The 1,153,433-nt window shown below is 40.0% G+C and overlaps 2 protein-coding genes and 2 long non-coding RNA genes across 12 annotated transcripts; 3 read left to right on the top strand and 1 right to left on the bottom strand.

Annotated features, from left to right (window-relative positions):
• The first annotated feature begins 115,030 nt into the window (after nt 1–115,030).
• On the top strand, nt 115,031–169,632 carry DHX15 (DEAH-box helicase 15). Its single transcript, XM_014855878.3, has 14 exons — nt 115,031–115,302; nt 121,593–122,028; nt 127,012–127,205; nt 140,064–140,223; nt 141,915–142,133; nt 147,113–147,280; nt 154,298–154,384; nt 155,643–155,792; nt 156,195–156,303; nt 156,817–157,008; nt 159,914–160,036; nt 165,355–165,545; nt 167,675–167,844; nt 169,066–169,632. Exons 1-14 carry the CDS (start codon nt 115,232–115,234, stop codon nt 169,181–169,183), a joined length of 2,388 nt encoding a protein of 795 aa, XP_014711364.1. The 5' UTR covers nt 115,031–115,231; the 3' UTR covers nt 169,184–169,632.
• A 29,709-nt stretch (nt 169,633–199,341) lies between these two features.
• LOC123284277 (uncharacterized) lies at nt 199,342–206,838 on the bottom strand. The gene is made up of 3 exons (XR_006525103.2): nt 206,654–206,838; nt 204,725–204,838; nt 199,342–200,985 (listed from the first exon to the last, which is right to left on the bottom strand). It is a non-coding gene; the product is annotated as an uncharacterized lncRNA (long non-coding RNA).
• Nucleotides 206,839–209,407: 2,569 nt separating this feature from the next.
• On the top strand, nt 209,408–817,919 carry PPARGC1A (PPARG coactivator 1 alpha). 9 transcript variants are annotated; one of them, XM_044767642.2, is made up of 14 exons: nt 209,408–209,945; nt 536,452–536,619; nt 728,285–728,464; nt 778,229–778,423; nt 780,470–780,592; nt 781,462–781,666; nt 785,862–785,907; nt 786,017–786,090; nt 797,504–798,419; nt 798,962–799,066; nt 799,219–799,339; nt 808,560–808,681; nt 809,014–809,165; nt 814,625–817,919. In XM_044767642.2, exons 2-14 carry the CDS (start codon nt 536,551–536,553, stop codon nt 814,726–814,728), a joined length of 2,412 nt encoding a protein of 803 aa, XP_044623577.1. In that variant the 5' UTR covers nt 209,408–209,945; nt 536,452–536,550; the 3' UTR covers nt 814,729–817,919. The 9 variants fall into 9 exon arrangements, with proteins under 9 accessions (XP_044623577.1, XP_070362232.1, XP_070362233.1 ...); XM_070506131.1 differs by lacking the exon at nt 536,452–536,619 and adding an exon at nt 383,674–383,738 and having other exon boundaries at nt 209,409–209,945; XM_070506132.1 differs by lacking the exons at nt 209,408–209,945; nt 536,452–536,619 and adding exons at nt 370,151–370,240; nt 383,674–383,738.
• An 83,410-nt stretch (nt 817,920–901,329) lies between these two features.
• LOC139044994 (uncharacterized) lies at nt 901,330–908,188 on the top strand. The gene is made up of 5 exons (XR_011502484.1): nt 901,330–901,434; nt 901,729–901,885; nt 902,546–902,615; nt 906,858–907,037; nt 908,039–908,188. It is a non-coding gene; the product is annotated as an uncharacterized lncRNA (long non-coding RNA).
• Nucleotides 908,189–1,153,433: the final 245,245 nt, after the last annotated feature.

The raw sequence follows: 1,153,433 nt of genomic DNA on the forward strand, positions 1-1,153,433 counted from the left end.
GGGGTAGAGGATAACTAGAATGAAGGAAGAGACTCAGAATGTGTGCTCGAGGACACTGAGTGAGCTGATGGTATTCCCCCCCACACACACACATTTTATTTTATCTCCTCCCCTCACCCCCTTAGAGCCTTCTGGAAGGTAATGTGACAGCCTCAGAATAATGACAATAACAACAATTTTCACAAACATGAGAGCTAACGTTATTTCTCCCACCAGCACCACTACCCCTGGTCTAGCGCCCCTCCTCCCAGTGTGCACCTCAGACGCTGGGAAGTGCTCCAGACTCCTGCTGCTCCAGAGGACCCAGAGGGGGACACATTAGACTAAGGCAGGGCAAGAACAGCCTCCACCAGTGCCTGACCTTATGCTGTAAACACTGGCAAGGCCTCAGCCTTCCTGTGCATCTGCACCGATCTGGAACATTCCATTTGTTCACCTATACCTGTGTATGGATATCTAGGTCACTAGTCAGGAACAAAGACAGAACTAGCATAGAGGAGGATCGGCTGAGGGTGGGGTAGCTTTCATTTACTGAACGTCTCAACTGGGCCAGGTGCTCTGCAGACACCTTCGCTATTTAACCTTCCTAATATCCTCAGGAGGTAGACAGGTTTATTCCCAGTTTGCAGATAAGGAAACTGAGGCTCAGAATGGGAGGTAATTTGTTCTAACTCACAGGGTAAGTGCCAAAGACAGCATTAGAGATCTCCATGCACGTTCTATTCATCTGTTCTGACTTCCAACTCTTGGACCCAGCCTACGCTTTCTTCCTCTCTTGGTCTTAGGGGCATCCATTGGCCTCAACGATTCAGCCCTGCAGGTGGTTCTCAAAATGCATAAGGTCATCAGTTAATACTTATTGAGCTCATATTATATTCCAGGAACCATGCTAATGACTTTACATACATTATATGCTGTAACATCATTTTATGTTTATTAGATTATGTATGTACCAAGTCAAACTTATGAGGCGGGTCTTTATGATCCCATTTTTTACATTTCAAAACAGAGGTTCTGAGAGATGATGTCAGACTCTAAAAGACCACACTTTCACCCACTGTGCCACATTGCCTCCATAAACCCAAATTCTTTTCCAATAAGCCTGCACGCTGCTATCTTTTTCTCCCACAACAACCCAACAAGTAGACTTTCCACAAGAGAACTTTTTTTTTCTCTCTCAGACTCTTTTGAGGATCTGACAAGTGTATGGACTCTCTTCCTCAAAAAATACTCATAAAAATGTAAGTGGGAAAAATTACAAGCAATGATCTTGTTACATTAGAAATGTATTTCCTTCATCTATGTCCAACTTTTTTTTAAAAAAATCTTCTCTCTCACTTTTATTTGATTATTCAAAAATTAATGGCTAATCCCAGGAAGAAAAAAAGTGCAATAAAAGAAAGTCAATCTTAAAATCTTCTCAAAAGTAAATTTCTATCTTAAAGACATAATGGCGTTTTTAAGACCAACTTAAAATTGAAGTTGAGATTGTAATATGCAGTTTGACATGGTCTGTGCATGTTGTCTTTGATATCTGGTCAGTTTGACTTCCTTTGGAAAATATTAAATGCTGACTCACAAAAGAATCAGTGCCCTGAAGGTTTTGCCAGATGAGGGAAGATTTGTGCCGAGGAGCATTACGATTCTCCAGGATAGGGTTTGAATCATAAATCCTATTTTTGGAGGGCAAGTAATAAAATATCTAACTAAAGTGATTTAAATCCTAAGAATGTATATTTTCCCAAGTAATCTCAAGATAGGGAGTTCCAGTGTTAGTCTGGCAGCTTAACATTGTCAGAATTCTGGGTCAGCTTCTCTGCAATTCTCTTGGCCTCCCCTTCCTGGTCACACGATGGCTGCAACAGATCCTCATAGACATAGTATTAAAAGAAATGTCAACAATTCCAGAGGAGTGTTGCCATTCAACAGAGGTATTGCTTCAATTTTCTTTATCTATTCCAAGTCTCAAATAAGCCAGGTCAAATCCACGGAACGAGGACTTGCCCAAATATCTCCAACTATATAGGGCTTCTTTTACTGAAAGGGTAAATAAGCAATTGTGTAAGATGTTTCAACAAACGGAGTTTGTGCTGAGACAACAGAAGTTTAAATACAGTTCCAGCCTTTTAAAATCAAGCCTTCTCAGGAAAAATGTCTGCCTTGTCTAATGTATTTTCGGGATAGACAGACACAATTTTGCCATACAATAAGCACTGCAGCTTTTGTGGGGGAGTGGGTCACGGGGGTTGGTCCTGATCAGGATCATTGATAAAAATCAAAACAAAGGATACGTGTAAATTTAGACATCATTTCTTTTTATTGATATCTTCCCACTTAAGCTAGGCCCGAGGTAAGAAAGACAGGAGCGCAAATTCACAAAGGTAGGGGGATTGTCATCCATTTCTATCAGTGGGACAGTCCTCTTGCCAACGGGAAGTCGGAGTAATCACTAGAGCGTCTATTACCCACCATGTACAGTAACATCCTTTCCATCCTACACATGTTTGCAGTGAAACCACTCATCAAAAATATTTTTACATTTAGAAAAAACATATTATTTTCACAAAGATAATTTACAAAGTGACACAAAAAATGATCTAAAGAAAAATATTTATCTTTCCACCAGATCATTCATGGACTGCAGGTTAAGAAACCCTGCTGTAAATAATTCCCCTCTCTTCCTAGAGGGACAGAATGGTAAGTGGTACTTTTCACGTGATCTCAGAGTTCTGCCTCTAAGAACATCACCTACGTAGGACCTGCTAAGAAACTGGGATGCAACCATTTTTAGTCCTTCACTCATCAGTCACTCAAGGGTAGATAAACAGATTGGAAGGAGAGGAGAAAGTGTGGGCTGCAGAGCGACACTGACGTGGGCCATGGGCTTGAATCCTGGCTTCCCCACTTTCTACCTCTGGGAACTTTATTAAATCAATTATTCTCTCTAAACTTTAATTTTCTTACCTGAAAAAAATGAGAGTAATCATTCCCCTCAGTGAGACTGAACATTTTTAAATTACTAAAATTGATGCCGTGTTTATGACTAAAATTGACCAAAGAATGTTTTATTATCTGTGAGTGACTAGTGAGCTAATAGGACCAACCTGAGTTTGCACACGCAGGCAGAGGAAGGATTCTCCCCTTCCCCAGGGAGCATAGTTAATGGGAAGCTGGGAGAATGACTGCCAGTTGTAAAATTCTATCCTCTATGCTTGTTCACAGTATTTTTTTCCTATCCACAGAAATCCATATGAGTTGTAAGTTGGGTCCACTTTGCCATCCTGGGTAGTCTTGTCCAGGGTGAGGGAAGGCAATCAAGGCTCACATTTGCAGGCATTCCCACCTACCCCTCAAACCCACCAGGAGAAGATGTTCTGCCACCCTTTGGTCTATAGACACGTCAACCTAGCTGTGGTAACAAAGAAGAGGGGCAGGCAATGTGGGAGACACCAACGCTTGGTTTCTTTACCTTGGTTTTGATCAGGCCAGAGGAAGAAGCAATAGTTATATGAACTCCAAGCTTACTACTCTATGTCTTGGGCAAGTCATTCACCCTCTTGTCTTCTCCCACCCTTTCCATCTACTTTATTTGCATGTGGTTTTGCTCATTATAATATCGATCGCATGAGCAGAGAAGTCTATTTACCAGGGTAACCAAGAGAGAAGCTGGGGCCATCCATCCTTAACTGATACCAGTCTCCAGCTGCATCCTTAATTTACTTCATTTTGTGAGTTTTCAGATTGTAGAATCATACGTTTTCACTATATTACTCATATGTCTTTTTAGCTAAACATACTCTTCTAATCCACTTATTGAATGTATTCATTTCCACATATATAAGCATAAGGTTCTTTGTGTGTAAAAATGATTGTATGTAGGTATACCATCTTATGTATACCAAATACATTTTGTGTACTTATTATTTAACCTAATAAATGTCCTTCCTCCTGTACAATAGATTAAGTTCTTGAACACCACAAATCCTCTCCCACTTGTTATAAGGGTTCTGATAAATGTTTATCTCCCTTCAAAAGAAACCCATTTCTTCATTTTTCCATATTCTGAATAGTACTTCATATTTCCCACCTCTCAAGATGTTAAAGAAATTGGATCACACTTCCTACATTTCCAGAGCCTGTGGAAGTCAAAAGTTGCCAAGGATTCTGTGAATTCTCAAGTGACCTTGGGTTCTTGTGGTCACCTACACTTTCCACGCTTTCTCATGCTGACTTAGACCTGCCACCTGATATGAAACTTAGTGGCTCCCTTGCATTCTCCCTCGAAGGTCATTCACATCAAATATAACAGAAAAGTATAATCCAAAAATGCAGATTCATGGCTCTTCTCCCACTCCCCCATCCTGGGTTAGCAGGGCAAATTCTGATGTGGTCTCCTCTGCATTTTCCTGTCTTCTCCTCTCCAAGCCCTCTCTTGGCCCCTGGTATGGAGATCTGGGTGCTCCCAGGGTGGGGGAGATGGAGAATCAAAGGTTGGGGATTGCATTAGAAAATGCAGACTTTTCTTAAAGAGAAAGAGTAAAAGAAAAGAGTGGAAAAGTCATGAAAACAAAAGGCAGAGAGAGGAAAACTAGAAACACCCTTTCGTGTTGAGAGTTAGAGAAAGCAGATCCTAAGATTCAGTTATTTATTTAACGAATATTTATGTAGCTCATCCCATGTGTCAGGTGCTGTGTTGAGGTCTTGACAAATAGTAACTCATTTAATTCTCATCACCACCCTAATAAGTAGATACTATAATCATCCTCCTTTTACAGATGGGGGAACTAAAGCATAGAGAAGTTTAGTGACTCACCGAAGATCTCACAGCATATGAGGGGCAGAACCAGAACTCAAACTCAAGCTGTCTGGCCCAGACCCCATGCTCTCAGCCCTGCTTTATACTCCGTCTCATGTGGTTTATTTACTACACTTCCTTTTACGTTATTACAGACATTCAAGTAAAGTTTGGAATTAGCTATTAATTTCAGCTTGTGGACTGCATTACTTTGTCCACGAGACCAGCTTGAGACTGGACCACATGGGGCCCTGGAGTCTATTTGGCTTTTTTAAAAAGCACCTGAGTTGACAGGCTTTTCTGAAGATGGAGGGGTGTGGTTCAGAGGCAAGAGTAACATAACCGTAGAGACTTCTGCCTCCTTGACTGCCTCCTCCTGCTTCTTCCTCCCCTCCCTCACCCTCTCACCTCTTCCCTCCAGGATTGCCTTGGGAACTCCAAATTCTTCTCCTTCCGTCATACCGCTTTTATCAAGCTGCTTCTCTCAAATATGCATGCCCGACCATCATCATGCTCAGATGAATAAATTTACAAGGTCTACTCTGCTTTAGACAATTTAAAAAGTTTGCCTTTGGTTGAATTCTCTCATTTCTCAAGTTTCTCAAAAGATGAATCAGAACTCAGTTTTACCAGAGTGTTCTCCACAGGGTGCTGACACAGGCAAAGGGGGCTACTCAGAATCATAAAGAAGCATTTAGAGTCACCCAGAGAGTTGCCATGGAAAATGCTCCCGCCTGACTTTTCTATGCCATCCAGTTTCCCTTCAATTCACTCTTCTGATAAGCAGAATCTAGATGCTGGTGCTTCCCAGATATAGCTGTTTATTGCTGAGTGCCTGAAAAGCCAAAGCAGAGATATTTTTCAAAAATCTGGCCACTTTGATAGCAACGGTGACTCGGGCCCAGTGGAGAATGTTCCCTCCTATTGCCACATTGCAAAAACGCCCTCTTGAGTTTCCAAAAATACCTCCTTGCTGAAAAGTCCTTTGCCTCAGAGAGGAAGGGTGATGGGTCGAAACAGCCACTGAGTAGAAGGCAGCAGGCATTAGTCACACGGGGGAGAAGTTGCAGATAAATTTTAAGAGCCACTGCAAACAAGGGACCATATGGTGTCCGGGGGCATTTTTGTTTTAGCAGATATATCTTGGGATCTTTGAAGGAATGGTTGCACTGCCAACTCGTCAATTAATCAACCCTCCCAAGGTCGCCAGGGACGCTGTGGATTGGACCCGGGCAACAGGGGCCTGGAGGAACTGGCTTTAATTAAAGGATTTGTGCAGTAATGGAATCCTCAAATCCTTTGAGCAATGTTGCATGAACTGGGCCTTTCAATCCCTGTGTGCATTTTCCATGGCTGCAAAAAAGCGACAAATATCCTGACCAAGCACTTCGAGGGAGGGTGTTGTTAACCCATTTAGAAACCCCGCTGAAGGACACATGGCTGGGAAACAAGCCCGAGCAAATGAAAAAGAAAAAGAAAACTGCACCCTGTCACAGTGGGAGGGTTATCCTCTCTCCGAACTCCTGTGACAATGTCCTGGTACGGGCGTTACTATTTTAAAGAATTGCTTTGTGGACGTTAAGTGTTTTGACGTTACCCGCCACTTCAGTACTCACCAACCATCTTCATTTGAGAGGTTAGTTATGATTTTGGATGGGATAATTGATATCTGAGATTAACAGTCCTGCAGTTTGTGAGGCCCGCAACCTGGGGGAGGGCATCTGGATGAATTCTGCCCTTCTGTGTTTTCTGACACTTAGAATATTCTTGCAGGGCATCTACTGGCTTCTGAAAAACTCAGCTACCCTCTTCTGACCCTCTGGGCCCATTCCACACACAGCCCCACCTATCTGGCTCTTGAAGGTATTTTTTTCTTTTGTGACCTTGATCAGACATTCTCTGAAGCTGTGCTCCCCCCTTTGCTGTCATTTGGCACATGTGAAATTCACTCACACACACCCCCCATACTGTCATGGGTGTTCCAACTTGTGGACTGCTGCACAGAAAATAAGGCCTGAAAGTGACGCCAATTCCTGGACACTGCCAGGAACTCCACTTCACAGCTGACTGCTACACGTCTCTCTTCCCGTCCCAGTGCCAGGAAGCTGAGAACCAGTATGCTATGACTTGGTCCCCAAACTCTCTTCAAAGAACTATGATTTAACATTCAGGCATCAGCTTTTTTTAATGAGCTGGTACAAGGTCATCTTTATGTGTTTTGAGAAACTGCTATCAAATGTTAATATATTGTTCAATGTCTCTTATCTGAGTAACCTGCAGGCTGGGTTACTCTCAGAGCTCAGAACTGGGAAAACAATTTGCTTTCTTTCTTGATAACCAGACAGGTACAGGACACATGTGAGTCAGCTCAGGCTGCCATAACAAAATACCACAGTATAGGGGGCCTAAACACCAGAACTTTTTTACTCACAGTTCTGGAGGCTGGGAAGTCCACAATCAAGTGCTAGAAGATTCGTCCTTGGGAAGGGTCCTGTTCCTGGCTTGCAGATGGTGCCTTCACACTGTATCCTCACAGGGCGGAGAGAGAGAGCTCTCTGGTATCTTTCCTGATAAGGACACTAACCCTGTAGGGTCAAAGCCCTACCCCATGACCTCGTTTAATCTTAATTACTTCTGTAAAGGTCATGTCTCCAAATACAGTCACATTGGGCTTCAACACACGAATCTGGGGGCGAGGGAGACACAGTTAGTCCATAGCAACACATGCACACAATCCATCCAATTTTCTTCCTCCCTTCACACTAGGAATCTCATAGCAAAGTTGTGGACTGAATTCCGTGAGCTTCTTTATATTTTCATCTATAATTTTTCTGTTCCTCCTTGCCCTCATTACTCAGTTCTTTCATCCTTGTCACGATATGCGGTTCTGTTTTGTTACCTTGTTTGTGTGTTAACTCTATGTGTGTAGATGTGCTTTAATGACAAATCTTCCAGATAAATTTTGGACCCTGATGGGATGTAAGAATGATAAATACAAGAAAAGATTTGTGTCTTGACACCCTGAGGAAAGATACTCTTCAGATGTGTGTGTGTGTGTTTGTCTGTCCTGGAGATCTGCTTAGCTTGTTTCTGAAAGTCCTAGCTTGCAGGGCCCGTAAAACTTCAGCTGGCTTGTTGAAAGGCCCAGTAACAATGGCTGGTCATGCTGAAAAACAGAGGAGCTGGTTTCTGTACTTTTCTCAGGAAAGTTAATTCCCAAGAAAAACATATTGGAAATTGGTAATTGGCTTCGTCATCAGCCACTGACTCAATAACTAGTCATCTTTTGCTTAAAATCATAAATATTTGACCAGTAACTGGCTTCTTCCCTCTTATTCATGCTTCACACCCAATCTGTTATGAGCTTCTGTCGATTCTGCCTCCTCACTATCTCTCAAATCCATTTTCTCCTCTTCATCTCCTCTACCCTCTCTCTGGTTTGGGCCCTCGCCTGCTTTTTCAGATACACTGTTAAACTCTGTAGTGGACATTTGTCATGCTTTTGGCCACCTAGAACCCCTTCTATATTTGGGAAATGTCCTCACCTCCATAAAACAGAAGCCAAAAACGTGTTCTCCTAGCATCCCTTGCAGCCAAGACAGACATCGAATTGGCCTCCAATCAAACATCCTCCCCCGAGACTTTGAATCAGAAGAAGTGACGCAGTGAAGCAGGTGCCACATTGAATACACCCTGGCAAAGGCGATAGCAGAATCTTCTGGTTTCCAGGGACAGTGACCCTGGAAGTCGTGTTCACCATCTGTGCCCAGTGATGGCCCAGTGAGGGTGGCAGTGGTGTCCCCACTGCAACTGCTCCCAGATGTGGTTTGGGCCTGGCTGTTGGCTTCACAACTCCTCTCTGGTTCTCTAAGAGATCCTAGGGCTTGCCTACAATCCTCTACTAAGTCGTGTTCTGCTCAAACTAGCTTGAGTGGTGATGGGGTTCGGGGCAGGCGGCCCCAAGATGCGCCACTGCGGTATGCGGAATGTTTCAAGCTAAAGACAATAGAGGCTCAGATGAATGAAGAAGAACATTTGACCTTCCCCCAAACTGCCTAAAAGAATTTAATATAGAAGGCATGTTCCAGGAAGGAGCTAATACCATAAGATAGCTATAGTATGATGTAAAGTAGGTGTGATAGAAAGGCACCAACAAGTCCATTTTGGGCCCAGCAAAACTTGTTTAACAAACATTTGCATTTCTGTCTCCATGTAAATTATCTTCCTCCCCTCTGAAGTCCCAGACCACTGCCCCCAACATCTTCCTTTTTCTTTAGCTGAAGATGGTATTTAAGCCGGCAGCTCAGCCATTTTGGCAAGCTACCCAGTTTCCCAGGTCTTTCCCGTTTATACATGTTATAAAGCTTTGTTTTATTTTCTCCTGTTATTCTGTCTCATGTCAAATTAATTAGCAGCCCAGCCAGATGGACCTAGAGGGTAGAGGATTGTCTTCCTCCCCAAGAGTGGTTTTCTGTTATTTACCACTAAGAACTCTATGTCATCAAGATCTTACTTTTAAACAACAGAATCTGACTTTGACTAAGTAGAAAAGTAGTTGATTAAAAGGATATAGAATGACTTCCATCTTCAGTAAGATTCAGTAGGCATTGTTTCCCCCATTTCTCCCACCAACTACAACTAAAAACATCAGACATTATATGGACAAATATAGGAAGTCTTGGGACCGGCCAGATGGTGTAGTGGTTAGGTTCGCACACTCTGCTTTGGTGGCCTGGGGTTCACAGGTTTTGATCCCAAATGCAGACCTAGTACCTCTTGTCAAGCTGCACTGTGGCGGCACCCCACATAAAATAGAGGAAGATTGGCACAGATGTTAGCTCAGTGACAATCTTCCTCAAGGAAAAAAAGAGGAAGATTGGGGCCAGCCTGGAGCATAGTGGTTAAGTTCACACGCTCCACTTCAGTGGCCTGGAATTTGCAGGTTTGGATCCTGGGCACAGACCTACACACCACTCATCAAGCCATTCTGTGGTGGCATCCCACATACAAAATAGAGGGAGGTTGGCCAGATGTTAGCTCAATAACAATCTTCCTCAAGCAAAAAGAGGAAGACTGGCAACAGTTATTAGCTCAGGGCTAATCGTCCTCACCAAAAAAAAAAAAATATATATATATATACACATATATATATGCATATATATGTGTATATATATATGTATGTATGTATAGGAAGTCTCTGAAAGAAGGTGGACTGGCTAGGGAAATTGAAATCAAGGGAATGACACAGTAATGAGTTCCCTGGTTTTCTTTTTGCCCCACGTATCCTGGATTGGATATTGGAGAAGTTAGAAATCCAGAAACACTAATGAATACAGGCCGAAAGTCTCTACAGAAGCCTGCTCTCTCTACCAAAATGATCAAGGTGATGAGGATTTTTAGGCTGCTTAATTTTAAAATGGCTTATGATGAGGATTTTTAGGCTGGTTAGTTTTAAAACTACAGATGAGATTCAGGCTCCAAGGAGTGGAATTTGTTTGCCCCTTTGTTGGGAAACATTTACATTTCTAAGGGAAACCTCTATCTGTGAAGATGCCTCCCTCTCTGTGCCAGGAAGAAGGGGGAATGGTCTTATCTCTAGAAGCTCTTAATGGGGAAGACAAGAACTTAAGTTGGTTGCTGTCTGGCAATCTCATGTAACTGGTTTAGGGTGGTGGCGTCTAACCTTTCTAACCTTTACTTAATCCGATTTGATTCTTGTCTAAAAGTCATGGGATCACCCAATGACCAGACCCCACCTGCACTGATACCATTTTAACTTTTTTTCATGTTCTTTCCTTTGTCTTGTAAAGAGATGAATCATATACCTGTGCCTTAAATTTAGCCCTAACCCTCAACTCGGGGCAGCAGCAGGAGCTCTGACTGCCCGTGGGTCCTGTCCCCACGCACCAGCTCTGCCTGCCCTTGGGTCCTGTCCCCATGCCAGCGGGGGCAGCAGCAGCGGCTCTGCCTGCCCATGGGCTCTGTCCCCATGCCAGCGGGGGCAGCAGAAGCGGCGGCAGCAGAAGCTCTGACTGCCCATGGGTCCTGTCCCCATGCTATTCTATACTATTCTCTAAATAAAAGAGCACTACTGCCAGATCTTGAGAGTCTAAGAAATCTTTCTTTCGACTCCTCGGCTCACCGACCCCGCATCAAAGGCAGAAGCTGCTAGCAGGACAGAAAACCTGTAGCCAATAACCAGGTTGCTCAAGCCAAACATCCCAGGAAAACTCTGCAGCCCCACCCACACCCCTGCCAGCAAAGGCTCCCACTCTTGCCAGGCTGTAGTGAGGTGCCCCAGCCTCCCTGCTGCGTGAAGTCAGAAAAGGCCTCGTAGGGAGCCATGATTTCCTCCCCAATAGGTAGAAATGTAAGGAAGAGGGGGAGATGCCATCCGTTTCCCAGCCCACTCCCTGCAAAGTCTGGCTAGGATTTCTACCCCTGAATTCTATCAAATTCCCCTCTTTTGACAAATCTCTCTTTTAATTTAAGCAGTTTTAATAGGTGTCTGAGCCTCACATGCAACCGTCCTCTGGCTCAGATGAACAAAATTCAACAGGACGCCTGGCACATGTACATACTAACAGTTGAAAAGATGATGTTGGTTGTGAACCACCTCTTAAATTACTCCCCACACCTCTGACAAGACTTCCTTGCTCTAGTTAGATGTCACTTCTTCAGGGAGGGTTTCTCTAACCTGACACTGCAAATGATGCCTCTCCAAGCCATCTGCAGTTGGCTTTCGGAGTACCAATCATATGTGTGATTGGACATTCATCTGTGGCTGTGTCGACGCTGCCTGGGGCTCCCTGGGAAAGGGCAGTATGCTGTCGTTCAACTTCACACACCCAGCAAGACACAAAGCACAAGACGAACAGTATGCTGTTGATCAAAGGCTGCCCCAGAGAGAGAAGCCCGAGGCGTCCTGGCTGCATGCTGATCTATATCTCCTTCCTGACCTGATTTGTATCTAAAGTTATACGACCCCACCTGCACTGATACCATTTTAAAGACTTTTTACATGACCTTTCCTTTGTCTAGTAAAAACTAACTCACATACCCATGCCTTATCAATTTGACCCTACCCTCAACAGGCTGCAGGTCTTCAGAGCCCATGAGTCCTGTCCCCATGCTATTCTCTGAATAAAGGAGCACTGCTACCAGACCTTGAGAGTCCAAGAAATCTTTCTTTCGACTCCTCAGCTCGCTGAGCCCTCATCATTTCTTCTCGTGGCCCATGTGGGGATCTTGCTTCACCAGCTTGTGAGCCTGAGCTCTGCTATGTGCCCTTTCTTTCGTTGTACCTTCCTCTTTTTCAAGGATGGATCTAAATTCACTTCTTCATAGGGAACCTTCTCAGATAGCTATATGAATCTATGTTTGCTACCCATGGCTGCTCTGTGGGGCAAACCATGGTATTCAGCCTGAAGAGAATCAGTACCTTAAGCCTGAGGGTGATGAAGAATTATACATGGACACAGGTCTACCATTTAAGTCATTAGGACGGTCGCCAATCTCGAAGACTCCCATAGCATGTTTCTTTTCCTTAGGTTGGATTGGAATCCCTCCCTATGGCTCCTGACCACTCTCTGAACCTTGGGGAAGTCCCAATCAGGACTCCAGTTCAAGGAAAATACCAAACTCTAACCTTTGGTTAAGTATGGGAACCCTTTCTTGGGAGAACGGCTCCAGGACATAACTGGGTAGAATGTCCCCCAGAATGGTGGAAAATTCTTCACTGTTTTTCTCCATTCTTCTTCTATCTCTGGAACCATTCACCAGGCACCTATTATTGCCAGGCATAATAGGGAAGATATACAAGGGATGCAAGGCAGGGGGATGCCCCCATCGCCCCTTGCTATATGAACCCCACAGGCAGAACAATGGGTGGGACGCTACCCTAGGTCCAGGGGGGATCTTAAGGTAATGCACTCTTTTCTTTCATCTCTTCTTTTGTCTTTTTGCTTCCTAGGACCATGGGAGCTTCTAATTGCATTCCTAAGGACTCACCTTTGGGTTGCCTTTTAAATAACTGGGCAAAATTTGATCTACAAGATCTAAAGAAAAGAAGACATTTTTTACTATAATACTCTTTGGCCTCAATATACTCTGAATGAGGACAATTGGCCCATGAATGGCACCCTAAATTTTAATGCTATTTTTCAACTAGATTTATTTTGCTGTTACCTGGGAAAACGGTCTGAATCCCTTATATTCAAGCATTCATGGCCCTAAATCAAGATCCTGAACTCAGAGTGATTTGTCACTTTTGTCTAGCTTCCCCTCCATCTGGGATCCTTCCACTTATGACAGGGCCATCTGGGGTCCAATAGGACCGTCTGGGCGCACACCCAGAGTGGGAACAGTTGTAGGACTTTATACCCTAAATCTGGGAACTAGTTCACTGATGTCTGGTTTTTCTGTGTGTCTGTGTCTGTGTCGGTAAACACCTTAAAATTGACTGTTTGGGGACTGAGTTTCTCAGAGATTGTAACAAACTCTTTTTAGAAATTACTCTGTTTGTGGTGGCCACCTTGGGAAAAGCCCCCTAAAAATCAAGATAACTGTCAACAGCTTGCAAGATAACCTGGAATAATCTAAAGTTACACTGGCCATTTTGAGCTCCTTTTGTGTTTTGCAACTGAGCAACAAAGAAATCTTTAAAGACTCAAAGGCTCCACCCCTGGGAGCCCTGCCCCCCACCCTCACTCCCGTTTTCCCAGCCTGATCACCCTGCAACCCCAAGTGGGGTGCCCTCTCTTGGCAGTTGAGCTGTTGAGTGTTTTAGGCACCTACTGAGTCAGTTACAAGGATAGGAGACGTGTGATCTATTCTGTGAACTGTCCTGCCGGTGTTGTGTGCCCCATCATGGGAACTGTTGTGTGACCCTTATCTTGATAACCCTTGGGAAGAGGCCATGAGGGCAAGGCTTGATCCCCTCTTTTCCTTTCTTTGTCTGTCTCGTTCGTCACTTCCTCTGTTGTCACCAAGTCAAGGTTAAGTTCAGGCTGGACCTGAGCAGCACCTTGACCCTCTGTAAAATCAACAACTTGATAACACTTTGCCAGGGGCTTAACTCTCAACCCCAGTGCTGGGAGCCCCAGCCCCCAGCCAGCTCCAGGCCTTTCCTGCTGCTCCCCTGGCTCACCTTGTGCTGGCTCAGGGACCAAGTGCCTAGGCTGAGCGGGACTTGACCAAATCTTATAACTATGTTGATGCCTGCTGTCAGTCAGACACTGGCTTTACAACCATGGGGAATGCCCCAAGCATCCCCAGAGACTCACCCCTCAGGTACATTTTAACTAATTGAAAACACTTTCAATTGGATGGTTTATGCCCCAGAAACTCCATCTTGGAGAAAACTTGAGTGGTTTCTCTGTGCCTTTTTGATGAAGTTGGACAGGTAGATCAACCTATAATGTCATTTGAATTACAACCCAATTTCTGAGAAATCAAAGCAACTGTCCTTGGAAAATCCTTGCAAGACTGGAAAAGCAGCTCTAGAGGTAGTTCAGATTCCACCAGTTCCTTTATCTCAAAAAAGATTATCATCTTGCCCCTCCAGGAGCTGTTATCTAGCCCATCACTAATTCCTAAGACTGAAGGGAAAAAAAAGGAAAAAGGAAAAAATTGCCATAAGCATACCGTTGCCGAAAAAACTAGCATCTTAAATGTTTTCTCCACAAATATTAGTAAAAAGGCTCAAAACAAAATTTGGATTCATAACTAGGGAGTGTTGTATTACTGTACCTGATTCATGGCAATAATTTTAAAACAATAACTGTAGAGTCTCTATGTATGTATGTCTACATGTATGTTACATATGGATGATATTTTACCTCTGAATGGTATGGCCAAAATTAAGAGCTCTGTTTAATTGGCTAAAAGCAAGCACTTACATAAATTCTAAATGGCATAGAAACTAACCCAAATGTCATTCAAGTTAACATGATAAAATCAATCTTTGGTAACTAAAAGTTGTTAGTTTGATTAAAATGGACATGTCCTTCAGAGTTATCAACATTGGATGTGATGCAGACATGCAGCCTTTTGAAGAAGATAAAAGTGTTGGGTGAACTTTTTAAAATAATTATGTATTATGGCATGTATATTTAAGATAACTTCCAAAATCTCTCTGGCAATGTGAAACTTTGAAGTTTTGCTAGGTAAAAATTATATAACCTTCCTAAAATTCTGATCTGTCCTAGATGTCAGCCATAATTCTGGTTATTTTAAAGTGTTGTATGTCATAAAATAAACCAGATTTCTTTGTCAATTTCCATTTTTGAATCTTTTGTTGTTTACAGACAGTTATTGTTTTATTCTGATGCTTTTGCAAAATATGTTTCATCTTCAGAGAAATTCATGGAAAGGACTCTGGCACTTACTCTAGAGTACAGGTTTCTGATAAACTTTCAGATGGTAAAACTGAACTGGATAAGAAATTACAGAACTCTCACAGAGAAACTGATGACCTCATAAATCTGCTGATAGAAGATTAAGATCAAGAACCGATTATACTGGACTGAATGAACTGATGAGAATGATTATAATTTTTTATGACTTTTGTGTGAAATATTGCTGATTTTTTATGTGTTGTTTTTTCAAATTTAGGGAAATCTTTTTCTCTTTTCTCTCATGCTAACTATGACGTATAGCAATTTGGTGAAATTGTACCTTCATGAGCAGAATTGAAACAATTATCTTTTTCTCCCTACCTGATCACTCCAGAATTTGGAAACTCTTTGTGAGTGAGTATTATCTTCATGGCAATATAGTTATTTGCAGAAGTTCAATGAGAATCTGTTCTCCTTATAACAGGACACATTTGGAAACATTGATTATATTTACCAAGGCTTTGACTGGAATGTCATATTTGAGAGAAACATACAGGCTCAGACATGACAAGACAGCTTTTGAGGAATAAAGGTTGAATGTCTGGAATAAAGCCACTTGGAGATATCGGCCTGGTACCTCGTTTACAGGGATTCCAGCAATCTTACCCAGTAAGTAAGGAAGGTCACTTATCTGGCAGGTGCCTGGAACCTTGAAATATTTTGGGGGACCTCAAGAAGAGAGGAATCCACCCAAATCTATAGGTATTGCAGGCAAAATCTGATGTCAAGTCCTTGCTTGGCTTTCCTGGCCTCGAGAGGCCTTTAAGATTCAATCTGAGATTCCTTATAAAAAGTTCCAGCAAAGCAGATTTAAAAGAGCCTATATAATCAATTGCTATTCTTGCTGCTCTTGTGTAAATACTTGGACCAAGTTTTATTAAAACTAGACATTTTACAAACCAGTTAATCTTAATTTGGCTATCTTTTGTAAAAAAGTGAGGGTGATTTTAGAGAGAAAAATTATGTTTCCATAGAAGCTATAGTACACATTCACCGATATTAGATTCTAGCTCTTTTCTTCTACAAGATCCATCTATTACTAATCATAATGTCTTCTTGTGGCCATCTATCTCTGATTCGGGAGCTCCTGGCCACAAACAAACCTTTTCTTTCAACTCTACTGACCATATACTAATTGGATTCACCTTATCACAGGTGGATCATAAACAACGAGTTCCTAATGAAAAGTCCCCAACCTATCAATACACACAGGATGGACTATATCAAATTTGGGATGAATATATTTGGTTCACTCCTACTAGTGGTCAACTCAGTCAAAAGGCCATTCACTCTATGTTGGGAACAAACCAACTACACTTGTGATACATGGCCTAATAGCACCCAACCTATGGGACAAATTCCCTGTTATATGTGTTCTAATATCATAGCCTTAAAAGATACTGATTGGTTTGGCACCGACTTGGATAGACAGCCCAACACACGTTGGTTAGCCCCTAATGGCACTCAGTGGTTGTGTGGCTCCAACTTATGGCCCTGGCTGCCACCTGGATGGATTCAATGATACTCCCTAGGCTTCATTGGGCTAAGAAGTAGAACTACATTTACTATATCTCCTCCTGCTAACCTAGTCAACCTACAACAATGTTGGACCCATTTTGTCTTCCACTGGTATGATCACCTTACCTCGATTTTCCTTCCCCAATTAGGAATCAAAAGTATCATCTGGCACATGGAAGCCCTAAACAAATTTATCATGAAGGCATTAAAAGATACACAACATAGCCTTTCGCTGCTCGATTTAGAAGTATCCCAAATGTGTAAGGTGGTCCTCCAAAACTGAATGACACTGGATGTCTTGACAGCAGCATAGGGAGCACTTGTGCCATTATAGAAACCGAATGTTGTGTTTATATTGCTGACTACCGTCAAAATATCTCTGGTCTCCTATCAGATATGAGTCACTAAATTAAATCCATGTCCGATCCCACCCTACTCCTAAATGATTGGTTGGACTCTCGGTAAGGTCCAGGTCTCTGGACTACTATCAAAGCTTTATTCATTGTGTTAATCATGTTGCTTGTATTTCTTATCATAATTTGTTGTCTATTTCATTGTTTGTCTTCCACATGTCAACAAAATTTCACATCCTGGATCACTTCTCGTCAAATGATTCTCTCGTCTCCAGAGGATCTGTATACCTTGTCTGCCTTGGACTCAGCGGCTGCAAACTTCCAGTCCACTGAACTTCCTGTCTGTACCCCTGTGGTCCCCATTTAGGAACAGTTCTATGACTTTGTACAGCTGGAAGTAGTTACAGAAGATTGACCATCGTCCATATCCCCAAAGGATTTTGGGGCCAAATGAGTTCAGGGGGGATTTTGTGATGTGGATCAAGGCTGCCCCAGAGAGAGAAGCCCAAGGCATCCTGGCCTACATGCCGATCTATATCACCTTCCAGGAAGTATGGGACGTCCTGACCTGATTTATATCTAAAGTTATATGACCACATGATAACCAGACCCCACCTGCACTGATGCCATTTTAATGACTTTTTAACATGACCTTTCCTTTGTCTAGTAAAGACTAACTCACATACCCATGCCTTATCAATTTAACCCTACCCTCAACACATTGCAGCTCTTCAGGGTCCATGGGTCCTGTCCCCATGCTATTCTCTGAATAAAATTGCACTACCACCAAACCTTGAAAGTCCACGAAACCTTCCTTTTGACTCCTCAGCTCGCCAAGCCTGCATCAAGTAGGTGCCCAATAAATAACACTCAAATTAACAAGCATCTGAAGCTGGATCAGCAGTCCCTCCCCCGCATCCATCTCTGCCTTTTTATGGGGGGGAGGGTGATATAGGCAAGGAATGCAAATGGGGAGGGTTAGCCTCTTCAGAATAATGTGTCTTTTACCTCCCCTTCCAGCTCCCTGCCCAGTCTGCTCCCCTCACTGGATAAACTCCCCAAAAGGAGAAGCTGCCTCTGATCTCCTCTCCCCACTTAGTCCATCTTCCAGCAGAGGGGAGGTGAGGAGGAGGAAAGGCAAGGAGACAAGGAGGCGGCATCCTCTCCATTAGACTCATTTTCCCCAGAGGAAGGACCTGGCCAAAGCTGCTGCTGCACTCAGTGACCATTCAGCAGCTCCCACCATCAGGCTGGGATGCTAGAGAATGAACTCTTTATGACCTGCATCCACGAACTTCATGCTGGTGTCGAAACAACCCCCTCAGTCTTCCAGAATTTAAAATACCAGTGTTTTTTGTCAACCTCCATCATTTTAAATTGGTCGCATAAGGAGTGCATTTCGGTGGCTGTTGTTTTTAAGTGGGTGGAAGATGCTTTTGCACTGAGACCTCTCCTTGGCCTGTTGCTGTCTCCAACAAATGTTGCAATCAAATTACCATTCCTTGGAAATAGCAGCCTAAACGGGAAATGCTGACAACTACTAACCTGAGCTGTACAAATGGCATTGATAGAAATCTCAAATAAACGAATACAGACCAAAAAAAAAAAAAAAAAAGCCTGAGATATGGTTTTCCTTAATGCAGAAGAACCATGTGGCTCTGAGCCTTCTGCGACTAGGCAGGAATGAGAGGCCACAGCACGCGGTGGGAAAGCCTTGCTGACCTTTGCATGGATTGCATTCTGCCAGCATTGTTCCAAGCTGAAAAGCTGGCTTTGTAATGAGGTCTGATAATCAGCAAGCAAGGAGCACCCCAGACCCCCAGCCCTCCCCAGCCCTGGCCGTGAGACTGCGCCTCTTGGATCACAGGAATAATGTCTTGCATTTATAGAGCTCTTTATCTTGTTCAAAGTTCTTTTTGAAAGAGACATGATAGGTATTTAACACTTCATTTTAGGTAAGGAAATTAACAACAAATGCATGGCTCATCCAGGCCTAAGCTCAAACTTTCTGATTCCTAGTCCAGTGCTCATTCCACCAAAATCATGTTTGGAAGTTTAAACAATAATAATAATCATAGTAGTAGATGATGGCTGACATTTATCAAGCACTCATGTGACAGATACTGTGGTAGGTACTTCAGTGCACATGAACCCATTCCGATGAGGTAGGCGCTGTCATTATCTACATTTTATGAACAAAGAAACTAAAGCCCAGAGAAGTTAAGTAACTTGTCCAAGGTCACACAGCTAGCAAATGGCAGAACTCTCAACCCCTATACATAAGGTTTTGCCAAGCTTAACATTAAGAGAAAGAATAACACTGTTTAATTTATGTATTTTGTTTTATGTATTCATTTCCTTATTCTGAAAGTGATTTAGTCACATGATTTAGAAATTAAGGGATATTCACTCAGTGGATTCTTCCAGCAAAATTTGGAAGATTACTTAATAGCATAGAAATATGTACGAGATAAACATCTACATATAAAATCAGGGTACAAAACTGTAAGTATTCTACAATTGCAACTATGTAAAATAAGCTAGGGGGAAAAAAAAAACTATGAGAAACACCAAAATATCATCAGTGGTTGTGTTTGAGTGCTGGGATTACGTGAGATTTTTTTCAGTGTTCTCTCTTTGTAAATTTTCTGGGTGTTTTTTTTAATTTAAAGAAATGTGAAAAGCTTCCCCAAAACACAGCTTGGCTTAGGGTTTTGAATCTCTGGCATTTTGGAAGCCACAGAGAAAAAGCAGTGCTAGAAAAACAGAGAAGGTGGGAGCAGCTCCTGTTTTTTATTTTTATTGTATCGAAACTTTAAGGAATTTGATTCCTACTTGATTCTACTAGTAAAAACTTGTCCCCACTGCCTCCCCAAAACAGAGAGAGAGAGAGAGAGAGAGTAAAGAGCGAAGGAAAGGGAGAGACTGAGAAAGAAAACAGGGTGAATTTTGTTGCACAGCAGAACCATTAAATTTCATGGCTTTGTTTGGAAACTACTTAACAAGTCCACAAACACTTATCTTGCCGGGTAATTAAAACAGTGTAAATGTCACTATTGCGATCTCTGACATTTGGTTTGGTCCTGACAGGACACCATGAGTTGCAGAGAAGGAATCTCCCTGTTGCAAACACATGTGTTAATAATCCTGGCAAGAGCCTTACTATTCCTCTAGATATTTGAAAAAATCCGTACAGCTAGATATATGCCGGTCCTTCCGCACTTCATCACACGCTGTTTCATGGCGCCGCTTCTATTGCAGCTTCGTATAGTCGTGTGGTGTCTTGAATCATTTCCACATCCATGTGTGCAAGTCTGGATTTGCCGTACATGTGGCGTCTTTCCTAAGGGCGCTGATTGTGTTTTATTTTTTAGTATCGCAATGTCATATACACTACAGAAGGTGAACCATATTTTAGTAATAACAATAATAACAACAATAATCATGGCTACCATTTATTGATCACTCACTATGCACTAGGCACTCTGCTTCATGTCTATCAGATACTTGCTAATTTAATGAGAAGCAGCGCGTGCAGTGGTTAGAGCAGGCAGCCAGCCAGACTGAATCCCAAGTCCACAATTCACTAGCTCTGCAACGTTTGACCCATTTCTCAGCCTCCCTGTTTCTTTGTTTCATCCTCAGTAAAACGAGGACATAGAGGTACCTTACTAGTCAGGATGGCTGCAGACTTACATGAGTTGTAGAGTGCTTGCACATGGCAGGCACTCAAAAAACGTTAGCCTGTACAATGCTCATTTTATCACTACTACTGTTCATTCTTACGGCCAGGGAACTCTCCCCTCTCCCTACCCTAATTTCTCCCCCTCAACTTCCCCATCTCAGTAGATGGCACCACCTGCCTTGTAATGGCCCATGTCGGAACACAAGTCTTCACCCTCGAGTTCTCTCTTTGCCTTCCTCCAAACCCAATCACTGAAGGAGTCCTGGCAGCTCACCTCCAGCATCTCCCGAATCCTCCCTCTGGATCTCGCCCAGGGAAATGGCATTCCACGGCAGCTCTGCCTGGCTCAGGAGCCACCACTTATGATGCACGAGGTATTGGGCAAAGTATTTGAACAATCGTCTGGAATAACAATAGAATTTATGTCACGGGGCTGTTGTGAGGGCGCAATCAGAGGATCCACGTAAAGCACTTGAAACAATGCCTGGGCACAGAAACCGCTCAGGCGACGGTGGTGACTGCTGTTGTCATTGTTATGTCCTCTGATTCCGGGCAGTCCAACCTACAGCCTCCTAATTAGCCTCCCCGCTTCAGTCCTTATCCTTCAACCCAGTCACCACACAGCAGCCAAAGAGATATTCTGAATATGTAAATAAACCTTCTCTCTCCATTGCTAAGAATCTTTCAATGATTTCCCATTACACTTGGATAAAAATCCAAACTCTCAACTCTGTGAGTCCCTATATGAAGTGACCCTGTCTCCTCTGACCTCAGCTTGGACTGCTATCCTCCCCTCACCAGAATCCAGCAGCGCCGGTCATTTTTTAGTTCCCTAATGTGCCAAGTTTCAGCCTGCCCCAGGGCCTTTGTACTTGCTGTTAGCTCTGTCTCCAGAACGTTTATTCTGGCCCTTTCTTATACTTGCAGGTCTCCACAGGACAAATGTCCTCTCCTCTACCAGGATTTCCATATGCTGTCTGGGCTTGCTCAGACAATGTATGGCACACTCCCCAATCACATCATTCTATTTTCAGTTATTTGTAGCCCTTTTTTTTTTTTTTTTGGTGATGAGGAAGATTGCCCTGAGCTAATATCCATTGCCAATCTTTCTCTTTTTGTTTGAGGAAAATTGTCCCTGAGCTAACACCTGTGCCAATATTCCTCTATTTTGTATATGAGATGCTCCCACAGCATGGCTTGATGAGTGGTGTGTAGGTCCATGCCTGGGATCTGAACCTGTGAACCCCAGGCTGCCAAAGTTGAGTCTGTGAACTTAACCACTATGCAACCGAGGTGGCCTGATGTTTGTAGCCATTTTTGACAATATCTTATTTGTTTCTTTATTCACTGGTTTATCTTCTGTCTGCCCAATCAGCATATTAGCTTGTTATAGTTAATAGAGTGGCAGGACAAATCACTCCAGAACGTGTGGCATGAGAAAACCATTGTTTATGATGCTCACAGATTATGAAGGTAGGGAAGGCGGATAGGGCACAGTGGGGACGGCTCATCCTCAGGGCTTGGCCAGAAGACTTGAAGTCTGGAGGCTGGAACAACTGGGGTTCTTGGGGCATCTTTCTCTGTCTCTGTGGTCTCTCCATGTGATCCCTCCAGCGCACCAGCAACAATGTAGCTGGACTTCCTGTATGTCAACCCAGGGATCCCAAGGCAGGTGTCTCATGAGAGAGGGCCAGGAGAATGCTGTCTCACCTCTCATGACATAGCCTTGAAGGTTATGCAGCATCACTTCCACCATATTCACAGGCCTGTCTTGATTCAAGAAGAGGGAATGTAGACCCCCACCTCTCCATGGAGGAGGGCCAGTGTCACAATGTAAGAAGAGAATGTGGGGGGGGGGGTGTGTGTATATATATATATACACACACAATGGAATATTATTCAGCCCTAAAAAAAGAAAGAAAGTCTGCCGTTTGTGACAACATGGTGGACCTGGAGGACATCATGCTCAGTGAAATATGCCAGACACAGAAACACAATATTATACTAGCTCTCACACGTGGAATCTAAAACAGTCGAACTCATAGAAACAGAGAGTAGAATGGTGGTTGCCAGGGGCTGAGGGAGGGGGAAATAGGGAGGCAGTTGTCAAAGGGTACGACATTTCAGTTCTGCAGGATAAATATGCTCTAGAGATCTACTATACAGCACAATGCCTACAGCTAATAACTTAAAATTTGCTAAGAGGGTAGATTTTATGTTAAATATTCTTACCACATACAATAATAATAATAATAAAATAGTAACAATAAAGAGGGTGAGAGGAAACTTTGGGAGGTGATAAATCTGTCTATGGCCTTGATGATGGTGATCATTTCACGGGTTTATACTTATCCTCAAACTCATTGAATTATATACCTTAAATATGTATCACTTTTTACATGTCAATCATACCTCAAAAGCGGTTTTTAAAAAAACAATAGGCATTTATTCGTGACTTAGTTTGTTTTCATTGTTTGCAAGGGTGTTTAGCATAGAATGTTTTTTAACAAAAGAAGAGAATGTGGGACAGAACATACTGGTACGGCCATCTTTGAAAACACAACCTGCCAGAGAACTCCATGACAGCAGTGGCGACCTTGCCTTGTTCACACTGTTCCCATAGCTCCAGAGCAGTGTCTGGCATGTTGTATATGATCAATAAACATTTGTTGAATCAAGGAATGAAATGCCCTATGATGCAAGTATATCTTCTTCATTTTGCAGATGAAAAACTTGAGACTCAGTGAACAGCTGAGGTAGAAACCCAGGTCTGACTCCAACAGCTATTTCCTAGCACATTATCGACTCCATTCCCTCCCCAGTGTTGAAGACTGAATAAATGAATAAAAGAATAAAGGATTGAATTATTCTCTTTCTTCCCTAGCGAAATTATTCTACCATCACTGATTAACATTCAGATTCTATCAAGTCTTCCAATTTCCTTCCCAGATTTTTCTTTCCCAGACGTTTTCATACTGACTCTTAACACTAATATGTACTGAGCATCCTTTTTCAATAAGATCGCATAACGTCTGGTCTCAGGATATCTAAGCTACTGCTTCCAGGTCAAAGGCCCTGGGAATGGTTAAACACAGCTCTTAGTGGACTCCAGCCAAGGACTGTCTAAGCAGCCTTCAAAACGGAAAGCATCTAAAGACTCATTTTATTGTTATTTTCTGGAGGCTCGGTTCAGGTCTTGGCTGGTGGTGGGGCGGCGTGTCTGGGTCATGGTTCAGAGGAAGAGCGCCACCTACTGATGACCTGCTCCACCTCCAACATCAATACAGCTTCCTGTTCTTGGTCAAAGGGATGTGCAGAGGTCTTCTGAGCAGAACAGTGGAATCTTGGTTTTGACGTCCAACTCTAATATTTGAAGTAACACTGAGACAGACAGAATCAGAGCACATTGAATCCAGGGCGGCCGAGTGTGGTTCTGAGAGGCAGGACGGGAACTCAGGTGGGAAAAGATTCTTTCCAAAATACAGCTTGCATTTTCCTGGCAAGCCTCTCCACTGAATGTTACTTTATTAAGGAGAGTAATCCTATAGCATATTTAACAGCATTCTAGCAAGGCGTCAACTAGGTTATTATTTCCAGTAAGGACACTCAAAGAGTTCTTGTTTCAACTAGGAGGCTCATAGCTACAAGTAACAGAAAACTGTGGCAACCTGACTAAGTAAATAGTTCATACAGTATGATTCTATGTATGTGAAGTTCTAGAAAAGGCAAAACTAACACACTGTGATAGAAATTAGAACAGTGTCTGCGTCAAGGGATGGGTAGGGGTTAATTGCAAAAAGACGTAAAGGAAGTTCTGCGGTGATGAAAATTTTTATATCTTGGGGGGTTTGGGTGACTCAGATGTCCACGTACATATTACTCAAAACTCATTGGATGGTGCGATTAAGATTTGTGCATTTCACTTATGTAAATTTTACCTGGAAAAGAAAAAAAAGACGTAAATAGATATTGAACTCTAGTTCACGACTTGCACGCTAATATTTCTAGGAATGGCGTTTACTGATGTTTGCGAGTTACTTTGAAATCCGCTAAGAAATAAGATGGATGCCCAGAGAGTGGGGTTGATACATGATAAAGCAAAAAGGGTGGATGCTAATAACTAGGATTAAAGTGCTGTGTATATGGATGTTCACCATATGATTCTTTCAACTTTTCTGAATGTTTGAAAGTTTTCAAAATGAGTTAAAGGGAAATGAAAAAATAAAGAACTGAGTCTAATGGAAATAACGCATACTCACCTTCAGGTTGAAATGAGTTAAGAAAATATCAAATTTGGGCTGGAATTATCTCAACTTGGTTATCTGAGTAGGAAGAACAGATTGGGGAGTTTAGATGTCACCAATTAATTTTTTGAATGAGAAAATTTTAAAATTTGAAGTGCCCCTGATCTTCCCTATGTAGTGGTGGGCTCCCAAATTAAGCTAATGAGGCCAGGGAAAAGGATACCACTTTACTAATTATTTGTCCCTTTTATTCTAACTGTATTGTAACCTTTAATTTACTGTAACCTCTTGACTAACAAGAATGTTTTAAAGAATGGCTGGGAGCCTGCCTTCCCCGAGTCCATCGCCTTTCTGGCTTTGTACTTATTTTTTCAATGAAAATCACCCCCTCCTCAGCATCCTGTCTCTGGAAAGCAGCTGCACAAAAAAATTCTTATTTAAGAGAGCCAACAAAGCTTTTTAAGCCATCAAATGAGTTAAGCGAAGATGCACCAGAAGTATATGAATTAAATTTCCCCTCAAGTCCTATAGAAATCCAATAAATAAATTAAATGCTTGTGGATTTAAAAATTAAAGCCCAAGAAGACTTGAGGCAAAGTGCATTTGACATTTGAAATAATAGGAACTTGAAAGGAGCCGTGTAGCAAGACGAGCACTTACCTGGTGTAATGGGGCCCTTGGTCGCCACTCCGCCTGACTCTGTGTTTACAGAGCATAATGGCATCGCAGGGAAATTCAATAAAACTCTCCGGGTGCCAGGTGTGACTGGAGTGCCATCATTTAGAAGACAATGTCAGCGGGTTCTGCTCAGCCCTCAGCCCAGGAGGGCCGTGATTCCCGCAGTTCCTTCAGAGTTACCCCTTCCTGTGGGAAGGGTCTGCCCACAACTCCAAAGCTTCCCAACCAAATGGTCTGGCAGTCTGTTCTAAGAACCTAAAAGATGTTCTGACGTTTTGACCCGGTAATTCTGCCTTAAGGAATTTAGCCTAAGCAAGGAATCCTGAGATGTGGTCAAGCTGTGTGTACACGGATATTCACCACAGTGTTATTCAACACAGTAAAGATTTTAAAACAATCCTATGACCAACAATAGGGGATTGGATAAAGAATTGTCCGGGATGCTATTGAACACAGCTGCTAAGATAGTAGGTGTGAGTTTGAGACCTGGCTTACCCACTCACTAGCTTTGGCACCTTGTGCTGGTTTCATATGGAACCTGACTGAGCCTCTGCTTTTTCATCTATAAAATCGGTTATGATAACATAACATCCTTATCAGCCTGTTGGAAGGATGAAATGAGACAATACAAGTAAAGCCCTTATGTAGTATGACTATATATATATATATATATATATATATATAGTCATGAGCCACATAAGGAAGTTTCGGCCAATGATGGAGTGCATATAGGACAGTGGTCCCATAAGATTAGTGCCATTTAGCCTAGGTGTGTAGTAGACTATATCATCTAGGCTTGTGTGAGTATACTCTATGATGTTCCCACAACAATGGAGTCACCTCAGGACACATTTCTCAGAATGTATCCCCGTTATGTCATGTTAAGTGATACATGACAGTTTTATAGTAAGTATACATATAGTGCTATTATGTAACTATTACAAATTATATTGTTTAAAGAATATTTAGAGGCTGGCCCAGTGGTGTGGCAGTTAAGGTCACACATTCCACTTTGGCGGCCTGGGGTCCGCCAGTTCGGATCCTGGATGTAGACCTACGCACCGCTTGTCAAGCCATGCTGTGGCAGGCATCCCACATATAAAGTAAAGGAAAATGGGCATGAATGTTAGCTCAGGGCCAGTCTTCCTCTGCAAAAAGAGGAGGATTGGCAGCAGATGTTAGCTCAGGGCTAATCTTCCTCACAAAAAAGAATATTTAATGGCATGAAAAACGCTCATAATGTCTTATTAAGTAAAAGAAATAGAGCACAATCTGAACACAAAATATAACTTAATTTTATTAACATAGACATTTAATGGATATAAGAAAAAAGACTGGAGGAAACCGTCAAAATGTTATGAATGACTATCATGTCTGATGGGGAGAATCTGGACGATTTAAACTTTGTTCTCTACGCTTTCCTCTATTTTCACATATTACCTTGTGAAAGTCCCTTTTAAGTAACATCTATTAGTTTGCTTTAATAAAGATGAATATAAAGAAAAGAGCAAAAAGAGATCCATTCTTATCACCCAGAAAACTGTTTGGCATTAAAAAAAAAGTAACATACAAACGTGGTTGGAACATTGAGAGCAGAGAGACCCCGAAATTCATAGGGAACTTCCTGTTTGTTTACACCCTCTGTCCATCCCCCACAATGGTAAACATTGTTAATAGTTTTCTTTAAGGGAGGAATAAAGAAACCAGTGGCGTATCAGTGCAAATAGATCCACCTCACTTTTTAATTTTTATCAAATTTTGTTTACATTCTATTCTAGGGAACTGTACTTTTAAAGCCCTTTAACTCTCCTCTCAATCCGTTCTGCCACTGGCTCCCCCCCTTCCAGCCCAGCCACAGTTAGGATGATTCCTTCACATCAATTCCAGTGCATTTACTACAGAACAACATCCTCGTCCACAACATATGGCATTGTTGTGGGGCTTTTCTTCTTCATGTAAATGGCATCACACTGTACACATAAGTGTAATCACGGCACAGTGTTCTATAATATGGACATACCATAGTGTTTTTAGCATTTCTACTGTGGATGGATATCTAACCTTGTTTCAATTTTTATTTATTATTTTTATGAGCAGGATGAAATATTACTTTTAAATTTCCTTTTCTTGAAACCTAAAATACATATACAAATTTTAAATGGGATGTTGGAAGCAGAGAATTCAAAGTTCATATGGCTTACTCGAATATTGAGTCAATGAACTCTCTCTGTGGTTTTGCAATGTTCATCCCATTCTGGACCCTTTCAGTGAACCCAGCCTGTACAATCTCACCCGCACTGGACCTCAGAAATCAGCACTTCATCCCAGGAACTGCTCCAGGCTCCCTCCAGTTTCCCCTCTGCCACCTTGAGGTTTCTCTTCTCTCTACACATCCCTTCTCCTCTGACCACTACTTAGCCCCATAGCCTAGTTCTCACTTCTACTAGCCAGGAGATGCCAAACCAGGTTTGGACTTGCTATCTCAGCTAATTTCTGACAGACACGCAGGAAGGAGGGGTCAGGAAAAAAGACTTTTTGCCTGTTTTATACCTTAACAATAGAGAAACTGATACTCTGAAGTGCAGGCTGCTGTAACATTTCCTTAACTAACATGAAAGTTTATACTTGGGGGCAGGCCCAGTGGCATACTGCATTAAGTTCACATGCTCTGCTTCAGTGGTCTGGGGTTCATGGGTTCGGATCCCAGGCATGGACCTAACACTGCTTGTCAAGCCACACTGTGGCGGTATCCCACATAAAATTGAGGAAGATTGGCAACAGATGTTAGCTCAGGGCCAATTTTCCTCACAAAAAAAAGGTCTATACTTGAAGTGGGGTGCCATCATGTCATAAACCTAAAACATGGGACACCCATCTAGTAGTTTGCCTTTCAAGCCATCACAGGTCTTTTGCCACTACGTGTCTTTCCAATCTTCCATATCAGCTTCCTTGTTGCCCACAGCCTGACTAACCAGTGATGAGTGACAAGTAGCAAGAAAAATGATTTTAGAAGCCATAAAGATGAAGACTATGTTATGCAGCAGCAAAACACTTGGAAGCAAAGAAATAAATCAGGCGTGAACATTTTTGTTTAGGAAAGAACTTTGACTACCGCTTGTGGTTACTGCTCGTGGAACTGACTAGAAGCATTCAGAACAGAAGCCCACTAAGATTTTGAGGGACAGTATTGCCAAAGAAACCATAGACCTGGACCTTGTCTGCAGATATTTTTTGGTTGTCACAACTGGGGCAGAGATGCCTCTACCCACTGGCATCTAATGGGTAGCGGCCAGGAATTTTGCCAAACATCCTCCGCTACATAGGATAGACTCCCACTCAGCAAAGAGTTATCAGGCCCAAAATGTCAATAGCATAATAAACCACAGAGAACAATAGATGAGGGAATTTTTCCCAAGGAGTTTAATTCTGGTCTAATCAAGAAAGTTCCTCTGCTGCCTGGCAGAGACTTCACCATGCCTGCTGGGCAGGATTGTACAATTGTACAATTTACGGACGATGGACCAGTGACTGCCCTGTGACTCCCATTCTGTCCTTTTCTGAATGGGAGTGCTTGTTGCCTTGTCCAGTCAGTCCCTGTTCTATCATGGCACATGGGGGACATGAAGGGTGGTGACAGATAACTTGTCCTTTTAGTTCACAGGTCAATGAGCTTGAAATATTGCATTTGGGCTTTGTGGAGATATTACATATCCCCTGGAGACTCAGAATATTGAGCTGGGTTGCCCCCCCTTGAGGGGGAGCCGGGGAATCAGTGTGTTCTAAGCATGGGAAGAAGGCTATGAAGGTTATTTGGTGACCAGAAGGGCAGACTGCAGCAGGAATCCCCAAAACCTAAGCTAGATAACTTTCTCAGTGTCCCTTGTGGTTTGGTGTGGCTATTGACTGCTAACTGACAAAGTGAGAGGACACGTTCACACTTACGACTTCCTGGCCTGGCCCATAGAAACCTTCTGCCAACCCCTCTTCTCCACTCCCGTCCCCACCAGGCTGATGCAGAGGAACATAGGAAACTCAGAAAGCAAGTGTGGAAGAGGGCAGAGCCACAATATGGAAGGAACATGAGTCCCTGAAACGCTGCTTGGCAGAGAGCTACCCACTGATCTGAAATATCTGTCTGGGGCTTTATGTGAGCAAGAAATAAACTTCTCCTGGGTTAATCACTGATAATTTAGGTCTATCTGTTACAGTGGCTAGCGTTACCTTGACTAACACAGTTATACAAGGGCATCTAGTCCAACTGACGCCTGGTGCACAGCCAAGTTCTCCCAGTAGAGCCGGTCTCATTCGATTCCACAGACACTGTGTGATCAGCACTCCGAGTAACGCTCAGGACACTCATAATTGCTTGTTCAATGTCTGTCTCCCTCGTAGACTACAAACCCCATCAGCAAATGTGTCTCTCTTCACTGCTCCATCCTCCTAAACTAAAGCATACCTGGCACACACCAGCCGGGCAGTAACTGTGTTTTGACTGAATGAGTAAAGTATCTTCGTGTTCTCTTAAACACTTTCTGAGGAATATTCTAAACCACTCATAACAACAACAGTTAGCATTGATTATGTGCTTATGCAGGCGCAGTACTAAGCACTCTGCATAGATTATTTCATTTTATTCCATAGCCAACAAATGTGTGCTGGGTGCCTGATGTAAGCCCTTGACTGTTCTAGGCTCTGGGGATTCACCAGGTGCACAGAGGAAAATTTCTGTGCTCTAGGAGCTTATATTCCGGAGGACTTAAATAGTTACAGCTCTTCCTTTTTATACTTGAAAAGCTAAGTACATTGCCTAAGGACTCGCGGTGGGGAAAAGGGGGCTATGTGACCCCAGAGCCCAAGTATTAACAGGAAGAATGATTGACAAGCCACGTGGATGCCTCTCTTGGGGAGATTTGTAACAAGAGAACAGGAGTGCGGTCTGTCTGTGCTACTTTGTTACAATGAACCCCATGCCCTGACATGAACTCTTTTAGGGGACTATCAGTCAACAGGCCCCAAGTTGGGGAAGACAACCCGGAAGAGGAGGAAGGCAGGGAGACCTTCACAGAGACTATGAAAACTCTGGGTGCTCTGCTCAGCTGTGTGTGAAGCTGGTGCTCAAGACCCACCTGCTGACCCACCCCCAAAACTGAACTGTAAAAACTCACTAGCCAACACGCATGGGCATAAGGTAATGTTGTGTCCTCCCAAAATTCATATGTTGAAATCTTAACTCCCAAGGCGATGGTATTAGTTGATGGGGTCTTTGGGAGGTGATTAGGTCAAGAGGGCAGAGACCTCATGAATAGGACTAGTGTCCTTATAAAAGAGAGCCCACAGCGCTCCCTTCCCCTTCTGCCATGTGAGGACACAACGAGAAAAACAAGGAAGCAGGCCCTCACCAGGCACCGGATCTGCTGGTGCCTGGATCTTGGACTTTCCAGCGTCTAGAACTGTGAGAAATTTCTGTCATTTATAAGCCGCTCAGTCTGTGGCAATTTGTTCTAGCAGCCTGAAGGGATGAAGACAGAGGGGCCCCTCTGAACTGGCTCAGTTGCACATGTTTCCGAGTAAACACATGGAGTGTGGGCGATCAACGGGGCCTCAGTCATGGGAGGGCAGCTGGAGTGTATGCACTGTTTAGAAACATACGGGGCTGCCTTGAAAACGAGAGAGGCTCACAGTTCAAAAGCAGTCCCAGGGGTCAATCCAGCCCCTCTGATCAGGTCAGCCCGCCCCAGGACACTTGACCCTCCTTCCTCCGGCTCAGACCCTTGTGCCCATCCCTCGGCTACCCAGGATCTGCACTCCTCCTGTCCACTCTCGTGGCCAGGTGTTTCACCGCCACACACCCATGCCTACCACTCCCTGAATTCTCTGCTTAACCCCTCTGACTGTGTTTCCAGCTCTGGATGACTGACGCTCCGTGACGCCCCACCCCCTCACACACATCCACACTCACAGATGCTCCCTCACGTCCCAACACTCACTCACTCCTGGCTCTTTTTGGACTGCTCACCTTTGTGCGTCATCACCTCACATTTGCCTCTAAACAGCCAACAGACATTGTAGAAACCACAATCCAGAGTCCTCAGTGAGGGCTACATCTTACACACACAACCCCATTCCCTCGTTCCCACAGCCAAGTTCATCCACAAGTCAGTTCTGTCAACCAAATGAGACCAATGCCATCAGGACTGAATTTTCACCCCTTTCAGTGGAAGTGTGTCATAGGCCTAGCTTGCCAGCAAATTGATCTGGGCCACAGAAGGTTCACTCAGCTTATCTCTGAACCAGGAGATGTTCCAGGAGATCTTTCTGCTTGGGGTACAAAGGGGGTTGATCTGAGAGGTTTAGGACCTCTTTTGGCAAAGGACTAGACATCCTCTTCAGGTCACAATGCCCGAAAGGGTCTGGAGAGTGAGGCTGATCACAGAGACCCCTGGCCCACTCCCTGGGAGACCTCCAGCCCAGCTGACCTCAGGCCTGGGCAGAGAACAGCCCGCTCACTCCAGATGGGAGTGCTGCTGGTCTGGAGTTCACTGGCTTGACCCTGGGCCAGGCTGGGTAAGGCTGGGGAGAGGAGGAGGCTGGCCCTGTGAGGAGGATTACATCATTTTCCATGGAGCCAGGGGTTGGCCAGGGCTCCAAGAATCCCTTTCTGGCAAAGCAGATTTCGTGTCCTCACAGAACATTCAGTTTGAAAGGAACCACAGAGAACGTCTGAGCCAGCCTCACTACCACAGCCTCCCCAACACACAGAAGTCTAATTCAACCTTGGCCATGAGGCGCCTGGGGCTGTAAGACACCACGTGACTGAGGAGGTGAAAATTTGACTGAAAAGAGTACTAATTCAACTGCTCTGCATCTTGAAACACATAGGTCGGTAAAACGACTCTGTGCTTTTTCAAGGTTGTGAGCTCTTCGAGGACAGGAAGACTATTCTGCCCACCCCTGTGTCCTTTGGGGACCAGCCACCTGCCATGTACACAGTCAGTGCTCAATATGCTTGTTGAACTGAATCTAATTGTCCTAAGTAGATGCCAAGGAACATGGAGGTTTGGGAGACGGGTGGTCTCTAAAAAGCAGATTTCTGCTAGCAAGGATTCCTCCCTCTGCTGCAATAATGATGTCTTTTCCAAATATAATAATACACTTTTCTTTCAAGACACTTTTCTATTTTTTACTACTTTTTTCTGTTTTTTGCTGGGACTTTGCACTTTGAAGACCGCACCTTGCTCCCAGTACATTAGGAAGATGCACGTGGTCCCTGGTCTGTAGTTTCAACATCCATAAAAGGAGACAACGAAGATGTCCCATTTGTCTGCCTTACCCATACGTTGTCAGATCAAAGGGGCTAATTTGCACAAGCATCTTATAAACTATAAAGCCCTGTGTGAAAGGCCTCGCTCCTCTCCTACTTCTATTTCTCTTCTTCCTAACGTTAATTGAACATTACTTTGTGACAAAAACTGTGCTTGGCACCTCACTTCCGTCTTCTCATTTAACTTCATGAAAATCCCACGTTATCTCCATTTTACAAGTACAGAAACGCAAGCTCAGACAGGCTCAGGGACCTGCCAAGCTGGGGAATGACAAAGTCTGTTTGATTCCAAAGCTGCTCTTCCACCTGCTCCTCCTCCTTGCTTTTCTCCTCCGTCTTTTCCTCTACTCTTCTTCTTCTTCCATCCCTCCACCTCCCAACCCTGAGGGAGGGGTGAGGGGTGGGGAGAGAGACACTTTTCGCGGTCTTCCTAACAGCCACGTCCCCTGCCTTCTTCCTTGAACTCAGAACCCTGATTTTGTTCAGGTCTGGGGTTTCCTGCACCTCAGGGGAGGCAGGGCCTCTCTCCAGCTCTAGGGTGAATCTGGATTGTTTGGCTATAAACCAATCAGAATAATTTCATTCCTTTGCTAGTGATTGGTTTTAAGCGTGAGTATATGACTCATTTCTGGCCAATATGACTTAAGAGGAAGTCTTTTGGGGGGCTTACTTGGAAAAAAAAGGTACACATGGAAGGAACACTGCTTTGCAAAGACATGATGCCCAGAATCATGGCAGCTATTTTGTTACAAGAGGAGAACTGGCCTGATACAAAGTGGAGAAATTAAAGGGATGTGGGTCTTTAATGATATCGGTGAGCTGATGATTTAACCATTCCTAGAGCTTCTGGAATAGCTCTGGCTTTCTTTTCACATTAGTTACATCATCCCCTTATTGTTCAAGCTGATTTGGGTTGCTTTTCACTTATTTCTGACCAAAAGCCTAATTCACATTCTTTTTCCCTCTTTTTTTCCTCCTTCGTGTACTGTTGTTTTTTTTAAGGATTCAGAAGTGCTGATCACTGACACTCTTTCTGCTGTTGAGACTGTGCCAGAAATGGCAGAGAAAAAGGCAAGGGGCCCTCTCTCCCAGGCTTATATAGGATCCATGGATGCCTCAAAGTCCACCTTAGGTTCACACCACACATTACACCAGACTTCAACTCCAACTGCTCAAGGTGGTGTCCAGAAGGAGCCAAGGTCATTCACACACCTAGACTTGAGGCCAAGAGGTTGCTGTTCATTGTCAAAGGAGAAGCAGTGCTAAAAGAGAGAACAGGAGTGACCCCTCCTCACCTGTCTCATGGGGAGTCAGAAGCCCTGAACATTGTTAGTACTGGAGGAGACCTCAGGCTCCCAGGTTCATTCCTATTTTTTTACAGATAAGGACACGAGGCTCAGAGAGGCGAAGTAATTGTCCAACATCCCACAGTTAGTTAATGCCAGAGGAGGGATGGTCTGCATCCCCAGCATTTGGGTTCCTAACTGAGGGCTTCTACATGAGTCAAATCTACCACAATCAGTTGAGATAGCTGGTCCCAGATTGCTAAGCATTTCTCACATTGTCCCTGAATGCACAAAGCTAAGATTCAAATTAGGAAGCAGAAAACTTAATCAGGGGTATGGGAGGAGGCAAGAGGAGTGTGTGTGTGTGTGTGTGTGTGTGTGTGTGTGGTACAGAGAGGATGAGATGTGAGTGTTCGAGAGGCTGCTGCCACACTGACTTGCCTCTGGTGCTCCTACCACTGGGCTTGCTGGTCACAGCAGCTGCGCTTCCCAAAGCTCATCCCTCCTGGCCTGCCACCGACAAATTGCATTGATTTAGGAAACAGACAACTCTGCAATTGCCTGAGTACATTTAATCTTTTCAAATTAAGCCAACTTCACATTCGGCATACCATATGGAATTCTTCAGGGTGTTTATAAACACGATTACACTTAAGCCCTCGTCCACTCTGCTTAAATGGTAGCAGAAATAGTACAGGGAGCCAGAACCACACAGATGGAGGGGACAATCGGCCACCAGGCCAAGCCCTTTCAGAAGCTGAAAAGTCTTTAGACATCATCTGGTCCAGAGCTGCACCCCCGAGGCCCATGGGTTGAATTCGGCACACAGATGTGTTGAGTTTGGCTCACTTTGTGTTTCTGAAAATTTTTGTGCCAACATTTAAGAATTGGAAGATTTCACATAAAAATCCAGACTTCCTGCATCTTTTGTAAAAACTAAAAATGTGGCTACACTGAGCCTTCATTCCCACACAACAACAATTGTGCTGAAGATGAGTAGTAGCTTCTCCCTCTGCCAGGGGTATCTCTCCTGTTGGCCGTGATTATCACCATTCCCTATTGTCTTGCACTGACTATATGCTTCACTCGTTTTCAGTACTTGCCTGAAATTTGAGTTTGTCACCATTTTCTAAATCAAGACGTGCATTTACAGAGGAGGAAACTGAGTCTCAGAATCCAAACACGACTTGCCTAAAGTCACATAACTGACAAGTAACCAAGTTGGGATCTGATTCATGGTACATAGTGGGAGTCACTGGGTGGACACAGGCATCCAGAGGCTGACAGAGATGATGGAAGCAAAAGGCTGTCCCTGAACCTAGGCATTTCCAGGCATTCCAGAGAGAGCTTTGGCCTTCCTCAGCCCGTGGAGTTGGGTGTGGGGAAGATGGGGGAAGGTAAGCCAATTGTAGCTATATTTTGAGAGCCTAAGAGACCACAGATGACCTCAGGATTAGAAAAGGTGAGATATTTGATCCTTGGCCTTTGGCTCATGGCAGACGTTCATTTATTCATTCATGTAACAAACATTGATTGCTTTTCACAAACTACTTTAGGCTCTGGGGAGACAAAGATATTAAATCTCGATTCTGGTCCTCAAGGAGCTTTCAGCAGAGCAGAGAAAAACAGACATGCAAGCACATGAATTCCAACTGCCTTTCCTTCACTCTCTTCCAGTCAGATCTGCAGGTGGAGGGCAAGACAGCACAGTGGTTAAATGTGAGATAATAGAAAACAGATATTGGCCTCTGCCCCCAGTTCCTGGCACAGCACTCCTCAAACCCTTGTAGTTTCCTGGGTGATAGGAGTGTCTTTTGTTCTAAAGAGGTGACTCTGGGTGGACTCCTGGGTGAGGGCTGGTCACTGGAAAGAACAAGCCATGAGTAGAAGCTTGGCATTTTCAACCCCACCCCCCATTTTCTTGAGAAGGGAGAGAGACTGACGATAAAGTTAATGATGGATCACGCCTACTTGATGAAGCCTCTATAAAAACCCCAATAGTAGGGGGTTTGGAGAGCTTTCATGGTGGTGAACAAGTGGAGGTGTGGGGAGAGTGGTGCACCCAGAGAGGACGTGGAAGCTCCGCACCCCTTCCCACACACTTTGCCCTACGCATTTCTTCCATCCAGATGTTCATCTGCATCTTTTATCATATCTTTTTATAATAAACTGATAAATATAAGTAAACATTCCCCTGAGTTCTGTGAACACTCTAGCAAATCAATCGAACCCAAAGGGGGAGGGGATCGTGGGAACCTCCTATTTGTAGCCAATCAGACAGAAGTTGCTGGTAACTTGGGGACCTACTAGTGCAATTGGTATCTGAGTAGAAGGCAGTCTCATGGGACAAAGCCCTTAACCTGTGGGATCTGACACTCTCCAGGTAGAGAGTATCACAGTTGATTTAAATTGCAGGACCCCCAGCTAGTGTCAGAGAATTGCTTGGTGGGAGAAAACCCCTCACACATTTGGTGACCGGTGTCAGGAGAGAAGTGTTCTGTGTGAGAAGTAAAGGAGAAAGACACACAGGAAATAGACAGGCCTGGGTTTGGGGGTTTTTCAAAAACGCATTAAAGCAACAGGCTGACTTGCAAACTGGATTCGAATGCTGGTCCCTTCTTAGCTTGGGCACAGTGCTTCCCAGCTAAGCCTTAATTTTCATTCAATAATTGCATTCAGTAATCGGTGAATTCAATTAGTTCTCCTTCTGCAATGCTTTTTCCTCCTCTTCCTCTGTTGCTCATTCTTTATTTCTTTTTCCCCTTTTTATTTCTCTCCAGTTTGTTCCAAACATTGTCTTAAATTTTGAGTTCTCCAAATATTTTCTGGCATCACAAGTCGCTGGGCAATGGGCAGGCCCTATAATGAAAAGTGCCAGCACTTATTAAAATAAGCCCATGTGGCCTTGACTCTCATAAGCGGTGCATTGTTTGCGTTACTTCTTTGAAGAACAGAAAATTACTAAGGAGTGAATCCTTAATTATTTGGTCTCTTATTTGCATGGAGTATCTTGGTTGCAAGAGTATCTTGTCCTGCTCTGGGGTCTTCACACAAAAAAATTCTTCTGGGCCTTGAGCATTCCAGATTCAAAAGGGAAACAAAGGACCGAGAGCTGGAAAATCTTAGATTTTAATCCCAGGACAGATGCTGGTACCCTTGTAGGCTACGGGAAAATTACCTCCCCCATCACTTTCCCCACCAGCACTGCAGAAATCAATTATTTCCTGGCCTCACTTGAGGGCTGAGAGACTTAATTAAGCTTTTGGAAGATGATCGTTAGTTAACCTAATTCTTCCGTAAACTAACAATCCTTTACTTTTCTAATCACGCCTCCCAAACTTTTCATAATTAGTCCCCTTTTTCCTAAAGTCAGAATGTAGGATGACTCTTTGAAGTAATTCACATCAATAAATGGCTTTTAAGGATATAATTTTCATTTTCTCATCAACAGGCCCAGGGTAGGAACACTCTAATGAAGAGAGAGTACTTCAGCGATGTCCAAGACGACAGAGGCTCTGGAGAGACCTATCGGCTCCAGAAGGGAAGAGTTATCTTTCTTCTTGAAAATAGAGAAGGGTCTTGGGCCCTCTGGTCCATGTGGGCGCCCTAGAGGGAACTGTGGATTAGATTAAACTTCTTATTTGGCGGTGGCGTGGACAGAGTCCCACCTGGCATGAGCAAGAGACCCTCAGACATAGGTTCAAATCCTGGCTCCACCACTCCCTAGCTGAGCGACCTTGAACATTTGCTTAACTTCATAACCTCTTTATCTGTAAAATGACAATGATACAGTCTCTTTCACAGGCTTGTCAAAAGGAGAAAGTGAAGCCACATGAGTTTCCTTCATCATATTCCCTTTTAGAAATATTTACAACTGTCCAATTTCCACAGTAGATTATAATAAACCCCTGAGAACAGGGATTGCTCGTGTTTCCAGCCTTTCTCAACAGGGGTTCCACAAGAGAATTAAGCTCCATGGAAAATTATGTGAGTGACTATTCTCTCAATTCTCCCAAGGATGATATATAACTGGTACCCTTGTAGATTCAGAGGAGAGCAGTTAATTCGTTACCTACAATGGATGCCTTAGGGCCTTAGGGCTTAATTCTTTCCTGCAACTTGGTTAAGAAGCTCTAGTAACATTAATCATTGTAAAAGATAAACTCCAAACTTTCAGTGGTTTAATATAAGAGAAGTTTATGTCTAATGGGTGTACCAAATTGTCAGGAGCAAAATAATCAGAGCTTCCAGGCACCCCACACTCATCTGCATTAAAGGGAAAGAGCAGAGAGGAGAGAGGTTTTCAGTTCACATTCCCTCAGCTAGAACACAGGCCCATGGCAACTCCCCACCACAAAGGAGGGTGGGAAATGAGCCAGAGAAAAGAAGAAAATGCTAGTGGTTCTTTGCTATGTATAAGTATTATCCCCCCGGTGTTGAGGCTATCATATCATATCATACAGTAGGGGACAGTGTTCAACGAATATTTGTTAAATTTATGAATGAATGAGTGAATTAATTACTCATTCATTCAATCAGTCCTCACAACCTGACTTTCTCTGTTCATCCTATGTCCTATTTCTGCTGAACCCTTCTTCCAGCCAGCTGCCATGGTGAGGCCCTGATAAATTGATCCATAGAGCTAAACAGAGTGTTTGGAAGGAGCACTGGGCCTCAGCTTCCGAAGTCTTGGACCTGAGTCTCCTCTGGATCAATTACTAGCTGCATGACCTGGGCCAGCCACTTCTTACCTTTCATTACAGATAGGTATTACATGCTCCTCTGTCTATGGTGGAAACAATGCTTTGCGGCTCATCTCATGGTTCTGGGGAAGACCACAGGACTTAATATAAGTTAAGGTACCTTGGGAAGTGCCACACACATGTAAGTGCTATTGATGTTCATGCTTGTTAAGTCACTAGCTGGAAAAACTCAAGGCGTTTCTCCTCAAAGCGCATTTGTATTATAGGAGAAAACTCTGAACAGATTTCCAGTGGTGAAATATCAGGCACTTCCTTGCAAAGCCATGCTTTCTGCTCAATGTTTCTGTGTCCTAGTAGCTGCATGATAATAATTCCATAAATGCTATCACAGAGGGACCAGAGTACAGGGCTATCATTTGAATCTGTGATGATGGTGGGCTCCAGGATAGGGAGGAATATGCAGACATGAGATAGTTGTGTCAATGAGATTCAAACCAATCCAGGGATAAGGAAAGAAGGAGAAGAGAGAGGGAGGAAGGGAGGCAGAGACAGGGAAGGGATGGGGTGCCACCCCACACCTGTGTGGTGTGCCTCTGGCAACACAAGCGAACATCAATGGGCCCAACTGGATTATTTCCTCCAAAGGTAAGGGTTATAGAGACTCGGGGAAATTCAAAGTTTGTAGGTTCTTCCAATGGGGTGAAAGAAAAAATGGCTTTGCCATTTGCACAGAAGCTAATCCAGATGAATTCTAAGTTCAACCATTCACCTTTTGTGTAGCAAGAGTTCGAAGGGCAACCTGTTGTCACAAAACTCTTACCTCTTAGGAAAGGATAGAATATGGTATTACAAAAAAGACACTGACTGCAGAGCCAAGTAGAGATGGGTTCAGATTTTTGCTCTGCCACTTATTTCTAGTATGATTTTAGGAATATCTTTCTAAGTTTTTGGAGACAATGCCTGTGTCAAAGGTTTGTCATAAAGACTAGATACCACAATATGTCTGTTAGCCTGCCTAGCACATAGTAGGCATTGAATAAGTTAAGTTATTGTTATCAAAATAGACCAAAGGATCCATCTCCCTTAATGATGTGATGATTGACATGCCCATTTCTGCACAGCAAAGAAAGTTTGCAAAGCTCCAATGGGGTTTAAGTACTACTGCCTCTGGGATTGGTGGGGGGATGGGGAGATCTTTCCTGACCACTCTGTCCAACATAAATGCTGCTGGTGACTTCATTAGTGGATGTGTCTTGGTATACTTGGGTTTCATCTGTCTGTTCAACCAAAACGTAAGCTCCAAGAGGGCAGAGAGCTTGTCTGCCTTGTTCATGGTGGTTCAGTGTGTGACACAGTCTGGAACGCCATGTGTTCAATAAATGGCTGTTGGAAGGAAGACTAGGAAAGGAAGCAGGGCTGCCTGAATGATTAGTAAACATTTTAACACTGACAACCCTCGCATCCCATAGAGAGAGCTGCATCCTGAAATGCAGATACCCCTGGGAAAGTTAGCAGTTGACTGAAATGCGTTCTGACGTGTAAAGGGGCTCCTAGGAAATCCCTGCACAGGAAAAAGTCTCCAGAGAAGGTGAGCTAGGAGATGGGGGCCGGGAAAGAGCTTGTCCGGCTGTCACCTGGGCACACAAATTCAGGTGTGCATGTGGGTTAGACAGAAGCCCTCCCCAACCCAACCTGCCCATGCAGAACCCAATTTACATGCATCACCCGCCCCCTCGGCGTAGCATCCATCTTCCTTTTCATCAGTGGTTGTGGGGCAAGGGAGGAAAATACCTTTCAAGACCAGACATGAATCTTGCAGTAAACAAGCTTTACCCTGCCTTGTTGTGTGGGTTTTAACCTTTCATAGTCCCCAAAGGGCAGATTGAAATGCTGAATTAACACACTGTAAAGCTTCCATGCTAGGCTGGGAAAACTCTAGCCGTGGAAAACAAACAAATAAAAAAGCGTGGAAAGCCTCATGAGCCTCTTCTCCTAAAGAGGCATGTAGACCCACATTCTTTGTTAGATCTTTCTCTTTTCTTTTAATCCCTCTTTCCCTCCCATCCCCTCTCTCCTTCTCTTTCTTCTTCCTTTTCTTATTCCCTCCTTCCTGCCTTCTTTTTTCTTTCTCTTTCTTCTTTTCTTTTCGTTCCTTCCTATCTTTCTTCCTCCTTCCCTTCCTCCCTCCCTTCTTCCTCCTCTCTCTGTCTCTCTCTCTCTCTCTCTCTCTCTACTTGTGGATAAGACTAGGCTTCATTTTAGGTGGTAACCAAGGAAGGAAAGGACCTGACATTTATGAAGCACCTACTGTATGCCAGGCACTGTGCCGGGAACACCCACATGTGTTATGTCATTGAACAGTCCCAACAAGCCACATAACAGTCCTTATTCCCTCCGCCATACACTCAGTATGACATTTAGCAGTTAACTCACCTGAGATCACACAGCTAATTGATCAGATATTGGTCAGACTTCACCAGCCATACTACTTAATTATTTTGAATTTCATTCAAACTGAGGAATATTTTCTTATAAATGTATAGGCCATACTCTGTCATCCATTAGTATCATTTCCTGTGGAAATAGTTAAAGATGTACATGAAGGACGCAAGAATGAAACTGGTGGTTACAGCATTATTTTTTATGGCAAAAAATAATTATGATAACTTAAATATCCAATAGCAGAGGTTGGTTAAATAAATTATGGAATACTCATGCAGTGGAATGCCTCATAGATATTGTGATTGTTTATCTATTGCCATGGAAACATGTTGCTGATTTATTATTATTAAGGGGGGTGAACCATATGTAAAATACTATTTAGGCAAATATATGCATATAAAATTCAAGAAGAATGTAAAAAAACTAACAGTATCTTTGAATAGTAGGGTTATAGGTTATCTTAATCTTTTTTTGCTTATCTGTATTTTTAACTATTTTTCTACAATAAGCTAGCATCTGTTGAGCAGTTAGTTCTAGTTTTTTCTTTTTAAGAGAAATTTTTAGAATGGTTAGAAAGCTGCTTTCTAACACATTTTGCTCTAGGGCCCAGAATTTGGAAACATCTCTGTTCTTTTTTAGCCACTACTGAAAGGAGAAATAAAAATCCTAGCCAAGTACTAACATTTGGCCAATACTGTTTCTTTTTATAATTACATTGTCATTCACTGATTAAAATGTAAACACCTGGGGCTGGCCTGGTGGCATAGCGGTTAAGTTCATGAGCACTCTGCTTTGGCAGCCCCGGCTTTGGGGCTTCAGACCCCAGGCGTGGACCTACATGTGGCTCATCAAGCCATGCCGTGGTGGTGTCCCACATACAAAGTAGAGGAAGCTCGGCACAGATGTTAGCTCAGGGACAATCTTCCTCACACACACACACACACAATGTAAGTGCCTGAAAACAGAAAACCTATCCTTTTTCTTCTTTAATGGTTTTCCCTTTGTGGTGTTCAATGAATATCCATAGTTATTTGATTTTTTCCCTTCACTCCTTTGGTTTTTGGTGTTGGGGTTTTTTCCCCCTATTTTACACCAGAAGCTTATTCATTTAGACCCTTTTTAATTTAGGTTTGTGAAAATTTGCAAAATTTAGACAAGACTGAAACTTACTTTTTCTCTTTAAATAAAATTAGGGTTTGTTGAGCAAAGTGTCCATGTAAGCAAATGAGGCAGGAGGAGTATATTTAACCTACCCGGGAAAATACTTTTGAACTCTTTACAACATCCTTTTGTGCCCAGTTAATTAACGGACTGATTACAAATGATTATAATTCATTGAGTGGATTTGGCAGGATTTCCTCCTGGCACCATTCTATTTCCTATTAACTGTGTTACTTGTCAGTATGGAAAGTAACACATCTCCTTTGCCTTACAAATAGCACAGATACTCTCTAATTCAGAACCTGTTCAATAATCTGAGTGGGTCTTTCATATTCTTTCATTTCATAAAATTTTCAGATTTTACTGTGTTTGGAACACAATATATCCCTCTTTAAAATAAAATCAAATCACGTTTTTTAAAAATACAAAAGTTCTGCCTTCACTAAAACATATAGCTATACAATACAGCATATGAATGGAAATATTAACCGTGCTCATGGAATAAAAAATAATGTAAACACCACCAAAGGACACAAAAGTGAAAGTCCACATTCCAACTGTCCATTCTCCACGCACAGGCCCAGAGGATGTCTGCCCCTGTACTGCCTTGTTTCTGTGGAGAACCACAGTCCACTTCTGCTTTCACAGTACAGTGTTCCAAGAGTCACGTCACCACTTGGTACCCAAATGCCAATTTGATAGAGTTGCTGATTTTCCCGTTTTGCAAGGTGGTTGTTTGTTTGTTTTGTTTTCTTTGCCAAAAGCAAACTCTTTAAGAGTCTTCCAACTAGCAACATGTCTACCAGGCAACTATTTCCTTCATTAAATAAAACAGCTTATAGAATAAAGGTAAGAATTGATGATATGAGCACATGAACCTAAAATAGTCTCATGAGAACTGTACTGTTCAATAAAGTAGCCAGTCACACATGTGGCTACCTAAATGTAAATACTTAAAAGTAAATAAAATTTAAAATCCAGTTCTTCGGGTGCACTAGCCACATTTCAAGTGCTCAATTACCACGTATGGCTGTGGCTACCATGTTGGAGAGCACAGATGGAGAATGTTCCCATCATTGTAGAAAGTTCAATTGGATGGCATTGCTCTAGAGCATAATATGAGACAAAAAATGCAAAACGATTAGTGAAATACCTCCTTTGAAATATAGATCTATGCTTCAAGTTTGGGCTACAGATATCTCACACTTTGTGCAATAGATACAGTTCAGAAAATACAGTATTACTGGAGGAAGGACAAAACTATATCCCAGGCACCTTCTCTTCTGGTTCCTATTGTTGTGGAGCAAGTCATCCCAAAACTTAGTGCCTTCAAGCAACAACAGTCACTTTCTGGGGTTCTGGGGGCTGTGCTGAGTGAGGCGGGTTTGGCTCTGGGTCCGTGTACAGTTGCAAATGGTGGCTGGGGCTGGAGTCGGCTCAAAGCCTTCCTTTCACCAGGGTCTGGAGGTTATGTGGCTGTCGGCTGGGACCTCAGCTGGGCGTGTCCTGGAGGAAGCAGTGACACCTCTCAGGACATGGCTTGGGAATTCACACCCAACATTGCACACAAAAGTCCTCACCTTCCCCGATTCAAGAGGAGGGAACACAGATGGCCACTCCGACCAGGAGGAGAGTCCTCATCATGTTTGGAGGGTGTGAGATGGACAAGCTTGGGAACTACCATCTGCCACATCTTCTCAGGACAGGCCAAGTGTCCATTTTCACTTCACTGCCTTCCTGGTCTCTGGCCTTGACTACATATGGGAGTCCCAGTTGGCAACTGATTACGTTAAAGGAAAACTAATTGCATAACTTCTGTAGTGCTTTTTTCCTGTCAAAGCACTAATTCTAAATTTTATTGTGCCATGGGTCCCTTTGGCAAATAAGGTGAAGTCTGTGGGCCCATCAGGATAATGTTTATGAGTACATAAAATAAAAACATAGAATTTCAAAAGAAACCAGTCATATAGAAACACAGCTACCAAAATAGTTAATTAAATAATAATTTAGTAATATGCAGCAAGTTCTAGCAGCAGGTCTAGTAAGTACTGTAATTTCAAAGGTCTGGTGAACCTAAATGGTATTTCGAGATATCTGTGACAGTTGTATGTGATATGGAAGAACTTTGGGAACTATAAGGTGCAGGCTGGGTGCAAGGTGGGCAGAGGGCAGGAAATCAGGAGCTAAACTGCTCAGGGCAAGAAAGTAACAGGAAACTGGATGGGGAAGGGGAAAGTTCTGGAAGGACAGAAAGCTGGAGAGGATGGTCAAAGGTGGAGCCTGAGGAAAAAATTCCCTAGTGAGGAAATTCCCTCTGGCCCAAATGGCCAAGGAAACTTTAGGCACCCCCCACTGGGGTTCCACATGCTTGATTTTGCCTTCCTACCCCCAGCCAATGATGCGGAATTACCTATTGTGGCCACACCATGAGCTACGTCCCTTTTTCTGCCAGTCTAGACTTCTAGCACATGCAAGCAGAGTTGTTGCCTCAGCGTCTTCCCTGAGCCAGTTGGTTCAGTCCCTTCTGTGGGGGTTTAAAGGAATTAATTAACTACACCGTCCTCCTCTGTGCCCAAATTCTAAGCCAAATGAGAGAGCCGGGAATGAGGAGATGGATAGCAAAACATCTGCTTTATTGCTACTAAAATCCGGATTGGAGGGTATGGCTTAGATGTGGGCCTCCGACTTCTCCCCACCACCCACACACCCCATTCTAAAGCTAGGGGAAAGTTGGAGTCTCCAGAACAGACACGCTTCTGCAGGACTGCTGCCTGGCGCTGGTCTAGGGCAGGATGGTGGAGGGGGAAGAAGGCAGAGAGAGGCAAACACACATACACACACACACACACACACACACAAAATTTACCTTTAGTATTTTTGATGGACCAGTTCCTTCCCATCAAGAAACATGGACCAACGGCTGTCACTCACCAACCAGGTAACTTACTCCATCTCCAAGGGGAGGAGTGAGGGGTGTGGCAAGAGGTAAGGAGTGCTTAGAAAAAACTCTTAATGAAACCTGAACGATGGAGAATTATCCCCCTCCAACACCCTACCCTGTGTTAGAAGATAAACTGAGGCATAATAAAATTTTAAGAATTTATTTGAGCAAAAATCAGTTTGAATTGGCCAGCATCCAATCTAGCAGATAGAAAAGAGCTCCAAGGAATGTACACGATGACAGACTTTTGTAGGCAGAAGGGAGTAAGAACAAGGAAGCAACACAAGGCAAAAAAATCAGGTTGGTTATTGCAAGGTTCCCTTCCTTGAGAGGATGGGGGAAGTCTGTCAGGCAGATTACCTAACTAGTGCCGATCAGGCGAGTCCCGATTGACTGATTTAAGATCCCATTTCTGGGAGAGCCAAAACTGTAATTAAGTTTCAATTTGGTGACACAGAGCTTAGCATAAGCGACTCCATTTTGGGCCTGTTGTCTTGTTTTATAACACCAGGTATAAATAATAATTATAATTCTATTTTTGTTTCTTATTATTACAAAAAGAAGAGGAGGATCAAGAGGGCTTCCTACCTTGTGACGGGGACTAGAAAAAAAATTTTAACGCATAATCTCATTTAATCCTCACAACAACCCTCAATCGTAGGCAGTTGAACCATATGAAATTGTTGATTTTTGACTTACAAAAATGACAATTTTGTGTCCTTCGATCTAACGGCTCCCCTACTTTAGAGGTAATGTCACTGAGACTTACAGAGGTTAAGTGACTTGCCGTGGACCACAGAGCTAGCAAGTGAGCCATCTGGAACTTAATTTAGGCCTGACTCCAGAGCCCATGGTTTGAACTGCTACGGTAAGATGGAAGTTCTCTAGGTGCTGGAATGCTTGGAGACGCACTCGGAGGATTTCAAGGCTCATTTCATAGAACAGCAACACCCAACTTTCACCTTCCAGGCCTGTGCCAGGGACCAAGATCAGAGAGACAAATAATATTACAGGTTCTGTCTCAAATGGTACCTTGCATATGGTAGGTGCTCAATAAATGTATTTTTAATAGGCTAAGTACTGAAGTTCACCTTATACATGTAGCGTGAGGAAACCCAGCTCTGCTTGGGAGAGGCCTCAACCTTCCGTCGTCCAGCCCTTTACTGTTTACAAAGCTCGTTGGCACGCATTCTCAGAGTTGGTGTGTTTCTTTAAGAGCCTGATTGATGGCTGAAACTGATGACTTAGCCCACTTCCGGAAGAGAATCTCTCCTGCTCAGAATTAAGTAGGCTTACAATAGAAATCAAGGCCAGAGCAAGAGCAGCCTCAGGCCAATTTAGAGAAATGCTAAAGATTCAGATGCAGGGAACTTTCGGATTCTTTTTTGCATTTTTTATGAGCATGAATCCACCCTGAAATGAGATCTCATCTTCATTTCAAATTGCTCCTGGGAAACAGGTCCTACATTAAGTACAATCCAATAGGAAATTCAGCTCCGTGGGGACTCTGGCGGCAGTGGGACCCTGTGGCAGTGAGACTGTGCATCCCAAGATGCATTGATGGCATTTCAGCCTTTAACACCCAATTCCTCAACAGTCGATAGAGTCTGGCTGGAGGACCACCCCAGCCTGGACATTCTGTCTCCTAAACGCCTTCGGAATGAATCCACTTCTATTGCTGCCGTCACCACCCGAGTCCAGATGGCAATAATCTCTTCCCCACATTACTGATCCATTAAAAAGAAAAATCCAATTGTATCATCATATCTCTTCAAACCCTTCAAAATGGTTCCACTGACCCTAGAATAAAGTCCAGACCCCCTCACCTGGCGCCTGCCTAACTCCACACTTCACCTCCCTCCGTCCCCTCCTCTTCTCTCACACTTGGGGCTCCAGCCAACTGGACTTCTTTTACTCCACAAATACTTCACTCTTGAGAAAGCTTTTCTCCAGGCTCTCATGCACACCGTTCCTCTGCCTGGAACATTCTCCCTGTCTCCACTCATCTTGGCCATTATTTCCTCAGATGCTTTCGCTGGTGCTCCTTTGGGCTCCTATATTACCCTGCACGTCCTCCATCCTAATACTTTTCACACTCCGTTGTATTTTCTTGCTCACTTCTCCACCTCTCTCACTACATGTGCCTGAGTCATAGTAGGGTTTCAATAAACACTTGTTGAAAGAATAGATGGATAAATAAACAAAAGATGAAATTAAAGATCCACACCCCATGGATTGAAAGGTCTTTAAAATATGTAGCCAGTTATGGACCTGAGAGAACTTTAGCTCTGCTCTGGGAGAGAGACATGGAGTCTCCGGGTTCCAAAGGCATACGTATATCTGGGAGGATCCAAAACCCCATGAAAGCTTCAGCATACACTAGTCCATAATATATAAGGGGTGGATTCCCAAAAGCCCAATACATGGCAGTGACTGTAAATTAGGATTCATTCTTCCTCCTGCAATTTTAATCCCACTCAACAACACCAGGTCTAAGTCCCATCAAAAACGCCATACAACTTGATTTGCTTTTATTATTCATCTCAAACATGACGAAAGCAAGTTTTTCCTGGATTTGAAAAGGACAAAGACCTTAATTTCTTAGCTGCCTGAATGAGCGCTGGATGGGTAGCAGACTTTTTCAAGGACAGTTTTGTTTTAACAATGTCATTGCTGCTGTCTCCTCAAGGGAAGAGGCCGGGGTTACCTGTAAACCTTACAGAGGCCAGTGCTGCCCACCCTGCAGAGACTAGGGGACAAGAAGTGGTTGTTACTCACTCCGAAGAATCTGGATGTTGGAACTTTTAAAGCAAAATCACTAAGCTATGAAAATATTTATTTATGCCTTAAGGACAACAGTTCTTTTAAAACCTCTCTCTCTCTCTTTTTTATTTTTTGAGGAAGATTAGCCCTGAGCTAACATCTGCTGCCAATCCTCCTCTTTTTGCTGAGGAAGACTGGCCCTGGGCTAACATCCGTGCCCATCTTCCTCTACTTTATATGTGGGACGCCTACCACAGCGTGGCTTGCCAAGCGGTGCCATGTCCACACCCAGGATCCAAACCAGCGAACCCTGGGCCGCCGAAGTGGAATGTGCACACTTAACTATGGTGCCACCAGGCCAGTCCCCAAACCTATATTTAATGTATAAACTAAATCCAAGAAATCTGAATCAAACTTTGCATTACATGAAAGTTCATACAACCACAGCCATCCGTCACTTAATGACAGGGACACGTTCTGAGAAATGTGTTATTAGGGGACTTTGTCATTGTGGGAGCATCATAGAGTATACTTACACAAACCTAGATGATGTAGCCTACTACACACCTAGGCTGTACGGTACTACTCTAATGGGACCACCATCATACATGCGGTCTATCGTTGACTGAAGTCATTATGTGGCACATGACTGTAGTTCTTATAAGGAATGCCTTCTACAGCCTAAAGATATAATGACTATAGCTTTGTCGAACCAAAAAATGGCATTTGCAAGGTGAGGCTATCCCACTATAGACCCAAGAATAATCTTGCTGATCTCATCCTCTAGCCTTGATGTCATAGAATGAGAGTTAACGTCAGTGAGATTGGGTCCCAAACCACTGAGTGTTATGAGGACGTAACAGACAGTATGCACGTATTCATTCTTGGCCTTGCTCCACAAAGCTTAGAGAGGCTATGGAAACACATAAATTTAAATAGTGTAGGGGAGGAGGACATTTCCTCTCCCCAAATGTGGGTTCGTCTGGCCAAACGAATTAAATTCACACGAGACAGAATAGCAAGAGAAAATTAAACAAAGCTTTATGAGGAACCATGGCCTGGGCCTTTCTTCCCGAAGGAAGAAAGGGCACCGAAAAAGTGGGGTGCACATAGTGGTTATATACCCCCAAACAGGGTGTTTCACATATGATTGAAATGTCCCTCCCACAATAGTCACAAGATTGCCCTGTCAGCACTTGATGGACACAGCAGGTAGTGGTCTGCTATCTTAGTGGGATAGCAGGAGGCAAGTCAATTGTCTGGAGCTAGGCGGTCACAGGTGAGCACAACAATCAGTTCCTAGCCTAAGGAAAGATGCTTAATCCTTAAAGAAATGCCAAAGTTGGGATTGGGAGGGAAGTCAGCTACAGGAGGTTACCAGAAACAGGCACAATAAAATGCAGATTTAAGTCCTTGCCTTTGGTATTGATTAAGAGTTTCTAGAGAGAAGGTCATCTCCTTTCTTCTTTCTGGTACAGAGAGGGAGGCACCTTTACAGATAGAGATTTACCTTACAAATGTAAATGTGTCCTAACAAAGGGCAAGTTCCATTCCTCAGAGCCTCCTTCCCTGTCCCAGTTTATCAAAAGCAATCAGCCTCAAATAATCCTGATGTCAAAGAGACATATCTTGGGGTGGCCAATTCCAGGTCCCCACAATAGTAAGACATAAATAAATGCTAAAACACAAGAATCAGGGAGGTTACGAATTAGAACGGGATGTCAAGTTTGGGGGTGGGGACAAATGGAGCAGTTTTGAAGGCCAAAAAGTTCCATGCATTATTATAGATGAGCTGCAAACGTAGCTTTGAGTTTCCTAGTGCTCAAAATGAGAAGAGAATATAACTAGTGACATTCAATTTAGTACCACAAGTTGTGTCTTGGAACTGCACGTCGTAGGGACAGCCCCTGCTTAGGAACATTGAGAAATTCCAAATACTAGTGAGACAGGTAAGATAGAGTTTTATTTTGCCTCGGGTGAACTGCTCTGTTCTCACTGTTCCTAAATTACATTGTAAAGGTGACAACACAATCTGTCCCTCTCAGATCTGTTTCGAGGCTCTGAATGGGTTCATCCATTCAACAGACATTTACTGATGGCTCACTCTGTGCCAGGCACTACCCTGGTGTGATGGGCACTGGGATGTGCTGCCCAAGACCCCTTCAGGCATGAAGGACTCTTCTTGGCTGCTGAGAGTGCTGCCAGCATCCAGCCCTCAGCTGTCAGCTTGCTTCAGGAATCACCTGAGCAGAAGGGAGTTGCCTCACCTGGATGGCCCACATCTAATGACTGATCTGTGGGGGGATACAAAGGCCCAGCCCCCTTCTTCCAGCTTAGGACAATTTTGGAGGGACATCCTGGCTTCAGAATGCCCGATAGAGTTGTCTGGGGGCTCCATGGAGACTGTATCACAGCTCAACTTCTCCTTCTGCCCAATCCCACTTCCCTCCTCTCCCTTCTACGGGCACCAATCCCAAGAGTCCCTCCTAATAAACCTCAGGAACACTACCTCATCTCAGAGCAAACTTGAAGGAGGGGAGGAAGAGAAGCTGCACCTGGTGAGCAGTTACACCCCTGCTCCCTGTCCAGGAAATGACAGCAGAAGAGAGGAGGGAGGGAGCATGCTCCAGGCTCCAGGAGCCTAGGTGGTCCAGCTTCCACATTCTTGACCTCTCTTTCCTCATTTTCCTCCCTGCTGGGCATCCAAGGCTCTTGGCTCACTCCCTCCTCTCTCTCTCATTATCAAAACTAATCTTGGGCTAAGTTTTTCTACATGTAAAATAAGGAAAATGGACTAAATGGTTTGTAAGCTGTATAATTATGATTCTTTGAACATTTTAAAACATAGTCATGTTCTTTTAAATCTCAACTACTTATTTCAGAGAACACCAATTTATGCAAATGCAAACTAAAGGACATCACAATATACTATTTATTTTTTCAATACACTATATTTTAGTAAATACATTTACGTCACCAGCATTGAAGAACATTCAATGAGTGCCCACCAGATGCATCGTACAGCACTTGAAAAATCAGCAATTGTTGAGATGTTGACATGTTTAAATTTGGCTCATATTGCATGAAGCAAATGAGAGTGCATAACTTAGACTGGGAATTACATTCATGCTACATGGCTGTTGTTTCTTCTTCCTCTTCTTCTTTTTCTTCTTTTTTCAAGCTGCCAGATGGTATGGATCAAATTATTCTAGAATTCAGAGAGCTTGGATTTCTGCAGATGAGCAAAACAGTTGGTGCAGACTTTCGCTTCCAACACACCGCTCACAGTGGTGTAATCTGCTCCCAGCAAGCACCTCCAGCCACGCATGCCGCGCAGGTGTAAGGGTGATTCCAGAAATATTTCTACATGTCGTTAGAGAATTTCCAGCACGAAACTTTCGTTTTACCTCTTTCACTTATTCTCTTAAAATCCTAAAAATATCAGTTTTATCTTTAGTTTAAAAAATGGACAAGATGACTAGGATACATTAAGACATGGTGATTAAAATTCCAACTTGAAGAGTCAGATGGACAACAAGGATATCCACATTTTGTTGAGCATTTTCTGTCTACAAATGTATCTAATCCTCACAACAATGTCTCCATTTTACAGAGGAGGAAACTGAGGCACAGAGAGGAAGGGCAACTTGCTTACCCAGCTAAAAGAAAGAGAACCAGGATTTTAAGATATACATATACATGTATATATTACATTTATATCTGTCTTAATTTGTGTTCCTCCAGAATCAAACTTTGAGAAAAGGATGTAAGTGTATATCATTTTTTGTGATCCCAGGAAACTCCAATAGGCAGTGGAGAAGGAAGGAAAGGTCATCAATTAAGGGACATTATCAAGAGTGATGACTGAGGGCAACCGGAGTGCAATCCTGCTGGGGAAGTCTGGAAAACAGTGTAGACCTACCTCCACCAAGGGGCCAGGAAGCTGGGGTATTTATCTACCCACTTTCCATCTGTCTTTGATTGTGGGCTCCTTCCAGGAACCTTCACTCTCCAGTCATTCCGGCTTGGCTAAAGTGCTCCCAGGGCCAGAACAAAAAGCCCCAGGTAGGCAGGTGGGAAACCTCAGGGTTCACAGAGAGCACCTTTGGTGTGTGCAGCTGAGCGGTGAGAGGACATCGGGTGGTGTACTGACTGGGTCTGCTCAAATAGGCACATAGGCCATCCGGAGGGAGATGCATGAGGAACGGGTGTCAGTGGCGGGGAAGCGGACGGAGAACTAGAAGCCTGGGAGAGATGCATGCTTTCACTATGAACCCTACTGGACTTTGTGCATTTTGTCATGTGTGTCTATCCTCCATGCTCAAAGTAAACAAAATGATATCTAGACATTAAATCAAGCCCCTGCAGAGATGCCCAGGAGGCCAACAAGCATGTCTCTACAGCACCTGGGACTTGTTGACATTTGGGGCCAGATAATTCTGTCCTGGGCATTGCAGGAGGTTTAGCTGCATCTCTGGCCTCTACTCAGTAGACGCTAGTAGCACCCCCTCCCCGAATTGAGATCATCAAAAATGTCTCCAGACGTTGCCAAATGTCCCCAGGTGTACCAGACCACTCCCTTCTCCTCATTGAAATCTACTGCTCTAGAGGATCTGGTGAGGTTGGATTCTCTTGGATGTCTCCAATGAACACGGGGTGGCCTCAAATGGCACATCCATATCTCTGCATGAAGCCTGTGTTCGGGATGTCAGACCACCCACTCACCCCATAAAAGGGGTGGATGGAGCTGCTTATGATTCTCCTTCCTGCCATTCCCTCTGGTCCCCCTCCCCTCCACACACACACCATGCCTCGTCTCCTACACACATTTTCCACAGAACTACACAGGACACTGGGAGTCAGGACATAGACATGATGTAAGTGTTTCCAGAAGCTGAGCTGAATCAAATGTGCCCTCTCCCTGAAGTAGAGTAGCTCACAGCTTTCAGGAGAACCGACCTGTGAAAGGGGGACCCTCAGAGCGAAGGGCTAGTCAGGCACTGAGCAGCGGGGGGGCTTCCTCCTCTCCTTTCCTTTCTCTGCTCCCCTCTCCATCTGATCTGTCCTCAGGAGCACTTCTCACTCTCTGCAGTGATCTTGTTCATCTTATTTATTTGTTTATTATCTGTCTATCTCTGCTAGAAGTAGGCTCTGTAAAAATGGGGATCCTTCCAGCCCTGTTCTCACCATTTCTCCAGCATCATGAACATTGCTTGCTACAAAAGAGGTGGTCAATAAGTGCCTATTGACTGCATGATTGAATCACTGGATGAATGCATATTGCAGAGTGTTGGAGAAAGAGAGGAAAGATGAATGGCGATAAGGGGAAAAGAGAGACCAGGAGGGAACCAGGCTGGGACACGCCGTGGAAGGCACCAGGCGCAGCTTCCACTGCTCAGAACTGCCATGGGATGAAAGCTCTTCTCCAGAAAGGAGCTGGGATTCCTTCCCACTGACTCCTCCCCACCTTCTGCCAGTCACCTCCCAGAAGCTAGAGCTGGACCACAATTTTCAGGGTGTAACACTGTCAGAGGGTGAAGACATCTCTAAAATGAACTGATTTTCAATGAGTTCGCATGGCTTTATGCCCCATTTACCAGGTCCATGCATCATTTGCAACTTTTGCATCAGGCCATGGGGAAGGAAAAAAGGAGTCTTTATGTCATCACAGCGTAGGCCAGCTTTTCCTGACACTGTGTAGCATGGTTGCCATTGTGTGGACTATTGTTGAGCAACACTCACTCTCCCTCCCACTGTGGGCCAAGGTCATGGCCCTGCTCCATCAATGTTGGGCTTGGCTTCATAACTTCTTTGGGCTGATGGAATGCTAGTTACAACATGACTAGAGGCCTTAAATGCACTGGCCCGTTTGACTTAGTTCTTAACTCTGGTGTCCCCTCAAGGGAAGAGCATACCCTGCATGGCCACTCCCCTTTCACCTGGGCCCCAGAATGAACACACATGGAATCAACCTGAACCCTGATTTCTAGCCTGGAGATAATCCCATGGGACCCACAGCCTGACATAGAGTTACCCACTGAGTCCAGCTGAGATCACCCAAACCACAGTCAACCCACAGCCTTGGAAGCATGAGAATAATGCTGGTTGTAAGCCACTGAGTTTGGGGTGGTTTGTTTGCAGCTTTACTATGGTGATTGATGGTTGATTCAGTCATAATTAGCAATGCCTGCTCCAAAGTCAGGCCTGAGCTTTAATAATGGCTCTTTCCCTGCTAGCTATATGGCCTTGGGTAAGTCAACCTTTGATCCTCAGTTTCCTCATTTATAAAATAGAAGTAATAATAGCATTCCACTCAGCATTGTTGAAAGGATTAAATGAGATAATCTATTTAAAGTGTTAAGCATCGCACCTGGCCCAGGGTTAACATTCTATAAATCAGAAATTACAAATTGGAAATGTGTTTTCAAAAACTTCAATTAACTATCTCTATTCCCCAACTGCCAGCTGGGGAATTTCACAAACAAAAAATCTAGACTTAGACTTTCTCTTGAAAAATCAGATCTGGTGGCAGGCCAGCATTCCCACATGGCAACAGTGGATAGCCCTAGAGGGCAGCGTATCACTGTGCATACAATAGAAAATCTGACCACCGGGGTTTAAACAAGCAAGGGGTTAATTTTTCTCATGCAGCAAGATGTCCAGGAGTCAGAATTCCAGGGCTGGCACTGAGGCTGAGCAATGCCATCAGGAACCTAGGTTCCTCTGTCCTGCTGCCCCGCCTTCTTTAGCATGTGGTGTTTGGTCCTCATGATCTCAAGATGGTTGCTGCACATCCAGCTATAGCATATATGTTTCAGACAAGGAAAGAGGGTAAAGGAGATAAAGGGGCAAAGGATAAAATCTCTCCGAGCAAGTCCTTGTCCTTTAACATAGGAAAGGAAGACTTTCCAGGGACTTTCACTTACCTCTTAAAGATCAGAAGTGAGTCACATTGACCACATCCTGCTGCAAATTTGGCTGAGTAATTGAGCATTTCACTCTTACCTCTATAGTCAAGAAAGAAGGGTGTTGGAAAGGTGTTGAATAACTCGGTTTAGCACAGGCTCTTCCCAGTCAGGTTTATCATTTACCTTCCCTCTATGCCCCTGCATCTGTTTGCGTTTGCAACTCCAGCCATAAATGGCACCTGTTTTCATTATTCCCAGCCAAGTGGGGGCATTGTTATGGAGAATGCTCTTGAGTTTCTCACCTCTGACCTAGGCCTTTCTAAGCTCAAGGCAGAACTGAACTTCCAAGGCCCCACCCTCTCGGACTACTTTGCCCCATTCATCGTCTTTAACTCTTTATCTGAGGCAGGGACAATATGCCATATGCTCAAAGAAGCAGTGCAAAGTTTCTGGTCTGCCTCTTAAAAGTAGCTCTGACTACATTAGCCTGTTCTTGGTGTGGCCTTGGCTAAAACTGAGAAAACATTCTTCTCCCTCTACTCCATTTGTCCTATTTTTCCTTTTGATGGACTTTGATAGTTTCATACCATTTTTCAAGGCAGGCTATTGAAGTGCCAGGAGGTGACCTCTATTTACTACAATAAAATTAGTGATTTATAGAAAGTCAGAATTCTACAATCCCCCAAACTCCCTTTTTATCCCTAACTACTGTGTCAACAAAGCACCCAGCATCCAGTATGGTTCAAAGGTCTGAATTGTGTAGCAAAATAAATCATTTTTAAAATCCCAATAGTAATGTATGGCGGAAGCATTCTGGACTTGAATTGAGTGAGGAGGAAGAGAGCAGACGCAGCCAACCTTGGCTGTAGTATATTACTCAAGTTGATGTGGGGCAGAGAAGATTGGATATTTAATGTCAATGATATCATGAGAAGGGGCGAAAAATTCCAAGTTCCACTAGAAAATAAGAAGGTAAAATTTAGGTCCCATAAGCCCTAGCCTATTTTTTATTTCCTTCCCCTCCCCCACTGTCATTCCCCTTGTTTTCTTACCTTCCTCCTTCTCACTCTCCCTCCTTTCCTGCCTGCTTGTCTATTTCCGTGTCCACTGTTGAAGGCCTAGCAAGTTTTTCACAAGGGCCCCATTTTAGGGTTAGTGTCGACATTCTAATATACGCAGAACGCTGGTCTCAAACTTGCTTTTTCACCTGCTCTTGACGTTGTGCATTACATCACAGCGTTCAAACTTAAATCTCTGGAGTGTGCAGAGCTGCCCAGAGCCTACGCAGAATTTGCTTCGTTTGGGCAAATTTGCACATTCAGGGTGGTGTCCCCTCCAGGAGACTCAGCAATCACGGAGAGAAAAGGTCTGTCTGTTAGGGAGTGGAGGAGGCTCCATGTGGCTGGCTGCTAAGTGATGCCAGCTCACTTCACCAAAGCTGTGTTGAGCTCCTACTGTATTCAGACACCGTGCTAGCTGCTAGGGATACAAAGATCCATAAGACATGATCCTGCTCACAAGAAGCCACCATCTGGAGGAGGTGGCTGACGTCCTCCCCCCCAAATTATTTACCCCTTAAGAAAAGCTCTAAATGCTTTAGCACAGTGTTTCCCACTTTAACCTGCACACACACCCTGGGGTTCTTGTGAAAATTTGATTTGGATTCAGCAGATCTGGGAGGAGCCTGAGATTCTGCACATCTGACAAGCTCCTGGGTGAGGCCCACGCTGCAGTTCTGGGGCCACACTGAGTAGGACGGTCCTTGGTTTGGGTGCCAGCTGTGAACAGGAAGCCCACAGCGGGCTGGGTCAGAAAACCCCAGGCAGCCATCAGAGGCTGCTTCTTGCACACTTCAGAAGCAGCGGCTTCCACTCAGGAAGTATAAACAGCAGTATAAACAGGCTTTGCCCAACCTGCCTTGCCCATCCTGCCAAGGTCACCTGCCACCGTGTTGCCACAAACCAAAGGAACAGTTTTCAACTGTGGGCTGAGTGATGGGGCAATTTAGGGAGGCAGATATTTGAAAACGAAGCAGCACACCACTGTTTAGGGTTTAGGGGGAGTAAGGCCTTCCTTTCTCTCTTTTCTGTCTTTCTTGGAAAAAGAAGTTTTTCAGTGCACTGTCAACTCTGCAGCTCTCCATGAAGGCTCTTTTCTCCCATATCCCCTCACCACATAAAGGTTACTGTACTTGTCAGAATTCTTATGGCACTCTGCACACAGTTGGTGTTCAATATATGCTTTAACAATCTTGAGCAGGAAACATATAGAGGTTGTATTCTGCTTTTTGCTTTTTAAAACCTCAAGCCAGACTCTAGGATCTATTTTGTATTTCTGAATCTCTAGAAAAGTTCTCCTTCTTCTTTCTTGTAAGGGATCATGTAAGGGATGCATGATGTGCAAAACCTTCGAGAGATCAGTGAGTTTCCAGTCCATGAGATTCTAAATGTGTGCTATTGTATCAGCTATCTATTTCCACAGCTAATGCTGTGTAACAAGCAACAACAAGCCCTCACAAGCAATATGCTCATTGTTCATGCATCTGGTGGTTGGCTAGCAGGCTCTGCTGGGCTGGGCTGGGCTCATTCACACATCTGGAGGTCATCCGGTTGTCAGAAGATCTAGGCTGGTCCTGACTGGACAGCTGGGGCAACTTCGCTCTGCTTCGTGTGTCTTATCTTCCAACAGGCTCTCCCAGGTGTGTTTTCATGGCAATTGTGGAGGGTGCGAGAACACAAGGAGAGACAGGCAAGTGCATTTTTTCAAGCCTATGCCTGCATTTGTCTGCTAAAATCTCTTCTGTCAAAGAAAGTCACACGGCTGGGCCAGAGTCAGGGTGGGAGGGCACTGCAAGGTTACATGGTGAGGACATGGAGTCAGGGAGGGGAGAAACCCTGGGACTATGAATGCAATCCGTCTACCACAGCTTTCACATGTAACAGAGAAACCTTACAGTTCATAGTTAAGCTGATCCAAGCAAGATCTTTGCATGCAGCAAACATCTAGCCTTCTCTGCTCCAGGAAAGACAAAACAGCTGCAGAAAGTCCAGAGAAAACAAAGGCATCTGAGAGGAGGCAGAGCAACCAAGTATTTACTGACAATGCTCTATTCATAATCCACATTTAATTCAAACTCAAAAGGATGTATTTACAATCTGCCAGGTTTTAATATCCCCACCCTAAAGTGGCATCCCGGCAGCAGCAGAAATATCAAGCTTTCTGCCTCTTTCTAAAGCAAGGGCCTGCGCTCACGAGGTAAACAAAGGGTAATGAAACAGCAAATGGCAGAGTGTCAAGTTGTTGGAAGGTGTCTAGCGGGATGCCACGGGGACGCGGCTTCATTCTGGTCTCATTTAACATCTTCATTAATGATCTGGAAGAGGGAGTAAACAGCACATTAATTATAATCACAAGTGATGCTAAACTGGGATTTGTTGCCTGCACCAAAGGAAGGGACTCTGAAAGGACCGGTCAGGAGATGGATCCAGCTTGGAAAAGGCAAATGGCACCTAAGAAAAATATCACAGCACATGGCAGGAGAGACAAGAGGGCATTTGGAAGCAAAGAGGCCAAAAGGCAAGGAAGTTGTCTGAAATCCTTTCTGGAACAAACTAAGGTATTCACAAATAAACCCAAAGGGGGAAAAAAGTTTACCTCAAAAAGGTGGCATTAAGAAATTAGATACAAACAAGCTGGAGCAGGAGAGGGGAGAAAGACAACTAAGATTTGGATTATAAATGAAGGAGCAAAGGGTGCTTGACCTCTTCTGCTTCCCAGCTTCCTTTTCCTGCTAGGCTATTAGCTCTGAGGGTGGGGATTTGTGGGGATTTATTTTCTGCTCCATTCCCAGCAGCTGGAACTATGCTCGGGAAACAGAAGCCACTTAATAAATATTTGTTAAATGAATGAATGAATGAAGAAGGGAGTGTGACTTCTGAAGAAGGAATCAAAAGAGGCTTTCCCTCCATAAGGCACAAACCACTCAGAGATTGATTTTAAAAACAAAACAAACAAACAAAACAAAACCTGGAGCTGGGGAGGAAATGAACAAAGTGAAAATCAATAAAGCTGCCCAGACAGCAGCAACTCGATGGGTTGTATGATGCAATGAAAATCATAGTCGGAGCCACTGTGGTTGGAGGTGACCGTCACCGTCACCATTCTAAGTGCTTTGCACACATTATCTCAGTCAATCATCACAACAAAACAGGGAGGTACGTTCTGTCTCCGCCCCCACTTTATATAAGAGGTACAGAAAAGTTAAGTAACTTTTCCAAGGTCCCCTCGTGATGGTGGGATTTAAATCTATGCAATCTACTATATAGTTCACTGCCTGCCACACTGGCTTAAAGGAAAGTGGAGAGATGTAAGAGAGGGAGACGGAGGGCTCAGGGGAGAAGGAGGGAAGGTGGGAGGGAGGAAGAAAATGAAAAGGAAAAAGTAAACACAGTCAAAATAGGGCAGGCAACTCCTGCCCAGCTCCCACTCAGGGAACCACACCCCCGTGTGAGCAAGGAGCCTGAAGACTGAACACAGCCTTTCTCCCTGTAGGGGTTCCATGGTCTTGGCCCTAAATATCATTCTAGTATTGAAAGATAAATTTTTTGGGGGATACAAAATGCCCCCTTACTTCTAAACTGAGTACTTTATCTGGTACTCAATTGAAGAAACCACTTATAGTCTTCTTCTTCTTTACTCTTCTAGTTCTCATCTCTCTTTTATGAAAATAAAAAGTCTGGAAATTTATATTCTGCATATGTATTCATTATTTTTCTGTATGTTATTCATTATTGTCTGTACATTACTGCACGCCTCTGTCATTTGTACATATCAAGAGCTGAGTCTATAAAACCACATAGACTGTACTTTGTAGGTGATTTACGGGATTTTCAAGGGTAATCTTTTACAGGAATTGTTTTTATCCTACACTTTTACTTTAAAACCAAACCCCATTATCCTGGGCTTTTCCTCCTTTGAAACCATTCTATGTTGTTTAACGTTTTTGTTGAAGGTTCTAATTTTAAAATTATTATCTTTTTTTCCTGATGTTTATTATGTGAATACTTGAAGGTCATGAATTTGACTTCTGTAATCGCCAGCATCTATAGAGGCCACGTGGTCCGTGGTGGGACAGATTGAAGCTCAGGCAGAGACAGGCTGTGGTTGGAGAGAGAATTCTGGAAACATCAAGAAACTGGGTCCAGCCCCCTAAGTACCCAAAGGTGCTCTCATTCCCGAAGTTTGTCCCCTGCTTTTATAAGTTTCTTCTCCAAGTTACTTTTTTTTTTTCTGCCTGTTCAAATTGAGTTTCTGTCTCTTACAACCAAACAGTCCCTTAATAATGCAATGACCTTAGGGTCTGTCCAACTTTAGACAATCTGTGCTTTGATTCTGGGATTCTAATACTAATGGGGGGGGTCAATTTCAAAGTGTTCTGGGGGACAATGGGAAACCATTGTTCCGGGTAATTCTTGTCCTGGGCTCACCTAAAGATTACTAAGAATTGACCCCAAGATTGGTGCCTGAGTAATGAAAATATGCCAGCAGAGAGGAATTCTGAAGGCTGATCTCAGGTGGGTTAATCAGTTGCTCTCCACAAATAAAGATGACCATAGAAAAGCATGTTCCTATTAGAACAGGTTGATCACATAATTTACTCTCCACATCAGTACACTTTGGGGAATGAAAGGAGATGCCTTTGCAATTACGCAAGAACAACCCGTGTAAAACAGGATTGGTCACCCTACGTAAAATATGGCTGGCCCAAAAAGTTTGGAAAGTCTGCATGCTATGGTTCCCTTCTTGAGAGTGACAACATTCACTCTATTAAAAGCTCTGAGTCCTTTAGTAAAGAAACCCGCTAAATGTCATCCAAACCTGCATTTCCCAAACTGATTTGATTATGGAATCTTTACTTGCATTAACGCTACCATCCCAGGGACTCAGTGTTCCATACTTCAGAAAATGTTGACCTTGGATATATCATGTTCAGATACAGTGTAACCTGCTACCTGCATGAATGACCTGAAGCTAGAGGCCTCCAAAACAAAAATATCTTCCCACCAAGCTCCCATTTGCCTGAAATTTCTACCATTATTTCCTCCTTTAACAATCTTTTAAAGGATGGAACATTGTAATGGGGTTAGGTATTATGTCATGTGGAAGGAATAACTCATTAGCTAGCAAAACATTAGCGATAATTAGTTTATCTGAATAGCCACTTACCACTTAGAGATTCTGAGCAGAGAATGGGTCCCCCAGGAATTGTCTTCAGGGGAGGAATGGGGAAAAGGGTCTATAGCATGGGATGCTGGCCTGCCCTGTACAGTATTTTAATGGAAAGTTCTGTATTAATATGGTTGCCAACCTTTATTCCACCAAAGATCACTTCTCTTTACCTGCTCCCCTAGTTTTCAAAGACGTTTCCTCCCAAATAAACTGAACTTACTCGGTAGTAGCATTTGTAACTTTATTGTCACCTTTATTTTTTGCCTGCCCTTTACTTTCCTTCTGAAAATTCTCCTTCCCAACTTCAACTGTGAGGTTCCTGATCTTCTGAAACTCCACCTTCCTAGACCTGACCAGACTAGTCTAGGGGTGAGCCCTTGGACCAAGCTGCACTAATCAGAGACCTCCCCTGGGACTTCTGACATTTGGATTGGAACAAGCAAATCTCAGTCCCTCTTGGGCTACCAAAGCTGTTGGATGTGGGCCTGGTTGTTGCTAGCAGCCACGTTTCCAGCCCCATAGAAGTTGGTCTTAGAGCAGAGTTTCTTACTACTATGGACATTTGGGTCAAATAATTCTTTGTTTTAGGGGGGTTGTTTGGTGCATTGTCGGATATTTAGCAGCATCCTTGGCCTCTACCCTCTAGATGCCAGTAGTACCCTCCCCCTGACATGTGACAACCAAAAACATCTCCAGATATTGCTAAATGTCCCCTGGGGGAAAAAAATCTCTCTCCACCTCTGGTGGATAAATACTGGTCTAGAGAATGAAGCTTATACTCAGAGAAGCACACAGTGAAAGCCAAGGAACGAGAGAAGGTCCTGGGGACATTTGAGGCCCCAGTCCTATCTGTCCCTGAGTCTCACACACCCTAGTTCTTCCTGTGGATTGATTTCATGAGCCAATTAATTCCATTTTTTCCCTAAGCTGGCTCAAGTTGAATTTCTCTAGCTGCACACAAGAGTACTGTGTTCATCTATAATTTCCATTTGGATTTTTGACAGACTGAAAATAGCTCACTTCCTTGCTCTCCTCCTCCTGTCCCACGCCCCCACCGCCCCCCACCCCCCAAGCAGGTCCATGACTACATTCAAAGACCCCTCTGAGGCAGTCCCCTATCCCTGTACTAGACTCAGAGGACAGAGACAGTAAAAATGAGCCCCATGCCCCATCTAATGTGCATATAACAAAAACAGTTCTGCTTTCTCCAGCAAGCAGTAGAAGTGGGTCTGCCTAAAGATAATTTTTTTTTGAGAGGGGTATGGGGGCTGTGGGGGAGGTGGAAGTAGTCTTTCTTCAGTGGTGGGAATAAGCTAAGCGAAAGTTGAAAGGATAGAAAGCTGGTCTCTTGGTGTCAGAGGAAGCCCTTCCATGGGGCTGCTATAGGCTATAAGGAACTTCTGGGCACTGTGCCTGCTGGGGCTGAGGAGAGGCTGTGGCCTGTCCTGCCTGCTCAGAGCTACACGGACTTGCCTTCTTGAGTCATCAGGCCCTAGGCCTCTTCAACAGACCCCTACACTCGTCCTAGGATTGAGTTTACTGACCCACTCATCCCCTTAAAGTGCACAGACCCAACGCAGGGGAGAGTTTTCATAGGCCCAACTGCACCACAGTGCGTTGGAGATTAGGGCAAGGTGTCTGGAAGGGGCAGCGCTTGGCGCTCAGGCAGGACACACCAGGATGGACAAAAGGCTGTTAAAATATCAGAATGCTTCCACACTGGTGGGTAAATAGATGCCATCCTGAGCCCACAGAGTGTACCTTTCTCAATGGAGTCTCTCCCTTGGAACTGACGCTGCAGGAACTAAAGCGCTAATGTCGCCGAACAGCAGGCGGCCCCAGGACCCCGCTTCTGAGCATGCCCGCCTCTATTCGGATTGGTTAGCGCTGGTGCATCGCTGGTTGTTCCATATTTCGAATGTCACACCTAAAAGGGAAAACAGAATCCTGGAGGAAAAGGATGGGAAGGCGATAGACTTCACTTATTTTCCAATTCTACTGGGAACGACCCAGCATTGTCACCTTCTTTCCAGGTGCATTTGTTCCGAAAGCATTTGGAACTTGCGCTCGGGGTTGAAGCAGCCTTGGCTCCCGCCGAAGACGCTCGCCATCCAGCCGGGGAGAGAAGACGTGCGCGGCGGCACAGTAGAGAGCGCACAGGTGATGGAAAAGGTGCTTTGGCGGGAAGGCTGCTGGGGACTCAGGTGGTGGACACCTTCATTCCCTTTGGAGGTCGCGATGAGTTCCTATGGTTTTTCTGGGAGCTGGGAAGTATGCGTCCGCTCTCTCTTTTGTCCTTCCTAATGGGCGCACATTGGCAAGTCCGCTAGTAGAAATTCAGCCTACCACTGAGGAAGCGCACCCATCATCCGGCCACGTCCAGGCTTTGCTGCCACCCGCTGAGCCACCAAGGCCACGTGTGTACCACGAGACTGAAGCATCAAACGGAGCTAATTTTAGACTGGAGGGGCCCTTCTGTTGTAGCTGTTTCCTTGGGTTACTTTTACTGTTTCTAATTTAGGCATGACAAAGTAAAGACGCTCCAGCGTTCCTCCTTAATTCAACTTATGCTCAGGGCAAAGGGCAACAAACCAACCGTTTTAACACTGCTCCTCTTGAGAAGGCAGAGGAGAGGGCTATGGATAATGGTGAGCAGAGTTCATGCTGGTCAAAATATAAGAAAGACCCCAAAATGACCCCTTCAGTATTCTCCTTCTTCCTGAATCCATTTGCCCTTCCACAGTTCCACCCCATCCCTCTGCCATTCTGGCCCCATTAGAGCAGGATCCAATGTTCATGCAACAGTCAACTATTAACTGATAAGGCTTAACAACTCCCAGTAGGTATTTGCATTTTAATAGAGAATTATTGAAGACCAAAAAGCTTTCAGAGTCCCAAAGAACAAAGCACAGAATTAGAGGCTGTGAGGTGGATATTTGGGGAAGCAGAAAATTGTCCAGGTTATTCTCTTTTACTGTGTTTATTTTGTCCCCTTCACAAGGGACACCTCTTGTCACACCCTCTTCCCATGTTCTCCTCTCCTACCCCCACTCCCATCCCATCTCTACAAACACATGAGCTGTCAGTGGCTTGTTTGCAGGCTACCTGAGAGAAAGAACAGTCTTTTATTTGGTGAAAATTCTGATGGCCAATCTGGTTATGGAAGGCTAGCCCTCAAGGTGTGGCCTCCCTGGGTTGGAGGCAATAGAGGGAGAGTGAAATACTTGGCTTAGGAAAATATCACAAAGGGAGAGTGGCTGGGTTGGGCGCTGCCTGTTAAAATGCAGGAAGTAAAAAAAAGATGAGAGAAAGAGAAGATTGGAGAATATGAGGGTAGATCATGGTTTTATATAGAAGACTGGCCAGTAAGAAGCTCATGGTACAAGAAAGGCCAATGGGCCTTTAAAATAAGGATGTTTAATTTTAAGTTGGGGTGTGTATGTGTGTGTGCATTTGCTATACTGTGTTAAAAGCAACTCCCCAATAGCCTCAACGTTTCAGGAGAAGTTTGCTTTACCTTATGTCAACATGGAATTTTAGGAAAGTTCATGTATTTGAGTAAGCAACACTAGCTGTGGTAGGAGATAAACCTCAAACAGATAAGCCTTAACTCGACTCAGGTTTATTTCTCAATCTGGTCACAGTCCAATGAAGATTGGGCAGCCATTTTGTGGCTATGCATTTGAAACACATGGCCACCAAGGTCAAAGACCTGTGTGATGTGAAGAATAAAATCAATCGGGCAATGTGGAAAAGGAACAGCATGCCCCAGAAAGACAGTGTATAATGGAGACTGAGAATCAAATGGAAGCAGGAAATTGAAGCCAGAGGTGACTAAGAGGAATTTAAAGCCACAGAGAATAGTAAAAGATGTTGGGAGGGATGCTATTCCCCACCAAAGTGAGATGGGAATTTGAGTTGATCTTTACATCTTACGGGACATAGTGATTGCAGGCTGAGAGAACTGGGGACTTCTAGATAGCTGACATTTAGTCACTCTGAAACAGGATGTTACCTGCCCCTCCCCCAATCCTACTTCCAATATGTGCCTGTTTCAAATATTTGGGTCATCCTTAATGTGGACATGGAAAGAATAAATTAATTTTCCAGGAAAAATGGAAAGCCAAGACTCAAAATTTTCAGTCTTGGATACAAGACCACAAAAGAGCACAGGCTACAAGCCACTGGGCATGAAGTGATCTTGGCAGCATCCTTGAGTGGTGATGCTAGGGTTGACTTCAGTAGCAGGTCACAGAATGTGCCGTAGCATTGTCCTAGCATTGTCCAATGGGGAACTCTGCTTTGAGACCAGGTCCCAAGGGAAAAGAGTCTCTTCCCACCAAAGACGGTTAAAACACTGCTCACATGATGACAGATGCTGTTTGGGAAACAGCACCTAGACCACAGGGAGGGTAAGTGCATGATTAGCACCCCCAGAGGTGCAGCGGCAGAGGAAACATCATCTAATTTGAATACTATGCAGGACTTCAAAGGAATCTGCTCTGACAATAGAGACCACTACTGACCCAGGTCTCTCTAGCAGGAATCATGGACAACAGAGAGACAGAGAGGGCTTAGAATAGAGAGACAGAGTCATAGGCCCAAGAAATTAGACCAAAAATTTACAAAAAAGATAGGAGAGAAGCCAAGTCTCCTTAAATGTAATATATAAAGGGGATTTTTAACATTGCAGATGCAAACACTAAGCACTATTGGCAAATAACAATATGGGCACAGGCCATCCTAAGATCCGTTTTTCACCCTTCCTCTGCTCTGCTCTGCGTCCCACAAGGTGTGTGTGTTAAGAGAGTGAGAGATGGGCTGACCCCTGCGGGCTGCACTTCCAAGGCTGCCCTGTTAGCTGGCTCCTGCTGGGTTCAGCCACTGGGAGGCAGTAGTGGGAGCCTGGAGTGGGAGGAGGGGAGAAGCAGGGACATCATTCTGCTCCTGACAGCTCCTCCAGCAGCGGCTGTGTCCGAGCTGCCAGCTCCTGCCAGACAAGCTTGTGGTGGTTCCTGCGTCCACCAAGGGACCCCAGCCCCTGGGCTCCAACAACACTTCCTTCTCCCGTCATCCTTCCAGCCTAGGGGTGGCAGTGGCTTTCTGCTGTTGCAAATCTCCAAGTCACCTCAGTGTCTCATTTGTCTTCTCAGCTCTCCCATCACTCTTGTAACCAATTCCCTGCATTAAATTCCCTCTGTTTTATATACTCAGCAGGTTTCCATTGCCCCAGTTAAAGCCTAACTGACATGGCCCTGGAGTGGGAAATACCACTATGTAGAACAATAGCAGATGAGACGTGGACATATCCATGAAGAAGTGGGGCACAGGCAGAGGACCCCACTGGTGAAGGATCCCCACCCATCCTAGAGAGGGTGCTGGGAGGCGATACTGGAAGAGTGGTCATGCTTAAGCACATATTTCGTAAAATGTTCATAATTTTCATTCTAGTGTGTGGATTCAGTTATTCTCACCCAATCTTTTTGTAGTCTTAATGAATGTAAGCTCTGTGGGGTCAGAGATATTTTTTGTATAACTTTTTGTTTGGAAATAATTTCAAACAGAAAAGCGGCAAACATAAGAACAGTACAAAGAACACCCATGAACCCTTTCCCTGATTCACCTGTTAGCATTTTACTCATCAGGTTTAAATTTACTCCTTCCCTCTCATATAGAAAACATGTGATTGTTTTAATTATGTAACCATATTCTATAATTATATACAAGTTTCCCTCATTATCCAAAGGTGGAGAGTTCTTGTGAAATCTTTCATAAAGCAAAGAAGCAATTACGTTTAATTTATATCAGAAAAATTGAGGGGGGATTCTCTGACCCAAAAAATAACCTACCAAAATAAATGGAGATAAAGCACGGGCGCTCACAGACACTTCAAAGCTGTGGCGGCTTGATGCTGAGATGCTGAGTGTAGTTCTCGGGGAAGGAGCTTGGCGGCGCCACTCCCGCTGCCTTGATAACGGCTCACTGTAAAAGGAACGCTGAATCTGTTTTTGCTTTTAACCTTTTTTGGTAGAAGCAAAAATCCTCTTTGGATTTCTTTCGGTTAGCGAAAGCAGGTACTAAGGTAGGTCTTTTGTAAAAGCAAAGAGGACTAAAATGAACTTTTGGATAGCGGGGGGAACCTGCAATACTTTTTCTGACTATTTGAGAGTAGATTGCCTACATCACGGCCCTTTACCTCTAATTATTTCAGTGTGTATTTCCTAAGAATTGGGATATTCTCCTAAATAACCACAGTTATCAACTTCAGTAAATTTAACTCTGATAAAACACTTTTATCTAACCTACTTATTGTATCTCAATTGACAATTGACCCCATAATGTCAATCAACTCAATACTGTCTTTTGTAGCATTTTCCCCCCAGCTCATCCTTTCTTTGTATTTTATGACACTGGCACTTTTGAAGACTATAGTGCTTCTCTCTCTCTCTCTGTTTCTCTCTCTTAATAGGAGGTTCCTATTTGGGGTTGGTCGGATGTGTCTTCATAGTTATGTTACCGAACCTGAAGTGAGTCGCTCACCTGTTGCACAGCAAGCCAATCTCTGACACCGGGTGTGGTGGAAGAAAATAGGAATTTTATTTTTGCACAGCACTGAGCAAGGAGAGAGGGCAGTTAACACTGAAATCCCAAACTCCCTGAGAAGCTAAAAGGAAGGGTTTTTATCTGGGGTTTTAGGTAGGGGAGGGGGAGCATATGGCCTTGCTGGTCGGAGCTTTCCCACCAGCCGGTCTTTGGCCTTGAGACACTTGCAGAGAGGAGGAAGCCTGTGACCTTGCTGGTCAGCAGCTTTCCCACCAGCCTGTATCTCTTTGTGAGGAGGAGATAATCCAGGTGCTTGTCCTTGACGGTGTCTGTCTCCATGGAGGATAGTGGATTTTGGAGCCAGGAAGCCAGAGAGTAAGCAGGGAATAAGTGTTTTGGTTTTAACCCCATATATGCTGGGTTTAATGTGGGAAAACTGATATCAGGGTCGGTATCAGATTCAGGTTATGCACTCCCAACCAGAGTTCACCATAGGTGACATGTGTCCTTCTCAATGAACAACATCTGGAAGCACACAACATCCACCTGCCCCTCATGGGTGTTGTCAGTTTTAATCATCTGGTCAAAGTGATGTCCGATTTCTGCACTCTTTAGGTACTGTTCTTTCCCTTGCAACTGATGACTAGTCTCCAGAGAGACACTTAAGGCCATACAAATCTCTACTCTTCAGGAAAATTACCTCCTAGATTTAGAATCCATTGATGATTCTTGCGTAAGCCAATCTTCACTATGATGGTGGGAAAGTGGTAATTTCCAACTTCAGCCCTCTCCGCCCACTTACCAGTGGGAGCTTGGCATTTTACTGTAAGCAAGAACTTTCACTTCTTGGTTTGTTTGTCTATCTACCTATTATCAAAATGAATGCATCAATTTCTATTTTTTAATGGTTTATAATTCACCATTGTCCTTGAATATTCGGTCCTCAAATTGTCCCAGAGTTTGCTGGTGGGAACCCTTTCAAGCAGGCTCTGGTCCTTGTGACATGCACTCATCAGTTTTTGGAGTACCTCCTTACTCTCTAGTATTCATTAAAAGATGTTCAAGGTTCGCCTTGTGCTCACTCAGGGCAAAGATTTTTGTCTGTTTGTTCATTGTTATATCTCCAGTACCTAGAACCACGCCTGAACACAACGAGTGCTGAATAAATATATGTTGATTGTATGAATAAGGTTCTTAACCAAAAACCTTTTCAGATGCTAAGAGAGATATCTGTGCTGGCAAAACCTAAATGGTAAAGTTAAGATTTCAGAGGCCAAAAGCCTGTGAAAATGTTTAAACCCTGTAACCTACTAATTCTATTTCTAGGAATCATTCCTAAAAGGAATAATCTGAAATTAACATAAAATGTGATTACACAAATATATAAATATATTATTATTTGCACAAAGAAAACTTAGACACAATGTCCAAAAGTGGGGGAATGATTAAGTAAAACCATGGTATAGTCGGGGCTGGCCAGTGGTCTAGTAAAGTTCACGTGCTCTGTTTTGGTGGCCCAGCGTCCACAGATTAGGCTCCCAGGCACAGACCTACGCACCACTCATCAAGCCATGCTGTGGCAGTGTCCCCCATACAAAATAGAGGAAGACTGACACAGACGTTAGCTTAGCAACAATCTCCCTCAAGCAAAAAAGAGGAAGATTGGCAACAGATGTTAGCTCAGGGCCAATTTTCTTCACCAAAAACAAACAAAAAAAACTATTGTATAGTCACATGATATAATCTAAGGCAGCCGTTAGAAGTTAGATTTCTGAGAATTTGTTAATAATATTATAAAATGCTTTTGATCTGATAATAAGGGGAAAAGGAGAATCCAAAATTGAATATGTAGTCTACATGAAATATATTAAAATATGCATACAAGAAAAACCAAAAGGAAACAGGAAAAAATTTTAGAAGGAGTTGCCTCTGTGTGGTAGGATTATGCATTTTTTTCCCTTATTTTTCTCTCTTTTGCATTTCCAATTTTTCTACAATGTTCCTGCATTTCTTTTTTTTTTTAAGATTTTATTTTTTTCCTTTTTCTCCCCAAAGCCCCCCGGTACATAGTTGTGTATTCTTCGTTGTGGGTCCTCCTAGTTGTGGCATGTGGGACACTGCCTCAGCGTGGTTTGATGAGCAGTGCCATGTCTGCGCCCAGGATTCGAACCAACAAAACACTGGGCCACCTGCAGCTGAGCACGCGAACTTAACCACTTGGCCACGGGGCCAGCCCCCTGCATTTCTTTTACAACTAGAAAAGTTAATTTTTTAAGAAGGAAAAAGAAAATGTTCACATGCGTGATGAGTAACTAGGTAAGCAATACCCCTCCTGTTTGCTTCATGTGTACATGTTACAAAGTCAGTCTCATGTTCTGAAAAGTACTTCTCAATAAACAGAATTGACTGGCATTGTAGGGCTTGAAGACCTGATTCAAGCGAGATCCTCTACCTGGAACACTGCACCAGCCTCCCTCTTTCTGTCAATATCTTATCCATCCTTCAAGCTTTCTTTTCTTAGTTTCATTCCCTGCAAAAACAGACCCTGAGACAAGGGCTTGGGTGCAGGTGGCTTCTTTGACAAAGGAAAACAATAAGATGTGTGTTAATGAGCATGTTACTACCAAGACTAAACTGGGGCTCAGTCCCCAGGGGTATTGTCTGAAAGACTTGGTACAATGTGCCACAGAATTGTCCCAGCATGGGATGGGGAAGCTGGGGTATTGATTCACCAGCTCCTATCCCACCTTGGTTGAGGGTGGCCCCGGGGAGCATGAACTCTGACACTTGCAGCCTGCCCTGCAAGTAGGCGAGCAAACTTCGATGGCCCTGGAGAAAGCCTCAAGCAAAAGAGCAGAGAGTCCCTTGAGATGAAAAGCTGGCAGGTGGTCCACCATAGCTGCCAGTGAACTCAGAGGTGGTCCTGGTATGAAAGGGGGCAAGGCATCAACAGCACCTGCTACAGGGCCCAGGTTCCAATTCATCCCCACAGCAAAGAAGCTTTCAAGTCATTTATAAAATCATCAATCTCTCCTTCCTAATACTTCCATAGCCCTTTTGTTATAAATGCCACTACCACCTCCTCCACCTCCTCCTCCTCCTTCTTCTTCTTTTTGTGAGGAAGATTGGCCCTGAGCTAACATCTGTGCCAATCTTCCTCTATTTTGTATGTGGGACACCACTTGATGAGCGGTGTGTAGGTCCACGCCCAGGATCCGAACCAGCAAACCCTGGCTGCCGAAGCAGAGTGCATGAACTTAACCACTACGCCACCAGGCCAGCCCTGCCACTACTTTCTGTGTGAGCTTAGGTACCTCTTTATGGCTCAGTTTCCTCATCTGTAAAATGAGGATGATAATCGCCCCTGTGGTATATTGCAAAAATGGCTACAATGTTTCACCCCTCTGGTATCCATGCTCTTTACAGTATTTCTTTGCAGCTCTTCTCATCAAGAGGTGGAGCCTACTCCCCATTCCCTGAATCTAGGTTACACTTGTAAATTTGCTTTGGCCAAGGGCAAACACAGCAGAATTGACAGTGCCAGTTTCGAGTTTCGGCCTCTAGAGGTTTATGTGCTCCTTGGAATCCTGTGTCTGCCATGAGAAGAAGCTGGAGCTAGCCTGCTGGAGGAGGAAAGATAGAGCAAAACGGAGGCAAATTGCCTCATCTGAGACCTTCTTAGACAAGCTAGCCTCCAGCTGCCCAGATGCACAAGAGAACCCAGCTGAGATGCCTCAGCCAACAGCCAGCTACCCCAGAAGGAGAAGCCCCCAGCCAATGCACAGATTTGTGAACAACAATACATGTTGTTGCATGCCACTGAGGTTTTATGGTCATTACACAGCATGATTACGGTAATAGATAACTGATAGAGCACCGATTTCACTGAGGATTAAAGAAGCATACAAACACGTGCAGCATTTAGCACAGTGCCAGGACCATGATACCCTTCCCTGAAATGTTAATTATTATTGTTATAATATTATTGCACTGTCATAGTGTGCCATGTTTTCAGATAATTTACATAAATGTCAGTTTCTCCTATGAAACAAGGGTCTCCTGGATAATAGAAAACCAGATCTATTTCATCCTTCATGACATAGCCCTATACTCGGGGGCCCATAATTCAGTAGGGAGACAGATGTGTGCATAAAGTCTGTTGTGGAAACTGGAGATAGCTAACATCCAAAAGTGCTGAACACAGAGCTTAATACAAAGAAGACGCCCAATGATGACAGAGCAAATAATAAAAAGCAAGCACCGCCCCCCCCCCCCCCCATGTCAGGGCATCTTATGGAAGGCAGAATTGATAAAGGACTGGGCTGGCCATCACCTCTACCTCACAGAAGCACAGCCGGGGGAATGAAGGGCTTATTTGGCGGTTTTATAGCCATAGCTGCTGCTCACGCTTTCAAGCTCTCTCTTCCTCCAGAGACCAACCATCACATGATAAAAAAAACTAATTAGAGCAAGCATGGTGCCCAGAATAAGCAGCCTATTAAGGAAATTTGAGTCAAATGAATGCAAAAGGACATCTATTATAAATATATCCTTAACAAGTATTTATTTTGGGTTTTTTTCCCCCAACTTTCCTAGGGGAGTTTGTTGTTTGAGAAATGCCTGGTAAAAATCAGAATATTTTCACGATGTGCCTCCAGGTCCCCATAGAGATCCTCTCTGGGGCAAGCAGGCTGCGTGGAGCCAGCTCCCAGCAGGAACACGTAGGCAGCACAGGTTAAGCCTGGACAGCAGGTTAACAGAGACTCAGATAAATTCATCTTCATTTCGTGTCTTCAGCAGCCTTTGAACTTAGGTCAAGTCCCAGACAAACAAGTGATTTTATTAGAGGCAGGGATAGGCGGTAGAGAGCAGGTGGACTAACTTGGATTCCATTCCCAACTCCTTGACCCACCAGCCGGGAGACCTTGACCTAGTTACTTAGTTGCTCTGAGTCTCAATTCCTTCGTCTGTAAAATAGGGATAGTAAGACATCACCATGCTGGGCCAGTATGAAGACCAAGGGAGAGATGCCAGATGTCTGGCTCATAATGGCAAGTGAGTAGGGGCAGGATAGCCTAGTAGCTAAGCAATTGGGCTCACGAGCCAGACGGCCTGTGTTTATATTCCAGCTTTGCCACTTGCTAATGGTCCTTAACCTCTCTGGGCTTCAGATTCTGTAAAATCTGCAAAGTAGGGAAAATTATTACTAGCTCTTAAGGTTGTCATGAGGATTAAATGAGTTCCCATATGTAAAGTCCTTAGAACAGTATCTGGACGTGCCAAGCACTCAGTAAGTGTTAGCTATTATTGTTCTTGAAATAGAATTATTAATAGAAATCTCTGATGACCAGAGACCTCCTAATCATCTCACTTTAGTCTGGATATCAGCTGCAATACATTAGCTCATACACAAATGGCAAGAGTGGATTTAAGCAAATCATAATTCAGTGAGTCACGATTCCAGTTTATAAGCAGGGAAGCACAATTCAATTTTATAGGCAGCTGGGCTGCTAATTAAGAAGAAGCCCTTAATTACAGCACCTGACATAGGAAACTTGTCTTATGCTCGCTCGCCTTGTTTTTCCTAACTTCTCCTCCTTCAATCTATCACCCATCTATTTCTCTGCATAATACTTATTTCCCTCTCTCTGTAGAGGGTATGTCAGCGGTCTAGAGACCTAAACACTGAAGCTACACCCTGATTCTAGAACTCATACATCTCTGCTTGAAGTAACAACAGTGCTTAACTCTCCAGGCAAGCGTTCTGAGGATAAGGCAGACAGACACGAGTGAGCCACAGGAGTCTAGGGGAGCCACAAAAATGATACATAGGATTTACCCAAGGGAAGTGAAAACCTATGCTCATATGAAAGTCTATATGCAGATGTTCATAGTGGCTTGATTCATAATCACCAAAAAATGGAAACAACCCAAATGTCCTACTGGTGAATGGATAAACAAACTATGGTGTGTGCATACAATGGAATACTGTTCAGCAATAACAAAGAACAAACCCCTGGTACAAGCGCATCGTGGGTGCATCTCAAATGCATTTGCTGAGGAAAAGAAGCCAGACTTGAAAGGCTACATAGTGTATCATTCCATTAATACGACTTATTGGAAAACACAAAATTATAGGGACTGAATATAAGCCAATGATTCCGAGGACCAGGGAATAGGGGAGGAAGGCTGGCTACAAAGGGCCCTAGGGAATTTGGGGAAGGAATGGAAATGTTCTATACTTTGATTGTGGTAGTTACACAACACATGTGTTTGTCAAAACTCATAGAATCTACTAAAATAGGTAAATTTTACTGCATGCAAATTCTACCTCAGTAAACCTAACTTGCTGCACCATGGTCCCTATGGACCATTTTCTTTTAAAGAAAAGGAGCTTGGACACTTTTCAAAGTCAAACAAATAACCTCTATTTTTTTCCTGTATTTTATTTTTACTTTATACATTTATTGACATCTTTGTTAGCCGTTAAAATATACATTTTTAAAAGCAGAGGACAATTAATCTCATCACACATAGTAACACTAGCATAAGAAAATATTTCTTTTTCCAAGTAAAATTAGTCTTGCAAAAGAATCAGAGAAGAATTCCATTGGGCAAAACATGTTAACAGCCATTACCCATGTCAGATGATACACAGGCTGGGATGCGTGTGTTTCTGATTCTGGAGTAGCAGGGATAAAGGCTGCTAACATGTTTTGCCGAGGTGATTCATATCTGACCTCAATGCACGATGACCTCAACACAGAGGGAAGCTGGTCCTACAAAATTAGGGCAAAGTCAAATATAGACAAACACCATGTGGGTATTTCCAGAAGAATAGCTTTGTCTGAGTGAAAGCATGCCAGCCTGGACAACAATCCAAGGATTCATACTCAGAATGCCTCCAAACTGCCCAGGGTCTAGCATTGCAGAAAGAGACCTGGTGTTCACAGTTCATCACAGAAGTGTAAAAGAATGTGGATTGATTGTTGTGAGCTTTTTCTACTATTAAGACAATTTTCTCTTAACTTAAAACACACTTTACTGATGAATCAAGTGCCAGCTTTTCAAAGAACATGACAGCTCCAAAAAAGATCTGTGGATAAATGAGTAACCCAAAGCTGGGTGGGGCGAGGTGGCAGCGTGATATGAGCCAGCAAGTGTTGAGTATTTGCTGATCTCAGACATCCGTGACCTGGTCTCTTCCCACCACAAACTACGAGGAGGATGTCATCACTGGGTTACAGACAGGAGATGAAGGCTTAGAGAGGAGAAGCCACTTGCTCTTAACCGCTTTATATTTTTGAATGCAAATGACCTGTGACTCCACAGCAAGTAGAAATGGTGATTTCCGAATTAAAATCAGACAGAGGTGGTGGGGGACAAGAGGAGGAAAAATAAAATCATAAAGAAGCAAGCAGGGGTGTGCTGGTAAATAGTTAACAACAGGATCTGGGCAGGGACTCTCCCTGGGAACTCTACCATGGCCAAGTTGAAGCTATCTACACGAAGTCAAACAGCTTGCAAACTTCCTGACAGTGCAACAGTCAGCTATCCTGAGAGTTGTTTAGTGAAAAATATCAGTTCAGAGAAAGCTTTAGGAGATCCCTAGTCAGGAATGGGAACAGGAGGGTGATAGGAAGGGAAAAGGGGACTGAAATATATGGGGGAAATAAAGAGGAAAACAGAATTCTGGGGACAGATTTGAGACCTGCTGATGGTGATGTAGGCTCTCCTGGGGGTTTAATGAAGCCGGGGAAGGCCTGGATCTGCCCATGGGTTGACTGGGGAACTGAATGGAAACCTCTGCTTGAGGAAAAGCCAGGAACATAGTAATCGCTGGTCAGGATTTAGAGAAGTGATCTGGGGTACAGAGAAGGGACTGAGTTCCTGAGCAGAGGAAATGCCAATTTCTGGTGACTACGTTGTTTGTTGTTATTGATTTGGTTTGGTTTGGTTTGGTTTGGGTTGGTTTGGTTTGGTTTGGTGAGGAAGATTGGCCCTGAGCTAACTGCTGTTGCCAATCTTCCTCTTTTTGCTTGAGGAAGATTGTCACTGAGCTAACATCTGTGCTACTCTTCCTCTATTTTTTGTATGTGGGATGCCACCACAGCATGGCTTGATGAGCAATGTGGAGATCTGCAGCCAGGATCCGAACCCATGGACCCTGGGCCACCAAAGTAGAGCGCACAAACTTAAGCACTATGCTACCAGGCTGGCCTATTCTTTTTCCTCCCTGAAGCCCTAGTACATAGTTGTATATTCTAGTTGTAGGCCCTTCTAGTTCTTCAATGTGAGACGCTGCCACAGCATGGCTACCAACAGACAAGTGGTGTGGCTCTGCACCTGGGAACTGAACCTGTGCCACTGAAGCAGAGCCTGCTGAACTTTAACCAGTAGGCCATCAGGGCTGGCTTGATGGTGACTATGTTGTTAAACTTGCTCAGATGTCCAAGCATAAAGAGGCAATTGTCCTGCCATCTGAGCTCCTCTGATGAGCAATATCACCCCATATAACACACACTAGGCATTGCACCACTTCTAAAGGGAAACTCCAGCATCTCTTGCTGTTCATAGATCTTACTTCTGAATACCTGACACCAACAGTTCCTCCTATCACATAGTTTCTGACTCTTGCTGCTTAGATTCTGACCTTATTGCTTATCCTCCCACTTGCAGCCTCACCCTGCCCTTCAGGTTTGGTGGGCATACAGTCTTTCCCCCTATAAATTTGCCTTCCTGTTCAATTCTCCCCGCCTCCACACTCGTGGCAGTTTTAAAACAAGGCTGCAAATTCTTTGACACTCCTTCCTTGGATAGGTAGGATCTACGTCCCTATTTCTTGAACCTGGGCAGACTTGGGCCAATAGAACATGGTGGAAGTGCCATTACACGATTCTGAGATTGGGTCATAAACAGCCATGAAGCCCTGGATTGACAGGCAAGAAGACAAATTACCCTGATGTCATCACGATAGAAAAGCCATGTGTAGGCACTACAGTGAACAGTCCCAGCTTTCATCCAACTCCCAAGCCACCAGACGCACGAGTAAAGCCAACTTGTACCCTCCTGAGCAGCCCAACCTCCGTCTGAATGCTGCTATGTGATCTTAGGTGATGCTACATGAAGCACTTCTGCTGCCCCTGCCTAAATCTGTTATGCACAAAATCATGAGATATAATAAAATGGTTGTTGGTTTAAGACAATAAGTTTTGGGATAGTTTGTTCAATAGCAATGGATAACAGGAACACCTCACTCCCACCCCCAGGCTTTTCATACATCCCTCTTTGAATCCCTCTTTGAAGAGCCTCTGGGCAGACAGTACCTCTACTCCTATCTCCTGAACAGTTGAGAAGATTCTTTGAATAATACCGTGAAATAAGTAATTCCATCATATGAACCAAGAATAACTTTACTAGCCCATGTACTACATGAGGATGTTTATGCAATAAAGGATCACAGCCTGCAGCACACACTTCCTTAAAAAACCAGCCTCTGGACCTAAGGACTAGCAAATATTTCCAAAACGTCCTGTTAATATTTGTTTGTTACTTGTTTATTCACCTGTTTGTGAACTGTTTGTTCCCTATGAGAGAAGTAGAAGCAGGTTCCAAAGATTCATGGACAATTTAAGTGATAAAATTCTATCCATTTATGTGACATTTTTCCTCTTGAATTTGAGAAAATCATTCTTCAAATTGAGCAATAAAACGTCTCCATCTCAATTCATGGATCAAGAAGACTAAATTGAGAACCACCCTTCAAACCTATATCAGTCCAGCTAAGTAACTGATACACAAACGTGTCATCAGTTACCTGACGAGCTTGTAGTTTGCATTTACCCACATAGTCCACAGTATTTATTGAGCACATAATACAAACCAAGCACCATACTGGACTCTATGGACACACAAATGAAGTAGAAAAAACAGCAGAACTAAAGAGCTTATAGTCCTACAAAGGAAAACAAACACATAAGTAACTATCTTAATTTTGTGATTGTAAGCACGAATATTTGCTGTTTTGATATTTCTGGGATTGAAATGTGCCTTTACAATCAATGCCAATCCTTACTTTCCTACCCGCAGCCAAGCAGAAGAGTAAGTTGTCACTGCCTGGGGTACCACAGGTGAGAAGGCCTGAATGGAGGAGTATGTAGTGAGGCACAGTGAATATATTTGCCCTTTTCTCACCTCCATGAGTTGTTTATATTGCTGACAAAATTTTAACTAAACTTTGGATTTTTCAGTTGTTGCTTAAAATGTCTTCCCAAAGATTACATTACAATGCAGCACAAAACAAAAAAAACATTGAGCACCCAGAAAAATTCGTCCCTTCAACAGGCAATGCAATTAAAGGTGGTACAAACCGCCAAGTCTCTCAGCAAGAGCTGATAGAGCTTCCAAACCTGGGAGAGACAGGCATGACCAATTCACTCACCATGAAGGATTATCACTCAGGCTCTAGAATTCTCTCTGTTCAAAGCTTCCTGTCACTTAGAAGCCATTTAACTTCCAGCAATATGTCATTCAATTAAGGAATAACCAAGACTCTGAGTTTAACCAAATAAGAAACAGAGACCAAACTCTGATAATCTTTAATATACTGCAGTACTTAATGGTTTTACCCAAAGGTGCTAAAAAGGTCACTGTCGCCTACAGATTACAAACATGGTCATGACATAAACCACGATGCTGTGCAAACTGCTGATGGTGAGATGTGATTCAGAAGGGCCCTTCAATTCTCAATATGTTGACGACTCAAACTCTAATACTAAACAAGAAAAGTAGAATGTAATTAATTATCTGGATAAATTTGGTAGTTTAAAAATTTGATATCTTTTAATAGTCTTTTAAAAAGTTATTACTAAATAAATATGCTATCTTAAAATCAATAGTGTCTCAAAACGAAGGAACTATGGTAATTATATTATACTGTCAAATGTGCCTACGGAGAGCATGATTTAGAGTATATTAATATACTGTAATTATAATATATTGTCAAATGTGCTATGGAGTCTTGATTTAAAGTATTTTATCATTGCCCTCATTAGTATAAATTGCATTTATCAGGAAATGTGTTACATTTGTTGATTAGGAAGGTAAGAACACAGGCGATAGGATAAAGGTGAAATGGGGAGTGATTCATTTCCTTTGAAACAGGAGAAGGAGGAAAGAAATTGGCTTTCTGAAATAGTGATTTTTTTTTGTTTGTCTTTAAAGATAGGTAAATTTTTTGTCATAGGAGTGAGAGGAGTTAAAATTATAGGAAAATAACACGATTGAAGCAAAAACACTTGGCTTATTCAGGAAACTCTGAGTAGTTCAGTGGCTAGAGTTTAGGCTTTATGAGAGTGGTGATGGAAAAAGCATGCTGGCCGGAGTGGCAGGGCCACAGCAGGGTCCCATGTTTCACTTTGTCCTTTATACGGAGGGAGTCACAAGACATTTTCAACAGGGAAGTCTCATGATCAAATGCATGTGTTTAAAGAAACAATAACTGTGATAGCTGTATAGAAAACCAACGGGAAGAGAACAAGGCTGGAGACAGGGACGCAAGCTGAAGGCTCTTAGAATATTCTAGGAGAGAGACGAAGAGGGTCTCAACCAGGGAAGTGGCTGAGCAAATGGATGAGGGAAGCTTCTCCCTGGGGCTTCCTCCCTTTGAATATCCATATTCTTCATGTATTCTTGGGTTCTGTGTGTGGGACCAGAGCAGACACAGGAAGGGGATATATGCACCAAAGCAGAAAATGTATATGAATCGATTTAGTCTTTGGAGAGAAAATGCCCCTTTTTAATTGACTTAATTTTCTGAGGGGGCAAAAGAGAGTTACCAGATATTGATGAGAACTTAGCAGGTGAAGCCTTTTCCTCAGGGATGGTATGGATAGAGGAGTGTCCTTTTTATTACACAATTATATTAAGTCGTATTTATTACACAGTTGTATTGGATTAGGGCCCCCTCCAAAGGCCTCATTTAAACTTAATCACCTCTTTGAAGACCCTATCTCCAAATACAGTCACATTCTGCTGTACTGGGGGTTAGGACTTCAACATATGAATTCAAGGAAGACACTATTCAGCCCATAACAAATGCTGGGGAGGATGCAGAAAAACTGGATTTCTCTGGCCTTGTTGGTGGGAATGTAAGACAGTACAGCTACTCTGGAAAACAGCTTGTCAGTTTCTTAAAAAACTGAACATACAATGACACAGCAATTCAACTCCAGGGCTCTTATTCTAGAGAAATGAAAACTGAGATCTTCCCAAAAGGCTGTATGTGATTTTTCATAGCAGCACTGTCTATAATAGTGAAAAACTGAAAACAATCAAAACGTCTCTCAACAGGTGAATGGGAGAACAAACTCTGGTACATCCACATCCTGGAATACTACTCAGCAATAAAAACGAACAAACTATTGACGCTCGCAACAATTTGGATAGATTTTAAAAGGTCACTATGCTGAGTGAAAAAAAGCCAGTCTCAAAAGGTAACGCACTGTATGATTCCGTTTATATACCGTAATTAAAATGACAACGTTATAGATGTGGAATTTAGGTTACTTTTTGCCAGAGCTTATGGAAGGGGGAGCAGAAGGGATGAGGGTGATGGTAGAGGATAGCATGAGGGAGATTTTTGAGGGGGGAATCTTATCTTGACTGGAGAGGTGATTACATGATCTACAACATGTTAGAAAATGACATACAACTATACGCACATGGCACCAATGTCAAATTCCTAGTTTTGACATTGTACTATGGTTATACAAAATGTAACTGTTGTGGGAAACTAGGTGAAGAATAACACAGGACCTCTCTGTACTATCTTAGCAATTTCCTGTGAATGCGTAATTATTTCAAAATAAGAAGCTTTTAAAAATCAATGATTAATAAGATAACAAAATTTTGAATAAAGACAGGATCCAAGGGGACTAGAATTAGGGTGAGGTAAGTGAGGCAAGCAATGCAATTGCAGGATTTCCTTTAAATTTTTGATAGTATTTTGTTCATCATAGACTTTATTTTTTGCATTAACTTTGATTTTTTAAAAAATATTGTATTAAAATATCACTTATTTTGACTACTGAGTTTTTTAGTGTCCCCTTAAATTTTGTGCCCAGGGCGAGTGCCTCTCTTGCATTACCGAGTCGCAGCCCTGTGGCCCATCATATGTTTGTCCAAAGGATTTGCTTCTAATGACTGCTATGTAAAATATGAGCATTATTTTATAATGTTTTTGAATCTAATTACAAAAAATACTTCATACTCATAAAAAATAAGAGCGTATGGGGAAAAGTAAACGTTTCTCATATCTTTCTCCTCTCAATCTCATTTCCAGAAGTAGCCATTGTTAACTGTGTATCCTCCCAGATAGGTTTTATATAAATACATGTAAAGTCTACACACCACATCTACACTTTAAGAAACAAATGGGATAGAAAACATTATGGAGATGCCTCAAAAAATTGAGAATAGAACTACTATACGATCCAGCTATTCCACTGCTGGATATTTACCCAAAGAACACAAAAACACAAATGCATAAAGATACATGCACCCCTATGCTCATTGCACATTATTCACAATAGCCAAGACTTGGAAACAACCTAAGTGTCCATTAAGGGATGAATGGATAAAGAAGATGTGGTGTATATATACACAACGGAATACTACTCAGCTATAAGAATGAAATCTTGCCATTTGCAACAACATGGATGGACCTTGAGTAACATAAGGATGGACCTTATGCTAAGAGAAATAAGTAAGACAGAGAAAGTCAAATACTGTATGATTTCACTCATAAGTAGAAGATAAAAACAACAAACCCACAGATACAGGGATTGGATTGGTGGTTACTAGAGGGGAAGGGGGCAGGAGGAGGGTGAAAGAGGTGACATGACATGTGTACCATGATGGATGGCAGTTAGTCTTTGGGTGGTAAACATGATGTAGTCTACACAGAAATCAAAATATAATGATATACACCTGAAATTTACATAATGTTATAAACCAATGTTATCTCAATTAAAAAAAAGGAAACCAGAGGGTCTCATATTCTACCACTGTTCTGAACTTGCTTTTTTCTCAATTAATGATGTAACGGGTACTTTTCCCTTTCCTTCTATTCTAGTGCATTCTATTTGAGCTGCCTAGAAATCCATTGTATAGTTATATCATAATTTAGTTAATCAATTCTCTATTGATAGTTATTCAGGTTGCATCTAGCATTTATTGTTTCAAATAAGGATACAACAAAAATCCCTAAACATATTTTTGCATGTTTGTTCTAACTTAAATTTTTAATTAATGTTGCCAAATTGCTTTCCCAAATATTTTGTGTATCTTTTCACCCTTCACCAGTCGTTTCTGGAATGTCTATTTCCCCTCTATGTGGCCGACGTTGTATGGCACCAATATTTTATAAAATAAATTTGCTAATATGATAGGTAAAAAATAGAATTTCATCACTTTATTTTGATACTCTCAACTTTTTATCTATTTGTTAGCATTTCCTGCTATCCTGTGAATTTTGTGTTCAGACCCTTTGTCTCTCTCTCTATTGGATCATTAATCTTTTCCATGTGGATTAGTGTGACTCCGCATATTAAAGAAATTAGTCCTTCATGGATTACAATCATTTTTCTTTCTGATTCTTGTTTGTCTTTTTATTTTATCTATGGAGGGGTTTTTGTTTATTTGTTTTTGTGGTTTTTTTGATGTATGGATATTTCAGGATTAAAAAATTTAAATAATCAATTTTATCATTCGTGGTTCTTGAATCTCATGTCATGCTTAGTATGGCCTTCCCCATTCAAACTTATTTTATTTACCCATATTTTCTTCTAGGGCTTTTGTTGTTGTTGTTGTTATGGCATTTCTTTGAGAGTTTAAGCTGTGGAATTTCCCTTGGAGAAAGAAGTGATGTAGAGATCCAGATGATCTTTGTCAAATGGCTTTCCATTTTTCATGACATACTTTATTGGATAGGACATTTTTCACTACTATTTTATGAGATGCTAACTTTATCTTACAATAATGTTCATACATCCTTCTGATCATTTCTGAATTTCCCTTTCTATTTATTTAATAGAATCTTTCTGTTTCCATATCAGTTCATAGCACATCAAGTACTGTAATTTAATGAAATATTTAAATATTTGATAGGGCTATTTCATTTCATTATTTCTTTTTATCTGCAGATTTTTTTTCTGGGTTTCTTCTCTCATGATTGTTTCTCTAGATGAACTTCAGAATAATTTTGTTAAGTTTTTAAAAACCCTACATTCTGACTGGTATTACACTGAATTTATCAATTAATTTTGGGATAATTTCTGTCTTTTAATATCTTTTTAATAATATTCACATATTTTTTTAATTCTCAGGCAAAAAGAACATGTCCATCAATGTATCAAAGTCTTCTTGAACAAAATAATATTGCCTTATATTGCATATCTTTTATTAAAAGCTTGAGGAAGGAGATCTCTTCTATAATTCTATAAGTACTATAAACATTTGTTTTAATGTGAACTAATTCATTCTGTAAACAATTATGAAGCACCTACTGCATGTACCACACACCATGTTAGACAATGAAAAGACAATGAAACAAAGACACAGTCCCTCCTCTGACACCTTATCAGGTGGTCATTTCTAGTATGAAGGACAGTCATATAAATAATTGCAGAATAATGTAGTGACTGCTATAACAAGGGTGGTACAATGTGTTATGGAGCACAGGATCATAGAGTTTGAAGAGCTTACTTTCCCCAGGGGTTTGCTGGGGGCTTTCGAGACATGACATGTCAACTAGATTTTGAGGAAAAGTGAATGTTCACCAATAAGAGTATTGTCCATTTATGTATTTACTACTAGAGTCTTGATGTTACTTAAAAATATTATTTTAAGTAAAAATAGCAGAAAAGAGAAAAAAGGATACAAATGTGCTCATTAAAATTGGATCTTATATATTAGCAGGTTTTCATACATGTGAGTGAATTATTTAAATAGTGTAGATATGAATTTTTACTGTTATATGTGATACAAATACTTTCCCAACCAGCTTTATTAATTTTCATGGTACAGAAATCCAAACATTTTAGACAGTTAAATCTGTCATTTCCCGTTTAATTTCTCCTATTGTTTCAATCTTTTGAAAGCTACCATCTCCACAAAGATCTGGTAAATGGGGTCCCATTTTGGCCACCACATTTCAATAATCACATGGAATTGCTGAATAGCATCCAAAAATGATGAGAAATGAAAAGTAGGTTTCCATTTTTTCATGAGTAAAAATTAAAATAGAACAGACCAAAGAGAAATCTTGTGCCTTGTCTCCAAGAATAATACAGAGGATGATGAGCAATGATTTTCCATGTCCAATAATTTTGATTAAGAGAAAATGAGTTTACAGCAAAGTAAAAAAGTTTTGGAAGAACTTGTTTACTATCAGGGTGCTGGAACAATGGAATAAACTTTAAAATAAGATGAAGGCCTCCATTCCCATAGATTTTTTAAAGATAATAGAAGCTATTTATACCAATGGTTTACAAACTGGAGTTCCTATTTGGACTATCTTGGAGAAGTTAAGGGAAAGGGATAGGACTTTATCCTTAGCAGAAGGCCAAGGGCATGAGTCTATAGGTTGAACATAAAGACCTGGAAAAACTGGTTTATCCTGTTGACAGATGGAGTGTTGACAGGTGGGGTGCTGACTCAGCTGATAGCTCAAGGTCCCTTCTCAGTATTGGCTGATGGTAGTAGTTAAAGGTCAAATCACATTCTTGAACATAATAATTTTTGCCACAGCTTTTTTATTTTGCAATCCATATTAATTCACATTTAGCCTTGGACAATGGGTTCACAGTGAACATTTCGCGCCCTTCCTCACATCTAACATAGTCATGAAATTACATAAAGGTAAAGAACCAAAAGCATTGAGAATATAAAATTATTTTTAAATAAGGGGATAAAAAGCATGTCTTTCTGTGGTTTATAAATGCTATGCTGGTGGGAAAGTTAGATAAAAATAGTTTAGCACACTCTCAAACTCCCAAATTAACCAAATTTCTTTTCGTAGGGCAGGCATATTCAGCATGTAAATCAATGGTCAAAATCTGGTCTTTAGTGACTTTGAAAACAGACATAAAAATGCATATTTTACATTTTGAAAAGTCTTTAATTGACTAGTAGAGCCATGGTAAAAGGAGATTAGAAATTTTTTCAGCTGCAGAAGATTTTCAATGAGTTCCCTAAGGATGTGGGTGGATATCTTTGATTTTAAGATTGAGTCTATTAGTAGGAAGGAAATGTGGTGTCGGGCATTAGAACCTCATTTTTATTATCTAGTATTTATGCAATTCATTTCCTCTTTGAATTGAAAAAATACTTTATAATATCTTGGTTAATGTGAGCAGTGTTACATTTTTTAAAGGGCTGGAGCACGAGATATCAGAAGAAAGCCAGCTGGTGGCCAAGCCAGGCTTCACAAGCCTACTTTGTGTTGATGGGGTCATCTGGGCCCAAAGTTCAGTAACTGAAGTTCATCAGATTCACTCAGACTTGGAGAGACTGACTCATACTAACAAACTCCCAGTTCTCTGAGGTCAAGGAAGTGGGCAGTGAGCACACACAGCTGCCTTTTCTTTCTTACCAAATCATATGAAATCACCATAGAGGTACTTTTAAAAAGAATACATCTATAACAGTGTGGGGAAACAATAAAAAGCTTCATTAATGAACCAGAAATTTGGAATTATTCCTAAAAGAGCAAAAGCAAAAGGAGTCACATTTAAGAGAAAAAAAAAAAAATCTTGTAGAACATCATAGCTCAAAACACATGCAAGAGAGGAATCGTAGCATTGGGAGGCTGGTTTTGGGGGAGCTGCATGCTCAGAGCTAATGCAATTCATCAATTCATTCTTTTTTCCACCAATCTGTTAAGCACAGCATATGTGCCAGGCACTGTCCTAGGCATTTGGTTCACATCAGTGAACAAAATAAGATTCTTGTCCTCTTGGAGCTTATGTTTTAGTGGGAAGGGACAAACAATAAAAGGTAAACTTAATAAGCATTTCAGTATGGAGAAGAGGATGAGTGCTATGGAAAATGGAAAAATAGATGGGGCAAAAGAGATTTGCTGTGTGGGGTTAGGAGGCTAGATATTGAATAAAGTAGTCAGGGTAGGCCTCTTTGAGAAGAAGAGGAGAGAATTAGTCAAGCAGTAATCTGGGGGAAGAGCATTCAAAGGGAACAGAGAGTGTGAAGGCCCCAGGGTGGGAGTGGTGTGCCTGTCATGTTCTAGGGATTTCAAGGAAGCCAGAATGGCTGCGAAGGAGTAAGCCAGGAGGAGAGTGGAAGGAGATGAGGTCAAGAGGTCACAGGGAACTGGACTGTGTAGCCCGTATATGGACCTTGGGTTTTAATCTAAATGAAATGGGGGCAGTGGCAGGGGAAAGTGTGTAGCGGGGAGAGGAGCGTGCAGGGTTTTGAGCAAAGCAGTGATGTGATCTAGTGTACATTTAAAAGGGCCTGACTCTGGAATCATGTTGCAAACAGACTGTAGAAGGGCAAGAACAGACACAGGACAGCCAGTCATCCAGGTGAGAGGACAGTGGCTCTGACTAGGATAGAGGCAGTGGAGGTGATGAAAGTGGTCAATTCTGAAGATACTTTGAAGGTAGAAGGAACAGGATTTCCTGAAGCACTGGGTGTAGAGTGTGAGAGAAAGAGAAAAGTCATAGATGACCCACGTTTTCGGGCCAGAGCAACTGGCTAGATGGGCTGGTCCTCACATGAGATAGGGATAGCTGCAGGTAGAAGAGGTCTGGTGGAATTTGGGAGATGCGCGGGTGGTCATGAGTTTCATTTTGGACTGTTGAGTTTGAGATATCAATCAGACCTTCAGGTGGAGATGTCAATAGGCAGTTATTCAGAATTAAGAGTTTGGAAGAGAAGTCTTGGGCTGGAGATATGTAATTTGTGGTTTTTTGGGATATGTGTACGGTTTAAAGCCATGAGACTGGATAAGAACACTACATGGGAGAGTATAGAAATGGAAAAGAAAAATGGCATTCATTGATTAAAGGAAAAAAACCAGATGGTCATCTCAATAGACGGCAGAAACAATTTGATAAACGTTAAACACTCATTCCTGATTAAGAAAACAATAACAACAAAATTCTCACCAGGCTAGAAATATAAAAAAACTTTATTTAAGAGAAAAAAAGAAGACTTCAATATATAATGAAAGATATCATAGTGTCTAGATGGAAGACTATATATTTTTTCTTTGTTTTCTCTCCTTGATATTTCTCCAATTACAAAGCAATACAGCCTATTGTAAGAAGAAAACAGTACAGTGATGTGTAAAGAAAAAGTTAACCATCATTTCAACCCCATCTCAACCCCCTTTGAGGTAACAAATGTTAACAACCTGGCATTTATCCCTTCGCATCTTTTTCATGGCTCATTCAGCATTACAAGCACTTATGCAGCTCACAGTTACAGAGGTTTGTTTGTATGTGCTTTGTTTTGACAAAATAGAATCATACCGTACACATTACTAGCTTTAAAAAATTTAACAACATATCATGGACATCCCTGCAAATATGTGTATACAGATTCAACTCTAGTTTTTTCCCTTAATATATAACATATATATATATACACACACATTATACATATATAGTATGTGTATATATATAATGTATATATGTATTAATGGGTATATATATATGTGTGTATATATATAATATCGTTATGCTAGTTAAAAAAACATTAAATCAGATTTTTTCTTCTACCCTTCTTCCAGCATCTACCCAAATCTCAGCCCCGACCCCAAACCTGGCATAGCCCTTGTTAACCCCATGTAGAGCATTCCATGCTTTTTCCCCAAGCTTATGCAATCATAAACAAAGAGAAGTTTGCGTACGAACATATACATTGACACACAGACACACACACTCATACATACATACTAGTTTATCACTGGGAATCAAAATATACACAATTCTCAGCATCTTGTCTTTCTCACTCATCATCTTGTAGAAATCCTTCTAATTCATGAGAAGTAGTTCCAATTCCTTCTCCCTAGTAGCTGCATAGTATTTTATGATGGAGATACACACACAATTTATTCAACCATTTCCTTATGGGTCCATATTTACTTTGTTTTTACGTTTTTGCTACTGTAATTCTGCAATAAACAAGTTTGCATGTAGCCTTCTGTACTGGTTCTTTTATTTCTACTGGCTACACTCCCAGGAGTGCAATCATTGGGTCAAAGGGTATATGGATTTTTTATTTTAATAGATGCTGCTAGATTCTTTTTTCTCAAAAGGCGATAACAATTCACATTTTCACAAGCAATACATGAGACTGCAATAGATAATATCATTCTTTTTTAGTTTTTGCCAGTCTGATGGGTGTAGAGTAATGTCTCATTATTATTTTAATTTACAGTTCCCTGACTGCTGGTGAGTTTGGGTATCTTTTAATATGTTTATTAGCCACTTAGATTTGCTATTCTGTGAATTGCCTGTTTACACCTTTTGCCCTATTTAAAAATTGGAAGAGTTTATCTTTTTCTCATCATTTTGTAATAATTTGTTGCATAGAAGAAATACTAACCCTTAGTCTTTATCTGCATTGCACATATTTTCTAAATGCAGATTTTGACTCGACTTTGTTTATGGTATCTTTCACCATACAAAAGTTTTAAATTTTTATATAATCAAATATGTCTATCTTTACACTTTCCGGGGTTTTGGTTTTAGTTAAAAAGGTGTTCCGTCCCCTAGGTTTGCATGTAGTCACCTAAATGTTCTTCTAAGATTTATTGTTTACATTTAAGTTTTTAATCCATTTGGAATTTATTTTTGGATTTGTTGTGAAATTAGAATACAAGTTCCTTTTGTTCTAGATGAATAGCCTGTTATGCCAGCACTATTTATTAAACAAACCATTCTTTCCCACAGAATTGAAACACTACCTTTGTCACATATTAAATTATGATGTATACTGAGATCTATTTTTGGATCCGCTCTTCTGTTCCACTGATTTGTCTACTCTTGTGCCAATACCACGTTGGTTGTATTACAGTGATTTTTATTACAGTGGCTTTCAGTTGAAGGTATGTCTCTCATTATTTATCTTCTTCATACTTTTCTTTGTTATTCTGGCATTTTATAGTTCCATATGGCTTTTAAAATAATTTTACCCAACTCCCTCCACCCCCCAAAAAGAAAACTGTTGAGTAATAAATGGAATTGTGTTGTATTTATTTAGGGGAAGGATTGTTATTTTTTTATCTGTAAGAATTTCAGTATTTATTTCTTTACAAAGGAAATACCAATATCATATCTTAAAAATTAACAACAATTTCTTGATATAATTAAATGTATAGTCACTGTTGAAAATTCCCCAATTGTCTCATGATTATTTAGTTTATTTGTTAGACTCAGGATCAAAATAAGGCCATAAATTGCAGTTGGTGGTGATAGGTCTTTAGACCTTTCTTAATCATAGACTCCCCCTCTGTCACACTTTTCTCTTATAATTATTGAAGGAAATGGGTTGTTTGTCCAGTAGCATTTCCTAGCCTGAATTTTAATAATTGTACCTCTGTGGTGTCATTTAATGTATTCCTCTGTCCGCTGTAGCTTCTGTATATTGGTGGTTAGATCTAGAAGTTTGATCAGACTTAGGTTCAATTTTCTGGAAAATACTCCTAATAGAAGGTGGCACAGGATGTCTGATCTCCCTTTGCTGTTCAGCAGTCCTATATCCATTGATTTGTTAGGACTTGCAGAGTGGTGATATTTTGATTCCATCATTTCTTCTTTATTGTTAACTGGAGCAGCTTTAGAAGTTTCTTCTACAAAGATACTGTGTCCTTTTCAACCACCTGGGTACCTGGAGGTACAGGTTATGCAGGAAAACAAAATAAGGGATTGATTTCAGATGAGCTGGTTTTCTAGAATCCCCTAAAGGCAACCACTAAGTTTTTGCTTTGTTTTATTTGCTTTGTTATGAACTAGTGGGCATAAACATAGTGGATGAGCTTTCACCTATTATTTTTATGTTTCAGTGGGCTGTGGGAACCTCTTCAGGTTGGCTAGTGAGTCCTTTGGACATAGCCTGAAAATCTTTGAGGTCACAGAGAGCAGGAAACTCAGAGGCTCCAGGGCAGATGGTGTATTTCCTGCCCTAGACCAGTCAGGGCTGTAATCCCAAGGGCCCTGCTGCCTTCTAGGGCAAATGGAATTAGGGGCCACCATCTGGGTGCTTGACTGGCTTAGTCACTGTTTCTAGACTTTCTCAGTGGACAGAGTAGAAAATGGTATTTTCGTATGTCATGAATTTATACTAATATTCCAATTCAAATTAAAGTCTACCAGGTTTTTACTTAACTCACTGATTTCCTTTCTGCCACAATGGAAAATTTTAGTTGTTGACAATCCCAACAGAATTACTCATTTACTTTAGGCCATTCTACACACACTACACACTACAGTCTCAAAATAACAGTCTCCACACTGCCTCTAAAACATGTGATTTCTCAGAGCGGCTTAAGATATTTTCTGCAATTCTTTTTTTGCCCTTAGTGCATATCCCACTAGGGATGGGCTGTCTTATCACTGTGCTTTGAAAGTCACTTTAAAGAGGTTCTCTCTGCATAGCTGTGCCACCTGATTCCAGTTGGGTTGGGTTTATTTGTTTTACTTTACTTTCAGTGTTTAGGGATTGCTTTTTAAAAATTTAAGTGTCATGTATAACTATTAAAATATATATGGTTTTAAAGTCAAATCTAAAAGTAAGGTACATTAGGAAAAGCGTAGCTTCTGTGTCAGCTTTTTCACTCCTTCTCCCACAGGAAGTCATTTAAAACTGTACTGTAGTTGATTAACTTTGTGTTTTTTAATTTAAGTGGTTACGGATTTATGCACATGTGTATACATACATTAGTATGTGCATATGTGTATGTATATTTCCCCTTCCTTAATGGTAGAGAACTATATATATTTCTCTCCACCTTTTTTCTCATTTAACAAACTATCCCAGAGACCACTCTATCTCCTTAACCTTAGAACATTAATGTTTTCATCCAGTGTAGTTCCTGTATCTTCCAACTTATCAGCTTCAAATTGGCCAACATGTCCTCAGTTGGGTCTTCAGATGCACAGCCCAGTTGTATCATGTATTCTCCTCTTCCAGGCCATTGACAGCATCCACCAGATGAGAAGTGTTATTTCATGATATTAACTTTTCCCATTCAAGGGCAAGGTAGATGCAAATGTAAGGATATCAGTTATATCTCATATTACTACATAAATTTAATTCAATCCCAATCCAAATCCTAACAGGACTTTTTCGGGGAATTTAGTAAACTGATTATACAATTCATATGGAAGAGAAAGGGACCTAAATGGCCGGGAAAATTCTGAAATAAAAAGAAGAATCAGGGGGCTGGCCCAGTGGCTGAGTGGTTAAGTTCGCACGCTCCACTGTATGTGGCCCAGTGTTTCGTTGGTTCGAATCCTGGGCGTGGACATGGCACTGCTCATCAAACCACGCTGAGGCAGCGTCCCACATGCCACAACTAGAAGGACCCACAACTAAGAATATACAACTATATACCAGGGGGCTTTGGGGAGAAGAAGAAAAAATAAAATCTTTAAAAAAAAAAAGAAAAATTAAGGAAGACTTTTCCTACTAGGTACTGGAGCATACTCTGAGAGTCTATAGTATTGACTTAGTTTACTAACATACTGTAAGACTTCTGCTCCTGGCCATGATGAAACAACAGGGTCCAGATTTAGCCTCCTCCCTATACAACAAAACTACTAGACAAAAGATATAAAACAACAGCTTTCAGGCATTGGACAACAGGCAGCACAGAGAAGGAAAACAAGGTGAACCCTAAGATTGCCGAAGATTCCTGCCTGGAGAGAATTTCTCAGCTGCAGTGCAGGGAAGGGGTACTCAGAGAGATCTCTGACTGGAGGACAGAGTCAGTGTCTGAGGAGGTCAAGGCAGCTAGAATTTGTGGGGCAGGCCAGAGAGCAAAGAGCCACACGGAGAGAGCTCTGAAGATCTACAGAGGGTTCCCCTTGAATAGTCAGCTTAGTACTTATCAGTACTCATGAGTAAATGTGTGTCTTAGACAGCTTGGGCTGCTGTAACAAAACATCATAGATTGGGTGGCTTAAACAACGAACATTTATTTCTCACAGTTCTGGAGGCTTGCAGTCTGAGATCAGGGTGTCTGGTCGGGTTTTTGGTGAGGGCCCTCTTCCTGGTTCCTACACTCACGTGGCCTTGCTTGGTAGAGAGGAGAGAGATTCCATGTCTCCTCTTTTACCAGGACACTAATCCCATCGTGAGGGACCCACCCTCATAATCTAATCTAAACCTAATTATCTCCCAAAGACCTCACCTCCAAATGCCATCACACTAGGGGTTAGGGTTTCAACATATGAATTTGGGTGAACACAAACATTCAGTCCATAGTAATGTATGTGAGAAAACAACATGAGGTGAAGGAAAGACCTCCAGAAAGGATCAGGCAGAACAATTCCCACAACTAGCCATAGGCTAAATGCCATTCTGGACCCAACTAACAAAGCATAAAGACAAGCTTTGAAACGATAGAATTTCTTCCAAGTAACTGCCCTAGAACAAAGCCCCAAAATATTTAAAGGAACAAAAAATATCTAGTATTGAACAAGACAAAATTCAAAGTATTTGCATGCAGAAAAATTTACCGGGGGGCCGACCTGGTGGCATAGTGGTTAAGTTCATGCGCTCCGCTTCAGTGGCCCAGGGTTTGCCAGTTTGGATCCCAGGCGTGGACCTACACACCACTTATCACTTATTATGTGGTGTCCCACATACAAAATAGAGGAAGATGGGCACAGATGTTAGCTCAGGGACAATCTTTCTCAGCAAAAAAGAGGAGGATTGGTGGCAGAAGTTAGCTCAGGGCTAAAAATTTATCAGGCATGCAAAGAAGCAGAATAATATAACTCATAATGATGAGAAAAATCAATCAATAAAACAGACCCAGAAATAACACAGATGATAAAATTAGTAGACAGTGGCATTAAAAGGGTAAACATGAATATGCTCAAGAAGGTGAAGGAAAGCATCAGGATGTTAAGGAGACAAGGAAGATACAGAAAAGACCCACATCAGACTTCTAGTGACTAGGGCTTTGGAGACTGGGCCATTTGATGAATTGGCCTTTGGTGAATTGGCCTTTAGAAAACTGGCTTTTGGAGAACTGACCAAGAACTGTATCTTAGACCTGAGGCTGAAAGTGGGGCTAATATTTCTTCCCTCTTTGAATGGAAATAGCACAACTGGGAAACAGCAGGCCTCCCTCCTTTTGTTGGGGGAACGGCGGGTGAGAAGAGTATGGGTGCTCTGCCTTGGCAAGCTTACTCTGAGGAGAAGGAGTGAAGAAGGAGTGGAGAATGGACTCCATTTGTGGGCATGCAAATCCAAGAGAACAAGAACCAAAAAGCTGGGTCACACAGTGAAATTTATCCCACTCAACTGAGAAACAAGGACCAGTGGAGGTTGGGCTCTCACTGAGTTGGTGAAAATGGTGAAATCTTCCTCCCTGGTACTTTCCCAAGATGTGCCCACAAAGTGTATAAAGCTGGGGAGGGAAAGAGAAGCTCTGTCCATACACCTAGTAAGCTCCAGGCATTGTGCTGAGGATTCAAGTTTGGGTGGGATGTGGCCACTGTTCTCAAGTCTCTCAGTCTGGTGGGCTTGCCTTCCTCACTTTTACTTCCTTTCTTTACAGGCTTCCGTTCTTACTTGTCTCTGAAATAATACAGAGCCTGTATGGGGCTGATAACAAGGCTGCCCTGAGCTTCCTACTGCTCTATTTATACAGTTATCATGATAGGGGGAGAGACTGGAACAAATTACTAGAGCCTACAGCAGGATCTCCCTTGGAACCAGGGAATCAGGGCTCCTGACCGGAGCCCTGGGCTATACAGGGCTCCTCTGGGGCTCTCCTCTGGCCAATGCTAACCCACTTGGCAAAATGTCTACAGGGCCAAGGGAATGTGGCCGCTTGAAGTCTCTGCCCCTGGTAACATGGACCAGGGCCATCACAACTGGGCTGCAGTGTCCATACAGGGAGGGGAGCGAAGGTGTGTATGCCACAGGCCAGGAGCATTTGTTTATATCCTTGCTCCAGACCCCTCAAATGTTAGCAGTAGATCTGTGTGGCAATCCAGAGATGGCCTGACTTCTTACCTGGGGAACCCAATAATATTTTTTATCAGCTTGAACCCTTTCTCTGGGGCCTGGACAGCATATCAGAACTTAGAGCTTTACCTATCACTCTGTGTCCTGTCTCTCAGCATGACCAAAAGAAAACTCTTGATTCATTCCCTCCAACCTACCCACCACAATCGTCCCCATCTTAATAAACAGTTCCACCATCCACCCAGTTGCTCAAACATCCTATATTCTTCTCCTTTCTGCTATCCTGAATTTCTGCTGAGACAACCCATTAGCATGTCCTGTTGGCTCTGTCTCTAAAATACATCCCAAATCCAACTACATCCTACCTGCTTTATTGCCACCATCCTAGGTTTAGTCACCATCTTTTCTCACCTGGGCTACTTCAATAGCTTCCACACCAGTTTCTCTGCTCCTACTTTTGCCTTTTCCCCCATAGTTGCTTCTCCAACAGCAACTAAAGTGACTTAACAAGTAAAACAGAGAATATTATCCCCTTGTTTAAAATCCTTCGATGGATTTTCATCCAGATTAAAATAAATCCCAACTCCTTACAATGACCCACAGGCCCTACACAATCTGGCCCCTGCCTACCTCAATGACCTCATCCTAGCCCACTCCCTCTTGCCCACTACCTCCATCCACTCTGGTCTTTTTCCTATTTTTTCATACACTCATACTCATTTCCTTCCTTACACATGCTCTTTTCTCTGCCTGAAATATTCTTCCCCAGCTCTTAAAAGGCTGAGTTCCTCTTACTTGGCTCAAATGCCGTGTTCTAAGAGAAGCCTTTCCTAACCACCTTATTAGTGCAGCCCCTCACGCCTTCAGCACCTCCATAGTACTATGCTGTACTATTTTCTTTATAGCACCCATCAGTATCTGAAATTATCTTACTTGTTTCATGCTTATTGTTTGTTACCCTGCACTAGAATATAAGTGCCACCAGGGCAGGAACCTTTCCTATTTTGTTCATCACTGTAGCATTCGCATTTATAATAGCACTTGATATACAGTTGGTGCCAAATAAATATTTGTTGAATGAATGTATATATGAGACTTGCAAACTTTCTGACATTTCATCCAGAAATTAGAGGTTATTCATATTGAAACTAAAAAAACCAACCCTAGTATCTTAAACTGGGTTTCCTGGGAAGCTGACTCTGACACTAAGATTGGCCTACAGGAAGTTTGTTAGGGATTAATGCCAGTGGAAGGAAAGGGAAGAAAGTAGGATTGAGCAGAGAGAAAATTTGGCTGTGATAGTCCCCAAAAAGGCCTAAGTCGATTCCAGAGAGAACTCCAAAGCTAGGACAGCCCCTCCAGTTTGGTCCAGATTGCAATGAGTGGGACCAAGACCTATACTCCCATCATTATACACAGACTACCCAGGGGAGAAGGTGTGCCACTGAGATCATCCACAGACACCACCACTGCGGTAGGTCTCAGTACTGTAATTAATACTCATTGTCTCCCTCCTCTACTAGCCGTCTGTTTTACTCTCACCCTCAGCCAGAACCTCTAGTTCTCCTGGTGGCTTACCTGGTAGTATGATGCAGATCTTTAACTTTTAAGGATCTGAGTCCCTGGTCATTATGCTATTCTCTGGCTATAGCTGCTACACTTGTTAATTACAATTAAAATTGGACAAGAGAGTACCAAGAAGTGCGCAAATGGGGGGGAAAATATATTCATTTTTGCTCCCATTGTGAAATAGCTACCTTACCTCCTCCTGGTGACAAAGGCCAATTACTTCTGCCAGGATGGTGATTCCTCTTCTTGCCTTCTGGTCCCTTGGCATAAGGAACTTAAAGAACCCAGTTGACAGCCATGGTAGAAGTATTCCCTTTTAGGAACCATGACTCTTAACTCTTCAGAATCTAGAGTTTCAAGTATGGGAAGCACAAATTCCCAAAGTGGATCATTAGAAGAGAAGGAAAGTGAGGGTATTCCTCCCACCTCTTGATTTCCAGACCCATGGATTCTACCTACTGGGGAAATAGCACCATATAAAGGTCATTTATTTAGAATGTGCGCTGCATTATGGAGAATGGCATGCCATCTCTGTAAGGTATTGTCTCTGAACTAGTTCTTCTATCAGGCCAGTGGCTTCTGGGTATTGAAGTACGTGGTATGAAAATGGTATCTCATGGTCATGTGCCTGTTCCAGCACTTCCTTTAATGGTAAGTGGGTCCTTTTGTCTGACACAGCAATATGTGGAGTCTCATGCTGGAAGATTAAACATTTTATATGCTCTTGGATAATAGCGCTGGCTAAGGCCCTGTGGGCAGAAAAAGAAAATCCATACTTAGAATATGTGTCCATTCTTGTCACAAAGAATGGCAACCCCTTCCAGGGTAGATGGTATCTGATGTAGTCAACTTGTCACCAAGTGGTTGCTTGGTCTTTTCAAGGAATTGTGTCATATTGGGTACTCAGCATTGGTTTCTGTTGCTCGTAGCTTGGAGTTTCAGTGGTGGCAGTAGCTAGATCAGCCTTGTTGATTGGGACCCGTGCTGCTGCATCCATATATAGCCTCCATCCCTGATACCATGGAAACTCTATTCATGTGACTGTTGTGCAAGCATTGGAGTGGCTAATGACAGAGGCTGGCTTGTACCAACTTGATGATATGTGGCTTTTTAGTGCCTCTTCTATGATGGATGCTCTCTGATGATCATTATCATGTGAAATAAAGATCTTTACACTCTATTCCCGCTTCCATATGTTCATCCACATGGCTTTACCCTAGTCTTCACTGTCCCCTAATCTTCCAAGCTTTCTGCTTCCAGACCCTTGACCAGATGGCCAAGCTATGCAGCACTGCTCACGAGTCCCTATGCATTCTAATTTCAGGCCACTTCTCTTTCTAGATAACGTGGCTGACCAGGTGGGAGGATTTCTCCTTACCACTGTCTTTCAAGACCATGCTGAGTGGGACAGCATTGCAGTCATCATACATTTCTAGCTTGCACCAACAAACCAAGTCAAGCTTTTTGTGAATCAAGCTCAAGCTTTTTCTCCTTACATCAACTGATAATTGAGGATCCCCTCATGCAGTAAGAAATGTGAGCTGAGCAGTGGTATACTGGTAAATACTTAATAATCAGCTTTCTGAAAAGGAGAAAAAATATCTGGTTTATACCATTAGCTAATTTTCATGGTGTAAATACTTCCAGAATGGTCAATTTCAAACTACCAATGTGATGTCAACAGGATGTCAGCATTCCTGAAAATTTAACAATGAGCTCTCATGAGCTGGTACAGACTGGCTCCAGCATACCACCAGCGGCTGTGTAACAGTGGTGGGTGATATGAGCTACTTGCATGCCACCTGATCTTGCAGCTTGCTCGTGTCCTCTGGTTTTATTGACAGTCAACCATAGAAATATCACTTCCATCTGGGCCTGTCCACCTTATGGGTTAGAGAGTGTGATAGAACCAAACTCATGAGGGGGAGCCCTGTGTCATGGTCAATTGATGCTCCATGGTGAAGCCCTTGTCTCTAGCACGCCCTGGTAGTACTCCAAGAGCTGTTTTATGAGAGGTGTATAATTCTCCATTGAAGCTGGTATGGCTTTGAATCCTATGGATCCACACTGTGATTCTCTATTGGGGCTTGATATAAAATCCACATGTCATCTTTTCCCACCACTGATACTAGTATTATAGGGTCTTCTAGATTCTGAATAACAACTTATATGGCAGGCTCCTGAATCTTTTAAGGTTTAGCTCCCTCAAGGGTGCATGTGAATTACCGAGGCCTCCAACCTCCTATCCACTTCTTGTTCATTTGGTCCAACTAGCATGATGTCATCAATTTACTGGACCAGTGTGATATTCTGTGAGATGTCCAGCTGGTCCATGTCTCTTCAGACTATGTCATGACAGAGGACAGCAGAGTTAACATAGCTCTGGGGCAAGGCTGTAAATGGATACTATTGCATGTTCCAAAGGAATGTGAATTGTTTCTGATTCTCTTTTGGATAGGGATAAAAAGAGTTGATTTGCCAGATCATTGGCCACATATCATGTACTTGAGTCCATTCTAACCTGCTCTAGCAAAGATAACACACCTGACACAGCAGCACAATTGGGGGATACTGCTTGGTTAGGTTTGTGATAGTCCACTGCCATTATCCAGAATCTGTCTGGATTTTGTACAGGTCAGACAAGAAAATTAAATGGAGGTATGATGGGGACCACCACTATCCACGTTTTAGGCCTTTAAGGGAGGCAATCAGTTTTACCTTTTTTCTCTCAGTTTTTTTTAATGTGGTAAAATATATATAACATAAAATTTACCATCTTAGCCATTTGTAAGTACATAGTTCAGTGGCATTAAGTACATTCATATTATTGTGCAACCACCACCATCATTCGCCTCCAGAACTCTCAGCAACTCATTTCACTCAGCATATCTTCAAGGCTCATCTATGTGGTACATGTGTCATATTTTCATTCCTTATTAAAGTTAAATAATATTCCATTCTACCATTCCACCTCCATCATTCACCTCCAGAACTCTCTGCATCTTATTTCACTCAGCATGTCTTCAAGGCTCAACTATGTGGTACATATGTCATATTTTCATTCCTATTAAGGTTAAATAATATTCCATTGTACATGTATATCACATTTTCTTTATCTATTCATTCGTCAATGGACATTTGGGTTGTTTCCACCTTTTGGCTATTGTGAATAATGCTGTAACAAAGTGAATAGTGCTGTTATGAATGTGGGTGTACATATGTCTGTTCAAGTCCCTGCTTTCAATTCTCTTGGGTGTATACCCAGAAGTGGAATTGCTGAATCATATGATGATTCAATGTTTAGTCTTTTCAGGAATCACAATACTGTTTTCCATAGTGGCTGCACCATTTTACATTCCCAACAGCAATGCATGCAGGTTCCAATTTCTCCACATCTCCACCAACACTTCTTATATTCTGTTTGTTTTTTATAATAGCCATCCTAATGGGGGTAAAATTGGCTTCTCTTCGCGGTCTTGATTTGCATTTTCCTAACAATTAGTGATGTTGAGCATCTTTTCACGTGTGTATTAGTCATCCGTATATCTTCTTCGTTGGAGAAATGTCTATTCAAATCCTTTACCCACTTTTTATTTTTTGTAAAGATTTTATTTTTACTTTTTCTCCCCAAAGCCCCCCAGTATACTGTTGTGTATTTTTAGTTGTGGGTCCTTCCAGTTGTGGCATGTGGGATGCTGTCTCAGCATGGCCTGATACGCGGTACCACATCGGCGTACAGGATTCGAACCAGTGAAACCCTGGGCAGCCAAAGCAGAGAGTGCAAACTTAACCACTTGGCCATGGGGCCAGCCCCTACCCACTTTTTAAGTGAGTTGCTTTTTTGTTGTTTCCCTTGGTTGATTTTTGTAATGGTTTTCTATTCATTGTATTCATTCTTTATTTCTTTTCTCACCTCTTCTTTTTCTGCCGTTTCTAGTTTTAACTACTTTATATGACTTAATCCTATCTCGTCTCTTAGCATATCAATTATACTTTTAAAAAAATTTAGTGGCTGCCTTAGAGTTTTCAGTGTACACTTTAACTTATCTAAGTCCATCTTCAAATAACACTATACTGTTTCATGCATAGTGCAGGTAACTTAGAATATCCCCAGTTCCTCCCTCCCTTAGGACATTACTATCATTCATTTCATTTCTCCATTTGCTATAATCACCCAATACATTGTTACTATCATTAGTTTAAACAAACTGTTATCTGTTAGATCAATTAAGAGTAAGAAAAATAAAAAATTTCATTTTACCTTCATTTATTCCTTCCAATACTCTTCCTTCCTTTATGTAGATCTGAGTTTCTGACCTATATCATTTCCTTTTCCCTGAAGAACTTCTGTTAATATTTTTTGCAAGGCATTCTTCACTTCTGTTGCAGTTTTTGATTTCTAACATTTCCTTTTGATTCTTTTTTCAGAGATTTCATCTCTCTACTTATATTACCCATCTGCTCTCATATCTTATCTCCTTTTTCCATTAGAACCCTTAGCATATAAATCATAGTTATTTTAAATTCCCTGTGTGGTAATTCCCAAATCTGTGTCACATCTGAGTCTGGGTCTATTACTTGCTTTGTCTTTTCAGACCATGTTTTCTCTTGCCTTTTAGCATGCCTTGTAACGTGTTGTTGAAAGCCAGCACAATGTATTGGATAATAGGAACTGAAGTAAACAGTAGGCCTTTAGTGTGAGGTTTAATGTTAATCTGGCTAGAAGTTGGGCTGTGTTTAATGTTTCCAGTGGCCGTAGGTGCTAGTGGTTTCAAATTCCTCTGGTGTCCTTGTTTAGTCTTCCCTGTCTTCTCTGGCTTTCCCTAGAAACTCTTTCTCAGAGTCTGCATCTCGCGGCTCTTTCAGCTGCAATCCACTGCTATTATACTGGAGCCCTGTTGGTGAGGTGGTAAGGAGTCGTGAGGGAAAGTGTTCTACAATCTTGTGATTGAAGCTCAGTCTTTTAATGGGCTGTGTTCCTATGCTGTGGCCTTCACAAGCATTTCTTAGGGTTTTTCCCCCCGTTAGGCGAGACAGGAAGGCTAGAAGGTGTTGAAGTGGGAGAAGTGCCCTCCCCCCAGTTGGAACAAAGCTCTGGTTATGTCTTGTCTCTTGGAAAGTAAGCCCTTGTTATGGAGGATGTACTCGGCTTATTTCACAATGATTACTCTTCCCCTATCTCTGCCAGAGCTACAAGCATATCTTTCTTGGCTTTTTATTACGAAAATTGGGTGGGATTCCTGGAGGTAAAACCTACGAAAGTGTGGGAGCCCCCCTAAGACCAAGGCCCACAGGAGTTTCTCACTCTCTAGGTAGTCCACACTCAACCTATAGCAATTGGTCAAAATGACCATTTAAGTGCTCCAACCAGTTTATGACTCCAGCGACTTCTGCTCCAGGTAAGCAGATATTTGCTGTGACCCTTTGAACCTGCCTGTCTCTCCAAACTTCAGGATGGCAGTTCATCCTGCAACCTGAGTTTTCTAATGGCTCCAAGAAGTCATTAGTTTTCAGTTTGTTCATCTTTTTCTTCTAAGAATGGAAGTGATAACTTCTACACTCTACAGGCTGGAAGTGTAAGTGGAAATCCCTCCCCAGGTTGTTTTTGATTTAGTATCTTAGCTGGGATGGGTGGGGGCAGTTTCATAAGCTTCCAATTGGATAGCTCTGACGCCTTACAGGCCAAGAATTCAACATGGGGGTTGTGCCAACTACCAAGGATGTCTATTCTAAATGTATATTTATAGATTGGGGACATGACAAATGGGTGGGTTTGAGAACCCATGAAAACTACTACGAGCTGGACCTGGGCCAGACCTCCATTCTAGACTCCCATCTGCCCCCACTAACAGAGAATCCATAACGACACTTTGAGTCTCTTAGTATCAACTTCAGTTCAGATTCTATATCCAATTGTCCCTGAAATGTTTGAGTATTCTCTTTTCCCCACTGCATGGCTATCTAAATAAATGTCTATAAATCACCTAGGGAAAGGACTCAGGGAATTATTACTGTACACATTTGTTATGGTGTTGTACAGTCCTTCTCCTGGGGACATGGCTTTTCCCTTAATCAATATATCCTAGGTCCAAAATATGGTAGTAGACCAAATGCTGGGGACAAAATGGAATTGACTAATGCACGTGCATTAAAGAAAAATGAAACTTAACCTTACCTAACATAAGTTGCAGGAATTTACAGCTCTTCTCAGAAGTCAGCAGAGGACACTAGCCAATCCCAAACGCCAAGTCTGTTCTTGCCATCTTTGTACTTCCTTGTTTCCCTGACTCAGCTACCCTAATACAAATAGGGAAGAAGACCACCAGGCAACCAATCAGCTGAAAAGGCCAAACTTCTGCATTTATCCCATAAAAACCCTTTAGTCCATGAGCAACTCGGAACTCATTGCTCCCACAGCCTTGAGTTTTCTGGCTTGCAGGTCACAACATTTGTAATAAATTCATCTTTCTTATTTGTTTTACTCAGTGTGCAGAGTTTGGTTTTTGACATGGTTCAAGTCCAGAAACTGGGTAAGTTTTCGTTGGGGCAATTCAACCTCTTGATTTCCCATTCTTGATTCATTTTGGTTGTTCAGATTGAGGACTTTCTTTGATAGATGCCCATCTATTTTGCCCTAGATCCCTTCTTCTATTAACTGTCTCTATACTCTCTGTGAGTCAAGCCCCTTTGATTGCAGTTCTACGTTGTCACATCCACCTGGCTTCTAATGTTTAAATGCCACCATATGATCTACATGTTACAGGGTCCTATTACCTCTACTGCACTCAGGGATCCCAGTTCTGAAATGGCACCTTCTACCTTCAGCCCTGGACTACAGGGAAAGCCACCACCGAACTTCTGAATGGTGTTGATGCCTCTCTTACCAGAAAATTCCTTATTGATTTGGAAAGTGGTATATCCTCTGAACTTTCCTACGGAATATTTTCATCTGTTGTTTTCCATCTTTATGTAAGTATTTTCACTCTAGCACATTCATTTCTTTGAGCTGTTCAATCTCCTCTTACACTGTCAATCACAGCAGTTCTGGCATTTCTACCTAACTTGGTGCACTGTGGGCCATTACTTTTCCCATGCTTCTACATGACATCTTAAGTGTGTTCCCACCATCAATTGGGGTTCTTGAGCGAGTGTTAAATCCTGTACCCTGGAAGAGTACTCCCAAATTGATAAATTCTCCCTTATCTAACTTTATGTTCCACCTCCCACGTCCCTTCTTTATTTAGAACCTTGAGAATTCAGTCCCATGCACACTCTCCTGACTTCTGCTGGTACCTGTTATCTGGCTCCTGCAGCTTCTTTGGGGTAGGGTCACTTTCCAATATTATCAGCACTAGGATGTCCTTGCAATATCATATGTTGTGACTTAACCCTGATTATTGCCTAGTAGTCAGCAGGAGAAGTGGGGGTGTATACTAGGGGAAGTGCTTAATATCTTGCAGAGAAGAGGCCTCTCATTATCTCACAAGGAAGGGGGACTAGCTTTTAATAGGGAGGAGTGGAGCATTTCAACAGGCTCAGCAGGTCGAAGGGAATTTAGGGATTTTAAGATTTTTTCAGTATGTTAACCTAAATGTCTCCATCCCATGTGTCAGAGTCCCACTCTTTCCCAACCAGCACTCTCACCTTGACATATCATGCCTGCCTAAGTGGAGAGTTTAATCTTCTTTGGAAGTTTCCACTTGGCTTTCTGCTACTGTTATGTTTTGAATCCTGGGACTGGTCCTCAGTTTTCTCTGCCTTCTCACTGCAGGAGATGAGAACCTCTATATATGCTCCCCAGAGGGTCTTCTGGTTTTTGCACTTAGCTTTGAATTGCAGATTAATCACTCTCAGCCTTTCAGTTACCTCTCTCCAATGTTTCAATTCCACATAGCAATAGCTGTCAAATTCCAACCTGCTTGTAGGTGACTATTTTCCCCATACTTTGAGAACAACACCTCCTCTTTTGCTGCACACCACATGCTCTTTCCCAGTACATGACAAGTCAAACTTGTAACAATTGCCCTGCTTTCTTGTGGTAGCTACATTGTACCCGCCACCACTGATTCATTGTGGGCCAGCAACTGGTAGCCAACTCCAAAATCCAATCATAGTGTCTGCTTTCTTGGACCACTTCTGGCACCAAATCTTTTAGGTTGAGTTCCATGAAAAGTACACTCTGAGGCAAAGATTAAGATTCAGGAAGTTTATTAAGGAGTCCACTTGGGGTCAACACCAGTGGAAGGGAAGAGAAGAAAGTAGGATCAGAGGGAAAAATTGTGCTGTGATGCTGTTGTATAATAAATGATTTGACTGGCCTTTGTCCCTGGTTCCTGAGAGGTAACTTTTAAGTGCCTGGAATTTCCCAAATGATAGGAGTGTCTTTGTTACTTATGGTGGGTCCTTGGACCACATCTGAGTTTATGCTAATGAAGTGATTCAGGATGAGGGCTGGTCATGTGAGAAAGACCAACCATGTGATCAAAGGGTTGAGGCTTTGAGCCTCATGATATCAGCTTAACTTCCTGACCTCTAGGGAGGGGAAGGGGGCTGGTGATTGAGTTCAGTCAAAGAGCCAATGATTCAATCAATTATGCCTAGGTAACAAAACCCCAATAAGAACTCTGGACACTGAGGCCCAATGGAGCTTCCTGGTTTGTGAACACATTGATGTGCCAGGAGGGTTCATATACTAATTCCACAGGGAGAAGTTACAAAAGCTCTGTGTTCAGGACCCTCCCAGATCTCACCCTATGTGTCTCTTCATTTGGCTGGTCCTTATTTGAATCCTTCATAATAAAACCGTAAAAATCATGAGTATAGTGCTTTCCTGAGTTCTGTGAGTCAATCTAGCAGATTAGTGAATCTGAGGGACTTGTGGGAAACCTGAATCTGTAGCCAGCAGGTCAGAGGTACAGATGACCTGAGGACCCCTGAACTTGTGGATGGCATCTGGAGTGCCAGCAGTCTTGTTGGAGACTGTACTCCTAACTTGTGGGGTATGAGATAACTCTGGGTGGTTAGCTACCAAACTGACTTGTAGTACAGAAGATGCCATTATAACAATGGCCTCAGCTGATCCCATAGGGAGCTCTGATGCTCTGAAGCTCACAGTTGTCCCAAGTTTGGGAGAGGGGCAAGGTGCTTATACTTCCACAACGTATCCAGACTGCTCTTGGGCAGCTCTCTTTAGCCAAGGAAATTCTTGAAAGGAGCTGAAGGTTGTCTGCAGGTAGCACTCCCAAAGACTGAGCAATGTTTTTCATTCTTTTTTATTATTATTATTAAGGTTATAAAAGTTAACATCCTTGCGAAATTACAGTTGTACATTATTATTAGTCATGTTGGAGGTACACCACTTCACCCCTAGTGCCCTCCCCCCACCCCCCTTTCCCCTGGCAACCACCGATCAGTTCTCTTTGTCCATATGTTAACTACCACCTATGAGTGGAGTCATACAGAGAGTTCGTCTTTCTCTGTCTGGCTTATTTCACTCAACATAATACTCTCAAGGTGTATCCATGTTGTTGTGAATGGGACGACTTTGTCCTTTTTTATGGCTGAGTAGTATTCCATTGTATATATATACCACAACTTCTTTATCCAATCATCAGTTGCTGGGCACTTAGGTTGGTTCCATGACTTAGCTGTTGTGAATAATGCTGCAATGAAGATAGGCGTGCATGGAACTTCTGGAATTGCTGATTTCAGGTTCTTAGGATATATACCCAGTAGTGGGATGGCTGGGTCATAAGGTATTTCTATTCTTAACTTTTTGAGGAATCTCCATACTGGAGATTTCCATAGTGGCTGCACCGGTTTGCATTCCCACCAACAGTGTATGAGGGTTCCCTTTTCTCCACAGCCTCTCCAACATTTGTCACTCTTGGTTTTGGATATTTTTGCCATTCTAACAGGTGTAAGGGGATAACTTAGTGTAGTTTTGATTTGCATTTCCCTGATGATTAGTGATGATGAGCATCTTTTAATGTGTCTATTGGCCATCTGTATATCTTCTTTGGAGAAATGTCTGTTCATGTCCCCTGCCCATTTTGTAGTTGGGTTATTTGATTTTTTTATTGTTGAGTTGTGTGAGTTCTTTGCATATTATGGAGATTAACCCTTTGTCGGATAAATAACTTGTGAATATTTTTTCCCAATTAGTGGGCTGTTTTTTTGTTTCAATCCTGTTTTCCTTTGCCTTGAAGAAGCTCTTTAGCCTGATGAAGTCCCATTTATTTATTCTTTCTACTGTTTCCCACATGTGAGGGGTTATGGTGTCCGAAAAGATTCTTTTGAAGCTGATGTCAAAGAGTGTGCTGCTGATATTCTCTTCTAGAAGACTTATTGTTTCAGGTCTAATCTTTAGGTCTTTGATCCATTTTGAGTTTATTTTAGTAAATGGTGAAAAAGAATGGTCGATTTTCATTCTTTTACATGTGGCTGTCCAGTTTTCCCAGCACCATTTGTTGAAGAGACTTTCTTTCCTCCATTGTATGCCCTCAGCTCCTTTGTCAAAGATTAGCTGTCCATAGATGTGTGGTTTTATTTCTAGGCTTTCAATTCTGTTCCATTGATCTGTGCATCTGTTTTTGTACCAGTACCATGCTGTTTTGATTACTGTGGCTTTGTAGTATGTTTTGAAGTCAGGGATTGTGATGCCTCCAGCTTTGTTCTTCTTTCTCAGGATTGCTTTAGCAATTCGGGGTCTTTTGTTGCCCCATGTGAATTTTTGGATTCTTTGTTCAGTTTCTGTAAAGAATGACATTGGAATTCTGATTGGGATAGCGTTGAATCTGTAGATTGCTTTAGGTAGTATGGACATTTTAACTATGTTTATTCTTCCAATCCATGTGCATGGAATGTCTTTCCATCTCTTTGTGTCGTCGTCAATTTCTTTCAAGAAGGTCTTGTAGTTTTCGTTGTATAGATCTTTCACTTCCTTAGTTAAATTTATCCCAAGGTATTTTATTCTTTTTGTTGCGATCGTGAATGGGATTGAGTTCTTGAGATCTTTTTCTGTTAGCTCATTGTCAGCATATAGAAATGCTACTGATTTATGTATGTTGAATTTAAACCCTGCAACTTTGCTGTAGTTGTTGATTGTTTCTAATAGTTTTTCTATGGATTCTTTGGGGTTTTCTATATATAAGATCATGTCATCTGCAAACAGCGAGAGTTTTACTTCTTCGTTGCCTATTTGGATTCCTTTTATTTCTTTTTCCTGCCGAATAGCTCTGGCCAACACCTCCAGTACTATGTTGAATACAAGTGGTGAAAGTGGGCACCCTTGTCTTGTTCCTGTTCTGAGAGGGATGGGTTTCAGTTTTTGTCCGTTGAGTATGATGTTGGCTGTGGGTTTGTCATATATGGCCTTTATTATGTTGAGGTACTTTCCTTCTATACCTATTTTATTGAGGGTTTTTATCATAAATGGATGTTAGATCTTGTCGAATGCTTTCTCTGCATCTATTGAGATGATCATGTGGTTTTTGTTTCTCATATTGTTAATATAGTGAATCACGTTGATTGACTTGCGGATGTTGAACCATCCCTGTGTCCCTGGTATAAATCTCACTTGATCATGGTGTATAATCTTTTTGATCTATTGCTGTATTCGGTTTGCCAAAATTTTGTTGAGGATTTTTGCATCTATGTTCATCAGTGATATTGGCCTGTAGTTTTCCTTCTTTGTGTTGTCCTTGTCAGGTTTGGGGATCAGTGTGATGGTGGCTTCATAGAATGTGTTAGGGAGTGCTGCATCTTCCTCTATTTTCTAGAACAGTTCGAGAAGGATGGGTATTAAATCTGCTTTGAATGTTTGGTAGAATTCTCCAGAGAAGCCGTCTGGTCCTGGACTCTTATTTTTGGGGAGGTTTTTGATTACTGTTTCTATTTCTTTATTTGTGATTGGTCTATTCAGATTCTCTATTTCTTCCTGATTCAGTTTGGGTAGGTTGTATGAGGCTAGGAATTTATCCATTTCTTCTAGGTTGTTCAATTTGTTGGCATATAGTTTTTCATAGTATTCTCTTATGATCCTTTGTATTTCTTCGGTATCTGTTGTGATTTCTCCTCTCTCGTTTCTAATTTTATTTATTTGAGACTTCTCTCTCTTTTTTTTAGTGAGTCTGGCTAAGGGTTTGTCGATTTTGTTAATTTTTTCGAAGAATCAACTCTTTGTTTCATTGATCCTTTCCACTGTCTTTTTTGTTTCAATATCATTTATTTCTGCTCTAATTCTTATTATTTCTCTCCTTCTACTGAGTTTGGCCTTTGTTTGTTCTTCTTTTTCTAATTCCGTTAGGTGTCGTTTGAGGTTGTTTATGTAAGATTTTTCTTGCTTATTGAGGTAAGCCTATATTGCAATGAATTTTCCCCTTAGGACTGCCTTTGCTGCGTCCCAAATAATTTGGTACGGTGTGTTTTCATTTTCATTTGTCTCCCGATAATATTTGATTTCTTCTTTAATTTCTTCAATAATCCATTGTTTGTTCAGTAGCATGTTGTTTAGTCTCCACATTTTTGGCCCTTTCCCAGCTTTATTCTTGTAGTCGATTTCTAGTTTCATAGCATTGTGATCAGAAAAGATGCTTGATATTATTTCAACCCTCTTGAACTTACTGATGCTTGCTTTGTTTCCCAAGATATGGTCTATCCTTGAGAATGTTCCATGCGCACTTGAGAAGAATGTGTAACCTGCTGTTTTTGGATGAAGTGTCCTATATATATCTATTAGGTCCATCTGATCTAATTTTTCATTTAATTCTATAATTTCCTTGTTGATTTTCTGTCTGGATGATCTGTCCATTGGTGTTAATGGGGTGTTGAGGTACCCTACTATTATTGTATTGCTGTTGATGTCTCCTTTTAGTTTTGTTAATAGTTTCTTTACGAATTTTGGTGCTCCTGTGTTAGGTGTGTATATATTTATAACTGTTATCATCTTGGTGGAGCATCTCTTTTATCATTATATACTGCCCCTCTTTGTCTGTCTTTATTTGTTTTGCTTTGAAGTCTACTTTGTCTGATATAAGTATGGCAACACCTGCTTTCTTTTGTTCATTATTGGCTTGGAGTACTGTCTTCCATCCCTTCACTCTGAGTCTGTGTTTGTCTTTGGGGCTGAGGTGTGTTTCCTGGAGGCAGCATATTGTTGGATCTTGTTCTTTGATCCATCCTGCCACTCTGTGCCTTTTGATTGGAGAGTTCAATCCATTCACATTTAGTGTGATTATTGAAATGTGGGGGCCTACTGTTGCAATTTTATCACTTGTTTTCCGGTTCTTTTGCATTTTGTCCTGATGGAGAGCTGTTACTTTGTGTTATTGTCCTTCTGCTTATCTCCTTTGTTCTGGATTTTGTAACCCCTTTCCTTTTCTTGATTTTTCAGGAATGAGTTTCTTCCTGAGCAATTCTTGAAGAGGAGGTTTTATGGTGATGAACTCCCTTAACTTTTGTTTATCTGGGAAAGTTTTTATTTCTCCATCATATTTGAAGGTTATTTTTGCTGGGTAGAGTATTCTTGGCTGCAGGTTTTTGTCCTTCAGAGTTTTGAATATTTCATTCCAATCTCTTCTAGCCTGTAAAGTCTCTCCTGAGAAATCTGCTGACAGCCTTATGGGGTTTCCTTTGTAAGTTATTTTCTTCTGCCTGGCTGCCCTTAGAATTTTCTCTTTGTCATTGACTTTTGCTAGTTTCACTACTGTATGTCTTGGGGTTGGTCTTCTTGTGTTAATAAAGTTTGAAGATCTATTGGCTTCTGTGACATGAAGTTCCATCTCTCTTCCCAAGTTTGGAAAGTTCTCAGCTATTATTTCTTTGAACAGGCCTTCTGCCCCCTTCTCCTTCTCTTCTCCCTCTGGTATACCTATAATCCTTATGTTGCATCTCCTAATTGAGTCGGATAATTCTCAGAGAGTTTCTTCATTTCTTTTTAGTCTTAATTCTCTCTCCTCCTCTGCCTGCAGCATTTCTATATTCCTATCCTCCAAATTGCTAATTCTCTCCTCCATATTATCGACCCTACTGTTCAGAGAGTCCAGATTTTTCTTAATCTCCTCCATTGTGTTCTTCATCTCCAGTATTTCTAATTGGTTCTTCTTTATAGTGTCAAGCTCTTTTGTGACATAGCTCCTGAACTCATTGAGTTGTCTATCTGAATTCTCTTTTAGGTCGTTGAGTTTTTTCATAATGGCAGTTTTGAAATCATCGTCATTTAGGTTGTAGATTTCATTGTCTTTGGGACTGTTTTCTGGGTGCTTATCATTTTCCTTCTGTTCTGGAGATTTAATATATTTTTTCATACTGCTTGATGGCATGGATTTGTCTTCTCATAGACATCGAGTTTAGCTGCGGCTTCCACTTGTTGCGTCTGGTGTGTGTGTGTGGGGGCAGCTGTTTAGACTGCCCCAACCAGGAACCCTGTCAGCTGTTACTGACTGGGCCTGGACCCCTCCTCGTAGTCACAGTGGTCCTGTGGGGTCCCTCGTTGGTTGTGGGGGCAATCGCAAGGGGGCCTCAGGCTGCTGGTGCCTACTGCTGCAGTCCACCTAGATGCGCTCCCTCCTTGTGGTCTGCAGCAGTGTTGTAGGCTTTCCCATCAGCCAGGAGCAGGATCACCTATAATCTCCGATTTGTCCCTAACAGAGCCCACCAGATCACACTTGTCCACTATAGGTCCAAACAGAGCTATGGGTAACTTCTGCAGTCTGTTGTTAACTCACCTGTGCTGCTTTTGCCCCAGGGCCTTCCTGCCTTGTGATCACCAGTCGGGATCTCTCCACTAGTGCTGTGCAGAGGCTTTTGCTGAGGCTGCTGTAAGAACCTGGAGATCCCCCCTGGGCTACGCAGCCATTTCACCAGAGCTCTACTCTGCCCCACTTCACTCTCACGGGATCTCTGGGAGCCCCTTGCCTTGTCTGGGACACGGCCAGAGTCCGTGAGCCTGGTGGTGGCTTGTAAGCTGCTGCCTTGTGGGGAATTCTGCTCTAGGGAGCTTCCTGGTGTTCTGAATGCTGGGCGGGGCCTCCCTGCCAATGGCAAGCAAAGGCCCTCCCTGCTGGGTGGGTGTGGGACCCTGGAGCGGACCCCGGGCCACAGAGCTGGGTGTTGGAGCTCCACCCAGTCCCCAAGTGTGTCCATGGGAAGTCTGGGCACCCCCTGCACCGACCCGTGTGCAGGAGACCGTGAGCCAAGTGGCAGCTTGCGGCCTGGAGCCACCCCGGGGGATCTGCCCACCAGGAGCTTCCCTTTGTCCTGGATTCTGGGCGTGGCCTCCCTGCTAGTGGCGAGCAGAGGCTTTCCCTGCCAGGGAGATGTGGGACCCCGGAGCCTTCCCCCGTGCCACAGAGCCAGGCGCTGGAGCTCCAACCGTGTCCCCAAGCATGTCTATGGGAAGTCCGAGCGCCCCCTGCACCGAGCTGTGCGCCGGAGACCGTGAGCTCAGTGGCAGCTTGCGGTCTGGTGCCGTGCCGGGCCCGCCAGGAGCTTCTCTTTGTTCTGGCTTCTGGGTGGGGCCTCCCTGCTAATGGCGAGCAGAGGCCTTCCCTGCCAGTGGGTGTGGGACCCTGGGGATTTCCCCCTGGGCTTAGGTGTGATCGCCAGGGGCTTGGGTAGGGGTGTTGTCACCTGTTTCCACTGTCGCTCCGCTGGTGAGTGCACACTCCTGCCCTTGGTGTGTGGCGATGCTATGGGGGAGTCCACTGGAAGAGAGCCTCCTGCAGGAACTAGGCTGTCCGGGGGTCAGGGGTCGGGGGTCAGAGAGTTTTCACCTATTTCCACCTCCTCCCGGGGGGAAGTCCATCCACCTTCCAATGTGTAGTAGCACGAGACTTTTAGGTGTCTTGAGATGCTATCTGGATATCCTTTGTTAATTGGTGAATGTCCAATTAGTTGTAGATTCGACGGGGGAGAGACAAAGAAGACCTCTCACTCCGCCATCTTGCAATGTTTTTCATTCTTAAAGCAGGATTTCCATGCCAAATCACAGTGCCCACCACACTTTGTAACTATTTCTATCTATTAAATGGTAGAGTGGGAATAGGGTGATTAAAAGCAGTAGTGAAGATTCTTTTGAATTTGTAAGCATTTTTCAGCTGAAGAGAATTCAAAGAGTGAGATTGGCGGGTTGATCCTGGTCAAATCCTCATGAGTGATCACATTGTTTTCCCACTTAAATCTTTTAGATGTCTTATTTGCTCTTGGGAAGGACAAAGTCAACATCCTTAGCAGGACTCCTCAAGCTCTGCATGATATGGCCCCTTCTTGCATCTGAAGGATCATGTCTTCCTCATCTCATTGTACTCATATTGTTCTGTCTATGGATTGCACCTGACATTTTAAAGTTTCAGGGCCTTTGCATAGGCTGTTCCCTCTGCTTGGAATGCTTTTCTCCCTCTTTGCCTTGCTGATTTGCACTTAGTTTTTAGGTTTTTGTTTAAATGTCCCTTTCTCAGAGAGGTCACCCCTAACCTTCACTCTGAATCAGGGCCACTTGTCATATGCTCTCACAGTACCCATCCCTCTTAGATGGTCTTTTTAGCTCTTAGCAGAGTTGTAACAATATAGTTACTTAGGTGTTTATCTGTTTAATGCCTGTCTCTCTCCCTCTGATAAGTGTCATGAAGGCAGGAACTATGGCTATTTTGTTCTTTCCTCTCTCCCCAGCTCTTAACTCAATGCCTGGCATGGGGGTTTAATAAACACTTGTTGAGTGAATAAGTAAGTGAAGTAATTAAGGCATAGATAATAGTGACACATTGTAGTGGTTAATAGTGTTGCTCTGGAGTCAGATTGGGCTCCAATCCTCCAAATCCTGACTTGTCCATCAAGAGCTCTATTAAATGAGCCCTCCCCTTGGACAATGAGGAAACTTCAGTTATCAGTTCACATTGAGTTTATTAGAGTAGGGGAACTTATCCTCTATAACCAAACCCTAGGAGAAAAATGTGGAATAAGAACATCTATTTACCAGCAGCAGCACAGCATAGCACTTAAACACACAAACTATCTGAAATGAATCCCAGAACTGTCATCTTGGTGAGAATACTTGTTCTCTTTGCACATCAGTTTTCTCACCTGTAAACAAGTCTAACTCATAGCACCTTGCTCAAAGATGCCGTAAGAAACAAGCAGGTTAAAATATATAATAAACAGTGTCTTGTAGCCAGTACGTGTTTTACATATGTTTGCCATAATCATTATTGTTTATTAATTTAGGTTGGGAGTCACCTCTGGCTTGACACCTGGAGCTGGTTAGCTGCATAAGACATTCTCTCTATTTGAATAAATTCATGCCACAGACCAACTAACAGACCAGAGGGTTGTCTAGTAGACAAAGAGTAACAGTAAAGGAAATATTCTCTGGCAACATTTCTAGGAAGCTGGAGGGGACCTTGATGAATAGCTCTTCTCTGCCATAGGGACAGTTCAGCCTGAAAATCTAGCATGAGTCATCTAGACCCAGAACTCTGCCTCTCCTCCCAGGGAGTGTTAACATCCTGGCAGATTCTGGCCCTTGGTTCCTCTTGTTGTAGATTCCAGAAAGGGCACCATCCTTTGGTGAATATGGCCGTTCTTCAGTCATTCAGGTAACAGCTTTCTTTAGATATCCCCTAAGCCCAAGGAGGAAGTCTCATCACTTTGATTCCAGTCCTCCTTTACCAAGTGTCCTTGCTAATGCCTCTTAGGGTGGGGGCACTTCTGCAGGTAGAATTCTAACCTTTTCCTTCATTATTTCTCCAAAACTTTAGAGTACTTTACGGAAGCCCTCAGACCAGGAACCTGGAGACTTGGGATTGGCATAGAGTGAAATCTGGATTTTAGTTCTGACTTTGATGGGCTGTGTGAACTTGGGCATGACCTAGGGGCTCAGGTTTCCTCATATGTAAAATGATGCAGAAAGAGAAAACCAGCTGGAAATTCTTTTCCAGGTTTACAACTCAGTGATTATGCATCAGGATCTCTGACAAAAGTCAGTACACGTACTGTTAATGTACATTTAGGGTTGAAAGTTGTACTGAATTTTCTTTTTTCTTGACGAAGATTAGCCCTGAGCTAACTGCTGCCAATCCTCCTCTTTTTGCTGAGGAAGACTGGCCCTGAGCTAACATCCGTGCCCATTTTCCTCCAGTTTATTTGTGGGACACCTACCACAGCATGGCTTCCCAAGCGGTGCCATGTCCACACCGGGAACCAGACCAGCAAACCCGGGGCCAAGGAAGCGAACTTGCGAACTTAACCGTTGTGCCACCGGGCTGGCCCCTGTACTGAATATTTTATGTGAAGGTATTCACTTTTCTTTGCACTGACTTTGGAATGTGGCTTTGGTTAAAAAATAAAAACCCTCTTTATCAGTTGCAATATTAAAGTTGTATTTAATCTTAGCGACTGCAGTTCTGAGGATGCGATAAGACCCTGAACATGGTCTTCCTGGGCATCCAAACAGCCATTTCACCAACTACATAGATCACTGAGCTTGGGTTGGTCCATAGGTCTTTTTCTTGTGCATTTCTTCCGGGAATGCGTGCAACTGAGCAAGCAGATAAGTTCTAGGGGGAGAGATCTACAAAAGTCAAGAGTCATCTTACCCCCTCACTTTGCTATGGCTTTAGAGACAGCCCTAATGGCTGTGTGGCTTCTTAACCTCCCTCAGCCTCAGCGTCCACATTGCTGGGTTACTATAAGAATGAGGACAGAGGTAGGGTCAATGCCGTGAAAGCCTATAATAGGCACACAGAAAAAAAAAAGCTTTTTATAAACTTACTGTCAATTTTTTCTATTCCAGTAAAAACCTCAATGTTGAGCGCATGTTGTCCGTGTTGGGTAAAATAAGGGCAAAAAGGATTATGGCAAATCTCGAGATTTTTCTCACCTGTTTCTTCACTGTAATTGAGAGTGTCTGGTCAGTGGCTGAAAGTTCTAAGATCTGGAGTTACAAAACAGTTGGGTTCCAATCCTGGCTCAGTCCCTTATCAGCTGTATGATCTTGATTCGTTTCTCAACCTCTCTGGGTCTCAGATTCCCCTAAAGCCAGGGTAATACAGATGGATAGGACTTCCTAACCAGGGCTAGACTTTCTCGCCTTTCAATTTCCTATATCAGACGGGTGTGAGGCCATTAGGGCTCACCCCACGAAGCAGGCGCACAGACGGCAGAAAGCGCCCGCACCCGCCGGGCGGAAGGAGGGCGAGCCAAAGAGGCCACAGGCGGGGTTGGAGTTCCCTCCTCCGATGCGTGCGCGCGCACTACGCATGCACGCAGAGCACGCTGCGGAAGCGCGCGCGCAGGCCCAGCCCTCGACGCTGCCGCCATTTTAGCTCCTGGTTCCGGCCGCACGGTGTAAGCTGTTGTAGCGGGAGGGGTAGGGGTCCTCCAGAGTTAAGTAGCTGCCCGCGACTGCGCCCACACAGTCGTCAGCTTCTCTTTGTATCTTTCTTCACAACCGCCCGCTCGAAGAGTCCGAGGATGTCCAAGCGGCACCGGTTGGACCTGGGGGAGGATTACCCCTCCGGCAAGAAGCGTGCGGGGACCGATGGGTAAGCCAGGCCGGGGGCACGCGGCAGCGGCTCGGGCTTTGTTGGGGTCCCGGGGGGGAGCGGGCCAGGACCGGCCTGGACGAGCGGGCCCCGGAGCACGACCCTTTGTTCCCTCTGGGCTCGGCTGGCTGGCGGCGGGTCGTGGGGAGAGCGGCGCCACTCCGGACGTTCGGCTCGGCAAGGGCGCGGGATGTGTGGCGCGGCCGCCGCCCGGCCCAATCGGGAGGCGGGGAGAGGCCTGCCGTGGCCACGAGGCCGCCTCTTCCCCAGGCCGAACCGAGCAGGAGTCACTTCAAGGGGAGCGGGCGGGAGGGAACCGCGGACCGCGTGGCCTGGGTTCCCGGGTAAGGCCTGGAGCCGGGGAGCAGGGTGGGGGAGGGCGCGGCGGGAGTGTTCACTTCCAAGGGCACCAGGTACTCCTCGGCCCGAGGGGGAGAGGGCCCTGGAGGGCGGCTGCGAGCCCGGTACCGGAGAGCCGGAGGGCGGAAAGTGAGAGGCGCGCGTGGATCCTCGTGTAGGCTGGCATGGGGGTGGCGGGAATTTTCGGGGGAAGGGAGAGTCGAGGGCCTGCCAGGAGAAAGGAAAACGTGGAGGACACCTAATGGGCTGGAAGCTGCTGGTTTGGAGCCACCGAGTTTATAGATTGGCGGGAGAACGCGTGCCTCGGTCCATTCAAACACTTCAAAGACGATATTAGGCAAACTTCCGCTCTCTGCCTACGCTCCCGCCATCTCCTTTATTTCCTGCTTTGGCTAAAATAGTGGTTACTGAACATCTCTGGGATAGGCATTAGAAGGCATTCATTTTTTCCAATAAGTTCTCGTTTTTTTTTTTTTACAACCCCTCCCCCCGGCCCACCTTCATAAGCAGCTTTTGAAACACGATCCTTTTCAAAACCGTTTTTAGTAGTTATGGCAAAATAGCGCCCGAGGGGGAGGTTGTTTGGGAGTTGAAATACTTACACAGACTCGTGGTGTTTCCGATTCCTTTCCCTTAGCGTTTCCTTAAAGGTACAGGGGAATTCAACAATTGGCTTTAGCAGTTGCGTCAAAATCATTTCTTCTCCGGTGTGTGTTTTCATTCCTGAGGTACAGTTTATTTGGATAAGTCAGGCAAAAACACAAAAGTCTGAATATCTAAATGCTTTGCATAATGTTATCATTTTATTGTGTGTTGTACGCGTACAGAATCACTGTGTCGAGTCATCTGTGTAACTTTATGAATTTCTCTTCACCCGAAGTCTTTCTTTTGGATTGATTTCCAGGTATCTGTTCAGTGTTAGTGGAGTATAAGTCAGGATAGGATGTACTTTTTAATACTTTCTCGTGTAGCGAGTATGGAAAGCAGCAGTATGTAACATTTTAATCTTGTAAGGTTTTTTAGTTTACAATGTTAGACGTTAGTTTTCTCTCTTTTTAGGCTGCCTCCTCTCCCTCCCCAAAACTTTAGCTCATTTGAGCTACACGTCACAGACTCGTTGGAGCTGGAAATGACTTAGAAATGGAGACCCAGAGTTGTTAAGTTGGCTTGCGCAAACTTACGCGGTTTACAGCTGGGTCTAGAACCTTGATCTTTTCATTTTCACTCTTAGCCTCTTGCTTTTTCCATTACAGCACATAGTCCATGACTGTAGTTAAGAGTCATTACAGCCTATTTTAATGACATTCATAATGGGTTGTTAAAGTAGGGAACACTTGGTTCTCGGTTCCTGTGAAGCAAAAATAAATTGCTTGTCATCTGGCTAAGATGCAACTGATGTCTCTCACAAGAGTTCAGATTGGAACAAAATATACTGGGAGGGAATGAATTTACTTACTCGTAAATGTGTGTGTGTATGTGCACCACTTAATTGCTTTTTAGAGATTAGTGGTCCCATAATATGTATATGGGGTTGCTCCCTATCTCTTGCAAAACAGATATCCTGAGTAAAAATGTGGACTTTTTAGGTCTATGACGGTGACCTTATGATTCTCTTGGATGTTATATGGCATCTATCTGTAAGTGAAGGAGAGTTCATCTTTGGAATAAAGCCCAAGTTCTGAGGTTCTGGAGGGAAGTTTCTGTATTCGTTTCTGTGTCACTTGAATGTCATTTCTCTTAGAACTGATTTTCTTTAGCACTGGGTTTACAATGTTTGTTAGTGCTTGTGTTTTTTTCCCTTCATATTTGATAATTTAAAAAGTCACTTTTGCTGACTGCCATGCAGTCTTGCAGATTTTTTTTTTAAGCCCTGCTAGTTAGCAGGTAATTTTTTTCTTAGAGAGTAGGCTTGTCAGTCTTTTGATCTCCACTGCCAAACACGGGTGTCCTGTTTCTGCGATACTGAGAGGGGAAGGTAATTCATTGGGAGATTTCACTCAATATGGCTTTATTTATTCCTGATACGTTTTAATTTGGGAGTCAGGCAGGGAAGTAAAAGGTTTCTGTTACATAATGACCATATTCCTTTTTCCATCCTCCCACAAAAATTTCTGTATAAAATTATTACCAAAAAGACAATTTACTAGCGAAGTATGGAAAAAACTTTCAAAATATACTGTGCTCCCAGAAGTGTTCTAGGTGCTTTATATATATAAGCACATTTTCACGACATTCTTGTGATGTAGGTGATGTTATGTAACTTGCCCTAGGGAACACACGAAATGTCCATACACAAAGATGAAAAGGCAAAAAATTCCCTGAAATCTTTATTCCTATCCTTAATCCCTTGAGGAACATTTTTTTAGATCTCTGCATATTTATTTATTCACAAATGTGAACAATAATAATTACTATCAGTGGATATTTCAATGTGCTTTCATTTTTATTCACTCAGAAATATGTCAAACTATAGAATAGATGTACATTACCCTTTTCATTGGCTGCATTGTATTCCACCCTGTAAAGGGGTATCATAACTTATTTAACCAATATTCTGTTCATTGATGTTTGGGTAGTTTCCCAGTTTTAGTTGTTTTGTAAGTGAAAAGTGTGATGCACATCTTTATATGTACATATTTGCACACTTATATCCTTAGAAGTTCCTGCAAGCGAGATTGCCAGATAAAAAGCAATGTTTATTTAAAATATTCTGATTTTGATGACCAGTTTACGTCTTGATTAGTAGTATCTTGTTCCTGTTATTCCATGTAGAATTTTAACAGTGTTTTAAATTTTAAAAGAACCCACTTTAATGATCGGCAATATTGGGCATTTGCTGTGTTCCAGGGACTACTTTAAGCACATTACATATAGTAACTCATTTAATGCTTGCAGTACCCCGCAAGACATATGAATAGCCACATTTTATAGAGGAGGAAAGAAATAACTGGTCATATAGTTAGCTTGAGTGCTGAGCCAGGATTGAGCCAGAGTACAGAACCATGTGCTCAACAACTGTGTCATCTTGCATCTCTCTCTCCCAGTGTTGTGGCTAAGTGATTATAAAGCACTGCTTTGGTAATCAGGTGTTTTTTTTTAGGCATTATACCTCAATTAGTAAATCTTTTTAACAAACTTCTTTATAATAAAAGTACTTGTTTAAGAAAGAAAACATGCATATGCACAGTAGTCTGTCTGTATTTATAAAGTAGTGGGTTTGAGCCCCCCTTAACTGACCTTTAATTTTTAATCTTCCCTTCTTCCATTAAAGGTAGATAGTTTGAATCATAGGCAACATTTCGAGGTGATTGAATTTGCCTTCTGTGTCCTGCCTGTTGTTTTCTTATTTTAAGCTAAGAGACTATTTCATTAATACTTTTACGCTTTGCAGAGTAGCAAATTGAGGCATATGTCCTACTAGTGGTTACACAACTGTTATTGATGTTAGTGCTCCTTTTACTCTTATATCACAGTCACCCCCTTTGTTGGTTAGCAGCTCATCATTGTCCTCAGAATGTATTTTATGCCTTCTATGCTGAAATTATTTTTGGTAATGAAGTTTCTGATGAAGCGGGTCCTTGAAAAACAAGTTGGTTAGTGTAAGTATTACTGTAACAAAGCAAAATGGTATATGATTTACTTTGTTCATCACTCTCCATTCTCCATATTTTGTTACTCTTGAAAGGTTAGGTCCGTATGTTAAGTACCTGGTACTGTGCTAGTAATGTAGAAGTTCATTAAACTTTGTTGTCTGAACCCCCACCCCCACCCCCTGCCTGCCACAGTAGAGTGAGAACTAGAAATGTGAGTCCTTTTTATTTAGACCAGATGTTTTTTAAGGGTTCTTTTATGTTCCATGATCTTTAAGGTGTTTCATCTTTGAACCATTTGTGCCTACAGTAATTGTCACTTTGCTCGGCACGTTTCTACGTACCGTGTTATAAACTGTTTCTAATTCACGTTTTGGGGCAGTATACATTTTTAATTAATGAGAACCTTCGACCAGAGGCGGAATAAGAGAGGCAAAGAAAGGATGGTTGACGGCATATTTCAAAGATAAGCCAGGAAGGTTTAGTTTTGAATTGTGAAAGCTAATCTTGTCTGTTTATTAGGTTATCCTTTGGGTTCTTTTTCTCTTTGATTTACTTTGTCTTTATGGCAGATGGGATGAGAGGCTTCAGTCTTAGCTTGTATGTCCTGTGATTCCATAGAATGTGAACATTGGGATGGGAGAAGGGAGAATCACTTTTCATGTATTTTGTGTATACATACATGAAAAGTGATTATATATTTATGAGAAGAATATATATATGAAAAGTGTATGTGTGTAATAAGACTTTTCTCTCATCTTTAAATAAATTCCTATGGAATAGAATTATACACTTTGGGAAGGACAAGATCAAATATAATTGATCACCTTACCATTTCTGTAATTGAGGAACCATTGCCAGCTCATGCTGGGGTTTTGCCTTTTAGCTGTATTCTACCAAGGAGAGTTACTGTTGCCCAGCTGATGTGCTGTTAGAGAGAATGACTGGTTTTTCCTACTCGGCTACTGATAACTGGGGCATGGGAAATTTGGATGTCGTGTTTGTTATGAATAAGGAACAGTGACATATTTAGTGGCTTGTGTCATAGCTCCATGTTCCCTCACTATTTCAAATCTGGATCCAAACATCTTGTCGCAAGTTTGTCTGCTATAGGACTTGGTCTGAAGTAAACTGGACTAGTAGAATGAATAAGTATAGATTATTTAAAATTACTATTCAATTAGAGATCATCTCTAGTAACTGGAAGTAGATATTAGAATTGACTATTTAAAATTGATATAAGTTTAATATAGTGATCACCTGGATAATTTAAATATTTTAAATGACTTAATAGTATTCAGTGACACTTGTTTTTAATTGGCTGTATTTCACTTTATGATTGCCTAAAGTGTACATAGGTTTAACAAAGTACTTCAATGTTTACTATTGTTATTAAAGCTATCATGCAAGAGTAAACAATGGAAACAAAAGAATAAAAAGTGTTTTAGTTACAGTTTTTCTTATCATAGAGCAGTATATGCTAATTGAACAAAATTGAGAAAGTGTTGGAAAATGTAACTTAAGAAAACAAACTCGGCCAGCCCGGTGACGCAGCAGTTAAGTTCGCACTTCTCGGCGGCCTGGGATTTGCTGGTTCGGATTCCGGGTGCGGACATGGCACCACTTGGCAAAAGCCATGCTGTGGCAGGCATCCCATGTATAAAATAGAGGAAGATGGGCATGGATGTTAGCTCAGGGCCAGTCTTCATCAACAAAAAGAGGAAGATTGGCAGTAGTTAGCTCAGGGTTGATCTTCCTCAAAAAAAAAAAAAAAGAAAGAAAACAAACTCACCTAAAATCCTTGAACTCATATTTATATTTGTATTATTGTAGCTAATGTGAGGTGCAGTTTTCTTTGTGTCCAGTAGCAGTGTTTTTACTAAATTTTGATTATACTTTGAGTGCAAAAAATACCTTTCATATAACTTGAAGGAGAATCTGGGAAAGATTGTGATGCTGTCCTCTTGGCCTGATTTGACCCTACCTTTTCGCCACCTGCACTCAGTCTTTAACTTTTAATGTCTAAGTAGGAAGGGATTTTACCTGCAGAAGTCTTAGTTCTTGTGTTATCTTAGCTGATGGCTAAAGGTTGTGGAAAGAGACTGTCCCCTAACAGAATTTGAGGCTTCATCAAGGAAGGGAAAGATGTTTATGGGTGAGACATGGCAAATCCTTAATTTTAAATTCTTTTTCATTATTTCTGATACTTAATATAATTCATCGAGTTTTGTATCAGTTTATTCATTTGGTTGTTGGACATTTATTTTCTTTGTGACTGTAACACTGCCATGAACATTTTGCATAAAGTTCAGAATCTGAATTCTAAATTTTTATTTTTAGGAAGGATCGAGATCGTGACCGGGATCGTGAAGATCGATCTAAAGATCGAGACCGAGAACGTGATAGAGGAGATAGAGAACGGGAGAGGGAGAAAGAAAAAGAGAAGGAATTGCGAGCTTCTACAAATGCTATGCTTATCAGTGCTGGATTACCACCTCTAAAAGCTTCTCATTCAGCTCACTCAACCCACTCGGCACATTCAACACATTCAACACATTCTGCTCATTCAACACACACTGGACATGCAGGACACACATCACTTCCACAGTGCATTAATCCATTTACCAACTTACCCCATACTCCTCGATACTATGATATTCTAAAGAAGCGGCTTCAGCTCCCTGTTTGGGAATACAAGGATAGGTTTACAGATATCCTAGTTAGACATCAGTCCTTTGTACTGGTTGGTGAGACTGGGTCTGGTAAAACAACACAGGTGAGTTATTGTATACCATGGTACATATTTTATTAATGTTTAAGTTTACTAAATGTTGCTTAATTTGATCCTGGTGATCATTGCCATTGTTTCGTAGAACATCTTAAAGAATATCTGCTTTGATCTTTAGTACTTCTAAGTGATTTAGAGAGTAGGAATACTGTAGGGAGTACATATCTTCCTGAGTCTGTATGGGGAAATAGCAGTGCTGTTTTTTCCAGTTTTATTACGGTAAGTATGGCAGGGTGGTCCTCTCTCGCTCACTTTGACTCCGGGGTAGTATAGATTTAGGGGTACAAAATTTGTTTTCCAGTGCTTGGATGGAGAGATGTGAACTATTGGAGTGGTTTTTGTCATTCTTGTTCGTTTCTTTGTTTTGCTTTTTTGATTTTTTTGCATTTGTTTTGAACCATGTGAATATTATCTTTCCTTATAAAGTTGAAAGAGCTTAAAGGCTTATAGTAAAATCTCTTTATCCCTGATCTCCATCCATCTAGTTACACCCTATACACACACACACACACACACACACACACACACACACACACACAGAACTAAATGTTCGTGTCTCGTTAGTAGTATATTTAGGATATTTTTCAAACATGGATGAGCCATTATTTACTAGGTGCTTGTTATAGATATCTAGGCTGCTTCTAATGGTTGTTTTGCATACGCAAGTATGTCTGTAGGGTAAATTCTTAGAAATAGACGTTCCTGGGTCAGAATTGTTTGTAATCATGATATACACAGCAAATAGCCTTCCACAGGGAACATAATCAGTTTACCCTTCCATGAGCAGGTATGAGAGCATATGTGGGAAACCATTAGAATCTACTGTGAACTTAAATTTTTACAAATCTGATAGATGAAAAATGGTACTTCAGTGTAATTTTTAGTTTGCATTTTCTTGTTATGAGTGAGGTTAACCATATTTTCATGTGCTTGAGCCTGACCCATCAGTTAAAAATTTCATAGAGATTACAAAAGTGGCAGTCCCTGGCCATTGTAGGAAAATTTGGAAAATTCAGGAAACTGTTGAAGTGAATTTAATGATTACTCATCTTACTGTGCAGAAATAGTATATTGTTTCACCTGTGGGCCTGTTTTCCGTGTTTATGTCCCTGTGATACATGTTTACAATTGAGCGAACTGCATATACAAGTTATCCTTTTTTTTAAGTTACGTACCCTTTTTTTGTTACTTATGCTACAAGTCTATAAATTTGAATATTTCATGGAGACATTTTGAAGGCTACAATAGCAACCAAAATAATAAACTTTTGTTAGAGACTGAGCCTTAGTACAACTTTTAGTGAGGGAAAACTTAGTGTTAATGTAGGAACTTAAACTGTTGGTTTATCATCATCTTATGGAAATTTAGAGAATTAAATACATGAAAAGATATAACTCTAAATTTCTTAATATCATAGTATTTTTAATATTTCAAATAGTTTGTCCAGTTTGTGTAATATTAACAGCACCCATTTAATTAGCAGTTGGGGAAAGCCAGGCACTGTGTACTTTGTATTATGTATTATCTCATTGAAGTTTTTTAACAACCTTGCAAGGAAGTTGCTAATCACCATTTTACTAATGAGCAAAATGAGGCTTAGATTTAATGAGAATCTTAGAGAAGTTTAGTGGGTTGCCTTAGGTTACATAGTTATGGATTTAATTGGGCTCAGTATTTAAAACTTTGTTCTTTTGTTTCATAGCCCAAGTTAGATATATTTCATACTGCTATTCTGTGGTTGTATATGGTTAACCTTATTTCAGAGATGAGTTTATTTAGTAGCACTTAGTGTAGAAGAAGGTCAAGTCACCTCAAAATAAGAGGCTCGTGATTGCTTGGATTAATATTTCGCCTTTCTTTTTTTGGATACTTAAAATACTTGGATACTTAGGATTGCTGGGCATTTCGGGGATTTAAAGGGAAACGGAACAGTTTAAATAGTGAATTTCGCTCAAATGCTTTTTGGCAGACTCTTACTAAACTTTGACTCAAAACCATTAACAGTAGTTAGCCATATTTTTGCTTATCTTTTTGTGCCTGTCAGAAAATGAAATCCCCCAAGTAAAATCTAAAGTAATGACTTTAATTTTTTTTTTCTTAAGATTGGCACCTGAGCTAACAACTGTTGCCAATCTTCTTTTTTTTTTTCCTCCCCAAATCCCCTCAGTACACAGTTGTATATTTTAGTTGTGGGTCCTTGTAGTTGTGGGATGGGGGACGCCGCCTCAGCATGGCCTAACGAGCGGTGCCATGTCGGCGCCCAGGATCTGAACCCTGAGCCAGCGAAGCGGAGCATGCGAACCCAGCCACTCGGCCACGGGGCCGGCCCCCTAATGACTTTAATTTTTGACTGAGACTCAGTAAATATATTTTACGTTGCAGCTTGGTATGCATGTGCTTACACGCATATGTGAGAAACTGAAACTAGTTCAGCCAAAAGGGACAGACAGCGTGAGCAAGGGCACAAATTTTGGAGAAGGGAAAGCATTGTATGCCCTGACCAGAGTAAAGGGTGTGTATGAAGAGTTAGGTAGGACGGGTGAGGCTGGAACAGCAGGTCTTTAATACAGACCTTTCTAATTAGATTGGGGAGTCATCAGAGCTTTTTAATTGGAGGGGAATGACAAAGAATTTTTACAGAAATGTCCTGTCTAGTGAGAATGTTGATGACAGACTAGGTGGGAGGTTGTAACAAAAGTTTGACTCTGTAGGGTGGTAAAAAGGAGGATAAAGGATAGATTGGAGTTATGATGTTATTATAACTGAGTAAGGGACATGGGGAGGAATTAAGTATTTCAAGGAAGGTGAGAAATGGTTTTGGTTTTGAACTTGTCGAATTTGAGATACCAATAAAATATTTATTCTTCAAGTAGAAATGACCACTAGGTTGGGGATGGGATCTAGAGTTAGGATTGACATTGATTTATTATAGGTAGTGTTAGAAGTCAGGAGAATAAATAAGATCACCCAGGATAATGTATAGAACAAGAAGACTAGAGGATTTAGGATCAGTTTTTGGAAGATGGTCTCAAATGGAGGAAGGGTAGAACCTGAAGGGAAGGAGTAGTTTTAGAACTTATCCCTAACTCGAACAAGCCAGGGATTAGCATGTTTCAGGACCTGTTTCCCTTAATGCTGTTCTTAGAAATGTGAATAGATGCATTGACTGAGCCATTCTCCGAATACTGTCTGGGAACCCTTGAAAGTCCCTGAAAACCTTTCAAAGGTCCTGGGATTTTCTTCGTATACTTCAAACAAAACAAATATTGTGACACATTCAAAATAGAAACAGATAAGAGAATCCAGCTATAGTCTATTAAGCTAGACATTAGAGATATGAAAAATGTAAAACAGCGTACTTTTCTTCCTGAAAATTTTTTTTATTTGGGAGATGTAGTTATTTTTCATAGAAAATGTTGTTTATGTTAACATAGAATGGGTGTTTACCGTTAGGAATTAATATTTTAACAATTTTTCAGTTTTAATTTCCTAATATAGTAAGTCTTAGTTGTTTCGCATCCTTGGTTATTTTACGAATATAAGCAGGTCCTGAGATAAAAAGTTCGAAAACTGCTGAATTAGCCAAAACTGTTTATATCTTATTTTTAAAGTGGGAGTAAGCTATCCCTTTCACTGGAGTGCATTGAAAAATCTGTGAACATTTTTGCTTTGAGAATTCTGAATTAATTTTATATAGCTTTAATTGACCAGTGAATGTTTTGAATTTCCTTTTGCTTGGTCCTTTAAATTAAGTACATTTTGCCTTTGTAAAAGCCTTGCTGAAATGAAGATATGTATAAAGCTTTGCTGGAAAACCACTTAAACTTTGTTCTCTGGGTTTATAGACCCAAGGGGATCCTGCTATTTTAGTTTAGTAATTTTGTTCATTTTGAATCCTTGTTACCTTCCTAGAGAAGCAGCATAATCACCCTTCTCCCCTTTCGGCTATTTGTGTCGGTGACAACGGTTATCCCAAAATTGCAGAAGTAACCTAACTAAAATGTAGTAATAATGCCGCAGTCAATATTCTTCATCAGATAGCATTGTACAAACAAAAATGAAAGCAAAACGCATTTTCTGTAGCATTAGAGTCTGAGAGGCTTTTGGGGGCTGTGATGGAGACCCATCATGCCTTTCTTCTAGCAGTGGATTCCCTTTTGATGTAGTGGACACTTAGATTTTTTCCCATGGTTCTTTTCCAGGTAAGTGACTGGAGAAGAACTGTGAAATTAGAGGCTCTATTAGCTTCTGTTGATAACAGAATGGGGAGAAAATGCACTGTCATCATAGCAGCCAACCAACTTGTGCTTATTGGTGTTATTTTCTTCCTTCCTACTTGGCTGCCGTCCTTTCTTCAGGGATGTGCTGCTTCTCTAGATTCTGTTGAATTTGAGATTGGCCATTACTCTAACATTGACTTTTAAGATGGTATCTAAGGTGTTGCCCTTGTGCATACCTCTCCTGAGGGGAGGAGTTAAGAGTCTCTTGTCTTACAAAGCAAATTGGAATTGAATTAAAAGATACAGCTTTATAACTACAAGGGGACATGATTTCTACTTTTACCTGCATTTTGTTAAGTCCAAGTGTATAGGAATTTATGTTATAGTTTCTTAAAATATATTTGGAGACTAACATTTGTTATAAAGTAGAATTTTTCATGAGTTGGATTTTTTTTACCCCATTGCATAGAGAAATGCTAAATGATGGAACGGTTCGCACTGTATAGCGTATTCGGCAAAGCCTCAGTGGATCTAGCCCACTCAGGAATACAATTATGTCATATCAGTGTTATCTATGACTCTTTGACTTGGAAAGCTCGTGCTGTTATAAGTTTGAGTCATAAATAATAATTTGTAGTGTGCCTAATTTAATTTTGTTTTAAATTATTGGAATGAGATAAAACACTTTATGTGACATATACTTGATGTGCAGGCAGGGTAGAATTAATTTAAATGTGAAATTATTTGATAGATTCCACAGTGGTGTGTGGAGTACATGCGATCATTACCAGGACCCAAGAGAGGAGTTGCCTGTACCCAACCCAGGAGAGTGGCTGCAATGAGTGTGGCTCAGAGAGTTGCTGATGAAATGGATGTGATGTTGGGCCAGGAAGTTGGTTACTCCATTCGATTTGAAGACTGCAGTAGTGCAAAAACCATTCTTAAGTAAGTACTTTCTTTAAAAAATGGACACTTTCTTTGCTTTTAGTTTTCTGTCCCTAGAATAGGAGACTTTGCTAATGGAGCCTCAAGTCCTCCAAATTTAGAGTAGTCTGGAGTAGACCTGAGAGTTACTGGGTGACTTTAGTATGGATTCTTTTTCTTGATATCGATATGTATAGCTATTCAGTGGAAACTGAAGTTCAAAGGTCAGCTTTCAGTTCCTTGGTGCTGTATCTTAGGTGAAATGTTCTATCATTTAAATGTGATAGGAAAGTTAAAGCGATAAAGCTTAGTAAAACGCAGTTACTTTCAGAAAAGAAGGATATGTGGGATGGCACCTGGTTTATTTGGGGGAAAGGGCTTTTACTGTTAATTATACAGCTGTTACCATGCATATGTTATGAGCTAAAAGAAGGAATCTTTTGTTCTGTAATATACTCTTAAAGAGTCTCCTCCTTGGAGTCCTTGTTCCTCTTCATTATAGTTGTGCATGTGATTGACTCCCATATTGAGCTTCTTTCTAACATTTTATTTAACTTTCCTAGTTTTTTAATCTTTGTCTTATCCTTGCATTCTGCAGAAGTAGTGCTATATGTGTTGCCTGATGGTAATTCTTTTGAAAATCTTATCCTTTTGTTGCTTCTGTTTATTCTGTATATGTGACATTTAAATCATTAAAAAAACCAATGATTTCTTTGTTGTGATGAAATCTTCTCCCTGAATTTGTTTTTAATTTTAGATGATTTTGGAACAGAATGTTACATGGGCAGTGACATGAGTCTTTGATGGCAGAGATAGATTTATACAGTGTTATGTGTGAAAGCCATGTGTTTTATAGAAATTTTCAAGTGTATTCAGAAGTAGAATAGTATAATGAACTCCCATGTATTTGTGCATCTTCAACTATGGCCAGTCTTGTTTCATCCATATCTGAACCTTTTCCTTGTCCTATATTATTTAAAGCAAATCCTGGACGTATAATTTTATCTGTAAATATTTCAAAGTCTCAAAGAGAAGTCTTCTTAAAATATAACTATGATATCACAACTTAAAAAATTTCCTTAAAATATCCAGTCACTCTCCAGGTTTCATGTCAGTTTTTTCTAGTTTTTTGATAAATATTGTATTTTATTAGAACTTTAGATAAATGAATTCAGTATCATTTTTAATAGCAGTTGGACTTAAATATTTAAGTCAGCTTGTCTTTATGACTTTATAAGACATGTTTTTGGCTTAACTCTTAATTTTCATTGAATAAATCCTTTAATGATAATCACATTATTGATCACTTATAGTTATGTTGTAATTGATAAAACAATTACATAAACAAAATCATAACTTGCCATTTTATACTACTTTAAAATGCAGATAATGTCAAGGACTTGAAGATTTAATGAAGGACAGATTTTACTCATTTAGGAGGAATAATATTCTGCCATTTGATTCATTATGCATTAAATTTTTCTTGGTAAACTACAGTTGAGCAGAGAGAACAGAATTTGGAAATTGGGAGATGAGAAAGTTATATGCACTGTTGGGGCAGAGAGAGTGTGTGTGTGTGTGTGTATGTGTATGTAGGAGGAAGTGGTAGGCTTTCAAAAGATGTTTGTGAAAGATTTTGGTTCCATTAATAGGGAGTGATAAGCAACATAAATAGATTTAGTAGCTCAAAGTGAAATTATTTTTGGCATTGTCATGTTTTCTTGTGGAATGGTTTCCAGAGGCTATAACAACTTGTTTTAAAAATCTTACTCCAGACAGGGTAAGCTTATTGGGATTTCTTCTAGAATCTTTTGAAGAGCTAGAAGCCAACCTAGTGTTATATTTAAGTGATGTTTAATCCTATTTAATACTATGAGGCTAGTGGTAGTTTTGACTAATGGGAATGCTTTATTAAACGCAGTGTTTTATGAGTCCCTAAATACGTCTTGTGTAGTCATCTATCAACTCATTTCTTGAGAACCCAGATGTTAAAAAACAGCTAAAGCCTTAACTTAATGAGGATCAGTTACACAGTTAATTGAGTAGGAAGAGTGAATACATCAGATAACTGTTGGTACCCTCCATTAGCTACTTTCACATATGGAAATAAAATGACTCCATCCATTGTGTAGCCAGAAGAAGCCTTTAATTTTCACCACAGAAGAATGATAAAGAGGACTAACTTCTGAAGATTCTGCCTCAGGGACTCAGAATTTAACCACATTGATACTTCCTGATTGATTGTTAGCTGTAAACAAATACTTGTTTACTAGTTAAATAAGTTTGAGACTACTTTAGCTAAATTAGTGTATCTTTAAATCGTCTGTATACAGATTAAGCTTTCAAATATAGTTCCATCGGTGTTTGGAACAGGTGCATAAATTCTAGTCTCTAGGTCTAATATTGTGCTGTTTTCGGAGGATTGGATCTAGCATAAATTAGTGCACACTCTGTTAGACTAGTCTTAAATAGCTACCTGGTCCGAGTACACAAGTTAGTTTTCAAAACCACCAATGCTAAATGGTTTTTATATTTCATTTGTTGTGTCTTTGCCTCCATCTTTTTTTTCCTGCAGTATCTCTTTGCAATATATTTATGTTTCTTTTGCCATCTTGGAATGGGAGTTATGAAAAAACACAGAACCAATGAGGTAGCTAAAGAGCAGACCAGTCAATGAACTAACTATGTGTTTCCAGATTTGTGGCTAGTCAGTGAAAAATATCTTAATATGTTTTAATGTAAGGAGGAAGAGATTGATATACTTTTACAGTGGATTTTAAGAAAAACGTTGGAGTTGTAACAAATTTTAAGAAATCCAATCTTCACTTTTTTTGAGAAAGCTGATAATTTTTTAAGGAGTAAAACAGTTTTATAGTTTTGAACCTTTGGGAAAATGTCCTATTTGAAGTTGTTATTTTGGTAGCCAGTTTCACTATTATTTTAGGTGATAAGCTTTCTCTTTTTTTTCCCCCCCAAGCTGCAAAATTACTGAGATTTTGATATTGAGGGAATCCAGTAATTTACACAAGTAATGCATAGTCATTCAGTCAGCTACTAGTTGAGGACTTTCTGTGTAGTGGGCAGTGTCAGGTATAGTAGTATAAAGTAAATCTAGTCCCTGTCCCCATAAAGCAAATAAAAGTGTAAATAGAAAATTTCAACTTGTGATTAGGCTTCTGAAAGAGAATGTTGGACTTTATATGAAAGCATGATTTGAGGATTCAATTTAGAATGGGAAAGAAGTGAAGTTTAAGTTAAAGTCTGAATCAAAAGTAATGGTTTGCCAGAGTAGGAATTGGGCTACAGGGAACTTAGCTTTCTAGGCAGGTTGAACAGCATTTTTTTAAAACTTGTTTTCTGGAGGGAAAAATGTTATACTTGAGAAGGCACTGTAGGCTGTGTATACTTAAGTATCCAACTGATTTGTGTAGGTCAGCATTTCCATGCCAGATCACTTTTAAGATACTACAGGACTGGTTTATGGACAAGAGTAGGGATAGTCAAAGTTTGGTTTCTCTATCTGCCTTGCCTAACTGGAGCAGAAACTCTGGGAACAGAGTTTGAATCTGTATACTTGCCGTATGCATGGAACCTTTTTTTTTTCATCTGAGAGAGGTGGAAGGGGCGACAAAGGAGTGTGAAATTTGTCACTACAATGTAGACTGTGGGTGAATCTTCAACATACTCATGGAAAAGGGGTAGATTCTTTTCATGGGAAGACATTTTCCCTGATTCGTTAGAACTTCTTTTGGTGGACAGAGTATAGTCATGGGGTGATTTGGTGCACATAGTTTGCCTTTTATTCTGAATCTTTTGCTTTTGAGTGTCAGATTCATTTCAATTTTGGAATCTGTCAAAGCTGAGGACCCAGTCTGGGGTAATGTTCATGAAGCCGAAAGTGTAGCTCTTTCTTGGAGGACATGTTTGTTAGTTATGTAAGACTGCACCATCCTGAGAGGTTTATCTTCTGTATAACTTCAGGGCAATCTACTAGCAGATCAAGAACAATTAAAGGCAGAGGATGTGGTTGAAATCTGTAATTGAGCAACAGGGAGAAATGTACAGTCTGGGTTTCAAGGTGTGATAAGCCCCTTGTAAAGCTTGAGAGAGAGAAGTTTTCAACAGACCAGCCGAAGTAATGCCACTTCTCACAATATGGATCAGAAACTTGTAGAATGTTTTAATCTCCAAAGGCAAGAAGATGAAAGAGAATCCAAAAATATTTAACAAAAGAACCCAGTACAAACACTGCTACACTAAGGAGCTGGCTGGTACTTTTCAAGTTGACACGGGATTACCAACTATTGCCATAGCAGATTCTTTGGGGCTACTGAAAACAAGTTTGAAGCACCGACTGCATAAGGACTACTTAGAGATTCCAGAGTGGGTTTCCAGCAAGGTAACCTCATTTTAAAATGGATAACTTGAGAAGAGAATCAAAAGGAACTAGGCCCTAGAGCATAGACTTGAGGATCACAGTGCCTGAGTTGTGTCCTACCTCTGCCACTTACTAGCTATGATCTTGTCTGTGATACCCTCCCCACACTTACTGCTTTTTCAGAAGATGAAGCTGACAGTAACTAACTCATAGGGTTGCTCTGAGATCAAATACATTAATTTGTATCCAACCCTTAGTGTAATTCCTGGCACCCAGCAAGTGCTAAGTCAACATTGCTACTCTTGCTGCTGCTGATAGTGCGAGAAATTATTGGATCTTATTAACCAGTTAACCAATTAAAAAGGGTCTTATAAGACTAATTTAATAAAGTTCCTTTTAACACAACAATTGAACTATAATTTGGGGGGTTTAACTTGAATTAAATCTTGACATTATTAGTGACTATGAAATGAGTGAGTGAATCCAAATATTCATTTAGGGCTGGAGGTAAGATGTGGAAAAAGGGTTTGGTACTTTAAAGATCATTAATTCTACAAACATTAATTATAAACTAATTTATTGAACATCTGTTATGTGGTAGGCTTTGTTCTAATTCAATTGTGGCACTGAAGTTAGATAAAGGTAGTTTTACTGGACCTTTAGAAAGGGGTGGGTATAAAGAATAAATGTAGTTTATTTACCACTTAAGCAGTTCATACCAGAGAGACTAAAAAATCACTGTTATTCTAGAATTAAAATTCTGTTGGTTTTTGTTAATTCTTGGAAAGCTAATTTGATTTCTTAAAGGTCAGCATATGTTATTATGTTTGACCTTTCTGTTTATACTAAAGCACTTACCCTGGATTAGTTATAGAAGGCTCTCATTGTTTACAGTGCCATCATCTTTCAAAACGTTAAATAGAACCTGCATATTCATTCCAGTTTTCTGTGAGTTCTTTTGGGAGGATGGTAGAGCATTTCCTTCAGAACTTGTGAAAATTTGAGGAATGGGCAGTATATTTTGAAAAAAGGATTTAGTGGCCTTTTTTCCCCTATTGTTAATATGTTAGGCATTTCTTTTCCTTGATTGCATATCTAACTTGTTACATATCTAAGTCTGAAACACATACCAAGTGTATTTTAGCTGTTAGCCAACATAAAGCTGTATACTTTGGCTGCTGATCTTAAAGCATTTCAGCTAGGAAGTATGAGACTATACATGTTACAAATGAGGTTTGATGTTTTCTCCTTGCTTTCTTTTTATCTGTTTTACAAAATACTGTATAGTGCCTTTCCATGTGACTTTGCATGTAGTAGTTTGTTCTCATTGTAACTAATAATCGTCCTATATATAATGCTCTTTTGATTATAGGAAGATTAGTGTTGTTCATACTTTGTAATGTTTTTGCTAAGACTATATCACTGAACTTGAGCCTATATAAATCTGTGTTTATCCCTTTACCAATGAAAGGAACATTAAGTATATAAAGGAGCTGTGCTAGTATCTCCAGCTTTTCTCTGGCTTGTTTGGGGAGGTAAGCTGTGAAGCAGTTAGGAAGGTAGATTGAGTATCACAGGAAGTGTGTGGATGTTTTCGCAGAGGAGATATTTTTCATCTGAGCTGAGAAGAATGAGGAGACCCAGATAGGTGGATTAACTAGGTAAATGAGCTAGGTTTTATGTACAGTAGAGGAAGTTGACATGCTGCCTTGATTCCTAGCATGCTTTTAATGTCTTCAGTAATTTTTTCATGGCACACTAGGCCTAAAGGAAGAAGTTAAAATTCCATTTATTTAGTAGTTCAGTCCTAACAACTTAATAAGTACTATATAAATTGAGAAATATAATTTTAGCCATTTTGGACAGACATAGAAGATGTTCTTAAGTTAGTGATGAATCCAGAAATAGCTAGATCACTTAAGAGGTAAATAACTTCATTTTAAACAGACTTATATTTACTTTGAATAGATGAACAATTCTTTTTTTTGTACATGGCATACAGAAATAACTGATATTGAAGGAAATTGTTTTAATGGAAGAAGGTAATTTGGTGACTTGTTATCTTTGGCTATTGAATATAATAGCATTCACTGTGAGCATGTTTAAAAATCACTTTTTTTTGATAATTGAGCATTTCATAGTGTTATTGTGAAGATTGGGTAGGTCTTCAGGTTCAGCATATTTAGTAATGAAAAGACTGTATTTTATAAGATCACTAATATGTATGATTCTGTCTTCTAATACAATTCCTGATAAGTGAAAACTGTTTTTGCTTTGTCATTCTTGTATTCCTTACTGTTGTTATTCAAAAAGAGTATTCTGCTGGTAGGGGCTTTAAACCAAAATAGCTTATGTGGTAGAGAAAATAAAAATTAATGAACATTTCTTTTGGTCAAAGTCTCGTTCAGAAGTCTCGATCCATTAAAACTTTAAAGAAATTAACTACACACAAACCCGTTTGTGTAGGCATTTTAATGTGGTTAGCTTTTCTTTAATAGAGGCACTCACGTGTGACTTGACCGAATTGTAGTGGGTTAGTCTAAAAACTTAGTGTAAATAGAAAATTTTTACAAACCTTAAACATTTTATTTTAACTTAACACCTATACATTCAATCTGTTAATATAGGATCAACACCATTTCCTTGAATATGGGCCCTTTGAAGTTCCATTACACAATAAAATGTCTTATTCCAAAGATGGGCTTTAAACTTTAAATATTTGCAAAATACACAGGTGTTGCTTTTCTGGAATTCAACTCCAGACCCCTTTCACTCTTTTATAGTTATCTCACACATTTGATAGGTTTTTGTGTGTGTGACTCATCTTTTCCCAAGCTTTTCTGGAGCATACAACTTAGGATACATATAAACCATTCTCTTTTCTGTGCTAAGAATTTATTATTTCATGTCAAATATAATTATGTTGACCCAACTGGCAGGGACAGAAATGTGGCTATACTACTTATAGAGGGTTAGGTTGTTTCACAGATTTGTTAGTTAAGTGGGGTTAAGAGTGTAGTTTAGAGTTCTGTATTGAATACTTAACAAGTGCCAGGCAGTTGATGTACTAGGTGCTTTATATACATTATTTTGTTTAATTGAAACAGTTGCCACTGTATTCTCATTTTACAAATTGAGCATTAGAGAAGTTGAACTTGTTCAAGTTCAGACACTAATGAGAAAGCAGGGACTTGAACCTAGGTTTGTCTTGTACGTGTTACTACTATTCTCCATCTTCATTCCACACCTCTCCATGTAATTCTTTATGTGCCTTGGTAAAGCTTTCCTAGGTAGTATGAAAACAGCGAATCTAATTACTCAGATTAGACAATGACAGTCATTTCTAATAGATACCCTTTGAAGCAGATACCAAGAATTTCTTTGGATTATGCTGAGTCAAGTTTTGGATTCTTTAGAAACACAGTTTTGGTTTATCTGTATATTTAGTTTTGCCAGGATAAAGCCTATACTTTGAAAGGTAACCAAATCCTAACAGTATTGGAATAGCACTATATAACTAGTATCTTCAGAACAGATTAACTTTTTCATTGTTTATACCAGGGCTGCTTCAAGACATGGCTACTGATTTCATTTACAGTGTATCTTGGACATAATGTTCTAGAACAGTAAACATCAAGTTGCCTCATTTCTTTTAATGGCTGCATAGTTTATCTCACTAAGTCTACTGACGGGCACTCACATTTACAGTTTTTGCTGTTAAAAACAGCTGCTGCCCTTACTACTTTTTTCCCCTTATACACGCATTTTGCACACATGCACAGGTGTATATCTGTGAAATGAGTTCCCTACAAGTGAAATTGATGGGTCGAAGAGTATGTTTGAATTTTATTAGCTGTTTCCAGGTTGCCCTTTGCAGAGTTTTTATCTACTCTGACCAGTAAGGAGGGAGCACATGTGTCTGTTTCTGTACCCTTGCCAACATTGTGTTGTGGAACTTTTTTTTATAATCTTTGTCAATATTTTAAGTGAAAAATAGAATCTCATGGTTTTAATTTGCATTTCTTTTGTAAGAAATTGGCCATCTTGCATGTGTTGGCCATTTGTATTTATTTTTGGAATATGAGACTGGTGCTTTTCTCATCTTTCCAGAAGTATTGCTCCTTGATTGACAGTCATTTGTAAGTTACTATTTTGGAATGCATCCCAATCACAGAGAAGTTAAATTTCAAAAAATGTACAGTATTATCGCATTGATGAAATTTGGTATTTGTTCTATTCTTTGCCCGTCTTTATGTGCTTGGTTCGCCTTTTTCTTACTGATTTGTAGAAGTTTTTAACAAAATTGGCACCCTGGATGTAAGTTGCAATTTTTGCTCGGTTTGTTGTTTGTTTCTTTGTATTGTTTATGACACCTCATGCCATGCAGCAACTTGAATTTTATACTATTTAAGTAACCACTTCTTTTTTAGCGTTGGATTTTGCGTCATACCCTGCCCAAGATTGTTTTAAGTAATTTAATCTGTGTATTCTAGTATTTTGGTTTTGTTTTAAACATCTTTGATCAATCTGGAATTTTTTTAGGGGAGTTTAAGGTTCAAGGTGGGGATTCAGGAAGCGTTTCTCTCTCTCTCCCCCTCTGTCACACACACACATGCATACACACCCCCACACCTTTGTCCCAAATAACATGACATTAAGTTGTTGGGGACTGCTTCCCCATAGAGACAGTTTTTCATTAGTAATAACTTGAGCATTAGTTGTTGGCATTCATTAAAGTTATAAAGTAATTTAATATATAGTATATTGCTAAAAATTTCTGGTGTTCATTTTGGAAAACATTTTTTGCCTCTCTGAATCTTTTTTCCTTCATGATTTTTCTTTGAACCATGTAACTTGAGGTATTTCAAAAAATTAGAAATGTAGGTAAACACAAAACTGTAAACAAATAATACCCTTGCAGTGTATAACGTTTTACCATGATTTGTTCACATCAGAATTGGTGACAATGGGATCAGGGTTGGTGATTGGCTTGTAGTTGTACTCTGCCATCTGTGTTGTGCCCTTTACGGGGAAAAATACCTGAGCTAAGTTGATACTGCTCAGCACTCTGAGTTTTTTGGTTTATTTTACTTAATTAAACAGTCATGGTTGGAAATATGAACTGTTTCTGACTCACCCTGAGGATGTTTTTGCTGCTTTTAGGCATCTTCTTTGCTTAATCTGCTTCTTGTTTAACTTGGTTAATTTAGCCTAGTACTTCTCACACTTTAGCGACCATCAGAATCACATGAAAGCTTGTTAGAACTGAGATTGCTGTGCCTCACCTTCAGAATTTCTGATTAAGTAGGTGTGTGGGGTGAGGCCCAAGTTTCGTATCTCTAACCAGTTCCCAGATCATGCGGATGACTTACTGTCTTTGACCCAAAACAGAAGAACACTGTTGATAATAGGCTACGCAGTAAAATGTAGAGTTTAGCTGTCATATGCAATTTTTGTTTACTAGTCCATTATTAAACCTTCAAAATTATGTCATTGCAGTTTAATTATTGTGAGGCCCTGTTCTTGTGACTCACCCCTTAGCCTGGGTAAAGGTTTTATTACTACTGAAAGGTAGTAAAACTTGGCTTAGGGTGAAGGAAAATGCTGTGGTTTTTATGGGATTATCATACCTAGTTCTGCCTTTTCTGCGCTCTGTGTCCAGTTACTTTGTCCTTTTTTAAGCGAAGGGTGTAATCTAGAAGTACAGCAAATCATCAAGGTAGCTTTTTGCTGTAATAAAGATATTATATTTATCTGGGACTTTGAGGAGAGTGTGTTAATGTAGGAGACCCCCAGGATTGGGAATCAGTACAGTGAAACCTAGTCTTGGAAGCTCTTTAACTACTTTTGAGACCCTGGAAAAGTTAACTGCTAATATTTAGTTTTTGTCACTGGAAAAAACAGTAAATTTGTATCTTTAAGAGACCTTCCAATTTTTACACTTGTTTTTCCTGAAGCTCTGTCTGTCGAATAAGGGGCGAGCTTCCCATATTAACTGGTGGTGCAGGAGGTACTTAACTGTATCATCTGGTGGAGTTTGATCACTGGGTGATAATCAAATTAATATTGAGGAACTATTGGGAATCTGTCTCTGGAATCTGAAAGTCAGAGGGTTCAGGTTTAGTTAACCATTTCACTTAGTATGTATAATATGCATAGTTGTTAATAAAACGTGGCAAATAATAGCTCCATTATCTAATTTATAATCTGTTATTTCTAACATTTCTCCTCTTAGAAAAATAGAAATGAATGAGTATTTGGGTCATCTCTGCTTTTGAATCCCTCCATGTTGTGCTTGTCTGAAGCTTGAATTTGAGGAGGAAAAAGATCAAAATAAAGAAGGTGGCTTTTTAAAGTGTTTACAGAATTTTCAAGTTAAAGTCTGATACTTTATCAGTTCTGTGACTTTCTTCTCATTTTTTTTTAAAGATTTTATTTTTTCCTTTTTCTCCCCAAAGCCCCCCAGTACATAGTTGTATATTCTTCGTTGTGGGTCCTTCTAGTTGTGGCATGTGGGATGCTGCCTCAGCGTGGTCTGACAAGCAGTGCCATGTCCACGCCCAGGATTCGAACCAACAAAACACTGGGCCGCTTGCAGCGGAGCGCGCGAACTTAACCACTCGGCCACGGGGCCAGCCCCCCTTCTCATTTTTAATATGTGAAGTTGGGATGTATCTTCCAGTCAATGAGGATCTTATAAACTGCTGGCAGTTTAGTGGTTGGCATTGCCTTTGAATGCTTGAACTTGACCTGGCTGTAGAAATTGTCACTTAATGTGCATTTTTGGAACTGTGTGTTGAGTTTATTTGCTAATTAAAATGCCTTCAAAAATATTACACTAGGATTTCATGTTGAACTGAGTAGGCTTAGAAACTGAGCAGTAGGGTATAAATTTGATAGTATTTAAGGAAATACTTGTTGGCAGAGTGATCAATTTATATTTTTTGCCTTTCAGAGCAACAGACGAGCTTTATTGAATCTAAGGAAGTTACCCACAAGTAGATGAAACTGTATTGTTTTGCTACTGAGATAATATGCAAAAGGATTGCGTATCTCAAGTCAGTAATAACATCTGAAGGCAGGAAGAATTACCAATTGTCCGCAAATAGATCAAAGATATTTCAACGCAGCTAGAGGTTATAGTGTTGCTGATTCATGCATTGTGCTGCACTGTTGTTAAGGCATTGAGTCATAGTTTAATTGGTACTGTTTTTTCTTTCGTGATCTTGATATAAAATAATCTTGCAGGTAGTTCTGTGTCATTCCAGAAATGTAAACATGACCAAAGAAGAGAGAAGCATAAAACATATAAAGGGATTTATTTGCCAAAAGTCTTGATAAGTTTAAAATTAAGTTCAAGTGAAATAACGAGAAGGATTCACTTCTCTTGTACACTGTCAGTTTGCTGAACTTATTGCTCCAACAGATGGCATTAGCTAAAAATATTAGGTTGGTCCGTGAAAGATTAGGTTAGACTAATTTGTGAAAAATAGAGCCAAATATATTTTGTGAAGGCATAAATGATGACTTCAGATTTTTGTACCGATTTTAAATCTGTAAATAAAATCACCGATTTGTATTTAACTGAATGAGCTGTGACTTCAGTATTTACCGGCAGACTTTGTTTTGTCCAGGTGCCAAACTGAGAATAATTGCTTTGTATTAGTGACAGTAGCAGCCAGAATATGGCTGATCCATGCAACCATTCTGCACCCCACTCTTTATCTGAGTGCCTGGATTCCATATTAGCTGACTTCTCTTGAGCCATACCTGATCTAGTTTCCCTCTCTTGGTTCATTGATCAAACTAATGTCATTTGCCTTTTCTCTTCCATTTGCCTTTTCTCTTCCATAAATATTTATCAGCATTTTTATAATGCTGATGCCACCCCTCATTCCATTAATGTTTTTCTTCTTGTGCTGCTTTAAGATCATTTCATTGAATTGGCTGGGGTGGGGGACAGAGATGGTAGAATGCAGTGCTCTCTTCACCCTTTTGAACCAGGAGCCTGTTAGCTTAAATGGGGACTTATTAAGGCTTTAAATAAATGTATATTTGCATGTGGTAACATTTTAGTGAAGTGATATAAAGCAATTTAAAATGATTTCTTAGTTTTATTTTACAGGTTGAATATTTGTATGTTTTAAGTTTTGTTTTTAAGAAATTCATTTATTTAAGTGATGAATTTTGCTTTGGCATTTGTGTGAAGCCATGTGATTATTATATTCCATGCACAGACTTATGTTATTTTCTCAGTGCGTTTCAGTATTAACAGTCATACTTGACAAGATTTGATAATGTGTGACTTGTTTGATATATACTCTTAAAAAGTTTTCTTGAAGCTTAATTTTGTAATTATGTATGAAATAATGGCACATTTGTTTTGGGCTAAGGTTTAATTTTGACTTACCTGATGTCTTTGTATTTCATTTTTATGTCATGAAGTTTAGTTTTAAAGTGCCCTAAATGAGCCTTGACCAACGTGTTCTTTGTGAACATAGGTATATGACTGATGGGATGTTACTTCGTGAAGCTATGAATGATCCCCTTCTGGAACGTTATGGTGTAATAATTCTTGATGAGGCTCATGAAAGGACATTGGCTACAGATATTCTCATGGGTGTTCTGAAGGAAGTTGTAAGACAGAGATCAGATTTAAAGGTGAAGTAATTTCTTTTACTCATTTAGTTCATAAAATAGATATATATGTATACATAAAAACCTGGGAACATCACTAATCAACTATAAAAAATAACCAACTGTAAAGGAAGCAACAGTGAGTACCCACATTGGTGTCTTTCTTTCTGATCTGCTTTGCTGTGTCTTTGTTTGAGACTTAAGTATACTTCCACTTTTTAGTAATGTATTTTTGAGCTGAATCTTTTCAGTTTCTAATCCACCCAGTCTTTTGTTTGTTTTTTATGATCTGTTAGCATGGTGTAACCGTGCTGCTCACCCTACCTTTTATTAAGTATCCTTTAAGGATCAAATCTTTGTCCTTGTCCCAACACAAACACACCCATTATCACTCATAATGCTGGAGGGGGAATAACTGTACCCAAAACACAAACTGTCCCTCAGAAGTGCATTCACTTAACCTAGTGTCTTGTTTTTTTTTCCTGTCTGTTATACCACTTATACCATGGCCAGTGTCACTGTATTGATGGTAAGGGCTTGAAACTGACTAAATATTCTGACATTTTTGTCTCCTAAAGTTTATGAAGTTCCCCTTTTTCATTGTGTGTGTGTGTGCTTACTGTCCTTTGAACCTTAGACTCACTATCCTGTGTTAGCATATGTGTTATAGAGGGACAGAATGATGCTGCATCTTCAAAAAAATTGATATGAGTATGTTTTTGCTTATAAAAATTAAATTTGTGTTTTTAAAGAATATATTTGAAGAACTATATGAGTACTATCATTATTGATTAAACCTTATGAGCTATTGAGGTTTTAGGGAGAAACTCAAAGTAGAAATTAAGAACTCTGTAGTAGAATGTTTTATGGGGGAACATTCTATTTCAGTAAATTTTTAATGGATTATATATGTATGATTTACATAGAGGGAGGGTGACTGCACAATCACTGCAGCCGTGTATCTGAACAACCTTTTGTAGCTGTGGCTTTTTACAACAGTACAGAAAACCCATGCTTACTTTAGGAATTTTTCTAAAGTCACACTTGTTAAAGATGGTTTGGAAGCAGGGAGAAAATTTATATTGGCCACTGATTTTTTTTTTTGCACTTCCTGTTTTTCCCTATGGGTGAAGTTGTGGTGTTCTGTTTTAATAAACTTAGTAGTAATCATGCTACCTTCTAATGTCTTTTACCAATCTCTTTTACATATTATGGAATTTTATAAACTTTGATTTTGAAGGTATTGTTTCATGAAGATATTATAGTTTATTTATTGGATGTCAGGTTTATTTCTAATTTTGTTAAATATAAATAACTTACTATAGCTCAGCCTTTTTGTAATTGATTTTTGTTGTTTTTTCTTTTTTCTTTTCTTTTTTTTTTGTTTTTTTGGTGAGGAAGATTGTCAGTGAGCTAACATCTGTGCCAGTCTTCCTCTATTTTGTATATGGGACACCATCACAGCGTGGCTTGATGAGCAGTGTGTGGTCCACACCTAGGATCCGAACCTGTGAACTCTAGGCTGCTGAAGTGGAGTGTGTGAATTTAACCACCGTGCCATTGGGCTGGCCCCCTGTATTTGGTTTTTTAATCACAATTATATGAAGATTTTTGTAGGCTTCTTTATAATTAATAAATTTAGTAATCATTACTGTATTTGTCTATTTTAAGAATCCTTGAAGATAATTTCAGATAATTTACTCTTTTCTTTTCAGGTGATAGTTATGAGCGCTACTCTAGATGCAGGAAAATTCCAGATTTACTTTGATAACTGTCCTCTCTTAACTATTCCTGGGCGTACACATCCTGTCGAGATCTTTTATACTCCCGAACCAGAGAGAGATTATCTTGAAGCAGCGATTCGAACAGTGATCCAAATTCATATGTGTGAAGAGGAGGAGGGAGATCTTCTCCTTTTCTTAACTGGTCAAGAGGTATGGTCATTACTTGCTTCATTATTTAACCTTTGGCATATTATTTTTATTATGCAACAGCTTTCAGCTTAAGAACTTGGCATGTATTAACCATATATTTCTTAGCTCAGTGTTTAAAATTTGTCTTCAACTTGATTGTATTTATATATGACCCCTTTTATGTATGTGTTTCATATAACCCCTTTTATCTGTGTACTCTAGGAATACCTTTTTTACCACTAGTGTTTGTGTTTTAGTTAATTATCTTAAGAGTGTTGAATGCTTTTAGAATGTCAAGATTTAGCAATGGTTGTCCCAACTTTGGAGAGACCTGGGTGGTAAGTGGTGTGTGGTAATTTGCAGTTTTTCTGAGGCATAAATTTGAATCACAGCTGCTGTGAAATCAGGCTGTTATAGTCAGTTATTTAGCTTGTGAGTGAACTCGGGTGCCCTTCCCCCATTGAAACATGTTTGTGTTTTGTTTTTGTCTTCTTCCATGTGCTCTCTGAGGATTGGAAGGTATCACTGAAATTCCTTATTTAGAATTTACCTTCCTTTAAGATAAGAATGTTATTCTCAGATGCAGCATTTTCTAAACTCGTTTCCAATGGGACTTTTGTAGGTGTGCTGTAAAATTTAGTGGCTAATTAAGCTCAGGAAAAGTTGTCTGGATAAAACAGTTTTAGAAAGCCATTTACCCGATTTTTTCTTAGAGCTTATTATTTGCTCTAATCAGCCTTATGAATTTTCTAGAATGTGCTTCTCAAACTAATATACATGCAGATCATTTAGACACTTTTGCAGATTCTGATTCAGTAGGTCAGGTGGGGTGTGAGATTCTGTATTTCTAACAAGCTTTCAAGTAATGCTGAAGAGCTGAAGGGTTTACTTAGCAAGGTTCTAGAGCAGGGCTGCCCCGTTAGAACTTTCTTCAATGCTGAAAATGTTCTGTCTGTCTGCTATTCAATATGGTGCCACCAACAACATACAGCTTTTGAGTATTTGAAATGTGGCTAGTGAGAGGAGGGACTAAATTTTGATTTTATGGAATTTTAATTAACTTTAAATAGCTACGTGTGCTGACCCTCCTTCTGTTTTAGTTTTTCTGTGGCTCAGTGGTTAAGAATTGTTTTTACATTTTTAAAGGATTGTAAATAAAAACAAAGAGTATGCAACTAGATGGGTATATGGATGCAAAACCTAAAATATTTTGGCCCTTTGTAGTAAAACATCTGACCCCTGCTCCAGAACATTTTTTCTCAAGTGTGGTCAGTGGATTACCTGCCTAGGGGAAGAGAGTTTGTTAAACAAAGCAGGTTCTTGGCTCTGTCCCAGACTTGCTGAAACGGGAAAATTGAGAGTGAAATATAGGAATCTGCATCTTCAACAAGCTCCTCAGGCCATTTTTATATTCCCTTAGGTTTAAAGGTCACTGCTCCAGAGGAATATTTTAGCCAGCATAATGCCTGTGGTTCATTAATGAGACCACCCTAACAGTGTTGTGGGGAATTGCCCTAGTTCTCTCAGATAGCAAAATCGGAGGTCTCCTCTGTGACCACCTGCCTCCACTAGAATGTGAACTATCTTATTTGTGTTCTTTTTCTACAAGGAGGCTTAGTATATAGTATTTGAGCAAATGCTGTTGCATTTAGAGCTATAAATGTTCAGTAATTTTTAAATTTTTAAAATTTTTTTGTGAGGAAGATTGACCCTGAGCTAATAACGTGTTGCCAATCTTCCTCTTTTTGCTTGAGGAAGATTGTCCCTGAGCTAACATAAATGTTAAGTAATGTTTTTTTAATCTTTGTATTGTATTGTCCATATAGTGTATGATTTGTGCCCCATTGGCCAAAGTTTCTTTTCGATAGAGCAGGGTTTTTCAACCTCAGCACTATTTTCATTGTAGGCCGATTAGTTCTTTGTTGTGGGTTGCTCTGTGCATTGCAGGATGTTTAGTAGTATCTCTGGCCTCTGCCCACTAGATGCAGTGACACTTCCTCTCCCAGTTATGAGAACCAAAAATGTCTGGAGATATTGCCAGATGTCCCCTGAGGGATGCAAAATCATTCCCAATAGAGAATCATACTTGTTCTTTTGGGAAATAAGATGTGTTGCAAATTCAGTTTTACAGATAAACCTTTGTTTGTACTAGTTTTCCTTTTTATGCATTTTGAATGAAGGATTTCTGTATATTTTGTAAGCAGGAGTACCAAATGCTTTTTTGATGGCGTATAGACAGTATTTATTCTGTAATACAGTGTTGAGGCCGTAGAGGTTTGCATTTTCTCCTTTTGTGTCTGGTCTTGATAGTTTCTCACTTCCTCCAAAGTGCATAGCATGTTTTCTTAAATGATTATTTAAAACAGTCATTATGTTCAAATAACCAACCATATCAGAAGTATCACATGGCCTCATGGTGAGGACCTGAAAGGCTTTCTTTTCTATGAGTTTATTTCGTGCAGTTCTTATTTTGGCAACTGTCCCGTATCTGGGGAAAGGGGAGTGGGGGGTAAGCTCCGTGGTTTTGAAATGTGTGCTGGGGGAGTTTCTTTCTTTCAGGAAAGTGTTCCTGTGGCTGTGAACTGGGTTTAAATGTGTCCTGTTAAATTTTTAAGTTCTCTTTAGATGACTAGTCTTGAATTTGAAGACCCGGAGAGAAGATAGCAGAGTACCTAAAGTGTTTTGTATCATTGATTGTGTTTAGTAGAACTGATTTAAAGATATGTAAAATATTATTCATCATGTCTGTGAACCTTTGTTATTTTTACTTGCTCAATTAAATGGTAGATTCTGGGAATTCACTACTCCTGTTGGCATATGAATAGCATCCATAAAATTTAGTTATCTCGTGAAATTTTAAAATTTTAGTATTATTGTTTTGACCATTTAAACAGTAGTCATCTGAGTTAATTTGGAAGTTGGAGAGACTAGTTTTATTTGGTGAGAGTTGGGAAAAATTTGACTTCTGGAAGGTTTTTTGTGTTATGTTAATGCGGGAACTCTGGACCTATGATTAAAATTAAATGTTGCCTAGTGGAAGTCCTTAGTAGAGCTATACTACTGAATTAGATAAGAATGATTATAATTGAAATATCAATTGTTTGTAAATAGATACTTGAAAATGTTGAAACCCTTCATTCTATAAACTGCACATTCTTTTATCTTTAATTTTGCTGAGTCAAATGACTTTTCTACATTGAGTTCAACCTCTTTAAATTATTAGGGTCCAAATTAATTTACTAACGTATTGGAGTTGAAAGTTTCTTCAAATCAGAAACTCGTGAACTCCTGTCTCACTTCTCAATATTGCTCATGACTAAGCTGATGGTTGCTTTGTGCTGATGCATGTCAGTGAGTTTCCTGGTCTTCTAAACTGACAGTGTTGATTTTATGGCAGTTTGGTAAATCTTAGGGAAAATTTTTGTTTCGGAGTTTTACAACTTAGTGTTTAGAACCTTGTTTATATGAAAACATTAGTGATGTGGAGATTTCCCCCCCTCTTTAGAGATATCTTTATATCCCATGCAGTAGTGATTTTATTTTAGCTCCATACGTGGTTAGCAGATTGGAGAGTCTAGTCCCAAGTAAAGTTGGTACCTTGTTAAAATTCTGGAGTATGCAAATGTATGATTTGGGGCACTTAGATTTTTCTAATAAGTGAAATCTGAATGTTTAGTGACTTCTGACCATACATTTTCTAGTCAGATATGTGGTTAAATTAACAAAATTGCAAATATTCTGAGTATTAGAGTTGGTTTTCCCTTATTTTTTTATTTTAGAAAAATCTAGTTTTGGATTTATATTTATGTCTTTTGGTTATTTGGAAGAGATCTCATTTTGTATTTGCATACCAGCAGGGGGCATTCTAATCTAGATACAGCATTTGAAAGCAATTTTTTTCTAAAAATATTTGTGTTAAATTTTTTTCTTTCTGTGAATAGGGTTCTTTCATTTTTTTTTTTTAAAGAAACTTTAGGTCTCAAAGGGAATTATTAAGATTGAATCCTTAATAGTAATTTTCTGTTACAATTTTTAAGACGTTATCTGTCATTGAAGAAAACTAGTATGTTTGAAATAAATGGAAAAAAATTTTTGTTCTTGAGTATCCAAGAACATTGTATTCTTTAACACGGAAACAAAGCGCTTTGACTTAACATTTCAAAGAGATTTATTCTAGTTTACCTGATAAACTTTTTCCTGTGTTTTTTTTTAATCATTCTGTCTTTTGAATAAGAGATTATTTGTATTGATAAGGGTAGTTTCTGATTGGCTCTCTCTTTGGACAGGCTGCCAAGTCATTGTTTAACATAATTCTGAGTTTAACTGAATGAATGCTTCAGTAAAATTTAAAATATGTCCCCTCTTCGTTTTTTAAGTCCCTTTGCCACACCCTAGAGCGTCCACATGCCTGTCTCTCCCACTTTCTCAATAGTCATTGTCCTCTCCTTAAACCTGGGTTTGAATGCAAATGCACTGAAGGAGTTTTCAGTGGTAGTGAAATTTTTGAAGGTGCTGTAAGATATTTGAGTCAACCTAGTTTTGAATATCTGTGTTGATAATGTAGAAGTGTTTGTCCTCAGCAGGCACAATGAAGCAAGTCTTCCATATAATTGTCTTTGTGATTTGTGACCTTAAGCCTAATTGGCTTATTTAAAATATCTGGCACATCAGTTTGTTTTAGATTCTGAAAATTGAAAAGGTTATGATTACAGTTAAATATTCCTGGGTGAGAAATTCCGATTTTAGTACACTTTAGAGAATTAATTGGGACACCCTACTCTAAAAAGAAAGATGTGGAATGCCAGTAAGGCTGTTGTATGTTTATTTGACTGCAGAAATCAAAGTTTCTTGGATTATTTTGAAAATCCAGATGAAATTTGCTAAATTAATTTTGATTACTAAATTGAAAATAAGCCACATAGAACTAGAAGTATGATAAATACTTAAAATATTTCAGTGTGTATTCGTTTTGTTTTCAGACTCAAACTTTTATTTTGTAGGAAATTGATGAAGCCTGTAAGAGAATAAAACGTGAGGTTGATGATTTGGGCCCGGAAGTTGGTGACATTAAAATCATTCCATTGTACTCTACACTCCCACCTCAGCAGCAGCAACGGATTTTTGAACCTCCGCCTCCAAAAAAGCAGAATGGAGCAATTGGAAGAAAGGTAGCATAGAAATATTCTCTGTAAACATTTCATTAATACTGAAAGAATTGTCTCTGAGATATCAAACTATATTGAATTAAAAAGGACTAAGTTAGAGGTGGTTGTGAACTGGATTGTACACTACAAAATAATCTGAATTTCAAAAGTAAATAGGAAAAAAGTGTGTTTTTGGTGGAGTTTTGTATATCTTTTGACCTTAGAGAAAGAGCAGGTGCTGCTTATGCCCCCACGGGAGGTCCCTCCTTAGCAAATGAGAGGTTGGTTTTGGTGGGTTAAGAAAAAGGAAGGATGGCTTAGTGCTGTCTGTCTTTCCATTAAATCACTTGGCAAAATCTAAGCACTTTTTTGTTCAGTGTCTTGGCGTCTGCCTAGAATTTCCTTGAAGACCCAGCAAATGTCATGTCTATTAGGTATGAAACGTTGACTGCACAAATGTCTGATTAAAAACGTGGGTTCCCAAGGGCAGGAACTGTGGATCCCTTTGTGGATCCCTTTGGTGTGCCTGGTTGCAGGGAGGGAGGAAGGGTTTTTCAACCCGGTTTCTGGGTATTGTGTTGAGGGGATAGGAAAGGAGATCTGAATTCTAGTTTGGAACAGAGCAGCTGTGCTTTTATTTTTTAAGAGATGTAGGTTCTAATAGATTCTCTGAAAGTGATTGCATTTTTTTTAAAAAGGTCTGAAAACTACTAGAACAGTGGAGTCAAACTTGACTTTTTTAAAGCCCAGCCATTTATTAGGCAGTATAATAGCTGCATGTTAATTTTGCTAAGACTCTTAATCTCTGGTTTTAAAGTTTTCATTTTTTAAAGTGGATATAATTTATTACCTATCCCTGCTGGTCTAGTGGTTAAGATGCGGTGCTCTCTCTGCTGCAGTCTGGTTTCATCTCCCAGTCAGGGAACCACACCGCCTGTCTGTTGGTTGTCATACTGTGGTGGCTGCATGTTGCTGTGATGCTGAAAGCTATGCTACCAGTATTTCAAATACCAGCAGGTTTCAGTGGAATTTCCAGACTAAGACAGACTGGAAAGAAGGGCTTGGCCACCCACTTCCAAAAAAATTGGCTATGCAAACCCTATGAATAGCAGTGGAGCAGTGTCTGGTATCGTGCCTGAAGGTGTGAAAGGGTGGTGCCAAAAAGACCTAGCAGACTTCTCCTGTGCTGTACACAGGGTCGCTAGGAGTCAGAGTCAACTTGACAGCATTAACAGCAATTTATTACCTTCGTCACCATGGGAGATGATTGTCAAGGATTAAGCTTGGTGGTGTATACAGAGTACTAACATCTAGAGCAAACTATGCTCTCATGGTAACCACCATGAATTTCTGGAGTTGATTCGTAGGAAAGAAGTCTTACCTGAAATGCTACTCACTTATGATTTGCTTGTCAAATTTGGAACCAGTTGCTTTTTTTATTTCCATATTCAAGACCAACAGATTCAAAACTTCTTTTGCTATATTTTTTTCAATCTGTATACTAATAATATTTTTGATGGTGGTTGAAAAATTACAAATTATAAAGATATTTAACTATATCATGGCTAATTATTTCTTCACATGGTTTTGTAAAAGTTAAATGAACCAGATACGTTTTTCAAATTGAAAGAATTTTTGAATGGGTATACAATACCAGCCTAGTGGAATATAAATTAACAGGAGATTGATAGGGAAAAAATCAGCTTTTTAATTTTTCATAGATCAGCAAGAATAGTGTCTGTGACTTAAAAAATAGTCTGATCATAGCTTCATTATGCTGAACTTTCCAATCATTTTTGTCATTGTGCTATCTCTAGAACATGTTAAAACATTTTTCTCTTGTTACTTTATGTACATTGTGAACTTTGGAGGAAAACTTGGAGTTTAAGTGATAACTTTAGTATATAGTTTGAAGTTGATTTATTGACTGAAAAGTACTTATTCTCTGGAGTTTTTAGCTTGATTCTGTATCAACAGATGTATAAAGTAATGTAGCTATTTCTTAAACATTTCTAAGGAGAAGTGAATGCATTTTCCAGGCAGAGTATTTAGTTTTTCTTGAAATCATGCATTTTGTTTATCTCCATTTGTTTTAATTTTAAAAGTGTTTTTATTTACCGTTGAGCAAAATTGGCATACAGCAAGATTTATCTTGTTTGTCTATCTTTTCATGTAGTTCTCTTCATTCCATTTTGAGTTACTTTGAGAAGTATTGGGCCTACATTTATTAAAACTTACTTTACATCTGAGCCCTTCTTTGTTCTGTTAACTTTTAGTGTTTTGGAAATTTGGGTTTAGTCTGGTGCCAGTCCAATACATGATACATTTTATAGAATCTACAACTTAAGCCCGTGGAGTAGAAATAGTTCTTGTTTTTAACTATTGCTTTTTGTGTTCTTGTAAATTCTAAGGATATTGAGAATTTTGTCTTACTGCAAAGAGTGGTTGAACAGCAGTTGGATGTATGTTTGATGGTGGCCACAGATTATGAGGGACCGTTGGGTTCCCCAAGGCTTGAGCTCACCTTGGGATCCCATTTTGAGCTTTTAATTCAGAATGAAAACTAAGGGCCACAATGCCTCTTCATCATCCATTGATGGTGTTTGATTTAGCTAACGCTGTAGGACCTCTTGCTGGGAACTCATGTTATCTCTTGGCATGAGTCTGCTTCATTTTAGAGGTTGAGAAGAGCACTGTAATAGTCTCCCTGGATGATCTCATTGGAAGGGAGGGAGGGTTTCCTTGGCAATTGATGCATCATTCTCATTTTGAGGAAAAACACTTTGTTGAAGCGCAGCGTATTTAAGGGAAAATGAAAAATTTTTATAGAAGCCTAGTTTATAGAGGGGGATTCGCTTATCAAATCATGTATTTTTGATTCTGGGCTAGGAAGCTGCCTAGGAGGAGGTAGGAGCTCCCTCTGAAACCCTGAGATACCTGAAACACACTCTGGCCAAGCTCTGACTGGCATGCCAGATGAGCAGGTGACCATCAGACCCAGGGCCTGGCCCGCCCAGTTAGTGTGGGAGAGAGTATTGGTGGGATTGTGGGGAAGGAGGAAGGGTGAGAATTAAGGTGCATACAGGTTATGAGGGGAAGTGAGTGGATACTGGAACAGGAACAGGAAGAACTGGTATTCACTTGCTGTTTTCCTATTCCCTGTAAAAAATGCCACAACTTTGATAAAATTCTGTTTACCTCATAAAATAAAGGTTGAGGCCAGAGCTTGGTTCTTTCTTCTGTCCTGAATTCATTAAACATTATTGTGCCAGTTACTAGAATGGGACTTTCATTCAAGAGTAACTGTCACTGATATTCACAAATAATTTAAAATTACATAGGAACACAGGGATTTACTCTCTGCTTCCAGTTATGTAAAACAAAGTACAATTTGATTCATTTTTTGTTGTTTACTTTGTTCTACTGTAAGGATAATAGCATAGAGTAGAATATAATAAGTATTGAAAGGTTTAGAACAAAGAGAATGTTTAATACAATTTTTTAAATTCCACCAAAATAATTATAGTTCTGCTTTACTCTATATTTTGGTACTTTCTGTAAGGTAGTGCTTTATTTATTATCTTAATTCTCATTGTATTTATTTATGCAAAACAATTTATAATTTCATTGTGGTAAAACTAACAAGAAAGCTTTTTGGTATTAAATTTTTTAAATGTAGGCTATATTAAAGGTAAAGATTTATGGGCACCTGGGGACTTAACTAGCATTCCTTTTACAAATAGTTACTTAGTTCCTTTTATGTGGACTTCTAACAGCGCTAATGGTGAACTATTTCAAGTTTTTAATGATCAAGAAAAGTTGCGAATGCAATCCATCTATTTATGTGAAGGTAGATATTTTTACCTGTTTTGATAATGCTTGCCGTTTGTTCAAGGGTTTGACTTTAAGCTCAAGCAGTATTTTTGTATATGCATTCGGGTTTACTCATCAGTAAATCACTTCTGTGCATCTTTTGACTAAGGCTTATAATTGCTGTTTTGTAGATTTGGTGTTACTAAAATTCAGCAACTACTCTTTGATTTTATTTATTTTTCATTAAGTTTATCCATACAAATAACTGGTTTTTCTGTAGCTTATCTTACATTTTACTAGTTAACATGGCTCAGAGCATACTTTGCTCAGTGAAAAAAGAGAAATGGTCCTCGTGGAGATAATTGTGTAGTTTTAAAGAGAGACTTAATGATCCACTGTCTGAAGATAACTTAGTGTGGTGCTGCTGGGATGTTTACAAACAAATAAGTTAATGTTCTTACTGAGTTGGAGACCCACAGAGTTCCCTTGGGACTGAAATTCCAAACTAGTTTAACCTAAATGCATTATTGTGTCCAAATAGAATTCAAGTAGAGCAAATCAAGTACTCTGAGTTCTACTACTTTGAAATGGAATTATTGCAATAAATCAAAGTGGTTTTCATTAGAAGACATAGTATTGAAGGGGGAGGGGATAAATCTAGATGAAAGTTTACTCTTAGCACACTGAATTTAAAAAAGATAAAATTGGCAGCAGTGTCAAACTTTCTATCATAGGATTTATTCTTTATAGTATTTGGGGTTACTTACCTGGAATAGTTACTTGGTCAGTTAGGTTTGAACACTTTTTAAGGCTCTGACTACTTATTGCCAAGATATAGCCTAGAAAACTTATATATATTCCCATTGGTCATATATAAGTCCCTTGACAAATTCAGGATCACTTTGTGTTCTGACCAATTGCTAATAAGATCATGTGCCACTTAATTCTGGAACATACTTAGTTAGGGCTTGTCTCATCTCCACTGCTAAGGTTCCAGGGCAGTTAGATAACTTGTTATCATCTCATTTATTTGTCTTTTCTTTTGCATTTTGTGTGTTTGTGTGTTTCATTTAGCCTTAGCTGGTATTATTTCTCCAGCTCTCGTGGTAGTCAGTAGAAGTACCTCCAGTGTTGTACAGTTGTTTACATGATTTTTAGTTTTAGAGTTTGGCTTTTAGATGGCAGTAGACTGTCAGTAATGACGTGGGACTTGCCAAATGGGCATAATCATCTGATTTTTAAACACTTGTGGAATCACAAATCCATATCTCCTTACAAGTATTGTATAATATGTCACACACACAAAACACATGTGCATCAAATCAAATTATTTTGTGGCGAAAAATTATTTTTAAATAATTATATAAGGAGCTGTAAACTTGGATCACATCAAAGTTTATCTCATTGCCTGTATTCTGTTCTAGAAGAAATATGTGAAATGTATTTTTTTCCAAAATAACTTTTTTTTTAAAGTAATTTCCTCCACTGTCCTAAATATCTATCCAGGATACAATAATTTTCACCCCAGAATTTCGGAAAACCAGGAGACCTCTTATATAATCACAGGCATGTAGTCAGTTCTGGATAGTTTATACGGCCTTTCCATATCCATTGTCTAATTTTATTTCTTAAAGCCCCCATCTTGCTAGACTAATAAGCAAGAGTTATAAAAGGAAATTGAAGTTTGGGATATTAAAACCTTTCCATCATTGCGTAACTACTTAGGTTTGATTTTTAGCTCTACCACCCACCCCCAAATGCGTGGCTTCTTTCACTACAATACACTGACTTTCTGGAAGAATATTAAACTCACGTTATATTTATTCAAGTTCACTTGTCAATCTTATATACCTTGTTTATATTTGCTTTTGTTCTGATTATTGAATGTGCGGATCATCTAAATGTCCTGAAAAATGGACTTCAGTAATGTCAAGCCACCTCTGGTTTTCTTATCCATTTGCTAGTTAGCAGTCTTTTTAACTGACCATGCAAAAAGGAAGTATTTTGGTTTTAGACATGTAAATGATTCTAAAATATTACCCTGTTAGTGATTCTCTAGTAAAGTTTTTAAATAGGAGTCCTTTCATTTCTTATCTTTGCCTGTGACCATTCTCGCCTGCATGCCCTTGTTTAAGCTGAATCTTCTCTTGCTCTTCCCTTCTCTCTTGTGGTTAGATCCCACCTTGCCTTCAGCAACTGTCCTAAATGCCATTTTCTTAGTAAGCTTTCCTTGTCTTTGCTGTGGAAGTAAACCTTTTTTAAATCTCACAGCACATCTTTGGTGTCATTTACTCTTTCTATCCATATCTAATCTTCCTTTACAAACTGTAAAAACTATAAGAGCAGACTCTGTATCTGATTCATCATCTGTGTCAACTGCTTGCATATACAGGCATCTCCCTCTTAATGGCAATAATCTGTTCCTGAAAATCAGATGTTCTGGGTAAAAACACTAATGAAGACCGCATTTTCCTGTTTAAAAAAGGAAAAATTATGTAATATGTCATTCTTGAGCCCCTAACCAATTTCCTGAAACATCCTTTAAAATACAGTAAAACACCTACATTTAAAAAAGGTATCGTATTAGTTTGTAAATGCTTTAAACATTTTTCCGTCAGTGAAAAGTTGAAATGATTCTCAACAGTTAGTTTATATGCAGTGACATAGTACATGTCATCCCCTTTGAGACTGCATACTTTCCAAAACATCTATATTTGATTCTGATGATCTGCCAATTCTTCTTGGATTATAACTTGAGAATTTTTTTCCCCATGTGTCATTTTGTTTAAATTTTTGATTTTTGGTGATAAAAAATTTTCCTTTGTAAATATTGCCTGAAAAGATTGAACAATGTACGTGTTGTGTGGAGTTTGGTTGTTAACCAAGGAGTGTTCTATTAGGGAGACATCTGTAAGGTATGCCTTATATTGCTTCATTGATATTTTTCTTTTGATGTTATCCTTCTGTTTGAGGAATCAGAATGTAATGTGGTTGAGTGATAACCTGAAGTAAATAGCTTTTGTTGAAAAAGGAAGTTATGATGAAGTAAATGAAATATTGAATTCTTAAATGTTGTGTCTGTAAGGCATTGGCCACTGAAAATCAAACCTTATTTCTAGTTTAATTACTGGTTTGAAATTTTTTAGTGAAAGTTAGTGACTAATCTGATTGTCATTTGAATTTTACTTGACTTGTAATATAATTTGTATGCTGTTTATTTCTTAACAGGTAGTTGTATCAACTAACATTGCAGAGACGTCTTTGACAATAGATGGTGTGGTATTTGTGATTGATCCTGGATTTGCGAAACAAAAGGTATATATTTTAGTAGTTTAGTTGTATATTTTATAAATTATTGTTAGCTTAACAGTACTTACTGCCTACTCACTCAATGGCTGAAATTTAGATTTTGGAATTACTTTCCTTTTTTGTTGTGGTTCATTTTCTGACTTCTGTGATATGAGCCCTTTGTGATACAGCTGGCTCTCACATATTAAGCCCACGTTTAATGTTTCAGCCTAGGCTTTTTTTCTTTTAAGCTTGCATTGGTTTCTTTGTTTCTGTGTAGTGATGGTGAGTGTTTTGGTTTGTATGTTCATTTAAAGAATATAGGGCTAGTAATAAGAGTACAAGATTGTCATCCCTGCAGATCAGTTATCCAACTAAATTAGAGTTTCTCTTACATACTAGGCATAGTATTTGAGAAAAGATAGTACATTAAGTGCTACTTTATCAATAGTGAATACCAAGCACTTTTGCCAAACGAAGTGACTACTCAATAAATACAGTACATGTTGTGTTATTCAAAGATCTTTGATTATATTTTTATAGGTATAATGGAGAGAATTTGTTATGCATAGTATTCATGTGGTTCTTTTAGTTTGTTTGCTTTCTTTTTTTTTTCCTTCCTCCTGAGGAAGATTCACCTTGAGCTAACTTCTGTTGCCAGTCTGCCTCTTTTTTCTTTTTTGTATGTGAGCTGCTGCCACAGCATGGCCGCCGACAGTTGGTGTAGGTCTATGCCCAGGAACCGAACCTGAGCCACCAAGGTGGAGCACACCAAACTTAATCACTAGGCCACCAGGGCTGACCCTAGTATTCATGATTTTTATGGCAAAATTTTCTTTAAACTGAAAGCGTGTAGCTGACTTCTGGACTAAGTTCAAAAGATTTTTGTTGTTGCCCAGTGAGAACATCAGGTGTTAAAATTGATAGGTTCTTTTCAGGCAGAAAGTCTTCAGCTCTGTCCACTATGTAAAAGCAAGATGAAGCTGGTATAACTGAAATTACTTAAAATTAGGAAGAGTAAAGATGATGTAAGCTGTCTGGATGTTGGATAAGAACTTTTTCATGTTAGCTTGAGTCTTTCAGAATGATAGAGTCAGAACACCTGAAAGAAAGTTAAGGCAAAAGGATGACGGGTTCTGTTTCTTTGGCAGCATGATTCGTAGCAGTCATCAATACCACTTTGTTTACTTGGGGATTATCTGTGAGCTTTGGCTACTTCTGTTAGATCACAGTTTTGTGTTTAGCAGAAGAAAGAATCATTCGTGTATTATTTCCATTCCAATAGGTGTACAATCCTCGAATCAGAGTTGAGTCCCTTTTGGTGACAGCTATTAGTAAAGCTTCAGCTCAACAAAGGGCTGGTCGAGCTGGACGTACCAGACCTGGGAAGTGCTTCAGACTTTACACAGAGAAAGCTTATAAAACAGAAATGCAGGTAAGAGGTTTTGCTGTACCCTTCTATGTGTTTGGAAGGTTAAGTTGAATTTGTTACCAGAAGAAAATTGCTTCATTTGCTTGATCTTGCCTTTGGCACCATAACCTCCTTAATTTTTCCCTGAGTGAGATTTACGGTGTAATCTACCAATACAATCTCTTCTTACAGTTCTCAGTTGAGGTGGACAGCAGCAGAAACACTTAGAACGCTATAAAGATAGTTCAAAGAAAGTGTCTGATTCCTTTTTAGTCCATTCCACAACTATTTTTCTCATCTGAGTCAGTGATGTAGAAGTAATGCCAAAGTAAATAGCTAAGGAGGCAGAGAACAGATATGTTTTATCCTCTGGAGCAAGAGGATTAAGGAATGTTTAACAGAACAAACAATTTTGTTTTTTCCTAGGATAACACCTATCCTGAGATTTTACGTTCTAATTTAGGATCAGTTGTGTTACAGTTGAAGAAACTTGGTATTGATGATTTGGTGCATTTTGATTTTATGGATCCACCAGGTATGAATTCTCAAAGCAGGTTTTATGAAATCTTTTAACCAAAATTGACTCTTTTTCTCTGCATCGTATTCATTTTATATATTAAGTACATTTTACCTTCTTCTTCCAGTATGCATCAAGATAAGTCCTGTGTGTTAGTGTTAAAACTAAAAGCTGACAATTATATGAGCAAATCCCCCCCCTCGAATAACTAAATTATTCTGGGAATTATTGACTGGGCATGAAAATTTCCTAATTTTGTTTTAGAAAAAAATTGTTGGTAAACACATTGTTGAGTTAACAGTTACTTAATTTACTTAGGAAGTTGACAGTTTTAACTACTATACAGGAAAATTTTGCAGTTTCATTTGATTCGTTGTTTGTTAGATCCCTGTAATTGAATTTGATGACAGTTTGAGTTCTGAGTTTAGTCTGCTGTAGCATGAAAAATGAGATTGCTAATAATAGTTTGTACTTTGTCACATTTTTGCTTGCTAAAGGCAGCTTGTCTAATAGATTGCCGTTTCCCCCCAGCTCCTGAAACTCTGATGAGAGCCCTAGAACTTTTGAATTATCTGGCTGCTTTAAATGATGATGGAGATCTGACTGAATTGGGATCCATGATGGCAGAGTTTCCTCTAGATCCACAGCTCGCTAAAATGGTTATTGCAAGTTGTGACTACAACTGTTCTAATGAGGTCCTATCTATTACTGCTATGTTGTCAGGTAATAGAGGGAAAGGAACTAAAAAAAGCCCCGCTCTTCAAAATTTGGGTGGACTTCACTTATGGTTTTGTTTTTTAGTATTTAGTATGATAGTGGATTTTATAGATGGTTTTAAGGAACTCATTTTGTTTTCTACATATCTTGTAAATAGCTTCATAATGGCATAGTATATCGAAAAGTAAAGTAAGTCATTGTGCGCAAAATAGAGTAAAAATATTGGCTCTCTTGAGTGCACACACAAATTGCGATAAGGGAAGAATAAGTCTGAACACAGTTGTAACTGAGTTCTTTGGAAGGTGCGTTGGTTTTGCAGTTTATTACTGAAAGTACGAGAAGAACTTTGTTCTAGTACTTGTCACTATTAAGTGAGCCTGAGAGAAACCCAAACTATCATTTAAAGTAGCTTTTTCTATATATATATGCATTACAGTGGCAAACAGATGAATTTCAAACTTAGTGTCAAATAAATAGAAGTAGTGTTTAATTTTAGGTTTAAAATGTAATCTGATGGTAATTCTTTTACAGTGGCAGAAAAACACTTGATAAAAGAAATAAACCTAATAGATAAAATTGCTTATTTTGAAAATTGAAAGCTAAACAAATTGAAATTAAGCTAAACAAGTAGTTCTGGTTTTAGTAGCAGTAAAATTTAATCCACAAATGAATTTTAAGTTGGAAATTAGATTTTCCAAAAAGAAGAAATATTGATAATATACAGAGGTACACTGATTATTACAGCCAAAAATAGAAGATGTCTTAAATTTTGACTGACCATCAAAGTGCTCTGTGATACCAGCTTCGGTACTGGAGAGAATTGACTTCCAATTGTAGAGTGATTTATTGGTCTTAATTATAATTTAATGCCTCAAATAATTCAGAATCTTTTGGAATTAAAGGATAAATTGAAAAAAGTTTCTAAATATAAAAATTTTGGCTTAGTTTAGATGTATGGTATATTTTAATGGTGTGAATTTTTATTTAAGAACTAGCTAAAATGTTTTTTTTGCAGAGTTATGACTGATCAGACTCAGAGCAGATGGGCAGGGCAGTAGTGAATAATTTTAATTAAATTGTAGTCTCACTTGCGGAGGTGGTGGTAGGTTGTTGTCTGCCTTTCTTATGTATTGTTTTTGTTAGATTTTCCCTGTTGTACTTATCCCAAGATTTTAGTTTTTAGAGAAAATGTAGGGCAAGAGTTAACAGATTATTTGTGTATTTAGTTGTTATCTGCCCAGTTTTTATTCTTCCAGGTTCTCTTATCAGGCATACTATATAATTACCATTGTTTGAGTTTAGAATATTAGCCCTTTAAAAAACTGGTCATTGTGATGCAGTTGAAAATCTTGCAACTACATGTCTCATTTGTAACAGGAGTTCTGCAAAACATAGGGTTTACTGGTTGTCATTCTTAGCACATTAAGAGAATGAACATTTGTATGTAGCAGTCATTAAGCCTGACATTTGTGGGGGACAATGTTAAAGGGTGAGGACGAAGGCACGGAACAAAAACAGTTTGCTGAGGTTGTAATGCTTTGTTTTTCATTTAAATAGCTTCTGAAGTTTTCAGGTCCTGATATAAATAGTGCAAATCAGGGGCCTTATGGAGTGCTACTTATTCCCACTATTAACTCTGGTAGCTAGTTCACATTAACTTTCACAGCTGTGAGAGGTTTCTGTACTTTTATAAATTGCCTTGCTTCAATTACATTAAGCAAGACTTCTAAGATTTACTGTGATCGCGTGTCATTTTCTCTGTTTGGCTTCTTTGGCATCTTTTTAAAGGGGAAACTGTATGGGAAAGAGTAATTTGGTACTGTATTTGATCTCATTGTCGATTATTCCCATTATCTTCTTTCTGAACTGATAATTTACAATTTTTTTAATTGACAAGGTTTTAACAGCTTTAAAAATGTGTTGACGAAGTCCCAAGCTGTTAAGTATTTTTGTTTTCATATTGCTTTTATGACTATGGAATTGCTAAAGTGAATTAAGGAAAGTTGTATTTCAAAAAATGTAGTGCACCCTTTGTAACAACTTAAAGTTTTATGTGAATTAATATTGAGGCTCTAAACAAATACTGTAGTTACATATTTTGATGACCCTTGAAATAATGACTGTTTCAGACTAATTGTCAACTTTTTAAATATTGGATTTTGCTTTTATGTTCAGGTTTTGATTTAAATAATTTTTTTAAACTTGGGACTTTATTAATCTTTTTATTAAAATGCTGGAAAACTAGGCTGAATATTCCCAGCCTTTTTGAATTTTCTTAATTCAGAGGCGGTTTAACCTTCCACCACTACTGCTATCTTAAAACCCAAGATTTCATGATATATTTTATGTTACATATGCTTCTGCTCACCGGTGCTAATAGTGATACCCACCAGTTGGTAATAGCCACAGTACTAGGGGAAAAATTACAGTAGAATTGTGGCAGTAGACTGGTTAGAAAGTTGTTTTTAGCCCTGCAGTGGGCAAGTACAGCTTCATATCTTTCATAGCCATTCAGTGGATTCAGTGAATGGCGTTTTGAAAAATTACGTTTAGCTAAAAGCCTATTGACACCATAATTCTGGATATTGGTAGAGCTATCAGCACTGGTTTTTGAAATAAGTTGAGCTTTCTAGTATCTTGATGGCCTTCAGAATAGCTGTTTTGATGCCTACTTTTAGATCTAGTTAACATAATCAGGTACTCTGTAGCTTTGAAATCCTCTTGTCTTACAGATGTGGTTAGGTGTTGATGTACCAAATCAAGGTAGTAAACAGTCCAAGATGCAGTTGGAGGCCATCCTGCCCTGCCCTATGCTCTGTGAACTGACCTAGCTAGGCCTTGTTCCTCTATCTGTGAATGCGTGACTCATCGATATGGGCGTTTGTGTTGGGCCCATACCAACCTTGTTTAGTCCCACAGTGTTTTGTTCGCCCCACGGAGGCCAAGAAAGCTGCAGATGAGGCCAAGATGAGATTTGCCCACATAGATGGAGATCATCTGACACTGCTGAATGTCTACCACGCTTTTAAACAAAGTAAGTGTAAATTAGATTGAAGGCACTCTTTTGTCTAAATGTCACTTGCAGCACATAAAATGTTTTTTCATCTCACTTTCATTTATTATCTGTGACAACTTTACATTAGAAACCCAGAGGTACTTTTGGAAAAACTCCTGACTAGCATTCAACATAGAAATTGCTGATCTTTTTCAAAGTTGTTTGCTTTTATAATCAGGAAGGAAGCACTGATGATAGAAAGCTGGGTAATACAGGGTGATAAAAATGAAATACTTGTATAAAATTTACCACTAACATACAGATTTTGATTTACTTTCTTCTATTTATTTCCATATATTCAGCTTTGGTTTTTTTTGCTGAGGAAGATTCACCATGAACTAACATCTGTGCTGGTCTTCCTCTACTTTTTACTATGTGGGCCACCAGCACAGCATGGCCACTAACAGCCATGTAGGTCCACTCCTGGGACCCAAACCCAGGGCTGCCGAAGCGGAGCGTGCTCAGCTTAATCACTAGGCCGTAGGGGCTGCTCCATTCTGCATTTTTAATGACTAGTTTTGTATCGCTTATAGAATCATTACTGTATTATTTTACTAATAGCTCTTACATGAAAGTAAGACTGGGAAATAGAAAAATGGGCTACAGATTTGACTGTTCTCAGTCAGGCTACAAGTGGTCTGTAAACGTGGGGGGAAAATTCAGCTCTACTTTTTCGTTCAAGAAATGCATTATTATTGAGAGGTAGCATTTTCTCACCTATAAAATGGGCAAAGGCTAAAGAAAAATAGTTCTTAGCTGTATAGGAGAGGGTTTAGGGAACAATCGTACACCAGAGGTGGGAATATAGATTCATGTTGTCTTTGTGAAAAGCAGTAGATTTTATGTTACCAAGAACCTTAAGAAATTCATACCCTTGAACCCAGAAATAATGTGTGAAATTATCTTTTAGTATTCTGTGAACACAGACATGATTAAGATTTCCTCCCAGCGTTATTTATGATTCTGAAAAACAAACAAAAAAAACCTACCTAAATGTCCACCAGTAGAAGGATGGCTCAGTGATTTATGCTACAGCCACATGATGAAATATTGTTCTAGCTTTAAATCATGTTTTCAGAGAATATTTAGTGACATGGAAAACATTTTCCAGTTACTTGAAAACAAGGAAACAAAGTAATAATCAGGTTATATGCTGTTGGAATGCACTGTTTATAAAAACAAGGCGAGAGCAAAACTTAAAAGAGAAAAAATGCAGAAATAACTGCAACAGGTTTTGAAAATGTTTGATTTCTACATGCCAGTAAATTGGATGATATGTAATCAAAGACTCATAGTCGCACATCATCACTCTTTACCAAAAATGTGGGGTTCTCAATCGTTCTGTTTGTGGTTTATGCTAAGAAGTAGTTATTTTCCTAACATCAACATTAAAATTTTTCACCCCTTGTTTTATTTGTAACTCATTTTTATTATCTTCTAGAAATTCTGTTTACATTCCTAAAACAGTCTGCTGATTTTGGCACATCTCTGTTAGGGGTGAGGGTGAATTTGTTCATCTCAAGGTCCAAAAGTACTAGAGGGCCAGTATGTAGAACAAAGCATAGCAGCCGAAGTACTGCACATGTATGTCATGCATATGAACCCTGGTATGAGTTTAGTAGAAGTGATGACTGTCAGGTAAAAAAAAAGTATGGAAGATTTCTCTGCCCAGGTCTAGCAGATTTGGGGCAGAAAAGGGAGGTAAATGAAAAGTGATTGAGAAACCAAGAGATGAAGGCCAGTACACAGTTTACTTCAGAGCATTTATTTTCTCTTTGTTTGTGGCTAACATATTGGTAATGCATGATGTTAATGACTTTATCCCTGAGAGGATAGGTCAATTCAAGAAATCTACTGTATTCCTGCTGTGTGCCAAACTGTACCATACCGGGTGGTACTGTGTGATCACCAGATGGATCACCTTTTAGCAGACTGATAACTGCTACAAAGGGAAGACCTTGAGAAGGAGCGGATTCCCATCCACCTTGGTTCTTAGAATCCTTTGTTATTATTAAGAGATCGTGGAAGTGAAAAGATTTCTAAAGGAGCAATTTTTTTTTTATTAATACTTTATTACTCTCTAAGACATTTTAATTCTTTAAAAATTAGGAGATTGTGTTATTTTGCCATTTAAGCTTTTGATAACTAAGTAGCACAGCATTGTATTTGGATTTCATAATTGTGCTGTGAAATGAAATTTAGAATTGGTATTTGAACTACGTGTTTTGATTTTAAATACAATTGTAAAATGCAATATTTGAAATTAATGGAATTTAAGATTTAAAAGTAAAATTACTAAATAATGCTTGTTCTTTATTCACATATTTGATAGTTGAGACCTTTCTGTTAAAATATTGAAGAGTAGATATCTACAAAAGGTTTAATCCTACCCCTTCTAAGTAGGACTAGCGGTTAGAGGGAGTGTTATGAGTTAGAGTGGTAGCATTCACTCACTAGTAGAGGAGCCTTTTCTACTAAATGCTCCTCACTGCCATAGGACTGGTAAGCTGTTGGTTGGTTTTAGACCTTTTGCTCTTTACATTTGTCTGAATAAGGTCAAAGGAAACAGAAGGACTGGACATTTGATAGAATTGTCCCCATTAATCAAAGGATTTAGCTTTTAATCACACACTGCCACCTTTTCAGATAAGGAGAGCCATTTAATACTAAGCTTCTAGACCTCCACATAATATTTGAACATTTCATGTCCATTTATTGAATTTAATGATTTTTAAATGATGCTGTGTTATTAATTGAGACACTAAGTATATTGAAAAAATAGCAGATGTATTTCAGATATTAGTCAAGAGAGTCTGTTTCATTAGAGAACAATGGTTGCGTGGTAAACTTATCTTAATACTTAAGTAAACTTATCTTAATACTTAATACTAAAACTTATCTTAATACTGTTTGAGAAAGAAAACTAGATTTAAATTCTTTTGCAACACCTTAATTTCTGTGTGTGTATGTGTGATTTCACTCTGAAGTGGTTTGGTTTTAGATCTTAAGAGTAGTTTACTGTATTGGTGAGAAATACATAGCTAGAATTGTTTTAATCAAATGTTACCATGTTTAGAGTCTGTCCTTCCCATTTATCAAATTATTTCTCACAAATTTAGCTATACAGTAGAACCATCATCTATCATTTATCTTGACAACTTAAAATTGCCATTTTATTACTCTGTAGTGTATGAATTCTAAAAGTTTAGAACCTCAGAAACCTACATTCCAGATCAGTGCAAATCAACAACCCTTCTCAAAATTGCCCTTTTTTATCTTGGTTTCGAAATTTCCGTTGCCTTTCAGCTTGTTACAGAGCATCACCATAAGCAAAAATACCTCTAAAGCATACTTTCTTTCTGTTTATCTCCTGAAGATATTCAGTGCTTTTTTTTTTTTGTCCCCCTTTTTTCTCCCCAAAGCCCCCCAGTATATAGTTGTGTATTTTTAGTTGTGGGTCCTTCCAGTTGTGGCATGTGGGATGCTGCCTGGGCATGGCCTGATGAGCGGTACCATGTCCTCGCCCAGGATTTGAACCAGCGAAACCCTGGGCCACCGAAGCAGAGCATGTGAACTTAATCACTTGGCCACGGGGCTGGCCCCCAGTGCTTTGTTTTAAATGTCAGTAAGTTCAGATGGTTACCTTTTATTTCTAGATAAAAATTAATTAATAAAGTAATTAATGGATATTACAACATGTTAATTTTTCAGTTTAAACATCCGTTTACTACCCCACCTACTTACCCACTGTTTCTGAGATGTGGCTGAATTTTGTAATGAGTGAATGTTTATTAATATATCTGTTGTTCCTCTGAAAAGCTATTAAGAAACTGTTATACATTTTAGTTGATAGAATCCTGAAACCAAGGGGAAAAGAATATACCAGGGGCCGGCCCCGTGGCCAAGTGGTTAAGTCCGTGCTCTCCGCTTTGGCGGCCCAGGGTTCGGATCCTGGGCGTGGACATGGCACCGCTCATTAGGCCATGTTGAGGTGGCGTCCCACATGCCACAGCTAGAAGATCCCACAACTAAAATATACAACTATGTACTGGGGGGTTTTGGGGGGGAAAGGGGCAGGAAAAAAAAAAAGATTGGCAACAGTTGTTAGCTCAGGTGCCAATCTTTAAAAAAAAAAAAATTGCAAAGAATAATGTATATCACAGCTGGAGCAGGATCAACACAGTTCGACTTTTAAGGTTTTTTTTTTTTACCCCCATTTCATGATAACCCTCTTAGGTTTATTTATCAAAAGGGGGGCCTCCTTGTGACTGTCTTTGGGATATAAAGATGTCACTATAGTGCCAGCCTCGATGGTCTACTGGTTAAAAGTTCCTCATTCTCTGCCTTGGCAGCCCGGGTTCGCTTCCTGGTCCTGGTCAAGGAACCACACCACCTCTCTGTCAATTGCCATGCTTGCGGCAGCTCACATAGAAGAACTAGGAGGACTTAGAACTGGGATATACAACTGTGCACTGGGGCTTTGGGGGAAAGGAGGAAAAAAAGAAGATTGGCAACAGATGATAGCTCAGGGTGAAGCCTTGTCTGCAAAAAAAAAAAAAGTCACTGTATAATATTTTACATTATGCTACATTTTGAGCTCTTAGATGAGCAACACTAGGTTAGTTGGAAGCTTGTCAAAGATTCATCAGTGGAGAAGTACCCCTTTGATAATAAATACGTGTAGTTCAGTTACTTGAAGTGCTTAGATATAAGCCTTGTTTATTAACATGTGGGTGGGCCTTCCTGATATCCTTGTAAAACTGTTATCACTTGTATTTTAAACCTTGATGGTCCATGGTTAAGAGACACGATCACAATAAAATTTTTAACACTTCAGGTTTAGGGTGCTCTAGCTGAGGAATAATTAAAGAAAAATACACAATAGTCATTTGAAATTCACTTTTATAACTTTTAAATTGTATTTGAAAATCTAAGCCTGTCTTTTCTTTGAAAATGAGAAAGACTTGGCATTTTACCAATTCTCTCATCCCACCCCTGTGTGTTGTTGGAAACAACCAGGTGGATGTTGAGAGGGAAAATAATTCATTAAAAATAGTTTATTCAAATCATTGTCATCCCTTTGCCAAAATCCTTAGTGCTGTTTCTGATTTTGAGCTTCACTACGTATTTTTAGGAAAATTGATAATATTGTGATTCATTTATAAAAATGATATGAGTAAATTCCCTTTCTGGATTATTTTGCTTGCTGGTTATAATGATTTTCTTTTTAATTATATAATATTCCTATTTGGATGATTCATGTCCTCCCTTTTTTCCCCCTCCTTCCAACTTTGTAGATCATGAATCAGTTCAGTGGTGTTATGACAACTTCATTAACTACAGGTCCCTGATGTCAGCAGATAATGTACGCCAGCAGCTATCACGAATTATGGACAGATTTAATTTGCCTCGTCGAAGTACTGACTTTACAAGCAGGGACTATTATATTAATATAAGAAAAGCTTTGGTTACTGGGTATTTTATGCAGGTATGTGGATAATACAGGAATGTGTAATTAAATGTTTACATGATATTGTTTGCTTTCTATGATAGCCTTTTGAATCCCCTTAAACACAGGTCATTTTAGGACTGTCTGTGAATATTGATCTTGAATGTTCTGTCCAGATTCTCAAGTGAACTAATATACTAAGAAATTTTATGTGCCTGATGAGTAACAAATTCCCTAAATATCGAAATTAGTAATCCAGTTAGGTAGAAATCAATTTTAGAATTACTTTTTTATTATTGGAGTGTTTTTTATACCAAATGGATATGGTAGCCATTTTTCCGGTGGAATTAGCAGCTGTTTCTTCAATGTAAATTTCAGCCCTTGACATTTTGATAAAATGTGTTAAAGAGTTCCTTTGAATCTAGATCTTCATTGGAGACATGTAATCGTAACAGAGTACTGAAAGAAATCAGTCGTCTGGGTGGATCCAGAAGTACAGTTTACTTTCCTCTTTATGTAGAAACCATTCACCCCAAATTCAAGTAATCAACTATATTTCATTACAGTGCTATAGGTGATCGTTGATATTTATAACTAAGACAGGTGTGCCACAAAAACCAAAAATGTCTTTTGAGTTAAGTAATAAAGATGAAAAATAATTTAAACTGTTTCATTTAGTTTTAAGTGTGTTGTATTGGAGGCTTTACAAACTGAAGTACAACTTGTCAGGTAAATTTAGTGAACATTTATTTTAAAAGGTTTAAAACAAATTATGTTTTGAAAAACTCAAATTTCTGGTGATAAAATTAGAAACAAATCATTCCATTACTTGAGATAGGGTTGATTTTAATTATCTTGTCTGTCTCTTGCTTGCTTGTTCGTTCGTTCTTCTGGCTATGTCTCCTAAGCAAGAGGTGGCCTGCCTTAAGGCCGGATGAGCTCAATAAATAGAATGGATCTAAATGCACTGAGTCAAAACACAAGTAGATTGGTGCATTGTCTGTCTTTGAAATCAAAGTAACAATAAGAATGTTTATTGTGGCATTTTATTGGAAGATCTTAAGCTTATTAGAGTTAGGTGAATAATAGAGTTAGATATGAGAATTCTTTTTCCAGAATCTTAACTGTATTCTTAATATTTATTTAGTATGTACTAGTGTACACTAGCTTCCTTTAGACGTGTTGTTAAATTTTCTTTTAATAATTCAAAAAGGATTCCCAAAAAGCCATAGTGAAGCATTATGGATTCCTGATTCTCTCTTAAGATAAAAATTTGTTAGAAACAGGGTATACAGTATGGTACCTGTCACCCAGTAGGTGCTTAGTAAATATTTATTAATTGAAATTGATTTTCTATTATTAATAATTATTCATTTCTTTTCACACATTCTTTATGCTACTGGAGTTCTAGAATTTGAAAGGACGTATAGTCATTTACTTCAGTATTTGTTAATGAAGTATTAGAGTGCCACCAAAGTGTTTGATTATAGATAGAAGAAATATAACCAAGAAGCACATGCACCTTCTCTGTCTTTTTTTCCTCATTCTTTTTCTTACTATCTTTTCTTTTTAGGTTACTTTTTGCTTCTCCTTTTTGCTCTCTTTATTTTTCTGTCTTAAAATGTGAATCTTCTCGTAGTTGTTCATCTACTACATAATTGTCCCTTGGTGCTAAAGAACCCACTCTAGTTGGTGTAAGGCAGGGGAAGGACCTGATAGTATGTATTAGGCTCTGTGGGCCCAGTAGGTCCCCATTGAAACTACCAAACTGCCAGCTCTTAGAGCGTTAAAGCAGCCATGGACAAATGGGCATGCCTTTGTTCTAATAAAACTTGACTCATGGACACTGAAATTTGAATTTCATGTGATTTTTTACGTGTCAACAAATGTTTTTCTTTAGATCCCCCCCACCCCAATCATTTAAAGATGTATAAACAATTTTTGGCTGACAGGCCTTAACAAACACAGGCAGTGAGTTGGATTTGGCCTGTAGTAGTTTGCTGATCCCTGCTTTTATCAGGCAGTGATAAATAAGTGTAGCCATGGAATAAAAAGCAAAAGGTGAGGCCTGCCTGTTCCTAATTATGTAGGTAGCTTTATATCACTCTTTTGTTTTGGTAACTAGTACATCAGAAGCATTGTATTAATTTACTGAGTTTTGGTTTCAGGTGGCACATTTAGAACGAACAGGGCATTACTTAACTGTGAAAGATAACCAGGTGGTTCAGTTGCATCCCTCTACTGTTCTTGACCACAAGCCCGAATGGGTGCTTTATAATGAGTTTGTTCTTACAACAAAGAATTACATCCGGACGTGTACAGATATCAAGCCAGAATGGTAAGCAACACCTTTTTTGTTGTAATAGTTTTTGTTAACGTTTTGCTTAGAATGGAATCTGCTTTGTTATGGAAGTCCTGTCCTTCTTTTCACTCATAGGGGAAATTGGTGTTCCCACCAGCTAGGGATATATATTCCATTGTTAGAGGGCTTTGGATATGGTTGATCTCTTACACTCTTTGCTAAGAGGACAGTGAGATTGTTGGTATGGACATGGGCAGGATTTGGAGCCAAATATAAAGTTACAGTTGACTAGTACCAACAATGTCTTTGGAGCCATTCTCTTGCTGTTGTGATTAATTCAATTTTCCTGGTTCCAGAAGTCAGTCAGTCTTTGTATTTTATCTATGCCATTATAATTAACTCTCAACTATGTATTATTTATAAGTTGGTCCTTTAGGCACTAAGCAAGCATAAAAACTACGTCTCTTTGTATCAGCATATTTAATTTACAAAATGTAATCAGAATTGATTGTGTTATTTTAAGTAAACTTACTCCACCCCCCATTTGTGTGTGTGTGTGTGTGTGTGTGTGTCTGTGGTATGTGTTTGCCAGAGTCCATTCTAAACTTGTGATGGGAAACGTCATCCAAGAATGGTGGAACTGAAAGCACTTATTTTAGTTGATGTCACTTGCTATATATTGTGAGGCTTCTTTCCTACATTGCTTGATGACTTTGACACTTAAATTCTGTAGGACATTACCATTTTATCTTAAATGCTTTGTTGAGAAAAAATTGGATGGCTAAACTTTAAAAAAGATTGCAGTCAAGTCTATTCTTTGGGGTATAAAGTTATATTTATAGTTGTTAAAACTTTGAAAATGAGAAGGTCTTCATTTGAATACTAAGATGTTTCTTATGTAGAACCTGTTTTACTGTAACCTTGCAGGAGTTGGTCAGAATAATGTTCTAGAGCGAAGAAATGAATGACCTATGTTAATATCTTTATATTAATGTAAAGAAAGGGTTTTTTAAAGAATTTATCTTTTTTTTTTCTTTTAAGTTTATGAAAAGTCCAACGTTGGAAAATTTACAGCTTACTAAAATAACACATTTCTAAAAGTGATATAAGGATTAGGCATTTGTAATTTTAACATTGATTTGGATTCGTAGATTTGCCTTTGTTCATCAGTATATTAATGAATAATGCCTATCCTATTAGCAACTCTCGTACTTTAATTAAATGTTAATTTGGTAATTTTTCCCCCCCTCTGGACAGGTTGGTGAAAATTGCCCCTCAATATTATGACATGAGCAATTTCCCACAGTGTGAAGCAAAGAGACAGTTGGACCGCATCATTGCCAAACTTCAATCCAAGGAATATTCACAGTACTGAATTCAATGCTTAGAACTGAAGTTATTCAGAGGACAGCTTTAAAAGATGAATGAACTCAAAAGTTCAAGTTGTGCTCTTCACGTTGGTTCAATAATGGCCTTTATTTGAAAGCTTTTTAATTTTTCTTTACAGTAAATATTCCATTCTGATTTCATAAATTAAACATTTATGCCTCCCTTTTGTGTTGACACTGTAGCTCATACTGGAAAAGTCGATCAATGTTTTGCAGTTTATTGAAAGTAGTTCTATATATAACAATGTTATAAGCATTTCTTTAGAAATGGTTGAAAATGCTTCTAAAATGTGATTATCGACCATGGTATGCATGATCGTTGTAATTGTTGACATTCCTTTTAGAAGTTGTGAAATGTTACAACTTGTGCTTATGTAGACACAATCTTCTGTCTCAGTACAGAGGCACTGACTTCAATAAAGTCTATTTATACTAATTTCGGCCAAAGCACTTTGATATCTTTGTTCTAGTCTCTGTAAGTATGGCTTCTCTGCGTAAGTGTGGGGTTTCTTTTTTTGTAAGTATAATGTGATTACATATTTAGCATCTTTCCACAAGGACCACTCCTCAGATAAAGTAGTCATTACAGCAGTGTTTTTAAGAACATAGCTTAGCAGTTTGTTAGGTTAATCAGGATGTGATCTAATGGGATAAAGTATATAGTTTTTATTCAAAATTGGATCCCAAAAAAACAATAATCAAAGGAGAGTTTTCTCTTCACCTTAAAGCTTATTTCATAAGGCTGATACTTTGTTATTTTGTTACCACGTTTTTAGTAGATCTTTTTGTTATACTTGGAGAAACCTTCTAAGCACTCTGGCCTCTGAAACAAATGTTTATTTGTATTAGATAGGGAATGAAATGATATTGTAGATCTTGGTCAGTTTTACTGAATTGTCAGTGTTGGATGTTTTAGGCAATGTTGAAAGTAATTAGTATGGTGTATTACAATGTGAATTTGACTTTCCATTTCCTGTAACAGGCAGTAGACAAGTTAACAACCTTTTCTTAACCACAAATGAAGTGCTTGGTGTGACTCATCAAAGGGTCTGTAATAAATCGCTTCCTTTCACTTGAAGACTAAATACTGTACTCATTTATGTCTGGACTCTCCTCTTCTCCCCCTTCCCCTTTAAAAACTAAATGTTAAAGGAAATGTGTAGGTGTGCCTAGTTGGAATTTAAGCATACTTTGAAACATATTTCTAGTATGTGGTTTAAGGGAGTTAATTGGGCAAATTGAGTTTTTCAGGCTACTGGGATACTTTTTAGTGTAGGTAGCTCTTGTTACTGAATGATGCCTAGTGGCTTGAAAGAGTTAATATACTTCTAAGTGCCTAATTTTGTTCCCATGGAATAATTTACATGCTGATATTTCAGATTACATTTAAGTTGGTTAAAATTTTATTGTACGTTAAGTATTGGCAAGGTTATCTGCTGGAATTTTTTTAGATTATGTTCAAGTCTAGGCAGTTGATCAGACTTCACTAAAAAGGCAGCTCTTGCCAAAGAAATATGCCGTCTGTCAAATTTATGCCACAAGCATACAGTTTGTAAATCAGTTGCATATCTTTATAATCTGACCATCTATCCAAGTTTAAATAGGTCTCAATCTAGTGTATGTATTGTTCAGTATTGTGCTCTTTTAAATGTGAAGATAGGCCATTAGGTTTTCTTGTAGAGAAACTTAAGTTACAGAGCTCCTGATACGTGGAACAAAGTTTGGTATTTGGCAGAGTTTCTGGGAATGACAAGTGCTCTTTCCATCTTGTAAATGTTGAATGTGCATTGAGAGTGGCTCCGTGGAAAGAGTAGAGTGAGGTGAGTTTTTATTTCCTATTATTCCTACCCTAGTGTCGACAGTTTGAGGAGGCTGGCCACATCTGATCAAAGCTGAGAGTTTCTTAGTCATTGATGTTACTGACAAAGGTAGAGTTTTTAACACTTGTGTTTTCCAACCCCTTTCTTTTATAGATTTGGCAACTGAATACCAAAGTGGTTACAATTTCCCTTGTTTACATAGGTAGTTACAACTATCAAATGAATCCTCTGTGGTATAGAGCAAGAAAATTAAAATTTAAAATTTTCTCCATAATATTCAGAAAATCTTTTTTGAAGGTTTTCTGAAGAGGTCTCCTTGTCTCTCACTTAAAGTAGTAGAGCTGCTTTTTGTTGTGAGTGTGGCATACAGAAAGAAGGCCATCAGCAAATAAGAACCTTTGAGTGTAAAAGTTGAGGAAATGAACACAACTTAGGAAGAAGAGGACAGGAAAAAATATACCCTATAATCAACCCATTTAGCCGAATCCAAAAAACCAGAAAGCATTCTGTGCTGAACTATTTTATATAGCATATAACGTAGTCCTCAAATTTTAGGTTAATAAAGTATCTACAAACACTTGGGATTCTCTTCTGAATTATTTTAATGGCCATCCCTTCTCTTCAGGTACTTTAAAGAAAGCCACTACTTTTTAAGACAGCTTAATGGATCTGTTAGAGATACTCTAATTGTTGGTAATTTTTCCTTCTAGAGCAAAGTTGGGTAAATAAGGCTGTTTGTTCTACTGCATGATGCCATGTGAGTTGACTGTCAGCTCCCTTTACTCTTATTTAGGCTATTTCCCCCTCATCCTTCCTGTTTGACATGGTTCTAGGTATCCCAAACATTCCTGATTAACTTCTGCCAGGTATGCTTTGGATTGCATTCAGTACTATGGTCTAGACTGGGCCGAGTACAGTGGAACTTGAAACTTGTATTTCCCAGGGCACCAGCCATGCCATCGCTTCTGATAATGCAACTTATGATTACATTAATCCTGTAAGCAACCCCAGCATACTTTGGGCTCTTATTAATCTTACTATAAATTTAAGGTATCTAATTATTACATGATAGTTTTGGATGTGGCTCAGGGCTGAGGAAAAACCCTTACAGACTTGGGCAGTGTTAATCTTTGGAGACTTCATTCATTTAAATGCATCCCATAGCTCATCAAATAGCATTTTAAAAATTAAAGATTTTAAAAATTGCTTCTTAAATAATTGTAATAGGAATCTTTTACTTATACATGTTTTCTAATAGTTCCAGGGTTCTTGTACTGAGAAACTAACCTAACATTGTTTTCAAATGCAGTTTTTATCAATACTGAATTTAAAAGTTGACAGGTTTGGTATTTACTTATTTAAACATTGATTTGTATTTCACAGTTTCTTTTTACGTTAGAGAAAGTAGGAGAGGGGATTATGTGCTGGTCTCGGCATTTTTAGTGGTACCCTAGTACCAAGCCTATGGATAAAATGTCCCTGTAGGGGGCTGGCCCTGTGGCGTACTGGTTAAGTTTGCGCCCTCTGCCTCAGCAGCCTGCGGTTCATGGGTCGGATCCCGGGCATGGACCTACACACTGCTCATCGAGCCGTACTGTGGCAACATCCCACATACAGAATAGGAAGATTGGCACAGATTAGTTCAGTGACAATTTTCCTCAAGCGAAAAAGAGGAAGGTTGGCAACAAATGTTAGCTCAGGGCCATCTTCCTCACCAAAAAAAAAATGTCCCTGTAGATAACCATTGCACAAGCGGTCAAGTAGTTTATCTTGCCATTGCCAAGGCAAACGTGTTTATTGAGAGTTTCTTGCTGCAGTGACTTTTAATTACTTCTATTGATAGACACTGGTGAGATTATGGGAACTTTCCTATTTTGCTTACTATGACTTCTCTAGTTTAGACTTGATAGTTGCTTGTTTCTAGGGTATTTGAACTTAACCTAGCAAAAACAGCTCTCTGTAGCCTCCTCTATTACTAGTTTAGCCCAACCGTGAGATTTACTTATGTTTGGCAGGTTTGTTATGTATATTTTTTAATATGTGGGCATATTTTATTCTGTTTGAAAGTATGCTGTTCTTTGTAGAGTCTTCATTTGTAATTAATAGTAGAGTAGTAAATGGAACTGGATTAAGAACTCAAGTCATAAATGTAGGAAAACCACATTTATAAAACCTTGGTTTTGTTTTTAACATTTCTCCCTGATAGCAGTTTTATTTTATTTGTTATAGTAGTCTTCCTTTATAGAATTTCTGTATAAATTGCTTAGTGGTACTGATCATTGTTCACTTTATTAAGCACCAATTCTGGAAGACACTGTGTGAGGCTATAAAAATATATTGATAATTCAGAGACTATCTCGATTTATGGTCTGGTTGGGGTTTAAAAATGTACAAAGATCTATATTACAAAGCAGGGTATAATGGTGTAGTAAAAAAGTTCAAAGAGCTTTTTGTATCACAAGGAAAAGATGGGTTAAAATTAGGCAAATATTGAGGAAAGTGATGTAAGTAAGTAGCCAAGTCAGTTAAATGGCTAAGTGTGAGCCATTGGAAGTAGTAAGGGCTAGGACAAGCACACATCCCTGGCTCTGGCCGGTTGTCATGTCACAGTGCCTGGTGATATTTCAAACAAAGCTGGAAATCCAATTTTCTATGTAAAATCTCCCTATTAGAAACTTTAGATTTTTTCTTAACTCTTAAATTCTGGGCAGCCATTTGTAACTTATGGGTGAAGTAATCAGAAAATTTTGTGGAGGAGCCTTAGTTGGACCTCAAACAAATATGAGGATTTCAACAGGCACTGCACGTTTCTTAGATGGTTAACAGCATTTCAGCCCAAGAGTCATGGTTCAGAGACAGTTTTTAAAGTTCTGCTTTAATTGAGGTATAATTTACACTAAACTATACCTTAAGGTTTAAGTCTATGGTTTGATGAATTTTGACAGATTTATGAAGTTGTGTAGTCATCAACACAGTTGATACACAACATTTTCCTTGCCCCAAAGAGTTCCCTCCATCCCTTGGTAACTAGTTCACTTCCCTCATTCCAAGTGCTTAGCAACCACTGAACCTTCTCTCCTTTTAGTTTTGCCTTTTCCAGAAGGTCATACATGCAGTCATACTGTGTAGTGTTTTGTGTCCGGTTTCATTCATTGGGCATAATGCTTTTAAGATTCATCCATATTGCACATATTATTATTTTCCTTTTTATTATTGAATAGTAGTTCATTATGTATGTACCATATCGTTCATGCATTCACTGGTTGCTAGAAAGTTGGGTTATTTCCAGCCTTTGGCTATTATGAGTAAAGCTATTTGCATACATGCCTTTGTGTGCATATAGGTTTTTATTTCTCTTGGAGGAATACCTAGAAATCAGATTGCTAGTTTGTATGATAAGGGCAGTTTAATTATTTTCCTTCTTCTCCCCAAAGTCCCCCAGTACACAGTTGCATGCTGTAGTTGTGAGTGCCTCTGGCTCTGCTCTGTGGGACGCCACCTCAGCATGGCCTGATGAGCGGTGCCATGTCTGCGCCCACGATCTGAACCGGCAAAACCCTGGGCCGCCAAAGCAGAGCGCGTGAACTTAACCACTCGGCCATGGGGCCAGCCCCGGGCACGTTTAATTTTATGAGAAATTGCTAAACAGTTTTTCAGAGTGCTGTCCCACTGGCAATGTACAAGTGTCTCAGTTGCTCTACATCCTTGCCGTTTTGTAATTATCCATTTTTATTTTAAATTTTAGCCATTTTATTAGGTATATAGTTGTACCTCATTGTGGTTTAAGTTTGCCTTTCACTAATGACTAGTCGTCAGTGGTGTTGAACATCTTTTCATGTGCCGATTTGCCCTTTATATCTCTTTGGTGAAGCAACTGGTCACATCCTTACTCCTTTTTATAATTAGTTTTATTGTTGAGTTTGAGTTCTTTATGTATTCTGGATCCAGTCCTTAATGAGATATATGTTTTGCAAATGTCTTCCCAGTCTGTTGGCTTTCTTGTACTTTTCTTAAGAGTATCTTTCAAATAGCAGAACTTTTAAATATTGGTGAAAGCCATTTTTTCCTTTTTCTTTCTTTGATGGGTTTATACTTCTGGTGTTCAGGGCCAGTTTTGAAGGTGTGTTAAGGGAGCACCAAGGAGTCCAGTTTGGCTGGAGCATGATGCCTAAACTGTTTAAAAACAAAAAAGCTTAAAGAAGACAGTATAAGTGATACATAACAAACTTTATTTAACACTTCATGAAGTGGCCAGTCTTCGGAGAGCTGCCAAAGGGCGCAGAAGGCAAGAAGCTTTTATAGCCTAAGAACAGAGAAACAAGAAACAGACACATAGAAAGTATCTGATTGTCTAGGGCCACATAGTCACCCTTGTTTGGTGTGAAAAGGCCCACAGTTGGCTTGGCATTTGGGGCTTCATTGACTGGATATACTGCAATTCTGGTCAAGTGGAGCATTTCCAGGGACAGGAAAGCTATCTAAGTTTCGGTTTGCTTGCATGGCACCCCAGGCAGGAGTGGCTCCATCTTGGGCATAGAGATTTATTTCAGTAGTATTTAGCGTGAGGACAGATGAGGCTGTGAGGTTAGGTTGGGATTGAGTTGTACAGGGTTTTGAAGGCTAGGTTAAGAGTGATCTGCGTTGAATATAAAAGATAGATTGTAAGTGGGGAGAACACTGAAGCAACTTAGAAAACATGTTATAATAACTCAGGTAATGGGATTGAACTTGAACAGAAGAATAAGCGTGAAGGAGCAAGAGATGAAGTAGTGATATAAAGCAAAGGAGTCATCACAGATAGCTGGTTTAGGGAATAAGTCAATAGCTTGGGGTGCCAATTTGAATCTAGGCTTCAGATCATTTTATTGAGATCCTGTTTGCTACCTAGAGCGAAAAATGGCAGACATTACAAGTGTAAAATCTTGAATAAGGGACTGAGAGGGGTGAAAGAGAAACCAAGAAATAAAACAGTTTAGATAGTGCAGTTTCATGTTACAGAAAGGTATGAAGGATGAGAATTATGAATCTAGAAAGCCGTTGGATTTGCTAGTTTGGTCTTTATCCAGCTTATGTAAGTTTAAGGTAGAGGCTGCAAGCAGCCTGCTCATTTGCTTTATGTGACCCTCATGGGTGTTTCAGATCAGTTAGAGCCTTTGTTTAGAAATGGAGAGATAATCACGTACAGTTTTCAAAATATCCACAGATCTGGCAAGGACAGGCCTACCTGATATTTAGCACGGCACTCAGTCATCTGCTGCGTTTGAGTTTTCGCTGTCCCCTGTAGTTGGGCACATACTCTTCAGTTTGCCAGAGCCCCTTGCATGCCTTCATTTACTCTTTCTACCTGGCCTTATGTAGGCATTATTGAGTGAGAAAGGGCTTTGAAGTGGAAAAAACTTGCAACGGCTGCTTTTTAGAAGTTGCATGGTTAGGAGTGAGATCAAGAGAAGCGCTGCTTTTTTAAAGAAAGGGACCACCTTAACATATTTTTCGGCAAGACTTTCACCAGTGTCTTAGGAGAGACTCTCGGAGTTGAGGCTAGACTTGGTGGTGTTAGCCTTGGAATGAGGAGAAAAATACCTTAGAAAGACCAGGGTGAGGATAGAAGGGAGGGTTAAGGGACCTCAACTCAAATGGTCTCTTTTATGGGGAGGGGGGTATCTGTTGATCTGAATGTGAGGTGGATCAAGATAAGGCTTGAGGGTGGGGAGTAATGTGCGAAAGAGACTTATCAAGTGGTTTGATTGTGAGTAAGCCTGGGCTCATCATGGGGGGGGGTGGGTTTAGATAATTTCATAGTGAATCCACTTTCCCCATGTTCCTCTTCTCTTATCTATAGCCTGGGAACTGAAAGCAGGAGGAGAAGGCTGCCTCGGGTTGAGGATGTCTGTAGAATAGGCACGGAGAAAAGTGCTGAAGTCTTTACGATCTTGCCGTTTAAAAAAATCGTTAGACAAAGCAAATGTTCTTTTTTTTATGCTTAAGGTTTAATGGATTCTGTGTATTTAGATTTGGATCACAACTAAACCCGTGAACTCGTCTAGTATCAATGAATTTTCCTTATGCTTTGTGCTCCTCTGGTTTTTGGTTAGTGGCATAGGTGAACACATTCTTCATTTGGTAATAGATATGACGTCTTTGCTGAGAGGTGTCTTCATTTCAGCACATAGTTTTGTTATTCATGTGAAGAACTGTTGGGCAATTGAAAGAAATTTTGACTTAGCCAAATCTGAGGCACGATCAGAGGGTAATGAAGCATGCTATCAATTTTAGGGAGTGACTTATTTAAAATTCATAATGAATGGAAATTTATTTTAATGCTTACAGAGGTATGTGTTGTTTTATTTTAGATTATATAAGGAAGTAAAATTGCTAAGATTAGGTGCTTGGGAATATTTCAGCTCTATGACGCTAGCACTCTTTAGTGCCTTATCAGAGAACCTAGTGTTCAATTGACAGGATTTCCCGGTGCTTACGTTCTTCTTTAAAAGGGAAACATTTTAATTTTCAAGGGATGATAAACTTGTGCAGTAAATTATAAAAGAAATGATGAGAATTTCATGTCTGAGTTGCAGTAGTGAGTGTGTGGCATTAGAGTATTTGCTTTTATTGTATAGTCAGTTCTGCTTAGTGCAAAACATACAGAAGACTATTTTCTAAAATATTTACTTAAAAATTCTTAAAGCTTTATATTTGGCTGTTTTGTGTAATCATTACTTCCCAAGATTAATTATATTAATGAATTCTTTTTTGTAATTTAAAATATAGTTTACATATTGTTTGCCTTTTTACAATTAGGGGCTGAACTGATGATGTTAGATGTATTTTTAAGCTTTGAATGTGTGAGTCTGCTTTCCTTGCCTTTTAGAGCCATTTAGTTACCTTGGAGAAACAGGAATTTGTAGGGAAAGTGATGCTGCTTTAGAGATGTCTCCTTAAAGTAATGTAATGATCTGGATTTGCTCATGTCAATTTTGGTAAAAGGTATTTTGTTTATTAGGGATAAGAACAGTCTTTGAAGCCTGAATTTCCCCCAATTTTTGTTTATTACTATAAAGAAATATAATATTGGGTATCTTGTAGTATAGAGGACATTTAAGTGAATAGATAGGCTCTTGAACAGTTACAGTCATGTTTTCACCAAGACTGAAGGCAATAGAAGTGATTGGGCATGTTGGAGGAAAAGAGAAAGCAATCAACAGCAACTTTTAAAATAATTTATAGGAACTGTTTAGAGTCCTTGATCAGAATAGAATCTCATAACTCTAGGGTAGATTGCATCATTTCCTTTTTTTCCCCCAGAAGAAGTGAGGTCCAACGTCATGTGGCCATTTATCAGCCGAGCTGGCTCTTCCCTACTCTGCCGAGCTAAGGGCCCCCTGTACTATGAGATTCATTTTCCTGAGCTGTGTACCAGGGAGCTTGAATGTATAAGGCTTGGTTGGAGTCCTTGATTTGCTGCATGATTCTAAGATTGTGATGCTCATTGTAAGTTTAGAGCAGTATCCCCATTATATATTAGGTACCTGTGTGAGCAAGGTGGGTCTAGTTTTCCAGTGGCCAATTTCCAGTGGCCATTTACTACATCCCTGGTTCTCCTCTTCCTTGAGTATACTACAAGGGTCTGATGCGGACATCTGTTTTTACTGGTGACTTGCTGCTTTATTATAGTTTGGATTTTCATTGCAACCATTTGTTGATTATGTTTTTAGAATGGATCAGTGATATTCTAGTCTGAAGTGAACATAATCCAAAAGTCACTTGTTTAGTTTTGCAATTAAAAATATTTCCAAACCAATGTTAGTCACATTCCCTCCTTATTCACACGAAACTTCTTTTCCCCATGACTTGGAGCCATCATGATTGATTGTCTTTCCCCTTTCTGTCCTTGCAGTCTTAGTATTATATATGGCTGTTTTCCTCTGCTAGGCTATGGGTTCCTTAAGGGCCGGAGCCATGTCACATGTCACTGTGTTCCTAGTACCTAACAGTAGGCCAGGTATGCAGTAACTCTTCAGCAAATATTTTAAAAATGTAATGCTGTGGCTTTCCTGTGTTTCCTTTTTTATAGCGCAGCTCCCTTCCTCACTGGTGGTGGTGGTGGAATTTCTTCTTAGACTTCTTACTGTTTTTTACTCACTAGGATAGAAACCAGCTTGTCCAAGGGTATGGAATGGAATGGGGTAGTAATATGATGTAATGAGCTTTTTGTAAACAGACTGATCGGGTTTTAAATCCCAGCTCTGCCCTTCTCTAGCTGTGAGATTGTGGATTTGTGACTTACAAACTGCTTCTGTGTTTGTAAAAGGGTTTGGTTCACTAAATGAAGTAATGGTTAACTAACACCCAGTCCAGTGGATGCCCATAGGTGGCAGCTTTTCCTCTTCCACTGTTACAAATACGGTTAAATAGGTATTTCATGAGCCTGAAGAAAGCGCCATTCTCTACATGGTCTTTGAAATAATTATTGTGACCTCCTTCTAGAGGTTGGTCCTGCTTAATCCTTGACTCTTAGTTGAAGTCACCTAAAAGAGAATCCCATTTGTAAACAATGATACTGCTGTGAATATGACAAGAAGATTTAAGTAACCTGAATGATTTCCTTCCCTGATTATATGCCAGGGGATGCTTGCAGGGAAATATCAAGAAAAAAATGTATTGAAAGGAATCACAAGCATTTCATGAATAATCCACGCGGTGTTCCTGAATTGACAGAGTGCCGTGTCTGTGACTGTTTGTAGATGCTGTGCTGTAATCTGCTAAAGTCAGTATGTGATTACAAATAAATGACCAGAAGTATTTGTCTACAAAGGAGACTCAGGGTGTTGTGCACTCAGTAAAGATCTAGTGTAAGTTTCCAGGGAAAGGGCTTGCTTGTTTGCACCTTCCGTTTTAGTCTGGTGATGGTTTAGGTGCAGCGAGGCACGCAGGGGCGGATGCTTGGACTTAAAGACCACCTTTTGAATTGTTTGGCATAAACAACCGTTGTTTTTCTTCTGCAGCATCTTTTTTTCCAGTCCCATAAGCGAAGAGGGAAAAATATTTAAATTGCATAATTAAGGAATTTAGATTGTTATATTTCATATTAAAAAGTAATACTAATAGCTTTTGTAAAGGTATATCAAGAGAATCATTTTTTAAAAACTCATTTTCATTGAGTTTTTACTAGGTGTCTTTTGCCAAATTTATCTAGTTCGTAAATATAAGCATTTGTCATATGTTAATCTTTATTATATCTGAATAATACAAAGACTTACTAATAGTGATCTAAAAGTTTTCCATGGCCATTGAATTTCCAACAATTTTTAGGCCTGCTGGATTTATTTTTTAAGTTAGTGTTTCAGTTTAAAGTTTTGCTCTTTGTTAAAAAATAGGAAACTTAGAAAAACAGGTAAGTGGCAGTTCATCATGTCCCAGGGCCCTTCACACAGCTCGCCACCCCCGCATTCCAAGTCATTATCTAGTTTCTGAATATGGCATTGCAACCCTGATTGATTTATTTTTTTTACTGTTCTGCACTAAAGCGTTTGAGATAAGTTCTTAGTGTTGAGGAAATCCTGAATCCTAGTGCCAGGGGGTTAAAAGAAATACAGCGACAGGCTATGAAATAGGGTTGTCATAACTTATCAGTGGCTAGTAAATAGGGTAGTTGCCTTCTGACACCATTTTGAGTGAAGGCAGTTTAATTGCATTGCCTCTGTTAAGATAAGCATTTGGGATCCATAGTCAAATGTGTGAATGCTGTGGTTAAAGTATTTCCATTATATAAGATCTGATTTCTTAAGTGATTTTTCTTTCTAAGTTCCACTTTACATCAAGTTATTTGGACAGTGTCTTTCACTGTGTGTGTGCATGGAGAAACGTCACCTACAAATGTATGTAAATTCAGTGACTGTGAAAAATTGGAAATTTGCAAACACATGATTGACAGTTGGAGATTTACCCCCATGTGTCACTACCTCCCTCACCCCCTAAAGCCTGTGAAAACAATTAAACAGTTCTGATTAAGAATTTGTAATTTTTTAGTTGTGTTATTTTTCCTTGAAGAAGACTCCTTCCTGTTGAATGAGTATTCTAGTTTCTGGGCATGTCACATTCATGCTTCCAACCTCATTGCTTCCTGCAGCATAAACAGTAAACACTTAAACCGCCAAGCATTTATCATGATCCTCATAGAGGACGGCTGCGGCTATTTGAGCTAATTTTTGCATGCTTTGTCAATTCAAATTTTCTACTAGGTTGAAATCCACTTTGGTTTGCAGTGGTGATCAGTTTTATCCTCTGATGATTCAACCTTTTTGATTTTTGAAAGAGAAGTGTTAACCTTAGCAGTCATGTAGCACTTTAAATTCAAAACAAGAACTTGACTCTGACTCTTAAAATGATATTGTGTTTTCTTTTTGTGGAATGGGAGAGCTAAATGGATAGTTTCTGTCGCAGTTGCAACAGCTGTCATAAAATCAGAGAAAGTGATGCAAGGGAAGCTCAGAAGTCATTGATTTCAAACCCTCATTTTCAGAGAACACCAAGGCCCTTGAGATAACCAAGTTCTCTTCAGGGTCATTTGGTTTGTTATTTTGTTTCCATTCCAGGCAAGGGCTTTTCCCCCTATGCAGTTAAATACATGGTGGCTTTTATTTATAACCCTATTTGATTTCCCACATTCCCCAAATAAACAAAAACTGTTTCTGAACTATGTTAGTGGCATTAAGAGAACTTGGATAATAGTTACCAAAACATTGTGTGTGTGGTTTTAGGGATTTAACTGTGGAGGAAGTTTTAAACCTTTGCTAATTTCAGACTGTGTGAGAGGAAGATTGGCCCTGAGCTAACATCTGTTGCCAGTCTTCTCTTTGTGCTTGAGGAAGATTGTAACTGAGCTGACATGTTGTGCTCATCTTCCTATGTTTTATGTGGGATGCTGCCACAGTGTGGCTTGACCAGCAGTGCTGGGTCCGTGCCCAGGATCCGAACCTGCGAACTCCAGGCTGCCGAAGAGGAGCTCTGGAACGTAACCCCTACGCCACTGGACTGGTCCCTCACCCTTTTCTTTTTCTAATCATTTGATTAGCATCTGATACGGCTATGAAATCTTGGTCCTTTACAACTGAAGATGAAGTTAATTTTTTTTCCTTTAAATTTTCAGATAATGCATACCATTTCTTGACTTTCTTGAGGAAAAATCTGTTGAACTCTGGAAGAAAAACACATTTCATATACATTTTGATTTGGCCTACCATTTTTTGAACACTTTTTATGTATCAGGTACTGTGCTAGTTAAGCACTTAACATGCACTAAATTTATCAATTCTTCACAACAGCCCAGCCAAGGGAAGTGAGGTGCTTTGAGGTTTTGTGACTTGCCCAAGGTCTAGGACTAGTCAGTAAGAGCTGGGCTTCAGACCTTGAAGGTGGAGGGTAGAGAGAGACAGCCCATTAACTTAGCCCTGCAGCCGTTACTTCCCTTAATCCACTTTACCCGACCCCTACCCAGTGTAAAGCTGCACTTCATTGTCATGTCTTGTGTCATGTCATTGTGTGACTTGGGACATGCTTTTTGGAAGGCCCAGGCTTTATGTAGAAATCGAAGCTCTAGTCCACCCCTTACTCCCATTCCGCCTGTCCCTGTTTTGCCAAATTTGGCAAATGTCAAAGCATATCCAGTCACATCATCCTTATTTGAATTTTCAGTTCCTTATTTCCGTGCCCGTCCAGGGGTGTTCTCCTCTTTCCTGGTATGCTCTACTGTGCATTTAATCTTGATAAATTTATTTTCTGCATCTCCAGGTGTTTTGTGGCAGGTTATCTGTCTCTAGAATTGCTGAATATAGAAGCTGGACACTCCCCCTTAATCTTTAAATCAAGAGAAAGGCTTGAGATCACATCACTGTGCCATCTAACGAATTATTTGTACAGATGTAGAAAAGATATTTATTGATGTAATCAGATGAGTGAAAGTTTAGTAAGCTTTTCCTGACATATTGACATACTTGGGCCAGCCGATTTTCTATCCTTAGCAAATCTCACTTAAGTTCTATTGGCATAATTAAGTGGGGTTGGATAAACCATCTCTTTTACTTCTCCATGAAGCCTGACACCCAGGGGTCAGGCTTTGAAACCAATACACCTCTTTCTTGGGGTTAAGTAAGAAAAGTAGAGACTGTTCTTAGGTTCCTGCGTCACATTTTCATCTTGGCTGTGGAAGAGGCAGCTGAAGAGGTAGCTGAGCCAAGGCCAGCCTGAAGAGGCGCACAGTTCTGGAGATGCATCTAAGCTGTTCCTTCTCAGGGCACCTGCCTTGAGGAGATGGGGATCTTGAGCCACTTCCTTGCTCAGTGTGCTTGCCACTGGACTGCCGAGTCTGGTCATCCCCTCACTTCAGAGAGGGGTAAAGTGGAGTCTTGTCTTCCACCCAGGGTCAGAGTAAAGTCAGTCCTTCAGGCAAAAATATGGTCCAAATTCAATCTACCCAAGAAGGTGCTGTGTTAGAGATGCATCCTGGGCTACTTCAAGAAAAAGGAAATGGCCAGTTTTTCCTCCAATGTTGAAAGATCACAGTGTTTAAGCCGAGATTCAATATAGTTGGCTTTCATTCAGAGGCCATTTACAAAAAAGGAATATCTATCAAAATGAGAATCCCACTTATTATAGAAGACACTTCAAGAGGCAGACAAGTCTTGAGATGGGCAAACAGCAGATTCATACCTCCCGTTTCATACACTCTGCTTTCACTCAGAATAGTGGGCAGAACTGCCCGAATTGTGTATATTGCGTTTTCTCTTTTGTTGGTGTTTGCTGATGACTTATAATTGAATTATCACATTTAATTAATAAGTATTTGGATATTGTGAGAATTCAGTTGGGTAATCATGACACATGCTTTGTAAACTGTAAGATCGCTGTGGTAGGCATTGATGTGATTCTCTAAATATTTCTGGTTCCAGGCATGTGGTATCTTTTCACATCCCTCTTGAAGTTAAGTATGGCCATGTGACTTGCGTAGGCCAGTGGGATGGAGCAAAAGATGGACATGATCACATCTGAGTGAAGCTGAAAGAGCACAGTCAGTGTGCAATTCCTGTGCTCCCTCTCCCTCTGCCACAGCAATGTTCCAGGTGAGGTGACACAGAGCAGAGTTCCCAACTGACCCCAGAGGGAGATGAGCAAGAAGTAATACTATGTTGTAGACGCCACTGAGGTGTGGGGACCATTTGTTATTACAATATATCTTAGCCTGTCCTGGCTCATGTACACACAACACATACAGCTCTTATGTGATATTGTGCTATTTCACACATAGGCCTAACCCAATCTACAAGGCTCTGGGAAAAGTACGGTTGTGAATTTTATTTAAAACTAAAACTTTTGAACTCTTAGCAGAAAAAGATAGCTCTAAGATCCTTCAAGGATATGTTTGAGTCGTGCCCTCTTTCCACTAACCTGACATGAACCTTCATAGATAAGGTGGAGAACTGCTGTTTAGGCAGCCCCTTCTCTGTTCCTCTGACCTACTTACACAGGTAAGTTCATTCAGTCCTAACGGCAACAATGGGAAGAACCCTGGGTATTCCTCCTTTGCTTGGTGTAGAAGGTAAGGCTGAGAGGTATTCAGTGTCCCAGGTCCCATAGCTAGCTAATAAGCAGATGAGGAAATTATTTTAGAGAGTCCAAAATGCTACTTAGATGTACAGTGACAATTTCAGCTTAATCTTAGAAATTGGCTGCGAGTACCTGCTTGCTGCAGATTAGTTGCCCAGCTTAAGGGTTAATAACTCTCGTTCTGGGTTTAAAAGGGAAAATGTAAGTCTCCCCACTGCACCTTGATCTTTCTCAATGACCTTTTTGTTTGTTTGTTTGTTTTTGGTGAGGAAGATTGGCCCTGAGCTAACATCTGTGCCAGTCTTCCTCTATTTTGTATGTGGGATACCACCACAGCATGGCTTGATGAGTAATGTGTAGGTCCATGCCCAGGATCTGAACCCTTGAACCCCAGGCCACCCAGTTGGAGCATGTGAACTTAACCACTATGTCATCAGGCCGGCCCTCAGTGACCTGGCAAAAAGTCACCCTGATGGAAACTTCAACATAACAAAGCCCTCACTCCTTAGTGGGCCACTCCTAGCCATTTGGAGGAGGTTAAGTTACTCCTGTTTGGATGAGAATGTAGACTGGACTCTTATCAGAGCTCTCTGTTTTATTACTTGATTCATTTTCCTGATTTATATTGTATCTTCTCATAAAAAAAAGAAAAAACCCTCCAGCAACCTAAACTGATGTGTTGTCAGAATGCTACACCTTTCAAATTCAGATTTTAAATTGCAAAGTCAAATATATTCATTTGCATTTAGTATAAAATAGTATTAATAACTGAGAGCAACATTTAATTGCTTGAGTATCATCATTTACCACACGTTCTTATTTTCATTTGTTCTTCAGCTGTGTTAATTCACCTTCGTGCATTTCTACGCTTGGACATGGAATAGGTGAACAGTTTGCCAGTCTTTGATGGGTGCTGCTTTATAATACAATTGAATAGAGGTTCTCAGCCTGGCCCCCACCTCAACCCAATGAAGTCAAAATTTCTACATTTAAGGGCCCAAACATCAGTATTTTTTTTTTTTCAAAACTTCCTATTTGGTTCTATTGTGAATCTAGGGTTTAGAACCATTGGGTTAGAGTCGTGGGCTCTTGTTGGTCAGACAGATTTGGATTCAAAATCTGGGTTCACTGAGGAAGTTATCTACCCTTTTAGTTTTGCCACCTGTAAAATGAGGATAGTATTAAGTATAAAAGGATGTGTAGTAGGTAAAGGAGCATCATCCCTATCTAAGATCAAGTACCCAGGAGATTATGATTACTGTGGTTTCTTTTTAAATGAATGGGGACTACGTGTCAGGGAGAGCAGGAAGGAATGTCTCCATTTGCAATGAAGCAAACCCACCTGGACAGCGTTTGAGAAGCGACTTGCCCAAGTTCTCATGATAGGATCCTGTTTCCTCCAAATCTGATTTCATTGTCGTCATTCCGTGCTGCGTCTCCTTTAAATTTCAGCTCCTTAGTTACATCAGATAGCATTCCCTTAAACCAGCCAACAGAAAGGAGTTGGGCGCCTTTAGGAAGGGAATGTGGGCTGCCAAGAACCTTGCACAGTTCTGCCTCCAGCTGCACCCAGTCTGCTTTGTTCCTTCTTAGAATATTCTGCTGGACATGGCTCAGGGCTTGGGGAAGTGCAGGCACTTTTCTAGTAAGTGGGTATGTGGGCCCTGGGGTCTCAGGGAGGCATAATGGTTGGTGCAGTGGTGAAAGGGTGGGACATTGGAGTCGTTATGCTTGAGGCCCTGGCTCCAAGACTTGGAGCTGTGTGACTTCACATCTCTTCAGTGGTGATGATAATACCTTTTAGAGTTGTAAGAAGGGCTGAATAAACGGATTTTGCCACTTCCGGATGTGTGACCCTGGATTAATTACTTAACCTTTGATATCCTCAATATTCTCATCTGTCAAATGGGGTGATAATAATAGTGCTTATCTTGTAGGGTACTTGCGGTAATTAAATAAGATTATGTGAAGTGTTTAGCATATACCTGCTACATGCTCAGCGCCTAAGCAATTGTATATATTGTACCTTGTTATGGGAAATTACCTATAGAAAACACCATCCGGCTACATGAGATGTGATGAGGTACATTACCCTCATGAAGTCTGCTCCCTCTTATGAGGCCTGGTGGACGGTGGCCACAAAGTCAGGCCCATTGCACACACCCCTGCGTGGAAAACCCCACTCTTTGCTCCTCTTGCTGAGCTTTTCCAACTTCATCCCAGCTTGCTTCCCATTTGTGGATCCCTTTGGTCTGCAGCGTGCCCTCTCTTTGTCTTGCCTTCTGGTTACTTCCTTATCATTGACTTTTCCATGGAGGATGGGCAAGGAAAATAAAGGCTAAGACACCGTTAGTAAGAAGTGTGGGGAGAAGACGTCACTGGGTTATGGGAGGATACATATTTGCAATACCATTCCCACCTCATTAGCCTGAGAATAAGAAACCTTCACATTGGAAGAGCCATTTATAATCAACAAGGCACTTACAGGTCTATTGTTTCTAAAATGGATATTACCCCATTTTAACAGTCTTCACAACTGAGGCACAAGCAGGAAAAGTGATTTCCCGAGACTGTTAGCTGGTAAGAACTCAAGCCTAGATTTTCTTACCACCTTTTTCTTTTTACCTCAGGTGCAGAGGTTTGAGTCAGTCAGTTCTTTAGTGTATGGCATATTGTCATCATTTGTGCAGATGAAGTTCCCCTGACAATATGTAAACAAATATCTGAGATTGTGTTCCAAGAAAACATTATTTATACAAATAGGGTCAGAGTGGATTTGACCTGGGAGCCATAGTTTGTTGATCTCTGCTCTTAGATAACCATTCTGCATTTCATATGAATTTTCTTGTTTATATGTGTCTTTCCAAGTGAATATTTTGTTCAGTGGGACTATATTTTGAATTTACATTTTATGTATCATTTGTTTCTTATTTTTTAATTTTTCCCTAACTGGATGCCTTTAAGGTCCCTTTTGCCATGGGTCCATCTGATCCGTTGCTTCTTACTACTCATCCTGTTACTTGGGTTGCCCTCCCCATGGTTCACCCACCATGGCTCTCCCTGTGACAGACACACAGGTTGTCTCCAGCTCTCACTGCCATCCATGAAGCTGCAGGGAACACGTCCTTGCACCTTGTCCCTGTGCACCTGTCTGAGAACCTGCTGCCTCCCAGGTCGTGGAGTGGGCTGATTTAAGCAAGTGGGCCACGTGGCTCCTCGGGATGGCTGCACTGTACACTTCCTCCATCTCTGCTGGCAGTTGGTGTTCCACTTTCTCCTGTTCGCCTATTTAATATCTCATTGTTTCAATTTGCATTTCTCTGATTACTAATGAGTTAGAACATGTCTTCATGTACAAATAAGTCTTAAGTTTTCTAATTCAAAAGCCAAGTTCTTTTTCAAACCTTAGTGGTTCCTTCTCAAAGACGTCAGATCTTTTAATGGGACTTTTCAGACGTGCAAAAAAGTTATAGATGTTTTGTAATGGACTCCCATGTATCTACCTCCTGCATCACAGTTAACATTTTGTCATCTTCCTTTCAGCTTTTATCCTGTACTTTTTTAGGTGTTGTCACTGGAAGGTTTTGAAGCCAATCCCAGATCTCGTGGCATTTCACTCATAAGTCAGTTTGCAGCTCTGCCTGATCAGGATGTTTTTAAAAACATTATCACTATGCCATTATCCCAAATAACAAAACTGACAATTCTCCCTTAATATCCATATTCAGATGTCTTGAGTTGTCTCCATCTGGCTGATTGTTTCCTCATGGTGTCACTTGTTCCTCTGCTGCCTTCCTGGCTGCTGACTTCCAGGCATATTTGCGCCTCCTCCTCCCTGTGGGAGCCCCACCTGCAGGCCGCTGATGGCCCAAAGCTGCCTTAGATCTCTCTCAGCCTGTCTGTTACCAGCCTCCTCAGTGCTCACGCTGTCACCCACGTCTGCGTCCTTCCCTGTCCACCTGCTCCAGGCCAGTGGAATATGAAGACTTGGGGTTCCAGCATCATGACCAATCGCGTGTTGGCTGTACACTAGTGTAGTAGGCTGAAAAGTGACCCCTCACCTCCAAGTTGTCCATGTCCTAACCCCTGGAACCTGTGAATATATGACTTTACGTTCCACGAGGGTCTTTGCAGCTGTGATTCACGTAAGGATTTGGAGATGAGAAGATTCTTCTGGATTGTTCAGTCGGTCCATTGTAACCGTAAGGGTCCTTATAAGAAGGATACAGGAGGGTCACAGAGTAGGAGATGTGATGACCGAAGCAGAGAGAGGTTGGAGTGATTTGAGGAAGGGGCCACGAGCCAAGGAATGCAGGCAGCTTCTGGAAACTAGAAAAGGCAAGGGAACAGGTTCTTCTCCAGAGCCTAGAGAAGGAATGCAGATCTGTTGTCACCTTGATTTTAGCCTGTATGACCCACTTTCAACCTCTGACCTCCAGAACTGTAAGATAATAAATTTGTTTTGTTTTGTGCCACTAAATTTGTGAGGATTTGTTACAGCAGCAATAGGAAATAAATACTCTCTATATCAAGTGCTTTATGCAAAAGCTATAAACCAATATGGTAATGCCTTCTGGTTCCCTCTTCCTCAAATACCCACGTGGCTTCCTCCCTCACCTCCTTCACCTTCCTAGGTTTCTCTCTACTCATATGCCACCTACTCAGAGAGGCTTATTTCAAATAACACACACACTCCCATCACCTTATTTTCCCCTTACCCTGCTTTATTTTTCTTCATAGCACTGATTACAACCACAATATCCATATGTAGATGTATGTTTCTTTTTATATATGAGAGCAGACTCTTGGTTTGAGTTGCTTTGCCTGGCACAAAGTAGGGGCTTCATTAAATATTTGTTGACTGTGTGAAGGAAGGAGAGATCTTGCTTGTGGTGCGAATCCTCTACCCTAAGGGCTCCCTAAATGACATTCCCACTTACCTGTATTCTTACTGTAGTTTGTGTATTTCTTCCTTGAGTCTTTCAATAAAACAAGGGCACTCTGCTTAAATCATGGAATGCCTCAAACACACAGCAGGTTGCCAACAAGAGATGGCATTAATTCTACACTGCAAATGAGAAAAACAAAAGCGCCTGATCCGAGGCCAGCAGCTTTTTAAAACCATAATGGTGGGGATTTGGGCTGCTGTGCCGGGCAGAGGGCAGAGGTGAGTCAGATGACTCTGATGGAATGGCTCACCTGGCTTTCCAGGGGGAGATTTATTTCATCCTAATTCACTGTCAAAGAGCAGCAGAGCTGGGAGGGAACTGAACTGGGGAGCTATCGGGCTTCACTCCCTGCCTTTGCCTTGTGACTATAGAAACATTCCCTGGGCTCCAGGGTTAAAAAAAATAGATACCCCATTCCCCAGCATCATCCCTTCTCCCATTCTTGTCTGGCCCCAAGCTTCCCAAGCTTCAGCAAGACACTTGACAGGTTTTATGATACTGTTGGGGACAGAAATCCTGGCTCAATGCGAAGGCAGTCAGGCGGACTGGTAACTGTCGCAGGCCTGGGGGACTAACACTTGTGCCTGGCTGCTCGAGGCTTTGCCTGGGTTTCCAGCAGTGCGCAGGCTTGAAGAGTCAATGGCCCCAGGAGCAGCCTTGAGCCAGTGTGGGGTGGGGAAGTTTGTGGATAAATACCTCCTTCTCCCCTTCTGCTGGGATGATTCTCCAGCACATTCTATACTGTCTCCGTCTCCTGTCATTTCCCATCAGCATGGAGCTCCAGTGCCCTCAGCAGAAGGGAGCTTGACAATGTCCCTTTCATTGGCTTCCTTTCCTTCCCTGCCCCCACTTTCCTGCCAGTATTTCCAGGGATCATCTCCCCCCAGAATGCATGCTCTGCATTGTTGTCTCAGGACCTGCTTCTGGGGGAACTCGAACTGGAAATCAGCCCCCAGCTCCACCTTAACCAGTTGGTTCACTTCCTGGATTCTCTCCATGCTGGTATCTGAGCAGCTGCTCATGCCATGCCCCTCCTCGAGAAAATCACTTCTGTTCCTTTCTGCCTAAGTCCTACCCACCTTTTAGCAGCATCTTCCCTGTCCTCCAAGTCCCACCCTTATCTTTTCAGATCCCTCTGTCTGATTCATCAGTTAATGTCCCTCTTTGCCTTTGGCACATATTCACTGCCTTGTGACAGCCTCACTCCTTCGCCACCGCACCCCTTCCAGCCTCCGTCCTGCCCCCACAGACCACATCCTGCCCTCTTTCCTCCTTGAGAGGTTCCCTTACTTCCCTGCCTGTACTGTCCTCCCCAACACCTTACGCTGGATGTTAAAAGGCCTGGTAGAGTTTGTCTTTGCTGATTTCTACCTAAATAGCCTTTGGGGACCTTGAGGACCAGACAATATTTTAAATGCATCTTTTTTTTTCCTTAGTGCCGGTTTTGATGACTTACCCTGTGCTGTCTCTTCTTCATCCTCATCTTCCAGCTCTGCACCCTCTGCAGTGACCTCTTCCTTCTCCTCTTCGTAGCTTTTGCTTTTGGGCGTTAACAATGTATCAGCCACTATGAGAGACGCGCATTATCTCATTTTATCCTCCGTAACTCTATGGAAGTAAGAGACTCTCCATTCAGAAAGGTTAAGTACCTGGCCCATGGTCACAAGGTCAGGAATGTAACAAAGACTGGGTGATTCCACAGGTCTTAATTATTCTTAACTGCTTAACTGTACATACAGTCTTTCCATCCATCCATCCGTCCATCCTTCCCACCAGCGGCACTTGCCTACTCTGCCCCAAGCACTGCACTTAGGCTCTTGGTATGCAAGAGAAGCTTCTAGACTTATGAGGGAAATATGTACAAGCCATTACAATACAAACTGTTAAGTAAGAAATCAGAAGGGAATAAATGAGCTGGGGAGAGGGGGAAACAAGGAAGGGTCACATTTTTCAATCACATAGGTGGTGTCTGATAAATATGAATTATTTGTTGATTAATTTGGCTCTCTTTGCTCCCCGGGACAAGCATCTGCTCTCCTGATGAAACGAGCATGTGCGTAAACGTAGTTTGTAAATTCAGAAGCACTTAGAAATGTAAGGAGATGTGCTGGCGGTTACTGACAGGTGCGACAGCTGTGGAGATGCCTGACACGTAGTAGGTGCTGAATCGTGAGAGCTGCTGACGATGAATGTCAAGGGCACAGTGGCTCTGCTAGCCTTGCTAATTTAAAGGAAGAAAGCTTTGCCATTGTGAAAATACCCCCTCCTTCCGTTTTCCCCTTCAGTCCTGTAGCAGTGATAGGACTGCAGCCAGAAGGGGAGCGCATTTTCATGAAAATTCTCCAGGGCCTACAACGTTTTTTTTCTTTTAGACCAGAGTCTGAGGTGCATTCTCTCACACCCACACAGACTCACCATTCACTCTACTTTCCCCCCACCTATATCATCCCTAGCATAGTTTTGTGAGTTCTTCTCCTAATGGGTCTCCTAGTCATTAAAGATATACTGTGTGACTTTGGGTGAGTTTCTTAATTTGCCCAGGTCCAAAGCCTTAATTCTCACATGTGGGCAATTAAATACCTCCTCATGGAGGCTCTTATGAAGATGATAGGAGATAACATAGCACCTCCTTTGGTGCCTGTGATATAGTAGTAGCTCAATAAAACTGTGTTCCATGTCTATTGCTCTTGAACAAATAACCTCAAATTTTAGTGGCTTAGAACAACCATCTTACTATATTCCTTGAGTGTAGGATCAGGTTATTCAGGGAGGGCTTGGCTGGATGGCTTGTTGGTATTCCGTGGCTGAGCTGGCTCCTCTGGGCTGGCAGATCCACTTCCAAGATGGCTCACTCACATGGCTGGCAAGATGGTACTGGCTGTTAGCCAGAGCGCCACGTGGCCTCTTCACAGGGCTGCTTGGTCTTCCTCAAAGAAGAGAGGCTGGGTTCCAAGAGTGTCTTCCAAGAGACAGAAGCTGCAAGGCCTCTTATGATCTAGCCTCAAAAGTCCCAGAACATTATTGCTGCCACATTTTCATGGTCAAGGGAGTCCCTAGGACCAGCTCATATTCAAGGGGAGGGAAATGAGACTACGCCTATTGACAGGAGGAGTGTCAAAGGATTTGCCCCTCTCTTGAACCCGCCAGGAGCAGCGAGTGGTGGTGTTATTCAGTGTCATCCTGAGGCACCGGGGCAGCACAGCTGCTGGGCTCCTGTGCTGAGCAGGCACTCTCAGGGGCAGTCCTGCAGCTGTTCCAGTTGTGGAGCAGCAGCTGGTTCCTTCCTTGTCTCTGCTGGCCTCTCACTGAACTGGAGAACACACATTTCAGAGCCAGCCATGGCTTTTATTTATTTTAATTTCTCTTGAATTTATTTCACTGAGTAATTCTTTAAGTACTGGTTTAAATTCTTTTTTTTTCAATTTTATTGCGATATAATTGACATACAGCCCTGTATAAGTTTAAGGTATACAGCATAATGACTTGGCTTACATATATTGTGAAATGATTACCGCAATAAGTTTAGTTAACATCCATCACCTCATACAGTTACCAAAAAACATGTCTTTTTCTTTGTGATGGAAACATTTAGGATTGTCTCTTTTAGCGACCTTCAGATAGACCATACACAGTGTTAGCTATAGTCATTATGTTGTACATTACATCCCCAGTACTTATCTGTCTTATAACTGGAAGTTTGCACCTTTAACCACCCTCACCCAACCCCCCCACCCCCAGCTCTGGTAACCACAAAACTGACCTCTTTTTTCTATCAGCTTAGGTTTTTTTAGATTCCAATTATAAGTGAGATCATAAAGTATTTGTCTTTCTCTGTCTGACTTACTTCACTTAGCACGATGCCCTCGATGTCCATCCATGTTGTTGCAGATGGCAGGATTTCCTTTTTATGGCTGAATAGTATTCCATTACATATGTATTCCATCTCTTGCCCTACTATGAATAATGCTGCATGGATTGTACTAAACCGTCAAAATGCAGAGTCATAGCAGAACCTCTGCTCATGCTGGTGAACATAGCAACTTCATGAATAAACTCTCCTTCCACACTAAGATCTTAGCTCTGAGCATGAACTAATAAAACACATTTTGTACCCCATAGTGTGAAACAACTTGGTTGCCATTTTATTTTGTCTTCTGGATTATATTTGGGAGTCACCCTGAATGCTGAAATGCTTTTTCATGTTATAAAGACTTGGTTTCTTTATGGTTCTGGTTCTGTTTTTGTTTCCTAGTTCAGACTTTCCAGAAGTGTCTTACTTGAACAAATTTTCCTCCGTCCTTGAGATATCTGTGTCAATTCATTATTCAAGTGTGTAAAGTCCTATTCTTCACTTTCATTATGTTCCTTATTTGCCAAAACCAGCATTTCTCAAAGTGAACACTAATAGGTGTCATGTGTAGATAAAAACCCTGCTGTGAAGTAGGCCGTGGAAATGCTGACTGGCTTCAACAAAGACAAGCAAACAGATTTCTTTACTGCAGGACTTCTCAGAACCTTTAACAAACTAATGTGTACTTTGTATTTCAGAGAGAACAGTGAAGGCCACATTTCACAGTCTTAGACCCCTTTTACAGAGCACCTCCCAGAACTTAAGTTCCATGGGATGCACTTTGGGACATGTAGGCCTAAAACTATGCTGCTTTTTTGGGTGAGATGCATGTGACCCCCCATTTCGTCAGTGTCTGCTTTCAAGGGTCTGCTCACCTTCCCTTCCTCCTGGCAAAGTTGAGTGCTGCTCTCCTCTCCAGGGACCCTGGGGGCAGCCCTGTGCGATAAGAGGAATCTGGGTTCCATCGCAGTTTCTCCTCTTAGCTCTCTGATCCTGGGCAGGTTAGCCTCAGATTTCTCGGGTCTAATGTGGAGTTAACACAACCACCTGAGCTAGGGCAAAGGGAGGATTATAAACGGCTGTGCACCCAGAGATGGGGCTGGAGGAGGTGCCAGGTGCCCCGTGTATGCTGGCTTTCCCTTCCGAGTTCTGGGACCGATCCACCACGGGGAACAATGAATGAACGCACTCGCCCCCTAGTGGACATTCCTGCCTCTGCCACCTGAGTCGACCCATCCTTACAGAGGACTCCCTCACTGTAAGGCTTCTATTGTTGGCTTGTTGGCAGCTGTTCTGAATTGGTGTGTATCACTTCCTTTTAGACTAACGAGTCAAGAAATTATTTACAGGAAGATGATAGGTTTGAGAACAGGGATGGTGGGTTCGTTCTCCAGTAAGAGTAACGATGTGCCATCCCCATTTTAGAGATGCTGGCCTTGAGGTTACACAGAAGTGACAAGGGGACGCTAGGACTCACGGATGGGCCATTGCCATACATCTGACTGTTTGTGTAGACAACCAGAAGTGAGCTCTTCTTATTACCTTTATCGGTTCTTCATTTTGAGAGGAGGGGAGAGGTATGATTTGCCCCATTCTATCTGCGATTCAGGATAATCTCTAATATCTAAAAGTCTTGCAAACAGTAGGTAGGTAGGCAGGGATAACAAAAGTTATATTTATTGAGAGCTTTCTGTGCCAGGAACCCTCCTGAGTGCTTTGCTTACTTAAGCCTTGCAACAAACCTTGGAAGATGGAAGGAGGAGTTTCATCCCCATTTTAGAGCTGAGGAAACTGAAGCACAGAGCATTTGAGTAACTTGCTTGAGGTCACACAGCTAATGTGGGTTAAAAGCAGCATTCAAACCCACACGATCTGATTTCATACCTATGTACTTGACCAGTCCACCTCCCCACCTTTCCAAAAATTGCTTGCTGACCACCTGGGTCAACCAACAAGTATTTATGGTGGCCCTGCTGTGTGCCCACCCTGGTGCCAGGAGCCGCAGAGGATACAAAAGATTCATGAGACTATTTGGTATCTATGATTGCTCCAAAATTGGTTTTGACTTCTTAATAAAGGGTAAAATCCCCGAGGAAAAAACTGAATGATGAAATTTAAAAGAGCAAGTTTTTCAAAGGAGGAAGAAACTGGTTAATAGCAGGCTGAAGGGCAAACATGTTTAAAAAAAGAGCCAACACCGGGAAAACCAACGCTGTGTTAGTGACACGTATGATTTGTATGCCTGTGAGCAGGAAAACGTAAAAGGGGGAGCGAGCTGTCTTCTCAAGTAAATGAGGCATGGAAGTTCATTAGGACTATAAAGGAAGTGTTAAGAGCGACCCCTGCCCGAAGAGCATGAATGGACTGTAAGAGAAACCATGTTAGGTAGGTGCAAATTAGAAACTGCAGATGCAAAGGCATGATCTGAAGAATACAGTTACAAAAATATCAGATAAATAATAAATTATTAAATATGTTAAAAGCTAAAAGGATCTTTGTGTCTGCAAGGCTCTTAAATTCAAGAGAAGAAAATACCCGGTTGGTCTGGTCCGAGAGGGTGAAGGGAGGGGATGGAGACGGTCTGGCTGGATTCGTCCTCTCTCTGAAGATGCAGGCAAACATCCCCAGTAGAGCTTTCACAGGAAATCATTAGGTCCAGGCCACGTGCAAGTCCCCTGGGGAAATGAAGGAACAAGTTAAAAACACCAGAGCGCTAGAGAGACGGGAGGTGCCCCATGCTCATTCCGCGCGGGGGAGCCTGAGGCCTGGCCAGAGATCCTGCTGCCCCGGACAGGGAGGTCTGGGCCCACCGAGGCCCCTCTCCCATCCCAGGAATTCCCTTCAGCCCCTCTGCTGCCATCTTTGTTTGCGGCTGCTCAGGACAGCAGGGCAGAGTGAAAATCTGCAGGCCCCTGGGCCCGGCGCTGGGCAAAGCCCGTGAAGATGCACCTACCTGGGGATATTTCCTCCTAGGCCTCTGCAACCCCCCTGCCACCTCTCCCACCTGGACCACAGATGGGAAGGAAAGACCTGGTGGCCAGCAGCATGGCAAAGTGGGCATAAGCAGAGGATTCGGGGCCAGTCTCAGCTGGGTGACCTTGGGCAAGCAACTCAGCTGTTGGTCTGTAAAATGCGAATGATGATCATAGTAGTACTTCAGTGAGTTCTACGGATAATTGGGGCATGCGTGCTCTGCCAGGCACAGAGCCCAGCACAGTCTGACCAGGTGGAGGTTACAGAGTAGGGGGGTCGTCCTTCTGCCCCTCCTCGCCTGTCGCGTGCTACCTGATGGGGCATTTCCCCAAGCGCATTAGCTACGTAAGTTTATTTCATCGTTGCCACCATCTTCATGTTACAGACCAGGAGACTGAGGCAGAGAGAGGCTAGGGAACTTGCCCAAACTCGCTCAGCTAGAAAGAGGTGGCACTTGCCGCAATCCCATGTGCCTGCTGTCTGAGCTGTGCTCTCAACACCTACTTTATACAGGAAGCCAATAATTGCACGGACAGCTGTGCAATTGTAGCTGTGACAGGCGGATGAAGGAGAATGCAGAGCGTGGCGAGCCCACCGTATGGGCATTTCATTGAAGAAGTGACATCACTGGGATCTGAAGATGAGGCTGGCGTTAACCAGAGAAAAATAGAAGGGGATATGGTCCCTGTGGCAGAAATCAGCCTGATGCACTGCTATGAGGACCAAGCATACAGGCGTAGAAAGGACCTGGCGCAGAGCTAGCCGCCTAACTGGCTGTGTGAACTTAGCCAAGCTCCTTAACTCCTTGGAACCTCAGTCCCCACATCTGTGAAATGGAGAGAACAGGAGGTCAGAGGATGAAGTTAGATGATGAATGTAAAGTGCTTAGCCCACTGCCTGGCACACATGGGAGCCACTGTTAATATTATTTATTGTCATGAACAAAGATTCGTGAGGAAGGATTTTTCCCTCCAAAGCCTCTACCTCAGCAGTGACACCACCTGAGAGTTGAGAGGTCAGAGGTGGCCCATTTAGCTCTCTTCCTCAGTTTACTGGAGTAAACAGATGAAATGAGCAGCCAAAAATCATTACTCAGAATTTTCTAAGCCTCCCTGGTGATGAGACTTAGCAAATGACATGCGAAGTATTATCTGGGTCTTGATCATGATACGGTGACAATGCCCAATGGGCTCATAAATACATGTCATTTGTGAGGTCTCAGGAATCTCCTTATTCTACTATTGATTAATATTGATGCCCTAATATCCCAGATTTGACCCTTCTGCAGCCAGGCCAACCAAACAGTGAGTGTCAAAGTCAACAGCAGCTGAAGCACTCCATGTCCCACATGGGCCGGTGCCCAACATGCTTATTCCATTTCATGCTCACACCAGCCCTGCCCTAAGATAAGTGTTACCAGCCCATTTGGCAGACAAGGTGACTGAGACCCTGACTAAGGCCACACAGAGGACAGCCAGGATCGCCCCCTCCAGCCTCCGGCTCCGAGGCTTGCTCTTCCCCTCTCTCACATGTTCTGTATGAGAATTTTGTAGGTAAATGATACTTCTGGGTGCCATTCCCTAGGGCTACCATTAAGCTTTTGTTTTATGTTGAGAGATTTAAATAAATCTGACTCTAGATTACTGTGTGATTACCTCCTTCTTGTCATTTGGGTATCGCTTCAAATCTTACCTCCTCAGTCTTCCTAAATGACCCCTGCCACCTCCATTCCTCATAGCACAGGTGGAAATCAAAATCTCACATCATCTTGTTTTGCATTTGCTTACTTACTTTTTGCATGGCTCAACTCACTGGACAGCAAGTTCCACAGCAGTAAGAATAGTGTCTGTCATCCATTCTCCAGCAAATACCCTGCGCACAGTAGGTGCTCAGCGTCTCTGTGTCTGAGATGGTGTTGTCAGGTGACAGAGCCGAGGTGCCCAGGTGGGTCATGGTGTTCCCCTTACTGCCCACCAATCTCATGAGCATCCAAGCCTTGCTTTCTCATCTGTAAAATGGAGGTAATCATAGGCAACAGGACACCACACAGTCCCCCAAAATCATGTGCAAAAATATGGAATGGCGTGGACTGATATTCATGATATGGTGAGTGGGAAAAAACCAGGCAATGAAACAGCGTGTCGGGATGATCTGCAAAGGATACGGAACATAGACATTCAAGGCCTAGGCTCTGCGTCCAGGCGGCCTGGTTTCCAACGTGAATTCTCCCTTTCCTCGTTGTGCGACCTTAGGTCAATTATACTCTCTGTGCCTCAGTTTCTTCAAGTCTGTAAAACGAGGACGGTAAGAGTCTGTGTCAAAGTGTCATTGTGAAAGTTAATGAGTTAAGGCACCTACTGTGTGTGAGGAGGGTGTTTGGCACACAGTGAGAGCCTAATGAAGACGCACTGTTGTTATTGTTGATGAGACAACTATCGTGTCCATTGTTCCTGTGATGTATCAAGTGAAAATAAAAGATTGAAAAATGGTACGTACACTATAATTCCACTATTTAAAATATGTGCGACTATATGACTAGAGGCACGTAGGCCACAGTGTCACATGATCTCTCTGGAGAGATGTTTTTCTTATTTTATTTTGTTCTTTCCTCCTTCTCTCCCTCTTTATCTCTCTTCCTGTCTTCCTCCCTTTCTTTCTTTCTGTAAACAAACATGTATTACTTTGCATGATGAGAAAATAAAACGAAGAAAAGTCATTTAAACTCAAAAATAATAAAACGGACAAGGCACCCTTTCTGGGGCGTGGGGGAGGTGGGTTCTGGTCTCAATTCTGAAGCAGGTAACAGAAAGCAACACTTACCAAATGCTTTTATAACGTGCCAGGCATTACACTCCACCCCTCACATGCATTACACAATCTAATCCTCTCGTCAGACACAGACAAGGAATCCAGGGCCCAGAGAGGTCAAGTAATTTGCCCAAGAGTGCCCAGCTACCAAGGATGCAGTTCCTAGCCAGGCCATTCTGACTCCGAGCCTGAGGTCTGAAGCCTTGTCTATTGAATTGTGGGGCCCTGGCCAGCAGCAGCAGCATTGCCCAGGAACTTGCTAGAAACTGCAGACTCTCATGCTCCAACCCAGCCCTACCAAGCCAGAATCTGCACTGTGACGAGATCCCCAGTGGTTCATGTGCATGGTCAAGCTGGAGAAACTCTGGCTGAACCACAGGCTGGGCCCTGTCTCTCAGGCTTCCCTACCACCTGCCTTCCGTCTTGGCTCGCCCTGACACCCTCTCACTCTCCAGACCTCAGCATGGGAAGCTGGTAGAAGCCGCCTGCAAACCATCCTCTCTAGTGACTGCTTAGCTCTGAGACAAAGGTTTGAAGAAAAACAGATGTCTGAATCCATAGACCTGATGCAGGAGTCATCTACCGAGTGTCTATATCCATGTTATCCCTTTCCAAATAGTGGACCATAAATAGGATTTTTTCGTTAAAGAAAAATAAATACTGCAGGCTTCATAAGCAGAGGCCCTTCTGCTATGCTTAAATGCGGTTCTGGAGATAGAACAGCAAAGGTAAATTATCCCGGCCTGTGGGTGTTTAGATATGATGATAGAATGCAAACAAGCGTTGTTTGGCTCTGAAAGCAGAACCAGAGAAAACTTCATCTAGGTATTTAATTATCCAGGGCAGAGTAGAAATGGTCTTTGTCTCCTTGCTGCCCCATGTTTGGAAACCCATAGGTCACTCTAAATCAAAAGGCATTACCGTGTGTAGAAGGAACTGGAACACAACATTTAGCAGAAGTTTTCTGCATTTCTGGTTGTGTTCTTCACTGCTAAGGCTGTTTGCACTGTGTAATTCATGTATGGAGCTGAATAATGTGGTTGGTGCCTGTACATGCACACACACACACAGGTCCTTTAGGGTTTATGTGAGAAAACAAAACTATCAAATATGGTAATTTGGTGTTTAATTCTGCCGAGGTAAAGGGAGGATTGGAAATGAATGGTTCTCCTGTGTTTGTGGATATATGAGTTACACACCAGATAAAGTTAAGGTATTGGGCTGTAGCTTTTGTCAGTTTCTTATGAAATATCAGGGCTATTTCACTAGTGTTAGAGCAAAGGCAGAGAACTAGAAAGATAAATGATTTAATTCGGGCTGTCAGGTTCTGTTGGTTTGGAAGCAAGGATTCAGGAGGAGAAAAGCACATTAATTGAGGTCCCAAGGTGGTCGTAGAGCACATTTGATTACTGCTTTCTGTGTAGGGGGATTGCCTTTTTTTTATTTTTAAGTTTATTTGGTCCTGTTCAGTCAACTTTCATCGAGTAGGTGCTACGTGGGGAAAATCAAAGTGAATAAGACCAGCTCGTGGGAAATGGGTCGTGGGAGTGTGGAAACAGGGGGAGGAGAGATGCAAGGAGTTTCCTCTGGGGCAGTTACAAAGGGCTTTCCCCAAAACGGTGACTTCCAAGCTAGATCTGGAGAAGGTCTCTCTGCCAGGCAGAAAGGGTAGGAAAGGCATTCCAGGCCAATGGAACAATAGGAGCCAAGCTACATGGATGTGGAAGAACCTGATGTCTCTGGAACCTCGGCGTGTGGGCAGCACCGGGGCCACGCGTGGGCCTGGAGACCTATGAGAAGGAGCAGAAGAGAAAGTTCCTTGAGATGAGATTGGAGAGGTATGCGGTAGAAATCCGATCATGGGGGTTCTTGAGGCTTCTTAGGCCACATGGGGTCATAGAAAATTGTGCCAGACTTGGGGGGCTTGGGGGCGGGCAACTAGATTGGAGGAATTGGAAGGGGCTGTTTTAAGGGTTTGAGCTTTGATCCAAAGAGCAATGGAAGCCATGGAAGGGAAGCCATGATTAGATTTGTGCTTTGAAAAGATTATTCTATTTGCAGGGTGGAGGATTGCTGGTAGAGGGCAAGAATGGACGTAAAAAGACCTGTCAGGAGTCTGCTATAAGGTCCTGGCAAGAGAGGAAAGTAGCCTTGCCTAGGGTGAGAAGTGGAAATGGAGAGAATGGAAGTATTTAAGGGATGGAAACACTGCACACGGGTGTTGACAGGGAGGGAGGTGTCAAGATTGCTCTTCATACAACATGGTCCAGACTTCCTCCTGATTGCCTCCCACAGACAAACACAACGTGCCATCATCTGTCTTCAGATGGCAGCCAGGACTTACAGGGATGGTCCAGAAGGGGTCTGAGGGTACAGGCTTCTGTGAGCGTCTTATCCCCTGGCGTCTCCATCCTCTAATTTTTGAGTAAATGTCAGAGCCAAATCAGATAGACCAGTGTGACAGGTGATCGGATCCTGAGTCCAGCCTATCAACATCTCTCCCACTGAACTCCCGTAATCTGCTCTATGGCAGATACTGTAAATTAACCCAGTATCCATTGCAACACCTCCTAATTAACCCTTTGGCACTTAGAGGCTAGAAAGCCGAAAACAACATTTCCCAGACGCCTTTGCAAGTAAGCTCATGCATTGTGACCAAGGTGCCCCCAAGCAAACACATCTGCTCCTGACTTACAGACGGAAGTAAGCAATGTATAGTGGCTGCTAAGGAGATCAGATCTTCTGGCCAATGAGATGGCAAAGTCTTCTTGTTCTTCCCGGGCAGTGGGTGTACAGTTTTTGGTGTCCAGTCCCTTCTGTCTTGCAGCTCTTTTTCTGGCTGTTTTGTTCCTATTTGTAGCATCCAAACCCAATTCTCTGGCTCTCCCAGGAATTATATGAGTTACCTGAGACTATCTCTGTAAAGCATGGAAGTGAATTCTGTTGCCTGCAAATGACAGCCTGCAATTGATGTCATTTATTATTATATATTTTCTTTGTTGTTCTACACGTAGTGTTACTCTTCTCTGAACATAGTAGGAGCTTCTTAAAGACAAGGAAGAGGCCACGTGTCCTCTGCAATGTCCATCAATGTGAATGACTGTGCTTTTTGCCTGCTTGACAGCCAATCATTTTTCCACAAACAGGAGATTACCAGATTGTGTCCCAATTTTCCTCTGGGGAACCATATTTTCACCAGTCTCAGTTCACATGCTTTGGTGGTGTTGACCCCACTAATAGAGCCAAGGAGAAGCATGTGACTAAGTCTGGTCAATCAGAGCATGGCATCCCACTGTCTACCATCATTAGTGTAAAGATGGGCACATGACCCAATCAGAGCCAATGATTAGAAATGTCAGGATTTTTGCTAGGCCTGTTGAGAGAGAGGGGCATCTATCTACTCTCTTTCTGTTGGACCACTGGTAAAAAGGAATAGGTAAGCCAAGCACTGCTGGAGACTCCAAGCAGGACTGAAAACGAGGTCAACCCAAAGGTAAGCAAAACCAAGAAACTGTGTTGTTGACATTGAGCCTCACATAGATCCAGCATTGCCTGAAGACAGCCCTACTTGTGGTCTCTTCATTTAGGTGAACCAATAAAGTTCATGTATATACAAATATTTTTTTTGCTTCAGCCAGTGAAGTGGGGCTTCTGGCACTGGCAACCAAGAGTCCTGACTAAAACAGGAGTTGTCCATAAATACCGCCTGATTGACTCATAAAAACAAAAAACCACCACCGACAAAAAACTGAAGGTCTTAATTCCCTGTTTTCTTTTTCTTTTAAAACTTTCTATCACTTCCACTCCGGCCTTTCTTCAAGTGACCATCATTAAGACATGACTGAACTTTTTTTTTATTAAGATTATGATAGTTAGCAACTTTGTAAAATTACAGTTGTACATCATTATTAGTCATGTTGTAGGTACACCACTTCACCCCTAGTGGCCTCTCCCCACCCCCACCCCTTTCCCCTGGTAACCACTGATCAGTTCTCTTTGTCTATATGTTAACCACCACCTATGAGTGGAATCATACAGAGTTCATCTCTCTCTGTCTGGCTTATTTCACTCAACATAATACCCTCAAGGTCTATCCATGTTGTTGTGAATGGGACGACTTTGTCCTTTTTTATGGCTGAGTAGTATTCCATTGTATATATATACCACAACTTCTTTATCCAATCATCACTTGCTGGGCACTTAGGTTGGTTCCATGACTTGGCTATTGTGAATAATGCTGCGATGAACATAGGGGTGCATGGGACTTTTGGAATTGCTGATTTCAGGTTCTTAGGATAGATACCCAGTAGTGGGATGGCTGGGTCATGTGGTATTTCTATTTTTAACTTTTTGAGAAATCTCCATACTGTTTTCCATAGTGGCTGCACCAGTTTGCATTCCCACCAACAGTGTATGAGGGTTCCCTTTTTCTCCACAGCCTCTCCACCATTTGTCACTCTTGGTTTTGGATATTTTTGCCATTCTAACAGGTGTAAGGTGATATCTTAGTGTAGTTTTGATTTGCATTTCCCTGATGATTAGTGATGATGAGCATCTTTTCATGTGTCTATTGGCCATCTGTATATCTTCTTTGGAGAGACACGACTGAACTTTTAATGATTTGTTGGAATAAACAATTCAAATAAAGCCGAGAGGTACCCTGATCCAGTGTCCTCTTAAATTGGGAGCTGCTTCTGGCAGGAAAGAGGCTCCAAGCAAGGGCCAGGCAATGAGCAGGATGACGTGGCTCTGAGCTCTGTCCTGTGGTAGACGTGAACTGCCACTTCAGAGTATGGTGGTTCAGAACCTGGTCCATAGTGCTGTGTGGAATTAGGGATACTCGAGGTTGAATATTATCTCCACACTCATTAGATGTGTGATCGTGGCCAAGTTGCTTAACTTCTATGAATTAAGCTCAAACTGGCTTATAATTAAAGAGGAGTTTATTGGCTTATGCACTTGGAAAGTCCAGGGAGGTGCCTAGCTTCAGGTTGGGCTGGATCCAGATGCTCAAAAGATGTAAGTCAGGAATCTGTGGTGCATATTCAGTGCTGGCTTCTCACACTGGCTTTCCTCTGGGCTGGCTTCAATCTCAAGCTGTTGGGTTCATTCTCGTGGGAGTAACATGGCTTGGAAGAGCTCCAGGCTTATATCCTCCCAGCTTTGCTCTCCTGGCAGAAAGAGCACACCTCTCGCCCTATGGCTCCAGTGAAAATCGGAGGTGGAGCTCTTATCAGGTCAGCTTGGGTCACCTGTGTATCCCTGGAGTAAGGCAGTCAGGTCAGATCACTGAGATGAGGGAGGGAATGTTTCTCAAAGGAAAAGCAGGGGGCTGTTACCAGGAGAGGGAACTGATGCTAACTGGGTAAAAACAACAGATGCCACTTCTTACTCTCCTAGACTGTGTTCTCTTGGGAAAAAGTGGAAATGTAATAGTTCCCACTTCATAAGGTTTTTGTAAAATGAAACCAGTTAATGTTTGGGTAGCAGATGCTCTTGGTGCCCCACCCATATCCCCATAGCCCTTACCATTTCCACGTACATGGCCGCAGATTCTCACATCAGCCTCTGCATCCCTTTGCCCGCGGACTTCCTCTGGCTGCCAGACCCCGCTTTGTCCATGCTTGCCACAGGCTGGGAATGCTGCAAATTAACAACACCTGGGAGCATCCTTCAGCCGAGGAGCTGGAGGATCCAAACCCCAGCCTCCTCTCCCTTGAATGGGGTAACTCTGAAGTGGGCCTTCTTCACTCCCTCCCAGAGGTTCCTTCGTAGGATTAAGCTCTGGTTGACCAGTGGTGTACCCTTTAACGTTTCCTTCACTTCTTCTCTCTTCTCCTACTTTCCTACCTGTGTTTCCTAGGATCTCCTCCCAAATAAACAACTTGCGCTCCAATCCTTGCCTCAGGGAAACCCAAAGGAACAAAGACTGTCCTGCCCTTTACATCAGGCCTGGCATATTATAAACATTCAATCCAAGTTTGTTATTATTATTGTCATGGTTATTTTGAGGCTCATTTTCTGCCTTAGCTTCTTTTTGCACTAACTGCCTCATCCTTCTTCCTGCCCTGTTCTTTCTGCTTTTCACAGCATATCTTCCTCTTTTGTACCATTCCTCTGCCCTCTCAACTTTTCCTTGTCTCACTACTACTTCTTAATTTTAATCTTTCCCCAGCATAATTATAATTTTGATGAGAGGTTGTACAATTTTTAAAGAATTACAAAGAAAAATTGGCAACTAACAAGACTGATAGACCAAACGACATTGGTTGAGACTGTAAACTTCTTGAAGGCAGGAATGATATTGGTTTTCACTTTGCCTAGAATTAACGCATAAGTTTGTATTCAGAGGGCTTTTTTCAAACAAGACAAATTAGCAGATTTTATTTTAATAAAGGAAGGAGACCGAATGAAACCTACTTCCTCTGTATATTACATCTGCTTCCCATCTGTAGTTTTAGCCAAAATGATAATTTTTTATCCACATCCACAACAGTTTGGCCTCTCGCATCTGCAGAGCCGAGCAGCCACTCACTAAATGATACCCTAGTGGTTTGAGAGTGTTAATGCACCTCATTTATAAAAAAGGAAAACACCCCAGCATCATCTGGACTATTAACCAATTCCCAATATGAGATTAATGCAAAACTTATTTCTTGGGGAGAAAGTGTTTATGAATAAAGATGGATTTTCTCATTAATGGAATGATATCACTTCAGCAAATCACACATTTTCAGTGTGACAAATCGTGACTTGGCAATATGATAGGAATGCACGCAGAAGAAAGTTTGTCTTGAGAGAACCAACCACAGTGGATTTGGAAATCAAAGCCTTTCTGTTTGGGGTTTCCATCTTCAGACTTCTGAATCTTGCACAGCGAGGAGTTGGCAAGGTGGCTGGGGTGATCTTTTCTCAATGAGCTGGCGGCTCCCTCTGCTTCCCAAGGGGCTACTTCCATCTGTTCTGGGCCCCAGTGGGGGTGGAGGGGGTGGCTTGTTTTTATGTTGTTGGGAACCAGCAAACAAACCTCGATGTTACTGTGCTCATGCTAGGTGAGCAAACCTACTGAGGAAGAATTCTTTCAGCAGCAGGGCTGCCCCTGGGAGAGGGGCAGGCTGGGCAAAGAGGGACGCGTTTTATCAGAAGTCTATCCAGGTGGCCCTCTTTGGGCCTTCCCTGTTTAAAAAAGACAGACCTGGAGTTTTGAGGGGAGCCAAATGTTTGTGGCTGGAGGCCAGACTTCATTTATACAAATGTTCCCCTGCTCGTTGCACAGAGGAGATTCTTTCCACCTGTTTCTGCCTCTCTATCCCTTGATACCTCTGCATGCCCGGGGCCTGCTCAGTGGATCCATGTACCCATCCTCCTGTGTGTGTGGAGATGGGACAGACTAACTTTCAGGGAAAGAGAAGCCACAAGCCAGAAATCTTTGGTTCAAGACCCTGCTGCGCCACTTACCAGCTGTGGGTAGGATGGGGAGTCAGGAGTCTTTCCCTTAGCCTCAGTTTTCTCATCTATAAAACAAAAATAATAATAGCTTCCTAACAGGATCCTCCTGAAGAGTGGATGAGAACACGTAATCACTTCTTAAATGAACACATCTCATAAACGTATACTTATCACCAGTTTGGGCAGTCAGAGAGTAGAACCACACCTCTGTTCTTGGAGGGAGATGTGAAACAGTCATAACAGCAGTGCTAGGATGAGGGGCTCAGTTAGATCTGGCTGACAGAGGGAGGTGGGTCACAAAGTTTGGGCTCAATTCCTACAACTTTGTACCTGGGTGACCCCGGGCAGGTTATTTACCATCTCTGAGCCTGTTTCCACATCTGTGAAATGGGGATAAAGAGTCCTGATTCTTCCAGGATCGTCATGAGAAATAAATCTGTTCATTCAACAAATAGGAAAGGGGATCACAGAGACAGAATTCACTTCCACTGTGGTAGAAGCGGGACCTGAGCTGAAACCAGGTGGCTGCAGGAACAGTGTTGACTTGAGCTAAAATAGACAGGAAAAGCAGTTTACAAACTAAGTTTCTGTAGTGCTTTATATAAACATTATCTAAAGGACTTTATTTAGACAGGAGGCCTAAGAAACTTCAGGCACTAGGCCTAATTTTATATTTTCCAGTCCCTTTATGTTGAATATCTATAGGAGTGGGACTGCAGGGGGATTAATATTGGGGACAGCATGAAGAATTCTTCCCTCTCTTCTCCTCCCCGCGTGGAGACACAGGAGACAATAGAAGTAACGATGGAGGAGAAGCCCTCTATTCAACATTGGTGAGATCACCAATAGAACTTCTGTGGGTTTAATACTTCTTAAAAACTATTGTATTTTTAAAGTCAGGTTAGTCAGCATCATTTGGGTCTGAATTTAGTACATTAAATTCCATCTCTCAGTGTTATTTTTTTTTTTAAAGATTTTATTTTTTCCTTTTTCTCCCCAAAGCCCCCCGGTACATAGTTGTGTATTCTTCGTTGTGGGTTCTTCTAGTTGTGGCATGTGGGACGCTGCCTCAGCGTGGTCTGATGAGCAGTGCCATGTCCGCGCCCAGGATTCGAACTAACGAAACACTGGGCCGCCTGCAGCGGAGCGCGCGAACTTAACCACTCGGCCACGGGGCCAGCCCCTCTCAGTGTTATTTTTGACATCATGTTTTTAGGAAAAAATCCTTTTCCCCTTTATTAAAATCCATAGTGGCCAGGGAGGTTAGGGACCACTGATTTGAAACACTATTCTTCACGAACCCAGAAAAGGGAATGGTGACCTATTTTTTTAAAAGATCATTTGACATATCTTTGAAAAATAAGTCAATCTCATAAAAAGAAAACAGGTATTTAGCCAGAAATCTGTTTTCTGAATCTCTACTAGGAGTGATGCTATTTGCAAGAAAACAGAAGCTGTCTTTCTAGAGAGATCCCTTCCTCCTGCTTTCTTTCCCCTCTGAAACGGTGAGCCAATGTTCGTGACATCACTGGGTTGCTGTGGAAATGCTTATTTCACAGAGGATTTCGACCTCAAGTGGGGAATTTACAAGAGGAAGTGTGAACTCTTGGAAAAACACAATCGGTTTAATAAAAATGGGCAACATTTGGAAAAAGGATTCAGAAAGAAAATAATATAAACTGCCTATAACAGGTTGTTTCAAGTTTTCCTGCAAGGATTGAAATACTTATGGGAGCATCTTACACAGATATGCCAATTTTGATTTGAATTTTACTCACTATAAATATCTGTATAAAGAGTTGGGGGAAGCAGGTAAGGAATGGTTTTTTGCAGGAAAAACTTTTGGTCTTTTAATTTATTTATTAGTTTATTATGATAAATTATTAAAATTGAGAGAAAGGTTTGGTCCTAAAATACCATCTTGAGGGGAAGGGAGGAATGATATCCGTTTACATTTTTACAACAGACATTAGACTTAAGAGAATAGCTCCATTTAAAGAATTGTGACTCAAGGGGCCTGAGTTTTAGTGCAGAAGCTACAAAATCCTTTTTCGTTTTAAACTGTTAAATCAACAGAATGCCAAACGAGAGCCTTTCTTCCTGCTGGGGCAGTATTGTCCCCTAAATCCACTTTCCACTTCTCTCAGCCTAGCCTAGTTTGATGTAGCACCGACTTAGCTTAACTACACCAACCGGCAGAAGGAAGTGGGTTTGCATTCGGGATGGGAGGAGGCGGCCCCGGGTGTGTGTGCCTGCGTGTGCGCGCGCGCGGAGGACGAGGGGCACCGGGAAAGAAAGAAAATCGAGATATAGCAACTGTGTGAAAATAATCTCCCCGTGGCTGGAACAGGGGTCTCTGCACGGGAAAGCAATTTTAGGAATTTAAAAAAAAAAAAATCTTCAAAGAGGATGGGAAGAAGGCTTGCCAGGAGGGTGCGGGGCGTAGTGGGGGACCTGTACGTCTCCGCGGGCATCTTTCTTTCCCCTTCCCCGGCTTCGGGGGACCCCCTCCCCACCCACCCACCTGCCCGCGGCTGCACCCGCGTCCCCTGCCGTCCCGGGGCACGCACGGCCGGGCGGGGAGAGAGGTCGGCGGCCGGGGGGGCTGCAAAGGTCTGGCGGCGCGGGCTGATTTAGTGGCCGGGGCTGTAGTACAGGCTGTCCCCGGCAGCCGGCGGAGTCAGCGCGCCCACGTGACGGCCCCGGCTCTCCGGTGAGCTCCCCAAACAGACGCACACCCAGCCACACGCTCGCACACACACACACACACACGCACGCACCCCCGCGCGCACACGCCCGCCCGCCCGCTCGCTCTGCCTCTGCGCCCTCCATCCCGGCTCGCTCATTCTCTCGCCCTCTCGCTTCCCCTGCGGTCTCTCGCTCTGCGCGCACACACCACACACACGCACACGCACACACACGCGCGCACACACGCAGCCGGCACAGGCGGCGGCGGCGGCTGCCCAAGTCAGGACGAACCTCTCTAGGTACCGTCTTGAGAAGGCGGCAGCGGCGGCGGCGGCGGCGGCGGCCGGAGCATCCCTCCTCACCCGGAGAGGGAGCACCGCCGAGAGTTTCCGTTCCCTTCCCCCTCCTTTTCTTTATTTTCGAGAGAATTTCTTCTTCGCTTATCGGTTTAATTCGATTTTGAAAATTTTGGGTTGCTTTTTTGTGTGTGCCTTTTTTTTTCTTTCCTCATTTTATTTGCATCCAGAGCATGGCGGGCTGCGGGCTGTCGGACGACACCTTCTTCTCTTCCTTCTTTTACAACTACGGCTCCTGGGAAACCCCTTCCAACCAGGTAAGGGGTGGCTCGGTGCCGGGCGGCGTCGCGCCCAGTGCCCCCAGCCGCGCGCTCACTTGGCACTCGGCGGGGAGGCAGAAGCTCGGGAGGGGGTGGGGAGGCTGGGGGGCCAAGTGGGTCGCACTGTCTGGGTCAGTGCCAACCGGCGAGAGGAGGTGTCCCCCCCTTCCCCCAGCACTAGCTCTCCAGTCTCCAGGGTCTGTCGCGTCCCTCCCGTGCTTAATCTGCCATCGACACCTCCTCCCCTCTACCACCTCCCAGCCCAGCGGGAACCCGAGAAAGAGGCAGGAGCCGGCACGTTACCCCGAACAACTCCAGGCAAAACCAGGGAACTCGAGCGCAACCTTCCCCAAGTCGCCGCGGGCGCCGCGCCCCTGTGCGCCTGGCGCCTGCCCGCCCTCCAGTTGCGCCGAGGGGCTGCGGAGCTGCGAGTCCCCCGCGACGTACTGTTCCCCCCTTCATTCCCCCGGGGCCCCGAGCCACCTCTTTCCCTAAAATGGCTGCATCTCAAGTGGAGGCGTCCGCTGACCCCGCGGAGGGGGGAGGGGGGGCAGAGTGGATGCTCCGCTGCCCATGACCCCGCGCCTCCCCCGGCGCGCACAAGCACCCCACAAACACACACACACTTAACTTTGATGACTGTGCAATGCAGTCCGGCTGCATCGTGCCCTCGACGCTCCCCGCCGCCGGCCTCTAGGTGTGCATGTCTGTGTGACTGGGGTGGGGGGTGGTTCGGGGAAGCTGGGGGTAGACGCCGGAAGGGGGGCGTGGAAGGACATGGATCTTAGCGGGCCACTGGTAACCTGGAGAGACAGGCGTGTGTTCAGGGTCTAGGAGTGCAAAAGCTATATTGGGAGGCAGAACGAGAAAGAGAGAGAGAAAAAATGCCTTTTAATTAAATAACTGTTGTAGTCTGCTGCCCCCACCGCTTGTTTGGTGAAAGTCTACAGGCATCTGTCATCTCCAAACTACACCGGGAAGTGGAGCTGGAGTCGAGGGAGGGGTGTGTGTGTGTGTGTGTGTGTGTGTGTGTGTGTGTGTGTATACACGCGCGCGCTGTGTCCAGGCTGGGGAAAGTTGGGGCCGGAGGCGAGGTGAAGGAGCATTGGTCAAAGGCAGCAGCAACTCGGTGGGCGGTCCGGGGCGCGGGGGATTCCCAGGCCTGGCGGAGCGCGCATCGCGGGGGGAGCGGGCCGGCGCGGGTGGGGTGTCGAGGAAAAGAGCTCTGCTGGGCCCGGCTCGCCCAGCCGCCGCGGCATCTCTTCTCCCCAGCCCGCCCGCCAGCCTCGGCCGCTCGCGGGGCTGCCCGCCGCACTCGCCGGCTCTGGCGCGCTCTCTCCCGGGCCCGGGGCGCAGCGCGCTCCTGCGAGCTCCCGGCAAAAAAGCCAAAGCCCCAAGCAAAACAACGGAAAAATGTGCTCCGCCTGCCCCGCATCACCCCCAGTTGGCAAGAAACTGACATCGTCTAACTAGTAGTTGCCGGGCGAAGACCTCGCCTCTCCGGCGTGGGCTCTCCAGAAAGCGCTGCGGCCATCCGAGTGGATAATACATAAGGGCGGCCCGGGAGCCTTGGAGAGGCTCCTGCCGCCGCGGCAGCAGCAGCAGCAGCAGCGGGAGACGGCGGCGAGCTCCGGCCAGACCGCCGGGCCGCCGCCGCGGGTGGGGACGTCTGGGCCGCTCCCGGGAAGCGCGCCGGCCGCTCTCAGGGCGCACAGCCCCGGGTGGGGCAGGAGGACAGCTCAGGCACGTGAAGTGCGGGTTCTGGGAGAGGCAACTGGGAAAGGGGAGGCCCCGCTGTGAGTAGAAACTTGCAGGAACTGCCGGGGTGGTCGAACTGGCTCTGGAGTTGGGGGACTCGGGGGTTCCCTGGCTGTCCGTTGCCGGCGCTGGGGGCCGTCTCCAGGCCACCCTGCCCCGTCTAGCGGGGCCCGGGTAATTTCTTTGCCTTCGCGCGTCGACTCTGAATTGCGGAGAGCCAACGACCCCTCCAGCCCGGCAAACTCCAGCTCTCCAGGAGCGGGCGTCCGCGCGCCCCTCTGTGTGTGTGTGTATGTGTGTGCGTGCGCGTGTGTGATTGTCGATGGGTCAAAAACCAACCCCAGCTCGCCTTTAAAGACCGAGACGGATAGGAAAGGCTTGAACCACACACCTGGCACAAGCCGGGCCAGGATTCGGGATTCGGGATTTCTTGGCAGCCAGGGGCCCCGCTGTCCTGGAGTCAGATGCGTTAGGATAAGTTTCCCGGCGCGCACCTCCGACCTGCACCTCGGGGCCGCGAAACTCGGGCACTGGTTTTCCTCCTGAGGAGGAGAGAAAGGAGACTTGAGTGTGAGGAAGCAGGCAGTGATACAGCTTTACAGCGATGGGAGGTCTGGCAACATCTTTAATGAGATAGGAAACAAGTCGTTTGCGTGCGTTTAAAAGCGAAGGGCTGCGGCCGGATTTTGCAAGACAGGCAATCACGTGCAAACTCCTTGGAAACCAAAGGAGGTGGGCGAGAGGGAGGGGTGCGGGGCAGGACTGGAGTAAAGGAAGAAAGAACAAGAGAGGGAGGGGTGGCGTTTTAAAAAGAGGAAAACTATCGGTTGGTTTCTTCGGGTAAAGTTAGTTTGACTTGATTTGGAAAAGCATTTTCACCAAAGGCAAGATCTTTCTTCTGGAGAGGGAGACTCATGTTGCTAAGAAAATCGGAAAGAATTTCTGATAAAGCAGCTGGCGCTGCTCTGTGGAGGGTGATTAGCTCAGAGGCTGGTATTGGGTGGCGTGCTACTCTTAGTGCAGTGGAACTGTATGGTGGTGAGAGGGAAATTATCTGGGATATGGATTTCTCCTTCCAGTGGTGCGGTATGAACTTTAAGTACAGAAACAAATGAGAGATGTACATCGTTAGAGGAAGGTGCCCTCAGGTGCTACAGAAGCCTTAACCTTTGGTGGTAGATGCAGCCGGGCGGTGCGTTTTTACCAGCATTTGTGGTTTCCAATGGGGCCATATCACCGTTTTCAGGGATGAAGACTGTATGTGCGCATGGACCTAGGTTTTTACTGATCTCCAGTTTGCGTTTTCAGCGTTTGAACATGGGCCCGTGACTGAGAAAGCTGCTCCTAACTGTTCCTACAGAGAGGAAGGATAAAAACAAAGACAACACTTTGAATCTCATCCTGGACTAGGGCACGGCTGCTTTGGGGAGGCCTGGGCCAAATTTGAAAGAGTGAGACTTATTCATGATTTTTACCTGAATGACTGCCAAAAAGCTTACAGATCCTCTGTTCCTTAAAAATAGCAATGCTCTTCAAATATAATTTGTTTACTCTACCTCAGTTAAAAATAAAACCTTCTTCCTAGTGTTATAAAGTGCTTATGAAGGTAAGCATTGACTGTACCAAAAAAAAAAAAAATCAAGCTTTTTATTTCCAGATCAATATGATGTGCTCTCAACATCTAATACCATGTAAAAGGAGCCTTTTTACAACATCAATAGGAGGCAGGCACATCTCCCTAAGAAGCTCTTTTCCTGGAATCACAAGGCATTTTGATTACTTTCATTTTCACAAGAAACATGATTATGACACCTCCGGTTATAAACAAGCAAGTGAAAAAAATAATGAAGATGGGAGTTCTTTATATAGAGACCTGGAAATTTGGAAACAACTGGGGCATTTATTCATTACTAAACACGAAAACAAAAACGAAAAACCCAACCACGAATCATTGTTGACAGGCAGGTTTTTAGTTATTCTGTGACATTTTATTATTCAAGCTGGGCGGCGGGGAGTGGGATGGGGTGAATATTTTGGAGAGATCCCAATGTGTATTAGAGCTGAAACTATATCTGTTCCCGTCTAAAAACTGGGAAATTCCATCTTATGTCTGAATAGACCATGTTGCAGATATTTTGGACCCACTTGCCAATGTGCAAAACATACCATAGAGAGAGTGTGTGTGTGGGGGAGAAGCATCTGCTTAGGTAGAATTTATTTCTTCAATTAGAATGAAAACCCCAATTAAAGTGTGTATGTGAAATGTCTCTGATTTGGCTCTGTGCAGCAGACAACAGACTATTCTTTAATTTACAGTTTCACGCCTAGGGATGGCAGTAGTGCAAGCTTCCAAAACCCAGCTTTATCTTTTTCTGTTGTGCTTTTTCAACCTGTGAGTCTCTCCTGGAGTTGTTTTAGCTTTCTGTCTCCATCATCAAGCTGATCTCGGAGTGGTCTTTACTGCCTGCCTTTTGGACCTGGGTCACTTTCTTCCTTGTCACTGTGTAAGCCCAAATCGAAGCAGGCCAGGTCTGTATGATATTGAATCAATCCATTGAGAGTGAAAAATGGAGCCAATTAGCTGACTGCTTGGGTGTCCATGAGGCCAGACATCTGCCTTTATTCACCCTATTGACCACTTCTTTGGCTACTGGATGGCTTCACCTGAGTTTTTGAAAAGACATTACCACCACACTCGACTCTGCTCTTTTACTGTTCTTTTTCTCTCCCCACCCCCACCACTCCCTCCAGTTTTCCAGACTGGAAATATAAAATGGCTTCCTTATAAGGACACACACTATCTTCTCAGAGTGGGCAGTGACTATTTGAATTCAGCCCTGTACTTTTGTTAGCCAGTACCTATAATTCTTTGTACTCCATCTTTTCAAGCAGGATAGAAGTTTCAATGCAGAATCATTAATGGATGTGGGTAAGTTGTTGAAAGCTTGTGCTGACTTTTTTTTTTTTTTTTGGCTTGGGACTACTTCCATGAGTATGGATAGCCCAAGTAGAAAGCAGCCCACTGAGGAACACTTCTTTTCCGTCCAGTCCAAGTACTATAAAGAATCCAGTATGTTTTCCCTCTTTCCTGGGTATTTCATAATTCTTAAAGTAGTAACAATGTTTGGATCCACAGAGATGAACCAAGACTTGGAAATACCCTCTATTTACCAAGTTGTTAGAAAGCCAATATCTGAAAGTTCAAAGAATATAAACTGGGCCTCTCTATGTTTTAAACATTTTTCTTTTCCTGAAGATGTTTGTATGAACTGCAAAATAGTTTTTAGGTGCATTTCTGTATATTTACCTTAAATAAGTTTTAGAAATCCAGCTCACCTAACCCCAATTTTTCCAAACATTCGGTTTCTCCTAGGCAGATAAAAAAGTAAAAGAGACTTGTAATAACTTGGCGTTGTTGGGGGTCTTCCAGTAAGACTAACTTCCTTAAGGCACCAGCTTGAAAATATTCACTTTTCTTTGTAAAGTTCTATTGACCTAAAACTTGGGAACCAAAGAGCAGGGACAATAGTTACCATTTATTAATGCTGTTCCAAACACTTTTCATGTATTTGACTCATTGAATCTCCACGACAACATGTGAGTTAGGTAGTTTTATTTTTATTCTCATTTTGTAGATGAAAAAAATGAGGCACAGAGAGTTAAGTACCTGGCCTAAGATCTCAGTGCTAGTTAGGGGCAAAACTGGGATATCCTCCAGGCAGTCTGGTCTCAGAGCCCAGAGTGCCACTTTCCTCTTCCTGGCCACACTCTGCTTGCCCTCCAGTATAGCATAAAGATGTTGTGGGGCCGCGAGTACATTCCTACCAAGTTTGTGATGATGTCGTTCATTTGCCACCTTCATGAAATAGTGACAAACTCCTTTGTTTGCCCATTTTTTTCCCTCTTTATATATATATAACCAGATATACTTCTCTTTGGTAAATGACATGAAGTCTTCTGTTTTGGTGAAATCATCCGTAACTACCTGATGCTTTTTTTTTCTTGGTGATGGACTAAATGTTTGAGTTTACCATTCTTTTTGGTTTGAATGGTTGATTCATTTTGAGAGAGAGACAAGGTTTTCAGATTGTCAGCTCCCAACATCAGATAACTATGATTTAGTAGAGGGCTCATTCCAAATGTATGTGAGTATCAGTAACATAACACTCTACAAAAGAAATGTAATTTTAAGATACATGAATAGGATAAACAATTATCATTATTATGTAATTAAATATATCACCTGTTTTATATAAATATTGTATATGTAAATCAAATATAATTGTTGTAAATAATCATTCAGATGCATCAAAACCCCATCTCATATATATATATATATATATATGTATATATTAAGGCATTAACTCATTCTCATTTTATAAGCAAACCCATATCATTTTGGGTTTGCGCTGTATATAGTTTGCGATTTAGTCCAAAATACACCTTTCTCATCATGGCCGTGTTATAACAGGTGTCTTCTGTACTGAATCATGCACCTAACATTTATGTCCGTCATGAACTAATACCTTTTAGTGGTTCGTCCCTTATATTGTGATCTTCCAAAATATAGTTGTGAGGAGGGGAGGAGAAACATTAAATGTCAGTAGTTACAGCAAGACAGTCTCTAGAAGAGGGCAAAGAGTTTCTCTCAGGTTTCACGTTCCTGTGGCCCTAGCGGAAATGCAAAAGTGCAGGGTTTGCATTGGAATGAGAATGGGGTCACCTAGCCTTTGTAGTCATCATCAAGGAAGCAGAACTTCCTTCCCCAGAGACCATAGGAAATCAATGATCACACTTTGCCAGTGAAGAGGTAAATGTGGACAGCAGACGGCATTAAATAAAAGGGCAGCAGAAAAGTGATTTACTCTAGAAGGCAGTGTGACTTTTTGGTCTCTTCAAAGAATTCACATTTTTGATATAACAATTATATTTAAATATTTATTTCTTTTGGATTATATGTTTAAAAAAAAAGGAAAAGAAAAAATGCCATTAAATGATGTTCCCATCTTTTTTGCTTGAAGATAGTTACTGAAGGAAAGCAGAGTGTCCAGGGTATGGTATTATATCCCTTCCTGCCCTTATTTTTTTGTTAATAAGAATTGACCTGATTTATTAAAGTTACTAGATTTCTGTTTGTTTATTTCGTGTCGTCCCTGACGCAGAGGAGGACCTTGTCACAGGGGAAGGCTCACCTTGACAGGAAAGTATTGCAGAGCCGTCCTCATCCAGGAGAGGCACAGGGTGGGGAGGCGGGTGATTGCTGATGTAAGGAGAAACATAGATGTGGAAGCTTAATGAATGTGCAAAAGCAAGTGTGTGGTTCTCGTATGCTTCCCCTCTTTAGCGTGCCCTTCTGATTGCCTTCTGAGCACATCTTCCTGTAGATTTGTGGTATAGAGCTGCAAAATGACCGTCTGGCTTATATCTGGGAGAACACAAAACATCCATGTAATCTCTTGCCTGAAAGCGTATTAGAAAGTGTGTTAGTTGTGTAACAGCAAAACGAAACAAGCCAAAAAGACACAAAGAGAAAGAAAGAAAACTCTAACCCAAAACCCCTACCACATTTTGCTCCAATTTATCATTTCCAGTAGCAGTTTAGTCCCTAATGTTAACAATGAATGATTATGATTCTGTAGTTTCGTTTACAGCACAAATTAGCATTTTGTTTTCTGTTACAGCTTTTGAATGAGGAATTATAATGTATAATTTGCTGAAAATAGATGTTATCATCTCTTAGGATGAGAACAACCACATAAACTTGAACAAATGATAAAAATGGAATCAATTACATTTCAAATGGAAGTAGTTTACAAACCTCCAAATACAAAGTGGCAGTAGTAGCTGGTTATTGTAACAAATAATTAGTTTTTTTAAACAACATTTATTGAATTCCATTGACAATTTGGTAATTGTTCACAGTCGACTGTCGCCCTCCCTCCAGCAGAATGAAATGTGGCGTGGAATGGCTGCATTTTATAAACTGCGGCTTCCTCATTATTTAGTGTTGCCACCAGAATGTATGTTTATTTGTGTATGTAACCCTTTCTGCGTAATAGGAAAATATTGAATTGAATAAAACGCTGTCACCAAATCTAGTTGGCGGCTTAAGATAAACATCCAAGGGCTGGTGTTTGAGAGTGTTTCAGGTTCCAAAGAAAGAAAAGAAGCAAGTCATCAGAATGAGTGGGTTTGAGTATCTGTTGAAGGGACAACATTTTAAATGATTTATCAAACAGACACATCTTATTTTTACTTCAGCAAGAGTTAATTTTTCTTTTCCACTCCCATCGCTCTCCCTCCCACAACCCTTTCCACCTGGTATTGTCATTGTTGGTGTGAGTCTCTCCTCCCATAGTGCCCAGGAAGCTCCTTGCGGGGAGGAACCATGTCTCCCTCGGTTCTGGATCCCTCATCATGCCTAGCCTGTTGTAGTGGGATGGAATAGATGTATGGAATAAATGGTGGAAATTTCAGAAAACAACTTTTATGCCATTATATGTGTCACTTTATTTCTTGTTCTTTGTTCCATCTCTCCGGATCATGAGGACAATCCTGCAATGTCATTTTTGAAAATGAGAATTTGACTTGGAGAATAAATGAATCCTGCCTTCATTTAAGCATCCCCAGGGAAGACCATGGATGGTTTACCATAGGCTCATTAGACCTTTTAATTTTTAAAATGAAAAATCATGAAGCCTATACTTAATAAGTTTAGAAAGGATAAAGGAGGAAAAGTGGGACTCTGAGGTTTTTTAATTTTTCTTTCTCTTCTTTGGTAACTGCTACATGCTGAGTGGATCATTCATTTTTGATTATTTCTAAGAGATTAATCCATTTCTTTAAAGTTAATATGCAAAGAAATATGTTCAACATCACTTTATTTTTAGATCCCACGATTTAGTCTGAAACAAATCAGTGGTGCATTATAAACACACAAGAATGTATCTAATGACAGGAGTCAGGCTGAACAGATGCTAAAAAAGATGCCTTGTGTGAAGTCGAGGGAGCTGCAGGAGGGAATGGAAAAAAGTCTCTAGAAGATGGAGGGCTTGTGAGGTGAGCACTAAGGAGAGTTTTTGCCCATCACGTAGGTGCTGGAGAGCACTTCAGAGCAGAAGGGACTCCATTTGCTCCTGCATAAAAGTAGAAATGATGACATCCATCCCCTAGAATTGTCGTAAGGATTAAATGAGACCTTGGCCCTGGAGAGACGTTTGTTATTGACTAATAAAGGGCAGAGTCCATATTAGGTCTTATCAGTCAGTCCTCAAATATTTATAGAGTCCCTACTGATGTGGCAGCCTAGGAGAGTGCCTGGCACATAGGAGATTCTCAATAAATTATATCGAGTCAATAATAATAGAATCCATGTGGTAGACACTTACTATAACACTCTAGAAGCCTTTTAAAGTGCTTTTCATGGATTAACTCATTTAGTCATCAAAATAACTCTGTGAGCTTGGTACTGTTATTAGTATTACAGGTTACCTATTACTACTGAGGGAGCCAAGGCACAGAGAGGTGAAGGGACTTACCCAAGATCATGTAGCTGGTAAGTGGTACAGCTAGGATTTGTATCTATTGTGTCTGGCTTCCAAGCCCATATATTTTAACCACCATGCTAGGCTGCCTTCAGGTGGATGAACCGATAGATGACAGAAGAGAATCAAAGAGGAGTAAAGTATGCTGCCTTTAACATGGGTGTGGGTTACAAGTGGAGCCCCACCTCTACAAAGAGGGGGTTAGGGAAAGGTTAGAGCTTTAAGAAAGCAGCGGGTAGCAGTGCTGTGGTCATCGGACAAGGGGGAGTTTACTTTTGGCTGGAAGAATCACAGAAGGTTTTAAGAAGGCGGTGGCATTTGATTAGGGCTTTGAAAAATGGAGAGGATTTGGGTAGGTGAGAATGAGGGTGGGAACGGGGCAAAATGGGCAATTCAGACAAAAGGAAAGCAGGGCAGGAATTTGTCAAGGAGTAGTTGGGAAGGCTGGTGCTTGTTGTTGTGGTTTATTTTTTTCGTTCAACAAGATTTATTGAGCACCTACAGTGTGCTTGTCCCTGCCCTCAAGGAGCTTTAATTTAGTAGGAGGGATATAAATCACATGATACATATGATGTACATATAAAGCCTTTTGTATCTATATACATAAATATATGTATACATATCAACCTGTCTATCATCTGTCTACCTTCCTTCCATCTGTCCATCCATCCGTCTATGCATCCATCCATCCATCCATCTATCCGTCCATCATCATCTCTTTTGAATTGCGTGAAGTGCCAAGAAAGAAAAAGAAAGACTGTGTATAAAGAGAAGAACCGGGGCCAGCCCCGTGGCTGAGTGGTTAAGTTTGTGCGCTCTGCTTCGGTGGCCCAGGGTTTTGCTGGTTGGGATCCTGGGCTTGGGCATGGCACCGCTCGTCAGGCCATGTTGAGATGGCATCCCCCATACCACAGCTAGAAGGACCCACAACTAAAAATACACAACTATGTACTGGGGGCTTTGGGGAGAAAAAGGAAAAATAAAATTAAAAACATTTTTTTTTTTTTAAAAAAAGAGAAGAACAGGCTAAGAGGCGAGGTCTACCCTACTCATTGTTTCAACTTTGGAAATTTACCAGTAGGGCCTTTGGAGGGTGAAGCTACCTTCTCCCTCGGAGTCATTGGTTCTCTCACGGACAGTCCTCTTTCCTCTCTCTTACTTAGCACAGGGAAGTTGCTAGCAGAGTTGGGATCATGTGAGTTAATAATCTAGGTAAGAGAGTTGCTTCACCTGTTCCTTCTGTCACAAGCCAGCAAGAAAACTTTCAAACTTAGTTGAAAGTCAAGACCTTTGCATCATTTAAAATCTGCTCTGTTGACCACAACTAGAAGGACCCACAACTAAAAATATACAACTATGTACCAGGGGGCTTTGGGGAGAAAAAGGAAAAATAAAATCTTAAAAAAAAAAATCTGCTCTGTTGAGAACGTCAAAAGAACAGTTTAATTAGTAAATCAAATAGAAGGTTTTATTTGGGATCTTATTGCTCTTTACTAGGTTACTAAACTTTTTCTGGATTACAATTAGTCACCCAAACTAAGAGTGAAATAACATCTGAAGTTGGGGATGTACTCTGAGGCCCGTGCAGCAGTGCTAATGAAATCCTGTACTTTTTTCTTTGTGTGTTGTGAAACTAAAAGGATTACATAGCTTTGTGAAAACAGCCCAAAAAACTGTAAAAGGGAATGGAATCATCTTTACGATGTTTATCAAAGGCCTGTTATTTTAGGCAGTAGGACTCCATTGCTAATTGATTTTTTGACCCTGCTAGTAACAGTTGCATCAGAAATAATTTAAAAATTATTTCTCCCAATTAAACTGGTCTTAAAGAACAAGTTGCTAGAAAACAACGGGTTGATTCTTGGTTTACAAGTATGAACTGGTTCATTTTTTCCAAAATTTTGGCCATACTCATTCTTTTACTGTGCTAGTATAATCAAATATGATGATATTTTTGGGAGTGTTTGAAAACTGTAAAGTATTCTCTTAGTCATTATCATTATCGGGGAAGGAGAATTTGCCTTCTGGAAGGAGAAACCATTTTTTCTATTATAGTAGCATTGCACAGACCCAGAAATAAAGTAAATGTTAAATAAGTATACATTATACTCATTTATGTAATTATTTTTAAAATGCTTGTTTGCAATGATATCTAACATTTGCATTGTGGAGCCTCACTCCAAAACAACGACTAAATCTGTATTAAATCTCTTTGCTTCCTCTGTAACCCATTCTGTCAAGTGACCTCTCAAAGCATCCCAAACAAGATTGACTGAGGTCATTCCAGGCTAATGAGTCTGCCCCAAGCGTTACTTAGTTGTTTAAATAAGGTAATTAGAGAATGTCCTGTAATATGAGAATGTCCTGTAATGTATCCTTTGAAAATACTTGAATATCCTTCTTTTCTGGAAAATTTTGGGAAAATGCCAAATTTGGGGCATATACAGTATGTAAGAAGCCTTCATAAATAGTAAACACTGCTTAAACGCTAGTGGTTCTTATGTGTTCTTTGGTGCCTATTGTATTTAGAGGAAATAACTACAATTTTTTTCTTAGTTGATTTATAAATGCCTTGAGTTTTTTTTTTGTTTTTCTTTTTTAACATTATTTGCAACCCCATAACATTAAATACAGTGCAGGGCTTGAAATAGATGCTAACAAAAATCTTTATTGCTCATTTGAGGAGAGAAATAACCTTTGACTCGTTCTGGGAATTTAAAGATATCAGCCCCTAATTCCAAAAAGATCCAAACAGAGAGGGGCGGGAGCATTCCTTAAAGCACCTCCTCAAAAGGACATTTGCTAAAAACGGAGTTTTTCCCCCAATTAGGACAAATACCTCTTTTATTCTGCATTTTCAGGTATAAGGAATACTTTCTTCCTTTGTATTTACCACTTAATTTAAAAAATATATTTAGATTTGATTTTCTAGGGCTTTGTTTTGAATGTCATATGCCAGGAAACTGATAAAAGCATATTATTATATTTTTCTTATTACAGAGTATAGCATTTTTGTTTTGGGAATTTTTCTTAGAAGAGTTCAGAGAAAAGAGGAAAATCAAAACCATACATAATGCAAACACCTAAAGATAATCACAGATAATATTTTAATGTCTATCCTTCCAGTCTTTCTTCTAGGCTTACATATTTCACTTTTAAATTAGTGTCACATGTAAGTATTTTTATGACCTGATTTTAGACCAATAAATCCTAACCAGCTTGCCATGTAATATTTCCTATGTCTCTATATCCCTTTTAATGGCTCTGAAGTAGTCCATTGTATGATTTTTAGGACCATTTATTTAACCCTCTCCTAGATATTGGATATTTAGGTTGTCATCAATTTTGACTAAATCTGGTGCATATCTGTGGTTATTTCTTTAGGATAATACCCAGTAGGGGAAATGCTGGGTTAAAAGCCATAAAAAATTTTAAGACTTTTGTTGTCATTGTCTCTCAGAAAAGATGCAAAAACTTACACTTCCAGCAGGTACATGTGAGCGTACCAAATGGAGCCTATTATGAAATGAATCCTCATATTACAGTATTTCCTCTGTCCATTTGAAAACTTCAAAATAAACCTTTTTAATGACCACATCAGTCAAGAGGTCATACTTAGAACAATGATGACCTTCTTTTGTTTTTCATTTTTTGCACAGTCTTAGGTCTGCTAGAACATAACGTGAGTCAGGGGATCCAAGCAAACAGTTTGTGTCAAGAGTTTAACTCTGGCTATTGGATGAGCATTTTTTTTCTTTCCAGGGCATAATATCTCTGCAGATACCTACCGGCTCACGTTCTCTTGAGATCTACACAGAGAAAAACCTTTCTTGTTCCACTCATGGGACTACTTAAACTTCAAAACAAGGAATGAGTCTGGACTCTAAGCAGCATCTCTTGTCATTCCTGAGATAATTCCAAGAGAAGAGGAATGTTGACTATATACGAATGCATCATTGTTGTTGGTCTGGTCTGGACCCAGACATGACAAATCTTAGAGATATTTGTGAAAATATAAACTCTTACACAAAAGTGATGATAATGAAGTTCCACAATGAAGGTCATTCTCATTTCTCTGGGGCTCCCCGACTTCCTTTCTCAGTTGACCCCCTCACAGCTTTTTCAGTAGTGCTTTTGGATGTTTGGTTCATTAACAATATAAATTCCCTTTCCCCAAATTTTGCCTTTACTGCAATTTGATTCCTCCCTAAGGAAGTGCATTTTTGGGGGGTAGCGGCTGTTCATCTGTCCATGCCTCTTAGGCCCAGAGGAGCTGTGATCACTGCTGCTTCCAGGACTTGACTTTACCACTATCACACAAATCTGTGTGATTCCTGTAGGCCCCAGTGAAATTTCCCTAGACTGTATCCCACCCTTCTTCCTGGCTGTCTTATCCTCTCCCTGTCACTTCCCCTTGTCTCCTGAGGGCTCAGGCAGCTGGCTCAGAAACCCTTGCATGGAAGGTGTACCCAGTGGCTTAGCTTCAGAGTTGCAACACTTTACCTCCCCCCACTACGCTTTGGCAGCCCAGTCACATCGCCTACACCCTGGCCTCATCCTTCGGAATGGCTCTGCTTCTGGAACCTTAAACTCTAGTATAATCATATATGACTATAGCCTCATAGCCTTTCTGCTCCCTCACCTACTTATTTCCAAGATCTCTGGTCCCTGTACAACTCTGTCTTTTTCCCAGTTCATACTTTGTCCCTTGCTCCTTTTTTAGCCAACCCAGAGCCCATGATACATCACTTTAACCACTCTCTTGCCAAAACCTCAAAGCCCTTAATCTCTTGCCCTTCTATATCTGTCCACTAAATCCCAGTCCTGTGGTAGTCCAACCAACGGCCTTGTTTGCTTCTGCATGTGAGCTGTTGGAAAAACACAGTCATGCTAAAGAATGTGACCATAATTTTATTGTCCCCAACATCAGTGCTATTCAGCAAGCCTTGTATGGGTCATCAAGCTCACTTACTGTCCATATCTGCAACTCCAAACTCTGCCCACTGCCCTCAACTCTCCTGCCCACCACTGGCTCCCTTCCTAGGTGAGGATTCATGGTCACCCAATGTAAATTCCCTCAACCTTTTGTCTCATGTCTGGAAATCTCCATCTTTCCACCCCCAGCTTTCCTTGCATGTGTACTGTGGATATCATTCTCGCTCTTACCACCATCCTCTCCAGGACCTTGGTCCATCAGTTATGGCTTTATGATTCCATACACTTAGGAATAAATGTACCAAAATCTCTTCCATCTTGAAAAGTTCTTCCATGAACTTCCACTTCCCTTTAGATGTTGTCTATTTCTTCTTTTATTGAACCACATGGAAGGTGTTGATATTGGAGACTATACATTTTAATGTCATGAGTCCTCATGACTGAGGTTGTTTTCTCTCAGTAGCTCACAGATTCCTGGAGCAAATTGGCAGATAGTGTTCCAAGGCAAGTGACCTATCTGCCAAGCTCAGCGAGAGACTTTTAGACACTCGTTGTTTCCATATCCTCCCCTCCCATTCACTTTTTGATAACCTCTAGGAAGGGTTCAGCCCTCACCACTTTGCTGAAACGCTTCTGGCAATGACTTCATATTCCCAAATGTGGGGGACTCTTATTAGTCTTTTTCTTTTTTTTGACATTTCTGTACTTTTGATTCTGTCAAGAAATTCCTTTGACTTCTCTGGCATCTTCCTGTCTTTCATCATTTCTCCTTCTCTCCCTCCTTGACTCTCTTGCTTTGCCTGACCTTGAATGTGATGTTCCTGGGGTCCGAACCTGGATATCCTCCTCTTTCACTCTATTCATGCTCTCCTGTGGCAATCTGCCCTTGCATTGAAATCCGTCACATGCCTGTCTTTCAGATTCATATTTTCGGGCAAAATCTCTCTCCTGAGCTCTATAGGACTATTTAACCAACTGGCTCCTTGCCAGCCCTATTGATGTTTCAAGCACAATATGTCAAAGACGGAATTGCTCATCCAGATTGTGTGGCTCTGGAATTCCTTATCTGGGTGAAAGGCAACAATGCTTATCCTGCGTATCAGTTAACTTTTGTGGAATACCAAACTACCCAAAACTTTGTAGCTTAAAACAACCAGCATTTATAAGTGCATAATTATATGGGTTAAGAATGTGGGCTGAGATCAGCTGAGTGGTTCTGCTGGATTCAGCTGGGTTCACTTATGCTGAACCAGGCAGTTGGCAGTTGATGGCCTCACTCATATATCTGACATATGGTTGGCTGTTGGCTGGGGATGTGGGGCTAACTGAGCCAAGTATCCATGTATCCAACATCCAGCAGGCTAGCTCAGGCTCATTCACAGTGCAGCAATCACAGGATTCCCAAGAAAAGCAAGAGAGAGGAAGCTGCAAGATCTCTTGAAGCCTGGACTTGGAACTTATAAAATATCACTTCTGTCTTTTTCTATTGGTCGGAGCAAGTCACAAGGCCAGCCAAGATTCAGGAGTGGAGAAATAGATTCTACCTCTTGACGGGAGGAACTGCAAGCCACATCACAAGGACACGCATGTGTCTGGTGGGGGTAGGGGGCAGGTTGAGAAGGGTGGGTGGGAGGAAATTAGTGGCCACTTTTATAATTTAGTGCACCCCTAACTCAGGTCAACCTATAGCTCTTGCTTTCCTTCTGCTTTCACTTCTCGTCAGTCATCAAGTCATATTGATTATGCCTTTATTATAACTGTCTTACTTGTTCCTGTCTTCAACCACTGGTCTATATAATTTTTAAGCCTTACTTCTGTACTAGTTTGCTGGGGCTGCTGTAACAAAGGACCACGGACTGGGTGGCTTAAACAACAGAAATTTATTTTCTCACAGTTCTAGAAGTCCAAGATCAAGATGTCAGCAGAGTTGGTTCCTTTGGAGGGCCATGACGGAAGGATCTGTTCCAGCCCTCTCTCCTTGACTTGTAGATTGTCATTTTCTCTCTATGTCTCTTCATAGTGTCTTCCCTCTGTATGAGTCTGTATCTAAATTTCCTCTTCCTATAAGGACATCAGTCATATTGGATGAGGCCTCATTTTAACTTAATCACCGCTGCAAAGATCCTCCAAATAGGGTCACATTCTGAGGTACTGATGGTTAGGATTTCAACATGAATTTTTTTGGGGGACATAATTCAGGCCAAAACAACCTCCCCACCATCCTCCACCTCATTTTAGACCAGTGTTATTGTAGTGGTAGGGCTGAAATCTCAGGCCCTTTGTTAGGGTTATTATATTTTTTGCCATTGTTTTTTATGTGACCCTACTAGACTGTGAGCTCCAAGAGAGAAGCACATCTTGTCTTTGTGTCTCCAGCACATGGAACGGTAGACCCCAAAACAGTGGTTAATTTGAATGAATGACTGCCTGCTTATGAAAAAATAGGTAAAATTAACGATCCTGGGGAGATGGTCGTCCAGAAACACTGTGATCTCAAGATCTGTAATTTGGAAAAGAATGGTGAATGTTGTGGCCTTGTGCTTTTTGGCTGACTATGAACAAGGAAGGGAGACTATTCTAGCCTTCACTGATTCAAAGTCATGTTATAACTAGTGCAGAATGATTGAAGGGACATTGTTGAGGAATTAGAACTTCTTAGACCCACCTGTACAATTAAACCATGTACTGTTAGCTCAAGAAAGAAACGGAGACTGTGTTGCAAATTATAGCAATGTTGGACTTTTCTGAAACAGTGTATATTAGGGTTTTCTAGAGGAACAGAAAAAAACAGGCTCTGTGTGTGTGTGTGTATGTATTGAGAGAGAGAGAGAGAGAGAGAGAGAGAGAATGAGAGAGAAGTTTTAAGTAATTGTAGAGGCCTGGCGAGTCCAAAATTTGCAGAATAGGTCAGCAGGCTGGAGATCCAGGGGAGAGTTGCTGTTTGAGTCCCAAGGCAGTCTGCTGGGAGAGTTCTTGCTCCGGGGTGGTCAGTCTTTGTTCTAGTAAGGCCTTCAACTGAGTGGATGAGGCCCACCCATATTACAGAGGGCAATGTGCTTTACTTGAAGTCACCAACTTAAATATTATTCTCATCCAAAAAACTCCTTTACAAAATCATTCAGAATAACGTTTGACAAAATATCTGGGCACCACGGCCAAGCCAAGTTGACACATAAAGTGAACCATCATACAGTCCAATACTCCTGGTCCTATGAGACGCTTCATGGTGTGGAACGTAATGATCATAAGGTAGGCAGAGGGTTGGACTAAAATAAAGCCACTGACCTCCGCACATATGTAGAAGAGACTTGTTGAAAACGTCATTAGGATCTGGCCTGATTTAGATGTTAGCAAGCATTTAAAAAAGATATTCTACAGTCTAAAAGGAATAGTTAGATGATTTTCTGTAGTTAGGCTAGAAAATATGATGAGCTCTGAGTGTTTAAGAAAACTTAAATCCTTATTTGGTGGTGAACTTAATTCCAGTCGATAAGATACAGCACAAATATAGATACAGTATTCATTTTTATGCAAACATGAAATCAAAGTTTATGGTGTATCCTGGGAAGAAGTATTATAGATTAAACAAAATAATGAATATCAAAGAATTATTTGATTAGGAACCCAAGCTGAAGTGCTGATTGTCACAGCTCAGTTATCTCCTTTTACTGTTACTCTCAGATCTATTTGTGATTCTAATCAAATTCCCTGTAGTTTCTTTGAGCAGACTCACAAGAGTTATGAAAAGAAATAATTGTTTTTTTAGACAGTTTTTGGATTCTGAGAAAGTCTTTCTTAACAGAAGAGGCCTTCGCAGGTGGTGATTTGAGGGGCAATAACAGACATGGAGTTATATTTCCATTAAGCCTTAAAAACATTTATGAAGGTGAGGAATTTGGAACAAGCTGTTTTTTTTCTTCAAACGGCCAAATATTCAGATGATGAGATGCTGTCTTCAAAGAGGTCTGTAAGCATCTGGCCCAGACTTGATATGCAGTGTTTATGAAATCAAGGGAAGAGAGAAAGGTTGCTTGTAATGATGAATTCAACACGGTGGTTATTAATACTGTCATTGTTTTTACTAGTGAGCATCATCCAGGCTTCAGATTCCTCCATTTTTAATGAGAAGAAAAGAATCTCTGAAACATTTATATTTTCCCAGGCAGATTTGTATAAGAATTCTACATTGCTTTAAGGTTTTGACCTCTGCAAATTGAAATCTTCTCATATAGAGTTTCTAGGAGGAAATCCAAGCACAGTGTGTTAGCCAAGGTCTGGTGTTTTACAGTCTTCTCTACAAGTTACTAACTTTTAGTTTTCTGATCTTTAAGATAGACATTGTAACATCTACCTCCTGAGGTTATTCTAAGAGTTAAATGAGGCGGTACAAGTGAAAATCTTAGAACAGTGCTTAGCATGTGAGAAGCAAATAGAAGCTACAATGATGGGGTTAGTATGAAAGGAGAGAGAGAGATGTGGTACATCTGAGCAGATGCTAACGAGGTTTATAAGAGACAATTTTAGGGAAACCATAGTATCCATTTGACCACATTTTCTATGTCCCCTTCTGGATTTGTTCCCACAGACCATGTTGGTGATGAGGTAAGTTTCAATAAAATATTTTCTAGGAACAAACACACATTCCTTTGTTGAGAAGCCTTATCCCCTAGTACAAACTAGTCAGGTCATTTCCAGAAGGTCTGTTGTCTGCTTCAGATTTTAACATTTTTTAATCTGATTTGCAAAAAAAAGGAAAAAATTGCCCATTTATTTGCATGGAATAAAAACATGTAATACCAAAGAAAATTAGAAGGTAAAACCCTGGAATAACAGGATTCTTCAGAAAATACAATCCAATGAAAGGAAACAGATACTATCCAGTTCTTTTTTGGTTGACCTATAATAAATGCAGATTCCTTAGGTATTAACATAGAGTGGTATTTCAAAACCAAATGGTGACTATTATTTCCATTATCAGTGATAAAAGTAATGTTAAGGTAGAAATTACTACTTTGGGCATATACGTGGGAAAAAAGAACCTTTTGAGCAAAACAACCTGAAAAATTGTAACTCTTTCGATCTCAAGTTAGAGGACCGTTCTTTCAACAAATATTTTTGGAGGCTCTGTCATGGTCCAGGCACTATTTTAGAACCTGGATAGACGGCTGTGAGTAAGAAAGAAAGGCCCTAGCTTTGGTGAAATTTATGATCTGGCAGGTGGAGACAGAATGAAAACAATAAAATTAAATGCAGGCACAAGATAATTTCTGAAAGCGACAAGTGCTGCGAAGATTATAAAAAAGAAGGATGTGATGAGATTGACAGTGACAGGGATGGGGTGTGTGTGAGATGAAGGGGGTGTTCAGACTGGGGGGAGTCAAGGGAAATCCCCCTGTGGAGTTTTGTTGGAGCTTCTGCAGACGGTGTTCTAGGCTGGCAGGAAGTGGCAAGCCCTTCCCACGTGGCTGCAGCTGGGTGAGTGAGGGGATGTGGCTGGAGATAAAGATCCAGGTGGTGGAGCCCAGATCCCAGGAGACTGCAGGTGTGATGTGAGGAGTCTAGAAGTCATTTTCAATGGTATGGGAATCCATTGGACTTTTAAGCAGGGAGGGACATGTCCTGATTTATGTTCTCAAAAGGTTACTCGGGCTGTTTCCAGCAGGATGGGCTCTCGCTGGGGCAAGAATGAATCAGAGGGCAAGGAGGAAGAGTTGGGGGCTCTTTAGTAAAATAGATGACACAGATGGTGGAGGCAAGGATTAAAGATGGAGAGTCATTGACCTAAACAAAGAAGAGTTGGGGCAGCTGCCTCTGTTTACCAGCGTTGTAAGGTCGTCTGAGTGTTTAGTAAGAAATGCAAATGACAGACCTGAGTGGGCTCCTCAAACATTCAACAGTGGACAAACCCTTCTGGGCCAAGACATAGCCTGCTGTTTCAGAAGGTGAGATTACTGTGAAGTGTTGAGCAATGATATATCCAGTTATGTAGGAAAATCATGTTTGTTTGGGTTAAAGGAGAGATTTAAGAAAAATTAATGCGACAAAATTAAGTTGGGTGTTCAGGGCAGATGCTCTTGGTTTTTTGTGGCGAGTTGGATTCCAGTGGTAGATGAGAATGGGGCTGTGGACACACTGTGCGTACCCTTGTGAACACCCCGGTGTTTTTAGAAATAAGTGTTTTAAAAGTTTAAATGAGCAGACCTCTGTTTTGTTTGATTATTGTAAAGAACGATTGCCCAGTTTGAAGAAGGGCTTGGTGCTGAAGTCTTTAGAAGCTACTGGTCATTGCCTCAGTCCTTCTGTGGGAAAGGACGTCTTCTGGGCTGTTTTGTGTCCATGTTTCCTTCTTTGGTTTGCAAGGAAGAAAACTCAACACGCATGCGTGGAAACACACACACACACACACACACACACACACACACACACACACAGCTTTAGTGGATAGTGGATGTATGGTGAGGATCCAGATATATCACGGGATTCAAGGTCAGAAAGTCAAGTGATGCCACGTGTCACATGAAGCTGGACCAGTTGCTGCAGAGTAGGGACAAAGGCTATAAGCCCTTGCCATTTTAGAAGCCCCTAGGAGAAACTCTGACTCATGTGGCCAACCATTCAGCCCAAACGGCTGCCATTCCTGATTCTGCATCATCACCTGTCAGCTCCAGTGCCCCATCCCAACTAATGCTGCTTCTCTGCCTTACTTTGTTCAGTTTCCCAGAGCACAATTCTGTTTGGCTCAGCCCCTGGAGTCACCTGCCTGATCCTGGTTTGTGGCAGTGGCCTGGGGCAGGTGACTGTGACTCCTCATCCTTCTGCTCAGCGGTGCTGGGCAGATCAATGACAGATGGGTCCAGGGTAGCTGTTTTGTGAAGAAAGCCATCTTCAGTTTCTCCACAGCCTTGGGGCCACTTGGCAGTGGAGGAAGGAGAGTGTTTCCAGTTGTGTCTTGGGAGGGAGGGAGGCACTGTTGGTGCTCTGCTGGATGGCCTGCCTGTGGAGAATTCTGGAGTGTCTCTAAGGGAGTGTTGGAAGAAGGTTGGGGTGGAGTAGCAGCACTCAGATAAGAGATGCTGCCAGTGGCTCAAGGGGCCTGCTCTAGAAGGAGGTGTTTCATATGCAGTGATCAGGTTTTCACTTGTAAAATAAGGCAAAGATATGATTCAGTTCTGTGGCCAATTCAGCATTTCCCACCTGTCTCCGTGAGTCTGGGCTGCTATAACAAAGTACCACACATGGTGTGGCTTATAAACAGCAGAAATTTGTTTCTTACAGTTCTGGAGGCTGGAAATCCCAGATCAGGATTCCAGCTGGTTGGGTTCTGGCGAGAGCTCTCTTCTGGGTCACAGACCACCAACGCCTCATTGTATCCTCAAGTGCCTGAAAGAGCGAGACCTCTGGCCTCTTCCTCTAGTTATCAGGTCTCTAATCCCATCTTGGCGGCTGTGACCTCATGACCTAATACCTCCCCACCTCCTAATACCGTCACATGGGGAATTATATTTCAGCATATGAATCTTGAGGGGACACAAACTTTCAGTCTATAACAGCACCTTATCTATTCTGAGAGTGTCACCTTTCATTCTGGCAACATGGGCCTCTTAGCATCCCTCTGTGTGGTTATTATGTTAAGTGTCTTTGTCTCTGCCCTCCCTTGAGGGGATTAAAATATATAAGAAACTCCTATAACTCAAAAAACTAATAACCAGATTTTTAAAAATGGGCTAAAGATTTGAAGAGACATTTCTTCAAAGAAGACATACAAATGGCCAACACATATGTTAGTGGCTCAATATCACTAATCAGGGAAATGCAAATCAAAAACATAATTAGATGTCACCTCACACCTTGTAGGATGGCTAGTATCAAAAAAGCAAAAGACTCAACTGTTGGGGAGAATGTGGAGAAGTTCAACTGTCCCTTTTCTTATCCTGGCTTTGGTGTATGGCAGGTTCCAGAACAAGATGCTGTTAGATGATAGAAAGTGTGTTGAGAAAACGCTGCTTCACCGCTGTCTTAGTCCGTTCAGGCTGCTGTGACAACAATACCACAGGCTGGGCAGCTTAAACAACACACATTTATTTCTCACAGTTCTGGAGGCTGAGAAGTCCAAGATCAAGGTGCTGGCAGACTCAGTGTCTGGTGAGAACCCACTTCCTGCTTCATAGACGGCCATCCTCTCAATGTGTCCTCATGAGGTGAAAAAAGCAAGAGAGCTCTCTGGGGGTCTTTTTATAAGGGCACTAATCCCATTCATGAGGGCTCCACCCTCTTTGACCTAATCACCTCCCAAAGGCCTCACCTCTTAATACCATCATATTAGGGGTTAGGATTTCAACATATGAATTTTAGGGAGACACAGACTTCAGACTGTAACAATATGGATTGAATCATTTCAATGATGTTGAGTGAACGTCTTTTAGCCAGCAATGTTCTCTGGATTATCAGAATATACTTGGCAAAGGTGGGCAACCTTCTTGCCTAATAAACCCAGAAATGCATAATAGTGGAATTTTCTGATAGTTTTCAAGTCCCTGTCACTCACCTAGATTTGAGGACTTTAGAAGAGCTGTGCTGTTACCTCTGAAATGCTTTAAGTTCAGAGCTTAACAAACACCAACACATTTCTTAAGAGGTTTGGAAGAATGGAATCCTCTGGAGTTATTATTTTCCAATAATAAGACTCACTGCTGGTATTCTGAAAAGGGCCCCTGTGAAACACACTAATCCAGTACTGACAATCTGCTTGTGTTATCATAGACAAAAAGGAATTGTGAAGATATTGATTTTATATCAACCCAGGCCTACTGACACATGATTTAGGAAACATTTAAATAAAAGAACAGTCAGGGAAAAGGGATTATACGAATCTTCGAGACAGAGAGACGATCGGTCTTGAGATCTTAGTTAATGTTCACACTTGTGATTGCCACTGACTGCGTAGGGTTTGGTCCTAGGTAAGCGCAGTGAACGTCTTCACATTTACGGGTATTTGTGGAGAGCTGGTCATTTAGTCATAGGGCTGTTTTCTGGAGCCTCTGAGAGGGATTTTCGGGAGATTTGCTGAGTTGACTACTTCCCTGTGAAACACTGCTCCGTGTGGTCAAGTTAGTGAGAGGCTGCCTGAGCAACTGTCCTCTCTCTTTTTTCCAAACTAACGCAGACTCAGTTGCTCACCAAATCTCACCCAGGCCACCGTCCCTTGAATCACTTCTTCCCAAGTTTAATAAGTCTGATCGTCTGTAGGGGGGCAATCTGACTTTCTAATTTACATTGATCTCACCTTCCCTAACGTCCACACAGCTAGCAATTGGTAATTGATTAGGAATGACCTTGCACTGTTCTCTGTTTTATTGCATGGGTTTCATCTTCCAATCTAGACAGTAGGCTCCTTGGGGTAGAAACAACTCTCAAAACTGACGTCTTGGCTACAACTTGAGTTTGCACTTGGATCCTTTTCGGCCTGGACAAGTGCAGTAGATTCTTAACGGAACCAACTGAAAACAAAATTTCTAAAACACAAGGGTGGCTGTGGCCATCCCTTGTTTAAAAACCCTTCAGGGAGTCCCACTGCCTTCGATTTAACTCCACAGGCCTTGGTGCAGCCCTCCAGGAGCTGGTTGGGTTGCTGCACTTTGTGTCTCCCCTCTCACGGCTTCCACACTGTCTTTCCTTGGTGCCAGAGCTATTTCTTGGTGTTCAAGTGCCATGTGATCTTTCATTCCTCTGAGCCTTCTCTTCTTCTCGTCCCTTATCCAGACCTTCCTTTCCAACTCTCACTGTTCTGTAATTTTTAGCATATTATAAAAAACAACGGACGTTTTTTGGACTAAAATGGTGACATTAAAACAGAAGGAAGAGAGGTAAAGAATGTATGTAATAATGAACATTATTTGACCAACCAGACAAATATATAATTTGTGCAGGTTAAAAAAGCATATTAATAACTTCATGAGGTTAACCAATTTAGGACTCAATTAGAAATGTGATCCCAGGAACTACATACAAATTATTATAATTATGGTGACAGGAAATGGCACTCCTAGGAAATGGTAGGAGGCAGAAATTTAAAGGGGGAATATATTATTTAAAAGTCAGGCAGCTTGTCTTTGCGGCCCTACGAGTTGAACTGGGAAAATTAAAGATCTCAGATCATAAAACTACCAGCAGAATGAAGAACTAAGCTAATCCACTCGGCTGAAAGCAGTTCCCCATCATAATTGGGAATACAGGCTTGTGGTTGCTTAATAGAAGCAACCATTTAATCATGTCAGGGCCACTGTGTGCCATAGATTTAACATACCATCTCTAACATATTTTGCAACTTGGGCAATTAATTCCACACCTGTACTGTCCCAGATCCAGCTTTATAAAACATGTCCTCCCCATAAAATAAATGTATGTGGCAAATAGCCCTCTCTCTCATTTGCCAAAAAACAGATTACTATCAGGAAGGCCGAATTAGCACCTGCTGTCAACAAACGGATTACCGAAGTTAAGGTCATTATCATTGCTGTCATTATCTTACATATTAAAGCTGTTACGTATGAACAGAGGAATGAAATGGATGATCTTGAATTTGTCTGGGGTTTCTCTTAGACCTTTCTGAACTTCATTTTGCATGCTTGTAAGATTATGAATTAAAACTATCCATGCAGACCCACATTTTTTTTTAAGAGAAACTGCCTCTTTAAATGAAGAATATTTTCCTTACTGCTAAAGGTTTTAGATTAACTCAGCGTCCCATGAACCTTTTCATGTTGTCATCTACTGACATTTTTCTTTCTGGATTTTTAGAAATATAACACAAGATAAAAATTCATTCGGAGGTGAAACAGCAAGAGGTAGAGATAACAAGAATATTTATTTAGTTTACTCTTCTGCTTTTATTTTTTCCTTATTATTTATGTAATTTATGTTTCCACTTTTTTTAATCTCTGAAGTCTGTTTCGGTTAACTTTGATTTCCCGGATTCTATTTTATTTAATTAAACTTTTTGAAGATTTTTTTTTCCACTCCATTTAAATGAAACATGGCTGAGGAGAGAGTGAATATAAACATCTTTGCATAAATGATACGTTGAAAAATGCATGACCACTTAAATGTCACAACTCGGCGAAGGATTTCTTTTTCATTCTAGTGCCACTGAATTTTAAGGACAAGCTGAATTTTGCATTTGTAGCTTTGCTAAAATCAGGTTGCACCGAACTCTTGGGCTAAGAATTAGCTCCATGATGAGCATGTTATTGAGATCTCAAAGATTTTCTCCCTCCTCTCTCCACCTCTCCCCTCTCTCTTTTCTTCCTCTCTTCCTTCCTTCCTCCCTCCCTCCCTTCTCTCCCGCTTCTCTCCTTTTCTTTGGCAAGGAGCCAGGGCTGTGGGCATGACAGATGTGAGGCCAGCCTTGGGCTGAGGCAGCAAAGTCCACATTCAGGGGCAGACGGCCGTCCCTCCTCCTACTTCCTCTGCCTCCAGGGCCTGTTACTGGTGAGGCTCCTGTGCTGCCAGGTCCAGCAAAAGCCTCAGGAATTAATTTTATTATTACCTCTTCTCTGACCGGACTGCTCATTTACTTGCTCTCCAGCAGTCAGGCTGCGGTAGCTTAGACTCCAAGAATGAGGTAAGGTCTGATTCAAATGTCCTACCAGCAGGATCCCACGGGCAGAAAGGGGCAGGGGAATACAGATCTGGAAGAGAAATAAAAGGACACAGAAACAATTAGGTTATTACAAGACCAAATAAATCAGAGCTAGAAAAAGCGAGCAGGGGCAGGGGAAGTGGGCCAGGGAATGACCATTTCAGAAACACATACTAGGGGCGGGACACGCACATGGGAGCCAGGCAGGGGTGACATGAACGACGCGCACTGGGTGGGTGGTGACTAGGGTGAGTCCTTGTCAATTTGTCACAGTCCCCACCATTCCATAGTGTCTCTCTAACAAACAAATGATTACTATTTTTAAGGAGCAGGAATTTTTATGTTGCCTCAAATCTTAACTCAATTTTGCATGAGATTGCTTGGGAGTGATGAGCATGTGTGAACCTGAAAATCTATGCTTCTCTGGAGGAGGCAACAGCTTCTCAGCTCCCATCACTTGTTCCCATGTAGGAATGCACATAGAGTGATGAGCTCTGATTTTTCAACAGGAGGTGGTGTTCCAGATTTGTTAGTGTGTGTTGTGTGGAATCTCCTGACTTTTAAATGTTGATAATGAAATGAAAACTTTAACAATTGATTAACACCATTAAATAAATATGTCTGTGAGATGAATAGGTCAGGAGCTGGTGGTTTAGGACTTGTGGCCTGTGCTGTGCATGAGCTAGCTGAGTCACACCTCAGCCCAACCCCACCGGGTCGGTATTGCTATTCTCCTTCACAGGAATGAAAGGAAGCTGACAATGAGCTTGCAAGAAAATTGAATCCAGCAAATCTCTCCTGGGTACCTACAAGGTGCCAAATGCCATGTTGTTCCCTGTGGGGAGACGTAAAAGAGTTGCTGCCCCGTAGACGCTTCTGGTCTACCTCACAACCCTGGAGGGATGTATGGAAAGTTCACCACCGCCACGGTTCACAGCAGTAATACAAGGCCACAGGATGAAGAGTGAAGTCAATCATACAGATAATCATTGTTATAGGAACTCCTAGGAGAGAGAGAGACCCCTCTTTGGACTTGATATAGGGCAAGGACTTGGAACAGGGATCAAAAGATTAGGAATATTCTCCAAAACAGGTTGGATAAGAAGAGAAAGTCAGAGTGAGAGACCGAGGCAGCTTCCCTTTTGGAAGAATTCCTTCTGGAGAAAAAGTCTCCTTGGAGGTATGGGATTTGGCCCAGAGGGTTGGGTCATTTGCCCAAGACTGGGCAGTAAATTCACGGCAAATCCAGGCCTAGAACCCCAGGGATTCTTTGTGTAAATGGGTCATTTTATTGGACTGTATCTTGGGTCTTTGATGGGAAAGACCAGAACAGTTATAGCAGGCGTCTCTACAGCGTGGCTGCGGAGTTCCTATGCCCCCTGGTTAGAAGCTATCTAATACTGTCTTGGATTTTTTTCTGTTTTCTTCTGGAAATCTTTTTTCCTGTGAAAGCAGTTATGGTATCACCTGGATGGTGGCCTTGTAGTCCCTAGGTATGAGAGTCTGCCCAAGACCACTTGAACACTTATAAACAGTCATTGGGGGCTGCTTGAATGACTTCTAGTGTTGAACCTGGAGGAAGTCAAGAAGATAATAGGAAAAAATGACAGCAAGTGCAGAGACTGGAAGGGAGCATGCAGCTAACTTCTAACTGGCGTTCATAAGGAGTCCTAGCTGCTCTGTCGAGACGTGATTTTCAAACTCAGTTTTATTAACTACAAAGCCCTTGGTTCAATGGAACTTCTCATTCAAAAATCCCCCAATTTAAAACAGATGAAAATAGTCCTCCCACAGCCTCTGCACCTAAGCCTCCCCCTAGGGTGCTGCGTTTAGCCCTAGGGGTTGGAAATCCATTATTGAACCAGTTCTCTCAAGGAATGAGAAGGACGAAGAAGAATCAGAGATGGGGGAGGGTGGACGTGGGGGGAGGACAGTGTTCTGGGCCAGTTCTTTTCAAACTGCCGGGGCATTTACCCAGGGGGTGTGCAAGGGCAAAGGTGAAAGGGAAGAAGATTTTAGAATTTCTCTGTCTTTTTGCTTTGTATCTCATCATCTTCAAGTTCTTGTTGGTTTCTATGTTGTAATGTGTATAATATATTAGTGCAGCAGAAGTAATTTATGATTGAATTATATCACGGTATATTATAAGTTAAAAAACATGCTACAGGTTTGTGCTCCGTTTTACTTTTTATTTTACTAATGAGGTACAGGGTCAAAAATGTTTGGAGACCACAGTCTATGACTATGAGTTTCTAGACTATGAGTTTCAACCTTTAGTGCATATTTCAATTCTCTTCTCCTCAAGGATCTAGTTCCTACCCGTGATAGAAACAAGAAACCTAGCTTTTCCAAAAACAGTTTAACTGCTCACTGGCATTCTGTAATTTGTCATGTATGGCAGGTTTTGAGGACATCAACATTGCAGTGGTGTTTTTGAGAGAAAATTTTTATCATTATAGCTCCAAAACACATCACAAACAGAAACAATAATTTCATTAGTCGCCGAAAATTGTAATAACGCTGTTGAATATAAATTGCACTGCTGTGGTAATTCTAAAACACGAGGATGATGAATAAAAAATTGCAGCAGTATTATTGGGAATAAACTTTATTGCGATGAGTAAGACAAAAGTGGGAGGATTGATGGAGACTGAGATTCTGGGTGATTGTTTTCCGGCAGTGGTATGGGTATTGTCAGTAGGAACGTCTTTTTTTCCCCTTACTCCAGTATCATCTCCTCACCTCTGGTGGAAAATCCCTGCTCCATCGAGAAGGGGATAATGCTCCCTTCACTTCAGCCTGAATCACATCTGTTTCTCAATCGGTCTTTTATTACCTCAGTAATTCTATCCTGTTGCTTAAACCAAAACCCAAGGATTGTCCTCTCTTTCCCTTTTCCTTCACATCAAACCCATCGGCAAGTGCTATCGGTTCTACCTCTGAGTCAGTTTGTTCCTCTCCATCTTCTCTGCCACCTCCTGTCCAATCCTGGACCACATAGCATCCTCCTACTGGATCTACCCACTCCCTGTGCTGTTTCCCTCCAACTGGTTCATCACCCAGGACCAGAGTGAGCGTTGCCGTATGGTCCTTGGATCAACTACCTTCCAGCTAAAGCCCACCTGTGGCTTTCCCTTATTTACAGATTTAAACCCAAACTCCTTACCATGGTGTTCAAAGCCCTGCAGGGTGGCCACCTCATCTCCTGCAGTTCTCTCCTTGGGCCACTATGTCTAGCTACTCACATCTTCCTTCTAATTCTTGGCTGCTGCTATCGACTGAATTGTGTCCTCCCCAAATTCACATGTTGAAGCTCTAAATTCCCCAGTGTGATGATATTTGGAGGTGGGGCCTTTGGGAGATAATTCAGTTTAGAAGAGGTCATGAGGGTGGGGCCCCATAATGGAATTAGTGTGCTTATAAAAAAAGACACCAGAGAGCTTGCTTTTCTCTCTGTCATGTGAGGACACAGCAAGAAGATGGCCTTCTGGAAGTCAGGAAGAGAGCCCTCACTAGGAACTGAATCAGCCAGCACCTTGATTTTGGACTTCTCAGCTTCCAGAATTGTGAGAAGTAAAGGCCTGTTGTTTAAGCCACCCAGTCTGAGGTATTTTGTTATGGCAGCCTGTGCTGACTAAGACAGACACCAAACTTTTGCCAACCCTAGGACATGCCTGTTCCCTCAGCTCTGGGGTGGCTCATGTCCACCCTTCAGGTTCTCAGCTACATGTCCTCATGTCCTGTCTTTGGAGAGCTCCTCCCTGACCACCCCAGCTGAATAGCCTCTCCGGGCCTCCATTACTGTCCATCTTCACTCCTCCACTCCTCCAGGGGGTGCCGTTCACACAGAATACGGGGCGAGAGGTGGCCCTTGAGGATGTGCAATGAAGCAGTCCTTCATCATCTCCTTTCTTTGCTTCACAGACACTACCCCAACCTATCCCATCACCTTCATGTTTGTTTATTATCTATCGCTTGGAGAAATAAAAGCCCAGTCTTCAAAGAAAGGGAGATTTTGTGACTTTCGGATTTGTAGTTCCACATCTGATAAGGGAGATGGATACCATGACATAATGGCGAACGAAACACCCGTGTGTCCACGTGGCTCTGCTGAGTTCTGTATAGAGCGAGTCAGACAGACACTACTCACTGGCGGACATGCTCTGGGGTGGCAAATAGGTGTCAACGTGTCTGCCACCTCTGCTCACCTGTGAGAATTGTGTGGTGCAGCGCCTTGCCGAGCCACCATGGAGCCTGAGGCAGGAGAAAAATCAGTAATATCCATCTTGTTTTGACTTAAAATTTCGACATTTTGCTCATCATCAATTTTTTTCTGTTTTTTAACATATAACATTAAAATATTATCTTGGTTCCTGAGATTTTGGTGCTTCCTTAAGTTTTGCACTCAGGGCAAGTGCCTCAGCTGCACCACCCTAGTCCTGGCCCTGGCCGGGAACCTTCTATTGATCAGGGATGTATAAGGAGTGTAAAAGGAATCAAAGGTCTTATGCTGGCTCAGTAGAACAGTGCTTTGGCTCAGTTAGTAGCATGGGCTGTTGTGTTCATGCAGTTGGGTTCGATGCAACCTAGTTGCTCACCCTGCTAAACTGCCAGACAAGGACAGGACATGTCAGGGGCTAGGAAATTTCACACGGTTACTTTCTAACAGCCCAGCATTGACTGAGGCCTGAGAGCAGGGTCCTACAAAATGGTGGGAAGAGTGGGGCTTGGGAGTCTCATGGCCTCGGGTTCAAATCTTGCTTTTTGCCAACTTATTAGCTGTGTGGTTTAGGCCAAGTGATTTATCTTCCTTGGCTTCAGCATCCTTGTTAGTAAAATGGAGATTTATAAATACCACCTCTTCATGGTGTTGTTGTGAACATCCAATGAGATCATTGATTCATTTGGCACATATCCACTGAGCACCCACAATGTGCCAACTCTGTGCTCTGCGATGGATTCAGAGGTGAGGAAAAGAAGCGAGGATGTTGTTATGCCCCTCTTGGAGTTTGCGGTCTCGGGGCGAGGTGGACATGAATGTAGTGTCCAAGTCACAAATGTAAGTACCCACGCTATAACGGAGGTAGTTGCCTTCCTCAGAGACAGTAGGGGAGAAGCAATGATCTAGGTAAGACTGGAAGAAAAACCAGGAGTTCACAATGCCTAGCAAGTAGGAAGAGCTTCCAGTGGGGGAAATGGCTTGTACAAAGACCCAGTGCGGGGAAAGTCATAACCTGCCTGCAGAAATGAACAAATGCGTTAATTTATGTTGTCATTTTTACCATCATCAGCCACTCTGCTGGCTCTGGCTGATACCGGGAAGATGGAATCCAGAAGGTTCCCTGGCTTACTCATGCCACCCACAGGAAGGACAATTCCGCCTCCAAAGGCAGGAACTGAGCTCTAGATATGAGGCTGTATTTCTGGAAAAGTTTCCAGTAAGGGGCAGGAGAAGCCCAATAGGGCAAAGAAAGAGGGCAAAGAGTTAAACCGAAAAAGCCAACCTTAGGATGGACAGTGAATAAACAAGAAGGGACATTTCTGTGTCACCTGCCATATTTCTTTGGAAATAAAAATTATTTTTCCAGAAATAACTTTAGTATTCTGCAAGAAAATGTCCTGAACTATACAGTGCCAGCGCTGAGAATATTCCCTGGTGTGTTAACATGTCTGAGCAAAATGTGAAGGCAGCTGTCATGGGCTCTGCCCATTTTCCCCATGAAGTAGCTGAGTTTTGGGGGGAATCTTAAATGTTTTAACTGCTAGCATGTTTCCATGGGCCTGTCGTGGGTGGACAAAAATTACATGAGAGGGAGAGTAAAATTGTTGGACTTTGAAAGTAACTCGAAAAACGTGTTGAAGAGGAATTTGCATTTATGAATGTTTTGATACTGGCAAAGCGCATTCCCCCTGGAGGTCACAGAACAGGTGGAAAAGAGCCGCTAATTCTGTCCCTCCGCCTCATGCTCTCCCAAGCCCGGTGTGACCTCAGAGAGCGTGCGTTTCCAAGCTCTTCCTTGAGACACTGTGCCGTGAGGCTGTCACGTGAGCGCCATTTGTGGCAGCTGATGATCCCCTGGAAACTTTCCCATGCTCCACCAGAAGATAACAGTTTTTCATGGCCTTTTGCCTTTGAACTAGTGACCCAGAGGCGAGAAATTCTATCTTCCATTACTGACTCCCTCAGCTCTCCTGGGCACCCGGACATAGCCGGGACACTCAGAGTCATGTGTGGCATGCTGCATCGGCTCATGATGAAAAGCTACACCGGACTGAAAGCAAATACCACCATGCCAGCTTAGCAATTAACAGCTCTGACTTTCCTGAGGGGGCTGCCTCAAGCTTCAGCATCGCCAAACTGTTCACAATCCCAAAAGAGGGGTGGTGTGTTCAGAGCAAAACGCCTTCTGTGGTCTGTTGTTTATGCTTCTCATTAGCTTAAGTGCCTTCTTTCCTTTTTCGGGAGAGGGAGCAGTTTTAATCAGTGCCCTGCAAGGGATCAGAGGGACTCAAGTGAAGATTCAGGGCATCTCGGAGTTCGCAAGATGTTTTGACAATGATGACAAAAATAGCAATCAACAGGTTGTCTTCCCCATCTAGGGTCTTCTGTGGGTGGGAAAAATCAGTCATTATAGAGGCCAGTGAGGCTTGGTGTCATTTTGTTAATAAAGGCTTTATAAGAACCAGGAGAACACCATCTGGTCCTGGGGCTCTGCCAGGTTGAGGAGACTTTAATAGCTTCTCGAGTTTCAGCAGTAAAAATTGGGCTATCGAGGGAACAGAACATGTGCTCAGGAATGATGAGGAGGTAGAGCTTATTTAAAAAGTGAGGGGGGCTTAAGATAACCCTTTACATTGTAGGAGAGAGAGATGGGCTGTGTAGCCAGAGGAGCTGTTCCAATGATGCAAAAAAGAATAATTGATGGCTGCAACTTAGCATCCCAGGTGACCCCATTGTCTGGGATCCATGAATTAACAAGAGGAGGAGTCTCTTTATTTAGAAGGCTGTCCAATAAGAGACCTCCTTCAAAAACTCAATGCCCGTAGAAAGGAGCGATTAAGGTGAGGGTTTACATGTCGCTTTTGCACATAGTGGTCATTAACATTGGTTATAGGAGATGCGGGTTTTTCTAGTTTGTGAAACTTGCAGGCCCAACTGCAACCTAGTGACCTATTTCACCAAGTAAACTGTCGAAGAGTTGACAGTCACCCTCCAGAGAATTGCTTGTCCCCCTAGAGCAGAGGAAGATAATATTTATTCATAGTTTTAAAAAAATTTAAATTAAGTCACCCAGTAGCAACCTCCTGAGAAAGAAATAAAAATGTACAGGGACACTGGTTAGAAATGTTGCTATAGATTAAGACTATGGAGGCAATTAATATTGAGAAAAAGTCAATCTAGCAAGCTAAGAAACTGAAATATTTATATAGAAAGTTAAAAAAAATCCCATTAGCTGTTACCCAGGTGGACATATCTCCATGCAATTATGGAGTCTACTAACAAAAGCAAATTTCTCTCTCCTTGGTTCCATCTCTAAGGCATTAGAGTTGGCAGAAGTTCTTTTCATGGGGAAGTAATTTAAATAGATACTGAATGAGTAAAGGTTTCCTCTGTAAATTGTTCTCATTCTATAGGTCAAAAATGTGACTCCCACGGGGCAAGGAGAATAGTTGGAGAGAGGGAGACTGCCAGGTTCCTATCAGGTGTTCAATAGATTATTGCTGAACTGTATTATAAAAGATGGCAGACAGCTGGTTTGGGGAAACTGTGACCTGAGTGGTACTTAGGAGTTGGCAAAAATCATTCAAGTAAGTTGTCCTATTTGAGCTCTACCACAAGCCAGTGAGACTAGTACAATAGTATGATCCACACTTGTGGGTAAGAAGCTCATAGAGGTAGGATGACACGCTCAGGATCAGACAACGTTGAAGGGATGTTGGGGCCAAAACTGGAACTAAGTGCTCTTGTTGGTAGAGAAGGAGGGTAGTCTTTCTTCCAGGACAGCTCTCCTTAGACCACACTATCGAGGCATGGGGAATCCATTCTTTTCTCTCTGCTTCTGCTCTGGGGCTGTAAGCATTCCTAAAGGGAGCTCCATGACCATGTTGATGGACACCACCATGAAGTTATGGTTTCCAGTTTTGGTTAGGTCTTTGGTGCTTCTTGGAATCTCTTTGCTTTCCCCTAGTTAGCCACTTTCCTCATCTGAAATGAGCTATTCCTCACCTTAAATTGTACAGATAATCTTGTCTCATCTTTCATAGAGAAAATAAGATTCCACCACTTGGGGATTCCCTCATTTTCCTTGCATATACCTGAACTTATTTACCCAAGGCAACCCACATCTTCTCCTCACCTTTTCTACAGCAGACAAAGCTTATTAAAGTCAACTTCTGCTTTGGTCTGAACGTTTGTGTCCTCCCCTCTCATTCATATGTTGAAATCCTAACCCCCTCATAATGATATTAGGAGGTGGGACATTTAGGAGGTGACTAGGTCGTGAGGGTGGTGCCCTCATGAATGAGATTAGTGGCCTTTAAATGAGACTCCAGAGAGATCCCTCCCTCCATCCACTATGTGAGGACACAGCTGGAAGTTACTGTCTATGATCCAGAAAGTGGCCTCTCAACAGACACCGAACCTGCTGGTGACTTGATCTTAAACGTCCCAGACTTCAGAACTGTGAGAAATGAATTTCTGTTGTTTATAAGTCACTCAGTCTATGGTATTTTATAGTAGCCAGAATGAACTAAGACAATCCATTCACATGTATCTGGACTCCCCAACCCCTTCCACCTTTCCCACTACCTTAGTCCATTTCCTTCCCCCTTTATTTAAATCTTCGCTTTCTTTCCTCTGGGTTATTTTATCTAAGTCTATGCCTGATTTCAGATTGCTTCCCTCTCTCCTCTTCCAAACTCACCTTCCCTTGACATTGCCTTCTAGTCCCTCGCAACTAGTGTCCTCACTCTCATTTTCTTTGAAGCCATAACAATTTAGCTTTTATCCCAACACTTTATTGAAATGACTCTTGCTAAGATTACCAATGACCTCATTTTCAAAACTAATGGCCTATTTTCAGTCTTCTTCTTTCTTATTCTTTCAAGCAATTGCCTTTGTTGACAACTTCCACATTTTGGAATACTTTTCTTCCTTGGCTTGCACTCCTTTCTTTATCCGTTTACTCATTCAACAAATATTTATTGAATCCTACTATGTGCTAGGGGCACTATTCAAGGTTCTGGAGGTAAAGAAGTGTATCATACTCTAGTGGAGGAGGCAGGCAGTAAATAAATATGGAAATGAATATAAAGTGTCATGCTGGATAATGATGAGGCCATGATGATGGCCAGCCCTCCATTGCTGGTCACTGCTCTCTCTTCCAGTGCCTTTGACAGTCTCTCTGGTTCTTCTGTCTGGTTCTTTAATTTGGAATTCTGAAGGTGACATGTCTGTTCTCCTCTCTGCTTTTTCCACATAACTCTGTAGGAGATGTCATCCACCCCAAGACTTCAGTGATCATATCTCCACTAACTACATCTACATCCATGTTTCCATCTCCAGACACATCTTCTGAAATCTGGAAGCATCTGTTCAGCCATTTACTGGACATTTCCATTGGAGGTGTCCTATAGTCCCCTCACATTTAACCTTCTATCACCCAAACCAGTTCCACTTTCTGTCTTCACTATCCTATCAGTCTCTCATTCTAGAAGCTTTTCCCTCATCCCTACTATAATAAGTCACCAAGGTAGTTGATTCTGTCACTACCAGAACGTTGCCCTACTTTCCACCTTCAGGGTCATTGCCTTGGTTCAGACTCATATCATGTATTTGATGGACTCTTGCTTCCAATGGGCTTCCCTAGCTCCAGGGTCCCCATTCTAGTCCATCTCTCCCTTACCACCAAAATTATCCTCCTAAATATACCTGATTTTGTCAGTTCCCAATTAAAAAAACTCTCTTGCCTCCCTGTGGCCTGTAGCAGGGTTTAAGTTACACCCACAACTGATGCGTGACTCTTGAAATCATTTTATGGGGTTTGCAACAAAAATTCAAGAATGTGAAATAGAAATTAGAATGAATTTCTAGAAATTCATTAGAAAGGGTGAGTGTTGTTTTGTAAAATGTTGTTTCAGTTATAAATCCATGTGTGCACACTAGGTTGTGTGCACACGCATGCACATGCAGTACCGGAAGATAAGCATTAATTTTAGGGCATGTACACACAGCCCACTTCTGAGTTCTTTGACTACATTTGTATCTTTACCACCTCGGCCCAGTGCCCCTGAAGCCAGGCGCTGGTCACAGATTGTGTTATGCCACTGTTCCAGGCTGAATAGATGGGAATTTGCAGTGAAATTCCACGTATATCTTGTCATATGCCAGTAGCAATATGACACTAGTTTCTGCCGTTGTGTTGGGTCCTCCCATCACTTACTGAGGGCAATCGCTTTGGTATTTTGAGGTCTCATGTCACTTATGCTCTGTCCTCATAAAGCCTGAGATTATCACATGGCCTGAGGCTCTTAAAATAAGGCATTTGTATGGCTAATGATAAGGAAGATACAGTTTCATTTTTCAGCCCTGGAATGAATTTGGCTTACAGTCAGCACAGGAAAGAGGGAGGAGATGTTGGCCTGAAGTAAAGTTTACTTCCTGTTGCATTGTACTCACTCCTCAACTATTTATGAATATTTTGGAATTTACTTTAGGACACGGGTCAGCCGCCTCCTTGTAGCATGACCAGATAATGTCCCAGGGTGTCCTTTACTGGGAGAGAACACTTGGCCTGGAACTGGACTCAGATCCGGTCTCGCCTTTACAACTTGGTAACTTGGGTGACCTTTGACCAATTACTGATATTTTGTGAGCTTTCGTTTCGCCCTGTGTACAGTGAGGATTTAATACTTCCCTTAGAGGATTGTTTTGAAGATCACACAGGTTAAACTACTTTGGAGACTATGAAGCATTCTCCGCATGTAGACTTTTGAGGGCAAAGTGAAAGGATAGAGAGTAGAAGAAGAGAGAGGGAATGAGGCATGGTGAAAGAGAGAGACAGAAAGGAGAAAATGGGAGGAAAGAGGACGATAGGAAGGAAAAGACTGGGCTGTCCCTTGGCTCTCTTGCTGTAGATTCTCTTCTGTGGCACTCCACCAGCACTGCCTGAGGGCCTTCTGTATGCCAGATGCTGGGGAGGTGCTGGGGATGCAAGCGTGAATCATAGAGACACCTGTTCTAAACAGCAAGGAATCTAGATCAGGGTTTCTCAACTTCGGCACTGTTGACATGCAGGGCTGGATAATTCTTTGTTGGCGGTGGGTGGGGGGTACTCTCCTGTGTCCTGGCCTTTACCCACATGATGCCAGTAATCGAATCACCCCTCCCTAACTCCCCCAGTTATGACAACACAAGATGTCTCCAGACATTGCCCAATGTCCCCTGGGGGGCAAAATCACCCCTGCTGAGAACCACTGTTCTAGACAGATATTTGCCCACCTACCTAAGGCAGCTCCGACGTGTTGAGCAGATCACCACTGGCGTTGTGGACCCTGAGCTCTGCACCTGGAAAGACTAAGTGAATAAAGCTTTGTAAGAAAGTTGATTTTCAGCTTCTTCACTGAAGACCTACCAAAAATCAGTTAGGTGAAGCTGTTTTCCAGATAGGCAAGGAAAGAATGAGAAAGCTAGTAGCAAGAAAACCAGGAACAAACAGGGTCCTATGCTTATTTAGTGAGCTGTTTCACAGCTTTAGGCCGTGAACTTGTGATCGAGGGGTGCCAATCTGGGTTTAACCGTGACCCAGAGGAACCTGGGCAGACATCTCCTCCGGATGACTAAGTCATTGCAGTAAATGAAGAAGAGGAGGGGGAGCTCGTGTCAATGTTTTCCTACTTTAGTGTTTCAAACAACCGAAAAAAAATTCTTGTTATGACTGATTTCATTGCGTCTGTTTTCTAGGAAATGCTCAATTTTCTGTACTCTACCTGATACTGCTTTGCCAAGAAACAACCAGTGGGCTTCTTCAGAGAGCTGGTGGTTCTTGATAAAGCGATGAAACTCTTTTCTCACGTCTTGAGATGGAATATCCGAGAAAGCTTCAGATCTACCATTGCTCCCAGGCTGTGCAGTGTCTTCTGGTTTGACCAGAGATGCATTTGCAAAGATTATTTCACATAGAAAAAATTCGTTAGCAGGAAAATTACAAAGAGGAAGATAGATGCAACATTGCCTGTGTATTTGAAGAAAAGTTTAAAAAGTATGCAAAATCCCCAGTTTACAGAATTCAGGAGAGAAATACAAATAGATTTGTGATGAATGCATTCAGAAATTGTGAGAAATTTACCTTAATGCAAGAAGTCAGGCCTGCCCAGCAAAGCTGTTAATTCTCAGAGAGTCATTACCTTGCTTCATCCCCAGCAGGTCATTGGGCCCCTGTGCCTCACTGTTTTGACCTGCAAAATGGGAATATTGCTATTATACCATTTAGCAGAGGTGATGACTGTATTAACCAAGATCCTTGCAGCTTTCCTGACAGCTGAAGCTTAAAAGGGTCAAAATGTTCTCCCCGAGTCTTTGTGTTATAGAAACATTCGCCTACATTACAGTAACCTCCTTTCTGTGTGTGTTTTCTATTACATCTGTCTGGATATTTATCTTTGCAGTATAGCACTATTACTGTGAGGTACATATTTTTCAGATCATTATAAGATTCTCGGTGTGATAACGCCAGGGAGGGAAAAATCCATGCATGCAAGCCAGCCTTGGAACGGTCTGAGCATTTATGGCAAGATTGTGTTGCTTATTTCTAAGCTAGACATCTGCAATGAGCACTAGACCATACTTAAACCATAATGTATGGTTTTAAGGTTACTGCCGGTTATTATCCGACCGGTAATGACCACAGAAGTATACATTATTGCTATTAGGAGCCATTTTTGTACTATTTTCAGTTTTCCTTTTTATTGAGTAGCTGCTGACACCCCCGCAGTTTCGTGGGGTTGCATTACGGTCGCTGAAACACTCGGGAATTTCGCTGAGTTTGGTTTTGGGGAGAAGCTGGTACATAGCTGCAGTTTTTGTTCATAAGCTGTCAAGGGGATGGAAGTTTGCTTGAAATGCTCCTTTTATTTTGAAATGGCACTTGGGACCTCCCATCCTACGAGGCCCTATTTTCTTCCCCTTTAAATTAGGTCTTAAGGTACAAGGAGGAGTTGGGGTTGTTTTCTTACCTTTTCTGAATAATTAGTTGTTGTGTCTCCGAAGTAATCACAATGTCAATATTATATATTCTGGACTCATAAAGCATTATATGATGGGCTTTACCTCTCTCGAAGAGAAAATAAGAATGGAGTCCAATGTTGACTGATTGTGTTTCCCCAGAGTTGTAATTTTAAATCATGTTTGTGATTGTTTGTGTTACTGATCTTACTGAAAAAACAGTCGTGCTGGAGTTTGAACTAGTAAGATCTTTATTTTTCCAATGCATAAGCATTCCTTTTGGAAATATTTACTGTTAGAGAAAACACCACAGAGTGGTTTTTCTGTGTGTGAAAGCTCGTTATTTTGTGGTTAGCTTCAGTCAACTGTCATTTTCTGTGGAGATTCAAATAATTATTCAGAAAGTAATACGAGGGGAAGGAATCAGGAATGTGGCACCGTGACAATTTGATCCCAGATGTGAATTCTCTCCCTGAAAGTACACAAGTGATATGAAAGATTTTATTCAGCCGAACAGTTGGATATAAAGGTCTTAATAATGAAACCTCATTTTGACAGCTTTTACTCTTGGACAGCAGGCTTCATTATATTTGCCATGTTGATTTATTATTTTTAACTTCTTTTACATATGTATGCATGCTATGTAGAAACGTCGTCTGCATCTTTTTTTTTCCCATCGCTATGTGGGCTTATGAAGAGATATATTAACATTTTTAATGGGAAATTTTATGTAGGAATAAGAAACAACAAACTAACATTAATTATTATACTTGTCTAAAGAAGAGAAGAATCTCCACCATATATCTTTGTCTATTTATGTAACTGTCTAATGGTGGATAAATTATACCCTAGTTGCTGCAGTAAATTAAAAAATAATAATAATCCAAGCTAGAGAAGCCGTTTTATAAATCTCTGGTTCTACAGAAATATTTCAGGAGATGACGAAGTTTCCCCAAGACTTTGTTATTATGTCACACACAAACCTTTGCTAATGGGTGTCATTGTGGTCCAGTTATCGAGACCATAATTACAGTCTGTGATATTTTAAGGTATCCTTTATAATCTTACCATTATAGTTTTTCTTCCATAAAAGAAGTCAGATGGGTGGAAAATTATGCTCCCTGTGATTCTTTGCCAAACTAGAGCTTTTTTGGAGTGTTTGGATGATGACAGAATGATCTCTTTTATACTCTTAAATACGTAATCCCAAGAATGTTTAAATCAATGTGTTAATTGGTAAGTGATACTGTAATTATATGCATAATCAGGGAAATTTTGAATCCAAATTATTGACTTGCTCTCAGGAAATTAATCTGCAGAGGTCATATATGAGATTGCTTGTTTATGAAGTGGAACCCCTGTAGTTACAAAGTGCCGACCGGCTCTGCCCTCCGTGAAGCATTCTTCTAGATGTTCCCACCAGGTGTCAACGGCACAGAGCCTCGAGTGCTTATTGATCCAGACTCAAACAGTTCATTAATCTAAGCACACATTATATAGATTTTTCAATGTAATTTTGAAAGGGTTGAAAAACCGTATTGAATGATGAGAGATGATACTCAAATTATGCTTTTTATAGCCCATCTCCCTCGGGGTTGTGTCTTCTAACGAGGATGGAGACTGGACCACACGGTACGTAGTTCTCTCCAGACTGAACATCTCTTCCACTCCCCTGTTATTACGTGGTTACTTAAACAGTTTGCCCAGCATTGCTTTTCCATAGTTCTTTTCCCCTTTCCTGTTGGGCATAATCAGTGAGGCTCCCCTCAAAATGCTGAAATGAAAAAATCAGCTACAGAGATATGAAGGCTGCAAAAAAAAAAAAATCACATATGGAACAAAACACTTTTTTGGATGTTTTTATCTTTCTCATGAATACAGTAAAATTTTAGACATATACTAGATAGTTTCAAATAATCTATTATTATGTTCCGAAATAAACAAAGTGACTCTAAGATCTGGAAAGGATGCTAAAAATAATCATTGCACATATTTCAATCCCTACCATCACTGCCGCCATTTTGTACATCTCTTGTTGAACAAAAATAACTTTCCATCCAAGCAGGCTTGACTTGTAGGCAGAGTTGGGTGGTGTTTGAATCTTGTTTGGCCTGTTACACATGTCGCCAATTCCTTTAATTTGGGATCATGCCTTTACAATTTCTGTTAGAACTGAGGTTGGCAGAGGTAACCAATTATCTTATTCTTACTAATGTGCAAATGACTGATACTGGCTTATTTCCTAAGAGAAAAGGAGCAGCAATAGGTAGATAATAAGAACTCAACAGGAAGAGAAAGCATACAAAAAGGGAAAGGCTAGAAGTCATTGAACCACCCCCTTCCCAACGTGACTCATTATGTATCTTGCCTTGTTGGTCATAACTTGTTAAACAAACTGGATTGCAAACAGAATGTTTCTTTGATTAGTACAGAAATATTTACTCAGTTTTGTTTTATTCTCCTAGTTTAATAGAAACTTGTGGTCATATTCTGCTTGGATCTCAGCTGGAACGACTTTGGGGGTTTCATCCTTTCTTCTAGCCAAGAAATATTAAGTCCTATCATGTGTTGGGCTTTGGAGAAAGCAAGTCAAGTGTAGGCTTTGATTTAGAGACAACCAGGTGAGCAACTTGTCACCTGCTACATGATTATGGCAAGTCGGTGACTACTGGACTTTCAAGAGCGACCAGAGTCTATAGATACTCAGAGCAGGGGCAAGAAATTTGGTCTGTGCCAGTGTGGAAACGTTTATCAAGGAGGTGATATTGAGCTGGAATTCACGTTTATGTGTATACGGTGTTTTCCAAGGCTGGGAAACGTTATAGAAATGTTCAATATCTGTAACAGCACAATAAGGGCTGTATTTTAATTTTATTTTAAAACCTAAGGTGTCCATGTCTTCTCATCTTAGTGATTTGGCTTGAGATGCTGCAATACTGCTGACCTGTTGTATTAGAATGCTATCACGCTTAAGGATGCTTAACTAGTGGGGTGCAATTATGCTTACTCAGACATTTGCAGCTGATTAAAGCTTTATTTCCAGAGCCTACCCATTGTTTCAGAAGCAATTTGTGCATGATTATGGAAGTTACTCTGTTACCTATTTATGCTACCTTTAACATATTCTGTGCTAAAGTCCTGAGTTGTTGAGTTATTAAAAAGGGTTTGCCTTATATGGCCATAGTTCTCTATAAGAACAGATGGCCTTTTAAATTTTTGTTTTGCGTTTTTAAGGAGAACGCGATAAAAGACATGCTGGTATTTCACTTACCATTACCTAGTTCAGGGTGTAGGTGGGTCTGAGTTAATAAGGGCAGGCTTACTGGAAGAAGCAGATATTATTCTGAATCTTAAGCATGAGAATGAAGGATGGAAAGCCTCGGCAGATCTAAGCATGGGAAAGAGGTTAATAAAAAAGAATCTGAAATGGGAAATGGAGGTCCATGTCAACTTTCGGCTTTATTGTGTCATATACTCACTCTGTTCCAAAATATCTCTGTCATGGGGATGTTCAAAGTTCTCTCTTCTCCTTTGACTACCTTGATGAGGGATACTTTAGGTCAGGGGTCAGCAAACTTTTTTTTTGTAAAGGGCCAAAGAGTGAATATGTTAGGCCTTGTGAGCCATATGGTCTCTTTTGCAGCTACTCAGTTCTGCTGTCGTTGCATGAAAGCAGCCATAGGCAATGCATAAATGAATGATTGTGGCTGTGTCCCAGTAAAACTTTATTTACGAAAACAATCACCGGGCTGGATTTGGCCTGTGGGCCAAAGTTTGCTGACCCCTGCTCTAGGTCATTGTTTCCCAAACTTCAGTCCTTTTGGTACCACTGTCATGATATTGCTTAATCTGAGTAGCATCTGCACTATTGTTTACTAAATTTACTCCCTTATATTGACTTACCTTTAAAAGAAAAACACAACAACTTAAATTTATTTTAAAAGGAACTCCATCTTGCGACCATCAAATGGAAAAGCAGTATTATGTTATTAATAAGGAACCACCAAAAAATTAATACCATGAAAACAAAACAGTAACAAAACCATGCAACCATGTACTGCTAACTGTATGTACACCATGTTCAGGGAACCGTTATTGACAGAAGCTATTGTCAGTAACAAACAAAACAGCTTGAACTTAGTCTCTCAGATTTGATGACTGTTCATTTAGACATTTTAGAAGAATGTAGACAGGTGGGCTTCATCAGGGAGGCACTGGCTGGAGAACTGCTGGGAGCAGGAGCTGTCGTATAGAAGACCAGGTTATTATGTGACAGATCAAATACAGAGTGCACATTAAGTCTGATCTTTAGCTAAACAACAAATAATTTTTCAGTATAAGTCTGCCCCACACAATATTTGGCACATACTTATGCTAAAAATTTATTTGTTGTTTATCCGAAATTCAACTTTAACTGAGTGTCTTACTCCCCTCCTCCCCTTTTTTTGGCTACATCTGGCAGCCCCATGGTGCTCCAACAGCATGGAGTCGGTGCAAGGACCTGCGAGCATTGTGGGGGGTGGGAAGTGCTGGTGGGTATGGAAAGGGTACAGGAAAGCAGGAACTTAGCTTACTTAAAATTTATAGGTCTCAGCAGGGGACAGTGAATAAGATGGCCTGACCAGGAGGTGTGGGTCAGAAATTAAGTCAACTTCTTATGACTTGGAGCCCCAGTCAGGAGTCTGGCCATGATCCATTTCAGCACCAGCAACCACTGGAGGGTTATAAAGAAGGGCATATGTGACAGGACATAAAATAATCTTTCAAAGAGCTTTGCTGTTAGCCTATTTATGTAGCTATATCATGCCTTCAATGCTCTGGAAAAATAATCAAAGGAGAATTTAGAACTGTTCTCGGATTGTCAGTTTTTCATCTAAAAATGTTAATGTACATTAAACTTTTAATTAAAAAGAGCATATCCCATCACAAACTATTTTTAATATGGAATATTTAGCAGTGTTGCACACATTCTGTTCTGAGCTCCACCAGGCTATTAACCAGAATAATTTGGGTTTAAAAATGAACTAAATTAGGTTGTATACCCCAGGTTAAGTCCCCAACAAATTTTTGCTATTTAAACTGCCATCCTTACAATGTACGGGCATGCCTTTGGTTTTTCTATGCAGGATAAAGTTGCAATTCACTTGTGAATTTTGATGGCATCAGAAATGTCAGCAGTTGATAGAACCATTTGTGGAAAAGAGACAAAGGGAATCTCATTATGGGTCTTTAGACCTATTTCTCGCATTCTTTTTTTGTTTTAAAATGATTTTATGTCTATAACTGCATGCCTTGAAGACTTGAAAGGCCACCAAGTTGCCTGGATTTAGCCTAAATGTTTGTGCAAGTTTGTGAGTTTGTATGAGGATGCATTTGGACATGAAAATCTAATGCTGGCAGGAATTTTCTATTCTCTTGTCTCTTCCCTGTGATTTGAATGTGATTATAATCAGGAAATAGTTTGAATACGATGGAACCCTGGTGATTCCTAATTCTAGCCATCATGTGCAGCAGCCACTTCGGTTTCTCTTTGGAAAGGATAGAGGAGCCAGCATATGGAAGTTGCTTTTTCAGGCTGATGGGAATCAGTGCGTGCCTAGCTCACCTGGCCGCTAGGTGGCGCTGTAGCCATAAGGAAGTGAGGGCGCAGTTACACAGTTTGGCTGTGACGTTAAGTTCTCCAAGGCTGGCCTTTGTATCTCTGGCTTCCCTGGGTTGTACGGCTCTTTGGATTCTGCTGCATATATTGTGTATCTAGGATGCTGCTGAACGGGGAGAGGATTATTTGATTAGGATGCAATGTTTCCTGTGTGCTGTGACACACACGTACACACATGCTAGTTGAAGACTCGCTAGGGATTGATGTTGGCTGGGGAGTGGGAAGTCAAGGGAAATCTCACACTTCCATGGTTTCTAAGCAGGATGTTCTGTTCCAACTGAGCAACAGATAGTGTCCTGACCTATGGCCCCTGAGTGAGTAGGACTGTCCATTTCTTTGGTGTTTATCTGCTGGAGGCGGCCATGGGATGTGTTCTCTTAGTAGAGACAACCAAACATCTGGACGATGGTAAGTCTCATAGCATCTCTCTTTATGCCAGCCTCCTCTTTTAGCTGTTTTCTCTCTGTTTTTAACCATTGAGAAAAAAAAAACATGATTGTCCCAAAGAATATTTTTGTTTTTCCTTTTTGAACAGAAGCCAAGTATTTGAAACGTAGACACCCCACTGTCTTCTCAAAGACGAAAAGAAACCAAGGAAGAATCTAGTAGGAGTGTCAAAGAGTGAAACTGAAACAGCAACCCAAGTTGCTTTCTAAATATAAGAATTTTGACAAAGAATTAGCAGAACTATTTCCTAAATAGATCGAAGTTGAAGTGTGCCTGGTGAAATAAAACTTGCTACCAATGACTTAATTGCCAATATACCCTCAGTAAACTTTTCTTTAAGTCAGCAAACAATGGGATTCATAATGAAATGATGATAGCTGTATTTATTGAGGTCCTACTATGTGCCAGGTCCCATGCCAGATGCTTTCGTATAATCACTTCATCTTTGGAATAGGCTTTTGAAATGGGTATTTATCTCCTTGTATGGCACATAAAGAAATGGTGGTGTAGGGGCTGGCCGGGTGGTGTAGTGGTTAAGTTCACACGCTCCACTTCAGCAGCCTGGGGTTTGCGGGTTCGGATCCTGGGCGTGGACTTATGCACCGCTCATCAATCCATGCTGCGGCAGGCGTCCCACAAGTAAAATAGAGGAAGATGGGCACAGATGTTAGCTCAGGGCCAATCTTCCTCAGCAAAAAGAGGAGGATTGATGGCGGATGTTAGCTCAGGGCTGATCTTCCTTAAAAGAAGAAGAAGAAGAAAAAAAGAAATGGTGGTATACAAAGGTTAACTTGGGCTGGATTCTAACACCTTTAAGAGCTCTATTTAGAATTAGGTCTGTTAGGTTCCGACACTGAGTCTTGGTGTTTAGGGAATGACTTGATAATGGAATATAAAGCTGGGGATAAATCTATGTCACTTCTCCTTGTTTCTCCAGGACCTGCCACACTATCGGGCTCATAATAGGACTTCAGTATACATTTGTTCAACCAGTAGATAAATGCCAGAGGACTGAAAATATTCTATGGTATCTAATTAGAAAACTAGTTATCCCTTTAAGTACAGACTGTCATAAAACCGTCATATTTGGGTTGCCCTTTATAGTTTAGGACTGTGTTGGTTTGCACCCTCAGGAGTTGCTGGGTGAACTCTGGAACCGGCCCCATACACAGAGGGCAAGGAGAGACTGAAGAAAGAGGCAGGCCACTCCAGATGAGGAGATGGAAGATTTACTAAGCAGAGGAACTTACATACGAGGCTTGTCTTGAGTGGCTGCAAGACAAGCAGATCTCCACACCTGCCAGCCAGAATCTTAAGACTTTATATAGAGGCCTGGACAGGGCTCAGTCACTTCCACCATCCAGATGGCCTCAACAACACCTCACTCTCTCAAGGCTGCCTCCCTGAAACAGCTGCTAGCATGGGAACGGTGGGCGGAACGTCCATTCCAAGACAGAGGAGGGGGGTGAGGAGCCTCTAATTGTCCAGGTCCAGCTGGAGGGTCACCCTGTGCTCATGTCCTCTTGAGGACCTCCTCCAGCAGACTGGCACATGCTTTATTTCGTTCAACCAACCTCAGACTCTGAGTTCGCTGGGGTGGGAAGTACTGAATTTTACAAAATGAAAAAGCTAGAGCTCTGGGGTCAAGAAAGCTTCTTGAGTTCAGGTTTTCTGACCGTAGGCCGAAGGATCTTTACAGCAGCCCCACAACACAAATGGCCACATAATTTTTTGTAAATTAAAATTATGTATAATGAATGACGTGCCTGATATTTTAGTTATGTATATATGGAAGCGTTCCTACAGAAAATCAAAAATAGGTAGTCTGAGGAAGAGAGGTAGGATTATAGCCCTATAGAGGTCTTTTCCCTTAAAAAGTAGCTGTTTTTTTCAACTTTTACTTATAATAAATATTTATTCTAGAAAACCTAGAAAATACAGATAAGCAAAATGAAATGTGATAAAATCACTCATCATTTCTCTACATTAGAGATAGAGACAAGTATTTATGTCATCTATACTTTTTTCTGTGCATATATGTGTTTTAAAAAAGAGATCACGTTCTTATAATTTGCTTTTAAAGTTTAATATATTGTACACATCTTTATGCGTCAATAAATTATTTCTATATCATAACCTCTCATGGCTACAAAGTGATCTGCCATATGAACATATTTATTTGTTTAACCAATCTCTTGTTGTTGGACATTTGTGTTGTTTCCAAATTTTTACTGTAGTGAAGCAATATTACAGTGAACATCCTTGAATATGTATCTTTGTGCAATTCATCTTGACCCGTCGTTTTATAGATGAACCTACAGAGACCCAGAGAGGTTATGAAATTTTTCTGAGAGACAGAACTTGGACTGGACTTCAGGGCTCTTGGGTCCCTAACTACCTCCTTTCCTGTTTCATCATTGGAGGCCACTCACCTTGTCTGGTAGGTGTGGCTGCACCCTCCCGATTCATGGCCTGTGCTTGGAGTCATTCAGCAAGAGAGCTAAGCTACCCCCAGAAAAGAAAAGTCAAGTTAAAAAGCAGACAGATACATTATTTTATGGCTATAACGCTGTTAGTACAACTCTTTCTTTAAACTCTTTCTTCCTTGTCTTCTACAACAGTATATTCCCTTAGTTTCCTTCCTTATTCTCTGACCTTCCTCCCTCCCTTCCTTCCTCTCCTCCCTTCCTTCCTTCCTCTCCTCCCTTCCTTCCTTCCTCTCCTCCCTTCCTTCCTTCCTCTCCTCCTTTCTTCCCTCCTTCTTTCCTTCCCCTATCTACCAGTTGTAGATATTGAGTTTCTATCTTCAAATTTCTTTTCTCTGTACTCTTTCCCTATTTTAATGGCTTCGTCTACCACTTCCAGACAAATGACTCCCAAATGTGAAACTTCACTCCTGATGTCTCTCCCGTAGGCCAGTTCCATACATCCTACCGACTGTTGGAACTTCGTGTTTCTGGAACCAGCACTTCTAGTGAAAGCCACTCATTTCATCAGGCTAGCACTGGAGCCGTCTGATTCCTCCCTTGCCTTCATTTAGTCTCCCACATCTTGCCAAGTCCAGTCGGTTCTATTTCTGGCACTTTGCCTTTCTCTGCATTCCCACTCCCTCTGCCCTGATTCCGACGTGCGTTACCTCTTGCCTGGATTGTTGCGCTGGCTGCTCACATGGTCTCCCTGCCTCTTTCTCTCCCTAGACAATTCATCTTGCCTTGGTTTAGCAAACTAATCTCCTGAGGTCACTGCTCAGATACTGTCTACTGAATAGATTCCAAATCTATTAGCCTCGCCTTCAAGACTATTGGTAATTTGACCCTCAACTACCTTCCTAGCCTCATCTACCCTCGTTCTCCAGCATAGACATTGTGCTTCAGTGAAACTGGATTCCTTGAAGATACCTTAACACACTGAGCTCACAACTGGCTCTGAGCCTTGATCAGGCCAGTTCCTGGGTCTGAAATTCCTGTCTTCATTGGCCTTTTGAGATCTTAAAACATGAATGCCACCTCTTCCATGAAGCCTTCCCTGGTTCCTTAAGGCAAAGGTGACCTCGTCCTTCTTTGGTTAACCACAACTCTTTGCTGGCAGTACTGAGCATCCACTGTAGCTATTCACGTAGTTGTTTCATGTCTCACTGGACTTTAAACTCCTCGTGAGTAGGAACATGTATCTTTCTCAAAACCCTGCAGTCCTGCCCCTCTCCCTGAACATAAGTGTCTCCCCCATACCAGGTTCTCAGAAAGCATTTAGTGAGGAAATAAATTACAATAATTTGGGATTTAAGGAATTTTAGCTAAATTTATCAGAAATACAACCACAGTATAAAGGAAATTTTAAGGCCTTGATATTCTTAAAGCAAAACAAACTTTACACGTATCCATAATAACTGCTACTTAGCAAATCTTCTCCTTGCTCAGTGTGCTGGCAACACATATGAATGGGATTCAGAAATAGCTGGTCAGAAGTTCAGTAGAGTTGTGTGGGAAGATCTGCTTTTGTAAGTGAGAACCCTTGTCTCTGTCCTTAAAATACACTCTGCACCATTACCTCTGGTAGAAAGGTCATAGGACTGGAGTCAGATCATTTGGCTTCTGTTACTTATCAACTGTGTAGGCCTGGGCAACTTTTCTCATGTGTAACATGGTGATGCCTACTATGTTACCTAAGAATTGCATTTGGCTTGGTAACAGACATTTGATATGGTGGCTTGAAAATAAAAAAGATTTATTTTTCTTCCTTGGAAATAAAGTCTATAGACAGTCCACAGCTCTATGGCTGTCAATGATGCCAGCTCTTACTCTCTGTCTTCCCTCTTAGTGTGTAGTTTTCATCTTCATGGTAGCCTCACAGACCAAGATGGCTGCTTGAGCTCCAACCATCATGTCCACATTCCCAGAAAGAAGGAGGAGGGGCCCAAGGTCACCTTATCCTAGCTGAGTAAGCTCCCTTTAAACAGTTTAAAAGAATTTTTCCAGAAGTTCCACTCAAGAATTTTGGCTTAGAACTGGTGGAGGGCTTCTCAACTCCAGCTGCCTATTTGAAACACATGAAGGCTTTAAAAAAGTACCTATGTTTGGGCCTCACTGCAAACAAATTAAATCAGAATTTCTATGGTTGGGGTTAGGCCTCAGTATTTTTAATTGGTCCCAGGTGATCCAATTGTATAGCTGAAGTTGAGGACCACTGAACTAGGGTGACCAGATAACTGATAATCCAAATGTGGACTCTTGAGAGAGAAAGGGGGACAACTGGCTTAAACTAGGCCTGTCTTGGGCAAAGCCAGAGGTACAGTGAGTGACCCACTGTGGGTCATCCTCTGCCCCTATGTATAAGGTGGTTGGGCACATCATTTTCTACTGCTCTGGAAGGAGGAGAAAGAAGGGGAGAAAAGATACTGGTCAGGGGCTCAGAGTTTCCTTTCATTCCTACTCAAGCTTTTGGGTAGATTAAATGAGATAAATGTACGTGAAATCACTTTGTAAGCTGCGGTGTTTCGAAGATGTGTTTATAAATAAGATTATCATAATGTGGTACAAATAAGTACCCTTGATGGCCAGAAGGAACCCAGTTGAGATTCACTTAGCACATGTTTGATTAATTTAGTGCCTTAGGGTCATTTCTTCCCCATGGCTCACTGGGAGACGGTGCCTCATGGCGGTTTGAGAGTACGGACCTGGGAGGCTGAGAAGAAAATCACTGTGGGTTCGAATCCTAGCTCCTTACCAGCTTTGTCGTTTGACTTCTCTAAATCTCTTCAAAGTCTCCATAATATTGCTTAGCTCAAAGGGTTGTTGCAAGGATTAAAGAAGTTAAAGCGTGGAAAGGATTCAATTTGGGGCCTAGCTTATACTAAACGTTCAATAATTGGCCACTCATTGTTATTCATAAGATGACTTTGGGGCATGCAGAAAAGGGTCATCTTTTTTGTCTTTCAAGAGTCTAAAGTGTCAGAGGTGTTTTCAGGCTGCCACTGGTCTGAGAGCCCTTTCTTCCTCCCCTCCAGCTGGGAAGTGAGCCGTGGAAAGAAGGAATTGCAGACTCAAAATGTCTTCCTGGTCCCAGTGGCCACCTGTCCTAGCTGACGCCCCAGCAAGGGTCTGGGTTGAAATACCAGTGGGGAACCCAGCGGCTAAAGAAGCTAATAGCCAGAATTAAATTCATTATTTCAGCGACTTGATCCACACATTGGGAGATCTGTGCATTTGAAATAACCTTTGCCTGTGGCGGTTTTGTCTTGCGGATTCTTCCTTCTGGCCACTGTGTGGGGTGTAATCTCCCTTTCCATCCACTTGATTGCCAACTTGTAAACTTCTTCCCTGGGGCTTGCTCCTCTAATCTTGCTTTCTCCGTTTTGCTGTAGTCTTGTCTTCCTTTATTCGTTCTGCATTGCTTTTATCTCCTTACCTTTCCTCCTGCTGAGTGTAAACAAACCTTTAGGCAAAAAAAATGAAGGCAGGCAGGATGCTGCCTGGCTCCCTCGAAGGGGAAAACACAGTCTAAATCTTAGAGACGGCACACTTTACTGTTGGCAGTCCAAATTCAATACTTTCTACTTGCGGCATCCCCACCTATACAATGCTAAGATATCTGGAAAAAGTAAGAAGGAGGGTTCTATGGGGAGGAGAGCCACATAAGGAAATGGCTTTTGAACAAATTTTTGAGTTTGTTGATAGAAAACCATTACAAAGTCTAAGATTGTCTTCATAGAGACGATACTTCCAACTGGGGCTGATTCTTCTGTGCAGGGGTTAGCAGGCTTTTTCTGTAAAGGACCAGATAGTAAATATTTTAGGCTTTGCCGGCCATGCTTTTTTTGACAACTACTCAGATCTGCCGGCACAGCAGAGAAGCAGCCATAGACGATGGGTAAGCAATAAGCATGGCTGTGTACCAATAAAACTTTATTTACAGCCACTGAAATTTGAATTTGATGTAATTTTCACAGGTCATGATATTTATTATTTTAATTGTTTCCCCTAACTACTTAAAAACATGAAAACCATTCTTAGCTCAAAGGTGTAGAAGAGCAGGTTTGGCCCATGGGGTTAGTTTGCTGACCGCTGCTCTAACGTCATGGAAGGAGCACACCGATCGGGTTTAGAAAACCTTGGTTCCAGTCACTTCATTCAGAGTCTAGACTCAGTTTCCTCATTGAACTAATGAGATTAGATGATAACAGCACATGCTAGAGAGGGTGTGGACCAACAGGAACTCTCATTCGTTGCTGGTGGGAATGCAAAATGGTACAGCCGTTTAGGAAGGCAGTTTGGCTGTTTCTTACAAAACTAAGTATACTCTTACCATATGATGCCACAAATCATGCTCCTTGATATTTTCTCAAATGAGTTGAAAACTTATGCCTACACAAAAACCTGTGCGTGGATGTTCATAGTAGCTTTATTCATAAGTGCCAAAACTTGGAAGCAATCAAGATGTCCTTCAGTAGGTGGATGGGTAAATAAACTGTGGTACATCCAGACAATGGAATATTCTTCAGTGCTAAAAAGAAATGAGCTATCCAGCCATGAAAAGACATGGAGGAAACTTAAATGCCTATTGTTTCATGAAAAGAGCCAATGTGAAAAGCCTACATACTGTATGATTCCAACTATATGACATTCTGGAAAAGGCAAAACTATGGAGACAGTAAAAAGATCAGTGGTTGTTAAGGATTAGAGGGAGGGAAGGATCGATAGCACAGAGCATGTTTAGGGCAGAGAAATTATTCTGTATGATGTTGCAGTGGTGGATACATGCCATTATACATTTATCAAAACCCATAGAATGGACAACCAAGAGTGATCCCTAATGTAAACTCTGGACTTTGGGTGATAATGATGTGTCAGTGTAGGTTCATTGAATGTAACAAAGGTACCATTCTGTTGTTAGTAGGGGAGGTTGTGTCTGCATGTGTGGCAGCCTATGGGAACTCTCTATGCTTTACGCTTAATTTTGCTGTGAACCTAAAACAGCTCTGAAAAATAAAGGCTATTGAAAAATAAGATTAATGATATCTGCTTAGTGTAACTCAGAGCGGGCCAGCAGATCTGATGGGTTAGTTGTAAAGCACTGAGGAAACAGGAAGTTGCTACACGAAAGTTAGTTACTGAGTAGAAGTCAGGTCCTCTTTCTCTCTGAGATGTCCCCTGTGACAAGATCTGGAGAGGGTTCTCCTGAATATAAGATTTCTGGGTACTTCTTGGATGTCCACAATGTAGGCATTCACTTCCGAGAAGGCTTGTCGTTAAAAACAACTGCCACCACATGCAAAAACCTGATTAAGGTTGTTTAATCTAGCATTTCCCAAACACACACGTGACTTCAGAGACCATTAACGAATGCAACACCATTAAAATGAAACTATTTTAGTGCGGAGGTCTGCAGATGCTCTGTGGGAAATGCTCATCTAAGGCATTTCCATTAATGCTGTAGAAAAGCTGAACACACAGGAAATTTACCTTCATGAAGCTTCAAATCTAGTAGAGAAAAGCAAGGACTTGTCTTATACTGACATTTGTTTTGTTGCTATTTGATGTTACCTAACATGGTGTCATGTTTTATTAGAAAATTAGGAGCCATTGGCAGATGTGTGGATTTAAGCCGCCTTTTTAAGTTAGATTATTTTATTAATTTTTTTCACAATTTATTTCAATAGTAACAGATCACTGAAACGGAAAGGCAAGTTAATGGAGGAATCTGCTCCAGTTACAGATATTTGGTTTTCTCTGTACTCCCTTCGTTAAGAGAGATGTACATAGAATTCTAGTTCTCGATATAGCAGCACACATATTAGTGGGTTAATTTAATTTATTAGTGAAGTTAATGACTTGTTAGTCTCTTTGGTGTTGTTTGGGAGAATAATCAACTCTCCTAAAATAGATGCATTTCTGAGCTGCTCGCCCTGCAGGGCCCTGTGTGGAGCTGCCCGCAGCAAGAAGCAGTTTGGCTGACCCCTCATTTGCAGCACACGTGGTTTTCTTGTCCGAACATAGCACCTCATTTCTGATGCCCTGGGAGATGAGTGCATCTCTTTTCAAGATGTGCCCTACCCCCAAAATGACCCTTACGTACCCTGCGTGGCTTATATTTTAACCAGGCCATTCCAAATGCGTTCTCCAGCATGAGGAAAGATCTGTCTAGCTCTTGAATGTGGTGTGATAAGAGAACAGAAATGTAATGTTATTTACACTGGTAGGCAGATGATCTAGAGTAATATAATGTTGTCAGGGCCTTGAGAGTAAGTGGTTTCTTTTCCATTGCAGCTTGCAAGAATAATATCTATAGTTTTATAGCACTTTATAGTGTATGTTGCCCCTTTAACTGTTTAAGAATTAGACAATTGCGTTGGGAAAAACGTCCTTTGCTCATGAAGCAATGAAGCCCAGAGATGTTGAGGAATGTGCCTGAGGAAGCCCAGCTAGAAGGAGGGGGAGCTGGGATTTGAACTCCACTCTCAGGTTCTTTCAGCTCTGTTTTCTGCCTTCTCAGAGGTGGATGCCCTGTGGTTGGACAGGTAATAATGAACTTGACAATACTGCACATTTAAATGACATCTGTGATGCCTACTACGTAGAATCACCTAATTACTAACATCCTTTTCCTTGTAGTCTTGAAACTTTGTGTTGCTAAATCCAGACCTCTTAAAAAAACTTTCATTAGAAAATATTTAAAAATACTCAAGAGTAGAGAGAAGAGTATAATTAATCCCTGTGACCCAGTCTCTCAGTTTTAACAATTAGCAGCCCATGGGCAAGCTTGTTTCAACCATACCTCCCACCTCAACTGGATTAATCTGAACATCCCAGCTATCATATCATTTCTCGGGTAAATACTCAAGGATATGCCTCTAAGAGAGAAAGTTTTCTGATTATTTTTTGCTGCATATCAAAGCACTTCCAAACTTCGTGTCTTAAAGCAATGTTTATTGTGATTTCTCATGGTTCTGGGCTGACTGGGCTCAGCTGGGAAGTTTTTGTTTGGGGTCACAATGCGATTTTAATCAGATTTCAGTTGGGGCTAGGGTCCTCTGCAGATATGACTGGGCTGCATATGCAAGGTGGCTCCCTCGTGTGACTATGAGCTGGGGATCAGGCGGGGCTGTAGACTCGTTAGTTCCTACAGATGGTCTTTCCATGTGGCGTGGGCTTCTTCCAGCATAGCTACTGGTTCCAAGAGGGAATGTCCTGAGAGCAAGAGCTCTAAGATGCTTGGGTAGAAGTTGTAAGGCTTCTTATGACCTAGTCTCAGAGCTCATGACCATTGTTTCCATCACACCCCACTGGAGAAGGGAGCCACCAGGGCCACCCCAGAGTAGATGGAAGGGAACTACCTCTCCATGGGAGGAACAGCTAAAAGGTTAAGAATACTTCCTTTCACAAATAGCCAGTTAGTGTTTAAATGGCCTCATTCGAACTATTGATATTTTACAATTTGACTTGTTCAAAGCAGGATCAAAATGAGGTCCACACATTGCATTTGGTGGATAGGATTTTTATCTTTCTTTTAATTTAAGATTCCCCCATTGTTTTTATTCTCTGCTTGACATTTATTTGTTGAAGAAGCAGGTCATTTGTCCTGTTGGATTTGCCACCATCTGGATTGTGCTGCTTGCATCCCTCATGCTCCTCTGTCCCTTTTATTTTTCTCTGGTAGGCTGTTAGGTCCAGAAGCTTGATCGAATTCAGGCCCACAGTGTTGGTAGAAACACTTCATAGGTGGTGACACGTACTTCTTATTGCATCACACCAGGAGGCGCAAAATCAGTTTCTCTCTCTTTGGTGATGTTAAAATTGATTTGTGGGTTCAAGTGTTGAGTCCAGAGCTCGTTACTCCAACTGAGCCTTTTTAGAAAAAACTTTTCCATTGTTGCCTCCTATTTTTCAGGCTCAGGAAATGGAATGAGTCTATATTGATATATCTGTGCTGCATTTACTGTGTGCTAGTAACCATGTGCCAGACATCATATCAGATACTTTACATGAGTCAACTGCTTTATTTTTCATAACAACCCAATAAAAGGGGCATTTGGACTATCCCTATTTTCCAGAGAAGGAAACTGAGGCAGAAGATGCCCTGTGCCTGACATCCGGACAGTGGATGCCTTCTGATTAATTCTCATTTGCAAAAGGGATTATTTCTCATTTTCAGGGATTCCTGGAGGAAACCAATTTAGGTCCATGAGAAAGGGAACAAAGTCGGTTGGTGGACAAAACAAGAGATTCACACACTTAGTTGCTTCCTCTTAAAATCCAGAGTCACTACACGGAATCCAGAGGCTTGTGAGGCAAATTCTGCCCCAGCTTCTCAAGGTAGGAGGATGACTTATTTAACAATAACATTTCCCCTCTTTGCATGATTCACTGTGCAGCAGGGTCAGCGGGGCGTGGCCTGCCGCCTCTGCCAAGGATGTGGGCATGATGCCCCATTTACATCTGTGTTGCCTGCTCCACCCACACACTGGATGCCTGCAGGAGGCTCAGAAATGACAATTTTATTTTAAACAAAATATTTTCAAATGCAATTTTCAGTTTATACATGAAGAGTAATGAGCAAAATGGATGCAGCTGTCTCTTAAATTAACCCTGCAGTGCCACCCCGCTTTGCTTTCCTGCCGGAGTGGTAATGTAAGCAGTTCTTGTTCCTCTTGTCAGGACTTTGGAGGCCTCTGGAGCTTCAGAGAGAGTAGAGTGGGCCTAAAAGATAGGCGTATGCCTGGTGGTGCCTGGTATCTAGGGCTGCCATAGCTGAAAAACAAAAGGCCTAAAAGAACAGAACCCAAGAAGCGCACAGTGAAATGGATCCTACCTGAGAATGCGCAGCAAGGGCCAGAGAGCAGAGCCCTGAGGGCGCTGGCTGGTAGCAGGAACGCTTCCCTTTCTTCCAGGGAACATTTCTGAAGGACACGGCAACATTTCTTGCATCTCTGTGGAACTCTTTAGAGCCGTCTTGGTGCTGCATGTCCTGTCTCAGGCAGTCATTAAAACAGATTGGATGCTCTGTGAACTTCAGGACACGATTCTCTGCCTTTTTGTGCAGGTATTGGGGGCTGAATGGAGCCTGCTCTGTCCTCCGTGGAGGACTCGACATTCTGGAGACTCTGACCTTCCTCTGTGGTCAGGTGTGTACCCAGCTGTGTGAGTCTCTAGGCTCATGGGCATTGCACATCGACAAAGCCAATTTCTTAATTGTGCTTGAAAGGGGGTGACTAGTTCCAATTTAGAAGATGCAATTTCTTGGCAATCCTCTTAGTGTTTGTTCTTAGTTATTTTAAAGGACAGCGAGTGACTTAAATAAGGGAAAGTACACACCCCTTTACAAAGACAGAGACACAGGCACACACACAGACACACCCACACCCACACAGTTTAATTTTTCGATATCCTGATATCCATCACTCCAAGCGGACACGATGATGGTGTGTATGACTCAGAGAAAGGAGGATGCCTCAGGTGTGACACAGGGACACAGATTCCCAAGAAGTTTCCATGGGCCAATGAAGGAGATAGGATTCACCTGAAGTCACATAATGGCTTTATTCATCTGCAGCCTAACTTCTTTTCGTGGGGTGATAGCCATGGCTGCCACGTGGAACATCTGAATTAACTTGAACGTATTAGCCACTCAGGACCGGGGCATTTTTACTGACTCAGCAGGTGCCTCATTAAGAGTGTGATGACATTTTATGTGAAGTGCCATGGTGGTTGCTTATTTCTTAAAACACTTTTCTGTAGCATCTACCTTTCCCATGGACAAAGAGCTCTAGCGTAGCATTTCCTTGCTTGGTGTCTTGTGACTTAGGAATTGAGCCTTGTATTCTGTATGAGAACAGGCTGGAGAGGAAAGGAGAGGAGAGGAGAGAAAGAAGGAAGGAGGGAGGGAAGGAAGAAAGGAAGGAAGGAATGAAAGGGGAGAGAAGAAAAGAAAACATTTGAAGCCTTCTAATAACCCTAAGACTGGGCAGATCATTAGAGTTGAGTTGAATAAATTATTGTTGAAAGATTTGTCTTTCTTCTCGGAAAGCTCAGGGTATTGGCCAGACTGGCTGGTTGGAGGCCACTGTTGGGTCCATCTTCATCTTGGAAGGATGGCGCAAAGTCTCAGGTTGGTCAGAATCCCCAGCCATGATGTAATGAGAGCTTCTACCTCATGCTTGTATGTCATTCACACAAGTGGAGCATCATGGGAGCTAGGCTGGATTGATGTCCCCTCCAAGAATAGCACTGATTATAGGACAGATTTTCCCATATACAGAGCCATTTTTAATTCACTGCCTACCACAGCTGCCAGCCTGCGGAGATAATTCCTTCTAGCAGAATAGCTCTAGATTATTATAGGGAAATCAAATTTGCATAAAAGCACTCTCTCTCTTCTCTCTTGCTCTCTCTTCCTCTCTCTCTCTGTTACTAAACAGATACTGTCAATTACTTTTGTTGGAAAAGCTTTTTTGGGGGGAGGGGAAAATACGTTGTTTTTGGGAAAATGCCACCTAAAAACTTTCTGGACAACTTGAAAAGATTTTAAGGACTTGCATTTAGTGTGACATTTCACATTTGATAAGTGCTTCACTGTTTTCAAAGTCTTTGCAGTTTAACAAGCTTTGTATATTTATTTTATTTTGATTGACACAGGCCCTGGAGATGTAAAGATGAATGGCCCTTGCTTTTGAAAAGCTTGTTTTATTTGATTCATGGAAAAGTTGTGTGAAATAAATAAGGCAGGTATCATTAGGTCCATTTTGCAGATGAGGAAACCAAAGCCCAGAGACGTTTAAGTGAGCTTTTGAGAGTGTGTGTAACTGTAAGTGAAGGATGGAGAGGTGGAAAACAGGTCTTCAAAGTCTTGCTTGGGCTTGTTGTGGGTACCATGATGTCAGCTGGGAAAGGAGGGGTTACAGTTGCAAATTGGCAGCCTGTAGTTTCTTGGCCAAACCTTTTAATCTGACATTGAAAAATCAGGATGTACACCCCAACTCCTACCCCTAAAAAGAAAGGACTTCTCGCTTCTTATGAAAAATATAAAATCTGGCAACACTGAGCCTGTATCCCATCAAGGTGAGATTGCTCCAGCAGACCAAACATAGCCAGTGGACACCCCACATCCTAATGCCCAAGTCACTCAGTTAAGTTACCAGCTTTTGGCCCAGAAGGCTTTGAGTTGTCCCTTCGGCTGAATCTGGGAGAGAATAAGGATGTGGCACCTTGTCCTGGGAGGAGCATTCTTGTGCTGTTTTTAGAATAATCTTTTGAGTTTTTCCATTGCCTCCATTTTTCAGTTTTTAAAAAAAAGATTGTCCCTTGTGATTCCCCAGTCTGATGATTCAGGATTTGGAGACTGACAAGAGAGTTCTACTTTCATAGCCACCGTAGACTGATACTCTACTTGTGTTCTTAAAAAGGCTTTTGTGGCTATTGTTTTATTTAATTGCTTTTCATTTTCTGATCTGTCTTAAGCCACCTTTTGGGCAATGCACAGAGTGAAGGTAGGCATTGATCAAGCCCTCACTTCTGCATTTGGGCTTCTGGTTGTCTGATTTGGATTGCCTCCGAATTTCTATGCTGAAGAGAGGTTCTTATTAGAAAGATGAGGAGGAGACTACTATGAGAAATAAATAGAGAGACGAGCATGATGTTGCAAACTCCTTAGATATAAGGTGTTGCTAAGTTCTAATTTACTGCAGGAGCTTAATTAAATCATTTGATTTAACCATGGAAGTTCCAGGTTAGATGGATCACCCAGGAAGCTAAAAACAGCCCTGGAGCATAAGAGACCTTCCAGGAAGGGACTGCATGCAGCGGGCTGTCTATATGCAGTGAGTTCTGAGCCCCATCTCTAGTATGCCTCTTCCTGGTGTTACACTGTCGCCTTTGTGGGCATCAGAGTTGAGGTGACAATCTGCTGAGTTTCCCACCTTGGCTGGAAGGTCGTTTTGGGTGTCATTTGCATAATCTTGCAACTCTGGGATTCCAAATCTGAGGATTCTGTTGGCCGCTCGCCTCCCCAGAAGGTTGCTGTGTGCACGCAGTATGGTTTGATTTCAAAGCTAGCGACAGCTCTCCTGCCCCCCAAATACGCCCATGTCTTCTCGGGGCTTAAAATTCCACTTAAGTTGTGCTGATTTGGCTTTAGACTTTGATTCTGTGTTAGAAATCAGTTATCAACCTTTCCAAAGGCAGAGTTTGCAAAATGCATTCATATACTGTATCTCATTTGATCTTCACAAAAGCCCTGTGAGGTAGAAGAGTGGCACTGTCTCCTTTTGGGAAAAAGAAATACAGAGGAAGGAGTATCATTTGAGAGCTAGAGATGTTGGATTTAAGTCCCATTAACTATGACCTTGAACAGGAGATATGACTTCTCCGAACTTAATTTCCTTCCCTCCATGCACAGGATTAAAATTTTATTTTACAGAGTGGTTGTAAGAATTAGAGAGAATATTTTCATTCATTCATTCATTCATTTATCATTCATCATTCATTTATTCTATAAATATTTATTCAGCCCCTACCAAAACTCGGCACTGTACTAGGCTCTGAGGAGATGTTCGTAAGTGTGACCGACTCTGTTCCTGCCCTCATGGGGCTTACAATTCAACACAGGGCACAGTGTTGAGCACGTAGTAGTTCCTCAATAAATGGTGGCTGTTACAAACAGTTGGCCCAAAGTCACTTGGTGAGCGCAGTGCAGAGGAAGAGCGGAGCTCAGATTTTGGCGTCTTTGGCTCCAAAGTCTTTGACTAGTGGGCTCTGTCCACCAGTCCTGCGGAGAAAGACAGCTCATTGTTATTGGAACCTCAGCCGTTTTGTTGCAGTCATCATCTCTGGTGGGTGCTGCCATAGGAGAGTGGCTTAGCCTGTCTGGGCTGCTGTAGCAGAATACCCCAGACTGGGTGGCTTTCTCACAGTTCTAGGGGCTGGGAAGTCCAAGACCAAGGCTCCAGCAGATTGGGTGTTTGGTCCGAACCCGCTTCCCAGTTCACAGACAGCCCTCTGGCTGTGTCCTCACATGGCAGAAGGGGTGAGGGAGCTCTCTGGGGGTCTTGTTTATAAGGGCACTAATCTCCTTCATGAGAGCTCCACGCTCATGACCTCCCAAAGGCCCCACCTTCTAATACCATCAGGTTTCAACCTAGGAATTTTGAGGGGACACAAACATTCAGTCTGTAGCAGAGAGCGGAGTTAGACGGATTACAACCGAGCTCCGGGCAGAGTCCTCGCATTCCCCCTCTGCAGAGAGGGCAAAGGGACAGCGCCTGCCTCAGCAGGTTGCCGTGGGGATCAGTTGAAGGAGCTCTTGTAAAGTGCCCCGCACTGTACCTGGCACATCGTGACGTGTTTGTTAAATGCTGGCTGCTGTTATTGCTGGCTGGTCTCTGCGACAGCGTCCATGTGGCTGGGGAAGACACAGCCACTCCTGCTTCTCAGGACTGGCTGCCTTTCTGTGGCCGAGGAGACAGGACACGGGAGCAGTTGCTGAGTCTGAGAGGCTCGTGGCTTCTCTCTCCCCACCTCTCAGCCATTAGTCCACATTCTTCATTTTGAAGCTGTGCTGGGCCACAGCAGGTCATGGAGTGGGGCAGGCCGGGAGGAGAGGCCTTTCCTTGGTGTGTTCTGGTTCCTCCTCAACCAAATAGAGTTCTATTTGGCAGTCCTGCCTTGCCTGGGTTGGGGTGGGACCACTTATGTTTGAGGAGGAGCCTTCAGAGCCGTGGTGGAGAGGGTGCGGCATGTCAAGCTTCTGCTTTACGTCAAGTGACAGACTGCTGGGGTTCAAGTTCCATTTCTGCTTCTTATGAGCCACATAATTTGACTTCTTTAAATCCTAGTTTCTTCATAGGAAAAGAAGGGATGATAGTGGCTAAGATTTATGTAACATCGACTGTGTTCCAGGCTCTTCCCATGTACCGATTCACTCATCCTCCTGTCAGCTCTACGAATCAGTGGCTATGGTCACACCATTTGTAGACTGGGAGGGTGAGGCACAGAGGGCTTTCCTGGCTCTGTTCAAGGTGAATGCGGAGCCGGGATTCAGACCCGGGCATCAGACTCCGGAGATCTCTGCTCTGCTTCTGCCCTGACAGGTGGGGTAGTGAGAATCTGCCGCAGAGGGTTTTAGTGAAGATCGGAGGAGAGAAGCAGGAAAAGCAGTGCACATCAAGCCTGGCATATAGTATGTGCTTATGTGCTTAGTAAATCGTAAATCCTTTTTTCTTTTTTAAACGAAAAATTTTAATTTTGTGTTATCAAGTATTTACTTCTTTCTGTACAGTGTCTCCCTATCATTTAAGCTCAGAAATCCATCCTTTTGGATTTCAGCTATATTTATTTACTGTTTTTTCCTAATGTTTTAATCATTTGAATTTTTATATTTAGCCACCAAAAGTATATTGTTTTAAAAAAAATGTATATATTTATTTTTTATTTCATTTTATTGTGGTAAGAACACAACATAGGATCAACCCCCTGAACAAACTACTAAGTGGACAATATGTTATTGTTGACCATGGGTACAATGCTGTCCAGCAGATCTCTAGAGCTTATTCATCTTTCTTGACTGACATGTTATGCCCGTTGATTAGTAATCCCCATTTCCCCTCCCCCAACTCCTGGTAACCGTATGTGCTCAGTGAATATTAACCGTCATTCTCATCTCTGAAGGTGGGTGTGGATCTCTCTGGAGGAGTGAGGAGCAGGGCCTTAGAACAGGTGGCATATTCTTGAGAGATCTCAGACTCATGGGCACATGTGTCCATCCTGGCTTCATGCTGGAAGTTTGAAACCTAATGCTCATGAGTTGCCCCATAATAATATTGTGATGCCCTCCTGGCAACACTAATATTTACTGTAAATATGAAATATTTATTAAGTACCTACTTAGACCTGATACATTTTCAGATGCTCCAGATCTAAGTAAACAACCCTGAATCATGCCCCTCTGGAGTTTTCAATCTCAAGCAGAGAATGCTCCATTTGTCCTGCATTGATTTTAGTTTTCAGTCACTTGGCATAGTTACTTCATATTTTTCAGAGATGCTTTTAAAAATCATCTCCATCTGCATCGTCATTATCATCATCCTCCCACCGTCACCATCAGAAGCTCTTACTATGTGCTAAGTGCTGTGTGCTTTGCCTGAACTGTCTCATTTAACTCTTACATTAGAACATAAAATGAAGAAGATTTCTGCAAATTAATCACCTACAGATTAAAGCCAATGTTGTGTAAATATCATTGCTAGCAATAGTGACGACAGAGGGAAAGGGAGAGAAGCGTATCTCAGCTCTTTGAGTATTTAAGAATTGCTCCATAGAATATCTGAAGAGATGCCTTTGGTGTAAATGTTCATATGCTTAGAAAAATAGGATATGATGAATAATTGACTAAACTCTGCTAGTACCTGTTTCCAAAATATTGCCTGGTGGACATGGGTGTTTTTATTTTATTAATATAAATACTTAGTGAGCACTTACTATGTTCTGGGTCCTTTGTGTTTTCCCACACTCCTCTTCCTCTGCTCCCCCTTGGAAGTTCTTGACTTAGGTATCATGTCCTTCCACTCTGGTAATGGATTAACAGCTGAAGGAATTTTCCTAGAGCTGCCTCTCAGTGCTGAATAATTTTTAGTGATGAAGAAAGCAACCTGTCAGGAGAGTGTTTAGGACAGACAATAGGTGAGAGTCTCCCCATTTTATAGGCATAGGTTCTTTTGTACTTAAAAACTTTCTGATTATAAAAGTAACGTCAGCCCAAACTTCCAATTCTGGCTATATGGCAGGTTGACCAGATACTCTAATAAATCTTCCTGCTCAAATGACCTCAAAATGTTGGGTAAAGTATAACTAACATCTTTTAGTGATGTCTGCAAAAAAGTGGGTGCAATTTCCAGGGGCTAAAAGTAAATAGGGAAATGGAAACTGGGTGTGAAGCATAAGCTGAGGCTCTGCTCTGAGGGTGTTTGCTGAGAGCAGAAACTTGAGCTTTGACTACTGTGCTGGAGACCAGAAACCAGGCTTTGGGCTCTTCAATGTGGGAAGTGGAAACTGAGACCATAGTGTAAAGTTGGGGCCCAAAGGCTAGACCCTCCATGAAAAAGTCAGTTAGAAAAAATATCCCCCTGTTGGCCGAGAGAATATTTTAGCATTAGCCTTCATTGGGGAAAAATGGCTTCTTTCCAAAATGTTAACAACAGCCTGCCCTCATTTGGCTCTAGGGGTGGAGTTTATACTACCTGAGTGATCTAGGTGAGAAATTAACTTTGGAGGTCCTAGATTGGTGGGGGTCTGAGTGCCTAGAAGATGGGATGCAGTTGCTCTCTGGAGAAATTCACTTTTATCCCAGACTCTATGGCATGTCCACAGTTTCAGATTAGTCTCATGTGGTCTCACAATCCAGAACTACAAACATGACAAATTTAGTTGTCATGTATTTACGAGTCAAGGGAAACCACAAATAGCAGAATGAGACCCTCAAATACTTCATATATTAGAGTTATGATGATGCAGAAAAAGACACAGGAATAAGATGAGTAAGTTAAAAATGTTCAATGAAATATAGAACTGAAAACATGAGCAAAGGAATCCACTCATCCCAAATAATTTATATCAAAAGTCTATCGAAACGACTATCAAGATTCAAAAAAGGACCAAATAGAACATCTAGAAATAAACATAGAATTATTTAAATTAAAAGTAAAGTATGCTCTTTGTAAGAAATTTGGAAAGAATAAAGGAACCCCCATAAGTTAACCGTTATTTTATCTCTCAGAGACAGGCAATGTTAATCTTTTTATAGGATTTGTCTTTTTTTTCTATGCAGTTTTGCAAAATAGACTTCATGTTCCAAAAGAGTAAAATTTTTATGCTATCATTTTCTTTCTATATGGTAAGAATTTCCCCATCATTATGCTGTATAATATATGTTAATAAACAAGTGCCATAATGTAAGTGTTCCCCTATAGTTGGATTTATTTATTCATTTATTTATTTGCAAAGAAGATCTTGGCAGAAGCTGCCACGCTTTCTTAACACTTAGGCTGGAAATCGGCACAGTGTCACCTTCTCCACATTCTACTGGTTTAAGTGAGTCATAGGGCAAGTTCAGATTCATTGTGGGAAGAGACTATATAAGGGTATGAATAGTGGGAGGCATGGCTCGTTAGGGACTTAGGTACCACACACATAGTGTTTTTGTTTTCCTTTTTTTTTTATACAATGGTAGCATATTACACAGTATTTTGCATCTTACTTTTTTCGATCAAACATTTTACAGCACATTCAGTATTAATACATATATTATTTGGGATTAGGATTGGCTGCAAGTAAAACTCCAAGTTATAGTGGCTTAAACAAAAGAGAGATTTGTCATCTGAATTTAGGAAGTCTGGAGGTAGTTGGTTTGGCTCTTTCTATTTTGTTGCTCTACTACATGTGGCTTCCATTCTCAAATCACCTCACTACCTAAGATGGCTGCTGGAGTTCTAGCCATCACATTTGCATTCCAGCCAGTAGGAAAGAAGGAGAAAGAGGAGAAGAAAGTATATCTTTAATGGTACTACCTGGAATGGTACTACCGATCATTCCTATTTACTTTCTTTAAGCTAGAACATATTTCTCAGACCATACCTATCTGGAAGTGATGCTAGGAAATATAATCTTTATTACAAATGGACATGTGCCCAGCTAGAAAACCAGGGATTCTATCACTAAAGAAGAAGAGAAGAATGGATACTGGAGGACCATGGTACATTAAGAATTTCCTTATGTTTTGTACATGAGTCCAAACATAAGACTTTTGATATATTTTGCTATATCATTTTCAAGAAGATTGTACACATAACAGTGTATTGAAATGCCAGTCTTATGTCACCCTCATAACAAATTTTATAATATTGGCAGTCAGTTAAGATTACATCACATTTTAATTTATTCTTCTTTGCTAGTGTGGATTGACATTTTACTGTATTGTTTATTAGCCATTTATATTTTATCTTTTGTGAAATTTTTGTTCATGGAGTAATTGGTTTATTTATTTATTTATTTTTGACGAAGATTAGCCCTGAGCTAACTGCTGCCAATCTTTTCCTCTTTTTGCTGAGGAAGCCTGGCCCTGAGCTAACATCTGTGCCCATCTTCCTCTACTTTATACATGGGACACCTACCACAGCATGGCATGCCAATCGGTGCCATGTGCGCACCAGGGATCTGAACCAGTGAACCCCGGGCTGCCTAAGTGGAACGTGTGCACTTAACTGCTACTCCCCCAGGCTGGCCCCAGTAATTGGTTTATTTTTATTAACTGTTTACTCATCACTTTATATTAAGTCATTGACCCTTTATCATATTAATTATAAAGCAGAAATGATGTTTCTGAGAGTCCTGGAGTAGGGGATATATGCGGGTACCATTTTGTAACTGTGGCGGCTAGTGAAGAACTCTCCTCTTCACACTGGAAGTGGACTAGGATTTGTACATGTTCCTCGTTTGAGGTAGTGGACTTATTCTGTAGTGTTTTCATTGCAGAAATTAGAGTAACTTTCTACGAAGGAATCAGAAAAACCAGAAAGGGCATGGACAGAGGGGTGCCATGGGGAGCTATACGCAGTGTGTTTGAAGCACAAGCTGTGGGGATCAATGCAGGGCTCTTTGACCTCTAAATTGATTGCCAGGGCTTCCTGAATCCTGCTTTGTCAGGTCTCAGAAGAGGGGGGAAAAAAAAAAAGACTTCAAGAAGTTTCAACATAGAGAAGGTTGTAATGATACCACCTATCTGTTAGAGGGCGCGCTACAGACAGCCGTCTCTGCTGTCTCTTCGTTGAGAGCATTTTGTAGGCGCTGTCTCATTTAATGTGCGAGGGCGTTCCCACGGGAAGAACGCTGTCAGCGCGCTTTAACGCTGGACTATAAAGGTCAGGAGTCGACAACTCTTACAGAGGGGCCTGCTCTTAGAGATTCCTAGATCAAATCTCTCACCTATCAGACAGGGGAGCAGTTTGCCTAACATTCCCCCGCTTGTTAGCTGCGGAAGCGGATCTAGAAGTCGTGCTTGTCACTCCCACATAAGCTGCCACATTCTCCGCCCAGCTGCCCCTGAGCCTTCTCCATCGTCCTGTGCCTGCCCTGAGGGTTTGGACCGCCACGTGTTCCGGAGAAGCCCGCCTTGCCGGATCTCCCAGGAACTCCACGTGCGGTGCACACTGAGCCACCCTGCCCCCTCGTGGCTCTACCTGAGAACAGCGCTCCCCGAGCTCCGTCGTGGCCTAAGACCCACTGTTTACCCCGCTCAGCCCCACAAAGTGCGGGAATAATGAGACGTGGAGTCTCCCAGAAACTTGTCTCTTCTCGAGAACACTGAAAAGAGGTCGGCAAGAGATTTAGGGCTAGTGTGAAGGCTGGGAGGACCGATGAAGAGTAAGTCACGAACCAAAGATGAGAACGTGGAATGTGGACGAAGAGCAAAGTGGTGTATATTTCATGTTGTTTAATGATGTGGACGCCTGGAGTGGATGGGAGGACCACTGCATTTGGAGCCAGATTTGGGCTTCCGTCCAGGCCCGGTTACTTAATGATGATGTGACCTCTCTGAATCTCGATTTCCTCTTCCTCCGTGGGTTGCAGCAACGCTCCTCCTATCCTAACACCCAAGCTTGGAATGAGGCTCCGATTGTGCTGCAGCTTGAAGGCACCTGGTAAAGTAAGCCCCACACTAAAGAGATGCTGCTCTGCCGGTAGGAGGAGTTCCTATTCCCACTAGGTGTGCTGGGGTAGCTCATTCCACATTTTCTCTTCAGGACAATTCATATTTATAGACTTTGAGCGTCCAGGAGGAGCCCTGGAACAGAAAGTCATAAGGAACTGGAATCTGGGGAGGTAAATTGACCAACCCAAAGGAATCCACCTAGACAGGGCCCATCTCTATTTGTGACTGACTGTTCCTCAGGTACTAGCCTATTTAAGTGAGTGTTAACAAAGCATACAATGATAATCTAAAACCAGTCAGCCCTGTGGTTCTTTGAATCTAATAAGGAAAAGAGAAAGAAAAAATTACTTTATTACCACAAATGATCATTAGCTTTCATTAAAAATCAGTTCTGACAAATCTGGGCAGGAAAATCCTCAGGGTTCTTATTTTAAGTTTTCCACTGGGAGTGTGTGTTTAAATATTGAAAAATACAAAGAGTATTTTACAGATGTACCCGCTGAAGCTGTCCGAGTTTGTTATTCACTTCATGTGCCGTGTCTAGTGAGTGGCGGAAGCCGGACTTGAACCCAGGGTCTTCCCGGCTCTGCTCTGTATCACTGTTCTGTATTGTCCTGTCTCAAAAGGACGAGAATTTATTGTTCTAGTTGCGTCAGATGGGATGTTGCACCAGATATGCTTTTTCATTGTTTTCTGAAAACCAATTAACTTCCAAGCTCTATATTATTTGCTTTTAAGCAATGGTGATTAATAATGTGTCTCATTGATTCCAAGACAAGCATTTTTTCCCCACATTTTAACATCTCTGAAATTGGATGCTTCTTACAAGTGATAGTGTATCATCATTTAATTGGCAGCATTTTTCTTTCTTAGTGGCATATAAAATAATGGTGCATCTCACAATTGATAGTGTCTTAGATTTGATGAAATGCAGTCATAATGGCGGTTCATATCAAGGATAGAGTCGTACGCAGAAACATGCAGATAACCAGGGGGTGTACTAGGGTGGAGGGACAACATTACCTATTTCCTCTCCCTTCTCCTATTCTTCTAGTTAAGACCCTTGAGCTGATATCCCAGCCTTGCATCTCTTCTCTGTCCAGTTATCTTTTGTACCACAATCTGAGTTTTCTTCTTAAAGAACTACCTACCTATAATGATTTCCCAGCTCCTCACGTGAAGACCAAACACTTGACATGAGCTTCAGGGTCCAAACCAGTCCCAGATCTGCTTTCTGCCTTGTCTCTCATTATATCTTTCTCTCAGCCAACTCCCAAGGGTCTTTGATCTATTCATTGTTTCCCAGAGTGTAGGACAATGATTCAGAATGACTTTAGGTGGAACACCAACACGCCATTGAATCACCCTGGGTCACCCCAGGAGCAGTTTATGCAGTTGAGAATTCTCTCTCAACCCTTTTGAGAACCTTGAGGAGAAAGTCTTTGTCTGAGGCCGGGAAGTCGTCAACATCTTGCCCCTGTAGCTTCTCTTTGTAACAAAGAGAGGAGAGGCTCAGACGACAATGTTTAGCTAGAATTTCATTGTTTATTTTTCATTTATTTATTTTTATAATTATCTTAGAAGTGGGGCAAGTGACACTGGGTTTTCATTTATAGTTTTTGTTAGTAACCTAAAGTGGATTCCAACTCTTAACCAAAGCCTGCTCTCTTTGCGCCATCCTCTCACCTTCGGGCGCTGTATCAGATATGCTCCGCCACTATTCATAGAGTTTTCGTGGCCAGTTTTTTCGGGAAGTGGATGACTGGATCCTTCTTCCTAGTCTGTCTTAGTCTGGAAACTGCTGAAACCTGTCCACCATGAGTGACCCTGCTGGTCTTTGAAAAACCAGTGGCATAGCTTTCAGCATCACAGCAACACGCAGCCACCACAGTATGACAACCGACAGAAGGGTGATGTGGTTCCCTGCCTGGGAAACAAACCCGGGCCACGGTGGTGAGAGCCCTGAATCTTAACCACCAGGGCTGGCTTTCCATTTATGGTAGCAACATAAAATTTCCTTTTAAAAAATGAATTTATTTTAGTGGAGTCAATTAAAAAAGAATATTAAGAAAATGCTAGTACAGATGATATGTAGATATAGCAAGAATTGTGAATGTCGTACTTGCATGACAAAAATGTGGGCAACAATGATCTGTTGCAAGTACTTCCCTTGTCTATATGTTTGTCCTTGCTGTTCCTTAACCCTAGGTGCTCTTTTCCCTGCTCACCAATAATGAGACTTCTTTGCTTTCTCCTCTTTGAAGCCTTCTCTGATTTCTCTAGTCAGAATTAATTGCCTGCTCATAGGACATTGCTTAAATTTGGTTTAGTACTTTGGTTATCCTAGTTTTCTCATGGTTAGATATTCACATGTCCAAATCTGTTGTGATTAGAAGCCTTTTATGGGCAGGGACCACTTCTCAATCCATCTCTACGAGTCCTTCAAGGCCTTATATGTGGTTATAGGAAGGAATGAATGGATGTATTTGAAATTTATGTTAGCAATTATTTTATGCAATTTTCCCCCATTCTGCAGAAACTTAGCCTGGTTTTAGACAGGCTCATTTGCTTGGCTTTCATTTCAGTTTCAGTGTAAGTAGTAGTTACTGAGGCTTTTGTAGAACCTGCATTGTTCTTCAGTATAAATATTTTGCAAGGAAGCTCATAGAATCATCTGAAACCATTCATGAGGAAGTTAACCCTAGGGTAAAGCCAAAGAAAGGCCAGAAGGAGGTGTGCCTCTGTGTGTGAGTGTGTGTGTGTGTGTGTGTGTGTGTGTATGCTCGCGTGTGCATGTGCTGACAGAGCAGTAATCCATTGGGTGTAGAGCTGTACCTTCTGGTTGACTTCGCTCTTCATTTGAAGCCCAAAAGACAAAATTCAGTGACCAAAGATAATGGTAATCTAAGCAGAAAGGAAGAGAGATAAATAAAATCCTTGCAGGTTTTATACTTGAGCAGCCCTGTTATCCTTCTCAGAGTCTTAGATAAGGAGCTTTGCTCAGACTGCAATAGCTGAGGCAGTGGGAAAGAGTGCAGAATTACAAAGGTGCTGTTTCTGGAAAGATGTCTGATTCTGCTATGAATGTCGTCTTCTGGAAAGAGAAAGCAGAAAAAGACCTGGAACCACCACACCATCAATTAAGTAGGATGAATGGTGTTCTAAACAGCTCCTAATGAAGCCCACTGTTTACTAATCTTATCTCTGCTAAGGAGGAACGATGGCAGAGTGCACCTGCGGAAGGGAGGTGATAAAAATGGGAGTCAGCTTTATGGGAACATGCCTTTTATCTTCTTAGAAGACTTTCAAAGCATATCTGATTGCATTCTCTCAAAAATAGCTCTGCTCAGTTCATAGTATATCCTTAAAGACAATGATGGGAGGGCAAGTGGCATGAGGCCTCCTGGATGGCCATCTGGTTTTCTTTTTCTCCTTTTAGGATTCAACTGCGTTAGGTGCAATCAACATGATAGTTTAATTGTACTCCAAGGAGTGCCCTAGTCCAATCATCACTGACACGTGATGGTCTATGGACTAAGAATCTTTATTTAAAAAAAAAATCTGCACCTAGTTGTCAGTCATTTACGAAAGAGTCCAATTTTAATGATTGATGGCAATTGGACACATCTTACTGTCCTTCCTGTGCTGATCTTTTTTTGGGCTTTAGTTGGCAGATCTGGGGAAGATGGGAATGGCAATAAAGCTCTTCCACTGTTGGGTTTTTCTAGGGCCTCCGTCGTGCTTTGGCAAACTGAATTGGAATAATAATTAATTTGATCAATTTTACATTAAAAACTAATTTCTGCTTGTATATGTATCCTTTGTCAGGGTACAACCCTGTGGTCTGCTGATCTTTAAAAGAATGTACAACATATCTGTTTCAGAGCCCAGAGAAAGCAATTTACTATTCACATGCTAAATATATGGGACAGTTGGTCTTACTACAGCAATACAATTATTCTGGAAAAGAATTTTCGATGATGAAAATGAAAAAAGTTAAAATCGTCATAATTTACTGCTCCGGAGGGCCGGGCAGCTGTTTTCTGCCTCGATCTGTATTCTAATAAGTCTTTTAAATGAAGAGATTTATGAGATTATTTTAATTTTGATGTCTTTTTAATGCTCCATGCATTTTAAATACAACCTTTTAATAGTTTTTGAGATTGAAGAATTTAATTTTGTTTTATACTGCAGAAATAAATGTATTCTCAGGAGACCACGCCATTATTGTAGTTCTTTCTTTCTTTCTTTCTCTTTTTAAATCAGCGTATCTACTACATACAGCTCAATTGCCAACCAGAACTGACAAAGTCTTTCTTTAGCTGGAGAGCCAGCAAAATAGAAGAAAGTGTCATCACTGTGTTACAATATAACTGGCGCTAATAGAATTTTTGTGGGTTTAGAAGTGTATTTACTCCCGGTGGGGAAGAGCTTTCTTGATGAAGATGACCCAGCGTTATTTGGTTGAGTAGTCAAAGACGTATGTGAATTGAACATATATCTGATGCATTGCTTATGAGCGAGGTATGGCCAAGTCATACTCAAACTTTAGAGAGATCATTGTTGTGTGTATGTAACATAAACTGGTTTCAAAAATATAACATTGGACAAAAATATAACATGGACAGTATTCACCTAGAAACATGTTTTAGAGAAGTCATATCTGTCTGGTACTATTAATTTTTTAAAGTACTGGAGAAGCTATAGAGATGGATTGAGAAGGGGTCCATGCTCCTAAAAGGCGTCCAGTCACGATAGCTATAGGTCTGTGAACTTCATAATAATATTTTGCTTTTGCTTTTACTCTCTAGGCAGGGAAAGCCGTCAAGCTAAGGAAAGCAGTTATAGCCAAAAGATTTGAAGTACTCAAAATAGGTTTGTTAAAATGCAAACACAAAGAATTACTCCTAACTAAAAGCTTTTCCCTGATATTTTAAGGCAAAATTAATTCCCTTCCTACGTTGCTTTAGACAACTTTACATGTGTTAATTGGAGTTATCAGGGGGGTCCCAAAACTTAGCTCTCCATATTATGACAGAGAGGTCTGAAATGCAGACAATTCTTGAATCTATGTACTGTTTTAAAAAGGGGAGATATCCAAATCTAAGAAGTCACTAAAAATCCTGTTTCAAACAACATTTAATAATACAGGAAATACTCCTGATACAAGGTTAAAGGAAAACAAGAAAGGCAAATCTGCATATATGATATCCCAAGGATAAGAGGGTGGTTTTTGCATGATGTAAAAAAAAAGTTATAAGCTGCAAGAAGTTGGATATAAAATTTTATATTGGGGGCATGTAAATAAGTGGATGTGCACATAGGCATATCATGCATATATAAAACATCATGACATCAAGAGTATACATTTCAAAGTTGTGGAATTTAGGATGATTTTTTCATTTTCTTTTTCATAATTTTCCACAATAAACACGTGTTTTTATATAGTACCAAAAACTAATAAAAATATATCTAGTTGTGTTAAGTAATGCATAAAAGGAACCAGAATTTCTTATGTGGATTGCTAAAAATTCTACCTTCTTGTTGCAAGCATAGGTATTTTCAAGTAGCCATCTTCTCTTAATTTGTATTTGAGGAAAAGAAGTGCTAACTTCCTGTCTTGTGACTGATCTCGTTCTGAAGCTGAAAACCCGGACTCGTCTGAGGCATAATCATATTCCGTGAACTTTTAGCTTATTGCTGCTAAAATATAGTTTTCATAGTGCTGCTTTTTGCAGGTCTCTCTGTCTCTCATTTTTCTGAAAAAATAAGTTACTTACATTCCTACTCTGATTAATGATTGCTCAAGTGTTACTCTACCATTTAAAACTCCAAATCCATCTAAGTTGCTTTGTCAACAAAAAGGCAGCCATAAACCCTCAACTAGTTCTTCCCCACCTGGGTCATACTGGGAGGGCTGACACTGTTTATACCCTTTCCTCTGATTTATAGCTTTAGGAGAAAACCCACTTCAGCCCTTACCTAATATCCCTATTTGTGGGAAATCCTGTCCATTGCATCATTCTCTTGGACCTCAGTTTCTTGAGCTATATAATGGGTCTAAGACCTGTCTTACAGAGTTAGAGTGAAATCAGAAGCGTTAATGCATGGAAATGACGGCCTGCTTGTGAAAGCTGTAATAATACTTACCATTATCCTTATTTGTGTCATCATCATTAATAGTAATAAATGCGGGCTCCCTCAAGGCCGGAGCTCCGATGCTTCTGTGTATCCTTGCAACATCTAATAATAATAACGCTTAACATTATCTGTGTTCTTATTATGTTCCAGGCTTATCTCTAAGCACTCTGCGTACATTAATCTCACTTAATATTCACAAGACCTGGGGAGATAGATGCTGCAATCATCCCCATTTTGTAAATGAGAAACCAATGGCACAGAGCCTTCCTATAACTCACTGAGGGTCTCCAAGCTAATAATGTCAGAGCTCAGATTCAAACCCCTCTGACTCCGGAGTCGCCCTTCTAACTATTACAGGTCTTTACTCAAAACTTTACTGAAAATATTTTTAAAATAAAATTAAGTTGATCATAAATAGTATTCAGCTAAAAATGCAGAGAAACTTGGTAACTTTAGCATTTCGCTAAAGTTTACTTATGCTGGAACTGTCTGCCCTCTTAATTTCTTTGTTTTCAGTAAAATGGGTGAAAAATATTTTTATATTTACAGACGCTGACTGTAGAGATAACAGGGTACCTGTTGATATCGTTTAGATGAGTCATCCATTTCACCTTGTCTCAGTTCTAGACAAGGCTTTGGAGTCTACAAATGAGCCATAGTCTACAGTCTGCAAATGTGTCAAGATACATTTTAGAATTCTTTTTTTCTTACTTAGGACTGTTTTCTCTCCACTGGTTTTGATCTCCAATTACTTTTTTCCGTCCCTCGCTCCCTTCCTTCCTTCCTCCCTGCCTCCCATCCCCTTTCTTCCTCCCTTCCTTTCTTTTATCTTCTGAAAGTTCTTGTAAGAACATTAAAGGAAAACTTGAAAAAATAAACAGAAACCTTTCTTATTCCTACAACCTGGCTTTTTTTTTTTTGAGTTTGTGTGTTACGTTAGCAGTAAGAATTTTTGGTTTGCACACATAATTTATAATTATATGATTGCAGTCAAAGTGAACAAATAATTTTATTCAGCTTTGTTTCACACAATTAATGACTATTCCATTAAGCAGATGTCTGTAATTTATGTAGTTTTCTCCTCCTTGTTGAGTTTTTAGGTTGTTTCCATGTTTTAGTTTGTCTAGATAAAATTCTAGTGAACATGTCTGTGCATATAGCTTATTTTCCTATTATGTCATATGATAAATTCCTAAGAGCAGAGTTATTGGGTTAAATGTAATGAATTGTTTTATGGATATTACATCTATAATGAATTTGCTATTTCTAGGTGAATTGAAGGAAAGAATGGTATGGACTTTGACTCTAAAATGGGCTGAAGTTCCTAACACTAAATTAAATAGCCCAATGAGAACCACAACAAAAATGAAGTTTCTTGAATTTTTATGGAAACTTCTTCAACTAGTTTATACTACACCAAAGGATTTTTATCTAATCAACCTCAAGTCTACTTAATGGTGAAAGAGTTATTCAGTTGATTTTAAACACCTCGGCCGTTAGTAGATAATTTTGCCAAAAATTAATTCATTCCTAGTTCCTAATTATTTATAGCTATGAATTGTATTCCTTATATTAGTCATCTCTTTAAATGACCCGAGTAACATAAAAATTTAAGGTGAGACCTTTTGAAATGAAATCTCAGGATTTTTTCACACTGACAAAAGATCTCCAGAGTGTGAATTTTAGCTGAATGATGTTGATGTTTTAAGAACGAACGTTTGGACATGTGTTATCATATCTTTGTTTTGCGGCTCTATGACTATATTTCTGTTAAGAGAACCAAGGTGACTTCATTTCCTTGGTAATCATTACTGCGCTTGCAGCCAGTCACCTATTAATAAATAATCAATGACTTTCTTTCCTACTCCTGTGTTCGTTTCCAGTTTTGACGCTCTCTTCCTGCTTCAGTTCATAGCTGGTTTTGTGGAAGGAGTTGCTGCATTCACTCTGTCCTTAAATCTCAATTATTCCTTGATCTGTTGGAAGCTTCTAACCACCCACTGAAACTACTCCAGCAATGGTCAAATCAGGAGTCTATCATTAAACCTAAATGATGCATTTTGGCCTTTTCTTGTTTGACCTCCGTAACCTTTCACCGTTTTGATTACTCCTTTTTGAAAATCTCTGCTCCTCAGCGTCCATGATCTGTTCTCTCTGACCATTCCATTTTGGTTATTTTTGTAGGCTCTGCGTGCCTGTCCTCAAATGTTTCCCCAATTTCCATGCTCCTCACTTTGCCCAGTCTTCTAGAGTGATTCCATCCATTCCTAATGTTTTAAGCATGTAGCGATCTGCTGAGCGTTCTTGTCTGTTCCTCTATCCTTCGCCTATGACTTGCATGCTAATCTATGCGGTCTACTGTTCCTTCTCATCCGGATATCCAGAGTCACCTTTAATTCGACATGTCCAAAATCAAATTTACTGGCTTTTTGCCCAGATCTACTTCATTTAGGTAATGGTACCGCTGTCCACCCAGTTATTCCATCTAGAAACCTGGGAATTACCTTGGGCACTTTTTCTCGTGTGCTGACATCTAACTGGCCACTAAGTCTTGCTGATTCTATTTCTTAACTATCCCTGGAACGCCTTCCCTCCTTTCTGTTTCCACTGTTCCTTGTAGGGATAAACTATCAGAATCTCCTGCCTGATCCACCTGACTCTAGTCTTACCTTCCTCCATCCTCTGCTTGCTGCAGCCAGTGATCTAAATAGCTGATCTATTCTTGCTACTTTCTTCATCTCATCTCTCTCCACGTCCCCTTCCCCAGTAGGCTCTTCCCATAAAGTATAAAGTTTGAAGTCAGATCCTTTCCCACAGTATTCAAGGTCTTCTGTGAGCTGGCATGTGCCATCTCCATCATCACCTTCCACGATTCTTTGCCCCAATGAAACTCTTCATTTTTCCTGTTGTTTCCTTGTGTCTCATGCTTCTGCACCTTTGCATGTGCTCTGTCTAGACTTTGCTCTCTGTTGTTCTTGAATACCTGCTTACCTTGCAAGGACCAGTTCGATGTTTTCCTCCTTCTATTCTCAACTTGTGCCTTGGGTTACTCCCATGGTATTCTATGCTCTCTCCTCTCAAAGAGATTATTACCCTTTTGATGCTTTCTGCCTGTCTAGTAGAGCATGAGTTCTTGAAGGCAAGGGTTGTGGTTTTATTTCCCTTAAATAATGTTTATGTCCCATTATTTAAAAAATATATTTTATTGTCAGAGTTTAAATAATAATGTCCAAAGAAGGAAATAAAATCACAATACCCCCGTCACTCATATTTATTTCATCCAGATTGCTTATGTACTTATATATAATTATGTCTTTTATAAAATTGGTGTGATAGGATATAGGTAATCTTGTGACCTTTTAAAAAAACTAATATCATATAGTGAAAATTTCCCTATGTATATTCTTCATAAATATAATTTTAATGGCTGTGTTATATTTGATAACATTATTATTACGTAGACATACTGTAATTTATTTAACCATTACCCATGATGAATGTTTAATTTTTTTTTCGATTTTATTATGATAAAGCTTTGTTGAACGTCCTTTTTTATTGATATTTAATTTCATGAGATAGCAGAAGGGGCCAAAGAAGATCTACTGTAATTCAAGTGTAATTTCAGGGCCGGCCCGGTGGCGCAGCAGTTAAGTGCACATATTCCGCTTCGGCGGCCCGGGGTTTGCTGGCTCAGATCCCAGGTGGGGACATGGCACCCCTTGGTACGCCATGCTGTGGTAGGCATCCCACATATAAAGTAGAGGAAGATGGGCATGGATGTTAGCTCAGGGCTAGTCTTCCTCAGCAAGAAGAGGAGGATTGGCAGCAGTTAGCTGAGGGCTAATCTTCCTCAAAAAAAAAAAAAAAAGTGTAGTTTCCTTAAACTTTGCAAGTTCAATCAGGGGGAGATTTCTATGAATGGTAACAACTCCCTGGTATAGTGAAAGCTCTGTTAATCCTTTGGATGGTTTTATTATCAGTATTGATAATTAAACATGTTTTTTAAAAAAATAACCTTTTTTGTAGCTTAAACCTATAGAATGTGTGAGAGTGACTGTTGCTAAGAGAATCTCAGCTTTCTCATTTTCTGATTTTGTGGTAATATAGCTTTTTATGTAACTAGTTCATATTTGTGAAGTGCTTTGAAGATGAAAGCTATTATGTAAGGGCAAAATCACTTCATAAAAATGTTACATATAAAATACGAAAATCCATAGACAGCCTTTAAGATTTTCAAAGTAACATCAACTCTTTCATGTAATCATTTATAACCACCATCTTTAGACTGGTAATCCAGGATTCATTTATACATTATTCTTGGAGTATTTTAGTGTTATCCGTCACAGTGAAATTGTTTTTATAGTCAAAGATAGTAGTTAGGAATGACGTTATTCTTTTTAACCATAGCTGTTGAAGTTGTAGCACAATTTATAAATAGGTGAGGGTAAATAAAAATTGGCCATAAATATAAAGCTTTCTTTTTGCCATCCAATGTTGCAAACACACATATTGGTATTTTAAAGAAATAGATTTCATCCTGTGTTGTTTAGATTTTAAAGTTATAGCAACCATAAATTACAGATCATCTGATTTCTTTTTTTGTTTTTACTTTTTGGTAAGGAAGATTGGCCCTGAGCTAACATCTGCTGCCAATCTTCCTCTTTTTTTTTTCCTCTCCCCAAAGTCCCAGTACATAGTTGCATATCCTAGTTGTAAGTTGTTCTAGTTATTTTATGAGGAATGCTGCCACATGTGGGATGCTGACAGGTGGTGTAGGTCCGTGCTTAAGATCTGAACCGATGAACCCTGTGCTGCTGAAGTGGAGCATGCGAACTTAACCACTCAGCCGTGGGGCCAGCCTCACAGATCATCTGATTTCTGCAGCATATTTAAAGGAAGAGTGTACAGACTATGTGAGTAATGACTGGGGAAGTGAGCCAGGTGTTCAAATAAGGATTTTCCCCTTGTGCATCTCTAAACAATATTCCACATGAACAATGTGTCATTCCTAAACTAAAGCTGTCCTGATGTTAACATTTGACCCTTTCTTTTACACAATGATTTTCGTTTTAAGATATTGTCTTTGAGTTTTCTATGCATCTCCCCCACCTCTTCCTACATACATATTACTAAAAATGAAGTGTGACTTCTGTGTCCTGAAACTGAAGCCACATATGTTCAGTGATTGCTTCTAATGACAGTGGCACTCTTCATACAGACACATCCCAACTGACGGACCCCAGATGCCCACCAAACCACCTTATGATCCATGCGTTCCTTGGCCAGAATTGAAACTCAAGTACAGTGAAGTTAAGAACAGGAGCCCAGAATTGTAGCAGTGAATGAAGAATTAGGCTGAACTTTGGGTACAACTGGCATGTGGTGATTGAAGTCCAGTAATTTTCTTTTGCTTTTATGCCTTTCTGTTGGGGTTGATGTATATTTATGCAATATGACTTCAACTTTGGAAATGGAAAACAAATGAAATATTTTCTATTTAACTTTTTTTTTTAACTCTTAGTTCTTACTTCCTCCTATTCCAGGCTTCTCCTTCCTACCTTTCCCCTGCATCCTCACCCCTGCCCCATTCTGGGCCTCATTGGTTTCTGGGGATATTTAAGCCCAGGCATATGTGAGGTATGAGAAAATTAAGATTGTTTCAGAAATCTTTTTTTTTTTTTTTGGCTTCTGACCTTTTTGTGCACTTGAAATTGCATTTAATATTTCATTACTACAGGTCTTTCCATTTAATTTCCTGGATTTTTTTCCACCTGAAAAAAATCTACAAATTTGGTTTCTCAGTACAGAATTATGGGGTCTAATAATTCTCCAGCCTATGACAGTTCAGTAACTGGTGCCCTCTAGCATTTTTATTGCACACACTTTTATTGCTAAAAGGTTAGACCATTTGACCATTTTTTTTAGACTTATCCATCAAACATTGCTCAGAGAGAACTAAAATCATGCACAATTTAAAATGTAACCAACATGTAGTCATTTCTTTGAAAGAGGTATCCTTATTTTCATTATGAGAAGAACCCCCAACCTAGAAACATAATGGATGAGTTTGTGAGCGTGGGAAGTTGGGTAAGGATGTAGCATAGGTATGTCTGGTACTTCATGAAGCTGAGCATGCAATAGCAAAGGTAATGAATAAGCATTTCTCTAATAGTCTTCCCCTTTTAGGCAACCATAAATATTTCTAGAACATTGACCTTTAGTCAAATGGTGAATTCTTTCATCCTGACATGACAAGGAAAGATCAGTGAGCTAGTTAGGAAAACTCTCTTGCAATCCATTTTATTTTCCAAGTGGCTTAAAAGCAATCAAGAGAACTATAAGATTGGAATTTCATCAAATTTACAACTTTTCTGGTGATTGGGAAATGGAAGGACGCTGTGTCAGACACATCCTTTCGTCTGCCTGAGGATTGACCTCTATCCGTGGGGCCGATTGGGTACATCCCAAATGTGACAAGCTTTCATGGAAAGCTGACTGCTTCTGCAGTCTCGCCTCTTCAATTCCCATAGGGCTGTGCCCAAATGCCATTTGCTCCACAGGACATGCAGGAAATACCTGATTGCTTTTGGAGTTAACCAATTTGATGGAGGGCTCCTCCGCTGTCCATGGGGCAGTTTATACGCTTATGTGTGCTAAATGCATCAAGGAACTAGGTATCACTCTTTAAAGTTCCTTAGTGAGGTTGATGATGGTATTTAATAATGATAATTTTCCAAAGGAAGGTAAAATGTGTGAGCTGTTAGATATTATTTAATGTGTGAATGGAAAGCCTTTAAAGAGAAGAAAGGCAAAAGGTGCAGTTTTCTTTGGGGTGTAACATCTCCCATTTTGCATAATCCACACAAATGATTTCTGATGGTGTTACTCTTAGTAGCACCAGAAACCATTTGGCACTGCCAGTCATAGTGGGCCTGCTCCGTCCTCTCCTCCTCACCTTCGGGGCCTCCGTCTCTCTGTGACCACGGCAGGTCCTACTTAGGGCCTGGGAGTTTACTCTTTCTTTTGCATGGGACTCTCTTCCTGGGCTCTCAATATGGCTGCTTCCATCCCATCCTTCCGTCTCAACCTAAATACCTCCCTTCAGAGAAGGCATTCCTGAAACCCTGTCTAAAGTAGGCTTTCTTTACTTTTCTCTCTCAAACACCCTTTTCAGTTCCATGATGGCTCTACTCTCAGTTTTTAATGATTTTACTAAATCTCCACCGTAATATAAGTTCTACAAGGGCAAAGACTTTGCCTTGTGATTTGCATATCCCTAGCGTTTCCTGCAGTACCTGGCATAGAACAGGTGTTCAACAAATATTTATTGAATGAATGACTAGATACACAAATGACCAATTTAAGCTCGATTCCTGCTTCAACTAGTTGATGTGACATTTTCCTTTTTAAGTGCCTCTTTGGTCTATCCCGTGTTCAACTCTTAAAGAAGCCAAGTGATTTTGATAAAACTTGGTACACTGCTCCGTGTAAGTCTCATCTTGAATTGGATTTATAACTCAGCCTGTCATCTTGAATCCAAATGGTGGCAGATAAAACTTGACAAATGGGACTTGGAGCAGATTTCAGTACAGTTTGGTACATGGGTCGATGTACCATTTAATTGAAATGTGTGGAGTCTGAATTTCACAAACCCTTAATCCTAACCTTCACCTCCCCCAATTCTACTTTCCTTTTTAATGATACTGCTTTCTTCAAAACCCAATATTTGCCACTAGATTAAAAGTGTCTTGGGGGGGGGGGGAGAAAATCCACATGGAGTTTTAATGGTGGATAGTTAGCTGTTTTCTCTAAAAGTCCTCACATCCTCTAACCTGACAGGGTTGATGATAGACAAGGTTTTCTTCATGACTTTTGGCAGCCAGGCCACGTGGGAATGTCTCTAAAGATAGAGTGACAGGGTGGATGGTCAATAACTTTCCCCAAGTGGGTCTATGCCAACAGGCCAGAGATAGATGCAGATGGAAGAAAAGAAATACTGACCTTGGGTTAGTGAAAATGGAGGCTTTCCCACATGGAAAATGTCCTCCCCAGGGGTGTTACCCATCAGAGTTTTGCCACGGGAAGCATTTTGAACCTTGTAGGAAAATTTTAACTCAGACATCTGGGCTTGCCTCTTAGAAATCCATGACATCCTGTGTGAAGTTGCACGTATTTTTAGACTGGAAAAATACAGACAAGTGATGTTTTATAAAATATAAGCACCTCCTTGGTTTTGTTTTGGTTTCTGTATGTCTGTGCTCAATGCAAGGCTCTTTTGCAGGGGAATTTGCCTAGCATTCCTCAGTGATTTATTTGTGTTTGCTATCACATAGCAATTCCCAGGTTCCAAAACACTGGAAAAGCCACTGTCAACACTGCCAGCCAAAAAGGTTAAAATATGGGCTGCAGACTTATTTGCTATTTGCAGTGGCAAATTCTGACCCCAGTCTCCTAGAAAACATAATCTCCTGAATGGTTAACCCACCAACTTTCATTTGATCTCTTCTTAAAAACACAGCTCTCTGTCTCGATATCTTAGTCTTGCATCCTCTCCCACCCCCACCACGTGCCTCTTTACTCCTTGTCCCTCTTCTCTCATTTATAAACTTGTACGGCATGCTTCATTTATTCCTTTCATTTTTTGATAATAAAAGACATTTATATTCATTATGGATCTGCAGTCTGCAAAAATGTGTATCGAAGAAACTAGAAATGACCCACAAGTTCACTACTTAGAAGGGAACCATATTAACATTTGAGCATGTTTTCTTGCTGTCTTTTTCCTGCATCTGTGCATGCACAGATAGGGTCAAGCTAATTTTTAACAGCGATCTTGCTTACAGCAGGGCTGAACATTGTTCCTGTTGCCTATTCTCAGTGGTTTGAGAAATTCATTCTGCAGCCCTGCCAAAGCTGCAAAGGGCAAATATCTTTTATTTTTCTCATCTTTCCCTCTTCCATCTGTTGCAGACGGCTCTTTGCCTCCATATCACTAGACTCCACTGTTTCCTCATTAGGTTCCTCTGACCATTTGCCTCTCTCTTCCTGCGCTTTTGGCTGCAGGAGTCCAGGACTGGCCTACTTATGTCATGGCCTGCAGTTCTGTTGGTTCACACTTGTAGCTTCTCCCTTCCAGGGTGTAGAACTGGACTGTGTTTCTGCTTCTCTGCGCTGACGAGAGGGAGGACACTGCTGCTCATAGTGGGGAGGCAGAGCTTTGAAGCTCCAGGTGTCTCTCCGGCTGGCGTTGATCTGTCTAGCCAAAGGCTGCTCTTGGGGTTCTAGAAATTCAGCCTGGCCTTCCTCCAGCTCTTTCCTCTGTGAGCGCAGAATCCCCTGTTGCCTCCAAATTGTAGGAAGGGAGTGGTAAGTAACATTTATTCAGCATTTCCATACTGTGTATTTTACATCCGTTCACTGCTCACGATGATCCATGAAATAGATATTTTCACCCCCATTTTAGAGATGAGAAAGCTGAGGCTTGGTGAGATTACGGGGCTTGCTCAAGGTTACCACACTAGAATTCAAAACCACATTTGTGAAGCTACAAAGCCTGTGTTTTTCACCAAACTACAAAGGCCCCTTTGGTAGAGGAATAAATTTCAACTGTTTGGCGTGGGCAGTTCTCCGGATAAGGCTAGGAACCGCAGCGTAGCAAAGACAGAAGTGTTTATGGATAAAGGCTGGGTAGGGCCAATGGAAGCAAGAAAAGGCTGCCAGCCCTTAAGGGAGGTTTCAGAGACTGCAAGAAGGTTAGCATTGGACTGGCCCTTAGAGCTCATCTATGCCAGGATCCTCAAACCTGGCCACATATGACGACCACCTGGGAAGCTTTAAAAATTACAAATGCCTGGCACGTGCTAACCCATTAAACAGTCTCTAGGTGTGGGGCCCGACTGGGCATGTTTATAAAGCTCTTCATGTGATTCAGTTCTGACATGGAGCCATCTTTGAGAACCACTGAGATGGGCCAGCCGCCTTATTTGGCACTTAAGTAAACCCAAAGCCAACAAGTTAAGTGTCACAAAGTCAGTTAGGAAGAGACCAGGAGGGAGGTTGTAGTGCGTGGTCCTTAGTGTAGCTACTGCCTCAGGGTCAGTGGAATGATTCTGGAGCTCTGTATTAAAACGTAATCAAATCAGAAATGCACATGTTTCTCCCAGAGTCTGGAAGCCAAGAGAGAGTTGTATCTTTCTTAGTGCCCCGTCCATAAGTTGCACCAGTGAGTTTCCGAAGAGAGGCAACCTTGCATAAAAATGAACCCATCCTACCGACTTTCCACGCTCTGTGTGTGGAAGGTGCAGTCTTCTCTGTTCACTCCTGATTCACGGATTCTCCCTCCTGCCCTCCCCTTTTCCTTTTCCTCATAGACTTCTGGGTTCCTTTTTCCAGAGATGTTCTGTCGCCCCCTCCTTTGTAGAAGGTAGTGGGTGGTGGTTAGGGACAGTGCTGGTGAGGGTAGATACCATCACTCAAAAACCCTTTTCAAGTCTCTAAGCAACTTGATTATTCTGGAGGAAGTGTATTAGGGACAGAAAAGTATGTGAGGCTTGGAGACAAGATGAAATTGCTTCTGATACATTAAAGGTGGTCTGTGTCTTTCACATGTAGTACAACATAATTTACGTACTGGAGATGAGAGACGGCGAGAGGAAGGTGGAGAGAGAGTGGGGTCGGGTGTCCTGTGGTCTTATTTCTGCCTCTGGCTGATCTGTGTATTGGACTGGAGCACGTGCTTCCCCTTTGTAGCTGGCCCTGGGCCCCAGCAAGGGCCTGTCGAAGTGAAACCAGAACACCTTTGACTGGATCAAGAGTCAAATTGTCATAGGTTAGGGGTGTTGCTATTGAAGAATGAAATTCCCACTTAATACCATGATGGTCCTAATGACGAGCCTTCTCAAATTGAAGTCATTCATCTACTATAATTTTTGAGGGGTCATATCTAAATATGTCTATGTATATGTCATATCTCTCTATATAAATTTGTCTATCTAAACTATTATTTCCTACCCATCTATCATATATCCATCTTTTAAACCAAATCATATGAAAGTGCCAATTTTTGACTATTTTTGATATTAGAAAAACCACTAGTGGTTTCACATGGTTCAACCTAATATATTTATCTCACTGTTTTTTACCTTCAGAAATTTATTCATAGAAGAAATTTTGTTACCACTTTAAATGGAAAACGAGTTTCACTTGCTATAAATTGAAGGATACCTAAAAAAGTTAAAAGGACACCAAAAAATCAATGTATTTAGCTAGACACTGTTGCCTGCTGAAGGCTATGAGCCTGAACCTTGTTTTTCTTTTGTTAAAAAGGGGTATTAACAAGTGGTGGAGGGCTAAGGGAGGTGGTAAATGTTTATTATCTCCAAATCAGGACTTTTACTTTGATGGGTGGAATCACGGTGTTTGAAAACAGGATTGAAAAGGAGCTAGCGCCTTATTGAAGGCTGCGCTTGCCCACCAGCAGCGTCTGCTTTCTGCTGGTGGGGCCATCTCACACAGTGGGCACCATGGCGCTGTAGGTCATGACCATGCCTTGCTAAGCCCCTGTTAATTCGGTGGGTGGGTGGGTGGGCATTCACGGGAGTCTCGGCTGCCTTTGTTCATTGTGATTGAGTCGAATGTGTTGACAGGGCACTTGTGCCTTCTTGAATAATTATGCAACAGCAAATATGCCAAAATTCTTGCTGCATTTATAGCTACAGCTCTGCAGGGTGTTAAAAAAGCATGATGTACTACCAGTTATGATGTTTTTAAAAAGTAAATGAGTTTGATGTTTTATATTTCTTTCTCTGTGCGAGCCTGAGCAGTTTTTCTCTTCCCTCTGAGCTTCAGTTTTCTCATGTATGACTTAGGGTCATACCACTTCTCATACCTACTGCAAAGGAGTATAATAAGGGCACACGAGATAGTGATTGGAAAGTGCATTTAGGATATGAAGTCTCACTATTATTCCAATTCAAATTAATTTACTTGTAGCTTTCACATCACTGAGACTATTGCCCTTGCCCCTTGCCCTTAGAGGGACAATGTGTCCTTTATCCCTGATCTCAGAGTTTGAACATAAGGTGGAAGCTGTTAGATTTTAATTCTGTTTTTAAAAAATAACTTTTATGGCTTTTGTCTGAGTGTAAAGTGATGTGCATGTTCAATTAAAGTATTTACAAGACAGAGGTCTGCGAAAAGAAGGAAGTAACAATCACTCGTATTCTTAGCATGCTCCTCTAGACTGTTTTCTCTGTTAATACTGATATCAACCGACATATATCTTTAAATTCAGTGGCCTCAGGAGGGGACAATAAGCTTGCCTAGACTTCAGTCCTCTTATGAAATGGTACTTGTCAGAGCCAGCTGGGGTGCTAGCGGGGGGTTGAAGACACTGCAGAGCGAGGACCGGGGATGTAAGACTTGTCTCCATTCCATTGTCAGGAGAGTTTGTGTGTTTTCTCATTTCAAAGGAGAGAATAAAACTTGTTTGAAAGAAACTGAGTTAACAGGCCACAAGAAAACTGCCATCTGCTGACGGGTCCGTCTCTGTGTCTTGTGCATCTCCCTGGTGGATATGCCTCGTTCTAGTTTTTGTTTCAAGAAAAGTTCTGCCTTTCGTTCATGTTAGGTTTCAACTACTTCCCCTTAGCATAGTGCTTAAGAAATTAATTAAACTACTAATCAGTTTAATGCACAGCTTATTGGGAACAGGACACATAAGGGTCTTTTTCACATTTCATGTGGTGTGAATTATATGATGTAAATGTATGGAGTAATATATGGATATTTTAAAAGCCCTTGCTCAGAGGATCTACCTTAAAATTACTGAGTTCCTTTGTGAAGAGAGAAACCCAAAAGTTAGATTCCATTGTTGCTGGAATCTTAGTTACCCAGCTTCAGATAAGAATATAGAAAAAAGAAAACTAGAAGTGCTATCGGGAGAAAGGAGAAAGAAGATCTTTTAAAAAAAGTGTTCCAAATTTGTATGCAGGTTACCATGACTACAAAATATCTTTATCACTTATTGAAAGTATATGTTAACCTTCTGTGGCTGTCCCATCCGTAGCTATATTTCAGGATTGCTACCCTAAAATTGTATAGTTCTTCGAAATTGCCCCGTTAACAGGTTGCTGAGTCTGAGTTGGAGGCGTCCGGTTTTTATGCATATAGAGTTCAGAACTCACTCCTTCTTACTGTGGTTTCCAGCTCACATTTGACCCAGCTGGTTAAGACAATTCACGTCTGACATCTTAACATACAGCAGAGCATTTAGGGTTCTGTGACTTGAAAGGGAATTAGAAATATCTCAGTCATTTTGGCAAGTTGTGTGAAGGTATTTTTAGAAAATCTTACTTATATAATTTTGATGTCTTTTCCTTTCTCTCTTCTCCGTGCAGCAGCCATAGGTGAGAGCTCGAAAGTATGGCATTTTGGAGAGAAACGATACGTGTGTCCCTTGAGTCAAAGGTTGACATTCTTAGTCACACTCCTGGAGGGACTGGGGTATGATTGTAGCGGCTGTCCCTGTTTATTGGAGTGTTTTACAGTTTCTGGGCAGGCCAGGTTGTTCCAAAGCCCCACCTGCCTCTTCAAGCACAAAAAGAGCCCGAAAGTGGCCAGATTGCTTTTTTTCTTTTTCTTTTCAGCAACAAAGAAATGACAAACCCTCATTAAGGCAGTATAGATATTCATAGATGTCTGCTCAATAAGAATGTTTATAAAAATTAACTTCTATTTTGAAGCAAGCAAGAGAGGAAAGACTTTTTAAGGCATTTTAAGATGCCCCGATGTCTTCCCACTGTTTCCTCTCAATTACTTACTTTTTGCCTTAATCTGGAATTACTTTCTTCTTGCATAATTGAAGCCCCTGGAGTTATTTGCAGCCATTGGTGGCTTAGCTGACCAGGTTCCTGACATAGTTGCTTATTGCAAAACTCATTTCATTTGGAATTTTCTAGTATGTAAACCTACTTTACTTAAGCTTTTAAATAGGTGCCTTTTAAGTCAAGATGGATGTTGAGGATCAGAACTTTTCTTTCTGTGTCTGCTCTTTCAAACTTGATTCTAAAACAATTGGATTCTCGTGACTCATTTGGCCCAATTATGGCTTTTCACTATACGGTTCCCTGACGATGGAAATGTGGGGTTATTCTCTTCCTTTGTGATTTTCCTGAGGACCTCCCCCCACAACCATTTTGTCCTCGGGTGCCCACTTTTTCTTCCACAGGAGTGGTTATTAACCCCTGGGCTCCTACCAGTGTTACCAACCATTAACCCAAATGCTTCTCTTGACAGCAATTGCTTTCCAAAAGGACTAAAGTCGTATTTCAACAATTTTATCCATTATGACCTATTTTGAACATACACACCAGAAGAGAGCAGGAGTCTAAAAACATACAGCCTTGTGGTTTCTCCACAAGTGTGCACATCAAATAATGATCCCTCAGGCACTTATTTCTCCCTCCTAAAATGTTCCTGGATGGAATCCCAGCATAGTTGTCATCTTGTGAGCAAGATCAGAGCTGGAAGGTAGAAAAGGGAGAAAAATACTTATTTTTATTTCAGAGAACAAAAAGTCCTACCCATGGCTGGTATCAGTGGAATTCTCCTGTGAATAACCTCTAAGAAGGGCTGCCCATGATAGGTTTTGCTGCCTCCTAATTCATCACAATGGGGTGTTGACTGAAAATAGCGTATGAATTTAGATCTTGGGCAGGGCAGAGGAGACTGCCTTGAACAGGGTCAAGTCTTTTGAGTAGCGTCTGTTTGGGTAGGCATGGCCTTTGACACTTCCAAGATATTTAATGCTGCTAGTTCAATTGGTGTGAATTTTGTGTCACCCAATTCTCCTAAAACAGGAGAAAAATATTTGCTTTTGGTCGTGGTGTGAGAGAGAGGAGGATTAAAATAGAAGATAAAGGCAGTAAGATAACCAGCGAACTCCTTTTCTTAGCTAGATCGCTAGTAGTTGAGTCAAATGTTATAGTAGCAAGTCATCGATCAATCCTTTCTGGAATAGAAAGGCTTCAGGTAAATATCAGCTCTCCCATAAATTGTACAGAGTCAATAAAAATTGGCCTAATCATTTCAATAAACATGACATGATTTCTTTTCTCATTAAAGATTTAAGGAGTAATGCTACATAAACTATAACTCTCTTCAATGAATGAAACTGAATAAAATATGTGAAAAGAATATTTTGGCTGGCTCTAAGAAGGAGAGGTTGGTGTTTTGGTTTAAATGTTGAAGAGTCATATTTTCAACTTATTATTTTGATGGTGTGAATTTCAACTGTTGGTTAGGCAGTTTCTGACCGAGGACTCTCAGGCTAGTTCAAGCCCAGTGGTTTTCATCCAGGACATCAGAGAGAAAGGAAATGTTCAGATCTTTTCTCTCCTTTACTCCCTCTGCCTCCCAAGTTGATGATTATGAGAGAAGCCAAAATTGGAAAAGTGTAGCATACTAAGTGATGTGGCTGTTCTGAATTTTTCATTGTATATTCTCTAATTTTGAACCTGTCAAGTATTATCTGTCAATCATCTGCGTATAGCTTGTTAAGATTACAGAGTCGTGAATGTGCATAGGAGACTGACTAAATCCTGTGATTAGCAACAAAACTTATAAGAAAAAACGTTGAAGCATACATTAAAAAAAAAAAAGTTAAAAAAACCTATTGCTAATAAAGACCCTGCTGTTTACTTATGAAAAACAGAAAATCAGTGATTTGGAAAAAAAGGTATTTTGGGGAATGCAGCACAACTGGAATTTATCTGATGTACATTTAATAATATAATAACAATGCTGCTGCACCCTCAATGCTTAAGAACAAGAGGGATTATTAGATTTGTGCATGGAAGGTACAATTACAGCAAAGAATTGCTTTGGGGAATATACAAGATACAGGAAATGAAATGAAATAAAATAAATACAGGGCAGATGACTGATTTTTCTGTATTGCTGGGTAGACGTAATTAATTGCTAATATAGCACTGAGCCATGAATTACTCAATCATTGCCATTGTTTCAATTTTCGAATTTTCCTCTTAAATACAGATTCATTAGAAAAGAGGGAAATGTCACTGGGCAGGGAATAAGTTTTTGATTTTGAATGTTAACTTTTCACAGTCGGCTGTAAAATATTGAGAAATCTTGTGAAGATATTTTTAAATAATTTGGAAGATTTTTTTATCTTTATTTTGATGGGAGGCTTTATTGTCTTTCGAAGTCCCACTGAAATCTGAAATAAATCAGTAAACTTTTCATCATTCAATGCCATTCTGCATTACTTTGTTGTATGTATTTGGGAATCAGTAGGATGTAGTGAAAAGGGCAAGGATTTTAGACTCAAACAGATCTGGTTCAAATCCTATAAATTTAGCATTTGTTGGAAGTGTGACCCTGGGCAAGCTACATAACTTCTCTGGGCCTTGGTCTTCTGTTGTGTAGAGGCATATTGTGAGGATTAGTAATAATTCATTTGTCTGCTATTATCATGTTGACAGTATACCAAACGCTGTGCTAAATGCTCTGGATATAATCCAATGATTGTCATCGTAGCTAATATTTATCGAGAGCTTATTAGGTATTGGATATTGCATGAATCATTTCATGCATATTATCTAATTCAACCCTCGCAGCAGCTCTATAATACATACGTGTATATAGGTATGTACACACACACACAAAATATACAAATAAATCATTACACGATAAGAGTGGAATGATTTGCTCTCTGGAAAGATCAGTTTCCTCATCAGAGGTAAGTTTAAAATTCTTCTTTGACTTTTCTTTTCTTCTTATTGTTAGAAAGAAGAAAGCCTTGGATATTGCCAACCTGAACAATTAGAGAAAAAAACATAAGCACATGTTGTCCTAAGAGTGGAGGAGAACCCCAAGACCTTCCCCTCTTGCAGAGTTGGAGGGTTCTCGAGGCAGCCTCTCTGGAAGCAACATGGAGGGACTATATGGTTTAAGTCTTTGCAACTTTTAATGTAGCACTTTGTGTCTGTTTTGCCAATTGAAATGTCATGCAAACCAAAGTTTGCCATGTATTAATTCGTAGAGAAAAGGGACGGTGTAATTGCCCACAGGAAATCCCTTCATAGACTGGGAATGTCTTTATTATAAATAAGCCTCAAACACCTTACTGGAAACACTTTATATTCATCTGAATGGCCTGCTTCTCTTTCCATTCCTGAAAGCTAGGAATGATGGCTCATCCGCCGGTGATATTTGCAAGCCATGTATTTTGCAGTTGTGGCGGTTGTTAAAAGAGGTGGACTTATTCCGGTGATCTTGGGCATCTAAAGCTTAATCTCATAAGAAAATCTTTAGCCAAGTCAGGTTTTTAATCGCTGTGTTAGTCATCCTACTGATTACATAAGGAACACTGTAGGAGCATTTCAAATGCCATCAGCTCTTGGCAGTGGAATGACAATGAGGATGAAGTATTAAAAACTAGGTATGCATAAAGGCAGACATGGAGAGAAGGCCTCTGATTCCTGCTCCTGGATATGCCTTGACATTAATTCTGCTCCTTTCTCAGAGAACTCACTGGAAGAAAAGCATAATTTGAATTAATTATTTGCACATATGGTGTGTTCCTGATGTCAGCTAATGCTACATTAAGGACAGACATGCTGGGCACCCATTAAATAATCAAGTAAATATTTGTATTGTTTATGATAAACTGGTTCCTTCTGTGGGTATTTTCTGTGTCTTTGTAAACATTCCTTTGGTAGGCAGACTTTGTTGGGGCTTCATACCAGGCTTCAGTCTGACAAAGAGCGCTGTTTAAATTCTAAATCCGACAAAGAAACCTCACACCCACTGTGTTTTTTGGAGCTAAGTGAATATTTAGTAACACTTTAATATAATAGCCGGATCATTATGGTATATTACCGAACTGAATGCTATGCTAATAACATTAATCACATGGACTCATTCTTGTCCTAGCCTGAATGTTATAAGTACTTCTATATGATTTCCACTATAATTCAATAGTAATTAGTGATACAATTACTTCAAGCTGGCACCAAATGTTTATATTGAACCAACATGAGTGTTAGGTCTCAACATACAAGTGAGCCCAGCCTCTGAATAAAAGATTGGGGCCTAGGTAAGTCAACCCCATTTTTCTTTGGTGAAATGTGTTCTATACCTGGAGTGTCCACAGGTTTATAAATGCTCTGAGTACATGAATGCGATTGACTTTTCACACTGTTCGCCAAAGGTCACGTTGTCACAGGGAAATATATAAAGGGATCATCTCTGGGTATATTTTCCGGAAAAGAATCAAGTGTTTGAGAAAAGCTTGAAGTGAGACTGGGAGAGAATGACATCAAGTTGAGGAGGCACCTTAGGATCTGTACTTTGTGGTTGTCTAAATATAAATTCCTAATGTTTGTTGGGGCCTTTTGGAACAAGGTCCTTATAATGATTCTTTTTCAGTGGGCTTTAGGACATCTTGATTTTTTTTGCAGACCTGATATTTCTAAGGGGCCTCCGTACATGCTCTCACATGCCTCTTTTTGTCTCATGGAAGGAAGATTATATGTTCGGCATTGTTCTACGTAGATCCAAGTGTGGAAGCAAGTGGTAGCGCTTAACCAGGATTCTTGGGAACAAACTGGGGCTGACTATGTCAGCTGCTGGGGATCAGCGTCACTGTCTGTGTGAACAGACTTGGAAGCAACCTCTAGACATTTCTTGAAAAGTTAGAAGCAAGCCTCTCATTCCTTTTCTGAAAGTGAGGTGAATAGGCCAATAAATACTTGTATTTACTTTAAGGCAACGTGGCTTGTAACTGGCTACTTTTTGGCTGTGGAATTTAATCTGTGGATTAAAAAAATCTAATCATTTTTTCTCCCTCTGCACCCTGCTTTTTTAAAAAAAACCTCCAGGTGAATTTATTTCTTCTGTAGCCCCAAGGGCAAGTCTCTGATCTCTGAATAAATGAATCCATTCATTCATTCACTTGTTCAACCAACTTTGATTGACTGCCTCCTAGGTCTCAGGAATTGGGGCTGGAATTGACACAAGAATTGGAGCCTTTCTTTTGGGGCAGTGAAATGAAATGGTGGGAGATACGTATTCAAAAAAAGGAAGCTGGTCACAGCTGGTATCCGAAAGGGCAGGCACCAGGGAGTGGCGACCCATGACCAGAGCCTCTTCAGAATAGGCCACCAGGGACAGGAATGTGAAGAATATCCTGGAGAAATTGCAACCCTGGAGGAATACGAGTTTTGCACAGGACTTGGTCTTGTTAGTCTTAAAGTTTTATTATGACAGAAAACTCCCTCCAGATGTCAGGAATGAGCTGAAGCCCAGTTTCTCTGTCTTTATTCCCCATGTGGGAATTCCTTCGGGACGATGCATTTGTGCTTGAAGACGCTGTTGGGCCCAAGGAAAGGAGCGTGCTCTATGTTCCCGCCTGCACCTGCCCCTTTACCTCTGCTGCGTTCTTGACTTTGTACATGACAGAATGCGGATTCTCAGCTGATCATGCCGCTCTGCCTGCTCAACAGCGGCAGCTGGGCATGGCCACGTGGATGGAGATGCTGCAGCTTTCTTTGTGTTAGGGTCCTGAGTATAAATTTCTCTAACCTTCATCTGGGTATCTTGCATTTAAAAATAACACTAGATTTTTCTCTTAGATTTATTTTTTAAGCTAAAATAGAGGCATTACAACAGATTATCAAACTCAGGTGTTACATACACAACTCATCTATAGAAAGGGATATTGAGAGAGAAAGAGAAACGAGAGAGAGACAGAGAGACAGATAGACAAAGAGATAGAGAGAGAGAGTGTGAGAGAGAATGAATTAATCTCCTTTGGGGAAAGCTCATGAAATTCTTGCTAATTCTGGTTGTGAAAGGAAGACATTCTTCATTTCAGGCCTTGTTGACTCTATGGCTGCAGGAACTTAGCCGTTCAACTCTCCGGGGAGAACAGGGGAGTTGTAGGTTCTCACCGAATCCAGATCCTGATGTATTTCCTCTGGGCTGTGTTCCCATTTGTCATTTAAACCAGATCATGTCTTTCCCTATCCCTTAGAAAACCTTTTGGGATCTGGCCCCCCCTACATCTCTCACGCCTCTTCTGCTGCCCTCCCATTTCTTCCTTCTCTTCCCTGCTGCTCCGTGGCTGCCGTGGTTCATTTGTTTTCCAGCCACACTAACCACTGGCGAGTGATTGCCTGTTTTCCTCGTGCAAGTCCCTGCCTCGTTACCTGCTCTCCTCCACCTGTAATTCCTGTTCTCCCCACTGGCTAAGAGCCAGTTCAAGGGACACCTCCTTTGTGAAGGATCTCCATTTTATTGAGTTTTTACCCTGCACCAGACACTGCACACCAGGCACTCCTTATCTAAATTTAAGCTATACATAGGATATAAATCTATATATCCATCTTTAAGCTATAAAATATGGCTGATTAAAACTATGCTGTAGTGGGGCTGGCCTGGTGATGTAGTGGTTAAATTTGTGTGCTCCACTTCAGTAGCCCAGATTTTGTGGGTTCGGGTCGCGGGTGCAGACCTACACAGTGCCCATCAAGCCAGGCTGTGGTGGTGACCCGCATACAAAATAGAGGAAGATTGGCACAGATGTTAGCTCAGGGCCCATCTTCCTCAAGCAAAAAGAGGAAGATGGGCAACAGATATTAGCTCAGGGCCAATCTTCCTCACCAACGCCCCCAACCCCCCAAAAAACCTATGCTGTAGCTAATGCTATATATAAACATTGCATTATCCTAGGGAATAGATGCTATCATTATTCCCATTTTAGAGATGAAAAGAAAAATTATGCTGTAAGGTAGAATTAGACGCTGCCCCTTCGACACCACAAGTGTGGAGTATATGCTCTCTCCAGCACTTTATTGCTTCAGCCGATGTGCTGAAGGCCTGTGACGAGCCAGGGACTGTCCTAGTGCCTGGCAAACAGTGGTACGGAAGCACCACGCTCCTATGGTCATGGCGTTCCAATGCTAGGGAGGGAGGCAGACAATACACAGGCATAGATATATGATATGCCAGGCAGTGCTGGTGGTAAGTGCTATGAAGACAAGTAAGCAGGGTGAGGGACAGAGAGGGAGGCAGGGGTGCCATACAGAGAGCCTCTGATGAGATGGGAGGGCAGTGTGGCTGGAGCAGAGTGAGGGATGGAGAGAGGCACAGGTGAGTTCAGGGAGGGGAGATGGGGCTGCAAGGAGGAGGGCTTGCCAACCATGGCGTGGAGTTTGGATTTTATTCTGGAGCCAAAGGATGATTGAGCAAGGAGTAGAATGAGCTGATCTACGTTTTAAATGTGTGTTGCAGCCGCTGTGTGGGGAACGGTCTGTGACTGGCTAAGGGGCAGCAGGGAGATCCGTCAGGAACTCTTTGCTCCAGGCCAGGGGAGAGTTGATGGTGACTTGAATGAGTGGCAGCTGTGTAGGTGGGGAGACGTTGTCAGATTTGGGATGTATTTGAATGTTCAGCTAGTGACATTTCCTGATGGATTGAATGTGAGCTGCAAGATTAAAAGAATTGAAGAATTTGCCTTCTCCCTCGGGAGGATGGATTTATCTTTTACTCAGATGGAAGGCGAGGGTTTTGGGGGTGTATTCATTTCCTAGGGCTGCTGTAACAAACTACCACAAACCGGGATGGCTTAAAACAATAGAAATGTACTGTCTCGTGGTTCTGGGGGCTCTAAGTCCAAAATTAAGATATTAGCAAGGCTCTCCTTTCCCTGAAGTCTCTAAGGAACACTCCTGCTTTGCCTCTTCTAGCTTCGAGTGGTTGCCATCCTTGGAGTTCCTTGGCTTGTAGATGCATCACTCCAATCTCTGCCTCTGTAGTCACATGACCTTCTCCCTGTGCCTGTGTCTAATTTCCCTCTTTTTCTAAGGACACCAGTCCTTGCATTAGGGCCCACCTAATCCAGTATGACCTCATCTTAACTTGATTACTTTTGCAAAGATCTTATTTCCAAATAAGGTCACATTCACAGGTACTGGGAGTTAGGACTCAAACATATTGTTTGGAGGACACGATTCAACCCACAACAGTGGGGATTAAGAGTCTGATTTTAGTCACGTTAAATTTAAGATGCCACTTAATATCCAAGGAGAGATGGTGTGCAGGCAGGTGGACACAGGGGTGTGGAGTTAGGGTACAGCCTGGACTGGAGGTCCAAATGGGGATGACATCAAGATAGAGATGGTAGTTCAAGCTATAGGACCAGATGGGATCTCTGGAGAAGAGTGTACACTCTCAAAACAGAAAATTTAAGGACTGGTCCTGGAACACTCCAGTGTTCAGAGGTCAGGAGAGGAGAAGGAGGAGCATCTGGGGGAGGTTGTTTGGTTTTGTGTTTGTCTGTCTTACAAGCTCTGAGCTCCTGGAGAGCAGCAATCATTGTCGTATTACAGCTCCCAGCACTGGCGCTGACATGGAGCGGCTCTCCAGGAATGTTTGCTAAATAAATGGACAGTGAAATTTTTCTGTTTATAAATCATAAATAAATGTACAACATCAGTGGCAAGACAATACCAACAGAAATGCAAGTGCTGGCCTTTTGTAGCCAGCCCAGTGTGTTCGCGATCGCCCCGGCTCTTCCGTGCTGTCTGTAAGGAGGGATATATGTGTGAAAACGGGGGTGGAACATGACAAGAACATCTCTTTGCTGAGCTAGGGGACCCAGATGCTAAAATAGGCCAAGCCACCCTCCTGTTTCACTAACCATCACTGACTGTATCGGGGCACAGGAAGTCATCTTCGTATTGTGCTGTGCAGTGGTCCAGCTACGTCTGGAGTACCTCCGTTCTGAGAAATTGGCAACTGGGATGGAGAGTTTCCACAGGTCCTGGATAATATGGTGAAGGGTTTTGAAGTCAAGGCATTGTTAAAGACGGGAGTAAGAAGAAACAGGATCGCCATCTTTGAGTACTTATAGTTTTATCAAGGGAAAGGAGTGGGACTAATTTTGTATTCTGGAAGCCGACACTAAGAAAATGGGGAGAAGTGACACTGAGGATATTTAAATGGAGTATAAGAATTTGTGTCAATATAGAGTTTTATGGTTAAGAAAGTTAACAAAAAGTAGTGTTTTAGAGCATGGGCTAGAAGCCAGAGTGCCTGGGTTTGAATCATGCCTCTGCCATTTTCTGTGTGACATTGAAAAATTGCTTAACCTCTCTGTGCCTCAATTATCACATCTATAAAATGGGGATAATGATAGTGTCTATTTCATAGGGTTATTTTAAAGATTAAATCTGTTAGTATTTAAAGATCTTGGGACAGTACCCACACATGTCAGCACTATTGGTTACACAGAAAGAGCTTGGACTTTGGGGTCCGAGAGACTGGATTTCAATTCTGACTCTGCCACATACTAACTGCATGGCCTTAAGCAGGTTACCAGCCTCAGTTTACTCAACTGTAAAATGGAGATAATGACTGCTTAAAAGGGCTGTTGTGGGGATTAGTGAAATAATATATATGACACCCCTGGAACATCTCCTGCTATATCATAAACACTCATAAATGTTAGCTCTCTACTAACAGGAAGGACTCAACCATCTCTAGAGGTAGCTCAAATGATAGACAGGATGGCCATATGTCAGGGATGTAGCAACAAGATGGGTCCATTTGAAGGAAGATCAGTGTTAATGCCTTTTACAGTCTTCAGCCTAGACTATTTCTTTTTCTTTTTTTTAAGATTTTATTTTTTTCCTTTTTCTCCCCAAAGCCCACCGGTACATAGTTGTATATTCTTCATTGTGGGTCCTTCTAGTTGTGGCATGTGGGACGCTGCCTCAGCGTGGTTTGATGAGCAGTGCCATGTCCACGCCCAGGACTTGAACCAACGAAACACTGGGCCGCCTGCAGCGGAGCGCGCGAACTTAACCACTCGGCCATGGGGCCAGCCCCATTCAGCCTAGACTATTTTAGCAAGTAGAGCTGCTAGAAGCAACATGGACAGGAAAAAATATAATACGAATATGGAAAAGTCTAATTCTAATTCATTACTTGAATGTATTGATTAAATGTGATGCCAGATATGGGATGGTGTATTTTTCATAAAGACACCAGGCAGCCCATGATGAAAAGTGATGGTATAATCCAGGGTGTAAGAGTATGGACTTTGGCATCAGCCAACGTAGGTTTGTTTTTGGCTGTGCCATTTGTTGGTCATATGGCCTTGGGCAAGTGTACTCAGTTGGCTTCTCCCAGAAGCTGACCCTGAGTCTTAGGCTTGCGTTGGATTTACTTATTTAGGTGCAAATTTATTTGGATGCTCTCAGGGGAGCATCTTGGGGAAGAGGGTCAGGAAGCCAGTACAAGGTGTGTTAATGAGCATGTTACTGCTGAGTAACCTGGAGCCCAGTTCTGCTGGGACCTCTGGATGACCATGTAGACCTGACTCAGCCTTGTCCCGCTCAAGGGGAGAGGAAGCTCGAGTACTATCCGTCAACTCTCATCTCTCACTATTTGAAGGCCGCTCCTGGCACAGGGAACGTCAACTCCTTGGCACTTCCATACTGCCCTACTTAATGGCCCAGATGCTCCTTTGATTGGAGAAAGCTCTCAGGCAAAGAGTCTTGACTTGTAGGAAGAAGCTAAGGATGCTGACCTGTGAGGATGGAGGGTGTCTCAGTCAGTTCAGGCTGCTATAACAAAACATCACAGTCTGAGTGTCTCATAAACAACAGAAATTTATTTCTTTCAGTTCTGGAGGCTGGAAGTCTGAGATCAAGGTGTCAGTATGATTGGGTTCTGGTGAGGGCTTTCTTCTGGGTTGTATCCTCACATCATGGAAAGAGGATGAGAGAGTTCCCTTCCCTTTTAGAAGGGTACTAATCCCATCGTGGGGACTCTACCCTCATGACCTAATTACCTCCCAAAGGCCCCACCTCCTCATATGATCATCTCGGAGATATGGATTGTGGGGGGCCACAATTGTTCAATCCATTGCAGAGGGATATGGGTGGGCACTAATAGTATCTGCTAAGACAAGTCACTTGAACTCTCCAAATCTGGTTTCCTCCTCTATAAAATGGGCATAACCATAACATATACCTCATAGGTCTTTGTGGGGATTAAGGGAGATAATGAACATACAATGTTTAGTTTACACTGCTTGGCCTATGGAAAGCCAGCCAGAGCTACTATTATTGTTATAAAAGGAAAGTGTATGAACAAGGAGACTCTGCCTTTCAAAGAGTGGTGCCCATAGACTCTACTGAGGAAATAAATTATTAGAGGGAGTTTGTGTCGATTTAATTTGCTTGGAGAAGAGCCCATAATAGAATCTTCTACACTTGGTCACTTAAAAGAATTATGTGTGGCTGACACACTGAAGTCACATTTATCCACTCGGGCAGAAGGTTCATCTTGAGTATAGAGCCTGTAATTTACTTACAGGTGTATATGGTGGGATAACTCAGGTTAATGTCCGTGAACAGAGACCAACAATTAGCAAGTTAATTAGGGTCCTGATTTTAGTAGCGAAGGATAATCATTTATTAGCTTAGGTCAGACCCTGGGCCTTCCCGTGAAGTGACTTTCTATGAAAATATTGACTGAGAGGGACTCCCCGTAGCTTCCCGCATACAATTCACACATGCTTGGGAAACTCATTGTCTCTTACAGAGAGAGCAGCGAGGACTACAGTAGTTTAGGAGGATGGCTTCAGCTGGTCTGTTTTAAGGTGTTGGCCGAAATATAAACAGGCTTCTAATATAACAGTGGAAATATGAGTCCTTCACCATCCCACCCGGGGTTCTTCAAGTGCTGCTTTGCTGGTTTCTGACTGCTCTTCGCTGGCACTTTGCTTTTTCCAGCCAATAATCTCAGATAAATTAACATTATCATTTCATTTGAGGCATTTGTTGAAAAAAAACATAAAGGGTACTATTGTGCCTTGGGGCTAAAAAGCATTAGGAAGTGGTAAGCTTTTCCTTTTTCTTGTTTTTCACTGTGGCAGCCATTGCTGTGTACCTGGGATTCTGTCTAAGGGGCTGGAGATTATAAATCCAATTTAGAGAAGGCGAGAGGGCATGGGCTGAAGGGGCATCTAGCCACGGATGAAGATAAGAATGGCAGGCAGCTCCTCTTTTTGGCAACAAAAGGCATGAGGTTCATTGTGTCGATTTTGTCTTCTCACCTGACCCTTCTTGCCTTTTTTTTGGCACTGGCACCTGCTTAGCTTGGGTGGAAAGTTACTTAGAATGTCCCTTGTCTAATCAGGCGGAGGCTTGGCCATGCCTCGTAAGCTATAGAAAGGATGATGGACAAGCCTTTTGAAATCTGTTTGGCTTCTGTTTCGTGTGCCATCATTCATGAACTGTAAGCGAGAGTTGTTTCTGTTTGTAAAATAGGAGCGGAGATGAGGTCGTGACAAATGTGGCTTTGATAAGTCACTTCAGCTTTCTGACGGAAGCTGATCCTGGATGATGAAAACATTCCTTGGTCTCTCTTTGCTGGGGGCAGGTTACCTCAACACTTTTCCCATTTTGGTGTAAGCCAAATCTGCCAAAGGAAATGCCTACCATTAAAAGTCCAAGCCAACAGGGGCTGGCCCCGTGGCCAAGTGGTTAAGTTCGTGCTCTCTGCTGCAGGCAGCCCAGTGTTTCGTTGGTTCGAATCCTGGGCGTGGACATGGCACTGCTCATCAAGCCACACTGAGGCAGCATCCCACATGCCACAACTAGAAAGACCCACAATGAAGAATATGCAACTATGTACTGGGGGGCTTTGGGGAGAAAAATGGAAAAAAAAAATTAAAAAGTCCAAGCCAACAATCAAGGGGTGATTTTAAATAATATCTCACTGTTGTTTTTTCTTAACACTCTCTGGGTAAACTTAGTTAATAAAAGAAAACTAAATGGTGGAAATTCCCCACAAATAATTTCCCGAGGGCCAGGTTCCATATTCTACATGTAAATTGGCGCACATTTCTATGAATTGTTAATATTCAAGAGCTCTTGTGTCTTAGGCAAAATAACTTCCCCCTGAATGTCTATACCCTGATCCCTCCAGAGCCTGTGAATGTTACCTGACATGGCAAAAGGCACTTGCAGATATGATTAAGGTTATGGACTTTGAGATGGAGAGATTCTCTTGGATTATCTGATTGGACCCAATCTAACCATGTGAGTCCTTAAAATCAGAGAACTTTTCCTGGCTGTGGTGAGGAGAGAGAGGACAGCATGAAAAGGATTGATGCCCCGTTGCTGGTTCTGAGGTATAGGGGCTGTGTGCAAAGAGCTAAATTCTGCCAACCACCTTAATGAGTGAGGAACCCACCCTCCCCTAGGGCCTCCAGAAGGGAAGTCAGCACTGCCAATGCCTTGATTTCAGCCTGGTGAGACCCAAGTCAGAATTCTGACTGACAGAACTGTAAGATAAATTCGTTTTGCTTTAAGCCACAGATTTTGAGCTAATTTGTTGTAGCAGCAATAGCATACCAATACATCTCAGTTTCTCTGGTCTAGAGTTTTCCTAGTGATAAAGTGGTTTCTGAATCCAGTGTGGACCCTGTGATCAGGAAGGGTTGAATCATTTCCTATCAAAATCAAAAACTCTGGCTCCAGTGTTTCAAAGAATTCCAACCGGTGGTCCTGGGTTGCTAGAATGTCAGACAACTTGGGTGATGGAGAACCAAGAGGAAATGAATGAATATGAATGGAGCATCCTCTACATTCCCAGGATATTCTTCATCTTACTTAACCCTGTAACAATCTGTGAGGTAGATATTATTGAATTTTACAGAAGGGAAACTGGTCCCGAGAGGTTCAATGACTTTCCTGAGTTTACAGAAGTAGTAAGTGACATAGTGAGGTTCTGAACCTCCAAAGGATACGTTCTTTCTATCTTCTGCCCCACTCTTGAATTCTTCTTAGCAATCCTCAGGAGTCAAGAAATCAAAAGCGTAGCGGCCGAGTCTTCTGCGGTAGAAAACAAGAAAATAGAATCACTTGCCAGTCTCTCCTTAATGTTTCTTCAGTTGATAAAATATTGATGAAGATGGAGGACATCGTCCCTGCCTTTTTTTTTTTCAAAACCCACAGCGGGAGGGGCCCCCCAGACAGATTGGCTCATCTCTCAGTCTCCGCTCAAGTTCTCTTCTACGTACTTGGCTTTCCTGATTACTAATCAGCAGTGCTTTGTGGCTTGCAGAATAAGCACCTAGTTTGTTAGCAAAGGAATCAGGTTGGCATTTAAGATGAAAGAGGATTTGAAAAAAATGATTGATTATTTTAAAGGGTCACTTGGGACCGGCTTTGCAGATCCGACTGCATTAAGCCAGATTTTGGTTCGATGGCTGGAAATGCCGGTTGGATTAGATGTGTGCAACATGCCCCTGAGATCCTGAGACCCTCTACCAGCTGTTCAGCAGTCCTACCTGTCATCCAGAGAGAACGTTGACTCTCAGCTGAGGAATCCCAGCCCCCCGCGCTGCAAGAGGGGCTTCTTAAATTCAGCTGGAGTGCTGGTGGAGACCTCCCCACGGGAATTTGTTCAATGGGTGGTTTTAAAGCACTCACTTCACAGCATTAAGTTCCACGAGAGCAGGAAAGAAGCATAAGAAGTGCTACCTGTTTCTGAGGAGCGTCTGGTCTAGAGGGAGCGAGAAGACTGTTTCAAAAGATGCACAGCTTGTGGGAAACAAACAGTCCTGTGCTCCACAGGTGGGGAGGAAACTCAGAGTCACCGGCGCGCATGCCCAGGTTTGGGGCAGGCGTTGGATGTTGGTGGCATGTGTTTGCTCCTGGGTTGGTCAGGAAGGATGCCTAGAGCAGCCTCAGCACCCTCTATGGTTTGAGAAGCAAGTCCTCAAAGCTGGGCCAGGCCCTGGTGGCTGGACCCCAGTGAGCTGCTCAAGAGCCCTGTGTCCGGCTAGACCCCACCTCTGAGATAGGCGGGGTGAACTGAGCACCTTCTGAGGACCCTCACTTACAGGATGTTGAATGTAGCTAGTCCATTAGCTCTTCCCAATTCCTTTCCCTAGAGCCAGATCATGCTTCTAGAATCTCTCTTCTGCCCACTCATGTTGGCCATTCCTGTCCAAGCTGTTCTCTCACCTAGCTTCTGGCCAGTGCCCGATAGCTCTGTGCTTTCTGTTGGGTTAATTCTGTTATTTGCTCCAGCTTGCAACTTGCTCTGCAGACTCAAAGCTCTCTCCCCCTACCTATTGCTGCCTCTGGGTCAGCTTCCATCCCCGATGTCTCTCATATCCCAGGCTTCTCCTGGCCTCTCGCCTCCCACCCTCTAGTGGCTCTGTGTTGTTAAAGTCCCAGCATGCCTCATTTGGGAGTTGGAATAGCAACAGAACGGACCCCAAATTCATCCCTGTGGGGCCTCCTTGATTTACGCCCATCAGGTTTATAACTCCCTTTCGAGTCTTTAGCTGTGACCCCAGAGCCCAACCAACATAGTACCCAGCTCTGCGACTTTGCACAGAAACTGCCACACAGGATAGAATAAAATTCTTACTGAGATTAAAAAAAAGTAAAAACCTTTCTTTTCTTTGTTGACTACAGGAGGCCTTTTTTTAGAAGACCATATTAAAAAAAAAAAACAGCTGTGACTTTTTGGTTAGAAAATAGTCACAGAGTACACTATGCCCCAAATCAGGATGCTGTATGTTTTCTGCACCATGAAATCTTTTTTTCTTCCTCAGCTCAGCTCTTAAAATAAGATAATTTTAAATACTTAAGACCAAATACTTCTTATGCTGGATAATTAGTGTCTTTTTGGAAAGAGTTTTGGGTTGTATGTGGGTTTATTTTTGTGAACTAATTTTTTATATTGAATTCTTTAATGTGCATTGTAATGGTTTTTTATAAGCTCCGGACCTCAAGAACAACGTCTATAGTGAAAATAATCTGTTGTAAATACAGCTTTCAGCATATCACGACTCTGCTCAGAAATTTTGCTCTGTTTCCTGATCTCTTTTCCATTTAACCTAAATTTGAGTGCCTAACTTTCCAGGTCTACCAGCACCTGACCGCACTGACCTTTTCTTTTCCAACTCTTTTTGTTGTCCTTTCTCCATGTTCTGCTCATAGTGAATGAGAGGCTGTGTCATAGTTAGTGACAAAGACCCTGAGCCCAGAGTTCCTGGGTTCAAGTCATGTCTATTAGCTGTGTGACTTTGGCAAATTGCCTAACTTGCCTGTTTCAGTTTCCCCATCTGTACAAAGGGATAATAATATGACTTACCTTATAGGGTTGATAGGAAGATTAAATATGTTCTGATGAAAGCATGCTTTCTAGTACACAGTAAGTGTTCAATAAGTGTGAGCTTTTATTTTACACTCTCTTGTGAGGGGATTGGTGATTTGGGTAAAAGAGCTATTTATGTCCTTTTCCTTCTTTTTTCTTTACTCCTCAGGGGTAGGTATCCTTGCACTTGGTTTAAGGGGAAATTGGCGTACCATTCAGAACATTTAATTGTTTTCTTTTTTCATTTTTTCAGATACACAGCAGCTTTGCTTGTTCAGAATATACTGACTAAAGATTTTTCCTAAAAGTACCATGCACCCCAACTCTACCCTCTACCCTAACCATTTGCATATACATACAAGATATTATCTTTAATCCAGAAAGTCAAATAGGTTCAAGGTTTGGGTCACGTTTTCTGTATTCACTGCCGTATCATTGAGACTCGCATGGGAGGTATGGATACAAGATAATTCATCTATAAATAAGGGTTTGGTTTGAATCAGGAGACTCTAGAAGGAGAGTATTTTAGTGGTGGTTTTTGCTATTTTGAAACTTTCTATTCTTGTTTCCCAGCTCCCCTCCCTCTAAATAAATCCTACAAGCCCAGTGACCTTCAGAACTTAGTTTGAAGCTCACTGACGACATCAAAAATGAGAATGCCCATAGTCGGTCAGATTTCTAGTCTCTCTAGCCCAGTTTCGTGTTACCAATATGTGGAAAAGTGTTGTTTTTCAGGAGAACATGTCAGCGATCTACCACAAAATTCCCTTCAGGAAGTCAGGGGTTTACCCTAGTGGCTAGCAAAGCAAGGCATCCCAATGGATCAAATGGGGTTGGATGTCCATGATGGAATTCAAAAAAGAAGTCAAAGGCTCAAAGTCAGAGTCTGTGAAGTTTTTGAATTGTCCCAAGACATAGTTTAAGTAAAAGAAAGTTTTACTTCACTCATTTGCTTTAAAGAATAATCCTCTTTGGTTTTACCATACCCTAATGAAGAAAATACATTTTGCATCACAAATTTAAGTCTTGGTAACATAATAAAGGAAAGACTTCTTTATATATCATCTTGTAGCATTATATATATTTCTTTCTGAGAGAGAAATCAATATGGTTCTTATCTTTATATTTGAGTTGAGGGAGGCAGCGTAGTGTAATAGATAAGAGAATAGATTCTTGGGGTAACAGATTTGGTAGTTGTCAACAACGTGATCTTGCTCAAGTTCCTAACCTCTTTAAGCCTCAGTTTTCTTATTTGTAATTCACAACAAAAATAATGAAAATCACACACACACACACATACACACATGCTTCTTGCAGATATTTTTTTAAAACTTGAATGAACCAATCCATACAAAGTACTTAGGACACTCCCTGGCCCATACTAGGGACTCAATAAACGGAAATTCAGCTGATAAGTACTCAAGTGCTTTTTATTCCATGTATGTGAAAGGCACAGGGGTCACAAAAAATGAGTAAGAAATGGCCTCTGCCTGTGAGAATCTTACAATAAAGATACAAGGTGTAGGAAGTCTGTGGGGTCAGTCAATAAAAGAGGAAACAAGTTGGTTGTAGGTTTGCTGGGTGTTGTGGTGAGATGATGGCGCTATCTCCAAAATGGCGGTAGGGCCCCCATGATGTGGCTTCTGCCTGCGTGAACAGAGTCATCTTAGGTTGCTCCCCTTCTTGCTCATTAAACTCCAGTTACATTGGCTACATTGACTCACTCAATCATTTGTAGATGTTTAGTGAGCACCCTCTATGAGCAAGATGCTTCTGTGAGCAAGATAGTATGAACAAGTGGTAAATAAAGCAGGTAGGAACCCTGCTTTTCTGGAACAGATGTGCTGCCAGTGTCTCAAACATGCTAAGCTCCTTGTTACCTCAGGACCTTTAATCATGTGTCCCCTCTACCTAGAATATTCTTTCATTGATGCTTTCTTCACAGTAGCTTCCATATGTCCCTCATGCCTTAAATTTTGCTTCCTTAGAAAAGCTTTGCTGATTTTCTGTCCCGAGCTCAATGTACCCTTAACTTTTACTTCAAAACACTTATCACAGTTTATTTGTATCATTTATTTGTTTACTGCCTCATCCACTAGACTGTATGCTCAATGAGGTCACAAACTATGTTGATTTTGTTTAATTTTTATCTACCACATCTAGGACTTAGCTGGTTCACGATAGGTTCTTTAAGATATATTTGATTTAATAAAAAATATCGACTTAGTATTAAAGTATATTTTCGTTTTACAAGCACTGATGGACAGTTTGTGTGGATTGTTGGTGGTAATGCATTTAGATCAGTAGATTTATTTTGGTTCTACTAGTTGATTGTACGTATATATGTATATATAATTTTTTAATTGCTAAATTATGATCCTGGGGAGCTATTCTTTATATTTGAAAAGCTTTCAAATAGTTTTCTTTTCCTCCCCACAGGATTAGCTTTTAGAGTGAATTTTTCTTAGGATTTTGTCATGTTCTTTAATCTTTATAATAGCACAGGTCACTTAGTATGAAAGTCCTTGGGTATTTCAGAAGCTCATTCTTCAGATGGAAAATGTAAATCTGCTTCCTTGATTGCCTGTGCTGTCAGTGTCAACTGAAATCTCTGGACATAGTGTTTAGAATGAAGAAATGGATAATGCACCAAACAAATGTTACCCTTTAGTCTGCTGGCGTGGGGAATAGATAGGAAAGGGAGTGGGGCAGTCATTGGGTTTACACATCTACAGCTGATATTAGCTTGAAGCATTGGTCAAAGAGAAGCACAGAAACCTCTTCCTCTGGCAGAGTCGACTAAGCCAGCCCACTGTGCTCCTATCCTTCTGAAAAGCATTAGTTCAAGTTTCAATACGGCTACAAAAAAAAAATCTGCCATCGCAGCAAATGATACTGTTGGATGTGGATGGAAACCCCATAAAATTGTATGGGTGATATTAATTTAGTCACCTAGGGCTTAATAGTCATTTTATGGACATTAAAAAAAAAGTTTTGTAGCCATAATGTTTTATCTATCTTTATGGTCTCTTATGCTGTGTTTAATCAGTGTAATTATGGGAGAAGATAATTAAATATAGTACTATACAGTTCTTAAGATTTTAATACTGTTATTACTAATTTAACCACAAAAAAGATATATAAAATCTAAGACATTGCAAATCTGAAAGAGAAATATCCAGTCAGAATTTTTAGTAAGCAGTGTAAATAATAGAGGTGCCGTTCTGACTTCTTTTTTGTCAGTTTATTTATGTTATTTAATATATTTTTTATTTATAACTGAGAAGGAGAATCGAGAGGAGAAGAATATTTGCACTATTCTTTGAACAAAAGTGATACCTCTCTTTAGTTCAAAGTTAGAAATAGTCCACTTCCCCAAAAGAGTATTCAGGACTATATTTTAAAATTGAGACTATACGTGCACTGTAATTTATTGTATATATGTACTCTATATACATTAGCCATATTATTATATTTTCATCTGCATAAATAAAAATATTTTTGTTTTTTTTTATTTTAACAAAAAAAGGGATTGTCAAAGAATTGATGAGTGTATTCTGAACTGTCGTGCTTCAGGGAAGGCTGCACTTGAACTTGAGCTTCTATTTGCTGTTGTGAAAGCACACATGTCACAGCCAGTCTGTCTGTAACTGAGGGGTGCCTTGTACATAGTGGCTGCTTACTAGATCTGTCTTGATCTGTGCTCCCATGGATCTCGTGGTGGAGCATGCCTTGAATTGAGCCCACAGAAAAACTAGGATTTAGACTAGAGAAAGCAGGGTGCAGAGTGTGCTGGGATGAGGAACCAGCAGGAGCATTGAAATTCCTGGACAAGAGGCAAGGAACTCCTGACTAATCTTCTCCACCCCAGGGCACGCAGAACTATGTAATGGGAAATAAGTTAGGGGAAGGAAAAAAAAAAGTCAGGTCAGAATATAGAGTTTAAAACATCATGCAAAAAGTTCTGGACTGAATACAATGGAATACTATTCAGCCTTAAAAAGGAATGGAATTATGATACAGGCACATCATTGAACCTTGAAGATGCTAAGCTCAGTTCACTTCACTTATTTCAATAGGCCAGACACAGAAGGACAAATATTGCATGATTTCACTTATGTGAGGGACCTAGAATAGTCAGTCATAGAGACAGAAACTGGGACGGAAGTTCCCAGGGACTGGGAGGAGGGGAACGGGGAGGTAATTTTTAGTGGGTACAGGATAGTTGTGATGTGAATGTCCTAATGCCACTGAACTGCACACTTAAAAATGGTTAAAATGGTAAACTTTATGTTACATGTATATTATATTACAATAAGAAATATTTTAAAAGGACTGGGCTGAATTCTATAAACAATGGGAGGCATTGAAGATTCTTCTGGAAGGGAGGATAAAATTCAAATGGTATCTCTGGAATTAAGCTTTTTTTTTTTAGCTTTGTACTTTTGTTGACAAGCTGTGTTTGAGACCGTCTTTGTTACTATCACTAGGAAGAGGCATTGTCAGTCCCTATAATTTCATGAGAAAACAGGTTGATGGACAGAGGTTTCTAATGGAGAATGTGCAGTTGAGAGGGGAATCAGGGCAACAAAACATGGCTTAAAGCCAGAGTTGGTATCCCATATTTGAAAGACTTCTTAGCAACCCCAAAGAAATTTTGATTTGCCTGCGTCCTTCTAGAAAGCCTGAGTTAGCTGAAACACTGAGGCCTAATGTTGAAAGCTATCAGCCTGGAATTCATGAAAAATGTGAGACCAGATCCTTAGGTTTTAGAGTGGTTTTGTGCACTAAATTGATGTTGTGTTCTTTCTGATTCTCCAGCAAATATATTCTTATTGTGTGCTCCAAGGAAAAGATTAAAAAACATCATTAAAATACTTCTTTTCCTTTCTTCTTCATTGGAAAAGGCCACAAGTGCCTGCTTTTTCAATTTGAACCAAACCCTCGCTTTTGCATTCTAATAGCAGCTCTCAGTGCTGATGGTGTGGTTCAGCGGCTTGCAGGATGTTGCACCATGAGACTTGCAAAGGGGCTCACACATCATCATTTCTGATCTCCTTGCTTTAGAGATAGAGAAGCTGGGGCACAGAGAGTCATTCCTGATCCTTTTATAATTCCTTCAATTTTATGGCAGTTGGAACAGATTTATACCTGAATGGCAAGGCTAGGCAACTCGAGGCACGTCAGGGGCACCAAGCTCAAGAGAAGAGGAAAGTCCACACCGGGTGATAAGAGAGCTAAGGAGTGAAGCCTCCGCTTGTGGGACAAAGCAAGGGAGGTTGCCTGGGAGGAGGTGGGTTCGAAGGGAAGGCACATCTCTCTGTCATCACAGATGGAACTAGGGAGTCACAGCTTAAGTCTCGGGGAGCTTTATTTGTGCTGATGGAGACTTTGTAGTGGGTCTGGGATGAGCTCGATGGCAGCTTCAGCGTAGGTCTGGAGTTACATTTGGCTTCACCCTTTATTAGGCTGTGATCTTGGACAATTTACTTATTTATCTAAACCTCAGTTTTCTCATTTGTGAAACAGCAATGGTATCTCCTTAATGGAGGTGTTCTGTGGATCACTGAGGCAATTCTTGTAAGCAGAGAGCAAGTGCTCAGAGAGAGTAGCTACTGTTACGTCCTTGGGGGGAAGGATCAGGCATCACCTCCACTGGGAGGTCTTTCTGACTCTCCCTCTGCTACCTGCTCCAGATGCCCTTCTAGAAGCACCTGGAGCCCCAGGACCTATCTCCACAAAGCTCTAGAGTCATGGTGGTGCTGTCGTTTATTTACATGTCTGTCTGCGCCACAGCACCATTGTTCCTCCTCCTCTTGTCTCCTCAGCACCAGCACAGGGCCTGGCAAATAACTGCTCAACGACTGTTCAACTATTGGTTGGATGAATGAATGAGACAATGGCTTTGTTTGACTTGTCTTGCAAATAGGAGGGACAAAACTTGGAGGGCATAAGCTGTTGACCTTCCACAAGTGGCGTGGAAGGGGCGGTGAGAGTCAGAGTGAAGGTGGACCTCAGTTTTTTTGGCCTTTTCACAAATGGCAAATCAGAAGGTGATTATTTGCTTTTTAAAACTTCTTTATGACATTTATAAAAATGTTCTTTGCTTGATAAGGGATTTGGAGAGAGTACAAACTTTTTGGAATGCAATTTAACAATATAAAGAACCTTCAAAGTGCTCATAATCTTTGATCCAACAATTTTATTTTTATAAAATTTATAATTACTAAGTAGACATTTTGCATAAAATTGTTCATGGTAGCATTATTTATAATAGCAAAAAATTGAAAAAATTGCCAACTATTTACCAAAAGGAATATGATTCAGTGTATTTTGGTATAATCACACATTGGAATAAGATGTGGCCATTAAAAATGATGTTGATGAGAATTGTAGTAACATAGTGTATGTCTATATGGAAAATTAGTGATATATGCAAATTTATGATATGGGTTAAAATATAGGAATAAAGTAATGCATATTTAATGGTAATCACTTTCATACTACAATAATAATGAGTACCTTCTTTGTATTTCTCTATATTTTCAGTAAATATTTATTACTTTTATAATTCAAAAAAAATCCTGAAAAAATCTATTTTCTGTAAAAAAGAGACACTGGGCCCAATTTTCAGTGTGCGTTTCAGAAGGAAATATCCTAGCTCGAGGTGCACAGGCACCATCCCTGTCTCCTCCTGGGAGCAGGAGAGGCCGATAGATCAACGCATGCGAAGTGACATAGTGACACAAAGCTCTTGCCAACAGGGAGGTGGAAACGCTGCCACTCTGATATCTCCTCTTGGAACCAGACACACAATACCAAGGAGAAGGGGCTCAGGAGACCAAGGACAAAAGAGTCTTTGAAAAGACGGACAAAAAGAGATTGAGAGGAAGGATGTGGAAAGTAGAAAAAATTAGGAGGACAGAGGTATGGAGGCATAGAAACGGGGAAAAAAATAGGAGGAGAAGAGAAAGACAACTGATGTTTTGGGGGAAATGTAAAGAAAGCCTTCAGTTAGTCCCTTTTATGGCTCTGGGCCTCCATTATATTCTGATAAAATAACAAATCAAAATGCTATACTTTTATTTATTTACTTATTTCTATTTAGCAGTGGTATCATTAGGCAATAAACAAGTGGGCATATCCACCTGACTTCTGTCTCCAGGAAGCATTTGTAATTCAAATTGGAAGCAAGACCAATTTTTCCTCCCATGTATCTCTGTCACCTTGAGCAGCTGGTTCATACTGTGCTGGGAATTTCGGCCCTGGGTGATGGACTGTCATGTGACTGTTGTCTACACACGAACACTTTGTTTCCTAAATAAAGGATTCTCTGAAATGTACCCTAGTGCTTACAGCTGAAGACTGAGGGATAGGATTCAGGAATGCATTCCATATTTTATTCCAAGACCTTTCAGGTATGGCTGCGAGGGATCACTTTTTCCTACTATGAGGGGATCCATAAAATGGGAATACCTTGCTAACATTTGTCATTAGCTGGCATTTACAAAGACTTCTGGTATCGGTGAAAGGAACTTGATAGAGGAGGGGAGACAAAAAACATAGAAGGAAAGAAGCAGGGAAGGAAACAGCCTAGTGTAGTGGAAAGAAAATTGCTTTTGGCATCAAGCACCTATGGGCTGGCATCTTAACTCTCCTACTTACCTAATGACCTGGTAAACATCACTTAACTTTTATGAGTCTCAGTCTCCTCATCTATAAATGAAGATAGTCATACCTAATTCAAGGGTTATTATGAAGGCTAAATGACATAATATGTGCTGACACCTAACACATACGAGGTGGTCATTTACATGACACCCTGTTCTGTTTATTGACTGCCTACCTTATGCCAAGAATTATGCTAAGTGATTTCCAGGGCCCCTGCCTAGTAATTTAGACAGACAACTCCCATTATTTCCTCCGAATGCAATAAAGTTGTTTTGAGTATATCCTGATAAGTAATTGCCTCCCTTAATGATACTCTAGTGGAATACAATATGGAAACCTCTGAAGGTTCTTATTCTTGAAACTAATTTTTAAGTACAAGTGCTTACAATTAGTCTTCCCTCGGCGTGATTTGTAGCATACCAAAAAGCTCTGGGTTTCTAAATATAGAAATCAAAATACCTTCAATCCTTTGAAAGCCAAATCAGAAAACCTTACACAAAAGGAGGATATAGTCACATTATTCTCCAATATAAGTATGTTTTACAACATAGGGAACATTATCTATTAAGTTACTAACTGTCTTAGAAAGGTAAGTGTCCAATTTGTTAATAACTAACCCCCCTACGTGCACCTCCCCACCAATTCCCATTATAGCACGTAAGGGAATTTCTTGGGAAAAAAACTCGGTAATTAAAAAAAGCACCCAAAACCTGTGGAGGACCATGCTTTGATGATGGTGTATTTTGCCAAGGTGGTGGTTAAAAATTTCCCATGCAAGTAGAAAAATGACAAAAATACGAACATGTGCTCAGTGAGATTCCTGGAATTCTACCTTAATTATTCTCCAGCATGTTGAGTCATGTGATAGAGGAGCTTTTGGGGCTGAACCTGCTGGCTTTTTTTTTGGAAGATTGACACCTGAGCTAGCATCTGTTGCCAATCTTCTTTCTTCTTTTTTTTTTCTTCTTCTTCTCCTCAAAGCCCTACAGTACATAGTTGCATATTCTAGTTGTAGGTCCTTCTGGTTGTGGCATGTAGGATGCTGCCTCAACATGGCCTGATGAGCGGTGCCATGTCTGCACCCAGGATCGAACCGGAGAAACCCTGGGCTGCTGAAGTGGAGCGCGCCAACCCAACCACTTGGCCCCGGGGCCGGCTCCCTGGCCGAACCTGCTTTTGGCTTTGCTAAGAACTTCTTAGACATCATGTCTTTCTAATCCTCACAAGATCTCTGGCAATATTTTTTCAGTAATTGAAAAAAATGGACCACGGAGAGGTTAGTTGACCTGAAAGCTACAGGGATTTGGTTAATCAGTAAACTGGAATTAGAGTCGAGCTTATACTTTGGGCCTCAGTTTCTTAATATATAAAAGGGGTGTAATAATATTTACCTTGTTATTGGGGGAGAATCAAAGGAGTGGGTGTATGAGAAAGTGGAATGCTTCGTTCTAAGTGTGGTCCAGCAGCATCAGCATCTGCCAGGAACTTGCTAGTATTGCCATATCCTGGGCCCCATCTGAGACGTCCTGAATGACTCTGGGAGTGAAGTGTAGCAATCTGTGATTTAAGAAGCCCTCCAGGTGATTCAGATGCCCCCAAAATTTGGGAACTATTAGGTTAGTTTCTTTTGCACTGACTTCTTCCCAGTGACTATTTTGTAGCCTCCATAGTATAATCCACATACTAGATTTTGATTTTTGTTTTGCTATTCTAGCTTATCCTCTGCGTCTAGTAAGACTGAGAAGCTCTCTATACCACAGAACCCTTTGCTGAAAAATAGGGAGAACAGAATCAAAATGTTGCTGAAGAATTATAAAATGATTAGGAAAATTTTGCAGATTGAACATTTGGAACAAACATGTAATAGTCATTCGTGAATGCATCGCGAAACTCAGAGCTAGTACAAAATATATTAAATTGATTTTTTAATAGTTTGAAGGTATTTTAAGTCTTTGAGTTGTCAGGAAGATGGGAAGATAGAAAATGTCATTAACTCATATCTCTACCATACTTGTAAGTCTTCAAAGCCTTTGCTCATCTATTATTTTATTTTAGACTCATTATGAATATTTCAAGTTGGTAGATAGGCAAGAGATTGTCTTCAGCGTACAGATGAGGAAACTGAGGCTCAGTGAACCTGAGCAAATTTCTGAAGTTTACGCTTTAGAAATTTAATTAATGTTAGGAGAGCCTCACATCTGCTACCTCCCTAGTCTGTGGCCTTTCCTCTGTAGACTTCACTGCTTGCACATTATGTATTTTGGGGAGCATAGATGTTCATTTGTATTTCAATTTTGCTTTGTGCCAGTTAGTGTAAATGATTTTAAACTCTTCAGCTACTTTTTTTTGTACGTTTCACATACACAAAATAAGAGATGTGCTCTGGGTTCTTGTACATATTGAAATATAAGTGGTGAGTGATAAGGCACAAGGCAAAGACGTTTCATTCATCCATTCAACAAATACTTGTTGAGAGTTTACTCTGTTCCAGATCCCGGGTTGAATCTCTGTGTTTACAGGGGTGAGCATGACCGACCTCCACTAGATTTAATGCTGTCATTTCATCTTCTCCCTTTATGTGGCCTTTATTAGTACATGAAGTGCTGTGAAGTATGCCTGCTCAGTTTCCCTCTTTCCTTGGGATCATTCTAGAGGTAATTCTGAGGACCAGCTTTAAAACTACTGATCTCCAGAGAAAATGGAGATCATGCATGATGCCGTTTCTGGTGTATTCTATTGGTCAAAACAGTTCCGTGCCAACTCAGATTTAAGAGAAGGGGACAAAGACCCTACCTCTCAATGGGAGGAATGTTAAAGAGTTTGTGCATCTGTGGCCCTCTTTAATCTGCCACACTATTTTATGGATTGTGGTGAGAACTGAATAGGTTAGTAGAGAACACTTAGCAATGCATATGGAACATAGAACACATTCAATAATGTCAATGATTATAAAGATGATGATAAGGGAGGGTCTTGAAAGCCAAGCAGGAGATTTGATAGGTCAACCCTAATGAGGTGGCAGGGTCCTCTGAAATCCTTGTGTTGGAATTGTGGGAGAGGAGAGATCGGAGAGAAAACTCACTCCCTAGTTTGTGCACAATTAGAATGAAGATTTTGTTCTATTGGGTTTGCTTTGTTAGATTCTCTCAATGGCAGTCAATATCTCTTGTGCACTTCATTCATTCATTCATTGACCTTGGCGAGCATTCAAACCTCAACCATTTGCATGCTCGGTGTTGCACTGAGTACTAGATGAATAGGACAGACACAGTCCCTGCCAGTGGGGGAGCAAAATTATAAACCAATAGTTATCAATAATTAAGCACTGTGAAGAATGAATACACAGGCCCCCAGGAGATCATAACGGGGGACCTAGCCAGGTCTCTACAGATGACATTCAGTCTTGAACAAGGATAAGAAGGAATTGCCAGGTAAAGAGCCCCAGGAGGGGGGCCCGGCACAAGCAAGGTTTGGAGGTGGAGAGGAGCGTAGGGCACTCAGAAACCTGAGTGGTGGCCCTTGTGGTTGAGTGCAGTAGGTTGGGGGACCAGTGGCAGGAGGTGGAGCTGGCGAGGCAGGTAAGACCCCATCATGCAGAGCGTTGAAGGCTAATTCAAGATTGCAGATTTTATCCTAAGGACAGTGTGCTTCACTGTAATGGTGGTATTTGAAGAGTTCCCCAAATTGCTAACTCTTTTTGCCTGAAGAGGAAGAAAAAAATATCTTAAAGAGATGGGAGATGGTGTTGAAGGATGAACTTGGCTGGTTTCACTTGAACAAATAAATCACCGGTTGCCATTTATCCCCAATCAGCAATAATCCCAGCATTCTCACCCTGGGTCAGTCTGGACAAAAGCTGCCCACTCTGCTCCCTTCCGCATTTGTCAGCCTGTAATAGCATCCTTATCTCAGGAAATCTCTAGATTGCTCCCCAACATAAACTGTTTGCTGGGCAGCCAGGGTCAGCCGTGCCTGCTAAGCTTGCAGACTGACCCAAGTGCCCTGTTTGAACTGCGGAGGGTTCAACGGAATTGAAGCAGCCCTTCCGAGGCGGTGGTGTTTACTGATACAGGTTTGGGTCTCCGACTGTAATTTCCTGGTGCCTGTGAAAACCACCTACACGAACTAGTCCATGGGCTGAATGGCCAAGCATTGCATGTAGCCAAAAGGATGTTGCTTCTCTCTCACTGCCTGCAAAGAATCAGACCATTTAAAACAAGCTCCATTCATGCAAGGAGTGGGTTTTCTCATAGATTGAGGTGGGTGGTGTGGAAAAAAACCCCTCAAATTACAGAACAGAACAAAACAAAACAAATACACATGGCCTTCACTTTTTTTGTGCCAACATTGAATGAAAATAGTCTTCCTTGGGAAGGGAGGCGATTTTAGTAGGTAAATGCCTATAACTGTCTGTTAGATAGGGTTTAAATGCTTTAAATATTTCAAATGAGAAGTTTGGGCTGAAAAAAAATCCTCCTTGCCCAAAGGGGTTAAAAATGTGGAACATGTTTCCTAGCACCTCTTTTCTTTTGTTAATGGGAACTGACATGCCCTACAATCAAATGGGACTGAGCCTAATCATATTCTCCATGACAGAAGAAATTAAGGTCTGTGGTAGAAGACATTATAATCCTGACAGAATTTTCGTGTTCTCCAAAAGCCCAAATTACTCTGTTTACTAAAATCACATGTTGGTGGATCTTTGTTTTAATGCTCTGATTTGGGGGCTTGCTGATTTCCATTTTGTGGGGAGAGGGTAGCCTTCAGTGTTGTCAGCAGCCTCCCATCATTTATCTGTGGATGGGCTTGAGGAGATAAGTGGCTCAATCCCACAGTCCTTTGACTAGAAAATCTCTCCCATGCTGGATGACTTCAGGATTTGGGCTGGCCAAAGGCAGCAGTGGGAACTGACTCATTTTGTTTTTCTCTAAGGCCCAGCATGGTTTCTTCCGTCCCAAATGATCTGTTTGGGATCTACCAGCAGTTGAGCTGTAGAATTTATTTCAGCAGAGTACCTGAGGTGCAACCAACCCCATGCTCTGCCCCCCCAAAATATATAGACATATATATATATTTCTGATGATGGATGATATGATAGTATGTACTGCTTTTCAAAGATTACATTTAAAGATAAAGTACACATTGCAACTACATTATTTGATTGCACATGTATGAGGGTGATATTCAAAATATTGCACTTGACCAGTCAAAGTGGACACTGCAGCCCATCAGGATGGATGCCTATGTAAACAACTGGTATAGCAGTAGCTAGTGGTGGGCTGGTACATGTTTAACAACTAACTCTCTAAAAAAAAAAAAAAAGCCATAAGCCCTGACTCATAGTGCATGCTGATTTATGTGATGTAAACACTCTCACGATAGTCAATTTCAAGCCACCAATGTGATGTCAATTGACTTGCAGAATTCCTGCAAATTTGATAATCGGCTCTTGCAAAGCCAATATAAGCCAGTGCCAGTACACTACTGTCGGTAGCAGGTACATACCAATTTAATATCATCTTTGCACACACTCACAGGCAGATACACATGCATCTAAGAGATGCTTTTCTCCCTCCAAAAAATGTGAAGTTAAAAATGACATATAGGAACAGCTCAGCTGGGAATAAAGTGTCTGAAGTGTTACCAGATGAGCCATCAGGGTTGTCAAGGGGAGAGCTACAGTTTGATTATTTTCTGCTTCTCCACTGTAGTGAAGCTACAACTCAAGCTTCGTTTTCAAAATGCATTTCTCACCAAATGTTTTTTGTTTTTTTAATACGCCTCATCTAAGGGGAGAAAATAATTCTGTACCCTGACCACCAGTGAAGTTAGCTCAAAAATTACAAATTTAAAGAACCATTTTCAGATTTGGTATGTGGACAAAATAAGTGGAGGCTGTAATCAGGAAATTCTGCATAAGAGCAAATGGATCTGAGCTGATTTTAACTCGGTGGGTAACGAATTCTACAGCATTATAGTTGGAATAATTCCTTGCAAGCCTTCTTAGGGCAGCTATGTTCTAAAAATGGTTGATGCTTCTATTAGGTCAGTGTTCTCCATTAATCCGTGATCTATTTCTGCAGGAAAAACAATCCCGTGCAGCCGGTGAGATTTTTGATTCGAGCACCTTGGGCAGAGGCCGATTATTTCTCTTTTACGGACAAGTCCAGAGTTGCTCTTTGCAAGTGCAGTTCTTACCAAGAATTCTAATAGGCATCCTGCTGGGTGTTGTCTGTTCTTAAGTCTCTTTTCATTTGAATTGGAGAGAAATAGCAGTCAGTTGAGATACTGGTCTCTTTGGCAGTGGCCTTTGCAGAGCTAACAATACAAACCAATGTCCATCATCGCACATTACGACGAAATCATCTCAGTCAAGTTGCATGAAGCAGAAAGATGGTGATTTTTGCATTGTACAGCTTCTGACAAATATTTCCCTGTCTGTCCATAAACATCTCTATTGGTGCCTCTCTGGGTTCTGGAAAAGCAGTTCCAGCAGGGTACTGATGCGAAGAAATTAATGTCAGAGAAATACTTGTGTCATTGTTTTTGCCTTGATTTCTTTACATATCAAGATTAGTTTCTGATTCCCACTTGGGAGAAAATAATACAGTCACTCCTAGTGGAAAACCTGTCTTCAGTTATATTTAGCAGGGAAATGAGTCAAACTGTTGAGGGACTGCCAGCTTCATCATTATAGGATTATGCATTTTAATGGGACACAAGTTTGAAGGCCTCTGGGTTTGATAGTTGCGTCACACACATTTTATTTTTCCAAGCAATCCGAGGCCTAGAATCTACCTAGTTTTTAAAAGCCAGGTGTTGGGTGACCTCTGTTTCTTTTTGCTTCATTTTAATCACTTGATCCTTTTTACACGGTATCATTTGGGATGAGGGAATTGACACCAGCAAATTTAATTCGAAGGGCACCTCTATTTTGGAACTTTACATGATGACTTAGCAGAGAAATAAATTTCCTCTTCTTCGGAGCTTGCTTAGATAATTCAGGCTTGCACGAAGAGGAGTCAGGCCCTGCACCTGGCAACTCTTCTTCAGTACAGCTGGGACTAGGTGAGAGAAAAATGGAGCCTGGATGTCTTCGGGGCCTTGTAACGCTGGTTTCCAGCAACTGCTGGGATGGTGGTGTAATTTCACAGGACTCAGGGCCGGCTTTCTGGGAGTCATTTTCTGGCTACTGATCTTGTTTGCACAACGGCAGTTTTTGTCAAAATAACAAACAGGTATTCAGAAGTTTATTACCTAGCTTCTGTAGTTGTCTATGTGTGTTTCTCTTGGTTGAAGTCTGTAAATCTGGGTGATCACCATGACACAGTGAGCGGCTTTCTAATGTAAAGGCTTTACACGGATTCCCAGGAGCTTCTCTGAGCTTCTTGCAAGGGAGACACCTGTTTACCGGCTTGTGCCTCAAAATCCATCTCTCTATTTTTATATAAGAATGTCCATTGTTTTCAAAGGGTGTTCATTACCTGGCAGAATATTTTAAAGTTCCTAACACTTAAATATAGTTGGGAAATGTCAAAGAGACTGAAAACCAAGTCTTCATTTTAAATGCATTTCTTTATAGCAAAAAGAAAGGGAGAAAGAGAAGGAGTCTATAGATCACGACTAATATTAAATGCTAAGGCTGTTTACTTTCCTTTGGACCTTACCAAGTAAATATAAATCTAGTAGAAAAGAATCTATGAAGCAGATTTCTAATGGTGTTATATTTATTTTTTGTGAATAAACTATATTATTTATTCTAGAATAAAAAAAGATGCAACATTTTCTTCCTTCCTTCCTTCTTATGATGTGAAACAGAAGATAGAGGATAATTTTAGAAAACATTGCTGAAACCTGCAGGAAACAAAATGCCTCCAGAAGGTTTAAGAGAGGTTGTGGCAGTGGTTCACAGCAAGTAGAAATTTTCTAAGGAAATCCACTATTTAGAAATTTAAGTTTACCAAATAAAAGAAGAGCAATCCGCTCCAATGTTCCTCTAAATGCAGCCTTCTCCTGCTGCTCTCGCAGTTCAGCATTCGTTATTCCAGGTGTCTCTCATTGGTATTTTATGGAGGCCCTGTCTTGTAAAATGTGAGACATGCCCATGTCCAGAATGACCCTTAGTGAGCAATCGTCTCTCTTTTTGATGAGCCAGAGTTTTGGGCAACAGACATGAAGAAGTAACCAAAAAAAAAAAAAAAGAATTACTATGAAATTAGAGATATCCCTGTGGATAGAAACAAGTGCTTTAGGGAAAAGTAACATATCCTTCTTATAGTGCATTCGACTCATTCTGCAACAATTTCATGGGAGGAAAACATTTCTTCTGGACCCCAGATGTCTACCTTGAGTTATGAGTATCAATAACATTAGCCATCACTGCAGATAGACTGTTACTTGGATGAACATATAATTCCATTAAATCTAAAGCTCGCTAAGCTACTTGGGAAAATCGTATCTATAGCAGTGAATCCCCAAAGCTAATTGTGTTATGTTAAAAACACTTCTTCAACCCATTTATTTTTTCTCTCTTTAATTTCATGGAGTGTTTCCTTGGTCTTGCCTTGTGGCACAAGGTAACTAAGAAGATCCATCTGGCATATTCATGAACCCTCATTTATTAATTACTTCATTCGTACTCTTTATCTTTCTTGACACTTCTCTGTTTTCACAATGAAGTAACTCTCATCTCAGGACAAACTTGGTCTTTTCTCAAATGAATGACTTCATTTCTGGTCTCTTCTTTTTATTTCTCTGCTCCCAATTGATTTTTATTGTTTTTGAATCTGAATGATCTCCCTGTTCATTTCCATCCGTAGAAATAGTATTTATCTTTGAAGGTAATGCTCACACCCTGCCTTATGTGGGAAGTTTTTCAAACTTTGTTGGTTGGGTTATAATGTGGCATACCCAGCCATACTTAGTTATCTCTTCTGTGTTTGTAAGTTTACCAACTAGATTGAAGATTCTCCGGAGAAAGGATTTAGGGGGTCCCCAAATGACACACCCTTGGCTTAGTCCGTATTTGCTGTTTGATTTAATAGAGACTATTCTGACAACATCAGAGACAGAGATAGGACGTAAGGCTGATTTAGGCCATAGCCTAATAATACTTTTCTGTATTATTCAGTGCTTTAAAAAAATGCTGTATACGATTTATTGACACTTCTGACTAAGAATAGGTGTTCTCATGAAGCTGTCCACTGAGATGCTTGCAGCTTTCTCTGAAGAAGTTATCACTTATTCTGGACCAATCAAGACACACAAAAATAGCAGGGCAAAAATGTTTCCTTTTGCTTTTTCTGATGCTCCTTTTGATCATGGCTCACTCAATTTTGTTAATTCTTTTTTTCCCTTCTGATTTTATCTTAACTTCACGTTGAAGAGTTTTAACTATTTTCACAGAAGGTCTGAGAGCCCTTAGGCCATATCTTGTGTAATCCCATCATTTCACAGATAAAGAAATTGAGGCACAGAGAAACATATTGACGTGTCCAGGCTGGGCCAGCTCCCTAATATTCTACCATTCCAATGCTTTCTCCGATGTACCGTCATTAGCTACCTGCATCTTTCTATTTACTGTACTTCATTTGACAAATCATTAAAAATAGATAGCACAACACTGGCCTCAGGACCGATCTTTGAGCAGCCCCATTATTTTTAGCTTCCCATGTGGAGAATTGGCTATTTATGCCTGCGCTTTGTTTCCTCTCTGTTAAGAAACCTTTAATCACGACAGAACTTACCTTTCACCCTGTAGTTACCGACTTGTCTGCCTGGACTTAATAGCCTCCTATGAGAGAGACCTTCTCAACAGCCTTTAGAAAGTCTAAATAAATTATGCCCACAGATTCCTTTTTATCTGCTGTTTTTAGCACACAATTTTCCCAAACAAAAAACCAGGCCAGAGTGCGCGTTCTTCTTGGTAGGTGCTTTGAAATGCCTTTCTGTGGAATTTATTCTTTTCTTGTGCCTGGGTCAAGATGGATGCTTGTCTGGGACTGGGCTGTGGAGTGCGGCAGCCAGCTCTGAAGTGAAAGCTTCAGCCAAACAACTGGTTTCTCTGTCTACAGGATGCCACGCAGCCAGTCTGCCTGCGTATCTTTTAGGGACAGCCCTTTTGGTGTTTGTTATCTCCTCTTCTTGCTTAAGTCCTGCTAAAACTGGACTTCTCGAAGTCACCTCTGCTTTGAAGCCTTTTGAGACCTCCATACTATCGTCCCTTTCCCTCCTCCAGTCCCCAAAGCAAGTAGGATCTCTCCTACCTGGGGGTCCCTGGTTGCCTCTACAAACTTCTGTCATGGAGCTGTAGCACTTTTGATGGCCCTTTATTCACTTGTTGGTTTTACACCACCAGACTGGCCAGTGTCTAGCACAGCGCCCAACAAACGGTGATGGCTCAGTCAATACCTGCTGAATGAATGACTTCTGTGTCTCCAGGGCCTAGTGTAGGGTTGGAATATAGCTCGAATTAAGTAAATGTTTGTTAATCAATGTATGAATGTGTAAATGAATAGATAGGGTTGAGTGGCCATGGTTAAAGAGCATGCTCCCCAACCAGCTGAGTGATCTTGGGTAAGCTACTTACTTAACCTTTTTATGCTTCATTTTCCTCGTCTGTATAACAAGAATAATGATATTACCTATGTCATAGCGCGATGGTAAGGATTAAGCCAGAAAGTACTTAGAACAGTCCTCACTTACGGTATTTTTATTTTTATTTCTGAATCAAAACAAAGTAACTTTCTTCTCCTCCCACATGCACACACAGCAGAAATGAATGTGGATTCTGCTGGAGGTTTGTGGGAACGATAGGGATATGTGTAGTCATAACTGTATTGAATTAGCCCAAGACGTGGTGGCTTAATGAATGCCTACCTTTTCAGTTGACTGTTAAAAATTAATTTCCATTTTCAAAGTTCTTACAACATTACCTATGTGACCTCGTTTAATTCTCAAAACAGTAGTTCAAGTGGACATTATTATTCCCATTTCACAGATGATGAAATGGAAGCTCAGGAAGACAAAGGCAAGATCTTGCGTGAGTAAATGGCAGAGCCAAGTGTGGACTTGGGGTCTTGCCACTGCCCCTGTGGGACTGTACAACCAGGTCTGCCTGATTTGAAAGGAACCATTGTAGAAACTGACATAGAGGGTTTAAAAAAGTATTCTTAGATTAGTGCTTGAGGAACAAGTTCGTTTGTAGCTAAAGTCCCTCACTTGTATAATCGTGCCTCTTTATTTTTGCTTCAAGAGGGTGGTAGGACTACAGGTTATTGAATTATAGCTTATTAAATAACCACTGAAAGTAAAGCATTTGGACTTTGTGCTAACTGGTTTAGAATCTTGACGTGGACCCTATACTGACTCAGCAGCTACAGAGATGTGGTTGATTCATTTGGCCTGGGGATCTATCTCTCCATAGCCCTGGTATAGCTGTCTCTGCCCATCCAAGAAAGAACCCGCTGTGGCAGACACATTTGCTCTTGACAAATGCAGCATCCCTTTGGCTGGCCCCTTGCATAAGGAGAAATTGTGATCTTTCAGCTAGACCAAGACAGATGAGAGCATTAATGATCCTGAAAATCATTCTGGAATCCAGGAGAAGAGACAAATTGAGCAGAGCCCCTGGCCCACAAAGGTCTGAATGAGAAGTGCTGAGTTCAGAAGCCCTTTGCTTGGCCTCTGTGGGCACTGGGTGCATCCTGGGCTGTGGCTCTTCACGTAGGCCAGAGCCCTTGGACATGAACTATACTTTCTGAAGAGCAAGTCCAGAATGGCACCTTTGCATCTGTCCCGTGTGGTCCAGTTTGGTCTGGTTTTGAATGCCCAGGAAGTCCTTGTAGTCTAACCTACACATGGTCTGAGCTTCAGGGGAGAGTTTCTCAACTGTGGCATTGTCGACATTTTGGGATAGATGATTCCTTTGAGGGCTGTCCTGTACATTGCATTGTAGGATATTTACCAGAATACCTGGCCTCTACCCACTAGATGCCTGTAACATCACCCTAGTTGTGACAACTGAAATGTCTCCAGACATTGCTAAATGTCCCCTGGGAGTACAGCAAAATTGGACCTGGTGGAGAACCACTGCTGCAGGGTCATTGGCATGTGAAGTCTTGACCTGGGCAGAGCTAGTCAGTGAAGACTTGGTCCACTGATGGCTCTCATATCCTAGGTGTACTTTTGAATGTTTAGCAGCTAACGCAGTCTACTCCTCTTGCATGGAATTCTGCAACATATTTGGAGCCTAATACCATAAAATACCATGCATTTTCAGTTTTTGCCAAGTGTACTCCAAGAAAGCCATTTTCTTCAAGTGGCTGAACCTGGATAGTAGATACGTGGCTTATAACATCCCACTCTCCTCAACTCCATGCTTATGGTGGACATTGCAAATCCGTGTTGACACTCCTTCCTACTCAGCTTAGTCGCATCAGCATCATTTCAACATAGGCTCCAGGAACTATCGTTGTTCAGAATTAGTAAGTAAGATGTAACGTGTTCAATGTCTCTGGACTTGATCCTATGAAATCAATTCAAAGAGAACTGCCAAATGTTAAGATAGTGGTGGGAAGAGGGTCGTTTTGGCATAAGAGGGTCTGAGCCCTTGATTTCTAGTTTGTATTGATTTCTTTCCTTAATATCCCAGATTATTTATTTATTCTCAGTTATTTATTCTATAAAATGGAGTCAAACTTTCTTGGCAGAAAAAGAAATGCCATAAGAGCTGTTAATTATCCCTCATGGATTCTTGGATGATGGAAAGCAGGAAGCCTTAGGGACTGAAGACATGCCATCTATATTACCAGGATCTAAGTTAGCAGACAGGGCTATTTCTGCCAGCACTCTGGGTTTCCAAGTCACATTTTGAGTTTGGATTAATAATAGCTTTTGGTACATTTAATAGTAATCAATTTAGTAAAGTTAAGCTTTGTATCCAGGTGATGGATGGAACTATATTTTTTTTCTTGAAAATTAAAAACAAATAAGAAAATAAAATACGATAGAAATTCTATTACCACTGCCCAGAATTGATAATTGCTAATATTTTGTCATATTTACCTCAAATTATTTTTTTAATTAAAGAAATAGATCTTCACCGATAAAGTGACATAGTCAATCCATCTCTAGTTCCTTGCCCTCCCAGTCTTTCCAGAGGCATCCTATATTATGAATTTGTTGCATAGCTTACTGGTGTAATTTTATTCTTTTATTTACATATATATGAATCTGTAAAAAAAAAAGTGTATTATTTTAGATATTACTTAAAAATTTTTATATAACTTTTGTCATGCTGTTTGTATCCTTCTGTTGACTTGCTTTCTTCACTTAATGTCCTGATTTTGAAGCTTATGCAAGTTGGTACACATAGATCTCGTTAATTAGGAGTTGAAAACTTCCTTTTGTATTTCATTGTATGAACGTTTTTTATGTACCCATTCATCTTTTTGTGAACATTTATGTTGTTACCAGTTTTTTACCTCTAGAAATAATCTTGCAATCAACAATCCTGTAATTTCTCCTAGAGTTCTTCTAGCATATGTACCTAGCAGTGAAGTTAGTGGTTCATTTGGCATATGCATTTTAAACTTTACTAGATATTACAAATGTTCTCTAAAGCTAGTGGTACCAGTTTATCCTCCCACTAGCAGTATATGAGAATTTCCATTTCCATACATTCTCAGATGGGCTTGATTAAAGCTACCTTCTCTTGATGACCTTTGACCAACCAGCCAGTCGGGTTATAGTATGAATGTTTTGCAGTACGGAGATCATTCTACCATAGAAACTGAGTAGATTTTCTGACCATGGTAGAATGTAACTTGCCTTCCAGTTTACTACAGTATGAAGTCTTTTAAATGGCAAATGATAAAGCTATAAGGAATCAGAGATTACAGGCATTCTGTGCTTCTGGATTCTCTGGTGAATGCATCCTGCTTTGGCTCGAATGTGGCAATCCATTCTTTCACCATTTCATTGACTCATGGTTCCCTTTGATGTCTCAATCTGAGCTGGGCCTCTCTTTCACATAATAAGATTTTTCCTCCCTTTCCTGTATTGCCTTATTCTCCAGTGTGAAAACTGATGCAAATACATTATTTAGTTTCCCTGCAATCTCCTTATCCTTTTGAATATCTCCTTTGTGCTCTGCTTGTCTAGCCGATTCACTGATCCCGTTGCAGCAGTCTTATTTCTGATGCACTTAAAGAATTTAATATTATTTGTTGTGTTATCATTGGCTGTTTGTTTTCAAACACCATTTTTAATCCTCTCTAATCTGTACTTTACATCTCACCTGCTAAAGTTTATTCTTCTGTAAGCCTCACAGTGAAATGGATTTCAATTTTTTGAAAGATGCTTTTTCTTTGGTCTCAATAAACTTCTGAACTTTGCTAGTTTTCTGAATTTTTTTTGGCCACCATTTTAATTTTTTGTTCTGATGTGGCTTGTTCTGATTATGGATTAAAATTTGAAATTTCTCTTTTGCAGGGAAGTTTTCATGATAGAATTCCTGGAAGAATGTTATATGCAGTTTCATTCAAGAAGAACAAAAAAATTCTGGGAAAGTAAATTTCTTTGTGCTTTAAATAAATGACTGCACGTCATACTACTGGTTAGGTCCCAGTACCAAAGTAGAGACATAAGTATTGATAGTTGGTCAATAAATTGCAACTTTATTTTTTAGTAGATGAAAGGCCCCCCTCCCGTTTTTTGGTGGCTAGATTTGTAGAAATAAGACAAAGAGAAAAGCAAAATATCAAAGCTGATTTTCTGATGGGTAAGAAAATTAAAGAATTTCTTATCCACCTTTTTTTGTTGATTCTTTCTTCGGTGGAACCCATAAATATTGCAGTGCCTCAGGGCATAGTTCTTGGACTCCTTCTCTTCTTTGTCCACCTAGGTGATCTTATCTAACATTTCTAATTACACATGTGTTACACCTTTTGATATTGTCTCACTGAGGCTCTGTTCCTTATTTTTTCAACTTTTTCCTCTGTTCTTCAGATTGCTTATTATCTATTGATCTATATCAAAGCTCACTGAACTATTCCTCTGGGCTGTTCAGCCCATCCAATGATTTTTTTTTTTTTTTTAAATTTCAGATTTTCTACTCTTAGTTCTAGAAATGCCATTTGGTTGTTCTTTTGGTAATATTTACTTTTCTTTGTGAGATAGCCTATCTCCTAAGTCATTACAAGCATGTTTTCTTTTACCTCATTGTGCAAATTTCTAATAGTTGCTCTAAGATCATAGTCTGTTAATTCCAACATCTGGGTCATCTTGTGGTCCATCTCCATTGATTATCTTTCATTTAATACTGGGTCACACTTGCCTAGTCTTTTTGTGTTGAGTAATTTTAGATTGTATTCCAGACATTGTGGATTTTACGTCATGGAGATTCTGTTACAGTCTTCAAAAAGTGTTGATTCTTTTTGTGTTAGTAGGCAATTAATTAGTTAAACTCAGACAGAAAACTTTATTTCTTGGGTAGCAGCAGCTGAAATCTCAGTTCAGGTATTTTATTTTTAGTTGAGCAGCTTTCAGTTGGCCCCATACAGTTGTGGTGCAGGGTCTCAAAGACTTGCTGTCCTCTCATTCTCCAGGCCAGAAAGATGGCTTTTTCTTCCTAAATAAGCCAAAAACCAGAAAAATGGGAAACTCACCTATGACTTCTTTTTCCAAGTATCAATTCTTCTCCAGAATCTGCTTACTTTTATTTACTTTTCAGAACCTTTATGTAGTTGTTTTTGGTATTTTGTCCAGAGTTTATAGTTGTTATCTATGAGATAGTCACTCTGATTGGAGCATTTTCAGCCATACTGGAAGTAGATCTCCCTAGCTCCAAGTTTTTAAATATTACCTCTGTGTTATGAATTATTTGTTTCTCTATGCAAAATATCCTCCCCCCATTCTCAATAAATGGAATACCATTCTCCTTGATGTTCCTCCTTGATGTTCAGCTAGGAGTCACTCTTGACACATTTTCTTCACTACTCCTCCCCATTCAATCCATTGACAAATCCTATTGGCTTTACATGCAACATATTCTTTGAATTCATCCACTTCTCTCCATCTCTAATATTACCACTTTTACCACTATTATCTGTTTCCTTGACTAATGCAATAGCTTCTCAATATTCGTCTTCCTTGCATTTATCCTTTATCCCCTAGAAACTAGTCATCACACACAAGCCAGAGTATTTTTCAAATATATATCAGATTATATCCCTCTGGCTAAAAATTCTTCAGTGATTTAGATTCTTTGCTCTTAGAATAAAATCCAAATTTCTTACCACAATCCATGTGGCCATGTGTGATATGGTTCCTGTCCACCTCTCCAACCTCATCTTTCTCATGTCTTCACCAGGTTCCAGGCACGTTGTTCCCTTATCTGCTTCTTGAACAGGTCTCAATCTTTCTTCTGGGATTTTGCCCTTAGAGTTCTTTTTATCTGGAATGCTCTTCCCACTTCTTTTGCATTACTGGCTCCTTCTCTTCCTCCTACTTAAATTCAAATATCACCTCCTTCAAGGGAACTTTCCTAGCCAATCTATGTAGTTACTTTCTATCTCATTACCTGGTTTATTTCCCTCATGATGTGTATCACATCTGTAATTATTTTGCTTATTTATTGATTTGAAATCTTTTTTTTTATTCCACACTGGATTGTGGGCTCCATGAAAGCAGAATCCGTTTTTATCTTGGTTGCTGTTCTTCCTCAGTTCTTGGCACAGCATCTGGTATATAGAAGGCTCTCAATAATATTTGTTGAAAAAATGAGTGAAACCAGGAGTACTGAGCTTTTCCTTCTTTCATAGACTAACTCCTTAACTCATCTAAGCCTTTTCTCTTTCTGACACCTCATGCTCAAAGGTTGAAAGAAAACACTGATATGACTATGATTTTCTCTATTTGTAGATTTGAGATTTTACCCTCGTCCTGTTACAAATTAGCTGGATGATCCTGGGTAAGTCTTCCATCTTCTTGAAGCCCCGTTTTTTTATCTGTGAAATGAGGAAGTAAAATTGCAATCAGTGGTTTACATTTTTTTTTTTTAAGCAACAGAATACCTTCCCCTCTTTAATTTCCAGTGAAGTCTTATACAGAACCTTAAATAGCTCCATTTAAAACAGGATGGCAGGGCTATAACCCTTCTTCTCACTCTCGCACTTGAGCCTGAGACACCTCTGTAGAACCTGAGGTCTTCAGAATGCAGCCTGAAAACCATTTGTCCCTTCTACTCAAGCAGCCTCTGACTCTACAGCATGATCAGTTTTTCTGAGATGAGCTCAAGGTAAATAAGTCCCATACTGTTCTCTGTGGTAAAGAGTATAATTAATCCCTCCATACTACATACATCAAAAAACATTTGCACTTGTTAAAAAATTAAGGCAAGAAAATATGACCCCAAATCCAGCAAGCTAAATAAAAGTTAACTTGATTTAAATGTACCTCAGAGAAAACATGGTTTCCAAGCTGCTTTTTTTTTTTTGTCTTTCCTCCTGAGAGAATAGCCATACTCCCTGTTAGGGAAAGACAGGGAATTTGGGCATCAAAGATCTGGAACAAAGGTCTGTGTTCCTACCCACTCTCTAAAGGATGAGGCAGGGAATATTGCTGCTGGAGTAGTGTCTTGGGTATTCATTAAAACAGGCAGGGCAGGCTAGTGGAAAGAGCCAGGACTGGACGTAGGGTGGGTTCATGAGTCAGCTGGGACTCCAGTTACTGTTAATTAATGGCTCAAGCAACTTTGTCTTCTGAACCAGCTCCTCTGCTGGTACTAAATCAAGACCTTTTTTCATCTTATATACTTGTGCTTCTCAGAGAATCTGCCTTTATCAACTCACACTATCTTTTTAGTCTCTTAAGTGCTTCCCAAATGATACTTAACTCTCCTGATTCTTTTGAACCATGTCCAGTAGCAAAATGGAATTGTTTTCAGCTTCTTCCTTGCCTCCTCTTATTTTGGGTAAAGTATAAGCTTCTTGAGGCTAAGGAGGAGTGTTAGAATTGCCTCAATTTTGCAAGAGTGGCTAGCACAATGCCAGGCATATAGCATGTGCCTTTGACATTATTGAGTTCAAACAAATGTTTGGCAAAATGTATTTTCCTCTTTATGAAAGTAATATAGATTTACTATAGAAAATTTAATGTGAGGAAAGAAAGAAGTGTATTCCAAGTGTCATCTGGGGAGAGCTGCCTCCAATGTCTTGATAGATTGGGTGAAACCCCACTCTATGACTTGTGGGAACCTGATGCCCTTTTCATGGTACCACTGCTTCTGGATCATGGAGATGCCTCGTGGATGTCTTCCTGCTTTCGCCTACGTAGACCTGGAAGTGAACCTCTTGTTCCTTGACTCAATTTTCTCTCCCCTTTTCAACAAACAAACAAACCAACCCATTTCCATGCATGCAGGATATTTGTACATAAAGCAAACTTTGCTTAAATCTTGGGAGATGGGAGAGGCTTAAGTTAGAGCAAAACAAATCACCTCAAATTGAATATCAGACATACCTGTTTTTAAGAGCTACTTGACAACCTGCCATAGTGTTTGACAATTCCCTTTTTTCTTCTCTACCCGACCCAACCCCCTTTTTCTCTTTCCACTATGCCCAAATTTCTGTTTTTTTCCCCAATACAGAGCATATTTAACTAGGTTTTTAATTTTTTTCCCTTTTTTTTGGGTTATGTTTTCTACCCCAGGTGTAATATAAAAGGGGTTTTTCAAAATGAGGGTCATGAAATAAATTTTAATTATTTTGTGAGGCAAGTAGGGCATGACTGAATAGAAAGTTTTCTTGAAACTTTTGTTTCAGGTAGGGGTGTGTGTCTGTGTGTGTGTGTGTGTGTGTGTGTGTGTGTGTGTGTACTGGGTCACTGTGTCAAGGTCCCAACAGGAAACAGAAGACACACTTAAATTAGAGTAAGTTGAGCAGGGTTTAGTGGGGAAATAGGGAAACCAGGACCCAGGATCAATGCAGACCTGGGGCTTAGCAGCAGCAGAGCTGTTATTAGCTAGTTCTTTTGATTTTTTGGATCTTGCTGGTGCATCCTCTCCATGTCTCCTGCCCCAAGAGACTTTTCTAGGCATAGTCCCTAATGAAAACAGCACCTCTTCTAAAGGGAATCTTGAAAATGTTTTTTTCTACCTTGCTACAGAAGAAAATAATAACCCTATAGAATACCACCACCAGAATAACCACTGTTAGTATTTTGTTGTAGATCTTTTTTTGTCCTTCTCTCTATATTTTTTACAGAAAAAGCAACAAAAATTTTAAGCACCTACCATGTGTAAGTCACTGAAGTGTTTGTTTTACTGTATGAAAGGTGAGCAAGCAGTGCTTAAAAGCAGCTTAACTAGGTAGAAATAACATACCATAACTTGATGATGGTTATGATCTATTACCATAAACCTGATGGCTTGGAACAAAGCAAGTTTATTATCTTACAGTTTTGGAAGTCAGAAGTCTGAAATGGGTCTCACGGGGCTAAAATCAAGGTGTTGACAGGACTGCGTTCCTTATGGAGGCCCTAGTGAAGAAGGTGTTCCCTTCCTTTGCAAACTGCTGGAGGCTGCCTGCGTTTCTTGGCTTGTGACCCCCTTCCATCTTCAAATCCAGCAACACTGAGCTGAGTTCTTCTTGCTGCCATTTCTCTGGTTCTCTCGTCTGAATCCCTCTTCCACTGTGATCAGTGATTAGGCACACTTGGGTAATCCAGGATCACCTCTCTATTTTAAGGTTAGCTGATTAGTAGCCTTAATTCTGTCTGCTACTTTAAATTTCGCTTTGCCATGGAGCCTAACATATTCACAGATTCTGGGCATTAGCATATAGACATCTTTGGGGGACCATTTTTCTGCCATCATAGCATAGTCACAGCTGTTGAGCAAGACCCAAGGGGACACGGCTTGGATGCTACAACAATCAGAAGCTACAGCATGCCAGAACCAGTGAGCCTCCGTTGGGGGAGGAGGTGGTTCTTAAAAGGAAAAGCAAAAGAACTTGAACTCTGGGCCAACCTTCTGATTTGCATAAGGATGGTGATGAGAGGATAGACTTATTGCTTGGGCCAGGTAGCGGGCAAAGAGGAAATGGGCAATCCCTTCATTTCTGTTTATTTTTGCCGTTAAAGGCAATGACCTTCAAACTGAAACTGGTTGCTCAATGATGGTGAAGTTGGGGTGGGCTGTTGATGTGATCCAGCCACTGAGCCACCATCCCCCTGCACTGCAGGGACTTGAATATATTGCAGGACCACTGTTGGTGGTTGTAGGCATATCCCATAGAAATGGAGCTAGGCCAGAGGCCTGGAAATTTATTGATGGCTTAATTTTTTAAAAAGAAGAATTAAATGGACTTTGGAAATCCTAGAAACCAGCAAATATTCTATCAATCTTCAGAAAAATTCTAGTAAAATTCTGGAGAATTAAATAGCTGGTTATTGAACATAGAGAAAAAATAGATGCCTAAAGTCAAAGAAAAAGAAGTGAAGCTAACCTCATCTGTAGTGGACAACAGACAGATAAATCAGGACATGCTGTAGATAGCGTGAATATTGATTTCATCGTTGTGCTTGACCAAGACTCCGAAGGTTATTTTTCTTTTGGTTGGAGATGACAGCTAAGGTGGAGAACTGGAGGTGACACTTAGAAGCATTTATTGCTGATCAACAACTATGTCTCAGATTTTGGTATGTCAAACTTAACATGGACACCAGGCTATCACCCCCACCCCATAACATAAGTCTTCTCTGGTTAATGTCATCATTGTCCTTCTAGAGCATAACACTTAAATCCACAGGGACGTCTTCAGTGCAAATTCCCTTGTTATTGTCTACATTCAATCCTGTCAATTCTAATTCTAAGATGTTTAGGCTTGGTACTCTTCAACATCACTGCCGCTGTCCTGGTTTAGGCCTTGTTCCTTTTTACCTAGATTAATAGTTTCCTTGTCTTAGGTTTGCTTCTCTCCTGTTTTAGACCTAAGAGTATTCTTTCGTTAATGTGATCTGATCATATCATACCCCTCCTCAAAAGCATTTGCTAGCTTCCCACTCCCTACAGTTTGGTTCATACTCACCTTTTTATTGCTAGTGCTGGACTGCTGACTCTTCTCTATTTTCCTTTCCTCCATCATTAACCTGAAAGCACCAACTGCTACTCAAAGCAGTGCTCCTGAGAGCTTCAACTTTGCTTTGTTATTCATTCATTCACTCACTGTGCATTCATTCACTCAGTGAGTTTTATTGAACACTGAGTTAGGTGTTGGAGAGATAATGATCATAAGACAAAGTTCTAGTTTTCAGAGATCCTGCAGCCATATCTTAAATTGATTGTTTTTGACTGCTTTTCTGCTACAGTGACAGATTTGAGCAGTTGCAACAGAGACTGTACCGCCTGCAAAGCCTAAACTAATTACTATCAAATTTTTTTCCAGAAGAAATTTGCCATCCTCTGGCCTAGATCATGACTCAGAATTTGCAGATGGGGGAACGAGTATCTGGAGGTTCACTATGTTGACTGAGGTCTTGGGGGATAGCTCTGACCCAGGCAGGAACCCAATGAGCATATTGACCTGGTTCCTTTCTTAGCCATTTTTTTTCCTCTAGATTCTGGTCTCTTAACTTATGGGCACTGATTGTTCCTCACTTCCTCCATTTTTGGAGTCATTCAGACTTTTTCCATAGTTTGAGGAATATTCCTGATTTCACTATGCTTATCTCTTTCAGGCCACCTTCAAATGTTGTACAATTCCAGCCAGCTAAAAATCCTTTAAATTCTGTACCCCTGTTGGATTTTGAATCTACCAAGGGTACGAGGACCCAGACTTCCCAATAATGATACTGGCCATCATCTTGTAGGCAGTGGCAAACATTGTGCTAGGCTTGTAACATACATTACCCTTCTCAGTACCACTTTACAATGAAGATATTATTATTCACATTTTATAGATAGAGAGATGGAGATTCAGAGCGGTTAGTTAATGTACCCAAAGTCACACAGATAGTAAGTGGTAAAGGCCAAATTAGAATCCAGGTCTATTTCACTCTTAGAATCATGTTCTTTCCACTATAACACCCTGCTTCTTGGTGATAGCATGACGTAGGTGTATTCCACCTTAGAATGCTCTCAAACAACCATTCTTGTGTATATTATCTCATTTAATTGATTTTGAGCCTCACAACAACCTACTAGAATATTAGCTTCAAGAGGGCAAGGACCTTGTCTGACTTATTCTCAGCCACAATCTCAGCACGTGGCACAGGGTTTGACATTAGTGGGTACTTAATAATATTTTTGTGAATGAGTGGGTCCGCTCACTATCCCTCTCCACCTTTTCTTAAAGCCAATAACGCATGACTTTTGCTCAGGTCTTCCTTTATCATTCGAACTGTCTTTACAACGTGTACACCTTCTTTACTAATAAGGGGGGCATGTTTTCCCATTTGCCAAAGACACTTCCAGTTTGCTCCTGCTGCTTTGGCACAATTATTAATAGGACCTCATTTCACTTTCAAAAGTGTCTTGATTTGGTCGATAAATCGTATGGTCATTCACATGTAACATTTAAAAAGAAGCATTGAATTTGGAAGTCTGGTGGAGAGGGAGTTGAAAGTACAGACTCTGGAGTCAGACCACCTGGGTTTAAATCCCATTTCAACCATATACTTGCTTGCAAATTGGACAAATAACCACTCCGTCCCTCCATTCTCTTATGGAGGTGAGAAGACGACCTACCTCCCAGGGTTGCTGGTGAGGATTAAATTATAATTATGCAAAGTGCTTACAGCAGTGCCTGGGTCATAGTTAGAACTCCAAGTGATAGCTATTAGGAGTACTCCTTCCTTTAACAAGTTATAATAAATTTGGGGGCCCATTGTTGGAAATCCCTATGCTTCAGCACTCACTCAAAGTCAAACAAAGTGTATGAAGCTCCCCTCCAAAAGGCTGCCCCATTGCAACACTAGCCACTAACCAGCGAGCATTTATTAGATTAAAATACCCTTGTACCGAGTGAGCAATTTACTTCAAGCTCTCCCAGTCATCCCAGATTCATCAGCTTGTCCTCTGGTTGACCGAATCTTCCAGAACAGAAACTTGTCTTTCCAGATTCTCCTTACATTTCACGGGAATTGAGATGAGGCCTTGCAGAAGGGTGTCCCCTTTCAAAGTCGGTCACTAAAACTGATTCATATTCCCTATGTACATTTCTTATTGGGACTAACCCCACAGCAGAAAGAATTGCACCTGTGCATTTTCCTCCCTTTCTGGCATTTGCTTTTCAAGGGAAAGCATCTGAGCAATACAGAGTTCACTTAAGCCGGACATGAAGACTCTCTGGTTTAAAAGGCACCAGAAACGAACGACAACTAATTTGAGCTTTCTGTACAACACTGTTTATTAGACCAGATGATGTACTCGACTCCAAACATTCATATGGAAAAAAAATTGAAGAATTGTGATTAAAATTGATTTTTTCCCTTTGGGAAGTTGGAATCAAAAATGGTTACCTGCTCATTTATGAAACAGATTTATTCTGTTGACATGGAGGCTTGTTTGAAATGTAATTGAATTTCTGTTACCTAATGGAAAGTGACAGTTAACAGTATTTATTTTCCATTTGTGTCTCAGCAGATAACATAACACAATTTTGATTTGTAGTTAGCTTCGGAATCTGGGATTGTTCTATCTCTGTAATTGAAAAGATGGGAGTGTGATGGCCCCAATACAATCCTTTTTCATTTTTATAAAACCAGTAAAGGTAGCTTTAATACAGTAAACAGCCTCTCTTCCATGCCGCTAATGGTTATATTCAGATGTACTGCGTGCAGCTTGTCTTTCTTATTAAGCTCTAACACATCTTTCTATGTTGATAATCTCCATTTAGAGTCACATTTTTTTCCTCTCTGCAACTAATTTCTGTAAATAACCTCTCCTCTGTCTTCTCCCCCTCCCTTTTGTGCAAAAATAACTTCTATTTGGGAAATAAACTGAATGTTCTCCATGAGGATTTCAAATCTTCCTGCCTAGCTGACATGTCTGGGTGCCTTGTGTATGGGACAGGAAAGTTGTGGGGGAAGAATCACTTTTGCATGTGGCAGTTGTTCAACACAGGGGTCTGGGTTTTTATGTCAGGGAAAGGAATGCTTCCTTTGACTTGATGTTAACTCTTTTCTTTATCTGAGTCTAGACCGAGAGGTACAAGAATATAATGACTAATAAAGTAGACTGAACATGGGAAAGAATGTTCATTAAAACAGTTTTCTTTTTCATTAGAGAAGTTGGAATCAGATCTGGAGGCTGCCTCCCCAGGCACTGATTCATTTGTCTTCCCATGACTTTATTCCTTGGACTCTCTGCTTTCCCAGAAACCCCTTTGGATGGATAATTCCTGACTGCCATTTGAGAAACAGTGAGTGTGCGTGACGAATGGCAGAAATGGAGGTTTCACGGCCATTGGACTTGATTATGGAATGCCCTGCCTGGCCCTTGACTTGCTAAGTGACCACGGGAAGTTCACTTCATCCACCTGCTGTAAACGAGGGCCTCAGAAGCCTTCCACAGTGGTCGGATGAAAGGTCTCCAGCGAGGCTACGGCATTTTTGATTCAATAAAACCAGCCCTCTACGTCAGGGCCAACTCTATCAAGCACCCTGTCAAAGTGCCCAAGTTTAAGACAAGTAGCCAAGATGGCCTGGAGGGCAGGGGCGAAGAAGAGATCGGCCAGATGCTGACCATTCATAACAGCCTGCAAGGGGAGAACGGACATTTTGGCTCTTACTTTAAAAGTTGTCCGTCAGTCTCTATGGGCGGGGCAGCTCTTTTCTAGAAATATAGTATTGCAGCAAGGACATTACTCAGGACATTTAAAATTTTTTTTATGTGGTGTTTTGTAAACAGTTATGCAGCCATGAAATCAAACCTTTTATACAACATCAGATATCATAACCATCAATTATTATTCTATCATCAAACCATTTCCTTGTTCATGCTGAAAAATGAATGAAGAAGGAAGATGGATTTTCGGAGGTGGCTTGAATCTCGAGTGGCGAAGGACTCAGGAGAATGCAAAGTGTATGCCTCGAGAGGTACAGTTGGGGGGGAAATGAAGAGAATAGGAAGTGGCTGCTCCAAATGCAGGAATAGTGTTGCTTCAGAGGGAATGTTGAATTTCAGAAGCAGCGTGCTCCACTGACCAATTTTAGAAAAGGACTCTTCGTTCGGTAAACGTTTGTTGGGCGCTTATCGTGCGCCCAGCACTGTGCTAAGTTAAAGGGGCAAATGATAAAAAGACCTCAGACAGGATCTGTGTTTGCCAGGGAGTCACTGGTTCTAAGCACAAGAAGCCTACGCTGCTTGCTTTAAAACACACGCGCACACTTTTTTTTTTTTGATGATGATGGGGGTGAGGAGGGTGCATTTTAAACTTTTCATTAAATGCTGACACTTAAAGAATCCCCTTTGATGATCTTAGAAGCTAACTGCAATCTCTCGCAACTGATGTTGCTATTCACTAATAGACCTCAGGCTATTTAATGACTTGATGACTCAGTTTCTCTGTCAATAAAATTATGTCAGTAATTTTACCTACCCCATAGGGCTATTTGCAATTTGCTACAAATTTTAGGCATGATAGGCTCTACATCACTACTGGTGTTATTATTTACTTAACAGCTAGAGTTCAATTCTCATCAACATGAACCTCATTAACCCTGGACTCGGATGGTTTTGCCAGATAAAATCCTTCCAAATCACAGGGTCTGAAAGAGCTTGTGCTTGTGTTTATGATAAATATTGACAAAGAAATCAACTTTTATTAAGCTAAAATCTGAATTGTATTCATTTATTCACCATTAATGGGCTCATAAATGATTATTTTAACTTTTAATGGAGTATCCTTTACACATGCTGAATTAGATAGCGAGTGAACAAATTAGGGGTTGTTTTTATTTCTTTGTGAATGAAGACCAGAAATAGGCCCTTTAGCACTGGAGTGGTAGCTCCAAAAATTTGTTAGGGACCCAGGTCTTTCCTGTCTTTGTGTTTTTTCGTTTGTAGTACATGGGCTCTCATCTTCTAGATGAGACAGTTGCTGAATCTCCAGCCATTATTTCCACATTTCAGACAGGAAGAGGAAGGGCAAGGGGCAAAAAAGGGGTGAGTTCCAGTCTTCTGTCATCTTTTAAGGAATTTCTTGGATGTCTCAGCCAAAGACCTCTGTTTGCATTTCATTGGCCAGAACTCACTCACCTCTCCATGTGTAGCTGCAAGGGAAGCTGTGAAATGCAGAATCCACTGGGCACATTGGTACTCCAAATGAAACTAGGGCTTTGTTATTAGGCAGATGAGGAGAATGAATATTAGATAGGCAGCGTACCAAACACATATTAGGTAGAAATTCTCTGTGGCATACTTGCACCTGTTTATAAGCTGATGGATCAATATAATAACAAGTTTATTGCAGATGTCAGCTTACTGCCAGATACCAAAGGAAAATAGGTTTATCTAACTGGAAATTTATGCATTTGTAGTTATGTGTGTGTGTGTATATATATATATATTTTTACACAATCATGTTTTTGATATATGCTCATGTAATGCTTCATCACACAAGTATGTATATATGCCAATATGCCTATATCAAGTAAGTTTTTAACTTATGCAAAAAATGCTATAGTTTGGAAAAATACCGTTGTCTAAAGGGGGAAAAAACCCCATAAAAGCAGTAGTAAAGCAGTTTTGCCTTATTTCTAGATAATGAGATCCTATATATCAAAATGTGGCAAATTGAACAATGATTAAAAATATGAGGAAGACACAAATAACTGATGCTGACCGTTACTGTAAAGGGAGCTGAGAGTGGATACCAAAGGCAGGAATGCCAGAGTCCTCATGTTTATTTCTTGCTGCTCCCACCTAATCAGACCTGACCTTTAGAGGGCCTTGATGCATGGGACCCTCATCAGATTGGAAATGATGAATCAAGTATAAGCCTAAATTGCAAATATGGAAATGTTTAATTTGCACATCACAAACAAAAAGCCACATGATTTTTGATGCAGACTATAATTTCAACACACATGGTTCTCATAGATGAGGTTGACTAATATACGATATATATATATATATACAAAGATTTTATATTTCTCAAAAAGGTGCTTTCTCGCCTGAAATTTCTGTCCTGGACCTTGCCTCTAGGGATGCTGTTCATATTTTGGTGTAAGATGGGCCTTTCCTGACGGATCCAAGCAGCCTGGTTAAATAGTCTTGTGATAGTCCCTAAAACTGAAGTTACTTATGTGTTAGTGTTGGGATGTCCTTAGTTTGTCGTGCTCTGTGCCATAGAGAGTTGATGGGATACCAGTCTATGTCCACATGATCATTTAAATGAGTCATATTTTGGCTTGTTTGGAGAAAGAGGACTGAACTGTAGCCTACATTTTCCAGGCTCTGAACGATGAGCTAGCTCTTCAACCCCACCAGGGCTGAGCAAGGTGGTTAACCATTTCAGCCCCTGCAAGAGGCTTTATTTTGTAAATTTCTGCTCCAGGGCCCTCTGCAACCCTGAAAAGCCCATACGCTTACTTCTGTGTGCAATCCTACACCCCAGATAGAACTAAGTTCCTTATGTTGCAGCTGCTGAGGCAATGATGCTCATGCATGAGACATAGACTTTTAACACTGCAATGAAAATATATTTTTTTATTGCACTGGAAACTATGGCTTTAGTGCATAATTTTTAATAGCAAAAGTCCTATTCATCAACTAGCTTCTGTGGTCAGCTGTGGCGATCCAGGCTGACAAATGAGGAACTCAGTGACTGAATTTAAAATCAGGTCCTTAGAGAAGTTGTGTAATAAAGAGCATAAAATTTTCACCGCAGCTGTTCTTTGTGTTCAATCTGTGTATTTGGCTGTGACTTTTGGCAGCATTTGTGCATTGGTTTTGGTATAGAATATTTTATCCGCTTCTTGGTAATGAGACCTATGGATTTAGTTGACTCAATTCTGTACTTCTTTTTACTGCTCAGTTCACTAGTGGCCTATTAGTTGTGATATTACTGTAGCGAGAGGAGTTGTTTAGGTTCTTATCATTAAACATTTAGTAAGCACATTTATTAAACACATATGTAGGATAAATGCTGTTTCACAGAAGGGAGGCATAGGTGCTTCTAGATGTTTACATTTTGAGAAGAGAAAATTTGCACGACAGACACCAGTAAAACCAAGAACTTCATAGGAACTATGCCTCTTGGACATCTGCTTCTAGGTTTTGTTTTTGGTGTGGAATTGAGCATAGTAAAAGCCATGTTTTGTAGAGACACTATATGTTTTCTACTACATTCTACTACAAGTTCAGACAGTGCCTTTTTCTATGAGCATTCAATGCCTAACCGAGAGTCTGGTATGTGTAGGGGCTTAGTATGTATTGGTTGAAATGAACTAAATTGTTATGAAGGTAAAATACCATGTTAGTCAGGAGAAGACAGGTTATGCTGCATTAAACAACAACCCTTAAATCATGGTAATCAATAGCAGTCATGTATGTTAATGATAAAAATGATGGCCAATATTTATTGAGTAGTTACAACATAGTAAACATTGTTCTAAATAGTTTACATGGATTAACTCTTTAATACTAACAACTAAATAAGATGTTTGCTATTATCATTCCCATTTTACCCACAAGGATGCAGAGGCACAGCTTATCCAAGGTTATAGATAGTCTCAGAGCCAGGATTTCAACCCTGGAAGTCTGGTTTTAGTGTCTGAGCTTGTAACTACTACACAATATTTTTGTAATCATTTAATATTTCTGTGGGCCAAGGAATCCCCCCCGCCGACTTTCTTTTTTGTAATAGCACATGAATTTTGCTTTTCCTCCAGCCAGCTACGTGACTAAGACTAGGCCAATCAGAGTTTCTCTCTCAGGAGTTGGAATATTAACTATAGTTGGAGCTAAACTATGTGTCCATGGAGCTGCTGGTAAGAAGGTCTATTAGTTCCTGTTCTCTACATCACCTGTTATCTAGGTCCCCGTTCTTTCTGAAGCCTGACTCTACAGACTTTCCTATGGGTTACCACATGCCACATGTCCATTTGTTTTCTCTTTGTAAAAAATGATTTGGGCTTACATTAGCCAAAGATGGTTTCTGTTGCTTACAACCAAAGAACCCTGATTGACCCAGAACATAGCTGACATGCGAGTGGTTCCATCTTAGTGACACAGTTCTCTTTTGTCTCCATCTCTCTGGGCATGGAGCAGTAGAGGCTTTGGACACAGGTAAACTAAGCTGTCTTGGCCACTGTTTTCCTGTGTACAAAGGGGATATGTTCTCATTTGATGGTGCCTGTATTGAATCAAAATGTGAGAGGATCTTACTCCCTCTACTTCCCTTAAAGCTCATGGTGAGCTCCAGGTATTAGTTATTTGCTGACTCTTGGGATGGAAACAAACCATTGAGGTTGGCTTTTTTTGACCTTATGATAATGAACCTTTTTTTTTTTGCAGTGATCCTTCTTTTTTAGATACAAAGATCACATATGAATGAATGAAATCTGTTCATTGGCTGTTATGGGCTATTATATAGCCCCATGATGGTCCATGGAGGTGAACTGTGTGTTTGTGTTTTGAGGCGAGCTGAAGGATGTGAGAACCTTATGGGCAAGAGTGAGATGCTTTTTAGACTGCATTTCTGAGAAGAATATATATCAGTGTTGCAGCCTAGTGGTTCAGAGTATGGGCTTTGTGGGAGAGGTATCTTGAGGGTGTGGGTTTGATTCTCCTAGTTCTATTACTTGGCATTTCTGGAAAAGCTGTTTAGTCTCTGCCTCACTTCCTTATTTGTACTAGTAAGGTTGTAGCGCTTGCGTTGTACATAGTGTATAGCAGGGGTTTATTAAATATTGCTCATTATTGGTAATATTGATTTGATGCCCAGAACCCTTTCTAGTTTCAAGTGAGAGTCACTTTGACACTTCTTTACTGTCTCTTATTTATTGCAATGATTTGTCTTGTCTTCTTAACAATATGCAAGACCCTTGTCTTTTCCTTCTCCTCGCATCATCAACCTGAATCAAGCCGCAGTATCTAACACAGTCCTCCACACCTTATACATTTGCAGTTGAAAAAAGATAATGTGTTGATTTGAATGGTGAGATAGGAGGACATAGACTTTGGGGCAGGGCAGACGTTGATATCCATCCTGGCACTTCCATTGCCAGCTGTGTGGCACTGGACAGGTTTCTGCAACTTGCTAGGTAGTAAATAATACCAGCTTCACAGAGATGTGAGGATTAGATGAGCTAGAGTTATAAAGACCTAGCACAGAGGCTGGGCACAAAAATAGAGGTGCTCTCTATGATAACATCATTTTCTGTTTGAAATGTGAATGGGTTACCACTTAAAGCATATATCACAGATACATACCGCTAGGAATGCTGGAATGGTAAAATTCAAAAAGGTGATGGCCACAGACCAGGGTTGCCATGAAGTCTAGCTCCTGAGCTTGTGAATAATTCAAGCAAATTTTCCATCAACCTAATTGATTTAGATGAAGAGTTTGGCCTTTGAGTGAGTTTGCCAATAGGACTTAACTTCTTGTCCTCTCAGGATCAACTTAAACTCTCTGGGAATTGAGTTGACAGATAAAGTACAGCACAACCAGTTAATTTAAATTCCAGACAAACAACGAAGAATTTTTAGTGTAAGTATGTCCCATGTAATATTTGGGATTATTTGTTATTTATTTGGCATTCAAATTCAACTGGACATTATATCTTTTTATTTCCTAAATCTGGCAACCCTATGAGGGGCCGTATAGCAACTACTCCTATTACTCTTGCTAGTGAAGTCAAGAACAGACCTTTCAGGATAAAGTTGGATTCCTCTCTCCGCTGTCTGTTGCCCTGGATTCTAGCACAAGGCTCTCTCTGATGCTTTTCCCACAAACTCCAATAGAACCCTGTTTTACCTTAATTTTGCGTTCATCTATTTTAATCCATTTCATCAGATGAACAGCATTAACTCATCCTATTTATATAGAATCTATTTATAAGCACTGAAAAAGAGAGGGTATATTTGGCAGGAAAAACAACTCCTATTTAGCAATTGGCAAACATCAAGATAGGTTTTGGCTTCAGTAAACATCTCTAAAAGTTGTGATGGAGAGAAGGAGATTATTACCATCCTCTTCCTTTTTTGGGTAAACTTAAAAAATGAAAACAAACACACAAAAACATCTCATGATAAGGAATAGGGAGAGACTTTGCTTTTATCCTTATAGAATATTCTTTGAGGCTGCTTCTCAGTCTCAACTCTCAAGGCACTAACTAAACAGCTTTGCATTAATTGGAGAGGCAGCTGGGTTGAAGCAGCACTCGATGCCTCTGAATGACCACAGCATGGCCAGTCGCCCATGAAACTGCCTCCTCAGAAGCCTTCCCATGGGCTTGCTAGTGCAGGCACAGCCCGGGGAGGGCAAGGGGTCTGGGCTGTGCTGTGCCACTGCACAGGCTTTGTAGTTAGAGCTGCCAGCCTCAAAAGGCCTGGTGGGCGTCATCCCAGAATTACAGGCATGCTTGGTGCCAAAGAACTGGGAGCTCCTTTTGCTTTGTCATTGCATGTTTGTGGGATCATGGGGAAAAACATAAAAGGAAATCCTTTGCCTGGTTTCTTATCTTTCAAAGGGAGAGATCAAAATCTGACTGTATAGTGATTTGGTATCTATGGATGAAGAGACCCATTTGAATGCTGACTCTTGTGAGAAATCTCCAAAGACCAATGATTCTCTACCCATGGAAAGCTTGTTTGGGGTTGTGTGCATAGAGCGGTGTGTTTTCGACTTCACTAGGCTTTCTTGAAGAAAACTCAGCTGGTTTATGATCATTCACACTTATTCCTTTTTTTTAAAGATTGGCACCTGAGCTAACAACTGTTGCCAATCTTTGTTTTTTCCCCTGCTTTTTCTCCCCAAATCCCCCCAGTACACGGTTGTATATTTTAGTTGTTGGTCCTTCTAGTTGTGACATGTGGGATGCCCCCTTACCGTGGCCTGATGAACGGTGTCATGTCCGTGCCCAGGATCCAAACCAGTGAAACCCTGGGCCGCCGAAGTGGAACGTGCAAACTTAACCACTCGGCCACGGGGCCGACCCCTCACTTATTCTTTAATTTGTGACCTCACGATGCTTCTGAATTGCTTCCTATTTATTTTACAAAAGAAAGAATTTGTAGCAATAGATATACAATATTTATTCCCAGAGAGAGACTTTAGAAACGAAAACTCATAAAAATTAAGCCTTCTATGGAGAAGCTATAACACTCATTTTAGGGACATGACCTATGTATTAATGGTCACTGAAGCATGGTTCAAGTCACATTTTCTGAGTGTCAACTATGTACCAGGCAAGTCACTGTAGATACTAAAATAATAATAATAACAACTAACTCTTATGTAGTCTTTCTACTTTCCAAGTTCTATTCTAAAAGTTTTATGCATTTATATATTTAACTATCTCCTCGTTTACACCATAAAATGGCCTCAGCTTTGGCCCAGGTCTTCTCTAAGAAATACAGTAGGGAAGAAATTGAGAAAATGTAATTTTATATTCAAAGATCTGGATCTAAGAAGGTGTTTGTACCCATAACAGTCAGAAAACATTTTAGGGGGCTTCATAATACCAGAATTGAGAGCAAGGGGAGTGTACCAGAGAAATAAGATCATTCTAGAAAGCACGGAGGGAAATCCCTGCGTTAGACCTTGAAGAAAAGCTGGGCTTTGAAGTGATAGCAAGGATGGGTGGCGCACAGGCCCCTGGGGGGGTGGGAGTGGGAAAACGTGTCTGGGTGACATTTCTGAAGCTTCTCTGGGAAAGGGCACGTCTCGGAGATGGAACATCAGGTCTTGGCTACCTGCTTATTTGTAACTGACATTTTCCAGAGAATGGTGGACAGCAGTTCTGACCTCCTATCTTTTCCTAGTCCCTCCTTTTTCGAAAGTGACTAGAATCAACACAATCAGGCCGTTCATAGCAACTCATAACAGTTCCCTCTTTCAGTGCGGGAAGTATTTATTGAATGGCTATTTTGTACCTGAAGATTTCTATGTGTTCTCCTGGGGTTCATCTGTATGTAGGGGTGAGAATAGAGGCCAAATCCTTAGGACGATCCCGCTAGGAGGAAAGTCTTAGAGAAGCCTTTGTGGTGATGTATTTGTCTAGTCATCTCAGCCCTCCGTCCTCCTTTGGTCTGTCTCCTTGCCATCTCTTTCTTCTTCTTCACCCCCTTCTTTCCATCTCTGAGGAAGCAAGTCCCCCCTCACTGGTTTTCTGTGCTGGCTGCTGCCCGACATCCAAAGTGATAAACATTTTAGTTCTGCATCCACGGGAAACCTAGTTATTTTCTTCAGCTGCTCTAACCACTTTCTCCTCAAATTCACTTATGTCTTCATTTCCCACATTCTCCAATGAATTCTCTCTCCAGCTCTTCCACTCTTCACTGGTTTCATACCAGATGTTTCTCTCTGACTTACTGCTTTCTTCCTGCTCCTTTTCTCTTTTAATTAATTAATTTATTCTTCATATCTGCTGGTCTCCTCCCCAGGCACCCTGGCCCCTGAGTTCAGCTTAAACGTTCAGGCTGGTCAAGTGCGTGGGCTTTAGATCAGCTTGACTTGGGATAGAAGCCACTTTCTCTGCTTCAGTAGTGGTGTGTTTAGGGACAAGTTGTTTGGCTCTCTGAGCCTCAGGATTCTCATACTTGGGGATAAAACTTCCTACCTCCCTAGGGTTTTGTGAGATGAAATGTAATACTGCAGGATGTGTGTGAGGCTCAGCATCACGTCTGGCAAGAAGCAAGAGCCCCGTGAGTGGCAGTCACAGCTATTAGTCACCGCTTAATGCCATCCTACTTCAAGTTCAAGGAGTACTTCTCAACATTTACATCGGACATGCATTGACATAGAATGGCTGCACATGACCTCTTGTCCACTACAAAACCAAGACGGGGGAAAGAGTGGGAAGAAGTTAATTTACTATGTCATTAAGAAATATTGAGGGAAAGAGGATTTTAAACAGGCAGCTTCATCAGGCTCAGGGGTTTGGACTTGTTATAAAAAGTGAAGGAAACCAGATTCTGAAACAGGAGTGTGATCCTGGGCACTAGTTTCCAGGGAATTCATCTGGCAATTGGGTGGAATACTTTAGGTAAATTGGAGATACAGAAACCACTAAGGAGGCCAGAGTGATGATTTGATAGTCAGAAAGTGGGATAAAGACCCAGATTAAAGGACAGCCAGAGAGGAAGGATAAATGAGGTACATGAGACATAGGGGTGGAGTGGAGGGGAGGAGAGAGTAAAATGTGAACCAAGATTTTGTCCATAGGCTATGATGAAAATGGTTATTCAAATTAATAAAAATGAAAACTTCACAAAGAGGGATCAGTGGGAAAAGAGACACTGAATTAAATTTTAGGCAGACTGTGACTGTAATGTCATATCTAATGAATCTCAAAATCAAAATCAAATAGGCTCAGAAATAAGGGGCTATATTTTGGAATCACCCGCATTGAGTCATTAATTAAAATGTTATTTCACTTCATTAGTTCAACATATACTTATAAAGTGCCTACTATGTGTAGGTATAATTCTATGAGCTAGAGATAAGGGATTGAACAAAACAGTCTCTGCACCCCCCCCCCCCACGCTTATATTCCAAGTGTGAGACCAGAATGGGTATGCAAGGAAACCATGATCATGAATCACATGGACTTTGGGATGCCACCGTGCTCGGCACTGTACTTGGATTATATTATTTGTTTCTCGAGGCAACTTAAGGAGATAGATACTACTATAACCTCCATTTAATAGGTGAGGAAATAGAGGCTTAGAGAGGCTAGTGCGTGCAGAAGGAAAAGCAGAAGGCTTAAGACTGAACTTTGCAGGATATGGACCAATGAAGCTGGTTAAGAGAAAGGGGAAGTAAGAAAGAAGGTAAAGAAAGGGTCAGAGAAGTGGGAGAGAAACCAGAAGCTGCTGGGAGCAGTGATCAGTGTCAATTGCCCTGAGAAGCTAAGCAGAATAGGAAATGAGAAAAGATCTCAGGATTTGCTCAAAAGATACTACTTAGGACTTCCCAGTGGTCACTCCCCTCAAGTAGTGCAAGTAGATGCTGAATATCAGGTTCCTTCACAGATCGAGAAATCTCTAGTGATAGAAGGGACATAGACCACTCCTCTCAGGTGTCAGAGAGAGAAAGAAGTGAAATAAAATAGCAGTTAACAAACACTACCACATGAATTTATTTTCTACAAGGAGACAACTTCCTTTGAGGGAAGGTGCAGAAGAGAGAATAAGATGTTTGTGAGATGAAGAAAAGGAACGTTCCCATGTGGTTGGAGGAGACGGGATTGAGAGCCAGCCTTGGATGGGAGGACTCATCTTGAAGAGTGCAGGGACGGATGATAAACGAGACGTAAGGCCTGGATCTGCTGAAATGGAGCTAGGTAACGGATGGGGAGACTCTTGCTTTGGACAACTAACTTTTTCTTCAAACAGTAAGATTCCATGTTACCAGGTACAAGTCTTGATCAGCAGAAACGAGTGGGGCCTAAAAAGAGGCAGGAATACTTTCTGTAGTCTCTTTGGGGAATTCATCAAATGGGATTCACTATTCAGTTGTTGTATTGTTGATGTCTACTGCAGTTTATTTATTTATTTTGCATTTCTAAAATAGCTGCTCCTCTTATCCTGTTGGTGCATGTCTTGTTCTTGTAGGAAAATGCTGGTGATATTAAAAGGAAATTTGTATTTGCACTTTCGTTAGTCTTTCACATCCTCTTCCTGTCAACTTTATTAGTGTGAAATGCCATTAATCATTACAGTGTCATAAAACACATTTTACAATAATGTTATTTCCCTCCAAGGTTTATTTCTACCATTCTAAGAGATATTTGTGTTGGAAATAGCTTTCATTTTGAGCCTTTCATCTTGAACTTCATAGTTATTCCAGGGACTACTGCCCCTTAGTTGATAATTGGTTTCGGATGCCTGTTACAGATTTTGTAATCTCCTGAGGGAGCTCTGTAAAGGGATGGGTTAGGCCAATTAAAAGACCCTTAGTTTTTGAACAAAAATCACCATATGGTCTTTCCCTAGGACCAGGTGTTCAAAGCCTAGGGGGGTGAGAAACCCAGTCAGGGTCATCATCAGGTAGAAAGGAGCTCTTTGCCCTTGGGAGGCTGTAAAGAGTGATCAGTTCCTGAAGGATCTGAAGAATGAAAACCAGGGTTGTTGGTAAATTGAATGGGCTCATATAGTTCAGGTTTGGGGTATCCCAGGAAGGTTAGCCAGGGAACTGGAATGGGTTGAGGAAGAATCCAAGAGTTGCTAGGTCTCTAAAGAGAATTTAACATGGAGGGCATCCAGAAAAGAGGGGGAGTGGTGAACAGGTATGAATATGAGAAAAGGTGCTGCAGGACCAGCTGGTTGTCATTCTCCTTTGCTATACAATCGACTCTTAAGTCTTCTGTGTGGTCGACAGCTCTTCTCTATTTCAACTCTATTCCCAGGCAGGTCAGGAGCAGTCTTTTTCTGAGCATGTGACATTTACAAAATACTTAAAGAACCCCAGCTGGTATAATATGGTCATTCCTTTTTTGAAATGGTAGCATTTTTTTAAATTGCTAGCCTTTATATTCTGACTTTTGTGTCTTCTTTATCCAGTAAAAATGCACAAGATGGAGGCAGTTGATGTCTTTCCTTTAGAAATTTGTGTGTGTGCGCATAGTGTGGCCTGTGTGAGTGAGCTTAGAAGTAGAACTTCTGAGGCCTGCCTACTGCCACACGAGTGATTTTGGAAGTAGACCCTTCCCTAGTTGAGCCTTGAGGCGACTGCAGCCCTGACCAGCACTTTGATTATAGCCTATGGAAGACCATAAGCCGGAATCACTTATCGATGCTGCTCTCAGATTCCTGATCCACTAAAGTTGTGAGATAATGGTTGTTATTTTAAGCTGCTACACTTTGGGGTAATTGGTTATGCAATAATAGATAACTAATACACAAAAAGTCTGGAGGCAAGTTGGTTCCAGAATTGGATCAGAGATTCAGTGATGTCATCCAGGCCCAGGTTCTCTCTGTGCCTCACTCACGCACCTTCTGTGCATTGGCTGGTCCTTGGGCTCTCCCTTCATGATCATAAGATGGCTGATTTAGGCATCATACACTCAAACCCCAAGGCAGGAAGGAGAGTTTCTTCTTGGGCATCTCTTTTTAATTGGAGATGAAAACTTTTCTCAGGAGCCACCTACAGGACTTTCCCCTCAAATTCTTGAGGTCGTGATGAAGACATATATGATGTCCTCGTTGTAAGGCAGGATGGGAAAGTAAATATCAGGCATTTTTGTCCTCTATGGTGGGAAGTGATCTCTCTCAGCAAAAAAAGAAGAGCGAGTCTGCAGAAGAGACAATTCCATATCTTTCCCTCTGTGAGTGGAAGCCTGTAGCTTTGGGCAACTTTCATAGGGTGGCAATAGCCATATCCTGAGTCCAGGACTCTATTTAGTCTCTGGGCACTGACTGCTTGGGCAATTATATCTCCCATTCGCCTCTTCCTTTTTCGTAGCAGATATTTTCCCACTGAGACATGCTTGCGTGCAGGGAATTGGGAGGGAGGGAGAGAGGTATGGATTGGTTCAGGTATCCAGCTCCTGGCTGCTGGGTGAATCTCAGGGGACTGCTGCTGTAATAGAAAGCATTGTTTCCTCTGAAAGTTTGGGCAGAGTTGTTGAAAAGGGATGGACTGTGGTTTAATAGTTTTGCTTTTCCTTCAGCTTCAGTGCAACCCCTGCTGCTTCTGACTATGGCTGTAGCCTTCTAGAAGAGAAATTATGGAGAGAAACAAAATCACATAGTTTGTCCTCATGACTGCTTTGGAAGTGGTGGGGAGATGAAGAATACGTATGCGGGGGCAGGGGGTGGAGTTTGAAAACACAATGACTTGCAAAGGAATGGTTGAGCACAAATTCTGGCTCAGAAATAGAGAGACTCACGGAGATATCTGAGTTGCAAGAGCAGGTAGTTTAACATAGAGAGGCGGATGGTACAGGGAAGATCAGGAGATCTGGAGATAAATGTGTTCAAACGTCAGCTCTACCCTTTATTAGCTGTACCATCTTGGCCAATTCATTTAACCTCTCTGAGGCTCAATTCTGTCATCTGTAGTATATGCAAGCACCCAACATAGAATGTAGTAAGTACCGTATTTCTTTCTTTCTTGTGAAAAGTCAAATCAAGTCACTTCTCTTTGGTAGAATCTTGACGTTTGTTTTTTTTCCCCTTCCCCCAGCTTCTTTTTCAGAGCCCCATGTCGCCATTTCATTCCTCATTCGTCTCTGAGGACGTCCATGTGCCTATGTATCTGGCCATGTGGAAGAGGCATCCGAGGCACACAGGCACCGCTGGGGGCAGGAATTTAATTTCTTACCTGTCACAGGCATATTTGCATTTTGAAAGAGGAGGACTGAATGGCTACAAGCTAATGCAAAAGCATAAATCATGAATAGTAGGACATCAGTGGATGAACAATTTTTTGGGGAGCTGTGTCTTTCTCTGGCTTCTTAAATCATCCTATTCAGGCAACCGCCTCTTCCTCCTCTGCCCAAAACCAACTTCACAAATGCAAAGTTCCCGTTAGAACAAAAGGGCTGCATACGACACGGGACTATGCCCTCTTTACCCAGAGGATGACTTGTTACTTTCTTCTTTCCTTTCTAAGGGGTGAAAACTATTCTGTTGCCTCCTGCTTCAAGGCAGGGACAGACTAGGGGGGGTTCATTCCTTCTTTGTAAAGTGTGGGAGGAGATGGAGCTGAGCTGTCCGTGATCTGTAGAGCTTTGGGGATCCCCTTCCCTGCTGGCCCTCTGGAGATAGTGGGGAGCACCTCCCTCCATTCTTGCCATGGCTTTGGGTTCCCTTGTGGGGTTTTCCCTTTCAAAATCTCCATCTTCCATTGATTTCACCGTGCTATGGAAGACTGTGGGCCCAGAAACTCACAGGTAAAACTGACTCCAGGAAGAAACTAATGGAGGGGTTTAGAACTTGGGCTTTGCAGTTAGACTGCCTGGGTAAAGTCTTTGTGCTTCCACTCAACAGTCATGACCTTGAGCATGTTATTTAATTAACCCCTCAAAGCCTTGGTTTCCTCATCTATAAAACTGGATTAATGATAGTAATAATAGACAGGGCTTACCTGAGCATGTATCACACGCACAGACCTGTTATAACAGTTTATATGCAGTGACTCATTTAATTCTCACAACAATCTTAAGAGTTGGGTATCATTATCTCCGTTCCCTGTGAGCAGAGCTGAGGCAGAATAAGGTTAAGTGATGTACCCAAGGTCACACAACTAGTCAGTGGAAGAATCAGGATTTCAGCCTGAGTAGTACAGGTCCAGAGCCCCTGATCTTAACCCCTCCACTACCCTGATTTCATGGGAAACCTTTTGGGACCGATTGAGATGACACAGGCAAAGTGATATAATGGCTCCTTGGTGGTTGTTGTTGCTAGTATTATTTTCTGTTCATTGGGTTACTTTCCAGAGAAAACCTGAAATGTATTCTTAGGTGTTGATGAGATAAGGAGTTATCTGTTACTGACCCTTAGAAGTTGCCAGAAAAAAATTTTAATGAAGTCTTTCTCCTTCTTTGGTTCCCTCTTTCAAGTTCAAATGCTACCAGCTAGAAGTAGAACTTTAATGTTTTAAATATCTGAAGGTGGATAGGTAGGTTTTCTGACCCCCATTTTAAACACAAGAAAGAGGAGGCAGTGATGGATCACATGGCTAGTTAGTGGTGCAGCAGGGTCTTACCATCCAGGGGTCCTCCTGCATGACCCCGGCAGGAGGTTGACTTAGATATGGTGGGAAAGTAACTAACAGGGAACCTCGGTGGTTGAGAACAATCATGTCTGACGTTAGATCAAATCCTTCTGGATCCAGTACCAACACCGTGTCTTTGTCACTACATAATGAGCATCACAAGAGGGTGGCTTGTGGTGGAGTCAGTCATATGTCTTGGCCTTAAAATTGTTGCAAAGGAGAAGTGAAGGCCAACGACTGAGTTGGTTTGTAAGGACCACAGGAAGTAACAGCCGTATTATTGAAGCTGACCTTCTGCTTAAACCTGTAGCCATTTCATCAATCACCCATCGGTTGGGTCTCCTGAAGGTCAGTCAAATGATTCTGTTAATCGCCTGCTCATTCTCAGGTTCTCGCTTCAGGAGTAATAAATTTTTAAAACTTTTTAAAAAATGAAAAGTTGGGTGACAGGTGTGTGTGGAAGAAAAATAATCAGATGGAAGAACAGTCATTTAGGAGCAAGCGGTCGGAGCGAGTGCTGGAAAAAGGTAAAAGTTTCCCCTGACTGAGGAAGACCGTGCTGACTCGCAGAACTGTGCCTGGATGAAAGCAAGGGATGAGGTCCTTGACTTACCCAAGGTGTGTCCTCCACACCCCTCGGTTCTGTACCTCTTGGCGTCAAGTGTTTCTACTACTGAGCGAGCAATGCACAGAGCCCAATGCCGGGAAATTCCTTACAGAATTAACCACACAGATAAGGTCCTTGTCAGTGACGAGCTCTGATGAACAGGCTCCTTTGAAATCAGAGAGCTGCCTGACCCACTTCTCACTTGTCATCTAAAATATCAGCCTTCCTTTTGTTACACAGCTTATTGGGAGAAACAAAAAACACACGCAGACCCTTAAAGAGATATATCTCCTTTGTTGTAAACAAGTTTATTTGTGTGCAAAAATAGATACTGTTATTGGTAAGATGGAGGAAATGGAGCTGCGGAATAGAAGCACTGAGCAGAGAGTTACTTGGTCATGTGGGTTAAAATACTACAGTTGTTTCAACATCATGGGCCTCCATGTCAGAAAGACCTAAGTTGAGTCCTCTTTCTGCACAATTAGCTGTGTGACCTTGGGCAAGTTACTTAGCCACTATGAGTCTCAGCCTCAGATAAGTAGATAAGTGCAGTCATGTTTACCCCTTAAGATTTTGTTAATGCTTATGTGAGAGGCTTCATTCATTCAAAGACTGTTTATTGGTACAATAAGCATCCTGCAATAGCATACAGGTTAAAAGCATAGATTCTAGAAGCAGAATATGTGTTTGAATTCTGGCTTCACCACTAACTTGGTCAAGTTACCTAAGGCCTCTGAGCCTATTTTTGCATCTATAAAAAAAATAGGGATAATAAGAGTGTCTACCTCGTAGGGTTCTCGTGAGGATTTGTTGAGTTTCTATATGTACTGCCTGGCCTTAGAAAGTGCCTGGCACCTAGTCAATACTAAGTAAGTGTTAGTCATTGTTATGTGGTAGGGACCATGGCAAAGCAAAAGAAAAACCAAAGGGAAAAATAACAGAGACAAAACCTTTGACTTCATGGAACTCCTGGTTTTGGGGGAGAAGACAAGACACATGAGGGCTGCAGCACAGAGCCTGGCATCTGTATTCAGTGGAGGGAAGCTGTAAGAATCTTCATTGTTACCAAATTTACTTGGCTTCAGTCACCAGAAGCCAGCATCTGAAAGGCGGAGTTGAGCTGTAAGTCACGTGTAGTCCATATGTCAGGCCTCCACCTCCTTCCAGGTCCTCATCTCGCCTCTGGGATGGATGCATCCTTTGAGATAGGCAGGGGAATAGAGGTGGCTGCCTGATGGCCCACTTATAAAGTATATTTTCACCCATGATGAAAAATGTTGGGTTTCTCCATCTTTGGTTGGTTGTGATTCAGTAGTGCATTACTTGTGCCCAGGAGAACACAGACTGCAACATGCCAGAGCACCTTCAGGGATTAACTCCATCATCCCTCAGCAAGGAGTTGCTGTTGAGAAACATGTCCCATGAGATTGAAGGGCCAGGAGAATAAAAAGGCCCACCCCCAGCGGTGTCATCATATATGCAGTGGATACATGCCTGAAAAGTTGGGGATCAGGTGAAATGAAACCTGTTTTCTCATTGTTTCATTGCACGATTGGCAATTAAGTCCGTTGAAAACATTGACTCTCAAATCTCTAATTTCCATAGAAATGTGTGCTCTAAGAAATAGTCAGGCTGTGCATTGTCTTCCTAGCCAATATTTTCTACTCATTAATTGGGGGACAAATAATAGGAAAGGCCATTTTTTTCTTTCCCGCCTTCTCTCCTTTTCTCAGTCCCTCCCTCCCTCATTTCTTTTTTTCTTCCTTTTGTTCTGCCTTCCTTCGGTCTACCCTCCCGCCTTCCTTCTCTCTTTTTTTCCTCTCTCCCTCTCAGAGGTAAAAGAGCATCTAAAACACAGGAGAAAAGAGACACACCTAAGCTGCCAGGATACAGCTCTGAAGCAGGTCGCAGCATATTTCTGAGAACAAAAACTGTGATCTCCTGCCCTTTTGGCTTCTTGGGAAGTTGGTTTCTTTATTTGGCATTTGTTTAGCATTTATTTACAAAGTTTAGGCAGCAGCTGCGACTTCAGCAGGTACACACAGAGAAGAGCTAGCAGGTTGCCAAATTCCACAAGTACAAATCAAATGTAATGCCACGTTCCGTGAGTTCTCGGTATTATGTGAAATTAAACTTTGGAGCGTCAAGTTGCTGTATGAGAAGGGACACTTCCACTGATCTCGGTGAGCCAGTGATCCACATTAAAGATGAGATGCGTGTCTGGATGGGATGCATCAGGGCAGTCCTATTTGACAGGGGGCGGGATGTGCGGGGCATTGTTCGGGGAAAGAGCGGATGGGCTAGATATTGGCTTTCTGGTTGAATTGGGCTGGGCCTCTCTAATAATAGCTCTCGGAGGGAAAGGCCAATTTGCTCTCCTGCTGTTTTCTAGAATGCTTAAATCCCTTTTTCTCAGTGGCCCAGTTATGTACCTTAAGCATATGGGAACTCCAGCAACTATCTGCCCCAAATCACACATCCTGAGCACATTTCTAACAATGTGCTGTTTCGATGAGGAGCAGAGAGAAGGAGAAGGGGGAGGCACAGATTGCCCCATGGCAGCTGAGAGCAGGAGCTGCCAGCCACCCTTGCAGAGGGACTGCAGAGGAAGTTTCAGTGCCCGAGGGCATTGCGCGTGTCAGTGGAGCTTTGCCACCATCTGTGGTGGGAGTTGGGAGTGAGGACACCATGTGTGAATCAAGGCGGGACAGTCTGCCTGGTTCTGGCTGGTGAATTCTTTGTTTGTTTGATTTTACCGTTTTGGGTTTAGAGAGCTAGACACAACGATCACAATTGCTTGGCCTAACTATACAGGATTCAAGATAGAAGGATTTTTTTTCTCTCTCCTCCTGGCCTCCATATTTCTTTTTCCATCGTCTTGAATACCTCCATGTCCACTTCCTCCAGCATCCAACTTCCCTCCATGTAACCCAAGAATGAGGTTGTACAAGGACCGCTCAATAGATTCATATTCTTTCTTTCTCAAGATGCCTGTGAGATCACTAAACTTTGCTTTGCTCTTTGCCCAACATTTGGTCAATTCAAGCCTTCTTATTTATCTACACCATATATCTATGGGAAAAGTGAAGCTAACAGGCTATTGGCTCACTCAAGCCAAAGCCCATTTTGTTGTTCAAGTACATTGGAAGAGAGGGGAATGTGGTTTTTACCAAGTGGTCAGATCACAGAGGTATAGACTTGGAAGGCCAGAAAGACCCAATAGCAGAAAGCAGTGGCAGATTTTGCTGGTCAGTTAAACTGCGAATGCTCATGCCGAGATTTTTCTCAGCCTTGTAAGCTCTTCTTCCTGTTCTAGGAACAAACAGTTTCCATTTGTCATTTTTTGCTGTGGGAAGGTATATCTGGAACTCAGCCCCTTAAGCTCAGGGACTGACTTTCTGGTCACTAGGAGCGACCTAGGGGAGGATGTGGATGGTGAGGCTTTCTGTTCTGAAAGCAGAGGCTCAGAGTGCAGTTCGACCACTATGTGCAGACGCTCTTCTGGTGAGGGAAGGAAGTAAGAAAGTTAACTCGACTTTGTCCCTTTTCTTACAAAGCTCACAGTATAGGGAACTGTGCGTTTGTTAAATCAAAATTGTAGCACTGTGGAAATTCAGAGACTGATCCTCACTCAGGCGCTAAGAGAACCCCAGGGAGGAGCTGGGCTGGAGATCTCTGGAGGCTTCTGAGAGGACGGACGCACTCCTTCAAGATTCATGAAGGACAATGAGGACCGAGCCTGTGCGCAGCATCTGAATTTTTGCAAAATATTATTTGCTCAGCAGTTGTTTTCTCTTGTGTGTTACCTTAAGGATTGGTACTATAACCTTTCAAAATTAGGGGTTGAGCCTGGACAACTCCCAGTACCTAGGACAAAGCCCAACATATAGTTAGTGCTCAATAAATATCAGTTGAATGAATGAAAGTGTCTTATGGGCCATTCCTTGGATTTGTGGAAAGAAAGCATAGATTTTTTTGGGGGGGGCGGGTAGCTAATTACTTTCTTTTCTTTTTTTGGTATTAAAAAGAATTTTAAATGTAGAGATGCATGTAACAGCTGCCATCTTGAGCTCCTAATGTATGCTTGATGCATTATAGTGCTAGATTGAATTTAATCTCACAGCAGCCGTGCAAGGGAGTTTATTGTGCTATTTTAGAGATGACAAAACTGAGGCTCAGAAAGGACGAGTTCCTTGCTGGTGACACATAGCTAGTGAGTGGCTTGGGCAGCGTTTTTCTCTTTTCTCTTTGACCCCCAACCAGTGCTCTGTCCCCATCCCCTTGCCATCTCCAGTTAATGTTCATAGCTGATTGGAAAGTCAGTCTTTTAAACAAGGGAATAAATGAAATGAGGGAATTTTATTTCCCATCAGATTTCATCTCTCTTAGAGAGATTTATGTCCCTGGATTGTGTTTCATGGAACCATTTTACGAGTAGCTAGATTTATAGGTAATAATCAATAGAGTGCTGAGCTGGTTTTCTGTTGCATATGTATACCTTTCACAAAGAGCAGGTAAAATGGTGCAGGCAAGAGATGGTCTTCACAGTTCCTAAGCATCCTAACTGAGCTGACACTAGTGGAGGGGGGCAATGGAGGGAGATGGAATCTACATTAGGACAGATGCTTGGAAAGTAGTGGTGGTCCTGCTCTATGTTTGGAGAAGGTGAACCATCAGAAAAGGGTCATCTGTCAGGAGACCGCATAACTCACACCAAAGTCTCCACGTGTATGTTTGTGAAAATGGATACCCATGGAGGAACGCCCACTTGGAGCGGAGTACATCCTGGAACACATCAGGAACGTGAATGTGAATTCCTTTTGATGTCAGACTCTACTCAGCAGAACTCCACGAGGATGGGTTGCCTGATCCTTGATACCCATGCATTTTGCTTAGAGGTTATCTATGATCACATGACCCATGTTTGTTTGTGTGCGGGACTCAGTCTGTTCCTGTGTCTTTGATACCTTCTTTTTGTGGGTTATTTTCTTGCCCTTTTGGGGATGCCTCATCTAATTTCTGCAGGGTTTTAGTACCTAACAAGACATCATCTGGTAAGAGGACTTAAGCTATTTCTTCTCCTAGATATATTTGAGTTTAATTTCAGTACCCTTGGAGACCAGAAAACCTTTAAAAGGCAAAAGAATGAATTGCTAATTATGGGATTTCAGGATATTGAGAGAGCAATGTTATAATAATTTCCAGGGCAAAGGGCTCTTCCCAGATGCCTTTCAAATATGATCACAGAGGTCACTGGTTCCTAAACTTTGAAGTGCATTAGAATAACCCTGGGAGCTTATTAAAAATACAGGAGTTCTAGAGAAGGGCTTGTAATCTGGACATGCAGGTCTGAAATAGGACTCAAAATCCTAAATGTTGAGAACATGTAATGTAGACAGCTGCTTATTCTGCTTTTTTCTGGTAAGGATTGGAAGTCACCAGCGTGAGCGTGGGCATGTGTGTGTTTGTGTGGGTGTGCACCTCGGTGCACGTGTGCTTCAGGACCTAGAGCCAGCGTGACTTTGGGCTGCTATCTAAGCTGTAAACATGGCTTCCATCTCAAGAAAAAGCAAGCAGTGGGCATTTCCCTTATTTACTGGAGGGATTCAGGTACTGCTGCCCTTTCTCTGAGTCTTTGCAACTCGCCTGTAAATGTACTGTTGACTCCCACTAAATGTTCATCAGATCATCCCCTGCTTCCTGGATGGCTAAGAGTGTCCACTAGTAGCATGTTATCATCACCGCATAGTGTTTTTATATTTATGCTTTCTATAGCTTCGCTTCTTCAGATGTCATAATATCTTCCTTCACTCCTTTCTTCCATCCTTCCTTCTTCTCTTCTTTCCTTTCCTCCCTCCCTCCCACTTTCCCTTCCTTCCTTCCTTTTATCTTAACATAAGGAAATCAGTATGAACTTAGTATTCCAAGAAGCATCTCTCTAGTTTTTTCCATTAGCCTCTATGTATTATATATATGCGCATCACTTGTGCATTTGTATTGGCAGTGCATCTCATAAACGCTGCCATGAACTCCGTTCTTCCATCCAGGATGGGAATGGAGTTTTTAAAGACAGTTGATGAGGTGGCATCTGTTGGCCAACAGTTTTATGCTGCAGTAGCTCTGAGCAGATAGCATTAATAGGAATCACATTTTAAAGTTGTAAATTTGATGTAAAATACTAAATTTGACAATAATTGTGTTATAAAGCCAAAATTCTATTTATTAAAGGGCTCCCGTCTCTCCTTCGTGTGAGGGGCTCTGAAATTCTTGCTTATACCTGCCCCTAGCAATTATCATGCCTTCTCTAAAATTCTGTTTTATTTTTCCATTTTCATAACAACTACATTATGATGTGACATATTTTTTTCCAGATATTTTGCTTGAATAAATAAATAGGATATTAAATTCAACTGGGGTATTAGATTATAAATTAGTTCTGTAATAGGCGTCATAATGTTATTTAGATTTTCAGTTTACACGGACCTTGTAGCAACTCCCCAGAGCTATGCTACAGAATTAGAAGTAGATAGAAGTTGATGTAAGAAAATTGGTTTTTGTAATATGCTGATGCCAGTAGAGTTGTGTTGTGTGTAAAGGTATTTAAGTGAAATCTTCCTACTTACTTCATTGTACAGACAAAAGATTGATAATGATTTCAGTGACTGATTTGTTGGTGCTGATATTGGCCATATGTGAAACTAAAATTTTTCTTTCCAAAATTAAAGCAGTATTTACATATGAAAGCTAAAAATCCATTAGTAGAATGATATCAGCTGTCCCATGGATGGATGTTTCTCTTTCATCTGATTGGTATAATAATGACATAACCTCCCAGTGGTTTCTTTGTGACCACGTTAGTCCTTTCACTTATATTTCACGTCAAGGAAGATACCCCACCCAGAAACACTGTGTGATTATTGAAGTCACTAGCAAGCAGGATATAACCTTATTGAACTAATATGTAACGCGCACCAATGGAAAACCATACACATTTGATAGAAAATGTGAATTAGCCAGGTGAGAGCTGATAGCAAGTTAAAAAGAGAGCACCTGGGTAGCAAAAGAAAGTTTTCTTTGTAGTGGGTACTTTCATAACTCTAAACCAGGGTTGGCAGACTATGGCAGGGGCAAGACAAATCCGGCTATACTTTCTGTATAGCTCACGAGTCAAGAATGGTTTTTGCATTTTTAAATGGTTGAATAGAAATCAAATGAAGAATAATGCTTCATGATGCATGAAAGTTATATGAAATTCAATTTCAACGCAGGTAAATAAAGTTTTACTGGCACACAGCCGTACTCATTTGTTTACAAAATGTCTATGGCCGCTTTTGTACTATAGCGGCAGGCTCGAGTTCAGAGACCAAATGGCCTGCAAAATGTAAAATCGTCACTCTCTGGCCCTTTACAAAAAAAGCCTGCTGACACCTGTCTTAAGCCTAAACCAGGGTAGACTGCTATGTCCTCACGTCTCTGAAAGCCCTACCCTCAAGGGGGTTGGTGAGTAGGAAGTGGGTGTCTTCTGCTTGGGATCTCTGGTCACTAGTGAGCAGAAGCACTTTGCTTAAAAGGGAGAAAATGAGTGAACAAATGAGAAAGATTGCACTCCTGGGCCTTGGTTAAAAAAATGGCCAAATGTAAAATCAATCCAACTAACTTCTGTAGCACGACTAAAAATATCCTACTGGGATAAGCTCACTTCCAAGTTTTATGGCACTTTTATCCGAATCCCAGAAGGGTGATACTCTGTGAGACTTACAAAAGTGCCCCAACAAAGTCTATTTTAGAGTCTTGCCACCCGTACAACACTTCTGGAAGGCCTTTGTAGGGTGGCCAGGCCCGACCTGGGCCACAGTGTCCCTGCACCTCACCAGCCCTGACATTTTGAAAAATCTTATTCTCTCTTGGGCCTCAGTCTTTTCATCTGTAAGCTGAAGTGGCTCATTTCAATGACCTCTAAAGCCCCATTTGCTTCTGAAATGACACAGTGTCTCTGATAATGGAGACTCTGACTAGCCTAAGAAGGTTCCCGTCCCAGGAAATGTGCCTCTTCTTTCCGGCACCTTTGTAGCTTCCTCTTGCCTCTAAAATGTTGCCTTTCATTAAGGGTTCACAAGTCTTGACATGTTTGTAAAGAAATACACGGCAAGAATTCATATGCCTCGCCTTATAACAAACATGTTGTGAATAACCTATATTTGGAATGCAATTTGTCATGGGGATGCAGGCAGAGTTTTAAATTTGAGCAGCCTCTGAAATGCGATGTTCTATTCTTCTCAAGCAGATCCCTGAGCTCCTCCACTTTACACCTTGAATGGAGTCTTTATTGGAGAAGCTGCTCTCCATTTCCGAAGAATGGGAACATTTGCACTAAACGATGTAAGAGATGCCATTGTAATTTTCATGAGAATTACCCTTTCCAATGAATGTTAGATTAAGAACCAAGTAAAATCCCTTGAAAGTGGTTGGAAGATAAATTAGAGCTGAGCTGCAGTTAGGTAGAACTAAATTTTATTCCTTCCCTTTAAAATGGGTTTTAATTGATTTGGCATACTTTTTAAGTTAATAATGAATACTGTACCTGAGTCTGCATGATCACTCCTGTGAATTAGATCTATTGCACTGGAAACAGCTTTCCCTTACAGAGGACAGTGATTTTAATGAAGAGTCTTTCCTTATTGCACCGATGGAAATGTGGTTGATGGTGGTTTCAGACAGTTCTCTAATTAGCAGTCCAGCCTGTTCCCCTGAATATTTTACCTGAAACAGGATAGGAAATCTAGAGAGGAAAGGTGCTTTCTCATAATGCTGGAGTTCTTCCTCACTTTGCAGGAGACCATGTAAATGCATGGAGATCTTGGAGCTGGGAGCATCCTGTAAAGATGTTGTGAGGCCTAGAGATCTTTAAAAGGGGTAGAAATAAGTAACTCTGAATAAACAAATGGTTTTTATGTTGGAATAACAAATTTCATTTTTTTGGGGAGGGTGGGCACAGAGGAGAGGCATTAAATCCCCAAATTGGGGGCTAGTGATCAGATTTCAGGTATGTCAAGGTGTAATGTGGTTGGAGGTGGGAGTCTCATGGCTCTTATACTCACTTGTTGGGGAATGGAGTTTCTCAGTCTCTCCAGTGGTATCACCAGAGGAGCATGGGGTGTATGCCAGGGCCATGTTTAGAGGCCATGGTTAAAGCCAACATGGAGATAGGGGCCAAGAAAGAATGAACCAAAGCCAGACATTCCCGAAAGGTGAAAATATAAAGAACAGAGTCTTCCCATTGACTCACAACACTGAGTGAGTGAAAAGGAATGGACAAAACATGGAAGGAGACGAGAAAGGAGAAAGACAAAAGTTTGAAAAATATAGTGTCCTGAGCGATAGATGCTAGCATTCAGCACATTTCTACTTTAAATAGGACATTTGGTCACTATTATTAAGACTATGATCTCAAAAATTTAGGAAAATTTTTGATCAGATTTGCATTGATATAAAATGATAGTAGCAACCACTAGTCTGTCTTGAAGACTTACTATATTCCAGATGCTAGGCTAAGCGTTACACACAGAAGGATCTAATTTAGCTGCTATTAACACCCTATGAGGTAGGTACTACTATGTTTTCCATTTTATAGATGAGAAAACTGAGGCACAGAGAAATTACCATTAGCCAAGTTCATATGGCTAGAAAGTGATAGAATAAGATTTTAAACCCTGGAAGAATGACTCCAAACTTCTCGATTACACTGATTCTGCAGAGGGAACTGGGTTCACTACCTATAAGTGGAGAAAGAATCATATTTCCTGAACTCAAACCATGGGAGTCAGAGCTAGGGCCAAAGTGAAGAGCTGCTGGTTCCCATAATGCACTTAGAGCCATAGACTGCTGCGTGCTTTCTCGCTACCCAACTGTAATTAAAATTATCATACAGTATAATGATTTCTAATACATTTCAGAACAAATCACCATCTTATATCTGACATGTTGTTAATGTTTACTACCATAATTACTAATTTGAAATATAAGGCAGCAATTTTTATTAGTGTTTGGTTATGTATAATTATGTCAAATATGAGACTGCAATTTAGATTGAACTGTACTAGCAGAGATCGTAGAAAATGATTACCCTGTATATTTGACACCCTGGGTATTTTATGTTTCTATAGATTTTTTCCCCCTTCAAACCATAAAGAATTATTTAAAGATCATCCAAAGGTTATTTATAATGCTTTTTATTTAAGGAATTTTAGAGCATGGGAATACACATAACTAAAAATGGAATGTACTGAATCATGGTTTAATAGAGAGGAATGGAAACTACGATCAGTGAATGGATCTGATGTGCCAGACCCTCTCCTGGGCACTTTGTGCATCTAATTTCTAATCCTCACAAGGAGCATATTATTTTCCTGACTGGAAACCAGGATCCAGAGAATTTAAGAGATGTTACCCATCTAGTGAATGGTGGAGCTAAAATTCAAGTTCATGATCTTTCTGGGAGTTTTTATCCTGAGTGGTTAAAAAAGAGATCGTTTTATGGTAGATTATTGTTAGAATGTGCTTTCCTATAAAATTAGTAGTGTCCTGTATTTAATGAGATGATGTATATGCTGGTCCTTCCTTATATATTATCTCATTAAATAAGTTCTTTCAGGTCCATTTTAGAACTGGCAAAACTGAGACTCAGAAGTTTCAGAGTCGTATCAGGTTTGCACAAGTTAATACGAGAAGAGCTAGGACTTTAACTAAGGACTTCTGAATTAAATTCTAGTGTTTTCTCAGGACAGGTTGTTACTAGCTTCCTTTGTAACCGGTTACTGCCAGGATGCTCTAAAGCTGCTCTTTATTGCAACAGACCTTGAGTTCTTTGATGATGATGATGATGATGATGATGACATAGTTTGATGATGAAGGTAGCTAACAGTGATCAAGGACTACATGCTAAGCTATTTACATTTATCATACTTATTTAATTCTTGTGATATGCCCCTTTTATGAATAAGGAAACTGAGATATGCAGAAGTTCTTACAACACAGTGGGAGAGTGAGGACATGAATATATAGAGCTTGTCTGATTCCAAATTTCATTCTCCTACATATTCATTTCCCACGGGGATAATAATCAAGTTATCTCTTGGGATCGGTGACCCTGATTCCTTATCCTTCCCCAAGAAGATCCATTTTCCACTCCTCAGTATGTTTTTTGTTACGTTTCCCTGAACACTCTCTTTTTTACTAACGTATTTCAAAAATCCAATGATCAAAATTTCTTTGAACGTTAACATTTCGACAAATAACACTTGAAAAAACAAAAAACAAGTACAAAAACCAGAGTCCAGAAAGATTACTTCTTGGTCCCATTGCTTAATCAAATTATTTAAAAGCAATAAATGTTTTAGATTTTAAAAGCAATAAAACTATGTTAGAGAGAACAATAAAATAGTAACATTTTAATTCAGTCACTGATATAATTTGGTGAATTTCCACTCAACTGCTCATTCACACGTACTTTTTAAAAAATACTGTAAGCACCATGAAGGCAGGGAATATATCTGTTTTGTTCACTGTACCTGAATCGTAATATAGTTCTCGGTATATGGTAGGAATCCATGAGCATGTACAAATTAAAGAATCAATCAATGAAGTATAAATGTTAGTTTGTGTTTTGCTTTTTTATTTTGTAGTTAGTATGTCATATACATTTCTAATCATAATCCTTTTAAATCTTGCTTAAAATTAAATTTACGGAGTGATTATTGGTGGAGAAATTTGCATCCTGACCAATAGTGAGATTTTTGTGTTTGATTGATTCTCTCAAAGCGCATCTTGCTCTTTTGGATTGACTCAAAGCCGAAGTAATAAACCTTTGTAAAACCAGACTGTTTTTTCTGAAGCCCTACATGGTAGCCTTAGAAACCCTTTAAACAATCTCACCCTGAACCCATGTTTTGTCATTCATCGATGATGTCTGTGCCCAACAGAAGGGCATCTATTTTGCCTTTCTATTCCATTCGTGGTGAGGGGTGTGCTGCCTCATCCCCACCCCAGCTTGACTAGCCACCACTAGGCCAGTGCCTTGTACTTGCAAAGCAAGCATTAAGAACTGGACAAGGCAGGGTTTGACCATGTGTCATAACTGAGTGAGCTGGTGGGGTGGGATCCTGATTAAACTCATAGAAGTGAATTTGGCTAATACTGGGTTCTATCTGAGCCATAGGGCACCAGATCAAATCACGCTGAAAATTAACCTGCCCTTTCGGCCAAAATGAAAAAAGAAAATATTTTGTCTATGAATGTTTTACTGGACTTTATAGTAAAGACGCATGCTGCTTGATTAAAAAATATACATGTCAAGATTCAGAACCTTACATTTTAATAAATCAAATTAAATTTCTTTGTTTGTTTGTTTCAAGTGCTTCCACCATCACAGAGACGTATGAATCAGTCCTTTTAAGGTTCCTCATGAAAAAGAGACTTGTAAATCCTTTAACCCAAATCTGAAATTGATCCCCTAAGAAAAGTTAAATATCACCATTGTTTGTACATTGCTAGATCACCATGAAGATAATTCTTTTATAAATACAGATGGTGCCCTTATGGAAATTGCATGACAGCAAGTAGATGCCAATAGAGGAAAAAAACAAAACATTAAAATGGTATTCAGTAGAATTATGCTTCTTTGTCTAATTTATGGCTTATTTGAACTTGTGATGCCCTGTTTTCACTTTGGCTTTTAATAAGTGCTCCTTTAAAAACTTTTAAAATGTAAAATAATACAAATTTGATTGTCTTGGGCATAAAATGCTAATCATCGATTAGCAGTGAATCATGGCTATAAAGCTTCCACTTTCTCACCCCTTCTCACCCCAAGCCATTCTTATGAATTGATGAAACTGAATCAATCGCCAGGAGACTGAAATCACAGCACTAGACTGATAGTTACAAAAATGAGCTAATGAATATGTTATTGGCAAGTTATTGATATAAAAATTAATACTTAGGGTATACTCAGGCAAGGGGGATGGGGAATGGGGGCAGGAACCTATATTTACTGAGTACCTAGCGTGTGTCAGATCATAGAAACAACCTCATATTGTGCCTCTGCTGACGCTTTTTTTCTTTTATGCTCTCTGAGCTGTGTTGTACCCAAATAACCACCCCCCCTGCCTTTATGATCATCAGTTAGTACAGCGGAATTTTATCATGCTATCAGGACATGGAGGGCATTTGAATATTAGCATTACATTTTCCACCTTCTCCCCTCTGTTTGTTGGTAGGTGGAATGTTGAGAAATGTTGCCCAACCTCTTTGAAATGGCACGTGAATAATCCCATAATCAGTATAATGTATTCTGTTATGGGAGTAATCAAGTCATTCAGCTTTGAAGTAAGATCCAATTTGTAGAAAGTGGCTGATGAATGCAGTTTCAGGTATTTAGAGGAGGCTGATGTTCCTGGACTATTTGGGTCTTCTGGTTGAACAGGGAAAAAAGTGCTTGAGGAAACTGAAGTGGACCATTCTAAAAATATCTAAGTTTTGGGATATATTTTCCTAGCAGGCAGAATATGCAATTTAAGATTTTAAAATTAAACACGTCTGTGTGCTTTTGAATTTAGTATTGCCGAAAGCTTAGTTGGTTGGAAGCGAGACACGATGGTGGCCTGAGCTAAGTTTGAGGGAGGATGGGCCCCTGCCTCCTCCTAGGCTGTCGTTTCCCTAGATCTTTGCTGGGTGGGGTCCTCCTTGGTATTCAAGTCTTAGTTTAAATGCTCCTTCTTCAGCCATGCCTTCCCTGAGCATGTTTTCCTGCTCCCAAACCACAGTCTTCCTCTCTCCTTCTTTCCTCTTTGATTTTCTTCATGGCTGTTATAACCAAAAGAAATTCTTATTTTCTTGTGGCTTCTGCTCCTCTGGAAGAATGTAAGCTCCTTGAAAGCAGGAACTTTGTGTTGTTCATCACGGTATCCACAAGACCCCGTATGGTTCCGGACATAATGGAGGCACTGATGAAAGATGGATTGAAAGAATGAATGCTTGATTCTAAACTAATGGCCCCAAGATTCCATGGCTCAGAGGGTCCCCCTTCACGTGCATCATTGGCGTTCCTAAAAGAGTCAAGGGAGCTGCAATTGTCCTTGCTACAACACTGCCCACCAGCTCCTCAGTGGCACACCTAGGGATTAAGGTTCACCTAGTGGGTCCTGTCCCAGGTGGGAGGCTGCTGCTAATTGGGCAGCTTTGGTTCCCAGGCAGGCCACAAGCCGGCAGCAGTCACGCAAAATACTGTGAGTGTCCCTGCTAGTTAAGCTTCATATTACTTAAGACATCCATTTCAAAAATAACTCCAGCATCTATGGTTATGTTCTGTACTTGATTTGCAGGGCTTTAGCGGTCCAAATCCCATTAATGCCAGAGCCCTTGCACAAAGCCTTTTGTATTGACTTGGGTCAACTTAATCTGTGGGCTTGTGTTTCTCTCCCCCACCTTAGGCTTCTCAACAACTCTCTTGCTGACCCCCTCTCTTGCTTTCTCTCTCTCTCTCTCTTGCTCTTTCTTGCTTGCTTTTTTTCTCTCTTGTCCTTCCTTCCTTCCTCCGTTGCTTCCTCCCTTCCTCCCTCCCTCCCCTTTTTTCTGTCTCTTCCATTGCCTCAGACATTGTGGGTGAGTCCTGTGGATTCTTTCCTCTGGAGACTGAATTCTAAGCACATGACGAACAGTCTTGGCTCTAGTTTCCTCCTTGCCTACCCCTTCCGCTTCAGATTTATTTAGTGTCCAATATTAAGTAAGATCTTCATGAAAAGCCCCATATATAAAAATCTTCATGTACACATAGGTAATTTTTGGACTAATCATTGGTGGAGCAACACATCCCTATAGAATTTCTTTTATTTTTTTCCCACCATCGAATTTCTGTTTATGAAAGTAGTACACGCTCACTGTGAAACATTTGGATAATAAACAAAACCCAGGGTGACTTTAAGCAGCAGGTTCCCCCAGTGTGGCCAGAAGAGGATTTGGCTTTCAAGAGAATAATTAACAAAACTCGTTTTAAGAGCCCATTTATTGCAGAAAATAGGGGAATTACCTGTCCAAGGGAATGAGAAGCGTTCAGATGTTGCTGACATTTCCCTCAATGCACTGTAGTCCCAGAATAATGACTTCTTTTATAGGAAAAGGAGGAGAAGTTGCTGCGGGCCAGTGGATAGGAAACAGACTGCTAGGCTTTCTTGGCTTGCAGAAAGTATACCCATGTCTGCCTTTTCAAAGAAGGCCATCAGACCACAGCAGAACCCAATAGGGTATATATTCCTTATCTTTTTTGATTTATTTGTTCTTATAGCAAACCCACATTTCCCAAAGTCTGTTCCATTGAACAAGTGTCACATATGATTTTCCATGCCAAAGGGTTCCACAGTCAAATAAGTTGGGAAACCCTCATCCCATTGTTCACATTTCTTGGAGATATGCGATGCACATTAGCATATTAAAGAATAGGAAGGCCTGAAGTAAAGGGACCTGCGTTTCATTTATTGTTTCTAAAACTTATTTGACTGTGGACTTTCTTTTTTAAGTAACGTCTGCTAACAGATAGAACTATTTGGCTATAAAAACAAAAACAAATTCGCAAAAGCAGTTATTGTAGACTTAACTCTGGGTGCATAGTCTTTATTTGGGGGCTTTTGCATTTCTGGTGTCCTTTTTTTCCTGGAGGAGAAAGTGAGTAAGGCAGGGACTCAGCTATCAATTCGCTAGTGTCAGTCACTGTGCTGGGCTCTTTCCTGGTGGTACTGCATTTGAACCCCATGGTGACCTGCATGCCTCGTTTTGCAGATGAGCATCCTGCAGCTCAAAGAGGTGATGTAACTTGCTTACGGCCACTCAGCGAGGGAAGTGGTAGAGCTGAGTGAGGGCTACGGTTGCCCACCCTATGCCAGGGCTGTCAGTGCTTCCAACACTCATGCCCTTCAGCGCAGCAGACACGGCCCCCACTGTACCCTTCCCACTGTTGGGGCCCCTTAGCGGCATTCATTGGTTGCCCTTTAAAAGAAACTGATGTCAGCAGAGTGGCATCACGCACAGACCCCTATTGGTGAAGACTGCATACCCTTCATCCTCAAACAACTGGAAATCAAGCATGTGATGTGTATGTATCCATATCCATCCATCCATATATATGTGTACACATATATGTAGACACGTGTAGACACACACACATATACATATATGTATGTATGTGCATATGTAGATGCCGGCTTCCCCAGAATCCCTTCTAGGGCCTGAAGCATAGTAGGAGTTTGGCGACAAATATTTATTGATGTGAAACAGGGAAATGAACGCTGTATGAAGTATGAACTCATGTCCTTACACTCCCTAGCTGCCTCTGCTTTGTTATTCTCCATAGCCACCACTGGACGTATATTTACCCTTTTACTTTACATTTACTTGTTGATTTGCATACAGGGTGTCTCCCCACATTTGGATGCCTCCCCTCATTTTCCTTGGGGAGGCAGTTCTTTAGCTCGTTTATTCACCACTGTGAACCTACAGCAGGTGTTCAGTAAATATTTGGTGAAAGAATAAATGGTTGAATACAAGTTTTTACCATTACTTCTACTTCCCCCAAAGTCCTCAAATTCCTTGCTTTATTTGTCTACTTCTCTCTCAGGAGTAGTTAAAATGTACTGAGGGCTGTAAATATAGAAAGTCTATATTCTTGGCTATTCCACTATAGCAAACATGGGAGGGCTCTGGGCTAATGGGCACGGGGCTGTTTGCAGGGCAGAAACAGCTACAGAGTCTAGTGTACAGGAAGGTATGTAGTCACAGGGACAGTACACAGAGTCGCCACCATATGCTTTCAACTACAGCCCATCACTGTCACAGCACAAATCTCGTCAGCAGAAATCCCAAGTTAAAAAAAAAAAAAATCCAGATAGCTCCACTTTCCATCCAGTAAAACTGCACCCTGCTGGGGTTCTTAACCTGGGATGGAAAAGTATTTCAACATAATGAATCTCCATTGCGAGCCTTTAAAAACCATTCTTCTTAGAAAGGGTCCATAGATTTCATCAGACTGCCAAAGGGATCTGGGAAGGATCAGGACTCCTGAAAAGCCCTGACTAATGTAGACCGGGTGGAATATTTTGGTTGACGCTTAGGTAAGGCAAAGGGAAAAATAAGTTTTCTTTAATCTTTGAAGTTAAAAACAATCTATGTGTTTATTCAATATTTGCCCCTGCCCTCCTCCTCTCTGCACTTGTAGGTGGGTACAGTCAGAATCAGACACACGCATGTGCATGCACACACACCTTACACACTCTCCATTCTGTGATGGCAGAAGTGCTTCTGATGAAACCCTGTGGTTTAGGAAGGTAGGTGAAGCAGAGCTCCACTGGCTCGGCAGCCTGTGGCCACCTTCCCTTCTGCGGAGCCATCAGCGATGAGCACGGGACTGACGCGGAATGCAGAGTGTGGTTGAAAGGCATTCTGCCAAAATGTTTTCCGACCGAATGGTAGAGATTGAAGCTCGCCCAGCCCTGATTGGATTACTGCAGCCCCAGAAGCACTTTAATCTCAACTGCTGCTACTCAGAGTGGGGAGGGAGCCAGGGAGGAGAGGCAATGATTGAGACGTGTTGCTTGGTGAAGGCTCTTGGAGGCTTGGGTCTCCCAGCTTTGGGGCTGGCACTGGGAATAGGAAACTGCTTGTCACAGAGATAAAGTAAGGGATTCTTAAGTATGGGTCTGTTGATAACTTCCCTTTAATTTGGATTCTGTTGTATAAAATCTTGGTCAAAACAGGCTTTTAGCACACACAGCCTGGTGGTGGCAGATTGTGTATCACTGGCTGATTGTATTCAGGGAATAAACCAAAGCTTTAAATAGCGATATACTTTCATAATGGGTGTGTGCTGGGGGTGGGGAGGCAAAGGAAAAAAAAGAGTTGGATTGTAAGAAAGAAGGGACCCTTTCGTAACCAGAAACAGCAAAGTAGAAGGAGAAAGGAGTAGAATAAACTGTGAATGAAATAGAATAACCGGAAAAATATTATAATCAAAATGAATGATGTTTATCCAATTACATACTTGTATCCAATATTAAAGTAGTTGGAAAAATGTAAAACCCCCACCTTGGAACAAATTTATTTTCTTAGGCCACACAGAATAATAGAAATCATGATAAGCTGTGATTAATTATATCTAAAGTAAAAAAGGGAAATAAACCAGGTTTTCTGCCTGACTGGGGCCCAGAGTCCATATATAAGGGCAGGTGTCCTGTAATTAGAAGTGAGTGTCTTGGACACAGGAGAGACCAGATGACCCAGGAGAAGGGCTGGGAGGGATGGGAAGGGCTGAGAGGCACATGTGGATCTGGAGCGGTCGAAGCTCTGAAGGTTGAGCCATTTGCCCTTTAGGCGGAGGGAGAAGGAGAGCCAGGGGCAGGGATTCAGGAATGTGGTCCGAGGGGAGGCAAAGATAGATTTGCCCAGCGTTGGCATTTTAGATGGATTGTAGTGATGAGAGATGAAGGCTACAAAATGGAAGGCAGGAAGAAGAACAAAGGAGTCTATTACTCAGACTTTCCCAGTAGGGTGAGAAATGCAGGGGAGTGGGTGCTGATTTCTGGAGTGATATTTATGAAAACAGGTCAGGAAAACTGACAAGGACGCAAGCATAGAGCTCGTTGGAATAGGAATGTCTGCGTCTTTCTATGTACGAGGGATGTATGAACCCGCGTGCATGCAAGCAAGTGGCAAAAGTTATTGGAGAAGCGTCAAGGTGGAAATTCATAGCTATTATTTTTGTGGCCTCTAGCTACAAGAGCTAACAGGTGAAGATAGTCTAGAGACCCAAAGTGGGAAAAGATGACATTTTAACATTTTTGTCAGGTAGGCAATTTAAAAATAAACTTGAATTCAATATATACCATTAATGCTAGAGGTTGTGTTATAACGATGCAAAAATGCCTTCTTTTCCATAGCAGTTAAAAAAAAAAAGTATGTTGTAGGGGGCTAGAAACCATATATAGAAGAGGCATATGTGACTGTGACAGCAGCCCCACAAAGCTATTGAAAACATATCACGAGTCTGCCCTCCAGAATTAACACCGTAACCTATGTCAGGGACTTACTATTATCCTAATATCTGCTTTTGGATTCTGTCCAGTCCCATTAGCGATTCCCATGTTGATTGCTCTGTTACTCGTGAATGTTAATTGCTTCTAAATCTCTTTGGATGTTCAGATGCTTGGGGAAAAAATTCTGACTGGCAAAGGTGCGAGTTTTATTAATGTGCAAGTAAACAGGAAATCTGTTTAGAGACCCCAGTGAAGTGTCTGTGACTCAAGATGTCATAAACAGTTGATGCGGCATCCTTTTTCTCATGTCTGTTGTATGTTGGTGGTGTGACAGGAGTGAGGAAAGCAGGTTTTCAGTGATATCTGTGGTGTTTGTCCAAAATCGCCATGCTTGTCGATGTGGTTGGATTATCAAATCCTTTCCTCTGGGATTCCTACTTGCTTAGTATGAAGTGATCTTGCTACCTTTGAGATAAGCTTGTACTTAGACAGTGCTATTAAATCAGAAGATGTAAAAATATGAATATAATTTGGCCCATCACTGACATGTCGATCTCCATAGTTTCTGAACCAGAAGGAACCTTGAAGGAAATAAGCTTCTTAAGCTTCCTTATTTTGCCTTTGGGAAACAAAGGCCCAAAGGGATGAAGAGGTCAGAGTCACAGAATGGATCACAGTAGAGTTGGATGGAGAGCAAGTTTACCTGACTCTTGTCCCAGCGCTTGAGCAATCAAGAGATGGGAAAATGATCAAACTGGTGTTTATTATTATATTTTTCAGAAACATTTCATTGCGTGTTTGTGGAGTTTTTTTTTCCTTAGGATGGAAAAACCTATTTTGATCCAGTATTGAATTTTATTTGTTAGTAATTATAGCAGGATCCCGGTGAGAATAAAAGCAGATAGAGGAGAAGGGCAGAACACTCAGTTCAGCATTGCGATTCATTTGTTCAACCAGTATTTATGGGGTACTTTGACCCTGGGATTTGGGAGTGAGCAAAAAAGTCCCTGCTCTATGGAGCTTATATACAAGTGGGAAGGACTCAGGAAAACAAGTAGAGATGGGCCATATACTGTTAGGTTGTGGTGAGCCTTAGGAAGAAAGAGACAGAGCAGTAAGGGGACAGAGCATGGTGAGTTGCAGCTATTTGAGATAGGTGCTCAGGGGAGAGGAGTATATGAGCAGAGATCATGGAAGTATCTCAGCAAGACTGTCCCAAGCAAAGGGACCAATTGAAAGAGAAAATGTCCTGAGATGGGAATGTGCTTGGGTATTTAAGGATGAGCCAGCCGTGGCCGTCTAGTGGTTAAGATTCGGCACTCTCACTGCTGCAGCCCAGATTCCCTTCCTGGTCAGGGAACCACATCCCCCTCCCTGCCCTCCCTAACTCTGTCTGTCGGTTGTCATGCTGTGGTGGTTGCGTGTGGTGCTGAAAGCTATGCCACCGGTATTTCAAAAACCTGCAGGGTCACCCATGGTGGACAGGTTTCAGTGGAGCTTCCAGACCAAGACAGACTAGGAAGAAGGAACTGGCCACCCACTTCCTAAAAAGTTGGCCATGAAAACCCTATGAATGGCAGCAGAGTATTGTCTAATATGATGCTGGAAGGTGAGAGGATGGCTCAAAAAGACTGGGCAGGGCTCTGCTCTGCTGTGCACAGGGTCGCTGGGAGTAGCAATCAACTTGATGGCACTAACAGCAACAAATTTGAGGATGAGCAAAGAGGTCAGTGCGGCTGCAGAAGTGAAGGTAGTGGGAGATCATGACCCTCAAATCATGGGCTTTGGGAAAACTCTGGGTCAGACATTTTATGGAGACCCATCTTTAGCAGTTCTGTAATCTCAAATAGTATGGCTCATAAACAGAGCCCAAACTCATCTTTTTTGAGAATATTCCCCAAAGGAGTCATCGTTCTGGGATTGGTGTCTACGACTCACTAGTAGAGTCCAGAAGCCTTCAGATCCTTCCAGAGAGTTTTAGATCAGAGTAGTTGTCGCTGTACTAAAAATCGTTTAACCATAACATTACGTTTCTTGATGGTAGGACCCGTGTCACACACATTTTTGTGTCCTCTGGGAAACCGCATGCAGCGTGAAACTTACATCTAGTAAGAACTCAGTAAATACTGATTATTTGGTCAATGCATGAATAAATGGCCTGAGAGTGGTAGAAAGGATGAGGTGTCCTAGAAAGGATTGTTAAAAATACACACTTCTAAAAATGTTGTTAGCGAGATTACTTCTGAAGCATTCTGACTTCCTTGAAATAATTTTTAAGACAAGTCCATATGCTGATATGTGAACATAAGTGTATAATGAACTGAACAGTAGTAACATTATTTTCAGGCCAAATTTTAGCTGGATGGTTGTATTTTGTCAATCTAATTTTTTTCCCATGTTTTAAACTGGGTATGGAAGTTTTTCCAATCTTTTCTCTAGTATTAAAGGAATATTGGTGTCTTGGCTCATATGAGCAAGGATTATATTCAGCAATGTCTTACTCTGGGTATAATGTATTTAATATATTGAGATTGTGGGGGAATTACCTGGGAAATATCAGTCCCCTAGGAAAAGATGGGTGGTCAAGTTGCATTGTGATGGGGAAGATGGAAGTTGTAATTCTTGTCCGCTGTTACTGAATTCTCTCACTATAATGGACCAATAATTTATTCTCCTATTGCATTTCAATATCCCCATCTGCAAAGTGGGGGTAACACAAACTTACCCTCTGCCTTTCAGGTTTTTTGCGAAAATCAGTGAACTAATATTGGTAAAATTGGAGCCCCATGGATGAAGGGTACTTTGTAAGTATAACACATTATTGTCATGTTATGTTCTGTTACTCCAAAGTGCAAACACCAGATGTCTGCTCTTGCCATATTAGGAAATCAGTAACACCAAGTTTCACACCCAAATATTGATAATCTGACTTCTTTTGAGGAATTTAGCATTTCTGAACTCTCTAATGTTTTGCCAATGTGTTGGATGTATGAAAAGCCTCTCTTCTCAAAAAATATTCAGGCAATGTTTACTACACAATTTGGAAGAATACATTTCTGCAGGTTGTGTAAAAATGTTGATATAAACCCTGGATATGAATGTAAGTTATCTTTATTTCTCTTTCCCCACCTCTCTCTTCCTTTCTTTTTGATTTGCATTTAACTCTGTGTTTTGAGCTGTCAGTTTGTGTATCAAAGAAATGGTTGGCTTCAGGGAAAGACTGAATGTTTCACTGAGGTGAGCGATGTTTTGTTAATGATGGAACTAAATTAGACATTCCTTAGACAAGTTGCCAAGTATTGTGTTTCAAGACTTGGTTTGGGGTAAGGAGGCCCACTAGAATGGTGAGCCAAGTGTGACTCACCCCTCCTTGACCGTGTGACAGCCCAGGTGACTTGGAAGTGGCCTCCTGTCCATGGAATGGCCAAGGGCTGGAATCCACAAAGCCAAACTGCAGGCAGAAAATGTACAACCCTTTAGCAACTGCTTTGACTGATTTTCTCGCTGAATGCCACAGCTTTTTATTTTGCTAGGTCAACCAATGCCCTGGCTTACGTAGACTGGTTGGTGACATGCCGAGTGTATAACTCATAGTATTTTTTTCAAAGGGTGGCCGTCGCCCTTTAAAAAATTTAAAAAATGTTGTGACTGCTTATTAAAGCCCATTTTAGTGAGTCCCCCTTGTATCTGGAAGGGTCCGTACATGTCTCATCTAGTCCTATTTCTCGGCCAGATCTAAGGATTCTATCTGATGGGTGCCCAAGAACCTCTGGAGGCAGATATACTACCTCAAGAGGCAACTCTTTTCAGTTACAGCGTTCTTTCTTGAACCCAAATCCACCCTCGATGTATCTTCCACCCTTGGGTCCTAATATTTACTATCCATACCTACAAAGAACAAGTCTTCCTCCTCCAAAGTGACACCCTTTCAAGTATTTGGTGGCACTTATTGGGTCCCCCTTCGATAAGCTTTGTCAGCTTCAGTTCCCTCCACAACTGGACCTTGTGTGCCATGACTTCCAAGCTCTCTACCCCTCTGGAAAGGTTCTCATTTGTCTATATCTTTCTTAACAAGCAGCACTAAGACATCTTACCTTCTCCAGGCCCCATTCTGCATCTCAGAGTCAAAAGATCTAATCAAAGGTATGGAAGAGAATGACCTCGAAGAAATCGTCTGGGATCTCTGTGCCCATGGATTGCTATGAGTAATCAGACAGCAAAGCCCACATCCCTCTGTGAGGTGCAGATGATTGACAGGGAGAAAGTTGTTTTGGTTAATAATACAATCTGCTTGCCTCCTGGAGACACAGCAGTAGCCTACTAATTCGTTAGAAGTGAATTAAGGTTGTTTACCGATGTTTTAAAGTAACTGTCAGAGTGAAAAAAAAGTTCCTACCAGATGAGACCACTCACCTACTTCAGAGTTGCTGTTTATTTTAAGCTGAGTGCATAAATAATATATTGAGATACGAAGGGTGATTTCAAGCATTAGAACACGAAGCCTCCTGTTTACTAACTGTCATTGGGCTGAAGAGAATTTAAACAGCTCTGAACCTTTTTGTCTGTGAATGCAAGGCATGAAATTAACTTTCATTTCGTAGTTAGCAGAAATCGTGATTAAGGCAGCCTTGTTGACGTGTCTTGTGCTGATCTGGGGCTCTTTTGCTATGCAAGACAAGCCTTGGCAGCAAAATGCTTCCCGTGTCTCCACTGAAACAAGACCCCCTCCCCACCCGACTCCCCCAAAAAGCACAGATCTGTCTGGGTCACTGAATCAGTTTGTTCTGGGTATAAAGAGAAGTAGTGGAAGAATACTAGACTGGGTTCCAGGGGTGCTACTCCTGACGGCCAGTAGCCCTCTCTGAATCATACTTTCTTCACTTGTAGAATGGGGAAAATAGCACCTGCTTGCACTGCTTCACAGGGAGATTGTGAGAACCCAGTGAGGTCATTGCTGTGAAATGGCTTTGAAAGGTATCAGGTGTCATATCTGGACGGGACAAGGCTGTGTTCTAAGTGACTTGCATATCTTAACTCATTTCATCTGCCTGACAATCCTTTGGGAGAGGTACTTTCATTATCTCAGTTTGACCACTACAAAAACTGAAGCCCAGGGAAGGGAAAGGACTTGCTCCATCATCTAACAGCTAATGAGGCAAATTGGGATTCCAACACCAGTCAACTGGGGTCCAGAGTTTGTGTTCTTGACTATTACTTATTTGGGAGAAGGGGCCGGGTTTTCCTACATATGATTGTGTCTCTTAGTCATGTGCAAGTAAATGAAACATCATTCCTAACAACCTGGACCCAATTTAGCTGGAAAAAATGCAGGTATGTCTTCTCCATGAGTGATTATCAGCAAAGAGGCTTCCCATTGGATAAGGATGGAGCAGACTGTATGGATTAATTATGTTTTATGTGTAAAGAGCTTGGTGATTCGTAGATGAAAAGCCCTCAGTGAAAAGGTCTATTACTTGCAATGCTTTCAGAAACAAGAAATTTGATTCCCTTTTTGTCCCTGTAAACTTGAAAGTCTGATAGCCTATTTTGGAGTATAGGGAGAGTATTAGAGAATGAATAGAAAATGTATGGAATGTTTAATTTTGCATGATTACATTTCATATTTGCTGAGGTAACTGTGGCAAATAGAAGTGCATAATAATATCACAGCACACCTATTTTAGATGTTTTGATGAAATACTCTGTGTTTTCCAGTCTGATACATGAACCCTTTGGGATAAGTCCTTATTAAGCAAATGAACAAGAATGTATTTGTGTCCGCATCATTGAAAATATGTAATTTGTACAACTGCTTTTTTAGTGATATTGACATTATATTTATTTGAATTTCAAAAGAGGAAAGAGCCTAAGTGATTAATGAAAACAAAAATGATGTGAGTTTGCCAACATTTTCCCCTGAAATATTCTCAGTCTGTAGTGGGGTCGTACTTAAAAGCTGGAGTGGGAAACATGGGGGTCTAATTTGCTTTGGATTTTTAAAGGAAGCAGCTCAAAAATAGGGTCATTTCCATAATCCCCCCAAAATAGATGGACTCATGAGAAGTAATCAGCGGAGGGAAGGAATAAATTCTGCACTTCCAAATTGCAAAAACCTCAGCCATTGCTGCTGTGCCCTAGAACTTGTTAATACAATAAGATAATTGCATAATTAAATACACTATGGAATTTCCATAATTGGAAACTTTGTTTTCTCATCACAATATGCAACTTGCTGATGCTGAAAAGCATCGCAGCATCTTACGGAGGCCCGGCTCATTCTTTCACGTCACGTCCTCTGCAGTGTTCTGCGGCAACTCTGGCAGTTCTGAGACACTTCTCTTTCGGGTTATTTTTAGTTGGTTATATTTAGACAAGGTGAAATTAAGCAGGAAGTCCCCCAAAGTCTGACTTGCCTGCCCAGGCCATGGGAGTTGAGGATCATTTTGCTAAAAGCGTCCCTGGTGCCCTCTAGATCTTTCTAGATAATAATGGGTGAAAAGTGAAGCTGAAGATGAGTGCTGTTTGGAATAGGGGAGGACCCCTCTGGACAGTGATGTAGCTTAGTGGAGTTGCTGAGAGGGCAGTCTCCAGAGCTGGCTCCTGGGTTCAGACCTTGGCGTGGCTTCTTACCTGCTGATTGGCCCCTGGAAAGATACTCCATCGCTCCTGTTTGTGGTTCTGTAAAAGGAGACTCTCGATCTCCGTGCAAGCCTTGATTGAGTTAATACACGGAAAGAGCTTAGAAAATACAGCGCAGGTTGTCAGCGCCCAGCAACTGTTAGCTAGTATTATTAGGCAATCCTGGAGGAAGTTTCAAATTCATTTGAATGTGGCAAATCTTTGAGGAAGAACAAATAAGTAGATTTATGGTTTTGTCCACTCAGGAAGTATTTATTGAACCCTTTATCTGCCATCATCCTGGGTGTCAAAAAAACAAAGATGAATATCACCCATTTCCTGCTCTGGGATGGTTCAATCTGATTGGGAAAATAGACACGTAAATAGATGATGATAAAAATAATAGTATTAAAACAGTATCTGGCAGATAGTAAGATATTTTGGCCGGGACTGGTCTGTCATCATAGTATCCCCAGCACGTAACACTTAGATGAATAAATGAATGACAGGAATTTGGTCTAAGATTATTTTGTCTGACAGTCAAAGCAGTTTACTAGCGCGGAGTAGGTCCCTAGCTGAGTAGGAGACTAGATGAGTCAATGCATTCATGGACCAAATTGACTTTAAGCTTCTTCTCTTTAGGGTTACTGTCGTCAGTGTGAGAAAGCAGATGAATTTGCTAATGTTCAATATTAGGGCCCACACTAGGGTGAAGCAAGTGAGATGTGTTAAGCTGCAAAATTAAGGAGGCGCCCACTCTCAGAGTTGTGCTGGTGCTGAGGAGGGGCTCAATTTCAGGGTCCTGCAGGGGCTTCCTTAAATTTTGCACCGTAGATGCCTTACTTTCCACGCTCTGGTCCAGGCCCTGTTGAATATGCTAGTCTTACATGTATGACTCTGCTTTATTGTTTGTGCGTTTGAACACTTCCCCAAATTTTATTTCAAAAAATTTCAACGCTGCAGAAAAGTTGAAAGAATATTCCAAGGAACACCCTGTACGCCTTTTGCCTGTATTCATTAATGGTCAATATTTGACCACACTGATGATATCCATCTCTACAGACATGACTCTGAGCCTTGTCCTAATTCACCAGAGAAATCATGTATCCTCCATACAGCGTCCTCCCCCACCTCTAGTGCACGTAATGTTAAATATACTTCCTAAATTCTGCATCTCTAATTTATAAATTTTGAAAGAAAAAGACAAAAAGACCATCAAGAGAACTTTGCTGAAATATTTTTTTCATGTTTCAAAACTGCTACTTGAAACTTATTTTTAGACTTTTAATATACTAACATATTTAGAACATGGCCAATGGAAGATGCCTAAAATTTTAAAGGTTATAGAGTTTTCCTGGATGCTTTGACATTCTCTTTCACGGAGGAGAGATTTTTTTGAAAAGGCAAATTCCCTTGACCACTGTTTTTCTGAGAGCCTTTGAAAGGGAGATGGTAGTCCAATCACTGATACAATGAGATCACCGTTTTCTGTGTTAAGAATATTTACTGTAAGAGGTGACTTGTAAATATGATAGAGGGACTATTTATAAATTGGTGATATGCTCTCAAATAAAGAGAAATACATGCTTGACTTTGGACTACACTGACAAACTTTCATGAAGAAAATCCTTTCATGGTAATCTTGAGTGTTTATAAAAAATAAGGTATCTGTCACTATAAAAGTGTGGCAAGATCTGCCAGAAAGTTGTGTTATTTCAGTGGCTTTGAAAATGCTCTCTGTGGAAGCCTAGGGGATCTGGGGAGGGGCCTCAGGGCCACCATAGGTGGCGGTGATGGGGACCAGAGGGAAGGGAGCAAGACCGGCATTGGGAATCCAGACCACTCGCTCATGTTCCATCAGAATATCTCTGATATCGTGTGCTTTATATTGGCAGCTGCCTAAGAATCAGTTTTCAGGAAAGCATTCTAACGTTAAAAAGAGAGAGTTCGGAAATCATAGCATTGGTGGCTAGAAGAAGAAATAGGAAAAATTTGTGCAGCAGTGTTGGTTGGCAGTGAGAAATGATAGCTGTCAACTTGCAGGGTGGGAGAGGTCAGAAAAACCATGAAAAACAGACGCAAGAACTATAACACAGTTGGTGTCTGGGAGTAGTAAGCACGGTCAAACGCCCATGCACAGCCTAAGGCGGTGATTCCGAGGCTCCAGTGAGTCCTGGTCCTTAACCCAGATATTCTGACTCAGCAGATCCAGGGAGGGGCTCAGGAGGCTGATTTTTAACAGTCACCCTGTACCACACACAGAAAAACTGCTCTCAAGTCACGTCTACATCATCGAACATTACAGTTTTTGGTGTTGATAAAGATGACTGGCGTTGTAAAGAATATATTCAATTCAGTCCGGTGTAGTATAACCCTTTTTCAAATGCAGGGACATTTTAGAATGACTTCTCTCCAAAATGCTTAAAATAGAGAAGATTATCCTGAATACTAGAGAGGAAAAGGCAAACCTAAATAATTATTATCGAGTTTACTAAGTCCAGTGGGAGATGTACCTACAAGGGGAGAGGAGAGGAAGCTTGTGTCTGGCTAGATGCTGAGATGGGCTCTTGGAAGAGGGAGTCTCCTGCTGGGGCCTCATGGCTTGACGGGATATGCCTGGGCTGTGGAGCTAGACGGCCCTGGATTTGAATCCTGACTCTCTTACTTGCTGGTTGTAGGACCTTAGGAAATTTACCTAATCTCTTTAAGCTTGGGTCTCCCTCATAGGGTAAGAATGAAGATTAAATTAGATGGTGTACTCAGAGTACTGAGCACAGGGCCTGCAAAATGATAGATATTCAATAAGTGGTTATGATTATTATTACACCTATTTAAGATGGACCTTAAAATGGGTAGGCTTCCAAGAGGGCAGGAATGTGAGTGTGGTGTCTGTTGGTTTTGCTTTTGGATGGGGTCGGGGAGGGGAAACAATAGAGTATCCTGAATGAGAGGAAGAGCATAGGCAAATCTTGACGTAAGAGATGGGTACACTTTCGTGCCTTCAGTGTTCTCAAAAGTGTTGTTTGTGTAGAAGGTGCTAGATGATACAAATGTTTTACAAATATTAACTAATTTAATCCTCATAGTGACACTATAAAGTAGGTGTTATTATTTAACAGACCATGAAACTGAGGCACAGAGAGGTTAAGTAACTTGCCCAAGATCACACAGCACGCAGTGGTAGAGCCAGGATTTGAACAATCAGCTTCTGTACTTCCGTCCACTGTGCTATGCTGTTTTAATAATTATGCTTGATATTAATGTGTATCAGGAAAATACAACTAGCACGGTAAAAACCATGACTTTACTGATATTATTGCCTCAAACAATAGTAAAATTTTAAAAAGTAACTTGATTTAAATGAGTCGTATAAAATGAATAATAGTAGGGGTGACATCTCATATGACAAGAATCCTGCAGGTGATCCCCAGATGATTTTAGCCTGGGAAAATCTGGGGCAAGGAGAGAATGGGACCGCCGTGGGAGACTGTTACCTCCAAATCATTGTTGTGTAAGACAATAAACAACAATAAATCCCTTCAGTTCTGGGGAAGAAGCACGTGGGAAGCCGGGGGAGGGAAGGCCTTGTAGCTTGCTGGGTTCACTCCCACGTCTTGCAGTTCCTTTGGGAAGGGGGAAAATGTCCCCGTTGGCCCAGAAGCTCTGTTGGGAGGCCAGGCTGTGATCTGGGCTATTTTGGAATTTTTCAGTTTTCGCTCCTCTTCCTCTGTCCCCCCTCCTTCCTCTTCCTTCTTCTCTCTCCTTCTGCCTCTCTCCCTTCTTCCTTCTTTTTATTGTGCATGAGGACAGATTTCAGAGAGGCCATGCCCCAAGAATGCAAGTGCCTAATGCAATTCAGTAGGAAAAAGAGTTTCATCCTCTACGTGGCATTTTAATTTACCTTCAGCTTTCCAGGATGGATGGGGGCAGAAAAATCTAGAAGCCCAGGTAATCCGAAAAGAATCTGTGCTCAGGCTTTTATATTTGCAGCAGACTTACCCTCCTAACAACCTGAGGCTAATATTAAAATGTTTGCATTCCTGGGGCAAATGAATACAGGAGTTGGTCTAGAACTTGCAGAAAACCTGAGTGTAACCAGCCACCCTTGGGCAAGGAAGTTTTGGGTAATTCCACAGTCCCCTAAACCTGGGTGAGGATGCCTGCTCCTTGGGCTCCAGATCTTCCGTGTGCTGCCTGTGCGTGGCTGGGTCTCATATTTAGAGACGATGGGTCTCCTTCTCCAGTCCTGTGCATTTCCCCTGTGTTACCCTGAGGACAAACCTCATACTCCATTCTTCCTACGTCTCTATGCCCACACTGCATGCTTGGCATATGGTAGGCATTCAGCACCTTGGCATATGGTATGTATTCAATACATAAACTTTGCCCATCGGTTAGTAAATGATATCAATAATGCACTATTTCTTGGTTCAGATTATGTTTCGACAAATATTTACTGAGCACTCACTATGTGATAGGCATTGCGCTGAGGGCTTTCATGCTATTGGATTCTCACGACAGCCCTCTTCACCTGTCAACGGTGGGGAAATCAAGGCTCAGGGAGGCTAAATAATTTGACTAAAACCACACCCTCTTGGCGCTGCATGATTCAAGCCCAGCTGTCCCGAATTTCAAGCTCAGTTTTCTGTCTTTTGTGTGCTATTCTCCTGGCCTTGCAAACGTTGAGTGGGTTTCCCCACGCCTCTTAGAGTTCCCTCGCAACCAATTCTCCAGGATCTCAATAATCAACCCACGAGTAGGAGGAAAGTTTCTCCCTTTCTGACTATAAGTAAAGAATCTGTCTTCGTGGCAGGAGACCCCGAGTGTCCTCAAAGCCCCTGCTCACAGCGAGTCCGGGAACGGAAGCTGCTTTCCGCGTTTCCAGCAGAGGCTGCCTGGGAAAGCACCTTGGGATTAGGCCTGCGGACGTGCCCCGGACGTGGTTTCCCAGATGAAAATAGTTGTTACAGCGACTAGAAAACTGGATTGGTTAAACCTTCTGGTTTTAGATTGTTTTTGGAGAGTGAGTGACTATGATTTTTACTTGTCACAGGCTAAAAGGAAAAAAAAGTAAGAGTGAAACTTCATAGCTATTTTTCTTCCCTGTATGTTCATAGTGGTTATTTATATCTGGGAAGTTTCCATTGGGATTTAGTTCAGGATATAGACTTGGCAGGGTGGCTTCTGCACTCTGCGGTGACATTTGACAGACTGCAGGCAAAGCAGGATGGATTTCTAATATCTAGATGGATGGATTTGGGGGCAAAGTGTTAGGATTGTACTGTATTATAAAATGGATTTATTGATTTGAATCTAAAAGTGGCCCATCGCCTGTCAATATCAGATCGGTGTAGATACATTTGATAAATTAGGGCTCCCGACCCTTTGCCTTGTTTGCTTTATCAACTCCACTTGGCAATAACAATAAAAGACTCCAGGTGGTGTATTGCGAATGGCTTATTGCACTCGTCATGTGCGCGACTGACCTTAGGGCCCGGTTTTGCGATCCCGCATATGTTATAACCATCCAGAAGTGTGCTGCTGTGCCTGACTTTCTCCCCTGAATTAGACATTTCCCTGCGATGTTGCGTTTCAATATCAGCTTCGTGCATTAACCTTGAAATGCTGTGCCCATGCTGTAGGCAGCATCTTCATTTTCCAGATGAAGAAATTAAGACACTGTGAGGTTAAATGCGCTGCCCAAGGCCACATGATAAATCTCTACTACAGCTGGGATCCAGGCAGAGGTGTTATGGTTCCTGGGTGAGGGTAGGACACCTTCCTTTTCTGTGGTTACAAAGTAAAAGGATCTGAATTTGCAAAAAGCTTGCCAATAACACACTTTTTGCCCAGGTGTGGTGAGGCTGCTATTCTATCTCTGAGTCTTTTGGGGAAGAAATCCATGCCCCTGTGCTGGAATCAGAAATTTCAAAGAGTGCTTTATTTGGTCTTTGTAGCCACAGACCCAGGTTGAGGACTTTCTGCATCCCACTGGGTGCCGACCCTTGTGGCGTGGTTCTTATGCCGTATGTACCTTTCCGGGGGCAACTGTATGTCCAGCCAAATGTTAGGTGATATGGGGGTCATAGAAACAGAAGACATGGTTCTTCCCCCTAAAGTGCTTACATTTTGGTTGGTGGGAATGGTAGAACGCTAGTCTGTATCCCCAGATCCTTTCATTTGTGGGCTGGTAGACATCTTTGGTAGGTGAAACAGGCCCTCTGACTCCATTCACATGACCACAGCCACAAACACAATAATAAAGAATGACTGCATGTGCTTACTGAGCTAATCCTGGCAACTATGTGGAATAAGGTTAACAATGGTGTTTGGCATTGGCAATCCCTATGTGTGCCATGTGGGGTTCAGGTATAATTCTGAAGGTATAGCTTGGTGTAAATTATGTTACTATTACTGTTTTACTTTGCTGTTGTTGTTTTTTGAGGAAGATTAGCCCTGAGCTAACATCTGCTGCCAATCCTCATCTTTTATTTTTTTTGCTGAGGAAGACTGGCCCTGAGCTAACATCCATGCCCATCTTCCTCTACTTTATATGCGGGATGCCTGCCACAGCATGGCTTGACAAGCAGTGTGTAGGTCAGCATCTGGGATCTGAACCAGCAAACCCTGGGCCACTGAAGCAGAATGTGTGAACTTAACCACTGTACCACCAGGCTGGCCCCTGTTACTGTTTTACTTTTGAGCCCCTTCTGGAACTTTGAATTACAAAGTCATTTTACTCTGTCATCACAATGATATAAGCTAGAATAGAAAACCACAGAGATAGTTACTTGGAATAATATAGCAAAACCTTTCTGAGCTGGAATATTTGGCAGGTAAATGGAGTTTTATCTAGGAAAACATTTTTTAAAAGCCTTTCTGGTTGAAAATTCGTTCTAAATTATATCATGGAAACATGCTTGTATCTCTGTTTTCATGCCTTAGTGTGCACAATATAACTAAATTTTCCTTTTTGTAGAGCCTCAGGGTTATGATTCTGAAGACCAGAATTTATTTTTCAGGTTGACAGGGTGTAGGGCATTAGCCAACTGATGACTTTTAGCATGAAATTTTTGACATTAGTTTATTTCAAATACGGTGAGTTAACGAGCACGTTTTCCACAATCTCATTTGCATCCTTTGTTCCAAGGGAGATTGTCTAATAGCATGTTTTTGCTTTCTCTCCTCTATCCCCTCAATCCATATTCCTCAAGAGTCAAAGAAAAAAGCCAATTCCACCTGAACGTATTGTCAGAAGTGCAGATTCCCCCAGAGATTCAGATCTAATGGATCTGGAATGGCATGTAGGAATCTCCATTTCTCATAGGCACTTTGTGCTCTTCTAACAAGCTTATTAGGATCTTTATTTATAACAAGCAGGTGTTCCCGGGCCCACACTTTGAGAAACAGTGTTAAGAGGCGGAGGAGTTGGCTCAGAGGAGATTCTAAGTGAAGGAGGAGAGGGGGTATTTGTTCGAGAAAGTATTCCTTATTCTGGAAGATGGTTTCATGGGTGACTTGGTGGTGGCTTTTAGTCAATGACCAACTGGTTATACAATCTTATAGAAACTCACATCATACATTTTACCCCAAATTCAAGTTTACAAACATTTATCGCAGACATCCTCTTGAGATCCCAGGATTTAAAGGAGAAACAGAATAATATTGATCACTGGGAAATATATTTATTACGGGAGCTGTTTTTTTATTGTAGGGAGAATTTATTTCATGCAAAGAATATATTATTTGATTGATATTATCAGATTATAGGAAGTCTCTGAGAAAAGAAAGAATCACGCCAGCAAATTATCACGTTAGAGTTATTCATCCAGCCGTTTGTATACCATATGAACAAGTGCTCTTCGAAATCTTTCGTTATTCTGTCAAATAGAAGAATTATTCACAGAGAACATTTTCATTACTTTCAAAGCAACAGCACTAGTATGATTGAGCGCGTGTGCGCATGCACATGGCTTGTGGGTGGATGTCAGCAAACAAGCCGTGAACTAATAATAAAACAACAAATTAGCCACAATTTAATTAAGCACAATTTATCTCAAAGTATCTGAATAGGGATATGATTACATAATTATATGTAAAAATTTGAGGGAAAGAACAGACATTTTTCTTTTCTTGTATTCAACACCGCATTCCGCCATCGTCCAGCAGCTGTTTTTGGAGCTGCCAAGCTGGGTCACAACTTGGGCCAAACCTTTTCCGAGGGAATGGTCTGTGCGAGCTGGCGGGCTGTCAAGCTGTGTGTGGTCCTCGTACCAGCAAATGAGTAAATCAGAGTTATAAGTTGCAAATGTGCCTCAAATTAACTTCTACATAGTAGGGAATGAGCTTGGCATAATTTAAAGTCCAGCTCAGTGACAACCTTCTCTCGTGGCAGCTGAATCAAGAAGATGATGGAAAATTAAGGCCTGGTGGGCCATGGAGCTTCCACAGGGCATGAACTCAGTGTACTGCACTCGAAATGTCACATTCCGAGAGGTCCTGGAATTAGCAGGCTCAGTGTCATATCGCGCTGTGGGCTCTGTTCACATGATGCAAGCCTTTGCTTATCTGACCGGGCCTAAAATAAGACACTCCGATGCTTTATTTATGAGCTCCGGGCCACCCAGCCCGGTGATGTAAGTAACCTCAGGGTACACAGCATTTGATCACTTCAATTCCCATTAACTACCTGTTTCTAAATGGGGAAAAGCATTTACCCAGCACATTGCGTTATTCATGAAGACACAAAGGCAGCCTGTTGTGCTGTCACTGGGGTTGATTTCCATGTAATGTGATCCAGCTGTTGAATGCTGCAGTGTAATGTTGGTTTTCTCCTTCTCTTTTTCATTTTCTTTTTTCTCTTCAATTTTTCCTCCTCCTCTGTTTTTTTCATTCTTAAAAAGAATTGGCCAATTCCAGCTATTTTTAAGCACATAACAGTTTATCAAGAAGTTAGGAGCTGTTCCCCTTTGTAACAAAGAAGGTCACAAGTTGGTGACAGAGAACCCATTTTACATAATAACAGGAGCATTTACTGCAGAGATTCTCACACCAGCACTATTTCTATTTGGGACCTGATAAGTTTTTGCTGTGGGGGCTGTCCTGTGAATTATGGGATGTTTAGACCATTCATGGGCTCTCTTCACTAGATGCCACTAGTGCCTATCCATTTGTGAACCAAAAATGTCCCCAGACATTCCTGAATGTCCCCTTGGGAGCGAAACTGCCCCTGGTTGATCTATGTGACAGCTTACTGGGTCTTTGTTAACGAACGATCTCACTGACTCTTCCTGAGATTGTACAGCGATGGTTATCAGATCTGGATTTGGAGGCAAAAAATCTGGGTTTGAATCCGGCTCCAACACTGTCTCACTAATTGGTGTGACTCTGGGCAAGATATTTCGCTTATCTAAGCCTTAAATTCTTCACCAATTAAATAAGGAAAATAATACTTAACTTATAAGGCAATTGAAAAATCAGTGAACTAATATGTATAAAAAATATGGCATATAATACATGCTCAAAAATTAATGATGTAATTACATGACCTGATGTATGAAATATTATGGCTGTCAACTTAGACATGCAGAGAAATCAAAGGCCGTCCTGTGCGCCCCTCTTATCATGTGTTGCTCAGTTCCGGTTTTATCCTTCTTCTATTTCCCTCTACTTCCATCCCCCAGCCGTTCTTATATTCCCGAAACTGACTAATTATAGCTGAAGATGTGAAATCGGGAGAATGGAGAGAGAAATGGTGAGGGGCATGGAGGAGAACGGTTTCCTGGTGGGATCGTTCTATTAGGAAGCCCCACGAAGAGGTGTGGGCAATTCATTTAGCTTCTTGAGTCTGAAAATATAGAAGGATTGTAAAAACAAAGAAAGCTCAACACACCATTAATCTGAACCCCACTCGGCACTCAACAAATGCCAAATCCACCTTGTGGTTTTTGCTTCAGGAGAAAGTGAAATCGCTTTCCTTATTTGGGAGTGAGGGTGATAAATGTTAAATCTGTTTTCTTAGGAAACAGCTGAGAAAACAGACAAAATGATTCCATGTGACTAGCACAGTTTTCTGCCTGGGTCTTCAAAGTCTGAGTCCCTTTTGAGCTGTATCTAAATCTAGAAATAAGGGCCACGCGAAGAATGAAGGAGTAGACATCAGACAGGAAGTTGGACTGTAGTCTTTGACATTTCTCTCTCAGCCATCACATGCGTATTTCATAGAGCCTCCACGTCTGCTACTTGCCAGCAATTAGGAAAACGTTGGCAAAAAACCTACGCTACCCATTTGTTTGGAAATACTTCTTTCTGGGTATGTTGCAATTTCACTCACGTTTTGCACATCTCTCTTTCTTACGTCCACTCGCTTTCTAGTTGTACCACAGAACACAAGGATTGGAAAGTGTCTGAGAGATTGTCAAGTCCATTGGTTGAATTGCTTCTAGACCATTCCTGACATGGACTATCTGTCCTCTCTCCTTGAATGATTCCAGAGATGGGGAGCTCACTGTTGTGAAGGAGGATGCTTAACTACTGAAGTGCTTTCTATGTTAGAGGCGTAAAATCTGCCTCTCTGGATCTGCACTCAATATTCCTTCAACAAATACATCCTGAGAACCCACTGTGTGCCAGGACCCAAATATGAATAAAATATAACTTCTGCCGTCAAGAAACAAATTGTGGTCATGGTGATATGTTACATGGATGTAAATAATTCATTTATTCATTCAACAAACATTTATGAGCAATTATGGTGAACCAGGTATCTTGCTAGGGACTGAGGATACAATAGAGCAAGAATACCATCTCTACTCTCAATGGAGCTTGCAGTCTAGTGGAAGAGAAAGGCATTAGTGGAAAGATCATCTTAATTAGTATATAATAGGATTGCACTAACTTAAGTGCAATGAGGGATAGGGACATGGTTCTGTGTGTATGTGACCATGAGAGCTGACTTATATTAGGTGGAAAGGGAGGATCGGGAACTGATTCCCACCAAACAGTCTGTTTTGTCTGAGCTGTGAAGGATGAGTGGGAATTAGCCCACTCAGGGAGGAGGGCCCTGAGTTTGGAAGGAGAAGGGAAGAGTGAGCATCCTGATTGGGGGATGGCAAGTGCTGCAACAGGAGCTGACATGAGGACCCAGGGAGCGGCGGAGGCCAGCAGGACTGGAGTCCACACAGCAGAGGTGGGTGAGGCCAGCAGGGCTGCAGGAGTTATAGATTTTGGTCTTTATCTTAAGATCAAGGCTGTCGAAGGGATTTCAAGAACTATTTAGGGGGTAAAAAGGACAGACTTGGTCATGGTGAGATATGGACCAGATCAGATCAGTGGACGGAGAGAACACACTGAGATACGTATTATGAGGGTGCCAAGGATGGAGCAGCTGGCCCTCCTGGTAAGGCTGTAGAAGGCTTTATAGAAACGGTGGCAAGTGAATCCTCGTGAAATAAGAGTGGACATCCTCCAAGCTGGTGTTCCAGGTAGGGAACTGCAACAACACAGATAGGCAGGCCTGAAGCTTTACAGAAATATTCCAGAGCACAGCAAGTTATCCTTCATAGGCTGGAGCACAGGGCCAGTATCATTGGTGAGTATCAGGACAGGAGGCTGGAAGTTGGGTGTGGCCAGCTGGCCAAGAGCCCTGCAGGCTACGCCGAGGTATTGGGCTTCGTTCTGAAGATGAAGCTTTGGGGGAGCTTTGAGAGGGAGATGGAGATCCTCAGCTGCATTTAGAACAGTCACTTGGCTGCTGTGTGGAGGCGGAGACTGAATGCTGGAACATCTGATGTAAGGTCTGTGCAGTGCTCAGGATGAGGAATAAAGAGATCTTTTGCCAGGGCAGCAGCAATGGGCTGGAGCTTTTAAAAAGAGAGAATGAACAGGACTTATTGTTGGGACTCTAGTATGCCATAGACACCTTGGCCATTGCTTCCCTAATAGCTGGGGAAATGCTGGAGAGGCTAATATGAATCTACAGAATGTGGCCTGGAAGAAAACTTTAAAGTGGAGCAAAATGATAGGAATGAAATAGTCCAACACATACAGAAGCAACAATGAGTAGTTCCCATTTTGTCTGCTCTTTTGGATTGTTCACGTACCTGTTCGTTTTCTTTGTTAAAGGCAGAATATTATTTATAAAATGCTGTTTTATCCCCCCAAACATCTGGATGTTTGGAGTTGCACAGATAAAACATCTGGATTTAGGCCTGAAGTTTTGCCCCTTCTTCCAGATGTTCGGTGTCCTGCTGACAAAGCCCATGGGATTTTGCAAAGAGCCATCTTGTAAAACCAGGTGCTAAACAAGGCTTGAGCCTGTAGATGAATTTTAAGGGGTATAAGAATGAATAACCCCCACATGCATGTGCTGTAAAATGACCAAACTAATTGTCGGCCCAAGGGAGTTGGGAATTTTTCTGGTTGACCAAAAAGGATATGAAATAGTGTATTTAGGCTTTTTAGGAATATATTTTCGGATGAATATTTGCTTCGAACAACGCTAGGTGGAAAGGTCAGGGGAGATTAGAATGTGATGCCTATGGAGGGGTTCTCCAGCTGAATTCAAGTCTATCGTTTAACTTGGCTGGCAGACAAGGAGCCAAAGAATATGAGGGTTGAGTTTATTCTTTCCTAAATAGCACTTTTTGTTAGAAAAGCATTTTCTAGGCTTTTTGATTAACCCCTTGTGATCTTTTGTAAAAGAATGATCCACAAGGGGTTTGGGCAATTATTTAAATGTAGGAATTATACACAAACTTTCGAAAAGTGCAGCTCCATTATAATATCTGGGGCAGGAGAAACACGCATGAGAGAATATGCAAACTGTGTTAATAAATTTCAAGTGAACCATCTTGGCCATTCCTGGAACTGGGCTTAAGTTAGTTCGTTTTCTCCTCCCCCTGCCACCCCTCAGCAGCATAGTTTCTCTTTTATCCTCAAATGTGTTTATCTTTGGGTGGGACGGGAATGTGACTGCAATAGGTCACGCCATAGTTGGTCCCAGAGTTCCAGGAGGCTGCTCCCATGGACTGGGGAGATACTCCACTTCTCTCGCACCCCATCTCATGTGTGTCCCTCCTGAACAGTGTCTCTGCTAAAAAACCACTTCCCCTTTCTAGATAGAGGAGACCTGCCTTAGGGCCAAGGGTGCATCTGACTAGCTACGTCCCTCTGCTAGAAATGCCTCCATCTGAACTACTGTCAAGGCAAAATTGCTTTATTTTCTAATTTTGATGATATTAGCAAATACATGTAATGGGAAGAAGTAAAATTAATCAGTTTGTGCTTGTGAAATTGCCTCCTGTTTACCTCATTCTTGTAGCGATTTTTCCCCCTCCTACAGGGGTTATTTTAATTAACAGCATGAATTTTTGGTAGTTTAATTTATTTTATGATTGTGTAAAAATACTCCTTTGTAAGGGTTTATATATAACTAGCCAGCTAATTAGCAGTAATATTTTAACAACAGCTGTAGAAGCAGGGAGTCCCATGAAACACGGCTTCTCCCTTCAGACTGCCGAGATATTTATTGGTGTCTAGCCTTATCAGCTCTAGCTGAAGGCAACAGAGGAGGGTAGTGTGAGCATCAGATAATTAAAAGAGAAGTCAGCATTCCAGTCGTCCTCTCACCTGACACACAGAACTTCCTAAGGACTTCTGTGTCTCCAAGCCTCTGATTTAAGACTCCATCTCCTTGGCTTCTTGTTCTTCCAAAGTCTATTATATATTCCTTGTGGGCCTCAGCATAAGACATACCTTTCTCGAAAATTATGAGGAGTCTTTTAACGGCATTAACTTGAACTAATAATAGTCACCGGCATTTGTATTACACTTTCCATTGATGCAAAGCATTTGAACATAGAGTGAAGTCCATCCTCAATTCCTTTAACTTATGGGAATTCAAGTATCAATCTGGGGAAAGGGTAGGGGTGCAGGGGGTGGGAGAGAGGACGGGGGGAGGTGATGCAGAGAAGCAGAGACACGGAGAGTCAGAGAGAGAAAGCAAGATAGAGAGAACTTCTCCCTCTGTAGCTAACACAAACCCACGATCCCCTTCCACGCCTCCATTGTCACCAAGCCACTGTTTTGCTGCCTTGGGTTGGGGTTCAAGGACCAGGCACAGGAGAGGCAAGAGGCCACACATGAAGAGGACTGTCGAGACAGAGATGCGTTAGGGGACCAGCAGATTCGAGAGCTCCCACTGCATCTTGTTTCAGGGTGTGCACTCATTGGCCACTCTCCGTGAGATTTCAGAGGTCAAAGAGAAGTCACTTGTTGTTTTTCACCACATGTTTTATTCCCAAAGGCAAGCCAACACTTACTCCAGAGCTCAGCGTGAACTCTGCCTACACTCTCTTTTCCCCTTACGTGTGTGGATTTCAGATCTAAGTCCCGCAGAAGCGTGTGATCCTCATCACCATGTGAGGGTAGGTATCCTCAGCCATATTTGTCCCTAACCTTATTTTAAGATAGGGACACTAAGGGCTAGAAAAGTCAAGTGACTTGCCCAAGATGTCACAGAGTTAGTGGTAGAGAGGCAACTGGAACTACAGCCGGCTCTTGGAAGGCTGTGCTCTGTGTTTTTACAGAATGCTTGGGAAGCCTAACTTTATTTTCCAAGGGAGAACATACCAGTCTTTTCTCTGTGTACCCATGGCGCTTCACCTTGATGATAGCATGACCTCAGTTTTCTCAGCATGGAGCATTTGCATGTTTGTTGCCCTCACTGGTTTGTGAGCTCCGTGACAGCGGAATCTCCTTGTGCCTGGCTTGGTGCCTGGTCCATAGTAGATGCTCAATAAACAATTATTGTGTGGATGAGAAAAATCATAGTAAGTCGAATCTGACTTTCCAGTGCAAACTTCTTTATAGTAAGGAGTCTAAATTTCTGATTAAGTGCTTGATATTCACCTACTTACACTAATAGTTGTGTTTGAAAATACTATACGTGCCATGATGGTGCAGTGCCTGAAACATAGTAAGGGCTCAAATGTTAACTATCGTTATTTCCTCAAGTTTAGTAAACTAGAGGGAAAGTCTCTATAGAAAGTACAATGTAAGTGTTTCCAAAAAGTGTTGAAATTGATAAAATATGGAGAATCAGTAATCACGTACATACGTGTATACACACACACACACACACACACACAAAACCTTGGTTTCACTGGATTCACTTAAGAGATCTTCTGGAGAGATGAAATGTCCAGTGGGGGGACGGGTAAAACTTCCTAAGCAATGGCGACCTTCTTGTACAATAGAATCACTCCAGTGACCAATGTGATGTCTCGCAGTGTGAAGCGCTTTATCTTTCGCATACCTGAGGATGAAATGTAATTGAGATCAGCAGCTTGCTTTGCCTGAGGCTGCACAGCCAGAGCTTTACCAGTGCATGACACATAGTAAGCGTTCAGTATGTATTTGATAAATGGCTGAATGATCTTATTTGGTTTTTACCGTAACCCTTTGAGGTGGGCATTGTTATTATCTCTATTTGGCAAATGAGGTGCTCTCTGAGAAGTCACGATCCCCGGGGAAAGTGCCCTGGCTGATCAATGACAGAGCCAGGAGTCAAACCCATAGCTTTGCATTCCAAAGTCTATGCTTTATTTTATTTATGTAAAATAGCTCCACTAATGATGTATTAATTATGTGGATAGACAATAACTAAGTCTAAAGTAATAAGTTAGCAAGTATAAGATAGTAACTAAGTATAAGCAGCTCATGGTAATATTGAGAGGATAGTTGGTGTAGTGGTTCAAGATAAGGCTCTGTAATTAGATAAACTTGGGCTCAAGTCTTGACTCTACTGCCTATTATCTGTGCGTCTTCGGGTAAGTTACCTAACCTCACTGTGCATCAGTTTCCTCATCTCTTAAATGACAGCAGTATTAGTGTCTAATTTACGAGGTTGTCTTGAGGATTATGGGAGATGATGGCACTGGCTGAGCGTTGGGCATAGAATCGGGGCTCAGTGGTCACTACCTAAGAAGTAAGTGACAGGTCCTGACTTCTGTCCCGAACTGCAATGGGGTCTCCCTACCGTCTTCATCTGGAAAATGACAGGTTGGATGACATAATCTATAAGACCCCTTCCAACTCTAAAATCAGTGATCTGAGCATAATTTTGTGATGTCTCACATGTGATTCCCCTCAGCATTTCTGAAACGTTTTCATTCTCTGATGAAGAGAGAAAATAATAATGTGAAGTGGAAAGAGAGAGGAGAACGGAGGAATTGTAAGAGCATCGGTAAAGGATGGCTGAAGGAGTGGGTATCATATGACAAGTAGCTAAATTGACCATTATGGGTATTGAACTCCATTTGGTGTGTAATAGTAGGTGAGCACTTGGCCATATGAAACTCATATCTATCTATCAGCTTTCCCCAAACACCATCTCAATTAATGAGCACTGAATGAGGAATGGAGATTTGGCTGGGCAGAGATAACGGTAGAAAATATGAGAAATATAAGAATAATACTGTAATTAAAGGAAAACCGATGTGGCTTATGGCCTCCATTTCAATTCCTTTTTCTTTCTTCCCCTGTTAAGCAGCATAAAGCCAGAACTATTATGGAAAGTAGATAGAGGAAGCAACATTTCTTTAAAAATCTAAAAAGAAAAAGTCCAGACTTGGGATTTCTTTTGATGGGGAAACAATGCAACGTTAGATAATCCTGAGGTTCTCACTGCAAGAAAACAATAATTGTATTTTGTATTTTATTATAATAATAGGTTCCCAGCTAAATGCACAAATCTAATAAAACCATAATACCGAGCTACAATGGGCTTCATGAATTGGAAATGGAGCGAATTTAAATGTTTTTGGCACCTGCCACCCAGTTCCCCAATAATAAGATCTATAATTTCCTGATAAGGGCGTGCACAATTCTTGTGAATTTAGCTCAACAGAAGGGCTAAGGGCTGTTTTCAGTGTGCATGTTAATTTCTCATTGGCCTTGTCAGGCCCGCTCTTCATGGCTAACCCTTTTGCCATTTAAAAACACTAAAAGTACTGAGGTAGATTTTGTGACTTTTAAAGAGATTTTTGACCATATAATTAGGAGTACAGGACAGAAAATGGTGAGTCATCCTGGGCTTATTTGAGTGTTTCAAAAGCACTGGGTGTCGCTCATACACACTTAGAGAACACTGTGTGTTTGCAAACGGAGCAGGCAATATTAGTACGTGTTTTAAGGCTCAGGGCACAGTGGAAGAAAGCTGTTGCTGCTTTGATCTGAGTGGTTAGTTCAGCAAAGTTTAGCGCAATTTTCCCTAGTGGCTGCTACAGGTATAACTAGAGATTGGTGTGGACGTGGTGAGTGGGGTGAGAGAGATGGGATTTCATTTCCCTGCTCAGGCTCTTGGGCCCTGACAAGGCCTCTAGGCCAAAAACAGGTGCCTCATTGGGCTCTCACACAAAGCATTTCCGTGTACAACTTGGGGTACTGCCTGGGGTCCTTGGAAACCCCCTTTCTTCCAAGAAAAGGGGAGTCATCATTGGTGGGAACACTTCAAGTTGGGTCCCATTTTATGACTATCCTAGTGCCAAGTCCACAGGGAATACATGAAGAAGCCACCAAGAGTGTCTTCTGCCTTTAGCTATATCTTGCTTACCCCTTCCAGACCCACATGACACCAGATGGGTGGCTGCTGATGGTGTGACCAAAGAGTCTGGGAACTGTCATCTCCTTATAAAGCTTCCAGGTGCATGGCAAAGGTTTCAAACTGTTGGCTCACCAGTAAAAACTGCTGGCAGGTACACTTCACCAGTTCTCTTTTCCTCCTGCATTTAACCTCTACGCCACCCCATAGCAAGGATTTTGTTCCTTTAGGCTCATGGTAAACCTTTGGATGTTGATGGTCACTTAACAGCCAGTGGTAAGAGTTTGAGATATTTAATACATATAGTACCAGGATGACAGAAAACACACCTCTGAAAAATTTGCACTTTCCTCCCTGTGTCCCCCACCTTCCGCCATAACACTTTCTGCTCTCCTTTCCAGCTTGGAAAACACAGTTTAATTGAGCTGAGTCACCTGCTTCTGATCACTTCCTTATCAATGGCAGAGGAGTCTACCTTGACTTTGCCCCCAGTCTCATTTAATTAGATATAAGCCTACCTCAAAGTCAATTCATTCTGTTTCTTAACATTGACCGCAGTTTCTCTTTTGGCTAACTCCTTGCCTTTCCCTGTGATTGAAGCAGTGGAGGTTGATAATTCATTTTGTTCCGCCATTATTGATTTGGTGGCTCTGGTCCAAAATTTGAAAATTTCTCTCCAGGTTGTTCTTGCCCTTGGTTTTTACAAAGACGTTGCATAAAATGAAGGGTGTAGGTCGGAAATAGAAGCTTCAGCGCTCCTTTAGGGTATGAGGGTCCACTTTCAATTGTGAAAGAGGCTTATTGTTAATTACAGAGATTTCCAAGGGCATCACACACTTCTCATGCGGTGGCTGGGAAAAAATCCTCCTTACAGAATGCTTTCTAAACTGAGAATGGATTTGAAAGACCATTGTCTGCCCTAGCTCAGAAATTATTCCCTCATAAAGGACTTGTGTAAAGGTTTTCAAGATACCTTTATGTGAAAGATAAACTATATTAAGGGCCCAAGAGCTTCTGCTCACCACATTTTTACTGAAGGTTTCCTTTCTTGATTCTTATAAATGTCAGTTTCACCGAAGAGTTTCTTAAAGTCACCGCCTCCCTTGGATTAAGAATTCTGAACCAGAAAGTGGATACTTCTCTGACATCCTTTCTTTTTGTTCCGGTACCTTGGTGGATGTCAAGTGGCCAGTTGAGTTTTTCTTGAGGGATCATGAGATTGTTGGTAGGCTCTTATATTGCCTTAGAAAATCTTCCTTAAATGAGCATTGCAGAAACCCCAGGAACCAAGAATTTGTTTTGTGGGGCTCTTGTGGAGGCTTACATTTCTCCATTATTCCTCTAGCATGTGATGTTTTATTTTCATGTTGCAAATAATTGTAATAAAGGCCTATCCTTAAAAAAAAAAAAAAAACGGAAAAAACCCTATCTTTCTTTGTTTCATTTTCCCCAACTGGTACGGCAAGCTGAGTCAGTGACCCCTGGGGTCTATTTATTGGATTTTATGAAAGAGCAGTAGAAATGAACAGAATGCATTATTTTCTTCAGGTCACTTTAATTCCATATGAAGATGGGTCCTGTGAATTAGTTCGTAACCACTGTAGTGTGTAAGCGTCTTACTTTCCTCTTCTGATTTTTATAAAAGCCGACAGAATCCATGACATTGTCTTATATCTTTAGAAAACTGGTAGTAGATGCCTTCCAGAGACACTTATTCTAAATAAAGCTAAATTCTTCCCTCTCCTTTCCATCTAATTTGATATGGGTCTCTATAAATAAAACAAGCCTGTAATGTCAGTTTATCATTGGCTTAGAGATCTACTCAGCCTTGACCTCATGCCTGTGATGAACTCGGTTTCCTACGGTCAGATAGTAAAATCACGACCAAAAAAAGTATTTTCCTGAAGCTCGACAGAAAACCCAAAGATGAAACCACCATCAAAGGACTTTTGAAATATTTCCCTTCTGTCAGTCATGACTGTTATAAAACAGGTAGTGCGAAGATGTTTATAAGCCTCGCTGGCTGTCAGCTCCCAAAGTATCCAGCCAAAATTGGGGAAAGCTCTTACTGCGTTAAGTATTCTGGCTCAGTGCAGCAAGATCCAAATCTGCCCATTGTGCTTTCATTTCAATAGGCCCTCTAGATTCTTAATTACAACATGGGCTAATTATGCAGTCAAAGTTCTAAGCTGCACTAGATGTGCACAGCACGTCTTCCCTTTCCTCTCCTTCTCTCTGGCATTCTTGGATTGGTTTTCCCGACCCTGTCAGACTGAGATGTAAATCCTTAACCTGACATTCATTGTGTCCTGTGTATCAGCCTTTCCTGCCTCTCTGAATTACGTGCCCAATAAAGTTCTCATTTCTGTCATAGGTCAGGACTTGGTCTTTTATAAATTCTTAGGCCGGGACCATTTAAATTCTGTTTTTGATTTGATCCTGCCTCTTCAAATTATTTGCCTTGTAAGCGCTTTAACTTTTTGGTCTTTAGCCTCAGCATCTTCGGCTATTAATTTTTTTTTTTCAACTCGTGTGACCGTTGAAGCAAATTTATAGAAAATCTTGTTGACAATGAGGTGGCTTCATTCAGGAAATGAAGAGAAATGTTTGGAAGGTCTTCAAATGGGAGTAATTTGCTAAACCGTGTGTGTGTGTGTGTGCGTGCCTGTCCTCAGTGCAGGTCACTGAGGGAATCTGCAGCTATTAGAGCCTCTTGAGTTTAGCACGTGTAGAATATTCTCCATCTATGTATTTCTTCTAGCCACTTCTTTGGGTGTTTGGTTACAGTTTCATTGGGACAATGCCTTAGTTTCCTCTGAATCTAGTTGAGAGAAAGAAGGAGAGTGGGAGAGAGAGAGAGAGAGAGACAGAGACAGAGATAGAGCGAGAACGAGAGCTCTTTAGTACGATGAGTGCTGTGAAAGGCTTATGACACATGAACAGGCCAACATATCACCTCATATTTGCTTGGTTATTGGGTGACTTGTCAGAATAGTTTTGTTTCTTTGTTTTGAGTTGGAGAGGAAGTTCTCTAATATTTTATTCTCATATACCTTCCAGTGAGACTTTTTGGGCTATTCCTACAAATTCCAAAGACACATTGGAGTCACATTGTTTTAGGCTTTCCTCAATAAGAGAAGGGCCCAAGGTAATATGAAAAAGCAGACAATGCTGGGCCTTTCTAGCCCCAGGGCCCTGATGCGGCCTCGGGGCACCTTTTATGGGTATTCTAGCCACTACTGACATTCTCAGTCAACTTCTGCTTGCCTTGGCCTCCCTTCTGTACATGTACTCTTTGCACTTACCTGTCTTTGACCTCTGTCCTTGAGAATTTGCTTTCTGCCAGCTAAATCAATAAACATGTTCATGCAAATATGTTGGAAGTTACTAATCACCTAATATGTTATCCCTTCTGGATAAAATATTTGCATTGCAACAGAATCCTTCTAGATACATTGCCCCAAGTCAAAAAGATGGCACTCCTGGATGGAATTTCATTTGATCCTGTGAGTATTCCCCAATCGGGCCAGGCTGAAAGCCAGCTTTCCTATACTAGCATAGGAACTAAACCGATTCTACTTGGATTAACAGCAAGTCTTTGTGAATTTTTAAAAAAAGTGTATTTATGTATTATATATAGATATAGATCTAGTATAGCTATGTATGTATTATGTATTTTTTTCCTGGTTGGAAAGCTTATTGATCCCAGCAGCTGTTGAATTTTTATATGCCATTTATGCTTGTTCCCGTGATATAGTGAAATATTCAAGGCAAATTTGATCAGTGTTTCTTAAAAAGGTCAAGTACTTCTATAATACTTTAGTCTGAAGACATCCCAAGATGTTCCCTGCCAATCCAAAGGGAGTTGGACAAGTATATGTAACTAATGGAGTCACAAATTGGAGGCTGGCAAAGTAGTGCCAGAGGAGTTTAAGCAAACCTGGTTCTGCATCGATAGTTCCACTGACCTGAGATCTCTCGGAGAAAGGAACAGTGTCATTCCACTGGGTCACTTCACCTGTACAAATAATCAGGTGTGATTCTGTTCCAGGATTTTTTCAGTGATTTTTTTTCCTCTCTCAGGGAGAACGGAGCATGGTAATGATAGCAGTTGGTCAGCTACAGCCTAATTCAGTCATGTTCCATGCTGAACTGTCTGGTAATTTCATTGTCACACTGAAAGACAGATTGAGACATATTTCAAAAAAGTGTTTTATGGTGACCTCAAAGGTTGTGTATTTGAAGACAGCTGCAGAAAAGCAGACAGTGTATACCATTTTGTGTAAATCTGAAAAGTTTTTCTCTTAAATTGAGGGGAAAACAGGAAAAAAAAAAGACCAAATGCAGGGCTATTTTCTTTGCTAGAATAGTTGTTACTTTTTTTTCCTCTGGAAAATAAATAGGTTACTATCTAGGTCTTTGTGTTTTTCTTCCTCAACTTTATTGTATGTCTTGTCAGTTTCACTCTGGCAGTATTATCTTTGACAAGAAAAGGACTGGATTTTGAGTTGGCAAAAAATAAAAAATAAAAAGCGCATGCCCCAAATACCCAAATAATGTTTAGTGGCACCCTCATTCTTTGTATTCCCTTATGGCAATATAATTTCTTCCCCAGTGGAAGTTTCTGGAAATAGGTATTTGACCTCCCCTACAAACTGCCGCTTGACAGCTAATTTGGGGAGGATTGCAGTTCCATCTTCAGAGGCCTTTGTAGTCTGGGTTAAGTCCCCAAATGTGAACTTCATCTCCTAAGATTTCTGTGATTGAGTTCTTTGGGATGGGCCACTCTTGGGCATCATGGTGAATCCTCTGTACTAGGAACTCTTAGGAGAGAGAATGGACCAGACGGGAGGATGCCTTATATCTGTTTGAAATGTTGAATATCAGGGCTCTGAATGATGAGGAATTTTTAGTGGAATTTATAGGACAAGATCCCAAGAGACAGGATGTGCAGGGAAATACAGTTGCCACCCTGGTGTCACAAAACGAGTAAATAGTGGAACCAGGTTTTCAACCCCGAGGCTTTTTCTCCAGACCACCCCTCTTCTGCCTCATTTCAGTAGTCTAGTCCATCGCTGTGGCGAGGGTTTAGGTTGTGGAGTGTCAGACCCTGAGACTAGGCAGCGAGGCAGAGCGGAGTCATAAAGGGACTTGGGACTGAGGCTATGAACTTTGGACTGTCTCTGAAACACTGCGGAGCCCTTTTTATCCTATATCTGCTCACTTACGTCTTTCTTCGGATCATTCCCTATTTGTTCTCTGCCCCTCTTCCATTTCTGATGAGAACCTTCTGATTATGAAGTTGCAGTGACATCATCCTTTGTCAAACAATAAAACCTTTCCTTCTTTTCTATAAATTTGATGATCCGTCTGGTTCCTTCCCCTGCTGTGCCTCTCCCTGGGAAGTACAGCCCTTGATCAACACTCCTCCCCTGCGTTTCTAGATCCTATTTTGAAATCCATACTGAGCGAATTTACTTGATGTGTACAGTTGGTAATGATCTGTCAAGCCTAACCACATCTGTCTCATGATATCAAGATGCAAGTGGCCCTCTTCGCTTTCTTCCCCTTTTAGATCTTTCCTAACTTCTGCCTTTAGATCCCTTTCTCTTCTTACACTACCCAGAGTCATTTTACTTTGGAACTCATTTTACTGTTCCTAGATTTCCCCCTTTCTCTTGGCGTACTCATGGACCAAATCTTGGGACAAAGGAAGGTGCTGTATGAGGTGGGTCCAAGGGTGCCAGATAGGGATTAAGAAAGAGTCTATTCTGGGGGCTGGCCCCGTGGCCGAGTGGTTAGGTTCACGCACTCCGCTGCAGGCAGCCCAGTGTTTCGTTGGTTCGAATCCTGGGCGCGGACATGGCACTGCTCGTCAAACCATGCTGAGGCAGCGTCCCACATGCCACAACTAGAAAGACCCACAACGAAGAATATACAACTATGTACCGGGGGGGCTTTGGGGAGAAAAAGGAAAAAAATAAAATCTTTAAAAAAAAAAAAAAAAAGAAAGAGTCTGTTCTGCTCCCTGCTCCACCAGTAACCAGCCGATGACTTTAAGTAAATTAATTTACAGCTCTTGTCCTTGCATCTTTCATTTTTAAAATGAAGTAGTCCATATAAGATGGGAACTGACTCCTGTTAAACTCGGTCTCAGATCCTTGGCCTACCCATGCTTCTCCCCAGAAGGAAAATCTAGAGGACCAAGAGAAGAATCCCTGAAGTTGGGGGCTTTTATGTTTTGGGTTCATTTCACAGGCAGGTTAGGGATTTCGGAGGTGATCCTTTTCACCCCCAATTGTGTGCTAGGTTAAATACCAGGGCTTGTTTATATCCATGTAGTCATGCCAGAATGACTAAGGATGATAAAATTGGAATGTGTTGCTAAGAGTGGGGCTGCAATCAATAGGATTGCAATGGTAATAACACCAATACATCTAGTTATAGAGATGTAAATTGCACTTCATTTGAAAGTAAGTTGGAACCACACTGGAGCAAGGTGGGATGAGGAGCTGGGCTGCCTTAGAGTGGGAAGTGTTTTGATGCTGGCGCTGGAACTTTGGGATTCTGGTCCACATTTCCAGAAATGCCTTCAGCTACCATGTTGTCCTCTACAGAGGAATCAGAACTCCAGAGACCAGGAGGCGTCCAGTGAACAGAAAGTGTTTCCTGCCATCAGCAACAACAAATGCTTTAAAGAAGGATTTCTTTTGAGGGGATATAGCAATAAGTCTCACCCAGGCTGCACATTAGAATCACCTGGAGAACTTTTAGAAGTCCTGATAACCAGGCTTCATCCTTAATCAATTAAATCTGAATTTCTGGGAGTGGAACTCAGGCGATCAGCATTTTTGAAAACTTTTCAGGTTATTCCAACGTGCAGCCAAGGTTGAGAACCACTTGTTCTAGACTTTCTTCCAAACTGTGGAATACTTTGGGGTGCTGTAAAAGATAGTTACTGACGCAGAATCCCAGGGGATTCTGCATTGTAAACAGATTCCTCAGATGACCGTGATTAACAGGAGTTGGAAGATAAATCCACTGGCAAACAAAGAGATGAACTGTGGTGATAAATATCAACTTTTGATGACATGAATAATTATAGCCTTAATTGGTTAGTGGTAATTCTTATTAGCTGTGATGAGTGCAGCTGGGCAGCATTAGATCGAAGACCAGGGCTGATCTTCATTGTTGGGAACTTCTGAGGGGTTCTACCTTTTCTCTGCCTGGGTTTTGGACAAACTGAGAAATAAAATGGAGGCCACATCTCATCTTTATTTCCATGAAGCTGACACGTGGCTTGGTCAAGAGAGGCAAATGGCCCGTCACTGTAACCCAGATGAGGTAGATTTATCCATTTAGTCATCACAGGATATTCCCCCACCCCCTGGCACTTGCTGGAATAACCTGGAATGCCAGCTTCCTGAGGGCAGCTCATGCCCAAGATGAGAAGGATGGGAGTAGCGCTCAGCGTACTCAGCTGTTCTTCCCAAATTCAAGCTAACGGATCATGGCACTGTACATTGTAATGGGATGGAGAAAGGCAGCTGTTTCCTAGGGAGATCTTTTCTCCATGTGGACTGGGAGAAGGGGAAAGGTGGTTCTTTCAATCATTAGGCGACTCTGTAAGTTACTTTTTGCTTCCTGCCCCCATTTTGTACTTCTATTGTTTATGTGCTCACTGTCCTCCTGTCTGGAATCTGTCCTCAGATTTTGATTCATGTCCAATTTTCTCTTCTGGGTACAGAGATCCTGGAGGGCTAGAACCAGGTTGGGGTTTGGAGGTCTGAGCTGAGGCTGCAGGTAAGGGATACTGGGCACTCTTCCATCACTGGACTAACCAACCTCTGTATTAAATGCCCCCTGTTTAAATATCTGGAGTGATCTCTGTTTCTGTGATTGGACCATGACTGATGGAGTTGGCATTTTATGTTTATCCTCTTGTTTAATATTCCCAGCATCCTGGATATCTTTGTCTTATTCTATATCCATTTTACAGATGAGCCCATGGAGATGTAAAAAGGTTAAATAATTTGCCCAAGGTTATATTTCTAGAACTGTTGAAACCAAGAATTTAAACCCAATTCTGGCTGAATGTAGTCTCTGGTTTCCTATTGTTTCATGTTCCATTACCCTGCACAGAATAAAAAGCCAAGATAAGAGTTTTCTCTTTTTGCTAAAGATCCCCTAAGAAGTTCTACTCTGAGAAGGTATGGAGGGTGACTGGGCGCATCTGTTCCCTGCACACATCTCTCAACTCCTGCTCTTGTGCATTTCACTGTTTGTAAACATCACGCGATCATAGACCTTGGAGCTGGAAGGGCCAGAGCTGATCATCTGGCCCAGCATCCTGCCTTCTGGCAGGCAACCGCTAATTATCTTTATTTTTCCAAATGAGCTGCTGAACACTGAAGGGTTACGTGACTCGCCCAAGATGACACAGTGACCAAGTGATAATGCAGGCCCAGGCCCCAGGACTTCTGGGGGTGACTTTATCTCTCTCCAAACACAGAGCCAGAGAAATTAACCCAAAACGAAAGGCTGTGAGACAGTTTTCCCAGGATCATTCCAGAGGAGCTAATTCTTTGCATTACATCAACCCTACCACTTAACTCTGAAGGCAAGAGCAGAGAAAGCTGCTGACTGGGGAGTTCCCCACCTCATCTGCCCTCCCTCTGCCCGTGTCTTCCTAATCCTCCTTATTAAGGGTGAACCCTTTCCCGACCTGCCGAAGCCAGGAGTGCAGAGGAAGGACCTTGGAACAATTCCTATTCCACGACAAGTGGGTATTAAGGAGACCCAGGCTGAGCTGACAGCCTGTGATGCAGAAGGCCGGGCGCCTCTGCTCTACCACCAGATTTGCAATTTCCAACAATCCCACCGCCCGGTCAGAATGAGCACACTTTAGACAAACGTGCTGGAAATCATCTTGTCACTGGTATTTACAGTGTCAGACAACGGCCGACTGGGACACATGCTCTTGGTTTAGCAGGAGTGGTGTGAGTGAGGCTGGAAAGGAACTCATCCTCCCCAGATGGGTGATGGGCGGTTACAGACTCTGAAAACGTGGACTCCTGGAACCAGCTCTCCCCTCCTTGCTCTCTCTCTTCCCTGGTTTTTAGGCTGTTTCCTCCTCTTTGCCTCTCTCTCTCTTATTTTATTTTTAGTGTTATTGTTTTATCTTTCTCCTTTCTTTTTGTCCCGTTGTCAGTTTTGATTTTTCGGTTTTCTGTTCTTCGATCATTTGTTCAGATATTCATCCAAACGAAACTCCTCTACTGAAATATCTAGTAATTCCCAAACTTATCACGTCCCCAAAGTGGACTTTTGATCTTTTCCACCCAAACCAACTCCTCGCACTGCCTTTCCTAGCTCAGCACACGGAAGCCCCATTTTCCATTTTTTTCAGACCAAAAAACCTGGGGTCATCCTTGACTCCTCTCTTTCTATCACACGCTATATCCAATCCATTTGCAAATCTCTTGGGATCCATCTTCAAACTATCCTCAGAATCCAATCACTTTTTAGTACATTTCAGTTATCACCTTGGACCAAGTTTCTTAGCTAGATTGCTAAAATAGGCTTCAAACTGGTCTCCTTCCTTTTTTTCTTTCTGCTATGGACTCTTCTCAACACAGCCGCGTACTCTGTTAAAACTGGTCAGATCATATCACCCTTCTGCTCTAGACTCTTCAGCGGCTCCCCATTTTACTCAGAGTAAAAGCTTTGGTCTTAAGACAGTCTCCGAGGCCCCAACCTCTCCCTCCCACTTTGCTGCATCTATATTGGCCTCCTTGCTGATCTTTGAGCATGATGTATACACTCCTCCCTCAGGGCCTTTGCACTTGCTGTTTCCTTTCCCTTCTGCTTACTCTTGTAGTTCCCTCAAATCTTTTCTTAGATGTCACCTTCTCAGTGAGGTCTTCCCTGATCAGTCTTTTTAAAGTTCAAACCTCTCTCTTACCCCCAAGCGCTCTCGTCCAGCTGAACTATTGTATTTCTTCTGTAGCACACACCAGGATCTAATGTTTTGTAGGCTTTACTTAGATGTTTATTATAGCCAGTCATCTCCATCCACCCTCCCCATCTTGCCCCCTCCCCACCAGAATGTAAGCTCCTTGAGGGCATGGATTTTTGTCTGTTTTGTTCAATGCTTTGTCTCTCTTGCCTAGATAATTGCCTAACACTTAACAGATGCTTAGTAAATATTTGTTGAATGAGTGGATGAATAAGTGATTGAATGAATTATTGAGCACCTGCTATGGGCTGGGCATGATGTTGGCATTTATGAGTATCTAAGTCATTATTTTACTTATTTATTCCTTTAACAAATACCCATTGAGGACCGATATGTCACGTTTTTGAGGATGTTCTAGTAACATTCTCTCTTTTCTCCACTTATTTCTCCTCCTAGGGACCTCTTTTTTCCCACCTCCACATCAACTTCCTGGCATCTTTCTCATTTTTGAATACCTGTCCTGTCCCCAGCACCTTATCTTCAGTCCCTTCCTCTTTCTATGGAGCGCAACTCTTTTTGGTCCCATGTGACAGTAGGTACACAGTCTGAACAGGTCCCAAAATCTACCTTAGGGGTTTGCTTTGGTTTTGGGCTTCCTCCCAACCCCCTGCAGCTTTTAGAGGTGGATATACTTCGTCATGACACTGCTACTCTCTTCCCCACCCCTGCCCCTACACAGCCTCTATTGGAAAATACGGAGGAGACAAAGATGAAAGATTCTGAAGTTTCAGGTTGTACAGTAAACAGGGCATTTAGATGGCTTTTCACTCCCATCTTGTTTATGATATTTCTGGCCAGAATTTCATGGAAATCGAATCTCAGAGAAGGCATATTTCTTTCTTAAAAAGAACAGAGAAGAAATGTTAACACATGCATAATATCGTAGTAACATTAATGGAACTCTAAGTGAAGGGAAGAAAAAATATTACTTGTAAATCAAACTCCATTTGTCTACATTCATTTCTCCTCTAGCCACCAATCATACAAAATTTAATGTGATTCTATATTTTCACGTTTTTACATAACTTCCATAGTTACTATTTTTAATGACTGCATACGACTGCATTTTCTTGATCATAAGATGCTACTGATTTTAAGATGCAGCATTGCTTTCATAACAGCTTTTTGAAGAAGAAAAAAAATATTACCACTTTATTTGTATACATTTAATGCACGATGCAGTCTAATTTCAGAAATGTTGAAAATTTACTAAAAAAGCTATCTTAAAAATAGAGAAAAATAAAATAGTTCATAGAATGTCTATTCATTTTACATTTACATTTACTTTACATTTATATTTACGTAGTTTACTTTACTACAAATAACCCTGCTGTGAAAGTCTTTGTGCTTATAGCTTATATCTTCTGAATTGTTTCCTTGGTATAAATTCACAGAGATACCAACAAATATTTTTATGGTTTTAAAGCATATTGCAATGATGTTTTTTAAAAGGGTTAAAGCATTTTAGCCTGTTACCCAAAATGTATGCTTGAGTATCTGTGCTTAGTTGCAACTCTGCCAGCATTAGGTTTTATTGTTTTTTGTTTGGTTTTGTTTTTTGCTAATTTTGTATATGTAGATGGTTTATATTTGCATTGTTTTGATTATTTGGGAAGTGGTATAAGATACATTAGTGGTAAATTTAGTGATTTGTTTAAATGGCTAGTAAAAGGTGTTGCTGTTGACAAGGTGGTATAATATTATCTTATTCAGGCGACAGACTGGAATTTGTTCTTCAAAGTTCTGGCCTTTGGCTGGGGTGGAGGAGAAGATTAAATTAATAGAATTATTGAAAAAGAAAATCAATTTTTGTTTCTGAGAACAAGTCTAATTAAACTTTTGCCATTTCCCAAGGACCTTTAAAAGAAGGCACTGCTGTCTAACCTTGGAATTTTCAAGAATATCTGTTGGGAACTTTGATGCTGCTTGTTTCTTTTACAGAATACGTAAGGAGGGATTCAATTTAGTCACTTCGAATACATGATAATAATAGCCACACACGTTCATTTATGGCATCTACCATATGCTGGACAAAGATCCAATCACTTTGTATACTCATTGAGTTCTCACAATGACCCCATGAGATCAATATTATTATTAGTAGTCCCATTGATGGATGAGGAAATTGAGACACAGAGAAGTTGATGTATCAAATAAGTTAAAACTCTTGGATACCAAGCCAAGCAGTCTGGCTTCAAGCCTATGTTGTTAACCACCTCAAGGCACTGCCGCCTATGAGCATAACACACTGCAGTGTAGACAGGAGGCTGGGGAGGTTGCTGGAGATGCTGGATCCTGGAAGACTTTCTCTATGCTGACGCGCCTGACTTTCCATGTTGAGGATGGGAAGATGACATTTATTCTCTTGCCAACTGAAATCACGTTTTCCAGCCACCTCTGCCTTTTTGACTCAAGTCCAGAGCCAAACACCGTGATGATATCTTTTGCCCTTGGAGATGGTCCCTGAATTATACCCTTCTCTCATATCCTTCACCTTCCCCCTGTGTTATCAATGTGTGACTCTCAGTGAGGCAGATGTTCAAAACACTGGGACTTGCTAAAATTAATGCAGACGTTCCAATGCTGCAGCATCTGGGATGTTTCTAGAACATTTTATCTCTCTACTGGACAGAATGGTGAACTTTGATGGAAGAAAGGTCCTATTGTTATTGGAACAAACAAATCATTTCAACTAGCTAATTTAATTACAACCATGCCATTGCTCTTCAAAACTTATCATTTTATGCATTTCTTCTGTGCTTTTGTGTCACATGCAAATATCTCCTCTGTGTTTGTTTGTCAAGAATTAGTAATATGTTTTACTTATATGAAATTTTATTCCTGTTTGGAAGATAATTTAGCCCAGTGATTAAGGGCACAGGTTTTAGAGTGACAAGGACCTGGAAAAAATCTTAGTTCTGCCGTCTCTCATTCTGTGACCTTAGCCAAGTTGTCTAATTTCCTCAGGTATGAAATGAGGATAATACCGTCCTACCTCATATGTTTGCTGTAAAAGTTAAAGAAAATTAATGAGCTAATGCTTATAAAATGCTCAGACAGTACATGGGACATGCTAAGTGTTCAATAAATTAGCTAATAATAATATAGGTAATAAAATTTTAATGAAATGTAATAAACATTTAGGTAAAGTCCAAACTCAGAACTCTTTGGGGGAAGTATTTCATCTTTTTGCTACTTTTCTTTCTCTAAATCAATGACTTCTAGCTGCTCTTACTATTTAATTTTGTGATCTCTCGCCTCTAAAAATTTCCTCTAAAAGTACAATGAACTAAGATTTATTTTGTCTGTGGAATTTTAAAAAATAATGTCACAGGTTTTTTTCGTAAGCATTGGAGACATCCTCACTTTTTTTCCCCATCTGGGGGTAAGATGTGCTATGTCCTTTAGTAGTTTCCAGGGTTGTACAAAGGAATTGTAAAACAAGTACACTTACTTTCAAGGAATGAAAATTTTAACCTTCATGTCTAAAATTGGTCCAAAGAAAGAAATAACTTCTCCTTAAGAGTGGGCACCTGTCACTGGGTGTTGTCATGAGGAAGGGCTCCTCGAAGGGGCTTCTCAACAGGAGGGATGGGATGGTGGACAGATGAATCCCAGAGTGTGGCAGTGGCCTTTGTGTTGGCTCATGTCGGAATGGCCTCCAATACCAGGTCCAAGGCACCATGTATAAAGCATCAAATATCTGAACATCATCCCCATCTCTACGTTTTTAGCTAGTCTCCAGAGCATACATATTCGGGGGAGGGGAGATGGGTCTCTGGAGCCCAGCCAGTGGCTGCAGGTGTTTAGTGAAGATAGATAAGAGTTAACAGAATAATGGAGACAACTCATTGATTGATTGATTGTTAACTGAGCGGGACCCTTCTCCTGAGGCTTTATCTTGATGGTGGCTCTCATAGGGTGGACGCAGGGATGCAGGTGTTGATAGAAAAATGACTCCATCACTGAACAATTCAGGGGAAGCCAGAGTCCAGTATGATGGAGGAGATAACCTAGTTGCAGTTGTTACGGAGATTCTGCCTGGGAATGTAACAATCCCAGCCTGCGGGCATTGGTCTGACAGCTGCTCTCAGCATTGGAGAGAGATTCTGGATGGTTGCTGCCAGATAACAAGAGTTCAGAGCATGCTGGCTCAGGTGTGACTACCCCCGGCAGTGTGCTGGCACTTGCAGAAAAGCATAGCAGTCTCCCTGGCTCCATTTCCAAGGGTTGTGAGGCCATGAAACATCTCCAGGACTTTTGGCCTGGTACCACTCGCTCACCTTGTGGGCTCACCTTTCTGCCTTCGCTACTTCTGAATCAGCTGAAAATTTGAACTCTAAGGGGGAAATACGCACCCCTCTCTTACTCCACCCAAATAGCACTACAGTTGTTTTAATTGGAAGAGGATTGTGTTTCCCCACCTCGCACTTGATGACTGCATTGGAACGTGCATCTCAGCCAAAGCAGGTTCAAGGGTGGGCAGCAGGGCAGATTCTGGGACACTAGTCTCAAAGGGACAATAAAACAGCCCTGGGAGTGAAAGGAAGACAATGTCAAATTTATCAGAACTCCACTCGGCGCAAAGACTGACACGTCTTTGGAAGGAATGCTGTGATTGTGCTGCTTGGCGAGGGGGGCGTGGTACTGATCATCTCAAGAGACACATGGAGTAACAATGGAGGTTTCCTAAAATGCCTTCTGAGGAGGATGGAAGTGGTTAACTGGTTTGCTGACTAGGATGTGGAAGTGTGGGCCAGAGCTGGATTGCTGGGGACGTTAGAGAAAAGATTGACTAGTGTCACCTCCTCCATCCTTCCTGTCTGAAGCTCTTCTAAATAAATGTGTAACTAACATTTTAGTGCCTTTTTGCAAAGATGACAAATTATAAGTCTGCTTGGTGAATCCACGTGACTTGATCCAGCCCTGCATCCTGGCATAGGTGACAGGACCCATCTCCTTCCTTCCTTCCTGGTTATCTCCTCCAGGCACTGCTCATTGACCAACCAATTTCTCTGTACCCTCCAAAGTGTGAAGAAGATTGTGTGCATGGTTTGTCCAGGGTTTTCCAAACTCATCATGGAATCTCTTTGTCCTTTGACAACTCTTACCATTTAGTCTTTTGTGTACCAGGCTTGATAAGAGTCTGTTCTAGCTGTTTTATCAGGTGCTCCATAATTCTCAGAGCAATAGTCTATGTCATTTATTTATTCTTTTGACAAGTATTCACTAAGCACAAGCTATATTTCGGTTGCTGCCATGTGCCCTACCAACATTTTAGATTCAACAGGTCTCTGGATAAATCCATCACCATTCTTCAACCCATGCCCCAGAAAACTTATCTTGAATTTCTAAGTCTGTATGAATGGCACCAGCATTCTCTCCCATACACTCAAGGTTAAAGCCTTAGAGTAATCACCAATGCCTTCCTCTTTTGAATATGTCATTTACTTTCATAATTTTTAAAAACGTTTGTTGTTTTTATATAAATGTTGCACATTTGTTGTAGAAACATTAGAGGAACACACGTTAGCTAAAAGTGGAAAAAAATGCTTGCCATTTCAAACCAGTTGCCAAGTTCTAGTGTTCTGCCTCTCTGTGTTCTTTTGTATCAGGTCCCTTCTCTTGTCTCCATGGCCACCAGCCAACACCCTCCATACACTCATATTCTTGCACCTGAACAATGGCAATAGCCTCTAATAAGCGCCTCCACTCTCCACGTTCTAGTGTCTATGGGGCCCACTTCTGTGAAGGTGTGGAATGGTCGCATGATCCAGAATGAAAGTTAGAGTCCTACGTTTTCTCAACAGGGTGTTAATACCACCTGTGCATCTCTAGTAGTAAAGCAAGGTTACAGTTCTTGAATAAATTTAAGGATCTACTGTTTCTTATGAATATGAATGTGCTACAAGCCAGCTGAAGTTTTGCTTGAGATCTCTGGCAGAAAATACCTAAGGGACAAATAAACTCTTTACTCCCTTGGATCCTTAATTTGTGCTTCTCCTTGCTTCAACATATCGCATGCGTATATTAACACATGTTACCTCCATTCCAGATTCTGTGAGATGGAGACCTAAAATTGAGGACCCACTATGTGTCAGGCACTCTGCAAGTATTATGTCTTATGTGGTCTTTGCAACACCAGTAATTATATTATTTAGTTCTGTTCTAAGATAAGGGATAGGTACAAAGAGCGTAAACAATGTACCCAAGGTCACAGTTTCAAAACCAGGTCTTGATGCTTGCTGAGCTGTCCCTTCTCAGGGAGAGTCTTGGATAATCAGAAAATCCAAGGGCTGCTTCCTAACCAAATCCCTTTCTAGGTGAGATTTTCTTTCTACCCCCTTTCAGGTAGTAAGTTTTGTTTGTAGGGAAACTGTTCCTTTAAATCCACTCAAATATTTGAACAAAAAAGAGGCTGGACTCCTGATTCTTTTTTTTAAGCTATGTTTCAGGGAAGAAACAGTTTGGGCCAGAAAAAAACTGAAGGGCAAAAAAATTCTCAGTGGATCCTTTCAACTATCGAAGAATCTCATTATCTCCTCCTGAAGAAGAGCTGATTTTGAGTAAGTCAGCTCCATGATGTACCATTTTATCAGAAGTTAGCTGCAAAATGGATAGGCCTGCACAGTGAGGTGGTTCCATATAGTAGGGAGGTCTGGTCAGACTCGATAAATTATACCCGCCTCAAAGACACCTGGTGAAAAGAACTGCTTCCGAGGTTTACAGACAGATTTCAACAGGAGCTGGGAAACAGTTGAGTGAGTTGCATTATCCACAGCACCTAGGCACATGGCTAGGATAGTCACCTCATTTTTTCTAGTCTGGGGTAGGCTACAAGAACAAGTAAGACATAGGTTTTGCCCTTTCCGTAGGCAAGCACCTTCTCACAGACATTCCAATGTGTGACAATCCAATCTGCTTAGTACAATAAATGCTCAATAGATATTTCCTATGTTAATTCACTGTGGATACTTTTCCACTATAGCCATCTTGGTCATTTCCTTTGTTCCCATAGGAGCAAGGAGAACTGTGGGTAGTCACATGGTGTTATTTCATTTTGTCTTCCACCTCTTCCCTGTCAAACCTTTCTAAGTTTGTTTGAAAACTTCTCTATTTATGTCTCCTTTTTCTTCCATAGTAAGCATAGCATTATTTTAAAGTTGCATATAAACCCCTTTGAGAAGATATCAAACCCCCATTGATAAAAATGTAAACTCAAGTACAATGAGATTAAATCACTGGTCATTAACAAAGGCAAGATTCACCACCAGGATTGTCTGATCCCAAGCACTTTTTTTCCCCTCTCTCAAGAAGGACCCTACTAAATTCTGCTAAAAATCATTTAGTGAGGCAAACGCACTGGTGATTTCATCAGTGAAATTCAGCTCGGGTCTTCCTAAACTGATCAGATACCAGCATCCTCCATGTCCCATGCAAATGTGCATGAGCCATTCTCTCTGCGTGTGGCTCTCTGGCTCTCTGTCTCTGTGTGATGTACGAGCTGACAAGATGCTGGTGAGATCACAGGAGGGTCTGAAGCCATTTGTTTATTTATAGCCTGGGCATATCCTGGGGAGACCGACCCCCTTTCTGCCCAGAATAGAGCCAGCGCCTCTGGGAAGAGAGAGCCGGGGACGTGAGTATTTCCTTACTCCTTGGCTCTCAGATTTGCTGCTAACAGAAGGTGCACTTAGAACTCTCTGTTATGGTGACTGGGTTCTTTTTTAATGCTGGACTCGGGGTTGAAGCCACAGACTTGAAGACCCATGATTCAGAGCCATTCAAATATGCTACTTACAAAGAGCAAGGGCCAGCACAGTTGGCGTGTGTCTAAATATCGTGTACCTCGACTCTCCTGGGTCATTTCCTTCAGGAGATACTTTGCCTTTTCCTCTCTTTGCTCCCAGGAAATGTTCTGCTTTTCTGCTTTCAGAGCTTTACCTTCTCTGGAGTGAGCATTTCAGTTTGGCAGAGGAATTAAGGATTAGCGTTCTGGTACTTATGTTCTCTTCCCTTAGCACTCCTGCTTCTCGTCCTACGGCACACAGAAATGGCCTCTGCTGGAGGGGCCATCCACACACAACAGACAGCCTGGAAGTTTCGGGGGCGAGATTGAGGAGGTAGCACACTATAGTCAAGAGAGCAATTGCAGAAGAACCTGGGAATCTTTGTCTTTGCCATTGTGTAGCTGTCAGTTCGGGTCCATCTTATGCTTCTCGTCTCTCACATGGTAGTAGTACCCATCTCTGAGGTTTTTATGTTCTCTACTTCCTCTTTGTTGCCAAAATCTTCCAAAGGCCTTTTTAGAAAACCCTATTCTGTAATTCTTTCTGTTCAACTTTTATACACAGGGCAGAGTTTTAAAGGCATGTATAAAAGCCCTCCACCCACTCCAGCTTTCCTAAATCCTTAGGAAAATAATGTGGAATAATGCTGTTGTTTTCGGGGAAGCTTGCCATTTGTTTTACCAGTCTGTAGTTGATTAATTTGCAAATGATATTCCCAATAAAGTGCTTAGAAGTAGATAATTACAACTATATTAACAGTTCCCGGGGAAGCAGATGGTATTCTGAGGACCTGCCATGTAGCATTAGTGCTGAAGCTCCACTGTAATGTACCGTCTACCCCAGAAAACCACAAACAACAAGCGCAAATCCTGCTGATATTCCAGATTGGGAGGAAATTGTGCTTTTGCCTCACATTCCATTCTTATCGGAATTTTTATGAGTGTTTTCTTGATCGCTCCAGTGCTCAGTGAACTGGTACATTTTATGTTAAGTCTCATAACTCCCCAACTCTGTAATTCTGAATTAGCCCCATATTAAGTCTGCACGAAGCAAGTTTTTAAACTGTTCATCAGTGTTCCTCCTACCATGCCAGATATTTTTAAGTGCAGATTATCTCCGTACAAACATATAATTTCAATTTCCTAAATTACCTGAGCCAACATGCCATGATAGATAATCAATTAAGAATTTTTGGGTGCAGAGGAATCTCTTCCTCTTTCTTTCTCTTTCTGTGTCATACACAGATACACACGTGCATGCACATACATACATCTGCATGCGTGCATGTGCATACACACACAAACACATGCCCTTGTCTAGTTAGCATCGTATTTTCTTAAGCTACCTGATAAAAAGGCATCATTTTTCAGCTTCTAGCTCTCAGGAGAAAAGCCACCACGTCATGCATTCCTGTCTGCCTACTGGGAGTTGTCCCTCTTAAGTAGGCTGGAGTTATGTAAGTGTTAACACACAACAGGGCGTGGGATTAGAGTCGAATATTCACTTGTGTTCTGGTCAGCTGAAGACTGTTGGGCTCTGGAGAAGAGCCCATGGATCACCAAGAGCGGGATGTTAGTGTGATATGGAGCCTCCTTGGTGATCATTGCTGGATCTTTGCTCTAGGTCAGGCTCGCAGTAGGCCACCAGCAAGGACTAGCCTTGTCTTGGCAGGGGTCTCCCTTCAGTTGCTGTTTTCTCTGAGTCACTGCTGGCCTGGAAGGGCTATGTACAGGCCATTGCAGTAGACCTGGAATGACCACTCTTGTACTTGCCCAAGTCCATAGTCATTTCTGCTACGAGAGTAGGAAAGGATAGTGACCATTGTTTTCTCTGCTTCCCTTAGGGGAGAATGGGCTAGGAGAATATGTGTGGGCTGCTGAGTGCTTTGTGCTTATTTAAAGCTGTCTCAGAGCATATGCTCACTGGCTCTTCTAGAAGCAGGCCTTGTGATTCTTGCTGGGGGCTTACACATTAGGGGGCTTAGTTGGATACACAAGTAGGCTCCAGGATTCCCAACAAGTTATTCAGTTATCACCATCAGCCTTTTTACTGTTGATGTACACTAGAAGCTTTTAGTGTTAGCTGCCATCTTTTGCGAGTGTACCATGCACCAGGCACTGTGAGAAATGCTTTGAATACATCGTTCCATTTAGTTTTCACAATTTTCTGTAAAACAGATAATAGCTGTATTTCACCAAAGAAGAACTAGAGACTCAGAGAGGTTAAGTAACTTGTCCAAGGTCACAGAGCTAAGAAGTGTCAGAGTTGAGGTTGAAACTCTAATCTGCCTGCTGCCAAAACCCAGACTCTTAATCGTGATGTCATCCAGTATTCAGTTATTTTATGAAGTCAATTCAGTGAACATTAGAAAAACTCACCTAGCATGTTTTTATAGTTCTTTGCAGCTATCAAAAGTGCGTAGATGGTAAAACAATGCACATCCTTGATTTTATATAGGCTGTGCTCAAGGATCAAGAAGAACATGGGAAAGGCATGGAGATGGGGTTGAATGGGAGGTTGGAGCTGGACTGGGAAAGGTCTTGATAGTGACAGGAAAGAGTTTGGAAAGCATCCTATAGGCTGTGGGGAAGCCATGGGGGTGTTCAGGCAAGTGAATTACGTGATCAGATGAGAATTTTAGAAAGAGTTTAGAAAGAGGATGCTTTGGGAAAAGGTGGGGGCAGTAGACAGGCAATCTAGTTAGGAAGGTTTTGGAACAATCAAGATAAGTAATGCTAAGGTGCTGGCTGGCATAGGTGATGAAACAAGGGGAAATTGCATCATGGAGGTAGAATATGCCAGTGCAAGAATAAAAATAGCCAGTATTTATTATCCTATGATGGTGTATACGTCATTGTTTTAAGCATTTTTTAAAAATGTATGAGCTCATTTAATCCTTACAACATCTCTATGAAGTAGCTGTATTATTTTCCCCATTTTACAGATGAAGAGATGGAGAGACAAAGAGTGCCCGAGGGGACATTGGTTATAAGTGGCTGAGCTGGATTCAACCTCAGCCTCTCTCTCTCCAGATCTTGAGATCTGGCTAGCGTGATGTCAGACCCTGGACCAAGGTGGGGCGTCAGGGTCCAACTTGTCTTTTCCTAGACATGCCAGCCATGCACGCACATAGGGACATATACCCCTCTCTACCCAGGACAAAATGCATGTAGGGCACAGAAGAAGGGAGTTGGCATTAGCCTGTATGATGATTCTGTTTGTGCCCCCTTCTGTATCCTGGCAGCCCTTTCAAGGCTGTACTCAGGGGAGCGACATTCAGCTTTCTTTCTATTTTCCTCACTTAGGTAGGAATTACCTTCGATCTTGGAGTCTCTGGTGAAATTGAGATCAGAAGACCTGGGTTCATGTCTGTCTCCGTAAATTATAAAAGCATGTTTTTGGGCACATGACTTAAGTTCTCTGAGTTTCAGGTTTCTCATGGTTAAGATGAGGATGATAATATTCATCCATCTAGTCATGCTGTCAAGGAATGGATATTGAGAGCCTACTGTGAGACCTGCAAATGTGAGGGAGGCACTGGGCAAAACAAGACATGAAAAAGTCACAGTGTGTGCTCTTAATGAGTTCAGGGTCAAGTGGCTCGCACAGGTAAGTAAATAAGCACCTGCAATTCACAGAATCAAGGAGATAATATTCATTACAGCTTTGTAAAATCTAAAGTGCTTTAAAATAGTGTGCTACTATTGTTATTAACTCTATTTGGGAGAGTGAGGAAAGAAAGTCAGAAAATGCCAGAGAAATCTAGGTTGGGGTTGAGCTCCTTGCATCTCCAAGGCTCCCACTGGGAGAGGTTACAAGAGTGCAGGGCCCTCCAATGAGGGCACCAAGGCGCCTGCCTGCTTTTGACCTTTCTGGAGAGTGCTTGCATGAACACACTTCATTTTCAAAAAAAGTTTAAAAATACGCACTTGGAATTGCCGATGATCAAGCATGAATCTCAGGCCAGAAGTGTGTGGGAGAATTGTGCTGATCTGGGAGTGTGCAGGTCCACGTGCCCCTGCAATTTGACGTCAGCACAGTCCAGGAGGCGCATGGCATCTGTGCCCCTGTGCGTGGTCAGTGTGTGATGCAATGTGTTTTCACAGCCTGTGAATCAATTCCCTCTAGGACAAGAAAAAAACAAACACCGTGCTGATTAACTGGATTTAACACTGTTGAAATTCCTGATTTTGCAATATTTAAGCACTTTCTCAGCTAAGACGGTGAAATAGGGTAAGCAGAAAACGAAACGCCACACATATTTATTAGAATCAAGCCCTTTCCTTTTTTGAATGTTGACCTTTGAGTTTCCAAATTGGGCAGAGGAGTAATTATCAGGAATACTTTGATAAAAAGTTGTATGATTGCAATTTAGGAAAATGACTTTATATTTATAAATCCTTTGTATTTTTGGTAGCACTTTAATATCTGTTATCTAATTTAATCCTTCATACCAGCTCTGTAGAGTAGATGGAACATCTATAATTAGGTTATAGATGAAGACACTCAAGACGGAGAATCTGTGACCTGTCCAAGGCTCCTACACCCAGGAAAAAGGGGAGAGGGAAGAAGCTAAAGGAAATGAATATGTATTGGGCAGCTATGTGCTCAGTGCTTAATACACAATTGAATTTGATCGCCACACAATCCTGAAGGAATAAGTATTCTTATTCCCATTTTACAGGTGGTTAAACCAAGGTTATACATTTAATGATTAGAGGCTGAGTTGGGGATTAGACCCCAGATCTCCTTAATTCCAAATCTATAGCTCTTTCTCTACATTTCCAACATCCTCTGATTATGTGCTCTTGTCAGTAAACTGTTCTGAGCATTTACCTCCAATAAATGTGTATTTGTTTATATACAAATTATTTGCATGTACTATTGCACTGTTACTTTTTGCACAGGAAATAAAAAAATAAAGATGCATAAATATGAATAGAAGACATATTATTTTCTTTCTGTACCCCATTTTGAAGACTGCCATCTAGGATATGCTCCTTTCTTAGCAAGTTAGGAGCACAAAGTTCATTCTTATGGTTCATTTTTTTAAGAAAATTCCACTAGATAGTATAGGAATACTTTAAAGCAGGGTTTCTCGACAGTGTCACCGTTGGCATTTTGGACTGGATAATTCTTTGTTGTGAGGGGCTGTGCATTGTAGGATATTTAGTGGTATCCCTGGCCTCTATCTGTTAGATGTCAGTAGCATCTCCTCCCCAATGTGACAACCAAGAATGTCTCCCGACATTGCCAAGTGTCCCATGTTGGGGGTAGAGGAGCAAAATCACCCCCAGTTGAGCACCACTGTTTTAAGGTAGTCAATAGGAATGTTCTCCTTGCTAATGCCCAGTGAAGAAGGCATCAGGCAGCACCAGTTTAGGAGACATTTTTTCTTGCCCATTGAAATTCATCCAGAGGACCCTTGGGCTCTGTTCCAACCTATATCCGGCAACTCCTGAGGTTGGCCAGCCAGAATGGAGGTCCAGCTGTTCAGTGATGATATCAGCCTTTGGATGGCTCCTGTCCCCAGGCACATCACGTCTAATTTTAACATCTTGTGCTTCACTGCCAATGGACTTTGACAAAACCACTGGGGAAGACCATGGTGGTGCAATGTGGGGTATGGTATGACATGGCAGTCAAGGGCATGGGCTCTAGAATCAGGTAGGCCTGTGTTCAAATGTGTGTTCTGCCACTATTATCTGTGACCTTGAACCATTCCCCTGACCTCCCTAAGCCGCTCTTTCCTCACCATGGTGAGACATGTAAGAGAGAAGAACACTTGTATTATAGGATTGTAATATTTAGCACAGTGACTGTTACTGGCTCTTAATAAATGGTAGTAGCTATTATTTTGATTATGATATGATTATAGAAAACATTTAGACTCTTGCCTGGCATATAGTAATCACTCAGTGAATTACACACATTATCATAATGGATGATGTAAATATGTATATTTCTGAGTTTTGTGAGTTTGATTACAGATTCCATGAAATAGGGACCAGACCTGTCTTATTCATCACTTGATTCCTGTAGTCCTGGTTCGGCCTGGCGTGTAATAGGTGGTCAATAATTGTTTGTCATGAATCCATGAATGCAAGTGTTCTTCCTTGTAAGGTGTCAGAAATTGCGATCCCACTATTTCTTTTGGTCTGCTTTAATATCGTGTACAATGGCCCCGGCTGTGCAATGCTCCTAAAAATTCTCCTGCCCACTTCACCCTGTGCAGCTTACTGTGAATGAATGCATTTGGCTCTCCCATCAAGGAAAGGGAGGGGAGGCAGCTCAAACTTTTCTTTTTTATGGCTTGAAGCTCAAGGAGAGGGAATTCTTCATAATTTTGTCTAGTCAATGGAAATGCAGAAACTTAATCATCAGGATTGTCTACTTGTTCCCTTGGATTTGACTGAGATCCTTGCTGTTATGGTATTTCCCTGAATTCCATTTCATAATGCAGGTTTCCTTATTTGGTTTCAGGTTTTTGATTTATTCTTTGTTTCCTCTGGGTAGTTTTAGAAAAATTAGGACTCTTTTGTGGCTTTAGGAAAAAAAGATAACTTATGAAGTTGAAGAAAAATTTTTTATTGGGAATACATCAAAAATCATCAATAAATCAGGCAAAACAATGCTTGATAAATTTAGGGGAAAATTGATTGCAGCAGCAATAGCTGATTTAGACTAATGCCTGGTTGCGTCATTACTCAAACAAACACGGGAGCTACATCAGTTTTAATTTCTGTCTTGTTTAAAAATGAGCAAGTTCCTTTCGGCAAATGACTGTTGATGATCTGTATCTTTACATTAAAAAGGGAGAAAATTTTCCACCATTTTCTGACTTGTTGATGTTGTATGTTCTTCAAATTTTCTGCACCTCAAACCTATAATTTTCAGAATATGTTTTATAAAAGTGGAATTAGCAGTTTGGGCTTACTTTTGTGTTTGTATGGGTATTGGGAGTGTGTGAGAGAGGTGTGTGCATAAGTATGCGTGTGGTTTTTGTCGTTTAACCTAAATGAGATATGCAGTTGGAATGTTCCTTTTGTTCGAAAAGCATGTATTCAAAAAACATATTGCCTCTCAACTTCGCTGAGTAACCTCTCTTTAGGTATTAATGGAGTGAGTGAATAGAAGCTTCCATTTTGCCTTGTCTAGTATCACTCAAAGACTGATTTTCTGTTAAATTATATGTAATTGCCTAGCCACATCAAAATATTAAAAAAAAATTGAGAGCAAGAGTAGCCAGCCCCATTATTCCCACTGTGTCTAGGAAAGGATGCTGAGATTCAAAGGAAGTAAACAGCTGAGAGACTGGAGGTTTCTAGTTTCTTTTTTTCCCTCAATTATGAAAATATGTGAAAAATGCAGAAAAATTTTTTAAAAGTCAAAAGAAAATATTTAAAAGTTCTATAAAGTTTTGCTGTCTAATTGCAACCTCTGTTAGCATTTTTAATATGGTCTCAGGCCGTTTTCTATAGATGGGTTCAAATAGAGGAATTGAGGTAAAGTCGCACATACCTTTTTGTATCCTGATTTTTCTTTCATGTAACTTATAGTCATGATTTTGTGTTATTGAAAATTTATAGCAATTTAATATCTTCATCGATCAATAAACCATAATTGACTTAACTTTTCCTCTATTATTGCATATTTAGGTTGTTTCCATTATTTTCGTTATACCAAATTTTGCACTTAATTAGGTGAGAGTGCTCTGGCCCAGATATGTATTCCACTTCTCCTCCTTTTACAATTTGCTTACATCTCCTTCTGTGGTATCTTAACTTGGCTTTTTCACTAAGCCAAATGGCCTGGTCTATTTGGCTCTCTGTATCTTTTTATTAAAATTTCCACAGCTTTACCAGGGGCTGGTCTCCAGCATAAAGGACCCAGGTGATTTACTGCAATTTACCTCTAAGTCTTGACCATAGTATGGAAACATTATCTCTCTGAGCCCAAAGAATGGAGCTATAGTTGCCTCCAGCCAAGAGAGGAACTTGGCTGGACGTGGCCTTGCATTTAAAGCTGAGTTTTAATAATTCAAGGTTTGCTTCTTCCCAAAACTACCTTAAATCTTGAATTGTCAGAAGTTTCTTATGTTTAGCCATATATTGCTCTTATTGAACATGGGTTGCTTTCCCCAGAAAGTGTATGGTTGATTAGCCATAGTAATGGACTTTCCAATATGAACCTGCCACAGAATGATTCCCAAATATCCTGGCTCTGACTTTAGTGTTCTCTACGTGAGTATTGTGTTTAGAGCAAAAACTATACCATACACTGATCCTGTTTCTGTGAAGAAAATCCTCAGTTGCTCTTGTCCAGGTTGGAAGCAAAGAATCACGTGTTTGTACTGTTCTATTGTGTAGAGAGGTCAAGGGTGAACATTTTGAACATCTGCCTCTTTAAGTCTCATCTTTTCCTAATTTCACATTACAATTTTCATGACCGATATCATTTGCTAAATGTCTGTATGTTATATTAAACCTCTCTCTGTATACCTGAAGTCTCTCCTTTTGGTTGGTAGTTCTAGGTTTTTGGCCAATGGCCTCGTCTCACTGGTTATGTCTTCCTTCTGGTCTTGCCAACTTTCTTGCTCACAATGGTGATCACCACAGCTAGTCTGGTCTGAAAGGAAGTTTTAATTCATTTAAAAGGTACCTATTGAGGTCTTGCTATATTCTAAGGGACTGCAAATAAAAGAAAAATAATTTAGCATGGGATATGAGGGGCTGAGTGATGCCTTTAAGATGCTCCAGATCAATATCACCAGATGTACTCATGGCCTGCCCCATTGGAAAATAAGAGGAGAAGGTGATGTCTGTTGCATGGACTTTTCTGCTGTTAATACTCAGTTCTGAACTTGCAATGCCCCCATGTATGTCTCTGTTAGGCCCTGTTTCTCAATGGGCAGGGTCGGGCAAACGAGCTTATAAACAACTAATAAGGTACAGAGTGGTGGTAAGTGCCAGAGAGGAGTTGTGAACGGCATTGCGAAAGAAGGGTGATGAATTTGGTGCTCCTACCCTGACATTCACAGCTCTCCTGCCAGCTCTTCTTCTCTGCTTCCATCTTTCAGGTTGTTGAGGGGTATGTGGATATGGGAAGAAATAGTTTCCAGGAAAATTATCCTAGGAAGACTGTTTACTGAGGAACACAGATGTGTCTGTCTTCTTTTCCTCAAGCCCTTCCTTCCTTCTGTCTGTCCTTCCTTTCTTCCTTCCTTTCTTCCTCTCATTTATTATTTAATTTATCCAACAACTATTTATTAAGCAGCTTCTGCTTACCAGGATGGAAATAAAGTGATGATGAATCCAGAGAAGGTTCTTGCCCTCAAAAAGCTTATATTCCAGTCAATTAGCCTACTGGCACTGCTGATTACAGGGCCAAATTACAGTGCTCCATATGCAAATGTTTTCACTGTGATTAAGTCATGCTGTCTTGGCAGAAAAGCTCCCTTTGGCCCTTTAAGTTCTTTAACTCTTTCCTGGCCCACTGTGAGTTTTATTAACATCATGTTGTGTCTATGGTAGGCTTTTATTAAGTACTCGTTGATCAGTACTTGGCTAATTCTGCAGGTTTCCTAATAGATATGCATCTTTGATTTATCTCATTTTCAGGCACAGTCTCTGCAGGAATTGACTCAATGATAGTTTCAGCTCTACATCTATAATAATCAAATCCCTTAAACATTTATTTTTAGAGGTTATGCTCTACTCCAGCAACTTAATTTCATAGTAACAATGAACAGTTTTCCAATGAACACTTCAAAGCACCCATAGGCATAGAGTCAAGTTCACTGCCTTCAAGTAATCCAGAATTTAAACCATTCTAAGACAGTTCTTTGGCACATTCCTTTTCTTTCAAAGAGCTCAGAGCAACTTGCCTGCCTTATCTCCTTGATCCTCACATTACCCATCAGACATTCACGATGGGGTTTCATCATTGCCTCGCCCTCTGTGAATCTGCAGCAAAAGGATAGATTTTTATATTCAAAGATGTTTTATGCTTTTGTATTGTGAAGCTGAACTCATAAATACTTCTTTATTTTTTCTGTTTTCTTTTTTTTTCTCTTATCTATCTTTCTCTTTAGTTTTTTCGTCCTTTACTTCCTTTGAATAGTTCATTATTTCTGTATTGAAAGGATAGATCTCAATTGTTACTCATTCTTAGTAAAAATCAGCCACAGGAGGGATTTTTGTGTTCCCACTGGCCAGCGATCCGTTTCTTCCTGTGTGTGGACCACAGGTTGGATTTTAAAAGCTGTTCCCTGTTAAATTGATAATGGCTCATTTTCAGAGCTGCCTCTGTGGTTATGGATCCCCAGTCTCTCTTGTAAGCCCCTTCTGGGGCCACAAACCTTTGTGGAGAGAGAACTTCTTCCTGACGAGGGGGCAGACACCTCCTTAGCCTCCTCCGGCTGATTGGATGACTTGGCCTCTCAAAAGGTCGTGCACACAGTGGATTCTTTAAAGCTTGTTTATCTGGGAAGGGGCTTTAGAAGAGAGATTGAATCCCTGCTGTCAATGACTCTTTTCTGAAACAGGGCCAGGGAGATAAGGAGAGTTCATGTTGCCAGGTAATGACCTTGCCTGGACCACTTGAGAGAGGAACCTGGCAGGCATCTTGTTTGGAGGGGCCTGGCAGAATGATGACTGGGCTGACTCTCTACCCAGGGGGAAGAGGGCTGTCTCCTCTCTACCCCCAAAAGGCCAAGGAAGAAGAGAGTTGACTCACATGGACAGTTTTCCAACTTTCGGGCACAATGCTTAGGTTTATTCAAGTCATTGGGGTCATTCAATATTTCTCAAAGTGTCTACTATGCATGAGATGCCAGTTGTCAGCTTTTACCCCAGCACACTCCACTCATCAGAGGACTGGAGACAGTGGGAGTACCAGGGTCAGAAATGTACTCAATTCACGAGCATCTCTTGAGTACCTTGCAAGTGCCTGGCTCTGCATTAAGTTCAGTGGAACTACAACAAAAAATATGTGACATAGTTATTCCCTCCTGAGTCTTGTTTGAATCATGTTGGGGCCCAAAGTAGAGATATATGAAGCAGCTAGAAAACAGTGCTTGGCTGTGCAGAATTGAACTTTGAAAGGAAATTAATTGCAACATTATTTAAAATTGCAATAAAATTAGAAACACTTTTGATGTCCATGAACATGGGAATGCTTAAAAACGATGCTTTAACCATACTGTAGAATATTCTGCACCTGATAAAAAGAATGCTGTAAATGGAACTATGGGCAATGGCATTGGAAGATTGCCAAGATTATTAAGTGAAAAAGAAGAGAATTTTACTTTCTCTACAAGCCATTTATATTAAAAATACCTATATATGTTTATGAATGTAGATAAATGCATTGAAGAGAGACTTCCATCATATTTACATGTGGGCTTTTGTTTTTCTGTTTCATAAGGATGATGTATTTTTATATTACTTATATAATTTAAAAAGTTAATAAGGAAGTAAGTGCTAGATTATATGAGATCAGAAGAGAGGAGGGACAGGGCAAGTGCTCCCTCTTTCTTGACTATGCATGTTGAGCCACTGTCTTATTTGAGCAAAAGCCCAGGGGCCTGGCTGGAGTTGCTTCTTCTCAATCCTGGGCCAGGGGAGTAGCCACAATAATCAATATGACTTTAAAAATGGCTGACTCTGCTTGTGAACAACACCCAGGTGGAAAGATCCACCATTTGTCTTCATTTTCTCTTTCTACCCAACGTGTTTGTGTTAATGGGGATGAAGGTTGGCAATGTAACTTGTGCCTCCTTGTCCTCAAGAAAGTCGTAGCCTGAGTGTGTAAGGTCCTTTTCTGCCATTACTTTTTTTGATATTGACAACTGCCAAGATACAAAAAAGCTGATATTGTGTTTATGGCTCTAATTTTATTTTACACTAATACCAGTCACATACTAATAAAAAAAGAAGATGCATTGTAGTGATGTAGTTTTATGGTGTGTAATTTCTACATACTTGTTTGAGAATTATTTGAATGTATATATCTTTTGTCTCGATGGATTATTTGCTCATTGAAGTTGGGGATTTTGTCTTTTGAGCTCATAGGTATCCACTAGAGTTATGTAGAACGGTAGCTTGTTACTTAATGGACATTTAATAAATGCTTGTTGATTGAATAAGTGGCTGAATTAATGAATGGAGTAAATAGTTTCTGACTTTTTGTTTAAATATAGAAAGCAGAGTCAACTCAATAAAAATGAGGCCATGGACTGAAAACTATAAAATAAGTCTGTCTTCTAAGTGAAATTCCTTTGGCCAATTAAAAAAATATGAAATCAGTAAGAAAAATACAGAACAAATATAACAAATGCCTAAGAAACACCCATGTGTCCAACATCCATATTTAACAAATGCTCTGTTTGTCACGTTTACGTTAGATTTTTTTTTTTTTGCTCAAGAAATAGCACGTTTCAGATACATTAATACTCTACCTGTCCCTTTTCCAATCCCATTAGTCTCTCTCACTTCTCAGAGATAACCACTACTCTGTGGGAAATGATACCTGTTTCTATACTTTTACTTTTTATGTAAGAGTATACCGCACAGTCTAGAGTTTTGTGAGTTTTAAAATTTGCATAATAGTATCAGAGGCATGCACCCTTCTGTGACTTGCTTTCTTTTATCAATATTATAACAGAGATTTCTCCCTGTTGATAATGTAGATATAGTTCATTAATTTTAACTCCCCTATAAATAAATTCCGTGATTTATTTACTGCCTATTGATAGATACCTATTCCCCTATGGATGGAGACCTGGCTCTCCCCTCGTTTTTCACAGTGATCAGTAGTGCTGTTGATGACACCTTTTGCTTAGGAGAACGTTCCTCTAGGCCATGTACCGAGAAGCGAAATCCCTCAACTGTGGGGGAATTATGTTTTCAACTTTACTAGACATCAATAAATTGTCCTCTGAAAAGGTTGCACTAATCGACATCCCCACTAGCAGTGTGAGAGAATGCCTGCTTCTGTCCATCTTCAGTAACACTTCATATCAGTCTTTCACTTTTGATTTTTTAAGGGAATTTATTTCTGGCTGATGAAGGCTAGGTTACAAAGTTCACCCCCTGCCAGTGTGCTTCATGCTCCAGATTTATGTAATGTCATCCAGTGAGCTAAACATCGCAAAAGTTATCCCCTTTGCCAGGAATACCTTTGATGCCTTTGAGTAGCAAACCCTTACTCATTCTTCAAGCCCCAATTAAAATGTCCCTGCCTCTCTGGCACTTTCTCTGATTCCCCCAGATCATTTGTTGCTCCCTCTCCTTGCTTTCACAGCTCTCCGTGTAGATCTCACTTGTTACCCTTACGATGTTATATCATTATTACTTTCTGTGGCTGTTTCCAACACTGGACTGTGAGATTCTCCAGGGGAGGGATGATAGGCATGGGACTCAATTCATGAGCATCTCTTGAGTACCTTTCATGTGCCTGGCTCTGTGTTAGTTTCCACAGAACCACAGCAAAAAGATACATGACATAGTCTCTCCCTCCTGAGTGTTGTTTGAATCATAGTGGGGCCCAAGGCAGAGGTTGATGAAGCAGCTGGAAAAGCCTGGCTGTGTAGAAATGAGCTTCTGTCACTTCTTTACACCCTAGCACTTAGCCCAGGTACAGCTCAGTCAATGGTTACTCCATAAATACATGAGCAAATAAATTAATAAATTAATCCACTCAGCGAAATCTGCTAAGCACTTTTCTAGGTGTTGGGGATGTGGCAGAGAACCAACCTATTAACTCTCTCTTCTCATTGAACTTATATGGGTGTGTTGGTTGGGACGGGAGTGGGCGGGGAAAAGGATAGACAAGAAATAAGTCAACAAATCAACTATGTCAGGGGATGAAAACTACAGGAAAAGAAATCTAAGTAAGGTGATGGAGAGGTAGCAGATGGTGAGATGCCCTGTACCACGTCCCTTCAGCCACCTCTGACTTCAGCTGCTGCTGAGGAGAGGTCCTTTGCTTACAACAACCTCCCACCTCTGGCACTTTCTCCAAAGCTGAGAAGCTGGCTCTCCCTGGGAGGAGCAGCCTTCCCTCCAGCAGGATTAGTTCCAATTGCCCACAGTGGTCACCAGCTCCATCTTCAGCCCTTCATTGACTTTCTCTCCTACCTTGTTTCACTCCCCCATCCTTCACTCCAGCTCCTTAGAATCACCTGTCAAATAAACATTCTGTTTCAAGTTATAACCTCAGGCTGGAGGAACCCAGACTAAGACAGAGGATACTAGAGGGGCCGCTAATCAATACAGAGTAGTTAGGAAAGGACTCTTTGAATGAGCTGCCTGAGAAAAGAGAGTAAGCTACGGTCACCTGGAGGAAAGGCGTCTCAGAAGGAACAGCAAGTCTCACCCTAACCCTGAGGTGGGTGTGTGCCTGGCGTGTTTGAGGAACAGCTGGGGGAAACAGCTGGAGCAGAGGTGAGCCAGGAAGGAAGCAGGAGATAATATCGGAATAGGAGCAGAGACCCTGTAAGCCAAGGTAAGGGGTTTACAGTTTATTCCGAATGAATGAATTGGACGTCTTTGAACAGAGGAGAGGCAGGCTGCACCTGAGGTTTTAAATGAACGAATGCATGCATGCATGTGTACTGCTTATGACCGAAACAGACCTAACAAGTAATTTGGTTATTTAGAGATTCCAATTCATGCAGATCTGAAAGGCAGTCGTATTTCATGAGACAGAGTGGAATCACAACCAATTCTTCTGGTCAGGACTGATTTGACTCTGCACTCAGATGTCTCTGAATCAGCTGCTGTCCAAAGTCACTTGACTTTGGTAAGCCTGTGCAGGAGGGAGAAGTAGGAAGGCAGGCAATAGGAATTCGAGGCCAGGCAGAATTTCCCTGGGTACTGAGGATTTTGAAAATGATGTTGAGGCTGCATAAAGGTCACAGACTGCTTGTTACTTTGTGATGGGTGGGATTAAGTCAGAGTGTCCGCTGCTTAGCAATGTTTTAGCAGGTGGGCTGCAAGTAAATTTCAGCTTCCTTCACGAAACCGAACTCCACAGCTAAAGGGGATGTTAGCTAATTCATTGGGTTTGTGAGAAACTGCTAACTGGCAGCTCAATTACTTTTGCCTTCCCTGTGGCAAAGCCATGCAGGATTGTTGGGTTCCATAGCAGTTTCTCCTTTGCAAGGTGGCACCCTCCAGCTTCATTGCTGGGATTTCTGAAAGAGGTGTTTATGGTATTTATTTATGGCTTTGCTGAAAAATGAGCACCCTGATCGGATCACAAAATGAGATGACTCAGAGAAATGATTGTGCTTCCTCTTTAAGACTTAGGAGCAAAAGGGCCTAGTGGCATAGGAATGCGGAAAGACTGGCGTGGAGTTACTCAGGCCCAAGGGTCAAGGTGTGGGCACCAAGCTAGGACCCGGAGGAAGGAAGATGATAAAAGTCCTAAGGAGAGAAATGCCCCTTTCCCTGGTGAAAACTCAGGAATGAATAATCCCACACTAATCTGACTTTTTCTGGGCCTCCCGTTCATTTGCTCCGTGTGCATTAAATTTATCATCACTGGCGTAGCTGGAAAATGGAGGTCAAATTTCATTTTGGCCTGCAACGTGATAAAAATGACCCGCAAAAGGTAGATGACAGGTTGTTATTTTATGCCCTGGAAAATAGCAAAGATCAGATAGTGCCTCCTCTGTGTCCTCTTTTTTTTTCTTCTTGGATGGCTGATACTAACTTTCCTTAGTAATGCATCATAAATGCACATCCTCATTTGTTATAAGGTGGTCAAAGTTTAAAACAAGAACGATCTTTTTCTAACTGGCAATTTCAATCAGTACAGGTTGACTAGGCACCCTTCGCTGTGTGAGTTCTTTACGGAACCACTGACAAGTCGTAAAAATATCCAGAGCACAAGCGTGACATTCAAACACACTCTCTCTTCTGCTTATAGTTCATTGACTCCCAGAAGTCATCTATTTATAGCAATTAATGATTTCTAAGCAATTAGATCCCCCTGTTTCAACAACTATCATGTCATAGGATAAATCCTTCCCCACAGAAAGGCGTGTGGCAGGCAGCTTCAGGTATGGGAATCGAGGCCAAAGTTGGGATGCATGAGGCGGGGGAAGAAATCTTTTCCTTTGGCGTTTGAGGTAGGTAGGATTCACATCAATGAGGACTATCAGGAATTGTCTCTACATCAAGATTTTGAAACTTAGGAAGTGCTCACTTACCCTCCACCTAGCTTTGCCTCCAAGGATAAGAGCGATAGCACCTGCCTGTCACTCTGCCAGGTGACAGCCTGGCTACTGCATTGCAGCCTTCTCCACTGGAGGTCCTTCATGAGTCAGTACTACTCTTGCTTTTGCTTTGCTTTGTAAAGATCATTGCAAGGGCTTATCTTGGGTAATTGTTATTACTACCATCTGCATTACGGTATAATTACCTCTCCAAAATGCTAGATCTCTTTAGCTGATGTTTAAAGATAAGTAATAGCCAAATAATTGCAAAGCCTTTGGATAGAGAGCAGGAGCTCTGCAATAAAAGGTGGGCTGTGTTTACAGCCTGCGCTTCTCTCTCCGGTTTTTATTTTTCCTTCTTTGGGAGTGGTAGATGGGGGACCGATTTTCCTCCCTAGCTCTCCCTTTATTTTTACACAGACTGATGACTAAGTCAATGTGGTAGAATTTATCCTTATCCCACTCTGATATCCATCCTATACAATTGCCCGGATGAGGATATGGCATTCAGGAAAGTTAACTTCCGTTGATGGGAAGTCGTGGTGGGTAAATTCTCTCTCTCTTCCTGAGGACTGAAGGTGGGAAAGCAGATGAGATAGATTAGAGAGAAGTCCCATGGCCTCTCTCGGATCAGGCAGGCAGGTTTGGTGTCTTCTCATCCCGACTCCTCACCTTTTAAATAAGCTGTTGATTGGAACTTCTTTCTTTGTGGCCCCTGATGCTCTGAGGTTCAGGCTACAATTTCAAGACTAAACCTTGAGCGTATTTCTTTATTAGCATGATCGATCAGCAGAACCTCAGCCACCTGTGAACCTGGTGATTTTGCTATAAATTCTGGAATACCTCAGACACAGAACCATAGACGGTGAGGCTTAAAAAGGGAGAGAATGGGGAAAATGAAGAAAACGGGGAGAAAAATATGGATTAATTGGTAATGCAGAGAGAAAAAGCATGACGGCATCATGATGGTTTGCGTAAAGAACAGTATTGAATTTATGGTTTTAAAATCACTATTTTAAATCCTGCTTGCTGTTTGACATTCTCATTTTTCTAGAAATTCATTTGAGTAAGCAAATTAGCCCAAATATTCATCTCCTTAAATTTTTAAACAAGTAAGGCAGACGGATTACTTTGAGCCTTGTGGACTCAAGGAATAGACACCACATGCCTGCAAGATTTGGGGTCAGTAGTATACTAGCTTGGAAAATACTCTCAGTCCTCAAATTTGCCCTTCTGTGAAAATTTATGGCAGATGTAATAATTAATTTTATGAAGCTACTTAAAAATTGCAATTATTTGGGAGTTACTTTGTGCCATTACCCATACGAGGCTTTTTATTAGCGTTATCTCATTTAATCAACACAATAGTCCTATGAGTAAAATTATTATTCTTTCAGTTTTATAGATGAGGAAACTAACCCTTAGAAAGTTTAAATAAGTTGTCCAAATCATATTAACAGAGCTGGGATTTGAACCCAGCTAAGTCTCTGCTGTTAAGAACTTATATATGACGTATGTACTCTGCTCATGTGGTGGAGTGGATATCTGTATCTATATCCATAACTATAGCTACATCTATACAGATATATAGTCATATATACATAAAAGTTTACCTGTGATTGTGCAATATGACTGCTGGATATCTTAGCTATGCATTTATTATAAGCCAGGATTTATATTGGGCAAACCAGGAAAGATGATAGCTATTTTGCTGAGGAAGATTCACCCTGAGCTAACATCTGTTGGCAATCTTCCTCTATTTCACATGTGGGCTGCTGCCACAGCTGGGTTTGATGAGCATTTTGTAGGTCTGTACCTGGGATCTGAACTGGTGAACCCCGGGCTGCTGAAGCGGAGTGCGCAAACTTAACCACTACGCGACGGGGTCGGCCCCCTTAAGATGCTAGTTTTTTCTCTCAACAGCTAGTTATATTCTCCATTCTGGTGGAAAACATGCTGGAAAAGATTGTGGTGGGTTGGTGTTTATTTGCTAGGCTGCTGATTAGCCTCTCCCCAGCTGAAACAGCATCCCTTCTCTTGCTCCATTCCCAACACCACCAATTAAGCAATCATTTTAAAAGCATTTCTTCTAGCACCATTTTAAGAAATATCTGCACCCGTAAGAGCTGACATTCAAACAGGCAAATCATGCAGCTTCCTGAATGTGCTTGTAAGTGTGTGTGTGTGTGTGTGTGTGTGTTTTAAGGGGGACTAGAAATGTGCCTAACTCCCTAAAATACATTCCTGGCCCACCAGTGTCTGAAATTCCTCTGGTAGATCTTGGTTCCTTTTCTTTTTTTTCTTTTGGCCAGGAAGATTGGCCCTGAGCTAACATCTGTTGCTAATCTCTTTCTTTTTGTTTGAGGAATATTGTCCCTGAGTTAACATCTGTGCCAATCTTCCTCTATTTTGTATGTGGGATGCTGCCACAGCATAGCTTGATGAGCAGCGTGTAGGTCTGCACCTGGGATCTGAACCTATGAACTTGGGCTGCTGAAGCAGAGTGTGTGACCTTAACCACTGCACCACTGGGCTGGCCCCAGATCTTGGTTCTTTTGACATAAAAGTTTATTGTATGTTCAAGGACAAAATTCTTGGAAGAAGGGCTATAGTAAACCCTGCCATGTATTGTAAGCAGTTTTTATCAGATGTTGTCTAGAGACGCAGACTTAGATGAGGGCAGGTAAAGAAAGCATGAGGAGCGTGGACAGCTCGTGGGAGGTTGTGGGGGCATTGGTTTTGAAGACTAGAAAAGGGATGCTAAGGAATATGAAGGTAAACTCCACATTCTTCTCTATTTTCCATTAAACCATTGCTAACTCTGGCTAGTTAATTGGATTAGCCAAGGAAAGAGTTGAATCAGTGCTGGCTGCTTTAATGGAAGTTTCCATACTTGGCACCAAGACAACACATTCTCCCTAGTAGAGAGTTGCCCAGTCTGTGGTCTTTCTTCTTCCTTCCTTTTGGTTAATGGTGGACTCTCGATGGAGTGTCTCTTTTGTAGGAGTCCCCACGCCTTCTTGGAGCACCCACAGAAACAAGGCACAGAACCTGCCCTCATGGAGCTCCTAGCCTAGGTGGATACACTAAGAATCAAAATGCCCGAGGCTTCATAAAGCTCAGGAAGGGATCAATCAGCTGGAGTTGTTGGGATAGATTGCATAAAAGATGATATTGAACTCTGGGTCCTGATACATGAATGGCATCTTCACGTGTGGAAAGGAGGCAGGGTGTGAAAACTTCTCAGGAAAGAATCGTTCTGGAGTCAGAATTTTCAGGTCCCAATGAAGCCTCATATAGCTTAAAATTAGTAAGGATAGAACAAATCGGTCCCCAAGGGGTCTCATTGCAGGACGTTCCCCGTCAGGATTCGCTTACCTGGAAGGCTGGGGAGAGGTGAGCCGCTGCTGATCTGAGTCCTGTGTCCCGTTCCCTTCCATGGCTGTGGCATGTCTGGAATGGATGCTAATTGAATTTCAAAGTGAAGGTACCCCTCCTGTTACTGTGGTGAATACCCCAGTCATTGAAACCTGGCATCACCTTATCCGTTCCCAGCCTTGCCTCCCACTGTTTGTTTTAGGGGACAGCTCAGGTAAAGGCAAATACATCCCAAACAGATAGATTAATGCCTTTTAAACAAAGAAAACCAGGAAGACTTCTGAAAAAATGGAAAAACCGTAGTTTGATATTTTTGAGAAAAGTTACTAAAGACTCTTAAATTTGCATTACAACTTAAATACGCTAAAGCTTTTGCAGTTATAGACTCAGTAATCGATCTAGATATCTCTTCTTGCTTTCTCTTTTCTAATGTTCTGGTGCCGAGCAAAAACAGCGTTTCTAATTTACATGTCCAAATTAGTTTCAACTTACTTATATTGAATGATAATAGATTTCTTTTCTTTATAATTAATGTTGTCTGAAAACATAATACAGATTTAACTTATCATTGTAAAGATCTTAAGATTTTAATATTTTTGCAGAGGCATAAATACAGTGTAGCTATAATTATTTCATTATGTATGTATAAAAATAGGATACGGCAAAAAGTACATGCTTTCCCTCACTGATTACTCTTAATGTCTCCCAAATTTCCTGATTTACAATATTCTCTAAGGATGTAGATTTTTCTAATTGAAGTACAGTAATTTGCATATTTTTAGACCTTGTTGACACAGTTAATTGATATGTCATTACTTATATCATGCTGAATATAATTTACACTCTTTATTCACGGCAGACTTACAATGCTGGCCTTTTGGGGAAGAATTCACAAAGTCATGTTCTTTGTCTTGCTTTTCTCTTTTGCTTAGCCAGCCTTTGCCCAAGGAAAACCAACAGGAATGGTGGCCAATTGGCAGAGTCTTCTGTTTGGCTAAATATTAACCATTAACATAATAATCTAATAAATCTTAGCATTGGTGTTAAAATGTACATTTTTCTAGCAGTCTGCTATTTTCAAAGGACAGTCACTTATTATTGTCTCAGTTAATCCTCACATAACCCTTGAGATAGGGATTGTTACATTTCCTTTACTGATGAGCAAATAGAGGCTAAGAGAGGCGTGAAGACTGATCCAAGGTCACAAAGCTAGAAGATTGCAGAGCTGGGATGGGACACAGTTCTTTCGTCTCCAGGACAATGTTTTTCCACTGCACCACGCATTCTGCCAGAGAGGTAAGGAAATAGGACTGAAGAGTGTGAAAGACAGAACAGGAAAATAAGAAAGAAATGCTAGTGGAGCCATGGACCAAACATACAAGCTTAGAGACAGGGGATACAAATTCATGTCAGTGTTGTCTATCGAGGTGTGTCTGAAAGATTTAATGCTCCCAGTACAGTTGCACATTTCTCCCTCTCTCTCAGAACTCTGAATGGGAGTGTTGTATACACCCTATGGCTTGGGCCCAAGCTTTCCACTCCTTTGTCCCTCCCACAGTGCTTTGCTATGTTCAAATGAGGCACTCAGAAATAATTGTTGAATGAGTGAATGGCATTCTTCAAAAGTTGGAGTTATGGCTTCATTGTTCTCATGATGGGCTATGATTATATCTGTGCCTGCTTCGGCCACCCACACCCATCTGAATCACACAGGCCTCCTCTGCAAGGTAGAATTACTTTTTGCCTTTCTCCTTTTCTTTCTTTCTTTCTTTTTTTAAGCCCCATTACTCAGGCTGGAGAGTTCTCGTTAAAAAGATGGCTGGAATTTGGCCTAGCGTTTACGTGGATTGCTAAAGATGTAGGATCTGCTTTTGGTGGATTTCCAAGTGTGCAATCCATCCAAGCAGCTGAAAATCACAACAAATGGAGTTCAGAAAGCATGCAAAGGCGAGACATTATTGTATAATGGAAAAAGCATCAGCTTGGGAGCGAGACAGACCCAGGCATGGATCCAAAATCTGCCGTTTGCTAGCCATGTAACTCCTTGAAAATCACCTCCCTGAGCCTCAGTTTACGTTTCTGCACAACGGGACTCTAGTTCATGCTTCCCTCTGAAGGCAGTTCAGAGATAAGGCATGTAGAGTGCCTCGTCCAGTACCTGGCACCCACTGGATCTTATGTCCTGTCCCTCATTCATGTTCAGGCTGATGTTGACCCCATTTAGATGGGTTGTAACTTCTGCTCAAAGAACACATACAGCTCAATTCTTCATTCATGGGTATTGGACCATGTGACTTTTTCATGCCTTGTTAACGTCACGGGTTTGTGTTGGGAACTGTGAAGTGCTTCCTGTTGTCCACTGTGAACACAAGTAGAGGGGCTGCTGTGTTCTTCCGCCAGCAGCTGTGGGGGCCGTTCATTTCCTGGAATCTGGGGGCTCACTGGGCTACCCTGTTTTACGGAAGGGGGCAGTGTTTGGGAGCCGGGTGGGATCCTCCTGCTCTCTTTATTGGGAAACTCTTTTTCTGATGAACGACAGGCTCATCTTCCTCTTGAGGGTGCTGCTGCTGTTGATCGCTTTCCACCAACAGTGGGAAATATGCTGAGCTTGACAAGAGAGTGAGGGCTGGCCACTGGCTGTGGTTTTCCTTTATTTCTTGAGGAATGAGCTGGTAGAATAGAAAGAGCCCAGGCTATGAAGCCCTGCAGCTGAATTCTGCCTTTGGATTTCAACTGCATGACGTGCAGAAGCCACTTCATCTGTTTGAGGCTAAGTTTCTTCCTTTGTAAAATGGGGCTAATAAAACCTAATTTATAGGGCTTGGAGAGGATTAGAACCTGGGAGTTAGTGGCGGTTCAGGAAATAAGAGAGATAATGATTTTTGTTGTGTTCATGAGACGACTTACAGGCCAGTTGTATCCATGAGTTGAGTTGGTAGCCACCTACGTGTTGTGATTGTGCCAAGGACTGGCCAGCAGTAGAGGACCCTGCTGCTGGCCAGGGGCTCACAATCCTTACAAGTCTTCTGTAACTCTGGACATTTTGATTGGGTTATGCTGTGAGGCTGCCTGGCATGGCACCTCCTTGGCTAGGTACTGTGTTAACAAGGATTTTTTGTTGGATCGACCAATTCCCTTCCCTTCTAACCTAGGAGGAAGTGGCAGGGTCTTGCAGAGTCAGGTTACAGAGCAGGTGTGCTTGGGAAGAGGATGCTGGGAAATGGTGGAAGGTGCTGCCAGGTGAAATCCTTTGGTGGGGAGCTCAAGGCAGTCTGATAGGGATGGGGCATAGGAGGCAGTGAAAGAGAGTGAGGCCTCCCCATGGCTAAAGCTATTAAACTAAATGCATGGAAAGTAAGGGTCTCCTCTGTGCCAGCCACTGCGCCAGGTGCCAGCAAGGAGAACTCTTAAGTCAGCCTCTGTTCTCAAGGTGCTGACCACCTAGTGCACAAACTGTGAATGCAAGTCAGAGTAAGGCAACACCTATGCAGGTATGATGCAAGAACTATAGGTGGTGCAAGGAGTGGTTCTCACTTGTAGTAGGGGTAATTAGAGAAGGCTTCCTGGAGGAGGTGACATTAGAAGGGCCTGGAAGTCTAAAAGAGGACAATTGCCACGTACTTCCTATTTTGTAGTCTTGCCAGAGGGTGGGCTAAAGCACTTAGCTAGGACTTTCTCAAGGGTGCAGCAGAACTTCCTGATGGGTTTACGTTTCTGTCTACACATGCAGAGTGAAATGGAGAATCCAATCAGCTATTTGGATCGTTCAGGTCGGTTTTTGAGGCAATGTTGGGGCCTTTACTTGAATTATCCTGGTGGTTTCCATTTTTTTCTTCTTTACTCTAGTTCCCCCGGGACCATCCCTGTTGGTGAAGAGAATGATACTGGTAAATGTTGTCAAAGCACTCATGGTGTCTGAGGGTTCCTTAAGAGTTAGCGCCTTAGCCTGATCCCCAAACTCACCTTCCACTTCCTTGGGGAAAGCCTGACATTGAGATGGAAGCCTCGGAGGTGGGAACAAGGAAGACTTCTCTACTGTGGCAATTATTAGAATGCTAGTGTAGCCTCAGGATACAGGACATAGATGGACAATGACACCAATGAGCTGGCCCTTGCCTGCCTTGCCAGTTCTATCCAGTACCGCTTTTCTCCCCTACTCGCCATGTCTTGGCCATATTGCCTTTTCTCAGTTCCTGGAGTACGCCATATTCTTTCCCGTCTCAGACCTTCACCTGTGCTGTTCCCTCAACCTGGAATACCTTTTCTGCCACACTTTAACCAACCTCTGCTTATCCTGCAGTCCTTGTTTTAAATATCACATTCTTAAAAGATCCTCTAATCTACATCAGGTCCTTCATGTTATTCTCTTTCATGGGACCCTGGTACTTATCCTTTAGGGCGCTTATAAAAATTTGTGATTGTATATTTACTTGTGTGCTTGTTTAACATTATGTCCTCTGCTAGACTGTGAGCACCAGAAAGGCAGGGAATATTTCGATTTTTTTACCCCTGTTGCATAAGGACCTATACAGTGTCTATAGCGTAGTAGATGCTTAATCCACAACTATTATTTACTAGGTGAGTGAATAAATCATACAGTTGTTGATCTGGAAGAGATCTTAGCAGACATCTAACATAAAGGCCTCTCTTTCTTAGAAGAAGATACTGCAACCACAGATGTGCAGTGACAAGCCAGGTTGGGTTAAACAGATAAATAGGTAGTTGGTGGCAGAACCAGGATCAGCCACTGAGTTTCCTGAATTCCAAACTGGTGATTTTTCTATTAGATGATTTTAGAGGTAGCCTAACATGGTGATTAAGAGTGAAGATTCTGGAACCAGCAGCTCCATGGGCAAAGTACCTAACTTCTCAGTACCTCGGTTTCTTCATCTATATACTGGGTGTAAAAAAGGCGACCCATCTCATAGGGTGGTCATGAGATGTAAATGAGAAAATGTAGGTAAAGCACTTAGAGAAGTGCCAGCTCATGGGGAGTGCTCAATAACTGTTAGCCATCATCATTACATCACCACGATCATCATCATCATCATCATCATCTTGAGTCAATGAGGGCATTTGCGGATGACAAGTGACACCATCCTAAGGTGCATAAGCAAAGAGGACTAGTATTCATGGCATTTTATTGCCCTAAAACCCAAAAGTCCCTAGAGAGGCAATGGGGGCTGCAGATGCACAGGTCTCTCTATAAGTGGTGCAATGTTTGGCAATGAAAAAAACAAGTGTGTTTAAAGAAAACGCACACTAACTTTTTCCACACTAGATGCTCATCTGGAAAATACCTCTGGCTGCACATGCAGAAGCCTCGGTGGTCACAGCAGGTACTCAACTTTTTGCTGGCAATTAGCTGCTGTCTTTCCTTGGCAGTCCCGCCTGTGGTTCTGTCAACCAGTGGCACTGAACGGGTTAGAAGAGCAATCATGCCCCCATGCAAAGGAGCACATGCTCCAAGTGGCTCCAACTGAGTATCAACCTCTTTGCAACCTACCTTCAGAGATGATAATGCAATAATAAGGCGCCCTGCTAAGTGCCTTACCTGCATTCACACTCATTTAATCTTCCCATCAACGCTGTGAGGTGGGTTCCATTTACAGACACTGAGGACACTGAGACACAGTGGGAATAAACTGCCCAAGGTCACATGTGGCATGAGCATGTGGCAAATACAGATCTGCACCCAGGTGGTCTGATGCAGAAGCACCCACACTTTTAATAACTGGGTGATCCTGCCTCATGAGGCACAGCTGTAGTAGGTGACAGGTGGAGTTATTGGAAGCCCAAATATTTATTCTGAGGTGGCTCGACTCTAACTTAATGTTTTCATAGAAGGGTCCTCTTTGCATTCTGAGATATTTCGCACTGTGTGTGCCTCTGTCTCTGTCTGTCTGTCTCTATTTGTATGTCCCTCTTATTTCTCTTGCTCTCCCTCTCTGTCTGCCTCCCTCCTCGTCTCCCCCACCCTCTCTCCGCTTCACACAGGGCCGAAGTTTCCAGTCCACACACAGTCTGATAATTGACATGGTCAGCACAGGTATCAACATGCCATGAATTCACGAACATTCAAATTGCACTTGCTGTATATAAGTGACCAGAGATCGGTTTAAGAATCACCCTCCCTCCAGCAATATCTGTAAATGGAATCAGACCCAGGGATGATTCTTTATACATATAATGCTTTTGCTGCTTTAAAGGAGAGGAAGAAGGTAAAAATTCCGAAGCCCTGAAAGCAAGCAATATTCTCAACTAAAAAAAAAAATCTGTTCTCTCCAGCTATAAACATGCAATAAATCACCCATACAAATAGCCTAATCTTTAAACTGAAAGTTGGCAGCTGTGCTAACTTGCTTCTTGGACCAGCAAGGGGAGAAATACAACGCCAATGGCACTACCTTCGAGAAGATGGGGCATTACGTGTTGGTTGTGTACATTGAGAATACTGCAGGTTCATAGATGAGCATTTCTGGGGTCTTGGACGCATGCTTGCTTTAGCTCTTTTGGAGAATTCCAAGGTTTGCTTTGTCAATATGAGCCTGATTTAGTCTTCAGTTTTAAGATAAGAAAATCATCCGCCTCTCAGTTTTTCTCGGTTTCTCAGGTATATGACTTAAGAATTTTAATGATTTTGGAATTACATCGTGACAGGCTGAGTTTTTTTGTGGAGGGTGGTGAAGGACATAATTACTCAAGTTTCAGGGAATATCTGGTATTTCATGAGGGAAAATGTCAACATTTGGTACATCTGATGATTTCATTTTATATGTGTGAAAACAGAGGCAAATGTCTGTATTTGAGGAGAGTAATTGTATAGATCAGTGTCTGTACTTTTCTCGAACACACTGTTAAAATAATAATTAAGGCTCCACACCTGTTAGACTGTGAACAAAATCCTTTTCTCAGAAAACAGTGCCTTTCGAGAAGCTCACAGAATCACTGAGACGAGGATGGGAATGGTGCGTAGCTTTCTTGTCTCTACTCCTTTTTCCACATCTGTCTCCATATGTCTATTGTTTTTTCTTCTTCTTCTGCCTCTTCCATCACTATCTCCTTATTCCTCCTCACTTCTCTTCTGGGGAAAGCTGTTTCTTGACCTTAGGAAATGATTTTAGCTGGGATATCTCTGGGCCACTGGTATTTTCATTACCACCATTACCATGGTGGACTGGTTTCAGTGAAGCTTCTAGACTAAGGCAGCCTAGGAAGAAGGACCTGGCCACCCACGTCCAAAAAATTGGCCATGATAACCCTATGAATAGCAGTGGAACATTGTCTGATACTGTGCTGGAAGGTGAGAGGATGGTGCAAAAAGACTGGGCAGGATTCCACTCTGCCATACGTGGGGTCACTGGGAGTCCGAATTGACTCAATGGCACTAACAACAACAAATCTCTGAGCCAGATTGGGATGCAGCACCTCCTTCTATGTTTCTTGAGCCAAGTAGAATTTCAACTGGGCTCTGAAAAAAACAGGTGGCAAATTAGGAGAGAAAACCATCACCAGCACCAAGAACAGCATCCTCACTTTGATCTACCCCGGGCTGAGGTTGGGCACAGAGGAGGAAACTAATCAACCAGGCATTTATTGAGCACCTAAGTGCAAGACACTCAGCTGGGTCCTGGGGAAGCACCGTTTCTGCCCTTGGTGACCTGATGGGATTGGTTGCTATAAAACAAAGGCACCTCCCTCAATATCAGGTCTGGATTAAGCACCTGGTAAGGACTGGCTGATTAATTTCCCAAACACCTCTTCAAAGTGAGTTTCAGAGTTCTTAAAAGACCCATGGGAGGTGGCAAAGAAAAATATAGTTAGTGTGCACCGCTGGACCATCTTTTGTCTCACTGAAAAATAGAATATTCTTTTTTTTCAGTAAATTTATGTATTCTCCTTAAGAAGTCAGTTTCCTAATTTCCAAATTGGGGATAATAAAAGTACCAAACTCTGGGTGAAATACTTAGCACTGTGCCAAACACATTATATTCAATGCTTGTTAGCTACTATTATCAGGGTGGTATAGTCCATTGGCTTCCTACAATTTGTATCACCAATTTCAGGTGGCTCAGTGATACTTTCACACCACCACACTTCATCTAATGATGTCAGAGGACAGAAGCGCAACAAAGAAAGTTGGACATGAGATGTCAAGGAAGTGCATTTTTTTTTTAAGGATTTTATTTTTTTCCCTTTTTCTCCCCAAAGCCCCCCGGTACATAGTTGTATATTCTTCATTGTGGGTTCTTCTAGTTGTGGCATGTGGGACGCTGCCTCAGCGTGGTTTGATGAGCAGTGCCATGTCCGCACCCAGGATTCGAACCAACGAAACACTGGGCCGCCTGCAGCGGAGCTCGCGAACTTAACCACTCGGCCACGGGGCCAGCCCCCAAGGAAGTGCATTTTTTTTAGCAAGGTAGCAGAGGAAGATTCAGCAGGTATTTTTTTTCGTTTTGTAGGTAAGTATTTTTCACACCAGGCCTTGTGTACATGGAGTTTTATATCTTTTCTTCAACTTGCAAACTGATCATTTCCCAGAAACTAGACTCCAGTAACATTTCATTAAAAAAACGTCTTCGCCGGGCAAGGCACTGAGTCACATCTTGCATTTTTCCTTTTATCCCTAGCAGATCCTTTTTAAGATCAGATGTTCCTGATACAGGTAACAAGGTCATTGAAGGTAGAATGAAAGATCAGAGCAAGGAACGCAAACCAGCGCGCACAATGAGATTATTTTATATCACAGGGAAGCTGCCCCCCTTGCTGCAAGTCTGTTCTGAATATAAACATTTAGTTTCACCGCAATCCAGTACCTAGCAAGGTGCTAGAAACATGCCAGGTGTCCAATGACCATTTGTTGGTTGATATTCACAAAACTCTTTTCCAGGACCTTAAAGAAACTTCCTAACTTTGGTTCCATTTCTGCCCTCTGGTCCACCTAAGGACGTAGACACTCCCTTTCGGTGAGATGATCCTTCAGTACTTGGAAGGCATAGTAGCCAAGAGCCTAGGCTTTAGAGCCAAGCTGCCTGGTCCAGAGCCTGGATCTTGCCAGCTTGTAACTAGTGCGATCATAGGCAATTACTAAGTGCCCTGTACCTCAGCATTTTCATCTGTAAAATGGGGTAATAAGGATTCCTACTTGACAGAGATGACTTTATATATGCAAGGTACTTAGAGCAGTGTCTGGCACTCAGTAACTGCTGTAGAAGTATATACTTGTGTTATTGTTGTTACTATTGCCAGCTACTGAGTCTTTTACTACACTTTGATAAATGCTTTTCATCTAGCATATCGCTTTATCCTTATTTCCATTTGATTTCTTTGCATGATTTCCACTTAGAGTCATCTCCTTAGAGAAGTGTTGTGTAAGCTATTTTATCTTCCTTGCAGCCCTTCTCAGGGCCTGAAGTCATTTGTGTTATTTCTTTGATTACGTGTTTATTGTGTCACTCTCTGCACTGGGATGTAAGCTTATTGAGGGCAGAGGTGCTGTCTGCCTTGTTCACCATGTGATTTCTGGTGCCTGGGAGCCTGGCCTGTAGTAGGTACTCATAAATATTGACTGACTGACTTGGTTCTCTTGCCCAGTGGAGATATCCCTAAGACCGTTAGCCGTTTCTCAGGTGATCTGGTTTCTACACTTTCTCCAGCCTGCTATTCATCTTATCCCTCTTAAGCTGTGGTACCAAGAACTGAGCCGATATACAGAAGTGATCTTGTCAGCCTCAAGGGCTGCGGAAGTGTTCTGTCTCGGCAAAATGGGCCTCCATATTGTTTTCTCAGGGTGAGATTTTAATAGCTTTTTTCATTTCTGTTTCAGCCAGGTAGCACCTTTAGCTACTGACCCGCTAGACTATGAAGCAAGGTTTTCCTTGCACAATTGTAGTTGACTATGCAGGACTTTACTTTTATCCTTGTTAAATTAAGTTTTCCTTGCTCTCTGCCCAAGGTTCTGTTTGTCAAGGTATCTTGGAACTTTCATTCTGACATCTATTGTATGAGCTCTCTTATCTTCATGTACCCATACGTAGTTAATCAGCATGATTTATACACCTTCCTTCAAGCAACTGGCAAAAATGTGGAGCTGTGGATATACAGCCTGTGGCAACCAAAGAGACACCCCATATTGACATAAAAAAGAAATGATCGGAATTCCTACAATAGTAATATCGAGTGTTAATTAACTACTTGGCACATGTGAGATCTTGTTCTAAGAGTTTCAAATGAATTAGCTCATCTAATCCTCACAAGAACCCTCCAAAGTAACTACCATTATCATCACCATATGTATGTGGAGAAACTAAATAACTAGTAAGAGAGAAACTAATTTACCCAAGATACTTGGTGTTGGGATTCAACCTGGGGAGGATTTGAACCTGTGTTTTTCTCTCTAACACAACTACTCTGTGATCACTCTCGTAGATACTAATCCATTAGTTAATACTTCCTGGTTACAGTGATTTTTAGCTATTAGTAATTCACCTGAGTCTACCATCTTATTCTCAAAGAAACTATGGAGCAATTTAGCCAATAATTTGATTAAGTTCAGATTTACTCTGTTTATGGCATTTCCTTGGTATTCTTTGTGGGCAGTAATTGAAGGAGCAAAAATATGTTCCCAAAGCCAGGAACTGGTTTACTTTGGACTGGCAGCTGCCTACTTAGATGAGGCAGAGGCAACCTTTCTTATCCCAGAGAGGTCATTTTTTGAGTCTTGATTTTGTAAGTGACACAGAAAAAATGGCTTTAAATGCTTCTACTTAAATGCTCATATTGAGGATCAAAAATACTAAAAAATGGCATGAGGCATTGGGAGTTGTCTGGCAGCTTTTACACATCCATCTTCTAGTCCATGTGGACAGGAGTGAACGGTTTCACAGCCTCACAGCCATCGAGGGCCTGGTGATATTTACCATGCCCTACTTCAAGTTGCTTATTCAGATCATGAGTGCTGAAAAGAGTGAAAAACTCAGTTGGGACCAATGAAATAGTGTCTGCTTGTTGGGCCCAGGGCTGGAACACTTGCACATGGTTCTTCAGATGGCAGAGTGTAGCTCACGTAAGTGACCCCTGGAATTGTCATCTCCATTAGAGTTCTCTTTGGCCTACAAAAGCCTTGTAAGTTGCCCTTCCCTTGTACCTGATATTCAAAATAAGGAATTGAAGTTTATCAAATATACGGTAATAGAGTATTTCTCAGAGTATAGCAAGTAGGATGATTTTAGGTGGTATACAGATGAACATATGCATTTTTTATTTTAACAGTTATGGAGAAAATATGTAATTAGTTTATAAAACAAGTGATCTCATGGTTATTATTGCTTAGAATTAGACAAAGCAAAAAATGTGACTCAATTTGAACTTCATTTAAAGAAAAATATTCAGTAAATAACAATATTGGTGGTTTGCAGAGTAGCAATGATTGTGAGAGTGATATGTAAATGAATGATGTTTGTAGAATATTGGGCTAATGCAATGTTAATTAAAAATGTAGTGTTATATATGTAAATGCCATTAAACGTTTTTCATGCTCATTATATTTCCAGAGCTCAAATTGGGCATGTAGTCACAGTGGATGCACTCATTCATTGCAGGAAGAAGGGCTGATGGATCGGAGAAGGGAGGCAGTAATGGTGGTAAATCCTAGAGAGACATCAGTCCTTGGTAGAATGGTGGATAGGATCTGGTAATGAGAAGCAAACACCCGAGAATTATTAACTCCTACTCGTCGTTTAAATCAAATTATTCCATATTTTTGTCTTTGAGTGTTACTTTAACCCTCTCACCCCCAACATTTGTTTTTTAATTACAAAGGAATCTAGTTTTTCAGTAACAAATGAAAAACATGCCAGCTGAGACAGCCTTGACTATCTGAACTCTGTTTTCAGTAATGCCACTGTATCAGTCAGCTCTTGCTGTGTAACACACCATCCTAAGATTTAGTGGTTAAAATAATAACCATTTTTTGGCTCATGAGTCTGTGGTTCTGCAGTTTGGGCTTGTCTTATCTGGGTTCACCCACACATTTGTGGTGAGCTGGTGGTTAGCTAGGCAGCTTTGCATTTGAGGCTTGTAAGGCTGTCACCTGGGGTGATGGGGGTGACTGGACCACATGTCTCTCATCATTCATCAGGATAGCATGGGCTTGTTCTCTTGGCAGAGGCAGGATTCTAAGAGAGAGCGCATGGAAGAGTGCAAGACCTCTTGAACCTCAGAACTGGCACATCACTGCTTCTGACACATTGGATTAGTCAAAGCAAGTCCCAAGGCCAGATCAGATTCAGTAGAGGACGAGACTCTATGTCTTGATGGGAGGAACTGCAGAGTTACATTGCAAAAGGGAATGGTTATGGAGAAGGGAAGCATTGTGGCCATTTTTTGCAGTCTATTACACCTACTTGGCAAACATGTCACCTTGGACAAGTCACTTCATTTCTGTGGTTTGTGGTATCCTTGTGTGTAAAAAGGAGATAATATACTAGCCCCTCAGCTCTTGGAGTTACAACCAGGCCCCACAAATCAGATCAGCTATATCAAAACACTTTGAAACCTACAAAGTCCCTTTAAAAGGTGTGATTTTGTGCTTACTTTGCACAGATTCCTCTTTAGAACAGGACATCATAGTAGAACTTGCCTCATAAAGAGACATGAAGAGTCTATAAGACGATGATTGAAAACTGCTCAGACCAGTCCTGGCACCAAGAAGGATTCCATAAATGGCAGTGGTTCTTTTTATTATTAATTAAAAAAAATGAACATAAGCTATAGGTGGAGAATACTCAGTAGATTGTGATTAAAAAAGAAACAAAAACAAAAGACAGAGCAAATTCATTTTAATGAAATATAAGCTTACCCCAAATCTCCAACTGTTTTACTATAAAACGTACTTGTTCATCACCAGTTGAATGGCTTTTGAAATCATCTATTTTTATTGTCTAACAAAGGGCACTTTGTTGAGTGCTTCATTATCTGTAGAAATGTTTTAGCATTCGCACCAAAACCCTGTGCTCAAATGCTGGCGTTGGCAATACCTCTTAGTGATAATTTTCGAGTTAAGTATTATGCATCAGGTAAATGATTGTGCATATAAATGGTCATTTTAGATTCTGCATTAGCAGGTAGAAATGGACAATCTTTTCCAAGAAATATTCGACTTTTTTTCCCCCTACAGTTAACTGCTTCAAGTAAGAGCATGCTGTGATGTTGTATGAAGTCAGATTAAAAAGAATAATAATAAAGATCTTAAAACTGTTAGCTATTCCAGGAAAAGACTCGGGACATTTACTGTTTACTTTTTTCTGCTGGACAGCTTCACTTATGTTTATGATGTTATTTGAGTAATGCTAATAAAAGCCACTAATAGCAATATGCCATTTAGAACTTATGGCTCTTACTCTTTACAAACATTGTTTTAAAGTACAGACACCTAGATATTATAATAGCACGTATCTCCCTTCTAGAGAAAGTGCTCCTTTGCTTGCTGTTTCCAGCACTATACTTAATGTATAGTGACTCTGGAAGACATGAGTTGGATTTTACTTAAATCTTGGTGAGTTGTACATAGTGGGTGCTAAATAAATGTATGTTAAGATGAATAATGAATGAATGAATGATTGTGGCTTATGGAGAACTCTTGTGTCTCATTTATGTAATATTCTTGAAGGCCATCTTTTAACCAAAATCTCGCATAGTTGATTAAAGACACAAGAATATGTCCCATGAAGGATGTTTTCCATTATGCTGTTTCTCCCCATGCTGTTGGCAGAAGTGTACTTCTGTAAGATAATCTGTATATGACATACAGAGAAATCAATTCCCTTACAAGATCGCCTTCGAAATTGCAGATGACTTCCTGAAAGTGGAATCTACACTATCCTATGTAAGTGGCAGTTCACTCATTACACACTTCTATCCTAAGACATTCAGATGTAATTAAAATGACCTGTCTTCCTGTTGGCCCACTACTGGACATGGTAAGCTCCTTGAAGACAGAGCAACTGTGTTTTGTCACTTTAATGCCTGTCACCTCTCAGAATGCCCAGTATCTACTAGGCACTAAGAAGTCCAAAAATTCTTTGATGGCTTGAAACACCACCCATGCCCTGCCCTCCAGGAGCTTTCCATCTGGTGTTGAGGCAGTGGAGAGGCATAAAAATTCAATTTTAAAATCCATTTTCAAAAATCATGAGGACCTTTAACTGACTCCTGTGCAGAATGTGTAAAATAGAGAAAACTGGTGCCACACCAGGGGTTTGAGTATGTTGCTTGCACTCCTCACCTTTGACCTTTCTTCCTTGGCTCTGCCTCCTTGTCCCCAGCTCTGTCTTTTCCATGTGGTTGTCTGAGTTGATATTATTATTATTATTATTATTATTACAATTTTTATTAATCTGGGGTTGTGTTTCTCTGAGGAAGTTGACAATCAGTGCAGTGGGTCCTTGGCTACGAAGTGGTAGCTCTTCCCTGTTCCTCACGGGTGTGTGTCAGCGAAGGACTTTGCACACTCCACATGTTCAGGAACTATATATGTATTTTTTAAAGATTTTATTTTTTTCCTTTTTCTCCCCAAAGCCCCCCGGTACATAGTTGTATATTCTTTGTCGTGGGTCCTTCTAGTTGTGGCATGTGGGACACTGCCTCAGCGTGGTTTGATGAGCAGTGCCATGTCCGCGCCCAGGATTCGAACCAACGAAACACTGGGCCGCCTGCAGCGGAGCGCGCGAACTTAACCACTCGGCCACGGGGCCAGCCCCTCAGGAGCTATATTTTTAAGTGACTAAATAGACTCCATCTTCTGCTTTTGGCTGTTTTCTAGTTCTACGCAATCCCTCCCTCTTGTAAATTTCAGGATCCTCTTCTGCCTTTGAATGACATCTCATTGTGCTCCTTCACCCGACTCCACGTTCAAGGATGATGCTTGTGTTACGCCCCCATTCCCTTCTCCCACTACACTTTTTTGTTGTGTGGCAGGACAATGGAGGACGATGGAGGCTCAAGAAGTAAAGGGCATTAATAAAGTAGTTGAGGCACGTTGCAAAAAGAAAAAAAATCACCAGGTAAAAAGGTAGTTCTATTCTGTGTCGGCACTGTTCTAGGTGCTGGGATAAAGCAGTGAATAAGAGTGACTGAGTTATAGCATGTTAGGGCTGGAAGAAGGGACCTTCTATGCAATACACATATATTGAATGTCATCAGAATGCCAGGAACCATGGTTGGTCCCGGGGATACAGCCACACTCTAGTCTAAGGCTCTGAAGAGTGACTTTCTGGGGAGAAGGCCAGCGAGCCTCAAGACTTGAGATGACCAGAGTGAAGGTTAAGTCCTTCTTATTCATTGTGTTTCTGGCTGGAATCCCCAGAGTGGCTGCATTTGACAATGGGTCAATTGATTCTATGCCCACGACTTCTAAGCTTCCCAGCCCTGTGAGATGCAAGGATGCCATCTGCTACGTGTTTAAGCGTTCATTACTGTAGTCATGAAATAAATGAGATTGTGGAGGATTTTGCACTCTCTTCTGCTAAATAAAGCTATGAATGGGATTACAATAAATTTTATTAATAAGATTTTATTATTTACAGTTGGCTTGGAGCCATTAGCTATATATAAAATAAAAGCAATGAAAGGATTTAAAAAAAGTCTCAGAAATCAGTAAGCTCAATGGTTATTATCACAAAATGGGATCATCTCTTTATCAAGGAGAGCAGGGATGGACCTTCAGCCCTCCCAGGCGGCATTCCATTTTCTCCAGTAAATAATACAGGGTTTCCCCCATAATTACCTGATAGATTGGAATAGCTCCTTGGGATCCATTTTGGTCTGTTGGGTAAATGATATGTTTTCTAATGGCATTTTTAGCCAACAGTGAAGCTTGTGAACTAATGATACATGTAGTGAGGGCTCTGTAGGGAACTGTGAGGAGGCAGTAGTTACTTTTATAAAGTTATACACAGGCCCCGAGCTACCAGATTCCAGGGACACAACATTTGTGTTTAGTATTACCAGAGAAAATAAACACTTTGCAAGAGCATTCTTAGGGCATTTTCACAGGATGTCTGAAGAAGCCATGCGTTGGGCAGGGTGCCATTTCCAGCCGGTGACATCCCATTTGAAATGCAGCTGCTCTTTGCTGCTATGAAGGACATGTCAGAATTAGTCTGGGACGATCCCATGACTAGTCCCACATGGCTGCCTGGATCATCGGTCATGGAGTTGTTGATAGAGGAGTGATTTAGATTACTGAGGCAACCGTGAGATCATGGAAAAAGGCCCTGAATTGCAGTCATAAGACCTGGGTTGGAACCTCAGCTCTGACATGGGCAAGTCACTTACCTCGCTGAGCTTCAGCATCTGTCTTTAGAATGAGGATCACACAGAACTTAGGAGGATTGAGAGGCATGCCTTATGTGCATTACTATAGGAAGGTTACTGGCATACACCAGGCCCTCTGTGAGTGTTTGTTACGCAATCAAACCAATAACAAATGACTTGGCACTAAGACGTTCTCCAAACTTGCCTGCTTGTTAAAACACAGATCCCCAGGCCTCCTACCTGACCTGTTAACTGAGACTCTCCAGAAGAGAGGCCTGGGAACCTACATTTAATAAACATCCCAATTGATTCTTATGGTCAGGCAAGGTTGGAAAATAGTAGTGAAGACAAAGAAGCTGCAAAGGATTCATTTGATGTTTTCTGGTCATCCATAGAGCTGAATCAGGCACGTGATCCGGTTATCCATCCCAGTCATGTGGCCCTTGATTTCTGCAATTAGCAATATAATCAACCATTATGGTCAGTTGTTTGTTGATTCAGGTGTGTGTGGAGATGTGGCCTGTGACTCTATCATGACCATCTCAGAGTGGCTTGGCTACGTTTCTATGGCACAATGAATTTTTTCTTTTTGCATAATTCCAAATTGCAAGGCATGTAAATGTATTCTAAACTTAAAATCAATGTCAGTCCAAGAAACATGATTCCCCAAAGAGATAGAAATCGAAGTGACAAGTCTGCATAGCCCTCTCAGAACTGACCCAGCCCCCTCCACGCAGTTTCAATGCTGGTTGTCTCATGGCATGGAGCTATCATTAAAAGGCTTTCCCTGGAGTGGTAATGAACCTTCCAGGGGTCCGCCCAGCCAGGCATCTTACAAGATGCCTATGAAGCAAGCTACGAGTTAGATCTATGGTCTAGCCAGCCTGGCATTTTATCTGGAGCTATACCTCTCATATAGTTTGTAGGGCATCTGCTACTTCCTTTCCACGCTGACGGTCTAGAAAATTAGACACTTCAGTAGAATAAGAATTAATAATAATGAACCACAATATCTGGGAAGCTTCTTATGTACCAGGGACTGTCTGCTTTTCCAATGTTATCTCGTTTAATCTTCGTAACAACTCTGAGTCATTATTCCCATTTTACAGATGAGGAAACTGATGTTTGGAAAGAGGTTAAGTAACTTGCATGAGGTTGCTGAGCTACCATAGTGAAGGGCAGAAGTAAACCTGGAAAGTTTCCAAGCTCCAACTCTCAACCATCGTGCTGTGGTATTATCCTCATGATGTAGCCCAGTGTTTCAGATGTTCCCAGCTGCTGTGTACAGATGTAGTCTCACTGATATTAATGCACTCAGGCTCTGCTTCTTTGGCTTCGGTTTGCCTGATCTTTGACAATCTGTCTCTCTCCAGACGTTTCTGAAAATTTCTATGGGGAGAGGGCTTATTTGTCCAGTTTAATAGTGGCCACTGCTGTTTTGCTTTTATAATGCCTTATGTATCTATCACCGCCATTTTGAATAACAGAATCTCAGAAGTACAAGGGGCTGTAATGGTTATTTAGCCCCTTGAACAATGAATGTTGACTCTGCCATCTCTGACACATCATGAACCCTTTTTCTAAATGCCTCTGAGGATGGAGAACTTGCTGCCATCCTAGGCCATCTGTGACAACTCTAGGCAGACAACACAACCTGTTTACATTTACTTCCATATACATTCTTCGGTTGGGGCTGATGGAGAAGCTCAAATGTACTCAAAGATAATGTGCAGTATGTAGTAGTTGACTGAATCCAGGACACAGGATCCCTGGGTTTCGGAATAGTCACCTTCCTTGGATAAATAACAAAGTGACTTCACCTCAGAGCAGAGGGGAATCGTAAGATGGCAAAAGCTGAAGAGGCTTTGAAGTCACCAAGGGGGCTGACGTAAAGGAAACACTGCGGTGTTTTCAGGATTGAAGGGAGAGTCTAAACCAGCAAGGGTAAAGTGCCATGTTTGCATTTTATTGATTTCCTACCTATTGATTTCAACGGATGAACTGTCTGCCTGAGAGAAAGAGACTGACAGTGAAGCAGAAACCCAGACGGCCTGGCCTTCAAGGGAGGGAGGGAATTACATATAAAACACCCCAGGCACTTACTTCTCTCACAGTCTACTCTGAGCACATTCCAGGGCTTTAATCCTTCTCTTGGAATCCTGGAGGGAGATAGATTTGTGGGCTTGCCTGAGCCTCCTCCACTATCCTCCCAGGAAATCTCAACAGTAGGGAGAAAGGATTAGGGGTTCTCATTTGGATCCTACTGACTTGAGCCACAGTATCAGAACTATTCTGAGCTTCATTGTGTCTGATGCATCTGTGTGTCGTCAACACCTAGCAAGTGGTTACACAAAGTAAGTGCTCAATAAATGTCTTGAAAAATGAAAGAATGAATGCTTGATGAATTGCTGTCTTTCTTTGGGGGCTCAGGCATTAAAATAGTCTTACGTTGGGAGTTTATCTGAACATCTCAATCCTTCCAGTTGGGAAACAGTCAGAAGGGCAGGGACCACTCTTAAACTTCTTTTTCAGTGCTCTGCTGTGATACTGTGATATATCTTGGGAGGCCTTTGTGTTCAGCATCAGCCTTTTCTCCCTTTGATAAGACTAGGGGTAGTTTTTGCCCTGGTAGAGGACCACTGTTGGAGGCTGTTTTTCCTCTGTCTTGGTCCAATGTATTGACTTGGAACACAATGGTAAGATAGTACTGGCTGGTTCCTGAATGCTTTTTTTTTTTTCATTTTAAAGTATCTTTATTGAAGTATTCTTACCATTCAATAAAGTTCACCTGTTTTAAGTGTACAACTCAATGATTCTTAGTAAACTACGTAATTGTGCAACCATTGCCACAATCCAGATTTAGAATATTTCTATTACCCTAGAAAGATTCCTCAAGTCCTTTTGCAGTCAGTCTCCAATCTCACCCTCAGCCCGAGGCAACCAGTAATTTATTTCATGTCTCTATAGAGTATGTGAGTTTTGCTTTGTTCATGTTTTAATGTTTTGAAAGTTCATCCGTGTTGCAATATGTATCGGTAGATCATTTCTTTTAATTGTGGGATAGTTTTCCATTGTATGAAGACATCACCCTTTGTTTTTCCATTTACTACTTGGTGGATATTTGCTTTTTTTTTTTTTGGTTTTGAGATTGGCCCTGAGCTAACATTTGTTGCCAGTCTTCCTCTTTTTCATGAGGAAGATTGGCCCTGAGCTAACATCTGTGCCCATCTTCCTCTACTTTGTATGTGGGACTCTGCCACAATGTGGCTTGATGAATGGTGTGTAGGTCTGCACCCAGGATCTGAACCCGTGAACCCTGGCCCGCCAAAGCACAGTGTGCGAAATTAACCACTACGCTGCTGGGCTGGCCCCATCCTACTTTTTGATTTTTATGTTGTGAACATTCTTGTACAAGTCTTTGTGTGGACATATATGAGAAGGAGTCTGCTAGGCTCTGTGTAGAAGAAAGGAGAACAGAGATGACTAGGAAATGAATTTCACATGTATTTGTGACTTTTACACCTAGTACCTAAGTAAGAAACAAAAGAAATCTGTGTCATTATTATCACTTTTAATATGTAAAGTGATTGTATTTTCTACACCAAAAGTCAGTCTCAAGACATGTTGATAAAAAGTTTATAATATCATAAAAGTGAAAGGCCATATATACACATATCATGAATTAACTTTTTTGTAGGAGTGGGGTATTGGGTTAATAGAAATATGATCTGCTCATCAAACAGAAAGAATTGCTTGAGAGTTAAGAATTTATTCATTCATGAATTTATTTGACTTTAATGACATGTGCCAACCATAGTTCTGAGTGCTGGGAGTACAGCAATGAATAAAGACTCCTGACCTCAAGGAGCCTATATTCTAGAGGAGAGACTGAGACAATAAAACAATAAATCAGTATGTTACATGGTGATAAATGCCATAGAGGAAAATTAAGCAGTTAAGGAGGTTAGAGTGTTGGGGATGGAGGTGGAATGGGACAGTTTAAAATAAGGTGGTCAGGAAAGCTTCTCTGAGACGGTGAGTCTTGGGCAAATACATGAAGAAGGTGAGGGAGCAAGTCATGTGAGTATATGGCAGAAGAGCATTCCAGGCAGAGGAAAAAGCAAGTGCAAAGGCCCTGAGGCAGGAGTGTACATGTAGCGGACAAGCAACAGTGAGGAGGTCAGATGGCTGGAGTGGAGGGTGTAAGAGTAAGAGATGACATCAGAGAAATGGGATCAAGCAGGGGCAGTGATGCCCCTGGAACATGCCTTGAAAGGTAGTGAGGTCCTTGCCACAAAGAGAAGCTGAAGCAGCGCTTGGCAGGGATCCTACTGATAGATCAGGTGTCAAATACTCAGCTGGATACAATAGCTTTTCAGGTCCCTTGCAAAACTGGGACAGCACCATGATGCTTTGAGATAGAAAATGACTGTTCTCTACTAAACAGGTGAGATGTCTGGTGGATGAGATTTGAGCCAGAGGGCCTCCACTGTCATCGAGCTGATGGGATATTGCCCGGCATTTGCTGTAGGTGGGTGATGTGAAGTGAGCAGACTCTGAGGAGCTCAGCGCAACATCTCATTTCACCGACTAGCATCTTACTGGGTCCCCTCCCTGCCATGGCCTTGCAATTTAAAAATCAAGAATTCTTTTTTTCCCTTCCGTAGAGTGTACCCTCTTGGTGTATAGGTAGGAGGGAAAATAATTTAGTTTGTGAGGCTCCAACAGGTACTTTACAGTACATTAATGTCCACTTAGCTTCCACATGGATTGCTCCGTCAATACCCAAGGCATTTAAAGTTGCAATTTTAGGATCTCTTTCACACTGGGTACAGACACACTCAAGCTGAAGTTGTTGCCTCTTACTCCCCCAACTGTGAGTGACTAACTGATTTTCACCCTTCACCACCACTCAGTAGAGGGTTGTTGGGGCTGGAATCAGACAGCACAGGTGGTACCACCTGCCACACTTTTTAATTTTTTTTTGAAAGCTTTCCATGTTTCTTTAGCAGCTGTTGCCTTTGGTCTTTTACTACTTTGTTCAATGGTGAGAAAGGCTGGCTCACAGATTATGGAGGATCTTTTAATTTTTTAATATTCATTATCAAACATTTAGGTGGTTGAAGTATTTGGGCTGCCATGATGGCCAGTGTATAGAAATCATAGTTAAGTTTCCTTGTTGACCCTGAATTAAGGCCCATCCTTTGATCATGTAAAATGGTTTATTTGTCATGTGTATGACTTTGGTGCAGAGGGGTCATCTTTTTCTTTTTTTTTAAACAAACATTTAATTTTAGAACAGTTTTAGATTTACGGAAAAATTGCAATAATAATACAGAGTTCCCATATACCCTGTACCTAGTTTCCCCTATTATTAACATCTTTCATTAGTATGGGACATTTGTTACAATTAATGAACCTATATTGATACTTTTCTAGTAACTGAAGTCCATACTTTATTTAGATTTCCTTAATTTTTTCCCTAATGTCCTTTTTTTGTTCCAGGATCCCATCCAGGACACCACATTACATTTAGTTGTCATTTCTCCTTAGATTCTTCTCGACAATTTCTCAGACTTACCTTGGTTTTGATGAACTTGACACTTTTGAGGAGGACTGGTCAGGCATTTTGTAGGATGTCCCTCAATCGGAATTTGCCCAATGTTTTTCTTGTGATTAGATTAGGCTGATGGGTTTTTGGAAGGAAGACCACAGAGGTAAAGTGCCATTTTCATCACATCAAATCGAGGGCACCTACTTTCAACATGACATCTCACTGTTGATGTTGAACTTGATCATCTGGCTGAAGTAGTGTTTGGCAGGTTTCTCTATGGTAAAGTTATTCTTTTATTTTGCTTTTTGCCATCCTGTACTCTCTGGAAGGAAGTCATGATGTGCAACCCCCACTGAAAAAGCTGGAGCTGCACTCCACCTGTTTGAGGGCAGCAGATGTGCAGAAATTATTTGGAATTTCACTGCATGGGAGATTTCTCTCTTCCCCCTCATTTACTTATTTTATTCAAATCGTTTGCTTATATCAGTATGGACTCATGGATATTTATTTTACACTTTGAGTTATAATCCAAAACTATGTTATTTTACTTCATTCCAGCTTTGGCAGTTGAGAGCTCTTTCAGTCGGCTCCTGGGTCCTTTTGACATGCTCCCACCATTGTGTATGTATGTGTGCAGGTGTGAGTTTATGTGTGTGCGTATGTGTGTATTTGAGCACTTCCTTATTTTCTGGCGCTGCAAGATGCTCCAGAGCCATTTTGTATATTACTTTTCACAGTCCAAGAATTGGCCATTTCTGCGGGGAGCCCTGGTTTCTTTTATTGGAGAATGGTATCAGAAACCAAAAACTAGGCTCTAGGAGTGCTTATCATGACTAGGATGTTATTGCTTCCATGCCAGGAGGGGTTATATTTAAATCAAACCTTTTTCCAAGTCTCCCAAGCCTTGGCTATAGTGTATAATGCTGCCATGAACATAGTGGTGCATGTACCTTCATGCCTTTGTGTTTTCAAGCTCTTTGGATAAATACCCAGCAGTGGGATAGCTGGATCACATGGTAGATCTCTCCTTAATTTTCTGAGGATATCCATACTGCTTTCCATAGTGGCTGCACCAGTTTGCACCTATTTTGCAACCTAGGTGCCCATCAAGGGACGAATGGATAAAGAAGATGTGGTATTTATACACAATGGAATACTACTCAGCCATAAGAAATGATGAAATCAGGCCATTTGTGACAACGTGGATGGTCTTTGAGCGCATTATGCTGAGTGAAATAAGTCAGAGGGAGAAAGTCAAATACCGCATGATCTCACTCATAAATAGAAGGTAAAAACAACAACAAACAAACAGATAGCAATGGAAATTGGATTGGTGGTTACCAGAGGGGCATGGGGGGAGGGCAAAAGGGGTGATTAGGCTCACATGTGAGGAGATGGACTATAATTAGTTTTTGTGGGTGGACATGATGTAACCTACACAGAATTCAAAATATATTACGAGGTACATCTGAAAGCTGTATATTGTTATAATCTAATGTTACTGCAATTAAAAAAATAATAATAAATTTTAAAAAAACCACAAATGTTTTTTGAGGAGACAAAGTTGTGATATGGGAGAATGGGTTCTGAACTCGAAGCTGCTATTTGGGGGTACTAGCTAGCTCTTGCCCATGTAACTGTGTGTGTGAATGTGAGCAAGCCACTTCGCTTGTGAGTCTGTTTCATCTGTGATATATAACATGGGGACATTGGTGTTGTGCCTGCCTCATTTACGGGGTTGCAACAAAGATCCAGAGAGTTCATATTATTTGAAAATGTTTTGTGAATTGAAAAGTTCTACACAAAGATTGGTTTTATTTTCATCATCTTAATACTTTTGCATATATTATGCCTGTCATTGTTGTAATTTTAGTTTGAACATATTTCATGCATTTTCAAGTACAGGATCCTAAATACTAGTATTCAGTTATTTTTTATTTTTTTGAGGAAGATTAGCCCTGAGCTAACTGCTGCCGGTCCTCCTCTTTTTGTGCTGAGGAAGCCTGGTCCTGAGCTAACATCGTGCCCATCTTCGTCTACTTTATACTTGGGACACCCACCACAGCATGGCGTGCCAAGTGGTGCCATGTCCGGACCTGGGATCCGAACCGGCGAACCCCGGGCCCCCGAGAAGCAGAACGTGCAAACTTAATTGCTGTGCCACCGGGCCGGCCCCTTCAGTTATTTTTTAAAATTAAAAATGTTATCATTTTTAATCTTAGAACTTACTTGGTAATATGTCCATTAGAAATTTCTGTATGAGAAAAAGTTTCTAATATTTTGCTTAAATTATTTCCCTTTCCTCCAATTCTTCCATGTTTTCAGAGGTTTAAAGAAGAGTCAAGTCAGATACTAAACAAGAGACAACTGGAGTTACTCCTAGCAGTTGTGTCAGAGTAGCTTGGAGGGATTTCGAACTTTCCTCCTAGCAGGCTTCCCTCCCACACCAAATAAATGTGCTAAGTTGAAACAGTGCATTTTCCATGCAAAATGTCACATTGAGACAGGTCCCCTCAGCCGCCATTCCAACTTGCTTGCCCACCCCCGCCCCCTTATAAGAATTCTGGGCCTGCCAACGTGTACAGCCAGAAGGTTTATTTACCCTCCAATCTGTGCACTAGAAACAAAGCATAAACTACATCATGCTTTCTCCATGCACTGCAAGCTATGAAGACTGCATTGTATGTATCGTGGAGCTCTCGGTAATTTTAAAACAGATTCTCCAAGGCAACTAATTTGAAAGGGTACAACAAAATCAAATCAGCCTCTTTCTGTTTGATGTCCCTTGTGTAAACCAACTAGATGGCATATGTGTGTGTGTATGTATATATATACATATATATATATATATATATATATATTTAGCACCATGGAGATTCAGTCAGAGTTTGAGGACGGGAGGCTCGGCTCAAAGCTGTCAGTCTCTGGGTATTGCTCCCTGGCCTGGCGACCCTGTGGAATAACCCCCAGCTGTGGGCTATAAATGATGTAGAAGGGCGGTGAACCATCTCAGCAGGAAGACAGACACATTTTGCTGGCGTTGCTGTGTTTGTGCTGCTTATTGGAATTTTAAAATGTGGTCTTATCCAGAAAAAGGATCTCCTGCTCTTTCCCCACCACCAACGAGACTGAGATTTCACTTCTGCACTGGGTGCCAGCTCAACTCTGCTCCTGCCCTAGTCAACTTGGTTTTCCTCTGCATCTCTGGCGCTCTGCTCACTCATAACACCTGTTTAAATCAGTTTGTCTTTCTTTTTAATTAAGAGCTAATGTCTGAGAGAACAAGGAAAGAAACATGCAAGGAAGAGAGTTGTTTATTGTACTAAGGACACAATACGGAGATGCTCATACTGAAAATGAGAATTATCTGGTTCAAACAGGATTTTCATTTTGCTGTAAATAAACCAGCCTAAGGTGAAATGATCACAGAAAGAGAGGGCAGGGCAGTGGAAATCCAGACTGCTTGAAAATGTGTTTATTTAAATAAACAGTTACGTTATTTCAAGTCTGATGTGGGAAGGAGGCTTTCTCATTGGTTTGGGAAAAGCTCCCTTTGGGCTGTTTGTCTTAAACACAGCCTAACAGAGTGCTACTTAATGAGAGCCATGCGGATCTCAAATTCAATTTGGTTTCTAACTGGCTATAGCACGTACTTAACTTTGATCTGTAAGTAGGAATCAGGAGCATGATTGGCTAATGTTTGACTTCCAGTTGGCCTAATGAGATTTTATGAATATCAATATTGCTACAGCATCATAATGTATTTGCTGGCTTTTTGTGGCAGTGAAAAAATATTGCTGTCTATTAGTCAAATAACTTGGTTTCCTAACACCACAGTAATTAATCCGATTTCCCTTTGGTGAGTGTGGACAACTGCTCCTTAATTTTTGGGGAAGTCAGCATATATTTTTAATTGATGCTTAGTTTGACTACATCTAATGTCAGTCAAATGTTGTTAATAGGCTCTATTATAACACAAAAGTGCTGATATTTTAAAAGCAGTTGGTGAACCCCAACAGGGCTGTGTTTTCAGGACTGCTCTGCAAGGTTGCATTACTCATTCAGCAGCAGTACCGAATTTATGTCGTTAAATTCATTTTAGCCATTGAAACTTGACAACTAATTTTGGATAAGAATGATTGGAATTGATAAACTCTTACTTTTGGAAGTGGCTGTTTTTCAAAACAAATCTTTTATCTGATATGGCATATAATTTAGTGGAAACATACCCAAATCGGCATTGCTGTTGATCATGGGGGCGGGGGAAGCATTCAAATGATTAGATCCTTTATTTTTCAGGAAGAAATAAAGAATAATGTATGAGGGCCATGATGTTCACTCAAAACAATACATATTTGGCAATAGTTTGTAAAGTGTTATTTTTTAGAGAGGGAGATGGAAAATAATACACTTGGTGTCTGTTTTCCACAAATCTTATATTATTACATTTAGAAGAAAAGAAAACTCTTGGACATTTCTGGCATGGCAGAAAACTCCAGTAAAAAGGAGATAAAGAAAATCTATTTCATGAGTGCCTTCTTGTATAGGAAGCGCTCTTTACATGTGTATCCCACTTAATCTTTGCAAGAACTCTGAGATAGCTAATATTAACCTCATTCTACAACTAAGAGAAAGCTTTGGTGAGGTCGAATCACTTGGTCAGGACCCATTGCTATAACGTGGCTGAGCTGGAATTCACACCCAGATGGGCTTGGCTCCAAAGCTCTTTTCTTTTCGTTAAAATGGAAGCTTCATGAGTGAATGGGTCACTTCATTTTTGCTCACCTCTGCCTCTCCCAGTGCCCAAAGCAGTGGCTGGCACCCAGTTTAATGATAGCTCCCGGCCATTCCCTTCCCTGACCTCCAAATATACCGTCTGAACCTGTGTAAACTACCTCTTCCCCTGAGCTACCATCTTCATATTTTACCCCAAACTAAATCAAAACCCCCTTGTAGTACTGACTTTTAGTTTGCTGCCTGTCTAGCCACCCTTCCCCTTTCTAATAGTCCTCTCATGGTATCTCACTACAACCCCGTGAATGAGATAGATCCCGTCAGCTCCGTTTTCCAGGTGAGAAAACTGAGGCTCAAGGGAGTTAAGTGGCTTCCTGTAGTGCACATCTCGTATGGGGTGGACCTGGTATCAGATTCCAAATGTGTCTTACTCCTTTTGCATGGAATCTGAGCTGTGTCTTGAAGGCGGAGATAGGACTGTTGAGTCAACATTCTAGGTGACAGCAGGGCTAGAATTAAGTTTGAGCAAAACCTCAGAGGTGTGAGTGCATGTGGGACCCTTGAATAAAGTCATCGGGATTCTGGTGTTTTAGACTTGTTTGCAAAAGGTGACCTGGTTCATTTAACAATGTCATGCTCTTCCTTCCTGACCATTGCAAACCTGAGTCATACTCTTCCTTATTTAGGACCAGCCAATAGAACCTGGGAACCATTTTGTTGGAGGGTAGCTCTTTGACAAACTCCTTTTCCAATCACTCATTCTGTAGCCAGCAGCTGCCTCCTTCATGTTTTGAGGGATCCACACCCACACCTTTCCTGTTATTGCTTCCTCTAGGCATAGAAGATTTGGCTTGGTCCTCACTTTGAGTTTTGACTCTAAAGGCACAGCAAGGTGCACTGGTTAAAGCGTTTTTGCCATCTCCCACCATGTCTTCCACAGTTACTCCCCCCAGTGAATACCTGGTTTTTGGCAGAAGGAGGGAGAACATGACAGAGCCAGAGATTCTCAAAAGCCCCTTGCTGATGAAACGGTTTTGCTTTTTCTCCTCTCATGCTGTTGTTTAAGTTTCAGGTTTCTGTCCGGGGAGCCTCTTGAAGTTAAGAAAAGAGACCACAAACAGTGTCACTGCTGAGCTCCCGTGACAAAGTGGTATGCTATGAAAGCCCAGCGATATCAAGCTTGTCAAGTGTTTATTTTAGATCATGCAACAAAGGAAAATCCTTAGCTGTTCAGGTCTTGCATTGCTAGACTCGGGGAAGCAGGAGAGCCCTGATTTCTCAAATGTTCTCATCTGATAAAGGCTTCTTGTGTTGGCCACTCTGTCCATGGTGGAAAGTTACCCACCTTCTCTCTGTCCCAGTTCTTCCTCGTTGTCACAAGAATCAGAATCGTTGACTGTTGTTCTTGGCAAACAACCCATTCTCTGCTCAGGTCTCAGGACTGAAGAAACAAGGCTGACTGTGAGCATAGTTTTAGCTCCTCCTTCTCTTCTCCAATGTCTCCACCGCCACCAGTGCCCTAATATACAATGGAAGTCATGTCTTAGCTGCCTAGTGCCTTTCCCCCTCAATTCACAAAATTAGCACCTGTGATGTGCTAGGCTCTGGTCTAGACCGGGGGATGCAGTGACAAACAAGATAGTTGAGGCCCTTTCCCTCCATAACCTTTCTAGTTACTCTCCCTAGGGGAGAGCCTACCATTTTGAGATGGTTTTCTACACTCACAAAGCTCCTCCTGTGCTATTTTTCTGAGCATCAGATAGCAATGTGAACTTTCTGCCCCTTTATTCAATCAGCTCAACATTTTGTTAACCTGAAGAGTTCGTGTTGTTCAGCCGAGCTGGAGAATTGGGTGCATGCTTCTATTTAGATCATTTATAAAAATATTAAAGAAGGCCAATATCAGGGTATCCTCTGGGCGCCCTCTTGATGTGCTCTGTGTTATCCTTAAGCCGATCTGCCTGACACAGCTTAGGTATGTAGTACATATTCAATAAATTTCTCATGATTCATTGATCCTCTTTTCTTGTCAGGCTAGTTCCCACAATCCTAGGATGACTCAGTGTTTTAATGGCCCTCGATTTGAAATATTGTTAGAAGTCTTTTTTGAGGCTAAATAAACCCTATGAATTCATTTCTCCTGGTTCCCACGCTTGCCTTCTTAGAGGAGTTACATGATCGAGCAGACCTCAATTCATTGCCTCCTGCCTCAATCCTATTCTTATTCTCCCATTGGTTTTGTTGTCTTCAGTGTTTGGTGATCTGAAAACTTGGATTCTAAATTTGCAAGTCTCAGAGTGAAATGGAGTGATTTGTCTTTCCAGGGCCTGCGAGCCAGCTTCTGTAGCCTTCTGACAACTGTGCATCCCATTGGCTGCTGGTAACGAAAGTTTGAGTGTTTTGTTCAGGAGGTCCCCAACTTTACCCTTGAGTTCAATGTGTTTATAAATTGTAGCTGATATCACTGATGCTCATTCATGCAAATATTAAGTGCTGGGTCCTGTTCTAGGTACAAAGAGCAAGGGCTCCTGTGCTGGGAGAGCTTACATTCTAGTGGAGCATAGGGCAGTGAATAAGCCAAGACATTTAAAAAATGAGAATTTCAATTTGCAGTGAGGGCTATGAAGCCAATAGCCAAGCTGCAGTGAAAGAGACATGGGGCCATGCAGGAAGGAAGAGGCTGGGTTAGGCAGCATCTCCTCTTTGAGAGGTGACGTTGGGCAGAATATGGCATGATCAGGAGGCAGACATATGATGATCTTGATGAAGAAAGCTCTTGGCAGAGCAGACCCAGGCACGAGGACCCTGAGATGGGATCAGCTTGGTGCTTTATGAAGAATTCCTGGGTGAATTTCAACTGGACATCAGTTCCAATCATAATATCTGATGTGAATACTTTTACTTAGTTTTAATAATGACTATTGTTTATGGATCATCAAATGATATGCTAGATGTTCCAGCTCCACATCCATTAGCACTAGTTGCTAAAATGTAAGCTAAAATGAGGGCAGGGATATTTATTTGTTTTGTTCAATGATGTATCCCACATACACATGGAAAGTACTCGATAAATATTTGTGAACTAAACAAATCCTTACCATAAGCCTGCAGAGGAAGTAGCACCTCCCCTAATTTGGAGATCAGAAGACGAAGGTCCAGAGATGTTAAGGAGAGTTGGGGTTTGAGTCTGAGACTGTCAGACTTGAAAACCAGTGCATTTCGCACTGTGCTCTACCTCTCATGCTTGTTCTAGTACATTCCACCCACCTGCTTCCAAAGTCTAATCTCATTAGCGTTCCTCTGAGTCAAGACTGAGGCAGGGAGTTAATTTGGCTGTTATGCTCTCCCCTGTTCATCAGGGAGTGGTCCTTCTGCAGCCTGATCATTATATGGTCCCACTGATTTCTGAGCTAACTTGCTGCCTTTGATATGGGCTCAGATCTTTTCAAAAAGCCAGACCTCAGACTCTGACTGCCAAAGCTTGCCCTCTAAGAGGTTTTACATAAATCATAGCATCAGAGCATGGTTCATGCTCTTACATTCAGGCAAATGTGGAAGAGCAGAGGAAAAGGGACCTCACATGAATTGAATACCTGCTATGTGCCTCGTTTGTGATGGGCATTTTGTATTTTATGTACAGAACCTAATTTAATTTAACAATTAATAATTACTATAGCAGAATGATGATGAGAATTGGTTTGGGGGCTCAGATAGATCTGGATTAAATTGTAGGATCAAGCATTTAGAAGCTGTATACCTTTAGAAAAGTTATTTAATCTCCCTGTTCCTTAGTTATAAAAGAGGTCTAATGTCACCTATCCTCTAGGCTTATTGTAAGGATTAATAAGAACATCTGTAAATGCTTGCCTGAAGCCAACATTCAATGAATATAACTTATAATAACTTGCTACACTTTAGTGAGTTTAAGATGCCATATATTAAGTACCATTATTTTATATGCCACTAAGAAGTGGTGCTGCCAATTTGACTATCATGCACTATCAATTGTAAGATACATTCTGATATTAGAGATGGAATGTGGGAAAATGTGCCTCTTAGAATGGATGAAGTATTGTTATAGGTTACGTAGGTTGTGTAACCCATTAACAGTGACAATAAATTAACAAATTAGTGAGCATCTAAATCTAATCATTGGGTATTGTTTGTCAAGTGCTTTAGGAATGAAATGGTGGCACCTTTCTTTATAGCCTCTTTCAATTATTTGTGACCCTCAAAAATCAAAAAGATTTTTCTTATATCAAGTCAGGCTCTCCAACAACAATTTCAGCCAGAATCTGCTTGTTTATTCCACTCTGCAGATAATAAACGAGTCATCAGTATACTCAGAACACTCATTCATCTGCTTGTTAACTTACAACTTAAATGCCTTTCTTTCAGACTAACTACAACATAATTATCTAGGCCTGCAAAACATCTCACCAATGTAATGTGGGTGAGTTCAGAGAATCAGGAGATTTTAAGTTTGCTATTCATTCATTCGACAAATATTTATGGAGAGCATAACGTGTGCCTGGTCTTTTTTAAATATTGGAAATAAGATTGTGAACTAGACAAGGTGCCTGCTGTCATGGAATCTGGGGGAAGATGGGTAATAAATGAGTAACAAAGGAATAATATTTCAGATAGTGATGAAACCTATGACAAAAATAAAGCAGGATAATGAGATAGAAAGTGACTTGATGCTGAGGCTGTTGTAGGTAGAACAGTGGGGAAACGTCTCTGGTGAGATTACTATTGAGTAGGGACCTGAATGATGGGAAGGAGGGAGAATATTCTGGTCAGAGGCAACTATTACAAAGACCTTTAAGGTAGAAATGGACTTGGGCTATTTATAAAACAGAAAGAAGTGGAGGGTCTAGGAAATGTAGGGGTGAGTATGGGAAGGAAGGTGGAGAGGTAGGCAGCGTCTAGATCATGGTGGCATTGACAAGGCAGGAGAGGGAGAGAGGAGTTTATTCTAAATGTAGAAGGAAACCAGCAGAGGAGGGCAGGCCATTAAACTGGGGAATGATAAGGTCTAATTTGCTTTTTATTTTTTTCTGAGTTCCCTTGCAGCAGAGAAGAGAAAGAATTATGGGGTGGGGAAAGGAGACAAGAATTGAAGCAGGGAGACCAGTCAGAAGGATGCCACAGAGATCCAGACCAAGTCTAAAATGGCAGGAATAAAAGTGGAAAGACGTGACTGGATTGGGACAGATTTGGGAGGTGGAGCTCTTGTGATATGGATTTGGGAGGGAGAAGGGAAGGGAAAAATCAAGGCTGACTTCTAGGCTTGGGGACTGAGCCACAGAGCGGATGGTCGTGACACTTACTGAGATAGGAAAGAGCTGGGAGGAGTGCATTTAGGGAGACATCTGTGGTCAGGTTACCATTGAGATGTCTGTCAGTCATCCAAGTGGACAGGGACGGGAGGCAGATATGTGAGTCAGGAGTTCCGAGGAAAAGTCACTGTTAAAGGTGTAAATTTAGGAATTATTTAAAACTCAGGTGATATTTTCTAGGCAAGAATGGAGATAGAGTTGAGAAGATGCTTAGAGGAAAAGGAGAAGCAGCCCACGAAGGAGCCCCCACGGCGGGTGATGCTATGAAAAGACGACAAGCTTTGCAGATCAATTGAGAGGAGAAAAATAAACAAAGGATGAAAGATGTTGAGGGGCTGGATCATAATTGCAGAGTGATGGACCCCTGTTGGGCTGGGAGTCTGGAAGAGAGAGACTTTCGCTAGGAACAATGATGCTCAAAGGAACAGCTGCCTTTGGTTTTGGGGAAATTGAAACACAGAAAGTTTAAGTGACTTGGCCAAGGTGACAGGAGTGATAGAGCTGGGATTCAAACTCAGAGATCTTGGCTCGAGCATCTGGATTCTTAACTACCACACTGTACTGTGCCTGCCTCTATGTGGATCTTTGAAGAAGTTTAAATTAAACAGAGGAAAAAATAAAATAAAAAGAATATTCTGTAACAAAGTTGCAGCAGGATGGGAACTGTGGACTGGCTTAGTGAAAAGGTATTTTGGGTCAGCTTCACCATTTGGGTGACAGTGCCATTTTCAAAGAGACCAGAAGCACTCATAATGAAAATAAATGTTGTTTGGAACGGAGAAAGCAGGCAGAGTTCATTTTCTTCCTTTCCCTTTCAGGTAGTTCTGAGCAATAAAGGCCACCAACCACTATTCATATCTGATTAAACAAAAGTAAAAAAAAAAAAAGTAGAGAAAAGACCACAAGAGCGAGTGGCAAGCTTAATCTTTGGTATTTAGAATGATGAAGAGAAGCAATATGTGAAATCCACTTAAAATATGATTTCATGTTCTAATATACATTTTGAATTTATGGGGAACTGACTTCTGCCATTTATTCAGAGAGCAAAAAAATGCATATGCTATGCAGCTGAACTTATCACACCATAATGGGACACCTAGCATTTTTCACAAGTGATTGATCTTCCCCACCCCTTAACAGTTCTTTCCTAACTGTTACAAAAAATGGAATACATTTCAAGCTTCTCTTGAGTTGAATTGAGCAGAAAACCAAAGAAGCCACTAACATTCACCAGCTATAGTAAGAAAAAAAAGAGAGAGATGGAGCTGGGGAGAGTGTATCCTTTACGAAAAAGGAAGAAAATTTCAGCTGGGAGAAACACCCTGGGGGTGGATATGTTAATTGGAATATTCCCTACTAAGGTTAAATAGAACTTAAACACTGTTTGAAGCCTATGTTATATATCCCAAAATACATACTGAACCAGGAGGTAAAGAAACTGGGTTTCATTTCCAGCTGTGTCGTTGATTTGAACAAGTTGTTTAACCTGTCTGGGGAGCTCAGTTTATCCATCTTCAAAATGAGAAAAACAGCGTTTGCCTATACCCAACAGAACCTGAAAGCCAGGTTTCATAGTCAAAGCTCAGGGTCCTATTTAAATTTGAGTTTTAAGGTGAGTGGATCTTTTTTCAAAAAAGAATCCTGAGAATAGGAAGAAAGAAAAACAGCTGGATGTAGAGGTCTAAAAAGTGCTTATTTTGCACAGATCCTTCTCCAGTTATACAGATCCTAGTCCTAGTTCCTTTCTTGGAGCTCTTGAGGAACTTTAACTTGTACTTTTCCACTAGGGTGACCAGCTCATGATGGTTTGCCCAGGACTATCCTGATTTTAGCATGGAAAGTCCCGTGTCCTGGGAACTTGCTCAGTCTGGGTCGACCCTGCACAATTGGTCACTCTAGTTTCCATTGAGCCCTGGGTCACACTTGCCTTGGTGTTTGTGTGTTTGCAACTAGACTACAAGCTTCATGAGGGTTTGGGAAGTAAAATATACTGATTGTTCCTAGTCCTTTTGTATTTTTGACGGTAAGTTTTGGGTCCACAGTATGTCCTTCTTGCAAATACTTCATTGATGGATTTGTTTGCCAAATGCACCCTAAGATCTTTAGCCTCTGCCTCCTGCAAAATATTTTGCCAAGCAATTTCAAATACGTTATTACATTTAACTTAAGGGTCCATTGAGGTTAGCAGTGACCTTCCTACCTAATAGATAAACTAACTGGGCTTCAAAGAAGAGAGCAATTCACACAAGGCCACCCATCTTATAAATGTCTGACCTCAGACTAGGGCCTAGATCTTCACTGAGCAAAGCCCAGATTCTTTCACTACGAAACGCTGGTTCTTGTTTTGTGGGCCTGGAACACCCTTGCCCCTCGCTTGATGGGTGGATATTGAACACGTTTCTCAAGGCTTAGCTCAAGACTTAGCAACCACTCCAAGGGGCTTTCCTCAATGCCCCTGCCTGTTAGAATTTCTCTTCTTTCTGAGTCCACATCATTCTTTTTTTCTTTGGAACTTAATCTTACCCTGCCTTTTATAATATTGGTTTTCATATCTGTGTCTTGCTTTATGTCTCCTGGGTGATTATGTGCTTCATGAGGGCAGAGACAAGAGCTTCACTCATTTTTGAATTCCTAGCTCCTAAGTGCCTGCTTATTCATTCATTCAAGGTTTGATGACTGTGTTTAGCAATATCTTGATTGGAGGGGAAGGGACATGCCCTTTACCTGGCTTGAAGTCAGCCAAGCTAAAAAAAAAGTAGAGAGGAAGTCCTTCCTCAGGTGGAGTGGCCATATATTTTCAGTTTTATTCAAGGGCCGGACTACCACAACTTGCAAAAATCTTCCCATAGCATTTTCTCCAAGTTTTTTTGCAACTCTTTAAGCTCGGCCAGTCAGAGAATTAAAATGTTCAGATTCTATGAATATTAGAAGAAAGTCATTTGCTTGGTTAATTTATTTGACAGGCATGTTTTTGAGCATCTGCTCTGTGCGAGATGTCGTGTCCAGGTCCTGTGGGGAATTTGAAGAGTGTAAAGTTTGGCTCCTGCCCTCTAGAAGCTCACAATCTGGCTGGAGAGCCAGGACAGACACATTAATCACTGCAGTAGAATACGGCTCATGAGTTCCCAGAATGAGGGGAGACAGCTTACGCAGTGGTGAAACTGGACGACTACCTTGAGGAGGTGGGATTCAGGTTGGGCCTTGAAGTTTGAAGACAATTAGAGATAACAGTGATTATCAATCTCAAGTGTCTTAATGGAAAGGTGGTCCTGAGTTTGGGTTTGTGGGCTCTTTTTCTTTGCTTCATGGTCGTCTATCTTTCTTTGTGAGAAAATCTGGCTTTTCTGGGGTATTTGGTCCTGTATTCGCTTCTCCCTGCTCTCCTTTCCACATTTGTTTCCTACTGTTTTTTTTTCCCCCTCTGTCATTTGGAGAAATCTGTTTTTGTTTGGCAGACCTGGTATCTCTCTGGGGCCAATGACCCATTTTGGTTTCAATTTGATCTTGTTTCTAGGCCTGTAGTGATAGAAAGCCTACAGTCCAGCCCCTAAAAGTTAGATCACACCATTTCCATTCATGAACAGAGTCACCATGCACCCTATTCACATGGCACAGGAAATAACATCATTAGGTTTTCATGTGAATGAAGAACCTGGGGAAATGTTTACAGCACTTTGTGAAATTTTTATGGACTAAGCCATGATTGACATGTTAATAAACAGCTGAAAAATATTTTGGTTTGCTTTCTACTTATCCTTGTAGTTCCTATTGGAAACCTGTTGTCAACTAGCGTATGTCTTCCGTGCCCAGCGTACATGTATCTGCTGATAATTGCTGTTTATTCTTCATTTACAAAGAAATCCTGGAGGAACACTGGAGCACCAATCTGTACCATCTAGTGTCATTTTTATTCAGATCAAATCTTCTGGTTGCTGAAAGCAGGGGAGGTGCTAATGCTTGATATTTTTTTCAAAGCATGCCATTTCTTTGAGATGTTATCTAAATTATTTTATTTCTGAGTGCTGGGAGCCTGGCAGAAATAATTGAATTGTCAGTGTTTGGTGCAAATTCTAACATCCATTGACTAGGAACTTTTGATTTACCAGTATTCCTGATTCTCTCCCATGTGACCGTATGAGTAGAGTGATGGTACAATCGTGTCTTCCGAGAACACTCCATGCTCCTCTTCAGTACCTTCTCCACATCTGAGCTCATTTTGCCTCCTGTATCCAAAGCGTCTCTCTGAAATCAGAGTCAGTGCCATTATTACTGTCGCTAACAATAGCTCATGTCCACAGCAGGGAAGAACAATTAACAAATTCATGAATTGTGTTTGTTTACATGTCTGAGCTCAAGGCTAATTATTTAATTAATGTCTTCTGTCTTGAACAGAAGTGTTAGCACATGGAAGTGTGGCCGAGTGGCAAACAAGGTGAGATTTGAGAAATTCCAACTTATTCGTGATACGTAAATAGCCATTTATTCACTGCAGACCTAGAATTAGGGTAGGAGTGTTTTAATCTCAACAGCTAACTCTGGCAATGCTTGGTAAAGAGTTCATTAATCAATTTAGTTAATGCCTTTTGCAGTCATTGGAAGGTACTTCATAGCTGAGACTAATCATTATAATAATAGTATTAAATGTCAAACTATTCAAATACGTCAACCAAAGCTTCATCATATTTCACGTTGTAGGGTTGGGCAAATGTAGCTATTGATTGTTCACAACCTCAGAGCCCTAACTCAATCTCTGACTCTTCTGTGTGCTCCCCGAACTCTTCATTTATATTTTTCATATGGTGGTACCCTTTGCATTGTGTAAAAAGCTACCCTCCCCCTCCAGTGTTGACTTATGTCTTGGTGTCCCATGGTCCCTCACGGTGTTTCACTCATTTCAGGTGCTCCATAAATGTTTGCATGAAGGGAAGGCTGATTTTCAGAGTTTCATTGATTTTAATATCAAACAAGGAAATAGTTTGCCCTTAGAGCTGCTTCTTTTTAAATATGTAAGTACAGATAGAAAAGTGAGACAGTTACCAGGCCTTTGTAGTTAATACAAAGCTTCTTTTCAAAATTATCTTTATGTTTTGGGTGGAAGTGGCTTAAAAAGAAGAAGGAAAAACCTTGTAGTATCCAGCAATTCCCTGAAGTTGGGGAGCAATGCTTTTTTTCTTCAGTTTCTTCAACAAAAGACCAGCCCTGGCACCAGGCTGTGCATTTCCACTCCCTGTGCCTTATTGTTTAAAGAAATGAATCAGATGCTTCCAGAGATCCCAAACTCCGAGTTGATTGAGTTTGATTATTCCGCTGACCCTGTAATTATTTATTTGTTTCTGCCTGTGTCTGAGACACTCTGCCGGGTGCTCTTTTGGAGGCATGGATGAATATGAGGATGTTATGGTGTCAAAGTTGAGGGTGTGACCTCTAGAACCAGAAGGCCTGGGTTCAATCATTAGCTTCATGATGTATGGGCTGTGTTACTGACGACTCTGTGCCCTTGCGTACCCATCTGTATGATAGGGATAGTCATAGTACCTGGTGATAGGGTTATTGTGGTGAATCAATCAATTAATACATCTAATCAATATAAAGAGCTTGGAACAGTGCTTGGCACAAAAATACGTGCATTTAGTAGATGTTAGTTAGGTAATATGGACTGAATGTTTGTGTTCCTCTATTCCTATGTTGAGGCCCTCATCTCTTATGTGACAGTCTTTGAAGGTGAGGCCTTGGAGGTGATTAGGCTCAGATGAGCTCATGAGGGTGGAGCCCCATGGTGGGATTGATGTCCTTATAAGAAGAGGACGAGACCAGAGTCCTCTTTCTCTGTACCATGTGAGGGTGCAGTAAGAACTCTGACATCTGCAAACCAGGAAGTGGACCTTCGTCAAGAGTGGAATCTGCCAGCACCTTGATCTTGGACTTGCCAGCCTCTAGAACTATGAGAAAGAAATTTCTGTTGTATAAGCCACCCAGTAGATGGCATTTTGTTATAGCAGCCCAAGCTAACTAAGACACTAGTTTCTGACCTAAGCACACGGTTTCTGATCTCAGGCAACATATAGTTTGGGCGCGGGTGGGGAGGTCTGGGGAGGAGAGACAAAGCAGAGAAATGAGGAAGGAGTAACTGACCGTTAGATGGCAGTAGAAATGCCTTGTTGGCAGCAAGACGAGGCAATAGGAATTTAGGGGAGCCAGCGCTTACAGCAGAAGCTTGAGGAATGGTAGACTTTAAAAGTGAAGGGAATCCCAGAACTGGGGAATTACATGTGGAGAACTGAGCAAGTGGCAAGCACAAGGCCTGTTTGGGACATGAAGGAGATATGTGAGAATAGAGAGGAGAGGCTGTGAGGCGAGGTGTGGAAAATAAGGATGGGTAGACTGTGGACAGCAGTCCCCAGCCACAGTGTAAGGCATAAGGGAATGGGCTTTGGCATCAGACTGACTTGAAGTGAGTCCCAACCTTGCCTCTTTCAGCTGTATGACCTTGGGCACGTCAATGTACCTTTCTGAGTGTCAGAGTCTCATTTATCAAATGAGCATTATTTACATAAGTCCTAATGCTCCAGGTACTCAAAATGTGGGTGCACTTAGCATATCTCCTGTGTGCAGTGCACACTGGAGATTTTGCAGTTGAGTTACGCTCCACCAACAATTTTTTAGAGTTAACTGGCACAAGAAAAGAAAGGACTTCTTGGCTATAAAATTTCAAAGGAGTTGGGCTAATTGGGGTGAGTCAAGCCCTCTAGTTTTAATGTGAAGGGTTTAGTCTGTGTTGATAAGTTTTCTTCTGAACTTCATTTAATCAAAAACTAAAGCAAGAGCTCTCATTCTTGCTCCCACAAAAAGAACAGAGGCTTCAAAGCCACCAAAATACTTGCTAAAGGAAGGTTGTAGAAGAATCATTCATTAATTGACATTTGTGTCCAGTGCCCTTTCATGTTCCACCCACTTGTCCTTTCTGCATTGCAAATCCCACAGCGTGCTGGTCTCCATTGACCTTCTTACTCAATGGTTCACAAGCACACCATCCTGGGAGCAATTTTTAACCACAAAACACAGCCGGTGTATCTCTTCAATTCGTGACTGAGGATGAAATAAGATTCTCTCATCTTGTTTGTACTGCTGATTTGTTAGCTCTTTATTGATTAAAGATCGCAATGCACGATTTGTTTTTTATCTTAAGTAAGGATATTCTGTATCTGTCCCACTGTATATGAGTTATTGATTTACTATGATCTGTAAAAACTCTTTTGTCCCAAAAGTTGGGGGCTCTCCACCTTCCTGAAGGGTTTTGGAAGGATAGTCATCCATCCTATTCTAAATCAATGAATTTCAGCTTCTCCCATGAGGTTTGCTGTAAGTTTAGGAAAAAATTGGATTTAGATTTAGATGAAAACAGTCAAGGCTAGGATGGCCCCTCTTAATTTCTTTTCTTTCATAACTGGCTTATTGGAGGAGGATCTATAAATATATGTAACTGCTGAAGAAAGCTTCCCCACTGCTCAGTGTTCTTCCTGTTTATCGCGAGTGGTAGGCATCAAGGCATTTTCATTCTATTTGCAAGTGCATCTTAAGAACATGTGCATCTATTCGACCATTAGAGAACAGCTTGTCTGAGCTCTTACGAACTGCATAGCTCATTCACATCAGGAAATGTGTGTAAATTGTAAAATGTATGAAACTCAAGCCTTTAATGGCAGCAAATTGATTCCCTAAATGAACAAAGCAAATTAGTAATAAAACTGGTAACCCAATAGGCCTCTTTGCGTTAGCCCCAGCCTAATTCAGTAGACACACGTTCTGTCTTTTCACTACCAACTTATTTTTTTTTATTAGCAGGATTGTCATAAAAGATGCTAGATATTAAAATCTTTTTAAAATTTCTAAATCCAACAACTCATTAATACTGCTTACCTTGGTTTTATCTTTTAGAAATATTGGCTTTAGGAGCAAATAGTGAATTATGGAAATAGATACAGGTGGCATATCTTCATTATTCTTGATTTACCAAGATAGATAGAGTTAATAATAACTGTACTCATATAGAAAACTCTTCATCAGAATTATTTTATCCTTTCATCCCATGCAGTTGTGAGCATTCTCTTTATAGTTTGTCAATTTTATTTTTGTCATTCATTGAAGTGTGCTTTCCCTACCATTTAAAGATAAATGCAGTAATAATTTTAATGGGCATGGTGAAAGGGAAGACCACCCAGAGATTAATATTTGGACACAGCATGATTTGAACGCAGTCTTTGATGCTCCTGAGCGCGTTAGAGTTTTGACTGATATATCAAGTATGTGTGTTTACATTGCATTTAGAGAGGCATTTAGTCTTATGTCATTAATGGGTTGTCTCAGCTACTGTTTGTGAATGTCCTTACTTATGAGGAGGAAGTATTTTTCATCCACCTTGACAAACATGTATCACGTCCATGTCTACATGACAGAAGGATTTCTAAGTACATTTTGTGTTTTTTCTGTGTTGAGCAGATACCTTTAGCTTTGATATGGTGAGCAAATAATCTTTTCCCCTGTCTTAGCCAGTTTGAACTTAGGATTCATTACAGACAAACAGGCACCAGTTCTGATCCTGAAGCTCCCCAGGAGATCTCAGGGCTCTCAGTCCATTTGTTGCTCTGTTTAGTTCTTAACATTTTGTGCTGCAATTTATATTGATGTGCTAGTTTCTTTTCATCCTGCTAGAAGCTCCTCCAGGTCACAGACTGTGTCTCCCTCCTTATCATATACCCGGAAGCTGACAGAGCATATGGTAGATACACGGCACATAGAGGAAGGAATTTCAGTAGGTGACACATGCAGGTAGAGATCATGACTAAGCTTGTAAGGGGGAGGGATCATTCTATGGGGGCTCAAAGAAGACTTTAAAAAGTAGGTAGTGTTAGAGCAGGGCCATGTAGGAAGGGTGGAAAGCAGAATTTATGGGGATAGCCTAAGAACACAGGTAAAGGAAGAAGATGTCAACCGTGAATGTCAATGCATCTTAGACCCAAAGTAGGTGTCTAGACAAGAGTATATTTGATTGTGAGATGGGAAAACCTACATAAGCTGGTTTGTAATAAAAGGAGTGTGTGATGGGGTGGGGGCAAATTCACAGATCCAGGAAATGAAACCTGGTCAGACCTCAGGTGAGTGGGAGTTAGACATCTGCCAGGAGAGGAGAGCACCTCTTGCTCTCTCTGAGAGGATGGAACCTGGCTTTTTAAGTTTCTCAACTACAGAAGCTACACAGTATCTCCTTCCTGCTTCTCTCTGGCTTCACTGTATTTTAATTGGTTTCCTTCTGCTCATTCATGGGCCGATATGGCTGCACGCACCGATTTGTTAAGACCTCATGGTTCTATTGCATATGACCACCAGATGATGATCTTTGTGGCATTTAAATATTCTCTTAGGAGAATTTGAGCTGATTGGCCACTAGTCAGGCAGTGGGTTGGCTGGCTGTGACCTTGTGGTCATTTCTCATCCAGTTGGCCAAGAGTGGGTAAGGGGGCAGGCAGACCCGACTGGGGTGTTTGAGTGATTCAGGTTCTTTGGAAGGGGCTGTGGGCAGGGCAGGCAATAAAATAATGCCAATGAATTTGGGTAGGAGAATAAGAAAAGGCACAGCGAGGGGCCCTCTCAAGTGTTTCAAGGCTTTGACATGCCCATTGTAGCCAGAGGGCTGTTACAAATGCTTGATGTTGTCCACTGTGATTCAGGAAGCTGGGAAACAACTGCTTTCTTGAAGAGCCTGACCTTCTGGAGTAAGGCTCAGTCTGAGCCCAAGGACATGGGTGACAGGCACCTCTACACCAGAGCTCTGCCTCCTTCACCCTGGCCCTCTTATTGTCTTCACTTCTCTTGCCCTGGGTTAGGTTGTGACTAATAGGAGGGTAAGGAGGAGTGACAGTTGTGTCAAGGTAGGGCAGGAAATTAAAACCCAGGACTGTCACTCCCTAAGGCAGGGTATCTGGTTGCCTGAATCAAAGTTTCCTAAAAGCAGAACGTTCATTCCATGTTTAATGAGTATTTATTAAGTGGTTTCTCTGTGGCAAGCCTTGTTCCAGGCTTGGGGGCTATGGTGATGAATGTGACAGATAGGTCCCTGACCTCATGGAACTTATATTCTAGGTGGGGGGAGACACGCAATAAAAACAGAAACTAATAAGATAATATGCGGCAATAAGTGCTATAGAAAACAACAACAGGGAAACGGGCTGGAGAGCCACCGGGGGTGCTTTTGCAGATCAGGTGGTCAGGGAAGACCTCTGATGATGGGACACTGTCAGAAGGAGGTAATTTCTGTTGTGTGAGAGTGCCCCCAGTGCCCCATTCCAACTGACCCCATTGTGAGCTGCCGTGGAGGTCCAGTGTTGGTCCTTGTGTTGATTTTCTCTCTCAGGCCTCGTTTAGGCTGTGTGCACCTTGTTTGCTAATAATGCAGTCCATCTTTGGGAAAAATGCTGATGCTGATTGGGACCTTTAATAGGTACCTCCTTTTAGGGTCTAACAATGCTTCCCTAGTCAGTGGGAGAAGGTGCCTGTGGTCCCAAGAGTAAAGACACTTGAGGTTATGTGAAACTTCTAGCTGACATTGACAGACAAAAACACTCCTGTAGAGTTTTGGAGTTCTGTGTTGAAGCTTTGATTCTAACTTTGTGAAGTGCTTTTCAATTAGGACTTCACATCTGCAGAAATGTGCACTCTCAGTAACACGTCAGTCCACAGGAACTGACACATGACACAGACACATGAGGACAGACAACTTTGCTAGGCCTGGGCATACACATGGCTAATGCTAAAGAAATGAGCCATGCATGTTCTGTTTATATTTTGGTTATGACTTAAATACTGGTTTTTGATTCAACATCCATTAGACTAGTGTTTTAATGGCCTTATAATCAGAGCGGTCCTCTTGAAGAAAATTTCTTTGGTTGATATTCAGAACATCTGACATGGTGTGTCCCATCTTGGAGCTTCAGAGGACACATGAACATCTTATACTCTGCTAGAGACTTTGAGGGAAAAAGAATCTGTTTCACTTTCCTTAACTCACAGTCCCAAACTTGTCTGACCACTTGGCTGCCGTCTAGGGCATAACACCAAATAGTTGTTCTAGGTGTAAGCATGAAAATACTCTTTGGCTTTGCATCTCCCAACATTGAGTGTAAGGCTCAGAGGAAGCCCCAGTACTTGTGGAAGTTTTAAGCACATTATCACTCACTTACAGGCACTAATGACTCCGATAATGTTGTGAAGTTTAGCATAAATAGGCTCATCATTAAAGTTGATGGCAGAAGTACAAACAAGGCCCACACTATTAAATTTGCTATTTGTTCGTTATACATCTGGAATTATCCTCCTGTCTCTAGCTGTGTCACACTGGTGTTTATAAACCTAAGTAGAATGTAGTACTATTTTGTTTTTCTGTGCAGTGAGTTGATTTTTTAACTTCTCTCCACAAATTGGATTATCAAAGCTGAGAAGGACAGATTTTGGCTTTTCCAAGGTGGCGTCTGCCATTCTGGTCATAAGGCTTTTCAGAGCATCACGATTGTACAGAAAAAACTTTGCAGTAGATTTAGGGATGAGGGTTAAGGATCTCATGTTGTGACTTTGACAAGACACTTAGCCTTGCTGAATTTTTGTGCCATTATCTGTTAGGAGAGCTGGTAAAAGCAGCATTGCCTCACAGGAAGGGTGGCACAGGCACCATACAGTCACAAGTGCAGGTGGATTCGGAGCCAGATTGGCTGGTCATGGCTGCTGGTATTGCTGAGTGCCTTTGGGCAAAGCACTTCATCCCTTCCTTACTCCGTGGAGTGGAGATGATCATAGGGGAATTGTGAGGACTAAACGTGTGAATACTTACAAAGTATTTAGGCCTGTGCCTGGCGTATATACATATGTAGTGGAATATATATGTATTAGACTATGTATATTTGAGTATATATATATATATATATTCACCAAACACTAGCTTTTATATCAAACAGATGTACTTGAAGGGGTGGCAGAGTGTGGAGTTAGGTAGGATATTAATTATTCCTGGTTCCCAAGGATCCAGAGACTAAAAGGAAAAAGAAGACCAGAGACATATTTACTGCCCTCTTAGAGCTCGGGAGTGAAAACACACATGCCCCTGGCTGAGATACAAAGAACACTACGGTTATTTTGCCAAATGTCAACCTCAGAGGAGGGCTAACATTTATTGGAAGAGTGCATCTATTTTGTAGGGATGCTGGCTCTGTGCTTCTAATGTCTGGATGAAGTGACAATGAAGGCTCAGAGGAAGACAGATAGGGAGAAGGCCCAGGGAGAGGAGAGAGGCTAGTGGGGCAAAGAGAGTGGAAGTGGGCAGCCTTTCCCAGCAGCTGTCATTCTGCGTGGGTCTCACTGCCGGAGGGAAGCTCAGGTGCCCTTCTGGGCAGTTTCCTACGGCAAGGTGCAGGCTTCCCTTAGTCTGCGCCTAAGGCCAGCAACGGTACGGAGAAGGGTCGCAGAGTGCCCGCAAGGGTCAGCTGGTAAATCTGTGATATGGAAACTCCCAGGCTCCAGTGAATTCCCACTTTCTTTTAAAACTCAGCTCCAGCATCGCTTCCCCTGGGAAGATGTCCTTCAAGCTTCCAAGCAGACCTTTCCCCATTTCTTTTTTTTTTTAAAGATTGGCACCTAGGCTAACAACTGTTGCCAATCTTTCTTTCTTTTTTTTTTTTTTAAGGAATGGCACCTGGGCTAACAACTGTTGCCAATCTTTTTTTTTTTTTTCTGCTTTATTTCCCAACCCCCCCGATACATAGTTGTATATCTTAGTTGCAGGTCCTTCTAGTTGTGGGATGTGGGACACCGCCTCACCGTGGCCTGATGAGCGGTGCCATGTCCACACCCAGGATCCGAACCCTGGGCCGCCACAGCGGAGCACGCGAACTTAACCACTCGGCCACGGAGCCGGCGCTTCCCTATTTTTTAATCACAGACCTGTGTATCCCTCCATCAGACTGTTCCTTAGGCCGCCGAGTCCCCTAATAATAATATAAACCTGTCTGAAGTTAATGTGGTAAGTCAGATATGCTGGCAGGAGTGAGGGCTTTGAACATTTGTGACTTTAACGTAATCAAAACAGTTAACATCTGTCCACCCTATTTGCTAAAATCCATGTTAATCCTCACATGACCAAGTTGTGCAGACACCTTCTTGGGACGCTCCGCAACTTGAAATTGTTTTCCTGTCTGTCTCATCAAATAGGTGCAAGCTCCTTCAGGGGAAACTTCCTTCCACCTCTCTACCTTTACGTTTGAGCTCTGAGTCAGCACAGGACATGTGGCCAATAGGGCTGGTTGAATGTGAATACGAATGTGAATAAGTGAAAAGCACACAGACTCACTGTTGAATCAAAAGCATGCAAAAGGAAGCCAGTTTAGATGCTATTTTTGCTTGAAACTTGCAGTAAGACTACCACATTCCTGAAATTCGTCACTGGCTCTTCCCCAATTTGCTATAATGCCAAGTGGGGGTTCTGAGATTCTGGTTTTGCTTCTGATTTGACTTAAGCCTTCCTGAGAGCAGGGACCACGTCTGTGTTTTTTATAACTTTATTCCTAGTACAGTTGCTTATGTATAACAGACATTCAGTAAATGCTTGTTGAATGAATGAGTGATCAAAATATTGGCACAGTCATATAACTGTGTAAGACACATACACATACACACATGTACCTTACAATATACATGTATTTTGTGTGTGTATATATATATGGCTATACATATTCATACCATCTCATGCTATTCTAATTTACATTTCTTCATGCACTATACCTTTATTTTAGTTCTTCAAACAGGCCTCTTTCCTGCCTCAGGGCCTTTGCATATGCTAGTCCCTCATTTAGAAAGCCATTCTAGCTACTCTTGCATGATCAGCTCTTTTTGATCCTTTTGGGCTCAACATAAGTCACCTCCTCACTGAGACTTTTCCTCATCACTTTCTCCCAAACCAGATATTCTTTTTTTCAGCTTTTGTGTGATTCTTCACAGCGCACATTACAACTTGCAGTAGTTTTGCCTATTTCCCATTATTTATATTGCCCCTCTCCCCTATTAAAATGTCAGCTCACAGGGGAAAGTCCTCTGTCTGTGTGTTCACCATTATGTCTCCAGAACCTGGTACACAGTACATTCTCCATAAACATTTGCTGAATGAACAATTGAAGGGATCAAAAAGAAAGGAACAGGGATCGTTCCTAATCTTCATAATTCTTTCCCTCACAAATAACCACTGTTAACATTTTTGATGTATATTCTCCCATTTTTAAAAGATACGTATTATACATATATTTTTTCATAGACAGTTTCACCCTATGCTGACAATTTTCTTACTTGCCTTTTTCCCCACTTACTAATCACTATATTTTGTCCCTTTCTCCATGTTGCTATTACTAAGCACATCAACACTTTATTACAGTCACAGTGGCCTCCTGCCATTCCTTGACCATCCCAGGTACGCTCTAGCCTCAGGACCTTTGCACATCCTACTTCATCTATCTAGGATGCTTTTCCTTTGGATAAACACAGGCCAATGCTCCAATCTCCTTTAGGTCTTGTCCAATTATCAACTTCTCTGTGTGATCTTCCCTGATTGTCCCCTCCTTCTTTTTAAATTGCAACCCTAGCACTTTTCTTTCTCTCTTCCCTGCTTTGTTTTTCTCCATAATACTTTTCGCTGTCTGATATAATCTACATTTTACTTACTTATTTATTAGTGCTCCATTTCCACCCCTTCTGAAATGTAAGCTCCAGGAGACCAGGGAGTTTTCTCTCTTTTCTTCTTTGCTGCACCCCCAGTGCCTGGAACAGTGCCTGTGATGCTTTATTGAGGTTGGTCTCAATAAATCTTTGCTGAATGAATTACGTCTCAACACCGTCAGTTTAGGTGGTTGGACTGTGTGGGCCACGACGATTTAATTTGTTGAGTGGATGTAATACTACGGGCTGACTCTCTTATAACAGAATAATATTATGAACGTTAAATAGTTCTTTGAGCGCCTCAGGAAAGGCTCATAAATTAGTTTTATGGGTGATTGTTTTTAGCACGATGCCATGGTTTTTGAGCCACGGTTTGGTAGCAGGTTTTGTGCCCTGATTAGAAGCATGCTCCCTTTTCCTGGTAGCTGTTCTTAGAACCTATCGACCTGCGGTGTCTTATTTTCACTGAAGGAAACTGAGTGTTTCTTTCTTTGCTTCAGATGGTCACATCTTTAGATCCTGAAGCAAGAGATGCAGCCCATTCTCTCAGGAGTCCAAATGCAGCAACAGATTTTGCCTCCAAGCAAGTAAGATATGCCATTAACACAAGCAACTTTCCTTCACCAGCTCGGCTCTCATTTGAATTTTTGATGCCTCGGTGGTCATTTCGAGGTGATAGTTGGTAGGGAGAAAGTCGCAGCATGGAAAGGGGGAAATCATACACCGTTTTCCCCAAGGCCTGCTGCTTTGGCTTGATAAAGTAACTTCCCGGATTCCGTGTTCTCTGCCTCTGGCCACTTAGCTGGGAGTCCCTGCCGATTCCTCTGAGAAGCGCATCATTTGGCATAGCTGGTTAGCAAACCCCAGATCCGGGGTCAAACTGTATCAGGCTAGTAATTCTTCAGCACAGGTCAACACTGAAGGTGAGGGACTTCAAAACCCTCCTGTGACAGCTGAGTAGATGTTTCTAGCAATGTATTCCCTGAGGGGCGAGCAAGCTGAGGATAGGCAGGGCACCGAACTGCGGACTCGGAGGCCCATTGGCCGTTGTCTTGCTCTCTCGGCCTCTTCAACGTGCCCGCTATCATGTGAACCATAGAAGGTGTTTGTCAGAGTGGTGGTGAAGTTCTTCTGGCGTGAGACATTTTGCCTGTTCCTTGTTTCCCCACTTCTTTCGCTAACTCGCTGCTCCAAGGATCCTGGCTCAGCATCTCCTGGCGTCTCTAATGGCTATTTGAAGCCTGCGTTTAGTGCTTAGCCTTCTCTAGGGTTCTCCCAACTCCTATTAGTCCTTTTGTTATTTGGAGAATTATTCGATATGTTTCCAAGCAGGAACACAGATAAGTCTGTGCTGCCAAGAACACCCTCCACCATTTTTGGATGGGACGGTCTCTCTCTTTGCTTTCTTTTGGGGTGGTCCCAGGTGGGAGGGGGGCAATGTCTCCTACTAGTCTGAAAGGGCTGGTGTCTCTCAGTGATTTTTGAAGATAAGTATGTTCATCAGGAACTGGGGCTTTGAAAGAATCCTCTAAGTCACGCTTCTCTCAGGTGTGTGAGCACAAAGAAAGAGATTCACCTTTCTTTGTCTCCCTTTTCATCAGCAGAATCCTATTTTTAGGCCGTTGACATATAATTCAGCTTCCCTTACAACCAGGTCCTGGCATTCCTTTTAGGAATTTCTAGAGCCATTAATGGTATGTGACTAAGTTGAGGGCAGAGTGTCTTATTACCTCAGTCCTCTTCTGGGGATACATACGTTTGAGGAGCGAGCTATTTTCAGAAAGTTTCCAATGTAGCATTGTCCGATGATCAGGCCACGACATCACAGATCTTGGCATTGTTGTGAACAAAAGAAATTCCTTGTTCCTGTCTCAAGGCAATGTGATTACAGGGCCCCGTGATCAGATAGGTGACCCAAGATGGATGCCTTTCTGAATGTGACTCGAGTTTATCTGTACCTGTCCCCACCATTATCTCTGAGCACATCCTTTGCATTTGAAGATGACATGCCTGTTGGATTTATTTCCAGTCCTGTCTGCCACCACGCCTTGTGTTTACCTTTGCTGCCGTGCTGAGGACGAATCATTCTCTCACCCCTGCCTTTGTGGTCTAGTGTCTCACACAGCCAGATGGCAGGCAGGCATCGCTGGCAGTTTTGGCTCCAGACCGAGTGACGCTCTCCACATGACCTCTGGAGTGGTCAGGCAGAAGCTGGTCTGCCTCTGCTTGGTACCTGGAGATCCCCAGCTCGTCCCCATTCTCCACTGGGAAGAAGCAAGTCTGTTTTTGTCTGTTTGTTTTTTGGAGAAGTTTCCAGTTGGGTTTTCAGATGAACTTGTTTTGGAGATGCTACCTTTTAGGTTTAATCCGGTGGGTAATTGAGCTGTAATGGACCAGAGTTTTACAGACCTCCTTTTTGGTGCACTCAGTTCCAGCATTTCAGCTCACAAATGAGCACTTCCCTTGTGAGTCACGAGTGTGTGGTTTGCCTAATGCTCGGGCTCAAATACTTATTAATATGTGGGAAGGAAGGAAATGTACCCTTGTGTGGGGCCCACACAGGAGCCTATCACGCACTGTCGAGAATCCCCAGGTTTCCTCAGGGCCATGAGAGTGGAAACACTTCAGGGTGACTGCAAACAGTGATCTTCGTTGGGATTTTGCATATTTCTCACTAAACAGGATCATTTGGATGATATTGTATCAACTAATAGCAAAGGCTGTTTTTCTCTCCACTACTCTGTAAAAAAGAAAGCGATGTTTACTCAAGCAATCTGTGTATTTCACACTTAGAGTCATTAATGTCAGTTGATTTTTTTTCAATAACCATTTAGCAAAAATTCACTAGTAAACATAAGTAATTAAAAGTTTCTGATGGTGGAGAAAAACAACTTGTTAACTTGCTTCTTTTGAAATAGCTTAACCCACTTCGCATCCGCCATCGATTCGAAGGAAGAAAAACTACACCGGAGAGCCCCACGGAGTTTATGAGGAGACATTGCTAATGGAAACAAGCTCTCCTCGGTAGATCCCAATATACGGCTCAAAACACAGAAGTTAAAAGAGGTGCTGGATAGAGGCCACAGAGTGTCTTGTAGGTTAAAGGCGCAAGTCTCAAAATCAATACTCTTGCTTAATAGACGGTGCCTGCTGGGCTTTCAGGCAGGGTGAAATGTATTCGTATGCACACACTAGGATCTTTGCATTCACGTGGATTTCTCCTGATGTTTCCAGTTGGACGGAGTGGGTAGGCTAAAGGGAGAGGTGACTATTTTAGCGGCCAAAGGCTTTTGCTGTTGTGAGAAGACAGTTCTACTCTTTTGTTTCTTAACAAGAACAAGCAGGAACTGAATTCTCATAGCCCTGGTAAGACTTCAGTGATTTGCAAAAGGGAATGCATTTCATGTGACCAAGCTGGTTATTCCCAGGCGCATACTTTGGGATTTCACCAGGAACAACCAGAGGTCCCAAAACAAACAGCCCTAAAGGATTTGTGAACAGGAAGTGTTCCCTCCCTTGTTGACCTTAACTTCTATGTTGAGTAAACAGGTCTCTGTTCTGTATACCCTGATGTGTCTAAGGCAGCTTCTAATTTCACTGCAACTGGACTGTGTCCAATTGACCCTTTGGTTCTGGATCTTAAAACTGCCAAGAATTAAAGGTTGAGAGAGACCTGACTTAACTAGAGAAACTGAATCAGAACAGGCCGTGGGTGGCTGTGCACATTTCTCAGGTCGTAGGTCAGTTACCTGACCTTCGGCGGGGTTAAGAGGGGCCCCCATGACTTAATGGCCCTGTCTGACTGCAGTTTAACTGCAAACCTGGCAGTGTGTTTGTTGTTCTAACTTTTAGATGCCTTATAGCTAGTTTAATCTGGTGAACACACAGACCAGGGGTGTGGGCAGATTGGACTCAGAATCTTGGGTTCCACGCTCACCCTGGCCTTCTGGGGCCCTGGTTTTCTCTTTGGCATGGAGCTCTTCAGATACTTACATGGCAATCTGTGGCAATGACTGAGACAGGATTTCACAATCATGTTAGATGGTTCTTTTAGGAGTGGTGGTTAGGAATTGGGCTAGTTTTTGTCATCGAATTGTCAGGTAGGTTTGTCTGTAGATGAGGGGGAAAAATGGCTTAGACGTTGCTTGATTGTTGGGATAGCACTTCAGAGAAGGGACTTTTGCAAAAGTTGCTTGCTTACACACCGTGACCTCCCACTGACCCCTTGTTTGTGGCTTAGAAACATTGAAGTTATATTGAGATAGGAATCTGCCCTTGGCTAGAAGCCAGGAGTGTCATCTAGGTCTTTTGTTTGATGGGCTTCCCTACGCCCCGTGCAGGCGGCAATGTGGTCCAGTAGACCAACCATGGACTGGGGATCTGAGTCTCTGCATTTTGGAAGGTGACTTCCTCCTTCCTCACTTACTATATCACCTTTAGGCAACTCGTCTGAATTGATCTGTTTCTATTTGAGCATCTGTATAACGGGGTTGGTGAGAGTGGAATGGGAAGTACCATCCTTGGAAGGCCCGTGCTGTGCTGAGTACCTATTGTGTCTGAATGCTCTGGAGACTCAGAATGGCCTGTAATAGTTTATAAGGGCTGCCATAGCAAAGTGCCACAGACTGGGTGGCTTAAACAACAAAATTTATTTTCTTACAGTTCTGGAAGCTGGAAGTCTGAGAGCAAGGTGCTCGCAGGGTTGACTTCGCTCTGAGGCGTCTCTCCTTGTCTTACAGATGGCTGCCTTCTCCCTTTGTCTTCACATGGTCTTTCCTCTGTGTGGATCTGTATCCGATTCTCTTCTTCTTAAAGGACACCAGTCATACTGCCTTAGGGCCACCCCTATGTCCTCATTTCACTTCATTACCTCTTTAAGGCTGTATCTCCAAAGACAATCGCCTTCTGAGGTCCTGCAGGTTAGGACTGCAACATATGAATTTGGGGGCTGCACAATTCAGCCCGTAATATGGCCCCTCTGAGATGGGTCTAATATTACAATTTTTGGGTAAGAAGACAGGCTAGAAAGGTCCGTTTAACCTCACACAGAAAGAAGCAGAGCCAAGACTTGAGACTCTCTCTGATTCTACATCTTGTGCTCTATTTTGTTTCTCTGCTTCTGCTGAAACGGACCTCCCTCCTGGGGATAGTTGGTACAATGACTTCACAAGATCAGCGTTTCCATGGCACTGTTCTCGTGATTCCTCACCTCTGATTCTGACTTTCCGGACAGGGTTGGGTAACTTAGATCTGCTTGTCTTACACTCAAACCATGAGGTCTTATTACTTGTGTTTATATGTTTCGTAACACAGCGTAACTCATAGTCTTCCCGGCCTCCATCAGAAATCCAACTGCAGACACATAGATTCTAGAATTTAAAAGATCATTCTTTGTGAAGTGGCAAATGGACTTGTTATTACTTTTGAATCACCTCTTCATAGCCTGAGTTCACAGAATAAACACTCATTGACCCGGTTGACTATACCCTTCATGATCTTGAAACAGTTCAATTAAGTGCCTGTACAGTGGCTCCATATGTTGGCTGGATGCGAGCTGCCAATATTTCGACACTGCTTTCTCATTAAAATGATCAGGGCATGAGCCTGGAAGATTCCAGTGTGTGCCTCACCTGGGACCTCCCCAAGGGAAATGCGCCTGCCAAGCAAACCAGAAATAGTGTCAGAGAGGAAGCATCCCCCTCTGCTGGCTGCCCTCCTGGATCAAGTCATTAATGAGCACTTTTTACCCTTGGCAGGACCAGGTAAGTTTGAGAAGTGTGCCTCCTGTGGTGTTGAAACACATTCCAGTTACTCCCATGATAGCGATGCATGAAAAATCAACATATTGACCCCCCCAGAGTATATATTAAATTCTGAAGGATTAATCAAAACTGCACCATGTTGTGTGCAATTAAACCCTTGAAAGGCAAAATAAATTTGCTGGAGCAGTAGCAGCTCTCGTACCACTTCTAGCCGGAATGAGGCATTTTTCAGTTCTATTACTAACAGATGAGTTTTTGCTTGGGTGCATTTTTCAGGAGGTGGGATGGGCTAGCGGAGACATCTGCAGAACATTTTACGGATGGGAGGAGAACAGGGAGTCAAGCTCTTATATTGTTACCCTTTGGAACTAGGTAAATACCAAGCAAAATCCTTCCATCCGAAGGAGCACTGGATTGTGTCATTTTTCTTATTAGAGAAGAAAATGCCAAAGGGTCACCTCAGGAAGAATGGAGGGAGTGAAACCTCGCTGTCTGCCAGGCCCTCCGTAGGGATGGGTCCCTGCAAGGAGGGCCATGGGGAAGGATTGCTCTGCTCACTTAGCCATGCTCCTACATTGATGAAGATGACGATTTGGTGTGCATTTCCAATTCAGGTGAACAGAATCCTGGAGCCAACTCTTTTCTCCCCCACATGGCTATGCCTGAAATCACCCACACAGCTCCTCACAGAGGTACCTCTACATAGCCCCTTAAATGTCCCAGTGGTGCCCAGTTGCACATTGTGTAGCCGTTTTAGTTTATTGTATTTTTTAAAGATTCAATTGGAGTCTGTTGCAGAGAGCTGGGAAGCTGTATATTCAGTTCACCAAGGAGTGAAAGAAGAAAAGTTTGGTGTCGGATTGCTCTGTAGTGACATATGGTAGCCACAGAAACTGTACTTCCGAGCTAGCCCATGAGCTAAAGGAGAATCGGATCAAAATGAGGTCTGCGGGAGGGGAGTGAAGAAGTTAAAATAGTCTTATGAAGGCAAGAATGAGACCAGAATTGCTTTTTTCTTTGTCCACTTTTGACAATAAATTTCCTCTGCTAGCCAGGATGCCAAGGCTCAAGAGAGACTCATAAGGATGGACACTGTAGTGTGCTGCTAATGGCACAAATGTGTCTCCATGTCTCCTGTTCTACTGGAAAAAGAAAAAAATTAGCGAATCAAGATGCTTAAGTAACTCTCATAAATAATCCAAGACTGTATTCATTGCAAGAAAAAATATTATGTAGAATGATGTGAAATCCTTGAATTAATAAATTCAGAAGCTCTCACTGTGTTAAATGTAGCAATTAGAAAAATAAGGATAATGTGCTTAATTTATACAAAGTACATTTTTTTTCAAAGTTCCGAAATAAATTTTATTGGGAGATGCATTGAAAACTCTCATGACATCTGGAATATGGAGATCTAATTGCTGATTCAATGGCATTGCGAACACGCAAACATATTTCCTTGGTGAAATGTCAAAAAGGCAGCAATCAAAATGAAGCGTTTAAGCATTAAAATGAAGAAATGATGACTGGGTTGATTTGTAAACATTTATCTCTAAGCTTACTTTATGAAAAAGAAGACATAAGTTTAGGAACATGTTGACAAATTCGCACATTCTAAGTCCTCGATATCGTGAGGGCGTGAAAGGATGCACGGTGGGTTCACTCAAAACTTGTGTTTTCCTAAATTCTGATAACCTGACTTGGCTTTTTATATGGCATTTCTTGCACTTTAATGAACAGCAAGAGGTTGCAAGGGGATTAGGGAAGGAATGGGTTTATTTTTCACCCCACCTTAGAGTGATGGAACATTTCTCTGCTTTTGAAACGATCATTTTTGAATGTGTTCTAGAGTCATTTACTTGTCCTGTGATGTTGATTGGTGACAATATTTACTTTCACTTGTGTTATTGAATAAGCTAGGTTAGGAGCCTCCAATCCCAGCATCATCGAACTTTGACCTGACCATGTAACCCTGACCCCTTCTGAGTGCTACTTGTTCTGTGGGCCAGTGTTCCTTCAGACTGATTAGATTCTGAAGAGGCAGATTAGATTTCAGGATACATCTCAAGTTTGCACCTCCTTCTGGTAGAAGGAGCACCTAGCAACTGTTACCCAGGATGTCAACTATAAAACCAAAATGTGTTAAGCCACTTGGCAGAGAAGGCAAATAAACCTGTTGCTGAAATAATATTCCTCTGTGCTGGCTTAGACAAATCTCTACCTTCTACAGAAGCAGTCTAGAAAGAAGTTTCCAATGAAAGGAGGGAAATTGTTAAATCAGCGAAATCCCCCATCTAGGGAGGGACTCACAATTATCATGGCCACTCAATGAATAATCTCCGTCAAATGAATATATTTTCAGGGTCCCAAATTATGCCAATCATATACCATGAAACCCCTCTTCGATGAAGACCTGATCAAGAAATAAAATCTGCTTGAGGAGTGAAGTTGCCTTCCCTGGAGGCAATGCATTTGTAAGGTCTCCACTGTATTGTGCTTGCGAATAACATTTATTTCTGTAGTGTAAATATGCAAGAGTTCATTTTAATAAAAAGTAAGTCCTAAAATAAGATAAAACCCATGACTAGACGTGCATTTGAAGATTTAGAGTGTATTCATCTGCTGGTTTTCGGTATAAATATTCATTGGTTTTGAGCTCTCAGGTGTTGGAACTTTTAATCTGTATTCAGATGGAGGTACTTTAATCAGAGAGTTCATAAAAGTCTGCAACTTTCACCCCCCAAGAAAAAAAAAACAGAGTAACAGATAGAATAGAGGGTGCTAGGGCTTCAAAATAACCCACCGAGCTGAACTGTATTGCTAGAGGGGGAGAAGAATAAACACCAAATGCCATTTTGTACCATAATATCAATATTCTATTAAAAATAAATCTCTTGCTGTTAGACGGAAAAGTCTCAAAAAGCTGTCACTTGACTGCAGTCTTCAGAGATGACTGATAATGGGTAAAAAATCCCATAGCATCTGTTTACCATGTACTCACACAAACTGTTAGGAATGTTTTTAAATGTCAGCAGTAATGTATGCATGTGTATTAGCTATCACAGCACAACGCTGCCACCGCGACAGCACCAGGGACTGCTCCAAATTAGGTAGGTCAAGTGAAGAAGATACCAGAGGAACCCTTTGAAAGGATGTAATTTGTCTGGAAAAAAAAAATCTAAACTGTAAATGTTAATATGTGAATACTGGGAAACCCCCTACACCAGATTTTGAATCAAGCTGTAAATCATAGGAAGGTTTATCAAGACCCCAGTGCTAAGGTGAGTTTGGGGAGAGCAAAGGCTGGAGGGAAAAATTTTGCGTTAGGTGTATTTTGCATTAGCAGGCTCTCAGATTTCTCTTGGTAACCTAAGCACATATCAAGAGAAGAAAGTCATTGAGGTACAATCGCTGACTAAACAATGCGATGGTGACAGCGTTGTTAGCAGCTGCCGTATTGCTTGAGAATTCTGCGCTATTTAACTACTGAGAGGGGAAACACTGCATGTTGTCCCAGCAAAGTCATCAGGACTGCGGGCAGTCTTCAAAAGGAGCTTTACAGCAGTTTTTGCTTTCTTCAAGAAAACAAAAAGAGGTTTGATAATTGATTTTGAGAGTGGATTTAATTTTTTCTGATATGGTCAAGCCCCATGAAGATAATATGGCATCTTGAGGATTAGAGGATGCAGGAGTCAGAAAGAACTGAGAATGAATTTTGGTTTCACCACTTGCAAGGGCGTAACCTTGGACACATTTAAGGTTTAACGTCTCTGCCTCAGTTTCTTTTTTTCACAATGGGGATGATAATAGCACCAGCCTCACCGGGTTGCTGGAAGGATTCCATAAGTTTATGCACGCAAAATGTCTTCGTCAGCACTCAGTAAATGCTCCAGACAAATTCAGAGGAAGGCCAGTGTGAATGAGTGAAAAATATAAACTATGCCGTGTTTTAACATAAATGTGGGGTCATTATTTTCAAATGTGCATGGGAATTACGCCATGCTGTCTAGAGAGTTCTGCCTTCATAATTCGGTGGCACGATTCATAATTCACACATCAGAGCTGCTGGCCTCTGTTTATACCATGAGAGGTGTGTTTGTATACAAAATGGTTGCTTCTCAAGTGCTTAGAAGAGTCGGCTTCCTTTTTGATCCTGTTTCCAACATTAATTGGCTTATTAAACTCTTTTTTTAAAGAATAGAACCAAGGTCACCTTTAGAATACCTCACATTCTCATTTATATTTTAAATCGTGGTGTTTTAACTAATGTGGTTTCATTTTGTTTGACTAATCATATAAATTGCAGAAGGGAAAACATATAGAATCAAAAGAAGTGGTTTCTTTCCATTTGTCCAATCTACTTAGATGGGGAAATATTCAGAAAGATGCTTACTCTTCTTTCCTCTGTGGCCCAGTATAAAATTTCTCTCTCATACCATGTGTCCGATTGCAGTATAGCTCCTGATGTTCACTGCATCCCTGCCTTCTCAGCTAGCATAAGATTTCTACCAGGGCAGGGACCATGCCTTATTTATTGGAGCAATATATATGCTCAGAACAATGCTTGGCACTTCATAGATGCTCATTTATTTTCTGTTGACTGATTATAGTTGTAAGGTTGGGCGGTAACAGAATTAGTGAAGTCAGTTCTTAATGCTTTTAGAGCAACCAATGGATTATGTTTTGTGTGCTGGACATAACCTGGGTGCTCAGATTAAAACCATTTTCAACACTTCCTCACACTACAAGATTTTCCCTTGCTCATTCAACAAACGTTTCTCCACTAAGCCCTGGGTGCCTGGCACTAGGTACTAAAGTTAGACATGGCCCCTGGGGCCAGGCCTAGTAGTGCAGTCAAGGGAAGTGGACTTATCAGTAAAGAAACACAGTGGAGTGGAAGAGGCACCCAGACAGAAGGGCGGTGAGCACCCAAGAGGAGGACATGGTGTGGTCTCTCTGAAAGAGACCGGAAACACTTCCTGCAAGCAGTGGGTGGGAAAATCTCAGCAGGGTTCCCTGGGAAAAGAGTGATGGGAGGAGAGCATTTTAGGCTGAGGGAATAAAGTGCAGACCGCCTGACTCAGCAGGAATGGAGTGGTGCTGGAGAGATGAGCCTGGAGAGATGAGTGGGGCCAGTGCCCTGTGCTGTTGGACTGTTGTGTATCTTATAGGTAGTGAGTGGCTGTGATAGATCTTGAGAAGGTTGTTGTGTGAATTGACTTTCATTTACAGAAGCATCAAATGTTAGAAGTTACAGATGACGAAATCCAGGCCTGGAGACATGAAATACTATGGAGGTGATGGTGCATAACAGAAAGTTTGGAGAGATTTTTAAGGGGACGGTTTGTGGTCAAAATTGGATCTGGTCATCTCGTTAATTGTATTTCATTGAACAAGTCACTTAATCTCTCTGAAACTCAGTTTCTCCATCTTTAAAATGGAGACAGTAATTTTACCTGCTGTCCAGGTGGGTAGGTGGGTATTGTTGTGGAGCTTAGATGAGGCAATGCGTGTGAAGGCCTTTGAAAACGTGATGTGCTGGAGAAATGTGAATGTTAGTTGTTAAAAGCCCAGTCTTTGGCCTCAGCTTGGCTGGGTTTGAACTTTAGCTCTTCCACTTTCTAAATGAACATTGCTGGGCAAACAGCCTACCCTCTCTGTTTCTGGGTTGTATGTGAAGATAATAATAGTAACTACCTCATTGGTTCTTGTGAGCATTAAATGACAATGCACGTAAAACACAGTCCCCTGTACATTATAAGCACTTATTATTAATTTAACTATTCTGTCTAGTATTCTTTCCAATATACCCTGCTGCTTTTCTTTGAACCTCTGCAAGACAGCTGCAAAGCCACAGAAATCTTGGAACTGATCAAATGTACATTCTAGACATGATAATGATGAGCCATTGCTAGGTGATGGCATGTAGACTTTGGCTGTCCAGTCCTCCCCCTGTGGAACATTGGGCACTGTGTGTAGATCTCTACCAAGCAGTTCATAGAGACTTTTGACTCTCCCTAGAGGGCTATCTAAAGTTACCCTCATCACCGAGGTACTCTCGGGTCTCAGTGATTGTATGAAGAATTGAAATCTGAAAGATTAAATCTTCCACCTGCCACCTCCATTACTGTTACTGTTTATTACCTGCAGTCTTGTCAAATATATATATATATATATGCGTCAAATGACAAGAACACCCAATAAGTTCATTTTAACCTCAGTACAAAATATAGAAGTCCTTAAAATATTGAGTCACCTTTAAAATTATTGCCATACTTACACAATACACTTCTGTCCTTTCATGGCCTGTGACTCCTTGTTCAAGTATTCTGGTCTTCCTGGTGAAGTATTCTGGGCTGCCCACCTTCTTAGAGGGTGAAGGGTCTTTTGTTGCCAGGTGAACTTCATTGGTTGTTAAAGGGGACACTCCTTCATTTTCTCAATTATGGGTGACTTTTCTCAAGTTACGGGTGAGGAGTGGAGTCCTATTTGGGGCGTAGAGAGCTCATCTAGGCTCTAACCTAGCCAGACTGGAATGATTTTAAGAGAGGATTGGGGAGAGAATCATTTTTGTTTTTCTGATTGCTATTAACCTAATAATGATACAGAGGAATAATTTGAAAACAAAGTTAGAAATCACCCATGACCCACACTCACACATATATTGATTTTGGTTTTGCTTATTCCCTCCTATCATTATCCACATGTGCACGCACGCACACACACACACACACACACACACTAATAGAGTGTGATGGGCTTGAATGTTGATTTTGACTCTGAGGGCTGAGATCAGCTTTAGTTCTTTCAGTTACTGACATGTAACTTCTCAGGACTGGATCTATGATTCACTCTTTCAACCACATCATAATAATCATCGTAATAAAATGTCACTTACCTAATACTTATGAGGCATTGGTCCAGGGCTTTATACATATATCAATTCATTTAATTTTCATAACACCCCATATGAGATACATCTTATTATTATCATCTCTGTTATAAAGAAGAAAAAACTGAGTCACAGTGAAGCTCAGGAATTTGCCCAGAACTGGTGGGTGGTAAAGCCATGATTTAGTGAGGTTCTCAATCTGAGCCTGCTTCACAGGAGACGCTCTGCTGTGGGACTGTGGCCTGGACTCTTGCTCATCTGTTCCTTCTTTCTGCAGATATATATGGGGGATGCTAAGGGAGCTCATTCCAATGAGATATGGACACAGAAATGACTTAGGTAAGAGGAAGTTCAAGAAAAGTGTTCAGAATTTACATTTGGTCTAAACATTAGTTACAGAGCTATTACAGGCATGGGGAAATCTTGGAAACTAGCCTTTGTCCGGTTCTACTTTTTGGGGACTCATTTGGTCCTTTATGGCTTCTTATTAGTCCTTCATGGTTGGACTTTTATGTGTTTCCTTTATTTTTTTTTCCTACAATAGCACCCTTCCTGATGTAGTGATGTAAGTCATGTTGATAGAACTGCTTCCACACATACTAGTGAGCTCCAAGTTCTTGATGTCTGTGGAAGGCTGTACAGTGAGGTAGGACAGGGCCATCCTTTAGGCCAATTTAGCGTTTTTGATTATGGAAATTTGGAAATTTTCTCCTGGAAGAAATGGAAAGTCATCATAGAACTTAAGGGGTTAAGTTTTTATGAAGTTGAGTCTTTATCTCGATTCATGTATGTTATATAATATTATGTGTACATATATCTACATATATGCATACATATGTGTGTACGTATATCATGCAATTCTTGACAATTATACTGGAATTCTAATAACCAAAGCATGATCCGTGCCCATCTCCATCCTTTTCCCCACCAGATAAAAATGTTTCTAAACGAAGACTTTGATGTGATAGAAAATCTTCAAATTTGGAAGCAAATTGTGGTGCTTTGGTTTATGATGTGAAAAGGCTCCTGGTCCCCCCCATCCCTGCCCCAGTTTTTATTAGCTGAATTTTCTAGGCACAGGGCACATTTGAAACTTTTCAGCTACTCTGGTCATGACAGCTAATGGTAGATAGTGCCATGGTTAGGAAGTTTCTCAAGGCTAATCATTTTTCAAAGGAGGAAAAATAAAAACAAAAAACCAAGTAGATTGATAAAAAGGGCATGGTGTTCTTGATGAGGCAGGCAAAATCTCAAGGCATGGCTCATCCCCTCTTTTAATTATCCAGTTCATTTAGTCAGCTGTGATCCAGGACTTTAGGAGGTCACCTGCAGTGTGAAAAGAAGGCTTGGCAGCCATTGACCCACGGTTTGGTTCACGGATGGAAAATGGCCACCCAGGCTGACTTGTCCTTTTATAAATGGAACCTGGAGAGAAGGGCTCCGGGTGTGATGTGTGGTGCCGAGAAGTCCTCCTCCTGCCCTGAGCTTTCTTGAACCTCATCATAAAAAAGTAATTGTATCTGAGAAATTGGCTGGTCAGCCAGCTTTTGTGATGGCTCATTCACTTGAGCAAAGAGTGCTCAAAATGGAAAGTTATAGGTAATGTAACTGGAATGCAGCCCTCGGGAAGAAATAATATCAGCATTGCTGTCACACCCCTGCATGCCCCTACCTTTTTCCCGCCTCTGCTGATTATTTGACATATATAGGACAACCTTTGGGGCTTCCTGTCATTGTGGCCAGGCAGCCTCTGAGACATCATCTTCAGGCAGAGGAAAAAAGTCAGGAAAACTCACCTTGCTCCTGCCTCACTATCTCTGAGACTCACTTATTCCAGGATGACTAAGGAGAGTACCCATCTCGTCCTGCTACCAGGCTGCTTCTCAGGCCCCTTGAGGATACACATCTCCATTAAACCGCCTGCTGTCTTGTAGCCCATTTAAAGTATGTTTCATCCAAGGAACTAGAGAAATGATTTTGTCCCTTGTATAACTTCAGACTGCAAAGGCCATTACTGATTAGTTAACTTAGAAGACCTTTTGGGTCAATTTACCCATGTGAAAAATGGTTGTGTCTGTATGTGGTGAGAAGCCAGGCCCAGTCAATGATTTAAATTACTATTTCAACACTCACTGAGGGAAGAGAAGTTCATCATTGTCAAAGCTGCATGTTGGCATCTACACTGTGTTGTAGAGTCTATGAGATTTGGACTGGAGTCTCGTTCTGTCACAATGGGTAGTCACTACCTTGGGCACGTCACTTGACCTCTGTGATCCTCAGTTTTCTTTTCCCTATCTGTAAAGTGGGGATAATGATGACTACCTCATAAGATCATTGTGAAGATTAAAGACCAACTGCATTTCATAGCCAAGGGTTTAAAAAATTACACTTTTGAGCTCACCCTCCTCTTGAGTTGGTTTTAGTCACATAAAGAAAAGGCATTCCCTAGTTTGTTCTCGGAGCCCTGGGCCACCCCTCTAGGGAGTTGGGCGGATCAGATATGTGAGCCACAGCCCTCTACCCCACCTCAAGGAACCAAAGAGCTAGTGGCCGTACTGTAGAAATAAGCCACATTTAGAAAATTTGGGATATGAGGTCTCTCTCAACTCTTCTTATACAAACCTCTAAAATTCTATAAGACTTTTCAGCAACTTTGTGGTTTTGATGCCATTGTTTGTGAATTGCTGGTCTCTCCTATAGAGATAATCACAAATGTAAGGGATTATAAAGTAGGGAAGGAGAAAGGAGGAGGGCAGGAGAGGAGTTTTCCATTGAGCTTGGTGGGGTCATGAAAGTAGACAGGTTGTGGTCCTTGCAGAACTGCTTCAGTAAGAAGAGAGGGTGGCCAACCAGGTGTCTTTGAAAGTAACAGATTCAGAGTCATTTAAAGGCAGATGCTTTGAAGGTGTGTGGGGGCTCCTCTGGAAGACTCAGAGGCCAGGGCTCTGTAGCTGCATGTTATATAATCAGAAAGGCAGTGACTACTTGCCTGGAGACCACCTTGGGGAAGGGCTTGGGGCGGAAGCCTCCTTGTGCTTGCTGTCTGTGACGGAAATGAATTTATAGGCATTTTGTTGGCACTCTAGTGGAGGGAGGACCTGGCAAGTTTCTCGAGAGCCCAGAATGATAATGATGAGTGGGAGTTAATTATGTGATCCCCATCATGATTCATTTAAGATGCGTAAAATACCATTGTTGGACTCTATATAGCAAGGGATCATTATTCTGCATGCAGTTTGTGTTGGTCATAAAACGTATTTTGAGATCTTTTCACAGTGCTGCCTCAACCCAGTATTTTCTGCGAAGCCTTAAGTTCCTAACTGTGAATTTCAGGAGTTTTCTGGGCTAACTCTCTTCCCATGTTTTCTTTCATTCAAGGAGAGAGTGTAAAGTATTTACTCTGAGAAATTGCGAAACCCAGGGAGGTTTTCTGAAATTCTTGTGCACTCCTGTGTTTATCATAAATCTGAGACAGTGATACCATCAGCAAGCTTATTTATGTCTGAATACAAAACACGAATACCATTTAAACAGAGCACTCTCCTTTCCCAGCATCTCCCGTCATAGCTTGACTATGACTCTTACAACCATGGTGGACAGTCTGCTCCACTATTAGATATTGATTAGTAATTTAGTTTGCAGTAAATTGTTCTCTGTACTAACGTTTGCATCTCCTTCCCAAAAATGTGTTTCCACCTTCGGCCCCTTCTCCAATGTCATTTGAAGACTGTATCTGGCCAGCAAGTGAAGCCTTCCTCCTCCCTGGCTTTCTAGAAAACAAGTTACTCCCGGTGAAGACCTGTAGCTTGGGGTTTCAATGCTGCTTTGAAGTGAGACTCAAATTGCAGGCCATGCCATAGACTGTCAATGTAAGGTGTCTGCTGGCACCAATCGGATGACTCTTCAGGAAGTGATAACTTTAAAAATGTATGATGAGTACCACTGAATTAAGACAGATGGGCTGATTTGTGTTATTCCTAAAATAAGTGGCAAGTAGGTGTTTATCTCATTTTACAACAGGACAAAATTGCTTTTGCAGTGATTCATTTGTGATCCCAGCTAAGCTGTCCTATTAATTTACTTTACTTCTGACTGGTGTATTTGCCTCAGTATTTATTGTGTTTCCCATCAGTGTTGTCAAACTGTGGTGCTGCTATGACACCTCGACATTTGCATTTAGATGATGGGGTTATGGGTTAGTATTGTAAGATAGTGTATCCGGCTATGGTGTAGTTATTGAAGGTGTATTCATAGCCGTTTCTGACATCTTTCCTTGAGTTCTGCATGTGGAATCGTGATGATTATTGTAACCCTCCAACAGGCTCTCCTGCTTCCAGTCTCTTGCATTCCTATCACCTATTCTGGATGCTTTTGCTTGAGTGATTTTTTTAACATGCAAATTTGATTTTGTCACGGCTCTTTTTTTTTTTTTAAAGCAAACCCAGATTCCTATAGGAAATCAGGCTTTCTAATAGCATGAGTCCAGGTAGGTGTGATGGGGCCTATAGTGCCCAGGAGAGCATCCCCCATCCAATGCAAAAAGAGCAGTTCTATCTCAGCTAATGGGAAAGTCAACCCAGCTTCTTAAGGAAAGTTAGAGATCCAGGTTTTTACAGAATGTCTTGAAAACCTTGCACAGGCCAAACACATTGCATCTGTGCACAGCCTCAACTTCGAATCCCTGGCTTACAGTCGCTTGCCAGTCCCCCTTTGGACCTTAAGATATTGTCTAAACTCTTTAGCATGGAATATGAAACTCTTAATAATTGGGCTTTGTTTCCATGCTTGTCTTCTTCTGCACTGCACTCCATTCCCACTGGTCCCTATGTTATTCACGCTGAACCAACTTCGGTAAAACCTTCCATAATGCAATGAGTGAGCTCCAAATAGTTAACTGTATAGAATGAGAGGGGCAGGGGCATTGGCTATGAGGTGGATGAAATGAATGGGGAGAATCTATGTAGCTAGGCATCTGGGTTTCAGGGACCTTGCTGCAAGATCCAAATCCATCTCAGTCCTGTCTGTAGTTTGGTACCACACGGTGGCAGGGGTCTACTCTGGCTTAGTTATCTAAGGGAGCCCCTATGGCTGGCTGGGATGTTCAGGAGAGCAGCACTGAGTCCAGGAGTCTATAGGTAGTTGTCATCTGTCTTATTGGTCCATTCTGGAGCAATTGGGATGAGTGTATACTTTGTATGTGGGACTCAGTGTCACCTCCCTTTGTATGCATGAACACCATGTGCACATGTACACACACACACGCACACCGATAGACACACGCACATGCAGAGCAAACAACTTTAGCTGTCTCCATTTGAGAACTGGGTCTGGACAGAGGGCAGGAGACAATTCTTAATTATGTCCAAATTCATATCATTGCATGTAATCCTGGGGTTTTTCTGTACTTGTAGTTCCTCAAATGCCAGCGCTAAGCTGTGTTTAGCCTCTGGGCCTTCGTAAGGACTGTTCTTTCTGGTGGCATCACTCTGGTTAACTCTTCTTAATCTTTAGGATTCAATTTCTACTTCACCACCTCCTTGAAGACCTCTCCACACCTCTAGGAGGAGTCAGGTACTTCTTTAGCATTCTTGGTACATCTCAACAACTTATCGTGTCTCTGTAATTGGTTCATTCCACTCGGGGTCCCAGGCTAGCCCTGAGTTGCTGAGGGACAAGGACCATGTCCTCGATAGACTTTTCTTTTCCCAGTACCTTGTGGTACCTAGCAAGTTCTCATTAAGTGCTTGTCGAATGACTGGAAGAATGGAGACAAAATGTTGCCAAATGCTGTAGAAAAGTTTGCCAAGTAAGAATGAAGCATTTTGTTTGAAATATATATATATTTAAAATGTATTAATATATATAACAATATAATATATCATAATATAAAATATAATAACATAATATATTAATGTATTTATATATACATACATATATATAATGTGTTCTGGCTCGTACAGAGCAGCTAAGAAGTTAGCATACCTTCCTCTCCACCCCCTCCACCAGCGACATTATTCCATGTGTTAGTTTTCTTCTAAACTTCCTGGCCCAGAACGAAGTTTTCCATGAGTGAAGACTTTCTTGCTGCTTCCTGGCTTGACCTGAAGTCAGATGCAGGAGAAAGGAACCTCACAAATAGGTCTGCTCTTGCCAGGTCATCAGCCCAATTGAGAAGACTCGATAGGCTCGTTGAAGTTCTAAGCACACTGTCACACGGAACCCATACTTCCTGCCGTCCTCGTCCCATTCCCCCATCATGAGTGTTAATGTTCTCCAGCTCGCTTCCTTCCCCCTCAACTCTTCCACTCCCTTTGAGTCAGCGTCAGTGACGTGCTCTTCCCAGTCACTTCGAGTCTTGCGGTTTGCTAAAATGAGGTTCTCAGGAACAAAGGGAACTCAAGTTCAGGGTTAAGATGCTAAAATCAGATTGTTCTCCTCTGGCAGTAAATTGGTATGCCACTCTCACCACTGCCGCAGATAAAATTAACCATGCGTTGAAATCATTGCAATAGGCAGTGTCATCAAAGCTTATTTGTAATGAAAATATGATGTTTCAAACCTAAACTCAGGAGTATAATGAATGTAGGACCATATGTTCCCCTCCCACGTAGGGCTGCAGAGAGGAGATGCTATTTAAAATATATAGCTGTGGATGGGGCTCCTGGTTTCCTCTGTATTTCTCGCTCCTGGTCACCCGTGGGTTGTCCAGAAAGAGTTGAGGGCAGATCCTAGTGCACAGGCCTGGCAGGGATGGCTGCTGGGTCTGAGGTGGTGCTGGTGGGTCTCTGGCTTAATCGGCTGCTCTCCTTCAGTGGCAGTGGTCTCAGTCCTTAGTGATTTTCCCACTGTTGCTGCTTTGTGTTGTGTTTAGGTAACTATTATAATGAGGAGGAGGAGCGAGGAAGAACAGGAGGTAAACTCTAGTGAGTGGATCCTTGAGACTTATGATCAGACTCAGAGGTTCCTGAGGGCAGAGTTGGTTGGTGTTCTAACTTGTTAAACACGGATGGAGGAAGAGGCTTAACTCCAATAGCCGGAAGCCTGTGTTTTCTGTCGCTGGCCTTTTCCTGGCCAACGCCGGCTCTCTGAAGGGGCTGATCACTGTCATTTGACAATAAGCTTCAGCCACAGAGATGCTGGGGCTTCTGATCCAAGTGCACAGGATGTCACAGATGTGGAACCCTGAAGCCTGACAGTAACCCTGACCAGCGGGTATTACTACTCCTGTTTTTCTTTCAGATGAGGAAACTGAGGACCAGAGAGATTGAGTAGCTTGCTGGAATGATGATGGGCAAGCTGAATTATTTCATGCTTGTTACTGCAGGAGAGAGTAAAGCAGAGGAGTCTAATTGCCTGGTTTGAATCCTGGCTTTGCCATTTAATAGCTATAAGACCTTGGGCAAGTTGCTTATTCTTGCTCTTTATTTTTTCTTCTTTAAAATGGGAACAACGCTTATCTCAAAAGTCTTTATGGGGATTAAATGAGAGACTGCAGGTAATGGACAGGAATCAGGACATGGTAAGGGCTCATAAATCTTGCTTATGAGTATCATGTTGTTACCTCTGTCAGGGTCCGTGGAGTTTCTCTCTGTCTGCTGTCTCTGAGCCATGCCTACCTACGTCCTTGCTGGCCACCCTACCTGGGGTGAGACCAGATGGTGGTATTAAATGTGTACTTTAAAAGAGTTTTTTTCTTGCAAAGATTAAAGGGGACAATATATGTGATGTTGCCATTACATAGCAGGCATGCCATACCCCCGTGAGGTTCTTTTTCCTCTCCTACCCTCAGTGGCCTTCCTCCAAGCTCTCGGGCCTCTTACGGTGTCATCTGCCCTAGGTATTCTTGTATCCTCAGAAGGGGACTTATGAGGCTGGACAAGCATTTAAGACTCAAGGAATATGTTTCCAATGGAGGAATTTCAGGCCCCTTTTCAAATAGAAGAAGGTGATTTCGGATGTGTTTAAGAGTTAGTGAAGAGGAGATGTGTTTTTGTGGGGTTGAGGGGCCGAGGATGGCTCATGCAGTCATTCACATCTCCTAAGCTCATCCCAGATAAATGAAAATGGATAAAAGCATCCATTTCTTCTTTTCTTCCTCTCTCCATTGAAACACACACCATATTATCCAAATTAAAATCCTCCAATCAGTTGCTATTTGTAATTTTTTTGGCCAGTGCGCATACTACATTATTGTAAAGTTAGGTAAGCCTGCAGCTTTTCATTAGGCTTGTTAAAATGAAGAGGTGCAGTTGAAGAGGTGACAGTCTTGGGTAGCTTCCTTGATGCTCCTTTGATCTCCTGACAGTTTGCTCAGTCACCTCGGAGAAGCCCCCGTGTCTTTTCTCTCTTCAGCTTTTACACCTGGAAAACTGGCAGGGCACATTGCTGCCTTCTAAGCCCAGGGCTTTTGGGTCTAGTGAAACAGTTAATTTAGGGCAGACAATCTGAGCGCTCCTGGTGAAGTGGTCGCATTGAGAGCCTAAAGGGGTGCTGCTTGGACTTGACTCTTAGCTCTTAGACTGAGAGGTTTTATCAGCCAGTGTTGTGGGCCACATCTGGGGCCGGGAGGAGGAAAATGGCCGTGTCTCATCTTGGTTTTGATCAAACGTCTTTTAGAAAGGTCTCCTGACAAAAGAGCCTGCCTCACGCCGTCAGGGAAAGCAGGATTGGCTTTCCGTTTTCTGTTGAGACAATGCAAAACAAGATCCCTCGCCAATGACTGCCTGATCAAGGTAGAAATTGACTGGACCAGGTGATGCATTTGATAGGTCACTCTCACCGATGCGCCAGAAACGCCTTCTATTAAGAACAAAATGAGGACAAATTGGTTATGCACCTTTTGTTATTTTTAGATTGCATTGACATTTTTTTTTTCCAGGTTGGAGCCTATTATCCTGAACTTCCTAATAAACAGGAGGGACGTAGAAAACGTTTCATTGTGTTTACCTTTACTTAATTTTCTATGCAAGTGCAGAAAACTGTTACGGAGGACCAATCAACACCTTAAATATCCTGTGTGTCTATGTTATGCTTATAAATAGGTGTGGGCACAGCTTTTGAGTATATTTTTATCAGCTCGTGTAAGGGTAAAGGGCTTATTTAAAAAAACATATATGTCTCTATATTTATCTGTTTCTGAGAATGGGGTAAAATGGTTCATTTAGGGCCATTGTGGTTCCAGAGATCACGTGGCTGCTAAAATGTGAAAATCGGGTAGTGTTCTAAAAATAATAATATTCCTCTGTGGCTTGCCTTTGGTGAGAGCTCTGTGTAGGGCAATTAGAAAAATGATATTTAGTTGACGATTTCCTCTTTAGCAGAAGGCAGTGGCCGGCAGTCGAGCTAAAAGTGCTTGCAAGGCCAGAGAAACTCTGCAATAAGCTGCGCACATTGGGGAGAAGCACCTTTTAACGTTTTGGGATTTTTCTTTCAATTTTCTTCAAACGTTCAAACTGCAGGAGGGTGGGTAATGCAGCTGTTCTTTGTAGCTTCTCTTCTGGCAGGCCGACAAGAAAATCAGGGAGCTGCTGGAGTCCCTGACTTGGCCCATAAATAGCGGCAAAGTGCTTGGTTTTGAAATGCCTGTGTAGCTCATTGACCGTGCGCGATGGCTGGGATGCTAATGGTTTATGTGGCCTGCAGGTGACAGGAAGATTTCTGCAGGCAGGGCTTTGTTGTAAATTCAGTCTGCCTCACCGCCTCCTCCCATCAGAGGTGGTTTCCAAGTGATCACAGGCTTTTTGAGTTACGGTGAGGGGCGCCAAGATGAATGATGGGTTGGCCTAACACAGCTGTTGCTCCCGTCGTGAGGAATTCCAGAGGACGCATAAAAAGAGATTGTGCTGCGGAGATGTGGGAATTAGAAATGAGGCCCAAGTTGTGTAACAAAGCGGGGACTTTTGTGACGACACTGTAAGAAAAGCTTAGAACTTTTAGGTTACTGTTCCAGAACTGCATCCAAGGTATATGGCTCTTCCTTATTATTACTATTTATTGTTAATAGCAATTATGTCTTGTTCCTGTAAGGGACTTTAGTTCCACAGTGTCCTCACATCTGTCATCTCATTTTATCCTCATACCAAGTGGCAGATATTTATAGAGGGGGTGGTGTCCTTTTCGAGGGAGCCACCGGCCTCCTTTTGAAGTGTTGTTGTGTGCCAGGCGCTGTTGAAAATTAATTAAAAAGACACATTCTCTATCCACTAGGCACTTATAGGCAAGAGAGACGAGAAAACTGCAAATACTAACCATGTAATAGCTGTTCTCCAAAAGGCCCTTTACAAATAAGGAAAAACGAGGTGAAGGGTTTTTGGTCTGTTTCCTGTCTTGGTGGATTTGCTCCTGGAGAAATAACATTGATAAACAACAACATAGTCCAAGGACATTAGTATGCACTTGGCCCTGTCCTAGCTGGCACCTCATGTGGATTCCCTCATTTAATGCTCACAGCAACCAGGCAATGTTGATATTACTATTAGCTCTGTTTCATCAGAGGAAAGTGCAGCACAGAATGAGCCCAAGGCCACACAGCTGGTAAAGACATTGGCAGGACTCGAATCCAGGCCATTTGGTCTTGGAAAAGTTTAAAGCTTTCTATTTATGGGAATAGTATTACTCTCTGGTTCCAGAAAGGCTTCTGGGAATCCCCTTGCTCAGTACAGATGTAATCCTTTCAGCGGAATCTAAATAATTTCTTTCCAATGATTATTTACCAACTTCACCGTGCAGGCTTCTAGTCATCCTTTGTTTTTATTTTTGTTTTTTAAAACCTGGTCAAGGCCAGAAGAGAACCCAGTGGGGAATACAGCACTGTTCCAAGGCTGGGCTCCCCAAGGGCCCTTTGGAAGTCTGTACTGAAGAATATGACAGAATCTTTTAACCTAAGAAGAGCAGAGCTGTGATGGAGGGGAGATGCAGGCTTACGAGTCAGAAGGTCTGTGTTTGAGGCTTGAGTGAGTTTTCACAAAATCCCATCTGGGTTCTAGGTTCATCCCTTATAAGATCAGGACCATCAGACTCGTCTCGCCTGTTTCTTCGTGCTTCTTGGTCCTGCCGAGCTTGTTCCCGCCTCTGAGCCTTTGCATGTGCTGTTCTGTCTGCCAGGAGTGCCCTTCCCAGATCTTTGTATTGGCTTCTTGTCTTTCATCATGCTCACAAGTCAGCTTCCAGAAAAAGTCTTCCTTGACCACATTACTAAAGTGACAACTCTCTACTTGAGCTTCTAGTGCATTATTTTCTTTCATATTTTTGTTATACTTATTCTGGTCTTTGTATATTTATTACTTTTAGAAACAGCCTTTTTATTTGCTTACTTGTTGATCGTCTGTAACCCCAAATTCACTAGAGTGTCAGCTCTTGAAAGCAGGGACCGTGACCATCTTGTTAACTACATGATCCCAGAGCCTAGAACTGTGCCTGGATGAGAGAGGGTGCTCCATCAATGTTTGCTGAAGAGTGGAGGAGCAGTGGACTAAATGAGTTATCTAGTTGGAGGGCTACTCAAGATAAAGTGAACAAAAAGCATATCTACAAATTATTGCAAATATCAAGCACAAATAGAATGAAAACAAGGGGGCAGATCTGAATAAGATACTTAGATGCAGCCATGTGCTCCACCAGAAAACTTGCTTAGGTGGCTGCATAAGGACTTTTCTCTCATCTGCTTGTGTCAGTTCCAATAACTGGTATGTAAGATAACAGGTAACTTAAAATTAAAAAGCCTGCCCCCGCCATTATCCTCATCATAATGCCGGAATTGAGTAAGTAAATTTCTTGCATATGTTCTTGATTGGGATTGAATAAAAATCAATGTAAGGGGAGCCCAAAGTCTTCCTTTAGACAAAGTTTCATGCCTCTGATCTTATCAGCAAGGACAGTCGAAGGGAGGGTGTGTTGGGTTGGTCTGCGGATAAAAAGGGAACTCAAGAATAGCCATTAATGATTTTCTCCTACTTGGTCAGCATTAAAGCCCTACATCATTGGGGTACGAGAAGGATTGTGCTCCTGATAGCTGTGCAGAGTTCATCTTACTGGGAGCTGGTCAGAGAATCTCTCAGGGACCTGCCATTTTGCATTCTGTCTTCATTGGCATAGTATGAACCCTGGTTGATAATGTTCAGAATCAGAAAACCCTCTGAAAGCATGTATGGGATACACTTTCAAAAAAGATTGAGATTGAGATGTTTGTCTCCACGTATCACATGGGCAGAATGATGTACTCCAAGATATTCTGTTGCTTTGCAAGCCACAGGATTTTCCCAAGCCTGTATGACTGTCTTTGCTACCTACCCTTTACCAGAAAAATGTTTATTTAAACATTGTGCCATCCCCACAAGCACTTTTATTATTTACCGATTTAAAAAAATGACACCATTACTTTTCTTCTGAATTTTTTAAAGCGACAATTGTGCAATTAAATTACTGAATTCATTTATATTTAATTGTGCTTTTGGTTTTAATGTGCTATTGGACGACTCTTCTTTCTGAGGCTGTTAGTTTTCCATGCAACACGGAGAATCTAAGGCCGTATCAAGGAAATATATTACATGGCAAGACAAAGTCTCATTAGTGTTATTTATAGCATGCTGAAACCTCATTAGGGGAAGGTATGCTGGATTCAAAAATGCATTACTGGGAACGCTTTAATTTTTGTACTGGAGAAATTGCTTTTATTGTGTTTCTTTGTCACAAGCATAGTGGCTACTGGACGTTTTGGTTTCTTAAAGTATGAAATAAATTAAGTTAGAAGAAAAGAGTAATTAATCCATTAGCAAGTATCACCGCATCATATTAGCAGAATGGCCTACATGTGGTTCTAAGGAATTTCTATTTACCCACACACCTTACCCTTGACCAACCATTAATTTATAACTTGTTTCACCTCAGGTAAAAAGCAATATTTTTCAGGGTAGTAGTTTGCATCTTAAACAGCAATAATGTGCTTTTAGTGCATTTCAAATCAGGGATGAGTGAAACTTGAGGTGCAAAGTCACAAATTGCCCAATTTAGGAAGTTCTATTTGTTCTAATGTGAGCCATATATCCAACTCTGCGTAAATATTGTCCAGGAGGCGTGCTGGAGAACTGTGATTTGAGGCAAATGGAAACAAAAGAATGAGTCCCTGAGTTGTCAGTCTCAGGAATGAAACTCATTTGAACTGTGTGGTTGCCTGATGAGATGGAGCAAGGAGATGCTGGACTATTACAGTTGAAACTCTCCTTTTTTCCGAGACTTCCCCTTGCTGCTGGATGGGATAGGGAAGTAATTCAGACCAAACCACTAATTTCTCTGCTCCATTATCATCCTGACTGTGGTTCTTCATTGTCATCTATGTTTGAGCGAAAGGCTGTATCAGTTAGGATTAATTTCCAGTATAAGATTCAGAAAACCCAACTAACAGTTGTTTACAATATAAGCACATTTATTCCCTACTTAACAGGAGAGATAGGTAGTCTCAAGATTTGTTCATTAGTTCAGCAATGTCATTAAGAATCCAGGTTCTTTCCATCCCTCTTCTCTTTTTTTCTCAGCCTTTTCTCTTCATGCTTATTGCCACATGGTCTCAAGATAGCTGCCACAGCTCCAAGTATCACATCCTTACACTAAGTGTTGCAAGTAGAAAGGGAAGGGCAGGGGCAAAAGTCTTGTAAGTTTGTATCTTTCTTTCCATAGAAAGGAAGCTCCTCTCTCAAACTCTGCAGGCTTCTCCTTAAGTTTCATTGGCCAGAACTGGGTCACATGACCCTCTCCCTTCCCCAAAGAAATTACTAACATGCAATAAAATTACCAGTGTTAGACTAGAGCATGGAGAGTGATCCCTGTTCCCTAAGATCAAGGGTTCTCTCTGCAAGGAGAAAGTGGGATTATGGCTATTTGGTACTGAATATGCAATATTTGTTGTCTGCCTTGTTGGCCACAAGTAATTTATAAGACAGTTTTGCTCAGTAAATATTTCTACTAGTCACACTTGCGATTTTGTTCTCTGGGCCAGGATAGAGAAGATTTTCTCATCTTTCCTTCCCCTTTCCTTCCATCTACGCATCCATCCATCCATCCACCCATCTACCCACCTACTGAGCATTTGAAGAATAGCTACCACTTACTAAGTATGAATGAATTGTTTTGTGGGATAGAGCGATAAACCAGGTATGGACTCTCCATTAAAAGGAACCCTGATATATTTTGGAAATTAGACACATGCCCAAGTAATTGTAACTCAAGATAGAAAGGATCAATTGACCTGGGAGTTCAGAAGTGGGAGAATCAGGGAAGCTTTCAGGAATAAGATGGGATTTGAGCATTTTATATCTAACACTCACATTAAACACAATAGCCCTGTCTGCAGCTTTCTCATCAGAAAAAAATTCCTCGATTTTCTCAGGAGTTATTTTTGATGGATTCTCTTGCCCCAGCTTCCTGCAGCTGCCAGTGACACCCCTAGGGGTGGCATGGTCCCTGGTTAAGAAAGGAGTGGTGATGGGGCGAGAGAGGAGTCTGGACATTCTTTTGCCTCACTTGATAATGAGTGCATTTGAATTTGTGGATGAATTAGTTGGCTGGGTTTGATGAGATTGCTATTGGAATTGTGTCATCAATGACTCCAAGTGATGCATCCAGGGCAAGATCACTACAGAAAAAACCAAGAGAAGCAATAGAAATCATCAGCCACGTTAACGGTGATGAATGATCATGGCATCGATGTGGCCTATTCTTTTTCTTCCTCTTGGAAGCAGACAGCCTATACCTGGCTACGTTTCTAAGACATAATGACATAAATAGCTCCTAGGTGTACATCTACAAATGGTCTGCCTGCCAACTTATACTTGAAGTCAGAAACCATTTAGGGCAGAGGGGAAAACTTGAGGTTTTTGGGTCAAATCCAGCCTGTGGTCAGATTTTGTTGGGTGTACGTGCTGTTTCAAAAATCATGAAATTTCAAAAAATAATAATAAAGATTTTGGACCTTTCTTTAAAAAAATGGAAAGATATAGAAATTCTGGGTTCACATCCTAAATGGCAATAATTACCTAAAACTAAGCAGCTCCAACTGCTTTGAACAGGGCATTACCACTTCCTTTTTGCTGCAATACCTACCATTCCCTGCTACCTAACACTGGATCTACTTGATTCACTTATATTCCCTGTTGGACAATGGAAACTTTGAAGTTCGGCATCTCTGACTTAGAGGTTTTAGTTCAGATTTAGGCAACACACAACAGATACACTCTACCCACTTGGAAATGACTCTTCCCATCTTTTCAAGTCCTCAGAGAAAGCTTACCACTGTCTTCTAAAGGTTTTATTGTTTTGTTTGTTTGTTTTGCCTAAAGTCGCGAAGAACTTCATATTTGAATTGCTAATAGCTTTCTTTATAATGTGTTGACATTTCAGTTAGTTTTAAATGGAGTAAAACTATTTGGGCAGAGTTAATCTAGCTAAGTGTAAATTAATATGTTTCTTCAGAGGTATACTATATATATATATAGCATGAACTCTCTCCACTGGGAGGCATTTTGGAAGGCAATGAACTCTTTTAAGAACTGTCATTGAATGATCCCAAGTGGCTTGAAAGAGTTAACCCACTTCCCAAGTATGCAATTAACTTCTTTGGGGCACTGCCAATTACAATCTTGGAAAATTTGGTTGAGTTATTGTGGTTGTTACTATTGCTGTTAAATAGTAGTAATAACGGATTTATGTAGTACCTTGACACTACAGAGCTAAAAACAATTACATTTAAATATCAATTTAATTTAATGTGAAACCATGTTTTGTCTAATCATTGTAGCTAATTGCCATCTTTTAGAAGCAGTTTCCACAACATTTTTATTAATGGTCTGGTAGCAACTTAGCTGTTTGGAAGCTTCTTGCATGAAATATTATGCAGTGTGAATTTATGTGTGTCAAAAATATCTTTTTAAATGTATTTACTAGCTGATGTGTATATAATGTATGACCTACTGAAGATTAGAAATGTCAGTCGAGTCAACATGTCTTTGAATCAAATATGTCTGGAGAATGTTCATGAGGATAAGATGAAGCCTTCATATAATGAAGTCAATATACAAAACAATGAAAAAAGAAAGTTGGCCCTTCCATTCCATCTGTCAACTAGGAATCCCTATTGACAATCAATAGATGTTCAATAAACCCCAGAGATCAAACAGTACTGGAATAAATGATGTTGGAAATAATCTCCCTGGGGGCAATGCAAGTTGTGTGATATCAGAGTAACCCCAAAGAAAGATTAAATACCTTAAATGCTTTCCCTTAAGCCCCTAAGATAACAAATGATCAAAAAGTCAAAGTCAGTGGGAAATAAAAAAAATATTTGTTTTTATATATGATGACTAGGCAGAATGATGGGCTTAAAAGTCAGAAGGCCTAGTGTTCAGATCTGGATTCTTCCACTTTTTAACTGTGGGACCTTAAGCACGTTATTAGGTATTTCTGAGCCTTTTTCAATTTCCCCTTTTTAATGAGGATAGGTATTACATATTTCTCAGGGGGATCTTGAGAAGTTTAAGTGAGATGATTTCTTTAGAGAGCTTGCATAGTGCTGGGCGCACTGGAGATACTCAGTGTGCTTGTCAAGTGTCCGTTCCCTTTACTTTTACACGAAGAAAAGATTTTTTGCACCTTGTATGTTAGGAGTTTTCCAGAAACTGTCAATATTCTTGTACCAGGTTCATGAAAATGATCTGATTGTTCTTGCCTGTGTTTCTTGCCTCATCCAAAAATGCCTATCTGGCTACCAACACCTGGATTGTCTTTCCCACTGATTATTTTCCCAGTGGTTTGGGGATTCTTGTTGCTGAGCTGGGGAAGGAGTTGGTAAGTTTGGAGCTAGACCTTAAGTCTCATAGCACTAAATTAAGTGATTTAGGCAGGTGTTTGGTTAGTATGCACAATTCAAGCAACATAACAGCATCCACTTGATTCCACTTTCAGGTCAACCTCTTCCTAAAAGCCATCAGTTCAGATATTTGGAAGTAAAGTGGGGCATCATATTGACCTCTTAGGTTAAAATCTAGTATTATTTTTACCACGCTTGGGTCATCTCCCCACAGTGTGGCCCATTGGTCTTGTTGCCTAAGGCTAAGTTATGTGGTTGAGATAGGTAGGGTAGACCAGATGGCTAGGTAAGGGTGCTGGCATCTAAACCAACTTGCTCAGGCTTGCTCTGATAGACAGCAGAGCACCAGGCAAGCAGAGAAGTGGTGCAGAAGGAAGTTCAGTCTGGGGGCCACCGGTAAAAAGGATGGAGAGCTCAGAGAGCAGAGTTGGAGACCCATGCTGGGAGATGGTTGCTGCAGGCCCTCCTCTCTTCATGCCTCACCTCTTCTCTGGGCTCCTGGGGCTTCTTCCTTCTCCTCCTCCTCTGTGGGGATGCTGAACTCATCTGTAGCAGCTGGAGAGGAGGATCTCTGGCTCTGTGTCACCACTTCTAAGGAGGCAAAGGTAGACGAGGGAATGGAATTTCAACAACAGGGGCTCCAAGTGTCCTTGCCCCTCCTCTCTTCTCCCACATCCTTGAACTTGCTCCTCCCTCCCACCCCATGGCTCACATCTGTTGTGGAGGCCTAGGAAGGAAAAGAGATGTGGGCTACACCACTTCTCAGCATCTCTTTTCAAGGTCGATTGTGGGGATCAATAATTGAACAGTGAGTTTTAAAATATGAAGTGCCATATAAATGCTAAATAGACTTGTAATTGATGGGGACTCTAACGTTTCAGATACCATAAGGTGGGATGGGAATGAATAGATATAAAGGCTTATTCCATAAATATCATGACAAAGTAACACATTCATTTGTTTGACAAATATTTATCAAGTGCCTGAGTGCCTCCTAGGAGCCAGACATTATGGTAGGTGCTAGAGATACAGAGTGAACAACCACAGAAACAACAATAAACCTGCCCTCCACCCCTGCCCAAGAACGCGCGTCCTAACAGAGAGAGAGGTGATAAGCAATGGAATACGTAAGATATATAGTATTACAAAGTGCTGGTAAATGCCGTGGAGAGAAACTAAAGCAGAGAAGGGATAAGGAGTTGGGGAGAGGTGCAATTTTAAATGGGGACAGACTAGATTATTATATTTTACTAATTTATTCTTACCAAGGAATTTAGATTTTCCAAATTAAAATCTATTTCGAGCTAGGTTAAATGATGCCTTTTCTGTTATGTAGATATCCTTTCCAGAAATGGCATTTATGGTTGCAGGGGTGTGTGTGTGTGTGTGTGATTTTTTATAGCTCCCGACTCAGGATTTCTGTTTTAACCAATACTTCCAGGTTCCACTAATTCACTAATCCTTTTTTCCAACTCTTTCCAGTTCTTTTACCATTCCTCTTCCAATCTCTTCCTCTCAACATATCCCTTAGTTCCCTAAGTTTAGTAGCATCTTCTGGCCAAAGTTAGCCCTGTTTGTGCTCCTAGAAATTAAAATTCAGAAGTCCTAGGGCAGACCTGGTGGCTTAGCGGTTAAGTTCGTGAACTCCACTTCGGCGGCCTGGGGTTTGCAGGTTTGGATCCTGAGCCCAGACATACACACAGCTCATCAAGTCTTGCTGTGGCAGTGTCCCATGTACAAAATAGAGGAACATTGGCATAGATGTTAGCCTGGTGACAATCTTCCTCAAGCAAAAAGAGGAAGATTGGCAATCGATGTTAGCTCAGGTCCAATCTTCCTCACAAAAAAAAAAAAACAGAGGTCCTTGAGAACTCAAAGATGAGCCCCAGGCACCCCTTGGTGTGCAGGAATTTGTGCCCAGCTTTGGTATAATTGTCAACAGCCCAGGCTCTGGAGTCAGGGCTGAGGTCTTGGGCAATAAGACCTTTCTGGGCCTCAATTTTCTCGTCTGCAGAATGAGGATGATTTCTCATTCAGAGAGCCATGGTGTGAGTTAAATGAGAGGATCCAGGGAAAGTGCATAGCACATTGTCTGACCTATAATATGCTCAAGAGATGTTAGCTGCTCATCTCTTGATTTTTTCCGCATTCTTAGTTTTGAATGATTATTAGTATAGTATTTTTATCTCAGAGCTAGATCAGGGAAATCATCTGGTTTAATGGTTCTCAAATTGTTTTGTTTTTTAAATCAATAGAAAGAACCCTATTTTTTCCAAATAAAATCTGGCGTGGAACCCCACTACACAAGATAATGAGGTTAAGCTTGTTGAAATGGGAGCAAGAAGTCTGGATCCTGCGCACTTGGCGTGTACCCTGTGAGACCTCACCCTTGTCTTCTCCCCCATGAAAGCATGTAAGGCACTTCTGAGAAATACTAGGGTTTCTTAGGTCTTTTAGATAAACCAAAACAACTTCTCAGAGGGAGCCTGACTCTAATCTTCCCTCAAATACTCTGCATTCTTAAATTCTCTTTGCAAACAGTCAGTCAACCTTGCTTCCTCCCTAGAAAAATTTGGGGTGGGAACTGGCAATTTGGATTTCTCATTCATCGGCTCCATCCCCTTCCTCTTTTGTATTCCTTTCCAGGCTCACTAGAGACTATCTACTTGGCAAGACCAATGCGTTTTTCATCCTGTTTTACCTCTATACAGCATTTGTAGTTGACCATCCCATCCTTTCTGAAACTCCCCTCACCCTGGGGCTCCTGTGATCCTACAGTAAGGACCTGAGGCCCCTCAATAATGCTCCTAAATGATACCTTTGATTATGTCAACCTTTTCTAAGAAGCCCTCCACGGCTCCCTCTTACCTGTAGAATCAACTACACACTCTGCAACCAATATTCAAGGCCTTTCACGATCTATCTGATATAAAGCTTCTTTTCTAACCTTATATTTTATGACTGTCCTGGACTATTGCCTGCACATGCTTTAGACCTCCCAAATTGTGTTTTTACAGTTGAGAAAGTTTACTTGTGGCTGGGGAAAGAAAAAATAAGAGCGGGATTAGGGAAGGTGTGAAAGAGAAAGCACTCTTTCATCTGGACCTGGTAAGATGGGTAAAATTTAAAATGGTATCAATCGTAGGAGGAGCATGCCATGTTCCCTGCCATGCATTGAGTCAGTATGTGCCTTTGTCAACTCTTCTAGATAGGAGTTATTTGAGATCAGGGACAAATGTGTAATTCATCTTTGGAGCTCCCAAAGTACCCAACTCGCAACTTTGCTCATCATAATTCTCAACAAATGAATGCATAAAAGAAGGAATGACCGACTGAATTTGAAGTCTAGTGAACTTAAAAAATTTGCACAAGTTAGTATAGTCTATTAATGAATAGATTAAACCCTTTGAAAAATGAAAACTAATATAGAAGTATGTTTTAATTATCTAATTCCCTAATGTGCTTTTTGTTTTATAAATGATGCAATTATGTTATTACAATGTATTTGTGTTCATTAATAATTTTGTCAGAAGAAAGCCAGTGTCCTGTTGGAATTATTTGTATACATGGACTTTTTATCATAACTTTTCCAAAGGAAGCTGTATTAGTTATTTTTTTTGCCAAATAATGCTTCCTCACAAAGGACTCCAAAATTTAGTGGCTTAAAGCAACCACTATTTATTACTTCTCTTGAGTCCGAGGGTTATCTCTGCAGTTCTGCTGGTCTAAGCCAGGGTCAGACAATCTCAGCTGGGCTCACTCTTGTGTCTGGTGGGTCAGCTGGGGGCTGGCAGGTTGGAGGATAACCTTGGCTCTGCTCTAAGTGGTCTCAGGCTAGCCCAATTGTTCTCTTGGTGAAGGCAGAGGAAAAAGAGAGTAAGCAGAAGCATTCAAGGCCACTAGGCTTAGATCACATACTCACACTGTGACTTCTACCACTTTCTACTGGCTAAAGCAAGAAACAGGGCAGCCAAGATTCAAGGGATGGAGAGAGAGACGCCACTTCTCAATAGGAGAAGCTGCAGAGTCACATGGCAAATGGTATAGATTCAGGGAGAGGCCGAGAACTGGGGACATCCATCTTTGTAATCAGTCTGCCATGGAAGATCTACATGCTTTGTCAGTTTTCCTTGCGCTTAAGAGGGAGACAAGGGAAGATGCACGTTATTCCAGCTTGAAAGACCGTGAGCTTCCTTTCGTCTTATTGATACTCAAGCTGCTACTTGAAGGTGCTCAGTGTATTACTATTCAATCTGCCCCTGAAGCTGATTTAATTCTTTAAAGGCTAATTCTATAATCTGTCCTTTTCATGCCCTCTTAGTTTCTTATCTTCTGACACAGGAAATGATAGATCAGTTGATTTGTTGCCTTTGTGTCTATAATGAGTAGAGAAAATAAAAGAGATTGGGAAGTTCATGGGAAGCGGATATGAGGAGAAATGAAAAGAGATATCTTTCATTTGCCTCTTTCTTGGCTTGCTCTTCAAAGGCAAAATCTAGAAGAAAGTGGAGTGAAGTCTCGGGGGATATTTTTTGGTTCAGGAAGGATCTAACTAGGTAAGTGAAGGCATCTGTGGGGGAGAAGTGAATGGAAGTGCTGATCTGGAGTATTGGAAGGCATGAGAAAGAAGGGACTGATCAATAGCTATTTTTCAAGAGCAGAGCATAATTTGTGTCAGGCTGCTGAAATGAGTTAGTGCTTCATAGTTAATGGCTGTGAGCACATTCCTTTATCGCAGCACTCTCCAAAATGTTTGCCATCAACAATTCTAAAAGGCTGTGAGTGACTCACAGCCCATGTGAGTAATGCACTGGAGCTTCGTGAGCTGGGGCCTCTTTTCTGGAAATCTTCCCCTTGGACATCGTGTCTCTGTATTTACATCTCTGGCTTGGCTGCCCCTCAAATCGTCCAGTACTCTTGCCATCTTGTTTGGACATTACTCTTTTTCAAGTTGCTCTTCTTTCACTTGGAGCTGTCCTGGTTTCCCCACTCAGCCCTTTCTTAAGCCCTGAGGAAACACCATTCTCTTGCTATTTAAAGTGTAGTCTATGGACCAATAGCATGGATATCACCTGGGAGCTTATGAGTTCCAGGCCCCGTTCCAGACGTACTGAATCAGAGTCTGCATTTGAACAAGATCCCCAGGGGTCTTGTGGGATTCGAAGGAACACGAAAAGTTTAGAAACACAGCGTTATTCCACAAACATTGATTTTCACCCGTTATTTCTATTCTCTCGCTGTTAACCTCCCCAAGGCCCTTTTTTCTCTTAACTTAGGTTGGAAAATGCTCCTTAACTTTTTACTAACCTCTATGTGAGTGATTCCAAAATGTGATGAGTGATTGAAATGAAGTCTTGTTAAAAGATTTTTTTTTCAAGGTTACATATTTGCTTTGGTAATTGGAAGCTGGGAGGGGTCTTCTTGCTCCATAAAGTGGTATGGATCACACAGAAGTCTGAAAACCAGGCATTTACACAAACAAAGGCCATGCTATTTTGCCTTCGTCATACCCTAATGTTAATCAAGGCTTTCTGCCGGAAGAGTGGGTGCTTCACGTGATTGGGGGCATATTAGGAATATGACCCAATTTAAATAGCTCCCACTTGACTGAATTATATCCATTTACTTAATGTTTTTTGTGAACCACGTGCCATACACTAAGCCAAATATTATATATTCCTGATACGATTTAATCAGCACATCAGCCCAAAGGAGTATGATCCCCATTTTACAGATAAAATTGAGGCTTGGGAAGGGAAGTAAATTGCCTAAAGTTATACAGCTGGTGAACTGTAGGATTCAAAAGAGGCTGCGTCCTTAATTACTATGTGATTTCTTTCTTTGGTTCTAAAAGGCTTTTTCCTCTGGGTTTACTAGGCACATCATTTCGAGAAGAGGCATTACAGTAAGCTAATTTCTGACCTTCTTCCACACCAGGGCTTGGGTATTTTGAGTTCTTCATCCCTATCCTTGTCTTCATTGCCTGTTTCGAATGCTGTCTCCATCATGCCATCCATTCTGATACCTTCCAGCAAGATGTCACCGCTCTCTTCTTTGAATTGTGCTGCCTCTGGTCCTCTGGAAGCTTTGCTTCCTTGTGGAACTACCTGGCACCTTCTCTAACAAGGACATTCCATCCTTTGCTCCCCTCTTTCTCCTTTGCCCTGCCTGGCACTGTGCCTGGCACATCACAAATAACACATATTTGTTCAGTGAATTGAATCTGAGCTGATTTCTCTCTGACAAGGACTTTGGGAGTGTTAGAACTGTAAGTGGAGGAAAGGTTGTTAACAGAGGAGAATTTCTCTACACAGACTATTTCACACTTTTTGCCAAGGGCCAGCCCGGATGTCTCTTAAAACCTAGTCCACAAAGAACTGAAACAGAGGGGATGATGACTAGGAGGCAAAGGATGTTATAAAACCCCAATAGCCACTCTGACCCACACTCCTAGGAAGGCAGAGCCCACTCGACTGCTTTTGCTCCTTAAAATTCTCAACTAGAAAGAAAGTAGAAAACATTTAAAACTTCCTCTTGGAAAGCTATTCTGCCTTTGATTTTTCAGAATGTCTTCAAGTGATTTGGGTCTATTTTTAACACCCGTGAGACATGATGTTGTAAGGAGAGCTAAATATAGGGGCCACATCCCCCTTTCTTTTATTCATTGGCCTTAATCTTCCTCGGAGGAAAAGAAAACGCACGCACTATTTCACCACGGAGTTGTGACGTTTGCCCTGATGGGGCCTGCTGAAAGGAAATTCATAAATCCTGTGTCGGAAATAAAGCTAATGAATGGCTTCTTTTTGGAGAAAACGTTAAGTGGGAGTTTATTTATGTAAAACCTCCCCTGTCTGCTGAAGACTGCGAGATAGTTCCTCTTCCTTTCCTCGGGGTCCTTTGGGGACAGCAGTCAGCCTGAGTTACTAGAGCAAGCTTCAGCACCCTACCATCAGAATCCAGAAGAGAGGACACTCAGCCAAAAATAACACAGCTTCAGAGCAGCAGCTATAATTCCGGTTCATTATATACTTACGAGGCTGCTGCTGCTTCTTTTTTTAAAGAGGGCATTAAGCACATGTTAAAAGCAAACAACTTTGTGAATACCCATCTGACCAGAAGGAGAGTCTGGGGCTTCTTGCAGTAGCCCTGAGCCCAAGGGACCCATGCGAGAGGGCTCTGCTCTCTGTCTTATGGGTTCTTCATGCCTTTGCGTTTCCCACACACCTTCAGGATCCGTCATTTCCATTTGATTTGGGTGGATCCCTATATTGTCAGCATCTGGGATGTGGCTTGGAAAAGTCCCTTGGGTGAGTCTCCGATCTGGTGTTGGTGCCATCATTGCCTTTAGTTGTTGGTGTGGAGGCTGACTAAGAAGTGAAGGCCAGTGGGAGTGTGGCTAACAGAATGGGGTCTGGAATCACCCACTTGGTCCAGGCTCTACTCCGTTAAAGCCAGGAGAACTTTGGAAAGTAATTCAGTGTTTCTATGCTTCAGTTTCCTCATCTGTAAAAGAGAGATAATAATAAGACCTTACAGAATTGTTTTAAAGATTGAAGGACAAGGGGCGAAGTAAGCATACTGTAGCCTCTAAGTTTACCATTGTAACAAAGGGTGGGGCCAGTGAGTCTTCTTGAGCAGTGACACGATTTTCAGCTCCTGGTTTGATATATTGACTATGTTTTAACAACCATCTGTAGGGTGACCTAGGCTTAATTTGGTTTCTAAATCTGTTCATGGTCCTGCTTCCCAGTGTTATTTTAAGGATGGTGGCAACCTCGGCTTCAGCTGAGAAGCTGCGTCTACAACAAGTGTTGTATCTGTGCTCCATGCGGGCTGCCTCCTGGATAAAGAAGAGCAGCCCACATCCCTGGCCGAGAGGTGGAACTGCAGCTGCAAACATTGGAGGATTTCTTCCAATGAGGTAGAAATCAAAAGGTCCTGAATAGCACTCTTCCTGCCCAGCTTCCAGAAATACAGTCCCGCCGACTCCCTAAATCTTCCAAAAGCAGCTGCCTTTTTAGACCTCTTGGCTTGTGTTGTTCCTGTTCCTCTGTCTTGAAGAAGGGCACTCTCAAAGGAGCACGTCTTTGTTGAATGCCATTCAAAAGACCCTAACATCTCTGCTGATCTCCAGCTGGTCTGTCTCTGAAGAGGACCTTTGGGGAAATAGGGCCTTGGGGCTATTAGATCAGAAGGACACTTGTCCCTAAATTTCTCTTTATGCAAATTGTTGACTGGAATCCAGCAGAGGAGAGTTTATTTGTCTGTGTGGACATCAGTGTCTTGTAGGTGTCCATGGATATTTGGATTTAGAAATAAGTCTAAAAAGAAAAAAGCATCCATAGGTCAGAGTACTGTCAAGTCTGGGTGCTGTGGTCCACATTACTATAGAGATATTTCAGAAACTATTTTATTTGAAAACACTACCACCAAAACCTTAAACTTAGCATTTATACTAAGGGTTGGGGCAGGGTCTCCATGCTGTTCTTCTCCAAGGACGCTGCAATATGTACAGGATTCTTGGAGCTGAGCTGTGATGGGCTAGGGCTTTGGGATGGGATGGACCCCCAGGGAAGTGCAAGCATGCTCCCTCTCCACAGCGCAGATATTAGTTGTGGCTGAAACGATTTGCACACCTGGCTGTCTTCCTCACGGCACAGAGAGGGCAGGGATGTATTTTCCTCTTCTCTTAATCATTAGTACCCAGTCCCATCCTTAACACATAGTAGGTGTCTAATTCATGCTTTTAGAATCCGGGAGCAGTAAAATGATGTGAAGACACGACTTTGCATCTGTTTACTTGGGAAGAAAGACATCTATCTTGATTTCTGTTACGGGACTGGATTTATCTCTGATGCCAGTGTAGGACTCAGAAAAACATTTGAATTTGAATTCCAACATCCAGTGGGATCTGTCTATAAATTTACAGTTTATTTGATGGCCCTCATAGGCACATTTAAAATCTGAAATAAAGTGAGTTAAATAAGTTGTAGAATTTGTCTCCTTCGCCCTGCCCCCACCCCCTGAAAGTGTTAAACAGCTGTGTGCTCAGTTTCATGGTTGCGAGGTTAATACACGGTCTGCATCTGCAAATTGGAGTTTATTTGTTGTAGAACCTTAAAAAATTATGGCTGTTCAGACAGAAGCTAGAAAGTATGAATTCAGCTCTTATTTTGTAGTTCCTGTCATAATGCTTTCCTGGAAAAAAAATGGATAGCCATGTTTGTTGCAAGTGGCCTTACCTCTAAATTATATTGTTTTTTGTGGTTTCAAGCCAGATCCTGACGTTACTTTAACTTGGTTTTCATGGTTTAATTTATTTTGTTTGGTAAAGATTATTCATCACTCATTTAATTCCAAGGTTATCTATTGACTCTTTTCTCCTCATTTGGTATTTTCTGACATTTTGTGGCACTCAATATTGATTTATACAAAATCAGTCATCTAAATGTCCAGAGGAGATGTCATTCACGTGTTATCAGCTGTTTTTCTGAACTAATAAGTGGAATAGTCATGTATGTGGAGGTTGGTGGGTGATTTAAGGGTGGGAGTCCTGCCCTTCGCACCTGCTGGATCATGCTTATAAGTATCCTTATATAATTTTGAAAGTGAGGTCACTCAGAAGGTTCTCCACAGGCAGCATCAAGCAGTTTCTTGGTGGGGGAGGGGGGGCTCAATTCTTCCCTATAACATCTATCAGTCATTCTATTCCTGAGCCACTCTAAAGCTACCCTCTAAAAAAATAATAATAAAGCTTGCTATGCAAATAGACCTTCAAGGTAAGTCTCCCTAGCCCATTGTTTCTTAAACTTAATGAATCAGCCTTGTTAAAATGCAAATGAAATTCTGTAGATCTGGAGTGGGCACTGAGATTCTGCATTTCTAACAAGCTCCTAGGTGATGCTGGCCTGGACCCTTTGAGTCACAAGTTGTTAGTCTACCTTCCAACCAAATTTTCATCCTAATTCCCTCCTATTTTGAAATCTTCCAACTGCATTTGAGGTTCCCTTTGCATTAAGATGTTGTTATTAGGAGTAAATGAAGAGGGAAGAGATGCGCCACTCTCCCCCTCCAACTTACATTTTATAACAGCAATGAGAACCTAGGTATTTGTTACTAGTATGTAAACCAATTGGACAGTTTTTAATAATCTTCCATCAAAAGAATTTGGTGGTTGGTAAAGTCAATTTTCGTGAGTCTTTGAATTTATATTTCCTAATTTTTTTGTGCTTGCTGGACTTTGGCAATCCCTCATCTCCTGTCCTCTGTCTTTTTCCTCTTCGAGGTGCCTCTTGTTCTGTTATTATTCCTTGCCTGGTTGCAAACAGTCGTACTCTGCAAGCTGAACTGGAAAATAACTTGTGACAAAGTGTTAAGAGAGAAAGCTTTAGGGTCCCCTTCTTAAGAGTATTTGCAATTTCATAGACAGTGACAGAAAAGTTTTTAAAACCAAAAGCCATTATTGGTGGAATTTTTAGCACCATGACCGACTACTGGAGGATTTTGAGGGGGGTGGTTGTGGAGGGGAGAAAGGGAAAGAAGTTTCTAGCCTGCTCTATAGCCATATAGCCTATTTCTCATTCATCCTACTCACAAGATCTATCTTCCCCCTCTACTCATTAGTCTATTGGTTATTATTTCTGGGTCTTGTGGCTTCAGATGGTCTTTAAAGGAAATTCTGTTAAGAGAGCTTTCTGTATGGGCTGGCCCTGTGACTGGGTAGTTAAGTTTGCGTGTTCTGCTTCAGTGACCCGGGGTTCGCTGGTTCAGATCCTGGGTGCAGACCTACACGCTGCTCATCAAGCCATGCTGAGGTGGCACCCCACATAGAAGAACTGGAAGAACCTATAACTAGGATAAACAATTATGTACTGGGGGGCTTTGGGGAGGAAAAAAAAGTATTCTGTAATTCATTTCTGCTGTTCTTAACATTTGCTAAGGCAACACTCTGTGTCTCTGGGCTTTCTTGATGTCCAAGACATCAAAAAATTGGAAATAGTATATAAACATACTGGAAGGGGAAATATTATTTTTGTATTGAACTGGGAAGGATGATGTATGGAATGTCTTCACCTGGGTTGGACTTAGATTTGATTCTTCTCAAATCAGCCACAGATTCCTATGTAGAGAAAAATTGAAGTTCTCATCTGTATGTTGTTTCTTATTACATTATTTTGCTTCGGGCTCAAACATATCAAAGTAATTCAGACACTCTGGATGAAATCATCTGATTTCTATCAATAAATGTCTACTAAATCCTTCTGATTCTAGGCAGTTGGTATTATTACATAGTTATAGGAAGACACGGTAATGCCATGCAGTAATTAATTGGAGTCTACGTGGCTCCAATTTATACAATGTTTAATGTTTATAGTTACATCCAGGCTGTTTCTTACTTAAGTGATATAAGTAGACTTAGGTATTGAAATGGATTCTGTTCCTTGGTTTGAATATTTGAGTCTATTTCTCTCTATCTCTGTTCATAATATGTAGGTTAAGAAAAGTCCTGCCTGGTTTACCATTTTATTTTTTCTCATAGAAACCTTATTATTCCATACAATGGAAAATGCTAGTTGACTGATTAATCACACAAGTTGATTAAGTTGGAGAATCATAAATCATATACCTACACAAAACATTAGATTTTGCTTAAAATCTGTAAGTGCACACTTCTTAACAACCATTTTGCTGTGGAGCTAAAGTCTTTTCTCTGGATCTACAGAGTGGAATTCTGGAGTCTTTTTATATAAGCCATATTCCAAAAGGAACCTCTATCAAGCTCAGTTTCAATTTCTTTCTTTTTTTGTGTGTGAGGAAGAATAATTCTGAGCTAACATCTGCTACCAATCCTCCTCCCCTCCTTTTTTTTTTTTGCTGAGGAAGACTGGTCCTGAGCTAACATCCATGCCCATCTTCCTTTACTTTATGTGTGGGACACCTGCCACAGCATGACTTGATAAGCAGTGCATAGGTCCACACCCAGGATCGGAAACAGCAAACCCTGGGCCACTAAAGTGGAACATGTGAACTTAACCACTGTGCCACCTGGCCGGCTCCCAGTTTCAGTTTCTTTGATGTGAATTAAGAATTTAAAGACAGTGACCAGCAAGCTGAGTAGAGGATCTGAGTAGATTTTTATGATCTCTGCTCCTATAACAGCAATTTTTCTTTCTTTCTTTTTTTTTGAGGAAGATTCGCCCTGAGCTAACATCTGCTGCCAACCCTCCTCTGTTTGCTGAGGAAGCCTGGCCCTGAACTAACATCTGTACCCATCTTCCTCTGCTTTATATGTGGGACGCCTGCCACAGCATGGCTTGACAAGCAGCGCATAGGTCCACACCAGGGATCTGAACCCTTGAACTTCGGGCTGCTGAAGCAGAACATGCGAACTTAAGCACTGTACCACCTGGCCAGCCCCTAGAACAGCAACTTTTTTAAAAGCAATTTTTCTTTATTAGATCTTTCCAAAACATTTGACTAGTTTCATGAAAGCAAAACTCCTTTTCCATTAAAACTCATATTTTATAGATATGCCATTTAATTACATTGTATCATTACATTAATGGGCACAACTGTATCAATAGGATTGGGAAGAACACAAGTGAATCTTGGGAGGCGTGTAACTCAGCTATATGGGGGCCAAAGTACGTGGGTGTGTGAGAGAATGTTCTAGCAGCTACGGCTTCTACCGGCCACAGTCCTGTGGGCATCACTGTAGTTCCGTGTAGATATTTTACGGAGCGGATGGTCAGCTTTCATTATTCCCGTGAAACAGTGAACTGCAAACTGATATTCCTTTTTTTTTTCCCTTTTCTGAAATACAACTACAATCCGGGAGTTCATCCTTTTCAGATTTGTCACTCTTATGACAGCTGTTTTTGTTTTGTTTTGTTAGAGTTAATATACAGACACCTCTGGTGTTGTGTATTTCGTACATTATTATAGTTCTTTTGTGAAGCAAATTTCTGAAGAGAAACACCTTATTATTAGCTTCTAATTAAAAAAAAGAAAAAACATAAGTAAAAGTTTGTGGGAAGATGTCTTGGAAAACTTCATTGAGAATGGATTTAAAGGGAAAGTGTATAATAAAATGGGTGATAGGAACTCTTAAAAATTCTAGCCCAGGTGTTAAGGGAAAGCATGTACGAAATCCTGTTGGTGGGTAGAAGACCATCATATTTCTTCCTTGCCTGGGGACTCCTTGGCTCTGTACTTATTTTCATCAATGTCCTGCTGCTCCCCCCACCCCAGGCTTCCTTTCATTTTCTCTTTTAGACAGAATATCTGCATCTATTAGAACAAATTAAAGTGCCATATTCCATGATCATATAACAAATGGAATACAAGGTTTAATTCACTTGGAAAACTCTTTATCTTCTAGACTTTTGATTCTTGAAATGAAGTATTAACCCATTTTTATACTATAAATTAAAGGAATTTTCCTTAAAATCAAGGGAGGCTGAATGATGCATTTTGTATAAATTTTTCCTTTTTTAATTTTTTATCATTATTATTATTTTTTTTTGGTGAGGAAGATTGTCCCTGAGCTAACATCTGTGCCAATCTTATGATATTTTTTATAGTTGGAATGCGCCACAGTGTGGCTTGATGAATGGTGTGTACGTCTGTGCCTGGGATGCGAACCTGTGAACCCCAGGCTGCCAAAGTGGAGCATATGAACCAAGCCACTACGCCACTGGGCTGGGCCCCCTTTTTTATTTTTATATATAAATTTTCCATAGGGAAAATGTTACAAATTCTAAAACTCTTTCTATTTCTTATTAGTTAGCCTATTCTTAATAAACTGCTTATCTTGAGGGAAAAATAGTGATTTGCTGGCAATCCTTGGCGTTCACTGGCTTGTATATGCATCACCCCATCTCTGCCTTCATCTTCATGTGGTGTTCTTCCTGTGTGTGTCTGTCTTTGGGTCTGCAGTTCCTCCTTTTTATAAGGACACTGGTCATATTGGATTAAGGAAGGCCCACCGTAATGACTTCATTTTAGCTTGATTACCTTTGTAAAGACCCTGTGTCCAAATAAGGTCACATTCTAAGATACTAGGTTAGGACTTCAATGTATCTTTTTAGGAGGACACAATTCAATCCATAACACAAGGCATAGTTATTAGCACTTGTATTTGAAAAACATTAAAAAAAAAAAAAAGAAGGACTCTCCCAGTGGCATCGCAGAGCAAGTTTGGGTTTGTGTCTTAAAATGTCAGTGTTGTGATCTGACCAGAGTTTTATCCGTGCTTTCCTTATAATTTATTTTCATAGTTGAATCTCCCTTTAATGCAAACATTTAACAAAGACAGAAACAAAACTGGTTCTTTTTTGATTTGATTTAAGAAGAGTGTATAAAAGCTACGCTACTTAATAAGCTCCTGTATTCATGTATGTTCTCATTATGTTTACATTTTGAAGACGTGTACTCTATCAGCAGTAAATTCATACCGAGCTACATTTATTATTTGATGCTTCATTTTGCTTTCATTAATTTCCTTGCTAAATGATAAATAGCATTAAAGTCATGCTATTCTGAGTCTGCGTTCTGAGACAGAGTGACGCTGCATTATTGAACACTTTTACCCTTTCTTTTTAAAATTCATATTTCTACATCATCTATGGAAATTGCCACACTTAATGCTACTAACACATGAGCAGGAAAAACCCAGGCTGTAAAAGAAGGAAGAAATAGGACAGCATGAGGAACGTGAATGGAACAGCCTGGGCTTGTAATGGAATCTATTTAAAATGATATTGCAGACTTACTCGATGTTTGTGATAAATGCTGTATGTAGATTATTTCATTTTATTATTGCAGCTCTGTACAGTATGGGCAGTGTATTGGTCAGAGCAGGCTAGGTTATACTGAGGGAACAAACAACCCTGGCAGTTTATTCCTTCTTCCCATGATGCCTGTTGTTGGTCCAGGTGACTCTCCAAGGTGACTGTTCTCCATGAGCCGGCTCAGCGTTCCAGTCTCCTTTGATGTTAGAGCACGTCTTATTAACCTGTGCCGTCACTGCAGTCGGGGAAGAGTTGGCTATGAATCAAGTGCTGGTGATTCAGGCCTCCCCCTGGGAAGTGATACCCATCATTTTTCTTACATCTTGTTGGCCAAAACAAGTCATATGGTTATGCCTAATTTTAAGGGGTTTAAGGAAGTGCAATCTTGTTGTGTGTCTGGAACAGAGGGAAACCAGATATTGATGAACAATACTATGGCCGAGACGATAACACTTCCCTTTTACAGACATGGAAACTAGGGTTCAGAAAGGTTCGGTGACCTACCCAGGGGTTTAGAGCTAGATAATAATGGAACTGCTAATCAGACCTAGGTCTGTCTGACTTCAAAGACTATGTTCAACCACTTCGTTTACTGTCTTCTGTAAGAACTGATTCTACTACCTTGCAGATGGTGTGATTCAAATGGGAAAACGAATTGCTCCCAGTTTTCCTTGTGGAGTCCTGTTGATAAGGATGTAGAGGAGATGAGGAAGAACCAGATGGCCAGTGAGGCTTCCACTGAGTCTGGTCTCTGGGGACATTTTCTGGACCTTTTCTCCTCTGGCCTTTCTCTCTTATACTTCAGGGTAATCTCTGAAGAAGCATCTCAGTATTTCCAATAAAAGAGAGGAGCCAAGTAAGTAAAGGAGGGATTCTGCATTTATCTGCCTTGCCAGAGATGAGGGGAAGGTATAGTCTTGTAATTATTAAAAAGATGATAACAGGAAGTTACGTCTTTATGGCAATTTATAGCCTACAAAACATTTCCTATATAATCTGAAGATGAGAGCAAATCTCAGTGTACTAATTGACTGAGATGCCATATTAGTGAGATGTGATTGTCAAAACAGCCAATGGGACCTGACACTGCCTCAGTGAAAGGGCATTGACTAGCATGGAGTAGGGATCAAGAACACAGGCCTTGGAATCAGAATGGGGCTAACTCCTGGCCCATCACCGAGGCAGATGTCTTTGTCTCTTTTAGATTCTTCATCTGAAAATTAGAAGTATAGTGATGACTTCACAGAATGTTTGTAAAGGAAAAATATGGTAAGGTTAATAAAGCAGTGAACACAGTTCCGGGTGCCCAGATCCATGCTCCATAAATGCTGGCTGCGCTTATTAGTATTATGGTGGTTGTTATTATGAGAATTTTTCAAATAAGACATATGATTGATTATTAGACTTTATATGCAATGGTAGATCATAGCGAGAATATTGTAATAGCTTCTGGAATATTACAATCACTATCATTAGAGATAGTGGAATATATTTTGAGGCCAGCAACCAAGATGGAGAAATTACCTGAAACCATCTTACTTAATTTGCTTAAGGAACTAATAAAATGTAACCCGGAAAAAGACACTTTAGTAGAGGCTTGAGAGCAGGGGCCACTACTGTCTTTAGATCTCTGAAGGGTTGTCCTCCAAAATAGGCTTTATCCTCATTCCTTATGGAATTAAGAAACAGTATAGCCATGGAAGTTGCCAGGTGAAGGATGTCAGTTCATTTTGGGACAAAGCAATCAACCATGGAACAGGAATGTCTTGGTAGTGTGTTTACCGTCCTTGGTGGTATAAGCATTGTTTCTATGGATATTTGGATATTGACAAGGGCATGGGGATTCAAGCATCAGATGAGTGATTAGATTAAAGAAACCTTAAGTGATACTCGATACTGAGTTTTGTGATTTTAATCCTGGGCACTTAATAGACTCATCTGGTGGGGTTTAAAAAAAAATACCAGTGTCTTCGCCCCCTCCCCCCCCAGACCAATTAAATCAGAATCTCTGGGAATGAGACCTCAGTAACAGTATTTTTACAGATCTTCCCAGTTGATTCTATTGTGCAGCCAAGTTTGAAAGCCACTGTTCTAAGGGAAAAGAACTAGCTTCCATTGATGGTAGCCCCAGCTCCATATCTTAAAACTACAGGTAATCAATTCTAAACAGCAGGAGAGAATATCATTCTGTGTGAGAAACAGTAATGAAGCAAGATGGAGTTTGGTTCAGTTTGGCTTGATTGAGCCCCAAGTTTTGAGGAGTCGCTCCAAACTGAAGCCTCTAGGCATTTTGAATAATGATTTGGGGAAAGGGTTGAGGTTCATGGTCAGGTTGAATGCCTGCCGTGGAACATCCTATACAGGGGAAACTGGGGACGATAGATGCTCAGGATTCAACTCTAGGAATGAGTTTATTTTCACCCAAAGGAGCTTGCTATTATTCATGTTTACTGGCTTCTGAGTGATTCATATGGTGTTGGGGGAGATGTGTTCAAATGAAATGTGTTGCTTCTATGTAAAGTAGCTTATTTCTTCCAGGATACTCCAGCCCACTGATGCAACCCTGCAGAACAATGCAAATTCTGGTGTGAGAGAGAGTGTGTGTTGAGTGAGGAGAAGACGGGGAGCACACATAGAAGTGCATATTTCTAGGGCACACAGCATGCCTTCGCAATTCCCTCCTCTGACTTTTATGCCAGAAGCATAAGAATGACCTATTGTCCCCTGGCCCTGGAGCTTGGTTGTTCCTAATCTCTGGATGCTCAGTGGCTGAGCTGGCCTCCTGCCTGGCCAGTTGGCAGCTTTCAGGGTAGTCCCATGTATCCCAAATTTGTTCCCCCGTGGCTTCTCCCTGCCTGATCCCTCATCCTCTGGCATGGCGTTTTCTCCATGACAGTCGGCCCCTGAGCTGCCCTCGCTGCTGCTTTGGTAAAGGCTTACAACGAAAGAGAGTCACAGCCACTGGCGAATCCAGTTTGTGCAAGCAGCATCAGCAATGGATGAGACCTCCCCCAGGCTGGAAGAAGACTGGAAAAAAGGACTTCAGCGAGAAGCGAGCTGGCAGGTAAGTGATGTCCTCAGCTCCAGATGGACTCAAATCTCTCGCTCAGCTCTTTTCACCCAGGTCTAGGTAATTCGCATCAGTGTGTTTGCAGAGCTGCATTATCTGCAGCCACATCCATTTGGGAAAAGTTATCATTAGTTTCCATTTCTTTATAAACCATGCAAATAAGACTCCAAATGAATTTACTCTAGATTCTTGAGCAAGCTAATAGGGTTTTACAAATCTATAGATGTTGCTAAATTTATACTTTCTTAATAAAGGCCCTTGAATTAACAAGTTGCAGGTGTATATCAAAGGAAACATGCAGATTTGGTTTGTGTGAGTACAAGTTCATTGCAACATAAAAATTTAATACAACACCTGTCATCAGACTTACTTTATGGTGTTATAGTAGCCCGGAATAAAGGGCTTGGTTTTAACCTATTTTAATGAGGTGACCATTCTTTTAATGCACCTTACGTGCCTTTCTTATTTATGCTGAACTCATAATAGGTAGGAGCTCTGTGGTATGCAGAGAGTTCAAGCTAAAGGATTCATTTTAGTGTCGAGGCAGTTTTCATTAAAATATGCAAAGCAGTAATGTTTATACGTTACAATACCTATTTCAAATTAGCAAAATTATATGCTCGTGTCTCGTAAGCTGCCAACTGAAATCCTTTCCTAAATCCTGTTGAATGGCTCAGATTACTCTTCTTCGCATTACGCATTACACACCTCTAATGCATATTTTTACGCATCCACTCCATTGCCATTTAATTAGACAACAATATTGAAGAGTGATGCCAGAGCTTTTTTTCTTTAATGCTGCTGCCTTATGGAAAAACAGCACTTCCGTGCGTGAAGCATTTCTTATGGGTGTTGGATAAAGTGAAACTGTGATTTTCCGTTTTGTCTATAGCAGAAAGTTTCATATAAAAATAATGATTCACAATGAGTTGATTTTCAACATCAATTTTTTAAAAATAATTCTCCCTTTTTATAAAAAGAGGGAAACTTCATAAGATTTCTCCTCTGCAATAGAAATTTTAGTGAAATGTAGTACTGTTATTGACAGTTCTGTTCTGTTCTAAGCAATGTGATGTTAAGTAAGAAGCTTCAGAAAAAAACATCCTCCAGCCTGTCGTGAAATTGGAGTCCTTCCATTTTGAGTGAGAGCATTATTTAGGAAGTAGGAAGAGATACAAAATACATCTCTGCGTGCTACTTTGAGTATGTCATGTGGTGGCTCTCTAGGGGTCTAAACAAGTATTCAGGTATTTTATGGTATGTTGATGTGACTTTTGGATTTTTGTCTTTTGTTTGTACCTTTCCTTTAGAAGGTTGGCATCGTATATATAGTCTTCATTTCAAAGGAGGATGAAGGGAAGAAAGATGTCAGGAGATGACTCAGAGATCACTGTGGACAAAATGTTTAAACTAGAACCTGAAATCCAAATGTCTACGTTAAAAAAGCATCTATCCTATTAATGTTAGCATCCCATGAACCTTTAGCGTAGTATTTTCCCCAAAGGCAGATAATGAAAATGTTCTGTATGCTGCTTGCCTCCATAGACGTGCTCCTGCACAGCTGGTTGACCTCTGTCACTTCCATTGTGATAACTGAAGTTCTCCCTCCAGCCGTGGAGGTAGTGGTTATGCAAAGGGCACCCCAGTGTCTCATTTGATCTCCCCAACTCTTGGTAATGCGTGGCATTTGGTGTCACAATGTGTCAGCTCCAGCCTCATCTGCTTCCGGCCCTCCCCCCCACCAGCGAGGCCTGCCTGCTGCTCTCAGTCATCTGTATTGCCATCCTGGGTCTCCACATGCATGGAGTCGCCCCTCTTCAGCTGACATTCAAGCTGTCCCTAAGGGAGGAAATTAAATCTGATGGCATGAGATGCAAGACCTTTGTCATAGAACTGACTTCTTTTGGCCATTCATGGCAGTGATGGAGTTGGGGGAAGTTTTAAAAACAAATAGTGATGATGCTGAAGCTTTAGTTTAGCCAAGTACTTCATTTCTTATTGAAACTGATCCAATACTTTCCTATCTAACTACCCTTTACCAATCACAGTGCCCAGGGTTTTGTGTGTGTGTATGTGTGCATGGATGTGTGTGCTTGTGTATGAACAAAAATACATGCACACATGCTCCAATCATCCCCAGAAGCCTATAAGGTAGATATGATTACCCTCATTTTACAGATAAAAAATTAAGACTCAAGGTTGTACAACCTCTCCAAAACCATCCAGTATATTTGTCTCCAATGCCTGTGTTCTTCCCACTTTGGTTGCTGTGCCATCTGAATTGGATTTTATTTCATTTTTTTATCCGTGGAATAATAGCTTATGGGCAGCTGTGACGTGGGCAGGCAGGAAGCAAGAGGAAGAAAGGGAAAAAGCATGACGATCTTCTAATGGAATAATCAATCTCTGAATCATTAAGACTTTAATAAAATGCTTTTTAATGGTTTATGTTTTTAACCCTTACTCTATACCAGGCACTAAGCTACACTTCTAATTCTTACAAGTACTTTGACAGACAGATATTATTTATTCCTGTTATACAGATGAGGAAACCGAGGGTCAGTGGTGTTAGGGAACATGCCCAAGGTCACACAGCTACTGAGATGCTGAAAAGGAATGTGGACCTGCTCAGACTGACCCTGAAGCCTGTACTTCTATACAAGGCTGCCTCTCAAAGTGTATTTTCAAGTTATATTTTGATCATACCTATTTTAACTCTCTCAGCTCATAATGATGTCATGGGATATGGTCCTTGAGAAGTCCCCCTGATAGTTTTTGTTTTTTTCCAAATAAATTAAGAGTTGAGCAGAAATGCCTTGTTCATTCACTTTTTCGGAATGTATTTTAATTGGATGCTGTTTGCCTTAAATGAACCAGCTTACCCATGGAGTTGGAAATGAACTAGATGCAATTTCTAGAATCAACTGTAAATCTGAAAATCCATTTAAGCATATAACCCATACTAGAAAACCAATAGCAGCTGTGTCACAGTTAATGCTGCTGTCTCGCACAGCTCACTTCAGCTCTGGGAAAAGCTTGGGTACAGAGATGCCAGTGGCTTATGCCACCAGGTAGCCATCTGACCACTGGAAAACTTACTTAAGGTGGCAGCTTTGCTTCTTCACTTGTAAACCAAGCTGATTATGCTTGAGTGAGGCCCTTAAAGGAAGATGGGAGGAGACTGGATGATGCTTCATTGTTTTGGGCAATTGTCAGTTGAAAGACATTATGGAGAGGCAAGCGACTCATTTCTGGCTAATGTTTTATGTTGGGGTAGACCCCTTTAAAATAAGCAATCTAATTATAGTGCGGCCATTGTGAACTCATCTATTGATATTGTCTATCTGTGCCTGTCTCCCCCACAAGAAGATGACTTCCTCAAGGGCAGAGATGTATCTTGTTTGTCTCTGTGTCTCTGCACTTAGCACCGAGTCTGACACACACTCAACTCTGATGATGTTTGCCTGACTGAAGGGAGTTGCAAATTTGATCTGGAAAGGAGCTAAGATGTAATGTGGACCCAAAGCCCTGATTTTACATTCGAAGAACTTAGGCTGAGGGAGGCTAAGTGACTGCCCCAACTTCTACTGCTGGTTGGTGAGGAGCAGGGATTGTGATCTCCCTGTTCTGCTTTCTTCCTTTTCCCTGAGGGGGTAGGGACAATTTCACGGAGTAGGTGGCATTTGAGCCAGATTTTTAAAGAGGAGTACAATTTGCCAGCAGTGCAATCCTGAGTTAGGATCCAGGCTCTGCTGCTTCACTGATGGCAGATTTGCTCTACGTGGGGCAGAGGACAGTTTCTTGTGCTTGTCTCTGGGTTCAGCAGGTCTCCTAAGGTTATTGGACTGACTGAACTTCTCAAAGTGGTGTAGGCCAATTCCATGGCTCCCAACAGAGGTTGCACATGGTGAAGGAAGCTTCTAGGAAGCCTGGCCCAATGCCCAGCTGGCCCGCGCCTAATAAGCCACGGTGTTTGGGAAATGGTAGGTCTGGAAACTAGAGGACCTGACTGGGGAAGGGCTACTGGTCCTAGACGTGTGACCCCAGACAGTCCCTTACCTCTGTGAGCTATTTCCTCCTTTGTAAGCTACTCACCTCCCAGGTAAAAATTTAGTGAAATAATGTGTGTTTGAAAGAATTTTGTCTGATGTAAAGCATTCTACAAGTGTAAGGTTTTATTTCTATCAGCTGAAAATAAAGCAGAATTGTACTTTTAAATAATACCAAATACAAAGATAGTTTTGGGTACTCTCTACCTTTCCTGCCAATTCCCTTACTATTTTGTGTTTCAGTTTCCATGTAGGAAGGAAAATAAGTAAGTTTGATATTGTTTTCTGCTGTCAGGAGAGGATTTGTTTGTATTTGAAGCACCTGTTGTTGAGATCGCTGGATTAGGGTTCATATTTTGAGTTTAGTTCATGTTTAGAGAAATCTGCTTCAAAGTACTAATGTCATCTATCAAATAAGAAAATCATGATGAGAGGTCAAAATCAGCACCTGAGGATGTAGACTGACCAGTTCTAACCTTATGTCAATAGAATGATGGGCCTGGCAAGAAATGGTTTGAATGTAGAAGCTATAAGAGTTTAGGTTCATCAAAAAACAAGTTCCATTTTTTTCTTCTTTTGTTACACTTCTGGCACAATGGTATGTTTGGGAAGACCTCTTTTCTTGGTTATTGTAATTTTTTGTTGTTGCTTTTAAATTATGTGGAACTTCTTCATTCATCCATTCATTCGGTCAAGGAAGGTGGAGTATTTGATATATTTCTTAGATTCAAATATTGTAGATTTATAAATGCTAGAAGAGACCTTGGGATGACATGTCATTGTTTTCACCCTACATGCTCCTCACTCTGAGCAGAAGCAAGTCTGAAAGGCTGAAGACAGATGACCTTATATAGCTTCTGTCCATAACTCATTCCTAGGTCTAACAAACAATTCTTAGGCTAAGGAAATTCTTCCTTGTGGTGGATTTAAACCGTGCCCCTTGCAGCTCAGGACCAGTTCTGCTCCTTCATCCTCCCTGGAGGTGGAGAAAAACAGCTCTGTCACTGTCCTCGGGAATCAGCCTTCCTGGCCTTGAAGATCATTATGAAAGCAGCCCTAAGCTTTTGCTTCTCAAGGCTAAGCAACCTAAATCCTTAGGTGTAATTCTTCATTTCCATCTTCTTGAATTTCTCTGAATCTTCTCCAAGTCTGCTCATTACTCTTCACTTATATAGCTGGGAACTTTTCAAGAGGAGCTAGCTGGGGCTAACCAGTAGTGATCATCTGCTCATTTATTTGATCAGCCAATATACATTTATTGAGCTCCACATTTTAAATACTGGACCTCTGGGCAAAGCACTGAGGTACAAAGATAAGTGAAAATAGCATAATGTAACACTTAAGAGCTCGGTTTGTATCATGGATCACTGCTTATCAGCTGTATGACCTTGAGCATGTTACTCAAACTCAGTCTGTCTCAGTTCTCTCATGGGCAAAATGGGAGAATAGCATCTATCTCATAGGGTGATTGTGAGGATTAAGTGGGTAATGCACTTGGAATAGTGCTGACACGTAGTTATGGCCATGTAACTGTTAAATAAAATAAATTAAATAAGATGCAGACCCTGACCTCAAGTTGTACCCACTCTGCTTGGAAGGATAAACTAATAAACAACTGATTACAATTCAGTATGTTCAGTGCTCTAGTTCAGTCTGAGCATGTGGGATGGAAGTTCAGAGGACCAAGAGGAGTGATGCCTCAGGGCGTCAGGAATGGCTTCGTGGTTCAAGGAAGGTGAACTGTTTGATATACTTCTTACATGCACATATCATTGATGTATAAGGCTGGGAGAGACCTTGGGATGACATCTCATTGTTCATTTTCACCCCCACAGATCGCTGAGTTGGATCTTAGGGGAAGAGTAAGGGCTTTCTGGCTGGTGAAGAGGGTGAAAAGGCATTCTAGACAGAGGGAGGCTTGTGAACGAAGAACTGGAAGAATAAATGTTCGGCACATGTTTGAAAAATTGTGAGTGACTGGTTGTGTCGTGGAGTGTGATGGGCAGTGAGGCTGGGAAGAGGTTCTTCCATCTGGTGGCATCAGATTGCGAATAGAGTTGGAGGCCTTGCTGTGGCATTTGTCTTATCCTTAACCTAATCCATACTCCTGGGGTTTATTTAAAAAAGCTGTAGATCAGTTAGGGAGGCTTCCAAAGCATTTGATGTTTCTCTTTTAGGAGTTTTCTTACCCTGTCTTGGATCAGAGTTATGTGTCAATCCCCAGAAGCCAGAGTCTGAATTTTATTCATTTTCCTATTTCTCTCAGGGCCTAGCATAGTACCAGGCGTGGAGAAGGCTGACATCATGTGTGCTGAAATCAAGTTTGCTGTGTATAACCAGGGCCCTCATCTGCCTGTTCTAGGACAACCAATTGTACTTAGGCATGAATGAACAAATGCAAATAAATGAATCAGGGACTTTATAGTTTTCAAATTTGACTCAATTTCAAGCACCTCTTAGGAAGGGAAGAGTTTTGTGGAAAACCCAAAAAACCAATATGAGAAACAAATTCTCCCTGTAGTGTCTTTGCCTTGTACATTCAGCTTCCTGTACTCTTATGTGCCATCTTCATGGCTGATTATTCTGATTGGGCCCCACTGAACCTTGAGAGTCTAAGACTTGTAACACACTTCCCTTCTGGAACTCTTTCTTGCGCATTGACTTAGATAGGTCACAATCCACGCTGACAACGGGTAAAGAACTTTGAGGTGTGGAGAGCAGATTTTAAAAGAAGGTTGAGGGGAAAAGGCAGCTCTTGAGTATCTAAAGAGACAAATATGTTTTACATCAAGTTCCCCTGTTGAAAAAATGTCAGAAGAAGTGAGAAATACTCAAGTTGTAGCAGCTGGTTGAACGCAGCAATTCTCTCACTTAGGGCACAAAAGCTGCAATTTTCTATCTAATTCACTACTCAATCATTCCATGGCCCCTGTCTCAAGCTCCATTTAAGCTCAGTCCCCAGTCCACAGAGCCACTGTACAGTGTATATAGAAATGACTGGCCAAAGGGACTGAGGGGACTAAGGAGCTGTGTGGTGACCCAAAGCTTGAGTTACCAAGTAGTCCTGGGATCACAGGGCACTCTTTCCAACATCTCTCATAAAGTCCATGTAAAATAGGTCACTTCTTCTCTAGCCTTTAAATTGTGATTATCTCCGCCTTATAGGATAATGTGATCGGGCATAGCTTGATGCTTCTGTTCAAATGCTCACCACATATATTGGGGGAACAGACAAATTTACTGAGTAATCAGGGGTAGTGCCTGGACTGAAAGTTCGCTGCCTCGTGGGCTTTGAATTGAAATGGAAACAGGCTGGTTCTCTGCAGAACTCCATTACTGTTGATGACTGTTTGTCTTTTTCAGAGGAGTTCGGGTGAGCAATAAATATGACTGCTCTTTAGGGAGAGCGTCCTGGAAACTGTTGGATTTTTCCTTACACATGTCAAGTGTGTTTCAGTTTTCAAAAGCACCTTTCCATTTATACTCCTTTTTCAATCTCACCAAAGCCCTATGAAGGAAATGGCAGCAGTGTTATTATTACCAATAGTCAAATGGCTAAACCGAGGGCTGGCAGGTTAAGAGCCTTGCCTGGCAGGACCAAGACTAGAACCTGGGTATGAAGGGTAAGCCTGTGCTGGTTAATTCAGATCCAGTTGCCTCTCTGTTCACTGGTCAAGGGTAAGCTTTCCTAAAGCTTGTAAAAAATTGAGTTCTTAGATGAATACCTAATTAGCCCCGATCAATTGTCCCCTTCCTAAAGAAGTGTGACACTTAAAGCAAAAAACTTTTATGTAATCGCTTCTTTGGAAGAGCTCCTCCCCCCAACAATGAAATTATCTGGTGAAAAAGCAAGACGTTCATGTTTCTCTGTGCTGATCACACTGCTTCAGGCCTGGGCTTCTTGCGGTGGTGGGAACCCAGCAGGGCTATTACACAGTCAGTAATCCGGGGATACGCTGCAGAAATACATAATTTTGTGTAACACTCTAAGAGACTTTATTTTTAGCATTGCTGGATTCCTTTTTTCACACTGGAAAAGGAGATACACTGCCTCCCGCAACTCAGCTCCTCGCCAAGATGCGACTTAAATAGCATGAATCTCCTCAATCCTACCTTCGGGTAAATCAAAGTGTCAGTGAATCAAAGATCTGAACTAATGAGGCCAAAATGTTTCCTTGAGAAATTTGTGGAAACTGAAATGGTCAAGAGGTCATATGATACAGCTTTGTTATTTGTGTGCGAATAACAATAAGCTCCCAGATGCATATCTTTGAAATATATTCTTTTCCTCAGTAATTGACCTTGGTGTTCATACATAACTTGAGGAACTATGGAGAAGCATCTTATGTTGTACTTTCTTGCATTAACGTATTCTTCCTGCCTGTGTTTCATCCTAGAATCAACTTACTTGTCTCTCTCCCATCTCCTTTCTTAACCAAAATAATCACAGCAAACCTCATAGTAGGCCTTAAAAACTCCTATCACCAATCATACTTACTTGAAATACTAAAATATAATGTTAGTTATATTACTTATGAGCGTGAACTCTGGAGTCAAACCAATGTGAGGTTGAATCCTGCTTTGCCATTGACTACTTGGGTAACCTTGGGTATATTTCTGCCTTAAAGTATCCTTTCACTACCTTTAAAATGAGATTACAATACAATAGTAACTTTCTACTAAGATGATTATAAAGATTAAAGGAAATAATATACCCAAATCCTTTGGCAAAGTGACTAGCATACAGAAAGCACTCAGTAAAAATTAGCAATTATTATTCTTATTGTAAAGGTGTTTCCATTAAGACCAGGATCATGACAATCCTGTTAATAATCTCATTCATGCAAACCTACTAATACATGAGACAGAAATAAGATATGGAAAACAGGAGACAAAAATTTCATATTAATAAGTAAAATTATTGTCTACGTAGAAAAACAAACATATTTAGAAAAATTGAAAAATTGTTAGAAAATATGAGAGTTGTTAATTGAGTCAATGTAAAATAAATATACAACAATTAGTAACTTTCTGGCATAGTAGTGATAACCAGTTAGAAATATGAAGCTCCCTCCCCAGGTAAAAGATGAGGCTGTCTTTCCAGGCTAAAAGCCCTTCAGAACGACCCAAGATATGCATTCTAGCCCTCCAGATGATCAGGAGTCCAAGACTCTACATATAGCACCTGCTCGATAAATACGTACCAAAGTCACACAGGAATGCCTTGAAGAAAGAGACAATTATGCTCCAGTGGACTATGTTTTCACTTGAGGAAAAAGATATCCACCAACTGCTCTAGAATGACTGATTCAATTCAATTCAAAATAGCACTAAAATATAAACTATCTAGGAATAAACTCATTGAGTAATAATGTAGACTCTGTATGAAGAAAACAGTAAAACTTTAACAGGAGACATAAAAGAAGACTTGGATAAGTGGAAAAATGTGTCATCTTCCTGGAAAGGAGGAATGAATACTGTCAACACTTTCATTCTTCTCAAATGAATGTACATATTTAATGTAATTCTAATCGAAATCATGTTGCTGCTGTTGTTTTCTGGAAACTTGACCAAGTATTCTAAAGTTCATTCTGAATAATAAATGCAATGAGAGAGCTAAAAAAAAATTTTTAAAAAAAGAGCAGTAAAGCAGGCTTTTCTCTAGCAGATATTGTAATGCACTATAAAGTTATGGTAATTAAAACAGGATGTTCTGGGGTAAGAATTGCAGACAAATGGGGTTGAAATAGACCAGAAACAGACTAGTAAAAATAAGAGTTTAGGATGTGGATATGGTCAAAGTTGGATTACATATTAGTTGAAGAACTGACAGTTATGCAATAAATGATGTTGGGTTACCTGGTTAACTGACCAGGAGAAAAGACAGCAAATTAAATTCCAGAGGGAAAAGAGTAAAATGAAAAAATAAAAAACATATAAATAAAAGGAGAAAATGCAGAGTAATATTTATCTGATCTTGGAATGGGGAGGCTTTGTAAGCATAAAAGAAAAGAGTGATAATTTTTATTATGTAAACATTTAAAAATTCTTTATGTCAGAAGTGTAATAAACAGACAAATAATGGAAACAACAGCAAATAATGAAGTGGAAAGATATTTTTGACAAATCTAGTGTAAAAGGCTTTATATCTTTAAGAAATTAACAGTTCACAAAAATAAGAAATAACCTAACATTCTACTAGGAAAAAAATGAGTTTGGTTCATGAGCAATTAATGGAAGATATATGTTACCAACAAATACATGAAAAAATTATAGTCATATTTGTCAGCAGAGAAGTCCAAATTAAAACAATACTGAGACACAACTGGTAAATATTTTGAGAAGCAATAATGCTGGCGATGATGTTGGTGGTGATGTTGGTGATGATGAGATGAATTCCAAACAGCAACTGCCTCTGCCTTTTGAGGGGGTATAAATTATTACCACCACTTTGGAAATCAATTAGATAACATGTATCAATATCTTAAATAATTTTTAAAACTTGACTTAATACTATTCTAGAAAGACATCTTAAGGAAGTTATCAGAGACAAAGATAAAACTTTATGTAAGAGTATGTTTATTCTGATGTTGCTTATAAAAATAAAAATTTGACTCATCTTAAATTCTCAATTATAGATTCATGGTTAGACATCCTATGATATGGCCATCAAAAATGATGTTTTCAATATGTAATGTAGGGGAGAATGCTTTTGATCTAATATTAAGTGAAAATATTGGAAAATATACTTTGGATTAAATGTGGTACCTAACACCCAACCAAAGACAATAAAGACATAAAAATGATTTGAACCCCAGAGGATGAAGAGAATGAAAAAGGGGGTGACATCGGTGAAGAAATGTCAACTACATTTTGTAATCTCACAAGAGAATAAACAATGGTAACTGACTTGGCACAGCATTAAAATAATAGTGAAATTTGACCTTGTGGGGGAGGAATCAACAAGAAGCAGGCTGTTTTGCACTGCCAAATTCTGGAAATACTCAGGAATTAGAGGTACCAGGTATCTTAGAAGGTGAGGGTGTGGGGTGGAATGGAAAATAAGTGAACAGGCTGAAATCATACAGAAAGAACAAAGAGACCGGATCCCATTAGACGAAGGCAGAAAACAGGTAGTTTGGGTCCTAATGAAGTTGAGCCAGAAAAGATCTAGATTTGAGGACAATTAGGCACCATGGAGGAACAGGTACTATGCAATAATGAAAATAAGGAAGTTTCAAGAGAAAGTCTTCAGACTGAACAGTGAGACCTCAGATCTCTTTTCACTTCCAAATGTTGGCAGCATGCCTATCCTTTGCCAGAGAGGAGAGCAAAGATTCCTTTCTGGGGAAACTGACCAGTTCAATAGAAAAGGCTTCACTCATCATGTCACACTGCAGTAAAGCCAACCACTTGTAACTCCTTCTCATGCTCCTAGACCTTCCAGTCAGCCTTGGATGTTTTACTCTTACAGGGAGCAGATGACCAGATATTACTGGAAGGACTCTAATATGAAAGAGAGACTAAAACAGAAACAAAAAATAATTGGAGAAAACTAAGGCAATGTAGAGCAGAGGAAAACATTTAAAAAAAAGTCTTCTTATTTTGAGAGGTAAGATAACATATTGCATTCATGATATAGGAACAAACTACTATGGGAAGGAACATTCAGAAAATCAGAATGAGCTCTTGGAAGTTAAAAATATGAAAGCAGAAATTAAACTTAATGGAAGAGTTGGAAAATACATTTGAGAAAAATCTCTGAGAAATTAGGTAAAAAAAAAAAACAGAGATGGAAAATAAGAGAGGAAAAAACCCCAAGAAAATGTGAAGAGCAGCCCAAGAAGTCCAATATCCAAACCATACAAATTTCAGAAAGAAATACCAGATAAAATGGAGTAAAGGGAACCGGTAAAGAAATAATACAAGAGAATTCTCTTGAACCAAAAGATATAAATTTATAGATATAACGGCCCACTCACTTAATGCCAGCCTAATGAATGAAACGCATATGTGCATGCACACACACACTCACACACACACACCTAGACACATCACTGAAAAACGTCAGAACATTTGGAACAAAGAAAACTTATGAAACTATTCCAGGAAGAAAACAAAGAAACAGGTCATATGCAAAGAATTGAGAATCACATTGGAAAACACCACTTCAAGCTAGAAAAGAATAGAGTATTGTATTAAAAATTTTGACTGATTGTCAACCTAGAAGTCAATATCCAGCTACTGCCTCTCACTGCCATGGGAGTAAAACTAGTAGGCATCTCATAGGATTAACTAAGATAGTGAATGTAAAGTTGATCAAATTTTGGAGCAGAACAAAATATTTTTATATTGCAAGGTCTTTACAAGTAGCTCAGAAAGTTACTAAAGGATGTGCTCCATAAAAACAAGAGAGTAAAACAAGAAAGAAGATATGAGTTCCAGGAAATAAGAGGTCCAAACCCAAAGAGGCAAAGGATATTCCTGAGGTGATGACAAAAGAGAGCTCTAGGATGTCAGCTAAGTGAATGCCTGAAGAGAAGCCAGTCAGAGCAAGAGGATTAAGGGCTCCTGGTGGGATGCCTCCCAGAAAGAAATGGAATGGATCAGTTGTCTGATGAGTTTGAACGTATTTAGAGGTATGTTTTAGCTCTGACAAAGAATTTCTCATTGGGTCAGGAAAAAGCAAGTAAAAACATTAAGACAATTATTAACTCTAGGGCAAACAAAAATGTATGTAAAAAAGAAAATTTAATTAGTAGACATCACAGAGCTCAGCAGTGAACAAAATCTAAAATACTTATCATAACATAGATATTATTTATTTAACAAAAAAACCCCTGTGAAATAGCTATATTGGGAGGATGAAGGGAGAGAAAGTCTATGTGTGGATTGGGGTGAGGTAAGTTGTAATTCTCCCCTTCCATTTGGAGTCAGCAGATAATATCAGATGCAACAATCTGGTTAGATAGGCCTGTTATAATTTACAAACAAGGAAATGAGCCCAGGGGTTGGATGACTTGTTCAAGATTTCACAGCAAGCCCGTGGTAGAGCCAGAACCAGAACCTAGCTGTCTGGCTCCCTAAACTTGGTGCTGAACTGTGGCAGAAAGGTCTGTCAAAACATATCCTCTGTCTTTCTCTGGCTCTTCCCACAAATTCAAATTTCAGGAAGTTCCTTTCTCCATAAACTCGTATTGAATTAAAATGGGTAGCCAGTGATTTTTATTAGGTATTCCATGTGAGTTTCATTCTAAGAGGCAGGAATTGTGCTGTTAAGAAAACTATTTTGTAAGAAGAGGTAGAATTAATATATAAATTGTGTTTGGGGGGGCTGGCTGTGTCGTTACTCAGGATCCGGGTTTGAGGGCTGACTCTTCCACTGATTAGCTGTGTGATCTTGGACAAGCTACTTCATCTATTCAAGCTTTGGTTTTCTCATCTGTAAAGAGGGAATAAAAAGAGTGGGTATCTCATAGATTAAATCAGACAATGAATTTAGAGGGATGAATACAGTGCCTGGCTCATATAAGAGCTTAATCAGGTTAAGGATTGTGGCAGCAGTGCAAACACTGTTGTGGGGTAGGGAGCAGGGGAGCAGTTGATCCCAGTAACCCACTACAAATATTATACTTTCTAAACGTATTTGTATTGTTAAAATTACATTACATGCTGTTGGGAACTATGACATAAAAGTGTAGAAGGAGGATGGAGATATGTAGAGAGAAACTAGCCAAAGTGGCATGGTACCAGTTTTAGGTCTCATGCCTTCACCAACCGCTGGCATGGGTTAGAACCTGGCCCTACCTCTGGTAGTGGTATTTAACAATGGAGCAGAACTGGTAGTAGTGATATAAGATTTGTTATTTCTTCCAGTTATCTCCAGAATACTTCATGGGACATCGGTCAATATGAAAGTCGTTTTGAGAATTATTTGAAAATTTCACAGGTGATAGTTCTGAGCAGTTAAGCAAAAGTGGGAGGCTTGGCCTTGATCCTTTGCCTTTAGAGGTGACTCCAGTGGAGACCATCACCAGTCACACATTTACACAAGGAAACAGAACGGACCACTAGGTTGCTTGCTGTATAATGTGAGGCCCGGATGCCAATTTCTTTGTTTTTAAGAAACACACCAGTGATGGTACAGAGTATTTTTAAAACATGATGTATTATTCGATGACAAGCCCTACTCTCTGATATATGAGGTGGAGATGGGTTCATATAAACCTGAGGTTTTCTGCAAAGGGGGGAGTATTTGTCTTCCCCTCTAAGGAAATGTTGCATTTCTCTCTCTCACCTGAGACTGCTACTTGGCTTCTGGGACTGGAAAAGGAGGGAGGGGATGCATAGGGCTTACCTAGGTGTCTCTGGAGCGAAAAGCTGGAATCTGTGAGGGGTACCAGGAGAATCTTCCTTCTGCTTTCAGGGAAAGCACTCTCTGCCACTTAGGAAAGGTGGGAGCTTCCCATTCGTTGTCCTCTGTTCATGCTTGTGGTTCAAAAAACTCAAACATCTGTCTGTGCAGAGTGAGGGATGTAGGAAACGCTTGGTCAGGCAGATGCTTAAGGACCAAAGCATCCAATTATTTGCCTCCCACTGCACTGGGCAAATATTTTCAGTCAGTGGGAGTTACACAGGGAGAACACTTTATCCAGAATTTCAGAGAATTCTGCAGAAGAATGGGAGAGCAAGGCTGATTTCACAGTAGAAAGATCAGGGGAGGGAATCGAGGGAAAAGGATCAAGCAGGAGAAATGACTTTCATGGAGAAAGGTGATATAAAGAAGGAAATAATTGGGAAATCAGGGAGAAGGCAGCTTAGGTAATAAGCTGCTGGTGTGTGTGTGGTGGTTTACAATCAATTCTCTTGGCAAACCTGCAAACATAATTGTATAATTATTCCCGGTGACAGATGAGGAAACTGAAGGATGGAGAAGTTGGTTCTCTGTAGGGTGTCCAAGCTCGCACAGGTAGTGGTAGGAAGTGTCTTCTCAGGTCCTTCTGGCTCCAAAGGCTATCATTTTCCTTCCCCCATGTGAGAGGAATGTTACTTCTTTTCTTTTCAAGGTGTTTCTAGTTAATGCTGGAAATCCTCTTTGCTGGGATCCTCCCTTCCCATTGTTTGCTGGCCCATCCACTGTTCCTTCTGGTAGTGATTAGCTTTTGCAAAACCCTCTACACAGATGAGGAGGAGGATCTGGGCGTCTAGGCTGAATGCTGTCTCCATGTCTCTCTGTGGGTGTGGTACTGGATACCCCCCAGTGATGTCAAGGGGTCCAAAGACATCACAGACATTCCCCGCCTTCTCTCCTCTACCCCAACATACTCACACTCCACAAACTGGGACACACAGTTGGCTAACAATTCCTTGTGATTGCCTTAAAGAGGAGAGGCCAGTTTAATGCTAGTCCTTAGCATTGTTATTTTATTTTGTGAGGAAGATTGGCCTTGAGCTAACATCTGTTGCCAATCTTCCTCTTTTTGCTTAAGGAAGATTGTTGCTGCACTAACATCTGTGCCGATGCTCCTCTATTTTATGTGAGATGCCCAGCATGGCTTGATGAGTGGTGCTAGGTCTGCACCTGGGATCCAAACCTGCAAACCCTGGGCCGCCGAAGCAGAGCACGCAAACTTAACCACTATGCCACCTGGCCAGCTCCCAGTCAGTAGCATTAAATGATCCAAATCCTGGCTCTACCTCTTAGAAGCAGTGAGAACTTGACAATTACTTAGCCTCTTTGTGCTAACCTTTGTGTTTCCTCATCTGTAAAATGATGATAATAATAGTAGCTGTCTCATAGTGCAGCCGTGAGGATTAAATAAGAAAATCACATCGTCATCATCATCATCATCGTCGTCATTATCATCTCACTGCCAGCCACAAAGAGCCTGTGCTTCGTAGGTGCTCACAGCATGTTGGCTATTTTCACCTGAGATTGGTTTCAGCTATTGGAAGTTTGGATTTGCAGGAATAGGAGTGAGTTAAGAGAGGGGTCAGGGTTCAAGAGAAGGAAAAGCAGAAATAAGAGCAATGCTTGTGAACATAAGCTCCCTGCTATGCTTGATGTTTCTCCTCTTGATTCCCGTGAACATTCCACCTACCTTGCTCACACGTAGTGTCACACACACACGCACATGCTTCTCTCTATTTTTATTGTGGACAAAGTCCACCATTCACTGGAATACCCTGAAACCTGTTTCTCAGAAAAACTAAACGTTTTCTGGATCACCTTTCTCTCTTGAATGAAAGAAGATGTCAGGGAGCATTTTAAAAGACATCTGGGCCTCTATGCTGTCCTTGGAGCTATTGTTCATCCATCTCTTTAGTACAACTCTAGCTGGACTTAAATTTGTGATTAAACGCAATTACTCATTGTGACACTGAGTGCTTTAAGGAACTTCCACCTGGTGACATTCCTTTAGCAGATCTCACTTGGCCCACAATTCCCTGTGCAGTTGCATCATGACAATGTTTCTACCTGGTTTTGTCTCCCCGGCACCCATGAGCCCGTCCAGCAGTCATTGAATTGCTCTAGCATCTCTGAGCAAGGCTGAATCACCCTCAGCCTTTTAAAATACCGGGGAACTTTCAGACAGTCATGGTTCAAAATGTTGAGGCTGCTTGCGGTTACCTGGAGAAGTTTGCACGTGCCTTTCAAGAAGGGTAGTTTAGAAATCTTTGATCAATGGGTACACAAGGCCGGTAGATTACCACTGAAGGGATGACAATGTACTGGGAAAAATGGCTAAGCCATTAAGAATCAAGTTTCTCTTTGTGTGTGTGTGTGTTTGAATTCCTGATTTTCAGATTTATAAGAGCAAGTAATTATATCACCAATTAAATGAGTGAAAAAATCTATAAAACTAAAGAAACGCTATTCTTATTGAATAATATATGTACATAAAATTAGAGCAATTCACAAATACAGAATTCTAATGTTATATTTGATGCTTGCAACTGCAAAGCCTGCATTCATATTTTCATTACAGCTCTGTTTTCTTTCAGTTTGAGAGAATGTTTCCCTTAACAAAAAACTCTAATGCTTTATTTTAGCTTAAAGGGATAAATCTCATACAAGATCTGTTTTAAATGATTTTTGGAGGTTTTGAAGAAATAAAATATTTTTATTTTAATCGGTTTTTTTCTTTTTTGTTCTAGGAGAACTCAAACATAAATGAACTTTAATGGTTGAAACTTTCCACCTGCCTAGTTTCCAGTGAGGAGGCTGCTCAGGAACTGAGAATTGTTCAGAGAGAAAATGAGAGACTTGAGAGGAGGCAGAAGCATAGAGTCTGGCATGGGAAGGGACTTTAGGGTCATTTAGCCCCACTTGCTGCTGTCAGTGACCCTTGGGAAATGTGTGTAAAATCAGTATGCATGTCTAAAATTCAATAGTATATCTAGCCTCATCAATCAAGATATGAATTGGAAGTAAAGTTCCTTCCAGCTTTACTTAAAAATTGTTTAAAATTAAGTCAAAATAATATATGCTTATGATATTTTCTTTATTTTTACTATTTACTATTTACTATTTACTATTGTTCAAAAGGACTTGTAAGGAAAAACAGTTGGCCCACCTCTCCCCACTTTGAGCCCTATTCCTTAGTGGCAAATACCATCACCCCTTCTTGCTTTTCAGGCCATAAAAAAACAAAACAAAAACTTAAATACTCTGATTCAAACTGCCGTTTAATATTTCAAATTCTTATGTGATGCTAAATAATTACTTAGAATCCATGGGTGAGTTGTCTTTCTAGAATTAGGAAATGTGGGGATGCGAAAGTTCCTCATGATCTAACGTAACTCGCTTATATGATAAATGAAGAAAACAAAATGTAAAGAGGTGCTGTGACTTGTCCAAGGTCAAACAGTTAGTTGATGACACTCGCTGAGACAAAACGTGGGTCTGATGCCCTTTCCCGTCTACCATACTGCTTCTCAAGATGTGTTTTAACACAATTCAGGCACATCCTGAAATAGTGCTCTGATAGACTAGGTCTGTTCTTCAGACAGACTATTTTAAAATACTAGTTAACAAGAATGCAATGGGAGTGGACCGTTTGTCATTTAGAGACTAGTCCAAATTATACTGTACCTACAAAGATTATAATGTATCTACAAAATTGACCCAGTTTGCCAAGTAAAAAAGAAAGAAACAGGCATTTTGGAACAGAAAAAATAAAGCATTATTCATATAGGGAACCATGTAATATTAGAATACTTGGTAGGAGCTTTCCAATGTTAATAGTAAGTTCCAGTAATATCTTTCCATACTTGATGGTTCCTTCAGTTTGTCATTGGATGAGGAAACCAAGTATTGATGGTTCAGGGAATGTGGAAGACAATGTAATAGAGGAAATCCAAGAGTATAAAGATTGAGGAAATAGAAAGCAGAATTTGGGATGTACGTGTGGGTAGGGGCTGTGTATGTACATGGAAGTGGTGATGGTAAATTAGACGCAAGAGTGAAGAGAGTGTTCTGGAGTTCTAGGAACCCTCTTTAACAGGGGCCGACCCATTTGAAACCTAGTCTTAAGGTCAGAAAGAGTTTGTTTGATCAGGTAGCAGCTAGGCCAGTTGGGTCAGTTTCACAAACTGAAAGAAAACATAATTGGCCTAGACAAGGGGTTGGCGAAATTATTCTGTAAAGGACCAGAGGGTAAATATTTGGGGCTTTGCTGACCATAAGGTCTCTGTTGCAATTACTCAGCTCTGCTGCTGTAGCACAGAAGGGGCTGCAGACCACACATAAACAAATGAGTATGGCTGTGGTTCAATAACACTTTATTTATGGCCACAGACATTTGAATTTTATATAATTTTCATACATCACAAGATACTATTCTTCTCTTAATGTTGTTTTCAACCATTTAAAAATATAAAAAGCATTCTCATGGGCTGTACAAAAACAGGTGGTCAGCTGGATTTGGCCTGTGTGCCCTGGTTTGCTGACCACTGGGCTAGACGTACAAAGGGTTAGGGTCTGTCATTTAAGAAATGATTCTGCTGTCCTAGCAAACGAGGAGGGAGGAGCTGCTACTTTTCTTTCTCCCTGATTTTGTGGTTTCCGGAATCTAAGAACTCTCTGTTTTGCTTTGTTTTCCGTAGACCAGCGGTCTTGACAGAAAACAGAGTAAGGTCTGTGTGTGATCTTTCACTCTAATACCCCATTTCCTGATCCACAAAGCAGTCCAGTGGATAAAACAAAGAGAGTTCTTTACTGCGATCTACAGACCATTTGCTGAATATGTTTGCCATTGTGACTAAGGTGTAGCACTTCTAAAGATTTTTGTTGCTCTCAAGTGCATTCTGCGTTCTGATATAGTTCTGTGTAGGGTACACACTGGTGGGAAAACCTTTCCACGTGTCCTTTGGGTTCTAATTTCCTCCCGTATGTCAGAGGGGCTCTCCTTTGCTAGCAAACCCCAGAAGGGCACTCAGTGAAGAGTGCTTGGCTACGTCCCTCACTGGTCACTGACATCCCTCATTATACTTAGTATAATTCATATCCTAATCCCTACACTGTCTGATTGGTTTCTGGCCGTTTTTATGACAGTAATACCATATACTAATGGCATGCTTTCAAGGTGACGAGTTTCTTCCATAAAAAACTCTGGATGCAGATGGCAGACTGACACTCAGGGAAATCACACAGATAGAAAGTGGTGGAACTATAACTCAAAGCCAAACTGGACTCCAGATGTATTGTTCCTTCTGCTCAGCCACACGGCCTTGACTCCAGTTTAGAGTTTATCGAGCTTGAGATCTAAAGCCACTTGTAAACTTTGATGTGATGGGGCCAATTATTCTTAAAATTTATTGCCGGTAGAGAGTGTTTATGCATTTTATTAATGTGCCAGCTTCCTCCTAAGCGAGAGTCATTGACTTGAGTGTAGGAGGGCATCTCATGCCTTAGAAAGTAAAAAATGAATACACACATTCACATTTGTTGAGCAATTAGCCCCTCTTTCCCTCTGTTGACCTGGGGATTCTTGCCTATGGACATTAAAAGAAAATAGATACTTAAGGAAACAAGAGAATTTAAATAAAAGATTAGAATATCACTGTAAGTTCCTTGGAATCTATAGGATGGGTGGAGATATGTACAAATTCTTCATATCTCAACTAATTTAAAAATTAGTTTTTTAAATTTTATTTATTTATTCCATGTGGATGCCTGTAGTATTTACTTTTTGTTTATTTTGCCAACCCATTTTGAAAACCCATGCCCTTGACAATGCCCTCGCTTCTGGGGAAGATACTGGAGAAGACATAAACCTCATTATTGGCCCAAAAAACATGCAGTGTTATTGGAAAAACCAAGAACGCTTGAAATAATTCAATAACGATACAAAACAGTATCACCAGTGCCAACACTAATGGCAGATATTCTGAGCTGGAGGGGATTTCAAAGAAGGAACATGTCAATGTAAACCTAATGTCTGGAAAAGACTTCATGAGAACGCACCAATTTGATCTGGGCTCTGAAACAGGGAGGGTTGGGACAGACAGACAAAATGAATATTTCTTGAGCGTATACTGTGCTGGGCACTGAAGTGCCTCATTTAATCCTACCAAACATCATTATTACTATATCCACTTTGACATTGAGGAAACCATGGCATCTAAGAGAGGTAGGGTAGCTGAGTGGTTAAGATTTCCTGGGGTTGGCTCTGGGAACTACCATTTTACTAGTTGGGTGACCACATGCAAGATGCTGAACCTTTCTTTGCCTTAATTTCTTTCTTTGTAAAATGGAGATCATAATAGTACCTACCTTGGTAGCATTATTGTGAGGTTTGAATGAGTTAATGCATGTCAAGTGCCTGGCATGTATTAGATGCTCAATAGATGCCAGGTATGGTGGTTTCTATCATTACCAAGCACCTTGCACAGATTGGAATGCAGATCTGACCCTAACTCCATGCTCATTTCACTGTAGCGCAGTTGTTGAAGGTGGTCCTAGTGCATCCAGCATCATCAGAAGGCGGGAGGGCAGAGTGAGGTACCATGGCAGTACCATGAGTGTCATGGGGAGAGTGCTGTGATGAAGTAGAAGATTTGAAGTGATGACTGGTGTGAGAGAAAGTTGGGTGTGTAGGGAGAGTACTAGTGTCATCCTTCAGGGCAGGATATGCTGCTCACTAGGCAGTTTGGCCAGGTTATGACTTGGTAAACATTACTACATAACTTTTCCATCGACTTCAATTCAGGCCAGGTCTGTGGGAGTCCTGTTGTAATATCACATGCCTCCCACAATATGCACACGTGTGCACATGTACACACACACACAGTGGCACTCAGGGTAAAGTCCAAATCCTAAATGTGACACAGACTAAGCCATGCATATTTCTCCAGCCTCAGCTCTTATCCCTTGTGCCCACACTGTGCTCCAGTCATACAGAATGAATTTGTAATTCCCTAAAGTCCACTGGAATGTAAGCCCTGTGAGGGCAGGGCTGGTTCTGTCACACCCCACTGCATCCCTACCCCCTAGGGTAGTGCCTAGTCCATAGTAGGTGCTCAGTAAATGATTGTTGAAAGAGTGAACGGATGAGTGACTGAGGGCTCTCTCATGCCTCTGGACTTTTGCATATACAGTTCCCTCAGACTGGAACAGTCTTCCCATCTTCTGTGAACTTGTCAGTCACCTTTTCCAGAAGGCACATCCTGCTTCTTTCTTACCCCTTTCTTAAAATCTGAATCAGATGTACGTAGAACCCATATTTATTCCTTCCTTGGCATTTATCACATCGTGCTGCAATTGCCTCTGTATTAGTTTGTTCACCTCACTAAACCGTGGCTTCCTGGAGAGCAAAGCAGAGCTTTCTTTACTCATCACCAAATGCCCTGTGCCTAGTAGAGTGTCACTTTCACAGGAGGGCCCAGGACCTATCTGTAAACACAGTGAGTGGGCACACCACGCACACGCACACACATACCCTTTCAGGAGCTGTTCTGTTCTGGCCCCTCAGAGAGAGTGAGTCACCAAGGTGAGTAACAGGTGACTCAGGACAGTGGCAGATGTCTCTCTCCTCCTTTTCTGGCAGCGGGGGAAGCCCGGCTCAGCCTCCACAGTTATGCTGGCAGTTGGAATTCAGAGAAATCAGCAGCTGACAGCAGAAGTGAAGTGCCTGAGACCCGGAGTCGGTAATCAGCCTCGGGACTTTTAATGAGCGTTCTCCAGAGCGGAGTCGCTAACAAACTGGCCTGGGCTCCCTTGATCAGTTTAATTGGAGGACAGACGGTCTTAAACATTTAAAAAAGCTGACAGAAGGATCTAATTCCCAAGGCTTCCCCTCAAGCTGAACCTGTGCCTCCGAAGCTCGCTTTCTTGGACACGTGCGATGGTACATTTGACCTTTGATAGATTCTGGATCGCTGTGTTCCCAGCTCTGTGTCTGAGCATGATCTTAGTTTCATCCTTTTGAGCACATACAGAAGGATGCTAAACTCTCCATTAATTCTGATGCCTTGCTACTGGAAAGACATTTAAGCGAGGGAATGCTTTGGGGGCGTTTTGATGCCTGTCTATGCCACAGATTTTGTTTATCTGTTTTTATAAAGCATATTTAAAGCTAACTCTCTCTTTTTGTTCCCTATTTCAGAATCACTATAGAGTTTCCTAGTAATTGAGCTGCTTCTTGGCATTAAGTGCATTTTGTTTTTCTTAGCAAATTAAAATACTTGGAAAATTGAATTTTTGTAGTGCTAATATGTATTATAGAAGCTGATAAATGTGAGATTAATGGCCAAAAAGAGACATTTCAGATGGATAATTTAGATTTTTATCATTTATTAATCATGGAAAGTAAACCTGCTGTATAAGTAATTTTAGTTTTATCAAGAAGATAAATTGTTCTGGCTAATGAACGTATAGATATTCTATGCCAAAGGCATTTGGAGTAATCTGTTAATCATTTAACTGTGTCAGGGCATATGCTATGTCTTCATAAAGCAATTAAAACACATAACTTTCTCCACTGAAATGTGTGTTGGCCTTCACCGCCTAAAGCAAATTAAAATGGCATTTATCTTAGACTAGGTTTGGGTGGCACAGTATCTAAAGGGAAAAAACATGGGAGGCGATAGATGTCACGGCAAAGAAAGACGAGTTCAATCTCTCATACTCGGGGTGAGGTTGCAAATCACTCCTAGAGTGGAGCTGGACTAATGAGGAAGGATTTTCTGGCTCCCAAGTACCTATCAGAGTGGATGGGTTCCTGGCGGAAAATCCCAGGGGACCTTTTCCCTGACCAGTGCCTGGGGATTTACATCTGTAGCTCCCATTAGCACTAATGGGTGCTCCCCGCATATAAACTATCCTCTCACTGATGGAAGAATAGACCCCTGAACGATATTCTTGCTCCATTTATCTGGTATTCGGAGACGGACGGAGGGCTGCATTAACAGGACTTTGATAGCGTTCTGGTGCCATTATGCTAATAGAGATTTGTGTTAGCTCTTTTTCAGAGGGTCATAATTCTACTTTTAAAACTCTCTTTCAGCTGAAACAAATTTTTAAATATTAATATTTTATTTTATCTTTTGCAAACAGTCACCACCACCACCACCACACAAAAAAATGGCTCTTTTACTTACTCGGCAATAGTTTGTGGAAGGTGATTTTCACTCCACATATTTTCCAGACACCCTTCCACCCAATTTTCCCCAAGCTCAGGACTGGGCTTCCGTCATCCTCCCTTGTGTGGCTCTGTCAGTACCGAGTCTTGGCGGACCCCTGTGACGGAGGTGCTCAGCAGAAAGCTTCGGTTGGCACCCGAGGAGGCCAAAGACAAAAAGAGGTGAAGCAGCAGTTTGAGATTTTGTGGAAACCGGAGGCTGAAGTCCACTTGCATTGGAAATCAGATTTCTGATTCCAGAGATGGTAGGAATCTGACAGGCAAGCTCCCCCAGAGCTTCTGGGTAGGAATGGAGGGCACTGATTTCTGTCTGGGTTTCCTTTGTCCGGCAGAGGGCACAGCACACAGTGGTCCCTCAGGAAATGTGTGACGAACTAACAGATGTACAAACGGACTCGTAAGATTGGTGTTGGCTTTTGGCCTTTTCTCTTACTGGCTTCATAACCTCCTCAGGTCTTGCTTTCCTCACCTGTAGCCAAGGGAAGGCAATTTTTTCAGACCTCATAGTGCCTTCTTGAGGAGTCAAGGAGTTCATGCACATGAAGGCCTCGGCTCAAGGCCTGACCTAGAGTAAACCCTCAATAGGTGTTTCCTGTTGGAGCAGTTCCTCCTGGTGATACTCTTTCTTCAGACCAGGGGCCATTCTCAACAGGGACTAACTATACCACTAAATTGGCCTACTAGCAGTCCAGCAGAAGAAAGGTGTGGATTCTGTTAAATGCATCCCTTTTCTTAGCTACCTTAGGCCATTGCAAAACAGAGAACAAGCTGGGCTACGTTGGGGTTTTTTGGGGATAGCTTCTCCACCTGAGTTAGGTAGGCACAGGAGGCAATTAGCTAAAGATCAGAATGTCAGGGCTATTGTTGATAAAAGTCTGAATGAAAGATATGGTATAGCTTTGTGGGGAAAAGGCTTTCTAATGCCTGCACACCAGGATTAAACTGGTCAGTGCAATACTGGCAGAGAAAGACTCCTGCATGGGGGAGCAGATGCTGGTAGGCAGGTTCTGGTGAGAAGACCCAGAAGGAACTGAGTTACCCAGTTTGTGTTCCTCTTCCAAACTTGCTAATTAAGTAAGTCCCTTCTCCTACCCTGGGGTGAAGGGAGGTCAACAGTGTTACTCTAAATGACACTTTCCCTCATGGAAACAAGACAAATGGGGAATAAACGTTCCCCCTAAGCAGGTTGTAAGATGTCCCTGAATCCATTCTTTAAAGGACTTGATGAACAGCTTTCTTAATGATACACTAGGACAAAGTCCCCAAAACCTTTTTGTTATAGAGTGATCATCTTTATTTTTGAACCCCAACATCCGCTAACCTGGATTGCATGTGAGGCCCATGAGGGGCAGTTAGGAAAGGAAAAGTGAAGATGGGCAGTCATTTCATAGTTAGCAAGGTGTACATGTTGGCACTTAAAAAATCCAGAAAGGACAATGTTTTATGTAGATGAAATTTGAAAAAAAGGAAAGTGCAGAGGGCATTTTGAAGGAGGAGGGTTGTTACGAAAGGACGAGAGGCAGTGGAGGGGCATGTGGGAGAGGACAGTTGCCTTGTGTGTATGTATATGAGCATCTCGAGTGGGCTTTTTGTCACATTTTCAGGCAGAAACTAGCTCCACGGTATCTTCTCCTAACCCCAGCTTCTGCCCTCTGCTCTCTGACAACTAGCTAGATCTGATTGTCCTGGTTTGCCAACTCTTGGGACAGCTCTGAGTCACCCACCCACGTCAAGGCAATGACTGGGAGAGTCAGTCCCATGCCTTGCTCTCCTTGACTCTTTCCCTCTCGGCCTGTGGTCCACATGCCAAGCAATGGAACTATTGCAATTAGCAAAGGACTCATTGTCACTGAGCCCTACATGGTAGCAGGCCCTGCTGGTCCCCTCCACTTCACCCAGTCTCCACAGGCTTTCTGGGCACAACAAGAATGAATGGCCACTGACTTGTTAGTGAACCAGGGCACCACACTGTAACAACCCTCTCCCCTTCTTTCTTGTTACCATTGAGTTATCTTCCCAATTCTTTGTCCTTATTGGATTCCTCTTCTAAAGTTTTTATCCCCAGATAAAATCAGCTTCTTTTCTGGTCACAGTAGTCTTCACTTCTTTTTGGTGCCTGGGGGCCTGGAAAGCCTCTCCTGGGAGGAGAGGGAGGGAGGGGAGGTGCTGCTTGGGCAGTTTGGATGTGGGCGTCTGGCCAGCTCCAGAAGGCTGGCCCACTCCAGAGTCTCGAACACAGATTCCCTGCTGAGTAGCATGTTGATGCCAGCAGACTGCCAGGCGGGCCCCCTGATGTTTGTAATACACAGATCCATATCAGTGTTATGAAGTTCCATATTAATATGATGCTAAATAGGGATTCCGACACTTGCAAGAGGGGGATGGGGAGCATTGAAAGAGGTCACCAGTAAAAATGAAAGCCTTGGGAGTGGAATAACAGCAGACTGGCAGGTGACTGTCGAGATGCATTAGCAGTAGGGGGAAGCTCAAACAGCATCTGCCTGCATTATTCTTGGTTCCAGCCCAGTGCCCCCTCTCTCCTCTTTCTCATTGAATTTGATGCTTTATGGAAGCTGCAACGTCATAAAAATAACACTCTGCTGCATCCTTCACCCCGGGATCTCAAAGCCCTCTACGGACATTAATATTTATCGCTAGGAACCTGGGATGTCGGTTGAGAAATATTATCCCAATTTTACAGATGAGGAACTTGAGATGGGGTGGTTAAGTGACTTGGCAGAAGTCACTCCCTACCTACTGAGTAGTGGGGCCATGCCCTGGGCTAGATCCCAGGAAAGTATTCTGAGCCTTGGCAGAATGGGAGAATGCCCTTTGTTTAAACGGAAGAAAACAGAGTGTGCCCTGAACAAGCTGGAGGAAGGCAGGACGAGCCGTCTCATCTCCTCTCTCTGACTTTGATTCCCCTCTTGTCAGGCTTGAGGGAGTCGACTCTCATGGCCTCTTTAGTTTTTCACTTCTCTGCCAACCTTGCCAATTAAATCTGCCAGCTCAGAATCTGTGGCTGGAACGTAGTGGGCAGTTTCAGTTACAGAACTTTCAGGAAGTATGAAAGACCTGCTTGGGAGAAGGACATCTATAATGATGAAGAAGAAGGGCGACCTGCCACAGGAAGACAGGAGAAATACTCTCAGTCTGGAAAGATGGAGGCTGAGAGGAGAATATCATCCAAATCGAAGGAGCCTTGAGGATTTTAGAGAGGTGGACCATTGGATATAAGGCAGAATTCTAGAACTATGGGCTTATTTTCTTCTTTTACCTTCAAATTGTTCAGGAGGAATAAAGGGTAGTTCTATATTTTTCATGTAAATGTGAGAAGTGAGAACTTCTATGTCTTGAAAAATACATGGATTTTAAAAAATGGTTTAAAGACTGATAGATAAGGCATCAATTTGAAGGCACATATCTGACCATTTGGGTTGATATAGGGAGACAGTGCTGCAGTTTTAGGTTTTAGCTCTGGCTACAATGGAAAACTGGAATATGGGTGGGATGGTGCTTTACTAAGCATTTGCTAAGCATTTATAAAGCTCTGACAATGGGCCATAGACTCTGTGGCACCAGGGATACAGCGCTGCACAGAATGGAGCTTCTGCCCTGCCAGTGGAGGCCCCCAGGCTAGTTGGGGGATGCAGACGTGCAAATGAATAATTATGGAGTTGTGAGATGAGTGCTGCAGAGATTGGTACACTGTGCTGTGGGAGTACAGAGGAAGAGGTGATTTATGTCAGGGAAATTCTACTTGCAGATTATATTCTTCCCAAACTGGCCTTGATGAGGCTGGCACATTTTACCTATTAGGAATTGGATGGTGACCACCTGGTTCATTTTATGGGTAAACAAAAGCTGTTCTGAAACATTTGATCTAGGTGAATGTTAGTCATATCCCATGGAGTTTTAGGAGGTGTCAAGAGTCAAGAGTCTCCTGCCAGGGTGGCAATAGTGGTGTTGTCACCTGTGGCACCCCCTGAGTACCGGTAGGGAAGGACATCAAGGTTGCTCTCTTAGGGCCAAGTCATGACATTTCCTTCTTTCTCAGGTTTTATCAGTAATGTTAGAACAACAGCCTAGAATTGAGTTTGCAAAGGGCTTTGTTTATTGCTAGAAGTACTAATAGATAGTAGGATACGTTTTGTGGTGTGGTGTATTTTGTAGGCCCCAGAGGCTTGTGTGCGAAAGCTTGACCAGACCTGTGGGAGCCATGATCACTTCTTCCCATGTAGTGCCTGAAGATTATATAGATGACGAGGTGAAATAAGCCACATTAAATTAATAATTGAGACTGTGCTCCCCCCACCTCTGTGGAACCCAAGCTCTGGTCAGCTGGCTAGGCCAAGAGAAGGTAGTTGAGGACTCCTCTACCCATATTGGGGAGACCAAAATGGCCTCCTTTGTCTTGATTTCTATTTCAGCTGTAAGCCTGTCCTAGATGCCATATGGGAGCATCAATTTAGAGCAAGCATTTCAAGGGAAAGGCCACAGACACCAGGTTGCCCAAGAGCCTGGATCCAAAGGGAGCACAACAAGCTTACTCAACAGCATGGTCTCTTCCTTCATCATATCCTCCTGTCATACCATGGCTCAGTATAGGCTCTTCCTCCTAAGCCTGACTTTTCTCTGAAGGAGAAGCAAGTGCATTGCTTCACAAATATTTATTGTGTTGAGGACAGTTCTTGGCACCAGGAGTGATTGGCACTCTAGTGATTGGTGTGAGTCCCAAGGAAGTCGAAACAGGATGGTTGCTGTCATAAGTTTTATGCAGTTTCTAAGTCAGTTGTGCAGCATTCCCTGTGGCCAAACTTGCTTAGTTCAGTGTGCAGAGTGGAGCTTCTCCCGAGTTGCCTGCATGAATGGAATCTAGTCATCGGCCAAACCTGGCTCCCAGCCAAGGTGGCTGTGCTTCCGCACTGTGAACCCAACCGCCTTTACCCATTGAAGGCTGGAACAGTGAAAACTGGGTCAGTTTGTAGAGAGAGTTTATTAGCAGTACATTAGCATGGTGGCTAAGAGTGTGGATTTGAGAAGGAGGTGGCTCTGGGCTGAATCCCTGTGTGACGTTTGGCACATCCTGTAGTTCTTTGATCCTCTTTTTCTTCATTCTTTTAGACCAAATAAAAAAAGTTTATGCCATAAGGATAATAATAAGAATTGCAAGGGTTAAAGTAATCATGTATGTAAAATATTCAACACTGTGCTTGGTGTATGGTAGATGCCTTCATGTCCTCATCTATAAAATGGGGTTAAATATTATACAGACCTCACAGGATTTTTGTTAGGATTAAATGGGTTAAATTCATGGAAAACACTGGCATGTAGTGATCACTCAATAAATGTTATTTTTACTAGTATATACTCATTGCTATTATTATGATTGTTTTGGTGAGGAAGATTGGCCCTGAGCTAACATCTGTGCCAGTCTTCCTCTGTTTTATATGTGGGCTGCTGCCATGGCATGGCTTGACGAGGGGTGTGTATGTCCATGCCTGGGATCTGAACCCGAGAACTCCGGGTCTCTGAAGCAGAGTGCACGAACTTAACCACTATGCCACCAGGCCAGCCCCTCATTGCTATTATTTTTATACATTTATATAAAGACTTGCAAGGCAGACCTCATGAAACACTGCCCTTTCCCCTTCACCTGGCAAAATGAAAGATTTGATTTGAAAAGTTCAAGTGGCCAGCACGTTGTGATCAACTGACAACCTGAAAGCATTTCCTTAAAATCCCTTTTTTAAAACTAACATCTTTCCCCAACCTTAGAAAGGCTTAAATATTAAAATGCAGTGCTTGAGTGCTTTTGTTTTTATAGAGATTTTGTTTTTCTTTTTCTTGTTCCACAAAAGTACTTTTAAGAATGGCACAACCCAGTATTAGACAAATGTTTATCCCATTACATAGGCACATCAACCAAGAGAACGTAATAAGGCAGAGTTCCTAGAAATTCTAAACGTGAAAAACAGGCATATTAAAATGAATGAAAAATTATAGGTATTACAGCAGTAAGCTGCTTGTAATATTCTGTAACAGCACATATTTCCCAAAATGTGCTCCGTAGGTTTTTGCTTGCAAAATGAAAGAAAGCTGGTTTCCCAGGTCTGCTTGTGTGGCAGAAAGCATGACTAGCAGATAACTAGCTAATATTAGCAAAAAAATTGGAAAACTTTTGTGTTTGTTTATTGTATCTTTTTTTGTTTGTTTGTTTTGTAACTTTCTGGGCTTTAGTCAGGTGGAGTTCAGTTTTTCTCCATGTGGATCTTCAGAGCTTAAAACCACGTGCTGCTGGTAAGCCCAAGAGTCTGGAAAAAATAGCTTGGTGATGATGAAGCCTTCTGGATGGCAGATGCGGAGTGCTCTGCGGTGCTGGGTGCCCGAGGCAGTCTGAGGTCTGCTGTGTGTGGTGGAGGTGGAGGTGGAGGTGCAGAGAGGCGGCTCCTAAGTTCACTCCTTCTAGAGTGGGGTCATGAGAGATGGGGACCCAAATGGCTTTGGGATTGCTGTGGCTTTGAAGGAAATGATCATTTTAGGCCATGTTGCCATAGATTTGGGGGGCTCCTGAGAATAACATGGAGAAAAGAGACCCTTGTTACAGGCGTTGAAGAAAGCTGGGGACCCCACAGGGGAGGACGGGAAGAAAATCCTCCCACAGGGTGCCAAAACCAGATTGGGAGTGCAGCTGGCACACTGGCGACATTTGGCTGTCGTTCTGCAGTGGGGATTGTCTTGAAGATGTGGTTAGACTTTTCAGGGAAGTGACCCCCATCAAGAGTGTGTGACGGCCACCGCTGTGCCCGGGATGGGGGACTAGGGGGTGATAAATATGGGTCCAGAGTCCAAAGCAGCTGGCTTTTTGGAAGAAGAAAACGACTGTGGCTGCTATTTCTTTTCTCTCTCCATACCCAAGAACACCTCATGACAGACTCAGGGTGCCCACCTAAGGAAATAATACTGTCCGTGGATTTGCATTGATACGTTGGATAAATTCTGGGGCAAGTCCTGTAATCCACGAGTCTGGTGAGGCCAGCTGCTGCTCCCCCTGAAAAGGTCAGGATGGCATTGCATTAAAAAGCCCGTTTTTATTTTTTGCTCCTGGTGCCTCATTATGCATTTTGTTTAGATTTTTTACCCCCTTGGATAGCCCAGTACTGGCATGTTCTCTTTGGTTACAATCGTGGAACTTGATGGAAATAAACATGGAACAGAGTTTAGGAAGAGATCTTTTGACGAGCTCTATTAGTAGAACAATAAAAAACCACTTCCAACCCCACTCCCCCCACCGCACACACAGACAGTTATCTTTCCTTCTTTTCTCTGGTCAACCGTGGCCTAGAAATTCATGGTCCTTAGCACATACAGTTTTATCTTTAATCCTCTCAGTTGTACTTTTCACTGTTGTCCTGAACTCATCTCTTTTGTTTCCTTTCCCAAATTTATCGTTTATCTCATAAACAGGAGGAGGGGGCCGCAAAATCAGTGTCTGCCTGGGTGTGTGGTGGGAAGAGGGGCTCCTGATTCGGGCTTGTGGGGGAGGGCGTAGGCGGCAGAAGTCAATTAGTTTGCAGGTTTCAGGAGTGTGCATATCACTGTCCTCTGCCAGGGATCATGCAGAGTGCCAATGACCATTGATTTCTCAATAAAATTGAGTTCAACCTTCCCCAACATAATCCAAGACAGAAATGACAGAAAACGGTAGAGAACCGTCTCATTTTAAAAATTTTATTCTTTTCAGGCACTTTTGTTCTTGGAGTTTTATTATTGTTATTAGCCTTGGACCATGAGACCCTCACCTCATGGGCCTTCCTAGACATCACGAAAGAGGCAGAGTCAGCTGAGGAAATGTGGGATTGATGTGCCAGCCTCTTAGGATAGCCCTCTAGGGCAGGGCTCCTTGCTGGGTGCCACAGGAAGATGCAGCTGCCCCGAAGCCAGAAGTGCAGGAGTTCACTCTCTCTGTTTCGAATCACGAGCTCAGAGCCTAATGGACTGATTATAGCAGATTGCTTCCCTTCATTCCAATCACTCTCCTTGCTCTCTCTCAACCTCTCTCTCTCTCGTGCATGTGCATACTGAAGCACATACATGCACACCTCTACCTTCTACTCAGAGCCCATTGCTTTGGGAACCACCAGCCAACCAACCTAATTAAAACACATTTTTCCAATTGCTGGAGCAATTCCCCAAATGCAATGCCTTGCCACCACCAGGCTGGGCTTGCTCAGTTCACTACCTGTGTTCAGCTCCCATAGAGACTCATCTTGTGCAAAAAAAGTCAATCCATTTAGTATTGCTTTGCATTCTGAGATTTAAAGCATGCATCTTTCTCTCAGGAAGCCAACTTCTTCCAAGGAGGAGAGGTGTAGGTGCGCCACATTAACATCACACTACTACCTCCACTGCCTTGGCCACCACCTCACACCACCTTTCCTGCCATCTTTACCAACAGTTCAACGTTCATTAAACAATTGCAGTGGGCCAGCACTGTGCTAAGTACTTTTTCTTTTTCTATTTCAAGTGTTTTGATTTATATTATTGCTCCCTCTCCCTGAAGCTGATTGTCCCTAGGGCTTTTTTTTTTAACCAGCTTGACCATTTTTAAGTGTATTTAAGTGGTATTAAGTACATTCACATTCTTGTGTAACCATCCCACCATCCATCTCCAGAACTATTTTCGTCTTGCAAAAGCAAAACTATGCTCATTAAACAATAATTCCCCATCATCCCCATGCTCCAGCACCTGGCAACCACCATTTTACTTTCTGTCTCTGTGAATTTGACTCCTCTAGGTATCTCGTGTAAGTGGCATCATACAGTATTTGTATTTCTATGACTGGCTTATTTTACTTAGCTTAATGTCCTCAAGGTTCATCCATGTTGTAGCATGTGTCAGAATTTTCTTCCTTTTTAATACCAAATAATATTCCATTGTATGTACATACCACATTTTGCTTATCCTTTCATCCATTGATGGACACGAATTGTTTCTACCTTTTGGCTGTTGTGACTAATGCTGCTATGAACATGGGTAAATAATATTTCTTTGAGGTCCTGCTTTCAATTCTTTTGGGTATATACTCAGAAGTGGAATTACTGGATCATATGGTAATTCTATTTTTAATTTTTTGAGAGACCGCCATACTGTTTTCCACAGCAGTGGCACCATTTTACATTCCCACTAACAGAGCACAAGCGTTCCAATTTCTTCTAATCCTGGCACACTTGTTATTTTCTATTCTGTTGATTGTACCCATTCTAATGGGTGCAAGGTGGCATCCTAAGTACTTTATATGCCTCACAACCACCTGGTCGGTAGTAGTATCTTCCTCATTTTAAAGATCAGGAAAATGAAGTTAAATGTTCTCACTGAAAAAAAAAGAGATAAACATGTGAGGTGATGGATGTGTTAATTAACTCAATGGGGGGATCCTTTCACGATGTAAATGTACATCAAATCATCACATTGTAAATTTTATCTATCTTACAATTTTATTTGTCAATTTTACTTCAATAAAACTGGAAAAAAAAAGATCAGGAAATGGAGGCTTGGAGATGTCAAATGAATTGTTCAAGGCTACACAGCTGGTTACACTCAAATCTGGCTGGCTCTAGAGTCTCCCTGGGACAAATGAGGTCCCTGATCTATCAGGTCCCCTGTGCTGGCTATATTGACAGCATATCAACAAAGAATTGGGCGTTTTTCTTTTTCTGTGTAATGGCTAAAATTACCATATACCTTCTCAGGGAATCAGAGCTCTGCCCATTGCATATAAGCACAAAGAAGACATTCTTCCTTTATTATTCTGAGAAAAGCAAAGGAAAAATACACTAAACAACAGTGGGGCAATTTATTCTCTATGCCATGATGTCTTTCCTAATTGGGCAGGTGGGAATCGACCTGGTGACTCCTCCTAGGGTTGGAAGGAGAATGACTATTTTCTGTCAGCCTAAGCAGAACACGCCTTTATAAAGAAGAATTGGTAGCCTGGAGGGTATTATCTTAGATCCAAGGTGAAAGGCATAGACATATAAATGTATGCATTTCATTGGCACTGCTGAAACTTTTGTTCAGCAGTCCTATAGCTGAGTCCTAAATCTGCCACTTCTTAGCTAAGTAACCCTAGGCAAATTTATTCACCTCTTTGAACCTCAGTTTTTCAACTATAAAATGGAAATAAAAATATCTAGCTCATAATATCTGTCCTCTTCTAACTAAAGAAAGGGTGAGAACAAATAAAACCTCTATGTGCATTAGAAAGTCAAGCTTGCTGCCCACCACTGCTCCCTTTGGTTCACTCTAACAAGGGGTATCCATGATTCAGATGGATGACTTCATCACTAACCAACCCTGGGGCAGAATGTCTCAGCTGAGATCTGATCTGTTGCCAGGCACCAGTGGAGAAGCGGGAGGGCAAAGCAAAGATGTTCTCTCTGGAGTTGGATGCAAACATGGAGACTAGTGCAGAGGGAAATCCAAGGACTGGTCCAGTCTTGCAGTTAGCATTAGCTTCATGTGTGACTTGGGGCATGCTGCTGAAGCTCTCCCCATGAAAGTTCTCTGATCTGAAAATGAATAGCTGACTTTTCCTAGTAAGTCAATCTAGTTTGCTTGATCTTTCTGTAAGTTAATATAGTTCTATCTTTTGATCACTTTTGTGGCTCTCATTCTGAACTCTGTGCTCCAATGAGATGAGTCCTTTATATAAAAAGTGCTTAGCACTTTTCTTGGCACTTAATAGCTTTTCAATAGAAATTTTCTCTTTCCTCTGTCTTCTCTCTCCCTCCTTCCTTTCATCCTCCCCACTTTCACTCTGGAAATGAGCAAGGTTCCAACTAAGGTCTATGGCGCCACTTTCGTGATTCCAAGAAACAGTCATGAAATGAGTCATGCTTGTAAGCAGGCAAAGGACTCCCACTTACATTCATTTTATTTTCCATCACTACCCACATCTAACGCGTAGCTACTTCTTGGATGAAGATGGCTGGTCATATAATCTGAACTCATGGGTTGAGTCCCTCAGGACAATATTTGCCCATAGGACCTGGGAGCCTCCTGAAAAACAACTGAAGTCTCATAATCAGAGAGTGCATTCTGGAATCACACAGATGTGGGCTGAAATCCAAGCTCACCTTCCTTCTAGTCATGTAAGTGAGGCACGTTCTAGAGAAGTATTAAAAATCTCGGATTCCTAAGTCTTTCTTGGTTTAAATTCCAACTCTGCTACTTAATAGCTGTGTGATCTGGGGCAGTACTTAACTTCTTTGTTGTGCCTCAACTTCCTCATGTGTAAATAGAGATAGTAATAAACTTAATTTATAGGGTTATGAGAATTAAATGTGATAACACACGTGACACCTTTAGAACAGTGCCTGGTGCAATTTAGTAATATTGTGACTGTACTATTACTGCTGCTACTACTACAAATGGTATTATTACTTCCACAGTAACTACTACTGCTACAGGAGAGTCCTTTGCCTGCTTACAAGCAGGACTCGTTTCATGACTATTTCTTGGATTCAGATATATCTTGTGAAATACATTTTAAAGCACCATTGCTAGGTGTTTTGTACTGACTTCAAGTTCTAAGGGGATTATATTTCTTAATTTAAATAAGATTTCTCATATTATTAATAAAGTATGTTAATAGAAACTCATTTGCCAGTTGAGTGAGATTGTTTTTACCATGAGAGTTAAATATGTATATAAAATGTAAATTATGTAAATTTTTTACTCAGTTGAAAAGATGTCTTCAAGAACCCTCCATACTACAGTGTATGTCATTCCAGAGTACAAATAAGATTAGTGGCAGGGAGAAGAGAGTAGTATTTAAAACTCTAAGTAGACATATGCAGAAAATAAGTTGAAAACTCAAGTGGAACAGACATCTCCACAAAACTCTCCTTTTTCATAAGATGTCAGTATTAGGCTGTTATCTCAGATGGGTTACTTCTTCTAACAAACACGTGTTTTAAGTGCCCGTATAGTGTGCGTGCGTGTGTGTGTGTTTTTAAGAGGGTCTTAAGAGGGAATATGTTTCAGTCCCTCCCAGAGACCACCTATCCTCAGTAGCAAATAATACTGTGCATGTAAAAATGAGCATTTTTTTTCCTTAGAATATCTCTTCTTAAAAATCTCGTTCACTGGGGCTGGCCCCATGGCCGAGTGGTTAAGTTCGCCCGCTCCGCTGCAGGTGGCCCAGTGTTTTGTTGGTTCGAATCCTGGGCACGGACATGGCACTGCTCGTCAAACCACGCTGAGGCAGCGTCCCACATGCCACAACTAGAAGGACCCACAACGAAGAATATACAACTATGTACCGGGGGGGCTTTGGGGAGAAAAACGAAAAAAATAAAATCTTTTTTAAAAAAAATCTCATTCACTTATAATTCCAATCTCCAACAGCTGGCTCTGTCCTCTAATCCTTTCTCCATTAGAGAATTCAACACTACTTTGAACGACTGGTTAGCTGATGACCCAAATCTCCTTAATCCAGAGCAGCTGGAATGCTAGACCGGCAACTAGTGTGTATTTTTCTAATTTACTCCACACATTTTCTTGTTCCCTTCACATCTTCATGGTGTTCTGATGATTGAAACAGTGTTACATCCAGAGGTTTGGCTGAGGCTGGTGGAGAGTATGGGTTTAAAGGAGCAAGATGTAGATTTCTTTTGATTCACCTGGGTACTTACCACAGTATGATAGCGTGTTGAATAACTGGGGTTTATTGAGCAATTTACTGTGCCCCAGTCAGATGCTAAGAGTTTAAGCATATTATCTTATTTAATTCTCACAACTAACCTGAGACTTTATCTCCATATTACAAATGAGGAAACTGAGGCACAGGGAAGTGAAGTATCTTGCACCACATCACTCAGTTAATGGCAGACATGGCTGAGATTCAAACTCAGATCTGTTTGACTTTGAAACTCGCTTTCCTGTTCGCTATAAATATAGTGTTTGGATGGATGGACTGATCCATCTAAAATTCATTTTTAATGTCTCCGAGATTTCGGATTGATGAAACCTGGATTATTTTTTTTTCTTGTTCCCACTTATCTTTTATTTAGGCTACTTCTGAGGCACAGTGGCAGTGGTTATCAAAGCTGGTGTCTAACCTTTTATGACTATGACTTTTCACCCATGTTATTCCATTTCCTCTTCTGTTTTGCCCTTTTCATGTGTGCCTTATGTCCAATGCACAATATAACACTAATTCTTTAGGTTATTTGGGCAATTCTTTGGGTCCTCTTTTTGACTTATATTCTGAAGGAGAATTAAAAAACCTTGTATTAACTTGATAGAGGTATTTCTTGGGCCTTTCTTGTTACCAGAGAACTTGGAGAATGAGAAATCCTTCTGGATTAAAAAAAAAAAAAATCTGGCTGCACAACAGGAGACTTTCTTTGGAATTACTTCTATAAATCTGAGTGTTTATTTACCACATTATCTAAAATAACTCAGAGGAAGAGTTTGATAAAGAATACAGAGAAAGAGAGGAACGATCAGTCTGCTTGGTTACAACAGGGGCAAGTTAAAAAAAAAATGAAAGAAAACAGGGAAGGTAGATTGTTTCCAGGGACAATTTTATGGGGTCTGATTCTACCTAGGGGGCTCTGCCATTCCCTCAAATTCAGCTTTGTAAAACACCTCATTCACTCATCCATTCATTCGTTCCTTTATTCATTGTAAGAACATCTGAGTGCCTACTGTACACCAACTATTTCGTCAAGCTCAAACTGACACCTTTTCTTGATTTATATGATTTTCAATAATGGCAATAATAGTCATCAGCTTCAGAACCTCAGAATCATTGTTTATACTCTCCAGCAAAGTCCAATATGCAAATCTTGCCCATTGTTTTCTGTGATGCCCGTTCTCTTCATTCAATTCCTTATTACCCCACCCAAGAGAATTGTTATCTTCTTCTAATTAGTCTCGGGGCCTCCAGTTTTCAGTTCTTGGGGCACATCACTACTGAGAATAGCTGTCCCAAGCTGACACGTTCACCAAGTTTCCTCTCTGCTCAAAAGCCTTCAGTGCCTTCCCCCGTCTCTGCAGGTTTCGGTGCTCACTCTACAACCTTGCCTCCCAGAGGAGGCTAAGACCATTCCCGTGGCCTGCATGTCCTTTCCTTGCTTCCGTGTTTCCCTGACTCAAACTTGTTTAAGCCACACTGTTGTCTTCCTAGCCCCTCTTATTACTAACGATTAACCAAGCATTAAGCATTGATTGTGTGCCTACCATGTGCCAAACACACTCATGCTCATTCTCATTCTTAGAACTTAAGAATGCAGACACTGTAGCTATCAATTCTGCCTCTGCCACTGGTAAGCTGTACGATTTGAGCTGTGCCTTAATTTTCTTAATCCTCCATTCTCTTATCTGTAAAATGGGGATAACAATAGCACTTAACTCATAGGGCTGTGATAAATATCAAAAGAGAGAATGAACATAAAGCTCTTAGCATAGAGAGAGCTCACATAGAGTAAGTGCACAATAAATTGCTACCATTATTATGGATGTCACTTATGATGGAGTATAGTCTTTTAAAAAAAATGTGTTCTATTTTTCTCCAATATGAAGATATTTCCTTTGAAACCCCTTTCCAGGGGTCAGGCAGCATATCTTTTATTCTATTTCCCATGCTTAGTACACTACCTGGCTTTCAATAAATACTTGAATGAATGGATAGAGTTCTGTGAATAGACTAGGTTCTAAATGAAGTGTTCATTGGATTTGGTAGCAAGGCTGATAAAATTGCTTTTGAAATAAGCTAGTTGTCAATGAATATTTAAGAATTAGACTTGCCTTGGACAATTTGTATTTTGCAGAAATAGATTCCACAATGCCCAAAACAACCACAACCAAAATATTTCTTCTAAGCAATGGAATTAGAAAGTGAAGGAGAAGGGGCCAGACAGGCCACTTCATGTGAAGAGGGAAGCCAGACTATTAGAGAACTGTGCTGTGAGGGAATTAATTAGCAATTACTTGGCCTCCCCCTTTAACTAAATTACAGACAGGAGAAGCTTAGAGGAGTCAAAGTCGAGGAGACTTTTGGTGGGAGAGTCAAAAAGCTACCTAAGAGGCTAAATAAAAGAATACTCTAGCCCTAAACTATACCATATAAATCAGCAAGATCATATTATCTATCCCAAGCATTCTTAAAGAGCCAACAAGGGAGTCATTCATGAAAAAAATCTTCAGAAAAATCACAAAATGAACATTAGAAACCATGAAAATACGTAATTCTCCACACAGTCAGTCCTTGATTAAGCACAGTAATGGAGGAGAATTCACATAAATCAAATTTGTGGATAATCCTCAAACTATTGTTTTGATTTTGAAGTGCTTCTGTGCTTGTCCCCTTCACAAAAGGAGAATGAAACTACATTTACTAATGTTGTTCTGAAATCCTTTGGTAGACATTGACTGAGGTTGGGAGCCAGGGTCTCAAAAGGGCATGCAAAGGTTGAAGTGGGCTGTTCTGAATTTGGGAAGGTGGAACCAAGCGTGGCCTTGGATAATGGAAAATGAATAATCTACATATAACCTTTATAAAGCCAAAACCTCTCAGAGAACCATCTTGTCAAGGACCAAGTCAAAGGAAAATAGTTACTGACATTGATTTAAGTTTTTTTTTGTTATCTCTCCAACAAATGCTCTGGAGGTAGGACATGTGTAATACCCACAACTTCTTCCCTCTTTTCCTACCTTATCTTTCAGACAGGCAGTAGTCATTCCCTTCAATACCCATTCTCTTCTCCAGTCTCCCCCAGAATTTCCCCAAAATCCACCACAGGAAGCCACTGACTTGTACCTCTACCACAACCCTAAACAGTTATTTTCCACTTTCTTTGGAACAAATCCCATCTTTAAACCTTCTCAGTTTATCCCCTTCACTGATTATTCTAATATATATTATGACTCAGGAGCTCACAGGAGGAGAACATACCAATACTAGAATTTTTGTTGGGGTTGAGAGAGTTAAGAGAAGAGGCTGTGAAAATTAACACATTGTCCCCGTGGCAACCATATAGATAACAGAATTCCCTGCATCAAGAAATATATAAAGAAGAATATCGTCTCCATTTTACTGATAGAGAAACTGAGGTTCAGAGATGTCTTATGTTGCCTAAAGATAGGGAGATTTTTCCTTAGTCTCCATTGGTTAGAATTAGTTTATCAAATTAGTTGACTGACAGTTTTGAAGAATTGGTATCCAAGATTGGAGTATGAATACTGGAGGATTAGGGGAAAATAAGGTCTTGGAAAGCTTGAGGGAAATTATAAAAAGGCATGAGAATAGCAGTGCAAAATTTTCTCTCCTTTATAAATTCTCTAGGCTCAGGGTGGGTATGGGCCATGTTCTCACAGGCACTGTTTGGGATGAGATGCATTTCATCAATATTTGAAAAACTGGCTTGAGCCTTGTCTGAACCCTGATTTTCACAGGGTGCTGCAAAGGTCCATTTATAGTTCTTACATTCGGGGCTCTTTGAAATTCTTGAGTTTTAAAAAAACTGAACCATAAAATATGTCTACTCATGTATATCACAGCAGATCAAAGAACCACTTGTGACCAGTGAAGATAATTGGGCAAACATGAGAAAGACAAATCCAGGTAAAGAAGTAAAGTGTTGACCAAAAAACAGAGCTGAGGAAGAGAGAGGCCAAAAATTATGTCAACTCTTGTCAGGAGAGGATTCTGATGGAGATACTGGTCCTGGAATACCTGAGATTGTGCAGTGTGTGTCCGTGTATACGTGTGCTTGTGAGAGTGCCACTTTGCTTTTAAAAAAAGGTGAAAAGGAAATACTGCAAGCAAGGATGACGAGAATGATAAATGGATTAGAGGGCATGACTTACTGTACAAAGAAAGATTGAAGTAATATAGCATAGATTGCCTAGAGAAAAAAAATAGCAAAGGAAAAGGGAAATTGCTAATACTTCTAAGCACCTGAAAGGTTGTAACATGAGTGACATTCATTTTGGAACTTGAGCACATCAAAAGACATGCTTAATATGGTCTGGAGATATATATTTGCCCGTTTACCCACTAAATTCAATGGCACTGAACCAGAAAAGGCAGGAAGTAGAATGTAAAGTCTGAAGAGTTGGAAAGAAAACATTTTAAGTGTTTATGTTACCTTAAAGGAATGATATTACTAACTTTCTGCTCTGTAAGATTGTGTGACGTTAAGCATTGGAGGTTGTATAGCTTCTCTGTGTGTGTTCATGAACAGAATCCCTGGTTAGCAGCTCTGCCTTCAAAGGGGCCTGGAATAGGCTCGGGGACTGCTAGACCTTGGGGGCTTTTCTCCTGTTGGCTGAGAAGGACTCATTACAAAGTATTTATTCATTTACGAACTATTGGTTAAATTCAAGGGTTCTGTATCATCTTTCTGGGTTCAAATCCTGACTCGGTTACACACTAGCTGTGCAGTCAAGCAAGAAACTTAATCTCTTTAAGCCTTATGTTTCCTTATATATAAAATGAGGGTAAAGAATAGTCTATCTCAATATATATAGCTGTTAGCACAGTGCCCGGCACATTGTAAACACTTGAAATTATTAGTTGTTGTTATTCATTCATTTATTCAAGGAACATTCAAGAGCCTACTTTAGACTAGCTAATCAAGGTGCTGGGGATACAAGAATCAAGTGACTAAAGGTCCTGTTCAAGGGGCTTAATTTCTAGTGGAAAAGAGAATAAACATATATATACATAACATATCAAGTAGTGATAAGTACAATGAAGAAAAACAAATCAGGCAAAGAAATGGGGCAGTGAACTATTTTAAGTAGAGAGAGCATTCCTCTAATGGAAGCAAAGTCAAGAGGGACATAATGAGTTAGGAGAACCATGGTGGTTCACTGAGGCAGAAAGATGGTCTGGGATGGAAAGGAGTGATGAATGAATGATGAGATGGAAGAGGTAGGTAGGAGCCAGAAAATTGAGAGCCTCAAATGGTGTATTGGTGAAAGTAGGTACAGTGCTGTAATAAACAACCACCACAACTCAGTGAGTTAATACATAGAAATGAATATCTCACTCATTTAGAAGGTGGCTTTCAAGATTAATTTAGGAACACAGATTATTTCCATCTTGTGGGTCTACAATTGCCTAGGGCCCCAGTGCCCTGTAGAGGACCTTCTGCATCCAGTGGCAAACTGAGGGAGAGAGGGAATAGGGAATGGCTTGAGAGATATTTATGGACCTGGTTGGATATACCACATGCCATTTTCTTTTGTGTTCCATTGGGTAGAAAGGTACTCATGTAGTCACATCTACATGGAACTACAGGGAAGGCTGGGCAATGAACTCCAGCTATGTGCCCAGGAGAAGAGGAAATGAGTACCAGTGAACATATAGCCAGAAGTGTCTGCCTCATATGGCATGCTGAGAATCTTGGATTTAATCTTTAAGGCGGTAGACAGTCACTGAGGTAATTTAAGCCAGTGAATAACTGAGTTTGCATTTTAAAAGATCAATCTGATAGAACAAGGATTGGCGGGGCCAAAAATTCAAGTTAACAAAGTGAATGATCAGATACACAATGAACTCTCAACCAAGGGAGTCTTGTGGGGATGGGGAAGAAGAGGCTTATTTGAGAAATGTAGAAGAGTTTGAATGGACAAGGTTACAAATTAGTGGATGGGAGTGAAGAGGTCAGGAATTGATGTAGAATGATTAAGAACTCCCACCTGTCATTCACTCAGAGAAGAGGAGAAGAAACCTGTGAGGAGAAATGAAGAGTTTAAAAACAAAACCGTTGTCTTTTCTTCTGACTCCTATATTTTAGTGAGCCTGTTTTCCAAACCAATATTGGGACATATATTCTGACATGTACAAGTGAAGTTGTGGGGCCAGCATATTTATAATCAGGATTGTTGGAATATCCAGGGTATACTATTACTCTATATCTGTTGTTCTCCATAGTCCGTATGGTCATTCATTCACAATATTTGTTATTTGACATTTATTGAAGTCTTAATATGTGCCATGAATAGTGCTTGGCACCTACAACTAAATCATGGTCCCTATTGCCCTGTGAATCAGCCAGAAACAAATAATTACAATGCTTGTGACTGATGCTAAAATCTGGTTGATTGGGCTGTGTGGTGTAGCCCATATGTTGGTACTTGTATTGATTTTAGACTATGAGGTCAGGGGATGCCTAATGTGCCTGTTATGGATTGAATTGTGTCCCCTAAAAAGATATGATGAAGTCTTAAACTCCATAACCTGTGAATGTGACCTTATTTGGAAATAGAATCTTTGCATATTTAATCAAGGAAAGATGAGGCCATGCTGGATCAGGGTGAGCCCTAATCTAATTACTGGTGTCCTTATAAGAACAGGGAAATTTGGACACAGGCACAGGGAAGAAAACCATGTAAAGATGGTGGCAGAGATTAGAGTGATGTATCTATAAGCCAAGGAATGCCAAGGATTGCTGGTAACCATCAGAAGCTAAGAGGCAAGAAAGGTGCATTAGGTTTCTCCAGAAGAACAGAACGAATAGGAGATATATAGATATGGAATGCATTTAGACAGATAGGTAGATATAATACATATATAGATATATAATACATCTATAAATAATAAGCCTATAAATGTATATATTTATGGAGAGATTTATTATAAAGAATTGACTCGTGATAATGGAGGCTGAGAAGTCCCACAATTTGTTGTCTGCAAGCTGGAACCCAGGAAAGCTAGTGGTGTAGTTCCAGTCTTAGTCTAAAGGCCTGAGAACCGGAGAGCCGATGGTTTAAGTCCCAATCCAAGGGCAGGAGAAGACCCCTGTCCCTATTCAGCGAGGCAGAGAGCCGCTCTCCCTTCCTGTGTCTTTTTGTTCTATCTAGGCCCTCAGCGGATTAGAGGAGGCCCCCGCACACTGGGAAGGGCAGTCTGCTTTACTCAGTCTGCAGATTCAAATGCTCATCTCATCCAGAAACACCCTCCCAGACACACCCAGAAATAATGTTCACCCAAATATCTGGGTACCTCGTAGCCCTGTCAAGTTGTCTCATAACATTAACCGTCACAGAAGAATTCCTCTGCTAGAGCCTTAAGAGAGGGCATAGTCCTGCTGACACCTTGATTTTGGACTTCTAGCCTCCATAATTGTGACAGAATAAATTGCTATTGTTTTAGGCCACCCAGTTTGTGGCACTTCGTTATGGCAACCCTAGGGATCTAATGCACACGTGGTATCTAACGGCACCAAGCAGAAAGAGGTGTTTTGACAGAGGGATGGTGTATCTTTGCTCAGCATTTAAACTAATCATTAATTCAAAAATATTTTTATATTCTAAATTATAAAACTATTTTTAGACATATTTTTGTTCTCATATAACATAATTTCTATGGTAGATAAGAGGAAATTAAGGCTTAATAAGTTAGGACCTTGCTCCCGTTCACATAGCTGGGAGGTCCTGTGGCTTTGATAGTCCTTCCTGGAGCTAGGGTGATCCGTTCCATGCAAGAATTTGGATGTAGTCTCTTGCTGAGTCATCAGGCGCCACCCAGGGAAATTAGAAAGCAGTGACCCTGCAGGCTGTGGTTAGTTCCCCTGAGAACTTCTGTGCTCAGTAGGGCTTAAAATACTTGCCTGTGTGGAAAGGCTTACCTTTCCTCTTCCATGAGCACCGCCTGGGAAGTGCAGGAGATAAGCGCAAAGCAGGAGTTGTTCTTGGTTGTCATGTGAGCTGAATGCAAGGAGTTTTGCAACTCTTGTCTACTTCAAATGTTTCTTTGGGTGTTGCCCACGTGGCCTTCCAGCTGCTGGAGAGCTAGAAGTGTGCTTTCTAGTGACCAGCCTTGCCAATCAACTAAGTGCCCTGTGCCCTGGTGGAACTCTATGTCACTATATATCATTTTGAGATGTATCCAGTGCTCTTTGGCTCAGAGTTTCTGCAAGCTGAGTATGCAGTGCCTAAAATGTTTCCGAGCAGTTGAATGTACCTCAGCTCAGATTTTCCACTCTGAGCTCTGGATTAAGAAGCAATATTTTGACAGAACGAAACCTGTTTAATGCTTAGGAGATAGTTATGAGGTGTGTGTTCCTTACTAAAACAAATCCAAAATGGGTCAGTCTGATCCTATGTGAGGTGGCCGTGATTTTGACTAATGAGGTATATTTCCTAATGCTTTCTGCTGTGCTTGCAGGCATCGGAGTGGTTCTTTTAAGAGACTCATCGCAGTACAACTCAGATTAGAATCTGACCCTCAAGGTCTTTTAAAAGAGGAAGGCTTTGTGAGAAACTGCGGACCAAGATGACAAAGTGACATCTCATTTGCTTTCTATGTAAGTGAGTGCCCAGGAAAGCTGAAAAAGAAGGAATGGGCCCGATTCAAAGACAGACTCAGTTCCTTTGGTAAAAGTGGCCAGAGTCCTTGTTACACACAGCTGCCACCTTGCTCAAAAAGAGCTTCGGTCTAGGTGTTACAGTCGACATCTCTTAGAATTCAATTAGTGATAGTGCAGTGACCCACTTTAACACTCTGTTAACTGAAAGCCAGTGTACACATATGGCATTTCCAGGCCAAACTGATCCACATAGACGATATACTCAGAATCTGAAACTGTTGGCTCTTTCTTTGCCCCAGAATTGAGGACATGTACTTTCTTTCATATGTCCTTCCTCTCTTCCTTCCTAAGTTATTTATATTGTGGTAGGAGCAGTGGAAGATACAAAAATAAACAAAATCACATCCAATTTTCAAGTTCCTTACTTTATAATAGCTGGTTTAAGATAAAAGTAATAACTGCAAAAACCATATTTGGACTTTAAATATTTTACATATTTAATTCTCACGGTTACTTGTTATTAACCCCATTTTACAGATAGGTAAACTGGGTCTAGTAGTTTACAAATAGGCAAACTACTACCCAATAAACTACTACCCAATAAATCACTGAGGTTGGACTGGAGAGTACTGGGTAGGAGGGTATAGAAAAGATGCCATAATGTGTTATAGATGAGGTAACATTTGAACTGCCTTCAAAGAGGCTTTCTGTATTGGTAGAGGGAAAAGATAAGCAAAGGCATGGTCATAGAGAATATGGTACTGCCAGGCCAGGGAACGGTGATGTAATTCATTTGGAACCCACAGTAACACAGAGCAGAGAAGTAGGAATCAGAGTAAAGCCAGTGCCAGATTATGAAGACTCTGAATACCAGGCCGTAGAGTTCAAACAATTTCTCCTTTCAGTAGGACAGGAAGAGCCCTTGAAGGGTTTTGAACGGGATGGGTTGGGGGTGAGAGGGTGGGGAGTGATAAGGGCTGTGCTTTTAGGAAGATTAATTTGGCAGCAGTGTGTTTGATGGAGTCAGCGGTAGGGTCCTTAGGTGAGCGGGAGACAACAAGGAGAGAGCCTTCTTTGGACTTTTGAATTCAGTTACATGTTTATTCTTTTAAGATTAAACGGAAGTCATCTCCTGATTCAGTAGGAGAGGACCAGTGTGGGGAAAGGATGAAGAGAAGATATCACAGTTTGCTGACCCCAGATAGCCACCTCCAAGGTTGGTAGCTTCACGGCAGATTAGTAAATCAGTAGGGACAAAAATAGCATTTTAGAGTAGATCACTTTCTCAGGACTACTGACGACTGATGTTAAAGATGAGTCACCAAGATAGTCAAGGAGATCTTTGTTAGTAAAGAAAATAATATAGGATAAAAAAGAGAGGTAGTCCGCTACTAATAAACTAGGTGAACTGTGGAATTAATATATCCACATATTCTTTAAAATAATGAACATGAAAGGTATCTTTTATGCTAATCTTATTTTGGGGATAAAAAAGAATAATTTATATGCTCACAGAACACATGCAAATTTATATATACTATATCATGGTATTTAAACAAGTTTATAAAAAAAGGTGACTTTTAAATAGAGGGTCATTAAGATGACTGACATAAGAAGGAAAACATCAACTAAGGTTTTTTTCACATGGTCATCAGGTGATATTTATGTGATCCGGTGTCTACTGTGTTGGTTCTTTTGTTCCCCTCTGAACCACACAGAATAACTGAAGCTGCCAGTAGCTTAAGGAATCTAAGTAGCATGTGTTTTCTGGAGTCAAGGATTATGCAGGGCACTTTAAATTTTACTAGCCACTGATAGAGACCTGAAGAGATTCAAGCACACTGGAGTGGTGGACTTCAGCTTTCTTTTTTATTTTTTTCTATGGAAAGATGCTCATCCTGGGCCATGGGGAAGGCATAAAGGCAGAGATGGTGACTATTTGAAGTGGAATTTATTTTTCATCACAATCCATGCATGTTTTCTATTGGGGTAACTTGGTATATACCTTTTTAATACTATGAAGCCACCCATGTTAATAAAAAAACAGCTGAATCCATATCGGCATCCTTGGAATGCTGAGTGAGTCTAGTAGATGGTAAAATTTTAAGAAATCTCTTTCAGAGATTTTTAAAGACCTTTACTTATCAGTAGACCAGATGGCACTGGAATTGATGAATAATAAACTTTACAAGTAGGTAAAACATTGGCTTATGGAAAAATATTCTAAGGGTATGTACTTACATAATATGAAAAGCAAGGAAAGAAGTAAAATTAAAGATGCGATATAGAGCAATATTTCTATATTTGTTCTTTGGAGATTTTTTTTAGGGGTGGAGTGCTTTATTATAACTTCATATTCCACAATCTAATGTCCAAAGTAGGGCTCTGTGAAGAACAATATGGTACCCATATAATTCACTTCTGAAAATAAAACTTATTTTCTTAAAAATCACCTTGCCATAGTAGGGCTTCATACCTTGGGATCCATGGATGTGCTTCAAGGTGTCTGTCAGCTCTTTGAAATTGTATCAGAAAATTCACATGCAAGTGACTATGTATTTTGGCAGAGGGAGGTCTCTATAACTTTTTTTTCATTTAGTTTCTCAAAGGGGTTTGAAACCACCAACAGGAGGAGAACAAGTAGGTTAATGGAAAGTAGACGTATCAGTCAGAATTCTGGCAGGTAACAGATGGCACACTCAAATGGGATTAGAGTTTAATGAAGAGACTATTTTCAAGGGTGTGGGAAGGGTTAAAGGAAATCAACAAGTCATGAAGCCCCATTAGTAACAGTGGAAGTCCAGGACCACCGCTAGACCTGAAGATGCCAAGGCAAGGAGCTTATTCTGGAACCCAGAGAGCTGTAGCTATAGCTGGTGGATAGCGTACATCTTAGGAGTGCAGCATTGGTGGAGGAAGGCAGTCTCTTTCAAGCTGTGCCCAGAAAGGAGGGAATTGGAGGGAAAATACCCACCTTATTTTCCTCCTGGCCTTGGATCTATTGTTAGTGCCTCCTAATATCTGAATCCAATCAGAAGTAGAAGGCAAGGAAGCCCATGGTCAACCTTTGAAGATCAACCTCCGGGGTCACAGGTTAGAGAAGGCTGAAGCACAGATCCGGGGGAGCAGATAGAGAATGTTTGCAACAGTGAAATTTAGCTAGCATGCTTTATTATAATCCCCATGTCTGTTTTCCTACTGCCAACGTGAACTGAAGCCAAGTTCTGCTATAATAACATTCTCAGTTTAGAAATATTCACAACCTAGACTAAGGAAGCTTTATTTCTGGTTATGTTTTTTTCAATCTTCTATTTCTTAAGGAGGGTTTCTAATTGAGCCATGTGGACACTAGAGGATCAGCAGCTTGAAATTAATTTTATGTTGAGATGGGTATTATGGATGTTGGGAAAATTTTAAGGCAGGTGGATATCACATGAACATATTTTGCTAGAATGCTAGAGAAGCAAAGAGGATAATAATTATTTACTCACTCCTAGTGAAACAAATCTTTGATCGTACTATATTCAACAGAGTTTCTAGTTGGTTTTTATTTCAGTGAGAGACTCAGATTTGTAAGCTCCAGTATTGCATTAACTCATTGTACAGAGTTCATTATTGTAATTAGACTGCTTTTTAAGATTATTAGTGGACTCACTAATGTACTCTTAAAAAGCTTTATTTGGAAGGAAGTCAATATCCAAAGCCAATAGAGCCGATGAGCTTGTGCCACACGTTCTGTTGCTGAAAATCATGTTATCAATTTTCATGTGACTGTTAATCAATTAGAGTGACAGAGAGATGATTCGAAGTCAATTTTCTGTTTATTGCTAAATTAGCATTTGATCACATGTGCTTATTTTGAGTTTCAAAGAAGCTGTGGTTTCCTTTGTCAAGAGACAGAATGGAAGTCAATGATGGGAGTTATCATTTGTAATTTTTGAAATATTTGCATATTAAGATGCAGAGTCTACAACTGTTACAGAGCTGAAGTGGCAGATCTGGGTGTGTGTTTGAGTTGGATAGCAGAGGAAGACTGATCTGATAAAGTATTGCACCTTGTGCACACATACCTGGTCAGTGTATAACCCAGGAAATGAATCAAGCATTGGATGTTTAGTGGTTGATTCACATATTGTCCTCAAAATGAACAAGGATCCAGTTTTTCAAACTGGAGAAGTATGCTGTAAGATATACTACCTTTGGGATGGGATGTAAAGATATTCTGGCTATTGTGGAACAGTAAGCATGCTAGGCAGTGGCCAAGTTGTGGGTTAGATATTGAGAGTGTCAATAGGGTTTACATAGAAGACTATGAAATAATATAGTGACTAGCACTGGACATGATGATGATGATGGTGATGGTGGTGGTGGTGGTGAGGATGATGGTGGCTAGTTTTTTATTGAGTACTTGCTGTGTGCCTAACAATATGCTAAGTGTTTTAGAAAGCACACTCTGTCAGCAACTCTAGAAGCTGCTCTCTGTTTGTTGCTAATTACTTTAGGAGTCATCATTTCTATTTAACAAAGGAAGAAAAAAAGGCATCTTTATTTAACTGGTAATAGTCTTTATGTAGTTGCTCTAGGAATTACCATCTTTAAGAAGAAGAAACAAAGGCATAGAAAGATTAAGTGGCTTGTATATCATCAAGGCTGAATTTTGTCCAACTCCACAGATTGTGGATTTGACCATGATGCTAAACTTTCTGAATTGGAATCAGAAGGCCTCCTTTTGAGACCTCCTTTTGCATTTTATAAGCTGACTGATTTTTGAGCCTCCATATCCTCATACATAAAACAAGGGGTTAAGCAAGATGAGCTCTAAGGGTCTTTGTAGCCTTAAATATTCAGATTCTAGAACTATCCAGAAGGGAACAATTTCTCTCAAATGTAGAATATTATGCCAATATTCCAATTATAAATCAAATACTCGGGAATCTGGAATGCAGACATTATATTTCTCATAAGAACCTCAACTCCTTGTAATTGCGTATTTTCAATTACTCAGTGGTGTAATTGAATCACTAAAGTATGGCTCCTTAATTTATGTCGGATAGCAGGTGGACAAGTTTACTATCAGAAGTGTTGCACATTCTGACTTTTCTTCCTTTAAGATATGCTTCCAATTGGAAAGCAGAATAAATTACTGAGGATTTGTCGATGATTCACAGTTATGGAGGGAACATTAAAGCTTTGGGATGACAGAATGTATTTTGTCCATATATTTGGACAAGTGAAGTTGAGTTTAAATTACTTATGATAATATTTAATGGTGGGCCAGTAAATGCACTGTTGTCTATTTCGTGAGTGTAATTAAATTGTGTAAGACAAGACCTCACTGTGGCTCTTAGCTATTAAATCTCTGTGGCGACGTGAGGTGAGGCTGTCAGTGTTCTGTGGGGAATTACCAAGCCTGAGGAGTTAAGAGGGAGGATTTGCTAGCTTCTGCCGTATATCACTTGCTCTATTTGGATTCAGAATGCCCATCTCAGTACAGCGTCCGGGGTGCACTTACAAGGTTTAAATAGAAATTAAACTGGAGATGGGTCCATCCCTGAATATAGCCATTTGCTTTCATAAACACAAGAGGGGAAAAAAAAAGAACGGAGAGGAAAAATCCAAGCCAACAGCCCATGTAGGAGACTGTTCTCCTACTTTGAGGATCCCAGCGGGAATCTCACCTTGAGGGAGAGCTGTTGGGATGGTGTCAGGGCCTGGATTTGGAATGTTCTTGCTCTGGACTCACTGGGAGAGAGAATTAGAAGAGCAGGCTGGATCCAATAACCTTGGAGAGTCAGAATCAGGAGAGGCAATTACTCTGGTACCTGGTCCCTGAATTATAACTATCACTTGTAGACTTTTCTCCAAGCTTGAGTTAATTGCATTGGCTCAGTAGGTTCCTGGGTTATGGAGGATGGGTGCTACTGATTCTTCTGTTAAAGGAAGGTTTGGGCCACTGCTGCTAACCCAGGTCAACCTCCCTATTAGTCGGGTACTCCTTGAGTTACAGTAATCTCATCTAGAAGTGATGAAGACATCCAGATTAGGTTTATAGAGGGGACTGTAGATGATCCTGAGCGAGAGAGTTGTGCACAGTGAAGCCATAGGCACTTTATGTTGTTTTGCTTGACAAGGTCATAATGTTCTTTTGGTCGTCCACTTATGTTTGGGCAGGTTGTTTACTGCACAAGGGGACTTGGTTTGAGAGGGCACGGGGAGGCTGAAATCCAGTCCATTCTCAGCTTGCTCAGCTGTGTGTCCTGGTGTGGGACTGCTTGTGCTGGAAGAAAGAGGTACGTACTTTTGATTTTTAAAAAGCTGCCATTTAGGCTAGCAGCAGCCTGGATCATTCTAGACATTTAGGTCAACACAAAATTGTTGAGTACCTGCTTTGTACCAGGCACCATGCTAAGCTTTGGTATGGGATGAGCAAGCCGTGGCTTCTGCTTTTTAGTAGTTTGTGGTCTAGTGGGGATGGCAGCCAGGTAAAGGGATAAAGGCGCTCTCCTGCAATATATGCAGTGATAAAAGTACATGCACACAGCATGTCCTAGCTACAAAAGGGAGGAGGCTGAAGCGGTTTGGCAAGGTTGAGGCAGTACATATACCAACACTGTACAACACACCCTCACACGTGCAGAAGCCTACACTGATTTTTTTCTTTTAGGTCATGGGAAGATCTGTCAGTAATCAAGAGACAAATGTAAATGTACAGCCACGGGTGCCCTGCTTTCTCTGCTGGTAATAGAGATAATACTTAAAAAGAAAATCATAATGGACTGCCGTATTGACAGGTTTTTACAAGCATGTCTGTAAACAAATTGGAGTTGATACTCCCATGTGATCTTGAAAGATCATTTAGCTTTTCTTAGGTCACATCTAAACAGACGTTCTGAGATGATTCAGACAAAGGTAAACCTGGGATCATGGCTAACGCAACTGCAATGAATGCTTCTAAAATATTTAGTTTTAGCCCTGATCATTTTTCTCTGAATGTTAAAGCTTAAATCAATCTAAAATGATTAATAGTAGCTAAATTTTTATAGAAATGTTATAACAATCTTACGAAGGAGCTTCTATTATCAGCTGTATATTAAAGATAAACGGAGACTCTGGGATGATAAGGAACATTGCCAAGGCTCGCAAATGGCAGAACCGAGAATCACAGGCAGGTTTTTCTGCCTTCAGAGCTTGTCTGCTTAATTGCTGAGCCATGATGATGCTTCCAGAATAGTAACTGGAACTGGTTAACACGTCTCAAACAACCTGTCCACTTGTTAGGTTGGGGACTGTGTTTGATAACTTTTCTGCCCTCATAGCATATTTAGGCTTTCAACAAATGCTGTAGAATCTTTGAAATGGATAGATAACTAGAAGATAAGAATAAATAATAATAGCACACACTTCCACAGCACTTACCAAGTACCTGGCATTGTTCTAAGTACTTGATATTAGAATTTACTTTTGATCCATGTGTAAAAAACACAGTAAAGTGTGTAAAGTGCTTTAATCTTCAGTGTATAGCTCAATGGATCTTTATCTGTGTATACAACATTTCCAACACTCCAGAAGGTTCCCTTGTGCCCTTTTTAAGCCAATATCCTACCCAAGAGGTTACCACTCCCAGAGGTTACTCTATCGTTATCAATTAGTTATGTCTGTTCTTGTACTTCTTGTAAATGGAATCATCTATTATTTATTCTTTTGGGCCCATCTTCTTTTGCTCAACAAGATGTCTGTAAGATTTACCTGTGTTGTTACATATTAGAATTATTTTTATTGCTGTGTGGTATTTCATTTTATTAATTTACCACAATTTATTTAGTTCTTCTCCTGTTGATGGACAGTTTGGGTTGTTTCCAGTTTGGGGCTAATATAATTAAAAATGTTAGAAACGTTTTCATATATGGCTTTTGCTGGCCGTATACACTCAGTCTCCTTGGATATCAACCCGGGAGTGGAGTTTCAGGGCCACAGAGCAGGCGTGTGTTCAGCTGTAGTAAATCCTGCCAAATAGTCCTCCAAAGTGGTTGAACCAGTTTACACTCTTACCAGCAATGGTGAGAATTCTAGTCACTCCACATTTGTGCTAACATTTGGTGGTGTCACTCTTTTTAATTTTAGGCATTTTTGTCGATATATGGTAGTATCTCATTTTTTTCCTTCTAAATGTGTTATACTTAATCCACACAATAATCCCTGGAGATAGACACTATCTCCAGGCACAGAGCAGGAAACTAAGGGCACAGACAGGTTAAGTAACTTGTCCAAGGTCACATAGCTAGTCAGTGGCAAAGCCAGTGTTTGAACACAGGCAGTCTCATTCCAGAGTTCACATTCTGGAACACTTTGCTACACAATGGGGCACTTATGAGGAGTAAACAGGAAGCTGTTCTCTGGGATTCTGCCATTTAAGCCTGGGAATAGTACTTTCAAGCATTTTTGTCATGGCTCTTTACCAATAGTATGAATATTTACTTAATAATTTTATTTAAAATGTAAATTATTGTAGCATCTCCCTAAACTGTTGCATCTGTGTAAACATCAATTACTTTCTTCTTAATAAATATTAAAAGTAAACATATAACTCCTAAAGGAAAGTTGTTTGTGACCCATATAAAATCACCTTGCCTACCACTGTGGTACTCAAAATTTGAGCAACACTGATTTGAGCTATGTGATGAACTGCTTGCAAAAATAACCCCTTTCCCAGAAGTTTTTAAAAATTTTGCTCCTATATATAATGATGAAAAACATGTATATTAAATTTAGCTTATTGACCCTAAGGGGACACAATCGCTACCTCAATAGTTTCCCTAAGTGTTTCTCGCACATTTGCTGTGTCCCAGATATTGTGTATGGCTCTCCAGGAGGCAGAGGGATGAGTGAGACCCAGTCTTAGTGATGGTCAGTCTCATGGAGGTTGCAACACAATGGAGGAGGAGAGGGAAGAGTTCCGTGTGACCACAAGCTATAGTGGAGGAAGGCAGGCTGTGTCACGTGCTACGGAGCTGTTCAGAGTTCTCCACATCACTGTCTTTGAAGCAGCTCTGCTCTATCATCCAGATGCTTCCCAACACACTGTTGAGTCAGGCATTGATGATTCTATGTGCCACTTTTTTTTTTTTTTTTTTTAAGATTTTATTTTTTCCTTTTTCTCCCCAAAGCCCCCCGGTACATAGTTGTGTATTCTTCGTTGTGGGTTCTTCTAGTTGTGGCATGTGGGACGCTGCCTCAGCGTGGTCTGATGAGCAGTGCCATGTCCGCGCCCAGGATTCGAACCAACGAAACACTGGGCCGCCTGCAGCGGAGCGCGCGAACTTAACCACTCGGCCACGGGGCCAGCCCCTCTATGTGCCACTTTTTGACCAGAGGGAAAAAAAGCCATTCTATCTTTATCCTCAATCACTTTCCTTTTAAAATATTTTTTCCGGCTCCTTTAAAATTTAATCTATTTCAGTTTTTATCATCAAACATATAAAAAAACAGACAAACTAGTATAATAGTATAACAAACCACTATATACCTGTTACCAGCTTCAACAATGAACAATGCGTGGCCAATCTTGTTTCTTTAATGCCACTATCTACTTCCTCCTCCCATATTACTTTGAAGCAAATCCAAGCTATTATTTCTCCTGTAGATATTTCATTGTGTATGCTTTAAGAAGGCAATGGCAATACCACTAGCACATCAAAAATCTTAACAATAATTCTTATTATTATCAAATATGCAGTCAGTGTTAAAACTTCCAATTATTTTATAGAAGTCATGTATTTTAAGTAGTTTGAATAGGGATCTAAATAAGGTCCATGTGTTACTATTGGTTGAAGTGTCATTCAAGCTTCATTTACTCTATAGATCCCCCTCTCTCTTTTGGTTTACCTTGTAATTTATTTATGGAAGACCAATTACTTCCAACTTCTGAATTTAGAGTAACAAAATGGAATATGGATATTGGAGTTTCTTTTCTCACCATCTTAAGTTTCTTGAAAGAAAAGACCTTAGGACTGACTTCTGAATTTCTCCTTGGGAGAAATAATGAGGCTTCTTTATTTGTTTAGAAATATCTTTTCTGCGTGTCCAGCAGATATCTACATAATTATTTATTTATGATGCTATGGCACCACTAACTGGTCCAAGACTCTGCTCACCCACGTGTTTAGGAAGATGAAGGTAAAATGGATCACTCAGCATCCTGAGGCTTCTGAGCCAGAGCTTTGCCATTTTGATATGAATGGTATTTTTGAGGGAGAATCGACTTGAAAGCAGCCTAAATGTAGCAGTAAATGAATATGAGTCGGAGTTAAGCATCCAGTCAGCGGGCTCCACACAGCGCCCATCTCTTCCAGCCATCTGAAGCCGTTTCTGCAGAACTCTGCTTAGTCACTTCGCACAGGGGGCCGCATGGCACAGGGCTAAGTGCTTTTGTATGTCTGTGTCTGTGCCTTTTTCCCTCTATCATCCACTCAAAGGCGTTTTGGAATAGTGTTTTTTTTTTTAAACACCATATAAAGCTAAATTGAATTCAATGCTAGTAAAAAGAGTGGCTTATGTTAGAGACAAGGATGTGTTCCTTTAACTCTAAATGCAATAGCAAAAACCTGAATGCAAGGTGTTATTTCCTGAGGGGCTGAGAAAGATTATTTTCCCCGGTGATACTTCTCTGTGCCACTCTTGATTCACTCTTGTCCTCTTCTCTAATTGGAGTGTGTGTGTGTACATCTATTTATTCCTTCTTTCTCCTTTATTATGACAATAATAAGTGCTATATCAGTATCAGCTATTATATGTCGGGCGATGTTTAAAGCACTTTGTCTATATCGACTCATTTGTTCTTCACAATAACACTTTGAGGTAGGTATTCTAATTACCTCCATTATACAGATCAGGAAACTGAAGCAGAGAGAAGTTACTGGTCCTGGATCACGCAGATGGTAAGTGATGGGCCAGGGGTGCAAACCCAGGAAGTCTGGCTCCTGAGCCTGTTTTTAACTACTGCTCTCTTCAGCCTCTTTGGAGTTGTATGTATATTCGCTTTGGACCATACACTCCTTCTGAACTGTTGCTGGGGCAACACCAGCTGTGTGACTTTGAACAAATCCCTTAAAAGTGTCCGCTTCTGGGTTTTTATCATTAAAATGGAGATATATCTCATGGAAGGTTTTGGTGAGATCAAATAAGACACTATTGATATTGAAGTATGCCTGTCCCAGAGCAAAGGACTCATCTATTCAGTTTGGTTTCACAAGCATTGGTTGAGCATGTATTCTGTGCAAGGCACAGAGGATACAAGAATGACCAGGACAGACAAGGCCCATGCCTTCTTGGAGCTTCCTGTCCAGTGGGAGATCTGGTCAAAATCAACAAGCAATAACTAATCTTGACAAATGCTGAAAAAGAAATAAACTACTGTTAGCTTCCCTAGACATGCTGAGCCTTGAGCTTGGCTCATCCAAGAAGTTCAGCAAATACTTGTCAGATTAGGTGGATTACATCAGGTGCTGAAGACTGTCGCCAAATGTGACTTAAAAATGCAAATGTCAGATGAAAGTGTGATCTGAAAGGACAGAGGGCAGAGCAGGGCTGGCTCAGATGGAACGACAGCCAATACAAGTCACGAACTACAGCCAATACGGTAGGGCAGTGCTCAGCTGGGAGCTGGCTCTCCAGGTGTATGGGGAGCCCTGTAGACAGGTGACAGAGTGGAAAGACAAGAGGCATTGTAAGCTGGGAGCCCCCCTTTGAGCCCTGTCTCTGCTATTGGCTTGCTCTGGGACCATGGACGAGGTTCTCAGTCTTGGCAAGTTGCTGCCCCTCATTTATAAAAATGGATCTGGGAATATGTACCTTGCAGGATTTCTGTGACTATTATGTCAAAAGGTTATGAGAAAATGCAAAAGGATTCTTAGAAAAGTGTCTAGTGCATTGCAATCGCTTTGTGAATGTTAGTTTTCATTATGATTATTATTCATTAATTTTATTATTGTGTAAGAAAGTGCTATATTGCTGCTAAATCAATGTTAGCTTCCTTTCTTTTTAGATGCCTCTAAAAAGAATGTCATATAGAATCATGGTGTGGTGGAAAGATTCCTGTCTGAGTGACAAGAGAGATTCTTGTCTGGGGCTTATTCTGCCACCTTTGGTGGGGTGTCCTTCAAACAGTCATTTCTTCTCTCCAGCTTCAGTTTCCTCACAGGCAAAGTCTGAGCTGGGCTGGATGAGCTCCGAAGTCATTTTTAATTCTGGGATTCTGTGATGGTCTTCTGAGATTACCCATCTGACCATTGGAGACCCCCAGGGGGTAGATTACCAAGGGGCCATCATCTACAGTGGTTCTTAATTGGGGATGATTTTGACTGCATCCCACCCTGGGCCATCGGGCCGTCTCTGGAGATATTTCTGATAGTCACAACTGGGGAGTGCTACTGGCATCCAGTGGGTAGAGGCCAGGGATATTGCTAAGCATCTAACAATGAACAGGACAGACTTCCACAACGAAGAATGATCTGGTGCAAAGTGTTAATAGTACTGAGGTTGAGAAATACTTGCTCATTGCTTACCTTGTGTTTTTAGAACGTGAGGGCTGAGCCACAATTGCACGTACACAGACACTCCCATCTACATGTTTCTTGGTCATTTGAAGGGGCCACATAGAAATTTTATTATTTAAGACCCTTGTGTTCCTATTCTCTTTTGTATCTTCATGACAGGCAGGTGGGAACAAACATGAGGTGTCTTATGACATAAAAAATGGAATCAGGGAGACCTCAGAGAGGTCAACATGAAGCAACTTCTGTGTAAAGGAACCATTAGGGAATGGGAATGGGTCACTGTCTATCTTGCTGAGGGACTGGTGGGCAATGAATGAGTAGTTTCTCGTGGGAATCCCTTTGTGCCATTAATTCATTCACTCGCTATGCGTGGAGTACTTGTGGGGTGCCAGGCTCTGTGCTATTTCTGGGAATATAGCAAACAGCAAAATGGAGCAAATCTCTGTTCTTTATTATGAGCTTTCCCATGCCTTCCCTCTTTTCATCTCCTGGACAAGTCCTACTAATCCTTCTAGACCAGGTTCAGAGAAGCTTCCTTTTCTGACTCTCTGGGTGAGCTAGGTGCCCTCCTGTCTCTTCCCACTGAGCCCTGCGTTTACCTTATTAGTCTTCTGTTTATCTGTCAGCTTCCCTGCAGAGATAGGTCTTATTCTTCCCTGTATCCTGGGCATCTTACCTCATGCCTGGCACTGAGCAGGCCCTCAAAAACTGTTGAAAAATGAGAGAGCGAGCAATTGAGTTAATGAATGAGTGAGGCAAGGCTTCAAAGACCCATCTTCATGCAGTTTTAAGACTTCCTCTCCTTTCATCTTCCATCCCAGTCTACTCTGTGTATCCCAGATTGGAAAGAGAGAGGGGAGAGTGAGGAGGACAGCTTTCCGGCCGAGGTCTCACTAGGGTGCATAGAGGTGACCGTCACCTGGAGAAAGGAAAGCTAATGGGATCTGAGGGCAATTTTAACACAAGCGAGAACTGTAGATGAGACGGTGTTGTGGGTCAGGAGCGTGAAGGTGATCAAGGGAAATAATGGGACCGGTAACTGCTCTATTATGGAGAAATATTAATGATCTCCATAAAGATGGTATATGGCTCAAAAGGTATTATTTTTAGTAGATGTCTTCAAGTTGTATGAATTAATAAGGAACAGCTTGGGTAGTGGAACTCATTAACTTCTCAAATCTAACTTATTTACACCGAATGTAAACCTTTCTCAGACTGGTGGTATGAGCCATTATAAATGATGTTCCCAGTGAGAACTGTATTTTCTGGTAGAGACCATATTTTTGTCTTAGGGCGTAGGGGTGGGGAGGGAGATTTGGGTGCATGAGATGAGATATCTATTTATAGGTGACTTCATCTTCTCTTATCTGAAATCCTTGTTGAAACTGAAAGTTCTGACCCACTACAAAGACATTTGCAACCAATCAAATAGTGACTGCGTTTCTTAAACACCATTGTGTAGCAGTTAATTCAGTTCTTTTAGAATTGCTTCAGTTGGTCAATCGTCTGTTGTCCTTGTCAATAGGTTATTAGTGTTAATTTACAGTACAGTCCCTCCCTTTTAATTCAGCAGCAAAGGCACTCTATCTGCAGGGTGAGTGGTTGGCTGATGATGGGGAGCCTCTCACTGATAATGGCTTCTTCCTGTAAACCCCTTTCCGGACCAGCACCCCTCCTTTCTACAGAGTCCTGGGCAGCTTGTGTTTTCCCCAGCTCAATATAGGACATTTCTCTCAGGTCTTCAGTCAAATGGCCTTGCTTGCTGACACTTTTTTTTCTGGCAACCATATGAAAGTGTCGAGGTGTTGTCTTTCATATTGTTACTATTTTTTTACTATGGTGTAACAGACAGTTTGGAGTCTTGGCTTTAAATAAATAATAAGAGTGAAGTGACTCTGTTGAAGTAGTTCTCAGAAGTTATCATTTCCCTCTCCCCACCTATCTCCGTTCACTGTTGCATCGCCTGCTTTACCAAGGAGAATGGAGAAGGGGAATCGAAACTGTTGGGTGTTTTAAATATGGTATCCCATTTGACTCTTGTTTTAAGGTAGGCTTTATCATCCCAATTATTGAGATGGGAAAATCACAGCTCTGAGACAATAGATAATGCACCTACGATCACAGATCACAGCGCTGGTAGTGGAGAACTCGGGTTCCCAATCTAGATTTATCTTTGCCACAACTTCTGGTAAATCCCATTAAACACTATCTCTAAGGGTAAGGAGAGGACCAGAGAAAGGTTAAGGCAAAGGACTTTATAACTGGAAAATAGGAGAACACTGGGCCTGGAATACAGGGAAAAAGTTGAGAGATTGGATTATTTTCCACCATTTCCACTAATGAGCATCTTGGAAGCCCATTGATCCGACCCAGCAAAACCCTCAGAATTTCCTCATAGTTTCTCCCTGTAGATCATGAACCAGAGCTTGGAAAGAGTCAAGCTCTGGTCAGTAAAGTTACCAGCATCCTATGTCTCTGAATCTATCTTCTTGATGCTGCTTGAATTTGTGGCTCCCATTATAGGAAGTAGAGGGACAGTGTAGCAAATAATTATATTAATAGCTAACATTCCTTGAGAACTTTCTATATAATAGGTAAGCATCTAATCTAGTACTTCTCAAACCAACCCCTTTTCCTTTTTTTTTTTCCTTAAAATATTCTAATTTGTCATGGACTATTGCCCTATTAAAATAAAATGAAAGTTAGTTAGTGGAAAAATGAAATTTAAAAATAGCATATAAAATGCAAGGCCCATTGTTTATTATGATTGGAGTCAATGGACATAAAAATTACTCTCTCAGATGGTCAATTTCAGTATTTATCTGATCATGGACTGGTGACATACAGGATGCAGACTGGTGTGGTCCATGGACCATACTTTGAGTAGCCTTTCTCTAAACAATTTACCTGTAGTCATTCTTGGGAGAATTATTTTCTTCACGTTGTAGGAGAAGGGACAGAGGCACCAGAATTAACTTCTAAAGACTCAAGAGATAGTGAGATGAGGAGCTAACATTGGAAGGCAGGCAGTTGATTCCAGAACCTTCCCTGTTAACCTCTCTGCATTCTGCCTTGACTCATAGTTCACAGGATTTGGGCTTAAAATGGGATGGACTCCAGGCAAGTCCTGACTTGGTCATTTAGCACCTGTATGACATTAGGATTAAATGACATTTCAAAAGCTCATAGATGGCTCCTGGCATGGCGTAGGTACTCAACAAATAGAAGCCATTCATTCTGACAAGGACAAAATTCCAAGTGGCACTTTGATAATGATTTAGGGTGGATTATTTGATTTGGTGCAGTTAGTATTCCACATGCCAATGTGTCTCAACTGTCATGTTTGTCATAAAACACTTTGTCGGTGGTTTTTTTTATTCCATGAAAGAAATTAAGTTTTACTTTATCATTTTAATATCTCTGCGCATTTATTTCTAAACCCTGTGGCAGAAATGGCCAGCTATAAAATAGATATTTTTCCTTTGGGGAGCCAGTAAAACAACTGTGGGGTCTGATGCCTGGTTTTAAATTCCAGATTTTCCAGTTATTAGCCATTTTTTCCTGACTAAGTCACTTTACTTTTCCAAGCCTTAGTCTCCTCATCTGTAAAATGGGATGATAATAATATGACCCATTTCAGAGCATTGCTATGAAAATTCAATGAATCAATACTTGCGATGTACTTGCACAGTGTCTAGTAGCTAATAAGCACTTAGCAAACATTAGTCATTATTATTGGTGCCGGTTAGTGGGGAAAGGATGAGATTCCAAGACATCACTCATTCACTATATGTGGCCTTTAAGTGAAAAGTTTGCAAAAATTAATGATAACATTAATGGTTAATTACTAGAACTATTTTTCTTTAGCACCTGTACATGCTGGACCTAGAGCTAGTCATTTCCACACACATTGTTCATGCAATTCTCTCAGCATTTTCCTGACGGGTAATGAAATCTCAGTGTGATCAAGTTAGGTGCTCAGTGTCCCATAATGAGTGCAGAGAGGCCCCCCAGGTTGAACCCAGAGTTCAGCTGGCTGCAACCCACACCATTTGCCAGTCAGTTCTACTCAGAAGCAAAATTGATAATAAGTAATGAGTTAGCACTTACTTAGTTCTATGTGTTGGGCCGTGTTCCAAGTACCTTACATGAATCATCTCACTTTATCCTCACACAATCCTGTGAGATGAGTACTACCATTATCCCTATTTTTATAGATGAAGAAACAGAGTCAAAGGCAATAGGGGACTCAGGTAGTGAGAGTGGGACCAAGTTTTGGGCACAGGCCATCTGGTTCTACAACCCAGGCTATGCTATAAATGGGGGAGAAACAAGTATACACACACATCAGCCGGGGGCAGGTGTGCATAATCCTGTTCCTTGCGTTCAATGTTTTTCCTTCTCTGTAAAATGAGAGGGTTGCATTAGGGCCTCTTAAAAGTCCTTTTTGCCACTAAAAGCCTATGACTCTGTAAGTAGAAGACAAAATACAGCTTTCCTTGCATGTCTCCACCATGTTACTGACCAGTTAAATAAATGGCCATCACGTGAATGGCTTAATTTATACTTAGGCCCTATTTATACAATTTTGGGGAAAGAAGTCAGGATGGAGGCCCAACAGAGTAATTTGAGGCACGTTATCAGCTTCTTACTTGGGATTTAGTCCTAGAGTGCTGGTTCTCTTCCCAAACACGTACACCGGCATTGTGCCCCGAGAGCTTTCTCAGGGTGTATTTCTTATCCCACAGCTTTCCTATACACCCACTCCTTAGAGAAACTGTGGGTGATTGCCTGTTGTGCAAAGTGGACGCTCCATGACTCAGAGTAGAGGATGGACGATTATTTGGTGAAAGCGTGTGTCTAAAGATTTGCCCATTTTCCCCATGGAGTCTTTGAATTTGTTGTTAGAGGTGGCTCCTTTGTTGGCCTACAGAATAAAAAAAAATGTTTTTTGAAACTCTGAGCTTTCCATACTTATCTTGAGAATTCATTTAAAAAGAGGTTTTGTTGTTCACTTAAATTCAACGGAGAAAGGGACTTAAAGGTGATCGTGCACACTTTTTGTTCTACAGACAAGGGAGCTAAGGATCGGGGTGGTCAGTTGGCCAAGCTCAAGAAGCTCCGCATAATGGATAATCTCTAACAAGGATTCCATCCACCTCTGAACCTTTACAATGAATTTTGTGTGTAGAAACGTTTCTCAGAAGAGACGTTTTGTGGCAGAGATCAGAAATTCATGGGCCCACAGATCTTGCAAATGAGTGATATAGTCAGGTGGAAGGCAATTGGGACTGATGACAGGTGTGGCCAACTGGTTACTACATACTCCATTGTAAAGAAAAGTTGCTGTTCATCATCAGCCAGTTGTTACTACGGCGTAAATCTGATCCATTACTGTCAGGTCTTTGAACTTTTCAAGAAAAACAAGTTTTCCAGACTTTATGTAAAATATTTCAATTTTAAATGTTTTCCACTCGTACAAAGATTTTTAAGGGATAGTACAGGCCAAACACAACATGATGTTAAGTTAGATATCAACCGTGGGCCGCACATTTGCAGACACAGATTTATAACTCTCATCAGATTCTAAAAAAGGCCATGATCCAGAAAACATGGGGAAATGCCAACTTTGCTAATGACAGTTCCAGCACTAGGACACAGATTTCTCCTACTTCCTGTCCAACCGAATTATATGATGATTAAAAAAAATCACCTAAACCAGGAGTTATATTTAAGTCAGTTGAGAGCAACTCCTCCTTTACAGAACATTATATGTATTTATGACAATATCTCATAGTCTGTCTCCCTCTATCTGTTGCACTTGAGACCTAGCAGACTTCGTACCACCTATATTAATATCCCTACCTTCTTTCCTGGTGACAAATACCCATCTGTGAGGGGATGAGGCATTGGACAGAGGTGACCAGCAGCTCTAAATAAGTATTAGAGGCATGTCAAACTCAGTTAAATAAGAGAGATTGGAAGGGGGTTCTGGGGAGAGAGCATAGATCTGTGATTCTTGGGGAGGGAGGCGAGTATTCCTTCAAGAAAGATGGGAGAAATGAAGGTGAATTGAGAGAAACTGGAGATTTTATCACTGCAGATAAATCTCTCTCGCACTCTCCAAATCCAGGGCCTTAGCTATGACATAAAGATGATGGTGTGTAGCCAAGGGTATTGAAACTTCCCCAGATGTTGATTTGAAGTTCAGTGTTAGTAAAATACATAGATGCACCTCTCTATTTCTCTCTTCCTCACTCTCCCCGTCTCTCTTTGTTAATTTATTCCATTGAGCACCTGAAGAATTCCCCCTTTCAGGAAAGACATTGTATAACTCACTGCTCTGGGTGTACCACATTTAAGAGTGTCCAGGAATGATCAGTGTTAAGGGACCAGGGATTATTTTCACCCCTAGGAAAGGAAATCCTGAGTTTAGGGACAGTTTTTATAATGCAACTTTCTAACAGGGTGGGTTTTCAGCTCACTTGTCAAAAGGACTTTATTTATCAGTCCTAAAAGTACTAAGTAACTTGTCATTACTTCTCTAACAGTGGACGATAATTAAATCCTACGTGTTTTAGGGAATCAAGCCAGAGTCAGAGCTGTTTTGCATACAGCGTGCACAGATTAGGCGAAAGTAGCCTGTTTAAACTGTCACTTGGTATTATATTAGCTATTAGATAAATGGAACGGAGCTGTGGAGCACAGCAGATATGTGTCTGTGCCTCTCCATCCTTGCATTGTGCTCTGGCATGATCTAGGACTCGCGTATTTGGGGATAACTTGATACACTGAGACAGTGGGAGAGCTTGACCACTGGCTGCTCTGTTTAGACTGTCATTAAACACCGTAATGCTTGGTGCTTTTTGTTTCTAGAGAACTCTGAAGTCAGTCTCTGAGAAGGACCTGGACAGGATGAAGTGGATCTAAATTGCTGCCCATCAGATTTGGAGACTGTCATACGGGGTTGTGGGCAGCAATGTGACAAGGCTGTTGAGAAAGAGCAAAACCAGAAATTGAGTGAAGTAGGAGGACGCGGGTGGACAGTGAGGGTGGAGGCAGGAGCTGCTGCTTGTGAACTAAGGCAGGGAAGAGCTGCCTGCTGATGCAGTGGGAAGATCACGGACTATGGAATCAGGCCCATGTGGATTCAAAATCTTGTTCATCGCTCACATACCGTGTGACTTGACTTAACCTCTCAGCCTCAGTTTTCTTGTCTGGAAAGTGGGCTCGTGCAAGCTGCCTAGGTCAAGGCTTAGCACATAGAGCATGCTTTCTACCTGCTGAACTTAGTAAGGTATTGATGAGTGAGTTAAGTTTGAATACTGATCCAAACGCCGAGAGTATGTTTGTCATTTCTTATTCTAGTCTGCTTGGTAGATGTGGGTGGCCTGTGCCCCCCAGGTGTTGATTATACCCAGAGGAAAGGCAGAAATAAGAAAATTATGCCACTGTTTGCAACACAGACATCTCAGGATAGCATTTGTGCTCTAAACTACCGCTTAAGTTGGCTGCACTTTGGAATGCACTCCTAAGAAAGAAGCTTAGATTCCACCTCCTTTGACGGTTTGTAACAAAACAACCTCAGCCATCTATGGTCAGAGATGCTGCCTGCTCTGCTCACCCCTCAAGCTTTAATTTTACTTTTCTTATGCCACTTAACATTGCTACCTTGTATCACAGTGTTTGGGGAGTTTTAATCTTCTCTAGACCAAATCCCTGTGTGGTACAGCTTTGATGCATCCGGAGCATCCAGTACCATCCCTGGCTATAATAGGAGCTCAGCAAATGTTTGTTGAACGATAAACAGTTTGCTAAAAGGTAGGAGGATGATTTTATTGACCTGTCGTAGTTTCTCTTGGCCAATGATTATATCGTCTCTGCTTCAAGCGTCCAAGGGAAATAAGACTTAAGTCAATGGCCCCAAGAGTATATATTTCCTATGATACCAACCCCCACCCATATCCTTAAAGTATCATAGCTAGAAAATTCTGGAATCCAAAGATAAGAGTGCCCTGAACTTTAGAGCAGGAAGCCCCATGTGCAACGCCAAAGGGCACTGGTCTCCATCTTTTCCCACTTATTGATGAGGGTCTCAACTGGCCCTACCTGTTTTTTTTCTAAACCTGTTTCCTCTTTGTTAACTTAGACTTCAGAAGCTGTAAAAAAGGGACACTTGGCTGGAGTCATAGCAGAATGGAGTGATCCAATGGGCTATGACCCACCCCCACCTCTTGGGGTCTCAGAGTCCCTGGCTGCTCTCCAATCTAAGGCAACTGGTGATGCTAACTTCGAGTTAGATGTTTCAGTTCCTACTTAGGGAGGCATCCTGTGCTCCTATCTCACCCTCCTCTTCCGGGCCAGTCACTCACCTTCACCACAATCACAACAAATTCCAGATTCCCTACGGGACGCCTACTATGTGTGAAGCACTTTTCTAGGTACTTGGAATAAGTCAGTGAGCAAACAGGTAGAAAATCTCAGCCCCATGGCACTTACATCTTAACAGGTAGGCGTGGAGGTCCACCAAAGAATGACAAACAGTAAGTAAATGACATACATGTTTGGAGTCAGATTGTGCTATGGGAAAAGAGCAGGGTGAGGGGCAGACAGAAAGGGAGAGACAGACAGAGAGACAGATTTGAGATAGAGCCAGTGGGAGAGACGTACACACATAGTGAGAGACAGACAACCAGAGACAGGGCAGAAAGAGGAAAAAAACTGCGAGGGACGGAGAGAAGAAGAATAGAATGAGAGAGACCCAGAGAGAGCCCAACAGAAAGGCAGACAGCAAAGAGAGAACTGATCGTGCCAGAGAGCAATGGGTCCAGCTCCTCAGCTCTCAGCTGCTTTTTAGTCTTATAACTCTCTCCCTGATGCTCTGCCCCCTCCCCAAGGTGTCTTCTCACACCACCAATGTAGCCTTGTTGGTACCCTCTACAACCCATCATTTTAGCACCACAATCCTACCTGGAAGTCATCCAGTCCCTCCCTATTGCCCTTGGGATATATTCACCCCCAGCACTGGCCACTCCCTACCTCTCTGGTCTGGTCTCAACTCTTGTCATCACCCTGCCCTGGCTATGTGCACTAAGCAGCGGTTCTTAGAGGCAGAGTTCTTACTTCATTTATTCCGAAAAGACTTCTCTGACCCCACTCCAGTCTGGGATGGTGGCCCACTTGAATGTACTCCCACCTACTCATCTCAATTCTCAGTGAACTGAGAGAGGAAATGCTAATGCTAGTGCCAGCTCACACTTTGGATGCTTACTAAGGACCAGGCAGTATGCTGAGCAGTCCCATGCCTTAGCTTGTTTAATGTTCCTAACAACCCTTTAAATTAGGTACTATCATTACCTTCACTTTAGACATGATGAAGTTGTGGCACAGAGAAGTTTAGAAACTTGCCCAAGGTAACCCAGCTTGTAAATGGCACAGCAGCCTACTCTTCTAACCTAAATAAATATGTACATGTTGCTCTTATTCCTAACACTAGATTTATCACCATTTTTGTGATGTTTTCATGCTTCCCCCTCTCTCTCGTCTCTCCCACCCCCTAGATAATACATACTCCTGGACTGTGAACTGGGTGAAGACTGGCCAGACATCTTTGGTGTGTAGCTTAGCACCTGGTGGAAAGTCAGCTCTAAATACATCACTGAGGAAGGAAGAAATTCATCACTGTTAGAACATCCATACAGGAGAGGGGCCAGGAGGCGCCCTGTGTGCTTCTTAGCCATGGCTTTGGGATACCTGTCTTAGGTAGCACAGAATGCTAGAGGAGGGGTGTTCCTGGGTGAGGAGACCTTTGGAAGTGGATGGGCCATGTCCCTGGAGGCAGCTGCCAAGCCAGCAGACTCTGCAGTTTCTCACGTGCCTGAAAGGGGGAAGAGGGAAGATGAGGGGTACCCTGCTTACCTCCGATGAGCCAGGAAGCCTGCCTCCAAGCCCGCATTTTCAGGTGGCATCTCCAAGGTTCTAAGGGGCTCTGATATCTAGGGGACCGTGCAGATCTTTGCCAAGAAGCCTGGGGAGTTGACTGGAATCTCTCTTGTTTCAGCAGCCTTAGAGCTGTTAGACCCACCACTGAAGGTGGGATGGTGACCGGTGCACACTGGCCTGAGCAGAGCCAAGGAGGACACGTTTGGGCTCTTGTCAGCATCTTTGGTAGTGTTTTCATATGGATTTTTGAGAGGATAGACAGTTTCTGAAAGAACAGCGAGAGAAGACAGAATAAAACCACACCCAAAGTACTGATGTTCCCCATCCGGAGAAGAATACTTGTCTAGATGGACACATGCTCCACCAGGGCTTTAAAGAGATAAGGGATGTAGGAAACTGAGCTCCAGGATGCAGAAGAGAAAGGGGTGCCGATGCACCTCCTCTGTCCCCCCTTCCCTGTCCTGTCTCCACTCTTAGCACGAACTCCCCACCCTCCAGGACGGGGGAACTGTGAAATCGCAGCGTTTTCCTCACATTTCTGATCCCTCCTGAAAGATAGAGGTCCCACCTCCTTCCTAGCATCAGAATGACTTTCTCTAGTAGCCGACTGCCTCAACCCTGTGAAGTATTGTCTTGCAGGTTAGAGAACATTGAATGCAGGAAGAAAACATAAAATAAATAAGAGCTTCTAAGACAGTGGTATTGATATTGTACTTATAAAACTTAGAAGCCCCTGCTGACTGTGGAAAATTAATGATAGGTACAGTCGATATTAATTGTCCCTCCAAAAAGCAGGGGGGAGAAAGCCTCCAAAATGAGGATCAATATAATCCCCCTGCCAGTACCGTATGGAGCCTGTCTTCCAAAAATAAATATATATTTTTAAACCATTGACAGGATTATTTAGGAAAGTGTTTACTTAGTCCTGCTAATGGAAAACCATGATAATGATCTTTGAACAATAGGTTTTAGAAACATCAGCTCTCGGGTGGTAGACTGGCTTCCCACCCGGTCAATGATGCAGTTTTTCTTTGAAAGAGAAGCAGCCAGGGCTCAGGGGTGGAAGGAGTTTGGAGACCCGATCTGCCCTGTAGACTTGTGGTGGGTTTTTGTTGCATCTCCTATGAATTATTAAATGCAAATCCAGCAATTCATTTGGGAGGAAAAAGCAGACGATTTCCCTTTGAGTTTGCTGTTTAACCAATTGCCCGGTTCGGAGAGGACTCCACGTGTTTCTAGTTTCTATATACGTCTGTAGAAACAGAGCATCATCCTTACTGCATCTCAAGTGAATGATTTTTCAATTAGCCTGTCCTTCCTTTGCAGTATTCCCTCTGCAGTCCTACGTGGGTGATGTAAAGCAAAGGTTTAAGAGGTTTGGGACAATTTATGTGGTTTGGAGAGGCTGTTTGTCAAGAAACAATATCTGCAACAACTTTTATGTGCAATTTGAGTCCCAGGTCTTTTGCTTATTTTTATAGCACCATTTTCAGAGGTGTTCAAGCTAACTCATAGCAGTGTTTAAATGGTGTTGGTGGTGTTGGTAAGGTGTTTCTGGAGGGGGCTGAGAAAGCCTGGAAAATCTTTCCCCTGAAGACGTAGAGACAATGGACGTTGGTATAACTGGAGGGCTATTTGGCGGGTCTCATCAAAATACTTTGAACCACGAGTATTATTTGAGCCGAAAACTTCACCTCTAGGCTGGTAGAATAGTGTGGGTGGGTAAAATAATGGATTTTGGATTCAACTAGATCTGGGAGACAAGTTACTTATCCTCATCGTAATTTTGCGTATCCTCTGTTTTCCAACCTGTAAGACTGGGAATTAGTACAAAGATTACATGAGATAATGCATGAAAAGAGTTTACTCAGAGCCTGGCACAAAGTATCCTCAATAACTATTGTTATTTCTATTATTATTGCTGCTTCTATTAGGAATCTAGCCTAAAACAACAGATAGAGACATGTGCAAAGATTTAGTTGGAAAGATGTTCCTCACGGCATTATTTATAATAGTGGAAAACTTGATTGACTAAATATATTATGGCAAATAAATACAATGGTCATTGTAGAATTTGGCTATTAAGGACCATGTGGTTGATATTTATTGATAGAACAGTATTCATAGCAATTTAAGTGAAACGTTAGGATGCAAAATGATATCTTATTGTTTCATCAAACAGTATAAGCCTAAATATATACTCACACACCAAAAAAGTATATCTAGGTGAATCCCTGGGTGATGGAATGCAATTTTTTATGTTTTACTTATTATTATTATTGTTTTTGCTTATGTGAAGTTTTTACAACATCTACATGCTACTCTTGATTAAAATCTACTTTTGGTTGGAAAAAAGAAAGCCTTAAAATTGGTGAGACTCTCAGTTGGGGGATATCCCCTTTTATGGTGGGGAAAAAAAAGTCACAGTGTCAGTATGGCTTTATCAGAGACTTCAGGCTGTGAACTGGGACATGCTGGAGGTTATGTCACTCCATCAGAAAATGTAAGCAAGGGAGGAAAGATCAGGCACATTTGAAAATGAGATCGTGAGGAACGAGAACTACACAGTCGCTCGGCCCTGTGTATTTTCTTTAATAGAAGACGTACTGACATTTGAAAAATGGAGACCTGTGCCACTGACTTGAAGTTGCCTGGCATTTATGGGCACTATAAGGCATTACTTGTCCTCTTCCGCCACTCTGACCCCACATCCCAACTCTCCCTAATCTACCCTCTAAATTAAATTGAATAAACTATAAAACTTTCTAAAATTGCTATGTGCACAGACTAGTTGTCGTTTTCAAAATATGACTTACCTGGATAGAAATTTGAAAAAGGAACTTGTGACATTTTAAATACTTTTACTGACACTTGTTAAAAAAGAAAAAAAATAAAGAAAAAAGAAAATTGCACCTGTTCGGAGAGAAAAAAAAAATGACAAGAACTGAGAATAGTTTCATATCAAGTCTTTATTGAAATACTTGGGCCTAAATCCCAATGGATTTTGTAAAAATTGAAATAATGTTTGGAAGGAGCCCATGATTGCTATAAATATCTATTTATATTCATTCCTCAGGAGTGGGCTAGGACCCTTAATTTTCTTCATAAGTGGGAAATTATTTTCATGAATGGAGGTTTATCATTTTTATAATGCTACAACTTGACCCTCAGAGTTCTGGAATTTTCAGGGCTTCCAGCTGAATATATATTTTAGAGACAAGGTGCCTATGTGTTCACATATCAGATTACACCCTAATGCTTATGAGCCCCTCTTTGTCCCCCAAAGGGTTAAAGCACATTTATGAATATTTTGTCCTTTTAACTCCAAGCCTTTTGCAAGGGAAAAATTATATTTGTCTCAAAACTATCATACTCTCAAATATGTCCTCAGACACTTTTTCTAAGTATTTAATTCTGAGGATAATAAGTTTTAACACATCATCTTTAACACAACCCAAAAGTTGAGCATCATAAAGTATACTGAATGCTATAAAAAATGATAATATTATTGTCAGTAAAAATTCTAAATCGTTTTGCTAGCAAGACTGTTATAAGTGAAAATTTAGAGGAATTATATTTATTTCCCTGAAATGCCCGTTTCTGCCTTTGTTCCTTTCTTTCTTTGTTCCTCTGTGCTGGCTTTCTCTCTCTCTCTCTCTCTCTCTCTCCAATCTCTCTTTCTATGTGCTTGCTGTCTTTCTTTGTCTTTGCTTATATGTCTCATCTTTCTTTTGTTCTCTCTGGTGTATGCCATTTCTATTTATTTTTTATGTACAAAACTTTACCCACTCTCCTCCAATCCCAACTCCTGCCACGGAGATCTTAGCTTTCCCAATTATATTTACCCTCATGACTCATCCTCAGAGCTCTTTTAGTCATCAAGAATTAAATTGGGGCAGGCCTGGTGGTGTAGTGGTTAAATTCGTGGGCTCTGCTTCAGTGGCCTAGGGTTTATGGGTTTGGATCCCGGGCACAGACCTACATACTGCTCATCAAACCATGCTGTGGCGGCATCCCATATACAAAATAGAGGAAGAGTGGCACAGATGTTAGCTTAGGGCCAATCTTCCTCACACATACACACAAAAGAATATTATTATAATTTCATGTATAGCATTAGGAGATGAAAATTTCAATGTTTTATCATCTACTATAGAGGTCACAACTGGCTACCTGTTTGTTTTCTTTGCTCCAAATGCTATTTAAAGTTTTTTTAACTGGTTGCCAGGGCTTTAAGATTTTACATGAAATTCTGAATTTTCTTTAAAACAAAATGAGAAGATTTAGCTGCTGTGGGAACCTTACCACATGGCTGAAGCAGACAGTAGCTGCCCATGTTCTCCAATACAGCACAGTCCTTCCCCCACCCTTTGGGGTCTTCAGTCATCTACGTGACTGCCCTGATCTCTCTAGGCATTTGACTCTGTCAGCCCTGTTCTCTTCCGTCCTGATCCTATAGTTTCCTCTCCCAGACCCCCCGACCACTGCACCAAAAGAAGTGAGAATAGTGGGAATTCCAGTTACATGGCGGGACCTACAGGAGGGGGTACCTTTAGTTATCCCTCAAATCACTCCTCAGCTTATATATAAGGCTGGCCTTAAGACAGAATGTTGACAAGAGACCTGCTCTGAATAGCTTCTAATGTTATTTCAGGTCACTGATCCCTGAGTCAATCAACCATTCAGATTTATTGGTATAATTTGTCCTCTGGTATTTTTCAGGTGTGTAGTTCTTTTTTTTAGCTTAGGGGTCATACAATGAACTTAAATATATTTCATCATAATTTGAATAGTAACTAAATTGAAAGAATTTAAAAATTCTATTGAGGCATGTCTAGGTTCCGATAATGCATGTGTATTTGTGGTTCTTCTGAGATTTCGAAGGGATCTTTCATAGAGTCAAATCAGGGTTTTCCTTTCCTCCCACAAATGTTTGGTAACTTTTCTTGGTGTTGCCTGTTCTGGCTGTGCTGATGTCTCTGGATCTACCAAGAGTACACCAGTAACTGACCTGTGCTTAGCATTCAATAGACGTTTGAGAAATGAAGGAACCTTGTTATAAATGTTTGTGAAATGGAGGCAGAGAGAGGAGAGACAATTTACCTTTGGTCATACATGAAGTCACTGAGAAAATGGGTGAGATTTGGCTGTTTAGTTCAAACATCTGTTTAAGTGAAAAAGTGCTGCTTTCTTTCCATTTCTTTCCGTTTCCCATCCCACTACACAGCTTTTCAGTAAATGTTCAATTTTCACTTACCCTGAGCCCTCGAAATGGTCGTATATATTGATGATTCTGATTCTAATTCATGCTTCCAACAGAATTGCACTCAAGTAATGGTTTCCAATTTTCAGAACATTTACAAACTGTTTCCTTGCTTAAACGATTGGGGAAATTCTGACATTTTGGGTTCGTAATTTCCTGTTCATATTGCAAACATCACAGCCCCCGGGCCACTCTGCTGGTAGTGCTTTTATCAAGTGAAAGTGCACACAATCACATATTTGTGCGTGTCTTATCAACCTGCAGCAACTCATGACTTTGTGCTGTTGTGCTTGTCCACAGAAGTCCACCTCATCTCTTTTAGCACATACTGGCATTGAGCCCAGCATGTTTACTCCAAGTTCATGTAGGATGTTTGCTCGAAGGTTTTCTGCTTTACACAATGGCCATGGGTTGAGTTACTTTTGCTTTGCTTTCCTGCTCTGGGCAAGGCTTTCTCTGTGCATCTTTGTGAGAGCTGTATGTATTGCTTGTTAGACCTGACTTAATTCATCTGTCAAAAATGACACGTACTTTGGAGGTACTTCTTTGCAGAGTCTCCCCAGTGTACGCACACACTCACACACTACACACACACACACACAGACACATGCATGCCACCATGAACTGAGAATTGCTCTGAGATGCTCAAAATCTAGGCAGTCACGACGAAAGCTTTTCTTAGAAACAAAAACCTCATCTAGAATGACTTTCTCTTGTTTCTCTTTTCCTTGGGACTCCATTGATGCTGCAAAAATGAAGCTGGCGAAGAAAAAGAGGACTCATTAAATGGAGAGTAAATAATAACTATTTTACCCCTAAAACCACCAAAATCTCAGTTCAAATATGGATAATATGCACCAAACTGAAAAGAGCATTCATGAGCATCCCAGAGACAGAGTGGTTTGGAAGACCTCACTTTACGAAAGAAGACTGATTCTTTCTCTATCTTCTGTATCTATAGCATCTATATCTAAATCTATATCTATATATGTATGTATTTGAGTTATTGGTGATTTCATATGGTTCAGCCCAGTAACTCTGACCACAGAATGGGGCCCTGCCTCTCTTCCCTACCCATTTTCCACTACTTCTTTGTACTCTAGAAAAGTGACCAGGAGCTGGAAATGTCAAGAGAGAATTGCAGCATTGCGGTAGGCAGAAGTTCACGAAGGCCCCCAAGATTGCTACTCCCTGGTGTCTGTGTCCTGTATAATCCCATCCCCTTGAGTGTGGTCAGTCTTGTGCATATGATGCTATGTCACTTCTGTGATCAGGTTACATTATAAGGCAAACGTGAATGAATTTTGCACATGTAATTTAGGTCGCAAATCAGTTGATTTTGAATTAATCAAAAGGGAGGTCATCCAGGTGGGCAGCACTTAATCAGATGAGAGCTTTTAAAAGAGGAATTGGGTCCTTCCTGAGGGGATAGACACTCTCCTCCTGTCTGTGACGAAGCAACCAGCCATATTGTGAACTGTCTAAGGAGGGAAATGGCCCCTAGGAGCTAAGAGGCCCAGTCTTACAACCTCGATGACCTGAATACTGCCGACAGTCTGGTTGAGTTTGAAAGATGAGGACATAGTCTGGCCAACATCTTAATTGCAGCCTTGTAAGACCCTGAGCAGAAGACCCAGAGAAGATGTGCCCAACTTCTGACCCACAGAAACCATGAGATAATAAATTTGTGTTGTTTTAAGCTACTAAAGTTTTGATAATTGGTTATACAACAATAGAAAATGAATACAAACATCGAAAGATCTGCATATTCAGATAGTGGGTCTGATGACACCTGTGCTTACCGCCACCTGCCTCTTTAGCATCTTGTTTCATCCACCTCCAGCCATAAGTGAAATCAAGGAAAGGATCTAGGTGAGAGTCCACAGTGCAGAGAGAGCCTCGTGTTCATTCTGGCTTCAGCTGGTACTTTTGCACTGGTACCTGTGAACTCGGCTTTATTCTTATTTTTTTTATTCTGTTACAGCAACAGCGAGAAAATCTCTTTTCAGGAAAAATATGTAGCTTGCTCTTGGTTTGGAAACATCAGATACCTGATGGTAGGAGTGGAGTCTTGGGCTGTTCCCGGCAGACACATCATCCTACAGCATTGCGTGAAGAAAAAGGCGTGTGGCTGCCATAATATACTTCTTTTATTTCCTTACTCTCTTTTTAAATGTTCTTCCTGTTCAGGCTTCTGGGCTTTTCCTTCCCTTTCCCTTTGTGTGGTGGCATTTGCCTTGAATATTGATGAGGAAAACTTGGTCCCTCCCCAAGAACTTATTTGGGGGTAATTAATTCTTGGCACTGTAGCAATGCTTCACGACTGTGACTTTCTTAGGTACGAATTGACTGACTAAATGTCCAGGCATGGGACATGTGCTATTACTGCATTTCCTTTTGCCAAAAATTAATCGTTTATTGAACCTGCCCCACTGGGAATGGGAATGGTGATTGCATGTGTGGGAGGGTAAGGATGAAATTCACATGAGGACCAGTGAGGGAATCCTGGGGAACATAAACTCTTGCCTCTTAATTCATTTTCTTTGCAAATTTATGCTCTGGAGCTCTGGAACAGGAGTGATCCAGGAAGCTGAAACATGCCACAAGGGAGATTACAGTCTATGAGGGCAGCAAGCATCCCAAAATGAACATTCATGAACTCTTGATAGACCGTGCAGACATGGGTACAAAGAGATGAAGGAGAAGAGGGTAGAGGGACAAACTGTGTTTAACGGGGTAGGGAAGGCATCTGAGAAGAGGCGTTTGAACTAGGGTTGGATGAAAGAATTTGGCTGGAAGGAAAAAAGTATACGGTGATGATGAATTCGTTGATTTTTCAGCATATGTTGAACTTGAACTTGAAACTGGGTATAATTTTAGGGGAAATTTTGTACTACCCAATACGTGGCAAAAGAAAAGTTAATTAACTAATACTCTGCTAATTTAGAATTTGTGGGAATTTGGAATGTAAATTATGCCAGGGTAGGGGTCATTGCCATCTTGTTCTCTGTTGCATCCACAATGCATAGCAGAGTTTTGCCTGTAGCAGGTGCTCAAACACAATTGGGGCCTAAGTGAGTGAATCTCACCACTGAGCAACCCATTAAAAGGGTCTTCTAATAAGATTAATTGTGTGATTGCATGTGTAAAAACAAAAGTGGGAAGAACAAACTATTTTCATAGAAATGATTGCTCAATCACAAAACATTATTTCCCATTCATTTAAGCAGAGCTCCAAAGGAAGGCTGCAAATGAATTCATTAATAGCCCAGTGGGATTCACTGTATATTTCGAATGTACAAAAGTGTATATATTTTTGAAAAATAGTGTCTCATTCATTAGTCTTCCTCCCAATCTGACGTTCTGAATGAGTAAAGATTTCATGAGGTTTCAGCAGGCTCTCCTTTTTGATATTTTACCAGGTTTGAGGATGATAATGGGTTTTGGAGGCTAATCAGTAAACCAGGCCTGAGTTCAAGACAAGTGATGCAGATATGAAGCAGGTTTCAGAACAGAAGAGCATGTACCACATAGCCTGTCAAGAACCTGGGGCAGAGGGAAGAGTCCAATCCAGATAGGCTGGCAATGGCCACAGAATATTCCAAAGGTAGAAGCCCAGGTAGATGCTGTCTGTGGAGGGGAGGCTAAGAGTGAACAGCAGAATTTGTATGTCCAGTCTGACTAATGGGTCAAGAGCATAATAAGTTCAGGTCAACCATTAAGAGCTGACAGTATGCCTCTTGGCTATAGGCTTTCCTAATATCACCATCCTCCCCTAGGAATGATCAACTCTATAGTTGCCCGATGAACTTGGCTGATCTACAACATACTTTTTCTCCCTAAAGGCTCACTTCTATGTATACAGGCAATTTTAACTTTAATCATTCTGGATGCTCTTCACAAAAATATTTCCTGCTTTCTAAGACTCATTGGGCATGTGATGGCAGCTCCACTTTGTGAAGAGTCACTCTATCATTTGTTTTCTCAGTGAATATTGTAAGTACTCCTGTGAGGGGGCTGAGAGTATGAGAGGTATAATATAAACCCCAATTTCTATTTTAGGAAGCAGGAAGTTATGTGCACAAAAGGCCTTTTGCTGGATTGCGTGTTAGATACCTCACTAACAAAAACAGAATTCGAATGTAAATTATAACCTTTGTTATTACTCGTAACTGCAGTTCAAATGATAAGTTGCCAATTTTCCCTACCTTCATAAACCAGTAACCACGAGAATAAATTATATATTGTACCTAATACCAATTGTCCTTAAAGAGGCGATACTCGTTCACAAATAGTATAGGTTGCCACAGATTGCACGTGAAGCTGCTGCCACAGCTTGTGGTGGTTTATCCTCTTTCCATCATTTCCCTGTAGGCTCTGAGCTGACTGAATTCAGGTCTTCAGCATGAAAGAGCTAGAGTTGTTACATTTGAATGTAGTGATTGTGGGTCGAAGCTCGATGAGAAGGAAAATCCAGGACTTTGTGAACACAAGAGAGCAGTCTCTGTGCAGCCTTTGCATGGTCCTGGATGACCCTCCCCAGAGCCCGCAGATTGGGAAGCCAAGGGACTTTGGCACTTTCCTCTTGGGCTCAAACTACCTTGCTTATTCTCCAAGCATAGGGATGAAATGTTCTAAAAACTCTTTGAATGAGAGTCCCCTGTATATATTTGCATGTATGAGTATGAGTGTGTATGTATGTGTGAGTGCGCATGCATGAGTCCATGAGTGTATAATTGGTGCTGTTTTATTTCCATCAAGACTTTAAAAAGGAAAGCGAATGCCCTGATGGCTGATGCTAAAGTCCCTGCATAGATAGATTTGCACAAGAACTTCAGAGAGAGGGATAGAAAGTTTTTTGTTTTGTTTTTTTTTAGGAAGATTAGCCCTCAGCTAACTACTGCCAGTCCTCCTCTTTTTGCTGAGGAAGCCTGGCCCTGAGCTAACATCCGTGCCCATCTTCCTCTACTTTATATGTGGGATGTCTACCACAGCATGGCGTGCCAAGTGGTGCCATGTCCACACCCGGGATCCAAACCAGTGAACCCCGGGCCGCCGAGAAGCGGAACGTGCGAACCTAACCGCTACGCCACCGGGCTGGCCCTGGATAGAATGTTTTGACCTTTCTAAAAAAGGTGACCCCGCTTTAAAGTCCATTAATATTCACTTGACTTATTTCACAGTTGCAGGAAAAAGAAAGGGTGGAAGCCTGGAATCTTACATGGAGCAGACAGGATGATGGTGGTCGCTTTCATTTCTTTTTGAAACTGCAAAGTCCTGCTTCTGCTATCAGTTCATCCATCCCAGCACATTCCCCAAAGCAGCCCACTCCCCCTCATTATCAGACTTGAACAGATGGTTCTGAGCAGTTCTCTGGAATTCTGTATGATGCCAAGTGAAAATTAACACTCACGGGGACTCTATTATTCTAAAACCAAGATCTTAGTTTTGGTATTTGGAGACCCTGCCCCAACCTGGAATGTGTCAACAGTCACAATTTTTAGTATTTCTCTGCCTCTTAGCCAAATGTTACAGAGATGCAGTCTGCTCTGAGGAGGCTATGTGGACACTTCTAATTTCTTACCTCTCTTCATTTCTTGATATTTTAGGTACATATTTCTCAAAAATTATTATCCTGTGATCAGAAAAATTGTTATATAAGCTCAGTGAATTACAGAAAGGAGTCATAAATAAATATACATTAAATGAATGAATGAATAATTATTATGCTTCATTACTTTCTGATGTGTTACAGATTTCTTGGTGTGTTTCTTACCTGTCCTTCCTACTAGAATGTAAGTTCTATGAGGGCAGGAATCTTGTTTTAGTCAATGCAGTTTTCTCAGAATAGGGATATGATAGGCATTTAATAAATACTTATTCAATGAATGGATCTCCCATGGGGACTGAGTGAACAAATGGTGGCAGTAAAGGTCAATTCTGCTTTTGAGGGTGTTTCTGAATTGCTCCTCCCTTTAAATGCTCTAGCCTCACAAAACTGTGGTGGAAGTTTATACGTATTGAGTGGTCTGTTGTGTTTCAGCTGCTGGGATAAGTAGTTTGTTGACACATGAATGAGTCTTTCATTTACAATTCTATGAGGTATGTATTATGATTATACCTATTTTGTAAATGGAGAAACTCAAGTTTATAGTGGTTAAAGACTTGCCCAAGAACAGAGGACTAATTAGGTGAGTGGCCAGGATTTCACTCCAGGTCTGATTAACTCCAGAGCCACCCCTTGAACCACTGGACCCGTCCATTGTCTTTCTTTGACTTATTTATTCAGCCAACCAATCAACTAACCTATTCTTATTGAAGGCTTACTGTGTGTCAGGCACCACGCTAAGGAGGAGTGGGAGTCAGGGCAGGGGTTGGGGGAGGAGGTGTAGGTAGGTCTGTATGCACTAGTAGGATAAACTGATGAATTTCAGTCAATTTACTTCATGGAGGGGGTAATGAACAGTGAAATGCCCCATAGCTGGACCAGAGTGACGATCTGTTTGCAGGACGCAGCTGCTGCTGCTTCCACGGCAGACTCGAGTGCTGTGTTCTGAAACCGAGATCTTGTCAGTTTCCCTCCAGTCAAGTTAAACCCAGAGTTGTCTCTTAAAATATTGACCCGGTCTGGGTTTTACCCACTTCACTTCTTCTCAGAATGGAAGTTTACAGAGAGTTGTTTGTAGTTACAAGAAGAAGAGTGAAGAGATGGAAGCTAGCAATATATCGTCAGCCCTGAAATGTGCAGCTTCTCACTGCTTGTCATTTAGGGCTGTATTATTTTAATGTCACTCACATTGCTTCCTAACCCTCATGCCATCGCGGGAAGACACCTCTACCAAGAGCAGAATCAGACCCTGTTCTCCGAAAGAAGCCTATGGAAGTACCTTGACCACCTTCCTTTCTTGCTCCCTTTACTTGCAGAGACAGTTTCAAAATGTTTGTAATAGCTTATTAATGCAAGCGTGTATAGGAGAAGTTCGGTGCTTTACAATCGAATGCTCAATTAATTATGTAAAATTCTGGTAAAATAGCGAATAATCATCAGAAGTGTTTTCCCTTCTCTTTTTTTCCTTCACTGTATTTTTTTAACAGGCTGCGGGACACAATGCAGCAAATATTTCACACGGGAGTTTGTGCCACTATAATAATTAATGCCAGAAAGTATGTGAAGGTCTTCCTTTATTAAGTAAACTAGCCCTTGCTGAGAACGGAAAGATAAATGGTGAGAGAGTTCAGAAGAAAGCTGCTGTAAAAATGACCTAAGATTTAAGATATATAAACTGTGGGAAAAGAACCCACATATTTTTATCTTTGCTGAGAAAGGTTACTATTTTTCTAAGACAGTAACAGAATAATAACATCTTCAGTTAGCAAATTGCACAACTGTGTGATCAGATGCTTATAGATGTTGCAAGGGAAAAAAAAATTAACAGGCAACTGTGCTTTGCCCAGCATTTGTTCGCTGCCTGGCTAGTGATTAGATTCTGTCAATCAAAGAATGTTTTTATATAAAAAGCCGTTAGGAGTTAGATTTTCAGTACTTCTGAAGGGCAACCAAACTTGAACGCTGCTGGAGATGGCAGTTAGTCCATGGTCAGCGTTATCATGGGGGTGAGTTATAGGTATTGGCATTTAGCTTTGTAAACTGTGCTTACCTGGGGATTTTAATAAACCATGGATTGAAGTTTTATGTTTTCCTTCCTAAGAACATATAGCATTTTTACACTGAGACTTTATTAGTTGTTCATATGGCTTCATCAAATCGCAATTCATAGGGTAGATGTACAAGGACTGGAAATAGATATATTCCAACCAGTGGAATAAGAGCGGTTTGTAAGTCAATATCTGCCAAGAAAAAAATGCTCCTAAGGACCCTTTGTGTTCCCTTTAAATAAAGAGCTCTTTTTCTTCAAGCTTCAAATAAACTTTTATCTTCCCCAAGTTGGTTGTGAGATCTTCAGTGCATCTAATCAAGACCAAGCCAGACTTAGAGTAGGTTGACTCAGCATTGGAAAGTTCAGGGGAGGGTCCAGCTGGTCACAAAACTTCCCAGGTGGGAGAGACTGGCAGGACACGTGGGCCGTGCTTCCTTCCTCTCCCCGTACGTTCCCAAACCCTTTCTCTGTCATGCTTTGTTCTCAGTTCTCTCCCATCTGCAGCAGGAACCTTTATTGAATATTCTGACCTCATTCTCTGGGTTTTGCTCCCAGGATGTCACTGCAAGGTCTGTGTGCAGAAGAGGCGATGGAAATGACTGCACTGCAGAACTGAGGTCTGCGAGGCTGAGCTGGTGAAGAGAGCAGCCTTGAGTCTGTATTTCCCCATCAGTTCTTGTCTGGACCACTGGAATGGTCTCCTAACCTGCACCCTCCACTGGACCTCATACAGCATCTAGAATGTTTTTGATCTGAGCATCTTATCTCTCCCGCCCCTACCCTTTGGTTTTATCTCTTGAATGCCTTCAAATTTTCTTAAGATAAAGACAGAGACCCTGCCATAGTCTGACTCCTGACCCATTTCACCCCACATCTATACACACCCCCTTTGTTCTCTGGGATCCAGTGACATGACTTTCTCAAAGCTTTATTTCCGTCTACCAAAGGACTTTTTGATATGAAATTCCCTCCACACACAGGCTCTGCCTTCGGCCTTCACCTTTACCTCTTCTCAAGCATGATATCTCAGATCATTCTTCGCTTCCTCAGGGAAGTTTTCCCAACTAGGTCATTGATCTGGTCTGTACTCCTTCATAGCACCATGCCCCTCTCCCTTCAAGCATTTTACTAGACTTGTAGCTTTACACTTGTTTTTGTACTATTGGGTCAATATCTGTCTCTTCCAAGTAGATGATAAGCTTCATGAGGGCAGAGATCACTTCTGTTTTGGCTCATCATTTCATCTCCAGTGCTTAGCTAAGTGCCTGTCACAGAGGAAGCATTTGAAAAGTCTTAGTTAAAATAAGGAAAAGATGAGAGAATGACAGTGATAGTGACAGAGCATGTGCACACACAAGACAGAGAGAGAGAGAGAGAGAAATGGGCTGTTCACTTTCCTGTAGGCTATGGAAGATAGTGATGGAATGGCTCTCCATTTCTGCTTTGAATGCTGCATTTCCTGGACGCTAAGATACCATAATCATAATCATAATACATGATCAGTTTATATATCATAAAGAAAAAAAATTGCCAATTGAATTGTGACATACTATTGATTGTAAAATGCTTCCCCATTTTAGACATCAAAATTTCAAATGGTGGGCCAGCCCCATGGCCTAGGGGTTAAGTTCGGCACTCTCCACTTTGGTGGCCTGGGTTCGGATCCTGGGCCTGGACCTACTCTACTGGTTGGTGGCCATGCCCTGGTCACAACCCACATACAAAATAGAGGAAGATTGGCACAGATGTTCAGGGTGAATCTTCTTCATCAAAAAAAAAAAATTTCAGATGGCAAAATGTGAAAAGATGCGCACCTTAGAATTAATGCACGTTAGAATTGGATTACATTAAATCTAGGGAAAATGAGCTAAATGGACAGTCATGTGAATATAGGCTAGGTTGAAGAATGATGACCATGAGGATTGGTGCTACTGCACAGCAATTTTTAAATATCAGGATGCCATTGCTGACCTAGGCGGTGGTTCTTTAATTGTTTTCTTTTCTGGTAATATGACACAGATTGGGGCACATCTAGTCACACAGGTATGCTGTGGTCATAGAGTGAGAAGTAGCATTCAGCTTTCAGGTGGTTGGGATTATGATGGACAGTCTACACTGTAGCAAGAGGAAGACCTCATGGCTATCAATGGTGTGCACTAACCAACAGACTAGCAAGTTAAACAGTGTCTAGAGAATGTAGCCCAAAAAGGTGCCCAAGCATGTCTTCTCTCTCAGCTCCTATAGAGTAGTGTATTTATGCATGTCTTTGAGATTGTTTCAGCACCAATGTTGCTCTGAAGAGGAGTAATGGATTAACAGTCACTTGAACCAATGTTTAGGGGCAAACCTACGGATCGCAAAGCTGTTCCTCTTGCTCCCAGCAGTAGATTTTCTCAGCAGCCCTTCGCCACATGTGCACTGCAGCCTTTTCTCTATGAACTAATCTGTAGAACTTCCACGGGAAGGAAGACTCACTGGTCAGTAGTCAAGAATCTTGGGTCTATAACTAGCTGAGTGACCTTGGCAGGTAATGTCCCCCCTGTGAACCTCAGTGAGATTACATGTTTCCAAGACTCTTCCAATCCCCACTCTGAATCTGAGCCGCCTCCCCATATGATAATGAAATCATAACATTTCTGGGTTTTGTTTCTTTATGCCCTCTTTTCCCTACACTCCATTGATTCCTCTCCTTTCTTTTTAAGCAATCAACACACTTTTGTGCCGGTTAGTATGCCACAGTGGGACTCTGCTTTCTCCCCTGCTGTTGCATTTTTTCCTCACTCCTGGTATTTGTTCTTTCCATGGGTCCAACCCTGTGTCCGTTCCACCAGTTTAGGTGTAGCGTTTCAAATCCAGAAACCTCCAGTTGTGTGTAGAAATGAAAATGTGAATCACGTGTCACTTAACGCTGCTCTCTCAGTCCCTGTGATCTTAGGGCCTTAGAAGTATAAAAATGCTGGATCTGACAGGACCTGTAGGGATTGTCTTAGCTAATTAGCTCATTTAACAGATGAGCAGACTCTCAAGGGGCTGGGGGGATGATTTATCAGAGGTTACCCAGCTGGTGGTGGTAGACTAAGGACCTGCGTCTCTGGTCTGCCGTCTCATGCTCTCTCCCATATACCAAGCCAACTTCATTCTTAACAATACCCAGGACAATAGATTCTTGTACCCTATTTTAAGTTCCTATTCACTTTGCCTTCTGAGTTTTGCAAACTTGTTTTGAAAAAGAATCATATCTTTTTTTTTTCAAAAGTTCTCCTTTTATTTTACATTTAAAAAATATGAATATGAATTCCCTTACAAGTTTAGTGCTTATAATTTTCTTTAAGTCACCAGCTTCAAGACTCTTTGTTGCTGCATTTTAAATTTAAATTTTCCTTCTTAGGAATAACCTAGGGATGTAGGACATTTCTTCAGGATTCAGTGTTAAGGATTCTCATTCCTTTGAAGACCTCATCTCTGTTTGTAACCAGATTGTCTTAGCTCGGGTTTTTATAACAAAAATCCCATAGATGGGGTGGCTTAAACAACAAATATTTATTTCTTATGGTTTGGGAGGCTGGGAAGTCTAAGATCAAGTTTCTAGCAGATTCAGTGTCTGATGAGGGCTTGCTTCCTGGTTCATGTTGGAAGGGACAGGGGATCTGAGATCTTTTTCATAAGGACACTACTTCCGTTCATGAGGGCTCCATCCTTATCACCTGTCACCTCCCAAGGGCCCCACCTCCAAATACCATCGCATTGGGAATTAGGTTTCAACATATGAATTTTGAGGGGACACAAATATTCAATATGTAGCACAAGTGGAGTCTTTCTAAGTCGTGAGTGCTGTAGGAAAGCCCTCAAGGGAGATAAAGGGGGTCAAGCTGTTCTGGGCTGAACATTTCTTGTGTACCTACTATGTCCCTTACAAACACGACCTCATTTTGATCATCCCAACAATCACCTGTCAATATGACTTTCATTTTACAGATAAAGAAACTGAGGCACAGAGAGGTAAAAATAATGGATCAGTAAGTCACTCAAATAGCAAAGCATAGTACCAGGATTCAAATCCAAATCTGTTTCTTTATGAAGCCTGGTGTTCTAGGAGTTTGCCTTTTCAGATCCAAGAACTTGAATTTTTCATCATGTGTGGTTATGTGGTCCTTGAGCTATTGATTTAATTATTTATCTTTTACTGAAGACAGTAACACAATTGATGATTTCCCTAAAGAGATTTCTAAACTGTCCCTCTCATTTTCTGTCTTATCTGAACATCTCTGGGAATTTAGCATCAACAGGCAGCACTTTAGAGGTGAAATCTGCCTTGGGTTAAAAGTGCATGGTCACCACGGAAACTGAAAGGAGATGAGCAGAATGAAATTAATCTGTTTGAATTTAGCGGCTGGTACAGGACTTACTACTCCTTTGTTGCAGGAAGTCGCCAGCTGTGTTTTAACCATCCCAACTGATCTGGACTTTGATCCCTAAAGTCATCAAGTGTTGCCTCTTAATGCAGAGGCTGCATTTCTGTCCCTCGAATCACTCATGCCATTTCTTTTAGAAGCAGGAAGATCTTTCACGTCTTCTTTGTGAAAAAGTATTGTTTCCCTTTATTCAACTTGGAAAGCTTAGGTGAGAGAATTCTGAAATGGTCACAGCTTTGAGCACCAGAGACTTGCCCGTGTTAGAGTCTGAGTTTTCTTAATCTGCACTAGCAAACCAGATGGCTTGAATTCCAGTTAGGACTCAACCCAGTGATGCCCATCATCAGTTTCATCTCGCCTCTGTTTCAAAGACCTATCACTCAGTGTTTCAGAACATGGACAAACCATATGCTTTGGCTAGTGCCAAAGTTTAAGACATTCTCTGAAAAATATCACTGCATTATTATTTTTGAAAATTGTGATGCTGTTTATGTAATGACAGCCACTGCTTCCATTTAGATTTTACCTTAGCATTTTGTTTTCAAAAGGACTTTCATGTCTGTTATCTCAGTCGTACAATCCATTCTTCACACTGCAGCCAAAGTAATCTTTTTAAAAAAAACATCAATCTGATCATATCACACCCTTGCTTAAAACCCTCCATTCACTTCCTGATGCCATCAAAACAAATGCGAAATTCCTTTCTATGGTTTAAAGTTCCTAAGGAGCTGACCCCTGCCTGCCTCTCTACTCCATCTCCTGCTTACTCAATTGTAGCCACTTTGGTCTTTTTCCTATTCCTGGAATTTATTTCTGCTTCAGGGTCTTTGCACTTGCTGTTCTCTATGCCTAGAATGCTTTCTGTGAAGATGTCTGTGCAGCTGGTTCCTCGACACCTGATATGTGTCAACTAAATTAATCCTCATGGCTTGGGTAATACTCATGGATGTGTTTACTAAGTTCGGAACCCAAACTCTCACCCTCTTCCTTACTCAAATCTTCTTCAACTACGTGTTTTTCTATTCTAATTCTGTCTTTTCATGTACTGGACATCTGGTTTAGGCTTTATGTAATGTTGAAAATATATTCAACCAAGCTCACAGAGGCTGAAGGAGCATATCTTCGATTTCTTTGTGATTGCCCACTTCAGTCTGTTCACCTGAAGGATTAGAAGATGTGAGGTTCGACAGCATAGTGGAAAGAACATCGGACTCTGAGTAGGGGATATGTGTTCTAGATTGACCCACTTGTTAACCACCTGTGTGGGTATATGGGCAAGTCATCCACTTCTCTGGGTCCTATAGTTTCCTCTCCTGGAAAATGAAATGCTTTTGACTCCCTCTCATTCTTGTTATTCATGGACAGAGTTTTCAAACATGACCGTGATTCCTTGTGTGATCATAAAAATGGATTTCTCTGTGGTAATCAAGAGAGGATCAGACTAAATAAATCCAACAAGATTGAAATGAACATGGATTTCCATTTCAAATTATTTCTATGTTTTGGAAAAGATTCAAGACCCTATGAGGTGGACACATCCCATTAATGCGGGTTCATTTTCCACTTGTAATTGTGTTTAGCATGTCTGACTGGAATAAATCACGGTCAAAGTGGGACATTTGTGGTTATGTGTGGCATGCCTGGTAGCTGGATCCAAACTATGAGGTGGTCGCATACAATGAAGGATACTATAGGGTACGTTTTCTAGTTTTTTATCTTGAGGTTTCTAAGGAGAACTTGCCACTTAAATATTGTGTCTAGTTCTTTTTGTTTGTGTTTTTGTGGAAAACAAAGCTAGGAAAATATTGTCATGATTGTTAAAAAAAAAAGCAGCACGCACTTTTGAGAACCATAATTGACACTGGGATTATGCCAGGATCTCTTGCTTGATTTTTGTAAAACCATTTCCACCATCTCTATAGCAAATTGCAAGGAGATCAGTGACTTCAGCTCTCTAGAAATGACGAGTCAGGTCAAACTAAATTTCTAAAGCATAGGTGAATGTTCCAAATTTCCAGACACTCCTAGAAATATTTGTCTTCAAGTTCTCTTTTTTTGTTTTTATCGTCCAATTTGTGTGAAACAGAACAACTAAATAACAAACCACACTGAGTGACTCTCTTCCTGATGGTCTTGACATTTGACTGATTATATCCCCCCTTCCTTCGCTTCTTGGTATGTTTTGTGATAGATGTATGATTTGCCTGATTGTATCTCTTACTTCTTGAACTAATAGATTCATTATATCTCTTCGGATGCTTGAAGAGCGTCTGTTTCGGTGCCACACTCTAATTAAAGGCTGGTACCCAGCTGTAGGCATTTACAGTTCTTTAACAGCTTTTCTTGTGTTGTCACATGGCGTTAGCTCTCTCTGAAGGCAGGAGTTTGCAGCAGTTAATGCTCTTGAAGGAGATTACCGTAATTACCAGTGATCAATGTTTAACGCCTCTCCCTCCAACCCCACCTTTGCCCCTTTACAAGACAAGATGTAGAAGAAAAACAAATCAGTGCTAGCAGCTTTATAGTGAGCTTGATTTAGTTTACAAGAAAACTGATTCTGGTCTGGGTTTTGAAATATACCAAGGCTTCCCAAGGCATTGTTTCTGAGTATTCTCTGGGATGTCAGTTGCTAGATTGTTACTATATTTTTACACAATGGATCAGGTTCCTTTTAAAGATGTACTGTGTTCTCACTTAAAAAAATTACCGAGAGAAAAAAATCATTTGATTTTGCCCTCTCTCTTTCTTACAAGGGCAATCTATATAGTTCAGTAGGAGAGCTTGATTGGTACAAGTGTTAGCAAAGTGCTCAAGGTCCTGCAAAGGTTCAACACACAAAAATAAAGGTACATCTTGGAGAGAGGAATCATTTCTCCCCACTCTTACTAATTAATATCATCTTATAACAGAGAAAATCATTAAAACATAAAAGTATGTTTTTTCAAGTCACATTTATCAAACATGGTAAAGTAGACCCGAGCTCTATTAGTTCCTGTGTATTTTTAACATGATATATGGATTTTCCTTTTCTATTGTTCAAATGTGGAAATGTTTTAAAAAGAAAAACATGCTTTTATTGCCATTTTTTAAAGTATTGAAAGGGATAAAAAGGAAAGTGTAATAAGAGCAGTATATTTTGATGTCAAAGGTAACCTTTCTATGGTACTCTTTAGATAAAACCGAATATTGGGAAAGAAAGGGCAAGATAAGTAGCTCCCTTATTCATCTTAGTCCAAAATCTATTTTACTCACTGCTGGTTGCTGGCATTGCGTGGTGATGTGACATAGTACCAGAAGATCAGATTATCAGAAAAGAAGGAGATTCCCAATTTAATAGTTACTCACCAAAATTTTTCCCTTATCTCTACATCACAGAAAAATAAGTAGTTGTTAAATTTCAAATCCTGCAGTCTTTCTGATTTATCATCAAATCGTGGATGCACTTAGCTGCCTAGCGTCAGGGAATCCAATAAGTCCTGTCACATAAGAAGAAAAGAAAAAATCCCATTGGATAATGGGCTACATTCTCCCCCACAGTGATTTATTTCTGTCACAAGACTTTTATCATGAGGCAGATGCTCTGTCTGTATCAGTGTATTCATTTCTGCATTTATCTGCTTCATTAAATAAAAGCACCTGTGCATTTTGGGGGATGTATTTGGCTTCTTTATTAAATGCCCTGATGACCCGATTATGGGCTATTTAATCACATCTTTAATTTCCACTATTTTATGATTTGAAAATTCCTTAGCTATTTTATAAAGTGAGTCTGATGTGAAGGGGTGCCACGGTGAATGAAATTGCATGGGGTAACTGTTACAGCGACAGAAGGTGTTAACATCTGAGCTCTCTGGTACCAAGTCTCCGAGATTCATGTCAGAGGGAATAAGCAGAGCTTACCGGGGTTATCAGACGATACCTGGGATGAAACGGTGACAGCCTCTCTTATGAATTAATTTTGCTGGCCTGCATGTGGAAGACATTGTTGCCTCTCACAAAACCTGCCAGGTAGACTTAAAAATATATATATAAATGAAAACAGAAGGGGAAGCAAGGAAAGAAAAAAGGAAGGAAGGAAGGAAGGAAAGAAGGAACTTAAAAAAATCCCATCATTTTTATTTGGTCTGAGTCACTACACCTCACGGCAGAACATTTTAATGACGTGCTTGTGTCTCATCAACTCGACCCTCCCTCCAATCTGCCACTTAATATAGATTCTGCTCCTCTGAATAATCATCCTTGTTCTTGGGGCAGCTGAGGTCTACAGGTTGAAATCCTTCGCCAACTGTCATCATTCCAGAGGAGCAGCTACATCTGCCTCGCCACATTGCTCCTTTTTGCAGTCTCTCTGTTGCGGAGTGCCTTTTCCCCCCTGCAATGCAAGGAGGTCCCAGCGAGAGATTATCAGATAGCTGAACTGTTCAATAAGCCTGGGAGCTCTGCAGTTCCCATTTTGACATTCAGGCCAAAAGACTGTCCTGTTGTGCGCTGCCAATGACAAGTAACAAGACAAACTGTGACTTTTAGGAAGTTTTCACAATCCCTCCTTTACTTTCTTATGGCTTCTCTCCTTTTGATTCTTGCTTCCTCACCTGATTTCCCTTAAAAAACAAACAGAAAAGAATTGGCCCAGACCATTCACTTTTTTTTTTGCATCAGAGAGGGCACAGAGGTTAAGGTAGGTTGTGGTGCTGTGTTTCCCAGATTTGCATTTTAGTGGGATCGCTGCAAGAAAGCTAATAGACAGGAAAGGAGACCAAGTTAATGACAATTCTCTAAACAGCTGTTGTACGATTCAGCTTCACTACTTCAGTTAATTAATCAGCACCTTGCTGGCAACTCTGGGGGAGAGACTCGTTAGATACTGGTAGTGAACAGACAATGCTTTCATATCAAATATGTTCAACAACATCTAATACAACGATAACTTCCACAGAGGAGGGTAGGGAATACTGTGGCTTATAAAGGCACTCAGGAAGAGGCCCTTGGTATTCTTGGAGATATACACTTGCTAGAAGTGCTGCATATGCTGTTTTTCTTTGTTGTTGTAACCAGCCCAAATAAAACATGGGCAGAAGAATCTCCAGAGTTCCGTGTTACCATAGATGCCTCTTTTTATTGTAATAAATAAATATGTATTCATAGGTTGATCGCAATGTTCATGATACATAATAAATCAAGCATCTTCATTTCTGATTTTAGTCACAGTATCTCATTTGGAATTTTAATCATTGAAATAGTCCTCGAACTTGACAACAACTAAGGAAGATCAAAACATTCAAATATAGGCCACTCACCAAGCTACCACAGCATTTAGTATGAGAGCTATTGACTCTTAAGCTTCTCTCTGACTTTTTATATTCTAAAGGGAAGAAACCTCTTGTTCCTCCTAGGAAGTCAATAAAGCCATACATATTTTATGAATGATAATGCACAGAAATCTTGAACCGACAAAATTATATCTATATCTGGCCAATGTACTCTGCATTTTCTTACTCTTCCAAAATTGTTGTCAGGAAAATCGGTACTGACTTTAGTGTAAAAGTTGTGTTATTCTGTTTCCTGTTATCACGTGGCCTTCTCATTGATTAATTAAGAAGATACCATTTTGCATAGCTCTTACTTCACTCTCTTTGTTACTCTGTCTTTCCCTTTCCATTATTCAGAGATAATGTAGAAACATGATGGCTTAAAAAAAAAAAAAAGATTTACCATCGAACGATAATACTTTTCCAGTTAAATTTAAGTTTCCTATTACTGATATAATGAGAAAGATAATATTGATCACAATAAACAATATACATAATTATAAATCTTAAAAATACACATGTGTGTTTTATGTATGTGTGTAATTTTATCTATTTTATCATTTTCCATTTTTAGGAATAAAATTGTGAAGTAGAAATTCTTATGTGTGTAAAGATTATCGTGCTTTGGAAATTCCCTTTGAATTCCCTTCTCTGATATTCTCATAAATAAAACTCAGCCTTGAGTTTCCTACCCATCTGCCAGGGGTCAGGTGGAGAACTTCATACCAAGGACTCGAGGTTGTATTAGCCAATTCATTTGGACAATTTATCCAGTTGGCCTGTATGTACTGATGTAGACAATTATAGCTTTAGTTCTTTAATGAATCCTACATTATGGCAGAAGAATATCATTGAGTCTATAATACTCCAGGGAACTATAAAGAGAAATGTCCCTTTTAAATTAGCTTTATGGCACTGAAGCTTTATGTATTTACTTGCAAATTCAATATTAACTCAAAGTACAATTCTTGAACCGTCTCTACTGTTGATGACAACATTGCTTGTAGAAAGGGCTTTCTTGGCAGTTATTAATGGTGAGTCTGTTTAAAAAAGAAAAACAACTCCCACCTGCTGCAGTTGCTTTTGCTACAGAGAGAGCAGGATGCTTTCATAATCCTAGGTAATCTGACATACAAACCTTAGATAAAAAAAGGATTTTTGCTTAATCCAACTTCTCAAAGTATGATTTACTTTTAGATTGGGTCTATAGACAGACTTTTTGACTTTCTCCTTTTTCAAAATCATAGGTTCCTGATTTGTGATCCGTTTAGAATATAAGTGAGATGAAATTTACTAGAGTAGAAGGCAGCGGCAGGGTAATGGCTTGGCCATCGCTCAGCTTTGGTGAGTCTCGGGCTATTTGAAAACTGTGCATGGTTTCACGGCCTCTTTATAAACTCACTTGTGTGCTCAAACCTTAACCAAAGATGGCAAATATGGCACATGTACCACCATGATCCTTCTCACACCTGTGGCAGACATCACTAATTGATCATACCATCTTTCCTACTAAGCCCATAGATAACCTTAGAATCTTCATGAACACCAAGCTTCAGGAAGCCAACTACTACTCATTGATCAAAGCTGGCACATGAGATGAAATTTATTTACTTCCCTTGACCTAGACCAGGGGTTGGCTAACTATAACTCATGGGCCAAATATGGCTGGCCTCCTGTTTTGGAACAGAAAACTTTGTTAGAATGCAGCCATGTTCATTCGTTTTTGTATTGTCTCTAGCTGCTTTCACGCTACAATGGCAGAGTTGAATAGTTGTGACTGAGATCATATGGCTCTCAAAGCCTACAAGTATTTACTTTTTGGCTCTTTATAGAAAAGTTTCGTTGGTCCCTGGCCCAGATCTTCATATGTTTCCTGAGGCTTGGGTTTCCTTGTTTTGCAGAAACAGAGCATGTTAGGAAGCTTTCTCAGAAGAAACAGGGTGGGAGGGAGGGAGATAGGGAAGAGGAGAAAGGAGCAGAGGGGGAAGCCTACTGCCCAACCAAGCTTTGTGAGATGATCCTTTAGATTTTGATCAGATCTGAGTAGCACTGGGAATGAGAAGCAGTGAACTTGCTTCATGGAAAATCTTATTCTGCAATTCTGATTGGGAAATCCTTGTTGATTGAGACAGGTAAGACCAATGGATAGAAGGATTTTTCTCATCTGTGGGAGCTGCATTTTAAGGAAAGAGCTTGGGTTTCGCATCATCATACCTGAGATGGAATCATGAGCACTACTCACCTCCTCTGTGACTTTGTGCTTTGCATAATAAATGGGGATGAGACTTACCTCTTTAGATTGTTAAGTGATATAACGTGAAAAGTACTGGTAAGAGGTAAGAGTTCATTCATTATTAGTCTCCATTACCTCTATTTCATCAAAGGTAGAAAATGCTATCACAGCTGTGAAAGCGCTTGTAAATTGCAATACCTGGGCAAATGTGAGTAGTCCTCTTGCTGTGTCATGTAGACATCAGTCCAGCTGAAGATGAGAAGAGCATGCTTTCCTTTCAGCATCTCTGAGAGTTTCTAGACTTACATTTTTTTCTTGCCTTTGAAGATCTTCTGCATCTGGCTCAAAGTCAGGCTGCCTTTGGAAGGCTAACTAGAATTTACCTCACCTTTTAAAGCATCCTCTATTGCTAAGAGGGATTTTTCATTGTTTTATTCAGCTAATCAATGAACGTATAAAACCAAATATGACTCATTTCCTCCCCATAGTCTACCAGAGGAATGAGTAAGTAAATGACAATTAGGATGAGGAAGGAAAGAGTGGGCCCACAGTGATGTTCCAGATGGGTCTGGCTCCTTCCCTGGAAAGTCACTTTCCCACAGAAGGGGCTCTTCAGCCAAATCTTAGTACGTAGAGAATGTGGAGAGGGATGGAGTTAGAATTCCAGGCCTGTGTACAGTAAGCAGGTGAAAAAAGTAAAAATCAAAGTGAGAGGAGATACATGCAGTTAGGTATGGCTGGATAGTGGTAAGAGACAATTGTGGAGAGAATCACAAAAATCTCGATGTGTGAAGCTAGGGAAATTTGAATTCTATCTGCCAAACCACTGAGGACCACTGAGGGACATTAAGCAGGACAGTGACATATTCAAATGGTCAACAGGTCCTTAAAAGAGTATTTTGGAGGTCAGAGAGAATTGTAAACTGAAATAGGACACTTGCAAGCCTATGGCAAGATGGAAAATTCTGTGTGTGTGTGTGTGTGTGTGTGTATGTATTTTCCTTTTCAGGTAGTCAAACTATATGAATTTCCCACATTATTTTCTACTGTGCAGCCCAGGATGTGGAGAGGACCAACAAGAGTTCACCAGTCCTTGTTTGGGTTCTCTATTGCTCTGCAGACTTTACGCAGACCTGAGAAATTTTGATATGATCAATACCACCAGGGGTTTTTAATTGGAACTTGTCACAAACAGAGATTGATTATAAAACAATGATTTAGACTCACACTAAATTATATTGAACTGCTAACTTAGGTAGGGGATGATCAATTTCAAACATACTATTGTAAACGTGAGTTTTTGGCCAGCAATCCTTCATAAGGGAATTGGCACACATTTTAAGTCTGGGACCGTCTCCTTCCTGCTCTGTTGATTGTTACTTCTATCAATCAGTCATCTTTTATGTATATTTCAGTGACCAAATCCATTCCTTGGTAGTGTCTGGTTACTGTTGTTTTTTGAAGGGACTCAGCTGTGGCTGCCCATCTTACAAAGCCTGACCAACTTCCTTTCTTAGTGTCTAGGCTTCTTTCTTTCTTACGGTGTTTTATGCATTCTTAAGTGCATATTCATGCTTCTTGCATCTTCCTTCTGGATTGCTGCTGCATCTCTGGTCTTGAGGCAGTGGGGCATGCTGGAAGGAATATGGACTCTGAAATCTGACAGACTTGAAGTAGAAACCTGGAAGTGTCACTCAGTATCTTTGTGACCTCTGAGAAAAGTTTGCTTAAGTTCTCTCATTTTCCTTTCCTTCATCTATAAAGATGAAATTACTAGTATCTCCCTTGCAGAGCATTGACAGGTCTAGATTGGCCATGAGGAATGTGTCTAGGGTTGTGCCGGCTGCAATTCACATGCCTAGAAAATGATGGCTATAGGGCATTATTAGTAGTAGTGTTTTTCTTGTTTCCCTTCTCTGCCCAATCTGGGTGAATGTTTATTTCCACCAGGAAACCTATTTCATTAGCAGGAAGACCAACTTCCCTACAGATCACTTCTCTCCTCTACCCCCTGGAAGACTTTCACCCCAGGAAACAAAACAGCCCTTTTCGATAGCACTTTCTGACTGGTGTACTTTAAAGTCTCTCTGCTGAATCTTCTAGGCAGGATCAAAGCACTCTGGGCTCCTGGAGCTTCAGAACGTTTTAAATCTGCTCAGGAGCCTTTAACTGGTTACCACCTACACACAGGGATTACATAGACAGGGGCAGGATGGGTTTAAGCCGAGACAGAGGCAAATGGCCAGCATGGTAGTACAAAGAGCATTTGACTGGAAATTAAGTGACCAGGGTTCTAATCCTTGGTTTATTCCGAGCTCACGGCCTGGGCATCTGAGCAGACTGGAATATTTTAGCTCCAATTCACATTACCTGGAAACTTGTACTCTTTTTTTTTTTTTTCTTTTGGACCTCAGGAGAAATTGTGAAACACCAATGACAACCGTTTTAACTCTGACATTCCTTTAGGAAGGAAAAAATGGATTGTTTCAAGCCCCTAGGATACCACTAAGAAAATAACTCTTAAGGGTACTGAATGGTATGCTAGTCGTTCAAGAAATTATTATGCCTTTGCGGTGCTGTTTAGAAAAAAAAATCCGTTTTCTTCCTTCTGTCTTCTAAATACTTGCTGACTTTGCAATAACCCGGACACCACATAGGTAGGTAACGAGCAGTCAGGAGAGCCTTTTAGCTTAGTGGTCAAGAGCTTGAACTTGAGAACTTGGTTCAAACCTTGTCTCTAACCCTGATGAACCGTGTGTCCTTGGGCAAGTTACTCACCCTTTTCAAGCCTCAATTTCACCATCTCTAAAATGGGGCTGATGACAATAGTCCCTGGCTCATAGAGGTAGACCATGCACAGAATATATTGAGCAGCTACAGCCGGCAGAGCATGGTGAATTTCACACGTGCTACTGCAGATGTGAGTTTAGTTTTTGAACATCCCTCCTCCTTCATGGAGGAGGTTGGCAAACGTTTTCTGACCGGGGATGGATAGATGTCGGTGTTTCCTTCCTGCTCTGTCGGTCCAGTGAAACTTCTCCTCTGTCCCTGTTTGTTATCTCGTCTGCACATTGCAAGGGTTCAATCTACGCCTTTGGCAGTGATGTGATTCGGTGTTGAAGGAAGAAATAATCTGTGTAAGGCACTTGGTGAGTTACCTGGCACAGAGAATACACTCAATAATTGTTAAATACCATCATTATTCTTACTAGCTACTGTAATGTGGTAACATAAAGTATAGCTTTTCCTTAATTGTTTTTTATTACTATGTACAAAGAGTTTGCCCTTTTGTTTTGTTTTACTTTGTTTGTTTTAGTGGCCTTTGTTTTTTAAGGGAGGACAGAGTAGGGCCAATTCCCTTCAGACACTAGGATTAGGGGATAAGGCTAATTTGTCATCTAAAGGGGACACAATTAAACTTAAGGAATAATTTAGGTACCAAGAGAATCTGATTAAAAGCACCTAAGGCTCTTTGAATTTTTCAGCAGGAAAGTGCTGTGTGAATTAAATACTGTTTAATTGAAAGTAGAGGATGTGCTTTCGTTGGTTCTTCAAATCTTGAAAGATTTGGCTAGAAGGAGGCTCCAGACTTCATTTTTGATGTGTGCACATAGAGGGCAAGAGTGGCAGAGAGAAGGAGAAGAGTTTAAAATGGAAGCAGAAAAGCTGCAAAGGGAATTGAAGAGATTTTGATACAAGAGGGTATAAAATTAATGGGCTATATCAAGCCTTTCAATCACTCTTTTAAAATGGGAACATGCAGCTTGTCAAAAAGTACGATTAGCAATCACAAAGCCAGGCATCCTCCATTTAGCTGTGGTTAAGATGATGGGCCTTGATGTCAAACTGACCTGAGTTCAAATCTCAGCTGTGCTGTTTTCTGGGTGCAAACTTGGTAGGCAAGTTCTGTCTCTTGGGGTCCCAGTTTCCTGATTTTTTAAACTGGAGACATATGCCTATTATATACGGTTGTTATGTGGATTAAATGAAATAATGTATGCAGTGCTTAGAACAATGCCCGGCACACGAGTGGAACATAATAGGAATAGTATACCTGACAGTAATCATAATATTAATAATAGTACAATCAGGTGCATTCCTGCTCTCTGTACTAGCACAACAGCGTAAATGGAACTACTAAGAGAGTTCTAGTTTCTGTGTGACAGACACAAGGAAATATGACTGAAACTTCTCTTCCCAAGGACTTGAAAGGAGGAAAACAAATCACCGAGCATTAGTTGATGCAAGAATCATTTATTATATTGTTCAATGCGTGTTAAAACAAGAATCCCACAGTAAAGACTTTCTAAAATGCAGTGCCTGGAAAATGCTTCATTTTGTTAAGCTGAGATCTTACCTAGAATGAGATAGAGAGAACTTGCTAGATGCAAGGAAATTCGGCACCAGCTATTTTGTGCTCCAATGTTGTAGCATTCCTGGGCTAAGGTTTTTTGCTAGGGTTTTTTTCCATTCCTCTTTCTTTATGTCTTGACTTTTGACCTTTGTCACATGTTAAGTTTTTAGTCTAGTTGCTGAATTGCCTGGGGTGTAAAGGAGAGAATGTGGCTATGGGTTTCAGAAGCCTGTGCTCACATTTCTGCTCTGCCTTTTGTTGGTGGGAAATTTTGAGCAACCGATTTAAGCTGTCCCAGTCTCATTTTTTCATTGGTCAAATGAAGCTCTTAAAAATGACTTTATATGGTTGTTGTAGAAATAAGCTCAGCTTCAGCCCCCAGAGAAGGATTTGGCCCATTGTAGGCTCATGTATGTCACTGCTCCGTCACCAAGTTTTCCCTTTCACACTCTCTTTGAAGCTCTCTCTGTCAGGAAGGACATGCCTCCTAGATGGGGTCAAAGTGGAGGAGCCCCCAGGCCTGAAGGGACCACAGCAGAGCCTGCGTTTGTCTGAGAACTTTCTCAGGGTCATATGCTTCTCTTACCTGGTTAATTTTTGTTAATTCTGAGTTAATCAATTGTTTGGTTCATTCAACAAATATTTATTAAGCAGTATTGTGCTTGTTACTGTGGGTTACAAGGGCAGAGATGACATAGTTCCTAATTTCATAGAACTTTTATTGTAGTCTCCAAACAACCAAGCCATCTGCCTGCCCATGTCTCTTAAGCGTCTTTGACTCAGGAGGAGTGGCCTTCACTTCCAGAAAGTGGAGTGGCCCTATCATGTGTGACCAACCTTTAGGGAATTAGGCTTGGGAGGGGCTGCCCCTTTGTGTCAACAATATGATTCTGGAGAGCTCTTTATTTCTCATTTTAAATGGATATGTGAAAAGTACATTTAAACAAGTCTCCTACTTATAAGGATGCTTTGATTGCAGCTGCCAAACTCTCACAGGGTGAGATGTTTCAGTACTTTTTATTTTATTTTAGCATTTAGGGGAACAGTTTTAGCAAACTATGCCAATTTCTGTATCAGGTTGTGATGCTTCCTTTCCTCTCCTACTTGCCTTGAGTTTTATTTTGTCAGGTGGTTATGGCTTGTTTCCCCCAATTAAAGGAATTGATTACAAATTGTGCCCGAGTCTTTGATGCTCTTGCCTTTCCGTTGATCGTCTGTGAGTTAGTGATACCTGCAGAAGCCCCTGTGTGTCAGTACAGCTGCTTCCATCTTGGAGCTGGACCTGAGCACAGCAATTGAATTCTCCAGTGGACAGGAAATGCCACGTATTTCTCAGGGAGAACTTACTTTTCAGAGAGGCCAGCAGAGTTCTGACTACAATGAAACAGGAGATGGATGTTGCTCCCTATGTTTCTTGAAAGCATGTGGCAGTTTTCTTGTGGATAATGTAGTATCCCAGTAATTACTGTAGGAAAATGATCTATCCTAACATGTATTAATTCTGCTTACTGCAGTCTAAGGTGCACGACTACTGTGGTCACGCTAGGCAGGGTAATTGCTGCATTAATACATACGTGGAACACGGTATAGTGAATGTGATATTTACATAACATAATTTACTGTTATTGGTATTGTTATTCTGTGCATTCAGGTAAATTATCAACAACGAGGCTCAATACTTTATTATTATTATCCATGAAGTATATATATTAGAAGTGAGCATTAATGGTGGGGACAAATTATTTAAAGAAGCTAATTAAAAAAAATCTTCAAAAGTTTTTGCCTTCTGGGCTGGGGATAAAACTTATTAATTGTCTGTGTTGAATATGTGTAATTATTTTCCTTTAAATCAGTTTTAATCTTGTCAAGGAATAGTCTGAGAACAAAAGAATTTATCTTAGGGAGTTCTTGAGACTGAGAGTCAGGCAATTAGAGTTGAAGTACTATTTTGCAGAAAATTTTAGTATTTATTTATTTACTCATTCATTCACTCATTCGTTATTTAATTTACTAAATATTTTTGAGCAACTACTAGGCTAGGGATAAAGCAAACAATAAAAAAAAAGGCAGATAACATCCCTATTCTCACGGAGTTTACGTTCTGAGGTAGGTTACACAACTTTTCTATATTTTGGTTTCTGCGGTTCTATAAAACATAGAATAGCATCCTCTACTTTTCTTACCTGTCCCTCTTCCTCTCACTGCAATTTCCTTGCAGGATTCATTGTGCCTGTTAACTGGGCTAATATGAAACAACTCTTTAGAGTACAAGTTAAAAATGTGAAGATCACATGCCTCATGCCACACTTTCTTGTTCCTTTATCCACTTGCACTCAGTTAGGAAGACAAAGCTTACATTTAAAAAAATCTGTCAAGGAAGTGAGGCAGTGTTGAATTGCTACAGAAACCATTAATTATTGACATGACCTCTTGTTAACCGAGGATTGAAATGTGCATTATTAAAAGAAAACTCCACCCAAAATTCTAAAGCCATTAATCTGAAAGTTTAGAAGGTATTAGATCTTATAATGACGGGAGCATTAGAAACACTTTGATAAATATATGCTTGCTGGCAGCCTTTCCAACTCTGCTTTTCTGCGTAACCGTGTCTGTGTCAGGAAATGTTCAACTGTTCAAATGCTCCCTAGAGGTCAAGGAATTAGTATTCTAGTTTATAGACATACAGACACACAAAAAAACTTATGGTGCAAATTATTTTCATGGTTAAAACTCTTTTCATATGTCATACATAATGTCTATTATATATAAATATAGAGTATATATGTATATAAATATTCATATAAACATGCTCTACATAATTTTCTCTGTAAAGAACAGTAAACCCATATATACTATTGGGATAATTTCTAATACTACAAAACATAAGTATATCCTCAATACCTGAGAGAGCAAGGAAAGTGAGTCATCTTCAGTGCATTAAATCTCTAACCAATTTGTTTTTCAAAGGTTTGTCTGTTTGAGGACGGTTTTTGCATTTGGACATTCCCGACAATATTGACCATCAGAGTTGTTCCTTCTCATTCATTTAACAAATACTCATGGATCTCCCAAACTGTTAGTGTTGCACTGGAAGCTGCGGATACCATGGTAGAGAAACTAAGGTTTTACTTTCATGGGGCACACAGTTGAGTGGGGAAATCAGGCAAGGAACAGGTGGTTGTAACTTAGATGTGTACGTGTGAGGGCACAGAGGGGATGAGATGCTCTGGGAACGTAGAGGAGAGTCACCTCACATGGGCATGGTGGGTCAGGTGCAAGTTAGGGAAGGCTTCCAGGAAGCAGTGACACACTAACACCTAAAGGAAAAGAGTTAGGTGGGTAGTGAAAGAGCAACACAAGGTAGTATGCGCTGAGTGAACAGCACCTGCTAAGGCTCAGAGGCAAGGATAACACTATGGGCTCAGGGAACCAAAAGCAACTCTTGAAGGCAGCGATGTATTTGGGAGGGCAGAGTGGTGAGGAATGAATGTTAACAATCTGAGTGTTAATACAAAGTTAGAGTCTGCAGTGGAAGAAATCCCACTACAATGAAATCACTTTTTGCAGTTCTTTAGATTGGGAGGCATCGTGTGTGTTATCTGTGGCTTCAAGGCAGACATTCCTGAAAGGGAGGAAGGTGGACAAGCTCAATATACTTAATATTGCTTTCAGCAAGTGATTATGTGGTTCTCTGCCTTTGGTTTGATATTTCTGCCACATGGGCTACCATAAGGAAGATTCCATTTTGCATCATCAAAAATCCACAATGCTTACCATTAGAAGTGTTATGGGACTTGATAATTGAAAGTAGGCCTAGATACTTTGGGCTTTGCTTTTACAAGCAGTTCTATGTTTTTCTTGGTAGTAGAATTACTGTTGAAATATTTCTTAACAACCTGTAATTGCCAAATTATGTTGGAGAATTTGAAGATAAGCAAGAGAAATAATATTCTTGATGGTTGGTAGACATTTTGTGCTTTTCTTTTTGGTTCTTTCTCTGAAAATGCCATTTAATTAACATGGAGGCTCAACAATGCCTCATTGTTTATTAATATACTCTAGAGATTGATGCCATGTAATGGAGTGAACTGGCATGCTTGAGTTTGAATTTTGTTTTCACTGAATGCTGGGCTGTGTGACCCAGGGTGAATTTGACTTATCTCAGCCTCAATTTCATTGTCTGTAAAATGTAGATGATACTACCAACTGTTATTGTGAGATTGAAACAATGAAATGAGATCATAATTATCAAATGCCTAATGTAATCTAGGTTTCTGTAGGTTTTCCTGTAAGAGTTTTCGCTACCTCCTGAAGGGAAATTCAATTGCTCTGAGCTTGTTGAGAAGCCGTGCAGAGCTGTGTTCACTTGGTAAATATTGTCCCGTTACCCTTGCAAGTATAGTCTTATTAACTATTATTTCGAACTGAATGTTACCTGGAGTCATATACAAATCATTTTAATTTGAGGACCTGAGTCAAATGTCATTATGTTTCAGTTTAATTGATGAAAAATGCCGTGAACCAAAGTAAGGTAAAATCTTCTTTCTATTTTTTCCCAGCTAATCTCTGTTAAGTATATGTAAATATTTTAGACTCTTTTTACTCTGCCTTAAGGCATTTCAATTAATACTGAGATGCATCCCAGTTAACACTATACTTTCCAAATGCTTACTAGAAATTCTCTAATTTTCAGATTGACACAAAGGAGGCCTCCATATATGACTTAAATTTAATAACTCTTCAGAGATTTAAAATAAGAGAGGCAGGCTGTTTTAGAACTTGAAAAGGCTTGGGCAGTGCCCAGTCAAGTCTCTTCATTTTACAGACAAGTAAACTGAGGTCTTCAGAGATGTGGGGTCATTGTCCAAGATCACATGTCTGGACACTTTTGGCATTTACTTGGGGTTTAGTCTCAAAACTCAGGCTGGAAGGGCAGGTATTCCTAATCCATGACCAGCACCTTTCAAATTAGTTTACCATTTTCTGCCATCATTTTCTCATTGAAAAATTGGTTAAGGTATGATATGTAACATACTTTTGACATCACTGGTCTTCCTGAGAAATAGTCCCAGTAAGAGCCATTCTATTTTTCTGTCGTTGTTCATTAACTTGAAGACAAAGTAGAAACATCTAAATTTCCTCTCAGTCTCTGTAATCCCTTAAGAATTGTGATTTGTGTGTGATTTTAAATTTAGACTTTTAAAAATTCATTCTCAAATTTGAAAACACCTTCTACGTAGACAAGCAATTGGTCAAAATCTCCATACTATTTGCTAGATGTGCATTTACTCTGCTTCCTACCTATCTGTTTAGTCAAAATATTTCTTTCTAAATATGCTAAGCGTCAATGTCTGCAGTTGATATATGGTCAATAGGAAAAACTGTGGGGATATGTCTAATTTTCCTGGCCTTTCCTGCTTCCTGCATAACAGCCGCCTCTGAACATTGGATGGTGTTAGTCAGCAGGAACCAGCGCGACGTGCCTCTTCCATTGACTTTCCACCTGAGTGGACTCTCTGTTAGGTGAGCCCTCACTCCTCCTCATCAGAGAACCAGATACTATGCTGGGAGTGAATTCTACAGTCTAACGACTGTTTTGCTCACCCTACCCACCCTCCATGTAGTAAACATTGGTGGGCTTGAAGGCTGTTGCTAACTCATCTCTCAGTTTCCGTCCTCCAAACTTTCACCGTAGCCCTGTAATCTCTCTCGATTTTAATTCCCAGGGCTTTAATTACTTCCATTTCTGTCTTCTGGCCACTCTGAAACGTTCGTCACTGTTATGCGGCATTACATATAGTCGACTCTTCTGACAGTTCTAATTCATATCTTCCTGAGGGCATCAAGAATTTCCCAAGCCTGGACTTGCTCTCCACGTCCTGCCTGACAATGGGCAGTGTGAACTGGGGTTGGGGACACTTGAGTTCTAGTTCTTGTTCTGCTACCAACAGGCTGTGCAGCTTTAGGAAAATCATTCCAACTCTCTGAGTTTCAGTTCCCTCATCCATAAAATGGGGGTAAAAATCCCTGACCTCATCTGCTTGAAAAGGTGTTGGGAGAACCTGATACAGGAACAGATAGGAAAGGCTTTTTGAAAAATGAAGATGCCCCTGGAAAGTGATGTGTGATTATTCACCTGCTTTATCTTATCAGCTACCTTCTTGATAAGACATTTCTTATTTTCTAAATTTATCCTCTAAGGCTTTTTGTAAGCATCCATTTCTTTTATAGAATAGTTTCATATATTTGTTTAATCAATATTTAGTAAGATCTACAATGTGTCAAAGCACAAATGATGAGGACACCCTGGTAAATAAAACAGACATAGTATCTTCTCTCATAAGAGGATAGAATAGACATTTGGATAAATATTAGAGTTGGTCATGGGGTGGGGCTGGCAGCGACAGAGAGAAAGACATTAAGTGAATAATTACAAATGAGCATCTAGTTTAAACTGTGAAGGAGAAGTAAGAAGAGTTATAAGAGCACAGAAGCCTTTCAGCCTAGGACTGCATGTTATTTGAACAAGATAAGTTTGTTTCAACCACTATTATTTTGAGAATATTTGTTATAGCACAAACTCTGTCTCCTGACTAATATAAAAACCCGTATTGAGGGGAGAGGGGATATTCTGAGGAGTTTCTCAGAAACTTTTGCTTGTGGGTGGAAGTGGGTACACTTTCACTGTTCAAGGAGAAATGAAATGAAAAGTTGTCACTTTCTTGATGCATCGAAGTCAAAAGATCTTGCTTTTTGTCTGGTTAATTCTGGGCCTCAATCTTGGTCTTCCATTTTCTTTCTTGCCTCAGGGCCCACTAGTCACATAACCTCTTCTGCTTTCCTTTCCCTTAGTGTAGTCACCCTCTTCCCATCTCTGAGCTTTCTCTTCCCACTAAGCCCAGCATTTCCTTCATTTTCCCATTCCTTGTGGCTTCAGAGAAAAGTGCCACTGCTGATCACTTTGTGATCAAACAAACCAAAGCAAGACAAAACAATACAAAACAAAGTAAAACAACAGAAATAGGGAATACTAATAATTCTATAAAAACATACGCAAGTGGAGAAATTACAAGCTTGAAAAGCTGATGGCACTTCCACATTCAGGTCCCTGGTTCTGGTTGTTGACTTTCCTTTGAAAGGTTGGACCTGTCCTCTCTCTCTCTGTCTTGTAAAACTTGCTTCCTCCTTCTGACCCCTTCTCTTTGGTAGATGGTACTTATCCCTTCTTCCAGAAACACTCCCTGTCTAGCCCACGCCTAATTTCCCTGAAGCTGCCCAACTGGCTAGAGTGGCTGTAAGAGGAGACTTAGAGGGGAAATTTCTACAGCAAGAGTATCCTTGAAACATTTCCCCCTCCTTCTCCTTGGAAATTTGATGTCCCATGGTGGTATAATGTTTAGCTTTGTTCTGTAAGCTCAAAGGAGACAGCACACATGCAGAATCGTTTATGTTCTTCTAGGTATAAGGCCAACAATTTGAGAAAACAGGCACCCAAGGAACACGGGTTCCTACTTCTGCCCTCATGGTGTATTTACTGAGGATAATGTGTAGAGCTCATTTTAAGTTGGAAGCTTGGCGAGTCATTCCTCTTCACCAAAATTCCACTACCCTGTCTATAAAAGGGGACCCTAAGGGATACTCAACTGACAGAGTTTTGGGAAGATCAAAGAGACATGTGTGAAAATGCTTTGTGGATCATAAGGTGGTTTAAATGTGTTTATTCAAGCTGAACATTTGAGATGTAGATAGTAAGTTAAAAGGAGTTCAGAGATGACATGGGAGAACATTACATATAAGAAAACTTAAAGAAGGTCTGATGGAAGAGGTAGGACCATGAGGGCTAGTGTAGTGGATGTTTGCCAAGTTCATAGTCGCCCAGCGCCATATGCATTTGTGCTTCCCTGAAGGCAGAAGACAGAAAATTGTTTCCTGGGTCCTTTGATTCTAGGGTGCGGGCATGTGATCTAAGTTCTGTCCCCATTTGAGGTTTCAGTTTAGAAACAAAGGATGTGAAGGAGTAGGCTCCACTTAGACCCTGCTATCAGAGGCAGCAGAGGGAGAGAATCTTGTGGAAGCCTCCTATGCCAGCCTCTGTCCCTCTGGTGGCGGGAAGTCTGTGGCCTGACTCCAACGCCTTGGGTACCACTGAGTGGACCTGGGATGTTATTTGAGCATTACTCTTGGCTGCTTAGCCTCCAGCCTGATGCTCTTGGGGTTTCTGGAAAGTACTTTCTATCCTTTGATAATGTCTTTTTCAGTTTAAACTGGCACAGATGGGTTCTCTTATTTCTGACTAAGAATCACTGCTGATAAAGATTGGGAGATTTGTTAAGTGAAATGACCAAGGGAACACACACATGCTCAGAATAGTGTGGTAAGTGAGGAAAATGAGCTCACTCAAACAGTGGATTCCTTATAATGGGAATCAGGAGCTAAATTTGCATAGACAGCGTGGGACCGGTTGACAAGAGCCTTGAATGTCTTACAGAGGAGTAAGGATTGTAACCCACAGAGAAGGGGGGCTACTGAAGATATTTGAGCAGATAAATGACATGGCTGAATATGAGTTTGGAGGAAAGTGAAGACCAAGCTGCTTATCTCCCCTTTTCTGCTGGCTGGTAGCTTGAATTCAGGCCACAGGAAGTGATGCTGGCTAAATTAATTAAAACAGAGAAGAAAGGCTATGGAGGTGGCTTGCTGCATCAGAAGAAAACCTGAAGAACCACGTTTCAGCAAAACAGGGCCAGAGAATTCCTGAGGCCCTAGACACTTGGAAGTATAAAGCAGTCTTTTCAATGGATTGATGACTGTGCTCACCCCATGACTAGGAGAGAGGCGTGTACCCTGATAAACAGTTCCAATAAGACCACCCATAGAAAGAGAGATCCGGCACTGTAAACAGATGAAAGAGAGGTCCACTACACCTGTCCTTAGCAATAGCCCAAAGACATGGGACAAGGGGAGCAAAGAGGTACACAGTACATCTGAGTCTGTCTGAGGAGAGGTGAAACAAAACCACCAGAGTAGTTATTTTCCCTCCCTGTACAGCAAGGACCCATGGCAACATCCCTCAATAGGTTTACAGCAGCTTCTTGTCCCCCCTGCAGGGTTGTGAATTGGGATCATTAAGTTTTAAGTTGTTCTGCTGCTTCCGTGTAAGTGATCATGTAAATATCAGGATGCTGGATGGGGGAAGCAAGTAATGGCACGATTCTCAAGATCCTGGATTATTGCTTATTAACTTACATCCAGAAAAATCTTAAGAATAGCACCCCCATCCCCCAAATCGTAAGCTGAGCATACTTTATGAACACTGCTTTAGAAAGGCAAAGCTAATAATTGTAACCATGTAGATGCAGAAACCGTTAATGTTTCTCATGCCCTGTGGTAGGAGGAAATATATTAAAAATTGATTTTTGGTTTCTGCCTTTGTCTGTGTAACATTTATAATAAAGGATACAGGAGAAAGTATCCTTTAAAATTGATATTTCAAAGCATTTTGGGCTTGTTGATGTTAAAATAAACTTTTATTAATGGTTTCATATTGCATAGTAAAAGGTCAGCATCCGAATATGACAATTTAGTCTTTTTTAAAAAAGAAAAGATGGTGCTAGAATTCTTCAATAATTATATATAAGCCAGAATTTTTGCTACACTATTGGGTTAAACCATTTTTAGACATGAAGTTGTCCTTGGAATGTAACGTGAGCTAAGTATAGTAAAATGTGTGGCTTTTATTTCTTCCTCCATTTTCTGTCATCTTTTACTCTTTTCCCTGTCTCTTTCGATGTGTAATAAGGTGTAACTTGTTTCCATGTTGTGTATACGGTAAGCGGTGAGCCGTGTGTTCATATGCCTCCTTGGCTGTGGGATTCTATTATCAGTTTACTCTTCTATAATTGAAGAAGCTTTTGTTCATCTGCGAAAAACACATTTCATTTTATTTTGTTCCTGTTTCAGCTTCTTGGACCTGATGTGGTGAATATACAATCCTCCGGGTAGTTTTTTTTTTTTTTCCAGTCACTTTAAATAAAATATACTTCTAAAAAGCCTGCCTCATTTGTTCTGAATGTTTTAGAATGTATCTTAGCTGTAATTCCCCAGAAATGAAATGGCATGGTGCACTTTCTGATGGGTTTTCATTAATCTGGTATAGTTTTGCTGCTGATTTGAGTTTATCAAATAGGGTTATAACCTGATAGAAATAATGCTGTCAAATGCTTGGATTTATCATATGTTTTGCACTTCCATAGATGATGTGGGCAAGATGGATCCATATCAGAAAACAGCCTTTGATTCAGAAGCGCTCTGAAGGCTCAACGCATTAATTGCCAAACCACCTGAACTGTACAAAGAATGACATTTTATGCCACCTCTTTCATCATATTTTTAGAAAGACTATGTGATGGATTAATAAAACATAGCAAATCTTCTATGCAAACCAAATGTTTATAATAAATGGAGCATAGTCTAACTGTTCTGCTATAAAATGAATTAAAGTAGTCTCTAGCCAGTAAATTCAAACAGAATAGAGTGGGATGGTTAGGTGACCTCAACAGGCAAGCGTTTTATATTGAATACATAATTTCCCTTCAAATGGTCCCCCTGTCAGGTTTGAGTGGGTTCAAAGTAACACTGGGGTCTTTCCTTTAGCTGGTCAGTAAGCAAAACTGGATGCAAATTGGATTCTTAGAGCTGGGGGCGGGGTGCCAACCATGGCCCTCATATCTGCATGGAGTCCTTCTCTAAATGCCAACTGAAATACTGTCATTTTGATCTCATTCTCTTCTCTTTTGTACAATGTAGTAGTAGTTTTTTAACTTAGTTTGGCATCCATAGTATGTGAAAAAAGAAGGCAAGCTAGTATAAATTTAATGTAATTTGTGATGACAAATGTATTAGGAGGCTTATAATATAGATGTCTCAAGATCCATTTACTTTTTACCTTTATTATTGACAAACACGTACCATGTTAGCATTCAAAGTCAAGGGAAGGGGTGATGAGGACAGAAGTTGAATGAAAGTGAAAAAATGCTTTACTTTTTCATGTTTATATTCATCTTAGAGCTATCCGTTTCTTAGATTCTTTAATTTTTCACTGATCGCAGCCATGTATAAGGTGGACACCTTCTCTGAGATTTTGCTTACTTTATTATTTTAAACAATGAGTAGTTTTAGAGATAGCTAAGGTTCCATTCTATTCTTCTTCTCTTTAGCATAGAGGTGATTTTATTTTGCTTTGGGCTCAATTTCAGTGAATGCATGGCCAGGAAATCTGCTGGATGAGGAATCCTCATGGTTTTAGGGCACGTGCGGAAGACGGTGCGATCTACACAGCACCCCTTGTGGGGCTGAGCAGCATAGAGAGGCAAACTCTATCCTCAGCGGAGGGTCATGGGAAGAGTTTTCAGCCGTGATGATTTTATATCATGGTCCAGAGTAGATGCTAAGGAATGTTGTTCTTCTGCTCCTCCTTCTCTTCTTTCTCTTCCTACAACTCCTTCTACCTTTCCTCTTTCTTTTGCAACAGTTAAGCAGAGGAACTCTTCTAAGGCTGCAAGTCTTTATAGCTACTGCATTCATTTGCTAGGGCCGCCATAACAAGCTACCACAGACAGAGTGGCTCAAACAACAGACATTGATTTCCTCACAGGTCTGGTGGCTGGCAGTCCCAGATACAGGCGCCAGTAGGGTGGGCTCCTCTTGCGGCCTCTCTCCTTGGCTTGTGCCAGGTGGCTGCCTTCTCCCTGTGTCCTCACATGGTCTTTCCTCTGTGTGTGCACACCTTTGTGGTGTTCCTTCCTCTTCTTATATGGACATCAGTACTACAGGATTAGGACCCTATGCTTATACAAAGAGATTAAATGAATCACACGGTTAGTCATAATGGGCCACAAACTCAAACTAGGTGGCCCTTTGTATTATAACCACGTTCTTTCCTCTCCCCTGGCTTTGCACTGTGCCTATAGCTGTGGCTCCAAATCCTGAGGCCCCCACCTCTTGCAAACTTTGCAAGGAAAGATTAGGCATGGCCTTGTCTCACTTTATGCAGTATTGCCTAAATAAAGCAGACAGACAGTCCTGGGAGCAAGCCAGCCTCTGCAATACTACCCATGGAGTTTCCTAACCTCTTCATGGCTCTCTGAGACTCAATTTTTTTCCTATGTAAAAGAGGAAAAGTAATGGTAACCACATCAAGGCAATGTTTATTAATTCAATAAATATTTATTTAACACCTTTTATGTGACCGTGAACATGAGAGACAGGGTTTTGGTTTCAAAGGTCACTGTAAGACTTAAACAACACACACAAAGGGCTTAGCCCAGTTTCCTGGTACACGGTAAACACTCAACAAACATTATGAAGTGCTATTATTGTATTATTTTGGGTCCCATGGCAGATGTTTGTTCTACTTTCACACAGCATTGCCACAGATGTTTTGTGGGAAAATACACACACACACACATTCTAAGCAGAGAACAGTTTTGTCCGTGTTGTCATTATTGAGTCCTCGATAAATATTGGTCCTGATGCAGCTAATTCTTACTTCTCAGTCTATCCAATACTTGGGCTGCTCTCTATGACTTTGTAGTTACTCTCCCTTTTCATCTTGCTAGGCCATTAGAAGTCCCTCTCTTTGATCTCCAATAGCTTTCAGAGAAGCTGGAGAAATCTCTTTTAGCCTGTGAGCCCCTCTTTCCTGCTCCGCATCCGCCATATGCTGCCCTTTCTGTAACTTGGTGATGAAGCCCCTCAAAGGTTACCAACCCATCATGGCACCAACAAATTTGTTTTGTTTTATGGATATGAGTGTCCTCTACCAATGATGCTCTGTGCTTTTCCCTGATGTTTTGATTTCATTTCAGAAGTAGATCCCATATATTCAATTAGGAACACTTATAAAACTTCTTTCTACTGGTTTATAGTCCCATCTGGAGGAAGCAAGTTACTCTGCAGAATAAATTGAGTGTGAAATTTGGCTAGGCAATAAGAATTCACTTCCGTTAAGGTAAAGAGAAGAGATGCATAAAATTCAAATCATGCATAGAATAAATGCTTTATCTTTAAGAAACATATAAATAGACATCAAATGCCATAGAAACATAGAGGGTTTCCTCCCTCTGTCTCTGTTTCTGTCTCTCTCTTTTTTAGAAACAAATTTGTGTGCAATTTCATAGCAAAAACTTTGCAGGGAAAGATTATGCATGTCCAATGCTGATAAGACTGCCCAAATATAAATTTTATGATGCATTTCCTTTAGAATTCCATCTTTCTACCAGCACAATCAAAGAAAGGAAAATAAAGTTTGAAAGCCTTTGGAGAGCCAAGTGCTGGCACCTGAGGAAATCAGAAAAGAATTGAGAACCTGATATTGTAGCTAATTTGTAACATTTTTGCTAAGGCTGCTTTCCTTAAAAGAAGGCACTTGCTCTAAATTTTCTTTCCTTCTTTAGCCATGGGACTGCCCTTCCTGCTAACACTTGGCAATGATAAAAATGCAGGGTAGGAAGTGAGGGGTTGAAGTAGTTAGGGAAGCTTGCAAGCCAGCATCCTGAGCCCAGGAGGACCACAGTGGAAGGTCTTATCTGATCCTTCGGGGAATTGACAGTGGGTAGAATTTCTGCAATTGAATAATACTACAGTTAATGTTTGCTTAACCAGCAGCTGAAGGACCCTCAAACCAACATCCCTGGTACAGACAGGAAGTCTCAGGTAGGAGCCGGAAAGGGTCCCTTTAAGGACCCTTAGAGTCAGACACCTGAAGATATGTACAGGAAATTTATGTCTCAAAAACCTTATGATAATACCTTATATTTTTCTAACACAACATTCCCCAAATTGTGACAAATAAAAATCATTTCTATGCTCAGGTGAATTTGGGAAATATTGATTAAAGAAAGAAAAAAAGTAATATTATTGAGGGACTTTTCAGAGCCTTTAATAGATGAGCATTGTGAATATCTAAGAGAAACACAGTATGAAATAGTAGTTTGATTTTTCACTAAGTATCTTACAGGTCTTTGATTCTTTGGAATCCACTTGAAGATATAGCGGTTTAGTGCTTCACAAAGCACTTTCATACGGATTATGTCTGAAAAGGGAGCACATGTATATTCCATCAAGAATATGTTAAATTAAGGTCTGCCAGTTTAATAAAATCTCAGTAACCTGAGGAGTCGCAATCCACATCTGTAATCCCACTGAGTCACAAAGCCATACTTCGACCGTCACTACCTACAATCCTCTGAAACTTTCTGGCGTGCACATCTGTGCTTTTTATTTTTAGAAACTGCTGTTTATTTTCAGGAAGTATTGAATTCATCTTCCTAGACTAGGTTTACTCTACTGGCAAGAGATTTCAGATTTTCATTTTTATCATTATCTCTTTAAATCTGATTATGTTTAACTTCTTACAGTTTCATTATTCCTAAGCGCCGCCTCTGACGTTTTACATTTCAAATTTTACTGTATTTCTTTAACTGTCTGTGCCTTTATTCCTGTGTCATTTGGGGAGGATGAATTTCCTCTTTTCCATCCTGCTTAACCAACATCACTGGAGATAAGCAACTCGGCAGGCGTAGCATGCTGTTTTTAAGTATATATGATGGTCCAGATGACAGATTTCACATTTGTGTTTGGTGAAAAACTGCTATTTCAACCAAACATATGAATTGGAGAAAGCTCGACCACTAGAGTCAAATGCCTGAAAAACAGGTCTGAGTTACCATCTTCATGTTGTTTGTGGAGAGGGGCTTGGCTTCAGGCAATTTCCCTGTAGAAGTGCATTAACCTTCAGTAAATGGCAAAATAGGTAATTTGGAACACACTATGCCCCAACCATATTGATTCCATGAGTTATTACTGTAATATTATCTTAAATTTATATGAAATCTTACTTTCAAAAATCTCTAAGTATTCTTGCATTTATTATCCCGTTTATCAAGGGATGATATTTGGAATTTATAACCATGGGTCAAACAACTTGTCAATGACCAATCAGAGTGGACCCAGGTCTGCCCTGGAGCAGGATAGGGGAGCCCCCTGCTGTGCTGTACTGGGTGCTTCCCTTTTGGCTGTTGGATCCCAGGGAAAGCCTACAGATCATAGGATGGGCACTGGAGTACCCAAGTAGTCAGCATGGAAGTGTTTTAATATTTAACAACGATGCAGCTGTACTATGCTGAATATCAGATAGGCATATATCATGAGAAGGATACTAGGAAACAGACAAAGTGGGTGCCATTTTTCTCATTTTAGGAAAATTGCAAAGGAAAAAAAAAATCTGAGGCCTTTTGCCCTTCGCCCAACATTATAGTCACTGACACTACTCAGAATAGATACCAACCAGGTATTCTTTCCATTCAGGTAGGAAGAAGGGACATAAAGTAGTGACCTCAGATCCCTTGGCTGCAAGGTAAGATATTTTGGAAGGATTGGCAAACACTCACAAAAATAAACTGATCAAGGCAAAGAATATAGCATGTGACTCCATGAACTGTATCCGCCATTCTCTGAGGGTCACATTCAAGCTTGTTAATTGTGCTAAATACGTCCAGGTAGTGCTTCCGCATAGTTACCTACCCCCTTGTATAACACACAGCACACTGCCTGTACCAGATATAAGTAGCCATGCATATAAATCATGATCTGAAAAATTGGAGGGGCTGGACTGGGACACGTGGCTAAGAGCTCATTTTCTGCTAAGTTGCAAAATAACAGGGCTGCACTTGGGGTTGCAAGGTTCATCTGACTTCAGAGCCCACTGTTAACTCATTTGGCCTCAGCTCCAATAGCAAAGCCCAAGGAGGTTGAAATGTGAACACCTCAGCCCTTTGCAGCAGTGGGAAAAGGGTGGCGTGTATTATTAGGTTTCCTGTCTTCTCAAATGGCTGCTGCTGTGATGAGCTAGAATTTGTTGTACTCAAGTTTGTGTCCAGTCCAGATAGACACAGGAATTCCTAGACCCAGAGGTAAAGGATATCCAGTAAAATAAGAAGTCTGTCTAAACATTAGTAAGTCCACACTGCTTTTGGTACATGAGAAGTGGGGTAGTCACATACCAAACCACCCCATAGCATGTTCACAGTAACTGGTGTGTATCTCTATCTTGTGTCACTGTTTTGCTGTCTTTTGTCTGCTTTTGGAAGGTTAAGGAGAATTGTTTCCTCATCTCTGTGGGATAAGAAAAAGACAACAGAGGAAAGTCTTTACCCACCCCAGGAGAAAAGATTAAGGGACATAATGGGATATTTTGAGCAAGAAGTGTTGAAGTTGCTGCCTGCTGAGAGTGTGTAATTTGTGCTGAGAGGCTGCCCTTGAGGCAGGCATAAGTCTGGGTGTACCAATGTGGGCGGTCCAGTGGGTGACCCTGTGGTAGAAAGAAATAAAATAACAGAATGTCCCGCAGGTCTAGGGCTTGGAGAGCATGTCAAAGAACATTAGAGAAAGTTGATTCATGGATGGCCATCATCATTATAGGAAGTTTGGAAGAAAATAAACAATCAAAAAGCTTTCCAACTGTCCAAGATACTTAGACTTCCCGTGAGAGAGTAAACTGTTTTAAATATTAATAAATAAATATTCATTGAGCCCCTCCAATATTCAGTGTGTTCTTCCCAGCACCGGAGGATTGCCGAGAAGTATAAAAGAAATTCCATCATCAGAAGAGGCAGTATGAACAGGGGTTATGGATATGTTCTATAGCGTTGGCCCTGGTGTAGGTCACAGCTGCGTCACTTACTAGTTTAGTGACCTCACGCCAACTGCTTAACATCTGTGTGACTCAGTTTCCTTGTCTGTAATGAAGCACATAATGATAGTCCCTGCTTCATAGGATTACCGTAGGTTAATTTTTAGAACAACATACATAGTCAACTCTCAATAAATGTTACCCATTTTATCAAGACTCTCACTAGACATTTCTCAAGACTCTCACCTTGGTATTGGGGCTATAAGGCTTGAGTCCTAGTGACAGTTCAACCATGAGGAAGCTGTGTGGCTTCAGACAAGGTACTCAGCTTCAGTGCTTCTGGAAGGCACAGCGCTATCGTCAGTAAAATGAGGATCTTCATACTTGTCCTTCTGACTGAGGGGAATATTCCGCAGATCTCTACAACAATCCCTCTGGTGAAAGCCCTTTGCCAGCTATACAGTTCTGGGAAAGTTCAAAGTCCCAGTAGTTTTTAGTTTAATAAAGCATTTATTATTAAGAATAAGTTTTTATGACCTTGTTGCAGAAATAAGGTATACAGAAGAAGAAGAAGATGACTGTGCATATAAGATAGTATGAGCAGAGAGTGAATAGGAAAGAAAAAGCGTGCTAAAGGTACTCTAGGTGAAGGAGCGATCTGCAGAGTGCCCTGAGAGGGCTTGCTGGGTGCAGTGCAATCAGCACTGTGACCTGAAAGAAGGGAAGGCCCTAGACCAGCTGATGGGAGACAAGAGCCTGGGGACCAGTTCAGTGAGAATGATGATCGTGATGATGATCACAGCAAAGTAGCCACCTCTAGTATTTATGAAGCCCTTAATATGTTCCAGGATATGTGCTCTACTCAGCGAATTCTCCTCTAATTCTCACAAAAACACTATCATGGTTCCCATTTTACAGACGTGGAGAATCAAATGGGAGAATGAGTCTTAGAAAGGTTAAGTCACTTGCTGGAGATCTTGTGGCTAACAAGCAGTGCTTATGGGATTTGGGTGCTGTTCTACCTTGTGCCTGATTTCGGGGTAGAGTCTTTCGACCACAGACCACTGGGGCTCTGCGGCATCCTCTGGAGCGGGGACAGGGCTAGGACCTGCTGCCCTTGCGGAAGATGGCGCCAAGCACTTTCTTCCAGTTCTTCTCTTCTGTTGTTCCCACGGCCTGAAACATTCTCTCCCTTCCCCCATTTGGCTCTGTCCTGCTCCTCCTTTAATTTGCTGTTTCTAGGAAGGCTTCTTTGGTGTTCTTCCTCCCCATCTCTGGGCTAGGGGCTCCCTGTGTACTTTCCTACATAGCCCTTGTCACACTGTAGTGTCACACTGTTCTCCATCTACAGCCTTCAGCTGGACTGTGAGCTCTGTGAGGGCAGAGATGGGGTCTGCCTTATTCGTTATGGTATTGCCAGTGCTAGGAAGGAGGAAGGATGGAGGGAAGGGAAGAAAGAAAGAAGGAGGTTTATGCAATAAAAGATAAACCTGATAAATGACTGTGGAGGTTCAGATTGTGGAATAATTGTTAGAAGCCTCTTTAGGGCAGAATTCTTGTATCCCTCCCCCTCCTCATGCACACATATGGGAAATATATTATTCTTTCCCTTGAACCTGAAGCTCTCAGGAGCCAATAAGGAGCCCCGGTCCAGGTAAGCCGACTCATCCCGTCAGAACTTGAGCCGCTGTTGTCTGCAAGCATCTGCTTTACCTGCCTGGCTGACATGTGGGCCCCATTGCTCAGAGCCATTGCAGCCAATTTGGTCGATAATCTGCAAATTAAAAATTCAATAAGTAGTTCCCAGAATCATTTTCAAAAGCTGGGACACAGAAATTAACATGTTAATAATTGGTGCGTGGTGGGGTGGGTTTTCTGCTGTGGATTGTCATTGCTTTAATTTGGTATTACAAAAAGGCCACGGGATGCATTCCTTTAATTTTGCCGCACACAGTGCAGGCTTTTAGGGGTATTCGGTAAGTATCGATGTGGGTAATTATATTGCACATGGATTTTGTGGCAACTTAGGCAGAAAATAAATAGAGTGCGGTAGGATTCATCAGAATTTCCTTTAATAACAAGGCCTGACATCTGTGCAGCACTTTTACTTTTTAGCACATCCTCAAATGATCTCGCATATGCTCCCAACAAGCCTGTGAGACAGGCAGGAGCCGACATTTCTTCTCGTACATGCACATGAAGAAATGTGTCCAGAAGTGTGTGGTCTCCCACCAACAGCTAGTGGGAGGCAAGGTGTGATGCGGAGCTAGCTCTCTCCATCCCTAGGTGGAGAGCTTTGCTGAGCTGAATGTTGAGTCCTGCGGTGCTGACAAATTCATACAAAGATTGCCCTAATGATTCCGGTACAATAACCTCAAGGCAGAATGCCTGGTCTAAAAACCACTCTGAGCAGCAAAGCATTGACAGACAGACCTGGGTTTGAATCTTTGCTCCATCATATGCTAGTCGAGAGACTTCAGACTTATCACTTAAACTCTCTAAATTTCAGGCGGTTCATTTAAGTGATAGAGATAATAATAACTACCCCATTGGGTCACTGTTAGGATGAAAGCAAGGAGGATGCGTGGGTATCAGAAGTGGATGCATAAGTACTCAGTGAATACTTGGTGTGATTCCTGGCATTAGGAATTGAAGATGTTTGGGGCAAGGTATCTGAAATGGAAGATATATCCATAATCTTTACTGTGCTATCCATGTGGTAGCCACTAGCCCCATGTGGCTATTTACTTTTAAATTGATTACACTTAAAATAAAATTAAAAATCTAGTTCCTCTGTCTCACTACCCACATGTCACGTGTCAGTAGCCACGTTGTGCTAGTGGCTACCATATTGGGCAATGTATCTGTACAGAACATTTCTGTCATTGCAGAAAGTCCTACTGGACATCACTGCCTTAGAAGAAATGACCTCTCCAAGGAAGTAGTCAGGGGAGGTGTCATGCAAAGACTAGACTCCACATTGCCACAAGAGGAGGCCAGCAGGAAGACGTGGACCAGTGGGTGCTACTTCCTGTGGTTTAACAATGTTGTTTACATTGGGGCTATGCAAATCATGTGTGAGGAACACAGTGCAGGGCATTGAATAGGCCCACTCCAGAACATCCTGCTGATAATTGTGTGGAGCGCTGCAAATAGTGGGTAATTTCCTCTCAGGTGCCTGTTCTACACGCTTGTTTGGCATGCTTTATTGCCGGGTGGATTTACACTCTGCATTTGCCATAAAAACTGTTTCCAAAAGAAACAAGAAGCGTGGCAAGATAAAAAGCGATATAAAAAGGGTATTTTGTGATTTATTTATGTCAAATTTATGGAAGATGACAGGAGGCATTACAGTTCCAAAATTAGTTGTCACAGTCAGGCTATAAATCCTGCAGGACAGGAGTTAAAGGAGTGAGTTGGGAACCAGGACCCTTGGGTCTACAGGGGCCTGTGGGAAGTCCAAAAAGGTAAGGGATTTCTCAAACCCTCCACAGAGGGGCTCGGCCAGCCATTGAGCTGGGAAGCTGGCACTTAATAGCTAATGATTATTGAATGCTTGCTATGTTTTAGGTACCTTCCATTTATAATCTCATTTAATTCCCACTAGCTTTATTTTACTCATTTTGCAGATGTGGAAACTTGCTAACGTTTCTCTGCACCAAGACATACGGTGAATAAGGGGTGAAGCTAGAACAAAGGTGGAGGCTGACTTGAATGTACCTATTATGCTTTCACTAAAGATTTCAATTCATTCATGGTCCATAAGCATTTATCTAGCACCTTGTATGTGCCAGGCAGACCACCAAGCACTAGTGGAACAGAAAAAAATCAATGAATTTTTGGTCTAGCAAGTGATTGAACTGATATAAAAACAACTGTGATATTAGACCAACAAAAACGATGTAGTGTGGATATGTATCTAGTTCTCTAGGACCACTGGGAACATGGTTTTAATTCCAACTAGAGTGCATGGAAGAGCTTCCTGGAGGGGGTAGTCTTTGAGATGAAGAATAGATGGGTCCTTGACAGTCAGAGATGGAGAGAAGGATGGGCCAACTGACTTCCCCTTAGCTCATGAGATGAGTTCTCTCATTTTCCCATAAATTGAGCTGGCATGGCACTAATCCATCTTCTGTCGTTTAAATTCCTTGTATTTGGTTGGAGAGTGGTATCCTAAAGAGATAAGTAGGAGAAGATAAAATTTTCCCCAATTGAAGAACGTACTTTTAAACCAGAGAAAGACTGTTGAAACCCCCTTCTCTCTTGGCTTCCATCAAGCACTCTTCTTCTCCAGCCACTCCTTCCTGCTCTACTTTAAGGGCCCTTCTTTTTTCAACCCTTAAATGATGATGTCCCCCCTTCTTCCCCAAAGGGGTCCTCTTTTAACCTTCTTCCTTTCTCACACCATACACTATATGTGTGATCTCATCCATTCACGTGACTCCAGTTCCCAGGTATTTTCTGTTGACTCACAAATCTGTAACACCCAATCTAACTCCTCTCTTGAGCTCCAGATCCATATACCCACCTGGCTATTAACCATTGTACTTAAATATTCTAAAGATACATCAGACTTGCTCAATATGTCCCAAGCATGCTTCTTTTTCTTTGTTCCCCACCACTGTGAGAGATACCATGGGCCATCACTGAAGTCAGAACCCTGGGGAACCAGTCTTGGTCATCCCTTCTCTCATCATCCCTACATCCCACCAGGTACCCAGTCCTTACTGCATCTTAAATCTGTCTCCGTTCCTAATCTATGGCCTTAGTAACCAGTACTAGCTACTATTCTTGGAGGAGTGATAAGGAGCATAGATCCTGGAGCCAGAGTGTGTGGGTTTGAATCCTGGCTCCATAACTTAAGATACTAATCCTCTCTGTACCCTAGTTTCCTCATCTCTAAAATGGAGGCAAAAGATAATACCTACCTCTTGAGTTGTTGTGAGGATTTAATGAGTAATGGAACAGTGCGTGGCATACGTGAGCATTATTTAAGTTTTTGTGATTATAATCGAACATTTCTTCTACTGAGCAATGTACATTTATCTTATAGAATCTCCACAACACTATAGGGATTTTCATTGATCCTGTTTTACAGATGAGAAAACTGAGTCTTCAAGAAGGGAAATAAATCGCCCACATATCTAGTGAGTAACAAAGCCGGCATTCTAACCCATAACAGACTGACTCCAAAATTCGTGCCCTTGACCACTATGCTGTCCAGATTCACCCTATCAAGACCCCTAACCAGGCTTCTGGCCTCCAGCTTTGCCTCCCTCTAATGGCTCCTGCACACAGCTGCTTGACCGTGTTGTAAAGGACACTTGTTTTAAGAAGATTAAGTCGTCAAAAACGTCAATGTTTCCTCCCTGGCTGGCCTTTCCTCACTCGAGCCATGCTCTAACACCCTCATTTTCCATCCCTTTGGCCAAGACTACCCAGGAGTGAATGCAGGACTGCCAGGGTTCATAAATACAAGTGGTTAGTAGGGACTTAATATTATGGCCACACATTTATGGACAGTTAAGCCGCCTGGAGGGGGTTGAGAAATGTATTGACCTCCCTCTAGGGCTTGAGTCAAGACTGCCTCTGTGTGGACCCGCAATCCTTCCGGAGTTTTTCCACCTCTCCAAAAGGAAGATACCTCTTATTTCAAATGGACTGTGAGGCTTAACTAATGATTATGAAGGGCTTACAGGTGCTAGAAGACAAAGGCATTAGTTAAATACACATGTAATATAAATCATATGTGGATAAAAAGAGACAACTAAATTAGATCAAGCAAAGGTCACTCATTTACTCAGCTGGGCACTCTGAAAGTTCATCCAGGATTGTTTCTTGCCAGGAGTGAATGAATTTGAAAGTAAAGATTTTCAATGGTATTTTGCTCACAAAAGATTCCTGCAGTGGGTAAAGAATGATATTGCTCATGGTAACAGCAATCAGAGAGGCTGGTGAGGGAGAATAATTTGAAAAATGAATGTCTCTTGCTATTTTCCTTTGACGAATGATCATAAAAGAGCGTCTAGGTTTAATGCTAGGTCCCAGTTTCTTGAGCCTGTGTTTTAGAAACTGATTGGTTGTGGTTTTTCACTGGATCTCCACCAAGTCCAGATCACAAAATGTCACTTTGCTGTTAGATGGCCCCCATCTGAAAGGCACCGAGAGATGCCAATTGCAATTCAAAAATCTCAATTTTCAAATATACCTTACAGCTTATTCCTGGTGAGAAACACTTTCCCCCCTCATGGGCATGCTAAGTGTTGTGCTGAGAAAAAAGGTGGAGAGTGTTCTTTTGAATGAAGGGAATTTGCAACTAGGAGCTCAAGTCCCTGAAGCTCAGAGGCCTCCCTTTTTTTAGTGCTTCTTGCTGGGCAGTTTTCCCATGGCTTCAGGGAAGAGTAGGAGACAATTGAAATGGGAGAGGTAAAAGGCATAGACTAATGGCAGTTGGGTTTATTACCTCCCCAACTTGGGCTTCAGTCAAGGTTATAATCCATATGTGCAGGTACCCAGTAGGCCCTATGCTCTCAGTGGACCAAGTTCATGTAGAAAGCCCTGGGCGAACAGGAGTCTTATATTGAGATCTGGGATTGCTCAGACAAATATCTTCCTGTCAAATTGTCTTGGGCAGCCTTGAACTCAGAGATGGTAGACTCTGGAGAGATCTTAGCAATGGATCTGAAATAATGGAGCAGTGAGGGAGGCAATGGGATGAAGTGGGAAGTTTTGTTTCCTGGTGCTCTTACTAGAGAATTTTCTGAGCAAGTCATTCACCGTCTCTGCACCTCAGTTTTCTTCTCTTTGAAATGAAGGTGTTGAGCCGGGTGACCTCATGTCCCAACATGCTATGCTTAGGTGACAACCGGGGCTCAGTCTCTTTCAGCAATGCTTTGCTTTCACCCAAAATGTATGACAGAATTTGACAATTGTTGCCGAACAGATATTCAAATTTTTCTATCCCACTGTATTTTATCTAGAAGAAAAATAATCCCCTTGCTACTTTTGCTTTCTTCTTGGTGTTATTAAAAAAATAAAAAGTGAGAGAAGGGGTTGTGGAAGATGGACCCATTTGGTCTGTTCAGCAGATTTGCTGTTTGATTTTTTTCTTATCCCTTTTCTTACTGGCCAGAAGGGTTTGATTTAGTTGGAAATGGCACCTAACAGTGAAAATCTTCATTATCTTTATTGGTCATGATCCTTGCACCCATTTCTTTGTCCAAAGCACTCAAAACATGCTATTAGGTAAAGTATTCACTAGGACACCTTTAGGGCTGGTGTCACCGTGTGGGGAGAAGGATGATTTCAGAAGACTCCTCTGCAATGAGCATCTCATCACTGCATAAAAATCACAGGAGGCTTGTGATACACAGAGAATGTGGCCATATAATGTCTGTCCCAACTGCCACAGTGAAAAAGGCCAGCTCTTGTACCATGTGGTTATAATGCAAGAACAGGTGACACATGAGGCTGGGAGATCATGTGTCCTTGTCAGTCAGCCTGGTTGTCATGTGTGGCTCTGGCAATTGGATTCTTGCTGAAATTAGCCACAAGTGCCCTAACTTTTATAGGAAGAGTGATGTGGTGGTTAGCAAGGGAGATGGCTGGTCTCCCCACTAGGTTCTGAAGATACAATTGAGCCTGCTGAGAACTTCCTGGTACTATATGGTTTCTATAGAAGCATAGGGATAAATCACATCATATACTTTAGCTGCATCCCTGAAATCTTCCACAAGTGGAACTGCCATTCCCTGAGCCTTGAGTTGGGAGATTCTGACCTTCTTTCAAGTTTGATGAAATTTTGATCAGAGAGAAATTAAATCTAAATCGCTATTCTGTCATCAGACCGTCTGCTATGGTGGCGGATCTTTTATGGAGAGATAGTATTGTTACGAGATGAAAATAGTAAAATGGTGTAACTGCCCCTTTCCTGACATTTTTATGAGCTGCCTAGACATGTGATCATTTTTTTAGAGCACTGTCTAGAAAAACTACACACAGACACACACACACACACACACACACACACACACATCCTTTTAGCCATCGTTTTACTTTTCCCCCTAACATGAAGACTTAACTAAATTAAAACATAGACACATAATGAATATAATTATTCATAGATTATTTCCTTGATGACTCTAAATAAGAGCACTCTCTGATCAGTGGGAATAGCCTAACTCCCATCATTTTGCTGTGTGTGTATAAGCCCACAAGTCCAGCAGGTTCCTAGAGAAATTGGAAAGACTTACTATAGCGATGCTTAATTTTGTTATGAATTTGGGCAGATTAAGGGGAGCTTGAAGCCTCAGGCACTGTAACAATGGGATGACTTTCACCCTAGGTGGAGGTAATAAAGCTAATTGAGCATGCTCATTAAATCTTACCCATCTGCAGGACACATCGCACGATTCAAGATGATGGGCTCTCTGCCAGAAATAATGATGCTTTTACTCCTTTTTCCTTTTTGCCATTTTCATGGGACAAGTGCGTTATGCCTAACAGGACTCCATACAGGACTTACTTGACCAAGGCCTGCCTAGTAGAACTCAAATAGACCTGTAGGTTTTGCTTATTCCTGCCTCTCAAATTAGGAGCTGAATGTTTCCAGCTTACTCTTGGCCAAACTAGCTGTGATTTATCTACTTTTGTATGCTCTAGAGAAGAGTTTCTTGATAACACTTAAGTACTATTCATCTTTTGGGCCAGATAATTCTTTGTGGTGAGGGGGTGCTGTCCTGTGTATTGTAGGATGTTTTGCAGCATCCCTGACCTCCACCTATTAGATACGAGTAGCATCCCTGCCTCCCAACAATCACAACTAAAAGTGTCTCCTGCCATTGCCAGATGTCCCCTGGGAGGCAAAAATCGCTACTGCCCTAGAGATATTTCTGACACAAAAGGATGAGAATTTAGGCCTTCATATCTAAAATACAGACTTAATCTATCTGGCCACCTTATTGGGAGATTTCAAATCAGTTTTTAAAGGTTAGCCTAGATTGCTACCTGATTCAACTCAGCAGGACAAATCATACCATGTTGCGTATGAAGTGACTATAATTTATTAGCTCATTAGTCCGGCCTTGAAATCACCATTTTGAGCACTTGCCCAGGCTGACCAAGCTTATAGGCTGAGTTGCTTTTTTAGACTCAAGGTTTCCCCTCTGCTCTGAGGCACTCATTGCAGGAGCTCCCTGAGCTTACCATGGCTTGGTGCACTTACTGATAAGCAGCCCTTACTTGTGCATCCAACGATTTGAAATCTTCTGCTGCCATCACTTTCCCAGCGGATATAAAAGTTCTGCTCTATAAATGAGAAGGACAAAGAAGCGCTGATCGCAGAGCTAAGAAGGAGAAAGACTGACCTGTCTCATATACCCTCCTCTTTCCACCTTCACAGGAGAGTTCAAGACTTCACAGCCTCTTGAGGGTTTAAAAGGGCAGCAAGAGTCACTATGTTCATTGTTGGCATCTTTCTAAATGGCCAAGATGAAGGTGGGGAGAGTGATTTTCCCCAAACTTACACTGCTGGTCTGCCCCCACAAAAAAACAGAAAGGATTCTCAGTTTCTATTCTCTTGCTGTCTTCACCACATCTTATCACATTCTGTGGAGTTAAAAGCATACTGGCCGATTGAGGATGTTTTTCCATTCAGGGGTATGTCATACACACTGTAACACCATAATAATTACTGAAATATGCAAGAGAGGCACATTTCATTTTACCTTGGACTTGATGCCTGCAAGTAATTTGGAGACTGGGCAGCCAGTTCCAGTATCCTGATGGATTTTTATCTGACCAGGTGTTCACTTTGTTCCCTGCTTAGGAAGTCAGCAAAGAGCTCCTCCTCATGTTGACTCCATTGAGCAAGGCCATATGGTGGGCAATGCCTCCCCTCAATCAATGTAGTCACATGTTCATTCATTCTCTGATGAGACAGTGAAGGGGAGACTCCTCTCCTGTCCTGGAACTTTGTGCTTGAAGCAGAACTGAAGAGAGACTGCTGGAGGCTTCATGTTTTTTTTGGTAAAAAAATGAAGGGTACTAGCTAAAGTCATTTATTTGCATGCTGAAGTTCTAGGATATGTTCCAAATTCTGCTTGTTTTATCAATATGAATAAACCCTTTGGAGATAAATCATACTAATAAACATAGTATTCAAAGAATTAAGGCAACTAAGATTCTATTTGGGTGTATCTCTGTTTTTAGCCTTCCTTGGTCAGAAGGACATATTAATCTATTTTTTCTATGTGCTAAAGGCAATTCTCTTTCATAAATACATTTAAGCACTTTCTAGAAATAATTTTACTATAAACGTTACAAGTACAAAAACTTCATTTTCTATTAGCTATTTTCCATTAGTTATGTTTTCTATAAGAAAACATACTTCATATTTCTATATTTCTATGTTTACTTATAGAAAGTACAATGAGTTACCTTTGCCAACATAGATGTGTATTGATATCCACATAAAACTATTTATTTGAAAACTGCCCTACGCCTGAACGAAATTGATACCATTAAGGTTAAAAGAATTGTCAGAGTGGATTACAGTTGATACAGATACATTTACTTAAAGTAAAGTAGAATTTTAAACACAGTAAAGAAAATTCTGAGTTATAAGATTGGAAACTATGTTAGGCCACTGGGTTCATATCTATTTTTACTATGAATTTGTAGTTGGTATGAAGTCAAGTTATCAGCCATTTTTAATTGCAATATACAGGGTTATATTACCGGGGTTTTACAAAGATTTCATAAGGATTTCAGGCTATATTTTTTTCTATAGGTATTCTTGTATTGCTATTATAACTATAATTCTACATACGGTAAAAATGACCAATAAGAAAAATGAAAAGTAAGTAAAATGGTGATTATTGTTAAAATAATCCAGTACTTGGAACTGAATTCAAACTTGAATCTATAGAAGTTAAGTCATTTATGCTTTTCATATCCAATTTAACAAGTATTCCTTCATTCCTGCAAAAGGTAACTGTTTCTTAATGTATGAAAAGTTCTTTCACATCTCTCCACTTTTCTTACTTGCAGCATCCTTATTTAAATGCATAGCCAGGAATGAGCTGCTGGCAACTAATTATATCAATTGCAAAACTATTACAATTTTTAGACCCCAAATGGACTGTGTAATCAACCTAAACTCAGGTATCCTTCTATCCTTTTGTCAACATTCCAGATTCTCACATATTTGCAATTTATATTCTTTAAAGACCAGAAGGAACTGAGTCTTACTTGCACACATACAAATTGATTAATAGAATTACAAATATCACCTATAAGAGGTTCTCTACTTGTTGTATGTATGTGCATATCCATATAAAAGAGTGCTCCTTTATTAGCTTCTATTTTCTCTCTCTCTCTGGCATTTATCATTGCCCCACATTGTTCTCTCTCTCCCATCAGACTGCAAAGGGCACAAGGACAGGGACTTTGCTTGCTTTGCTGTTGTATGCTCAGGACCTAGAATTGTGCCTGGCATGCTGTAGATGCAATAAATATGAGAGTGAATGAATGAATGATTATATGATGAATCTTGAGAACAGTTTAGAACTTATCTGATCCAATCCCTTCTTTATACAGATGTGGAAATTAGACTAGGGATGATTTGTTAAATTGATTTCTTATCCATTCATTTACTTCTCAATCCTCTTGTTCATCCATCAAATATTTATTGAACACCTACTACTTACCATTGTTAGTATTATCTGATTTTGGTTCCAGAAGAAAAGAAAACAGAGACTCTGCTTTATAAGAGAAGTCAATGTTAGTAGGGGAAACAGACAGAAAAAATAATGACTCTGTGCGCATTTTTGTACCTTGGGGAGAGAGGGAGACAAAGGAGACTTTGAGAGGTGGTGACATGTGCCTTGAGTGTTAAGAGAGGAGGAGAAAGAAGCAAGTGATGATGGAAGTAAGGGAGGCTGTAGGCGGAGGATGAGCAACAGCAAAGGCTTGGGGGCAAGAAATGGCATGGCGTGTCTTAGAGACTCTTAAGGAACTAAGCATGATAAATGTACGAAATAACTTTGGGAAGGGATACACCTTAGTGGTTACACTGTGGGCTCTGGAGTCAGAATGCCTGGGTTCAAATCCTGGCTCTATTGTTTATGAGCTCTGTAACTTTGGGCAACTTAAGCTCTTTATGTCTTAGTTCCTTATGTGTAAGGTGGAAATAATAGAACTTACCTCATACAGTAAAATATGGAGCAAAGATGAAAAGAAATACAATTGTGCCTTATACATAGTAAGAGCTTAACGAGTTTGGAGCTATCATTATTATTATAATTAGGAAATGACAAGGCAAGATAAAATTGGCCAATTTGGTTAGGTGAGATTGAAGAATGTAGCATCTGAGTTTTATTCTGTATGGATTGGGACACCACTGAGATGAGCATGAATCAAGAAGGGAAATATTTGGATTTTATTTTAGAGAGAAAGAAGTCTCAGGTCACAAAACAGAGGAAAGTCTGCCAAGAGAAGGGACTGAAGACTTCAGACCTGTTTGGAGGGTATGACTGGACAATGGCATTGAGGAGGCAGAGCCTCCAGAGAGAGAATTCAGAGGTGGGGCAATAAGGGTGAGGGAGGAGGCTCAAGGGTCCCAGCTTGGCACTTGTGTGTTTAAGTGAGGTCATTAACCAAAACCCTGGGTATAGGAAAATTAGCATCCTTAGAGATTGCTCAGGAGAGCATTATGGTGTAGAGCTTTGTTCCTCAGAGTGTGGTCCATGGACAGGCAGCATCAACATCACCTGGGAGTTTGGTGGGAATTCAGAATTCCCAGACCACACCCCAGACCTCCGGAATCAAAATCTGCATTTTAGCCAGAGCATGACATTAAAGTTAGAAAAGCACTTGTCTAGAGGAGGTTTACAAACCACAGGCCCCTGACCAAATCTGGCTCACTGTCTGTTTTTGCTTTTAGCCTATGAGCTAAGAATGGTGTTTACATTTTTAAATGTTTATAACAAATTAAAGGAAGAATAATATTTTGTGACACATAAAAATTAGATGAAATTCAGACTTCAGTGTCCTTAAATAAGGTTTTACTGGAACACAGCCATGATCATTCATGGACACATCACCACCCGACAATGTTAGAGTTGAGTAGCTGCCTCAGAGAACATACGGCCCACTAAGCTGAAAATATTTACTATCTGGCTCTCTACAGAAAGTTTCCTGACTTCTGATCTAGAGAAAGGACTTGGGAGTTAGGAAGACCTAGGTTCTAGTCCTAGCACTGATAGTTCCCCACATGTAGTTAGTTACTTAAAGTCTCTGTTCCTCGATCTTTCCCACTTGTTAAATGAAGATATTATTTCTACCCCATGCAATCATAAGAATAAATAGGAATAATGCATCTATTGTACTTATCCCAAAGACTAGCACATAGTAAGTGTTCAGTACATTTTAACTGTTGTTCTCATTACTCAATAAAAATATTAATAAATGACCACGGTACACCCCAAGTCTTTTGCTTTAATCCTAGATATTTCTCTCTGATACAGATTTCTTTCAGGCACATCTACACTGCTGTCTTCCTGAACATTGACTCTAAGTTACCTTGATTTTTGCCCCTGTCCAACTAACTGGTTTTAGAGAAATCCATAGTAATAAAGAAAATTGCTCCTTCATGTCAGTAGTTAGGGCTGTCATGAATAATAATATTAATAACTAATAACCTACAGTGTGGTGTAGATACTAGGGAACAATTTATTTTGGTATTTTTATGCCATCATAATGAATTTGTTTGTTATTCTTTGTAACTCTACTTTCAAGGCATAAATCAATGTTGTTTTATATTCTGGGCAGATACTGTACGTATTTCCAGAGGTTTTCTAGGGTAAAGAATTAACATTTATTAATAGTAGCACGAGCATGGGCTGTTTTGAACACATTTTAAAAGCATCAATAAAGAAATCACTGCCATGGATATTTTTCCCATTTTGAGGGAATGCTGTAAATAACCATGCTGGTATTTAATGCTTGGACCTTGATTTGAACTTAAATTGAATGTAGATAAACATTTTGCTTATCTCTTCAATTGAAGTATAACTTTTCCTCTAAAGGAAGATACTGTTTCAAGAAAAATGGAATGTTCCTGCCTTTTTAAGTCTGCCTTTTCTTATTAGCTACACTCTGATATCTCTTCTAGCAAACACCGATAGCCAGGGACGCTTAGTGCAAAGAACAAGACAACAGCAAAACTGAGAATTTATGTGCTGCTATTTCCTGGTTGTGAACATAACATTTGGATTGTGGTGTTAAGTATCAGATAATTTCCTTAGATCTTCAATTATTGTAAATATCTTCTCTTAGTACAGCCTTTAAGAGTTAGGAAATAGAGACATTGACTCAGATTTTTAACAAGTTATGATCATTACAAATGAAAAAGAACAGAATATTGCCTCTTAATATGAAACAATCTATTTCTTTGCAACTTTGTAGAGACAAATTCGTATGTTTTCTATTTATATTCTTATTCTCCATTTTATTTTGCTTTGTTAATCAATAAACATTTATATTTCTGATTGGCATCTGCTAGGATTATGCTAAAATTATGCTATATAATTATTGAGAATATTTCAAACTTCAAACTTCTTCAAATTAAGCATTTAAGTGAGAGCTCTTTCTAGAAGACCTTAAGTTGTAAAATAGAGTGAAAGGATTCTCTAAAGTTCTTTTAAAAATAAAAGAATATATACTGCATTTAAATTACAAACAGTGCAAAAAGCCTTTAAAATGACCATTGCTTAAAAGAAAATATGTATTTGGTTCTAACATATGCCTGGGACCTGCCTATTAGTAAATGTGCAATATGTGAGAACTGTGGATATTCCCCCAATTAACATTATCAAACTGCCAGAGTGGAGAAACTAAGCATGCTGATTTTCTGTGCCACATTAAGCATAGTGAACTTGCTATGAAGATCTCACCCTCCCATGCATTTCCTTTCCATTCTAGAAATACTAACATAGTAAACATTTGATAATGTAAATTTCAGCTTGGTTGAGAGAGGTAGCCAACCTCCATAAGCAATTTCACCTCTTGGTTGTGAAATTACTATAAACAGTTAAAAAAAATACTGACTGTACAGGGTTAGGTAGATAAGTAATGATACGGAGGGAAAAAAATGCCATATTTCAAAGGAAATTTAACTGAATATTTCTTACTTGACAATGTAGTCTTATGAAAAATCTTAGCAACAATGAATGTGCTGTTCTAATTTGAAGCACTTTTATCACATGAGGTGCCTGGAATGCCATTGTATATTTCCACGTGTGACAATGTAGCCTTGTATTTTCTTCTTGGCACATAGCTCTTTGAGCTTCTAACTTTGGAAGGTGAAGTTGTTTGATGACTTGAATCAATTATAAAATGGGCACGATTTCTGTTACTGAGTATTCTGTCTGTGGACACTAGCAATGACATGTTCTGAAAACTGAAAAGGAACAACAGGTCATCCAATGCACTACTACAGGTTTATTCTGAGTGAGCTTTGAATGTTCGGAGAAATGAAGCCCTGGCCAGTTCACTGAGGAGTTTGCTCTATAATCTAATGATTGCATAATCTTTAATGCATGCTCTGGACATTACAGTAAAGGCAAAGGGCTAATTATTCTAACATCTGCATCAAATACCTGCAAAATTGTGTACACTGTATTGTTAGAGCCAAACCAACATGGTGCCATAATAAAGTTCTTCCCTCTGTTTCTGTAACATAATAATACTTTGTTCTGGGTGACCACTAAGGGGTTTATTCAAAAGGAGCAGCAGAGAGTGATTTAGCAATGATAGATAGCTACATGGCAATTACAACTGCTAAAAATCGTAGTTGATCAAATGTTTCTTTAGAAAGGCATCATCATATTTCTTTTATGCATTTTAAGAGTATACATCCAATACATTTCGCTTGTGACCTGCTTGGAAATGCTCACAAGAAAGTAAAGTATTTCCTTCTAGTCCTGCCTAGTTTTATTTTCTTTTTTACTCCTTTCTGAAAGAAAGCTGAGATTCAACAGTAAGATTAAATTATAGAAAACTTTAATGTCTCCCAGGTAGGTAGGCAGTAGGGGAAGAAAGTGAAGTTGTTTATCATGTCGTCATGTAATATCTTTGAATTGGCTCTTGGACAAGGATTTCTGCAGGACACGGTATCTACACAGATTGTTTAAATGATGAGACTTCAATGAAGAGGCTACTTATAGAGATGTGAGCTTGTAAAGAGAACAAATAGGCATGTTGGGGCACCAAGAGACTAGCAAAAACTGGAAGTCTTCAGAGAGGGGACTTAGCATGAAGCTAATCATGTTTAGGCTTCAAGGCTCCACACGTTGTACAGACTGCTTCCAAGGTCCTGAGTGGGGCCAGCAATATGTTTTCATGATCATATATTTTTTATTAAATTTACAACTTTAATTATAAAAGTTTTGGGCTCTATAAACCTTGGAAATGCCTAGAGCCAAAGGGCAAGGAGATGACATAGTGTTACCTGAGCCCTGAGAAAAGTCAAGTCATGGGGGTAAGGGAGGGGCGACCACCCAGCAGGAGATGAAGCTGTAGAAACATACAGCTGTCTTTAAGAGAGCAGCACAGAAGCAGGGAGAAAGTGGGAAAGAAATACCTTGAATCCTCTCCCACCTCACTTTCCGGCTTCCTGATGGTGCTTTTCATTGGCTGAGTCCAACAGGAAACTTGCAGCCAAGGAGCCCAGGAGAGGCTGTCCATGGGCATCCTAAGGTGTAGAGTCCAGCAGAGAAGGATGGAGAATGGACTAGGGAGGGGAGGAGAGAGAGGGGAGGCAGAAGAATAACCAGCAAAATAGTGAAAATTAAAGTTGATGTTGTGACCTGTTTTCTAACTCAGATGTTTTAAATGTATAATTTTGTGTTTTGGATTCTCTTTTGGAGACCCCTGTGAGCATGTGAATCGAGGGGTTTTCTGATGGTAGATTCCGAGAAGAATAATATGCAATATAATGTTTAAAGTTGTACTGCAGACTTTGGTTTGCACAAAAGCCTCAGTGAGAACAAGTGACAGAATACGTAAAAGGGCCCATGAGCCAGTGTGTCCCATGCGGAAAATTGTGATGGGGAAGCGAAAGGAAATGACCATGAGTTATAAACAGAATTATTCAATCTGCAGACACTTTCCAGACAAACAACTACCTTTCAGCCTGAGCTTTCGTTAATAACTGTTCAAATATTTACACATATCACTGATGAATGGATATGAATGTTAACCTCCTGAAGCGTTGTCTTGGAGATGAAGGTAATGGCTTTTCTGGTAGGGCAGAGAGAAGAGAATTTATTTTTCATGAATGAGTTCTAGATAGAGAGATTGCAAATTACTCAAGTCAATAAATTGAGGGGGTTAGAGTGGGATTGTTAAGCTCTAGGTTTTTCCTTCTAAACTCTGAGTTAGTTTTTTCTGTGTGTGAGTTTCAGTCAAAGGGAATCAGCTTTTCAGCTTTCCTTTGACTATCCTCCCCATCATTATCTGTATGCTATTGTTCCTTATTTAGGTGTTAGATATTTTCTTCAGCATCTATCACAAATCTGAGTTTTACAAACTGGTAAGCCATTTGCTTGTATGTTTTGATCTTTATTTTAAGAAAAGCTGTATGATGTATCGATGGTAAAGAATGCTTTGATAATGCGTGGCACCATTTTTCCTATTCTTAGGTTATCTGTTTATCACACTCCCCAGCCTCATGTTCCAGACCTTGCTCTTTTATATTTATTTTCTAGTAAAAAGAAACAACATGTAGCTCCCTGTAAGGCTTCCATGTAGGATTTTGTTTGCACTGTTCCCTCTGTCTGGCTACTCTTCCCACTTCTAGTCACTCATCTAATTCTTACTTTTCTGGATTCAGACCTGGCCTCTCTTGTAGGAAGCCATCTCCCAATCCCTGAGCATCTCTATCTCAGCATTGATATATCACATATCATATCAAATCTGTGTGTTTGACTCTGCCTATTGGACCATAGGGCTTTTCAAGTCAGGGAAAGGATTTAATTCCTATTAGTATCCAGAGTGTGCAGGATCTGGCATGAAGCAGGTCCTCAATAGGTATTTGTTGAACTGAACAATTGTATAATTGTAGAAATTTCATTTTCTCCAAAGTAGGAAATACTGTGTAATCCTCAAGGTAGCTCTGGTGTCCTAGTTAAAACTTAGTCCAATGTGTAAAATTTAATTATCTCTCTCTGATTAATTGGCTCCTGAGATGACTTTTGGATTTTCCCTGTGCTTGGGGTAAAATTAGACCAGTAAGTGTCTGCTTCATCACACTAAGCTACCTGAAAGAGTAAGTTGTACTTTTTGTTAAGACTACATTGCAGATTAGGTAATACCTTTAATATGAAGTAGCAGAGAAGGGAACTAACCCTGATTGTCACTATCATGCCAAGGCCACAGTGAGTAAGGTGGCAATGACAGTGTCTATTATCACGACAGATCCTTATGCCCACTCTATTATGTGGAGAGAATAGGAATCTTATTGTCATTTTTAGCCGGAGAGATCAAGTAATTTTCCCAAGGTCACCATTCTAGAGGAAGCAGGATTTGAACCCTGGTCCTCCTGAGTCAGGTCCAGTGCTTTCTATCTAGTATTCCAAACGTCCTTCATCACTGCGAGAAGGCTCGTCACAATTGGGTATTATTTTTACTTTCATCCAACCAATACTCATTACCTTATATACAGTTTTGATGAGGTTTTGGTCTCTCCTTAAAGGCAAATGGTGTACATTTTCATCAGTTTACTGACAGTTGGCTTTTGGAGGTAGTGCTGGAGAGGAAGGGAGTCTATAAAAGAGGTGGGTAAAGAAATGCTAGAGATTGATGATATATTGATCATATACCTTTTCTTAGGGCAAGAAAACAGACTCTTGAAGATAATAAGTTTCTCAGGGAAGATTTATACCAGTATTCTTAAAGATGCATGGAATATATACCTTTCTAGGAAGTGGATTGGAAATCTACTTTGGGTCTATACCTATGATGAGTCAATTTGCCAATGAAGTGTTTTGGGGTTGGACTGTTTCCTATCTGCTTTTCTAAGTACCCGAGTGTTTTATACCTTGCTAGGCATCATCCATTTCAGAGGAGAGCACTTTTAAAATGGGTTTCCGTCTAAACTCAGTCACATTTTTAGTGCACAGTGAAATTAATTTGAATAATGGGCTTTATTTTCTGTGTGCTTTCAGCAGAATTGTGAGCATGGAAAGAAAACAAGGCAGATTTGTAGGGTAGCTGCAAAGTGAAAAATATGCATTTGAATGAGTGATGGCATGTGGTTGTTTGCATTCTTCTACCTCTTGAGGATACTCCCCCAGGGGGGAAAGGGGTGGCTCTTGTCCTTGAATTCACATCAGGACATTGTGACACTTCATAATATAGATTTCAGGGGAAAAATGTCTTGAGATTTGCAAAGTCTAAAGAGGCCCGGCAAAATGGAATCCATTTGCTTAAAATGGTAGGGAGTTTATTTACTGGATTAAGTGTGAAGTATGTTGATAACAGATGGAATGAGTGATCACATGACATATTTAAATAGTCTAAGGATAACCTCGATGTCCTGGTCAATGTTCCTTCTCTCGATTAATGCCAGTGCTAATTAACTGGCACAAGTGTTCCTAGCCATATGGGGGATGTTGCTGAAAGCCGGCTGGCAGCCTATATCCAGCCACTACCTGTACGTAATTTAGTGCTTGCTTGGTGCTTTGGGACCTCCATAACGGTATAGTCCAGCACAGAGAGAGCTGATGGTTGCAAGCATCATGTTTTCTTTGTTTGTTTTGTGCACATCTTTCCATATGTGGGTGATGAATTAGAAATAGCATTGACTTATTGTAGGATGAGTGAACTGTCCTTGGTCCGTGTCTGTATGTGGGTTCCTTGAGTTTCTGAGTGGTCTGTTAAATGATCTTTATTCATAATTCCTAATAATGGGCAGCTAATTCAGAAATGATCTTCATTGAGCCAGTGCTGTGCCATGCAGCTGTCTATCTGCCTTATAACTTGAAATATGAGGGGAAGAGCTAGTTTAGACCAATAGAGTGTAACTTGCTTTGGGAGTTAGGTTCTAAGCGCATATCCAACTATGGTTCTCATAGGAAGCTTTGGTGCTAGGGGAAAGAGTGCTGGATTTGGAGTCTGGTAATTTGGGGAAGAATCCACTCGTGTTGGTCACAAGCCTTTTGGCCCTGGGTACTCCAAAGAGCTGGCTTGAGAAACAGATTTAGCTCCAACTATGTCTAGCAGTCTTCTCCAAGCCAATTCAAATAAGAGTAAAATTGAAGTAAAAATAGGGTGACCATATACTTTATCATCAAAATAGAACACCTAAAAGTGAAAAGAGGAGTTCGCAATGGTTAGTCAGGGAACACAGGCATAAAGCGGGACTATCCTGGAGATGCTGGATGTGTGCTTCGCTAAGTAAGGCTACTGTACTTGCTCTGCAAATGCGACTTCAAGACAAAACCCTTCAAGCTCCTGATTCCAACTGGATTTCAGTTCCTCAGACCCTCCCAGACTGAAAATTGAAGCTTTCATTGCCTGGGAAAAAGTGTTGTTGAACCTCTCTGTACCTCAGTTCGCTATAAATTGGGGATTATAGTACTTGCCTCTCTGAACTGGGGAAAGGATTAAATTAGATGTGTGTAAAAGTATCTGTGACAGGGAGGGGCTGTCACACAGGAGTTGCTCATTAGTAAATGTCTTCTTGTCCTCCTGCCTGCTTCCTCCCCCTCCTCTCTTCCCCAAGTAGACGATTGTGCTAAAGCAAATGTATTAATATACATTTTTAAAGGAAGGGACCATAATTTTGTATTCCTTACTAAATACTGAACCATTTGAACTTAGCAACAGTGTTTTATCAATCATTTATTGCAACTGCGTGGTACCTGGGACAAAGTAATACTCACTAAACATCTATTGAATAGGTGAATGAATTAAAGATTGAAAGAATGGTGATCGTTCCATAGTAAAGGACTTTCAGACAGAGAGGAGTGGCGCCGCATTCTTGGCTGATAAGAATTCAGGAAGCACGAGATCATAGAGTGGTCTTTCCCAAATGGAAACTGAAGCTGAGTGGCAAAATAAGAAGGCTCCTCACGAGAGTTTGTCATAAGCAAGGGAGAACTGGGTCCTCCTGTCCCCACTGGGCTCCCCAGTTCCTGCAGAGTTTCTGAGATGGAGAGGAAGCAAGTATGGAGCCCGGCACAGCAGGGAGGGATAAACACGTGTAATTTCCCTTGTGCCCACTCTCTGCCTCCCACACCAGCAATTATGTAGCTCCTCTTTACCAGGCTGCTTGAACAGGCTGCCGCATGCCCAGTGTGCAAAGGACAGACCCAGGAGCCTGAGAATGTCAGCTCTTTTGTTGAACCTGAGAGGAGTTAGGTCTCCACATGTAGTGTCTGTGAAATCTGATGGGCCCTGTCTCGACTTAGTGGCTTTTGTTTCCTGTTTGCACTAAGGGGTCGTAAGCAAGCTTTGCGGAGTGGGGCGTGAGCAGATATTCTTCAGGAGGATGTGGATATGATCTGAGCAGTGGACCAGAGGGCAGCCTCTGCGTTTATACTGCCCAGGTTCAGTCCCAGCCCCACGAATTAATAGTAGTATAACCTTGGGCAGACTCATCAAATTCTTTAAGCCTCCATTTTTCCGTCTATTAGTGATAATAATTACATCTACCTTACAGGCTGATTTTGAAGGAAAAACAAGATAACCTATCTAAAGCATCTAGTACAGTGGTTGACACATAGTAGGCACATAGTACCTATTATCTGCCATTTTTCATGTTAGTGCTAGTAGGATCATCACCATCAACTTCATGATTAACGGGTTTTGAAGCTGACCCTTCATTATACCAAATTCTCTCAATGAGGTGATTTCTCCCAGTTAGCTGGCACCAGGGAACCTCCAGAGGGGAAAAGTGGATATTGAAAGACAGGGAATTGTCACATCAAGTATATTACATGCTTCAATAGCCAGGGGCTGATTAGTACAAATCGAATTTTGCACTAACCTTCCAGAGGTAGAGAGTGCACGACTGGGCTCTGTGGGTTCAGTTTGATTATTGTAAGGAGATATTTACACGAGAGGTGTCACGTGAATATCCAAAAATACTATTTTTACTATCTTTGTAGCAGTTAATAACACAGCAATATGCATACATAATACATATCTATATTTAAAAAATTTTTTTAACCTCCCCACCAGGAAAGAGATATACACACCTGAAAACTACTCTTAGACTTGAAGCTTGAAGGCCAGAGTCCACCCTGGGGGGAAAACCAAAAAGATCAAAAAGGAAGCAATCCCCTGTACTTTCAGAGCGGGCTTTATTCGTGTCATCTTTTGTTCTTTCTCGCATGTCTGGGTTGCACTGTCCCTATGCTGCTCTTCCTACTAATATCATTCTACTGTCAGGTTCCTGGCACACCCAAGTAGGAAAGAATTTTTCCGCACTTTGAGCTTGAGCTGGGCCCTGGGAAATCCTCCTGTCCTGGATTTGTAGCTGCATGATGCCATTCTTCAAGCTGAAGCCACTGTGCACCCGTGCACAGAATTTTGGCATTGTTAGAGTCAGCCCCGCTCTGGCTCATGAGGGGGCTCCGCCAGATATAGACGAAAACTGAATTTCTCCTTTGTGCCTCTGTTCGCGGCTCTCGCACGATGAAAATAGAACCTGCTTTAATCTTGCTGGGCCTGACGAAGAGATATCTGCCAGACTGCAAGTCAGCATTTGCCCACACGATTGTTTGGCAAAATCTATTTTTAAAAATCCATAAATTCTACCAGCAGACAAAATGGGTACTCTTTCTTGGGGGAATGGGAGAGAATATATACCCCAGAATGTGCTCTTAAGTCGTGAAGTGAGATTCTTTTCCCACTTCTTTTTTCTCAGTCTCTGTCTGGGAGCGTGGTATCCTAAAGATGTCCGTGCCCAGTTATGATATGGAGGAGGTCTGTTCTGCCCCAGGGAGGAGGGAGGGTCTGGCTTGTCATTCTGTGACTGCCTCCAGCTGTTCTGGGTTGTGCCAGCGCTGTGTCTGCAGCCGTTTGTGACTCACATCTGCAGGTCACATGAGACTGACCATCGTGACATGTGCGTCACCAGCGTTGGAAATACAAACTCAGAAATCAGGTTAGGCTTCTTTTGGTCTTTTGTTCCTCTTTCTCTTGCAATGGGAGAAGATTAGGCAGTCTGGATGAGGGTTTCATTAGTTAGGAGTTTTTACAAAACCAAACTTGGAGACAGTTAAAGGACTCAGATTAATGTAAAGATATAAAAGGCAGGGTTTGTGCCGATCTCACGAGTATGCCCAGAGCCTCTGTAACTCTGCTTTTGCTCACGTTGTCCCCTCTGCTGGGACAGCTCTCCCCGCCCACTCTATTCCCAGCTGTCATCTCATAGACTCATCTTTCCTTTCTCTCAAATTCTGTCCTAATGATTGCTTCTTCTGGTCACTTGCCTGCTCATCAGAGATCATTTTAAGGCATCTTTTATTTTGTTTTCCTGAATGGCTCTTCAATTTTTCAGCAAGGATTTTGTCACTTGTCTCTTCAGCTAGTTTGTAAATTATTTGGAGAACAGAACAATATCCTAAGTCGCTTTGCGATTATCATCGGTGGCTGTGTATGCATGTTTAGTTATTTTCCTTTTTTATTAATATTTTCAATAAGTATAATATATCTTCATTATCTAAAATTATGAATAGAGATAAACAAAATAAATTTGAAATAATTGAAAATACGCATCTTAAAATGGCAAACACTGTTCACTTTAGGTGTATAGCTTCTAATACGTATAATTTTAATCATTGCATCTGGTGATGAGAGGTGGAGGGAAAGAACAATGTGTTTCGTATGTATTAATTCCTGAATCCTCTGAACAAACCTATGGGGTATGTGCAAGGATCATCTTTATTTTAAAGATGAAGAAACTAAGGCTCAGAGCTGTGAACTGACTTGCCCAAGGTTGTAGAGCTAATATGTGATAGAGCTTGCTATCCGTAGTGTTTTGTAATTTACTTTTTTTTTTCACTTGACCACATGGTAATCCATTAATTTACTTAACAGGCATTTGTTAACTACCTGGCATGTGTCTTGCATAGTGTTAGGAGAATTTTGCACAGAATAGAATTAGCCTCCACTCTCATGAGGTGGGAAGGAGACAATTGAAAAATCAAATACATGTGATCTATGTTCTATGATAGGAGAATTTCAGGGTACTGTGGGGGCACACAGCAACACCCACCCTAACCTGGAAGTGGTGCACATATTTATTTATTATCATTGTTCATCATAGCATTATTTTACGTAAACTTTTTATTTTAGAGTAGTTTTAAATTTATGGCAAAGTTGTAAAGACAATACAGAGAATTCCCATATACCTTGTGCTCAGTTTCAGCTAGTTTAATGTCTTACATTCCTATGGCATGCTTGTCACAACTAGTGAACCAATATTGATACGTTACTATGAACTAAACTCTATATTTTAATCAGACTTCGTTAGTTTTTCCCTAATGTCCTCTTTCTGTACCAGGATCCCATCTAGGATACCACATTACATTTAGTCATCCTGTCTCCTTAGGCTTCTCTGGGCTGTGACAGTTTCTTAGACTTTCCTTGTTTTTGATGATCTTGACACTTTTGAGGGGTACTAGTCAGGAATTTTATAGAATGTGCCCCCGTTGGGATTCGTCTGATGTTTTTCTCCTGGTTAGACTAGGGTTATGGGTTTTTGGGGAGGGAACTCACAGACGTGAAGTACCATCCTCAACACAGCATGTCAAGAGTACCTACTATCAACATGAATTCTGATGCTGTCAACCTTGATCACCTGGAAAAGGTCTGTGTCAGATTACTCCCTACCCCGCGTTTCCTATTGTGCTCTTTAGAAACAAGTCACTAAGTGTAGCCCACACTTACAGGGTGGGGAATGATGTTCTACTTCCCTGAGTGGGGAGCACGATTGCATTTTTACACTGCATGAATATCCCCTACCGATTTCCCTAACCCCCTGTTGATAGACATTGAGGTTTTCCCATTTGTATCAACTATTAAAGCAATGCCACATGAATGTCCTATACAAATATCTTTGGGCCCCTCAAATTATTTTCTTTAGAATAAATTCCTCTACATAAATTAGGATCAAAAGGTAGGCAATTTTAAAAGACTTTAAATTTATATTGGTAAATTACTTTCTAGAAAGGTAATGCCTGTTTACACTGGTAAGTGCTAGCTTCACCAAATCATAGCAATGCTGCATATTGTTCCTTTTAATCATTGGTGATTTGATAAGCAGAGAATTTAAGCATGTAGGGGGTGTACCATTAAAAGAAGGTTGTAGAGTCGAAGTCCTATTTTGACTGAGAAATCATAACCACTTCCTTATTTTATAATCGACTAAACTCAGGTTGACTAAAAAGTTAATTCAGTGGGTATTTGCTGGACCACGTTCTGGATAGGTAAATAGTTTCTACTCCCAAGGATATTTCAGTCTAAGGATGAAGGCAACATAAAAAAGCTCAAATTATTCCTGCAACTTGAATAATACCTACAATTCAAATTGTACTTACATTTATTCCATTAAAAATTCACAAAATACCTCTTTAGACTGTCTACATGGCTTTTCATGCTGAAAAAATGGTGACGATTGCTTGAAGTATTTCTGTAGTGCTAAAATTTATTTAACATGAAATTTAGAGGCCGACGTAGATGGAGAGGTTATCGGTGCATGAAGGAACCTACACTCCAAACAGAAATTGTTTATGTAAATATTGGACTCTGAACAGATCTTCACTGAGGAAACCTGCCTTTGTGAGTTCACAGTTGCCAAATGGGAGGCGATTATGAAAGAATTATGAATTCCAAGATGTAGTGTTACATGCTCTTAACTTTGGATTCCCAAAGGGACCAATTTACTAATACTAAGTGTATGAGTGCTAAATGGGATGTGGGGAAAACAGAGCTGTACAGATTCAATAAGTGTGGAAGTGAATTTTAAATAAATAACAGTAATGTGGGTGTTTCAAATATTGAGATTTTTGTCCTAAACCCTATGCTTATTTGGGATAATCATAAGGTACTGTTTCTTGACTGGTTACTAGAGCAAAACAGAAAAAATTCTGAGTATTAACAGCAAAATCCACTGGTTCTGCTGTATCTGACCATGAAGAATTGATAAGAAATTGGGAATCATTTAGATAGAATCAAAATCTAAATATTGATACTAATTCCTTTCCCACAGGGATGTATTCAGCTGTTCTTCAGTGAATCCAATTACGTATTCCTCTTGCTGCTTGTCAGTTCCTTGTTTATCCCAAGGAGAACCATACTGTTGATGGCACTGTTTTAGAACACACTTGGATTAGTAGGGCAAGAGGTGAACTTGGAAAATCATTTCTTTTTTGTTTTTTTGAGGAAGATCAGCCCTGAGCTAACATCTGCTGCCAATCCTCCTCGTTTTGCTGAGGAAGACTGGCCCTGAGCTAACATCTGTGCCCATCTTCCTCTACTTTATATGTGGGACACCTACCACAGCATGGCTTGCCAAGCTATGCCATGTCCTTACCTGGGATCCGAACCAGCGAACCCCGGGCTGCCGAAGCAGAACGTGGCACTTAACCGCTGCACCACTGGGCCAGCCCCAGAAAATCATTTCATTAAGGCCAAAAATCCATGAAACTGTGCTGCCGATCCTCCTCCTCCGCCTCCACCTTCTTCTTCCTCTGTTTTTTGCAAGTACACTGTCTTGTGTGATGGAAAGACTGTATCTGCTCATATTATTTAGTGTTCTTGGGTTGTTGATTTTAGGAGCTAAAGTCTTTGCTCAGCTTGAAGTAAGAACAGCAAAGAGCTCTGGCCAGTCTCTGAAACAATGGCAGCTTTTAGTTTCCAAATTCAATTAAAATCATTCTTAGTGGCACAAGTAAGCAGGAAAAGGAAAGATATTATGGTCATTCTTTTTAGTGTAATTGTAGTGGTGGTCGGTGTTGTGGCTTGGGTTCATGCAGTGAGTTTCTGCAGTGATGATGCCCCACATGTATCCAGGGAAATAATACCTGAAAGGATCGATGGATCTGAAGCCCACTTAGAGGTGACACTGTGCCCTAGGACTGTACATGGCCCCCATAAAGCTAGAATGGTCTTGCATCAGAATTCCTGCTCCACAAAGCATCCCTAGGTACCCTCTGACATGGAAATCCATCACCAGAGCCATTCTCCTTTCTAAAATGAGTATGAGTGAAATGGAATATACAGCCTCTCTGTGGAGTTTATAAGTCTCTTCAGGAGCAAGGTTAAAGGTGGGTCGTTATTTCCATTTTAGAAGGTAATCCTGAAATTCTTTGTTTCTATCAGTGGCCCGTCTGATCCAGTCTGATGGGTATCACCCTCTAATCTATAAGCTGGATTTTTACTTTCTCTCTTACAAAGCAATGTGGATTGGTTAATCCATTTTAGAAGTAAAGCATTGAAAAAAATCTATTTTCAGTGATTCAGAGTTCTGTTTTTGCCAAGGTCTCTGTTTAACAAGCATTAATTTTATGAGACATTCTTGTTGAAGCTACATTTTAGCCTATGGTTTGGGGACACTACTTTACATCTGGAGCTTTAAAGTTCATCTATGTCATACTGAGCTAAAAGTTGTATTCTAGAGTCTGGAGGGGAGTAATCTTACGCTGGGGCTTTTAAGTAGAAAGCAACCAAGAAGGACTCAGGCTAATTAGAATTGGATCTTACAGGCTGACTCTTTGTGAGGCCCGGGTCTAGTCTGTCTGAAAACCCACAAAACAATTCCGTGAATTAACTATAAAAGAAAAACAAAAGCAACACCACCACCACCAACACACATACTCTTGAACTTATGAGATAAAAAGCATTTCATGGATTAATTGAACTTTTCACTTTCCTTTTGTTGATGTCATCTGGTTTCATGCTGTTGATACTACTGTCCACACAATTACTATTACTTTCATGTTATCATAAGCATGTAGAGGCAGTGAGTCAGTGAAGATTAGATTCTTGGTTTGTTTGTTTATTAGTTTTCAGCATTAGGGCGGGAACTATAACATATTCTCAAATGGAAATCTAGAATGTGCTTCAAGCTGCCCTCCCTCCTTTGACAACTGCCTGTTGAGGTCACCCGAGAAATTTTAACTCATCTTTTTGACTTGAATGAAATGTTACCTCCTACTGGAAGTTTCCCTGAGGCTAATGGAAGAGATGGCACTTTCTCTACCATATTCCATGTACCTTTCGTAGCTCTCTGATATAAGATGGAATTTGTTACATTGCTGCAACTATTTATTACTTGTCTCTTGACTTCCTCAAGGCAGGAATGATATACTTTCATCTCTGTGGATAAAGGAGTGGATAGAGGAGTGCATGGCAAAAGAAGGCACTTACTACATGTTTGGTAAATTAGTTACTGAATGAAGAGAGACCCAGATAATTTTTATAGGTCCTAGTAAATCACTGATTACATTTTAGTAATTTTGACCAATAAGGGGACACTTGAGAACCTGGAGTTCTAGGAAAGCTATTAAGGGTTAAAATATATTTTCAAACTCATGCAGTTATTATATGTAGATTCTGACAACTTCCAAGTGAGGGAAGATGAGGAAAGATAGCTTAGATGAAAGAGAGTAATTTTTTTTCCCTTATTAAGAGGTAACATAATATTTTTTTAAAAAGATCAGACTTGGAAGGTTCTTGTTATGTCCTCCCCTTACAAGTTATGTGCTCTTGAACCTCAGTGTTCTCATAGGTAAAAATAGGGTAATATCAACTTTTTGTAGAGTAACTGTGAGAGTTAAATTATTATGTTGTATATAAAGTTTCTAGCATTAGTGTCTGTGCATAGTTGATTAAATGGTAGCCTTTAGTAGTGTGGAAGTGGAGATCTCTCTAACTCTTAGGTTTGTGGCATTTATTAGTAAGCTACCCTCTCATCCCTTCCTTATCTCTAACTTTCAAATGAGGTAGAAATTCATTTCCCCAGAGAATGTTCACACGTAGGACAAAGACAGCAAAATCTCTGAGAGTCCCTAATACCATGGAAGCCTGTGCCCATGGTAATCTTTCATATGTGCTTTGAATTCTTTAGAAGGAGAGTATATAGAAATAAAAAATTAGCTGCTATTTTTTAAATGTTCTTTGACCCAGAGGGCAGTAAGGTGAGGCACACATTTCTGAGGATGCTCGTTGCATTTATACATTATTTTTGTCCATCTGTCAATGAACTAGTCTTTAATTTGGGCTGAGCCATTTTGGCATTTCAAAACAAACTAAAGTATTTTGAAACAGCACAGAAAAAATGTCATTCTGGATCTTAATATGTTTACTATGCTTTATTTTGGAGGATTTTGATATGTAAAATTCCTATTGAAATGCAAGGGATGTTGCCACCATTGATTTGAGTACTAAAAATAAGATGTAGTCATATTCTTCCTTTTTTCCCCCGCCTCTTATTTGAGTAATTGTATAGTAAGGAGCTAAGTGGCAAGGAAAACTAAGTTCTAAAAAGCAACACTGGGTAAGATGCCCCAGCCGGGCAGTCATCACTATGGACCCCACCCAGCCCCGAATAGCCTTGATGAGCTTTGAGCAAGAGCAGCTGTGGAGGCTTCTCCCTAATTCCAAGAGGACACCCACAGGTCAGCCACTGAATGCCTTATAGCCACCAAAGGCTGACCCTTGCTGGGCAGCAGACACACTGACTCCTTGCAGCTCTTACTTCTCCTACATGGAAGTGATATCCTTGAGAGCTGGGAGGAAGGTGCACTTACCTGACGTTCTCTCTCACCACGTCTCTGGCCTTTGCTTCTAGCCCTCTTGCTCAAACCTCTTTTTTTTTTTCTATGTAATCCTTACCTAATGAAAGGAGTCATGTTAGTACCACTCTCTGAAGTGACCTTCTCTTACTTCTTTGCCTCTTGCACTCATTCATTGTTCATGGTGCCTTACACATCACATCTTCAAGGAGGCCTTCCTTGTCATCTTTAGTTAGTCATTTTCTCCTCTCTGCTCCTTTAGCATTGTATGTCTTAACCAGTCTGTTAAAGTCTGTTTTTCTGACTCTACTGTGACCTCCTTGAAGGCATGTCTTATTTGTCATTGCATCCTCCAATGACTACCTAGCGTAAGATATGACATGTGTTAAGTGTGCAATAATGTAATGAAAAAATGAATAAATTAATGATCTAGAGACTTGTTGGACCAGAAAAAGATGTGAATTTTTCTTTTTAAATGAAGAAGTGTCACTTGGTGCCTCTGTCTTCCAACGAGGGGTGTTTCATGGTTCCTCAGACTTTCTGTGTAACAATTCTTAAGATACTCAAAGATGCTGAAACGAAACTGATGGCAAGAACCAGGAGCTGTATTTAACAGAAACTTATTTTTTTCCCTAGCTTTCTTGTCTCTGTACAACTCTACTTCCTCAGTTCACTTATTTTTGTAACCCCTCTGGAACCTTGACTCTGGATCTCATAGGACCCATTTTGGCCACACTGAGCCTCCCATGGGTCACAACAGCATTAGATAGTTTCTTTTGGACCTACCTCCAAGCCCAATGGTGCTTATGCATATTATTCTGACTTTGCAAAGTTCTATTGAGATGAATGGAATGTTTGTCAAGGCACTTCCCTTTGGGACACTGTGGAAAGGACTGATCCTAAATAATGAAAGGTTGTATAATCGAATAGGCTGTGATGATGAGGCAGAAAATATTACCATAGCTTTGCTCTTCCTCCTGTGGAGAGAGAGACAGAGAGATCATTTCTGTCCCTGGTAGAGATCTATTAACCCTTTTGGACTTGTGAGGTATGGAGTAGGATAATGAATACCCGACAAATGGATTTACGCTCAATGATTGGACAGTTGGCAGTACCTTCTCACATTTCTGGAAGAAGAAGACTATTGAGGACAAGTGGAAATTTAGCTTATTTTAATAGGCGAAAATGTTGAAGAGAGTCAATAGAATTATGTTTGGGTTAACTGTTTTTTCTATTGAAAAGAATAGGGAAGGTGTGGGCTGGGAGCTGAGACTCTTGGGTCTGATGCACAATTCTACCTCTGGCTTCATGCCAAGTTTTACTTTGGGCAGAAACGGTGGAGCTTTCTGACCCCATTTCCTGGTTTAGAATGGGATCAGCAGCACTTTTGAATGCATCATCATACATTGCATGAGCTCCATGTTTTGGTGGGAGAAAGACGTTAAATAAATGAAAGATGAATTTTACTTGTAAAACTACCATAGAGGCAGCAAAAGTAAGATAAATCAGCAGACACTATATAGGGGCCTTGAGGATAATGTAATGTTATGATATCTCCTATCCTCTCTTCCTCTCTTTTCTCTGTATAAAAGATGTGATTGAAAGAATTGCACCACGTTGTGGATCATGAAGCTTGTGATTTGCCTCTGTGGCAACAGCCCTTCATCATAATACTCTTGGTCTCTGGTCTTCTTAGTGATTTTGCACAAAAAGTGCCTCCTCATTCTTGGGCATTATGGAGAAGTCTATGCTTTTAATGTCTAGTCCATGCAGGAGCTCGTGCTTTGCCCTGTTCTGGGAGCCTGTTTCTTTCTTGTTTTTATATGACTACCCTTCTTGATTCCTTCTGCCGCTTTCCATGTCCTACTGATCACTCTCCTCTGGATCTTTGAGTCAGTGAGTAGAACCTAGAACCAGACTGCCTGGTTTTTAGTCTGCCTCCTTAACCTATCTGTGTAAAGTAGGACTGCTTTAGTACTTACATTATAAGGTTGTTTGGGGAGAAGACATTCTATGGAAATGACTTAGAACTGTACTTAACACATAGCAGGCCCTCAGAACGTGCTAGCTTTTGTTATTGGCTCTTGAAATCATTTTAGTGGATGAGTTGGATCTAAAGGCTTTGTGATGGTATTGACTTATCATTTAAAGTTAAATGAAGTCAAACTTTTTTCTGTTTGTGGGCATGAATTAATATGCAGTAATGTCAATACTTAGTATTCACTAAATTAAACAAATGTGCTAAAAAGGTCTACATGTAAAGAGGACAAGAAAACCTCATCCATTTGCCTTTTTGTCTTCTTGAAAAAAATAAAATTAAAACTGTGCTTATATACAGCGTCAACATTTAGATACTAACCAACTTTGCAATTCTTTTTTAAGGTTCACTTTTAACTATATACTAGGGCATCAGTTAGGATAGTGAAATAGTTAACAACGTGAGCTTTGAACTCAGGTAGTTCTGAGTTTGAATCCTGCTTCTGCAACTTACTAGTTGTGTTACTATAGGCAAATCTCTTAAACTCTCAATATCCATTGATTTCCTTATCTGTAAAGCAGAGACACTAATGCCTACCCCATGGTTTGTCATTATGATAAAATGAGATACTGCATGTAAATCATTTTGGTCCCTGGCATAAGGACAATCTTCTATAGGTAAAGCCATATTGCACAACTCTTGGGGGCGCCATTCACATTGTATTCTATGTTAATGTCATCCCTTTGAATTGTACAATAGGTGGCCCTGATACAAAACTTAGTATCTGCTAACAATATCATTCTGATAATACAGCCAGAAAAGTGCCTGTGAGCCAGAAATACATGATCATCTGCTCTTTCTCTGCCAAATGTGTAAGCAGAAAAAAAAGGCCAAAATTGAAATATCAGATACTACTGGATGTTGTCTCTCTTTAATTTCACCAATTCCTATCGGAGAGATTTCCTGCATGTGTGTTATATTTATCAATGATCAAGTCTATGACTCTTATGAAACTTAATGGGGGAAAGAGCAGGCATAATCTCTTCTTGCTGAATGTCCTGGTTGCCAGTGCTTGATCCTGCTCACCCCACCTCCCAGGCACGCGGGTATTGTAGACAGCTCTTTCAGGAGGTGGTACCAGGACACCAGTAGTATTTTGCAAGAAGGATCCTTGGCTCTGCTCTGTGGAGCAGAGAATGTGATCCCTAGCTGGGAGCCAAACCACAAGCATGTGAGCAGAACCTCGAGCTTGGTTTCTGCCCAAGTACATGTAGGGGAGTGGAAAAGACAGGGAACCTTTGTGAAAATGGTGCAGCCTCACATGCAGAGACAATTCCATTATGTCTGGTGGGATATTCCACCATTGTCCCGAAAGAGATAAATTGTTTCTTGTTTCTTGTTTACCTAGAATTATCTCCATTGGAAAGGGAACCTGCACATCTACTTCCTAGATCTGGGGTCTTAGGCAAGGCACTTAATCTAAATGAGCCTCAGTTTCTTCATCTATAAATTTGGACTAATAATCTCTTCTTTGCCTGTGTCATAGTGTCTGACCCAGAGTTGTTGCTCAATCAATATTTGTTGTAAGTGTAACCAATATGATTGACCAATATGTAACCAATATGACCACCATGGGCCACACAATTATGTCTCTTATTATTGTTACTGATCAACAGAATGTCTTAGGTGCCATTGCTGCAAGAAGTTGAAATGGCGTGAAGTCTCTCTGTCATCTCAAAGATCACAATCCTAATTTTCCCATATAAGCAAGGGTTTATTTAGTCTAGAGGGTTCAGCCTGTTTTATTAAACACGAGGCTAGCGGGACAAGTAGATGCCATGGTCTTTCTACTCGCACCACTACTTCTGCTGCTACCACGTGGTGTCATTGTTGAACGGTGATGCTGCATGGCAGAGTGAAGGCTGGTCCACTGCTCTGCAGGGGCTTTTCTTGCTGCACATCTCTCCACAGACCCCATGACATCCCCTAGCTTGGACTCCACGTTGCAGCTTTCTTTCATCACACTCACGTGCTAAGTTAGTGCTCCTCATAGCATTGTAACCAAGACAGGGTTGCAGGCTCTGGGTGGATGTCCAGTCTTAGCCAAATCCGTCCTTCCCCATGTCTCCTAGTTAGGCTCCCTACCCTTCTTATGGGTCCTCTTTGAGACCTTAGTTGAGGGTGCCTCATTCTAATAGAGAGATTTCAATAACATTGAACACCAAATAAGACTTTCTAATTTTTCTTTCCAGGAGTCTCCTTATCCCCTATGACAGTTTGTTCACCTCTCTCCAGTGGACAGTTCTGCATAGCAAGGGATATTTGGAGACATTTTTGTTAGACCACACAGGATACATTACATCTTTCCTGGAAGGAATTGGTGCTCATGGGCCTCAGCTTGACATAGCTAAAGAAAGATTTGCTTTGTCCACCCCTGGCAGATGAGTGGCCAGCAGCTGCCAGGACCCAGTGTCACATGAATGATTAAGTAATGTATGTGAAAATGCCTTCTAAATTAATACACTGTATATAAAAGTAAGCCCTTATGATGATTATTAAGTGGACGTGGATGATTTGTACACATGGCATAGGCAAGGCTGGTACTCATGGACTTCAAGAGATAGCCAGAAAGCTGTCTGAAATAAAATACTTTCTAGCACCTCAGAGTATGCTGGGCCAGTAGGCTATTTTCCTTAAGACTGAATCGTGTTTTTACTTTTTATCTCATTCCCTATTTTCCTCTGTCATCCATTTTCATATTAGTTTCTCTTGCTTAAGCTTCACAAGCCTCCAGCTAGTATGAGGTTAGCAGGTGAGAGTTAGTCTAGCCAACACACTAACCTTTTGCATGCTGGGGAAGAGGAAACTGCAAACACGTGCTCCTGGAAGCAAAGGGAGAATGATAGTATTAATAATTTATAATGTGCCAGGCACATCTATAATAACTCATTTGATCCTCAAAACAACTCTGAGGACTTTTCTTTACATCCAAAGAATGAGAGATGGAGCTGGTGAGCTTTAGGGACAGGCCCTGGTCCACACAGCTCTTGAGTGACAAAAGAAACAGGCAGACTTCATCATTTGTGATTGTTTCCTGATATAGCATACTGCCTGGCTTCTAGAAAGGGAATGGCTTCCACTTAAAAAGAAAAAAAAAATTCACAGATCTTTCAGACATTTTGGCACCGGAATAATTGGGATGAAACTCCAGGCAATGGCTCCAATTCCTTCCTGCTGAGCTTCAACTTTGCTTTGGGTTCTTCTAATTTTTATTCCCGTAGAGCCACCACTTGTAGGGAATGGTGGGTCTACCTGGCCAAGGCCAGTGTTCTTTCTTCTCCTTGAAGCACGTGCCTAATGTTAACAGTCTGGAAACAGCAAGACTCGGATTCCTGCAGCCCATGTGTTGGTGGCTTTCCCTTCTTCAGAGCCAGTTGCTATGGGCATTTGTCAGGGGAATCTTAGAACATGCAGTACCCAATAATTAATGTACCCAATAATCAGACTTGGGAACATTAGCAAGAAAGGTCTAGCTTTCCTCTTTCCCCGTGGAGTTCTCCCTGCTTAGGTTTCTCCATGAAATTCTAGCTTCCTTGATTTATCTCCAATAAGATGTCTTTCTACTACATACAATTTTTATTTCTCATTTTTAAAATTTTTACTTTGTCAAATTACTGTTTGTGTTTGTTGAAAAAAAAAACCTGTAGTTTTTTTTTTTTTTTTTTACTTTCCCTGATTTAAGCAGGAACTTTTGTCTGATGCCAATAATCATCCTTGAATTAGTTGCAATGTTTCTCTACTCTACTTACATGGGATTTTTGTGGTGCTTTTTCTTGCCCACCTATCTTTCCTAAAAGAGCCCCCTTATGCTACTTATGGGCTGTGTGATGCTAGAAAAGTCATTACAGACCTCTGAGCTTCAATCTGTAGAATGGGAAGCATAACATATTAACTCCCCTGAGGCAGCGGGAGGGTGGACTAAGTAATTTCCAACTAAAGGAAGTATGATTAGGTCCCCTCAGGACGTTCTCTGATCCCCTCGGTGTTCTCATGTATTTGTGTCCTTTTAGGAACCTTTCAATCTGTCTTGGTCACTACCTTTGATTTTTAGTTATCTATGCACTATAACTTTGTATAATTTTACTTTTACTGGTACTTCTTGCTATTGCCATTTGATGAATAAACGAATGGATTTGCCTTCTTTCTACCTACCTACCTACCCACCTACCACCACCACTGTCACTGTCTACCAAAAACCTACTCCGTGCGTGACTTTGTGCTAAGTGTTAAACATTGCCTCTGTAATTCTTTTCAACAACCCTCCCAGTTGGCTATTATTACCCCCACTTTATAGATAAGGGAGACTGAGGCTCAGCAAGGTGAAATAACGTGCCTGAGGTCACAGGCTAATAAGTGGTGGAACCAGAATTGGGGCCTGACTCCAAAGGTCATCACGGCTTCGGCGGCTTCCCAGTAGCTACTGTTTATCCAGCACCTACTGCGTGTTAGCCACTTAGCATGTATCACCTCTTTTTATCCTCACAGCAATATTGTAAATTAGGTATTATTATTCCATTTTACTGCCCAGGATAATAAAGCTTAGGGAGAGATGTTAGGTAAGTACACCAGGGGCACCCAGCCAATAAATGTTCCCGAATCCAAGGTCAGATGACCTCCCTCTCCCTTCCTTTCTGCTCTCTGCTTTGTGAATGAATCAGTGAGTGATTCTTTCTTCCTCTTTTCCATTATTCTTTGCTTCCTTTATTCTCCTTCTTGGAAAAAAAAAAAAAAAAAAGATATGACTTGACTTCTCAAATTCCAAATCTAAAATATGCTGGAAGGAAAAAAAGAGGGGCAGCAGAAAAATAAAACAGAGCCAGTCCATAGTAACCTTCCACCCAGAGGTAACCACTTTCCTTCCTTTTCTGCCCTTGCCTTTGCGTCCTCTTACCCAAGAGTCACATTCCTCCTCTACCTCCTCCAGCACGAACTCCCTTTGGGGGTCCGAGTTTCCCTGCTGCGGCGCTTGGCTTAACGTGTGACACACGCATTTGCAAAACTAATCAAGTGTGGAGGGGACAGGGAGTCCCAGCACAAGCTCGGAAAGGCAGTGCCGCCACAGCAGCAGATCCCTTTCCCTGGCCCCAGAGGTGGGGGAAGCAGGCGACTCCCTGTAACTGAGCCCCAGCTGCCTCTCACAGGGACTGTGAAGCAACAGAGGCCCTAGCAACGGAAAATGCCACTGGACACTCCAGGCGGCGGCATGGGCATGTGCAGGGCTGCCTCTGGGAGTCTTTCGTTCTAAGCCAAAGTTCAGCTGAAGGGCAGTAGCCAAGCCAGAAAGTCATGTGGCTCTCATGTTGGTTAGTGTGTCACTTTGAACAGCTCTTATCTGATATTATTATGACTAACCCAGTGCTGACAGCATGGGACAGATTATAGGGGCCATGTGACGATTATTTAAGGCATCACGGAGGGCACTGTGCAGCTTACATTAACCCATTCTTTCCAGGATCACTTTCTTCCATGAGTTTGTTCTCCTGAGAGTCTGGTTAGGGAGGGGGATGGAAAAAAAAATAAAGCCCATTGGACCTCCAAGGGTCCTATTGGTTCCCATTTGGATGGCCTCTCAGCAACAATTTATTTTTGTCCCCATAGAGTGAATGATATACGCTCTTTTGGCTTAAAAAAAAAATCAATGATGATGGTTGTTCATATTTCAAAACCTTTCTTTTCTTACACCTTGTACTGATAAAATTCTATGCCTTTGTTGTTGTTGTTGCTAAGGTTGATCTTTAAGATATTAGAGAACTGTATTGAAGTCTTAGCTAGAGAAATAGTCTTTCAGCGTGGTACCTAAATGTCAGCAGTGAGAAGGTGTTACTCCCCACGATATGATTGGCGTCTTGGATGGTGCAAAGCAAACATAAAAAATCCTATTATTTATTATTTATATGCTGCCCCAAGTGTACACGGAATGGCACAATGGTAGGCAGCTGCACAGGGCTGCCATGCCAAAAAGCAACTTCAGAGCCACTCACGTGGTGGAGAGAGATTTTCTCTTGCTTGAAGCCATGTGAAGCAATGGAAATGATCTTTATGTTTGAGTGAAAAGAAATTTCAAACCTTATTTGAGCACTTAAAAGTAAATAAACAGAATGTTTGTGTCAAAATTTAGATGACCTCGTCTAAAAGATGTCCTGGGTGCTAAAATATAAATATATTGAGTGGGGTACCCTGGAGTGACAAACAGTGGGGTCTGCAAACCTATAGGAGATGTTGGACAACAGCCATGTTTTGAGGATTTCCTTGTTGAGTTCAGACCCTGTTAACACTCAGCCGTAAAATGGAATAATAATAATACCTTCCTCATACAGTTGTTAAATAGATTTAATGAGAAGAGGCTTCGAATGGCTTAGCCTAGGTCACAAGGAGTGCTCAATGAAAGGTGGCAGGTGTTATTCTAGTTATTATTCTTGTTACTGTTATTATTTGCATGCACAGCAGCAGAAGGCAGAAAACTTGGAGCATAGACTAGAAATGTTGACATTTCCAGGGTGATTTCAATCTTGGGGCCACTTCAGCCTTTTCCCACTGGGGATGAAGCCATTCCCAACCTCCCCCTGCCCCAATTCTCCACTCCACAATGAGTACCACACTTCTTCCTCTCAGTAAAGTGCCTGCTACTGCCTTTGTCACTGACATCCAACAATGCTCACACTTTGTTACTGCAGAGGGCTCAGGACCACTTTGAACAAAATGATAGACAGGACCTCACCCTTATTGCCCAAGCAATTCAGCTTTGCCCCCAAATTTGCGTATCTCACTCAACCATACAGAAGGCCTGTGGGTAACTAGCTGTATCCTCAGGTGGTGGTTTAAGGAATATCTGTTATGATGCAAGCACGACCGTGGGGGTTTCTTTCTTCCATTTGGGGCGACTTATCAAAGTTTTCCTTCCACCACATGTAGCATACTCTGCCTTAGTTGGCTCCTGCTGTCCTTTGGCACCCTTTATAGATCGGTGCTCTGTGAACCTCCCCAGTTGACCCAAAATTTAATGCAGTTTGGGTGAGCTACTTATTCATTTATTTACAATACTTGTTATGTTAAATGCCTGTTATATGCCAAGTTCACTTCTGGGAACTGGAGATACAGGAGAGAAAGAGCCTAGAAGCCCAGACTAATTTTGCTTCCTCTGTTCCTCCATCAGAGATTGTGGATTTTCCCTCTAAGGAAATTCCACTCAATGGCAGCTGTAGAGGAGGACAATGACCCTTGGGAGAGTACAACACCAATTCTGAGAACAGGCCAGACACTCTTCTCTGATATCTTTATTCTGATGGATCAGATCAGGATTGATATTCAGCTGACATTATGGCAGTATCAGTTGTCAAAGGATTGAAGTGCTACTGGGTAAATAACTGCTGCCCATGCTTTCTGAGTGCTCACCCACCCGTCACCTTGGCCCCTTTTCTTGGAACTCCTTGGCTGCCGCAGAATCCAGGAACCAAAGAATAAGTTGTTATAGGAGAGGCCTCTAAGGCATGTTCTGATTGGTTGGTGTCCATTCCCACATTGGTGGTTATGATTTTAGTCATAGCACAATTCTGCTCCACAATGTAGAAGTCAATCGTCGTGAGCTGAATTTGATTGAGAGCAATGTAGTACACAGTTGAAGAGCCTGGGTTGCATCAAGAGTCTAGCCCTTCTGACTTGTGTGGTTTGGGTGAATTATTCTCAGTGCTGTAGTTTCCCTTTGTGTAGTAATACCTAGATCTAAGCTGCCTAGGGCAACTGCAAGGACAAATTAATTCAGATATCTAAAGCACCTAGAACAGTGGTTCAACAGGGTAAGTGCTCAGAAAGGATTATTACTTATTATTATTGTTCTTAGAAAGTTTGGCAAAATTCATGCTTAAATTGGATTAATTACAAAAAAGGGTGACACAGCTCCAATTACCCTCTTCCCTAACTGCGAAACAAAACAAAACCCAGGAAGAAAACATAAACTTTTTCTTGATGGATCTGAAGAAGTAAGTGTATATGAAGTTCTTATTTTACTAGCGTGATAAAATGATAGTATCTTTAAAATAGCTCTGTGTAGGTTATATGTGTATAGTGTTTTTGTGAAAGAGATCATATATTCAATAATTGTTAGTTGTTATGTGTGTGGTTGATATAGAGATAAATAGCAGAGATCCCCTGCCATCGATGAGCTCAGTATCTGTTGGGAGAAACAGGTGTATAAACGTATGATTATAATGTGCTGGGTGTTGTACTGGAGGAGTACACCAGGCACTCAAGGAGCCCTGAGCAGAAGGACCTAACTTAGCCTGAAGGGGTCAGCAAGACCTCCTGGAAGAGCTGACATCTTAGCTGATTCTTAAAGGATAAAGAGATGTAAGATAAGGAAAGAAGGCCCAGAACGAGATTTCAGGTAGAGCTTGAGCAAAGGCTTGAGAAAGGGCACACTTTTGGAGGTTGGAAGCCACATTGGTGGTTATGATTTTAGTCATAGCACAATTCTGCTCCACAATGTAGAAGTCAATCGTCGTGAGCTGAATTTGATTGAGAGCAATGTAGGTGATAAGAATTCAGGCTGGAGGCATGGGCAGGGCCAGCTCAGAGAAGGCCTCCCTGTCATGTTAAAGAGCTCCCTCTAGATCATTGTGGAGGCACTTAAATGATGTACACAGTGGGGAGTGTGGCCAGAGTTGTGCTTGAGAAAGATCACTGGGGTGAGGTTGATGAAGGCCTGGACTAAATGAGGGCATTCACAGTGGAATGGAAAAGAAAGAAGAGATTTAAGAGTGATGATGTTTTAAAAGTGATGACTCTACATTTTTGGCTGGATGGATCTTGTTGCTACTTTCCAATGATACAAAAAACACAGAGGAGCTGGCCCGGTGGTGTAGCGGTGAAGTTTGTGCACTCTGCTTTGGCAGTCTGGGTTTGCTGGTTCAAATCCCCAGCGCGGACTTATGCATTGCTTATCAAGCCATGCTGTGGCAGCATCTCACATATGAAATAGAGGAAGATGGGCACAGATCTTAGATCTCAGAGCCAATCTGCCTCAGCAAAAAGAGGAGGATTGGCAGCAGATGTTAGCTCAGGGCTCAAAAATAAATAAATAAAAATAAATAAATAAATGAAAAATACAAAAAACACAGAGGAGCAGCTGGGATTCGGGGAGGATGTTAAGGTCCATTTTGTATACTTTGAGTTTCCCTGGACCTGCAGGATCTTGGTGGTTGGCAGCCAGCTGACTCAGGCTGAGAGGGGGCAGCCTTGGCTGGAGACATAGATAAGCAAATCATTATTGCAGTGATGGTGGTTAAAACCTTGAGAGGCAATGACATCATCGAAGGAAGAGTGAGAACAAGCAGAGTGGGCTGAGAACAGAATTACAGGGAACACCATCACCGGAGGGATGGAACACTGAGAAACAGCATTTGGAGAGGCAGGAAAACCAGAAAATACAGCATGACGAAACCCAGGTTCCAGAGGGTCAGGCAGACACACAATCATGCACAATTAATACTACTCTCTTACCATGCTTCCTGGTAACATTTTAGGACTGAAGTTTTATAGGAACTGCCTTGACTTGAGATTGAAAACAATTTTTTTTTCGGTATTTTTCTGAAGTATCGTGTTTCATGGCAGGTAAGTATTAAGCACTATACTGATTTTTTTTCCTTTTTGCCTGTGGACTAAAACCAAAGTATAAAGTGGAACATAAAAATGATCTTCCCAAAATGATCCTCATGTATCCCCTCACTTCTCACCCCTTCCAGTGAAAATTAGACTCATAAAACCTTTTGTTTGAGTCCTGGAATGAGTTTAGGTTAATTCTTTTTGTTAACTGAATCCATTCCATTTTCTCTCACCATCCTCAAAATATGTTCCTTTCACTGCTTTTCTCATCCATTTATGAAATGTTTGTCCTAAATCTCTTTTATTTTGAGTGGCACTTATAAACTAGACTCTAACACAGAGCAGATGTACTCATTTAATAGTTTACTTTGATGGCTCCTTTAAGAGGCTTTATAATCTTTATATTTTACCATTGGGTTTGCAATTTTATGCTCCTTTAACAGGTGTATTACCTTCATCAGATGTTTTCATTTTAAGCTGTTGACTTATAAACACATGGCCTGCGGGGATTGGTGTGCAGAAAATTTATTCACTTACAGATTTATTCTCCTATTCATTTTTGAATTTAGTGCAGGGATATGCAAAGAACTTTAGATTGATTGATAATGACAGTTCATTGGTAAAAATGACTCTTTCAATGACCAAAATAATTGTTTCCTCCAGTTGACAATGGGTCGGTGAAAGATCACTTGTATTGAGAGGATTTTTAGAAAAGTTAATTAAAAACAAAATGCTTTCAAGCCCATGTTTAGTTCTCTGGGTTTGCATTTTAGGAGAAAATTGTGCTTACACATCTCTTCTGAGGACACTTGAAGGTTTGTCTTTTAAACTATTTAATTGTTCAAATGGTTCATAGTTGTCAAAAGGTAATGTGTTTTGCTTGAAACTGATGTGTTCTGATCTTATGTTTCTATATAAGAGAGGAAAGTGGGGAAAGCCGTCCTTCTTCTGTTTGGCATATGAAGGAGGATGGAGCAGGAGAATCTTAAATGAAAACAGTGTGTGTAACCAAAGGGCTATGACAGGCGGCTCCATCCCTTGTACCCTTTGATGACATGGATGGGGGAGGAATTCAGTGAGTAACTACTTGAGGAAATTGTTGCTTCTGCATGAAAGACGTAAAAGGTACACTGTCCCAGAGCCTTGTGATTGGAGTCCTGTCTAAGAAAATAAATGGCATAGAAGACGCTTCCTTTACTTTTTGCCTTAAAATCTTGGACATCTGCTGTGAACATTGAGCAACCCTTCCTCTAAACAGCACTGACAATTCCTGAAGATGGAGTAGAGAATCTCATAGGAGAGGCATTCATCTCCACAGAGAGGGAGGCTAAGGTGTTTAAGACTGGCCCATTTGGTGTCCAACCTGTTTTGCAGTATTACAAAATGAAGTTGATGGCCAAATCAATCTCCTGTGACTGATTATCTTCATCATAAAACCACTGTAAGTGATTCAATGTAGTTTGGTATCATTTCTACCTGTGCCCAGGAGAGGCCAGGACTGAGCCAGCACTGAAATGGAATTACTCTGACTTCTCAGACGCAGAGGCATCCCTCCTTAGTAATGAATGAGGGCGTAGGACAGAAATTTCATGATTTCTCCTTGCTCTCTGGGTTGTGGTCCTCTCAAAGAAAACTACATGGCTTCAACAATAGCAAAAATAATGGAAATATGAAGACGGTATTGAGAGTGGGAATAGAGTTAAGGAAAAGGAGGTGGACAAATTATTTTAATAGTGAACTTTTTCTGAGATATTTTATCTCAGAGGAAAGGTGGTGGGGGGGGGGTGGGAGTGGACATGATGCCTCTCTCTGTTTCTCATCTCAGGAGGTCATGTTAAAATTTTACTTCGGTATAATTGGAGCATTTTTGGAATTTATTTCTAAACATAGACAGATCAGCTTGTACTCCCTTCCTTCCTTTTTATTCTGACAACCCTTTGATTCTCTTCTTTTCTAGAAGTCATTTCATTCTTTTATTTTCATCAAAATTTGTTGACATGCCTTTTTCTTACGGGGCTGTGAATTCCTTGAGAGGAGCATCCATATCTTACTCACTTTTTTGTTTCCATCACTAGCATCCTGCCATTACATAGTAATCTTTCTCCTATTAAGCGCTCATTTGTTGAAAGCATGAAGAAGTGGATTCACATGAGTGAATGAGCAAGTGAAGAAGTTATACTGGGAACAGATACTAGAATAGGATTGTTTTGAAGTGGGTGAATCAAGCGTATAGCCATGTTCCTCAAGTGCTGCTGCTGACCTGTATACAGTTGAAGACTCTAGATTTAATTCCATACCTTAGTCTGCCCATCCATCCAGCGTCTTCACAAACACTTCTCTAACATTTGAAACTATGTTGAGACTCAGTTGCTAGGGAAAGGGAGCCTAGATGTCCTTTTGCCAAAAAAACCTCCCCTGTACTGGAGGCTCTATTATTTTCAGAAAAATAACCCAGGGATGTACAGCACCAGAAGAGTTAACGGCAGCCAACAAAATGAAACCCAAAAGCTCCTGGGGAAAAGTCTAGAACTAGAAAATGCAATAGTTAGCTGATAAAATGTCTGCTTCAGTTTCAGCCAACTTCCTTGAACCTTGCCCCATTGCAGTGGCCCCCGGTTGAAGTGGCAAAGAGGTGTCAGTGATAAATCACCCTGCCATGAAACAGCACAAACTTTAGTAAATTACATGTGGAAACCAGACTGGGTAGAATAGTGGTGTAGCACGGGCGAGTCCGCAGGCCTCTGGTGGAGGTGAATATTTATCCCTCCCTAGCCACGGGATGCCTTCTGTTCATTCATAGATGGAAAATGAGTTGGGTGTTTTTCATGGAAACATTCCATTGTATCTGTCAGGAGTAAATGAAACGAACACACAGAGAGCTAAAACACGAGCAGAAGCCTCTCCCTCAGATGCAGAGAGTTAGCCTTCCCATGGACAACTGAAGTCAACTCCTCCTTTGACTCTCCATTTGTTCTTAAATGAAAAAAACAGAGGAAAGTGAACTAACTGAGCTAATAAAGCTAATCCTCTTAAAACATGACAGAGTTTTTAAAAAACGAAGCTTAGCTATTGTGCAAACACGTCTACTCCCCTGCTGTTACTGGGGAAAGAAAGGAGGAAAAACCCCTTGATAGCTATAGAAATTCAGACCACACATGGATGTGTACCTGCATATCTTGGCAGGAAAGTCAAGTTGTCTTGGAGATGCTCCTTTCTTGACGTGATGGGATGTTGAGGGCTCCCTGTCTTCTGTTGGATACCAAAGCTGAGCAATATACTTTGTCCCAGCTGGAATCAATTTCTCTTCGAGTGTCAAATACACAGCCCATTTGGGGCCAGTTTCTAACATGCCTAACATTTCTCCCTCGTACTGAAGGATCTTTGGTGTTTGTGTATCATTTCCCCTATCAGACTGCAAATTCCATAAGGTCAAAATCCAGGTCTGATTATCCGTCTGTGCTTCCCTGCTCTGCCTACCTTCTAGCACGGTAGGAACATTTCATGAAGACTCTGGATATTCAATGAATATTTTTGGAACGAATGAATGATATTATTCCCTGTCAATGGACACTGAGGAAGCTCAAACCTGTGGAAAGTGTTCTCTAACATTTCTAGTACCACCTTATAATTTGGGGACTGGAAGAGGCGTTCTATTTAGGTGAATGCCATATTTTCCTTGAAACCATGGAATTATTATTATTTTTCCTTTCAGACTGAGCTTCCTTGTGTGAGTCCAAATAACTTCCCCCCCCAACTAATCCATGAAATTTGCACCAGTAACAATTCGCTTGCATTCTGTAGGCTCCGTATGCGTTTTACAATAAATTCCAGAAGAGCCACACACAAAGTGTGCTTATCTTGTTAACCCCTCCCCTGACACCTGCCTGTGCCTGATGGGATCTGAGCATTTTCAGACAGTTCTGTTGTCGCCTGTGAAATGTCAAGCAAAATGGTGTTCAATGTTCCCCGGGGGCTTTACACGAGGAGATGCCTGGCACCCTGGAGTCTGCTGTGTAGTGTTGTGTGCTTTTGTAAGTGAGGGCAGCCAAATCAAATCCCACACCTGGCCTGGCTCAGGCTGAGAACCAGAGACACGAGGAGAAGCAAGGTGTTTCACTCACATGCATTTCTCTTTGTGGAGACTTTCTCAGGAGTTGAAGAATCTCTTCTCATTCAATTCAACTCCTTACCCTCTCCACCCCCTCCCATCCAAAACACACACACACACACGCACACACAGTTGGTTATCTGAGGACAAGAGTTGGGTTGTTTACCATTTTCCCAGAGTACAAAGTCTTGAAGAGTTTAATTGTGAATGTAATCTGAAGAATCAAAGTCAGCCCCATTCCTCAGAAGAATGTGATGAGTGGGAGAAAGGAATTGTTCCTTTGCCCAGTGCTCAAAGTGGTGTATCCCACTCCTTTCCCTTTGAGATGGATGGGAGGAGGGGGTGGGTGGGTGGCGTGGAGGACTCAATCGTCCTTTTTATAGAAGAACCCCTAGTCTCCTGGGTTGTTCCCTCCTGGCTCCTTGCTGTTTACTTGGTGGGCAAGTCCAGGCTGGGTTGTGCAGCTGGTATATCCTCTGCAGAGACTGAGCTCTGGCTGGGACAGGCTCCTGGTTGCTGAAACTGGTTTGCAGAACGGGAGGAATCTCTTTGTTTTTTCCAAACAGGAACCTGAGTTGGCCCTGGCCCTGGTCATTTAAATAGCAGGGCAAATAGGAAGGAGGATTCTAGAAGCTGAGTGATGATGTTGTAGGATACAGGAGACCGCATAAAAGAATTCCAGCAAAACTTGCCCTAATTCTCCCTTTTCTGTGGTTGGGGGAGGGTTGGGATTAGGAAGATGAGAGGAGGAAAGCTGGGGTGGAAAGAGGAAAAGACGAGAAGAATAATTTCAGCGTTCTTCATAGACAAGTTTAGGGTTTCAGGGAAAACGAAGCCTTGGTTTGTTCGAGTACTACTTAAAGCAAGAGGATTATGATATGTATGCCTGAGTCAAATTTCCCAGAGGCAGGAGGCATTGCTCTCCCCGTGACGGGTTCCATTTCCCTCAATGCTTTCTGAGCTGCTGGCCAGGTAGAGTTTTCTGCACTTTAGTAGCTTAGCATTAAGGGATGCAAATTGAAGGCCTGACCACAGTATAAACAAACTACCATTGTAAGGACTAGTATAGACATTAACCTGGGTTCCATTTTTGTCTTTTTAAAATTTGGATAGATCAAGTTAGAGTAGCCAGAGACCTGTTTTAAGTGAAAACACCTGGTAGATCACTGAGTTAGTTCATCCGTGTGACAGCAGACCAGCGCTGACCTGTAGATGCTCCTCTGTAGTCAATCTTAACCCACACCATGATATTTATGATGCTCCTTTGAACAATTTATGTTTTATCTTTTAAAATAAGTAGTTTTTGACGGAATGTGATGGGATTTTTTTATGCATACCACTTTTCTGGCTGAGTTAAAAATTATAGTCTCTAAAATGATTTCATTTACATTTGATCCTATGTGGACCTCGAGGGTCAAACAGAGCGAGTCAGACCTTCGGATCTCCACTCCTTCTTAACCTCTCACATTCCACTGATGAATCTTGCCTTCCTATCCCACTGTCTTGTTGACTACGTTGGCTTCTGTTATATCCTCTAAGCAAGGTCTCTTATTAGCAAGAAGCTTACAGTGCTGACTCAGTTCTTCCAAACTGACCCAGGTTTCTGATACTTTTTCTTTGTCCTCCATTTATTCTCTGCGTGTTTGCTAAGCTACTTTATCAGCGCATGAAAAGAGAGAACATTCTGTCAATAACAATATTTTATCTAGGGCTCCTGACCAATTAGTGTAAGGGCCATCACTCAAATCCTATTTTCTATTAGTAAGAGGGTGGACTTCTTTAAAGGGCTGAAACAAGAGGAGAGAATCACCATTCATTTTTTTGGAACTAAGAATAGAGAGGTTGTGAAAGCTGAGCTGCCTCTCAAGAGGATTCACGATTCACTTCTTTTTCAAAGTAAAAAACTTTTGTTTTGTTAGATGAAAAGAGATATTTCAAACTGTGAAAGTCCTCCTTGAAGCACAATCTCCTCTAAGATTTGTAGAATCCTTGAATGCTAGGTTGATTTGAGACCTCAGAGATTTTCCATTGCCACTGCTCTATTTTAGAGATGGGGAAACTGAGGCCCAAAATAGTTACCTGAATTTATACAAAGTCATGCATGTGGCAACCAGAGAACTACTATATGAAGCCAGATTTTCATAGCCATGAGACTTATCTTTTCCCCATGAAATCATATAAAAACTATTTGTTGAGTACTTTTGACATACTGGCAGTGTGCTCGGTGCGGTGGAGGCTAAAAAGAATGAGGATAAAAGGCTGTTGCCTTCCAGGAGCTTTAGGATTTTATTTAAAAAAACAAGACATATCCAAATGAAGAAACTACAGAAGGGTGAAGCTTGGCATATAATCAAATGCTCGATGGTGCAGTGTTGATGGGGGCAGCACTCAATATTAACCATGTTGAGTCATGGTTTATAAAAGAGATAGATCCTCAAATAACTCACAAAGAACCAGGGGAACAGAGTTATTCAGAGAGACCAGCACAGGACAGACAAAATATATGGAAAAAGAAATATATGGGATATATAAATATATTCCATATGGAATAAGAATGTCAAATACTTGACACACAGGCCACTTGCTCTACTCTGTGTTCATGGCAGACATCACTCATCTATTGCAGAACTTGTTACAGAGTTCAGACATGGTTGAATTTTTTTAAACAATGAATTCCTGGTAGCCATTATGAAATAGTTGGAACAAGCAGGAGACGATGAAATCTATTTGCTAACTTCCATGTTGGGATAAAAAGATCTTCCTGGTTAGAGTGATGATTTCCTGTTTTAATACTAGGAGATACAAACATGTAAGCCTTAGCTTTGATAATCATGAATAATATTTGCCACAATGACCCATTGTTAAGAGACCTGAAATGTTTACGTATAATCTATTTGAATTTAAATTATTTTTTTGTCGTGTCAGATCTACCCAAATCTAGTGCTTACTGCAGTGCCTGGTATGTACTGGGCATTGCTGTAAATATTTGTTGAATGAATGAAAATTACAGAGAAGTTAATTGTAGCCTTGAAGAGGTGAAAGGCCAGAGTTTTATAAGCTGAGTCCATCCAACTCCTGCTGGGCCCTGAGCCAGGAAGGACTATATCCACAATCCATCTCAAAGCACAAACTGCCTTCTTCTGTAAAATTGGTATCAGCAGGCCCCTGTTTCCTGCCATCCACATTTGTTCTAAGTTACAACATTAATTAATAGAGAAGATTTATTGTAAAAAAAGAACAGCAATTCTAAATTACTTGTTTTCATGCATTTGGATGCCCTAGCCAACTCCTTCCTGCCAGAAATAATATGGCAGGTTTTATTTTCAGAGACTGTTATTTAATTTCAGTTTTTAGTCAATGAGATTGTAAAATACGTGAGATCAAGGACTTCGGACATTATTTCCACTGCTCACCCACAAGTGATCAGCATTTAATAAGCATAACTCTTGTGTGGCGTTCTATTAGGCAAAGGTGAGGCCACAGGGAAGGAACGGGGTTTCTAATCTCAAGGAACTCTGAATATAGGTGGGACATGGTGTAAATTAATAGAGCTGCAGAATCTGCCACTTATGACGTGAGTACCTTACGTGGGAGCTACTCAGGAAGTGCTCGTGGATACCACCTTTTTCATTCTTTATGTCCTCAACATGGGGCGAGCAACTACATCTCATCTCTCCTGCCTGTTCCAGTGGTTTCATAATGAGTACTTGGAGTTCATTGTCAAAAAAGATTCTGAAGCCATGGGCAGGTTCTGGAAAGGGCGGCAATCAGTGATGTCAGTCTATGAGCAAAGGACAGCGAGTGAGGTGACGTGTGCCAGGAAAAAAGATGCAGTCTTTGTACTGAGAAATGGGCTTTTGGGAATCACCCTAGTTCTGAATTAGTGGTCCCCATGTTTTTCGTGTTCAGATGCAGGATCCCTAAATGCTGTGCTTTTTGAACGACGGTGTAAATACAATTAGACGGAAGCATCATTTCCAGGGGCTTAAAGAAATCGTGAAAGAAGAATTTTCAAGAGTTGAATGGTGATGTCTAGATATTTATTTTAAAATTAATGGTGATGATAGCTAACATTTGGATATTACTTTGTAGTTTACAAAGCACTTTCACAAATTGGAAACCACTGAACTGTCTGTGAATGGAGTATTGGCTAAATAAATCAACGTACTTTCGTACAATGGAATACTAGGCAGCTGTTATATAGAATGATGTCAATTTTTATTTGCTGATATGAGATAACACTCATGATAAGTTTTAAGAAAGGAAGTTTTAGAGCATTATATTGTATGTGTCTGACTCTGTTTAAAAATTATATTTTCATAACCACACGCATATCTGTTTGAGGCTATGGCATAGAAAGAAGCCTAGAAATTTACACAAGAAAATGCTAATAGCTCTTGTCACTGTTTATTGGGATGCAGAGGATTTTTACTCTCTCCTCTCCATCTTTCTGCATTTTCTGGAAAAGCTGTGATGAACATATGCTACTTTTCATGAAAATAAAAAAGTCATTCATTTAAAAACTTACGCACGTTAACACCTATTAAGATCATTTCTTCCTTATGAGTGCATAAAGGATAGTTATTATCCTTGTTTTACAAGTGAGGGGCACAAGTTCAAATTCAATGCCAGTACTTAGTTTTACTATGTGCTAGGCATTGTTCTGATTGATTCACATAAATAAACTCATTTAATTCTCACAGTAATCCTTTGAGGTAGGTTCTGTTGTTACCCACACTTTACAGATGAGGAAACTGAGGCACAGAAAGACTAAGTAAATTGTCAAAGGTCACACAGCGTTTAAGCTTTTAGAATGAGAATTTAAACCAGATTGCTTGGCTCCAGAGTCCACGTGCTTCACAATTCTGCCGTGCTGCCTGAGCGAAGGCACAGGGTGGGAGGAGGTGGCCTTGGGAGCTGAACTTAGATTTTTCTGGCTCCAAATTCTGTTCTCTTGCAACTACATATTTGCATGTGCCTTTTATGTTATGCTTGTCATGGATTGTCAGGCCATTATCTCCCCACCCCAACAGAGCCTCATAGACTGGTATAATTTATTTAAGGGACTTCTTGATAAATTTCTTCTGGAATTCAGTACTGAGAATAAAATAATTCTTGACTACATATATATATATGTGTGTATATATATGTGTGTGTGTGTGTATATATATATATATATATCGCATCTACCATGGGGCCAGGTACCATTTTAAGAACTCGAGATAAAATAATGAAAAAAACCAAAGACTACTGTCCTCATGAATCTTATATTATAGTGGAAGGGGACAGAAAATAAGCAAAAGGTATAGAATTTACAAAATTGATAAATGCTATGGAGAAAAATATAGAAGGCATGGAGGTACTAATGACTGGGTACCAGAAGTGGGGGCAGGGTTACGATTGAACTAGAAAGATTGGGGAAGTCTTGTTTCCTTTTGTTGGAAAATGAATATTTATTTAACCCAACACATTTTGATTTTTGTCCAAACAGCCAGGAAACTCAGAGCTAAATTCAGAACTGAGTTACAAAAAAGTAGTGCATTCCAACTATAGACTAGCATTTACTTCCTTGCTCCTTTTAACCTGATTTGATCTGGTTTTCATTTTTATTGTCCTGTTTTGTGTGTCTAACTTTGTATGTCATCCAGAACCCCATTTTGGAAAGTAGAGAGGATACACATTTTAAACATCAAAAAAATGAATGGAGTCAATAAAAAGTACGAAAGAAACCAAATGGCCCATTTTCCTTTAGCCCAAAGGACTCTCTCCTTTTTACTCATATTGACTGTTGAGTAACCCCCTCTCTGATTTGACTGGGGACTCTTCCTTTTCCTTTATTGTCTTCTCCCCAACATGCACACGGAACACTCTCTCTCTTTCCTAATTTTCACTTCCAAGAAGGTCTAGGTTTGTGTTTTCTGGATAGAATTGGCCTTTTCCTTTTAAGATACAAAAATCTTTACTCTTTCATTGCTGTAACTTTTTTGAGGGACTGTGGAACTTTCTAGGTCCTTGGTGATACTTAGCAGAAGTCATGTATGTTGATGGATAATATAGTTTTCTCAAGTAATTAAAACTACAGTTATTTATAAGGCTTCATTTAGAAATTGTTGCAATATATAGTTGCTGTTAATTGATGGCAAATGCATGCCATTTCTGAATAATGTAAGATATTTATATCAAAATGTTCTGTTGTTGTGCTCAAACTGTTAGCACTGAGATCTTGAGAAGCAATGCTTTATGCGAGCATTGTTACTGGAAGGTAATTGAAAACACTGGTGTCGACTGACATCCTAGGTAGCTGTGCTGGGTTCAGGCCATGCTGACCTGCAGTTAACGTGATGTCTAGTCCTTAATCACAAAAAAGAGACAGTGGCATTTCAAAATATAATTTTGAAGATCTATCATGCATGTTACCAATATTTCTCTTTAGTTATTTTCCTTGTATAAGGATAGGACAAAATGCTGTCAACATATTTTTGTTGTTAGTGTTCAAAATCATATTCTTAAGTTTTGGGGAAGTTCTGAAGATGGCGTAGTTATGCTTATGATAAGGCCTTTGCAAGACTGGGAATCATGTAGTCTGAAATTGCAGCTGTTTGTGGGTATGTTTGTCCCTTCCACTAGATTTAAGGGCAAAGATTATCTGTTAATAAAATTGGTGCCTAACAGTGTTCCTTTCGGGTAGTAGGTGATCTAGAACTCTTTGAAGAGTGAACATATGAATACGTCTGTATGATTGCCTTATAAGAAAGAGTCCTATACATACATACCAGATTTCCTAGTGGTATGAAAAGAGTCAGTAAATAAATGTCAAGGGCTTAGAATAATGCCCGAAACATATGAAGCAGTCAACAAAATTTAGCCATTATACTATCTGCGTATTCCCAGGGCATAGTATAGTGCTTGACACAGAGTTCACATTAATCAAGATTTATTTAAGAAATTAATGCATGAATGAATTAATGAATCCCTTCCGGAAGAGGTTAGGTGTCCATTCTCTGAGCTTCCTTAGCATCTCCTGCATCTCTTTGTTCCAGTATATACTACTAACGTAATTAGACTTGTGTATCCATCTGCTCAGTTACTAGCCTGTAGTGGTCCAAAGGCAAGACTTTTGTCTTCTTTCTCTTCACAGTCCTAAGGCTAGCACGGCCTGTAGAATGTGGCAGGCACTCAGTGCATGTTTGGTGAATGGACGGATGTAGAGATGGATGAATAAATACACACCTCTTCTACAGTGCTCCCTTAGAGCAGAAGTAAAGGTTTGAGTTGATACCAAGTAGTAGAAAAAATATTTCCTACGTTTTTGTACATAGCTGTAGAATTCTGTCATTTCTTCATTCTCAAAACATGTTTATTAAGTCATTCTGTCTCCATTTTAGGCCTATGGACATAATTGTGAACAAGACAATGTCTTTGTCTTCATGGAGACTAGATTCTAAACATCTTTAAGCCTCATTTTATTTGCATTTCCTCTATTCTGAGAGCCCTAAATTTGCTTTTGAAATCATATTAAAAGTTACATTCCTGGGCTTTTAGACATTTTACCAGTTGGTCTACTACTGACGAAAGGCCTACGTTCTGTATGCTCATTTACTACATGGGGGTGGAGGTGCAAAACAGAGAGAGAGAGGGAATGAATTTAAGAGTTAAAATTCTTAAAATGCCTGGAGCACTGGTAGCACATAGCAAGCATTCAATGTGTTGAAAGATGTTGCGTTAGTCAGGGTTCTCCAGAGAAACAGATTACACATATTTATATATATCAGGACAGCGGGTTAGAAACTCAGGCAGGACTTCTAGGTTGCAGCCTGGAGGCAGAATTCCTTCTTCTTAGGGCAACCTCGGTGTTTAATTGTGTGATCTGCAACTGATTGAATGAGACCCACCCACATTATGGAAGGTCATCTGCTTTACTTAAAATCAATTAATTGTAAATTACATCTACAAAAGACCTTCACAGCAACACTTAGATTAGTATTTGTACAAACCGATGGAATCCATGGCCTAGCCAAATTGACACATAAACAATCAAGGTGTATTATCTTTTATGACCCATGTAGAATCCTCATTACACCTTAGGAAGTAGGCTCAGGGAGCCCTATGTTACAGATAGGAAACTAAGGAATAGAGAGTCTTCATACCTTTGCTCAGGCCACATGGCTATGAGCCAAGGTCAATGTCGCAGGTAAGGGTGTGAGGCTCTGCTCTGTACCAGGCCACCTCTCAGCGTGGCCTAGCAAACCCAACCGAGAACCCGCTTTTGAAAATGCCATCTCTTCATCTAGAATTCTCTCTTTATTTTTCTTTAAATCTTTAAGACTTTTTCCTACTTAAAAAATAGTTTCTCATAACAGGTATCTTTTCAAACTAACCCTAACGACCTCTCTGTGGTTCCACCTTTGTAAGATCAGTGGAAAATATCATTACTAATCCAGAGATGACAATGGCAATTATTTTTACTGAGTGTGCCCCATGCTATGCTAGACACACACAGAATGGTTTCAAAGAAGGGAAGTTGAGAGAAAGGCTCTGTTCTGATAACTCCTACTTCTCCTTCCCCACTCTGTTCCAGGCAGCCTGGGTTTCTCTGTCATTGTGGTTCACTCACCATATCCTGCAGGTTCCTCTGTTGCTCCAGACTCACAGATTCCACTCTGCCTGTTTACTGTGGGCTCTATGAGACCAGGAGCCAGGTCTTATGCAACTGTGTAGCTTGAGTATTTCACATAATTTTAACTAGTAAAGATTTAAAACTTTGGCAGATGGTAGAAGGAAGTTGAGTGGAGGAGTTAAGGGTGTGCACTCGGGAACCAGGCTGCCCAGGTTCAAGTCCCAACCACCCCTCACATGATGTGTAGCTTTGGGCACGTTACTTCACTTTCTGTGTCTGTTTTTCCATCTGAAAAAAAAAAAAAGGGGATAACAATAATTCTCATTCATCAGATAGTATGTGTAAAGCACTTAGAATAGTAGTGGGTACATGGTGGACATCATAAATTAGATTTTATTTTTAAAAAATCACCTATTTCCATTTTAAACTACTCTTGATTTTGTTTCTTTGGTTTTCTAGTGACTTCCTGGAATTTTGTGGATTAAAGACAGATTTTCAACAAGATCACATAAGCAGTTTGCACCCCCCCACCTGGTTGGGAGCCAAATCTGGGCTCTCACTACCTTTCATATTTCTTTGTATTTCCCCTAGCAGCTACCACTGGACCTTGTATGATTCATCCTTTATTACCAGGACTTTTTATTTTCTAGTCCCCTTAGCACTGAGGAAAACTAACATTTACCAAATATCTCCCAGGTGCCAAGCTAGGTATTTGATTACGACATTCTCCATGAGATAGTGATACCATTTCTATTTTATAGAGGCCCAAGGAGATTAACTGTCTTGACCCATTTTGAAGAGTCAGGAAGTATCAGAGCCTAGTTCTGCCCTTAGGTGTGTCTTATTTCAAAGCGAATGCTGTCTCTCCCTCATTATCCTTCCTCCTTCTGCCTCTTATCCTTTTAGGGTCCCTGCAGGCACCCCTTAAAGCTAGAGGAACCCACATGTTCTTTTCCAGCCAAGTATGCCACTTGCAACCCTCTGTTCTGGATCTCAGCCCTTTTATTGGAGAGACTACGAATGGATGGGCAAGGTCCTGGCAAACTACATCTCTATTTTCCTTTATTTGTGTGTTGGTACCCACACAGGGTTACCCAATACTACACTGAACTAGTGAGTAGGGCACCCAGCAAAGCAGGGTACCCATACAGGGGCACCAAAAGTTTTCCTTTGAAAGATTATTACATTTAATTGTTTAAAGCAATCATTGAAGCAGCTATTGTGACAAAGATTGGGCTTCTCTTTACGTACATAATTTAGTAATAAGTCTGGTTTTTGTTTTGAATTTCAGATGGGGCAGGGGCCTCTAAAAGTCTTCACAGGGCCTAGCTGGCATACTCACTCTAGGCTGTTTATAAGGTTCATTAGATCTATTTTCAAGCCCCTAACTGATCCGCATCTCTTCTTCCTCCACATACTTCCTATTGTTCTGTTCACATGTGGGTATGTTGATTGATTGTGAGTCTAACGTTCCGCTCACTCTTAGACTGTTAGCACTTTCAGGGCAGAAAGTTATAAAATCTTACACAAGTTAAGCACCTGGCGTGTTGCTGGACCATCTTTTGGAGCATAGTAGATTCACATTGATTTACAGACTCGTAACAGCTGGCTGTTTCCCCTTTTATCTTGTGTTCTACACATTTGCAGATACATATATTCCCACACATGTGGCTCGGTGTCGAGAGATTTGTAACGGTGTCTTTCTCTTTGCTGTGGCATCCTGGAGCTAAAGTACTTCTTTGACCCCAATGGAGTCTTTTAGGAAGGATTTTTAAAATTTAAAATTTAATTTGATTTTTAGAATCAATTTTATCTACCTTTACAAGGTAGGAAGACTGGGAATGGTTAGTACCACTAAGCAGAGTTCATGTAGAGAGAAGGAAGTTCATCTCACACCCTTTGGCAAGTCTAAAGTTACTGTCTGAGACTATCAATAATGACTGTAGACATGCATTGAAGAGATGGGTTCTTTGGGGATGATTTTCCAAGCAGCAAATATTTTCTTTCCTGTTCCCTATTTCCCTTTTTAAGTGGTGGTAGTTACTGATAATATTTAGAGAAACAATATATAGATTCTGAGAATACATTTCTTCTCTCCTGTGTTACCAGTTTAATTTATTTTACTTATTTCAAACTCTAGGCATTTCTAGAGTACTTTTATGATGCAGATATTCAAAGACAGCTTCAGTGCATATGAATAATCTAACTTTCAGATTTTCCTTGTTTTTTTTCTGCATTTTATGAAGTTTTGCATTTTCAAAATTTTGATATATCATATTTAGTTTTTGATAATTTTTCCTATAAATACCTAAAGGATTCTTGAAGTTGGAAAATGTAGACATTGTCTGTCACTCGTTCTTTTGAAAAAAGTTACATTTGGTGGCAATTTCCACTGTATCTGTCCTCACACATTTTCCCAAACTTGCAACGACTACACATTGACAGTAAATCCAAATATCAGATTTTTCTTTCACACAAATCTTTGATCTTTAAAAATACCTCTCTTACACATTCGGTCAGGGCTCACTTTAGGCTCCAAGCAGCGTTGTCATTCCTTCTCCTTTCTGTATGTGGCCGAGGCACCCACAGAGGGCAAAACATGAGCCCTGACTCCCATACACATTTGTGTATTCGCAAATGTCACTGTCCACTCCATGGGATAAAAGGTGTGGAAACCTTTATTACATATATTTTATTTTAAAATGCTCCAAGAAAGGAGGGAGAAGAAAAGACTGAGAGGACAGAGGAACAGTTGGATCTGAAAAACCTGAACAATGAGGGAAATGGGACTTCGTGTAGCGCCCACTGCAGATGAGGCATTCTGCAAGGCCCTTACTACACCCCTTCAGCTTATCCTGTTGACTTCCCACGGTACACCTGCGAGGCAGGTATTTTTCCAATTTACTAGATGGAAAAATGAAGACTGGGAAAAATTAAGTAGCTCAACTGGAGGTATTGAGGTAAAATGTATTGAAATGGCTTCACACACATGTTTGTGTCCCTGGTGCTCTTTGCTGAGTGCACAGCTTTCACAGCCAATGTGTTCTGCATCCATCTGAGTTAGATTCTGCTTCGAAGTGTTTGTTCCTAGCAGCATAATTTGCATCGCTAGAAAGGGATCATAAATGTGACCCTGGCTTAATGCTCTTTTAGAAAGTGAGTCTCTTACTTTTTTAAATCGTTCCCTTTGGACCAGATCTCAAAATATTATGTAATCAAACACATGTAAGTTTTATTCCTGCTCAGTTATAATCAGTGTTGTTTTGAGGTTTTTAAGTGTGATGGTGATGGTGGCCATGGGGATTTCAGAATTAATAATCACGCGCCTACCTCCCCAAATGGCCATAGACCATCCCTGTTTGCCATTGCTCTTCTAGACTCCAGAAGCTGTGAGAGTATCAGAGGACACAGCCTGTTCTGGCTTTGTATTCTAGGCCATTTACTTTGGAACCTGCCCCATTGAGTGAAGGCCCTCCAGTAAGCCAGGTGACCCAAGGACTTTGGACCTTAGTTATAATTGTTTCAAGACTACAGCCACAGAGTTATCCACGCCTACATTTTTTGGAAATACATTCAATGGAATTTGTTCTATTTATATTACCTAAATCAGAGAGGGTTAGAAAACTACATATTTTAGCCTCCCTTTGTGAAGACTTGTACCACAATGAGTTTTAAAAGGCTCCAAACTCAGGTGACCTTTTCATATTTGACCACACTTCCAAGCAAAGGCTATAAAAAATATATTTGGGAGGTTGATTCAATTATTGGTGTAAAGAGTCAAGGTTAAAGTCTACTTGCTGAATTCTGGTCTAGAGTGAGATAAACACATTGTACCTCTTGGAATAGATTTGCATGGAAACACATTTGTGGCAAAGAAAGCATCTTTGTAATATAGTTTCTCATGTGGTCTCAAGATGTGTTCTAACCTGGTCTTTATTTATAATTGCCATCTTCAAAAGGAGTCAATTTTATTTAGGGAGAGGGATAGCGTTATTATTCTTGTATCCTCCTCCTCCTCTGGAATTACTCTCAATGATCTGAATCAGATGTCCCAAGTTAACTTCAGGGTTGATCCACAAACAAGGATGCATTCTCTGAACTAATCCGCCAGGTCACGTTCATAGGCACTTGGAGTATGGCTTCTTTTGACCAGAACAGGGTGCCACGTGTTGGGTATATTCCTGCTTAAATCTACCTTTTCTTTATTTCCCTGGTGGTTTGCACTAGATGTGTGTGGTGTTTTTATCTTCCTTCTGAACATGAAGCTGTGGTTCCCCTCTGATTTGTGGGGAGGCTCCTAGATGTCTAAGTTAGGTGACTGGTGGGCACAAACAAAAATGCCATTTTTTCTGCATTGTCTGCTCATTAAGAGCAAAATGTCTGGAGTCAGACAAGACTGACTGCAAGTCCTAGGTGTCTCACATACCACCTTTTGTCTTTAGAAAGGTTACTTAACCTCTCCAAGTTTCACCGAGTTTATCCCTGGGATCGACACAATAATAGTGCTCACTCCTACTGTTAGTGAAACAATTAAGTGAGATAATCCACATAACTACTTAGCACAGTGCTTGTCACACAGCAAATATTCACCAAATGTTGGATATCATTTCTTTATTGCCATTATTTTCACTCTAGCTCAAAGGGCTATGAACTGCAAACTTCAGCGAAGTAGAGAAGACCCTGTACTTTGCAAGTTGAAGGAGGATGGAGGAAATAGTACTGTGCTTCATTTCCCATTCCTCAGACTTGTTTATTACAGTGGTAGGTTACCATGGAAACTTTCAGGATTAAGATGGCATTATTGAGCTAAGCATTCAATGAACACCTCAGGAAAGAAAGGCTATAACATGTATGCATGCCATAAGTAGTTTTCAAATGAAAGGGTTATTTGGGAGTGAAGAGGGGATGACAGTTACTGACTTCCTTATCTCACGGAGTTTCCTGAATTCTCAAAGAGAATTATGATCAAGAGCCCACGTTTGCCTCTTTGAGGACCCTTCCATAAAGTTGTCAGTAGTTAGAGCCAGAATTTCAAAATGGAAAGTCGCTCTTTACGTACCAGGGAGTGTGGCTTTCCAAAATAGATTCTGAAGTCGAAAAGAACTCTGAGTGTTTTTTGAGGAGGGTTGACCTCCTTTCATGCCACTTACTGTGAATTAAAGCTGCGAGGGAGAACTAGTTTGGGCATGTGGTACAGCACTTAGAGCCGCCGCTGCCAGGGAACAAGATTTGTGTTTCTAAGGAGATACAACAAAAAGGAGAACGCTTTAAGAGCCAGCGGCTGTCAGAGTGTAAAAGTATCTATGTTGAGAAAGGGAAATAGAAGTTGAATTAAGTAATTTTATACACACATTACAGGGTGCCCTTCTGCTAGTAATTCTTAAATGCAAAAGCAAATAGTTGTGGCCACAAAGGGCTTAGTACATCTCAGCTGATTTTAGTTCTCAGACTCAAACTGGATATGATTGGTATTGACCTGCTCTGTGCATGTGATTTTAAGATGGTCTGACTCTTGTCTGTCATTTTCTTGGGTTGTATTAGTTGCACGGGACAAAGGGTGACATATTCCAGCAGAGGTCTGGTCGGTCACTTGACAACCTATTCTAAATAAACGAGAGGGGGAAAACTCTTTTCCGACCAACTGGGGCAGCAAAACAGAGTCCTGCACCAGTATCTTTCATGCCAGTTTTAGCCAGTTTGCAAATGTTTAATCAGTTATTATCATGGAAGGATGCCCTGAGTGGATTGCTTGGATAAAGTCTCATCACAGGACAGAAATCACAGGGAAAGTGCACCAAGGAAAAATTACAGTACAGCTATATTTACTTAGTGCCTCTGCAGTAGGGTTTTATTTTCCACAGTTGGAAAGGGAACCACCTGTCTCAACTGCTGATGTCAGAGAGCTCCCTCGAGACACAGTGCTGTTGGAAAGCACATGATACTGTATATATTTGCTCTTACGTCCATATCTGGCAAAGATTGGGTTTCAGATTTGTGCCCTATTGTGGAGTTCATTGAGCAGTGACTCCGAGATGCCCTCCCACGTCATCATGCCCTTGTGAATTAAAAGTAGCGTGTGTAAGCCCCCTTCGTGAGTGAGTGTTCCCTCAGCTTGCGATACACGTATTTACACTGCAGTAAAATGAATGGCACGCGTCTTGGGGGTTATCATCTATGGATTCGGGTTTGAAAGTGAGTATCAAGAGGCATTATCTCTGCACCTAGGAGCCGGTGTGCTGCTGGAGTTCTGGCTTTTGTTTTATTTCTAATGATCAGGACTTTTAAAACATGTATATCAGATTTGGAGGTTTTGTGTATAGATTGTTAAAAGAGGCAAAAAAAAAAAAGAATAGTATAATAGTATGTGCCTATCTTTTTTCATTTTTTTGCTGATAGCGTGTCAGTGTGGAAAATTGTTGTAGAATGCATGAAATGCCTAATGCCTAATGGAAAGACTGGATATTATGACCATGCATTTCAAGGAACCTATTGCATTATTATTATTATTTTTAAGACTTTCAAAGAGCGGTATAACCACTGCTCCAGTTCTTTGTGCCTAAGGGAGAATCGGGCTTTTTAAACATAGTTCCTTTTAAATATGTGGGGGCCACTGCTTTGCACAACTCCAGGGGGCACCATTTATGTCATAGGGACTCACGCTTGAACTATTCCACTGACCATATGTCCAGTCCCAGGAAATAGGATGCTATCAACATTACTCAAACATTATATAAAAATAGAATTGTTACCAACAATTACAGAAGGCTTGCTATTAGTGAAGTTGTTCATTATTTTAATAGCACCATGTATCTGAATTGGAATATCTTTACCAACTTGCAAATTATATGGTTGTTACACAAAATAGGTGGAATACAGAGTCTCTGAGAGTGTAAATTACATTCTTGGGCCACATCAAATCAATGTCCTATTAGGGATCAGAACCAGGGTTCTTAATTCCCAGACTTCCCATGATGCACACCTTCAATTAAATTAATATTTGAAATGATGCTTGGTATCTTTTTCTCAAACCCTAAAAATAGAGTAAATAGGATGGGCTAAGACCCCGTGGATCATGTAATCTTTTCCCCAGTGTAGGATTTTCCTCTGAACCATTAAAACTGTTATAATATATGATTGATATTAATTAGTTTTCTGTAAAGTACTGCACTCCTTAACATGAACTGAACTAGAAATAAATATATTACCATGAATTAAGATTTTATTAGTTGCGAAGAAGAACTGGATGAAGGCACCTATGTGAAATCCTAAGTACAGGCGTCAAATTGAATTAATGCCAGCACTGCCTTGAGATTAATTTGAGTACTGAGTAAGAAATAGTATACCATAACATAACTGTGTTTACTGAATCATTTTTGGCATCAAAAACTAAAGCTACATTATAGATGCAACAACAGGCTTTTCTCCCTTGGAAGAGCGAGGCGGGTGCATTTTGTAATTAAAGTGAATGTTATCCTCTGAAAAATGCCTCTAGTCTCCAGGAAGAAAACAGCCTTCCGGAGAACAGTGCATCCCTCAGACATTGCATACTTTGTGCTGCTCTGGCCTTCTTCTGCATCCTTTGAGAGTATTATAATAGATTGGCTCTATTTTCTACCCTCCCCGCTTAGGGTACTGGGTAGACCTCACTTTATATATTTGCATCTCATTATTATGTCTATGTTTTGAAAAAGTGTGGAAAGTGTTGAAAAGATACATGGGCTTGCCTCAGGGATGTTCTAGAAGGGATTCCTGATTCTGTAGGGAGCATTTAATACAGGGCTGTGCAAACTGAATACTGTAAAGCTCCAAGGATCACTCTTCACACACTGGGATGTGCATGGCGCCCCCTACAGTTGTGCACTGCTTTAATACCCCTTTTCATTCAGCAATTCCCTGATTCTGTAGTTCATTAATTTTATTTGCATGTATGATTTCACTTCCTTGAGGGTGAGCGCAAAACTTTAGACCACACTGTCAAATAGGAAGATCATGCACATCACATTCTAACTGTAGCCACAATTAGAAAAGGTAAATTTAATTTTGATATCTCTTATTTTTCCCAATAGATCCAAAATATTATATCAACATGTAATTAATGTAAATTATTAGTGAGATATTTTACGTTCAATTTTTCATGCTCAGACTTTGAAATCCTATGTATATTTTACATTTATTACACATCTCAAATTTGACTAGACACTTTCAAATGCTCAGTAGCCATATGAGTGGCTATTGCATTGTACAGCACAGTTTTCCATGTCTATGCCAATTCATCAGCATTTCATTACACAGAAAAATTACCTGCAAGAAAAATACCCTTAAATATCTAAGACAAAATATAACATATCCTTTATGTCATTTTAGCAATTTAAGTGATTGTATGATTGATCACAAATTTGTGAGAAGAGTGTGACCGCCAAGAGGGTTTGGTTGATAGGCCACTGGTGGCAAAATTGACTTTATATTGAATTCTTTTGCTCCTGTGGCTTTGTTTTCCATTCTTCCCCCGTTGATATCATCATTTGAAAACACGATTTGATACTTTGCGGTTCTTCTCTCATTTGCAAACTCATAGTATCTTGTCAGTTTTCATGCACCATATGGATGGCCCGTTTCTTAACAGAGAAACACTTGAAAGACTTTTGGCTCAAATAACTTTTGTGGCCAGCGTAATGGAAACAAAAACTGTTTTCTGCACTTGCTGCTTCTTGGTGTCTTTAGAGGTAGAGCCAGGTCAGGACAAGTATGAGGCTGGTTTTACTTTTCCTCAGGTAAGCAAAGAAACCAGCAGACACTTGGCATCGTGACAGCTTAGGTGATGACTGTGCGCACACTCATAGCAAGTCAGCTTAATGGAAGACTTTAAAAGAAAGTCTGCTCTGCTTTGTTTCTAGGTCTTTTTTTAGATAAGGAAGGCAGGCAGAGAGCAAGCTTCTGCATCTACTCTTGGTGCTTGATGTTAAACTGAGTTTTAAGTATTCCTGTGTGAACAGTAGATTATCATTATTGAATATTTATTATGTGCCAAGCACTGTGCTCATACACATCTCATTTAACCCTGAGACAAACCATGTAAAACAGATATTTATACTGCCATTTTCATAGATGAGAATGTGCGATCAGATGGTTTAGCTAACTCCCTGGGATCACATGGATGGATACTAAGTGGCAGACCTGCACTGACTGACCCCTTTCAAGGATCGTACTCTCAGAGAAGGGGACCAGGTTTTCAAACCAAGGCAATGACATCCTTCAATAATGAATTTTAAACAAAGGGCAAAATGCTAAAGTTTTAGAGTTGGAAGTTTCCTTTACTTCATTCAAGACATACTTTCAGAGAACACCTGATCCTGTCCCATCTTTTGATAGAAAATAGATCTAGAAAGTTGAAGTGGCTTTGTCCAAGGTCAAACAAACTTAGACATCGGGTCCCTTGATTCCTATTCCACTGCTAATTTTCTGTGTGGTTTAAGAGATAAATTGAACATTCAAAAATTTTTTTAACAGGCAGCAAACTTTAAAATTTTGCAATAGAGGAAGACGACTTTCTCTTTCTTCTCTATGCACTTTAGACTTTTTATGGAAGTATAATATGAATACTGAAAAGTGCATATTTCATAAGGGTTCAGCTCTGAATTTTTACCAACTGAACATACCCTTTTAACCAACACTGACAGCAAGAAATCAACCATAACATGCTTCCTGGAGCCCCTTTCCCTTGACCATGCCCCCAACCCCCAACCACCATGAAAGGCAACCTCTATCCTGACTTCCAGGTACATAAATTAGGTATATCTATTTCTGTACTTATTTGTATAAAGAAAGAGTAATAAAGTATGTACTTTTTTGGGGTGCCTGGCTTCTTTTGCTTCACATTACAGTTGTGGGATTTATCCACATTTTGATGCACAGTAGAAGTTCGCTCATTCTCACTGATGTATTCGGCTATCCTTTTGAAGTTTAAGAGCACCAACAACTATAACATTGTAAATGGAATTAATGGATTTATTGAACATTAATTATTACTAAAATTGCTTTTTTTAAGAACATTATTAGCCATAGTTTCATTGGATTTAGTCTAGAACAAAATAACAAGGCTCAAATATGGTACCTTAGCGGTTGCAATGCAGGGTCCATCTCAGCAAACCACTTTTGCCCTTTGTTTTTACACAATATTCAACATAGGGTAATTTAAAAGAGAAGACCAAGAGGGCACAGTCTGAAAATACCCACAGGAGAGCGCCTAGTTGGAGTTCCCATTTAGCAGCTTTATATGGCTGTGCAGAACGTGGGGTGTGGCCTATTTTTAGGTGCCCGACGTGGAAATGAATCTACTTGGACGGTAGAAAGTTACACCTCAGGAATTGTCAGCGATTTTTATTTTGAAAAGAGGCAGGAAAAGAATTCTTTCTGATCATCGGCTTGGGGCAAAGTACAACCTGGGCTCTTTAACGAATAATAAAGCTTTTGGCCTGTTTAAAACGGAAACTTTTGTAAACTGACTTTTGGAGATTGTTTCACAGGCATAGAAATCAAGCTTTCTTATGTTAGTTTTCCTGTTTTTTGCTTTCTCTGAGTGCAGGAAAATGTGAAGTTAAAAAGGTCATGCTAGTGAATACTGTTTGAGCATCCAGCATTGTAAGAGAAGAGCTGGTAGTTTATCAAGGCTTTGTCCTTCCTGAGGTTTATCATTTACCTGGTCTTACTCTGCTTACTCCATTGTCACCAGGGCTCCCTCTCCTAATTTTCTATTAGGGAATTTAGTGTGCCTGTCGCTATTCATTGGAAAATCTCCAAGCTGGGTGGTATTAGGTGGCTCTGGAGCTCAGATCTTCTACCTCCTGCTAAATAGAGTTGTATGTACAAAGAGAACAGCTGAACAGGAAAACTCTGTAACTCCCAGTGACACATCAACTATTCTGTGATACAGCCATGGTTATTAGATTTGCTAATAATGCCATGATAAAATATTTTAGGCATATGACCTTCTTTTCTCCCTTCACACCCTACAATATCTCAGATGATTCACTTCAAATTAAAAAGAAGCAAGGTCTCCTTTTACCAAATATAATGAGCTTTTTATTTAAGGGGTGAGGGCTCTAGTTTAAGGAGGCAAAAGGGTTACTTTAAGCTCTTAGTTCCCTAGATGCTATACGCCTTATTCCTATTTACACAACCCTAAATTTAGGATCCATCCTCTTTTCTAAATCTTCTCTTTCTGGGTAACATCATTTCTTACCTGTTGTAAAACCAAATCACATGTTCATATGTTAAATTGCATCCATATGCAGGCATCAGTAAATAGCCACTATCACATCAGTTGTGTTGCTTTCACTCTTACTGTGCAAGCATAGTCTTGGTCATACACATGATTTGTGCCACTTAATAGAGTTAATGATGAACAAGATGAAAGCTTGCTGTTTCCCTGGGGCAACTAGCTGGGCTTTGTCAGAAACCCAGGTCTGGAGAAGCTGGTCTTCTCATAGCCAATATGTGTGGCTGAAAGTGTTATATATTTCACAAATTTTCTTGTGCCCTTTTTCTGGAATGGTTAGAAAGTTAAATATCCATATTACAAGGCAAGTGATGAAAAGAGCAAGCTGTGCTCTTTTAGCAAAGTTGAGCACCAGTTGGCTTTCTTGGGCATGCTCTCTGATTTCCGTGCCTCTGTACAACGAAACATTTAGATTCACCTTGCACAAAAAAGTCTTCCCAAGCCTGTCTCTGCCAAGGCAGACACATCATTGCATTTGAGAGTTGGCAGGGATCTTAGATATAATTGAATCCGGCCGTCTCCTTGGACAGATAAGGAAACTGAGGCTCAGGATCATTAAGTGAAACTGCCCAAAGTTGAATTGCAGGCTTGTGACACAGCTGAAGGAGCACCCATTTTCTCCCTTCCATCCTTTTTCTTCCATTTTGGGCTAAATCAAGATTCACAAAGTCATTCTACTTATCAAATAGACTTGAGTCTCCTGTAATCACTTTAAATCTCCTGAACTTGGCTTTGGTTCCAGCCTCATTTCCCCTCTTCTCATGAAAAATTTTTAATGGTCAAAATAATGATCACCCAAATGTAGAAAGAGTGATTTGCAGGAAAGGTCCACGAAACTGTGACAACGCTAACTTAGAGGGGCAAATAGTAAAGCTTTCATTCCTGTGGATATAGTCAGCCTTCCAGGGGAGAGAGGGTGGGTCAACCTCTCATGTTATATTGGAGAGACCAGAATGAGCTTCCTGCCTAAGAACCGGGCTGACACGTGACAGCCTTTATACAGGGGGTCCACATTTAGGGACAGATTATGTTCCAGAAGTTCAATTGCAAGTTGCTGCTTTGAAACTTGGACTTCATTTTCCTCATCCGGGCAATTTCATGTATCTCCAGTAGGAGTCACGTCTCAAACAGCTCCTCCCTCAGCCTTCTAAGACTGCCCCTTCCTATTCTCCAATTGGTAACATCTCTTCCTGAGAAATTTTCTTAATAGTTTAGTCATACCATTCTGAAGGCATTTGCTATTTTTTTCTCAGTATGTGCTTCTGAACTCTATGAGATGCTAGAAGGGAAGAAAAAATATGACTAACAAATAGATGCTTTGGTATAAATAACTAAAATCCCCTTAACCCTACCAAGGATAATTACATTTTTGATTGGAAAGTTTAACTTAACTGATGAAATTGCAAATTAAGAAACAGAGTGAAGACGGTAGTGGCATCTGGGAGTCCACGTTTTGGGCCCATCTGAGGCAAGCAGATAGTAGTTTGCAGTTCACCTCTCCCTATAATTCAGGGCTCACAGGATTTCTCAGAGTGCCAGGTAGGAACCTCTCCCCAGGCTGCTCCTGAGTGGAATCTCGCCTCCTGAGAGGAGCAGCTATTAGACTTGGTGTGATAAACAGAAATGTCTTCCTTTTAAGTGTCCAATGAATATTTGAGACTTACATTGGATGTCAGGCACTATTTCTATTTACTACATTCCCTGTATGTTAAGAAGGCATAGCTATAAGTTTGAATCTCTATGTTTCTTTAAAAATGAATAGTTTTTATTATTCTTCTGAACATAGAGGTTATACACATTTATTATGGAAAATTTCAAAAATTTCAGAAAGGTGCATACTCACACATGAAGAAAATTGAAAGGAACCTAAAATGTCCTCAGCCACTATTAACACCTTATTATGTATTCTTCTTGTCCTCTTCCCTCTTCTTTCTTTCTAAGAGGATATATTTGTATGTAAATTTGTTGGGATTATAGTTTTTTCAAACATAATTTTAAAACAATGTATTTTGCACATTTTCTCATTATACCATTAAATGTATTTTACAACAGTTTTTAATGATAGCATTGAATATATGTAATGAATATATGTGCATGAATATTATATATATATATATATAGTGTTGTATAGTTTATTTAACTAGAGCATTACTGTTGGATATTTACACTGCTTTCAAATTTTCAGTAATGTAAATAATGTAGCATTAACTATCCTCACACCAAAAATCTTTGCCCACATCCCCCTGTTATTTCCTTAAGATGAATTTCTGGGTCTATGGAGATGCTCATTTTTAACATTTTTGATACATATTGCCTGCTTATCCTCCAGAAAAATTTGTCCCCATTTATAATCCCACCATTAGTATTTTACATCTATTTTTGATTGAGCTGCTAAATGTGGAGGTTAATCTTAGAAGTGTTCTTTTGATTAAGAATGTTTCCTCCAAAATCTTGTTGGGCTAGCAAATATAAAATAAGATTTTATAAAAGTCATCATAAAATTTAGCTTAGACCTTAAGCTAATTGCTCTTAAGATGAGAATGTATTTTCTTTCTACATCTCCACATTTGCAGGATCTATATTAGCTCTGCTAGAGGAAATTCAAATATCAAAGCACTAGAAAAATCTACAACAGAAACAAAAACAAAATAACTAGAACCTTTTGAAGGCTTTTTTGGTGGGATTAAAAAAAAAACACTTCACTTATTTAATTCTTCCATTTTGAGACTAGTTGAAAAATACAATTTTCTTCTCTAAAATCAAGTTAAGCTCATTAGGACCCAAGCTCTAGAAATAAGTACCAGAGGGAACTGTGTGACTAACAAAAATTTTTTCAACTCAGTAATTTATGTACCTCAGTTTTCTCCGGCTCTCACTAACTTCAGTTAGGGGATAAAATGTCTTTCTTACTAAGTGAACTATTATGTTATTGAGGTTCAGTAGCCATTTAAATTTTTAAATAGTACCAAATTTAGTAAAATATCATGTGCTTTATTTTCAGTTTCAGTAAAAAAAGAAATTGCTAAATAATCCTGTTGAACATTCCTTGTTTAAATAATCAATAACTCACTGCATTATAGCTGAATTAACCTGAAATAATTAAAGTAAATGAAAATGTCTGTAGATGCACATATATCGCAGAGTTAAGCATCAGACAAAATCAAATTTTAATCATCCTTTTATTATCTCTTATCTGTGGTCCTAATAAGCATAATTCTTGCTTTATGTTTAGATTAATCCAATTGACTGCAGCTTTGATTAATTTTCCTGTTATTTTTTGTTTTAATGTAAAAAATGCCAAGAGCAGCTTTTGAGGTCCACGTGAAAATATAGGCTGACTCAGTTGCATAGAGCTGGTCTGCAGAAGATTTTTTATTGGAGATGGGAGATGTATTGCTGAGGCTATCACCTCTAGTTTACTAAAAAATAAAAATAAATAAGTGAATGTTAAGAGGCATTAAAGCTGTTCATTAACTCTTCTCTAATTTGTTTCCCCAAAGGTGCTTTGTTCCCATTGACATCGACCATGACAGTTTTGTGTAAATTAAGTCTTGATTTTCGAGTGTTTATTGGCTAGAGGTCTTTGTTATATCCTGCCCTGCTACCAACTTCTGGGCCCTGCACACGTCCTCTGCTTCAAACACGTCCCAGAAGCTCAGAGCATGTGCTCAGAAACTGACACAGGGTATCAGGATCAATTAGCCCCTCTAGGAATTAAAAGCAAGCAATTGAATGCCTCTTAACAATGATTAACTTTAAAATTATTAGCAATTCTGGGCAGATCCTTTTTCTTTCTGGAAGAATGCTCTAGGCAGGTAGCAGTCCCAGGAATGTTAGTTTCTAGTTATGTAGGCACTCTCTTGGCTATAAAGTTGCCTTAGGGGTCTTGGCTGTGCTTTTGATTTGGGAATGAATATTATTCTTATGTATGAAACTTTAGTTCTTTCTAGAAGGGTTTTCTGAGACCTGTAATCTCTTGTTGGCTGCTATCTAAACACTTGCTCTGTCTTATTTTTCTCAATTAGAACATGGGTACACACATAATCTTTACTGGGTAGTTTTGAGGACCAAATTGATTGAAATGTGGTATATAAAAAGCTGATATTAATGTCTAGCTTATGTAAACTCTGCTGTATAGGTTTTCTTTTCCATTTTTCTTTCTTGAAAAGTTTTAGTCTTAAATTTATTCTTATATAGTTTATTGTAAGTTTATAAAAAGGAGCAAAGATATTTATACTAGCAGCTATTTACTTCTGAGTTCTCACCTGTGTACAATAATGACATCAAAATCAATTGTCTTTGCTGTTGTCTAATTGGGTATTTGAGTACTTATTGGGTATTAGAGTTTGATTGTGTTTATTTCTTAGCAGTAGCGGTTGTCTGAAATATGGAAAGTGGGAAAAGCCTGTAATTTGGGGCAGGGGTGGGGAAAGAAACCTAAATTTATGTACTTTGTCAAATATTTTTGTCATAGAATCAAATTATTCTTCTGAAAGTTTATTTTCTCTCTTGTTATCAACTCTAAGGATAGATTCTCTAGCCTCGACCAAAGTAGGAGCTTTGGGAAACGTTAACAGAACTACCGGGGGGGGGGAGAAATTCCATTGGGGTGGAATCTAGGCTTTGTGTAGATATGGAACATTATGGGCACTCAACAGATGTTAATAAATACCTCTTTCTATTGTTGAGACAAAATGGGGGTGATTTGGGTGTGAATTGTAATGGTTAGTGGAAGGACTTTGTACCTAAAAAGGGTGTGTTTTAAGGAGAAGAGGAATCTGTATATTGAGCAAAGTAACGTTGTTGTTTTTTCATATCAAATTATTCTCCATTTTTAAAGGCTGTCATTCCCCTAAAATTGTAAGCTCCCTTGTGTCCATGTCATATGCCTTCTTGGCAGTCCTTGCAATATGTTGCTGTGGACACAGTAAGGTTTCAATAGATCCTTGTTGATTGAAACCAAACATTTGGAAATCTTGAAGGCAGAGTTGACGAGGGGGTAAAAAAGGGCTGGAGGGAGAGAGGAAGGGAAACAGTCAAAGCAGAGAGAGAATTAACTATAGAAACCTCCTGGGAAGTCAGAAAAGACCAAGGTTTATGAGCAAGCAACAATTTACGTTCTCCTGAGAAAATAAAAAACTGGACAGAAGAGAATGTTTAATCTGAAGAGCTAATTAACCAAATTATAAGACCTCTAAAATATCCCTCATGTTACAGTTGTAATTTTGGGACTTAAAAAAAATGGTGGAAGGTACTCTTATTTGTCCCAAGAATGTATTTAAATTTTGATTTGTACAGAAATAGAAATTTGAGGGAAAAATTGCAGTATGCTGTGGTTTATAAATCATTTCAATGTTTTGAGTCTTGACTAACCCTCTTTGTGATGGTGAAGGAAAAAAAAAAAGGGTATATTAAACCACCTCTGGTTTCAGTGGATGTGCTGATTTGATTAGGAAAAAGGTGGAATAGGTGGCAAAATGATAAACAGAATACCCCAGCAAGACGATGTGAGCAGGTTACAATATCCAAAACAATACTAGAAAATGTTGCAGTGTAAAGAATTTCTCTAAAAGGTGTGAATAGGATTTAAAAAAATAGATAATAGATGCTGAGCATTCGATGAGAACTATTAAAAGTATCAGAGAATAGCACAACACGGGAATCACCTGATAATAATTAATAAACATCAATTCTTCATGGTCAAGTGACCAATATTATTTCACAGTTGACTGTGTTGAGGGTAGAGCCAATGACCCTTGCCCTGAATTTTAATAATTTACTGTAGTTTTACATTAAATCAGAATACAATTGGGAAGAAAATGAGTGTTTCTTTGTGGGGAGTGCAGAGTAATGCCACTAATTGCATGTATAAAACCCTTCCCGAGATTGTATTTTCCTGTTCTTGCTTGATTTAGAAAATTAAAACTACAGTAATTTTCTGCTATTTGTAAGAGGGAAAATGTACCAGTGTAATATATTCAGCTAACTTAAAATGCCAAAGCTTTCGGCCATCTTTTTATGTCCCGTAATGACAAGCTGTCAATTTCATCACATTGTTCAGGAATTTACTAGCAACTTGTTGCAGATATCAGAGTAGACAAATCTCTTATAATATATGTGATCGGAAAGAAGCAGCCATCTGCAGTTTTTTTGTCTTTTTGTTTTTCTTTCAGTTTAATATTTGAGCAACTTTATATTTAAATTATATGTTAGAGCAAATCACTGTTTTTTCTTTATAAAGAGAAGGACAATAGAGAATACATTAAATTAACATTGGTAGAATAGGAGTTTAAGTTCATAGTGTTTTAAAAATTATTTTTAGATAGCTATCTGGAGAATGTTTTTCAGAAAAGTTATTATCAAGTAAAAGAATTGGGCTGATTTTAAAAGTATTTTGGGCTTAACATTTTATAAAAACACACATATTCACAAATATGTATATGTGTGCACGTCCCTGGAACTTGGAAGGGTTAAATCAGATCATTGTATGTTATGGAAAGGGTTTTCCACCGGTGTCTAGTGCCTTGGGTTTGTTATGTATTCAGTATGTAGTGTCATCATAAAACAGTTGCACCTGCATTAGCCCTCATTGTCTCAGGGTAGAAGCTGGGAAAAAAAAAAAAAATTAAAAAGCTCAAGAAATAAATCTTTCTGCTAATAGCATGTCGGTATTTTTCCCTTACTCCACGGACATTTTCGCTCTCAAGTGCAAACTGCACCACCCAGGGCACTAGGGTTGAAATCCAGTGTTTATTCAAAAAGGCACCCTAAGGCATTAGAGAGGAAATGCTCCATGTATGAAAAAAAGGCAGCTGGGAAACTGAGCGGATCTGGGCAGAGCAGCAGCAACTGTATTTACTAACACTTGTTTTCTGGGAGCCTATGAGAGAAATGGAAATAATTAGAAGGAACCTGAAAGGATGGGATTTTGTTTCTTGTTCTCCTTATATGGAGCAAAGCAAACTGCAGTCACACTTCGGGAGCTGGTGTTTCCTACTGCCATGGGGACAGCCGGTTTCTGAGTGGAGGAGTTTGTTTATACCTTAACAAATACAGGCTGCTTTGTTGATTAAACAAGCAAAAAAAAAAAAGAAAAAATGCATGCCCCATTCCTTGCTTTCAAACACTTCCCCCAACTAGGAAATGTCTCAGAAAAATGCATCATGTGATAAGCTCTTGCTTTAGTCCCAAACCGAGCTGGAATCCACTTGGAGATCTTAAAATTCAAGTCCTTAGAGAGTACACATTTTAGCTAAGAATATAGTTACTCTGTCATGAAACAGGGAGCTTTGCCACTTGCTTGTTTGGAAGGAAAATAATTAAAAAAAGATTGCAGGGGATTTTAGTTATTATATGGCCAGGGCTCCATTTAGAGTCTGTGGCATTCAAAGCTGGCTTTAATCACAGCATGATGCTCGAAGCCTCCAAAAGTCCAAGTGTTTCCTTTCTTCTTTTGGGATTTTTTTTTTTTTTCCCTAAGCGTTACTTCACTGAGGCAGAGGGCTGCCTTTGAGTGACGTCACGAGTTTGAGCAGCAAGCTGCACAGGAGAAGGGAGGCTGGGTGAGTGACAGCCCAGCCTACTTTTTAATAGCTTTGTCATGTGACTGGGGACTGTAGTAAGACAGGTGCCTTCAGTTCACTCTCAGTAAGGGGCTGGTTGCCTGCATGAGTGTGTGCTCTGTGTCACTGTGAATTGCAGTTGAAAAAGCTTGACTGGCGTCATTCAGGAGCTGGATGGCGTGGGACATGTGCAACCAGGACTCTGTATGGAGTGACATCGAGGTGAGCTGGGACTGGGCTCGCTCGGCATTGCAGCCAGGACTGAAGCTTCCCTGGAGATGCAATTATTCCTGTAAGGGGGGAAGGGCTCGGGCGAGGAGAGGAGCGAGAAAAGTAGCCCGGGCAGGAGCTTTTGCAAGGGAATCTCAATCTTATCTTAACTCCAATAAGTTTGCTATTTTAAGGTGGCTCTGAGATGCCTTGAGCAAATCAAAGCTTAGCTGCTGTCATCAGTATCTGTTGCAGTTAGAAACTCTTTCCATGTGCCATTGGCTCTGTTTCTCCTCATATGCAATATTTATGCTCTAAGATATTGATATGAATCAGAAGCTGAAGTCTTTCCAGTGGTGTTTAGTGGCCTGCTTGGAAAAATGCCATTTCTATTTATAATCAGATGAAGATAAAAATATTAAAATGGTTGTGCTCAAATATAGTCAGTTTTGACTCTAGTCTGGATTTTTTCCCCCGTCTCTGTTCATCAGACAGAAAACTCACAAAATCCTAAAAATCTTGGTGGGCTATTTTGGATTGCTTTTCCCACAGAACACAAAACAATGAAGCTGATTCCTTTCAAACTCCTATAGGTGGTTGAAAGATTTGGCCAGCAAATTAAAAAAATATACCGTTACAGTGCAAGGGTTTCCATTAGCGTCGGTGCCAGGGAAGCCAATGGTTAAATGTCTGTGTACCACGGAGAGCTGCCTGAAGCCGAGAGAGAATAGAGTTTATGCAGGACTGTGTGTGGAGCTGCTCGCTGCTTGTGTAAAAATAGACGGCAATACATCAATTCCACAGCCTCTGCCGGCTACAATTCATACAGGGGGAAAAAAGCAAGCCGTTTCCTCGTCATCTCTGGAGTCTAGAGTGAGTAGCGGGGGACGGAGGACCTCGGCATGTTTGCCTTCAACACAATGGAATGTTCTCGGAAAGTTTGGGCAACTTGGGAAACAAGCGAAACTTTCTGTGGACTCTGGTGAGATGGACCCGAGTTGAATTGCATGGAGGATCCGAGCAGCGAACAATGACTCTGGCAGAGGACTGCCAGTGCTTCCTCTGGGTAGCCGGGGGCACATAGGGTAAGGGGGAGGACCAAGCGCCACACGTGATTTGATTAAATAAGATGTCCATGTGGTGCCGCGATACACATCTAAAGTGAAAATAATTTGGCCGAGGCTGTCTGCGAATGCATTTTTCCTATCTAGCGAGGCATGCCCTGGATTCTTAACTCTTTGCTGGGTTTGCAAATGTTGGCTCCGTGTGCCCTCTCTTTCCTTGGCAGATCTATTTGTGGATTGTAATTGTTCTTATCTTGTTGTGATTTCTCAGAAAAGCGGAATAGATATGGATAATTCATGTGTCCTGTAGCTATTATGAGTCAGGGTTATAAGTGGCTTCAAAGTCCTAATTGTCTTCGAGTAGCTGGAGTGTCCTGTTGGGTGATAGTCTGGCTGGCACTGTGGGACTCAGCTGCTGTAGTTTCATTTTTCCATCATGTATTATTCCTGATGCTGCTACGAGCTGAAAGAGGAACTAGATTATATGGAAATATGCAAGATTTACTTTAATCATTGGAATTTCGGCAGTCATTTTCAAATCAGCGTCAGAACCATTGAGAACAGCAGCCTTTTAATTTTTTTCTTAAGGAGGTGAGGTCTCGGGCTAATCGTCCAGCCGCGGATTGAGTTGTCGGTCGGCTGAGCCTGGCCAGTCGCTTCTCTCTTGCTCTGGCGGCAGCAAGCTGCTGGAAGCCCAGCCTTCGCGGCGGCAGCTCTGGGAATCACCTCCGCCGGTCTAAAATATTACGAGCAGCAGGTAGCGTAGGCAGCTTCATTTTTTGAATCATTAATGTTTGCTGTCATTCTAAAACGTATTATGCCCTTTTGCACATAATGAGAGGACAGAACCTTGGTTAATAAAGGCCTACATCACTATAGCCACTGCAACTCTCCAGTGTTTCACAGTTTAATGAAGGTGATGTACAATCAGGTTACTAAGATTGATAGAGACAATTCACATGACATACACTCCACTAAGACTGTCATTCTTTACTGGCCCCCGCTCCACCCCTTTCCTCTGTCTTGACTATTGTTTTTAAGAAGTAAGATTCTTTTTTCATTAATATAATTAATGCGGCCAGGTCCACTCTTTCTTCTCTCTCTCTTTAAAATTTACCATCAATGGCACAAAAATCTCCAAAAGGTTAATGGAGAATTATACTTAATTATAATGATTCATTATCATCGGTGCAGTTAAGCTAATTTATTGTCTGCTCCCTAACTAAGAGAAAAGTCTGTTGGGGTGCAATAACATACAATAATTAGCCTTTTGTGTTTAGTGACTGCTTTATCCTCTTAAATCTTATTATAAAATTAAGGCTACGGTTGTGAAATAGCTGTCATGGTCGCAAAGAAGCAGTAGAATGTGTCTCTGTAATTGCAGTAAAGCACACCTGTTACAGATGTATAGGGAAGCAGTAAATATCAGCATGTCAGATGAGGACAGTTACAGGGCTCACACTAAGTCTCGCATCATCCAAAGGCCAAATATAAATTACTAACAGGCACACTTGCTACCACTAATGTGTTTTAGATTATCAGGATAATGCCACATTCAGAAGCACTGATTTTATTAGCATGTCAACAGTGGCAAGAGCACATGCATATTTTTCAACCATAACAAAAGCAAAAAGGAGGGAGAAAGAGAGACAGGGAAGGAGGGAGACAGGAGAGGAGAGGAAAGAAATAGGTGCGTTACAGCATAGTAAAATACCAAACAATTGAATCGATTTTTTCAATGGTTTTCAAAAGTTACTGAAAAATACATATTTCTGAAAGGTTACAGGGTGTTGAACAAGCCAGGCCGAGTGAGTCCAATGGAAGAGAGGGAGACAGCAAGAAGTTGTTCTCTCCTGGGTAGAACACTTCAGCGATCCGAAACGTGGTTTCCAGGTTATGCTCTTTACAACAGGAACTTAAGCCAGATGTAGAGATCCTACGTTTTCTAACTTATTTTTATTTGTTGTTGTTATCGTTTATGCTTTTTTTTTTTTTTGAAGAAAAGGACTATCTCCCAATGAAATCCTACCGGTTTTTACACCATTGAAAAAGTTATCCCCTTATCTCTGAAGTGGTCGTATGGTGGCAGGGTTACCGCAGTGTGTGTGCGCTTGGAGCATAAGCAGGGTGGGCAAGTATGGAGCCGGGAAGCGTTACACCCATAACAAAGCACGAACATTGTACCAGAACAAAATCTCCTCATCAGCCCAGCCTCCGCTTACTTATAAACCTAGTCAAGTATACCGATCTGGATCTGTAACTTTGGGCTAACTCGGATAATAAAAAAGGAAAGATCCATAAAATGATAAGGAAAGAGTTTAGTTGGAGAGAACTGCCCTCTCTTTGCATTGCCTTTGTGCCTGCAATTTGGGAGCTCACCGGGGCCTGGTGGTTTTAAGGAAGAACTACAGGGATTTTCAGATTCCTCGCAGCCTCTCCTTACCGACTGCTGACTCCATTATCCAAGACCTACTTCTCGGCATGGTGCTTATGAGCACGCTGCTGCCGATGACCCATGCATTGGAGCCTGCCAGAAATGACAGGGGTGCTCGAGAAGAAAAATCTGCCTAAAACTTATTTTATTCAAAATCTAAATGTCCAGCGGGATCGTCAGCTTCATGCCCAACTGCTGCCTGGATGTGAGCAACTCCACAGCATCTCTCCTGACCTTGGAAGGTAGGGCCAAGAGGGTGCCACTTCAGCGTGTGTCCCTGCTGATTCAGACACCTTGGCTTGCAGGTGGATAAAGTCCTTATGGCTTTGGCATCACCAGCCCCCTGCAATAGGAAGTTTCTGCAGGGTTCTTCACAGTAGGCAGAGAGAAATCAGCAGTTGGATAGCCAACTCCAGGTGAGAAGACCACCCCATTGGTAAGGGGGTCCACTTTCCTCAAAAAGCCACAGTAGGGGACACTTAAAAGACCATTTACTCCACGCATGGAGGTGAAAGACTATGCCAATCTAAAATAGCCTTGGTGACAAGCAGCCCAGACACAGTATAGAATATTTTAAACCTCTCGATATCTTGAAATCATTTTAAAACACCAAAGAAAAGTAGTTCTGTTGAATTCCCTTAGAGCATAGTTTAGGAATACGAAAATGATGAAAAAATATAGTTGTGGTGTGCTATAGTGCTGTAGTGGTTTTTCTTTCCAGACCTCAGGTGATCCCAATCATACACATACATACACATACACACACGTACCAACACACATGACTTGCAGGTTACACATAGTGAAAGATATGAAGATCGGATAGAATCCGATCAGTGGTTTTTGTTTTTCATCTCAAGGAACTTGCTTTTGACCCGTTCAAGATCAAGTTCAGAAGCTCATGAAAAGTCAAGTAAGAGTAAAAGATTTAGATAACAGTTCAAGAGAACCATAGGCAAGTTAAAGGACTTTGCATCATTAGTTGCTAAATGAATTATATGGATTATAATGGTTAAAAGGAGCGTGAATGGAGAAAGTTTTTCCTAGTATAGTTCCTATGTTCTATTTTTCATTTAGCAATTATTCCCTCTCTATTATATGTGATGGCAATTCGAAGATAAAATCAAATTTAGACCCTTCCAAAGGGATTCTACTTGAAAAGTAGAGTGAAATTTGCATATAGTAAACCAGAAAACCATTTGCGACTTTGTAAGTGCTAACTATCAAAGAGGCACAAACAAATCCAGTTGATTTCTAACTGGAAAAATCAGAGAAGGCTTCACGGCATTTACGATGAATTTGGAGGTAAAATTTTGGAAGGAACGGATCAGGCGAAGTATCTTTTGAGAGCAAAGTGAGTAAACGAATTGAGGATGTTTTTTCTGGTGACTAAAACCGTGGAAACCAGCTTTGGTGGAGTCGTTGAGCTAACCAGGCTTAATTCCTATCACATGCTGTTGCAGTTTAATAAATTCCTGCAGTTAATGAAGGCTTTTTTCCCCCCTGCCTCCTGCAGTGTGCTGCTCTGGTTGGTGAAGACCAGCCTCTTTGCCCAGATCTTCCCGAACTTGACCTTTCCGAACTAGACGTGAACGACTTGGATACAGACGGCTTTCTGGGTGGACTCAAGTGGTGCAGTGACCAATCAGAAATCATATCCAATCAGTACAACAATGAGCCTTCTAACATATTTGAGGTAAGGACATCCCTTGGTGAAAATTAATTTCTCCTCGAACTTGGCTTGGGCCACGCTAACATGATTATTGGCCTGAAAGTACAATGGGTTCTTACTTTGCTGTCATCAAAAGACTCTTTATCACAGTTAGGCACTTCCTATTTTACGAAAAACAAATAGATATTTTTTTTTTTTCTTTTGAGAATTAAGGGGCTAGGAACCAACAACAAAGTGCATTAAACTGTGTTGAAATGCTAAGGGATTGTGAAAGAATTAGGGAAAAAGAAGAACAAAAATCTAAACCTGTTTATTCCTATTTCCCACAGAAAATGGTGCCTAATATAAATTAATGTAGAATGTAAAAGAATGCATTTCTTTTTAACCAAGGGGTTAGATATCTACTTTATTTGTTTTACAAAGTAAGCAAGCAATTATTATTATTATTATATTTTTGGTCATACCTCTGATTTCTCTATTTTATGGAAACTTCTAAACTCATCTACTCTAATATTTACTTATAAATTAGTCAAAATTCATTTGCCTTTCAATAGTGAGAATTATCTTCCAGACTCTAGACTCTTATTATAAGCCTACCCTATAATAAAGAATGTTAATCTACTACTATTAAAGTGTTACTTTGAGAAAAGAAGTTCTTTCTCACAAGATCAGTACTCATTTACTTGAAAATAAGTGGTTTCTTATAGGGACAAGCATGAAGTGAGTACTGTGGCAAGTGAGTTGAATAAAACTTGTCAAAGCAACTAGTTTTCGGTTTCACAACCACCAGTGCCACCATCATCTAACATCTTCTCCCCCTATGTGCCAACCTCCATACAAAGCACTTTAAATGTATTGTTTATCCACCAGCAGAAACATTTCTTATACTTTATACTTAGATGTCATTTGGTTGAAATATTTATTCTTTTTCCAGCACCCAGCACATGAAATGTACTGAATAAATGTTTATTGAGTCATTAAGAAAACCAATTCTGCAATATTTACTGAGTTTGTCCAGCACACAGAAGGTGTTAAACAAATGTTTGTTGAATAATGAGTGAATGATGAATATAGTAATGTTAAGAACAATAATAGTAATGACAACAATGACCAACATTTTGGAGCACTTGTGCTTTGTATATCATCTCACTCATCTCTCAAAACAATCTATTGTTTAGATACTATTATTATCATTCTCATTTTACATATGTAAACACTGAATCTCAGAGAGGTTGTGATTTTCCCAAAATCACACAGCTGACGAATAAAGAACTGAGACTTGAACTCCACATTGATCTAATTCCAAAGTCTATATCATTGATAAAAATAGAACAACAGTGAATTTAGGTGACAGCCATCCTTTACAAAGACGTATCAAGCTGCTTCTTTGCTCAATATATTTAAAAATAGAACAGAATCTTTCCTTTCAGTGTTGGTTGAGGTGGAAGCAAGGATAGCTAGTGAGCTGAGGTGGCGGTAGGTTCTGCCCGTGGCTGAGATTTTATAATATGTCGGGAGCATGAAGTGGGTCTGAGAAGAGGGTTTCAGGTAGTGGTGTTGGGGCTGGGGAGAAGGAATAACGTGGAGGAAACACTGGAGGTCTGTGGTTAGTTACACTTTCCCAGGCTTCTCAGCCGGGTCTTAGAAAGTTCATGCGAGGACTTGGCTGGTTAGAACTGGTAAATTGAACATTCCTCATTCAGTACACTTGTCAGGTTACAGGCCCATTTTAAGTCATGCTGCATTAAATAAACAGTACTTTAAAAAATGTCCATCTCTATAGACCTCTTATCTGAAAATCGGCTATTCCTTATTGGGTGAATGCCATGCATTTTGTAGATGATGGTTAGGGAATAACTAAAAGGCGGGGGGAGGTGATGTGGTAGTCAATACCTCCCCGGTGGGCTAGTTTCAAAAAAAGATGACTTTCTCCGTGACCTTGTGTCCCTGTATTTCGTGTTGCAGCCCTTGCATGAGGTACTTCTCATTTACACCTTCAGGAGTCTTGGTTCAGCAGCTAGTTAGTTATATACAGATGCTTAATCTACACTGAGACACCCCTTTTGTTTCCCTATATGACTTTCTACCACTGATAGAATTGCTTTCAATGCTCTAAAACACAAGGTTGATTTAATTTAATCTTTCGTTAGGTCATTTTAAACTGGTGACTCTCAACTGAAGGCAATTTGCCCCCCCCAGGGGACATTTAGCAATGTCTGGAGGTATGTTTGATTGTTAAGAGTAGGGCCAAAAGGATGTTCCTGCCATTTAGTGGGTAGAGACCAGAGATGTTGCTAAATACCCTGCCAGGCACAGGACAGCCCCCACAACAAAGAACTGTTTGGCCTCCAATGACAATAGTGCTGATGCTGAGAAACCCTGTTTAAAAAAAGTCCCTGAAATACCCCTTTATAAAACACTCAAGTTGAATTGGTCGGTTTTTTGAGAGAAAATATAGTTAAGATACAGGCTACGAAGACTCAGAAGTCGTATAAAATTATTGAGATGCCAGGGCCTCAGGACTCTGTGTCAGGAATTCTCTTACTGACAGACAGCAAAAGTAACTGTTTAGATAAGCCTCCATATCAGTTTTCTCTGCTGTCACAAAACCCATTCTTCTTTGTCTATGCAAAGGGTAAGGGCTCCTGTGGCAACACTGTTACAACCAGCGGCAGCTTCCTGACTATTTGCATACAGCTAAATAGCCTCTACTCTTTGCCCTCTAGCGTTAAACTCAAACATTTTTTCTATAAGGGAAAAAAAGTGTTATGTGAGCCTAGGAGGAATTCTAAAATTGTGTCTTCCCTGTGAAGAAGGTCCCACATGCCGCAAAATAACCCTTGAATGGCCACGGCTTTGTGTTGCTGCATTTCCCTCAAGTCTTTTTCCCAGAGCCTGTGCCTTTAAAACTCTCCCAGTGGACTTTCACCCCTGCTCTCTTTCTTCCAGTTCTCAAAGGCCTGCCTCATCACATTTGTGGAAGGCCTTGTACTTGAGCAAGCCAAACAGTCACCGGTCTCGGCCACCTCTGATCTGCCAATAACAACCATCATCTACCTCAGATTCCCAGAATAAAATAAAGCACCCTGTAGTTAAACACTTTCCCCTGACTCAAGCAGCACATTGATGACCCTGCTGGAAACTGGCCACAGGATTTCTGAATTCTAATCAAAGCTGATAGAAGGGGTATTAAGAGCTATACACAGTACAGCAGAATGTTGAGACGTTGAGAGTAAATAGAAATTTCCTCCTTTGGCCTCTTCCGTACATTTGGATCTAAGTTTAATTTTTATTTAACTTTAGAAGGAAAAAAAAAAAGGAATGAAATCGAATGTCACAATTTGGGAAAGAGTGAATTCCTGAGTGGGAGCAAGTTGGGCCAACACGCAATTGTACACGTAGGTTGAGTAACTGGACACACAAACAACGATCTTTGTTTGCACAACCTATGTTTGGATGTGTAAATGCAGGTGACCAGGTATGATTCAGAAGCCACTTAGAAAAACAGGACACAAGGCCTATAGGTGCAGCCTCCAGTGAATCTGACCCACGTGTCAGGAAAACAGGATGCTGTCCCTGGACCGACTGGTAGGAAGATTTATGTTTCAGAATATTGCAACATAACTTCCTTCCCTCTGTTGCCTTTGTGCATTGTTTGAAGGAGGAGAATAAAGGACTACTCTTACAACATGGCATTGTGTAAGGGTGCGTGGCCAGGGGTTAGTTTAAATAGCACATTGGCCTTTCTGAGTCACTGTGGGCCACCCTGTCTCTGCTTTAATGCCTCCGTGATACAACTGAATGGGCATCTTTCATTCATTCATCTGTCACTTCCGAATGCAGGGTTCTTTAGAACATGGAGAGTGAGAATGTAGCTGTCTCTAGGTCAGTACTCTTAAGGTGTTCTAGGCCTGCCTTTGCTAATGGAGAGAGAAGGCCTCACAGCTGTAGCCAGAATTCACGCTGGGTAGTTAGTGGGAGTCTCAGTACGTCTGATAAGGTGAAATTTCGTAGCAGAAAAAGGGGCAAGGGGTCCTGTTATCTGTCTGGAAGGTGTCCTTCCGCCAAAGGAATGGTAGGTGGAAGCCTACAAGAATACAAGAATACTTAATCATTCTGGTGGGGTACAGATGATTTTACATTTCTTCTTTTGGCTTTCAGTTATATTCTAATTTTTTTCTGAAATAAGCATAAATTGTACTTATCAAAAAGTTAAAACGACAAATCTTGGCTATTCAAAAGCCTGTGAACATTTTGGAAGCAGGGAACCTGCGTGTCCTGTTCACTGAAGTTTTTCTAGACGTTTTCTTAGCAAACAGCCGAAAGTAAGTACTCAATAAATATTTGCAGCATAATGAATGAGTTGACCATCATGTATTTGTTGATGGTGGCAACTGTGTTAGGTAATGTGAAGATTACAAAGAAAGTGCAAAAAAATTGCTTCCTAAAGAACTTGAAATCTAGTTTGGGAGGCCAAATTGGGAAACAAATAGCAAACAATGCAAGACGGTGTGTGCATACGTATATACATAAATATGTTTACGTACATATATACTAGCAATTGGAAAACAATGTAAGACTGTATATTCATGTATACATGTACATATATGTTTATATGCATGGGGTTATATATCATATGTCTATTAGCAGTTGGCAAGCATTGCAAGACTGTGTGTATGCATATGTACATGTGTGTGTGTGTCCTAGCTAAGGAGGGAATCAGCAAGAATAATGTTGCCAAGGCTAATAAGAGAATAAGAGCGAAGTGTTTTTATAGAGGGAGCATGTTTGGCAAAGTAAAATATATGTTGATGGGAACAGAGTGGTAGGAGAAGTAAGTTTAGACTTAGGATGGATACAAAATTGTGGCAGGCCATGAGAACCCAGTTGGAAGTGTTTAGAGTATATATAGTAGGAATGAGGGAGCTATTGAAGATTTTTAGCAAAAGGGCAATGTAATCGAGTGGTATTTAAGAGTGATCATTGTCAGAGTTGTACGAGCTATGGACAAGCAGAAAGTAGGGGAAATCTGACAGCAGGCCCTGCTGCATTCCAGACCCTGTGCGAGGCAGGTGCAGGGAAGGGACCTGCAGAGGGGATGGTGTCCAGGGAACAAAGACTTGAAGCACCTTGAAGGAAAATTCCATGAGCTCTGATGACTATGAGTTAGGTTAGAGAGGGAGGTGGCAAAGAACGCTAACTCAAAAATATTCCAAAGAGAATCAGAACTTCATGGATATCTTCTTGGCTAAGGTTCTGCTTACCTTTAGGAGTTGAAGTACTTTCTTAGACTTGTGAGTCGTTTTACAAAGGGGCTCTCCATCTCCCTACTGCCTCAGGGGTAGAACATATTTAACCCAATCCACAAATTTACGTGGTGTCTGCTTTTTCTCACTTGTCTCCTTGGAGGAAATTCTGCAGCCTTCCATGGTAATGAATTCCTGCTTCTGACTGTGCCTGTGGTCGGACAGCCTTTTCTATGAATGGCAAACCTCTTGGAATTTCAACAAAACAAACAGAGAAAAAAATGTGTGTCAAAACAACCTCACCTTAATTTAATCATCAAGAGGATAAATTCTCCTTTGTTATGTGGAAAGACTGAACTAATTTACAATAATCACTTCTTCAGGATTTCTAGAATTTCCAATTTGCAATCAATAAATGTTTGTCATTTAAATTAAATTTACAGCCCACAACCAGATTTTTGCCACACTTGGTAATGACACTTACAGAGAACATAGACTTCAAGTAAGAAAATAATAGCCATTTAAGTGGCGAGATAATTGGCTGTAACATAAGAACATTGAAGAATGTTGAAACTCATGGAGACTTATGGAGTATTTTAAAAATTTATGTTGTACTTATCTTTGCATTTGTAGTCTACCACAAAATTCCAAATTCTGGGTATAAATCAGTTAGATGTTCTTCTTGGAGAGTCACAAATCAGGATGCAACAATTGGACCCAGCCTGTGTGCTGCTTTATTTTCAACTTCTACTGTCAGCTTATCTTGCAGGGAGACTAAATAGCGGGGTCTGTGTATGTGTGTGTGTGTGTGTGTGTGTGTGTGGTTGTGTGTTGTGTTGTTCATCTACACACCTCAGTTAAAGACTATTTTAGACTTCTTGCCTTGATAACATCTGCCTTATCTTGGGAACATCTGGTTTATCACCCTATTTCCTCCCTGCCATTATGCTGACCACTGGAAAAATATGGCTCAGGAGTTCTGACCCACAGGGCTGTGTCTTTTGGCATCAACCTCTACCTAATAAATAGTAAGTCACAGGATGTCGGTTACATGACCGTCTTTCACCATCACTAACTTTCCTGGTGGTTGCTTTTGTTAATGTGAGTTGTGGTTACAAGAGGTGAGGTTGGCTGCTGTTTTTCATGGAAGTCGATCCAGTTCTTAGCCATTTGCAATTTGGAAAGTGAGAATCTGTATGTTTAGTTAGGCACAATGATTGTAGAATGTACTATTTTGTGTTTTTTGGGTTAGAGACCAACTATTTGAAGTCAGATACTCTGAGCACTCCAAGATGTAGGTAAGCTATTTTATGGGCATGTCTTAGGCTTTTCCCACCTCCTGGACTCTCAACTGGATCATTTAGCTAAAAATTATTCCACCTGGATATTTTTGGGGCCAGAAAAGTAGATACCCACATTTACATGGAGGGAAACTTGGAGAGGAATCAGGAAAAATTGGCTCATTGCCTCTTAGATTTACTTCAAAGGTTAAAGTAATCAAGATTCAAGATACTGCATTGGACAAACTGTCTATTTGTATAGCGACTCTGTGTGCTTGGGTAGTAACCTTATACATATGCCTTATCTATTTGTCCACGTCCCCCTATCTATATGCATTGTCTTGGAAACATAGCCCAGCAGATGGCTCACCTCTGAATGAGATCAACACACAAAGCAGATAAAAAGATGAACCTTAAAGATCACATTATTAAATGGAGAGCCGAATTGTTCTTCCACTGTGCCCTACCTGAGACTTCACATTTTTAACAAGGTTAATTTGGCCCTATAATTGTGTGCCTACTCTTTTAGCAATGAAAACTTTTATTGTGGGCTTTATAAAATGAATTGCCTGTGATATAAAACAATTTTGTAAGGACCATTTTTTTCTTCTTCTTTAACCTCTCAGGTTACTTTCAAGATTGTGTGCTCGGAAGTATAGTTTGAAAGCAAAGGGGCATATTGTGTTTTACGGTAGCCTACCAAAGATGCTGAACTACGGGGAGCTAGAATGAGAGCAAGGGAGAAGGGGAGAGATACACAATGAAATTCACACTCTTATTCTTGGCACGGGCAAAATTTTACGAAGAGAAATGATTTCTTATCCATTACAGTATTTGTCTCAAAAACAATGATAGGAGGTACTTTTGTGCCTCTTCTGCTCCAAAATGATAGAATCATTTGCGTGGTTTCAGATTCTAAACACTAATACTTTGTAGACCTGCCCATCTCCATTACTACTGCAAGTTATTCATTCAAGGTTTGTGGCCGGATGGATTAATGAATTACCCGATCTTGCGTAAAATGACTTGGCCTGACTTTTAAACAATTGCATTTTTTTCCCTTTTTTTTCCTTTGGCCAGTCTTGTGATTGGTGTTAATGGCCTCTAGAGACTGAGCCCCCTATAGAGTTGTTTTTTTTTTTTTTTCCAGAAGTAGCTTTGTTAAGTATTTCCCCCACTTTTTCATTCTCTTGCAAACTTCTGGTCAGAGGCAGTCAGTTCAAGGACTAACAGGCAGGCTGGGAGGGCAGGGAGGAGGGAGGGGACCCGGTAGGCAAATCCTTGGTGGCCGATGCCCTTTCCTGTGCCAGATCAGCCTGGGTTATGAGATCCCTGGCTGCAGCACCACCGAGTTTAGAGTGAGATCCTTGGTGTTCCTCCCACAATATGCAGAGCTGGAGCCTGAACTTTGAAGGAAAGCCTCAGAGCTATTTGCAAAGTGCTGGTGCTTAGTGAATACTAAATTACATTTAGGAAATAGTCTACTGCGACCAGTTATACTTCATTTTTATTCTTGACACAGACACCTAAATCAGAGAACAGTAACATTTCAGAGATTATGGAAGCAGTTTGGGTATGTTCCAACACTATAATAGGATCAGAATTTTAAGGCCTTTTGTATTATTACCAATAGTCACTTAGTTTCCACTGCAGTGTACTTTGTAGGGAATTACAGCTTTTACTAAAAAGATTAAAATGCTATTATGCAAATGATTGCAGTATGTTATTATGTTTACAAATTAACATCCGTGGCTCAACACACAAATTAACTAACTATTCTATCTATGTTATTAAGGATTTAATAAAGTAACTGTTAATAAAAATGGGTAGCTTGGAACACTTAATAGGAAACTATTGTGATTTAACACAGAACTCAAGCGTTGTGTTTAATGTTCTAGGTGATATAATGGTAAAATAAAGTTGAGCACAGCACACGGAAGATCCGGGGCTGTGTCAGATGCAGGGCTGCTTGTCTGGGATCCCGAGGACCAGGAACCATATAGCTTCAGCCTACCACGTACAGTGGGCAGCATATCAATAAATCTAAGCAAAGCACACAAACCGTCTTCTGTTAATAAATAGTTCATTGAAATGATAATTGCCCTCCATTACATGTTTGATATGTTCCGTATGCACAGAGAATGCTTACATTATTCTAAAATGGAGCTCACAGCAAATTTTACTGTGGCGAATGGGATTTAGCTGGAGAAGCTCGCCGTGTGATAAAAGAGGAGAAGGCTGGGTTCAGACTAAGATGACTTTACAAACAGGCTGTAAATTGCTATTCCTGGCTGTTCATAAGAGATCATAAAAGCAAGGAGATAAGAACTGCCAAGGTCCCTGAGAAATGAATGTATGTGATTATGTTATCTCGTGGGTTGTACTTACTAGACAGACCGACGACACCTTCGCTTTAGTCCAACAGGAAAAGTAGAGAGAGATGCAGATTTTAGAGAGCAAACTTTGTTAGAAGGAGGAAGTTCTAAAACACTGTAATTAAAAGGTTTCAAAAGAGATCCAGGGGTCTGGTCACTGAATCCTTTACTAGATCCCAAAGCAAGACCTAGAGGTGTTACTTAATATTAAGCAAACAAACAAACACAAAGGAAACAAAAGAATTACTAGAAAATCCTGAAACTATTCATATTTCAAATATTTTGGATTTCTTTTTTCGTAATAGTCAAATACGGATGTTGAAGACTCCTATGGAAACAGTAACCTTTTTGAGTCTCCCTATAAATAAATAGTTCAATGACATAATAAATAATTACCTTCTTAGGTCTACCTCCAGGGGGCAGCTCAGCTGAGCTTCTTAGCAGGAATATCTGGGTGTACTTAAGAAACATCTGAGCAGGGAAGCAACCACAAACCTGGTCAAGGTTTGTGCCCTTGCATACAGTACAAACAATTTATTTTGTTCTGAACAGCACCTCTGTGGTTGGGAAAGTATTTATGCAAATTTTTGATATCTAGCTTTAGCAAGGCGCCTGGTTCCTTCATTTCCTTCCACATTTGGATAAATTGTGTTGTTCTTCACTCTTCCAAATTTGTCCTTGTGGAAGCAAACTGCAAATTGGTTGAAGCTTGCTAGGAGAAAGAAAGAGGAGAGGAGAGAAGAGGAGGAAAAAGCCTGACCAAAAACAGTTGATGGGACAGCATATAATTTGATGGTTTGTGGTCTTGTCCAGTTCCCAGGCACCTGATCGAGAAAGTGGTACAATCCTGTTATGCAGGCATTCCAGAGTCCTTGCCAGCATTCACCTGACATGACCAAGGTTTAAAGTACTTGCTGTAACTTTACCCAGCGTAGTGGAAATGTGTGCCTGTGTGTGTGCGTACACATTCACATTGTTTTTCTTTTTTTTTTTAAAGAAAAAAAAAGTGATCCTTGCCATAGAAGGGTAGTAAAATAATTAGTCCAGTAGACAAATGTCTTGGCCCATGTTTAAACAGAGCTTTAAGGACACAGTGTTCCCAACAGTCACATATCTAAATACAAACCAGTGTCAGCTGCCATGCAGACCAAAATGTAATAGCCTGCTTTCACATAGGTCATCGTCAATCCATTTTGGTCTCAGTCACACTGCACATCTGTTTCTGCGCACTGCAGCTTCTTAAGGTGGCATTTGGACTTCATAAAAGCACAAACAACCAAGCTATAAATTGCCACTGCTGGAGTTATTTTGAATAAGTGTATACTGTTTCATATTTATAATGGTGAGGCTTCATAATATTCACAGTGAATATATAACACTGATCAGTTCAACAAGCATGAAATTGTATATTGTCAACTTGTCACATAAATAGAGTCATATTCTGGCTTGCGATAATGTTGAACTAACATTTTTTTCCCCCAGAATTGTCGAGAGGGTCCCAAAAAAGTGAGGAGGTGGATAAACAGTCAGGGCTATTGTAAAGTTGGTATTACTATTGATGAGTTTCTTTTCTTCCCTCTGTCCAAAGTGCTTGCTTTTCTTGGGTGAATGCTAATTGGCTAACCTGGTGTGTTTCTTCTGTCATCCAATGGCATTATTTTCAGCCAGGGCTAGAAGGCTTTTTTTGGATTGTGTATGTGTGAGTAGCTTTTTTTGTTTTCCTTTAAGACAATTAAGAAAAATTGTTTTTTCTATTCTTGTAGTGCAAATCAGTGCTAATTGTCGTGAAATTCTCTAACCATACTCTGGCAAGTTTTCTTGTTGCATTTGCAACCCAGTTAACTCTTAATTGATTACCAGAGCACTGGGAAATAGTGAAAGCTGGACATGTTGGTCCAACTTTTGTGCAATAGAGACTTTAGAGGGATGCAGAAAAATGCTTATGGAGCCAAAGGTGCAATTACTGAAAGGAGAAGGGAGGAAAATGGAATGTACTCACCAGCAGCTAGAGAGCTACTGCGGAGACCCGTTTCCACAGTAGCTGATGCTCCTACACCAGAGGCATGAGTAGAAACTGATGCCAAGTACTTTTCACTTTTGAGAAATGCTCGGATGTGTTCAGTCCTCCCCATCTTCCTTCAAATGGTCTGAAGACAGAAGGCGTTCCAGTCTGTATCTGCAATCACGTTAATTTACCCGGTGAAGTTGCTAACTTTGAAACCTCAAGACAGTACTTTAGAATGCAAATATTACGGAGGATTATTACTGACCTAGTCTTTTCATCCCCTGTCACTTGTGGTGTGAGTGGTCATATTTTCTCATATGAGAAACCGCTTGCCATCCAAAACTCTCCAACTTTTGCATAGTTTCACATTTCTGCGTGCTTCTGGATTTTAAAAGTTCCTGTATTCTCTCATGGATTTATATACCCATTTATCAAAAAATAATTATTGTCAACCATTAGTTTGCTCATCTCCTTGCCAATTTCTGGGGATACAGTAGTGAAGAGTCGACGATGGTCTGTGTGCCATAAAGCTCATAGTGAGTGATGAAGACTGGTCTTTAAAATCCACTGAGATAAGCTCTCTGACAGAGGAAGCAAAGCGAGGACTTTCTCTACTTGCCTGTTATCCTGGTCATCGCTAACAGCTAAATCCTGCCCTTCTCTGTATTGGTGCACTTATCACCTTCCGAAATGCCTTCACCTTGAAATGGAATTTTGCTGGTGAGCATTTCTTCTAGCTATTGGGACCTTCTTTTCCAAACCAAGAGCCCAGACGTAGGGTCCAATAAATGCAGGGCAGGGGGACAGAGTATTTGAAATTGGGAGACCTGGAATTTATGGTGTTCCACACATAGTGTATTGACGAAAATAGCAGTTTGCTCATTGGAATTGCTGAGGGAAGACAAGAGGAGGCCAACCTAAGGGAAGAGAACAAGGCTGTCAGCAGAAAATTCTTTAACCGGTATACAAGGCTGACGTGACTGGAATAGTGCACCCTAGCAACGTATGTGGGGCTCCTTTGGGTGAAAACCATTTTGTACCATTTTAGGCCTGTTGACCTTTCTTTCTGAGAATGATATTTCAGTGGAGCTGGAAGGGCTGACATGCTTTTTGCCTATGTGTGACATCTTGAATATGTGGCTTTTCTATCTCTTGGAGCCTTTTTCTTGTATCATGGGATGGTCCTACACAAGGACTGTCCTGTTTCCTTGAATGAGGCATGCGCAGGAAGAATGCTACCTATCCCTTTCCTCCTCTTTCTGGAGGTACTGAGAATTATGCCTCTACTGAGCCTTATTCAATTCAATCTCCTTCACTTTCCTGTAATATGCCGGCTTAAATATCTTCTCCCCAGTCCTTTCTGAGAAGTTTATTTATGCTTTTGAATGGTGCTTACATAGGGAAAAAAGTGCCTCTATTATAGGAATGCCCTTGGTTTTTCCATGGGCTCTTGGCCTGAGGACATTAGCTTCCCTGAGTGCCTTCTCATTTGTTCAGACGTGAAGTTGGAGCTTCTGTATTCCAGACATAGTTCTCCTGGGTGTCCAGGGATCCTCGCCAACTCAGATTCTGTCCAGAAATGTTCTCATGTTAGGATCCTCTTGTGTCTTGCCAGCACATGCTTAGCGGGGACACCCTGCTCTCCTCTGAGCTGCATGTATCAGCCTGGCTTTTTCTTTCAGGCAGTGCTGCCTGATGGGCAGGCTCCTCTCCTGTTCCCACTGCCTAAGAGTCTGGGCAAATGCCTGAGCATTTGAAGGCAGTGATGCTGCGTGGGATAAGTGACTTCTTTCCCCTGCTGGTCCCCAATTCCAGGGCTCTGCGTGCAGCAGATTTGAGAGTTACATTAGGTCACAATGCCACTTTCTAACTCCTTTAATCCTATCACCCGGCAATCCCAGCAATGTAGCTGAGGTGGCTGCCCCTGTCCTAAAGGAATTTGTGTCAATTTCTCCTGGGACAAATCTAGTCTGGACTGTTTTGCAATATTTGTTCCAACTGAAAATTTTGACAAAGACATTCTGTCCACATAGAGCCAAAAATTCTCCTGTGTTCAGATGCATTTGGAGGTAACTGAATGTTGCCTGGTCTTGGCAGATAACTAAGTCTGGCGATTCACATAGCATGATCCATGCCCCATTTAATTTGTCTTTGAATGGCAAATGTGTTTCTTCTCTGAGTCAGCAAAAGGTGCGATACCCTCCTACAGGACTGGGTGACCTCCCCGCTGCTTCTGTGGCTCAGAAAAACAAAACTCTGCTCTGACTTTTTCCTTCAGTTGCTGGTTCCTTTTTATTTCCAGCTACATGTTTCATAGCTGAGAGAGAAGATGTATGTTCCACAGACATGATGCATTTTTACTTAAACACAGCAGTTGTTTTTATAATTCTTTTTAGTAGACCTCGATTCTCTGGCCATTAGTAACTTATTGTTATTAATTGTCTGAAATATAGCTGAGAAACACACCGTTTGTAAAGCTGCCTCTCAGAGGCCAAACCAGATGCAGAAAAATCATACTTTCAAACTTAATGCATTTTATTCCCAGAAAAACTTCTCCAGCCCTCACCTACCACTTGCTTCCTTTGATTTTGCTTATAGTTTAAACCAATCTCGTTATCTGTTTTCCAGCATGGGAGATTAGAAGACATGATTTAGAAAGTTAACGAGTTGGGAGAGGCAAGCAGATCTTATCGAGAAGTAGGGACTGACCAAAACAGGTGAGACCAAAAAGTACAAAAGGGAGACAAGCACTCAAAATTTGACTGTCTGGGGCCCTTTAGTCTGAGGGCAAATAGCCCTCTGTTTCTCAGGGCTGTATTTCTAAATATCTCCTCGCAGTCATTTTGCACGATCCCCCAATGCCACAAAAACCAATTCTCATAATTTTTAAGATGGGGGAAATATGTAAATGATTTTGAAGTCTTTCCATTAAATGCTGTAATAAAAAACTTGGTGCTTAAGCGAGGCAACTTCTTGATTCATCCGCACCAGTGCCTGCGTGGATTAATGCCTGATGATAAGAGATACATGAGGCATATATATAAACACACATATGTATTTTTAGATCTAAAAGATTTTCATGGAGTCTTGCTATCATCCTGTAAGTCTTTCCCATGTTGCGGTACTGAGGAAGAGAGTGCTGCATGGGATGTTGAATTTCATTGTATGATCTGTCAGATTACTTCCTCCCTTAAAAAATACAACCGTTAAAATTTCCTCTGAGGAAGAAACTTGTCAATAGTAAAGCTCTTTAGCTTCAGGGCTGTTGGTCAAGACAAATACAGCTCAGCGGAGTTATCCTTAAATAAGTAATTCCCCACATTGCTTTAGAATGAAATTACCTTCACTTCCCTGTTCGTTGCTTTCCATCCTTGTCCTTATCCAGTCCCCAAATAACCACCACCTCAATAATGCATAATTCATGTGTATCTATTCTTTGGGAGCACGCTAAGTTGTAATATCGGTACTATGAGTAATTTCCCCTTCTTTTCCCATTTTGTTTGGAGATCCTTATAAACATATCACCAACCTTAGGGCTTGCAAAACAATCACTAAAATGCGCTGCTTGGTTTAGGATACAAGATTTCAGATAATGTACAGGACTGAGTCCCCTAAATCTAATTTCTGTCTAGAAACCCAAGGAATGCGATAACTATGTCTTTTTTATCCAAACTTTCTCAGCCAGATCTGTCACCTTTCACCTGAAGTGAGAGAATGGACAGCTTGGCTTTCTCTATATGGACCCTGAGCTTTGGTTAGGCCATGACCCCTCATTAATACTCAAACTTTGGCAATTGCAAAGAATGCCTTCCACTGTGGCTGCTGTAAGCGGCCCAGCTCCCCAGTACTTTCTCATGCTTATCCTTTGTACAAAGGCATTTGTGTTTCTCTTCATGTCCCTTTCAGGAGTAATTCTTCCCTTGTTCAATTTTTCCCTTTCTCTTTATGGCTGTCATAATAGTCCCTGATACAGTCAGGCAGCGATGACCCTGTCCATCACTCACCTGCAAGCTATTCTTGAACCAGCCGATGGTCCCTCAGTGGCCAGATTAATTGTGCCAGTGGTGGGCCTTTCCACCTGACCTTTCATCTGGCAGCATAAAAGCTGATTCCAGGCTGTGTGCAAGGCGGGCTGCCCTGCCATCTCAATGTCCTCCATGGAGCCAAGCAGTGGAAAGGAGAGTATCAATGCAAATTAAGTGCCAAGGCAGGAATAGAATAAGGTATGCAATTGAGCGTTATCAGAAATTAAAAATGTCCTCCTTTGAGTGACAGTGGAAATATGTCTTAAGGAGTGAGAGTCAAAAGGAAATTTTCCGTAGACGCCATTTCCATAAACTGTATTGTGACAATGTGCGTTCTCAAGGTTGCCTGTTTTGGTCTATGTTTAGTTGAAGGCTTTACCAGGCATAGGCTAAACTATTAAGTCCCTAAATTTAGAAAAGTATTTGTGGCCTTCTTTGACACAAAGTGAGTTTTTATTGTCACATGTGCAAAAGAGCATCTTTTCCATTTGTTAAGGCCTTTGAATTGTGGCTATAGTTGTCTAAGCGATAGCTTTCTGGCAGTGGCCCTCAAGCTATATTATCAACTGCATGAGGGGAGGGATATGCCTTAAGCTGGTGCCTCATGACCTTCTCAGTGCCCAGCACAAAGCCGTGCACGTATGGAACTCTATCTCTGATGTCTGTTAATGGATGTATTTACACTGGTTCTACCAAATTAAGAGAGTGAGAGAGAGAATTAAATGACCTTCCCAGCCATTCAGACCAATTATGCTAAAAATAAGACATATCAAAGATCTGAGAGCATGTTCTCCAAGAGATGGTTTGTAAACAGAGCCAACAGTGGCAGCAGTATGTTGTGTGCCTGCCAGAGTGGCTGTGAACTTACCTTCTAAGTCACCGAGAAGACTTGCTGCTCAGATTAAGATATATGGGTGGTTTTAAGGGCAGTTGCGAGACATGTGGCTGTGTTAAGCCAGAGTGAGTTGGCGCATAAGGGCGCTGCTGTATGTCTGTAATAGACATTGAGCATTTGCTCGTCTCCCCTGCAGAAGAGGAAACATTTCTCACACTCAATGAAGAGCTACAGAATGGATACTTTTCCAGGGTTCCAGAGCATCACAGTAACTCTGCCTCTGTATAGGGAACCAGCCGTTATCTGAGAACTCCTGAAAATGCACGGCCACAGCTTCCCAACATGCTATTCCTAACACCATGCCCATATTTCCTGGCCTGTTTTAACTCTCTCAGTGGATCCAGACTTCAAACTTTTGCAAATATTTTGTTGTTGTTGTTGTTGTTGTTGTAGATTCCTTGTCAAAAATTGCAAAAGAGGGGCTGGAGCAGTGGCACAGCAGTTAAGTGCACACGTTCCACTTCTCAGTAGCCCGGGGTTCACCGGTTCAGATCCCGGGTACAGACATGGCACCGCTTGGCACACCATGCTGTGGTAGGTGTCCCACATATAAAGTAGAGGAAGATGGGCATGGATGTTAGCTCAGGGCCAGTCTTCCTCAGCTAAAAGAGGAGGATTTGGCAGTAGTTAGTACAGGACTAATCTTCCTAAAAAAAAAAAAAATTGCAAAAGAGAATTTACCTCTTGTGGAAAAATGATTTCATGATTGAACAAGTTTACTGTGCTATCGTTGTCTAGCAGTTACCTGATATCTTGGAAGAATCAAACACAGAGTAGAAAGGAATGGTGGGATGGCGAAGGACGACTGATTTCCCAAGGCATTTGCGCTTTTCAGAAGTTGTGAATCTTTTTGGCCTTGCTTTCGTTTATAGGCTGTGATCATGGAAACCAGGGTGCAAAAATAGCAAAGAGAGAGGATCCCCTGAACTTGAATTTCTTACTGGTTTCTGTAGAGCAATTGAATTCTTGGTCATCTTTGCTACTTTAGCAAAGGCTGTGGAAGGGAACAGTTTAGCCAGCCCAGGATTTCAGGCTGACTCCTATGTTATAATTCAGTATGCTATTATACAGGATACTCTAACATAGGAACTCATTTCATTCATTCTTAAGTTAACCCATTTATCAACTATTTAAAGAGCACCAACTATGTGCCAAGCACTAATTTAGGTACTCAAAATACAAAGATGTATTATGTACATAATACTTAAGACACAGGACTTGATTGTCTACAGAAAAAAGACAGACAAACAGCTAATTATGAGATAATGCGATGAATTCAGTGGTAAAGTTAGAAATGAAGTGCCATGAAGACAGCAACAGAAGAGTAAAAAAGTCTACTGAAAGGGTGAGAAAAAACAAAAATTGGTATTTGTTGGTAGAATATTTACTTGAGACATTTTACCGTATCATCAGAAATCAACATATTCTTACTTATTTACAAAATGTAGTAAACTGCTTTTCTCCCATTTTAGGTGGAAAACAGAATGGTCCAGAAAAAGAATGCACATCGTAGGCTCTTCATAACATTTTCTAATGAATTTGCCTTCTAATAACTGCTGTCTACATTGTATTGGGCAGTCCAACAGTCCTTTAGGTTTTAACAAAAGCAGCAGAATGAAATAAGAATTCCTCAGTCGGGCACCCCGGGTGGTATCTCTGAGAGCAAAAGTGGCAGATAGAATCAGAAGTGAATTAAATAGTCAGCTACAGCAAGCCAAACTTAAAAAAAGCCCTGAAATGACCAAAAATGGAAACATATTACAGTTATCTGCATTCACAGTACAGAACAAGTTTGGTCGTATTTAAGATAATTCTCTAGTGCCGGCTATTTTTAGCCCAAGGGTAAGCTCCTCTAAGAGCCTCTCGGCATTGCATCCCTTTAACCTGGCCTAACAAACTAAGCCAATAAGCCGTCTGATTTTCCTCGTCCATCCAGGAGGAAGAGAGATAGCTAAAACAAACCATTTGCGGGGAAAATGTTCAGCCTATCTTGTATTAAGAGCTTTTTTCATATAGATTTTTAAAACATCCCAATATTAAGTGTTGCCTGTCAGAGACCAAAATGTCAAGCTTTGCTGTTTTGAAATTGTAGGCTCATGGTTATAAAAAGAGGATTTTATAGGCCTAGTCTAATGGAAATAAACATTACTCCATTACCTTCAGTAAAACCAAATCTTTACAGTTCAAGCTATCATTATTAATGTCTATGAGAAGAAAGAAATGTTTCCAGAGGGTTTATTTATTTTTTTTTAGGCAAAGAAAGACCGGCGAGCTGTACCATAGCAAATGAAAGTTTTCTTAAAGCTTTCTCCTCAGTGACTTTGCAGTGTGTAATCTAAAAGCAGAAAGCAAAGAAAATGCAGTTTTAAAACACTAGGCTGGCTATTCCTGGTATCTTTCTTTCTTACATATTAACGACCCTTTGTGAGACTATTGCTTTGTCAATTCTTGTCTGTCTGTCTCTATATAGTTTATACAAACAACTTTATCAGCTCTTTATTGTTCACAACCCTCTGTGTGTGTGTGTGTGTGTCTGTGTGTGTGTATGTGTCTGGAGGCATAGGTGGGAGCTGTCTCAGTTTAAATTGGGTAACCACGTGTGGATTACACTTAACAATGCGTTATCTTCTGCTCAGTTCATCAGATACAATGCTGCTAATCATCAAAGTTTAAGATTATTCCAGGGTTGACCAATTGACCAAAATTCAGAAGACTGAATTTGCCAATTCAGTATGGGGTAGATTTTAGCCACAGATGCCACTTCAAGCAATCAGTCGCCAGGTATTTATTGAGCTTTATTACATGCAAAGTGTCATGGCAGGTGCAGTGTGGGGTAGAAAGGTGTTTAAAGCAAGACCTCAGTCCTCAAGGAGGCTTGTCATTGAGTTGCAGAAATAAGATATCCATGCCTGTAGAGTAGCAGTTAGAAAAGTTTAGGACTTTTATAGAGATCCTGCTATGTCCCAGACACCGTGCTTAGGCCTTCTCTCTTGACTCTACCTCAGTTACCGGCCTTCTCATAAACGTTTTATTGAGTCCCTGCTAAGTGCTGATCACTACCCTTGGTTTTGCCTGGTTTCTGTCTTCCCACAGATTCAGAATTTGAGAGTTGGTATTTAACCAGAACTCAGATTTCCTGGTTCCCACTGCTTCTCCTCAATGTCAGGAAGATGGATTGGTATTTTCTATCAGGAAGCCTCAGAAACACCGGCTCATCGCAAAGCCATCTCTGAGGATATATTTGCTTTATTGAGATGCTCTATTGACTGTTCAATGACCAAATGGTGCCTATTTCTGCAGAGATCTGGTGGGCTATGGGCCTTTGTGGCTCTGCAATTGCAATCTGCTGCCAATGAGGTTTCTGCCCCTTTGCAAGCTTGCTCCTGATCTTTAGTCCCCTTTAAGACCAGCTGTTAATCTTTAGCACAGGCTGACTCTGCAACACAGTGCATACCAGGTTGCCTAACTTCTTGTTTGTGTGCTCCCAGGGATCAGAAAACAGTTTGCTGTTTTTCCCCCAAACCACAAGCCTTGGGGTCACTACCTCTGTCTCTCTGTCCTTTGTTCTCCATATTCAGTCCATTGCTAAAAACTTCCTTCTTATTCTTAGGTGAATGTTCACCGTCTTCCGCCATCCTTTCTTGTCTAGTCTCATTACTTGTACTTAGGTGGTCAAAGTCTCCTTTTCTGCCTCCCGCTTCCCTCTGCCAGGGTGATTCCTGGCTACCCCTGAAAGTATAACATCCCGTACGTGTCATACTTGATTATGAAGCCAACCATTATTTTTCAGCTTCTGTTGTATGCCTAGAACTTTGCCAGAAACTATGATACATGTAAAAGAAGTATGTGGACTTCAGAAATTATCTTCCTTTGGGAATGCGCAGCTTTATGAGGAGACAAGACCTGCCCGTGTGACACAATCAAACAATGGGATGAAATGTGGATGGTCACTCAACAAAGCCCTATTCTGGGTACCGTGTGGCAAAAAGAATCAGTGCTCTAGCCCCTGGTTTCAGTTTTCAATAAAAACTAATTGTCCCATAAGGAAACATACGTTCATTGGCGTGATGTTAGTAAACTACTCTAAGAAGTTTTAGAGGTGGGAAGAGATCCATAAACCTGTGGGGGAGAGGGAGGCAGCCTCTGAAACAGGTCTTCGAGATGGAGAGAGATTTCCAGCAGCAGAGAGGAAAGGGGAGTATTTCCGACATCGGCTTTCATTGCATTATTTACACAACACATACTTATTCCTTACCTACCATGTGCCTAGATTTGTGCTAGGTGTTGGCATAACAAATTGGATAGGACAGAGACAGTGGTATGAGCCAAGTCGTAGTGGTGGGGAAGCCCAAGTGATGGTTGGGAAATAAGGACTCATCTAATTGGGCAGAAGAGAAAGTAGATACATCCGAACAGAGTCTTAGGATTGTACTAAATTAATGTGAGGAGAGATTTAGTCTAGCAATAGGGAAACCGAGGCGCAGGCACGTTAAGTGACTTGCATAAGGCACATGAGCATTAAGTCAGGACATGCAGGGAAAAGGCAGATGATAGGGTTTGTTCTCATGGAAGAAGGATTATTCTGACGGAGATTGCAGGCAGGGGCCCAGTGAGGAAGCTGTCTTGGTTTGAAGCTGAAGGTGATAGGGCTTGAATTAGGGAGTGTTGGTGACAATGAAAGGCGGGGATGGATGTGGGAGACTTTGTGAAGAGAGAATCGATAAAGATCTTTATCACATAAAGTGATGGGTTCAATGCTGCGGTGAGAGAAAAGGGAGGAAAAATGACTGTGGTTTCAAGCCTGGGTGATTCGGAGAATTTGGGATCAGTTAAGGAAAATAACAGAATCAGGGAGGGTATGGTTCAGGGAAGGAGCCAAGAAGGATCTAGAATGCAGTTCGTGTAGATTGTAAAGCACATGAGGTGGCTGCTATTGGAAGTCTGTGAACAAAATATAATAATTGAGCTCGGGAGTAGTCATGGCAGTCTTTATGAGGAAGGGTGTCTTAAAGGAAATATTTATTTGGCAGACACAGTGGAGGAGGAGTATGAGGGCTCATCTTTGTCTGACATATTAAAGATGTCACTTTTGCTTTGATGTCGATAATTTGCCAGACCTCTTCTTGCCAATAATAGTAGTGATTTGGGGTATTTTTATGTGCCAGGCACTGGGACTAAACATTTTTAAACAGTGTTTTAGTGTGAAAAGAATTAGTTTTATAAAATTTAATTTAATAAATTTTACCTTTGGGGAGGAAGAAGAGGTCGATCTTTTTTTTTGTTTTTTTGAGGAAGATTAGCCCTGAGCTAACATTTGCCACCAATCTTCCTCTTTTTGCTGAGGAAGACTGGCCCTGGGCTGACATCCATGCCCATCTTCCTTTACTTTATATGTGGGACCCCTACCACAGCATGGCTTGCCAAGCGGTGCCATGTCCACACCCGGCATCCGAACCAGTGAACCCTGGGCTGCCGAAGTGGAACGTGTGCACTTAACTGCTGCGCCACCGGGCCAGCCTTGAGGTCAGTCATTGAGGGGCATGTGAGGAGAGTCTTGTGGGGCTGGAAATGTTCTTGAGCTGTGTGGCTGTAACAGGGGTTTGTTAATTTTGTGAAAATTCATGGAACTGTTCACTGGTGATCTGTGTGTTTTATACTTGAATTAGAAAAGCAAAAATAAATATTTGGTCAAAGAATAAAAATAAAAAAATAAATGGTATCGTCTAATTCTCGTAATCTCCATGATGGGTTGGAGGTGTTACCTCATTTTACAGTTCAGAAAGTGAGGCTTAGATAACTAACTTGGTCAGGGCCAAGTTACAAAAAGTAACCAGAAGATCTAAGCTTGCCTAACTCCAAGACAAATTTTTAACCACTCCCTTCTACTGCCTTTTGCTTAATACCTCTATTGCCAGCCAGGCTCTAAGCTTCTCCTCCCCTCCTACTCCCAGCCTTTTGCAAATTTTCCAAATGCCTGGAATTATTTCTGTCCCCTTGTTTTCAATCATCCTGAATTTTAAAATCACAGGAACCTCTCAGATTCAGGAAGTGTTCCCTGATTAATTCCACCTCTACCTTAACAACTAGCAGAGCCCAGACCTGATCTTGTTGGAGTAGATGTCACGTTATTTAGCGGAGAGATCAGCATGGATTCACCCTGTCACGCACTGGCCAACAGATCAGAGTTCATGCCCTACTGCCCGTGGATCTGCAGATGTTTTCATTTGCGGAGGATTGCACTTGAAAGCATACATTGAAATTGTAAGGCAAGGAACTGTTTGTGATAGTCTTCATTCCCAGTGTGTATATTCTTGATACTTGTAGACTGATTGATGAAGATTTTTGTTGGCATTCAGTTGAGAAGGAAGGCAATTACAAAGTATTGATAATGCATCCTAGACTTGGCTTTAATGTTCTTTATTGAACTCTTGGGCATGTCTTCGTAAACTAGATTTGATAGAATACGCCTGTAAGATAAGTTTCTCAAAAGACAAGTTTAGGAGGGAATGTAACTCTTTTCAAATGCAATTGGAAATATGCATAAACAATTTCTTACAAATTGCACTTAGCTCTGATCATTCTTTTCCTTAGTGGACACCAAATCATTTTGCATTTGTGGCTGTGCAGTTTTTTCTTAGTATTTTGGCTTTTTGTGGCTCCCGGGTTAAGGAGTGAAAGAGTGCCTTATTCATCTTTTTCTTATATACAATGCCTTGCACCTAATAGGAGCGTAATAAATACACATCACAAGACTGGGTGTTATTTCGTCAGGTAATTTATAAGTAGGGATGATGATTTTTATTTCTTTTAGTTCCTGTGTTCTCCTATCAGTTCTTCGGTTCCTAGTTCAAAATTCTGTACACAAAAGGTACTCAGCACTGCCTAATGAATGAAAGTGTGAATGGCATTTAGCCTGTGATCTAACCCTTCCTGGAAATATTTTGAGGGGACTAGAAGAATTACCTGAGTAACAAGATCTGTTGAGTAGCTGCCAGGCTGGGTGTGGTGACTGTATCAAAATCTTGGGTTAGGCTGATGATTCCATTTCAGCTGGTTCGTTCTTTGTTTCGAATAATACAGGTTTTTGTGCATTGATGTTTAAGATAAAGTGGTGCCCATTTTGCATTTCTGGGTACGTTTACAAAACAGTGTTTTATTGCTGTCTAAACATGAGAGTGCTCACAACCACGCCCATTGCAGCACACTGAGAAAGGACTGTTATGTGTTCCTGCCCTTCCTTTGAAATACGTTGTGTTTAAAGGTCAGAGTGTTCTGGTTTGGGTAGCAAATTATTGATCAGGGTATTATGGTGACAGTTATACTGCTGTTGGGATAAAGATAAATATCCAAGAATGCAACTAGTCTTACCTGGCATTATTGTTTTTCCAGGGCACCTGGTCTTCTCATGATGGCTAAGAATGGGCAATAGGTGAATATGATCAGGCAGGGTACAAGCCAATGGTAGCCAATGCCCTCCACACACCACTATTTGGATTCTGACCCTTATCTTTTCCTGCATCTCTTTTTACTCTTTATTTAGAATTCCTCGACCTTTTAGAATTTTTTTCTTGTTCCACTTTTTCTTCTTGCTTTAATACTCATATTTCCATTTATTTTTCGAAGGATTATAAAGAGGCAATATTATCATATCTACTCCCCCACTCTTGAGTTTAACGGTGCTTCCTCCAATACCATCAGGGAATTCTTGATTGTCTAGTATAAAGAGCCTTTTATCGGGTCCCCATTCTTCTGGAATTTTCTGTGCTATTTGACTATTTCCCCTTGACCAGCGTGTAATGAAATTCTTTGCTCCCTTAGCATTTTATTTTAAATGTTTTAGTTTTTGTTAATGTTCTTCTTTGGAGTCTCCTAATTTTCTTCCTACTTCTTTGAACACATCTTTTCTCTTTCCTTTGCTAAAAGATCCTAAAGGTACCTCTCCCTTCACTCTCAGCATGCAGGCCGACTAGAGCTAATTGGACAAGTCAAAGATCACATCTAAAATTGCTCACCAGTGGCTCTGTGTTGACCGTCTTTTTGCATGATCTCTGAGTTGAGCCTTGTCTTGGTCTGACTTTGGGATTGGCATTTTAAGCAATGCCACTCTTCCCTAATTAACAGAGGCAACCCAAGGAAGAATTGTTTATCATATGATGCTTGAGCAGTCTCCTAGTATGACTTAATTCTCTGGGAAGTCCATTGAGTGGATAATTCATTTGAACAGTGTACTGGAGTGCACTGATATTAAAAGTTATTATAAAAATATCTTAATTTATATTTATAACTATATTTATTTATACAAATCTATATTTATATGTTACCTTAATTTATATTTATAATTTATCTTATAAAGGATAACTATAAATTTATAACTTAAATTTACATGATTTATGTTTATATAATTATATATTTGTATACTTTATATTTATATTTCTACTCACAGAGTTAGTCCATACAACTTTCACTAATTCTTCCTCCCTTCCTAAAAGGACTGGAAAGCAAATGTTTTGCAGTGGGGAACTCAGAATTAAGAGGCTTACCAATCCACAAGTGAGCAACGGGAATTCTTTCCCTCAATTTTAATATATTATCTCTACATGGCATTTTCAATATGATCAAAGGGACTATCAAAAGCTTACAAAAACCAAAGGAAGGCTATATCTCCACTTCCCAATGAAGAAACCGGAAATCAGAGGGGCTTGCCCAAGCTCCTGGACGTCAGCAACACTTTTTCTTCTCTGTATCCCAAGAACCTGAAGGCACAGCAAGATGTTTGGGAGATGGGGCCCTGGAGTCAGACAAGCTTGGGTTTTAAATCCTAGTCCACCACTTACTTGCTGTGGAACCTGGATACGCTTTACTTAACATCTTCGAGTCTCACTTTCTTTTCTCATATAATAATGCCTGCCTCATAAGGTTAATCATTCTTTCAGAAAACATTTACTGATCACTTATTACATGTGAAAAATCTGCTAGACATTCGGGATTCAGGAGTGAACAAGGGAATAAAAAATCCTGCCCTCTTGGAACTTATGTTCTCCTGGGTGGGTGGTTGTTAAGATTAATTGAGATAATGCGTCGAAAGTGTTTTTGCACAGTGCCTGGAACATAGTGGGTATTGGAATAAATATTTTTTGACAAAATGAATACAAAGTCTATAAATAGCTGGATATTTGCCTTTCATCCAACAGTGTATCTATAGAGATAGTAAATGTAATGTTAACAAAGTCTTTGCTTTTCCAAGAATCATTCTGCTCCTTGGAAACCATTCAGAATTTAGCTATCGTAGTTGAGATTTATAATTTAGAGATTTTTGATTGCAAACAACAGAATAAAAATAAAATAGAATCATCTCTAACTTCCTCAAGCAGAAGAGCAGAAGGATGTCAGGGGCTGATGGAATTGATGAGAGGGTATGGACTGGGTTTAGATCCTTTGGAACAAAGCTGCAAGAGGATTCTGAAAACAATTCAAATGTCAGTAGGTTTCCCCTGGATTCTGGACCAGCCCCTGGGTGGTGAGCAAAGTGTGAGTCTTTTGCTTTCTGATTCTCAGTGTGTATCTAGTGGAGAAAGGATAATTTTGTAAAAAGAAATTGTGGTGCTGTTACAAGCATACTGGTCAGTCAAGAAAGAACACATAAAATCTATTGGGCCTTAAAGGAAGTGAGACGGTCTTGTTAGCATCAAGTGCTTGACATTAAGGAAAGGAATGGGATTCTTTCTCCCAGATAAACAGTGGGAATTCTACCACCCAGCGGCTAGCCTCTGAAATTCTGTGAATTGAAAATAGTGCTGATATTTTAATTATTTATGCCTTTAAAATATAAATACATATTCATAGACATGTATATATATATACACACTAAAAACATTTTGTGAAACTTTGCCTCTGACATTATTTGCCAAAGGTGAGTTCTCCATCTTGTGGTCTGTGCATCTTATTGGCATTTGACATTATGCTGTCATTGCCTTTCATAGTGATCCCCAAATTCCAGAAACATGTATGGAGCATCAGTGATGAGCATCTTCTGTGATCCCAGTGGTGTACTAGCTCTGGGAATATGGAGGGATACATTACATTACTAAGTTCTATAATCACATGTATTTGCTATCCCTGAGAAATCATTTATGTGTCTTTGCCAAGAAACATCAGTCTTTGCAGTTTTTACAAATGTTCAAATAATATATGTAGAAATAATGTAAGGGAAGTGCAGAGTTCAATGCTTGTACATAATTGGTAGTCAATAAATGGCAATTTGTAGGAACATTCAATATCCGGAACTTCCTGGATAGCTCTGTAAAACCAGAAGTGTCCTTGGGAACAAAACTGCAAGAGAATTCTGGACAAGATTCAAATTCCGGGGAGGGAGTGTCTGACAGCCTGCCCGTGGGCTCTGGGCCAGCCCCTCAGTGATGAGGGGGCAGGGGGGCTTTGCTTACTGGCTTCCTAATGTGTATCCAATGTATACCTTTAATCCAAGGTAAATTCTATGAGGGAGGGGCCATGTCTCTTTTATTCACCACTGTACCCTGCACTTGCATGGTTCTAGCACATAGTGTGCAAATAAAAAATATTTGTTGAAGAAATGACCAAATTGGGAAGTGCTAGACAGAGGCCAAAGGGAAATGACTAAGCTACTTGCTTGAGTGGCCATCGTTAGTGCATAATTTTCAAAAGCAATCCTAGAATGGGCAAGATGTTTAATCTCTGTCATGAAATGTAACCTTTGGAGGGAAGACAAGCAGCCACAGTGTGACTTCTCAGAGTGCCCTGCAGCTTTGAGCGCTGCCCGGGCCTCACTCTGATGTGGCTGATGAGAGCCAACAAGCAAAGGCATTTTATATGTTAAAATGAACCACGTTTAGTCAATGAGGTTTGCGATGACTAATGAGTCCAGGGTAAGTGGAAACCAGGAAGCAGTGGCCTACACTACAGAAAATATCAGCATAGAGAATGCTCGCTCAGAGTACTGGTTGCAAAAGTTCAGCATTTGGCATTTTCAACAACTGCTGCTTGATTTTCTTTACGGTTGTAGTAGCACATTCTGGAAAAGTGGTAAGCTCCAATATATCTCACGTGAGCAATTTGGGGTGGGGTTAGGGGATATATGTGTTTTTTGTTTTATATTATTACTATTGCAACAAATTTGCAAATACCATGCTTTACTTTGGTTCGGGTAGTTAATGTCAGATGGTTCCCATAACATAATATTTGCATAATTATTCAGTTATTCAATGACGATTTATTGAACCTCTACTATATGCCAAGTCTGGTGACACTTGGGGTTTTTCTATGTGTAAGCTATATCATTTTGTTTTGATGTAGCATATCTCTTTATTGATCTCTTGGCTTACCTAATTCCTTATTATCATCCTGACTCCCCCTTCTATATCACTTCTCCTAGACTATCTCCCTCTGGTATCAAGACATCTAGGTGCATCTACTGCATGCCCTATAGCAGTTATATTTTCCCCCATGCTTTCTCAGTCTGTTTGTAATCTACTCTGCCTCTCTCACTGGAAGGGAAGCTATTTGAGGGGCGGAGCTGTGAGTTTTGCTAACACAGTTCCACTACCTAACTCTGTATCTGAAGTACAATAAGTTCTTATTAAGTATATGTTGAATGAATAAGGAATCAAATAAATCTGAAGTTATTTTTGGAGTACATTGTGCAAAGACACAATGCTAGGTATTTTGAGAACCATCAAGCATAAGTAGGTACTTGCTTGTCCTAAAGGAGCTTCCATTTAACTCGACCCTTCTTTATATTTGACAAGTGCTTTTTGAGTGCCTACTATGTTCCACGTCACCATCTATTTGGAAGAAAAGACAGGTACTTTAAAAGATACCTAATGTTAAGTGTTGTTTGTCTTGAGTGCTAGGTGGTAGGTTCAAATAAAGCAATGAGAAATGGAGAGTGGCAGTGCTGGGAAGATCGCTTAAAGAGGCTGGTAAAATATTCGAACTTATTTCATTTTCAAGTAAGCCCTTTCTTTCTCTTCCTTCTCCTTTTCCTCTTCTCATTTACTCATTCATCCGTCTGGGATTCACTATCTGCTTTATTTGATACTCAGAATGCAAAAATAAACAGCACATTCCTCCCTCAGAAATGCACACAATTAAACATTTTTCAAAGTGAGTCCTGCCTTTCAGTCAAACATTTTAGCACAATGCATATTATCAGTATTAAAACGAATCTTTATTATTGACATTCGGATAATGAGCTAAAGGGTGTAAATGATAGCAAAAATATGTATTGCTATTTTTTTTGTTGGTAAATGCCAATATGTGAAACTTTTTATATGAAGTTGATAGGTTTCTATTATATAATTAATATCAATGAAATCATATCTTTTTTCCAATTGTGACTTTCCATTTTAATTTTAGATCACTCCTGACTTGCATACATGCTTCTGACTTTACTGGGTTTATAATCACAAAATATGTAAATAAAATAAAACTACTCCTACATTTGAATAAAAGGTAAATAAATTGTTAAAAAAATAAATGAAAATAAAACTCATCTTTGTGGGACAAGGGCATCTTCGTTTATAGTTCTTTTGCTTTTCTTCTCTCAAGCTATGTTTCTTTGCCAACCTGTGGAAATATTTGACTGTATGGTCTCTCTGTAGGGCCAGACAAGTTGGGAGGCCCTTGGAAGTATGCGTTTCTTGTAATTGGATAGGTCAGTAATCAAGTTTTATGTGAAGTCTAGATGTGTTCACGATGTGCCTTCATGCTCCAGGTCAGAGGGAAAAACCTAGATATCTTAACACACCTAAACATTAGAGAGATCTATTTTGTGATAGTTGTTGAAGAAATATCCATGACCAAAATAATGTAACTATGCTAAAAATTCTATGACTTGATAAGAAATCCCCTTCCTAGATTCTTGGCAACGTTATTTAAAACTAAAAATGATTCTCCCTTCTCAGAACTAACCCTCAGTATCTGAATGACTTATCCGACGCTTGTCATACACATGACATTTTGGAATTAGTTATATTTTCACTGTTCCTGTCTCACTTACTTGACTAGATTATAAACTCATTGAGGGTAACAAAAATAACATTTAGTAATAATTATTTTCTATTGAAGGCGTCTATGTGCCAGGCAGTATTCTAAGCACTTGACATGTTTTAATTCGTTTAAACTTTACAACAACCTTGAGGCAGATATTTTATAATTGTCTTCACTACAGATGGGGAACTGAGTCCCCAAGAACTTCAGGAGCTTACCGTAGGTCCCCAATTCTGGTAAGTGGCAGGGCTAAGATTCACGCCCACATGGTCTAACTCCAGCTCCTGTACGCTTAGCTACTTCATGGTGTGGCATTTTTTCGAAGGGACCATAGTAGATGTAACTTAGCAAATCACCTATTTAGTAAATAATAATAATTTGGCCCATTGTAGTAGAGCATATGAAGTATTATGATCCTAACATAAATATTACTTTTATGCTGAATTTTCTGTACCACCTTTCCTTCTTTCATGCCCCTCAGTTTCCCCACTCTAAGAGATGTTTTAGAGTTTCTTCCACTAAAAATGATCCCCTCTCTCTGTGCTTGCCTTTTATGAAGTTTTAAGTAGTTAAAAGTTTTGACTGTGTCTTTGCTTTCTATAACCAAAACCTTCTTCTAACATAGAAAACTAATATGCTAAGTCCTAAATGCTTAAAAAAAAATCCTTTACAAATCCCTTACGCAAAAAGGAACACCTGTGAAAAGAGATCTATCAGAGTTCCAGAATAAAATCAGCAAATAATTTTGTTGGTAATTGCTTCATGTGGCTCATCCTGTTAACCTGAAAATACCACGACGCATTGTAAATTCCCTGAGGACCGTGACGATGTAGTTGAAAGTTGAGGTAATAGGGTGTACAAATGCATGCGTGTACGTGCACACACAGACACACACACACTTATCTGAGTCATGGATCTTGTCCATATCTATTTCACTATAGATAAAGGCTGATAAAAATGCGTTTATGAAAAGATAAAAACCAGGCTTCCTACGATAAGCATGAAATATGGTATGACGTGCTACAACGCTTTAAAAGAGTTAAGTTAGTGTGCTTAAGAAATATTTAATGGAACAGGAAAAATCAAACAGGATCTTAAGCCACACTTAGGATTTCTATGAGGAAAAAAACAATTGGAAAAGCATTTTACATCAGAGATACCATAACAGGGATGTAGGAAAATGGAAAAAAAAAAAAGGAAGATCAGAGTGACTCCAATGACAATGAAAAATATGGTGAGGATGGCCATGGAAAGTCAATGTCAGGACTATAAAGAGGAAAGAGAGAGTGGAAAGCCAGAGAAGACATCCCCTGTGTAAAGCGAGGTGCTGCTCCTCAAATCTTCTGATTTCTTTTGAAAAAAGAAATTTCAGATGAAAAATTCCAATTTAATAAATATTATTAACTAACCTAATAGTGTTTAAAATCTTTGGTAGACAAATACCATGTTAGCCAAACAAAACATATACTTGGGCTAGTTCTGGCCCGAAGAGCTCCAATTTACAACCTGAGCTAGAATGAGTGAAATGATATAAAAATCTAAGTCAATTCAAAATGTTGTTTTTGCTGGTGAGGATTAGTTGTAATTAAACAGAGTTTTTCTGCCCTGCATGATGGGGGCAAGTACTAGAGAAAATGTGCTGTGCTGATAAAGAAAACCGGAGTCTTGCTACTCAAACTGTGGTCAGTGGACCAGCAACGTGAACATCATCCGGGAGGTGGTTAGAGGTTCAGAATCTCAGGCTGCACCCCAGACTCTCTGAATCAGAGCCTGCCTTTTACCAACATCATCAGGTGATATGTGTGCACATTATTGTTTGAGAAGGACCAGATTTAGTATACTTAATGTTCTTGGTTTTAAATAGCCCCTGTAAGAGAAATCATACAGCAAGAATTTGAGCAGATAGCAAAATTTCTGAGAACCTTTAGTGTAACAAGTGGAACATGGAACCAAAGAAGTTCATTCTTCCTGAAGCTTGAACAGAGCAGTTAATATGGTAATGTTGACATATTTAGTAATGCTTTCACAGTGTTAAGTTCTTTCCAAGAACTTGGTGAGCCAAATGCGAAGCTCAACACAGGTAATGCATTTATTTGGTAATCAGTAAATTAGCTTATACAGTCAATAGATGTTGAATCCTGGACAACTGATAAGATCATTTGCTTTCACGTGTTTTTTTCAATATTGTGCTCAGCCTCAAGTATAAATTGAATAGAGTGACCTTTTGATACTCTATGAAATTGACTGCATTTCCTAAGATTCTGTGGTTTCAATCACCATAAATTTTTTATATTGGGTCCACAACCGTTACTTTGGCCCCAGAATAACGATATCTTATTGTTGATTTTGATAGTGTAGTCAGCAGCAGTGCAGCACATTGTTACTAATATGTGTGTGAGCACGTGAGAGTGCACATTCCCATTCAGAACTTCATGTCAAGCACAGAAACAATACACAATTTACCCAAATCAAATCGAATCACTAAATGGATTGCAAAATGGGAATGATTTTTGGTCCAGTGGTGGAAATTGTGTTCTAGGGTGCTAGCTGGGCCTTGAATTTGTGAGATGGATAAGTCAATTAGTGGTTCCTCAGTTTATTAGCAACTTAATTGTCAGAATGTAATGGAAACTTCTGAACTGCAACAACTCATTAGAAGCAATGAAACATGTGACCTTTTTTTTCTAGAAGAATATTTAGTGAGCTGTTTTTTCCCCAAGAGATCTTGAAAATGAAGTTAAAAATTGTTTAAATTCACACCTGTGAATTCTGCCACTGGAAAAATGTTCTGGAAAAGTCAGGGACGTGGAAGACAGGAGGAACTCGGGCTCAGATTTCCACTCTGCTCTGTTTGTTATGTTAACATTAGGCCAGTTTCTTAACCTCCTTAAGCCTCAGTCTCTATCTGTAAAAGAGTGATATAATAGCTTTTTCGGAGGATTATTATGCACATAAAAGGAGATAGTATGTGCAACGTGCTTAAAAACCTCCTTAGCACACAGAAAGAGCTCAAAAACCATTATTCTTTTTTATTTATCAACCTAGATATTTTTCATTTGCCCTTTATCTTGAAATAAGTTTGATTTTAGAGCAACCTTGTTTTTCTTAAGATTAAAGACGTAATCATTGAAAAGCAGGTAGCCATTGTCGTATTTACTAGAAAGAAACTATATCTTGCTGTCATGCTTGTACTTTACAGAAATGGACAGTTTCTGCCAAAACAGGAGTTTACCTTTTAGTTCCCTGGTTGATTGTGGTTTGATTTTATTGGGCCTTTATGGCAGTAATACTCTGATCACTGACACAGAAACTCAAAAAAAGATCTTGGTTCTCCTCTAATGTTTTATTATGGCTATAGCTCCCCAAAAAAGATCTTGGCAACGTTTAAGAATAAAGAGCAGTTGAAGAGTTGTGTTTGGTGATTAAAACTTTAATTCACACTTCAAAGATAGTAATTATTTTCTGAAGCCCGCAGCCCAAATGAAGAATATAATATGAAAAGAGTATTTCGTTTCCAACTAACAGTGATGATAAAATTATGGATTCTTCATTCTCCTTCTAATTCCCTTTTCTTGGATTTTTTTTTCTTTTTCTCCATGTTTTCATTATTTAGTCTATTTTTTCTTTCATTCAACATTTAAATAATTATATTATATAATATACCAATGACTACTGGGCAGCTAGGATGCGGTAAACATCATGAGGACAGAGACTGTGTCTTTTAGAATCATTGTTGTGTGCCTCAGACACCTGACATCCAAAAAATGTTTTCTGAATCTACAAGTGAATAAAAGAAAGAATGAATGAATAAAGCCAAATAAAACATGGCTGTAGACTTCAAGGAGCTTAAATATCTGAGATATTTTCTTTTTTTTAGGTTATTATAAAGAATTTAAGTAAAATACATGATATATTTACTGAAAAGTCTGTTTTACCTGGTCTTATTTTTAAGTAAGATGAATTAATTATTTCTTCTCTTTATCATGTTCAAACACAATAAGCTTTTCTTTTCCCTGTATATGTCTCCTGTCTATATTTTCTGTGATTCAGTGGTACTTGATTTTTTTAATGATATTTTTGTCCTAGTTCAGCTATTCCAAATTGAAGGCAATATCTGTAAAGTGTTTTTTTTGGAGGGGTTGGGGGAGATTGGCCCTGAGCTAACATCTGTTGCCAATCTTCCTCTTTTTTTTCTTGTCTTCTGAAAGCTCCCAAAGTACATAGTTGTATATCTTAGCTGTAGGTCGTTATAGTTCTTCTGTGTAGGATGCTGCCACAGCATGACTTGATGAGCAGTGTGTAGGTCTGTGCCCAGGATCCGAACCAGCAAACCCAGGGCTGCCAAAGTGGAGCATGTGAACTGAACTTAACCAGTAGGCCACGGGGCCCAATATCTGTAAAGTTTTATCAGTTACTAAACCCAATTTGTTATGTAAGTAGAAAGGCTATCTAATCAGGGGTAAAGATTGTGAAATGGCTCATCTCAGGTAGTAGATTAAATTCTTGTTACATAGGGTTTCTTAGGCTTCCGTCTTAAGTTTTGTGCTTTTATGGACAAGGTAGCATTTTGAAAATGCTTTTTAAAAAGGAACCTCATTAGAGAAATAGTAGGAAATACTTAGTGTTTTATGGTGGCTTTTATGCCCAATATCTCATTTTATCCTTACCAAAATGTTGTGAAGCAGCTATCTCCATTTTACAGTTGATGGCCCTGAGGTCACACGGCCCAAGTGCCTTCTCCAAGGACACAGGCTAGTATGTGACTGAATTAGGACTGAACTCCATTCTTCTAAGGCCAGATCCCGTAAGATCTTGACTACTCCTTTGGAAACATTCACAGTGGACGTGATAATCAATAGGAATAGAAGCAAGTGAGAGCCCTTGGGTTAATGTTTCAGGAATATTGAACTACTGAAGGCTCTTCCAGGGACAAATTGAGCAGCAATTGACGCTGTAAAGGCACAGAACTCTTTTGCTGTCAATTGCTAAAGCCTGATGTTGTCATATTGTGCCTGGCGGTAAAAGAATCTACTCCAGGGCCACCCTTAGTTGATAGCGTCAGATCTTTCACCCCTAATAGATTACAGCTGGCTGACATCATCTAAACAAACAGACCTGGAGAGTTTGTCTACAACTATTGATGTCAAGTAGGGCACTGAGGACTCCAGGGAGAGGGCGTCAGAATGGTTTGTTGTCCCCTTTCATGGCTTTGCCACAGTCTCAGATGAATTCTATCATTGTTCTTATACAGGTTGTTATAGTCTGCTTGATGTTGTGAGGTGTTATGAGGAGGAAATAAATTTATTCAACTATATAAATATAGTACAAATTTAGCAAATATTGTTTGAATGATTTTATCTGAAATACACATATATTTAGCACTACATTTTTGTGTAATGCTTCTTAATTCTTCCTAAATCACATAAATATTATGCTATTTTTACTTCTAATAACCTCAGGGGATAACCATGGCATGTTTCCCTGCTGCCATTTTACAGATGAGAAAATTAAGGCTCAAAGAAGGCAGATTCTAAGCCAGGGTGACAAAGTGGCGTAGACACGGACTGGTCTTGATTATTTTGTCGCACTTAAGCTTTTTCTCTCGTCCCTTGTTATCATGCACTGCACATGCTTTTTATTTTTATTTTATAAATACAAAAAATGTTCAGTACAGAAAGATTAGGAAAGAAACAAAGTGAATTAAAGTCATCTGAAGTCTCATTTTCTTGTAATGTTTTGGCGTTTATTCTTTCAGATGTTTCCCAGTAAACACGCATAGATCATGGGCTGAACAAGTGCTATTTGCTAATTTTCTTGACTGACTTAACAATATTTAATGAGTCTGCTTCACTTTAATAATATACATAAATCATCATTTTCATGGATGTAGCATGTCACTATATGGGTTCTCTTGGACATCTTTTTAACTTTAAACTCAAGCTTTCATAGGCTGCCCAACCTATGGTCAGAGGCCACGCTAATGTGATCTGTGATGACTTTTTTTTAATAGAGATCTGATCTGGTGGCAGCAGTCATAGCAGTAAGGCTCCTGTCTGGGGGGGGTGTCCCTGCCATATGCCAAAAAAATCTATTTCAGGGACTTATGGGTATTGAAGAAGTGTCCAGACCTGGAGAAAGATACTGATAGGAACTAACCAAGGGGTTCAAAGGTCCAAGTTCCCAGCAGCTAGTTAGAGTGGGTAATTGAGGCGAGAACTGGGACTCAGGAAAGAAAGACCCCCAGTAAAGGGGCCAGACGTGATATGCACTGGATGAAGATGAAGCATCAGCATCTGTGGACCACGTGAGGGGTTGAGGCTTCTCGATGTGGGATGCTGGTCTGCACTGATGGGAAAGACCAGAAGATAGATCATAGCAAATCTTTTCACCTTCCTTCAAAGGCTCTACCATTCAGTCCTTTATAGGATTAATTCTCAGTTCTGGTTCCTGTTAAAATCCTGGCAGGGGAGCTTTTAAAAATACTAACTCCCACCTCCAGAGACACAGATTTAATTGCTCTGGGGAGGCGGGTAGGAACATAAATTCTTTTTAAACGTTCACGTGATTCTAATGTATGCCAAAGTTGAGACTCATAGCTTTACAGGCACCTTTCACTTTGTGTAAAAGAAAGTCAGCAGGAAGTTTTCTTTGAGTCAAGTTTTTGTGCTAAGAGTGATATTTTCAACAGTTTTAGATATTTAAGTGTTTCTAAGTTACCCCAGTATGAAATCTTTTCCAAGAGAAATATTCTTGCCCTGTTTAATAAATAAATCTGATTTTTAAAAATATTTGGCTTTCCTTAAATAAAAGTAAAGTTCTTATTGCTTTATCCATTCATTTACTCCTGACAATTGTTTATTCTCACTTACAGTCATTTATTTTGTTAATCATCTGTCTTCTCTTGCTAGAATATGCTCTGTGAGGGCAGGGACATTTAATTATTTTGTTCCTTTTTAATTATTTTATTCATATCCCCAGTGTCAAAAATTCCTGGTACATAGTAGGTACTCAATAAATATTTGTTAACATTTTCGGCACTTGGTTTGATGCATAAATCGTGATTCCTATTCCCAGGAAACTTATGATCTATTGAAAATCACAGACACGGAATTTAATTACAATCCAGTATTTCTATAGTGGTCTGAACTGGGCACTTCCCATTCGCAGTATTTTAAACAACATTGAGACCTCAAGAAGAAAAATAGTAAGTGTAAGAGAAATATTCTTTGCCATTATTTTCTCTTGTTCTCCTGGGAAGTAACGTGAGATAGTAGAAGAACTAAGGAGTCCGTAGGCTCCAGACAAATCCAGCTTTCCATCAGTTGCTACTTGACCTTGAGAAAGTCTGTTTAACCCTTTGGGCGCTAGTCTTCTCATCTCCAAAATCACACAGTTGGATGAGTTGACTCAGTTTAGCTCTTACTATTCCGTATTTCTGTTACTACACCCTATCGTTATGTGAGCCTATTTATTGTTAACTGATTTGTTTTCTCCTTTAGTCGTTCTGTAACTTTTGAATTTTTGTCCAGTTTTGTTTGTACTTCTCTTGTCTTTTTCTGTGACGTTATAGGCACATATGCTTTTTTCATCTAGTTATCAAGGTCACTTTAAAAAATGTCCCCTTTGGTGTTCTTAGTCACTTTGTCTAACTGGATGTCAAATGCTACCCTACTGTGTGTGCTTACCGCATATGCTTATAAATCACTGATAATTATGAATGATTCTGCATCCAGAACTGATTCAGCATGAGGTACTTTGTCATCTCTATAAAGATTCTTCACAAGGGGTGCACTCAGTCTGGCATTAAAAGAAGCTCAGTCTCTACATCCTAGGAGATTGCAGACTCACTCAGATGCTTTGGAAACCTAAACCCACGTGGAACACTTAGATACAAAGTCCTTGAGAAGATGAATTTCTCATATTGTTTTTATTTGGCAAGTATTTATTGACAACCGGTTACTCTGTGCAGAACACTTTAGTGGAAAATGGAAGTTGTTCAAGGATTCTGAGACCCAATTCCAGGCTTTCTCATGGAGGGAGGGCCAGGAGCAGCACAGAAGCTTACCAGGAAGCACACTTTGATTTCCTTCACCCTACTGGCCCCACAGAGAGGACAGCCTTGCCTCTGAATAGCTTCTAACCACCTTGAGACAGTTTTCTCTCATTTTAACACTATTGCCAGAATATTGCAGTAATTGGATCACTTGACATTGCCCGTGTCTTGGCGTCCCCAACCTTAATGTACCGTGTAGATCCTGGTGCCAGGAATCTGCTGCTGCACGGTTTGCACACCTATCTTGTGGGGCTAAGTCTTTATGAACAAATAGCATTGGCCTCTGGGATGGTGCCTTCTAAGTACTTCTTTTGGGCAGAAAATGTACTATCTTATAGAGAATTTATTGGTTGCAGTGGGAAATTACTACAGAACATTTCTTACAGAGTCAGTCTAAAAAACGTTGCTTGTACCCAGGGTTAATATAACCTGCTAATTTGCAACCATAAAACTTTATGAGTCACTTACAGGAGGCCTCCTTTCCGAAGTGCTCATGCTGCTGTTCTCATTGATCAATGCTCATGTGTAATGTTTGCTAAATATTTTCAATATCACCTCCCTCCCACTTATATCCGTATTTAAACTGTGAAAAATTTGTCTTACTTATTGTAAGTTCTCATCTCAGGGCCTTTGCACTCGTTCCTTTCTTTGCTTAGACATTCCTTTTTCAATTACTATGGCTTACTACTTCAAATACTATCTGTGTGTTTGTGTGTATGTGTGTGTATGTGTATATATATATAAAATCATATATTTATGCTATCAAATATGTTATATACATATACCTATATACATATATGCTATTTTTTCCTCTTTCTCTATATATGTATATTCCAAATATATCCTCTTATTCTATATATAAACTTTCTCTCTGCATTTATATATATATTCTCTCTCCATGAGTATATATATGTATGTACTCTATAAACTTTATATTCTTTCTCTCTCTCTACATATATATGTATGTATTTGTGTATGTGTTTATATTCTATCCATCTCTCTCTATCTGTCTATTTTAGGAAGGGGCTCATTTGTTTATTATCTGCCGTTCTCTCCACCAAACTAAAATTAAGTTCCTAGAAAACAGATTATTGCCCCGAGTAGGCACTCAAATATGTGTAAGTAATAAATATGTATGTATCTGTAAATGCACACAAATATGGTATAGGTCTGCATGTGTGAGCACGAGTGGTGGATGTGTCAAGTGTAGATATCATAGTTCAGCTTGGTGTGGATTCCTGGTGATCACGCCACGAAATCAGCATACAAGCAGCTAGTGATTATGTCAAGCCATGCCTGTTAATTCCAACATATCAACCTTAACAAGTAACAAATAGACAATGACTTTTATACAAATTGTAAGATTTCCTAAGCATTCACATATTCAATAATTTTAATAAAACACCTAAAATCTCTATATTGTATGGGCTTCTCTTATAAAGGGAAGAATGTTCTTCCCTTTCCTCTTCGTTTGTTCATATCCTATCCCTACCTCAAAGTCTACTTTAAATGTTCCATTATGGGATTTTTTTCAACGAATCCATATTTTGTTTCACTTATTTTGAACTCAATCTAGTGCATGAGGACAATAATATAACGATGATAATATTAATAATAGCAAACATACGTCCTCACTATCTACCAAGTGCTGTTCTACACAGTTGGCATGGATTAACTCAGTTAATTCTCAAAATTTCCCTACATTGTAAGTCTTATTACTATAACACACTTCTCAGACACGAAATCTGAGACACAGAGAGGTTAGGTAAGTTGCTGAAGGTCACACACCTTGTAAGTCATGAACTCAGGATCCAAACTCAGGCAGTCTAACTTCAGAGTCTGTATTTTGCCTCACTGCCTCTTTCATAAGGACTTAAAAATCTTAAAAGGATTTTATGCCCTTTTTGAGCTTTAAAAAATCTTAAGAAGAAATGTTTAAGAACTCCCCAAAAGTATATAGAAGAAAATCCTCAGAAATCATTTAGCATGTAGTCTGTGCTACCAAATAGACTAAAAAACCAAAATGAACTTTATGATAATGGTGATGGTCAGAAAATGTTGAAGAAAGAGGAGAATGAATGGCAATAGAAAGAGTGAAATGCCATAGGACTAATCAAAAAGAAATTCAGGGAGTAAACAACCAATAAGTTGTAATCAACAAGGAAGCATAGACTGTAAACATCTGGGCATGTTAATGCAAGATATTGGGAATAAAAATTCACACAGAATAAGTAAAAAAATACATTATTAATGTCTATTAAGGGCTTCTGGAATTGCATATGTGAGGTGATAAATCTAGCATACATGGAATCATAAATTCCAACTTGATTTATACACTATTCAACAGCCACAAAACAGCAACTTAGCCAAACTTGCATGGTCATCAGATTCACTTGGGATGCTTATCAAAACTGCAGAATCCTGGACGGTTTCTCTGGGGCAACCATTCTCAATTGGAGACAGTTTTGCTTTGTGGAAAATATTTGATAATATCTGGAGACATTTTTGGTTGCCATAACTTGGGAGGTGCCACTGGCATCTAATGGGTAGAGGCCAGGGATGCTGCAAAACATCTTAAAATGCCTAGGACAGGGGCTAGCCCCATGGCCGAATGGTTAGGTTTACGTGCTCTGCTTTGGCGGACCAGGGTTTCGTCAGTTCAGATCCTGGGCGCAGACATGGCACCGCTTATCAAGCCATGCATCCCACATAGTTAGAACTAGAAGGGCCTACACAACTAGGATATACAGCTATATGCTGGGGGTGCTGTAGGGAGAAGAATAGGAAAACAATAAATAAGATTGGCAACAGATGTTAGCTCAGGTGCCAATCTTTAAAAAAAAGAAAATGCACAGGACAGACCCCCCGGGGCAAAGAATTATCTAGCCCAAAATATCAATATTGTCAAAGTTGAGAAACTCTGAAGTAGAGATTCCCTCTCCCCCCACCGAGGAAGACCAGCCCTGAGCTAACATCTGCCGCCAATCCTCCTCTTTTTGCTGAGGAAGACTGGCCCTGAGCTAACTAATCTGCACCCATATTCCTCCATTTTATATGTGGGACACCTGCCACAGCATGGCTTGCTAAGTGGCACATAGGTCTGTGCTTGGGACTCATACCAGCAAACCCTGGACTGCAGAAGTGAAGCATGCGAACTTAACTGCTGTGCCACTGGACTGGCCCCGAGAGATTTTGATTTTGTGGTCTCTTATGGGGCCCAAAAATCTGTATGTCCATCCAGGGATCCAGGTTATTCTTGTAAAGACTTTAGGGACTTGAGGATACCAGTATAAGCTGGATTTGTTGAAAAATATGCCATTAAAAAGAAGACACTTGAAGTAGGCCTTGAGATAGGGATAGGATATAAACAAATGAAGGGGAAAGGAAAGAACATTCTAGCAGAAGAGCAAGTCACAATCAATAGGACTAGAGATTGGCTACACGCTAACACTGGGCCAGCAGTAAATAGTGAGAAGCGATGTCAAAGCAACATCCTCTTTCTCAGTGGAAGGCCAGTGCTGCTTCATGGGCTGTAACTGCATTTCCCCACCTGAGTTCTTACCTGTTGATAATTAACTGATATGCCTTTCAACTCATTTTGTATCCTCTGAGATGAATGTAGGTTAGACTAGCCGAGGCCCACTCTCGTTTTTGTTCTAATATTCTCTTCCATAAAATTCCAACATATAAAGAAAGGGAGTGAGAGCGAGTTTTTATCACATATATCTAGTTTGATATCTAACTGTGCTTGTCATTAACTCTGTGCATTTGGGGCTAATAATAGGATTAATGGGGGGTTTAGATGAAATAAGTCATGTAAAGAAATTAACTCAGCACCAGACACATAGGAAGCACTCAGTAAAGGTCAGCTCCTATTTACTATTTTTTAAAATTAAAATAACATTTATCTGAGAGAACTATGACACTATTTAAATGAACAGAAAAAAAGTAAAGTTGGGTTTAAAATGACCGATAAACCAATTTTAGCAATGGATTCTTCTGTACTTTGTTTTGACCGAAGAAGATTGAGAAAATCCTGCTTCATAGAAATGAGTATTTGTAAATGGCTCCAGGTTTTAAACTGCTTACTCTCACTTCTTGAGATATTTTTTAATCCTTAGACCAACACAAAATGATTCAGCTTGGCAGGTTAATGCAGTGGTGGTCTCTACTGTGTTTGTGATAAGATAGCAAACATCTGAGCGTGCATGTTGTTTTCAAAAAACAAATTAGTTATCTTGGAATATGAGTTCAATTATATAAATACATAAAATATATCATACACTACTATATTTATAATCAATCCTTAGAGTAACTGTACTGATGTTCAGGGTGCCTTGGAGCACAGTTTGAAAAAACCTCTGGCTAAGACTAATATTTATTTCTGGCTTTGTAGGTAAGTGTGTTATACAGTATGAAATGAAGAAGCTCAGTCTAGTCCAGATAGATTATATCAATTGTTTTCTCTTGATTCATGAGCCTGATGCTGCTGCGTGGACAGAGAGTAAGGTGGTCTGGCATGATTTTCTCTTCACAAACCATTTTGGCTCTTTGGAGATATTTGCAAATTAATTGCTTGACGATGCATTCCAGGATCGTCCCAGAGTTGATGTGAGTAAATCTCTGCATTTACAAGACCCGTCCCAACCCCTTCCTTTACAAAAGATGGACCTTACATTGACTCTTACAGATTCGGTACTTTGGGGCTAATTTCAGCATTAGCCTCTCTGTACTTGTTGCTGTTCCTATTCCCTTCTTTCCCACCAAGAACACTTTGGCTGCTTTCCTGGCCTATCAGCTGTTGTATGAGAAATGAATGCAAGCTAATTTTAAATCATAGCATATGATAAACATTATTAAGAAGACAAATCTACTAAGGGTGGGAAGAGGTGGGAATTACAGAGCAAACAACGACAATGACAAAAGGAGAATGGAAAGTCACTTAAGACTGGTTATACTTTTTAGTTATTATTTTTATTCATTTTCATTAAGCATTTACTATATGCCAAGTACCTTAATAGACACTACTAAGTATCACAGTGTTTCCATTTTAGATAGACTGTGAACAAGATAAGTCAGTAAAATATATATTGAGGTATAGAGATAAGTGTCAAAGCGAAAAATAAACCAGGAAGGAGGCTAGAATGTGTCTAGAGTAGTTGGGAAGGTCTCACTGAGAAGGTGACATTTGAGTAGAGGAAGGGATGAAGGGGCAAGCCGTGTGGCCATCTGGAAAGAGGAAACAGCAGATGCAAAGGCCTTGGGGCAGGAGAATGCCTGGCATTTGTGTGGACTAGTGAGGAGGTCTGAGTGTTTGGAAAGGATTCAGACAGATAAATTGGGGTGTTGACAGGGTCAGACGGTGTAGGTCTCATATAGGGCAACCAACTATACATCTCAGTTGGCCTGCAATAGTCTGGGTTAACCCCTGAGTCATTGATTATTTAGAGTACTCCCCTCCCCCCCAAAGTATTCTGGCTTGGATGATAAATTATATGGTGATCTTAGGCTAGTAGGTCACTCTTGGGATTTGGCTTTTACTCTTAGAGATTTGGGAAGCCATGGAAGGCTTGGTCAAAAGAGGGCCAAGGTATGACTTAGGTTTTATCAGGATCACTTGGAATTCTGGGTTGAGAATGGACTATTGGGATGGGGTGGCAGGGGTGAAAACAGGGAAGCCGGTTAGGAGCCCATAAAGTTATTCTAGCATGTGCAGTGCAGCCAGAGTTGAGTTGTTTCACTTCAGGACACGCAGCTAGCTAGTGGCACAAATGGGACTAGGATCAATTCTCTTGACTTCCAGTCTGGTGTTCTTTCCAGTGCCCAGTTTCTCTCTTCATTTAAACTTAAGGACAAATGGAATGCCTTGCTGACTTTTACAGGTCTATGAAGCCTCCTGTTTGGTGGCACAACTCAGTTACTTCCTCTTCGTGTTGTAGGAAACAGACGTGAAACATCTCCCTTTCCCCACCCCCACCTGCCGAAATAGCTCATTTTGAGAGTATCAACCAGGATTTTCTTAAGCCTTTCTCTTGAACCTCTGTATTTACACTTTTGGCTCATGTAACCTCTTCAGGATAGCGAATTCCACATGTTCAGTGCATGCTTACTAAGTCATGAGTGTGTGACACAAGCTAATAAGTTAAACGGCACCCAAGTACACATGTGAACATACATTTTATGCATGCTTAAATAGATACATAAGTACTAACAAGAATTAAATGGACTCCCAGAGGTGTAAATATATCTATGGAGGGAATTCTTCAGTTTTGCTTGTATTTACTTCCACTTGTTTCTCATTTTATTTTTGCAGGAATTATCTTCAGTCTTTCTTCTTTCTCTTTTTTTTTTTGAGGAAGATTAGCCCTGAGCTAACATTTGCCACCAATCCTCCTCTTTTTGCTGAGGAAGACTGGCCCTGAGCTAACATCCATGCCCATCTTCCTCTATTTTATATGTGGGACGCCTGCCACAGCATGGCTTGACAAAACGTGTGTAGGTCTGCACCCAGGATCCAAATTGGTGAAGTCCAGGCTGCCGAAGTGGAATGTGGAAACTTAACCTCTGTGTCACTGGGCAGGCCCCAATTATCTTCAGTTTTTGATCATTGCTTTTCTCATTTAGAGTGGATAACTAGGAGGAAGAATTCGTGTGCTGATTACACACTTATATAGTCAACTGCAACTGAATGTGTGAGAATACATTCAAAAGACTGAGCTGCACATGTACATAGATCTTGTTTTAAATGTGTGTACTGAGATGCAAACTTGTGTGTATTGGAGTGGCATTGTATGTATAGACACATTTACACTCATGATATTTTAAGTAGCCTATATGTCTTTGGGGAGTTACAGAGATAGTGAATTTAAAATTTGTGTTCTTTCTATTAGCCACTATGTCAGTACAACCTTGAATTCCAGCAACTATGGCATCTGACACAACAAGTACAGTGTCACATAATGTACTCATATTTTCTCTCCTGGGAGTAACAGGGGAATAAGCAAACTCTTAGGTCATTTGTAAGAAATGAAGAGATAACAGAAGTATTTTTTATAAGAAGTGTGTGATGGAATGTAAGGTGGTCTTTATTGCCTTGATTATTTCTCTGTTGCACATGTATACTTGATATTTCTTGTCATTTTTTTTTCTATCTTCAAAAGCCCATCCCATTTTCAAAGCCCTTTATTCCATATGCTAAACAAAAAGTTTGCAGGTTATTGTAGAAACCCTTCCCATTGAATTGGGTAGGAGTGAGCAGCCTTTAGGAAGCGTCATGTGGGGGTTTTGCCCATTTTCTTTGGGGATGTGAGAAGGTAGGCAGACATGCCGTTGGTATCCACGCCTGGGTATGAGACAAGCAAGAAAAACCACACAGATTGTAGAGCATTCAACAAGAGAAAGAGAAGAAAGAGAGAAAAGAGAAAGCATTGTTTGAAAGTGGGTATTCAAAATATTTAACAACCTCTTCAGCAAGGGCTCAGACCACTCGGAGCAGACATGTGCAGCAAACAATCGGGGAAGTGGTATCTGTCCTCATGAAAATAGTTTAAACCCAAAAGCTAGAATATCAAATTCTATTTCAGTGGTCTAATCTGAATTTTTTTTAAATTCATTTTAGGAAAATAATTTGTTTATTTTGAATTCAGCTTCTTGCAAATCTTGAATCAAACTTTATACATTAAAACCAAAATTTGTACATGCAAACTTTTTTGCCTTTTTGTGTGTAAAAGAGAGGTACAGAGCTTCACCTATAGAGACTCAGGAAAGGGACTCTTTTGATCACTGATGTTCCTTGTTTGAACCCCTGAGTCTGTCATAAAAGTTGCTTTCTCATTTATTTATTTCAATTCCTGGTGGGGTCTAGTGGAACAGATAATCCAAAATAGTGGATAATCCAAAAATGTCATTTATATTTGGCTTCAGAATACATTACCAGATGTTACTCTAGCAGATTTCCCTTCCTAATTAGGCCTCACTTAAAGTAGGAGTTAATTTTGTCTTCGTTAGCTGCTTCCAAATCAGCAGGATGGGGCAAGGAGGAAGCCCATGACATGCTGGGTATTGGGAGGAAGCTGGCCCAGTGCTAAAAGTCAGCGGTAGATCGTGCTCAAAGAACAAAATTCAAATATGGGTAATCAAGATGATGGGCGTACACCCTGGAAATGTCTATGGAGCACCTTCTTGACGAATTCTCAGGCCTTTATCAACAACTCTTTCTTTCTTCCTATAAATCATGAGTGCAGAAAAGTTCTGTAATAGGAATTAGGCAGATAATAACCTGAAATTTTATATGGAAAAAAGTAGAGGCTCAGAGAGGTTAAGTGACCTCTCACACAGATTGATCTCTGAGTAAACAGTACCTAAGGTACTGAAACTGATTAATGAATGATAAGAAGACCCCACTGTTTCCTTTTTATTGATGATTTGAATAATGAGGAGGCAAGAATTCTCCTGGCCTAATTCGCATTAAGAGAGCTAAGATAATGAAGCTGTGATTAAATGGCTATTAAACTATTTTTATCAAACAGAGATCAAGCGAGTGTGGGAATCTGGGGACAGAGAGTATAATTGCAATTCTACAAGATGTGGAAAAAATTACTATCATAAGCAGGGCATGGTCCTTCCATAATAGCCTGCGTTTAAAAATCTTTGGGATACCACATGCAGTTTTCACTCTGCGTTTCTCCCTTCAGGTGTCAGTTAGCATCTCAGAGTCCCTTATCTTCTCCTTAATTTAGTGGATTTATTCACTCCCCAAGCGCAGTTGGGGGAGTTGAATGCACTGTCTGCCCCACCATGTGTAACCAATTGGAAGATCCTTTTGCCAACTGCTCACAAAGGAAGAAAGCCCAGATTTTGTATACTGGATCCCAAATTTCAATCTTGAGATGACTCTGGGCACCTAAAGGGGCAGAATCTACCTTCCTTCAATGGACCTTTTGAATTATATCACCCTTAGTGCAGGTCATATAGGGCCCAGCAGTCCCAAAGAGCAGTAATGAACCTTCTGATTTTGTTGACTGTTCTGAACTATCATTAATTAATAACATAGCGTTGTTTTAAAAATGTCGCACATTCTTGATTTGGGGTTGTTAGTATACATGCATGTGTATCATCTGCCACTAGAAATTCTTTACATCACGAGTGAGTTTTTGTGGATGTGCCTTCTTTATTCCTGGAGAGCCCTTAGAGAATGAAGTGTTCCAGTCACAGGGACCTTTGTGTAGGTTGGGAGAATAGCAGCCGATTTGCATGTGTAAGGAGAGCCCAAGGTTGAAACCCACCATGGCAAATGCTGCTTGATGGCCACAGAGCTCTCCTGCAATGCCTGTTCGCCTGGTTTCTACTTTGTGTAGCTGTAGATCACCACCCAATTGGTGATCTGCTCTCTCTTTCTCATCTCTCTACTTTTCTTACCCTTTTTTTTTTTTAACTTATTTGGTGCTACTAAATATATTTTTGTAGGGACAATAATTTCAAACAATTAGAAAGCAGTATCTGAGGCAAGTCTTTGAAAGGTTATCTTGCAATGTCGTTTTACTGACTGGTGTGTTTCCAGAGCCTGTCACCTGTGAGCAGACATGTGTGCCTAGGCTAGTGTGCTTCATCCGCGGCGACTTTGATTTATTTGCTCTGTAAATTGGGACTGAAGCAATAATGGAAAGTGACATTAATTGTTCAACGCAGTCTTTTTTGTCACATCCATTGCCATTGCTGGGGCGTTTGATTGTTGAAACTCATGCTAAACTAATTGAAATTGCCACAGTGAGGGGCAGTGTCCACTCAACTTTAGATATGGAAATATCTGGTGAGCTTCAACACAGACGTGTCATCAGTAAATATCAAACTTTCTTCTCAGTCTTTTTTGATTAAAGAAAACACAGAGAATTTGAAGTAATAATGTTCTTTTCTTCCTTAATTCAAGAACAACTTTGCTAAAACATACAGTCTTGGAGCACCTCTCTGAGTCACCCACATGCAAGGATGATCATAAAAAGGTTTAATAATCATTTCTAACGGACACTGACTGTAAATAATGATTACAGCCCTACTGGTCCATACTGGTTGAATACCAGCCTGTCCTACCCACATACCAAAACACACAAACACAAAACACACACACACACATACATACACACTTTTCCAATCTCCCATCCCCAAAACCCTCCCCCTGTGGCTCCAATAGAGAGAAGAATTTAAATAGTTGATGATTTCATTAGATCTTGTAAATTAATTATGACATTATCAAGCTCCAATATTTCTGCCATTGTATTCGGTGTACATTCACCCAGGCTTATTAAAGAAATTGGAGAGAACTAGTTAATTTAAGTGTTCTTTGGCACTTTGACTTGATTGGAATTATTGTAGTTTGTTTACACTTGGGATAGAACTAAGACGCTATTGTATTGTGTGATTGAAAGCAAATAGAGGCTTGTAGTATTGCTGGAAAGCCAAACACAAAACTTAAATCGGAGTAAACAAAATTACTCATTTATTGGTAAACATTCTTAACTATTTTTCTTGAGCTATTTTTGAATTTCAGTAAAATAAGCCCTTCTGAAAATTGGGATACCTGGAAAAATAAAAGTGTGTGTGTGTGTGTGTGTCTGTCTGTGAGCATGCATGTGTGTGCCTGAGATGGAGATATTTATATTGATGTAAATTTCATGGTTTTGAGATTATTTAAAAGTATATATATTTCATTTAAAAATAATATTTTTTCAGAACCATTTAATAACTTGAATTCAGTTTTTGGTGTGTGGGGAAATCGAAATTAAAATAAAAATGGAAAGATTGGAATATTTGGATACCAGATTATGATCCCGGTCAGAAAATAAGGGAAAATCCTCTGAGTATTTTTATTATTAAGATTGCATGGACATGGTCCAGAAGAATCGAGGGGAAGGGAAATGCTCATAAGGTTTTGCGATTGAATTGAGCTGTTTGGATTTTTAAAAATCAGTCAGTTTATGGAAGGAAATGGTGCCACTTTGAAGTTAACATTTCACTCCTTCTGATTAGAATTTACCTTCTGCATTAGAGCCTTAAAACTCATACAATTGTCACTCTACTCTGTGTGCCCAAAACCACTTGACTCATAAGGTCAAGTCAGGGGCATCGGGGAGGTGCATTATGCAAATATAAAAAGTGCTGAGCAAAGTCTTCCATGAGTACAGATGGCTCTTCTTGGCCTCTTGAATCCAAGAGAAAAGTCTGTAGTTTTACTTCTGAATGGAGACTCATCAGTAATGAGGAAAAACAATTTTTATGTGAAAATAGAATGTATACGTGATAAAGGTCTGCCTAATTTCTCTAGTAATACAATTTGATTTTCTGATTAGCTGTCTTATTCTGTGATTCTTGTAATTTTGTCAGGTCAATTAACTGGAGTTCAGTGCTAGAGAGAAACGAAGTGTGGGCACTGCTGGCTTCATTAGATGTCAGCAGCTGAGGTGCATTTGGTAATAGAATCCATGTGGAATAATTTAGCCAGTATTGTTCATGTCATAGCGTACAGAACCTAAAAAAAAAAAGACTTATGAAGCAGGTCAAGTTGGACAAACAGTGTGAAGTGCTAAAAGAAGGAAAAGAAAGTGATCTACACAACATATATTCTAGGAAATAAATGCAGATCAATGAATATTATTCAGCAAGTAATCAATGACTCTTTATACTGTATGCCCAGCATTGCCACTGGTTGCTCAGGTGCATAGAATATAACACATTGCCCTATAAACAAGGTGCATAAGCTCCAGTTTGGGAGATCTTGAAAGTTTTTGTACAGAATGCTGAAATAAACATTATCTTTTACAATAACTTGTTTACAGGTTCTTCCCTTCCACTTGAGGTTTGTTGGAGGGATGGAGTTTTGTCTCGTTTCTCTTTGTATCTCCAACACTTAGTATGACCCTAGCATAGAGTAGGTGCTCAGAAATATTTGTGGAATGAATAACTGAAGGTTAGCTTTCCGAGGCTGTGTTGGTGGCAATGAATGTGGGAGATGGGAAAACGAGTCAGACTATGTTTGCAACAGCCCCCATTAGAAATAATCTTGCATCACTAAGAATAGTACCCTTGGCCACAAGAAATGAATGCATTTAATAGACCTCACAAAGTAAGACTCTACGTGATGACTGACCAGATAAAGACTCAAGGTAGTTCCAGAGTTTAGGTCTGAAGAGTTGTTACCCACGCTTGGAAAGTCAAGAGAAAAAGCAGTTTTGTTGTAAAAGCTCATAAATTTGGGTTTTGGAGATGAGGAAGCTATTATCAGGTGGAAACGTCCAGTTGAAACTTATAGATTTATGACTAAAGTTGGGAGAGATGTCAGGGAGAGAGATAAATGACTGTGGAGTGTTCAGTGATGAGATTATAATTGAAACTGTGAAAGTAGATGGTTTCTCTTGGTATAGTTTCAGTTTCTGGTGGTGTTCAAACAGAGGATTATCTAAACATTTCAACGGGTATGCTGTACAGGAGATTGAAACACTATATCTGAAGATGAAATAGATGATGGTTAAAATTCTCTCAAGCCCTGAGGTTCTCTAAATCTTCTTTTTTAGTTGGGGAAACAAGACACAAACATGTGGAAAACAACTGTGAACAAGACAGAATCATATACAGCAGTATTAAGCACTGACATAATAAATTGCTAAATTGGACAACTTGACAATCAGAAACTGATACAGTGGCGGTATTAATTAATCGTGTGATTCAGACCAAAAGTGAATTTGGAATTTGAGGAAGACATGATCTTTCTATTAAAAATTTCATGTATAGTTTACTTATTTGGTTAAACATGCTCAGTCTATGCTGATCAATTATGTTACTCATCTCCCAATGTCAACTCACTCACATCTTCTCTTGCTGTGTTCTGTTTTTACAGAAGATAGATGAAGAGAATGAGGCAAACTTGCTAGCAGTCCTCACAGAGACACTGGACAGTCTCCCTGTGGATGAAGACGGATTGCCCTCATTTGATGCACTGACAGATGGAGATGTGACCACTGAGAATGAGGCTAGTCCTTCCTCCATGCCTGACGGCACCCCTCCGCCTCAGGAGGCAGAAGAGCCGTCTCTAGTAAGAACCCTTCCTACTGTTTAACAGGAATTGGAGTTGCCTCTGGCTACCCGCTGCATGGGTATGATGTAGTAACAATAAGGTCTGGATTTTTAATTTAGACTAATGCCAAAAAAATTCCCAAGCACACTCAGAGTTGCAAATTCTGAGATTCTATGTTTAAAAATGTTGATAATACAGCCTTCATATGGACTTACTGCAGTTTTTTTTTAAATTACCTTTTTATGTTTATGTGTGTGTATTTTTATTCTTAGTGTTATTTATGTTCATGGTAGAAACATGGTAGAAAATGTAGACAACCAAAAAGAATAGACTAAAAATTCACTTGTAATTTTAAATAACCTCTCATATAAAAAAACGATTGAAATCTCCTCTTGTTTTAAGATATATCAATATGTCTATGAATTTTAAATATATGCATTATTATTATTATTATTATTATTATTATCTTGGTGAGGAAGATTGGCCCTGAGCTAACATCTGTGCCAATCTTCCTCTATTTTGTATGTGGGATACTGCCACAGCATGGCTTGATGAGCGGCACATAGGTCTGTGCCTGGGATCCAAACCCGTGAACCACAGGCCACTGAAGTGGAGCACACGAACCCAACCACTATGCCACTGGACCAGCCCCTTTAATATATGCATAATTTTTAATGGTTACATAGTATTTCATTATTTGGAGATGTCCTAATTTATTAAGCAATCCCTTACAGTGGGATATTTAGTCTCTTACTTATTTTTCACTATCATAAATTGTATAACAATTGACATATTTGTAGTTTTATTCTTAAGCATACAATTCTAGAAATAGAAGGTAGATCAAGGGGTATGCAATATTTTAAGATTTCAGAACCATAATTCTTACGAAGATTGAAAAATAATAGCATGTTTGCAACCTAAGTTACCTAAATTTATGGTAGGCAATGAAGACTGAATTTGTTGGCAATGAAGAGTGAATTTTCTTTTCAATGCAGTGCTTGACCAGAATTTTATTAGTTCTAAGACACAGTTTACCTTTTCATCTATGGTAGCCATTTGTCATCTGCCGTAAATCTGATGTAAGAGCACTATGTAAATTATGGAATGCCATCCTCCAATTTTTAATTATCCAATTTGGCATCACTTTTAGAGGTTGTTTTTCTCCCATCTCTAAGTTTTTAAATGTTAAAAACACTCCTTGTAAACATATGAAGACCCTACTTGTATTTCTTTGCATTTTGAGATTTCTGGTCTAGAGAATATCTCATAAGTCATTGTTACTTATTTATTCTCCAGTTTCTCCACTTGTCAGTGTCATTGGCTTTGCTGTCTAGTACTCTGATTTCTTTACATTGGTATCAGATGATTTTCAGCCACACAATTGGTTTAACTGGGAGCGGTTGTTGACTCAGAGTCATAATGCATGTCTGAGCAGGGAGGTCCTGGAAGGTCATGGAGTCAAATGAAGAAACAGGTCAAGAGACGTAACTGCTTTGCCTGAGCCAGAATCCATATCTCTTGACTCAACTTAGAAATCCTTTTCAGTGATAGTCACACTTTTATCACAAATATTCTTTGAATCAGTAAAAGCCCCCTGGTATATAGTTGTATATTCTTCGTCGTGGGTCCTTCTAGTTGCAGCATGTGGGACGCTGCCTCAGCGTGGTTTGACGAGCAGTGCCATGTCTGTGCCCAGGATTCAAACCAACGAAACACTGGGCCGCCTGCAGCGGAGCGCGTGAACTTAACCACTCAGCCAGTGGGCCAGCCCCCTTTTGCCTTATTTTATCTAAAAGAAAAATTAAAGTAGACAATGCTAAGTCTTGAATGTAGGAGAAGGACACACTTTCACAGGTGGTAGTGTAATGCCAAACTTTTTCTTACTTTTTAAAAATATGTTTCCTTTGGCACTATTGTGCTAAGGTGTGATATAATTAAGAATGATAGAATTAATTTTTATAAGTATAATTAACTAATTTTAAGTGTAAAATGTCAATAACATATTCTAATGCTTAAAAGATGCATAACTTTTCTTGCTTTTCCCCTTCTCTGATATGTTTCTAGCTTAAGAAGCTCTTACTGGCACCGGCCAACACTCAGCTAAGTTATAATGAATGCAGTGGTCTCAGTACCCAGAACCATGCAAACCACAATCACAGGATCAGAACAAACCCTGCAGTTGTTAAGGTACAAATGTAAACTTTTTAAAACAGGAAGGAAAGTAACATAGGGCTTTTGCTTGAGGCTATAAAACATACGATAGGGTTATGTCTATGTATTAAGTCAGCTGGGATCCTGCAGTTGCTTCGTAACGGTGAAACAGATTATGAAATGCATTTCCAAAGGTGGCACTCTAGATACTTTAAACTAGGAAGAGTTCATTCACGCTTTGTGTTTTGACGATTGGAATGGAAGTTTCGCCGTCTGTTACTCCTTGCCCACTTTATTAATACATGCAGTAGTGTGAGCTACAGTAAAATTTGCTGATAGGCTGGTATTATCTATGAGTGACTTTAAGATGCAGCATTGCCATTTTGCCAGCTGTCTAACCTGAGAAAGATTGCTCTGGAATTACCACAAAAGATCTATCTCCGCCATTAATTGGATGGAATGCTGGCAATGACATAATTCGGTTAGCGGGCTGTATTAAACAATGTTTGTCTTGCCATTCACTGTGAGTGAAAACGGAGCGTTAAGGGGTACTTAAGAGAATTGTGAATACTGGGCTCCAGCAATCAGTGGCAAATTAAGGTTTAAACCAGCTTATTTTTTTTTTTTATTCACAGTAAAGGCGCTGTAGGGTCTTGTTAGTTACATGTTGCTGAGTAGGAACATTGAAATGTAGGAGAAATGAAATAAAAAGCTGCATAAATGTCATTTAGGAATTTTAAATGTAATTTTCTTTCCTTGTTCTGCAAACAATTATTCACAGCTCATAGATCTAGCACACTTAGACTGAACACTTCATTGAAAATCTCATCTCTTCAGAAAACCTATATCCATTCTGATAAGGTTCAGTTCACTAAATTTAGCTTTCTTTATGCCTTGTTTTTAAGACCGAGAATTCTTGGAGCAATAAAGCGAAGAGCATTTGTCAACAGCAAAAGCCACAGAGACGTCCCTGCTCGGAGCTTCTCAAGTATCTGACCACAAATGATGACCCTCCTCACACCAAACCCACAGAGAACAGGAACAGCAGCAGAGACAAATGCACCTCCAAAAAGAAGTCCCACACACAATCGCAGTCACAACATTTACAAGGTAGGCTGGGGACCAAAACAATCTTTGTCACAAATGGCAAGCTTTTGTCTTGTTTTACAGCTGAGTAGTATTCTATTATATATATTTATATATATATATATATATATACACCACACCTTCTTTATCCATTTATCCATTGATGGGCACTCAGGTTGCTTCCAAGTCTTGGCTATTGTGAATGATGCTGCAGTGAACATAGGGGTGGATATATCTTTCTGAATTAGTGTCTTTGTGTTCTTTGGATAAATACCCAGAAGTGGGGAGAAAAAACCCCAAACATTCTGTCAGTGAGGGTGCTGAAGGCCAAGCAAGCATGCACTGGTCTGAGGATGCCCAAATTTCAGACTTTTGTTCCAGGCATGTCTCTCTGGAAAGAGAATTCAGCACTTTATTAGAGATGGAAAAAAAATCCTTCCTTGGACACAGGGTGAACATATCCTATTTAGCTGATATGCAGCCTAATTCACAATCACCAAAAGGCACCTGAAATGTTAGCCGGGTGGGGGGGGGGGGCAGATGAAGGAGGAAAATTGCAACATCAGATGAGGTTTCTATGAATCTCTAAATGATGAGATAATTGAAGTTCTGAGCAAACTGGGCTAGCCAATTCATTGAAGAGCTTTTATTTTTTCCCTTCTAACAGAGGGAAAAAATGAGGCAGTGTTGATTTGCTGTATATACCTTAAGAAATAGTAAATAGTATTTATGCAGCCTCTCCTGATAATTAAGTGCATTCTTCTTTTTTTAGAATACATATTATGTTCACAGATTTTATTTTGTAAATAAGGATGTGGAAATTCCTGGAATTTTTTTATTTGCTTTCTATTTTAAAAAATATTGCCCAGATTAAACTAAACATCTGGGTTGATTTTTATTATCCCCATACGTTTCTAGAAGGCTGGCACTTCTGAGATAGATTGGCGTGATTTGGGGAAAACCCCTCTTGGCAGAGATATAATTTTCCTTCTTTTTGGCTCCTTCTCTCAAAATATTCTAGTCTTAAAGGCCCAAAGATAGGTTGTTGAAAGCTGCTGTTGCTCTAAAATATTCCAGCTTCCACGTTAACGCTACCTCTAAACTTGTAGTGGGGTTAGGCATCTTCTTAAATAGCAATTATAAATATCCACCTCTTTTTTTCCTTTTGTTTCCCCAACTTCCCCTTCCAGCTGCAGAGTGGTAGCCCCTGCTCCCTGTTTTGAACCATGATTATTTCATACAGGTATGCTGTTGCTGCTGTTTTTAATAAGTATTTTCTTTCCCAGTGTTTTGAATTTCCCTCTCTCACCCTACCTCCCCATAAGCCTGGGATTTTCAGGAACTTTCCTTTAATATTTTAAATTGGCTCCTGATTAGGTTTGCCCTGATGGAAATCTCAAAATCACTCTCCATTCCTTTCTGTCAGTTCAGAGAAATGTATTTACCGAAATGGGCCAAATGCTCTTTGCTTGCTTCACTTTGATCACTCCCTCATACACATTGGCTGGAATAGTTTTTCTTAGAGCAGAACCAGCCATGTTGTGGGACTCCTTGGTGTTGAAGGCTGCAGGTGAAGGAAAGCCAGCTGTGCTGGCTCTAGTGAATGAACTGAAGAATTCACTGGGCTGCTGTCCATCTCGTCCTAGTCATGCGTTCATTTTCTGGAGCTGAATTTGAAGTCCCAAGTTCGATGAAAGCCTGTAGTCAGTGAACCCAGTCCAGCAGTACATGTTTAAAAATTGTTTTTGGAAATTTTAGTTGGTCCTTTTGGATTTTGAGGGTTTTCTAATTTTTTACATCCACTTATCACTAAATATTTCTGTAAACTGTTACAAATCATAGCAGTGAGAAATTAAATTGGCCTTGGAGGAAATATTCTTTCAGCAAGACATGCTGTATGTGGGTTTTTTTTTTTTTTTAAAGTATATGTCTGTGGTGAGGCATAAAAAAAGCTTATCCCAGAACAAAGCCTGTTGACCAAAAAAAAAAAAAGTTATTAAAGGCTTAAAAGAAAATAAATATGGCTGGCTGTTAATAACCAACAGGAAATGAATACTTAGCTTTAATAATTTAAATTATTATTCAAAATTTCAAAGTATAAAATATAGGAGCAATTAGAAACAATAACTAAGAATCTACTGAGATTTCCTTTCTTAATGTATAGTAATTTTTCTCACTGAACTTTGTGTGTACTCTCTGTAACATTGTGGGGTCAGCTTCTTTTCAGTTCCTTAGGATAATAGTCTGTGGTGTGGCCTTTAGTGCATGTTGGTGTCCCATTTATTCATTCATTTGTGAATGCATTCATTCATCAAAAATATCATGATCTGTATGTAAACATGCATTTCTGCCCTCAAGCATCTTAGATTCTCTGGTCTACCAGTCACTGGAACAACGTGGATTAAACTCCTGGTGAACCAAACCAATTGCTCCTCTAGCAGTAGCTTTTGTGAGCACGGGCTTATTCAAGAATTAAATTCTGTGTGTGGTTTGGGGTTGTACCCTTCCTATGGCCTTCTTTTCCTGTTTGTCTTTGGTCCCATTAAATATGGCTTCTGCCTATTCCTCTCTTTCCATTGCCCTTTGCCTTACCTCTACTCAACTATCAGAAATTTGGGGGTCTTCCTTTGAGCATTTCAGGTAGCCTACCCCACACCTTGAAAACCAGAATTCCAGTGACTGATTTTCAATATACATTTAGTGAGTGACATGGCACATGGTTCATATCTGTTGATATTTTCTATAGAAGCTGTATGCATTATCCCAATTAATTGCTGAGCGCCATAAAAGTTGGTAAAGTTCTAAGTTTGTTCTTTTTGAAAGGCTCATTATATCAGACATACAAAAAAAATTAATGTACAATCAGTTCATTTATCTGTATACATGAAAAAGCTGATCAATCAATGTACCTAATTTGTGGAAGACAGCATGAGCTTCATATTACTTGGATGCACGTTGGATAGATGATAAACCATTCAATTGTTTAAAAACTGAATCTAAATCTACAAATTAAATATGTAAATACTATTTATCCAAGTAAAGTACCTAATTTCAGCCTAATTTGGACATAAATAATATTTTCACATTTCAAAAGACCTTAATTACTGGGGTTGATTAATTTACTTTAATATGTATTGAATGCAATTCCTTTTGATAATAGGAGAAAGAAACCATATTCTGGGCCAACTCTGCCAGTAGCTAATTTTATGACCCTGGAAATAGCATTTAGCATCTTTAGGTCTCAGGTTTCTCATCCATAAAATAAGAAAGTTGATTCTAAAGACTTTTTTTGTTTCAAGTTATGATTTTCATTATATAAAAGACTACCTCTTGACCTCTTGAAAGTAGTTATTTTAATGAGAAAAATTGAGATAAACCTACATACATATAAATATATCTTTATAGATAAGCATATGTATACATAATATGTGGATGTGTATCCCAAGCACGTTTCTCATCGTGTTTTCCCCTCCTTCTGTTCAAAATACAAGACTGCCAAGGAGAAGCAATTGAAATTTTGGAGTGAGAAGAAGATTCTTACTCCACCCTTCATAATTGGGAAATGCCTCCTGTAGGAGGTAAGATCTAGGAGCATAAAAGGTAGTAGAGGAGCTCTCTTTGCAAGTCTCTAGGTCTCTCAACTGATAAACATTGTATCTTATTTTAGTTGTCTACCATATTTGGGAATCTGAACCCCTTTTGAACCATCAGGGTCAACGTCCACAATTTGCCACAATCTTTTAATTAATTTTCAGTGAATGGAATGGTTATTGCATGACCTTTGGCCTCATAGAAAGAACCTATTCTCAGGGCTATATATAAAATTATACATCTTAGGAGAAAAATTGACTGAATATTCATAACGTTCCGTCCTCTTGTAGTTACTCTGCTGTTTTCTTGTCTAAACAAACCCTGTAGTGTATTCCAAATGAAAATGGCAAACATCCTTTCTCTCTGATGCAAGTTTGGTATCCTTAACAAGGATGCTACAGTTTTGGGAAAATTCTGTTTTTGTGTTTTTGAATGATAGTTTACTGATGCGGTGTTGTTTGGAATTCATTTTAGCATAATGGACTATTGTCTGACTTTGATCCAATATTCAGAATTTCCTTACTTTACTTTTCCAGTTTCCAGTTTCCAACCTGACTGTAGTAGAAAGAAGACAAATCTTAAAAACACTCAATATTTCATAATTAGTTTCCCTTTTCTTTTCCTTTAGCCAAACCAACAACTTTGTCTCTTCCTCTGACCCCAGAGTCACCAAAGTAAGTATTAAGAAATGTAACCATTTTCAGAAAGGGAAGGGGGTTCTAATACATTTGGCTACAGCAACTCCATTTCAGTTTGTTTTTATAAATGTGCCATATCTTCCAGTGACCCCAAGGGTTCCCCATTTGAGAACAAGACTATTGAACGAACCTTAAGTGTGGAACTCTCTGGAACTGCAGGTAAGCCTTACATTTCACTTGGAATTTTGTGTGTGTGTGTTATATATTAAATAATAGAGTCTATTCTCTATGTGACTAATGAAATTAACAGAGTATAAACAACATTGGATAAGAAGTTATCTATACATATTTTCAGTAGTTTATTTATTATTTTTTTTTAAGAGAAGACATTTATTGTGGGTCAGGTCTGAGTAAGACTCTCTGATGTATACAATTACTTTGGATCCTCAAATAACCTTATTTTGGATTAAGACATGAAAACTTGAATAGGAGGAGAAATTAACATTTATTGATTTCCAACTCAATAAATGTGCCAGGCATATAAGTGTTTTTGGTTAATTTCACAATGACTTCATGAGGCTGGTAGTAGTTTCTCATTTTTAAGGTGAGGAAATAAGGTTCAGAGATGTTAAGTAACTTGTCCAAGATCACAGAGCTAGAAAGCAAGGAGCAAAGGTTTGAACCAGGTTTACTAACTATCAGTGCTTCACTTGGAATATTTTCTCACATTCCACCTTACATAACAGTATAATACTCTCTTATATGTTACCATTTTTATATCTTTCCAGCAAAGGAGAAAAATGAAAATATGTCCATTCACCAAAACAAAATCTTCCTGTACACTTTTAAACAATAACGATTTCCTTCACCATTTGGACTTCTGAACTCATTTAGCGAGTCTTCACTTTACATACTGAAGAGGAAAGAGTTTTGAAAACTTGGACTAGTCCCTGAGAAACTTGTTAATCTTGAAGGCGTTCCCAGGGAGACCTCTAGGTTGGTTGTCAATGGTCCCTTGGCACTAAGTGCTTTGAGTTTAGATGCTTGAACCCCCCAGGAAGTGCACTTTAGGATGTCAGAACAGCAGCTTCCTTGGCTCTGGCCATTGCTGATAAGGGGAAAGGAACAGTAAGTTAAACAAGAGGCTTTTGACCAGAGCTATGGTGCCTACACGGATTGCAGTCATTGTCACTAAGTTTAATTTCACACTTTGAGCTTGCTAAATTACCTCCTTATGAAAGGTCTATTGCATGACTGCGTGATTTGATCAAGCAGTAGAGTAGTTAATTTCATGGTATTTATATATATTTTATGTGTGTGTATACACGTATATGCATATACAAATACATCTTTATATGCATACATACATATACATATATTCACTTATAAGCACACACATGTCATTTCTTAAATAAATTATAATTTACACATATGATAAGTAACTTTTACTCATATGTATTATATGGAGTAGAGGCTTTCTTATCTGACCAGTGAGAATGAGTATCTGATGGGTTTATCTAAAAAGTTGATTAAAGTGTACGTAGTTTTGCTATTTTACTTTTGTTTAAAACATATAGATATACATTCAAATATCAAAATTTTGGTATAAGACTGAGACTTTTGCCTTGAACTTAAAGGTGCTGACTGGGAAACCATTCATCTTCCCGGCATAAACTGCACGAATAATGCCTGAGAGCTGGTATCCACTTTTTATTTCTTGCACTCTGAAGGAAAAGAATTAAAGATGTTTGTGTGGTAGTCTGAGTACAAAATCGTTCTAGAATTTTATAGTTTTCATATAAATCATAATCATAATCCCCATGTTTTCCCGGTGTTTTCTGATACCACCCACCTACAGTTAATTTGACAGTCCTTTTTTTAGTGATATACCTTTACTGGGTCTTTTTACAGAAATGGCTTTTCTTACTCATATTTTATTCACTTATATAAATGTTACTATCTTACATAATTTCACTCACCAGTATAATGGACACTAACTGGTTTGGGAAAATATACTCCCGTGGCTCATAGCAACAACTCAGCTGAAAGGACTCTGTTAACTCAGGTGTGCACAATGTTGTGGGTATTAGTTATTTTGTTTTAGAGCAGATTGAGAAAGCTTCTGCTATATATACAGTACTGAGCTTTCCGTTGAAGAAACACTTTTTATTATTCTCTGATTATAAATAACGTAAGGCTGCTATAAAAATGTCAAAAATATAAACTAGTGGAAAAAATTATTCGTAGTTCTACAATGCAAAGATATTCATAGCATTGCTTTCTATGGATATTTGTATACATCTGTGATCATTTTGTATCTATATAATTTTGCATCCTGATTTTTCAATTAACATTTTAATAAGGAATTTTTGTATCATCATAGACACTTTATTGTCAGGCTTTTAGCACGCTATGTAACGTTAGTTTGAGTAGGTACATCAAAATGTGTTTAATTGTGCTCCTATTGGTGTACATTTAGGTGGTTTTAAAGTGTTACCATTTTGGAATAGCTTTGCGTAGAAATCTCTGTTCACAGATTTTTAAATCTTATTTTATCAAAATAAATTCCTAGTAGTTAGTAATACTGAATACAAGAATATAAATATCTTGGGGGCTTCTGATAGACATTGCTTTCTGAAAGGGGTATTTCCATTTATAGTCCTATTAGCGCTATATGGATATACTGGCTTTATCCTATCCTTGCTAGCATTGGGTAACTTCATTTTTTAAATGTTTTGCCAACTTATATCTATGGACATATTTAAATTTCATTTCTTCTATTAGTGAGATGATGGTGTTACAAAAGAGCACTTAGTTTTATTCTCTTTTTGCCAGAAGTTTTAATATTTCTCTTATTGATAGATACCTAATGTTAAATAATTTAGTTATAATTTTGAAAGGTTAGTAGCCTACACTATTGAAAGGCACATAGAGATTTATAGAAGATACTTTTTCAAAATACTTAGAATCCTTAAAACTACATACAGTGGATTTATTTCTGTCAGTGAACCAGAATTTATCTCTCTAGTTTAAATCCCTTTTTCTTGGTGCTTTGAAAAATTATTGGGCACCATGGAAATCAATTTCCCAACATGTTTTTAATACCTGCTCTATTCTTGCAATACAATAGGTCTTGGTGGGTGTACAGCAAGTGTAAGACGTAGAGGCTCAACCACGTAATGCATGGGACATTGTACTTGGCCCAATAGTAGGTGCTAAATAAATGTTCTTGTGTTTAAGATGTGGGCTTATAGTTTGTTGGGAAAATAACACACATTGTACGAGTAGCATGAAAGGAAAATATTATTTATTATTGATGATGTTTTGCTACCTTCTAAGAAAGGTGGGCCCAAAGGGTGGTTTTTAGTTTGTTGAGCGTGGTGGTTATAAGTGTGAAGATACAAACTGGGGAAGCTGAGGTAGGACCGAACTGCATTACCTCACAGAAGGAATTTAGAGCTACAGGAAAACAAGGAGATGAGGAGCAACTTGGAAGATGCTGAAGGAGGCTAGAAGGAGAAGTTTGGCTTGCCTGAAGAGTGGTGTGCAGGGGAGGAGATTGGAGGAGGAGAGGCTTTTTTTGAATGAGATAATGTGGGTTTGAAATGCTATGCAATATGTGATGTTTATGATCTCCATCTCCTCTAACAATCTTTAGTAAAATTTGTTGTGTAGTAGTGTTTGGAGTATGTGACAAATACTGACTGTGCCTCAAGAGAATTAGCAAAGGGTGAAAAGAAGTTATCAAAGGGAACCCTGTAACGTGTCTTCAAGTTAAATACAATGATTGTGCGGAAGATTGAGAAGAATTATAAAGACAGGTCGGGACTGAAAGAAGCTTTCAGGCAACACCATTATGCAGCGAATGACAGAGGTGATCTATGGAAAGGAGTTTGGAGGAAATTGAGCTCTTCACAGGCTAAACTGACTTGGGCAGCCTTAAGGGAGAAACATATTTGTATCAGATTTTGAAGTGTACAGGTAGAAAGGGGAGAAGATACTGATGGAGCAGAAGCAGGAAGGCAGGAAATCAGAGATGTTTAGGTAAAAAGGAATTTGGCATGGGCAGGGAAGTCTGTAAGCAACAAGAAGATGGGGTATATACTTTCCCTGCTTCATCTTTTAATCGCTAAGACTTTTCTATGTCCTTAATCTTTTCTAGAGCTCAGTTTCCTCAATTTTAAAGTCAAATTTATAATTCCCAAATGAGATCACTGTCTGACTCTAAGGACGAAAATATGGGTTGAAACATAAAATTGCTGATATTCAACAATGTTTGACATACAAAAATGGCAGTTTCATGTGGTTTGATCTGAATTAATATACTTTATAAGCAGCAAAGCTCCAAATAAAAGTAGTCTATTATGATTTTAAAAGGGCAGACAGTTTAGCTTAGTAAAGTTGGGCAAAACCTTGGCTTTGATTTTGGGCAAACCCACGTTCAAATTCTGATCTACCCCCATCTAACTGTATGGCCTTTGCTCAACTTAATGAGTTTGATAAGACTCGGGATCCTTATGTATCAAATGAAGATGATAACAGTACTTGAATCTTATTGAGTCACTGTGAGGATTAAATGAGATAAAATATGAAAAAGGCTTAGTCGAGAGCCAGCATATGTGTTGAATAAATATTAGCTGTTTAATTACTAATTCTATGTTAACTTCATCTACTGAGGTCATTCTACCTAGCTGCTCATCTTTTCAACTTTTGACTATCTTTTCCTGTTCCCTTTCATTGACCTTAATGTTGTCTCCTCTTTGGCACTCTCATATCTAAAGTTATGTATTCTTTTTGTAGCAAAGCCCCTTAATTCCCCATGAAATTAAGAATATACTACTGTTGGTGTGAATGTGGAATGTACCAAATCAGGGCAGAAAGATCTCCTCTTTGATATTCTCTCAACATCAGCTGCTTCACTATTACTACACATTCCAGAGGTTAGGCACTCCCTAATAGGCACTTCATATATATTATCTTTTTTGACTCTCTGCCCACTTAATTTTTGAGGAAAAAGCTGTATGTTGGTTCTAGCTCTGTGGTGGACCCTGGGTTCAAAGCAGTTCTGTCTGAGTAGAGATTATGTTTCTTTGCTAAAGTTTCAATTTTAAAGATAGTAGTTGACATCTGTTATGTTAAATAGATTTCATTTCACTTGCCAAGTGTCATTGATTAGTATTGGCTGCCAGGAGCATTGTGTTGAGAAGCATTCTAAGGCCAAGTCTGTACTCAGTGGGAATGTCATGATCAATTAGTGATGTCTGCCATAGGTGCAGCAGGGGGTGGACAGGGTGGAAACAGCATTCATGTTGTTGATTTGTTGATCCTCCGTCTGCATGTTTAATCTGTTTGGTTGTGGCAGAGGAAATAGATCAAGCTGTTGCCCAGGCCTTTCTGGTGTCTTCTTTCACTGTACTCTTTACTTTCAGTGAAATTTTCTGAATATTTAAGTGGAAATGTAAAGAGTCAACAAAATTCTAAGACCTCCAGCATAATCCCTGTGCCCCATCTGCGGAGTCTTTGGGAAACAGGAGGGATGAGCTAGGAAGTTTGCTTTATTAGGTATCGCCAGCTGGTCTGACTTTGTGATTGTCCTAAACTAGCTCATTTTGACTGATAAAAAAAAAAAAACCGCTTCTCTTTTACAGGTGTAAAAACTAATTTGATTTCAAAATAACTGTTGGTAAAGCAAGATGAGAGAAAAGAGAATGCTCTTTTGGCAGAAGGCATTTAAATCTATTGCATATGGAGATTTTCAGAGTGCTAGACTCTTTTTGTTTCTGAATTGGGAATGGCAAAGCAATGTCAGCTCAACAAGATGATAGTTTTAACCGCAAGACGTGAAGGAATTTGGTTAGGGACCAAAGTGACTGACCTCAAAATTTCATATGTATATAAATTGTTTTTATCATTATTACTGTAAAAGTAATAAAAAGCAATATAACTATCTTATAAACAATTAGGGAAATGAGAAGAACAAAATAATCAGGCAACTCATCACCTTACGCACTAGGTCTTAGCAATTTTTTCCTCCATTGGTATGTTTTTTCCCCATGGTTTTGATGATAGTGGACGTGCGGTTTGGTGTCATTTATTTTTCATTTAATGTTTTCCCTCAGTTTAAATGAGCAGTCATTCAAAGTGTACTTCAGTGGACTTGTGCTTAAAAGAAACACTCATTAACCAATCAATTTGTAACTTATTCTTCTTTTATGTGTAGTTTTATATTGTCTTTTTGGGACTTCCTCCCAAAAGTTTATTCTGCTGGATGGAATGTTAACACACAGCATAAATTTGCTGTACTCTTTCAGTATATTCTTCTTTTGTATGTGACTTATCCTTGGGAAATAGACCAAAGCAAAATATGAGTGGTAGTGGATAGTTTTAAAAAGAAGACCACAGCACCAGAGAGATGGAAAGTAATTGTGACAGGTCATATAATCCATTCCTGTGCCTGAAGACTAAGAGAGAGAGACCCGACAAATCCTCTTTACAGTCCATTCCAATGTTTGGCAACTCTGACTGTCAGGAATTTCTTCCATATTTCAACCATAGCCTTCATTTTCTGTTTTTAATCTCATTCTTCTTGACCCAACATCTGGTAAGGTAATTCCTTTGTTCCTCAGTTTTCTTTTGTCAAAATGATACTGTTCAATTTCTTTTAAGGATAATGAAGCAATTTCCTCTTTCCTATCAACTTGAGGGGTTTGCCTGGAAAGATAGAGTCCCCTCACCCCCTCCCTGCTTCCCTCTTCTGCCCCAGCTTTGTAGGAAAGTGCGGGAGGGCTGGTTGATAATATCTTCATCTTCTATGAGCAAGAGTTGGGGAATTAGGCACATGTCATAGGAATGTTCTGAAGCTCTCCTGCAAGGCCAGTTTGTTCCCCAGTAAGCAGGGGTGTTATAGGAAATACTTGAAAAGCGGTCAAGACAGGGGCACGCTCAGTCAGAGCAGGATGTGGGAGGCCCCTCTGTGCCATGTGTTAACACGTTGGGTGCTGGCTCTTATGGAGCTCCGGTGAGTCCTTGTGGATGTCGAGGGTGGAGTGAGGGCACAGGAGGAGCTTCTATCAGTGGAATATTTTAACAACTGGTGTAGCAGTAACGGTTCACAGTGAGTATCAGCCCTTCCTATGTTCTCTTGACACCCACTCCAAGTTCTTGAGGCCTAAAATATGTGAGTAGAACAAGTCGCACCCCTCTCTTTGCCCATTTTCCTTTTTTGGTGAGTTTTTTAGCAAATTAGAAACTTATCTTCTCATTGTTTTTCCTTAAGAAATATCTGAATTGACATGCAACTTAAGAAAAATCCCGCTGTCAAATAAACTCTAAAGCCAGTCACAGATTTAGCAGTAGATTCTCTAAAATGTTCTAAACTATTTAAAACAATCCTGCTGAAGTCATTGGGTGGATAGTAGAGCACGAAAGGCAGAGCAGAGGAGTCACCGTTCATCAGAGTCATTCAATTAAACAAACAAACCCAAAAGAGAACTCCTCAAAGAAAATCGTTTTATGGCACGAAAAGAAAAACCAAACCAAACAAAACTTGTCTCTGATTTTTTTTAAATAAAAGGGCTGTTTAAAAAGATGACTCTAGAGTGTGTACCACTTCTCCCAGATTTGCTGTGCAGAAGTGCGTAAGTGTGAGTGATGTAGAGGCCCTTGTTTATTATAGAGCACATTTCAATGCGGTAATCATAAATATTGCTAAGGTTGTGCTCTGTTGAAATATGACCTACATACTCTTGATTGTTTGTGTTACGTGATTTGTCTGACACCCATTACATTCTGGGTAATAGCAGCCATTTGTTGCTCTGCACAGCAGGCTCTTTTGACAAAAGAAAATAGGCAGCAATAAAAAAGCTATAGTCTGAATTACATTCTGCACAGCGCTGCACTGCTGAGAGTTTGTGCAAGTGTGTTAACAATGCTCTGAACTGCCTCTTGTCAGCCTTCAGCCTGTAATGGCCATCTGTCCTCACATAAATCTGTCAAAACCTGCTAAGTTCAAGAGAGAGCATGGAATATACCTTGTACTGTCAACACCAAAATGTACACATTCCCCAGAAAATCAACACACAGGAAATAATCCGGAGGTTATGGGAGGCATTAGCACTGTTGATTTAGGCTTGTGGGATGAAACGGAGAGTCTGGCGATTAGTGGGAAGATGAGCAAAGGTAATGGCATTAAGGAATTGAGTATTGACTGCCCTCCTACCACAGGGGAAGAAATTCTGGGTAGGGGAGATGGGGTTAAAGAAATCCAATTAGTTCAGGGGCAGCAAGAGGGTTTCATGTCCCATCAAAGCTCTTAAAAGTTTGACACTATGTTAAAAGAAAAAAAATGCTTCCGACACTTTCATTTTGCTTCGTATTGTTTTGCTTTGGGTCTCAACTGTATCCGAAAATAGATTTTGAACTAGGTACTGGTGATGTTAAGTCTTGTGATCCTTGAGATTTCTCAGTCTTTCTCTAAGGTATTCTCTGATTAAAGATGTTTCAGTAAACAGAAAAAGTTTAGGGAATTATCTGACTTATTTTCCCTTCCCACCTACTCACTAATCCTAAGATAATTTCTATCCACTAAGCAAGTATTATTTATTTGTTTTAACAAGGAGTGCCAACAGAAATTTACAGCCCTGAGATTTTCCCTCACAGGATATATTTTGTTATCTCAGAGTATTTCTGTAAATTTTAAGCTTATATGCAAGAAAATATACTTACTTCAAATTTAAAAGAATTGTCTCTTTATTAAAAAAGAACCATGAAGTCCTTGGGGCTGAGTCTCTGAAATACCAGCATCTGGCATAGTATCCAACACATAGTAGGTCTTCAGTGAATGGCTGTTCAGTTGCCACAGCCTGTACAATATGTGAAGGAGGTGAAAGGCTTTGTTTTTAACTCCAAGAAACTACAATCAGGATGTTGCCACTCCCAGGAGCAACATGAGAATCAGTTATTTAAGCGATAATGAGCTTAGGTACTAGGACAAGGGTTTCAAATGTTCAAGACTAAAAAGAATTTCTATATTTAAAATCCCTAGATAGCTGAGCTATTTTTAGAAGTAGTCTCTCTTTAATAGTGGCCTAATTTGGTGTTTCTGAAGTTTATGGTTTCTTTTTATAAGTCTACAATGTCAGTCAAAATACATATACCTGAGTACAAGAGAGTGTGTCATGGGCTCTCTAGGACAGTGGCTCTCCATATGTGGGCTGTGAACTACTTCATTAAAAATGTTTAACCAGCTTCCCAAGCGATCCTTGGGCCACTGAAATGTGAGACCGGCTACTGAAGGTGGATCTAGAAAAATAAAAATAAAAGTGAGTAAAATTTTTTGCAAAAATAAGCCCAAGCGACCTTCCACTGAGAGTTTCTAATCTATTTGGAGAGAAAAGATATAATTCACATTCAAAAAAGATAAGCAAGAATATGTAGCAATATCTGATAAGTATCAAATGAGTGATCTGGGCAGTAAATTATTGGAAAAGTAAAATTTACCCTAATTTTGGTATTTACCCTAAATTTGGTATTTAATTTACTCTAATTGTGGTACCATGAAAAGCTTTACAGAGTTGGATTTTAGAATGTTGAATGTCATTTCCCCCAGTTCAACGGCTACATCATTTGGAATATTTTGTTACTCACTCAGCAAAGAGAGATTATTCATCATTATTTCTTTGGGCATCTTAGCTGCCCGTGAGAAATATTTGAGAACTTATATCTTTGCTGGGCATTAATATCTTTACATATGTTGTCATGTAATTGAAGGTAGCATGAGGTAGAAGTCAGTATGTATGAATAGGACAGTGCAAAAGGTAAAGAAAAGAAGGAAAAAAAGAGAGGCAGAAGAAAAGATTGACCATATAGGAATTTCTTAGCTTGTGTAAAAGATGTATTTGTCCATGAAAGAGAGAACAAAGGGAGAGTGTGCTTCAGCGAGGCAGGTGATGCAGTCAATAATATGTCACCTCCCTATTATCTAGAAGCAGAGAGAGGGGTAGACATACAGTAGGCTGCTAACGAAGGGAGGCTTTTTGGAGAGTCAGTGTGTCTCTTCTCTTCGTGTTTGCATTTCTCTGTCTTTCTGAATGGGATGGATTCTCAGAGTCAAACCACTTTGCATTTTTCTATCTTTTCTTCCCTCCTTTAGGGAGAATTTGCTATGCATAATAAAAATTGCCAAATATTGGCATAAAACATTTTATCTTGGAGAAAAGATTAATTTCTTCCATCTCTTTATTGTAAAGTAGGAGAGAGAGACAGCATCTTCTGTTCATACCAAAATTTCGGGTGGCTTTCAGTGACCTACTTCGTTCTTTATGTATGTAATTTTTTTTTTCCAGCGAGGTAGAATTTCTCTGCGTTTCCTTGAAACGTGTAGTTGCCTTAAGTGCCCCCCCAGGCTTGGTAGCGGACTCGAAGTTCTTTCTTGCTGAGTCGTGTTCACCCATCCTCCGAAATAGAAAGTGTATTGTAAACTAAAATGTTCCCTTGTAAGCATAAAGTCATTTGAACTCCAGCCTGCCCTTCTTCAAAGTTCCTTGGAGTCTGGAGTCATTTCACAATTATTCTTCCTCAGCACAGAGCGATGAGTACGACTTACAAAGGGGTGAAACGTAATGGAGGCAACCCTGCTTCACAGACTCTCTCACAATGACTTCTGATGGAATTTTCTGCTCTTCGGTAAAAAATCAGGAAAGGCAATAACTAATGAGTTCTGCCACTTCTTCCTTTCCGTTTCATTTTTTTAATTAGTTGCTGAAGCTTGGATTCTTTTCAATCCTTCAGCCTCATACCCCACCCTGCTGTTGTGCTCTAAATAAAACGGTCTGCTGGCACTGCAATATTTAGTGCTCCTGTTCACTTAGGTTTCTGTTGCAGAACCATATTTTAGACAGAATGTATTAGTTATGCTTACAAGAATGTATTATACCTACATTAGCCATGGTTTACTAAGTTAATGAACTGTGGAGACAAGGAATCATTGCCATCAAGTTGTGGAGTTGTCTATTTCTCTGCATGCGTCTGCTGTATTTTACTGGACTGACTTTGAAGTTGCCTACGTCATTCCCACGCTGCCACACATTTGCTGTCATCCCATCTTTTTTTTTTTTTTTTTAAGTTGCCTAATGCTTTGGCTCCACAGGTAGATTTCCTTGATTGGACAAAAAGCCTTGAGCCACCTGCATCTTCACAGCGTTCTTTGGAGACAAATGCTACCAAAGCTACTCTGTAATTCCCCTGAGTCCCACTGCGTTAATTTTCCATAGCGCAGACTATATGATGCCCTTGAAAATGCAGGCTCTGGTAATGCCTGGGGCCGTGGAGGCCGGTAGTGATGCGTTAATGTTTTCTGGAAAGCAGGATCTGTTAGCCTTGGTGTTTGAAACACAAAATATTATGGCTCTCACTGCTGCCTGGCATCGTAGATCCATCTTTTCTTGGTGACAGAGGGTTAGGGAAAGAGTTACTTTTTCAGGGCTTGTCATGAATTTAGTTTCTTCTTCACTCAGTTTTAACCATTGTCTGAATCTTGGAAAAGTTAGGAAATGTACCCTGGCATTGAAGAACCTTATTTCTGTCTCTTTTCTCTTTTTCTCTTCCTTTTTGTTTTTTCCTTTTCTCACCTTAGGCTTAACTCCACCCACAACTCCTCCTCACAAAGCCAACCAAGATAACCCTTTCAGGGCTTCTCCAAAGCTGAAGTCCTCTTGCAAGACTGTGGTCCCTCCGCCATCAAAGAAGCCCCGGTACAGTGAGCCTTCTGGTACCCAAGGCAATAACTCCACCAAGAAAGGGCCCGAGCAGTCTGAGTTGTACGCACAACTCAGCAAGTCCTCAGTGCTCACCAGTGGACACGAGGAAAGGAAGGCCAAGCGGCCCAGTCTACGGCTGTTTGGTGACCATGACTATTGTCAGTCAATTAATTCCAAAACGGAAATACTCATTAATATATCACAGGAGCTCCAAGACTCTAGACAACTAGAATATAAAGATGCCTCCTCCAATTGGCAGGGGCAGATTTGTTCTTCTACAGATTCAGACCAGTGCTACCTGAGAGAGACTTTGGAGGGGAGCAAGCAGGTCTCTCCTTGCAGCACCAGAAAACAGCTCCAAGACCAGGAAATCCGAGCTGAGCTGAACAAGCACTTCGGTCATCCCAGTCGAGCTGTTTTTGACGACGAAGCAGACAAGACCAGTGAACTGAGGGACAGTGATTTCAGTAATGAACAATTCTCCAAACTACCTATGTTTATAAATTCAGGACTAGCCATGGATGGCCTGTTTGATGACAGCGAAGATGAAAGTGATAAACTGAACTACCCTTGGGATGGCACGCAATCCTATTCATTGTTTGATGTGTCGCCTTCTTGTTCGTCTTTTAACTCTCCATGTAGAGATTCCGTGTCACCACCCAAATCCTTATTTTCTCAAAGACCCCAAAGGATGCGCTCTCGTTCAAGGTCCTTTTCTCGACACAGGTCGTGTTCCCGATCACCATATTCCAGGTCAAGATCAAGGTCCCCAGGCAGTAGATCCTCTTCAAGGTAAACCTTGTCAAAACCCACCCAAAGCATAAGGTGCTCCCAGGAATTCAAAAAACACATTCAAAACCCACAGACAGCCCAGCCCCTCACCACTACATTCCCAGTGCTGCTGGAACTAATCAGATCGTTGTTCCACATGCATTCCTCCCGTCTTCTCTTAAATCTGTCAGCCTTGAGCACAGTGCCTTGAGCCAGTCAGATCAGAGAGAGCATTTGTAAGAGACTTGCTCATCTAACTTTTTCCATTACCTAGAGAGCTCCCTGTGCCAGGGTAGTGGAGATCCACACAAGATAGAGCTGACAGTGTAACAGACTGGCGTTTCGTGTTAACATCAGTAAGAGACGCTGGGAGAGCACACATCACTCCCAGACTTCTAAGCTGACTAGATGATCACAAACTGTCACTGGAAAATCTCACTAGGAGCTAGGAAGAAAAAGCCGGTTTACATAATACGGTGTTCCAGGGCATATTCAGTCGTGCCGATAAACTGGGGTTCAGTGGCAGCGGCAAATGCCCTTTGTGTTTTTCTTCTCTCTCTCAGATCTTGCTACTACCATGAGTCAAGCCACTGCAGGCACCGCGCACACCGAAATTCTCCCCTGTGCGCGAGATCACGTTCAAGATCGCCCTACAGCCGTAGACCCAGGTAATGATGCGTGCCGTTTTCCTTCGGCTCCTCTCATCCCCTCCTTTAGATGACAAGATGTTATCTAAAACCCTCCCCCCTCCCCCGTTTATTATTCATTTTGCTCATGCAAATGGAGGTGGTTGACTTAATGATGAAGTTATGTTTCTCAGGTATGACAGCTACGAGGAATATCAACATGAGAGGCTGAAGAGGGAAGAGTACCGCAAAGAGTATGAGAAGCGAGAGTCTGAAAGGGCCAAACAAAGGGAGAGGCAGAGGCAGAAGGCAATTGTAAGCAGCTTGGAGCTAACTTTCATTTTAATGGAGGGTTTCTTTTCTTTTCTTTTTTTTTGTTTTTGTAGATTAGAAAATAAACTGAAGCTAAGGCTTTCTTAGAATGTGCAATATTCAGCCTTTTGGCTTTACAACATCAATGAGTCCGCAATCCCTCTTAACACAGGTTATTGGGAAACAAAATGTTAAATCAGCGTATTTCTCATTCGTACTTCATATTTCTCATTCATTTTGAAGCTCATTACTGTTTCCAACTTTGGGGTTCAGAAATGGAGGGAGTAGAGATTTATTTAGCCAAATACTGCTTCCATCTGGTTAGAGGATGAGCTGTGCTTACTGTTCTTTGCTGCTTCGTCTCTGAATGGAAAACGAGGAGATATTGCCGTTTGGTTTCAGTTTTTGCTGTTTGGCAGATGTGAGGATTGGATTGTCTGTGAAGAGACTGGGTTCAAGTTAGATTTAAAGGAGGCAGCAGAGGAAGACTTGCTAAGAAACTCATCATTTCTTACTTGTGCTGGGCCAACACCTAGCAGGGTAGTTGACACATCCACGTTTCTTGCAAACTACTTTCCAATAGCCCATTGGGTATTTTGGTATCACTTACTGTGGGTATTACATTTACTTGACATATAGACAGTACTGACCCTTTGGTGTAAATATCTAGATTATGTTACACCTGTTTGTTCTCTGTGGATCAGTACCTTTTTAGCAGCTGCTTACTAATGGGTAGACTTTACCCCTTGTTGCGTATCAATCAACTTTGGATAGCAAAAGTGACGCACTCCAATTGTCAGCATCCAGTCTTGTTCATGGCAGACATTACTAATCAATTATGGAATTCTTTCCCACTTAGCCCTCATAGAGACTTTGGGTCTTTCCCAACACAGTGCTCTAGGGAGCCCTGACTAATCAATCAGAAATGGCACTGCTTTGGTTCATTGCAGCTGCTCGTCTGTGCTAGCTTCTAAGTGTCATTTCAGTGAAGATCAGCTTTTGACATATCTTACATATAAGCTTACCAAGGTTTAAGGAAATGGCTTTTTACGGTAAAGGTTAGATTTATATGATACCTTTAAGAAAACCCACTACCATCAACAAAATCTTGGAAAACCTACATAAAAGAGCTGACTAATGGAGTCAAAGTCAAGTACTGGCCAATAGTTATCAGCTAGAGGAAAAAGGTTAACTGAGAGGTTTGTTAATCACAGGCACTCAAGGAGAAAGAAGGGAGAAGTAATTGAATACTTAGGCTAAAGGTCTAGGGTGTTTGCTACCATTTAACTTTGAATCTGCATAAGACTGAATCAAAGGCCTTGAGCGGATTACAACACTTTTCCCCATTTTTCTCAACTTTCAAATGAGCTGTGATATTAAGATCTGCCAGAGTATCATTAGTTAACACTCAATAAGACTAATGAAAATTAAAAATTCAATTTTTCTAATTTTGCTGTATTTAATTAATAGCCTATTCAATAATTATAATAACTCACATTTATATATAGCCATATAGTTTACAAAGCCTTTTAATATGGCACATTGCAGTTAATCTTTACAAAAGAGAATCATGTTGGGCAAGCATGTAGGAAAATAGTTATTTCTGTGATTGCAAATTCCTATTTTATAAAACCCTTCATGTTTCTTCCCAAAAACATGACTTTAAAGAGAGAGAGTAATAGTATCATCATATATTTGCTGATTTGGGCAAAATACACCACCACTATAACCAAAGCTGTGTAGATAAATGGCAGGTGCTTATTTTATTTCTTCCAAAGATAATTTAGTGCCAGATACTTAACTAGAACATGTAAAGGGAGGGAGGTGTCTTTCTGTTAGTTTGGCTCTTCCCAAAAAGCCAAATAGTGTAACTGGTCTGCACTCAATAGTTGATACCTGGGACCAAAGTACTCTTGAGGTCACTAAGCTCAGACTGGAAGCAGATGCCACCCTCCCTTTCCTTTGTGTCACAGATCTTGACCAGTTCCTTACTCAATTCTTTGACTAAGACAATCTTTATCAGCACTTTTTGAAAGATGACTTAAATGGCGCATGTCAACTTGGCTTACATTAAGCCATTATAAATTAGCTAGATATTTGTGAGAATTTTGGCTTTGAGATTTTTTTGTTTTTGTTTTGAAAAAGCAGATTAAAAACTAAGACAGAGATTATTTACTTTACCAACACAGTAAACTATGGACAGTAAGAACTTAATATAAAGATTTGGGACTTACTGTTAAACCAGTTTCCACTTGGACAATTATATGCTATTTCTGCTTAGCATAAGTGAAAACTCATGCCTCTTTATGTGACAAACATTTGCTAGATGCTTTGGATTAAAATTAAGACCTGGTCCCTACATCCAGGGAGCTTCAAGTCTACTGGCAGATAAAGATATACAAATAGGCAATAGGATGTGTGTAGTGCTATTGTAGAAGGTACATCAAAGGTCCTGTGTGCATATGAGTGGACACCTGGACCTAAAAATGAGAGAAGGTATCCTTGGAGAGGGTGAGATTGATATGAAACCTAAAGAGAGGGAGAGGGCAAAGATTTTCTACACCTGTGCTGTCCAATATGATAACCATTAGCTACACGGCAAATTCAGATAGTCTTGAATTAAGATGCACTGTAAGTGTGATTGGATTTTGAAGACTTAGTACAAAAAAGAAGTGCAAAATACCTCATTAGTATTTTTTATATCAACGACAAGTTGAAATGATAATATTTTGGATATGTTGAGCTAAATAAAACATATTATTAAAATTGAAATTCTTGTTTCTTTTTAATTTTTCAAATGTGCCTCTTAGAAAATTTTAAATTACATATGCTGCATTATATTTTATTGGACTTTGCTATTCTAGGCAGAAGCTATAGCTCATATTAAGTCTCTGGCAAAGAGTGAGGAAACTGCTAGTCATTTAATTGAATACTGGGACACAGGAGTGGTGTGAGATAAGTCTGGAGGGCTCTATGGAAGCCAGATCCTTAAAGGGTCCTGTAGGTCATGATAAAGCTTTTGAAGTCTGTCTTGGAGGCGTAGGGGAACTATTTAATGAGTTTACCCACAGGAAGATTTCCTGATTCATTTCCTTCCCCAGAATGATCTTTCTTGTGCCATAATGCATTTGTGAAGTATATTTTTATGAACTTGGGCACAGAGATACATGCAGTGATTTTTGACTCATTTGACTAGATTAGCTTGAAAAGTCATTCATGAAACAGTTACAGGAACTAGGGCAGTCTGCCTAAGTTGGTAAGGTAAGTGATTTCCATTCAGATTTTTGAGACACGCTTAAAGTAATGCAGAAGAAGCAAATATCATTTGGAATATCTTGGGTGCAGTGCTGGATTATCTATTAATTCAGATCAATCCAATAATTTAGGGATCAGCAAAGCAGAGGCTCCAAAAGGAAATGAAAAAAGTAGTGTTAAAATCATGTAATAATTGATATTTTGCAAAATTAAAGTAGTCTTTGCTACTTTTGTCTTGTGCTCTGTATTGCTTTTATTTTGAGTTCCATCAGAAGGAGATGGTTTAGGAGGTCTATAAACTTTTGAATGCTTATGCCTCTAAAAGTCCTTATCCAGACCAACTTGAGTACACCAAATCAGAGACATGAGAGAAGACTAATAATTAGTAATTACTAACAGAATCATATTGCGGTTGAATATTGCCATTGTTTCAGTTGCTACTTTCCTCCAATTTCCATCTAAACTCTTTCTCAAAAACCAATTCACCCTCTGCCTTTCTGAGGGTTATAGGCTTGAAATAATTCAAGTCGCACTGGAATTCTGCAAGCCAGAGTTTAGTACTTAATGTCTAAACTACCACTGCTCTAATTTCTTATGGAGTTCTAAGTCCAATTCCATTTGCAATCTGCACAGTTTTCAGCTGGAAAACATGATAATGAGATGTTAATTTAAAGGGCGAATCTAGGCATTATGATATGGCTCAGCGCTTAAAACCAGAACCAGATGTGCGTGGGCAATGACCATACCATTTCATTTCTCTTCTTTCTTGGTCAGTGTGCAGCCCAGGACCCAGGACCAGTGCATCATTACTGATAATTATCAGCTTCTTCCAAATGAAAAAAAAAATTGTATAATTTCTCTGTAGTTATCTTTTTGGAGAAAGTAATATTTTCTATACATGCCTTTTTCAAGAGATAGTTCATGTGGGTGAATATCTGTTATGTTTTGAGTCTAAGTTCACTATTTAGAAATGATCAGTTTTATCAAAAGTAGTTATACATATTCTCAGTCTATAATTTTAACGTTTTCTGATTTATCAGTGTGTTTGCTTACATCTTAGTTCTTACTTGCATGTTAGCTCTTAAGTAGACTAACCTGAATTTATTCATATTTAGCCAACCTTAGACACTAAGGAGGAATATTCCTATATACTTGGGTGGGGGTAACTTTGGAAAACTGAATGCCGTAGGTTTGTTTCTCCCCTGAGAGTGCCTCTAGCAGTAGGCACTTATGGAATGCCTACTGAACGAGATGAGTGTAATCAGTAGAAGACAAGAGAGAAAAAAATTGTTTTTGGCATTTTGTCAAAAGTTTGGCATTTCTTTCTGTCCATCATGCCTTTTTATGACCATCCACTCCTCTCACTTCATCTTTTAGGAAGCGGGCCTAGCTGCAACATTCACTCTAGAAATGGCATGGCTTTTATACATTCATCTCATCTGTAGTATTTGTAATGTCTTTGGGATTTTTGCAGAAGTCAGATTGTAGCTAATCTGGAAATGAACACACACCTTTCATTGCCAAAGTTGGCATGCAGTTTCCTTAGCATAGGAGGAGGGATTTTTACATTATTCTGACCTGGAAGTGTAGAATAAGAGTACTGAGAACCCAAATCTAAATTATATCAGATGGTTCCTTGTTGTTACCTAGCATTGCAGAGCATTTTAGTGAGATAACCCATAAAAAAGCATCAAGTGCTGTACTTGGCATATATTAGAGTTCAATAAATGTTAATCTTCCTCCTAATTTCCTTTTTTTCTTAGCCAAGTCCCTTTTACCAGGAGTAGCTTATTTTTTGATGAGAAACAACCATTGGATGTTTTCCCCAGCTAACTGGGAGGGTCTGTACTCTTTTTGATAAAGATTTTGATAATGCAAAGTCAGTTCATTCAGTCAGGTTTTTTTCTTTATTTATCCCCTGTGTTTTAATATAATGAGGATTTACTAAACCTGTTAATGCAACATAAATCTTTGCTTTTATTATCCAGCCCCTCAGCAAACTAGCTTTGTGAAAATTGAAGCTAAAAGATATTTGATAAATGTTCCATCCTCCTCAATAGTGAAAACTGGTCTGAAAATCATTTTTCAAGGAGCTTTTTCCAAAGGTTTAGAGTTCCTCCAAGCCTTTAAGAACTTGGAAATGTTATTAAGCATTTTGATTTCTTTTCCTTTCATCTCCTGTTTAGAAATTAATGTCTTGAAAAATTGGCTGCAAATGTTAAGGTTTTTTAAAGATATGGAATCTATTCATCTATCTAATAAAACTGTACTATGCTGAAAATAATCGGTTCTTTGCTAGACATTTTGGCCAGTTTTGGGAAGATTTTTGACTTTACTTTTTAGGCCTTCAGATGCCTTTTAGTTTCATTTTTAGCGCTAGGAAAACCAAACTCTCTAATCATTTTCTCAAATGAGAATTTCAACATATATTCAATCTCTGATCTTTGTAAGGTAGCAAGATGTGGTCTCATTCCTGTGTTTCATAAAATGAGATGATAGACAAATAGGTAATTTAAGTGACTGTGGATCAGCCCTTTGTATTTCTGTTTGTCTCATCTAGATCGTGTCTTCTTTTTACTGCAGAATGGATCAGTATCCAATATAAAAGGTCCTCTGGTTTATCTTCTTTGTGGAATCATTGTTGCATACAACTTTGTATAAAGAAGCAATTCAGAGACTGTCCCAATAAGTCTGCATATGGACGTGCATATGGTCGATTTTAGCTTTAACTTCGAATTTCCTTGAATACGTAGGCTGTGTGTATTCCCATTATGGTAGTTGAGCAATTTCTTTGTGATGGTTCAATTTCTTTCTCTCTCTTCTGCATTTCCCCCTCCTTTTTCTCTATACAGTAGTAACCTTCCTTAAAAGGCTCATTAAAAAAAAAAAAGTCCCTAACACCCATGCAAGCAGGCGCCAGGAAGTTTAGATAACAGCCCCATCACATTTGGCTGTTTGGCTAGAGCTGGCTGCGTAAATAGAATGGAATGTGGTGTTATGATTCCCTTGCTCAAGTGTACAACACTGCCCCAGGATGAGCCTCACCATCCGTTTATATTTATTAGCTCCAGGATGTGCTGGGTGCTTTGGAACAACACAATTACCACCTTCAATTGAGACATACAATCTACATGGAAGCAAATCAGGCAGCCTGCTCTGTGCTGTACTTCCTCTGGCCAATTATTTAGGCTCAATAACTGTTGTCGGAGAAACTGTGTTTTAGCAACTGTTGCAGTAGAGCCCCACCTCTGATTTTCAGGGGTACTTTTTAAGAGGGAGAGTCCTGCAAACATGTAGCTACTCCATACTTCTTACACTGAAACCTCTAAAAACAAATCATGGAAACCTTGTTAATTCACTCAGCTGAGCCACCTGGGCAAGGTTTTTCCTGTGATAAGGCACCAAATCTGGCTTTCATTCTCTATTGTCTTAGAGAGTCTCAGAGAGTAGAGACTACACTTAGGCATCTTTGATGTAATGAAGGATACGGGCTAAGTGTTAAAAATGATTAATTCATTGGCTGTTGATTTATTTTTCAACAAATATTGAGATTCTGTTATGTTTTAGTTACCCTTTAAATATTTTAGTCAATAGGAGAGATATGGTCTCTGCTTTCATGAAGATTCCATTGTAGGGGGAGATAGACATTAAACAATGAATAAGCTATTAATTATTTAATCACAATTGGGCATAAAACTACAAAGGAGAATCAGCGTGTACTATAAGAGTAACTAATAGTCTCAAGTCTCACAAAGGAAATGATTGTTGAGTTCAATGTAATTCTAGACAGTATGTGTATGTTGGTGGAGGGGAGGAATAGTCAGTGTGGAAGGGATGTTCCAAGTGGCAGGGAGCAGTTTGTGCAAAGGACTTTGGAAAGAAAGGGGCACAGTGTATATTAGGGACTGATAGAAGCTCAATGTGGTTGGAAAATAGAGTAAAGAAAAGAATGGGATGTGGGAGATACAGCTCTTGATGAAGACAGGTCCAGACCATGCTGGGCCTGATAGGTCCTGTTACTGATTTAAGTCTTTCTCCCAAAGTTATGAGAAGCCATTGAAAGGTTTTAGACGTTAATTGGCATGATCAGATTCCTGCTACTTTAGCAAAGACTATTCTGCTTGAAGTGAAAGAATAGATTGGAGGAGGGTGAATGTAGACACAGGGTCTAAGAAGCTGTTATACTAGTCAAGAAAGAGATGCTGGTAGTTTGGTTCAGGGGATATGTAAAGAAGCATATTAGAGCAAGATTTAGGAGGTAAAAATCAGCAGGACTTCATGAGTGATTGGATATGTGGAGGGGAAGAATCAAGAAAGGCACTCAGGTTTTTGTCGGGAATCACTGGTTAGATGGTATTAGCTTCATTGATACAAGAACAATGGAGAAAGACTCATTAGGAAGAGGGCAGAACAGGGAGAGTTTGGTTTGGGGTAATGTTGGTCTAGCTTGAGGTGCTCTGGGGACATCCAACCTGAGATGTCAGTTACTTGGCTGAGTCTGCAGCTCAGAGGAACTTCCCTGATGAAAGTAGAACTATGAGTGTTGCATATGGTAAAAGAAAACGAGGCATGGCTGATCAGATCAAACAGGAGGTTATATATCATAGAGTCTGTGAATTGTTCAGTTATATTTCACAACTGCTTATTGAATGCCCACTCTTTGCCAGGCCCTTTGCTGAGTACTGAGCATATGTAAAGGAAAGACACTCAGTAAATAACATAGGAAATCTCTTTGCCTTAAGCCTAAATTACTTTTTCATCATCCGAGACAGGATACTCTCAGTACATCCAGAGAAAACTCTTGGGCAGACTAAATCTGTACCTTAGTCCTGTGTTTCCCCATTTTTGTTTCCATCGCACTTAAACCTCCGCAACATTAAGTTCATTTTATCCTTGTTTTTTCTTGATAGACGTGTAGGCTAGTTGGTAAGCATGTTCTTTATAGTAATTCCTTACATTCTTGAAAAACCTTTTCTCAGTTTTGAGTGACATCATCACCTTTGGCTTTGTCTTCTTGGCACAAGAGGTAGAGGATTGCGTCTTACACTAAGCGTGCGGTCATGTTATTTAAAAAAGGAAATCATTGTCAAGGTGTCAAATATTCTTTCCATATTTTGTAGGTTATAAATTGTTGATGACTTTCAGATTATGATGATATTGATTCCACTTGTGAAAATTAGGCCACACCCTTCTAGTCTGTTCCTAAAATAAGATTCATTTGCAAAGCGAAATTTATAGCCTCTTTTATAGCTCTTATTTCAGAGACCCATAGTTTAGAATAGTCTATATTTTAAAACTGTACTTTTCAAGTTACTGTCTTTGGACTGCCTATATCAGAATCACTGCGATGTGCTTGTTAAAAATGAAGATCATTGAACACTATCTTCCAAATATTTTTTCAATCCAGCTAGGATAAACCCCAATAATTTGAATTTTTAATAAGGACCCCAGGTAATTTTTATTTATACTAGAGTTTAAGAATCATTATTTTGAGGGATGTCAAAATTTGTACATCTCATTGTTAGAATTCTGAGTTGATGAGAAATTCAACAGTTTTATAAGCCAGGTCAGTTCCTTACCGATTTTGAAGATTAATAAAGTTACAAGTGTTAAAGTATTTAATAGATATTGTTCAGCTATTCAGTGATAAAAAGATCACATTACACATATTTATTTTCTCATACACAAAAGTTCATGTGAGAGAAGAACAGGGATGGATAGAAAAAGTAGAAGAGAGTGAGATACAGAAGAGAGCGCATGTGAAGGAGAGAGTGATATTGAAGAAATAGAAAGTAAAACTTGGTTCAAGTGTAGTCTTTCACTCTGTTTTAGTATATGTTTTACTTTCATCGGCATGCTCTGTGTGTTCTTGTTATGCATGATCGTACATTTATGGATGTTTCTAGAGGTTCCACTTCCTTCCTATCTCCAGAACTAGCAAGTCTCTCCTTATTCCCCTCCCCGCCAGGAAGAACGTCGTGTGATTTATGTTGGTAAAATCAGACCTGACACGACACGGACAGAACTGAGGGACCGTTTTGAAGTTTTTGGTGAAATTGAAGAGTGCACAGTAAATCTGCGGGATGATGGGTGAGAATCTTCAAGATTATTTCTTGTTTAGAAGCTGACATATGTAAAAAATTATGGCCATAAGATTACTAGGATGGGAATGCTTTGACAGATGACATGTTGAGTTCAGAACCTTATTTATTTTCTTTCATCCCTATTTATTAATCTTTCTAGTTGAGATTTCCTGTCCCAGAAATAAGTATTTAGCTGCTTGACAGGACAATCACACTGATAAATGGATGCAGTGGTTCAGACGTTGGCACCAGCGAGGTCTTCCAAAGTGGAAAGGGTTACAGTCATATATGCTAATGCTTCCTCACTAGCTTTGAACTTCTCTTCTTTGTCCATTGCAGAGACAGCTATGGTTTCATTACCTACCGTTACACCTGTGATGCTTTTGCTGCCCTTGAAAATGGATACACTTTGCGCAGGTCGAATGAAACTGACTTCGAGCTGTACTTTTGTGGACGCAAGCAATTTTTCAAGTCTAACTATGCAGACCTAGGTATGGATTTTATTGTACATAGAAGAGGAATCCAGATGTAGAGCTCAAAATGGAAGCAAATGTAAACCATAGGCATGTTGGGTTGGACCTTCACTTTATTTTGCTAGAGGGAAATCTGAATACAGATTTATCTTATGTTTTATTTTTTTAATGTATGAGATAGTTGCAGAAGCAAAGGGCTCAAGTTTTGGCAACAAAGGGAAGAAGTAACTTCTTTGTACTATCTGCCCAGATGCTGAAATTCTGAGCTATTTGTGTATGTATCTGTGTTTGATATGTTGTGTTTTGTGTGTACATGTGTTGTGTGTGTGTGTGCGGTATTGTGCGTGTATCTATATGTGTTTGTGTTGTGTACACATGTGTGTGTCTTTGGATGTGTTTGCAATCTGCTTTCCATGCTTACCCTGAATCCTTTTGTAAAAATCAATAACATTGTCATCGTTGTTTTACGGAACAGAATACGCAAAAGTGTTCTTCTTTTTCCTTAGTATCTCACAAACTCTTAGAAATGTTAACATTTTCTACAAATTACACTTTGGGAGGGGAAAATAAAATTTCATATGCTAAATCACACTACGCTTTCTTTAAAACAAAAGAACAAAAAACCCTATTTTTTGAATGCTTTCGAATACTACGTGCTGTGCCAGACGCTTTGCAAGCATTTTCTCGTTTAATTACCAGAACGATCCTAAAAGGTGGATATTATTATTATCATCTTCATTTTACAGATAAGGAAACTGAAGTATATATAAGTTTTCATTCGTTTTTCCTGTTATAAAAATTGTACAGACTCAAGAGGTAAACTCTGGAAAGCATGAAAAAAATCTTAATAAAAATAGTAAATCACCTACCAGCCTATCACCTGGAGATAACCACTATTACCTAGCGTGTGATTTGCAGACCAGTATTTTGTCTCAGATTGCCGAATTTCTTATAGTTGAGGTCACATTGTCTATGTGTAAACTTTTAAATTCTGCTTTTCTCAATATTATGTAAGCTCATTTTCCACTGTGATTCATAGGATTAAAAATAATTTATCAACATACTTTAATGGTTGCTCTGTGCTCTGTTCAGTGAATAGTGCTATTATATTTAATCATTCCATTATAGCTAAACATTTATTCTATTTCTAATTTTTTGATATTATAAATAATGCCACAATGAACATCTTAATTTCCTTCCCAATGTTAATTTTGCTCCTGTGCATGTCATTTCCCACCTAATTTGTGTCTTGTAAGGCTTTGAGCTCTTTGGTGAAGGAATGAAGGAAGGAAAGTAGCAATTGTCTTGTGCATATGACATGACTTTAAATCGAGGTATAATACTAATCATAAAATTAACATTTAAATCTACTCCCAAGCATTATTATATATCCATCTTCACTTGCTTTGACTTGGTATAAAGAAAGAAATTAATACTAAATACACGGATTTTTTTCTTTCTTCCACTCAAGTGATGTCTTCCTAGAGTAATTGATGTAGGTGGCGTGCACTGTTCGGGGGGAATATGCTATAATTCACTTCACAAGCTAAATAGATAGCATGAAGCAGGGGAGAGGCAGCTGAGTGTTAGAGAGATAGAGGCCTAGGGATGAAAATATAAAAGGTGGCAAGTCATTTGTTCAAATGTTGGCTGATAAAGACAGTCAAGACAGATTGAAGTCTTGAGTTGATTTGACTTACTTTCTTCAGTGACGAAGGCCAGGGTGTTTCCAGTCTCTCAAAACATCTAGAGTTTAAAATAAGCTACCTGGAGGGGCCTTTAGATCACGATTCATCACTGGGAGAGGGAGGATTCGATGGTATTTCCAAATTGAACCGGAGCCTCCCTGAAATATTTCTAAGAAGAATGCTTCCCCTCTCGTTATCTTTCTGCCTAGCCAGCAGCAATAGAAGCTTTGCCATCACTAAGCTCAGCTCTGTATTTGCTGAAAAGTGTGTTTGATGTGCATTGTAGTAGCATGGGTTTTTCCAATTCCCTCAGGCCCTACAATTGCATGAAGGTAGTTGGCCTGAACATAGGCATGGTGTAGTCAAAGAATCCTGAGTTTGGAATCTTGCAGACCTGGTTTTGAAACCTCACTTAACTTCTGACCTTGAGCAAATAATTAAACTCCCTCCGCTTCTGGTTCTTCATTTTTAAAATACCTTATAATGTTGTTGTGAAGATTAAATAAATATTTGTGAAGCTGTTAACACAGCGTCTGGCATAAAATAAGTGCTCAATAAATAGTAGCTATGATTATAATTAGCCAGCTCTCACTGCCTGGGCCCAGGGTTTATTTCCGGCCAGGGAACCACACCACCCATTTCGTGGTTGTCCCCCTGTGGCAGCTGCATGTTCCTGTGATGCTGAAAGCTATGCCACCGGGATTTCAAATACAAGCATGGTCACCCATGGTGGACAGGTTTCAGTGGAGCTTCCAGACTAAGACAGACTAGGAAGAAGGACCTGGTCGCCCACTTTGAAAACACTGGCCATGAAAACCCTATGAGTAGCAGTGGAGCATCGTCTGATTTAGCACCAGAAGGTGAGAGGATGGTGCAAAAAGACCAGGCAGGGTTCTGCTCTGCTGTACACGGGGGCACTAGGAGTCAGAATTGACTCGACAGCACTAACAACAATGATTATAATTAAAAATGATGGTAATGAGGAGAAGTCAGAAATCTCAAGATATTTTGAAATGAAAGAATCACACCAGGAGCCAGCTTTGGTACTGAACAACATTCACATGTATCTTGTCTTTGTTCCCTGAAGAGTTCAAGTTAAATGCTTCAGGGCACAGCCACTGATTATGGTGAACACAAGCATATTCTGGACTCTTAGAGGGATTGAGAGCTTGCGTGTGTGTCAAGAGTGAAGTGAAAATGATGTGATATAGATTAATTTTACCAAAATTAACGTGACATCATTTTAGATGAATTAGTTGTTTTCTGTTTTTATTTGCTTCCCCAAATTGTTAGCTCACACATGCTATTTTTCTGCTATTGTGGCCACTTAACGGTTACTACAATACTATTAGTGCAAAACACAATGATTCCAGTTACTATTTATGAGCCAGTTTTATAAATGAGACTCAGAGTTTAAAGGGACACTCAAGGTTACCATGGTAAAGCCAGGATTTAAGTCCGGTTTCTATGAATCTGTAATCTCTGTGTCTTTCTATTTACTGTCTTATAACCAAATGGATTTTTCTGAAGCACCTAGATGAAAATTCTTAAAGAGGAAAGATAGACATTAAATTAAAACTGTAGGATCAGAACAGAAGGATGGGTATTAAGAATATAATAATTTTGATCAGGAATTAGTTATAGTGTAGAATTTATACTTAAACATATAAGAAAAATGAAGCAAATAATGTATTCATCACAAGTTCTTTATTGATTCAAAGAAATGTATTACATTATCAGCATCTGGAATATAGGCATAACTTTTCACAGACCCTTGCCATTCATTGGTCGAACACTCCCAGATCCCAATAGAAATATTTTCAACCACAGTTTTTGTAATATGCTGGTATTCAAGATTAATAGAGTCATTCAACAAATATTAATTTGAGTATCTACTTTGTGCCAACAGTTTTTTAGGTGCTAAGAATACAGTTGCAATGTGATTTGTTTCTATTTATACCATCATTATTTATAACAATTTATTTTTTGAAAGAATTAGAGTGACTTTCAAGTTATTCCTATAAAAATTTTATTACATCTTACTTGTGTTGCAATATCCTTCCTCTAGTGGAGAAAAGGGATGGAGTAGATGTCATTGGTTCAGGAATTGCATGTAACCACATTCTATCTTCATGCAACAGAAAAGACTTTGTGGATGCCTACTGTGTTACATAGTCTGCCTGTATAAGTGGGTATATATGTAGACACCAGTCATCGTATTTCATAGGGAAGAAACTCTTGAGAACCATTGTTTCAAAATATTTGTAGTATTTACTAATGAAAATACAGAAACACTGACATTTTGGGTTTCCTGTAGAATAATCCAAAGTTAGGACGTTTTAAATATTCTCAAAATTTCCTCCAAGGAAGGATATGTATGTATGTTCTTGATGGTTCTATGCTGACCTTAATGTCATACAGACTCCGGTCATCAGGAAGCTCTTCCATCTTCACCTACAGTGCAAATGGAATGCTGATTTCAGGCTAATCTCTAGCAATGAGCAGGAGTTATATTTTGTTTCTACAAAAAAGATTTTGAACAACAGCTGTTTGTGAGGCTTTAACAATACAAGCAAACCATTCCTTAGGCTGTGACGAGAAGGGTAGAAGGCAGTGTCATTTAAGATTGACCGTTTAAGATTTTAGAGAGGAAAAATTGGGCATTTTTGTCCTTGCTTTTATGTCTGAGGCCAACTGTAATTGTTATTGTTGCTGTTCTCACCTGGAAAAACTTGCTGAAAGAAAGGCAGTAAAGACAAGGATGGTGAGAATGACAGAAAAAAGCTAAGTGAAGGAATTTCCTTGTCTTTAAATCTGAGATGATTAAAGTAGATTGAAGCTAGGTGAGAAAAATCAGCCTGGTTCTGGAAAGCTTAAGGCCTTGTAACCTTTTCAGCAAAAGAACTTGTGAGGTCAATGATTATACCTCCATATTATCTAGTATTGCACTCTTCTGCCGCTTCAAGCATTTCTGAGTAAGACATGGAAATGCTCATATTTTAGTAGGATTGTTAATGTTTCCCAGAAAGGTTTTCTTTTTCCTTCAAGTAAGTGATTTCAAAAGAATGAATTTTTTTGCAACAGGTTTTCGATTATATTTCCAAGATAGTCTTTCTCACTTGCAAGACCAGCACAGATATCTGACTTTTTTATAGATGTTGATGGAGAAAAATAAGAGATAGTCAATAGAATCTCACTTTACATCCAATATTGCTGAAACACATCGATTTTGTTAAGGGCTATCTGAAGTAGCATGTGGAACTTCGCACAAAAGCTGACTTAGACTAGTTTAAGGATCCAAGAAAGACCATGGTTCAATTTATACCTGCCTATTTTTCTTCTCCTATTAATGAGTAAAGAGGCTAAATTTGCCCTGAAGCATTTCTCTAAAACTTCTAATTTGGGGAGAGTTTGCACCATTACTGCTGGGGTACTCCAAGGTATGGAGTAGATGGCATATGTCCCTCTGCCTCAAAAGAGAGCAGCAGAGGGGGAGTGGGTGAAGTTCTGATGATTCTGTCTCCTGTTCAACTGGATTTTCTGCTCAATGAAATCAATCCCATTGAATAGGAAAATTAGTTCCAGCTTCTACTCTTCTCTCTTCATCTAAGTCATTGAGGAACCTTGGGTAAGTTATTTAATATGCCAGGAAGGGAGTAGGAGGGTGGGCTTATTTTTAAGGTACATTGATTAGATAAGTTGCTATTGGATCAAGTCATCTTGAATTGGATGATTGAGTTAATGACCTTTGGCCAAGGGTGCATCTAACTCTGCTTGGGTTTCTTTCAGATTCAAACTCAGATGACTTTGACCCTGCTTCCACCAAGAGCAAGTATGACTCTCTGGATTTCGATAGTTTACTGAAAGAAGCTCAGAGAAGCTTGCGCAGGTAACATGTTCCCTGGCTGAAGATGACAGAGGGACGGTGAATACCTCATGGGACAGCGCGTCCTTCCCTAATAGACTATTGCAAGTCATACTTAGGAATTTCTCCTACTTTACACTCTCTGTACAAAAACAAAACAAAACAACAACAATACAACAAGAACAACAACAATGGTTTACATGAACACAGCTGCTGAAGAGGCAAGAGACAGAATGGATATCCAGTAAGCACATGTTTATTCATGGGTGTCAGCTTGCTTTCCCTGGAGTCTCTTGGTGATGGAATGTGTGTGTGTGTGTGTGTGTGTGTGTGTGTGCCTGATTTGGGGGAAGTATGTATGTACAGGTGGGGACTGGGGGCACCTGACCAGAGTGTGCAAGGGCAAACCACTTCAAATGGCAGCAGTTCCATGAAGACACACTTAAAACCTAGAACTTCAAAATGTTCAGAATCTATTCAAAAGGAAAAAAAAAAAGCATAAATTCAAAAGGAAAGGAAACTAACCAACCAACCACAAACCACCCTAAAATGACAGCCGCGGATGTCTGGGCATCAATCTCCGTACTCTGTTTTTTTAAGAAAGTGCAAAATCAACTTGAAGCAAGCTTTCTCTCATAACGTAAAGATGATATGACAATCCCGAAGAAACCACAGGTTCTGTAGAACTAATATCCCTTCTCTCTCTCTCTCTTTTTTTTCTTTTATTCCTTTTGCCATGGAATCTGGGTGGGAGAGGATACTGCAGGCACTGGAATGCTAAACTTTCCTAACATTTTGAAGTTTCTGTGGCTCGTCCTCTATCCTGACACCCATGTAAATGTCCACAATGTTGATCTTCCACTGCAAATTTCAAAAGCCTTGTCAATGGTCAAGCGTGCAGCTTACTCAGTGGTTCTTTCTGAGGAGCCAGCACGGTGTTACATTACTAATGAGAGTTGGGTGGAACTCTCTGGGATGTGTTCAGATAGTGTAATTGCTGCATTCTCTGATGTAGTTAAGTATTTACAGATGTTAAATGGAGTATTTTTATTTTGTGTACATACTATACAACAATGTTCTTTTTTTGTTACAGCTATGCACTGTAAATGCAGCCTTCTTTTCAAAACTGCTAAATTTTTCTTAATCAAGAATATTCAAATGTAATTATGAGGTGAAACAATTATTGTACACTAACATATTTAGAAGCTGAACTTACTGCTTATATATATTTGATTGTAAAAAAACAAAAAAGACAGTGTGTGTGTCCGTTGAGTGCAACAACAACAAAATGATGCTTTACGCACATCCATCCCTTCTTAGGTGAGCTTCGATCTAAGCATCTTGTCAAGAAATATCCTAGCCCCCTGAAGGTATTAACCACTTCTGCGATATTTTTCCACATTTTCTTGTTGCTTGTTTTTCTTTGAAGTTTTATACACTGGATTTGTTAGGGGAATGAAATTTTCTCATCTAAAATTTTTCTAGAAGATATCATGATTTTATGTAAAGTCTCTCAATGGGTAACCATTAAGAAATGTTTTTATTTTCTCTATCAACAGTAGTTTTGAAACTAGAGGTCAAAAATCTTTTTAAAATGCTGTTTTGTTTTAATTTTTGTGATTTTAATTTGATACAAAATGCTGAGGTAATAATTGCAGTATGATTTTTACAATAATTAATGTGTGTCTGAAGACTATCTTTGAAGCCAGTATCTCTTTCCCTTGGCAGAATATGATGATGGTATTTATCTGTATTTTTTACAGTTATGCATCCTGTATAAATACTGAGATTTCATTCCTTTGTTTACTAAAGAGACATATTTATCAGTTGCAGATAGCCTATTTATTATAAATTATGAGATGATGAAAATAATAAAGCCAGTGGAAATTTTCTACCTAGGATGCATGGCAATTGTCAGGTTGGAGTTTTAAGTGTTTTATTTGGGAAATTCAGCTTTTGCAGAAGCAGTGTTTCTACTTGCACTAGCATGGCCTCTGACGTGACCATGATGTTGTTCTTGATGACATTGCTTCTGCTAAATTCAATAAAAACTTCAGCAAAACCTCCATTTTTGAGCATCAGGATTTCATCTGAGTGTGGAGCCCCTGGAATGGAAGTCAGGAAAGATTGGAGTGTCTATTCAAGTTTCTAAATTGGGATTCGATTACGGTTTGGCTGACATGACTTTTCTGGAAGACATGATATACCTACTACTCAATTGTTCTTTTCCTTTCTCTCTCCCAACACGATCTTCTAAAATGGATGTCACCCCCAGGCCAATGCAGCTAATTTTGATAGCTGCATTCATTTATCACCAGCATATTGTGTTCTGAGTGAATCCGCTGTCTGTCCTGTCGGATGCTTGCTTGATTTTTCGGCTTCTTATTTCTAAGTAGATAGAAAGCAATAAAAATACTATGAAATAAAAGAACTTGTTCACAGGTTCTGCGTTACGACAGTAACACATCTTTAATCCGCCTAATTCTTGTTGTTCTGTAGGTTAAATGCAGGTATTTTAACTCTGTGTGAACGCCAAACTAAAGTTTACAGTCTTTCTTTCTGAATTTTGAGTATCTTCTGTTGTAGAATAATAATAATAAAAAGACTATTAAGAGCAATAAATTATTTTTAAGAAATCGATATTTAGTAAATCATATTATGTGTTCAAGGACCAGACGCGTTCTCTATTTTGCCTTTAAATTTTTGTGATCCAATTTTAAATACATTCTCCTTTTTGCCCTGGACTGTTGACATGAGTAAAATACTTGGTTTCTTTTCTTACTTCTCAAAAGACAACACTACAGATTTCATGTCGAGGATTAATTTATCCCCCCCTCTGGCCTGACAAATATTGTTACCGTGAAGATAGTTTTCCTCCATGGACTTCAAATTGCATCTAAAATTAGTGCAAAGAGAGAATCACTAAACCATCCGAATAGAGCTTTTGTATCTTATGCAGACACTGTGGGTAGCCCATCAAAATGTAAACCGTGTTCCTTTTATTTTTCTTTTTAATTTTTTCGGAGAGAATATTTCAAATAAACACATACACCCCATCATCATCACTGGAAGCAAATTTCAGCATAGATCTGTAGGATTCTTAGATGACCACGGGTCATTGCCTTCACGCTGTGGTAAGAACCACATCTACAATTTTGGTAACCGAACTGGTGCTTTCGAAACGTGGGTTTTTTTTTTTTTAAAAAAAGAGATGTAGCAGAATAATTCTTCCAGTGCAACAAAATCAACTTTTGCTAAATGACTCCGAGAGCAACGGTTAGGCTGTCAACATTCAAAGCAGCAGAGAGGGAACTTGGCACTATTGGGGTGTGATGGTTGGGTCAGTTGAAAAAAGGAAACCTTTTCATGCCTTTAGACGTGAGCTTACAGTAGGTAATGATTATGTGTCCTTTTTTGATGGCTGTAACGAGAACTTCAATCACTGTAGTCTAAGACCTGATCCATAGATGACCTAGAATAGCCATGTAATATAATGTGATGACTCTAAATTTGTACCTATGTGACAGACATTTTCAATAATGTGAACTGCTGATTTGATGGAGCTACTTTAAGATTTGTAGGTGAAAGTGTAATACTGTTGGTTGAACTATGCTGAAGAGGGAAAGTAAGCGATTAGTTAAGCCCTTGCTGGGCTTTTTTTCCACCTGCCAATTCTACATGTATTGTTGTGGTTTTATTCATTGTATGAAAATTCCTGTGATTTTTTTTTTAAATGTGCAGTACACATCAGCCTCACTGAGCTAATAAAGGGAAACGAATGTTTCAAATCTACTTCTGCTTTTCTTATTTATCGTAACCAAACTTCTGGTATGTTCCTCAGATCAGTACACGTTACTTGCTTATTATTCTATTTCCTCTCTGGATCACCCTCCCTTTCTTCCTGCTTTTCCATGTTCATGGATGGATTTCAGCTCTAAGGTAACGTGAACCTTCTGAATTTTACCTTGTCTCCTTTCAAATAGCAAAGGCAGAAGTTGTCATTTCTATAATGAGAAGTGATGTGGGACTTTATCAAATGGATTAGCTCCTTTTTTGTACTTAACCCTGGAAAGTATGTATTTTTAAGTACATGCCATTGCCCCTAGTGAGAAACCTGCTAAATATTCAGCTTAGGAAGCAATTCCACTCTAGAGAGACTGAATATTTTTCAAAGACTTATAACAGGATGCAGCCCCCCATCGTTTGTAAGCCATCAGGTTAAATATGGGACAAGGTGATAGCTGCTGACATGTCAGGATGTCCACTGTGCCTCATAGGTGATTGGCGGTCCTAATGACAGAGATGACAGAGAGTGCATTATCAGTGCTCTGCCCTCTCTCGATTTCAGATGGTTGTCCCCACTCCCAGCCACTTTCATTGCAGGAGCCAACATAAGTATAGCATCGGGGAAAGGTAGCTGAATATATCTCAGTCCTTGCCCCTCATCTCCTAGAGAAAAAAAGTTTGTAATTATCAGAAATGTGACAGAGCTATCAATAGTACATTGAAATCTGCTAAATAACACAAGAAGCATTTCCCATGGCTCTGTTTCTATTTTATACGAGTATAAGAGTTGCCAATTGTTTTATCAAAATAGAAGATAAAAACTTACCATTATCTTACCCAAATTTTGCATTCAGCTACAACTGTGGGTACTGAGCACTCCTGACATACAGTGGGGGTGAGGCTCAGATCCTGACTTGTCTCCACTGATGCTTAAATTGTATAGGGCATTTTTACTTTTCTGGCTGGAACTGGCAAGTTCATTAGAACAATGCAAGTCTTCCTTTTAAAGGGTTAACTTTTTACCTTGAAAAACCTTTTGAGTGTAAAGAGGGACTTTTAGAAGCAGCAGTAGTAGCCACTAGTCTGGTACAGGGACGTCCTGCGTAGAGATAAAGGATTCATTTGATGTTCCCCTCAAACGTTAAATCACTTCCATCTTTGATTTTGTTAATGATAAAATAATTATTGAAACCAAAATTAGGCTGAGAAAAATAAATGTACGCTAGATATGAATAGTTTATTTAAAAGGAGCTTGTTTCAATTCAAAAATCCTCCAAACTGAATCTGTTTAAAGTATACAATGTGATGTTGGTTCAAAATTCTTTCTCTTCGTTGTAGCATTATTTGGCTAATCACTGGATATAATTTACAGCTCTAACAACATTATTATACTCATTTGACACTAGCGTTACTAGCTACACAGTTGTAACTCAGTATTAATTATAGAATATTTTAACAAAGCGTACTTTTTGCAATATTTGCTTAATATTAATCTTATGTTTTGCAATTCTCATTGCCATTCTTTGTCTTCAAACACATTATACACCATTGTAAATCAATCTTCGTACTTTATCAAACAGCAGAGAGCAATAAAGAAGGTCACAACTCATGGAGGAGTTCCTTGGAGGTTTGTAACATCATGATTTAAATCTCAGAAAGATTTAATCAAAAGCTGAATTAATCCCTGGGGGAAAAGATGCTATATAGATTCTATTGATGGGCACAAAGCAGCCTATTTCTTTTCACTGGTCTCTGTTAACATGGTAGGGGAAAGGAACGTAGTTTTTCTATAAGACAGAAAATAAGATTTCCTTGGTGGGGCAAGGATAATATGCAATGACCTGTGTGTCTTGTTTCTTCCCTTTCGTTCAAACTGGCCGGTTTGATTCCACTTAGTGTTCTAGTGCGTGGTTGAGCTAAATGTCTTCCACCCTCTTGCTCCCCTCAGTATAGCCCATGTGATTCCAGTAATTCTGCAAAGTCTCAAAAGCTCCACTCCAGTGAAGCATGTGGAATGTGTGGGTCACATGAGCTGGTTTCCAGGTCTTCTGTTGTAATCAGGTGACTGCCCCTGGGCAAATTCTCAGGGACACTGAAAACTTTGCAGGAAGAAATAATTATAAAATGCAGGTATTTCTAGGACCAGGTTCTACAGAAAAGCCTATGATTGTCCCATGACTAGGATGCATGCTAAGGACAAAAGGCCACCTCTTTCCCCTGTGTCTCTTTTCTGTCCATAATTCCATAGAAATATCCTTTTAGCTCCAAAAGTATTACTTACCATCAGCTGACTGATAAAAGGGGCAAAGTGGAATTAATTAATTGAAAAAAAGTGAGAGAACTTTTAGAGGAGAAAACCAAATGATCCTATAATATTTTCATGATTAAATTAAATGAGCATAATTATACACGCACATATGCACACCAAGGCATTATTATAATCAAGAACCTTAAAATATTGTATTGTTTCAAATTTATGCATATAGCACTTACTGAAGGCAAGTAGCTACTGTGATGTTTGAATTTGCATATTGACCATTTTCATATATTTTCATATATTACTTTCTATTAGGAAGAAGCTGAATTATTAGGAAAAATCCTGGGGTGATTTAGAAAAAATATTGTGCTTCTGCTCATTTTTGAACATCAGGGGCACTTAGTAACATTATCTTTTTTTTCCCACATAGTTTTCTGTGATGGATTTTCAACAAGATGACATCCAAGTGAAAGCAAAAATTAAATGGGAAGGAAAGAATGTTAAGTGGTAAAACCCTAAATAGCTTATTAGACTACTTAATTGGAGGGAATTTATTTTTGCTGCTGTTAGGAACTCTGTAGTCAGGCTTCTCTTTAACAATACTAATTGATGAAAAAAGTGGCTATAGTAATATAGTTACCGCACAATACCCTCCAGCAAGACATTTAAGCGAATTCACAGGTACTTTCCCTTGATTGACTTTGGTGTTGTTGAAAATCAAGTTCATTCATATCATTGCTTTCTCACTTCATTTCCAACCAGGTCTCTTGCTTCCTCCTACCAGAGCTTCAGAGTGCACTCAAAAGACTTGAAAGAAACGAGGCCATGCTTGTTCCCAGTTTAACTATTTAGCAAGTTTTCGGCTTGATTGCTGTACCCTTTAATCAAATGACTGTTTCATAGTGCTTAGAGGTATTGCCCTCTGTAAGCAGTTCACTGTTTGTTGGCAGAAATATGTGTACACTATCACAGAATGATGATTAATTACTCTGCCTCCTAGAGAAGGATAAGTTAGTAAGCCGGTTACACAGCACGTGATGTGGCCATGTTACTTTCATGTCAGGTAACTTAATGATCAAGTGCAATGCATGGCCTAATCAAGAACCTTAATTTTCCTCCAATTATCTTGCTGCATGGGACAAAACATCCTGGTACCTATTCAGTGAAATGCTTTTCCCAGGGCCAACAATCTGAATTGCGGGTCAGATTGTCCAAAGGAAAATATCGGAGGGAAAGCAAAAGTGGGAGTTCACCACCCAGCGTTTGGCCTCAATGTCTGAGGGTGGGAAGTACCTGCGTATTGGGACTGACATTTTCCCATTTTAATGGCAAGAATGGTGGCATACAAAGGGAATGCCACTGCATGCATCTGATGAATGAAACGATTCATAGAGAGCTCATAAGAGTTCTTTGTCACATGGTGCCAGGGTCTCATCGAGCCACCTTCTGCCATGGCATACCATGACAAGGACTAAGACTAGAAAGGTCAGCTGAAGGAAAGAGAAGGAATAAATAGAAGGTTAACCAAACATTTGAACTTCAGGTACAAAGCAAGGTTTGGGCAAAGATTCCTCATGGTCTCTTATTTGCCTTTTGTGCCAACTCATTCTATGGGGTGATATAAACAGAAGAGGCAGTTGTATAGTTAGGCCAGCAAAGCTGTGAAAAAGAGAATGGACTTTACAAAGCTCGTTCTGTGTGTGTGTGGTTCTGTGTCAGCTAGACAGCAACTGGCCTTTACTGACATGGCGTTGCTCAGAGGAGTTGATTAAAATCCTGTTTATTGCTTTTGTTACTAGATTGATGGGAGGTGCTTAGGGATTTCCCATAGCCAGGTTTTTGGAAAGAACTTTTCACCTTTAATTTTGTGGAATGATAGAAAGATGCCCCTATGTGCATATAACAAACAGGACTCTTCATATTCCAACAATGCATTGTGAAAGACCCCCTTTTTTCTTCTAATTGGTTAGTTTGATTCTCCCAAAGTAGCCGTCTGCCGCAAGGACCTTCACAGACTTTCAGCATTTTGAGGGTTAAACTTAAACCCCCTCCAGTGTCGTATCTGTTAGATACCATGGAGGCATTTAAATTCATGGCATTGGGATGATTTAAAGGCATTATTTGTTTTTTTCACACTCTTAAAAGCTTAGCCTTACGACTCTGTTTGGAATTTGCCCAACTTGGAGACTTCTCTTCTTAGTATCAGTTCTTAGTGACACACCTGGTTATCTTGTTGCTCAGCAATTCCTCCTCAGGTGATGATGTTGCTTAATCTGACTCATTTTCTCGAACATCTTCATTTTAAATGAGATGAATCTTCATATGGCAGTAAGAAGGCTAATATGAAAAGCTATTCTGCATTTGAAAGTCCAGTAGATTCAGGGTGTGATTAAAACAGCGAAGATAATGATGACCATGATGATATCAGCTAACATTTATTGTAGGCTTGCTATCTTCCAGTCACTTTGCTTAGCTCTTTATGCGAATTTTCTTAATCCTTCTAACTAAAGAATGAGGTAGGTATACAACTATTTCCATTTTATAGATGAGGAGATGGAAGCGTAGAAAAGTAACAGCCAAGATTTGGGTAAAGTCTAGTTGACCCCCAAACTTTTTAACTGACTATTCTGCTATATATAATGCCCCCACAAATAAAACACTAACGCCCAAAGAGAACATCTCTCCACTGGAGGTAATTGAAATGTTAGTGTAGTTTTGTTGTTGCCATCTGGTTGAAGCCAAAATTTGCATGTAATGTGTTCATTCATTCCACATGTATCGAACTTTTCCAGTGGGCCAGAGACTGCATTAGGCACTAGGAGCAGAAAGGAGAATTAGACATGGCTCCTATCCTAAATTCTAGCTGGCGATACAGTGAGAGAAAAGTAAAATGTGTATATACTAGCAGCAACCGCAGGGCACTCTTGTCAGAACCCCTAGTGTGTGAGTGTTTGTATGTGTGTGTGTGTGTGTATAGATATGCGTATATATGTATATGTGTGTGTGCATGTATGTTTGTGTTTTCTGGGAAGTATATTGCTATATAACCAACATCTACGAAGACTGAGGCCAGAGCTCCTCATACTTAATGGGAAGGAATGGCAGAGTGCTGTGATCCCATGGTATATGATCTGATTTAAAAGGACTAGTAACCAACTTTTTAAAAAAGTACACTCCTCCCTACGTTAAAATGGGTTTGGAGGTTTAAGTTGGCACACCATTGCCACTTAGGCATTCAATAACAAAAATAATCAATATTTTATGATCTTTGTGCTCTTCCAACCACTACTAAAAAGTTTATGGCTTAAGGCTAGCATATGTGACAAGCCATAGGCATATTGACAAGCCGCCTTTTGACTGAATGCTTCCTCATTCCTGTGTTTAGTTTCATTGTTATCTTGAATATCAGCTGTCCTGATAGGAGACCTTCTGAAAAGTTCTCAGAGGTATTTGTCTGGATTTCTTTCTACAGTGCTAACCTTTCTACGGTTAGCTCTTAGGACCATTGTGCAAATAAATCACTGGACACTCACAGTCCCAGTTTACAGAAGACTTCTTTAGGGTAGTGTCCTTCTTGCACCTGGCACCATGAATAGAGAAAAGAGGGCTCAGTTTCTAACATTGCGGCATCTGGGCTCCGTTTCCAATCCAGTGATCAAGCTCAACGTGGCCAGTTAAAATTATGAAGTGGGAAAGGGGGGCATGTGATCATGGAATTTGGTCTTTGGAATTGTATGAACCTTAAAAAATACTCTAGGGCTTGTAGTCTCCACCATGAGAGAAAAATGGGATATAACTGGTTTAACCATGGCCGCAAAGCAGGTATTGTCACAGCCTCTTAAGAATGTTTTTATGTTTTAATTAGAAAACATTTCAAAGAAATATATAAGTGCATAAAATAATAGAATAGAACTTTATGTATCCATGTCCTAGATTAATGAGATCTTAACATTTTACCCTGTATGCTTAAGATCTCTTTTAGAACAAATCACATAGCATCTCTTTTTTTCTCCTTCCTTCCTCTGTGATGACCTGTCTCCTGTGGCTGGTGTGTGTTATTCCCATCCATTTCTTTTTCTTTTAACTATATTTCCATATATCCAAAAGTAAGATGCAGGATTATTTTGTGTCTTTTGAAAATTTACATAATGTTTTCCCACTGTTACGTATCCTTTTTGTAACTTGCCAGTGGTGCCTTTTAATGCAAATGCAATTAGAACAGTTCAGCCTTGGTGTAAGCCAGAAGGAAACCCTTCTCTCCAGGTGTTTGGAGTTGCCTTAGCAGCTGCTCCAACTGTCCCAGCTAATCATTCTTCCCAGCGTTCCTGACATGCATCTTGGTTTCCTATTTATCACTTGGGCTCATGGTTAAGTGTACTTATGCAATATCTTTAAAAGTCTTCGATCCTTGATCCACGCTCTCCTCTTGCTTATTGAGTGGTTATAAAGCTATTCCAAGGGAATAAGAGGTCATAAAATCACAGCAGAAGATAGAAACCCATACCTAGGTAGTTATTTTTTTACAAGAGAATGAATTTTCTGATGTTTCTTCTTTTTTAAGTGAGAGATTTTTGCCAGATCTCCAACCTTCCCATTCTCACCTACCTGTGAGTGGCCATGCCAGAGAGGACTTTGGGGAGCCCCAGCACTCAAGAAATTATTTCTTGTAATAGTAACCGATTAAACTAGTTACCAGCTGGGGAGCATGTTTCAGCACTTAAGTTAATTGAACTGTTGCAAACTAAATATGATTCTAAATCGTTTCAGTATTCCAAAGCACTTCATGCATGCAGATAAAAATGAAAAAAAATTACCAAATCGGTTTGAAATGTGCAAATCAGGCATATAGCGCTGACATTTAGATCTATGCCCTGATAACTCTGCAGTAGGTACCTTGAAAAACTTTGTGAGCTTTTTCTTTCTTCTTTTGCTGAGCTCTTCTTTGAAACCCCTGAACCACTACTTGATGTGATATTCAATAAGTGGAAGTCAGGCTGCAATCAGAAGAGAAACTGTCTGCATCAGGGTTTTTCTACAATTTGTCGAGAAAATAATCTCTTCTTGATTTATTTCACGGGCCAACTAAGAAAGGAATTGTTGAAAGGAGGTTGAGCTTAATGGAGGAAATGCAGTTATTTTATTCGGAGAGAATCTGGCTAGAACTTGGCTTGTGAATCTGTTGGAGGGCATCGTTCTCCTGGAGAGGCAGCCTTTCTGTAGGCCACTGTTCATAGCAAATGAATGTTTAAACTCAGGAAAGAGGTGGTCCTCAGGAAAATTTGGATGTCAGAAGATCCTACTCCCCAATTTGATATGTTCCTTCTTCTTCTTCATGTCTCCCATGTCACCCAAAAAAATGTAGATGACGTTCCGTTTCCAGAGCTTTCTGTTATCGTGAATTTTCTAAGCCTTTACATATATCAGGCCAAAGACTGGAATTGAATGGGTTGTTTGTGAGGCTCAGGTGGGCTGTGTACCTCTTGGAAGTTTAATAATCATCTTGAGACACAGTTACACAGGATCCATGTAATTCTTATATCCCTCCAAGGTTACCCTTCCCCTTCCCAAAGGAAACCCAAGAATAAGATGAAGTGAAACACTGTATCAGCTGACTTCATGGACTCTATTTGAGAAGATAAATAAAACTCAAAGAATTGTAGAACTATTGTCAGGATGAGGGTCTTAGAGGACACAAACAACGATGCTCAGGGTCACAGAGAGTAACTTGTTGTCTTCAGCTCACACAATGATAGAGTCTGGTTAGAATATAGGGCACTGTTGTTATTTCAGTTACACCACCACAAGTGGCCAAGCATCATACAATATCAGAACGTGAACCAGCAACACACTGACAGAGCAAATTCATGCAGAACAAACTGAGTCCATAAGGACAACAAGGATATTGACTGACCAGTCAGGTATGGCCAAAAAGGAGGTGAATCAATTTTATTACAGATTAGGCAGCTACATCCATAGTATGAGTTGAGAGGTCCATGGCAGACTCCTTTTTCCAAGATATCTCTTCTATGGCTTACAAATCATACTAGAAATTAAACATACAGTGATTCGTGTATTTTTAAATTAAACTTAAAATACTCCTGGGGAAGATAATAAACTATAGCCATTACCAATTGTGGCTCACCATTGCTCAGATAATTTCAAGATGAGAGCCAGTTTTGTCAGGGCAAAAATGAAAGGAATCTGGATACCCAACTCCTCACTGCCTGGAGGAAGCCAAGAAGGACAATGATACTGGGTGATCAGAAGAAGGATGTATAGTGAGTGTGTCATCGATGTCACTATTTCATTGAAATTTGAGTGGGCTCCTAGAAGAAGATGTAATGCTCACTTATATTTTCAATATCTAAGAGCTTGCTTTCTCACTTATTTATGCATTCATTAAACATTTATTGGACATCTACTTTGAGCCCTGTGCTAGAACTGGACAAGATAAATCATGTAGTTCCCAACTTTAAGAAATTTATAATCAAGTGTGGAGACATATGTAGTATCTGACAAACTTTAGGAAAAATCCCTGCTGTGTCCCAGACACTGGTTTAGTCACCAAAGTGGCAAAAAGGAATTAATGAGAGACCCCGTCCTCAAGCTATTTGCTGTCTAGTGCATGCATACAATGTAATGAGCATACAACTAAGATATGTCCCAAGATCTATGAGAACAAATACATGACTAAGAAGGAAGGATGGACATGAAGCTTCTGTGGGATCTTTATTGCCTGAGCTGGCCCTTGATATGTAGAACTGGACAGTGGATGAAGCAGAAGTAGTAAAACCCTCTCTTTCTCCAGACTTCTCCCAGAATTGAGAGAATTCAAGAGTTCCCTAATCTGTCTGCCTCTGAACACTTACCATCTTCCAGTGACTTAGTTCAAGTGTTGCCTTCTCTTCAAAAACTTTCCTGACCTATTTCTCCCCACTTTCTGCCTCAGACTTATAGAACTGACTCCTTCATTTTTGTGTCTTCTGCACAAACATCTATCACAGCAATGATAATGTCATATTCTAATATATTAATTTAACTTTGTTTTGCCCTTTGAGTTTGTGAAGATGTTGGCTGACTGAATGGATGGATGAAAATTGACAGAATTTTCAAGTTTATTGAAACTAATTCCAAATGCCCTGACTCTGAATTGATTCTGGAATATCATTCTTCTCAAGCTTCTGTAAAAATGGCAATTTGTGATTCTCGATATAGGAAAATGATCCTTCGAGCCTTCTCTGAGAAATAGGGTGTAAGGAATATTCATGTGGTAGCATTTTCCTTCTCATGGCTCATTCAAAGAACCACCCTCTGACACAAGAGTTTTGCTATGACAGAAATATGATTTCTTCATTTGAGGGTAGTCACAACATGCTTGGCTCCACCTGGTCAATGCAAAGTATGGGCTGTCTTTCCTCAGAGCTTTAAGGCTTCTCCCTCAACAGGCTAGCTCTGGGGAAGCTGTCTGCTGCTTCTTGCTTCTAAACATCGTCTGCTTTTCTTTCCTAGCTGCATGGTTCTGATTTCAGATTTCTTGGATTACATATCATCAGGCCAACTTTTTTGGTTCTTTACCCATGTGGGAAGTTGGGTCAGGCAAGGGGGTTTTGACTGGGGCACAGAGCCAGCCTTCCCAGGAGTTGGTAATTATCCTAACGATCTGATTATAGTTTTAGGGGAACTTCTCTGGGGGTCTAGCGATTTCTGCTGATCCTAAGGACTTAGGGAGGCTTGAAACTTGGTACAAAAGCCTCTCCTGCGCTCAAACGGAGGAAGCTGGGGAGATTTGCCCATGCCTTCCAAATATCTGTCCAAAAAGTCTCATTGCTGCTATTTCTATGGCCAAATGAATTGTCACATCCATGTGCATCACTTACCCAGCAATCTGTTTATCAAGAAAGAGAAGCCTGTTGTCTTGCAATTTCTGCTTTCTAGGTGACTGATACTAATTAGTTTGCAGCAGGCACAATTTATCTCTAGCTGAAACCAAAGCAGATGAAAATGCTGCCATGCAGTAAGATTTCTTTTCTTGAAACGATGAATGGGATGAAGATACTTATCTGGGAGAACAGGTTTCAGGTGGAGCTTCCATCAGCAGTACTTTGAAATGCTTTGTTAAACTATGGCTGATATGGGTAAGGAATAAAAATAGCATGTCATATTTTGACTACATTAACTCATTTACAACACAAGAGGCTGAGGCCCCTGCACAATGATAGACTTACTCTGAAAGTAGAAAGCGCCGACTTCGTTAATAACTCTAGAGCCAGTTCTCAATTATTGGCATTTCTTGAATGATATCGTTAATTTCCCCAAAGCTGTGGCTCCACGTTAGAATTCATCTCAGTCCCCTAATACAGAGAAAAAGCCTTTAAATCAGCCTACTCCCTTTTTTATTATTATTAAGATTGCCCACCTAGAATTGTCCCTTCTGGGTAGTTTGCAAATGGATTCAACACTGAATCCCCAAGAAGTTGACAAACAGAAATAATTAGGACAAGCTGACGATGAAATAACAATCTACCTTAGCTGTATGATCCCAGGAAACTTATTTCCTTGCATCTCTTAGGCTCAGTTTCTTCAATAGAAATGGGAAAATAAAGCCATTTTGTGGGGTTGTCATGACATTTCCTGGGCTAATAGAACCTGGCAAACAATGACCACACTCCCTTCTCAGTGGCCCAGATGGGCAATTGAAATACCTTTGAAAAAATAGAAGGTTGTGATGAAATCTGAGGTCAAAAGGATACATTTTTTGGTCACATTTCAGTTCCCACTCGCTATTCTAGACAGTGAGACTAAGGGAAACAAAAACAATAACAGAAAAACAAAAACCCTAGCCTGGATCGGAAACTAGAAGCTCTGGCTTTTAGTTCTGGCTTTAATATTGACCAGCTGTATGTACTTTGCCAATGCACTTTCCCTCTCCAGGCACCATTTTTCAAATCTCTAAGTGAAGGGAACAGACAGCTTCCAATTCTAGGATGCTGTGGAATTAGAACAACAGACTTCATGCATTAACCTTCATTTTTTTCTTTCCACTCTAGCCACCACTTTACATTCTCCTTCATTAGTTTCTTTTTCTCTGCTTATCTCTTTCATGTGCATATCCCCTTGGCTTTTTTCTTTAATCACCTCTCTCTTTATGCATGTTCTCCTTGAGATGTATCATTGACCATGATAACATTGAATTCCCGAAGACCGTGGAAGACGACTTCTAAATCAATTTCTCCAACCCAAATCACTCTCCCAAGCTTCAGACTCATAGGCCTGCTGGACATTTCCTTTTGAGTTTCCCCTGGAATTTTAAACACAGTGTGTCCCCAACTGAACACATCTTCTTACTTCCTAAAAATCAACTTATATTCCCCTTTTCAGATTGACGTCAATTGAAACTGCCCCTGCCAAAAACTTAAATGTCATCATAAATCCTCCCTCCTTTCATCACCATATCTAATTTCACCAAATCTAAGATTACCTAGTCTTGTTTATTCTGTTCCTTTCAAAGTTCTCAAATTGATTCTTTTTCATCCTTATTATTCCAGTTATTATAACCAATTCCACTATAGTTACCACTTAGTAGTCAAAATATTACTTCTAAAACACTAATTTTATCCTACCCTGTCCTTATTTAGAGTCCATTGATGGTTTCACATGGCTCTCTGGGACCAAATGCAAAGCCCTGAGTACTGAAGATGTTTATCTATGGATGGTCCTATCCTCTCCCAAAACATTATTTTTCACCATGCTCTCAGCCCCATTGCTCCCCAGCACTACAGCTCCACTCTTACTCCAACCTTTGTAGCTTCTGGAATATACCTTACTCTATCATGTTTCTGAAATTTTGCAAAAGCTCTTCCCTCTGCTTGAAATGCCTTTCTTTTCCTTCTCTATCAGAGAGGCCATGGGTCTTTTTCACATGATGGTTAAGAGCCCACACTTTGGGGTAAGATAGCTGAGATCAAATCCCAGATCTAGTAATGATAAGCTCTGTAATGGTAGGCAGGTTATTTATGCTCTCTAAATATCAGTTATTTCACCTTTAAAATGGAAATAGCAATATCTGCTATATAATATTGTTCTAAAGATTAAATGTGATACATTTAGTATGGTATCTGGCGCATAGGCACATTCAATACTTGTTAACTAATATTTGTCCTTTACAACTAGACTTTAAGCTCCTCCCCCACCCCTCAAACATACTTCTCTGTGTCCTGATGTGGGATTTAAGCTCCATAATGTCAGAGACAGAGTCTATTTTGTTCACATTTATTTAGCACTTGTCACAGTGTCTGACCCACAGCAGCCTTGCCATAAAATTTTGTCATTTCCGTCAAAATTCAACTTAAACACTGTTTCTTCCAGGAAGCTTTTATTAAATCCTTAATCTCTCAGCATTGGTTCAGTACTTCTCTTCATAGGCCCTGCTTATATGCTATTGAAATGGTTTCTCTTTCTTCTCTAGACTCTTGAATTTCTGGAGGACAAAGACTGCGTCATCTATATCTTTGAATGCCCAACACCTTTCCAAGATCCAGATAGTAGCACTCAAGAAAAGCTTTTTCAATGAATGAATGGATGATGAAGGGATTATCTCTTTCCCTCATGTCTCTTTCCCTATTTTCCTCTTACCATGCTCCATTCACATTCAGCTTATAAGAATCAGGCAGAGAATGTGGACAACAATGGATGTCAGGCAGGTGAGACTTCTCCATCATCGCAGAGTAGACATCTTAGCCCCCCAGTATTCTGTTAAAAAAATCTTATTGAGAGTGGCACCTGGCTGGGAAAGGGTCTTCTATCATGAGAGCATTAGAAAAGCTTTCCCCTGATCAAGGGCATGGGGACAGCACAGACAGGCTGCTGGAGATGGTGCAGACCTCCCTGAAGCAAGTCTGAAAAGCTGAAGTGTAAGAGTCCTCCCTGTGACTCTACCAGAGAGGTTTAAATAAGAGCCTGGGAGGACAGTGCATGCTCAGGGGAGAGTGGCTGAGGGATGGTCTGAAAAGGAAGAGGAAGGCTTCTCTCCTCTGTTCTCTGGGCCGTGGCCTCCAAGCCACCTTGTAAGCAAAGGCAAAAAGCTGAGCTGACCCTGATATGCATCAAAATGAAAGGGTTTGTGTGCAAATCAGGGAAAAATTCTTTCAGCACCCACAGGACTGGTGCCAGGGAGTTAACATTTGAAACCTCAGCTCAGTGCCAGGTCATTGTTTGAAAAGCAGCAGATCTTGGAGCAAATGCCAGTAAGGTACAGAGGGGAAGAAGTGAGGACAAGGACTCCAGGAATTAGCTATTCAAGAATGTTCAAGAAACCTGATAGCTCTTTTCCTTGTCAAAAGAAAAAAAAGAGAGAGAGAGAAAGGACATTCAAAGGAGCGTTCATCGAAGCAGGCTGCTCAGGGTTTTCGGGGAATTGGGAGGGCAGATGCTACAAGGTTATTGGAGTCAGTGTCAAATGCGAGAACAAAGTGGCAGTGACATGAGCTAAGAAATGACTAAGCACTCGAGGCCTGGAGTAGCTAATAGACGGATCCAAATGCCAAGTGAAGCAGTTGTCTCAACTCATTTGAATACTTCTGAAGAGGTGATGAAAAACTAGCAGGAGGGATGAAACCTCTTCTCGTCTGGAATATCCCCAGATTATAAGATAATATTGTGTTACCCTGTTACGCCCTGATTGTGATGGATCAACTCTCTCTTTAGTGACTTTCTCCCGAGTTGTAGAGTGGAAGTTTTAGAACCACTGCACATCAAGTTTCCCTTTGATATTGGGGCCTTTATTCTAAAGGAATTGCTCCCTATTTGCAGTGTGGGACTCTCCCTCTCCCGTGAAAGGCCGCTCGGAGTTTTAAAATAAAGGGCATGTTTTGGCACTTAAGCAATTAAGCTTTTCACTTATACAGAACTTCCTTCTTTCTCCAATTTGTGTTTCTCCTTTTTTGGCAGTGTTTCTGTATTTTGGGGAGCCTGAAGAATTTACATCTGAGGGATACGATGAAGGGAAGAGAGAAAAGATAGAGAAGGAAAAACTCATATTATAGATTTTATTCTCTCTCAGGGAGTATTTGGATGCAAAGAGTCATTGAGTAAATGGTTGGCACATAGTAGGTGCTTGATAAATACTCCCGTCTTTGCTTCTTCTCCCCCTTTTCAATTTCCTCTCCCTAGCCCTTCTCCATTTTCTCTTTAAGAAGGATAACGATTGCTTTGAAAAGAATTATTGATAACGGTTGATAATGCTAAAAGCTACTGCTTACTGAATGCCTCTTCCACGTGAGACTCCATATTAGGCATTTTCATGAGCTCAATTATGCCTCGTTCAACATGGAATGAGAGGGGCAACTATACCCACTTTACAGAAGAGGAAGTTGTGCAAACACAAAGTAAATGTTAAGAAGTGATGGAGCTGGAATGTCAATCCAGTTTTCCAGACTCCAAACCCATGATTTTTTATGATGCTACATTTTTCTCATGGACCATGCAAACAGGGTTTCCTTGGAGCAAACCCATGTCACTCATCTGGCCCTGGGGCCAGGGCTAGTTAAGCTGGTGACTTAGGTTTGGGTGCCCTCCCTTTGGCATGCTCCTTTCAATTCCCTCTGCTCAAATAGAAACCTATCATGCCACCCTTTTGGTCTAGCACTTTTGATTATCTCTCGTGACTGGTGGGCTCACACCCCCACCCCATATCTTTGTCCCTTAGGGGCCCAATGTCTCAATTAGCTAATTAAATAAACTTGTCTGTACTAAGAGCTCTTAGTTCCAAATTCAGTGTCCTTCTTTAGGTATTGAATGCAGAGTCAAAGATGGGGATTTCAGTTGGTAGATTGTTCCTGGGAGAGAGAATTGTTTGAATTGGACAAAACATCATTGCCTTTCAAATCTCACTCAGCAGCAGTCACACATCCTACCTTCACGTTGGCAGTTCCCAGTTTACAAAAGCCCCGCTGAAAAGACACCACTGAGTGTTGAGATTTGAGCCTCTAATTTTCTGAATAACAAGCTCCAGTTAGGGATGACTTTTCCTGATTTGTTAAATACTTCTTGAGCACCTACTATGTGCTAAGTTCTGTTCCAGGTAAGAGATTCAGTGGGGCAACAACTCAAGCCTCTGGATAGGTTCTATGCTACTGGGCATTTTCTCTCTATCTTTCTGTCTCATGGACATTTTTATAGCCTGTTGAACACTTAGGAAGACACTCTAGAAAAGATCAAGTACCAAGTGGCAAGGGAGAAAAAAGATTAGGAAAAAAAAGAGAGAGATTAGTTTTAAACTGCTCATTTAGAATTACTGGTTTCAATCAATGACAATTTTAAGATATTAAATCCATTCTGGAGTAACTTGTCAAAAAAAAAAAAAAAAGAAAGAAAAGAAAAGAAAAGGTGCCATTACTGATATTCTCCAAGGTTTTTCTAATAAGATCAGGGTCAGTGATGGGAAGTAAGCTGGAAGATGAATAGGATGTCAGAATGCAATTGAGTTCCAGGCAGTTAGCACAACTTCCTAGTAAACGCAGCTTGAGCAAGTTTGTTCTGAGACAACGATTGGGGAGGTCATTGGTGGAACTGGCCCGGGGAACAGCTGCTGATGTCTCACCACATAAACAGTGTTGGACCCTCCTTGTACTTAACCTATTGAAAAGCATTTCTAGTCATTCTCTGAGTTAAGGGAGAGAAAGAGGCAGCCACGTGAACCCTCCTTGCCCCTCTGCTTCTGCACTCAGTTTTATTTTGTCAAGAAGCCTTCATAGATTCTTCATATGGCCCAATGAGAACCAAATCCTGGCTGCATCAATTACTAGCTGTGTGACTTTGGGCAAGCGTGTAACTCCTCTAAGCCTCAGCTTCTTTATCTGTAAAATGGAGATAATGTTAGTAGTGACTAATCATAAGAGCAAACGTTGATAAGGTGATTGTTTCTTTGTTCAAGCACAGCCATGCCAGAGATTCATTCCCTCATTTCATGTTCATGATCCCCAGGAGTTAAGCGTGATTATACCTATCGATAGCTATTATTAAGAATCATGGTCACAGTTCAGAAATCATTAGACGTGACATTTAAAAAAAAACATGGCTACCTTTTTTTTAATTGCCAGTGACTGTGCAACTTCTGTGATAGGCATCTCTGCCAGGAAGGAGTTTTCCTCATTTAATAAGCAGCATACTTTGGAAGAGCCTCTGAACTCAGAGAGATAGTGCTGCCACCAACTCCTACTTAGTCCTCATAGGATAGTAGGATAGTAAGACATTTAACTGATTGAAAGTATATACTACCTAGTAAACAAGTATGGAGAGTTGTGTGTGTGTTTCCATATACTTCATTCGATGCCCTTGAAAGTGAAGCAGGAAATCAATGTCCCCACCTGTCACCCTGATTCTGTGACCTGCTCTATGATTTGCTTTGGAAATTCTCAACCTCGTAGAACCCAGGGGACACATGGGTGTCATCTTCAGCAGGCCCTGGTGAGGTCTCCCTATCCCAGGGCTCAGCCTGCAGACAACACATTCTTCTTCCGGAAGAAGGAAGGAAAGAATCCCTTTAGCTCTGCCATCTCTTCTCTCTATCTCCGAAGGCCCCTAGTCTTTTCTCTGTTCTACTCTTATTATGGGATCTGTGAGAAAAGAACAATCAATTCCGTAGTTAAGGTCAGCCAGTAAAATTTACTCGTAGCTCCCCTAACCAAATCCTGATGAATCCAGCCACATTTCTCCTGGGTTACAATTCAATAAAGGCTCCTAATGGTCTTTGTCATGACTTCCTTTCACACAGGCCCCTCAGCAGCCACCTTTCATGATCACTTTTAAATCTACTGGTAGGGAGATTATTTTGTCTTTTAGTTTTTCTGGTTCATTTGTGGAGGTGAATTGGACTAGGAGGGTGAGGGCTCAAAACCAAAGCCCTGGGTTTTTAGCCACACCTACTTATTCCATTTAGTGTTTGTAGCAAATTATTAGAGGAAGAAGGGTAGCTTCAGACAGCGCTGACTGGTAAAGACTTGAGATAGCTACTTCCTGGGCTTCACCTGTTCCCTGAATCATCACACAGCATCTTTGGAATCATTCATTCACTTATGGTAGGCCATGGTGAGAAACATTTTATGAGCCCCTACTACCTGCAAGGTAACGTGGCTACTGAGAAGGAAAAGTACCAGGTTGGTGCTCACCATCTAAGAGGGGAGGCAGACAAGCAAGCTAGTCGGGAGTCTAGCGTAAAGGGAATGAGTCAAAGATGCCTTAATTGCTTTCCAATGGCAAGAGAAGCACCTGTTCTCCCCATAGGGGTAGAGGTCTTCAGAGGAAACCCTTCTAGGCATGGTTGCAATGCATTGAGTCTTGAAAGTTGAGGATGAGTTAATCAAGGGAAGAAGTGAAGAAGATAGTATGTTTGGACATCAAACAAACCTATACTAAAATTCTACATCTACCAAGTAGTAGCAATGTTACCTTAGACAAATTACCTCTCAGAATGTAGGTTCCTGAGCTCTAAAGTAGCTATAACTGTTTTGCAGGGCTTTTTTGAAAATTAGCAAAATATATGTAAGCACAACACTCATGTCCAACACTGAGTAGATACTCAATACATGGAGACTCTCTTTTTGCTATTATCGTGTTTGATAATTATTTGTTGTATATTATGAACTTATCAAGGATCAACTCAAGGATAATTAGAACTAAAGCATGATCCATTGAGGAAATGAAAGAATTCAGGTTTGACTGACATTGATAATCAGTATGGAGGAAGGGGTTAGGAAGCCAAAGTAGGTGAATAGTCAGGCAGGAGCCAGTTTGTTAAGGGACTTGTAGTCTGCATTAAGGAGTAGAGATTATTTTCTTGAAGGGGATGGGAGCCATTGAAAGTTAACCACCGTTTAGGATAGGTTGAGTGAAAGCAACTAGACATCCCAATAATGTGGCCCTTCTTGTTGTCAACTGTCTGATCCCAGCTCACAGATCCTTGGTTCATTTACTACCTAGGCATGGAAAATAAAGACTCAGACACCACTTTGCCTCTGAAGAATTCTCAGCTATTTTTCAGAGAGTAAAACATTCTCTGTGAAATTCTTGAAGATTTCTCCCCCTCACTCTGAAATGCTCTGAATTTCAAGCAGCTATAATGTTGCTGAGTCACTTCTAGTTTCATAAGGATCTGGGTTGAGTTGTCATATGTTATAAATCTTTAGTTTACGGAATTTCTCCTATTGCTGTAAGGTAGACCTGGAAGTGTGTCAAAGGAATTCAAGGTGGGCTACACAGAAGTTGAGCTTAAAAAGTGTCCTGTAATTTTGCTCATTTTCTTTTCCACTAAAAAAAGACCTTTCATGTTTTTACAGAGTCATTATTTAATTTTTGTCTTAACGAGGAAATGTCAAGGAGTAGACTTGTAAGATATATGTCTAAGACTGATTGTATTTAACATAAATTTTCCAAGTCTTCCTTTAATGCTTTATGGAATCTCTCTACATCATTCATGGCAAAAGTACGTCAGATCTCTGGCAGGAGGCAAATTTCTCCTTTTAGGATTTTGCCTTGACTTTGTCTATAATGGACAGGAACATCTAGCAACTTTGGGACATTGGGCACCCAAGCCTGTATGTTAAACAGGAAATTCAACGATTTGGCAATGCACAGGAAGAGAAAAAAAGGCCGGGCTGAAGACGAATATGGCTTATGTTACAGTTTTTTCCCACCCAAAATCAGCTCTATTGACAAAGCCAACAGAATAAACTCCGTGGGATTTGAATATGATTTTGCAAGCCAACTTATATCAGGGCACCTTTTTGACTGTGCCTTTATACAAGCTGCTCGCTCCTCCTAGAATACATGGATGGATGGATGGATGGATGGATGGATTGATGGCCCAGAACAGCAGCCGCTGCCTGAAAATATAACTCCTTAACCTATTGTTAAGGGCTAAGCACTCTCTCTAAATAAAATAACCTACATACTTATTTTTTTAACCTTTAAAAAAGATGTCATCTCTGAGTGCTTTGGCCTTGAATACCATTGCTCACTTCTTTGAGATTTTTTTATCACTATGTCTTGTGTTACTCCCTTCTCTTTGGGTTAACCCTCCTTGGCCTAAGGCCAAGTTCAGGGAGACAACATGCAACAGACTACCTAGTCCAATTTACATCCTTTGATCGGGAAATTGAGCCTCAACCTTTTACGAAGCTGTGGTTTCTTATGAGAAGGGATGCTGACTCATAAAACAGGCAAGGCATGAAGTGTATATGCAAATATATAATTTGGCTCTTACACTGACTTTATTAGATAACAGATCTGTGCTATCTGAGAAGTTGTCAAACACTTAGGCTCAATTGTACGTAATTCTATAATAGAATGACATTATCTCTGTTTCCTTATCGTTGCATCATCTCTTTCTCTCCTTCACTAGAAATGTAAGCTCCATGAAGGCAAGGCTTCTGAGGATTTTCTAACTGCTGTGCACCCATCACCTAGAACAGTGCCTAGTACTAGTAGAAACTCACTAAGTATTTGAAGAAATGAATGACTAAATCTAAGTCAAAATGCTCTCCTTCATTTGCCTCTGGTCTTTGCTTCATGTGGTTTTTGCTCCCTCCCTTGGAGGAGGGCTCACAGTGTCACCTACAATGAGAGAACTTAAAGTTCTTTTTCCAGATCATGCCATTTTATTATGGGGAGCTGGAATTTCCATGCTCATTCTTTCTCCCTGACACCTGCTGATTTTATGTCAACCTTTCTATATTTTTCACATTCCTTGTGCTCTACAGTTGCTTTTGGAAGAAGTCAATTTTTCTTAGGTTATTTTTTGATGTACATATACTTATTTCTAAAATATTACTAAACTTAATTTTACGCTTTGTTTTGCTCCCTACAAACGATATTTTCTTTTCTTTGTGTTTTCTTATTTGCTCTTCTTGTAGGTAATTCTTTCCTTTCAGGTCACCAAACAACAATTGGCTGAGTTCCTCCGTAACATCTCTATTATGGTGTCTTCTGCCTGATCTTTTAGCATTCTCCCTATAACCCAGATCAAATAAGCACCTTCCTTGTTCTTGGCAGGAAAGTGTTAAGCATCGACTCCTAATAGCCCTACTCCTTTTTCTCTCTCCTTTAAGTTGCCAGATAGATTTGAAGTAAGAAATAGAAAGTCACTCAAGCCAGGATCTATTTTCTTGTATAGAGGAAAGGCAGTCTCCCAAAAGTCATATCTAGAAACAAATCCCTTCCATTGACAGCTGTAGTTTGTCCAAAAGGGCAGATAAATAATCTTTTGTAAAGGAATAGTGGAGGTATATTTTTATATATAGGAGTAAGAATAATTTTGACCAAGTTTCAAATGTTCAGATGCAAAGATAAAGGGACAGAGATAAAAGCAATCAATTATCAACACAAACGGCATGGATTGTTTGCTAGCTGTAGTAATGAGTACAAGGTCATAATAAAGGAGCTTCGAATAAATTCAATGAGATTCTGTGACTCTTCTTGACTAGGTATTCAGGAAGATGACAAGGTCAGTTGGAACTTAAGGGAAATAATAGGGTACAAAATGAAATTGAAACACTCAGTTGGTACCTTCCACCCCCCCCCCACAAAAGATATTGTCAGTTCCTAGGTGAGCATGGAGTGGTGTTTGGATCATGAACCACGTACCTACATGATGTGTGTATGCAATTGTTAAATAAGGTTGCGCATTGTGTGCCAGCTCTAATTACTTGGGAGTGGTTGCCTAGAACGTTCCATTATGGAGGACTCTCAGGTATTAAGTGGTATCTGTGAGAAAATGCGCAGTAATCATCACAGATATCTATTATGGGCATTGTGCTTGGAAGTGCTAGCTTGAGTTCTATACATTTTTCATTGTTGATCTGTGTCTAATTACTACTTCAATTATGTTTAGTTTTCTTCAGATAATTTTTGGGGGGGATTGCTAAATTTGTTATTATAAAATTTGCTTCTGGAAAGATTGATGTATAATAGCCATCTGGCCCTTGTATTGTTTGCCCAGTTGGAGTTATTACAAAATTGTACCCTGACAGGTTTCATAGCAGAGAACAGATATCTCACATGGCCTGTGAGGAAACAGAGATGTTGATCTAAAAAAGGACGAAAATGTGCAGTGCAAAATTCACCATTGTTTTCATAGAGTAATGAGTTAGAGAAATTCAATTACATTACAAAGGACTCCTCTAGTAAGGAAGTTTTCAGCTGCACACAACAGCAAACCCAACCAACAGTGATATAAACTAATATGAGTAACTGTTGTTCACTTAAGAAGCGGAAGGTTAATAATTGCTGATGTGTTCAAAAGCAAAATAGTGTGAGGGCTTGCTCCTCTTTAACTCTCTTGGGTTTTTATTCCCATGATTATCAGATAGATGCCACATCACCAAGTCTCATGTCTACCTTAAAGTTAGGAAAAATGAGGTTAGGTAAAGAGTCAGTGATGTCTGCTCATTTTATCAGTAAAATTAAAGCTTTCACACATTACCTCTGATCTTCATAGCTTTTCTTTAGAAGTATGTCATATGGCTCACCCTGGTTGCAAGGGAAAGCATATATTTAGCATGTCTTGCCTCTGTGGTGGATCTGGCAAGGAAGAAGAAGGTTGGAGCTAAGTAATGAGTTAACCAATCAATAGTCTCCAACATAATCCACCCCTTAGATTAGTGAGCATCCATGCAAATCCTTCTTCATATATAAATATATATATATACATTCTAGTAGAATCTACTCTCTTCTAGTAGAATCTATTCTCTTCCCAAATATCGTTCATTTTAGAATCTAGCTTGAAGTACATCATCTCTGAGTGATGTCCACTCCTCACTATCAGATCCAGACATGGTCTAGTGACTTTTAGCTAAAAGACAAGTCACCTGTTCCCTTCATCTAGTATACAATGGTGGTGAAGGAACAGGGTAACTACAATAAACCTCCATCTTGAAAAAGGAAGAATGGGAATTTCACACAAATTATTGATCTATAACACACATCAAATAGCAGAGACTTTGCCCTGGCAGTGGAGTGAACTTGTTATTAGATGATCTGCCTATCATTTTCTAAGAGTATCCTTCACGGCCATATCTGAAGTAGACTTTGTGGAAGATGCTCTTCCTGAGGAATGTACAACCTTACTAGTTCATTTTTTATTTGTGAAGTTTCAAGGGCTTATAGGGTTAAACAGTCACAAGTTTTAGGTTTTTTGAGCAATAACATCCCTCGAAAGCATAGTAACCTTGGGGATAATTATGCTTCTAGTAATGTCCATTTGGGGCAACTAAAGCCAAATATATGTATAAGCATAGTATTTGTGAGAAATCCTATCTCCTAGTGCCTAAGCTTAGGAATTTGTCTAATGGGCAATGCCTTGTGAGGATATGACAAAAACAGGCTTGTGTTGGAAAACACCATCCTAAATAAAACCTATGGAGGTATAGCTGTGGTGTTTGTTAAATATTGGAATACTTTCATACTGCTTGGTAAGTAGCTGCTTCCTCACATCCCCAGTCTGTACCCTCAGATCCGGCTACTAAAAGATATATGCTTGACATAGTAGGGGGACCTCCCAGGTTCCTCCTCTAGTCCTGTTGCCAACACTCATTTTGATTCCTCACTGCCTCTGCCTTACCAGGTATGAAATATTTTGTATATCGCCTCTGGCTTATACCCAATTAGGGTAGCACAGAAGTATGTTCTTCGTATGGGGGATCCTGGGACCAAGCCAAACATTTCCTAAGGAAATGTCACATTTGGAGAATGCTAATCAAAGCCTTAAAAAGGACAACATCAAGTTGAAAGGGCAACTTGTAAGGAAGTAATAAAAGTGAAGAGAAGGTCAACGATAGGTTGGTTAGAGACAAAGTATGAATTGGATGAAAGTAGATTCAGGAGATAATTATGCTAATATAGACCAACCGCTGTGGCATTTCTCTCCTGTGAGTCTTGGCACAGTGCACTGCCCAGGGGCATGTCCTTAAAGCCATTGACCCATCTTGGATACAAGCCAAACAAGGAAGGGTCAGGAGCAGAAGCTCAATTAGTCAGGTACCACCAATGTAAGCAGGCAAGGGACCAAAGGCCGGAAGGTCAACTAAGACGGGGGAGCAAGAAGATGTCATAGATCTCAGAGCACAGGCAGGGTCCAGAGTCTAAGAGGTTAGGAATTTGGCAGAAAAAATGGTAGTAATAAGGGTTGAACTTGGATCCCAGGGCAGAAAGTGTTCCATTGTACTCTATTACAGCCTGCTGAATGTGCATGATTTGGGACCATAGATGCTGAGCATTGTCAGGAAGTCTCAAATAATTATTGTAATTTAGGGAAGAACAGAGATGACAGTAAGAACTTACCTAGATTTTACTACTGAGTTGTAATTTTTATTTTTATCCATTCACTTATTTGTCATATCTCTTGAAAATATACCATTATTACTATTAATAATACCTGACATCTTTTTGGAGGAAAGCTTACAACATGACAGGCACAGCTCTAATTGCTTTACATATAATAGTGAAAAACAAATAGTCACTAAGAGTTTGGCAAGTAGGAGTAAAATTACGTTCAAGAACTAGAAAAGTATATATTTCCTATTGGAACGTAAAGTGGGAAGGACAAGAGGATGAGAGATTAGGCAAGAAAGAAGGCAGGATGCCAAGCTATAAAGGGCATTCTAAATGACTTGGACTTTATCTTAATGGCAGTGGGAAGACTTTGATGAGTGTTAAGTAGGGGAGTGACATGATTCATTCATTTTGCATTCTAAAAGTATCACTCTGGCTTCAGTGTGGAGGACAGATTGGATGGGGCAAGACTCTAGGCAGAATCATTTGAGATGGAGTCACTTACAGTCTCCAGGTGAGAGACTATAGTGGCCTGAACTATGGCAGTGGCCTGTGCAATAGGGAAAAGTGAATGGGATGGAAAGTATTTAAAAAGTGAGCTAGGCCATAGACCTTCCACATGGAATCTGTAATATAGTGTATATATTGCCGTTCATCTGGAGTAGATATGAGTTAACATTTCATGCCTTATTTTTGGCATCTACTGGAGTAACTGGGAGCTTATGGGAAACCTAAGCCAGCAAAATGTATATTTACATAGTTGGTAATACAGGACAGGAGAACCTCTGGTTTTCATGAAATAGGCCCAATACTTATGGCAAAGGATGTGTTGCATTAGAGGACTAGGGTGCTTAGTGTATACTTGAATTCTTTTCCTGCACTTATGAAGCCAAGTGGAAGCTCCACTGTGAGGCATTGAAATATGGGGCTCTGTAGGGAAATTTAGTGGAGTTCTTCCTGATAGTAGTTATCTATTTTGAAAGAAGAGTTTAGTAAAAAACATTCTGTCTCACCACACTGAGATTCTATTCTACCTTTCAAGTTACTTTTTCTTTAAAGGAAGAAGGACTTGAAGCCAGATTCTAAGACAGCAAACGACAGCAGCACCGTGGTAGAAGCTGAACTCGGCCTGGTTGTCCATGTGATGTAAAACCAGAGAAGCTCATTTTCCACCCATTTTATAACTAGGAAGTACATGAACAGAAGCCCCTTTTTGGTTTTATATTGCCTCCCTATTGAATTTAACTTTTGTCCAATTGAAAAGACTCATATTTTACTGCCAGTCATCTCAACAGCTATTCAGCAGCCCAATGAGGCAGTTTTTTCTTGCCTGTGGAACATACTTTTATTATTGTTGCTTCATGCCATATTCTGTAATTTGCTCTTATTTCTATAGTGTGGCTGGCCAAGGTCTAATCATCAATCTTTCATCATTTCTAAGCTTCAGCCCTTCACATCTTGTCTTGTAAGGGTTTACATCACACATTTAAGTTGGCATCCATTGAAGCCAGACATAAGGGTTCCTTCTTGCCTTCACTCCTTAACTTTCTTATCATTTCCCAGGGAGGGAGGGAGGATGTTAGAGGCCCTTCAATGCACAGCAGCTTTTCTTAATCCTTGGCTGCAAAGCACAGTCGTAAAGAATGATGGAGCCAACAGAATTCCTATGGCATCACCATCATCCCCTGCCCAGATGATTGGAATACTGTTTTCTGATCTCTCCACCTTCCCTCCTGCTATCCTCCAAGCCATTCTCCACTTACAGCCAGAGTGATTTTCTTACACAGATCCTGATCTTTTCTGTCCCTTGCTTTATGCCCTGGGAGCTATTAGAGTCCTTCCACCTCCCGCTAACTCCCCCTGGATTACTATGGTTCATCTAGACTGATCTTTAAATTCTGTGGATTGGTTGTGCCTTTATTCCCGCCCAGGATGTTTACACGAAACTCCCACGACCTGGAGTAGTTATCCCACCCTCTTGCTTTTCAGATCTCAGGTTACCCCTCATTTGCTCTAGAAGCCTACTCTAATAATCCAGAAACTGGGTTTGATGCCCTCCTAGTCCCATTTCTCATAGGTCTCTTTATTTCTCTTATCATATAGCTTATCAATTCTCTTTTATAGTTGGCCATTTGTGTGTCTTTCTCCTCTCGTAGAATATAAGCCCCTTGAAAGTAGAGACTGAATTTTTCACCTTTAAATCATCAGTGCCTGGCACAGTGGCTATCATGTATTAAGAGCGTGGTAAGTATCTCTTGACACTTTAGCGATGTGGGAAAGAAATATTCTCAGTTTCACAGAAGAAATCTACCTCATTAATCAATGGAAGTACCTAATATTAATTAATTAATGCTAACAATAAATATTTTCAGTAGCTATGAGTATGCCAAGGACTATGTTCAGCACTGAGAGTACAGAGATGAATAAAACATTTTTCTTTTCCTTGAGACATTTCAAGTCTGATTGGGGAAATTGAAAAGTAAACATATATAATATGATGTGATATATGCTGTGATAAATATATGATATGTTGTTAGGGACCATAGAAAAAAGTAGTGCTTAAGTCTACCTGAGCATCTAAAGATAAGCCACTTAAACTGGGTCTTCATAAATTTTAAGTGAATGTTTGTCAGACAAAAGGAAAGAAGTAAATCTTAGAAGGAGGAACCAATATAAGCAAAGGATCGAAAGTGGACGAGAACACTGGCATATTCAGTAAGCTGACGGGTCAGTAAACTGTCCAATGATGGTAACTGACGTGAACCTGTAGGGTAGTGAGGAGCTGAATCATTATATCTTTTGAAGTAATTAAAAAATTGGGGGCTAATGATTGATTTTAGGTACAAGAGAGATGTGCTGAGAGTGTCGCTTTAAAAAGATCACTCTAGCAGGAGTGTGGAAGATGGATTGGAGAAAGGTAATACCAGAGATCAATGAGACCTGTAAGGAAGACTTTAATTCTATTGGTGAAAAATACAATAGGCCTACTAGATATAAGTTTCTAGCAGTGTATCTGGAGAGCAAGTGAAAGGGTTATAAGTGACTTAGGAGGCAGCCCCTTATTGCCATGCCTTGAAATAGGCTGTTCCTTCTTCTTGGATTATTGGTCTCTCCTTTCCTTAGCTAATTACCACTTATCCTTTATCATTCATTTCAAGGGTTGCTTCTGGCAAGTTTCCTCTGACTCTCCCACCCTAGTCTGATTAAGACAGCCCCCTTCTTTAAGCTTTATGGAGTATAGGGTGTGACCTTTGCAACATTAAATTGTAAGCAGTTTGAGAGCAAAGATAATGTCTGATTTAACGTGGCAAAAGGTTAGCAAAGTGTCTGGTACGTGGTATCCACTCAATGAGTATATATTACATAGATGAATCTATGAGTGACTAAAAGCTACTCAGAAATGGGAATTTTAGGAAAAAGACTAACTTAGTTCCACTCTCAGGTTTCTGCTTGGACAACAAGAGAAATGGCGCGAATAATCACCGAGACAGGGATAAGAGGGGGAGAAACAAGTTTGGAGAATAGTTTGGAGAGAGTGATCATGATGACATTTACTTTGGACAGGTTGGGTTCAAGGAGCTTGTGAAAAGAACACCTAAAAGTTTTTTAGGAGAACTCCTAAAAGTGATCTGGTGTGAGGTCAAGAGTTGTGATTCATCTGTTTGCAGGTGGGTAGTAGTTGAAAACATGAAGTTTGGTCATCCAGGAACACTGTGCATTGAGAATAAAAAAGACAGAGAGACCTGATGATCACTATCACAGTGATATTTGTTAGGGGAAAAGGTCCAAGAGACCCACCACAATGGTTAGACATTAACAGAGAAGTTTACAGAGAGTATTGCTATAGAAGACAAGAGAGAAATGAGTTTCAGGAAATGGTCAACGACAGCAAATATTTCCAAGGGGACAAGTATAATAATTGAAAATAACCAATTCACCTTTTGTAATTCGACAATTTGAAAAGTTATTTCTTTTGAAGAGCAATTTTAATGGAGTGTTAGGGGTGCTGTAGAGTTTACAGTGATTTGAGATATGGAATCACCAGAGACAATGAGTATAATTTATTCTTCTCAGAAGGTTGGTTATACAAAAAGAGAAATAGATAGGGCAGAGTATGAGGAAGAATGAGAAGTGAGACACAATTGAGGGAGATTCTTTTTCTCTTTTCAAATGGAAAAAAACAAACATGACAAAATCTTGAGAATAAACAGCAATTTAAGAGGGATGCATAAATAATATAGGTGGAGGAGATGTTTGCAAGAACAAAGATTAGGACAGAGTAGGATCAGGAGCCCAAAAGGAAGGATAAGTGTCTGTTGGAAGAAAGTCACATCTTTCTCTGAGATCAGAGGGAAGAAAGGATGTGTACAGGTGTAAGTTTAAATTAAGTGGGGAACTCATTCACACCTGAATCTTCTGTTGCTCAGGAGATTAGCAGCAAGACCATCTACAGAGAGTGAAGGAGATATAGGTGATAACATTTGTTGACTGACTTCTGTGGGAATTAAATCTAGAACTAAAGAGACTAATGAAAAAATTATTGCATAGCTGTACAGAACTTGCTAAAATAGATGAAAGCATATCTTTAGTGTACTAATTTGCACTGTTGTGTGATTTACTCAGCATCATCCAATAGCTTGTGTCCACCTGAGATAAAGGCAGAAGATAATTATATTGATCCAAATTGGCATTAACAGGGTGCACTCGTGAGTTTCTAACCTGGGGTCCCTGATTCATGGTCCAAGTGCAACTTCAGGAGTAGGTGACCTTTGGATTCCTAGAAAGCTATGCAAAAATTTGTATACAGACTTCTATGAGTGGGTAGTTAGTTTTCATATAAATTTCAAAGTGAGCTGTGATCAAAATTTAAAGATTAAAAGATTATGGGAGAAGTATAATAATTGCAAATAATTTTATCAATCTTCAAAAATTGATAAAAGAATGAGAATGTGATTCTCTTGGGCTACAATGTTTGTAGAGGAATTATTTACGTTTTTTGAAAAAGACAGTAATTTGAAAAAGTACTAATAACCAGAATACATAAAGAACTCTCAAAGCTCAATAAAGAACTCTCAACCCAATAAAAAAATAGGTGAGGGACCGGCCCCATGGCACAGCCGTTAAGTTCCCACGTTCCACTTTGGAGGCCCGGGGGTCTACCAGTTCGGATCCTGGGTGCGGACATGACACCACTTGGCAAGCCATGCTGTGGTAGCTGTCCCACATATAAAGTGGAGGAAGATGGGCACAGGTGTTAGTTCAGGGTCAGTCTTCCTCAGCAAAAGGAGGAGGATTGGCAGCGGATGTTAGCTCAGGGCTAATCTTCCCCAAAAATAAAATAGGTGAAACATTTGAACCTATGGTTCACTTGAAAAGATACATAGATGACAAATAAACACATAAAGAGATGATCAACAGCATTGTCTATTAGAGAACTGCAAATTGGAACCCCAAAGAAATATCACTACACAATTATTAGAATGGCTCAATTTTTTCTTTTAAATGGCAATAACAAATGTCAGCGATGATATGGAGAAACTGGAACTCTAATATATTGGTGGTGCAACTTCAAAATGGTACAGCCTCTTATAAAACAGTTCAGTAGTTTCTAATGAAGTTAAACCTATACTTGCCACACAACCCATCAATACATTCTTTGATATTTACCAAAGAGAAATGAAGATACATGTCTATACAAAAATCTACATAAGAATGTGTATAGTGGCTTTATTCTTAATTGTCAAAAACTTGAAACAACTCACATATCCACCAGCTGGTGAATGGTTAAACAAATTGTGGTGTGCCATACAATAAAATACAATAATGACTATTTTACTCAGCAGTAAAAAAAGGAATGAAGTACTAAAACATGGGACGAAACGGATAACTCTCAAAAGCATTATGCTAATTGAAAGAAGCCAAACTCAAAAGGCTACAATTCTGTATAATTTCCCTTATATAACATTCTGAAAAAGGCAAAGCTTAAAGGACTTACATTAGGTCAGAGGTTGCGAGGGGCTGGGAGTGAGGAAAGGGAATTTGCTACGAAGGAACACAAGGGGACATTTTGGGGTAATGGGATTATTCTACATCTATTAAGTTTATCAAAATGCATGGAACTGCACACCTAAAAAGAATATATTTTATTTCTTGTAAATTATACCCATGTGTGAAGGAAAAAATAGAGCACAAAGCTTTATAAGAAAGTGCTCTTGAAGAAGCGTGATGGCACAGTTGTGTAAATGGGTTTGGACTATTTTCTCGTAGTGTCACCTTTCACATAGAATTTATTCTCTTTGATCCAGCCACTTCCTCAATTACAGTATCCTCCAAGGTTTTTGCTAAGAAGAGCTCTGGAAGGAGAATCTCCTTGTGGTAACAGTGGGAGAAAGAATCCTACTGGCAAAATGAAAATCAATGGAAACCATCTGGATCACTCTCTACGTAGTCTTTTTACCAACTTATATTCTACTAAAACTTTAAGTTGTATTAATAATGGACTCCATTGTTGACAGTATTATATTCAACGGCAAACTTTTGCCCTAGGGAGAGGTGATTAGGTTAGTTCTTACCATTCCTATTTCACCTTAGAGAACAATAGTGGAGATGAATTTATTGGATTTTTGTCTACCAATTAAAGCATGTCTTTCTTGGAATGCATGCAAAGGAGGAGTGTTTGCTTAAAAATATGGTATAAGAGCTTTTGTTTCCTGAAGTCAAAGCACAAATGGAACACAGAACTATGGGGCTTTGCCCAATCAAGTCATAGTGAAATGACCTGGACACTGGGAGAGGAACAAATACCAGTGATGAACAGGAGGAGGTAAAATTAAACATGGAAAAGTGCTAAGCATAAAATGATAGCAACCTCTCATCATTGAATCTTTTACAATACCAAGTACATATAGAAAGTGTTCCATATATACTTTTGGGTTTGAATTAAAATGAATTGAACTGAATTGAGTAGAGTTGAATTGAATGGCCTCATATCAAGAACAGAGAGAAGTCTCTGAGTCATGGCCACTGAAAGGGTAGATTTTGCTTATCATGGAAACTCAAGACCCCACCCAAAAATGTCTCAGGCACCAAAATGTGATTCAAAAGATTGTCTTCAGAAAATGTTGTCTCTTCAGAATATTGTTGATGTTGGTGATGGTGGGTGCCTCATGGACCAAAATGCTTCTTCTTATCCTCAAATATCTGCTATTTATGCCAAAATGCTGCAAGTGCAGTATCACACTCTGACATACTCTGTGAAGAATTCCTACATAAAATCAGTAGAAGGAAGATTCTAGCTAATCCACCTGAAACTACACATATAAGAGTTTAACAAAAACACCCCCAAGAAGCTACAGCCACTGTTAAATAGGATGTGACTCCTTCCACCATGGTTCCCAATAAGAAAGTTAGCCTTTCCACTAAAGAAGAAAAATGAAATGCTCTCCCACCACTGTTCCGTGCAATTACAGGAGAAGAGTGCTGAGAAGAGAGGAGAGGAGATGGATGGAAAGGGAGAAGGAGAAAAGAGAATATAGGGAGAGATGTGGAGATGAAGCTATTACCTGGATAAAAAACACCTAGTCAGAATTTTTCAAAATACATTAGAGGGAGAACAAACTTTAGAAATATTACAGATAAGGAAGTAAATACCCCAAGTGAAACTTAAACTACTAAAACTTTAAAGTACTGCAGATGGACTGAGAAAAACCAACTTGGCTAGAACAATAGTTAGGATATAAGAAAGGGACAACCTAATACAGACTTCCAGGGACAAGAGCAGCCGAGTTCTCACCATTGAGGAGCAGCGGAACACAGCCACAGCCAACAGAGCAAAAGTCTATACTGGACTGGACTCGCAGCCAACTAGGGGTTTTCATCAATTTCTTGGAAGGGGAAAATTGGAAATTAAAATGAGAATTCCATTTTACAAGTAATTTTGAGTTGGCTAAATATAATGTGTTTACATCATATCTATGGTTAAACAAGTCTCTTCCATTAGAGTCCTGGCAAATAAAGATAGCATACTCAAATCAAGTAATTTGAAGAGTGCTTAACAAAGAAAGTGCTTTCAAAGATATAGGGAACCACAATAAATATATAGCAGTTACCAGGAACCATTAAAGGGGAAGGGATACCACTACTCCCTCTGCACAAAGGGGCAGAGAAAGAGAATGGATACTGGAACCCAAAGGAAAGAAATACGAAAGGAGAGCCACTTGATAGGCCGTCTCATCTTCTGATGAGAATGTAGCCAAACACTTTAGCTTCATAGAGTGAGTGAGGAAAATAGCAGGACTTCTTTCTCTTCTCTGTATGTGCTTTCTTGCCAATGCTCCCCATTGGATGAGCCCAACAGATACCCAGAGAGATGAGAATCCATTGATGCAACATTTACAGGTCATCCTCCCAAAGCAAAGAGCAGAGCGGAGAGAAGTAGTGAGAAGATCTGGAGAGACAAGGAGATTACCATCAGCACAGAAAATCTCTTTAGCTTCTTAGCAACTACTCTTGTCCTTCATCCATTAAAAAACTTATGGCCTTCACAGGAGATAGACAGTTGCTACTGTATCATTGCGCGAGTGATGTAGATTCCTTCATTCTTCTACATGAAACTTTAAATGTTAGCCACTGGTCACCACATAAAGTAGCAGACAAAGAGAAAGAGTAAATATAATAACAGTTAGCTTCTTCAGTCCTGCTTTAGTAGCTGATCATGAGGCCTAATTTGGCAATCATTACTATCATCTCCTGCCACACATTTTAGGTTTCTCATACTTTCTGGCAGCACCTTTGCTGGATAATTAGTGACCTGACCTTTCATTCCCATAGTTTTGAATCCTTAGGGATCTTATCTTTTTGGGAGAGTGTGGAGAGGAGGTTGGTTCAGTTTTCCATTCATAAGTAATATTGGGCAAGGGAGTACTAGGAGGTGCCCAGGAGATATCCTATGCTCCATATATGGTCCTCCTTGTACTTTTTCATAGCAACAATCTGATGACCCAGGATCAATCATCCTGCAAGACAGTGACCCTTCTCTGCCTGTTGGTGAAGCTGCCTAAGAAACATGAAATGGCTGCAGGGAAGAATTAGCTTCTATTTTAAGAGAATCAGGATTAGTGCTTTTTTCAGGTACTAATAGGTTTCTCCTTTGACATTAGGGTCTATAAATCCATTAAGCTTTTGTATGGTCATACCAGTGAATATCGTGAGTACTAGCCTATTGTTAGATTGACCAGCCTTAAAAAGTGTCAGCTGTTTAGAGGTGTGTTCTGAAGGGTACTGTATTAGTTTCTTAGGGCTTCCCTAACAAAGTACCACAAACTGAGTAGCTGAAACAACAGAAATTTTTTGTCTTACAATTCTGGAGGCCAAAAGTTCAAGATCAAGGTGTCCCCAGGGACATAATCTCTGTGAAGGTTCTAGAATGGATTTGTTCTAGACCTCTCTTCTAGCTTCTGGTAGTTCATTGTCTTGTGGCAGCATAACTTCAGTCTTCACATGGCGTTCTTCCTGTGTGTGTGTCTGTCTCTGTGTCCCAAATTCTCCTTTTTATAAAGACAGCAGTCATATTGCATTGAAAGTCCATCTTACGCCATTGTGACCTCATTTAACTTAACTAATTAGATATGCAATGACCCTATTTCCAAATAAGGTCATATGTTGAGGCTTTGAGGGTTGAGACTTCAATGTATGAATTTTGGGGGAACACAATTCAACCCATAACGAGAACCATGGAAATCCATATGGCTGTTTCTCCTCCCACATGAAGTAGACCACAAAGTGTACCATCCAAAGTTGTGCCCCCTGGAAGAACTGCTGTCTTTCAGGAAAATGGAAGGAGCCATCATAGTCCCTGCTCCGTGGGGGTAGGGCATTTTAAATGACCACTTTCATTATCTTTATAAGGTCTTGAATTGAAGAATCCTGCCAGATACTCACTATATTTAAACAGCACAACTGAGTTGGCCACCAGACCAGGTAAGCAGCTCCCTGCTGAATACTGCTTAGAAGTCTTCTTTCTGTCTCTGTGCGTTCTGTGTTAAACATGTTTCCAGTGAAAGTTGAAAATTTTGCTGAAACAGTTCTTCATGGGTGAAAATAGACTCAAATAAAAGAAAATCTTTGCTTTCGATTAGTTCTAGTCTTTCTTCACTAGCATTGGCATTTTTTTCTCATTAGGGATAATTTTAGAAATAGTTCTTCAAAACCCTTATTCTTATACTACAGTTCTATAATCATATTTGACTTTAAATATTTTTTCTAGAACCAGCATATAGCCATATGAACACACACACACACACACACATGCACACATATGATGTTAATAGCAATTTGCGTGCTATATGATTTGAGTGGAAATAAAAGATTCTTTTTTTTCAGAGTCAATCTCCCGTTAGCCCACTTTGAGTTCCAGAATTGTCACTATGTACCAGGCAAAAATCCTTCCTGTTACAGTATTCTATTTAAAAGTCCTTTGTCCTAATAAAATTTTTCTTTGGAATAAGATGCTCTGGTGCAGTGCAAAGATGACAGGCTTGGGGATAAGAAATATAAACACCACCTCAAGTCTTGCCCCTAATTGTCCATGTAAACATGACAAACTACCTACTTGGTCCTCTATTACCTCATTTGAAAGATAAAGATATTGAATAAAAGCAGCGTTCCTGAAATTTGACTGATGAACATAATCACATGGAGTGCTTGTTAAATGACAGTTTTCCAGATCCCACTCTAGACTAATCACATTGAACTCTCTGGGGTAGAGACCAACAAATTTTTTATACCCACTCTAACCCTAGCACTCCACTCTAGTTTCTTATGAACTGACAACTTGGGGAAATGGCATATTGGGATATTTCTAAAGCCCATTCCTGCTCCAGTGATCTGTTTAAACCCAATAAAAACCACTGTACCAATTAACCCATTAGCTCTCTTTATTCCTCACAGTTTTCCAATATCATCAAGTGGAACAGGGTTTTGAAGAATAAGGCCTAAGATGGGTAACTTCTGATGAGCAGACAGTTTGGGGCAGCAGGAGGCCCAGATGTCAGGTGCATTGGGAAAACTTGGCTACTTGAGGATAGAATGAGAGCCTCATGGATAAATTTGGGGACAAAAAAAAAAAACTGTGAATGTGTATATTATCTCTGAATATATATATACATGTATATATGAATCAAGAAGAAACAGACTAAGTGTGCAAATTATGGATACATTTAAAGAGATTGCTAAAAATGGTAGTGTAGATCTATATTTATTGAAATGGAAAGATGCGCAAGATGGATTTCTAAGTGAAAAATAGATATATCTCATAGGTTTCTTTTTTTTTTAATATTCTCTTTGAAGATTATACTTTCAAAGTACGGGTGAATTTCACAGAATGGTGAGAGTATAGTTAATTTTTATGCCCTCTTACTTCCCTTTTTATATAAACTGAATTTTTTTTTACGATGAGAATTAAATATTTTACAATCATAAGCAGGAGTAAAGCTATTTCCATTCTGACAATAAAAGAGAGGGTGGGTTGCAGAGGGGAGGTGAGAATGGTGGTTGTTGCTGGACCCTCGAAGGGACTAAACAGAGCAGGTGTGAGGAGGACTTGGTTGGAAAGCAAGGATTCAGCCCAGGGCTGTAGACAAAAGGGAGATGAGAGAGGAGAGGCTAGAATGGCTAAGCCCAGGGAAGTCTGCATTCTCCTAGGTTCTTATCACTACTCTTGGCACATTGGCCCAGGTAGCAGTCAGGGTGCAATCTTGCACTTTGTTCCTTTCTGGGGCTAGTAAGGAACTCATGGGTCAGTGTGGCATGGATAACTGCTGTGCTCAGGCTATACTGGACTGTTTAAGATTTAACTCCTTTGCTGCCAATTGTCAGCCTGAAAACTTGCCTGGGGCCACTTGCTCCACAGACCAATGTATTTATTTCTGATGTGCAACCCAGGATTGCAGGGTTGACTTGCAGCGTGGAGGGAAGACAAGGGAATCGAGGCTATTTATAGCAGAAGGCAATAAAGGTTTCCTTTCTTTCCTTTGCTACGAGTTATATTTCTCTGAAACTCTGCCCATGTTGTACAGATATCAAAAGGGCAAGAGAACAAGTTCTTCAGAGCTGGTTGGAAAGTTCCAGGTCTCTGTTTTTAGAGCAAATCTGCCAGCTTCAGAGGAGGTTGCAACCACCCTAGGATTCTAAATCAGCTTGATGGCGGTGCAAATAGATGCAAATGAGGGTCAGATGAATTTCCATAATGAACAGCACAAGCAGAGCGGACTCTTCCCCACCTGACTCAAAATTACTAGAAAATTCAATGAGGAGAAGAGAAACAAAGAAAGGAATGGAATGCAAACATCTTAGTGACTTGAAGACTGTTGAGCTTTGGATCTTGGGAACGAAAACTATGAGGTCCAAGAATGACTCTGGACTTTATTCTGGAAGCTTGTCTAGGAGTGGATGGATCCAGGATAGCTCTTCTGAGGATTTTAGTTGTGATCAGGTCTTTTGCTATGTTTTTTTGCTGTGATTCATCCTTCCTTGTTCTAAGGCTGTCCTTAATTGCACACCTTGATTGCCTTTTTTTTCCCCCTTTATAATAGCTTTATTGAGATATAATTCACCTACTATAAAATTCACCCCTGTAAAACATGCATTTCAGTGCTGTTTAGTATATTTGCAGAGTTGTGCAACAATTACCACTGTCTAATTTTGGAACACTTTCACCACTCCCAAAAGAAACTCCATTCTCAGTAGCAGTCACTCCTCAATCGCCCCTCCTCCAACCTCTGGCTACCACTAATCTACTTTCTGTCTCTATGGATAGGCTTATTTTGGTGATTTCGTACAAATGGAATCATACAGCATGTGTTCTTTTTTGCCTTGCTTCTTTCACTTGGCATAATGTTCCAAGGTTCATCTATGTTGTAGTATGTATCAGTATTACACTCCTTTTTATGGTAGATTGGCCTGTTTAAGCAGAACAGAACCAACATAAGGGCTATAAACCTCTGTGTCTCTAAGGACTGCAGTGAGCTTCACTTATTTCACGGAAAACCACATGAATTTGGAGATAATAGTAACATGACTTAACCTTATTACTTTTCCATTAAGTCTGGCCACTGCCTTTAACTCTCGACCTCCCTGCATTTCAGAAATTAGCTTCATATCATTCAACTAATACTGGACTCAACTGACTTACATTTATAATTAACAGGTATTTTTATGAGCCACAATGTGGAAGCATTCATTTCCAAAGACTATTTTGGTACTTCTGGCACAGCCTATGTCACTGCATATGGTTGACTTGCATCTATGAAAGAGATGAGAGTCGCTAGAACTATAATACATATGGGCCATTGACTGAACCATCTGAGGAATTTTTAATTGGTGTGAATATGGAATGCAATAATTTATATGGATCCATTACTTTTATATGCTTAAGTACATGGAAGGAACTAATTGAATGGGTTTTATTTTCTCGAAGGCCTTGAATATCTTTGGATAACACCAAATATCTTCATATAAAGCTATACTTCCATGCAAGTCATTACCCTTAAGACACATTTATCAAATGCCTCTTTTGTGCATGCCCATACTTTGAAGAAATGTGGTTTCCATCAGTAATCATGCTCAGCAAACCTTCTGCTTTTTGACTACTCAGCCAATAGAACCTCACATTCAATCGGCAAATATACAGGCAGATGGTAGAATAAAAATCGAGGTTCTCGATCCTGTCTCTGAGGAAGGGCTTACATCTGTTGGGAGGCAGGGGAGTCAAATTTAACCTTAAGTTATGTTTATGGCTAGGATTCAGCCATGTCAGGGTAAATTTGACAAATGAGTGGAAAGTGCAAGCCAGAAAGCTATTTTCTACCAAGAATTAACAAAGGAGGAGTCCCCTGGGAAAGAACTCATTTATTTGAAAGCTGATCTGGGATCCCAACATGGGATATGAGTACTGTTGAGGTTGGTGTGGTATTCCAGAGGGGACCCAAAGCCGTGAAATGGACTGAAAAATCTGGAGGAAGAATGCCATTATTTCGTATTAACATAATACTGCGGAGAGGATGCCAAATTCATATGATTTTTTTTCTAAGATAAAAGATGAGACATCAAAGAGATTTTGCTCTCATGTCAGGCCATATCTGGCTCTGTTCCCAGACACACAGGGTTCAGGTTCACTGTGCACAGAACTTGGGTGGGAAAGTTTGAGGAGTGCTAACTAGAGTGTCTTTCTCTTCTAAAAGAGAGAGAAAGGCAAATAAATTGGCTGCATTGAGTAATCTAACACTGTTATTGGGAAGGAAGGAAGAATAATTCTAATAAAATAACCCTTTCAGTCATTTAGATTTTACCCCAACCTACACCCTTAACCTCTACCTCCTCCATACTGAAAGCGCTGTAAAATATTGGGCCACAAGACAAAATCGTTCTTGTGCCTATGTCATAAGTTTAACACAACAGATGGAGGCAAAGCATTCTCTCCACTTTGGCACAGAACTCAGTGTTACTTTGTCACATCAAGAGCTGTTGTACACTGGAAACACCCAGGACTCAGGTGGTAGGGGAGACGGGGTGACAGTGCCTAGAGGTGGCCATGTCCACTGTGACAGTGTTCAGAGGGTAGAAGGGTGATGGTAGAGGGTCGGAAGTTGGGATGACAGCATTTCTGGCACCAGTGGGATTAATAAATAGATACGTTTATCATTATATCTATAATAAATAAATAGAGTCACACATCTTCCTGTGTGGATCTATACCCTTTCTTCACCAAGAGTTGCTATTTCCCCTTCGTATCCTCCCTATTTAGTGAAGGTTGAGATGTCATGGTCACAGGCATATTGGTGATGCTCTGTGGGGCTGCTCAGAATAGGTGGGTGAGACTCTCAGGGACCTGGAAGTCTGCAATAGCAGGTATGGGTGAAAGCCAGAGAAATAATAATAATGATTGGAACCATAAGCATAACAGCCATTGAGGGTATCATGTGCTAGGCTCTGTGCCCTGTGCTCCACATTCACTATCTCTTTCAGTCTTCACAATAACTCTTTGAGTTAAATACATTTATTATGTCCGTGATACAGTTGAGGAAACCAAAACATCATAAGTTAGATTTTCTTATAGGGGATATTGTCAGAATTCAAATCCATGTTTGTTCCTTATGATTAGCTCAAGCTCTTAACCTCTGTATTATATTACCTCTTAGGTTATTACTATAAGACCTCATTTTCAGACAGTCATATATTGTGTTTGTGTGAGTATTTAGTGCCAACAATATATTTCTTGGGGACGCCATTTAAAAAATTTGGTTTATATACATAAAGATACAACTATATGTATGTCCCTTAATATGCTTTGTTCACATTGATAAATAACTACAAAAGGAAATGTGTGATCATTATAAAAGAATAGATTAAGATGTGAATAAAGACTGGTATTGTAAAAGAAGCATTTTTATCAGCATTCAAAGTGACTTCAATGAAGAAAAGCAGGAAGGAAGAAGTGTTTACTGAACATCCTGGTATGTGGCAAACGTTAGGATAACACTGGATGTTCACATCAATCTTGTAAGATTGAGATCATTGTATTCATTCTACAAGTGAGAGAAAGGAGCCTCCAAGATATTAAGTAGCTCACCTAAAATCTTAAGTTAAAATGAGATTCAAAATCATGTATGACTTTAAGCCCATCCACTGTACCACTGAGGCCAATTTCCAGCAAGATGTTAGAGAATGGAAGAAATCATCCCTTTCTTAGTCCCCAAACACTGTTAAACATGAAAGATCTATTTATTTAATTTAACAAACGCTTGTGGAGTACCTATTATGTTCCAGGTACTATACTAGATGTTGGGTCTCAAGTCTTTGCATTGACCATGGGAGGAAATTTCATTGTTCAATGGAAGAGACAGAACTTATGCAGATCACTAGTTAATATGCAGGAAGTAAAAGTTGTATGGGAGAGCAGGGAGGGAGAAAGTTCATATACTTGGTAAAAATTTTACAGAAGCGGCGACCTTCTTAAGTAGGAGTTTGTCAGGCAGAGAACCAGGCAAAGGAAAAAGCAAAGACCGTCCAGAAGATATAGAAAAGCTTAATTTGGTTATCCTTTTGTGTGGCATGAAAGTCTGGTTTTGAGATAGACAGTGGAGAGAGAAAAATCTGGTGTCTTGTTCTTGGGGCCTGGTTTTGAAGGATTTTATATGTCCAGCTAGTGAATCTGGACTTTTTCCTATGTTGGATAAGAAACCACTAAAGCTTGCACAGACAGTATGATCAAATTTTTGTGTTAGAAAGATAACTACATAAGATTTGAGATGATATGCTGAAGTATAGAGGAAAGAGCATTAGGGAGAATTTTTTAAAGACTAACCATGTTGAAGACATCCTTGACTTCTTCTCCTGTAATACTCCACATGGATGGTTACCAATTCCTAGAAAACTTCTTTTAAGTCAGGAGCCTGCTTTCTGTCTTGCTGCCATTTTCATAGTCCTTCAGCTCATCTTCCTTTATTTGGAATGTTGCCCTAGTCCCAGCTCCCTCTTCCAAACCCTTGGTCTCCTGCAGCTTTAGTCAGGAGTCACTGTGACTCCTAGGCCTAGAGCATCCCCTAGCTTACACGAGATCTCAATTCTTCAGGTTCTATCATACTTTCATCTCTTTCCCTAAGCAGCGGAAGGTTGATGTTTGCATGAAGTTGAGCCTTCTGGGAGTATTGAATGCTTCTTCACTGATTTGACCCAAATACATTACAGATGGCAGCTTCTGATGCCTCCCCTCTTCAGGATAGTCTGTCAGGACCTGAGCTTAGGGGTCCAAGCGGGTCACCGGGAACCATTGTCCATTTATCCTCATGATTCACTCAAGTAGTGCCATTTTCTGTGTACACTATGATGTGAAAATATAATTGAGAAGAATTAGAAAGGCAAAATTGCTCCTGGGGGATGAGATTGTACAAACGAACAGTACAGAGTTAGAGAAACATACTTCATTTAACATTTCCCACACTAGACTAGAAACATTTCCAGAGATCTAAATTCTGTTCTTGGTTCTCTTTATAGCTTTTTTTTATGACCTAGGCCAAGTCAATTAACCTTTCCATTCCTCAGGTTGACCTAAGTAAACTTAGGATAATATATCCCTCCCTGCTTGGTTCCCAGGCATGTGAGGTTGAAAGGGTTAATGGGAGAAAGTTTAGAAAGTGTTCAAAGCACTGTTTATCAGAAAGTCTACAGTCTGTTGTGATAGCCAATCTATGAGTGAGTGTGCTAGATAGTAGAGGGTCATGAAACCTTGGTAAGAAAGATTATTGGGCACAGTTATCTCTTTTCCTTGGAAGCCCTCAACTTACAGGTCAATGAGCACCTACACACTTGGTGATATTCAAGGTTAAAGGAAACGCATGCCTTACTACTATACTGTAAAAAATCAGTTAATTACAGGGCAATCTGTTCTTACCAGGCCCTGAAGGCACTGCCTTGCCTTGTACCAGGCCTGTGAAAAGACCCTTCCCTGACAAGGAAACACCCGGACTTACGAGTGCTCTCCTGTATTCAGGTTTTTACAAGCGTAGTTAAAGGCAGCAGTTACATTTCCTTTGGAAGTCACCACACCTCCTCTGTCTCTCTGATTTCTCAACTTTGCCCAGAAAAGAGAGAAGCAAATAGCAAGTGGGAGTTTGCTTGGGCATTGCAATGACTAGAGAAGGGGAGGCCAGTGATGCAGCAAGCATCGTCTTATCGGTGGTATACGGGTGAGGTTGAGTCCCAGCATAACCTGCAGACAGACTTGGAAAACAGAGAGAGGGCCTATTTTCAAAGTCACATTGAAATCACATTGGCAACACTTTTTAAAGAGTGTGGTAAAGAAATATCAACTGGCACAGGCTGATCGGTACACATGGTTTAGAGACTTATTTGCCAGTATCTGTTAAGATTAAACTTTCATGTACTCTCTGACCCAGCAATTTCACTTCATAGCCCTAATAGAAACAACCACATGTGTGTAAAGGGCCATGAATATGGACACAAATTTAGCACAGTTTGTAATTAAAAGAGGCGGGGCGATGCCTTAAATACGAGGAATGGCTAAATAAGCAATGGAGTATACCCTTGTGGACTATAATGAGAGTTTACAAGAATGTAAGAGAGGTATGTCCAATCCACCAGCAAATCTTGTTAACTTTTCCTCTCAAATATACTGTGATTCTGACCATTTCTCACCAATTCCACCTCAGGCATCCTCACCCAAGTCACCATCCATCATGGTTCCTGTGAACTGGGACCTAGCAATAGCCTTCTTACTGACCTTCCAGCTTCCTCTATTGCCTCCTACAGTCTATTTTTCACTCAGCTACCAGAGTGCTCCATTTAAAATACAAATGTGGGTATATCACCCCAATGGCTTCTCATCACATTGAGAATGTCACCTAAGGTTCTCTTAGAACAATATCTGCTGGGCCATTTGTGATCTGAGCCCTGGCTACCTCTCTAAATTAATTTCTTACTGTTATCTTTTCCCATATCTACATCATACCACATAGTGGGTGCTCAACAAAGCATTGCTGAATCAGTGAAAGATGAGCTTTATATGCATTAAAATGGAATGATCAGCAGGACACATAGGCTACACTGTGGATAAAGACATTGGCTATCAATTTAAGTAACTGCGTTCAAATCCTAGTTCCATAATACAGTTTTCAACTGTGTGGTCTTGTGCGGGTTAGTAAATTCTTTGTATCTTCAATTTCTCTTCTAAAAACTGGGATTAATAATGTTATCTATCTCATAGAACTGCTTTGAGGATTAAAGGATCAATTCATGTAAAGCTCTTCGAGCCATGTTTTACTCATAGTAAGTCTCAATTAACATTAATTCATGACTACTTGGGGCCCCTACGACTTTTTGTTTTTGCCTCTTTATATTGTCACCACATCATATGTCGTGGATGCTATTTTATATTCTGTGATCAGGAGGAGATTATGGATAAGACGATTTTAGTAGAGATCTGAAGGCAGTGAAGCTGAAGAGCATGCAGCTTTCTCGGGGGAGAATATTTAGGAGAAGGAATAATTGGAGGAACTGAGGTGAGAGTATCCCGGAATGCTCTCTATAAAACAGTACTCATGGCACATGAGACATCGAAAATATAAAGAGAAAGGGAAAATAACACATAGGGGCTCCAAATGTGGTGATACAGTATTAATTCATACTTAGTATGAGTAAGATGCAGCTCTAAGTGCTTTATATATACCAATTATTCAATCTCACAGTAGTTCTATGAAGTGAGAGCATTCTCGAATGTTCCAGGTAGACCGCGAAAGCCAGAGGCAAGGAAATGGAAAGGAAAAAGAATGGGAGGAGAGTCAGAGATGTGACAAGGCAAGGTGAGAGGTAAGAGAATGCAGACCTCTGGGGGCCATGGTAACAGCTTTGGATTATACCATGAGAGAGCTGGGAAGCTGCTGGAGGGCTTGCATTAAAGACTAGCACATTTAGGGGCTAGCCCGGTGTACAGTGGTTAAGTGCACACGTTCCACTTCTGTGGCCGGGGTTTGCCAGTTCAGATCCCAGGTGTGGACATGGCACCGCTTGGCAAGCCATGCTGTGGTAGGCATTCCACTTATAAAGTAGAGGAAGATGGGTGTGGATGTTAGCTCAGGGCCAGCCTTCCTCAGCAAAAAGAGGAGGATTGGCAGCAGTTAGCTCAGGGCTAATCTTACTCAAAAAAAAAAAAAAAAAAGGCTAGCACATTAGAAGGCTCACTGGGTGGAAGCGGGACATGTCAGTTAGGAGGACAGTATAGCAATCTGGGTAAAAGATAATGGTGTCTTGTACATGAGTAGAAGGCATATGTTTTGATGATAGAACTGGAAGTTTTGGCTGAAGAATTAGAAGTAGTGCTCGAAAGAAAGAGAAGAGTCAAAGATGACACCATGGCTTCTGGTTGAGCAATTATAGAATTGGGTTGTTGCTCACCATGTTTACCAAATGGCTACCTAAGATGCAGTTTGGTAGCCTGGGGGCAGCAGGAAGTTCAATCAAGAATTTGGTTGTGATATCCAATTGGAGATGTAAAATAGGCAGATGGATAAAAGAGTCTCAAATTCTGGGGAGAAGGCTGGGCCTATTGAAATCTCAACATTTGAATCTCTAGAACTCAACTTTGTGCAAAACCTATAATGACTTTATTGTCACTGGGATGAGTATGTTGGGGGGTGGGGTATGTGAGTCTTTCTTGTTTCTTACTCTTCTCTAAGTTTCAGCTCCAGGATTTTTCTATTTGATCTGATTCTTGCCATCTATTGAGGATCTGAAGGAAAGAAAAGAGATAAGAAGTTTTGTTTTTTTCCTTTAGGTTTCATTCAAAATGGTGCTGCTTTGGAAGAAAATGGTTTAGGAGTTGAGTGACCACAAAGAGGAGATCCAAACTGAGAATTAATAGTGACTGGAAATATTTGATATGAGAAGGGAACAAGGAAGGGTTCACGTTGTTTTATAATGTAAGACCTCAGTAAGATGTGCCTAAGACATTCTTGAATAGAAGATACAGATTCAAAACTATGCAAGCCAAAATAATCTGAAGACTATTGGTTCCAATATTTCAAAGATACATTAGTTATAATAGTAATATTATTCTTCTTAGCTACCACTACTCTCAATAGCTCTTCTTGTTAACTTCTCCTAGTTTTGAATATCATACAGCTTGTGGGATGCTTTTCTTGGTGCTTAACATACATTACCTTATTTGATCCTTAGACTTTGCAATATTACACTGGTATCTCTGTTGTTCAAATGAGGGAATCAAAAACATACAGTTACCTTAATATGGGCTGTCCTGGAATAGAAGTTCGCAAAGTTATTTCACAGATTATTAAGTGCTATGAAAAGAAAATGGTGGCAGTGGAAGATTGGGAAGTGTTAGATTAAAGAAATATCAGCATGCTTTTTGGCAAGACTTCTCATGTCATTAATATGCCAATCTTATATTATAAATCTCTAAAAAGAGTTATAGCATGTGTCATTTCTCAGTTACTTGAGCACAGAACCAATGTTTTTCCTGGAATTTCTTAAAGTTTAGGAAGAACACATTTGGGGACACGTGTCTTTAGGTCAACTTAAACCTAAGTAATGATCTATGTCCATAATTCCATTTTTCTGTGGTATTTTTTATCAAAATCTTCTTTATTGGGCCTTTTATGTCACATGGCTATAGGCATTTGAGGCTGTCTTGTATTTCTGATTTCTCACTCCATCCTAGACTTGGAAGTACATTTTGATTGATGCACGGTTGTATATCATGCAAACATGATTTCACTGTGAACATGATTTCAATTTGTTGGATGCCCAGGATGTTTATCATATGAGTAGGGCCTGGCCCCACAAGATTTTCCTTTGTCCACCTGCAGTTATAAGCCATCACCCCAATACCATGGTCATCCCTGAGGCACTGGAAGCTTTGTTCCAGTCTTCTCTGTCTACCTGCCTCTGCTCTCCTCAGCTCCTCCCAGTTTGCTCCACAGCTGTCCCTATTCGTGAGTTTGGCTACATCCCAAGTGATTTTTGCACCACCTCAGACAGAGAGTGCTTACCACTCCAAACACTTCCTATATCTGCTGGGGCTTAGTAAGAACCCAGTGTCTTGGAAATGGGGTTTTGATGATCCTTGCAGAGAGTGAGGCCTCTCTACCTGGCCCTGGAGTCACAGGCCTTTGTTCCTACTGGGACCAGTCTTTAGGTGATCAGAAAATATTTACGCTTTGGTCCCATTATTAAGTTCCCACATTACTGACCATTCAAAACTCTCAGTTCTGCTTAAGGGACCCCAACTGGCTCTTATCAATGCCCCTAGAAATTAAATATTTAATTGTTAACCTTAGTCCATGTTCTGAAGATCAGCTCTCCCTGGACAGATGCCTCAGACAATAATTTGCTTAGACTTCTGGGCATTTCTTAACCAAGAGCCTCTTTAGCTGTGCTTTACCTGCTGTTGTTACACTGACACATTGATGACAAGAGCAGAAGCTTTCATTTTATACATGCTGACTATGTGCAGGCTAAAGTTTTTATAAATATTATTTTATTTAACAGCCTTATAAGATAAGTATAATTATCCCCATTTTACAGACAAGGAAGTAAACTTACCAAAGATGATGCCCCTACCACTAGGTAGGGACAAGATTCAAACCCAGGTTTTCATCCTTACATCTGTGCTTGCAAGAGAACACTACCTTCTCATATACATTTATGACATTCAATCATTAGGATCTACCTGAATTTCCTTATGTTTTCCTTAACCTGAATTTAGCTAATACTTACTACAGAAAGCAAAGTTACTTTGTATTAGACTTAATTAATTCCTGCATTCATTTGCTAATTAATCAAACATTTACTGAGGGGTGAGTGTTAGATATTGTGCTGGCTGAGGACAATGCAACATTTTTAAAAAGGTGTAATCTCTGATATCAAGGGGCTCCCATTTTTAAGGAGACAGAAACAAGTATGTAGAGAGTATAAAGGCTGCTATGACAAGCAATCATATGTTTAACATTAATAACCCTTTAATTAAGTAGAATGATCAGTAGGACATTGCAAACACACTGCCTTAGTGTCTCTAAACCCAAAATATCTAAAAAAAGTAGTGCACATGCTTATTACAAGTATATTCTAGTAACATTACATCTAGGCAGTTTAGTAAAGTATCACTTCGCTAGGTATATAGGTAATGGTGCTCCCTTTGGTGAGTCACTTAGAATTCTCCAGATGTGTGAAGAATTGATGGTCATCAAGAAGTGGGAGAATCAGGTTGCTCAAGGGGATCACAGGTAGGATATCTCCTGGCAAATTATTTATGCACCAGGCTAGACCCTCCACCAAGAAGCAGGGGCTAAGTGGGAAGGCCCTAGGTGTCTCCAAGGTTTGATGTCAATTAATGCGTGGACATTTTTCCTTGGATGGATATAATAAATAAGTAGTTCTACATGTGGGTACTGGAGAGGCAAGACGGTGTCCTTGGGCAGCATGGCTAACAGCCAGGCTGGAATGGAAGAAACAGAGTGACATCTGTGCCAGACACTTTCAAGAGTGCAATTAGGTTAGGAACAGGGAATTTGGGATGTGAATGTTCTCCACCGTATTTCCTAGGATGTGTAGAGTTGGAAAAATATACTCGATAAAGTGAACTATATAATGAACTCTACAACCTGCATTGGATCTGGTTATTTTTCCATAAAGGATCTGTTCAAATTGTCAGCCTGTTTCAGTTGTTCTAAGGAGAAATAAGGAGAGGGATTTGTGTCTAGGTTTGGACCAGGAAGAAAGAGAAGAGCTTCTCTGCTGGGATGGAAATGGGTAAAAAAGAGGGAAAATTGAATGGAAGAGATACAAAGTCATGGCGTGGGAGGGAAGCAGGAGAAGAGGGATTGCCGACAATGATTCCAGAACATTCACTTACTCAAAAATGAAGGATTTCAGTAAGGAATATTACGTCCCTGGAATTCTCTAGTGGATAAAGAACAAGAAAACAAACCCTGTTTTGACTGTACTACATCAGTCAATCCTATCAGAGTCTTGGATCCAAAAGTCTCTGAACGAAGAGACATTGTTATCATGGACAACAATTACACTGGCCTTTCAGAAATCTTAGAATTCTCTTCTCTCCACCCTGCCCACCCCTCATCCCATTCTGACAGCTCATTACTGACATCCTAAGAGAGTCTATTTAGCTTTCGAAATCTTTACATGATGAGACTGCTGAAATTTGGTGAGAGAATAATACTAGATTTTAGCTAGGAGATAAATTGGTAGTTACACCCTTTTTATCAAGAATATTGTATCATTCTTATCATTTATATCATTGCTAAAAGAAAAAGGTAAATGTGTTTGATCATTTAGCCATTCAAATCTCTTTATTAAGAACAAACTATAAACAAGTAAGACAAAGAAGAAAATGCTTTTGATACTAGAGTCCTATGTTTTGATAAGCTTAAGTCCAGGAATATCCAGAAGCACAGAATAGAGACAACTTACCCAATATTGGTGATCAAGGGTGGCTTCTTAGAAAAGATGACTGACATGGAAGCCTAAAGAAAGTCTCAACGTGTGTTTTAGGCACAGATCATGGGCTTGCACCGAACTAGCAAGATTCAAACAAAGATGAGTCCCTGCTCTAAAGAATCTTCTCTTTCTTTAAAGATGCAAGCAATTCTAGAAATTAGCATAGCCATAAGACAGTAAATGATTATTAGCTGTGATGTGCAATAGAGATAAGTTTATAGGAGGTCAGAGGAGGGAAAAGATCTCCACGGTTATCAGTATGGCCAATTTATAAATGACTTAATTTGGACACCCGCTCTAATACCTTGCCAGCTGCTTGAAAAGAATTTCCTTCCATTATGTAAAACACCTGATCATGGGGTGGTGTCTATATTAATGGATGCTTTTTCTTTTAGGGAAACCTCATGTGCTCCATTTCAAGTTGAGCTCCAAAGTCAGATTACATTAGATGTTCATGCTGTTTGCCACTTGGCAATTCTAATCTATCAACAGCTGTCTGGGTAGAGCACTTTTGTGCATAGGGCCTTTGGAAGAAATCAGAGCTAAGGAAACTCACTAGCCCCTTCAGAGACAAAAACTCACCAGGCACATACCTAACAGTCCAATCTTTATGGCTGAGCAGGAGACCCACAGAATAATTTCAGACTTTTTCTTGGCATGTGGAATCTGTTACTCCTGAAACTTCAAAATGTATATATTTTCCCCAAATGAGATGTAATTCCATTGAGTTAATTATCATACAATTATAGCAATGGAAAAGAAAACCCTAATCAAACGTGAACAGCTTGTCTAACTATTAACCAGGCCGTGGTGAACCATTACTTAGCTCTGACTTGCATGATCCATCATAGACTTTTGGCCCTCTGTGAACGAATGCTTAAATGAGTCCACAGTCATTTAAAACTGAGAGGCCTGCCCGCCTGGGATATTGTGATTGCCTTTAAATTGTTTAGTCATTATATTTTACTGGCGTGAAGTTATGGCAACTTTCCTCCTTCCTCCTGTCTTTTCTGTGTGATGAGAAGTGGGCAGGACATGACATGAAAGGCAAGGCTTCCAGGATTCTGACCTATAAAAGTGGTGATTCATTTTAAAACGTTTCTGCTTATATTCTCTTAAGCTACTAAAAAATATTAGAAGTAAAATGCCTCTGGATAAGTTTCCTTTCTAGGGAGATCCAGAGTCCAAAGCATCAGATTCAGGGTATCTTTTAATATTAATCCAAATTGATCTATCTTCAGGCCAATTCAACTATTGCCAATATTCCAGCAGTCAAATATAAAAAGACTCAGGTGTGGCATAATAAACTTTTGGTTTCATAGTCTTAAATACAAGAAGTCAGTTTGTATTGATACAGAAGCATGAAAGTAGCATTTGTTTTGGTTGAAAAGGGCCAGGTTGTTAACACTGGGAAAGAAATTCAGGAAGGATAAAGCCCATCAGAGGGTCTGATACCACCTTTGGGGTTAGGAAATGAGACTGTGGGTTCAGGGATTCTGTTTATCCCCAGGCACACTAGAAACCTGGCATAGTTTAATGCCAACTTTAATGTCATAATGACAGCCAACTATTTGTTCATCCTGACCCCTATCACACTGGACTTGCCTTAGTATCAGCCACAGGGGCCTCCAAGCCATCAGCTGCTCTGGAAAGGCAGGAACTGGCATTTCCCGTGGGACTGTGTGGGGTCAGGTACACAATCAACATAAAGGCTGATTGAATGTGGAGCAGATTCATCTGTCTTGGGCTTTGACAGAGTGGGGTGTTTAGAAATGGAGGCAAGTAGCTGACTTTAATTCTGCAAACACAGACTTAACTACAGCAAATGAGCTCTTCTATTGACAAAGAGGTCTACATAACATTTTGGTGTTCTATTGTTTCCTCGTAGCACGGGTCTGGGCAGAGGTGGGAGGAGGAAGGTGTGGGAAAAAGACAAGGTGGAGGTGAATCCCTGCTGATGGTGGTGTTGAAGCCACCACAGCAACCGCCAATGGCAACCACCCCAAGGGCCCTATCTGTAAACAAACAGGCCATTCCCATGAAAATATCAGTCTCATAAGACCAAGATCAGCAATCATATTGTGGCTTCCTTTTTTCCACTCCAGCCTTCTGCTAATGAAAAGAGAAAGGCAAATATCTCAGGAATAAGAACCCAATTTGGGTTAATACTCCAGTATGCTTTGAATGCCAAGGCTTGCCTTCTAAGCTTACCTTGCTTCCTATAAGAGTTTTGAAAAACTGAAAATTAGCTTTGGAAGAGATCTCAAGTAGGGGTTTGCATGGGGAGAAGATGCCAGTGAGAACGAAGTATATAAAAAAGGACCCAGGCCAAGGCTAGGAAAAAGTCAAACTAATAAGAAGGTACAGAATAGGAAGTGTATTAACAATTTGTAAAGGCATGGGGTACCTGCAGCAAAGGAGAGGGAGAGGGAGGGAAAGGAAGGAGAAGAAAAGCAAAGAGCTCCAGGAGAGAGTGAGAAACTACTGACTAAAGGGAGCAGCCTCAGCTTGGGGAGAAGGAGTAAGAGTGCTCAAGGATTCCAGAGTTGTGAGCAAGAACATTCTACAGAAGCTCTGTGGCGTCAGAGTTCAGGCTTATTTCTCTCATCTTTATATAGAATCTATTGAAGGTGATGGATCTGTTTCCTGCACGTACCTTGTGGGGAATAAAGGTTTCTCCATAGAGAAATAGGTTGGCTTGGTAGAGGTCCACATAGCTACTTTCTGCTTAGGAAATGAAACGACAGCAATGTATGGAGAGTTAATGGCCAAAAAGGTCATGTGCATGTGTCATCTATAACATGAAATAAAACTGAGATGGGTGCAGAATTGGCAGGGACTGCTTCTCTGTGTTCTGGAGGTTCATCACTGCCTTGTTACCAACCTCTGTGACCCCAAGATTTCTTGCCTCTGAATAAAAGAGGGCCAAATTCAGCTCATGTAAATTATCTGCCCAGAATATGTGAGACGGCATGCATTGCAGGAGTTTCGGATGACTTCTAAGCATTTTTGTGGTCATTAATGACAATTTTTGCCCCAACAGAACTATTGATCAGAATTGAGTAAACTCTCCTCGATGATCTGCTTCTTTCAAAAGGGCGTGATGCCCCTTGGCGAGCAGCTAAGCAAGATTTTGAAGAATAGAAAAATCGGATTCTGAAAGAGAACAATAAAATTCTTGGAATGATTCACAGCTCCCAAGCAGATTTTGAATGTCTGCTGCCCAGTAGATTTCCACAGTCAATGTGAGTTGTCACAAGCTTTAGCAAAAGTTTTGCCCTCTGATATTTTGAATAAATAATACCAGAAAATTCTGTTTTCTGATCTCTTCCCCTCACCATCTTTTTGCTGTATGGCTCTCTGCAGGACCATGGGGGAGTACATCTAATAGTTCTGTTTTCCAGAATGTCCCCCACAACTCTGAATGAGGTATGATGATTGGGTTCAACCTTTTCCTTGTCCTGAATAAGCAGAGTTTGTCCTCTCTTATTCTGTTCTCCTCTAACCATAAATAATATTGCCACTGAATAGTTCAACTACTTCATTTAGGTTGAGTTAATTTACAAGATACAATTTTTTGTATTAAAAGAATATAACAACAGCTACCATGTGTTGAGTACACACTGTGCCAGGCAATGTACTTTGCTTTTGTATGCCATCTTATTTAATCATCATGGAATCTGTGCAAGGTAATTCTTTTTGTATCCATCTTTTCAGATGAAGAAACCTGGGAGTTAAGTGCCTTTCTCTGAGTTTACACAGCCAGTAAGTGGCAGAGCAGAAATTCAGAATCTGACTGCAGAATCCACAGGCATAATCATTAAGGTATATACCTTCCTGAGGGCAGCTGATAAAACTCTGTGATAGCAGTTACTAAATATATGCTCGAAGCATTGAATTCAAAATTGAATAGAAAGCCATCACCCTCTAGACCTTGTCCTCAAGGTAACATGCTTCTGACATTTTCTGTATCTACCCTTTAGTCTTGCAGCCAGTTTGAGAGGTGGATTCTAAAGCTTGGAAGACCTATGTTCCCATCTTAATTCCTCCACCTCTAGCTGTGTGCCCTTGGACAGGTTATTCAACTTTTCTGAACCTCAATTCACTCATTCATAAAATTGAGATAATATCATTTTTATAGAGTTGTGGAAAGAATTATGTGATATAAACAAAGAATGCTCAGCCAGTTGGCATAGATTAGACGTATGAAATAACCTTCCCTTCTCTAACACCCATATGTCATTATCCACTTCTTTAACTAGCCAGTCAAAAGCTTCCCTTCTGGAGAATAATATCAAGTGCTTCACCTTTTGGTCCTTAAATCCAATTATTTCCATTTAAGAAAACAGAATCACATTATATTTATTTAATATTTCTACCTTCTCATGTGCTGTATCACAAATAATAGTGAAGTCCCCTAATTTTCTCTTTTTAATATTTTGATTCGTGACTAAGAACTGTCCACATCTCAATAAATAATGACTATCTTCTGCAAGTGACAGAAGCTTTTTTGGAAGTTAACACTCTGTATTGATTGCTGATGCCTCCTTTCTATCAATAGACTCTTGGTACTGATCAAGGGCAGTAGTGCCAATTGTGGGCCATTACAGATGAGTTTGGATTTCATTGAAATCTGTAGAGCAGAGCTAATGGGATATATTGTCATCCTGTAGATAGCACAAGAGCTACTGTGGCTTACTTAATTTGAAGGGACATTTCATAATTCTTGCTAAATTGGAATCACAAGTCAGATGAAATTTAGGAGCACATTATAGTGATTTTGCCCTCTAGAAGCTTTGAAAGAATAAGTTATTCCTGCAGTTGGTAATGGCTGTTGATGAAGTTTCTTCAGTTCAAGAAAGTAAGCTACTATTTCAGGAGTTGAGAGTTTCTGGGGTCCAATGACAAAAATGATCAACTCTTCACAAACTAAAAAGCCTTATGATTTCAAAGGGTGAGAAATATTAGTGTTCAATGGAGCAGTGTGAAATTAAAATATTTTTAGAAATATTTTAGGAGGGGCTAATGAGAATGCAGGAAAATGGCTGCATCGAATTTTAGGATTCTAATATCAAATTTAGAGGAGAAAAAATATTAAAATCAGAAACAGGGTAATTATCCTGTATCAGGAGCTGTGTTAAACACATTATACACTACGCCATGGAATTCTTATAACCACCTTATAGATACAATCTAAATTTTAAATCTGTGGTTCAAAAAGATTAAATAATTTACCTTAATGCATATAGGTAGTACACTGGATGACTTGGACTTCAACTCAGTATTTGTCAGAAAAGTGTATTCTCTTCCTATCGTGTAAATTTTGTTGCCTGCCTCATGGCTCATAACCCTTCAGTATCACCCTACTGCCTGTTAACATCATTCTGACGAGACTGGGTCTTCTGCTCATTTGTCTAGGATATAAATTAGGTTATCTCTAGTATCCTACCAGGGATCAATATCACCGAAGAAACATCTAAGGGCAGAATCTAAGATCAGTAGAACATGAGTGGGGGAGATATTTGAGGAGCATATTTGAATTGGGGAAAGCCCACAGGCCTACTTCTGTATACACATGAGGATTGTGTCTGGTTTGTCCAGACATATTCATGTATGGAAAGGGAGAGATCCATGTGGAATATGGGCCAAGGCATGGTCTCAACAACAATCATAAAGCAATACCATTTATTGAGCAGCTACTCTCTGTCAGGCACTGTGCTAGATTTTTGAGCTCTGATCCACTTAATCTCTACAGTTTTCATTTTCAAGACAAGATGAGGAAGGTTTTGAAAAACAGCACTTAGAAAGATCAAACAAGTTGTGCAGAACACATACCTAGAAAAGGACAGATCTGAGGTCTAGGTTTGTCCAATTCTAAGGGTTACACTTGTTCTGCTTTAACCTACTCATTGGTTAATGACCAATATTTACCTGCTGTGTCCTGGGCCTGGTGCTAGGGACAGGGATTCACAGATAAATAGGGAACAAGTCCTACTCTTAGGATTTTATTCCTTTCATGTTTTGGTCAATTCTCTCCTATTATAAAGAAACCTTCATAGTTCCTTGAACGTGACAGAGTCTTCTGTTTCCTCCTCCTCTGTTTTGCCCTACACAATGTGAGGTAAACGATAGGCAGTCAACAACACTGCATAATTGGCTTATGCATCTCAAAATCTGCTCATCTACCACCTCCTACTTAAAGAGGTGAATCAGGGCCATTCCTCCTTGAATCATGATCCCTCAATGCTTCGGAGAATTCCAATTTTGTAATTCCCTTGCATTAGCACAATTAGCAGAATTAACAGAATTATCTTCTATTAACAGAAACATGGTTAAGGCTATAATACCAAGTGGGCATGAAGAGAAGCTGGAAACACCAGTAGGAAACAATGTGCCAAATCTCCCAGGTCTTTTCTCTCTTGTATTTCAGTACTTTTCTCTTACTGCCACTGTCCTCTGTGCTTTTGCCCAGATCACAGAGGAAGGCAAAAAAAAAATCCCGCTAATGGAAGTTGGAAATGATGTCATCTCATTCAGCTTCTCTCCCTTCTATGTGCCAGAGGATGGAGTGGGAACTCACGTACTACCAACTTCCTACCCTGGGCAACTGGAGATCTCAACCTCATCTTAGAGCCCTTCATCACAAGATCTTTTAGAGTTCTCGGGGGATGCCACATGCCTGGAATGATGTACTTCACAGAGAAAGGTGAAATTTCTCCAATTCTGGCCTTTCTTTTAGGGCTTGGCAAAGCAGTTGGTAGGTGCCCAATAAATATATATTGCATGGATACCAACATGATTTTTAAAACTGAATAAAGTTGAGGAGAGGGCTCTGACAACCAATAGTCCACAAGGCTTTAGTTTTTACTAAGTTGAACAATTACTTTGATGTATGGATACAAATAAACTAATAATGCTAGTCCATTCATTTATCTACCCATTCAGCAAGCAGTAATTTATAGAGTGACTTCTATGTAAACGGCATGGCTCTAGGCCAAGAAAACACAGTGGTAGATTCGTAGACACAGTCTCAGCCTTACAAGACTCAACAATCTAGTGGGAGAAATAGTCTAAAATAAGAGAATAGACACATATACATACTATATTATTTTACATTGAATTACAAAAGGAAATGGCTAAGGTTCTGATTTAAGAGTAGTAAAGAATATTTTTCTCTACCAAAGTCTTTATGTTGTTTGAGCTCCTCTTTCTTCTCCTCATCTATTTAAATTTTCTCCCATTTCTTTTGTTTTACCCTCAAAACTCCTAGCACATTGTCCTACAGTTGGCAGGTATAGTAAGTACATACTACCACAAATGGCAAATATTTGTTGAGCACTTTCTATGCATCAGTCACTGTAAAAGTGTTCCATCTATGTGTCACATTGTGCTATGAACTTAATAGAATAAGAGCTAACATTGATTTGGTACATTTTTTGGGTCAGTGATTTTCATGTAATATTTGTTCACCTAATCTTCACAACGTTTTGGTGTTAGGGTTCTCCAGAGAAACAGAAACAATATGATACATATAGATATAGATATAGATATATAAAAGAGGAGATTTATTATAGGAATTGGTTCACGTGATTGCAGAGGCTGAGAAGTCCCAGGATCTGCCACCTGCAAGCTGGAGACCCAGGAAAGCCAATGGCGTAATTCAGTTCCAGCTCAAAGGCCTGAGAGTTGGGGGCCAATGGCTTCAGCCCTGTTATGAGTCCAACGGCCCGAGAACTGGGAACACCAATGTTCAATGGCAGGAGAAAAATGAATGTCTCACCTCAAACAAAAAGAGTGGATTTGCCCTTCCTCCACCTTTTTGTTCTATTCAAGCCCTCAGTGGATTGGATGATGCCCACTCACATTGCTGAAAATCATCTTCTTTACTCAGTCTGCATATTCAAATACTAATCTCTTCTGGAGACACCCCCATAGACACACTCAGAAATAATGTTTTACCAGCTATCTGGGCTTCCCTCCACCTAGTAAAGTTGACACATAAAATTAAACATCACAATTCCCATGAGTATTACTATTATTATAAGCTAAGTAATTTTTACAAGTTTTACAACTGGCAAGTATCTGGATTCAGATATGATCCAAACTGGTCTTACTTCATGGTGTGCACTCATAACCACTGTGCTAGTGGGTTCATAGCAACATAGTCTAAAAATACATTGAAACATATCAGAATGCGTTGCATATATGAAAGAATATTATTTTGGGATTTTTTTCAGTTATACATACACATTTGTACATACATAATAGGTATATGTGTACAGAGTCACAATATAAGATTCATTTCTTATGTGCATCATGCTCAAAAAAGCTTCAAAGGCACTGTTACTAAACCATGGGGACCCCTAACACATTAGTGTATAGAAATTCCCTCTTCATCCCGGAAGTGTCTGCTATTTGACATGGGCTTTTGGGAGAAGACAATACGACTTTAAAAGTGGATGGATTTGGGCTGAGAGGAGAAAGAAATAGGGAGAGCTTGGTAAAAGGATATGAACTTTCAGTTTTAAGATGAATAAGGTCTGAGGATCTAATGAATAGCATAGTGACTATAGTTGATAACACAGTATTGTATAATTGAAATTCACTAAGAAAGTAGAACTTAAATGTTCTCAGATACACAGTAAATGATAAATGTGTGAGGTGATGGATATGTTAATTAACTCAGTGGGAGGAATCCTTTCACAATGTATACATATATCAAATCATCACATTGTAGCCTTCAAAAATCTTACAATTTTATTTGTCAATTATAATTCACTAAACCTGGAAAAAAGTGGATGTATTTTCTGTGGTTCATAAGCTTTTGGAGTCAAAGACAGCTGAGTTCCCCTCCCAAGGCTGTAGCCAAGGATGTTGGGGATTCTTGATGGGTCCTTTGTTTCTCCAGTGAAAATGGGAATAGTCTGATCTTCTTTGCAGGGTTATTGTGAAGATTACACGAGATATCGAATTTAAATTTCTCAACATATCACTCATGCTTAACAAACATCCTGAGTGCCTTCTCTTTCCCCAACACTCCCACAATTCATACTCTACAGACCTTAGACCCTGCTCAAAGAAACTCTTAAAGATTCCATGAGTTGGCTGTGAGACCTCCAGCTTTTTGGCATACTTATGATTTCTAGCCATTTGCGTAGACTGTGACTACTAAGAAGAGGCAGGTCATCTATCCTTTCAGGGACTAAGCAGCGGAGCAACCACTCAAGGTAGCCAGGAGCCAGGATCTGCACATACACCTGCCAGGTGTTGCTCAAAGGATAAGGCAAAAAATAGGAAATATCTTGGGTAAAAGTGGAGCTGGGCTTCTCCAGTTCTCTTTACACCAGTAATGTTTTAGAAAGTGAAGTTGCTATGACAAGTCACATGTTGGAAGGATTTATGGTGATTCATTGAACTAAGGGCTCTTTAAAAATTGGAAGATTGTAGAAACTCGCTCCTAGGCTACAGCTCCCTGAGAACTCTGGAACCTGTATTTTTCCAGTTCTGCAAGGACTCTTGCTCTGAAATGAAAAAACAGATGCTCCTTGCATCTGGTTTCACCTATTAGCTCTTTAATCTATCCTAGAAGAGTGCTCTGCTTCCGTAATAGCAATGTGTTCAATCTGGGTAGATGTGCAAGATGCCGGCCTGACAGCATTCAATTGCAGAGGAAATGCCAGATACCAATTCTCTTCCTTTATTTCAATGAATTTTCTCTCCTCCTCACCCCTGCTCCAAGCTCCTACCACTCTTGCCCTCACCCCACCTCCTACCATCACCACCTTTGTAGTTGAAGATGTAGATGGAGATGTGTTTCCAACTACTTAGTTTCAATCAATCCACAGCTTTCTTTAGATATTGAAAGACTCTTTTCATGTTGTTTTCTTTAACAACATTTGCTTTTATTTGTCTCACTGTTCCAATAATTGGGAAATGGAATCTTTGCTGAGAAGGTGTAAGTGATTAGGACCTAATAGTTCCAATTGAGCCAGAGCGCTAGGAAATGTATGAGGGTTACAACCCTTGTCAGAGTGAGAAACTTGCTTTCATGAAGAGCATATATTTGAACAATTGCAACTAAATACAGTCATCCTAACCCCTGTACCCATAAGCAATGATTGTAAGTGGTAACCTTTAAAAGGAAAAAAATGAAAGATATTTGGATGTGGGGTTGACTAGGTTGAATTGTATTTTTGCACCAGTGTGTGTGCATGTATATGTGTGTGTGTGTATATATATATATATATATATATATGTAATTTTATCTGTCTTTTTTTTTTAAACTTTTCTTCTTAGCTTACTCCTAAAACTTACTATCACTAACCTTCAATCTTAACTCATTTCATTTACTTTACATCTGCTTCCTGATGCCCAGGTTAAGAAAACAAACATTTACCTTCAGCCATAGGCATCCACAGAAGCAAATACCAACTACAACATGACCCAAAGTCAATTGAAGGAGAAACAGAACAGATTGGAATTCCTCGTGGCCCCCCTCCTGGTTTCTTTCAGGCCCCGGGCAAGTGAGCATGTGCTAATTTGCATGGTTGACTAAATGGCATGCTTAGACCCCACATTTGCATCTCTGCTTGGGTTCAAAAGTGGGTCCCTGAGCCAGTTTCCCTTAGCTCCTCTGTTATTTCCCACTCAAAAGTTAAACCCCTTTGGGAGTGTGGCTCACCAGGGTACATCTTAGTGCGGAGAAGCAATAATTGGCTGGGCCCCATTCTTCCTTTAATGTAGGGTACAGCCAGCTGGTACTGATGTGATGGGTTAAGGTAGGGGAGAGGAAGGGTTGGGGAAGAGAAAGAGATGATCTCCAAGGCAATCATACAGAAGGCGTGGAGTAACTGGCTCCACTCTGCTCTCTCCGAGGGAAGAAACTCACTGTACTTAAAGGCCTTCACAGTTTTTCCTCCTCCTCCCAACTTCCCAGTCCTGAATGGGGAAGGAGGGGTTCAAAGCAAGCTGAACAGCTTTATGTAAACCATCCATTTCTCTGTGCCTCAATTTCCTTACTTGTGACATGGGAATCAGATACTTCCCTGGTCTAATACCCTGGATTATAAGAAAGATTACAGTGGTATTTTGAGATTACTTAAGGTCCAGGAAAGAAAAGTCAGTTTCATCCTGTATATTGTGCTGAGGAAGCTTCTGAAGCAGAACTCAGGGACCTTGGGAAGAATGCCAGATCAGTCCATAATTAACCGACACCGGGGTGTGGGGGTGTGCGTGCCTCCCTTAGCTCCTCAGATCTAGTTCACCCCTGCCATTTCATTGATAAAGAAATTAAAACCCAGGGAGTCAAAGCAACTTGTAAAGCCAGACTGACAAAGTTAAGTGTTCTGCAAAGGTAAGGTCACTATATATTTTTGCAAGTAATGAGGATTTTATTAGGGTGATATTTCAGTCTTTGGGAGAAAATTGAGCTGAGTAAATAACACTTTGGTGTGTGTCCTAGTTTGGTTGCAAGTGTCAGAAACCGAACTCTAGCAAACTATTGGCAAGAGGGTCCATTATCAACTTATACAATCATGGCAAAGTTGAATACCAAACGAGGACAATGGAAGGGCTCCAGCCGAGCCTCAGGGACAATGGGAATCAGGGATGTGGATGCTGTAGACCACCCCTCCAAGTCTCACAGCTCTATCTGTCTGCATTTCAAGCTGTTATGATTTTTTTTTTTCACCACGTATTATATTTCTGGGGAGGCATATGGAAAAACAAGATTCACGTTTTTTGCTTTGGCCACAAGAGGGAGACTGTATCACCCTCTCCGTGCTCTGAAATTTAAAATATCTCAGGAAAATGAAGGGATTGGTCCAGATTGGGGAAGAGGGTGAGACTATATAAAAACATGGCAGCTTCAATCAGGAGCACATAGATGGAGTAGGAAAAGATCTGGTCCCAGAAAATGAAAGTTTTCCTGGGCAGAAAACTAATGTGATGAAGTCACTTAAAATACATATGTAATCACATAAATACAACCACAGGTCCACTCTATGCCACAGAGTTCTCTCTTGCATGGTGAATTAAGAGAGATGAATCTGATGTTGCCACCATCAATCTCAGCATTCCCACTGTGCTGAGATATATATTTTTCATAGGATATGTCTTCTCAATCCAAGCAAACTACTGGTGCTCAACTGAAGAACAGAGAAAATACTAGAGATAAAGAGGCCAGCTTCGGACCTACTGCAATGAAGATGGTGTGTGAGTGTTGCACATGCTGCCTTCCTTTTTTATCAAGAGTCATTTGACTTCCTATGATCATCATTTAGTGGTCTGACCTGGGTCTCCAAGCAGGCTGGGACTCCTCTGACCGTGCTGACCAAGCAGACATTACAAAGCTGGGCTGCAAGTTCCATGGGAGATATCTTCATCTGCTCCTTTATTCCTGGGGTATCACATGCAGTGTTGTGGTTTCCTACGGGCTTCGCAAACTCATAAGTCACTTTGTTCTTCAGTACTCCTAGTAATTAAACAGACCAACTAACCACATGCTAAGTGGAAATATTAAAACCCACCCAAGAGTCCTGGGTGGCTACAAGTGCAGTTGAGGTGACATGAAGAAAAAAGGCCCAAAGCTTCTCTGAAGGCAGTTTTGATGTCTTAGCTAGGTATTACTGAGATTAGAAATAAAAATAGCCATGATTATAAAGAACGCATTTTGACCACATCTAAAGTACAGCACTTTATAACTCAGAAAGTCGTTGTTAATGTTCCCGGAGAAAGGAGCCTTCCCAAATAAAACAAAACGTCTCAGAATTTAATTATATTTTTCTTCTAGTAAATAACCTTTTCTTTTTTTTACCTACAGATATGGCCGAATGCAATCGCAGGTTAAAGTTTTCATATTCATAACAGATTTTAACATAGATTTAACCAGGCCAAGGACCACACAAGGGGGATAATGTTTATAGTTATAAATTTTTGCCAAAGATCTTGTTTCATCCTCTAGCTGAAGTCGAACCGTGCACCCATAACACTGAAAGAAAACAAAACATCGCCGTTGTATAAAACTAGAAACTATTTTCTACAAAGAGATGAAAAGAACTAGTAAATTGTACAAATATTGCTCATTAAGAAGTTAACATTCAGATGGCAACTTGCATGTACCAGATCGGATATTTACAGAATATCTAAAAAATTCTCATGGCAGTCCTGTGTGCTAGATTTTATGTACACATTAGATACATGAAAACTGAGATTGCATAACACTTGAAACTTTCAAGGTCACACAGATAGTACTGGAAATGGCTCGGATCTGTCTGACTCTTGTAACCTATACATTCCCCCCTGCATCCCTCTGCCTGTATTTTGTTTTGGTTAATGATGATTTAGGAATGAATGAAACATGTTCGGCCTTGCTGGATGCTATCGTGATTTCAAGCTTCCAAGTGAGATTATTATAGTTGGGATTAAAAAAAAATCCCCTTTCAACTTCACATATTTATGAATGTGTCAATGAACACTTTAAGAATGTATCTATCAATATCAAATGTGGTTTCTAGCAGAAACCTTGAAAAAATTGCAGAATTATCCTCTGAAATATTGCTGCTATTATTTTTTAAAATTGCAAGAAAATGTTCTGCCATTTCAGACCATTTATCTCTGTTAACAAGACACTTTTTTAGTTGGATAGATAATATACACCCATCTGGTCTGCAGTTTCTTCATTTACTCTGGTAATAATAACTAAAGGCATTTCTCCATTGCTTTGGCAATGTCCTGGCCAGTCTTTTGCCTTTCCTGCTGTTGATGTGGGATGCAAAAAGCAAGAAGAAATTGGGACCTGGTTATGATACACAGACATGCCATTTAGAATGTTATTTCAGTGTTGAGGAGGGAACAGTGCCTAAGTGTTAATGAAAGCAGAATCATATTTAAAACATTCCTAGCCATTCAGGAAAGATCTAGAAAAATGCCACAAAATGTTTTTGTGCTTTCAGTAGACACCATCCCATTTTCTTTATCTTCTATTTCACAAAGTTCTCCAATACAAGGTCTACACATTTGCAAATATGTGTGTAATTCAGATCTTTTGCCTGAGTCACGTGGGCAGATAAAAGAATTACAAAGAACTCGACCAACATTTCACTTGGCTTTAGTTCTGCTTACAACACAATGAGACGTGAAGCACTGAGACAATTTTCTAAATAATTTAAGGCAAAGAAAAAGGAATTTGCTTTAATCTCCTTGATGTTCAGTAAAGACTGTTCTTCAGTGTTGTGGAGTTGCTTTATTTCTCCATTTTCTCTTCTGTATTCACAGAGTTGTCATGTTGGCATAGAGTTTGCCTGGGAATTCTAGAAGGGATTTTTTCAAATAAAGTGTAAGAAAGCATGAATTATGATCCTGAAACAGCAAGCTACAATTTCCTCTTTCTCTTTTGTCTCCATCTCTTCTTCTCCTTGTGTTTTCTCTCCATCCCATAGTTTTCCTTTCTCATCATTATTCCTAAAGCTTCCTGACCCTCTGTTAATTGGTTTCATTGAATTCAGTCTAGCAAAATACACTTGAATTCAGGGAAATTTATGTTTTGTTTCAGTTTGAATTGTTTCTTCTTTAAGGAGTTGTTTTCACTTTGCCGCAAAACAGCTAAGTTGTTTGCTCATTCCAGGCCTTTCTTGGCAGGTAAACAGACCTGCCTTCTTCCTCTCACCAGCTGGTAGTGGAGTGTCTGCGCCCCAGCTCCTACCCAGGCTGGCGGGCGGGGCGCATGAGGTAGAGAACAAACAACGGTTTATTTTGAAAATGATGCATAATTTTTTACCCACTGAATTCAAGAAGTTGTTAAAAAAATCTAACAGGATCAACAAATTCAACTAGTAGCGGCCTTGTCTCAAAGCGGTTTATTTGCGTAGACAAAGCTTGTTAGTACTGTGAATAAAAATATCTCTTAAAGGGTGGATTTTGGGGGTTTTTTTTGAGAAAGATTAGCCCTGAGCTAATGTCTGTGCCCATCTTCCTCTGCTTTATATGTGGAACGCCTGCCACAGTATGGCTTGATAAGCTGTGCATAGGTCTGCACCTGGGATCTGAACCTGCGAACCCCAGGCCACTGAAGCAGAGCACGCAAACTTGACCGCTATGCCACCAAGCCAGCCCCAAGGGCATCTTTTTTTTTTTACTTGTCAAGCCGCAGTTTAAAATAATACCCATATGAAAATATATCATTCTTATTTCTCCCTCCAAAATATTGCTAATTTCTTTTTAGTTAATGATATAAAGTGTCTTTCTTCTTTTTAAATCAGAGCTCTATTAAGGTATAGAGAACACACAATGAGCAGCATACATTTAAAATGTGCAATTTTATGTTTTGACATATGTAGAGAGCATCAGTCCTGAAATTCCAGAAAACTCTAGTTCATCCTTGCTTAAAGTTGGCTGTGCTTATTATAATGAGACAAAGCTCTATTTATTTATACAAACCAAATTTTATGGTGAACATATTATTGGAAGTGAGCAGATTAGAGATGATATAATAAGATACTTTCATTTTACAGATGAAGACCCTGAGGGTCAAAGAAATGAAGTCTGTTATTCAAGGTTGAAGATCATTTGTGATACGGCCCACGCAAGTCTCCTGATTTTCAGTTCATTTTTAGTTCGGTAGCAGTTATTTACACCCATCTGTCACTTTCACTCGATGGGAGGAAAAGAATATATATTTTTATATATTTATATTGTATATAATTCATATATATGTATATATATAAAAGGAAAAAAACTTTTCTCAATTTTATGTTAAAGCCTGTTGGAATGCAAATTTTCTTACTAAATTTACTAGGAAATAAATAAGAGAGGAGCCCTCGAATCCCTCTGTAATTTGTGTGTGTGTGTGTGTGTGTGTGTTTAGAAGGATACATTCCAAGAAACAAGGTCATGAGACACTCACACGGATATTGGCAGGAGCATAAAGAAAGATTTATCAGGTAGGACTTCAGTTGGTTTTTTTTTCTTGGCTATTTAATAAACTTGTGCTGACTGAGTTAAAAATACAGAATCCTCCATGAAGCAAACTGACACATGAACCGCAACATGTGGGCCAGTGTTCCCAGTTTTCTTTTTCATTCTTGTTCTGAGATGTCACTGGATTCTTTGCCAGATTTTACTGTTGACATTTCCTCTTGAGATAGGGACCCTGGGCTTGGAGGTCACCTGAAGATTTAAAAATCAAAATCTGGGACTGGCCATGTTTAAACAATAGTGTAAGTTCCTAAAAAGAACCATAAAAAGGAGGAAGTAAAGGTAGGCATTTTAAATATCCCCTTTCTGCCGCCAAATGAGCTGCAGTGTCTGAATGTCAGAAATCTGAATAACTGAAGAGCATTGTGTGTATCTTCAGGTGGAAATTTCACATGCCTGACATCAAACCAGTAGGCGTGAAGTCAGAGGATCAATATTTTTGAATGTTGTAAACTAATTCCTTTCTATATTTTGTTTGATAGCACACAAAGTAGTTTTTTCTGTTTTTCCTCTAATTTTTGGCTTAAATATTTATAGTAATGCCTTATAGCTAATACTGATACGGTAGCAAAGCCCTACATGTTTTAGGAACCACTGTGAATGCTCAAATATACTAAAACTGGAAAATAATAATTTAAAGTAGTTTGAGAAAGTATTTGAGGTAAGAAAAAACCATTCAGTCATATATACAAAACACATTTTATAACACCACTGGAGTATGGCACCCCAAACTTCTCTGTTCCTGATGTATCATTTTGTGAGCCCTGAAGGCAGGGACCTTGTCTTTCTTCCTTTCTGTTGCATCATAGCACCTGTGCTTTGCCTGAGTTGGATTCTTAATGCCTTTAGCTAAATGAAAGAATAGTCAGATTCCATACTCTCCAGGCCGCTTTTAATTAGAAGACCAATCATCAGGGAGAATGACATATTAACTCAGTCTGGCCAGTGTTCTGTCTTCTCATTCACTTGTTATGCAAATATTGATTGAACAACTTCTATGACCACAGAATGTTCTAGATACTGGGGTACAGCCAAGCACAAGATAGACAAGATCCTGCTGTCTTAGAGCTGGCATTCTACTAATGAAAGATGATTAAAAAATTTAAAAATAATTCCAGACAGCAGTAGATAAAAGTTAAAATAGAACAATGAGATGGAGAGGTGGAGTGTGGGTCAGGAGGATGGTTAGGGCAGCCTGCCTCTGTTGAGTTGATAGCTGTGTGGTAAGAAGGCAGCCAAGTGAAGCTCTGTGGGGATTATACCCCAGGCAGAGGGAACAGTAAGTGCAAAGGCTTGGGGTAGGAACAAGGTGAAAGTACTCAAGGAGCAAAGAACACGTCCATGTAGCTGGAGTGGAGTAAGGGACGGAGGGTCTCAGGATGTGAACCTGGAGAGGCGGGCAAAGGGCCAAACCAAGGCAGGCCTTGGGAGTCTGCCATCTGATTGCTTTAATTAGCTCTAAGTGAGGCTTCTTTCATTAAATACTGGAGTTCATGATACTTTTTTAAAAAGTCTACTTAATAAAGATAGGATTTTAAGTAAACAAACAGCTATTATTTTTAATGCTTCATGAGCAATTATGATATTATGAGATGGATTAGAAGAGTTTGTTACAATAATGCTCCATATAGCTAGGTGGGGAACTTAGGACTTCTCCCAATGGGAAAGTATTTGCTTTATATCGAGGGTTGGCAAATTCTTTTAAAGGATCAGATGGTACATATTTTAGATTTTGAAGGTCAAGAGGCAAAATCCAGCATATTATGTAGGTTCTTACATAACTTGTGTGTGCATGTGTGGGTTTTATAATGACAGATAACATGAAGTTTACCATTTTAACCATGTCTGAGTGTATAACTCCTTATATAACTATTTATAATGTGACCATTTAAAAATGTAAAAATCATTCGTAGCTTGTGGGCCATCCAAAAACAGGCAGTGGGTCAGAGTTAGCCAGGGGCCATCGTTTGCCAGTGCCTGGTTTATGGAAACATAAGAAATACTCTTTTCAACAGAATAATTGACATGGACACAGAAAAGGATGATGTATTCCAAATCCAAATAACTTTTAGTTTAAGTCGTAATATGGAAAAAAGTTAGATGATCCTTTTTTATTGAACATAGATCCTATTGATTTTGTATTTGTCAGTTTAAGAACTATAGTTTGATGACGTTCACAGCATAAATATTAACAAATAGAGTTGATATCTGCAATGGTTAAATTTTTTTTTTTTATTAATGTTATGATAGATTACAACCTTGTGAGATTTCAGTTGTACATTTTTGTTAGTCATGTTGTGGGTACACCACTTCCCCCTCTGTGCCCTACCCCCACCCCCCCTTTTCCCTGGTAACCACCGATCAGATCTCCTTACCAATATGCTAATTTCCACCTATGAGTGGAGTCATATAGAGTTCGTCTTTCTCTGACTGGATTATTTCGCTTAACATAATACCCTCGAGGTCCATCCACGTTGTTGTGAATGGGCCGATTTTGTCTTTTTTTATGGCTGAGTAGTATTCCATTGTGTATATATACCACATCTTCTTTATCCAATCATCAGTTTCTGGGCATGTAGGCTGGTTCCACGTCTTGGCTATTGTAAATAATGCTGCGATGAACATAGGGGTGCAACAGACTCTTGAGATTTCTGATATCAGGTTCTTAGGATAGATACCCAGTAATGGGATGGCTGGGTCACAGGGTATTTCTATTTTTAACTTTTTGAGAAATCTCCATACTGTTTTCCACAGTGGCTGTATCAGTTTGCATTCCCACCAACAGTATATGAGGGTTCCTTTTTCTCCACAACCTCTCCAACATTTGTCGCTCTTGGTTTTGGATGTTTTTGCCAATCTAACGGGTGTAAGGTGATATCTTAGTGTAGTTTTGATTTGCATTTCCCTGATGATTAGCAATGATGAACATCTTTTCATGTGTCTATTGGCCATATTCATATCTTCTTTTGAGAAATGTCTGTTCATGTCCTCTGCCCATTTTTTGATCGGGTTGTTTGTTTTTTTGTTGTTAAGCAGTGTGAGTTCTTTGTATATTATGGAGATTAACCCTTTGTCAGATAAGTGGCTTGTAAATATTTTTTCCCAATTAGTGAGCTGTTTTTTTGTTTCAATCCTGTTTTCCCTTGCCTTGAAGAAGCTCTTTAGTCTGATGAAGTCCCATTTGTTTATTCTTTCTATTGTTTCCCTCAACTGAGGAGTTACAGTGTCCGAAAAGATTCTTTTGAAACTGATGTCAAAGAGTGTACTGCCTATATTCTCTTCCAAAAGACTTATTGTCTCAGGCCTAATCTTTAGGTCTTTGATCCATTTTGAGTTTATTTTGGTGTGTGGTGAAAAAGAATGGTCGATTTTCAATCTTTTGCATGTAGCCGTCCAGTTTTCCCAGCACCATTTGTTGAAGAGACTTTCTTTTCTCCATTGTAGGCCCTCTGCTCCTTTGTCGAAGATTAGCTGTCCATAGATGTGTGGTTTTATCTCTGGGCTTTCAATTCTGTTCCATTGATCCGTGGACCTGTTTTTGTACCAGTACCATGCTGTTTTGATCACTGTAGCTTTGTAGTATGTTTTGAAATCGGGGATTGTGATTCCGCCGGCTTTGTTTTTCTTGCTCAGGATTGCTTTAGCAATTCGCAGTCTTTTGTTGCCCCATATGAATTTTAGGATTGTTTGTTTAATTTCTGTGAAGAATGTTCTTGGGATTCTGATTGGGATAGCATTGAATCTGTATATTGCTTTAGGTAGTATGGACATTTTAACTATGTTTATTCTTCCAATCCATGTGCAAGGAATGTCTTTCCATCTCTTTATGTCATCGTCAATTTCTTTCAAGAAAGTCTTGTAGTTTTCATTGTATAGATCCTTCACTTCCTTGGTTAAGTTTATCCCAAGGTATTTTATTCTTTTCGTTGCGATTGTGAATGGGATTGAGTTCTTGAGTTCTTTTTCTGTTAGTTCATTGTTAGTGTATAGAAATGCTACTGATTTATGTGCGTTAATTTTATACCCTGCTACTTTGCTGTAGTTGTTGATTATTTCTAATAGTTTTTCTGTGGATTCTTTGGGGTTTTCTATATATAAGATCATGTCGTCTGCAAACAACGAGAGTTTTACTTCTTCGTTACCTATTTGGATTCCTTTTATTTCTTTTTCCTGCCGAATTGCTCTGGCCAGCACCTCCAGTACTATGTTGAATAGGAGTGGTGAAAGTGGGCACCCTTGTCTTGTTCCTGTCCTCAGAGGGATGGCTTTCAGTTTTTGTCCATTGAGTATGATGTTGGCTGTGGGTCTATCATATATGGCCTTTATTATGTTGAGGTACTTTCCTTCTATACCCATTTTACTGAGGGTTTTTATCATAAATGGGTGTTGGATCTTGTCGAATGCTTTCTCTGCATCTATTGAGATGATCATGTGGTTTTTGTTTTTCATTTTGTTGATGTAGTGTATCACGTTGATTGACTTGCGGATGTTGAACCATCCCTGTGTCCCTGGTATAAATCCCACTTGATCATGGTGTATAATCTTTTTGATGTATTGCTGTATTCGGTTTGCCAAAATTTTGTTGAGGATTTTTGCATCTATGTTCATCAGTGATATCGGCCTGTAGTTCTCCTTCTTTGTGTTGTCCTTGTCAGGTTTGGGGATCAGAGTGATGTTGGCTTCATAGAATGTGTTAGGGAGTTCTCCATCTTTCTCATTTTTCTGGAACAGTTTGAGGAGAATAGGTATTAAGTCTTCTTTGAATGTTTGGTAGAATTCTCCAGAGAAGCCGTCTGGTCCTGGACTCTTATTTTTGGGGAGGTTTTTGATTACTGTTTCTATTTCCTTACTTGTGATTGGCCTATTCAGATTCTCCATTTCTTCCTGATTCAGTTTGGGGAGATTGTAGGAGTCTAGGAATTTGTCCATTTCTTCCAGGTTGTTCAATTTGTTGGCATATAGTTTTTCATAGTATTCTCTTATGATCTCTTGTATTTCATTGGTATCTGTTGTGATTTCTCCTCTGTCATTCCTAATTTTATTAATTTGCGATTTCTCTCTTCTTTTCTTGGTGAGTCTGGCTAGGGGTTTGTCAATTTTGTTAATTCTTTCGAAGAACCAACTCTTTGTTTCATTGATCCTTTCTATTGTCTTTTTTGTTTCAATATCGTTTATTTCTGCTCTTATTTTTATTATTTCCCTCCTTCTATTGACTCTGGGCTTTGTTTGTTCTTCTTTTTCTAGTTCTGTTAGGTGTCGTTTGAGGTTGCTTATGTGAGCTTTTTCTTGTTTAGTGAGGTGAGCCTGTATTGCGATGAATTTCCCTCTTAGGACTGCTTTTGCTGCATCCCAAATGGTTTGGTATGTCGTGTTCTCATTTTCATTAGTCTCCAGATAAAATTTGATTTCTTCTTTAATTTCTTCAATGATCCATTGTTTGTTGAGAAGCGTGTTGTTTAGTCTCCACATTTTTGCACCTTTCTCTGCTTTTTTCTTGTAGTTGATTTCTAGTTTAATAGCATTGTGATCAGAAAAGATGCTTGATATTATTTCAACTCTCTTGTATTTATTGATGTTTGCTTTGGTTCCCAAAATATGGTCAATCCTTGAGAATGTTCCATGTGCACTTGAGAAGAATGTGTAACCTGCTGTTTTTGGATGAAGTGTTCTATATATATCTATTAAGTCCATCTGGTCTAATTTTTCATTTAATTCTATTATTTCCTTGTTGATTTTCTGTCTGGATGTTCTGTCCATTGGTGTTAATGGTGTGTTGAGGTCCCCTACTATTATTGTATTGTTGTTGATGTCTTCTTTTAGTTCTATTAAGAGTTGCTTTACAAATTTTGGTGCTCCTGTGTTGAGTGCGTATATATTTATAAGTGTTATGTCTTCTTGGTGGAGAGTCCCTTTTATCATTATATACTGTCCCTCTTTATCTTTCTTTATCTGTTTTGCTTTGAAATCTACCTTGTCTGATATTAGTATAGCGACACCTGCTTTCTTTTGTTCATTATTAGCTTGGAGTATTGTTCTCCATCCCTTCACTCTGAGTCTGTGTTTGTCTTTGGGGCTGAGGTGTGTTTCCTGGAGGCAGCATATTGTTGGATCTTGTTCTTTGATCCATCCTGCCACTCTGTGTCTTTTGATTGGGGAGTTCAATCCATTTACATTTAGAGTGATTATTGAGATGTGGGGGCCTACCACTACCATTTTGTGTCTTGTTTTCCGGTTTTCTTCAGTTTCCTTTGTTTCTCGTCCCATGGTTTAATCTGTTCTGATGTAGAGCTGCTACTCTCTGTTGTTGTCCTTCTACTTATCTCCTCTGCTCTTGGTTTTGTAGCCCCTTTCCTTTTTTGGATTTTTCAGGAATGAGGGTTTTCCTGAAGATTTCCTGAAGAGGAGGTTTTGTGGCAATGAACTCCCTTAATTTTTGTTTATCTGGGAAAGTTTTTATTTCTCCATCATATTTGAAGGATATTTTCGCTGGGTAGAGAATTCTCGGCTGTAGATTTTTGTCCTTCAGATTTTTGAATATATCATTCCACTCTCTTCTAGCCTGTAAAGTTTCTGCTGAGAAATCTGCTGATAGCCTGATGGGGGTTCCTTTGTAGGTTAGTTTCTTTTGCCTGGCTGTCCTTAGTATTTTCTCCTTGTCGTTGACTTTTGCTAGCTTCACTACTATATGCCATGGAGTTGGTTTTCTTGCATTGATAAAGTTTGGAGATCTATTGGCTTCTGTCACCTGAAGATCCATCTCCCTCACCAGATTTGGGAAGTTCTCAGCCATTATTTCTTTGAATAGGCTTTCTGCCCCTTTCTCCTTCTCTTCTTCCTCTGGTATACCTATAATCCTTACGTTGCCTCTCCTACTTGTGTCTGATAATTCTCGGAGAGTTGCTTCATTTCTTTTTAGTCTTGCTTCTCTCTCCTCCTCTGCCTGCAGCAATTCTATATTGCCATCTTCCAAATTGCTAATTCTTTCCTCCATATTATCGGCCCTACTGTTCAGAGCATCTAGATTTTTCTTAATCTCCTCTATTGTGTTCTTCATTTCCAATATTTCTGTTTGGTTCTTCTTTATCGTATCAAACTCTTTTGTGACATAGCTCCTGAACTCGTTGAGTTGTCGGTCAGAATTCTCTCTTAACTCATTGAGAATTTTAATGATGGCTGTTTTGAAGTCATCGTCATTTAGGTTATATATCTCATTTTCTTTGGGATTGTTTTCTGTGTATTTGTTACTTTCTTTCTGTTCTGGAGATTTAATGTATTTTTTCATATTGCTTGATGTTGTTGATTTGTGCCTCTGCATGGAGATAGAGTTTAGTTGCTCCTTTCACTTGTTTCAGCTGCTGCGGTGGGGGAGCAGCTGTTTATACTGCACCAACCAGGAACCCTGTCCGCAGTTGCTAACTGGGCCTGGGCCCCTCCTCGTAGCCACAGTGGCCCTTTGGATTCCCTCCTCTGCCGTGGGGGCCGTCACAGGGGGGCTTCAGGCTGCTGGTGCCTACTGTTGCAGCCCACCTAGATGTGCTCTCTCCTTAGGGTCTGCAACGGTGTTATGGGCTTTTCCAGTGGCCAGGGGTGGGATCACTTATATTTGTCGCTCCGTTGCTGTCGGCACCCACAAAATCTCACTTGTCCTCTATGGGTCGCAGGAGAGCTATTGGCATCTTCTACAGTCTGTGGTTAGTTCACCTAGCTATGCTGCTTTTGCCCTGGGGTCTTCCAGCCTTATGGCTGGCGGCTGGGTGCCTTCTACTGGTGCTGTGCAGAGGCTTTCCCTAAGGCTGCTGTGAGCCTGTAAAGTTTCCCCCTAGGCTACGAAGCTGGGACTCTGGAACTCACCCCAGCCCCAGTCCTCTCCGAGATCTCCAGCTATCCCTAGTCCCACGGGGCGGGCAACAGCAGCTGGGGGTCGCCCCGCCCTCTGGGATTCTCTCCGGGCCTCTCCCGGAACCGTGAATGCTGGGCGTGGCCCCTCTGCTAATGGCAGACAGAGAGCTTTGTCTGTTGCCCGGGCGGAACTCCGAGGCTTCCCCTCCGGGTCGCAGAGCTGGCCTTTGAAACTTCCCCCAGCCCCAGTCCTCTCTGAGATCTCCGGCAATCCCTAGTCCACGGGGCGGGCAATGGCAGCTGGGGGTCGCCCCGCCCTCTGGGATTCTCCCCGGGCCTCTCCCAGAGCCGTGAATGCTGGGCGTGGCCCCTCTGCTAATGGCAGACAGAGAGTTTTGTCTCCTGCCCGGGCGGAATGCCAAGGCTTCCCCTCCGGGTCGCAGAGCCGGCCTTTGAAAGTTCCCCCAGCCCCGGTCCTCTCCGAGATCTCCGGCAATCCCTACTCCCACAGGGCGGGCAACGGCAGCTGGGAGACCTCTGTAGCCTCAGCGACTCTCTCTGGGACCCTCTGGGCGCCGCGAACACCAGGCGGGGTCTCCCCGCCAATGGCGGGGAGAGACTCTCCCCGCAGGCTCAGGTGTGCAACTCCAAAGTTTCCCTCTGCGTTTAGGAGTAATTGCGGGGGGTTTAGGTAGGGTTCTGGTCACCTGTTTCCACCGTCGCTCCTGCCCTAGATGTGTGTAGATCCTCTGGGGGCGTCCGTTGGAAGAAAGCCGCTTGCGGGTACTAGGCTGCTCGGTTGGGGTCGGAGAGTTTTCACCTATTTCCACATCCTCCCGGAGGAAAGTCCGTCCGCCTTCTGATGTTTAGTTGCGTGGGTATCTCAGACGTCCTGAGATGCTGTCTGGATATCCTTTGTCAAGCGATAAGTGTCCAAATAATTGTAGACTCGAAGGGGGAGAGACAAAGAGGACTACTCACGGCACCATCTTGGATCTTCCTCTACCAGCGATGGTTAAATTTTATGTGTCAACTTGGTGAGGTTATGGTGCCCAGTGGTTGGGTCAAACACTCATCCAGGTGTGGCTGTGGAAGTACTGTACAGATGTGATTAACATCTACAATCAGAGGGAAGAGCAAATAATGTGAGTGGGCCTCATCCAAACTAAGGCCTTGAGAGCACAAACCAAATTTCCTGGGCAAAAAGGAATTCTGCTTGTTGATGGTAGCAAAGAATCCTCTGTGCGTTTCCAGACTTCTGGCCTGCCTTAAAATAAATCATATATGATATATATGTGTAACAAGTGATAGTTGCTCTATTTGTCTGTTTCTCTGAAGAACCCTGGCTGATACAATGCCCTTCGTGTTTTTTTGAGTCTGAGAAGATTAAAAGTTACTGTGACTTTTTGGAATAAGATCCTACTGTTTAGATTTTAGTTTCCAAGCTTTAAGCTTCATCATCAAAGACAACATAGACTTGGTCTACAGATTGTAAAAGTCTCTGGTACTGAATTTAGAAAGCAGCCAAGAATCTGGCAAGTGACAACCTTAAGATTTTTTTCAAATCTTACATACCACCCGTCTTCGAAAAAGCCCTCCAGTCTGTAAATAGAACATACAATTGTTCAGCAATTGGATTCGCTCTCTATGCAAGTCTCTATTTGCATGTTTTCTCCCTTGGCCTTGTAAAGAATCCAAATAAATCCTCCAAGTATAGTCCATGGGAGTTCCTCCTCTCAATTAGTAATAGAATGCCATAAAGTGGCTGGATCAGTTACAGTGAGGACTCTTCTCTCCTCATTCTCTCCTCATTAACTCATCGCTTCAGAGAACTCAGTGCCTAGGGGAACCCTCGTCTTGTATCAGGGTTTCAGGCTGTGTGATGTTTTTTCCCCAAGAATTGAATGATTGTGCTATTGGGGAAATAGCATCGTCTGTGACAGATAACTTCTTTATTGGGGAAGATGAGTAACAGTGACTGCAGCACTGATATTATGCTTAAAAACCTAAGGGGGAAGAAAGGTGATAGAGGGTATCGCCCAACACCTGTCTATAAAGCTGATGATTCATCACACCCAGACAATTTTGTGGGAATAATACATTCATTGTGTCATGGCCGCCAAATCTTCCCTAGTTTAATAGCTGCTGGAGACCCATGGTGCAGTAGAAGCCTCTGAATTAAGATGATTCAGTAGGTTCCAATTCATCCTAAATAAGTGGCTGTCTAGATAAATGAAGTTCATCAAATTGCAATGAATACCGTATAACAACCCTGCTGGGATCGCATGCTCCCGAGACACGGACCGTGTCTAACTCTGTGCTCTGCAGCATCTCCTGTGCTAGCACTTTGCAGATTGTGTTCAATAATAACAATATGACAGTGTGTTTGCCCTGAATCATTTTATTTTTTATCAGCAAAGTTAATGCTTTAGCTACATCAATTAAGTCACTTAAATTCAGCCAGTTAATGAAATGCCCTTATGGAATGCAGCCTTGGAATCATTTTTTAAAGCAGCAGCAAAATAGAACAAAAAAAATTAGTATAAATTACATCTCATTCAATTTATTAAAGAAAAAGACAATTCACATTCAAGTTTTATTTTAATTAATGATCAATATTGTTGAGGTGGTCTCAGCCATGCAGGATTCTCTTCACCTAGTAACTTTTTTCTCTAATACCCTGGAGGACACCAGGCCAGTGACACAGCATGGTGAGAGGAGCTGGATTGTTGGAAAGTGACCTTATGTGTTCCCTCTGGAGGGCTTGGACACTGAGTTAGTGGGGCCAGCTTCTCCTGTCCCAGCGTTTTCCCCAGGGGGAGGGACTATGCTCAAGTTCACCTTTCAAGGGCCAGGGACTCCTTCCTTCTGCTAGGAGAACTGCAAATTCTCATGGTGCTAGAGACTCCAGGGGCAAGCAATACTTCTAAACAGCTGGTACCCACATCTAGACCATCTGGTGGCAAGAAGTCTGTGCATTCTCTGCAGACAGGACTGCTTTCTCACACTTGCTTATAAAAATAGGAAGTGAGATGTGGGGCACGGTCCCTTCGCTGGAATGCAAGTCCACATTGCAGGCATAGCCATGTCCTGGTCCTGGCCAAACTCTCTAGGGGATGGTGGGGGTACCAGGTGGACCCTTATCTTCCCCTGTCTAGCTGAGCCTTGGCTGCTGTAGTTTCCTCACTCTCCAAATAAGCCTACTGCTTAACCTCTATTTGGTGTGACATTGTGGAATTCATCATGAACTTCATTGGCAAGATGTGGCTGACCCAGATGGACTCACCTTGAACAACGCATAGCTTAAACTGGCATTTTGAGCCCTCATTTTTAGGAATTGCTTCAGTCTCCATAGCCCAGCAATTTAATTTCTTCAAGATGAAATGTGCTCTTGGCGCCAGCTGGGGTCGTCTCTTTGGTCTAATGGTTTTCTACTGGTCACTGTGCTGCTTTGCCCCTTAGGGCTGAGGGTAAAAATGACCACCCAAAGCATTCTTTCTAAACCGTCCCTCACTGCACTTTACCACCTATGTGGAGCACAGCTTTGCTGCAGTTTCCTCTTCAACTGCTTTCCGTTATGATGGGCTGTGCAACCTCCTTTGTTTTGCTCCTTTTGTTTTTTGGGGCAACCCATGGGCCCACAACCAAGACTGTGTTTTCTGTCTTGGCATATCTGATACGAAAATGGTGTTTGGAAAAGAGAATGTATCCTTTCAGAGTCTAGATCACAATGTTAAAATATATTTACATTTTACATGTGCTTTTGTGGTGTGAAGAAAAAACACATGTATTTGGAATTTAAATATGAGATGTGAATCCTCTTCTACTATTTGGTAAATCCCATCACCTTTCTGTCTCTTAGTTTTAATTTTTTATTTTCTTTGTTTTTTTTTTTGTTGAGGAAGATTAGCCCTGAGCTAACTACTGCCAGTCCTCCTATTTTTGCTAAGGAAGACTGGCCCTGAGCTAACATCCGTTCCCATCTTCCTCTACTTTATATGTGGGATGCCTGCCACAGTGTGGCTTGACAAGCAGTGTGTAGGTCCGTACTGGGATCCGAACCAGCAAACCCTGCACTGCCGAAGCAGAATGTGCAAACTTAACCGCTGTGCCACCAGGCCAGCCCATCTCAGTTTTCAGATCCATGTAGTATGCAGTAGGAAGCTGAGAGGGTGGAGACTTACCGCTAACCAACTTCTGGAGGGTTTTTAGAAGATGCAAGTATGTTGCTGTATTGAGAGTACTTTGTAAAATTGAGAATGGTCACAGAGGTGCTTTTAGTGGATGGTCTCTTGCATAGGAGGGAGAAAGGGTATTATCCCCATTAAAGATACAGTAACTGAGGAATAGAAAGGTGAAGTGACTTGACCAAAGTCCTATGACCTGTGAGTGACAGCTGGGACTAGAACCCAGAGTATCCACCTTCAGTTTCAATTCTTCTCTATACATTTCCTTTTCAATTCACTCAACAAGACTGAAGATATAACTCATGATTAGAAGAAAAACAATACTGGGAATGACTGAGATCCTCAATTTCTGAGAATTACTCATCGATGGCTTACTTCTCCCACTGAAGATGGCAACCAGACAAGTTCAGTGGTCTTCACTTAATCATTTGGTTTTGAGGTTATATGAGGTTAATAGAATCTTATATCTGACATCCCTAGGGATGTATGGGGAGAAAGAATAGGGGACTCTTTCAATCTGTTTTTCTGCATGGGGGAGTATATTGTTTATAAACATTTTATGCATGTCTGAACCTCAGATCTTTTTCATGTTATCACCTTTTTCCTTCTTATTAGGGGTTTTCAAGGACCCTATCTAGACGTCTTTAAACTGGAGTAGCACAAGAAACTTGGAACCTTGTGTGTGGCTCTACAAAGGGCATTTGCTTATACAAATCACTGTCTGGAAGAGGTTGTCTCCACTGCAGGAGGTGGAGGTACTGCCACTGAGTGGTTTTTATCTTCATTTCATGGCCACAAGGTATCCATCCTCTGTACTTTGTAAATACCCAGTTAGATCAGGAATTTGTTGATCATTTTCTCTTTCGCCTGAGACCAGCCTCGGCCCAATATTGCTCATCCACATGGGTGGTTCTATCTGGTTTGCTTTTTCCTAGCTCTTATACCCCTTAGCATTTTCACTCTAAAGTCATGCTGTCAAAACACAGAGCCAGAAGCTCTCTGAGCAAGGACTTTCTGTGAGTGGCAGGAGCAGGAACGACTCAGTTCTGGCTTGTTCTTCTCTAGCTAAAAGGACCACGATCAGCTTGTAACTCACCTGGCTCAGCATGCCATATTTATGTGGGAAATAAATCATGTGCATTGCCTGAAAGGTAGGAGCACAGAGCGTCCAGTTCTTGCCACATCCAAGTGTGACTCTCAGGAAATCAAAACCCCTCTCTTCTTTAGGGATAGCTAATATTGTGATTTTAAGCACTTTCTTATATCAGAAAAATCAGTTATGGATCTCTAACTTTCTTCTTCTACAGATGTAGCGAAGGCAGGATATTAAGTGGGTGGTGGTTATCAGCATTGATGCTCAAACACCATTGACTCTGTCTCACTTCTCCCACTCCAGGTAACAATCAGACAAGGTCAGTTGCCTTCAGCTAATCATCTGGTCCTTGGTTACACAAAGTCAATAGAATGTAAGGAGACATGAGGTAAATGTGCTAATAGAAATCTTTAGGCAGTGGTTGAGGAGGTAGCAAGGAGTTATACCCAAGACCAGGCAAGAACAGGCGACATTTTGGCCATGCAATGACTTCTAAGGAACAAGCAGGAACAAAATCTTTTTAGAGATTATTTGGCACAAATGTGCTTCTTAAACCACAGAGGACAATTCTGTCAATCACTGGAAGAGCAAGGAGGCTTCCAAGATAGTTAGGAGCCACCACAAATTATTCACAAGATGCTCTCACCTCAGGTACTTCTTATTATATCCAGCTTTGTGAATTAAGAATTCAGCACAGAAACAAGAAGAAGCAGGGAGAGAAATAAAGATTGTTTTTGCTGAGCTTCATGAGTTAAGGACATAACTGCAATAGATTGCTGTCCAAGAGATTGAGAATCTTTGTACTGTGTACATTAGCACTGATACCAGGAAATAATTTGCCTTGTGGAGACCAGCATGGAACAAAGAAACACAGAAGCAAACCATGTAGACCAAGGCTAATGGACTAAAATCAGGCTCTGGTCAAAAAAAAGTGACACCATCATAGATATTTCTAGCTAAGAGACTGTCTTACACATATGGAGCTGTCAGAGACTGAGGTGCACCAACACTTTGCCCTGACTTTTTTTTGTTCAGGGCAAATTTTCAGACCTGGCAGGGAAGGTGATATAGCAAAGTTATTAAAGAGACAGCTTTAAGAGTTACATTGTCTTGGTTTGTGCCCTGGTTGTGTGGCCCACTAGTTGTATCAATCTGCTATTGCCACAACAAAGCTGAATAACAAATTACTCCACAGCTCAGGCAAACACAAAGTAGAATCTTTTTTCACCCAGGTTTTCTGTGAGACAGGTGGGGCTTAGATGATCTAGTCAGGGCTCATCCAGTCTTGGCATCGGAACAACAGTTCAGTTCAGGTATACTCCATGTATCTTTCTTTCTTCTAAGACTGACAGGCTACTTGGGTTGTGTTCTTGTAACAGGGAAGACAGAAGTGCAAGAGTGAAAGTCCAACCACATGCAAGCGTGTTTCACACTTTCCTTACGTCATATCTAATTACTCCGTGTTGACTGAAGCAAGTCACAAGACCAACTCCTAAATGAAAGGGTAATACACTCAACCCTCTATGAGGCCAAATCAAGTATCTTGGCCAACTCCAGTATCAGTGGGGCAGGGATGCACAATCTTCCAATAGATGCATGGGCTGGAGGGAAGGAAGTGAATGTTTGAGAAACAATAATCAAATTTACCATACTGGCTCTTTGGCCTTGAGCGTTTTGCTAAACCTGTGTTAGCCTCAGTTTACTCACCTGAAAACAAGGAAAATAAAGGTGCCCAGAACAAATGGATGTAAGCATTAAATTGGATAATATGTTTAGTGTTTAGTGAAGTTCCTGGTCCATAGTAATCATGCAATGAATGTTAGCTATTATCTGTCTATCATCATCACCATCCTTCATAGATTTCACTGTCATCTCCTTGCTAGACTCACACTTGGTCATTAATTTCCAAGTGTTGTAATAGTCAGTTTTCTTAGATGTAAGCAACAGAAATGATTCTGTTGGATTGAATCAGAAAAAGAATTTAGTGAAAGAAATACTGCAGACTCAAACTCAGGAAGTGGTCAGGATAGCAGCAGGAAATTTCACTGAGACCATCCATTACTCACAAGGATAGAGCTGTCACTGCCATTGAACTTTGGATGCTACCACTGTTTTGCTGTTGTTTCTGGCCTTGGGCATATGGAAGCTGAATGCTCCTGCTCCCTTACAGGCCCCACTTGAATAGACTTCCCTGTGTCTATCTTCCTGGTAAAAGTCCCTAGCAGATGCATCTTATTGGCTGGGCATAGGTTACATGCGCATGAGAAGAGTTTGGCAAAGTGATTCTTGACTTTTGCTTTTTGACATTTATAGCAGAGTTAAGTTGTCTCCCTTCAAGACATGTTTCAAAGGGAATCCTTCAAACATTGAAAAGGGTTTCCGATTTGAGGCAGACCAAAATGTCAAAGGCCCTTGAAACCATGGTCTCTACTTCCCAAATACAGGTTTTGCCTCTGGATTGTGACTTCTGGAAAGTGTACAAAAGGAAATCTGTGTTACCTTTACCATTTACCATTATTTGCAAATAATGAATCATCTCAATGTGAAATTTCCTTGCATTTACTGTGTAACTTTGTGTTTCTCTCCTTAGTACTCATGCTAATTGTGGGTGATTTTCAGTTTTCCCCATTTTTTCTATCAAATGGTTTATGTTACTGAATTCAAACAAGTAATTTGGTATCGGGCCTTTGAGTTTCAATTTTAAGTTTTTAGCTCTACTTAAGGTGTATCAAGGCATACATGCATGTATTAGTAGGACTTAGAACATGTGTTCTCCATGTGGAACCTATCAGGCATTACTAATGGGAGGTGCCTAAACTGATGGGTATCTCACTGACATCGTCCATACTATTCTCAGTTGGCCACATAACAATGATTTTATGGGTGTAGTACCCCGCAACTATAGGTCAGCTTGAAGCAGCTGACAAGTACCCTCTTTCTGGGAGAGTAGAAAATGCATAGTCTCAGATCGAATCTTGGTGCTTCAATTTGCTGGCTGTGTGTCCTTGGGAAAGTTAGATAACTTTTCTGAGCTTCAGTTTTTGTTTCCCAGGAATATACCAATTCTTACCTTGGAAGGTTCTTGCAAGCATTGAAGAATGTGCATATTAACCTTAGGTCACCTTTTTTTTTTTTTTTTAATCCATTCTGCTCTAACCGGGCTGTTTTTTCCCTCTTGCTTGAACAAGACAAGTTTCTTCCTGTCGTCAGGGTCTTTTTTATGTCCTTTACCATTTATGCTTGCCACCAGCAACATTCATTTATTCATTTATGTAACAGATATTTATTGAGTGCCTTCTCTGTGTTAGGTGCTAGGGATGTATCAATGTACGAGACAAACAAGGATGCTTTCCTTCTTAAAGCTTACATTCCAGTTAGGAGAATAGTCTTAAATTAGCATGTTAGAAGGTGGTAAGGATTAAAGGGAAAAGTAAACCAGGGAAGGATTAGGGGAGGGTTAGGTCTGGAGCTACAATTTAAGTGAGATGGTCTGGTACAGATTACTAGGTCACTGTGTTCCCTGGTATCTGGGAAGACTTTCCAGCCCCTTGAGGTGAGATGGGGCCATGTCACTAGTTTGGGTCAATGGGTTAGTAGTAAAGTGATGTGATCACTTCCATGTAGGGCATTTAAGAGAGGCTGTGCATTCTGCATGGCCATTTTTCCTCTGCCACTGAGGCCATGGAGGCTGCCTGCTCCTGATAATGTCAATGAAAGATGGCAGTCTTTATCAACCTAGCTCCCTCAGTGATTGTGTGGGGTACAGACCACCTGTCCCTCCAACTACAGATTTGTTGTGTTAGACCAGTAATATTAATTTCTTAATTTGTTACTACCATATCACTTAGTTTATCCCGACTAATACAGTTGGTTAGACAAGGACTCACTGAAAAGGTGACTTGAGTGACTAAATGAGGTGGGGGAGTGAATAGATATTTCATCTCAGATGTCAGCTTAAAAATGATCCTTCCTCGGGGCTGGCCCCGTGGCCGAGTGGTTAAGTTCGCGCGCTCCCCTGCAGGCGGCCCAGTGTTTCGTTAGTTCGAATCCTGGGTGCGGACATGGCACTACTCATCAGACCACGCTGAGGCAGCGTCCCACATGCCACAACTAGAAGAACGCACAACGAAGAATACACAACTATGTACCGGGGGGCTTTGGGGAGAAAAAGGAAAAAATAAAATCTAAAAAAAAAAAAAAAAAAAAAAAAAGATCCTTCCTCACTATTTTCTCAATGCTCCAAAATCTTAAAATTCCACAAGTATAAGGATGCATTTGTTTCGTTTTGTTTTTAATTGAATTTCCAGCATTGTAGGACTTCAATACATCTTTGAAAATGAATAAATGAATGAACAATTATATAATTGAATGAATGAATCTCACAAAAAAATCGTTAGGAAAGAAAAAATAGTAACCATTACTATTGTATTTAACACTTAATCTCTTTTTTTGCCCCTCTCGCTTCTTTATGTTGTTCTTCAAAAAGAATGATAATAGATATTTAATTAAGCTTTTTTGATTAACAGTGTTATTAATTATAAGATTTATTTGGATACAAGGGAAATAGAGTTATTTTGAAGCTGAAGGGCTGCTACATATGTCATAGTTTTATGACTACTGGGGCATAGTTAATGATAGCCAATAATATCTAATATTTATTTACAGAAAGATGATTTCATGCCAGTAATATACTAAGCCTTCCCATGTATTAACTTATTCAATCCTCATAATGGCTCTAATGGTAGGTCCCACTGTTTCTCCATTTTATACATAAAAAAACCAAGGAAGTAGAGGGGTTGAGTAACTTGCCTAAATTCCTACAGCTGATACGTGACAGAGCTGGGACTTGAGCTCAGCTCCTCTGGTCCCAGAGCTGTATCATTCAAACCAGTATACAGCCTCCTCCTGGACTAACCCCCTGCCTCTTGATGAGCTACTAGAAGTTGCAAGGTCCCCAGCAGACAGGTTCACTGGTCTCAAACTTATGCTTTGCCGTTCATGTTACTCAGCTCCTCTTAATATGTCTACTTCTCGCTGGATCCATCTTCTTCTCTCACCATAAACTCAATTATTCTTCCTGTCTACAGATCTTTCTGAACTTTGCCACTTTGCTTACACTCTGCCTTTCTCATAAGCTCAGTGACCCCTCATGCCTTGACCCTACATCAGGGCTTCTCTCACTGTAAATCCTTTCAGTTTCAATTCTTGTTACTGACTTTCCAGTTTTTTCAGAAATCAATCAAGAGTCCATCAGACCCTTAGAAGTAGCTCATATCTGGGCACCAGTCAGATCACAATTTCTTGGGCATCTCATAGGTCACCTGTGTTGGGGCTAGCAACCAATGGTGTAATCATCTGTGGCCAAGGGAGCTAAGACTTATGGCAGAAACAATGTTGCCTAAGGACTCCCAGAGTCAAGTGCTTGATTGTTGTTGTTTACTTAGAAAAGTTTATGGACGTAAAGGAATCCCAATTAATATTGTTTATGATGAGCTAGGCATCACACAAGACACTTAGACACACTGAATAATATGATGCTTCAAGGTAGACATTCTCATAATGTTCATTCTAAAGAGACGGATATTGTGGATCTAAACTTACCATGGCTAGAAAATAACAGAGCAGATATTCAGACTCTCTTGACATTTTTACTATACTAAACCAGAAGTGTCCTTCACACGTTTATTTTATTTAAAAATTTCTGCTTCCCTGCTACCTGAAATAAATAGAATGCTTGAAAGTCACCACTACTGTCAATATTAGAGACATGTCAAATGTTGTCACTTAGCCAGAAAGCTGCTTTGGAGTAACTGTGTAATATTATACAACATGACAAGCTCTCATCCACAGTGGCAACATTAAAGCTAGGGACATGTGGCTTGTGCAAAACCCTAAAGCCATTAGCTGAAATCCCAGGACCAGAAGGCTGAAGAATTCACCACTGAACCCAACACAGTCCCAGCCCTCAGAGCAGAGGCCACTCTGCACGGGTAGGTTATTTTCATTCAACGCAAAATGTGTGCCGACATTCAGCTTTCTGTTCTGGAGCTGGCTGGGCACGTTATCTTCTCAGTGTGGATTGGATGAGGGAAGTGAGAAGCAAACAGCAAATTCTTGGCAGCTGAAGACAGGCAGGCAACAGAAAGGAAGGGAGAAAAGCTGTCGGGGGATTGTGGAGGAGCCATTTGACTCTTGTGATGCTTTTGCTGTTTTTCTTCAGTCATCAGCCTGCTGTTTGTAAGCTTGATATTTTCTGATAAACTAAGGGTGAGAGGGAATCGTAAGAATAGAGACCAGAAGAGATCATTTACCTGCCTCTCTCTCTTTATCCAGGTTGTCACTGCCACAGCCAGGTTTTTAGCAGTTAAGATACTTCCATGAACAGGAATGTCCAAGTTGTAGAAAAACCCATTTAAATCACATAATGATTAAAAAATATAATTCATAATGCTACATAACTCTAAGTTCCTCGTTTAGAGTAGACTTAAAGTAAGGTTTGCTAATTTAATTCTCTGTGTTTGTTTTCTGCAGTATTGGCTTAATCAGAAGGTTGCTTTTCTTTTTGTTCACAATATGGTGGCCAATAGTGTCCAGGCTGTATGTTTCCTGGTTCTGGAAGAGAGAATTCTCCTCTCAGTAGTTCTTCTAGAAGAGCAGAGGAGTCTGTCTTTCAAAAGCTGCTGCCCAGGTATTCTCTGGTCTCATTTGCTCCACTTGAGTCACATGCCTAGTTCCAGTTCAATTGGTATGGCCGAGAGAGTGGGCTTTTCTGATTAGCTAAAGTTAATTAAGGATCACCCTTGGAGCTGAGGATGAAGTTAGCTCACTCTAACTGCAGGCTAAAAGTGAAAGGAAGGGTAGTTTTCTAGAAATCCTGTGCATCACTGGGGGAGGAAATATATTCAGGGTAACAACAACAGATCTCATGAAGCCCTTATTAAATCTCAGCTGGACTATGACAGGTCCCCTCATTGAGCTTCTTGCCTCTAGTCTCATCCCTTTTGCTCCATCTTTTCTACTTCTCCTGATGGCAACCAAATGAAATTTAAGCAGGTCATATAGCATACAAAGTCCTTTATGAGCTTCTTCCTAACTAGTTTCTTTTCTATCCCCTCTCCACAATGAACTGGGTGAAACTCCCTAAACATTTTTCCAAACTTCTCCATCTAACTAACTCTTCATTATTCTCAAAGGTTCAACTCAACCATTTCCCACTAGAGGACTTTCATGACCTTATTATCTTGGGCTAGTTTCTCCTACTCTGTGCTTTCATGGCAATCTGAGTTTACCCTCCATCACAGAAACATCCTACAGTACTGATTTGCTTACTTTTCCTTTCCCTTTCAAGAATGTGAGCTCCATAAAGGAAAGGTCCACAGCTCTGTATCCTTTGGTCCTGGGACTCCATATGGCATAATGTAAGTAGTCAGTCACTTAATGCATGTTTACTGAGTTATTGCTAATTGCTAGTAAACTCTGCTAGGTGATGCGGGCAGAAACAACAGTGTGAGCAGAAAACAAATTCAAACCCTGGTCCATATTGTCTTACATCCTATTCATTAAAAGAAAAATTAAAGAATAAAGAAGAAAATGTGAGAAAGAGTGTGAGGCATCTTCCAGCATCCAAGGAGATATATTGAAAAGAACATGAAACTGCCCTCTCTCTATGGGACCTCATTCTCTTTCTCTCTCTGAATTGCATTTTTATCACCTATAAAATAAGAAGCACTCCAATGCTTATTTAAAAAAAAACCCTTAATTTTCACTACATTCTACCCAATCTTTCTTTCTTTGTTTTCTTAAAAAATGGAGGGAGGGGGGAGTTGTTTTCATGCTGAGATGTTCCTCAGAATACTTGGGGGGACAACAACCACGTCAGCTCCTGTGAACATCGTTTCCATTCCTTTGAGCAGGCAAATGTTCAACAGTGGAGAGCCTTCCCCAGAGCCTTGGTCAATTTTCTTGGGTGAGAATCAAAAAGCATATTTAATACCAACTACTGATGCCAAGGCTGAAAAAAATAATATTATATTAAGTGGAAATTTAGTGAATTTAGTACCAATCTAAATCTCGCCTTGTTCTTCTGCCAATGCTTTGTTTCAACTGGCTGCCAAATAAACTTGAACCCAATTTTTAACTAATATTTAATGTTGGAAAGCTCTAGGGACATAATCTGTACTAGTATCAATGATACATTAACCTAATTAATTAAAAACGAGCTTATAATTAAGAAAACAAATAAACAAAGGCCATTTTTGTGAGGCAGTGCCCTCAATTTATTGTCATTTTTTTTTCTCCCATTTTGCTCACTTGCTAATTCTCAGAATTCAATAATCTGTACCGGGTTTCCCAGTCATTAGTATGAATTAACAACACTCCACTGTAATTCACTGTAATTCACCAGAGACAGAGTTTTGATAAATGGAGAAAGGGTTTTAATGGAGATCGGTGTCGGTGAAGCCAAATTGCAGGAAAGACTCGGTCCCTTTGGTCACTAGGCTTTCCTTCGGTTTCCCTATCCTGCATTCCCTGCCATCTTGTAAAATAAAAAGATAAAATAAATGAAATCCTTAAAAAAAACCCTAAATCGGAACCTAGGTTTTAATAAACTTAATATTAATACAGAGTTTGCATGATTAGAGTAAGGACTTCTAATCAATCCAGACAGATAAGATCACAGTCATAATTGCATTGGCTGTTATTATTTCCTTTTCATTTACGTGTATCAAATGGAAAATAAAGTCTTGAGATGTCTACAAATGGAAATGAAAATAATGGTTTTCAGTGATAATTTGATAGGAAGTAATTGGCCACCTGAAGAGAAAAACCCTCATCGTGGAAATAATTACAAATAATTGGTTACTACAAGATTGGACTATATTTGATACACTCAGTACCATAAATACTCTTAACTAACGATGCTAATGTGGGGGTTTGAGGAGTGTTAGCAACCATGTAAATTGGAGACAATAAAACAATTTATAGACTGGCTAACCACTTTCCAACTTTGACCCACAGACATGATTTGTTTGGCCAACAAAATTATTTTGAAATATATTTTAATTAGTTGTCAATACTTAAAGATGGAGATTTTATACAAAAATCAGGATTTATAGTTTTTCTTTTGAAAACTATTGAAATATCAGACAGCACTGGATTTTTATTACCACGGTGGCAAACATCCTGTGGAACCAGAACAGACACTAGAGCCACCCACAGGCCCCACTGACCCGCCTCACGCAAGGAGAAGCCAGCCTGGCCTTGAAGATGTTTGAGTCTGTGACTCTGGCTCTATAGCTTATCCTGTATTTATATAAGACTTTCGCATTTTATAGTAAGTTCACACTTCTTAACTTAATCCTCACAATAACTTTATAGAAGAGATGCAGCTTTTAGAAAAATAAAACTGAGGTTTTGTTTTAGTGGCTCACCCAAGGAGACAAAGCAGGAGCTGAAGAAGCCAGGACATGAATCCAAGTCTTTTGACTCCTAGTCACCTAACCTTTCTATTGAGCCCTGCTAACTCTTGTCTGAGAGCAATCACGCAACTCCTCATTGGAGTAATACGCGCACTCAGGTGAAGTAAACATCCTTTATTTGGAACCCAAAGTAGTAGCATTTGGCATCTTAGATGAAACAGTCTGTTTTATGTGAGAAATACTAAATGATCAAGAAACAAGATATGGTTCCAATTCAGACCCATAGGAAAATTTCTGGAAAGTTTCTTGGGATCATTTGTTTAGTTAGAAGAATAACCAATTTAAAATTTCCACTCCTAAACAGACCCTATTAGGTTTTACCCGTGGTAGGATATACATGTTTTTATTACTAGGTACTTGACTTTCTCCAACTTATGACACATTAATTCAAGCTTTTATTCAGGGAGATCAGAATCTTGAATAAGTTGAGTAGATAACATTATAAGTGGGGCCTCCTATAAATAAGACAATGTGAAATACAACATAAACAGTATTTTGGAATCCTTAGAAACTTCTGAGAATGTTCTCGGTGAACATTATTGACTAGAATGAAACTTTGTGTTTAACCCTTTACTTGGAGGTGGGTCTCCTGGAAGCTTTCCAGTGTCTGGCACTCCCACTTTCTCAGGAATTGCTTGGGCAGTAGCTGTGTCATTCTTTAATAGAATTTTTTTCCTGGTCCAACTTCATGATTCAGAAACAGCATCTCAACAGCAATTTCTCCATCCTTTTATTCATTTTAAGGTCAGACTAAGTGTGCACCGCCATAGCAATATAGGTCAATGGCCAACAAACATATGAAACAAATATTGAACCTTACTAGACAGAAAGAATTACAAGTTTAAAACACGTAGTTTAAACAAAGTAACAATGAGATATTATTAATTGCCTACTAAATAGGCAAAGAATTTTAAACTGATTGTACCCAAAAGTTCTAGGAAACTGGTATCTTTGTACATTACTGGTATGAATGTAAATTGATTCAACTTATCTGGAGGGAAAATAGTACTTGTATCAAAAACCTTGAAAATTTGAAAATAGTTTAAATTGGTATTATAATTACATGATTTGGAATTTATCATTTGGAAATGATTAAGAGTGAACACAAATATCTATTTATAAGCACGATAATCATCATGTTGCATTAGATTGTTAAAATTTAAGAATAATAATAACAATAATAATAAATTGGAAGCAAATTAAATTCCTAAGCATGGTGTATCTGATCCATTCTCAAATATGCATACACTTGAATTAACATACAGTCAGTGTTAATGTAGGAGAATATTTAATGATATAGAAATGTATCGCCAGAGTAAGTAAAGAAAAAAAGCTTTTGAAAAATATTTAACATAAGATCCTATTTCTGTGTATATGCAAACAACGTGATGTTAGAAATGTATGGAAGAATGCATTCTAAGATGCCAACTATGCTTATCTGAGTGGTGGGAATATGGATAGTTTTTCTCTTTTGTGTGTGCCTACATATATTTTTAAAATTCGTTTCAAAGAATATACATAACTTTGTCATTAAAAATAGAATTGAACATTTTAAAAACAAGTCGAATATTATTATTTCTTGGAATATTCAATAAATCCCATTTAAATGACACAGTCCCATATTATGTTCATTCCAAAGTTTCAGAGATCATTCAAATCTAAGCTTCTATCACATTTTGCTTGGACCACTGTCATAGATTCCTAATTTGCCATGTCATTCCACAGCTCAAAAACTCTTCTGTGGCTTTCCAGAGCATTCAGAATAAAATCCAAATTGTGTACCCGATCCTATTCGACCTGGTCCCTTGTCTGACACTTTCATCTTATCTCACAGCGCTATCCTTTCCTCCAATCAGTCACATGTTTTCTCCCACAGACCAAAAATCTTTCTGCCTTAGGGACATTTCACCTGCTGTTCTGCCTACCTGGAACATTCTCCCCTTTCTCTTCCTACTCCAGGCTCTTCCTGTGACTGGCTCTTTCTCACTTTCCACATTTTAGCTCAACTGTCACTTCCTGAGTACAGAGTAGTCATCTCCTGACAAAAACTGTCTGTGTCATCAACCTGTTTACAGCCTTTAGAGATCTTCTCACTACATCAGTTTTTCTTGCTTAGTTATTGTTTCACAGTAGTTATTAAATAATGATTATTTCTATATTATTGGTTTCTTTCTTCCAAAGTGCAAGCAGAGACCCACTTGGTTTATTCACTATTCCATCCTCAAGCAGAAGAAAGATGCGTTGTATGTTGAAGGTGCTTGAAAAAGAAAAGTTTCCCTCTGGGAATAGGAGGTTTTCTGTGAAGCTACACATGCACAGCCTCAGAAAGAAGAGAAACTGAAGGATGCCTCCAGATCCAAGGTGAGGACCTCAGGAGCTGGAGTTGGGGACATCCGCCCTTCACTCAGGAGACAGTGTGGTCAGTCATTGCTCTTCTCAGTTCATCTCTATTCTCTATTCTTCATGCAGCCTAGGGTTCTGACTATCTGCTTTTTCTGTATATTTTCCTATCTTCAGAACTTCTGCTGACTCAATTGTTATAATTTTGATAATACCTTACAGTTAGAGACTACTATAAAGCAAAATGACCATAACAGCATTTTGGTCCTTATTTCATGTAACTTCAAGACACCTGTATTAACACCAGCATAAATTCAATATTTTAATAAAAAGTAAAATATGATTGCTATCAACTTCTACACCAGTCCAACCCAACATAGATACAATGCAAGCTATGTATATAATTATAAATTTTCTAGTATCCACGTTAAAAAAGTAAAAAGAAAAACGTGGAATTAATGTCAATATTATGTTTTATTTAAACAAATATTTCAAAATATCTTTGCAGCTGATAATCAATATAAAGATACTGAAGCAATTTTTATTCTTTTATTTGTGCTAAGTTGTTGAAATCCAGTGTACACACCTATGGCAGATCTCAGTTTGGGCTAGCCACATTTCAAGTGTTCAATAGTCACATATGGTTGGAGACTGCAGTGTTGAGCAATATGCTTCTACACTTTGTATCAGATTTGGTTCCATTTGAGAGAACACTAAGGCTATTTGGGCCTTTTGGCTAAAGTAACCCCCGGGAAGATGATTGGGAAATTTGACCCTTGTTAGGATAAATAGTAGAGTTTGTGGTGTTGGAGGGACAGTAGTGATGAGATCCTGAGAAATGAATTTGATCCTATGAGGATAAAGGAGCAGGGAAAAAGGAGGAACCGAGCACTAGGGGAAGGGAGATGGTTAGGCTCTAGGGAGATAGCTAGAAATTATGCTTGGGAGAACCTCCCCACCTTTTCCCTGTCCTCTTCTCTCCCAATCCCCATACCTCACCCTCCTATTATTTTCCTTTCCAGGTGGCACCTGCTGCCACTCTACGCTAACCCTATCAGAGCCTCCAGAAGTATGTATGGACCCAAATTGGTCCTGGTGTGTATGAAAATGATAAGATGCTCACCTTGGAAATAAGAATGGAAAACATCAATAAAATACCTCGAAAGGATTTTAAACAAGGAGGAATGTGATTAGAACACTTGGTTCCATTAGTTTCTTTGTGTATTTCTAAAGTATTAAATGATTCAGATTTCAGATGTTTTTAAATTAAAATTTTTTTTAATTAATTAATTTTTTTGAGGAAGATTAGCCCTGAGCTAACATCTGCTGCCAATCCTCCTCTTTTTGCTGAGGAAGATTGGCCCTGAGCTAACATCCGTGCCCATCTTCCTCTACTTTATATGCGGGACACCTGTCACAGCATGGCTTGCCAAGCGGTGCCATGTCTGCACCAGGGATCCTAACTGGCGAACCCCAGGCTGCTGAAGCGGAACATGGGAACCTAACTGCTGCACAATCAGACCAGCCCCTCGGATGTTCTTTTAATGGTGAGATAATGATATCAAAGAAGAAAAAGGCTAGTGTTTTGGTATTTAAAAGTATCATGGTGCTTTCAATGTGGACTAACAAAACTGGTTATTACCATTACAAATCTCAGCTACCCTGGCCTCTTTCTTGTTTCAACTCTTATTCTCATCACTAAGGACAAATTCTCTCTGCATTTCTTCATTCAGATTCCTTAGTGAGATAATCTTATAGTCCCACTTTTTGCATTTGCCCAAATCATCACTTGCTGGCCTGTTTCTGGATGAACAGTTCTTGAGCCAGGTCATCCAATTGTTCAGCCACCTGTTGCCAGGAGAGGCAATATGACTCCCAGGGAGCAGTGGACAGATAAGCATAGCAAACGATATCTTTTAGTATACATGTGCACTGGGCAAGCTGGGTGGCCAGCTGGCTAGCTCCTTGGCTTTCTTCAAGGCAGTATGGAGTAGTAAATCAGAGCATGGACTAGGGAATCAGGCTTCCTGGGTCCAAATATTGATTACAGCAAGAACTAGTTGAATGTACTCAAGCTAATTACTTAACCTGTCTGCAAATCTCTCATCTATATCATGGAGATACTAATGGTTGTGAGGATTAACTGAAATAATATATGAAAGTTATCTGAATAAAGCCTGGCATATAGTTAGTGCTATTTAGTATTATTTTTTCTTCTCAAATTTATGCAGAGCTAATCATACTCTTGGCACACTGTGTTTTGTCTTGTTAATCTTCACAACAGCTATGAACAATGGATATTGTGATCCCCAAACCACCTATGAGGTAACCAGGGCTAACGAGGGTTAACCAGGGCTAACGAGGGTTAAGCAATTGGCTTAAAACCATGGGATTAGTTAAGTGGCAGAGGTGGGACCTAAAATAAAGACTGATTGATTTCAAAGGTCAATTTCTGTGTTTTACTACAACTATTTCTGTCCCAAGAAACTATATATAGTAAGAGAGCCGAGTGTCAGGAGTCAACATACTTAGGGGAATTTTATTTCGATGATATGTGATTGGTTATTGCAGAATACAGCCTCAGGATCTTATTTAGTTTCCATAGACCTCAACTCTTGTCCTGTGTCCTATTCATGCTTAGGTTGCCAAAATGCAAGACCTGCCACTGAATGCCTCTGCTCTGTACAGCTGGGTCCCACTGCCATCAAGTCATCACTGATGTGTTGAAAATGTGTGTTCCAGTTTGCTTTGCAGAGAATGAACTGATGCCTCTTTGGGCCAAGATCAGGCACATTGTTCAAATAACACGACTGTAGAACCCAATCAAAAGGCCCAGGCTCTAGCCCCGGGGGCGATAGTGATGGAACAGCCAGCAGCGTTCCAGCCATTCTCTTTCTGCATTGTAGTCTTGAAATGGTTTGCATGACCGTGAAGCTTGACCAGAAACCTCATGGATTTGCAAAACATTTTCTGACATGCTTTGCTTTTGCAAAAAGAGATCCAAGCTTTGAATTGTTCCCCCAAAGATAGACTTTGCTTTTGGAGATTTGGGGAAAAAACACACCTGTGTAGAAAAGTGTGAATGTATCACATTTAAGGGTAGAGCCATTATAAACGTTGGTGCTGTTAAATTCTGAAAATCAGGACTTGGAAGGGAATGCCTCCTCTGCTGATTGCACTGTAACCGGTGCAGCTATAATAGGCTCCAGACACTACTAGAATAGCAGATATGTGCGTGTGACTACAGAGGAATACACAAGAAAGAAGAAGACAGATGGTGTACTTAGGCGCACTTAAGTCTGATTGCATGAGTTGATAATGAAGGTTTAAATATGGCACTCCCAGAAAATCAGATACCTGGAGACAATACTGGAATAACTACAGACTTGCTAGGAAAAAAAAATGAAGTTGTAGATTCTAATTTTTGTTTTTGTCATTATTATGATTGTCTATTTACTCGCATGGGAGTTGTCGTAACTTTCTCAGAGCCTAATCATAAAACAAAAAACACAATCAGTAGCATAGAAAACAGATTCTTAGAAATGAGAGGAAACTTAAAGATTATTTCAGAGCTATGGAGGCTCATGGCCAGATAGGTGAGATGGCAAAGTTCAAACAATTCTTAGTGACAGATTGAGGATGAAAAGACATGTTACATATCTCTTTACTCGGTCACCATTCCACCACAAAGCACTGTGTTTTCTCTCCAAGATTATATTAAAACATTATAAACCATGCAAGAAAATCATGAACTAAACTCAACCAACGTGGTTCAAAGGGGGATAGTCTTTGACCCCTATGAACAACATTGGTTTACATGTTTTATTGGCCCCAAACCAGATTTAGTAGGACTTTTTAAAACCTTAATAAAAGTTAAGGCAAATATGCACTCAATTTTCCTGAGGGGCTCCAGTTTTAACATTTTTCCTGCAAAACAAACAGTTTTGTATCCAAATAGTTCTCCAGTTAGACTATTAAAATTCCAAAGCATAAAAAGTCAAAGATCTTGCTTAGATCTGATACCAAAAGATAGCTATGGCCCCAGGCATTCAGGAGAAGGGTGCACGCTTCGCGTGTGTGTAGGGATGGTGAGAGAACTGAAGGAGGTAATCCTGATCTGATGTGCACGCCGAAAGCAGACATCGATCAGAAGCTGTAAATAAATTGGACCTGGCACCTTAAGTGCCTTAAATGTTTGAAGTTAAACCTTAAATCGAGTCCTTATTCTTTTTTTTTTTTTTTTTTTTTTTTTTTTTTTTTTTTAGGGGCTTAAAACAATGCAAGTTTATTATCTCACACTTTGTGTAGACAGAATTCCAAACACAGCGCGGCTCAATTGGTTCCCTGCCTTGAGTCTCACAAGGCCAAAATCAAGGTGTTGGCGGGACTATGTTCCTTTCTTGTGGTTCTGAGGATGAATCCTCTTCCAATCTCATTCAGGTTGTTGGCAGAATTCCATTCCATGCAGTTGTGGGACTGAAGTCCCCATTTCTTTGTTGACTGTCAGCTGTGGACCATACTCAGCTTCTAGAGCTGAGCAGTTTGTAGAGCCTGCATTTCTTGGTTCATGGATCCCTTCTTCCATTTTCAAAGCCAGCAATGGCAGGTCTCATTCTTCTCCCACTTCCATTCTCTCTGACTTCTGCTTCATCCCTCCACTACTTCCCTCTTCCAATGCAACTCTGTAACTGATTCTTCCCCCTTCTTCTTCTGCTTTTAAGGGCTCACTTAATTACATTGGGTCCCTGTGGATAATCCAGGACAATCACCCAATTTTTTTTTTTTTTTTTTTTTTCAGTTGTACATTTTTATTAGTCATGTTGTGGGTACACCACTTCCCCCTCCGTGCCCTCCCCCCACCCCCCCTTTTCCCTGGTAACCACCGATCAGATCTCCTTCTCAATATACTAATTTCCACCTATGAGTGGAGTCATATAGAGTTCGTCTTTCTCTGACTGACTTATTTCGCTTAACATAATGCCCTCGAGGTCCATCCACATTGTTGTGAATGGGCCAATTTCGTCTTTTTTTATGGCTGAGTAGTATTCCATTGTGTATATATACCACATCTTCTTTATCCAATCATCAGTTTCTGGGCATGTAGGCTGGTTCCACGTCTTGGCTATTGTAAATAATGCTGCGATGAACATAGGGGTGCAACGGACTCTTGAGATATCTGATATCAGGTTCTTAGGATAGATACCCAGTAATGGGATGGCTGGGTCATAGGGTATTTCTATTTTTAACTTTTTGAGAAATCTCCATACTGTTTTCCATAGTGGCTGTACCAGTTTGCATTCCCACCAACAGTGTATGAGGGTTCCTCTTTCTCCACAACCTCTCCAACATTTGTCGTTCTTGGTTTTGGATGTTTTTGCCAGTCTAACGGGGGTAAGGTGATATCTTAGTGTAGTTTTGATTTGCATTTCCCTGATGATTAGCGATGATGAACATCTTTTCATGTGTCTATTGGCCATATTCATATCTTCTTTTGAGAAATGTCTGTTCATGTCCTCTGCCCATTTTTTGATCGGGTTGTTTGTTTTTTTGTTGTTAAGCAGTGTGAGTTCTTTGTATATTATGGAGATTAACCCTTTGTCGGATAAGTGGCTTGTAAATATTTTTTCCCAATTAGTGAGCTGTTTTTTTGTTTCAATTCTGTTTTCCCTTGCCTTGAAGAAGCTCTTTAGTCTGATGAAGTCCCATTTGTTTATTCTTTCTATTGTTTCCCTCAACTGAGGAGTTACAGTGTCCGAAAAGATTCTTTTGAAACTGATGTCAAAGAGTGTACTACCTATATTCTCTTCCAAAAGACTTATTGTCTCAGGCCTAATCTTTAGGTCTTTGATCCATTTTGAGTTTATTTTGGTGTGTGGTGAAAAAGAATGGTCGATTTTCAATCTTTTGCATGTGGCTGTCCAGTTTTCCCAGCACCATTTGTTGAAGAGACTTTCTTTTCTCCATTGTAGGCCCTCTGTCGAGTCCTTATTCTTAAAGGAAGCATGTGAGCCTCCCATCAAAGAGACTGGTAGCATAATCAAGATGAGTAATGCCACCGAATTCTGAAAGGACTTCACCACCTGAGTAGGAAAGACAGTCCCTGGTGCAGGGAGCACTGAAAGTCCACATGTCACTTATCATGAGCAGGAATCTGGGGGGGTGAAAGATGCTCATACCTGAATATCAAGCAGTGCTGACATATATTGGAAACTCTTTGAATGGTGGTAGAAATGCTTTCCAATCATTGTCTCCAAATGAGGTCCACATCAGGCTGTCATAAATTTTGCTAGAACATAGAAGATTTTCAAAACGACTCTTCAAAATGCAAGGAAAAGGACAACTTCACATACAACTTTTTAAATTATTTTATGATTCTTAATTTGTATATTATATAGTTGTATAAATACAACTATAATATTACTCATAATTCCCACATGAATAGATATGTTTAGTAAACAAATATGATACAAATGTCACCTTTCTAGCTTCCAAAGAGTTTCTTTTATTCAACCCATCAAAATGGCAAGATGATCATTAATCACAGTTTGCAAGGGCGAGGTAAATACTGTGAAACTTGCACACGTTCACAACAAACTGCAAGAGAGGAAGGGATGACATCGGCACAATAGAAATTTTGAAAAATTTTGGAAGTTAGAAAGCATACGGAATCAGGTTGACATAGAAATTAGAACACAGAAAATCTGAAGTATGGAAGTAAGGGCAGTTCTCGCCTATGTAGACCAGAAGAAAGTTCAGCTCAGAATCAAGGTGCAGAAAGAGCATGAGGCAATTATAGGCAGAAGTATTAAGGCTTGAGTATGGAAGAGTTGGTTCAGTTATGCTCCTCCTACAGTGTAACAGTGTTTCCTTGCAGCGCATGCCCCTTAGCTAAAAAACATATTCCTCATGAGGGTTCCTCGCTGTGTGTCAAGCAAAGCTGGTAAGCCAATCAGGGTGTGTTATGATTTCAGACCTTTGTAATAGATCTGAAAGAATTAAAAAACCAATAATAAAGGAAAAAGGAAAGACAGCTCCCCCCTGTATTCAAAGTGTGAAAGGCATTGACATGTTTCTCATGTGGAGTAAAGGCACCCTTTCTCCAGCAATTAGGGAGGGAGGGGGCAGACTTCACATCTGTTCTTGACCAATTCACTAGCTATAAAGCAAGTCAGCTTGTCCATAAGCCCAGGCCACTAAATAGAGCACTCAGCCAGTTCTCTCATTTAGGGGAAAGAATAAAAGAGAGAAATCACAAATAAACTCACTTTAAATGAGGAAATTGACATAAGCCACAGAGAAAAAAGTTTAACGAATAGAATTTTAAAATTAAGATGAAATGGCTGATTCTTCTGGAAAAATATAAATGATCAAATTGATTCAGAAGGAGAGAAATAACCTTAACAAACAGAAAATCACAGAAAAAAATGGAAAAATTTTTAGCCAAGATCTCATTCTGACCCTCTGACCCCTACCAAAGGCAATACCAAGACAATTTTACACCAGAGTCATCAATATCTTATAAGCGAATAAGTCCTTTATTTATGTAACAACGATCCCAGATCTTGGGATAAAAGGGAGAGCTTCTCCACTCGTTATACAAAACTACCATAACCCTTATACCCACCCTGGAAAAAAGAAAGATTTTAGAAAAAGATAAAAGAAAACTACTGGCCAATCACCTTTATAAATACACAGAAATTCTAGATTGAAACTTGGCAAACTAGATGCCATACTTATTAAAAGAATATTTCATGATTCAACATTATGTTACCAAAGAGTTATTTTAACAAACGAAAAGTCCATTATATGTTAAGTTGTAACCAGGCTATTCTAGTGAGCTGTATAAATATTACTATTTTCTATGTTTGCCATTATGTAAAGAAGTTTAAGATATCCTAGTTTAATCCAAAATGCTTGTTACGTCATCATATGTAGAGCTTGAAAAACCTTATTTGAAGTCATGCATCTAGAAAGTGTTAGAAATGGGTTTTGAACTCATGCTGTCCAGCTACTTTGACCATACTCAAAACCACCTGCCATACTGCAGAAATGACTGCCAAACTGCATAAAGACTAAATCTGTGGAGCTCTGAATAAACTCCCAGTTCTCTCCAAGTGGTCATCTAATGGCTACCAACTATTCGAAGACAAAGATTTAAAATGATAATTGCCAAAAGAGTTTTCTGTTTGACAATAAAACAGGAGTTTACTTTCTCTGTTTTTCAAATGGTATTGCTAACTTAGAGTCGTGGGATCAGCATTACGTAGAAAAAAAGGTCAAGAAATTTGCACCTTAGTTCCAGTTTTGCCCTCAATGACTGTGGAACCACAAGCACGTCATTTAACCTTATATGATCAAGTTTTCTCCTATGTAAATAGCTATCAATACTACTATCACTCAGAACCGTTTTAATGATTGAATGAGTTAATGTTTGTAAAGCACTTAGTACAGCATCCCCACTATACTATACTTACAACAAACAAACAAGCAAACCAGCAAAAACATGAGTGATTTCTCAGGTTGTTGGTGTATCTGACCCTTTGTCTGTTGAGTAATATACAGTTACTCTTAAATGACAAAAAACATCCACTGGGTTTTCTGTCCTCAACAATCTTTTAAATATCTATGGGGCAGTTGTAGTAGTCAGAAATATACATAAGGATTTAAATGTGGCCAGAGATTCCACTGTCTTTTTATAGTCCTTTAGGGTTTCCCAGAATAACTCTTTTCCTTTTAATTCTATGGTGAATTAAACACCGAACTTTTATTCATTCATTTCTTTTTCTGATGTCAGCACCATGATTTTCCTTTGGAGAAACACCAATCAGCTCCTCTCAGCACAAGCAAATTTTGAAAGGCAGGGCTAATCTTGCTCTTAGCTCCAAGGATGGCAATTTGTGTGGAATATTGGAGTTGACCCATGCCTGACCAAGCAGAGAATCACATTCCCCTCACCAGGGTGATTGGTCCAGGGATGGACATATGAACCACATCAGGCAAATCGGAGTCAATGAGACTGATTCTGGACTTCTTTTAAAGCTGTTGGGAAAGAAAAATACTCTTTCTACTGATGTTGCTGAGAGGATAGGGAATAAACATAATCTTGAAGCTTCTGGCAGCCATCTTGCCACCATGAATGAAGACTCTGCCTAAGAATGGAACCAACACAGAGGAAAACATAGTTAAGAGATAGATAAAGATTGAGTGCTGAGGATACCATTGATCTCCTGTGGATCCATCTGTGTCTGAAGCCAGGATATAACCAAAATTTCCAGTTACTAGGGCCAACAAATTATCATTTCTTTCCTAAACTAGTAAAATTGGTACTATATCATTTGCCACTAAATAATGCAAAGATAGTTATTCTCTTGACTTCCAAGTGTTGGAACTGCCAAATGCATTTGAATACTCAGCACCATTGGCAACAAATATTCCAAGTCTTGTAGACAGCTCAGCTATGCTCTTCATGCCTGCCTGAGTTGAGTGCTTGCTCTCAAGATCTAACCAGTGAGCTGCTTTGTCCAACTTCTGGTTTGCCACTCTGTCTTTCCCTTAAGAATCTGAATAATGTATTTGAGTTCCTTATAACAAAATGGCAAGATTGTTTTGCATAAACACACATGACTTCTTCCAACTCATTCCCAAATGAGTCCTCTCCATCAGTGCACAGAGATGCCCATAGCATATGGCTCCAACTACACTATTACATTCACTCCCTACAGAGATGCTCTGGGTCAGCTCCGGGAGACAGTAATTACTCCTTGCACAGAAGTAGCTGTTTATCACTCAGGGCCTTTTGTAATTGATGTTTCTTACACTAGTGTTTCTTTCTTTTTAGAGATGGCTCAGAGCACTGCAGACTAACGTCTTTAGGTAACATTTGCTTTCATGTTTAAATAATTTTTTAAGCAAATATCATCTTATGATGATTTTGGTTCATTATTTCAAAGACCCTGAATTCATGTCAGGCTCATCACCTTAATAATGATAGATAACCTCTTAAAAAGAGTCATTTGGCATTTTTAAGAAAGGAACTATGTATAATTATTTATGATTATGACATTATAGCCTGAAATTGTGAAGTAGCTCTTTAATATGAATACCAGAAAATCCATATGGTAGGCAAAGCATTCACTTTCCATGGCTTTGAAGATTTACCATTTCATTTTTTAGGCAAAGTATCATGTTATCCTAAAATATTAACACAAGGAAATGTCATTTGTTCCTACCTCTGTAGGATACTACGTTTAACATTCCACAGAATTGATGCACCTAGTAACCATGCAAGCTGAAATTACTGGAGCAACTTCTTCGTTGGCCTAATACGAGTGTAGAAGAGGAAGTTTTAAGCATGTGCTCATCTGATAGAGGACCTTATTTGAAGAACATTATAGCTAAATTGGAGAGAGCATAGGGCAACAGAAATGATAAATGGAATAGAAGGGATTACTGAACATACGAGAAGAGATTAAGAAAAATGGGGTTGTTTAGTCTTGAAAGAAGATGAGTCTGAGGTGAATTGATTGAGGAATTTGAGCTAGCTAAGGGCCACAATGCAATTAAGTTTGATCCATTTGAAGGTGCACCTTTAGGCAGAAATGTATGAAAGGCAAATTAAAGGGCTCTTATTTTACAGGAAGTGTAGTGATAAGCAAAGAAAGGATTTGTAATACTAAGCTAAAATAAAACTGTATTATCATACTTAAGAAAATATTTGTACTGGTTAATTCAAGACTCACAAAAGCAAAGGAGAAAGACAATGGGAATAAGCATCCAAGGTCTTGGCATGATTTTCAGAGGCAAAAACACTTCTATTATTTTCTACTCATATTATATTGAATCAAGATATTTGGGTTGAATTCTAACTTATTCACATGCTATCTAGTTGATTCTGTGCCTTGGTTTCCTCATCTATTAAAGAAGTGGCAGAGTTAATATTTGCACTATTTTATTAGATATTAAATAACTAAAGAAAATTTGCAAATTTACTATTTAAAGTATAAAATATTTATTACATGTGTATATGTTATATTTACAAGTCTTCTTCCTAATGTAAATGTGGCCAAGCACAGTTTTGAGAAAGAATATATATTGTAGAAAACACCTTGTAAAGAATTCAAATGATTTATTTGTCCTCTCTATCTTGTTTCAAAACAACCTGAGGCAGCAACCAAAAATACATAAAATAAACTAAAATGTTCAAAGTAGATGCAAAGTGGTAAAAAAAAGTGAGGTACATAAAATGTAGTGAGGAATGAGTCTGAATCATATAGCATGCAAACTTAACATGGATAGACTACAAAGTTTTCCTAAGCTTTCTCTCAAAAAAAAATGTAAAAAACAAAAGCAAACCCTGAGAGTTACACAACATAGTAAATTCAGAAAAAAAAACAGTCCAACCAATATGGCAAAGAACAACTATTTCTGACCCTATAGCCGAAGGAGTATGTTTCCTGAGTGCTCCTCAAGGGAGCACTACCAACATAATAGACAAGTTCTTCAACAACATGTCTAACAATGCACACCATAATACTTTTCATAGGACTGTTTATTTTAGTGCTCAACAGTGTAAACAGTTGGCATAAAGTCAAAGCATAGTTCAGTAAATGCAATTCCAATTAGTATTGTGTAAATCGGTCAAAATAACAGTTCTTTGGTGAGCTCATAAATAAAAATTCTATTCATTCACTCATGTATTCATTCTATTAATTCACATTGAGCATCTGCCATTTGCCAACATCAAGTTAAATCTTAAATATATTCAGAAATAAAACATAGTCCTTTAGTCAATTCTGCTTCTGGATTTAATGCGATAGTTGGTATTAGGCTAAACCTCTCAGTAGAACCAACTATAAAATCTGGATAAAATACAAAGAAACAAACAGTTATTTGAAGAGATAGAGAGCAACCAAGGCAATCAGAATTTGAGAAACAAGATTTTAGGGAGATTGATCTAAGAGGCTTGAAAAGCTAGTTGAAAAACCAATCAGTTTTGTAGCATTTGGGAGACAAAAATAAAGTTCAGGAAAATGAAGGAAGAAAAGCTTAGATAAACAGTTCAAGTTTTCTTGAAAGCATGGAAGAATTATGCCTTAGGAGTAAAGGCAAATGACAATAAACTCCCCTTGACTGATAAGGTGATATGATCATATTCTAGTTCCTGACCAGAGGAAAAATAAATCCTTTGAAAGATAACATCAACAGAATATTTAAAATTGCTTATATGCAACACCTAACATTCAATTAAATAAATGCCACAAAAAACCCAAATGACCAAAACCAGAATAAACACGGAAAACAGAAAGAAGACCTTGGGTGAAACAATTGTTAGAGTTATACAACAGAAACTTTAAGATAACTAAGACCACTGTATTAAAAACAGATAGAAAGAAGGATATTATTTACATTAAATTTAATACACGAGAAGAAATCAAATGGATATCCAAGCACTGATAAAGAAAATAGGAGATATTAAGAGATCAATAGATTCTTTTAATAGAAGATAAAACACAATAGAAGATAGGATTAGAGAATGGGAGGATACAACAGCAGGAAATATCCAGTTTGAAGCATAGAGAAAAAATGCAAAATACAAAAAAGAGAATAACAGACATCTAGAATACAATAAAGATGTCTAATATACTTGTAACTTGATTCCCAGAGTAGAGGAGAGAATGAGGCAAAAATATTTTTGAATAGATGCTATTTTTCAAAAGCAACATGAGATATTAAGCCACAGATTTAAAGAGCTTAGAGAAACCCAAACAGGACGAATATAAAAAAATCCGTTTCTAAGCACATCGTGGTAAATTTTTAAGAATCAAGGACAAACAGAAAACCTAAAAGCCAGAGGACGAAAGACACATTATTTTCAAAGAATGAGCTATAGCGATAAGAAGTATAGCTGACTTTTAAACAGAAATAATGAAGCCAGAAGATAATGGAATGACTTTTCAACTGCTGAAAGAAAATAATTGCCAACCTAGAATTCAATAACCACCAAAATGTGCCCCCAAATCAAGGTGAAATAGAGATATTTCAAACTGCATTGGCATTCTACTGCTGTCATAACAGATTATCACAAATTTGGTGTCATAAACAATATAAATTTATAATCATCTTACAGTTCTATAGATAAGAAGTCCAACAACAATCTTACTGTACTACAATCAAAGTGTTGGCAAGGATGAACTTCTTTCTGGAGATTCTAGAGGAAAATCCATTTCCTTGCCTTTTCAAACTTCTAGAGTCCACCTACATTTCTTGGTCTTTGGCACTCTTGCTCCAACTTCAAAATCACCAGCGATGGGCCAAGTCTTTTTCACATTGCCATCCCTTTGGTTTTCTGAAGTTAGGAAGAGTTTTTCACTTCTAAAGATGCATATGATTAGTTTGGACCTTCTGGATAACCTAGGATAATCTCCTCATTTCAAGATGTATAACCTTAGCCACATTTGCAAAGTCCTTTTTGTCAGTAGCATCATAGCATATTCACAGGTTCTGAGGATTAAGGTGTGAACATTTTTGGGGGCCATTGCTCTGCCTACCACAAGGACAAACAAAAACTTTGAAAATTTGTTGCCAGCAGAACTTCGCTAAAACAAATACTAAACAGAGTTCTTCAGGAAAAGGAAAATAATTCTAATAATAAGCATAATAATGCAGGAGAAACAAAAATCATCAAAAAGGGTAAATATGTGGATAAGCATAATTGTTTAAAATGATAATAACATCTTGAGGAATAGAAATATATATAAAGTCCAGTGATACACTTGGGCCAGCTGGCACTGACTTTCAAGAATTTACTGCTAAATTTTCAGTAATTCTGAAAGTTGGTTGTTAAACACATTATATTAACCATTGTTAAAAATTGAATTGTGTAACATTACAATAAAATAAATTATAGTAAAAATAAATGTAATAAATACTTAAAACTCACCACTTCCTAATTATTTTATCACATTTTATATTATCCATGCTCCTGAGATTATTTATGTATATTCTATATGCATGATGGAAATACTACACAATGTTGTATTAAGGCATATCTCTTTCCAACATCCATTCAATGATGTCACATTGTAACTTGGAGCTGGCTGTCATGAGAATATTTACACCATGAAAATTAGCAAAATACTACAAATCAGGGCTTGATTTATCGTTTTGTTGATTGTCTAGAAAGTGACAAAAATATTAATTACACAGATTAACTATTATCCAATTTAGCAAAAAAAGTTGCTCGTGTCAATGCATAAGCTCTGACATTTATCATCGTCTTTTCATGTTCACCATGCACGTTAATATAACTAAGATATAAACCCATTCATGTCATAACTCCTTACTCATCAAATTCAACCACTGTTTGATTAAGAATATGAGATTGTGAGAAAATTCAATGTAAGCATTGTGTGAGAATCAATTGGTTATATGGAATTTATAGTAGAGAGAATTATATGTTTTATTTTTGTTTGTAAACTTAACACTTCACATTCTTTTTATCAGGAAAAAATATAATAAACTTACATACATACATATATATATGTATATATGTATATATATATATATACATATATATATATACACACATACATTTTCCCCAGATAACTGGTTGGTAAATGTTTACTAGTGTATAGTGAAATAGGTCCAAAATATAATAGTAGCAGAAAAAGTGTAGTTAAATTCTTATTACTTGCATTGTCTGAGAGATAGTAAAAGTTATTAATTTAAGGTCAAGAAAACAAGTTGTGATTTCCAGGGTGCCCACTTCACGAATAATAAATAATAAACTAATAGAATGAAAGAAGATAACCACAATAGACACTCCTATCCAGAAAGAGTAAGGTATTTCATCCATTTCTATTTAATTTAATTACTGATACATTGGAACTTAAAAGGATATTCTCATTATTTGTTTTTTTTTATTTAGTTCATCTAATTTTACTCCTTTTGTCTTTTTATTTTCTCTCCATGAGGTTAGACTCAACAAAATTGTTAATGTTTCTGTATATAGATTTGTAGCCTGACTTTTCACTACATGTTATATTGCATGCCGTTAAATATTCTTTGAAACATCATTTTTAATGGCCACATAAAAATCTCATTATATCTACTATTATTTATCCTCTCCTTCATTCGTTGATATTTGCTTTTTTATGAGCTATTATGAATATTGCTATGAGTAACATTTTTTTCCACACATTTCTTTTGCAAATCTCTGATTATTCCCATAGGGTAGATTCCTAGGAATAGAATAAAAAGGTATGGATGGTTTTAAGCACTTCATACATATTGCTAATTGACTTTCAGAAAGGTTGTGCTAATTTGCACTCCCTCTAGTAGTTAAAGGATGTTCCTTTCTCACTATAGTTTCTTCAACATTGAATATTATTAAAAATATCTTTCAGTTTTTAAACTTGAAAATATATATGCCATTACCATTTTGATTTGCATTTCTTTGATTATCATTAAAACTAAATAGTTTTGCAGGTTTATTGACCATTTATATATCTTCTAGAAATTGTTGGCTTATGTCCTTTGCCTTAATTTCCAAATGCCTTCTTCATTTTTAAAATATTTCCTGTGTTTTCATGATGAGCAATTTATCTGTGGAATTACATATAATAATATTAATCAATTCATTAAATATTTACTGAGAGTTCCTAGCTTTTAGACTTGTGAGGAATACAAAAATATATGACATAGGGGCCAGCCCCATGGCCAAGTGGTTAAGTTCGCGCACTCCACTGCAGGCGGCCCAGTGTTTTGTCAGTTCGAATCCTGGACGCGGACATGGCACTGCTCATCAAACCACGCTGAGGTGGTGTCCCACATGCCACCACTAGAAGGACCCACAACTAAGAACATACAACTACGTACCGGGGAGCTTTGGGGAGAAAAAGGAAAAAGAAAATATATGACATAAATAATACCCTAAGGAGGCTACAAGGTTAGTGATAGCTGTTGAGTCTTCTGATGCTCTAACCCAATTCTTAGTAGAACATGTGACCGAGAGCCAAATGCATATCGTAGACAATAAATGTGCATGCTAGGAAATACTAGCAGTTGGCAAATCTTTTTGATGGAGCTGGCGTGTGCATTGAGCCCTGAAGGAAGAATAACGTGTAGATTGGAGGACGTAAGCTAAAAACAAATGGAATGAAGACAGAATATGTGTGTGGGTGAGTAGAAAGAGTGGGATTTGTGGACTAGTGCTTTTAGCAGATGAATTGATGCCAACATGTTAATTGGGATAGTTGGTGACATTAGACACATGATTTGATCTAGCATGTAGTAGCTTGTGCTCCCTTTCCAATCAAAACTTATTTCAAGATCCACTATTGAGTTGAAAAATGACAATAATAACAAAGAAGGGAATGATGACCACAACAACAAGAGAAGAGGGTAATGTGCCCACTAGAGTTGAGCCATCTGCATGTCATTTTAGTGTCGGCACTAAATAAGGAAAGCTGAAGGAGACTCTTCCTAGAACACACGCCACACACAATAAGAAGGACTAGAAACATATAAATCAAGTAAGTGATCCGATGTACCTCTCCCCACTATAGAGAGAGAGGACGAAAGAGTCTTTAACTTAGGATTTTTATAGACTTCTCTTGACATCATAGTTTTTTAGATTACTTAAGCAATTTAAACATTTTCCTTCCAACATTTCCTGTTCCCTTTAAAACAGCCAACAAAACAATTATAAACATTCAAATTATAAAAAGAGAATAATTTTCAAAAGCAAATCATTTTGGAGCTTCATCTTCATTCGTACTGGACTTGTTCTCTTCCTGTAAATAACAAGAAAAATGGCCAAAATGTATGAAGTATTGGAAAACAGGCAGGGTAGGAGAAAGGGGAAACAAAGGATGTGAGCTCTACAATTGCCCGAGATTTCTCTGTGGAAGTACATTCTGGACTGTAGTGCAGGGAGGGGGCGCCTAGCACCCAGCTAGCAGAGCACTGTAGTCTCAATAAATGGAGAAGAAAATATAAGAGGGCCTGTTGAAATACTAAGTTAAAAGATGTCACTTCTCCTCTCTAAACACCCACTGATGGCTTCCAACCTCAGGAAAAAAAACCAAAAAAACATGAATTAGGCAGTAAATGCTTCGCTCCCCATCATTACCTCTGTCCCTATTTCTTTTCCCCGGGTCACTCATCTTGAGGTACGCCAAGTTTCTGAATCTCCAAGCTTTTCCTCAAACAAACCAGGTTCTTTTTTCCACCATTTCCTTTTCCTGGAACTCCCTCCCTAAACTTCCCCCCCAACTCCCTGCCACCATATTCACATGGATGTTTTTCCTTACTTCAGTTGGTCTCCACTCAACCCAGTTCTCATTTGTACAGATAGACCCTCCATGGCCACCATATATAACATACTTCCCCCAATTCATCATTCTCTGCCATACCCCTCACTTCATGTTATTTATCTTCACAATATTTTTCACCTCAGGACATACCATTCTTTTGTTTGTTCGTTGAGTGTCTTTCTTTAGCAATATTTAAGCTTCATGAGTTCAGAGATTTGTCTATTTTCTCAACTACTCTGTGCCAAGGTCTGGTACATGGTAGGTACTCAATAAGCACATATCAAATGAATGAATGGGTGAAGAGAATTCCAGGCAAGGGAAGCAGTAAGTGTAGGCTTTATAGAGGGCTTGAGAGAAAGGATTTTATTTAGCTGGAAATGAAATGCCCAGAAGTATCAGCACACACAACAACATGGAGTGAGGCACAGGAAACAATTTCAAACCAGTTTGGCTGCAGCTAGCGGGATCTGAAGGAGAACAACAGAAGATAAGTCAATCAGATGGAGGAGAGCCTTGAATGCCAGCTGAGGTGTTTGTTTGTTTGCTTGATTTTTTAACGTCTCTGGAAATCCACAACGGTAACTGGCACTGGGAACTTTAGTTAGGCAGGAGAGTGATTTTTTTAAACTAGTACTTCCAGAGGATGAACTGGTCATCAGAGAGAAGGAAGCTACCTGAAAGCAAGGTAGCTCCTGAGGGTTGTCTAGGTCCAGCTGGTTAACAGGACATCATGAGTACTGGTTCACCATCACAATAGTATTGAGCTTTGGTGATCCAAAGGAAAATCATTAAAATAGGACACTTTTTTATCTTGACTGTTGCTTGCCAAGCATCCTCTGTGGATTGTCAAAGAGCCACATAAAAAGAAAGTCGAAATATAATATTACACTTTCAGGACACCTATTATTGTGAAAGTTGATTTCTCCTCCTCAATCCCCAGGGACGTTGTGAGCTCGATGCAGGGACCTAATAGAAACTTCTGTAAAAGTGGTTCAAATCCATTTGGCTCAGTCTCTCAAAGGAGAAAGATGTAAGTCAGTAGTCTTTGTGCTTTTTTAGAATTAATGGCCCTTAACATGCAGATTTCCCCTCATTTCTAACTTCATTGCCAATGGTTAGTGATTGGTCTCATTCATTAGTGATTTTCCAGAGCCCTTTCTAAGAGGCTGGCCCCATTTTACAGATGGGGGAAATGAGGTCCACAGAGGTGAAGTAATTTCCCTGAAGATTCACATTAAGCCTGGGGTAAGAAGGAACTGGGGCACGGCAGTTTTTTATCTTTTTAGCCTATAAAGTTACATTGGTTCAGTTTTCTTATTAACATTGAAACTCCTCTGTATGCACTTGTACTAGAATATTGTACACATGATTTTCAAAAGGGATGCCAGTATGTGATGACACCTAGCTATCAATACTCAGAATTTATATCATCTAGGATAATGAGAAGGCGATAAAAACAGTAAGCATTAAATAATAATAAAAGTCAACTATTTGATGCTTTTAACTTTCCAGAATTTCATGTCAATTTCTTTCTTATGACACTTACTACATCCTTATGAGTTTAGGTAAGATAGTCATTCTTATTTCTACTTTATAAGTTGGCTAAAAAGACATAGTTTTGCTTGACTGCTTCTCAAATGCTTAGAAGCCATATACGATGCCTCCTTCATTCATTCAATAAGACATTCATTTTTCTATTTATTCACTTAGCAAATATTTGTATCTACTATGTGCCTAACATTCTGGTAGGTTCTAGGTATACTTTGATAAATAAAATAGACAATCTCAGGCTTTGTGGATCTTACGTTTCAGTAGGAGAGACAGGAAGTAAACAAGTAAAGAAATGGGTATTTGCAAATTGACTGAAGAGATGGGAGGGGATTGGATGTAATATAAAAAATGTCAGCAAGGGTTCTTCTTTATTATGATGATCAGGGAAGGCCTCTCTAAGAAGATTATTTTTAAAATTTAGACCAACATGGAGACGAGAATAGCCATGCAAATCATGGGTGAAGTTAATTCCATGCAGAGGTAGTAATGTGCATGAACATCCTGAAGAAGGAAACAATATGTATGAGAAACTGAAAGACCAATGCCTCTGGAGCGTGAGAATGATAGTACAAGAAGAGACTGAGGGAGCAGGCATGGGCCATAGTATTCAGATTCAGGTTATGATAAAAAGTTTGGCTTCATTCCAAGTAGCATAGGATGCTACTGGAGGTTTTAAGCAGAAGAGTGATATGATCAGAATTATGGGTTAAGAAGGAGCATGTCTTGGGGATGGATTGAGGGTTGGGTGGGTTGGAGAGGAGAGAAGAGTGAAAGCACAGAAACACCAAGAGGGAAGCTTTCACTGTGGTCTAGGTCAAGGGTGATGGTGATGCTGACAGCAGAGATGACACAGAGTCAAAATACACTTTGGGAAGTAGAACCAATAAGAACTTTAAATGGATTTGATGTTGGGTAGAGAAAAAGAAGCAATTGTGGGTGACTTTGAGTATTCTGACATCAGCAACCGATAAATGGCAGAGCCCCTTATGGCAATGAAAAAGGAGAATCCAGATTTTAGGAGGGAACAACTGTTCAGTTTGAGCGGACAAGTTCAAATGAAGAAAACAAGTAGTATGTAGTTGGGTCTCAGTCTGGGGATTCGAGGGGACACTACTCTTGATGATATGAATTTGAGAGTCATCTACATAAAGATAGCATTCAAAACCGTGGGAGTGGAGACCACTTACAAAGACAGTATAAGAATGAAAAAAGCAGGTTGAAGATTAAGCCCTAGAAAAATTTCAGAATTAGCAAGTGAGTAGAAGAGAAAAATCCTGCTAAGAAAAATCAAGAAAAAATACAAGGAAAGAGGCAGGAGGGCAACCAGAAGTGTGTGTTTTCATGGAAGTCGGGAGGAGAGAATTTCACTCGCTAATCCTTTTCATCCTTATGGCCCTCCATCTAAAATTCAGCTCCTCATGTCGTATCCCCTTTTCTAGAATGCCTTTCCTCATAATCTGTTTTGACTCCCATGCACCATTTTTGATTGGCTTATAACTGTGTTACAAGGGCAACTACTAATGTCCTTATTAAAGACTTGAATTGTGCCAGCAGCTACACCACACATTTTCATGTATTTATTATCTCTTATGCCAAACTCACACACTCATTAAGTAAAATTGACTACTTTTTCCTTTCCTCAACTTCAGTTGCAGTAGATAATAAGATCTACTTTGGGGTGCTATTCAGAAAAGAGAAATAAGTAGTCACATGCTTAGCACAATAGCTACTATGTAGAAGGAACAGAATCAATAATAAGAAATGGTTATTATTCTTTTCACTAAAATACTTAATGTACTATGATTTATTTATTTTTATTTTTTTATTTATTTTTTGCTTGAAGAATATTAGCCCTGATCTAACATCTATGCCAATCTTCATCTATGCAATCCTTCACTTTATATGTGGGTTGCTGTCATAGCATGGCTGATGAGTGGTGTAGATCCATGCCTGGGATCCGAACCCACAAACCTGGGCCGCCAAAGTGGAGTGCTCCAAATTTTACCACTATGCCACAGGGCTGGCCCCTATACTACAACTTATGAATTTACTTTTTGGAATTTACAGTTAAAAATCCACAATTTACAATTATAAATTTACAATGTGTATATTTATATTCCCTATAGACAGTGAGCTCTTTAAGGGAGGGATTGTTTTTTATTCATCTTGAATCCCCAATAGCTTGAACACTGCTGGGTACATTTTATGTAAACAAAGAGTTTTATGACAGTATTAGCACCTATTTTATCTTGTAAAGGTAGAAAGCTCAAATTCTAGATGTATATGTTAGGTGGAAATGGGTAACATCATTTTTTTAAAGCATCTTTTAAGTTCAGCATTAAAAATCACTATAATTTCAAACTTGACTAACTGGTTTTAATTACTTTTTTATTTTTTGTTTGTTTTTATTTTTATTTCTATTTTTTTGGTGAGGAAGATTGATGCTGGGCTAACATCTGTGCCAATCTTCCTCTATTTTGTATGTGAGATGCCACCACAGCATGGCTTGATGAATGGTATGCAGGTCTGCACCCAAGATCTGAACCACAAACCCTGGGCCTCTGAAGTGGAATGTGTGAATTTAACCACTAAGTTAACCACTGGGCTGGCCCCTAATTACATTTTTAATGATTATATTTTGGAGAAGTGGAAAGGAAGTGAAGCAATCAAGATCTGGTGTATTGTGCTACAGATAACTTTTTTCTAACCTGACAAATTTGTAAGTCATACTAGGAGTCAAAGAATAACATCCTGGTTGAACTTCCTGTTCAGTTTTGAGACGCTACGCTATATTTCCATTTACATAAAGGGAATAGAGTGTTTCCTCCTCTTCATAGAGAAAATGAAAACTTTAAATTCCCAGTAGACCAATTGATATAGGAGCCTTTTACTAGAGCTTTATCTTGAGTAACGAACGTGGGGCACTGCTATGCGTAGGCTCAGATCAATCCTCCATATTATATTTTAAATGCATGATTTCAAATTAATATCATTTCCATCCTACCCATTCTTTGATTCCAGAAAAAAATAAACATTACCTAGGGTAAAAGTCTAAATAACCCACAGACATGGACAAAACAGAAGTCCTCAGGAAAATTTTAAATGAAAAGATGTTCTAATCACATCTGAAACAACTTACCATGGAACAAACATGCTGGATGTGTGAAAGATTAAATGAAAGAAGACAGCAAGAGTGTAATTGTTCACTCTTGGATGTAGAATAGTCTGGAAAGCTAAGAGACTACAGCATCTGGCCCAGCCACGGCTGTGAGCAGCAGGAGTGACAGGGAAGTTCAGTGGTTCAACCATTAGAGGGGTTAGTACTTTTTTTTAAGAAGATTAGCCCTGAGCTAACCCCTTTTTGCTGAGGAAGATTGGCCCTGAGCTAACATCCATGCCCATCTTCCTCTACTTTATATGTGGGACACCTGCCACAGCATGGTTTGCCAAGTGGTGTGTAGGTCTGTGCCCGGGATCTGAACCAGTGAACCCTGGGCCCTCAATGTGCAGTGCAGGAGCTTAACTCCTACACCACCGGCTGGCCTCCAGAGGGGTCAGTTCTTGGCAGAAGAGGTGCTCTCCTTGTCCCCTGCCTTGAGCTCATTAGAACTCACTTGGATAGCCTTTTACTAAAAGCACAAACTCACAGCGTCAAGCCAAAATTTTAACAGTTTGTTAGTCAGTTCTGTTTGATACTTGCCATTTAAGTCAGCCATGTAGGTGGGGCTCAGAGATGATTTGAGAGCCTTGAATGGATTAAGGTTTGGGGTGAGACTCAGTCATGAGATGTGTTACAGGCGTGGCGTGGAGCACAGTGATAAGGGGAGGTTGTCTGTTGTGCATACCACTTGGTAATAATAATTGTAATGAAGCATAAAGTTTAATAATTGCACCTTGCAGAGTACCCTTGAAAAGTTTTTGTGTCCCTAATGATTTAGTGAAACAATACCCACACTCGTACACTTTTCAGTCGGTAGCTGAAATTTTTCATCATGTACTTAAATACTTTCAATGATGTCATTTCCTGCAGAGTGCAGATATTAACATTTTAAAATAAAACTGTTAGATCCCACTTTAAATGTTTCCAATAAAAAGTAAATACAATAATAATAAATACTCGTCACCATTCATTTAAAATACATGAACAACTTTAAATAAAACATTTTTTTGTTCTTCAAACTAGCATTTTTTAGTCTACTTTCTCCAAATAATTTTATCCTAATTTCATGTGTTTTATGCTTGGAAGGACTTTATTGATCAGCTTAACATATTTCTCTGCAATAAACCATGTATATAAATTGAGATTTAATTTTTGAAATGTTTCTTGTAAGCATAAGACTGTTAGGTGTTAAAATTATCTTCCACAATGAGTTACTATAATTGTCATAAGTATACCATTGATCTAAACAACATATTATATTTCAAATTCAATTAATAATCTTTATGTATAAAAGTAATATTTTATTGGAAATTCATCTCTTAATGAGATAGATGTCTTTTTATTCTTTCACTGGTTCATATATCTACAGATGAATCTTATTTATTGCTAGAATCACATAGTTACCCTATGAGTTCTTCTCCTATTTTTGGTTTTTATAGATGTAAGTCCTGAGAAAGCTTATTCACATAAATATGTGGATGGGATTGGAAGGAGCAATGTCCCTCAATTCTTTGATCTTCTTCAGAGATATGTGCCAGAATTCACATAGTCATCTAGCAACATAAATTATTTTTAATCTATTAGCTGACAACTTGATTAGATCCTCTTCAATTTTGCAGAAAGTAAAGAATTGGAAACCACCTGACTTTCAAAAAAGATTTGTCACCTAGTCATTATAGTCATTGAGCTTTTCAGCATCTCCAGCAATATGCGTCCCCTTGTTTGGTGTGACAGAGGTTTATGTACCCCAGGGCATTTCACCAGAGGTAGATTCTCAGATTGGTGAGAGTTATGCCTTTTTTTATTAACGTGGAAAAAAAGAGATTTATGTGAGAGAAAGTGGACAATAAAAATCTGCATGTCTATAATGTTCTCAGGGAGACTAACTAGGAAAGAGCATCGAAGAAACGTGGGAACTCAGAAACTCTTGGAAAGTCATCACATAGTAGCAGGAGCACCTGAAGCGGAAATACCACAGACTGAAGACTCAGTGTAACCTCTTACCGTTCGCCTTATGTCATAGCAGCCTAGGTAGAATATCTTCCACTGATTACTCCCCAAGTTATATATTCATATATTAGATAGATGTTAGTCACCTATGAGATATAAATATATATATTCAGCAGGTATAAATCTCTACAGCATATTGTAAAGGGTACACATTAGTAAGTACGCCAAAACAAACCGACATGCTAAAATGTCTTGGTAGAGAGAGATTACATTAGACAATGGGGAATAGGGTGAAGAAAGTCTGCAAGGATTGTTGTAACTGATACATGTGATACAGTTCCACATCTGGGAGTTTATTTTGTGCTAATTTTTTGCAAACAAATATTTATTGCAATATTATTTACAATGGTGAAAAATTGAAATCAACTCAAATTCTAGTTCATGATATATTGATTTAATAAATATGGCACAATTTGTCAAGAAATATTTTCCAGACATTACAATTATGCTTATAGAGATGATGGAATAATTTCAATAAATGTTTATGTTAATTTATACAAATTAATTAGTTTATGCAAAATTCTATGTCAAATACAACAAAAACAATAAGAAAAGTATGTATATGAGGAAAAACTTGAGGAAAATATATGAAGGTAATAATAATTATCTTGGATTGATGTCCATGGTTTTTTTTTTCCTTTTCCTTGAAATAGAGGAAATGTGATTATGTTGAACCTGTAATTATGCTTTTCCTCTGAAGTTCTATAGTTCTTCTTTGAAGGTATATTTATATACATACAGTTATCATATATAAATATAAAATGTTATCTTATATATTTATATAACATTACATGTAATAAATGCATATCTGTTATTAATTTTTTAAAAAAGTAACACATGCACATAGTAAAGTGGTCAAACAGATAGAAAAATTCAAAAATTTACAAAATAATATTTTTTTGGGTGGGTGCTGGCCTGGTTGCATAGTTGTTAAGTTCACGTTCTCTGCTTCGGCAGCCCAGGGTTGCGGGTTCAGATCCCAGGTGCGGACGTACACACCGTTCATCAAGCCATGCTGTGGCAGCATCCCACATACACAATGAAGGAAGATTGGCACAGAAATTAGCTCAGGGACAATCTTCCTCAGCAAAAAAAATATTTTTTTCTTTTTTTTCCAGTTTTATTGAGATACAATTGACATACAGCACTGTGTAAGTTTAAGGTGTACAGCATAATGATTTGACTTACATATATTATGAAATGATTACCACAATAAGTTAGTTAACATTCATCATCTCATATAGATACAAAAAACAGGAAAAGAAAGTATTTTTTCCCTTGTGATGAGAACTCTTAGGATTTGCTCTCTTAACAACTTTCATATATATCATGTAGCAGTGTTAACTATAGTCATCACGTTGTACATTACATCCTTAGTACTTATTTATCTTATAACCGAAAATTATTACCTTTTGACTTCCTTCATCAAATTTCCCCTCCCGTCATTCCTGCCTCTGGTAATCCCATATCTGATCTCTTTTTCTATGAGTTTGTTGTTGTTGTTTTAGATACCACATATAAGTGAGATCATACAGTATTTGTGTTTCTCTGTCTGACTTATTTCACTTAGGATAACTCCCTCAATGTCCATCCATCTTGTTGCAAATGGCAGGGTTTCCTCCTTTTGACAGCTGACTAATATTCAGACATAGATATATATATATAGATACAGACATAGATATCTCACAACTTTATTCAATTGTCGATGGACACTTAGTTTATTTCCACATCTTGGCTGTTGTAAATAATGCTACTATGAACATGGGGATGCAGATATCTCTCTCTTTGACATAGTGTTTTCCTTTCCTTCAGATCTATTCCCAGGAGTGGGATTGCTGGATCATATGGTAGTTCTATTTTTAATTTTTTGAGGAACCTCCATATTGTGTTCCATAGTGGTTGTACCAGTTTATAATCCCATCAAGAGTGAACGAGGATTCTCTCTTCTCCATATCCTCACCACCATTTATCTCTGGTATTTTTGGTACTAGGCATCCTAACAGGTGTGAGGTGATATTGTGGTTTTGATTTGCATCTCTCTAATGATTAGTGAAAATTTATGAAATGAAAATATTTTGTATTTTAATCCAGCCTTCCAGGATGTAACCACCATTGCCCACTACTTATGTATGCTTCAAGAAACTTTCTATCACACACATCCATATTAATGTTTATAGGCATAAATGAGAACATGGTAATAACATGCTTCACATAAATAAATTCAGTTTTTTGGCAGAACTAACATTTTACAACTGGAGAACTCATGGCAACTTGCTCCTCAAAGCCAACAAGATAGTCTCTGATTTCAGAAAGGGCCTAAGCCCTCTTTGAAAGGGCTTTCTACTTTTTAAGTCAGTGCTGTCCAGGATTATCTCCCTTTCAATTAAATTCAACTGATTTGAGCTCTTAATTACATCTGCAAAATTCCTCTACCTTTGCCTTATAATGTAACCTACTCAAGGGGTTGAGACTCATTATCTTTGCCATATAATGTAACTTAATCATGGGCATAACACCATGGGGCAGAGATCATGGGGCCACCTTTGAACTCTGCTTACCATTGTCTCTATAAGAAATGCTGGACAGAATAAGCACAGTAATTTGCAAGAGACATGTGAAAGGAATCCACAGTGTTCTTACTCAAGCTGGTGGAGAGATAAATGAGTAAGCACACAAACACACGCACAATTAAACATAGAGTGACAAGTGCAAAAATATAAGCATGTAAGGTATCATGGTAGTTCAGAAGGAGAAGCCTCCAATTCTTCCTGGAGAGGGGAAAGTCAGATAGTGCTTCCTAGAAGAGGTGTTTCTTGAAGAACGAATAAAATTAACAAATACAGAACAGATATGCAGAGTGAGAGTAATGATTATCTGCAGTTAAATAATACCTTTGACCTTTACCATAATAGCATAATATATTCATAGTATTTTGATATTTTATTCATTATAGACTTTTGCATTTATTTTGATTTTAAAAAATATTGCATTAAAATGTTAGTTGACCACTGATATTTTGAGGGGCATCCTCTTAAATTTCACACCTGAGGCGAAAGCCTCATCCCCCACGCGCCCTCCTCTAGTCTTGGCCCTGAGCATCAAGTGGCAGAACTATTGCGGGAACTGCGATCATTTAGGTACTGAAGTGTAAGGTGAGGGTGGAAGAATTGCAGGCAGGAAAACTAGAAAGGCATGATGGAGTAAGATCAGGAAAAGTCTTGTTTTGTTCTCTGAGGAAGATCTCCAAACACTTTACCCTGAAGACAACGGGGAAGAGTTATGGTCTAAATGGGAGAGTGAGACTTTCATTTAGAAAGATTACACTGGCAAAGGTGTGGAGGCTAGTTCAGAGAGGTTTGCTATTATCCATTAAAGCAGAGCAATTAGAAGGCTATTGTAGTGGTCACATGAGGTAAGTAATCATACTTATGTTATCCATAGTATTTGGCTCACTGAAAAGTATTTTAATTTGGGAATTCACCAGAAGAAACCAAGAATTTCTTTTTGGGGAGAGCACATTGGATGGCTTTTTGACTCTCTAAATGGTAGGCCTTTTGCTAATGTGATTTTTTTTTTTATGGCAATCACATTTATGGCTGAAGCATTTCTGCAGCTCTATGTAGCTTATTTCACCGGAGAACTGTTTTTGATAAGATACAATGTTCTGATATGTGGTGCCAGGATTGAGTCTGGGCCTATAGTTTTTATTGCATTTATATGCAGTGATGTTAGGTTAGGAGTAAGGCAAATGAGTTCTCACCATACAAAATTGAACAACCCAGCTTTATAATTGCTTCAGGACAGTCGATTGCCTATTTTGTCTCTGTTCAAAGTACCCAAAGGAAATCTTCCTAGGGCCATTGAAAATATCAGAGTCTGCAGATGGAGATCATAACTATATAGTATTGGCTTTATATTTAATATACAACTAGTGAAAACTGATTCAAGGGAGGCAGCCAGGATTACAATTGGAAGCTTGATTGGAAGGGCTGGTGTAACCAAGAGGCCGATCTGTAAAAGACTACTTTACATAGTAAAGAAGTGGCATATTAAAAAAGTATTTACTGCCTTGAAAGATTCTAAATATGCACAACATAAATGCTGATAGAATCGTGTAGCCTTTACATGTCAACATCATTTAATTTCTCTGGTACCAGCCCCCGTCCGGCACCTCCACCTTTTGGGGTTTTCTTTCTTTTACACTATATAATTACACCAGTCTCAAATTGTTTTCTTGTTTGTTGATATTAATTGAAGACTCCAGTAAGCTTTATTTATATATTTGGGTATTTGTTTTTAATTAGAACAGTTTTCGTGTTTTAGAACAGTTTTTAATGCTTGTCACTTAGAATGACCATCAGTTAACTTGAAAATGTCATGACTGATTCTTGAAATTAGGGATAGAGTTCTTCATCTTAGGTTTAATTGGAAATTTTTGGAAACAAAAGGAAACCCCAAAAATCAAACCCCAAATTTTCATGCTTCCTCAGAGCTTGTAGTACGCATTGCTGAGCTAACGTGTCATAAAGTTTTGTGAATGCTCTGAATGTGCAGGTCAGGAGGCACAGTCCCAAAAGGAAATTGCTGAGTCTCAACCCAAGAGCAAGGAGGAGATGCTTCCATCATGGGCATCATTTCAGCAATTCCAAAAACGTCTTCCAGAGTTCGCTCCACACACGACACAATCTTTTATTACGTAATAGAATTTAAAAAATAAGGTTTAAAACACAAATCTCCCTAGCAGAGTTTACATTTCAATTAAATTTTTATTAAAGTAAAAATTACTGATGGCTGAGGTTTTCCTGGGAGACTGCTATGATAAGAGTCCAGAAATCCTAAGAGGATGACATTTTGGAGGGAAGGGAAAGGAATAGAAAAGGATGCACACTGACCACTGTTCCATTTGACTTAGCAACCATCACTGCAAAATCGAAATTTCAACTGAAAATGAAATAGGTTGATTTGTTGAAAACTTCAAACAATACAAAATGTATAAAATAAAGTGTAATACTCATGCCTACTGCGGATCTCCAGTTCCCCAGACCTCTCCTCAGAAGCAACCATTGCTAGAAAATTTTAAAATATATTTTTGCAGAAATATGCTCTGAATATATAGGCATTTGTGCCCAAATAATATAGTAGGATACATATATACTGTGTGTGTATATGTATGTGTGTGTGTGTTGATTCTATTCAGTTCCCCAAATGGGAAGAGACTGTGCCTTACTTCTTTGGCCAGTGTATCTGCAAGATCACTCCTTGTCAGCACACGCAGAGCTTCCGTCTTTCCTTTAGTACCTGTAGGGCCAGGGCTTCTCAGTCTTGGCACTATGGATATTTTGGGGCAGAAAATTCTTTGTTTTGGAAGGCAGTCATGTGCATTGTAGGATGTTTAGCAGCATCCCTGGCCTCTGCTCACTAAATTCCAGTAACATCTCCCCAGTTATGAGAACCAAAAATACCTCCAGAAATTGCCAAATGTCCCTGGGGTGCAAAATCACCTCTGGTTGAGAAATGCTGCTTTAGAGGATCCTACTGTATAAATATGTACTCCTTTTTGATAAATATTTAGGTTGTTCTCAATTTTTGAAATAACAAAAAAATGCTGCGCCAAGCCTTCCAAATCCACCTGTCTCTGAGTAAATATACACGCCTATCGGTAGGATAAATTCCTAGATGAATTCTCATGTCAAAGAGGATGTGTATTTTACATTAGTATGGAAATTGCCAAATTGCCCTTCTTTTATGCCTATTTTGCCTTAGAATCACTCTGTCAGAATCTCTTGCTGATCTCTGGGTTGGGAAGAGGATGCTCCATAAATGTTTAAATCATATATCCGAAAGCTCTAAAGAGGATGACAGCAGCAGTTGTCAATTCCATTGACCAAGGCTATCCTGGAGGAGACGACGTGTCAAATGTTTAGATTTCAAGGCAAGGGGAGAGTGGGAGAGGAGGAAATGCAGAAAAGTAGGAGGAGGTGAGAAAGCAAACATTTATTGCATGTCTTCTCTGTCCGGGTGCTGTGAGCTGCACTTTACATATGCTACCGCCAGTGTGTTAGGAATTATCATCACAGCCCCTGCAGGGGTTGGCTTGGGTCTCTGGGCATGAACCCAAACCAGGTGAGCAGGCTTAAGGACCAAACACTGCCAACATCAGTGCAGGTGCTGTTTCCCTTGTGCAAAAGTAAAAGCCACCTCCTCAACAGCCTGAAGATAGACTCAGTTTTATAGCAGGTATATTTCATTGAAATAGCCCATTCCTCCAGCCCCTCCAAGGGTCATGTGATAGATGCTTGTGTCATATTTTAATCATAAAGTCACACACTGGTGGCTAAATTGTTGGATTGGCCCACAGACAGGGTTTGTTTGGCTCCCACAGTGTCATAAAAAATTGAGCCAACATTAAAAATCCAGGGATGTTATACAAAAATCCCGAGTTCCGGTTTCTCTTTTAAAAGGATGAAGATCTCCGACAGTGGGAAGACATTCCACCTGGCAACAACTGGTGTGAACTGAGTGAGTAACAGATTGTCCTTAAGACAGGGGGCATATGCTCTCCAATTTATCCTAGTCCCCACCACTCCCTATTGCCTCCTTAATATAAAGGCGTAGGTTCAGTTTCTATTGAAACAATAGCCCTCATGTGTATCTTCCAACTGAAAAGCTTCTTGCTGTAAATATTCTTTTAATCAAGGGGAAAGGAAAGTAAAAAGGGAGCGACACATGACTAGGAAAATAGGAGAGAAGATAAGTCTAGCTCAGTGATTCTCAAACCTGTCTGCATATTAGAATCACCTGAAAAGTCTTTTTAAAATTATGACTGCCTGAATCTCACCTCCTTGCCTTCACTGATTTAAGAAGGATCCCATGCATCAGTAGTTTTTAAATGTTCCCAAGTGATACTAATGTAGAGAAAAGATTGACACATCTAAGTCCTAATCTAGGTCACTGTTCGTCTAACCTGGCACCTGTAACTATTTCAGATTTGGGTTCCTTGCCCCAAGCCAACCATTTTAACCACACTGCTTATACAATTGTCGCTTAAGTCTAGTTTACCCCAGTAAAGTGTATATTCAAAGCAAAGCACACTGCAGGACATAATAGACACCAAATAAACTAGTAGTTTCTTACCTTGAGTTCAGGTCATTGTCCCTCTTTTCTCCCTCTTCGTCTGACTAACCCAGTCCATCTTATCTTCAACGTGCCATTTCTATTCCTCTTTAACATGCTCATTTCTTCTTTTCATTAACAATTCTAGTTTTCAGATGAAGAAACTGGGCCTCAGAAAGCTCAGTCAACTCCATAAAGATCATCCTCCTGGTTAGGGGCAGGCCTGTGACTCACACCAAATCTTCCTGATTGCAAAAACCCATGTTCTTTCCACCACACCAATTTGTTGCACAGTTTCATTGCCTCTTCTCTTATTTTTGAAAGTCCTTTGACTGGAGATAAAGTTTTCTATTTCACAATGAAAAGGAGCTTGAGGGAAAATGCCCGTAGAGGAGGTAAAGTAATGAAATAAAACCACACCAATGTATAAATGACTAATTGCAGATTCTTTCGTGAGAATGGATTGGACTTACATATTACAACATTCATTTTGGCTGTTACAGGAGTTTTACAGGCTCATTGGGAAAAAATTTGGAAAACAGATAAAAATAGAAGGAAAATATTTACTAGAGAATCACCACTCTTGAAAACCACTCGATATTTTGATGTGGTTTCTTCTCTTTTTTTTCTTATCCATTTATCTCAAAATTGAGATACAATTTTCTTTCCTAATTCATCACCTAGTATTACACACTATTTCACTGAGTCATTGAAAGGTCTTTAAAAGATTTCTAATGGCTGCAAAATATCTGTTGTGAAGAAACACCGTAATTTATTTAACCAGTTTTAGCAAAGGATGCTAGAGACAAATTTTGAAAGATGTGGGGGTATGTTACAAATGGACAAGGGAACACGAGAGCTTGTATGCCGGCTCTCTGGCAATATTTGCTGGCCTGGTTTGCTGCCCAAGAACCACAGCTGTAGCTGCTCTGTGCTCATGGATGACCGTTTGATTTGGATTTGAACTGAATCTTTGGAGAGTTTAGATTATGTCAGTCTTTCAAGGGAGGAGAATCAAACTTAGAGAAAAAAAGGAGGAAGCAGAGTAAAAGGGGGCTATTTTGATTAAGTTGTAAATGCATAGGTGTTTTTCTTTACCTTTGAGAACAACTACAAGAGGGCAGTCAGCACTTTTTTAACGGGGCACACATTGAGCAATGGAAGATGAATCAGGCTTTTGAATACCTCACTACTCGAGCTAGCACTATCACTAATTAACTGAGATGATAAACTTTAACATTTAACACTGGACATATATACTACGTGAAACACTAAACATTAAGGATATAATTATGGGCAAGAGAGACATATGATTCATCTTCTGGTTGATTTGGAAGGTAAAATAACAATATTTTGTAACTCTACTTTCTCATTTATAAGTTAAAGGAATCTCTATAGCTCCTTTCACTGATAAAGTATTATTTTCTCACATCATTCACTAATTTAAGAAACATTTATTAAATGGCATTTATTAAATGACTACTATGTTGCATTCCCTTTGCTAGTTGTCGCTGATGCAAAGTTGCTTGCTCTAAGGAACTCATTGCATGATAAGAGTAGGTAATAGCAACATAATTCACAATGAAGTGCAATGGCTTGCCATTATGGAAGCATGCACTGGGTGATTAGGGTCACATAGAGGAAGCATCTGTTTTTCTGAGAGGGAATGGAATGTCTGGGACAGTGTAGAAGAGAAGACAGTGGGTTGTTGTAACACAGGAACAAAAGCTTTCCATCTGGAGGATCCAGGAAGGGGCATGTAGCATACACAGGTTCACAGGAGCGTGAGAGGCCATTATGCATTCAGGAAATGTTTGAAATATAAGTTACGTTTATTAACTTATCCATCCTATAAACATTTATTGCATACATAGAGTGCTAGGCATTGCGCTGAGCCCTGGGAATAAAATGGTGGTCAACAGAAATGTGGGTCCTGGGCTGGCCTGGTGGTGCAGCGGTTCAGTTCACACGTTTCACTTCTCATCAGCCCGGGGTTCGCCGGTTCAGATGCCAGGTGCGGACATTGCACCGCTTGGCAAAAGCCATGCTGTGGTAGGTGTCCCACGTATAAAGTAGAGGAAGATGGGCATGGATGTTAGTTCAGGGCCAGTCTTCCTCAGCAAGAAGAGGAGGATTGACAGTAGTTAGCTCAGGGCTAATCTTTTTCAAAAGAAAAAAAAAGGAAAAAGAAATGTGGGTCCTGACTTCAGAGGGCTTACAGTTTATTAGTGGAGATACACAATAGACAAATAATCACACAGATCAATATATATCTACAAGTAAGTGCAAGGGCTATGAAGGGAAATTCTCAGAGTTGCCCCAGTAGGCTTAAGAAGTGTAAGAATTATCTAGGGGAAAATGTGGTGGTGTGCAAGACATTCAAAGGGGGTAGAAATAATACATTCAAAATATCTCTTAAAGAAGGTTGAAAGCGGTGATTTGATGCAATTTATGGTGTCATGTGGGTGAAGCAGGCAGGACAAAGGGGATTGGCACAAGATGAGTCTGAAGCAGAGACTTAAGCCAAGTCAAATAAGTCCAGGGGCCATCTTGGGCCCTGATAGGCCCTTACTGAGATCTTTGATTATGTTTAACATTTACTAATGGGGTCCTTAATCCCTAGGTTATCTGGCCTGTACCTAGTTCCCAAGTTTCTTCTTTTGCTGTGTTTCTCCTTGTAAATGGTCCTCTGGGGTTTTCTACCAGCTGCTTCTCTTTTAGGAACTGCTCTTCCCCCATTCCCATGGTTACCATGGTATTCCCAGCCTCATCACACACGCCAGTTCCTGGGGATTGCTTTTAGGGATCCCCACAAGACAAGGGAGGTCAATCAGAGTACTCCTGCTCCAGACCATAGTACAGGGGTCAAGGAATTTTTCCAATAAGTTTCTTCTCGGATCATTTTTCTTTATTTGCAGTTGCAAAGGATATGTGACACCATGAGTTACACAGACTGCTAGTAATAGCAATTTCTTTACCAACAAACTGAGCAGAGAAATATAACAGAGTCTCCTGAGCATTCATAGCTGTGCCTAGAGTGTGCCTGGACTGTACCTGGGACAACCAGTAGCATACATGTGGGACAAAAATGCCCAGGAGAAAGACAGCACCCACATTCATACCACATTGCGTATTTGTAGATTAGCTAAAGGAGGGTAGAAAAGATCTGGTATCTGTAAATAGCAAAGAATATCAGGGGATCTCTGGAGCCAGGATCTGGGGCAGGCAGTGTGATGCCAGGGGTCAGGTTTGTGCCCTGACATGCCTGGGAATAGCCTTGTGGATCTCTTTGTGTGAGGGTCATCAATCTCAAAGGCCTTGGCATTTTTCTGTAAGCTATCTCAGTCCAGTGCACTGCTGAACCCCAAGAAAAAAAAGAAAAAGAAAATTCGTCCCTCTTCACTTTCTTACTCGAATGAGGCATTGGCCCACACTAGCACTTCAAAGCAATAGAAGAAGTAAAAGAATCAGAAATTTTAATTCAAACAGTAACTTGCTTTGCACATACAAAATCCCATTGATAGAGACTCTTTCCTGGAGATTTTGGGGTTCTCTGCATGGAGTGGAAGTTCTAGAAAGAAACAAAAGCTTCTTATAAACCTAGTCTAGAGAAAATTTCCTGTCTATCTAAGAAGGCTCTTCGCTCAGCCCATGTGCGAGGAGGATATATACCTGGCTATCCCAAATACAGACCAGAGAGGGGACAGAGGTTATATCCAGACCACCTTCACACTCCCGAAGAAGTGAGATTTGCTATCTGTAATGCTGTCCTAAGGTTTCTGCTTCTAAAAGAAGATTTTGAATGGTTACTCCATGAATGAGTGAATAAAATGCTGATTTGGAGAGGACAATGGGGAGAGATAATAAGCATAATGCAAAAAAAGCTCAAAATGTGCATGTGGTTAATTAGGCTTGGTAAATATTGTGTTAAACATGTGCAGGACTTTTCAGAGCCTTTATTAAGTTAATTTATGCTTTGAATTTCCAAAGAGGTAAAACTATAGTCATAATTTCCAAAATTTACTTAACTAAGGAAACATTTTATTTTTCTACCCAGATTCTTGAGGTAATAATTCTTATAATAATACCACTGACACTAATTGAGTGCTTAACATGTGCCAGAAAATGCAGTAATTGGTTTACACAAATTATTTAATACTCATGGTAAGTTGAAGATGTAGAATCTATCACTTCTTTCATTTTACAGAGAGGAAATCCAAGGCTCTGTGTATTTAGCGTCTTTCCCAAAACACACTGCTTGTGTATAGAAATGCTCTGATTTGAACCAAGGCAGTCTGACTCCAGAACTCGTGTTGTTAACCACCTGATATTGCCACCCATAGTTCCTTAGACGAGATGAAGAAAATCTGGCATAGAATATAGAGCTTTTTAGCAATGCTTGCCTTTATATGAATTGATCTTTTATTACTTGGAGCTGTGTTGTTTTGGAACACATGGATTTCCATAGAAACACATTGATCTAATAGAATTTGTGACAGTGAGTCATGTTTTAGAGGGATCCACCAATATCTCTACAAGGAAACTTATAAACATTTTATTTTATTGAAAGACAACATCATAAAACCTTAGCTGTGCTCTCCTGTTGTCCCTCACCTTGAGCTGGGTGGGTTTGTAATTAGTTCCTTTCAAAAATGAATCTTCAGTGACCGTACGCATCCTTACTACAACACAGAATCAAGATACACTTTGATTCTTCCTAAGCTCTCCACCCCTTTAGATCACAATCTAGTCGGGACAAGCCTTATTCCTGAGGTTCAGGAACTCTAGGTTTTATTGGAATAAAATCATACTAGAATCTCCAAAAAGAGCCCCTCATTGACATTTTCCTGATTCTGTATTAAAATCCCTGCCCTGTGGATAGTTACAAGCCTCCTGTCTCAGCTGGCGGGTAGTACTGGGAGATCAAGGTGCTCTCCGTGCTTTGTGCACATGTCTGTCCCCTGTGATGTTTTTGATTGTACAGCACACCAACTGCTGGTGTAACTCATCCTGAGCTCTGAGGAAGGTAGTGGGAGAGATTTTTTGCAGAAAGATCTTCTTGAGAATATCCTTGGTGCATAACATGTTGAGGCCAACACAATGGGTTGAGGTTAGGATTTCTCTTTATTCTTTTGCTATACTGCATTACAGTTTTGCTATTAATGAAATCCTGAAAAATAGATGTGATTCTGCTGCACTGTAAGGAAAAGTTAATTTGCCACTACATTGCCAGGTGAGGAAAGAGGGCCTAATTTCAGTCAGATCCCCTCTGATGACAATAATATTAGATTTGGCATCCATAAACACAGCAGGGACTTCTGTACTTTCCATTATCACGCTGGACTTGTGTGAAGGTAGGTATTTACTTAAATGAGCTTTTTCTGGACACCGCTCACTGAAACCTCCAAAATATATTGACATCCAAGAAATTCCTTTGATTTATAGATCGCGTTATACTTTAAAAAGCAATTTTATGTATGATGACTTCATTTAATGTTCACACCACTCTATGATGGTTATTATTACTTCTCTACTTTGTGAATGAGGAAAGAGGCTTAGAGAAGTTAAATGATTTGCCCTGAGTCACACAGTTAATAAAAGGACAAACTAGACTTCAGAGACAGGTCCCTGTCTGGCACTCTTTCTACCACACCTCCCATTAACCTGCCAAAGCTCACCAACATTCAGAGAAGCACAAAACAAGGAAGCATAACTTAAACCCAGAGATGTTCCATTTTGACCATTAAATTAGCAAATGTATTTTTTAAATTATAACATTCAGATCTGAAGATATCAGATTTGCTATTCTCACGCCTGTCTAATAGACTAGAAATCAAATAAGCAGAGTTTGAAATGTTTCAAATCTCTTTATCTAAATAATTCTACTTCAAGGAACTCATATTTAAGTTAAAATGGAAAAAAACGTTTTATGTACCAAGATGTTTATTGGTACTTATTTATTTTCTGAGGAAGATTCACCCTGAGCTAACATCTGTACCCACCTTCCTCTATGTTGTATGTAATTCACCACCATAGCATAGCTGAGGAGTGGTGTAAGTCTGCACCTGGGATCTGAACCTGTGAAGTGGAGTGTGCCAAACTTAACCACTAGGCCACGGGGCCAGCCTCGTTGACATTTGTTTTTGATGATGATACAAAGTAAAAATTTCTCAAAGAGCATAGTGACTTAATGGTAGATAATACAGTGGAATATTATGCAACTATTAAAATAATGTCTACAAGATACATTTAATAATATGGAAAATTCTTCTTATGAAGATAAGAAGAAAAGCAGAATAAACAAGTATATATATTTGGGGAATATGTTTACAAAGGAAACAGAAAAAAATAACTAGAATCATATCAGTACTTGGAATGCTGGAATTGTGAGTGATAATATATTCTTTCTGCTTCTAGGCATTTTGAAGCTTTTCCAAAATAACCATTTTATTCTTTATAATTTAAAACTGAATTTTTAAAATGTGTTTTTTAAAACCAGATTAAAGCATTTGACGCACTAATGTGATATGTTGGCTAGCACTTTTTTCCCCAAATCAGGGAACCTGGTTGGGTCCAATATTGGGTTATGCTAGCTGATCTCTAACAGTCTTTTCTGTATCCATTTCCTAGGACTATTGGATCACAATGGCCATTTATCATCTTTTGTCTAACCACCTTCAATTCTTCCTTCCTAAGAGCACCTTGATGTCCCTTTGGGGCAATTCCTCATTGTGTATAGTCTGGGTGTGAGGTAGGGCTGCCTTTCCACTCTTTCTCCTCCTCTGTGTTACTGGTATGCTGAGGCTTTGAATCTTGACCTAGTGGCTCTGGAGCATGGTGTTAGGTGGAGAGCGTTTAAATTGCAGCTGGCCAGATATTACCTGCTATGAAACGACTGCCAAGTTTCCTCCTAACACTTTGAAGCTCTTTTGATGCTTGTTCATTTATAAGCCAGTTCTTCAGCCTTCCATCAGTTCTGACTTCCTTCTTGTCTTTTCAGTAAATTCCCTTCCACTGAATTTATCCAGAATCAGTTTCCATTGCCTTCAATCCAGAACCCTGACTAATACACATGCTGACAACCATTCTACGTTGTGAGTATTGGCAAATGCTTTCCTTCAGATCCATAAAAGTTAGCAAGGAAGCATTTTCAGTATCCAAATAAAATGAAAAGTAAAGACTAACTGCTGTAACAGAACATCCCACCCAGAAAGACCTAGTAAAAACACTAAAGGCCACAATATACTGAGTCAAAGCCTTAAAAGTGTTTTAATGTCATAAACACATTTTAGACTCCAGTATGATCTGAGAATTAATTCTCATAGTAGCCACAAATGGGTGGACTCAGACCAAATGTCACTTTCCAATTTGGAGCAGAAGACTGCAGTACGTTGCAGGATCCTTGATAATCTTACACTCCTAAATTTTCACAGCATCTTAGACACAGGATTTTTTTTGTTTGTTTGTTTTTTTTTTTTTTTGGTTGTTACTCTGGCTGTTCTTCAAGACCTTTTGTTGAGAAGGACATAGTTTTTGGCCAGTTTAAGCTACTCTCAGTGTTCTGAAGATAACCTGCTAATGCCTCAATTCCTTTGTAATTAAAATCTTTCTGAAGTGGTTGCATTGGATTTGTAATAATTCTCTCATGACAGCAGAGACAAGCAGAAGACCCAAGTCATCAGCCTGTTTCCTATAGTCTTTTACACAACAAAATTCCCCATGATCAACACTCAGATCCTTAAAGAGGCTTTAACTCAATGAGGCAAGCCTTCTCTTGTAGGGTCCAGAAACCAAAGCAGTTTTCAAAATAGGAAGCTGACATAACTGGCTTTGAGTTCTGTCCTAAAGAGATATTTAGTCAGCTTTGCCTCTATTTACTTAGCTAGTGGGTTAACCAGGATCACAAGATTGACTTGCAAACACATTTCTTCAAAAGAATACAAAGAAAGTCACTATTCCTTCAAAAACAGCAGTGGGGCAGGAGGCTCCTGGGTGGGATGGGGTAGGGGGCCTGGAGTTTGCTTTTCCCTGTCTTGCCTATGAGCTCATCTCCCTCTCTCCATCCCCACTCCCCTCCTAGCTTACCTGGAATGAGAATGGCAGGAGCTGCTGCCAGGTCTCCTAAAGAAGTTACAGCAGGAGGATGACACAGCAGTTTCAGGACTCCAGAAAACAAAGAGCCTCTGCTTCTTTTTTAGAGCCCCCTGTATTGCCACTTAAAATTTTGTCTAGTCTCAGGTGACAAATAGAAATGGCAAGCAATAGGACATATTGGAATATATGAGGAAGCCATTTGGTGTAAACCTAATTTGGCCTGATTTTGTTTTTTCCAAAAGGGCCTGACGTGGCCATTGAGCATGCATTGTATATCTGCTTTAAACATTTACTATGGCAAGAACAAATGCCCTTAAGATAAAGGTGCAACTTCCCCGCACATTGGCATTTCCTTAAGGATGAGCATCTTTCCTTAGGCTAGGAACTGATTGCTGTGCTCACCTTTGACCACCCAGCTCACCTGTGACCACCCAGTTTGAGACAACAGACCTGCCACCCTGCTGTGTCCATGGAGACAGCAGACCTACCTGCTGTGTCCATCAATCGCTGTGCTGACAGAGCAGTCTCACGACTATTGTAAAAGGGACATTTCAATCATATGTGAAACATCCTCGTTGGGGGTATATAAACACTCTGTACACCCCACTTCTTCGGTGCCCTTTGTCCTTTGGGAAGAAAGACCCTGGGCCACGGTCCTCACATTTTAGATCAGAATAAACTCACCCCAAATTTTCATTTATAGATTGGTTCTGGATTATTTTTATCGACACAGGGATAAAAACTCTCTTATTTCTTCCTAGCCATCCCAATTCTCTTCTCCAAACCCCGGACAGCGTCATCTCACCCCCCTGTATCAGCTGAAGACTTTATTACTGCACTGCAGAGGTCATAGTATGAGTCCAACCTGACTTTCTTAGCCCCCAGCTGATGATGACTGTTTCAGGCAGACAATTCTCTTCTGATCCTGTTTTCTCCGCATTCTTCCTCAGAGGCAACCCTTTGCTTGGGAAACCCTTCCGGTTCCACACAACACTAAAGTAAAACCTCCCTCATGTCCTCTCTTTTTCAGGTTCAATTTTGCCTCAATTCTTTGTTCTTTCTATTCTTACTATGAACCAGGTATTCTAAGCACTGGAATACAACAGTTATGAAGTCACACACGGTCCTGTTCTCAAAGCTTACTATCTAGCAGGGTCACAGAAAATTAATTATAGCACGTATGATGAATGGTGGGGGTGAACACGGATGCTACTGGGATAATGCAGGGCTTTGACCTACATTGCTGTCACTGGGGATGTCCTCCTCGATAAGGTAAGAGCTAAATGAGCAGGGAGATTAAGTAGGGGTCAGCTAGGTGATGTAGGTGAGTTTACCAAACCAAGGAAACAGATTTTTCTTCTTCTTATTTTTATCAATTGTGTAGTTAATTCAGACACATTGTGAAATTTTGGGAAAATAGAAACTGATAACGAAGAGCAAGCCCCAATTATCTTAACTCCTATCATTCAAATACCATTAATCATCAACATTATGGTAGCTTTTCTTCTAATCTTGGGTGTATAGGGGGAGGGGATGAGGAAATGATGTACAGATGAGCTAGATTTTGTATTTTTCAAATTATTTACTGTATATGCAATTTTGAATACTGATTTTTTTCACTTAAAATTGTACTATAAGCTTTGTTTCACTTCATTAAAGTTTTCAAAAACATCATTTTAATGGCTCATTTGGTTTTTCTACATGAGTCCTTCCTGGTTTCTCTCACTCCTGTGGTCACACCAGTAATTTCTATTGTTCATGCCTCCAAATCAGACTTGCCTTCTTAGCACTCACTTGGAATTGATAATATTGGTCACATTTGTCATCTCCATGATTTGTGTGACTTTAGAGTGGCCCAGTGCCCCCAGATGGTTAGATGGAACATGCCTAAACACAGCACATTCCAGGCATCATCTTTCACTGCCTTTGGGACTCCCTTCCGCATGTGGTCAGTAAGCATTCCTGACTAATCTATCAATTGATGTTCCCTTATAACATAAACAAGAATCAAAAGCTTACACACCTTGGCTGAATCTACTCTGAACCTTACCTGACTCCTTTCATTGGGCAACATCTAAATACCTCGTACTGTGAGTTATTGATTCCGACAGTCATCATTTGTCGTGGAAATTTCCCTTTAATCAAGATTAGGGTAAAGGTTAGGATGTCATGTGCCAGGTATTGATATGCTTCCCATCTTGCTGAAATAGCTAATTCATTGGCAGCTGCTGTACAAATCTATGCATGGAAGTTACTATTATCATATTTGTATTCCCTAATATCTTTATCATTACACCATTCTCAACACTATCATTATTTTATCAATACCATTCACAGCATGACTCTTATACGCCAGTCATTGTGCTTAGTGCGTTACTCATATTATCTTATTGAAATTTCAAAATAACCACCTGAGGTATGTTGCTTACATTTCTACTTCCAAGAATTTAAGTAAAAAAAAATAAGCTGGCCAGTAAACGGCTAGGTTAATGATTGAACTAGATTAATCTGGTTCCAGAGGGTGTGATCTTAGGAGAGAAGGAATGTGAGAACCTCTGTGTGTGTGTGTGTGTGTGTGTGTGTGTGTCTTTGAAAGAGAAAGAGAAAGCAAAGAGGAGGAAATTAGGAGAAGCAGAGATAGAAAGACTAGAGAAAATTTTCACTATGGGGAGATTTGAAATAGCTCATTAGATTTTATGCTTCTTCTTTCAAAAAGGACATCAGTCAAAAGTCTAATGCCTGTGATGGTGCTGAGAACCCAAAGTTTTCTATGGAAAAGATGTTACTCATTTGCTGTCATGGATTCTATCTGCCCACGAGGATTACTATTATACTAGTTACTCTCTTTGCTGTCCTAAATATAGGTCTTTCTGATCTTTTTCCTTCCAGCTTCATTTAGTCCTGCAGTCAAAGAGAAGTCAAAGGTAATGTTTATTAGGCTTAGGTGAGTGATAATATGGCCAATTTGCCAATGGGTTTCTTGAAGATATAGTCACATTTTTATATCTGTTTGCTTTTCTGTTTCTTTTACTTATCTTTCCCTTCCCTTCATCCTGATATCAAATATGGTACAGAAAACATAAAGATGCTTTGTGCTAATCACATTTTTTTTTTGAGGAGGAGGATTAGCCCTGAGCTAACATGTGCTGCCAATCCTCCTCTTTTTCCTGAGGAAGACTGGCCCTGAGCTAACATCCATGCCCATCTTCCTCCACTTTACATGTGGGACGTCTAACAGCATGGCTTGCCAAACAGTGCCATGTCCGCACCCAGGATCTGAACTGGTGAAGCGGAACATGCGAACTTAACCACTGTGCCACCGGGCTGGCCCCAATCATATTTTTTATTTTCTGTATATTATAATGTTTTGACATCTTAAGAAACCTTTCTGGCTGGGGAGAGACTGCCCTTCCAGCCAAATCTTAGGGATAGAGACGGCAAAGGGCCCAGCCTGGAGCATGTCCTGATATGTGAACTAACCAATCCAGAACCATACCATCTCCATCTGGCCCTTCTACCCCAGGAAGCAATATTCCTCTGCCTTCCTTACCCCAGGGCCAGGTGCCAGACAACTAGAGACCACATTTATAGCCCACAGCCTGATGAAATTATTCAAACCAGCCAATCCTAACCTGTTTACTCTGCCCTGCCTTGTCTTTCCTGTGGAAACTCCAATAAAGACTCTGACATACACCTATCCCTTGCTGCTGCTTCTGCTTCCTGACCAAACCCTGGTGTTTCTCCTATGGCCCTGTGTAGTGAGCCTTGCCTCGATTCTAGAGGAATTGTGAATAACATGAAACCTTTCTTTCAATGCATTGACTTCTCTGTGTCACCACTCAGTCACCTTCAAAAATTAAGACCTGGGCACAGAACATTTTTAAGGTATGCCATTTGTGGTAGAGAGATTTTAAGGTGCTTCCCCTGATCTCCACCTCCTGGTGTGCGTGTGCTTGTACAATTCATCCCCTTCACTGTGAGTAGGACATGTGACTTGCTTCTACCCAGTGGAATATGGTGAAAGTGATGGGTTGTCACTTTCGTGATTATGTTACATCATGTAAGATCCTGTCTTGCTAGTAGTTTTGTTCTTGAGACTCCTCTTGATGGCTTGATGAAACAAGGGGCATGTTGGGGAAGTCTTTGGGGCAAAAAACTGCAGGCAACCTCCAGGAGTTGAGGGAAACCTCCAGCTGACAGCCACCAAGAAGCTAGGGCCCTCCATCTTACTGTCTCAGGGAAACAAATTCTGAGAACAACTGAGTGAGCTTGGAAATAGATTCCTTCTCATTCACGCCTACAGATGAGAATGCAGCCCACCTGACACATCTTGATTGTAGTCTTGTGAGCCCCTAAGCAGAAGCCTCACCTAAGCTGTTCCCAATCTCCCGCAGAAACTATTAGGTAACGAATGTGTGTTTTTTTGAGCTGCTAAATTTGTTATGTAGCAATAGCTAACTGATACAGCATTTGAGAGGAATCATCAGCATATACCCAGCACCTGGTCCAGTGCCTGGCACATAGTGGGTGCTCAGCAAATTATATTGTTTGGACTAAGGATTAAATTGAATAATATATATGGAACATAGTGAAAAAAAAAAAAACAAAACAAAAATCCCTGGCTATTGGGGACCATTGTCTTTTCTGGCTGTCACCCACGAGTTCCCCCTCCCTCCAGCCTTTCTTTCCCCATCACCCACCCTCACACATAGACTTCAAGTGTAAACTCTGCCTCACCAACTGCCTTTATTTAGCACTCAGCCCTGGGGCTCTGTGTATGTGGAAAGAGAGGGTGAATCTCACTCAGAGAAGAGACTCTCCAGTGGGAGGCATGGTCAATGATGCTATGTAGCCCCAAGGACACAAACAAGGGTCCCCAGACCTCTCTAGTTTGCTCTCTAGCTTCTCTTCCTTTCCTTCCACTGATTTACTCCAGCAGAAGTCACCAGTGACCTCCATACCACCAGTATAATGGATCCTCTTTGTGTTTATATTATGGGCCCTCTCAGTGACATTTCCACCTACACCTTTTGAAACTTCTCTACTTCAATGTTGAACTAGAAGTACAAATCAGAATCAGTGTGAAACTTTTTCAAAATACACAGGTCCAGGCCCCTCCTAAGAAGTACTGAGTCAGATCTGAGAGGCTAAAAGTAGGACCTGAGCATGTACATTTCATGAAGGCAACACAAGTAATTCTAGTGGCAGTTCTTCAAAAAGAAGTACTGTCCCATCCCTTCTGCGATACTGTGCTCTCCTCAAGGGATAGTGTTCTCCAAGGTTCCACTTCTGGCTCACTAGCTTGTTTCCTTCCATATGCTTTCATTGGTCAATATAATCTACCTTTGTAGTTTTATAACCATCTACGTGCTGATGACTCCCAAGTTCTCTATCTTCACCATTAAGTTCTCTGTCTTGACCATTAAAACCCATCTACTTGATAACTTACTGAAAATACTCAGTTGAATGTTCCATAGCCTCCTCTAATTCAGCATGTTGAGCACTCAACTCACCTTTCCATCCTCACTCTTCAATCTGCTCTCTCCCTGTATTCTCTGGACCAATGAATGACATCCCCCTTCCTTCAGATGCTCAAGTCAGAAAACTGGGAAATCAGTTTAAGCTTTAAAGCCTTTAAATGACTCCTTATCCTCTGCAGAGTGATTCTAAATTCCTTAGTCTCCCTAAGGCCTCCCAGAACCGTCTCCAACTGACCACTATAGCTTTAATTCCTGCCCTCATCGTCTCACAGTTGATGTTCTTATACTGCTCAACTTCTAGAAGTTAACCATATTTACCATTCTGAATCTTTATTGGTTTTACCCCTCTGTAAAAGGCTGCCCATGTTTATTCCCCTCTCATCTCATGTGTATGTCATCTTCTCTACATTTCTGAATTTTTAGAGCTCTTCTTGTATTACTACAATGTTTTATGCATACATCCTTCATTAATTCTTATTATATTAACTCACATGTTTGCATGAATGCCTTCCTTTATTGGACAATAAGTGCCTTGAGGGCAAAGCCTGTGTCTAATTTCTTTTTGGTTCTCCCAGGGCCATGAGGCGTGTTTGGCATTGGACTGAGCTTTTGTTGAACTGACTGACAGCATGTATAAGTGCAGTAGTATTTGAGGCATGCTTAGCTACTCTAAAGCCTTGAAACTTTGGATATTGCATGGAGAATTTGGGGAGACAGAGGTGAGGAGGCGGCTTACTGTGGGAATCATGCTCCTGGCTCCCATGTGGATAACTTTGCTGGAACCACTACAGGTGTATTCCTCTTGAGACTGCCTCTGAGGGCTTGGTTAAAGCAGATAATTACTGGTTTTTAAATTCTCTCTTTCATTTTCAAGCCCCAACATCATTCAAGTTTCTTTAATTATTTTAGCTGTGTTTTCAGGGAGTCTTGCTACTACCTTCAAATAAATCAATCTCATGGGCATGGGGCACTGGGGGGCAGTGCGAGGTATGTGTGAGGGAGCCTGAAGGGGAGAAAAATCAGATAACGATGAATGCATGCAGTCACACATTATGAATCCACAGTTATGTTCCTGTGTATCCACAACCTGCTTGCTCTGACTTTGCTTCTCTTGGTTGTGCACTGGACTGAAACCTATAAGAAAAATGAGTGGTACCTGGTGTGATTGGGGTCAAGTTAGGCATTGCAAAATGTCTCTTAATGATTGTTGACTGGAACAAGTCAAGGCCTAAATTTGCCCTTTTCCTTTATCTTTAAAGCAGGTTGAATTTACAGCTAATTAGAGGGTATCTTGGTTGTTTTCCTTTGATGTTTTCTTAGTGCATGGAATACTGTGCTCACAAAGAAAGAAAGCCAGGAACGACAACATTCACGCTCACTCTCCTTGCTTTTTTCCCAGTCCTGAAACACAGCTAAGACTCAGACTTTGGGAACTTTGGAGCTAAATCCTGGTATCAGCTCTGGAATGAAAGTTATTCCCAATGAATTTTGGAAAAGAAAGAACCACACCTTTCAGGCCACTATTCATGGGATAAAAATTAAATCATGGGATGACAGTGAAAACAAAACAAAGCCAATAAGGTAGAGCCAAAACAGACTCCATATCTTATTTCTGAAATGTTTTAAAATTTGGGCTTCATGGAAATCTGTATTTGTGGAAAAATGCTACATACAATTGATTCAGGCAGATGTATGCAGTTCGGACAGATGTATTGAAGGATGGCAGATGTGTTTGATGAAGCCAGATGTGTAAAAGCAGTCAGATGCATATGTATCCTTAGCCAAGGACTTTGAATGAAAAAGTAGAGGGTGAAAGTAAATATACATATAAATGTAGGTGGTGACAAATGTGATACTAACATTTAGACATAGGGGAAATTCAGTTATCCTATGAGTATTAAACCATGCAATCCACAAGTAGTTGATAAAAGACAAATGTACAAAATCACTAAAAGAGAGTAGTTCTTGGGCCTGATAATATTATAAGGCTGCCAAATCAGTAGTACTAACCACTGCCTTTTTATATTTTTACTGTAAAATCTTGACTCCTCTTCTATACCTCTCTACTAATATTAGGCATAAATTTTTAATTCCTTTGTTAAGTTTAACTTTTATTTCAAACAATAACATTTTATAACTAGTTACAATATTAAAAATTTAATTTTCAAACATAATACTTATGTGTTCTCATATTGAATCAGCAAGCATCAATTACAAGAATAATGAGAAAAACCTGTTTGGACCATGTTTTCATTCTAGTCTGTGTCCTTGTTCTTTCTTTGCTGAAGTGAAGATCTGATAAATTTTTCACACACCATAAGTTATGCAAGGGGGAAGAGAAGAAGGTAATTTCTATGTACAAGCCCATGAATGAGTCATAGTCAATGTCTCTTGTCACTCCCAAACCCCACTTCTGGCACTGGGAATTGGAAGGGACAGCATAGAAAATTGACCATTTAGAACCACAGAAAACCAGGAATAACACTTTACAAAACAGTATGTGACACTTTGCAAACTAATAAATACTAAACCCTCTTCTTGCCCCCTCACTCACGCCTGTGTTTCCCCAGTGATGACAACCACGATATAGGCTGCCCTTGGAGTAGACCCAGGAGAAGCCAGAGGGAGTTATTTTCTAACTTAAGAAAATGTCTGACTGAAGTAGAATTCCTTTTCTCATATAGGGTGATATAAAAGTGCATGTAAATAAAGACATAGTTTATTTGAATTGGACATTGCAATCCATCAGCATACAGTGTTTGCTGTTATACTGGCAGCACTTGTCTGTTAAAATATGAAGTATTCATTATCATTCTAGCTTTTATAATTCTTTGAAATAGAAGTTCTAGAACAAAATAATTTGGCTTTCAGAAGTGATGTGTGAGAGTTTATAAGGGAGAATAGAGGATATAGATGAGTGATTTTCAACTGTGGCTTCATATTAGATGAAGCTGTGGAATTACTTACAAGCGCCAATGTGGCAAGGCTTGGAACCTACCCCCACAAACACACTGGGTGGGGCTTCAGGACCAGCATATTTTTGAAGTTTCCCGGATGATTCTAATATGCATCCAGGTTGACAAACCCTGGAAGAGACGAACCAAGGAGACAGAGATGCAATGTACTGTTAATATTGTCGAAGGGAGTAGTTTCCTGTGTCAAAATGAACTTAACAGGGTGTGAGTTTAATTTCATTAACTATTCGATCAGTCAACTTAAGCTTCCTTGCTCTGGTTCTGTGCTAACTGAGCACACTTCTTTATAACATGGCTTCTCAAGTTGGTCTGACTACTGAGTAAGTTTGGGCTGGTATGTTAACACTGGAGTTATGGTTATAAGACACTTACACATTTCATTAGATATAGATCAATTCAACGGCTTCTTAAATTAGATTTTAGTCTCTTCTAAGACTGGTCAGTACAATTAGTTTCTCAAAGACTGATTAATTCTACAACCCTGAAAACTTTGGGTTTTAAGGCTACAGGCCAGATAAAGTCATAAAAATTCAACTGAAGAACTGCACCGTGTGACTGAGGACTTTTGTTTTTCTTTTGGAAATATCCTTTGGGAACACTGTTATTAATTCTGTGGGCTAAATGTTATCTTGGTAGACACAACAATCTTGGACAGCTCTTGTTAGAATTTAACTAATTTTTGTTAACTTTTTGGAAAGAATTACTGGACCAGAAATTATTTCAAACATACAGTCATGCACTGCATAACAATGTCTTGGTCAAAGATAGACCATAGATATACAATGGTGGGCCCATAAGATTAGTATCATAAAGTGTAGGTGTGTAGTAGGCTATACCATCTAGATTTGTGTAAGTACACTCTATGTTATTCGCACAACAATGAAATCGCCTAATAACACATTTCTCGGAACATATCTCTGCTGTGAAGTGACACATGACTATATTCTTAAATTTTGGGGGTTCAAGTCACTTTTTGCTTGTATTTAGCTTGTATCACCATTCACGATAAAATGAAAGGGTCCTGACTCTGAACAAGTTTTGATGCTATATGATCTCACACAAGTCATTTCTTCTCTTTGGCCACCAATCTTCCTTAAGGCAAAGTAAGAGGGTAGGGATATATTGAAATACCTCCAGCTCTAAAATAACGTACAGCTATGCAACTATGATCTTTTCTTAAATAAATTTTTCATTTTATAACAGTTGTAGGTTTACCAAAAGAAGAGATGGTAAAAAGAGTTCACATATTGTTAATATCTTATATTAGTATGGTACATTTGCTAAAATTAATGAACAAATATTGATGTTATCATTAACTAACCTCAATACTTTATGCAGATTTCCTTAGTTCTTACCTAATGTTCTTTTTCTGTTTGAAGATCCCGTCCAAAATACACTTAGTAGCCTTATTTTCTTAGGCTCCTCTTGGCTGTGACCCTTTCTCTGATTTCCCTTGTTTTTGATGACCTTGGTAGTTTAGAGTATTAATCAGGGATTTTGTAGAATGCTCCTCAATATCATCTAATGTTTTTCTCATGATTAGGCTAATGGGTTTTGAGTCAAGACCCACAGGATCAACGAGACATTTTCAATACATCATACGAAGGATATGTTCTATTGACATGACATCACTGTTACCGTCGATCTTGATCGTCTAGCTAATGTAACGTGTATCAGGGTTCTCCACTGTAGTTACTCTTCTCTGCCCCTTTCCATACAGTCTGTCCTCTTTAAAAGGAAGTCACTATGGGCTGACCATGCTTAAGGAGTGGAGAGTTATGCTCTACCTCCTGGAGGCTGGAGTAACTGCACGAATAATTTGAAATTCTGCAAAGGAAATTTGCCTCTTCTCCCCCATTTATTTATCACTTATTTATATCTTTAAGTTGTAATTCAATGTTTATTTATTTTGTCGTTCAAATTGTTCCATCTTTGTCTAGTAGGAGCTCTTTCAATGGGCTGCTGGGTCTCTTTCACATGTCTCCATTGTTGACCATTTTGTATGTGTGTGTGTATGTGTGTGTGTGTTTAGTGTCTGTCACTACCATATGCTCCAGGCCCATCTTGTTTATTTCTCACCCCAGTTTTAGAATCAAGATTTCCCTAAGTTTCCATTTATTAGAGAATGGTATTAGAAACCAATATGTGTAAAATAAATAAGTCATGGGGAATATAAAGTACAGTATGGGGAATACAGTCAATAACATTGCAATAACTTGTATCATGACAGATGGTAACGAGGCATATTGTGGTGATCATTTTGTAATGTATAAAAATACTGAATCACTACATTATACACCTGAAACTAGTATAATATAGTATGCCAATTATATTTTCATAAAAAAAGAAACCAAGATCTGAGTTCCAGATGTACCCCTTGCTACTATTGCTTCTTGGCACACTCATCTGGTAGACTGAGGAAATGTATGTTTGTATATATTAACCTGTGTATATACACATATCTATAAATATTTCTATGCATAACCATCTGTATCTATATTAAGCTAAACCTAAATTCATACTGAAATCTCCAACTCTAATCCCTTACAATATAGATCATTCTAGTCTTTTCCACTAGCTCACCTATAACGACCCACTCCAACAGTGAGAAACCTAGCTCCCACCGTCTGCCTTCTCTTTATTTAATTGTTTGGATACACACGCAGTGGTATCAGAGCTATTAACTTATACCCCCATTGGAAACAGCATTAACTAGAGTACAGTGCTTATGTATACTTTCTTTGCCTTTAGGCTTAGAGACTCCATTCATTTCTAAAGTTACTGAGATTAGAACCTTTTCCCTTTACCCCATCAGCAAGGGTGTTTCTACATTTATAATATGATTAGATTCTTAGGTTGCTTTGTCACATTCTATGTGCCATCTTAGGATTCTTCAGCCTCCTAAATGATTTTTTAAAAATCAGCGTACATTAAAGTTTACTCTTTGTCGTGTAAAGACTATAGTGTATTTTGATGTCTATTTTGGTGGACTATTACTTGTACTTCAATGATTCATCACTAAATAAAATCATGTACATATACACCTTTGATATATGGTGTGATGATTTTTGAGAGTAACACTTTCTAGGAATGCAATGTGGAAAATTACATATACATAATTTTTTTCCCCTTCGCTTTTGCTGCCATCACAGTTCTATTGTCAGAGTTCTTAGTTGCATGGAATAAAACAGTGGTTTTAGCAAGTGGCTGCCCAATAAGAGTTTGGGGAAAAAGAAAAAAGAGGAAAACTTTTGGAAGTGGAATCATCAACATTAGAAGCAAAGACACTTTTCCTTCTTTGTTCGTTTTTGTTTTTAAATTAATGAAATGTTTCTAATATATTTGTAAGTGAAAAGTACAGTAATCCCCCATGTAGCAATTATTGAGATTTGACACTTATCCCAGTTTTGCTTTAAATTTTCTTCATTGATCTTTCCTTTTTAAGATTTTTCTCACGTATTTTGAAGCAAATATCAGGTAACAAGTTATCATCATACTTAACGAAATTAATCGCAATTTCTTAATATCATCTAATAGTCTCTAGTCAGATTTTTCCAATTGTCTATAAAATATTTTTACAGTATATCTGAATTATGAGATAAACAAGGTACCGTTACATTTGTTTGTTGCAACTCAATTTTTTTTTTAAGTTTTATTTCTTTCCTTTTTTCTCCCCAAAGCCCCCCGGTACATAGTTGTATATTCTTCGTTGTGGGTCCTTCTAGTTGTGGCATGTGGGACGCTGCCTCAGTGTGGTTTGATGAGGAATGCCATGTCTGCACCCAGGATTTGAACCAACGAAACACTGGGCCGCTTGCAGCAGAGCACGCGAACTTAACCACTCGGCCACAGGGCCAGCCCCTGCAACCCTTAATTTTTAAAACCTGTTTCGTATCCTTCTCACCTTGCTTTTCATGCCACTGACTCAATGCAGCAACTGGATCGATTGTCAAGAGGAGTGAACTACATGCTGCATTTGCCCGTTTACTTCTTTTTGTGTCATTTAACTTGCCCCTTTTATTTCCTGGGTAGTAACACATGGAATTTAGCTCTAGAAACTTGGTTAGACTCAAATTCAACTTCTTGATGAGGGCACTTCATGGTTGGTATGCTTTGCTGCATGTTGCATTACACGGGAGGCTAACAATGTCTGATGCTCCCTGCCTTTGGTGATGCTAAGCTTGATCAGTGGGTTCAAACGATAGGCATTTGGTTCCTATAATGTATTTCTCATTAACCTTTCATTTAATGGTCTCATCCATTGATGATTATTGTCTGAATCAGCGATTTCCCTGGGCATTGCAAAATGTTGATTTTTGAATGTTGTCATTCTTCAGATGTTTATGAAGCGTAATTCCTGTTTAAAGAATTTCTCCACCTCATCTGTGACTATTTGGACCATGCATTACATGGTCTACAAAATAGGCAGGATTCCAGTTAAATTCTTTCCTTTTCATTTCCAATATTCAAACAAAGGAATGAGAAAGGAATTGGTCTCCTAATTTCTTCATGACATTCGTGAGATGCATGGCAAATATAAGTACATATGTATGTATTTCATTTACTTATTTTAATATTTCTGGCTTAATTATAAAATTCTGTTTTTTTAACAATATTTCATGCTTTTTAATCAATTACATACATTATTCTTTTTTGGTGCTCAAAGTGAAGGCGCCCCTTCATTTTGGCCCCTGTGTTATTTACATATGACTGATTCATCTTTGTTAGCTTCTTTGTTTAGGGCACAAAAAAGATGCTGCATCATCACCTGTTTAAGGAATCCTATTTCCTTTCAGGGGGCATAATATTTAAGGACCAAAATCTAACTGATAGGCTCATTACTTTTGAGGTACCATTGTTTTCAGGTTTTTCATTGGATGAGGGTATAAAATACATATTCTTGAACAGAATATATCACGACTGGATACTGATGTTTCCAATCCAGATTTACTACTACAAGATTTTTACTTCTTTAAATATACACTGTCATTTCTTTTCTCTTACTCTGAAAAGCTCGATTCCTACTAACATTAATAAATTACTCATTTGCGTTATTCTGTAATTTAGATAAAATAATTTCAAAATAATATTATCAACATTACTACAAGCAATCAAATTACTAAATATACTTTAAGACTTTCAGTTTTTATTGTCCTTTGAATTTTGGCTACTGAGGATGAACTGTCAAAATATAATGTTTTGCTGTCACTTTAACGCACATCTCTATGGTTATGTCATCAATGTGACACACAGGTTCATCCATTTCAGTTTGTTTACAAATCCTAGCTATTGCCTTTTAAATTGATTTCATTTGTGAGTATGTAAACACAAGTATACAAGAACTGGAGACTATATTCAGAAAAATCTAACTTCTCTTCCAAAAATACCTGACTCCTCCCTGTTTTTTCTCTTCCGTATAATAAGCATTTTCTTAATTTGTGGTTTATCTTTATTATCTTTCTCTTTGCAAAAACCAACAAACGCATGTTCCTGCCTCTGTATTACACAGAAGAACTACAATGCGCATCATGTTCTAGACCTTATTTCTTTCACTGAATAAATATCATGGCTATCAGTGTATGGAGCTCTTTACCATTCTTTTTTTTTATGGCTGTTAGTATTCCTTCGTGTGAACATATCGTGGTTTGTTCAAGCAACCCCTTATTGATAGACATTTTTCATTATAAATAATATCTCGGTGAATAACCTTATGCCTAAGTAATTTGTGTATAAATCATTTTGCATATTTGGGTTACACTTTGGAAATGATTTTTGTTGGTTGAAGAGTAAATGTGTGTATAATATCCTAAATATTGCCAAATTCTTTCCATAGAGGTGGAAGCATCACATTCATACAAACAATGTAGGAAAATACCTCTTTTTCCCACAGTATTCCAACAAAGCAAGCTGTTAAATTTTTTGATTTCACCATACTGATAAGGGAGAAATAGTATTTCAGAGTACTTTTAATATATTCAATTATATTATTATAAGCGAGGTTGATCTTTTCAAACGTTTAAGATACATTTTCTATATTTTGCTTATTTTCGGGGTTTTTTCCCCTCAAATTTTAAGACTTTATTTTCTTGTGGAGATATTATTCTTTTATGATAGAATTTGAAAATATCTTTTGTAGTTTGTCCTCTGTATTTTGACTTTCATTTTAGTGGGGTTTTTTTTGCCAGTCAATATGCTTTCAAATATATTTTTCTTTAGTTGAATGTATCAATACTGTCTTTTATTATTTTGGATTTTGACTTATAGGTAGGAAAGTGTTCCTCACTCACTTATTAAAGGTATTCACACATGTTTCTTACTGGAAGGTTGTGAGTTCAGTTCTTACATTTAAATCTGTAATTTATTTCGATTTTATCCTGGCATACAATGTGAAGTATCGGTGTGATTTGACCATTTCCTTAATAGCTATCTTCCACAACATCTTTTTCCCCCATTGTTATGAGTTGAATTGTGCCCCCTAAAAAGAGATGTTGAAGTCATAACCCTCAGTACTTCAGAATGTGACCTTATTTGGAAATAAGTTCTTTAGAGAGAAAATCAAGTTTCAATGAGGTCATTAAGGCAGGCCTTAATCCAATTTGACTGACATCTTTATAAAAAGGAAATTTGGATTCAGAGATAGACACACACAGAGGAAAGACGATATGAAGAGACACAAGGAGAAGACAGCCATTTAAAAGCCAAGGAACACCTGGGACAGCCAGCAACTAGGAGTGAGGCCTGGAGCAGATGCTTCCCAAGAGCCTTCAGAGGAAGCGTGGCCTTGTCTGCACCTTGACTTCAAACTTTCGGCCTCCAGAGCTGTGAGACAATGTTTCTATTATTCTACGCCATCCAGTTTGTGGTACTTTTTTATGGCAGCCTTAGGAAATGAACACACCCACTGATCTGAGGTGCCATCTTTCCCGTACACTATATTTTCACCTGCATCTGGGATGTACTTCTGAACCTTCTATTTTGTTCCATTTGGATTATCCATCTACTCATATATCAATACCACGATATTTTAATTAAAGACGGTCTACACTGAATTTTGATATCTGGTAGAGGTCTCCTCCCCTGTTCTTTCATTTTTTTCAGTTTTACTCCATGTTTTTATAAAATTTTTCCATATGAAAGGCATTAAGACAAACAAACAATCAAGCAAATAAACAAACTAATAACTCCAGAAAAAGGAAATTAGTATTGTTTTGGGATTGCAACATTTTCTATTTTAAGGGTCATTCAAACTAGACTCTTCAGCCAGCCCCCCAGACTATATCCCCAAAATCAGCATCTCCCCTCTCTAGTCTCTATGGTTGCCGAGACTTCAGAAATGGCTCCAGTAGCTACTGAGATATTTTCTCCACAAAGCCTGGAAATTCCTTGCATGCAAGGCTCTCTGAAAAGGTTTTCCCTACCTTTACAGCACTCTTCTGGATGCATACTTAGTCTCAACAATTATATATCAGATGGAATCAAGTTGCATAAATATCAATTTTAAGGTTGTAAAGGAAGATTTGTTATAAATGATCTGTCATTCAGACTTCCAAACAACTCAGGATGTAATTTAGGTAACATAATACAGTGAAGTCAGTATTGGATGTACAATCTTAAAATCTAGGTTCTAACATTCTATCCTTATTATATATATTATAATTATATAATATATCAATATATTATTAATATAATGCAAGTATATATATATTATTTCATGGATATTATATAATATATGATTATGTATACTATAATACTATATGTTTTATATACTTATATATATATATATACTATCTTATTCAAAATCGTATGTAAAAAGACAGTTGATAACTTTGAAACCAGCTTCTCAGCTTCCTGTGTTTTAGAATCTAGGATCAAAAGCCTCTGCAGCAGATTACTGTGAGTGGGAGATGATCCATAGCTTCTGCTGGGATGTCTAGCTCTCCCCGTGGTCTGGTCCCTGCCTCTTTCTTACCATTCCTCCCTTGCTCACTTGGCTCCAACCATCTTGGCTTCTTTGCTCTTCCTTGAATAGGTCAAGGTCATTTCTGCCTTAAAGCCTAAGCATTTTCTCTTCCCATTGCTGGAACTATCCTTGTACTGTTATTTAACTTCCTCTGTGATTTCCTTAAACTGTAAGTTCCAAAGCACTTCGTCAAATGGCCTTCCCTGATCACTTTACATACAATAACCTGTCTTCTCAGTCCTTACCTGCTTTATTTTTCTTCATAGTACTTATTTATATCTGAACTTGTATTGCATATTTGTTATTTTGCTTATTATCCTTTCACTGAGATCTAAGCTCCCTGAGGAGAAAGACATTGTCTTCTTCAGTTGCATATCTTCTGGCTTACAACAAGTATTAGGTGCTCAATAAATATTTGTTGAATAAATAAATAAATAAAATGATGCAGTGCATGTAAAATCCTTGGCACATAATGGTTGTATAATGGACAGTAACCTCCTTTTTCGTTTATTCCACAAAAGTGATTTTTTCGGTTGTTGTAATAACACTGAAGACATGTGTAAATATACCTTATTCCTTCCCTACAATCTGCAGCCTTGACCTCCGGTTAATAAAGACCTAAATAATCTGATTTCATCTTTTGAACTGCATGTTCCGGGTGTGATTTTTTTCCTAACCCAAACCCTTCTTCACTTGACAAGAGGCCATAGCATTTATAAATGCCTCTTCCCTGTCATTATTCATGCTGATTTCTTGGGTTCTGGGTGTGCTCATGTGTCCAGTCATATCTGGGATGTTTGTTTCTAGACAGCAGCAGAAAGTACATCTCTGCATTTGCTTTTCACAATCAGATCTCAGCCTGTAATAGTGTCTCTCTTCATGGTTATCACTTCGCCAGTCAGGACTTAACGGTGCTCTCAACGAAAATGGAAGATATTTAGGCCAGTTTGACTTTCCCATTCTTCAAATGGAAAGGTCCTGGCATCACTGATTTTCTTTAAGATTTTCCAGAGTAATAGACCAAGATTGAGGTAGAGAATTGTCTGTCCTACTGAAAGTTTAGAAAGGTGTGCAATTTGGGAAAGTTTCTGACCAAGCTTGACATTTCTCTGAATTGTCAATGCCCTGGCACTCAGGACCAGTGAGAGACATGGAATTTAGCTTCTGCTGTCATGGCCCTTTTGACAGACATGATGAGAGGGTCTAGTCACCAATGAGGGTGTTTAAAATGCCAAGGAGCAGAGCAAGGGTCAAAAGATTGAGAAAGGAACGAACATTCACTAGGTATATATTGTGTACATAGCACAATACTGGGAGCTAGGTCAAGAGCACTTAAGTAGCTTTCAGAGCAATAAATGCCTGGCAGCTTTAACACAATGCTGGTTTAGGAACATCCTACTGCTTTACCTCTCAAGCCTTGCTATGGTCTGAATGTCTGTGTCCCCCCACAAAATTCCTATTTTGAAACCTAATCCCCAACATGACAGTATTAGGAGGTGGGGCCTTTGGGTGGTGATTAGGTAGTGAAAGTAGTGCCCTCATAAATGAGATAAGTGCCCTTATGGAAGCAATCCAACAAAGCTCCCACCGTGTGAGGTTACAGTGAGAAGATAGCCATCTATGAGCAAGGAAGCCAGTCCTCACCAGACACTGAATCTGCCAATGCCTTGATCTTGGACTTCCAGCCTCCAGAATCATAAAAACTAAGTGTTTGTTGTTTATAAGCCACCCAGTTTATGGGAGTCCTTTGCAATTTTCTACCTCTAGAATATCTACAGTTCTAGATGCTCCATAATCCTGAACGCACACAGTTTTTGTTCAGTAGCCCAAATGGACTAAGACAACCCTCCTCAACTTTGTCTAGAGTAGTGGTTCCCAAACTTTAAACACTCAGGTATACTGCCTTTACTACTTTGGTCATCGCTGAGTACCATCTGTACTGTTCTTTATTTTTACTTTTTTTCTGTAATCAACTTACTTTTAAAAAATTATATCAATTAATTATAAAAGAAAAAGTTATATGGTTCCTAAAGCCATTTTCTTTGGTCATGGAAAGTAACTACTAATTAAAAATTATTGTTGTAGCACCTAAAATTACATCATATTGTCACCAGTAGCTTGAGTCCCTACCTTACTTTAAGAAAAACTGAAATCCTTGACTTCAGTTCCAGACTGTTTGAATGACAGATTTGGACTCTCATTTCTTGTCTGACTTTATTATGATACTGGATTACCCAGTTGGATTGAGTCCCAAGTCGTCTCTGTCTTCTCTTTTCCTTCTTTCTCTGCCACTGCAAAAGCAAACGCCCCGGGGCTCCATCTTCCTCTCTTCCTTCTTGAAACTCTTATTTCCCCACCAAAGCTAGGCAAATTTAGGTCTTCCTACCTGGTATCTGAAAGCTACAAAGGAAAAAAAGAATGAAATTATTTTAAATATGTCAACCACAAACCAAATACAGTTTAGATGCTCTGTAAACCTGAACTCACTCAATACTTTCAAACCATTCATTGTAATCCCCATTTTACAGGTGAGTAAAATGTACCAAAGAGACTAGGAAATTTACAAAGGTAACGCAGTTGAGATGCAAACCAAGTAATATCTGACAATAAAGAATGTGCCTCTTCTAGTAAAAATCCTGAAGAAGAGAAACCTTTGGCATTTCAAAGATATGATATGCAGAGTTGATAATCCCTCTTAAACTGACAAAAACTCAATCATTTTTGTGATTCAAATAGCTACAAAATATATGTGTTTCTGATTCAAGTTGCACTTTAGGTATGAAAAGACTGCTTTTAAAGAGCCATTTAATGTTCAAGAGCCTTATAAATAGGATCAGGCAACTCAAGGTGGCTAACTGAGAAGATCTATTTCTTGTTTCAATCTTAAATGTGCTGAAATGATATACAATTCATAATGCTACCATTGATATGCCCAGAGGGTAGAATCCTGTGACTACTTAATCTCATGTTCCCTGAGAGCAGAGGACTGTATAATCCTTCATTGTGTGAGGGCACTATCATTCATTTGAACATTTCTCTCTTTTTGGATATTTAAGTTGATTTCCTTTCTTTGCTTATATGAATAATAGTGTTATTATTAGTTTTAAAGTCCAATTTGATAGGTAAGGATGATATTTCATTTTTAAATGGATTTCTTTTATAGTTTATGAGTTTAAAAGTGAGTATTTGTGTGTATCAGGTGTTAATTTCTTTTTTATTTAAATTTTCAATTTATGTACATTTTGCATCTCTCTATTTGTATGCTTTCCTTTTCCTCACTGACTTTCAAGCTCCATGAAGACAGGGACCTTGTTTGTGTTGTTCCATGCTGTGTTCCCAGATTCCAAAATAGTACTAAGTACAAAAATAAGGAAATTAAATAAGAAAGGTTTATTTACCTAGGAATTACGTCAAAGATGTTAATAAGAACTTTCCTTACAATGAAAAAGTTATACAAGCTAGCAGAAAATCTCAATGTTAAGTACATTTTTTCCTGGTCAAACAGATCATCCTGAGTTCAGGCCTCACATTTTCCAGGTGTAAGGTAGATCTTACACAGCAGATGCAGGTCTGAATGTCTACTTTCTTATTGCAAAGTTTCAACTAAACTAAAGAGAAACATGGATGTTCAACACTCCCCCTTTGGGCCACTGAGTTTTGAATGACAAATTCTCTAGAGAAATGAGGAATGAGCAAGTAAATAATCAGTTGTTTAAAAAGAAGGAAAGTCCAAATTGCAAAAAGCATTTTTAGGCTATAAAGAGAGCCAACTTAATAATGAGAAATTGTTATATAGCTCAACCCTTTACAAAAAAAAAAGGAAAGAACATATAAGTGTTTACATTGTGATGGCATTTTGCTAAACTTGTCAAGTTTGAAAGGTGTACTACATAACCCAATTAAAATTCTTAAAACACAGTCGTGTACTCCCACCTACCCACACACCCTACACACACAATAGAGACAATAATCCTTGTGTTACCCTCAGAGAGAAAGCACTCAGCTGTGACGAGCCTTTCTAGCAGCTCTTACTGTGGGCCAAGCACTGTGTCCGACACTTAATATTCATGAGCTCAATTAATTCTCTGAGATAGTTATTGTTGTCCCTCTTGACAAACGTGAAAACTGAGACACAGAAAGGTTACATCAACTGTTCTAAGACAGAAAGCTCCTAAGAGGCAGGAGCAAGATTTCAACCCAGGCAGTCTGGCTCAGAGCCAGAATCCTTAACCAGTAAACACAATTCCACAAGCTAAGGATGCTACTCCTTTGACATGTGTACTTCTGGTTTCTCCCACTTTGAAACAATAGTTTATAATTTTTAGTGTTAAATACATCCTGGGCACAAATCTAAATGATTTGTTACTCATACTAACTCATTTAGACTTCAAAACAACTTTGTAAGGGATATACTATTATTATTATTTCCGTTTTGCAAACGAGGAAACTAAGATAAACTGAGGTCAGGTAACTTGATCTAAGTTCTATGTTTGTAGGAGGTAAATCTGGACTTTGACCACGGCACCAAGGGACTCAAACTCACTCCTAACTCCTTTGTATCCTCCATTTTTCTCTCCCCTTCCCTTTCCTTCTCATGTTGACACTTACTCCTCCTCCTGTTCCTTCCCTCCCCTCCTCTCCATATCTCCCTATTTCTTCCTCTTCATTCAAAAGATTATATCCACATATCTTCTTCCGAACTTTTGTTTTTGAGTTTATATTTTCAATTGTTATAATTTCAATTATATTTTCAATTCATCCACCATCCCTCACTTATTTGGTACTATTTTTAAAGCACAATATGTAATTCTTATCTTATATAAGTTGTTACAGAAAATAGAAGGCAAAACGGTGTTTGTTAACATCCAGTTCTCCTATCATTCCTAGGCATAGAATTCTCTACTTTCTAGGGCTCGTTAGCATTAGATGGGATTCCGTGACCACTTCTGGCCGATAGATTGTGAACAGAAGTAACACCTGTTGCTTTCAAGCTCAGCAGTGAAAAGGCCTCACCTCTAGATTACAGAGCAGCAAAATCAAAGTAGACTGGTCACTGAGTCACTACATGGAGGACAACTCCAACAGAGAAATGTGGGAGCTGTAACAGTTCTCATTTCTCGTTTATTTACATGAGAAAGAAATAAAATGATATATTTAAAACACTGAGGACTGAGATTTGTTTTTCAATCCAGTTTATCCTCATCTATTCTGATTAATATTGTAGCCAAAACTCCCAGCTAATTTAATAAGGCTTGTATAGTTTTTATTATAAATTTGATTAAGGACATTGCAAGAAAAGGAAGTAATAGGCGCACGTTACTTTTGAACACAGATTTTAAAAATCTAGTACATATATTAGATTATATGTTATATATAAGTAAACCCAGTCAGTTTTATAAAATATATTATGATCCATAAGTCAGGTTTATGCCTGAAATGTAAGATTGGCTTAACATGAGAAAGTATACCAATATGATGATATAATACATTAATATAGAAGAAAAATCAAATGATCACCTAAATAGATGAGGAACGATATTTAATAGAGTTTAACCACAAAATATTCATGATTTAAAAATTCTTACTAAACTGAAAATTTAAGAGCCCTTCCTATCTTAGTGTTACTGGTCGGAAGCAGACTCTGAGACAGATATTTTCATGCAGAAGGTTTATTGAAGAGCGCTGTCATGAACAATACCTGGGGTTTGGGGAGAGCGAAGGAAGCAGCATTGGGAAGAGAAGGTCAACTCTTATGAAATTCTAAGAAAGGCCTCAGCTAATCCAGGAAGGAGCATGGGAGTCAGCATAGCCATGCAGAATTGAGCTCATTCGAAACAAGAGGACCATAATTTTCTACAATCAAATCTACTCACTATTAGATATTATACGTCCCTGGAAAGGGCCATGACCTTGTGCAAGGAGAGTCTCTTCAGCCAAGGTCAAGTATGGGAGGGACTTGGATGAGAGCTGTTGGTATGCCAGCAGCTGGGAGAATGAGAGTCAGTCTTGAAGGAGAGAACGGGCAGTGCACCACAGTGTTCGCTACATTTGGTAAACATATGTAACAGAAAAATTTAAATGTATTCTCTACAAGACAAAGAAGTACATTCTGATGGTTTTTTAAAATACAGTACAGGAGGTCCTGGGTAAAGTTCTTAGAAAAGAAAAAGAATAACAGATGTAGATATTGAAAGGACAGATCTAAAACCGTCATATTTGTAGAGGATATGATCATCTAAGTAGAAGAAATAGCAGAAGTAGCCAGCAATTGTATCAAATGAGAAAATTAAATAAGCTTATCATATATAAGATCAACTTGAAGTAATCTAAAGATGAAGTTGCAGTACACCAAAAAATTAAATTCAATTCAAATATCAACAGAAACTATTCTGAATCCAGGAAATAACGAAGAATTCACAAGACTACTGTGGAGATGGTATTCCATCAGTTGGATGACCTAATGTTATAAATTCCCTGAAAATTACTTCATAATCCCACATTTGAGGTACTCAGTAAGTATATTCTCAAATTTATCCGAAAAAATGAAAATGCACACCATGTATTAAGAGAATTGAAACAGGAATATACATCTAGATATATCTTGATTTAGTGCTAAATTTTAATCATGAGGAAAAATTTCTTCAGGCATCCACATAGAAAAATCAAGTCTGCTTTCTAGGATAAAACCTTCATATCCCCCTCAGACTTCTCAGAAAACTATCGTAAAAGCTACAAAATTCTAAGGAAAAGAAAGTCTTAGCTAAAAGTGTCATACTCATCCAAGGTACGCTCAAGCGGACAGGACAATAGGCAGACAGAACAAAAGGCATATAAACTTCAAAAAACTCAGTGAAGATAGAAGCCACAAGCTCTCCTTTGAAAGAAATCTACTGAAGGCAAACCAAGAAGTGAATTAAAATAAAGAGCCCAGAAATGGGCCAAGTATCCATAAAATCATTAAATCTGTTTAAAGGTAGAAATAAGACTAAGGAACTGGGAGAATTATAGTTACAGAGTATAGCATAAATTGTAGACAACTTGAAATAAAATATGTACGTCAAAAGTGGTAATTAAGGAAGGGATAAAGTGCGAGAAAATGTGTGAGTCTATTTCACATTTGACAGCAAGGAGTCATTCAAGACTGTCCACATTGAACACGGCCTTAAACACCTTGTGCCTCAGCTTCTTAACATTTTCAGTATTTCTTTCCTTAAACGCAGAGGAGTTTAAAGGATTCAATATCTCATAATTTAAAAACCAAGTGAAGAACCTTTTAAGTAAAATATATTAATTTCTGTAGATTGACCACATTTTCTTTAATATTCTTCAAATTCAAGTAAAATTAAATTAAGTCCTTTTAAATTTAATACTAGCATATTAGCATCTCTTAAGCTGTATGTCTCTATGTATCTATCTACCTTTACTATGTCTTGTTAAATAGATTAAAAAATATGAGTTCTTGTATGCATACAGACCTCACTAAATACTGATTATTTCTAGCACGTAAGATTATGTGGGGTAATCTGTTGTTTTATTAATAACGTGCAGATATATTACTAACAATAAAGAGACTATGCTTAGTGAAATAAGTAAAATAAATCAAATGAAGTAAAACTAATCAAATGAAAACCTATAAATAAGAAATTAGAAAATTATATTAATAAGAACATATTCTTAAGTAAGGAGGCTGGTTAAAAGATTAAACATAAATTCAACAGATTATTTATATATCAAATAGCAGCTAACTAGGAAACATAATGAAGAAAAATTTTATTTCCAAGAATAACAAAAATCATAAAGACTCTGGGACAAACTCAATAAAATATGCAAAATCTATATGGAGAAAACCAAAAATTTTACTGAGGGCCATAAAAAATGATTCGAATAAATGGGGAGATGTGTTATACTTGGGTAGGATGATTTAATATTGTAAAGATATCAATTTTTCCCTAATTAATTTATGACTCTAAAGCAATCTCAGCTGAAATCTTAATAGATCATTAAAACAAAATTTAGAATTCAGATACCAACTTAAATCTATGTTGGAATTTAGTTTATGATATAGATAACATTTTATATCAGTGGGGAAAATAAAAAAATTAACTAAAATTTTCAGAGGAAAAATGGGCTAAACATCTAAAACATTGAATTTGCAAGTAATTCCTTATAATAAAATGCATTCTGGAAAGATCAAATATTTAAATAAAAAATGATATTATAAAATATTGAGATGAAAACATGGGTTTCATGGTTTATCATCCTGGAGCAGAGAAGACATTTCTAAACATGACATGAAACCTAAAAGCCATAAAAAAAAGTGACAAATGTGAATCCATAATATTTTTAAAATTTAAGTGTGGCAAAACAAAACTGAACAAAGCAAAATATCCAGTGTTGGTCAGGCTGTGAGGGAAGAGGCACTCATGCATTTTGGAGAGGAGCTTAAGTGAGAAGAAATTTTAGGAGGTGAGTTTGCCAATGGTGCTAAGATTTTAAATGTTCTTTCTCTTTTATCCAGTAATTCTACTTAGTTTATATAAACAATATTTGTTGAAGATCTAATTTGTACATAGCATTGTAGTAGGTTCTGTCAAAAATAGGTGAATATAATGAATATGTTCCCTGCCTTCTTGGGTTCAAAATGTTTTCTTAAGGAAGGAGACATATTTTTTCATGACAGTAACAGAGCTTAAGCTTTAGAGCCACTCATTTGCACGACCCCTTTCCAATGCCTTAGATATTTTGTGGTTAAATTTGAAATTTGTTTCTTAAAGATGGCCTTTTTAGGCCCCCAAAATCTAATTCTGGCCCTACTTAGAATAAAATCTAACTAATTTATAAAGATGTACACATGATTTTTCTTTATTATAGCTATATTTATGGTTAAAAAAAGTACAATCTAAATATAACATGAATAAAAATATCAAATACTTACGTAGTTCATACTATGTCCTAAGCACTTTTTTAAGCTCTGTACACTTATTAACTCAGTTTATCCCTAAAGTAATCTGAGAGTTGTATTAATCATCCCCATTACACAGATGAGAAAACTAAGCCACAGAGAGGTTTAAACACAATCTAAGTGCTTATCAATAGGCAATGCACTAAATGAATCATGGTCTAGCCATCAAAATAATCTTATGGAATCAACATGATAAAATAAATTTTTATTGACATGGAAATATGTCCATTACATTGTTAAATGGAAAAGTAGATATCAATATAGGATTAGCTGTATGATTCATTTATACAAAAAGTTCTCTATATTTATATCTCTATTTCTATGTTTACCATTTGTCAGATCCATATCTGATCTGTATTTATATGTTCCTATTTGTATAGAGAGACACCTGGAAAAATGTTCTTCAAAATGGTGACAGAGTTTATTTCTGTGTCAATAAAATTTGGGGTTATTTTAAAATTTTTTCTTACTCATAATTTTATGCATTGCTTGAATTTTTCATTGTGAATATATTTTTCTCATTGACAAAAATATGTTGCTTTAGAAGAGAAAATACATAGCACAAATAGGGGTAAAGATGTTATAAGACACCATGTATATTTTGCATGTTTGTATAATTTAATTAATGCTTAGTATAGTCTAGAATAATATGCAGTATAGAGTTAGTAATATCTACGTAATACAGTTGTAGGAAATTTAAAAATATTTTCTTGTTTATCTGATTTTTCAATTTTTCTTCATCGTGCGTATTATACTCATGTAATAAGCAATAACATTGGCCTATAAACACATTCAAAACAAAAATGTCAGCCATATATATCCCATGTAATGAGTAATCCTTTTTGACCTGCAAACTCCTTGAATGTATATTTTCTATATGGTCCTTCCTACATAGCTTTAATAATTGCTTCTGTTATCATGTGTGCTTCTGAAAAACCAAGTATTCCCATATCTGACCTCTCTCTCTTTGCTCTTCATCCTCACCATCAATGTCTGCATCTTGGAGTTTTTCTTCTTCATTCTGCATTTCTTCTGTAGATTCTAGAGTTTAAACTCATTATCAAGAATTCTGTCGTGTTAATTCTGCTCTTCATTGCTTTTAATGCAGATTTCTATTCTATTATTTCATTTTTAATCTCCTTATAATCTTTCTTTATCATGTCAAACTCCTGTTTTTATTTCTACCTGCCTCTCAGCCAACTCCCCTCTTATCTCAACTTATTTTCATATAATCTCATCTTTCATCTCTTTATTCAGAGACTGTAGTTTTCTTTTCTATTAAGATTACAAAGCAGACAATTTCTGCAATTTCTGTTTCCTTTAGTGACTTTTTAAACTGTTCTTTTTCTGCACCTTGATTGCTCTTTCCTCCTTTTATTATGCACAGTATTTTCAATGGAACGATTTGTTTTTCTGTTTTCAGTTTTGTCACCCTTAAACAAAGGAGTATCTACCCATGGTTGAGGGTGGACTATATCATTCCCTTCCACCCAGCCCTAGATTACTGTTAAAATTCTCTTGTCAGATCTTAAGCAAAATGGTTGGTTGATATTTGTGGCTCCAGGCCACATTTATGATATCTAGCAGTCATCCATCTCACGCTGATGTTGGTTTTAGGAGGGACTCTATTCTTGAGATATTGACTTCTGTGAGGAGACAGTATACTGTAGTAATTAGCATATTGGTTATATACATTAAAATGGTGCCTTCAAATTCTGAGTCTACCAATTATTAGAAGAGTCATTTAACCTCTTTAAGACACACTTTACTCTATCTGTGAAATGGATACTATGAAAGTACATACCTCATTGCATCATACGAGGATTGACACTAATTATCAAACGTGTATTGGACGGATGTACTTCAAGCATATTAACTCACAGAATCCTCCTAAATAGTTTTATTCTCATTTTTTAGGTGGAGAAATTGAGGCAGCAACATGTTAAGTAATTTGCCCAAGGTCACATAGCTTGTGAAGTGTAGAATGGGCGTTAGAATCTAGGCAACCACGTTTCCAGTGAGTGCTCTGTATTTAGCATCTGATAAATGTTTGCTATTATCACCAGAAGGCAAATTTATTTATGGATGATTGAAAGTAGTGAGTAGCTCTTTCCCTTCTTGAAATAATAAAGGCAAAACTCAAGTGTTCCACTGACATGTTTTTTTCTCTTCCCATTGTATTCTAAGATGAAAGTTTGCTATAACTTAACTCCTCTGCCTCAGGGTGTGTAGAATACCTGAAAATTGTAATCCCTAAAAACATTTAGAAGAAGTCCAAATTGGGGAATCTGAGGTGGAATATGCATGTGTGTATGTGGGTGTTTGTGTGTGTGTAATACTGTCATCTGATTATATATATATGTAAGATATAATACTTTCATCTGATTATATATATGTAAGATATAATACTTTCATCTGATTATATATATGTAAGATATAATACTTTCATCTGATTATATATATATGTAAGATATAATACTTTCATCTGATTATATATATATGTAAGATATAATACTTTCATCTGATTATATATATGTAAGATATAATACTTTCATCTGATTATATATATATGTAAGATATAATACTTTCATCGGATTATATATATATGTAAGATATAATACTTTCATCGGATTATATATATATGTAAGATATAATACTTTCATCGGATTATATATATATGTAAGATATAATACTTTCATCGGATTATATATATATGTAAGATATAATACTTTCATCGGATTATATATATATGTAAGATATAATACTTTCATCTGATTATATATATATGTAAGATATAATACTTTCATCTGATTATATATATGTAAGATATAATACTTTCATCTGATTATATATATGTAAGATATAATACTTTCATCGGATTATATATATATGTAAGATATAATACTTTCATCGGATTATATATATATGTAAGATATAATACTTTCATCGGATTATATATATATGTAAGATATAATACTTTCATCGGATTATATATATATGTAAGATATAATACTTTCATCTGATTATATATATATGTAAGATATAATACTTTCATCTGATTATATATATATGTAAGATATAATACTTTCATCTGATTATATATATGTAAGATATAATACTTTCATCTGATTATATATATGTAAGATATAATACTTTCATCGGATTATATATATGTAAGATATAATACTTTCATCGGATTATATATATATGTAAGATATAATACTTTCATCGGATTATATATATATGTAAGATATAATACTTTCATCGGATTATATATATATGTAAGATATAATACTTTCATCGGATTATATATATATGTAAGATATAATACTTTCATCTGATTATATATATGTAAGATATAATACTTTCATCTGATTATATATATGTAAGATATAATACTTTCATCTGATTATATATATATGTAAGATATAATACTTTCATCTGATTATATATATATGTAAGATATAATACTTTCATCTGATTATATATATGTAAGATATAATACTTTCATCTGATTATATATATATGTAAGATATAATACTTTCATCTGATTATATATATATGTAAGATATAATACTTTCATCGGATTATATATATATGTAAGATATAATACTTTCATCTGATTATATATATATGTAAGATATAATACTTTCATCTGATTATGCATATATGTACACACACACACCTTATCACACACACAGCTACTTTAGAATCTGTGTTCCATGTTCTGCTTCATAGAGCTGTGGCTAGACAATCTATCCGTGATTGGCGGTTGTCACAGATTCAGCTTTTCTGAGCCAAGAAATAGGTAAGTGTGTTGATGTGCCTCTGCATTGTCCTTCACGTTGGCAATTTTGATCTCCTTCAAGTGACAAGGTATGTGTTAATGTCACCTGACGATTGTGTTTCTTTTCCACTCCATGAATATTATAATTAAAGGAAATTCCTCTAAGATTTGGGCGGTAGATTAGTTGTCAATCTTAGTTTCTTGGTATTATGCACTCTCATCTCTTTCTATGTTTTACTAGATATTTTATGATGAAAATCACAAAGTCTGAGATGGAAAGTGCTCTTCAATGACTTTCTTAAGCTGTTCTCTCCTCACTTCCACCTCTATTTTATACCTGCACACACATACACACACACACATACTGTTGGAGAATTTGAACGTGTATTAATGCCAACGGCAACGTGACAACAGAGTAACGTTAACATTATATAAGAGAAAAAAGTCGAGTAATTTCCTTGAGAATGCTTGCTCTGTGCCCCTTACTTTGTGATGGCAGGAGGGTCTAAGTCAAAACAGATAAAGAGGCAGACAGATCTGTGGGTCTGAGGGTTCAAAACTTTCAGCAAATTCTCCTCCGGTTGCCAAAATTGTCAGCAAAGAAGTAAGATATGAAGCCATTTACAGGGAATGAGAGAGGTAAGGTTGGGCTTGAGCTATTAGAGATCTGGCAAATGTTTGCAAAAGCTACTGTTTGAAATGGAGAGGAGCTATTGTTTTATTAAGATAAAGATCTGTTCGGTGTGGTGGAACAAAGACAAAAATAATGGTGGCTTAAACAGGAAAGAAGCCCATATCCCCTTCATGTAACACTCTTAGCATAAGCAACACAGACTTATTTAGTGACCCCACAGTCTTAGGGAACTGAGCTCTTTCCGTTTGTTTACTCTGTATTTTGCCCTCACCTGCATAAACCAGGATTCCTTCCCACCATGACCACATTTCAAGCAAGAGGTGGGAGGATGAAGGGCACAAAGAGAACTCATTTGCTGACTTTAAGGCCACTCATAAGAAGTGGAACACATCACTTTCACTCACATTTCATCATAGAAAGCTCAGCATGGTCCTACCCACCTGCAAAGGAAGCTGAGAACTGTAGTCTTCAGCTGGGCAGCCATATGCACAATTAAAACTTAGCAGTTCCCTTACTAAAGTAGGAAGGCAAGGCTGGAAACTGGAGGAAACAACATTGTATGACATAGTCAATAGGGACCATATGTTTATGGGTCCCAGCAAGGTTATGGAGTGAACCAAGTTTGCTTTTGAAAGTCTTCCTCTTTCCATTTGCCCTCACCTCCAGGGTTTTGATGATTTTCTGCAAATGCTTACTGACTTTTCCTGCTAAGTAGGGCAGGGAAATTAATAGCTATCCCAGCTTCCTATCTATACTATTCTTTCAGGTTTTCAACTGACCTCTCCTTGGAGATTTCCAGAGCAAGAATTCAGGACTCCATTGGATTCTAGGATGGTTCTAATTCTTAGAATTTCTTTTTTCAACTAGTTTGATGATGTTGTTATAAATAAAAATATGGCAGAATACCCACCGCATATTCACCAGCCATTCCCCCTTTCTTCCCTCCTAGCAAAATCCAATTTGTTCAGATAATACGTGGGGATCCTTTGATACATGGAATTTAGACTCTTACCCCAGAATGTATCACGAATGATGCACTCCAGTCATCAGCATATCATTTCCCTTGGCCAGTCATGTTGCCCAGTTCTGAGACAACAAGAGAAATCAGCGAACTTGTGACTGGAGATTTTCCTTCACAAATTAAAAACAAAAAGTGATCATACGGCAATATTAGTTAAAACAATGCATACTATTTTCAAAAGTATGGAGAAAGTAGGCAGAATCAGCCAACAGCTTAGTTAGACTAGTTGGAGACCACATATATTGATGCTATACAATTAGCATTTTCAATTGACTGCAGCAATCAGAATTAGAATTTGTCGCTCAGCTAGAAACTAAGAAATTGAGGAGTCAGTACCTGGGATCAAGACACACACTGACCTAGCTACATTGCAGGGAGGAATTCTGGACTTAGAATCATAGTGGTCCTGGAGACAGTGAAGAGGGTTAAGAGGACCAGGCAGTTAATGCACAGGAGATGTGAAAGAGGCAGGTAGAGAAATGAGAGGACATCCAGTAGAGAGACCAGTAAGTACACAACCCCTGATGGATGACTCACAAGGAGATAGAAAGACTTAAGCTATTGGGTTTGTGAAATTCAAAAGTAGGATTCTTGTCTTTAAGAGGCCTCCTCAGGCCTAGAAAGAAATAAACATAGAAAGAGCAACCAACCAGTGAAGACGAGGGAGCAGTATACTAGACAGAACATAAGGAAGGGATTTACATACGGAAGAACTATGCAGGAGAGTGGTTTTTGGAACTCAAATGCTAAGAAAGGACGTTATATATTTGAACTAGCATATAAACGTAGAACTTTTTGAAGTCTACGTTTCTATATTGGGAAATACCGACATAAAAACATCATCCCCTTACTCTGCCTTACTCTTCACCCCCTCTCATTTATTCCAGTGCCACCTATTTTTTTTATTTTTGACTTTCTTTATTTTGCCTTTGCTTCCAATTTCTATGTTCAGGCTTACACTTGACTCTCAGCAGTCCTAAACACTTTTCTTCTAATATGCTTCAGCTCTTGGGTTTTGGGGCATATTTGTTTGTTTGTTTGGCACCCTTTAGTTTAGTCCCCAGCCTGGATATAGTTGTGTGTAGCTGGCACTTTGACCTGGCTTGCCTCAGCCCCAATCTGGGTAGGATTAGATAAAGGGTCAGGCAGATTGTGGTTATCAAGTGTTGTTCTCCTAGCATTGTCAGTTTCCTCAGAGTGGGGATGGTATATCAAGAATCAGTTTCAGAGATATGGAAGACTCTAGTGCTGAAAGAGTGAGGCTCCTTGCTTGAGCCTCACTGGGAAACAATTGTTGATGGGAAACAATCAGGCAAAGACAGGTTGAAAGCCAAAGTTAGAACAAATGGCCTTCTAAGGATCCTGGTGACATGCTAAGAAGTACTGATTGCTTTGTTGAGATTCTCACCCTGGGTTGGACATTTTTAGCAATAGAGAGCATGGAATGTTTTCTTTCCTTGATTATATTAGTTGAGACAATACCAGAGGCCTGATACTCCACTTGGCTTCTAGTCGTATCATCCTGTCTTGTTTTACTTGTCAAACAAGTTTGAAACTGTCACCAGCATCCTGACCAATTCACCCTGCCTTGTTTTTCTTGGCCCCAGACATCTGGAGAGTTGAGGCCCTGCCATCAGATCTCAAATTTTCATTCCCTCTAAGTCCCAGCAATGCATGTCCCTAGTTGAAAGGAAAAGATATTGGATATATGATCATCCCATCTCTGAACTCCCAATTCTCAGTCACATTTCATTTTCTCCTTCAAAAATGATTAGGTGCTCTGCTAGAGATGGCCTTTGTGCTTTGACCTGGACTTTTTACTCTGTTATCTGGCTTAACTCCCTTGTTACTTCTCTGCGTCCCCTTTGACATCAATCAGTTATTCCTGTTCTCTTTCCTAGTATTCTCAATTCCTTTTTCATTCTCTCTGTCTCTCATCCTCTGCCCCTCCTTTGTATGTGCTTCCTTTCTCTAAAAGTCCTTATATATCCTATATGGCAATTTTTCCCCAGTGGTGGCAGGAAAGAGACAGATAAGCTATTGCAAGCTTTCTTTCCAAGATTCATAATTACATTTCAACAAAAAAATTATTGATTGCTAAACACTCTCTCAGGTCCTGGTGATAAAGTGACTGGAAAGGCAATTCCTACCCCCAGAGGAGCTCACAGTCCTATGCAACAAACCAGAGAGATGCATAAGCAAATAATTGCAATACAGTGGGGTAAATACTATGGAAGAGATATACATAAAAACTGTAATAACGTTAATGATGGGGCAATATGTTCTATCTGTAGAGTAAGAGAAAGCTAAAGACTAAATCCAACAATTAAATGCCTTTTTTCCCCCTATATATTCAAGGAACTTATTAAAAATTGTGTAATGCTAGAGACTATTCCTGTTTTATCCATGAGAAAATAGACCTCGAGAGGCTGAGTGACTTGCCCCAAACCACTGAGCATTTCACAGCAATGCTGGGATCTTATGTACTAGTCAGAGAAATTAATACTAGCTGTTACAATAGACAAAGTCTCACAATCACAGTGGCTTAACATAACAAAAGGGTCTCCCTCCTCCTTCACTCAAAACTTATGTGGGGAGGCCTGCCCCGTGGCCAAGTGGTTAAGTTCGTGCGTTCTACTTCAGCGGCCCGGGTTTTCCTGGTTCGAATACTGGGCGTGGACATGGCACCGCTAATCAGGCCATGTTGAGGCAGTGTCCCACACGCCACAACTAGAAAGACCCACACTAGAGGTATACAACTGCGTACTGGAGGGATTTGGGGAGAAAAAAGCAGAAAAAAAAGAAGATTGGCAACAGTTGTTAGCTCGCTGCCAATCTTTAAAAAAAGCCAGAAGTCTTATGTGGGCTTCGCAGTCTTCATCCATCTTGTGAGTAAGCCATTTGCAACACATGGACTTCAAAAGTGTTCTAGCAGGAGAATAGAGTGGTGAAGAAGAAATACTGGCACTTAATTGCCTTGTCCTTGAAGTGACAGATGTTATTTTCACAAATCATTGGCACACACAAGACTTATTCCCCAATACGAGAAATGCATACGAATGCATGAAATTTATTGGGGCCAAGCTATCTTTGCCACACCTGAACTAACCTTGAGAATTCTGCTTCTACTGCCAATGGATATTCTTCAGTGTATACTGGTGGGGGTGGTGAAACACAAAGTACATGTGTAAGAGAGTCGGACAAAGGGATGGATGGATGTATAGACGGATGAATGGATGGACAGACAGATGGGTAAATGTGAGATACGGTACCTTCTCTCTCACTGATCATGATTATTTCAACTGATCTTCTTAGCTAGACTGGTGTTTATTTTCCACACTACTTTTCTTATGAATTGACTCTCATGCCCTTCAGGTGAAGAGCATGACCATCCTTTCATCCAACAGAATTCAAGAGAATTTTGATAGTGCAGCATGGGAATCATTGTGTTAATCATTTTGTGACTAGTACTGCAGAATAAAATGCCTGGCATAGTAAATAATAGCATTAGAGTTGTCTTTGAAAGAAAAGGTCAATACTATACCTGCTTGCTGATAGGAGAGATTAATATACTCTTGCTATTATTAATAATAGTAATTAGACTCTATTGCTTTAGCTGATCCTTAGGACCCATTTATAGGAACAGCCTAATGTTCTTCCTGAGCATGACTTGGCATATTTTAGCACGTCATTGCAAGCATTGAAAATCAGTGCCAGGATCTCCTTATCATTTTATTAGCTTTTCAGCATTTGGATTTTGTATTTGTGTTGGGCTTACTTTTCCACCATTGAAACAGTTAGAGATTTTTATATGAAAAGCCAAAGACCTTTTCTTAATAGCATTTCCTATTGGGGGGTATAACTATAGATCTTTGTATATTTTGCACCATTTAGCACAGCCACTGTTGCAAATTAAGAGGACGGGCATCCTTGTCAGGACAATTAACACTTGCAGCAGAAAACTCTTCTTCGCTGTAGGGGGAAAAAAGCTTAAATTGAGGTTGTCATACAGGGAAACCTTTTCGGGGAGAGGAAATTGGAATACTGGGTGTTTGGTGACTGGATGGTCAACCTCTTTTCTGTTACAATTTCTCTATGAAGATAACCTCTGAGTACTGTGAAATGGTTTGCAGAGATGTAAAAATGTTCCAGGATGGACGATCCTTGTTTCAAGCCTAAACACATGGAGTGTAATTTTAGACGTTCCCTCATTCAAATGAATTCCCCTCCATGTTCTTTCCTCTGCCTCGAATTTTCACTAATATTTCCAGTTTTGGATTAAAGCTAAAGGCCTCTGAAAAAGTAAACCAGTGTTACCTAGCAGGGATAACCCACTTACTCTTTATCATTAATATCTTACTGTGAATCATTAAAATGAGGTTTCTTCCCTTAGTTAAGCCTTAAGAAATAAAAGTGGTAATGTTTAAAATCTTAAAATTTATAGCATGCTAGAGTTTGCAATGCCAGCCGAGTTATTCACCCATTTGTTTCTTATAATAATCTTGTGAGATAAGATTGGCAGAGGGGAGGGTTATTCTCATTTAACAGATAGAGAATCTGAGGCCCTGATCTGCGAATCAATTGCCTGTTCGAGGACATGATAAAGGACTGGATTATAGCATGAGTAGGCAGCAAAGAGGGAGAGGAGGAAATGAAGACAGCAGAGGGGCGGGTCAGTGCTTGTTGGACTAGTAGGGAGCATATTGAATAGCTAAAGTATGTGGGAGGGTTTGGAGGGTCTTGAAGGGGTTTAGGTTAGAGAGAGGCTACTAACAATAGTTGTATTATTTATCTTTTCTTGAGTGTCTATTACCTATTAAGCACCAGACTAGACTCTTCCATACATTGCTTCATTTCATCTTCTCTATAGTCCTGCACAGTGGATTACATCCCACATTTACAGACGAGGAAACAAGAGTTTAGAAAAATTTAAAGTCTTGCTCAATGTTACTCAACTAAAAGTGGCAAAATATTTTCCTGTTCCCAAGCCCCACATTCTTTCACAGCCACTCACTACCGTGCAAGAAAGCAGACAGAGGACAGGTCAGGGCAGGGCCTTGAAAACAAATTTCCCTTTCTTCACATCTATCTCAGGCTTGGCTTCTCTGCCCTTCACCTTTCCATTAACTCTGTAATCCTGCAATGAACAGAAATTGGATCACATCCTGACCAAGGGGAGGGTTTAAAAAATTCTACCTGGATACTCTTTTTCAGCTTTCAAAGTTCCCCATTCTCCTTTCAGATTCATTGTGTGAAACATTTCACATGTTTATTTCAGTAATTTGTCTATCGAGGTGTTTTGTTTTTACAAGGCCATTTTTCCTCCCTTATTGAGAAATGTGGTTGCCATGTATTTGCCTCCTCTGTCAAAAATTACCCCCAATTATCTTTAGGTGCAATGAAACCTACCAAAAGTTTCTGACCAGATTTTTTTCTCAAGCAAGAAGTCATTAAGGGCAAAGAGTGAGAGATACAATAGAAGGCAGCATTTGTTACTTAGCATTTGCTACTATAATTGCCGTAAACTGAAATTGCTCTCCTTGATTCAAAGGTGGCCACCTCTTGGGTGAAATGTGGCAGCTGCTTAACAGTGTACATTAATAAAACATAATCATCTAAGAAACAGCAAGTAAGGATGAGCCGATGCAGTTAATTGGCAAGGTAGACAGAGGCTCCATGGGCTCAGCAGTAGTTCTTTGAGTTTTCGTCTCCTTGTTGAACAACCTTGAGCAGGCTGCTTAATTTCTCCGTTACTCAGTCTCCTCATCTGTAAAATGGGGATAATAACACTTACCTAGCTCACAGAGGCCTGTCAGAATTCGTTAACTCAAGCAAAGTCTTCCAGGATCACTGGGTGAGTGGTGTTATGCGATTGCAAATGATTAGTATCCTTATTATTCTGACACTCCCCCATAAGGCCCATCGATCAAATACGGCTCTAGCTGAACTGGGCAGAGCGATGGATTCTGTGACTGCATTCGATGGCAGTTTGCCCTGAAGATAAAGTCTGTCACACACAATGTCTCCCCAGAGCAAGCTTAAGCTGGTAGCAGTATTGATGTAGGTGATCTGCCTGCCAGCACGCGCAGAGGGGGTTTCACTAGAGCTAATTATGGTCAGCAATAGCGCCAGAGCCAAGAACTCACCTCTGATTATGATGGGCTGCTCAAAGAAACTATTTCTGAACCAGATAATCAGGAAGAATTTTCTGCACCGTGGGTATGGGCAGCATTCTGAAGAATGTCAGGGCACCTCAAATTTCAGAGGAAGGAGACTTGCCATATTTTTCTAGAGAGGAAGAGAACCAGGGAGAATTGTTATCCTTGCAAATTGCCCTTTGTGACATTCATCATTTATTTATTTTGGCTTTTTTGTGGTTGTTATACAAATATTACATGCTTGTTCTTAGGATAGAAATGAAGGGATGGAGAGAGTCAGCAAGCAAGACAGGTAAGATGGAGCCTCAACCTCTTCTCAGGGGAACATTTGATCAAAGAGAGAGCAAGAGAGACATGTACAAACAAAACACGGAGCACAAGAAGTGGAAGTCTGAGGAACCTGAGAGCCAGTGCTGGATGGAGGTGCTTTGATGTGGTGTGGTCCATGTCACTGACCATAACACCAGAAGCTACCAAACTCTATGATGTGTCAGTGCAAATAGCCTCATTTGCAGGACTGCCACCTTAGTGCACATTACTGTCCTTTCTCCACTGGACTACTTTGATAACCTGGCTGGGGTCCCTATTTCAACCCTTGCCTCCTGTAGTCTAGCCAACACATACCAGATTGCTCAGAGCAAGTTACTCTTCTGCTTAAGTCTTTCAAGGCTTCCTTTCCTGCTGCACTTAGAGTCAAATTCAAACTCTGGCCATTCCTTCCTGGTTTTTTGCCCACCTTTAATCTTATTCAAAATCCACATGTTCTCTAAGCTCCGTTCATGCTGGTTTTCTTTCATTTCCTTGAAAGCCAAGCATTTTCCTGTCCCAGGGCCTTTGCATGTGTCCTTCTTGCCTAGGTATTTTTCTCTAGGTGATTTCCACTAGCTAGACCCCAATCCTCAAAATGTTTTAATTTAAATGTCACATATTCAGAAGGCCCTATCTAAATCATCATTTCCCTGTCCCTTGCCAATATTCTGTGTGTTGTTGTTCCCCTTCATGGTATTTATTAAAATCTGTAATTGTTCATTCACTTACTAATTCATTCATTCATTCATTCACTTGTTAACTGGTTCTGTCCCTTACAGAAGGTACTTGTCAGAGGGAAAGAACTTGCCCTCACCCCTTATTTACTAGTAGCCAGTACCATACCTGACACAAACAAATAAAACATTTCTTAATGTTGTTGAATAACAACTACCTTTATTAAGCACCTATTGTATGTCGTGCACGGTATTACACACTTTATATACAAACCTCCTTTTTTTCCATGCAACAACCTTGAAAGGCTAGTATTATTTAGCTGCAGTTTTCGTACAATTAAATTGAGATTTAGGAATGTTGAAACTTGCATAAGAACACAGCTTGAATTTAGTGAAAACTGGATTCAAATATAAGCCTTCCTGGTTCCAAAGTCAGAGCTGGCCTCATTGTTACCTGGTTTGGGGGGCTGGATGAGCACTCTAAATGAAGGGGTCAAGCATATATCCTCTTTCAATGGTATTGCACAAGGATTGGCTTGAAAAGCATTTTGGGAAAATTGAATCTAAGAAAAAGCCCCCAATTGTTAAGTACTTTGTTTAAGTACTGAGAACTCCATGATGACTTTCTAGAGGAGAGGTAGTAAAAGCCTTGAAAAGGATAAGCCCAAACAATCTTTTTCTGCCCTTCTTAGGAGACTTTCCCATTTATTTTCCAACCTCTTCTTGCGTGGGGGCATCTCAATTTTTGGCTTCTGATTACTGTTTCCTGGAGGAAAGTTTAGGGAGTGTGAAAATCATTTCACTTCAGATTCACTTCAATTCATTTAAGACCCTTGCACATTTGAGAATCTAAATAAGTAGCAAAAGCCTACTGAATTAAAGTGTAGAAAGATTGTGGCTTTTCTTTTCTCAGTCTTTGACATTTAACATTCGATATTTTGTTTGTGGTAGAAGCACTCTCATAATTAATACAGACAAACAAGTTAGCTTTAAAAATGAGATAAACATTCAAAGAGAAATATGGTTCTTTCTTTACCAAAATTAAAAACAAATCATTTATGTATAGCTGGGTAGGATTTTCTATCATAATATGAATATTTTCCCAGAAAGATAGTTTTTTGTGTGTGTTTTGTTTGTTTGTTTGTTTCAGGATTGTTTTGCTGAAAGGTTACTTGCTGCCTATGATGATGGTAAAAAAAAGTTAGAGTAAAGCCACATATGTATTTAAACCATCAAATCTCAACCAGAGTAATAAAAACAGCCATAAAGACACATAAAGATAAAATTTCAAATAATGTAGCACAGCTGTGCACTGATGGGCACCAAAGAACTAAACTAAAATCAGAAGCATTAGGTAAAATGGAATAATATGTCTGTGTGTCAGAGACTACAACGTGTTCAGTGCCAAGAGAAGTACTGGGTGTTCAAAGATAAAAGAATTTGCCTTTGCTGCTTAGGGACTCATGGTGATGACAGGGAGAGCAACTGAGAGATCATTATAAAGTTACGATAGAAGTAGTCTCAGGGTTCCGTGGGAAGACAGAAGGTAGAGCCCTAAATCTAGCCTGGCAGAATCATGACAGACTTCCTAGAGGAGGTGACACCTGGACTGAATCTTAAAGGAATGTCTTAATTTTTAAGAGCACGACAGTAGACTAAGAGTGCCTAAAGCTTCCTTTTGCTTGTCAATTTATTCCTTTCTATTGCAACTGGCTTTCTCCTCAGGCCAAAGACACTACAGCCCCACCTGGTTTCCAGACTCCTATTTCTCTAGACAAGAGATTTCTTTCTTTCCAGCAACCATTTGAAAAATCCTAGTAAAAGATTCTGATTTTCCTTGGTTGAATTTCCTTTCTAACTCATAGGCTAATCATTTTGGCCAAAGAAGTGGTGTTCTCTGATTGGTCTAGCTTTGACCCATCCAATGCACCTAGAATACCAGTTATCTAAGATGCCAGCTTCCATTTAAAACCTATGACTTAATATGCTGATGAGAAAGGTCTTAAAAGAGAGGAGAACTATTTACTAGATGCATAAAGGATTGCTGGTCAGATGAGATAAATTACATTTCTAGAGACTATCTTCCAACCTACCAGTGGCAGGAGTAATTAAGCCACATTTTAGGTCACATTTGCCTACTGAGAGAGTATCAGGCAGAAGAAATAAACATTTGCTAAGTTATTTTCTGTGCTGACCCTCTTTCTAGGTGTTTTACTTTCACTGTCTCATAAAAATTCTTACTACAAACTTGAAGATAACCATTAATTTAAGGATGAGGAATAGAGAGGTTAAATAACTCTTAGAAGACCACATGGATTAGGAAGCCACAGCGATTTAATTTGTTTTTAATTAGTAAGTCCATGTTCTCTCCACTACGCCATGTGGGATCTTTGGAAAACAATGTCTGTAGCATAATGCATAATCTTCCAAATGGCTGGAGGTGTGCAAACGGGAGCATTGTTTTGTTTTCTTTTTTGCTGACTTTATGATAAGATGGTCTTTCCTCAGATTTTAATGTGCTGTATCAGGAGAAAATATAAAATGAGTGCTCTGGATTTTCTGTCTTTTGAGCTGATTCTGTAAGACGTGTCACATGTCTCTTCCTTAGAGAGAGTAATTAATGGAGTGTATTGTTATTTCCATATGATATCGCTTCTGGATGAATTTCTCTTCACACACACAGTGCAGTGGTAGAGAGGAGGGGAGGAAGGACACTTGTATACTTCTGCATTTATATTGAAGATTTTCCCAAAAAGATGGCACAAGGAAACATCAACAATTAAATGGGAAATACCCTTTCACTTTTATAGAGAGATCTTCCTATTAAGCTTGGGTGACAATTCTTTTGGAAGGGTCGTCATCACTGGCTCTCCAGTTGTGGATTGGCAGAATATAAGATGGAGGAGTGACACTGCAAAGACAATGCTTGGGTGATTCAACGGGAAGCCAATAACTGCTCCTTAGTTTGGCTCATTGCTCATTTTATCAACCCTGCACAGGGTTTCCTAGAAAGTTTTTTTCCCTTTCTCAGGTAAACATTAGGCTTAGTTACAGAGGTGAAAAAGATGTATAAATAGAAGGGGGAAAAAGGTGTATCTCATTTTATTACTCTTTTGTGTAATAGTAGTAAAAGTTTTGTAGGGAGTATGTATACAGTAAAACAATCGTTTGTCAAAGGGTAAACTTACTGAACATCAATGTTCTGTTTTTAAAAGATCCCCTGTGTGTCATGAACTACACAGTGTTCATAAAAAGTTGTACTCCAGGGTTAGATATTCTTGCTTCCTCAATTATTAGAGTTTTCTGAAGTCTCTCAAGGAAAGAGGATTAAACGTTTATTGTCAGGAAGCACCAGGTTGCACTTTGTCCCATGCTTTGACACATTCATTAGTCCAGACTCTAAATTTTCAATTACTGAATCCATAAAGTACCAGCAAAAAAAAAAAGCTAGAAGCAGTAAAGGAGAGGGGAAAAAAGCAACAGCCAGGACTATGCACAGCAGTTTTGAAGACTCTATTCTTGCCTCGTCTTTTTAGTTTGGCTATATAGGCAGTGTATCTCTTTAATGAATGATACTTGGAGATATATTCGAATCATAAACTACTCTGATTGATCATTCACTAATTGATACTGTAAGAAAATAAGAAATTTGCTGTCTCTTAATCTGTAGTCTTTAGTGGAGGGTTGATATGACTATGTAGTTGATGAGGAACATGAAAGAAATTAAGAAAAATTCCTCATGGTGCATTGGCAGGGAAAGAACATTTTTAGATGATGATGCTTACATAGAGAAGATATTTGAAGAGGAAGCTAAAAGCAATTTCTATGACATGGTCATTCAGAAATTGTAATTCAAAAGACTAACATAAATTATTATGTGCAAAATTTAAATAGAGTTTTAAAAATATAGACAGCTGGCTTCAGCTCTGACATGTAAAGTGATTGGAAGTTGTCATTCCCAGTCTTAGAACGGGAAGCAGCTGGACAACCTGAAAATCAATGACTTTGTCTTGGACCCGTCAGAGAATTAAGGTCTCAGGGCAAATCAGTACCCTGAAATCTCTGGAGGTACGTGCATCTAGAGAGACATAGCTGGGATCTGCATGGCTGGGACAGAAGTCCTGGAGCCATAAACTGGCAGTAACCTATAAGTGGTGATTTTGATGAATTTCTTAGGGCCAAATGTGGACTAGAGTGAGATTGAGAAATACCTTATGGCCACAGTCTGGGGGATGGGGGGTGGGCACAATTCTCTGGTTTTACTCTCAGGAGCTCCACCAGGTTCTTGTGGTAACAATCCAAAAAGATACTCTCATGGCCCTGGCAAAGGGAAGGAAAGAGTAATCCTCATGAAACACACCCAGAGCCTTCTCCATGACAAAGGCCTACTCTTCAGCGAAAAAGCTTTGCCAGAGACTAATTCCAGCTTGGGGGAAGGAATTCTCCCACTCCAGCTCCATTCAGCCTTCTCGTGTCACCTCAGGAAGGAAATACAGTCTGCAGGATTCAGTGTTTCAAGGAAATAGATTGGGAACACTGCAGCTATGGAAGGGAGTAAAGGACTGTTGATAGAAAGCTGTTCTTGGGAGGAAACATATGATGGTCATAGCCCTGAAAAAATAGGCCCATTAAAGTCCTGAAACTGAATCAGAAGATTATAGAACACTGTGTCTCCCCCTCACGTTACCACTACTCAAACAGGGTTCCTGTATAAGAACAGTAGGTTATGGCTGGAAAAGCTGTCCATACAGACTCTCCCTGAAGAACAATACATAGGAAAGACCAAAACAAGGAGACTGGAGGAATGTGAAGGCTCTAGCATCCACGGCTACAGCAAACAGGAAACACAGTCCAACTCCTGGCCAAACTGACTTAAACCTACACACCAAAGACGAATTCCTCAATTCCTATTAGTCAATACAACATGTCTGGTCTTCAAGAAAAAAAAATACAAGACATGCCAAAAGGAAAAACAAATAATAAAGACAATCTGAAGAGACAAAGTAAGCATGAAAACCAGAGTCAGAAATAACACAGGCTTTGGAATTATCAGACAGCGTATCTAAAATGATTATAATTAATCTGCTAAGGATTCTAACAAAAGAAAAAGGAAAACATGAGAGAACAGATGGGTAATGCAAGTAGAAACATGGAAACCTTAAGAAAGAATCAAAAACATTATAACAGAAATGAAGAACGCTTTTTGATAAGTTTATCAGTAGAATCAACATAGCCAAGAAAGATCTTTTTTAAATTTCTTTTTGAGGAAGATTAGCCCTGAGCTAACATCTGTTGCCAATCCTCCTCTTTTTGCAGAGGAAGACTGGGCCTGATCTAACATCCATGCACATCTTCCTCTACTTTATATGTGGGATGCCTACCACAGCATGGCTTGCCAAGTGGTGCCATGTCCACACCCAGGATCCAAACCAGGGAACCACAGGCTGCCGAAGCAGAACATGCAAACTTAACTGCTGCGCTACCAGGGTGGCCCCAAGAAAGATCTTGAAAACTGGTCAATAGCAACCTCCCAACTGAAACACAGTGAGAAAAAAGAATTTTGAAAACAGAACATTCAAGGACTGTGGGACAATATCCAAAGGTGTAACATATACATCATTGGAATAGAAGACGACGAAAAGAGAATGGAGCAGAACAAATGCTTGAAGCAATAAAAGCTGAGAACTTTCCAAAATTAATGAAAGACAGCCAGCCACAAATCCAGGGAGATCAGAGAGCACAAAACAGGATAAATATCAAAAAAATACAATGATAGGTGTCAAAGGGTCATAGGAGACACTGAAAGAGCTCCCAACTGTCAAATCTGGAACAATGTGAGCAACAAAATAATTAAGATAGTGTGATGGTAAATTTCATGTCAACTTGGCTAAGCCATGGTACCCAGATATTTGATGAAACATTATTTGAGTTGTTTCTGTATTGATATTTTTTAGACGAGATTAACTCTTAGATCATTACACTTGAGTAAAGCAGATTGCCCTCCATAATGTGCCTGTGCCTCATCCAATCAATGGAGGGCCTTAGTAGAAAAACAACCGACCTCTCCTGAGAAAAGGAGAATTCTTCCAGCAGACTGCCTTTGGACTCCAGTTGCAAATCTTCCCTGGATCGCCAGCCTGCCAGCTTACCCTGTGGATTTTGGACTTGCCGACCTCTGCAACCACATGAGCCAATTCCTTAAAATCTCTCTCTCTCTTTATTCATTCATTCATTCATTCTGTTTCTCTGTAGAACCCTCACTAATAAAGATAATAAGTATTGGATTATAATCCCACATATAAAAATCTCTCATATAGAAAAATTCCAAATAATTGACGTAGATAATTCCCTCCCAAATAGGTGGACTTAACCCCTCCCCCTGCCTCTTTAGTGTGGGCTGTCCTTGTGAATTGCTTCTAAAGACTAGGGTACAGAAAGAGAGAAAAATAAAATTTTACACTGGACAAACCTGACAAACAATACCTTAACCAAGTGACCAAAATCAACCTCAATGCAAGTCACATCGACAGCATGAACTGTTAATATGATTTGATGAGAACGTCATTTCACGTCTGTGGTCTTCCTCCCCAAAACTTATAACCCGCAGTCTAACCATGAGAAGAACATACAACCATGTCCGAATTGAAGGACCTTCTACAAAACACCTGACCAGTGCTCCTCAAAACTGTCAAGGTCACTAAAAACAAGGAAAGTCTGAGACTCATACAGCCAAGAGGAGCCTATGAAAACATGATTACTAAATGTAATAAGGGATCCTGGATGAGCTCCTGGAGCAGAAATAGTTCGTTCAGGTAAAAACTAAGAAAGTCTACGTGGAAAATCTGTATGGAGTGAATAAAAATGTATCAACATTGATTCAGTAATTCAGACAAATGTGTCATACTAATGTAAGATATCAGTGACAGGAGAAACTGGTTGTGGGAAATATACGGGAACCCTCTGTAGTGTCTTCACAACTTTTCTGTAAATCTAAACTTATTCTAAAATTGAAACGTTTATAGGAAATATAGGAGAATAATAGTTTGAGTAAACAAAGTCACTATTATGGCAAAACACCAATTGCTTCTTTCTTTTGAGGAAAGAACTGAACTGAACAGGCATTTCATTAGAGGCAGGATCTCGCAGGTAAAGGACCCAAATCTGTAAGATATAGGAGCTTTGACTGTGTATCTTGGCAACTAGTATTGACTTGTGAAATTCAGACTTAAAATAATTACATGATTTTTGCCATGCTTATCAGATATAAAGACTAACAAAAAGCATCTGATTGCCATTTCTTAAAATGCATTCTGATACACCCATTAGTATACTTTCCATGCTTTATGTTGATGGAAAATCCATCTTTAACCATAAACCAATTGATTTTCATAAACATTCTTTTCATATATTACTGATTGTATTCTGTAAATCCCACTATTATAGGACAGTTTGAGTTGTAACCCACTCTCTCCGTGCTTGGGCTCTCTGGTTTATTCAAGTTACCAAAGGACAGAAATAGCCGCAGTTTTGGCAGTATCCATTCTCTTTTCCTTTAGGGAATACTCACTGTGTAGCAATGAGCATTTTCAAATGCAAATGACCCTCCAAATTAGGGCAGTCCTCCTTCTTAGAGCCACAGCTAAGCCACCACCTGCGTGTGATCCTATTCAAAGCCGGTCTACTCAGTCCATGTGCATCTCCTCCAGTGTTTTATTTGACAATCTGTTTCAGCTTCGCAAGGGAGCTAGCAAATTATGTATTGCTCATTTTGTCAAAGTCATCATTGATGACAATTCCGGCATCAAGAGGCTCATTTTATTCTGCAGATGTTTTTATCAAATAGAAGATAAATCATAGTTCCCCATCTTGTTTTGTGTTGTACTTCTGGGAATAACGGAGGGCACAAATAAAAGCCCTTTCATTAATAAAGAAATAAAGGAATAGACTCAGGAGGATCACCATGCATGATTTTCAGATACACAGAGCACACACTGGTAAGAGATTATATTTAGCACCAATGTAATAGGCTTGGGGTGGAGGGTGGTGGCGCTGGGGGAGGCTTAATTTTTAAGAGATTTATTTCCTCTCATTCCTTTGAGAATAGTGGGCCCAATTTCATTTAGAATTCCAATACAGAGCAATGTTCACCATAGCATCTTCTAGAAAGAGGCACTGTAAAACATTCCTGAAAAAATAAATGATTAATCTCACTGGTAAATCATTGTGAGAGATGTCTTGATGTTCTCATGAAATTTTGCTAGGTTCTCTGTGGTTTCTGACATGAGCACCAGGGGGTCAATGGATCTCTTGATTTGGGCTGCTGAAGTCTATACTGAAACTTAGAATTGGAGGTGATGGGGGAGAAAAAATCCCAGGTATGTGAATATGTATGCATCTTCAGCTATAAGGTATAGACAGCTGATGAAAGTAAAGCAAGACCCTTAAAAAAAAAAAGAAATATTTAATATAGGCATACCATATGCAAGGCACTGAAATTCTATTAGGATTCCATATGTACGATTAAAATGGCCAAACATACTTTGCTGTGGTTCCTACAGTCTCTAGCGAAATATAGAGTTTGATGGGATTGAAATCAGGGTCTGGTATGGTAGTTACCAGGGGAGAATGAACAAATGTTAAGTGGCTCATGACCCTCCATTATGCAGATGACAGCATTGTGAGAGCTAGCTAAAAATGGATATGATTTTGGAAATTCTCTGGAGGATGCTGGGAACAAGAGGGAGAAAATGTTAGAGAGGTAGCTAACAATAGAAAGAAAAATAGTTAACACAATTCTACCTTGCCTTAGATCATCATTGCCAGTGATGTTAACTGCGTGCCAGGCACACCTCTAGCACTTTATACATATTATTACTCTCTATCCTCACAAGTACATCTTGAGATATTGTCTCATTCTATTTCAGTATGAGAATGAAGGTTCACAAAGATTGTGCTACTTGCCCAAGACTACATCACTAGTATTTCTGAATCATTTTGAACAGCGGCTAAGAGAATAAGATTAGCATTCAAATGGCCTCTGGTTTGAATCTGGGCAATCCAACACTTCCAACTATTAGAACCTCTGTGGACCAGTCTTACTTTTAATTGGGTGGGTATGTACTTACTTGACATCATCACTTTATTTATTCATATATTCCTTCTCCACCTGTATTGAAATTCTCTTATCTGTCAAGCTCCATGCTAGGTTCTGGACAACAGTGATAAAGTATATTATCATCTTTTCTAAAACAAGGAGGAAGGAATTAGTGTAGCAACCTCTTGTTCTTCTTGGACTATCCATGGACAAATTTCTTCCTTTCTACCTCGGTGTCCCTTTCAGACTCTAACCAATCTCTCCAAGGAACGCTTAGATGTTTTCCATCAGCACTGCAATTTACTATTTAAGGGAAAGATTATTTCCCAATTTTTCTCCCATCAAGTCTGAATAAAACATAAGCTGATCAATATATAAAATATCCATAAAACTGGGCCACTGCAGTGGCTATTCATGTTGATTTTTTTCCTCCTTTTTACTTTACTTCCACATGATTTAACATTAAAGTTAAGGCAAGAATGACAACAAAAGAACAGGGAAAGCAAATAAGATTTTAAAAAGCTTTCAATAGACTGACAAAAGGAGATGGGAAACTAGAAACATGAAAATAATAAGCAGTAACTCTGTCAAGAAATACAGTCTCCAAAAGGATCCTGAATGAGAAATTTACTTATTTATTTGCATCTTTCAGTTCAGTTTTGCGTTAACTATTTTTTTCCTCTTGTTTTGAAAATCATTTGTATTTATTGCATCTCCTGGTGTTCTTTTGCATTTTTTGTTTGTTTCTCAACATTCCAGTCTCCTTATTTTAACATCTCTTTATGTTCAAATTTTTCAGACACTGTTTACTCTTTTTTTTCTACAAATAGTAGAAATCATGAAATGAACAGTTAAGAGTTATTGTTAGTGCACAAATAGCTTAAGACAGATCGTAAAGTCTCTAGTGATCAAGGAACTATATAACGCTGACTAGGTCCAGCAGCGACAGCAAAATTTTCATAAGCCAGATGCTTAGCTTTCAGCTCAACCCCCATCAACTTGTCTTCACCATGTGAGAATCCCCCGTTACTTTTCCAAAAGCCTATTGTCTTTCTGACCTGAGAAATTCGGCAATTTTTGAGCTCTTTCCCCAGTTTCATTCTTTCTACAACTGCATGTAACTCAAAACTATGAAGATACATGGCAAAAGGCAAGCATGCATTATTTTTTTTTATCTGCCATAAGCAAATTCAGATTCAGAATTTGAAAACAGGGGATACTGAAGGCCTTTTGGAGAAGATGCTGCCACTTGTAATATGAGAACTTACAGCTTTCCTGTAAGCATAAGAGGTAAAGAAGGCAGTTTTCATTTCCTGAAGAGCACGAATGGATTACTCAATGAGCTTACATTTTATATATATCATGATTCAAATTACTGTGACTTAGAATACCTGAACATGACAAAACATTAACTAATTTTTTTTTAAATTCGGTCATCTCCTCATCCCACACAAACTCTGTTTAGAGTGAGTGTTTATAACATTAGGCAAGCTTCAAGCTATTAAATTTTATACAAGATTTTTTTGTTTTTTGGGTTTTCTTTTGGTGAAGAAGATTGACCCTGAGCTAACATCTGTGCCAATCTTCCTCTATTTTGTATGTGGGATGCCACAACAGCATGGCTGGATGAGCAGTGTGTAAGTCTGTGACTGCAATCCAAACCCTTGAACCCTGGGCTGCTGAAGCAGGGTGTCCAAACTTCACCACTGTGCTACTGGGCCGGCCCTTACAAATTTTTTTTTAAACCTGTCCATATAACTCGAAAATCCATTATATGGGGTCATTTCATTTCTTGGAATTTTTCTCTAAGAGACATGAGAAAAATAAATCTCAGAAAGATTTTGTGTTGAGAATATCATCTGCACAAATACAAGGTGAAGAATAAACTAAACAGTTAGGAAAGTAACAAAATCAGTACCCCCTCCAAATAGTGCTTTCAGACATTTGTCTCAAAGCGAGTCAGCTCCACAAGATAGATTCCTGCCTCCTAGAGTGAATATGATCTATGGCTGCATGAAGACAAGTAGAGAATCTAGAACACAGGAGATAATGTTACTGTACTATTGAGAGCCCCTCAGGCTACACTAATATACACAGATATATTAATTTCCAGCTTGTCATAAGAAACTATTGCAAACTGCGTGGCTTATAACAAAAGGAATTCATTCTCTCAGAGGTCTCAAGAGTCTAGGGGAGAGTCTTTCCTTACCTCTTCCAGCTTCTGTTGGCTGCCACCAATCACTGGCACTCCTTGGTTTGTAGATGCATTACTCCAATCTCTGCCTCTGTCTTCACATAACCTTCTCTCCTATGTGTCTGTGTCCAAATGTCTCTCTTCCTATAGGGGCAATAGTCATATTGGATTTAGGGCCCACCCTGATACAGTATGACCTTAGCTTAATTTGATTACATCTGCAATGACCCTATTTCCAAATAAGGTCACATTCAAAAGTTCCAAGTGGACATGAATTTTAGGGGAACACTACCCAATTCAGTAGACTAAGATTCCAACTTCCATTTCAGGTGACATACATCTAAGAGGCATCTCAAACTTAACATGTCCAAACCTGAACTCCTAATCTCTTATCCCAAAGTACACATTCCAACCAGCATCTTCCCCATCTCAGTTCAACAACAACTGATTCCTTCCAGTTGCTCTGGCCTAGAAACTTAGAATTATCTCTATTTATGGTCCTTAGATCACAGCTAACATCCAATACATCAGAAAATCCTCTTGGTTATAGCTTCAAATTATATGTAGAATCTGGTCACTTCTCACTGCCTCTACCGTAAATGCTCCTGTGTGAGTGGCCATCATATCTCATCTGTATCATTTCAATAGTCTTCCAACTGGTCTCCCCACTTCCACCTTTCTTTCTCTATAGTCTAATTTTAAGACTCCAGATGAAGCGATCTTTCCAAAACATAGGTCAGGTTATATCACTTCTCTGCTAAAATCCTTCCAGTGGCTCCCCATCTCATTCCAAGTAAAAGCCATAACCCTAATGAGGCCCAATGTAACCTTGACCCCCAACTTGTCTGATCTCATCTTCCCACCTCTCATTCTCTGCTCCATTAACACTGCCTCCTTGCAATTTGTCAAACATATCAGCTATGCTCCCACCTTAGGATCTTTGCATGGCTATTCCTTCTATCCAAAGACAACTTTGAAGTTACTCAAACCTCTACATTGCTGGAGGATTTATGGAAAGTTGGACAAAGTCCTGATCAAAATGACATAAAATGAATTCATGAGTCATTAGTTCTCTGAACTAGAGCAAAGAAAACTCTTGTAGAGTACAATAAAGAAATACCTCCTTTCCATCTTTTGAATGCTTATAACAATAATAACAATATGGTACTTTTAAAATACTTTTATATATGTACTGGACCCTTTGTTAAAGTGATTTTTAACACGGTAATGTGACCTATAAACTCTTAGTGAGTCTTAGATCCATTAGGATGTTGAAAAGATAGCCTTCGAGCTATGGCAAAGGAGGAAACAGTATGTAATTATGTGATAGATGGAAAAACTCTCCTCTTCGTCCTTTTCCAACTTAAATCTATCAATGCTGAGTGCCTAACCTTGGCCCCATAGCCCCATCAGTAGTTTATAGGGAAAGAGTGAATTTATAGGACGTCCCAAGGCTCCTTCGAATTTCTTGCAACCTACACCCGTGGATCTGTGATCTGGACAACGGACATTGCTAAAGAAACAAACAAGGTGTCAAAAAAAAAGACACAAGAATTTAAAGAAGAAATTACAAAACAAAACTCAGAGATGAAAACCAAGCATGCAGAGCTCAGACAGGAATGGAAGGGAACAATGAAAACAGAATAGAAAGCAAAGGCACATAAAAAACAGTAAGATATAACTTCAATGAAAATGCTGTCAGGAATGTTGCAAATGCATCTGAGGAAATTGCACAAAATGGAGCAGAATAAAAAAACATTTTAAATTGGTCATAGAAAATATACTCAGTGTGGAAGACAGAAAAAGGAAATTGAATACATGTGAAAAGTGGTGTTTCTGAAGATGAGAATAGAACATATGGAACATTAAAAAATGATAAAATATACAATGAAAGTAAAACTATCTTGAAATTTAGGAAAAAGCTTGTATTTGCAGATGAAAAAAATGTATATCTGTCCCTAAATCATCAACACCAAAACATACTGGTCAAGTAAAGGGACTCCAAGAAAAAAGAAAAAAACAGGGTTTCTATTTCCAGTGACAGGGATCTAGGTTTTTTGGACCCATACTTTTCCTAAAAATAACAAAAATTTCTAGATAATATATTTAAGTCAAAAATTTGTGGGAATGTAGGAACCCAGAGATACAAGTGGAGCCCTGTACTGGAGTAAAGGGGTGTTTCCCGTGAGGACATTTTTTGCTGCTGGCAAACACGGGCCTTTGCTTTGGCAAGCAGGGCCCATCTCACATCAAACAGGAGACATCTCCTCCTTAACCTGAGAAGATAAAGGTGAATAGGAAGTCACTCTGTCCTCAGAGGACACAGGGAAATTTGCCTTGATGCCGAACGGCTAAGGGGTGGAAAAGAAAAGAGATTTTAAAACAACAGATATGAGGAGCTGTACTTATTGAATTGCGGGTGCTCAGATTTGCGGTTCAGATTCATGTTTCCTGGAGATTCCAAGTGAAACACAAGCTTTGACTTCAGGTGTTTATGGATTTATAGAACCTGGTAGAAAGCAACTTCATTCTAGGTCATAGAGAATTCATGCCCAAAATAGTTTTTCAGACAACAGGCAATGCACAATCAAAAACATGCAAACACAAAAGGAAACAATAAAAGAATCAACAAAGCTAATAATTGAGACAGACTCATGACAACTTTAAGCAGCAAAGCTATCTGACATGGTGTATAAGTACACTGTGCTGATCATATGGTTTCCAAGAAGCAGCGGCTCCAACCCAGGAAACCAATGAAGGGAATTCCCAGGAAAGCAGCTGAACAAGAGGTCTACTGGATTTTAAATCTAGGGTGGAAGAGAAGGACAAAGTGTTTTTAGAGAAAATTATCCAGGAATAAGAAAGGGATTTCATGAGCTGATTAAGAGTTTCTTTGGACCCTAAGCGCTCAACAGTAAATAATGTAATATAAAATCAAAGATGTTTGGAGCTTTCAAAAAGAATACGTCTTATCTAAAGAGGAAATACTAATTTGGGTCAGTGAACAATATGTATACAGTCACAACTGATTTAATTTTCAACTTCTAGAATCAAATTTTATTCAAAACTAAATCCAGGTCCAAAAATGAAGAAAATAAAATGGCATAAACATAAGCAATAGAGAAAAGATAATTTGATCCAAATTTATGAAATCTTTTCTTTTAAATGGAGTAGTTCAGTATTTCTTACAGGTCCATTTAGACTACCTAGTTAGAGGCTAAACACTTTATTAACTTCGAGCTTTTAGAATCGAACTTCAGGCAAAGCTAGACAATATAATTATGGCTGCTGAATTCAGTGAAAGTGCTGCAAACCTTGACAATGTAAAAGCAATACTATTACAGAGAGAACGGTGGAACAGGGAAGAAATAAGGGTGATGTAACAGAAAAATATCTCATCATTCAAACTAGAAATCAAAAGATAATTGTTTAGAGTTGATAAATATGCATTTTGTACATTTAATGGTCCCCATTTGAACTGAAATGAATGATTTACAATAATTATCTGATGGGAGTGGAAATGTGAGTGTCAGTGGAGTGAGAGAAATTCCTGTCTTATATCTTCTGAATTTTTAAATTTATTTTTCTATCATTTGCATTTATTATTCATATAACAACCCATTCTAAACATGATTTTAATCTGTGGGAATCTCTAGCTATTAGTTTTCTCATATACCCTGTCTGGGTGCTTTGGTTGAGAAGAAAGTTGAACCTCAAACTATTAAATTCGTACTAATAAGACCATCAAAATGATTAGAGGCGGCCCTCACTCATTCATTCACATATTCATTAAGTATATTGTTCATCGAACAGTTGGTTCAACGTTGGAATCATACCGATAAATCTACATCGGTCCTTAGCCCCTGTCTTCAGTGTAGAAAAAAAGACAGGTGTGCGAAAACACCAGTGGTCCTACAATGAAGAGGGCTGAGAGCAACAGAAGGACCAGTTTTCAGAATCCGAGATTGGAAGGTTTCAAGAGGAGGGGTGAGGGAGACGGGATTGTTAGCAATGTGAAGGAACCATTCTTGAGTAAGGTGAGTGCTCAGCTGGGTTTTGACAGATAAATAGACATTTTTGGATCGAAAGTATGTACATTTGAATTGGGAGAATCTACATCAAACACGAAACAAGGAGGCATTAACCGTATTGGGAGAACTCAAAGCTGTTCAATATTTCCAGGATATAAAGTTGCAGGAGACAATGGGCTGGAGACAGTGGTCAAATCATGAAAGATTTTGTGTGCCAGAGCAGAGTTTGAACTTTTGAACCTGTTAGCAGGTTCTCCCCAAAGACAACTTCCTTCAGGTTTTCTTTTAAGTGCTTCCTACACCCACACAATGGACCTTATCAGAACTTGCTGGTGAGCTGAAGAGAAGGTTCTTTTTAAACCAAATCTTCCTTATAAAGTTTATTCTCATTTTCTGATCTTGATAAAGAAGAAATAGCTTTGACTATAGTTTCTCTTCCCCTTGCCAACTCCAGAATTCTGCCTTCAATTCATTAATAAACTTCATTGTATTTTTGTTTGTATTTTACCAGCTTTCCTGGGATCTGATTTATACACTGTATCATTTACCCACTTGAATTGAACAACTCAATGATTTTTTGCATATCTTTCTAGGTTTACATTCCTCACAATTTTGGCAGAGATCAGTTCTCCTGGAAATCTTGCATGGATCAAGTAAATAGTTTTACCTTAAGGGTAAACAACAAATGAAGAAAGACAAGAAGGCGGGAGGAAGAGAATGTGATATAATTACTTCAAAGTCTTTTACAACAAAACTGAAGTGAAATATATGATGTTAATCACTAGTAAAGGAGAGAGGCATTCTTAAGTCCAATTTGTTATACATCTCATCTTGGAACAATTAAGTTAATTCTCTTTAAACTTCATTCTTTACTACTTCCATTACAGCCCTTTTCACCCACTGTCTGATGATTTGTATTTTGTATATGTCTGCATGGAAGAACAAGAACCGTGGATTAGAGCCCGCCCTATGGTCTAGTGGTTAAGTTAAGCGCTCTCACTTCTTTGGTGGGTGTTTTTTCCCAGTTGTGGAACCACATCAATCGTCTGTCAGTAGCCAAGTAGCCATGCTGTGACAGCGGCTCATATAGAAGAAGTAATAGGACTTACAACTAGGATATACAGCCATGCACTGGGGCTTTGGGAGGGGAAAAAAAAGAAAAAGAACCATGAATTACATTTCTGTATTTCTTTTCTGGACTTGTAGTATTCTGCACGTAGTAAGAGCAAAATACACATATACACATGTAGTGCATCAAACTGTGAAAGAAAAGGGGAAAATGGAAAAAATGATGTACCATCACACAGAAAATGTACGATGGAAATCATAAGATCGCAACCCCATTTTGGCTTTCAAAATCTGAATATTTCAGGTAACGGTGTTTAAGTTTTACTAATTTCATTTCTCCACTTCAAATTGCTAGTAGAGATTTGTCTTTTAGCTGCTTATCACTCCAGAGAAACCAGGTGTGAGAACGCAGCCCTCTCTATAAAGATCAATTCGCCTACCATTTCTTGATAAGAGGTTGACAAGCTTTAAACAGTCTCAGGCAACCTCTCATCACATTTTATGGTAGGAACCTAAAGAGAATAAAGTATTCAACCGAAATCCCAAGGATGTTTTAAGAAATAATTATCCAAATGGAGGTCCTAAAATAGCAGCAGAAAAGTAAGTCCACCCTCAATCTGTTCAAACCCCCCCACCTCCTTCAAGGGAAAAAATACTGAATAAGAAAGTTAATGCATTAGCATAATTATTTAAATCTTGTGAAACTACTTCCACACCCTTGGAGTTTGGAGGTCAGCCTAATTTCTTGATTAGCTGAATGTATATTAAATTGGATCTCTTTGAATTTGGGGAGTTGTCCATCAATAATTAACAGCTTGTTAATTGTATGTAAATGTCTGTGTCTCTTAACTTAGCAATGTTTTATTTCTCACTCCTTTCATTTAGTGTTTACCCATCCATATTCCACATTTCTTGACACTTTTTTTCTATTAAATGCCCATTTATTGGTATTCGGGTATTCACTCCTATGTCACAAACATCTTAATACTCTTTTTATTGCACCACTAACTGTGTATCCATCTGCATTACACATTCCTTGCCACTGCTGCCAGATATATTCTATTGATTGCAAAGCCATTTCCCTTACAACTGCCTTGCACTGATCCTTTGTGAAACGTCTTGTTCTATAGCAAAGTCATTCCCCCTGCAAAACAGCAAATAAGCAGGGTACTGCATTATGTCCCCTTTAAGCAATAATTGGTTGCTTTGCAACTTTTTGGCCCTATGCTTCCTAATTTGTAATGCACAAGGCTCTGTTCAAAAGAATAACATATTCCATTTCTGTTTACAGAACTAACGCTTGATGCAAAAAGAGATAGAAAATAAAATTGGTCCTTCATTGGTGATAATTATACCAACAATACTGAGCAAGATATGGAAGGGTTAGATAAAAGCAAATGAACCTACTTTTTAAATTGAGTTTGCTAGATATAATCATTTAACAAAGTACAAATCTTTTAGCTGTTCAATTAAAACTATCTTATTTTTTCCAATAATTTAGGGGTCCATTTTTGTATTATTTTGCATAAGTATTTTAACCAATTTCCATAAATTTGCATTTTTGTTCAAAAAGCCCTAATGCCAATTATGTAAAATAAGTGTAATTAATTAGTGCATTCCACAGGAACTGCATTCAAGCCTAGTTTGCAGTTAGAAACCCCATGATGGCTGAGCACAGGGAACTGTGGGCTGGTAAACCAGCAAATATCCATCCCAAATCCCCTACAGCAATTTGAAAAGAGAGGTTGGGAAATGCTTCCCAGAGAGGTTAAAATAGATCAGATATGAGATGCCTAAAAAGCTTTTTTTCAGTAAACCTAATTCAATGCCTAAAAATAAATAAGGAATGAGAGACCTACTTGTGCCAACATCATCATCTGCATGCAACCATCTCGTCTGTATCTAATCTTCAAGCTGATTGGGCCAAGCTCACCTGTAAGTATGATTCTGCTCTTTCTAGCACATCCCTCTGCCTAGGAGAGGTAAGAAAAAGAGGACAAGGCATGAGTTACTCGTGCTGTAATATGAAACTTTGTTTTCCAAATCGGAGTTAATTCAGGAGGCAACAGAAAAACGTGTTCCTGTCTTTTTGAGCACATTTTTGCTTTCCCAGGAATTTCAGGACGCCCTGGTAAGTGTTGCGTGTTTGCTAGTAAAGAAAATCTGTAGTAACAGCTTTAGCTCAAGTTTACAAACCATTTGCTGCTTGTAAGCTGGGGAATGACCCTCTCCCTATTTTAATCACCAGAATCTCTGATGAAATTAGAAAACTATAATAATTGGCCAAACTGGATATGCTCATCCAGTTGCTTCAGGTTCAAGTCTATATATTTAGAGGCCTTAATACAGTGGGGATGGGGAAAGAAGTGAATAACTGGCCTTCTCATCTAACTCTGAATTGCACGTGAGGCATATCTCAGTTGTTTCTTAAATTGATTCTTGCCTGAATGCTCCCTTAGGGCTTAAAATATATTTTCATATATTGTAATTTAATAAATATTCAGGAAGGCAGGCTGCCCCTCCTTTGAAAACGTGGAAAGTCCTGAGTTGTTTGAACTTCAGGTCTCACTGTAGGAGCCACCTTTTTGTCTTAGACTTTCATTCAATCAGCGTTGACAATACCCGCGGGGGATCTGGTGGCTCTCGGGTGGTAGATCAGACAGGGGAGAGGAAGCAACTAGGCCTGTTCTCACGTGAGTCCCTGGGATCCTGTACTGACAGTCTTGCTCAGTTTATAGATGATAGATGTCTGTGCAGCCACCAGACTTAAATATACAGTAGGCAAAGTTGTCTTACATGTTACACAGACCTGCTATGTGAGGCAAGGTTGAACCTGTCAAATTGGGGCAGAATAGTTGAAAAACATATCTTGGCCAACTTGGGAATGCCTTCTCATAAGCTCCATGTAGGATTAAGTTTAACGAAAGTTTCTTGTTTTATTCTTTGTATTAGGGCTGGAGGTTACCATAATCATTATTTCTATAAAGCAACTGATTCTCAGAAGTTTTATTTTAGAAGTTTCTAAATGCTTCACTTTTTGCTTTCTTATGTCAGTACAGACATGGGGGACATTGTATATGTTCCATAAGATAATATATCTCAGCAGTCTGTTAAGCCCACTTTGGATGAAATTGATGCTTAGAGGTGATCACTGCTACACACATCCCATGACAAGGTAAGGTCATGAACTGTGACTGAAGCCCATGTGTCCATTAGCTGCAGAAGCTCTTATTGCTTCTTACCAAACCCAGTGGCAGGCAAACCACAAAGTTTTTGTCCTATAGTCAATTTTTAATACAATCTGATGTCACTCAGAAATTTAGAATCTTCTAAGAGTGAAAGGGAAGAGCTGTTGTCCCAGATAGAGCCCAACACTGTATAAGTAGTGGATCACTGACTGGATTTTAAATATTTCTTGTGCTGAGGTTTGATTGGTTCTTGAGAAAGCCAACATTTCTGGATGAAGGGTGAGTTTTCAGAAAGAGTGGAAACATCATCTTTCATTACAATTAACTCTCAAAAAAAGGCCCCCAGGAAAGCAGGTATTCTGAAACTAAAAAAGTGTGCGTTTGTGTGTGCATGTGTGTGTTGTTTGGGATATGTTTGTTGTAATGGAGTGTTTTCGGCATTTAATGTGTTGCATCCCTGGTCCTGATCTCCTCCTTCTAGACCCTGTTCCACTGAATAGTCAGGGAAAAGTGACCATGGGTAGGAGTATTTGATTGTAGCCTAGTGTGAGCCAAGAGAACACTTTTGAATGTGAATATTGGGTTACTCAGTAGTGCTATAAAAATACCAACTTCACAAGGCAAAGATTGTTGCTTTGGAACTTTTGGTGATGACAACTTAGATGCCCTCCTTGTCATTTACTTACCTTCGCTTGGGTTTCTTTTATGTAATAATTCATCTAACAGATGACATCTTGGGATAAGGCAACTTAAAGGTGATCTTGTCATACCACCACCTAGATGGCATTTTATTTTCTTATATATCTATTATATGTATCATTTTACAAAGCACACAGTTTGTGTTCACAGCAGACTCTTGAAGGAAATAGGTCTGGGTTGGATTGGGAAAAATGAAACTCAGAGAAGATACAAAAGTGGCATAGACCCACATTAATTGGAAGATTTTAGGTACAAACTGAGACTCAGATCAGATATCATCATCTTTACCAAAAGCCTTCATTCATACTCCCTTATTGTCTGCTAAGGATTATTGATTCTGTTACCAGAAGATGCTTGTTGATTGAGAAGGGTGATGGGTATGTTAAAGCAAATTTGGAGGGGTAATCATTTGTAGGGAAAAAAAAGGTGTGAGTGAGATGAAGGGAAATAGCAAGGAAGATATTTGCTGGCAAGAGGCAGAAAGGAATAAAAATTTCCCTTGGTAGGACAGAAAAAGAAGTTCGAGAAAGGAGACACATGGAAAATGTATAAGTGAGGCATATTTTGGGGTGTGTAATGCAAAATCCTCCAGATTTCTTCCTAACATATCTTTGAGGAAAATCTGTATTGGTGATGAACACATTAGTGTGAGTAGATATACTAGGTCAAAGTTGACATAGAGTGGAAACAGTGGTTCCTACTGGCATAGCCTACAACTGGGCTACAGTATTATTTTGAAATCATCTGTTTAGGTTTGTTTTTCGGGCTGGATTATAAGCTGCTCAAGAGTGCTTTCTTCATTGTTTTATCTCTCATATCTATTCCCATATGAAGTGTGACATGTAACAGGTGCTTACTACATTTTGTTTGAAACTTTTTTACCATTTGAAACTATATACTGTTTGAAATTTTCTTTTTAGCAGCCCTACTAAAGGAGGTCCAGAATTAATAACAGCTCCAGCACCTGAAGAAATGTCTTGTGCCCAAAGCTTGTTTTTAGACTTAATTAATTATTATATTTATTTATATCTTACCTCATCCTAGAAACGGTTTATGATGGATATATCCTTTAGGGTTTTTTGTTTTATTTTCTTTTCTTGGCTTGTTTTTTGTTGCCAATAATAAAAAATCTATAATGAGTGATTTGAGCAAAAGTAAATTTACTGGAAAGATATTGAGTAAGTTACAAAATCAGTACATAGACCAGAAACTTAGACCACACACAGACACAGTTTCAAACAGAGTGAGAACAATCAAGACTGGAGAAACTATTCAGCCAGGACATCAGGGTACCAAAGATAGGATAAATGAACACTGACCATGTTTTCAGATCTTGAAACTCTCTTGCTGAGATTCAGAGTTTCAGGTGAAAGAATCTGATTGGTTGAACTTAAGTCTTATGCTGACTTACTCATTGGCTATACTGAATTTGAGAGAAAAGATCTGGTTGGAGGAGTCTATAATGTCTCCACGGACCCCTTCAGCTCCCCTAGTAGAGGAAATGAATGATTTACAGTCCTATGAAGACTCCTATCAATGGAGGAGAGTTAATTTCATGAAGGGAAATATGAGGGCTTTTGGAAAGCACTCATGGATGCTAGGCAGCCAGAACAATAAATATCCACAATATTTGGGTACCATCTGCAGTGGTTCTTTCCATCTTCAGAGAACGAAAACTGTGAAAGCAGCCCAAAGTGAGACCACGAGTAAGAGACAAAATGAGAAGTCAAACACCACCCCGCTACACACACCACAAAGCCACCAGGATTCACAGAGAAAGTTCTACAGAGAGGTGAACACTACCACTTCAGCCAAAGAGGGCATTTCAGAAATGAAACAAGGGAAGACTCTTCTGGATTGGTTCTTGTTTTCTTTTGTGTTTAGATTCTTTCCCCCAGGTGTCTTGAAGCTAAACTTTCTTTCATTTATCAAAGTAATTGTAGTTTCCACCAAATGGCAATATCTTCTCCCAATTTCCAACAGCTGTCTATCTTAAAACGATTATCTAGAGATTTAAGAGTATCTAAAAGAACGTTGAATCTTGATTATGAATGACTAAGGAGAGACCAACACTGGAGAGTTGTGAAGACTGGGCTAGTTCAGGAGTCCATCATTTCTATCTGTCACTGACAAGTCACAGGCCACTGTAATTCAAAATCATTAGTCACATCTTCTTGAAGCACAGAAGCAAAGCAATAGAAAAGCAGCAGGCACTGGAGCGCTTCAGGAGGATGGATTCTTTCTCTCCATGCACTGGTCATATTCTGAAGACCTTACAGATTAAAAAAAAAAAGATGACACATGTCAGCAATACCATACTAGATTCATGACAACCTATTTTAAGTATGCAGCAAAGCTGCAAATTTTGCTGATTCAGGGTTCTATAGTAGGGAAAGGAATTCTGATAATCTTGTTATGAGAATATCATTCAAAAGATTATCACGAAAGATGGCATTTCTTACTCTTTTTTGTGGGAAGTATTGGAAAGCTACTAAAGAAAGTTTTCCAAATTCTAAAGAGATAAAAATATAATATGCTAAAGTACCAAACTGAAGCAAAACTGAATTTGTTAAATACACGTTTTGCAAAGCCAAACCATTGCTTGTTATGCCATCTCACATGAATTGCCTGCAAACAGCTTTTAAAATGTGCAGAGCATTTAACAGATCACTGAAAGCCTAAATACCAAAGAGTCCACTAGGGTGAGATATATTTAGCTATCTTCTGTACCCATGCCTGCATTCACCATTTTTGCCTGCTGCTATGTCAAGGACTTTTAATGCAGAATTTTCAGAAATGCTCCTTTTTCACTTTTGCAGGTGAAAAAAGTCTTGATGCAAATCTGCATTGGAGGATGCAAACCTTCTTCCTAAAAATGTGCATTTATGCCTGGGGGTTAACCTCAGGCTCTGTCAAGAATACATCCAAAATGGGGAAGAGGTAATTTGTAGGACTAGAGGAATTTGGAACAGTGCCTTGTGAAAAATTATCTCTCCTCCAACACCCCATCAAATTATATAATTTTTCTTTAAAATGCACAACTGCTATTAAAAAACTTATTCCACAAATAAACCTCATTTGAATATGAGAGTAAACGTCAGTCTAAGGAACACAGCAGAAGCAACTCCCAGAAAGGTGACCTTGGAACATTCCAGAAACATGATAGTTCTGAAATTGGTTCTGGTCCAGATGCCATTGAGAAAGAGGAGGGAATAGAAGATCTTTGGCAAGATCCCACTTATTTTGCTGTCAAATATCTGTTCCCTCCAACTAGATGTAGTTTCACCACATCAGTCATATTTCAATATTGGGTAGACAGATGAACTTGTCCCATTCAATCACTAATATTGAATCCCTCTAGCAAGAATGAAACTTCGAGTTGCCTTGGCACCAAATGTGCTATCCATATGCAAAATTAAAGACAGACAATTAACAGGTGCTCCAATCAAATATTTTTAGAATGGATTCAATAATGGACCATGTTCCTTTATGCTTCTCATGTAAATGCTATGGAATAACCTCTGTTCAAGTACAAATATTCTTACCAAGTTAATGATTGGTGTTTCCAAAAGATGGAGCAGGGATATTACCTAAATGTTATATAGCTATATTTTTACTATGTTAAGCCAAAACTTTGTGCTGATCCCAAGAGTGTAAATTTTTTTCGGGGGGAACTCTATCAATTTTCCAAACTGGTCTGAGTATAATGTTAAATAGATATGGGATATCATAACATATGTGGCCACATTTCCTGTTTAAAATTCATTATCTAAATCATTTATCTAACACAGAATAAAGCACTTTAGACTTGCATATTAATTTGGAAAATTAGCATCATAATGTCTAGAGATATATAGTTTTAATATGTATGTGTTAGAATGCAAGACGCTTTTGAAAAACTTTTGAAAAGTGGGTGGTTTTAGAGAGAGCTATTTTAATAAGTGCTTTTATATCAGGAGGGTATACTGGAGGTTGTTGCAGTGTTCTTTGAGAACCCTGAACTATATAGAAAAGACACTTCTCTTTGTGGGAGTGTCAAAGGCAATCCTAGATAAAACAGAAAGGAGAGAAAGAGTGGGGTCATGGGACACAGTCTTGTTGACATCTTTGAGCTTTTTCTACTCCTGGATGATGATGCTCCTTATAGAAATCTATGACTGTTTCTCAATAATCAAAAGTATATTTTCTCAATAAACCCCACTATATTTTGGTCCATGTCCATTCATATTATATTATGCACACGGCCTTAACCAATTTATATCTGTGTAACCTGTAGATTCTTACTAGTAGAAAACAGGCCAACCAAAAGGTTTGAGGAAGGTCAGGGCTGGCTAATCCTCTACAAGCGTGCTACCTCATAATAATAACAGTACATTTCAGATCAATATCAATATCAATAACTATTGGGTTTATTTGCTTTTTAAACATTTATTTGGAGGCAGGCTTTGAAAGTTCACATGATTGGTTCTGTAAATCTAATGAAGTTCCAGATATCAGTCCTGTTAGGTACTCTGGCCGTCACCTTGCATGCAACATTCACTCAAGGGAAATGTAACAACAGGCCAGAGGTAGAAATTGGTGGCCTTTTTGGCCTATATCTGGCAACCAGAAATCTTTTTAACCAATGGACTGGCACAGGAACTTTAGGAACTCTTCTTAAAGTACAGCCTTTGTATACCCTGTTAATGCAAGTATCAAAATTTCTCTAAAATATTTTTACCAATTCACGTATTTTGAATATTTTTACCAATGTGAACTCATTTCTAATATTAACCATAATATTTAAAAGAATACTAGTTTTGGAAAAAAAAAAAAATTTCTACCAATCACCAAGCTACTTAGTAAGGCATTGATATTAATCTAGATAGGGGTAGCAGAAGTACAGGTAGAAGCCAGTTCTAGAGTAAGAGTTTTTTAATTAGAAAGCTAGCTAGATACCCCTGGAGTGTGAATTCCTGATGACAGCAGCCACCTACGTGTGGGTTATGGTCTAACCAACTAACAAACCCATAACAGCCTAACATGGAGGACTATGCCGAAATATTTTAAAGTAAATTTCATTCATCTCACCAACAGCACACAGTTCTTGCCACTCTGGTTCCATGCATAATGGAAGACCAGTTACATTTTGTACTCTTGGCTCCATCGATTGCCTAGTGTCTAAGTATCACAGTAATTCATCATCTTTACCAATTTCTTAAGCCCTATAAACAATATCAAATGCTAACTCTGCACAAGGCAATGTTCAAGAGTGAAGCTGGACCCAAATGTGCATAAAATCTTCAGCCTTCAAACTTTTTTTGAAATTAAAGATAGATATAACTTTCATTCCTTTGTATGGATGTACTACTAAAAACAAGTTCTAACTAATAATGATGAGTCTTTTGTGGGAGTGTGTAATTGTTTCATTTGCCTTTGCCTGAGCAAAGGACAATGTCTTATACCCATCACTATGCACAGATTTTACAGAGTACCACGCCCATGTACCTAATCAATAGATATTTGTTTATGGCATTTGAATCACGATGGTAATTCAGTGCCTGGCTTCTTAGAGTAGAGTTGCTGACAACAAAGGAAATAGACATCCTAGTTTGCTCAGAGTCAAATAGTCAGAGACTAAGTCGGGACACAAATGCTAAATAGCTGTGTGTCTTGAGCAATAGTCTTCCTCTCCATGAACCTCCATTTTCTCATCAGCAAAAGAGGAATGAGAATCCTCTGACTCACAGTTATTGTAAAATTTAAGTAAGAAGATATGCAATATTCCTAATGGCATATTTCACTCATGGTATTCACTCAAAACTACGAACAAAATGAATTAATTATCTAAAACATAATAACTTATTTTGCAGTTTTTTCTTCCTGGCAATACAGTATAATAAACATCATTTGATGCTGGACTGGAGTACAGAATTGACTCATGAATATACACTGATTACATTATATCAGTCTTGCATGCATACGGTTTTGTTTTAAGGGCATTATTTTGCTCCACAGAATATCAATGTAACTGAAATTATTATTTATTTTTGGTAGGGTTTTGGCACATCTTATTTAGATTAATTTTATAAATTCTATGTGCTCAAAAGCATTATCCTGTGTCCTCATTATTAATAAACAATTATGAAAATGAATCACTATCTTCACTGTATTAATTAATGGAGTCTTTACTTTTAAACCATATAACTTGAACTAAATTCTACTTAATTATTATAGAATCCCTGGTCTTGTATTGGTAATGTTGAAAAGATATTTTTTTCAAAATATTTTTTGGGTATCTACTGTGTACTAGACAGTGTGTTAGAAGCTGTGATCTCACTTAATCCTCACCTCAGCCCATCAAGGAAGGTATTTTTTAGATGAGAAACTGAGTATCATAGATGTCTGCATCCTTATTTCACACATATTGCAGCTGTTTGTATTCAGACTTCTATTGTCATCTATCTATTAAAAGTTCACCAACAAATGTCATTAGTGATCTCCTTATTAATAAATGCAATGAGCATTTTGATTTCTAGTCTTACTTGACCTTGGCAAAACTTAGTACTGTGATCACTTTTCTTTTGGAAATCCTTTCTGATTTTTTTCCCTAACATCGTTTATCCCTGGATTTCCTCCTACATTATTGTCACTGCTTCACAGTTTCCTTTATGGACACTTCTCCCTCTGTCTATCCCTTAAAAATTAGAATTCCATGAGGGTCTATCCTCATCCCTCTTCTCTCTCTCTCCATGTACTCTCCCTCCCCAATCTGATTTACTCCAATGACTTCAATAATTGTCTCTATGCTCACCACTCCCACATCAACATCTCCAACCCAGGTCACACCCCACAACAGTGACCCATATTCCTAGATGCCTACGGGAACTGTTGCTCCACAGGCACTTCAGATCTCAAGTATCCCAAACCGAACTCTTCATCCTCCCATAGACCAACCTCCCACCCCCGAACTCCACCAGTCACACACACATACCCACACACACACACATAAACACACACACATCACTCTGCTCTGAAGTCTATCCTCTTCCTCTAAGTCTTATTTCAGAGAAAGTCACCATCATCCATCCAATTTTTCCCAAACAGAAGTTTCAGCCCATAAATCTAAGCATTGGCCAAAGTCTAACTCCATTTTTCCACATAACATCGTACAAATCATTGCCTATTCCCCATCTTGACTGCTGCATTGAACCACTAGGAAATCCTGCTGAAAGAATACTTCCTTGCCTAAACTCCTTCACTTCTTTCCCCACATCTTTAGGATAAAACAAATAAACAAAAAACATGTAGTATGAAATATATTCATATTGCCTAAACTTGCTTAATCCTAAGAAGCAAATGTGTTCCTGTTAAATGTCCAGGTTCTCAAGTGTTGCATCTGGAGAGTCTACCAGCAGGTCTGGGAGAGGAGTGGATTGTTGTGAATCTATAATTTTTAACAAGCCCCTTGGGTTCTATTAAATAGGAAAATTTGAGAAATAATGGTATATAAGTCCCTTTATAATCTAACAGCTGCCAATAAATAGTTTACATGCTATCAACATTTAGCAATCACCAATATCTAGCATCATGTCTTGCATTTTTGCCAGATAAGTTAATGAATAGATTTGTCAATATGAGATTCAAACCCAAGAACTGGATTGTGACTCCAAAGGGCATGATTTTATCACACATTAAAGTAATGAAAGGGTAAAAGGAGAATACATTGGAGAGGGAAGATTTAGTGCCCTGTCCTTGGAAGCCCATGGTGGGCTCATATGGACCTACCACTCACATTATTTCCACGGTGTAAGTGCATGATTCATTCACATGTACAGAAAATGTGTTGACCATCCACCATGTGCCAGTCATTTCATACACACCAGAAAGAGAGTGATGATCAAGACAGACACAGTCCCTGTCCTTACGGAGTTCCTATTCTAGTGAGAAAAAGAGGGGGAAAAAAAAACAGTGAACAATGTATGATGTTGATAAGTACTCTGAAAGAAAGAAGATGTTCTGTGAGATGCACCTTGCATGCAGATACTCTATGAATACAGAGAGTCATACCTCAAACAGCGAGAGAAAGTCTGACTGTGGAAGTGATATTTAAACTGAAGGATGAAAAGATACTACCATGTGAAGAGCTGTTTGGAAAATGTTGGAGGTAGAGCAAATGTCAGGGTCCAAATCTCTGAGCTAAAAGAGCTACATATGTCCAAGGAATCAGAGGGGATCAGTGTGTCTGGAGCTTCCTGAGCAAGGTAAGGGGTAACCTGACATGAAGAGAGAAAGGAAAGAAGGATCCAGATCATCCACATTACATCAGGTACATATGAAAAATTATCAAACAAAGATACTTCGAGGATTTGTGACTATTTCATTTACTAACTGAATCATCCATTTGGGGCATAGATTTTTGCACCAGTGTTTCAACAGTGGGATAGCCCACACTCCAGCATCCATTAAGAAGTTATATATAAGGAAATCTTTTTATCTTTGTACTAGAGAAAGGAACCTTTTGCTTAATATTTGTTATTTCGTAATTTTCTTTGTTTTTTATTATGGTTGTGTGTAGCATCTGTTATAGAATATTCAATATGTGACTCTGATAAAAACGATATACCAACAATGGTATATGCATGCTGCATAAAGGGAATAGTCATCTGTGTGTTATTTGAAATATCTTATATGAGATTATGTTATTAAAATGGTAGTTATTTCATGAAAACATCCAATGTGGAAAATCATTGGATACAAGATCAATAAGTCACTAGAAGAGCAATAATAGTGTAAAATGAGATTTTTCTTGCAAATAGAGTCACAAATCATAGAGAAATAATTTTATAAACACACGGTTAAGAATCTACCAAAATAGAAATTCTCGTCACATTAAGAAGGTTTGACAAAGACATCAGTGCCTATATTTGATCAGAAGTGGAGATGAAGCCTCATCCCAAATGGTCATAATTTTTACAGTGATAGGTAGAGTGCTAGTTTTTGAATATGCCTTTAAAGTTTATGTAAGGAAGAAAGCACCTTCACGATCACAGGCAGAGATAGAAGAGCAAAATATTATTTTAATGTGGAACTTCATCCAGAAATCACATTTTGAATTAAAAAAAGTTATTTGTAACAAATACACTTTAAAATGTAATATAAAATGTCTATCTCAGGAAGTTAAATTTTCAAATATAAACTTTACACCAAGAGTACTAAACAATTCTTTTAGTATTCACAAATGTTCTAATATAATACAATTCATTTAAGACTATGACACATCAATGTAATTTTTACTTGTTGACTGTCTAACTTTCAGACAACTTGATGGAAAAAAAATTATCTATTACGGAGAGCTTCGTGTTTTACATCTATAACACTATATTGAATATGGGAACCACCTGAAAATAAAAAGAAAATCAAAGAAATCTTTCCAAAGTCCTTCTCTTATCTAGTTAAAAAAACCCATGGGACTCTATATATTAAATAGTATTTTTAGAGTCAGTTTTTCATTGGACTTTCAATATTGGAGGAGAATTTTTTAATTCACCAAAAAGAAAAAAAAGAAATCAATCAGCAGGGATTTATATAGTACTTACGGAATGCTCAGTGTTGGGCTGGGTGTTATGAAAAAAGAGGATGCGTAAGAGTGAATCACTGCCTTTAAGGAAATTATAGGTTAATTGGGAAATTGCATTAGCTTGATGGAAATAACTATGGAATAAAGCCTTGAGGAGTGGAGAAGACTGAGAAAGCTTCATAAAGCAGCTGAGAAAGGTTGAGTCTTGACAAACAAGTAGGATTTTGAAAGGCTTGAGAATATAAGGAAAAGATTAACATTTCTTGATGCTAACCTACTAGGTGCTTAGACAGGTGCTAAATGCATCTTACACATTTTTTACTTTTAATTCTCATAGCAGCTCTGTGAGACAGACAGGCAAAGTTATTCCCAGTTTGAAGCAGAAAATACTGAAACTTAAAGAAATGAGCTAATTTGCCCCCAGTCCACAGCTTGTACATGGCAGCCACTGGGTTTAAATACAGGCCTCTCTTGCTCCAACGTCTATGATGCTCTCCCAATCACAATATTCCAGAGGTGAGACAGAGGAAAGGAAGGACATTCATGTGAGAGGCAAGAGGAAAAGACTCAGTGGGATCATGCACAGACGTGACATTTTCCTCTCAAGCGCTTCTGATTTCAGAGGTTTTCTCAGGCTTATTTTACCTCTTTAGGGGAATAGTTTCCATAAGCCAGTCTCCTCTAACTCATTAGGCAGCATTGCCCTGCAATCAGTTGCTCAAGTCATCCTTGAGCTCTTCAGTATGTTCACTCACTTACCAAATTCATTAGCAAATTCTACTGTGTCCATCTCAAATGTATCTATATGTGTTTGTATCTCTATCTCTGCCTAAACTCATATCTACTTCTATATTGATATCTATCTCTATTTGTATCTAAATATCTCTATCTCTATATATCCTATCTTTAAATCTATATCTATGTCTATTTCCATATCAATTTCTATATTCATATCTCTGTATCTCAATCTATAACTATTTCTATGTACATATGTGTATCTAAATCTCTGTCTCTATTTAAATCTATACCTATATAGGTCTATTTCTAAAACTATCTCTACATCTATATCTATATCTGTACTTACACCCACACCTATCCTAACCCTGTCTTTACTTATATCTGCATTTCCCTCAATCCATCTCTACTGGAATCAAGCTAGTCTAAAGTATCATCATCTCACACTTGGATAGCTGTGATAGTCTCCTAACTATTCTTCCAATTGCTATTCTTGAACCTCTATAATCCTTTAAATATGTAAATTACTTCATGCTAATTTCAAAAGCTTCCAATGCCCTCCCTCTTCACTAAGAATAGTATCCAAATTCCTGCCCATGGCCAATTGACTCTACTTTTCCTATCTCCTTTCCTTAACGTCTCTCCCTCAATCTTCAAGCTCCAACTAGACTAGCCTTCACTCTTTTATCAAATGCATCAATCATCTATGCCTCAGGGTTTTTGTACTTGCTATTCCCTCTACCAAGTATGGTCTGTTTTCTGAAGTTAACGTTTTAGTTTCTTCTTGTCATTGAGGACTCAGTTCAAATGTCACTTACTGAGGAATACTATCCTCCATCACTCAACATTATGTCAGAGACCCTTGGTAGGTTAAAGATGGCCACGTATGCTTTGGCACTTCTCCCATTGAGAAGGTGGGGGTCCATGTAGTATCTCCTTGAGTCTGGGTGGGCTCTGTGACTGCTCACAAAAAGAAGATATGGGAGAAGCAATGCTCTGGGCTCTGGCCTTAAGACACTGGGCAATTTGCACTCACACTTAGAAGCAAGTCACCATGTAATTACTGTGACTCTCCTCTGACCACCATACTGTAAGGAACTCAAGTCACGTGGAGAGACCTTGGGGGATGAATTACCATGTGGAAAGAAAAATCGAGGGAGAGTCACAGAGAAAGAGTCACAGAGAGAGAAACAGGGAGAAAGAGTCATAGAGACAGAGACAGGGAGAAAGAGTCATAGAAGGAGACAAAAAGAGAGAGGCTCTGAGTGCTAGATATGTGAACGAAAAAGCTGTTTTTAGAAGTGGATCTCCCTGTTCCGCCTGCCACTATACGGATCACAGACAAACCACTCAGCTGAATCTTTCCAGAATTCTCAACTCACAGAAATTGTAAACAAAACACAATGTTGTTTTAAGCCATGAAATTTTTGAGTAGTGTGTTACATAGCACTAGTTAACCAGACACATGTCAAGTATGGTTTATCACATTACCCCTTTAATTTTCCTCCTAGTTAGCACTGTCAGAAATGTCCTTCCTTCCTCCCTCCTGCTTGCCCTCTTTTCCTCCCTCTTATTTTCTCTCTCTCCCTTCCTTCTTTCTCTTTACTTTTTTCTCTCTCTCCCTCTCTTTCTTCCTTTCCTTCTTTTTCTTTAGTACATGGTTATGGTCTCATCTGTTTAGATGATGAACCCCACATGAACAGGAACTTGGTGTATCTCCTTCCCCACTGATCTCTGGTGTGTAGAAGCGTGCCTTACAGATAGTTGGAATCAGGAAATATTTATTGAAAGAATGAAATAAGCCTATGCGTTTAATTATTCTACCTGCATGAGGTTGGTAGTTACTCTATCAAAATTATGGCATGCATCCTTTACGTAAATAAGCAGACAAAAGAACTCTGACAAAATAATTCCAAATATAAGTGGGGAAGGAATAAACGATATACGCTATTCTGTAGTTTTACAGTGAGGTGGGTTTCAGCAAAGCAGGATGCTTGAATTGGCTGGATAATTATACCTCTCCACTGCTCTTTGGTATAGACATCAGTGGGATTACTAACGGTTAGCTCAGTGCTGTAATGAGCTTCAAGGGGGGAAAAATATCCACAGATTTCAAGGTAGCTTAAAACACATCTTTTGGCTCTTCAGTACTAGATCTTGTAGCTGGCAGAGTTCCAACCCCCTTTTCATCAGTGACATGACGACCTGGACCAGGCCTTGTGGATCCTGACTGCCCAGCTGCCTCTGATCCGAGGAGCTGACATAGAAATAACTTCTATTGCTCATAGATGACTCTTCACAAGGGCAGAGTTAGCACTGCTCTCCAAATACCAACTCGGGGCCATTTGAGAACTCCTGCTGTGGAGCAGATGAGGTTTTCAAGATATAAGAAGAGCACCTTTCACATTCTCATCCTTTGTGCTAAGTACAAAGACTGAAAAGGCGGCAGAGTCTTAGAGAGGTTCCTGGCACCCATAAAGTAACTAAACTGAGCTAGCCACTTCAGAGACAGTATCTAGGATACCCACCCAGCCTGGACTGTGTGTTCCACCTCTAAGAAATTCTCTCCTGCCTCTGCAGTCTCAGGGGTGAGCTGCTTCCCTCTCCAGACTCCAGCCACTCTGGCTTCCTTCCAGCTTCTTCAGTGTGCTGTGGAACTTCCAGGCTCAGGGCTTTTGCACAGGCTATTCACTCTGAATGGAACTTTCTTAACACTTACCCTCCTCACCTCACTTAAAATCAAGGACTCAGCTTAAATGTCACTTCCTCTGGGAAGACTTTTCTAGTCCCCTAGGTGAGACTATGAATCGCTGATATACACTTTTATTACAACCCTCATAGCAAGGAACACCTCTGTATTTAAGCAGCCAGTCCACTGTTGCATGTATTCTCTGTGATTAATCAATCAATCCATTGTGCTGTGTTCCCTGGGATTGGGCAGTGAGCCCAATAAAGGCAGAAATCAGGCCTTATTTTTTCCTTTCTGTACCCAGAAGATGTAGCATGATTTCAGGCATACAGCGGAATTAGTCTTTGAATAAATGAATGAATGGTTGATAGGTGGATTGCAAGGATGTTATCTTTTATTGATCTTTATCCCTCAGACTTGGAACAATGTGTGTGTCCCTACTGAAGGTGAGAGACTTTATGTCTAAATTCTTTATTTCTAATCCTCATAGATCATTGATCTGCTCAATTGAAGCCTTAGTTGCATCCCGTGTTCTAGACCAATCATGACATGAGGAAGGAAATACATAAGAATTCCCTTTTCTTATTCTTAAATTTCTTGCAAAGTTGTCCTTCCTAATAAGGACTGCTTTGGTGCTGAAGGCTGGGATGGAAGTGTGTCTTTTTAGGGTGTGATAAAGGGAATCTAGCACACTTAACTCAAGCCTGAGCTTCTGCTACGTGTGCCAACTATTGAAATTTATTTCAGTATCTAGCTCAGCCCATAACATATGACAGGCACTCAATAATTGGTAGCCATCATTTACCAATGTGGTTATCGATTGTGAGTCAATGTTCCAATCACCTGGGCAAACCTTCCCTCTGCCTGTGAGTTCTGTGTTCACTACTTACATTTCCATCAGGTCCCTTGAAAACAGTCTAGAAATCTTCACTCTGACTCTAATACATGAACTCAGGTTCTCTTCTCCCTGACTGTTTTTCTGGTGTTCCCAGTTTGCTTCTCTTCCAGCTTCTCTGCCAGAGCGTTTGTGCTAGAGTTCCATTTACTGAGGCTCAGCTCATCTGTTGGAAACCTGCGGCTACTTTTTGAATCAGATCTGAGCAGATCATTTCAACTGAGATCAGAGATTATTGTGATATCACTACTATGTTGTGTAGTCTGGAACACTAATTTTAGAGTTACTTCATCTAAGCATCTCTAATCTATTGTAGTTAAGAGCCTAGATTCTAGAGTCAGACAAATAAGTTTTGAAGAATGGATCCTCCACTTATTAGCTGTGAAATCTTAGAAAAATTATTTGGTCCCAAGCCTCTCTTTCCTCTTCTGTAAAAGAGAAATCAATAATAGTACCTACCTCTCAGGGCTATTGCCAGGATAAAGTGAGATTTCATGCTAGTAAAAGACTACTGGTAAGTCTATTTTCCTCCCAGGTCTGTCTGCCTTCCTATGATCAAAAGAATTGTGATCACAATTTCTTGCTTTGTCTTAACATTTGCCCCAAGGTTTTGCTGGGTGTGTCTGGTTCGAGTACTGCCCCTGTGTATTACCTGAAGGTATACATACATTATTGGTCTTTGGTTATTTGGGAGCTGGAGATGGTACAGATGCCAATATTTTAAGCAGTATTTGAATCTGTTCCCTAAAATAGTCTGATCACAGTAGTAAATATTTTCTGTGATTCTGCGACTTGCTAGGCAATCTCTCAAATGAACTGGACTGTGGAATTTTCATTTAAAAAAATCTATAAAGGAAATTATTATTTTTAAAAGTTTTGCTAATAAGATTTCTGCTTCTGGGAGAAGGAGTAGACATACCTCCCTCATCATCCCACAAAGTACAACTAAGAATATTAGATATTATATATATAAAACGAAAATAAGAAGACTCTGGGACATAGAGAGAAGGCAGACTGGCTGAGAAACTTAGGACCTGTGCCTTGACATGGTGGTTGGTTACCTGGGTTTTCTTTTTGCCTCATATATTCTGGCTCAGAGCTGATGAAGTCAGCAATCTGGTAACACCAGTCAGCACAGACAAAATAGCTGCGACAAGATCCTGCTCTCTCTAGCCAAAGGATCAGGAAAAGAGGCAGCCCAACAATACAGAAACTTTACACAATAACTGCTCTATTCCAGACAAACAACACAGAAAAAAAGTCTGGCCTCATCCTACCCATTCCAGAAAATGCTAAGTGGAGACCCACTCAAGTGTGTAACAAGGAAATGCAACACCCCTGCTGGGCTGCTGTTGGAGAGGGTTATGTAAGGTGTTAGAAATTTAATCCCCACTGGCCAGTACCAGGCCTCTCACCCACTGTGTCAGTGCAGACCACATGGGGAACTGGAATTCTACTCATACTTGGCAGTAATGCTCCCATTTTTACTCCCCACTCAGGTGGCATCAGAGGAGTCCTAATGGAGGGTGATATCTTTCATTGTCTCCCAGTGGTAACAAGGCATTCCCACTGTTGTCAGTGGAGACTACATGGGGAGGGACAACTTGTACCTCTGTCCAGCAGTAATGAGGAGCCTGCTCAACTTGGGTGTCGATTGAGGCTGAGTAGCAGACCTGGAATTCTATCTCCATGTGGCAGTATAGAGGTGGTATTCCCCCTTTTCCTCCAACAGAGTTATGCCCCAAAAAGCCAGCTAAATAATAAATTTAACAATATTAAGAACTTCCTTACATAACATGAAAGTGTCCAAGTTTCAACCAAAAATCACCTGCCATATCAAGAATCAGGAAGATCTCAAGCTGAATGAGAAAATACAACCAAGGGATGCCAATGCTGACATGATGAACATGTTAAAATTATCTGACAATGATTTTCAAGTAGCTGTAGTAAAAATGTTTTAATGAGCAATTACAAGGACCATTGTAACGCATGGAAAAAAGTAGAAATTTTCTTCAAAAAAACAGAAAGTCTCAGCAAGGAGATAAATGATACAAAGAAGAACCAAGCAGAAATTTTAGGACTGAAGAATACAATTACTTAAAAAGTTAAGTGAAGAGGCTCAATTGCAGAATGAAGAGGACAGAGGAAATTATCAGTGAATGGAAGAGACAATAGTAGAAATTACCCAATCTGAACAGCAAAGAGAAAAGAGACTAAAAAACATTTATAGAATCTTAGAAATCTGTAGGATTATAATAAAAAATCTAATATTCTTGTCACTGGAGTTCAAGAAAAAGAAGAGAAAGAGGACAAGACTGAACAAGTTACACATAGAAAAATGACCAAAAACTTCCCGAACTTGGTGAAAGACATAAACCTGTGGCTTCAAGAAGCTACATAAATCTCAAATGAGATATTCTCAAAAGAATCAATGCAAAACCACATTTTAATTAAACTTTTGAACACTAAAAGAAAACATCTCAAAAGTGGCCAGATAAAAATGACACCTTACCTGTATGAAAAAAACAAAATGATAGAAAATTTCTCATCAGAATTGATGGAGGCCAGAATGAAGTTGCACAATACTTTTTGAAGTGGTAAAAGAAAAGCACACTCAACCTAGAAATCTATACCTAGTACAAAATATCCTTCAGGAATGAAAGGGAAACCAAGATATTCTTAGATGAAGAAAAACTAAGATAATCTCTCACTCTTAGACCTATTCTAAAAGAATGGCTAAAGCAAGTTGTCTAAACAGGAAGGAAACTATAAAATAAGAAATCCTGGAACATTGGGGAAGAGGAAAGATCAAGTTAAGGAAAATACGGAAAAATGCATTAGAATTTCCTTCTCTTGAGTTTTCTAATTTTTTTGATGATTGAAGTAAAATTTTAACATTGTGTGATCTGGTTCTAAATGTATGCTGAGGAAATATTTAAGACAATCATATTATAAATAGGGGAGTGCAAAGTGATCTAAAGCAAGGGAAAGTTTTAATACTTCATTTGAAATTGTAAAATAATGACCCCAATAGACTGTGATTATACATATATATATAATTTTATATATATATTATCTCACTCACATACACACACGTACAATGTAATACATAGAATAACAAATAAAAAAGCTACACAAAAAGATATACTCAAAAACACTATGGATAAATCAACATAGATTCTAGAAAAAATTTCAAATAAGTCACAGAAAGACAGGAAAATAAAAACCTGAAAGAAAAAAACCCAGAAAATGGTAGGCTCAAACTCTAACATATCAATACTTACATTAAATGTAAATGGCATAAATACACCAACTAAAAGGCAGAGATTGGCAGAGTAGATTATAAAACATGGCCCAATTATTTCAAAACATACATGTATATACACAAGAAACATTACTAAAAGGAAAGCAAGAGTAGATTTACTAATATTAGATAAAGTACACTAGAGAATAAAATAATTATGTGGAACAAAGAGTGACATTATATAACACTAAAAGTGTAAAGTCACAAATAGACACAGAAATCCTAGATGTTTATGAACAACAACAATAAAAAAAAAACAGCTGCAAAATGTGTGAGGCAGAAATAGATGGAACTGAAACAAAAAATATACATCCACTATCATACTTGGAGACTTAAACACTCCTCTCTCAACAATTTATAGAAAAACTAGACAGAAAATCAGAAATGATATAGAAGAATGCAACAGCACCATTAATCAAAAATATCTACTCAATGTTTTTAGAATACTCAACAACAGCAGAACACATTATTTTCAACTGCCCATGAATCACATCCTAAGGTAGAAAGCCATAAAGTAAACCTCAAAAATTTAAACTAACTGAAATCACACAGAGTGTATTCTCTGACCACAATGGAATTACAATAGAAATCAATAAGAGAATGACTACAGAAAATTTTCTAAACATCCATAAACTAAGCATGATACTTGTAAATAATCCATGGATCCAAAAGGTAGTGTCAAGAGAAATTTAAAAATGTGCATTTAACTGAATGAAAATGAAAATACAAATTATCAAAATTTTTGGGACACAGTTAAAGCAATGCTAAGAAGAAAATTTGTAGAACTAAATCCATATGTCAGGAAATAATGTCTCAAATCAATAATCTAAGCTCCACCTCAGTAACCTAGAAAAAAGAAGAAAATAAACCCAAAGCAAACAGAAGGTAGGAAATAATAAACATAAGAGCAGAAATCAATGAACTTGAAAACGGAAACACAATAGAGAAAATCAATGAAACCAAGAACTTATTCTTCAAAAAGATCAATAAAGTTGACAAACAGCTAGCAAGACTGAGAAAAGAAAAAGCAATGAAAATACAAAAATTACCAATATTGGAAATGAAGCAGGGGATTCCACTATAGACCCTGCAGACATACCAAAAGATAGTACAGAAATTCAATGAATAATTCTGCACATATACATTTGACAACTTGGATGAAATGGACCACTTTCTCAAAAAACACAAACTACCACCACTCATCCAATATGAAATGGATATGAGAAATAGACTGGAATAGCCCTATAGCTATTAAATAATTTGAATTCAACTATTGAGGAATTGACTTCAAAGTCCTCATAAAAAGAGCTAGTACTGTTTATTTCACACAGATTTTAACTAAGAATATAAGAAAAGTCGTAGTGGGTATCGCTTTATGTTCTTCCGTAATCTGATATTAGATTCTGTTCTTTTCCTCCTAAGAGTTTTATGTTTTGCATTTACGTGTAAATCTATGGTGCATTTTGGGTTAATTTTTGTAAAGGTGTGAGATTAACCTCTTGTTTTTGATCAATGATTTAAGTGTATATCACTACCAGCTAACAAATCAAAAAACCTAAACATCCAAGACCACACAATGGTTGATGTTCAGTTCATTAGAACTGAAGAGTCAGCTTCTATCATTTTAATTACACCATGGCTATGACCTGTAAAACAGGAGCCCAGTGAAATGAATCATGCTGGTGTGATTCAGTGAAAAGGGTTCAGGATAGGGACTCACATTCTCATTTTGGTATATTTATATCTAATTGTCTGTCTTATCTTGGGCTAACACTTAAATTCCTTGAGTTGGCAATTGAAAAAAATTGCATGAGATTATTTTACGTTCTTTTCCTCTTAGCTATAACATTCTTTGATTCAGATCCAGTGTGTGTCATCAGAACTAGATTAAGGGACAGTGTAGCCAGGGTATCTTTGGCAAATTGGATTTTCCAAGGATGGTCACACCAACATTAATCCTATCTCACACGCTCTTCTTACAAAGTGATATTGACAATCCTCTATTGAGAGATGAGGTCTCTGGTCCATCCCTTCAAACCTGGGTATATCTTTGTAACTGCTTCAACTATGAGAGCATGGCAAAAATGACACTTCCCTGACTTCCGAGGCTAGGTTATAAAAGTCAATATAGCTTCACCTGGAGCTCTCTCTCTCTCTCTCCCTCTGCCCTGGAACATGTACCTTTGGAGATCTGATCTTCCATGTATTAGCTCTGAAGCTACCATGCTGGAGATAAGATACCACATAGACTCAAAGAAAGATACATACACAAGGAGCCTCTGCTGTTCCCAGATGTCCAAGTTTTCCCGACTGAAGTTCCATTCAGGTAAGTGAGGAAGCCTTCACGATGCTAGGCTCAGCCACCATCAGACTGCAATTTCATGAAAGATCCTGAACCAGAACCACAGAGCTGAGTTGCTCTTAAATTTCTGAGTTATATAGATTATGAGACACAAAAAATGAATATTGTTGTTTTAAGCCACCAACCTTTGGGGTGGTTTGATTACACAGCCACTGTTACTAGAACAACGTCCACTAAAAGATTCCTAAAAGATCATTGGAAATGCAGCAACATGGATAAAATTGTGTTTACTAGAATGCCTTAGAGTATATGAGTGTACAAATGAATCTAGTGAATCTAGGTCCCACTGATAGTTACACTGTCTTAACAACATCAACATTTGAGTGCATATTTTGCATATTTGCAAAACCTAGAGTCAGAGGAGTAGAGTGTCAAAGTCAAAATACTTGCTAATCATATCTAAGACCAACACATTAGGGTAGTTCGGTATCATATAGCCTACTGAGCAAGACTGTGAAAAGCAATGACCTTGGGGGAGCCATCAAAGAAAAGGAACACTTTCCCCTACAGAATGTGAGAACTCTGAGCTCTCATAGTTCAAGAGCATGTGTTCCCACTGCAAGGGTGCATGGTCTTTGTGCTAAGTTTTGAAAGTAAATTCTCTTGTTAGAGACTCTGGAATACCAGTGAAACCATGGGTAGTTGATTCAAGCCATAGTGCTGGCCTAGACAGCAACTAGGTAAAGAGAGAGTAATATAGTTTGCCATATCTATTGTGTCAGACTATATTATATAATCAGATTATTATATAATTATTATATGATATATTGTATATTATATATAATGTATATTATATAATATCAGATTATAATATTGCTCAAAATCGCTCAATCCCATCTTTGTAAGAAGTTTATATGTCTTTGCTTTTGTCATGTAACTTGCAGTGCCACTGTTTAGGTGGCATATACATTCCTGTCCCACTGGTAGGCAGGTCCAATGTAATCTGAGTGAATGTGGTGTATGCCATGCTGGAGTAGAAGCTTTAAATATAATTGCATGGTTCAGGTTAGTCTCTTGCTTCTGCTTTCTGCTCTGAGAACAGCACATTCCAGATAGAGGTTGCTCCTTTAGCTTAGAAGTCTAATTGAGAATACAGACGGAGCAGAGCTTCCACTGAGGCAGAATTCTACTGGCCTAAAGTTTACATGTGATGTGAGCAAGAAATAAACCTTTGTGTTATACGACACTGAGATGTTGAAGTTTGTTTCTCCAGCAAAGCTACCAAATACACACACCTATGGGGACATTAATAGATGTGAACCCACCTAGAAATACGGAGCACTGTGACATTTTACTGAGAAAGAATATATGAGTGTGTGGGTATGTGTCTGTATATTAACAGAGAAGTTTTGTCTAGATAAATTAAATAATTTTATATTCAATTTAGTTAGTGATACTGAATAATCCCATAACAGATGTAAGTAATTTAGAAAGGCTACCTTTGGTTGGTTTGCACTTATTACATGAAAGCCAGTAGAGTGAACTTAATGTACTAGTTTAGATATAACAATGTCTTTCAAGGACAGTGCTATAAACAACTGGAGGAAATATTCTGCTATGAATGGATTGTCTTAATAAAGCCTGATTTCAATCATACTTCAAATCATACTAGCTTAAGCAAAATAATAATAATTATTTTCTATAAATAGATAAAATGTTCCTCTGTGTGCATGTGTATGCATGGTATGTGTGAGTGTGTGTGTGTTAGAGGAGGCAGATTAATTGGTTTTATAACTGAAATATAGTTCATGGTATGGCAGGACTCAGATCTCAAACAAGTTCATCAGTGTTTTCTGTCTGTCTCTCTCTCTCCTCTTCCTTCCCTCTGTCTTTCCCCTCTCCTTTTCTCATGTTTATCTTGCTCTGGTCCATCTCTCTCTGTCTCTGAACTACACTCTCCTTGTTTTGACTCTATTCTTATTGCTGAGGAGGGAGTCCCATCAGAAGCCACAAAGACTGAGAATATGAGATGAGGATATGTAAAGAAAAATAAAAGTGCTATTGTCAGAAGAGGGAATAGATGCTAGGTAGGCAAAATTTAAAAAGAAATATATTACAAGGGTAAATCCCCAAAGAGCATGCCTAAGATAGCCCATATGTTTGCTAAATTTAATTTTAGGAAGAGTGGAGAGGGTTAAATGTAGGTCATTTGTTTTGCTCAGTGACATACTCCAATTTGGGGCCACAGCAGAATTGTTCAGGGCTACAAAGGAGAGAAAGGAAGGCTACTCTGTCCCAAGCTCAGCAAATGAGCTTTCTGTTTAAGGAACATTAAATAACTATTTACAAATATCAGTTTGAACGGGGGTCGATGAAAACTTATGAGCTTGGCAGGTGAACTCAAAACCTACTTCAGCACTATCTCTAGAACCTTGAGTTCCAAATGTAGCACCACAGGGCCTTGATAGAAGAATTAGAGTACTCTCTATCAGAAAATGGTATCAGTAGGTCATGAACCTGCTCCGGCTTCAATTCTTTTGGTAATATTTTGCGTGCATGATTCAGTGCCTTTGTCTTTATTTAAAAAAATTCAAATGTGTAAAAAGCTCTTTAAATACGGTCTCCCAGGTGTCTGTTGCAGCCTCAAGCCCCTTTCTTTCTTCTATTGTTCTCTTAATTGTTACTTCATAACAGTTAGTTGAGTATTCATATGCAAATATATGCAAATGAAAAGGGGCTCAATACATGAGATTTTTCACTACTAGTTAATTTCTACTTTTGGGTCTACTGATAAGATCTGCAAAACTGATTTTTTTCCCTACCCCTGCTCCTTGGGGCATAGAAGAGAAAAGATGGCATGAAAGCTACCTAAATATCTCAAAAGCTCTGCCATTGTTAAGATCCTTCTTTAACTTGGAAAGTAGTTTTTAATTGTTTTTTCCATTGTCTGTACAGCTCTCTCTTACAGAGTATGTCATGTTGAAGCTTCCATTGTTTGTTATTGCCTAGTTATTCAGGATCCAAAATGGCATTTGGAGTACTGTAATCAATACGGGAATGGGCTGGGAAAGGAAAGGAATAATCATCAGAAAAATAAATGGAATTTGATTGATTGATTGATTGATTGAAACCATGACTCAAGACCATAAAATATTTATTAAATATCATGAGAGGAGGGAGATCTGATGAATACTACATTAAAAATATTTATAAAGCTTCTGAGAAACATCAGATAATTTGTAGAGTAGAGGAGGTAGTTAAAATCTAATGATTATGATTTTCCCTGATCTAATAGATTAAACATGTCTGCAAAGTCTTTGCTGTGCTACACTTAAGACGAGAAGTCTGTCTCTCATCCCTTTGAATCTGAGCTTGCCTTCAGTGATTTTCCTGACCAATGAATACAGCCAAAGTAGCTTCTGGGACTTCTGAGGCTAGGTCAAAAGGAGTCTTGCAGCATTCGCTGTGCTAAAGGAAAACTCATTCTAGGAACTCTGATGCTCTGCATAAGGAAGTCCAAGAAGCCTGTGGATAGGTCTTCATGGATCACAACCAGGTCACTCTACAAAAAGACTAGGCTTAGCTCTCAGTAAACACCAGTACCAACTTGCTAGCCATGTGAGTGAGCTAACTTGGAAGTGGATGCTCTAGCACGAGTGAAGTCACTCCAGCTAACATCTCACAGAGCAGAGATGAGACACCCAGCTAAGCACTTCACAAATTTCTGATGCACAAAATCATGATCCAAAAAATTATTATTCTAAGCCACTAGGTTTTGGGATAGTTTGTTATACATCAACAGGTAATGGGAATGTTAGACATGAATTAAAAGGAATAAACAAAGTAACAGCTTGCTTTGTGAAGGCAGTCATACTACATGTACAATTTCCTTTACAAGACTAAAGAGGTGATCTATTCACAGATGGTTTAAAAACAGGAAGCAATTAAATTCAGTTTACAGATGCTAAAAAGAGCTTTTAATTGGTAAGATTTCCTTCCCCACATTTAACCTTGGCTCTTTCAGTCTCTATTCACCAGAGGAAGCCCTGGAGGAGAGGGAGGAGTGCATTGGTCAGGATAAATGTGCTGGCCAAGACTCCAATGTCCTCTGTACAACCTACAGATGCCTCAGTGACTAATCTTCATCTGCAGATAATTCAGAAACAGGGCAGATCCCTTGGATTTGAAAATGGGAACTAAAGCTCATCCATCTTCTCCTGATGGCTAAACAGGCTATTATTAGCAGGCCAGATGATTTAATAGGCCGGGGATGGAAAGGCACATGTTGATAATTAAACACTCCAGAGTTTCATTCCAAAGCAAATGTCCTTTAATAACATGAGTAAGGTTTGTTTGCTTTTAAAACCCTTCTCTTCCAATTCCAAGCCTCTGGAATGTGTTCAGGCATCAACATAAACCTTTTTGATGGATAGAAATGATGTGTGTCAAACCAATGGTCAATTGTTTCATGAAATTACCTGTCTGAATCAGCTTGGTAAATTCAAACATATATGAATTCTAAAAAGAAACTGAACCACTCCTTAGCAAATAGGAGCTGAGATCTAATAGATTGTGGTAGAGTGACATAAGCACTGTGATTTTGTGCTGGCTCTGCTTGGTGACTGTTTGACCTTGAACAAGTTAGAGATCTTTAGTGCCTTAGTTTGATCACCTAAAAGTGAAAAATACTTGATTCTAAGGTTCCTTCAGGCATTAAAGTTTGTTCGTTCTAGAAATTTTATTGTTGGAGGCAGGTCAAGATGGCAGCATAGGCACACTGTGAACTCACCTCTTCCCATGGACACAACTAATTTACAATTAGTCTTGGAAGAATTACCCCTGAGAGAGAACTGAAAACTGGATAAAAAGAACCCTCGCAACCAGGGACAGTCCTGACTGAGGTGGAAGAAGCAGAAATTCCTTTCTGGAGAGAAAAAAAGCCACCTTTGCAAGCTGTGGCATCTCAGGGCTGGCAGGGAGCAATCCTAAGGTACAACAGCCTTCCCTGGAGGAGTGGGGGACCTGACTAAGGGAGTGTTACCACTACAAGCATCCTTTGGATTCAGCACAACTGAGACGAGTGTCATAATATCTGGCTTTGCTGGTTACTAACAATAACAGGGAATACCTCCAGAAAAGCTATAGGGCATAAAGGGAATAAAAACTGGCTCTCAAAGTCCCCACACACAAATTCACCTGTTTCAGAAAGCAACCTAAAGTCAACCCAAAGAAAGGTGTACAGTCCTTTGGTGAAAAGAGATTCACCTGGTAGGCTCTGGGTGCATCTTGGTGAGAGGTGAGACCTCTCCAGGGACTGAGACATAGATGGCAGCCATTATTGTGACCTAGTAGAGACATGCTGATACAGACTTTGGCAGATGACATTGAAGTTGTTCCACTGTCTTGTTAGCCCATGGTCTGCCACATCCCCTAGAGCACTGATTTAATCCAGCTCAGCCAGGGCAGGCAGCCTTCCCTAGGGACTGGCCTCACCCAACAGCAAACTCTCAGGCATAGGCCTACTTAGGCTGGGTGCCTGGATCCTCTGCAGCCAGGTGAGTGGGTCCACCTCTAAGGGGCAGGGCATGTGTGAGGAGCAGGTTGAGTGTGTGGGGCATTGGTGGAGTGTGTGGGGCCTCTCCAATGGGGCAACTGGGTCTACTTCAGGGGGTCTGGGCACAAACACAGGGCAGGACTGTGTTGACAGTGTGTGTGGCCCTGTGGGTGGTGGGGCTTGTCAGCTGCAGAAGACTTGTGTTTCTCAAACACCTACATAAGGGATTGACCCCACTTTACAAAGCCTAAAATACTTGGGTGTTCCCATGCCTGGGGCCAGCCCCACTCAGGTGTTATCATGAGAAAGCTGACAAGAGCCTTGCAAACCAGAGGCCTATAGCAATTGTAACCCCCTGAGCCTAGCAACCTGCCATGCTGGGGACCTACTCACTTAACAGAAAAACTGCATCAGGAATGTGCTATTAGACCTTGCAGCCAACTGTGCTGGGGGTCCCCATGCCAGATGAAGAGACTGAAGTGTCCATAGCAGTCACATGCAGCTAAGCATTACAACCAGCCAGCCAGGGGGACAGCCTAGCCTTCCAGGGCACCTGCAGCAAGAATAACTCTATCACAACAGAAGGACACCCCCTGGAACTGGTGATGAGAGGGAAGCAGTCTGCTGGGCCTCAAAAGCATCTCTTACATAAGGCCACTTCTCCAAGATCAAAAGATGTAGCTGACCAACCTTATATATAGATATAAGCACAGAGAAAGAGGCAACATGAGGAGGCAAAGGAATACATTTCAAGTAAGGGAACAGGACAAAACCCCAGAAAAAGAACTAAAACAACAGAAATAAATAATCTACCTGACAAAGCATTCAAACAAAAAGTCATAAGGATGCTCACTGATCTTGGGAGAAGAATGGATGAATTCAGTGAGAACTTCAACAAAGAATTGGAAAATATAAAAAAGAACCAATCAGAAATGAAGAATACAACACTGGAAATGAAAAATTCACTAGAGGGACACCATAACAGAGTTGATGATACAGAAACACAGATCAGAGAGCTGGATGAAAGACTAGAGGAAATCACCTAAGCTGAACAGATACGAGAAAAAAGAATTAAAAAGAACGAGAACAGTCTAAGGGACCTATTGGACAACATCAAGTGCGCTAACACTTGTATTATAGGTGTCCTAGAAGAAGAAGAGAGAGACAAAGGGACAGAGAATCTATTTGAAGAAATAATGGCTGAAAATTTCCAAACCTAAGGAAGGAAACAGACTTCAAGTAAAGAAAGTGGAGAGAACACCAAAGAAGATAAACCCAAAGAGGCCCACACCAAGACAAATTATAATTAAAATGTCAAGGATCAAAAATAAAGAAAGAATCCTAAAAGCTGCAAGAGAAAGACAACAAGCTACATGCAAAGGAAACTCTATAAAGCTATTAGCTGACTTCTCAGCAGAAACCTTGCAGTCTAGAAGAGAGTAGTATGATATATGTAAAGTGCTGAAAGGAAAAACTCACAGCCAAGGATACTCTACCTGGCAGGGTTATCATTCAGAATGGAAGGAGAGATAAAGAGTTTCCCAGACAATCAAAAATTAAAGGTGTTGATCACCAAGCAATCAGCCTTACAAGAAGCCCTAAAGGGACTTATTTAAGTGGAAAAGAAAATACCACAAATATGAATAAGAAAATTACCAAAAAATAAAAATAAAATCATTGGTAAAGGCAAATATACAGTAAGGGTAGCAGATGAACCACCTGTGAAGCTAATACGAAGGTCAAAAGACAAAAGTACTAAAATTTTCTATTTCCATGAGATGTTAGTAGATACACACAAAAGCAAAAGGGGTTAAATACAATATCAAAAACGTAAAATGTGGGAGGAGAGGAGTAAAAGAGTAGAGCATTTAGGAAGAAGTCAAACTTAAGAGACTGCCAACTTAATATAGATTGCTATATATGTAGTTTATTATATATGAAACTCATGATAATAACAAGACAGGAACCTATATAAATACAAAAAAAAATCAAGAGAAAGGGATCCAAATATGATACTAAAGAAAGCCATCAAATCACAAGGGAGGAGAGCAAGAAAAGAAGAAAAGAACCGAGAAGAACCACTAAAACATACAGAAAAAAGAGACAAAATGGCAATAAGTGCATGTTTATCAATAGCTAAATGATCCAATCAAAAGGCACAGGGTGACTGATTGGATAAGAAAACAAGACCCACATATAGGCTGCTTACAAGAGACATACTTCAGACCTAAAGACACTCACTAGATGAAAGTGAAGGCATGGAAAAAGATACTCCATGAAAATGGCAATGAAAAGAAAGCTGGGGTAGCAGTACTTATATCAGACAAAATAGACTTTAAAACAAAACCTGTAACAAGAGACAAAGAAGGGCACTACATAAGGATAAAGGGAACAATCCAACAAGAGGTTATGACATTTGTAGATATCTATGCACCCAACACAGGAGAACCAAAATATATAAGGCAATTATTAACAGACATAAAAGGAGAAATAGACAGTAACACAATAATAGTAGGGGACTTTAACACTCCACTTTCACCCATGCTTAGATTATCCAAACAGAATATCAATAAGGAAACATTGGCCATAAAGGACACATTGGACCAGATGGACTTAGTAGATACATAGAGAACATTCCAACCAAAAACTGCAGATAAACATTCTTTTCAAATGCATGTAGAACATTCTCCAGGACTGATCACATTAGGCCACAAAATAAATCTCAATAAATTTAAGAAGATTGAAATAATACCAACTGTCTTTTCTGACCACAGAGGTATGACACTAGAAATCAACTATAGGAAGAAAATCAGAAAAGCCACAAATATGTGATATTAAACAAAATGCTACTGACCAACAATTGGGTCAATGAAGAAATCAAAAGAGAAAGCAAAATATACCTGGAGACAAATGAAAATGCATATACAACATGCCAAAATCTATGGGAGACAACAAAAGCAGTTCTAAGAGGGAAGTTTATAGCAATACAGGCCTACCACAAGAAACAAGAAAAATCTCAAATAAACAATGTAACAGTGCACCTACAGGAACTGGATAAAGAGGAACAAATTTCCAAATCAGTAGAAGGAAGGAAAGGATAAAAATGTGTGGAAATAAATGAAATAGAGACTAAAATAATAATAGAAAAAATCAATGAAACCAAGAGCTGGTTCTTTAAAATCATAAACAAAATTGAAAACTTTTAACTAGACTCACCAAGAAAAAAAGAAATAAGGCTCAAACAAATAAAATCAGAAATGAAAGAGGAGAAATTACAACAGACACCTCAGAAATACAAAAGATTATAACAGAATACTACAAAAAGCTATATGCCAACAAATCGGATAATCTATAAGAAATGGATAAATTCTTAGAATCATACAACCTTCCAGAAATGAATCAAGAAGAAATAGAGAACTTGAATAGACCAATCACCAGTAAGGAGATTGAAACAGTAATCAAAAACCCTCCAAAAAATAAAAGTCCAGGACAACATAGCATCCCTGGTGAATTCTACCAAGCATTCAACTAAGACTTAATACCTATTGTTCTCAAACTCTTCCAAAAAACTGAAGAGGAGAGGAAGCTTCTTAATGCAGTATACAAAGACAACATTACCCTGATACCAAAACCAGACAAGAACAACACAGAAAAAGAAAATTTCAGGCCAATATCACTGATGAACATTGATGCAAAATCCTCAACAAAATACTAACAAATCGAATACAACAATGCATTAAAATGATCATACACCATGATCAAGTGGGATTTATTCCAGGGATGCAGGGATGGTTCAACATCTGCAAATTAATCAACATGATACACCACATTAGCAAAATTAAGACTAAAAATCCCATGATCATCTCAATAGATGCAGAGAAAGCATTTAAAAAGATTGCAGCATCCATTTATGATAAAAACTCTGCATAAAATGGGTATAGAAGGAAAGTACCTTAACATAATAAAGCCCACATATGACAAACCCACAGCTAATATCATTCTCAATGGAGAAAAACTGAAAGCTATCCCTCTAAGAACAGGAAACAGACAAGGATGCCCACTTTCACCACTCTCATTTAACATAGTATTGGAAGTCCTAGCCAGAGAAATCAGGCAAGAAAAAGAAATAATAGGGATCCAAATTGGAAAGGAAGAAGTGAAACTGTCACTATTTTAAGATGACATGATTTTATATATAAAAAACCCTAAAGAATCCACTAAATATCTTTTAGAAAAAATAAATGAATATGGTAAAGTTGCAGGATACAAAATCAACATAAAAGGTCAGTTGTATTTCTATACACTAACAACAAAGTAGCAGAAAGAGAAATTAAGAATGCAATCTCATTTACAGTTGCAACAAAAAGAATAAAATACCTAGGAATAAACTTAACCAAAGGGGTGAAAGATCTGTACACTGAAAACTATAAAACATTGTTGAAAGAAATTGAAACACAAAGGAGTGGAAAGATATTCTATGCTCTTCTAGTGGAAGAATTAACATAGTTAAAATGTCTATACTTCCTACAGCAATCTACAGATTCCATGCAATCTCTATCAAAGTTCCAAATTTTCCACAGAAATAGAACAAAGAATCCTAAAATTTACATGGGATAAAAAAGACCTCGAATAGCCAAGGGAATCCTGAGAAAAAAGAACAAGCCTGGAGGTATCACGCTCCCTGATTTCAAAATATACTACAAAGCTATCATAACCAAAACAGGTTGGTACTGCCACAAAAAGAGACACACAGATCACTGGAACAGAACCAAGAGCCCAGAAATAAACCCACAGACCTATGGACAGCTAACTTTTGACAAGGGATCCAAGAACATACAAAGGAGAAAGGAAAGTCTTTTCAATAAATGGTGCTGGGAAAACTGGACAGCCACATGCAAAAGAATGAAAGTAGACCATTATCGTACACCATACACAAAAATTAACTCAAAATGGATTAAAGATTTAAATGTAAGACCTGGAACCATTAAACTTCTAGAAGAAAACATAGGCAGTGCGCTCTGTGACACTGGTGTTAGCAGCATATTTTCAAGTACCATGTCTGACTGGGCAAGGGAAACAATAGAAAAAATAACCAAATGGGACTATATCCAACTAAAAAGCTTCTGCACAGCAAAAGAAACCATCAACAAAACAAAAAGACAACATAACAATTGGAAGAAGATATTTACAAACTATATTGCTGATAAGGGGTTAATATCCAAAATATACAAAGAACTCATACATCTCAACAACAAAAAAAGTCACAATCCAATTAAAAAATGGCAAAAGATCTGAGCAGACATTTCTCCAAAGATATACAGATGGCCAACAGGTAATGCAAAGGTGTTCAACGTTATTAACTATCAGTGAAATGCAAATCAAAACTACAATAAAATATCACCTCACTCCCATCAGAATGGCTACAATTAAAAAGACGGGAAACAACAAGCGTTGGAGAGGATGTGAAGAGAAGGGAATTCTCATACACTGCTTGTGGGAGTGGAAACTGGTGCAGCCACTATGGAAAACAGTATGGTGATTCCTCAAAAAATAAGGATAGAACTACCGTACAACCCAGCTATTCCACTGCTGGGTATTTATCCAAAGAATGTGAAAACATGAATGTGTAAAGATACATGCACCCCTGTGTTCCTTGCAGCATTATTCACAACAGCCAAGACTTGGAAGCAACCTGGGTGCCCATCAAGGGACAAATGGATAAAGAAGATATGGTATATATACACAATGGAATACTACTCAGCTATGAGAAATGATGAAATCCAGGCATTTGTGACAACATGGATGGACCTTGAGGGTATTATGCTAAGTGAAATACGTCAGAGGGAGAAAATCAAATACCGTATGATCTCGCTCATAAGTAGAAGATAAAAACAACAACAAAAAACAATCGCATAGAGACAGAAATTGGATTGGTGGTTACCAGAGGCGAAAGGGTGAGTGGGGAGGGTGAAAGGGGTGACATGGTACATGTTTATGGTGAGGGATGGTAATTAGTCTTTGGGTGGTGGACATGATGTACTCTACACAGAAATCGAAATACAATGATGTACACCTGAAATTTATATAATGTTACAATGCTAACCACAATAAAAATTAAATTAATTAACTTTAAAAAAGAGAGAATTTTCATTGTCAAACCAAATTCTTCTTTCACTTATAAATTGGCTTATGGGGTGGTTGAGTTAGTAGGAATTGGATTATTATTTGCTCTAGGCACATGCATCTCTTCTCTCAGCCCTCTTGATTTACTGTATTCCCTGACATTCTTTTAACAAAGATTGTGATTTTTATAATTGTAAATATTTATTTTGCTCATAACTATGTGCCAAGCTCTGGGCAAAAAGCCTTATAAATGTTTTCGGATGCATTCCTTACAACTCATTGAGGTGAGATCTAAGTAGCCCTACTTTACAGGTAATATGATTGGGTCTCAGTTAGACCTGGTATTTCACAGAGTGGTGGAGCTGGGATTCAGATCCACGTCAGTGCGATGCCAGAGTTCATGCCTGAATATTTCTGTCCTACAGCTATTTATTTAAATGCCCACAGTCATCCTGAAGACCAGCAAAGGCTTTTAAAGTAAAACATTTTAAATATATATTTATATAAAAATAACATATGATATTATTGAACATTTAAAAAATATATTTAAAAAATATATATTTATTTTATATCTATACACATATATATATCAGAAACAATGTAAGATTGAAGACTGTAAAATCAGCAGGCTCATTGAGAAAGGTTCTTCTGCATGGGATGGTGTTTGCACTGATTTCTTGGGTGATTCTTTTCCATCCTTGGCTTGGAATAGGCTTCAGGGAGGAATTGAGCTATAAAGCTGGGAAAGAAAATAAAATGCTTTTCCAGAAAAATATCCTTTCTGTTCTTTTGAGGGAAGGCTGCTTGATGTTATTTTCAGCGCATTGCGGTACTTCTAGAGAAGGGACTTTATTTTTTAAGCGGGAGAATTGCCGTCTGGACATTGCTGTCTGTTTTCTGTTTCTGGAATGACAAACTCAGATTCTTCTTTAACAGTAGATTTCCATTGTTCCAAGGGAGTCACCACAGTGAACTTTCGGTTAAATAAATGTAGAACAAAGCCGTACCTTTTCTTCAGAAAGGTGTGCCTCTGCAGTATGTGCTTTAATTGATTTAGGGCTCAGGCTGAGTGAGCCTTTGTTACTCCTTCCTGCGCACAACCATGAAGAGCCGGGAGAGCAGGAAAATTGGCATAAATAAAAGGATCTCCTAGATCAATTTAAGAGTTTCCAAACATTTAGAACATATTTGGTGGATTGAAGTGATCCTGATTCAGACCAGCAATCAGGAAGGCCCAGAAGCTGACAAAGGAAGACTCATTGTAGAGATATTATTGTCCATACTTCAGCCAGATTAGCTCGGCTCCTGTTATGGACTGAATATTTGTCTCCCTAAAATTCAGATGCTGAAGCCCTAACCCCCATTGTAATGTTGTTTGGAAATAGGGACTTTGAGAGGTAAAGGGATTAGGTTATGAAGGTGGGGCCCTCAGGTCGGGATTATTGCCCTCACAAGAAAAGGAAGAGAGATATCTTCCCCCAACACACACTCATGCACATGCACTGAGGAAAGGCCATGTTAGGACACAGCAGAAGTCAGTCATCTGCAACCCAAGGAGAGACGCTTCACCAGGAACTAAACTGGCCATCACTTTGATCTTGGATTTCTCAGCATCCAAACTATGAGAAAATAGATTTCCATTGCTTAATCCACCCAGTTTATTTGTTATGGCAGACAGATCAGACTAAGACAGCTTCCTTTTATTATTTCTTTGCACCCCTCCCCTATTTTCCATGTGTTTTGGCTTCCAACAGCTATTAAGCAGCTCTCTTCTTGGAAGACAATCCTTGGGAGTTCTCCTGAACCCGCTCAGATCAAGACAACACCAAGATGTAATTTACACTCCAGATTTCTCCTCCAGCATGAGAATCAGCATAGCATCTATATTTTGGCTCTTCCTTTTGTATCCTTCCTCCACTTCCTGACAGTTTATCCTGAGAGAATTTCCTTAATGAATCACTTGCACATGAATCCTTGTCTCAGGCTTGGCTTCTGGAGAACCTGACCTGAGATGCTAGCTATAAAAAAAGAGATATCTGTGGCCGGCCTGGTGGCATGGTGGTTCAGTTCATGTGCTCTGCTTGGGCACCCGGGTTTGCGAGTTCGGATCTCAGGCAAAGACCTAGCACTGCTGGTCAAGCCACGCTGTGGCAGAATCCCACATAAAATGGAGGAAGATTGGCATAGATGTTAGCTCAGCGACAATCTTCCTCAAGAAGAAAGAGGAAGATTGGCAACAGATGTTAGCTCAGGGCCAATCTTCCTCACACACACACACACAAAGAGAGATGCCTGGACTGTAGATCTGGACATCAACTGGCCTGTAGAGCTTGGACTCAAGAGATAGCGTGAAGTTCATGAGGAAACTCCTATTGTATCTTTACCTTTGTGCTTAGTACAAATGTGGAAAAACTGGTAGAGATTTCCTTTACCTATAAAATAACCAGATCTAGCTAACTGCTTTAACTGATACCTCTTAGGGTGCCCACTCAGTCTGTAATCTACAGTCCTGTCTCTGAGAAGTGCTTTGCCACCTCTAAGGTTACGGAGGTGAGGGCCACCCAACCCGAATTCCAGCTACTCTGGCCTCCTTTCAATGTGAACGTGTGCTCTATTTTACAGTCTCAGGGCTTTGCACATGCTATTTACTCTTTCACACTGCCTGAAATTTTCTCATGGGTTGCCTTTCTAACTCCATCTCTAGTAATCCAGCCATCCCAGAATTGCGAGTATGTTTTGGAAAACACAGCCAAGGGTAACTCTTTTAGAAACCACTGATCAAGCTTCTTTGTCTTACATCATTTCAGGACCAACCCTGAACCTCAGTTGTCATGGCTTCTGCATTTACTCTTTAAATTTTTCCTCTACCAACTGCTCCAACTCTCATCTCCTTTTGATTATTATAAGGGGTCTCTTAAAAGCCAACATTCTTCTGTGTCCCCAAACTAGCATCATTAGCATCACCTAATAGCTTATTAGGAATGCAAATTCTCAGGCCTCTTCTCAGATTCAGAAACTCTGAGTTGAGCCCGGCCGTCTGTGTTTTAACGAAGACCTCACGCTATTTTGACATACATTGAATTTTGAGAACAACTGGTCTAAGTGTTAGAAGACTTTGAATCTTGATATATAATGGCAAATGCTAGAATTTCTTAAAAAACTCAAACAAATAAACAAACAGGCAATCTTTCCTCAAGATCTTGGTTCTTGGAAATCATTAGTGCTTTGTTAATCTGCTAAGGCTTCCATTAACAGAGTACCACAAATTAGGTAGCTTAAAGAACAGAAAAATTTATTGTCTCACAGTTCTGGAGGCTAACGTTTGAAATCAAGGAGTCAGGAGGGTTGACTCCTTCTGAGGGCTGTGAGTGAGAATCTGTTCCATGTCTCTCTCCTAGCTTCTGGTGGTTTTCTGGTGAACTATGGTATTCCTTGGCTTGTGACAGAGTAATTCCAATCTCTGCATAATGTTCTCTCAACGTCTGTGTGTCCAAATTTCCCCTTTTTTGAAGAATAAGATTAGCCCTGAGCTAATATCTGCTGCCAAACCTCCTCTTTTTGCTTAGGAAGACTGGCCCTGAGCTAACATCTGTGCCCATCTTCCTCTACTTTATATGTGGGACACACCACAGCATGGCTTGATAAACAGTGCATAGGTCTGCACTCAGGATCCGAACCAGCTGCCAAATTGAAGCACATGAACCCAACCACTGCTCCACTGGACCAGCCCCCAAATTTCCCCTTTTTGTAATGGTATAAGTCGTATTTGATTGAGGCCCACCCCAGGGATCTCATTTAACTTCATTAGCTCTCTAAAGATGCAGAGGTAGTTGTTCAAACCGTTGTCCTAGCTCATAATTTCTATGAAAAAGTCCAGCAATTTTATGCGCCTAGTTACCACAGAAGAGGGCATGAAACTAGTCAAAGCTATCACATCTTCCCTCGCTATTCTGATTGTTTGTGTATATCTCGTCAGCCCACCTCTTTTGTGAGCACTTGAAGGAAAGTCACCCCATTTCTACGTCTTAAGTTATTCAGAAATGTCAGCTGATTGGTCAAATAAAATCTTGAATTCTTTACTTTAACCCTTTTGCTTCAACAACTATACAAATAAAAATTCAATACATGTACATCATTAAGTCTCTTCTGTGATGGAGAAATGCAAGGACCACATGTTGGAAATTTTACCATGTCTAACTTCAGAGTGTAGGATCTGAACCTGGGCTGGCCAAGTGATAGAGACACTGAAAGGCAAACTCAGCCTCTAAGCCTCTGTTTAGTACTTGTTTCTCTATTACCTAAGTCTCCCTTATACTCTGGATGGTTAGTAAAACTCTGACGTAACAGGCCAAATCTTATTCTAGGGTTGCTGTGAGATGTATTAGGATTGCAAAAAGGGTCAAAAGTGATTTCTCTCCTACGTAGTTAATTGTGGATGGAAAGTTAGGGAAGTCAGTCTTAAACCCCTGTCCCTCCCCTCCGCTTTCATCCCTTGTTTAAAAAAAAAGAAATTGGAATGTCAGGATCTTGGGAAATATATTATAAAAATAATGATCTAAAAGTCAGTCTCCTGTCCCCAATTCTCTGCCACCAAATCCAAGTAAAACCACTCACATGCTACCAACTTCTGAAAAAAGCAGTTTCCTATCTGTCCACCTATTATAGGATTTTTCTATTAAGCCCAGAACACCCTGATTTGTTTGGAGAGATAAATTCCACCCCCAGCATTTCTTTAATAATCCTTTTATACTTTCTTCTTATCTCTCCTCTTGCTGCTATTGTTTGATAGTGCCACTTAAACAGGTCTTTCCACAAGGTTACTCAAATTAAACATTAGCCAGCTCAATAAGTAGCTACAGAAAACTACTGACGGTATCTAGCAAGATAAACATCCACACACCAAACTTTTGAGATTTCTTTATTTCTGCCTTAATTGTCTCTAGGGAATGTTTTTTAAAGACTACCTGACTTGTGTTCTGTTCTGTTTTCAGTTTTAGGACTTCTGGTGCCAAATGGACCATGTGGCATTGATAATTGGCTAGATTTCAATTCATTTTGATAATAGTAAATTTTAACATTTACAGTCTGTGCTTGGGTTCAAGAGACTGAAATACTACATTTAGAGATTCATTCCTTTGGATTAAACAATAGAAAATATTAAAGAAACCTGTATTCTTTATCAGTGGTTCTCTAGGTAAGGCAAAAAATCCAACAAACAAATGAAAAAAAAAAAAACAGTAATAACACAGAACAACTTCTAGGCTAACACCTAAGTGAGAATTAGTTTATCAGAAATGGTCCTCTTGTAGGAAGCTCAGATAAGCTAAAAGCACTGGATGCCTAAATGTCAGGGGGCTGGGTACTGCAAAGGGAAGATAAGGCCCAGAACACGAGCATTACAGGTGGGCGGTATCACAGGTAACCTTGACCTGCTTCATATTTATTCCCAGGCAAGCCCTGAGCAACACACCCTGCTCTAGCGCAGGAGTTCTCTCTCTTTTGCCCTTGTGCTTTCATGGACTGAGTACAAACTTCAGGTTCAGACATGCTTCTGGACCAATCTGCTTTCCCCATTACTACTTGTGACATCAGGATGAAATTGACCCTCATCAAGCTCAGTCTTATCATCCACAGAAGGTTCATAATAACATACATCTAATAGTGTTGTTGGGAAGATAAAGTGAAATAATGTTCATAAGGTATCTGGCTTATACAGAGACCAAATAAATACTAGCTTGCACCCAACACAGCAATCTCTCCTTGGCCTCACATACGATTTAGTTTTTTGCTTTTTTTCCTGCCCCAGAAACACATGAAAGAAAGGATGTAGCATTTTGGCAGAGCATAATAAAAACTATGTAAGAGTTGCCTGATAACTGCTAGCTGAATGGTTGGCTCTGCTTATTTTCTCTCCCTATGTCCTTCCCACGTCGCTCAAAGAACATAGAAGCGCTTGGGGTGGCCTTTGACTATACGGGACTGGAGATCTTCAACAAAAGCATTTTTAACTGTAGAGAAATACTAGGAATTCCACACCTTATTTTTCTGTAAGATACCCGAGACCCTTAGAGAACGCATCAGAAAAAAACAGGTGCCCCCAGATTTTACTATATTACATAGTACAGAATAATAATATATTTTTGTTGTTGTTACAGTGTATAATATGATAGTATATTATATGCTATAGTATATAATATGTAATTTATTATAGTATGGTATTGTATGTTCATACCATACTATCATTTAATATTTTATTATATAGAAATACGTATTAATCTATATTTACTACATATTCCTCCAGAATATATGTGAGATGCTTTTCACAATAGATGGCAGAAAATGTGGGAGAAAGTGCAAAATCAGAACTAACAACCTGGTCATTGGTAATCAGTTTTCAAGTAATGTGGAATTCAGGGAGAAATAAAGATGTGTTGTGTATTGGGGGGATGGGTGTAAATAAGGGCAAGTAAAAGAAGGAAAATAGAAGAAAAAAGAGGGGAAATTCTGGAGGCTTCCAGTTGTTAAGGATCAATCTATGCATCTCCTGAAACCCTCCAGGGTGATCACCCATGTGAGAGCAGAGAATATTTTCTTTTTATCTTTCAATCACTGCCTTTGTCGGTATAAAATAAAAATATCGATCACTGGAAGGTGATAATGGTTTCTCAGTCAAAATGTTATTTGTTGTTGGAATTCATTTCCCTGTTGCTTGATTTTTATGTCACTCTCCCCAGGTCTTCAATCTTCTTCAGATGTGGTCAATGTACTGGCAGGGCCCAGGAAGACGTAACAGTTGGGACATTCTTGGAAAAGACCCAACCTGGCCACGGGGATGTCCTGCAGGATTCACACCTCAATTCCCAGCCCCCTCCTGCTTTCCACTCTTGATACAAAAGAATAATCTTGATTTTTAGTTCCTGACATGATTACAAATTAGTGTAGTCTGCTTCGCTCCCCTGAGGCTCACCCTGGTGATATTGTATAGGAGAGAGAGAAGCATTTTAAACCCACAAAAGCAATTGCAAAGATGTGAACAAACTTGGAGAGATAGAAAGCAGTTTTAACTGATAAAAGGAGCAAATGGCAAACCAGGGTGGGAGAAAGCCCAGTGTCATCCACGTATGTGGAATAAAATATGAATTAAAAGTAAAAAGTCAATATAAAGGATAAATAGCAATATGTATCCAGCCCAAATGGTTTTCAGATCCAGAATATAGAGTTTTATGATGTTGCCACAAGACAACAGGAAGGAATAGTGTGATGAAAAATTTTTTAAAAATTTTTTGGAGGATATGGAGAACGGAGTCACAAGTTTTAACTCCTGTATATGATTCCTTAAAGGTAGGAAAGGTCATAAATGAAGGTGAAAACACATTTTAAGAAATGCGGGCTGAGAATTTACTAGATTTAGTGGATAACAAAAAGCCTCAATTTGAAAGGGATTATAGAGTGCTATGGTGGTGAGAGGATCCCACACCTACACAACTTATAGTGGATGCCAAGAACAAAAAAGGGCAAAAATAACATGTTCAAACTTCCCAGACAAAAAAGCAAATCATTGAACATCAAGCTTCTTGACAGCAATATAAGGAAAAATAATGGGGTAATATTTTCAAAATGTTGAACAAAAAGAACATCAAACAAGATGTTTTAAATAAGCTAAGTAATTATTTCAATATAAATGAACAAAGCTATTTTCAGCTCTCATAAAGTTTACCTTACATAACCCTTTTGAAAGTATGCTTGGAGGAAGTAGTCAGACAAGCAGAGAAATCTTAGAGGATATATATATTTGTTATTAGTGCCATTGCATGAATTCCAACTCTCAGTGACCCCGTGTAGAACAGAACAGAACTCTCTCCGGTCTTTTTGTACCATCCTCTCGTCTTTCAGTGCTATATCAGACAATGCTCCCCTGCTATTCATAGAGTTTTCATGGCTGAAGTGGGTGGACAATTCCTTCTTCCTAGTCTGTCTAGTCTGGAAGCTCCACTGAAACCTGTCCACTGTGGGTGAACCTGCTGGTATTTGAAATACCAATAGCCAAGCTTTCAGCGTCACAGCAACACACAGTTACCACAGTATGACAACTGAGAGATGGGTGGTGTGTTTCCCTGACCAGGAAATGAACCCGGGCCACAGCAGTGAGAGCATCAAATCTCAACCACCAGACACGCCAGGGCTAGTATGCATATAATATGTACGTGAAATTAGGAATAAGGAAATAATTCCATCAAGTTTATTGTCTAAAGAAGTAAGGACAGTACATATCTGAGGTGAGAGTTTTCTCAATTACTATATAAGTACAGGGAAACATACAGTTATTAATTAGCTTAAATGATATTTTAGAGGATATTTATAAGTTAGGCAAAATTAACTAAAGACTAAAAATAGAATGTATATAAAGAAGAAATCATAAAGGAAATTAAAATACACTATACTGAGCACTGAATGACAACATAAATGTACTCCTATGAGGAAAATTAATAAATATCCAATGTAAAAAGTTGGGAAGAAAAATAAATAAAAGACAAAAGCCAATGACACAAGAAGAGAGCCAGTCATAATCTTAGCTGGCTCTAGAGAACAGCCTGGGCATGTATCCCCCATGAAGGCAGGGGTTTCAGTCTGCTTTATTCACTGCTATATCAGAGTGCCCAGAACAACGCTTAGCACCTTAAAGCTTCTAGTAAATATTTAATAAATGAATGAATAAATAAACCCCAACTATATGGAGAGAATATTACCAAAAATGTGATTTTTTGAAGGATCCATAAGGTATAGATGTCTCTGGCAAGAGTGATCTAAGAAAAAAATAAAAGGGAATATACAGATAAACAAAACATAGAACAAAAAGGACATAGTAAGTATACATACACAAGAGCTTTAAAAAAATAAAAAATTATTATAACAGCTGCACACTGATAGGTCTGAAAACTTAGAAGACAAATTTGTATAAATAAAATATAAAAAGCCAGAATTGGAGCAAGGAGAATAAAAACCTGAATAGACCAATAACCATTAGAGAAATTGAAATGGTAATTTCAGGCTCTCCTCCAAAGACGCCTCAGGTCCAAATAGCTTCATAGCTGAATTCTCACATACTTTCAAGGGATAGATGTTTCCTATCTTATAAAAGATTTTCCAGAAAACTAAAAAACAAAACAAAACAAAACAGAGAAAGAAACCTAAGTTTTTATGAGGCTAGTATAATATTGATTTCTAAATTGGATAAGTAGAATACAAAATACAGCATTTATAGATCCATTTCATCTTTCATCACATACGGGACTAATCATGCAACTATTTTAATAGGTACAAAAACATCATTTACTAAATTTCAATGTCTTCTTTTGACACAGACTCAGAAAATCACTAGTAGAATGAAACTTCCCTAACTTAATAAAGACCTTATAATTAAAACCTACAACTTCATATTTAATGGAAAAACTGCAGCCACATTCCTTCAGGTTTATGAATAAGATAATAATATCTTTTATAACCACTCCTGTTTAACATGGTACTCGATTTCTTGGTTAATGCTGTGCCAAAAAGGAGGAAATGTAAACATTAGAAGAGAAAACATACAATTTAAGATTTAAGTAAGATAATCTGTATAGGAAATGCAAAATACTTCTAAGATAAAATATTAGCCTTATCTGAGTAGTCTGTTAGTTGCCCTGATACAAGATCAACATATAAAAATCAATAGTGTCCTCTTTTAACCAATAATATTTATCTAGAAAATAGTATAAACTATATAATATTCAGATAACAACAAAAAACTATACATAAGGTATCCAAGATAATAGTCTGACAAAGAATGCAAAACTACTTTTTACAATGAAAAATCTTAAATTCTATTAATTTATCTAAAAGAAATGTAAAATAAATAGAAAGATTGCAATATGGTCCTGGATGATTTAACGTAATTTATAAAGAGGCAAGTAGATTCCAAATTTCATCAACACATTTGATATAATCCTAAAAAAAAAAAAAATTCAACTTAATATTTCAACAAAATTGAAACATTTATTTCAAAATTTAAAAGAAAGATGAAAGTGCTACAGATAGTGCTTCTAAAATGAAGGGCAACAAGAAATATTGCAAAGTCATCATTATAAAAAAATATATGAACAACTTGAAATAATATAAGAGACATTGAAAAATAGGAAAAGAGCTTAAAGTAAGTCCCATTTATATCTGTAATTTGATTTAAATCATTGAGGAAGGAAAATTGGTCAATTTATAGAAAAACAAAGAAATCTTGATCCTTATCTTATACCATACAAAGAGAGCCCCCACTGCACCCCACAGATGGATAAAGTACTCAAATGTGAAAGATAAAGCTATAAAGCTGTTAGATCAAAAATAGAAGAAATCTTTGTCCCTAGGGATGGCAAAGAACTTCTTAAACAAGAAGGTAAAAGCAAAATATAAGAAAAATTAGTAATTATGACTAGTAAAAACTAAGGAGATCTTTCAATGAAGGAAACCACTGAAAAGGTTAATGACAGATAATAGAATAGGGAAAATTATTTGCAATGTCAAAGGGTAACATAAGTTTCATATTGAATATAAAATGAACTTCTGCAAGTCAAGGAGAAAAGATAGGGAAAAATAATTGATTTTAAAATTTAGTTAAAAGATTTGAATAAGGAATTAATAGAAACGAAAATCAAGAAATCACTATTATTAGTAATAGTATTAAAATCCTTACTTTCATTATTAAAATTTCTGGCCTAAAGAAACAGAATAAGACGTCAATGGAATGTAGCATAGTAACTTTGAGAACGGAACAGAGTTGTGAATTGAGGGCACAGAACTCTCCCCAGAGTTGTACAGACTTTTTTCAGCCTCTACGCATTTCAAGTCTCAGACACCTCTCCATGGAGCTACAATTGCATAATAGGAAAATAATGGATGATGCCTAATAAGCAAGAAGATGGTCCTTATGGCCATCTGTGAGACATTTTTTGGTGCTTTTCAGAAAAGGTTAGTGAAGAATTGGGAAGGAGTCTTAAGAAAAAGTTTAGAGGCATTGCAATAACCTATGAGGGAATAATCAAATGAATGTCATTTGGGGCTGTTATAAACCAACCTTTTCACACAGCAGGTTTAGCCTCTGTAATCTGAAGCCTACTAATGCTAGATGCTAGATACTAGATGCTAGTTTTATAAAGGGAAATAGAGCATTGTCTCTGTCCTCTCGGGTCTGGAAACCTTTCTTGTCTCTCTATTAGAAATAAAAGTTACTATTATTCTTTCAAGTTGGCTAGAATCAGAATAGGGAGCCAATAACTTTATCATCAAGAGCTATAAATATTAATGTTTGGCAGTGAGAACAATGATGAACCACAGGTAGATAAGAAGGTGACTCTGAATCTTAATGCTAGCAAAGAGGTAAAGTAAATTACTATTTTAAGAAATTAATTAAGGGGCTGGCCTGGAGGTGTAGTGCTCAAGTTTGCATGCTCTGCTTGGGCGGCCCCGGATTCACAGGTTTGGATCCTGGGCACGGACCTAGCACTGCTCCTCAAGGCATGCTGTGGTGGCATCCCACATAAAATAGAGGAAGATTGGCACAGTTGTTAGCTCAGCAACAATCTTCCTCAAGCAAATGGAAGAAGATTGGCAATAGATGTTAGCTTAGGGACAAGCTTCCTCATCAAAAAAAAAGAAATAAATTAAATTATTATTTTTCTGCCACTTTTGTTAGTTGATATTTTATTTTCATTTAACATGGCTAATTTTCAGAACCCTAGTATCCCTGAGTTGACAGAGACCTTAAATACCCCCAGTCCTCACACATTAATGATGTTTTTAGGTATTTAAACTGATATTTTATAATATAATTTTATAACATAAAATATAACATCCAAATCCCAGCTGTTTATTATTTTTTAAAAATATTTAATATTATTATTTTTTTGGTGAGGAAGATTGGCCCTGAGCTAACATCTTTTGCCAATCTTCCTCTTTCTGCTTGGGGAAGAAGATGGTCCTGAGGTAACATCTGTGCCAGTCTTCCTCTATTTTGTATGTAGGACACTGCCACAGCATGGCTTGATGAGCTGTGTGTAGATCTGCACCTCGGATCTGGACCTGGGCTACCAAAGGGGAGTGTGCAAACTTAACCACTACACCAACCAGGCTGACCCCCTAACTGTTTATTTTTATATAAGTTTACAAGCTGATCTTAAAACTCACAAGGAGATCCAGTGGACCTAGAAGGGCCAAAACAATCTTGAAAAAGAACAAATTTGAAGTACTCATACTTTCCAACTTCAAAATTTGTTACAAAACTATAATAATCAAAATAGTGTGGTACTGGCATACAAATGGACATATAGGTCAATGGAATAGAGTTGAGAATCCAGACATAAATATGTGCTATTTGGTCAATTGATTTTTGACAAAGTTACCAAGATAACCCAATGAGGGGAAGAATAATGTTTTCAACAAATAGCGTGGAACAACTAGATCTATATGTGCAAAAGAATAAAGTTGTACCCCTACCTCACACCATACACAAAACTTAAGTCAAAATGGATCATAGACCTAAATGTAAGAGCTAAAACTATAAAACTTATAGAAGAAAGCATAAGAGTCAATCTTCACAACCTTGGGTTAGACAGTAGTTTCTTAAACATGGCACGGAAACACAAGTGACAAAAGAAAAAAATAGATAAATTGAAAAATTTTAAAATATTCATGCTGCAAATGATACCATCAAGACAATGAGAAGACAACTCACAGAATGAGTGAAAAATATTTGCAAATGATATTTCCAAGAAGGGACTTTTATCAAGAATATATAATGTACTCTTACAATTCAATAATAAAAAGACAGAGGTTGGCCCCATGGCCAAGTGGTTAAGTTCACGCGCTCAGCTTCAGTGGCCCAGGGTTTCCCCAGTTCGGATCTTGGGCATGGACATGGCACCACTCATCAGGCCATGTTGAGGCAGCGTCCCATACGCCACAACTAGAAGGACCCACAACTAAAATAAACAACTATGTACGAGGGGGCTTTGGGAACAAAAAGAAAAAATAAAATCTTTAAAAAATAAATAAATAATAATAAAAAGACAATCCAATTTTAAAATGGGCAAAATATTTGAATAGATACTTATCGAAAAAAGATATACAAATGGTCAATAAGCACATGAGAAATTATCCAACATTATTAGTCATTAGGGAAATGCAAATAAAAACCATGATGGTATTCCACTTCACACATCCAAGCATGCTTCCAATTAAAAAGACAGACAATAACAAGTGTTGGCAAGGACGTGAAGAAATTGGAACAATTATATGTTGTTGGTGGGAATGTAAAATAGTGCAGTCACTTTGGAAAACAATTTGGTAGTTTTTCAGAAAGTTAAACGTAGAGTTACCATATGCATCAGCAATTCCACTTCAAGTATACACTGAATACAAAGGAAAATGTATGTCCACAAAAAACTTGTACATGAATGTTCACAACAGCATTATTAATAACTGTCAAAAAATGAAAACAACCCAAATGTCCATCAACCGATGAATGGATATACAAAAGCTGGTATATTTTAAGATGGACTATTATTCAGCAACAGAAAGGAACAAAGTACAAATGCATGCTACAACATAGATGAATCTTGAAAACATTATGCTAAGTGAAAGAGGCCAGACTTACTTAAATGCTATTGATTGCATGACTCAATTTATAGGAGATGTCTAGAAAAAGGAAAATTTATGGAGCCAGAGAGTAAATTAGTGGTTGCCTTGAGCTGGGAATGGGAGTGGGGCATGGGAATGATTGCTAATGAGTATGTAGTTTTGTTTCGGAGTGATGAAAATGTTCTAAAATTAGTTTTCAGCAATGGTTTTACAGCTTGGTGATTACGCTAAAAACCTGTGAATTGTATCCTTTGAGTGGGTGAATTTTATGGTATGTATGTGAATTATATCTCAATAAACCTGTTAAAAATTGTAACTCAAGGGGTTGGCCCCGTGGCTGAGTGGTTAAGTTCGAGTGCTCTGCTGCAGGTGGCCCAGTGTTTTGTTGGTTCGAATCCTGGGCGCGGACATGGCACTGCTCATCAAACCACACTGAGGCAGCGTCCCACGTGCCACAACTAGAAGGACCCACAACGAAGAATATACAACTATGTACCGGGGGGCTTTGGGGAGAAAAAGGAAAAAAAATAAAATCTTTAAAAAAAAATTGTAACTCAAACTTTTAGCCTGCTTATACCTCTTGGGGACTTAATTTGCTCATTTAATATATTTTCTACCCCTCTCAGATAACACTAGTTGCAAATGTGATATGTATGCCACCTGAATCTTCATGCCTGTCCTTGACAAATACTGTAAACCTGAATAGACATCAGTATCCTTCCTTTAGGCTGGTATTAATTACTGCTCCTTGCCCATGTTCATTCCATAAGGTAAATCATTCATTTGCTTATTTATGATCACCTTTTACAGGGAGGCATTATATTGGATGATAAGTATAAAAGGATATTTAATGTCTGCTCCCTGCCGTTAAAGAGAAGGCAGCCTATAATGTGAGCCAGACAAAGAAGAAGTAAGTCCTAGAAGAGTTATATCTGTTAGGATTTTTTTATTGTAATCAATAGAAATCAACTCTAGCTAATTTAATTCAAAAAGAAATTTATTTGAAGGCTGTGGAGCTGCTCAGAGTACTGATGGGAAATCCGAGTAACCAAGGCTTCCAAATGGACAGGAGCCAGAGGGGCTCCATGATAAAAATCAGGGACCAATCAGTGGTTTTGTCAGGCTGCCAATACTGGTATTAATCAGGACTAACCATTCTCCATCCTTATGTCTCTCCACAAAGATCTCAGTTTTCAAGAGAGTAAGCTCAATTGACCTAGCTTTATCGGAACTCACCAGTTGGCTAGGGGAAAGCAGAGCACTCTGAATGGCAAACCACCCAAGAGTACACCACATGAGGGAAGGAAAATCAGGAAAGGGCATGGATTCTGAGTAGACACAAACCAGAAATGAGCACTAAATAGCTTTACATCTGGAGGATATAGAAGGACGGTCAGCAACAGAATAACCCCGGGGGATTTAGGTAGTCTTCCCGTTTGATGTGGTGCTTTAATGGAAACAAATTATCTGTGTGAAGTATGGAGTAGGGAGAGGGGCTGGAAAATCAAGAGGCGGTTTAGACAGATTGAGTGATATGAGTGAAGGCACACAAGTTTGAAAAACTAGCCTTCATTGAAGGAATCGAAAATTATTGAGTCACAGCAAAGCAAAGGGAGACTTCTGGACAGGGGATATGAATATAGCTAAAGAAGTGGGCACCAGTAAGACTGTGAAAGTCTTTCATGCTTCCCTGGAATGGAGTTCAAACTTCATTTTGGAATTCAAAAGAATCAAATGAGGATCCTCAAGCAAGTGAATGATATGATTAGAGCTGCAATTTAGAAATTCAGCTATTGTGTGTATAGTGGTTTGAGGACTGGAAAAGGCAGGCAGACTGGTGAGGAGGTTGCTGCAAAGGTCCAGCTGATACTTGAAAAGAAGATGCATCAAAGAGCAGCAGTGAGAATGCAAAGAGGGGCTATACATGAGAGTTGTTGCAGAATAAAGAAGCCTAGGCTGGGTGATAGTTGGATACGGATTTGGGAGGGAGTTGTAGGGACAAAGGAAGGAGTCAAGAATGTTACCTTGATTTCTGATCTAGAGGAGTTCTTGAATTTCTCAGAAGGACTTTTCACGGTTAGGTTTACTAGAGTAGTTTTTCAGGGTCCCTAGTTTGTGACTGTCCTGTCTTTCAGATGACAATATGGAGATTGAAAGTCCTTCACGTTTATCCCTAGGCATTCCTGTTCCAGGAATCCTTATTCTGATCTATCATGTTTATTTCAGAGCGTCTGGCGTCCTTGGAGGTTAAAGCCTAAACAGTTTTGTTTCCTCTGGCCCCACAATGCTTTTGTAGAGGCTTCACGGCCTTAGTACCTGAGGCAAATCTAAAAGATGCCGCAGTTTAGTCGTTCACCCAGTCCTGAAACACTTTTTTCAAAGGCAAGATTAAGAATGCTCTCAGTGCAATGCCAACAAGGCTTATTACTTTGGATATTGCAGTCTGTCCTGGCTTCGCTGGCCGTGTGGTATAACTTTGGGTCACCGCCAACGGGATGAAATTCAAACTGGCCACTCAGAATTGAAAGGTTCTCTGTTGCAATACAAATTCACTGATCCAGAGGTGCAATTTTAACTTCTAATCAATTCAACCAGATGACCTTTCATCAAATGGAATCACCAGATTCGAAGGGACACTGAGAGGTCAAACCCACCTGCATTTAGGCAAGCTTCATATGAGCCCATAGAAGAAGGTAAATGTTCAGGTTTTTCGTAAAACATCCACTGGAGCAGTTCCTAAAGGTGCCAGTGTTGTGAGTCTTGTAAATCCAGGAAGGCTTTCTAAGGATAACATACTGTTCTCCCCTCTGTTTCAAGTCACTCTCCTCTTGTTCTGGACTCATTAGAAGAAAGGGAATCTGCTTCTTGTCACTCACATACTTCTTCACATACTCGAGAACTATTATTAATTCCTTATTCGGGCTTCTTTTCTCTAGGCTGAATAAACCTAGTTCCTTTAGCCTTTCCTCAGGGGAAGTATTAGTCAAACCTTGAATCATTTTAGTTGCTGTCTCCAGGACCGCCTCCAAATTTTCTACAGTGCATTTTATCTGGAAAAGCTAAAATGGGATGCAATAGGTTAAAAATCTCATTAATTCAGACTCTGCCAATTTGCAATTTGTGATAATTCAGACAAGGATTTGCTTAACCGTCTCTTCCTTCATTGATTGAGCAAGCTCAAGGCAAACCAGATCAGGAGAAGAAGAAGCTGTAGAAAATATTCAAAATTCTCATGGGAGCTAACCTTTTCCAAGTGTATCAGTGGTGCTCTTTCCCACAGAGCCACTTGTAGGCCAAATGTTACCTGGACATTTTCAGGAAGTTGCCTAAAGACCTCCACTAAGCTGCAACGCAAAACTAGATTGAATTGTTACTGTGATCATATATTGTCTCTCCTATGACTGAGCTTATTGGGCCAAAGGTCTTAAATTTATCAGTCTGATACTGTTCCAAAGTTCTAGGCTGTAAATCACCATAATTTCTGTACATATTCTGAAATTACACATTTATATTACAATTTGATGTTGGGCTTTTAACCAACTCAGAGCAACTATTCTTTCATGAATCTCTATGACAATCTTTTTCTGTGTGCAAAGATTACATTAATCCACATTTAATTTCAAAATATGTTCACCTTGCAAGTCCAAGTTATTCATCTATTTATGCATAGAATGAACATCTATTATGTGGCTACTTTGTGCCCAGGCATAACCGTGTTAGCCAGTTTCAAAGAAGAGTAAGTGGCCCCATCTTCACGGCCTCTCAGCCCAAGAGTGAATATTATAATATAAGTATCAATAAGGGTCATTGAGAGGACAGAGGAGGAGCACGCAGTGGTCCTTGAGTGGCCAGGGAAAGCTTCACAACAGAGGGGACTTCTGGAGAGGTACCTTATCTCAAAAGGGGAGCAGGATTTTTCCAGATGGACAAGGTAGAGGAAAGAGCTTGTACAGTATCACAGAAATCTAGGATCCTTGTTATATGGTAACAATTTATTTCACTTATGGCTGTTATGATGACTTAATATTTTTGTTATGAAAATTCTGAAAAGGCAGTCTTGCACCCCTTGGCATAGATACCTTGCTCATTTTGAGGAGAGAAAAGAATCCCTGCTTGATTCCAGAACATTTTGAGACATTGAATATCTTAGCCGAGGAGATATAGACCAAAGTATCTTTATTATTGGCTATGATGGGTGGATTGGAAGATATAGCACAGAAAGCAGCAACAAGCAGTTTCCTCAGATTGCAGAATTTAACCCTCTGTACTAAGTAAACCTAGACAACCACAGGTCTCACGAAATAGAGGTAGGCTCTTTTCTCCAGGTTTATTTGAAAGAGATCAGATTTCTCTACAGATAAGGTGATCCCAAGAGAGCCCAGAAGCAGCTGATCCATGTCGAGCCTGCTCAGATTCACCCATCAGGCAATTTAGAGGGACTGAGACGCCAATGTGTTTCTCTAGCGAAGTCCTTAAAAATAAAAAATGAGAACTGTGGAATAAAGGTTCCAACTGGTGTCGTAATCTGCTCCATTTTCCATAAGTCTGGTTATGAGGTCCTAGGAAACCAACACGTAATCTAATCAACTTGAATCTAATCAAGTGCACTGTCATTCTGCTTAGAGAATGAGGGGAGAGAGTTTTAGGACTACAGAATCTGGAGCTAAATGGGTGAACTTTGGATCCTAATTCTGTCCTTTATTAGCCAAATTACCCTGAATAAGTGACTTAACCACTTTGTGTAAAATGTGGATAGTAATAGTTCCTACTTCATGGGGTTGTTGTGAGGCTTAAATGAATCACATATGTAACGTTTAAATCAGGGTTGGCACATAGCTGAGTGCTAGGCAAGTGCTTGCTCTCATTAAATGTGTTTCTGCCTAATACCTAAAGGCTAAATGACTTAAGGCAGGTTTCATTAATTTTTTCATCCATTCAAAATTGTGAAGCAACATACAACTGTGTACGATGTGCAAGAGATTAGACCAGTGCCTCTTAAAACTTTATGTGCATATTAGTCACCTGGGGATTTTGTTTAAAAGCAGATCCCATTCAATGAATCTGGGAAGGGGCCCCAAGATTCTTTAGTTCTTTAAGTTCCCAAATGATGCCAATATTGCTGATGGGTGGACCATATTTTGTATGGAATGGGCATAGACTCTTGTACCACTGATCTATAAATCCATTTGGGTGGGTCTAAAAAAACAGGCTTAAGTGCTGCTTGCAGGTACAGACATCTGGGTTTGGCTACAATGACATATTTCTTCAGTTCTCTAAGTGCTTTCTCAATTACAACCTGTGTAATGCATTTGTGCCCTACCACTTGTGATTTATAACTTATAGTCTTCTCATCACTTGCTCTCTTAATTCTTACCCTAACTCCTTAATTAAGATAGAGCCAGAAAACATTCTTTGATCAATTCACAGCCCTGACAAAATCTGGTGCTTAGGGAGAGGTTAAATCAATAAAGATTTCCTTTTAGCATTGGTTTTCAAACTTTAGAATGCATTAGAATCACCTCGAAGACTTCTTCAATCACAGACCACAGGACCCTTCCCCAGGAGGTAATGATTCAGTAAGTCTGGGTTGAGGATGAAGAATTAAATTTCTAACAAGGGCTCAGGCAATGTTAGCGCTCCTAGTTTGAAAACTGCATTCTGAGAACCATTGCTTTGTACCAATAAGGTCTGGGTGCCTGAGAAGAGGAACCGACCGTATTTGAACAAGGGTGGCCAGTTGTATTTGATACCACCAAGTTCAGGAATAGCACAAATGCAATACCCATGTAACCAAAGATTAAGGGAGTATAGAGGAGGATAAATTCTATTTCATCAAAACCCACAGCAGCTAAAACCAGCTCACAGCATCCAAAGCCCTTATTTACTGTCAGTGGAGAGGGCTGCATGAAATTGAAGGAAATAATCCTGTGTAAAGGCCAAACATGGTTTCTCTGTATTTCAAAACCAGGTAATAATGAGGCCCAGGAAGTTTGCAAATTTTTAATTGGAAAGTTCCATCAAACAATCTGAGTTTATGTGTTGTTATGTGTCAAACATTAGCATCATCTCCACCTCCTCCTGGAGGGTTTTCTGAGAGCTTGATGCAGAGGCCAACATTTGCTCCACGGATTTGGCAGTGTCCATACTACTTTGGTGGTATTTATAATTTTATGTCACATGTTTACACGTCTCTAGACTTAGAAATCATGGAGGACAATGATCATCTTTTTTTTTTAATTTTTTTTAATTAATTAATTTTTTTGAGGAAGATTAGCCCTGAGCTAACATCTGCTGCCAATCCTCCTCTTTTTGCTGAGGAAGACTTGCCCTGAACTAACATCCATGCCCGTCTTCCTCTACTTTATATGTGGGATGCCCACCACAGCATGGCGTGCCAAGTGGTGCCATGTCTGCACCAGGGATCTGAACTGGTGAACCCTGGGCTTCCAAAGTGGAATGTGCACACTTAAGCCCTGTGCCACTGGGCCAGCTCCAATGATCATCTTTTTATCTCCGTGTTTTCAGGGTCTATCACAGCATACACATATATTTTTAGCATATACTACACATTTGTCTTCAAAAATTCTAATAATAATTGTTCTGCATCCAATGCCCCTCTGTTTCTGATACAAAGTCAAGTGTTAAACATGTATAATGATGGATTGGATTGAGAGCAGTTAAGAGTTAGCATCATGTCATTGTAAATATAGGATATTATATTTAGATGAAAATAGCTTTTCTTCCCTGCATAATCATTTCAGTAGCATGAACAATTCATATATGATGAAAAATTAAAATTTATTTAAAAAAATTTTCAAATAAACATATCAAATATTCATTAACAGAAGAGTGATTTTAAAAATGGGATATATTTACACACTAGAATATTACACAGCAGTAAAAAAAAAAAGAAATATAACTACAGCCAATCCTCACTATTCACTGATTTAGTGATTTCAAATTCCCTACTTGCTAAAATTTATTTGTAGGTCCCAATACTCTTGGCACTTTTGGAATTATTTATGGACATGTGTAGAGTGGCAAAAAGTTTAAGTCACCCAGCACACACTCCCAGCTGAGATCCAACAGGGTGGTGTTCTGCCTTCTTGTTTCAGCTCTCATCCTATAAACCAGCGTCCTTCCTACATGCTATTTGGTGTCACACTTTTCTCACTTTTGTGCTTTCTGTTGATGATTTTGCTGTTTAAAGTGACACCCACGTGCAGTGCTGAAGTGCTATCTGGTGTTCCTAAGTGCAAAGAGGCTGTGAGATACCTTATATGGAAAATACATGTGAGGTAAGCTTTGATCAGGCACAAGTTACATTGCTGTTGGCCATGAGTTCAATGTTAATGTATACGCAATGTACGTTAAACAAGGTGTCTTTAAACAGAAACACACGTAAACAAGGTTACGTATTGATCAATTAACAAAAATGTTGTGAGCAGAGGCTCATAGGAACCTAACCCTGTATTTCCCCTAGGAGCGATACCTCAATATTGGCTGATTCAGTGTTCACAGTGATTTTACAGAATATAACTACTGTGAATAATGAGAATCAACTGTATGTGCAACTAGATAAATAAGTCTTAGCAATATAATTCTGGGTGAAAAAAAGGCACATCCTGGAAGACCACATGGTGTCCTTCTTACAAAGCTCAACAACAAAACTAAACAGTACTTTGTTGAAAAAAGCATTTAAATAAAGCAAGGAAATACAAAATTCAGGGTAGTCATTACCTTGTGGAGATCCAGGGAACGAATGGGGTTGGGTAGAAGCAATTGGTTGGTGTAAGGAACTGAGTGATGGGTTCGTGTTAGCTATCTTCTTAATTTCTAGCTAAAATAAAGAAATTGAGAGAGTCATGTATGAAAGACAACAAGACGTCATAAACCAAGGATTATAATTAAATCAATTCTTTGCACTGTCCATTAAAAGACATCTGCACATACCCATAAATTAATGTGGTGAATGAATAAATACATACATATATTTTGCCCCATATGGAAGTGATTTTTCCCACTAAATCCAGGCTTTCTGAATGAGACTCTGAAATAGGGATCCCCGTGAAGAATTGGAGAGCACCCTGCCACAGAAAGAAATGATGAATTCTCAAACATGGAGACCAGCACATGGGTTTCTCATGTCATTCTTGAGAGTTCAGATACTTCACGTATGGATGTGTCACTAATGGAAAAGCATTCCATAGAACACAGCAGTACCCAGGTACCACTGGGAATCAGATGCATTCCTGATGCAAGCAGTCAAAACTGAAAAGAGGTGGAACAGTCATTCAAACTGAGAGCAAGCACAGCGGGGAAAAGACCAGATCTAGCATGATTTAAAGGTACGCATTAAAACCCATTTAAAACCCGGAATCCTGTGGAAGTGGCTGATCTGGAGACAGCCGTAATATTGAGAAAGATGCAGAAAATGCAAAAGTTCTTAAGTCATAGGTTACTGCAAGTTTGTCAAGTTGGGCCAAGCCTTGAAAAACCTGAAGGGAAGCTAGATTATTGGATTTGGGGAAGGGTAAGTATTATAAAGTATCAAAGCGTATCCTCTTAAATGAGAAATCAAGGTGTGCCCTCACTGGAGGTTTGCTTTTGATATATGAATGTTATATTCCAGCAACCAGTTCCCTTGAAGTGGTCGATAATTTAGGGTGATTTGTATAATGCACCTTGCCATAGCATGCAAATGACACAACCTCCTCCTCTGCAATAGAGTCAGACTGGTGGAACTGAAACGAACGACTAATATTCAGGCGGCATTTAATCACACCTTTGGTTTGATTTACTAACGCTATTGTCTTTCCATTTTCTGTTAAGAAATTATTAGCAGGAAGTAACTCGGCCTGAATGCCACAATATGTTGGATCAATTTAAGAGACAATATAGATCACTGGGATTTCTTTTGTCAAATGGAACCATTAAGCTTGCATATTAAAAAAGTATATATTTCTGTTTCGAGTGTGTAAGTGATGCATTGCTTACCATTATGCAAAAGGCCACCAAGAAGGCAAGAGGACAGATGCGAATGGATGCAGGGTGGGGATGATAAATATGTTGTTGTATATGCAGTTTATATTCGACCATGAGGATCTTGTTTTGTTGAAGGGAGGTGCATTTTCCTCTTTTCCCTAGAACGTAGTTAAGCATATTCTCAAGGTTATCATTCAAGAACTCAGAGAGAGAGTCCACCTTCTACTCTTTACACAAATATTCTATGACTAAAATATATTCTAACTATATCTAACTACTTGCATGGCCTCTCTGGGCTTTAGATGAACACTGTGCTTGAAAATCAAACTCAAGACACATTCTCTTTCCCTTTCATCATACGACGCATTTTCCCCCAATGCCTATTTTTCTGTGTCACGTCAGGTCTGTTTTTCAGTGTCCCACTGTCTTTTGCTATACAGTGCATGGATGGAACAGCTGAGTAATTATGTCAGTGTGACTGCAATTTTACCTTTGGGGCCCTCTTGCTACGCCTGCACACAGGTGACTAAACCAGGAATGGTGACATTCCTTGCCTGTGAGGGATTGGCCATGTGACTCTATCAACTGGCAGTACAGCAGGCAGCTGAGTCACACCGGTTAACCTTACAGCTTGGCAGTGTGAGTCTGAGAAAGGCAGGTGAAACGGGACCCTAGGCATTCTGTCCCCAAAGAGTTTGGCTCCAGATTGTGACTGAACAAACAAGATCTGAAGAGACAGTGTGGACCAAGGAAAGAAGGCATTCTCTGGACTCTCATTCTAGCCCTCTCTAACCCTGGCCCAGGCACTGAAAACCTTTAAGAATTCATTTTCTTATGTTTAAAAATGGTGTTTCCCTTCCACCTCCCACATACTTATGTTGTGAAGACCAGTGATAATAATTGTAACAATTACTATCATTTATTGAATTAATGAGTGTATGCCCTTGTGTGCCCTTGATAATTAGCAAGAAAAAAAAATCACAAAAGCACTGAGGCTGAATGCACTTGAATAAAGGCAATTTGTACAAAAGCAAGTTAGGTAACAACAACAACAAATTGATCCAAAATTAAATCTTTTCAGTCCCTGGTTTCTCCAATGTCGACAATGTGAGTATACTACAAGGTAAATTCATAAGCTTTTATGTGCTTTTAAGTATTTTTCCATGTTACAGATTTTGTTGTTGTTGTTGTTTCCCTATGTTTTATTGTCTTCACATTTCTAATTTACTTCCAGCTGAGTTTTTTCTTCTCTTTGCTGTTTGTAGCCCCAGAAAGATGCTCATTTGGTTTGCTTTCAAGTCATATCCTATTGTAGGACATTTTGTTTCTTCTGATGAATCTCTTGTTATTGTCGTTTAGGTTGTTTCAATTTATACACTTATTAAAAACTTAAAATGCTCACTTTGGGTCAGTGAACCAGGACTGGTCAAAATAAGAAAGAAAATACAGAATGGAGACTGAAATGGCCACTGTCTTCACTGCACTTGCAGATATACTGAGCATCAGCTCTGTGCCAGACACTGAACTTAGAGTAAACACATAAACAAGACCAAAGTATAAATTCCACAAAGGAAATCAAGTAACATAATGTGTTAAGAAGTAACTCAGTGTGTAACAATCTGACTGTGGATGGAAAACGGAGAATTGCTAGCCGTGATCAGATCTAGGGGCAAAAGATTACAAGGACACTTAGAACAGTTTATCTGGAACTGGGTTTTTTATAAGAAGGGATATGAAATAAGATTGGAAAGATAGTTTGGGAGAAATTCTTTGACAGCTGTGAAAGTCATGGTGAGGCTGTGTCATGAGTTGAATTACGTCCCCCAAAATATGTTAAAATCCTAAGCCCCCAGTACCTGTGAACGTGACTATTTGGAAATAGGGTCTTTGCAGATGACTAAGTGAAGATGAGGTCATTAGTGTGGGCCCTCATCCAAAATGACTGTATCTGCATAAAAAGGGGCAATTTGGACATATAGACAGACACAGACAGGGAGAGTGCCATGTGAAGATGAAGGCAGAGATCAGAGTGATGCGTCTACATGCCAAGGAACAACAAAGATTGCCAGCAAACCACCAGAAGTGAGAGGAGAACCATGGAACAGAGCCTCCTCATAGCTTTCAGAAGGAACCACCCTACCCACACCCTGATATCGGACTTTCAGCTTCCAGGACTGTGAAACGATAAATTTCTCTTGTTTAAGCCACACTGTGCAACTTTGTTATGGCAGCCCCTAGCCAATGAATATAGGCAGTGACGTCAAATCCATGGTGCTGTGGCAGATGCCGACCCCACACCTCAGTGCATGGCATGGCCTCAGAAGGTTTCTTAAAATAATCCCCAGGCAGCAAATACAATTCAACCGAGCTGGGCAAAGTAGTTGAAACCCATTGGGCTCACCCATTTGAAGTTTTCTTTTGGTTTGGATTTTGGTTGGCAACAGGAAGCCCTTTGAAAGCTTGAAAGAGGGAAGTAAATTGAGCTAACCTACATTTTGACCTCAGTTTCCAGCTTGAGGGTCGTTTATAAACCTGCTCCATTCCTCTCCCTCCCATAGCACTGATTTCACAGGGTCATTAAGTGCTGGTTTTTCTGCTTCTTCCTGGAATCCTGGAAGCACTTGAGACCAGGAATTGCATCTTCAGGTTCTGGATCTCCAGCACCTCTGCCCGGCCTCGTAGGCGCTCATTAATTACTTGTTTGGTTGTAAATTTCATTATTTTCTCACTTTTTACTTTGAAATAATTTCACACTTGCATAAAAGTTTCAAAAATAGTATTAAGAACTCTCATATTCCCCTCTTCCTGATTCACAGATTGATCACATTTTGCCACATTTGCTTTATCATTTTCTTCCATTCTCTATAGAAGCATACTATTTTTTTTCCTGAACCAACTGAGAGCAAATTCCCCTCATCAAGCCTCTATTCCTGAAAGCTTTAGTATGTATTTTCTGGGAACAAAGTATTATCCTACGTAATCACAGTAAAATTATGAAAGTCAGGAAATTAAACATTAATAAATGCTCTTATTTACAGCCAGTATTCAGATTTTTCCAACTGGTTCTTTATAGAAATTTTTTTCTGAATTAGGATTCAATGCAAGATCATCCATTTAATTTACTTGTCATGTCTCTTTAGTCGTCTCCTTTAGTCTGGAACCATTTCTTATCCTTCCTTTGTCTTTCATCACATTAACGTTTTAAGAGTACAAACCAGTTACGCGGAAGAATGTTCTTCAATTCAGTGTGTCTAATGCTTTCTAATGATTAGATTTAAGGTATGCATTTGTAGCCAAGAATGCCACAGATGTAATTATGTGTCCTTCTCAGTGCATCACATTTCGAGGCACAGGAGGTCAACTGATTTGTTCTATTTTGGATAATTTTAACTTTGATTTCTTGGTTAAAGTGATGACCCTCATGTTTCTACGCTTAGTTACTACGTTCTTTGTAATTAATAAATAATTTGTGGGGAGGTACTACAAGACCTTGTAAATATTATATTCCTCATGAAATTTTCACAGACTGGTTTTCGCATTCATTGTTGATTTCCGCATGATTCCATTATTGTGGTGGTGATTGCACAATGGCGGTTTTGCTACTTCGTTTATTCCACATCTACCAGCTGGCGTTCTGCTTTACCTTCTCCCCCAATGTTTATTTATTCATTTATTATTAGGATGGGCTTGCGCGTTCTTGTTTTATTCTATGGATCATAACACAGTAGCATCATTATTTAAGTTGATGCGCAAATTTTCTCAGATTTGCCTTCCAGAAACCACTTAAATCTAGTTCCTTTGTACTTTCTACATGTTCTGGTCATTTGTTGAGCACTTTTTATTTTCAGGCACAACAAGGTACCCCAGTTTATCTTGCTTTCTCTTTGCCCCTCCTTGGAATTAGCCATTTCTCCAAGCAGCCCTATTTCCTTTTAGTGAGGAAGGATACCTGGACACCAAGAGCTGGGCACAATGGATTATGCTCAGTCTAACCATTTCAAGACTCCACTTTTCAAGACTAAGTTTGTGTTATTCTCCACTTTCTGGTGCCAAGTAACGTTTGAAACTAAGTATCTTTTGAACTTTTCCTGTAATCCAATGTAGATTTTCTTCTCCCTCACTCCCATGTTCTTTTTTATTTTCTGAAAAGAGTGAAGTAATCTGGGGCAGATGACATCTTCTCTCCTCCTCATCTCAAAATTTTTTTGTCAACAACACTACCCTAGCTGTTCTATGTCTTTCTTTACCTCTTGGTAAACTTTGACCTTCTCTTTTGTATCTGGGAGAAAAGTGTCTCTCCTCCTCTTTCAAGTTAATCTTACCACCTCTTGATTCCATTTCCTTCTGTCTCCTCAAGGACCCCCTCCATCTGTATTCCTTTTCCTGCTTACATTTTTACCATCTCTCCTCGTCCACTGTATAGATATTTCCTTTTAAATTCTCAGGTCTTTTACATGTAGAAAAATGTCTTATGCAATCCTACAGCCCTTAGAGAAAACAGCCAAACTGCTTTGTTTCACTATCAAAGTGCTTCAAAGAGTAATCTACATTTTCCACCTCCATTTTCTTAGTACACACACTCCTTGGGGACTGGCAAAGATCTCAGCCCTTCGACTTAATTTACTCTCTTCAAAGTCATCCATGCTCATAGAAGCACCCGTTCTACCCTTCTATAGGAGTTAATACTTTTGTGTGTGTGAGGAAGATTGCCCCTGAGCTAACATCCATGCCAATCCTGCTCTATTTTGTATGTGGGATGCTGCCACAGCATGGCTTGATGAGTGATGTGCAGGTCCACACCCAGGATCCAAACCCATGGACCCCAGGCTGCCAAAGCAGAGCACATGAACTTAATCTCTATGCCATAGGGCTGGCTCCCAGGAGTTAATGCTTTTTTAGGAAAAATATGATGTAAGGAAAAATTTAGAATTAATGTTAAAAATGAGGTGCTAATAGATAGTGTTTAAAATGAGAATTGGTGTTGGAAAACATGGTTTTGGCCGTTTACCCATGTGACAGCAAAAGAAACTATGATACATAGAATTATTTTTCTGCAAAATGGGGAGAATAGATTCTTTCCTCATTGGAATGTTCTAGGGACCAACTCTGTAAACTATAAAGCATCACATAAATGTTAATATTTATTAATAGCTAATAAAAAATACATAGCATAACTTTACCTTTAAAATAATAAAACACCAGTAAAACTCAGTGTTAATTGTTAGAAAATTAAAAGGCATATGGGTCCATTTACATCTCTTCTTACCTTTCCTTTCCTTCTCCTTCATAAATTTCACTTCCTCTCTGACCTTAGTTATACTACAAGGTCAGTCCTTAGGTTTCTCTGTTTTCCTTCCCCTGCCTTTTTTTTTCTTCTTAGACGTAAGATACTGTCATGGGTTCACTTGTTAGGAGTGAATTTTAAGTCACTATCTTCCATCTAGTCCACATTCCTAAGCCTATACCCTACATTTCTCACTGACTGCTGCACAAATTCACATAGGGGAGTTCTGCCAGGTTTGAGTTGACTCAAACTCAACCAACATTAACCTGTTTTTCTTTCCTCATAAATTCTGTGACTTATTTGAGAAAATTCTGAAGACTTTCCACACAGGAGTCTCCAGTCTTCCAGCAGTGGAGTAAGCAAAGTCTCTAGAGGAGAGAATATGAGCTTTCCTTGATTGCTTTGCCATCTTTTGAATTCCAGTCAGATTTGTGTGTTTCTTAGGAGAATTATCACCTTTATTTGCTATCACAATATGAGCAAAATTTATCTCTATTAGACTGCTAGGTTTTTTAAAAATTGTGGCAAAATACACATAACATAAAATTTACCATCTTAACCATTTTTAAATGTACAGTTCAGTAGTGTTAAATATATTTATATTGTTGTACAAACAATATCCAGAACTTTTTCATCTTGCAAAACTGAAATTCTATACCCATTAAACAACAACTCCCCATTTCTCTTTATTAGTTCTTTTGAGAATATCGATGCCTATCTTACCAAACATTACAATCACTAAAGGGCTTATTACAGTGCTTTTTGTACAGTGGATGCTCAAGAGATTTGAAATCACCAAAATTCAACAGGCATTTTGTGATCACCTAATGTATGTCAGGCTGTGTACTAAGCAATGGGAAGTGAGGGGGGAGGATAAAAACAAGTGAATGAGATAGCATCCTCAAGGATTTTCAGGATTATAGGAAATACAGATGTGAAAAACAATTATTCAAACACAGAACAATAACAGCAATAACACTCTTTGGTTAAGAATCACTGCTATAATCGAAGGTACATACCAACACTAGGAATTGGCTAAGTATGCTTGACAAGGAAGGTTAGCATCATGAAAACAGAAATCTTATCTTTATTTTTCACTAAAATACTCCTAGAGCTTGGAATCATTCAATAAATATTAAATATTTGTTAGATGATTGAATGAGGTGGCATCTGAGTTGGGTTTTGTTGAAATAATAGGAGTTTTCAGATCAAACGGTAAGAGGAAAGGTTAGGAAAATGGAAACACATACACGAAGAAGTTAGAAACACAATTGCATAAAGGCAATATGGAAGCTAGGTTTGACAACAAGCATTAAGGTATATGGAGGAGATAAAGAATAGCTCTGTTGGGAAGGGAGGAAGGAAGGAAGAAAGGAGGGAGGAAAGAAAAGGGTGAATAAGTAAAATTAATCTCCCTGACAATCTTATTTTCTACCCTTTCCCAAACCAAACCAGGGAGAGGACAGAATTCTGTTTCTAAAGACCCATTCAGGAGGTTTGTTCAGAGTGTGCCAAGGGAACGAGGATGGAGGGAAGGCTTGGGACAGAAAGGCAGAAGCTTCCTAAAAGACGGTAAAAGGCATGGGTTTTATGACCTGTGGGAACCTCCCAGGCTTACTTCTAATATCACACCGAGGCTAAATGACCTCACAGACCAAGAGCTGTGTGGGGTATCTCAGGAGACTGGGTCAAAGACCCTCATTCTCCTACTACCATGTACTACCATGCCCAAGGGAGGCTCAGAGGCAAGATTAAGAAAGAATCATTAAAGAAATTCAGAGGAATTAACCAATGACTATTTCAGCAAAGACGGATGTGGACCAAAGTTGAGGATACTTTCTGCATTTTTTAAATTTCATGAGACACCCCCACCCCAACAGAACCTTTGCTCTACGCTGTGCGCTGGGTGGCAAAGAAAAACCCTTAAATGATTCAGAACAAATTCCAGGCAGCATGATTGGATAGGTGCTTTGACTAGTTTACAGTTGATTTGGATAAATAAAAGATACAGGATATATCTTTTTACCCTGTACTGTAGAATTAAAGACAAAGCAAAACAGTTGTCTAAAGAAAGCATACTTACAGGAGGCATTGCAGTCTATGCTTTTAACCAGCCAATTATCAGGGTAAGACATCAGGTTATCAGAAAAATTTCCAAATTGGAGATTAAAAGAGTAAAAAGGGGAGCTGGAAAAATGTCCAAAGAAGGTTGAGCTAAAGTCGGGTGGTAAGGGGGAAGGTGTAAGCAAGGCGAATGGGATGGTGTGCTGATTAATTTTATGTGTCACTTTGACTGGTCATGGGGTGCCCAGATTAAACATTATCTCTGGGTGCGTTTGTGAGGGTGTTTCCAGATGAGATTAGCATTTGAATTGGTAGACTGAGGAAAGCAGCTTGCCCTTCCCAGTGTGGGTGGGCCTCCTCCAGTTGGTTAAAGGCTTGAATAGAATAAAAGGTGGAGGAAGGAGGAATTCAGCCCTGTTTGCCTGCCTCACTGCTTGACTTGGGACGTCTCTGCAGGTATTCTCCTGCCCTCGGACTAAAATTTACACCAGCTCCCCTGGTTCTAGGCCTTCCAACTCAGACTGCGTTAGAGCACTGGCTTTCCTGGGTCTCCAGTTTGCAAATGGCAGATCATGAGACTTCTCAACCTCCATAATCTCATGAGCAAGTTTCTCAAAATCTCTCTCTCTATGTATATGCATACATACATATATACACACACACACATGTATATACGCATATGTGCATGTATATATGTTTATGTATATATCCTAATAATCTATTGGTCTATTTCTTTGAAGAACCCTTACTAATACAGATGGTCTCTCTGAAGCTAAGCCCAATAGACAAGCCTTTCTCCACCTCCTCAGTTTGCCTCAGCCCATGCTGTCAAGCTTATTGGTGTTAGAGTCCTTCCAGTACACAGAACCTGAGGTTGGACTACTTAATGCTTTTTCTTCACTTTTAGGTTAAACACCTTAAATATCTTTAGTACCATTTTAGTCATAATAATAAGATCATTTCCACAGGGGAGTGTCATGAGGCCTAATTAGTACCTGTAAAGGACTCTGTGATCTTACAAGGAAAGGAGTGCAGAGCACTATTCAACTTAAAAACCAAAAATGGATGAAGAGATGGCTCAATTTAGCTAGAGCCACAGTCATCCAACTCACTGGAAGGAAATGTGAATCTCTCCATGGGGATACTTTGCAAGGTCAGGATTTCATAAAGTCAATATTTCCCCCTTGGAATAGTACCTTTCATTTCAGTAATTTGGGAGGCAGCCTGCTGCTGTGGAAAGGATGGATACACAAGAACTGGGTTCTAATCCAAATCAGCCTGCCACTACCTGGTGGTGCAAAGGTTAATTGGTCAATTCACAGCTTTGGGTGTAGTTTACTCATCTGTAAATTGAGTGGATTGAACCAAATGACATCTAAAGTTCTTTTCAACTCCTGCATATTCATGACTGAAATTCCTGGTGTTGCATTAGACAAATTCAGTCCAATCAATATCTACTGAGGAGGTTCTATGTGGCAGGCATTGTGGTAGTTTCCAGGCAAGGTCTGCCTCTTGGCACGACTTTAAAGGCACCATCCCTATAGAAGACAGTGCTAATCATCACTCTCTAGTGTGCACTGTTATGGCCCTGGAGACTCAATTAATGAAGCCCAGTCATTGAACAGGGAATAGAGAGATGACTAAGTTGCATTGGTGGGGAGTAAACTAAAGCTTCTCTAGCGAGTTGATGTCTGCACTGGATTTTGAAAGATGAATACAAATTTGCTGGTAGGCAAAGTGGATTAGGAAGGAGTTTGGGGAAAGGATTCTGGTGAGAAAGGAAAGAATGTGCCAAAGCACGAAACGTAGCTGAAGGTTTCCTAGAAAATAAACTTGAAGGGGAGATGGAGGTGCCCTCCAATACATTCTCATATCATGATATGTCTCACTATAGAAATTTGATTTTTTTTGTCTTCCCAAGCCCCAGAAAGCTGTGGTTATTTCTTATTTGCTGTCAAGATTTATTCAAAATCTCTATATCGCAAGATCCGGAGAAGATGATTAAAGCTATATAGAATCAAGCACAAACAATGAAGCCAAAGCCTGCTTTGGATTTTTTGACTGGTTTAAATAAGAAAAAGAATGCAGGATTCCCATGAAGGCAAGTAACCTCAGGAGGGTGAGTTAGCTTTATAGGGGAATTCATAGTGTCTATGCCTGGTTTCTTCCAGAACTTGTCACAAAGAAGTGCAAATAAGGAGACTGGAGAAGCCAGCCAAGTCCTCTCTAAAATTATCCCTGTCATCAGAAACAATTAATACTATGTACAGCACAGTATTGTTCTAGGAATAGGAGCCAGAGGAGTGTAGGGGGATTTGCAGATCATATAATTTTGTAACTGGAGTTTATGGTTGGCACGGGTTAGTGCGTCAAAGCTTAATTGGTGGGAAGATCCAAGGGGGTCCAAATAAAGCTATTCAAGGGGTTCAAACGGCATTACTAGAGGCATTACTATATGGCTTGTATATTCATCACATTCTTCAGAAATTTGTATCTTTCATTTCTATTTGGAGCTGATCAAGTTGATCTGACTCAAAAGAACTCTACAATGTGTATGTTTGCACGTGTGTACATGTGTGCCTGTGAACGTGTGTGAATTTGTTTCTTTTCTACGCAACATTCTGTGGGTACTGAGTAAACGTCAAACCATAATATCCAGGCAACCTTTTCAGGTCGAACTCATGGAACCTCAGACGAATTTACTTACACTCCTTTGCTCTTGGAAATCCTGAGTTCAGTCACACTTGACATTCTTTAAACATTTTAACAAAAAGAAAGTCCCATTGTAAGCACAAGGCTAATGAAAGCAGAGACAGAAAAAGAAGAAAATTTTTAAAAAGAAAATGTAATAATTTGCTAGGATAAACTTTTTTCAGCTAAAATTATTTCTACTTGTCTAGCACATTCTTTTGTGTGATTGGCCAGGGAGGGAGTTCCCATTTCTCTATTACTCATCTTCAAACTAAATGAGACATCATGAATGGTTTCTCGAAGTAGTTTCGGTGTGTTCTTTACAAAGTCGGGATAGACATGCTCCATTCAGAGTTTTTTGTGGAAAAGTACCAGCTGCATTTTTTGTTTCATCTTTACATTTGAGGCAAAGGAGAGTTTGGAAAGGAAGTCTAATTCATTAATAAATCTATCCCCTGGATCATAGTTGACATTCAGTTTAACAAAAGCTAAGAGTACTGTTTCTCAAGCTGATGAAGAAACAGCAGAGAAATCAGTATTTGTATTTTTTGGTAGTCATTAAAATTTGAAGCTTACAAGGCAGGCTAATTCTGAGGTCTGTGCAATTCTGAGAACTAAGCGAGAATTTCATAAATAATCAGACAGTAGAAAACTCATCCACAGATACGGAAATGTTTTCCAAGCAGAATAAAGGTTTTCAGCAGCATATGTGCCTGCATAGTTAGCCCAGCTCATTAAATTGAAATTCTAGGTAAAGCAAAACAAAAATACAGAGCTTATGTTTATCTAGGACGCAGGGATTAAAGGAAACATCCTTGTTTTTGGAAGAAAACTACAAACAAACACTCCCGCCGCCCCTAAGCTTTTCCACACTGGATTCCCTAATGGTCAGAGAAGGACATGTAAACCTGCTCTGAAAGACAGGCTGAGCCTGAACATTGACACCAGGTTTTACAGGGAAGAAAGAGTGCCACCTACTGAATCACACCTTAGATGTTTCTGTCAGCACTTTGATTTTCCTTGGAGTTCTACCAACCCTGGAGCATGACCTTGCTTAGAAATGAAATCTGACCTCATTATAATGCAAGCTTAGCGTTCTGCAAGCACATTGCAAAATCAGCCAGAACCCCTCATTGGCAGATTTCCCCCCAAATAGGGCAACACTAAGTGAGAGCCGCAAGGAAGGCAAGCGAAGGGGCGATGGAGAACCGAAACAGCAAGAACAGCTGCAAAAGGGGAGCAGGCATCTGTGTAATGATATGTTTAGTCACTAAACGCAACTATTTTATCTTAAGATAGACTCTAAATCCACTCCACATGTTTATGTAAAGTCTTCTTATTCTCAGTCTGAGGAAAGTGCCTGACTAAATGTTTTGTTGGATGGAACTTAATTGTTGACATCTGGAATTGGTTAATGTTAATATTAACCAAAGCATTTGGCTAAATAAAATGATGTGGGAGAAAGGCCTATTCTGAACGTTTATTGTGTGATGTTAACATAGGTAACTAAGCAGTTTAATTGAAACCTGCTAAATTTATAGAAAATGTAATAAATAGACATCAATGATTGTGAACAATACTGATTTTTAACTTAGTTCGATCTTAAATATTATATCATACTTTCTGAGTCACATATGCTGGAGGTCCTATCCTTATAAAAATCCATATTACAAACAACCAAATATATTTATCAGGGTAACAGCTTATAGTTTGGCTCCTAAGCAGATTCATATATTATGAGCCATGAGAACACTAGAAAGGATAAAAAAGGGAAAATATCGACTATGTGCTTTTACCATCTGATTCTCTTTGGAGTTTCCCATCATCCATTGTAACATAATGTATCCCTTGTATGTGTCTCATATTTCATCCATCTATGATTGGCAAAAAGGAAATATTTGGGGAACCATAGTTTTCTTAAAGAACAGCACTACAAAATGTAAAAATTTTAAGTCAAAAGATAGATAGGCACATTAACGTAAGGTAGGGCATGTTTAGATACATTTGCTTGTTTTGTGGCAGATACCAGTGGTGTCCATAATAGAATAAGGAATTCAAAGAAATTATGTAGATTGGCCTTGGAAATTCAGAAGCATCAGCCAGCCTTGAGCTAGACTGAAGAGAAACACTTTAACAGAGCATCTTAACCCAATTAAATAGCTATCCCCAGGCATCTTGCTGTAGTAAGTAATTGAAACCAATGACAAATGTTCTGCTTTCATAAAGGGCACAGTGTTAGAGAAACCTAAACATTTTTCAGTTGTTATTACTTGTTTTCATTCTTTGAAAGTAAAATGTTTGAAAATACTAGAAAGGGAGTGGTCAAAAAACAAGTATGGGGTCATGTCAAAGGGACATAGGAGGCAACCTACAAGAGCTTCCAAGGTCCAAAGCTAGAACAATTTGATCAATAAAATAAATAATATAATATCAGATTATAACCCAAAGTATAAAATAAATGTACATATATATATGTACTGATATGGATAAATGGTTAAATAAATAAATAAATGGAGGAGAACAGACACATTTTTCTGGCAGAATGTTGATACACTCCCATTTTTGAGTTTGGATTAGACTTAGTGACTCATTTCCAATGAATAGAGTATAGAAAGGGAAAAATAGTGACTTTGCAATGGAGAATCCTGGCAAGCTATACCTGTGATCAAAATCAAGGGGCCGGCCTGGTGGCACAGTGGTTAAGTGCCCACGTTCTGCTTCAGTGGCCCAGGGTTCGCTGGTTCTGATCCCAGGTACAGACATGGCACCGCTTGGCAAGACATGCTGTGGCAGGCATCCCACATATAAAGTAGAGGAAGATGGGCACAGATGTTAGCCCAGGGTCAGTCTTCCTCAGCAGAAAGAGGAGGATTGGCAGCAGATGTTAGCTCAGGGCTTATCTTCCTCAAAAATAAAATCAACATTGTCAGTGATGTCATATGGATGTCACATACATCCTGATGTGATACAATGAGAAGGGCTCTCACCTCTGTGGTGTTCCTTCCAAGAACCCATAACCTCCTTCTAATCATGAGAATATATCAGACAAACCACATTTGAGGAATATTCTACAAAATACTTGACCAGTACGGCTCAAAACTGTTCTGGTCACAAAAAACTACAAAAGATTCAGAACACGTCACAGACCAGATGGAACCAGGAGACATGGAAACTAAATGCAACGTAGAATTCTGGATTGGGTCTTGGAACAGAAACAAGAGGATAGTGTAAAAACTGACAAAATCCAAATAGTGTTTGAAGTTTAGTTAAAGATTAATATACCAATGTTGATTTCTTAGTTTTGACAAATGTAAGATGATAATGTAAGATGATAGCATTAGGAGGAACTGAAATAGGGCGAGTAGCATAAAGATATAATTCAAATTAACTTGACAAGTTTTCCGTAAATCTAAAATTGTTCCAAAATAAAAAGTTTATTCAAAATATTTGAAGAAAACATTCTTCTGGAAACAAAGTTTGTCAAGCCCCTGGCTCTTAAGATATGTACTTCTTGTGGCTGCTCTGTACTTTTAAAACTACTCATTGGAGGGGCCGGCCCCATGGCTGAGTGGTTAAGTTTGCACGCTTTCCTTCGGTAACCCAGGGTTTTGTCGGTTCGAATCCTGGGCACAGACATGGCGCCGCTCATCAAGCCATATTGAGGCAGCTTCCCACATGCCACAACTAGAAGGACCCACAACTACAAATGCACAACTATGTACCAGGGCGGCTTTGGGAGAAAAAGGAAAAATAAAAAAAAATTACTCATTGGATTTCATTACTATGTATGTTCCCCATTAAAATTAATATATTTGCAACATTTCTGTTCAAAATTACAAATAGCAGCCTTGCCTTGTACCCAGACAACGTCCAGACTTTAAGTAGATAATATCTGGATAAGAGATGGTGTTGATTTCAAAGGAGGTGCTGAAAAATGGTTAGTTTCTGGATATATTTTGAAGAGAAAACCAGCAGATTTGTTGAACTATTAGAACGTGTGAGAGAAACTGCTGATTTAAAAATTTCTCCATGATTTTGAGCCTGAGGAACTGGAAGGATAGTAATTGAGATGAGAAAGACTTCAAGAGGAGCAGGCTTAGGGCTGCCCGATGGCCGAGTTGTTAGGTTCCCGCTCTCCACTTGGGTGGGCCAGGGTTTCACTGGTTTGGATCCTGGACGTGAACATGGCACTGCTCATCAGGCCATGCTGAGGCAGCATCCTGCACAACCAGAGGCACTCACAACTAGAATATACAACTATGTACTGGGGGGCTTTGGAGAGAAGAAGAAAAAAAAGAAGAGAGAGAGAAGATTGGCAACAGTTGTTGGCGCAGGTGCCAATCTTTAAAAAAAAGGAGGAGCAGGCCTGTGATGTGGGGAAAGGGGATTATGACTCAAATTTGGAGCTATTATTCTAAAAATTAGGCTTAAGATACACATTTAAGCAATATATTGAACATTTTAAATATGTATTTTAGAGGAGATATCCAAGCTAGAGATATTAGTTTGGGGGTCATTAGCATGTAGATGAGAACAAATTATAACAGCAAAGAAGTGAATATGCAAAGCAAAGAGAAGAGGTGCCTGGGGTCCTCCAATATGAAGAGATAAGGTACATGAGGGCATCCAGAAGTGATAAATGAAGCAGAAAAGACTACAGCATAGGGAAGGGAACCCAGGTAGCTGCAGTGGACAACCTGAGTTAAAGGGACAAAGCTGAGAATTCAAGGAGACCAAGGTGCCAAAAATGCACATGGCAGAGTATTGAAGAGGTGAGAGTTTCAGAGAGAAAACTCTGGATATTGCAGCGGGCCCCCTCTCAGATATTCAGCAGAGTAAAATGATATACCCATGAGGAAACTAATAAAGGCTAGAGAGAGAGCCATCTGAGAGGATTAGAGGGCAGAGGGACTGACACTCACAAGAGGCTGGGGGTAGTGCCTTTTTCTACCAATCAGATTGCAAAACGAAAACAAAAACCCATAATTCACAGGGAATTGGGTGGAGTACTCAGAAGCGTTTGTCTCAGACGTAGAGAATAATTATTCCTAGACCAAATGCTGCTCTGGTCCTGCCTAACAAAACTGAAAAGGACGACTTGAAAGAATGAAACTGCTTCCAAGTAAATAAATTGTGTCCTAATATAGAGCTCACGAATATTTATAGAAATATGCACAAAAAAATATCCAGCACCCATCAAGATAAAATTTATAATATCTGGTGCCCAATCAAAAATTAGAAGGCATGTAGAGAAGCAGAAAAACATGACCTGTAATAAAGAGAAAAATCAATTGATTGAAACTGACACAGATGTGACACAGATGTTAGAATTAGTAGACAAGGATATTAAACAATTATGATAACTGTCCTCCATATGTTCACAAAGCTAAAAGAAGAATTGAACATGGTAAGTAGAGATGTAGAATATACAAGACCCAAATCAAACTCTAGAGATGAAAATTACAATGTGTGAGATTCAAAATACACTTTACAAGGGGCCAGACCATGGCTTTGTGATTAAGTTTGGCGCACTCCACTTCAGTGGCCCAGGTTCGCAGGTTTGGTTCCTGGGCATTGCACCTACACCACTTGTTGGCGACAATGCTGTGGTAGCGACTCATGTACAAAATAGAGGAAGACTGGCACAGATGTTAGTTCAGGGTGAATCTTCCTCAAGCAAAAAGAAGAGTATTGGCAACAGATGTTACCTCAGGGCAAATCTTCCTCAGCAAAAAAAAAAAAAAAAAAAAAAAAAAAGCACTTTTTGTGATTAATGGAAAATCAGACCCTGCAGAAGAAAAAAGAAATAACAGTGAACTTAAAGATACTGCAATAAAAACTATTCAAAAGGAAAACACAGAAAAAAATAATAAAAAATGAACATCAATCAGCCTAATATGCTGTCATTTCAGAGGACTCTCATTTTAGTCCCTGAAAGAGAGAAGTGGGTACAAAAAATCATTTATAGCAATAATAGCCACAAATTTTCCAAATTTAAAGATAATTATAAAGTAACATAACTATGAAGCTCAACAAACTCCAAGTAAAAAAGAGTTAAAATAAAAACTTGAAGAAAACAATACCAAATCATATCATAATCAAGTTGCTCAAAACCTGTGGTAAAGAGAAATCTTAAAACCAACTAGAGGACAAAAAAAAGACTCATGTGAGCTATCAGAGCTGAGAGAAATCTAAGGAGAAGTGGTAAATAAATATAATGCGAGATCCTGGATGGGATCCTCGAACAGGAAAAAATGACGTTAAGTAAAAACTAAGGAAATTTGAATAAAATACTGACTTTAGTTAATAAAAATGTATCAATATTGGTTCAATAGTTGTAGCAAATGCACCATACTAACATAAGATGTTAATAATAGAGGAAACAGTCCATAGTATATGGAAACTCTGTGTACTATCTCAGTAATTTTTTGGTAAATTTAAAATAAAAAATTTATTTTAAAAAGCTGGGTATAGAGGAACAAAAATAAGAATAATGGCAGATTTCTTGTCAGAAGCAATACAAGTGAGAAGATCAGAGACCAATCTTTAATATACTGAAAGAAAAACTGTCAACCCAGAATTCTATACTCAGTGAAATATCCTTCAAAAATGAATATACAGGGGCCAGCCCCATGGCCAAGTGGTTAAGTTCTCACGCTCTCCTTCGGTAGCCCAGGGTTCGCAGATTTGGATCCTGGGCACAGACCTACAGACTGCACATCAGGTCATGTTGAGGTGGCATCCCACACAGAAGACCTAGAACAACCTACAACTAGGATATACAACTATATACTGGGGTTTTGGGGAGAAAAAAAGAAACTGAATATACAATAGATAATTTTTCAGTCATACAAAAGCTGAAATAATAGCAGACCCTGATGATAAGAAATGTTAAAAGAAATACTTCAAGCAGAAAGAAAAAGAGACTAGATGGAGAAATGAAACTACACCAAAAAACGAAGAGCACCAGAAATGGTAGCCACTTGGGCAAATATATATAAGATATTAATCTTATAATTTCTATCTCATGAAAAGTAATTAGCTGTTAAAAAGTAATTAACTGTGGTGTGAAAAATACAGTATATGTTAAAGCAAAATTATAAAACCGAAAGCTGGTTATTTGAGAAGATCAATAAAATTGATAAATATGTAGACATTGATCAGGAAGAAAGAGAAAAGTCACAAAATTACTATATTAGGAATGAAAAGATGATATTACTACAGAGCCAACAGATATTAAAATGATAGTGAACTATCTGAGCAATTTATTGGTATAGAACAGTAGATTCACTAACAGGCAAAACTTTAAGACACACAAACTATCAATCTCAGTCAAGAAGAAATAGATAACCTGAGTAGAACTACACCTACTTAAATTATAAATTTGTATTTATGAAAAGAAATCCTGGCCCAAATGCCATCATTGGTGAATTCTTATAAGCACTACAAAAGAAAACTACCGGCAATTTTATACAAACTCTTCCAAAAAATTAAAGATGAAGGAATACTTCTCAACTCATGAGGCCAGTATTACCGCTCGTTAAAAAAACAGAAAAAGATATTATAGGCGAATAAAACTACAGACTAGTATCCACAATGAATATTGGTTCAAAATTCTTTTAAATTTTTTAGAAAATAGTATCCAACAAAACATCAAACGGAGAATATATCATGACCAAGTGGGGTTTATCCCAGAAATGTAGATTGATTCATCATTTGAAAATCAATGCCAATCACAATTTTAACAAAGTAAAAATGAAAAACATACAATCATCTCAATACATGAAAAAAGTCATTTGACAGGTTCCAACATTTATGACTGATTAAAAAAAAAGCTCTCATTAATGCAGCAATGAAAGGAACCTCCTGAATCTGATAACAATCATGTAAGAAAAATCTCTAGCTAACATCACAATTAATGTTGAAAAACTAGATGTTTTACCTTTAAGATTAGGAACAAGACAGGTGTCCATTTTGTACTCAATATGTTACTGTGGGTCCAAGCCAGTATAAGATGAGGAGAGAAAAAAATAGTCATCTAGAGTGGAAAGAAAGAGCCAACTGCTTTATTCACAGTTGACCTGATCATCTATGTGGAAAATATTGAATCTATCAAAAAGTCACTAGAATTAATAAGTGAGTTTAACAAGGTATATATGCAATTAAGAAAAAATAGTCAATTGTATTTGTATATATAAGCAACAAACAATCAAAACTTTAAATTTAAAAATGAATACCATTTATAATAGCATGAAAATATATTAAATATCTAGGGATAAATCTGTGAAATTATATGTAATAATGATACAAAATTACAAAACATTGCTGAGATAAATTAAAGGTGCTCTAAGTAAAAGGAAATATATGCTATGCTTATGGTTCTAAAGGCTCAATATTGTCACTATATCAATTTTTACCAAATTAAACAATAGATTCAGTATAATCTCCATCAAAATCCCATCAGGCAATATTGTAGAAGCTTACAAGTTAATTCAGAAATCGTGAGGCAATGTAAAAGATCTAGGTAATGTAAAGGATAGCCGAAACAACTTTGAAAGAGAAGGTGTCAAGACTCAAGGTAAAGCTACAGTAATCGGGACAGTTTACTATTGGTATAAAGATAAATAAATCAATGGAACAAAAAAGAGTTCAGAAATAGAGCCACATATATGGACAACTGATTTCCAACAAAAGGTGTAAAGACAGTTCAGGGGAAAAAGTATAGTCTTTTCAAAAAATTGTACTGGACAACTGATAGTCATGTACCCTAAAATGAACTTCAATCTATACTTTGCACCATACACAAGCACTAACTAAAAATGGATCAAGGGCCTAAATATACCACCCAAAACTGTAAAACTTCTAAGAATAAATGAAAGAGAAATCCTGTGATCTTTGAACAGGCAAAGACTTCTTATATACAACACCAAAAGCATGATCCCTATAAAGAAAAATTGACATATTAGACTTCATCAACATTAAAAAATCTATTCCTTGAAAGACTCTGCTGAGAGAATGAAAAGAGAGACCACAGATTGGGAGAATTTTTGCCAATTGCATACTAGTGAAAATCTATAACTGGGCTATATAAATAACTCTCCAAACTCAATAACATAAGAACAAACAATCCAGTAACAAATAAGGAAAAGATCTGAATAGATACTTCATCACAGAAGAAAACAGGAATGACAAATAAGCACATGAAAAGATATTCCATATCATTAGTCATTAGGTACATTGAAGTTAAAACCAAGAGATAGAACTGTACATATATTAGAGTGGCTGAAATGTATAAGACCAACCACATGAAATGTTGTGAGGATGCAGAGCAAATGAGATTGCATACACTGCTGTTGAGATTGTAAAATGCTAAAACCATTGTGGAAAAAAAGTTGCATTTTCTTAAAAATTAAACATTTATCTACTATACAGTCATTCTACTGCTAGGCATTTACCTAAGAGTTTTGAAAACATAAGTTTATACAAAGATTTATACTTGAATGTTCATAGCATCTTTATTTATTATAGTTAAAAACTGGAATTAACCCAAATGTTCATTGCAGGTGAATAGACAAATTGTGGTACACCCATACAATGGACTACTACTCAACAATAAAAAGGGCTGAGCTGATAAACACAAAAATGTGGATTAATCTCAAAGAAAATTATGCTGGGTGAAAGAAGAGAGGCAAAATAAGAGTATATACTGTATAAGTTCATTCATGTAAAACTCTAGAAAATGTAAGAAATCTGTATTGACAGATACTAGACCAGTAGTTGCCTGGTGATAGAGGTTGGGGTGGGATGACATATTCACAAGGAAGCTTTTGGAGGTGATGAATATGCTCATTATCTTTATTGTGGTGTTGATCTCATGGGGATAAGTAAATGCCAAAATTTACTGAATTGAACACTTCTTAAATATATGTATTTTATTGCTTGTCAATCATGCCAATCAATACAGGTGTTAAAAGACAGTGCTCAGCACACAGTAATTGTACACTAGGTATTTGTTGAATAAATAAATGAATGAGTGGATGAGTGAGTGAGTGAGTTAGCTATGAATGGATCAGCACTATTTGTAGAACAGTTAAATCATGTGAAAAATAACCAGATGACAGAAGAAAATGATTCTTGGAAAATTATAAAAAGCCCCCTTCTTTCAAAAATTTTGGTAAACTGTAAATAAATAATGGAAAACACATTCTTTTCTTATAGTAGCATAAATGCTAATCTGGAAACACAGTAGAATTATGAAATGACAAGAGGAGGAGAATAAATCTCTTTCTTGTTATTTTAGTGTTAAGGGAAAAAATATATTAATTCTGAACAAGTAATCTATACATAGTGTTCACAATAACTTTCATTAATAAGTATATGAATAGTCAGTTAAAGAAAACTTACTATTTGCCAACTATTTAAAAAATAGTTGGCTGTTTCTGAAAATCTACAATACAATAACTGGGGAGGATCATTTTTGTTACAGAGATTGTTCACTTTACAGGAAAGTTCACAGAGGAATTATGGAAATATCAGAGTTTACCGGTGCATTCAACTGTCAGTTATCAGATCGTTAACTACTTTATAGGATGAGGTTAAGCTGGAGAGAAAATGAAGTTAATACACAAGAAAAGAGTATTGGAAGTACTTTGAGATGACTATACGCCAGAAATAAGAGTTAAAGATCTTGGAAAAAATAATATACATCAATGGAAAAGTACATGTATTTAACAAAAAGTCAGTTTATGACACATTTTAAGATGATATCTGTAGTGGCATTTAGTGTGATGGGGTACACGTGTGGAGGATACTTGGATCAAAGATATAAGTAAGTTGACTAAGATTTGGCAAATTGAATACATATCCTATTAAGTTGAATATATTCAGATAAGAACCACCAGTGCTTCTCTTATCAAAAAAGGTGGTGCTTTTTGGAATCAAAAACAATGAGGAAATTTGTGAGCAGCATTTCAAATCTGAAAATTTATTTTTCTAGACCTCCTTAGACCACCTTGCTTTGGCAAGTATGTCTCCCTGGAGCCAAAGGAAACTAGAGTTGATGAGCCAAGGACATTTCTTTCATCCCGATTCGCTATTGTGGCCCCAGCTAAGTGATGTGTGAAACTATGCTGAGTATGGATCAGTGACCTCAGTAATCTGTGAAATTTTGATATGTGAGTATAGTTTTCCATTAGCAAGCAAATCAGAGAGCCAGACCAGCACAGGCTTATTTCATTTGGTAAAAAAGTGAGATATAGCTACGTAACAACAAATTTGCTGAACCTCACAGATCTCTATCCTGCTACAGTGATCTCACTGTATATTACTAAGAAGAACCAGGAGGAATCTTATTTGTGTTCACAAATAAATCTTTCCAGAAATCATGGATTTAGAAAAAGACAAGCAAGCAAACAAAAAGTATCTCTTCTCTTAATCTGTTTTCCATTTATTGGAAACCAATATGTTCATTGGGCACTGCTGACAGTTCTGTTGGTTATAGTCACCCCCAACACACATTGATGATGAACCATTGGTGGCACATGGTGGTAGGAGCATCTATACCACTGACTTTCACCAGACATTGTCATATAGCACAGAGCACTGTCCTGCCATATCAGGCATTACTGTCTTTTCTTTGGGCCACCATCTTTCACATCCTTCTGCTGATGTGCCATGGTTTGGAAGTGTCAAAGCTATGTTGCTTTCTGTGCATCCAGGCAATGAACGTTTAGAGAGGCTTCTACTAGGTCAAGGAGACTGTGGTTAACTAAAGTAGACAGTCTTTGTTCTTATGAGGCTTTCAAAGGGGAGTGCCATACAGTGGAGAAGAATGTCTTGACCTGCAGAAAGTATGGAGAGGTAGGGCGAGTCTAAACTGTGCAAAGCTTTACCTGAAAAGCCATGGGAAGTCATTAAAGTTTTATGGGCAATACATGGTCACCTTTGCTTTTTGAAAAAGGTCTGGCTGGCTGCAGTGAAGAAAAAAGAGTAAATGTGGGGAAAACAATTATAGGCCTCTTGCCTTAGTTCACATGACAGAAAGAGAAATCCATCAATCTAAGAAAGTTTCAGAGAAAAAAAAATCAACAAGACTGGTGATGGATTGAATATGGGTAATGAAGGATCGCAAGATGTTAGAGATGAGACTCAGGTATCTCACTTTCTCTGACAAGGCAAGGGAGAAACTCTCTCTGGTGTCATAACTCTCACAGGACCCCAAAGCAGTGTTCTCTGTCCATCAACATATGTTTTTTTAAAAAGGAAACCGCTATTTATCAATTCCAACATACCAACACCGCGTTAAGTTCCTCAACATGCAAGAATGCATTTAATTCTCTAAACAATTCTGTGAGCCAGGTGCTCACTATCCTTCCCAATTTAATGACAAGAAGAGTGAGGGACTGAACATTAAATATGTCCAAGGCTATTCAGCTCAGATGGGGCAGAGCTGGGGTTGGTGGCTTGGCAGTCTAATTCCAGAGGCTTCATTCTGAAACATGCTATGCTAAACTAGTGCTATGCTTTCTTGGTTTGTGCTTTTTGTCTCTTCATAAAATGTAGATATAAATTCATGGAAGGGGTGTGTGTGTGCTTCCTCTGTGCATGGAGTTATTTGTGATACACATAGATCCATCTGTATTCGGGTGTCATGAGTGTGTTGTTGTGCATGTATGTATAAGAGCCTGTGAGGTGTGTTCTCGTGTGGAGGTGCACTTCTGTGTTATGTGTATGTGTTTGTGTATATGTTGTGTGTGTGTGTGTGTGTGGTATGTGTGCATGCATGCACATACTGGGCTAAGAGAGAAACCTTTCACTGTGACAAGGAAGCTTTTACTCACAAGTTAGACTTGTTATGCCTCGGTCTTTTGTTCATTAACGCCATCTTTTTCCATCCTGAGTAATGCATAAATTATTTTTTAAAAAGATAATCTCTCAGGTCTCTAGCATTACACTAAGTTATTTTTATTACATGATTTCTTAAATATTTATATGTTTAAAGGTCATTTAATATAAAGCAGAAATAAATTTAGAAATTAAATGTAAAAAAAAATCTGACACTAATAGCATTAATGTGCTGTAATGGATGATGCTGTTTTGCTGAAATTAAATTCCTCTCATGTGAATATGGCATTGACATGCTATGGCGCAGCTTTGTCTGTTTTTTAAAGAAGTATAAATAAAATTCCATCACATTTTCCACTCTTCACAATGTCGTGAACTCTTTTTTCATTTGATGAAGCTTGGTGTAATTTGGACTACACTTTGTGTTAGAGGAACATGTATGTATTAAATCATTTTGTCCCTTTCTTTTCCTTCTCATTAGCACACAATAATTAAAATAGCATTATATAAAAATGAATACTGGCACTAAAAATTCTTGTGTTACCCAGTTGTAAATTGGTATGTTCTTACAATGCATAGTGTTTATTTATATCATCCAAGTGAAATATAAAACTTAAAAATAATTCTTAGAATACTTGAAAGTCCTGTTTGAGAAACTGTCTTCAGATTTTGTGACCCCCATAGATACTCCTCATATCTCACATGGATAAGTTTCTCACTGACAATCTGACCATTCTATTAACAAATTGAGACCCATTAGAATCCCAGGAAGGAACATGGATTGTCCTTAAACTGCCCCTTGCCTCCACCACCACAACCGCAAGTCCAAACAATTCTTCCTTTATACAGATGTAACAGCTATGATCGCTGCCTGCATAGGATTCAGTTGAATGGTAAAATTTTCATTCATCCGTTTCTTCCACAAACATATGCACTTTAGGTTTTTTTGCTTGGTGCTGTGAATGCAAAGACAGATGAGATGTAGTTTCTGCTCTTAAGGAGCTTAGACCATTGCCCGGTGTAACAGATACAGACACCTAATCTAGTCTCAGTGTCCAGGAAGAGTTTCCTGGAAAACATGATGTGCCCGAGCTAAGCTCTGAAAGATAAGCAGGAGTAAGTTAGAGAAAGAAGGAGGGACATTTCCAGCGGCAGAAAGCAGCGGGTAACAAGGGAACTAAAAGTAGTTGAGTTTATCCGGATCAGAGTGTGATGATGATGAAAGGGACCATGTCATGAAGTGCCTTGCATGCCAATCTTAGGAGTTGGACTTTTGCCCTGAAAGCTGTGGAAATGCTGTGCTGAGTGTCAAACAGATCAGCAGTAGATATAACGCATTTTGAAAGTTCAAAGAGGAAAATGTAGAAATGTAGGTGGGGGGGCGTCCAGCATGGTCAGCATTAGGGAGACCAGTTAGTAAGATGAAAAAGAAATATGATGGCGGTCTCTACTAGGCCTTGCAGGAGTCTGCTAATCCAACCAGGTAGTGGTAATGCAAGGAGAGAATTTATGAGATTGAAAATTTGTAAAATGATGCAATTTTGTATGAACTTGCCTAAGGAGTTGAAAACTTTTTTTAAAAGTCAAAGATGAGGCCCTGGTTTCTGGCTTCGACATCAATGGGGGACGAAGAGTAATAAATATTGAGTGCTTAATGTATGCCAAATACCAGAATAAGTATTTTACATTGCAATTTCACTTAATCTTCTCTACATTCCTTTAAGGTTGGTGCTGTTCTCTCTCTTTTTTTAAGTTGAAGATCCTGACGACTTGGAGTGATTTCACAACTTGCCAATTTTGAATCTTGTTCACTGAGCTAGAAAACACAAGAGGAGCAGTGGTCATTTGGGGAATGGAAGATGAGTTTAATTTTAGACAAGTTAACTCTGAGTCATACATTAAGAAAGACAGAGAGCTGCACAATGCCTGGGAGCACCATTCACATAAGCCATGACCACGAACTCTGGACTTCTGCTATGTCGTATACTTGCAAGTAGATACATTTAATATGCAACTGTAGATGCATGTTGGGAGCTCAGCACAAAGCACTACGCTGTAGATTTATATTTGGAATATTAGGTTATAGTCTCTAGAAGACAAAAGGCACTCAAGAAATATTTATTGAATGGATGTCAAATTGATAATTGAAGCCTTGAGTATGAGTGAGATCATTCCAAAAGCATGTGTAGTGAAGAAGCTTATATGACATAAACATTTCAGGACTGGGCAATAGAAGGAAATGCCATGAAGGAGATTGTGAAGAATTAGTCAGATGAAAAAGGAGGATTGTGTCTTAGAAATCAAAGAAAGGGAAGGTTTCATAAGGGGCATCTAGTCACCAGGATCAAGTGCTGCCAAAGTCAAGGAAGATGAAGCCTGGAAAGAGGACGTGGGCTTTAGTAGCAAGGAAGTCTGAGAATACTTTTGATGCATGAAGAGGGGTATGAACTAAAGAAGGATTGGGAGAATCTGCACGTTGAAGGCTTGTAAAAATTCAGCATTTTTCACTTGTTTCAGATCATAAGCGATTCTAGGGAAACCTTACCACTTGGAAACTCTCTGCCAAGTCAGGACCTCCTGTGTTCTATCACAGTAGAAATTTGCCAGAGACAATCTCACTGTTTGAATTTAAAAGTGGACTTACTTTATATAGTTTCAGACTCAATGGCTATATATCTGAAAAAAGGGGATCACAGAATCACGGCATGTGAAAAATCCCAGCAATTCAACTAGTCTGACCTCATTGTCTTCAAAGAAAAGCTCACAGAGTTCTATCCCAAGTATTGCATCTAGACTAGTACATTTTCTCCGTACCATCTTGCTTTACTAGGTGTAAATGTTTATTGTGTTTAAACATTGTTCCAGGCAACTTCTACTTTACTACAAGTAATCCAAGAACACACAACTTTTAAAAAAGTGATAAATATACTCAGAAGCACAAAATGAAGGTAAGACCCACATTTTTGAAAACCGCACACTACACAACACCAACTTTAAGCCATATGGACATTAGGGATCACCCTAAGCATAGTCGTGAACTATGACTTTGTCCCTGGATTCTTATCAACCTCGGTCTTAATGAATCCAGGAACTTCAGGCAGCTAACAAACTAACTCTTGCTGCAATCAGACTCAGAAAGCCTAGTGACTACAGCTCCCCGCCTATGTTTTACTAATGATACTGCCTGGCAGCTGTGTAAGACTTCTAAATTCTCATCACCTTTTCCTTCCATTATCTCATCTTCTCAACAACTCAGTGATATAGAAAAAAGAGACATTCTTTTTCTTTGAGATAGATGAGGAGACAAAATAAGAGAGATTAAGAGATGTCTTCAAAGTTGCACAGTTAATCAGTTATGGAACCAAGTTAATAACCATTGCTCTTAGCTATTTGAAGTGGATCAGGCAGCTACGCGTTGTAAGGAAGCACGAGTAAGAGAACAGAATTCTTCATGATGATTTTCAGATTTCTAGAGATTTAAGGCAGAAATCTTTTTTCTTTTATGAGGAAGGTAAAAGGTGGATAGAGATTCTTTGCAACTCTTGTCATTGAGAGGTGGAGTCTACTTTTTCTCCTGTGAATCTGGGATGCACTTAGTACCTCGCTTGATCAATAGAATGTGGTGAAAGTGATATTCTGGGTTTCTGAGGCTAAGACATAAGAACCCGTGCAGCTTCTGTCTATGCCTCTTGGAATGCTTGCCCTAGGAGAAGCCAATTGCCGTATAAGAAGTCCTGAGAATGCCATTCTTTAGGGAAGCCCAAACCGGCTATGTGGACAGGCTTCATGGAGTGAGAGAGAACCAGCCAGTCCCAGTTGTCTCAGCCGTCCAAACCCAGAGACCAGACTTTTAAATTAAGAAGCCATCTCAAACCTTCTAGCCCCAGGAGACACAATATGGAGAACAATTGCAGAGTGCAGCTGATAAAACAGAGATCCTTAACATGTGGCCCCAAATTCAGTCGTTTGAGCCACGTATGCTGAGACCCAGTCATTAGGAATCAGAGATAAGCCTTTCTCGCTCTACCCCTCTACCCTGTGAACATAATAAAATGGATCTTTTACACCACTAAATTTTGAGGTGGTTGTTTATGCAGCAATAGATAAACAGAAAATCTTATGTAAAGACTTTGATATGACTTCATGATTGAAAGCCCTTCAAAATCAGAACTGTTAGTCATAGAAACAACACAGCAAAATCTAGTTATCCAGAACTCTTGGGGAATAAGTCATTATGGATGATGGAATGATGGCATTTCAAAAGATGGAGGTGATCAATCTTTTAAATGCTGACGATATTGTATTTTAATTGTTTAACATGAATAGTGATCCACACAATCACTTAAACACTAAAAAATATATATAGTGAACACATACTGTGTGTCAAACTCTATGCTAAGCACTTGGTAAGAGGCTTGTACTGGACAGACACAGACCTTGCTCCCAACAAAGTTTACAGATTAGTGGGTAAGGCAGACATAATAAATAATTTGCCCAAGTTTTCAAGAAAGGTAAATTATAGAGCTAGGTTTCCAACCCAGGTCTGCCTGACTCCAAAGTTCATCAGAAGATATTTTGCAAGATGCTATAGCTTGGGGCTAATGGCTCAGTCTTAGGTTTTTGCCTTTATGCCTTCTTTTATAACCATCTTAAGCATTGTCCCTCTGAAAACCAGTTGCATTGAAAAATTTATATATCTATCTATAACCTTCTAAGTTAGACAAGCTGAACTACATTGTAGGAATGAATTTATTTTGTGTTTCTGTTTGGTCATAACTAAGATTTAATTAGGAAATTCACCTGAAACAAACTGTTTGCAGTCATTTAAGATGGCATCAGTGATAATAATAATGATTCCTTACACTTTTCTGGTACCTCTCATCTGAGGATTGCAAAAGGCTTTACGAACATTAATTAAGCCTTACAGGATTTCAAGGAGGTCATGAAGCAGCTTAATTACTGTACTATACTGAGATTTTAAGTAAAGCAAAAGCCACTTCCGAATTGCATTTTGAACCACTCCCCTTTGCTCTGGGTGGCATGGACCCAGGAGTTCAGGAATGACTTTTGTATTCCATCATTTGTCTCTCAAGTTTTTAAATTTCTGTATCCTTTTTTCATGTTAGAAGACATAGAAAAGTAACATTGTATATCTCCCGGGAATTAATTGATTAACCAATGTACATTTCACACCCAGTAAGTACCAGGCATGGTGCTATCCACTCAAGAGAACAAAGAATGCAATACCTGTCCTCAAAGAGCTCCCAACTCAGTGGGAAGATATGCAAATAAAATACAATGTGATTAGAGCTGTGGTGGAGCCAGGTATATATATTATTCAAGCATGTGAAAGTGTATCTAACCTTGAAAAATAATAACTAATACCATAAAAAGCTCATTAAATTCCGTCCTTCCAAAACTTCACCTATATTGGCTGCTTATTTCTCGCAACAATCCTGATATTAGGCACTAGTATTTTCCTAATTTTACGAAGGAAACTGAGGCATAGAGAACTTGAGTAACTTGCTCAAGCTCACCTAGCTAGGATGTGGCACAGGTGGGATTTGAATCCAGTCATTGTCTGCAGGGTCCATGCTCTTACCTGCTATGCTGTAGTGTAGACGTGCGTGGGATAAGAGGGGATTTTAAATGAATAACAAAAAGAAGGAAGCAAAGAAATGAATGTTTTGTACCTACAAATAGCTTTTATCATCTGAGCTTTGGCAATAGGTAGACTCCATAAAAAAGTCAAGAAGAAACTACTTCTATTGTATTTCTGGTCAACACCAACCTCTGGGCAAAAATCGTCAAAGAAAATAAAACTTCCGCTAGTGTTTTCAGTATCTTGCCAGCATCTTCTAACCACAGGCTTAGCTCACGATTTTCTGAGTCAATTGTGACCAATGTGGATCGTTACTCTGTAGCCCTGATACTCTGACCAAAGCACGTGGCACCTCAGCTACATGTGAGCAGTGGGCAGTCATATACCCTACACGTATCTCATAAGGTTGAAGTACACTTCCCTAAACTCTTGAGGTCCCACCTTTGCAACTGCTTATACTTCAGTCCTCTAATGATAAAAAGTAGCTCCGTCCACAAGGCCAAACCCTGGACCTCTTCCATCTTTGTCTGTCTCTTCTATTCCTTTCCTCTAGTCACGGATTCTGGTCCTTTGTTCCTCCTTTCACTGTCTGGAGTGCTACTCCAGCCTCTACAGAATACCTGAATCTGTGATTTCTGTCTGGGCACTCCCATTTCCATGGCTCATGAGACCCACTCACTTAGGCTTTCTTGGATAATGTTTACAATCTGAACTGAGTTCCTCTTGAGCATACATTACTCAGCACTCTAGATGAAACTCAATATCTTCTTGACTGATCCAGTAGATCATCAGTTCTGTGTGGCAAAGTATTGACTGACTGCATATGACCTGGCAATGAAAAAGATACCAGGGGTATTTTTAAACATTAAGAGGCAACGTGCAGTTCCTTTACATTTTTCATGATGCTATGTGTTGACTTGGACTTGTATTTCAGTATAACATGCCTGAGTTGAATATTACAATTTCAAGAGAGATAGGATGGATGTGTGAGAAGAATATAGAGATGCATTCACCCACTGATAATTTATTGACTCTGCACTATATATGCGCACTGGACCAAATGTGGAAGATTTCAAGGAGCACATTACTTAGTGGAGGAGACAAATAGCCACCCAGGTAATTAGGACACAGATAATATGCACTGAGACATGTGGCTGTGAAATCCCTTAAAGGGACCAACTCACCAGGTTTTAGTAGGTCAATAAATTATTCTGGAGAAAAGTGATTTCTTATCTGAGGCCTAATTGTCCAATAGGACCTAGGAGGTAGTGTGTGCATGTGCGTGTGTGTGTGTGCACACGGGAATGTGTAGGGGCAGGGAGGTACAGATGTGTTTCAGGCCATAGGAAACAACACATGCAAAATTTTGCAGTTGAGGGAGATCATCAGGTACTTCTGGCTGCAACATTGCATACAAAGGAGTTTGTGGTGAGAAAAGATAGAGGTTCAAAAAGTGTATTAGCTTTGGAAATGTGGAGTAGGGATATATTTAGGTAGTTGAAACAACAGGAATTGATTGGCTATGAGAGAATAAAGATGACTTCTAGGGCAACTAGTAGAATCATTCTTTTCAACGACATGATGAACACAGGAGGAGAACCAGGTTTTGAAGGGGTCCGGTAAAACAATGAGTCCAGTGTCAGAGTTGATAAATTTGAAATAATATTGCACTTAAGAGAACAGGCCCTGGAACCAGACTACCTGGTTTTCAATCTTGGCTTCACCATTTATGAGCTGTATGACCCTGGGCAAATTGTCTCTATACCTTAGTCTCTTCACCTTTAGAATGTTATTAGATAATTGTGACAGTTAATTTTATGTGGCAATTTGGTTGGGTCGTGGTGCCCAGATATTTGGCTGAACATTATTCTGGGTATTTCTGTGAGGGTACTTTTGCATGAGATTAATATTTAAATCAGTGGGCTTTGAGTAAGGTGGATTGCACTGCATAGTCTGCGTAGACCTCATCCAACCAGTTAAAGGCCTGAGTGGAACAGAAGACTGACTTTCCCCAAGCGAGAGGGAATTCTGAGCAGACAGTCTTCAGATTCTAATTGCAACAACAGTGTTTCTTTGAGTCTCCAGCTGCTAGCCCATTTTGCATATTTTGAGCTTGCCAGACTCCATAATCATGTGCCAATTCCTTAGTATATATATATATAATATATATATAATATATAGTATATAATATGGTATATATATATGTGTATATACACACATCCTATTGGATCTGTTTTTCTGAAGAACTCTTGACTAACACAACAATAGTGGTACTAAACCCATAGTGTTATTATGAAAATTAAATAAGATAATATACATGAAAAATTCAGAATAGTACCTGGTACATGTGAGTACTCAAATACTAGATATTATTGGGGTATCTGTGGAGTATGCATTTGTTGATGTACAATATGCCTTTGCATTCTCTGGTATGTATTCGTAGTTCATGGGTGTTGTGTAGGCTGGAGATAAAGATTCAGTGTTATTAGCATTTAGATGATAAATGGTGCAATTAGAGTAGATTGGATTATCCAGAGAGAGAAGATGCTATGTGAGAAAGGCTCAGAGCAAAATCTTAAAAAGCTAATATTTAAGAGATGGACAAAGAATACTTTAAAGGAGAAACCAGAAAAGAGGAAAACAGGAGTTTTTCACTAAAGCACTACAAAATCTATTTACTAGTGGTGAGCTTAAAGTCAGCATACGACATTGATTTAGTGACTGTAATTAGAGTGGGCATATGCTTGAGTTTACTTTGGCCTGCTCTGGTTTATACTTATTGTCCCAGCATGCTATCAAATAAATTTTATGGTCATCTAGGACTCAACCAAAGGAGTTAGCAGGCAATTTGTGATGGCTCAATCAAATTAAAGGAATGGATTTATACACTATGCTTGGAAGAAAGTTTTTCTCATATTCTTCCACCACATATAAACAAGGAAGAATATAATGCAGAATGCAACTGACAACCATTTTGCTTTCAAGAAGGAAACAATCCTGAAGGTAAAACAATGCTGAGCATGACAGAACAGAGAGAAGGAATATACCTGGTCTTTGTTAACATCTTTGAGCCTATGCTAGTAGAACATAGAACCTGACTTACTTCTGGACATAAGTATGAAGTAACACATTACTTTATTCTTTAAGGCATTCTGCAGGGGAGCATTCTGTACCTTGAAGCCCCAACTGCCCTAACTGATACAGAGAGACTAGGTCTATTGTAAGTCAAGGAACAGCTAAGTAGGAACATCCTAACTATAAGAAAATTTAAAAATTAGCAACTCCCTTCACCAATGCCTTTTAAGGAGGGAGAATCCCCCTTCACACAGCAACTGGATGGCACTTTCATGAACACTGAAATGGGTATAAGCAGGAAAGTTTGAAGAAATAAGGTCGGGTGAGTACAAATGCTCTAATAATATGAGGAGTCATAGGAGGGGTGGAATTCAGAAGGAAAGTAAATGGAGCCAGGGAATTTGGGTGCAACACGGAAGGAGGGCAACAAAGGGGGTTCCCCTCTGGGGGAAAGCAGTGAAAGAAGGAATTATGGAGAATGGATGTGCTTGAGGATTAATTTTACAGATTTGATTGGGGAAATAAATCTCCTCTGTATTCTTTTTGGAAAATCTTAAATATATTCATGACTGATGCTTTGGGGGAAGTGGATTCTTCTGGGAATTGCTAATAAGAACAAGTTCCAGATGAAAACTGGTCCAGAGAAGAATCATAGACTACATGCATCTGAATTGTGTAACAAAATTGACAAGTCACTATTAAAATCTCTATTTGATACATTGGAAACCAAAGTCTATGAAATTTAGATACTTACCTAAGACCATGAAACTAGTAGCTGGTGTACATGGGATTAGAACCCATGATGCTGCCTGCCAGTTTATTCTTTAATCATACCTCAGGAGAAGATGCTGCCAGTGGTTCTCTTCAGGGAGGGTATGAGTCAGAAAATGGAAAGATTAAAAATTAGAAAAAATTTTTAAAAAATGTTTTAACTTTAAACCAGATTAAATCTACTGCTACAAGAACTTTTTTTTAATGAAAATGACTTCATAGGTTATAGGCCAGGTTGTGTCTTATCTTAGAAGGAAATTTTGTGTGACGCTTGAGTTAATAGCCAAGGAGCATCACTATTACTATTGAGTCCAGTTATTGTTACCTGTATCTATCATGATATCAGAAATATCATGGCCCACTGTTCATAGTATCTCATTCTAAAAGCAAACGCAGGTTGGAAAATATGGGACACACGCGAGACACTATTGGAGAGATTAAATAAAATTCCTTTACTATTAATCTAAGAGATTTTCTTCTTGGTGATGTCACAGAAAGAACAGAGGCTTGGAAATTGACAATCAAACTCCATTTTTACCACTTTTTACTTGTACTAGCGTTTTCAACAAATTAACCAAGCTCCAGTTGCCTTATTTGGAGAATAACATAGTCCTCACCCTCAAAGTACTAATATTCTTGTGGAGAGGGGTGAAGGTGAGGAAAAAATAAGCAAAGACAATTAATAATACTTCTAAGAACAGATGAAAAGTTGGAAGAGATGAACTAGGGTAGCATGAGGGAGAATGCAAGGGAGATTAGTGCTGCCTTAGTAGGGGTGATCAGGCAAGAACAATCTAAGAAGCGATCATATTTGAAAGATTTTTTTGAGTAAGAGCCAAATAGCTTGAATATGGAGTATGAAGAAAAGAAGAGAAGATGGGACTCACAGACTTTTGGACTAAGCAACTAGGTGAAGGATGGAATCATTGAGTGAGACAGAAAATGTCCAGGAAAGAGAACATTCTGGAGGAAAATAACTAGTTCTATTTGGCCATGTGAAATTTGAGATGCCTTTTAAATATTCAGGGAGATGTTGAATAAGATGTAGGATGTATAGGTCTGGATCCCTGGAGAACATCTTGCGACAGACGTGGCTCCATAAATTTTATCATATTTAAATCATGGGACTGATGAGATTACCTAGGGAAAGGGTGTTGCTAGAGAATACAGGGCCAAGGAGCGAGCTCTGAGGTACTCCAACATTTAGAGGAGCCCACAAAGGAGACTGAGGAGAGACCAGTGAAGCGTGAGAAAAACCAGTTGAGTACTTTGCCATTAAATCCCAGAGAAAAAGAGTATTCAAGAAGAAGGGAGTGGCTGAGTTGAAGATAATTATGAGAAACTGGGTATTGCTTATAGTAGGAAGAAAAGTCAATGATGTCTTTGATAAGATGACAAAAGTCTGATAGGGAGGAGCTTAGGAGAGAATAGGAAGTGAGGATGTTCAGAGAGTTAATGGAGACAACTAGTGAGGAGTTTTAGTGTAAAAGGAAGAAGAGAATTGAAAGGCAACCAGAAAGAGATCTAGAGACAAAAGACATTGGTTTGCTCTTGTTTTTATAACCTTTCTATTTTGGAATAATTTTGGATTTACAGAAAAGTTTTGGAGATTGTGTTTTAAGGTCAGTGATTTTTAGGGAAGAGGGATAAATGGATGCAGCAGAAAAAAAAGATAATAATGGCATGAATTCCTTGAGAAAGTGATCCACAGGGAAGAGATCTATGGCACAAAAGGACAGTGTTGGCCTTAAATAGAAGCAGCGACAAAATGGAAGGCAGAGTGCATTCAGATGATGGGGAGTTGGTAGACATGATAGGAAAAGGAAGGGGTAGCTCTCTTTGGAGTATGAGGCATTGTCATCAGCTAAATGTGAGGAGTGGGAAGATGTAGAGTTTTGAGGAAATAGAGAAAAATAGAAAACAGTTTTCTAGAAATAAAAGCAAGTTTCTAGTGAAGTACTATCAATGTTAAATACACATTTGAGATTTGTATTCATGTATTTGAAAAGTAAGCAATCAGCCAAGTGTACGACTTTATTTTAACTGATAATATTTGTATGTTTGGATGCAGATGCATAGTAGCAGAGGTTGGATTTAACTAATACAAATCGGACTTGAGATTTTGTGAGCCTTTTACAGACATACTGTAAATTGATCCCCAAACGATCACTTGTTTAATCCCCTCTTCTTGACTGATAAACAATAGAATATGGAAAAGATGAAGGAATTTTGCAGATGTCCAGTTAAGCTCCCTAACCATTTGAATTTGAGTTAATCAAAGGGAGATTATCCTGGATGACACTGACCCAGTCAGGTAAGTCCTTTAAAAGAGTGTCCAAGCCATCCCTGAAGAGAGAATTTAGACAGCAATGACTCGCTCTCTCTTCCTTTCATTGACTTTGAAGAAGGAAGCTCCATGACATCTACAGCCACAAGGAAATGAATTCTACCAACAACCTGAGGAAGCTTGGAAACAGGTCCATCCCCAGTTGAGCCTCCAGAGAACACAGCTCAGCTGACAACTTGATTTCAGCCTTGTGATACCGTGAACATAGAATCCAGGTAATGCCCAGACTTCTGACTTACAGAAACTGTGAAATAACAGATGGGTGTTGTTTTAAGTCACTAAGTTTATGGTAATTTGTTGCACGGTATAGGAAAAAATGGTACAGTCACTATGAAAGTAGTAAATATGAAGGCATTGAGTGTTTTTTAAAAGTGACTATGATGACAACCTATGGAAATGAGGCTAAACTAGAATGAGAGGACGGGAAGAGGGTAATGGATAGGATAAATATCATAAAGTCAATGGATTAGAAAGCTCAATGATAGATAATTGCTAGAATGGGAGTTCAAGAGAAAATTAGCTGAAAGGAAAGGTGGTATTCGTTATAGAGAGAGAACATGAGGAAAGAAGAGAAAGAGACACAGAGAAAGATGTGCTTATTGACATAAACCTGAGAGTATATTCATATGAGAGGCTGAAGTGATGTGGAAGGAGATATTGATGAAGGATATAGAAGACGTAAGGGGTCAACATGTTGGTTAAGTCTGTTCTGTTCATGTTGAGTGTCAAAAGTGATGACCAGAGTGATAGTGAAGAGGGATGTTAATCTATAAACAGGAACGAAGGACAGAAATGATAAATGGCAACACCAAAAAAGCAGAAGTAGATGATGATGTCTGATAATATAAACTTTAAAGAAGTTGGAGTCTTTGAAGGAAGAGAGCAGTTTGAAAGAAGCGATGGGGAGTTAGGAGGGAACAGGCACCATCTAAGTGTCATAAGGTATACAGCATTGGGAGAAATCTAGCCTGTGGTTGAGAGATGTGCAGAAGTAGAATTCTCAGAGGGCATCTGTGTTTCAGCTAGAGAAAGAAAAAAGAGGGAGCATTCAGAGAAACACTTGAGGATATAAGTAGGATATTTTGTTGATGATGGATTGCCATTGCCCAGAGGCAATGTGACAGGGCTTGGGAGGGCATAAAGATGAATTTAGTTTTAGGGATAGAGAGAAAAGGATGGGAATGAGCTTCTGGGTGAGGGACTTTGGAGTACTTGAAGTAGGATGGAAAGTGATGCATGATGTGATTCCTGCATTATCAACACTTGAAGACTTCAGGGCTGTTGAATTTGACCTGGAGAAAGCACTGATTCCCATGATCCTGAGCATAGACCACTTGACTAATCCAGACTACTGCTTTCATCCATCTCTAGTGTACTTGTAGCAGCCAGGACATGCTGAGTGGGAGGAACCACTTAGCTCACTCTCTTTCCATTTTTGCACAGAGTTACCACCATAAGAATAATAGTCCTGCCTATTATTCCTCTTCTATATCTTCAACCTTTTCCATGGAATAGCAGTAGTCATCAGTCCAGTATTTCTTACCAAGTAAGATAATCCATTTAATGACTGAAATACTGTGGAGTTGTTCTCCTTTCTTCCCTGTTGCCCCAAAATATTCTGAGGCATTGGTCTTAAGCAAGTATATGTTGTTTCTAGGCACTGCCCCTCTGCTAAGCTGACCCAACATCTAGACCGAGCAGAGGATATGGGAGGATGAGTTTGGCAGAGAACTACAGAACCCTATTTATCTGAAAATCTCAGCCAAGTCTTCCAATCTAGTTTTTTATTGAATAATGAAGCTAAAAATTTGATTCCCGCCTTTCTGTGTCTTTCTCTTAATTGGTTCCAAATCTTGGTGAGAAATAGGCATGTTATGTTTTCATTATCTAAAATCCCAAAAGCAATAATAGAAGACTTGGACCCACTGTCAAGAATGAAGATGTTGTGATCTAGAACACAAACCTTGGGGCAGCTGTTCACACAGTGGAAGGAAAGGGCTAAGGAATATACTCAAGGAAACTAGTATGTACTTGACACCGGTAGGTGTTTTAATATATGTAAGTTTTTTCTCCCTCCTTAAAAAATGAGAGACCTTTGAATTGATCATAGGTCAATTGATCTACAGAACAGGTGATAACCTGTTCTGTAACTGAGGATCCTAGGTATTAAGAATACCAGAGACTTCTGCATCATCATGTGAATTTGGCTGCCAAAGCTGGGTAGAATTGTTACTTCTGGTCACATACTGAGAGTTATCATGGAGTCATCTTTTCATGGCAGTAGAAATGGGGTTGGAGTTTATGTGTCAACGTCTAAGAGTAAAATATTTAACTAATTGTACAACACAGAGTGACAGAGGGGGACAGAACTGACCGCCTTGTGCTAAATAGTTTATATAGGGTGGTCAGGTTGTCTCAGACTCAGAACGGAATTGGCAGGATCTTTGAAGGTTACAGCTTCCAAATAAAGACAAAGAGTCAGCTGGATGAAACGTTTCTTTCCTCGGAGGTCACCCATAAGCATTGGTTAAATCCTTCCACCCTTAAACTGTGGTGTATGAGAAAGGACAACTGCCCCACTTAGATAAGCAACGATGAAAATGTAGAGAAAAATCTTGACATGTTCAATCCCTGGGTACAGTCATCCATGAGAATAAGACCATCCTTGCCCTGGCTGCAATTTGGTTATATGAACAAAGACATTTCTTTCTTAACTATATTAGTTCAAATTGGGCATCTTTCGGATTGCAGTCGTGTGTTCTTAGTAATGTGGGAAGATTTTATTGCTTCTTTCCCTTTTCTTCTCCACTTGGTTTATCATTATTTTCTAAATTTTATACAAGGAATCTGTAATGAGTTCATTTGTAAACATAAGAATATAAGAAATCTATTGTATAACAAAAAAGGTAGACTAAAAGAAAGTTCTGACCCCAGCAAGTCCTAAACATCAATTTGCCTAGGAAATATTGAAAGGAAATGTGTCAGGGACCAAAATGATCTTCTGGTCTGCTGGACTGGATCTGCACATATACTGGAGATACAGCATTAGTTTATTGTCTTTATTTGTGTAGATGGATCAATCTGGATATAAAACTCAAAATTCAACTTGGATTATCTAAGAATGTATATCAAATCTGTGCTGGATAACGTACACAGAAGAGGAATTTGTTTAGGATTACAAGAAAGTTCACAAAAGTGTGTTTAGAATAGGATGAGAGCCAGAACTGCTTCAGGGATCTAGAGAACATTGACTAATAATATCATCATGATAGATAGGATGAATCAGCTCTTTTCTTTCTTTTTTTTTTTTTTGTAAGTATTTCTCTCTGTCCAAGATGTAAAGTTCTGGGAGAGACTTGGATCCCTTCGTATCCTTGCTATCCTGATTTATCCTTCCTCTAAGACCATCACAGAGATGGAAAGTGAAAGGAAGAAAGGAAGAGAGAAAGAGAGAAAGGAGGGAGGGAAGGAGGGATGGAGAGAGGGAGGGAGGGGATGAAGGAAGGAAGAAAAGAAAGAAAAGGAAGGAAGGAAGGAAGGAAGAGAGGAAGAAAGGAAGGAAGGAAGAAAAGAAAGAAAAGAAAGGAAGGAAGGAAGGAAAGAAAGAAAAGAAAGGAAGGAAGGAAGAAAAGAAAGAAAAGAAAGGATGGAAGGAAGGAAGAAAGGAAGGAAGGAAGGAAAGAAGGAAGAAAAGAAAGAAAAGAAAGAAAGAAAGGGAGGAAGGAAGGAAGGAAGGAAATACACTTCAAGTTGTTAAAAACTCAATAAAGAATGGGTACCAGGACACTAAAACATACTACATGCCAGCCAGTATTGAGTTAAAAATGACTCAATATTTACTATTTGTTCCAGATATCTATCGTTGTATGATAAATCACTAAAAAAAACATAGTGGCTTCACAATGATAATTATTTTATTATATTTCTGCCAAGGGTTTATTATTCTTCTGTATAAGGTTTCTGTGGGTCAGGAATTTGGGAGGGGCTCAGCTGGGCAGTTCTGGCTCCAGTCCCTCACACGGCTGCCATCAGAAGGGGGCTGTTGTTAAAACAACAGAGAGCTGAAGAAGCTGGGAGCTCTATGGGTACCTCTCCTTCTTTAAGTATTTTCATATCCATCCTGTCTTTGTGGTCTCTCCACATAGGCTCATTTGGGCTTCCTCACAGCGTGGTGGCTTGAAGACAGCCAGATCACTAGCATGGTTTCTCAGGGCTCCAAGGTGACTGTCCCAAAGTACCAAGTAGAACCTACATTGCCTCTATGGCCTTGCCTCAGAAGCCAGGTAGCATCTTTTCTCCACAGTAACAAGCCCACCCAGATTCAAGAAGAGGGAACTGAGACCCCACCTCTTAATGGGAGTCTTGTCAAAATTACATTGAAAGAAGAGCATGTGTGTTGGGAGATATTGTTGGAAAATACAATCTGCCACTTTTGGAAAATACAATCTGTCACAAGTATGGACCCAAAACAGACTAAACTCAGTGAAAGAAGCCTGGTGACATCTTGAAGTCGTCACGTTGATTGCCTCCTCTCCACTTCCCATCCCCATGGTTAAGGCCTGTGGCAGGCACGATAAATCCTAGTGCAACTCACTGTTTGAGATTTTTAATACACTTCACAGAACAAAAGCGAAGCTGTGAATGAAGCGAAATCAATTACAACAAATAAGTTACTTTTGTCATAATAGCTTTATGAATATAAAGAATATTATTTTCATGACTATTTTTGAATACCTCAATCATAAAAGAAATTAGTACATTTTTGAGGAAATCCTCAAAGACTTTTGTGTTTTTGGCAGAAGGCATTTCATGATTCATAGCATATGTATCGTGCATTAATTATATGCCAAGCACTATTCTTGGTGATGGGTATGCAGCAAAAAAAAACATTAAAAAAAGAAATCCCTGGCACCCTGGAGGTTACCTGAATACATTATTCACTTGGGAAAATGACACTGCCTAGTAAGTGCATATGTATTCCATTTCTTCCACCACAATTGGATGAGCCCCCCAGGGCAGGAACTGTGTCATTTTCACTACTGTATTCGCAGCCTAGCACAGTGCCTGGAGAAGAGCAGAATTCAATAAATATTTGCTGAACTAATGTGCAGATGTGAAGGAATTGAGGCCAGTTGTTTAAAGAAAAAGTGCTTCTTCAGAAAGGAGCCAGTACACCCTCTTCTTAAAGGATTGGCACTAAACTAACTTGAAGAGGTTGCTGAGCTCTATGCTTAGCAATAAAGGTTTAACAAAACGCAGGGGAGGAGCAGGGACTGACTCTCTGTTACATTCTCAGTAACAGAAGAATAAAAGAATCTGTACAATCTCTTAAATTTTGTAATTCCCTTGTGTTTAACATTCCTGCTTTTCTCTGTTTCCCTGTGGTGATTAATAGTAATTTAAAAAAAAAAATGTTGTGTGTACCTGTCTTTGGGGACCGGAAGGAAGGAGGAAGCTGGGGAGACAGTTACTCTCCGCAAGGACGCTCCAGGGGAGAGGATCCTCCAGGGACCTTGAGTTGGCAGCCTTCGAGAGCAGGGAGTAGGTGGAGTCCCTGGGGCCTGCTCCAAGGAAAGACAAGACAGCAGCAAGCCTGGGCCGCAGAGGGTCCTGAAACTCAAGAATGCAAAGGCCTTTGTGGTTACTTGACCAATCCTTGGCCAATTTTCCTTGGATAGAATTAAAAACAAATTAATGCTCTTCTAATGCTTTCATTTTTGTGGTCTCAACATCAGTTAAACATACCATCCACTCTAAAACTCTGTCTGAAGCCCTGCCCTGCTTTTCTAATCCTTCATTTATAATCAGTCACCTAGTCCTGTCATTTCTGCCTGTTAATGTCTTTCAGATCAGTCCCCTTATTTCCATGCTCACTGCCTCTGTCTGTACTCAGACCTGGATCACCACAGCTGCTCCCTAATTGGTCTCCGACATGAGAACCCTTTATTCCATTCTACACTACCTTTTTCTTAAAAGCAAATTAGATTATGACCTTCTCTGCTTAACTCTCTGTTGTGAAGGCCAACTACCCCCAAGATGAAACCCCAAATCTTAGCATATGAGGCCTCTGCTCTCCATTTACCTTTTACTCTCATTTCTTGTGCCTCATCCTCAAACACATCCAACACTCCAGCCATGTGGGTTTGCTCTTGATGCCCAAGTATGCCATACTCTTCCAAATGATTGACTCATGTACCTTTGCACATAATTTTCCCTTTGCCTACAATGTACTTCCTTTTCTCTCAGTTAGGTAGATTCCGTCTCAACTTTCAAAACCTAGAGGAAATATCACTTCCACTCAGTGAAGTCTTTGGTTTCTTCCCCCTCTCAGGCACTGTAGATTTCTATATTCTATGTATATATTCTGGTTCTGGGTGATTTTCCTCACTAGATTGTGACTTTTCTGAGGGGAGGGATTTTATGTTAATCAACACTGTATCCCAAGTGCCCAACACAGCACATATTGTAAAATTGGTAAACAACATATATGAGGCAAATGAATGAATATGAGAAGGCATGGATAGTTTTGGTCCTCTGCGATGTGAGGCTAAGTAAAAAGATTGAAGTAAAAGCCTAGGTAGATGTGGAAATGGCCTCCCTGTTACATGTCACTGGTTATACCTGGAGATCTGCCTTTTTATCGCCTGGGGATATAAAATTAAACATGGAAATGCCAATGCAGCTACTAAGTCTCTGGACAGCCAAAAATCTTCAACTCTGTAAAGCATACATAATTCTGTTCTTGGATGAAAGAGAAATGCCGGCTTTGAACAAAGTAGGTTTTCAGGACAGTACATACAGCTGTACCTAAAGGAGTGGGTTCATTTGTTTCGTGGCAAAGTGTTTACTTCCAGATGCCCTGTGTGTGGCCAGTCCATCTCATCTAGAAGTAATGACTTTAGCCAGATAGTGTATTTCAAAGAAATGAGTAACTCCTTGCATATTAGTGCAAGAAAAGAGATTTACCAATGATCTTCGAATAGCCAATATCTTAGTCGGCTCAGGCTACTATAACAAAATACCAAACTGGGTGGCTTAAACAGTCTTAGCTAATATTTCTTATTAAATAAATAAATAATTTGTTTCTCACAGTTTTGGAAGCTGGGAAGTCCAAGATCAAGGTGTCTACAGATTCAGTGTCTGGTGAGGGCCTGCTTCCTGGCTTGTAGACTGCTGCTTTCTCTGAGTGTGAGAGAGAGTCAGCTCTTATGCCTCTTCCTCTCTTAAAAGGGCACAAATCCCATCACGAAGGCACAACCCTCATGACCTCATCTACACTTAATTACCTCCCAAAGACCTTCCTTCCAAACGCCATCACATTGGGTGTTAGAGCTTCAACATTAAAATTTGGGGGGGACACAGACACGCAGTCCGTAACAGCTGACTAGGAATGACCCCAAAACAACAGCAATAATGAATAACAATAAAAATAGGTAATAGTAGTAGTTGAGGTTTATCGAATGCTTGCCATGTGGCATTCATAATTGTAGGTATTTTTATATATGTCAGCTCATTTAATCTTCTTATTGACCTTCTGAGATGGATACTATTATTATCCTCATTTTACAAATGAAGAAATTGAAGCACAGAAAGCTTCAGTAACTAGCTGGAGGTAATTCAAGTAATGATTAACAGAGATGCACTAGGTACATTAAATGCATTCCTTCTACAAAAAGAGGGAAAATTTTACAAAATATTTAAATGTATATTTTAGCACTCAATACAATAGGAGAAATTCTCAAATGACAGAACAAAAATAGGATCAGAAATACAGTGCAGTAAAATGGAGACTGTCTTAAAAATACTTGTACATTCCTAGTAAGCTGTAGCTTTTCTTTTTAATAGTCATGTAGAGAAGAGGAGAAAAGTTCATGGATGCATACAAAGTGCAGAGTGACAACAGTCACATGTAAAGATGAGATTAGTGACAGATCTTCTCTTAGAAAAAGGATGAGTCAGAAGAAACATACGCCACGCAAAGGGAGAAAGTAAAGAAACTCATCAAACCCAGCCTTGAGTCTTAAGTAAGATAAAATTTTTAAAGGTGTCTCTCAAAGTTCTTTGTTACACATTAGCCATCACAGAAGTTGAGAATTAGGATCTACAGTACCTAAAAATCCTGAGTCAAGAAATTATGTAAAATATTTCTGGGCTAGAGTTCCCTCCAGGGTCTAGCAGAAGCAAATGCAAATCCTCTTCAAGGAATGCATTCTCAGCCCAGATGTTATAGAATTCCACAGATAAAACTCCAAAGGCATATGAACTTACACAAAAATTAAAAGGAAACTCATGAAAAAATAAAACTTGTGGTTTCTGTTCCAACATATACAGAGTTCAGAAGTTATCACTCCCATTCTCACAAAAAAAAAGTTGAACAAACCGAAAATCAACAACTCTACTTTGACCCATCAGAGAATTGAGGTCACAGGGCAGACCGGTGCCCCCAAAACTGGAGAGAGAAGTGCATACCAAGAATCACATTCCGTTTTGCTTGCCTAGAACAGAAGCCCAAAGCAGAAGCCTGCCACTGGAGCCAGTGCTCATAAGAATACTTAAAACATGATTGACAAGGTGCCAGCCCCGTGGTCGAGTGGTTAAGTTCACGTGCTCTGCTTTGGCAGCCCACGGTATTGCCAGTTCGGATCCTGGGCATGGACATGGCACTGCTCGTCAAGCCATGCTGAGGCAGCATCCCACATGCCACAACTAGAAGGACCCACAACTAAAAAATACACAACTATGTACCAGGGGGCTTTGGGAGAAAAAGGAAAAGTAAAATCTTTTTTTAAAAGAAAAACATGATTGATGAATTGCCAGAGGCCAAGAGTGGACTAGCTTAAGAGTTAAATCTCCAGAGGCCTGCCCTTTGAGAGGGGCACACTTTTGTGCGTCTTACCTCCAAGAGCCATACCTGGTTCTTAGGGTGAAGATTGGAGAAAACTCCCCTCATACTTCTCTCAGGGACAGAGAAAGCAACCATTTTGAAATATGCCCAGAGCATTCTCTTCTCGATAAAGGATTTCCATCAATCTTCAAAAGAAACTATTTTACTATAACCTAACCAACATGGTTTCACCAGAGCCTAATTGACCTGGAGAAAGGGGAATGTCTAACTCCAGCCGCCTCTAGTCTCTTTGTCCCACCTAAGGAGAGGGAAAAAACTTGAAAAGCATGTTGAGGGTGACAGCTAAGGGACACAGTCTCTCTGAAATTCAGGGATCCAATCATAGGATTATAGACTGCTTCCCCTCCTCCTACACCTTACCACCACATCAATCAGGCTTCTGTATAATAATAGTGGATTTCAACTAAATGAACTGGATGCCTCAGATCCTTTTTAAGAAGCAGCCTCCAGGTAAACTCAATGTCATCATAGGAGACAAAAACAAGGACACTAGAGGAAATTTTAGATTCTAATACCTACAGCTAGAGTGAACAGTAAACAGTCTAACTCCTAGACAAATAAACACCAGACCTCACACTAAAGGCCTTTTACTCAGTTCCTTTTATGTGATATATCACTTCTGCTTTCAACAAAAAAATACAAGGTATGGTAAAAGGCTAAAAACACAGTTAAAAAGAACAAAGCAAGCATCAAAACCAAACTCAGATATGACAGAGATTTCAGAATTATCAGGCCAGAAATTTAAAATAACTGATTAAAATGCTGAGGTCTTAATGGAAAAGTGGAAAACATGCAAGAACAGATCATCATGTAAGCAGAGAAATGGAAACTTTAAGAATCCAAAATAAATGCTAGAAATCAACACTATAAGAGAAATGAAGAACACCTTTGAGAACTCATCAATAGACTAGACATGGCTGAGGAGAGAATTAGTGAATTTGAAGATTTGTCTGTAGGAACTTCTAAAACCAAAACCCAAAGAGAAAAAAATAATTTTTAAAAATGGAACAGAATATCTAAGAACCGCAGGACTATTACAGGAGGTAGAACATGTGTGTATTGTAATACCAGAAAAGAAGAAGAAAAAAAAGGATCAGAAGAAGTTTTCAAAGTAATAATGGCTGAGAATTTTCAAAAATTGTTAGAGATACCACATCACAAAGATCCGGGAAGCTCAGAGAATACCAAATAGGATAAATAATGAAAAAAGTTATAAAATTTTTTAAAAACTACGCCTAGGTGTATCATATTCAAACTAAACAAAATCAAAAACAAAGAGAAAATCTTGAAAGAGGCCAAAGAAAAAAGAAATAAGGCAAAATGAAGGCCAGCACAAACTACTATAGACTTAAATAAGCAAAGACTTAAGATCTTGGAATTATAGGATAATGAATGTTAAACATATTAAATATGTGCTAAAATATACAATGTTAAATATATTGTAAATATATTATGCATTTAAAGAGATAAAAATGAATCATACTGATTAAGTATATTTTGAAAAATAATCTGATATAATTCTACAAATAAGAGAAAAGAAATTGAATTTAAAAAAACAAAACTTTTGTACTGGGGTTCTCCCAAGATATAGAACCAATAGGATAAGATGTAGATATGTATATATATCAAGAGAGATAATTTCTTTGAAGGAATTGGCTCACATAATTATGGAGACTGGCAAGCCCAAAATCTGCAGAATGAGCCAATAGGCTGGAGACCAGGGAAGAGCTGATGTTGCGGTTGAAGTCCTAAGGTCATCTGCTGGCAGAATTCCTTCTTGCTCTGGGAAAGTCAATCTTTTGTTCCATTCAGATCTTCAACTGATTAGATGAGGTCTCCCACATTATGGATGGATGGCTGCTTTACTCAAAAAAAACATTGATTTAAATGTTAATCTCATCCCAAAACACCCTCACAGAAATATCCAGAATAATGTTTGATCAAATATTTGGGCTCCATGGCCCAGCCGTGTTGGCACATAAAATTAACCATCATAACTCCCTGTGAATGTAGATGATCGCATTACCAGCTGTGTTCTTCAGTTTTCCTTATATTAACCCATTTGTCTTGGACTCGGCAGTTCCTCCACTTGCGCTGTAGTACATTTTCTTGTATCTTGACTTTGACTTTGGCCATGGTACTTAGAATAGCTAATGGTCTAAGTGGAAGAGAGGACTGTCAGTTCTGAACTCAGGCCTTAGAGGTTTTTTGCGTTTCCATTAGCCCTGTTAAGTTCCTGCCATCATCGTTAGAAAAATATGTCAGGAATGAACCGCATAGAGCAGAATCATCCCAACTGAGCTTCTCTGGATCTATCAAACCCAAGTTGATCAGCAGAATTTTGAACTGAGTTCAGCCCGCCTTATCCAGTCCCCAGAGAATACATAGACTTGTGGGTGACAATAAACAATCATTGATTTAAGCTACTGAATTTTGGGTTGTTTTTATGTAGCAATATTTAACAAATACAATGAGTTAAACAGTTAATTAAACATAACTGAAAGGAGAATTAGTGAATTAGATGAATTGGCATAAAAATTTGAAATGTGGTACAAAGAGCAAAAATACAAAGGAAGGTTAAAAGTATGAATCATGGAATGAGAGGGTCTATAAATGACAATTTGAATTTGCAGATGAAAGAGCAAATTGTAGTAAAGAATTAGTATCTAAAATATGGAAAATACTCCTAAAAATCAATACAAAAAATAAAAAAAACTCAACAGAAAAAAATGATCAAAAGACATGAATAGGAATTCCATAGATGAGAAATTTCAAGTGAACAATAAATATATGGATTTCTCCCCTAGTCATCAGGGAATCACAAATTACAGTAATAGTGATGTACAAAGGCCTGGAATTGGCCTGAGCTGTTTTACTAAAATAAAAATGTACCGTTATAATATTGATTCCCAGCCAAGTTATGAAAATATTGATTGATAGTGTTGTTTTGTAATCTTGGGTCCAAGGAGTTTTGGGGTGGTTTAGATCAGCTTGCAACCATTGTTGATTAATAACAATGGCACCTGGTTTTGGTGACATACCCAGAGAGCTCTGACATTAGGACTGGTTATGTAGCAAGAACTGTGCCTCTCTGATCAAGAAGGTACAAGGAGACTAAGTTGAAACTCTCTATCGGGCTCCCTTTTTCTGAGGTCATGTGTCATGCACATGTTTATGGTTCCTGATTGAGAGAAAAAGTGCATTTGTTATGACCCTCACAGAGAGGGGACAACTGGACTTCATATCTATACTCCCTGGACTTCTTGTTATGAAGCAGCCTTTGGCTCTGATGCATATCCTTACTTTAATTCTCTTGCTATATTGCATTATTTTCCTGCAATAAAATGTAGATTTGTGAGCATTATCATTTGGGATTCTGTGAGTCTTCATTTGCAATTGAACGTATCTAATTGCTACTGGTAGTGCAGGGAAGATAAAAGTTTAACTCAACAAACTGACAAAATGTAAAAATCAGGAATATCAAATATAGATGCGATTTAGAGCAGCAGAGATGTTCACCCACTGCTAGTTGGGTCATGCATTGATACAACCACTTTTGGAAGCAATTTGGCTTTACCTAGTAAAGTTGAAGATTCTAAAATGTTTCTTTATAATATATGCTCTTGAAAAGCTCATGAGCATGGGCACCAACAGAGGAGTACAAGAATTTTTATAGCAGTAGTTGGATCCAATCCAAATATCCATCAATAGGAGAATGAATATATACATTTTGATCTTTATTGAGACAAGAATAACAATGAACAGAAACCATCACATAAGAATATATATTATGAAAGCATTTATATAAATTTCAACATGTATAAAACTAAGAATATATATATTTAAAGATATAAAGAAAATTTTAAAACTCTAAAGACAAAAAAGAGAATGATACACAATAATTCGGGATATATTATGGTTACCTCTGCTACTACTCGAATGGAGAGAAAGGGTTTTTGATATGAAAGAATTTACTATTGGTTTGTTAATGGTCTATTTCAGGAGTGTTTGATATATTATTTTATATATCTGAAGAACAGTTTAAAGCTATTCATCTTGACCAACACATGTATTGACAGTTAAAGACATTGAGGACCAGAGTTAAGTGGCCTACACAGCCACAGAGCTTCTACTAACAGAGATGAGTCCAGGCCACTTGACTTGCACATGCTACTTTCTACCTAGCCAAGGAACTCACATAACATGGGATGTAGTAAAAATATGGCTTGGCATCTTGGGCCTAGCACAATATATACATAAGGTAGGATAAAGTAGGAAGGAGCTATAGAAGTAACAGGTTTGATCAAGAACTTAAGTGTGAAAGAGGTTCAGTACCCTCCCTCTATGCCATACAACAGAGCATCCCACTAGGGCATCTTTTCTAGACCAAATCCTAGCTAGCAGGAAGCAATGCAGGAGACTCTGCTAGAGTCTTGATCCAAACACGGGGATAACATTGGAATTCTCTGTAATGTCTCTAAGTTATGTGGGAGAATGCTTATAATGAGCCACTTGGGAAATTTGGAATATTGTAGTTTGCCTTTTTTCACAATGCTAAATGGCTAAGAATTTTTAAACAGTTTTTTTGTCACCTTATTAGGCTCAAGAGTAGAAATATGTTTCTAGTTTCCTGATATATATTTAGGCTAGGAGAAATGTGATGCCAATAAAAGCTAGCAAGCCTTCAGTACTAGGAATTATTTTGTATAGTGCAATATTTGTTTTGGAACTTAAAAGACATAAGACATTAGGATTTAGGAAGAGATTAAAAGGAAATGGGCGAGACATTTGAAGGAGGTGAGACTAATTAAGGTGTGGTGTTCTCACATCCTTTTTGAGGATGGGGAAAGGTTTTATAGGGATTTTTTTTTTTTTTTGTCCAAAGGTAGAGAAGGATGGTATTAAATCATGCCCATTATAAAGACTAAGGAAAGAGTGGTGTACTTTTATACCATGGTACGCAAATGTGGTTCTATGGCTACCTATATCTGAATAGCCTATTTTTTTGAAATGCAGATTCATGAAAACTCCCAGGGAATATAATTTATTTGGGCTGAAGGTGGGGCTCAGAAATTTACATCAATAATAATAAAAAAACACTTACTGGGTGATTTCAACGGAAAGTTAATCCTGAGAATTACTTTTCTTGGTAATTTTGAAATCATGAAAATATTCAGTCACCAGGGAATGGAGTGAGGTCGTGGTACCTTAATGTCCTGGTGTAGAAATGGGATTGCCCCACAAGTAGGATGACTAAAAGAGACTGTACACTCTCAGATTCTCTGGGTCAGGACTGAAAGAGTGAGAACTAGTAATTTATGGAAAGAACACCGCCCTTAGTGTCTACCTCCTCTCTGACTGTGCTGTTGAATCTAACATGGGTACCAAGCCCCCAGGGTGCTGGTGAATAGCTAAGTTTGAAAGAAAGAAAAAAACCACAATTAATGAAGTCAACTGGTATTTTTCAGTGCTTCTACTGATAGATCATATTTCTGAAGACTTGAAAGATTTATCACACATATCCTACACCTGGTGCATTCCAGATGAGCGGACTTTGTGTCCTCAGAAGTGAGCAGAAAGATGTGCTGCATTGCATTTTATTGATTTTCCTCTTTGCTTGTATAGTTTTATGATGTTCCATTTTCTCTTTCTCTTCGTTTGGAAATTGTGGCCTAAGTTATTTATTTTCTTCCTTCATTTTACATTTAAAATGTATATGTAACACTGCATCAATTTTCATGGCCACAGATGAAAGGGCTGGGTGAATTCTCTGGCTGAGAAAAGCTGGTCTAGTGATGGAAGAGTTAATACTTTTCCTTCTTAAGAAGCCTCCTCTCAAGTTCTCTTCCATTTTCCTTTTCTCACATTTTGGGAATGCATTTATAATTTGCTTTTTTATCTCATCACTTTCTGATTTTTAAAAGTGCTGAGGTCTCACTTTCAGAGATTCTATATTGATAGCTCTAAATTTTTTCCATTTGTATTCTGTACCAGGCCCTTTGGTGGTGAACAATTTCTTTCTACAACTTCTTGGTATAACTCATCTAGCAATAAGACTAAACAGCCGAATTATAAGAGAAATAAGGCTTTTGTTTGTGGAAACTTGGTAACTTATGAGGATCAACTTTGCTAACAAATTTGTTTTTTCTCTTGTCTTCGCTCAGTTTACACTGTGGTTTCAATTGGAATATTATGCCTTTTGTATTATAAAGTAACTTTCTCTCAATGTTGGATATGCCAGCCAATTATATATTGAAGTCATGTTTGGGCTCGTGGCCCATGGCACAGAGTTCAACCTCCAATTTTCCTAGTTCTTTTCAATATTGGTGAATTAATATGCTAGATTAGAGAATGACAGCATATGGGTCATTGCCCGCTCCAAGGCTAGAATCAAAGTGAGCATCACTCTCCTTGTTAAAAAATGATTTGAACACATAAAGGAGAAGCCAAAAGAAGAGATTCTTCTTGTCAACTGTTAATGATCTGAGCTGCTGTCAAAGGTACCCATTATTATATCAGTATTCCCAGATTTCAGACATTCCCAAAACATCACAAATTTTCTCTTATCACATATTACCCATAATATCATAATTAGTTTGAACCACATAATACTGCCACTTTTATTAGGCCAAAAATGGTGAATATTGAGAATTTCATGTAATTCAACCTAATAGTTCACATTTTCTATTGATTCTCTCTTTTACTAACATACTGTTTTTAAAAGAAAAAAATCACTTCTGCAGAAGGAAAACTTCTACCGCTTGTGATAAATAGAATGTAACATTACACACAAATGCGATAAAAACAAAACAACAGAAAAGGGCAACGTCATTAAATTCTAGCTAGATACTGCAGCCTGCCAAATGCTCAGAGCTGGAAGTCGGCAGGGTTTTTGTTAAGAGAAGAGATTAGCAAGAGGAAGGATACCTTAAAACTAACAAAAATCAAACCAAGATTTTCTCTTGAGATATTCAGCATTGAAAAAAAATTTTCAAAGGAAATGACTCTTTTTAGTTTATGCTTTAATATTATTTACTTCCATACTCTGCAACCACATGTCCTACATTTTGGTAAATACCATGTTAGCTCATTTATTTCACCTAGTTTTCCCTTTTGTGTTTGGAGGGCACTTCTAAGCACGCAAGAAATGGCACAGTTATTCATGTGCCAACATCTAGGGCTGAATTAATTTCATAAATTATGTCAAGTGAAGGAGATGATGTCTTCCAGAGAGACTGCAACTCTCTTAATCTTATTTATCATAGTGTATGGTTTAATTTAATATAATTTTTTATTTATATTTTGTTTTTATCTTCTAGCCTCTGTAAATTCAGGATTTTCTCTCCTCCCTAAGTCAACTTTAAGAAGTAAAAAAAAAAACAGGGGGAAGTACACGTCTGAGTCAATGAGTACAATGAAAGATGTGGAATAGTGATATTTACAAAAGAAAAATTCAGTTTAATCTGTGATCGTTTCTACAATACTCAGTTTCTGAACTATAAAATCACTATTAACACCCGGAGGTGAATGCACTCATTTGTCATTTAACACTTTACTGACTTCTGGACATGGGATATTCTAGTTTCTAGAGGTATATTTTGTTGTGCCAGTGAGATTGAGAAGTCAGTGGATTAAACAGAAGCATCTTTCTAGCTACTGATATTATTATGTTACATATTACTATATGAAGAGTTTTTAAAACATTTACGTATAAAAATTATACATATACATACACACATATATATATCAAAACAAGCATGGATGTTATTTACAAACAGTGTAACATTGTATGAATTTGAAGATAATAGTGGGACTTCACACAAAAGTTTAAAGCATTCTCCTACCACAAATGAGGTAATATCGTTCTGGAACAACTCTCCTGATGATAACAAAAAATAAAACTGGACTCTCTTTCTATATATGTTATATACATATGTATAATGACTTTGAAAGTACTAGCAAGCTTATCAAGTCAGTGAGACTTTAAAGGACCAAATGCCGAAAATAGAAGTCCAGAGAGATGAATTCAGAATTTGGAGCATTTTTCTCCTTTACTGATTGTCAATTCTAAAAGCCAAAATGATGGCTGAAGATCTGAGAGGGATGCCTAAATCCTAACAATAATGTGAAACAAAATAGAACAATCATTAGAAGGACAAATTTCTAACCACTTCAATTACTGATTGAGTTAAGTTGATTTGCCCTTAATATAGCAGTTAGGCAGAAGAAAATGCAAACCTTATTAGGGGAAATGTAATCCAAAAATATCATTTTTACTTTAATTTTTGTACGTGATATCTGACAATCAAATGTAACTTGGAGTATGGAAAGACAAGAATTCACGGAAGATTCAAGAGAATAAAATGGGAAATGGAAATAGATCCATAGGAGATGTACAAACTGAAGTTATTAGACACAGATTTAAGAATAGCTCCGATTACTGGGTTCAAGCAAACACATGACAAGGTAGAGAACTATGAGAGGGAACAGAAAAGTAGAATTAAGAATAAAGAAATTGTGAAACTGAAAATAGAACAATCAAAATTAAGAATTCAGTGGATATTTTGATTAGATTAAAGAAAAAATTGGTGAACCAGAGGATAAGTCAGAAGAAAATATACAGACTGAAGTGTGAAGGGTCAAATGGACAGAAAATAGAGAAAAGATATTAGAGACAAGTGTGAAACAGATAAATTGGCATATCAGAAGGAGAGGAGGAGGAGATTGAAGCAGAAACAATATTTGAAGACATAATGACCAAGAATCTTACAAAAGATATCACCCACACGTGGAAGAAGTATTATAAATCTCTAACAGGATGGATGCAAAAAAACCCCAAGCACACACACACACGTACACACAAACTCAGGCATCGCATAATGACGTTGTTGAAAACCAAAGTCAAAAATCTTAAAAGAAGCCAGAGGAGAAAGAAAATAACTGCAAACCTAAAATTTAATATTCAGAAATCGATGCTTAAACAAAATTAAGATATTTTCAGACAAACAAAAGCATTGGCTACAATCATCATTCACTAAAGTTCAGGCGGAAAGAAAACTATCCCAAAAATAAATGAAAGGGGATAAATGACTAGAAATGTTTGTAAACAGGAATGGACATTGACTCTTTAAAACAGCAATAAATATTGTTGGTTTATAAACATAGAAATAAAACATTTGACAACAATAGCCCACAAATCAGGAAGGGGAGAAAATGGAATTAAAATATTTCAAAGCATTAGTATTGTCTTGGAAGTGGTAAAAGTACTAGTTTATATTAGTATTAAGGCAGAAATTCATGTCATAGTCTCAAGAAAAACCACTAAAATTATAGAAAAATTGTAAAATATATACGTAATCTCCAGGGATTTAAGCAACAGAATAATAAAAATATTCCCCAAAAAAGAAGAAAGAGAGAGAGGTTTCAAAATTGAGAGAAATAAAAAAACAAATAGTAAGATTGTAGATTTAAAGCAAATATAATTTATTACTTATATTACTTATATACTAATGTCTATTACATTAAGTATAAATAGAGTAATATTGCAGAGAAATGTAAGAATTTTCAGACTATATAATAAAACTCAATTATACGCAGATTAAAGGAGACATGCCTTAAATACAGGGATTCTGGGTGGTTGAAAGTAAAAGAATGGAAAAGACATGCCACCTAAACAAGTATCAGAAACAGAAGGATTAAAAATTAAGATATATACGTTAGAGATAGAGGGATATTTCATTGATACAGTGGTCAATGAAGCAGGAAGATATTCTAAAATCGCTTGTCCCAGAAAACTATTGTAAAAAATATTTCACATCACTCAGAAGAAATACAAAAATCCATATCATAGTGAGAATTTTAACATACCTCTCATTAACGAGAACCAATAGACAAAACGTATCAGCACATCTATAGCAATATACTGGGCCTGACTGATAAAGACAGCAGACTGAGTTCAAGAACTTCAGAATACACTTCAATTTCAAGCGCACACAGAATGTTTACCAAAGTTTACTATATACTGGACCATATAGCACGTATAAGCAAATGTTAAGTTATTTTAAATTTAAATAGATATTCTCTGATCAACTTGGAATTAAACTAGGAAACAATGACAAAAATATAATTTTAAAATCCCCACATATTTGGGAAATAAATAAATAAATTGCAGTGTTTGTTGTCTTAAACAGACCAAGAAGAAGAATATCTTAATAACAATACTAGCATTTATTGGGTGCTTACTATCACCCAGACGTTGCTTTATTTTTAGAAAATATATTTTATATCTGTTAGTAAAATTAACCATTCTGGAGAAAAACAATAGGATAATCATGGTAAACAGTAATAGTTAATGTCTATTTCACACTTAGCATTGCCTGGCATTGTATCAAGACTTATTTTCACAGATATTATCTCATCTAATTCTTTAAAAAGAAATGTAATAGAAGCATTATCACCTATAGTTTTCAGGTGAGACATTCAAAGTTTAGATTCATGGAATAATTTGCTTAGAATTATGCTACCTGTGAGTGGCAAGACTGGTACCAGAATGCAGGCTGTGTGATTGCAGATTTCATGCTCATGCATCTGCTATTGCCACATACCTAAAACTGATCAGGAAAATTTAAAATTGACTTTGTTTTTAAAAAGTAAAAAATCCGTTTAAGATAGAATGTTGAAATACTAAGCTACATACGTGTAGTCCATCCTAAACTAAAACAAACACTATATTTAAAGACAAATCAATAGAAGTAATCACACCAAGGTGCATATAAGGAAATTTTATTGTGATCCCCTTGCCCCTACAGCCTGATGTTCAACAGTGTGCTAGGAGTGCTTCCCAAAGTAATTAAGCTCAAACATAAAATTTGTGATAAATAGTGAACATTTAAGCAAAATATCACTATTTGTAGACATTTTGATAGCATACCTCTAAAACAAATCAACTGATCAATTCTTTGAATAAGAATATTCATAATGTGAACAATTATAAGACATTAGAAAGAATAGGAGCTTTTCTATGTACCAGTTTTAATGAGGTAGAAAATATGTTGAAGACAAAATATCCTATTCAAATAGAGAAGACACAAGCACCTAGAAATAAATATAACAAGAGATATATGGTGCCCTTATGAGGATATTGACAAAAAATTAATGAAGGACATGACAAAAATGATTAAATGAAGAAATATACAATTCTGAATTAGAGTATATATTTAGTGACAATTAAAACTCTAGTAGAATTTATTTTTCTCATGGGAAAACTATGGGTAAAGTTCACCTGGAAAAGAAAACCTTCACAGGGGCCGGCCTGGTGGCGCAGTGGTTAAGTTCGCACATTCTGCCTCTCGGTGGCCCGGGGTTCGCCGGTGCGGATCCTGGGTGCAGACATGGCATCACTTGGCACGCCATGCTGTGGTAGGCAGTCCACATATAAAGTAGAGGAAGATGGGCACGATGTTAGCTCAGGGCCAGGCTTCCTCAGCAAAAAGAGAAGGACTGGCAGTAGTTAGCTCAGAGCTAATCTTCCTCAAAAAAACAAAAAGAAAAAGAAAAGAAAAAGAAAACCTTCACAATTAGTTAATACAAAGTTCGAAAGGAAGAATAATAAAAGAAGCCTTTTTTCACCAGATATCAAAATTAATGCTAAAGCTGCAATAATTAGGCATTTCCTATTGCAGGAGTAAGCAATATATTATTATTAAATTCTAATATGTTAGAAAATCAGAAAGTGACAAATACATATATTAATTTAATGTATGATAAAAGTGAATGACAATGAATGATGCTAAATAACTGCCTGATTCTTTGGAATAAAGTTTATCAGTAGCTCACACCTTATATCAAAATAAAAAGTAGTAGCCTGAAAATTTTAGATGCAAAGTATATACCCACAGCAGTGCTTTTTCTACTTAAAAATACTTTGCAATTTTGGCATGTCAAGTATGACAATAAAGGCAGAAATAATAATTCAAAGTAAAATAAAAAGCAAAAAAACATAATCATTCTAATTGACTAGAAAAATTAAACATTTCTTTTTTGAAAACAATGTTTGAACTGATGTCAAAATAGAAAAGTATGTTATTTTTCAAATCTTTCTCCAATATAATGTAGCTAATTATTTATAATATATTTCTAGTTTATGACAAATGCATAGCCATACTCAAAAATTAAATATCCCTGCAACAGAGGCCCATAGTGTTAAAGGAGTAAAGCTTTGGATGTGCAGCCCTTGGGGTATGAGAGAATGCTGAAATGGCAGAAAGTTGAACTTCTATTTGTATTGGAGAGTAGACCCAGTCACACTGCTTAAAACTGGCGGCCTGGGGTTTGGCATCCTGTTCAAAAATTAAAACTAAAAATTCTGGGTGCCAGCCCCATGGCAGAGTGGTTAAATTTCCACGTGCTTTGCTTCGGTAGCCTGGGTTTTTTGGGTTTGGATCCTGGGTGCAGACCTACTCCACTCATCACCCATGCTGTGGAAACATCCCACATACAAAATAGAGGAAGATTGGTACAGATGTTATAGCTCAGGGAAAGTCTTCCTCACCAAAAAAAAAAAAAAAAAAAAAAAATTAAAGCTAAAAAACTAGTGGGACTAAGAGTCTTGAACTACCACTTATATAAGCACCACGTGTGGAACACAGCAGACATCCCAGCAACCTAGACCTTGGTCAAGCTGCCTGCTGTCTCAGTAACTGGATCTGTTATATCTCCTATCACCATAGGACAGGATCTCAGAGACATGAATATGACACCTCATTTTTCACTGGGGCTACAGAAACAGCAGTGTATGAACTTGTGGAACTGCTATAAAAGGAAGGCTAAGTAGAGACAGGAGAGTAATGACAAAAGTTTTACATAAGATAAGTTTGGAAATTAAAATTTGAAAATTCTTGAAGAACTTTGTTTTGAAGCTAAGGAAAATGTCAAGAATCAGTCACTTTCAAAAGTAAAAATAAAGAGCAATCTTAAAATGTCTTAAAAATAAGTAGGGTAAGATTCTCAAAGAAAAAAATAAAAACATCTCTAAAGCAAAAAAATAATATAACGAAGCTGCAATAAATGAATTGTGAATAGATATACACAAAACTATTAAAATAGGAATGTGGTCATTGACATTTTTGAATCTCAACATACTACATTCATTCTAGTTTGACACTATTAAAGAGAAATTTAAGTGAATGAAATGTGATTGAAATGAAAGTTTTTAAGAATTCATTTAAAATCTAAATCAGAAAGATAAAGAAACAAAAATATATATGAATAGTTAAAAAATATTGAGGACAAAGCCATGAAGTTATTTGTAATAAAAATACATGTTACCTACCCAAATTACTAAGTTCAGATATTATTATAACTTATTTTAACCAGAAATTTAAGTAAAAGACAATCCTCTCTTTAAATAAAATATTCCAGAGACTAGGCAAAATAGAAAACTCTTTACAAGTTAGTATGGGTCATAGCAAAACTAGGCAAGGATAATGAATGGAAATATATATATACAGAGAGAACAATCATATTTGTAAATAAAATTTCAAGAATCTTGCATACACTGTTAATAAATCACATCCAGAAATGTATACAACTTATTAAACAAATTGTATAGAGAAGTAAACTTCCTTTACCTGACGAAGGTATCTCTAAAAAGGATATAATAAGTATCAGACTTAATGGCTAGTAAAGTCAGAAATAAGATAACAATGTCTTTTTTGATCATTACTATTAAACAGACCTCCCAGGACATGTAATTAGGAAAGAAAAACAAGTAAATTATATAGTGGTTGAAATGAAGAGAGAATAGTGTGCTACACAAGATATGCCTGTAAACATAAAATCTAAGAGAATCTTTAAACTATCATAATTGTTTTTCATCACTTATTTTTTTCTTGTATTTTTAGGACTATAATCATATTATTTAAAAATTGTGATAGTTTTACTTCATATTTTGCAATTTCTATACCTCAATTATTTTTCTTGTCTAACAGAGTTGGCTAAAACCTCAGGAACGATCCTGTGTAACAGCAATGTAAGGGGACACCCATATCTTCTGTCTGACGTTAATGTAAGTGCTTCTAGCCTTTATTAATTAAACATGTTGCTATATTTCAGACTGAAGATGATAAGTTTTTATTATGTTATGGTAACTCGTTCATTACTGAATCCGACAGCCTTTCGTTAGTCTTCTTTCTTAGTCTCAGTTTTTCTGACAATGTTTAAAATGTTTTACCATCTACTTTTTTTGTATTTATTGGGGTCATCAAGGACCAAATAAATCACAGTTCACTCCCTCACTCAGATTTTAAAAAATCAGAAAGTGGTAGGTTGGTATCAAAAGATTATCTTAATTATTGATAAAGGAGAGAGCCAAATGGTCCTGTTCACACAGCCAGGGGCCACCCTGGACCAGATAAGACTTATGACATGGAGAGCCAAAGAGCAGCTCGTGTAGGCATACTCCCAAGAAGAAAGATAGAGGAGCTCAACCAAAAGAATCTGTTTTTACTTCTTCAATGTGCAAATCAAGCAAGGGTTTTCTCCTCCCAGGAAGGATGCACAAGGGTAGAAAGAGACCACAGACAGTTAGGGAAAACCTCTGTTAGTTTTCTATTGCTGCTGTAACATATTACCACACTTAGCAGCTTCAACAACATAAATTTATTATCTTACAGTTGTGGAAGTCAGAAGTCTGCCATGAATATCATAGGGCTAAAATCAAGGTGTCTGCAGGGTTGTACTCCTTCTACAGGCTCTAGGGAACTATCTGTTTTACTCTTTTCATCTTCTAGAAGGTATCTGCATTCCTTGACTCATGGCCCCCAGCTAACAACTGCATCACTCCAACCTGTACTTCCATTGTCGTAGTTTCCCTGCCTCCATCTTTCATTTACAAGGATGCTTCTGATTACATTGAGCTCACCCAAATAATCCAGGATAACTTTCCCATCTCAAGATCCTTAATTGACTCATCTGAAACATCCCTTTCGCTATGTAAGCTAACATAGTCATATGTTCTGAGAATTAATATGTGGACCTCTTTGGGAGAAGAGGGAACTTATTCTACATACGACATCTCATTTTATGAAAACCAGGAATGGAAGAGTGGAGAAAATGAGCTCTTCCCTAAAATTCCCTAGCTTTTGTGGCCATTTGCCCATTTTGGCCATTCCCCAGCTATTTGCCCATTGAGCTTGACCCTTAAGCCACCAGTCAATTGAAGATGTTGCTATCTGCTGCATAGGAGGAGTTTGGTCTCTGCTAGGATTACTCTGTTGTCACTCTTAGGAGGTTGCTCCTCCAATGACAACCAGAACTCTTTGGAGTATTATCCTTGGATAGTTGTGAGCAGTTCAGAGCATCCTCTTAAAAGTATGAAATGGGTCAGAATTATATGTCATATAATCAATTCAAGGTCAATCTTTAACTAGAATAGAAAATTCACTTTCTGTTCTATTTCTCATCCCAATTTTTGGCCATTCATGTTGTTCAACAGAGCACATTGTAAATTCATGGATCAGATTAGATGATAACAATTAAGGTACTCCAGTAGCAAAATATACAACGAGGGTGCAAAAGTACAACACCAACACAAGAATTATCTCAATTTAAATTTAAACCCCACCTCATTAATGAAAGTATGAAGAGAAATAAAACTACAAATATAACAACACCTTGCAAGGGAAAGTCAAAGACCAAAAATAAAGTTAAAAATCTAATTCTCTGTCTCTGTGTGTTTAAAGTTCAAAGAATTTTGTTTTCCATGGTGTTATAATCTGTGTCGTCTCAGCCAGAGATATTTTTGTTGGCTAGTGGCATGGAGATTTCAGCAGCAGCTGTAACCTGGACTGTCTTTCAAAAAGATCTGTGTACTTTCTTCAGAGTCTCAGAAGATGCGTTAACTTATTTCCAAGGCTCTGATGTTTCTAACCTTTTAAAGATTACAGAGAATTAATGAGACACATGAGATTTTTACAGCGCTGGCCCCACAGGCATCACATTGGAGAATGAGCCAATCTTCTTCCTCAAGGGCGGTTATTCCAGGCAAAATTACATTCTACGAACCCAGATCTGTGTTGCCAGAGACCATAATAGAGGCTTGGTGACATTGGCATAAGGATGATAGATGGAGAAAATCTGGGTGTCAGCAGCACAGCATCATTGAATGCTGGTTAGTTGTCTTCTTCTGAAATGCACAATACGTAAACTTAAACTCAGATTGGAGAGATCTCTGAGAAAAAGATTAATTTTAGCACTGCCAATTTACCCTGTCTATGATGGGAGCAGACATGTTTACATAATGCATTCTCTCCTAGGGAATGCCATTTTCCTGTCTTGTTTTTCTTTCAAAATTAAGCAATTTGCAATGTCGATGGACTCAGTCTCTAGGACTTATTTAAAGTGTCTTTTTTTTTTTTTTAAATCCAGCCTATACAAAATCTCTCAATTTCTATTTTGTATTTTCATTGTCTTGGATGAATCTTTCCAGTGATATTCTGACCACACTTTCCCATGAGCAGACATTTTCCATCCTGCTTTCCTCAGTTCTTGCTAAGGAATTATTTAAGTGTAAGACATTTGCATCTTAGGGTAGGTTTCTCCTTCTTAAGTAATTAACCAGCTCAGAGTCAATATAAGACCCTTTCATGGGGTGTGACTCTTGAGTCTGTGGACAGGGCCCATCTCCCTCTTTGATTCTTTCCTCTTGCTGACTATGGAGGGCATTGTCCAAGGGATTCCCCGTCACCATTTTCTCTTTCTGCTACTGATAACCCATATTACTCTATAGCTGCCAGAACTACCTTTCTGCAAATTTATTCTTTTTGCTCAGACCACCTGTTTATGCTCCAATACTGTAATTTCAATTTTATAATGGACATAAACACTTTAGTTCTTACCATCATCTTAAATTCAACATGACTGAAATGAAATTAATAATTTCTCCCTCTCCTACCAACAACCTGGGGCCCAAGTTGTTTCCTGAGCTTCTTCGAATGATGATGCCATACTGTTGTCATCCAATTTTGAAATTTTAGCATCATTTTTTACTATTCCAGGTCTACACAAAGCCTATCCATACTTTTAAGCCTGTTTCAGCTAATATATGTTCCATGAAGCCTTTCTCCCAATTAATGTGTCCCTGTGTGTACATATACACATATATAATACATATACATTAAATTATATATGTATATAATTAAATTATATGTGTATATGTTAAACCTGAAAATATGTTTAGTTTCAAACTTGATCCTCCATCCTAACTTGGGTAATGACATCACCGCTGACCAAATTCTTCAAACTGTGAGCCAAGAAATTATTCTTGACAGCTTTCAGTTATACCACTCATATCCAAATAGTTGTGAGGTCCTATCTTCTAAATAACTCTCCAGTATACTTCTGTTTACTATTACTGCCCTAGTTCATCTCTTCTTACTCATAGGGATTATTTCAAGTTCCCCAGCTGGTAGTCCTGACCTCAGACACTCCCCTGTACTTCAATTAATTCTTCACACTACTGACAGATTTGTTATTCCAAAACTAAACTATGATCATGTTGCATCACTTCCTTGCTTAAAATATTTCCATGGCTCCCTATCCTACTGGCTGAAGTCCAGGTTCTTTAGTGTGACATGTAGGAACTTTGAAGATCTGACACTAAATTAATCTCATGTCACTTCCTCCCATGCTCCAACCAGAAAAACTATTTCCCAATAAATCGTGATATTTTTCTCTCCTCCACTTTAATGCATATTGTTGTCTTTCCACCTATGTGTTGCCTCAGTCTCAATCACCTTTTCTCCCTTTTCAGCCAAGTACTTCAAAATCGAAAAACAATTTTACCTTCTTTGACATTCTCTGAAATATTAGACATTTCCTCTTCTGGATTCCTATTTTTTTGAAGAGCTCTTACTTATTACATTGGAACATAATTGTTGTATTATTTTGATAATTACTTGTCATTCCTTTGCTTTTGATTTTTTTGTGCTTCCCACATTAGGATAAAATTCAAACGTCTTTTAATGGTCTATAAGGCCATGATCTCGCCTTTGGCTGCTTTCCTGCCCTCATTTCCTTCCATCTTCTCCCCAGCTGACTCTGCTCCAGCAGCATTGGCCTCCATCCTATTTCCACGCACATTCCCATATTTGGTCTCTTGTGCTTGCTGTTTCTTCTGCCTATTGTCCTCTTCCCCAGATATTTGCATGGCTGGTGCCCTCCTTCCACACAGACTTGTGCTCAAGGATCACTTCCCTCTGAAGGTTGTTTTTCCTGAGTGTGAAGTTTAGGATGACATGTGCCTCATATTTCCCAGGCATCTTGAATTACATTCACCATATTAATACATTCCCAGCCTGCCTTCTAAATTATAACTCTCTGACTTGTCTGTAAGTGTATATGTGTAACTTGTTGATCATGTTGTAAGCATTCTGGCACTGGCAAAGTATGGCTGGTATTGGAGTTTTCTTTTGAAAATAATGCGAGAGCCAAGTTTTCGTTTGAAGGTCATGATTAACTATGGATTAATTTAAATTCAAATAAGCCTTTTGGAATATTTGACTACTGTTAATAAGGATAACATGTAATGTAGCAGAATGTTTATCTGAGCTTACTGAATAAACAAACATACCTCAAGGCAATGCAGAACCTATGCACGTTATTTTTTAAATAAATTCCATGGCGTGGACAGTAGCTTTATATGCTACATAATTTCTAATATCATACCAATAAATATGCTACATAACTTATAAGAGGATACAGATAAGTAAGTTGAGTTTTGCAGTAGATGGTGCATTAGAACTGTTGTGTTCTTATAGATTTTATGCAAAAATGAGGTTTACCATCAAGAGTGGCTTATAGGTTGGATTATCAAATATCTGCCTTGGACCCAGGAACACCAGGGGATCCTTAAACTCAAGCTGAATGTTGGCTTGTACTGACCAGCATACTTAATGTGTAACCAGGGATTATCCCAACATCTGTTTAGAGCAGACAGATGTTGTCATTACAAACCTTCATCAGTGTCCTACTTCATAGTTAAAAAGAATGATTCTCAGGCATTGAACTCATAAAAGCAAGGAAGAAATGAACAGAAAAAGTAGAAGTCTCCAGCATGCTTTGAATGAGAGATTTCAAGACCAGAGAAGGAAATAAGGAAATAGAATGGGAGGTAGGGCAGTGGTGGGGGTTGGGGGGGGGACTGTTGTGAAGAAGTCTCAAGCTACATAAAAAGCTTTTTGTATAGTTTGTCTTATGTGATTTTATAACCATATAAAATCCAATACACTTGTTTCATTGCAAGCAGGAGGATGCTGTATAAAAAAAAAAAGCTGGAGAAACAGCATGCAACTCATAAAAGACATGCAGTTTGAATTTACACATGCATCCATCATGGGGTAGTGTGCACCAAGAGGCGGGCAGACCAAGACATTTATTGGGAACGGAAGGCAGTGCTTGCTCCTCTACAGCAAAAGCTTTTCGGTCATAGCCAAGTGGCTGATATGTGGAGACATCACCAAGAAGAGTGAGTCTTCAGGGCAATAAAGAAGGGTGCTTGATATTATGCTCCAACAAATGGACAAAGCAGGCTGACTGTAGTCTCACTGTTGATGAGTAAAGTCAAGGTCTGTATGTAGGGAAACGTCTTTTTACGCAGGCAGCATTTAGTCTTTTCCCACATCCTGACTCCTTGGCTGTGCCTTGAGAGTAACAGGTGGCCAAAATTTTTATGCCAAGTTCATTCTTGACCACAGAGCTGTCTCTGGTGGGTTTCGTGATTCAGGGTGCCGGGAAGGAGGAAGGGCATAGCTATCAACTGATCACTGACATAAAAATTAACATCTCAGGGTCTCCCTTTGGAGGTTGGCTTTGACCCAAAGCCACTTCCAACTACTGATAACAGATTGTGATACTTGTGCTCCAGTTCCATTGATCAAGGTTGCCAGCAAGGTTCATCTTACTTAGATTTTATCCATGTGAACAAAGAGAGGGGCAGATGGACTTGGCACCATGTGATTTGTTTGGGTCCTTGACCCTGCCTAGGTACGGTACCTTCTGGCAGTTCAATATTTTATGCTCTTGGCTTTATAACCAGGTTCTATTCCTGCAGCTGCATTGAGGGAAAACTTCCTTAATGTAGCTTCTGTCAACCCAACCTCACAGTCAAATGCTCTTACCAGAAACCAGTAAAAGACAAGCAAACCATTTACTCACACAGAACTCCCTTTTCAGAATGACTCCCATAAACACACTTCCTAAAGACAGACTAATTGCATAGATTAAGATTGTGGCTTGGTGATTTTCAGGGAAATCTAAAAGCTACAGAAAATCCAAATGGTTTTGTAAGTTTTTAGAATGCACACTTATACCAGCATAAATGAGGGCTTCTCTCCCATTAGGGAACTGGAGTCTGTTACATTATCCCCATTGACTCTCCTAATGTCCCTGGCTCAGCACCATATGCAACAGATGCAAAGGGTCACCAGTGAAGGGCAAAATATTCCATGAAAATAATAGAGCTATGCTATCTACATAGCCAGTTTCTCCCACTCTGCACTTTGAGTGCTATTGCCTTGTTTTCATAGAATGAATTTCTTTTTATTTGCTGGAGTTTATTTTGTTGAATATGATGGAATTACAAAAAAAAAAAAAAAAGAAAAGCAAGATCTCTTTGTTTTTTTTCTCCAAGTATTAACTAAGCACTTCCCAGCGCCTATTTCAAATGGGCTTTGTCGTCCTAAAGCATTGTGCTTGTTTTACCTTTTCCTGAACCTGAGTGATTTGCCTAGCTAATCAATCTTCAATAATATGTCATGGGCAGGAAAAAAAAATCACTAAAAAATAGAAACGGCTGCAGCTGTTTTCTGCGTTATGAGAGAACAGAAGAAGTTGTCTCTGGAGTAGATGCTCTTTTGTTTAGAAAGACTTACTGATGGGATTTTTAGGTTATGCAAAATTACACCCCCAAGATTAGTCCAGTGTGGGAGTGGAGAAAGAAGAGACAAATTACTCTGCGTTATCCAGGGTCGAGAACTTTGCTTTTGTGTCCTGCTGATTTTGGAGGCAGGGGTTGGGGGCTATATTCTAGAACAAGGAGAAGATGGAAATAGAGACATACGTTATTTGTACACACTCACACACAGACATCAGGAAATTATGGCCCTCTGGATTCTGAGCAGAAGGAGCATTTGTGAGAAGTTTCTTGGGGTAGAGATGGCTGAAGAATTTTAAGTCGTGGGTAATATCAATCTTAGGTTGTTTCCCATTCTGTCGTAATGGGACCACCCCCCCAGTACCTCTGCATAGATCCTCTGATTTTCAGTTAGAATATGTTATATTCTATACCACTTTGAATAAACGGTTCTTTAAGGAGTGAAGGGAGTGGGGTTTTGTCTATACTCGGGGCCAGGTAGTACCTAGAGAGTTCAGGAGATGCTAAATAAATAAGAATTTCAAAAGCAAAAATGTGCAAGGAGATCCAGAACTAAGAAGAAGGCAAGGAATGTCGGACACATGGGAGGCACAAGAGAACATCAGCACCCTCCCTTTGGAATCTTCAGGAAATGGAGAAGGGGGTAGGCTTTCTCACAGCTGAGATGGGGTCATGTTATTTTATTTCAATATGAAAACAAAGTGTAGCCATAGCAGGCTGCTATCCTACCACAAATAGAACTGCTCAAAGTAACTTTTTGGGTTCAGCCACATCTTAACCCTACCATTTGAGCCAGTCACTGCTGTCCTTTTCCCACACTCTCCAAACGCTATCTACAAGTAGTCCATTTTCTGACTTTCTGTTAAGCCATTTTTCCCCTTTCTGAAAAGCCCCTGGCTTTCATCCTCTGCTTATTCACATTCAACCTATTCTTGAAGACCCAATTAAAATTCCACTTTCTGCATCAGGTTGATCCTTAGAGCCTACCTTTAGGTCTCCCATTTCTGAAGTCCTGTAGCACTCATATCAGAAAGTTATAATACAGCAACGCGATAGTTATCTTCCATTTTCTGTTTCTTCAACCTTAATTTTGTTTTCCCCAAACAATAATGGAAATTCCTAAGATAAGGGAAAGGTATCATTTACTTTTCCTAATCTTTCAACTCCACCTAGCCTATTCCTGGATACCTACTAACTTCCCAGTGAGCATTTGGTTAATGGGCAAGGAGTCCTATCTGTCTTTATAATAAACATTTATTATCTAGAAAAAGCTCACTAGTGGGAAGCAATACCGATGAATCAGTGGATCCAGTCAAGCATCGTATCTTCAGCTGATGTTGCTTAGGTGGGCCACTGAATGTTAAATTAAATTCTCAGAATGAAAAATTGTAAGATCTTCCGATTTCTTTATGTGATGTCTAACTCAGCATATTTTCACCTCTTTCTACTCATAAAGTATTGTTCTCAATACAACTGCATTGAGAGAAGCCAACTTAAAATAAGTTCCTTTAGTCAGTGATTCAATTTGGAAGAACTCATGGACCTTTTTAATAATTACTTAAATGTTGAGAATACAGTTAGCTTAATGAGAAACTAATATTTCAAACCTCAAATCACCTTGAGTACTGTCAGTTAAGGCATTAAAGTACAACCAAAGACACAAATACAGCATATATTTTAAACAATTCTATTTGCTACATGAGTCAAGGGTTCCAGAAGGCCTGCAAAATTCATTTCACACCTCAGTTTTTATTGTTGGTTCCCTGTCCACTCATTGCATTTTCTTTCTCTTGCATTCTTTCTCCTTTGCTCTAAGCTTCTTTTTTTTCTGCATATTGCTCTGCATCTGATGTTCTGGTAACTTCTCATAGCTCTTTCTCATTTAAGAGCTGCCATTGGGGTACCATCATCTGCAGAACAGCTGTATCAACTGAGGGCACTAGGAAGTAAACTGAAGGTGCCACTTACATGAGGGCTAGATTCTAAGGTCAGAGCATAAATAAGAAGAAAGTTGCACATTATTGAAATTACCCTTGGATCTCCCTTTGGTGGATGGTAGCTAGGAGATCTTCTCTAATCAAGTTGAGCAAAGTCAGTTTTTCCTCCAGCATTAAAACTGGTCACTGTTTTATTCAGCTGAACCACAGATAAAGTAATTAGCTTCTTTATACAGGCCACGTTGATCCCAAAATGATATTCTTTAGACATATGTAATGGGATGAGATGCTCAGGTTCTGAGAGGTGTACAGAAACCAAGACCCTGGCAGAAGGTGGATTCTAGGCTCCCAGTTTACAAAAGTTCTTAAGTATTTGCACATCAAATGGCTGTAGTGGTTGAATATTCAGTACCAATTAAATGAATATTTCTCTTTTTCTCTATTTCTTTACCTTCTCTCCCTCCTCTCCCATCTAAAGACATATGATGAAATTCCATTGAGTTGGATATGTTATGATGCGACTCTACCCTTGAATCAGGATGAAAGTGCCCACTGCCCTGGAAAAAAAGCCATATCTCTCTCTATGATGCTCTTGATCATTCGCTTGAAAATAATTGAGGCCATACACAAAGCTTCTGCACATCAAACCTGGCAACTTACAGGGTCTGCCAGATCAGTTTTTAACCCTTCACTGTTTCCATGTTTGAATCATGTTAATAGATCTGGTTAAGCATAAAAATTGTGATAACTATCTTGGCAACATTAAAATTGCTTTTTTCTTGCCTCGATATTGCATGGGGAGTCTTCTAATCTGTTTCTTCCTTGCATCCCTCAATTAAGATGCTATGAACTAAGATGTCAGTGAACCTTATCATGATATTGCTCATGGAAGTTATGTGGCTTCATCTCTCCTCTTAGCTTTTTTGAAAAATTTATTTTATTTTTTATTACAGTTTTATTGAAATATAATTCACATATCATATAACTCATCCATTTAATGTGTACAATTCAATTATTTTTAGTGCATTCACAGAGTTCTGCAACCATCACCCTAATTAATTTTAGAATATTTTCATTGTCCCAAAAAGAAATCCCATACCCTTTAGCTATCACACCCCAGATCCCCCGCCCCTGAACTTCCCCAGCATTAGGTAACCACTAATCTACTTTCTATCTCCATAGGTTTGCCTATCCTGGACATTTAATATAAATAGAATATGAATGAGGGGGATGAGGGATATGACATTGAGAGTCCAGCATCATCTACATCAGACAGAAGGAAGGAGTATGTAGATCTGTGTACTTCAGATCAGTTTAGATGACTCAGTGGATTAGTTTTCGAGGAAAAAAAATTCACATCTCAGCATTTAACGGTGTTATACATCGTGGATGAATGCAACCCATCTTGGAGTAGGCAGTGAAAATAATCCACGAAGCTCCTAAAATATATACTTTGGTAGTAGATCAACATCAGGTATATATCAATATTTTCTCAATGACAGTATGAAATTTACTGACACATAAAAGTATCAGACAATTCTTTTCACTTGTCACCTATTTGGCAGATTTGGGGAAAATTTTATGACCCTCGTTTAATTCATTTTTTAAGTGCTGTCTTTACTATCTAAGTTCATTGAAAAAAATTAGACCGCTCAATGGAGAAAAGGTTTTCCCCAAATGTAAAAATGGAGTTTATTAGGAAAATTTTGCCTGACCAATAATTTTTCTAACTACCTCTCAAGGAAATGTCATCTGTTTTTAAATTCAACATGATAAACAACTATAATTGATTTACTTAAAAGTTTCATTTGTTAATTCATACTTACATGTTAGCATGATTTTATAGGTTGAGTCACAGTGGCAGCAATATAAGATAGAATTACTGACCTGAGGAGCAAACCATATATATACTTTACACCTTTAAACATATCTCAATTTATATTTGTAGTAATTGGAAACTCTCAAAACCTAGACGGCTATAGAAGGGAGAGAAAGGAGGTGCTCCTCATAAGTAATCTTTTAATCATGGTGATAGCACCATTTGCTAAGTGCCTATTATAGGGCAGATGATAATATATTATCGCATTAATCTTTCCAGCAGCCCAGTGAGGTTAAGGGAGTTACCCTGCACTTTTTACGGAAGCTCCATATATCAGGAAGGCAGCTTTGGCTTATTCAGCCTGTTGGTGGCAAATCCGATCATCACAATTGGTTTGAATTTCTTTCCATATTTCCTGCTGCCTCTCGAGCTGAGTTAACTCTTCCATCTCTCAAATCTGAAGCAAACATTCATACGTCAGGTGTGGGGCCTACTTAGACCAAGTTTCTAAAGTAGATTGAGGTGAGCTGCTTGATTGTAAAATGGTACCTGGTAGACGTCCAAGTTGGTTGGTTATGACCCACCCACACCCAAGATTGGCAAAGTTACCAGCCAGGACGATTCTGGCAATGAGACCCTCTTCTGCTCTCTGAACTCCACGGAAATGTAGTGGCCTTCTTTTCCCTAAATTATTAAAGGATCCTGATCTGACCACTTTTCATAACAGGTCTAACATGACCTTCAGATGCATTTCTTCTCTCTTTGAATTTGTTTTCTTATGACAACTTTTATTTTCAATTGCTTTATTAGAAGGAGACTATTTCACAGGGAAATGAAGTGTTCAGACTGTTTAAACACCAGGCAGTGTTTACTGATTATCCTCCATGGGGGACGTTATAGAGGATTCAAAAGTAGCATACAAAATTAGCCCAACTCTTAAAGAAGCTTAAAATCAGCTGAGGAGGCATATATATTTGTGAAACAAATAACACTGAAACACTTTATGACTAAGTGGAAAATGACTAGTAAAGAAAATAAGGGCAGCCCTATACCTTGTACAATTTTAAATTAAGAAACTTAGCTAAAATGTGTTTTTCTCCATAATATAAGAAGTAATTAGTGTCAGGGATATGTTTATAAAAATTTCAGGCATCATAGCATTAAATATACAATCTCTGGAGTTAGATAACCTGGATGCAAATCTGCCACTTATCTGCAATTTATCAGCTGTGTGATTTTAGAAAATCACTTAACCTCTCTGTACCTCATTTCCTCACCCGTAAATTGGGGTACATTATTTATAGCTTATGCTATTTATGTAGTGTGAGTGATGCTCACGTTTGCAGTACTATTCTAAGGTTAAATACGCTATGAGTCATTGATTCAGACAGTTGCTATCAGTTAAATACTTAGCAGCAGCCATTAAATGCTCATACTCTTTGACTAAATAATTCTACTCATATGTATTTATTTTAAGCAGGAAGATTAACATTAGCTGAGACTATAGTGGGTTAAGTCCATAGCATATTAGTAAAATTTGAATCCTAATGAAAACCCTCTGATCTAGGCCTTATGAGGCCCAAAGAGGTCAAGTAATTTGCTGGTAAGGAGTGAAGTTAGCTTTCAACCCATACCATTGTGAATATAAGGTTCCTACTGTCAATGTTGGTCATGCCATAGTGGAAACATATTTCTAGCTAGACAATAAATTTATGAATTATAATCTATTATACTAAAAATAATTGGAAGCAATTTAAGTGACCAACATCGAAGAACTAGTTTAATTATGGTAAGTAAATGAACACAATAAAATATGAAGTTCTTAAAATTATAATTTAGTATAATCATTAAAAGTGTTTATAAAGAGTGTTACAAAATAATATATAAATAATTAGTAAAATTACATAAAATATGTAAATATGGATTGTATACTCTAACACAAAATTATCAGTATGCATTATATATGATTTAAATTTAGTTTAGCCAGTATTACTTTTTAATAAAACTTCTGAAGACAGAAATTTATAGGTAATTTATTAATATGTGCATTATTGAAGATCATTAACTTGTTTATCAAATTACTTAAAAAGTATATAAAGTAACTACTCTCTGTTGGCCACTGAGGTTAGTTCTGTGCATGTAATAAGACGAAGTCATTTCTCAGCTGGTAGTCTACTGAATTCAGTAAAGACATCTATACTTTCAAAATATATTTTCCATTTAGAAAATAATCTGGATTTGTATAATATTCTTTCTTTCCTTCAAGTTGAAATCTAGGTGCTTCAAATATATAAGTATAAAGTGAAATAGTTTTTTTAATAGGAGAATATTTATTATATAAACTTGAAGCATGTAATATATTTTAAGAGAGAAAATTCTAATACTGTAAAAGAAATTACTGATAAATTTAAGTATATGAAAATTATTTTTGCATGGTAAAAATTACCATGAAGACAAAATAAAACAGTGCTGGGTGATAATATCTGTTACATATAGTTTACTATATAAGATTGAACAAATCTTAGGAGATTATCAAAAAAACTGAGAAATAGGACCAAATAAATAGCATAAGACATCACAGACAGATAAAAAGAGTTTTTTTAAAAAAATTTCCTCTATTTAGAATTCCAGAAGCAGAAAATGGGGCAAAGGCTCTATTAGACACAATGTTTGAAAATTTCCTTGAATAGATGAAAAGCAGCAATGTGCAGTTTCTGGGGAAAAAAGTCTCAATCAAGATAAACAAAAAGTAATCCATGAGTAGACATAATTTTTCAAACTGCAGTCCAGCAAAGACAAACCCAAGATCTTTAAAATATCCAGAGAAAAGACAGACATCACCAAGCAAAACCAGATATTAGACAGTCTTCTAATTTCTTAATGTCTACCATGAAAATCAGAACACAGTGAAATGATGAACTTAAAGTTCTTGAATATGAAATAATAACAGTTAACCTAGTTTCAGCCTCTGTACAATTCTACCTTTAAAAAATAGTGACCAAAAAAAGGAGGTTTTTAGAAATACAAACAAAAATTTACAGAATGTATTACTTCTTTCCTCGGGAAGAAAAAAAGTGATTTTAGAAGGAAATTCAGATATTCAAGAGGATCATGAAAAAAAAAAAGAGCAAATATGTGAGTAAATTAAACAAATACTGGTTGTTAAAAAGAATAAGAACACTGCCCAATGAGTGTGATACAGAAAATAAATTCAGATACTATGAAAACCCTAGGCAAAAGCATAAGTTGGAAAGCAATGATTAAAGTTGACACTTTCAACTTATTTTAAATTATGTTTATTGTTAAAAATGTTAAGGGCTAAACATTAAAAAATATATAAAGTGTACAATTTTAAAGTAAAAAATAAAATTTTGGTGGAAATATTTCAACAAAATCAATAAATGAAAGAAGAAAATGGAGTGGAAAGTAAATTTAAAAATAAATTAAAAAAAATTGAATTCTAAAATAATCTGTAGAAATAAACCAAAACATGTGGATTATCACAGTCAAGGTGGGTGGACTAAGAGATACCATAAAAGTAAAAGGTTTTCTCAGTAGGCTAAAAAAAGACTTTTGGTATGTGCTATTAAAATAAATGACAGCAAAAAGTTCAAAAAGATGCAACACAATTGTGAGTAAATAGTGGTAAAATTATAAACTCCAACCTAATCAAGCCTCCATAGCTATATTAATATAAAGGAAAATAATTTTAAGTCCAGAAGCTTTGCTAGACATAATAAAATATGGAACAATAATATTTTCACTTAATGAAAAAGATATAGCCATTCTAAATCTATAATTCCTATGTATTGTACCTTAAAAATCAAAGGAATGTTTCTAAAAAAAAAAGAGCAGAGTTTGGCTGAAAAGTAAAGTCCAAGAAATTTTTAAAAATTAGATTCATTTGAAACATAATCTTTGACTAAATTGGATTAAGCAAGAAATAAAAACCAAAGACATAACTCAAAACTTCTCCATTGTTAGAAATTTAAAAATATATTTTTAAAAGTAAACTTTTGAAAAAATCAGAATCAAAAGAGAAATCATAATGGAAATCCAAAAGTACTTAATGTAACAATAAAAATACTGTGCGCCTTTTGTGGCAGGCAGCTGAATTCCACGGTGAGTAGAGGGCAATATATAGTTTCACGTCCACACATTAGAAAGGAAGAAAACTTGCAAGTTAACAAATTCAGCATCCTTCCTAATTTAGAAAAAGAGCAAGAGAATAAACACAGAGAAAAAATAATAAAACAAACAATAAAGATTAGAGAAAAATGATGAAATAAAAATAAGATACATCATTATAGAGGTTTTAAAACCATAAAAGATAGTTCTTTGAAAAAGGCTAATGAAAATTTGTATATTCATTATATTATATACATGGAATGACAACATAACTTAGGATGCAGTTGAGATTGGAAAGATAATCAAATAATATTCTAAACTGAAACGTAGAGAAATGGATAACTAAAACTACTGCAGAAGAAACAGAAAGCCTGGGTCATCCTGTAACTACTAAAGAATGAAGTCAATAGCTAAAAACATCTTCTCATGAAGAAAACAAGTTCGAATGTTTTTCTGTATGAATTCTATCAAAAATTCAGGAGCAGATAATTCTAATTTTATACAAAGTATTTCAGGAAATTAAATAATAGGAAAAAATATCCTATTTTTAGAGAAAATAGAGAAAGACATCAACAGAAAAGAAAATTACAGGCCAATATTACTTATTAATACAAATGGAAAAACACAACAACATATTAGCAACCCATACTCCAGCAATATATAAAAAAGATACTACTCATAACCAATCTGTTTGCAAGCATGCAAATTTGATTTAAGATTAGAAAACCCACAATATAGTTCTCCACATTAGTAGCTAGAGGAAAATCACATAATTGTTTCAAGAGAAGTCTAAATAATCTGTGACAGGGGCCAGCCCGGTGGCACAACAGTTAAGTTCGCATGTTCTGCCCACTTCAATGGCCTGCGGTTCACAGGTTTGGATCCCGGATGTGGACCTATGTACCACTTGTCAAGCCATGCTGTGGCAGGTGCTCCGAAAATAAAGTAAAGGAAGATGGGCATGGATGTAGCTTAGGGCCAGTCTTCCTCAGCAAAAAGAGGAGGATTGGCAGCAGATGTTCACTCAGGGATAATCTTCCTCAAAATAAATAAATAAATAAAAATTTAAAAATAATCTCTGGTAGAATTCAACAATTTTATATATATAAAAAAGATCCTAGCAAGTTAGGAATAAAGATAAATCTCCTTAACCTGATAAAGGGAATCAAAGAATATTCAAACAAATTATTAGAATAAGTAAAATTTAGTAGTGTTTCCTGATATATCAATATATAAAATTCAACTTTTTGTATATACCAATGTCATTTTCCAGATATAAAGTTAATGCAATACATAAAATTTCATTTTATTTGCATATACTAGTACCATTTCAACAGAAACAAACACACATACAAGAAATACCAAGGAGCAAAATAAAGTATGTGTAAGAATGTCAAGCAGAAAATTATAAAAGTTTACAGAAAAATGGAATATGAAACATAAAATAATAGAGATAAATACCATGTTCATTAGTGAAAACATTCAATATTTTAAAGGTAACTTCTTCCCAAAGCAATCCAGAGATTAATTATAATTCTAAAAACTAACTAACAGAATTAGTGACAAGCTGAGTTCACAATATAAATGGTAGATTAAAGGACCAAAAATAGCCAAGACATTTCTAAAGAAGAAGCAGAAGAAGATTCATGCTGTCCCACATATAAAAATTTCTATCAATATATAAAAATTAAGACAATATTTTATGGGCATATAATAGACAGAAGGGTCAGAACTATTCCCACCCATATGTAGAAACCCAACATATGACAGCACGTCCATTGCATATCAGTGGTGAAAGATGGGAGAAGTATTAAACAATGTATGGGATGCTTGTTAAAAAGAAAAAAAAGAAAAGAGAAAACAAGTGGATCTTTCCCTAATACTATATACAAAACAGAATTTCAGGTAATTCAAAGATTTAAATGTGAAAGTCCAACTTTACAAGGAAAAGATAGCATAAGGTCTTTGTTACCTTAAACTAAAAATAGTTTGTTAAACATAAAAATGCTCAAACCATAAAAGAAAAGCTACATTAAAATTAAAATCTGTTTCTCAAAAGACATCATATAGGGATTGAAAAGGGAAGACATAAACTTGAAAACAACATTTGCAATACATAAAACCAGCAAGAGATTAGTTTAAGAGATTGACAAACGACTTCTGTAAATCAACGAGAAAAATACAAGCAATCCAATAAAAAAGCCAAAACATGTGAACAAACATTTCAGAATAGGGAAAACACAAATCGACCCAAAATCATATGAAAATATCCTCAACTTTATAAGTAATCTGAGAACAGCTAATTAAAGCCATCACTTTTGTAACATAACACCTGAAAATACCAAGTACAGTACTCTTAAACAAGTGCAGCATTCACTGAAAGAGGGGGTCCAAATGGAAACAATCTCTTTGGCAAACAATTCGGCATGTTTAGTGAGACAGAACGTTTCTGATGACCTAAAATTCCACCCTCAAGGATAAGAACCCTTGCGAAACTCTTCCATATGATCACTAGAAGAGATATAAAAGATTACCTTAGCTGCATTGAATTTAATAGCAAAAACTATTCATCAATAGTGAAACTCATAAATTTTGTGCTACTCATTCAATGGAAGACAACAATGAAGATGAACTAATTTTATATACAATGATATAGATAAATCTCAAAAACTCATGTTGTATGAAAGGAACAACTCATTATAGAATATATAATAGAATATTATTACATTTACTTAATGTTCAAACCAGCTAAAATAAAACAATACATATTTTAGGAATATATACACGTGATAAGAATGTAAAGAAAAGTTATGGAATTATTAGCATAAAAAATTCAGTTACCTCCGATGATGATGAAATACAACACGCTAGTAGAAGGACGCATAGGAACTTTCCAGGTATTTCTTAAGCTTGGTGTTAGGTACAGAGGTGTTTATTTTATTTATTTTTATAAATGTGCTCTAACATGTAGATACATATTTATATATCCTCTTTGATATGTATGACAAATTTTTCAATTACGAAGTGAAAAAAATTATTTTTCTCTTCTATCAGAGCTTATTTTAATCAATTGAACATTGACCATTAAAACCATTTGCTGTTTTGTACCCTCCTAAACACTGGCTGATTCTTCAGGACAAAGAAAAAGGAAAGAACACTTTCCTTCACTGATGTGGTACCTTCCAAAGACCTCCCAGGAGCACCAAGACATCTTTATTTATCGAGAAAGGACGTGGAAATTGACCAACTCTCGTATTGAATGCCTACCATCTACCATGTGTTGAGCTGTAATCTTTACATCTATCTCATGTGATAATTATGCTCACTCCCTGAGATGTTATTATTCCCACTTTTACTTGAAGAAACAGAGAACTAAGGGCCATCCGTCTGCAGAGCTGTGACTGGAGGCCAGGTTAGTTTGACTCCAAGCCCATGTTCCCATTCACCCCATCTCCTCATGGATTGAGCACCCATTCTAACATCTTGAGATAGCGAGCTGTTGGAAAGCAAGAACTGTGTCTTTTCATTTTCATATCCTTTATCTGTGAGCACAGATCAGGCTTGTGCTCAGTAAACGTTCGATACATGACTTATTATCACTGGGAGTTTTAGAATTGACATTCTTGGCCCATGTATTTATTGTGAGTCATAAAGGCCAGAACAAGAAAGGAACATTTTAGATTATTCGATTCAATGATTTCACATTTTGTTTAAGTAAACTGAGTCCTGAAATGTTTCATTGACGTGTCCGTGACACTACGTCCTCAGAACTAAGTGGGAAATCCATCTTTGTATGTCTCTTCTCCTGGTCATCTCATTCAAACACCTCCTCCTGTGGATTTGGCTACTTTTTCTATATGGAGTTGGATAGGGACCAGTTTAAGAGTTTAATAAGATCTGTTTGTCCAATCCATTCCCTGACTTAGGTGTTTTCCTTAGTGAATAGAGCAGAGGACATTTTAATTAATTTATTATGTCCCTTCAATTAGGGGACCCAATTAATAATTGAAATGGGTTTTTAATTGGCTTATATCCTCTAGGGTATCATATTAATAACATAAATAAACTAACAGGTTTGCACTGAATTAGGATTCATCTATATGCATATCTGTTGCCTCCCAATACATTACCTACTCTTAACCTCCAAAATTGAATGTAACTTTTTAAACAAAGACATTCTGATGCACTAGTTTTTGTTGTTGCTGTTCCACTTTGAGGCAAGGTCATAGTATTTTCCAGTTGACATGAAAAATGTTGACGTCATTTCTATTTTTGTCACCAGATTCATGAGTCTCCCAGTTCTCCAGTCTTATAACATTGAAATCACCATTGTCTCTCTTCTTCAGCCTTCTATCTAATCATAGACTTACGTACCATCACATATAGGCAGATCCTTAGAGATTATTGTTTTTAGCTAATGAAATTGAAAACCAGAGAGGTTACGTAAGGTGCCCAAGATCTCACAGCAAGCTAGTAATAAGCACAGTGGTCTCCAGTTAGGCATCTTACAGATTTTTCTCTCAACTGTAATTCTTTTTAGCCCTTTATTCCTCTTTGGGATGTCACCACACAGACCATGCTTGGATTGGTCTTCTTTTCTCTTAAGAATAACCCAATGATTTATCTTTTTTTTGGTGAGGAAGATTGGCCCTGAGCTAACATCTGTTGCCAATCTGCCTCTTCCCTCACCCAAAGCCATAGTACATAGTTGTATATTCTAGTTGTGGGTCATTCTAGTGCTTCTATGTGGGATGCTGCCACAGCATGGCTTGATGAGTGGTGTGTAGGTCCGTGCTCAGAACCCAACCTGTCAAACTCTGGGCCACCAAAGTGGAATACACAAATCTAACCCCTCTCCCATAGGGATGGCCCCCTGATTTATCTTATTGACAAGAAACAAATTTCATTCTGTTATTCCCAGCACTTAGCAAAATATCCAGGACAATGGTGTGTCTATTACAACTTATTTGGAGTAAACTGCCCAAACAATCCTAGAATTTTCTCCTGCTTATAGCATTAACTCATGCATCCTCAGCAGGGCATTCTAGAACCTTCCATCCATGAATGCTTGGTCTAAATTTTCTTTTCCAATATTGTTCTTGATGTTTCCCTTACACAAATCCTCTTCTACATGTAGCTATCTCCTTTGCTATGGAACCCCACTGACTTATTCTTTCTTCCTTGCCTCAAGTCCTGAAAATTTCTCTAACTCAGTGGTTTTCAAAATGTAGTCCTCAGACTGTGATCCGGTAACTTGCTACAAACTCTAATTCTTGTCCGTCTTCGCCACTAACCCCAGGGATGGGGTCTAGCAATCTGTTTTAACAAATTCCCTGGGTGATTCTAATGCACATGAAAGTTTGGGAACTACCGTTGCTCTAACTTCTTGGATGAAGAAAGGATTCCTAATCAAATATTACATGTCTTTCAAATCTCTATTTTTCCAAAATGGTAAAATGAAGCCTTTTCTAACACTCACACCTACATCAAATTCCTCCTTTAACAGAGTCAGATTTTGTATATTTGGAGTATATATCTTATTATTCCCAAGTAAAAGCTGAGGGCTAATGTTTTGGCCTTTATTCCTAACTATGCTTCCACATGATGCCTTACACTTGTTAGTGCATCAATAAATGCTAATTAAATCACTAGAGGCAGTAATAATGATGGTGACAATAATAATTATTATAGTCAGTATTTATCTTCTAGTAGTCCTATGCCATCTTTTGAACATTCTAAGTTCGGAGATTCCTTATGTTATGGATTCTACTTTCTCAAAATAAAAGGCCAAACTCACCCAATTTGTCTCATAGCTAGTGCACAGCTCTGCCGGTCAGAGGCCTTAAAGACCTAGCAGCACAGAAAGGAAGGGATGGAGAATTCCTTTTCTCTCTAATAGCGGCAGCAGCAATGGCTATCTGGAATTCCTCTCAAAGAAGAGACATCGGTGCTGGAGGCACCTGCAGTAAATTCAAGTTCCTAAGAAATGACAAGTGCCACGAGGACAGTGGCCCTAATGTTGAATGGTGGCACTAGCAATTTGTTTGCTTTTCTCATCAGACCAGTTCCTGAAAGATTAGTAGTAAGCCTCATTCTCCAGCCTGCCCAATGATTCTGTGGGCTACCAAAATCTTCTCAATAAACTCTTTTTCTTAATAAGCGAGAGTCAACTTTTGTTGTTTGGAATATAGGACCCTGAGTGATGCGGGAATAACGCTCACTGCTATATTTGATTGAGTACTTGATGGGTCTATTAAGCTGATCGGCTTTCCAAATATAACAGAAAATTGGTTAGTCACATAGACAAAGATCGCAGAATAAGTCACATCTGTTTGTCTTCTGTCAGGCCTCCATACAAATATGAATATCCGATACTCTCCTTGTCCCACCAGGACGGCGTGAGGTAAAGGCTGACGTATTCTTTTATATTGTAAACTACATCATCATTCCTCAAGAGGACAATGGTCATTGCCATCCACCACGTGGGCCTGGGTGTTACTAAGATCTTTCGTTTGTCAGCTCACATTTCTAATCTTTAAGGTCAAGGTTCTCTGCTCTTGGCACATCTTAGGTGGGTAAAAGGAAACATTCACATACCAAAGTTCAGACAGCATGACTGGGAAAATCACCTATGGGCCCGGAGGGACTCTCTCCCTGGAAAAGTACTGAATTATACCCAACTATAAAAATCTCTCTTTGAGTTGTCTAACATGAATCTCATTCAATGTTCACAACTCTCTGAGGTGGGCATAGATGGTGTCATCCTCACTTGACAGATGAAGCTCAGAAAGGTGAAATTGAGGTCATGATTACATAGCTCAATGTTAGCAGCACTAGGATTTAATTTCATGTGATCTAATTCAACAGCCTTTTTTCTTCCTGCTGAAAATGCTGTCTTGCAAGGAAGGCTCTCTCTATGAAGTTTTCCTGAATACTGCGCTTTCTCCTCCCCAGATTCTGTTGAACACATTCTCTTTTAAGCCCTAAATATACTTCTGTTGTAATACACAGAACACTTTACCACTCACATTTGTTTACATACAAGTCTCTTTATCTGAACTGTAAGCTACTGAGAGCACAGATTATGCTTTATTCATCTTTGTTTTCCAAGTTCCTAGCATGGTACATGGATTATAGTAGTTGCTCAATAAATATTTATTACATGAATAGATGGGTGAATAAAAGTAGAGGGAAAAAATCTGATTTTGTATAGGCAACCATGAAATATTCACTCAGCATTCTCCAAACACACACAACTCAAAGAAGAGTGTTCTGGCACTGCCCCTCAAACCAGAGGCATTCACTATGGCCCACTTCAGAGAAGACAACTACGCTCTCTGAGAGAGTTACTCATAAACCCCAACTACTCAAAACTTTCCAACACAGCTGGCATGCCTACCAACTATCTGGATCCCTTCATAGTACCTCACACATGGCCATTTCATTACTGACAAGGGGGCCATGGAGCCACACAAATCAAGCTTTGTGTGGAGCCTGAAGTGGCAATACTGTTCCTCCTTTGCAGCTGAGGGGTCTTCGTCTGTGGCAGACTTCTTGAGAAGAAATCCTGATAGTCCCCATTAGGGGGAGTCGAGGCACTTTTCAAAGCCTGTGAGTCACTTGCTTGCATTGATGGTGTCTGGGCTCTGGGGATTGGTGTGAAACCATCTATGTATGCTATGGCCATTCGGGGGATTAAAATCGGCAGCTGTTGTGATTATGTGGAGCTTGAAACAGACTAAGAAGTGGCCGCACAATCTGATTGCATTGCATTCTACTTGGTGGAATCTAATTTGTTATCTTGACAGCAAGAAAAATACTGTCTTTTTTTCCCTCTGTTTCTCATTTAAATGAGATTGCAGAATAGAGGAGAAAGTGCGTGAGCTTTGAATTCTGAGGACCAGGGTCTTACATTGACTTTCTCTCTCATTCATTGTTGGCTTTGAGAAGTTTCTTCCCATCCCTGAGACTCCAATTTTTTTTCTGCAAAACGGGTATTATAATATCTTCCTCTCATCCCGCTAGTAAGGATTAAATGAGATGATAAGCTTGAAGTGTCTGCTGCCTTAAAGGAATTTGGTGCATATTGGGTTTTATGCCTTATTTCTTCCTCATTTACTACTAATTTCTTTGCGTCCTCCTCACTCCTTTATCTCAGCACAGATGTTCTTGGTGTTCTATTGGGGGAGGCCCGCAGGCCTTTCAGAACAAGAAGGCAGAAGCTAAGGGAAAGGGAGAATTTATCAGTTATGCAACTGAACCTTTCCTTCAAGGATGAATGCTCTATAGCAGGAGAAAGGAATCCATGGTGACGGGGGCGGATGGAAAAAGCTGTACACTGAGAAGTTCGTGCTGGTGGAAGACGTTTCCTTTAAAGTGTTTCTGCATCTTCAAAGCACCACAGTGAAGAAGGCCAAATGATGTTCCCTCTGCTGAGCCAGGCGGAGACATCTGCATTAACCTCACTACACATGTGAAAAGGGCTTTGATGACCTAAGAGTGACTTTACCGGCAGTGACTTTCCCATTGGTCCTGGGCCATAAGCAATTTGTGCAAAGCAAATGGAACAGACTATTTCATTTCTAATTTTCCTCGTGTGGACTCCCTCTGGTACACAGGGAGGTTGATAAAGTAGTTTTTGAAGTGGGGAAGTTCACCATTTGTGGGGAACCACTGGGGATCTGGTTGCTTTTAGGTAAATTAGTGTTAGAGACCTTTTTGTCAATAAGTGTCCTATTCCAGAGCTGGACTCAGGCCCATCCACGTGCACAGCTGAGTGGGTCTTTGCATGTATACTAATAACTCCAGTGGAGAGTATTATTTTGCATTTGAGACTAAATATTTTTTTCCGTAGGTTTTGACAGTTTCCAGAATCTTTAAATAAAACAATGCTTTATGTTTCTACATCTACTGTGATGTAATTTGATCCTCTGAGTTATTCTGAAAAGGTGAATGGGGCAGATAACTCCATTTTACTCCAGGTGACTCCAGGTGAGAAGAGTGAGGCTCAGAGTGCATTCCATCTGTCTACAACGGCGCAGCCAATGAGTGGCAGCATCAATATCATAATCACCATGAATACCCACCTCACAAGGGAGATACAGATTTTATGGGCCCCAGAACTTAATTTTGTATGAATAAGAATAGAAAAATATTCTACTTTGTACATTTTATAAAGCACGTGATTATATGAACACATTTCTAGGGTCCTCCCAGGACCACGATGGAGCCTAGGCAAGTGAGGGTCCCGGAGTGTAAGCTTCACTACTTTCATAGTAAATCAATTCTGCTACCGCAAAGGAATGTGCTGGTGAAAGACCTGTGCCTGGCATAGCACACATGCCCAATAACTCGTAACATTACGATTACTCTTTTTGGTCTTATGCCGCCTCTACAGTGACCTAGAGGTGTAGCTTTCAAGGTGGGAGCAGTAAATGACCTGGATGGGTTATGCTGGCGGTCACTGCTGTCCTCAGGACTCTGCACCTGCCCTACCCACCTCCACAGCTCCCATCTCCCTCCTTGAGTCTGTCATCCTTCCCCAGAGCCGTCTCTGTTTAGTCAATGGCTCAGGTCCCATGACTTGCTTTGCAGACTTAACAGAGCTGTTCCTCACAGTATTCACAACCTGATTCAACTTAGGGCCTAACTCCCCTTCTTCATTCTTTAATATCGCCCTTCATTTTTAGAAATTCGTTTTATCATCTCATTTCCAGAGGTCACGACTGCCTTTTCTTCTGGTTCTCCTTTTGCAGCTTTAAACAATGACCTTTTTTATTTTTGGAACTTCGCGGAAGCTTTGTAAGCACCCATCTGCTTTTTCGTGCGTAGTTCAGGCGTCATCCCTCATTGGAAGCATGTGCTCGGCTTATTCAGAGTGCAGAGCGGGCAGTTGACTAGGTGTCAGGAGACCCAAGTTCTACTCTTGACCTTGCTCTTGTCTTCTTATCTGACCTTGTATCATACTGACCTTTTGTATTCTGGGAATAATAGAATCACAGTGTATCACGTTAGGAGGGAACTTTAAGCAGCCGTTTCCATTTAGGCTGCATAAGACAAACGCGGAATACTTGTTTTAAAGTTGCGGTTTCCCAGGCTCAGTCTCAGATCTTGCAAATCATAGGAAGGGACAGATAGTCACTATGATGCCTCCCAAAGCATCATCAACAGCCAAAAAAACAGATGGCAGTTCCAATAAGCCACAGATAAGTCAGGACTTCAGGGACTATTTGATTTCCTTCCCTCTCGTACAGAGGGGATAGCATGATATCAACACTTTAAGAAAGGAGAAGAGAGGGCTTAGAAATCTCTTTTCATCTAAAGCTCAGATAATTATCCAGCTGAATTTGAACTTTCATCTCTCGGCCATGCACAGCTGTAATAGGCATCTTTGGGCTCCATTGGCCAAGCAACCCAATGAGCTCCTCCTCGCTGAGTTCCATTGGTGTTGGCAAGATTCCTGGGGACAGCAAGCCTCCCGAGGGGCAGAGTTGGTCTTTGAAATGCCGTGGGTAATGTCCTTGTGCATATTGGGGCACAAGTGAGGCAGGATCTGTGTGGCGCCTACTCTGAAATGCCACTGCTGAGCCTGTGAAAGATCCAAGAGTGGATCAGATTCCCAAGGCCCCAGCTGGCGGGTCTGTAGGAAAATCAGATTCCTGTGAGTCCTTAGAGGTCACAGGAGGGTGTATGACTGCCCCTGGTCAGTCAGGGTGGCTTAGGACAGGCACAGGAAGGGCGTGAACAAGGAAAAAAGGGAATGGAATGTGACGAGAAGAAATGGACTCCAACTATTATTTTTCCATTTTGGCAATCCGAGATAGCGCCTGTGTTTAGGAGAACTACACAGAGACGGGGTCTTTAATTTCAGCAACCACATCACATACCAAGGGACAACACACATACACACACACTCACAAATACACACACCCCTTGTGTAAATGACTCAGCTGTCAGTTCATGAACCTCACCAAAAGTAGCAGCAGCAACCAAAAACTGCATGTCTACGTAAACACACACACACACACACACAAACACCCATAGAGTCGTAGCACATTCGCCTAGCAGAACCTCAAATTCCAACCGATTGTTAGCCTTTTATTAGACTCACAGCCTTCGGGGCTAAGAACAATGGTTCGTTCGTGTTTATATTTCCCCAAGCACGGTACCTGGCACCGTGTAGCAAGTGTTCATAGGATAAGTTAATAGGGAAGCAAAAATTATTACACATACTCCTTCTTAGTATTGAAACGTGGATATGATAAAAAGCCTCCCAAATCACACACATGATGGATTGTAGCAAGATGGAAATGTTCATTGTAATTTTCCATGGATAACCCTAGGCATCCATGAGATTTGAGAGCTCTTAGCTGAAAGCATGTGAACTTAGTAAAATCCGTGAAATGTGTTGACTCCAAGACAGATACACATAAGACAAAAAATTGTGAAGTCATGTGTGTTAAATGGCATAACAATGACCACATTGTGCTGTTATTAGTTGCATAAAACTCTGTCTCTTCTACTAAGCAGTGATCTACTTGAAGATAGGAGACCTGCCTGTCTTACGTCTGTGGGCCTGCTGCCCAGCAGTATGTGTCAGATATAACTTACAGGACTGTTATGTACTGATTAAAGTGCACAGAAATGTAAATATTGACAAAAATCTATTTGAAGTGTATGCTTACTCCAACATCACATATGTACCTCTTCCAATTGACCTTGTAAATGAAACACTGTGCAGTTGAAGGGGAATAGAATATGTACAGAGATTTTCCAGTGTTTATTTTTACATTGAACATCAACTAAGCCCCAAGGCTAATGCTATTGACCTGTAACACGCATAGGGATATGGCGAAGCAACTGGTCACTTGGTCAGTGAGCTGAAGCCCAGGAGGATCCTGTCCTCAGTGGGACACTGCCATCTGGTGGATGCCCCAGGTTAGACAGCCAGGGAAGGGCTGTAGCCCAGGGTCAGGAAAGCTGGAGAGGTAGATAGCAAGCACCTGAGCAGTACGCACATTGCAAAGATGCTTTGTAGACAAGAATGATCACTTACTTGGTTGGGATCTTGGAGCTGAAACCTTAAATTATCCAGAGATATGATGAAGAGCATGCTAAGTAGGAAGGAAAAACAATTTCCTCCATGTATGCAATAGGTTGAGCATTTCACATTGATGATCTCGTTTAATCCTCACAGCCACCCAAAAAAGTCATACCACAGGTAAGGAAATGGAGGACCAGAGAAGTTAAGCAACTTGACTGAAATCACACAGATAGAACTAATGATAAAACCACTGCTCTTTTCTCGATACTTTGTTGCCTCTGACTTTTTCATTTCAATAAATAGCCTCTTAAGAAGAGGGTTGTTCTTCTCTTTGTCCAAATGTAGTTTTAAATAGGGTTAAACAGTCCTCAATGATCAATAATCTACTGCAATAGAGAAGTACACCCAGAGTTCCTGACTTCTTGTGGTTTGCCATCTACGTGGACAAAGAGAATCACATACTAAAGTGAGTTAACACTTAGAAATTAGTGCATCAAGGCCAAAAATATTATTAAGCAAAAATGTAAGTATTAAGAAATGAAGGAGTCAAGGAAAAATCAGTACTACTAATCCTGTCTTGATTTAAAATTTTGATATTTTGTTCATCATGTATTTTTTGCATTAATTTTGATTTTTCCTTTTTTCTTTGCAAATACATTTTCTCCAGTTTTATTGAGCTGTAACTGACATATGACATTGCATAAGTTTAAGGTGTACAATGTGTTGATTTGGTACACTTATACATTGCAAAATGATTATCCACATAGTGTTAGCTAACACCTCCATCAGGTCACATACTACCCTTTCTTTTTCGTGTTAAGATCTGCTCTCTTAGCAACTTTCAAGTATATAATACAGTATTGTTAACTATCGTCACCATGCTGTACATTACATCCCCAGATCTTATTTAGTTTAAAACTGGAAGTTTGTACCCTTTGACCAACGTCTCCCCATTTCCGCCTCCTCCCCAGCCCCTGGTAACCGCCATTCTAGTTTCTGTGTCTATGAGCTTGGCTTTTTTAGATTCTGCATATAAGTGATATCATACACTGACTTATTTCACTTAGCATAATGTCCTCAAATTCTATGCGTGTTGTTTGTTGCAAATGGCAAGATTTCCTTCTTTCTTGTGGCTGAATAATATTCTATCGTATACACGTATATCACATCTTCTTTATCCATTCATCCATTGACGGACACTTAGGTGGTTTCCAGATCTTGGATATTGTGAATAATGCTGCAAAGAACATGAAAGTGCAGATATCTCTATGAGATCCTGATTTCAACTTCTTTGGATATATACCCAGAAGTGGGATTGTCAGATATAATTCTATTTTTAATTTTTTGAGGAACCTCTGTACTGTTTTCCACAGTGGTTGCATTATAAGTTTGACTTTTTAATATCATCTTAAAATGTTACTTATCACAGTTACTGAGCTTCATTGGAGGCTCTTTAAATTTTGTACCTGGAGAAAGAGCCCAACTAGTCCTGGTCCAGAGGAATTTACAATTGAAAGGATGGCAACAGTCTAGAAAAAAGTCTTAGTTTGGCATAATGGCTGTCAAAGAGATTTGGGGTTCCTTCCCATTATCATAACTTACCTGTTTTCTCATGTAAGAAAAAGTTTTATTATTATAACAATCTTATTCATGGTAAGACAGTGGTAGAAACATAATAAGATACTTATTATCAACCCTATATACCTTGAGATTTTTATCTGTTTTATATGAATAACAGCTACTTTACCTACACTCGAGGTTAACGAGAAAATTAGATGTTAGTAGATATAATACCTCAATTTCAAAGCGCAATACTATATGTTAGGGCTGTTAATCATAGAATGATGGATAGTTGTTATGATGGGCACCTCAAGAGATTTCTTGTGTGTGTGTACATAGTGTTAATGCAGAACAGGCATTGGAGTCTGGTTTTCAAATTAAACCGTAACTATCACAAGGGAAGTAATGTTTTCTTCCACGTGTTGCAAATTTAGAATAACCGAAGTGTTAGCTCATAGGTTTTCAGTAAAAACAGGTTGATGGTGAAAAGTAACATTAAGTAGGACAAAGTCCTCTCTAATGGACATGTTTGGGGCAGCTTGCATGCAAGAATAAGTCTAGAGTGTCCCCCAAGCCACAAGCCATCCCAAATAGGACCTTGCAGAGTCTCAGAAACAGATTTAAAATATTTCCAAACAATATAATATCCCCAGAAAAATTCCCTATTGATGATTGGAGATTTTGTGCACAGACACAAATCGTAAAACTGAAGAAACGTTGTCAAAGTTTTGTTTATTAAGTTAAGGCTTAGTCCTGCTCAGCTCAAGCTATCTTATTTGTTTTTCAACTCATAGCAAGTAGAAATTAAGAAGCATGTGTTATGATAAGTAAATCGCTCCCATTCTCTAATGCAATGTCACAGTCTAGATCTTTCTTTTGAGAAGATCTAGTTGAAACTTCCATCCCACACCTCCTGATAAGAATACCATTTAATGTTCCATTAGCAAAGCAGACCATTTGGAAGACATAATGAGGAGAACTCTCAGAAGAACTCAGAGAAGACTTGAGGGTGGGTCCTATTTTCACATTAATCTCGCAGCTAAGTTGAAATCTGGGTAAAGTTGTACAAATTCCTTTGTAATTTATCTAGTAGAATAAGACTTCGGTCAGACAAGGTACTTACAATTGAGAAACCAGCTTCTCCCCAGCCATAAAGCAGGCTAATTGGAAAGCTGTGGGCAGAATTCTGCCAAAAAGCAGGGAATCTTCTCAAATATTAACGATGCCCTCCTGCCAAACTTTTGGATGTTGTCATGAATTTGGTGGCTTACAGTTTTATGTCACTTCATCATGTCTTTGATCTTGCTGTTGGTGCACCCAGAAGTAATATTGCCCTGTGGTGGGGCTTTGGGACACAACGTAGAAGTGGCTGTGTGTGTGTGAGAGAGAGAGAGAGATATGGCTGGTGTCTATGTGAGTGGACGCATCCCATAAAAGTGACATGTATTACAAGACTGAAACAAATATTGATGAATGAGTTTAGGAGTCATAATAAGCTCAACAAGGAATTTAAATTGTTCTAAAGTGAGAGAACGCGGCTGGCATTGATAGCAAATGTAGAAGAGAATGGGAGCAATGGCATTGAGTAATTCATTCGAAGATTGTAACATAGCAAATTACCACGTAGGAGAAGCAAGAAGTCTTCCAACTATGTTAGGAAAATTTTTTAAGGGAAGGATAACATTGGTTGTAAGATGCAGCTGACTGATCACATAAGCAGCGTCTGGGAGGCTAAAGTACTTCTAACTTATTTTCAAGCAGCTTAACAAAATTAATGCTGTTTCTCTAGATGCCTAATTTACTCCACAGAAGTGGTCCCCACCTTGAACCTCAACCAGAAGTTGATTTGGCGGCTGGCAGGCAGGCATCCTTGGCAACTGAGAATACCAGTGAGAGAAGAGCCTGCAACCTTCCCCACTGCCCAGGAAGAGGTCAGAACCTTGGCTCCTCACTTTGGGAAGGTTGCCATTTTGGTTTTAGACAGCCCATTTAAATGCTTTACTTGAACTGCCTATTTCTTCACAGCTAAAGGCCTCTCCATTCAGCAGAAGTGGTCAGATAGATACTTGATGAGCATTTGGATTGTTATGTCAAAGTCATTTTTGGTCTTTGTTTTTGGATACTTGTGAGAGCGCTTGTCAACTTAGTTCCTTGAATAATTGATTGCAAAGAGGATTTCTGTAGATGGGAACTTAAAGTTCTTATGAAGGCATTTCAGAGAAGAAATTTCCATGTGGAATAATGGTGTAAGAAAAAGTACAATAAATCCTCACATTTATATAGCACTTTATAGTTGAATATAATGGTTAAGAGCACAGGTGTTGGAATTAGACTGAATTAAGTTCCTGAGTTATGTTAACTCCTATGAAAATCAATTGCTGAAATTCAGATTCCAAACTTTCCTGAGGGCTTTGCGGCTTACTAGCTGTATGGCTTCAGGCAAATGTTCTAGCCTCTCTGATGACCTTGCTGGTGAGATAAGGATAATAATGTCTATGTAATAGGGTTGATCTGAGGATTCAAAAATACGCTATATGCAATGTAATATGTGTAAACATAATTTTATATTAAAGCTCCTTGCAAGGAAGTAATCAATGGTACATAACAAACCCATATTATGAAAATCTTCGTCAACCCTTTAAGGTCAGGAATGGAGTTTTATGAGGATGGTCTCGGCAAACTTCTCAAGTTAGCTTGGCTTTGACTATTTAAGCTATCCTGAGATTAAAAAAACAAACATGTAAATGAACTATGATGTCCATTGGTATGGGACACCTTTTTTTTTTTTTTGTGAGGAAGATTAGCCCTGAGCTAACTACTGCCAGTCCTCCTCTTTTTTGCTGAGGAAGCCTGGCCCTGAGCTAACATTCATGCCCATCTTCCTCTACCTTATATGTGGGACGCCTACAACAGCATGGCGTGCCAAGTGGTGCCATGTCCGCACTCGGGATCCGAACCTGCGAATCCCAGGCCACCGAGAAGCGGAACGTGTGAACTTAATCGCTGCACCACCGGGCTGGCCCCGGTAAGGGACAGCTTTATACTCCATCTATCACAGCATTGGACAATATATTAGTGATCGATCCATGGCGTGATTCATGTTCAACAGTGCAGTTGAGTATTCATTACTCCATTTGCAGTATAGTGTTACGGCAAAATGTGGGATTATGGTGTCAGATAAACCTAATTTGCATCCTAGTTTTACTGCTTACTGACTGTGTGAGCTTGGAAAAATAATTTAACTTTTCTAATCCTCATCTATAAAATGAAAGTAATAATCTTTGTTCCTAGCTTACAGGGTTGAGAAAATTCAATGAGACAGTGCTTATAAATGCTCAGCATTAAGCCTGGCATATGATAACAGTACAATAAATATTAACTACTATTGTTACATCTGGAAGAACAAAAGAGGACAGGAAACAAAACGAAAATTTATTGAGTACCGACTTTGTGTAGGACACTCTGCCAGAACCTTTATGTGGAGTATCCTTTTTTATCCTGTCAGCTTCCTTGAAAGAAGGGCAGTATGGTTCTCATCTTTATGAATGAGAGAACTGAGGCTCAGAGAGGTTATGGAGTAGAGTGGTTGAACACATCAGCTGTTCATGAATTACTTTAAAGGAACATGTACTGAGTGCCTACTCTTTACCAGACACTATTCTGGTACTGGTACCTCTATCTCCTGTCTTACAGGGCTCACTCTACAGTGAGTGGAGAGAGAGCTAGTTCAGAGAGGTATTGAGGGGCTAGAGAGGGTGGGGCTATAGATCACAAGAATCTTGTAGTAAGGGCCTTGGCTTTGACTCTTAGGAGAGTGGGACCTGCAGGATATTTGTACTTGCCTTAATGGCCTGTTAGTTTTTTCTACATCCTTTTTTTTCCTTTAAGAACCATCTTATTTGGTTTATCATTAAGATCCTGGATAAGAGTCTGTAACCAAGAACCCTAAATGGGTATTAGAGAACCAGAGAGGCAGCCACTGTGTAAGAAGTACTGGCATGCATTCTCTGGCAGGCAACAGTGCTACGCTGGGTTTTCTTCCATGGTGAAATTTGTCTCAAGACACCCAACTGTCTCTTCTGGCCCTTTGGCTATCCCTGTGATGTGGGCAGTGGTCAGGATCAACCAGAGGAAAGGCTGAGGTGGAATTTGACTTTGACTCTTTGGCTGATAAGATTTTTCTTTGTATGACTCTCAACATTCCTTCCCCTAACTTAGACTCCTCTATGCTTTGTGCACGGGGATGTATCAAACAGTGACATTGACTTCACCAGACCTAAGATTATCAGTTAGTGTCTCCTATGGACATGCAGCCTCCACAGTGGAAAATTAATAAATCATGTTCAATAAAGAAACAGGGAACACTTGAATAAATGAGTGGTTGAATAAATGCATCCTTCCTACTATCAATCAGAACTTACCTGTTCTGTGCAGTTTCCTTTAGTGGACAGGCTATGTAGATGCACCAAATTATTCAATAGTGTCCACAAAGACACTACTCTTAATGTCTTGACTTTATAGAAGCTACACTCTGCAAGGCATTCTAAAAAAATGCTACAATCTAAAGGGATGATGATGCTCGGGGCGGAAATTATAGGCATCATGGAAGGCTGGTCAAAGAAATGGATTTTTCTGAATATAACTATATATTTATGTCAGCTTTGGAATTTGACCATAAAACTCCCCTTAATAGGTGCTTTCAAAGATGTTCTCGAAGACAAGAGAATCTCTCATATTCCCTCAGTCTCTAAAATGAGAATACCTTGAACATGAATTTGATGGTTTATCATTTGGTCCATCTTAGTTGTCAATTCAGAGCTCTCCAGATTAACTGTATAAAAAATTAGTGGGAAGAACACATTGGCACACAAAGTGGGGGTTCTGGGATACATCGAGACACAATGTCTCAAGCCTTCCTCCCTAACTGGGAAGAAAAGACTACTTGAAGGATTGACTGGTCATCTGTGGCAAGATAGTGCAGCTCTCCCAGCTTTATAAATTAAACATGAGTGGCAGTAAAAGTACCTGAAGTAAATATGTGTATTTAGCACACATATGAACATGTGCACTCCATATGCATCCTGGAGACTCTGCAGTCATGAAAATAATTGATTTTTCAATATGAGTTAGTGACCTTCACTACACCCTCCAGGTGCTTTGTTTTCCCAAGCATCTGAACATTCCTTCTCCTGCTGAAAATACTCAGCATTTATCCAATGTCTCTCATTAAGCATGGTGAATGTTCCTTTTGATGTAGTGAAACTAAAGTTAGTATAATTTGTGCATGCCAACAGGTAGACTTCCTTGCCGAAGGGGTCTTCCCTACTGCATATACACGGTGCTTAACTTGGTCCTCTTGCCAGGAGATGATGATCATGCACTGTATATAAATGCATACACAATTTTATGGAGCATGACACTCTCTGTGGGTCTCTGGAGGTATTAACCAGACTCCTTCGTTTTCTAGACTTGAAGTTTCCATGAAATGAGGAACACGTAACATTCTTCTCAAGATAAGCATTGAGTCCTACATCTGCTGTGACTGCAGAAAAGAAGCATAATTCATGAAATTTCCTTTTAAAGGATACTAAGCAATAACCCTTAACATAACAGAGAGTGAGTGTGATTTGTACAACTCTCCCTCTCTCTAGATATATATATATATATATGTAAAATGTTAGACAGTCTGAAAAGTCTTTATGCAGTGTGAAATTTGCCTTCCCAAGAACTTCAGAATCACTGCCAAAGATTTAGGCATTGAAGGCAATTCTGCTGCATATCTAGAATAGTCCCTTAGCCCTCTAAGCCTCAGTCTTTCCACCAGAAAATAAAAGGGAATAACTACGTTTGCTCTGTCTCCCAAACCGGATTATGGGATAAAACCAATAACATAAAAGTGCTTGGAAACATGGAGCGCATTTCAGATCCTAGACAGGGGTTGGAGAATTAGAATGTAAGAATGCAAATGTCTACAGCATATTTGCATGAGCTTCAATTTAGTAGCACCTTTAAAGAGAAATGTGTTCATCTCCGCCCATAATTCTTGAAATTACTTTAAATTCTGCAGCTTGGTATTTGGTGCATTAAACATGAGGTAGGACTAGTTTCACAGCTGGACTTTATAGCATGGCAGTACTTAGAATATTTGTGTGGATAATGTAGTCCTCTTAAAGGTTTCTCTCCCTAAATTTTGAAAAAAAAAAAAGATGATCAAAATATAATTTTTCCATTCCCAACAAATTCTAAGTTGGTTTAGCACATATTTCAAATAACGTCAATTGTCCCATATTCCCTTTCACATTTATAATGAGAGTTTCACAGATTAAAACTTCAGTTCACACTTGGGCTAACTTGAGGAGTCCCGAAGTAAAATCTTGAGGAATGATGCAAAAAAACGATCTACTTCCTCATTCAGAGGAAGGAGCTAAAACATTTGTAAAAGTTAGAAATCTTTATGTAAGCAAACTCTGATTCAGCAAAATGACAGCTTGAGATTCACAACTCAGTGATAGCGGGGAGGCCAGCTCTGGGGTGATAACCCTGCCACGCTTCACGGGCAAAGGGCTTTCCTCATATAATCCTCTCAAAGATCTGTTTGTAGGTGATATCACTCCTACTTTTCAAATAAGAAAATCAAGACTCAAGCAGTTATGTGATTATCATCTTATATATTAATTTTAATTTATATCCATCCTTGTGCCAGAAATAATTTCAGGAAGCCAAATATATATGAATATCCAAGTCCCAATCATTTTACAAATACAGTAGTCCCCCTTATCCTCGGGGGATACGTTCCAAGACCCCCAGTGGATGCCTGACACCGAACCCTCTATACAGTACACTATGTTTTTTCCTATACATTATATTTTAAAGTACGACAGCAAAACTAGCACAGATTTATTTTTCCTTCTTCACGATTTCACGAATAGAAGATTTTTTCTTACCATAGATCTTAGGAACTCAGCATTTTGTTTTTTCCTAATTAAGTCAAGAACTTTCAACTTTTCACTTAAAAGAAGCACTTTACGGCTTCTCTTTGGCATGTCCAAATTGCCAGCATCACTACTCTTGCACTTTGCAGCCATTATTAAGTAAAATAAGGGTGACTTGAACACAGCACTGTGATACTCCGACAGTCGATCTGATAACGCAGACAGCTACTACGTGACTAACGGGCAGGTAGCGTGTATAGCGTGAATCTGTTGGACAAAGGGATGATTTACGTCCTGGGAGGGACAGAGGGGGATGGCATGAGACTTGGTCGTGCTACTCAGAATGGTGCATAATTTAAAACTTATGAATTATTTATTTCTGGAATTTTCCGTTTAATATTTTGAACTGCAGTTGACCATGGATAACAAATTGTGGAAGATGAAACTGTGGATAAGGGAGGACTACTGTATAAGAGCTTTTGGCTAGTCAGTGTCTCTGCATCTAGTTTCTCACTCCTCTTAGGCAGAGTAGCAAATCATTGCACGGTCATCTTAAATGGCCAGATGGTAAATTATTTTAGATTTGCAGGCTGTACCAACTCTGTTGCAACTATTTGATTCTGCCACTGTAGCATGAAAGCAGCCATTGACAATACACAAACAAATGGGCATGAATGTGCTCTAATAAAACTTTATTTGTTAAGTCAACCAGTAAGCCAGATTTGGACTATAGTTTACCAAACTTTGATCTAAGCCATCTTGCAAAAGTCATAAATTCTGTCCGTTCAAATTCCATTAAAAAATTACTTCTACCAAATTTCTTCTGAGTAGCTTTAACCAATAATCAGTCCCATATTCCAGGAGACCCCACATTCCCACGATTTTATAAACATTCTGTATGAGTATATTTGTGTATTGTGTGTTTTATTGGCTGCTTTACAAAATATTTTAGAATTTATTCTCTTTCCCTCTATGGGTTGTATCCTCTTTAAAGATGAAGGGCCTGTCCTCCCATTCATATTAGGATTGCTCATATAATAAAGCTGTTATGCTGATGAGTATTTAATAAATGTGCTAAAATACTGAAAGGGAATAAATGAGTTCAAGTTTATTGTGAATTTAAATAAAAAATAAGAATATAAAACTTCTGTAGGAAGAATAACAGGAATTCTTCTTTAGAAATCTGAAAATAATGGAATACATGTGTGGTCACTGACATTTTTTTAACACTCCTAGACTTGGGCAGAAGTTCCACAAATGGTATTTTATTTTAAAGGGGCTTGTTCTTTGCCCGTTAATAATGGTCACTGTGTCACTGCCTTGCCACCTCCAAGGTGCACCGTTCATACTGCATTCCACGTGAAAGCCTGATGAGTAGACAATTGCTGGGCAGTTTGCTCTGCTGTACTAGGTTGTTTCTCAGTTTGGGACTGTTTTGGGCCTTCATTAAATGCCAATATAATACACAGTGCTGAATCCTATAAATAAAAAATGTGCTTGGGCCAGTTTAGCTAAAGTTCTTGGTGTCTGTCAATTTGGTTCAACTTCAATTTCAATAACTTTATTGTCATGACAAGGTAAACATGAGCCGAAGCGTTGCCAAAGTCAATAAATCAACACGTGGGTCTGTCTGGAGATAGTTTCATGCCATTTTTTCACTGTTTCGATTGAGGGACAGACCAACTGGCACATGTTTAGAAAAGCTCTTTTAGCCTTATGTAAAAATAATCCATCAGGACTAATGCTCTCCTTCGGGCCAGCATAGAGAAATATACTTATTTGTTGGGCTTGCTTTCATAGGCCAATCAGCCAAGGATTTTGTTGCCAATGCCAACTCTATATTGTAGAACCAGGAAGAAGAGTTTTTCATGCACATCACACGTAAAAGTCAGGAGTATTCCTGTGGTTCTTATTATCATTGTGTAGACTAAAGGGCTAGATAGTAAATATTTTAAGCTTGTGAATCTTAATGGTTTCTATTGCAGCTGCTCAACTCTACCATTGTCGTAGGAAAGTACCCATAGATAAAACTTAAAAGAATGGATAGAGATGTGTTCCAATGAAAATTTATTTAGAAAAACATTCAGCTAGCCCACAAGCTGTAGTTTGTCAACCTCTGGTATAGACTTTCCATCATAGCTGGTCTAAGCACTTTACAAATTTATCACTCTTTACTTCCTGAACTTCATCTTGGACTCCTAT

The sequence above is a fragment of the Equus asinus genome, chromosome 3, assembly GCF_041296235.1.
Source record: "Equus asinus isolate D_3611 breed Donkey chromosome 3, EquAss-T2T_v2, whole genome shotgun sequence".
Classification (NCBI taxonomy): domain Eukaryota; kingdom Metazoa; phylum Chordata; class Mammalia; order Perissodactyla; family Equidae; genus Equus; species Equus asinus.

Bases quoted from the DNA above. Each gene is read 5' to 3' on its own strand.
- DHX15 (XM_014855878.3), top strand. From the start codon at position 115,232: ATGTCCAAGCGGCACCGGTTGGACCTGGGGGAGGATTACCCCTCCGGC. The intron at 115,303-121,592 runs GTAAGCCAGGCC...TTTTATTTTTAG, and splicing joins AAGCGTGCGGGGACCGATGG to GAAGGATCGAGATCGTGACC. The intron at 127,206-140,063 runs GTAAGTACTTTC...TTGTGAACATAG, and splicing joins AGTGCAAAAACCATTCTTAA to GTATATGACTGATGGGATGT.
- PPARGC1A (XM_014839295.3), top strand. From the start codon at position 723,952: ATGGTTAAATGTCTGTGTACCACGGAGAGCTGCCTGAAGCCGAGAGAG. The intron at 786,091-797,503 runs GTAAGCCTTACA...TTCTCACCTTAG, and splicing joins GGAACTCTCTGGAACTGCAG to GCTTAACTCCACCCACAACT. The intron at 809,166-814,624 runs GTATGGATTTTA...GGTTTCTTTCAG, and splicing joins GTCTAACTATGCAGACCTAG to ATTCAAACTCAGATGACTTT.